A 1153433-nucleotide genomic window follows, 5' to 3' on the forward strand; every position below is an offset into this window, starting at 1 on the left:
ATTGATATTGAAGTGTGCTATGTGCATCTTTCCACATTCCGTGTGATAGATTTGGTACAAAACAATGGAGTAGCCAATAGGGACTCTGACTCAGGCCAAGTTTACTGCAAGAGGAATACAAGCAATGCGATATAAGCAAAACCCTGCCTCACTACAGTGGCACCATCTTAGAGGCATGGTAAAACAGAAGATTGGTTTTAGACATACATCATATATATATATATATTTATTTATTTGTTTCAACATTCTTGCAGCCTACTAGCGAATTAGCTATACTAAGCAATTACTTGGAGACAAAGACAACATATTTACCAAAATGCTGAAGATTCACGTTATACCATTACATGAAACAACATATATGATCAACTTATTTTTAATACAGACAAAACACAAAGATTCTTTGCATATCTGGTTAGGAACCATGTACGATAAGGCAGTGGTCCCACTATTTAAAGATACAACACAATACAGAATTTTAAGCATGCAATTTCTACTGTAAACACAAAGAAAGCATTCTGGATCTCATTACTGACTGACTGAACCAAAGTGACAGAACTTGGCTTGGAAGTTAATGCACCTCCCCATTAAAATTTCCAGAGACAGCCTCCTAAAGAAGTATCACAGCCTACAAAAGTCCATTACTAATCTACAATGTCATTTTTGGGATAAATCACCCGGTAGATCTGTCTATCCCTGGTGTCTGATTGGAGAAGAGCCGCTGTAGCTGAGGTAAATATTTCTCCTTCAAGTTGATAACTGGAATCTAAAAGATCCAATTCTAGAAGTGGGAACCTCCCCAATATTCACAAAATATTTACATTTATTTCAGAGACAGTTACTGTAATGTGTGTCCTAACAGGGGTTCCCTCACGTACCCTCCTTGGGGTGGTTGGGCTACGATACAGTGGCAGTGAGTCTGCTCAGCACATCAGTGGGGAAGTTTCTTTAAGAAAACCTTGCCTATTGTGGGAGTTTGTCAATAACTACTTTCTGGTTGTATTTTGACAGGTTTAAGTTGCACTTAAAGTGAGTGATAAGGCTTATGATGTCTCATCCATACAGTGTCAAAGGCAGTTACAATCATTGGGAAGATATGATTAACATAGCAGTATATTTCCATATTCCAATTCATACATTAGGGACATTTATAGAACCGAATACCATCACTTAATCTTCTGTAAACACCATCCGCACAAGGTCTGTCTTAAAGCATTCGTCTTCTACCAACTTCTGAGGCTAAAGAAAAGAAGAAAAGTTTCAGTATCCAAAAAATTACCAGCAAGCACATGGCTATTTTATTACAAAATAAGAAAGCAATGCCTGAACTGTAAAGGTAGCGTGTAAAAAAAAAAAAGTATAACATTTAGATAAGGCACAATCTATCCACTGACTTGACATGAGAAAATCACTTAACTTGTTTCCTGAAAGCAAGTGGTTCATAATGCTTAGATTCTGTCCTTATGCAAAAGTATTGGGTGATCAGTTAAGAGTTCTAGCAAAATCACAAAAGAAATATTGCTACCTAAATGGTTATATGTACTGCAATTATTGCCCCTTTGGATTCAGAAACGAGACCTTATCCAGATCAATAGAGCTTTTAAGGTCTATCTTTGGAAAGAGAAAAGAGCCAGAATACCTTTAACCACTCTAGTCCGTACTAAAACTCAAGGGGGGCTGGGCTGGACTGCCCAGATTTAGCCCTTTACAATCTGGCTTGTGGTCTTAGACATGTGAAAGACTGGTTGTTTGGTACCTCCATTTTTACTCCACATAACTGCCTCCTAGAATGGTATGGGGTTTCTTCGTTGAACCCTTTATTACAGCTGGATACATGCCAGGTTCCCCATTATCTCAGAGCACAGGAATTTCTCCGATCCAATAGGAAGGCATGGCATATGTTATGTCATCTTATGGGACTCCAGAATCAACTGACACCCCTGCTTACTAGCACGGGTCACAGCCTTTTCCCGCCGGGTCAGGGAATAGGGACGTTTCACAGGTGGAGCACTCAGGGTCTTAAATTTATATCAGATCTATCAGCCAGGGGTAACGAGAGGGCTTCTCCCCTTTCCACAGCTTCAACAAATGTTTAAACTCCCTGCCACTGATTATTATGCTTATATGCAACTTCACCACTTCATTTGCACAGAGCACCCTCGGTTGATGGTGGGGGTTGAACATCAGATGCTTAGTGATTTATTGCAGACGGGGAGAAATAAAAAACCCACTACATCTTACTATTATAAAGAGCTCATGGATATAGAAGATTCAAGGGTGCTGGGTCGCCTTTATAACAGATGGACAGCGTGGTCCTTTTCTCTTTAACTATTTCTGAATTTGGGGAATGTTTTAAGGATTTAGCACTAGTGTCTGAAAATGTTCTTTTACGAGAAACTGGCTACAGATTTCTTTGGCAAAGCTATACACCCCTTTACAAGCCAAGCAAATGCGGATTACGCACTCTAATCATTGTCCAAAATGTTTAATTGAGGGTAGTGATTTTTACCATTGTTTCTGGGAATGTAGTGCAATCTCACGTTTCTGGGGCCAGATTCGTAAGGCATGTCAAAAGTTTTTGAAAAAGTTCTTGCCTTTCGACCCAACTTTATGGTTCTTTGGCTTAGACCCCCTAGATCACCTACAACTAACGCCATTCGAACGATTGTTTCTCTTGAAGGCGAGTCTTATGGGGAAGAGAGTAATTTTGGCAAATTGGCTGAACAGGGGAACACCCAGTTATGAGCATTGGTTTCGTCAAATGCTTCGTCTCTGTTCCATGGAACATGCCATTCTAACTGACATTATGCCAAAGAGATCTAGGGCCACAACACTGATTTGGTCTGCTTTTACCCGTTATTTGACCCCTAGCACCAGCAACATACCAGACCCGTGGAACATGAAGGTGCCTCCCGCAACTGACGGAACTTCGCAGGACTTTTTGGAGGACCACTGACTTTTTCTTCAATATTAAGGATCATACTTTGAGGACTCTTAAGCAGCAGAAGGGGGGACGGGGGACGGGACGGGACAGAACTTTTTGTACCTTGTTGCTCATGTTGTTCAATTGTTTCCTGTAAACATTTAAAACGCAATAAAAATAGTTTCCAAAAAAAAAAAAAAAAATCACAAAAGAAAAAACCCCCCAAAAAAACCAAAACAGTAAGCTATATTTCATCTGCCTTTTTTTTAGCCCAGAGCTTGACCTTATAAGACCCCTGTGTTGCTGCTGCTGCTACTGCTCTTCCCCCCCCCCCCCCCCAGCTTGTCAAGCATTCTTTCAAATTTCTGCCACAGCTAGCAGAGCACCCAGTGACCCTAGCTCACATTTTCATGGGCTCAGAATCCCTTTTGCTTATTTCTTAGAATGAAAGCCCAAGGTTTTAGGGAGGTTACAGCACTGTGCTGGCACTGAGCTTTTTGAAAGCTGCCCTGCCATTGGTTGACAAAGTATTTTTAAAGCTGCTTTATCACTGGTTAGTGCCTGTGGTCACCAGCTGGCCCCATTTCTTCCAGGCATAAATCCTCTAACATTTAAGTCAATGATTATGTGAATTTCTGTGTAATAATTATGTGCAAATATTTGTGCCAAAGAAGGAAGCCAGGCATCATAAGATATTCATATATTGTTTTCCTCATTTTCTACAGGGCCATAACAGACTCTGCTGTAATAGAAACAGGATGGCAAAAATGACAATATGATGGATCTAGCCTGCCCTACAATTTCTACCACTCCCTCAAATTCCCTGTGCTTGGCCCATGCTTTCTGGAATTCAGATACTGTCCTTATCTCTACTATCACCGCTGGGAGGCTGTTCCATGCATCCACCACCCTTTCTGTAAAGGAATATTTCCTTGGATTATTCCTGAATCTACCCCCTTTCATCCTCATCCCATGCGTATTCAGTTAGGAAGAAAGAAATTGAAATTACAAATTTATTGGTTCAATTTGATATTGACTTTGTAACTGAGCCCTGGTTAAAAACATGATATAGTGCTTATGAACAGTCGTATGTCCTGTAGACTAAGCTTATGAAGGTGTAGAAAGAGCAAAAAAAGGTAGGTGGAGGTGTTTAAAAAACTATTTTTTTAAATTACTGAGAGTAGTGAAACTTGCTATCATTCCAATAATTATTTTGAAGCACTAGTTATACAAGTGGATTTATGAATAGTTTGTGTGCTTTATTTGCTACGGCATAAAAAGTTCTTGATGCTGTCGATTTTAACTGATTTAAGTGTACAGTATCAGAAAATGATAGTTTGATTTTAATATTTATTTTCAGGATATTGAAGCAAAGTAGAGAAATGAATTTTTTTTTAATATGAATATAATTGGGTTGGAACAATTAGTTCAGCACCCACAGTGCGTGCCATCTATTAGATATGTTATTGTTGAATGAGAAGTTAGCATGATTAAATAGTGTCACAGATAAGGAATTTGTTTATTTCTTAGTCTGATCACAGATTGCTGTCATTTCAGCTAAATTATGCTGAGATCTGATGTACTAAGTGGTGCAGAGGTTGAAATGGTCAACAGTTAATGTTAGTCTATTTCTCTTAAAATGCTTAGAATTTAAACATTTGATTGTTCTCTAGATGAAACAGGTGGTTGAACCACATTGTAAGTACATTTATGATGAAGCTGCTCTGGAGCAGATAGTTAACTATCAAACTTACTGTACATCATGGTATTCACAAGAGCTATGCTTGGTTCAGAGGAGAGACTAATGCAGAAAGAAAGGGGAGAAAATATAGGACAACCAATTTGAAAGATGCATATCAGCTTTTACTGGCATCATATAGGGTAAAGGTATTGAAAACAGAGTAGGGATACATTTTCCCAATGGAAAGAGATCAAGTACCCTAGGGATCTATTCTGGGACCGATGCTTTTTAATATATTTATAAATGACCTGGAAATGGGAACAAGTGAGGTGATCAAATTTGCCAATGACATAAAATTATTCAAAGTTATCAAATCACAAGAGGATTGTGAGGACCTTATAAAACTGGGAGACTGGACATGCAAATGGAAAATGAAAATTTAATGTAGACAAGTGCAAAGTGATGAACTTAGGGAAGAGAAAATGCAAGGTTCCACATTAGGAGTCACCACTCAGGAAAAGGATCTAGGTGTCATCATTGAAAATATGTTAATCTTCTACTCAGTGTGCAGCAGCAGCAGCCAAGAAATTAAATAGAATGTTAGAGATTATTAGGAAAGGAATAGAGAATAAAACAGAGAATATCATAATGCATCTGTATTGCTCCATGGTGCAGCCTCATCTTGAGTATTGTGTGCAGTTCTGGTCACCAAATCTCAAGAAGAGCAAGTTTGCTTACTGTAAACAGTGTCTTCCGTAGATAGCAGATGAATTAGCCATGCGGTCTGGGTACGTCTTCCGTGCCACTAGGTGGCGGAGCTCTCCAAGTCTCTCAAAGTCTTTCAGCTAGGTGCTCCCTCCTGTATCCTGACAGGATTACCTCAGTCAGTATCAAAGCAAGTTAGGTATGCTAGAACTGTCCGGGGAGGCTGGAGGGTCAGCATGGCTAATTCATCTGCTATCTACGGAAAAACACCGTTTATGGTAAGTAAACTTGCTCTTTTCACGTAGATAAGCAGCTGAATTAGCCATGTTGTCAAGGAGTCCCAGCTGATGTATTGAGCAGGTAATGTGTAATAATAGTTTGGGTTTTTTTTGCTCAATATGTGGAAACATAGCGGACAGTTCCTATGAAGGCTGTAATTATATGGAATCTGTGCTCTTCTGAAGGATAGTCCGCATTACTAGGGCATCATTCGCCATTTGTTTATCTAAACATTAGTGGGATGTGAAGTTGTGAAGCGAGGACCATGTCACCGCTTTACATATGTCTATGATAGGAACTTGATGTAGAGAGGCGATCGAAGCTGCCATGGCACGCACCTGATGCGCCTTAGGTGTTTCAGGTAAAGTTTGCGACCTTTGTTGATAACAGAACTGTATACAGTTCGATATCCATGTGGATAAAGTTCTTTATGTCACAGGATGCCCCGGAGCGTTCGGATTGAATGAAAGAAATAGTTGTGAAGGTCGATTGGGTGAAAGCATGTGTCTTTTGTAGTACGCTAGTGCACGTTTGCAATCTAAAGTGTGTAATTTCTTCTCATTAGCGTTAGCATGAGGTTTAGGATGGAATGTGGGCAAGGAAATGGTCTGTTTAATGTGGAAACTGGAGATCACCTTTGGTAGAAACTTAGGGTGAGTGCGTAGGGTCACCTTGTCATGGTGAAATTGAAGATAAGGAGGGTAGTGAACTAAGGCTTGCAATTCACTAACTCTCTTTGCAGAAGTTAAAGCAACCAAAAAAACACCTTTCAGGAAAGGTAGTGTAGGTGACAAGTTTCCAAAGGTTCAAAGGGCGAAAGCATTAGCTGTTCGAGAACTGTATTAATGTCCCACAGTACCGGTGGTTTGTGTACAGAGGTGTAATACGCCTTTCATAAACCTGGATACTAAGTTATGACATGATATAGGCTCTCCATATAGAGGGGTATGATAAGCGGCTATAGCGCTTAAATGAACTCGTAGCGAGGACGTAGCAAATCCTTTGCTGTACAGTAGATGTAGGTATGAAAGAAGACGTTCAGGTGGGCAAGTTAATGGGTCGATACCTAGTGATGTACATCAAGAAGTGTAGTGTGTCCACTTTCTCTGGTAATTCAGTCTGGTTGATAGCTTTCTAGAGGACAGCAGTATGTCCTGAAGAGTAGGAGAAATGTTTAGATGCTGGTAAGCGAACCTTTCAATCTCCATGCCGTGAGGTGTAGCGAGGAGTGTAGAGGATGTAGCAGTGTTCCCTTGTCCTGGGTGAGAAGGTGTGGACAGATAGTCGTAGTAGGTAACTGTACCATGGTTGACGAGGAGCCAATATGTCCAAAGTATGAACCTTTATTGAAGATAAAAACTAAGCAACACCGTTGCTTAGTTTTTATCTTCAATAAAGGTTCATACTTTGGACATATTGGCTTCTAATCCACATTTTGTTGCCTACTCGGCTTTGTTAGATAGCCTTCCTTGTTGCTTTCTCAACCCATGGTTGACGAGGCCATGCTGGTGCAATTAGGATTAGATCAGCTTGATCCTCGATGCATCTCTGGAGTGTTCGCGAGATGAGTGGTATCGGGGGGGGGGGGGGGGGGGAATGCATAGAGTAGGACTTGTGACCAATCGATGAGAAAGGCGTCTGGGGCGAGTCTGAGGGGGCTTGGGTAAACCGAGCAAAATCTCTCTAGTTTCCTGTTGTTCTCTGTTGCAAACTGTTGACTGTAGGGAGACCCCATGTTGCAAAAAGTTCCTGAATTACCTCTGGATTCGATTCCCATTCATGTGGGCGAAAGATTCTGCTGAGCTTGTCCGCTCTGGAATTGTGTATCCCTGGCAGATAAGTTGCCTGTAGTGAGATGGATCTTTGATGAGCCCATTCTAGCATTTGCACTGCTTCCTTGCAGAGGTTCCAAGAACCGGACCCTCCTTCTTTGTTTATATAAAACATGGTCGCTTTGTCGTCCATGTGCACTATGACTATTTTCCCCTGTAAGGAATCTTCGAAGGCTCGAAGGGCAGTTTTTTACTGCCCTGAGCTCAAGAAGGTTGATATGAAGTGTCCGCTCGAACGGGGTCCATAGACCTTGTGTGTGTAACGTTTGCAGATGAGCTCCCCATCCTGTGGGAGATGCATCCGTGGTGAGTATCACTTGATGTCGAAGGGGTCTCAGTGGTGAACCCAAGGAAAGTGTTTGTGGGAGTAACCACCATTGTAGGTCCCGTTTCATGCTGGTGGTCAAGGAAATGGGTATGGACAATGGATGTAGATATTGAGTCCATTGAAGTTTGAGACCCCATTGTAGGCGGCACATATGAAGGCGAGTGTGTGGAACCACATAAATGGCTGCTGCCATGTGCCCCAGATCAGCGAGCACTTGATGAGCTGGTACTGTCGCACTGTGAAGTAGCGTTGTGAGATTGTAGAGAGAGCTAGTGCTCTCGGGTGAGATAGGAAAGCCTTGTCTTGGATCATATCGATGTAGGCTCCTATGAATTGTAAAGTTTGAGTGGGCTCCAGTTTCGACTTCTCGTAGTTGATGAGGAGTCTGAGGATGTCCAGGCAAGAAATTGTTTTGAGAAGATTGTCCCATAGTAGGTGTGGATTGGTTGCTACTAGGAGCCAATCGTCCAGGTAGGGAAAGATTTGCACCTCTTGACGACGAAGGTGTGCCACTGCCACGCATTTGGTGAAAACTCTGGGGGCTGAAGCCAGGCCAAATGGAAGAACTTTGTACTGGAAACGTTGATTGTACATCTGGAAAGAAAGGTAACACCAGGAACTGGGGTGCATTGGTATGTGAGCATAAGCATCTTTCAAGTCCAGTGAGAACATCCAGTCCCCGGGTTGAAAAAATTGAAGAATGGATTTGAGAGAAGTCATTTTGAACTTCTCCTTGTGTAAGTGTTTGTTGAGGGAACGTAGGTCCAGAATCGGGCGTAAACCTCCTGTTTTCTTGGGAATTAGGAAATATTGGGAATAGAAGCCCTGATGAAATTCCTGGGGAGGTAGCTTCTGGATGCACTGATTTTGTAAAAGAAGTTTGATTTCTTGTAGGATATGTTCCTTCTGAGTTATGAACTTCTGAGGAGCCCAGTGTGGGAGAGTTGGGAGGGTTGAGAAATTGAGGGCATAGCCCTTCGTATTATTGATAAAACCCATTGATCCGAAGTAATATGATTCCAGGCTAGAAGATACCGTGTTTCCCCGATAGTAAGACACCCCTGATAGTAAGATGTAGTGGGAATTTTAGGGGGGGGTCGGCTAATGTAACACATCCCCCGAAAGTAAGACGTAGTAAAGTAAAAGGTAGCCACGGCATAGCGCGGAGGAGGACGGTGGCGCCGGCTTCATTGAATTGTGTAGCAGAGCAGGAGGTCACATGGGCACAGCCAATGAGAGCTGTCAGAGACATAGCGTCATGTGTCTCCGGCAGCTCTCATTGGATGTGCCCCGCGCGATCTCCCGCACTGATATCGCGCTGTCTGCGAAGACACAGGATAGAGAGGTACGGTAGCTGTTGCAGCGGTGAGATATCGCCATACAGTACTTGTTCTGTGTCCTGTGTGCATAGCAGGGGGTAATATTGCCCCCTGTTGTTCACATAACACCTATAGTATATTGCCTATGTCCCCTGTTCGCATAACACATATACTATCCCTGTTTGGGATACTGTATGAGGCTGTAACCCTATGGGAGACTGTGATATGGAACCATAAGCAGTGCTTTTACCGTACGCTATATTTTTGCCCCTAGACATGAGCGCTTCCGGTTCCAGTGGTAAAAGGAAGAGCTACACCGTTAAAACCAAATTCGACTTTTTTTCCAATATAAGACATACCCTGAAAGTAAGACATAGTGGGACTTTTGGGGGTAAAAAGAAAGTAAGACGCTGTCTTATTTTCGGGGAAACACGGTAGTTGGACAACCTTCCTCCAACTGGTGATGATGGTGGCATTGTCATTTTTAAAAACTCGACTGGGCTTTTGCCGGTTGAGGATCGGATTGTTGCCGTGGCTGCCTAGGATTTCTAGTACGCTGGCGTGCAGGCTGCTGTTGATAAGTCTGTTGCCTTGATGGCCGATTGTACTGAGCCTTATAATAAGTGTAAGGTCTAAAGGTCTTATAGGAAGACCTACGATAAGAAGTCGAGGCAGAATATTGACGTCGTGAAGTATGTGGACATTGCGGTGATGTTAAGGAAAGAACTGCCGTTTTTTTGCTCCTTGAGTTTTGTTACAGTATCAATGAACTGATCTCCGACCAAATTGTCTGGATGACATGGTAAATTAGCCAATTTGTCATGGACAACGTCCCTTATGGCACTAGATCGCAACCATGCGAGGCATCTAACTGCTAAGGCATTTGATGAAATTTTAGATGAAACATCAAAACCTTTGTCGATGGATCTCAGTAAACGACGTAAACTTTCCTCAAGGTTATAGTATTGAGGAGGTAAGGAAGTGTCTGCAGAGGATTGCTGAAGATGTGGTTGCAATGCTTGCAGACTTTCAAAAAGATATTGTGTTATGTAAAATTGGTGGTTTTGAATGTGGGCACTGAGCATCGCAGAGGAATATGCTTTCTTTGTGAAGTCATCCAATTTCTTATTATCTTTAGTCGGCAGTATGTTGGAGTGAATTCTGGATTTGCATGGTGTGGAAGTTGAACCGTGGTATAGAAAGGAGAATCCTTCATTCTGTATTTTAGGTCAACTTTATGAGATATTGGAAGAACTGTCAAGGGAGTAGCCCAAGATTTCTCCAGTAAAGCTGTCAATGCAGTGTGTTGTGGAAGGGTCACTGGCTCAGATGGTATGTCCAAGATCTTGAGGATACCCAGCATTTCTTGATGAGGATCTGGTATCTTCTTGGTCTTATGTTGAGTAATTGACCCACCTTGTCTATGAACTGAGAATAGGTAAGGTCCTCTGGTGGTAATGAAGGCTCTTGAGGTATCTCATCTGGGTCAGACGGGTAACCCATGGATGAATCTGAAGAGGGATCCTCCAAGGGAGATGTTGGGGAGATTGGGACATCCCGTGGCGTTAGAGGAATCTTGGTTGTACCAGGTCTACTTGTGGTATAGAAGAAAGCAGTTTTGGTGGTAAATTCGGTGAAATTTCTCTATTGACTGTAGAAATTGAGTCAGAAGAGTAGTAAACTGAGAAACAGTTTGGTTTGCTAAGCCCGACGTAGACTGATTTTGTAAGTGTCTTACGTGGGGTGGAAGAGGCTCCTTGGTTGGTGAAGGAGGATTATCTGAACCCTTGGAGTCAATGGAAATATGAGACAGTGCCCCAGGTGAAGATTGGGACTCGTCTGACATAAAAAGTGGAGATGTAGGTTGAGTGCTACTCATCTCCTGTGTTGGCGAAGCTTCTCTGTGTCTTTTGTGACCAGAGTGATGCTTCTTAGGGTGTTTCTGCGTCGATGCAGAGTCGAATGCGTCGAGCAAAGGCATCTGCACCAGTAACATTACATTTCCCTGCGTTGATGCTTCGTCTCGAGTCCGGCGTCGATGCATCGATCCTTCGATCTTGACGCATGTGTCGGTGAAGCATGCAGCCGCGATGCCACCGACGCATCTCCCGCGCTCTGAGCCGATTTTCGGCTGGCGCTTAGCGGACGGTGTCCTAACCTGAGTGGGTCGACTGAAGAGGCCCTCTTCTTCAAAGAGGACTTTTTTTCGATGTTGGAGCTGGAACTGATCTGACAGAGACTAAGAGGCATAAGAGCCCGAAGTCCTGATTCTCAGCTCATGAGGTTCTCTCTGCCTCCGGTCCTGAGGGGACATTTTCCTGCAGTCCTCACAAGTCGACTGGTCGTGGGTCCAGAGGCAGAAGTGGCAGGAGATGTGGCTATCTGTAGCCGACATTAACTTACCACAGGAACAGAATTTTAAGCCTAGACGAGGCTTTTCTGGTTTGGATGTTAAGATGTTTTCTTTTTTTAAAGACTTTTTTCCTCACAGAATATAACTTTCTCTGGAGAAAGAGCTTCGCGTGCCCTAATGGTCTCGTGGAAAAAAACTGACTGAGGTAATCCTGTCAGGATACAGGAGGGAGCACCTAGCTGAAAGCCTTTGAGAGATTTAGAGAGCTCCGCCACCTAGTGGCACGGAAGACATACCCAGACAGCATGGCTAATTCAGCTGCTTATCTACGTGAAAAAGATATATCAGAATTAGAAAAGGTTTAGAGAAGAGTGTGACCAAGGTGATAAAGAGGATGGAACAATTCCTCTATGAAGAAAGGATAAAGTGGTTAGGACTCTTCAGCTTGGAGAAGAGATAGCTGAGGGGAGATATGATAGAGGTCTATAAAATAATGAATGGAATAAGTAAATGTTAATCAGTTGTTTACTCTTTCGAAAAGTACAAAGACCAGGGGACACACAAAGTTACTGGGTAATTAACTAATAAGAGAAAATATTTCCTGTTCCCTGTACGTACCCGGATCAGTCCAGACTCCTGGGTTTTGCCTCCCCACCAGCAGATGGAGACAGAGAAAGTTTTGACAGACTCTGCCTTATATACCTAGGTGCCACCACAGCCTGCCTGTATTACTCTGTCTCCAGCAGATGGTAGGAGTGCTCAACCTACAGTCTGTATTGCTTAGTGTGATTGACTGTTGGTCAGTTAGCTTCAGGTGACTACATTTGTTTTTAGTTTAATTTCAATTTGAGGGGATTATCTCATTTAAAAAAAAAAAAAAAAAAGGGACAACGGCCGGAGATCTCTTCAGCCTCCCAGGGAGTTCGTGAGGCAGCTGTGGTCGAGGACCCGATAACCAATACATGGCAGCTTAGGGGTTGACACGGGGAGCCCGGCTCACTCACCCCAGGAGAACTAGCAGCAAGACTTTAGCTGTACCGGGCAAGTAAAAAAAAAAAAGAAGATTTTTGATTTTCCTCTCTTCAGCCTGACATGCCGCAGAGTTAAGCGTGCCGGGCGTACAGCTCAACGCGAGCTCGATTGTTGCGAGACAGTTTGTGCACAGCCTGTCTGCCTGGGGGGGGGGGGGGGGGGGGGGGGGAAGGGCACCTCAGCAGCCACTGCGGGGTCATGCTGCGGGTTACCTTGGTCTCCCACTCGTTCGGGGAGCTTCCTGCTGTTTCTTCTGCCCTGTTACCGTTGAGCGCGGGAACGGGCGCCATTTTGGAAAATTTCAGCGTGGCAGCGCCGGCTGCGTCAGGGGACAGCATTTTGCTGCTTTCACTATCGCCTCAGCGACCTCTTTCGGGGGGGGGGGGGGGGGGGGGGGGCAAATCGGCTTGCCCTGGTCCGTTTTCACTTGGGGATGACCCTACAGAGGAGGAGGATTCCTCCTCATCCTCTTTTAATTTGGATTTTATACTTTTTTTTACACAAGGCCTTTAAAGCCAGAAGAGCTTCTAAGAAGCACGGCTTGGATAAAATCTAATCCCCACTGCCCTCTAGGCCCCGGAAATGGTCCAAGCAAAGGGTGGATCAGGGGGCCCCTAAGGCTAAGCACCCCTTGGGTCCATGGCGCCACAGGACGATTCGAATTTGTCCTCAGATATCTCACCGGACCGCGATGATCAGGAGCTTCCTACCCATCCCCCGAGGGGGGTAGAGGGTGAGGGGGACCAGCAGCAGAGTGCTGCGCGAGAGTCCCATGGCGTGGAAGGAGATGACCCTAAGTTGCAGGCCGATACGGAGCGCACTGTTAACCGGCATCTAGACTAGCTTTATCCACTATTCAGTAAGGGGTAATAGCGCGTCGAAAACGCGTGTCCAACCCCCCCCCGAGACTAATAGCGCCCGCAACATGCAAATGCATGTTGATGGCGCTATTAGTCATTCCCGCGCGATACAGTAAGTAAAATGTGCAGCCAAGCCGCACATTTTACTTTAAGAAATTAGCGTCTACCCAAAGGTAGGCGTTCATTTCTGCCGGCGCAGTGCACAGAAAAGCAGTAAAAACTGCTTTTCTGTGCACCCTCAGACTTAATATCATGGCGATATTAAGTCTGAGGCCCCAAAAGTTAAAAAAACTGGGGCATGAGCATGTCCATGGATTTGCAGATGCGCTACCAGGGGCACTGTACTGCGCCTACCAGATGAGCCAGCAGCTTGATGGGTTCGCTAACTTCCCGGCCAATCGGCGGTGCACTAACATGGAACTCATTCCCGTCGACCAGGGGCCCTACCTTGCGGACGCGTTCCATGAGGCGACAGAGCGACCAGCTGCCAACGCTAATGCCTCGTGCGTGATGTCCCGGGATTCCTTCCCAGGAATCATGGCGTGAGGCATGGGCATAAAATGAAGCAAAGAAAGGTCCTTCTTCTTCGAGACACTTACTACACAGAGTTAAGTAGCTGACATTATTGCACCCAATTGGCACTGCAAATCAGCCATAGTGCTACATTCATAGGATAAATCCACATTGCATTTTTCTATAGCCGCCGGTCCCCTCTGCTGTGTTCCACGGATGGCTTCTCACACCCCGCTGTACTGCGGTGTGTCCTCTCTCTCTCCTTCGAAAAATCTGGGTTGTTGATTTCCGTAAAAAGGAAGACATCCTCAATGTGAGAACTCGTGGAACGAATTCAGACTATTCCCGACACCTGGGTTGTCGCAAAAAAAAAAAAAAAAGAGAGAACCAGTCGGGAACGTTCGCCTCCTGATGGCGGCCGACTCCCTATCAAAGAAACCTCATATTAAAAAAAAACAAAACAATATTGTAGATGTGCTTTCTGGTGACCTCTTTATTTTACTATACTTTCTTTTTGTACCCTTTGCTATTTGCATTTTCCCACATATCTCTTTTGCCTTGATTCCTATATTCCTTTTTTCGGTGTCACTGTGGTGTATTGCCTCCTCTAACATGCTCTCTATTGAATTGGTCAGGGGGGTGGGGGGTTGTATTGTTGGGGAATATCATGGAGCCAGTTGATGCTTTCTCTGTTCTGATGTCAATTAAGGTTTGACTCACATTATGTTATTCACTTTGCTCAACATGTATTATGCTTCATACCTTGTACTGCTTTCTTTATGGTTCCTAATAAAAACCGTTTAAATATATAAAAAAAAAAACAAACCAAACAACTTTCCCAAGCAGGGAAAGGGCATCTTCTAGGTCCCTTCCATCGAAGGACACTCCACCACACAATACTGCAACTGCTACATAGATAGTGTGCTGTGACCTTCCATGCATGTCTCCAGTCTCTGAGGTCTGTCCCCAGACACTTGTTTCAGTACTACTTCATGATATCTTCTCTATTATATGAAGATTTAGGTGGTTTTCTTTATAGGAATCCACCGCCAATGCCAGGACCGCGATCGCTGTCCTCTCTTATGCATGAAACCAGCTATTCTATTGCGAACCATCCGTTCTTGCCAACACTTATTGTAATAAGACGGACACTTATAATCAAATATTAGGTGCACTTTAAAAAAATAAATAAATAATATATATATATTTTAACATCTCACAGGGAACATGTCCTGCAGCAGCTCCAGCTTCTTCTGTAGAACCAATGCATTCAGGCCCGACATTCCATATAGGGTTTATTCCCAATATTTACTGATTCCAAAGAAATTGGGAGGTTTACACCCAAATTTGGACCTCCATTCCCTCAAACAACTCCAAAGAGAGATGTTCAAAATCACTTCTCTCAACTCCATTCTCCCTTTCAACACAGGGGTGGGATGTGCTTACTGGTCTTGACAAACGCATATGCTCACATACTGATGCACCCTAGTTCCTGGTGTTACCTCTCTTTCCAGGCAGACAACCATCACTTCTGATACAAAGTTCTTCAATTCGGCCTTGCCTCTGCCCCCAGGTCTTTTCACCACATGTGTGGCAGGGGCGGTGGCGCACCCTCGTTGTCAAGGGGTGTAAACATTCCCCTGTCTGGATGCCACTAGGAGCCAATCGTCCAATCCCACACTACTAAGAGGCAATCTTTGCAAACGTTTCTTGCCTAGATCAGAGCCTACATCGACATGATTTAAGACCAGGCTTTCCTATCTCACCCAAGAGCATTACCTCTCTACACTGTCTACAACTCTACTTCACAGGGCCTCAGTTACAGTTCGCCAAGTCCTGCCTCCCTGGGACATAGGGCGGCAGCTATCTATACTGTTCCACATGCACACCTACAGATGCACTGCCTACAATGGGGCCTCAAGCACCAATGGACTCTCTCTCTCCATCCACTGTCCAATCACATTTCCTTGGCCACCAACATGAAAAGGGGCTACTCCCGTTGACACTAACCATGGGCTCACCCCTGCGACATCAAATAATACTCGCCGCAGATGCATTCCCCAAAGGATGGGGCTCATCTGAACGAATTACAGACACAAAGTCTATGGACTTCGTACGAAGATACACTACACATACACTCTCTGAAAATCAAAGCGATTTAAAAAAAAAAAAAAAAAAAAAAAAAAAAAAAAAAAGCCCTTTGAGCCTTCCAGGTTACCCTACAAGGGAAGATAATCATCATTCACATGGACGACAGATAGTCATCATTCACACGGACGACCAAGTTACAATGTTCTATGTGCACAAGAAGGAGGATCCAGTTCGTGCACACACTGACAAGAGGCAGTTCAGCTACTGGAGTGAACTCATCAAGGATCTCTCTCAATTCAAACAACTTATCCGTCCGGGATTCACAATTCAAGACCGGACAAACTCGGCAGAACTTTCACCTCCACGAATGGAACCTGAATCCAAAAGTACCTCAAGTCGTATTCTCAGTTTGGAGTCTCCCTACAGTCCATCTCTTTGCAAAACAGAGACAAAGGTAAAGGGAGACCCTTTGCTCGATTTGCCCGAGCCCACTTGGACTCGCTCCAGATGCCTTCTCATCGATTGGTCAGGCGGATCTGATCCTAATCGCACCAACATGGCCCAGACGACCTTGGTTTCGCTTACCATCTGCGCTTATCAAAGCGCAGCCCAGTTCTCCTGGGTGCCAGCTCATGGCTTCTTCCCCAGGACAAGAGAGCACTGCTGCATCCTCTTCACTCCTCCCTTCACCTCACAGCATGGGGCTTGAAGGGCTCGCTTGCCAGCGCTTCAACATATCTCCTACCCTTCGTATTCTTCTCCTACAGTAAACTATCAACCAGACTCAGAGAAATTGGTCCCGCTACGCTTCCTAGCATTCATCAACGGGTATCGACCCATTAACTTGCCCGCCTGACCGGCTTCTCTCTGCCTCCATCTACTATGCAGCAAGGGCATTGCGACTCCTCGCTACGAGTTCCTGTAAGCACCATAACAGCTCATCACTTTCATCTAGATCAGCGGTTCTCAACCTGTGGGTCGCGACCCCAGCGGGGGTCGAACGACCAAAACACAGGGGTCGCCTGTGTTTTGGTCGTTTGACCAAAACAGGTCTGCGGACCGACCCCAACAGCCCGGTCCGCAGACCAGTACCGGGCCGTTGGGGTTTTTTGCCGGTCTGCGGCGCCGCGGCTGCTGCGGGGAGGCGGGGCGAAGCTGGAGACCTGCCTCCTCCAACCCCAAAAGGGAGCGCGTCGCGGTGCTCCTCCTACTGGGGGTCCAGGAGCGGTCGGGAACGATCTCCTGGGCGTGAGCTGTCGGCTGCCAGTAATCAAAATGGCGCCGACGGCCCTTTGCCCTCACTATGTCACTGGGACCGACCGCTGCTATTGGTCGGTCTCAGTGACATAGTGAGGGCAAAGGGCCGTCGGCGCCATTTTGATTACTGGCAGCCGACGGCCCACGCCCAGGAGATCGTTCCCGGACCGCTCCTGGACCCCCGCTGGACCACCAGGGACGTTTGGCAGGTCTTGGGGGGGTCAGGAGGGTGGGGGGTTGTGGTAAATTAAGTCGGCAGGTCTTGGGGGGGTCAGGAGGGTGGGGGGTTACAGTAAATTAAGTCGGCAGGTCTTGGGGGGGGGGGTGCGGTAAATTAAGTCGGCAGGTCTTGGGGGGGGGGGGAGGAGGGTGGGGGGTTGTGGTAAATTAAGTCGGCAGGTCTTGGGGGAGTCAGGAGGGTGGGGGTTGTTAAAGTGTGGGATGGGGTTTTTTTTTGGGGGGGGGGGGGGGGGGGGGGGGAGGGGTTCCCAGAGTTTTCTGATCTGGGGAGTGGACCGAAATGGCCCTCCCAGACCCGAAAACAAAATGGGGAGAAAAAAAAAAAGCTATGCACTCCCCTAATTTGCTCCATAAGACGCCCAGACGCAGAGCCAGTTTAGCACCATTTTTTTTTTTTTTTTTTAATTTTCCCCCTCTGAATCCTAGGTGCGTCTTATGGTCAGGTGCGTCTTATGGAGCGAAAAATACGGTACTTCCTGCCCGCCCTGCCCCGGAAGACAAATGTTGCCGGAGCCGCACGGGCAGGAAGGAGGAGGCGCGTCAGCCGCGTGCAAAAGAGGAGCAGCGGGGCGGGAAGACTAGGGCCGCTGCAGAGCCCATCCTGTGGCAACCCGTAAAGAAGAGGCCCAGAGGTGAGAGAGAGGTGTGTGCGAGTATGAGATGAGTTGAGAGATTGTGTGTGAGAGTGAATTGAGAGACTGTGTGTGTTTGCAGAGACAGCATGTGAGAGCCTCTGTGTGTGTGTGAAAGAGACAGCATGTGACAGTGAGAGCCTGTGCTTGAGCAAGGCAGCATGTGGGGGTGTGAGAGAGCCTGTGTGTGAGACTCAGACAGCCTGTGCCAGTGAGAGACTGTGTGTATGAATGATTGCATGACAGAAAGAGCATGTGACAGTGAGATCCTGTGTGTGTGTGAGTGTGTGTGAGAGAGAAATGCATGTGAGAATGAGAACCTGACTGTGTGTTTGAGGGAAGACGACAGGTGGAGAGAAAAGAAACAGAAAAAAAGGCAATATAAAAGGAAATGGCAAAAAAATAAAGGGAAGCAGATGTAAAAACAAATAAATTACTTTTTACTGATTGGTACATGTAATCTTTGGGAATGTGCAAGAGTAGCACTTTCTCTATGGCGGATCTCACAATGTACGAGATCAACATGGAGGAAGTGGAAACCCACGGGGCCTGCACAGAGGAGGCAGCAGAATGGGCTTCAGTGCCAATAGCAGCAATCAGTGCCTCCCCAATAGCCATGCGGCAGCAGTGGCAGTAATTAGATTAATTGTTTGACTCAGCTGGAGGTGACAAAGTATGAAGTGGGATGTGAAATCAGCTTGATCTGGTGGAGAATTAGGATTGCTGTTACACATGAACTGTATTTGGCAAACATAAAGGGAGCCAGGATAATCAATTGATGCCTGCAGCTGAGGACTGATTCATTATGACTCATGTAGAAATTAGTGCATTTTCCAGATTAGTCTGCATAACACAATTCTCAACATTCAGCATTATTTCTGCTGCATAGAGTTTTATCTGAGAGGCTCTGAGGTTGTGAGGGAGCCAGTAAGAGTGAGAGCATGAGTGTGTATGAGAAAATCCAGGGGAGTAAGAGTGTGTGTGTGTGAGTGGGGGGGGGGGGGGGGGGGAAGAGAGTGTCTTACACCCTGAGAGTGTATCAGTGTCTGTGAGAGGTTATGGTGGGTATAAGAGCATGAATGTGTAAGTATGTGACAGTGTATGTGTGAGAGAGAATGGACATGTGAGTGTATGTGTGAGAGAGAGAGGATAACCTCCTAATCCTCGACAATATCAGGGTGACTGGAAATCAAGAGCTCCCATGTATGGACAGCAGGGGCTTTTTTAAATCCTTATTAGTTTTAATTATTGTGTGTTATTTGATATATGTGCTGTTTTGAAATATTATTGGTGTTTGGGAAATTATAAAAATGTATATGATTTTAATTAATAGAAATTCTATTTATCAGTAATTTTAAAATATTCTTTTATTAGTATGGTTTTACTATTATAACTGATGCTTTATGTTTCTTAATTTTATTGTTTTATGAGGAATGGTGGTTCTGTTTATAAATGTCATAATAAATAAGTATGCACTAAAATCCAACCCCATCCATAACCCCACCCCCATATGACCAAAGCCCCACCCTCGCCCCGCCCTCGCGGGGCGAGGGGTCACCGCAACATGAGGAACTGTATTTCGGGGTCACGGCATTAGAAAGGTTGAGAACCACTGATCTAGATGGAGGACCTACTTCATGTTAGTCCTTGCATCTACATCCACCTTTACAAAAACCAACGGTGCCGTGGCACATTGACATGGTTCTTGAACAGCTAATGCTTTCATCCTTTGTACCTCTACACACTTGTCACCTTCGCTACCACTCATGGAAGGTGCTTTTCCTTGTCGCTTTCACTCCTGCAAGGCGACCAAGTGAGTTACAAGCAGTGGTTCACTACCCTTTTTATCTTCAATTTCACCACCGCAGGGTGACCTTGTGCACTTACTCAAAATTTCCACTAACGGTAATGTCCAGTTTCTGCATTAACCAAACTGTCACCTTACCCACGTTCCATCCAAACCTTCTTGCAAATGACAATGAGACAAAGTTACATACCTTTGATTGTAAGCGTGCGCTGGCATACTACAAAAAATGCACTCTGTCACCCAATCGACCCTCACAACTGTTTTTTCGTCAATCCAAACATACAAGGGCATCCAGTGACAAAAACAACTTTATCCACAGAGATATCCAATTATATCCATTTTCAGATATAATAGAAAGTCGCAATCGCTATCTGTGACCCTAAGGACACATTATGTGCATGAAATGGCAGCCTCGATTGCCTCTCTCTCCATCAAGTCCCTCTCATGGGCATCTGTGAAACGGACATAGTCATCGCTACACACACTTTTCACATCCCACCAGTGTTTAAACAAACAGACAGTGGATGATCCCTTTGCGTCGGACTATCCTACAGAAGTGCAAAAAATTCCAAACAAATACAGCCTTCATAGGAACTATCCGCCACTGTTGTCGTAGTGAGCAAAAAAAAAAAAAATTAAAATAAATCAATCAATTAATTGATACATACTAACTGCTCAATACGTCAGCAGGGGACTCCCATACAGCATGGCTAATTCAGCTGCTTATCTACGTGAAAAGAGCAAGTTTGCTTACCGTAAACGGTGTTTTCCGTAGATAGCAGATGAATTAGCCATGCTGACCCGCCCACCTCCCCGGACAGTTCTAGCATACCTATATTGCTTTGATACTGACTGAGGAGCTGAGGTGATCCTGTCAGGGTACAGGAGGGAGCACCTAGCTAAAAGACTTTGCTAGACTTTGAGAGCTTCGCCACCTAGTGGCATGAAGGACGTACCCATACAGCATGGCTAATTCATCTGCTATCTACGGAAAACACCATTTACGGTAAGCAAACTTGCTCTTCATGCGGGCTGATCCGGAATGATCTACAGAAGCATATGATTAGGGTATTAATATCATGCTGTTGTATGTAATACTGTTACCCACACTGAAATATGGAGATTTTGCAGGTTATAAAAATGACCCCCCCTTCTCGTTCCAGAGCCTCTTTTCCATGAAATAGGCCCTCCTTCCACGCATTGATTCCTTGAAAGTATTTAAATATCTTCATGTAGCCTTTCGACTCAGCCCTTAGTCACATGCTTCATGAGAGGTTTGCTCCACCTGAAACCTCCATTGCGCCCTCCGGCCCCCGCTTGGGACCTTAACGTGGTCTTAGGGCGGCTCATGAAACTCCATTTAAGCCTCTCCACTCCTGCGATCTCCGCTATTGCAGCTGGAAAAGGAAAATTAGTTCTTACTTGATAATTTTCGTTCCTGTAGTACCAACGATCAGTCCAGACAGTAGGTTATGTCTCCCTTCCAGCAGGTGGAGTCAGAGGTCAAAGTTCTAAGCACCTCCCATATCCCAGGGTGTCTCCTGCGATCCTCCAGTATTTTGAATAACAAAGCAGAAACTCATGAAGAAGGATAATCAATGACTAGATCAACTATATATATTAATATAACAAATACATAACATGAAAAAAATAATGTAACAATCTTCAGAACTTCTTAAATCATTGCATAGGAAAAATATAAAAAGGAAATCAAAATAAGAAATAAACAATATTCAATAGCGAACTCTCCGGAAAAAAACTGGGTGGGCGTCTGGACTGATCCTTGGTACTACAGGAACGAAAATTATCAAGTAAGAACTAATTTTCCTATCCCTGTACGTACCAGGATCAGTCCAGACAGTTGGGATGTACCCAAGCTGATCTAAATGGGGTGGGATCCGGAGAGTCCCGCCTTCAGCACACTACTGCCGAAAGAGTAGACATCTGGCGCGCAAACGTCCAAACGATAATGTTTGGCAAAAGTGTGCAAAGATTTCCAAGTCGCCGCTCTACAAATTTCTTGAGGTGAAACACAATGACTCTCGGCCCAAGAAGCCGCCTGAGAGCGTATCGAATGCGCCTTGAGACCATCAGGAACTGGGCGACCGTTACAAATGTATGCCGAAGCAATGGCTTCCTTCATCCACCGTGCAATGGTAGACTTAGAAGCCTGATAGCCCTTCTTAGGGCCGCTCCATAGAACAAAAAGGTGGTCCGAAAGACGAAAAACATTAGTGATCTCTAAATAACGTAAGAGCACTCGGCGGACATAAAGTCTTTTTAAGTCTCGTGATTGAGAAGAAGATTTATCCAAATCTGGGAAGGATGGAAAGTCAACAGATTGATTGAGATGAAAAGAGGAAACCACTTTGGGTAAAAAGGACGGTACTGTGTGCAATGATATACCTGAATCTGAAATTCTCAAGAAAGGCTCACGGCAAGACAATGCCTGAATCTCTGAAATGCGTCTAGCAGAACAAATTGATACAAGAAATACTGCCTTGAGCGAAGTCCTTCAAAGTTATTCGCTTAAGGGGTTCAAAAGGAGGAGCACAAAGACTACGAAGAACCAAATTCAGATTCCACGATGGACAGATAGCCCGGATTGGTGGTTTCAAATGTTTGGCTCCTTTGAGAAAACGAACAACATCCGGATGCATAGCAATAGACACACCATTCTCCTTACCTCGTAAACAGCCTATTGCCGCAACTTGGATGCGGAACGAATTATAAGCCAGACCCTTTTTTAAACCGTTTTGTAAGAAAGCCAAAATGTCTACAACTGTAGCTCTGCGCGGAGACAAGCCGGATATACTACACCAAGCATCAGATACTTTCCATACTCTAACATAGGTGAGAGAAGTAGAAGGTTTTCTCGAACTAAGCATGGTGGTGATGACCAAGTCTGGATAGCCTCTCTTTTTGAATTGCCACCTTTCATAATCCAGGCCGCTAGACAAAAGTGAAACGCCTGGTCGAAATATACTGGATCCTGTCGAAGGAGGTTGTTGAGGTGACCTAGGCGGATGGGACCGTCGACCGCTAAGTTGATGAAATCCGCATACCATGGTCTGCGAGGCCATTCTGGAGCGACGAGAATCACCGGACCTTCGTGAGATTCTAATTGTCTCACTACTTTTCCTATTAGTGGCCATGGTGGAAACACATAGACAAGGATGTCTTTAGGCCAAGGTAGAACCAGGGCATCCACCCCTTCCGCTCCATGTTTTCTCCTTCGACTGTAGAACTGAGCCGCTTTCGCATTGACACGGGTAGCCATCAGATCTAGCTTGGGTGTCCCCCACCTTTGCGTGAGAATGCTCATTGCCTCCCAGGAAAGTTCCCACTCTCCGGGATCTAGATACTGGCGACTGAGAGTCTGCTTGAACATTGTCTACGCCTGCTATGTGCGATGCCGCTAGATGGCGTAGATGAGATTCTGCCCAGGTCATTAGCATGTCTGCTTCTATGGCTACGGAGCGACTTTTCGTGCCACCTTGCCTGTTATGTACACTACTGTCGTGGCATTGTCGGAGAGAACCCTCACCGACTAATGTTGAATAAGTGGTAGAAATCTGCGCAGTGCTAGTCGTACCGCTCTGGTTTCCAAATGATTGATGGGCCACTTGGCTTGTGAAGCTGTCCACTGACCTTGTGTCGAATTGACTGGCATACAGCTCCCCAACCGAAAAGGCTGGCATCCGTTGTCACTAATATCCACTGAGGAGGCTCCAGGTCCATTCCTTCCTGCAAGTGACGCGGTACCAACCACCAATTTAAACTGGACCGAGCCGGCTCCAGAAGGGGTAGAGGAAGATGAAACTCCTCTGACTTGGGGGTCCCACCTGGAAAGCAATGCCCTTTGCAAAGGTCTTAGATGTGCAAAAGCCCAGGGGACCATATCCAGAGTAGATGCCATAGAACCAAGCACCTGTAAATAATCCCATACCGTGGGTAAATTTAGATCCAAAAGACGACGAACTTGCGACATCAATTTGAGCATCCGGTCCTGTGGAAGAAAAACCTTTCCCACAGCCGTATTGAATCGAGCACCCAGAAACTGCAAAACTTGCGTCAGGACTAGATGACTTTTCTTGAAGTTGACTACCCAACCAAGGATATGAAGAAGATGCAGAACCTTCTGGATCGCTAGTCTGCAAAGAGTCTGACTTCGCTCGAATGAGCCAATCGTCGAGATAGGGATGAACCAAAATCCCTTCCCTTCTGAGTGCTGCTGCAACTACCACTATTACCTTGGTAAATACTCGAGGCGCAGTTGCTAAACCGAACAGAAAGGCCCGAAACTTATAGTGTTCGCCCAACACCATGAAACGAAGATATCTCTGGTGTGACTCCTGAATTGGTATATGAAGATAAGCTTCTGACAGATCTAAAGAGGCCAAAAATTAGTTTTTGTGGACGGCCGCAATGACTGATCTCAAGGTCTCCATACGGAAACGAGGAACCCGAAGTGATTTGTTTACTTCCTTCAAGTCTAATATTGGACGAAATGTTCCTTCCTTTTTGGGAACAATGAAATAAATGGAGTAACGACCGGTCCAATATTGGACAGAGGGACCAGAACAATAGCTCCTAGATCCTGCAACTGATGTAAGGTTTGACGAACAAATTGCTGCTTTAGAAGAGAACTGCTTGGAGATACTAGAAAAAGATCCTTTAAAGGGCGGACAAAATCCAAAGCGTAGCCTTGTTTTATAATATTGAGGACCCAATTGTCTGAGGTAATTTTGACCCATTCCCTGTGAAAACGTGAGAGACGTCCTCCTATTTCTGGCACCAAGGAATTGGCCGGCGCACCTTCATTGTGGAGCTTTGGAGGATGGAAAGGTTTGGGAGCTGTTAGTACGGAGAGGCCGTCTCCCACGAAAGGAATGGACCCATACCTAGGCCCTTGAAAGCTATTGACGTGTAGAAAAAGATGGAATTCTACCAGTTCGGAACCTTCTCTGGCCCCGAAAACGGCCTCTAAAGGTATCGAACGAACGATAGGAACGAGGTTTATCCTCTGGTAATTTATAAACTTTATTATCTCCCAAATCTTTAATGAGCTGCTCTAACTCTTTCCCAAAAAGTAATGATCCTTTAAAAGGAAAAGAACCCAAGCGAGATTTGGAAGTTGCGTCAGCCGCCCAATGGCGAAGCCAAATAAGTCTCCTTGCCGAAACTGCAGAAGCCATTGAACGTGACGAAGTACATAATAGGTCATATATTGCATCAGCCGTGTATGCTACTGCCGATTCTAAACGATTGGCCTGCTCAAGTTCTACCGACGGCAAGTCCTGAGAGGTAAGTAACTGTTGAACCCACCGAAGAGTGGCCCTCTGCATTAGACTACTGCACACCGCTGCCCGTACACCTAAGGCGGATACCTCAAAGATACATTTAAGAAGAACCTCAAGTTTTCTATCCTGAAAATCCTTTAGAGCCGTGCCTCCAGTGACTGGAATTGTGGTGTGCTTAGCAATGGCAGAAACTGCAGAATCAACTTGAGGGACCTTCAGCAAGTCCAAAAATTCTTGTGGAAGTGGATAAAGTTTATCCATAGCTCTAGTAACCTTAAGACCAGCTTCTGGAAAATCCCATTCTCGCGTAAGCAACTGAAAAAGCTTAGGATGAAAAGGAAAAGATTTAGGCGGAGCCCTAATCCCTGCAAGAACAGGATCCCCAGGAGTGGAATCAGTCACTGGTTGTGGTGCTGGAATTGCCAGCTCCTCTAATACAAAAGGAATAAGAGGATCTAACTCCTCTTTGTGAAACAATCTCAGTACTTGGGGATCATCCCCTTCCACCAGAGCTGATTCCATAACCCCCTCATCAATAGTATCAGCTGATGATCCCAGGAGAGGGTCTTGTAAGTCAGGATCTTGACCCATATTAATTAAATGTGACAGATTCCTCTGCATGTTTAGGAATCTTAGCAGACGGTGGCTGATTACCTTCTGCATCTGCTGTAGCCTCCAAATATGCCTTATGCATAAGCAAAATAAATTGTGATGAAAATGGCTGTTTTAACCCCCCCTCCCCCCGGGGGTAAAGGAGGCTGAATATTGTCAATTTCATTCAAATTAGAGTGCTCTGGAATTAAAGTAGGAGGTGATAAACCTTCAATGAGTTCCCCTCCGTCAGACTGCGAGCCAACGCGATCGTCGGTTAAATTCAAAATGGCCGCCACTCCCCCGCGTTTCAGGGACGGGGCCGTTCGAGGCAAGGAAACAGGCTGTGATATATTTGAATCGTGCATACGCGGCAACGGCCGTTTTCTGCTGGCAAGAGGCAGTTCTGATGGCCCTTCGCCGCCAGAAACGCAGCGAAAACAAAGACTGTCTCTGGAGAGCCGTGCTGCCGGCTCTCCACAGGCAGAACACCGATAGCCGCGCGGCATGACAGAAAAACAACAACCAGCTCTGCAAAAGAGAAGCTTTGAAATAAAAACTCGCTTGTGCCGTAACAAATCCTAAAACTTGCCTTGAACTTCACAGTTTTGATTTATTTTTTTTTTTTTAAATTATCATACCATTAAAGGAAAATTAGTTCTTACCTGATAATTTTCGTTCCTGTAGTACCACGGATCAGTCCAGACACCTGGGTTGTGACTTCTCACCAGCAGGTGGAGACAGAGTAAAACTTGTCGGGCTCCCTACATATAGTAAGGTGCCACCCACAGCCCCTCAGTCGCACGTAATGTCAAAGCAAGATAAAAGCCAAAACTAGCTAACTAAGAAAAAACACCAGAAAATGAGGCCGATTCACAACAGCCCCTCGAGCTGGAACCGGAAAACCCTCAGAACCATCAACAGCAAGTGCAAAAAAAAAACTGCAAACTACAATGGATAATTAAGGAAATCAACCGAGCAGACTCTCTCTCTTTCTATCATGAACTACAAGACACAGACGGGCGGGAGCCTGGACTGATCCGTGGTACTACAGGAACGAAAATTATCAGGTAAGAACTAATTTTCCTTTCCCTGTACGTACCCGGATCAGTCCAGACACCTGGGATGTACCACAGCCAATTACCCAGGGAGGGAAGCAGAGAGTCCCGCTCGGAGAACACTCGCTCCAAAACCCTGAGACTCAGCCGCCTGGACATCAAGTCTGTAATGTCTCGTAAAAGTGTGCAACGATTTCCACGTTGCTGCTCTACAGATCTCTTGCGTGGACACACGAGAAACCTCGGCCCAAGACGTGGCCTGCGCCCGAGTCGAATGGGCACGAAGCTCCTTAGGCGCCAACATGCCCCGCAAAAGATACGCCGAACCAATCGCTTCCTTGAGCCAACGCGCAATCGTGGCCCGGGAAGCCGCAGACCCCCTGCGAGCCCCTGAACAGAGAACAAACAGGTGGTCGGAAACCCGGAAAGGATTCATAACTTCCAGATAATGAATTAGAATCCTACGCACATCGAGCTTCCTTAGTTCCTTCGACCCCTTGTCCAGGGGATCCACGGTCGAAAACCCTGGAAGATCTACCGACTGATTCAAGTGAAACGACGACACCACTTTGGGCAAAAAGGAAGGAACAGTCCGCAGAGAGACACCCGTCTCCGTAAACCGCAAAAATGGTTCTCTACAAGACAGAGCCTGTAGTTCCGAGACACGACGAGCGGACGTAATAGCGACCAGAAACACCGTTTTCAAGGTTAGATCCTTCAAAGTCGCCCGCTTGACCAGTTCAAACGGCGACCCACAAAGAGCTGAAAGCACGCAGTTTAAATTCCAGGAGGGACACGGATTCCGGACCGGCGGGCGTAGATGTTTAGCCCCCCGCAGAAAACGCGTCACATCTGGATGGCACGCCAAGGACACTCCTTGGACCTTCCCTCTAAGGCAACCAAGGGCAGCTACCTGGACCTTCAGGGTACTCCAGGACAGCCCCTTCGAGAGACCCTCTTGAAGAAAAGCGAGGTTCTCAGGCACAGCAGGCCGAATGGGGTTAACCTCGTGAGAACTACACCAGTCCTCAAAAACCGTCCAGACCCGCATATAGGTTAAGGACGTAGACTGTTTTCTAGCTCTCAACAACGTAGTAATCACTGCCTCGGAGTACCCCTTAGTCTTCAAGCGCGCCCTCTCAAAAGCCAAGCCGCGAGACAAAAGTGATCCGCGTCCTCCAAACAGACGGGTCCTTGACTAAGAATGATCGTGTCTCCCCGAAAACGAAGCGGATGTTCCACCGCTAGCCGCAGGAGATCAGCGAACCACGGACGCCTTGGCCACTCCGGCGCCACCAATATCACCTCCGCCGGATGCAACTCGATTCGCCGTAGAACCTTGCCTATCAGGGGCCACGGGGGAAACACATAAAGCAATATGTCCGTGGGCCAAGGAAGCACTAGTGCATCGACTCCTTCCGTGCCCCGCTCCCGATGGCTGAAGAACCGCGGAGCCTTTGCGTTTTGCGCGGTGGCCATCAGATCCAGACATGGCTGACCCCACCTGGCACAGATGAGACGATACGCTACCTCCGGTAGCTCCCACTCTCCTGGATCCAGCCGATGACGGCTGAGGAAGTCCGCCTGGACGTTGTCGACGCCGGCGATGTGGGACGCCGCAATGCTGCTGAGGTGTCGTTCCGCCCAGCACATCAACTGACTCGCTTCCTCCGCCACTTGCTGACTCCTTGTTCCGCCTTGACGGTTGATATAGGCCACCGTGGTCGCGTTATCCGACAGGACTCGTACCGACTGACCCCGTATCCACGGAAGAAAAGCTTGTAACACCAGCGCCACTGCCTTGGTTTCTAACCGATTGATGGACCACTGCGATTGCTGGCTCGACCACAGACCTTGCACCAAGCGCCCCCCACAGACCGCTCCCCAACCCGAGAGACTGGCATCCGTCGTGACCACCGTCCAGTTGGGCAGGATCAGAGAAACCCTGCACGTCAGATGGTTGGGGCAGAGCCACCACTGCAGGCTGGCCCTGGCGTGGTCTGTGAGAGGCAGCGGTCGCTGAAACTCCTCCGATACCGGCTTCCAGCGGGAAAGTAACGCTGATTGTAACAGTCGCAGATGAGCAAAAGCCCAGGGTACCAAGGCGAGTGTCGACGCCATGGAACCCAACACCATCAGGTAATCGCAGACCAAAGGGCATCGCAGGGCTAACAAGCGTCTCACCTGTCCCTGGAGCTTGAGGACCCTGTCCTGAGTCAGGGACACCGTGGCTTTCTCGGTGTCGAACAATGCCCCCAGGTATTCCAACCTCTGGGTGGGCTGAAGATGACTCTTGGCTAGATTGACCACCCAACCAAGCGACCGCAAGAGTTGCAGGACCCTGGAAATCGCTTGCCGACACTCGATCTCGGATTTGGCCCGAATGAGCCAATCGTCCAGGTAAGGGTGAACAAGAGCCCTTCCCGTCGGAGCTGAGCAGCCACCACCACCATAACCTTGGTGAAAGTGCGTGGCGCCGTGGCCAGACCGAAGGGAAGAGCCCTGAACTGAAAATGCTTGCCCAGGATGCAAAATCTCAAGTACTTGTGATAGGCCGGCTGAATCCCTATGTGGAGATACGCCTCTGTCAAATCCAGGGACGTCAGGAACTCGCCTGGACGAACTGCAGCCACTACCAAGCGAATCGTCTCCATCTTGAAACGGGGAACACGAAGGCACCGGTTGACCCCTTTTAGGTCGAGGATTGGACGGTACGCCCCGTCCTTCTTTGGAACCACGAAATAGAGTACCTTCCCATGCCCCGTTGCGTCAGTGGAACGGGAGTAATGGCGCCCAGGGCTTCCAGGCGTTGGAGGGTCGCCCGTTCGGCTGCCCTTTTGGATATAGCCTTGCAGGGAGAAACGAGAAACTTGTTCCACGGCAGACGTGCAAAATCTAACACGTAACCGTGTCTTATCACGTCTAAGACCCACTGGTCTGAAGTTATTTTGGTCCATTCCTCGTAGAAACGTCCGAGTCGCGCTCCCACAAGTGGAACGGCCTCTGGAATCAGCGACGAGGAACGAACCGGTCGCGTATCATTGGGCCGACTTGGACCCCGATCCCGCCGAGGGTCCACCTGTCATGTTGAATCTCTTCCCACGAAAGGACTGAGACCAGGTGGAGGATCTGACAGCGCCCGATCGGAAGGACTGTCCCGACCCAGCTGACCTCTGTGGCCTCTGGCGACGGTTAGTCCTAAAACGATTCCGTGAAGAGAAGTTGGGCCTAGACCTTGGCCTGTCCTCTGGCAGCTTAAAAGCCTTGTTCTCACTCAGGAACTGCATGAGATCATCCAGCTGTTTACCAAACAGCAACTTCCCCTTAAAAGGCAAGGAGCCTAAATGAGCCTTAGAAGTACCGTCCGCAGCCCAGTTACGGAGCCAAAGAAGACGGCGAGCTGATACCGCCGACACCATAGCCCTGGCCGAAGTCCGCAGCAAATCGTGCATGGCATCAGCGCTGTAAGCGATTACCGCCTCCAGATGATCCGCCTGAGAGGCTTCCCCATCTGAGAGACCCGCATTCGCCTGTAAGTTTTGGGCCCAGCGGAGATCAGCCCGCAACGCAAAATTGCTGCAAATGGCCGCCCTGACCCCCAGGGCTGACACTTCAAAAACCTTTTTGAGCTGCACCTCTAGCTTCCGATCTTGGACATCCCGTAGCACCTGTGACGGGGATGGTCGACCTCTTGGTGACTGCAGACACTGCAGCATCCACGCGAGGAAGACGCAGTAACTCCAAAACATCCTCCGGCAGAGGATATAGCTTATCCATGGCCTTGCTCACCTTAAGGCCCAGCTCCGGGGTGTCCCATTCTCGAAACAGAATGTCGGACACAGAAAAATGGAAAGGAAACGCCACTGTAGGACCCGCGAGCCCCAGAAGCACCGGATCCATATTAGGCCCTTGACGGGTTTCCACCGGTGGGGCCTCCACCCCGAGTTCCTCAAGGATCGCTGGAATGAGAGGGGAAAGCTCCTCCCTCTTAAAGAGGCGGACGACCTTGGGATCATCCCCATCCCCCGTCAGCGCGTCCTTGCCCGCGCCCGGCTGCGCTGGCCCCTGGTCATCGGGCCCCTCAGGCCCTCCAGTCGTCCCCGAGACCGACCGCTCCTCCTCCGAGGAGGTGGACTCCGATTCCGAGTCCCGGGGGACGCCACGCGCCGGTCTCTTGTCCTTCGGGGGTACCGACACGTCTCTAGGGCGGGCCTACCTCTTCTGGGAGCGAGAGCGTCCTCCTTCGTCCCCTGGCACCTTCCCGTGCCTGCGCCGAGTCCTTCGGTATTTCGCCAGTTTTTTTAATAAAAAAGTGAAATCTTCCGAAAAAGACTCTTCCGAGTCCGAGGGCCCCTCCTCTGAGCCCAGATCAGCCGCATCTGAGGCACCCCGAGGCGCCCCCCCCGAGGCTGGGGAGAGAGAGGAGGAGGCTGGGCGCCATGTTCCATGGCTCTCCTGGTTGCCTCGCGGACTGAGGTCAAAATGGCCACCGTTCCCGCGCTAAGCGGGAACGGATCCGGCCCCCCCCGCTTCGGCAGATACTACGCGCGGCGGCGAATGGGACGCCCGGGGCCGACCCCCCCCCCCCCCCCCCGATCGCCCCCCGATGGTCCCTCGCCTCTGGCGAGGCAATTTGTGCACATCCCTTCTCGAGAGACCCGCACGCGCGGCAGGCGGAACAGACTGGCATCTCGGCCGAGCTGAAAGAAACAGGTACGCCGCCTCGAAATTAAAAACCGCCCCCCCGAATGAAGCGAACCGTCGCGAGGGAAGACAGAGAGAGAGACGGCGCAGAAATAAAAGAAACCCCTTTTTTTTTTTTTTTTTTTACTTATCTCGCTGACCAAGGTGCTGAAGGTTTCCGGGCTCCACCGGGGGTGAGTGAACCGGGCTCCCCGGTGACACCCCCGACGCTGCTGCCAGAGAAGGCCGGGTCCTCGACCCCAGCAGCGGCCTCTACCAGGGGGGGGATGATCCCCTCAGGATCTGACAACCCCCCTGGGAGGCACCTCCAACGGGAGCTTCCCGAAAGAGAAAAATTCCTGAAAACCCAAAAAGTTCTTTTCCCTTTTCTTTTTTTTTTAAATAAATAAAAAAGGAATCCGTGCTATCCTCTTTTTTTTTTTTTATATCCCTGACTAGCTACAACTACAACCCCAGGGATCCCAGAGACTGTGGGTGGACCTGCCCCATCTGCTGGAGACAGAGAAAGATTGAGGGGCTGTGGGTGGCACCTTACTATATGTAGGGAGCCCGACAAGTTTTACTCTGTCTCCACCTGCTGGTGCGGAGTCACAACCCAGGTGTCTGGACTGATCCAGGTACGTACAGGGAATGGAGCTTACTCTTCAGGGGAATGAAAACCTCTCTGGAATTTAATAAAAAATCTTTAAGCTCCCTTCAGAGGCATAAAAACTTCTCTGGCACAGAAAGGGGGAGGGACCGGCCCACTGGTAAATCCCCTCTTTGCCCGGGAATAATAAAGATCTTCCGGGTGTCAAGGCTAATTGACACAGCATCAAATCAATTCTATTCTTATTAATTTTTTTTTTTTAAACTAAGAAGATCTAGTCAAAGATCAGCCATGAATAAAAAATCCCTTGACTACAAATAAAGGTAAATTTACTCAGCTGACTAAAGTAACAGGACCGCAGGGGATGTCTTCCTTCACCTGCTGGAGTCAGAGGAATACTGGAGGATTGCAGGAGGCACCCTGGGATATGGGAGGTGCTTAGAACTTTGACCTCTGACTCCACCTGCTGGACGGGAGACATAACCCTACTGTCTGGACTGATCCTGGTACGTACCGGGAAGAGATTTTTCTTCTCGCTATAACATCTGCTTGCAGAGTTAGTGAGTTACAGGCATTAGTCACCTATCCGCCTTACACTAAAATTCTACATGACAGAGTGGTCCTGCGTACACACCCTAAGTTTTTACCAAAGGTAGTGTCGGAATTTCATCTTAATCAATCCATTATCTTACCTACTTTCTTTCCAAGGCCCCATTCAAACCCTGGGGAAAAGGCTCTACAAACGTGGACTGCAAACGTGCCCTAGCCTTTTATCTGGAGCGTACGTCAGCCCACAGGAAGTCCACTCAATTATTTGTTTCTTTCGATAACATCAAATTGGGAACTCCAGTGGGAAAACAGACCCTTTCCTCCTGGACGGCGGACTGCATCACCTTTTGCTACCAGCAAGCAGGCATTCCGCTACAAGACCATGTGAAAGCACACTCTGTTAGGGTCGTAGAAACCTCAGTGGCACACCTTTGTTCGGTGCCACTTATTGATATTTGTAAGGCTGCAACCTGGAGCTCTCTCCATACCTTTGCAGCCCATTATTGCTTGGATAAGGTTGGCAGGCAAGATTCCATTTTTGGCCAGTCTATCCTATGAAATTTATTCTCAGCTTAACTACCCAATATCCTACCAGCGACTCGTTCAGGATGCCCTCCTACCCAAATCCACCCCTGTTATTGTGCCCGTTGCACGTCTTTGGGTGCATTTGGTGATTGCTTGGGCATCTTCAGCTTGCTACTCACCCATATGTGAGGACTACCATCCTGCTTGTCCTGTGAGAAAACAGAGTTGCTTACCTGTAACAGGTGTTCTCACAGGACAGCAGGATGTTAGTCCTCACGAAACCCACCCGCCACCCCACGGTGTTGGGTTCGTTACATTTTCTTATTTTATTTTTCGGCACTTCCTTTAGCTTTAAACAAGACTGAAGAGGGACCCCTGCTGGCTGCAGGTTTAGTGCCATGCTGGGCATGCCCAGTAGGTGCCAGTCAAAGTGCTAGAAACTTTGACAAAAGTGTTCCGTGAATGCGCTCCATCTTGATGATGTCACCCATATCTCACATATGCTGTCCTGTGAGAACACCTGGTACAGGTAAGCAACTCTGCTTTCTGCTTTGAAATAAATTGAAAAAGCTAAACCTCAAGCAGGCCACATCTGATGAAGTGAGTGGCATTCAAGTGATATCAGCCTTTTCCTTTTCAAATCATTTGTACCTTTTATTTATCTTCTAAAACATTTCCATAGGAAGCAAAAACAAGGTGAAATAAAAATACCATCCAAGCAAAAGCTGGAAACATAATTTCTACCCCTTGACAAGCAGGAGAGTCCATTAAAAGACTTACCGTCCCATATTTCAGAAGCGTTGGCAACGCAGTTAGCTTCAAGTTCTTTTTAAAATCATTGCTGGGGTCTTTCCAGCTATTAATGGGAAATTAAAAACACGTGGTAAAAATACTTATCCCAGACTTCTCCAAATACTGCAATTGCTCCAGTCGTAGTTTGTCAGATAAAGAGATATCTTTGTGAAGTATCTATTTGTCAGACAGATGACTTTATATACAATGGCTATTTAGAATTTACATCTCCTTTAACATTTTGTTTTCAGTGCTTCAAGTATGCATTTAAATATGGGGTTTATTTCCACTCAAACATACCATACTCCAGTTTGCGGGGGTCGAAAATGTTTTAACTGAGTGACGAAGCATATACAGATCCCTCAAACAAAACAAATCGAACTGGATAAGTCTCCACCCATCCCCTTTCCCCTCATATGCATATTTATTTTGAATATCCTGAAAACTCAACTGGCTGAGGATCCTCCAGGAAACATTTGGGAACCATTACTCTAGAACAAGAGGTCAAAGTATGAAGCGCTGTAGGGATACACTCAGGAGCAACATCAGAAAACAGGGTGATGAATAGGGATGTACATTTGTTGGTCGATTTATTTCGGTGGTATGCACGCATCTCACGAATGGAGCGTAGGCGCATGTAGCATTCATACATACCATCAGTTTTGCGCACCTACTCGCCATTCGTGAGATGCGTGTGTACCACCGAAACAAAATTGACCAATGAATGCATGACATGAGCTCTCGGTAGAAGTGGTGGAGTCAAAAACAGTATTGGAATTCAAGAAAGCCTGGGATAATAAGAACAGAGGATCCCTAGCTGTGAAGATGTGAGGGGAAAGCCAGAGATCAACTGGGCCCTATGGCATTGCACCAGAAAAGAAACTGGGCTGACTAAATATGGGTAATGGTCTTCCTCTGCTCCCATATTCTGTTCCTATGCTTTTCAAACTTGGGGGTACTGGGTGACAATATGGCACTCACTGGGTTGCAGGTCTCCTTTTTTTCCCTGGCTCTGCAGGGCTCACATTTATTGAAACAGTCATGTAGTGCCAATTCCTTCTTACTGTCGCTTATTTAATTGGGCTCTCTGTACTACTCTTGACATGTTTGAGTAATGCGGTGCCCATCCTGCTGCAGTATTCTTACAGTGTGAGCTAATGGTCCCAAGAACAGTGCCATGAAGCTCAAATTTATTAAGAGTCATGCAAAACCGATTTAAGAAAGCAGCCACGGTACCGGGGGCAGGGATGGAAAGAGGAGAATTGGAGACAGCTGTTAGAGAAGGAATGAAGTGGGTGGGGGAGGGCTCCCACAGGACAGTGAGGAAGGGGCTCTGGGCAGGTCAGGTGATCGGAGTGGGGGGAAGATTCATAAAGCTTAAGAATTTTTCTTATGGTGGGCATGTGAAAACAACCAAGTTTAAAAAAACCATTGCTTCACTCCTTTCTTTCTTACCCCCATGCATAGATTTTCAGCTTTTAAATGTTTATACATTAAAACTCCCAACACCTTCATTCAACAGTAACTACCGTAATCTGCTGTCAATTGCTCTAACCTTATTGTAATCCAGTTTGGAGTGGCTGTCCAGTCACAAAAGGCAGAAATTAATATTAAATTACAGTGTAAAGCCTGGGGCCCCTTTATTCATAAGATCATCACTGCAATAAACTATTTACAGCACTGGACTCTAATCGGTGTTGTCAGGCTAGGTCAGACATTGGTCTAGGGCGGAACCCTTCAGCAGCTAATAAGAGCAGAGATAAACCCTACGGTTTCACAATGAAATGCTGGCATTCCTTTGCACCACATGACTGGACTGAACTCCATGGAGCAGGGATTCTCATCTACAGTATGTGTGTCTGTATAACGCTGTTGCTATAGACATGATAAATAGCGTGGTAGCGTATGCCCAAGTTTTTCTCTTTTTTTGATCACGTACCAATCTTTTTCTCCAACATCGCAGTGAACAAAGACAGAATCCTCAGGAAGATACTGCAGGTTTTCTCGCACAATTGGTTCAGCTGGAGGAAAAAAAAAAAACACAAGTCGACTTTTTTTCCCCCCTCCTGCTATAAAAATCTTAGTACAGTGATAAGAGTACAAGTTACTAAATAACAATGGCTGAACATAGTTAATTAAACCATGAAGTAATGTCTAAAGCAGAAAATATGGGAAAATTGCAGTTTTAGTAGAAATGCAAGAAGAAAAAGAAATCTACAAATTAAATTGAAATTTTACACCCTAGAAAGTTTCCAGCACTCAGTCCCTGCATTTAGCAGGAGTCTCAAATATTTTCAGCCAAGGTAGATTTGGTGTTGTCAATTGAGAGTTTGGATTTTGGTCTTTTTCTTTTCTTTTGGATTTAGCTCACGCTTTCATTGCTAGCTCAAGGTGAGTTATATTCAGTACCGTAGGCACTTACGGCCCCGAGAGGGTTGAGGCAATGGAAGGTGAAGAGACTTGCCCAAGGTCACAAAGAAGGTCAACAGGATTTGACCCCTAGCTTGGCTGGTTCTCGGCCAGTTGCTCTAACTACTAGGTCTGGGCTACTTCTCCACTTATGCCCAATCTCCAAAGCTCCTGAAACCTTTCATTTGTCTTGTCTGTGTCCCTTCCTGCTAGACTATAAACTCCGCCGGAGCCAGGACTGTCTCTTCTATATCCCTGTACAGTAATAACGGTAGTATTAAATGTTTAAATGTATTAGACTAAGGAATTTCACTTCCTGCTTATTCAGGTTTATTGTAAACCGGTTTGATATGCATTTTATGCAGGAAAATCGGTATAGAAAAACTATAAATAAATAAATAAATAAATAAATAGTAATCCTGAGCTCCTGCTGCCTCCCCCCACCCCTCGGAGCTTCCGGAACCCCATCGAACACGTGGCAGTCCGCTCAAATAATGCCACCCAGCGCTTCCTACAAAACCTTTGGGGATTGGGGGGGGGGGGTTAATCAAACATGAAAAAAAAATTGAAAGAGCTTCGCCACCTTTCATGCAGTCCGGGCACCAGCTGATTCCCGCTTCATTTTTGGCTCCACTGAATAGCACAAAGACAGCCTGACCCTTGTGGCTGTCCACGATCCGGCTGAACTCCTCGAAGCCCCGGGCTTTCAGTTCTAAGTAGGTGCACTGATCCATGCTTTCCGGGGGCGAATCCTGTTCACTCAGCGGCGGCGGCGGCAGCTCACCGGCTTCGATCCTGTCCAGTTCACCGGCTTCTAATCTGGCTAATTCACTTCCTGTCTCAGCCCCTGAACACCCTGCTTCCTCCCGGCAGGCAGGAAGAGGCAGCATCTTTACAGCAAAGGGGGAGGGGAGGGACGCCTCAACTCCCAGCTCCAGCCGATCAGCCTGATCCGGTCCCGATTATTTTCTTTCAATGTCAGTTGGGGGGGGGAAATCCGAACGTTCCATTTAGAGCACGGGGTAAAACCAAGCTTGGATCAGCTGGTTAGGTTGCATGCCCGATCCACGTACTGTTCCAGAGCACATCCGTGCAGCGGCCGCCTCGGGGGGAAATTCTAGCAAAAGGGCATTTTTAGAAAGGTCACATTTGCTTTTTAATTAAAGAAGCAAAATAAATAATAAACTGGGCAGTCAAAAGTCAATAATCTGGCTTGGTGAGCACTTGAGTGTGCTTTATTAACGCTGGTAACTGAAACATACGAAGCAACTTTTCAAAACGATTGCGAGTACTAAACTCAGTACTAATGACATCTCCCTGGACACAGTGACGGGATTTGCTCAATATTGATAAATGTTCAAGCATCACGGAGGTGGCACCTATGAACTAAAACGGCGATTTCACTTTTTTTGCGTTGTGGGAGAGATGAACCCTGTTCTGTTTCTCAGCCTTGCCCCATCGCTGCACACATATTCACGTCCCGGGACTTGTAGAACATTGTCCCTCCGGGGGCACCGTCCGCTGTCCTGGGTCGGTTAGCAGCTGCTTCCGTCAGGCCTCGCGCCTGTTGTCATGGCGCCGGCGTGAGCGGCCGGATGGAGTGGGTAGAACGCTGGTTGATGGCGAGTGCATCTGATCGGTAATGTGAGAGGAACCGGTGCCCGGTCCCTGCCATTGGTAAGGAGTTTCGTCTTATATCCGAGACTTTTCTCGCATCTCCCTCCTTTTTTATTGGCCCACTTTCCTCATCTCTATGTCTTCCGTGTCATATCTCCTTCAGTCTCTCTGTATTGCCTTTTATACTCCATCTTACTCCTGTTTGCATTCTCTACCACTTTCTCTCTTCCCACTACCATGATGCCTAGCCCCCTTCTTTTAAATTTAGGAATATAAAAGAATAATGTAAGGTTTATAATTTTCTGGCTACTGGTTGTTACATATACCATGCTTCTGACTTCCTCAGTTTGAGTGTCAAGGTCATTCCCAAACTAATGCATCATTTGCTTAGTGGTGGTTTGTCATCCGCTAAGTAACTGGATGAATGATTTTTTTTCTATGAAAATTTGAAATAAAGTAAATTGCATGAAATTTACTTTATTTTGTAGGTGCATGTAAGGAATGTGGTAGGCGAGAACAAGGTAAAAGTAAAATAATATGTTTATTGATATACAATCTTAACGATTCTAAGTATCTAAGCACTAAAATATACAGTTCTAAGCATATACATCTGTATTCGTGCACAGTATTTCGGCCAATACTCACTACACCCTTTTCATCATCAGCCTGGCAAGGAGAGAGCGCATCACAGGCGAAAAAGGGGTCTTCACTTTGTACGTCTACAAAGGACAAACATCACTTTGCATGTCAGCAAAGGAAAAGCATCACTTTGCATTTCTGCAAAGGAACTCTCTCAGTTTGTCAGCCACAGCTACTTGTCTTTTATAGCCTAATGTAAACAAGTGTGCGTGCCAAACTAGACTGTGTTTGTGGGACAGGATTACTCACTGTCCTTGCCAACAGTCCCAGTCTAAACAATATCCAGACTCAAGGATGGATGGTCAGGTCATCTTTTCTCCAGGCCGAATGTCAGTGCTGCAGCTGATTCTGCAGTTTCCCTTACAGTGCCTTAATTTTTAATGCGTTTTCAGATATAATTTATTTGAATATAGCTACTTCAGACAACTTCTTGCTTTAATTTGTAGGCAGCATATCACATTTTTTATTTTGATAACTAACTACTTTGATTTTCATGTTTCCTTGTATTTCTAATCCTGAGTATCTATTCTGCCCTGTGTACTTAATTCTGCAGAGGAACATTAAAAAAATGGCTGTAGATTTTCAGTATCAAAGCACTCTGTCAAATGTGAAGGACGCCAGGATATTGAACACATCATATGGTCAGCTTGTGCCAGGTACAAAATTGGACAAGAATAGCCATCTGGGGAATCCTCCACGTCTACAGATGCAGGTAGCTCTGAATAAAAAGCTTTCTACTAATGTATCCATGTTACCACAGGATAAAAAGTAATATTCATGCACTTCTTTTCCCTTTTCTTTTTCTGCTAAAGTATCTTGTCATCAGCTGGCCTTTTTATATCATAATGTATTTTCCCCCTTGAAATCTACAATTATTATCCTAGATGGATGTGTATTCCCTTATACCCATGATGCTGGGAGTATCACCTTCTTTTTTACTGCCTGTGTAACTTTCTGCTCCCAATGACTATGCCTACAGTATATGCAGTGCTCACTTTTTCTTTCCTTCAACAGAAGAAGCAGTGTGTTGAATTAATATGTTTGCCTGACCCTCAGTTTCCCCTGTTTTATAGCCCAAACATCTTTGTTTCTCAGTATCTGTATCCTTCAGTCATTTCAATATTTGCTCTTTAGTTGTGTTTAATATAACTTGTTGAGCTTGTTATTAGATTGCACTGATTATCTTCTCATTATGTTATATTTTGAGTAAATACTTCAACTGTACAACATATCTTTTTTTCTAATATTTTTATTATTGTTACAGCTGCAATTCAATAGAAATGTTCCAGCCCATCCTGCCAATTTAGCAATCAGATATTCCAACCCTGGTCCAATTATAATTGAAAAACTAACACAGTCTCATTCTAATGGTCATATTCAGCACAAAGGTGATAATGATGTACAGAGCTCCAGGACTTCTCTTCCCTTTTCTGTTGTGTCTGAGGAGAGACTTAACTTGGCTGTTCAAATGGCAAAAAGAGATATGAAACGGAAACACCTGGAAGAAACACTGAAGCAAGAGGTTGCCAAAAAATCTCAGGGGAAATCCTCAAACCCTCAGATGTCTGCAGAGACTGTAAATAAAAGACTTGGAAATATTGCAGAAGGCAGCAGATCAAAAACTCAAGCTCATCTTAAAAATAGGCAACAGCTACACTCAGAAGTTACTAGCTCAGGAGCCAAAGTGTATGTTTACACCCCAAATGACAGTATATTACAGCCTGCTTTTTCACACTCTCCTCCCACCCATGACCCAGGGCCAGGCCCTAAGTTGAGTCCCCAGAGGGAGAGCGATAAAAGTGTGCAGGAAGTTCGACGATTACAAAAGGAATTAAGCAAGTACATCCAGAAGATAGAAGAACTGGCTAAAAAAGGTAAAATGAATGCAAAGTATGCCAGGCCGGCTCTAGAGTAACTGGTGCCCCCATGTGAAAACTGAAATTGGTAATCCCTTCCTCTTTGACAGCTCTGGCTCAGCACTCACACCTTAGGCAATTGTGATATATCCAATGTATCATCCTTTCTTCTCTTTCCCTGCTCAGCATCTCTCCTTCATGCCCATATAATGTGCAAGGGCAGGGGGGCACCCTGTGCGACTGCACGATTTGAACACACCAAAAGCTGGTCCTGAAAGTATATCTTGCCTGCTGTACTAGCAGACTCCCTCCCTTTTCTTTTTCCACGACTATAAGAGGTATTGTACAGTGCCAGTCATACTTTTGTAACCAAATAAGTCAAATTAGTAAAACTTTAAAAATACTACATTTAGCGTAAACTATTGCTTTTTGGATTATGTTTTAAGTGACTAAGTTTTAAGTGCTTCAGTCATATTCCACTGAGGCACTTACAACTTCCCACAGTAGTGAACAAAATTATTGGTGATTCCCGGTATACAAATTTGATTGGAGGATTAGGCTGAAAAGGAATTGATTTTAAAAATTATATGCCAATTATTACAGAGAGATCTGAAGAGGTTTTGGATCCAGATGAAGAACGCAGAGATCGCATTAGACGGCAAGGACAAAGCGTCCGGTCGGCTAGGATACTTTACATGCTTCAGCAACAGGTGGGAATCGTGTGCTGCATTAATGATTTTCAAGCTGAATATTGTGTAGTACCAAGAGAAATGTTAATTGTAAGGAATAAACACAGAGCTGCTTGGAAAGTATTTATTCTTTAAATTTACCAAATTTGAGATTTGTTTTACGGTGACTTACTCTTGCAAAATAATTTTGAGTTTAAATTGGTGATGTTCAGTGCTGCTGTTAGAGAATTGGACAGCTCTACATTATCATTCTCAAACATTCCTGTTCTTGTGTGTGGTTCAGAAAATCTTGAAAACCCAGTAGCTAGTATGTGTCTAATGCAGAGAGAATTGATACTGCTAGAAAAGAATAGGGGCAGATTTTCGAATCTGCGCGTGCGGGGTACATTTGTGCACGCTACCCGGCGCGCACAAATGTACACCCGATTTTATAACATGCGTGTGCTGCCGCGCACATGTTATAAAATCCAGGGTCAGCGCGTGCAAGGGGGTGCACCTTGCACGCGCTGAGCCCTAGGGGAGCCCCGATGGCTTTCCCCGTTCCCTCCCCATCCCCCCCCCACCTTGTTTTCTATAGTTACGCCTGCCAGCCAGCTGCCGGCACGCCATCCCCCGGCACAGCTGCTGTGCCAGAGGCCACAGTCCCGCCCACGACCCTGCCCCTTTTTCAAAGCCCCGGGACATATGCGCATCCCGGGGCTTGCGTGCGCCGCCGAGCATATGCAAAAGAGGCTCGGCGCACGCAGGAGGGTTTTTAAAGGGTTACGCGCATATCCCTTTGAAAATGTACCCCATTATGAGTTAGCTTTCATGGGAATTTACGAGAGTTTGCAGTCATGCTTTTCATCCAGTAGTTACTATATTTCTCAATCCTTTTGGAACATAGTGTGGAACTTGTAAAGGGATGGGGGATTCTTCAAAGAATATTTTTTCTTTTGTGAGAAAAATGAATTTTATTATTTATATTGGTATAAGTTCTGATTTTGTATATTTATTTTATGAGTGTTTATGTGTTACCTGCACCAAAATGACTAAATAAATAAAAGAAGCATATAATAGCAAAATAGGACACAAAGAAAAATGCTATATTGAGAGAACTCAAGCATTGTGATTTGCTAGCATCATGTGACCATATATCAACATTTCACATGGGAAGAGAATCTCAACAATCATACAGTGCAATATCTGAGTGGGGGGTTCAGGTTGCTTACTAAAAGTTAAATAAAAAAGGTCTCTGCCAGAAACATAGGCAGTGTTATAATTGGTAGAAACTTATATTTCTCTGCATTCAGACAGGTTAATCCACAAACAGTGGGTTATGCACCTCTACCAGCAGATGGAGATGGAGCAAAGCTGATGTCACGGTATATATACCCCTGCTCTGACAACATCCTGCCAGTATTCTCGGTCTCCAGCAGATGGTGGATGTGCATCTCCCTACTGGGAATTGTTTGTTTAAAAAAAAAAGGAAAAAGGATTAATCATGCACAGCTTCTCCTGAGGTGATACCTTATGGTCCCTCCCTCAGTTGAGTTCTCCTGAAGTGATATCTGGTGATCCCTCCTTAAGTTGAGTGCCTCTATCTTGTAGCCAGTTCCTGGCATGGACTTAGCTGCCAGGAGAGAACCGTCTGAGAGGCTGGCGGGTGCAGGAAGCCGAGTGGGGCGGTGAAGGCATTAGACCTCTCCCACCACTGACGGAGAGCAACTCTACTCAGCTGCGATGGACTGAGTTCAGGTAAAGAGTTAAAAAAAAAAAAAAAAAAAAAAGAGTAAGAAGCGAAAGATTAGGGATTCCTCCCCCTCTTCTGTTTCTGATCTCTGAGCCTCGGCACGCTGACCTGATGTGCGTTTCTGTCTCTGTGGGGGATTTGCAATAGTTTTGGTGGGTTGAGTGGCCTTTTGGGCTAGGCCCCGTTCCCTGTACATACCCAGATCAGTCCAGACTCCTGGGTTTTGCCTCCCCTCCAGCAGATGGAGACAGAGAAAGTTCTGACAGACTGCATATATACCTAGGTGCCACCCATAGTCTTCTAGTATTACTGTGTCTCCAGCAGATGGTGGAGGTGCAAAACTCAGTTGTTGCAGGTTACTTGGTAGACTAGGAAATTGTTTAACAGTCAGGTCTTATTTTGGAAAAAAAAAAAAAAGTAGATTTTAAATTAGACCTTCAGAAAAGACTGCTGGAGAGCGTTCTTCAGCCTCCCAGGGGGTTGGCAGGTCCTGAGGGGACTATCCCCCCTGGTGTGAGGTGGCTGGGGTTGAGGGCCCTCTTGCCTTGTGCAGCAGTTCCTGGGGTGATACCGGGGAGCCCGGATCACTCACCCCAGCGGGACCGACCCGGGACCACGACTCTGGATCCGGCAAGTTTGATTTAAAAAAAAAAAAAAAAAGTTTTTCCTGACCAGTTTTCTTTTCATCGGGGCTCTCCTTTTTATTTCTCTGCCACGGCTGTCGGGGAGCATTTGTTTTTAGTTTCTGCCAGTCTCTCCACTGTTTTAGGCAAGTTCTTGGTTTCATTTCGGATGCCACGCAGAGCAGCTTGCCGCGCGTGTGGCTCCGGGCGTGCCTGTCCCGAGACAGCCTGCCTCCCCGGCAGCGAGGGATCCTCCTTGGGCACCGGGGGGGATTGTGCTGAGGGGCCGGTCTGTTGCGCTGGCCTTCGGGGAGCTGCCAGCTCTCCCCCCCCCCCCCCCCCCCCAGTACTTTCCCGCTGAGCGTGGGAAGAGGCGCCATTTTAAGTGCCTTCTCTTCAGCGGCACATCTTGCGATGGGGGAGGGGGAATCTCCCACCTCCGTTTTCTCCACAGCAGCCAGCCCTGCGGCCGTTATTCCCTGCGCTGGCTGACTAAGGTTCAGGAAGATGACACTGGCTCAGATTCTGAGGATTCTTCATCTTTTTCCTCAGAGTTTGTCTTATTGCATAAGGTCTTTAAGGCCAGGAAAGCCGCAAAAAGCACTCTACTACTGGGACGGCTTCCTCTGCTCCACCTCCCAAGGCCCCCAAGCGGTCCGCGTCTCAGGGGTCAGCAGGGCCCCCTAAAGCGAAGCACCCTTTACGAACCATGGCGCCGCAGGATGACGCTGACACGTCTTCAGACACAGCAGATCCAGATGTGCAGGATTTGCCGGCCCAACCCCCAAGGGGGGTAGAGGGTGAGGGAGACCAGCAGCAGAGTGCTGCCCGCGAGTCTCATGTCATCAAGGGAGATGACCGTCTATTCAGAATGAGAGGACCCAGCTCCTCCTTTCCCGCCATTTTGGGGGAATTGGGAATTGATACTCCGCAGGAAGAATCTCGCTTGGGATCTATGGATCCTGTCTTATTGGGCCCGAGGGGTCCTCCTACATCTTTCCCTTTCCACTTCTTGGCCACGGACCTTCCATTCAGGGAATGGGACACCCCGGATTTGGGGTTGAAGGTCACAAAAGCAATGGACAAGCTTTATCCTCTGCCTGAGGAGGCTTTGTAGATTCTTCGAGTTCCCAAGGTGGATGCTGCAGTTTCGGCAGTTACAAAAAAGACCCCTATTCCAGTCAAGGGGTCGACAACCCTTAAGGATCTGCAGGATTGAAAGCTGGAGCTGCAGCTTAAGAAGATCTTTGAGGTCTCTGCACTTGTTGTCCGAGCTGCGATGTGTAGCAATTTTGCTTTGAGAGCGGGCCTTCGCTAGGTGCAACAGCTGCAGGCGAACAAATCTCTGTCGGAAGGAAAAGCTCTTCAAGTGGGACGCCTCGAGGCGGTGGTTGCTTATAGTGCGGATGCCCTTTATGACCTTCTATGGACGTCGGCTCGCTCTGTGGTCTTAGCTGTTTCGGCCCGTAGATTATTATGGTTACGGAACTGGTCTTCTAAATTCCAGTTGGGCTCCTTGCCTTTTAAAGGCAAACTGCTGTTTGGAAAGGAGCTGGAGGACATTTTATTTATTTGTTTTTATATACCGACATTCAAACATTTATTTATTATTTTTTTAACACTTTTCTATACCGACCTTCATGAAAAGAAATTCATATCAGATCGGTTTACATGTAACAAGGGGTATAACTTAATCGATTAACAAGAGGCGAAAATTACATATAACAAGGAGGTATTAACTTGGGGGCTAGGTTAGCCAGAGGTAAAGGACAGCATAACTGAATAAACTAGATAAGGCAATGAGATAAAGAAACAGAGGCATAAATATAACGCCTAAACTTGGCGGGGCGCTTAGTCAGGTAAGTGGAGTCCTGTCTGGTAGACAAATGATGGTTTTGAAAGTTAAGGGAAGGCCTGGAGGAAGAGCCAGGTCTTCCAAGCCCACCAAGAGTGAAAAAAAAAAAAAAGTATCTAAATCGCCGCAACCTTTCCAACACCTATTCGATAGAGAGGGGTAAATTTTATATAAGTGTTCAGGAGTAGGATACCAACGATAAAGAACCTTATTTCCATTCTCAATTAAGAATGCTGAGATCAAAGCTTTTAACGGTAAGCTGAAAAATCTCTGGCCAAAAATCCTCCGAAAACTCCTCACCCAGATCCGTTTCCCATGCCCAAACGAACAAAGGTTTCAATTTCAACTCCCGATTTAACAGCATAGAGACCTTTTCTGCGGTTTGTACACATATTTACACAGATTCAAACACTGTAACCCCTTTTGACAATTCTTCCCTGAGATCAGAAGTCAACATAAAATGAAGCAATTGAATATAGTGGAATAATTCGGAGTCAGGTTACTTATATTTTACTTGTAGATCCTTGAACTTCATAAGACAGTGAGAGCCCCAAATATGCTCCAATGCTGCAGAAAGAAAAATGTAGAACTCTTTTTTTTTTTTTTTTTTGGTAAAGAAATAGCAGCCACAGCAAAGGCAGAAATTCAAGCAAAAAAAAGGAATACTTCCCTGCAGCTGGCAACACCTCTGGGAAGGAGCCTTCAGGGGATAAGAGGGAACCAGGACTCCAGGCTGTCAGACCCTGGATCTGCAGGCTACAGCTAAAACATGTGTATCAGATCTGTTTACATGAGAACTTGAGTGATAATGTGACAGCAGTCATATTATCTTTACATTGTAACATTGTGAAACTTACATTTAAGTGAAAAGTTTAACAGTTATAACATTTTAACAAAACATTGACTGACAAACGTTATTTAGTTTCTTGGCATTATCGTTGTAATAGCTGATATTTTCAAGATTGAGAGAACCTTTGTTGGTGGTGTTAAGGGGTACTCTTGGTGGGTTAAGTGAGGGGGTTAGAGGGCTGGTTGCTAGGGGTAGGAGCTCAGTAGTATATGTTAATTGTTGTCAGGATACGCTTTGCGGAAAAGCCAGGTTTTTAAGGCTTTCTTGAAGTTCTGTGATGAGGGTTCTCTTCTGAGATTTGCTGGTAGTTTGTTCCACAGTGTGGGGCCTGCTATAGAAATTGCGCATTCTCACATAGAGGTGTGAGGTGTGCCTGTTTGATAGAAGGGACGGTTAGGAGTCCAGTGTTTTTAGAACGTAGGTTTCTTTGAGAGTTGTATGGAAGGAAGGGTGTTCTTTAACCAGTCAGTCTTTTCGTTGTTGAGGGATTTGTGCAAGAGAGTGAGGGTTTTATATTGAATTCTGTGGGTTATGGAGAGCCAGTGGAGGTCTTTCAATATGGGGGTGATGCGAGTGGAACGCTTGCTGTTTGTGAGGGATCTGGCTGTCGCATTTTGCAGTAGCTGGAGTGGCTTGAGGGTGGAGGCAGGGAATCCGAGGAGGATGGAGTTACAATAGTCAAGTTTAGATAGGATGAGGGCCTGGAGTATAGACTGGTAATCTTGTGTGTGTAGTAGGGGTTTGATTTTTTTTGAGGACTTGTAGTTTGAAATAGCCCTCTTTTATTATTGTGTTTATGAAGGTTTGCAGGTTGAGCTCGGAGTCTAGTGTGATGCCTAGGTCTCTTACAGTTGCAACAAATTTGCTTTGGCTTTGTGAGGAAGTGGGATCTTGAATATTCCATGTGGGGGGTTTGTTAGAGATATGTAGGATTTCAGTTTTGGAGTGGTTAAGGGTGAGTGATATTTGTGATAGGAGTATTTTTATTTGAGTCAGGATGGAGTTCCATTGAGTGAGGGTGTTCTGTATGTCTTCTTCTTCCCAAGGACATGATCCAGTCCTTGGGAGAGAATAAGATTCATCGATTGCTGGAAGACAGACCAAGGTCGAGGGGGTCCTTTGCTTCTTGGGCATGGTTTTGCGGAGGTCGAAGGTCTCAAGCGCCCCAAACGCCCACTGCTTCCTTTTGGCAGAATTCTAGCGACAGCAGTCGTGGTCTCGGTCCTTTCGTGAGCGACGCTTCGGTAGACCGGTAACACCCAGTCTACTCAAGCCAGTAAATCTTCACAATGATGGGCAGTCGGTCCATTCCTCAGTTCCAGTGGTAGGGGGCAGACTGGAAATGGTTATATCAAAAAGAACATCAATGGATCTTCAAGTTGATGTCAGAAGACCCAGATGGTTTAAATAGCAATATAGAGTGGAACAGTTTAAATCATTGACGAAAGAGAAGTGTTTAAAGAGACATTTCAATTTCATACGTTATTACGTGCTGACGTTAGTACGAGCATAATGATTGGTTACTACCTAAGTAAGTTTGTTGTTTAAATAGAGGCGGCCATGTTAATATGCCTTGCTTAAGCCCGACTATTGAGACGGAAAGTCCAACCATATAATAGTGAGTATTATACAATATGTGTATAATTTTATTTGTTATTTTGGTTTAAGGTTCTTTTTTAGTCCATCAGTAAAGGATAAAAGTACAATGATATAACGAATCTCGTATCCTAAGCTAATACGAGGAGAAATGGACATGATTCATTACACTTACCAATTATTATTGTTTACAAACTATGTCACCGATCCTGATGGCACCTGTGTAACTTGATATACTTTAGCATCATTATTATGTGCCTTTATGTAACCGTTGTGACGGTTCCCACTGAATGACGGTATAGAAAAATGTTAAAATAAATAAATAAATATTACCAACAAAAATTGGTGATAAAAATGGATGCAATAGCTAATGCTAGACTACACAACATAAAGCTGTTTGGTATAATAGGCACTGTGAATTCCAAATGCTTGTTCTCCATGTTATAGAGCCTGCCCTGATGCAGGTTAAGAAACGTTGACAATGTCGGCGGTTCAAAGAAAAAAAGCGGTTTTGGTGGCTGAAGACAAACACAGTGGCTCAACAGCACATACTTGTTTTGAAAGAATTTCGAACAAGTTGCAAGATAAGTGCATTATACATGTGGAGATAGAAACCTTCATTTTGGAAATGTATGAAGATATAAAAGTATCTCTGCTCGCTTAGCTTTTGCATAGTCGGGCAGCACAGCTCAAAACAGTTTATTTATTTATTTATTTAACCGTTTTATATACCGACCTTCATAGTAAATAACCATATCGGATCGGTTTACAATTAACAAGAATAAAAAACTGGGGTAACTATTCAAGTAAACGAAAGATAAACAGTAAGTAGGAATGAGTCAAAGTTACAATCTACAGGGAAGAGAACTTGGAAGCTTGCAACAAGCTGGAAAGAAGATAAGGCAGGAAATAAATATGAAGTGATGCCATAGGGCGTACGGGTTAAAGCTTAATGGTGCTTTAACCTGGGAGAGTCAGAGTCCTGGGACTCTGACTCTCCCAGGTTAACCTGGGAGAGTCAGAGTTTGTTGTTTCATACTCAAATCTATGGCTTTGAAGTTGTTTATAAATCAATATGTAATTCAACAAAAGTCCAAGTACTTTAATGAAGATTTAAGAAACAATTTTTATGTAAAATAAGTAAAAAGGAGGTTAATAGACCAGTGATTGTATTGACTGGCCAATCAGTTTCTGTCAAAAATCAGATTCTCTGCCAGTACTGAGGTCTTTTCCTCCTATAAAAAGCTTCTTATAAAAATATTATTATAAAAATATAAAGAAAAAAAGATGAGATAAATAATAGTTTTTAATTATACAAAAATAAAGGATAAAAATTTTAATTACATGCAACAACGTCAATTAATTCATTGAGACTTATTTTTTTGTCAACCCTTGGTTGCAATAACTAGTCATTGTTACTGTTTAATTAGAAACTAGTTATCCCTTGAATTTCTATACATTGCTATCTGTGATAAAACACGGCTATGCTTTAGATTTTGCATGCCGGCCTCGCCTCAGTTTCTGGTCTCACCATGTGGATATGCCACATAGCGTCGGGTGGTCAGGCAGACACTGCAGCGCTTGATCGACCTCGGCGCTATTGTTCCGGTTCCTCCTTGAGCTCAACGGAGGGGCCGCTACTCCATTTACTTCGTTGTGCCAAAAAAAGAAGGGTCCTTCAGGCCCATCCTCGACTTAAAACGGGTCAACAGATGTCTGCGGATACCCCGTTTCTGTATGGAGATGTTGAGGTCCGTCATTGCTTTAGTTCGACCGGGAGAGTTTCTAGCATCCCTGGATCTGACAGAGGCGTATTTGCACATTGGGATCTGGCTGGATCATCAGAAGTTCCTGAGATTTTCCATCCTGGGTCAGCACTATCAGTTTCAGGCACTACCTTTTGGTCTTGCTACAGCACCCAGGACGTTCACCAAGATAATGGTGGTGGTGGTGCTACGGCACCCAGGACGTTCACCAAGATAATGGTGGTGGCTGCACAGCTACGCAGAGAAGGATTGTTGGTTCACCCGCACTTGGACGATTGGCTGATTCGGATGAAGTCGGAAGCACTTTGCCAAGCAGCGATCCAGTGTGTACTGCATTTATTGAAGGAACTCGGCTGGGTGGTCAACATGGCCAAAAGTTATCTAATACCCTACCAGCCATTGGCATTTTTGGGTGCTTTGACACCAGGCAAGGGAGAGTTTTCCAAACATCAGACCGCATTGCCAAATTGCAAGGGCAAGTGAGGCTCTTGCTGTCGAAGCATTCCCTGAAGGTCTGGGATTACTTGCAGGTTCTGGGTTCCATGACCTCAACTCTGGAACTGGTTCCATGGGCCTTCGCTCATAATCGGCCCTTGCAGTCAGCCTTACTTTCCCTTTGGAATCCGGTTTCCGAACAATTCCATCAGCTGCTGCCACTGACGGAGTCCGCTCGATCCAGTCTGGATTGGTGGCTGATCTCGGACAATTTGAGTCGTGGAGTTCCCTTAATTATGCTGGATTGGATGGTGGTGACTACGGATGCCAGCCTCTCCGGCTGGGGAGCGGTTTGTCTGCAGAAATCAGTGCAGGGGCGCTGGTCTCAAGAGGAGTCTCGATGGTCAATCAATCACCTGGAGACCAGAGCGTTGTAGGCCTTCCTCCCGCTTATCAGGGGGAAGTCTGTCAGAGTGCTGGCAGACAATGCAATCATGGTGGCTTACATCAATCGCCAGAGAGGAACGAAGAGCCAGCCGGTGGCTGTGGAAGCTCGCCTGTTAATCGCCTGGGTGGGGCAGAACTGGTCAGCATAGCGGCGTCTCATATTGCTGGGGCGACAACGTTCACGCGGATTTCCTAAGTCGACATCTTCCTGATCCAGGAGAGTGGGAGCTGGCGGACAAAGCCTTTCAGCTCATCTGCGACAAATGGGGCACTCCTTACATGGATCTGATGGCAACGTTCAAAAATGCCAAGGCTCTGTGCTTCTTTGCTCGTCGCAGAGACACAGGAGCAGAGGGAGTAGATGCTCTGGTTCTGCCCTGGCCGATGACTGTTCTGCTTTACGTGTTTCCTCCTTGGCCTCTAAACGTCAAGGTGCTTAGGCAGATAGAGAAGCACCTGGCCGAAGTGATCTTGGTGGCTCCCGAGTGGCCGCATTGTCCGTGGTTTGTGGATCTAGTCAATTTAGCGGTGGAGGATCCCCTGCGATTTCCGTACCTTCCGAACCTTCTTCATCAGGGGCCTGTCTGCTTTGACCAGGCCGATCGCTTCTGTCCAGCGGCATGGCTTTTGAGAGGTGGCGTCTAAAGGGCAAAGGCTATTCCGATGCGGTGTTAACTACGCTGTTGAGATCGCATAAGACTTCAACCTCTCTGACTTATGTTCGCGTCTGGAAGGTTTTTGAGTTTTGGTGCGTAGACCAGGGGATTGTGCCCACTCGGGCGTCCATTTCAGATATCTTGTGTTTCCTTCAAGTGGGATTAGCTAAGGGCTTGTTGTTCTGGATCAGGTAAACATCCGTGTTTGCTATCCAGGCAGTTAAACCTTCTCTCCAATCAGTCCTCAAGACAAATATTCTGTAAGTTTGAAATTATTTATTGTACAGGTAAATTCTACTTACAATTGGTGCATTTCAAATATGAGCTCCTAGGCAAAGATCTTTGGTAACTGGAGACGAGGTAGGAGAAGCGGGAAGGGAGTCTCTTATATTGCAGGAGTTGTTTTAAGGTAGAAGTAGGAAGCATGAGGAATATGAGGCTGATTTAGTCCTTAGAAGAAGGCAGTAAGAGAGAAGGTAAAAAACCCAATCGTTTCACAGGGTATTACAGAGCTCTGCTGGCTCAGAAGCATGCATGGAGTAAACTGAACTCCCGTCGAGAGCTGCTAAAGGAAAACGCCCCTACAAGCAGGAAGCAGGGGACAGGGTCCAATGGCAGCGAGCCTGAGAACCATGTAACACAGGGGGAGCATGAAGGGGCAGTCCTTTGAACCTATAAGGCACCTAGGAAGACTCAAGTTAGATTGAGGGGGATTCAAGGTGAGAGAAAGTGGAGGGGGGAGGGAGCTTCTCTTAAGGGCAAGGCTCCTCTTAAAGGCAAAGGCTCACAGATTTTTATCATGGGTTACAAATAGTGTTACAGTATTAAAAATCCTTAAAAGGGAGGACTGCACTAAACACAGTTAAACTACAATATATACAGATACAAACATGTACCCACTATTGGGGACAGAACACTTGTTGTGTAGCTCCTTGAGGGTACAGGTGGCGGCTCTTGGTTGTTTGTGTGGTACCATACATGGGGCAGCGTTGGCTGCGCATCCTGATGTCTCTTGCTTCCTGCGGGGCGGGGGGGCGAGAAGCATTTGCGTCCTCCAGTGAGTTCGCCATGTCCGTCCTGGAATCTAAACTTAGTCCATTCGGCTTGGTGTTCAGCACCCTTTGAGCCTTTGCGAAGAGCAACGTTGAAAGACCTCACGTTGAAAGTGGTGTTCCTGGTGGCGATTTCCTCTGCTTGTAGGGTGTCCGAGCTTCAAGCATTCACATGCAGGGAGCCGTTCTTAAGGATTTCAGATTTTGGTGGGTCCTTGCGAACAGTTCCTTCCTTTCTTCCGAAGGTAGTTTCCTCCTTTCATTTGAATCAATCAGTGGAGCTCCCATCCTTTTCCGATCTGGATAGGTCGGATCCGTTCTCTAAGGATTTAAGGAAGCTGGATGTTTTCAGAGCTCTGCTGTGTTATCTGGAAGTTACTAATAATTTTCGGATCTCGGATCACCTCTTTGTACTCTGGAGTGGCCCAAAAAGAGGTAATATGGCATCTAAAACCACGATCGCCTGGTGGCTGAAGGAGGCGATAAATTTCACGTATTTACTATGTGGTAAGCCCTTACCAGTTGGGCTTCGGGCACATTCCACACGGTATCAGGCGGCTTCCTGGGTGGAATGTCAACAGATTTCACCGCAGGAGATTTGCAGAGCAGCTACATGGAAATCATTGCATACATTTGCAAGGCATTACAGGCTGGATGTTCAGGCCCCGGATGCAGGAAGTTTCGGAGCAGGTGTGCTGAGAGCGGGCCTCTCCGGATCCCATCCCAGGTTGGTAAGCTCTGGTACATCCCAGGAGTCTGGACTGATCCGGCTACGTACAGGGAAAAGAAAATTACATAAGAACATAAGAAATTGCCATGCTGGGTCAGACCAAGGGTCCATCAAGCCCAGCATCCTGTTTGCAACAGAGGCCAAACCAGGCCACAAGAACCTGGCAATTACCCAAACACTAAGAAGATCCCATGCTACTGATGCAATTAATAGCAGTGGCTATTCCCTACCTAAACTTGATTAATAATCGTTAATGGACTTCTCCTCCAAGAACTTATCCAAACCTTTTTGAACTCAGCTACACTAACTGCACTAATCACATCCTCTGGCAACAAATTCCAGAGCTTTATTGTGCGTTGAGTGATAAAGAATTTTCTCCGATTAGTCTTAAATGTGCTACTTGCTAACTTCATGGAGTGCCCCCTAGTCCTTCTATTAATTGAAAGTGTAAGTAACCGATTCACATCTACTCGTTCAAGACCTCTCATGATCTTAAAGACCTCTATCATATCCCCCCTCAGCCATCTCTTCTCCAAGCTGAACAGCCCTAACCTCTTCAGCCCTTGGCTCTTACCTGATAATTTTCGTTCCTGTAGTACCAGGGATCAGTCCAGAATCCCGCCCGTTTGATACTGAGACATTTTAAAGCATAGAAGTAATGGAGAGTCCGCTCGTTTTAGCATTTGTTTATTTCTGGTCTGTAGATCAGTTTTGGTTACCCTGTTTAATGGGGAAGGATCACAATTGGGGTTAGTGATCCAGTTCAAGTTTACGGTTCCTGTATTTAGTTAGTTTGGTATGGACCATGCTGCTTTGACACTAACACTGAGATTGTGGGTGGCACCTAGGTAAGAACATAAGAACATAAGAAATTGCCATGCTGGGTCAGACCAAGGGTCCATCAAGCCCAGCATCCTGTTTCCAACAGAGGCCAAAACCAGGCCACAAGAACCTGGCAATTACCCAAACACTAAGAAGATCCCATGCTACTGATGTAATTAATAGCAGTGGCTATTCCCTAAGTAAAATTGATTAATAGCCATTAATGGACTTCTTCTCCAAGAACTTATCCAAACCTTTTTTGAACCCAGCTACACTAACTGCACTAACCACATTCTCTGGCAACAAATTCCAGAGCTTTATTGTGCGTTGAGTGAAAAAGAATTTTCTCCGATTAGTCTTAAATGTGCTACTTGCTAACTTAATGGAATGCCCCCTAGTCCTTCTATTATTCGAAAGTGAAAATAACCGAGTCACATCTACTCGTTAAAGACCTCTCATGATCTTAAAGACCTCTATCATATCCCCTCTCAGCCGTCTCTTCTCCAAGCTGAACAGCCCTAATCTCTTCAGCCTATCCTCATAGGGAAGCTGTTCCATCCCCTTTATCATTTTGGTTGCCCTTCTCTGTACCTTCTCCATTGCAACTATATCTTTTTTGAGATGCGGCGACCAGAATTGTACACAGTATTCAAGGTGTGGTCTCACCATGGAGTGATATAGAGGCATTATGACATTTTTCGTTCTATTAACCATTCCCTTCCTAATAATTCCTAACATTCTATTTGCTTTTTTGACTGCTGCAGCGCACTGAGCTGACGATTTTAAAGTATTATCCACTATGATGCCTAGATCTTTTTCCTGGGTGGTAGCTCCTAATATGGAACCTAACATCGTGTAACTACAGCAACGGTTATTTTTCCCTATATGCAACACCTTGCACTTGTCCACATTAAATTTCATCTGCCATTTGGATGCCCAATCTTCAAGTCTTGCAAGGTCCTCCTGCAGTGTATCACAGTCTGCTTGTGATTTAACTACTCTAAATAATTTTGTATCATCTGCAAATTTGATAACCTCACTCATCGTATTCCTTTCCAGATCATTTATATATATATTGAAAAGCACCGGTCCAATTACAGATCCCTGAGGCACTCCACTGTTTACCCTTTTCCACTGAGAAAATTGACCATTTAATCCTACTCTCTGTTTCCTGTCTTTTAACCAGCTTGTAATCCACGAAAGGACATAGCCTCCTATCCCATGACACTTTAGTTTACGTAGAAGCCTCTCATGAGGGACTTTGTCAAACGCCTTCTGATTATCCAAATACACTACATCTACCGGTTCACCTTTATCCACATGTTTATTAACCCCTTCAAAAAAATGAAGCAGATTTGTTAGGCAAGACTTCCCTTGGGTAAATCCATGTTGACTATGTTCCATTAAATCATGTCTTTCCATATGCTTTACAATTTTGTTCTTGAGAATAGTTTCCACTATTTTTCCCGGCACTGAAGTCAGGCTCACTGGTCTATAGTTACCTGGATCGCCCCTGGAGCCTTTTTTAAATATTGGGGTTACATTGGCCACCCTCCAGTCTTCAGGTACAATGGATGATTTTAATGATAGGTTACAAATTTTAACTAATAGATCAGAAATTTCATTTTTGAGTTCCTTCAGAACCCTAGGATGTATACCATCTGGTCCAGGTGATTTGCTACTCTTTAGTTTGTCAATCTGGCCTACTACATCTTCCAGGTTCACAGTGATTTCGTTCGGTTCGTCTGACTCATCACCCCTGAAAACCATCTCCGGAATTGGTATCTCCCCAACATCCTCATTTGTAAACACGGAGGCAAAGAATTCATTTAGTCTTTCTGCAATGGCCTTATCTTCCCTAAGATCTTCCCTTTAACCCCTCGTTCATCTAATGGTCCAACCGACTCCCTCACAGGTTTCTTGCTTTGGATATATTTAAAAAAGTTTTTATTATGAGTTTTTGTCGCCTGTCTTATCAATGTTTTACACTTAGCTTGACAGTGCTTATGTTTTATCCTATTTTCTTCAGATGGATCCTTCTTCCAGTTTTTGAAGGATGTTTTTTTGGCTAAAATAGCCTCTTTCACCTCACCTTTTAACCATGACTGTAATCGTTTTTCCTTCCTTCCACCTTTCTTAATGCGCGGAATACATATGGACTGCGCCTCTAGGATTGTATTTTTAAACAATGTCCATGCCTGTTGAACACTTTTAACCTTTGCAGCTGCACCTTTCAGTTTTTTCTAACTATTTTTCTCATTTTATCAAAGTTTCCCTTTTTAAAATTTAGTGTTAGAGCTGCAGATTTACTTATTGTCTCCCTTCCAGTTATTAGTTTAAATTTGATCATGTTATGATCACTGTTGCCAAGTGGCCCCACCACCGTTACTTCTCTCACCAAATCTTGCGTTCCACTAAGAATTAAATCTAAAATAGCTCCCTCTCTTGTTGGTTCCTGTCTCCATCTGCTGGAGGGAAGGCAAAACTCAGGAGTCTGGACTGATCCGTGGTACTATAGGAACAAAAATTATCAGGTAAGAACCGATTTTCTTTTCTCAGGCTTCACTGGGATGCTGCATGGTAGACCATAATGGCGATCATGCGCATTTTGTGCAAGTTACCCACGAAAGCGGTGCCTGACATTGGTTTGCGCCTGCACGTCCAGACTGAGCGTCCATCTGGACGATGTGAACATCCAAGTTTTCGGCGTCCACAGTACGAGTGTTCAGCGGAGTCAACAAGTATCACAGAAAATAGAACAGCTCATGGTATGGGTGGAGTTACATCTCCAGGAGATCTCTGCCTCCTCATTTCTTCAGTTGCAGGTGAAATCCAAAGTCTCTGGGCATCGATGATCTAGTACAGAAGTTGCTGAAGGGTAGGCTTCGGTTTGCCTCCCCCCCACCCCGGCTCTTGTTGTGCAGGTTGGTTTGGAGGATCAAGAGGCACATGGAGATGGTGCTTCTGGTGGCTCCTGACTGGCCCAGAAGGCCGTGGTATGCAGATCTGCGAAGACTTTTGTCCGGATCTCCTCTCCAGTTTCCGCTGCAAAGAGATCTGTTGTAACCGGGGCCTATTCTTCATGAGGATCCAGCTCTATTTTGTCTTAGGGTATGGCCCTTGAAAGGGCTTGGTTGCTGAAGCGTGGATATCCCACTGCTGTGATTTCCACCTTGCTTCAAGCTCGGAAGTTCTCAACCTCCTTAGCCTATGTTTGGGTTTGGCAAGTGTTTGAGGTTTGGTGTGAGGAATGATGGGTTCATCCTCGTTCGGTTAAGATCCCACTCATTTTGGACTCTTTGCAGGATGGGTTGATTAAAGGCTTGGCACTTAAATCCTTGATGGTACAGATGGTGGCTATTGCCTGTTTCCAGGGCCAGGTGAATGGTGGACCCTTGTCAGCCCAATCAGATGTGGCCCGGTTCTTAAAGGGGGTGAAGCATCTTCGTCCTCCCTTGCAGTTGCTGGTGCTTTTGTGGAGCCTTAATCTGGTTCTGGATTTTCTGGTGGCTCCCACCTTTTGGCCACTGCATATCCTCTCCTTGAGGCTACTTACCTTGAAGACGGTTTTTCTGGTGGCAGTTTGTTCTGCGCGCAGAGTTTCCGAACCATAGGCTCTTTCTTGCCAGGAACCGTTCCTTTGAATGATTCCATGGATGGTCCAGCTGTGAACTGTTCCACCTTTTTTGCCAAAAGTGGTTTTGAACTTTCACTTGAATCAATCGATTTCCTTGTCAATGCTGGATAGGGAAAGAGATGTGGAGGAATATCATCTATTGCGGACCTTGGATGTCAAACGACATCTCTTGAGGTATTTGGAGTTTTCTAGACCCTTAGGAATACTGACTGGCTGTTCGTGTTCCATGGTGAGAGTAAACATGGTGAGTTGGTGTCATGGGCTACAATAGCCCGCTGGATTAAGGAAATTTGTCATGGCCATGTGTGTGGATATTGAGCAGCCATTGCCTAAGCAGGTTAGGACTCATTGCACTAGGGCTCAGGCAGTGTCATGGGCAGAGCTTTAATTGTTGTCTCCCATCGAAATTTTCTGAGCGGCGACATGGTCCTCCTTACACACTTTTTTCCAGGTAATTACCCTCTGGATGTGCAGGCCCGGGAGGACGCACCCTTTGTGCGTGCAGTGTTGGTCAGACTGCTGGCAGCCCCCTGCCCTTTTTGGGAATAGTTTGGGTACATCCACTGGTCATGGATTAACCTGTCTGAATGCTGAGAAATTACTACTTACCTGATCATTTATTTTTCTCTAATGAAGACAGATTAATCCACCTTCCCTCCCTTGGCTGCCAGTTTGTGGTTCTGTTGTCCTGAGTGGCTGCGTTTCAGGGATAAATGGTATGTGACTGTTTCAGTCCCTAGACCAGCGCTTCTCATCCGGTGTGTCGCCAAGCACCAACTGGTGTGTTGCAGCTCCCGGTGTCCCACAGCCCCAGTTATACTTCCCTTTACCTTTTTCCTGCCCCCATGGGCCAATGGGAAACCTCCTCCCTTCTTCCTGCCCCCACGAGCCAATTGGAAGCCTCCTCTGTTCTTCCTGCCCCCACGGGCCAATTGGAAGCCTCCTCCGTTCTTCCTGCTCCCACGAGCCAATCGGAAGTCTCCTCCCTACTTCCTGACAGTGGGAGGAGGAAGCCTCTGATTGGCTGGTGGGGCAGGAAGAAGGGGGGCATCTCATAGCCCGGGGGTGGGATGGTTTGAGGGGGGCTGGGAGGAGTGGCAGTGTCCAGGCCCGTGGCAGCGAAGAAGCCCGACCCTATGACTGCCAAGGGCTGGAAGTGCTGAAATTAAACACAGCGGCGAGCAACAAAGAAAAGAGGCCAACCGTACCAGGAACCGCGATAGAGTAGGGATTCCCCAAAGCGGCAGTGAATCGCAAGCACGAAGGGCCGGTTGCTCCAGGGATTCTTCCCCCCCCCCCCCCCCACCAATGCAACAGTGAGCACGGCAGAACCGCATTTAAAGTAAAAGTGGCACTCAGCCATGCTGATTACAGATGGGGCAATTGGAGCTCCCAGCGGCCGTAAAAGCAGGCAGATGGGGGGCCACGGGAGCCTAGGGATATCCCGACAGCCAGAAGAAAGCTTGAGTGCTGTGGCATATTTTTATGAAATAAATGTTTGCTGCTTCAGTGCGGCTGAGAAGGCAGCGGCAGCACTGGGAGATCTGCCACTGCGAAATTAAAGGGGAACACAACATTGGGGCTCTAAGCAAAGTGTGTGTGAGAGACAGAGACTGGGCAGGGAGGTGACTGGGGTGTGTGTGAGAGACTGAGACTGGGCAGGGAGGTGGCTGGGTGTGTGTGAGAGACAGATACTGGGCAGGGATTTGACACGAGTGTGTGTGAGAGACAGACTGGGCAGGGAGGTGACACGAGTGTGTGTGAGAGACAGAGACTGGGCAGGGAGGTGACTGGGGTGGGTGTGAGAGACAGAGACTGGGCAGGGTGGTGACTGGGGTGGGTGTGAGAGACAGAGACTGGGCAGGGAGGTGACTGGGGTGGGTGTGAGAGACAGAGACTGGGCAGAGAGGTGACTGGGGTGTGTGTGAGAGACAGAGACTGGGCAGGGAGGTGACGGGTGGGTGTGAGAGACAGAGACTGGGCAGGGAGGTGACTGGGGTGGGTGTGAGAGACAGAGACTGGGCAGGGAGGTGACTGGGGTGGGTGTGAGAGACAGAGACTGGGCAGGGAGGTGACACGAGTGTGTGTGAGAGACAGACTGGGCAGGGAGGTGACACGAGTGTGTGTGAGAGACAGACTGGGCAGGGAGGTGACACGAGTGTGTGTGAGAGACAGAGACTGGGCAGGGTGGTAACTGGGGTGGGTGTGAGAGACAGAGACTGGGCAGGGAGGTGACTGGGGTGGGTGTGAGAGACAGAGACTGGGCAGGGAGGTGACACGAGTGTGTGTGAGAGACAGAGACTGGGCAGAGAGGTGACTGGGGTGGGTGTGAGAGACAGAGGTGACTGGGGTGGGTGTGAGAGACAGACTGGGCAGGGAAGTGACTGGGTTGTGTGCGAGAGATAAGGCTAGGCAGGGAGGTGACTGGGGTGTGTGTGAGAGACAGAGACTGGTCGTAGGGTTTAATTGGGGTGTGTGTGTGTGAGTGACTTGTGGGCCCTAAAGAAGAGGTCAGTAAGGACAGAGCTTCAGCAGCCGCTGCTGCTCCTGGTATGTGCTTTCAAGGGAAAGGAGTAGGAGAGTTACTGGAGGGGGTAAGTAAAGGTGGCTTTTTAAGTTTATTTTTCTTGATTGACTGCCATTTTAATTATTGAGTATTATGTGATGTGTCTGCTGTTTGAAATATTTTATTGATATTTGGACAATTTTTAATTTTTATGAGTTTTAATTGTTTGACCTTATTCTGTCCATCAGCTGTTTTGAAACATTTATTAATATAGTTTTACAATTATATCTGTGTGGGGATCTATAGCAGCTTGGCTTGTTCTGTTTTCCTAATAGGAGGTAAATGTGAATTGGTTACGATTTCTGATAATACAAAGACTAGGGGGGCACTCCATGAAGTTAGTAAGTAGCACATTTAAAACAAATTGGAGAAAATTATTTTTCATTCAATGCACAATTAAGCTCTTGAATTCATTGCCTCTCCTGGGCGCGCGATTCTTTATTTAAATGAGGGGTCGCACTAATAAGGAGGTGCTAGGGACAATAGCGCGTCCCTAGCACCTCCTTATTACTGTAGAGGTGGCTGTCAGCAGGTTCTGACAACCGATGCTCAATTTTACCAGCGTCGGTTTCCAAACTCGCTGACAGCCACGGGTTAGGAAAACGGACGCCAGTAAAGTTGTGTCCATTTTTCTAACCTGCTGACCGTCTGATGGATTTTTTTAAAATTAAAAAAAAATTTTTGGTTCCTCCAATTTAATATCGCTAGAATATTAAGTCCAGAGGGTGTACAGAAAAGCAGTATTTTCTGCTTTTCTGTACACTTTTCCGGGTTGCTCAGAAATTAACACCTGCCCAAGGGCAAATGCTTGTGATGGCCGCGCGTTTTCGATGTACTAAACCCCTTACAGTATAAGGGGTAATAGACGCACGTCGAAAACGCGTGGCCAGTCGCGTGCTAAATCTCAGCCGAGTGCACCATATTGTATCGGCCTGTTTGCTTGTTCTCGCGACTGTTAGCTATTTTTTTTTATCTCAGTTCATTAGTTAGCTTTTATTATTAAAATACTTTAGCTCTAAATTATACAACTTTTTCTCAGGAATATTATGTAAAATGACAGTCACTATAAAGAAAGAAAAGTACCAAAACAAATAAGAACAGATCATCTGAAAACTCGAATATCTTCAGGGCCTATCTGTCAGAGGCTAAGAGACTTTTGTAAGAATGTCACTATGACCAGGCACAATTAAGAGCCAAGCAAAACTATTTATAATCACTGAAGATTTAGCCTTTAGCATTGTTTGTTCTGTTAATTCTCTGTCTTTTTCATAGTTTTAAATTTATCACGTTAACCCTGAAGAAGTGAAAGGGTTAGGTGCACAGGCTCCCACCCGTTGGACTTGTACCTTGTTGGCCTAAAAATTCAATCTTTCTGAGTTTTTCAGAAAAATAAATTTGTGTGAACATGAAATCCTGCTCAGGCATGTTAGTTTTGCCTTTACTTTTAATCAACAGGTTAAAGAAATCCAAGAAGACCTTGAGAAATTAAGTCCTCGTAAAATCAAGCACACTAAGAAGGTAGGAATTATTGCTGGAATGCCACTGTTTGCTGTAGTTCAGTAAGGAAAATTGACTGATTAACAATCTAGTAGATAGATTTACTTTGTTTTGTGCAGCACTTCCACAGAATTGACTCGTAGCCCACCGTATTTAATACTTTTGGCATACTCAGCCAAAATTAACATCACCATTTGGTGTAGTTTGAATCTCCTAAATCCCTGAACTGAGAGCATCTAAAAGTATTTTGTGTACCTGCTAAATACAAACCTGACTGTCATCCACACCCTAGCAGAGGCCGGATTAACCTGTACCAGGCAGTGTGCATTTAGTGGTTTCACATTTGAATTATGGAACTCCGGTTCCTCTTGAGTTGTGCTTAGACTCCTGCTACCCCACCTTTGGAGAGCAAGTTAGGTCATGATTCTTCTGCCATGCTTTTACTTAAGGGGTTAGGATAACATTTCTGTTATGTCTGTGGTTGGTTGTCCAACTATAGGCTCAGGGGCAGTCTTAGTGATTCTGGGGCCCCACATCTCCTTTATTCCCACCCAACCCACTCTTACCAAGAATAAAGCAATAACTTTTCACAATGTATGTTCCTTCAATAATGCACTGCAGTTTGCCTTATGAGGCCCCAGCACACCACCACCTGGTACTCGACACAAACACCACCATCATTCAGGGGTGTGTTTTTCTGGGGGTGGGAGGCCCCAGCACAATATTTCTTACCAAACAAAGATGTTTTCTACATTTGGCTGTCTCCCAGTCTCTTCTTCAGTTGGCAGAGGCTCTCATATATGGGGTGGGTGAGGGAGCAGCTTTAGCAGTGATGGAGGGGCTGCTCTCAGGTAGGCCTTAGCTTCAGCAGGCCTGGATTTGTCAATAGGTGTACTAGGTCTGTGACTAGGGATAGGGAGTGGGACAGCAGGCTGGCTCAAGATTTACTGCCTTCTAGCTGTGCTGAATCTCATTCAGCAGAGAACAGCCCTCTGCTTCCTGATCCAGTCCCTCCCCTCCAGTCAGCATGCAGGGATCAGGACGGGAGGGTATGGGCCTGGAGCAGACAGCACAAAGGGGATCATTTGATGAGGTTAGAGGGGACTGAATGGGGGATCACTGGGAGAGGAGAGGTGATCAGTTGAGAGTTGTGTTGCTGTTAGAGAGAGGGGAATGGGGGAAGGAGGCAGTATTTTTGTGTGTGTGTGAGAGAAGGGATTTTGTTGGGTGTGTGAATGTATGTCTATGCTAGATTTGGTGAAAGGTTAAGAGAGAGGATGCAAGGGAGAGCAGGATCGCAGCATGGTAACAACCCACACTTCCTCTTTCCTGTCTCTCTGCCCTGCCATATACACTACAATTCATGTTCTTTCTGCTTTGATCTTGCATTCTATCCCTAGGAACCTCCAATCCTTCTTACCTCTCCCTTTTCAGATCCTGGGAACCACCTCCAATCCCTCATACTTCCTTCTCCCCTTCCTCAGTCTCAGAACTTCCCCTCCTCGCCCTTCTTTTCTCCCATCCCAGATTCCTGATCTCCATCCCCCATTTTGGTCTTCTCTTTCTCCAAACCTTTCTCCTTATCCTCACCCCATTTCTGGTCCTCTTACGCTCTCCTCCTCCTTGCCCCATCCTTGAGATCTCTTCCATGTACTGATACCCGAAATTCCTTTTCCTCACCCAATAAAATGAAAATTAAATTATAGACACAAGCAAAGTTTATAATGTAAAATAAAAGATAGAAGTGTTTGTCAGTGTACTTCATTCACATTTTTCTCACAAAAGCTATCCCTGACCTGCTGCAGGAAACTGTGGGGCTGTGCCTTAAACCTTTTTCCTGTTGTCCAATCTTACCGGGGGCGGTGAGGGATGAGTGGTGGGATACAGCATCATTAATGCTGAGGGTCAACTAAATCCATCTCTGAGCCTCAGTGGGTGGGGGTGGGGACTACCAGTTGGACCAGGCCTGCTTTTATTGGCTATGATTGTAAGGAACTTCACAGATAAGCAGGCCGTAATGTCAGTGATCGCAGGGGTTGGGGGGAGAGGGCTGCCCTGGCAGGCCTTGATTTTAGGGAGGTTCCTGGGCAGGCTGGCCCAGCCTTCAGTGGCTGCAGAGGCAAAGATACTCCCAAGCAGGCAGGCAGGCTATGGTTGAGGGTAACCCTCCCCCCCCCCCCAACGATGGTGCTGCAGCAGGGGCTCTGAGGCAAAGTAGCAATGGCAGCTAGCCGTAGGAAGTGGCGGGAACTCTGAGGGAAGAGGTAATGGCGGTAGCAGCAGTTTGCAAGTACAAGGTGGCAGAGGTGTATGGAAAGGTGTCACCTCCTGCACATGCCTCTCCCATTTTGTGGCTGGCCCGTCGTCTGCTTCTATGCCGCATCTCCTGCTTCCAGAGATTGGCTGCATTGGAGGAGGGAGTGGCAGGCCACTGTCACTGTTTGCTGCAGCTGAGGAGAGTGCAGCAGAAAATGGAAGGGAATGCGGCTGCTGTACATTCCCTTCCCATGACTTATGTATCACAGGAATATGCATAACATGGGTTAAAAAACCTGGATATAATTGATGGATTCTTCAGTAGGTTATAATAGCTTATCACCCCCACCTGCCACAGGTGGTGCTTCTCCAGCATGGGACCCGGGGAAATTGCCCCACTGGTAAGACTACCCCTGCATGGACATTAGTGTCATTACTTGTATAAATTAGGCCTGTTCTGCTGCCTTTTGTACTTGATGTTTTGTTTTGTTGGTTGTAACTTTCTGGGTATATATTTACTAATTTTATGGAATCAGCTTTGTGCTCACTAGTTGGAAATGTGTATTAAATTTATTGTTGCTTTTTCTTATTTCTTTGTATGGTCTATAAATTGTTGATTTACTACAAAATAGAAAGGATCTTTTTTTTTTTTTTTTAATTTAAATGTTAACCTGATTTTTGTTTTTCACCAGTCTCTTGCCATGTCCAGACTGGCAGCTGCTCACCGAGCAGCAATTCGGGCTTTGCAAATGTTTGTCACCCAATTTAACGACCAGGCAGAGCAGCAGGTCCCCATACACTATAAGGAACTGGGCCAACTGATTCGTCAGCTGTCCCTCTGTTCTGCCAGATTGGATAAAGAAGCGGATTCTTATCTTTCGGACACGATCATCTCTCTACTGCAGCAGACTGAGGTATGGAAAGTATTCCATTTCATCTATAGAGCTGCCTTACCATGAGACTTGGGATTAAAATAAGCTTGTGTGAAATTAGAATACAGGAACTTGTGTTCACAGCCCCCTGGGGGAGAGGGTGTCTCCACCGTTGCACAGTGGCGACACCTAATGGCTAGTGTTTGTGCACATATACTGGTTTCTGGACGATGTGGTCAAGGACTGTTGCTGTAATGAATGGGCTGATTGGTAGGGAAGGTGGGGAAAAGTAGGAAACTTTTTTTTTAGTTGCAATTGAAGACTCATGGCTGGAAGCCTAAAAGAGCAAGATTTACATGTCTTAAAACAGGTACATTAACTGCAGTACACAATTACACTGTAATTGTGTTATATGCCTTCATATTTGCATACACTGCAGTTATACTAAAGTTGTGTACACTGTAGTTATATTATAATTACTGCAGATGCTTCCCAAGAAAACTGATGATTGGTAAGTAATTATCAAATGGAGAATACTGATCAATATGTCATTATCACTGTGTTTTGTGTTTCATCAATCTAAGCTAGAAACATTAAGTACAAATTCCAAACATGTTGTAAACTGGAAAATCTGATCTCTTGTAAGAATTTAGACACTCTCTTGGAAAAGAAGCAAACGCCAAAAAAAGTGAAGAAATCTCCCTCAAGAAATCAGAGCAGATCTTCTCCAGCCAGGGAGCTGTTCCCAGACAGACAGCAGAGTACATCTCCAAGGAGAGAGAAGAAAGCACCCGTCTTGAAGGAGCAAGAGCCACCTGAACAGACAGGTTGGGCTGTAACCAAGCAGCTTCTTCCTGGTATATGATTTAAGGACTTAAACAGGGTTCATCTTTTCCTCATATCCCTTTACCAAATCAATATTTTTTTTCTCCCTGATGAGCACATTTCAGTGCACATGAGCTAGCCTTGGCAAGATCCTGCACTATGCAAGGTCTTTCCTCAAGCCATGGACAGATCAAGAGGTATTGCCATAATCTATGGTCTCAGGTCTGGAAGTATTCCCTTCCTGTTCATACCCAGATCAGTCCAGACAAATGGGTTTTGCATCCCTACTTGCAGATGAAGGCACTGCTACATAACCAAGCGTGCCACCTGCAGTCCCTCAGTATTTCTGTGTCTCCAGCAGATGGTAGAGGTGCAAACCTGCAGTCTGACTAAAGAAAAAAGAAAAGTTAGAGAGACAAGAGAATTTGGAGTTGGAGGCTCCCTGAGTGTTAGGCTCCTTCGTGGACCATCCCTCAGGTGGAGCCGGTCAACCGGGGGGTTGGGAACATGTGACTGGTTTAGCCCGCTGCTGTCCGGAAGTCCTGATAGACAGGGAACTGGCTTTCTCAGGACCTCTGAAGTCTCCACCTGCGAGCTGCCAGTCCTGCAGGGGACGTACCCTTTATTGTTCATGTTTTCGATTAAGGTTTTGTTTAAAAAAAAAAAAAAAAGGTTTGACTTTTATTAGCAGGAACGTCAGCCGGGGCACGACGGCGGGGTGCCTTTGACTGCGGGAGTGGTTGCTGCCGGCAGGAACAGAAAGTGAGTGCCTTGGGGGTAGTCCTTTGGTGAATCCAAGGGGGATGGGGGGGCTGAAGGAATTTCCCGCTTATGTGGCTTACTCAGCCGTGGCACAGTGCAGTCTAGTTTTTTCCTTTTCCCACGCACCATTTAGTCAGTTGTAGCAGTGTGGCACTCTGGGCAGGAGGTTAACCGCATGTATGGCCTGCTTCTATATAGCTGCACGCAGAGTCTGGTGGTGGTTTTTTTCTCTGTTCGACCGCATGTGTGATGGCGCCCAAGCCTTTAATGGCTGCCTGTAGGGCGTGCGGTTTGTGGTCTGCAAACCTGAATACACGGTCCCTGTGCTTGGGCTGTGCCTCTAGGGAAGAGGGAACTTCAGCAGGAGCAACTTTGGGAAAACGGGCATTCCGGTCATTGGGGCCCGTGACAGCGGGCTCAGGAACCTCTCAGCACTTGGCCGGTCCCATGAAGGTTCATGGGCGGGGGCCAGTGGACCCAGGGGTATCCAAAGAGTCTCCACCCCTTTTTCACCAGTGAGGCAGAGTTTCCGGAGGGGGAAGGGGGTCTGATAACAATCTCCTGGATCAGGGGACTGCAGATACGGAAGGTTTTCCCCCGGAGTTTGTACTTCTTCATGAGTCCTTCCTGCAAGGAAGGAAGTATGTGTGTGTGCGGGGGGAGTGTCCCCAAAAGGAGCAGCCATGTCACTCTTCCAAACGGCCTAAGGTGGTGCCTTCAGGTGGTCGCACAGGTTCGAAAGCCGATCTAGACAAGTCGGGGGGATTCTGAGGGTTTCGAAGAGGATCTGCCAGATCCGCAAGGAGCGGAACCGAATGCGAATACAGGCTCGAATGTAGATCCAGATGCTCACAAGGATGATTTTGATTCTGATGCCCTCCAGGCTTCTGAGGGGGATAATGAGATGGTCCAGCTGTTTAAAAAGGAGGAATTGTCCCTTTATTCCCCAGGTGCTGGAGGAACTCAGGGTTAAGGTGGCTCAGGAAGAGTCCAATAACGAGGGTGTGAACCCGGTTCTGGAGGGACTGTGTGGTCCACCTAGTGCTTTTCCCTTGCCTAAGAAAATTTGGAAGTTGGTGAACCAGGAATGGGATTTTCTGGAGGTGGGCCTGAAAGTTGGTAGGGCAAAGGCTAAGCTTTACCCTCTGATGGAGGAGACCTTGGAGCACTTGCAGATGCCCAAGGTAGATGCTGTGATGTCAGCGGTTACCAAAAAGATGACCATCCTGGAAGGATGCGCAAGGCCGCAAGTCAAAGATTCATTTGAAGTGGATGTTCGAGGTTTCCGCATTGAGTCTTCAGGCCGCAATTTGTTGGCAGTACGATGCAGAGGGCATTTTTGTGCTGGGTTCAGAAAGTGCAGGAGCGGAATTCATCGGGGGATGTCAGGTCCAGTTTATCATGGTGGCTGTTGCGTCACAACCTGGAAAAGGGAATGGATCTGGAGACCCCGGATTGGGTAGTGGTGATCACGGACTCAGTCTCAAGGGTTGGGTAGCAGTGTGCCTGGGCTTTGGTCAGTGGAGGAGTAGTCCTGATCCATCAATCGCCTGGAAACAAGAGCAGTCCATTGGTCATTGGGGGTGTTCCTTCCTTGGGTCAGAGGTAGGATGGTTCAGGTTTTCTTGGACAATGCAACGACAGTGGCATACATCAACAGACAAGGAGGGATGAAGAGTCAGGTGGTGGCTCTGGAAGCCTGGCGGTTGTTTGGGCACAGCTCCAACTCGAGGGAATAGCGGCTTCTCATGTCGCAGGTGCGGATTATGTGCAGGCAGATTTCCTCAGCAGTTGGATCCGGGGGAATAGGAGTTGTTCCCGGAAGCTTGGGATCGCATCTGTGCCAGGTGGGGCATACCCCAGTTGGATCCTATGGCGACACAGACCAACACAAAGATGGCAAGGTTTTTCAATTGCAGAAGAGAGGTTGGCGCAGTGGGGCTGGATGCTTTGGTGTGCACTTGGCCGATGGGGATTCTTCTGTACATATTTCTGCTGTGGCCACTCATTGGGTGAGTTCTTTGGCACATAGAATTGCATCCCAGGTCGGTGTCGCTGGTGGCGCCAGAGTGGCTTCAACGCCCGTTGTTCGCAGATCTTGTGCATCTTGCAGTAGAGGGACCCCTCAGGCTAGCTCATCTGCCATGCTTGCTTCGGCAGGGCCCCATTGTAACCAGTCTCGTCGGACAGAGGGTCGGGACAGGTAGTAAACAATCGAGGTCCAGAATCCAACAAGGGGTCAAAGCAGTGAAAGGAAGCCCAAGGACAGAACTCACAAGGCAGGACCAAGGAACGAGGGGAACACTAGGAGCAGGATAATCAGCACAATCCAATAGAAGCAGCAAAGCACCTACTCACCAGACCTGTTGTCAAGGTGAAGAATTGCAGGAAAGTGCTGCTTAAATGCCGACTGCCCCTGATCTCTTCCATGGCGAGGAAGGAGGGTGGGAAGGAGGGTGGGAAGGAGGGGCAAAAACGGAGTGCGCCTCACATTGCGCTCCTCTCAGAGGGAGCCGCTGACAGCAGCCATCGCCACGGAAATGCTGTGGACAGGCAAGGCTTGGGTCATTTTGTAACAGTACCTCCCCTGCAATGTCCCTTCCCCTGCCTCCTAGGCCTGGGCTTAAATTGAAAGCATTGATGGAATTCATGAATAAGTTGAGGAATTTAAATATTAGTGACGGGCTCCTGAGAGTTTTCCTCCAGGCCATAACCTTTCCAAGAGATCAGATATTGTAGTTCTTTTCTTCCTTTCCTAACATCCAAGATCTCATCTACTTCATACTGTGTGTCATCATCAGATATTATAGGTGAAGATTGTTTCGGCTTCCTAGTTGGCCAAGACAGAATTGCAGGCTTAAGGAGAGATACAGGAAATACATTGTGAATTCGAATGCTAGCTTAATGGCAAGAAGCTCTGTCACCTATGGAATAATTTTTTTTCAGTGGGAGAACATTTTTTCAAGAAATAAGCACAGGTAATTAATTTTCCAGCTGCCTCTGGTTGTAAAAGAATCACTCCGACTCCTACAGAGGAAGCATCCACGTCGACAATCCTACAGTCTGGTAGGATTCAGATGTTGTATACAAGGATCCTTGATGAATTCTTTTTTTAGTTGTTGGAAGGCTTGAATAGCTTCTGGGGTCTAATTATGTACGTCGGCCCCTTTTCGGGTTAAGGCCGTGAGTAGAGCTGCCAATGAGTAATATCCATGGATGAATTGACGGTAATTAGAAAATCCCAAATAACGTTAAAACGCCTTGAAGCCCACTGGTTGAGGCCAATCCAAGACTCACTTGAGTTTGTCTGGATCCATCCGTAACCGGGTTTGGGAAATTGTATATCCCAAAAAGGGTAATTCTTCTTGATGAAAGGCAAATTTCTCTAACTTTGCATATAATTTATGTTCACGCAGATGCTGAAGAACTTGTTGTACATGGTCTTGATGTTGATTTAAAGTCTTGGAAATAAGAATATCATCTAAATATACAACAACGTGTGAATATAAAAAGTCTCAAAATATGTCATTTACCATCGCTTAGAAAACAGAGAGGAAGGCGATCAAGAAAAGCCGTGAGGAACAAAAAAGCAAGTGACCGGAGGTCCTTCAAGAGTTCTTTATTAGTTGCCCGACTCTAGGCCTGAGTTTCGCCTAAAAAGGCTGCTTCAGGGGCTACAATAATAAATAACAATAAATATTATTCAAACAATCAAATAACAAACATACATATTTGAGAAAATTAAAATTAAAAAGTAAAATTAATAAAATTAAAAACATGAATAAAACAGACGCATAAAAAGTACTAAACATACATGAAGCTGTGCTATGCACTCATAATTAATTAAAAATGCAGTGATAAGAAAAGGCAGAGGAGGGATCGAGAGCAAGAATATTAAACACAAATGGTCATAAAACAGGTGTTTAAAATGCTAATTGAACATAAAAGTCATACCTAAACAAACTTAAAATGACTTAAAAAGCGTGATCAATTGGGTGATATCACAGGCAAAATATAAAGAAACCAATAAATATGAACTGCTATTGAAATTATAGAAATTCTTATCTTAACGAATTACGATTACCTTCTTTAAATATCTCCAAAGGATTTAGAGATATATTCTCTAATGCAAGCAGGTGTTATTAATCCTTCCATCAATTGGGAATTCCTCGATTGTGGTCAAGAGCAGTTTAAAATTCAACTGAAAAAAGGTTTGTAAAAAATATATCTTTAATGCAAAAATCTCTTCATTTGTGCACCTAAAATCTAATATGTCTTCAAAATCATAACAGTGTGAAAAATGTGTGAGACAACAAACTATTAAAAGCATATGTAATTAAAAGAAAAGAGTGATGAAATTGCTACAAGCGTGTGTCAATTAAAAATCAAGTGAAACAAATGAATAGTGTACAAATGTGATTTATCTAATATATTCTTATTAATTATAATTGCTGCACATGTGAATTATTTGTGATGAATATTTGTGCATAAATAATAAGTATTTCTTATTAATTAAATTATAACGGAACACAAGGCAAAAAATCTATGCACACATCTCGATATCGGATAATAAATCTTAATATTAATCAATTACTTTTTGCTACAATAATAACAATAAAAATTTAAATTAAGTGACAGAATGAAAAGAAAATACTTTCGAATCAACTTAGTAATCATCATTATAATATGTAACCGCAGTTAATCGTAACAAGTCAAATGAAATATTACCTTTGAGGGACATCAAAAATGAAACGGACTAATGAATGTGTTTCTGAAACATTGTAATTATAAATATTTAGGTTCTGCCTTAGAGAGGCAAATGCACACTGTTTATTATGCCAAAAAACGGGGACATTTAAACACCAAAAATTAATAATTAATATGTTCAGTGCCAAAATATCAAACACAGAATGGACAATCAACAAACGTGAAACACATTTAATATAGTTAAAAATGAGTTGCGTCGAAAATAAATATAACAAAAATTTGTTAAGCTCATGTCGGCATAGTTTGCCTATAATACAAATCAACTCATTTGACCGTGATTTTTAGAATGTAAAAATTGCCTGTCATATTCTTTTCTTTTTTGTGCTCGCAAAATATCTTAGCGAGTTCACTCATACATAACTTTAGTTAGATATCAAGACTGTTACTGCATTACTCATGCATTGCTAATTGCCCAACAAATACTTTCCTTTATGTGCTATGTAGTCGCAGAGTCTCTTAGCAATTTAGCTCGTGCATTGCTTTGGTTAGTTATCGAGACTACTGCGGCAACATACACAAAAGAGCCATCGAAAAAAGCGGACTAATGAATGCATACTTAAAAAACAATGTGGATATACCCATTTAAATAATGTACACGAAGAAAACTTTCGTCGTACTTACTGCGCGTCTGGAGTCACACAAAATTAAACCAAACATCGGGAGCATTCAAACAAGAAAGCTTATATATTTGTATTTGGCGCCAAAAAAGCTGTCAATCAACTGAAAGGGGAGTGGGCAGTCGGCGAACATAAAAACAACGGTTTAATTAAGAATGTGGACAAAAATATGATTAAACAAAAATAAACTGAAATAAATATAACAAAATGTATTGAGTAAAACTAAAAAATTGTTAATCTTAGGAAAAGATAGGTGAATTCATGTGGGCGTGGTTAACCAAAACTGTCAATCACCTCATGTGGGCGTGGTTCACAAAATCTGTTAAGCGCCTGTCGTGTTCTTAACCAACTAGCAGGCTTGTCATCTTTGTGCTATACAAACACAGTGTGTCTTAATGATTTGACTTATGCATTATTTTGTTAGTGATCAAAATTGCTGCTGCATAAGTCAAATCATTAAGACACACTGTGTTTGTATAGCACAAAGATGACAAGCCAGCTAGTTGGTTAAGAACACGACAGGCGCTTAACAGATTTTGTGAACCACGCCCACATGAGGTAATTGACAGTTTTGGTTAACCACGCCCACATGAATTCACCTATCTTTTCCTAAGATTAACAATTTTTTAGTTTTACTCAATACATTTTGTTATATTTATTTCAGTTTATTTTTTGTTTAATCATATTTTTGTCCACATTCTTAATTAAACCGTTGTTTTTATGTTCGCAGACTGCCCACTCCCCTTTCAGTTGATTGACAGCTTTTTTGGAGCCAAATACAAATATATAAGCTTTCTTGTTTGAATGCTCCCGATGTTTGGTTTAATTTTGTGTGACTCCAGACGCGCAGTAAGTACGACGAAAGTTTTCTTCGTGTACATTATTTAAATGGGTATATCCACATTGTTTTTTAAGTATGCATTCATTAGTCCGCTTTTTTCGATGGCTCTTTTGTGTATGTTGCCGCAGTAGTCTCGATAACTAACCAAAGCAATGCACGAGCTAAATTGCTAAGAGACTCTGCGACTACATAGCACATAAAGGAAAGTATTTGTTGGGCAATTAGCAATGCATGAGTAATGCAGTAACAGTCTTGATAACTAACTAAAGTTATGTATGAGTGAACTCGCTAAGATATTTTGCGAGCACAAAAAAGAAAAGAATATGACAGGCAATTTTTACATTCTAAAAATCACGGTCAAATGAGTTGATTTGTATTATAGGCAAACTATGCCGACATGAGCTTAACAAATTTTTGTTATATTTATCTTCGACGCAACTCATTTTTAACTATATTAAATGTGTTTCACGTTTGTTGATTGTCCATTCTGTGTTTGATATTTTGGCGCTGAACATATTAATTATTAATTTTTGGTGTTTAAATGTCCCCGTTTTTTGGCATAATAAACAGTGTGCGTTTGCCTCTCTAAGGCAGAACCTAAATATTTATAATTACAATGTTTCAGAAACACATTCATTAGTCCGTTTCATTTTGATGTCCCTCAAAGGTAATATTTCATTTGACTTGTTACGATTAACTGCGGTTACATATTATAATGATGATTACTAAGTTGATTCGAAAGTATTTTCTTTTCATTCTGTCACTTAATTTAAATTTTTATTGTTATTATTGTAGCAAAAAGTAATTGATTAATATTTAAGATTTATTATCCGATATCGAGATGTGTGCATAGATTTTTTGCCTTGTGTTCCGTTATAATTTAATTAATAAGAAATACTTATTATTTATGCACAAATATTCATCACAAATAATTCACATGTGCAGCAATTATAATTAATAAGAATATATTAGATAAATCACATTTGTACACTATTCATTTGTTTCACTTGATTTTTAATTGACACACGCTTGTAGCAATTTCATCACTCTTTTCTTTTAATTACATATGCTTTTAATAGTTTGTTGTCTCACACATTTTTCACACTGTTATGATTTTGAAGACATATTAGATTTTAGGTGCACAAATGAAGAGATTTTTGCATTAAAGATATATTTTTTACAAACCTTTTTTCAGTTGAATTTTAAACTGCTCTTGACCACAATCGAGGAATTCCCGATTGATTGAAGGATTAATAACACCTGCTTGCATTAGAGAATATATCTCTAAATCCTTTGGAGATATTTAAAGAAGGTAATCGTAATTCGTTAAGATAAGAATTTCTATAATTTCAATAGCAGTTCATATTTATTGGTTTCTTTATATTTTGCCTGTGATATCACCCAATTGATCACGCTTTTTAAGTCATTTTAAGTTTGTTTAGGTATGACTTTTATGTTCAATTAGCATTTTAAACACCTGTTTTATGACCATTTGTGTTTAATATTCTTGCTCTCGGTCCTTCCTCTGCCTTTTCTTATCACTGCATTTTTAATTAATTATGAGTGCATAGCACAGCTTCATGTATGTTTAGTACTTTTTATGCGTCTGTTTTATTCATGTTTTTAATTTTATTAATTTTACTTTTTAATTTTAATTTTCTCAAATATGTATGTTTGTTATTTGATTGTTTGAATAATATTTATTGTTATTTATTATTGTAGCCCCTGAAGCAGCCTTTTTAGACGAAACTCAGGCCTAGAGTCGGGCAACTAATAAAGAACTCTTGAAGGACCTCCGGTCACTTGCTTTTTTGTTCCTCACGGATTTACCATCGCTTGAAATACTGCTGGGGCGTTGCATAAGCCGAATGGCATGACTAAATATTTGTAGTGACCATTGCATGGGTTGAAGCAGTTTTCCATTCGTCTCCTTCTCGAATGTGAATCAGATTATAACCTCCCCGTAGATCTAATTTAGTAAATATCTGTGCTCCCCTGAGTCGATCAAAGAGCTCTGTGATGAGTAGCAGGGGATATCGGTTTTTCTTAGTAATGGCGTGCAGACCTCGGTAGTCGATACAAGGTCATAGAGACCCGTTTTTTTTTCCAACAAAAAAGAACCTGGCTCCTGCCAGGGATGAAGAAGGTCTGATAAATCCTCTGGCCAAGTTATCTTGAATATATTGATTCATAGCCTCTGTTTCTGGACCTCATAGTGAATATACTTTTCCCCAAGGGGGCATTTTCCCCGGAAGTAATTCAATAGCACAATCATAATCGCGATGCAGGAGTAAGATCTCAGCTTGCTTTTTACTAAGGACATCGACAAATTCTGCATATAGGGCGGGTAACCTGGGAAGAGTTGGCATTGAACGCTGAATCTTGAGTGCTGGTGCCCTTATTTGGATCAAACAATCCTCATGGCTTTTTGAGCTCCATTTACCCAATTGCAGGGAACTCCAGTCAATGTGAGGTTGGTGTAACATTAACCATGGTAGTCCCAATATTATCTGATTGACGGTAGAAGGTAGCACATATAAGTGGATACTTTCTTGATGTAAAAGGCTGGTAGTCATAGTCAGATGTATCATGATTTGGGAGATCCTTTCTGCTAGAGGTTCCCCTGAAACCGAAGATACCGTGAGAGGTTCTGTGGGAATTTGGTATTGCTGTACAATACTTTCTTCAATGAAGTTTCTGGCCGCTCCTATGTCTAGGAAGGCTTGAAGATGTATCAGGTTCTTATTCATGGAAAGACTCACAGGAATTAGAATCTGTGGAGAGGAAGCCGAACCCATGGTGGCCTCTCCTACCAACCCTAGATCTGAGAGTTTCCTGGTTTCAAGGGATAGGAAGCCGCATAATGGTTGACTCTTGCGCAGTACAAGCAGAGATTATGTTGCCGACGTCGCTGTCATTCTTCATGCAAAATCTTGACTTGGTCTATTTGCATGGGTTCCTTGGCGGAGGACCGTGATTCTTGAGGTTTGGTGGGGAGAACCGGGCTTTGAAATGTAGGTGCTAATCGCACTGATCGGCGAAGGGAGGCTCTCTCTCGAGATCTTTCCTGGAAGCAAATATCCAGGCGAATTGCTAGCCAGATCAATTCTTCTAAAGAATCTGGCGGTTCTCATCCAGCCAACTCGTCCTTTATGGATTTTGATAGTCCTTGGCGAAAAATGGCTATAAGATTATCCTCGCCCCACCGAAGTTCAGCAGCCAGTGTCTGAAACAGAACCACATATTCTCCAATGGAGTGAGAGCCCTGATAAATTTGTAATAGGTCAGATGCTGCAGACGCTGATTGTCCTGGCTCATCAAAAACCAACCGAAAGTCTTGAAGAAACTTGTCCAAACTGTGCAATAAAGGATCATCTCCTTCCTAAAGTGGGGAGCTAGAGCTGAACCCTCCAGTAAAGAAAGGATGAAAGTAACCTTTGTTTTGTCAGTGGGAAATAGTGGTGCTTGAAGTGAAAAGTGAATTTTACACTGATTGATAAATCCTCTGCATTATCGGGGATCCCCATTGAAACGAGGAGGAGGGGACAATTGAAGAACTGTACTAATGGATGAACTAGGAGGAGCCAGTGCTGGGGTGGCTATAGCAAGCACATCCGTTCGGGCTGCAAGTCTTTCAAGAACCCCCGTCACTTAATCCAGAACTCCTTGCTGTTGCTGTACCCGGGTTGCCAGGCCAGGAATGTCTTGTAAGGCTGTTAGATCTACCGGATCCATGGCCTTGGCAAACTGTTATGATTTTTGTGGATCCAGTAGAAGAAACTAACAGTCTTACCTTGGAATGGAGACTGAAGCGAAGACAGTTGACGAGCAGTCAACGACCAGAGTCAAACAGACGACCAAGACAAGCAGTAACCAGTCTCATTGGACAGAATTTTGGGGCAGGTAGCAAACAATACAAGTCCAGAATCCAGCAAGGGGTTGAGGCAGGCAGCAAACAATCCAAGTCCATAATCTAGCAAGGGGTCAAAGCAGCGAAAGGAAGCCCAAGTACAGAACTTACACACGAGGAACTCACAAGGCAGGACCAGGGAGCGAGGGGAACACTAGGAGCAGGATAATCAGCACAATCCAAAAGAAGCAGCAAAGCACCTACTCACCAGACCTGTTGCCAAGGCAAAGAACTGCAGGAAGGTGCTGCTTAAATGCTGCTGACCCTGATCTCTTCCATGGTGACTTCTGGTGGGGACATTCAGCGTGGCGGGAAGGAGGGACCAAAACGGAGCGCGCCTCACATCACGCTCCTCTCAGAGGGAGCTTTGATGGTGGCCATTGCCGCGCTGCGGAAACACTACAGACAGGCAAGGCTCAGGTCGTTTTGTAACCCCCATATTTTTGGTTCGGGAGGATCACTTCTGTCTCGCAGCTTGGCTTCTGAGAGGAGACATTTGTGGCTGAAAGGCTATTTGGAATAGATTATTTCCACGCTTCTCCAGGCTCGGAAACCCTCTATGTCTCTGGCATATGTCAGGGTCTTTGAGTCGTAGTGTCTACATCTGCGAGTGGATCCCCTATTGGTAGAGGTTTCTCAGATCTTAGCCTTTTTGCAGGAGAGATTGTCTAAGGAGTTAGCCTATAACTCCCTCCGCATTCAGGTATCCACTTTGAGTTCCCTTAGGGGCAAGGCGGGGGAGGTCTTTGGCCTCTCATCCTGATGATGTTCGATTCCTAAAGGGGGTCAAGTATTTTCAGTCTCTGGTTTGGAAGTTGTGCCTGGATTGGAACCTTAATTTAGTTCTGCGAGTACTCTGTGGTGCGCTCTTTGAGCCTTTGAAAAGGACAATGTTGAAGGACCTGACATTGAAGACAGTGTTTCTGGTGACCAATTGTTTTGCCAGGCGGATTTCGGAATTGCAGGCTCTGTTGTGCAGAGATCCTTTTCTGCGTATTTCTAATGTCAGGTCACTTTGCAACTGGTCCCCTCTTTCTTACTGAAAGTGGTGTCCTCTTTTCATGTTAATCAGACGGTGGATCTGCTGGCCTTTCCGGAGTGGTCTAAGGATTCCCCACAGGAGAGAGAGTTGCATCTTTTGGATGTGAGATGCACTCTGTTGCAGTATTTAGAAGTCACTAATTCCTTTTGGCGTTCAGACCACCTTTTTGTGGTGTTCAGTAGCTCGAAGAAAGGGGACAATTTTTCGTTGGCTCTCTTATATTTGTAAGGGTCATCAGATTCCGGTAGGTCTGAAAGCGCATTCTACTAGGGCATAGGCGGCTTCTTGGGCAGTGTCAGTTGCTATCGCCTCAAGATTTGTAGAGCGGCGTTGTGGTCATTGTTTCATACTTTCACCAGACATTACCATTTGGTCGTAGGAATGCAGGAAGATATGGCGTTTGAGAGTATTTTTCGTGCGGGTCCTTTGGGTTCCCGCCCAGTTTAGGAGTACTGGTGCATCCCACTTGCCTGGACTGATCTGGGTATGAACAGGAAAGGAAAATTGGTTCTTACCTGCTAATTTTCGTTCCTGTAATACCACAGATCAGTACAGAGACCCTCCCTGTCGCTGCCAAAAAACTGAAGTTCCTGATAGTGGATTTAACTCTATTCAAAGAATTATTACAGTTTGTACATATGTTGAGTTCAGACTGTTTTTTGTTCTCTGGTTGTGTATGAGACTCCAGTGCAGAGAGTTCCAGTCCTTCTTTGCCTGTTCACCCTAGAGAGGATTTTTAGAGGCCATCTTTGGCTTGATACAAGTCAATGCCTAGGGACTGCAGGAGGCGCACTCAGTTATGTAGCAGTGTCTCAAAGTTTTGTTCTCTGCCTCCATCTGCTGGTAGGGATGCAAAACCCACTTGTCTGGACTGATCTGTGGTATTACAGGAATGAAAGTTAGCAGGTAGGAACTAATTTTCCTATTTTTGTCATTTTTGTTCTTGACCTGCTGCCTGGGATGCTTTTAAGGCCTTCCAAGAGGACCATTCTTCCTTTGCACTTGCTGGAAATTGCTCAGGGAAACTGCTCAGTTGCTGTAATATCCATGCTAATCCCAGCAGCAAAATCTCCAAACTGCCATTATATGACATGAATATCCTCATATGAAAGAAATGATTGTTGTGAATTTAGAGGCCAATATTCAACTGCTATCCGACTGAAATAGTTAGCCGTATAAACTTATCTAGCTAACTTGCCAAAGATTTTGAGCAGCCATGCCACTGAATATACATGTCTATTTTACAATTAGCTGGATAAATTTAGCAGGTTAATTATAGGATAGCCAAATAGCTAGACTTATTTTGCTAAGGCAGATAAGGCTGAATATCGACCAAGTTAGCTGGATAAGTAGCTCCACTCCGGAATACTCCTGTCCTGCCCCTCACTTATCTGGCTAACTGTTTAGCTGTATAAACAGCTGGCTAAGTGGCGACTTCTCAGCGTGGTCGAATATTCAGATAGCACCACTTAGCCAACTAAGTCGTAACTAACTAGCTAAGTGGTGCTGAATATCGACCTCTTAGTTCTTGTGATAGGTTGGTAGCACCAAAATTGTAGACCTCTGTTTAGTAATACAGAGTGGGTAAAGCACAGGGAGTGGTAGTACATGCTCCTTGGTGCTCCCCCACTCTTCCCTTTCTCTCCTGCCCCAATAAAAACAAAGCTCCTCCAAATGCTTTAACTCTACTCCACAATAAATGCTGCTAGGGATGATTACACAGTTCGGTTTCTTTAATCCTAGAATGCCAAGGTTGACCACCAGGTTGTAAGAAGCGGTGCTGAAGCCTGATTACAATTCTGTAAATTTATGTTTTGTACTGCAGTGTGGGTGACTGAGGCAGTCTGCTTTGTCAATATCCATGCCATTAATATTAGCAGAGCCCTGCTCTTTTAGTGGTCAATTTCAAATATTAAATAGAACATAATAACATTATGCATTAAATATTGCCTGCATTATTGTGCTGCTATGGGGAGTTGTAGCTTCACTGCAGGACATAATTCCAAGGTAATTATCTGCAGTAGCTGTATGGCATCATGCATGTATTTATGACAGTACCTGCTCTTTTTATGGAGACTTATAAAAGACCAAAACTTTTCTGCAAAAGGACTTTGTAATACAGCTGTTCCAGCAGGAGGCTGCTGCCTTTTAAATCATGTATCTGCCTTTTGTGCTCACTTTCTCTCTTTCAGAAAAAGGGAAGAGAAACCAGAAATTATTTTACAGAGCAGTCGCATTCTTTGCCTTTTGTCTTCAATGGAATAATTATAATTTTTCTGATCTCTCTGTACTACTGCCACTCAACTTGTTTACTGTCTGCATGTATTTAAAAAGTGCCCCTAAAGAAAACTCTATTTGTTGACCTTTACTTCTACATATGGACTCTTGACATTTTAAAAGATGAATATTTGGGTATGGGTTTCTTAATGAAAAGTAAAATTTTAGAATTTTTTTTCTAATGGAATATTATTGATGGAGTATTATTGTTTGGGAGGAATACTTTGTATACTGATACATGCTAAGTAATTCTTCTTTGCTTTAAATGTTTTCTTGTTACCATAGTATGCTTTCCATTCTTTCTCTAGAAGAAACCCAATATGTTCCTGTCACTCGGAACTTAGGAAGCCATTTGGACAAGGATCAGCAGAGTAAACATGGAGACAACATGTCTGCTCCCAGCACAAATGCCTCCCTAAAAGAAGGCGGAGAATCACCAATACAAACAAGAGTCTTAATAAAAGACGCACAACTTGAAAGTGAGCCATTGAAGAACAAAGGCGTGCTATTAGCCGAGCGACCTCAGGTCTGTGTTACTAGGCCAGTGGTTTGAAAGTCATGTGAGCCTCTTCAGGGCCTTTAGCATTCAGTTTTTACACTATATAATATTCAAAACTGAACAGAGCTGCAAGATTGTCCAGTATGTTAATGGCAGCAGATTATATCATACCTGAAAGAGAAATATTTAGGGACCAGCATTCAAAACTAAATGTTTATTTAAGTTAGACGGATAAGGCTTATCCAGCTAACTTAAATGGAATATTCAGCAGCATAGTTTTATTATAGCATATAGATAATAGTATATATCAGCCTAATAAATTTGATTAAAAAGAATACTTAGCCGAACTGTAAATCATTCAAAACCCGACATGGGCCATGTTTCGACTAAAAAGTCTTCTTCAGGGAAAATCTTTTTTCTAATAACAGCACAATATTCTCAGATCCTAGAATACAAAAATAAAAACAAGCACAATCATTCTACACACACATTTTACGAGAATACACCCTCACCTCCAATTTCCCACGGTGGACCATCTTTACTCTAACATTCAATCATTGTCTGCCCTACTCATCAACAGAATCATACATTCCAAAAACTTCATAGAGTAACAAAAATGAAAAATTACGAACTCACCCGGACAATTTTGTACATCTCTAAACGGATCACAACATGGCGTCTCAGTGTCTAAGTTACCTTCCTAGTCTTAGGGCTCTGATTTAAATCTCCCTCTCTGTACACATGACTGGAAGTAAGCAAACTTGTTACCTTGCCAAAAAAACTACATCACCCTTCATGCATTGCGACTTTCATTAAAGTCCCCATTCAAATAAATCAATTCTATTGCTGTATTTCTGCCATAATGTTGTTGCCGCCTTACTACACAATATCTTAACCCATCAGTGTAAACGTCATTAAACCTTTCACCACCTTCTATATTATTTAATAATATAAGCTCAACATAACCGCTATTACTCAAAACACTGACCAATCGATCTTTTTGTTCAACCCTTTAGGAGACACCGTGTCAAAAAAATATATCCACTTTTGTTCCCTCTGTAAGAAAGAGTTATCAAAATCCCCCCCCCCCCACGGTTGCAAGGGCTAGGTTTTTCAATTACTGCGAATGTCAAATCGGCAACGGTATGATTTTCATCTAGGCAATGCTGGACTAGGGGCGCCTCTTCTCGATTTCTGACCAAGGCACTCCGGTGCTCTATCATTCGGGTCTTCAAACTGCGTTTTGTTTTACCTATGTACAATAATGGACATGAACACCAAAGTCTATAAACCATACCTTTCGATTCACAGTTAGTCAAAGCTTCCAATTTAAATTCACCATTGGCAAAAAACGGCAATTTGTCGTTTTCAAACGATTGTGCACATACCGAGCATTTTTTGCAAGTGTAATGGCTTTTTTTAGTCGAATCATTGTCTAGACCAGTGGTCCCCAAACCTTTCCTGGAGGGCCACCAGCCAGTCCGGTTTTTGGGATATCCATGAGAGAAAGTTTGCATGTTATGGAGGCAGTGCATGCAAATTTTCTCTCATGCATATTCATTGAGGATATCCCAAAAGCCCGACTGGCTGGTGGCCCTCCAGGACAGGTTTGGGGACCACTGGTCTAGACATCTCGATGTGTCATCAAAATAATCCAAATGGACAATCATGTCTCTAATGTTCCTACCTCGTTTTAACGCAAACAGTGAAGCCTCTTGTAATACATCATGGAGTTTCAAAATGTGCCAGTATTTCTTTATAATGTTCTGTACTTTATGAACATTTGGTGAAAAAAGTAGAACACATATTATTCTTTCTTGATTTTGATCTTTGTGTAAAGGTTTAAATAACAAATCTCTATTCACCCACCGGACACGTTTGTAAGCTTTCTTCACAATGTGTAAAGGATACCCTCTCTGTTGAAAACATCTCATCATATCCTGTGCATTGAGTTTGTACTCAAAGACATCTGAACACAAACGTCTTAATCTCAGAAACTGCCCAAATGGTAAATTGGTCCGCAAGTATTGTGGATGGCAGCTGTCATTCCTTAAAATGGTGTTTTTATCCGTCGGCTTTCGATAAATTGAGAAATTAAATCCCAATTGATGAAGGGTGATTGAAATGTCTAAATATGACACATTCCTTCTGTCAAAAACTGAAATAAATTTCAAATTGACATCACATCCATCCAACCAGTCCATGAATTTCACAAATTCACTTTCTTCTCCCTCCCATACAACTAGAATATCATCAATATATCGCCTCCATAGTTTCACCTGCCGGGCAAAAGGATTTATTTGTAAGAATTTTTCTTCAAATTGCCCCATATATAAATTTGCAACATCGGGTGCCATCGTGGCGCCCATTGCCACTCCTTTTGGTTGGAGAAAAAATGAATTGTCGAACATAAAAAAATTGTTCTTCAAGGCAATCTCTGCCAGGGAAACTATGAAATCTGGAGGGATCCGAGCGATTTGGTTAGTCTCTCGGACCACAGTGCTAATGATCATTATTGTGGTCCGAGAGATATTCATGGAGTGGTTAGATGGATGTATTGGTATTACCATTAAAAAATCTTTTAAGATCTTTTAAGATCTTTCGTCTCCAAAACCCGGAATATTGGATTGTTTAATTCTGGTGAGAACTGAGGGTTCCCACAAATAGACATATATGGCGAGACTCTTCCTGTTCAGGAGCATATTTTACATAGTAACGTCCACGCTTTTCTGCATGAGTCTATTATTAACAAAGATTTCAAGTCTTTCGGAACATCCCCTGGGTCAATCTGAAGCAGAGAGTTTAGTGAGAGATGCCCAAACGTAGCCGCGCATATCTTTTAAAATTCGGGGTCGGCGCGAGCAAGGCTGAGCAAAATCGGCAGCCTGTGCACGCCGAGCCACGCAGCCTGCCTCAGAGGGAACTTTCTTTCCATTGCCCCCCACCCTCCCCAGCCCTATCTAACCCCCCCTACCTTTATTTTTTTAAAGTTATACTTAGGATTTAGTTTCCCTTTCAAAAAAAAGAGGAATCCTTTTAGCCTCCCAGAGGGTTGGCAGGTCCTTAGGGGACCATCCCCCCTGGTACTTGAGGCTGCTGGAGCTGCGGATTGAGGACCCTATTGCCAGCTGCGCACAGCACTAGGGATGATACCGGGGAGCCCGGTTCACTCACCTCAGGAGGACCATGACCCGCAGAGGCTTGCCGGCCAGGTTGTATAAAAAAAAAAAAAAAGACAGAATATAAGGCTTGTTTTTTCGTGCCGGACTCTCTGTTCCTCCCAACCTGTGTTTTGCGGTTTGCTACTTCTCCCTTTAATGTTTTTTTTGGTGTGGTTGCTGGTTCCTGCATTGCCGCTTGTGGAGCGTGTGGGGATGTGCGCGGGTCTCGTGCGAAGGTCTGTGTTCGTTCTGCCTCCCTGGAGGGGAGAGGGCATGTCCAAGGCGGCGTTTCGAGGGCCCGCAAGGAGTCTGCGAAGCAGCCGCAGCTCCCTTCAGCAGATCTGTTCCTGCTGAGTGTGGCAACGGACGCCATTTTGCATTCTTTTCGCGTGGCGGTGCAGGCTGCGATGAGGGAAGGGATTTCTCCTTCTCCTTTATCCCCACAGCAGGCAGCTCCTTGGGGTGCGGAGCGGGCTGATGGAATTTGTCAGGCATGGCAGAGGAAAGCTCCCGGGGGGGGGGGGGGGGCTTCTGATGAAGACTCCTCATTCTTTTCATCGGATTTTATTATGCTTCTGTATAAGGCCTTTAAGGCCAGAAAAGCAGGTAAATGGAATGCAGGAAACTCCTTATTGGGCCACAATTTGACCACTTTACCAGCTCCTAAGAGACCCAGACCTCCGATGGGGGTTGAGGGGTCAAGTGTGAAGCTCCCCCTTTGGACTGCATCATTCCACAGGGTGGTGAATTCACCCTCCGAGGCTTCTGAGCTAGAGTATCAAGAGCTGCGGTCCAAGTCTCCTCAGGGGGTAGACGAGGATGGCGACCAGGAGCATATTTCTGGCTGTGGGTCCCATGTTGTGGAGGGGGATGACCCCAAGGTAGTCTGTTTCTTTCGAAAGGACAAGCTAGGCCCCCTTATTCCCGTGGTTCTGGAGGAACTGGGCATTGAGGCTCCTCAGGAGTATTCCCAGATGGGACCCATTGATCCGGTTATGGTGGGCCTTCATGATCCGACCACATCCTTTCCCTTTCTTCTTTCAGTCACTGATTTGTTGTTTCGGGAATGGAACACCACTGACTTGGGGTTGAAAGCAATGGATAAGCTCTATCCTTTGCCCGAGGAGGCTCTGGATCTCCTCCGAGTTCCTAAAGTGAATGCAGCGATGTAAGCTGACACAAAAAAGACCACCTTCCCGGTGATGGGTGCGACGGCCCTCAAAGATCTTCAGGATCGTAAGCTAGAAGTTCAGCTCAAGAAAATATTTGAGGTGTCAGCGCTGGGCATGCATGCGGCTATGTGCAGCAGTTTTTCTTTGCGGGCTGGTCTGTGCTGAGTGCTGCAGTTGCAAGAGAGCACGTCTCTTTCGGAGGAGGAGGCGATTCAAGCAGGGAGGCTCAAGGCTGTGGTTGCTTACAGCGCAGATGTCCTGTATGATCTGCTGAGAACCTTGGCTAGAGCTATGGTTTCAGCTGTCTCGGCTCGTAGGCTACTCTGGTTGAGAAACTGGTCTGCGGATGTCTCTTCTAAAGCTCAATTGGGTTTGCTGCCTTTTAAAGGCAAGCTTTTGTTCGGAAAACACTTAGAAGATATGATTCAATCCTTGAGGGAGAACAAGGTTCATCGGCTGCTGGAGTATAGGCCCAAGCCAAGGGGGGTCCTTTCCTCCTCGGCCCCACTTCCAAGGAAATCTGAGGTTTTGAACTTCCTGGTCGTCTGGCTCCTCGTTTAGGCAAGGTTGCGGCAGGCAGCAGTCCTGGACCCAGTCTTTTCGGGGGCGTTGTTTTGGTAGAACCGGAACCCTCCAACCAGCAGGAGGAGTTAAGTCCTCACAATGAGGCGAGGCCAGTCCATTTCTTGGTTCCGTTTGGAAGCAGCAGACTCTCTCTGTTCTATGAAGAATGGACCAAGTTGACTTCAGACCAGTGGGTTCTCAATGTGATAAGACACGGTTATCCTTTAGATTTTGCTTTTTGCCTTTGACAACACTTTCTAGTCTCCCCATGCTCATACGAAGAAAAGCGTCAGGTGGTGCGGGACACTTTACAATGCCTATGCGACCTCGGAGCCGTCATACCTGACCTTCCGGCGGAACGAAGGAGGGGCCATTATTCCATCTACTTCGTGGTGCCCAATAAAAGAAGGAATGTTCCGGCCCATTCTAGACTTAAAAAGGGTCAACTGCTGTCTGCGGGTTCAGAGGTTTCGCATGGAGACCCTGAGGGCGGTCGTGGCTTCGGTGCACAAGGGAGAGTTCCTAGCGTCACTGGATCTGACCGAAACATATTTGCACATCAGAATCCAAGCCGACCATCAGAAGTTCCTGAGGTTTTCTGTTCTGGGAGAACATTTCCAGTTCTGTGCTCTGCCATTTGGACTTGCCACGGCACCCAGGACTTTTACCAAAGTAATGATTGTGGTGGCAGCACAACTCCGGAAGGAGAAATTCTTTGTTCATCCATACCTGGACAATTGGCTGATTCGGGCAAAGTCGGAGTCTCTCTGCCGCTCTATGGTGCACAGAGTTCTTCAGCTGTTGTGGTCACCAGGTTGGGTGGTCAACCTAGACAAGAGCCACCTAGTTCCCTCCCAGTCCTTGGAGTTCCTGGGGGCCCTGTTCGACACGCGACTGGGGAGAGTTTTCCTCACAGAGGAGTGAATCATCAAGCTGCAGGGACAAGTTCAAGCATTGTTGTGCAAGCGTCCTCCCAGAGTCTGGGATTATTTGTAAGTCCTTGGCTTGATGGCTTCCACCTTGGAGCTAGTCCCGAGGGCCTTTGCTCATATGAGACCTCTTCAGTCAGCATTGCTTTCCCGTTGGAACCTGGTGTTCGAACAATTTCACCTTCCACTTCCTCTTACAGACTCTGCACATTCCAGTCTCGATTGGTGGCTCCTCTCAGAAAATTTGTGCCGCGGGATGGCCCTAGAAATTCCCACCTGGATGGTGATCACCACAGATGCCAATCTCTCCGGCTGGGGAGTGGTTTGTCAGGAGAGATCTGTGCAGGGGCAATAGTCAGTGGAAGAATCCCGGTGGTTGATCAATCGTTTGGAAACCAGAGCGTTGAGATTAGCGTTACAGGCTCTTCTACCACTTCTGCAAGGGAAGTCAGTCAGGGTTCTGTCCGACAATGCGACCACGGTGGCTCACATCAATCGCTAAGGAGGAACCAAAAGCCAGCTGGTGGCGATCGAAGCACAGCGGTTGATATCCTGGGTGGAGCAACATCTTGTCAGCATTGCAGCCTCTCACATCGCCAGGATCCACAATGTTCAAGCAGATTTTCTCAGTCGCAACAGTCTCGATCCTGGGGAGTGGGAACTCTCCAAAGAGGCATTCCATCTCATGCGACAAGTGGTCCAGACCGAGCGTGGACCTGATGGCAATGTTTCAGAATGCCAAAGCCCCTTGCTTCTTCAGTCTACGCTGGGAGCCAGGATATCCTGCTGTACGTGTTTCCACCTTGGCCTCTGATCGGAAAGGTGCTGCGGTGCATAGAAGCTCACCCGACAGAAGTGACTCTGGTTTCTCTGGAATGGCCGAGACATCCATGGTTTGTGGATCTAGTCAACCTTTCATTAGACGGACCCCTGAGGTTTTGGGACCTCCCAAATCTTTTACATCAGGGGCCCGTTTGTTTGGAAGAGGCAGATCGCTTTTGTCTAGTGGCATGGCTTTTGAGAGGCAATTGCTAAAGAGCAAAGGCTATTCAGACGCAGTGGTGGCTACCCTTTTGCAGTCAAGGTAAACCTCTACGTTCCTGGCTTATGTCAGGGTGTGGGGAGTTTTTGAGTCTTGGTGTGTGGAACACAAGGTAGACTCTACTATAGCGTTGGTGTCTGATATCTTGTCATTCTTGCAGGCCGGCCTGGCTAAAGGCTTATCATGCAGCTCTCTAAGGTGCAGGTAGCGGCCCTTGGTTGTTTCCGTGGTAAGATACGCAGGGTAGCCTTAGCCGCGCATCCGGACATGGTACATTTTCTCCGAGGGGCAAAACATTTGCGTCCTCCGGTCAGGAATCCTTGCCCATCGTGGACCCTAAATTTGGTTCTCAAAGCTCTATGTACGGTGCCATTTGAGCCTCTGGAGAGGGCGACACTCAAAGATCTTACATTAAAGTTTGTTTTTCTCGTGGCTATTTCCTCAGCGTGTCAGGTGTCGGAGCTTCAGGCGTGATCCAGTGACGCTTCTTGAGGATTACGGATGCGGGAGATTCTTTGAGGATGGTTCCTTTCTCCCACAGGTTGTGTCCTCCTTCCATTTGAATCAGTCGGTGGAGCTCCCATCTTTTCAGGATTTGGACCGCTCTGATCCCCAATCTAGAGATCTGAGGAAGCTTGGTGTGCGCCGGGTGCTGGTGCGTTATTTGGAGGTTTCAAATAGCTTTGAGAACCAAATCGGAGAAAATTCTTTTTCACTCAATGCACAATTAAACTCTGGAATTTGTTGCCAGGGGATGTGGTTAGTACAGTTAGTGTAGCTGGGTTTAAAAAAGGTTTGGATAAGTTCTTGGAGGAGAAGTCCATTACGTGCTATTAATCAAGATTACTTAGAAAATAACCATTGCTATTACTAGCATCAGTAGCGTGGGATATACTTAATTTTTGGGTACTTGCCAGGTACTTGTAGTCTGGATTGGCCACTGTTGGAAACAGGATGCTGGACTTGATGGACCCTTGGTCTGATCCAGTATGGCAATTTCTTATGTTCTTATGTCGGACCATCTTTTCGTGCTGTGGAGTGGTCCCAGAAGAGGGCACAAGGCATCTAGGACTACGATCGCCCGCTGGTTGAAAGAGCTATTGGTTCGGCGTACCTGCTTCATGGGCAGTCTTCATGGCCAGTCTTCATTCACATTCTACCCATTCGCAGGCAACCTTGTGGGCGGAGTGTCAGCAAGTTTCACCACAAGAGATATGTAGGGCGGCTACTTGGAAGTCTTTACATGGCACTATTTATTTATTTATTTGTTTATTTAAAACTTTTCTATGCCGACATTCAAGTAAATATCACATCGGTTTACATAGAACTGGGGAAACCATTAACTAAAGAAATGCGCAGTTACATAAAACGTAAGGGAACTGAACTAGGAGAGAAGGCTAGAATAGCAGAGTTAAGTACCCGGAAACCAATGGTAACAAAAATTTACAATTGTATAAGAATTATAACAATATATGACTGAAATTACCAGTTGGATGTCCAGGCACCGGGCTCTGGTGGCTTTGGTGAAGGTGTGATCTGAGTGGGACTCTCAGGGTCCCACCCCATGTAAGACAGCTCTGGTACATCCCAGGAGTCTGGACTGATCCCGGTACGTACAGGGAAAGTAAAATTAGTTCTTACCTGATAATTTTCGCTCCTGTAGTACCACGGATCAGTCCAGAGTCCTGCCAATTTCAGCATTGAGATGACAGAGAGTTCGCTTGTGTTTGTAACCTATTTTTTGTTGAAAATCTTTAATAAAATGAAAAAAAAAAAATCTCCTTATCCAAAGATTAGGAGCTTATGGGGAGAACCATTTTAAAAGTCGTTTATGCCTGTAAATTAGTTATCTGAGATTTGCCCTCCCTCAATGCAACTAAACGTTCACACTGTGCTCCTTAACATTTGTAGGGAAAGCCTTTTTGGGTGGTGTGTTTTGGGCAGCATCAGGAAATAATGGGGTGAATTTTAAAAGCATTGCTTGTGTTAAAATACCCATACAAGCGAGCAGTGCATAAGTACCGCATAATTTAAAAGCCACAAATTACATGCATGTATGCGCATGCTTGAGTGTTTGTTTAAAAAAGGGCAGAGTTGGGGCATTCTGGGGTGGGGCCAAATTTTACGCGCGTAAATCTGTATTTTAAAGCCCGTAGCCGCAGAGTGCAGTAGGTTGTTAGCTGCCCATGCTTACTTCTGCTTTTGATGAGGTGTATGTCTACATAAATATCTGTTTAGGCCTAAATCAACTGGGGGGGGGGGGGGGGGGGTAGTTTGAGCTGAAGAACCAGCGGGGTCTGAATGACCTTGAGACGGATTGGGCAAACTTTTGGAATAATGGGTAAAACTGGGAATGGCCTTCTCGTGAGTATATTTTAAAATCCACTTACCTGCGTGTGTTAAAGCTAACCAAATCCTAAGGAAGATATGCGAATTAAGTTTGCTTGAGTAACTGCTTAAAATTAGGAGCACACATACACACAGTAGGCATATTTTAAATCATACACATGCAATTGCGTACATGATTTTAAATGACTGCTTATGTGTGCTCGCTCGCCCATGTGCAAAGTTACGGAACCTGTGCATGGATTGTACTGTATTTTAAAATGTATGTATGTTATTTTCCATAGAAAATCTTAACTTTAAAGGGACAGTACGCAGTTCTTTGGAACTTGGTGCAAAGTCCATGGCTAAAGCATACTCGTGTCCTTTGTCCCAAAATACACTACCTGAGTATTGCCTCCTAACTAAATTCTTTTAGTTCCTTGTTTTTTCTCACTGTAATGCACGATCTGAGATTGCTTCTTAAGTTATTCTGATTCTTTAAATTCCTCGTTTCCTTTCACTGTAATACATTTTTAAATTTAGTTATTGGACACTGGGCTAACCCTGTGATCAATTTCAGCATGGAACTTCAGCTCACAGGATTTCTCTGGATTTGTATTTTTTTGACCTGGCAATTTCCTTCTGGTCTTTCTGACTTGCAGCTTAATCAGAACTGGCCTCTATCGGACTATGATGCTGTGAGCCTTCATTCATAGTTTGGAGGGTTTCTTGCTCCCCCCTGCTTATTTTTATTCCTCCTCCATGGTGTCCAGTCTGGGGCCACAGACAATGGTATGCTTGCATCCTAAGTCTAGCCTGCAGTGTCAACATTGAGCTACTGAGCAAATCTGAGACTTCTACCTCTGCCAGGAAGTGTGAACACTGCCTCCACAACATTTGAAGCCCTTGCTGTCCCTGGAAGCAAAAATCTTGACCTGGGGGATATGCAATTCTAACACATTCCCTGCCACTGTCTTACATGATTCACCATTTTTTATTTATTTTTACTCTTTTTCTTTTTGAAGTAGATTATGCAGCCCAGGTGCCAGATCCGTTTGCCCAGTGGTTGGTTTAGATGTGTTTTTATGAGGTATTATGGCTGAAAAGCTGGTTAGGATTAACCCAGAGTATCCATGCATAGCTGTTTAAATGATTTGTGATTGTATTTCTTTAAAGGGATTCCGTCAGGCTCAAAAATTGAGACCCAACCAACCTACTGTAAAGCATGCCCGCTTTCAAGCTAAAACACTGGCTTTCAGACTGAAAGAGAACAGACCACCTGCTAAAGACAACAAGATCCCCTGGGTATCTCCAAACCCCACCTCTCCACCAGCTTCACCAAGAAGGTATGCAAGAATAGACTGGTTTTTCATGTGCCATGTGTAAGCCATCTATTGATTAGTATATGGTTTACAGGGTTTTTGTAATTGAAATACTTTCAAAGAGCCATATTTTAGATTGATACTAATTTTGCAGACTTCTTATTGTTCAGGGCTGTGTAAGTAGTGAAAGATTCTAAGTTCCCTGTACGTACCCGGATCAGTCCAAACTCCTGGTTTTTGCCTCTCCTCCAGCAGATGGAGACAGAGAAGTTTTGACCGTGCTGCCCTGTATCCTGAGGTGCCACCTGCAGTCCGACAGTATTTCTCTGTCTCCAGCAGATGGTAGAGGTGCAAAACTTGCAGTCTGAGATACAAAAAAAATTTAAAAAAAGCAGAAAGAAGACCAACAAGTTACTGGATTAGACTTCTAGCCTCCCAGGTGGTTGTCAGGTCCTGGTGGGACCATGCCCTCTGGTAATTCAGTCAGGCAAGCAGTGGGTCGATGATCCTGTAAGCTCTGCACCCAAGGTGATACCGGGGGTCCCGGCTTACTCTCCCTGGAGGGGGGTGCACCGGGGACCCTTCAGAGTCTGGTTTTTGTTTGGTAGTAGGCAACAAAGTTTCGTTTAAAAAAAAAAAAAAAAAAAAAAGAAGAGAGAAAAAAAACAAAAGTGCACAGGGAGCGGCACATCTCTCGGGTAGGTGAGGATTTCGGTCCTCCTTCGGCACTCTCTTCCTGCTCCCCTGCCACTGGCGGCTTTTCTCTTTATTCTCCCTGCGGTTTCTTGTGTTTTCCCCGGTCCCTCCGATGCCGCATGGTGTGGCCTGTGGCGCATGTGATGACACAAGCGCGCATCGTTTGCGAACCGGCCTCTGTTCCAGGTGCCTCCCCGATGGGGAGGGCACCTCAGGGAAATCCTCAGGGCGCCAGGTGCTCAATAAAAAAGAAAAAAAAAGAGAGAGGACTGAAAGTCTGCGACTTGTCATTTGCTAACAGCAGGTTCCCTCCTATTCCTCCTGGTCGAACAAGCAGGAGTTGTGGACCCTAATCTGTTCCTGGTGGCCTAGTGGAGGTGAAAACTGTTCTGTTTTCTTCTTATAAAGTTTAAAAAAAAAAACAAACAAAAAAGTACAGAGGAAGGCAGGCCTGATTGGCAGCCAGAGATCCGGTTTCCTGTTTTCTCCTTTCAGTCGGGCTGTGAGGCTTTTCGGGAGTTGGTTTTTATTTTTCACTGTTCCTTCTCCCGCTTGCTTCCTCTGCCCACATAGTCCCCGCTCCAGCCTGGCACGTCTAGTGAGCTCCGATGCTCCGTCTGCGGGTCGGCTTCTCCATGCTTGTCGTGTGCAGGCGCCTGTGTCCGATGCCTCACCGCTGGTGAGGGCACATCGGGGGGGGGGGGCCCCTGCAGCAGCATCTCCACGACACCGTGGGTCTGGAGGCTGTAAGGCTACTCTTTGTGCGGCTGCAGCTCCGTTCCCACTGAGTGCTGGAATGGCGGCCATTTTGGGGACATTCACGCCTAAGGCACTGATTGCAGCTGCGACAGGGAATCTCCTGCCCGCGCTTTCCCTGTCTGAATTAAGCTCAGTTGAGGCCCGGGAGGCCTGCAGGGAGCAATCTGAGGGGGACTTTGATGCTCTGGAGGAGGATACTGATTCTTTTCCCCCCCTTTTCGGTGAACATATGTCAAGGTTGTTTTGTGCCTATTGGATTAAGAGCTCATTCTACTCAGTCTCAGGCAGCATCCTGGGCTGAATGCCAGCAGGTGTCACTCAAGAAATTTGTAGGGCGACTACTTGGAAATGATTGCACTCGTTTGCTAGATATTATCGTTTGGATGTCCAGGCTTCGGATGCTATGGGCTTTGGTGAAAGTGTGTTTCGAGTGAGACTCTCGCAGTCCCACCCTGTTTAGGGAAGCTTTGGTGCATCCCAGGAGTCTGGACTGATCTGGGTATGTACAGGGGAAAGAAAATTGGTTCTTACCTGCTACTTTTCGTTCCTGTAGTACCACAGATCAGTCTAGAATCCCTTCTAGTTGAGGTAGGGAGATTTGGAGAGTCCGCTTGATCTGTTATGGTACTTAATCTGAATAATGGCACAGGTTTTGTTTGGTCCTTCATGTTTCTTAATGGAGACAAGTTTATGTGTTCTAGGTTTCCACTTCCCTCTGCTCATTCAGGGGGCAATTAATAGTGGTTGATATTAGTGTTTTCCTACTATTTTGGCTTTGGTACAAGTTAATACTGAGGGACTGCAGGTGACACACTAGGTTATATGCCAGTGTCAGAAAAAAACTTTCTCTGTCTCCATCTGCTGGAAGGGAGGCAAAACCCAGCAGTCTGGACTGATCTGTGGAACTACAGGAATGAAAACTAGCAGTTAAGAACCAATTTTCCTTTCTTACCTGCTAATTTTCGTTCTTGTAATACCACAGATTAGTCCAGAGACCCTCCCTTTCACTGCTGAAAGACTGTTTCCTGATGGTCGATGTAATATATTCCGAGAAGTGTTTTGTACATAATTTGTTTGAGTTTCTGGAGATGACAGAGGCTCCAGTGTCGAGGATCCCAGCCCTGCTTTACCTGTTCGTCCTGGAGAGGGTTTTAGGTTCTAATTTTTGGCTTGGGTACAGGTCAATACTGAGGGACTGCGGGTGTTGCTCTCTGTTATGTAGCAGTGCCTCAAAGGTTTTATTTTCTGCCTCCATCTGCTGGTAGGGATGCAAAACCCACTTGTCTGGACTGATCTATGGTATTATAGGAATGAAAATTAGCAGGTAAAACCAATTTTCCTATACAGCCCTCAGCTTGGGACTCCCCACACATTATGGATAATTCATGCCTGTTTGTTGATGGAGAAAGCAAATTTGCTTATCTGTAAACTGAGTTCTCCATAGACAGCAGGATGAGTTAGCTATACTTAATACCTGTCCACTTCCGGAAGGGTTGACTGTCTTGCCAAAGTTTAAGCTCTGGAAGAGACTGAGGGTCTCACAAGCCAGCATGACTGATGGGAACTCCTTTGCATACTTAACTTTTATTGAGTTCTGACAGTTGGGTCCATGTTGGTGCTGTCGGATGACATCGCCAGCGCATTATAGCTAAGTCATCCTGCTTTCTATGAAGGACCTTGCTTTACTCACATATGGGGGATGGGGGACAATAATTGAATCACATTTTTGTGCAGGTAAACACATGTTTACCTGCACAAAACTTATAAACTTTTGATTATTGCCCCCTAAATGGGAAATTACCAGATGTAATTTAAGATAAATTCCTGTTTGGCCAACTCTGTTAGTGTTGGTTTCGCTGTAAAGAAAAGTACTTGTGACTGATGATAAAATGAAATACATGTTCTTCGCCATAACTTTGAGACATTTGTTATGTTTGTAGTTTGATTTCCTGATTTATAGCAATAATAATTCCATTGCTTGAAGCGATTCCTCTTTTGATTGCCTGGCACTGGGTTCGTTCTTCATGGCAATATAAAATACTGGCTTCCTGCTAAAGAGATAATAAAGCTCAGAAGGACATTGCTTTGCAGTCATTCTCACACAAGTTGGCACTGCCAGCTGTGACTTAGCTAACTGGACTCAAACATATTAGAAGATTGATATTTTTCTGGAAAATACAAGTCATTTTGAAAGCTTTTTAGCCATGTTGTATTAGTAGATTTTTTTTTAAGTTACACAACATCCTCAGCAAAAAATATAGCTCATTAAAGTCAGCATTAAATGATGCTCAGGATTTTCTTTCATGCTTGTATTTAAAGTCTTTTTTTTTTTTTCCTAACAGAGTTATTTGGGGAAAAATGAAAGCTAGCCCCTCAAAATCTTTTGCAAAAGGAGATTCCAACAGAAATCTAGCAGCTTTACAGATGGACCATAAAGAAAAGAGACAATTGACAGCTGCTGAAAAAGAGGCCATTAGGTTGGCAGTTTTTTGATTTATTGGAGTCACTTCCTGTGATAGGACTTTCTAAGAGGGCTAACTCACTAAGTTCTGAGTTTTCCGGCAAGAAGGAGGTATGGGTTCATGGTTAAATCAGAGAACTATGAATCCAGGGTGCTCTCGGGATGTAATTTCTATTCTACTCACCCTGGGCAACAGAAAATAATGAGGTCCTTGAGCAAAGATCTAAAAATAGGAGCAGGATTTCTATTTATTCATTTGTTAGATCCCCTTTTCATAGTTAAATCAAAGTGAGTTACAATTAAAAAAATTCCTTTTTAAAATAGTTATCTAAATGCCCATTACTGCAAGTATAGGGTAAAGGTAAGGATGCTCGTGCATTTGAGGCTGTCGATATCATATAGTGGCACCCATTGACTGCTCTCTGAAAACTCAGCTACCCAGTATTTAATGCCACCAGGGTCAAAAAAAGGCGCAACAGTTGGGAAAATAAACCGTAGGGATGGTACAAAGTAAATCCTCATGTGTTTGATGTAGCCATGGAGCAGAACAACCTGGAAAAACCATAAATCCCATAGAATAATGGCTGCTAGAGGGCGGTTCTCTTTGTTTTGTGCCCCTCTTTTTTTTTTTTTCTTTCTCTCTTGCTATTGGTTTAAGGCTGTCTCTTGCTGTTTTGTGACCTTGAACAAGTTATTCTTCCTCTGTCTCAGTTTACCTAACTGGAGTTGGCTGTCATGATTATTAATGCTAACACTAGCATCGTTTCTATCCCATCTTGCCTGTGGCTGCCAGGCCATTTTTCTCATAGGTGACTGGATGCTTGTTCCTGAAGCACTATAATTGTACCTTTGCTAGTTTATTATGGCGTACAGTCAGCCATTATAACTCGAATTTCTATTCTATTTGGTCACCTTTCAGTGACTGTAATGGATGGCAGCACCAGAGCCCATCTATCTATTTTCTGCCTCTATACATTCTCTCTTATTGGCAATTCCCTAACACACAGTAATAGGTAAAACTGGGGTGGTGGGGGTTGGGGGCAAGACACTGATACAAAACTAGTATAAAGTTCACCACACATAAACTACCCATAAACCTTGGCACTCAGAAGATCTCCCGTAACATTGACATTTTCATCTTAGTGATCTTGGTTGTGGTTTGAGGCTCTGGATGATGAATTAGATAGAAAAGAAGATCAGCATGGTGGGAGACTTCCTCCTACATGGGTAGATGTACTGGTTAGGGTGTGCTGCCTTACAGCCCTATCCTTAACTTCGTGTGTGTGTGTGTGTGTGTGTTGTTTTTTATTTTTTGCAACATTCTCTGACTAATGATTTGAATATGCAGACCATATATTTATTTTATTTATTTAAAAAATAATGCCTTCGCCCTCCAATGGTCGGGGTGGGGTTACATAAAAACATACATAATGACAAAACAAAGAAGAATATAAAAATAAAAATAAACTAGGCAAACAGATTAACCTAAACACTGCCAGATAAAGAGTAAAGCTAGACTTATTCCTGGAAGGCCTGATTAAATAGAAAAAAATTTCAAGGCTTTCTTGAAATCTTTATCTTTGGTCATAGTTCTGCTGGCTAGAGGAAGCGAGTTCTAGGCCGCAGGGCCTGTAATTGTTCATGGATAATCTGGTATCTGACAGAGGGAGCTTCAAGGATTAATTGATCTGCTGATTTGAGGTTTCCTGAGGAAGCATAGAAGTATAAAGTAGAATGTATCCAAGGACTAGTAATATTATTAATGAGGTTATGTATGATATCTCTTGTATATTATAAGCCATTGCATACACAGCCAATGGAGGGAATGCAAACTGGAGAAATGTCATGAATTTTTGTGCCAGTGAGGAAACGAGCTGCAGAGTTTTGAACAAGCTGGAAGGATCTGAGAGTATTTTGTGGGAGGCCAGCATATAAGGAAGTGCAGTAATCTAAATCAGTAAGTAGTAAAGATTGTAGGACTGTAAGAAAATCAGTAGGTGTGAATAGTGGTTTCCTCTTCCTTCTGCTATCACCAGTCCCAAACCTATGGGTATGTCCTCTCATCCAGCGCAAATGGAGGCAGAGTTGTAAAACATTTTTTTTTTATGACATCACTAGAATATAAGTGATAATTAGAACACATTCAAACAGTGTTCTCTTCCTCCAGCTGTTGGATGGGAGTTTAGAGTTTTTGCTCTTGTAGCTGATTAAGAAGAGGATTTATTATTTTTTACTTTCAGCACCTTTATTAGTGTCAAAGTGCCTTAAATTGTGGCCCTGCTCCTGCGGACGGTTCTCCTGCAGTGAGGCGAGGTCTAGAGACTAATTTAATCTCTCCTTTGCCGTTTGCATTATAAGGAGGAGAAGTCTCTACTCTCTAAATCGGCCATTATTTGAGGATTTAGATTGAGTTACTTGCGCTTCAGCCAGGAATTCCTGTGTCCTGCCACAGGTGAGAGCTGAGAGTGAGTCCACCATGTCGGAGAAGGTCCGTCTATGCTGTGGTTGCAGGGCAAAGTGTAATTCCGCTGAAGATCCTTATGCTCTCTGTGCTGCAGTAAAGCCGAAACGCCTGAACTAAAAACGTTTTTTTAACTGAAGAGAATTTTTATGGCTATTTCATGGTTGTGATTTAGCCCTTAAACTAGTTTGAGTCAAATTGATCTTAATGGGCCAAGCTCCTGTGCATTGTTCTCTGCAGTGATGCAAACCAGGACAGCATCGCAGCTTCACTACCCATCTGATGGGGTTTGTTTTCTCTGGGAGAGCACTACCTGTGTAATTTGAGCAGGCTGTTTTCAAAAAAGGGATCGTCTGCTTACTCTCTCAGGTGAAATGCTTGTGGAGGCCAAGCTACTGCAATTGATAAGCCTTGCAGTGAAGCGTGCCATTGACAGTTTGAAAGCTCACTACCTCTTGTCAGGACTCAAAGTGAGCCCACTAACTCAAGGGTTTCCATCCTGGCTCCCATCCCTTGAATGTCGGGATAGGTTGAGCAATAAAAGACAGGTGACAAGAGAATGTAACACACTTTTATTATTCAAACTGCTTTTAACCTTTTTCAAGGCAGAAAAAGAACCAGAGCTTTCAGCTGGCTTAATTTAAGTCATACAGGCTATGATTTAAAAATAAAAAAATAGAAAAAGGAAAGGGAAAAGAGAGTTTAAGTTTGTATTGAGATTGGTTTTCTAAGGCTAGGAGACATTTTCTGAGGATTTCCATGTGCCAGTTCATATGTCTGGGTGCTGCGCTCTCTGTGATCAAATAAAGGCAGCAGAGTCTGATAGCGCATAGTGTTCAGCTTGCAAACTACAGAGTAAGTCATACAGAGCAAGCTTACAATCTGGGGTCCTCCTAGTCTGAACCTAGTGCACAAGTATATTTTAAACTCACAGACATTCCCAGAGAAAGCAGCTAAGGGCTTCTCCAGTTGTGTCTGGAATGCTGCCATCTTGAGAGCTCTTAGCAGTTATGGACTCTGCACAGTCACATAGAATTAACTCTTCCAGTGCTGAGACATTCCCAGAGAGAGAGAGAGAATAACTAACGGCAGTTTCTCTCATTGGGTAATTGCCAGGTTCTTGTGGCCTGGTTTGGCCTCTGTTGGAAACAGGATGCTGGGCTTGATGGACCCTTGGTCTGACCCAGCATGGCAATTTCTTATGTTCTTATGTTCTTCGAGATACAGCCGCCACCATTACATCAAGCGCCCCCTGGAAGAATAACATCTCACTTCCCAGCGTGGGAAGCGATAACATCCGATCGCTACGTTCTCGACATTGTACAACAGGGCTATCAGCTCCAATTCACAACCAAACCCTCCTTTCCTCACCTTGCTGTTTGATCAGCAAGGATGTCACATCCCCAACTAGGAGACAACATGGGCAATCCAAACTATTCCACCGAATGCCCGGGTCACAGGCTTCTATTCACCATATTTCCTCATTTCCAAGAAATCCAGTGGCCTTCGTCCAATTCTGGATCTTCGAGACTTGAACAAATCTCTCATCAAAGAGAAATTCAAAATGGTTTCCCTCAAATCCATTCTATCACTCCAGCACCCCAATGACTGGATGTGCTCAATAGACCTGAAGGATGCCTATTCCCACATTCCTATCCATCCATCCTCGTGGCGCTACCTGTGCTGCCGATACAAGAATCAACATTACCAATACAAAGTTCTTCCGCTTGGCCTATCGGCAGCTCCCAGAGTTTTCACCAAATGTATGGTGGTGGTGGCTGCACACTTCCGACAACGGGGTATGAGAATCTTTCCATACCTGGATGATTGACTTCTAGTAGCCTCGACTCCGGACACACTAATCAAACATCTTCGCCAAGTGATCGATTGCTTGGACGGGTTGGGGCTAGTAGTCAACTATTAAAAATCAACCTTGTACCCGACTCAAATTCTACAGTTCATTGGAGCTCGATTGGATACCACATGCAGCCGGAGGAGAGGAAAAAGGAGATGCGGTGACTCCTACGCTATCTCAAAATGACACAAAAGCCTTCAGCATGTCAAATCCTGACAATCTTGGATCACATGGTGGCAGCCATTTTCATGGTGCCCAACACCAGACTACATATTCTTCGACCACAATGGGGGTTGAAATGTCAATGGAGACAACATTTGCAACCATTGACAAAACGTCTAGTGCTCACTTTGGAAATGACAAGGGATATAGACTGGTGGCTCATCAAGTCAACACTAGCTAAAGGGGCGTTGTTCAGTCTTCCCCCCCCACAATGCAGTGCTTACCACCGATGCTTCTCGCAAAGGTTAGGGAGTGCATCTGGATCTCTTCGAAACACAAGGACTGTGGTCGCCACAGGAAAGAAACTTACAGATAAACTTGCTGGAACTCAGAGCAATTCAGAACGCCTTGCAAGCATTTCAACTTCACCTGCAGGGCTACAAAGTCATGGTCTACACGGACAAACAAGTAGCCATGTTCTACATAAACAAGCAAGAAGGGTCCGGTTCATGGTCCCTCTGCAGGGAAGCACTTCTAATTTTCGACAGGCACATTGGCATTCGATCCAATTACAAGCAACATACCTTCCGGGAGTTGTCAATACCAGAGCGGACAGATTAAGTCGAATATTCCATCCTCACGAATGGTCACTCAATCAACAAGTGGCTCAAGAAATATTCAACCAGTGGGGAGTTCCAATGATGGCCCTCTTTGCTACAGAGATGAACGCACAAGTTCCTCATTTCTGCTCAATATGGCCCAGTCAGGAAAGGACAACGCAGGATGCCTTTCTCATTCCTTGGACAGAGCGACTAATGTATGCCTTTACACCCATACCTTTCATTACAAGGACAATACAGCAATGCATAGCGGATGTGGCTCAACTAATTCTAATAGCCCCGGCTTGGCCCAGACAACCATGGTACAGCTACCTCTTACAACTCTTCATCGAGGAACCAATTTGATTACCAGATCTACCGGATCTTCTCGTACAAGAAGGGGGAACCCTTCTCCATCCACTTCACTCGTCTTTTCATCTAACAGCGTGAAGATTGAGCGGTTCCTCCTGACGGAACAGGGTATATCCACTGCAGCCCAAGATATCGTTTTGGAATCTAGGAAACAATCAACTAGACGGAATTACAGTTTCAAATGGAAGTGTTACTCCACCTGGTGCATATCCAAGGGAATTCAACCTTTACTGTTCACCGGAATCGCTTCTAGATTACCTCCATACCTTGTATATGTCTGGCTTGGCAACATCCTCAGTCAGGGTTCACCTTAGTGTCATAGCAGCATATCATAGACCACATAGCGGTCATCCAGTTTCCACTCACCCTTTGCTATCTCGTTTTCTCAGGGGTGTATTGCACCTTCGACCACCAACCTCAAAACCACCGGTTCCATGGAACCTGAACATCATCTTGGAGCAACTCATGCTATCCCTGTTCAAACCAATGGACTCAGCCCATATGAAATACCTCACGTGGAAAGGAGTCTTCCTTGTGGTAGTAACATCCGCTCGAAGAATTAGTGAATTACAGGCCTTGGTTCACTGTGCTCCATATCTGCAATTTTATCACCACAAGGCAGTTCTCAGAACTCATCCTGCCTTTCTCCCAAAAGCAGTGTCACAGTTCCACTTGAACCAAGCCATAGAACTACTAACATTCTTCCCTAAACCACATCTCAACGATAGAGAACGCTTGTTGCACACACTGGACTGCAAACGAGCATTGGTATACTACAAGGAACGGACACACTCCGACTCCCGAACCTCTCAATTATTTATCTCGTTCAACCCAAATGCACCTGGATTACTGGTAACCAAGCGAACAATCTCAAGATGGATTGTGCAGTGTATCCAATTCTGCTATAAGAAGCAAAAGTTGCCTCTAACTTCCTTTCCAAATGCTCATCAGGTCAGGGCAATAGCTGCATCGATAGCGCATCTGAGACAGGTACCACCCGTGGACATTTGCAAAGCGGCTACATGGTCATCTCTTTACACCTACACGTCCCCCTGCTGCTTGGACCAATAGACGGCTGATGATCCCAAACTAGGGCGAGCAGTTCTGCAGTCTCTATCAATGTAACCATGTCGACTACCACTGTGAATAGATCACGCGGGGACAATAAGCTTGCGTGATTGGGAGCTTGGGACTCCCATGACAGCATGGCTAATTCAGCCCTGCTATCAACGGGAAAAAGCAAGTTTGCTTATCGTAAATGGTGTTTCCGATGTTTTCGTAGGATGAATTAGCCATGCGGAACCTCCCTCCTCCCTGGTTAGTTGACCTCCTATTCTGCTACACATAAGCTTAATTACAGACTGAAGAGATTCTGTTTTCCTGCGCGGGAACACATTCGCAGCCGCAGAGAGCAAAGCTCTAACTTCTGCTTGGAAAGCTCCGCCTCCCGGGTCCTGAATGACAGTTCCCATGACAGCATGGCTAATTCATCCTACTATCTACGGAAACACCGTTTATGGTACGCAAACTTGCTTTTCCTGAACGTACCCAGATCAGTCCAGACCAGTGGGTTGGGCATTCCTACCAGCAGATGGAGTCAGAGAACAAAACTTTGGGCACTGCTACTTAACGAGCGCGCCACCTGCAGTCCCTCAATATTTCTCTGACTCCAGCAGATGGTAGAGATGCAAATCTGCAGTCTGTTAGTTAAAAAAAAAAAAAAAAGGTTATTAGAGAGAGGTTTTTTTCATAGGATAGGCTAGTTTGAAGTTAGTAGTGTAGCTTCCTGAGGTGTTAGGCACCTTTGTGGGCCATCCCTCAGTTGAAGCTGGGCGTCCGGGGGGTTGGATACCCCTGCCTGCGCCTCGCCCGCATCGGTGCCAGTGTCTCGATAGCCAGGGGTTCCTGGTTTCCTCAAGCACTGAGGAGGCTCCTCTCACTCCTTCCTCAGACTCCAACTCTGTGAGGTTAAAGTTTCTTCAAAAAAAAAAAAAAAAGAAAGCAAGGAAGAAGTCTTTCAAGGTAGGAGGAGTTCATTTGGGGGACGGGCCGTACCGTTTTGTTGGCAGGCCAGCTGGAGTGGTGAGCTTAACCCTGCGTGTCCTCCCGACAGCCCAGGGCGCCAGGTAGGTGGCCGGGGGGGGGGGGGGGGGGTAGGCCTTTGCACACGTGTGAGGCCTTCTTTTTTTTTTTTTCTCGCACCGGCAGCTCTCCTCACAGCAATTTCCCCTGCAGGGAGTTTTTCTACTTTAGCTCCTGCAATCGCTCAAAGGTTTTCTGACTGGAATTTTTTTCTTTTTTTTAGCCGACCACATTGCTGCTCGTTTTTTCTCAATGGCACCCTGGCATAAGTTGGGAACCTGCTGCGCTTGTGGGGCATCAGGGCATGCTAGTTCCCTGAGTTCTGCCTGTTCTTCAGGGCAGGAGAGAAATTCCTCGGGGGGAGCAGCAAGCAGGCAAGGGCTCCGGTCCTCCTCGGTGGGGGAGGGTAGCTCGTGGCGGCTGCCGAGGGAGGAAGAGGACCCTCCCATTCTTTCTCCGGTGGACCAAATTCCCGCATTTGGGGATATCTCTGGGCCACCGGACCCTCCTATGGGAGGGGGGTGGTATTGATTCAGGGTCGTTTTGCCCTGAGTTTGTGCTCCTGTTGCATCTGGCATTCCTGGCTAGGAAACAGGAGATCCTGAAGGGAGCAGCGCAGCCAGACCCTTTGGCGGAACCTCCACCAAAGCGAATACCCATGGGGTCCTCGGAACGCTATCACTCTGCAGGGGCTCACCAAGGGGCTCAAGGTGTGGATAGGTTGCCGGCCCCACTCAGGGATCCCTCAGACCCTGGGGCAGATCAGGATCCGGGACTCACCCAGGATATGGGTGATGTGATACTGGACTACCCGGATCAAGATGACCTCCCACCCTCGGAAGGTGATGATCCCAGTGTAGTGCGCTTGTTTAAGCGAGTGGCGCTTCGACCTCTCATTCCCTAGATCTTGGAGGTCCTGGGGATTAAAGTTTCACAGGAGGAATCAGACAGCGATGGTGTCAACCCAGTCCTGGATGGGATTCAGGGTCAGACGACTTCCTTCCCATTATCTAAGAAGGTCCGCAAGCTAGTGACCTGGGAGTGGGACTCTCCGGATGCGGGTTTAACAGTGGGAAGAGCCATGGCGAAACTTTACCTGCTATCGCAGGATGTTTTGGATCTTCTAAAGATGCCAAAGGTGGACACGGCGGTGTCTGCCATGACTAAGAAGACCACCATTCCTGTGGCCAGGGCTGCTGTGCTGAAGGACATTCAGGACCGCAAACTGGAGATTCATCTGAAGCGAGTCTTCGTGGTCTCAGGGCGGCAATTTGCACCAGCCTCATGCAGAGAGCGTATCTTTGCTAGGTTCAGGAGGTGGCTACAACCCCCAGTCCCGACGGCAGGGGGCCCTTGCAAGCCACGCGTTTGGAGGCAGGAGTTGCCTATGTCACGACACGTTGTATGAGTTGATTAGGATCTTGGCACGTAGTATGGTGTCTGCGATTATGGCTCGTAGACTGCTCTGGTTGCGTAATTGGTCAGCAGACTTGTCTTCCAAGTCTCAACTTTGTAACCTCCCCTTTAAAGGCAAGCTCCTCTTCTGGGAGGATCTCGACCAGTTGGTGAAATTGCTGGGGGAGTCCAAGGGCAACCGATTGCCAGAGGATAGGAAACCTTCAGGGAAGGTTTTTCCCCCACGGGCTCGTTTTCGGGATTCGGGGTCCAGGCCGGGCTCGGGACGTCAGCAGTCCTTTCGTGGAGGTCAGTGCCCAGGCAGAGGGTCCACGGGCCAGGATGCTGGTTGTGGAAAACCTACCCAATGAAGTCAGTGGCACCCATTCCATCGTAGAAGCTGTCGGAGGCAGATTGTAGAGCTTCTACGCGGAGTGAGAAATGATTACCTCGGACCGATGGGTCTTGGAAGTGGTCCGGGACGGTTATGCTCTCGAGTTTTTGCGCCCGGTGTGGGAGTCCTTTGTGGAGTCTCGCATTGCTTCGCTGGTCAAGCGCGAAGCAGTACAGGGGACTCTACAATGGCTGCTCAATTTCCAGGCCATTGTTCCAGTTCCTCTGGCAGAACAGGGCAAGGGACGGTATTCTGTCTACTTTGTGGTTCCCAAGAAAAGAGGGTACCTTTCAACCCATTCTGGATCTGCAGAAGGTGAACAGGTGCTTGCGAGTTCCCCGTTTTCGCATGGAGACTTTGAGAACTATGGTGGCCGCGGTACGCAGAGGAGAGTTTCTCGCGTCATTAGACCTCACCGAGGCATATCTCCACATCCCAATTCGCCGGGCTCACCAGCGGTTCCTCCGCTTCAAGGTCATGGGCCAACATTTCCAGTTTCAAGCTCTTCTTTTCGGCCTGGTGATGGCTCCACGTACTTTCTCCAAGCTGTCTGGCTGGCCCTCCGAGCATTTCTTCCTCTGGTCAAGGATACAATGTTTCGAGTGTTCTCAGACAACACAATGACAGTAGCTTACATCAACCGTCAAGTTGGGACACAGAGTTTCGCGGTGACATTGGAGGTGAAGCTATTGTTCGCTATTGTTCGCTAAGGCCAAGACCAAGGTGTACCTCAAGGTTCTTCCCTCTCTCCCACCCTGTTCAACGTCTACCTCCTCCCCCTCTGCCATCTGCTATCACAGCTTAAACTTACTCATTACCTCTATGCAGACGACATCCAGATCCTCATCCCTATCACAGAATCTATTCAAAAAACCTTCGCCTACTGGGAGAATTGTCTTCAACCAATTAAACAAGTACTCTCCAGCCTGAACCTGATTCTAAACTCCAGCAAAACAGAGTTGCTACTGATTTCACACAACCCGAACACCCACACACCTAACCTGACACAAACCACATCTTTAAACATTGAGCTCTCTGCTGACGTCAGGAATCTAGGAGCATGGCTGGACAATCAACTTAACCTAAAAAAATTCATAAACACAACCACCAGGGACTGCTTCTTTAAACTACAGGTCCTAAAGAAACTAAAGCCACTCCTTCACTTCAATGACTTTCGCCTCGTACTTCAATCCATTATTTTTTCGAAACTTGATTACTGCAACTCAATCTTACTTGGCCTCCCCTCCAACAGCATCAAACCCCTACAGATAGTACAAAATGCCGCAGCCAGAATCCTAACTAACACGAAGAGAAGAGACCATATTACCCCCATCTTGAGCAACCTCCACTGGCTACCCATCAAACAGAGAATCCTATATAAAACATTAACCATCATTCATAAAGCAATTCATAACGTCGCACCTATATCTCTACAAACCCAACTTCGTCCACACTTATCTTCCAGACCCATCAGAAGCGCCTACAAAGGCACATTAGCTGCAGCTCCTGCCAAATCAACACTAAGAAAAAGAGCACTCTCCACTGCGGGACCACACCAATGGAATGCGCTCCCACCAGACCTTCGACTCGAATCCAATCTACTAGAGTTCAAAAAAAGGTTAAAAACCTGGCTCTTCAGGCAAGCTTTCCAATAGGCACCTCCTCCTGACTTTCAGATCCAACCATTGCAGGGTATCACCAACACCTTGCCACTTAATTTTCATACCGTAATTGCTTATTCACAATTCTAACAGTCATTATTCACCTTTATATAACCGTCTACTGCAGACCATATTCGCTACTAAAGTTCCTTGTAAAAAAGGGTAAATCTGTTAAACGCTATTGTTACACTCTATGTTATTTGTAATAATGTTCAATGGTTTATTGTTATTGTTCCATGTTCTATGTAAAAAAAACCCAGGTCTAACTTCCCAGACCAGGGCAACCTCTTTCGTTACTTGTAAACCGGACTGATTTGTATTGCATACAGGAATTCCGGTATATAAAAATTTAAAATAAATAAATAAATAAGGCGGAGCGCCATCTCAAAGGAATCGCCGCATCTCATGTCGCGGGCGTGGAAAATGTACAGGCGGACTTCCTCAGCAGGCAACAGCTCAATCCGGGAGAGTGGGAGTTAGCTCCCGAAGCATGGAACCTCATTTGCATCAGGTGGGACATGCCTCAGTTGGATCTGATGGCAACTCGAGCCAATGCAAAGGCGGAGCACTTCTTCAGCCATCGTCGAGAATTAGGCTTGGTAGGACTGGATGCTCTGGTATGTCCGTGGCCCACAGGCATTCTTCTCTATGCCTTTCCTCCCTGGCCTCTCATCGGTCGGCTTCTACGACACATAGAGCAGCATCCAGGCATTGTAGCGTTGGTGGCTCCGGTGTGGCCGCGTCGCCCGTGGTTCGTGGACATGGTGCGATTAGCCTTGGAAGATCCTCTACAGCTGGCGCATCTTCCGCATCTACTCCATTAGGGGCCCATATTTTCGGATCGGGAGGATCACTTCTCTCTTGTGGCCTGGCTTTTGAGAGGCAGCGATTGCGATTGAGGGGATATTCCGAGCAGGTCATTTCCACTCTTCTTCAGGCGCGTCGGCCTTCTACTTCGATGGCCTATGTTAGGGTCTGGAAGTTATTTGAGGCATGGTGCCGCCAGTGCTCCTTAGATCCTTTGTCAACGGAGATTCCCCAGGTGTTGGACTTCCTGCAACAGGGGTTGGCCAGAGGTTTAGCTTTCAACTCTCTTAGGATTCAGGTGGCTGACTTAGGTGCCTTAAGGGGCAGAGTTCACGGTCGGTCGCTGGCAGTGCATCCAGACATTTCGCATTTCCTCAAAGGAGTAAAGCATTTACGTCCTCCCGTACGCCCGTTATGTCCGGACTGGAGTTTGAACCTGGTGCTTTGGGTGTTTTGCGGAGCCCCTTTTGAGCCTTTATGGAGGGCTCCCATTAACGATTTGACCTTGAAGACCTTTTTCCTCGTAGCCATTTGTCCTGCTCGATGCATTTCAGAGTTACAGGCTTTGTCGTGTCAAGATCCTTTTCTTAGGATTTACGATGATAGAGTTTTGCTGCGCATGGTTCCTCCTTCGTGCCCAGGGTGATCTCTGCTTTTCATGTCAATCAGGTGGTGGATCTGCCAGGATTTCCGAACTGGTCCAGGGATTCTCCTCAGGAGAGGGAACTTCATCTTTTGGATGTGCGTCGCGTTCTTTTGTGCTATTTGGAGGTTACTAATGACTTTCGGCGTTTGGACCATCTGTTTGTCTTGTTTGGGGGTCCTAAGAAGGGTGACAAGGCTTCAAAGCCGACTATTCTGAACTGGATTAAGGAGGCTAGCGCTGCGGCTTATGTTGCCCTTGGGCGTCAGGTGCCCGTGCGTCTGAGAACTCATTCCACTAGAGCCCAGTCTACCTCCTGGGCTGAGTGTCAGCTTCTGTCGCCTCAGGAGATCTGTAGAGTGGCAGTTTGGTCCTCCCTGCACACTTTCACCAAGCATTATCGTTTGGATGTGAGGGCACAAGATGAATCGTCCTTTGGGGAGGGTGTATTTCGAGCAGTTCTTTCGGGTTCCTGCCCAGTGTACAGTAGCTTGGGTATATCCCACTGGTCTGGACTGATCTGGATATATTCAGGAAAGGAAAATTGATTCTTACCTGCTAATTTTCGTTCCTGTAATACCACAGATCAGTCCAGAGACCCGTCCCCCTCTTCAGATTCCGGAAGACTACCTTGAGAGGTGATATTTCCTGAAGAAACAATTTGGTCTTTTTCCAAATGCTCCGGAAGGGGCAAGTTCCAAGGTGGTTTAGTGGTTTTTTGTTTTATCTGTTCCAGGCGAGAGGTTGGCGATTAAGTTTTTGGGTTCCAACCTCCTTCGCCTTTTAAGTAAAGTTTGGTTGTTTAGGCTTGGGTAGAGGTCAATACTGAGGGACTGCAGGTGCGCTCGTTAAGTAGCAGTTCTCTGACTCCATCTGCTGGTAGGAATGTACAACCTACTGGTCTGGACTGATCTGTGGTATTACAGGAACGAAAATTAGCAGATAAGATCCAATTTTCCTGTAATTTGATCACTTTCCATAGGGATATTTCCCGTTTTCTAAGTGGGGTAAAACATCTAAGTCCTCCGATTAGATCTGTGTTTCCTCATTGGAGTTTAAATTTAGTTTTGCAAGCACTAACTAAACCTCCTTTTGAGCCTTTAGGAAAATTTTCAATTAAGGTCTTAACTCTTAAAACAGTCTTTTTAGTGGCAATTATGTCTGCAAGAAGTATTTCATGTCAATCTCCTTTTTTGAAATTTACAAAGAATTTGGTAATTCTGAGGTCTGTTCCTTCCTTTTTTTTTTCCTAAGGCAGTATCTTCTTTTCATATGAATCAGCATTTGTTCTACCTGCTTTTAACAAGAGTGAGTGTAAGGAAGGTCTAAATTCATTAAGACTTTTAGATGTCAGGAAATGCTTAAGATTTTACCTTGAGAAAACTAAAGTTTTTCCGAAAATTTGAAAGGTTATTTGTTCTTTTTTGTGGTCCACGTAAGGGAGAATCTGCTTCATATTCTTCCGTAGTTAGATGGCTGAAGAATTCTATTTCTTCAGCTTACTTGTTACAAGGTAAAATGGTACCTAATCTGATTAAGGCACTTTCAACACGAGCACAAGCCTCGTCATGGGCTGAAATATGTTCAATAAGTCCGTTGGCAATATGAAAGGCGGCAACATGGACTTCTTTGGGAACATTTGCAAAACATTATAGATTGGATCTTCTCGCTAGACAAGATGCCAATTGTATTTATTTATTTATTTTGGTTTGTCTGTCTTAAAAGTGGGATTGTAATCCATCCACCCTTAGATGGGCTTTGGTATTTCCCTTAGGTTTGGGGCTGCCGAAGCAGAAGGAAGAGGAAGGAGAAATTATATCTTACCTGTTAATTTCCTTTCCTTTACTTCTGGTCCACCAGTCCAGAACCCCGCCCTTTATATTTGAAGTTAAGATTTCTAATCAAATTATTTTGAGAGTTTCATTTTTTCTGTTAGTTGCATTTGGGCTTGGTTTCCTTCAAGTAGGGATTGCGATTATTCATTTTATTTATTATGGCACTATTTTAATTTTTAGAACTTCTTACTTTTACAGTATGTTTGTTTTTATTAATTTTAGCTTTGACTATAGTAAACTGTTTGAATGTGTTCTAATTATCACTTTTATTCTAGTCATGTCATAAAAAAAAAAAGTTTTAGAACTCTGCCTCCAAGTGTGCTGGATGAGAGGACATACCCATAGGTTTGGGACTGGTAGAGCAGAAGTAAAGGAAAGGAAAGGAAATTAACAGAGAAGATTTAATTTCTCCTTAATAAGACATAAAAGTCTTCAGTTCTGTGATGAGGACTGTACGACAGATTTAATGTCTCTTAAAGTCTTGTCTAACATCTGGTTTCTTGTTAGACTAGCTTGGCTTGAATCAGAAACTGCAAGGAGGATGGATGAACTGAACAAACTCCGCAGAGAAGAAACGGATATAGCACGCAGAATTCGGTACTTGTTTTCTTTATTTCAAGTGGCATATGGGGGACTCTTATAACAGAGTAAATGATTTCTTTGCATAAGAACATGCCATACTGGGTCAGACCAAGGGTCCATCAAACCCAGCATCCTGTTTCCAACAGTGGCCAAAACCAGGCCATAAGAACCTGGCAAGTACCCAAAAACCAAGTCTATTCCATGTTACCATTGCTAATGGCAGTGGCTATTCTCTAAGTGAACTTAATAGCAGGTAATGGGCTTCTCCTCCAAGAACTTATCCAATCCTTTTTTAAACACAGCTACACTAACTGCACTAACCACATTCTCTGGCAACAAATTCCAGAGTTTAATTGTGCGTTAAGTAAAAAAGAACTTTCTCCGATTAGTTTTAAATGTGCCCCATGCTAACTTCATGGAGTGCCCCCTAGTCTTTCTATTATCCGAAAGAGTAAATAACCGATTCACATCTACCCGTTCTAGACCTCTCATGATTTTAAACACCTCTATCATATCCCCCCTCAGTCGTCTCTTCTCCAAGCTGAAAAGTCCTAACCTCTTTAGTCTATCCTCATAGGGGAGTTGTTCCATTCCCCTTATCATTTTGGTAGCCCTTCTCTGTACCTTCTCCATCGCAATTATATCTTTTTTGAGATGCGGCGACCAGAATTGTACACAGTATTCAAGGTGCGGTCTCACCATGGAGCGATACAGAGGCATTATGACATTTTCCGTTTTATTCACCATTCCTTTTCTAATAATTCCCAACATTCTGAACCGACGATTTCAATGTGTTATCCACTATGACACCTAGATCTCTTTCTTGGGTTGTAGCACCTAATATTGAACCCAACATTGTGTAATTATAGCATGGGTTATTTTTCCCTATATGCATCACCTTGCACTTATCCACATTAAATTTCATCTGCCATTTGGATGCCCAATTTTCCAGTCTCACAAGGTCTTCCTGCAATTTATCACAATCTGCTTGTGATTTAACTACTCTGAACAATTTTGTGTCATCTGCAAATTTGATTATCTCACTCGTCTTATTTCTTTCCAGATCATTTTAAATATATTGAACAGTAAGGGTCCCAATACAGATCCCTGAGGCACTCCACTGTCCACTCCCTTCCACTGAGAAAATTGCCCATTTAATCCTACTCTCTGTTTCCTGTCTTTTAGCCAGTTTGCAATCCACGAAAGGACATCGCCACCTATCCCATGACTTTTTACTTTTCCTAGAAGCCTCTCATGAGGAACTTTGTCAAACGCCTTCTGAAAATCCAAGTATACTATATCTACCGGTTCACCTTTATCCACATGTTTATTAACTCCTTCAAAAAAGTGAAGCAGATTTGTGAGGCAAGACTTGCATCAGTATGATCTCATACTCTCTGAAACTATATGAGTCATAATAGAAGAAAGTGTTGCTTGGCTAACAACATCAAAGTGTGGTTTTCTCCTTTTGGTTTTCATGTACTTGATGAAAGAGTGATGTGGTTAGAATGTGCCTTTTTTTTTTGGTAAGGTTTATCTGATATTATGGTGGTACTGAATGGTAAGCATTTAAAGGAAACGGTACCTCTTTCTCTAATGTAGGGTAACTTGGAAGCTTGCAGCTATTGGATTGAGATATGTGCATGTGCTGTAAGTAGCTTTGATGAAGCCTCCCACTGCCGCTCCTTGAGACTTACTTCACCCTCCATTGCCTCAGATACAAATTTAGATTGCCAGCCTTTTGGGGGCAGAGAAAATACCTCTCATACCTGAATGCAATATGCTTTGAAGTGTCTGAAAGGAGGAATATAAATCAAATAAATAAAATCTGAATGCACATACCTTGTTTTACAATTTAGATTCGAGGGCTAAGTTTGCCTTGTAAGGCATCAGTCTGTTGCATGTGTTTGACTCCTTTCATGCTTCAGAAGTGGGCAAAACGAGCAAAAATTGTAATTAGATTAGATAGGAATACAAAACATAGTGGATCCACAGGTCTTAGGATCAAACATTTCACATGTCAGAAGCAAGCCATAGACGCATGCTTTGATCAAAGGGCAATCTTGTTGTTTTGTGGTCAGTTTCAGCTCCATAATTTTCTGTTTCTGCCTCACTTGATTTGCTCTTTGATATGTCTCCCAGCTGTATTCATTCAACCTGGCACATGGAGTCTATTTGCAGGGGTCTGTAATATTACTCTTTGTCTCAGGGTTGTGGATCAAGTGACTGGTTGGAGTTTACTATTGTACTACTGTGTTTAATCTTTGGATGTACAGTATTTATGTGACTGTTCCAGATATTTGCCCCACAGTTTCCATTTGTGAATTCACTATCCTGAACATTTGACAAGCCTGTGATATTGTATGTATTTTTAAATTACCTGTTCCATGGTCAGAGTCTCCCCATTGGCCCTGCTGTGCATGCCAGCAGAGGACATTAGGGACCCCTGGTGTGTGTGTGTGTGTGTTCATTTGTTCGTGTTAGGTGCTCTTTCAACCTGTGTGGAAAGACTTCTCTACTTGGCAGTTTTGTTTTGTTTTTCTCTGTGGGAGTTCTGCACCAATTGCAGGTTGCAGTCTGTGCAAGATCTCCTTGTCTCCTTTGGAAACAGGTCTGCCCCCTTCTGTTGATGCAGAATTTTACTGTGGAGTTGTTTGGGGTTTGAATTCATACTTTAAATGTTCTCTGTAGCATGATGCCGGGATCTTCATAGCTGGGTTCAGATGTCTTGTCTTATAAGAAGGAGCTGTTCTGTAATGAGGCAGGGTGAGACAGCCGCTTCAGGCGGCAAGATTTTGAGGCAGCAAAATTGCCCCCTGAAACCTTCCTGCCACAGCTGCCTCGCCCTTTATTCAGGCAAATTCTGGCAGCAGGAAAACCTGCAGTGCTGGTGGCATGGAGCAGCGACATGCTGGCGGGGTTTCCACTTCTAAAAGGAAGGTCCTGTGGCGGCATGAAATTGTGACATGCTGGCGGGGTTCTCACTCCCTGCCAGCAAAAGGAAGGTCCCAGTGGCGTGGAACTGCGATGTGCTGACGAGATTCCTACTCCCCGCCAGCAAAAGGATGATCCAGCGGCCAAAGAAGAGTCACTGCAGTGCCGCCAGCGTTTCCCCCGCAGCCGGCAGCAGAAGAGGCCTTACCGTGCAGCCAGAGAAAAGGTCCAAAATGTGTATGTGAAAGAGACTTATCCTGTGAGAGTGAGTGCCTGTGTGTGAGAGAGACTTTGTGAGTGTGTATGAGAGGGTGTGTGTATGCTTGTGAGAGGGTGGGGGTGTGTATGAGAGGGAGGGTGGGAGTGTCTGTATTAGAGGGTGTGTGGCAGTGTGGGTGGTGTGTGTATGGGAGGATGGTGGGGGGCATGTGTGTATGGGGAGGGTGGTGGGGGCGTGTGGGAGGGTGGTGGGGGTGTGTGTGTATGAGAGGGTGTGTGGCAGTGTGGGTGGTGTGTGTATGAGAGGGTGGTGGGATGTGTGTGTATGTATATATGACAGTGGTGGGGTAGGGGTATATATATATATGTATGTATATATGTATATGTATGTGTGTGTGTATGAGAGGGTGGGTGTGTGTATATTTGAGTGTTTTTTTGTATGTGTATTTGAGTGTCTGTGAGAGAGAGTGCCTGCACACGTGTATGCATGTGTGAGAATACCTGTTTACAGAGGGGTAGATTTTAAAAGAAGCGCGATCAGCCTACTTTTGCTTGCGCATCAGACTCAAGCAAAAGTACGCTGGATTTTAGTAGATACGCGCGGAGCCGCGCGTATCCACTAAAATCCTGGATCGGCGCGCGCAAGGCTATCGATTTTGTATAGCCTGCGCGCGCCGAGCCGCGCTGCCTCCCCCCGTTCCCTCCAAGGCCGCTCCGAAATCGGAGCGGCCTCGGAGGGAACTTTCCTTTGCCCTCCCCTCACCTTACCCTCCCTTCCCCTACCTAACCCACCCGCCCGGCCCTGTCTAAACCCCCCCCTTACCTTTGTCGGGGGATTTACGCCTCCCGGAGGGAGGCGTAAATCCCCGCGCGCCAGCGGGCCTCCTGCGCGCCGGGCCGCGACCTGGGGGCGGGTACGGAGGGCGCGGCCACGCCCCCGGGCCGTAGCCACGCCCCCGTACCCGCCCCCAAAACGCTGCCGACACGCCCCCGAAACGCCGCGACGACCGGGCCCGCCCCCGACACGCCCCCCTCCGAGAACCCCGGGACTTACGCGAGTCCCGGGGCTCTGCGCGCGCCGGGAGGCCTATGTAAAATAGGCTTCCCGGCGCGCAGGGCCCTGCTCGCGTAAATCCGCCCGGTTTTGGGCGGATTTACGCGAGCAGGGCTCTGAAAATCCGCCCCAGAGTGTTTACAGAGTGTTTCAAAAAGATGGACCCATCATGAAATATATTGCTTTGGAATTGGGTCCATCATTTTGAAACACCCTGTATATGTGTGTGAGAGAAGTTAAAGTTTGTGCACCCTCCTCCAATCTACGATAATCTCAGGAGGACTGGAAATCTGAAGTTCCCAGGTATGGAGAGTAGGAGATTTTTTTTGTTTTATCCTTGTTAGTTTTAATTATTGGATGTGATGTATCTGCTGTTTTGAAATATTGTATTAATGTTTGGTAATATTTTAAACATTTTTATATGTGTTTTTAATTGGCTGAATTTATCAGCAGATTTGACATTCTTTTTATTGGTATGTTTCATGTTTTATATTTCTTGATTGTGTTTGCATTGTTTATAGTGTTTGGCTTCTTGTGATTTCCAGTTCAGTTTTTGTCCACATGCTTCAATTTATATGTTATGATCTCTTTATTCTGTATTTGGTGAGGGTCTGTCTGTGTTCTGCTTGTGTGACTGAGGCTTTAGGTATCTGCTAGCATGTAGTTTCTCTGTAGGGATTTTCAACAATCTGTCTTTAATCTGTTTTCCTAATAGGAGGTGTATTGGTGTTTAGGGCCTGATGTAATATTTGCAGTATGGCTTTTTCATAGGTTGAGTGCCAGCAATTGTGATATGGAAGGCTTACTATATTAGAATTGTACTTCAGTTTATTCCTAGCTTTCTGTGGGCCAAGTCCACACCCAGTGACTTTACCATACTCCTAATCAAACTGGTTTACTGGGATCCAGTAAACCAGTTTGATTACTATGAAAAAGTTAATTTATTAAGTCTATTAAGCTATTATTATTTAAAGTGTATTTTTTTGCAGTTATACCTATATAATATATATGTTGTAAGTGATAATTTTACTTCAGAAGATTGTACTTTGCATATGGAAAATTGACATTCAATCTGCCTTTTTAGATTGGGGAAATTGATACATTTTAAAATGGAAAAGAATGCATACGTTTAATTATGTGGGGAGGGGAGGGAAAGTTTGTCTAGGGCATCTAATACCCTTGTATCAGCGCTAAGAGAGAGTGTGTCACACACACAGGCTCCCATCATTCACCAACCTCTCACACCCCCAGGGGGCAGATCCTGGAGAAGGGTGGGAAGCAGGCAATAGGGAATGGAGGAGTCCTATTTCTAGACCCAGGGGATGGGGTGGCTAAAGGCTGCCCGACCCCATTAAACATTTCTCCGGCGTCCCCTGGTGATTCCAGTGGAGCTGCACCACTTCGTCTGAAGTGGTGCAGCTCCACTGGAATCACCAGCAGGGCTTAGGAGGAGCACTGCAACCCCTCTGGAATCGCTGGCAGGGCTGCCCTGAGAAGGAGGAGGAAGAGCACTACGGCCCTGCTGGAATCACCGGCAGGGCCTTAGGAGAAGTGCTGCAGCCTGCTGGCAATTCCAGTAGAGCCTTTAGAGGAGGAGGCATGCGGATGGCCTACTATGCAGGAAGAGCATTAGGCCAGAGCTGGGTCAACCCCAATAAGAAGTCATCCTGTTGACCTCAGGGGCTGAAGAAGGAGACTGTTGTTTCAAGAGGGGGAAGGTATGAAAGAGCATGAGCATGTGTGATTGAAAGAGAGTGCATGTATATGCATATATAAATGAGAGCATAAGCATGTGTGTGTACATGAGTGTGAGAGAAAGTGTATGTGTGTGTGACTGAAAACATATACATGTGTGAGTGAGAGACAGCATGAGTGAGACAGAGAATGTGTGCATGTGTGTGAGGAGAAAGTTTGCGCACAACAATCCCCCTTCCTCGCTGCCTGCTAATCCATGACAATCTCAGGGCATCTGGAAATGAAATTTTCCAAGGTACGGAAAGCAAAGTTTTGTTTTGTTTTGTTTTTTAAATCCTTATTAGCTGTAATTATTGGGTGTTATTTGATGTCTGTTTTGAAATATTTTATTGGTGTTTGTAAAATGTTTAGATGAGTTTTTAATTATTGGATGTTCTATTAGCTATTTTGAATTGTACTTTTTATTGGTGACATTTATATGTCTTGATTTTTATTATTTTGTGAGGAATGGTAATGTTTCTTTTTTTCCATTGTTACACTGCATAGAGAATGTGGCTTGTTTCTATTCCCAGTTCAGTTTTTGCCTGCATGCTTCTGTGTATATTTTATGGTCTCTCTTTTGTTTTTGAAAGTTTGTCTGTGTTCTGCATCTGTGACTGAGGTGTGGTATTCTGCTAGAGTGTAGTTTCTATGTAGAGATCTGTAGTAACTTAGCTTGTTCTGTTTTCCTAATAGGGAGTGTATTGGTGTTTTAGGGCCCAGTTTAATATTTGTAATGTTGCCTTTTCATAGGTAGGGTTGTTGCTGCTTGATTGCTGGCAGTTCATTCTGTTTTGATGAAGAAAGTTTACTGTATTGTAATTCTGTTTTCCTGTTCTCACCCAGATTAGTCCCGACAAGTTTGTTTTGCATCCCTACCAGCAAATGGAGGCAGAGAACTAAAAACCTTTTAAGGCACTGCTACATAACTGAGAGTGCCACCTGCAGTCCTTCAGGTGCAGAGAAGGGCGACCAAAATGATAAAGGGGATGGAACAGCTCCCTTATGAGAGGAAAGGCTAAAGAGGTTAGGGCTGTTCAGCCTGGAGAAGAGATGGCTGAGGGGGGATATGATAGAGGTCTCTAAAATCATGAGAGGTCTAGAACGGGTAAATGTGAATCAGTTATTCACTCTTTTAGATAATAGAAGGACTAGGGGGCACTCCATGAAGTTAGCAAGTAGCACATTTAAATCTAATCGGAGAAAATTCTTTTTCACTCAACACACAGTTAAGCTCTGGAATTCATTGCCAGAGGATGTGGTTAGTGCAGTTAGTGTAGCTGGGTTTAAAAAAGGTTTGGATAAGTTCTTGGAAGACAAGTCCATTAACTGCTATTAATCAAGTTGACTTAGGGTTTAGCCACTGCTATTAACTGGCATCAGTAGCACGGGATCTATGTAGTGTTTGGGTACTTGCCAGGTTCTTATGACCTGGATTGGCCACTGTTGGAAACAGGATGCTGGGCTTGATGGACCCTTGGTCTGACCCAGTATGGCAATTTATTATGTTCTTATGTTCTCTGTCTCCAGCAGATGGGAGAGGTACAAATCTACATGTCTAGTTAAAAAATAAAATAAAATAAATGAAAAGTTAATTGAGAGAATAGAGTAGGTCAGAAGACTTGAGGAGCGCCCTGAGGAGCTAGGTTTCTTTGTGGGCCATCCCTCAGGTCAAGCCGGGGGCGTGGGGAGTTGGTGATCCCTGAGCTGCTTTAGCTTGAACCATCCAGGGTCAGAAAAGCCAGGAGTCCTGGTTTCCTCCTTTCTCTGAAGGCTCCTTCCCCCAAGGATCTATTCTACAGCCACTATCAGGGAGTGGTAGGGGCGGGGAGTGGGCTGGGTTTGCCTGTCTGCAAAGAGCTATCGCACAGACTTAACGCCGATTTTTAACTACACCTTTTTGATTTGTGTTAGGCTGTGCGATAGCTGCCGTGACCAGGCGGTAAGGTTGTATCGCCTTTCGCGATGTCTCCCGCAAGGCCTATTTTAGGTGAATTGAAGCTCCCAGAGCATCAGGAAAGAGAGAGTGAGCGTGAGGGAGAGAGAGAGAGAGCCTATGCCCATGGTGCTTTACAGTAAGCCTAATGCGATATGGGTTCCAAGTGTCTCTCTTGCTTTTTTGCAGGAGTGATATTTTATCTCAGTACTGTACTTTGAATATTCTTTTTCATGTACAATCTGTTATTAGGAATGCATAACTTTGAATTGTGTGTAGGGAGTTCATGCAGGGTGGGAGGGGGTTGCAAGGCTGCAAGGTATGCATGGGGCACCTAATACCCTTGCACCAGCCTTTGGCATCGCTGTACAAACATTTAACAAAGTCTCACAACTCTGATATCATATGTTCACTTGGCCATAGGTGTCAAATTGCCTGGCTACGGCTCTACTAGGAAGGCATAGTTAACTCCCCTCCCCGCCCACCCAGGGGTGACATTTGCACTAACTCACACATTTGACCATACTTTATTCGACATGCACTGTTTATTTATTTATTTATTGGTTTTGTTTTTTTTATCGCTTTACAAATAAAAACTATCACCCAAAGTGATGTACAAAAGATAAAATTAACATAAATTTACAATAATAACATCATAAAATAATACCTATTAAAACTCAAAAGACAATACATAAATATACAGACAAATAAATGCAGCTCATCAATCGATTTTCTGTCTCCAACCTCCTTACCTAGACAAGTCAGTTCTGCCTAAGAAATCAAGTTGGCCAAAGGAGCAATACCACTAGCTATTGGCAGACACAAACCAAGTTTTTAATTTCTTCCGAAATTTCATTAAATTTACCTCTTCTCTGACTTCCAAAGGTAAACTATTCCACAAACTTGGAATAATATTGGAAAATGATCTGCTGCTGAAATGGTAAGATTTACATGTTTTCAGTGGCGGGAGACGCAAATACCTTCTTCCTGCAGAACGTACATTTCTTTTGGCCACATGCCATTCCAAAGAATCTTTCAGTGAAGAAGAGCCAGGACGTTCAAACTTTTAAATGCCAAAACCAAGTTCTTGATTTGCTAAGTTATGTAGAGCATTGTGGTTAATTTAGGGATTTTTTTTATGTATCTAGTTTATGTATTACCCTGCTTGTACATTGCCTTGGGCTGGTTACAAAATGATTTAATTAATGTTAATGGCTGCAAGAGAGGGATAAGGGGGAGGGTGTTCTGTTACTAGCTTTAGCTTATTGCGGCGGTTACTACCCCTACTACCCCTAACTAATCAAGCTAGATATTTCAATTGTGGGGGTGGAAGGTAAATAGAACCAAGAGCTAAGAGAAACAGATATGTATGAGAGAAAAAATGTGTGAAGCTTGCTGTGCAGACTGGATGGGCCGTTTGGTCTTCTTCTGCCGTCATTTCTATGTTTCTATGTTTCTATGTTTAGAGCACAATCCATTTTTCTGTTTGTATGATAAATTAATTTGACTTCATTTTATTATGGTGCTTCTGTTCTTTTTTTTTTGCAGCCTCCTAACTGGGACCTCAGATGCCCCCTATAGGCAGGGCATCACATTACTGCATGCTAAGGAGGGCAGTCTGATCCAGTCCTGGTTTTGCCGTGTTGCATATATAGAGTGTTAGTTCCGAGTTCCCTAAGAAAAATAGGACTATATTTCTTTGCATAGAATGGGGTACAATCAAGACTGGCTTTGCTTGTTCCCCTTGACATGGCCACCCTCCCTGTAGAGGCTCCTGTTTGTCCCTTCTTTATTTGCCTGAATCCAGCACCCTCTGAAGACACTACTCGGACTATCCATTGCCCTGGAACAGGCAAGAGGGCTTTGTGCTCTCTTTCCTCTCAGCATAGTGTTAGTTGAGATGATACTTCTTTGGTGACATGAGCCTCACTCCTCACCATTCCACTATGAAAGGGAGCGGGAGAGCAAAGTGTAAAGTAGACAGTTTATATGACAGAGTTAGGTCATTTAGGATGCAGACATGCCCACATAGATTACTATTGTGCTTTTTTGTATGCAAATTCTAAAAGAAAATTATTTTGAAGTTGACTTGTTTGTAGATTTTTCACAATTAAAAAATTGTACCTGTATGTACCATGTAATCTCTTGCTTCCTTGGTCATTTACTTGTCTTTTGCCTTGTTTGGCCAGGTCGGATCTAGTTTCCCCAATAAGACTATCGCCTCAGGATCATCTGGGAACTCACGTGGGCAAAGAAAAGGTAGAGCAACGGATCGTATTTAACATTTCTGCAAGCTATATGTTTAATGAGAAGGGAAGACACAGTCTTCAGACAGTACATGAAATAAGCAAGGCAGATTTCAGGGAGTAGAGCTCTAGAAGGTTTATCTAATGAGAATTAAAACTTCATAACCCAGGCACTCGTGCATCCTCTGTAAATATACCTGCATCGTGAGCAATTCAGGGAAAACCATGGCCACAACTTGATTACTGTTTAACATGGACAAAGTTAGCAATGCCTATACTCTTACCACCATCTTATATCTTGGTAAACCATTGTGCATGTCAGTGCCCTGGCCAAACCTCAGAATAGATCTTGAGTTGTCATAGAAATATAGAAGATCGCCTCCAGAGCTACGCAGCGGAGAAGGAAAGCTTTCCTTCAAATGAGGCAAGAAGCAGTAGATATAGGGGCAACGCACTGTTTGACATTTCCATGTACGTGTTTGAATTCCTCTCAGAGGAGTAAGTTTGTGGTTTTTGATTCTCTTCATTTGAGTCTATTTCTTAATGATAAGATTGATATAAGTGTGGGTCTCAGCTGGGTTTGGGTTCTGGTTTATATGTAATCATTATTTCGGCCATGTATAGTTTTTTTTTTTTTGGGGGGGGGGGTTGCCTTTAATAAAGTGCTTCTTTCTTTCTTTTGTTCTTACCTCTTTTTTCCTTTTATTGTGGACTTGACATTGGAGTATGGGTTTAGTAGTTGCCTGAATTGGCTGTCTGTTTTGTTTGTTTTCCTTTGTACAATTATGTATTCCTGCATTATTTAATTGCAAAATGATTTAAATGATGATAAAGAGTAAATTAAAAACTATAAAAAAAAAAAAAAGAAATATCAAACATGAAGACAGACAAACACCGTATGGCCCAGTCGGTCTGCCCATGTCTGCAGTACCAGCCCAAATGCCTGCAATGTCCTAACCTAGAAGAACACAAAAGGATAGATGCCTTGATCTTTTCCAAAAATGTATTAAAGTAGAGACGTATTCATGAAACCGCCCGACTCAGGCCAAGTTTCGCAGCTCAACAGCTGCTGCCTCAGGGGCTTAGACAATCCAAGGTCTTGAATGAAATACAATGGTGTAGTGTCATCAAGCAACAAGTAACTTGCGATTCTCCATTCGGGATACAGTCTCTACTGGTATCTGGAGATACCAGTCGGGCGGTTTCATGAATACGTCTCTACTTTAATAAATTTTTGGAAAAGATCAAGGCATCTATCCTTTTGTGTTTACCTGACGTCCATTATAGATCGCCTACCTCTTTGCTTTCTGGGACCTAACCTAGAAGAATACTCCCATTGTCATATTAGCACCCCACACAACTGATCACATGCTCCCTCATCCCCTAAATTCCATCCAGCTGCTGCACCGAACAACCCGGCCCCTCATTAATCCATGCCTTATGCACCTTAATTTGCAGCGGGGCCCAGACACTGTTTGTTATTTTTATTTTGTGGTGCTTCTGCCACAACAATTCTAACACCTATATTAACAATGAACCAAGCAACCTAAAGACAAGGAGGATGGGATCATTGACTTCTTGTTTAGCCTTTCCTACAACCTTATCCCTCAAGCTCCTCATTGAGAACTGCTGCAAGGATTTTTCTCTAGAACTTTCTACTTTTTATTTTTCTCTGCTTATAATTTGTGTACTCTTTTTTTTTTTCATGCTTTCTTCTAATTCTCCTTTTCCTGCTATGACTCTCTACCCCATTACATATAATTAATTAGTATGTTTGAAATCCTATCCGTCCCTGCCCCCAACTATGCCCTAAACTTGTAGTGGTGACCAGCTCAGATGATGTTGCCCCACATTAAAGGGCAGATGGTTGTACCTTTCCCTCCCTCTGCTTGCTTTGCGGTGCTTTCTTTTCTGTAATGATTTACCTTTCATGTTTTCTTGGACATATTGGGGGTAAATTTGTAACCTTCCGCATACATTTGCAGGTGTCATACACCTAAATTACTCCAGCCTTCAAAGTGAACTTGCACATGAAAACTACTGGCACAAGATGGCACCTGCAAATTTATGTGGGGACATTTTTTTGGGGGGGTGGGAGGTTGTGGAATTTATATGCATACTTTTCAGTATCTGAACATATGCGCATAAATACAAAGCACATCATTTTGTGTGTGTATTGGCTGGACAAGTGTCAAAAGAGCCATTTCTATGAGTAATCACTGCTTTATCTGGAGAATTCCCTTTGAATATTGCCCTCGTCGTTTTATGAATTGATGGCCATGATTTAATCATCTTGCCCCAAGTTCTGAAGAAGTCTTCAACATGCTTGGTCAGGTACTTGCATGTTAACAGAGAGAACATCCGGTGGGAAATCATTCAGTTTTATGGATAACCTTTCTTGTTTTCCCACACTTGATTGCTTCGCATTACACCGAGACTTGATTAGTTTGAGATAAGCCAGGATTCTTGGCTTAGGCCTAACTGGTGAATGAAGGCACCTTAAAACATCAAAGGACAAGAAGCATTAGCTGTGTGGGAGAGAGAACATATGATGGCCTTCCACTGTGCATAGAGAGGCGCTGGAGCCACCAGCCAGCCATAACTTATTGGTTCCATGTGTTTTATAGGAATCCTTTCAGTTGCTATCCTGGCTGCTCTGTGGATAGTGGAGCATGAAAACCTTGTCAGCACTTTTTTTTTTTTTTGATCCAGAAGCTACCCCCTGCTGTTTTTGTACATCCAGCTCAAACTGAAGAAGGGGCAGAGAGGAGAGAGGGGCTCAGGTTCAGTCTCCCATCCCCCTTCTCAAGAGCAGAACTCAAAAGAGCATGTTACAGGTACAGAGGTGGTGCCGAGTGAAGGAGAGCTTGCATGACCTTTTTCATAGGATTTGCATTTGTTTCTTCTACTGGATCCTGCTTCCCAGTGAAAGGGAGACCCCCTCTTCTCCTGGACCCCTGATCATCCTAGCACATGTCAGTGGGGCCACGTCCCACATAGTACATTTTCTGTTCTCAGATAAAGTATTCTATTGCAAATTCGGCATATCTGTCAACTACCAGTAACATTAAATTGACTTCAGAAGGATTTATTGTTGTCAGTAATTTTTTTTAATGTACTTCTAAGCAATAAAAAGATTTAAAAATAGTATTGGCTTAAAGATGAAACTGTGTTAAATAATTTTAGATAAAATACTAGCCTGAGATTAATTATGAGCTGCTTCCTTCTGCAGCTGGATATGCTTTTCTCTTTTGTTATTGCTGTCGTCAAGCTAAAAAAAATTGTAACAGAAATCACAGACCATGGTTATAGACTGTCCTTGACGCTGCAACTTGTTTATTACAACAGACCTATACTTGGGCTAATGGAGGAGAGAGCTCGTCTACGTTTGTATGTGCGTATTATGTAATGCATGCCTACTCTGGAATTGTTTCAAAACCTTTAGCATTTGTCATTGTTTGTCTGAAGCAAGGCTCATTTCATTTATGATGTCCTTGTTCTGCCTTTCACAAAAAAAAAAAGGGAAAAAATCAGTAAACCTATTTTTGGTAATAGGAAAAATTATTAGTTTTAAAAATATTCCTCTTCTTTTTGATCCATCAGTTTTTTCTCCAGCTCCTTTGGGTTTCTAGCTCCAGCAGAACAGGGCTGAGTTCTGGTGCTAGGGAACTTTTATTTGCAACTACCTCTGGGTTTTTCCCCCAATATTTAATGTTTATTAAATTTCATATACCGCCTTGTTAAGCTATCTCTAGGTAAGAACATACCATACTGGGTCAGACCAAGGGTCCATCAAGCCCAGCATCCTGTTTCCAACAGTGGCCAATCCAGGCCATAAGAACCTGGCAAGTACTCAAACACTAAGTCTATTCCATGCTACTAATGCTAGTAATAGCAGTGGTTATTTTCTAAGTCAACTTAATTAATAGCAGGTAATGGACTTCTCCTCCAAAAACTTAGCAAATCCTTTTTTAAACACAGCTACACTAACTTCACTAACCACATCCTCTGGCAATAAATTCCAGAATTTAATTGTGCGTTGAGTGAAAAAGAACTTTCTCTTATTAGTTTTAAATGTGCCACATGCTAACTTCATGGAGTGCCCCCTAGTCTTTCTGTTATCCGAAAGAGTAACATATATAGAAATATAGAAATGACGGCAGAAGAAAACCAAACGGCCCATCCAGTCTGCCCAGCAAGCTTTCACACTTATTTTTCTCATATTTATCTATTACTCTGACCGCTGAGGTCAGGGCCCTTATTGGTAACTTTTTGGTTCTAATTTCCTTTCCCTGTACGTACCCGGATCAGTCCAGACTCCTGTGTTTGCCCCCCCCCCCCCCCTCTAGCAGATGGAGAATGAAGTTTACCAAACAAAACTCCGCCTTATATAGGATGGTGCCACCTACAGTCTGGCAGTATTCTTCTGTCTCCAGCAGGTGGAGGAGGAGCAAAACCCTCAGTCTGTGATAGGGCCTAGTTTGAGGTTTGAGACAGGATAGTGAGGTATTTAAAAAAAAAAAGATCTACTATAGCTTTGAGCACAGGAGTGCAAGAGACCGCAGAGTTTGCCTGCAGGTCACAGTCTCCCGCCTCCCAGGAGGTTGTGAGGTTCTTAAGGGACCATCCCCCCTGGTTTCAGAGGCAGCTGAGGTACTGGGTGGACAGCCCAATTTTCCAGCTTTAGTAATTACCTGGGGGTGATACCGGGGAGCCTGGCTCACTCCCCCCAGTTGATCCAGGACCCGGAGGCTATAGTCAGGTATCAAAAAAAAAAAAAAGAAAAAGATTTTTGGTTTCTTTGTTCGGGCTCAACTCTCCCTTCTCTCCGATTGCATTGGGGTTCATTGCGCTCTGTTTCGCCGCGGTCTGAAGGGGTAGAGAGAGTTCTTTTTTTGGCTTGCAGTCATGCTGCGTCAGGCTGCATGAAGGGCCTGTGGTGCCGCTCGGTCGCGTCTGTCGCAGGATAGTTTATGCGCCACTTGTCTCTCCAGGGGAGAAGGAGCCTCCACGACCCCAGGAAAGGGTCTTTGTTCAGGTCCAAACTGTGACTGGCACTTTTGGGGAGCTGCAATCTTCGGCCTCCGATCTGTTCCCGCGCGGCGCCATTTTGGGTGCTCTGGGGTCAGCATTGGAGACAGCGGGCACCATCTTGGCTTCGATCCCTCTGGCGGCCTCCATGGCGCAGACAGCACTAGGGGAGGAGGATCCCCCACCGCACTTGTCCCCGCAGCGCAGGCTCCCTGAGGGGGACAGACCTGCGAGGCTTGGGTTGCCTAATGATGCAGATGCCCCTGAAGGGGGTTGGGGAGGATATTTCCTCTGATTCTTCCTTTTCCTCCGATTTCATTTTACTAATGCATAAGGCCTTTAAGGCCCGGAAGGCAGGCAAGAAAAGGCCTCACTTTCAGGACCCCTTGTCCGGCCCCCAGAAGCAAGCCAGGACCTTCTGGGCCTGCAGGGGGGGCCTGCAGGGGGGGACAGCGTCCTTCCAGCATCCGCGCTCCTCTGCCAGATCCGGATACGTCTTTGGACACGGATGACCAGGATTTACCCTCCCAGCCTCCAAGGGGGGTTTAGGGGGAGACCGACCACCTGCAGGGGAGTTTGCGAGAGTCTCATGGGACGGACAGTGACGATCCTAAGGTTGTCCGTCTTTTTAGGAGAGATGAGCTGGATCCTCTAATTCCGGCTATCCTAGGGGAATTAGGGATCCAGCTTCCCCAAGAGGAGTCTAGGTTGGGGGCTACGGACCCAGTGGTGTTAGGTTTCTGCTTTTCCCTTCCACTTTTCGGCAACGGACTTGCTCTTTAAGTAATGGGATACTCCGGATTTGGGGCTTAAGGTCGCGAAGGCGATGGATAAGCTCTACCCCCTGCCGGAGGAAGCCTTGGAGCTGTTAAGAGTGCTTAAGGTGGATGCTGCGGTGGCGACGGTCACGAAGAAGACTACCATCCCGGTTACCGGGGGAACGGCACTTAAGGACCTACAGGATCGCAAGCTGGAGATTCAGCTCAAGAAGATCTTCGAAGTTTCTGCGCTTGGAATCCAAGCGGCTATGTGTGGTAATTTTTCCTTCCAAGCTGTCTTCATTGGGTCTAACAGCTGCTAGCCAACGACTCTCCCAGGAGAAAGCGCTTCAGGCGGGACGGCCTGAGGCCGTGATTGCCTACAGTGCTTTTATGATTTCCTTTGCACATCGGCTAGATCCATGGTGTCGGTGGTGTCAGCTCGGCGCTTGTTGTGGCTCCGCAACTGGGCAGCGGATGTTTCATCGAAGTCCCAGCTGGGATCTTTGCCGTTTAAGGGCAAGCTCCTGTTTGGGAAAGAGCTGGAAGATCTCATTCAGTCCTTAGGAGAGAATAAGGTGCATCGGTTACCAGAAGATAGGCCAAAGTCGAGGGGGTCTTTTGCTTCCAGATCTCGGTTTAGAGGAAGTTGCAAGACTGTAAGATTGGGCATCCAAATGGCAGATGAAATTTAATGTGGACAAGTGCAAGGTGTTGCATATAGGGAAAAATAACCCTTGCTGTAGTTACACGATGTTAGGTTCCATATTAGGAGCTACTACCCAAGAAAGAGATCTAGGCGTCATAGTAGATAATACATTGAAATCGTCAGCTCAGTGTGCTGCAGCAGTCAAAAAAGCAAATAGAATGTTAGGAATTATTAGGAAGGGAATGGTTAATAATACGGAAAATGTCAAAATGCCTCTATATCGCTCCATGGTGAGACCACACCTTGAATACTGTGTACAATTCTGGTTGCCGTATCTCAAAAAAAGATATAGTTGCAATGGAGAAGGTACAGAGAAGGGCAACCAAAATGATAAAGGGGATGGAACAGCTCCCCTATGAGGAAAGGCTGAAGAGGTTAGGGCTTTTCAGCTTGGAGACGAGACGGCTGAAGGGGGATATAATAGAGGTCTTTAAGATCATGAGAGGTCTTGAACGAGTAGATGTGACTCGGTTATTTACACTTTCGAATAATAGAAGGACTAAGGGACATTCCATGAAGTTTGCAAGTAGCACATTTAAGACTAATCGGAGAAAATTCTTTTTCACTCAACGCACAATAAAGCTCTGGAATTTGTTGCCAGAGGATGTGGTTAGTGCAGTTAGTGTAGCTGGGTTCAAAAAAGGTTTGGATACGTTCTTGGAAGAGAAGTCCATTAACTGCTATTAATCAAGTTTACTTAGGGAATAGCCACTGCTATTAATTGCATCAGTAGCATGAGATCTTCTAGGTGTTTGGGTAATTGCCAGGTTCTTGTGGCCTGGTTTGGCCTCTGTTGGAAACAGGATGCTGGGCTTGATGGACCCTTGGTCTGACCCAGCATGGCAATTTCTTATGGTTTTATGTTCTTAGGTTGGAGGCCTCTGACCACTCGGGGATCTGTGCCTTCCTTTCGGCATAACACCATCAGGCAGCAGACTTCTCTCAGTCCTTTCGCGGGCGATGTTTCAGTAGACCTGGCGCCAATCAGAACACGCTGAGCGGAAAGCCCTCACAATGTTGTGCGGCCGGCCGATTCCTTGGTTCCAGTGGTGGGAGGCAGACCGTCTCTATTTTACGGGGAATGGGCCAAAATCACCTCAAATCAGTTGGTCCTAACGGTGATAAGACACGGTTACATGTTAGATTTTGCATGCCAACCCTATCAGCGATTTCTGGTCTCACCGTGCGGTCTCGCAGCAAAACACCAAGCAATAAAGGAGACTTTACAGTGTCTTCTCAACCTCAGCGGCAATGTTCCGGTTCCGTCAGCGGAGCTTCGGAGAGGCAGTTATTCTATTTACTGCATGGTGCCAAAAAAAGAGGGAACCTTCCAGCCCATACTAGACTTAAAACGAATCAACCGATGCCTGCAGAATCCTCAGTTCTGGATGGAGACGTTACAGTCCGTAATTGTGTCGGTTCGACAGGGGGAGTTTCTTGCCTCCCTAGATCTCACAGAAGCGTATTTACACTTCGGGATCTGGGCCACTCTCCAACGATTCCTGAGGTTCTCAGTGTTGGGTCAGCATTATCAGTTCCAGGCACTTCCATTCGGTCTTGCTACAGCTCTCAGAACGTTCACCAAGATTATGGTGGTAGTGGCAGCGCAGTTACGCAGGGAAGGATTTTTAGTACATCCGTACCTGGACGATTGGCTGATCCGTGCAAAATCGGAGTTGCTCTGCCAGGAGGCGATCCACCGAGTACTTCAGTTGTTGAGATCCCTGGGCTGGGTAGTCAAAGAGCCGGTTAGTCCCTTCCCAGTCACTGGAGTTTTTGGGAGCTTTGCTCGACACACGCCAAGGAACAGTGTCCCTCACGGAGGAACGTATGCTCAAACTCCAAGGTCAGGTGCGAGCCTTGTTATCCAAACGGGTTCTGAAAGTCTGGGATTACCTACAGGTGCTCGGCTCCATGACATCAACGCTGGAATTGGTTCCATGATTTTTCGCTCATATACGGCCTTTACAATCAGCGTTGCTTTCCCGCTGGAATCCAGTTTCGGAGCAATTCCATCTTACCTCTGACGGAGTCTGCTCGGTCCAGCCTGGGTTGGTGGTTGTCCCCGGTCAACTTGCGGAGGGGAGTTCCTCTGGTAGTTCCAACCTGGATGGTGCTCACTACGGACGCCAGCTTGTCCGGTTGGGGGGGGGCGGTTTGTCTGCGGAAATCGGTGCAGGGCCAGGAAATCGGTGTAGAAATCGGTGCAGGGCCAGGAGGAAATCCTGCAGGGCCAGGAGGAAGCTCGGTGGTCGATCAATCGTCTGGAGACCAGAGCTGTTCGGTTGGCACTGCAGGCCTTCCTACCGCTTCTCAGGGGCAAGTCGGTTAGAGTTCTCTTCGACAATGCGACCACGGTAGCCTACATCACCCGTCACCAAGAGACAACCAGTGGCATTGGAGGCTCGTCTATTGATTGCATGAGAGGAACAGAACTTAGCTTGCATAGCGGCCAGAGTGGAGAATGTGTAGGTGAACTTTCTCAGTCGCAATCATCTAGATCCAGTAGAATGGGAGCTCGCGGACGACGCTTTTCAGGTCATTTGTGCCCAGTGGGGCGTGCCCGGTATGGATCTAATGGCGACGTTCAAGAATGCCAAGGCTCCTCATTTCTTTGCTCGTTGCAGGGACATGGGAGTGGAGGGCGTGGATTCCCTGATACTTCCCTGGCCTACGGATATTCTGCTTTATGTGTTTTCACCTTGGCCTCTCATAAGCAGGATCCTTCAATGCATCGAGTTGCATCCGACGGAGGTGGTTCTGACTGCTCCCGAGTGGCCAAGACACCCATGGTTTGCGGATCCGGTGAATCTAGCTGTAGCAGATCCCTTATGGTTTCCGGACAGGCCAAATCTGCTTAATCAGGGCCCCGTTTGTTTCGACCGGGTTGAGCAATTTGTCTAGCGGCATGGCTTTTCAGAGGAAGCGGCTGAAGTCCAGGGGGTACTCTGATGCGGTGGTGTCTACGCTATTGCGATCCCGTAAAGTCTACGTCGCTATCTTATGAGAGAGTCTGGAAGATCTTTGAGGCCTGGTGCCTTGACAAAGGTATCGTTCCTACTCGGGTGGGCGTTCCGGAAATTTTGAATTTTCTTCTGGCTGGTTTGGCGAAGAGGTTATCGTGTAGTTCTTTGCGCATGCAGGTGGCAGCACTAAGTTCTTTACGCGGTAACATTCAAGGAGCGTCCTTGGCGAATCATCCTGACGTGTCTCGTTTCTTCGGGGGGCGAAATATTTGCGTCCGCCTGTGCGACAACCCTGTCCATCTTGGAATTTGAATTTGGTTCTTAAGGCTTTGTGTGGGGCACCTTTTGAACCTTTGCGCAGGGTGACCTTGAAGAACCTTAGCTTGAAGGTAGTTTTCTTGGTGGCTATTGTGTCGGCGCACAGGCTGTCTGAGCTTCAGGCGCTGCCTTGTAGGGAGCCCTTCTTGAGAATTTCGGATTTGGGGGTTTCTCTGCGTACAGTACCTTCTTTTCTTCCTATGGTGGTGTCTTCATTCCATTTAAATCAGTCCGTAGAGCTGCCGTCTTTATCGGACCTGGATAGGTCGGATCCCTTCTCTAAGGATTTATGGAAGCTCGATGTTCGTAGAGCATTACTGTATTACCTGGAGGTTACCAATGGTTTTCGAGTATCAGATCATCTTTTTGTGCTCTGGAGTGGACCAAGACAGGGTAACATGGCTTCCAAGACTACCATAGCTCGGTGGCTAAAGGAGGCCATCAATTCTGCATATTTGTTGGACGGTAGAGCCTTGCCAGTAGGTCTTCAGGCTCTTTCTACTCGTTCTCAGGCTGCATCCTGGGCGCAATGTCATCAGATTTCTTCCAAGGAAATTTGCAGAGTGGCTACGTGGAAGTCCTTGTATACTTTTGCCAGACATTATCAGTTGGATATTCGGGCTCCAGATTCGGGAGGACTTGGGGAAGGAGTGCTCAGAGTGGGCCTCTCCAGATCCCATCCCAATTCAGGTTAGCTCTGGTACATCCCAGGAGACTGGACTAATCTGGGTTCGTACAGGGAAAAGAAAATTGGTTCTTACCTGATAATTTTTGTTCCTGTAGTACCACGGATCAGTCCAGAGTCCGGCCCATTTTTGTCCTTGGAAGGGAATGGAGAGTCCGCACGGTTTATTGATCCTTTCTTGACAGATTACTTGCAATTATTTTTTGTTTTGTTGCATGACACGGGTTTTGTATCCATTTTGGGGTTGATGAGCATTTTGGCGATTTGTTAGGTTACTGTATATAGTTTGGGTGTTTGGTGATCCATTCTGCTTTGATATTGTGTAATACTGCCAGACTGTAGGTGGCACCATCCTATATAAGGCGGAGTTTTGTTTGGTAAACTTCTGTCTCCATCTGCTAGAGGGAGGGCAAAACCCAGGAGTCTGGACTGATCCATGGTACTACAGGAATGAAAATTATCAGGTAAGAACCAATTTTCTCCCCCCCCTTCCCCCCCCGGCCAATGATGTAGAGAGCAGTGCTGGAGCTGCAACAAAGTGAAGTATCAAGCCTAATTGGTTAGGGGTAGTAACTGCTGAAATAAGCAAGCTACTCCCACGCTTATTTGTTTACCTAGCCTGTGCAATTTAGTCCTTGTTGGTTGTTGCCTGAATATAAATCCTCGTTTCTTCATTCCCCCCTGCCGTTGAAGCAGTGAGCTACTTTGGATATGCATTGAAATTGAAGTATCAGGCTTAATTGGTTCGGTGTAGTGATCGCCGCAACAAGCAAGCTACTCCCCCGCTTATTTGTGAATGTAAATCATTTTTCCCCACATTTCCTCTTGCCGATGTGCAATTAATACAATCATGAAACTCAACCCCATAAAAACAAATCTGTTATCACTTTTCCTATCAGCCTTATACACAGTGCAGTTTGCCCAGTCTACAATTCTATTCCCCCCCCCACCCATTCCAGCATATCTGTACCAACTTACTTTACATCGGTTATTGCAGTGGCAGTTCTCAGCTGGGTCCACACACCAGGTCTCCTACTGAAACCCTGCAATGACCGTTAGGAGTCTCCGTTGTTCATTGACTGAATCCTATGCCTGATTCTCAGCATACCTAGCACTAGCTGATTTGGTATACGGAAGACCGGAGCTGGGAATCAAACTTGTGTCCCTTCACATGGTGGTGAAGACCAGAGCCACTGGACCAGCTCTGTAGATATACTAATTTCTAAAGTGCTTTATAGATATACTTACATAGAAACACAGAAATGATGGCAGAAAAGGACCAAATGGTCATCCAGTCTACCCAGCAATTTTATGGTAGTATCTGCTGCGCCATACAGGTCACTCCCATATTTATCAGTTTCCCAGACCGTAAAAGTCAGGGCCCTTGTTTATTGCTGTCTGAGTCCAATTCCCCGTTACCTCTTGCCATTGAAGCAGAGAACAATGTTGGAGTTGCATCAAAAGTATCAGGCTTATTGGTTAAGGGAAGTAGCAGCCACATCAGCAAGTTACCCCCATGCTTGTTTTCCCAGATCGTAAAAGTCAGGGTCCTTATTGGTTGCTGTCTGAATCTGATTCCCCTCTTCCTTTTCCCCCCCCTGCCGTTGGAAGCAGAGAGCAATGATGGATTTGCATCAACAATATGAAGGGTTATTGGTTAAGAGTAGTAACTGCCGCACCAGCAAGTTACCCCCATGCACTCTCATCCTCATCCTCTAGCTTTTAGGGATCCACAGTGTTTATCCCATGCCCCTTTGAAATCTTTCACTGTTTTTGTCTTCACCACCTCCTCCGGAAGGGCATTCCAGGCATCCACCACACCCTCTCCAAGAAGAAATATTTCCTGACGTTGGTTCTGAGTCATTCTCCCTGGAGTTTCATTTCATGACCCCTAGTTCTTGTGATTTCTTTCCAGTGGAAAAGGTTTGTTGATTATGCATCATTAAAACCTTTCAGGTATCTGAAGGTCTGTATCATACCTCCCCTGCACTTCCTTTCCTCCAGGGTATACATATTTAGGTCCTTCAGCCTCTCCTCATAAGTCTTTTGATAGAGACACCCCCCCACCATTTTGATCGCCCTTTTCTGAACTGCCTCCAACACAACTCTGTCCCTTTTGAGATACGGTCTCCAGAACTGAACACAGTACTCCAGGTAGGGCCTCACCAAGGACCTGTTCTAGGGGATTATAACCTCCTTTTTCTTACTGGTTATTCCTCTCTCTATTCTGCCCAGTATTCTTCTGGCTTTAGCTATCGCCTTGTCACATTGCTTCACCGACTTTAGATCGCGAGACACTATCACCCCAAGGTCCCTCTCTTGCTCCGTGCACAACAGCCTTTCACTCCCCATCACATACAGCTCTTTTGGATTGCCGCACCCCAGATGCAGGACTCTGCACTTCTTGTCATTGAATCCCAGCTGCCATAGCTTCCTTAAATCACTTCTCATTCTCTCTATTCCTTCCGGCATATCCACTGTTACTTCTAAAATGCTTTATTAGATATACTGACTTCTAAAGCACTTTATAGATATGTTAACTTCTAAAGTGCTTTATTCTAGATATTGACTGTTTTCCAAAGTGCTTTATCAGGAATACTGACTGACTTTCAAAGTGTTTTATAGATATACTGACTTCTAAAGTGCTTTATTAAATGTTTTGACTTCTAAAGTGCTTTATTCGATATACTGACTTCTAAAGTGCTTTGGCTATTAATGTAACAAGTTGGAGAAGTGCATGCTTCTAGCATAACACAAGAAAGGTACTTTTACTGGTCTTCTGATGGTTTATATTCTATGTACTCCTGCTCCAGGCACATCTTGCTTAACTGATTGGGCTGAAAGTTGGCAAGAGTGTTAGCATCTCAGTAAGAGACCACCTTCCAAATTTCAACCAAATCCATTAAGAAACAGGGCCTCAGCAATGGTGGAAAAAGCCGGTTGTTCCTCCCAAGAGTTTGGTGATCACTAAATTACTGGGCATCAGAACTATGGAAAAGATCTCTGCCTTTCGCAGAGATCAACTAATTGCTTTTGAGAAGATTTGGGAACCGGTGGACAAATGGATACAAGAACATGACTCCAAGTGCACTTCTACGGTCTAGAGTCTTAGATATTATTTCTAGAAGGTGCTGGAATGAAAAGGACAGTATACTTACCTTTGTTTAGTTATCTGGGAATAACCCTCTTGGATTTCTATTGCTTAGAAGGTTGTTCCTCTTGGGACTATTGATACTTGGAATGTTGATGTTTACTTACATACTGTTATCAGCTAGGTGCTTTGCAAGTAATGTAATAACTGCACTGCTACAGATCTGTTGTATATTTATTACAATATGCATATTTGATGTTAGTATTATAATGAAGAGGTTTACACTGCGGGGGGTGGGGGGAGGGAAGGGGTTATATAAATCGGGGATTATGAGGGTAAAATGTTGGATGATGGTGTGGTCTTTAATAGACGAAGCTGTATGATGCAATACATAGCTTGTAAGTTATACATTATCCAATAAAAATGTTTACAACAAAAAAAAAAAAAGAAACAGGGCCTCAGATATGAACATTAGTTTGTATGGAGGGTACCTATCAATCTATTTGTCCTCCTCCTCTGCCATTTGAAAACCATAGTGGTCTTTTTTTTTTTTCTTTTCCTAATGTATGGCTCCTTTTATCTAGCCCCCCTTTATTATTGCATTTTGTTCCTTTTAGGATGCTGTGCATGCAGCTATGCTGAGCGAGATGTTACTGAATGATGTGCTAGAAGACACAGCTCAAGACCTTTGGAGCTTGGAACGTTACAAGAAGTTGCACAGCGAGGCTATTGCCATGCAGGGCAGTCCAGACTTGGAGATAATGATGCAACGGGTGGAAGAAATAGAAGTGAGCACATTAAAATGTAATACCAGGGTCAGGGGACTTGAAAACTGCAAAGTAAACTGTCTCGTGGGCATGCAGAACAGACCACATTGCAACTTACATAACTCAAAATATATAACATGAGTCAATAGGAATAAGGGACATGAATTTTAAATAAGGAGGCCTTACCCTGGTTTGGCCAGAGAGCTTTCTGGTGCTTTCTGGAAGTGAGGCACTCGACCAACTTTGGGTGACCCCTTCTGACTGACAGTTGATACTGATAGGTTCACTCTCGAAGTGGGCTTCCTTTCCAGCCCTTAGCTTAGCTTAGTCCCCCAACCTGATCATCCATGCAAACAGGGAGTAGAAAATAAAAGTTCAAAATCATCGCTGAAACTGATATTGGTAAGCATTATAGAGCACATTCCATTGCATTCAAGAGTAGATTTATCCTATGTGGTTCAAAATTAGTTTTATTTTTGGGTCTTTTTGGCTTCCAGCTCAGGCAGACCTAGGACAGGATCCGACACTATGACCCTTCATTTGCAGCTACGTGCGTTATTTTCCCCATTTGCTCACTTAGGGGTAGATTTTAAAAAATAGCGCGATCGTGTACTTTTGTTCGCACACCAGGCGCAAACAAAAGTACGCTGGATTTTATAAAATTTTATAAAATCCGGGATCGGCGCGTGCAAGGCTGCCGATTTTGGGCAGCCTGCGCGCGCCGAGCCGCGCAGCCTGCCTCCGTTCCCTCCGAGGCCGCTTCGAAATCGGAGCGGCCTCAGAGGGAACTTTCTTTCGCCCTCCCCTCACCTTCCCCTCCCTTCCCCTACCTAACCCACGCCCCCGGGCCCGCCCCCCAAACGCCGCGTCACACCCCCGAAACGCTGTGTCATTTGGCGACGCCCCCGACACGCCCCTTTTTAAAAGCCCCGGGACTTGCGCGTGTCCCAGGGCTCTGCGCGCGCCAGCAGCCTATGCAAAATAGGCGTGACGGTGCGCGAGGGCCCTGCTCGCGTAAATCCAGCCGGATTTACGCGGGCAGGGCATTTAAAATCCGCCCGTTAGGTTGCTTCTTCTGGCGAATGGTCCTTGGCTAGGAGTCACACAAACAGAGCTTCCCTTTACATACCCAAATCAATCCAGAATCCTGAGTTTTACCTCCCTTCCAGAAGATGGAGAAAGAAAATTTTGCCGACACTGCCCCATAACCTGATGTGCCCACCTGCAGTCCCTCAGTATTTCTCTGTCTCCAGCAGATGGTAGAGATGCAAAGCCTGCAGTCTGGAAATTAGTTTAAAATAGTAAAGATAGAAAGGGAAAAAGAAGATGAGTTCCTCCCAGAAGGTTGGCAGGTCCTGGTGGGACCATCCGTTCTGGTCCTGAAATGGATGAGCAGGGGTTTGGACCCTTATTTGGCTCGGACCTTTTGCTGCCGGGGGTAGGTAACTGGTGGGGCCAGTTCCCTCACCACCAGAAGGACGTCCAGAGCCTGCTGCTCAGCTTCAAGGAATTAACTTTAAACTTTTGGAGTTTTAAAATTAAAAAAAAAAAAGGTCTCTTTTTTTTTTTCTTTCTTTCTTTTTGCTGTGTTGCTTGACCAAGGGGGAGCAGATTGTAGGCAGCTGGGCAGGTGCAAGGCTGTGTCAGCATTCTTTGACGTCCTCTGAGCGACTGTTGGGGCAGGAATTATGCCGCGTGGCAGCCAATGCTTCGTGTGTGGTCACTCGCCTGTCCTGATCCGGCATTTGTTCCCGTTGCCTCTCCAGGGGAGAGGGCAGCTCGGGGAGGCATCGTGAGACAGTGAGGATTGCGGGTGATGCCAGTGGGGTAATGGGCCCCTTCTCGAATCGGGAACAGTGGCCATTTTGACTTCCTTTGCAGCTTCCACTGTCCTCGGCCGATCGAAGTCCCGCGGAGGACTGGGGGGCCTGGGAGCCTCTGTCTGAGGAAGATGAGGACCACCTAGGGGAGGATCCTGCAGTTTTTTCTTCTGATTATATTGTTGTTCTGCATAAGGCGGGACGCCATTTTTCCAGACAAGAGGGTCTGCAGGATCCGTGGCCTAGCAAGATATCCAAAGTTTCATGGGCCAATGGTGCGACCAGGAATTCGGCAAGTCCTGGGTAAGGCTGCACATTCAGGTGCTCTGCACAAGGCCTCGGGGAAGTTGGAGGATGGGGAGCCACCAGTAGAGGACCCTCCTGAGGCGGATTCTTCTCCAGAGGGACAGGATCTGGATGAGGCGTGGGGTCAAGCCCCAACTGTTGAAGGGAATGATCCTTAAGTGGTTCATCTTTTTTCCACATGGAAGAATTGTGCTCCCTGATTTCCTGTGTCCTTAAGGAGCTGGGAATTAAGGTTCCGCAAGAAGAATCTGATCAAGAAGAAGTGGGTCCAGTCATGGATGGCCTAAGAAGTCCGTGGAAAGCCTTCCCTTTCCATAAATCGGTGAAGAAGTTAGTGATTAGGGAGTGGGATACTCCAGAGACCAGTTTGAAGGTTGGTAGAGCAATGGATAAATTATATCCGTTACCAGAATTGTTGAAGCTGCCAAGGGTGGATGCCTCAGTGTTGGCGGTTATGAAGAAAACAATCATTCCAGTGGTCAGTTCTGCAGTGCTTAAAGATATGCAGGACAAGAAGTTAGAAGTCCATCTCAAGAAGATCTTTAAGGTGTCTGCTCTGGGCATTCGTGCTGTGGTTTGCAACAATTTTATACTTCATGCTGGTCTGTGCTGGATATAGGAGCTGCAGGCTGACAAAGCAATGTCAGCATCAGAGGCTAAACAGGCTGAGAGGCTGGAAGTTGTGGTGGACTATGGAGCAGATATGTTATATGACCTCATTAGAACGTCCTCCAGGACTATAATGTCACTGGTCTCGGCCAGGCGGCTTCTTTGGTTGAGGAACTTGGTTGGTGGATGTTTGGTCTAAGTCTCAGTTAGGGGTGTTACCTTATAAAGGGAAACTGCTTTTCCTTTTCTACGTGGCCCTGCTTTAAGGTGAATCAGCGGCTTTGGCAGAATAGGGCTTTGGGAGGAGCCCAGAGACAAGGAACTGGAAGACAGCAGTTCTGGAACCAGTTCTTTCGAGGCCGAAAGCCAAACAGAGATGGTTCCGGCTAGAGGGCATCTGGATCCAAGTCTGCCCAATGAAACAAGGCCAGCCGACTCCACGGTGTCAGTCATAGGGGGTCGGTTAACTCTTTTTTCTGCGAGGAGTGGGCCAGGGTCACAATGGATCCTAAGTGTGATAAGACATGGTTACGCTTTAGAATTTGCTTGTCCGCTAAAGGACTTGTTCATGATCTCCCCTTGTGCTTCCGTAAACAAAAGGTGGGTGGTACCAGGATACCATCAACTGCTTTCAGATGCTGGGAGCCATTGTTCCCATCTCCGTAGAGGAGTGGGGGACATGGAGGTATTCTGTTTATTTTATGGTCCCAAAGAAGGAAGGGACCTTCCTGATTTTGGATTTGAAAAAGATTAATGTGACTCTCAAAGTTCCTCGTTTTCGGATGGAGACCCTGTGCTCGGTATCTGCAGCAATGTGCAAAGGAGAGTTTTTGGCCTCTCTTGATCTGACCAAAGCTTACTTACTCGTAGTGATCCGGCCACATCATCAGAGATTCCTGAGATTCATGATTTTCAAGACACATTTTCAATTTTGTGCCCTTCCATTTGGGTTGGCGACTGCTCCGAGGACCTTCACCAAGGTTGATGGTTGTGGTGGTAGCAGCTCTCAGAAAGGAGGGCATTCTAGTTTACCACTATGTGGACAATTGGCATATTCGAGCAAGTCAGATGTCCTTTGCAGACAAGCAGTTGTGTTGGTACTGCAGCAGTTAAGATCCCTGGGTTGGGTAGTGAATCTGTCAAAGTCAACTTACCCCTACTCAGATGCTGGAGTTCCTGGGAGCACATTTTGATACTAGGATCAGGAACGTGTTTGTCACTAGGGAACGTATTGGCAGACTGCAGAGGCAGGTTTGCAGACTGTTGGAAAGAGCGGTTCCCAAGGTGTGGGATTACCCGCAGATTCTTAGCTCCATGGCTTCTACTTTGGCATTGGTTCCTTGGGCGTTTGCTCATATGAGGCCTCTGCAGAGGGTTTTGATTTCCTAGTGGAATCTGTTGTCAGAGCAGTTTCATCTACTGCTGCCTCTTATGGAGATAGCCAGATTCAGTCTCTCATGGTGGCTTGGTCGGGATTATATTAGTTGGGGAATAGACTTAGAGATTCTGAATTGGATAGTAGTCACAACCGATACCAGTCTCTCTGGTTGGGGAGCGTATGCTGGACTCAGTTGGCGCAGGGCAAGTGGTGCGGAAGAGACACGAGCAGTGCGGTTCGTGTTGCTTGCTTTTCTGCCTCTCTTATGCAGGCAGCTGGTAAGGATTTTGTCAAACAGTGCGACAACGGTGGCTTACATCAACTGACAGGGTGGTACCAAGAGTTGGGCAGTGGCTCAGGAGGCCCAGGAGTTAATACGATGGGCAGAGCAACATCTAGAATTATTGGTGGCTTCTCACACAGCTGGGATAGACAATGTGCAAGCAGATTTTCTCAGTCATCGACAGCTGGATCCTGGGGAGTGGAACTTGTCGGTGGAAGCAGTTTGGTTAATCCATCACAAGTGGGGCACACCCTGCATGGACTTGATGGCAACTCAAAGGAATGCCAAGTCTCCCTGCTTCTTCAGTCGCATAAGAGAACGTGGAGTGGAAGGAGTTGATGCCTTAGTACTCCCATGGCCGCAAGGGAGTACTAAGGCATCATATTTTCGCAGTGGTCGCTGGTGGGCAAAGTGTTGTGGCGAATACAGATTCATCTGGGAGAGTTGATTCTAGTGGCACCGGAGTGGCCTCGGCGACCATGGTTTGCGGATTTGATCAATCTAGCAGTGGACAGGCCGCTGTGTCTCGCTCATCTTCCAAACCTTCTGCACTAAGATCCTATATTTTCAGATCGGGCAGCTCGCTTCTGTCTTGTGGCTTGGCTTTTGAGAGGAAGCGTCTAAGGTGGAAAGGTTATCCCGAGGCTGTCATTTCCCCTCTGCTGCAAGCTAGGAAGACTTCAACATCCTTAGCTTATGTGAGGCTGTGGAGAGGTTTTGAGACTTGATGCGGAGAGCAAGGAGGTTGAACCTACTCGAGCGTCTGTGGCGCACATTTTGACCTTCTTGCAGCAGTCCTTCAGAGTCCAGGTGGCAGCATTGGGCTGTCTTAGGGACAAAGTGCAGGGAGCAGCCTTCACTCACATCCAGATGTGGTGCATTTTCTCTGGGGTGGGCGGGGGCGAAGCATTTGCAGCATCTGGTGCGGAAGTTGTGGCTCCCCGGAGCCTGAACTTGATCATCAAGGAGATGTGTGTGGCCCCATTCGAGCCACTTAGAAGGGCAACTATGAAGAATCTTACCTTAAAGGTTGTTGTTTTGGTGGCAATTTGTTCCGCTAGGAGGATTTTGGAACTATGTGCTCTGTCATGTAGGGATCCTTTTCTGAGGATTATGGATTCTGGAGTCTCTTTGCATATGGTTCCTTCATTCTTCCAAAAATGGTATCGTCTTTTTACTTGAATCAATCGATAGAGCTTCCGGCCTTCGAACCCTGTCCACGGCAGCACCTCATGCAAGAGAGTTGCGGCTCTTGGATGTGAAATGAGCCTTGTTACGGTATCTCAAAGTCACTAATAACTTTCAATTATTGGTTCATCTTTTTGTGCTATGGAGTGGCGCAAAAAAGGGACATAAGGCTTCAAAGTCCACCATAGCGCAATGGTTGAAAGAAGCGATAGGTTTGGCATACATTTGTCAAGGTTGTCCTATTCCTGCGGGGTTAAGGGCTCACTCTACTTGATCGCAAGCGGCATACTGGGCCAAATTTCAACAAGTATCGCCACATGAGATTTGTAGGAGGGCTACTTTGAAGTTGTTGCACACTTTTGCCAGACATTATCATTTGGATGTCCAGGTTCCAGATGCCATGGGCTTTGGTGAAAGTGTGTTTCGAGTGCAGTCCCACCCTATTTAGGGAAGCTTGTGTACGTCCCAGAGTCTGGACTGATCTGGATACATACAGGGAAAGGAACATTTTCTTACCTGCTAATTTTCTTCCTGTAGTAGCATAGATCGGTCCAGAGTTCCACCCAGTTGATGTGGGGAGAATTGGAGAGCCTGCTCGATCTGTTATTGTAAATGGACTGAAGAATGGCACAGGTTTTGTTTGTTTTCTTCCATTGTTAAAGTTGGAAAGGATCCATTCCCATTCTAGGGTTCCACGTCCTACTGCTCGATCAGGAAGATGTGTTTATGTGGGGACGTGTTTGTTTATGTTCAGTAATATCTTGACTTGGGTACAGGTCAATATTGAGGGACTGCAAGTGGCACACCAGGTTATGTGGCAGCGTCAGCAAAACTTTGTCTCCATCTGCTGGAAGGGAGGCAAAGTCTGGGAGTCTGGACTGATCTATGGTGTACTACAGGAACGAAAATTAGCAAGTAAGAACCAATTTTCCTTTCCTTTGGAGTGTAATATCATTGTCCCCAAGTCTGGCTGAGTCAAGAAATCCCTCTCTCCCAAGGCCATGAATGCTACCTCTGCAGAATTTCTAGCCGGAGGATCAAAAGCTGGACCCAGGAATCCAATGCAGGTCATGAGCAAGACAACTTGGGCCAGCCCCAAGTTGTTAATTGTTGATGAAAACTTTGCAATAATGTGACAAGGAAAAGGCATCCTGAATTTAAGAAAAAAAAAAAGGCTAATGTTTTTGTACAGAAAGTAGATTGTAAAGGTTCTTCAAGTAGTAAGTTAAGCCTTCAAAACTTGAAAGATGTATGGTGTACATGTATATACAACCCAAAGTTCTTATTTTTACAAAATCATTTTTGGCACCAAACAAACATTTTCAAATCCTCAAGAACTGGGTGTCAAGATGTAAGACCCAAACCGGCATTAACTCAAGCAACACTACCTTTGCTCAAAAGCATATGTGAACATTTTAGACTGCTGGTATATATTATCATGAGCTGTTAAGGCAATTCACTGCTCTCAGGAAGTGTTAAGAAGAGGAATATGAGTGAAATAGTTCATCTAAATGTGGCAGACTAGCTAGCTAGGCAGTGGCAAGCTTAGAAGGGTTGAATCTTTTTATAGTCTGCCAGGAAAGATTTGTTTTGTACGGAATATAAAATTTTTTATTTTTTTTTAATTTCTTTTTAAGAGATACCAGGAGTCGGTTCGGAGCAGATTTAATCAAATTGTGTACGCTGGTCCTGAGTTCTGGGCAAATGAAGAAAAAGAAGGTTTGTGGCTTTTTGTATATTATATTTCTCACCAAAAGCCAGAGTGGTTACTTAAAAAAAAATGGATTGCAGCATTCTTTACATGAACCAGGCTGTATTGTGTATTATGTATTCAACGGGGGCTTCCAAACATAACTATAATTCTGAGGGGAAAGGTCTGCAGTTCAGACATAAGAAAATGTCCAGCCTTTGTGGCACATCATTAAAAATGGACAGAGTGCAGATCAATGTTTCCATGATCCTACACGGGGAGACCTCCGGCTCCCTTCTGCCCTCCTGGCACCACTCCAGCCATCTCATGGTTTGAACTGCGTAGGGCTCTGTAGTCTCACAGGCCCTGCTTGGCTCTGTGTGGCTCAAACCATAGCTGGAGTGGTGCCAGGTCGGTAAAGATAGTCAAGAGGTCAACAATACAGGTTAATAAACATATGGGTCCAAATTATCAGCACATTATACCTAATTTCTTGCAGAAATTTGTCCCATTGTTTTATTTCTTGGATTTTTGGCTTATGAACTTCCACCTAAATAGGCGATGGCTTCTAGTGGGGCTTGGCAACATGAACGCTCGGCAACTGTCTATGGTGTTTTCCCCCTCCCCGTTCCATCTAGGTCAGTCATTATGGTGACACCATAATGACACCAAATCTGGCCACTGGGATTCCAGGGCTTTGATTTTTAGAAGAGCAATGCATGAAATCAGACTCTGATCATGGGCTTTGTGGACAGTTATGGCAGTACAGTTTTTTACACATTATCTTCTCCCATATTTTTATAATGTTTTAATAAACAATCCAAGTAACATGGAAAGAACCAAAGCATTTTATTCATTTCTTTACTGATTTTATGTGGCACACGACATGGAGTGCCTTACAAATAGATGAACAACAACTGACACAGTACAGAACTAAAAGCAACCTGAAGGGATTACTATTCACTTTTAGTATAAGCCACTTTAAATAGCAGTTTGCTTTCTTTCTTTTCTTTTAAATTTTTTAGAGGTGCTAATCCCCTTATTGCATAAGGGGATTAATTAGCACCTATACAACCCGGAGTGAATCTAATAGCGCTAATCACATGCAAATGCATGTGATTGAGGCTATTAGGCATTCACTCCTGCCGCCGGCTCCCTCTGCCTGGATGAATGCACGGCCCCCGCCGGCAGTGAATGAATGCCCGTGCGATTTCGGCGCTCAAGGCAGTCACATGTCGTGACGTCACGCCTTGAGCGCCGAAATCGCATGGGCATTCATTCACTGCCGGCGGGGGCCGTGCATTCATCCAGGCAGAGGGAGCCGGAGGCCGCTTTCACCGCCGGCTCCCTCTGCCTGGATGAATGCACGCCCACCCGGCCACCTTGAGCGCCGAAATCGGGAGGAGAGGAGAAGGGAGAAGGGACTACCGTAGCAGGTCCGAGCCTTGCTACTTTTTGGGGTTTTTTTTTTTTTGCTTCGGGAGGAGGGGACAGGACTGGGGCTGCACCGGAGACCGGACGGGGCCAGGGCAGGTAAGCGGGGGCTGGGGGAAAGTTTGCTGAGCATCGGGGAACATAACTGTCCACTTCCTGGTACCTGTCATTTCAAATGTCATTTGAAATGACAGATACCAGCGCGGCCGTGAAGCGTTAGGCCCGCGAACCCAGGATACTGTATAGGCGCTCTATACAGTAAAATGGGTTGCGCGGGCCTAACGCTTGCCTAAGGCTTCGCAGCCGTGGCATGCATTTGCATGCAATTAGAAGAGAGTATCGAGCGGTAGGTGAAGAGAACTGTGCGTGCGGGGAACGAGGGTGCGCCTGACACTGCCGCACTGTTTCTACCGCGGCCTTAGAGTATCGATCTGTGAGTTTCTTCCTAGCACAGAGTTTGCACCTGAAAAATCTGTGAGGGCTGTCCTTATCAAGTAAGACTGTGTTTCAAAGGGAAACTGCAGGGGCTTTTCTTTTGAAAATGAAATTGCAGGCCTGTAGATGCAGAGTACCCGCAGGCCTGCAAGCTGCACAGAGGGACTGAAAATGTTCCCCTATCTAGGTACCGATACTCACGGGCACATGCGCGCACATATACATTCCATTGTTCAATTTGGAAAACTTCTGGGCCATTCCTGTACTTTCTTGACAAATTTATGGTGTTACTGGGAATGGGGCTGAGAGAGGCTAGGTAATGGAGATTAGAGAAAATAGCCAAGTGTGATATTAAAATTGAAATAATCATTACCGAAAGTCTGTTCCTCTGTAGGAGAACCAGAGCCTTAAGAGTAAAGGTATGGGTGAAGAGAGGATGTACCTCTGAATTGACCTTATTATTTAGGGGAATACTGTACTTGAGGAGGCTTTGTGGCTTTCTGGAGGGTAAAGGAGGTTTATGAGGTCCTTGAAAAAGTCCTGTTTTCCTTTTTTTGCTTTAAAGGAAGAGAAAATGCATCCATAGACAAAAGGCCTGTGTCACCTCACCCAATCAGAATTACAAAGACAGTGGGACATAAGGACCCAGAGGTGTCTATTGTTTTAGAAAGACCCTTGGAAGGAGAGTAAGTAACATACCTATATATCAAGTGTATACATCTGTCATCCCTAGCTTTATATTTATTTATTTATTTATTTTTGGTTTTTATATACCGATCTTCCTGCATTAAATACAAATCAAATATGTGTGTATATGTATCACATATACAACCCTTCTTTATGTTTTGTTTGAGAAGAAAGCTTATGAGATCACCCTGTCTCTGTGTGTGTCCCTATCCCCTAATAATGTTTGTGTTTGGTGTTCAATTCACACCATATTTTCGGGATATATCAAGAGGTGTAAGGAAGTAACTACCAGGATATTTCTTTCTAGTCAGTTGGATGCATGTGTGTCCAGAAAATAGGGTCGATTAGCTTTGCATGGAGCTTCTTGTTTTTTACTGCTTGCTTGCATTGCATTGGGCAGTTTCTGTTTGTCCCTCAGATTAGTCCAGATGCATTGGTTTTTCTCCCCTACCAGCAGATTTGAGACAGAAAAGATAAGCTTTACTGAAACTGTCACTTAAGCCAGTGTGCCACCTGCAGCTCCTCAGTATTTCTCTGTCTCCAGCAAACCTGCAGTATGGAGTTTAAAAAAAAAAAAAAAGAGAAAGAAGACATAAGAAAAATTCTCCTAGGGGTTTGGGGTCTGTGAAGGGTTATTCCCCTAGTAGAATAGGGCAAGCAAGGGGGTAGGTGACCCTTATTTTCGTCTCTGCCTGGCGTCTGTGGAGAGACTGAAATTCTGTGGTCTGACTCCCTTCTTTTCGCCGCACAGCTCTCTCCCACCGCTCCCTTGGCAAGAAGAAGGAAGATTACTAGGACAGTAACTACTCATTTTTTATTTTCCCTTTGATGGGGTTCAGTGCTGGGACATGGTATGGCTTTAAAATAAAGGGAAGTTGGAGCTGGGGAGGCAGGGCTGATCGGCTCATGGAGCTGTCCCTCTGGGGTGAGTTGGCTACTGCTCTGATATGGGGGAGGCCCAGAATTCTGCTGAAATCCTCCATGGGATTGGGTGGCTGACTTCGGGAGAGTCATCTTCGGCCCAACAGGGTGTGCACTCGCAGAGCTCCTCATGTTGCTGAAAATGGGAAACGCTGCTATTCATGTTCAGCAACCAAATTGCAGATGAACACGGCAGGGCTCTGCAGCCACTCACAGAACTCTTCATGTTGCTGAATGCAGGAAATGCTAGTATTCATGTTCAGCAACTAAATTGCAGGTGAACATGTCAGGGCTCTGCAGCCACTGTGCGACTGGCGGTGAAGGTAACTCTGGTCTGATGAGCCTTGGGAACAACTCTGCTATGAATTGGGTAGGTCTGCTCCCTCCTGTAGTGCAGGATCTGCAGCATTTTGGAGTCACCATGGGAAGAGCCTGTTCTAGACCTTGCGAGTACTGAAGAGGAGTCTGAGGGGACTAAGGAGTCTTCAGAGGATAAGTCTGACTCTGCAGAGACTTTTTCCTCAGAATTATTGCTTTTAATGCACAAAGCCTTCCTGGCAAAAAGGAGTTTCAGGGAAGTATCCCCGCTCCCAGAACCTCCTATAGCACAGCAAATCAAGAAAAGTTGCCTTCTGTGGGAGGGGGAGGGGGGCTAAGGGCCCTCTGCACACTCCTGCTTGGAAGCAGCTTGCTATGGATGCATCAGAAACCTCAAAGGGCTCTGAGGGGGACAGGGGTCCCTCACTGGAGCCTCCAGGAGATGAGGATGAGGATCCCCTGGTGCAGAGGGATATTCTTGTGGCGGAAGATTCTTCCAGGATGAGGAATTGTCAGGTTCTTCCAGGATGAGGAATTGTTTCCCCTAATTCCCCAAGTTTTAGAGGAGCTTTGGATTAAGGAGAGACTCAGGAGGAGTCCGATCATGAGGGAGTGGACCCCATCATAGAAGGGCTTTGGGGGTCCAATGAAGACTTTTCCTTTCCATCGGTCTGTGAAGAAGCTGGTCATCAGGGAGTGGGATGCTGCTGAAGCTGGTCTAAAAGGTGGCAGAGCGCTTGAAGCTACCTAAGGTGGATGCTTCGGTCTCAGCAGTGACCAAAACGACTACCATTCTGAAGGCAGGGTCCGTAGCTCTGAAGGATGTTTAGGACTGGAAGCTAGAAATACATCTCAAGATGATGTTTGAGGTCTCCGCATTGGGCAAGTGGTCTGCAATGTGCAGTAGCTTCATGGCATGCACCTGTTTGCACTAGGTACAGCAGCTTCAAGTGAAGGATGTGGGGGCTTCAGTCTCAGCGAAACAGACAGATCATTTGGAGGCTGAGGTAGCTTATATCGCGGATGCCTTGTTTGACTTGCTGTGTATGTCAACCTGGAATATGATGTTGGCAGTTTCAACTAGAAGACTCCTGTGTTTGTGTAATTGGTCTGTGGGTGTCTGGTCTAAGACGCAACTGGACAATCTTCCTTTTAAGGGCAAGGCATTCCTTATGGAAGAAAGATGTTGAAATTGCAGGCACAGGTTCAGAGGTTGTTGATGCTTCTGGAACCCAGAATCTGGGTTTATTTGCAGGTCCTGGATTCTATAGCGTCTACATTAGATTTAGTTCTCTGGGCATTCTCACATTTGCGGCCTCTTCTGAGAGCATTACTGTCCTGATGGTACCCTCAGTCAGAGGATTTTCAGCAGTCTATCACTACAGGAGGAATCCAGGTCCAGTCTCTCCTGGTGGCTTTCTTTAGCCAACTTGGAGTGAGGCATGGAATAGGACATCCTGGATTGGATGGTAGTGACCATGGACGCCAGTCTGAAAGGCTGATGTATCATCTGTCAGGGCCTGACAGTGCAGGGATGGTGGTCAGTGGAGGAGGCTTTGTGGTCTATCAATTGTTTAGAAATGATAGCAGTTTGCAATTTGCTGCTTTGTTTTCTTTCGCAAATACACGATCGAGTGATGAGTCCTCTTGGACAATGTGATTATGACATATCAATGTAACAAAGAACTGCGGCACTCGTCTTACCAATCAAAACCAAACGTCAGAAAGACGAGATAGAATAATCTCCACTACTGTGCAAACTTTTAATAGATCGCAAATTTTCATAAATTGAAATGTAACCGCATCAGCAAGCCTGACGGCGGCAGTGCAAATCACTTGCCGCCCGGACTACTCGTCACTTGCGGTGTGTAAGTATTGAAAGTTGTATATGAAGAACAATCCTGAAAGTTATATCTAGAAACTATCTTAGGATATCAGCTGGTCCCTCAAGGTATGCTTCAGAAAATCCCCGACAGCGGCCGGTGTTTTGCGATACTGCGATCGCTTCCTCAGGAGAACTCTTATGAAAGTTAAAGCGGGTGCTTCTATACGGACGAAAGCGTCTCAAGCATAATAGTAAACGGGACCGTCTTTTTGACGTTTGATTATGACATATCAACCATCAAGGAGGAACCAGGAGTACAACGGTGATCCAGGTGGTTCAGGAACTTTTTTGCTGGACGGAGCAGCATCTGATGACTCTGGTGGCTTCTCATGTTGCTGGAGTGGCAATCATGCAGGTGGATTTCCTCAGCAAGACAGGTGTTGGACCCCGGGGAATGGGAGCTTGCGGAGAAGGTGATGGATCTCAGTCGTGCCACGTGGAGCGTCTCCAGCTGGACTTGATGGCATCGAAGCAGAATGCCAAGGCATGATATTATTTCAGTTGCAGACTGGAGCAGAAGTTATCAATGCCCTAGTCCTCCCTTGGCCTTGCGGTTTCCTGTTGTATGTGTTTCCCCTCAGTCACTAATAGATAGGATTCTGAGTTGTATTGAGATACATCCAGGAAGGGGGTAATTCTCTTGGTTCCAGAGTGGCCTCATCAGCCATGGTTCTCAGATTTAATAAAACTAACAGTGGATTGTCCTCTTCGACTCTGACACCTTCCCAGGCTGCTTCATTAGGGCCAATTTTCTTGAAACAGGCAGCTCACTTTTGTCTGGTGACTTGGTTTTTTATAGGAATTGCTTGAGATTCAAAGGCTATTCAGAGGAAGTCATCAATACCTTGCTTCAGTCTAGGAGATCTTCCACTTTGGCATATGTCAGGGAGTGGAAAGTGTTTTGAGGATGGTGCGTAAAAGAGGGAGTTGCTCCCCTTCGTGTGTCAGTTTTTCATATTCTGATCTTTTTGCAGGTTGGACTACAGAAGAGGTTCACGTTCAATTCTCTATGAGTCCAAGTGGCGGCTTTAGGCTGTTTTAGAGGCAGAGTGCAGGTGCTTTCCCTGGCTTTTCATCTGGATATAGTACTGTTTCTTAAGGGGGTGAAGCATTTGCAGCTTCCGGTTTGGTGAGTGTTTCCCTCATGGAATCTTAATCTGGTTTTGCAGGTTCTCTGTGGTCCACCCTTTGAACCATTGAATAAAGTGTCACTGAAGGCCCTTGTGCTGAAGATAGTCTTCTTGGTGGCAATTTGTTTAGCCAGGCGCATTTTTGAGTTTCAGGCCTTGTCCTGTAGGGAGCCTTTTCTTCAAATTTCTGTGGATGGAGTAGCTCTACACATGGTGGCCTCTTTTCTACCCAAGGTGGTATCTACGTTTCACCTGAGCCAGACTGTAGAGCTTCCTGCTTTTCCAGATTTGGATCCTTCTTCTCCACATGTGAAAGAGCTTCCCTTGTTGGATGTGCATAGGGCACTGTTGAGGTACCTGAACATCACCAGCAGTTTTCAGAGGTCAGATAACCTATTTGTTCTTTTTGAGGGAGCGAGTAAAGGAAAAAAAAGCTGCTAAGGCAACCATTGCCAGGTGGCTAAAGGAGGCTATTGTGTCCACTTAACATTTCTAAAGGACGTCCAATTCCAGAAGGTCTACGGGCCCATTCTACCAGAGCACAGGTGGTATCCTGGGCTGAATATCAGTTGGTTTCCCCACAGGAGATTTGCAGAGTGGTGATTTGGTCGTCACTACACACTTTCACAAAGCATTACCGGCTGGATGTTTGGCTGCTGACAGAAGCTGTGTTTGGAGAGAATGTACTGCAAGGAGGTCTTTCAGGTTCCTGCCCGGTTTAGGAGAGCTTGGATACATCTCATGCATCTGGACCAATCTAGGGGACAAATAGGAAAGGAACATTGGTTCTTACCTGCTAACTTTCATTCCTGAAGAGGTAAAGATCAGTCCAGAGCCCCACCTTCTCTGAAAAGATCACTCTAGTCTATGTGTATATAGTAAGAAGTTCATTGTTATTAGGAGTTTTCAATCATCTTTATAGTCTTGAGTGCTCGGAGTTACAAGCTTACCTCCTCCCTACTTAATTGGACATGAGGGAGTTGTTTGTTGGGTTAACTGTATCTTGGCTTGGGTACAGAGCTATACTGAGGGACTGCAGGTTGCACATTGGCTTAAGTGACACAGTTTTAGTAAAGCTTTCCTGCTCTGACTCAAGCTGCTGGTAAGGGAGAAAAAAGCATGCATCTGGACTGATCTGTGGTACTTCAGGAACAAAAATTAACAGGTAAGAACCAGTTTTCCTTTCTGTAGCTACCTCCAAAATATCCTAGGAGAAAACTGTGCCAATAACAGAAATGTTATTGGTACAACCATCGTTAAGAAGACAATCTAACAATGTAATGTCTGTCACAGTTGTTACATGTTTTCCAGAAATGTGAACTCTGAAATGTGTTTAACTCACATAGGACTTTTATTCCAGTCTGCTGCTCTACCTGAGTTCTGATTGCTGAGATGATTAGTATGGTATCAAGCAATTGGAGTCTGCAAGGTTTTCCGTACCCATCTGTGACACAGAGCTCATTCACATGGGCGGTCGGAGTAATGTGGAGTGTTTAAAAGCAGCACTCTTCTCCACTCATGAAATAATGGTAGTGCATCGAGCAATGCTAGAGTGGTGCTGGTGATTAATAGCTCTGTCTAATATGAAGAAGAGGTTCAAAATAACAAGGAAAGATAGAAATTGCAGGGTTTCTTCTTGCCTACCGTAGAGCTGACATTTTGCTTTTAGAGAACAGGTCACTAAATAAAGGGATCAGAGCATGAAATTAGTAATTCTGCTACATACTGTAGGAATATTTGTATCTGCAATAGACTTTTTGTGAAAACAAATGAAAGAGAATATGCGGAGTTTATATTTTGCCAGATCTAGCTAGAGCCACGCAGAATAGAAAGAGGAAGTTGACTTCTTTAATTGAAGATGTTCAGCATTTAAAAAGGAAAACTGCTGTTTTACATCTGACAAAATTCTGCATCTATTCCAGTTCAGCTATATATATCTGTTATGGTTAGGAATCTGCCAGGTCCTTTTTGAATAGTAACTGGAGAAGGCTTGGGGATGTGAATGAGAGTCTGCTGGAAAGAAGCTTGAATTAACCTAAAATTTCTCACAGCATTATAGTGTGTGAGGCTTTCTCTGTATTTAGTTTATATTTTTTGGTTCCTTGAGGCAGTGTGTGCATTTCCAAGGGGGTTAGCATTTGGTTCTGACTGAGCAGTTTTTTGGCTGGAAAGGTAGGGTTCAAATTTAAAAAATCAAATTGAAAATCTCCAAGTTAGTTACAGGGAAGAAAATTTTTGAGCTGCCCAAACATTGCCCATCCAGTGCATGGGGTTCCATAATGAGTAGACATTTAACCACTCTGTTTTCCATTCAAAAAAATACCTATGGAAAAAGCAGATGCAAGTGTCCATAACCATGGCAGTTTTATTTCTTCTTCATCTGGGCAAGCTAGTCCACACCAGTAGGATGTGCACGCCAACCAGCAGGTGGAGATGGAGCACAATGACTTAATGATGTCCCTCTCATATAGCTCATCACAGACATCAGCCAGCCAGTATTTCTCCAGCAGGTGGTGGACATGCATCTTTGCTTGTGGACTTTGGCCTGCCAGAATTGAACAGGTTGTTCTGACCTCCTGTGGTGATGGCATTTGCTCCCTCCCTCAGTTGAGTGTCTGATATCTCAGGTCAAGAGTAAGGTGAAGACTGGCGCCCTAGCCCGCCTCCTGACAGAGGGCGAGTTCTGAAGGGAGAGAGCGGTAGGGTAATGGAGCCTTAGGCTCAGCCCTGTTAATTTGTCTCTCTGTTTTGTCTTCCTCTCCCCCGATTGCTCTTTGCCCCGGTTTTCTCTGGCGTTTGGCAGTTTCAGCGCGGTGAATAAAGTTTATTTATAAAAAAAAAAAGTGTTGGCAGGACACCAGCAGTGATCGCGCACCAAGGTGGGGCAGGAGTTAGAGGCCGAGTTGTGAACATGGGCAAAGCGCTAATTTTGGAGCCATCTGGAATGCGCAGGCACCATTTTGAGCTTGCAGCACTATTGCTGAGGTGCACACAGGCGAGAGATGGCATCAGGAGAGCATCATGGGAAAAAGTTGCGCGTTTGCTGTGCCTGTCATATGCGGGTAATTAGACCCAGGAGATCACTAAGCATTTGTCAGAAGTGCGTGAATGCTCAAGAAGATGTTTCTGCAGGGGAATTTGTCCCTGCAGGGACTTCAGCAGCTCCAAGTTCACAGGAGGGAAGTGTGGCAACAGCTCCTCCTGGGTGGGTGAGGAGTCTTCCCCACCATCTCTCCTGCCAATTCCCACAGTGGTGAGCTTGGAAGGGGCTTTACCTTCTCAGGGAATGGATTTTTCCACCACATCATGGGGGGAATTTTTTAAAGGCCTGCAGGCTTTTTGTAAGGAGCAGGAAGTGTCCTGGGTAGAGTCTCTAAATCGCCCGCATCAGCAGTCTCCCGCCTTAGGATCGCGGAAGCGGTCAAAGGAGGTCTCATTCCCTCCCAGACGGACAAAGCAGAGAAGGTGAGGACATGGATTCTTCAGGAGACTCCTGGGAAGAGTCAGGATCCTCGATGGAGGATCTTGATGAGGCATTTCTTTGGAGGAGTGGGAGATTCCCTCAGATGCAGAGCCACACAGGACAGTGCTTTGCCTCTTTCAGAGAGACAATATGTCTAGTTTGATTTTACAGACTCTGAAGGCCCTTGATTGTGAGGAGGCCTTGCCTGCAGCGGCTCAGAATCCGAAGAAGAATCCTATGATGGGAAGTTTGCAAGAGGTATCTTGTTTTTTCCCTCTGCACGAGGCTGTGCAAGAATTGATCGATTTGGAATGGAGTTCTCCTGAGGCTAATTTGAAAGGGGGTTGCTCATTAGCAAGTTTGTACCCTATGGATCCTAAACCAAGGGAATAGCTCCCATTTCCCAAGGTGGACACCCCGGTCTGCATGGTGACAAAACTTACCATCATTCTGGTGGAAGGAGGTGCAGCCTTAAAGGATCCCCAGGATCGGAAGATTGAGGTAATTTTGAAACAGGTCTTTGAGGTGATGACCATGAATCTCCAATTCTCACAGGACAAGCAGGATGGTAGTCCTCACAAATGGGTGACATCGAGGATGGAGCCCTGTACGGAAAACTTTTCTGTCAAAGTTTCAACAAGCTTTGACTGACACTAGCACACTGGGTGCACTGAGCATGCCCAGCCTGCAATTATCCCTGTGAGCCACAGGTGTCTCCCTCAGTCTTCTTTTTTCCGCTCTGCAGTCAGCATAGCGGTTGGAGCTCTGTGAGGATTTTTTTTAACTAATTACCTCATGGAAACACTTAACTTTTCACTTCAAAAAACACTTTTCCCTGCACAGGTCTCCCTCCGCGTACGTTTTTACGACGCTCGGTGAGTACTAATTCTTATTTTTCGGTCGGTTTCTGTCACTATCTTAAGGCTGTTAACTGACTGAAGCCTTCCCTTCCCCCATTTTTCAGTTAGCTTTAAACAGCTTGCGAGTATCTCTGTGACACTCTGCTTGCTTATGCTAGTGGGGTAGGGATTTTTTCCTTAACTTTAGGACCTCTGTAGCTTCAAGTCCTTCGTTCCCTGGTACCCTCACGCAGTCGATACCCTATCGCTACACCGGGACCCTCCTAAACCGCCCTGGGCTTTTATATGTCATCAGCGCCCCTCCCCCCACGGTGCCCTGATGCCTTTATCCATGTTTTTTGCTTTTCAGTGCTACCAGGCTTTTTCCTCCTACGCACTGTTTTTTTCCTTGGGCTTCCTCGGTGCCGTCCCTACCCGGATGCATGCCATTGACGCACACGCTGTTAGTCACTGCCATGCATACTCGGGTCGCCGCCACCGCTGCCCGAGACACTTTTTAACGATCCCAGGGTCACTTCATCGATGCCCCCCCCCCTTTTGGGGATGCCATCGATGCCCCATCCTCCCCACCGATGTCCAGCCCTTTTCCATCGGTGGGCATCGGTGCCACATCGATTCGTCGGTGGGCATCGATGCCGGATGGTCCCCATCGGTGGACATCGGTGCCGGATGGTCCCCATCGATGGACATCGGTGCCGGATGGCTTGTCCGTCGATGGCATTGGTGCCGGATGGCCGTCCGTCGATGGCATCGGTGCCAGGTCCTTTTGCATCGATGGACACCGATGCCCAGGTGTTTCATCCATGGGCATCTATGTTAGAATGCATCCATCGAGGGCAGTCGATGCCAGGCTGCTCCCATCGGTGAAATTCGATGCCCAGGTGGGTCCCATCGGTGGGTATCCATGCCGGCTCGATTCCGTGGATGGGCGTTGATGCCAATGCCAGCCTTATGGCTGGCATCGATGCCCATGCCGATTCCAGGACTGGCGTTGATGCCGGGATGGAATTCATCGACTGGGAGATCCATGCCATCGATTCCATACGTGTCCATATCGATGCCACCGACACACGTGTCTGGGGCACCGATGCCATGTACACTTGGAAATCTGAGTCTGTCCAAATCGATACCGTCAACGTCTGTGGCCCTATAGTTGATGCCCGTGGCCATGCCACAAACGGCATAAATGCCCGCCTCCATGCATCGATGCCCTCGACACCTCCGTTTTCCTTCGGTGTCCTTGACGCCCTATTGATTCGACTTCGACTCAGTCGATGCCGGTATCTTTTTCAATAACGGCAATGTTTTTCGATTATTCGATTCCACATCGTTTCAAAGATACCTATGCCACTGCTGTCAGTGCCCGTCACTGTCATCATTCTCCTGGCCAGTCATCGACGATTTTTCATACCCATTTTGATGATATCCTCGAAGCCCCTTAGGTTGCCTTCAATATCGTCAATACCGACATAGCACCGCCACATAATACCCTCGCCTCCTCACATTGCTCCACGCTTTGGGTTCTTTTTTAAGCCCCGTATTAGCTTAAGACACTCCATTGTGTCAGGAGCAGAGCAGGCGTGCTGACAGTTCGTCATCGATCGCCTTCCAGGACGACGAGGGCTTCCATCTCGGCGCTGGGGAAAGACCGGGCCGAGCACCGTGGCACCCATCATCGCTGACATCGTGATCGTCCGCCGCTGACGCCATCCAGTACATCGGTGCCATCCTTCTCCAGGCTGGACAACGCTCGGGCAGAGCGACATCACCACTGCCATCAGCACTGTTCCTACAGTTTTGGCAGTCCTTGGTGATCCAGAACTTCCGGATCCAGGTCCGACAGCTTCTGCATTGGCGTCACGACACATCGAGCCGCTGTGACGAGGGAAGGGAACATGAGTTCCGTTAGGGCTCCTCTGTTCCTGGCGTGCCCCACCGTCAAGTGGTGTGGGACTATGGCCATCTGTTACACTTAGCAGTCTAAACGCCACTCACGCCTGGCCTGTCTCCTCTGTACCTGTGCCACCATACTGGGTTTCAGAGCGAGATGGACGTTTACGTCCCCGGCCTTACCCTCGAGGACTCCGGAGACCGTCGGAGTCAACAATCTTCACCGGCTCGTCTTGCGGCGATCCACGTCGGATGGTAAGTACCCGCTTCGGCGGCATTCCCATAGAGTTGTGTTCTCCCATTCGGACCGTGGTTCGAAAAGTTCTGGGTCATGTGCCTTTTAGAACTGTATTAGTGTCACATATCGCTATGTTAGCTATGTTAGCCACAATATCAGGAGAACCCCTCTATCTTCTTGGGATTGCAGCAGGGCTTCTTCTCTTGTCAGTAACAAGTCCCTGTGCCGACCAATGCTCTGACTCTTGGTTCCCTCCCAACCAAGGTCCAGCTGCATTGGCTGATCTGCTAAACATGAGATTCAGCAACCATTGCCCCATGTACAAGTCCACCTTGAGGCCTGGCCACAGGTCTCAGTGTCTCCTTGTACAGCATACAGAAATGCGGGTACCACTTACCGCTCACACACCTGCAGGAGCCTACATGATATCCTCCATTGGGACACCTCCTGGTCTCCCATCTGGTCAGATATCAGAGCGGCCACCCCACCTTGTACCAAAGTCCCGGTACACTCCCCCAGGCGCTACGAAGTGCAGAGGGGAGAAGGGAGGGGGGTTGGGGAGTTTTAATTGCACTATTCTTTCTTTTAACAGAAAATAGTTACTCTCCGCACATCCTGGACCTAAGAAAATCCAACTTTCTTTAGACGTCACAGGTACAATGGTATCTTTGGTTACCATCACTCCATACTGCAGTAAGTACATTATTTTAATGTTTCTATGTGCTTTATGGTGAGTCAACATTACAACCCCAAGCTCTGCCGCTGCCACCAGCTTCGGTAAGTGAACTGTCTCTTGCATCACTGTTGGTGAATGCTGTTTTCTCTGCGGAGTGTAACATCATTCACTTTCCTTGCATAGACTACTGCTAACCACTTTCAGTACATGCAAGGAGCTCTCACTTTTTTCAGGACTCACTATACATTTACTAACTGGGATTACTGTCACTGCCATAAATCCCTTCTGTAACACTTCTGGACACCACAGTCTTAAGACCCTCTTGTCCAGCATGCGCACAGACATTCTGATACATTGTTATATGTCCCTGCGCATATTTTCCATAACCTCAGCCTTTCAACTTTTCATGGTTGGGCTATGGGGTTTCTTCCCACTATGCATTTTTCTCATAATTCAAAACTGCTATGGGTTATATTCAGTGACATTCTATACTCAATGGACCTAAGTGGTTTCATTGCTTTCGTCCCTGATTCTTATCCCAGTTCGAACTAGGACCTAGTCTCCGTCGACTCATGCTCGCAATTCCTTAGGGTTATAAAGTTTCTCCTGAAAGCTGTCAACCCATTATGCATCTATTGCACTCCAGCATAGTTTCTCATAAACTTCCTGGACGTTGCACCCATGAGTTATGCCCTTATGCCTTCCAATACTGCTTTTGCAACAATTCTTTGTGCATACAGACAGACAGCATAGGGACAATGTGCTTTCCAACTCATAAGCACGCATTACCTCTTAGCTGCTCTGCTAGACAGCTGCGCAGCTCTACCCTTGGCCCTTGTTCACTTCATGCATCCTTGGGCCACATATCTAAGAGATTTAATGAACGCTCTATCAGACCTTCTCCACGTAGGTTCTATCCTCTCGAATGGTCTCAATTACATGTGTACAGGGCAAATCTTTTAACGCTGAGTTTAACTAAACTTTCCTCGGCGTCTGCATCATTCCATACGATGCACAGGTTCTGCTCCCTGCACATGTTTCCTATGCGTTCCCTTAGATGCCTTTTCTTCCATCAAAGGCCTCTTCAATATATCTCTTCTGCTGCCTCTCGTAGCCAGCATTCTTCTAATGTTGAACTGGGATGGGGTTCAGTATTCTTTTCCCCACTCCCTGACTGAGATCAGTATGCTTTCCCATACTTCTCAATCCATCATATCAGTAACCTTTTATTCTCTCACCAGTCAGTCCCAAATCATAGACTTACTGATGTTCTTAGGTTCTGGTAGCGTCACAAAACCTTCTAAACATAAATCTTGCCGTTTAATATGGCAGGCTTTACCTCCTGACGCTAAAAAAAAAAAAAAAAAAAAAAAAGAGGTATTACCCCTTTTACTTTTCCACCATTTTTTCTTACTCCCTCGGATTCTGTTCTCCAGACATCCTCCACATAGATACACCTTTCTCTTAGGAGGTGTATCGTTTTGGGAGTTGGGTTCCCGTTTTCGGTAATCCTCTCTGAGTCGGCTTACCATGGATTATCCACTGATCAAGCCGCCTCTATTTCTCTAATCACGGAATGAACATATATATTCTCCTTATAAGTCTCATACATTCTACGTTTGAGCCTTTCCATTCCTCTCTTCCACAGTTTGGCAAGGGAACTTCTTTCCCTCTTAATGTCATTCCTGCCAGCAGGGTCCGTGAGTTATGCACTCTTTCCATACTCACCTGACTCCGTTCCTCTGCCACTGAGTAGTTCTACGCATTCAACTTTCTATCCTTTTCAGGTAGATGTTGTATCTCCTTTCCTCAGGAAATACTCTATTAATTTTTCCTAACCTCTCTCTCTCGCCCTAGGGAGAGAGTGGGTTTTCCACATTCCTGGACAGTAATGCTGCGCTTACATTCTATCTACATTGCACTGCATTCCATGTGAATTCCACTTGACTCTTTCCTTCATGCAAGGGTCAAGCTGCTACTTCCAGTGGCCACACAGACCTAATCCTTCTGATTAAGTGGTCTATATTTCCTTTCCTACCAACAAGCAGACATTTCACTACAACACTGTGGGTATCCACATACTGTTGTGTCCGTCTTAGCCTTAACAGCTTCCCTTTGGTTACTGCTGCTTGTACTTTTTTATCAGGTTGCAGCCTGGAGTCCTCTCCATACCTTCGCAGCCTATTATTGCTTACATTTGACTAGCCGGCATGCTCCATGTTTGGCCAGTCCGCCTACTCTTACTTTTTTCAATTCACTACCCAACATCCTTCCACGAACCCATTATGGTGTTGCGGATGCCCTCCGTTCCCATTTCCACCTCAGTCGTTACGCCTTTGCGCATCTGCGGTGTATCTGGTGCATTCCCGGGCATCCTCAGCTCGGTACTCACCCATTTGTGAGGACTACCATCCTGCTTGTCCTGTGAGAAAGCAAATGTTGCTTACCTGATGTAACAGGTGTTCTCACAGGACAGCAGGATGTTAGTCCTCACGAAACCCGCCCGCCACCCCGCGGAGTTGGGTCTGTATACTTTTATTTTAGTTTCGCTTGCGCTTTTTAGCTATAAGACGAGACTGAGGGAGACACCTGTGGCTCACAGGGATAATTGCAGGCTGGGCATGCTCAGTGCACCCAGTGTGCTAGTGTCAGTCAAAGCTTGTTGAAACTTTGACAGAAAAGTTTTCCGTACAGGGCTCCATCCTCGATGTCACCCATTTGTGAGGACTAACATCCTGCTGTCCTGTGAGAACACCTGTTACATCAGGTAAGCAACATTTGCTATCTCTGCTTTCTGTTGTATGGTGGCCAAGGCTGGATTACAATTAGCCCAGGAGGCTCAGGAGGTCTTGGGTGAGAATGACCTCTACCTGGAACCGGGAGCTGTGTTTTTGGCAGGTGCAGATTATGATTTGGTGCGTATGGCTGCTAGGAGAGTGGCTTCAGTGATTGCAGCCCAAAGACTACTTTGGCTGTGTAACTGGTCCACTGATACTATTTCAAAGTTCAATCTTACCAAGTTGCCCTTTAAGGGGCGCTTATTTTTTGGGGAGGAATTGGAGAAGATGGCAGATCGATGGGGAGAGTCCAAATTTCCTCGGTTACCAAGGACAGGAAATCTACTTCCTTGTTTTCATCAGCAAAGGGGCAATTTTGTAACACCCGGCATTTTTGTTCTTCCAGAAGTTTGAGTAATCAGGTCCTGCTTGTTTGAAGGACTCAGTACTTCTAAGCGAAGAAGCCAGGGTAAAGATGATGCCTCTAGCTCAGGAGCTCCTCGATCCTCCCAATGAAGTTTTGGAGGTCCATCCTCCAGTTGTGGAGTTAGACTGCCGCTTCCCTCAATTTTATTAGAGGTGGGCCGTATGTATGTATGTATGTATGTATGTATTTATTTATTTATTTATTTATTTATTTAGAGACTTTTATATACCGGTATTAGTAGGGACATCATACCGGTTCACATTTGAACAGCAGGTTTGAAAGTACATATTAACAGGGAGAAAGAACTGGGAGGGGGATAACACAAGAGCAGCGTAGAAATGTAGCTTAACAACAGGCGAACATAAAAGCTTAACAACAGGCGAACATAGAGCTCCTTAATATAAGGAATATAGGATAGTCTATATGGGAGATAGTATAGCATCGTAGGAGGGAGGGGGAGGACTAATCCGGATAGGCTTGTTTTAATAACCATGTTTTTAACTTCTTTTTAAATTTGATGGTGCATGGTTCAAGGTGTAAGTTTGGAGGGAGGGAGTTCCAGAGTGAAGGGCCAGCAATTGAGAGGGCACGGTCACATGTGGAGGAGAGGTGGGCTGTTTTAAGGGAGGGTACTAGTAGAGTGCTTTTGTTGGCAGTTCTGGTGGGCCAGGTAGACTGATGCGTCTTAAAAGGAATGTCTAGCCAGTTGGAATTGTGAGCGTGAATGGATTTATGTATAATGGTCAGGGTTTTGTAGTGAATTCGGGAGGGATAGGGAGCCAGTGTAAGCCTTTAAGGATAGGGGTGATGTGTTCAGATTTACGGGTATTTGAGATGATTCTAGCAGTCGCAGTTTGTAACATTTGTAGGGGTTTTATTGTGGAGTAGGGGAGCCCTAGGAAAAGTGAGTTACAGTAGTCCAATATTATTCACTTCTGACCAGTGGATCTTGGAGGTGGTGCATGGCAGGTACCTTGAAACTTATCCATCCTCTCTGACGCTTTTATGGTTTCCCCATGCCATTCCGCAGAAAAGCGGGCAGTGGTTCAGGCCACGTTGTAGCGGCAGTTCGCTCTGAAGGCCGTTGTTCCAGTTCCAAAGGATCAGGAAGGTACAGGCCATTATTTCATCTACTTCATGGTTCCCCAGAAGGAGGACTCCTTTCGACCTAGTATAGATCCAAAAGGGGGTCAAGGAAGCATGTTGGATTACCCATTTCCAAATGGAAACCTTAAGGTCAGTCATCATGGTGGTACAGAGGGGAGCGTTCCTTATTTCTCTAGATCCAATTTGCAAACAGCATCAGTGTTACTCGTGCCTTGGGGTTTTAGGGCTCCGTTACCATGTATTTCACGCATTAAGAAAGGTGGAAGGAAGGCAAAACGATTACTAGCATGTTTAAAAGGTGAGGTGAAAGAGGCTATTTTAGCCAAAAAAAATCCTTCAAAAATTGGAAGAAGGATCCATCTGAAGAAAATAGGAAAAAGCATAAGCATTGTCAAGTTAAGTGTAAAACATTGATAAGACAGGCGAAGAGAGAATTTGAAATGAAGTTGGCTGTAGAGACAAAAACTCATAATAAAAACTTTAAAAAATATATCCGAAGCAAGAAAACTGTGAGGGAGTCGGTTGGACCTTTAGATGACTGAGGGATTAAAGGGGCTCTTAGGGAAGATAAGGCCATTGCAGAAAGACTAAATTAATTCTTTGCTTCTATGTTTACTAATGAGGATTATGGGGCGATACCAGTTCCGGAGATGGTTTTCAGGGGTGATGAGTCAGATGAACTAAGCCAAATCATTCTGAACCTGGAAGTTGTAGTAGGCCAGATTGACAAACTAAAGAGTAGCAAATCACCTGGACCAGATGGTATGCATCCTAGGGTTCTGAAGGAACTAAAAAATTAAATTTCAGATCTGTTAGTTAAAATTTGTAACCTATCATTAAAATCATCCATTGTACCTGAAGACTGGAGGGTGGCCAATGTAAGCCCAATATTTAAAAGGGGCTCCAGGGGCGATCAAGTGAGTCTGACTTCAGTGTCGGGGAAAAATAGTGGAAACTATTCTAAAGATCAAAATCACAGAGCATATAGAAAGACATGGTTTAATGGAACACAGTCAACATGGATTTACCCAAGGGAAGCTTTACCATGGTCTTAAAATCATATATGAATTTCTGTTCTAGCCGTAACAGAAGTCTATCTAAGTCTCCTCTCCAATGTAGCGAAAGTTGTTGCAGGACACAAAATTTATAATCATCAAATTTATGATTTTCCTGAATAGAGTGGTCGACCAGCGGTTTAGATTCTATTTTTCTATTAATATTACTTCTGTGTTCGATAATTCTTTTATTAAATTGTCTAATCGTCTTTCCGATATACATTTTATTACAAGGGCATAAGGCGACATAAATAACCCTTTTGCTTTTGCAATTCGTAAATTATCTCAATTTAAATTTCTTCTCAGTGCCCGGTATAGTAGACTGTCAATTTTCATATTTACATTGCACACAGAACAATTGTTACATGGATGGTGACCTGGAAGTCTGATATCCTTTACTGGTTTTTGTGGTAAGGCAGATGGTGAAATATAATCTTTGATGTTTTTGGCACGTTTGTTAGCTATTAACAGATTTTTGTCTTTGAAGCCAGCTAGTAGCTGTATAACTGGCCAATGTCGTTTCAGAATTTTAATAATACTATGTGACATATGTGTAGCTGTGAGTGGACAGATAATTTTTTCATTTTGTTTTTTTTTACTTTGGTTTTGAGGAGATCTTGTCTATTTTGTTTGAATGCCCTCTTAAATCCATCTGTGACGTGTTTAACAGGGTATTCCCTGTCAAGTAACCTCTGTTTCATTTCCGTTGCCCTTGATTGAAATGTCTCATCATATGCACATAGTCTCTTTAGTCTCAAAAATTACAAATAGGGTAGATTTTTTTACTAGTGACCTGTTAGGACAACTCTGATAATGAAACAACTTGTTCAAATCAGTAGGTTTCCTATAATTATCTGTATGAAATTTCCCACTCTTCAGAGATATTTGAATGTCCAAAAAAGAAATTGATTCATTGTTAAAATGCATCATAAATTTCAGATTAAGATCTAATGTATTTAACCAATTAAAAAAATTGTATAAATCATCTCGGCTGCCATTCCATAATAAAAAGATATCGTCCATGTATCTTTTCCAAATCATAATATTCTTTGAATATGTGTGCCTGACAAGGAAATCTTTTTCGAATTGGGCCACATATAAATTTGCTATTGAGGGGGCCATTGCTGAGCCCATCGCTACTCCTTTAATTTGCAGAAAAATATTCCTATTGAATTTGAAAAAATTGTTTTTTAGTGCTATCTCCGCAAGATCAATTATAAATTGGTTTGGGATTCGTCTGAATGTGGGACTCAAATCCCTTTCCCTGAGCCATATCGAACCAAACACACAGATACTCCAGGACCTGAGAAGGCAGCAGGCTGCTCTTAACCAAATTCACTACCCATCCCAGGTGCTGCAGCAACTGAACCACCCTGTTCGATATCCACCCTGCTCTCTGCTAACAACCTGGCTCAGATTAGCCAGTCATTCAAGTATGGATGAACTAGAATTCCCTCCTTGTGGATAGCCACGGCCACCACCATCAGCTTGGAAAAGGTCCCCTGGGTGTTGTGGTCAAGCCGAAAGGCATAAGAATTTAAGAAATTGCCGTGCTGGGTCAGACCAAGGGTCCATCAAGCCCAGCATCTTGTTTCCAACCAAGAAGATCCCATGCTACTGATGCCAGTAATAGCAAAGGCCATTCCCTAAGTCAACTTGATTAATAGCAGTTCATGGATTTCTCCTCCAAGAACTTATCCAAACCTTTTTTAAATCCTGCTACACTAACTGCACTAAGCACATCCTGTGGCAACAAATTCCAGAGCTTAATTGTGCGTTGAGTGAAAAAGAATTTTCTCCGATTTAGTCTTAAATGTTTTCACGTAGATAAGCAGGATGAATTAGCCATGCTGTCTGGGACGTCCTCCGGTCCTGTAGGTGGCGGAGCTCTCAAAGTAAAGTTCTGAGTCTTGCTGTAGTGTGTGCCTGCTTGGCACCTCCCCCTCCCCTCTGTAGAGTCTCCTCAGTCCGTTTTTTTCGACGAGCCTGACAGCACGCAGAGCTCTCGGTCTCAAGCTTTTTCTGTGAAGAGAAAGATACTTAAGAGGTTTATTTTAACTTAAACACCTCTAATAGTAGTTAGGCTTAACTACTAGTTAAAAATACATTGAATTCTGACAGAAAATGCCTTGTCCAGGCTTCAAGTTCTGCAGCTGCAGGAAGATAATGTTAGTTACTGACAGACACATCTCTTGCTATATTTGTCAAGGCCCTCAACATGACTAGGCCAATTGTGCTGACTGTGGACAGATGTCTCCTAGGGCACAGAGACAAAGAACTGCAAAAATCCAAGAATTAAGGCAAGCTGCGTCGGGTTCGTATGCCCCCTCGGAGGAGTCGGCAAGATCCTCTCCTGGACCCTCCCGTGCGTCGAAAGAGTCAGTGAGTCCACGGGCGGCGTCTGTAGGTCATTCTGCGTCGACTGCATCAGCAAAAAAGTTCCCACCGACGCATGGAGCGGGCGACACATCCATTGCATCGAAGAAGGCAGCAGCGTCGATTTGTCGACTGGCATCTGCGCACCGATGCATCATCATCGACGCAACGACACATCCAGCGCAAGCAAGTCCAGCCATGCCTCGGGATCGAAGCATGCGCATACTGCTTCGACGCACTACAGGGTCATCCCATCATAAAAAGTCCCTGTTCTCGACTCCATCAACGCAAAAGGCTCAAAAGCAACCTAAAAAGCATGTTTCTGGCCATAAAAGGCAAAAGGAGCCATCTCCTCTTCTAATTGTGGATGAAGACCCTTTATCTTCTGCTCCTGATGCATCCTCACTGTCTTTTCCATCAGACCATGAGGAGCCCTTGCTCAAAAGGCCTAGGAAATCTTCATCAGGCACCGACAGACCTATTCGGCCACCTCAAGCTCCACCACGAGGTGTGCAATCGACTGCACCAGATCAAGAGGAATTAGCATCCCAAGCAATGTCTCAAAACTCCTTAATATTAGCTCAGTTGCTAACAACGGTCGCGGATCGAGGAGAATGCAGGCCAGAGCCTCCACAGGAGTCTCTTCTGTCATCTCCAAGAAGCCCCAGCCCCGGCAAAGCCTTCTCCTCCTCCGGCTGACCAATCACCTTTATCATCTTCTCCTGGCTCTACCACAGGGTACCCATTAGACCCTCCAGAAGATCAACCAGATCCAGTCCCTCCCGAAGACCTCACGTATTCTAAATTTCTTGAGAAGGTGGGTCTAACATTGAATATTGAAACAAGGAAGTTGCCAGACCCAAGAGCAGATGTTCTTGGTTTACTAAAGGTGTTTGAGACTCCAGCAGAACCAGTTGCCCTTCCATCCCATGAAATGCTGGATGCACTAATGAAAAGAACCTGGGAAACACCGCTTTCAGGCCCATCAAAATTAAAATATCGGATGCTTCAGTCTTCTTACTACTCCCGCTTCCGTGGTGGTAAAGTCAGTGATGCAGAAGGCCCGTAAATCCAGATTACATTCTAATGCCCCTCCTGGTCGTGACTATAAATACATGGATGATTTTGGTAAGCGAGCATACCAATCACATATGCTTGACGCAAAAAAACCAATAGCACCAGTTTGCAATCACACAGTATTTATTCGAGTGCTTGCAAGCCTTAAAGCCAAAACTTCAGGAGGGATCTCCTGATCAACACCTACCTGACGAATTCCATCACATGGTGGAAGGATTGAGACATTTAATCTGTACAGTATATGAAGCATTTGAAACATCCGCGAGGTCTACAGCAAATGCCATCGCAGCAAGGAGAATTGCATGGCTGAGAGCAAGTGCCATCAGGGAGGACGTTCAGGAAAAGTTAGCGAACCTCCCATGCTTACCTGACAACTTATTCGGCGACCAATTCCGGGAAACTGTAGCACAGTTAAAGGAGCAGAAGTTAGCAGTCCAGTCGCTAACTACTCCATCAGAGTTTTCCTCTTCTAGAAGGTATTATTCAAGCTATCGAAAGCCGCAGTATCAGCGTCGCCCTTTTAGGCCTTATCTTCCTTCACGGCCTACCTATTATTCCACTGCACACCCTCAAACTTCGCAATTTCAGCTGCCTAGACAACATCAGAGGACTCCAAAACAACCCAGGATTCCTCAGGACCAAATTCCACCTAAACCTTCACAAGGTTTTTAGGAAATCCCACACCACCGCTACCATTTCCAGTCAGAGGCAGGTTACTCCACTTCTTACCTGCATGGACTGCCATCACAACCGACCCCTGGGTTTTAAAGATAATAAAGGAAGGTTACTCCCTCAACTTCCTATCTTCTCCCCCTATGCCACACTTGGTACACACAAAGAAATAGGGCGTACATTCTCAGCAAATACACCTGGAAATCAACAACCTCCTACAACATCAGTGCATACCTGAACCATCACACAGGTTTTTATTCCCAATATTTCCTCATTCCAAAGAAATCAGGAGGACTCCGTCCTATCCTAAATCTCAGAGTCCTCAACAAACACCTGATGACAGAAATGTTCAAGATAACATCACTCAAATCCATCCTACCCTTTATTCAACCCAAAGATTGGATGTGTTCCATAGATCTCAAGGATGCTTATTCCCACATACCGATTCACAAGGCCTCCTGGCGGTACCTTTGCTTCACGGTGATGGATCGACATTTTCAATACAAGGTACTTCCATTTGACCTCTCCTCGGCTCCCAGAATTTTCACGAAATGCCTAGCGGTAGCGGTGGCTCACCTACAACGACAGAGCATCTAAATATTTCCTTATCTGGACGATTGGCTTCTAGTAGCACCCAGCCCTTCCCTTCTACAGACCAATCTCCTCATGACCATTCAATGCTTGGATGGTTTGGGACTCCTGATCAATTATGAAAAATCAAATCTGCATCCCACGCAAGCATTGCAGTTTATTGGAGCCCATATCGACACTTTAAAGGACAAAGCTTTCCTTCCCGAGACACAAGAAATGACACTGAGAACTCTCACTCATACCTTAAGACACTCGACCACTGCTCCTGCTCGACAAATATTAACACTTCTCGGACATATGGCAGCATCGATCTAAGTAGTTCCCCACACACGTCTCCACATGCGACGTCTTCAGTGGGGCCTAAAGACTCAATGGAATCAATTCTCCAATAGCCTCTCTGCTCCTGTCTCCATCACGCTCAGCATGAAACAGGACTTGGACTGGTGGCTGGCACCCACAATTCTAACATTGGGAGCCCCACTATGACCCCCAGTTCATCATATCATACTCACCACAGATGCCTCAACAAAGGGATGGGGTGCTCACCTCACCCGCCTTCAAACTCAAGGCCTCTGGTCCACATGGGAGAGTACTCAACAAATAAATCTGCTAGAACTGCTCTCTGAGCCTTCCAACTCATATTACAGGGAAAAACAGTTATGATCCACACAGACAATCAGGTGGCCATGTTCTATATAAACAAGGAAGGAGGGTCCGGTTCCTGGACCCTATGCAAGGAAGCAATAATGATTTTGGAATGGGCATCCAACAATTCCATTGCCCTGCAAGCCACCTACTTACCGGGCATAAAAAACACTAGAGCAGACAAGTTCAGCAGAATATTTCACCCCTGCGAATGGGAGCTGCAGGATGCATTTCTCCTAAACTGGTCAGAGGGCCTACTGTACGCCTTTCCACCAATACTGCTGATTTCTTGCACAGTCCAGAAATGCATCATGGACAAATGCGGACCTCATTCTAATAGCTCCAGCATGGCCCAGACAACCGTGGTATGCATACCTAATTTGTCTATCAATAAGACACTCCACTCCCGCTGGGAACCAGCCCTCGACATTTAACCCAAGAAGGGGGATCCCTTCTACATCCACTTCACTCCTCTCTGAACTTCAGAGTGTGGAGATTGAAAGGATATTATTTCAAAATCTAGACCTTCCATCTCACCTAGAGGATATTGTGATTTCTTCCTGGAAACCTTCCACCAGATTAAATTACAGAAGAAAATGGTTTAGTTATGCCTTTTGTTGTTCGGACAGGAACATGGACCCAAAACAAATTGCTTGGTTATCTTCACCTTCTGTATCAAAAAAGGTCTAGCCACAGCCTCCCTCAGAGTCCACCTAAATGCTATAACAGCTTATTGTTCTCTACACAATTTATTTATTTATTTATTTAACTCTTTATCTACTCACCCTCTCATCTCCAGATTTATGAAGGGGATCTTACGTCTGCGCCCACCGATACATAAACCCCCCGTACCGTGGGACTTAAACCTTGTTCTGGAACAACTTATGTTGCCGTCCTTTGAACCTCTGGCTACTTGCCACCCCAGATACCCAGCATGGAAGGTATTCTTTCTAGTGGCGCTTACTTCGGCAAGACGTGTTAGTGAACTTCAAGCACTAGTCCACTACTCTCCATATCTAGTATTCTACCATGATAAGGTCACCTTATGAACACATCCTAACTTCCTACCCAAGGTGGTTTCCTCTTTCCACCTTAATCAATCGATAACTCTTCCAACCTATTTCCCAAAGCCTCATACCAATGAAGCTGAGCGTAAACTACACACGCTAGACTGCAAACAAGCATTGGCTTACTATAAGCAGAGGACTGCTTCAGATGCTAGACCGTCGCAACTCTTCCTCTCCTTTAACCCAAATGCTCTAGGGTTACCAGTTTCAAAAAGAACTCTATCATCCTGGATCACAAACTGTATTCAGTTCTGCTACCAAAGACGCTCAGAATCCTTAACTTATTCTCCTAAAGCACACCAGGTGCGAGCTGTGGCGGCTTCCATAGCCCACCTATGTGACATTCCCATAGTGGACATTTGCAAAGCTGCAACCTGGTCCTCACTCCATACCTTCACTGCTCATTACTGTTTGGACAAACTCGCAGCAGCGGATGCTTCCATGGGCAAACAGATCCTAGAAGCGGGCACCTCCTGAATCATCTATATAACCAAGGACTGTCCACATTCTTCTTTCGCATCTTGAGCTCATGAAATATCACAAACTTAACGTAAACCTTTCGCTCAAGATGCTAGCTGGGGACTCCCAGACAGCATGGCTAATTCATCCTGCTTATCTATGTGAAAAGAGCAAGTTTGCTTTTTGGTTATTACGCCAGATAGAGTTCAGTTAAGGACAGTACCTGCCTTTATTCCAAAGGTAGTTTCAGATTTTCATTTGAATGAGGTTTGTTTTTTTTTTACTATCCTTTAAATAGGGATTTGGACAGACAGGAATTCAGGAAATTGTGGCCATTGGATGTGCGACAGCATTTAATGCGTTATTTGGAGCTTACCAATGTCTTTCGTAAAACAGATCTGCTCTTTCTCCTTTACCAAGGAGTGAAGAAGGGTGGCCTCTGGTGCCACTGTGCCCAGTGGATTAAGAAAGTGGTGACAGTGGCCTGTATGGATGCTGGGCAGCCTCTTCCGAAGCAGATGGGCGCAGGTGTTTCCTGGGCGGAATTGCATTTGCATTCTTCTGTGGAGATCTGTAGAGCAACAAAGTGATCTTCCTTGCATACGCCTGCCAGATACTATCAGTTAGATTTGGCTGCGTGGGAGCATTCGTTCTTTGCTAGGACAATTCTGCTTGGGCCTCAGGCAGCCTCCTGCCCTTCTGGGGAGTAGTTTTCATACATCACACTGGTGTGGACTGGCTTGCCCAGATGGAGAGGAAGGTGAAATTACTTCTTACCTGATAATTTCATTTCCTCGAAGTAGAGCAAGCCAGTCCACCATCCCGCCCTAGGCTGCCTTGAGGCAGTTGACTCTATTCTCTTTTGAGAAATCCTTATTAAGGAATATATTGTATTGTGAGGATCATGGATTTGCGTGATACCTGGTGAGTTTCGTTCTATGATATTCGTTTTACAGTTTTTTTTCCTATGAGACTATTGTTGGCGGAGTTGAGTCCAATGTTTAAAAAAAAAAAAAAAAAAGAAATAAGTAATAGAAGAATGTTCTATTTTGAATAGTGATTATTGGTAGGATGCAATAACGTTTAGGTGGTTTATTGTCCACAGTTGGCTTTTGAAGAAAAGTACTGGCTGGCTGATTTCTTGATATGAGAGGGATGTCAACGAGTCACTGTTCTCCATCTCCATCTGCTGGTTGGAGTGTTTAATTAAAAACTAAATACTTTCAAAGTGAAAGGATGCCTGTTTGGAAATTGGTGCAAAGATTGCACGTAGAAAGTACCTGTGGACTTTGAGGCAGTGTGGGAAAGTTTAAAATTCCTCCCTTCCATCTCATCCTGCAACACCAGTCCAATGGGTTGTTTCCCCCTTTCAGCAGATGGAGGCAGAGAACACTATTTTCCTTACATGACTTCATCGCCATTACGTAGGGGTGGTGCAGCCCAGAAGGAATCCTGTATTTTCTGCCTCCAGCATATGGTAGGAACTGGTGGTGCAGCAAGTTGAGTGGATCTCAAGTATTATCAGACCTCTGGCCAGCATTGCAAGCTCTTTTGGATGGCTCCCAGTTTGAGGGGACTAGGTAGAACCTTGGGAGGGGAAGAAGTTCTTAAAAAAAAAAAAAGAGAGAGAGCCAGTAGTTGATGTTTGCTGAGGAAGTTCCTCTGGCCTCCTCCTCTTCTCTGCTCCCCCTCCGTCGCCTGCCATTTGTCCCCAAAAATAGATAGAAAAGGACAAGAAGGGCTGAGTCACTCTCAGTAATGTTAGGAGGAGGAATGGCTCCTGGTAACGTTAGGAGGAGGACTGGCTCTCCAGGGACAGAAAGATGGCATGTAGTAAGTACCTCAGCTCCATGCTTAGGAGAGAGGACCATTGGGTCACACTGGTTAAGTTTTCAGTGCTGTCGCGTGAGCCTGGCTTTGTGCCATTTTGGGGCCTGGCCGCCTTATTATCCTCCGATTGGACTCTGTGGCTTGGCTGAGGCTCTCGGGGATGCGTGCATGGAGGACTGTTTGCAGTCAGTACTTCAGGGCTGGATAATGCCCACGACCGCTGGCATCTGCTGTTCAGCCTGCTTAGTGGGTACTGATGCTTTTGGGGATCAGTCTCACCCCGTGGCTCAAGGATGATGCAGCGGTGGGAGTCAGGGGATTTGGAAGGTGCTCTGCATTAGTGGCAGGTTTGGGGTATCATGCCGATTCTCGGCCACCGTGTCTCTGGGTTTTTTTTTTGTTGTTGTTGTTGTTTTCCTCTTGCACTCCCTTCCCACCTTGACCTGCCCCTCCAAGAGAGCCACCAATGTTTTCCCTCAGGGAGATTTTTATTTGTTTTTTCTTCTCTGGTGTATTCTCCCCCGAGGCCTAATGAAAGCAAGGATTTCTTTAAGAGGTGCATGGCTACCTTCTGGGGCAGGACTGTCATATGTGTACAGTGATGCATACATCTAGAAAGGATAAATGGGTGGAGGAGTATATAGAAAATCCTGGATCACTGTCCTGCCACCTCTTACCGAAAGAACACCCTGATCTCTGATAGATAAGGCTTTCAGAGAGGGTCCAAAAGAGCACCCCAGTCTCCAGTGTTGCTGGGCTGAATTCAGTATTAGCCTGAAGGCCAAGTTTTAGGGACATATTTCATTGACAGCAGCAGGTTGCTTGCCCTGATTCTTTGTTCAAAGAGAACAAGGAGAGCTCCCTTTCTTCAGGCTGTAATCCCTGTGTAACATAAAGTAACAGCAGGATAACTGTGCAATTAAATTATAATTACTTAACATTTCCTTTCAACCGCCATGAAGCTTTCCTTTTTGCTGACTAATGGTATCATAGGTGGCAAAGAACTATCTCTGACCTCTGTATAAAGTCACAGAAATATCAGTGGGTTACATGCTTTTTTAACTTCTTGCTCACGTGTGCGTATTTACAAATGAACAGAAGCACACCTGCTTCACTTTGTGCTTCTCGCTCTAAGATCCTTTTTTGGCCTGGCAATTTTGTTCCGCTCTTTTGGTCATCCAGCTCATTTGGGACCCGCTTTTGTTGCTCAGTGGTGCTACGAAGCATCATGCATATTTACCTGGATTTATTTCCTGTTTTATATCCTTCTCCCAGCTCACCTAGGCCAGTCATTGCAGTGACCGTTCTCAGCCTGTGGCCTTTGGAGCCTTGCGGTCATGGATCCAAAGTCCAGCCACTGGGACTCCCTCCCCTGGGGGCTTTATACATTACCTCTTCAGTATCCCCAGCCCTTCCACCGCAGGCACTGCCTTATGTGTATCTGTACAGCGCTGCTTATGTCTAGTAGCACTGTAGATGCATTAAGTAGTAGTACAGTGATAGAGTCAGGGATGAAGCAAGTTGGTGTTTTCACAGTGAGGTCTCATTGATGCGTAAATGCATTTCATAATAGTTTTCATTCTTTTTTAATAAGGTTATGATGTTCATATGTAAAGGATGAGTGTGTGTATACACACACACCCACATCCAGAAAGGAGTAAGTTCATTATTTGATTTGCCACGAGACTGAATATCACTCCAGCGTGAAAGGAGATAGAAGACCTCGCAAGCGTGATATCTGTAGCTTATGTCTTTCAGAGCTCTCGGTGAAGATGTAGCAGCGGAGGAGGAATCGGAGGTCAGAAGTGACGCTCTGCGGCCCTTGCCCCAGGAAGTGGCATGGATGAACAAGGGCCGCACGTTCCTCTCCATCCCCAGGCAGATGCTGCAGAGCGTGCATGATTACTGCGACAGGTACCAGCGGCACCTCCGACTTACTTCTCACGAGACCGTAGGGGGCTTCAATCCATGGCAAGTCACTGAGAGGTATGTGCAACTTCGCATTGTGTGGTTTGCAAATAAATTGCTTTGGCTCTTCATTGAAGGGAGCATGTGGGCAAAACTGCTGTGATGGTAATTAATAAGTAATAGTAGCTTGTGATCTATCTAATGTTTGGGTACTTGCCAGGTACTTTTGTGACTTGGATTGGCCACTGTTGGAAACAGAATACTGGGCTTGATAGACCCTTGGTCTGACCCAGTATGGCATATCTTGTGTTCTTATGTTCAAAACTTGGGACCACAATAAACTGATTCATCCCAGAGATTTAGTGAAGGTTTTGAGAAATGTTCGTTACTGAACCCTGCTAGTAGAGTTCTGTTTTGAACTTGCTAAGGAAAATGAACGGCAAACGCAGCCTACCAATTTGGATGTATTTATCAATATTTTAAGAGAAATTGTGATATCTTATTCAAATAACTAAAGCGCTTGTTCTCTGTACATACCCAGATCAGTCCAGACTCCTGGGTTTTGCATCCCTGCCAGCAGATGGAGACAGAGAAAGTTTTACTGGCACTGCAGTTCTGGCACACACTGCAGTTCCTCAGTATTTCTCTGTCTCTAGCAGATGGTAAATGGTGCAAAACCTGCAGTTCTGCAGTCAGAAGACTAAATTGGGTTTACGAGCCTTCCTCCCAAAGGGTTTTTGGGTCCTGAAAGGACCATCCCTTTTGGTTGAGGTGACTGAGCTGGGGGCTGGTGACCCTTTTGTGCGCTCACTCCTTGCTTCCGTGGGGTATTAAATCTGGTGGTCCAGATCCCTCCCCTTCACGAGGCAGCTGCAGGCTCAGGATAGCTGTTTTTATAGTTTGTACCTTTTGTTTTTTGCAGCTTCATGTTCCAGCCTAGTAGGTTTTGTAAAGTTTGTTTGAGTTAAAAAAAAAAAAAAAGGTGTGAGAAGGAAAGGAGGGGATGGCTTCCTGGAGTTTGTGGTGGTAGAGTCTGCGGGCTTGTTGGCTGTTGGAAGGAAAGCTTCTCGTCATGGGTGTCATGTTGCGCAGCTCAGCGAGGTTGGCCTAATTTTGGGCTGTTCATCGGACAGTGAGGGGCCATCTGATGGCCCAACGGCCATGAAAAAGAAGAGGCTGATTCCCGCCCCTGTCCCTCCTGTGTGTCTGGGTTCGTGCTGGGTTGAGGCTTCTTTCTCCATTGGTGCAGGAACGGCAGCCATTTTGAAGTCTAATGCAGTCTTTACTGCGGAGGGGGGGGGGGAGGATTTTCCTTTGAGGCTATCCCCGGTTTGTTCAGTCTCCAGGTGGGTGCAGATGAGGAAGATGTTTCCATTCTGCCTATTTCTGGGTCTTCGCAGCCATTGGCTGGCGCCTCTTGGCCCTTTTCCACAGATTTTGTGTTGCTTTTAAATGAGGCCTATTTGGCTCACCAGGACGCAGTTGCGTCCAGTCTGGGGACGGCCCAGCCTTCTGCGCTTCTGGCAGCAGGTTCCAGACCAGATCAGTCTCGAGAGAAAGCGACCTTCTCTCGTCTGCTGTTTGTTGGGCCCTGCTTTGTCTCTAGGAGTCGCTGTTAATGGGTCAGATTGATTCAGAGGATGCTCCCAAGGGCGCTTCTGGTACACGATCAGGTGGTTGATCCGGATACAGACAGCACGGCTCTGGGAATGATCTGGATGAGATTTATGGTTTCCGAAGGAGATTGACCCTAAGGTGGTCCATCTTGTTTCGCAAGGAGGAGCTAGAGCCTTTTGATTCCTCAAGTTCTTGACGAGCTGGGTGTCAAAGTCCTGCAGGAGGATTCAGATCTGGAAGAGTCTGAACCCAGTCCTGGATGGGCTGTGGGGTGCAGCAAAAGCCTTCCCATATCATGAGTCTGTAAAGAAGCTGGTAGATTGAGAGTGGGGTACTCCCGATGCTGGCTTGAGGGTAGGGAGGGTTATAGCGAAGCTTTAGCCTTTGCCTGAGCAGATGTTGGACCTTCTTTCCTATCCTAAGATGATGCTGCGGTATTGGCTTTACCAAGAAGACGAGTATTCCGGTTGTGGGGTCCGTGACTTTGAAGGATATTCAGGATTGTAAATTTGAGGTACATCTCAAGAGGATTTTTGAGGTGTTGGCTCTGAGTTTACGAGCAGCCATTTGTACCAGACAAGCAGGCTTGTCTGCGTTAGGTGAAGCAGCTGCAGAATGATCAGTCAAAATCTAGTGAGGTGATTAAGGCTGAGCGTTTAGAGGCAGCAGTGGCTTACGGGGTGGATGCTCTGTATGACCTAGTAAGAACCTCATCTAGAATTATGGTGTCTGCGGTATCAGCCAGGAGGTTGTTATGGTTGCGTAACTGGTTGGCGGATGTGTCGTCCAAGTCTCAGTTGGGGGTCTCTGCTTTTCAAAGGCCGACTCTTGTTGAGGACCTGGAGCAGTTAATGAAGAATCTGGGCGAAAATAAGGTGCACAGGTTGTTAGAGGATAAGCCTAAGGGCAAGAGTTTTTTTCAAGCTTGGTCTCGCTTTCAGGATAGTAGGAGGTCTCGCCCGGCAAGTGGAGCTCCAGGTCAACAAAAGCAATTCTCTCTCAGGGGTCAGTCCTTTCGAAGAGGCTGAAGACCACAGGTGGTAGATCAGCTGGGATTGTGAGGTGAGGCTGGTCCACTCCTTCATTCCTGTCTTAGGAGGTCACTTGGCGCAGTTTTACGGGGATTGGGCCAAAATTACTAAAGATCAGTGGGTTCTCAGTGTAGTGAGAGATGGCTATGCATTAGAATTTGCTCGGCCCATCCAAGATTTGTTTCTAGTTTCCCCTTGTGGCCCCTTAAACAAGCAACTTTGGTTCGAGAGTCTCTGGACTGACTGCGGAAGCTAGGAGTGGTAATTCTAGCTTCCCGCAAGGAGCGAGGCAAGGGAAGATATTCCATTTACTTCATCATTCCAAAAAAGGAAGGCACCTTTCGCCCAATACTGGACTTAATGAGGGTAAATGCAGCGCTCAGGGTACCGTGTTATTGAATGGAGACCCTGAGGTCGGTTATAGCGACAGTTCACAGAGGCGAGTTTCTGGCTTCTCTAGATTTGACAGAGGCGTATCTGCACAAACCCAACATAAGAACATGCCATACTGAATCAGACCAAGGGTCCATCAAGCCCAGCATCCTGTTTCCAACAGTGGCCAATCCAGGCCATAAGAACCTGGCAAATACCCAAATACTAAGTCTATTTCATGTTACCGTTGCTAGTAATAGCAGTGGCTATTTTCTAAGTCAACTTAATTAATAGCAGGTAATGGACTTCTCCTCCAAGAACTTATCCAATCCTTTTTTAAACACAGCTATACTAACTGCACTAACCATATCCTCTGACAACAAATTCCAGAGTTTAATTGTGCATTGAGTGAAAAAGAACTTTCTCCGATTAATTTTAAATGTGCCACATGCTAACTTCATGGAGTGCCCCCTAGTCTTTCTATTATCTGAAAGACTAAATAACCGATTCACATCTACCCGTTCTAGACCTCTCATTATTTTAAACACTTCTATCAAATACCCCCTCAGCCGTCTCTTCTCCAAGCTGAAAAGTCCTAACCTCTTTAGTCTTTCCTCATAGGGGAGCTGTTCCATTCCCATTATCATTTTGGTCGCCCTTCTCTGTACCTTCTCCATCGCAATTATATCTTTTTTGAGATGCGGCGACCAGAATTATACACAGTATTCAAGGTGGGGTCTAAAAATGGAGCGATACAGAGGCATTATGACATTTTCCGTTTTATTCACCATTCCCTTCCTAATAATTCCCAACATTCTGTTTGCTTTTTTGACTGCCGCAGCACACTGAACTGACTATTTCAATGTATTATCCACTATGACGCCTATATCTCTTTCTTGGGTGGTAGCACCTAATATGGAACCTAACATTTCCTAGCGTGTAGCCAGATGAACTCAGAACAAGTGGGTATAGTGTGCTCGTGCTAGCAGTTGGAGACGGATCTGACGTCAGCACGGGTACATATACCCCCACAGGAAGTGAAGCACTTCAGTAATTTCCGTCTGCAAAGCAGTTTGGAGAGCCTGCACGCTCGCTGAGCATGTTTTCCAGTACTACTTTTTTATTTTCTGGACTTCCCTCATCTCCCTCCAGACAGGTTTGTGGAATCTCCGTGTCCAATTCACAAGAAGGCAGCATTGGAAGCTACCCTGACGAGGCTCCTGTCCTTGAAAGCCATGATCCCAGTACCTGCATGGGAAATGGATTCTGGGCATTATTCCATTTATTTCATGGTACCCAAGAAAGAGGGCACTTTCCGGCCCGTATTGGACCTCAAGTCAGTCAACCGATACTTACGGGTCCCGAGGTTTCGCATGGAAACTCTACGCTCAGTCAAGACCGCAGTACAGCCAGGGGAATTCCTCACGGCCCTAGACTTGTCAGCAGCCTACCTGCATATCCCGATCCATCCGGATCATCAGCGCTACCTACGCTTCAAGGTTCTGGGACGACACTTCCAATTCTGGGCTTTGCCCTTCGGGTTAGCCACGGCGCCGCGGACCTTCACTAAGGTGATCGTAGTGGTAGCAGCGGCGCTCAGACGGGAAGGAATCCTTGTCCATCCCTACCTAGACGATTGGCTGATCAGGGCGAAATCACGAGGGGAGAGCCATCGGGCAACCAACAGAGTGATCGCCTTTCAGGAAAGTCTGGGATGGGTAGTCAACCTAAACAAGAGTTGCCTACAGCCTTCCCAATCACTGGAATACCTGGGAGTCCAGTTCGACACCCAGGCAGACAAAGTCAGTCTCACCACCAAGAGAAGGTTCAAACTTCAAACGCGTCTCCGGTCCTTGATGGGAGCCAGCCGGCCCATAGCTTGGGATTATCTGCAGGTTCTCGGCCTCATGGCATCCACCCTGGAAGTGGTACCCTGGGCAAGGGCCCATATGAGACCTCTACAATGCTCCCTGCTCTCTCGATGGAGCCCCCGCTTCCGGAATTACTCCGTGCATCTACCTCTACCAGCCAGAGTGCGGACCCAGTTGCAGTGGTGGTTGCAGTCCAACCACACGAGCAGGGGGTCGACGATGTCCTCCCCCACGTGGATTCTGCTCACCACAGATGCCAGCCTGAGCGGATGGGGATCACACTGCGCAGAACTCACCGCACAAGGGCGGTGGAACAGAGAAGAGTCGGGGTGGAACATCAACCGCCTAGAGGCACGGGCAGTCCGGTTAGCCTGCCTGCGATTTGCTCACAGACTGCGGAACCGGGCAGTCAGAGTGATGTCCGACAACGCCACCACGGTGGCATACATCAACCATCAGGGCGGCACTAGAAGCCGACAGGTGTCCCTAGAGATAGCTCCCCTAATGGCTTGGGCAGAAGCAAATCTACAAGACATCTCCGCCAGCCACATTGCCGGGAAGGACAACACCACGGCAGACTTCCTCAGCAGAGAAAGCCTAAATCCGGGGGAATGGCAGCTGTCGCCCACAGCCTTCCAGATGATTGTAGATCACTGGGGGATTCCGGATATGGACCTACTAGCGGACAGGTCCAATGCTCAAGTACCCAGATACTTCAGAGGCAAGCGAGATCCGTTCTCTCACGGGATCGATGCCCTGGTTCAGCCATGGCCTCCAGGGACCTTGCTATATGCTTTTCCTCCGTGGCCCCTGCTGGGCACCCTTATCCACAAGATTCAGAAGCACCGGGGCCTAGTTCTTCTAGTGGCACCAGACTGGCCAAGAAGACCCTGGTACGCGGACATGAGAAGACTGCTGGCAGGGGAGCCTCTTCCCCTGCCTCCTCTCCGGGACCTGCTACGTCAAGGTCCCATCCTCCACGAGGATCCGGCTCAATTCTCTCTTACGGTCTGGCCATTGAGAGGGCTAGGCTGAAGAAAAGAGGTTACTCAGAGCCGGTGATAGATACACTCCTCCGAGCTCGCAAGTTTTCCACATCCCTCACCTACGTAAGGATCTGGAGAGTATTTGAAGCCTGGTGCGACACTCATGGCACCAATCCACATGCGACCACAATCCCTATTGTTTTGGATTTCCTGCAGGATGGACTTCAGAAGGGTCTCTCCCTCAAGGTTCAGGTGGCTGCGCTGTCTTGCTACGGTCTCCAGAGGGACGGCAAGACCATTGCCACGCACCCAGATGTTTATCGCTTCCTGAAAGGAGTCAAGCATATTCGTCCGCCACTGAAGTGGCAGGTGCCTCTGTGGAACCTCAACATAGTTTTGGATTTCCTCGCGGGATCCACCTTCAGACCCCTTCGGGGCCTGTCTCTCCATTCGCTAACTTTGAAGATGGTGTTCCTGCTGGCAGTGTGTTCTGCACGCCGTATTTCAGAGCTACAAGCGCTGTCCTGCCGTGATCCCTTCCTTAGGATCACTCCAGAGGCTATCCATCTTCGCACGGTTCCATCCTTCTTGCCGAAGGTAGTCTCACAATTTCACCTCAATCAAACCATATCCTTGCCAACCACGGCGGGTTTGATGAAATCAGAAGAAGGGCGTTTACTACGCCATCTCGACATCGGCAGATTGCTGCCCAGATATCTGGAAATGACAGAAGAAGTACGAAAGACGGACCATCTGTTCGTCCTGCACAGCAGGAAGAAACAAGGAGAAGCGGCCTCTCAGCCCACCATCGCCCGCTGGATTAAAGAAGTTATCAGAGCGGCTTACGTAGAGGCCGGGAAGTCACCACCTCTACAATTCAAGGCTCATTCTACCAGAGCCCAAGCAGCATCTTGGGCGGAATCTAGGATGCTGTCGCCTGCAGAAATATGTAAGGCGGCGACATGGTCCTCCCTCCATACCTTCTCCAGGTTTTACCGTCTGGATGTCCAGGCCAGGGAGGACACAGCATTTGCGAGGGCGGACTTACGCGGTCCTCAGGCAGCCTCCCGCCCAGTCCGGGAGTAAGGCTTTTGTACATCCCACTTGTTCTGAGTCCATCTGGCTACACGCTAGGAAATGTTGAGATTACTTACCTGATAATCTCATTTTCCTTAGTGTAGACAGATGGACTCAGCATCCCGCCCGGCTGCCGGTATACATGGGTTTCACCGATTCAAGGTAGGCCATGTCATTTGCTTACATAAGAGCGTCCCCTTTGCCAGGTGTCGACGCCTTCGGTTGAGAAATGCTGGCGGTCTCCAGTTGATATCAATCGGTCAGGGGAATCCTGTTTCACTATTTCATTGATCGTCAGTACACATATATCCATGACAGCTTTTGCAAGGAAGATTACTGAAGTGCTTCACTTCCTGTGGGGGTATATGTACCCGTGCTGACGTCAGATCCGTCTCCAACTGCTAGCACGAGCACACTATACCCACTTGTTCTGAGTCCATCTGTCTACACTAAGGAAAACGAGATTATCAGGTAAGTAATCTCAACATTGTGTAACTATAGCATGGGTTATTTTTCCCTATATGCATCACCTTGCACTTATCCACATTAAATTTCATCTGGCATTTCGATTCCCAATTTTGCAGTCTCACAAGGTCTTCCTGCAATTTATCACAATCTGCTTGTGATTTAATACTCTGAACAATTTTGTATCATCTGCAAATTTGATTACCTCACTCGTCGTATTTCTTTCCAGATCGTTTATAAATATATTGAAAAGTAAGGGTCCCAATACAAATCCCTGAGGCACTCCACTGCCCACTCCCTTCCACTGAGAAAATTGTCCATTTAATCTTACTCTCTGTTTCCTGTCTTTTTAGTCAGTTTGTAATCCACAAAAGGACATCGCCACCTATACCATGACTTTTTACTTTTCCTAGAAGCCTCTCAAGAGAAACTTTATCAAACGCCTTCTGAAAATCCAAGTAGACTACATCTACCAGTTCACTTTTATCCACATATTTATTAACTCCTTCAAAAACGTGAAGCAGATTTGTGAGGGAGGACTTGCCTTGGGTAAAGCCATGCTGACTTTGTTCCATTAAACCATGTCTTTCTATATGTTCTGTGATTTTGATGCTTAGAACACATTCCACTATTTTTCCTGGCACTGAAGTCAGGCTAACTGGTCTGTAGTTTCCTGGATCGCCCCTGGAGCCCTTTTTAAATATTGGGGTTACATTAGCTATCCTCCAGTCTTCAGGTACAATGGATGATTTTAATGATAGGTTACACATTTTTACTAATAGGTCTGAAATTTCATTTTTTAGTTCCTTCAGAACCCTGGAGTGTATACATCCGGTGCAGGTGATTTATTACTCTTCAGTTTATCAATCAGGCCTACCACATCTTCTAGGTTCACCGTGATTTGGTTCAGTCCATCTGAATCATTACCCATGAAAACCTTCTCCGGAACGGGTATCTCCCCAACATACTCTTTAGTAAACACCGAAGCAAAGAAATCATTTCATCTTTCCGCGATGGCCTTATCTTCTCTAAGTACCCCTTTAACCCCTCGATCACCTAATCGTCCGACTGACTCCCTCACAGGCTTTCTGCTTCGGATATATTTTAAAAAGTTTTTACTGTGAGTTTTTGCCTCTACGACCAACTTCTTTTCAAATTCTCTCTTAGCCTGTCTTATCAATGTCTTACATTTAACTTGCCAATGCTTATGCATTATCCTATTTTCTTCTGTTGGATCCTTCTTCCAATTTTTGAATGAAGATATTTTGGATAAAATAGCTTCTTTCACCTTCCCTTTTAACCATGCCGGTAATCGTTTTGCCTTCTTTCCACCTTTTTTAATATGTGGAATACATCTGGACTGTGCTTCTAGGATGGTATTTTTTTTAACAATGACCACGCCTCTTGCACACTTTTTACTTTTGTAGCTGCTCCTTTCAGTTTTTTTCTAACAATTTTTTTCATTTTATCAAAGTTTCCCTTTTGAAAGTTTAGCACTAGAGCCATGGATTTGCTTACTGTTCCCCTTCCAGTCATTAATTCAAATTTGATCATATTATGATCACTATTGCCAAGCGGCCCCACCACTGTTACCTCTCTCACCAAATCCTGTGCACCACTGATAATTAGATCTAAAATTGCTCCCTCTCTTGTCGGTTCCTGAACTAATTGCTCCATAAAAATGTCATTTATTCCATCCAGGAACTTTCTATCTCTAGCATGTACTGATGATACATTTACCCAGTCAATATTGGGGTAATTGAAGTCTCCCATTATTACCGCACTACCAATTTGGTTAGCTTCCCTAATTTCTCTTAGCATTTCACTATCAGTCTCACCATCTTGACCAGGTGGACAGTAGTATACTCTTTTCACTATAGTCTTCCCCAACACACAAGGGATTTCTACCCAAAAGATTCATTTATGCATTTAGTCTCATGCTGTTGGACTCTATGACATCCCGGACATAAAGCACCACACCGCCTCCCGGGTGCTCCTCTCTGTCATTGCGATAGAATTTGTACCCTGGTATATCACTGTCCCATTGGTTGTCCTCCTTCCACCATGTCTCTGAGATGCCAATTAAGTCTATGTCATCATTCACTGCTATACATTCTAATTCGCCCATCTTACTTCTTAGACTTCTGGCATTAGCATACAAACATTTCAAAGTTTGTTTTTTGTTTGTATTTTCATTCTGATTTTTAATTGGTAGGGATAAGTTAGAATTTTTTAGCTCAGCTGAGTTTTTAGTTACAGGCACTTGGACTACTTTTCTTATAATTAGAACCTCCCTGTTGGGATGCCCTAATTCTAATGCATTATTAGTATCCTTTGAAGATACCTCTCTCCGAACCATGCGCTGCTGAGCGACTGTCAGCTTTCCCCTTTGTTCTAGTTTAAAAGCTGCTCTATCTCCTTTTTAGAAGTTAGCGCCAGCAGTCTGGTTCTACCCTGGTTAAGGTGGAGCCCATCCCTTCGGAAGAGACTCCCCGTTCCCCAAAAGGTTCCCCAGTTCCTAACAAAACTGAATCCCTCTTCTTTGCACCATCGTCTCATCCACGCATTGAGACTCGGAGCTCTGCCTGCCTCTGGTGATCTGCGCATGGAACAGGGAGCATTTCAGAGAATGCTATCCTGGATGTTCTGGATTTAAGCTTTCTACCTAAGAGCCTAAATTTGGCTTCCAGAACCTCCCTCCCATATTTTCCTATGTCGTTGGTGCCCACATGTACCACAACAGCCGGCTCCTCCCCAGCACTGTCTAAAATCCTATCTAGGTGACGTGTAAGGTCCGCCACCTTCGCACCAGGTAGGCATGTTATCAGGCGATCCTCACGCCCACCAGCCACCCAGCTATCTACATTCCTAATAATCGAATCACCAACTATGATGGCCGACCTAACCCTTCCCTCCTGGGCAGTAGGCCTTGGAGAGATATCCTCGGTGCGAAAGGACAATGCATCACCTGGAGAGCAGGTCCTTGCTACAGGATCCTTTCCTGCTGCATCAGGTTGATGCTCTCCAATCATGAGACCTTCTTCCTCCAAGGCAGCACCAGGGCTGCCAGTCTGAAGTTGGGAGTTGGCTACTATGTCCCTGAAGGTCTCATCTATATACCTCTGTCTGCCTCAGCTCCTCCAGGTCTGCCACTCTAGCCTCCAGAGATCGGACTCGATCTCTGAGAGCCAGGAGCTCTTTGCATCGCATGCACATGTACAATTTCTCACCGGTGGGTAAAAAATCATACATGTGACACTTGATGCAAAAGACTGGGAAGCCCCCCTCTTGCTGCTGGACTACTGCCTTCATCTCAAATTTGTTCAGTTCCTACTTATGTTTTAGGTTGCTATGGGAGTAGGAATGTGTCTAATTAATGTCTTTTAATGTATTAGTGAATTCACTATATGTGGCCTACACGGGAATGATCAAACTCTCAGTAAGGTGTTGGGTTTTTTTTTTAAGTGGCACCTGCCTATAAATTAAAGGATGAGCTAGTGGTGGGTGGGCGAGGGGTGGGAGGGTTGGGAAATACAAACAGTATAACTTCAGTGAGTCAGCCAGAGTGACTCACTGCTCTCTTGATTAACAAATGTTGGTACCTAATCAAACCAAATCACACTACCTCAACACCTTTCCAAGGTGAGTAACTGAACTGAACTGAACTTTTCAACCTTTTCACTTAGATATACACTGCTCCTAGCTTATTTCTAGCCTCTGGCTACTTTTTTTTTTTTTTTAAATATACAAACACTCTAACTTCTGCTTACTAGCTGCTTTACAGACTTTTAAAAATAAACACACTAACTACTGCTTACTAGCTGCCTTACTGACTGACTATTTAAAAATACAAACAGTCTAACTTCTGTTTATTTGCTGCCTTACTGACTATTAAAAACACCAACATACTAAATAATATTACCAAATAATTAACTTTGCCCCAATACTTTTAAAAAAGACAATGTCCCAATCAAAAACTTACTGATTCCTTTCAGCCACCAGCAAGGTGATACTCTCCTCTCAGTACTCCTACTGGATTGTGGTTCACTGAGCTCTTCCCTTGCAATATATAATGTGCTTCTAAGGTAAATTAGTGCAAAACAATCCCTTTGGAGATTTACACTACAGTTAGTTGTCCTGAGTGACTCGCTGCTGTTCTGATTAACAAAGAATGGTACCTAATCAAATAAAATACACAATCTTAACACTTACGGGTCGATACAGTAAGGCCGCGTTAGAAAGAGTGCGGCAGTGCTGGGCGCACCCTCGTTTGCCGCACGCACAGTTCTGATCACATACCGCTCGATACTCTATTTAAATTGCTTGCAAATGCAAGCCGCGTCTGCGAAGCGTTAGGCCCGCGCAACCCATTTTACTGTATAGGCGCTTAATACAGCGCCTATACAGTATCCTGGGCGCGCTGGTACCTGTCATTTCAAATGTAATTTGAAATGACAGACACCAGGAAGTGGATCCCAACTTTAACCCATGAAAACCTAAAAACCGAAAATCCCCTCCTTCCGAAGTGGCTCGACATGTGCCAACTTACCTTTTGTTGCTTTTCAGCCCCTTCCCTTCTCTGCTGCCCTCTGGAGGGGGCAGCCGGCGGCGAAAGTGGCTCGCAGCAGTCCCCCCCGCGCAGGTCCCGGTTCTCCTGGCTCGGCAACAGCAGTACAATGGCCACCAATTAAAGCAACTTGTCCAGTCTGGCACAAGTTTCCATATCCATTCCCCCTTGTATTCACATTCTCCACCTGCAGCCACAGCTAGGGCTTCATCCACCCCAATCCTTCCTTCCTTCCTTCCTGGCTCGGCCAAATTGTGATGTGGCTTGCAGCAACCGTCATATAGCGCCTTTTGCTGCTTACGGGTTTTAATGAAGCCCTTTAAAGCGCTAGGGCTTTCTAATCATGGGTCGTGTATACAAAAGTTCATATATTCGCCTTATAGGATTTGGTCAAGGGTTTGGCTTTGAACTCTTAGGGTCTGGTGGCTGCTCTTGGTTGTCTCTGAGGCAAAGTAGAGGGATCCTCTCTGTCTTCTCATCTGGATGTGGTTCGGTTTCTCCGCGGGACAAAGAATTTACGCCCACCAGTAAGGAAAGTTTGTCCTTCCTGGAATCTTAATCTCGTCCTTAGGGGTTTGTGTGAAGCTCCTTTCAAGCTACTCAGGAGAGCAACTCTTTAAGGAGTAGACCCTTAAGGTTGTTTTCCTGGTGGCCATATGTTTAGCTAGGAGGAGAATTTCTGAATTACAGGCTTTGTCTTTCCATGATCCATTCCTTCAGATTTTGGACTCGGGAGTGTTGTTGCGGATGGTAGTTTGGAGAATTAGTTTGTGGTTTACAGTTTTTAAGCTTGGATACAGGTCAGCACTGAGGAACTGCAGGTGGAACGCGTGGTTATGTAGTAATATTAGTAAAACTTTCTCTGTCTCCACCTGCTGGCAGGGATGCAAAACCCTGGCATCTGGACTGATCTGTCGTACTACAAAAATGAAAATTATCAGGTAAGAACAAGTTTTCCTTTGTAGCCATCTTTAATAGGGAAAGACATGCAAGAGTGAGAAGCAAATAGGAATCCTACCTGTATATTAGTGCCAGTACATATTTAATGCCCCAGGGAGGGTAATGTAGCATACAAAACCCAAGCCAATGATACATGTACTATACATCCGACAGTACAGTAAATAAGATACTTTATAGCTCTTTTTTGAAGTATTACAAAAAGTATGTTATACATTTTTATCACTAGGTGGCGTTATTAACTTTGCTATGTCAAAAAAAAATGTGTTCCATGTTACAGTATTTCCACTGCCAAATCTTCACTGTCATCTTGAAAACAAAATAAACTGATACAAAAGATTTAATAATCCCAGTAAGACCTAGAACTATCAGCTGAAAAGAGCCATGTTATGCTCCCTAAAAAGATGCCATGAGTGTGTAGTCTTTTCTGAAAGAAAACAGGATTTTTTAGTGTCAGAAATAAATGACTGAAAATTAACTTTGATATTTATAATCTTTCTTCCCAGTTCTTGCTGGCCCACAGTAGGGTGTAATTATAAAACTCGTGTTCCAGGAGCTGCTCTTTCATGGACCCTGTTTGTCTGTGGCACTGTAGGAGGCTTCCTATTGGTCAAAGCAAATGCCAGGAAAAGTAACTGTCCTAAGGATCAAGCAAATGCCGTGAAACGGGGTTGCCATGGTAGCTTTTTTTCAATGGCTGTGTACGTCTCCTGGGCAGCATGAAGCACCTCTCCTCCCCACCCTCATCCCCTCTAATGCCTCCCCCAGCAGGCTGTCGAAACCGGGGTCTGCCGCACTGTGAACCAGGATGCCATCTGCTTCCCTCATGCATCTGAACCAAGGCCACAGTAGTGGCAGAAGAAACCTGCTATTGTTGGCAGAAGAGGGCGGGACCCCAAATCAGGTCAGAGTGGCTGCACTGGTGACAGAGCATACCAACAGAAGGCATCTGAGTTTCAGGCCAAGGGATGCTGGCAATGGCTGTGTTGGGGGAAGGGCAGCTTTTAGGTCGTGGACTCAGGCTCTGCCATCTGTTTGCAGTGCCAGTGACAATGGGGGGGAAAGTGTGTGCAGCAGCAGTAGCAGGAGCCCTTATTTCTAAGGGGGAGAGGGCTAGAAGTGAGCAGTTGGAGGTGTGAGAGAGGGAGCGATGAGGGCTGAAGGGTAAAAGGGTGAGCAATGGAAATGGGTGAGAGTTAGCAACTGGAGGGGGAGGGGTAAGGCTTTAAGCACTTTAAGGCTGATGCAGTATGGGCATGTGGAAAACAGGTGCTTATGATTGATTACCCAATATAATATTTAAATGGGCTGCCATGGTAAAAAGGAGGTACTAGGGGGAAATTGTGCACCTCTAGCACCTCCTCAGCAAGGGCAGCCAGGAGAGGTGGCAGTCAGCATGTTAGGAAAATGGTCGCCTAATTTTACGAGCGTCCATTTTCCTAACCTGTGCACAGTCAAGGGTTAGGAAAATGGATGCTCATTAGTTGTGTCCCTTTTCCTAACCTAACTGCCAGCACTCCTTTTTTTTTTTTTTTTTTTTAAGGTTTTTTTCTTTTTTGGTTCTTCTGACTTAATAATGCCACAATATTAAGTTGGAGGAACTACAGAAAACCAGTATTTTCTGCTTTTCTGTAAACATTTTGGGCTCCTCGAGAATTAGCAGCTGCTCCGGGGCAGGCGTTATCATTTGAGGGGGTTATGGACGTGTATCCAATAGGCACATCCAATTGCGTGTTGAGCTGTGCACTGTGGCCAGCACACAGTATTGCATTGGCCTGTAAATTGGGATTGAGTTAACAATATTGCAAGGAAGTGTGAGGGAGGGAACAATTAGATTGGTGTGACAAAAGGAGCATTGAGGGCTGGGAATAAGGAACTGTATTCTTCTATTTTTGGAGGGGAGGTTCACATGCATGCAGCATCTCTCATTCACTCAGGCACACACACATTCTCTTGCATGCACATGTACACACAGAGGACCTCCCCTCGTCCTATATCCATCCATACAAACACAACACACATCCCCATGCAGAGAATGGGTAATTGCACTAAAGAATGAGGGAGGTGAGAAAGAGGAGCAGCAGGAGGGGGAGAGGTGATGGACCAAGTGATTTTTACATTCTAAAATATTTGGACTGCCAAATCTGTGATTTATTATGGGCATTCTGGTAGTTTAAATAATTTTTCAAGACTACCCAAGCATGTAAGATTTTTTAAATTAAAATAGAAATGTAGAAACATGACAGCAGAAAAAAAACGCATGGCCTATCTAGTCTGCCCAACTAATTTAGCATTACATTCCCATCACTCCTTTAGAAATCCCCTGTATTTATCGCATGCATTCTTTAATTCATATAGGGGCGGATTTTAAAAGGGTTACCAGTGTAATATACGCATGTAACCTTTTAAAAACCCATCTGTGTGCGCCAAGCCTATTTTGCATAGGCTCGATGACGCGTGCAAGCCCCGGGATGCGCGTATGTCCCGGGGCTTGAAAAAATGAGCGGGAAGTGGGTGGGGCGGGGGCGGGACAGAGGTCTCTGGCACAGCGGCTGTGCCGGGGGCTCATGCACCGGCACTTGGCCAGCGCGCGCAACCTACGCCTGCCCAGAGACAGGCGTAGATAAAGAAATAAAGGTAGGGGGGATTTAGGAGGATGGGGGGCGGGTTAGATAGGGGAAGGAAGGGGAAGATAAGGGGTGGGGGGTGGAAGGAAAGTTCCCTCTGAGGCCGCTCTGAAATCAGAGCGGCCTCGGAGGGAACGGGGAAAGCCATCGGGGCTCCCCTAGGGCTCGGCGCGTGCAAGGTGCACATGCGCTCGCCGACCCCGGATTTTATAACATGCGTGCATGTTATAAAATCGGGCGTAGATTCTAAAATCTGGCCCATACTGTTTTAATCTCCACACCTCCACTGGGAGGCTGTTCCATGCATCCATCTCCCTCTGTGTAAAAAAAATATTTCTTAAGATTACTCCTGAGCCTACCCTCATCTGTTGAAAGAGGCTTGCCTCCTATGCATGGAAACCTTAGAAGTATTTAAATGTCTCTATCATATCTCACTTTTCCTCTATAGATGCTTAAATCTTTGTCTATTTCCATATGCTTTACAATGACAACCATTGAACATTTTAATAGCCACCCTCTGGACCGACTCTGTCTTGTTTATATCCTTTTGAAGGTGCAGTCTCAAGAATTGTATACAGTATTCCAAATAAGGTCTCACCAGAGACCTATACAGAGGCAATATTGCCTCCCTTTTTTTGCCTCCCATTCTTCTCCATATGCAGCCAAGCATCTTTCTGGCTTTTGCCGATGCTTTATTTGTCTATTTGGCCACCTTAAGATCATCAGATACAATTGCCCCAGATCCTATTCTTATTTCGTGATTAGAAGAATTTCACCTCCAATACTGTATCTCTCCTTTGGGTTTTTGCGGTCTAAATGCATAACTGCAGTTTTTAGAATTAAATCTTAGTTGTCAGACTAGACCATTCCTCGAGCTTCACTAGATCCCTCCTCATATTTTTTTTTTTTTTTTACAGTTTCCTAGCTAATGCAGATTTTGGTATCGTTGGCCAAAAGTCAATCCTTCCATAATGTCGCTCACTAAAATGTTGAAAAGAAACAGTCCAAGAACTGATCCCTAAGCTACACCACTTGTAATGAATGCCATTTACCACTTCTTTTGTTGCGTCCCACTCAACTAGTTTCTAACCCACCTAGTCACTTCAGGGCCCATACCAAGAGTTCTCAATTGATTTATAAGTCGCCTATGTGGAACCATGTCAAAGGTCTTACTAAAATCCAAACACACTACATCTAGCACTCTGCCTTTTTTCTAATTCTCTGGTCACCCAATTAAAAACATTGATGAGATTCATCTAACAACATGATCTACCTCCAATAAACCCATGCAATGTCAGATCTTAAAACTGCATTATCCTCTGTTTTAGCAGCAGTTCCATTAATTTGCTCAGCACAGAAGTCAGACCAACCGGCCCATAGTTCCCAACTTTCTCACTTCTGCTTTTATGAATAGGAACCACATCCGTCCATTTCCAGTTCTCACTACTTCTGACTCGAAAAGAAACAATGAAAAGGTCAGCCAGCGGAGCTGCCAGAACTTCTCTAATGAGCAAACATTTTCAAACAAAATACAAAGGGACTTAATAAAGGCATTGGTTTCCTCACGCCTTACCAGACCCGGTGTTCAGTAGATGTAAATGTCTACTGTTGTATCTGCTTGTCTCCTTCAACTTTCTGAACCCTCTTTGATGGATCGCTCCACTCACCTCCATATCCGTATGTGTTTGAAAATAAACACTGATGGTACGATCCAAACTACACTTTACTTGCATCCATTTGAGTAACATCATCCATAGCTCATTCTGCACTGGCCAAATGCAAGGAGCTTAGCTATCAAAAGCTTGTAACAAATATAACAAATTAGTCTAATAAAAAGGTCTTGCCTGTAACTTACTATTGACTTTTTATTTAAATTTCATAGTGTAATCTTCACTCAGTCCACTATCGCTCACTCTTCCCTCCTCCAGCCATTCCTCTCTCACTTCCTTCACCTTCTAGTAGAATACCCATTCTCCACACTTATGTGTGTATGTGTTTTTGTTTGTGTATGTTGTGAGTGACTGTACAGGGAGTTTCTGTATGTGTGAGTGAGAGAGAATATGACTGCATGTGTGTGTGTATGAGCAAGAAAGGGAGTCTGTATGTTTGTGTGTGTGAACTCCCTTAGCTGCCTGCTATTAATACTCACTCGTGGTCACTACTGTGACCCATCTTCCCCTCCCCAGCCCTCCAAGCCGCACAAAACAGCTTTTTTTTACTCTCAGCTCCCATTGCACTCTTTCATATCCCCCTCTCTCACCACCCCAGGCCCCCTTGCTTATTCCTTCCCTTCCCCCCCCCCCCAACCATGCACTGCTGATAATGTTAAGGGTCCCTGCTGCCAGTGTTATACGACTTTGCCTCTCATGGCCCAAGCCTATTACCCCTAAGCGGCCCTGCCCCCTCCACCAACAATGGTGAGTTTCTTCTGCTGCTATTATGGCTTAAATCGGGCGTGATGGGAGGGTTTGAAGGAGTGTGCTGTGCTTTCAGAGGCAGCATTTTGTGCTGGGAGGGGGAGGGGAAACTCTTTAATCGGCATCTGCCTTTTCCTGCTGCCCAGGTGACACTTCTGGCCATTCAAAAAAGCTGTCATGGCAACCCCTGTTTCCTAACATGTGATCAATGGGGAGTCTGCTACACTTTTATCGTAGAGGATGAAGAATTATATTAAAAGAGCAGTTTATGAACGCAATACAGAATTGCTTATTGTACATCCAAAATCAAAACCGAATGCATGTTTATGTTCAGACCCGAATCTCCATCCTGGAGCAGCAAAGAGGCTAGTTATCACGCTCACGCGAGCCAGAAAATAGCAAGGGCCAAACCATCTGGGTGCATGGAAAACCCTCCAGTCAGTGGCAGGTGGAAATCAGCAGAATGCCAGTGAATCCCAGCCGGCGACCCAGAGATCCAACGTCTGCTTCTGGCTCTGATTCACGCTGAGTGCTGCTTTGACAGTTTCTGTTTTATTTTGTAGCTCAGCTAAGTGTGATAATGAGCCTCAGATATTTTACTCTGACTCCCAATGAAGAGTCGGACATGAATATAAATCTTCAGGTTTTGATGTCTAAAATGTAAGGAATTTTGTACAAACTGCTCTTTTGTTATTTTTTTTGTTTGTTTGAATAGCCTACTACTACTACTTAACATTTCTACAGCACTACATACTGTACTTCTGTGCAGGCAAAATGTTACCTTGATTTGAATCTCTTTTTTTACATTTTATTTTTACATTTTTTCTTTTCATTTTCATAACACAACCATGCATCTCAGAAATTTAAATTCAGCTGAAATATTTAGGGTGGGGTGGGGAACGTGCTGAGCATCTCCTTCCTTTTGAAATTTTTTACAGTTTTGCCAGGTCCTTGTGCGTTGCTTTCGGCCAGTGCCCACTGATGCTGGGCGATGCATTCCCGTTGACAGAGGGACCTTTTGGCTTTATCTGGCGCACTCCTGTGTGTTCCAGGAAGCAAAAGCTGCGTTTGTGGAGCGCTGCAAACCAGGCTAGGCCGGCCATTAAATCTTTTTGTCAGAAGACACAGAATGGGTTTACAGGGAAGAACAAAACTAGCACAGGACCGCGATGATACTAGAAAGGCAGCGAGTGCGTAAGAATTTGAGGTTGGGGTATATGGGAATGAAGGTTGCCATGGTAACAGCCACACAGACAGAGCCTGTTTTGCTTCACTCGGTAATGTCTGCCCGACCCCCCACCCCCCCAATCTCCGGGGATCCTTTCGAGCTTATTTTAGTCAGTATGCAAAATAAGCAGGGTAAATATCCTGAATGATAACTCTAGATACAATATTTCTGTATATTATTTAAAAATGACTACACGATTACTCGCTATGAAAGCAGACATCAGAGAGCCTGGCTAACAGGCCTAGCAATCAGCGCTCTTTATTATGAGGTGGGAAGCCTGGGTTCAAGTTGCAGTTGGGGTTGGGAGTGCTGTGGAAGATCCTGAGGAAGGATAACGTTAAGTATAGAAGAGAAAACTGCTCTCCTGTCCTGCATATGAGAGCAGATGTAGGTCCAAAGTGTGTAGCTGCTGCAGCATGTGTGTGATGGGTTCCTGCTGCTCGGATGGGAAGCAGATAAGCAATAAGGGGATAAGCTATGCAGGAGTATGATGCAGGTAAAAAAAAACGTGTGTGTATGTGTTCTGAACACATCCTCTTATAACAAACAGTTACATTAAGGCAATTAACATTTTAAAATGAGCTTTAACTCCTAGTTCTCCTCTTATTTATAAATGAATAATTGAATCCCAAAACAATAACAGAAATGCTATAAATAGTGCGTGCAATATGTTTTTCTCATATTTCAGGAGAGTTGCTGTCTTCCCCTAATATGTAGCAAGGTAGTTTAGCAGCCAGGATCTCCTGCCTAAGCACTCCTTACTGGGCCAGCAGGTTTCATTTTATGATTTGAAAGAATAAATCATTGAGTAGCACTATGCGCTCTCAAAGTTGGTATCGGCTGAGGAAAATTTCAGCCCGGCACATCCTGTTGCTTCACAAGCTAGAAACATCAAGGTAAGATTTGTATCTTTGCTTTGCCTCCCACTTATCTTCAGATGATGGCAATAATCAGGACATGGTCACTGTGACCCTGCCCTGTTATAGTGCCCACCCTTCTTTTCCAAAGCCAAATGAGATTTTCTCAGATCCTGGCAGCCTGGCAGATGCAAGTGCAGAACTGAGACCTGTGTATTTGAGTTAGCAGGAATAAAGGAGTCCCTTTTTTGCTTTGTGCCCTTTAGCCTTGCGGAAGACCTTCTGGAAGGAGCTCTGTGCGACGTGGCTGCAGAGCTGCAGGACGTGTGTGAGGACTATGCGGAGGCAGTCTTCACTTCAGAGTTCCTCCAGCCTGCGACGTAAACATGCCTCATTACCCCTGGTAATGGCAGCCTGCAGCAATGCAAGCAGATTTGGAGATTTATTTTTTCCCTCCTTTGACTTTTTTCTTACCAGAGTGATGGGGACAACGATAGATATATTGGGGAGGAAGCACTGAAGCCTTAGCTCTCATTTGTTTCCGATTATTAAAATGCACCATGTTTATCAGCACCCTTGCTGGCTTCATATAATGAAATGACTCCTTTAGGTAAAGTATGCTTGTAGTAGGAATGGGATAATATCGTTCCTGTCACTGTGGTTTTAGTTTTAGCAATCATGCATTGTACTATGTTTAGGGACCGCTAGCTAATATACTAGAGATCCGGAATGTTTATCATTGGCCATATGATTTGAGACCTACAGAGCTAAATGGTGTTAACATCAAAAGAAAGCATTTGAGACTAGTATTATAGTGATAGAGAAGCATTTTGATTATTGTTTCAGCCAACATGCTTTGATTTAGTCTGTAAATTGTGTGTGAAATCCTTGAACAGCAGACGGTTTTGCCCACACTGCACATAACTCATTCTTCTCAAGTCCCTGGCCCTTTTCAGACAAACAGGTCATGGCCGGATCATTTCATCTCCATAATATGCCCAGATCCTGCCGACTCCATCGGAGAGAACTGCTTTATATGGAGACCTCTAGATTTGCACCTCATGCTGATGCCCTTACCAGCATCTGTGTTTTCTTCGGAGAAGCAAGAAAGAGGTGATCTTTTGGCCAAGTAATGGGTTAAAGAGAAGTACCGACTCAGATTGCGCTATGCGTTTTTAGAATAAACCCTTAATCCCAGGGAGCGTCCAGAAACCTGGCCCATAATTGTAGAGGAGAAAGAGTTAGCACGCAGACATAAGAGGGGAAAGCCGCAGTGATACAAACAGCTTATAGTCCAGAGACGAGAACCAGGAAAAGTAAAATAGAGAGAAAAGCATTCATTAGATACATTTCATAAATGAGCAAGTCATTCAGCAGCCCCAGTCCCCACAGCAGTTATTTCATGGGGCTATTAATGAATGAAGCACCTACTAATTTCTATATTTTTGTAAGTGTGTACAGTCAGAATTTGAATAGAGCCTGTCTTTAGTTAAGATATTTTGTTTGTGACGATACGCTGTGCTGTGCTGTGGTTGCTATGTTAATCCACGTGCGCATGTTGCAGTAAGGTTCAACTCTCCAAAGCTGTATTGAGTTAGTCCTGTGAAGAAGTAGCGCCTACAGCTTGTTTGTTGATCCTTGTTTCTACAATTTTCATTAAAGAATATTTTAATAAACTATATTTTATCTCCATTCCAATTTACTGTGTGTGCTTGATGATATAATCTTCTTAAGTTGTGAAAATTCACTCTTGTATTACCTTCTAACTGTAATAAAGAGGAAAGCTGCACTGCATCTGCATCATCAGTATGCAACTTGAGTTCCAGCCACTCCCTCCCTGTACTCCTCAACTCTGCCCCTCACACTCTTTGTGGGAATTGAGCTCCGCCCCTCATGTTCTTCAGCTCTGCCCCACTCTCAGTTCCGCCCCTTTCTTTGCATTGTCCATTTTCTACCTACCACTTATGGAAATCGAGTTCAGCCCCTTTCTCTGGCTTGTACTCTCCAACTCTGTCCCCCTCTTTCTGAATAATCAGTCCACCCTTTGCTACCACACAGTACACCCAAGCTGAGTGTGCATTCTCTGCAACCACACATCTCAGTTATGCCCTTCCTACACATTAGAGTATTATCCCCTACCTTGAAATGGTTTTTACTACGACTTTATAATAAATTCTACAGCTGAAGAATGCACAGGTAATACTCTTAGTCTTAGGAGAAATTATTTGGTGCTGCAACCTTCCCCACCCCCTGGCTTGGCTGCTTTCTAGGGGGGGGGGGGAGAAGATATGAGAAAGCTGGGTAATGGACTGCAGAAGAGACTTGTGTCAGGCTGCGAGTCCAGGCTTGGCGGCCATGGCTTTGCAGGCTTCCACTCTATCAAGTAAGTTCCATGTAGGGGGATGTTTTAAATAGCAGCATTCTGCTTGAAACTCTGGGGGGGAGGTCTTTGCACTTCCCTAGAGGATCTGGAGCACCACTGTCAAAGCAATTTGTGAGCCTGCTCAGCTTCAGGGTCTCGTAAGGCCTGCGATGTGTGGGGGGGATCCCAGGGAGGGGAGTCCTTGTGGCTACATGCTGCAGAGAGAGCCATTTTATCGCAGACCACGTTAAAGCAGGCTTTGGTGGAGGCTGTGGGCTTTGTAGTTTTGGCAGAGGTATCGGGGCTCTGCAGGCATGCTGTGACATTGGGATGGATCAGCAAAGCTTTTGGGGATTCCCCAATGCTGCATCTCATAAATGCCCTTCAGGATTGGGTGGTTGTAAGTCACTACACAGTTTTTGTCAATTGGTCTCTAGATTTTTGTGTGTGTTTTTTTTTTTTTACATAAAGCCTTTTGTATATTCTAGAGCCCTGTGGGGCTGCGCAGAAATCCCTGTGGGCCTGTAGGTTTCTCCCAAGGATATTGGGGATCATGCAAGTACCCTGTGGAGTTGCAGAACTGCAGTTCCCTGATTGAGAGGATTTCCAGGATGGTGCTCATGGACCAGGAATTTCGCTAACTATAATTCCCTGGAGAGTAAGAAGAAAAAAGTGTGGGGGGGGGGGGGGAAGTCCTCTTATTTAGAGGGGGTGGCTCACTTATCTGCCTGTTTCTCAAAGTCAAGACCCCAGCCTTTGTCTACTGGACTCCCATCTCTGGACTGAGGATTCTGAGGACAAGAAGTTTCCTGTTGGGGGTCTCCTTATTCAGGTAGTCCGTATGTCCTCCCAAGTTTCTCAACACCTTGAGATAGAAGCAAGGGTGCTGCCAGAATGGGAAAACTCCTGAGACTCCTCTTCCATTTACTGTAGTACAAGGTATGTTTTCTAGTGTGTAGACAGATGGATTCAGGACCACTGGATTATGCTCCCCTGCCAGCAGATGCAGACTGAGCAAGCTGACATCACAGTATATATCCTGCAGTGATCTCAGCCTGCCAGTATTCTCCATCTCCAGCAGATGGTGGACATAATCTCCCTGCTTCAGATTTTAGAAGGAGAATTTTATAAAAAAAAAAAAAGAAAAAACCTCACTCTCCTACAATGATAGCAGATGGTCCCTCCCCAGTTAAGAATTCCTGAGGTGATTTCCAAGGTCCCTCAGATGTGTGCCTTGATCCGGTAACTGGTTTCCCTGGCATGGACTTAGCTGATTGTACAGCTTAAAAGGCAGTGGATACAGGAAGCCGAGCACAGCAGTGACGGCAGATGCCCTCTCTGCCCCGCAGCCGGAGACCATCTTTGTTCTCGGCTGGGAAGGGCTGAGCTCAGGTAAGTTTAAAAAATAAAAATAAAATTCAGAGACAGTGTACAGTAGTTTTGTAGGAGTTCCTCTGGTCTCCAAGCTTGACACGCTGTTCCAATATTCTTTCCCACTCCTGTGGCGGTTAAGGGAACTGGGCAGCCTGGTGGGTCGAGCAGTTCGGGTGGGCTAGGCCCCGCAGTTAGGCTTTTTCCTGTGTGCTGCATGGTAGGCCACGGCGGTGTTTTCGCGCGCTTCTGTGCATGTTCGGCTGCCCTCCACAGGAACGGTGGTGTGTGCAGTGTATCCTGCTCTGCATATGAATTGTGCACCCAGTTTTGGGCGCTCTTCCTGTGCGCACATTTTTTTTTTAAGTGTATCGGTGGTGCACCCAGATTTTGACGCTTCATTTGTTTTTGGCGGGGCATAAGCTTGGGGCACCTAACTTTTGTGCGCTTGAAAGTTTTCAGCGCAAGCCAGCTGGACGCACATTTTCAGTCGCCTGACAAACTTAATAGTGCCAGTGAACAAGAAACCTAAGAACCTTTATGTATTGCCTGTCATAGTCCAGCATCTCAGCCTGGAGTGCCCTCTAACGTGTGTAAGCACTACTTAGAGGCTCAAGGAGAATTATCTTCTTCTGATTTTGCTAAGTCTGGTTCTTCCCAGCCTGATGATGGTCTGGCTAAGGACTTGTCTGGAGGAATGCCGAACCTTGGAACTTCCTTGACTGGTTCCTCTAGATGGCAGCCCAGTGGGTCCTGCTCCAGTACCTGCTGGTTTTGGCCTGGATCCTTCTGCCTTTTCTTGGGTAGAGTTTTTTTCCAAGGATTGCAATCCTCAGCTTCGACCAATCCTGTCAGGTTGGATATTCAGCCGATGGCCCCTCTCTCTTCCAATCCTATGTTTAAGCATCAAAGCAAGCCTCGGTTAGCTGCATGTATTCCCAACAGTAACCCGGATGGCACTGATAATGAGGCAGATCCTGACTGCTTGGAAGATGGGGAAATTCCTCTGTGACTGGAACTGTATCGGACAATGTTGTGATTCTTTCATAGAGACGAACTGCTGGCCCTGATTTCCCAGACCTTGAAGATGCTGGGAGTACCTGGGGCAGATTCCATGTCAAGAAGAATCCCATTTTGGTTTCTATGTATAAAGCTTCTTGTTTTTTTCCCTGTTATGGAAGCCATTCAAGAATTGATTGATCTTGAATGGGATGCTCTGGAGGCAAATTTCAGAGGGGGTCAGACATTGGAAGGCCTGTACCCCCTGGATCCAGCGATGAGAGAGCATTTGTGTTTTCCAAAAGTGGATGCGTTGGTCTGTGCTGTCTCTAAGCGGACGACTATTCCCATAGAGAGAGGAGCAGCCTTGAAGGATGTGCATGATAGGAGGATTGAGGCCATCCTCAAACAATCATTTGAAGCAGTGGCAATGACATTGTAGATAGCTTCCTGATGTGCCCTGTTGGCTCGCTCTTGTCTGCTTCTCTCTCAGGAGGTTGATGATTCTGGGGTGAATTCCAGAGCAGTTATGGCATCAATTATGGCTGCGTAATTGGTTGGCCAATGTGACTTCCAAAGCTAACCTTTCGAAGTTGCCCTTTAAAGGTTCCATCTTGTTCGGGAGTGAGTTGAAAAAACTGGCCAGTAAGTGAGGCGAATCCTCGGTTGCCGGAGGATAAGGCAACATGCTGCCCCCCGACACCCAACAGGCATCCACTCACCAACAGTACGCAGTTGCAGCTCCCTCACACACACCCCACCCCTTCAGTCAGAATAGTCACATTTGTTTTTGCCTTCAAGCAGGGCAATGCAGGATGAATCTTGGTGGCAATGTTGAAGGGACTCTCACTCAAAGGACCAGCTCTAGGGCAAATGGTACCCTGGGCAAAAATAGTTGATAGTGCCCAGCATCCTCCCACCTCCCGATCCCTGCAATGTGGGGTCAAAGGGTAAAGAAGTCAGACGGGGTGGAGGGGGGAGAAAGAGAGAAGGATGAACACCCCACTTCAAACTGATTAGCGGTGGTGGGCACACGTTCTGTCTCCCCCTGACCTCAGCACTCTCCCCATTCCCCACCACCAACCACTCCAGTGCTGCCCTTAGAAATACACATTTTCTTGATATAGAAATGCTGCATTACAGAATAAAGACTTTTTCATTTTCTATCATTCATGTATTCCTGCATCACAAATCACCAGCAGAACTGAGCCAAAAAATCTCCAGCACAAATTTTAAATTTTGTCTAAATAACCAAGTAGAGCACACCCCTAGACTATACATAGTTTGATAGCTCTGCATCAACAATTTTAGAAAATGGATACAAGATCTTATTCAAATGATATTTACATAAAATATACAATAGATATGGAGACAAATATGGAATGGAGAGACCATAAAGCAGAACAATAGAAATGTGCAGACAAAAACTGAACTGGAAATCGCAACAAGCCGGACAGTGATGCAGCACAACCTTGCATTCTTCATAAACTTCAAATAATAAAATCAAGAAATATGTCATGAATCATAATGGTAAAACCATACTAATAAAAAGAATACATTTTCAAAACATCTGATAAGAATAACCAATCATTTAAAAATATTAATTTCCCAAAACACCAATAAAATATTTCTAAACAGCAGAAAAACCAAACTAACATCCGATAATTTAAACTACAAAGGGTTTATAAATTTCATTAAATAAATAAATGCAATTAAAAAATCTCTTTCCATACCTGGGTTGATTTCCAGTCATACTGAGATTGCCTTGGATTGGGGGAGAGGGATGCACAACCTTTATTCTCTCTCTCAGAAACACTTACACATGTTCATCCTCTCGCACACACAAGGGTAGATTTTAAAAGGTTGCACGTGGGCGTACATGTGCGTGCGCTACCTGGCGCGCCCACATATATGCCTGATTTTATAACTTGCGCGTGCAGGTGCGCACAAGTTATAAAATCAGGGGTCGGCGAGCCAAACCGCGCTGCCTTCCCCCGTTCCCTCCCAGGCCGCTCTGAAATTGGAACGGCCAGGAAAGGAGCTTCCCTTCCCACTAACCTGACCTTCTCACCCCTTCCCCTAACCTTTACCCCCCCCCCCCCCCACCCCCAAATTTTTATTTTACATTTTGCGCCTGCCGGCAGCCTGCTGGCACACAATCTTTCAACACAGCGGCAATGGCCGCTGTGTCGGAGGTCTCTGGCCCTGCCCGGGTCTGCCCCTTTAGTAAAGCCCTGGGACTTACATGCATCGCCGGACCTTTTAAAAATAAGCCCGGTGCACGTAACCTTCTGAAAATCCAGCCCTGAGTCTCTTACTCCCTCATACACATACAAATTATGTATGTGGGCATGCAAGCTTGTGGGTATGTGTGTGACACACAGGCTCTGACACACACATGCACAGGCTAGCACATGCATACACACACATGGACATTCTCATACATACAACAGCTCTCACTTGTACACACACACACATGTTCTTGCTGTCACACGCACCCATATATGCACACAGGCTCTTGCTCTCTCATGCACACAGACTCTCAGGGCCTCCCCATCTCTTTGGGCAGCATCGGGTTGGGGTCTGCTGAGGCCCGCTGGGGCTTTCTTCAGGGCATGACTGGACTGGAGATGCTGATGGCACCCAGGGTGACTGCCCAGTGCGTCCTACCAAAACTGCTCACTTACCAGAGACTATCACTTTTTACCCTCAGACAAGTCTCTCTCACTCACACACTCACGTCACTGTCACCTCCTCGCCCCAGACCAGGCTCTCTCTCACCAGCCACTATCACCACCCCCATACCAGTCTCTCTCTCACCAGTCTCTGAACCTCTCCCCCAGACCAGTCTCACTCTTACTCACCAATCACTGTCACCCCTCCCTAGACCACTCACTCTCTCTCTAACTCATTGTCACTATCACCCCTCCTCCATACCATTCTCTCTCTCTCCACCTGTCATTGTCACCCCCTCTCCCTCAGACCAGTCTCTCTCTCTCACCAGTCACTGTCACCCCTTCTCCCACTCTCTCTTTTCAGTCACTGTCACTGCCTCCCCAGACCAGTCTCTCTCCATCTCTTTAGTCTGTCACCCTCTCTACCTGGATCAATCTTTGTCTCTCTCTCTGGTCTGTCACCCTCTCTCCCCATACCATCTCTGTCTCTTCTATCACTGTCACCTCTCCCTCCAGACCAGTCTCTCTCTCTCTCTCTGTCTCTTCAGTCTCTGTTACCCTCTCCCCCTCTCTCTCTCTGTCTCTTCAATCAGTATCACCCCTCCCCCCAGACCAGATTCTCTCTGTCTTCAGTCACCATCTCCCGATCCAGCCCAATGTCTGTCTGTCTCCAGGAGGGATAGGAGCCATTGCATTTAACCAGTAGGAGTTTATCAACTCAGCCCTGCCTTCCCCCTTCCCCACACACACCTCTCTCCAAGTGTGGGGAAGAGACTCTGCAGGAGTATTACTGCAGGCAGTGCTGCTACTGAAGAGCAGGGCCTACAGAATGCCTTCCAGAGTCTCCTGCTCTGCTCCCCACCCCAGCTGCTAAGGGATTGGCCATAAATCCTTGAAGGCATAGGTTGTGGCTCTTGCCTGTTTCAGAGGCCAGGTCAATGGTGAATCCTTATCGTCTCATCCTGATGTGGCTCATTTCTTGAAGGGAGTGAATCATCTTCGTCCTTCCTTTTGGTTACTGATTCCCTTGTGGAGTCTTAACCTGGTGCTGGATTTCTTGGCGAGCTGTATGTTTTGAATGCTGTGAGGCCTTTCCTTGCAGCTCTTGACCTTGAAAACAGTGTTTCTGGTGGCAATATGTTCTGCATGCCGAATTTCCGAGCTGCCGGCCTTAACTTGGAGCCATTCCTTCAGATGACTCCAGGAGCGATACAGCTGTATACTGTTACCTCTTTCTTGCTTAAAGCGGTCACGGATTTTCACTTGAATGAATCCATTTCCTTGCCATCCTTGGATAAGAGAAAACTTATGGAAGAGTATCATCTGTTGCGTCCTTTGGATGTCAAGAGACATGTCCTGTGGTAAATAGAGGTTTCTAAAACTTTCCAAAAGACAAATTGCCCTGTTTGTCGTTCATGGTGGAAGAAAGCAGGGCGAACCAGCTTCATGGGCTACAATAGCTCGCTGGATTAAGGAGGTAGTCACGGCCACATATGTGGAGGCTGAAAAACCTTTGCCTACTCGGGTTAGGGCTCATTCCACTAGGGCTCAGGCAGTGTCATGGGCGGAGGTTAGATTGTTGTCTGAAATCGACATTTGCCGAGCTACGACGTGGTCCTCCTTACACACTTTTTCCAGGTATCATTGTCTTGATGTGCAGGCCTGGGAGGATGCAGCCTTTGCATGTGCAGTGTTGACTGGACCGCGGGCAGCCTCCCACCCCAGTCGCAAGTAGCTTGGGTTCATCCCACTGGTCCTGAGCCTATCTATCTACACGCTAGGAAAGGAGAAATTACTACTTTCCTGATAATTTTGTTTTCCTAGTGTAGACAGATGGACTCAGCTTCCTGCCCTGGCTGTCGAATGATTGGTTTAATGGTCCTCTTTTGGGGTTATATGTTCCAGGGGATTACTGATAAGTGTTCATCCAGACCCTAGATGCGGGTACATAAATTCATTACCTGAATTCAATGTTCCTGTTGGTTGAGTACAGTAATGGTTGACTGTTTATAATCAAGTTTTTTGCTAGTCTGTTCACAGTTGCTTTTGAAGAGAATACTGGCGGGCTGATGTTACTGCAGGAGTAAATATATTGTAACATCAGCTTGCTCTGTCTCCACCTGCTGGCAGAGGTGCATAAACCATTGGTCCTGAGTCTGTCTACACCAGTGGTTCCCAACCCTGCATGCACTGCCTTCATATCAATCAAATTTTCTCTCATGCATATTCATTGTCGATATCCTGAAAACCTGATTGGCTGGGGGGTTCCCAGGACAGGGTTGGGAACCACTGGTCTACACTAAGGAAAATGAAATTATCAGATAAGTAGTGATTTCTCCATTCAGATCCCACTGGTGGATGAGCTTGATATTGGAGTGACCCAGGGGAATGCCTATTCTGGTGGAAGGTAACCCTTTTCTTAAAACTCCCCTATATAAAACAATTGAGATACCTTGAAGCATCTGTTTAATTCTCCAGCCATAGGAGTGCAAACCTCAATGTGTGTGGCAAGATGCTATGCACGGTCTGCTCTGTGCTTCATGCCCAGGTGCTTTTGCTGGGCAGCCAGAAGGTCTCTCTAGTTTCAAACAGCCGGATTGCAGTTTCCTGGTCCAAGTCTCATTTGGGGAAGCTCCCCTTGTTAGGGGCAATTTTTGTTTTTTTGGATAGGATCTAGAACAGCTAATCGGGAGTCTGGGATACCTGAGACTACAGAGACTCCCTGGGGTCGGAGCTCATGCCTTTCTCAACCTATCATTGGGATCGATGTCTAGGCTCTAGACTTAATAGACCGGGTAAGTAGTCATATTCTGACTCCTTTTGTGAGCTCATGTGGCCAGGGAAAGGTGTTAGTCCTTTCAAGGCTTTAGCAAACCAGTGCTTGGCACTGTGGTTACTTGCGCCTCTTGGTGCGTGTTGACTTCTTTCACTGTTCCTTCAGCTGGAGATTGCTTTCAGCCTTTTCTTCAAGAATGGCTCCCCATACCCTTGGTTCATGGGATATTGGACATGATCCGTCATGATTATGCCTTGGAGCTCTTCACTCCATGGGCCGACGTCTTCATGATATCTCCCCATTCTTCGTTAGCCAAACATAGAGTGGTCTGAGTCTTGCTGTTGAGAATTCAGCAGTTGCAAAGTGGGTCCTATTCGCCATCCTGGAGGGGTCTCAGTCAGTATTCAGTTTACCTTTCTTTTCCAAGGATGACTGTGCTTTTCCTCCTCTTCTCATTCTGAAAGAGGTGAATTGCAGTCTTTGGATCTCTCGTTTCAGGTTGCATACCTTTTGCTCGGTATCCTGCCTGCTCTGGTTTCTGTTGGAAGCTTCTTGTTGTTTTTTCCTATTCCCCTCAAGCATTCAGAAATATTTCTGGTTTTTGCATCATGTGAGAGCTTCCTGTTTCATATATAGAAATTGAGTTCCATCCTTCAATTTGGCTGTTCTCTCCAATTCTGTCCCCTCTCTCTGAATAGTCTTGCCTATGGCACCTAATACCCTAGCACTGGCCCTGGACTTTTAGTTTATAATAAATCAGTTCTACAGCTGAAGAATGCACAGGTAATACTGATGTAGAACCTTTGATTTATTTACTCAAAGGCAACATCTGCTTTTCTTCAGAAGATTCCATTGGATTATACTTGAAGATGCTAAGCTGAGAGAGACCAGTCACTGCAACAGCCATTGTGTTTTTCTGCAGAACACAAATGACTTATCTGAGATTACCTGAGGAGTTGTTCCTGCACATAAAGATATTGCCAGAGAGCAAAAGACCCACTCCAATGTTCTTTGCCTGGGTTAAACAAAGGGAATCAGTGACCCTGTGTGTCCTCAGTTACACAGTCTGCACAAAAGCTCACCCCAAAGATCAAGATATTTCTATTTACTTGGACAGCTTCTTGTGTGCAGTGGGTGACAATTCTCATATCCTTTCCTCTGCACTAATCTAGTTCTGTCACCAGTGTTTTTTATCAAGCTGTCTGCTGTCTTTATAAATGGTCTTATGTAAAGAGATGCGAACCATATAGCAGAAATTGCAAGGGAGGTATACGAACCTAGTGTACAGGTCTTTTTTTTTTTTTGGAGAAAAGAGAACAGATCCCCCTGCAGTCGCAGAAGGCCAAATAGCATAGAGAGAAGCACAGAGGCTCTCAGAGACGGGAAGGGGTAGATGGGCCTTATGCTCCTTATCTGCCATCAGATTCTATGTTAGATCTAGTCAGGGGAATCCCAGGGCTCTAAGCAGGCAGTCTGCCAGCTGTATGAATACAGAACCAGTGCCCTAGCATGCGGGTAATAGGGCACCATGCTGTTGCTGCTGCTTGAATGAGAAATTAAATCAATGGTCTGTCTACGCCGTGGACTTTAAAAATTCAATGGCACTTTTAGTTAAAATTGTCTAAAATATAGCATGTAGTCAGAAAGTACAATGCAAGAAGAATCGCAGCCATGAAAGGTAAGTAAATATTCAAAGCCACCGCTACCAATAAGACAATTCTCTGCTTTCTACCTTCCCTTTAATTCAGTCACAGCCCTTCCATCCACAAAGGTGCAAAAGTGGCAGCTCAGATAGCAAAGCCCATCTTTTTTTTTTCTTCTAAGATTCAAGAGTCAACCTCTTCAAAGCTTTAATGTCCAGACAGATCACAATAGTATTATGCACAACAACCCAGCAAGGCTCGGCGCAAAAGGTAACGAGAGGATCGTATGAGCTATATAATGGCTCCATCCCTGCAAACCCCTACCCCGCAGATCTTTACTCCCAGCACGGTCACCAGTTGTATTCTGCTTTTTATATACATTATTCATGGCAGGACCATGGACAGACAGCCACCACATCTGTCCTCCACACTGGGAAATGAGCTATCTGATGCAGACCCTTTCTTACTGCCCTCTTCTGCTCTATAGATGGATACAGCATGTAGTAGGACATGAAGGCAAGCAGGACTTGCAGAAAAGATTTGACGCATCTGAGGGCAAAAGAGTAGCTTTTGTCATGCTCTTTTCCTGCCCCATTTGTAAAGGCAGTTCTCTATTATGGTATGTGGGGAATGCATGGACTTTTCAATAAAAAAAAAAATATGGCCCTTTTAAATGGCTTGACACTGTGTACTATGTAAATGTAGGGTTTGTATCTTGCCTCTGATTGCATGAGTGTTGGAAAAGGTGATGAAATCAAGGCCAGCCTTCCTGCATCTAAGCCTCCTGGACAGTTACAGGAATCCCAAGTACCAAGCCCTGGAGGGTCTTCTTCTCAACTCCATCCAGATCCAATCTGCTGTGATTTCAGGCTGCCTCATTTTCCCAACAGCATTCCAGTTGTTGTGCCTGTTGCACAGGTTCAGTGCTGTTGGTCCAACTAAATATGAGTCAGCTTGTAGCTTGCTAATCACCCATATATGAGAACTACCATCCTGCTTGTCCAGGGAGAAAGCAGAGTTGCTTACCTGTAACAGGTGTTCTCCCAGGACAGCAGGATGTAGTCCTCATGAAATCTACCCGCCACCCTGCGGAGTTGGGTCCAAAATGTTGTCTTATATTATTTTTTCGCTCGCACCTTTTGCTACAAACGAGACTGAAGGGAGACCCCTGTGGCTCGAGGGATCATGGCATGCTGGGCATGCTCAGGGTGCCAGTCAAAAGTTTCTAGAAACTTTGACAGAAAGTTTTCCGTGATAGGGCTCCGTCCAGTGACATCACCCATATGTGAGGACTACATCCTGCTGTCCTGGGAGAACACCTGTTACAGGTAAGCAACTCTGCTTTGCATATGTTAGGCTTTCCTCAAACAGTTTGATCCAAAGCAATTCAGTTCTCTACCCTGGTGGCTTCTCTGTGTGTGTGTGTTTATAAGTTTGTTTTCATGCGATGACTGTGTCTGTCTGTCATGCTGGTGTGGCAGGTACATATTTTTTTTTGTTGTTGTTGTGTTTTTGTGCCAAAGTCTAGCCTTGCTTTCACTGCATTCCTGGTGCTTGAGTTTTTATACTTTCTATCTATATCTGTGCTCTGATGTTCTTTTGAGTCTGTGTGGGGTGCAGTTCCCTGTAGGTGTGTGTACACAGTGAGTCTTTTCTGAAATTGCTGTAACCTGTTCTGGTCTTTTGTTACATTGTTGGTCTTTTCTGTTCTGGGACTTTTATCCTTTCTTGTTTTGGTGTATGTTTGAGGTTAACTCTGATTCCCCCCCCCCCCCCCCCCCCCCCGCAGTATTTTCTTTCCTCTTGTTTTGCTTTGACATTCGTGCAGGGTTGAGAGATCATACACATTATTCTTTGAAGACCGTGTCTCTTCCGGTCCGGGTTTTACATCTTGATGGAATGGAACGGATGGCCTGTTGGATGCGGAGCTGCATGTATTGCTTGCCTTTTTGCTTTTCATTTTTACTGATATTTCTTTGTGTTGTGATAGAACGTTGCTGAGGATGATGTTTTCCTGACCTTTATGGTCTTTCAGTAAAGAATTCATTTCTTTAGACATATGAAGAGTGCAATTTTCAAAGCCGCCATGTCACCTGAGCAAATTGTTTCTATGAAAACTGCCTCTGTCAGTCTGGTAAAAGTAAGCTCGGTCTTCCATACTGTGGACACTGTTTTTTAACGGACCACAAGGAGGTGTTCCCAGAGGCATGTTTAGTTTGGGGGGAGGAAGGGAAGGAAAATAAACAGGCGGAGATAGGATTTTCAAATTTACGTGCTGTTATCTGCCATCAAAATTTCACGTTGCGCAAGAAGCAGGCGCAAAGTCTGCAGCTGCTTTGTACCCGTAGATGGTTTTTCAAAGGGAAAGTACGTGCAGGCTTTCTCTCTGCAAATTAGCTTGAAGGTCAATGATCAAAAAACGTGCAGTGCTTCACTTGGGCACCTACATTTGTAGCTAAACATTTTTATTAAGTTTAAGGCTGTAGTTCATTTGCCCAGATGTAGATGCCTAATGTTCCCCCCCCCCCCCACCCTACTCCAATTCTGCCCCCACAGCTACCGACTTCTTAGGTATCTAAATTTAGGGGCTCACCTCAGTTCAGCTTTCAAACAAGCAATTTAGGAACCTGAATGAGTCTCAAAGTGAGAGGCCTAAACCCAAGAGACACCCCCCCCTCTATATTTTGGTATGCATAAGGTCTAGGATTCCTTGGTGGCATGAACGAGGGGGGCGCATGTGTGTACTGCATGTGTTGCTAGTGTGGGTATAAGAGGGAGAACATGAGACTGAGGTGAGATAAAAAGAGACGGGCACACACGGTAAGCAGTTCTGTTAGGCTGGTCGTGTAGGATGCAGGTTCATCCGAGCTCTTTTCTAGAAGCAAATTCTGAGATCTCCCGTGAATAAGGTGCTGCAGGCGCCTAGAAAGTGTTTTTTGCCATTAGAAAGTACAGCCAGTGATTTTAGATAGCGAATGTTTTTTTTTCACATTTCAGTTTTATAATATGTGATAAGAGTAAAACAGCCCAGCTTGTTTGAATATAGGTTTCCTATTGGTTTTTTTTTTTGCTGTGAGAGGAAAGGAAATTGTGTCAAGATTGCTCCCATAATGGGAGCTGTGAGGCTGCAGCAGGGGGGGATCTTCTGGAACTTTTCCAGCCCCTTAGCGGGAATAAACATAATTCATTCCACATGCTGTGGAAAGTGAATAAACATTGCAATCCAGTTTATGGGCATTAACGAAGCACCGATGGCAGGGTCTCCTGTGTGGCCCGAATTTCCTTTTTAATTTAAAGCTGTGCCGAATACGTTTCTGACCAACCTGACTATCCCCTAAGCCCAAATAGCCTGCCAGAGCCACTCTTCGAAGCCCAAGCACAGCGGGAGTGATTTGAGCCCCTAAGCGAGTGACAGATTTAGCACAAGGATGGATTCACTCTCAGGATCTTGCTACTGTTCACAGATAAGAAGAATTATGATGGTGCGGTTTGATGTCAGCAGAGCCCTTGGAATGAATTGCAGCCCTGTTGTTCCCTGCTGGGCATTCTGCTGTTTTGTGTCTCATTCTAAATTCTAATAAATAATATGAGGTTCTTACAGTGCCTAACAGCTGTATTTAAGCAAAAGACTTCTCTTGCTTGATTTCTGAAGGAACAAACCCATACGTTCATTATTTAGAGCTGTTCCATGTAAAGTGGGAAAGCTGCATTCTAAAAGCAGAGAGAGGCCTTTCTTGTTCCTGTGTAAGGTACTGGTATCCTAGATCTAAAAGACAGCGACGTATGTTTTATTCTTGCAGATCTGTTATATTGTGTGCGAGTCTAGGCTCACTGCTTTCTGTAAAAGGTTGTTTTATGGTCCGGTTGATTACCAGCCATTAATGGCACTGAAGCATTAAGATTTGCTATTTAATGTCATTTAAAAATGTATAAACTGCATTTCCTGACTGGACACCACAATTTCCTTCTCACTCCTCTCTTGTTTGTTTGCTGAGCTAACCCAGTGGTTCTTAACTCAGGGGCCGATGCAATACAGTGCGCTCACATGAGTTTACCGGCATCCGTTTTCATTACTGACAGACAGCCGGTTATGAAAACCGATGCCGAGTTTACCGGTGGTGGTCTTCATAACTCGGTGGTCTGCCGAGGTTTTTTTTTTGTTTTTTTTTTATTAAAGAAGTACCAAAAAGCAGTTTTTTCTGCTTTTCTGTACTTCTTCTATGTGCGCCTGAGACGCACATTTATTTTTTTGAATGCGGAGTGAATGATAAACTCGGCATCTGTTTCCATTACTGACAGACGGCCGGTTATGAAAACCGATGCTGAGTTTACCGGCGTCGGTCTTCATAACCGGTAGCTGCCGTGGGGTCGCGTTAGCAAGGAGGCGCTAAGGTCTCGCAGGCGACCCTAGCACCTCCTTGCTAGCGCGACTCCCTAATTTGCATATTGCATGGCGCCCCCCCTTGCGGGCGCCATGCATGCACTAAGAAAGCGGGTGCTGAAAAGTCAGCGCCCACTTTCCGCAAAATTTATTGCATCGCCCCCTCAGTTCTTAAGTGCCTCCTAACCCTGGGATGAGGGACCTCCAATCTTTGAGGCTGCACATCGATTTGATTATCAGGATATCCCTGAAGAATATGCGTGAAACAGATTTGTATACATTGGAGGCAGCACATCAAATCTCTCTCATGCATATTCATGAAGGATATCCTGAAAACCTGACCAGTATGTGGCCCTCAAGGGCTTGGAGGTTCCCAACACTTGCCTTAGCCAGTTGAGTGTTCAGGCTGTCTACAGTGAACAGGCAAAGTCTTTCCCGTGCATTGCTAATCCTGTTATATGCAGATATATCTCTAGTGCATTCACTGGGGCAGATTTTAAAAGCCCTACGCGTGCCAAGCCTATTTTACATAGGCCCGGGGACCACGCAAGCCCGGGACACGCGTATGTCCCGGGGCTTGAAAAAAGGGGCGGGATGGGTGGGGTGAGGGCATGGCCAGAGGCCTCAACTTACAAAACAAAGGTTAGGGGGGGGGGTTTAGGTAGGGCTGGGGGGCGGGGAAGGTGGGGGCGGAAGGAAAGTTCCCTCTGAGACCGCTCCGATTTCGGAGCAGCCTCTAAGGAAACAGGGAAAACCATCGGGGCTCCCCTAGGGCTCGGCGTGCACAAGTGTGCACCCCCTTGCGCGCGCCGACCCCCGATTTTATAACATGCCCGCGGCTGTGCACGCATGTTATAAAATCGGGCGTAGATTTGTGCGCGCCGAATTGCGCACACAAATCTACGCCCGTGCGTAGGTATTAAAATCCGGCCCACTGTGGCTATTCTGAAAACCCGCCTAGCTATGGGGTACTCAAGGACCCAGTTGAGAAAACAGAGCTCATCCTTCCTACTTGGACTGTTTTGGGTTTTCCGTCTCAAGATGTTGGAGAATACAGGCAAGTGGAACAAACAATTTTAATTTTTTATCAGCTAGCACTTGTCTGCAGTAGCCTAATTTAGGAATAAATTATTTTACGAGCTAGTGTGGCTTAAAATTTATGGTGGGAGCTTATTTCTGCAGTATATCTGTCTCAGATTTCCAGGTTGGCTATATTTTGTGAATGAGCACTCTATTCACTCTAGAAGCTGTTTACTATTCTGCAAAAGCTGAGCCGATCAATCCTTCACTCAGATCAGCGGTGCACACACATTACAGGAAAGCTTTTTGATTCTGTGTATTCTTGATTTCAAAATCGAAATGCATCCTCTTATGTTCACCAAATGTTTGGCTTTTTAAAGATACAATATAGTTGTCTCACATAGTTCTTGACAGTTTGGTTTTAAGAGGGGAACCTCAGGATGTAAAAAGCACACTTTCTCCAATGAGGATTTTGTATTTGTTGTACATAAGATGTTTCTTATCTGACTTAGGTACATTTGACTTTGTTTCAAAAGAAAGATTAAACATTAAAGATACAATTTACCATTGTTTTTTTAATATCACATTTAAGGGACTGCCAGAATAGAAAAAAAAACTTCTGCTTATCTTGAACTCTCAGTCCAACCTGATTCTAGAGGAGCTTCTAGCTAATCGCTTTTTCAGGACATCCACGCGGATATGCATGAGATAGCTTTGTGTACAGTGGAGGCAGTGACAGACTTTGACGTCCGCTGCCTCTTGGCACTATTGGGTGGTGCTGACCCACCCCTGACCTCCAGTTTTCTGAGGGAGCACCCATACCCACCCCAAAACTTCTGTTTCTCACAGCCCTACAATTCCTCCCAACCACAACTGATTCAATTACCACTCTCTCTTTACAGCTGGGCCTCGGATTAGTTTCCTCTGGCTGTCCCCCACCCTCATTGACCTCACAGTTGCAGATCCAATGCTGTTCTGACTAGCAACGTGAGGACTGAATGAGCCAATGGACCTGCGCGGACAGGCCCCACCCCCTGTATGGAAGTCCTGTGATCATGCAGCCTTGGGCTTACTCAATCCCCGTGCATGCTGTCTTGTCAGTGGCACATTTTTGGGCTTGGTTGGGGCAGCAAGAGGAAAAGAAGCAGAAAGCAGGCTACAGATGAGGGGATGGGGATTCATTCAGCTTGGATGTTAGCAGGGGAAGGAGGGGGAAGCGGGAGATAGGATTGGAGGACAGCACGGTGTTGGGGGCAGGAACTTTGGTGATCCCAGAATTTTGTCACATTAGTTGCAGGCCTAGTGTACTTGTGCATAAATCTAGGCCTGACTGGAGACAGTGCATGCAAATCCATCTCGTGCATATTCATTGTGGATTTATTGAAAACTGGACTAGGTTGGGGATCATTTCCTCTTCTGTATTTTCAATCTGTCAATCTTTTGAATAAAGAATTGAATTAGGCATGACTGTTTTATTGTCTCTCTCTATTTGTTTTGTAATTAATTGCTGCTTCATAATGTATTATTGCTGTCGTTAAATATTTTTGTGTATGTTACTTGCAATTCTCAGATTTGTGGATCAGCAAAATATAAATTGTTTAAATAAATAAATTAAATACATACTATATGTATTGGATCCAGAACACATAAATACTATTTATTTACTGGAGGAAATAGAAAAAGGTTTGCAAGTTCTCATTTTAGCCATATCAAAGTTTTCATGTTGCTTGTTGCTTTTTCTATGTGGTAATGCCAGGCAGCTCTTGTGAGTTTAATCCACTGGTTCTTAACTTGGTTCTAGTGCCTCCTGCCCTCTCCCAATAGATCTGGATTTTCTGGGTAACCAATTGATGCAGGATCGCTACGGAGCAGTCCCAATTCTGGAGAGGTTAGTGTGCCCTTGGACCACAGTGCGACTGCAGAGGAGCTCCAGGGAAGCGCCGAGGCAGGTAAGATGTGTCCAAGCACAGGCGAACAGGCTTAAGACCAGGAACTCTGACCTCTGCCGAACCTGAATGCATCAGAAGAGACCCTACAACGCAATGCTGTTCTCTGGGGTAGCCCTTCGTCCACTTGATAGCCCTTTCGGACCTGCCACCTGGGAGGATGGACAGAGGTCGAGGACAGGCAATGGTACTGGAACTAGATGAAGACTCTTGAAGACAAGGTCACACGAAGATACTTGAAGACATGGTCGGGCAAAGACACTAGGCGAGAAGGTAAGGCAAATGCAGTGCTGAGGCAAGACTGTGGCTAGACTGTGGCTAGGCAGAGGCAGGGCTGAGGCAAGACGAGGATTCTTGATGAGTGAAAAGACGACAGCAAGGTAAAACTCAGGATGGAGTGGAATCTGGATAGTATGCTAACTCACAGAGCCAGAGAGGAGGCTTCTGTGGCACGACGGCCCTTTGACAGGTTCACTGACAGCACAATCTGCCGGAGGCTAGGCAAAGCCAGAGCCCAAGCATCGGAGGACAAGGCCTTCAAAGAGAGGAGCCAGAAATAGTGGATGCCAAAAGGTAGAACATCTGAAGACTAGACATCGAGATCATCTGGAGACAGGGACATCGAAGACATCTAAAGACGAAGACATCTGAAGGCAGATTCAACTGGGACATCCACAACAAGGACATCAGGACTTCAAACCCCCAAGGCACTCAGTGAAGAGCATCAAGGAGGCGCTGAAAGACAGAACATCCGAACACCAGAACGTCCAGACTTGGGACCTGCAGGGCACTCAATCAGGAGCATCAAGAAGGCACCGAGGGACAGAACAACTGGATGTCTAGTGACGAGGACTTCTTCAGATGAAGACATCTGTCAACAGGGGCATCTGTAAACAAACAAAGTCAGGAGAGACAGGACATCTGGGAGCAAGGACATCTGTGAATGATAACATCTGTGGACGGAGACATCTGAGGATGGAGACACAGGATCCAATGAGAGACCAGGACATGGAACGAGGATGAAGATGAAGGATGAGGAACCACAAAGGAAGACAAGGGAATTCCCATGAAGAACAGAATGCCTTGAAGAAGCAAAGATGGACATCGGAGCCTCCTGGAAGAAGAGCTGGAACAGAAGAGACTCCAGGAGCAGGCATCTCCTTGCGAAGACAAAGACGGACTTGTGAAAGGCCCTTTTATAGGGCTGAAGTGGAGATGCCCTGATGACATCATCAATCAGGACCACAGGAACTTTCCCACTGCTGGCCCTTTAAATAGGCTGAAGAGGCACAGCCCCATGTCAAAGGAGGCAGGACCCTGGAGAGCAGTGTCCCTGCCGTGAAGAAGGAACAGGAGCGGCACTAGGCTGCAAGGCAAGCTGGAGACATTGGAGGTGGCTCCCAGGCTGCTGGAAGAACAATGGTGGCGGCCACTGGCTGCAAGAAGGAGGCTGGAGGCGGGGATTCCCTGCGCAGGGGAGATGATGATGTCGGTGGCCTCTGGGCCATGAAAGACAGGAATGAGACGGCCCTGCCCGTGCAGGGAAGACGGTGGCCTCCGGGCCGAATGGAAGCATGGCGGCACAACCTGCCATGCAAGAAGAAGGCATGGGCAGTCTCTGGTCTGCGAAGCTGGACGTGGCGACTCTGATACTGCGGAAAACAAACGGCGACCTCAGGCCGCGTGAGACGGCGTTGGGACAGCTGGCAGGCTGACAGCAAGGAGGTGAGAGGCTGCTTGCGGCTAGGCCCGTGAGCAGAATTGTAACACCAATTATGTAAATTAACTTATTAAGCAATTGTTTGGCACAGACTGTCTAACTAACTATTCTTGCATTTCTACATTTATTTTATTCAAATATGCATGAAGTAGCACATTCTTTTGTGGAAAATAATGCAGTTAGTTAAAGTGGATGTGAAGAACTTTGTGATGCAGCAGGTGGGAATAATAGTGGAAAAAAGCTAATCACCAATAATAAATGTGGATCAATATATTGCACAAGAGTTTAAGCATAAGAATCATTAAGACATGAAAATCTGGCATGCTCTTTCTTAGTCTGCTTAGTAGTGACAAGCTGAAATAGGAACAGGAGACATCTGCTGACTGCCTGATAAGGCCAGTGTCTAACTATCTGGGAGTCATGCAGTAACAGGATGTCTCAAAGCAAAATCGCAGCTTAAGGCATAAATCTGCTGAAATTGTGAATTCTAAATAGAATGACTGAGCTTGCACAACCTGGACTAGAGCCAGAAATTAGGGTATAAGTGAATTGTAATTAACAATATCCACTCAGATCATCACAGAAAGAGTGCCTTAGCCATTTCATGTGATCTCCAGACCTGTATGTCTTTTGGTTTTCCCAGTTACATTGACTTACAAAAGGAAGACTATGAGGGAAGTATCTTTGTACAAATCTTTTATGCATAGCTTTGTTGCTGCAATGCTGATTGCCTTTACTTAATTGTACAATGTTTGCTGTAATGTTGTTTGCCTTTGTTGATATTTACAATATTTAAATATTTACTAAACCAAGGATTTACTTTTACAAGTTGTGTTTGCGTGTTCTATGATGGAATACACTACCACTCATTCCACCGTTTACATCTTTTCTATTAAAATATTCTATGGCACCTACTAAAGATAACTCTTATTTTAAAATGTATATAGCCATTTGGTGCACGTGCTTGGCTACATGAGCAACAGTTGTTTTACTATGAAAGCTTAGTGTGAAATATACATTGGTGCATGAACCATTTATCCTTCCCAGTTGGTGCACAGTTGTACTAGTACCTAAACTGAATAAGTATGTATACATGGGGGGAGGGAAGGGGAAAGAGGGTCATTCCAGGAGAATGGAACTTTTTTCAATGATGCAACCAGTCTCCTGTTTAAAGCAAGTCATACCTATTTCACTGGTCTGATGCTGGCATTGCCATTGCATTCTCCCCACCCCAGTCTGGCACATTATTTAGGTACCCATTGTCCCACCCCTTGTGGCAGCCCTTTGTACACTAATTCAGCTTGAGCTCTCATCTCTTGAGTGCTATGGATATTTTCATCTTCCTCTGCTTGCAGTTGTTGGAAATAGTGCTTTTCTAGAACTGCATGCTATATCACCCGTATTTTGTGACATTATGAAGTCTTGAAGAGGGGTATTCAATTGCTGCTGAGCCCATCATATTATCTTGATTTATCAACATGAGCAGCAACATCAATGCATCCCTCCCTCTTTCTCTCTCCACAAGGAGGCGTTGTCTCTGCTGCTGATATAGAATGGATGCATACTCCATGGTAGCAGGAAGCCCATCTTCAACTTAAAATAGTTCGCAGGCTGAGGGGACAATGCTGCACATTACCAAATGGAGGGCCCAGGAAGTGATTCCTGGCTCAGGTTTTCTGCTTCCTGGGCCTGCTAGAGCTGGGCATGCTGCAGAGTTCCATAATCCTTATAGAATGGTGACAAGTAGTGCTGGGTTTATAGCCTATGATTGCAGCATTCCTGATGTAGTCCTGGTATATGGTTCTCCAGCTGGGGACTGTCACTGCAGTGACTGGACTAAAGTAAGTTGGAAGGGGGATATAAAATAAAAGGGGGAAGAGAAACATTCCTGGGTAGTTGCAAATGAAGGCTCCTAGTGTCAGCTTCCAACTCTGGTACCAACTGAGCTGAAAGGCCAAAAAAGCAGGAGGTAACTGTTGGGTCAAAAGAAAACATTTCCAAGCTTCTTTACTCTAAATCATGTTGAAGTATAAAAGGAAGCTTTCAAAGCGACCACTCACTTGTCTTCAGCCCTTCAGGGAACCAGCTAACCTATAATCTTGGAAATTACTCTAAACAACCAATACCTAGGTAATGGTGAAATTGAAATGAATTTTTATTTAAGTGGATGCATGATCCTGATGTGGGAAAGGCAAGATCTGCTTCAAAGACTACAAAGCCTGTGGTAGAAAACATAGATGAATTAAAATGCAAAAGAAGACAGACACCCAACATGTGTCATGTAGCAGTCTGCTTCTTCCGGCAATAGTGGTCTCAGGGTTGTTGGGTCCCTGGGCAAGAAGATCATTTGGAGCTCCCTAGTGGCTTGATTTTGATGACCTATAAGCAAGTCAGATATTTTTAATTTTACTTTCCTATCCATGAAACAGTAATGAAAGTACCTTAATGCAATATTGATAATGCCAGTATTCAGTGTATAGAATATTACAAAACACACGTCATGAACATTACAATCTGAACACAAATGGTAAGAAACCAATTTTATTCCTAGCCATATTGGGGATAATTGTGTAACTGACCTCATAAGTTTAAAGTATGCAGTTATTTTCCTTTTTGAAAATTATCTCATCAAAACTATCTGCACACATTTACACCTGCTAGTTTGTGGGAGTAGTGGTTTTTTTTTTTGGTTTTTTTTAATTTTTGGAGAAATATATATGCGTGCTTTTGAAAGTTAAAAAATATGCATATAAGTGCAAGCCCCGCCCCTTCCCTGCCCCCCCTTCCCTGGAATGTCTCCTCCCACTGCAGGTAAACTTGTGTGCATACAGGACCCTCCACATGTAAAGTTCGCCTGAACATGACACTCCAGTCTATTCACTCTGAAGATGAACCAGATCGGTGTCATAACTCAAGATTTTAAGAGGCAGGAAATTCTATAACGGTAGAACTGGCACAAGCCACTGCAAGACAGCCACATTACTGCAAGCATTCACACATGTCAGGGGCTAGATAACTCCCTCTCTTTCCTAGCTGATGCATCTAAAGGGAGACAAGATGCCTTGCCCTAGCCTGTGCGTGGCTCTTTAAACTCACACCCTGCTTAGCAGTAATACATTAATTTAATTTCACTTGAGCCTCTTATGCTAATCATTTGAACTTTCCTGTCTGAGGTGAAAGTGTTGAGTAAACTGAAGACATGTAACTTTCCGTGAAATGAATTAATCTTGCCTTTGGGTGCTTCGTTGCTTTTCACCAATGCTTGATAATTCGTTCAAAACATCATGCAGGAATACATGCACTGTAATTAGCATTGATTGGAACTGCAGGCAATTGTTGGTATGAAATGCAGATTAAACACGATTTAGTGAAAAAAAAATCCTGTGCACACAATATTCAAGCTCTAGTGAATCTGGTGCATGTTGTTAATAATAGTAACTTTCCACTAAATTCAAATGTACAAAGTTGGATCAAACTGTTGGCACAGGAGCAGTGCTGCTTGCTATCATGCAGAGGTTCAATTCCCAAATTAGGACTTCCTCTCACCAGATGGGGATGCTGTGACAGCAATGTTCACAATTCCTGGAGGGTGGGAGAGTCTTGGCCATCATGGAATGGCAAGCCCTAGCAACCAGACATAGGGTCAACAATTGCAATGTTCTACAGAAAGAACATAAGATTTTCCACACTGGGTCAGACCAAAGGTCCATCATGCCCAGTATCCTGTTTCCAACAGTGGCCAATCCAGGTCACAAGTGACAGGATCCCAAAAGGTAGAATCCATGATGCTTATCCCAGAGGTAAGCAGTGTATTTCCTCAAGTCCACCTTAATAATGGTTTATGGACTTTTCCTCCAGGAACTTATCCATAACTTTTTAAAACCCAGCTACACTAACAGCTTTCACCACATCCTCTAGCAATGACAGGGCTAAATGAATTGGGAGAAGGATATAAAATATAATATAATATAAAAAAAAATAATATAGCCCAATGGAGGCAAGTTTCAAATGATCTGACAACCCAAAGGAACAGGAGCAAACTGCCAGGTGGAAAAAATACATATAAAGACAACAGCCTGAAGCTATGGAGAGATGAATCATTTATTCTTGGAGTCTGATGACTAATAAAAATCCCATCAGAAAGTGGTAGAGAAACATCACATTGTGATTTGCCAGATGGATCATGTAACCATATGTCAAACTTTCAGTATACGACATGAGCCATCAACAAGGGTAGGCAGCTTTAACACTGCATAATTATAGCGGGGATATGATACCAACATTTAAATACCTGAAAGGAATTAATGCACAAGAAGCAAAGCTTTTTCAGTGGAATGGGAGTTGTAGAACCAGGGGCCATGATATGAAGCTCCAAGAAGGAAGACTCGGGAACAACATTAGGAAATATTTTTTCATGAAAGGGGCAGTGGATGCCCAGAATGTCCTCCCAGAGGAAGTGGTGGCAATAAAACTGGTAATGAAAGTATGGAATAAACACAGAGGGTCCCTAGTGGCAAGAGAATGGTAATGAAACACTGGGGTAACTGCACCTCCTAGAAGGTATGGGAAGTAATCTTCATGGAGCGGCATTGATAGCCCAAAACAGCAATGATATAAATGAGGGTAACATGCACAGAGCAGAAGTTACAGCCCCAAACAGCAGTGCGATGAATGCACTGTGCATCATAGAAGGCATGGGGTAATCTGTACAGCGTGACAGTTACTCCTCTTGTGTGTCTTTAGGATTGTGACTGCCAGGTTCCGCATGAGAATTTGTATGCACGTCTACGCAAAGTGGACCACTTACTACAGGGCAGACTGAATAGGCCATTTTGGTCTTTATCAGCCTTCATTTACTATTTGCTATGGGATCCTTTTTCAGGCGCTGTGTGGCTTGGCTAGTTAGCCCGATAAACATATCCGGCTAACTAGCAGGGTATATTCAGCGGCACAGTTATGTTAGTCTAACTGACTCACTTTAGGTCAGCCTTGCGCCCGACCAGATTTAGCCGCCTGGGTTAGACGGCTAACCGTGCTTCTCCCAGAAATGGCTCAAGCGTTCCCCAGGAATGCCCCTGACTCACGTGGCTAAATTTTAGCTGCGTACAGTGATGAATATCACCGGGTAGCCATTTAGATGGATAACTTTTCAGTTATCCGTCTAAATGGCTTTTGAATATCGACTTCTATGTTACTATAAGGAGATCACAACATACTGGGGCAGATTTTAAAAGTCCTACACGCACCGAGCCTATTTTGCATAGGCCCGGCAACACGCGCATGTCCCGGGGCTTGAAAAAATGGGTGGGGGCGGTCTGGGGCAGGGCGGGGGCGTGGCCAGAGGCCTCTTTAGGGCCTCTAGGCCGGGGGATTGTGTGCTGGCACTTGGCCAGCAGGCGCAACTTGAAAAATAAAGGGAGGGGGGGAAGGTGGGGGGGGGGGGGGGCAGAAGGAAAGTTCCCTCCGAGGCTGCTCCAATTTTGGAGCGGCCTTGGTGGGAACAGGGAAAGCCATCGGGGCTCCCCTAGGGCTCAGCGCACGCAAGGTGCACAAGTGTGCACCAACCCCGGATTTTATAACATGCGCACGGCTGCACATGCATGTTATAAAATTGGGCGTAGATTTGTGCGCACAGGGTTGCGAGCACAAATCTACGCTCACGCGCAGGTATTAAAATCCAGCCCACTGTATCCTTACTGAGATTTCAACTGAGAATTGAACAAATTATTCAAGAAAAGCTTACTAGTTGACTATTTACAAAGAAAAACTCTAGAAACAAAAATATATATGTGAAAGTATTTTCTAAGAGTAAGATCACAATTTATTATATGAGGGTAGAGGTTCAGTAAACCTTTTAGGTGCTGAAGGCCTTGTGGCTTATTATGCAACCAAGATATGTGTTGATCTTTTGATATGTTGTGTTAATGGTGTTCTTATTTAGTCATTCTCTTTGCATGCATGGAAATGTATAAAATAATTTGATTCAAACTTGAAGCATACAGATTTCAGCCTGATTTAAGCTTGAAAAAGCCCATGGATTTTTTCAAGATCCACAGGAACAAGCCATTGGATATTTTGCCATGAATCTTAAAGCAGATTTTGCCCCATTTCTTCAGAAAAGGTTTGCAAACTGACTTCACCATAGATTATCCTGGATATTTCCAGCAATGGAAGTTTCCATGGCCATAAAGTGTTTTGTAAGTGATTGTAATGGTTCTACCCAAAAAGGATGGATAAAATCTATACAGCTGACTCAATAAGTTGCTAGGGAGAGATGTTATCCAGAGAAGCCAGGGAAAGGCAGCATTCAATTGCTTTGCACTAACTTGTGGAACAATATCCTGCAGGACTTATGCAAAGAAACCTGCTACTCTTCCTTTAAAAAAAAATAAAAATCAAAATCAAAATTTGGCTTTTGAGCCAAACCTTCCTCTGAGCTCTGTAACTCTACCCATCTTATTGCTCTACATTCTTCCTTAATTATGAGAACGCTGTTTAACTTTATTATGTACACCAAACAGAGGGAAGTGCAGGTAATTCAATAAGTCCCCTCAACTTCAGATTTTTTTCATCAAAGGTTTCTTTTTATTTTACATTGGCAGCTCCATTTCTTAGACAAGCACAGACTTTAAGAAGGGTCCCCCGACACGGACCCGTGTTTTTGCAAATATCAGCACAGCGATTAAAAGTTGAAGAATCCCTGTCTCTAAATGCTTGTCCCTCCCGATGCAGCCGGGTTTGGTGAAACACGGGTCCGTGTCCGGGGACCCTTCTTAAATTCTGTGCTTGCTAAGCAATGGAGCTGCCGATGTAAAATAAAAAGAAACCTTTGATGAAAAGAATCTGAAGTTGAGGGGACTTATTGAATTACCTGCACTTCCCTCTGTTTGGTGTTGAATATTTGAAGTGCAGGCTTCTGCTCCTGCATTGTGTTGTGGATAACTTTATTATGTGCCATATTTGTTTATCTTATTGCTAGGATTCCTCCCTATACTGTGAAATGTGTGCACCGCATATTACTACCTATGCAGTTTTGCATTGTTCATGTCCCAATTCATATGTTCTTTATGTCCTCTCCTTCATAAAATGAGTACTGCAGTTCACATCTTTCTTTGTAATTCACATTTTGCCTTTTGTAGTGGCATATTAAATGCAAATAAATAATAGTGCCGCAGACAAGAGCCAGGAAACACCATTATGACTGAATGTTACAGTGGAGAAATTGACTGGGAAAGCTGTGAGTACCATGGGGAGAGGTGCTAGGCTAAGCCCTGTGGGAATTATCCAGTCAGACATCCCTAGAACTCCTAATAATGCTTGGTGTAGTATTTTGACTAAACCCCTGAAAAAGCACCTTAGAATACACAGGTCTGTTAATTACTAGACTTGAATTTCCTCTGACAGATAGGATTGAAGATCTTGGGAGATTTGCTAATGATTACCTATTCAGGATGAAACACTGAAAGATATCAGCACAAAAACTAAGGTGTTTCAGGAGGACCAGATGTTCTCTTGACAAAAGATAAACTCTCCCATTATTAAGAATAATTTGTTCTTTCAGATTAAGGCTGAGGTACTAGATAACTGAGGTTGATCATTTTTTCCCAAAATGTCTAATGTATTGCTTTCAAAAGCTTTCTAGAAACATTTGCAGGCCGATGCAGTATTGTGTCCTGGCCACAGCGCATGGCTCAACATATGATTGGACGTGCGTTTTGGATGTGCGTCCATAAGCCCCAATGCAAAACGGGGGATAGCGCATCAAAAACATGCGTCCAATAAAGCGCATATTTAATAGCGCTCATCACATGTAAATTCATATCGATGAGGCTATTAGCTATTTCCCCCCAAAGCAAAAACAAAATGTGCACCTGACATACACATTTTTACTCTAAAAAAAATTAACGCCTGTCCCGGAGTAGGTGTTAATTTTTGAGGAGCCCAAAAAGTGTACAGAAAAGCAGAAAATACTGCTTTTCTATACTTCCTCCAACTTAATATTGCTGCGATATTAAGTTGGAGGAACTGAAAAAGTAGTTTCAGCGGTCAGGTTAGGAAAAAGGATGCTCCATTAATGAGCGCCCGTTTTCCTAACCCGCAGACAGCCATATCTCCCTCTCCCGGGCACCCACTGCCGAAGAGGCGCTAGGGGCGCTCAATTTCCCTTAGCGCCTCCTTTTCACCACAGCAGCCCTTTGCATATTGCATCGGGCAGCCCGGAGCGGCGGATTGTTGCGTGTTAGAAAAGCTTGCGCTGAATCATGAGCGCTCGTTTCCCATGCACCGATAATGCATGGGCCGGTCGGTGGGGCTACTAGAAGTTCCCCAAGAAACATTTTCCCCCTCATCCCCGCATCTGGTGAAACGCTGGATGATGAACCAGTGGCGTAGCCACGGGTGGGCCTGGGTGGGCAGCTGCCCACCCAATTTAGACCTAGGCCCACACAACTGACACCGGAACTGCAAGGCTGTCGCGGGATCCCATCCCCGCGACAGTGAAGAGGAGAACCCATGCCTGGCGCACCACCACGGCACACGTGGGGGAAGCGATGCTGCAACCATATGGCCGACCGATCTTCCTGTTGGGGGGGGGGAGCGGAAGCGCCACGCACAGCTTCCACTTCCTCCCCCCAAAGCAGGAAGATCAGCTGGCCTCTCGTGCTATCTTCGGGCCGTATGGCCGACGATCTTCCTGTTTGGGGGGGGGGGGAGGAGAGCGGAAACGCCGCGCACAGCTTCCGCTCCCCCCCCCCCCCCCCGCAGCAGGAAGATTGGTCGGCCGTATGACCCGAAGATAGCAGGAGGCCAGTGGCAGCAGGAGAGGTCAGCTGATCTTCCTGCTCTGGGGGGAGGAAGCGGAAACTGTGCACAGGCTTGAATGTGTATGTGTGGATGAGAATGGGAGCCTTGGTGTGTGTGTGGGTGAAAATTGGAGCCTGGGTGTGTATGGGAGTGAGAATGGAGTCTTGAATGTGTGTGGGTGAGACTAGAAGCTTGAATGTGTGTATATATGGGTGAGAATGGGAGCCTGGGTTTGTGTGTGGGTGAGAATGGGAGTCTGGGTTTGTGTGTGTGGGTGAGAATGGAAGCTTGAATATGTGGGTAAGAATGGGTGCTTGAATGTGTGTATGTATGGGTGAGAATGGGACCTTAAATGTGTGTATGTGTGGGTGAGAATGGGAGTATGGGTTTGTGTGTGTGGCTGAGAATGGGTGTTTGGATATGCTTCTGTGTGTGCATAAGGATATAAGCCTGGGGAGGGGTGAGAAAGTGAGAGCTTGTATGTATGTCTGCAGAGAATGTGAGCTTGGGGCAGTGGGGGGGGGGGGGAGAGCATACGAGAGTGTGAGCTTGAGTGTGTGAGGGAGTCTGTGAGAGAAAGCATGTATGTATATATGTGTGTATGTGTGTGTGGAAGGGAAGAAGACAGTAGTAGAAAAGACACTGAAGAGGAATTAGGAAATGAGCGACAAGGGAAAAAATGGGAAAAAGAGACCAGGACCAACTGATTAGAAAAATACAAAGATCAGACAACAAAGGTAAATAAATAAATAAATAAATATAGAGAGAGAGAGAGAGAGAGAGAGAGAGAGAGAGATCTTAGCAATTTAAATATGTCATCTTTGGGAATGTGCAGAGTTTGTTACTTCACAGAATAGCAGTGGAGGGTTATTTTTTGCTGAGATGACACCAGAATTTGAATTTTTTTTTCATGTTACTTGTAATGTGAATTGCCCTAGCTCTGCGCTGCACCTGTTCTGATGATTAATTATATTTTATTGTATTTATGAAGATTTCTGGGTTTCTGCAAAGATGGTTCATGAAAGAATACATTAATTTTTGTTTTATTATATGATTGGATTTGATTGTTTTCTATACTTGAAATAATTGAAGTAAATTATTTTAAAGTTTCATACATGACACATAATGGCTGTTGCAAATTACTTAGAAAGCCATTCTAGGGTGCAGTATATGGCATTATTTATCAGTAAGAAAACAACTAGTAGACCTGCATGCCTTGTGCCCACCCATGTTAACCTTGTGCCCACCCAAAAATTCAATTCTGGCTACGCCACTGTGATGAACGTCAATGGAAGTGCTCACCGGCTGAGGACAGGGACATCCATCCCAAGATGAAATCTCCCCTCCCCTCCCCCCTGGGTTGACTGTACCGGTATCATTTATCTCAGAACTGGATATTAAGACCCTTTCTTTGCTGCTAGAGGTAGAGCTACTCCCACTAAAAGAAAGACATTTCTTGGAATATGGGGATGGTGCTCTAACAGTCGGGGCTGCTTTCATTTCACATTCCCCTGTAAATGTCTAATTACCTCCCGGGATGCATGCTTACCCTTTCTTTGACCCACAATAGTTGGAGGTTTAACCAAAGGATGAACGCTGAGAGGCATTTCTACCTAAGTGCTCAGATATTTGTGCTTCTTTTCGGTTTCTGCATGAGTACGTATTTGGCTTTTGCATTATTACTAAATATTTTGTCTCTTCTTTTTTTCTCTTTTGTGGGAAATTTGAAGATTGGGGTGCCCCGTTTTTTAGAACTGACAGAAATTGTACATTATGGTTTATTGATGTTAAGGTTTCTTTCTTTTTTTGGGGGGGGGGGGGGAGTTTATTACTGAGTGTTTTCCATGTGTAATCTTAGATATCGCCAATTCTTTATCAAAGGGGCTCGCACCAGATCTGTTTTGCTTGGTGAAACACTTTCTTTTCTATAACATAATTTAGGAAAGCACCCCCAAGAGCCCCTTGTAACATATCAGTGGGCCTGATTCCTCTTCTCTGTGAGGGTTATGTTTGGCTATCATAAATAGCAGAGCACTGAGATAAAAATTAAACAAGCCACTTTGAGACTGGCATGAAATTCAACATTTTAAACAGTAAGAGGCTAGGAAATGAAGCCTGCAGTTTGGGGGATTACATTTTTATCCTTTTGGCATTGCATCAGCCAAGAGATTTGGCAACCTTCTTCCACTTTGAGCAATGTTGAAGTATTGCATGGAACTGGTTGTGATGTTCATGGAGCAGGGACTGTCTCTTATGTGTGATGGTACAGCATTGCATAGGTCTGGTAGTAGGATTACTAGAAGTAGTACTAGCAGGCCTGGATTTGCCAGTAGGTACACTAGGCCTATAGCTATGGCGGCAAAATAATAGGCCAGCTGAAGATTTGCTGCCTCCTAGTTCTGTGCTCTCACTCAGCAGAGAACGGCCTTCTGATCCTGCTCCAACCCCTCCTCTCCCAGGGTAGAGAACAGGAAGGAAGGAGTGAGACTAGAAGAGACAGAGCAAAGAAAAAGTGCTGTACTCCTTATTTCAGCCCCTCCCATTTTGTCCTGTGCAGAAACCTGGAGGAGGGAGTTGAGGCCAGAGCATACAGCAGGGAGCAAAGAAAAAAAATCACTCTACACTTAGTCCAGCCTCTCTCCTTCTGTCATTCAGGGACATAAGGGGAAGTGGTGAACCTGGAGCAGATAGAGCAGAACAAAGAAGGCTGGGCCTTAGATGTTCTTCTCTGTTGTCTCTTGTCTGGGAAGGGAGGGGAGGAAGAGGGGGGAGAACAGCATCAGCATTGCCTAGGGATGGCAAAATCCTAAATCCGTCACTGAGTTGAGAACAGCATCAGCATTGCCTAGGGATGGCAAAATCCTAAATCCGTCACTGAGTTGTAGGAGTAGTTCAGCATGTGCAATGTTCAACCTGAGACTGTATTAATAAAATTGTCTACAAAAACAAAAAAAACTGACCCCCTTCAAAAACACCAAAACAATCATAGAACAAGGGGGATACCTTATAAATATATGTGAGTCTCATAAAAAACTTGGCATCAGAAAAATGGTGTTTACTTAATGTACATCCATTGCCTCTCGCCACACAATGGGCCACAAATGGTATCAGCAGCAGTCACCTTTGATTGCATTCATGTGCTGGTTCATTCAATATATCCCAAAAATTTCTATTTATTTCAAATTTCTATTTATTTCAAATATGCATATTTGAACTGATGTATAAATCTTGGAAAGGGCATTTAAATATCTGTTTAATTGGTTACAATTGAGGCAGGTGGTGCAGTCCACCGAAAAGTGAGCTCATGTCATGTTTCGTTTCTGGAGTCAATATTGAGGTTGTCAATGGGGCGACTTTTTAAGATGAAATAATCTCTTATTTTCATTTTTGTTTTTTGCTTAGAGTTTTTCTTGCTTAAGAAGTGTATTTTTTAAATAAATAGAAATTTTTGGGATATATTGAATGAACCAGCACATGAATGAAATCAAAGGTGACTGCTGCTGATACCATTTGTGGCCCATTGCGTGGCGAGAGCCGGTGGATGTAAATAAAGTAAACACCATTTTTCTGATGCCGAGTTTTTTATGAGATTCACATATATTTATAAAGTATCCCCCTTGTTCTATGATTTTTTTAATAAAATTGTCCGCATAGATTATAGGACATGAGAGGGTGCCCTGAAGCTCACTCTTCCTGTTCAGACTGTGTGGCCCAAATCTTTGAGATGGTGCCAAACATATCCAAATAATCATGTAGAACGTGATATTATTATCTATAAAGAAGTTCTGTCTTCTGGTAAGCCTAAAAAAGATTTTTTTTTATATTAAGGTCTTGATTTAGCAAGGGCTCTCTCTTATTCTATGATAAATCAGTTTTCATTTTCCCTTTTCTTTCATATTTAAAGTAGACAAGATAGATGATTGTCTCCAGTAAGTGTATGAAAGAAGAGATGTATATTTCCAGCCAACAGAAAAGGAAAAAAACAAATCTTGTAACTCACAAATTTCCACCACTTCTCACCAAAAAATAAAAATGGATCCAATTTTTGAACTGAAGCAGGCCTCGCAAATAGCAGAGGCCTTGTCACAGTGGGGTTCCTAAAATAGCATCCCAAATTAGGTGAAAGCAATTTGCTTCAAAGATCTTCCACACTAAAAATAGAGGGGGGGAGACCACCTCCATTAAACTGGCACTCATGAATTTGCTGCAAAAGCCAAGCATGCCAATGTGCATATGTTTTATTAGACTTCTTAAAAATAATTTTCTTGCTATTCTGCTAGCTTTACTGTCTGAATAAACCTAGGCTCCCTTTGATAACTTGACCTTCAGATTTCTGCTACCGATTTGCAAACCCGCCTCCTCCCCCCGAATCTGAAACAGCAGGTGAATTTTGCAACTACAAGTTGACATTGTTACTTTAAAAAGTCACTTCAAATTATTGCTATATTTATACATGCGTAGCGTTCAGTTTTCTGCAGAAAGGTGTGACCCCAACTGAGCATAAAGTAGCCCAATCAAGGGAGTTGGATAGGTTAAAATGCTACCCAAGGGTTTACAGTGCTAAAAAGTGGTGCTGTGCTCCCCGAGTAGGGAAAAATAACTTAAAAATAAAATGTCCTTTTAAAGTGCCATCTTAGTGTGCAGCATGAAACTATTTCTTTCCTTCATGGCTGCTGCTTTTAGCTCCTTGCAAAATCCAACAGGGAGCGCTGCACTCTTGCAGCAGAAGGTAGCCCAGTAATCGGAGAGAGAACAGCTTTGGATTTAAAATGTATTTTCTTTTTTTGGAGGGTGTATAGTGCTATGCTTTTGTGCAATGCAACTCCAGGCAGCATGTGGACCTCTTCAATAACTAGCCAGCAGCTTCCCATCTTCATTTGCTGATGAAGATAATTTTCGGTGGGAAAGATGATCATGTCGAAGTACTCAACTGAAATATCCCAGACTTAGAAAAATATGTATTTATTTAATATATTTATAGGGCTGTGACTTCCGATAATAATTTTACAAAAAAATGCATAATCACATAAAATACTACTTGGACCAGAAACAATCGGGCGCCTTTGAAAATTCTTGCTGTACAAAAAGGTTACAGCCTTGGTCTGCCAGTGGCATTTATTCGACAAAGAGGTAAGAGGGTTGGGGTGGGCCCAGGAATAGGGGAGAAGGCTGAGATTTTCATGGCAGTTACTGCCTTTAAAAACAATAAAAACGAATGACATTTCAATTCCTTTTCTTTCCTTTAAAAAAACAAAATGAAAAACTAGCGGGCCCTAATTTAAATACAGAATCACGTGCCCAGGAGAGGTGCCTGGGCACGCGTCAGGAGAGCCGGCGCTCTGTATGGAGCACCCGCTCTCCCGACACGTGTCCCTAGTGCCTCCTTATTAGCAGAAGTGGCGACTGTCAGAGGGTCTGACAACCGACACTTAATTTTACTGGCGTCAATTTTCGAACCCGCTGATAGCCTAAAATGTGCGGCCAAACAGGGGCTAAACGGTGCACTCGGCCGAGTGCACTGTTCTGTATTGGCCTGATTATTGGGAACAAATGGAAAGGTAGAGTGAGTTACCTTGTAGGGGGACAAATAGGACAAGCAGCTAAGATGGATTCTCAGATGTGAGCAAAGATGGACATTGGCCTATATTGCTCTGTGGACAATGCAGAAATAAGGAACTTTTCCAGACCTGCTATGTACATGTAGGCCTCTTTATTACTTTGGGGCCAAACCATGAAGGAAGAATTATCAGTTACTGTCGCTTGCAAACAGCTGGTAAGCTTCAAGATGCCCCTGAGTTTAACCAAGAGAAAGAGAACTCAAAAAGGGTGTGAACAGAGAGCTTATCACACCCTGAATTGTGTCTCCTCAGTACTACGCTTGAAGACACTGAATTATGCATAGGTAAGCCTTAAACGCAGCAAGGAGCTAAGCACTTTGGGATCATCATTTAGGCATCAGAAGAACCATCAGACTGATCAAAGAGTCACCATCAGAGTGGTCATTGTCGTTGTCATCAATTGGTAATCCATTGCAAAAGGAAGACATGACCCATCCAAATGCTGCCTAGCCTCCCTGCACCTGGCTGAAAAAAACTTGCAGAGACAAAGGGCACAGCAGAGCCAGCCCAAACGTTACAGGTATACGTGAGCAAAGAGCTGAACTACTCTTGTTGCTATTCAGTGACAATGATTGCCCTCTTTAGATCAGTGCTGCAGAGCCAAGAAGAGCTGATACCTCCAGAGCAAGAAGCCTGGGGCCACCTCCCCCAAGAGCCTCCGTCATCACAAGTCCTGTGTATTGATGAGAAACTGAGGGCTCCATTCCTAGCTATGCTTAGTGGGTTATTAAGTTAGGCTCTTTAGGACCCCTTATGCAAGTCAAGACTAAGACAATGTGATGTTAAAATTAATTCTGTAACCTGATAAGCACCGGATGCCAAGCATGCTTTTGTAACTGTTTGTTTGTTTTGCTTAATCTAATGAGAAGCATTGTCCCTGTACTAGGGTTATTATGGTAATTCCTAAATAAATGATTTTCTCAGACAAACAGTATATAGAGGTGTTTCTCTAGCTGGAAAAAAGGGAGCAGGGGGGAGAGGTAATGAAACCCTAATTCCCCCTATACCCCAATATACAGTATATAGAGAGTCGGTGGGAGAGGGGACTCAATCCCACACCACTAAATCAAACATTCTTTCCCTCATAAGATATTTCAAGTAGTTGTGGATCCACACAGGGTCTGGACTGAGTCAGTTAAAGTTCAGCAGGAGAATTATTTGCATCCCATGGCTGAATTTTTCCAGGCAGAACTTGTTTAGCCAGGAGCTGCTGTTAAGTTACGAAGTACTGAGCAGATCTTTGGCAACACGAATAACACGTAAAATCAAAGGTCCCATGGAAGACAACTTTATTAACATTCTTTAAACCTAGTAACGCATTCAGTGATTGGCATGGGGGAAAAGTCCTGAATCAACCATGCATGTTATGTTGAAATCTGAATGCAAACTTAGCAGTGAAAATGGTATATTGTTGAATGGATTTGGAGATGGGAAGCTGTGCTCATCAGTAACAAGTAAATGCATATAAAGTTATCCGAGAATATTGAAGTGAGATCTTTGAGGCACATGGAAGTAGAAAAGAAAGAATTCTGCAGATACAGTATCCTCAGTCATTTTTTTAAATGTATAACAGGGTTCCCCACACTCCAGCCTGTGCAGCTCATTCTTACGGCCCGCTGTGGGATTCGGCCCATGGAGGAAAGGTTGGTTTTCTCACACAGCATCAACAGCAGCGGAATCGCTGGGTTTCCCAGGCCTCGCCAGCAAAAGTGAATGATGACGCATGGCAATGGCAGCAACTGAAGAGCTGTTGGGGTTTCCCAGGAGTTGGCTGATTCACTGCTGAATTGAGTTGCTGATGGGGGAGAACGAGCCCAGGGAGGTGGAAAGGGAAGGTAGGAGAGAGGGGGGGGGGGGGGAGGGGGGGGAGGGAAGGGGTTGAAAGAGAGAAGGAAGGGGAAGAGAAATGAAGGGAGGAGGGTGAGAGAAGGGAGATGAGGGGATGAGAGAGGAAAAATAGTGAGAGAAAGAAGAAAGGGAGATGAAGGAGTGTGTCATACACACGCACACACACACACTCTCACTCTGCTCTCGCAGGGTTCCCATTTTTTGAGAAATCTAGAAATACTATTATTGGCACGCTTACTTTCTTCCTCTCCCTTGTCCCTTGTCCCTCCCTCCTGCTTCCCCCTTTCCCCAGCATTTCAAATCATCAGCACAGGCGGACATGCCCCCTCCCACTCAGAAAACTCAGGTAGGGGGTGATCCCGCCCCACTGCACCCAGCCCAGCCCTCTTGATGACATGACATGTCCTATGTGGCCCTTCCCTGGAATAATTCATGTTGCTATGATGCTGTTCTAGAGACAGCAGTGTAAAGCTTCACTGTAGCATCTTTCAGGAAGTACCATGGATGAATGAAATCATGTTCTATGAGAGAAGAAATAAAAGGAGATCCAAAAGTGTGGGCGCCTCCCGAGCAGCCTTATGTCATACACGAATAACCAAAGAACAGCAGAGGAAACCTCACTTTACTAAGAGGGTGAGGGATTCCTGGGATAACCAAGCAGAAGGGGTGGTGGAAACCAATACTGTGCCAGAATGAAAGCATGCCTGGGACAGAACTGGAGAGCAGTGGCAGGAAGAGGATTGGGAATTTGGATAAAAGAGATAAAGTGGGGCTGTGCCTGGGCGTCACTTGAAATAAGGGATCATGCATACTCGTCTACCCAGAATAACAGAGGACCAAAGAGGGAACAGAAGGCAACAAAACTGACTTAGATAAGGAGCGATATCCTTTGCAAGGAAAACCTGGACAGCTAGGATATATCCTTAATTAGAGCAGGCTAGATAAGGAGCAACCAGGCTTGACTGGAAGGGCCAATACATCCATATCTGCTATAATCTACAATGATGTTACACAGTTTTCTCCTGAGACCCATGGTTTATTAACCAGTGCCAGGCAGTCTGGAGCTTCACATTACATGCTGCTCTAACATACACTCGCTGCTGTGCATGTAGTGTCTTTTGGCTTGGATTCTGCATTTGTGGAACCATGTATTGTCACGTCTGTAAAGACTACTGCATCATCCTATCTACTTTAGGGCCACATGTGCTTGTGAGGGAGTCTACAGGAAGCTCCTGCAGACCACCTTAAGGGACCAGCCACAGTTATCTGGCCCGGTCCTCCTTAAGTCTCAACCCAGCAAGGGATTCTGCACCCAGGGAAGATCCCTTCAGCCTAGTATACGGGCCGATACAGTAAACCGAGCGGGAGAGCACCCGCTCTCCTGTGCGCGCAATTCAGTAAGTTAATTTATTTAAATTAGGGCCCGCAGTAAAAAGAGGTGCTAGGGACACTAGCGCGTCCCTAGCGCCTCTTTTTTGACGGAAGCGGCGGCTGTCAGCGAGTTTCACAGCCGACGCTCAATTTTGCCGGCGTCGGTTCTCAAACCTGCTGACCGCCACAGGTTCGGAAACCAGACGCCGGCAAAATTGAGCGTCCGGTTTTCAACCCGCGAGCCGTGGGTCCATTTACATTTTTTTTTATTTTTAACTTTTTTTTTTAACTTTTGGGGCCTCCGATTTAATATCGCCATGATATTAAGTCAGAGGGTGCACAGAAAAGCAGGTTTTACTGCTTTTCTGTGCACTTTCCCGGTGCCGGCAGAAATTAACGCCTACCTTTGGATAGGCGCTAATTTCTTAAAAATAGTTATAAATATAGGGGAATGATGAGCCGCAGCCATAAAAAGTGTGTGTGTGTGTGGGGGGGGTGATAGTGTGCAGCCGGTCGTGTTGCGGCAGTATGTTTTTGTCCACCGCGGTTGCGACCATGCCGCAGAATTTCACCCCTATAGCGCCAATGAAAAAAGCTGGTGTTATTTCTGGCGCTACTGCCTGTGATAATGTCTGTCTAAAACATTATTGCCCAGAGCGGTAAGGGAAAGAACATGTTTCTAACCCTGCCCTATCCCCTCCCCTTTTCCTCATATAAATGCTAATGTCACGAGGCGGTGGTTATCGCCCTAACGCATGCGATAAGGCCACATTGCATTTTAATGAATGACCCTGTAATTTGAATGTCTAAATATCGCTACTTATCTGGTTAAGATCTTTTCTACACTATTTCTGTTTCAGACTTTGCAAACGTGTGTCCCAGCATAGCCCATTTTATGTTTTTATATTAAAAAGCCAACAGAACACAGTATCCCCTTTATCCTTGCAAGACATTTTACCTACCTGCACGAAATAATCCTGATATAAAGACAATGCTGTATTTGTTGTTGCTAATATTGTAAAGCTGTTCTATTATAAAGATATTGCTGTAGAGCAACAAAGACCAGTTGCTGTGCTATCAGTGCCAGACTGGACTGCCTGCCTGTGCGCTTCACGTCAATGGGCATCCCTTACTATACTGGGTGCAAGTGGTTCTTTCATATATTGCACAAGACATAAAGTAACTACAAGAAAGGAGACATGCAGCTAGGGATGAGTGCTTAGATTCTTCACCACTGGAGGGTAGAATTGTAGTAGCTGTGTTTGTACCAGAAAAATTGTATTCTCTGCAGTGCTGGGAGGTACCCAGAGACGATGTTGTACAAAGAGCTTTCGAGACTACTTAGGTCTCTTCTTCTGCTATTGCAGGTGAGATGGTGGCCTAGTGTTTGGCCTAAGGGAATCGGGAGCCCCCCCCGCCCCCTCAAAAAAGAATCAAAACGGGGCCTCTCTGGGCGTTTCTGTGCCCCCCCCCCCCATCCCTCCCTGTAAATAAGATGGGACCTTCCTGGGTCCCTCCATTCCTTTTCATCTGCAAACAGGCCAAGCTTGGGCCTCTTCCATAGGAGTCTTTCATGAAGAAAGGAGCGGGAGTGATCCCCACTCGCTCCTGCCCCGCCGGCTCCCATTTCAAAATGTCACCGGTATAGGACCTGCTGGTGCCATAAAGCAGTATGGCCGGACAAACCACGGAGAACAATCCTACGAATGCACCAGGGATCCCAGATGGTGGCTCACAGTATCAATCGTAAATATTTGCTTTTTTTATTTTCACCTCGTGCAATAATTCTTAGCTGCTTTTTTTTTTTTCTCATTAATGCTCTTCATCTATGTAACATGAATCACAAATCACCCTTACCTCCCAAATTTCCAGCTGTGAAGAATTTGCCTTTCAGGCACTGTTAACTTACTCATTCTCCAAACAAGTTGCTTTGGCTCGGGGACTCACAATTCAGCCTGGTGTTTTAAATCACTAAATTGTAAAATCTGCTGGAGATGCAGGCTTCAGGCCCAGCTCCATCACTCACCGCACGACCTTGAACAAGCTATTGAAACTCCTTTTGCTTAGACTTAAGATTCATAAATTGTCAGGGGGCAGGGACCTTAAACCAATAATTTATCTTGCATGGTAACTGTGTGTATTGGCATGATTTATACAAATAAGAATTATTATTATTAGCAGAGTTGTAAATTTCTATGCAAGAAACTAACTCTGGAAACTCAGGGAGCCAGTGAAACACTCTGAAGTATCATCAGGCACAAGAACTACAGATTGCCTCCCTCATTCCACCCATTTAATACTGGATGTGCCACAACTGTGTTCATGTGCAAAGGAAATGATATTTAGAAACATGATGGCAGAAAATGACCATACAGCATATCTAGTCTGAATGCAAGTGAATAAAATCTCCTGTGATCACGTGTCTACACAAGAAAGCTGTACTCTCTGATTATGGATCAATATTTCAAAACACACACACACAGCAAATAGTAGCAGCTGACTTTGCAATGAATTAAGCAATTACCCCCTACAGGGCCTGATTCACTTAAGACTTTTATTCCCTGGGTGTATGGGAAAAGACCTTTGTTGTTTTTCCAAAGTTTGAGAGATTTATTTATTTATTTAATTTAAAGATTCTTCTATGCCGTCGTTAAGTTAGATAAGCATCACAACGGTTTACAGTAAGGCACGATAATAAAAGGAATGGTATAGATTACAACTTAATCATGTGCCATCATAGTACGGTAACATTTTAATACAATAAACTATGTGTGTAAGTTAAGCTTGTATATTGGGACCAAATTAGGCAGTTTATATTTAACCTTAATATGCATTTGTATGTTACAAGTAACAACTTCAATATTAGTGCGTCCTTGTTAATCAACTGTTTTTCTCCTTCTCTTTATTAGGTGAATATATATATATATATATATATATATATATATATATATATATATATATATATAGTAGCATATATACGAGTGCATGCCATTTTAAAAAAATGCAACATACATGCATAAATCAGGGGGTGTGCCGGAGCATTCCGGGGAGGGGCCAACATTTATATAAGTAAATTGCTATTTTACAGCCTGCCGAACGGGCCGATACAGTAAAGTGCGCTCAGTCCGCCTAAGTCCCAGCGGGCCGAGTCCCTACGGGCTCCTCCTGGGGGGACCGCGGACTTCCAGTGGCGAAGACACACTTCCGCTCCTCAACCTTTGGAGAAGATCCACAGGTTCTCCCGTCGGGAGGCGAGGCAGGAACGAAGATGTGACCAGCTGACCCTCAACACTGTAGACAGAGACGACTGTGGAGGCGATGAAGAGTTGTGACGTCGAGGAGCGGAAGTGTGTCTTCGCCACTGGAAGTCCACGGTCCCCCCAGGAGGAGCCCGTAGGGACCCGGACCGCTGGGACTTAGGCGGACCTTTGAGAGGTCAAGGGAACGGATGTTCGGTGCAAGGGCTGACTGGAGCTTCACCCCTGGAAGCCGCGGTCCCCCCGGGAGGAGCCCGTAGGGACCCGGGCCGCTGGGACTTAGGTGGGTCCTTGGAGACGATGGTCAGGAAAAAATCCAAGGTCAAGTGCCAGAGGGACACAACAAATTCCAACTTAATCCGAAAGTTTTATTTTCTTATGTTTCTAATCTTATCAAACCAACAAGTATCTCACCATCACTAGAAGATCTACAAGACAAAACCAATAAATTTGCGAACTATTTTGCTGAAAAAATTTCACTCATTTTAGACAAATTAGCTACGAAACTAAACAGGTTATTTCACTCCCATTGAATCCATCTAGTAGTTCGTCCAATTTTGAATTAGCATCTTCTATTGAAATAGTTAATCTTCTTAAGGGCATGAACCCAGCAGCGCATCCCCAAGATCTTTTAACCATTAAATCTCTACAATCAGTACCCGACATCGTAGCTCGGTCGTTAGCAGATATTATAAACATTTCCTTAGAAGAAGGATGTTTTCCCGATTCGCTCAAATGTTCTGTGGTTAAGCCCTTAATTAAAAAACCAAATCTTGACCCAGAAAATTTAGCTATCGCCCTATATCGACAATACCTTTTCTTGCGAAACTTTTAGAAAAAGTTGTAAATAAACAACTGGCAGAATATGCTGAAAATTACCATTTATTTTTTCCATCTCAATTTGGATTTCGGAAATCACATAGTACAGAAACCTTACTTACTTCCCTCTCAGATACCATTCTGAGAGGGTTAGATCATGGAAATTCATATCTCTTAATTTTATTATTCATATCTCTTAATTTTATTAAGAGATATTCGACACTATAAACTACGAGTCCATGAACTGTAGACTTAAAGAAATTGGTCTTAGAGACACCACTCTTGCCTAGTTCACGTCTTATTTAACAGAGAGATCATTCAAAGTTAAAATAAATACAGTAGAATCCAAAGTGATGAGATTGACAATGGGAGTGCCACAGGGTTCATCCCTTTCTCCCACGTTGTTTAATATTTATATGGCACCATTATGTAGACTGCTATCAGGGCTAGGACTGGTTCATTATATATTTGCGGATGATGTTCAGATATTTCTCCCAATCAAAGATTCATATAATACTACTCTGAAATTATGGGATATTTACTATAGTTCTATTAATCAACTTCTTACCCAGATGTCACTTTCCCTCAATAACACAAAAACGGAGATTTTATATATTTGTAACAAGTTTACCGATAAAATCACACTAGAAATTAATTGTAATCCGCTCTCTTTAAACATTAAACATGAAGTTAGGAGTCTTGGCACCATACTAGATAGCGAATTTCATCTAAAGGCATTTGTAAAGACTATAATAAAAGATGTTTTTTACAAACTTCGGATTTTAAGGAAATTAAAGCCTTTGTTGCATTACAATGATTTTCGAACTGTGCTTCAAGCATTACTACTAACAAAACTGGATTACTGTAATGCCCTCTTCTTGGGCCTTCCATTGGCAACTATTTGTCCACTACAACTCTTGCAAAATGCGTCCATGCGTCTGTTAACTAACTCCAAAAAATTTGACCACATTATTCCAGTTTGATGAACCTTTAGTGGCTTCCTATTAACTATCAAATTAAATATAAATGTCTTATGCTTAATGATAAAGCTATCTATGGCAATAACAATGAATGGTTGAATGCATCTATTCATATTCATACACCCTCACACAATTTAAGGTCTTTAGGCAAGGCACTTCTCTCAGTTCCTTCTATTAAATCAGCACATCTTAATGCAGTTAGAGAGAGGGCCCTTTCTATAGCTGGCCCAAAATTGTGGAATTCTCTTCCACTTGAGTTACGTTTAGAGGAGAATATCCAGTCTTTTAAGAAACAACTAAAAACATGGTTATGTACACAGGTTTTTAACACTACAGTATGATTTTGAACAACTCCCCCTGTGAAATTAGAATATATTAAGAAGATATTTATTTTTTTATTAACCCTATTTTGCTAGTTTGATTTTGAGAGAATTGTATGTATTTTATTATTTTAATTGATTATAGTATAATTTTATGTTATATTATTCATAGGGTTATTTTATTTTATTTTATGATATTTTATTTGATTTTAGGACATGTCATTAAAAACTGCCCATTGTCTTATTGTAAACCAAGCCAGCCAAGCTGCACATTTTACTCTCAGAAATTAACGCCTGCCAGCACCAGCAAAGTGTACAGAAAAGCAGAAAAAACTGCTTTTTTGTAAAACTGCTTTTCTGTACACCCTCCGACTTAATATCATAGCAATATTAAGTCGGAGGCCCCAAAGTTAAAAAAAAAAATCTTAAAAAAATAAATAGAAAATCTGCCTGCGGCCCGCAGGTTGGAAAATGGACACTCAATTTTGCCGGCGTCCGTTTTCCGAACCCGTGGCTGTCAGCGGGTTCGACAACCAATGCTGGTAAAATTAAGCGTCGGCTGTCAAACCCGTTGACAGCCACCGCTTTTGTCAATAAGGAGGCGCTAGGGACGCGCTAGTGTCCCTAGCGCCTCCTTTTACTGCGGGCCCTAATTTGCATGCCTTGGCTTGGTGAATTGCATCGCCAGGAGAGTGGCCTGGGCATGCGTCGGGAGAGCGGGCACTCGCCGGCTCTCCCGCGAGGTTTACTGTATCGGCCCTAAAGTGATGCGCGTAAGTCTCTTACTTGCGTATATTTACTCCTGCTCAGTATCTGGTGTAAGTGATTGTAAACATCTTAAAAGTGAAAAAATGACTGGCTGGGGTCTCTGGGTGAAATGGGGGGACTTCAGGCTGAAGAGCCAGCATGGTCTATACGAGCCGCAGATGGACTGGGCAAACTGGTAGACTAATTGGTAAAACTGGTTACTTCATTGCTGCGTGCATGTTATAATATCCCCTGAGTTATGCATGTAAAAACCAGATTACGGGGGTAAATGCATCTGATTAACACAATTAAAATCTACTCATAAATCCTTTTAAAATTTGAAGTACAAATACATAAGTATATCATTTGCATACACTTGTCCAGCTAAGTAGCACCTACATACATGAATGGACAAATTTGAACTTATCTGGATAAGTAGCAACACTTACCCGGCTATATTGCAATTTATCTGGCTAAGTAGCAGCAGGCACTACTTAGCCGGATAAGTCTGAAAAGTGCTACTTGTTCGTTTAACTGGGACTCACCCCACTTATTGCCATTTTTTTAACTCACTCCCAAACAAGAGTGATCCTTTAAAAGACAATTTCGGAAGAGTAGACTTGGAATTTGTATCTGCCGACCAATTCCTCAGCCATAACTGACTCCTGGCCGCTATCACCGAAGCCACTCCTCTGGCAGAAGTCGCAGCCCACAAAAAAGTGTCTGCTGGTTCCATCACTGCCCTGGAATTCAAACCAGACTTTTCAACTTCCTCAGAGAGAAGCAAGCAAGAGCAAGCCACCAGGCGGCAGCAGCAAGAGGCCATCTGCATATTCATGCCACCACCTCAAGGCCTGCTTAAGGATAGCCTGAATTCTCCTATCCTGTGCATCCTTCAATGTCGTTCCCCCTCCTATAGGGATAGTCATCCGCTTGGTGACGGCACACACTAGTGCATCCACTTTCAGAAAGCACAACTGCTCTCTCGCTGCCAGATCTAGGGGCTACAGCACTTCCAAGGTTCATCCCCCTTTAAAATTAGCTTCTGGGCACCCCATTCAATATCAATCAATTCTTGAAAAGCATCCATAATATTTTATGCAAAGAAACTAAAATGGGATTCTTCTTTGGCTCAGACATGGAATCAGCACCCGACACCCCCAGCATCTTCAGTGTCTGGGAGATCAGAGCTGGCAACATTGTTGTGTACGGTTCCAACCCCAGAGGAATTTCCCCATCCTCCAAGGAGTAAGGATCACCTTCATTTTTCGTGCCATCTGGGTCCCTATCTGGGTCCCTATCAGCATGACCCATAGCAGGTCTAGACGTACTATGATGCTTACCAGTGGCACCAGGTGTGCAAGGATCTGCGATCTGAACTCTTAGGTTTGGCTAGCTCCATCGACTGGGCCTGAAAAAGGACTGCAGCCCTTGAAAAAATTCCTCCAAAGAAGGGTAGAAGGATCCATACCAAAAACAGGGGCACCCACTGAGTTGCTTTCCCCTGCTCATGAACCAATTAGAGGAGCCCCAAAACCAGGCGAAACCTCTGGCAGTTCCCCCTCTGGTCCCATTCCCGCATCGTGTTGGGAAGGGCCGGGCTCAGCAAAATCAGCTGGAGACAATTCTCCCTGAGCCTCCAATCAGTGCTGACACAATTTAGAGGAGATGCCAGGCTGAGATATCCGAATATCGCAGGCAGCACAAAGTATAAGGCACTTAGGCTTCTTTGCTACTGGTGCCATGGATAAACACCCACCAGCAGCATGCTCCCATAGGTGTCTGACAATTGTGCGCCCAACTGCGCGTACGCACAAGCGAGCCTGGAGAAGGCGCCCAAAAACAAGCACTGCTGTTGTGTCCGTCGGTGCCCGACACCCTCTCTCCGACCTCCTTACCTCTCTGGCGCCTCCCTCTCCGTCCGCGGGAAGACTGGCTGCCACTTGTCCTCGGGCGTTCCCGGACTGGCTCGACGCTGCAATTGCCATGTTTCCTGGAGGCCTAGGGGCGTGTGCGCGGCGCGGCCCTGATTTAAGTACCGGCATTGGCGCGAACCTCGGGGGCATCCCCTGAAGATGACGTCACCCGTGACGGATATTTAAGGTCTTGGAATTTGCTAACACATCGAGTTAGCAAGGATTGACAATGGACTCGCTTTGTGAGTGCCTCCTCGGACTTACCAGAGGTACCCGCTCCTCGGGGGCCTCGCTCTCTCCTTGTTTTTTTCAGGTGACAGTCTGGAACCAGTACTCGCTCCTCGAGGGCCCTCATCCCAGACTTACTTCGTTTACTCTTCTGCCTGGAAGTCTTCACTACCAACTATCTCAGCTACATCAGTGAGTTACCATCGTTCTCTCTGAGCTTTCCCTGGAACCAGGTACCCACTCCTCGTGGCCCTATACTTTCCAGCTCCTAGGACATTGTGTGAGTGTTACCATTTGCATACCCTGCCTACTCACTATATCTCAGTCTCTCTTCAGCTCAGCCTCCAGGGATTGCTGTTCCAGTATCTGAGGGACTACAGCCCAGCCGGGCTTGCCAGCTCAGTACTGCCATCTCTGGTGGTTCAGTATACTGTCTAATAAAAGATCTAGTGTGTGTTTGTCTCCTAACTCTGAGCCTGACCGGTGGTCCCTCTCGGGATCATCCCCTGGGGGCGTGGTCATCTGCCACTGGTCCAAGGATCCACCCTCAACTCTCATATATAACTACAGATCCCTAACAACTGCCCAATAAGCACATACTATGGATGCCCAAAATGTAGGTACCGAATATGCAGTCCAGGTAGGCGCCCACCTGAGCGACCACCCGATGTGCAAGCACGAACCAACATTAGACACTGTTTCGTGGCAGACTTGCATATAGAAAAGTGCATGAATGCCACTGTGGCCTACCATGTGGCATCTGAGGAAAGCCTGAGAGTGTGGCCTAGCCAAAAGGCTGCTCAATCTGTCAAGCTGCCACAACTCCCCAAGCTCCCTTGGAGGCTGGAATGGACGTTGGATCGATGCGCCACGGCTCGGAGACCAGAAGGGGAAGGGAATTCCTTACTTTTTTTTTTTTAAGATTTACTCTTTACCTGAGCTCAGTCCGTCCCGGCTGAGTGTAGAATCGGTCTCCGGCTGCGGGGGGAGAGGGCAAAGGCCATCACCGCCGCACTCGGCTTCCTGCACCCGCTAGCCTCTCAGTTGTTTCTCTCTCTACAGCTAAGTCCACACTGGAAAACCAGCTACCGGACCAAGGCACTCTTCTAAGGGAGGGATCTGCAGATATCACTTCAGGAGAACTCGACTGAGGGAGGGATCATAAGGTATCACCACAGGAAAGCAGGGTGAATTAATTTCCTTCTAAAATGTTCTTTTTTTAAAAAAAAATTTTTAAGCAATCCCCAGTAGGGAGATGCACATCCACCATATGCTGGAGATGGAGAATACTGGCAGGCTGATGTGACTGCATGTGGTATATACTGTGATGTCAGCTTTGCTTTGTCTCCATCTACTGGTAGAGGTGCACTAATGTGGATTAACGTGTCTGAATGCTAAAAAAAAATGTTCATTCTCACACAAACTCTCTTATATTCTCTCTCACCCACATGCTCACTAGATCACACTATGTCTCTCGTACATGCTCAGTGGCTCACATGCTCTCTCACAGACATGTTCACTATGTCCTACACTCATGCTCTTGTTCACACATATGCTCACTGGCTTACTCATGTTCTCTCATATACATGCTCACACATATGTTCACCAACTCGTTCTTGCTTACACACATGCTCGCTGATTCAATCGCTCTCTTTTATACTCACACACAGGCCCTCTGGCTTAAATAGTCCTCTTGCTCAAACATATGCTCATTGGCTCACTTGTTCTCTCTCACTCACAAACATGCTCTGGTAACCACAATCAGCCGGACTGTATTATGCAGTGAAACAATTGAAAAAAAGAAACAAAATCACTCCTCACAAAACATTAAGCAATAAAATCAAGAGCTATAAGACATTTATAATATTAAAACCATGAAAAGTGTAGAATATGGAGGCAAAGAAGACACTTCAGGCAGCTTTCATCGCAGGCAGGAAGAGAAGGACTGAGCACACCTCAGAGCCCTCTTTTATTGTACATTCATACAAAGGCAGATGATGTGTCATCACATGATTGGTTCCTTTCCACATAGCAACAGACGTATCACCACACTATTGGCTTGGCTCAGGGGGGGTGTATGGATCATTTCATTGGCTGCTGAAATCTATACCTCCTGACTTTGTCCTGCCTCTGACTAGGGAACACCCAGCCCCTCCCCCAGGAATTCAGGGCCAAGCACAAGCCAGAGAAATACATGATAGTCAGGTATCCTTTCCTAGGCAGAGAGGCTTAAGCACAAGTGATGCTTTTATTCAGTGCAAAGGTCAGGGAGAAGGGAAGATAGTGTTTAAACCCTGATGAAATGGCTTGCTGGCAAGCGCATATTTCCCACAAAAAGAATAAATATGTCAAAACAGCAAACAAACATAGGGGGCCTGATATTCAAAACACATTCAGCATTACTTAGCCAGATAAGTAGGACTTTTGTGGTCAATGATGTCACATTGGTTTACAGATAACGGAAGTGAAATAAGTGGGGGGGGGGGGGGGGTACTTATTTCTTACAGTGAAACGTATTTGATACAAATCAAATACTGAATTTGATTTGAATTTAACTTCATGCAAATTTTTTACGATGCAGCTTACTGAGACTAAAGTCTTAGGAATTTTTTTTTTAGAATGCAGCTTGAAGAAAGAACTTAAACTCTTATAAGGAAACATATTATATAAGACATCATTTATAATATTAAAACCATGAAAAGAATAAATATGTCAAAACAGCAAACAAACATAGGGGGCCTGATATTCAAAACATGTTCAGCATTACTTAGCCAGATAAGTAGGACTTTTGTGGTTAAGTAGCGGCCGTTGAATATGCGTTTAGGTTTAGTGGCTGCTGCTTAGCCACATACGTCCCTTATATATCAAAACCAATAATGCAACCCCACTCATCTATAAATTTCATATATTTCTTTGTTCTGTTAGCAAATTACCATAAAACTTCCTTTTGTATTAAATCAACTTATTTATACTCACACACTACATTCATACCTCACATAGCCACACTCATCATAAAAACCCTTTAAATATTCTATACGTTGTTAATAATGCAAGTACAAGATTAAAAGGAGCGCTATAGCTCTCCCAATATGATGATTACGATCATCTTTTTTTCAAGTAAACCTCACAATGAACAAGTTGCAAACCATCTATTACAGTCATAAACAGACTCCAGGTCTAGAGCAATAAATTCCTTTCACCAATAAAATATTTAAAACAGTAAACACATGAAATAACACCCCATAATTTAAAATAATTAAAAATTAAATAATAAAAAAATCTCCAGCTCGCCATACCTTTAAATAAGTAAATACCTGGCATCTTTTGATTTCCCAGAGATTGTTGTGGATTTGGGTGAAGGGGGCCACACAATCTTTATCCACTCCCTCTCCTTCAGACACATAGGCACTCTCTCTCATACACATGCAGGCCCGCACACACACATTCAGGCTATCTCTGTTTCTCATACATACATGCATTTTCACACATGCAGGTTCTCTCTCATATACATCTGAAGGCGTTCCTGCATACATGCAGGCACACTCTCGCTGTCTCTCTCATCCACATGCAGCTCTCATACACAAGCAGACACTTTCATGCACATATGCAAGCTCTCTCTCATACATATGCAGGTGCTCTCTGTCATGCCAGCTCTCTTTCTCTCTCACATACACATACCCTCAGGCATCCTCCTTTTTAATGGGCCTTAGCCGCACCCGCAATGCTCCTTATATACTACTGGAGGGGAGGTGGGAGGAGGCGGCCCTGCTACCATCAGATATGTCCTTCTACCAACCCTGGGCTGTAGGCATTTCTTCTGGCCGTGGTGGGTTGGGCTCCGTCGCAGCCCTGCTGAGACCTCTCTCAGGCTGCGTTGGGTCAGAGTCCATTGCGGCCTCACCAAGATCTCCCTTGGGCCACGATGGGTTGGTTCCGTCGCGGCCCCACCAAAGGCCTTGTTCTGCGGCAAACCCTCTCAGCAGAATCTGAGATGAAGACCATGTGACTAGTGCAACCGGCCCATCGAGGGATGTCCGATTCCCCGATGGGCCAATCCGTCCCTGGGCAGGAATAAATAGATGGAAATAAACAATAGTGGGATAGCGAGATTAATATTTATGAGATTTTTATCTTCTCATTTCACCAGTGGTGAAGGTGCTTCTTGTCAATTGCAAACATTAATCACCTGTAAAATGTAACCAGTGTAGAAATCCTCTCTCTCTCTCTCTCAACATGCAAATCCAGCCCCTGATTTCCATCCCATTAAACATTTCTCCGGTGCCCCCTAGTGCGGATGCCAAAGACTGAGAACAAAAAAATCACAGGCCCAAAAACTGAGTGGTTAGAGCAGTGAGCTGCAAAGAAGGGAAGCCAGGGTTCAAATCCTATTGCCATTCCTTGTGACCTTGTGACCTCCACTGCCTTCCTCCTACCCTGGGGCTCTGTGATTTCACCTGCACCGGGCCATGGGGGAGGGGGGGAGCACCATTTCAACCTTCGCCTTAGGCAGCAGGTTACCTTGAGCCGCCCTTGGGCACGACTATGTCACTGAATATTTGTGCACAAATCGCTGCTTAGCCAAACATGTTATATTCGGCTAAGTTAGACCAGCTCTATGGCTTCTCTAACTTATTCGATTAACATAACTGGATAAGAGCGAATTTCGCTACTTATCCAGTTAAGTTAACTGCCTTGATCCACCCACCGCCCGCCCGTTTTTTATTCAGTAAATTTTTGGAAAAATTTCACTAAATTTTTGATGAATTGCACTCAGGAAGTTTCACATGCATCTGTCTTGGGTCAAGAGAGACCTTGCAGCCCCACTGGTTCTGCTACTAAGGTCAGATTTATGCTTTATGCAGGTAGCCTGTTAGACAGTTTACTTGCCCAATTTTGGCACAGCTGCATCTTTTGTTCTGCCTTTTGATTTCCTGCAACTTCTGGAAGGAAAGAAAAATGCCAGAAAAAAAAAAAATAGTTCAAGTGAAAATTTGTGCAAATATTGTTCCAGGCCTTTCTCCTGAAAGTGCCAAAATTAAAAATCTAGGAACAGTCTTGCCATTGCTTATTTTGCACCCATTTTTCCTTGCTCAATATCTCCATGGGATTTGTTTTTCTCTTCCAGAAGTTGCAGGACAAAAGATGCATGCAAATTTGGTTTGCGGGTTTTGTGTGCCTCGGATTTACTCTTGATGTTTGTCTTATTTCAATCACTTGGCTCATCAATGTGTTATACTCTTTGCTTTTATCTTCTAAGGGAATGAAGTTGGACATTTTGCACACCTAAGAGTTATTTTCACAGATACGATTTTTCTTCTGAACTCCTGGGCCCTTTGCTTTCCCCTTGTGAATAAACATCTGAACAGAGACAAATCCTCCATCAATTTTTCTCATCTAAATCCAGCATGTAATTGGAAGGTCAAAGGAGCGTTTTTGTTTTGCATGAATCGTGTTCCTTTGACTCTTCTGTTCTTGAAAAAAATTAAACTTTAAGTGAAAATAAATCACTTTCTTAAAAAGCCTCAGAGAAAAAAAAAAAGTCTAATGAATTCCTCTTCAAAGGAAAAAGTACTCCAAGGATGCTTAGCACCTGAGCCCCTTGGCATCTCGCAGGATCTTATTTTACTTGGGTGGTCTTGATTTGGTCAGGCCTGCAAAGACTCCAGCTTTCCTGATGGACGATGTGACTCTGAGAACTTTGATCCATCTTCAGAGGGAAAAACAATAAGACTGGTGGGTGAGGTGGGGAAAAGGCGTGCATGGTTTGCAGGCCTGCAGCACAGTGGGCCACAGTTTTGTGCTCTCCAAAAACAACTTCTACTCCCTCTTCCTGCAAACCCACGGGCTTTTTCTGGAGCACCTCTTTACCTACATATTGCTAGGCTGAGGCTGCTATTCCAGCTTGTGACAGACAAGAAGGCAGGGAACCCGCAGTACCAAAGATAATAACTGGAGAAAGAGTGATAAGTAACGAGAGATTTTAAGTATCTGAAGACAACACGCTGACCATTCTGTGAAAACCATTGAAATAGATCTGCTGTAGTCCAAACCTGCTGTCCTAGACCTTTAGCTAAAATGTAGTAGAAAATCCCGGTAGATTTATATTAACCCCTGAGGTGTTGATCTATAGTATGAATGTTTCTTTTGTAAACCGCTGTGATCTTCATTTGGAAGGACGGTCTATAAAATGTCTAAATAAATAAACAGTGGTGGTGGGGAGTGGGGAAGGGGGAACAGGAGGATTGACCATAGATAGTTTGTGGTGATAGGAATAGACAGCGGCTACTGGGTATGGTCCTCATGTCTACCAACAGTTACGGTTAGATTTGTTGAAATGTTGGGGTCAATTAAGGGAAAAAAGGATTTTGTGGCATTTGAAAGGTGATGGGAAAAACAGTTTCCACTTTTTTTTTTTAGGCATTCTTTATGGAAGGAAAACAAAATAACACTTTATGGGCAGGTCTGTGATTTAGTATCAGCGGAGAAACCAAGAGGGTGCATGCTGATGAAATCTGAGATGTGAGAGGTAGACCCTGAAACGTGTTGAAATTATATTTTTAGCAGGAGGACCTGATCAGGGGTGGGAGAGAAGATGGTCCCACTTTTCTAAATGTTCTTATTTTTCAGTCTGCTTTAGCTGTTTTCTGTCTTCCTTCTCAACAGTTGCAGCTCTACCTTTGCAGGCTGCTTCAATAATCATCACCCTCATGTCTAGTTCATGAAGAGGCAACAAACAAGCAGGTGCACTCCCCTACTGGTCTAACCCTCAGATTTTTGTAAGAGGGGCCTTTTCACCCAACTGCAGTTTACCTGCAGGCCGAAAGAGTTTTACACATTTCTGTCAGGTTCCCTCCCCCTTCCGAATATCTATGATGTATTAAAATAGCGATTAGTCAGACCTTAATTATAATTTGTAATAAGAATGCATAGAATAGTGTGCAGGCTCTTTTAAATTAATCTAAAGACCCATTATCGTTTAGCTCTGCAAACAAGTCTAGTTTTCTTTATAGTCACCATGAATATGCATGGGGTATATCTGCATACAATGGAGGCAGTGCATGCAAAACATCTCATGCATATTCATGACGGCTAGCCTAAAATCCCGATCTGCATGTGGACCTGGAAGAGGCGTAGCCTAGCGATTAGTAACAGGCTACAAACCACAGAACCCCAGAGTTCAAATCCCACTGCTACTCTTTTATGTCCTTGGGCAAGTCACATCATCCTCCATTGCCTCAGGTACGATCTAAGGGCCTGATTTTCTAAATGCTTTTCTCCCATTCTGTGTCTATGAGAATAAAGCTTAGTAAATGAGGCCCCCTTAGATTGTAAAGCTTCTGGGGAAAGGGAAAATATCTACAGAACCTGAATGTAATCTGCTTTGAACTAGTGCTAAAAATAAGCAGAATATAAAAAAAAAAAACCGTCAAGGACTGGAGTTGCTCCCTCTAGTTGTATGGGATCAGTTAATTCTGAATCTTGCTTTTTTTTTTTTTTTGCCTACATGGGGAATTGTCAGGGGTACCTGGTGAAGCACTGAATGACCCTTCTGAGCTATGCTGTGTCACCCTTTTGACTGTACTTCTTCCAATATATTCGTCCTGATGTTGCAGCAGCACATGAGGGGAGAGGAGAGAATCTCTGTGATTGCCCAAAGGTGACACTTAGTGGCCAGACTCAGCGTGCATGCATTTTGGGGAGCCATGGTCCATGGCCCGAAGGCAAGGATTGTCGCAGCACTGGCTGGGGCTAGACGGGAAGAAAGGAGTTATAAGAGGGAGATCAAAAATTAAATGAATGCATTTTTCTTATGTTGTTCCTTTGGTCATGCAGATCTTTTGCTAACTGCTGTGATCAGATATGGTTTATCCCATGGTCCTTGCGCCTGTTAATTAGTGAAGTAATAGCCCCCAGGAGACTCCAGAGCCATTTATTTAAATCTGAGCTTCATCAAACAGGCTAAGCTGAATTAGCTCGGAAAGCATTACTTAGTTACAAAGTTAGTATTGGCAAAGGGCAGCGGACAGCAATTTATCTTGCTGTCCAGTGCGTTTGTGATGTATTTGTGCTAATTGTGTCACAAGATGCATTCAGTTGTCTACTGCCCTCCCTGAGAATGAGATAATGAAGCAGCCCCAAAAATCAATCACAGGAGCAGAACACGCAACAGGAGGTTTTCAGGAGAAAAAGGCAATGAGAAATGATTTCGTACTTAGGCCAGGGTGCAGATATGGACAGGGCCCGCACGTCCTATTAGGCGAACTAGGTGGTTGCCTCAGGCAGTGACCCTTAGGGGGGGGGCCGCGAGCAGAGCCTATCCTGCTCGCAAGCAGAGGAGTAGAGATTCGACGGGCCGAGACTGGGAGGGAGGGGCAGCATGATGGTGGTGGTGGGCACAACCAGGGGGGGTTGAGCACAAGGCTTGCCTGGGGTGCCTAATACCCTTGCACCGGCCCTTACATCCACAAGATGGTTTGAGGATGCCTTGTGAGGGAACCAATAGGTATGTCATGTGCTGATGCTGATCAAAATACTTTTTTCTTTAGAAAAAATTCTGAGGTGTTTTTTTTTTTTCTGTATTTTTCCCAGGCAATTTTTTTTTAAAGGAATAAATGTCTCTCTTTCTCTATATCTATCTATCGACACACACATTGCACTGTATAGTACAATATATACTACTAGCAACTCAGAATAATAGGGACCGATTAAAAACTTTTGTTCAACTGACATGCAGTCACATTGGAATTAAAAAAAAAAAAAAAAAGGCAAACTTACAGATTTTTTATTTGGACATGAGTAAGTCTGCAGAAGATTATCAGTCATGCAAAAGGCAGGATCTGGCAACTAAACAGCCAGTGTCGCGGGTCGCAGAGTCGCGGGTCGCAGAATCCCTCCACCTGTGCTGGCAGACGCAGAATGAGGTTAATGGGGCTCGGCCACACGGCCAGTGTCCTGGGAGGGCTGGCTGCTGGCGAGAAGGAAGCTGTTTCAGGGACATTTTGTGGAAACTGCTAGTTGTAAGTAGGACCCCAAAGAGCCAAGAGTTCTGGAATGAGTGCTAGAACCTTCTAAAAGCAGATTATATAAAAAATGCAATTATGTGGAAATAGTTATACTAGTAAAAAAAAAAAGATTAAAAAATGAACGGAGAGAATGACCTTGCTTCTTTTGTCCCTTTTCCCCTCACTGGGGGTCACCTTGCCAGAACCCCTGCAACCCTTTCAGCTCCCTGGGCTGTCAAAATTGCTCCACTTTGCCACACCTGCTGACTCTCAATAAAAAAAACCCCACACTGGATTGTCTCCCCCCCACCCCCGATCCCTCTTACCCCCAGAAAAAGCGGCACTAAGACAGTTGATGCAATACCGTGCGCAGCGGCTAGCGCACAGTTTAGCACACGTTCAGACGTGCATTTTGGATGCGCGTCCATAGCCCCCTGTGCAATAGGGGGATCAGCGCATCCAAAACGCGCATCCAAATCCACGCAGAGCTAATAGAGCTCATCACATGTAAATTCCGTGTAGCTGAGGCTATTAGCTAATCCCCGCGATGCAAAAAGTTTCCTGCGCGTCCAATGTGCCCATTGCAATGCGGCAAATGGCATAAAAGTATGCCATGCTCAAAGGCGCATTGAAAAAGAAAGAAAAATCCTGCTTTTTGTGATTCCTCCTAATAGTACTGTAGCGCTACTAAGTAGGAGGAATCAAATAAAAAAGATTTAATTTAAAAAAAAAAAGTTTTGAAAAAAAAAAATCCTGGATGACCAATAGACTCATGCAACATATATGGTCCAGGCCGTGTATCTAGTGAGTGTCTATGCAGGTAGTGGAAGAAAACGGACGCTCGTATATATCGAGCGTCTGTTTTCCCAAACCTTTTGACAACCACCTCTCCTGTGCACCCAATTATCCCTAGCGTCTCCTTTCATTGTGACCCATAATTTAAATATTGGATCGCATGCCCAGGAGAGGTGGCTGGGCACCTATTAGGAAAACGGGCGCTGAACACTGAATGCCCGCTTCTGCGCACAAAATTGCGTCGGCCCCCTTGAGGGCAAGAGCGATGCTCAACTGCCCCTGCCTTGCCGTGCATCCAGATTCAAGATGGCGCTGGCTAAGAGAGGCTTCTCTGCATGCCAGCGGCCTGGCTGAAACACACAAACATTTCTGCATGGACACAATCTGCCTTTCTTAAATAGAAATATTATAGGGAGAGCGGTATTTCTACAGATCTTTCACTCTGTTTGAATAAAATAAACGGAGCTTCTATCAATGACTGTGAGCTCTTTTTTTTGGCTCCTATGGACTGCCAGCACAGTTACTCGATGGGGGATCAGTGTTTGCTGGGCTGCAGTGCTGTAAGCCTTTATTCACAACTAACTGAGGATGTTTCCCCTATTTTATATCTCCTAAGTCACTTAACTTAGTCACTGCACCAAGATTTCTAGACTGAGGGCAGTGCACCAGGGCCCTACGTCCAACCAGTAGCTGTCGCCATTGCATGATGACCAGTCTTGATTTATTTATTTTTTTTAAATCAACCACAAATCCCTATAATAATAATAAAAGGAAAATGAAACTACGTAACAGTTTGGAAGGAATTTTTTGTTATTCACTTCCAAATTGATTTCACATAGTTGATCAGGTTAAAGGAAGGCCATCGTGTCAATCCCTCCACTGACTGCTCAATTGTTTTATGGCTTTTTCTGCACCCCCATCACCAATAGGAACTCAAGCAAGCAAACAAAATCTTGTGCATTCCTAATTGATTCAACAGGAGCATGAAAAATGATTAATTCTCCATCCCAAATATGGCAATCAGTACAAATAAATAAAGTGTCTGGATCACATCTTTCCCTGGTATCAGCATAGCCATAGTCTGTTATTTTCTCCTTCCCAGAATGTTTTCTGAAAATGAAGACTCTTCCTTGTGCTAAATCCATAAAATTGGGCATAGGGTTGGTTCTACAATGAGGCAGGGTGAGGCAGCCGCCTCAGGAGGCAGAATTTTGAGGCAGCAAAAATGCCCCACTCAAAACGCCCCTGCTGTGCCTGCCTCACTGTCTCACACTGCAAACCACAAAACATAAAAAAAAAAAGGTGCAGCATCCTATGTCATCACTGTGCTGGCGCCGTGCCGGCTAACCATGTTCTGCTGCCTCTGTCCCTCATGTTTTGGATGAGCAAGGTCCCCGCCAGTTGCAGCACAGCTTGTGCAGAGCTGCTTATTGTTTTGTGGCCTGTTTGGTTCCCACTGAGACTCTGCTGCCTGCCTGGATCTGCAGGAAAATAAAAAGCAGTTGCTGGCAAGCAAAGTTGCTCCTTGTTTGGGTTCCTTGTCCATTGACCACCTCTGCTGCATTGTCACTCGGCATGCCCGCGAGAGAGGAGGCGGCCAAACAGGAACTCACTGTAATGTAATTAAAAAAAAAAAGCAGAGTCTTCCGAGGGTCCAGGATTGCAGGGAAGCTTCAGGCAGAGACCGCGGTGGAACAGGTCAGCTTCCTGCAGCCCAGCCCATTTCAAGGCAGCATGCACATACACACACTGCTGAGTCTGGGGCAGGGTAGCAGCTGGGGCAGGGAGCAGAGCAGGAGACTCTGGAAGGCAGGCCCTGCTCTTCAGTAGCAGCACTGCCTGCAGTAATACTCCTGCAGAGTCTCTTCCCCTCACCTGGAGAGTGGTCTGGGGGGGATAAGGCTCGCTCTTTAGTAGCAGGGCGAGTTGATAAACTCCTGCTGGTTAAATACACCGGCTCCTGTCCCTCCTGGAGACAGAGAGAGACACTGGAGTGGGAGAGGGTGACTGAAGAGAGAATCTGTTCTGGGGGGAGGAGTGACAGTGACTGAAAAGGGGGGGGGGGGGAGAGGGTAACCATGACTGAAGAGACAGAGAGAGAGAGACTGGTCTGGAGGGAGAGGTGACAGTGAAAGAAGAGTCAGAAGTGGTCCGGGGAGAGAGGGTGACAGACTAAGGAGATGGAGAGAGAGATTGGTCTGGGGGGGCAGTGACTGACTGAAAAGAGGGAGTGAGAGGAGGGGTGACAGTGACTGGTGAGAGTGGTGAGGAGGGGTGATAGTGACAGTGAGAGAGAGACTGGTCTGGAGGGAGAGGTGACAGTGAAAGAAGAGTCAGAAGTGGTCTGGGGAGAGAGGGTGACAGACTAAGGAGATGGAGAGAGAGACTGGTCTGGGGAGGCAGTGACAGTGACTAAAAAGAGGGAGTGAGAGGAGGGGTGACAGTGACTGGTGAGAGAGAGACTGGTCTGAGGGAGAGGGGGTGACAGTGTCAGGTGAGAGTGGTGAGGAGGGGTGATAGTGACAGTGAGAGAGAGACTGGTCTGGGGAAGAGGTGCAGGGACTGGTGAGAGAGAGACTGGTATGGGGGTGGTGACAGTGGCTGGTGAGAGACAGCCTTGTCTGGGGTGAGGAGGTGACAGTGACGTGAGTGTGTGTGTGAGTGAGAGAGACTTGTCTGAGGGTAAAAAGTGATAGTCTCTGGTAAGTGAGCAGTTTTGGTAGGATGCACTGGGCAGTCACCCTGGGTGCCATCAGCATCACCAATCCAGTCATGCCCTGAAGAAAGCCCCAGCGGGCCTCAGCAGACCCCAACCCGATGCTGCCCAAAGAGATGGGGAGGCCCTGAGAGTCTGTGTGCATGAGAGAGCAAGAGCCTGTGTGCATATATGGGTGCGTGTGAGAGCGAGAACTTGTGTGTGTTAGAATGAGCGTGTGTGTGTGTGTGTTGAGCCGCCCCGGATTGGGCAGGTCTAAACATAGAAATGACAGCAGAAAAAGGACCAAACGATCCATCCAGTCTTCCCAGCGAGCTTATGGAAGCATCTGCCGCGCTGTACAGGTCACCCCGTTAAAAAAAAAGGTTATTCACCGCATTTATTTGTTCCAGAGGGAGAGGTTATTTGCCTTTAGCGATGCCTAAGAGGGAACTGAACCCTGGCTTCCCCGGTTTGGGGCCCATTGCTCTAACCACTAGGATACTACTCCAGCCCTGAGATAAATTTGCGTACGCTACGTTTCCAGTACCTGCACATTTCTCTCGGGCATATTCATTATGGATATCCTGATAACCAAGACTGGCTTTGGGGTCACCAGGACAGGTTTGGGAAACTCTGGGTTAGAGACATGTAAGTGCTAGAGAGAGGCACTGATTAAATTAGCTCAATTTAAAGTGACTTGAACCGGGGGAGCAGGGCAGGATATTATTTGCAAAGGCCATTTGGGAGCTGGTGGAAAGAAGCTGGGAGGATTCCTTCAAAGCCTCCCTTTTTAATCCCACTGCTTTTCCCACCTCTCTCTGGCGAGTCTGGATTTCCTACTGATCCCGAATCTCTCGGTCCCCGGTTTTGATTTCTTCCTTAAACTTTCCACGCCTCCCAGTTTCCGTCCCTCAGCCGCTGGCTGCTTTCTTCCCCAGCCTACGCCACTCAGTGAGTGTTTCCATAAGGAGGGGCCCTCGGGAGCTGACTCTAGAACATCATCTCATGTCCCTCAGGCCCTGAAACTGCACCTCAGTACAGTTTAACTCATAAGTACTAGTATAAAGCCCAGGTTTTTGCCTCTCCTTCCTTCCTAGGGAACAGTTCCCAGCATGGCAAGGAAATAGCCAAGCAGCCACTTTAATAAAACGAACAGGCACTGCCAGAAAAGCGATGAACCCCCAGTGGGCACAGAGAGTCACCCTCTGATTCCTTCTCCTAAACCCCAGCCCCTGCCTTCCCCTCCTCCTCCCCCCTCTCTCGCCCTTTTCTGCCTGAACAGTATGAATGACTGTGCCGGCTAAAATTAGCTGCCGAGCCAATCAGTTCCTACTCACAAAATGACATGGCGGGCACAGCGGGAAGAGGAAAGCCGTGGAACGATTGCACTTGATCGGTTTTACAGCTCAGGAAAGTTAAAAGGACCCGTGGAGGAGGGGAGGCGGGGGGAGGGGCAGCCTCCCGCCAGAACAGCTGGAAACCTGCTCGCAGGGCCCCCCTCCCTGCCTGCACCGAGGCCTCTCACCCACACCCCCTCCTGCCAGAAGCAGAGGTTTAAACCCGGGCAGCCTGGCATTTAAAGCAGGGCTACCAGCAAAAAAAAAAAAAAAAAAAGCGTGGGGTTGTCAGGATTGTGTTTGACTCCCTAGCCCGCCTCGCTAGCCCCCGATGTTTCTCCGTCTGACGTGGAGGGTCTGTCTGCAAGGCCAGTTGCCCACATTTTAATGAAGCCGAGCTCCGGCCCTGCTCCGCCGCAGGGCACTGCCAGCCCATGGAATTCAGCGCTGCAGCAGCCACTGGTGCTCGCGCCCCCCCCCCCCCCCCCCCCGGGACGCAATCCGAGGATCGCAGGCAGGGCCCCGATGCACCAGGCGTTAACTCTGGCGTGGGTAAGAACTGAGACGAGAAGACAAATGCCAGCACAGTGTTTGAGGGAGAAGATTAATCTAGCTGAGTCATAGGGAAGGCGAGGAAGAAATGCTCCCTGGGGAGGTGTCGTGTTAAACACCCCCTCCCCCCCCCCCCCAGCACCCCCACAAAAACAAACAAACAAAAAAACAAAACAAAACCTTCTAAGATATTTTCAGGGATCTGATCTGTTAAAAAAAAAAAAAAAAGACCTACAGTGCAACCTTTCGATCCACCCTGACTGGAAACCAAAAGAAGGCTGAAGAAGGAATATAAATTCCAGTGCATCCCTAAATGTACCTTCAGGATTTCCAGTTTTATTCTCTTCAAATGATATCAGAGCTCAGCTGGACCCTGACAGGAATTTCGTACGGCTACTGGCTGCATCTGCGGGATCCGAGATTATATATTGATTCTCACGTGTTGATCAGAGCTGGAGACTCCTGCAGCAGAGCGGACGGCGAGGGCTGAAAGCCACATCAAGAAAGAGAAGTGTAACTTGGAGAGCTTGTGGAACCCACCAGGGTAACCATCACCCTACCAACCCCAAGCATATATATTATTCAATTCACTGCTGGCATCCAAACTGCTTCCACTTAGCACCAAGTTAGCTTGGAGGTCTGTAGCACTAGCTAGCCCTCAGGCCCCACACCTGTAGCCCTACTATTACTGCTTCTCATGTACCCAGCGCTCCCTGGAGCTTACAGGCAGACAAGTGAGAGGATTCGGAAAATGTATTACAGCAAAAAATGGTTAAAGTGGACAAGGCTATGAGCAAGGTAGGGCTCTTTAGCTTGGAGAAGAGGTAACTGATGAGGGTTCCCTAAAGGTTTATAAAACCGTGGGTGGTGTGGGACAAAGTGTGTATGTAGTATTTTTTTCAGCCAATTAAGCGGTGGAATTTGTTACCGGAGAATGTGGTCGAGGTTAAGGGTTTATGCACAGAGTAATATAATTTAATAATAGCAGATAAAGACCCAAAATGGTCCATCCAATAAGACCCAGTAACAGTTTAACAAGTTATTAGCCAAGCATGCATGGGGATAGCCACCTCATAGGTCTGGGAATGAGCAACAGAAAAGGAGTCTTCCCGTTAAGATCTGCCAACTATTTTCGTGTGACCCAGACTGGGCCATGTTGGAGACAGGATGCTGGGCTCGATGGATCATTGATCTGACCCAGCATGGCCACCTCTTATGCTGTCAATGGAAAGAACCAAGGCTTTAAGATTTAAAAGCAAGCCCTGCGAGATTAAAAAAAAAAAAATATATATATATGTAACGATACAAAACGACAGTATCCGGATAACAGGAACCCTCAGGGCATTGGGTCAGATTTTGTATTTTTTTTCATCCAGCCTTCTGCCTCCGCACCGGCCCCGTATAACGCTAAAGGTAGGCTGTGATGATTTCTTAGTGCCAAGCAAAGCGGCGGGAGCCGGATGGAAGCGGAGCCGGGGCAGGGCTTCGGGATCTGAAATCCGGGAGCCGCCGAGCACTTTGCCGGCCTTGAAGCTGCGGAGGGAGGAGGAAGCGATCAGGGACGGGGGCGCGGGATCCTAGCGCCACAAGCTGCAGAGACGGGGGGGGGGGGGGGGGACATCCGCAGAGGGCGGCTCGCCAAAGAAATCCAGTGATGCCAGTCTGGGCGTGATATCAATGCTTTCACTCTCGCTTGTTTTAATACTTAAAAAAAAAAAAAAAAGATTTCTCTTTTGCCAAAATGAATAACGTTACAGGTATGGAGAGCAAATGCCCTCTCCACCCCCCAGCCACGGACTGCAGTCCTGTAAATGGAGATCAAGGGGCTCTCTAGCAAGCAACCTTTTTCCTAAAGCTGGGACTCGGCTGCTTAGAGCCGCCCCTCGGGGGTTGCCTCTTGGCAACTGGGGGTAGAGGGGGGGGGGCCCGCAGGGCAGTACAGGGGCGCCCCTTCTACCCTCGGAAATCAAAGCAGGGGCAAAGGGGTGAGACAAGTGCAAGGCGGCTGGCTCTTGCAGGGGGGGAGGTTAATCACAGCCCGGAAAGCAGAGAAAGCCCTCCCGTGTCGACGGGCAGCCGGGGCGCAAAGCGAAGCCCCCCCCCCCCAGACCGGGGGGAGGGAGGGAGAGCGCGGCCCCTTTAAGAGCGGGTCCAGCTCGTGCTGCACGGGCAGAGAGTGCCCTGCGCGCGCTCTCTCGCTCTCTCTCTCCCCTCTCGCTTTTACTTCTTCACAGTTATGCAGGCAGCCAGATTGTCTAATTCCAACCCTCTGCGAGCCACTAGAGGCAGCCAAACGAAATAAATAGGCAAAAAAAGGGATAAAACAGAAAAGCCACCCCAGCGACTCCTCTTTGCTATGAAATCTCAAGCAGAGATCACCTTAAGAGAGGGAGCAACCTGCTACTTCTGAGCCTCTGCGAGACGGCGAAGGGACCGGGGCATGGCCAAGGCACCAGGTGAGTGCCCGAGACACCCGCAGATCCAGCCGATGAAAGGGGAGCCGGAGCGGGGGGGAGTAATGGACTGCAGTGAGTGGAGGGGGTGGCGGAGGGTGCTGAGCCTGGTGGATGGTTTGGCGGGGGTAATCCTAGGAGGTGGTGTCGGACCTGTGCATGCTTTGCCTTCGGACTGCAGGAACCAGTGTCTTGCCCCCCCCCCCCCCCCCCGTGGCGCTTGTGAAGGAATTGTCTTGCTTAGTTTCACCTCCTGATCCGTGCCAGGTTTCAGGCAGCTCAAAGGCTTTTTCTCCTTTTGGGTTTGTCAATGACTGGGATGCTTAGCAGGCAGCAACTTGCTGGCTGGATCTTTGTGGGAGGTATTTGGATCAGGCTTCTGGGTTTGAATCATCACACTTTTTTTTTTTTAAACAAACAAAACCAACCCGAATCTGTAAGGCTGAAACATTTCGTCTTCTGTCTTTGACTGCGGTTTCTGTTTCCTCCGATGTATCCGATTTGGAAAGCCCGAATAGGTCCTGATGCATCGCAGCTCCCAAAAAAAAAAAAAAAAAAAGTCGATCGCCTGCTTGCGTGAATGCAATTCCTCTGCTCGATCCTCGCCTTGTCCTAAGGAAGATAAAGTTAGAGAGCGCGCAGCAGAAAGGCTGCTACACTGCTAAAAAAAACCGCTGGGGGTGTAGCGCTATAGATGAGCGACTGAGTCATCGCCTTGGAAGGGGCCCGGACTGCCTTCTGCCAGGGCGCGTTTTAATGAGGCAGGATCCGCAGCAGGGTGGAGGGAAGCCACTGTAAAGCGATCCTGCCACCCTCTTCTGTTTCTCGCCCCAGGGACTCTCTCCTGCTCTTTATCTGTACAGTGTGCACGTTACCTGCATTCAGGTGATTTCTGCTAGCGCGAACTTCAACCTAAATCCTTACCCCTGGTAAGGAAACCTAATTATTAGGTTACGAGGGATGGCTAATGTTTGCCGTCTTCTAGTTGAAATGACTACTTTGCTTTCCTGTGACACTGCTTCTCCGGTATTACAGGCTGGTGCAAAAACTTAATCTAAAAGCAGCTCATGACCCTCTTGCGTCCTCTGTTGGTCTTATTCATGGATTTCTCTCTCCTCTCTCTCTTTTTATTGTTCTCTAATATCTTGCTTCATTCTGGTTGGAGGATTTTTCGGAAACTAACCTCTAATTTTTAACCTCTAACAGAACCAAAAGGGAGGATCGCAATGATATGAATGGCAGACTTATTTTAAAGGGCTTGTTAGATGTTTGCACTGTTGCTTTAACTGCGATGCTCCCAGTAACCAGAACATTTTTTTCTTCCTTCCATAGCCCTATTTTACAGAAAACAGTAGGCGGAATGGCGTTTTCGTCCAGATTTTGTTGTCTAAACTTTCTGACTGCAGGATAGAGTGGGGGTCTTCAATAAGATGCCAGTTCTTACTGGTGGTGACCATGCGGCTGTTAGATAATGCATTCATCTAATTGGGGCCTTGGAGACACTGGCATTTTGGGGGAAGGGGAGATTCCTGCTGTGTTAAACCCGATTTTTACAGCTGGGCTGGTTGACCTCCAGGCCAGGTTAAGTGCCAGAGGGTGCATGTAGTGGTGACCAGTGTCACATGTTGGGGTCTCGGTTATGGAGGTGGCATCTCTGCCAATAGGAACTCTGAACCTGGTAGTCCCCATTCCTATTTTAGGGTGTGTGCTGCTGAAGGGGACACCCAGGTAGCCCCCATTCCTAATTTTGCTGGTGGGTATTGATAGGCCATATAGGTCTGTTATTTATTTATTTATTTTTTGTTAAGTATTTTTATTAACATTTTTATAAAACTTACAATTAAAATGAAACAATAGTATAAACCTTATTGAGACCCCCCTCTCCTTTCCCTCCTTCCCTCCCTCCCGATTTCCATTCCAGTAAAGCAAAACCCTTGTCACACACCTCATATCATATCAGTTGGTACGCTGGTCTGTTCGTTTTAACTCTGCCCAGTGGCCACCAGTATGCATGGGGTTGGTGACTTGTCTTTGATATTATGATTAGTATCTGGTAATATGTGGCCAGTTCACAATGCTACTGTTGGATGCCTATTTTCCATCGAAAAAATGGTCTACCATGGAAACCTTGAGAGTTAGTGCTTACCCGGGATTTCTCTGCCCTGTTTTGCGTCTACCTTTTGTGATTTCATGATATATGTCCATGATTCCCCCCTGCTTTAAATGCTGATAAGCAGAAATACATCGATCTATATCGCACTGTTCTGCATTCACAATAAGCCACTCCCTCTGAATGAGCACAACCGAAACATTGTCATCCTTGCTTTCTTCAGTCTGAAACCTGGCAGTTAGAATGAACTTACAGCCAGGGTAGGGAGCTCCTAGGTCTGCTATCATATATATATATATATATATACATATATATATATATATACAGCCTTTGGCTAAGGACTGAGTACCCAAAGGTGCTGGGACCCGACTGTACCTATTTAATACCTCGTATCCTAAAATATTAGCATGCTTTACAAATGTGCTGTTCCTTTCCATTCATTGATTACAACTGGTGATGCTTTTCTCTTTTCCTTGGGGGGGGGGGGGGGGGAAGTCTGGCTTCTCTGAGTTCCTGTTTAGTTGATGATGGCTTTGGGCAACAATTGCCTGAAGACGTTTGGCGTGTTGGGAGCTCTAATCATTGGAATGAATAAATAAAATGTCTTGCTCTTTCTGAGCTGCATTCTGTAACTCCTGAGAGTTGGATTTCGGAGACTGGGGATTGGTCCAGAGGAGGAGAAACCTTTTTTTTTTTTTTTTTTGCATGGTGAACCTCCCCACATGGCTCCAAGCAAGCATTCACTTTGCTGAATCATGTAAAAGAGTAGAGCAACTTTCCCTCAGCTAATGAGATTTGTCCCTTTCATGGCCCTGTTTCAGCGAGCCACTCTTCCTTCAGAAGGGCAGGGAAGAGGGGCAGGCCAGGATGTAAGAAGGTAGCACCACAGCCGTTCTTGCCCTTCTGCACCAGCCTCTGTCCTCAACCAATAAAGTCTTGATGCTTTTGCCACAACTATAACATCACTGTCCGCCTTGATGGTATTTGGGGGTGAGTGGGTGGAAGAGAAATCCACCCACCCTGACTTTTATGGTCTGGGGTATTGATGTGCAGATGTAAGTGAAAAAGCACAAGCCTATAAGCAAAACACGTCAGCACTGTCTGAAATTTCAAGATGCCTCATTGACCAACTGCAGGGCGTGGCAGATACTGCCATAAGACACTTGCTAGGCAGACTGGTTGGACCATTTTGGTCCTTTTCTGCCATCATTACTATGTTACTATCTTAGTACCACCTAAGTACTTTCATGGGTAAGCTGGATACGTCTGGCATTCCTTGAGGAAAGAAAAAAAACCTGATCGCACCCAGAAAAAGTACTTGGGGGCTCCCTCTCTCCCCCCCCCTAATCGTTCTCCTGAACATCTGCGAGCAGCTGTCTTAGCAAGAGTCACAAAGGACCTTATACTTAAGGGATTCAGTTGGAGCGTAAGCTACACCGTGTGAACCAATCTGATTCCATTCCATCAGGCCGATACAGTACAGTGCGCTCCTTTTGCCCGTTTCTACCGCCGGACCTAATTTAAATACTGCATCGCACGGGAGAGCGGGCGTTCGCCCGTTCTCCCACGGACTTTACTGAATCGGCCTGCATGTGCGGTAACTTCTGACATTGCTCCAAACCTGGCTGTTTCCAGGGACTCTGTGGTTTTTTTGGGGTTTTTTTTTTTTTAAGCCTTTAAGTTATTTCCCTGATATTCCTCAAATAGTTGCTCTTTTGTGCTGCTAGAAGATATTGCTATTCGATGTGGCTTCTTTTTAAATTGTTGAATAGGATACAGCTTTCTTCACATGGCTCTGCTGTGGAAGACGTCCAGTATGCAAGATCGTTATATGGCCACAGCCCTAGGGAATTCAACAGGTGTGGACTGGGGTGTGCTCAGATTCTATAATACACAAATGTTTTGTTTCATTTTAAATAACATTAATGATAAGAGACAATGATGAAAAACAAACAAAGGAATGTCAGTCCCCTTTTGGAGGAAAAAAAAAAAAGTCCTCCCAGGTCTCACCTATGATCTTCCCTCTTCCCCACTCTCAGAATCCTCTTATTTTAAAATTTCTTCTATACTGCTAATAGTAGAGCCTCCATGCTAGACAGCGTACAATAAGCATACATAATATACAATCATGACAAAATATACAGGTTAAAACATAACACATAATATACCAATATCAAAACAGAATTAAACAAAAGTAAAATCAAAGAATAACCAGCTTTTTATGGAAAAGCTTGCACTCCATAAGTGCAGGAAGCTCCTGTAGCAGTTCGTTTCATAATGTTGGCCCTACCACCACCAATGCTCGCTGATGGGTGGACCGAAGGCCTATATCTTTAAAAGAAGGCACTGTAGGTAGGCAAACATTTTATCTACGGCCTGCAGAGAACAGGGAGGAGTTTTATTTAACAAGCCGTAACTTTTATTCTTCATGGGGCACCCCTGATCCCGCAGCTCCATACTCTTAAGAGCTACACTGCCAGCTGAGACTACCCCAAAATAATCCCCAGATCCTTCCAACGGGTGTGGCGCATAATCCTCAGGGGGGTGGGGTGGGGAGTGCCAGAAACTGACCTGCCCTCAGAGTGACATATGGGTGTGCACAAAGCACCTCCTTGCTGAAGCAGAGACTCTTCATGTTGAAGGAGTTTGCTATGGAAAAGCAGTCTGTGCTGCTGAGGGTCCTGTGGATTTCCCTCCCTTAGATTTGAGGCTGTGATGGCTCTTACTGAGCCCGCATAAGGATTACTCAGATGATGGAGTATAGGAGCCAGTGGTGCGTGTTTGCAGTTTCTTATCAAGAGCCTTTCGTTGGTGCTGCTCCCAAGACGCTCTTGGTTTATTGCAAAATAATTTTAGCAGGGGGGGGGGGGTGCTGTTGAGAACCCTCCAACAGATTACCTTCTACCTCTGCCTCTCTGTGGTGTATAACTGGAGTAACTTGTTTTTTTGTATCGCTAGCCTTATTCAGGGGGGGCCATATGTGCGCCCCTTCTTTTGTGACTGGTATGTTACCTGTAGCCATTAAACTCCTTTTTTTTTTCCTTGGGTTGCACTCCAGAATAGGAGTCTGCAGTATATGTGTGAAACCAGCACACAGGGCTGGGTTTCACTGCTGCATGGAAACAGCAGGGGAGCAGAGTCTGCTGTGGTAGGTGAAAAAAAAAAAAAAGCAGTCTCCAGCACAATACCTTTTGTTCTGTTTCCCTTTGACCCAGAAAAAAAAAAAAAGCTTCAAGCCAGCACTGTCAGCTTGTTAAGGGGATTAGTTTGGTTTTACTGTACCCTGTTTCCCTGGGATTAGAAAATATATCATTTCAGCCTGCAGATGTTTCCTGCTTAGCTTTTTTATTTTTTTCAGTTGCTCTGTGGTGGCACGATGCTGAAAAAGCCATAAGTGTACCCACTGTTTCTATGATCAAATTTAATACGATCTGGAGCATTTTTTCAGGAGAGAGTCTGGAAGCCCATGGACGATGGCCCCTTGGAGCTCTACTTCCCTTGCAAACGTGAGCGGAGGGGTGGCCCTAGTGCTTAGAGCGGTAGGGACTGAGAAGCAGGAAAGCCGGGTTTCCCATTCCAGTTCTCCCGGTGATGTTTCTTACGATCCTGGGCAAGTCACGTCATCCTCCATTACCTCTGATACAGACTTAGGGAGTAATTTTGGTACCGCAGCTTTGTAAATCCAGTGGAATCTTACCTCCAGCTGTAAAATACCGCCGGGAAAAATACTGTGGTGACGTGATCCTGCTGTGCAACATGCAACGGCTGCCCCACAGCCCAGGGCTGCCATCTTAAAGGACTCAACAGCCCAAACATTGCCCCTCACCCAAGAATAGCAAAACACCCAGAGGTCTCAAGAGAAACCCCTCCCCCGGTCCATCCTGCCCCCTAACCCTTATTTTGGTGACCCTGGCTCCAGGCCAGGGGTTCCTATTTTCAAAATGACACCAGGGCATATGGATTAAAGTGGCTGGCTGGCGCCATTTTGAGATTGGTAGCACTAGGCCCAAAGCCCTTGGAGGTGCTCCAAGTCCCATTGGATCATTGGGACTGCCTAGATAACGGTTGGGGGGGGGGGGGGGGGGAGAGGCTAGGGTGGGATTGGGGTTTGAGCTCCAGAGTTGTTTTTCCAAAAAAAAAAAAGGACAGGGGTTTCGGAGTAAGTAGGAGTAAGGCCTGCACCTGGGATCTGGCACCTGTGAAAAACTTTATTTTTAAACTTTGGCAGAAGTCTTTTGAGATCCCTGGGGGTTTTGTTATATTTGGGGGGGAGGGGGAAGGCGAGGCACTCTGGGGGCTGCTCAGGCTCTTAATGATGGCCTCAGAAGCATTGGAGTGCGCATTAGCATCCCGATGCTCCTAGCGAAATCCAGCTACAGCTCTCGAGTTACAGCTAATTTTGGATCAAATAGCACAGCTTACAAATTTCAAGGCAAGCCATTTATTTGATTTACATGTTTTTGCCCAGTAATGAGCTGATCTGTATGCCAACCAGCTCACCATTTCCATGTTGTGCCGTTGCTTTTTGGAGGATTGAAGGGGGAACATGCGGTAGCCGTACATGTGCGGAATATAAATGTAATTAAATAAGTAAAGGCTTTTACGGCACGTTAGGCTTTTAACGCAGCTTAGTAAATGACCCCCTTAGGTTGTAATCTCTCTTAAGGAAGGAAGTCCCTGAATCTAACTTGACTTGAGCTGTGCTTTGGAAAGGAGAGTTATTAAAGCAGTCGCTTTACGGATCCGAGGGTTGCTATTAATTCTTTTCAAGAGAGGCGTCGTTGTTGGAAAGAGGAAAGTTAATATGACCTCTCTGCGTGTCTGAACCTCCCCTCACCTCCCCCCCCCACCTTGAATACTGTGTGCAATTCTAGCGAGCACATTGACGATAGTGATAAGGTGGAGACAATCCAAAGGAGGGGCTGCCGAAATCCATGCATGATGGACCGCAACGTAAGACCTACATGGAGACGAGGGAGCTACAGATGTCTTCTCTAGAAGAAAGAAAGGAGAGAGGGCGATATGATACACACATGAAAAAATATCTAGCAGGCTTCAGTGAAGGGACCAGAAGGAAGCATTTTCCATAACAGGAAAAGCTGTGGACAAGGGGGGGGGGGGGGGGGGTCGTCATGAGAAGCTGAAGAGAGGGAGGAAGGCTTACAGGGAATGCAAGAACTGAAAAGGGAGGTGCTGGACACCTGAAACAGACTTTGGTGAAGGTTACAGAAGTCAAAACAATGTCAAAATTCAAGCATGCATGGGATAGACCAGGGGTGGGCAATTCCAGTCCTCCAGGGCCCCAAACCTGTCGAGGTTTTAGGATATCCTAATGAATATGCATGACATAGATTTGCATACAACTGAGGCAGAGTGCATGCAAATCTCTCTCATGCATATTCATTAGGGATATCCTGAAAACCAGACTGGTTTGTGGCCCTCGAGGACTGGAACTACCCACCCCTGGGATAGACCCGAAGGGATCTTAATGGAGGGAGAAGAACTGTGATGGTGCAGTTGGGCAGACCTTTTTTTTTCTTTCCTTTTTCTTCTGTTATCTGTTTGTGGACCCTGCTTTTAGTAACTGTATGTGCATGCAAGGCTCAGCGAGTTGGAAGATCGATAGCAGTTACAATGGAATAAACAGAGTGGATAAGAGGTCACAGTCTTGTAACGGAGCTCGGATATTCGGGCACTGGGGATTAAATCTCATTACCGCCACTTAACTCCGACATTCATCAAGCACTTTAACCTTTTTTTTTTTTTTTCCTTTTGCTCTGTGCTTTTTCTTAATCTTTTATTCTGGCCATTCCGTTATCTGTTTTGTGTCGTTTTTTTGTGAGTCTCCACTTTTGTGCTTGTTCTTTTGTACATTGCTTAGATTTACATTAAACAATTCACAAATTTTAATAAAGATTAAAGCTTGTTGGCCTTTCATGGGCATCCATGTATTCATGCCTTATTTTAATTCCGCTCTGGATGCAGTTTGCCTGTATCTGCCTAAGTGGGGCACTATAGTCCTCTGTTGCTGAAGGGTGGCATATTTTACTCCTTAAGATGAGTGCCTGAGAGGTGTGGTTTGGAGGGCAAAGGATAGAATGCACATGTAGAATTGCAGGGAACTTCAAAATAAGAGATTTCAATTGCAGTTTCTTGGCAGCTCCATGCTAAGGCAAAGGGACTTTCTGTCGGTGTCCTGGTGTCCGCAAATTTCAGTAGCCATCAATATAAAAACCATTTGCTATGCAAATGACTTCTAAACCACCAGGACCCATTGCATATCTGTCTTTATTTGCATTAGAGTTTCATACATTGCTGAAGAGAGATGGGTGGGATAGGAGATCCAAATACCTCCCAAAGGTATAAATGATGCAGAAAAACATGCTTTTTTATTCAGTGGAAAGTAAGGTTCTAAAAGAGGTCTTGATATGATGCTCCAAGGGCATGGAATTAGCAGTAACTTCAGGAAACATTTTGCCACTGAAAAGGCGATGGATGCACAGAACAGACTCCTAGAGGAGGTAATGGAGGCAGAATCCATAACCGAATTCAGGAAAGCCCAGGAGAAGCACAAAGGCTCTCTAACTGTGAAGAGTAAATTCAGATGATGCGAGCTCCATGGTACTGCAGCAGGAAAGGAAAACTGGGCAGGTTAGGTGAGCCCTACTGTCCTTATGTCGTCCTATTTTTCAGTTTCCATGTAACTGCGAATGCAGTTGTATGGTAGGACTTGCTTTGACTAAGCAGATCACGGGACTAATGCTGCTGTTGTTGGTTTTCAGAGTAAGACTGTGACCTCACAGGAGACTGGTAAAATAAAACCAGAATTAGCCCGGAATGGCCACATTGGGAATTGGCCTTAAGTCCACCTATAGTGTAGACGACAAAATGGCTGCTGTGGAAGGATTTAATTCTCACTTATTCACTCGCGAGTGGAGTCTTCACCACTCCTTCCTCATGATCAGTCTGTAATTTTTCACATGAATCCCAAGGTGGAATTATAGGGAGTCGCAGAATAAGCTCTGAAAGGGATAAAAAGTTAAACCCATTGTTGCTTAGTACTTAATTGATGTTCTGTTTTTTAAATTTGCACATAATTAGAGGAGGTAGAAGGAAGGATACTATGGGGAAAAATCAAGCATTACTCTGGATCAGTCTGAAAGATATTTTTTAGTTTATTTTGTTATACATTATTGTAGCTCTTGGCCTTTGCCTTGTTGTGACATTTCAGTGGGTCAATTCTTCAGTTTAATCGATAGGAATTTTTTATGCCTGTGCTGCTAGTTCATATGGCTTTAAAATCCATGACTTTTAGGAAATCAATAACCAACATTTTTATATCTTTATCAATACATTCTGTACATAATTGCACAAGCTGTTTTAGTGGAAAGATGACTTCAGTTTATCAAGACCAACCACTTTCCAACCTCCTATATCTGAGTGAAATTCTATGGTGACGTAAGAAGAAACCACCAAGTAAAATTCTGCAGGGTTTTTATTTGTTCTCAGGTTAAATCTCACAGTTTAGAATTTTCTTTTTTTTCTTGACCTCTACAAAGCTGAATGCAGCAACATCCCTCATGAGCCGGATTGAAATTGGCCACTGTCTTGAGACAGGATGCTGGGTCTGACTTGGCATGGTACCTATGTTTGTAGGGCGCTATTGGGATCTCTACTAAAAGGATTTTCACCTAATGGTTAGAAATAGTCAGTGTAGAGTAGAGGAATGTACACTGGAGGTTGCTGTAATAGTTGAATCCTATCTTCATATTAGCAGGAGAACCCCAGAATCAGTGTGGCGTTTTGTTTTGGTGTCTGCAGGAGAAAGTCTGAATTTCGTAGTTCCATTTATTCTTCATTAGTATTGGCTCAACACCTTTGCTGAGAAGAATAGAAAGAAAGAGATTACATTTGCTAGCCTGCATTCTGTGGTTGGTGAAGTGCATCTCTCTGTTTTGAGTACATGGGTTTTGGGGGGTTTTTTTTGTTGTTTTTTTAATGGGAGTTTTTGTCCATTCTTCCTGTTGGAAAGAGGCAGGGGAAAGAATATCGAATTTTTCCTTCATACTGAAAGAATCCCCATGCCATCTTGGAGAGCTGTAAAGAAAGGGAGTGGAAATCCAGAGCTGGGAGGAGAGGAGGAATCTGGGACCCTGCACCTCACCAGAGAAAGAAAGATCCAGCGCTGGCCCCCAGATATCATGCACGGGACCTCCGTGAGGGAGGGGATAACCCTTTCCAGTAGCAACCCAGGCAGCCAACTTTCCATTCAAGGGAACACAGGGGACCCTGGCAAAAGAGTAAGGGACCACAGACCCAGATCATTTTGGACCTGCTTTGCTGTAATTACGGATGTGATCAGAAGAAATGTAATTGGTGCCATCTTAATCTTCATTGAAGATGAACAGTAAACTTTTTTTTTTTTTTTTTGAACCTCACCTACAATACGTGTCCAGCCTGTTTGGCACACGGAAAACTTAACCTCAGGTGGTGGTGGTGTTATATTTGTTTGAAGATTCTATGTACCACTGCTTTAAAGACCCTTGTGGTCTTTTTATCTGTCCCTCCCGGTGCAGCCACTGCAAAAGATGACCGGAGTCGGGCCTGACAGTGCTATTACGATAAATTAATTGCATTTTCTCAGCCGTATACAGTTCAGACTGCCTTTTCTTGAACATTTATAGATACATTTATTATTATTAAGACAATTTTGGATGAACTGATTATTTGAACACATACTTTCCTGTGGAACTGAAAGCTTAGAGTTTATAATCACACGCACAAAGGCACACGTACTACACTTTGGACCCAAGGAGGGCTAGCCCGCTCCTTTGGAAAATCTGTGCCAGTGGGATTGTGGATGGACTGTGCTCTGGTGCTGACTGTCCCTGCCTTCACAGCTGCATCTAGAAGAGAGGCTACATGTTCTTAATACATCAGAGTAATTCTGACACTATTAACCTGTGGAAACATTTCCAGCCTGCACTTAACAAAATCAAAAATTCTGTGGTTTGTTTATGATCCCATGATATTTATTGTCCAGATGGTGCTGAGGTGGGAGAATGGCCCTAAGCTTTTGCCTTAGATCTTTCCCTCAGGAAATGCTCTTCATTACTGATTGCTGTGGATTAGTGTTTTCTGGTGGCCAAGGCCACAGGGTCAACTCTTCCTGTTTCTCTATGACTTTCAGGTTAAGTTGGCTGTTTATCCATTAAATTCCCTTTTACGTTCCATTACTGCACTGTTAGAACACATTCGGAGCTTTCTGTCTGTAGTCATCAGATTGTGTCTAATAAAGCCACCTAATTATTTGACATTGGCTATAGAAATAGTTATGTACTGAATTTTTTTTTCCCCTCTATTTGGATGAGGAAAGGGAGCAAGCAGGGAGGGAATGTAATTTAGAGAGTAGTCGTGCACAAGCAATCTTACAGTCTCCAAGAAATGCTAGAGTGCACAAGGAGAGGAAAAACCATTAGAAAAAGATGGAGATGAGACCTCATCTAGAGTACTCTGTCCAGTTCTGGAGGCCGTACCTCTGAACGGATAAAGACAGTGAAGGCAGCCTAGAGAGAGGCTACCAAAATGGTACAGGCTTTGCACCAAGAGTCTTATGTGGTAAGACTTAAGGACCTAGATATCTATACCCTGGGAGGAGGCGCTGATGGTAGACATTCAGAAACTCAAAGTTAGATTTAATGCAAAAGAAGCAGACCACTTTTTTTTGTGGAAAGGAAGTTCTAGAAAAAGAGGTCATGGCATGAGGATCCAAAGCAGTAGACTCGGAAATAACATTACAAAATTTCTTCACAGAAAGGGTGCTAGATGCATGGAAGGCTTCCAGTGAAGGCAAAAGCAGTAACAGAATTCAAGGAAGCTTGAAATAAGCACAGAGGATCCCCTTGTTGTGAAGGGAAACAGGTCAGCTGGGGTTTAAGGTACCGCAACAGCAGTTAAAATTGGGAGACTAAGGTGCTGATGTGCCATTTATATTCAGAGGGGCTGTTCTACTGAAAAAACTAATGCTACACTCACTGGCAATCTTCCCCACATGCACATTGTCATCTTTTAGACCTTCACAAAATGGGGCAATCTACCTGTGTGTGTAAATCTCTGTATAGTGCAGATCATAATGTAAACATTCACATTTCCCATTGTGTAGCAGCCTCGCACACTTTAATGATTTTAGGTATGCAAATTTAGTTGCAGGGATGGCCAGCTCTAGACTTCCATTCCCGTAAGTAAAATATAGAAATGTAACTGGTCCTTTAAGTATGCAGTTTTATAGCTCGATTTATAGTGGATATGCTGAAAACTGTGGTGGTCCCCATGGTTCAGGGTTTTTACCTGTTCAGGTATTGCTTAAATAAACACATCACACTGCTACACATAAAATATTCTCCTTCCCCTGGTGTGTGCTTTTTATAAGGACTTTAAAAAATTGCATCTGTCATTTTAAACAAATTCATCAGTGTTAAATTCAAAAGACAGTGTTTTCAATTGTAATATAAAAAGCAGTGGCGGAGCACTGACGGCAGCCCTTCTGCGCTAAACCTTTTCATCTTGTCTCCTCTTAACTCACAACTGACAAATGAAGACAGCGATGCATTGCACAAAAGGATTCTATTTTTTGAAAACATAAGGCATCTTTAAGGCCTGCAGTGTGAATAAATCCAGAGAGATGACAAGCAATGATATGCAGAAAAAGCCAGTACAGATAAGAAAGCCCTACAAAGAAGAAAAAAATAATAAAAAAAAAAGGAGATAGTTGGGTGTTTTATCTTTCTTGTCTGTGAAAGGCACTCGAACTATGGTACTAGACCAGGGGTGGGCAAACTTTTTTTTTTAAAGAGGGCCACGTTATTGACACTAATCGGAGCCGTGGGCCGGGTCCTGTGAGCGGGGGATGGGGGAGAGACCCCTTAGAACTCCGAAAGCGTGGGAAAGCAGGGGGGGGGGGTGACAGTGGCAAGTAGTGAGAGGACCAAAGCAGCAACCATACCAATAAAAATAATTAAACAGAATGAGCAAATAGAATAACATCAAATAATTACAAATTCGTAAAAATATTCCTAGCACCCATAAAATATTTCAAAACAGATACATCAAATAATACCCAATAATTAAAATTAGTAAGGATTTTAAAAAATTCTTCACTCTCCATATCTGGGAACTTTTGATTTCCAGATGCCCTAAGATTATCATCGATTAGCATTAGCGTGCAGAGAGGAAGAGGTGGTGTTGTACACATACTTGTGCTCTTTCACTCGCCCACGCACAAGACCCCCCCCCCCCTCACCTCCCCAGGCAGACACCCGTTCATTCTCTCTCTCACACACACAGACCCCCAGGCAGGCACCCATTCATTCTCTCTCTCACACACACAGACCCTCAGGCAGGCACTCATTCATTCTCTCACACACACACAGACCCCCAGGCAGGCACCCAATCATTCTCACGTACACCCAGAACCCAGAGGCAGGCACCCATTCATTCTCTCACGTACACCCAGACCCCCAGGCAGGCTCGCATTCATTCTCTCACATACACTCAGACCCCCAGGCAGGCACCCATTCATTCTCTCACGTACACCCAGACCCCCAGGCAGGCACCCATTCATTCTCTCACATACACCCAGACTCCCAGGCAGGCACGCATTCATTCTCTCACGTACACCCAGACCCCCAGGCAGGCACGCATTCATTCTCTCACGTAAACCCAGACCCCCCAGGCAGGCACGCATTCATTCTCTCACGTACATCCAGACCCCCAGACAGGCACCCATTCATTCTCTCACGTACACCCAGACCCCCAGGCAGGCACGCATTCATTCTCTCACATACACCCAGACCCCCAGGCAGGCATGCTTGCATTCTCTTTCTCTGTCACACATACACACACACACATGGCAGACTTGGAGCCTCTCTTACTTCTCCACTGCTGCGTGTTGATCTATCATCCCTCCAGAAGCCAGCTGCTCTGCTGCTGCTCCTCTCTGCAGGTCCCATGGTATAAAAAAAATCACATGTGTAGCAGTTTCTGCATGCTGATCTCATGTATCGCGAGATCAGCACAGAGCAAGTGCTGCCCTCGCAAGCTTTAACGACTGAGGCCTGCAGTGATGACAGATCGGCTCAGCTGGCTGAATGGTGCAGATGCACAGCTTCTGCACTGCCAGGTGAACTGAAGAAACAGGCCTCTCCTTGTCTTCACCGCCGGAGGGATGAGGTCCACCGGTGGCTTCTTGGGCCTCTCCTCGTCTTCACCGCCGGTGGGATGAGGTTCACCGGCAGCTTCTTGGGCCTCTCTTTCTCTTTGTTGCCAGTGAGATGACGTCCACCAACAGCTTTTTGGGCCTCTTCTCCTCGCCACCGCTAGTGGGATGAGGTCCACCGGTGCCCTCTCTGGCCTCTTCTCCATCAGTGCACAGCAGCCACATGGGGCTCTCTATTTTGACCGTCAGCATACAGCTGATTCTATCTGGGCGATGCTCCTCCTCTTCCTGCCCTGCTGCTCCTCCTTTAATTGGTAGATGCTGAGGTTGCTGTACTTTCCCTATGCTGCCAGTGTCACCTTCGGCCACTAATATCCAGGTCAAAGTCATCAACAAAGGCCTGCGATGTCAGGCCATTGTTGACATCCTTGCAAGGTGCGGTGAGGCCAGAGATAATGGGGAAAATTGAGGAAGGCTGGAAAAAAAAATCTATTATTGGGCAGGGTTTGGCCTGCGAGCCGTAGTTTGCTCACTCCTGTACTAGACTTTTTTTTTTTTTTTTTTAAATAGGGAATTAAAAACAACTATTGATTTATATTCATCTTAACAAAAAAAAAAAAAAATATATATATATATATAATCAGAAGGCACAAATTTTTAACTGGTGTCTAGCTTCAACCAAAGGTTTCACCACTCTATTGCACTTCATTCATTGTTATCAAGGAATAGTTGTAAGACTCCTGTTGCATTGAAGCATGACACATTCTAGGTTTTTTTTTTGCTTGGAACTTAATTAGGCTCACCTGAGCAAATAAAAAGCTCTAAGCCAGGAGTTCTCAACGCTGCTGCTTAAGAGCCTTAAGCAGGACTGGTTTTCATGGTAATCAAAAAAAAATTTATGCAAATCGACCTTTTATTTGATAGTCAATGTGTGCATTTATATCTGAATGAATGCTCTTTGGATATTCTGAAAAACTGGATCCATTTTCAACTCTCCTGGAACCAGAGTTGAAAAGCCCGGCAAAGCTATTCTCGGTAGGCAGCGACTTGGCTATGCTTTATTAAGCTCAAAGTAACATCTGGGGTGGCTGAAGCCGCTATGTACTGGGAGCCTTAAAATATTACCTGGCTGTTGCTGTGAGCCAAAAACAATGACTGATTTAGTTTCCCCCTTCTGTTCTTTAAGTGCATGTCACACATTTTGAAATGTGCTATTTCTTTTGATGTATCCACTGTCCAGCATCCAGGCTCAGAAGCAAGCACCAGCCGAGGAGAACCATGGTGAAAAGGGGCATCTTCCGCCCATCCCAGCGGCTCTTTCTTTTAAGTGCTACTCAGACTGAGCTGTAGCTTTCCTCTTAAAGGCACAGGAAGAGGCCACGGCATTTGAGAGAAAAGGTCAGGAGGCAGCCCTTTCGTTATGGCGCTCCCTGGGGGTGGGGAGGTGGGGGAGGAGAGACCCTCCCCTATCCTTAGAAGGAGATTGCGTCCCCCTTCCCAGCTAAGGGTGCCAAAGAGGTAAATCGGCCACGTGCCCATCTGGAGCTGTACAGACCATGGTGCTGAATAGCAGTGAAACATACTCTAATAAAACCTTTATTGGGTATTCTTGTTCTGGCTCCAGTAACTTTTGATGTTACAGAAACAGGGCCAGATTTAAGGATCAGAGGAGAGCAGCGGCACAAAACCTTCAAATCAATCTGCACAATTTTTGAAATGGCCCTTTTTTTTTTTTTTAACCCAAGGCAGAGCTTCTCCTGAGACACCGATAATCAGTCAGGTTTTCAGTCACTCTACAATGAATATGCACGAGATAAATATGCATATATTGGAGATCCAGCCTATGCAAATATCTCATTCATATTCATTTTGGTTGTGAGGCTTCCAGGGCAGATTTAGAAAGCCTTGACCTAGGCAGGGGTCGGGAACCCATGGCTCGCGAGCCAGATATGGCTCTTTTGAGGGCTGCATCTGGCTCGCAGACAAGTGTCGCCACACTTTCCCGCTGACCCAGCTGCTCCCCGGTCCTCCTCCGCCCGGGCTTAAAATGCTGTCAGCCCGGGCGGAACGCGGCAGGACAGCTGGAGTCAGCGGCACTGGCGTGCTCTCTTCTTCCGCCCCCCCCCCCCCCCCGCAGCCCGGAAGAGGAAGTGGAGAGTATCGGGTGCGTGCGCGGCAAGAAGAGGCCACGCTAGTGCGCTCGGCATCGGCCCGAAGAAAAGAAGACTGCAGCGCGACTCGGAGGAAAATGAAGAGCTTCAACCGCGGCCGATGGGACTCCGCCTCCGCGAGGGCTGAAAATGAAGAGGTTAGCGTTGGGAGAAGGCTGCTGCTGCTGCCGCGAGTTCCCGGGGTGGGGGAGAGAGAGAGTGAATGAGCGAGCAAACACACATGCTTGCTCGCTCATTCACTCTCTCTCTCCCCCACCCCCACCTCGGGAACTCGCGGCAGCAGCAGCAGCCTTCTCCCAACGCTAACCTCTTCATTTTCAGCCCTCGCTGAGGCGGAGTCCCATCGGCCGCGGTTGAAGCTCTTCATTTTCCTCCAAGTCGCGCTGCAGTCTTCTTTTCTTCGGGCCGATGCCGAGCGCACTAGCGTGGCCTCTTCTTGCCGCGCACGCACCCGATACTCTCCACTTCCTCTTCTGGGCCGCGGGGGGGGGGGGGGGGCGTGTGTGTGTGTGTGTGTGTGTGAGATTGCATGTATGTGAATGATTGAGAGCCTGTACATGTGAAAGAGAGTATGTCTGTGATTCAGAGCCTGCCTGTGAGAGAGAGAGAGAGCATGAATGTAAGTTTACCATTGGGAACCTGTATGTGTAAGTTTGAGATTGCAAACCTGTTTGGGTGAAAGAGTATGTGTGTATGATTGAGATCCTTTGTGTGTGAGAGAAATCATGTGTATGTATGATTAAGAGCCTGTGTGTATAAGTAAGAGAGAGATCATGTGTGTCTGTGTGTGATTGAGAGCTGATTTAGGTGAGGGAGCATGTGAGTATGTGATTGAGAGCCTGTGTGTAAATGAGAGAAAGAGAGGACATGTTTGTAAGCATGTGAATGAGAGTCTGTGTGTGAGAGAAAAAGACAGCATGTATTTATGTGATTGAAAGCCTGTGTGTGTGTGTAAGCGTGAAAAGATAGACAGCATGTGTGTAAATGTGTAATTAAGAGCCTATATAAGTGAGAGAGAAAAACATGTGTATATGTGAGTACTGAGAGCATGTGTGTATAGGTGTGTCATTGAGAGCCAGTGTGAGAGAGAGCGCTGGTATGTGACTGAGAGAGGAGAAAGTTCCAAGCAAACCACCCCGCCTCCTGCTAATTCAGAACAATCTCAGGACACCTGGATATCAAACGTTCCCAGGTATGCAGAGCAAAAAAAATTTTGTATCCTTATTATTTTTCATTACTGGGTCTTTGTGTCTATTTTGAAATATTTTGTTGGTATCTGGAAATGTTTTTTATGAGTTTTTAATTAGTGGATATTCCACTCATCAGCTGTTTCGAAATATGTTCTTTTTGTTAGTACAGTTTTACTGCTGATGATTTTATATTTCTTGATTTGTTTAATAAGGATGGGTGATGTTTCTTTTTTCCTTTGTTGCACTGCATACAGAGACTCTGGCTTGTTGCAGTTTCCAATTCAGTTTTTTCTGCATGCTTCTTGTTATGCGTTTTGGTCTCTTTATTCTATGTTAGGTGAGGGACAGCACGTGATTCAGGTGAGGTTTTCTGCTGGCGTGTAGTTTCTGTGTAGGACTCTATAGCAGCCTTTCTTGGTCCGTTTTCCTAATAGGAGATGTATTGGTGTCTTAAGGCCTGGTGTAATATTTTCAGAGACTTATTGTACTTTAAAAGTGTGATCTTACATAAAATGCACACATTTACTTGTATTTAGTTTTAAACATATTGTATGGCTCTCATGGAATTACATTTTAAAATATGTGGCGTTTATGGCTCTCTCAGCCAAAAAGGTTCCTGACCCCTGACCTAGGGGTTTCCTTTCCTGCAAGTTCTGGTTGAAAACACCCTGTTCAATCAAACTTTTTTTTTAACATTTTAAGGACTGGGCATAATGCTCACAGTTTTTCTTGCACAAGTCTTTGCTTGCCTACTTTATTCTGTGACTTTTTTTTTAAATGTCAGAAGTTTGGGGAATTTTTTTGAAAGCCTTAGGATGCACTATATAAAAAATCTGCCAGTAAACTGACATGCTGACTTTAGTCACCTTTCCATCGGCTGAAGGCCAAAGTCATTTTCAAAGTGAATTTACACAGGCAAGTTTGTGTTTCAAAGCATTTGGTAAAGTGTGTGTGTGTGTGTGTGTGTGTGAGATGTGCACAAACTGTACCGCAATGCAGAATGTTTGAAAATTACCCTCCTGATGCCTGGAAATGCCACCATTTACAAAAGTAATGAAAGCAAGCTATTTTGCTACCTGCTATACACTGACTTTAAAAAAAAAAAAAGTATTTGTGAAAAACCTCCAGTCCACCCCCCCCCCCCACCCCTCCAAAAAAACCCAAACCTAAATGTAGCTCTTGGATTTTGGTGCTTTTTCTTTCTGGCACTAACTCATGGATTATTAGCCAATAATAATCCCAACATTGTATGCTAGAAATATGATTGCTAAGCAGGCCTATTACAGTTAACAAAAAGCACGGCCTCCAACAGGAACTGGCTGGAGAAATGACTATTGATATACACACAGAGCCCGAACCTAAATAACAAAACACCTGCACTTTTCCATTTAGCATGCTGTCCTTTTTTCACTCACAGGGCAGTGGATTTCTACAGCTTGTATTATTAAAAGCACGCACTAAAATGTAACTCTGATTTTAGCACGGGTTTTATTGCATCCTGGTTCAAAATGAGTAGCAAATAAGAGTAACATAGTGGGAGGCCTGGATTTGGCCCCTTAGCTGCTGCTGCACGGGGCAGGCCTGGACTGTGCATGCTGCAGAAGCAGTGTTTAAAACCCTTGGGGTGAGGGGTAAGAGAGGAGAGTCCCAGCCATTGCACAATGTTGCCATCCAGTGGCCAGGCTTGGGTGTAGAGGTACCAGGGTCTGATGGGAAATGTACTCTGTGGCCCCTCCCTGAGGACTGTAGCCATGATGGCTGGGCTAAATGGGGAGAAGATTCAAATGGGGAAGGGAAAAATCCCAGGTAATTGCAAATTGAAGGCTCCTGGCTCCAGGCAGAGGTCAGCTCAAATTTTGAACTGGATGCCCAAAAGAGCAGGAGGCAAAAGATGCTCCAAACTTCCCAAAAGAGCTGAAAATTTGAGACTACGCTTGAGTTAAGTGGGAACAAATTGATCAGACTTGAGTGCTTCAAACATTCCTTATCTCACACTGGTGAAAATAGGAATGGATTTGTGACACTTAGAATCGTTGAGTAGCACATGTGTCGACGGCTTTTCGTTTGGTGTATGTTGCTGATCATTTCCATTCATGGCCTGCTTACAGTTTTGAACATTATGTGCAAATGTTTTCGTGTGTGTGTGTGTGTGTACGCATGACAGAGAGACTAAGAGTTGATCCTGCTCCTGACAGATTTGAATTCAACTGGATAGATGTAGAGTTGCACCTTTTTGGTGTGCCCATAAGACTTCCCAAGCAGACTGCCCTCCCTTCTCTATTGCTGTGCTTGCTGCCCACGGAGACCTGCTAGCAGCTCACTTAGCTCCTAACACGGCTGACAATCAGCCGCAGCAAAGGGAGCTATGGCTGACGCGGTCCAGCGTTTCTGCCGGCTGCTTTTTTGTGACTGTTTGCCATCGACACCTGCTCGTGTGGCGGGACACTGCCTCTGCCATCCATGCGGCCAGGAAGGCCGCAGACTCCAGTACACTCCACTTCTTCTCAACATCTTCCTCCTCACTGCGCGCGCACCTCTCCTTCTAATTTAAAGGGCCTGTAGCAGGAAAAGCTCTGCTGCCCTTCCTGATGATGTCTTCACCTTATCTTGCCTGCAGCCCTATAAAAAGGCTTCTCTGCCATTCCCTTGTTGCCTTAGCAATGGATCACTAGCACCATCAAAGTCTTCTGTTCTTTGTTTCATGTTCCTGGACTCTCTTCAGTTCCTGTTTCTTGACTTTAATGTCTTTAGACCTGAGTCCAAATCTTCACCATTTTTCCTGAGTTCAAGTCTTCGTTCCTGAGTCTTGGTCTTGTTCCTGAGTCGTTGTTATCTTCCTGAGACCTGGTCTTCCAAGTTTCCTAAGTCTCCGCCATGTTCCAGTGTCCAAGTACTCCAAGCCCTCTGAACCCTGCACCCAAGTCCTGCGAGCATGTGGACCATGACCAGCCCATGATGGGCTGTGTAGGTCGTGTTGCTGCCCAAGTCTTTGGAGTTCTTCTGTTCCTTGTTTCCCGAGTCCTAGTCTGCATCTCCAGAGTGTCAGTCTCAAGTCTTCATGCCAAGTTCCTGCAGGCATGCCAGCATCGTGGTCCATGACCAGCCCACGGCAGGCTGTGTAGGGTGCCTCATAGTACTAGGCCTGCTTCCAAGTTTCCAAGTCAGTCTTCACTGGGTCAAGCCCTCTGAGTCCATCCTTGATTTAAGGTTTCAAGTCAAGTTCTGAGTTCCAAGTTTCTAGTCTTGTTCCTAGTTCTGATCTCGTGAAGCTTGTCCAGCTAGCGGATCTCCTTGTTCCTTGTTCCAAGTTATGTTACAGCTTCCATCCATGTCCAAGCCTCAAATCCAGAGTCTGCTCTGCTTTCGGTGTGACCTGCAACCTGCCCACGGGCTGTACAGGGCACACTGTGGCTTAAGGCTCGTTCTCAGTCGGAACCTGAGTCTTCTCAAGTTCCAAGTCCTCAGAGCCTTTGTCTAAGTTTTTCAAGACTTCAGAACAATGTTCAAGCTTTCATACGTCTTATCTTGAGTCCTCTGCCTCCGTCTGTCCTGACACACAAGCCGTTCCCAAGCGGCAAGTCTGGAAGGGATGTCGAGTGGTCGGAGGGCTACCCCAGAGACCAGCTTTGCATTGCTGGGTCTCACTTCTGTGCGTGCAGGTTCAGTGGCATCGCCAAGTGTTCCAAGTCTCCAAGTGCTTCTAAGCTTCAGCCTGGCCCTTGCCCCTGTGCGCTTGCTTACCCACGGTGCATACCTTGGAGCCTTGCCCTGGGCTTGTGCCGTGGCCCAAGGGCTCATGCTCTCTCATTGATCGGGCCACGAACCTGATTGCAACATCCTTCATAGGGGAGGAGAACTGATTCCTGATGAGTATCTGCATGTTTTGCAGGTAACCAGAAGCTAGTTTGTTTATGACTGACTATAGAATTGAGCATTTTACAACCTGGCCTCTATCACCATAGCACAAGTACCACGCCATCGAAATGGAAGAAACGGATAGACAGAAATACCACATTGCCAGAAAACATCCATAAGAGGCTGTGAACCAAATTCTAGATACAATCATCAGGCTAGAAGGTTTGTGCTCTGATTGACCAGAACGCTGCTGGAGTAGACCAGTATTCCCAAAGGGCCGGATTTTAAAAAGGTTACGCGCTCCGGGCCTATTTTCAAAAGGCCCAGCGACGCGTGTAAAGCCCCGGGACGCGTGTAAATCCCAGGGCTTTACTAAAGAAGCGGGGCGGGGGCAGGCCTCCGACACAGCAGCCATTTGCCAACAGGTTGCCGGCGCACACAAAAGGTAAGACAATGGTAAGGAGGGTTAGAGTAGGGCTAGAACATAAGAACATGCCATACTGGGTCAGACCAAGGGTCCATCAAGCCCAGCATCCTGTTTCCAACAGAGGCCAAACCAGGCCACAAGAACCTGGGAAGTACCCAAAAACTAAGTCTATTCCATGTTATTGTTGCTAGTAATAGCAGTGGCTATTCTCTAAGTCAACTTAATTAATAGCAGGTAATGGACTTCTCCTCCAAGAACTTATCCAATCCTTTTTTAAACCCAGCTGCACTAACTGCACTAACCACATCCTCTGGCAACAAATTCCAGAGTTTAATTGTGCGTTGAGTGAAAAAAAGGGGGGGTGAAGGGGTGGGGAAGGGGTGGGAAGGTCAGGCAAGGGGGAATGGAACAGGAGAAGGCAGTGTGGCTCGGCGCACGTAAGGTGCAGAATTGTGCGCACCTTTTAAAATCTACCCCAAAATGTGCTTATGGCAACTCTTCTTCTCCCCCCACCTCCATCACCATTATTTGTTTTATAATGCTTATTGGAACAGGCATTTTCCTGTCTGCCTTCCAAGCTAAATGAAGTGTAGCTGGACAACGAGACTTGAGTTTCACTTGTAAGTGCTGTGGAGAAAAGGTGCTGCCTTGTGTCGTCAATCCAGGGCCCTCAACTTTTCCTGTTGGGGCATTCGGGTTCCTTAAAATACCCTAAAATTTAGGTCGCGTAAGTAATGACTTGTTCTTTATGGCATCTAAGTGGAGGTTTTTCTTTGTTAGTTTAGTTATTATGAGGAAAGCCTACCTGTGCACACAAATATTCATTTTCTTTGTAAATGAGAAATCATTAAAAATATAATTTAAAAAGACCCGTCCTTGACTTATAAAATGGAAAAACCCAGGCCTTTTTGTTTTTCAGAGGTCTGTGCTGGTGTTCAGTACCCGCATCTTTTCCCTCCACCGGCTTCAATTGCCCTGCGCTTACCCTCCCCCACCCACCGTGCATCCGATGCTGGGGCAGAGGAGGCGCACTGCTGCCTGGGCGGGAAGGTGGGCGAGAGACGAGGACTGGTACCCCTCGGTCCCTGGGGAAAGAGAGAGGGCTCAGTCTCCCTCCCGGGGAGGTCTTATGTTAGCCACCAAGCCCTCCATCATCATCCATTTGTGTGTATGCCTGTGGGGGAGGATAGTATTTTATGTTGGAACTGCTGACCCCTCCCCCTTGCCTTTGTTGTGGCCCGGGGGGGGGGGGGGGGGTTTGTGTTATATTGGGGGCCAAAATGTCCAGACAACAAAGGTAGGAAAAAAGCTTTCTCCTTTTTAGTTTTAGTGATTTAAAATATGCTAAGCTTTGGGCATGGGCAGATTTCTGATATCTTTATATATATTTTTTATATATGGTAGGGAAGGAAGGAAATGCATTTCTATTTCTCCAGTGCTGTACTGCCTGCAGGGTCTGGCTCCTTGGCTTCCAGTTTAGGTTTTGTCTGCACATTTCTATTTCTAATTCTCACTTATTCTGTATTTGGTGAGGAGCTGTCCAGGCTTTATCTGCCTAATCAAGGTGAGGCATTCTGCTAGTGCCAGGAGCTGTTGAAGTCCAGCTTGTTCTCTTGTTTTCCCAGTAGAAGATGTATTGGTGTTCTCTAGGGTAAGGTATAATATTTGCTGGGCTCTGCAGCCATTTGCAGGAGGCAGAGGCCCTGGGTGTTTGCTTCTTCCCATCCCACGGAGGGCCCTGTATTGTAACTACCTCTACCTTTCTTTCTCTGAAAAAAAACCCACTGAAAAAAAAACCCAAAAGGAGCACCTAATTTCTGTAATACACACACAGAGACTATGCAAATCTCTCCCTATATGTGCCCAATATATATATGCACGTCTCTGTGTATATAAATATAAAATGAGCTGCTCTCGTTATAAGGTAACATTTATCTTGAACTCCTCATGCCACCAGACACATTAAAAAAGGAGAAAATCAGTCATTAGGATGGAAACAAGAGACTGTAGAAATATAGGTAATGTTATACATGGAAACTTTTTATAGTTAGGATAATGCAAAATGATCTCAGTATTCCCTTTTTTTTTTTTTGGTAGAGGAAATAAACGAACTCTCCAACAGTCTAAATCACATTTGTTTTTGCACAGTCCGGAGCAGGCAGCGTGAAGGATATGCAGCCTGGTTGCCTGTGTGTACCGTTGGACCGGCACAGAGTACCATCGGCTTCCCGAGTACCAGGCACAGGAGTTGATGAATGAATGCAACCCAGACCCGTCTCGTGAAAACTCGAGGAGGAGAGAGGGGGTGGGTTTAACTGCTTACAACTTCTGTAAAAGCAGCGGTCACCATTAGTTTGCTTCTCCCTCATCCCCTTCTCCTGGGGAGCCTGCGCTGGGGGTGGACGCGCCAGCGGAGAGGCCAGAGCAGCTCTTTATTGTGCTCCGCTGCTCGCTGAAATGGCTTTCTAAGGCTGCGTTTTAGAACGGTAAGGGGATGGTTTTATCTTCAGCAGCAGCGAAGGGGTTTATGACTTGTCCAGTCTAAACAGAAACTGGGTTTAATATGAAGAGCAGGAAAGCGACCTTCGGATTCCTGTCTGCAAGCTTTTAGGAGGAGTCTCTTAGGAGTTTGTAATGCGTTTTGCGATTACCTTCGGATGACTCCGCTTCCTGCCAGGGCCTGCGAGTAGGCGCATGCCTGACCCTGCTGACCTCTGGTGCTGCTGGAGAGCTTTCATTTTCCCTGGGGTTGCCTTCCTCTTTTCTACGCTGGGGGGGATGTTTGGAGGGGGATTCCCCTCCCCCCCCTCCCCAACAAACCTTTGAGGCATCGCCATTTGTGAATCTGGCCCAGCTCGGTGCAGAATGAGCTAAGGAGGGTGTTGCCTACATGCTAAGTACATTGCAGGCTAAATTACCATGGGGGGATGGTGTGTGTGGCTTTTCAAAAGAGCTGTAAAAGGTAAAACTGGGGGGTGGGGGAGAGAATTGATGTGTTTTCAGGGAAGTGAGGGGGGATCAGACAGCGGAATTTATTTACAGCTCCAGGAGAACTTGTCTCTGGTCATGGGCGAGGGAGCCCAATGTCCCTGTACATACAAGTTCCCTGTGTCTGTTTAAAATTTGGCGAGGTCCGTTTGGTGGTCTGCACTCTGCAAGCTGATCTTCAAAGGGGAGCTCCCCGCGCGTTTCTCTTTTGAAAATGTGGACTGGCGCGGGAAGACGGGTCCTTCTCTCCTTGCCAGCTTTGAAGCAGGCTTACAGTATATGCGTTAAAGAGTTTGTGAGGATGTCAAAACGCGTGGCTTTTTTTTTTTCTGTGCTTCATTTTAAAATAATCTCCTATGTTAGCCTGAAGGGGGTTTCTTCTTTTCACTTTTAATATCATTTAATGACTTTTTTTTTTTTTTTATTTTCTTCTTTTGGAAAATTAGCTTTCCGTACCTAATGTTTGCTTATCTTGGCAGCTGCTGAAAACATCTGTGAGACAGAGAGGCTGAGCTCCGCTTGAAAAACATGACAGCTAGAAGGCACACCTCCAATTTCTTTTTTGTCCTTTTGAAAAATAAGGATGACATTTCTGCATCTGGAGAGGGATAACAAGGATGAGCTTCTTCCCTACCCCACTGCCTTCTGATATAAGTAATCCAAGGTTGGCATATGGGTTTATTTGGTTTCTGTCAAGGTTCAAGCTTTGCCCTAGAAAAATATCTGCGATGCTATCCGTGAATTCTGGATCCTCTTCAGGAAGGTGGCTTTATTGCACGCCCACAAAATGCTACATATGGCCATTGTCTTTTTTTACATGTTAATTTCAAGAATCAAAACACACCTTTCATCCACATCTGTGTGGAATGCCCCTCTCTCCCTTTTGAATTAAAACTCTTGCCATTTTGTCAACCGGATGGGCAAGTGGGAAATCCTGCGTGAGCCCTGGGGGTTAGGGGTGGGGGTGGGAGGTGGAATTTCGAGTGCTGAAAGTGTTTGGAGGAATCTTACAGCCAGTGAAGTGCTGGGCTTAAGCAAGGAGGTTCAATGACCTTTCCCCACCGTACTTGCCTGTAGACGGAGGAGTGCTGATGCCAGGGCCGGTGCTTCCATTAGGCAAACTAGGCAGTCGCCTAGAGCGCCAAAATGTTTGGGGCGGCAAAATCCCACCAGCAGGAGGCCCAGAGGGAGAGAGCCAACCCTGCCCCAGAAGGGAGAGCTGTGCTGGAGCTGCCTCCAGTAGGTAAGTTTCGGGGGGGGGGGGGGGGGGCGCATGACCGAAGTTTCGCCTGGGGCGCGAAATACTCTCGCACCGGCCCTGGCTGCTGCCTTCGTCGGCCTGTCCTCGGATAAACTTTACAACTTTGCGATCTTGAGGGAATGCAGTTAGATTAATAGATTGGATCTGCTGGCTTTTGAAAAGGAATCGGCTGCTCCAAAAATGTCTCTCTCTCTGTCTCTTCCCTCCCGTTCTCTTTCCTGTTCTTTTCGGGATCGGTGACAGGGCTTTGATTAACGCTAGTCACTCTTGCTTCTGGAGGATTAATGTTTGCCCCTCTGAAGGGCACGTAGCCGCCTGGCTGTGTCTGGAGAGGGGAGGCCTTGTGGATGTAGTGCTCTTGACTCATTCTGCCATTGAAGGCTTGGCTTTGTTCATGGCTGGCTCCAGATCTCTGACATTTCAGTTTATTTTGCCATTGTAGATGCATTGCCTTGGAAAAGCATCAAAAGAGAGAGGTGTAAGATGTATTTTATTTCCTCCGGTTTCATTGTGTTCCTCCCCCGTGTTCGAAAATACATGGTGGCATTCTCATGCTTATTATTTGCTGTCTGAGCAATTTTTGATATGGATTTCTCTCTCCTCATTTTCATACTATTCTCCAAAAGAGGAAACATATATGTATGGTTATTGTATGTATTTGTTTTGTAAACAGCTCTGATTATTTGGAAAATGAAGTGTGGTATATTAAACACAATAGGCTCATACGATCACTTTGTGTGCGCCTCCCCCTGCTGCCTGGCTTAATTACTTCTCTGTTGGGTGTACTATCCCTAGCAAATTTGCAAGACATATGGGGAGGTCCCAAGAAGATCCTGAGACATTTTATATAATATATATATTTTATATAATTTTTTTTTTGGGGGGGTGTATGTGGGATCCACTTAAAATGTGCCCAAGCTTTTTCCAGATTGTAGCCATCATTAGTTGCAAGGGGAACATCTTGTTAACAACTGTAAAGTCTAAACCTACCATTCAAGCCGATACAGTACAGTGTGCTCTGACGGAGCGCACTGTTAACCTGCCCTTGGACGTGTTTTTTCCCTTACCCCTTATTCAGTAAGGGGAGGAAAACGTGCGTCCAACCCACGGCACCTAATAGCACCCTCAACATGCAAATGCATGCTGATGGCCCTATTAGTTATTCCCACGCAATTCAGTAAGTAAAATGTGCAGCCAAGCCGCACATTTTACTTTAAGAAATTAGCGCCTACCCAAAGGTAGGCACTAGTTTCTGCCGGCACCGGGAAAGTGCACAGAAAAGCAGTAAAAACTGCTTTTCTGTGCACCCTCCGACTTAATATCATGGCGATATTAAGTCGGAGGTCCCGAAGAGTAAAAAAAGTTAAAAAAAAAGAAAAAAAATTTAAAATGGCTGTCGGGCCGAAAACCGGATGCTCAATTTTGCCAGCGTCCAGTTTCCAAGCCCATGGCTGTCAGCGGGCTCGAGAACCGACGCCGGCAAAATTGAGCGTTGGCTGTCAAACCCGCTGACAGCCGCCGCTCCGGGCTAAAAGGAGGCGCTAGGGACGCGCTAGTGTCCCTAGCGCCTCCTTTTGCCTGTTTCTACCGCACCACCTAATTTAAATACAGAATCGTGCGTGCCAGGAGAGCGGGCGTTCGTCCGCTCTCCTGCGGACTTTACTGAATCGGCCCGATTGTTTTTAAAACTTGTCCATCTACAGCATTTTTAAGATTTCCCCCTCCCCCTCCCCCCAACTTTGACAGAATTTACTCAGCCTTATCCCCATTATCCCCCTTTGGTTTGCTGTATAAATATGCAGTACATTTAAAAAGTGCAAGGACTAGTTGATGATCATTTAGGCGCTGATGGCACCCATCTGGATGATCCAGCATCTAGGCCGATTTCACTGGGCAACAATGAAAGTGTTACTGACCTAAAAAGGTCCTACTCTGTAGTATCTTGATGTGCTGAACACGAATATGACCATGAAAAGTTTTTATTGGCTCTCGTTTTGAAGATATTTAATATAGTTCACTTTCTGTGTTTAGTCATGTAAATTTATCCAGCAGGACTGTAAATAAGCCCAGAATGATGTAATATTGCATCATATTGCACAATACCATCATGCACACATCATCCAGAGTTTATTACATCATTTTCTGATGCAATGCAGTTCTACTGCCATGCTGCTGCTGAGTAAGCTGACGTCAGCAGTGTACTATATGAAGCCCAGTCGGAAAGGGTGAGCATTTGAAATATTCATGCTGGCTGACTACTGCTGGACACTCCGCAGAGATGCTCCCGAACAGGCGTACAAGTGACAAGCAAAGAAATCTAAGACGTAGCCTATGACTTCATTTTTCAAACGGTATTAACCGTAGGTCTCCTACTATTGGCATACAATTCAAGATGTAATTATATTATTGCATATTACAAAAAAACTAGAGCCAATTTTGCATTTTCACAGTCACATTCGTGTTTAGCACATGGAAATGTATAAGAATTGACTAATTTCATTTCAGTAACATGACTGTTGTGAAAATTTGTTGCCCAGTGTTTTTTATTTATTTTGAAAGCTTTGATCAGGGACTTAGAATGGACCCCCTTGGTACCCGAGCGTGCTACTGCATTGGGATGTCCTTCACATCTCTCTCTGCCCTAGGGATGGTCGGAAGCCAAAATAATTAATAAATAATAATTAAAAAAAAAAGAAAAAGTGGTTTGTATCAGCACTGCCATTCCATATATTAAAATGGGCACTCAAGATAAGGTAGGAGAGCCTCAACACTCCCTCTCCTCCTTTTATTCACCATTTTGTGCTTCTTTTTGTTTTTTTATTGTTTTAAATTATTTTAACATACATTGTGCACATTTCTTTGTATTAACTACAAACAACTGCTGAGTGAAAGACAATGCAGCAATATTAGAACACAGCAGAGGCCCTACCCGGTAATTCTATTCCATTCTCATCTGTAATGCATTTTCCCCTGGAGGTAAAACCAAACAGATGAAAGTGAAATTCAGCTTTTTCACAGAGCCTCCTGAGTAATCACGGCTAACGGTGATCCAAAAGTACTGAAAGATAAGCATTAGGGCATATTAAGATAAAGTAATAGAGATGCATAAGCAAGGTTTTAAATTGGACAACCATTCAAAAAATATGAGTACAATTACCCTGCAAAAACAAGTTTCAGACAGTGCCAGGATACGTAACTGACCTGGCGCTGCACCTACAGATTCTAGTTTAAATATCCATTGATTTTTGCACTGCATAATATAAAACCATATAATATGAAACATTTTATCTGGCTTTCCTTTTATAGGGTTTTAAACTTGGAATATTATGGATCTAACCCATTATTTTCTGGGTTTTGCTGTAAACATTTTACTATAAAACTGCTGAGGGCATTTAGTTTTAAGAGAACTTTTGGTTTACAGCCAACTTAAAAGTTGCATTTTTAAAGACAATAGAATTGCATTTGGAGTACTCAGTTCACTGCTTCTTTGGCAAAACTTTTCTATTTTGCTATGGAATGTAAAAATAAAAGTCCTAGGTACATACCATTGATGTTTGGAAGGGTAATTGTTGCAAGGCAAATGCAACTGGAAACACCTTACCCTAGAGGAGGTGGGGCCTAGCAATTGGAGCGGTGGATTGGGAAGCCAGGGTTCTGATCCTGCTTCTTCCAGCAATGACATTGGGGAAAGTTGCTTCATCCTCTGTTGGCTCGCGTACCAACCTTAGATAGTGAGCCTTCTGTACCTGAGCACAGGCTTGGAAAGGCCACTAATTAAAATATTTTGTGCCATGGAAACAGATGGCATTATTATTATTATTATTTTAACAAACAGTCTTGGCTATAACATCTCCTTTCTCCCCAAGGAAGCTTGTCATAGCAGTCAAGTTCTGCTGAACCCAGTTTAAGTTTCATTTGTCTCCAGTCTGGGATCCCCTGTATTCTTAGCTGTTTGTAAACATTCCTGATTCGATTCTAGAGCTGTTGGGGATCCTCTTTCTTCTATAGCGCCCGCTGGTTATTGCAGCCAGTTTTTCCCGCAGGGGCTCGCTCTCTCTGGCTTTTGTAGCAAGGACTTCAGTGCAGAATGAAAGCGCTCAAAGGATCCTCTGTGCTTGTTCCCTCCTATCTTACTACCACTATTTCATTTCTAAAGGTGCTACTAGACACATGCAGTACTGTACAGATGCACCTGAGAGACAGTCCTGTTTCCATGGCGCGTACAATCTGGTCAAGAGAAACATATACATGACTAATAAGTCTATGGGAAATGCTTTATTTATTTATTTATTTATTTATATTTATTTTTTTTATTAAGCGAATTGGTTAGGAGTTAAATAAATAGCAACTTAAAAAAGGTGAGGTTTTGAAACTAGATTTGAATACAACCACAGAGGGAGTGTCGCACAGGCATGCAGCACAGCACTGTGAAGAGCCGCAGAGTCGGGATTTGGCAGTGAAGGAGGAGGCCACAGATAAGAACGATGTGCCTGAGGAACGGAGTTCACGAGGAAGGATGTGGGGCGGGAAAAGAAGAGAGAGAGGTATTGAGGAGCTCGGAGCGAATGCAGGTGTAGGCGAGCGAGGGAGCGGGAGAGAAGCTTTAACTGTATGTGGAAGCGGACAGGAGTCCGATGCGGCGACTTTCCTCTCAGCATTCTTGGCCCCACCACCTCCTCTGGGATACTGTTCCGCATGTAACTCTGCCCTTCCCGTAAATGAATATTTCATTAGTACAAAGCTTCCAATTTTGAAAACTACCAGTTGGCAAATTTCACATGCAGAAAGGCCTGCATACTTTCACCTGCAGGTGGTCCGCTGGGGCCAGAATAGCACCCCCTACAGGTGACAGTCCCATGCACATGCAGCCTTTTACTTCCCTTTCCCCACCTGAATGTGTGCTATGGAAGCTGCACACTTTTAGCTGCATTTGAGGACGGTTTTGAACTCTGGCCTTTTTTTTTATCCAATTAAATACCTTTTTGGAAGCCACTTTCCTTGAGTGAACTTGGACTCCAGAATGTTAAATAACAAGTGATAAACTGTGGCGGTAGAATGAGGAAAAGAGCCGGGACTAGGCCAGGAATGGAGGTGAGGATTTGTATGAAAACCTTTATCTTTATTCTTTTTTTCAAAATATTATACAATAAGCACATAATGCACATCAGAAATGAGGGCTATTTTCACATAATATAATAAATATAATAATACAGCATAGAAATATATCATTATATGAAGCTCAAAACCAAAGACCTCAAAGAGAGGAGAGGGAATAAGAGGCTATATTAACCAAAAATAAGAATATAATATTAATAACACATTGTTTGTAAGAGTTATTTATTGCCTATACTCACGGAGGATGAAGGGTCAAAGAGAACCTGAGGAGATGTGTTCTCAAGAAAAAGTTTCAATTGAGAGGGCTCAAAGTAAACACATGTATTCCCAGACATGTTAATTACACATTTGATAGGTTACCTTAAGGAAAAAGTACCCTAAGCCCCATAGCAGCATCTCTAAATTTGAGAAAAGCCTTCCTCCGCACGTGTCTGCTTAGACATGTGGAAAGACCCAAACTTTGTGCCCCTCTAAAAAGGTAATTCCTAGTAGAGAAAAACAATCGCAAAATTAGATTTTTCTCTAATTCAGATGAGCTTGTGACCAGTAAGGTAGCATGATCATCAATAACTTCAGCTGACTTCCAAAAAGCTTGTCAAATTTAAATCATCAGAAACTTCTGGACCATCAGACTTCCCCACTCACACCCTTTTTTTCTTAAAGGGCAAATAATAAGCTTTAATGATGGAAGGAAGGGAATCTTCCGCAACAGAGCCCATAGGAGATATGAGTGGGGATCTGGGAAAATCAAGAAAACGAAGATTTAATATTCTAGATCTATTTTAAAAAATCTCAAGTCTTCTATGAATAATAGACAAACTGTCTTTGATAGAAGCAACCTTAAATTCTTGATATGCAAAATTTTGAGATGCCACAGTTTCAGTTTTCTGATCGTAATTGATTGAAGCAGACTGAACAACATCCAGTTGTCTTCTTGTAACTCCACGTGAATAGGACAAATCTGTAAGCCATTTTCTCGAGGCCTATGGCTTTCCAGAAGTCTTCCAGGATTAGAAGCAGGATTACTCAGGGTGGACTTCCAGGAATCACCTGAAGAAAAATCAGGAGCTGGTAATCCTAAGATACTAGCACCATCACTAGTAGCCTGAAGGCCATTATCACCCGATCAAAGAGCTAAAGGAGGTGAAAGGTGAGATTCAGGGCTCAACGATGTTTCTAGCTCTGGTAAATTAACTGCTCTCCCTAGCAGAATCTACAGCGAGCATTGGCCCTCACCAAGCTTGCCCCATGCCTCCAAAAACACTAGGAACAGTTGGCTGAGAAGAGGAAGATGGAACAGAAGGATGCAGCCTGCCTTTCCTCTTAACCATGGCATAGAAAGGGAGCCAGGAGTGTTCTTCAAATGAACAGTACCGAAAACCTGCTATGGAGAATCTCCTCACCTAGGGACGTACCCCTTTGGCATGCCGGCAGCGCCGCACCACAGAGCACCTCTTTTTACCGGCAGCGTCAGCCCCTCCCACTGATGTCGGGTGCAGCAGCCAGGGAAACCGCAAGCCAGGCAGATGGTCTGGGGCAACGGAGCAAGAACAGATGGTAACTTCCTTCTCCTCCCAAATCTTCCTTTAAAAACCTAGGCTTTTGAAATCTTGCACAGACCGAAAGTGGTACGTTAGGCCTCATGGGAGAGTAATGACAGACATCAAGGCACTTTTAGTACGTTCTCACTCTCGAAACCTTCGCTTTGAAAGACAGCAATGATAAACTGTGACTGCCTGCAAAGATCACTTTGAAAGACGTTTGGTGCGCGCCAGGGACTGCAGTGTTTTGACTGAAACAAATTGTCTTACAGTATTTCCTGCCTTCCCTGTGGCAGTATGGCTCTGCAGAAACGTCCAACGTTGGATCAAGTCATTCAGCGGCCATGCCTAAGGCCTCAGTTTAAATCCGGAATGCCTCAAATAATTAGGGATGGTGGAGATGCAGCATACACATTACAAATGGTCTAATGGGCCAGTTTCGTTCTGGCTTTTGATGGACAATAGCACCAACATTTGACATCTCATAAAGTGGCAGGAAGATGTATCCAGTGAAAGTCTAGTGCCTGAAAGGCAGAATATAAAATAAAGACCGGAATTATAGTGTTGGCAAAAGAGTGTTTAGATGATACCAGTGTGTTGAAGATGTCATATGAAGGAATCGATCTTGCACTATTACCAGTTGTGAATTAGCTATGAAAGATCACGTGCGTAAGCTGGTGAAAATCGGGTACTTCAAGTTGCGCATATTGCATCGATTTAAAGCTATATTTGGGGTTTGATTTTCGGTTAGTTATGCAAATGATGGTGCTAGATAATATTGACTATTGCAACTCACTTCTTCTAGGGTTACCAAGAATCATGATTAAATCAGTACAGTTATTACAAAATTCTGCAGCCAGAGTACTGTGGGGAGTGGGGAGGTATGAACATATCATGCCTGTACTTAAGGACCTTCATTGACTGCCAGTATCCTTTAGCATCCATTTTAAAGTGTTAGTAATAATACATACATATGGTACTCTATAAAGTGGAAAATGGATGGTTGAGATCCAGATTACAGTGGCATGTGCCACAAAGGGAATTATGGTCTGTGGATAAAGGTCTTTTAGTGACCGCCTCAGTGAAGGAAACTAGCTTGAACATGGTGCGTGAACGAGAGATTACAATGGCAGGAGTACTCTGGAATTTAATGCCGGTGGAGTTACGGCTAAAGTGAGAGCATAAGCTATTTAGGAAAATGCTAAAAACCTGGCTTTTAAAGGAGGCTTATAATATCTAAAGGTAAAGAGACAGGGCTGAATGGTTAAGCAGCATGAGGGTTTAGAGGGGAAGGTCAAGAGTCACTTATTCATGTTGTATGTTTTATGCCATTTTGTATTGGTATTTTAAAATTTTATGTATGTAAAATTTGTAAACTGCCTGGATTGATAGGCAGTATAGAAAAAAAGAATTAAAATAAATAAAATAAATCTGAAGTGTTTTAGATGTGGATGTGTGGGAAGGGGATCTAAATGGGGATCTTGCATGCTCCTCTACCCAAAATCCTGACTTTCGAATGAAGACCACAAAAAGACTGTCCTGGATAGGGAGGCAGGCAGACGCGCTCCGGGCAGTGTGTACAGGAATGACTGGACAGACTGGCGGGCCAGGGGGTTCTTGTGCTGTCATCCTAGTATAACTTATCTATAGCTCCACTGGTTCTGAGATTTGAAGTCCTGCCTTTTTATTTTTTTGTTAATCTCACCCCCAAAGACAAAATGCATATTTTTCTTAAAATTGTAAATAGTTGAGAGCAGTGGATGGTATGTTGGTCCTGAAAGGGCTGCATTATGTATATAACCACAGGCTACATCTTCTGCTACCACTTCCTGTACGCTTAGGTGCTGTGGTACCCTACCTCTGTCATGCCCTTCATCACCTTCTTTAACGGAAATAAAAGTCGTGGGGGGTTTTTTTCTTCAAAGAAACCCTCTGCCTTTTGGGGCTGCTGGAGGGGGAGGAAGGGGACCTGCCTGTCTCTGAAGCAGGTGCTTTGTTCAAAATTCATTACACCAAACAATGGCACGCAGCTGAGCAGGAAGGCAAAAATTAGATTGGAAATTCCTCTGTTAGTAGATTGAAAGTAATTGAATCCCTCGTGTTCCCATTTCATTTTAACTTGTTCATGTTTTTTTTTTTTCCCTCTCTGACATTACATCAAATTATACAATCTCCAGGTATTCAATAATCTCATTAGACTTCTTATCACAATGTGTTTGTAGTTTTAGGGAATTATCAGATCTATCTTTTGTCTAAATGTTTATGGGTTTGAAATAATTAGGGGTTGGTTATTGGATTGCAGAGACAAGGATGGTTGAAAAATATTTTCTGTGTACTGCATCATAAGACATCTGGACATGTTCTACCAGACACCGCTGGGACAGGAAACTTGCCTTCTGATTTGCTGCATTAGGGGGACAGATTTGTATCTCTGGACTGTTACTTTAAGAAAAGCGGGAGCTATAAGTCCATAAATGCTATGGGTCAGAAGCAGGGGTGGCTCGGACTTTTTCAGGTGGTAGCCCTGATGCTGAGCCGTGGTGAAGGAGTGTGTGTGTGTGTGTGTGTGCATGTACATGACCTTTTTCTGCCTCCCCTTTCTCACTTTGTCCCCTGCACTCCCCCCTACTCTCCAATTTACATTCCTCTCTTTCCCTCCTTACCTTCCCACTCTTGCACTCCTCTTAATAGGCCCTCCCTTTCCTCTCTTCCCACTCCACCTCTGGCTGCTTTCTGTCACTGGTGGGGTTTGGGAGAACCTTCACCAGCCTTTGCTGCTGCCCATCCCGGTTCTGATCTTGCCTCCCCTCGCAAATAGCCCCTAATATTTTTATAAAATGGATAAAAAAAAAAAATATATATATATATATATATATAGCATCCATTCCATAATATGTATATAAAATGGATAAACTATATATATAATATATTTTGGCTAAGCTAAACTGCCGATTCATGAAAAGAATCAGCAGTTCGGCTATGCTACTTTTCACAGCATACTATCATTTGAAAATATGTGATCTAATTGGTGCTCCTAGGGGATTTTCCTGGCAGTGTTTCTCATGGGAAGAATAGTCTGTCTTTTGTTTGCTAGGAATGCCTTTTGTTTTTTTTGGGGTTTTTTTTTCCTGAGAGGGGTCAAACTAAAATAATCCTCCTCATCCAGTTGTTGAATCAAAATGGAAAAATGATGGGACATCAGCATGCCGGGTATTTCCCGCTATCATAATGGCATTCATTTGTTTTCTTTTCGCAGGCTGCGCTATTTGCTGAGAAATTAAAAAAAAAAAAAAAAAGCCACCCCTCCCCCACCCTTATCTCTTCCATAGCTGGAGAAGGGGGGTCAAGAATAATCCCCATTCACTCTTGCCTTGTTGGGTCCTCTTTAATAATGGTGCTGGTTGGCAATGTATTGCTCCTGCCACTTTTGCCAGCTACGAAAGGGGTAAGGAGGTGGGGTGGGGGAAAGGGAGTCTTTAAATTTGCAGGCTTTAAAAAAAAAAAAAAAGTTTGTTTTTATTTTGATTTGGTTAGTTTGCTGAACCAAACTAAGAAAAAAAAAATCAAACACACAAATTCCTTCCCCTCGCTGCCATCTACTTGCTCTTCCCACAGCTGGTGAAAGGGGCAGGAGCAATTATGATGCCAACCGGCACCAATTTTAAAGGGGACCCAGCTGGGCAGGAGTGACTGGGGATTGCTCCTGTCCCCCTTCACCAGCTACAGAAGAGATAAGGAGAGGGTGGGGTGGGGGAGAGCAAGTTGTGTGGGTGCTTAAAAAACAAACAAACAAAAAAATCATTTTATTTAGTTCAGTTTATTAACCAAACAGAGATAAACATTAACAAACTGAATTCCGAACCCTTCCCCATCGAAACAAAAATAAACAAACTAAAATGGGAATATTGGCTCTGCATAGTCCTACTTTCTAGACCACCTACATCCCTTCTTTGCATTATCAACGTTACTGCTGCTCTAGGCGACGGACACAGCTTAATTGAAAAACACCATATAGACATGACATAAACTTAATAAATCTTAGAATATCCAAAATTCTCAAACCCACATCAACCCAAGTCTAGCCCTCGTTCATTCTACTGTCTAAAACAGCCTGCAATAAAAATTATAAATCACCAGGTCATATTATCTCAGATCCTCTATAAAAGCCCAGAATCTTAGTGTAACCGTATTTCATCTTTACAGCCTTCAATATTCTTCATGGGCACTCACATCGCTTTGTGCTCCTTTTGGTGTCCTCGGGACGATGCATGCTCTTCCTGGTAACTCGGTGCTGTCTTTATTTTATTTTTTTTTTCAGCCTTCTCAGCAGAAGACTTGCCCTGATCAACTTCAGTACCCACATCAGTTTTTGCATGGGGTTCCTTTCCCTCCCCCCCCCCCCCCCCCCCCCCCCTTATACCGTACTTTCATTCAGAAAGCAGGATCTTTTCTACCATCCTCTTGAGATTTCAGATCAGGATAGTGTTAAATCAGTCATTCTCCCAAAGTACATCTCTTTCAGACTTTATTAGCAGGGTCATGGATGAGTAATCCAAAACTGCTGGGAGTGAAAAAAAATATTTCAACAGTCTTTCATTATCACTCTGTGGGTAGCTTATCTATTCATCACTTGTAGGGTGGTTTGTTTTTTTTTTTATGTTTTTGCAAATGCTTAAGAGCACAGTTTCTGAAACAAAATAATTAATAGCAATTATAATAGTGCCATTCTAAAATGGCTAGTGGAAATGGAGGTTAAGGAGGATGCTTTGGTTAACAAAACGCTCAATGGTTTTATGAAGTCCCGTAGTACACGATATTTAGTGATAAGTGAAGGTGGTGATGGGCAGTTGGGTCTCTGTTCCCTATAGACAAACAAGTCAAGCAATGTACAGTGCTATTTTGGTTGGGGCCAAAAGCCTTTCTGGATCATGGCAGCAGTTGCCTTATGACCCTAGTCAAACTCAAGAAGGACTAGGGGGCCCTCCATGAAGTTAGCAAGTAGCACATTTAAGACTAATCAGAGAAAATTCTTTTTCACTCAACGCACAATAAAGCTCTGGAATTTGTTGCCAGAGGATGTGGTTAGTGCAGTTAGTGTGGCTAGGTTCAAAAAAGGTTTGGATAAGTTCTTAGAGGAGAAGTCCATTAACGGCTATTAATCAATTTTACTTAGGGAATAGCCACAGCTATTAATTGCATCAGTAGCATGGGATCTTCTTAGTGTTTGGGTAATTGCCAGGTTCTTGTGGCCTGGATTGGCCTCTGTTGGAAACAGGATGCTGGGCTTGATGGACCCTTGGTCTGACCCAGCATGGCAATTTCTTATGTTCTTATGTTCCTCTGTTCTCCCGATTTTGCATATTTTTGGAATTTAGGATGGCTACTTATCTTGGATTAGAATCAGATAAAACTGTTTTGTAATAAAGACAGTAGTTTGTAGATGCAGAAAGGTTTTTGCCACTAGTGTAGTAGATTTTTAAATGAAACTTTATGCTTTTTATATCCTTCCTCCCCCCAGCACCTCTGTGTCAGGCAAGTCAAGAAATATCCTGGAATGGGAACAGTTGGGCTCCCTATGGCAGGACAAGTAGGATTGCCAGTCTCAACCAAGTCAATACAAAAACGACAATCCAGTTCTGTTTCCCCTCCAACCTCCCAATGTATAGGTGGCGTTGTAATTCCTATTGCCCTAAGGAAAATAGGACTTCATCTCCATGCATGTAATGGGGCAAAATCAGTGGGGGATACAGCGATTGGGGATACAGCATGGATTTTCAGCGGTTTCAACATTTTCGCAATAGGTTGGTCTTAGTTTTTCAATTATTGGTTCCAGTTTTATTTGCAATGAAAATATCAAAATGAAAAGAAGAAAACTGATTTAAGGGACCTATGATTATATGTGGGCAATGCAATACAGTGCAATGCAAAAGTCATTTTTGCATTTACAGCCACAAGGCCATGCGTATAGCCCGTTGGTATGGAGGTGCTCTTAACATGATATCGGTTTTGCTTGTTACCACGGTGCTTTTCCATCAGTTAACATCCTTCTAAATATCTGAGTTTCAGAGGGAGTTTTGATTTTTTTTTTTTTTTTTGGCACATCACTGGAGGTTACTCCTATGGAACAAGAGGGTTACATCATGCACGGTTGCATGAAAGGGCAGGAAACAGAGGAGCTGGCAGTGAGTTTCAGAAGGTGTCTTTTGAAGAGCGAGGTGATCTTGAACAAACAGAGTTTGTCAGCTCCGTGTCTTTTACGGTTTCGTGAATTGTTTTCTTTTTTGTTTGTTTGTTTAATATTAAATGAAGGGTGTCTTGAAAACAAAATTACTGGCTAGCATCTTCTCTTAGGTTAGCAAGTGCCATCTGGTCTCCCAGACACCATTTCAGAATCTCTTGCCTTTTTTTTCCTCCCCGTGTTGCTAAGTGCAGTCGGTCTGCGTTATTTATTTATCTATTTATTTTTATTGTAAACAGAGGTGTGATCACAAACGGCATGGCTGATTGGTTAGTTCTGCCCAGCTGATCTTTGGAATCCTTTTTCTTTTTTTCTTTTTTTTATTAATTTGCTTGTGTAAGACCTGAGAAGGTGAACTGAACTTTCTTGGTATTTGACATGTATCGGTCCACCCCTGGGCATTAAAACAAAAAACTCTCCAATTTATTTAAAGCAACTAAAAAACAACAACCACTCTCACCCCTGAACATTGTTGTTCCATAGAATTGTATTATTTCTTTGGGACAAAGGTTACTTCCGAATATTACTGGCATGACATTGTAATGTTTATTTGTATCCTTTATTAAATGTTAATGTAATGCTTCAGATTGATCTGCCTTGAACAATGACTTGCATTTGGTGGAGTATAAAACAATTGAATAATGTCGATTTCTTCGTTACATAGAGAAGCTCTGCTGTTTGGTTCTTGTTCACAGAAAGGCTCTTGGAAGTTGGACATCTTAGTATATGTAATCCCTCAGCCTATTGGTTTGCTCACTGTCTTTCAACCAATTGCAGTCTTGCTTTCATTTTAACTGTGAGGAGCCTTCAAGAAAAAAGAAGAAACCTGAAGTCCCCTCCACCATGAGCTTCTGCTACAGTGGGGCCATGTGCACTGATTGCAAGGACACGGCTAAAGTTAAGGGGAACCAGTGCCTGCTGGATAGTGACTGTTAGGTAACTTGCAAAGCAGCCTCTTAACTAGGTTGTAAAACAGAGGGAGGGAAAAAAACCTCCCAAACCCTTCACTATGGCATTGTTGCATTTGGTGGCTCATGGGAAGGCCCTGGTGAGCTGCCTCATTCACCACCAATGTGGCCGGACCCGTCACACGGTCAGCGCACAGCTCTCTGTCCCGAATACGACCCAGTGCGGCCTGAGCTGCCACCAGTGGCTGCTCCTGCTCACTTCCTTTAGGCGCGCGCACGTTAGGGGTGGGGCTCGCACTGGGAAATGCTGAGAAGCACCCTCCGATGACATCCAGTTGAGAGGCCTATTTTAGCAAGGGCATCACCGCATTACCTCGCTTCAGCAATGGGTTTCCTGCCTTTAGCAGTGCACGTTGCCTTTGAGTTCTTGGTTCCTGTGACCTGCATTCCTGATTCTTCATCCTGCCTTGCCTCATCCACACCTCCCTTGTCCAGCCTTGCTTTGTATTCCCCATCTTGACCAGTGTCTTCCATGTGTTCTTGACAACCCGGTTCTGACCCCTTGCCTGGACCTGGCCACTCTTGTCTATCGCCTGCTCTGCCCTTGGCCTGTCTCCAACTCCATTAGCTTGCTGCCTGCACTGACCTCTGTGTGCCATTGGACTCTTACTCTAGCCACCGCCCTAGGGACCTGCTGGCCATCAGAACCCAAGGACTTAACCTATGGGGGAGGCAGCTGCTATAGGTGAAGCTCCAGTCTGTCCTGCTACAAGGCGTGTTTGCCAGCTGTCAGAGTAGGCCCCTCAGGTTTGCCTACGAGGCTGCGTCAGCCACACCGCAGCACAAAGGGCGCACACCTACATCACCCTTTACAGGCAGAGCTCAGGCCTGTCTCTCTAAGAAAGTATCCACGAGAACTGTACTACTTGGATTAGAAAGCATACAGGACGCGTGTAGAGTGGATGCTCTATAGGCAAGAAACTCTTGGGGGTCAGTCGGAGCCAGCTCCTTACATGGTTGAATTCCTCATAAGGCGCCGGGATTCAGAGGCAGATGCAGGGAAAGCAGCTGGTCAACAGAAATATCTAGAACTGAAGTGGGTGATTCATTTGCCCAGACCCTTGGCAGAATGTCATCTGAATACCACAGGTGGAAGAACACCTTCCTTGAGCTAAACTTCTGAAAGCTTACATTGTTGCTATTTTCAGCCGAAACTTTATTTATGATAGTACAAAAGACTGTCTCCAGGAAATGACTGCTGGATAGCAACTGTAAGCGCTGATGGACTAACTTGCAAAACAGCCCCTTTACATTGTGAAACAGAGGGAAGAAAGAGAAAAAAAACCCCAAACCTTATCAAACTATTGATACAGGAATCCAATTTCGGACCTTATCACTTAATTGGAAACACGGGCATGGCCTAGGACCATGCAATTGGAATCTCATGTTTGGCTTGTCGGAAATCCAGGTTTCCCTTTACTACAGTGAGCAGTGCTGACTATTTCCGTAGACGTATCAAAGTGGGCTCTTTTTTAAATGAAAGTGGGAAAACATCTATAAAATTTCAGGTAATATCCTGAAGAATGGAACATAACAGATTTTCTTAAACAGAAAAACCCCAAGGTCGCTCGTTCATCGTTGACACATCCTTCCTATGTACTTTTTCCCTTTTCCATTGTTTCAATCTTTCCATTTCCTTTCTTTCAAACCATCCATTCAGCTGGAGAATGGATGGGCACATTTTACAAAATTCAGTCGAGATTTCTACAAAACTCCTAATTGGACTGAGTAAATGAAAAAGCACAATGGACAGTGGAGGCTATTTACTACTAATTATCCACTAAATTAGGTAATCAACGTTTATTTAAATAAGCATATTCATGAGCCACTGAGACATTTTTCATATTCTATCCATGTGAACATCTGCCTGAACTATTAATTATAGTGCTACATGCAAATGCTTCTGAGGTGAAGGGGTTATGTAATGAACCCATTTCGGCACTTCTTCTTGCATTTGATAATTTTAAAATGTCCTTCTCATAATAAAATTTCACATTGCTTGCCTGTAGCTGTGTTGTGACTTTGCAGATAACTGAATGAGTCGAGTGATATTTAATCAGTAAACTTCCCAGAGAATATAGAACAAAAAGCCCGGTCTATGTTCTCATCCTTTTTGAATATAGTTTGTCAGAGCACATTGGACTGGTACGTTTAGCTCATGCAGTAGGGACTGTGTTGGGATTTGAGCCTGCAACATTCTCCATGCCAGGTTTGCTGGCAGGGATCAGGGCTTAGAACCATTTTAGGCCATAAATGCCAAAGCCTAGAGGAGAAATTTTGGCGCTTGACACCCTGGAAGGTACAGAAAACATGAGGGGGTCCAGTGAAGCTTGAGGAATGGCCTAGAGCAGTGGTTCCCAAATCTGTACTGGAGGAGCTCCAGCCAATTGGGTTTTCAGGATATCTGCAATGACCATGCATGAGATAAACTTTACATGCAGTGAAGGCAGTGCATGCAGACCTGTCAGGGAAAAATTGGTCTAGAGACTGGCAGCTAAGATTTAATGCTAAATAATGCAGGGTTATCCATTTGAGTTGCAGAAACCCTAGGGAGTGAAGTTCTGTGCACAAAACTATAGAAACATAGAAACATAGAAATGACGGCAGAAGAAGACCGAACGGCCCATCCAGTCTGCCCAGCAAGCTACGCACTTTATCCTTTTTTTTTTAATCTTTTTCTCTCACCCACCTGTTACTATTGGCTTCCAGTATTGGCTATAGTATCTAGAGGGGATCATATCTTGTCATAAGATGGACAAACCAGGTAGATAAAGAAACAGCAAAAGCGCAGAAGGATGGTTGGGTGCATAGGAATAGCTTGCAGGCAAAAGGAGGAGATTTCTCTGTACAGTTCTGAGAACTCATTTAGAGAACTGTTTGCAAATCTGGAGACTGCACCTTCAAAAAGAGATAAACTGGATGGAGTTGGTCTAAAATGCAGCTACTAAAATGGTCAACAGTCTTCATCATAAAGCATAGCGGGGCAGATCAAAGATCTAAACCTGTATACCATGGAGAAGAAGGGAGATATTATGTGCATTTTTCCTGGGAGGAATTTAAATGTCTATGAGATGGGCCTCTTTCACTAGAAAAGAGGCTCTGGAACGAGGGCTTAAGTGGCAAGGGGACAAGGAAGTGGACTCTCTCACTGGTTGAAAGTGCTGATCTTTGTCATTAGGAGGATATCTCCATGTCAAACTTTCAACTTGCAACAGTTGAGACTGTTCTACTTTTCATAAACATCTGTGGCAAACTTCGATAATAAGAATGAAATAGGGAGACACCACTTCTAAATGACAAAAACATCCCAAACTTCTTGACTGGATATTATAGTCATGCATGTCTGCCCCAGTACATTTTTTTTTTAAGTAAAGGGATTGCTCCTCTGGTTTCTGCTCTTTCCCCTCCATGGGATGTAACGAAATTCACTATATCGCGTGAATATATTGATTAGTTCTATTCTTTTTTTTTTCCTTTCTATTAAGTTATTATATGGCTTGGTGATTATATTTTTTTATGCAGCAAGGTTACTTGTGGTGGAGACTTAAAATAAATAGAGAACTTAAAAAAAAAATCAAAAACTTCCAATTTTGGAAATGTGGATTTCTCCAATGGAACCAACTCTATGGATGCATTGATGACGCATGAATCCGGATCAATACAATTCAGTGAATACCTGTTTCATTTCATCCAGATTTACATATTTAAAATGAGAAATAGTGTCCCACCCTCCCGTTTTGTACTGGGAGAAGGATGACTCAAGCTCCAGTAGGACTGAGGTTAATTTATTTTGTAATCTGGAGGTGCAAACTATGCAGACATGTTTAATATTCGAGAAGCAGCCTCTGTCTCTTCTGGTGAAGGCTTTTTGATAGCTTTATGACAATCTTGCAAGATATAGTGAAAGTAAGACCTGTTCTGGATAATTAAGTAGACAGCACTAACGGGCTAAGCCTTAGTGCATTATGCAAAGCATTTCCAGATGATGGGTTTCTCTAATACAGGAAGACTACCCAGATTCAGCTTACATTATTAATAGCTTTGCAACTTTAATAAAGGATGATGTAGAGGATATAGCATTCCCTCGCTTATATGAAAACTATTTATAATCAACCTTGATTATATCATACTTCAGTCTTGTGCAGGACTGATTCTAGCAGTCACATGCTGCTGTAATGGACCCTGTAATGGACCCTGTAATGGACCCTGTATTCACTGTACTGTATTGGCCTGTTTTGGCCTGTATTGGCCTGTTTGGCAGAAACAGTCAGACAAATGATGGTCAGTTTGTGCATGCCTATCCCTATTCCAGAGGGTTTTGTTTTCTGTGTCCTTCAGCTGCTATTGTCTCAGAAGCAGGAATGGGCCTTGATTTTCCATCAACAGAAACACTTACCATACATTCACTTACTAACATTTAAAGGGTAGTTCATACTATAAATGAATGAATTGGCTCTCAGCCTGTTCTGCTTAACAAGGGACCAATAATTACACTTTATGGATGTTATAATTTTCATGCTAGATATACCTACATTTCCAGGAAAAATAAATTCTGTACTAAAACAAGGTTATAGACTGGCCCACTGGCCACGATGCTCACCGCTAGTCGGTAGTAAATGCTGATTTGATTCCTGAACGTGGATCCTGCTCCTTTAGCTGGCAAGAGATGATGATGCTGGGGGCAGAGTTCACGGTCCCTTGGAGGTAAGGAGTCCCAGCCATCGCTCAACTGCAATACCCCACTGGTAGGCTTGCACACTTGTATCAGAGTTTAGGGGAAACGGAGAGAGGTGGTGGACACCTGGATCAGACTTCCAGAGGAGGTGGGTAGGAGCCGACACAGTGGCATAATTAAAGCATGAATGGGAGAGAAGACTACAGAGCAAATAAAACCTGTGATACCACAGTAAGCAGATACTAACATTCAGACTGGGTGGACCAAGCTGTGTTTGGGGGAGACACCCCTGACCCATTGGAACCTTCAACTTGGCTTATTTATACTGTGGAATTGCTACAAGGCCATTTGCATGCAGTTTATGAAAACATTGCAGGCAAACCGTTTTGTTCAGCATCTTTTTTTTTAATTTAAAGCTTGGTGTTTGTGCATGATCCCTTTTGAGATTTGGCTTGCTGGATAAGGAAAATTGGGTGCCACTTGCTTGCTCAGTGAGTAGAGTTGTAACTTGCTCTGAGTATACTCATAGAGGAATCGATGGTATCCACCGGCACATGTCAAGGGGCTGGAGTGATAAACCCGGGAAAAGTTACTGTATTTCAGATCCTCTTGATACCATGATATTGCGCAATCAAGCTGAGCTTCTGTCACAGTATCATTATTTACCATCAGGCCGATACAGTAAAAGTCGCGGGAGAGCGGGCGAGCGCCCTGGCCACTCTCCTGTGCGCGCGATTCAGTAAAAAAAAAAAATATTCAGATTAGGGACTGCGGTAAAAAGAGGTGCTAGGGACACTAGCGCGTCCCTAGCGCCTCTTTTTTGACAGGAGTGGTGGCTGTCAGCGGGTTTGACAGCCGACGCTCAATTTTGCCGACATCGGTTCTCAAACCCGCTGACAGCCACGGGTTTGGAAACCGGACGCCGGCAAAATTGAGCATCTGGTTTTCAACCCGCGAGCTGCGGGCTGATTTGAAATTTTTTTTTTATTTTCAATTATTTTTAACTTTTCGGACCTCTGACTTAATATTGCCATGATATTAAGTCAGAGGGTGTACAGAAAAGCAGTTTTTACTGCTTTTCTGTGCACTTTCCCGGTGCCGGCAGAAATTAGCGCCTACCTTTGGGTAGGCGCTAATTTCTGAAAGTAAAATGTGCGGCTTGGCTGCACATTTTACTTTCTGTATCGCGCGGGAATAACTAATAGGGCCATCAACATGCATTTGCATGTTGATGGCCCTATTAGTCTCGGGGGGGTTGGACGCGCGTTTTCGACGCGCTATTACCCCTTACTGAATAAGGGGTAAAGCTAGCGCGTCGAAAATGTGTGGCCAAACGCGGGTTAACAGTGCGCTCCGGTGGAGCGCACTGTACTGTATTGGCCTGTTTGGCAGAAACAGTCAGACAAATGATGGTCAGTTTGTGCATGCCTATCCCTATTCCAGAGGGTTTTGTTTTCTGTGTCCTTCAGCTGCTATTGTCTCAGAAGCAGGAATGGGCCTTGATTTTCCATCAACAGAAACACTTACCATACATTCACTTACTAACATTTAAAGGGTAGTTCATACTATAAACTCTCCTCTGAGAAAATACATCTATTAATGTGACTGCGGTTTGTGAGCAACAGACAGTAAACAGTCTTTGAATTGGCTTCGTAGTTCATTCTTAACGATGTTACAATGGCGTATGCTACAACTTTGGATCGGCTTAAGAGCTGTTTCTATAGCAACCGAAGGCCTAGTGTTAGTTTCAATGTTAATGCTTTATAGAAGTAGTTTTCCCATCCCTCTGCCGCCTCCTCACCGCCCCAAGATTGAGAACAAGTGTTGGGTTCATGGTACATCAGGTACAAAAATGGTCATCTGAATTAGTTACTGCTAGGGGTTGCCTTCTTAGCAGGGTGGGGGAGGAGAAAAAGGAATGCTACTACACATATGTTGTATCATCCTCCTTTTTTAGCCTCTGTCCTTCCTCCCCTGACCCCCCAATAGCAGTTGCCCTCTCACCAAGGTTTCAAAGTTCTTGCATCACTGCCCTCCCCTCCCCAAACATTCAGTCCTCCTCTTCCACCATCCCCTGACGACATTCACCTCTTCACTTGGCAGGTGGCCCTCTCCTCTATCTGCAGGGGGAGTCCAAGGAACAGAGATGAAACACACGGTACTGAGGGGAAGCTTTTACGAGTTCATTGCTAGAGACTGTCAGCGCCTTACCATGCAAAATGTCTTGTGCACTTTTGTCCCATCCTGCCCAAAGTGGAGCAATCTGTAATGCCAGAGATGGCATGGAGGACACCTGATGAAATGCTATGTAAATTAGGATACACTGATAAATGAGAGAGAAATCATTTTAGCCCCTTTCTTCCGGTTACATCGGAATCCCACGCCTGTCGTGAATGAGCTGAAAATCTGCTAGGCATGCCTCACAAGATAAGACACCATGGTTAAACAGTCAACTAGATTCCAGATATCCTGTAAAGATTTAGGAGCAGTTTACTAGAGCGTATTAAAACTGCATGGTTACTGCCTGGTTTTAAGGCATGCATATTATTTGATGAGGCATTCGCTAAATAAATCCTGCGTTGAAAGCTGGTGCTCCCACAACCAGTAACATGTGGACAATACCAGCTGCGGAACAACATCTGCTTTCCTGCTGCCAGTTATGCATCAACGTTGGCCATGCTAACACCGGCCCAACCTCTTTTCCTCCCCCACCTAAGTTTTAAAGGGTCATTTGTGGCCTGACCGCTCCCTCTTCCTTGCCTGAAGTAGCACGGACTAATGCGATTCACGGTTCTGCTATTTTAATGTTAATCAGCTACTTTGCATGCATTTGCATACGACACAGCTCATAACATCTTTTTTTGTGCAAATATTTTCTGTGGGCATTAATGTGTTTTTGATGTGCTAGATGTCAAAATAGGCATCCAACCTGCATTATTGCATTAATGCAGTTTAGTAAATAGGCCCCAGAAGAAAACACATCAGCCTTCTATATTTTATTAAATGAAAATTTCCTGTTTGCTGTCAAAAGAAATCAGTCCGCTTCCTTTCTTTCTCTCTCTTAGTACGTTAGGTTAGCTTGGAATGGTACCTTTCCCTTCTTCATGTTTCTCATTTGAAAAGCTTTAGGCAGCCACCAGACTTTTGTTTCTACTTTACATGCTATAATGTGTTTTTCCTCTGTGATTTTTGCACAGTTATTTCTCAACCATTTCAATGCATGTCGTCCAGGGTCTTGAATCTGCCCGGCAATTATCTTCATGGAAATGAAGGATTTGAGCACTTACATTTAATACGCTCCAAGCGCTGGCCCTGACGGTCTTCATGGAGGATATTGCCTACGTGCATAATAGGAGCACACATTCATTCTCTAATGAAGCGAAAAATCTTTTATTTTTTGGTTAGAAAATGCAAAAAAACCAAACCCCACTCATCGGAATTCGTCAGGCTTTTTGTTTTGGAAATCGGGCACCGAACCTACCCCCAGTGCTGAAATTTTCTAAAACAAATCCCCACCCTCCCGCCTCCCCCCCGTCTCAACATAGCTTATCCCGTCTGCAGCGTTCCAGTAGTCCATTTTTAGATCTGTACCAAAACTCATTTCTGCCCCATTTCAGCTGCCAGAATCCCATGGTTGGGGTAGGGACATGTGGACGCGGCCTGCAAGACCGGACCGTCCACAGGTGAGCCTGGATTGAGCACCTACCCTCTGACACAGGCTTTGCCCGAAACATGAATTCATGTCGGCTTTGTTTATATGAGTGGACGCACATTGAGATAAGTAGTCATATTGGTGTGACAGCTCAGCTTTTTCGCTCGTTTGAATTTGTGAATAATGACTTATGGACAATGAGGAAAAGGGTTTTTTGGGGGTTTTTTTTTACATGCATTCTATTAAAATCTACATATAAAATTTTACATAAAAGCGAGCCCTAAGTTATACAGTGTATGATATGTTCAATACACATTGTTCAGTATTGTTGGTCCTACAAAACATTTTTTTCAAACACTTTATTGAAGTTTAATACCAAGATCTTTTTATATCTTTGGACTCTTTGGGTTAGTGATGATTCCTTTTTTTTTTTCAAAAAAGGTTTTGGGAGGGGGTATATTTGGCAACATTGCTTTAACTTCTGCATTGGAGGGGGGAGGGGGTTTGAAAAGGCTAAGAACATAAGAACATGCCAGTCTGGGTCAGACTGAGGGTCCATCAAACCCAGCATCCGGTCTCCAATAGTGGTCAGTCCTGGTTTCAGGTACTTGGCAAGTGCTCAAACATTAAATTCCATGCTACTATGCCAATAATAAGCAGTGGCTATTTCCTAAGTCATCTTGGTTAATAGCAGTTTATCGACTTTACCTCCAGGAACTTGTCCAAACCTTTTTTTAATCCCAGCTACACTAACTGCTTTAACTACATCCTCTGGCAATGAATTCTAGAGCTTAATTGTGCATTCAGTGAAAAATAATTTTCTCTGATTAGTTTTAAATGTGCCCCATGCTAACTTCATGGAGTGCCCCCTAGTCCTTCTATTATCTAGACCTCTCATGATTTTAAACACCTCTATCATATCCCCCCTCAGCCATCTCTTCTCCAAGCTGAACAGCCCTTATCTCTTCAGCCTTTCCTCATAGGGGAGCTGTTTCCATCCCTTTATCATTTTGGTCGCCCTTCTCTGTAACTTCTCCAGTGCAACTACATCTTTTTTTGAGATGCGGCGACCAGAGTTGTACACAGTATTCAAGATGTGAACATAAGATAAGCCATACTGAGTCACACCAAGGGTCCATCAAGCCCAATATCCTGTGTCCAACAGTGGCCAAGTCACAAGTACCTGGCAAGTACCTAAACATTAAATAGATCCCAAGCTACTATTTCTATTGATTAATACCCATTTAAGAATTTTCCTCTAGGAACTTATCCAAACCTTTTTTAAACATAGTTATACTAACTGCTATAACCACATCCTCTGGCAATGAATTCCAGAGCTTAACTATGTGTTGAGTGAAAGAACTTTCTCCAATTTGTTTAAAATGAGCTACTTGCTAACTTCATGGACTGTCCGCCAGTCCTATTTATTTATTTATTTATTTACCTGAGAGAGTAAATAACCGATTTGTCCTTTCATGATTTTGTAGACCACTATCATATCCCCCCTTCCATGGGCGTAGTGTCCATGGTGCACAGCCACCACCAACTTTGAAACGAGGTGTTCCACGCACCACCAACTGCGTGCACATCTAGGAGAATGGCGGCTGAGAAGAGGAAGAAGCCCATTCTCTCGCTTCTCTCTGTGCCGGCCTTCAAACCAAGTGTGGCATCACTAGATCAGCATAGAGGAAGTGCTAGCCCCGTGAGTTTTGAATAGCGCAGGGCAGGCACGCGAGGAGCAGCGGGAGAATGGGTTCCTTCCTCTTCTTGGCCACTGGCAGCCTCCGGACCCAATGAGGAGCCTATCTGTGTTTGTGTGTGTATGAATGGTAATCTGCCTGGGTGTGGGAGTGTGCATAGTGTGAATGGGAGCCTGTCTGGGAGTGAATGTGTATGAACGGGGACCTGCTTGGGGGAGATGTGAATGAGAGCCTACATTTGTGTGTGTGAATGAGAATGAGAGAGAGCATGTGGGTTGAGAGCTTGTATATATATGTGTGAAAGAGCAAGTGGGAATGAGCCAGTGTGTAGGTGTGTGGGAGCCTGTGTGTGTACGTATGTATGGGATTGGGATCCTGCATGTGAGAGAGCACATGTGAGAACTTGTGTGTTTTTGTGGCAATATGAAGCATGTGAGAGCGAATGTGTGTCTATGGGGGGGAATTGGTCTCTGCATGTGAGAGACAGCATGTAGGAGTGAGAGCCTGTGTGTGTGTGTGTGTGTATGTGTAAGAGAGAGAGTGGCAGCCTGCATGTGAGAGTAAGAGTTTGTGTGTACATATGTATGGGTGTGGGAACCTGCATATGAGAGCCTGTGTGACTGAAGGGGAATGGGAGCCTTTTTGTGAGACAGCATGTGAGTGTGAGAGTCTGTGTGTGTTAGAGAGACCATGTGAGAGCAGGAGCTTTCATGTAAGAGAGAGAGCATATGAGAGTGGGAGCCTGTGTGAGAAAGCTTGTGTATGAGAGCACGTATGTGTGTGTGTATGGAGAAAGGAAGAAGCAGAATAAGAGACCCTGAAAAAGGAATAAGAAAGACAGATAAGATGAAGAGAGACAGGGACCAACTGATTAGCAAAATAAGATCAGACAATAAAGGTAAAAAAATATATTTTGCCTTTCAGCAATTGTAATATATCATCTTTGGAAATGTGCATTTCTTATATATTTATATATTGCTTTTTCTTCAATATTCCAGAGTTCAGAGTCTGGTTTTGCCTGCATAATTTCTGTTTCTAATTTGTAGTCTCTTATTCTGTATTGGGTAAGAATCTATATGTGATGTGCATGATGGACAGAGGTGCAGTATTTTGACTAGCGTGTAGTTTCCTTGAAGGGATTTGTAATACTCTGGCTTGTTCTATTTGCCCACTAGGTGGTGTATTAGTGTTCTAGAGCCAGGTGTGTCACACACAGGCTTTCACAGTAGGCACATGGGAGAGAGAGCCAGTGTGTGTGTGAGAGCATTGGCATGTATATGAGAGAGGGAATGTGTGAAAGAATGCTGTGTTAGTATGTGTGTGTGTGTGTGTGTGAATGAGAGAGAGAGGAAAGTTTGTATGGCCCTACCTCCCCAATCTATGATGATCTCAGGGTGAGTGGAAATCAAAGGTCCCAGGTATAGAGAGCAGAAATATTTTTAATCCTTGTTTTTAATTATTGGGTGTAATTTGATGTTTCTATTGTTTTGAAACATTTTATTGCTTTTTTTGGGGGAACTATTAAACATTTTAATTGTTGGATGTTTTGAAATATTTTATTGATATGTTGGAAATATTAGAACACATTTATGCAAGTTTTTTAATATTATTGGATTTTCGTCGGCTGTGTGACATCTGTTCTTTTTATTATCATGGTTTTAATATTATGAATGATGTTTTATATCTCTTCATTTTATTGCTTGATGTTTTGCGAGGGATAATACAATCGAGCTTCTGGTTTCCAATACAGTTTTGGTGGCTCATTTCTGTTTTGTATTTGGTGAGGGTTTGTTTGTATTTTAAAGTTTCAGTTCTAGTGTGACTTGAATTTTTGCTGTGAAAATTATGGTACTGTACGATTCAATGAATCTGTGAACCCTTGGGCTGCAACAATAAGATGTTTAAAGGGCTTACCACAGTTCCTTGTTGGCGGGAGATGGACCTCAGGGATGGTAACCAGGTGATGAGGTCGTGCCAGCGGAGCAGTGGCTAGGCAGATAGTATGGAAGAGTTCAAGACAGTCCAGGGTCAAAGGCAAGGCAAGGCAAGGCAAAGTCCAATATCTGAAGCAGGGTCAGAGGCAGGCAAGCAAGATAGAAGACACACCAAACCGGACCTATTGTAAGGCACCGTGAAACCCTCAAAGGCCTCATTAAATAGTCCTGGACAGGAAGTGGTTCCTGGGAGCTTAGAATGACTTCCTGCCGTGGCTCCTATAACTGGGGGGAGAAGTCAAGAGCCTGCATCCGACAGAGGCCATCCCTGCACGAGCAGTGCTGCCAGCCTCCTGCTGTTTCTGCTGTCGATGAAGGTGGCGCGGGGATCGCCGAGGAGCCCTGCATCTGCCGCTGCCGGTGGCAGCCTGAGGAGCCTTGAAGCAGCCGCGATGCAGGGGCCGGTTTGCTGGTTCCCTGCTGCGGCTGTCGCTGCCGGTAAGTGCGGCTGGTCTAGGGGATCGGCCACTGCCGATCACAACAAGTACTTATCACTGGCTTTTATGACATTATGGTCCTCTCTCATTTCTATTTTAAACAGAAGTTTGCTCTTTATTAATTTCATTTGCATGCATAAAAATGGTTTTGAATGGTTTTCAATGTTCTTGCAGAAAATTTTTTTCATTCACATATTTTATTATAACTGATGGATTAGGTGATTATTTTTAGGGATGGCTTTAGCTAACTTTCCCTCTAAGGATTGGGTTGCTGTGAGCATAAAATTGATAGGCTTTTTGCAACAAAGATAGTAGTGCTCACAAACGGGCCGAATCAGTAAAGTCCGCGGGAGAGCGGGCGAACGCCCACTCTCCCGGTGCACACACAGGCCACTCGCCTGTGCGCGCGATTCAGTATTTAAATGAGGCCCGGCAGTAGAAACAGGCAAAAGGAGGCGCCTAGCCTACTTTTGGCCCGGAGCGGCAGCTGTCAGCGGGTTTGACAGCCGACGCTCAATTTTGCCGGCGTCGATTCTCGAGCCCACTGACAGCCACGGGCTTGGAAACTGGACGCCGGCAAAATTGAGCATCTGGTTTTCAACCCGACAGCCGCCGGCCGACTTCAAATTTTTTTTTTATTTTTTTTTTTACTTGTTTTACCCTTCGGGACCTCTGACTTAATATCGCCATGATTTTAAGTCGGAGGGTGCACAGAAAAGCAGTTTTTACTGCTTTTCTGTGCACTTTCCCGGTGCCCGAAGAAATTAGCGCCTACCTTTGGGTAGACGCTAATTTCTGATAGTAAAATGTGCAGCTTGGCTGCACATTTTACTTACTGAATCACGAGGAAATACCTAATAGGGCCATCAACATGCATTTGCATGTTGAGGGCGCTATTAGGTTCGGCGGGTTGGACGCGCGTTTTCGGCCCCTTACTGAATAAGGGGTAAGGGAAAACGCGCGTCCAATGGCAGGTTAACAGTGCGCTCCATCGGAGCGCACTGTACTGTATTGGCCCGAAGGTAATGTAGGAGTGTTCTAGTGCACTTGACAGCAGCAAATTTTTTGTGCACCAACTTCAGCAGTCACCCTATGCCTCTTCCCCTCAGCCGTCTTCTCTCCAAGCTGAAAAGTCCTAACCTCTTTAGCCTTTCCTCATAGGGAAGCTGTTCCATCCCCTTTATCATTTTGGTTGCCCTTCTCTGCATTTTCTCCAGTGCATGTATATCGTTTTTGAGATGCAGAGACAGAATTGTACACAGCACTCAAGGTGCAGTCTCACCATGGAGTGATACAGAGGCATTATGATATCCATTGTTTTGTTTGCCATTCCCGTCCTAATAATTCCCAACATTCTATTTACCTACTTTTTTTGACCACCACAGCACATTGAGCCGACGATGTCAATGTAATATCTACTATGATGCCTAGATCTCTTTCCTGGGTGGTAACTCCTTAAGATAGAACATAACATTGTGTAACTACAGCAAGGGTTATTTTTCCCTATATGCATCATTTTGCACTTGTCCATGTTAAATTTCATCTGCCATTTGGATGCCCAATCTTCCAGTCTCACAAGGTCCTCCTGCAATTTATCACAATCCACTTGTGATTTAACTATGCTGAAGAATTGTGTCTCATCTGTAAACTTGATCTGACCCCTTATTCCTTTTTATTGCTTTGTTTTTATTTTTGGGGGTTTGTTTTCATTTTTTGTTTTGGTTCATGTTGTTTTCAACTAAAATAATCATCAAGCAATATTAAAAACTGATTTAAAACCCAAGAGAAATGAAAAACCAGAATAGATATATATTCCGTTTTTTCATTTCGCTTTTTTTTTTTTTTTTCCTGTGCACATCTCACATGCATTTCCTGGTATTACGTTTTTGTGGCAGTCTGACACAATGAGCAGGTTTCAGGGCTGGGACTGACGCTTATTCCATCCTGACTCTGTATAGTGCCTGTGATATTGTGAAGGAAGAATACTCGGTAACAAAATCACAGGTGCTTCATGGCAATACCCTGAGTGCTCTTTTCAAATCCTTCCTGTTGTCAGAGACAACAGAGATAATGTCAAGTTGAATTCTCCTGGTTGATAAGATTCATTATTCTGCTATCTTTGGCTAGCAGATATGGCTCTCAGGACAGTCTAATACAATTTTTAACTAAATAGTAGAGCCTGTTGCCTACCCTGTTGGCAGCACATTTCCAGCACCTGAAAGGAATATAAGCATTCATCCAAAAGGAAAAATAGAGACATGAAATCAATATATATTATATATATATATCTATATATATATATATATATGTAAGCCAAGCCACCTAGAGATAAAAATGACCCACTAATGGTCACAGAGTCAGTGACAGCTCTCAACCCAGTACAGGCAGACTTTTATTTCGCTGTTGCGTTTAGTATTTATTTATGTGACATTATTATCCTACCGGGGAGGCTTATTTTGTAACGGTATGCTATAGATTGTAATACTGAATCTAGCTTAGTAAACACAAAGAACAGCTTTTGTTGCCAAGTCTTGCAAGCAAACCCTTGACTATCCATGTTGGATTTCCAAAAGTCCGGGTTAGTGGTTTTGTGCAATGAAGCACTTAAGAGGGTGGGCCTTCGCCCAAACCAGGCCATGAATCTATGCTCCCTTGTACGTAGATTAAACTCTGTGGATTGTGCTACTGCTATCCGATTGCTTATGGTTCTGACACTGGACACCTGATTTATGGATACTTGCTGGAAGCTGAGATGTCTCTGAAAATGTGGAAAACTGGGCTGAAAGTTGCCACTGGCTCTGAGACCATTATTGGGTCATTTTCATCTCTAGGTGGCTCGGTTTCCATACTCCATTACAGATGAAGAATTCAAAGGGAGAGGTCGTGGTTTTAAAATGCAGGAAATGACTAAAGAAGATTTTTTTGAGTGGTGGTTCCCAAGTTGTATCGTAGAGAGATTTACGAGGGCTTGTTTAACGGAGGGAACTGTGGTGCTGTTAACTTCCTCCCGAGGAAGCCAGGGTCCTGGCGAAACAAGCAAGTTTGTTCTGCAAATCGGTTTAAACTGCTGCACGTGCTTAAGAAGTTGGAATTGGGGGGGGAGGGGGGAAGGTAAGGGAATGCAGCTAGGGCAAGGGGAGAAAACTATGAAACTTTAATTGTATTTGGGCATATATGGTCACGAGTGATCTCACATCTAACTTGTATGACGGGGTTATATGTACGATTACTGTATTTCGGTTTCTATATGTTTATGTTTCTATTCCATTTTTGAGCTGTATTGCTGATCTTATACTGTTACATGTTGGTTCTGTTTTCTGAACGGTTTTGGATTATATTTGTGTCTGAATACAATAAAATATATTTCAAAAAAAAAAAAAGAAGTTGGAATTGTGACAAAAAGTGAGGTAACTTCTCTAAGATTTCAAGAAATTGCCATTAACGGGCTAATTTCTACCATCATATGGTGTAAGAGAAAGATCTTCCTGTGGGACATGGACTTACTGATACTCAAGTATATATATGATAGTAGGACTAGGAAATAGCATTGTTCATACTGCTTAATAAAGTTTATTTGTGTTGGGGAACCATGTGGACATTTACAAGAAAAAGTGTTAAGGATTTGAATGATTTATGTATAGTTTTGTACCTACACACATTGTATTATTTTTATAATATAGAAATACTGTTTGATAAATAAATATAGATAAATCTTTTTGTAAGATGCAAGTGTTCATATTTGTTTTTCTGCTTTGTCAGTGTGTGTGTGTGTGTGTGTATATATATATATACTTTATTTATTATTTATTTTCAGGACAGACTGATCCAGTCCTGGTTTTACTTGGCTGCATTCATGGTTCTTTGCCTTGCTTTTCATATGGAAATCTGAACCTCAAATCCATGCATGCCATGGGATAAAACCAGAACGGATTGACCTGTCCTGGAAAAAAAAAAAAATAGAGCCTGTGGGCTGCTCTTTCGGCAGCACATTTCCGACACCTGAAAGGAATATAAACAATCATCCAAAAGGAAAAGTAGAGACACAAAATCAATATATATTTTTTAATGTGTTAGCCTGGCTTCATTTTCTTTAGGATGTCTGCATTACTCTTTTTATTCCTATATTTATTTTAGAATGGAAGAGATGCAGCCTGCTATTTAAAAGAGGGGTTTTTGCTCTATCTTTCCTACTGTCAGTCTCCACTTGTCCTGCGTATTTTGACCTAGGACGTAGTGTGCTGGGTCAGTAGAGAACAGGATTTTCCAACACAGTGGTATTTGTACGCCCTCCCATCCATAAGGCCCACACACTAAGGGGCGCTCCATAGAGTGCACCGTTTTACCCGCAGTCGTATGCACATTTTTTGTGCGTGTGCAAATGTTACTTCAGATGCAGCAAGGATTTTTGCGTACGAAAACTGCACATGAAAATCTGTGCGCCCTGCTTGGTGCCCTCGCATGGAAACACCATGCAAATGAAGGCATTAACCATTACCACCCCCCCCCCCCCCCCCCAATGCAGAGAAGTGCGCTGGCTGTGCTCAGGTTTTCTTAGCGCTGGAAATCGTACTCCTGGCCTGAGGTGGAGAAAGTTCTATGAGCAGAAAGTGAAGTTCCGACACCGGGACCCGCAATCAGGATTTATGCACAGAAAAATGTGCTTTGCACACAGATTTTCTGGGCATAAACATGATTCATGTGCACAAGAAAAAAAGTGCTTTCTGTTCTGAAAGTATTTTTTTGTGCGCACAAATCATGTTTTGTGTTTGTAAATCACGGCTAAAAGACTCCCCCCTTTCCCCGAGTTTAAAATGTGTGTTCATCTTGTGCTCAACACACATTTTCCACTCGGCGCATTTTTAAATTCCTGAATCATTAGCAGACCATTAGCTTCCTGAATCGGGAGTTAAAAAAAAACAAATCCACCATTATGAAATTGTGCACTGAATTTCAATGCACAGGTTTAACCTATACATTATTGCATCTGCTCCCATATTAGCTCAACAGATTTGGCTGATTTTGCTATATTTTTGCATTGCAAATACAATGAAAAAAAGCAGAAACACAAAATGGCATGCTGATTTTCGTTTAATTTCAGTGGAGTTATTCAGATTAATTAAAAAAAACAAAAAAAACCAAAACAAAAACCCAATCAATTTTGTTGAAATAATACATGGAAGAGCAGTTAAGAGAATAGAATACTATTTTTTTTTTTTTCTGTGTGAAAAAGCTAAGGGGGATAACTAGATGACATTTCAAACTTCATGTTGGATTTACCATTGTATGGACTTAATTGTATTTTAGTCAAATCTACTGCTCAAGAAAAGTGATTGGTTTTACTTGTGAGTTCTGACAGCCCAAGCTCTCCTTGTCCACAGAACTGATACTGCCCGGGCAGAGAAAGGGTCAGCGTCCTCTCTCTGCCCTGCAAACGTACCTCGGCTCTGCCCGGAAGGTGCCACCTCTAAAGGTTGCAGGGGAAAACTCGTAGGCCCGTTAAACCCTTCTACAATAAAAAATCTTCTAAGGCTTCAAACTAGGATAAAGCTTTACGCCAACCTGTTTTGTGCCAACGGGCTTTCTCAAGAAGATTTTCGTTGGTTTGCACTTAATTACTTGTTCTTTCCAAACCCAATCTGAAGGGAAGTTTTACCTTGCAGGCACAATAGGTGTTTCTTTCCCTAGAGGGCTTGCAATCTTAAGATCACCAACTCTGGTTTTCCATGGGCCGCTTATGACTTCCGGATGGTGACGAGCTCTGGCCACTTCCAACGTGAGCCAGTTTGAGCTGAGGGGGTTCTGTGTCCATCCCGTGCCATCCCGCTCCCTCTGCTTCAGTGTGAGTGGAGCTGGAAGTAATCCCTTCCACATTCATGCAAGCAAGGGGAGGTGCAACTCAAATGCTTTGAGTGGGTGCATATCGGTCACGCAACTTAGTGATAATTGCCAAAAAAGAAACCCCATTCAGCCGTTTGCGGTGAATATCACTGTAGGAAAAAAAGCAGGCCCCCATTGTCGGCCGAATTTTAAAAGGCCCGCACGCACAAGTAGCGGGAGAGACGCGCCTGGCCGGGCCATGCCCACGCCCAGCGCATTTTAGAAACAGTTCGGCCAGGCGTGTAACTATTGAGATGAAGTAAGTTCCGAAATTTAAAAAATAAATAAAAAAAAAAGGTAGGGAAAGGGGTTTTAGGGGTCGGAGGAGAGGGGGAAAAGGGAGGCAGAGTGGGAAGGGGTATAGGGCAGATCCCTCCCAGACAGCTTCTTGAGTGGAGAGGAGTGGAGTGGGAGGGAACTGGGCTGATTCCTTCGCTGCGTATATTTTCTAAAAATCCCCCCCCCCCCTCGAATGATTGGTCACCCGCCTGCAGATGCACACGGGAATTGTATTTTTATAACATGCGCATGTTGTAAAATAGCCGCGTCCATGTACACACGGGTTTTAAAATTGACCCCTGTGTCACGCAGACAGTATGAAATGGCTCTGTAAGGAAGAAAGTTACTCATTTTGTATGATGGCGGGGTTGGCATTAAGATCAGGGAAAGTTGTAAGCTCTGCGGATATTGGTTTCACTTTCCGTCGTAGATGAAGGGGAGTGGGGATATATTTTGGGTAATGATGCCAATTATCCCCATTAATTTCACCTAGGCAGGCTGGAAGTAAGACCCGCTTATATGTTACAAAGAGGCAAAATCTGGCAATTGATTTAGTAATCTGATGCGAAGAGCATTTTTAAAACTTAAGACGTTGGTGCCTTTAAAGCTCCGTTCAGTGTTGCAGTCGTTGGTTTTTGGACAATTAGACTGTTGCAATAGTCTTTATTTTGGTATGCCTAAGAAACATTTACGTGCACTACAGCTATTACAGCATGCAGCAGCACGGTATTGAGTGGAGTTAGTCGGATACAGCACATAAGTCCAATACTTATGGAGCTGCACTGGCTTCCATTAACACAAAGGGCCGGATTTTAATAGCTATGCGCGGGCGTAGATTTGTGCGCACAAATCTACGCCCGATTTTATAACATGAGTGCGCAGAACTTTCCTTCTGCCCTCCCCCCCTGACCTTTATTTAATAAGTTGCGCCTACCTTTGGGCAGGCGTAGGTTGCACACACCGGTCGAGTGCCGGCGTGGGATCCCCAGGCCTAGCGGCAGTGGAGAGGCCTCTGGCCACACCCCGCCCAATTTTCAAGGCCCAGGACTTACACGCGTCCCGGGGCTTTCGTGCATCGCCGGGCCTATGCAAAATAGGCTCGGCGCGCGTAACCCCCCCTACGTGTGTAAATCCACTTGGATTTATGCGTGTAGGCTTTGAAAATCTGCCCCAAAGAGTTCAATTTAAAGTAGCAGTGCTAGCACAGAAGTTAATATAGGGAGACAATCCCTATAGCTTAGTGAAGGCACTAAAAAAAAAAAAAATACCGGGTCAAGTTTTGAGATCATAAGATACTAATATGTTGGAAACACCCCCTTTGCAAAATTACAAATTACAGGCTACATAAACAAGTACGTTTTCGTATGCAGCGCCATCGTTTATGGAATAGTTTACTTAAAGACTTAAGGCTAGTTGGAGTCAAGCTTTAAAAATTGCTTTTAATATGTAATGTGTAAAGTGTTGACTGTATTGTTTTGTTTTTATACTTGTTTTATGCAATTGAGTGTCATGCTATACTCCTCCCTGATCATGAATTTGGAGGCTGTGGAATATTAAACATGCTAAATAAATAAATAAAAACGATCTGTGTAAAAATAAAAATGCCTCCAAGAAGTGCCTGATGCATTTCAAGCACCACAGCAGTGAAATGACTAAACGACACAGAAGATGCAGAAATACAACAAGGCCTAATTGAGTACAAGCATCAACAAGCTATGGAGGGAACTCCACATTCAGACCATGAGCAGTCGCTCGGCGTGAAGTGCCGCACGTCACCCTGTAATGGTTACAGGCACCCTAAGGCAAAGATTTTAACCTGAGCAGGATGACCCAGGGAAATTCCACTTCCCAGCCTTGCTCACAAGCATCATTTTATACGACGACGTGCTACTTACTGTGCACGTGGCTGTGGCGGTCCAAAGACACCGGCACCTTTCATGAAATGGCAAGTGAAGACCAACGTAGGAATGGAGAGGCTTAGGGAACAGTATTTCTCTCTCACCAGGCTGATGAGTGCCTAGATTGGATCCCTTTCCTTATGGTTTAGAATAGCAGCAGATGAGGTGGGGGAAATATTATGACATGGCACAGTCTGTCAAGTTGCATCGCTATAGTAGTGCCAGTGGGTAAACGGAGATTTATGAATAATTACATTTCAATGTGTTGGAAAAATTCTATCCTTCCAATTTCAGTGTAGCTTGCATCACTTAACCTTGTACTGTGTAACATAGATGAGAACCATGCAATATGTGAGGATGTTCCACATATCTACCACTCTGTGTAAAGAAATATTTCTTAAGATTACTCCTGAGTCTATCCATTTTTCAACCTCATCTCATGACTCCCTCATCTAGAGCCCCCTTTCCATTGAAATAGTCTCACCTCCTGTACATGGAAACCTTTGAGATATTTGAATGTCTCTATCATATCTCCCCCATCTTGCCTTTAGTCTAACTCGATAAAGGTCTCTATAGCTAAACTGTCACTGTTTTTGACCTGTGCTGTTTCCTTTAACAATGTTAAACTTGATAGGGTTGTGTTTATCAATCAGAAATTATTTTTCTTTTAGTACAGAAGATCACAGCATGATGAAAGGAAACTACAAGAGAATTTGGAGATTGTCCCCTGATGCAGATCCTTTTTTCAAAACATGGACCTGTGGCAGGCTACATGGATTTATTGCTGTGCAGGATTTAAAATCCCAACATTATGATGAGATAAATCTCTAATAATAAGTGCAAGAAAAAAAACTAGCTTTAAAAACTACACACAAAGCACAGTGTTTAGATCTTTAAGTCTATCCCCATATGTTTTAGAACGAAGAATACTGACCATTTTAGTAGCCATAAGAGCATAAGAATGGCAAGCCCAACATCCTGTTTCCAATAGTGGCCAATCCAGCCTACAAGTACCTGGCAATTACCCAAACACTAAGTAGATCCCATGATACTGATGCCAGTAATAACAGTGACTATTCCCTAAGGGCCGGATTTTAAAAAGGTTATTTTTTTAAAAAGGCCCGGTGACGTGCGTAAAGCCCCGGGACACGCTTAAGTCCTGGGGCTTGCAAAAAGGGCCGGGGTCAGCGGCCCTTGGCACAGTGGTCATTTGCCGCTGTGCCGGGGATCGCGTGCTGGCAGTTGGCTGGCGCTCGCAACTTGCGCCTGCCAAGAGGCAGGCGCAAAAGGTAAAATAAAGGTTGGGGGAGTTAGACTAGGGCTGGGGGGGGGGGAAGGTTAGGGGAAGGGGTGGGAAGGTCAGGCTAGGGGGAAGGGAACGGGGGAAGGCAGTGCGGCTTAGCATGCGAAAGGTGCACAATTGTGCACCCCCTTGCGTGCGCCGCCCCAGCATCCCCAGCACAGGCCGCAGTGCTGGGAGACTCGGGACCGCCCTCCCGGCCCGCCCCCGAACCCGCCCCGGACCGCCCCCTGCCCCCGGACACACCCCTGGACACACCCCCTCCCACCCCTTTTAGGAAGCCCCGGGACTTATGCGCGTCCTGGGGCTTTGCGCGCGCTGGCGTGCGAGTGCCCTGCGCGCGTAAATCCGGGAGGATTTACGCGCGCAGGGGTTTTAAAATCTACCCCATACTATACTAACCACATCCTTTAGCAACAAATTCCAGAGCTTAATTGTGCGTTGCGTGAAAAATAATTTTCTTAGATTGGTTTTAAATGTGCTACTAGCTAACTTCATGGAGTGCTCCCTAGTCCTTCTATTATCTGAAAGTGTAAATAACCGATTTATATTTACCCGTTCGTGACTTCTCATGATTTTAAAGACCTCTATCATATCCCCCCTCAGCTGTCTCTTCTCCAAGCTGAACAGCCCTAACCTCTTTAGCGTTTCCTCATAGGGGAGCTGTTCAATCCCCTTTATCATTTTGGTTGCTCTTTTCTGTACCTTCTCCATCGCAACTATATCTTTTTTGAGATGTGGTGACCAGAATTGTACACAGTATTCAAGGTGTGGTCTCACCATGGAGCGATACAGAGGCATTATGACATTTTCCGTTTTATTCACTATTCCCTTCCTAATAATTCCTAACATTGTTTGCTTTTTTGATTGCCGCAGCACACTGAGCCAATGATTTCAATGTATTATCCACTATGATACCCAGATCTTTTTGCTGGGTGGTAGCTCTTAATATAGAACCTAACATCATGTAACTACAGCAAGGGTTATTTTTCCCTATATGCAACACCTTGCACTTGGCCACATTAAACTGCATCATCCATTTGGATGCCCAATCTTCCAGTCTTGCAAGGTCCTCCTGTAATGTACCACAGTCTGCTTGTGATTTAACTACTCTGAATAATTTTGTATCATCTGCAAATTTCCAGATCATTTATACATATATTGAAAAGCATTGGTCCAAGTACAGATCCCTGAGACACTCCACTGTTTACCCTTTTCCGCTGAGAAAATTGTCCATTTAATCCCACTCTGTCTTTTAACCAATTTATAATCCACGAAAGGCACTGCCTCCTATCCCATGACTTTTTAATTTCCTTAGAAGTCTCTGATGAGGGACTTTGTCAAACGCCTTCTGAAAATCCAAATACACTACACCTTATGGCTCACCTTTATCCACATGTTTATTAACCCTTTCAGCAAAATGAAGCAGATTTGTGAGGCAAGACTTCCCTTGGGTAAATCCATGCTATGTACCATTAAACCATGTCTTTCTATATGCTCTGAGTTTTTGATCTTGAGAATAGTTTCCACTGTTTTTCCTGGCACTGAAGCCAGGCTCACTGGCCTGTAGTTTCCCAGAGCGCTCCTGGAGCCACCTTTGATTATTGGAGTTACATTGGCCACCCTCCAGTCTTCAGGTACAATGGATGATTTTAATGATTGGTTACAAATTTTAACTAATAGATCTGAAATTTCATGTTTTAGTTCCTTCAGTACCCTGGGGTGCATACCATCCGGTACAGGTGATTTGCTACTCTTTAGTTTGTCAATCTGGCCTACTACACCTTCCTGGTTCATAGTGATTTGTTTCAGTTCATCTGAATCATCACCTTTGAAAACTATTTCTGGAATCGGTATCTCTCCAACATCCTCGTTAGTAAACACAGAAACAAAGAATTAATTTAATCTTTCTGCAATGGCCTTATCTTCCCTAAGAGCCCCTTTAACCCCTCAGTCATCTAATGGTCCAACTGACTCCCTCACAGATTTCTTGCTTCGGATCTGTTTAAAAAAGTTTTTATTATGAGTTTTTGCCTGTAAAGCCAACTTCATTTCAAATTCTCTCTTAGCCTGCTTTATCAATGTTTTACACTTAATTTGACAGTGCTTTATGCTTTTTCCTATTTTCTTCAGATGGATCCTTCTTCCAGTTTTTGAAGGATGCTTTTTTGGCTAAAATAGCCTCTTTCACATACTCCTGGGGGAATTCTGCGCAAAAAAACTTGAAATTCTGCACACAAAAATTTAAAATTCTGCAAAATTCTGTAAACTTTATATTGGTCAAAATAACACAATTTACATGACAGTCTTTAAGTAATTATATTTTAAATTAAATCAGAAAAAAGTTATTACTTAAAGAATTTTAAATATTTTGAGCGAATTTCCCTAGAAATTCACTGTAAGAGTGTCCCTTCCACTCACTCTCCCTACTCCCCTGGCCACTTTGCTCTCTCAGGCCTCCAACTCCTCCACCTGCCAGTATCTCTCCCCTCCACCTCTAGGCTCAACCCCTTCCACTCTATTGCCAGTCCCAGAGTTTGACCCCATTCTCAGTACTGCCCCTCACACAGGCTCCCTCTGTCCCTCCCTCTCTCACACACATGCTCCCTCTCTAATGCACATACACACACCCTCATACAGGCTCCCTCACTCTCTCGCACACACACACATCCCCATTTTCATATACACAAGCTCCCAATCTCTCACACACATATACACTCCTTCACAATCTCCTCATATAGGCTCCCTCTCTCTGAAACCCACATTCAAGCATCCCCCCCTACCTCCCATGCTCTCTCTCATACCCTCCTGCTCTCTCTCACCCTCCCCTCCCCTACACCCCCTCCCCTCATATAGGCTCCCTCTCTCTGAACCCCACACTCAAGCATCCCCCGCTCTCTTACCTCCCATGCTCTCGCTCACACCCTCCTGCTCTTTCTCACCCTCCCATCCCCCCCCTCTCTCACACACACACGCACACAGGGGCCTTCCATCTTCGTTGCGAGCAGAGAACACTCCGTTCGAGGCGCGCCGGGGCCTTCATCTTCGCTGTGAACGGAGCGCGTCCCACGGCAGTCGTGGGATGTGCTCCGTTCACGGCATGTCGGGGTCTCTTGTGCTATTTTCTGCGCAGAATTTGGCAATTCTGTGCAAGGGGGGAATTCTGCAAAAATTCTGCATTCCGCAGTAGCATAGAATTCCCCCAGGACTACTTTCACCTTATCTTTTAACCATGCTGGTAATTGTTTTGCCTTCCTCCCACCTTTCTTAATGCTTGGAATACATCCGGACTGCGATTCTAAGATTGTATTGTTAAACAATGACAATGTCTGTTGTACACTTTTAACTTTTTGCAGCTGCACCTTTCAATTTTTTTTTCCAGCTATTTTTTCATTTTATCAAAGTTTCCCTTTTGAAAATTTAGTGTTAGAGCTGTAGATTTATATATTGTCCCCCTTCCAGTCATTAGTTCAAATTTGATCATGTTATGATCACTATTGCCAAGTGACCCCTCCACTGTTATCTCTCTCACCAAATCCATCATTCCACTAAGACTTAAATCTACAATAGCTCCCTCTCTCGTTTGGTTCCTGAACCAATTGCTCCATGAAACAGTCGTTTTATTCCCTCAAGGAATTTTATGTCTCTAGTATGTCCTGATGTTACATTTACCCAGTCAATACTGGGGATAATTGAAATCTCCCATTATTATTACTGCACTGTCAAATTGGTTAGCTTCCCTGATTTCTCTTAGCATTTCATCATCTGTCTGACCATTTTGTCCAGGTGGCCAGTAGTATACTCCTATCACTATACTCTTACCCAACACACATGGGATATCTACCCATATAGATTCTACTGAGCATTTATTCTCTTCTATGAACTTTATCCTGTTGGACTCTATAACCTCCCGGACATAAAGTGCTACACCCCCATCAAATTGATCCTCCCTATCATTGCGATATAATTTGTACCCCGGTATAGCACTGTCTCATTGGTTATCCTCCTTCCACCAGGTCTCTGAGATGCCAGTTATGTCAATCTCATCATTCACTGCTCTACACTCTAACTCTCCCATCTTACTTCTTAGACTTCTGGCATTGGCATACAGACAATTCAAATTGCATTTTTTGTTTGTATTAACAACCTGCTTTTCAGTTGCTATGGATAATTTGGAATTCTTTAGCTTAGGTGATTCTTTACTTATAGGCACATGAGCTACTCTTCTTATTGGAACCTCTCTGTTGGGATGCCATAACTTTCCTGTTTCATTAGTATCCTTCAAAGATTCATTCTTCCGAGCCATGCACTGCTGATTGACTATGTCCTTTTGAAGGTGCGGTCTCCAGAACTGTACACAGTACATCAAGTAAGGTCTCACTGGGGACCTATTCAGGTTATTGCTTTTGAAGGTCCCCTCTGCTTACTAGTATAAGGCGAAATGATATATAAATAATACTGAAATTGGAGTGATAGAATGTTTCCCAACCATCGTGATTCTTTCTTTCCTTATGTGGACTGGTTTTGTCTGTATTTAATTAATTTTCAAACCAGGGAGTCTGACTTTCAAACCTGTTCTTGGTACTGCATTTGTGCATGTTAAGTGGAGGTGTAGGAATCTATCCTAGCATTTTATAAATTGTGCAGCAGGAGCTTCACAATTTTATAAAATGCCACGTAGCTCTGCATGAATGTTTCCAATGCAAGAACACATCTACTTTCTCCACCTGTTTTATAAACATATGCGCATATAATTAAATGAAAAAAAAAACCATAAATGCGTGATAACCCTGATGTGTATGCTGAGGTGGGTATTTTTTTTAAAGTATGCATGTATGCTTTTCGAAAATACTTACTTGCATGAGGGTACATGAAATCACCAATTCGCTGATCCCTCTGACCCTTCACATTTCAGTGTAAAACGTTGCTTCCCCTGAAGAAGCATTCTCTTCCCTTTGTTTTAGGCATGTGCAGCCCCCAACATTTTTGGTTCTGTTTGATATTTTTTGTTTCAGAGTTCTTTGGTTTTCTCTTTTTAAATTTTGGTTTGTTTCATGTATTTTTGAGTTTGGTTTATTAGCTAAACAAACAAAGAAGGAAAAAAAAAAAGCCTCTGGCAGCTTTAGCTGACCTTCCCAGGCCAAAAGACTGCCCCAAGGTGGAGTCATCCTGGAGTGGACCTGGTCTCTCAGAAGTGCCAGGGCTGGGGCGATCTCACCCTGGCACCCTCTTTCCCCTTCACGGATCCAGCTGTGAGTAGGAGCTCCTGCCCAGGTGCTACCACTTTCAAAAATGGCCCACGTACATACAAAGTCCTGAGCTAAAAATATTTAGATTTAAATCTAGACCTTCATACTAGGCACTTCCAGTTTACATACCTTTGTTTTGTCGTATGTAAAATCATCAAGTCTTTGTCCATCACTCAATATACAGTGTGTGTGTTTTTGTAAAGCTACTTTTTTCTTGCACTTATTATTAGAGATTTATCTCATCATAATGTTGGGATTTTAAATCCTGCACAGCAATAAATCCATCAGCCTGCACAGGTCCATGTTTTGAAAAAAGGATCTGCATCAGGGGACAATCTCCAAATTCTCTTGTCGTTCCTTTCATCATGCTGTGATCTTCTGTATTAAAAGAAATGAATTTCTGATTGATAAACACAACCCTATCAAGTTTAACGTTGTTAAAGGAAACAGCACAGGTCAAAAACAGTGACAGTTTAGCTATGGAGACCTTTATCGAGTTAGCATCTCTGCTTTAAAATGCTGCCAAAAATGAAAGCGAGTATTATAGTAATTTATACATGTCTGATTTCGTCTGTCACAGATGTGAGCGCTTATGGTTGATGCAAGCTAGCAGGCAAACCTATTAGGACTGGTTCTAGGGCTTCACCTATGCCAGCCCCATTCCCTGCAGATTGAGCCTTTGGGTTCCAGGGAATGGCAGAGCTTATGCGAGAGTCCAATATGGAGTGGTCAGACGAAGTCGAATAGGGGCAGGTCCAGACCAAGGTCGGGACAGGCAGCAAGCCAAGTGGTGTTGAGGTCCAAGCTGGGGCTAGGGCAGGCGGCAGTCCAGAAGAGTACTCGATATCCGTAGCAGAGATCAAAATCGGGAAACAGGGAGGGATGGATGGGACAAGACAAAGACAAGGGACTGGGGACCAAGACATAAGCAAGGCAAGACAGGGCGGCACCAAGGCAGGACGAGGCAAGGTAACCAGGAAGCAAGACAAGGAGAAGGCAAGGCAGGCAGGGAAACAACAAGGCAAGATACTGAGACAGCGAAGCAGTACGCACTACAGGAGCAGGTGGACCGGTTGTTCAGGTGCTGGCTAGAAACGTGGCTGGGGTTTTAGTCCCCAGTCCACACTGACGTCATCTGCTGGCGTCACTATTGTTTCCCACTATGGGAACCTTACTGTTCAGCAGGCATGCGCTCGCCCTAGGAGGACCCAAGGAGGTGAGATGGAAGCATCGTGGGGGAATGCAGTCAAGTCCCAAGTCTTTCCCTCCGGCTGGCTTACATGATACGACTTCACCTCTACATAAGCAAACAGCTGATTGTGAGAGAGAGATGTAGGGAATGAATCTTTCAATAGAAAGTGAAATACATTACCAAGGCTCAATCCATTCTGTTTTTAAATGATAGAATCAGGGCTGGTGCAAGAGTATTTAGCACCCTAGGCGAACCTTCAGTCATGCACCCCCTCTCCAACTTACTATTGCTGTCCGCTCCAGCATAGCTCTCCCTCCTAGCAGTAGTGGCAGTGGCTCCAGCACAGTGCTCCCCCCTTTTTTTTTTTTTTTTTTTGCAGTATTAGATCTGGCACTGTGCCCTTCTATGCCTTGCGCTGGCATGATTTTGCTGTCCCTGAAATTTTGGTACCCTAGGCGACCGCCTAGTTTGCCTAGAATACCATTCAAAAAGTCTAGGTTAAGTCCCTGTGGTGAAGAAAAGTTGAAAGAGTAAATTCAAAACTGCTCTCTACGATTGAGATATGCTTGCTGTTCGTCCCCCCCCCCCCTAGAGAATTTTGGTATCTGCTCAATGATGCCCTATTTAAATTCTGGTGCTTGAATTTTCCCAGTTTTCAGGCAACTGCAGTCTTCCATGAGCCGGGTCTTAATCTTGCGTGTGGTTCTCCCAAACCTTTTGACATGGGTATTTAATAAAATAAATCACAGCTGTTGAGAAACAATTGGTGGAACCCCTTACTCTAAAAGTTCTACCTGAAGCAGGATCTTGCCAGCTCATAATGGCCAACATTGTCACCAAAAAGAACAAGATCAACATGGTTTATGCTCTCTTCCAGAACTATCTGAGGTAGATATTCTTGAAGAGAAATGATCTGACCACATACAGGTCGATACAGTAAACTGTGCTCCGTCGGAGCGCACTGTCAGCCTGCTCTGGACGCGTGTTTTCCCTTACCCCTTATTCAGTAAGGGGAGGAAAACACGCGGCCCACCCGCGGCACCTAATAGCGCCCTCAACATGCAAATGCATGTTGATGGCCCTATTAGGTATGCGCGCGGGATCCAGTAAGTAAAATGTGCAGCCAAGCCGCACATTTTACTCTAAGAAATTAGCGCCGACCCAAAGGTCGGCGCTAATTTCTTCCGGCGCCAGGAAAGTGCACAGAAAAGCAGTAAAAACTGCTTTTCTGTGCACCCTCCGACTTAATATCATGGCGATATTAAGTCGGAGGTCCCCAAAAGTAAAAAAGAGTAAAAAAAAAAAAATAAATAAATTTGAATTCGGCCCGCGGCTGTCGGGCCGAAAACCGGACGCACAATTTTGCCGGCGTCCGGTTTCCGAGCCCGTGGCTGTCAGCGGGCTCGAGAACCGACGCCGGCAAAATTGAGCGTCAGCTGTCAAACCTGCTGACAGCCGCCGCTCCAGGCCAAAAGGAGGTGCTAGGGACGCGCTAGTGTCCCTAGCGCCTCCTTTTCCCCGTTTTTCCCGCGTCACCTCATTTAAATACTGAATCGCCCGCACCGGCGAAGGGCTGGTGCGCGCACCGGGAGAGCCGGCGTTCGTCCGCTCTCCCGCGGTCTTACAGTATCGACCCGATAGTCTCTAATGTTACGACCTCATGCAAAAGCTATTCTTGGTGGAGCTGTTAATTGTAAAACATGTCAGTGCTTGTAGAAGGGTGCAATAGTTCCTGCTTTATGGGAATGGCGAAGAGCACACACTGTTTTAGAGTTTTCATTTCCCTTGTTATCCAGCAGTAGCCAATTTCGATTCGCACATAGGGCCTGTTTTGTAAGATCTTTTTATTATGGTAAAAGGATAACTCCTTGCCAGAAGGCGTGAGCTCGGTTCTCGCGCTTGCGTTATAAAATCATCTTTATCTGTACATTTGATATTGGAGGATTTTGTATATGCATGATTCACTTTTATCTTCCATTTTCCTGACATTTTTTGTACTTTAAAAATAGGTACCATCTGCCTGGGCCAGCAACGAGGTGATGCCACTTTGGCACCTTCCTGTGGTGCAGCTGGTGCCTTTTTGTTGTAGGCCCCAGTGCTAGGCTGCCAGAGGTGGATCCATTTATTTATTATACATTGAATAAATCAAAAAATACCAGAATATTTTCAGGTATTTTCATCAGAGACTATTTTTGATTCTGTTCTGAATAAACCAAAAGTCACCTTATTTGTTGCATTTTTTTTTACTAAGGATGGGCATTTAAAAGAAAGGAAATAGGAAATGAGACAATTTTTTTTACTAGATTTCAGGTCATTTTCAAAATGGAACGATTTAAATTCTGACATTCGTCAATCTTTTTTTATTTTTGAAATCAGGAAGCCCCGTTTCTTTTCTTTTTCTGTCTTTGTGGTTTTTTTAATTTTTTTTTTTTATTATTAAGCAAAATCATCATTAAACGAAATGAAATTCATAGGAGCCCCCGAAAAAATGAAAAAAAACCCAAATTAATGTTTTACTTCTTTCCACCCCTATATTTTGCATTTGTTAAAAACAAATGCACATCCCTACTGGTTTTTCTCTTTTTGCTGAGTGACGACAGCAATGTGAATACTGTATATAAGGCCATGTGAGTTTCCTTCATAAATTTTGCTTAATCATGTTCTTGAACACCTATAACTTCAGAGTGATTGTATATATGAGTTTTAAGTAATTTATCCTTTGCAGAATGCAAATGAATTCAGTTATTCCTATTGAGGTCCATAAAACAAGCAAAGCTGTGCCAACTGTTAGTTAGCCAAGGGATTGGCACTGAATTTTATTAAAAACCTTTTGTTGTTTGGACCGTTTTGAGAGAACATTGCACAAATCTCTTCTTTGGTTGAGTTTCCTCACTCCGAAGGACATCATATCTCACAAGAGAGCATTGTTCTGTTTGTATGTCTCACTCTGAATGTCAAAATGGCCCCTAACCCCTACACTAATATCTAACCCTCACCTCCTATAGAGGTATAAATACCTAACTACTATGAGGGCCTTATAGCTAGTCTCTCTCTCTCACACAAAAGATTAAAGACGCTATGAGGTAGATCTTAAAAACATACACGTGTGCGAACAAAAGTACACTGGATTTTATAAGATACGCACGTAGTCGCACGTATCTTATAAAATCCGGGGTCGGCGCGTGCAAGGCTGCGCAAAATCGGCAGCCTGCCTGCGCGCGCCGCCTCGCCATCCCCCAGCACAGGCCACAGTGCCGGGGGACTCGGGACCGCCCTCCTGGCCCGCCCCCGAACCCGTTGCCCCGCCCCCGACCTGCCCCGGACACGCCCCGGACACGCCCCCTCCCGCCCCTTTTACGAAGCCCCAGGACTTACACTCGTCCTGGGGCTTTGCACGCGCCGGCGGCGTATGCAAAATAGGTGCGCCGGCGCGCGAGTGCCCTGCGCGTGTAAATCTGGCAGGATTTACGCGCACAGGGTTTTAAAAATCTAGCCCTATGTGTGAAAACATTGCAAAGTGCGATAAAGCCATGTCGCACAGCTTAATGAAAAAGGTGCAGTCCACTTGGCCAAAACTTCTGCCCCAAACTCCACCTCTTTTCTAAATTAGCATCGCATCATGCATTATGGTTCTTTTCACATGCGTCAAGGTGTTTTTCACATGTGATATAATGCAAATTACCTGGAGGGAAGGAGTCGGGGTGGGGAGGGGGAGGAGTTGGCTGTGGCACCACTCCAGCGATAATGTGAGGAACATTTTCGCCGGCAGTAGCATAGCGCTATTTGTGTGAAGTGCTGCGGCTGGCGAAATCGCACCGCCATAGTGCGAATGGCTACAGCCTTTCGCAGGACTGCCCCCCCCTTTTTTCGTGAGATTTATCATTCTGCAATCCTAAGTTTGTACCTGAGGCAATGGAGGGTGAAGTGATTTGCCCAAGGTCACAAGGAGTGGCAGTGGGATTTGAAACCTGGCTTCACTGGTTTATAGCCCCTTGCTCTAACCACCAGGCTACACCTACCCTCCTGGGGAGAGGAACCAACATTTATGTGAGTACATTGCTATTTTCCAATGTATCAATGTGACTCATGGAAGTCTTTTACTTGTATACATTTACTCTTACTCAATATCTGGTGTAAATGATGGTAAACATTTTTTTTTAATTTAAATTTTTATTCTCATTGGCAATACAGGCATATAGATAACATAATATAGCGAAACATCGCTGTTCAGCAAACATTATCAATCTACAAGCAACAACCAACATGCCAACCAGAGAGATTTTTACACCCATATATCCCGTTCCGCCCACCCTACTTCCCTCCCCGTTTTTTTCTAGTCACACTATGGCGGTATATTATCACTCCTACAGTCCCATTTATCTTTAGTCGACTGAGTCATCATAACCTTAATTATGGTATACGAAGTGGTCCATAGCGATCCTAAGAGCTAAAGGTTCCACAGAGCTTTCATAGTATAACCCTAAGGGCCAGATTTTAAAACTTATGCACAGGCGTAGATTTGTGCGCGCAACCTGCGCGTGCAAATCTACGCCCAATTTTATAACATGCGTGCGCAAGGGGGTGCATTCTTGTGCACCTTGTGCGTGCCGAGCCCTAGGGGAGCCCCGATGGCTTTCCCCGTTCCCTCCGAAATCGGAGCGGCCTTGGAGGGAACTTTTTTTTCGGTCCCCCCCCCCCCCACCTTCCCCTCCCTTCCCCTATCTAACCCACCCCCCAGCCCTACCTTATTTTATTTCTTAAGCCTGCCCGAGGCAGGCGTATCTTGCGCGCGCCGGCCGACTGCCGGCGCGCGAACCTCTGGCACGGCCGCAACGAAGGAGGCCCCCTGGACCCGCCCCCAGACCGCCCCCTGACCCCCCCTGACCTGCCCCCAGATCCGCCCCGGACCCGCCCCCTTCCTGCCCCTTTTCCGAAGCCCAGGGACATACTCGCATCCTGGGGCTTTCGCGCGCCGCCAAGCCTATGCAAAATAGGCTCGGCACGCGCAGGGGCATATTTTCTCAGGTTACGCATTTATGTTACGCGCTTAGCCTTTGAAAATCTGCCCTTAAGTGTACATCTTTACATTGCTTAGGATCCTCATAATTTTTTTATTACCGCCATAAAAAAAGGTTCCCAAATTTGAGTGTGGGAAGTAACAGTGTCTTTCTGTATAGCTGTTAAATAGAACCAATAATGCACTAACCAGATCCTTTTCAGGAATGCAGCTTCGGCAGGAGGTGTTTCGTTCTGCCAGTGAGCAGCATCCTCCTGCCTGTCCGCACATAGTATATGGTTGATTGACACCCTCACAGTTGGTGGCCACAGTTGCGGATAAGCAGAAAGAAGATACATTTCTGGAATAAAGGGGATTTTCAAATTTGTCACCTGTGAGAGCGCTCCTTCAATCCACCTCCAAACGAGTACAATCCTGGGGCACGACCACCGCACATGGAAAAATGTGCCCTCCGGGTTACATTGTCTCCGGCATTTACTGTCATGAGATGGGTAAATCCTACTTAATTTAGCTGGCGAAAGGTACCAGCGGTACACCAGTTTCGATAATGTTAGCTGAAATAGAACTTTTAGCTATGTTCATATAACAGCAGGCCCATTGTTGCTCAGACTAAGTATGCCCCCAGTCTCTCTCGATTGTAAACATCTTAAATGAAAAAATGACTTCATGGGGGTGTTGATGAAATTGGGGGACTTCAGGCTGAAGAGCCAGGAAGGTCTTTATAAGGTGTGGATGGACTGGATGAACTGGTAGACTAATTGGTAAAATTGCCACATGCATTTTATAAAGTCCCCTGACATACATGTGTGAAAGCTGACTTATGGGGGGGTAACTGCATGTAAATAACATGAGTAAAATTTAGAAGTTCAAATACATAGGTATATCGTTTGCGCACACTTATCTGGCTAAATTTGGACTTATCTGGATAAGCAGCACCTTTGCCGCTACTTAGATAAGTTCAAATTTGTCTATCTGGATAAGTAGTGCTTTTTAGACTTAGCCGGCCAAGTATCTCTATTTAAATGCATAAATCGGAACTTATCTGGATAAGTGCTGCTAAAAGGTTTTACTTGCTCAAGCATAGGTGTGCACATATGTACTCTTAATTTATAAGCTGCATAGGTTGTACCCAAACAGGTTTTAAAATACAATAGCAACTTTTCATGCATCCATATACATGCGTAACTGGGCGCACACGAGCAGTTTTATTTTATTTTATTTATTTATTAAATTTTCTATACCGACATTAAAGTACACATCATATCGGTTTACATAGTAACAAAAGATGGAAATTACAAATAACAGGGGAGGGGAGAACAGGATAACTAATAGGGGTCCGGGAGAGGCGGGACCTGAACAATGTTCAGGCGGGACCTGAACAATTTGGGTATTTGGGAATGAAGGTTTAGGTGCCAGATCCCAACCCTGGATTGTGCTGGCAATGAAAAAGAGCAGGAGAAAACTGTCTGATCCAAAAAAATAAAGAAGAAATGGTGCATCTAATTGGTCACACCGGTCTGCTTAACTATTCCTGTTTGCTTCACCTCAGGCCAAAAAAAGGTCCCAACTCTCTCACCCACCCTTCATTTTGTGTAGCCAGTGATGGAACAATCTCATTAGCCAAAGCAGTTGTCCATCAAAATAATTAGAGTTCCAAGCCAACTTTTTTTTTTTTTCTGGCAGCCATCTTGTTAACCCACTTTTTTTTTTTTTTACATTTTTTCTTTAGCTGTTTTTTTTTTCCAGAGGAAGGGCTGTGGGAAGCTTCTGGGTTCTTTCTGATTTAAAGTTTAGAGATTTTCATACTGTACAAAGTTGTTCCAAAATCATGGAAACTAATAAACCGCCACTTTACCAAATATTATACTTACAGATATAAGGCTGTGTTTTTGCGTAATGTTTTTGTAGTTACCCATCATTTTGTTACTTGTGGCTCCTTCCCCCAAGGGAGAGTTACATTTCCCAGCCCTGCTGAGTACTGACCCACTCGCTGTAGTAGGTTGGTTCTGTGAATTGGGCACAAGAACATGTCTGTAGGCCACTGAGAGGTTCTCACAATCCACAAAATAACAGTCCACTCCAAAAACTGATCCAAAGAGAAAGAAAATGTACTTGGGGGAAGGGGAGTCAGAGTTCCAACAGATACAACAAAAATACGAAGACAAAAATCCCACAATGCAGCAATCAGAAAACAGTCTGCAATTCTTTCAAAATCACTTTTGAAGACGCAGTTCTAACTTATTTCTTAGTTGCTTTAATTTTACGCAAAATCTAGATTCCTATCCAATTCTTAAGCCTTCTTAAATCACCAAACTCTTTACAGTTTCTCTCCAAAGGCTTTTCCCCCTCTGCTTTATCACAGGAAAAAACAAGAGGCCACCATCTGGCAGTTTCTCAAATTACCCGCAGACTGGCTCGATGGCCCAAGACGCATCTTCCCACTGACTTCTGCTGGTCTGAAGTTCTCGTGTTGACCCTTGTCATTTCTTCTCTTCTATGGACCCAAAACAACAAACAAACCAGGAACCCCAGGACAGCCCACAGCTCCTCGCTGCCCCTTTTGGCTTTCAGCAAGGCAAACTCCACGCTCTTCAAAACCTTTCCGAGATCGCCACCCAGTGCCTTGTGCAAGCAACCTTTACACTCCCACCTATGCCCTTGAAGAAGGAACCCTCCTGTCACTCTCTGCTCACATGAACTCCTATTAGTAAAGGTTATAACCCTTACATATATTTCAAAAGTGGGTATGGAATGAGAAAGGTGTGATTGTCAAGAATTTAAAAATTGGTGACTTCTACAGTTAATTAATGCAGGATTCATTATTACTACTTGCTGCCTGAACTTTATTGCACAAACCAAAACTGTAGGTCCATATATCTAACGGGGTGAATCTAGGACTGGATTGGGCATGCATCTGGTAAACTGACAGCTGGTCACCCCGAGAGGAGGGAGGGGTGGCGGATCTCATTGCTGAGAGTCGATTCGAATCACTTAACCATAGTCAGAAAAATCATGCAGCTTCTCTGAGTGGACCCACTGACTGGATTCAGGCAAAACTGTAGGCGGTTGCCAGCCACTTCAGTTTTTTCATCATACGGCCCAGTAGGAGATGCCGGAGCTGAATGCATCGTACTTATACAATCGTTATGACCTTCATTGTCCCTGTCTGTAGTTCTCTTTTGACTTGAAGATCTGATAGTTTGGACAGGAAGAAGCCAAACACCCATGCAGAGCTGTTGGAAAGCACATTCTTGTGAACTTAAGTAAGCAACTACTCATAGGCTACGCTCCCATTACTTTATGCATTTTACTTAAACTGTCATGGAAAATGACAATTCCACTAAACTCTAAAGAAGGGGGTGGGCTTGGTCTTTTTTAAAATTTAGAGTTGGTGACTGAAAAACTTGAAGACAAGAGGTCCTCGCACGAAACGAAAGGAGGGAAGCGCAAAAGGGATGCGTTAATACTTTGACAAGGAGGGTGGTGGATAGCAACGTGCATTCATTTTACATGACTGAGTAAAATGCAATGAATGAGTTGCAGTCCGATTTTTTGTTACAAACAAAAAGCCGAAACTCGACTAATTCTGAAAATTCAGAACATTGCTGAAAACAAATAATTTGAACAATGTGTGCACGCCAACTGCAAATTGTGTGCACAAGTTGCCAAAAAATGAATCACGTGAAAAATCCTCCTAGAGGTAGACACCTGTAATAGACTTTCAGTGTAGATTATAGGAACCAAAACAGTGGCAGAGTTCAGGCACGCACCACATCGACACAAACGAACTTTAGTGATGGAAATGGGGAGAGGTTTACAGATTGAGACAGACTGGGGAGCAGAAGACGAGGGTGGGTAATCGAACCCGCATCCTCAGCACGGCAGAGCCGCATCATTATCACCAATTTTCTGGGCCTCTGATTGCTCTGCAAGCCATCAGCCATCGTGTAGTACTTTAACCTGTTATTACCAAAGGATGATATTGTGGTATCGGAGCTTCCTGAATCTTATCTAAGATAAGATGCAACCTTCGGAGTAACCGTGATAGGTGACTGTGCATTGATTTTACATGGTATGAAGGGATCGATCAAAGCCTAAGGGTTATTGAGCACAAGGGGGAAGGAAAGGATAGAGTTATCGGGAGAAACAAGTGGGGAAACATTAAAAGAGCCCCATGTAGATCTTGGCATTTACCAGTCAGGGAGGGGCTGACTGGGAGTTCGCTGCGAGTCTCTGCAGAGAACATTTCTTTCAAGCCTGTAGATTAAAAAATGTTCTCCTTTCAGCTTTATTGTTGTCGCTGCCAGGTTTGGGGTTTTTTTTTGCCCATAAAAGAATTCTCTAAAACCTAGAAAACAAAATAGGCTTGCAGTAAATTAAAAGCATTTTCTGTTTTTAATTACCTTCATTTTACTCATTTCATAGAGTTTCTTCTTTTGACACAATTTGGTTTATAAAGTTTAGAAGTATGGTCCATACAGTGGCTTGAGCGCTGCAAAGCACCTTTTTCAGGAAGGAAGAGCTTTTCATTAAAATGCTCTCTCCATGCCACCCCAGAAGTGCCTCAATATCTGGCCAAGTGACAGGTTTCCCTCTGCCCCCAGAGGTAAGGGGGTTGGACTAATGAACTCAGCACACTTGGTGCTTATAAAAAGGTGCTCGGTTGGCAGTACTGGTATTGAAGCCATGGAATGAGTGCAGCTGGGAGGCTTGTGGCCTGCTGCCCTGCCAGTGTACCTGGAGGCTCTTCTGTAGTCCCTCTACACATTCAGCCTTTCGTCGCTCTGTTAAGGCTGCCCAAAGGCAGTACCAGTGTTGGCAGATTTTGTGACGAGGAATATCCACCGGAAACTGGATCTGCAGCTATGCAGTCTCCTCGGCCATGTTTCAGAGAGGGCCATTTCAAAAAGTGAAAGCAGAACTTCATTTAGAAAACCAAATGAAAATGTAATTGAGCTTTTGCTGCCTTCACCTCTATCCAAAAAAAGAAGTAAAACAAATGTTTGCTAAGAGATCTGAGTTCTACCGTCATCCAATTCATCTGGCAGCAAACGTTTTGGATTTATCATCAGAGGACAACATTTTTCAGAAAATGAATTGTCTACTGATCTTGATACAATTAAGGAAGTAGCTGGGAATGTCCCTAAAAGTGATGATGAAATGACTTATTTATGATACTTTTTTATTTCAATATTTATGTGTATTTTTAATCTGTTCTACTCCTCTTTGAGCACATCGGTGGCAAAGCAGTTATAAATCTAAAAATAATTCAGTTACTCTGCTCGTTCACTTCATGGCTTCTCTGCTTAGCTTGCCAACAAGGGTGCCAATTAGTGATAGACATGCTGCTTTTAGTAATATACAGGCAAAGCTGACTCTTTTTTTTTGTAGGGAGAAGTCTTTTTAATGCACTTATCTTCCAAGCAACAGTTTGCAAATGCATCAGTGTCTACCCTTCCTTATTCTACCAGGAGCTCATGCAAGCTAGCTGAATCTGCTCCAAAAATATTGATAGCAAACCGATGAGGATCACAGGGGATAGACTCAGGAGTTACATCAGGCAAAATATTTCTTCACAGAAAAGATGGTAGATACAGGGCATCGCCTTCTAGGGGAGGTGATAGAGGCAAAAAAAAAAAGTCATGGAATTCAAGAAAGCACAGAAGATTCCTAGTTGTGAAGAACTAAGATGAAGATCAACTTTAGGAATATAACATTGTATCTGGGCAGGCTGGATGGGCCTAATGATATTTACTTGCTGTTATTCTTTTACTGTTTTGTATTAGGGGTATGTATTGGAAAGGTTTTTTATTTTTAGGGGATTATTTTGTTTTTTTTCATTTTGTGTCCATTTTTAGCACATGCTAATATTACTACTTAACAGTTCAATAGCGCTACTCAATGTACGCAGTGTTGTACAGAAAACATATAAGAAACTATTCCAGCTCAGTAGAGCTTACAACAGTGATGGCGAACTCCAGTCCTGGAGTGCCACAAACAGGCCGGGTTTTCAAGATATCCACAATGAATATGCATAAGATAGATCTGCATACATTGGAGGCAGTGCATGCAAATCTTTCTCATGCATATTCATTGTAGATATCTTGAAATCCTGGCCTGTTTGTGGCACTCCAGGACTGGAGTTCGCCATCACTGGCTTCACAGTCTAATCAAGACAAACAAGGCAAAACAGACTTGGAGAATTTCATTTATTAAGACAATGGTTTAAAATTAATGAGGCTGTAAGCGGGACAATTGGGGGGCTAAGATTTAATAACAGCCTTAAAAAAAGGTGGGTTTTTAGATGGGATTTAAATAAGGCAAGAGAGGGAGCCTGACGCACCAGCTCAGGAAGTCTATTCCAAGCGCATGGTACAGCCAAGTGGAAACTGCGGAGTCGGGAGTTGGCGGTAGGGGAGAAAGGCATAGAAAGGAGTGACAGCGTTGGGTGTCTCAAAGAGCTCAGGGACCAGCAGTAGAGGATCTAGGATTAGTAGCATCTCTGAGAGAGTGTAACAAACAGCAGTGCAGACAAAGGGGGCTCAGAGGGTTCGGACTCAGGGCTAGAGAGTACAGGGTCTGTGTAAGGGATAGGGGATGTGTGAGCTCTTAGTGCTGCGGTGTAGTTGATGCAGCCCCGGGGGCAAGCCCCCGACAACTATGCCGGCAACTGGCGAGCACGCCCTGTAGCGGGACAGCCTAGAGCTTCACTTTTAATGGCTGCCTCCTCTGCAGGTTGAGCCCTTGGATTCTGGCAGCCGGTAGGATTTAGGCGGGTCCCTAGGGAGGGGGGGGGGGGGGGTTTGTTAGTTAGAATCCAGAGACACACAAGAGACTGAGGAGACAGCAGGCTTACGGACCAAGATCGGGGCAGACAGCGAGCAAGAATAGATGGGTCCAGGCAGCAGGCAGTTGTGGTCAGGTCCAAGCAAGAGGTTCAAGATCCGGAGCGACAAGCCGAGGGCAGATGTGGACACACAAAAGAGACTGAAGAGGATAACAAGGAAGACAAGCTGGACGGGCTGGACTGGAAGGCAAGGCGAAGCTGGAGAGACAAAGCAGGAACACAGAAGAAGCAACACTGCACAGGAATGTAGGAGACCCATTGCTAAGGCGAGGAAGGGAAGTCTGGGAGGTCATTAAATAGGACTGAAGTGCTGACGTCATCAGTGAGCACCGTGGGCATTTTCCCGCTACGGGCCCTTTAACTAGAGCGCGGTCCAGCGCACACAAGCCTAGAGAGGATCGGGGGATCAGCTGCGATGGCGGCATCCTGTGCCTCGTGAGGAGAGCCTGGCGGATTCCTGCTGCGAGCTCCCAGCCAGCTGCATCGGCATCGGGGGGTGAGTTCAATGGCTCGTGGGGCGTTCCTGCACACCGCAAATCTTAACAGGCTGAAGTTGGTTACTTCAGTTACTTCACATCTTTTTCAAACACATGTGCTGGTGAGAGCACTAGCACCATTACAATCACCGATTGAGTCTTGGCTAATACAAACTTTTGGCTATTGCAGATAACAGAAATTCAAAACATGAGCAAGCATAGCTAAAATGCAAAAACAAAACTACAATTTATTTATTTTTTTGTGCCATTGCAGATGGGGAAATAGAAAACAAAAACACTGTGTTTTTCAGTGTTTTAAATGACAGCACAGGCCTTCTTTCTATGACCCAATCACTTGCCTTGCATTTCTAGCCAACCAGTATAGATCGTGTAGTGACACTGTATCTGTGAGCTGGAAAGTCAGGTAAAACCACCCATGGATGCTCTCATAGACCACTCTATGGCCATTGGATGGCAAAGACATCAGACATTGGACTCTTGAACCTGATTTGAGCCACTTTTCCTGGTTATTCAATAGTATTTACTGTATAGTTTTGATACTTTGCTATATAATATATAATTTTATAGCACTTTGACTTAAAGCGTGTATAGAAATGCAGTTCCACTCCCCACCCCTAAACAAAAAAAAAAAACAAACAAACTGAATTCAGATTTCTTATTTCAATTTAACTTGTGCCTTTTCATTGGTAGTGCAAGGCGAATTACATTCAGGTACGGGAGGGTATTTTCCTTGTGCCCAGAGGGCTTACAATCTACGGGTCCTATGCACTCGCAAGTCGATTTGAAAACGAACGAGTGTGCACCTGTACGCGCACATATCGGCACGCGAGTGAGGATTCGATAGAATTTATGCGCGAATGTTTAAAAAGTGCACCAAGCATGCGTAAGTAAGATCCTCACTGCGAGGTTACTCGAGCACAGCTAGCGCGCGTGTGTCTTCAATAGGACCGTGTTGGCTTTTACGCGCCTATGTCAGCGCATTTTAGAACATGCTCACGCGAGGCACATTCCTAGTTTTCCAATTAGGTCACCAATTTGTCCAGTTAATAGCGAGGTTTTTCAGACCCCTCTAGTTCTTCATCCTGCACGCCCCCCAGTTGACCTGGACCTCTCACCCTATTTATAAGCCATAAAACTTGGGATCTACAGACTTGCTCATCAGGAGCAGCAGAAAAGTTATGCAGATATCTAGCGTATGTGCGCTGCAGGTTGTATTTTTAAAATTCAGAGTTGCGCGCATGAGTCTTGGCCCCGCCCCTTTCCTCCCCCTTATTGCTCATGTGTGCACAGGGGCAGATTTTAAAAGCCCTACGTGCGCCGAGCCTATTTTACAAAGGCCTGACGATGCGTGCTAAGCCCGGGACGTGCGTATGTCCCGGGGCTTGAAAAAAGGGATGGGCTGTGGGAAGTCCGGGGTGGGGGCGTGGCCAGAGGCCTCCGTAGGGCTGCTAGGCCGGGGGATCGTGCGCCGGCACTCGTCCAGCGCGCGCAATCTATGCCTCCCCGGAGGCAGGCAGGCACAACTTGTAACATAAAGGTTGGGGGGGGGGAGGGGTTTAGGTAGGGCTGGGGGGCGGGTTAGGCGATTTCGGAGCGGCCTCGGAGGGAATGGGGAAAGCCATCGGGGCTCCCCTAGGGCTCGGCACGTGCAAGGTGCACCTCCTTGCGCGAGCCGACCCTGGATTTTATAACATACGCGCAGCTGCACGCGCATGTTATAAAATCGGGCGTACATTTGTGCAGACCGGGTTGCGCACACAAATGTACGCCCGCGTGTATGTCTTAAAATCCGGCCCACGGGGACATATGCGCGTATTTTGTGGCTTTTTAAAATCCGCGTTGCTCGCGTGCGGCCCACATATGCACGCATGTGGGTATTTTTACGCAAGCAGCGCTTTTAAAATCAGCCTGTATGCATTTTTCCTATAACTACAAAACGGAAAAAACCCTTTAGTAAATCAGGCCCCAAGCTTGTACCTGAAGCAGTGGAGGGTGAGGTAATTTGCCCAAGGTCACAAGGAACGTTGGCAGGATTTGAATCTTGCATTCCCCTTTTCATAGACTGCTGTTCTAATCACTAGGCTCTTCCACTATAACATTTCCACTATGTTCCATGAATGTTTATTTGATTTAGAGATGGCAACCATTATGATAAATATTTTTATCTTTCCTCCATTATTTTATGAAGTGGTTATGAATATATAGTGACAGAAGAATGCACAAATGTCCTTGGCTTCTTGCCTTTGCTAGCCCTGATATTACAGTGGAGTGCATGCTCTGTGTGGTTCATCCACCCGGTCCTGGATGTTGGCAAGATTGACAGAGCAGTGCTAAATATCTCCAAAGGATAACCATGGTATGGAGCAGGGCCCAGCCTGAAAACCTGTATAAGTTATTGATTTTACCCCTTGTGCTCCCGACTATCTTTGCTGCTCCTGATCCTCCACATTCTCTATCTTACCTGGGCAGTGGGATGGGTACGGGGGAGGAAGAGTGGGAGACCGCATCTGATGTGCACTTTCCGTCCTGCAGATTGGCTGACAGGAAGGCTACTGTAGCAAGATCTACCTTCATTTATCCTCCTCCCCTCACCTGCAGCCAGCGAGAGGGCGGCAGCACTTCATATCAAGTCTGCCTCCTCTGCCAACTAGCTTGAAGAGTCTTCAAAGACTTGGCAGCTGGGATTCAATGCCAAGAAGTGCAGTCGTACATCTGGGGTGCAGTAATCCGAAAGAGCTGTTTGTGTTGAGGAACAACAGACTAATGTGCACGGACTGGAAGATGGACCTTGGGGGTTGTGATCTGAAGGTGGCGAAGCAATGCGACAGGGCTATAGCTAAAGCAGGAAGAATGCTGGGCTGCACAGAGAGAGGAATAACCAGTAAGAGAAAGGAGGTGATGATCCCCTTGTACAGGTCCTTGGTGAGGCCTCATCTGGAGTTTTGTGTTCAGTTCTGGAGACCGTATCTCAAAAAAATAGAGACAACATGAAGGCGGTCCAGAGAAGGATGACTAAAATGGTGCGGGGTTTATACATATTTTATTATTTATTTATTTATTTATTTATTTACGTTTATTTATTTATTTATTTATTTTGGATTCTTATATACCGATATTCTTGTATGATATACAAATCATGTCGGTTTACAATACAACAGAACAATCGCAGCATAGGCATAACATTGAAACATAAAAACATAGCGTCTAATAACATATAATATAATACAACCGAACAATCGCTGCTAAGGCGTAACATGAACCTTAGTGTCAAAGAATATAAATATGCAAACATATGTACAAATGCTAATATAGCATAAGGGGGGGGGGGTCCTAAAGAATTTACATGAATTTAATGAAGACTTATGAGGAGATGCTTAAGGATCTGAATATGTATACCCTGGAAGAGGGGAAGTACAGGGGAGACATGATAAGGACTTTCAGGTACCTGAAAGGTTTTAACGATGCATGGCCCTCAGACCTTTTATGCTGGAAAGCAAATTGTAGAACCAAGGGTCACGGTATGAAACTCCAGGGGGGACGACTCAGAGCCAACATCCAGGAAATATTTATTAACGGAGAGTGGATACTTGGAAACCCCTGCTGGAAGAGATGGTAATGATGAAAACAGTGAACAAATTAAAAAAGGAATAAACAACACTGTGGATCCCTAAATGCTGGAGATGGAACGAAGACAAGGGGGAATGGAGTAACCTATAAGGAGAGGTAGCCAATACCCCTAACAGAAGGCATGGGGATTACTACACTTTAACCAATTAGCTTACATGATTTTGACACAAGGGCAACGTTGCTCTGCACTTTGGGGGGGGAGGGCAGAGGACTTGGATTCAGATGACAGTCAGAGCTGGGCCCTGACTTTTATGGTCCATGGTTACTGATACACAGACATTGGGGGGAAAAAAACGCAGGACTGCTTCTACGGCCAAGTCCAAAAACAAAAAGCCCGTTCAAGCAGCACTGTCTGAATTATCAGGAAGACTGCTCATCCTGTAAAAAATGATGCTAGCAGTAATTTTGTTATATGTTTGTCAGTGCTTGGTTATGATTGTTAAAATCACCACCCCTAACATAAGGCTTGGGGGGGGGGGGTAACCTGCCCGGCGTGGCAGTTACTCCCATAAAGAAACTTGCCGGGCGGGTTGGATGGACCAGATGGTCTTCTTCTGCCGTCATCATTATGTTATGTAAGACCCTTCATGTCACGGCACATCCTAATCCAGACCTGAGCACATTGCCTCTGTAGCATACCCAGGCTCAATCAGCGAGACAGGGGATTCAAACCCGACCCGAGTCGGAGGTGAGGTCTCCGGTTTAATTCTGTTCTGTCTTCTTTTTAAGCACAGGCTGTGATGATTTTTATTTGCGGATTATGAGGGAACCGAGCCGCAGTCTTTTTCCCATTGAGATGTAAACAAATCAGTGTAATAACTTCAGTTGTGTACCGGCGAGGCAGCAGTTACCCAGCAACAAGGACCTGGCGGGCAATGCTTTTATAAATATAGAACCTGCTTTCACAGACTTCCAGAATGCGGCCAGAGCATTGTCGGCCAAATTGGTTTTCTCCTCATGATTTTTTTTTAAAGAAGACTCTTACTTTAAAAAATATATATATATATTTAATTTTTGTTTTTGAGGATCAAATTTATAAATTGCTCTTTCCCAGTTCTTCTATGTTCTGGTAAATGAGGTCCGAATACAAAGTCAATAGACGGATGGGCTGCTCAGATAAGATCACTTAATGTTCTTTTCTGTTTTTTGCGGTAAATTTCACTTCCTGAATAGGTCATCCAGAACCTTTATATCTATTATCTAATCCTGTATAAATCAGATGTCCCAAAGAGTTTGCCACCAAAAATAATCCCTTTTTCTTTAACAAATACCATAAGCCTTTCCTGTTCTACTTCCCCTCCGGGAGCGGCTTATTGTATACCTCAGTTGTCAGTCCACAGTTTTTGTGTGTGTGTGTGTGTGTGAAAAGAAATACATATCTTTCTTTCTATATCTTTTTGTTATATACATGTGCATGCGCATATACACACCAGTTCGGATTTTACAGGAGTGTTTTGCTAACACTTAAAACCCTGCATGAGGACTGTTAATTTTTTTTTTTCCCAAACTGCAAACTTGCATGCAAAGCCATAAGAGACCAGAAGACGTGGGGTATATTTATAGATAATGCATTCAAAGTGGAATCAAAGTGAGAAATGGGAATAGACAGGCAGAATGAAATGCTAATGATGCAACTAGGAACTCAGGAGTGCGAGCAGGCTTGTCGTGGCACTTCTCTGTTGTGTACTGAATCAGAAAAGGCCCTTGAAACGTGGGTCCCCCCCATCCCCCCGCCACACACACACACTTCCCCAAGGCACAATAGCTATTCAGTCAGGTAATTTGGTAGAAAGCCTACTGGTCTGAATACATCTCTCTCACTGGTCAACTTTTGTATGCCACCACAAAAAAACACAAAAACAAATTTTCACTAATGCTGAATTGTGGCAGAATGGTTAATAAACCAGGGTTGGCTTGGACAACTATTGAGCCTACGCTTTCTTGAGTCTTGCAGCCTAACAGAACGCAGTCCATTTAAAGTGTTTTAAAAATGATTTTCCTAACTATTAATGTCGAATAAACTCAGTAATAATTGTTTTCCCTGTTAACATTCATAAAATGTTGCCAGCCACTGCAGACTTTGGCGTTCATACAGAAGGCATGGAGGAGTGGCCTAGTGATTACAGCAGCAGGGCTGAGAACCAGGTTCAAATCCTACTTCTCCCACTGACTCTTCTTGTGATCTGGAGAAAGTCACTTTGCTCTCCATTGCCTTAGTTACCACCTACTGACTTGAACTGTAATTTACCATGAGCTTGGATTGGAAAGGCGAGTAATTTAAATCCAAAGCCAGATGTGCTTTTTGTTGACTACAATCAGGGTTGCCAACTCATGAAAACATTTTTTTAAACTGAGTGTTCAGTTACTTTCTTTCTTTCTTTTTTTTTTTTTTTTTAAACTAACAACTTAACTTTTTTTATGGACATCCCTTTTTTTTTTTACATAATGCCAAAGCGTGTAAACTTTTAAACAGGGCCTATATCTAGATCCCTCGACCCCCAACACGCACAGAGAATTCTGATGTGGATAGAATAGCAAGCAAATTTATGGGGGACATACACACGCGTGTGCCCGCACAGAGATCTCCTAAGCCACCTTCCCTTCAGAATGCAGGCTAAAAAATTGCTGTCTGAGCCAGAGAGTACTACTGCAGGTGGAGCCACATTTGCTTCCTATTGTGCTGCAGAGGCAGGCGGTCAGATGCAGCATATGAGAAGTGCAGGCCCATGAAGGCCGAGCACCAAAAATTGCACATGCAGCATCTGAGATGTAACCCCTGACTTCTGTGCACTGGAGATGCAGGCCCTGCGGCTTGTGATGTGTATATGGACATTAAATTATTTTCATGGACTTCACGGACAGTTACGGCCAGGAATTAAAAAAAAATAAAATATATATATCCCCCAGCAAAAAAATGAAATTGGCAAATATGACAATGATCCACTCTTTTGATCTTAAGCTTGATTCTCTTTTCTTTAGCAGCATTTTAGCTGACCAGATGAAAATTAGCAGTATTAAAATGCCCTATGGCGGAAATATAGTACTATATGTAAAGCGGTTATTGACACAAGACACACGGACCTCTCTTTAAAAAAAAAAAAAAAGAGGATAACTTTCAAACAAATGAGTGTGGTGGCATATATGCACGTTTATGGTCAAAAGCAGATCTACGCAAGTATTTGATAACCCGCGCGAATGATATACGCATGTTTTATCTCTACCCCTCAACATATGCACGTATGCAAGCTTACACACGAATACATGTGTAGGGAGACCCCAAATATGGGGTATTTTTTTGGGGGGTGTTGTGATAGTACAAGAGATTCTGGGTGGGGAGAAATGTTTAAATGTTTGTGCATGTAGTAATAACAAATGTCCACTGGATGGCATTTTTAAAGAGTGATCAATAGCTGTTGGTATGATAATGGAATGTGGGGAAAACAATGCGTTGCCCGCCCGTAAAAGCAGGGGTTTCTCATATTGGGTGCCCAAGTTTAAGCTGGCGCTATGACAATGGGAAGGTTTTTGGCTTTCGTGCTCCTGCCCTTTCCTATGTGAGATAGCGGGCAGGGACCTCCAGGGATGTGACCGTCTGGAGTAGCCAGCCTGCGGGCTGGTAGGCCCAGGAACCCTTCCAAACTGGGAGTGGGGCCCTCAAGGTGAGAGTCTTAAGGCCTCGAAAAGGAAAATGTTGATTTTTTTTCCTCCTTCTGAGGAAATTTGCAGAGTGCTGAGCAGGAGAGGCTGTTCTCTCTCTTGGGGAATGACGCCAGTAGTGAAGAAGTCCAGGGTGCGTCCAAGGTAAGGGGTGCCTCAAGTGGTCCATGGCGTGGGGATACCAGGGAAAACCCACCTGCTATGGGACTGGAGAAGGATGAAAGTAAAATGGAAGGTCATGGGGCCATCCATAAATGATGTTGCGCTCCGACAAGGGGAGGGTAGGGGGTTTCCACCTTTGTGACAAGGGGAGGGGGTTCTAACTTGAAAGGGGGTTGGTTTCATGCCAAACCAGTGTGATGGCATTTCTGAACCATAGACCAAGGAGTCGTGAGTAGTGCTAGCCATGGAAGCTGTGCTGTCTCTGTTGGATGCGAGATTGGATATGGTATGCCTATGGTAAATCATCAAGGAGTGAGCCTCATTCCTTCATACCAATGTTGGGTCTGAGGAAACTGGGAGTGGTAGTAGTAATTGTAAATGAGAGGAATATAAACCTCACATTTACAATGGATGCTGTATGTATGGAGATGATATGTGATTCTGACTGAATATCTCAGGGTTTTTTTTTACCCTATATCAATCACTGTAAATACTTCCTGGCTGGGTCATCCAAAAATAAAGTTAATAGTTTGAAGTTTAAAAGTGATGTCTGCTACACTTTGTTTCAGCCAGCACTAAGGGGAAACATGGGGTCAGAGGGGGGCTACAGTGAGTCCTCCCTTTCCATTCAGAAAAAAACAAAGCTTAAGTTGGTACCTTACCCGCTGAAGGCATCTCTGTACATGTCCACTTCACCATGTGCATGACCTACTTGTTACATCTGTTGGTCACAGACGGCTGCGACCGCTGTTGCTCACCTCTTTCTTTACTGCACTGGCTCCATGGGGTAAGCTCATGACCTCCGTCCGCCATCACCGGCCTGCCTGCCACTCTTCCCGGGCCTCCCTGGATGGCCAGGATGCTGCCCATCGCCATCTTGCCCTCGGAGCTCCATAGGCGTGCGCGTGCACTCTCGGGCCAGTCTTATCCACATCATGGCGGGAACCTCGGGGGCATCCCCGTTGGATGATGTCATTCTCTGTGGACTCTTAAGCTGGCTGGCTACGACTTGGCAACGAGTTCCTTCATTGCTGAATCCGCTTCGCTCACCATGGACCTTTTGTTCCAGCTCCTGCTTCCTTGGCGTGAGACTTCCCGGGTACCCACTCCTCGGGGGCCCTTTCCTCATCTCTGGCTATCCGTTCCTTGGAGGGCCTTGCGCCTAGGACCACTGACTGCCCCGTTCCCCGGGGCTTCCTCTGGAACCATCGCTGCTGTGAGTACTCCGCTCTGTGGACCTTTATTGCTTCTTCTCTACTGAGGACCTTCATCGGTGTACTCAGCTCTGCGGACCACTACTGTATCATCTCTACTAAGGAATCCTCCTTGGGTATTCCCCACTTCACAGACCCGTGGAACCCCTGTGTCTGTGTAACTTTCCTACTGCACACTCGCTCCACGGGCAGTGTCTCTCTCTCTCCAGTACCTGCAGTCCTGCACACCCAGCAGCTGAGACCTTGCCTCCCAACAGCGAGGCTCACGGGGCTCCTCCCCGAGGGCGGTACCATCTCTCACCTCGGCTCAGGGCCCACATACCCACAAACCCTAACACTACTTTAAGAACCCACTATAAAAATTTGGAAGGGGTGACCCTCAATGAACAGGGAATACCCCTTCCATCTCTCTGTATACCCCAAGTGGAGGTTTCACATGCAGTGTATTAAAATTACGTATATCAATGCTTTGAACGCACATGATCTTTTCCTACCTATTTTAAAAATATACATGCGAAAACAAAGCGGGGACTTACTCGCGCAAGTCTGCATAAATGAAATTAACTGGTTTATTAACTAGTCCACCAGTTCTCCCAGTCTTTCTCCAGGTCATTGAGACCTTCATGCTTCTTCAGCCTGAACTTCCAGTTCACCCAGACCTCCCATCCAGTCGGTACCTCGTGTGTTTAATATCACTTATGCCAGATCATTAGCAGGTGTAAGAATCTGCAAGTAAGCTGGGAAATGTATGCTCGTGTCTTTTAAAACAACAATTTATGCACGGAAGTGCTGGCCCTGCCCCGGAATACCTCCTAGACTGACCCTTGTATATATGTGCATGCAAAAGTGAAACTAGGTGCATATGTTTTACTTCTATAAAATATGGAATACATGAGTAGAGGCTACATATGCGCTAATTTTTACACATGTAAAGTTTTGAAAATTCACCCATAAGTAGGGACGGCTTGAGGAACATTTTCCAATACAGATTTGTAGAAAGGGGTGATGGGGTTTATACTCCTCCGTTGAAGAGTACATGCTGTCCTTCAGTATGATTTTTTTCCCCCTCCCTTTGTTGCAACATATTTCACTTATCGTAATCATGGGATAATGAGAGGAAGGGGCATAAGGGCATCTTGGAAGGTGAACTTGTGTGCATATGGGAGGAGGAGGCTGTGGCATAATTGAAAAACCACTCCCTCCCTTGTCGGAACAACCCCCCTCCCCCCCCCTCAGGGGTAGATTTTATAATTTTGCGTGAGCGCGTACTTTTGTTCGCGCACCAGGCGCGAACAAAAGTACGCTGGATTTTATAAGATACACGTGTAGCCGCGCGTATCTTATAAAATCCGGGGTCGGCGCGCGCAAGGGGGTGCACATTTGTGCAACCTGCGCGCGCCGAGCCCAGCGCGCGCTGCCTGTTCCCTCCGAGGCTGCGTCGATTTCGGAGCGGCCTCGGAGGGAACTTTCTTTCGCCCTCCCCCCACCTTCCCCTCCCTTCCCCTACCTAACCCACCCCCCTGGCCCTATCTAAACACCCCCCTTACTTTGTTGGCAGATTTACGCCTGCTGAAAGTAGACATAAATCTGCGCGCACCAGCAGGCTGCTGGCGCGCCATCACCCGATCCGGGGGCTGGTCCGGAGGCCTCGACCACGCCCCTGGGCCTGCACCACGCCCCCGGGCCCGCCCCCGAAACGCCCCGTCACGCCCCCGAAACGCCGCGTCATTCCCGGAACGCCCCCGACACGCCCCTTTTACGAAGCCCCAGGACTTACGCGCGTCCCGGGGCTCTGCGCTTGCCGGTGCCCTATGCAAAATAGGCGCACCGGCGTGCGAGGGTCCTGCGCGCGTAAATCCGGCCAGATTTACACGCGCAGGGCATTTAAAATCCGGCTCCCAGTGTTTCTCCAGCAGCTTGGCTCAGAGTAAAACTGAGTAGTAGCCTAGTTTGCTCAGTTATCACAAATCCATGCTGGTGGTAATTCAAACTTTAGAAAGCAAACAAGGAAGTATGAACTAGAGGCACAGACACATGAACAGTAATAAATTTCAGATGTACGAGCGTGGGGGGGGAAGAGTTGTGTACGGGAGGATGTAGGGGATTATCTATGTATGTGTGTGTTTTGCGCAAGGGGGGGTGTTTTCAGAAGTGTGCTGATCATGGAGTGTGTTATGAGAGGGTTAGACCATCCTTCACTGGTTGCTTCAGTTCTAAACCTGTCTGCCTTTCTTGCTCTGGATTAAGCTACTTCAGGTTGTGTGTGTGTGTGTGTGTGTGTGTGTGTGTGGGATGGGGTTGGGGGTAGATACGTTTTTGAATGGAGAGGTCACCAATGTTCTGCAGCTTCCTCTAGAAGGCAATAGGAATTTTTTGGGAGTGTTTATTCTCTAAAAAGTTGGACTCGATGTTTCTGGTTTTGAAACTTGCTCGCAGTTGTCCCCTTTTTTCCTTCATATCTAATTTGGTGACTTTCTGCCCCCTCATTTTTGTGGAGTTACTTTGCCCACAAACCGACGTGGATCCCTTTTATATAATTCTTCCAACATTCCGCATGTTTAGCCATTGTGTTCTTGAATTCAGATACTGTTTTTGTCTCCACCACCTCTACTGAAAGGCTATTCCTTTTTTTTTTAAATTCTTTATTTATGCATTTTTCAGTACAAATTACCAAGAAAAACCTTCTTGAACAGCAAAAGAATAGAAGATAATAAGAAATAAAAAAACAAAGAGGAAATAACAACTTGTTTTAAATTCACATTAAATCTTCGTCTCCCTAGTCCACAATACTAAGGATCCAATAGAAAGGCCATTACTAAAGAAAATCTTTACAAAACTTTACAAACTTTTTTTTTTAAGGAAAAGTAACTACCAGAGGGGATATTTTCCTTTAAGGGCACTGATCACCCTAGAAGGTAGCAAAAACTATGATTCCAAGCTCCAATTACGTTAACTCAGTTCCTTTATCACACAGAAAGAGCATCAGTGTGGCGGCAGCTGAAAAACATATTTATGGCCTTTATATTTAATGATACATTTACAAGGGAACTTGAGGGTAAAGGATGCCCCCAACTGGGTCTCAACAATTAACCGGAGTGATATGTATTGTATACAGGAACTTCCGGTATATAAAAACCAATAAATAAATAAATAAATAAGAATGTTGCCTCCTCTTCTGGGTCTGTCTGGTGGCAGGGTCTATTCTAACTTTGAAATTTAGGAAACTTTCATTTCGCACTTTGAAAAACAGTCTCAAGACCCAGTCCCAATCTGATTCAAATGTAAAAGACACCAACAAAGTGGTGGCTTGTGCTATTTCAGTATCTGATTGTTGTAGTATTTGGGATATGTCCAAAGTTGGTATAAGTAGATATAAGTTGGTATAAGTTGATCCATTTCTTGGCCTCCAGTCTGCAAAGGCTGTTTTTCTTGTTTCTTAAATTGAGGCAAATAATATGCTAATATGGTATAGCCTCCTCTGGTATTTTAAGGATCTCAATTAAATATCTTTTGAACATATCCCTAGGCAATATATGTGAGGTAGCCTGGGGAAATTTACAAGACGTAAATTTCTACTTCTAATTACATTCTCGAGATTCTCAACTTTAATTTGCAACTGATGGTTTTCTTTTATAATTGCCTCCTGAATGGGCTTCCCTTTATTCATTTCTTGTTTCATTTCCACGCTTTCATCTTGTAGTGACTCTATCTTAAGCATTCTCTCTTCCATGTTATTAAACTTTTGCACTATGGGATTTAATTGCGTTGACATCGCATTCCCCAGGCTAGCTATTGCATCTCAAATCGAATCTAATGTGATTAAAGCAGGTTTTACCAGAATCGGGGCTTGAATTTTAAATAATGGGCTCGATATCAATAATTTTTGCACTCGTTGTTCCTGAAGCCCTCCTACAGTCGGAGAGCCAGCCGCACCCACAATGGGGCCTTCACCAGCGTTTCCTCCAGCTTCAGCCATGGAATCCGTCCCCGTACGGTGTTCAAAGACGCCTGCAGCTATGGCTTCCGTCTCTTCCGTCGGATTTCCCCAGTCTCTGGAGGCCACCGGGTTTGCCGGTGGAGCCCTTGGTATCGGGGATAATGATGTTGAGAAGTCCAGGGGGGAGCAGGGAATTTCCCCTCCTGCCTCCCCTTCCATCAACAACACCTCCGATCGAATCCTCTGTTCGTGGGCATCCATAGGCCCCGAAAGGGGGGTTCTGGAGTGACTATGAGGTCAGTCCTCTCCTTTGCCATGTGTGGCATTAGGAAAAATTCAAATAAATCCAGATCAGGAAAAGAAAAACGCCGTGGGGCCCACTAATTACTTACTGGCACCATCTTGGATCCAGAACTTGGAGGCTTCAAAGGATCAGGAGAGGCAATCAAATTTTAAATTATGTAATGGGTAAAGAAAAAAAAAAGATCAAGGTACTGTTCTAAATTGAAACAAAGCCGCATGCCCCTTTGGCGCACGCAGCTTTGGTGCCGCACCGCAAAAGGGCTGATTTTCAAGGTCCCTTGAGCATCCCCCTCCGATGACGTCAGACGTAAAGGGTGCCCGGCTGTAACCCCATCGGGGCCGGAAAGTCCACCGCACCCCCAGAAAGGCCACCAGGTCCGCTCCCAGCTCTCCTCCTGGAACCTCAAAAAGACACCGCAAAAGGGCCGATTTTCAAAGTCCCTTGAGCATCCACCTCTGACGTCAGACATAAAGGATGCCCGGTTGTAACCCCATCGGGGCTGGAAAGTGCACCTCACCCCCGGAAAGGCCGCCAGGTCCACTCCCAGCTCTCCTTCTCCTCGAACCTCACTGAAAGGCTATTCTGTGCAGTCACCACCTCTATGTAAAGAAATATTTCTTAAGATTAGTCTTGAATCTACCCACTTTCACCCTCATCTCATGACCCCTCATTCTAGAGCCTCCTTTCCATTGAAAAAGGCTTACTTCCAGTGCATGGAAACCTTTGAAATATTTGAATGTCTCTATCTCCCCCCATCTCACTGTTCCTCTAGGGCAGGGGTGGGCAAGTCCAGTCCTCGAGGGCTGCAAACCAGTCGGGTTTTCAAGATACCCCTAATGAATATGCATGAAATAGATTTGCATACAACTGAGGCAGTGTGTATGCAGGTCTCTCTCATGCATATTCATTAAGGATATCCTGAAAACCCGACTGGTTTGCAGCCCTCGAGGACCGGAATTGCCCGCCCCTGCTCTAGGGTATACATGTTTAGATTTACTTTTTCCATTTTATTAAATTTATGAATTGCCTAACACCCAAGTGGTCTAGGTGATTTACAGCAATAACAGGCATACAATTTACATAAAATATAGGACATCATACAATATACAATAAAATACCCTTCAATCTAAAATAAGATTAAAAATAAGCAAACCTAAATAGGAAAGTTTTTAGAAGAGTTCTGAAGTCTTATAAAGAATCAGAGTGCCATAATTCCATGGGTAAAGAGTTCCAAAATTATGGAGCTACAATAGAGAATGAACATTCATGGGTAAGGTGGAGGCGTGCCATTTTTGGTGAGCGGACTTCAAGAAAATTGCTCTGTGAGGAACGTAAAGAGCATGTTGGTTGATAAAACTTGCGTAATGAATTTGCCCAAGAGCAAGAATCATCATGGATTAAGAACATGAAAAATTGCCATGCTGGGTCAGACTAAGGGTCCATCAAGCCCAGCATCCTGTTTCCAACAGAGGCCAAACCAGGCCACAAGAACCTGGCAATTACCCAAACACTAAGAAGATCCCATGCTACTGATGCAATTAATCAACAACCAACCTCGTTCCCTTTGTTCAAGAGATCTACAACACCCAACATCAAGGGAACCCCTTGATATGTGGTCATGTGCGGTCACTATTTTAAGAACAGCCACTTTGTGACTGTCCTATTCAATAGCTCCCATGTTTTATTCTTTTTAATTCTTTATTTAAATACTTTTTCTTTTTTAATATCGCTTTTTTAAAAACCTTTATGTGCTTCGTTTTCCCCGGCGCTCTGTCTGACCCACTTATCAGTTACTTCTTTTTTCCAAGTAATTATCTGAGAATACTGATTGCTGCCGCTTTTATGGGTTCAGATCCGCCTGCCCAACATTGGCCATGTTTCGGCAAAACTCTGCCTGCTTCAGGGACCTCGGGAAAATTTCTGCTGTGTCCGTTAATCAGGTCCACCATTGAAAAAGCACATCATTTCTCTGCAACTTGGAAAAAAGAAGTAACTGATAAGTTGGTCAGACAGAGCGCCGGGAAAAACGAAGCACATAAAGGTTTTAAAAAAAGTGATATTAAAAAAGAAAAAGTATTTAAATAAAGAATTAAAAAGAATAAAACACGGGAGCTATTGAATAGGACAGTCACAAAGTGCCTGTTCTTAAAATAGCGACCGCACATGACCACAAATCAAGGGGTTCCCTTGATGTTGACTGATGCAATTAATAGCAGTGGTTATTCCCTAAGTAAACTTGATTAATAGCCGTTAATGGACTTCTCCAAGAACTTATCCAAACCTTTTTTGAACCCAGCTACACCAATTGCACTAACCACATCCTCTGGCAACAAATTCCAGAGCTTTATTGTACGTTGAGTGAGAAAGAATTTTCTCCGATTAGTCTTAAATGTGCTACTTGCTAACTTCATGGAATGCCCCCTAGTCCTTCTATTATTCGAAACTGTAAAAAACCGAGCCACATCTACTCGTTCAAGACCTCTCATGATCTTAAAGACCTCTATCATATCCCCCCTCAGCCGTCTCTTCTCCAAGCTGAACAGCCCTAACCTCTTCAGCCTTTCCTCATAGGGGAGCTGTTCCATCCCCTTTATCATTTTGGTTGTCCTTCTCTGTACCTTCTCCATCGCAACTATATCTTTTTTGAGATGCGGCGACCAGAATTGTACACAGTATTCAAGGTGCGGTCTCACCATGGAGCAATATGGAGGCATTATGACATTTTCCGTTCTATTAACCATTCCCTTCCTAATAATTCCTAACATTCTGTTTGCTTTTTTGACTGCTGCAGTACAATGAGCCGACAATTTTAAAGTATTATCCACTATGATGCCTAGATCTTTTTCCTGGGTGGTAGCTCCTAATATGGAACCTAACATCGTGTAACTACAGCAAGGGTTATTTTTCCCTATATGCAACATCTTGCACTTGTCCACATTAAATTTCACCTGCCATTTGGATGCCCAGTCTTCCAGTCTTGCAAGGTCCTCCTGTAATGTATCACAGTCTGCTTGTGATTTAACTACTCTGAATAATTTTGTATCATCCACAAATCTGATAACCTCACTCGTCGTATTCCTTTCCAGTTCATTTATATATATATTGAAAAGCACCAGTCCAAGTATAGATCCCTGAGGCACTCCACTATTTACCCTTTTCCACTGAGAAAATTGACTATTTAATCCTGCTCTCTGTTTCCTGTCTTTTAACCAGTTTGTAATCCACAAAAGGACATCACCTCCTATCCCATGACTTTTTAGTTTTCGTAGAAGCCTCTCATGAGGGACTTTGTCAAACGCCTTCTGAAAATCCAAATACACTACATCTACCGATTCACCTTTATCCACATGTTTATTAACCCCTTCAAAAAAATGAAGCAGATTTGTTAGGCAAGACTTCCCTTGGGTAAATCCATGTTGACTGTGTTCCATTAAACCATATCTTTCTATATGCTCTACGATTTTGATCTTGAGAATAGTTTCCACTATTTTTCCCAGCACTAAAGTCAGGCTTACTGCTCTATAGTTACCCGGATCACCCCTGGAGCCTTTTTTAAATATTGGGGTTACATTGACCCCCCCCCCCCCCTTCAGTCTTCAGGTACAATGGATGATTTTAATGATAGGTTACAAATTTTAACTAATAGATCAGAAATTTCATTTTTGAATTACTTCAGTATCCTAGGATGCATACCATCTGGTCCAGGCGATTTGCTACTCTTTAGTTTGTTAATCCGGCCTACTACATCTTCCAGGTTCACAGTGATTTCGTTCAGTTCATCTGACTCATCACCGCTGAAAACCATCTCTGGAACTGGTATCTCCCCAACATCCTCATTACACGGAAGCAAAGAATCTCCCCAACATCCCCATTACATGGAAGCAAAGAATTCATTTCGTTCAGTTCATCTGACTCATCACCGCTGAAAACCATCTCTGGAACTGGTATCTCCCCAACATCCTCATTACACGGAAGCAAAGAATCTCCCCAACATCCCCATTACATGGAAGCAAAGAATTCATTTAGTCTTTCTGCAATGGCCTTATCTTCCTAAGAGCCCCTTTAACCCCTCAGTCATCTAATGGTCCAACCAACTCCCTCACAGGTTTCTTGCTTTGGATATATTTAAAAAAAATTTTATTATGAGTTTTTGCCTCTTTGGCCAACTTCATTTCAAATTCTCTTTTCGCCTGTCTTATCAATGTTTTACACTTAACTTGAAAATGCTTATGTTTTATCCTATTTTCTTCAGATGGATCCTTCTTTCAATTTTTGAAGGATGATTTTTTGCCAAAAATAGCATCTTTCACCTCACCTTTTAACCATGACTGTAATCGTTTTGCCTTCCTTCCACCTTTCTTAATGCTGGAATACATATGGACTGCGCCTCTAGGATTGTATTTTTAAACAAGGTCCAAGCCTGTTGAACACTTTTAACCTTTGCAGCTGCACCTTTCAGTTTTTTTCTATTTTCCTCATTTTATCAAAGTTTCCCTTTTGAAAGTTTAGTGTTAGAGCTGCAGATTTACTTATTGTCCCCCTTCCAGTTATTAGTTTAAATTTGATCATGTTATGATCACTGTTGCCAAGTGGCCCCCCACCGTTACCTCTCTCACCAAATCCTGCGTTCCACTAAGAATTAAATCTAAAATAGCTCCCGCTCTTGTTGGTTCCTGAACCAATTGCTCCATGATGCAATCATTTATTACATCCAGGAACTTTATGTCTCTAGCAAGTCCTGATGTTACATTTACCCAGTCAATATTGGGGTAATTGAAATCTAACTTTGTCAAAAGGAGTCAGTGGTAAACCACACAATATATAATCAACACAAAAGAAGTGGATACCAAAAATGATTGTAGTATAGCCTAGAAGGTGTCAGCAAGCCTGACGTTGTGAAACTTAAAAAGTAACCAACCGGTCTTCTAATCATTCACCTTCAAAAAAATCTTTTAATGAAAAAATACTTTTTTTGTTTTTTCTTGTTTTTTTAATAAAATGTCCTCAATTTTTCAAAACAAATTATAGTGAAAGACTCTTCAATACTTTTGATCAACAAGCCCAACACGGCCCGTGTTTCGCTGTATAGCTTCCTCAGGGGCATACAGTAGTGTTTAGGAATGTAGAGTCATATCACCTAAAACAACATTGTCAGTATTAGTATCAGTGTTTTTTTATCATGAAATGAAAAGTACTTATCTGAGTGTAGACAGGCTACCATTTTGAAAAGGACATAGCGTCTCGATGTCTCTTCGTTGGGAAACGGAGGAAACGAAGCCAAGGCTGACACCTCTTTAAATATCGAGTCATCAGGTGACGTCATTCAGACACGGATCTTCAATGACAATCCTTTCACACAGCTGATGATCTGTCAACGGGTTCTGGTGAACATAGAAGCAAAAAAATGTATCAACTTTATTGAAATAACAGTCCATCATTAACCTAAGAAAACATACAGATCAAGTTCAGTATTTAGCCCGCCTGGGGCAACAGTATTAAGTCTGTAAATCCACTGTTCTTTTTGAAGCAGGAGTGACTCACGATCGCCAGCGCACCAATGCAAAGGAACTTGATCGATAGCGCAAAACAAAAGATTATCAAAATTATGTCTAGATTCAAGGCAATGTGTTACCAGCGGTTCATCTGCTCTGGAATTTTTTATATTGGATCTATGCTCGATCATTCGAGTTTTTAAAAGACGTTTGGTTTTTCCAATATACAATAGCCCACATGGGCAACAGATCAAATAAACAACCATAGTAGATAGACAGGTAGTATGATGTTTCAATTTAATATTATAGCCAGTACTAGTAGTTAGTGAATCCGATTGAGATGCCTATGTACTACTGTGGCTGATTTCGAAATACAGTCCAAATTGCTTCGCGAACGATTTTTGGCCCGTGACTATCCTAGATCAAGTATCCACAAAGCTTATCTAAGAGCCAAATTTTCTCACAGAGAGTGGCTGTTTCTTTCCCAAAAAGAAGATGATATATCCCGCCATACCTGTGTTCTACCGTACTCTTCAGATGCTTATAAGATTTGACAATCAATATTTCAAAATTTGCATGTTTTACAAATGCATGAGATTTTTCATCTTCCTCCAGGCATTACATTTTCACGGGCAACTAACCTAAAGGATTTACTAGTAAGATCTGATTGCTCCGTCTCCCCAGACGCCACTGATATTTTACAAGGATCACATGTTCCATGTAACAATTGCACAGTGTGTGCCTCTTCTATGACAGTCCAAGATTCACTAACTACCAGTACCGGCTATAATATTAAATTGAAACATCATACTACCTGTCTATCTACTATGGTTGTTTATTTGATCTGATGCCCATGTGGGCTATTGTATATTGGAAAAACCAAATGTCTTTTAAAAACTCGAATGATCGAGCATAGATCCAATATAAAAAATTCCAGAGCAGATGAACCGCTGGTAACACATTGCCTTGAATCTGGACATAATTTTGATAATCTTTTGTTTTGCGCTATCGATCAAGTTCCTTTGCATTGGTGCGGTGGTGATCGTGAGTCACTCCTGTTACAAAAAGAACAACGGTGGATTTACAGACTTAATACTGTTGCCCCAGGCAGGCTAAATAATGAACTTGATCTGTATGTTTTCTTAGGATAATGATGGACTGTTAGTTCAATAAGTTTGATACATTTTTTTGCTGCTATGTTCATCAGAACCCGTTGACAGATCATCAGCTGTGTGAAAGGATTGTCATTGAAGATCTGTGTCTGAATGATGTCATCTGATGACTCAATATTTAAAGAGGCGTCAGCCTCAGCTTCGTTTCCTCCGTTTCCCAATGAAGAGACATCGAGATGCTATGCCCTTTTCAAAATGGTAGCCTGTCTACACTCAGATAAGTACTTTTCATTTCATGATAAAAAAAAACACTGATACTAATACTGACAATGTTGTTTTAGGTAGAAGTGATATGACTCTACATTCCTAAACACTACTGTATGCCCCTGAGGAAGCTATAAGGCGAAACACGGGCCGTGTCGGGCTTGTTGATCAAAAGTATTGAAGAGTCTTTCACCATAATTCGTTTTGAAAAATTGAGGACATTTTATTAAACAAACAAGTAAAAACAAAAAAAGTATTTTTTCATTAAAAGATTTTTTTGAAGGTGAATGATTAGAAGACCGGTTGGTTACTTTTTAAGTTTCACAACGTCAGGCTTGCTGACACCTTCTAATCTAGGCTATACTACAATCATTTTTGGTATACACTTCTTTTGTGTTGGTAATTGAAATCTCTCATTATTATTGCACTGCCAAATTGGTTTGCTTTCCTGATTTCTCTTAGCATTTCATCATCTGTCTGACCATTTTCTCCAGGTGGATGGTAGTATACTCCTATCACTATACTCTTACCCAACACACATGGGATTTCTACCTATATAGATTCTACTGAGCATTTAGTCTCTTGTATGATCTTTATCTTGTTGGACTCTATACCCTCCTGGACATAAAGTGCCACACCCCCACCAAGTTGATCCTCCCTATCATTGCGATATAATTTGTACCCTGATATAGCACTGTCCCATTGGTTATCCTTCTTCCACCAATTCTCTGTGATGCCAATTATGTCAATCTTATCATTTGCTGCTATACACTCTAACTCTCCCATCTTACTTCTTAGACTTCTGGCATTGGCATACAGACATTTCAAAGTGTGTTTGTTGTATTTTTTAACAACCTGCTTTTCAGTTGTTTGGGATAATTCGGAAATCATTAGCTTTGGTGATTTTTTACATATAGGCATATGAACTGTTTGCTTTTAATAGTGAAAGGAAGCCAATGAAGATCAATAAGGATAGGTGTGATATGATCCAATCACTTAGCACCTGTCAAAAGTTGGGCAGCTGAATTCAAAAGTTACTGAATGAGTCGTATAGTGGAGAGTGGGAGACCAATGCAGAAAGTATTACAATAGTCAACGATGGGGATAATGCAAGCTTAAAGAACTGTGCGAAATTCAAACGGGAACAATAACCTTTTGAGGCCAGCAAGTAGACGAAGGCGAAAAAATACTTGTCTAATAACTTGTAGGATTTGTGGATTGAAGGAAAGGGTACTGTCTAAGATAATTCCTAGACTCTTAACTTGATTACTAATTGTAAAAACAGAAGAATTGATGGAAATAGTCAGTTGAGAAATAGGGGTGGATGAACTGGATAATGAGAGAAATTCAGTTTTTGACATGTTCAGTGTTAATTTGTTATGCTCCAGCCAGTATTTGATTGAGGAAAAACAAAGATTAATATGATTTTGTGTGTCAATCCAGGATGAATGAATGTGAATAAGGAATTGAATGTCATCTGCGTATAATTTATACGCGTCATTACCAATTTGCAAAATATTATCAAATTTCACAAAGTAAATGTTGAACAGTAATGAGGAGAGAGCGGAGACTTGAGGGACTCCAGGTTTGATGTAAGAGAATATTGAGCGACCCTTATGAATTTTTACCTGTTGTGATCAATTATACAAATATAACGAAACCAATTTAACACTGTACTAGATAAGCCTGCTCCCTGTAAATGGAAAAGTAGAATGTCGTGGTCCATGGTCCATGGTATTGAAGGCCGAGGAAATATCGAGGGAAACTAGAATGAACTGATGACCGTTATCAATGCCTCTTCTGATTGTCTGTCAAAGAGAGAAGTAAAAGTTCTGTGTTGAATGTATGGTGGAAACCAAACTGATGGGGATCAAGGAGCTCAAATTTTTCAATGTGGTCTGATAACTGGGTCAAAACTGAGGCATCAAAGACAAAAACTACTAACTATTTTAGTAGTCACCTTCTGGACCGACTCAATTCTGTTTATATCCTTTTGAAGGTGCGGTCTCTAGAATTGTACTCAGTATTGTAAGTGAGGTCTCAGCAGGGACATATACAGGGCAATATCACCTCCCTTTTTCTGCTGACCATTTCTCTCCCTATGCAGCCAAGCATCTTTCTGGCTTTTACTATTCTTTTATCCACCTGTTTGACAGCTTAAGATCATCAAATACAATTTCCCCCAGATCCCGCTCTTCCTTTGTGCTTAGAAGAATTTCACCTCCAATACTGTAACTTTCCCTTGGGTTGCATTACTCTGCATTTTGTAGCATTAAATCTTAGCTACCAGACCTTAGACCATTCCTTGAGCTTTACTAGATCCTTCCTGATGCTTTCCACTCCTTCCTGGCTATCCACCCTGTTACAGAATTTGGTATCATCGGCAAAAAGACAAACCTTTCCCGACAATCCTTCCATTATGTCGCTCACAAAATGTTGAAAAGAACCGGTCCAAGGATGATCCCTGATGCACACCGCTAGTAACAACCCCTCAGAGAAAACTGCATTTCCCACTACCTTTTGTCACCTCATACTCAGCCAGTTTTTAACTCTAGGATGTATACCAAGAATGCACAATTTATTTATGTCTTCTGTGTGGAGCCGTGTCAAAAGCCTTGCTGAAATCCAAGGACACTACATCTAGCGCTCTCCCTTGATCCCAGTCTCTGGTTACCCAATCGAAGAAATTGATCAGATTCGTCTGACAAGATTTACCTCTGATTAAACCAGGCCTCCTCGGATCTCACAATCCATTGGATTCCAAAAATTGCACTATTCTCCCTGTTTTACCAGCGATTCTATTAGTTTGCTCACCACAGAGGTCAGACTTAACTGATCTGTAGTTCCCAGCTTCCTCCTTAACTTCCACTTTTATGAATAGGAACCACATCCCTGACCTCAGCCTCTGCCGAACCTAGGAAGAGTCATCCTCTGATCTCCCTTCCTCCCATAGAACTTTACTGCACCGAGGCCCGGCTTAACTTGGAAAACATTTCCAGAGCCAAGCCTTTGCATGTTTTTCCGTTTTATTTTTATTAAAGTTTATTCTAGGTGCCTTTCCTCAAAAGAAACATTTGAATGCAGCCTGAAGATGGCATAAAAATTTGCACAATATAATTGATTATATAACTGTTCATTATTATCGTGCCTCCTAATTGTTTTAACAATTTTATCAATATGGAAAAATGACTCACTAGGGAATTGTGTGGAGAGGTGCTTGCGTGTAAGATGTGAATATGGAGAGTTGATGGGGATGTTGGGGTAGACTGTGTGTTCGGAAGGAGTAGTCATTGCCTATAGAGGGCTTTGGGTATATAGGAGCAGCTCTCTGTGGAGGGTGTCGGCATAGTTGTGGTTTGGGGGGAAGGGGGAAGGAGTGCATGTGTGGGTGGTGGGACTGTGAGGGTTGGGTGTGTGTGTGTGTGTGTGTGTCGGCATGGTGGCGCTGGGTGTGTGGTCTGTTGGAGGGGTGACTGACTGTGTGAAGATGCTTGCATGGAGGAGTGTGTGTATAACATTGGAAGTGTGTGGGAAGATGCCGTGTTATACCACCTAACTTCAGTTTATTCTTCCCTGCCTCTGTCTGCGTTGCTCTGGGCCAAAGTGTTGGAAGGGTGATTGGGAAGGGGGGTGAAAGAAGTCAACATTCTGAGCCTGCAACTGTTTCCCATAATGGAGATTTTTTTGGAGGCTCAATTTTCTGAGAATACTTACCTAATGTTTCTAGTTTTCGATCTTGTCCAAGAGATTCATATTTTCTTTTTTTTTTTCATGCCAAATGAATTTCTGTCCCTTTTTTGAAGTGTTATTGTACTAAAGATGGACTGACTGACATTGATCCTTTACATAATTCTTGGCGACATTCCATATGTTGGAAAGCATAAAAAAAAGCTGTTTCTCTGGTCTTCCTACTTTGTGTTCTAATGTCCAGATTGACCCTAACCTTCATGCAAGGCTCAGATTATCCTGGTATAGATGCACAGGAGAGCAGTTGGCTTTTGTTGATTTATTTGTAAATGTGTGCGATTGTTTTATGCTGTTTAGCTTTTGATGACCACATCCCTGGAGGTCAGTCTAGCTCAGGGCTTCTCCAAATGTGTCCTGGTGACCGCAGCCAGTTGGGTTTTCAGAATATCCACAATGAATATGCATGAAATAAATGGACATAGACTGGATCTTCGATGTATGCAGTTTTATCTCCTGTATCCTGAATATCTCTGTGGGGTCACTCAGGAAAGATTTTACAAAACCCTTCTGTATTCATACTTTGAATGCATGAGAGTACAGCTTCTGTAGCCTTCTCACAAACACCACATCAGTTCTTGGGTATATTTAGCTTCATAATGATCAGTGTGACTGAGTCAGAGGAGATTTCAAAAACTTCAGCTGCTGATTTTAATCTTGCAAATAAACCAAAGCATAAAACTGCCGAGGCTTCATTTTGCTTTGCCTGCTGGCCTTTATTTATTTATTTTTTAAGGTGATGATTAAAGGAGCTCTTGCTTTTGGTAGTTTTACAACAGCAATCAAATGTGTGTTATGAACTCGCCACGTGGGGGCTTTTCAGGAATGGTGCTGAGTCATTAGGGGGATCGAAGGACGTCAGTGACCATTCAGGAGGTCGGTTATCCAGCTGAGCGAATGCAGTATGGCATGGGCAAAACAAGTTTGCAGCTGGTGCAAGGTTTGCAACTGATGTGGGAGATTTTAGTGAGAATTTTTCACATAGTCATGGCATAAAACCCAAACCCCTAGTGCACAAAAAAAACCCATGTTCTGCTGAAAAGTGGCAGACAGTGTAGGCGAACTTAGTACAGTAAAGCTAGACTGTTCCGGGCTGGCCATGGTGGCTCCACTACCTTTGACCCGATAAGATGGTAAATCTTGCCCATACAGAAGTGGTTTTTTGACACTTTTTTTTATTGAACGCTGGAAAAAAAATCATTTAAAAGGAGTTCATGGGCAAAATAACTCTCCAAAAAAAGGGATGGAAAGTCACCAAATTTGGCATAAGAACATAAGAATTGCCAAACTGGTCAGACTGATGGTCTTTGAAGCCCAGAATCCTGTTTCCAACTATGGCCAATCCAAGTCACAAGTATCTGGCAAGTACCCAAACAGTAAATAAATAGATCCCATGCTGCTATTCCGCAGTAATAAGTAGTGTCTATTATCTAATGAAATAACTTTGAAACACATGCGCCCATATGCACGTATATATACTGTAATAACTGATAACATGTGTGTTTGATGCATACACATATTATAAAATCTGCATGCATATGTAGGCCTACACACATATACATGTGATGCATTGAAACTACATATTTCAACGCACTGAATGCTTGTACTTTATCAACCTATTTTAAACATATACATGCCTATAATTTATGCATGAAAGTAATTGAGGACTTACTCGCATAAGTCCTGATTTTACACTTGTAACTTGACCAAGTGTATAACGTACACGTGTCAAGGAAATTACCAGGTTTTGGGGTTGTTGATTTTTTTACCAATTAGTCCACCAGTTCATCCAGTCCTTCTGCAGGCCATTGAGACCCTCCTGGTTCTTCAACCTGAAATCTCTCCCAGTTTACTGAGACCTGCCCCCTAGTAAATACCACCCAATAAACACATTTATGATCACTTACACCAGGTAATTAGCAGGTGTGTAAATATGCAAGTACGTTGGAAAAGGTGCATGTGTACATGTCTTTTAAAATAGCAACATATGCATACACATATTGGCGCCAAAATGCTCCTAGACTGCCTCATTTTTCCACGTATATATTCGCACACATAAGCGAATATATGCACATATTTGCAACTTTTATGAAATACAGACTAAGGCCTGGATTCATCATTCATCGCTGAATGATGAATCCAGCGAAAACGGGGGGGGGGGCGCAAAGGGGGAGGGGACACCTGCGAAAGCCTTCGCAACACCGTGGTGTGCCGGCTGCTGGCATTTGCACTGAATAGCGCCACCGTGAAAGGTGGTGCTATTTGGTGCTCTACTGCTGACGATAACGTTGGTAACGTTATCGCCGGCAGTGAAGACACCACCGACTCCGCCCCTCCCCCTAATTCGCATGCTATCACACACGAAAATGGCCTTTTCGCATGCGATAGAGGTTTATCGCACGCGATACAGCCATATCGCGTGCGATAAGCCTTTGATAAATGACCCCATATGTGTGTAGTGGCTGCTTATGCATGTTTATACTAATTTTTATGCACATAACACTATAAAAATTATCCTTTAAGCCTACTTGGTTAATAATGGTTTATGGATTTCTCCTCCAGGAACTTGTCCAAACCTTTTTTAAACCCAGCTACGCTAAGTGCCTTAACCACATCCTCTGGCAATAAATTCCAGAGTTTAATTGTGCATTGAGGGGCGGATTTTCAGAGCCCTGCTCGCGTAAATCCGCCCAAAACCGGGCGGATTTACGCGAGCAGGGCCCTGCGCGCCGGGAAGCCTATTTTACATAGGCCTCCCGGCGCGCGCAGAGCCCCGGGACTCGCGTAAGTCCCGGGGTTCTCCGAGGGGGGCGTGTCGGGGGCGTGTCGGGGGCGGGCCTGGTCGTCGCGGCGTTTCGGGGGCATGTCGGCAGCGTTTTGGGGGCAGGTACGGGGGCGTGGCTACGGCCCGGGGCGGTCCGGGGGCGTGGCCACACCCTCCGTACCCGCCCCCAGGTCGCGGCCCGGCGCGCAGGAGGCCCGCTCGCGCGCGGGGATTTACTTCTCCCTCCGGGAGGCGTAAATCCCCGGAGAAAGGTAAGGGGGGGGTGTAGACAGGGCCGGGGGGGTGGGTTAGGTAGAGGAAGGGAGGGGAAGGTGAGGGGAGGGCGTTAGAGGATTCCCTCCAAGGCCGCTCCGATTTCGGAGCGGCCTTGGAGGGAACGGGGGTAGGCTGCGCGGCTCGGCGCGCGCCGGCTATACAAAATCGATAGCCTTGCGCGCGCCGATCCAGGTTTTTAGCAGATAGGCGCGGCTCCGCGCGTATCTACTAAAATCCAGCGTACTTTTGTTTGCGCCTGGAGCGCAAACAAAAGTAGGCTATTCGCGCGCCTTTTAAAATCCGCCCCTGAGTGAATAAGGGATTTTTTGTATTTTATGAAAGAGCAAATAACTGATTTAAATTTGCCCATTCTGTTCCACTCATGATTTTATAGACCTCTTATCATATCATCCCTCTGCTGTCTCTTCTCCAGGATGAATAGTCCTAACCTCTTTAGCTGTTCTTCATAAGGGAGCTGTTCTCTCCTTTATTATTTTGGTCACCTTTCTCTGTACCTTTTCCAATCCAACTATATCTTTTTTTTTAATGGGGCATGTAGGAATAAAATGGGGATATTTTAGACAGGTTGGAAACCAGAAACATTGGGCCAGTGTGTTTTATTTATTTATTTATTTTAGAGAAATGGATGCTTCCATAAAACCCTCATTGCTTTTTATTATGGGGGGTACCCATCCCCACACCCAGCCACTTGCCCCAACTACCCCCCTCTCCCCTCACACATAGAGTTTTAAAATGTATCACTGCCCTTGTCTCTGTGTGTTGCCATGCCCCTTCCATACATAATATCCTCATCCTTGACTTTACGAATAGACAATTTTGTTTAGCACTGTGGAACACACACTACATGGGAACTGAGCAAATTGGGATACAGCTTCAGTGTGCTTCAGTTTTGTGTTTTTCCCCCTGTCTTTTGCTCTGGGTCAAGTTACTGAATAATTAGCATTATTTTGCTGATTGGTTTATGTGTTCAGTCTGTTGTCTGCGATTATGCTTGATTTATGGCTGGGCATTGTTTGTGACTGTGTCCTTGTTTTTGAATTGTTTATGCTTTTTTGTTTTATATTGCTTTTAAATATAATCGGCCACGATGCATGAGTGACTGACAGATAATCAAATTCCAGAAATGAAATGAGGGGGGGTCAGGACTTTTAGAATGGAGTGCTCACCTCCATTCTGCTGCCTCTATTTCCCAAAAGCACCATAATCCTATCTAAGGCCTTAGACAAATACAAAATAATTTTAAATATGACTGCTTCAGAATAAATTATTTATCTCCTTTTTTTTCCAGCAGATTTTTCTTTCTTTTGCCATTATGACATGAAGGCATGAACATGTTGCAACAAATGAGACACAAATAGAAACATGCGGTTCAAATGCATTCTTTACTTCTAGCACTTACTCACCAGGGATGAACTGCACTTAATACTCCTAGGATCACTATGCCCTCCCACCTCCTTAATTTGTTTTCATGGGTGATGGTGTGGCAGGCAGAGCTTTCTAATGACTAAAGTTCTTCCCTGAGAAATGCAGTCCCCATTCCCTGATGCCCATGTAGCTCTCTCCCCTTTCCCCCATCTCTCCCTTCCACATCCTGTTCCATCCAGGAGCATTCTTTTCTCCTCCTGCTTCTCACTCAACCCTACTGCCTTGTTAGGATCTGTGAGCAGTGCTCTCCTCCCACCAGAAGAGGTCCTCAGTAGGCCATGCCACCTGCTGGCGGCCATGTTCCTTGCACTGCCACAGGATGTAAGCCTGTTCCTCAGTGCGTTCAGCGCCTCGGCTTGGGTCCTAGTTGTGGCTTTCTATTATTCTGCCTTGCTCTAGTCTGTTTGGTCTGTTCCTGCTTTGTTGTGTTTGTCTATTTGGCTTTCGTATTGTGGCCTTTTGGCCTTGTGCTTGTCTTGTATGTGGCCTTCTGGTATCTGTTCTGTGTCCATCTTATGTAGTGGGCACTCTTTAGTCCTGTCTCAGCTCCAGCTCAGCCCTGGCTGCCTTGTGGGTACCTTTTAGTACCTGAGTGTGTGCAACTTCTCTCCTAAGCCCTACCAGTCACTAGAGCTTGAGGACTCAACCTGAAGGGGGGTGGTGACCAATCCAGGCAGAAGATCCCGGGTGCCAGGTCCGTTGGGTCCAGCCCTGCTCCTACTCCTGGGGTTAGCATCCTCTGGCACTTGTGCCCCCACTCATGCACTCTCCCTCCTTATCCAGATGTCTCAATTTCTCCCCCATTGATTCACTTTCCTCTCCTTCAGGCCGGTCACTCTCCTGTTATACTCTCTCCCACCACCTGCTGCAGTGTGGTCTCTTTGGTTCCTGCGGCTGTATTAGGAGGTGAGCTGGTCCAGACAGTTGCAAGGCTTTGGGCAGAGACAGCATTATGCCTTTCACAAGTTAGGCCTAGACACACACTGCTCCAGCGCCGAGCTCCTCCCTTTAGTTTTTAGCCGGTAGGGCTTGGGGTAAACCATATCAGGCATTCTGCTCTGACAAGCAGCTTCTCCATTTTATTATTTGACTGCTGGGGCATGGGAACCTTTGTCTACCCCACTGCTTCAACTGTCGGTTTCTCCTCTTGTGTCTGTTTTAATCTGTCCTTGTGCGTAAACTTACCTGTATAACTTTCTGCTCATGAAAAATTACTTGGATGAATCATTAGTATTCAAATGTAAACAGCACCTAGCACCTTACAACCATACAGCGTCATAGCATATACTCCGTCTATAACCCAGCTGCTGAAGAGCATTCCTGAAGCCATGCTGCTGCATGCGTTCCCTTCTTGTTGGGTTAAGGAGCTCCATCATACAGTTTTGAAACTCTGTGAAACCCCCTTGGAGTTTATTTCTGGGGGTGTGAGGCGTGGTGCTTTGGAACTGCTGAGGGTGGGAGGGTTGTCTTTCAGAACTTCCACTGATGACCAACATCGGGATACCTCCATGCACTCCACCTCGCAACAAGTAAAAGACCTGGGAGTCATCATAGACAGCGGATTCAGCCTCAACAAATTCGTTAATAACACAACAAAAGAATGTTTCTTTAAACTTCAAACCTTAAAGAAACTAAAACCACTCCTCCTATACAGAGACTTCCGCATGGTACTACAAGCTATCATACTCCCAAAACTGGACTACTGTAACGCTCTCCTCATAGGCTTACCAGCATGCACCACCAAACCACTTCAGATGGTCCTGAATGCCTCGGCAAGAATTCTCTCAAATGCCAAAAAAAGCGATCATATCACCCCAATCCTTCATCATTTCCACTGGCTTCCGATTAAATACAGGATCCAATTCAAGTCCTTGATGATGATACATAAGGCCTTATATAACATCGCTCCTCTCAACTTAACATTTCAAATTCAGCTACACACATCCACGAAACCGACTAGAAGCGCGTATCAGAACAGACTAATCACCCAACCGGCGAAATCCTCTCTGAGGAAACGTGCACTATCTACAGCGGGTCCTTCACTCTGGAACTCGCTTCCTCCAGACCTTCACCTGGAACTCGCTTCCTCCAGACCTTCACCTGGAACTCGCTTCCTCCAGACCTTCGCCTGGAACCATGCCACGCTACATTTAAAAAGAAACTTAAGACTTGGTTGTTCAAACAAGCATTCCCTTAGAGTTAAGAGCAGGAAGAAAGGCATTCCCATTTTTATTCGCACTTTCCCCAGCCCCTAGCATATAACTTACTGAAGAGATATATTTTGAATTGTACCTATCATATAACCATTTTTGGATCCTTTATATAATCATATATACATATATTCATGTTGACAAACATATTACCATGCTATTTATTTATTAACTCGCATGTTTATGAGATGCTTAGTAAGATACTCTAATTTGTCACTTCGTCTAACCTGTTCAATGTAAACCTGTTCAATGTAAACCACTAAATGAAGCGATAGTTACCGTTCCTTGTAAACCGGGGTGATATGTATATTATACAAGAACCTCCAGTATAGAAATCCTTTAAATAAATAAATAAATAAATGACCTTTGAAAGAAAAATTAAACCAGTTACCCACCATATAAGAAAAAGGAAGCAGTGCAGTGGAAGGCTTGTGGCTTCTGTGAAATATGCAAGATTTCATACGTTTGGGAAGCCATTTCAATTTCTGTTCTGTGTCCAGTTGGTTGACTTAATTTTTTTTTCCCAATCAACCATACCAACCAGCTGCAATTATATTTCTGCCTTTTCATAAACGGGTGGCGTTCCTGCCTTAAAGGCCGGAATAATGGCAGTTATTCGGTGCAAACAAAAAGATGTACCCCTCTGTTTGTTTATTTATTTATTTATTTAGCATTTTTATATACCGACTTTCCAATAACAGAGTTACTGATCAACTCGGTTTACATTATAACAGAACAATCACATTTACAGGTAAATGTCTTACAATGAACAGGTCGATATAACTTGGATAGGTATATATGGGGTTAACCAGTAAAAGATACATTGCCTAATGTAGGCATGGGGAGGGCATAGTCAGGCCTTGCTTAATGTGCCACCCCCGTCCCGGGCCTCATTTTGTTCTGCCAGCACCCCCAGAACAGCTGGTGCCTTCCGGCCCTCGCTGAGTTAACCCACCAGACTCTAAATAGCACTGGGAGCTGAACAGCATCTGGCCGCACAATGCTGGAAGGCGACGGCTGTTTGGTGGGGGGAGGGAGTGGTGGTGCCTGGCAGCGTCAGAACAAGTTGAAAGGGTGGTGCTGGCAGTGCACAACAGAGCCCTTTAGCTGCAATCCTGGTGGGAAACACTGCCTTAGGCCCTTAGTGTGAGCAATAACAGTTTGGGGTCGTCCCCCCTCACGTCGGTGTAATTTGCACGAATCTCCCTGGGCCATCTGTGATTCTGTCAGCACCTTGAGGATGTGATGCGGGGGGGGGGCCTCTTGACGGCCAATTCCTAAATGTTATATGACGAAAGCAAAGAGGATCCTAGCCCGTGTTGGAGAGCCAGTCACTATGAAAGTGGCATCCCGTCGCTGCAGCAGTCACAAAACAGAAAAATAAATCGTAAAGCCCTGCTGAAAACTGGTAGGCTTACAGGCTACGCTTTAACACCCCAAAGAGCGCGCACGGCAATGAATGGAGCCTGCCCGTGGGCCTCGGGGTGCCCTCCGAAGCCGAGCGGTACAAGCAGGGCTTTGAATTCATGGCGATGCACTTTCTTCTCCACCGTTTTTTCTGCACACAGCCTCTTCCAGCCTTCACACTGGGATCTCTTAATAAATGCCCTTCCCTTGCATTCCCTCAGTGAGATGCAAACCTTTTTCTTTCTTTTTTTTTTTTTAATGTCGTGGGCTCTAAATGAGATGCTGACGTCACCGAAAACTTGGCCGGCCGAGGAATGCAGTCTGCTAAGTTGCGTCAATAGCAGGTTATTGGCATTCTCCGGCGCGCTTCTCCTCTTATCAGCATGCATCCCCCACCCCTCCCTGTCTTGGCACCCACTATTTTTATCCTTGAAGTTTCAGCAGAATAATTTGTCTTCATCGCAGCTTTTTTTTTTTTCTCATTTACTTTCTTGGTGTCTTTTTTTTTTTTTTTTTTTGGGTGGTTCTGTGTTGTGGTTTTTTTTTTTTTTTTTCCCCCCCGTTTGCATTTTGAATGTCACATTGGTGTTAATGATGCGTTTTACCGGAAAATGTCAAAGTAGCAAGGGTAGGGGGGAAAAAAAAGGTCAGAGCGATAAAATGCACACCAGCATCTGGTCAAAGGGACTTGGAGAGGGGCGGGGAATTTTAATTGGGTTGTAAGTTGCGGACTTCAACGAGAAAATGTGATTGGCAAATAAGGTTAGGCAGTCGGACCTCGTGGTGATGAGAGCCTTTCTTGGGATGGAAATAGATAAGGAGCCGTTTGACATTTTGCTGAATTAATTAGACTTATTGCAGGCCTTCTATTTGCCATTTTTTTCAGCTTCAAATTACTTTCCAGAACTTAATTAAAATCTCGTCTCTGCCTCTGTTATAGGGAAGGGCAAAAATATGATTTTAAAATGAGATATCGTATTCTCTTTAAAGAAAGAGCAAAGGGCTTTAGAAACGTAGATCTAAGCTGTGATGAGAGAGGAAGGGAAGGTTGAGTGCCCCCAGACCTTGGATACATTGTGTAATGTTGTTCTTTTTGTGAAAATGAATAAAGATATGTAAAAAAAAAAAAAAAAAGTGAAGACTGCACAAGTGCAACAAACAGCAAACACTTGGGCCAAAGAGGAGCCTGCTTCTGCTTGCTTTAGGGCTGATACTCTTCGATGCTGCTTCAAAGGGGCGCCGCCATGGAAATCTGAATATTTCCTCCTCCACGCCACTGTCTGATCCTGCCCGTGGACTCCCAAATCTTAAATCCGGCTCTGCTTAGGCATGCTGTGTAATTGGTAACCGGTGAAGACGGGCCAGAAGGTAAGGGATGAGCTGGGGAAGTTGAAGCGGAAATGCACTGCTGAGACTGAAGCCGCTGGAGCAGTTGAACTTCAGTGGGGAGCTTTGCTAGACAATAATTAATGGAACCCAATGTGTAGCATGGATGGGCCCTTGGAGGGGTGGGAGTTACTCCCTCTCTTTTGACTTAGGCCCACATACCTAGTTGCAGGATCAGGTCCCATCTGAATCATCTCCTTAAAGGTGCAGCAGTTAGAGGGTCTGGAAGCATTGGAAACACTGTCAATCCATGACCCTGTGTGCTTTTAAGGGGGCTAATTTGAAACACCACTGCTTTTGGGCTAGACATGTAAATTATGAGGCCATCAAATTTTGTTTACTTTTGGCAGGTAATTATTTATTCCTCCTCTCAGCCTCTTAAAAGTTCAGGAATGCCAATCCAGGTGGAAGGTTAGAGTACTAGTTACATAATTGTTGTTCAGTAGCCTGAAATATTAACCCTATTATAAAGCAGCTGCATTACCCACAGAAAGAGAGAAACAGCAGAGACAGGATACTGAGAGAGAAGAGACAGGAGGTACAGAGCGTTGCCTAGCAATTAAAAGGGTTTTGTAACCACAGCCTTGAAGACCAACATGGACTGGGGGCAGGGCAGGAGGCTGGCCATAGTGCATACATACCGTATGTTAACCTCTCCCCCCAACCCACCCAATTCAGTTCTGGCTATACCCCTGATCTAAGGGTCCTCGCTGCTTGTCTCATGGTGTCTTGACTTCTGCTACAATCTGAGAGGTTTGCAAGTCTCGGGGAATCCTGTGGGACCTTCTTGTGTCGTGCCACTCTTAGAATGGCTGCCTGCATCACAGGCTCCTTTTTACCACACGCTGAGGTAGATTTTAAAAACATTCGCGCACGCGTACTTTTGTTCGCGCACCAGGCGCGCGCAAGGGGATGCACATTTGTGCAACTTGCGCGTGCCGAGCCCTGCACGCGCTGCCCTTTCCCTCTGAGGCCGCTCCGAAATCGGAGCGGCCTCAGAGGGAACTTTTTTTCTACACCCCCCGCACCTTCCCTTCCCTTCCCCTACCTAACACACACCCCCGGCCCTATCTAGACCCCCCACTACCTTTATCGGAGAAGTTACTACTGCCTCCGGGTAGTAGTAACTTACTCGCGCCGGCACGGCAGGCCCCGACACAGGCCGCTGTGTCGGGGCACTCGGCCACGCCCCTGGACCGCCCACATGCCCCCGGACACGCCCCCCTGGCCACGCCCCCGACCACCCCTTTTTGCAAGCCCTGGGACTTATGCGCGTCCTGGGGCTTGCGCGCGCTGCCGAGCCTATCATACGCGCGTACCCCTTTGAAAATCTACCCCTAAGGATCCTTAGCACAGATGATAACAGTCATTCTCTATACACCAGTCAGAACGTTGTAGGAAAATTCATTTTGCCCAGGCTGGAGGTGTTCAGGCTGTGGCTGGAAGTGGCACATTTGTTTCCTGAAACTCATGTTTTGTTTTGTTTTTTTTTTGCAATAATAATCTGTTCCTTTCACAGCGCAGCCTCTTGGCATTTCACTTCCAGTCAAAACACTCCCTGTCCATTAGGAGGGAATTCCCAGAACAGTTTGACTTGTTTTTAGGTTTCATGTTGCGCTGGAGACTGAACTGTATTTCCTGCTTTGATTAAGTCTCTCTAAAATGATGGTATTAACTACTGCACCAAAAAGGTCACTGGGCGGCTTGCTGCCATGATGTGCCATCTTGTCGCTGACCCACTGAATAAGATGATGCACAGCAGCTCGCTGTTTTGTTTTCCAGGCCAGTTGATTGTCTTTGGTATAACTAGCTTGGATATGTCGCCAGTGCACGGACTTGTCGGCTCCCATTTTCATTTTATCTATAATTCTTTTCTTTTTCGGCTCCAGATGTAGTAGATGTATGCAAAATTCCCATGCATTAGACTCTGTGCATTCTGGGATTTATAACCCTGCCTTCTTCAATAAAGTTATTTCAGGACCGCATGACCCAAAATGCATTGTTCTTGCCTGACATGAAAAGGCAGGAATTTATTGCTGGAGAATATGCTCAAGCATATTGGGTTTAAAAAAACAAAAGCTTGGACAATAGGGAAGTGCCCAGAAAAGTTTTTATACAATTTAGGTTTCCAATATTAGAAATGAAATAAACATCATGTGTGTGTGTGTGTGTGTGGAGAAACAAGAAGAAAGGAAGAGCCCTCCCTTAGCTGAAAAAGCCCCAGCACCAACATTTAAAAATTTAAATCCACCATACCTGGTTACCATTTACCCAATCCTTGGGTAGGTTAAAATGGGGCAAGAGTGATCCCCAGTCACAACTACCTGGTTGGGTCCATTTTCAAAATGCTGCTGGTCAGTCCTGCTGCTAGCACCATTCTGTTGTGCGTCCATATGCTGTACGGCTATGCAACAAAACAGTGCATCCTCAGGGCCAGCTGATGCTGCTTTGAAAACCTGTCCAGGTGGGAAGTCAGAGGAGATTATTCAGGGGAAGGGGAAAGACTTTCTTGTTCAAATGAAATCTCTGTTTGCAAACCCTGCTTGAGAGCAAATAAGCAGAAAAACTACAGTATGTTGTAAGTACTTTGTTTACTGTCTGTCTCAAAGCAAAACCAGAAATCTGTGGGAGTATCGCAAAAAAAAAAAAAAAAAAGCCTCACAACATACTTGGTTGATTTCAACTGGAGTTAAAAACGAGTGTGTTGCCCACAGCAGAGGGCCTCTGAGATATTCTGCCCTGCCAAGGCCAAGAACCCCTGTACTCGTCTCATGTTAGAGAGAATCAGGGTTACAGTATCTGTCTGAGGGCTTAAACAGGCCGATGTAATACAGGGCGCTGGCTGCACAGCACAGCGTGCGACTGGACGTATGTCCGTAGCCCCCGATGCAAAACGGGGGTTAGCGCGTCCGATCGGGTGCATAGGTAATAGCACTCGTCACATGTAAAAACACATGTTGATGAGGCATTATCTATTCCCCCCCCCCCCCCCCGATGCCAAAAAAAAAAAAAAGTGTGCCCGACGCACACGTTTTTACTCGCCAAAATTAACGCCTGCCCTGAGCAGGCGTTAATTTTGGAGGAGCCCAAAAAGTGTACAGAAAAGCAGAAACTACTGCTTTTCTATACTTCCTCTGACTTGTTGTCATGGCGATATTAAGTCAGAGGAACTAAAATATTAGAAATGCCCCCCCCCCACCCAAAAAAAAGTGTGCCGTGGTCAGGTTAGGAAACGGGACACTCGATTAACCAGCGTCCATTTTCCTAAGCCGTGGCTCTGCACAGGTTAGGAAGGTGGACCTTCTAAAATCGAGCGCCCATTTTCCTGACGGTGCCGGCCACCTCCTGGGCGCCTGCTGCCAGGGAGGCGCTAGGGGCGCGCAATTTGCCCTAGCGCCTCCTTTTCACTGCGGCGCCCGATTTTTTTTTAGATATTACATCGGGTTCCCGGGAGAGGTGCATTGGCGCGTTTCAGGAGAGCGGGAGCTCAGTCGTGAGCGCCCCTGTAATGCACGCCCGGATTACATAGGCCTGAAAGTGAGGCCCCTCCTTTCCCAGCCAGTAAACCTCACACTGGGGAAAGGTAATGGGGGGTGGGGGGGGTGTGATGGGGACCCTACTATTCTAAATGGTTTTACTCTCTGACGAGTCTGGCATGGTGGGAGAGAACCAGTAAGTTAAGCTAGTGCTGTAACAGAGAGGCACAAAACCAAGGGAAACGTACTCTATTTTTTTTTTCTCTAAACTACACGCTTTCAAAGAAAAATTCTGCCAAATTGTTGCCCAAACTTATGAAGATCTAAGGTTGGAAATGCAATGTCCTGAAATGCGATTGCTGCTAAAGGCTCCCTTCCCAGTCGTTCTTCTGTGATTTGATTATATTATAAATTCTGCCAGTACAATGTGACATAACAGCTTTATCCCTCCCAGTATGGTAAAACTATTCCTAGCCACAGTTGCGCTGCCAGTGAGTTATGTGTTTTGTGCAGAGTAGACTGATAGGTTATTTTCCCAAGTGCGAAAGATCATATTTGAGAATTTATAACAATAAATGCTTTATATGCATTGCCTATTATGTGAGCTAAAACTGTTAGGTTTTTTTTTTAATTTTCTTCTTTCTACTGCTATTCTTTGTCTCTTTTGTTTCTTCATTTCTTCCTTTTTATTTTTTTATCACCTCTTATGCTCTTTATTTTCCTCCTGATTTCCGGATCATTCCTTTTCTCATTCCCGTTATCTCATTCTTCACATAGACCTTGACTGGCTAATTGGGATAAGAAGGGGGTTATTTTCTAAAGCTAGCGCACCGTGCGATAGCTAGCTCGGGGTGGAGTCTGCCCCGGAAGAGGAGGAGTCGGGGCGGTACCGGGACCGACTCTGCGAAGACTTCTCAGACAGCGAAAGGTACGCATCCTTTTCGCTGTCATTTTCGTGTAGTTATTTGGCGCAATGCCGGCAGCGATCGCCGGCTATCGCAGGACCGACCCCCGCTTCGCCCCCCCATTACTGCAGGATTCAGAGAGCCCGGTGATATTAGTGAATCCAGGCCAAAGTTTGTAGAAGAAAGGTAGTCACAGCTTTGAGATTTGAAGCTTGCAAAATGTGGTCAAGGATTTTTGCAGTTGTCCTGATGAAGGAAGCACAGCTCTCAAGCGAGTCACAAATGTATTGATTTTTTTTTTTTTTCCTGAGCTATTGCCTACTGCTTATTATTTGGCTTCAAGAGGACTATTATGGCAGTGGTGCTACTATATTTTCTGTGGAAGGCAAAAGACTAGCAGATGTAACACTTAGCTGACTGAAAAGAAATTAAAATGTGTGTGTGTGTGTGTGTGTGTATATACGGTATATATACATATACACCAGGGAGAAAGAAATATCATCAGTGTGTTTTTTAAATTGAAGGCATCGCTAATCATTCATTTGAAACGCCTCTCCATTTCTAATATAAAATTAAAAACTAATGCATATGGATGTCTCCAGTTAGTAGAACACAATTTTTGAACTTTTTTTCCTCAATAGCTCTGAATATTTACAATGTTGTATGTAATTAAGCTGGATGAATATCCTGGAAATGACTTTTTCATGCAGTGGAGTCATTTATCTATAGCACAAAGTCACTGTCTTCAGTCACTTCACCTGTGAAGCATAACTCGATGTACAAAAGGCAAATTAATTCAATTTTTTTTTTAATAACAAACCAGCTAAACAAGGATCTGCTAACACATTTTTGCTCTACTCTCTAATTTGGAAGCTCCTTTGGGAGGGTTAGATTCATTTCTTTTCTGAGTACTGGTTTGGTTAGGTTCCCGATCACTTGGCAGAGGATGGATGGGGAGGGATAGTCATTTTTCTATGTATATGCTAATGTACTTTGTTTGCTACTGTTTTAATGTTTTGTATTTATATGCTATTGTCTTTATTGTCTTTTGCTATTTTGTGAGCACTCTTAGTCCTATTTTGGAAAAGGGTGACCTGCAAATTGAAAATGTTAGCACAAGTGCCTGTGGGTGGTGCCGAAGGAATTTTCAAAGTACAAGTAGGGACAGCAACTTCTAAACTAGCGCTTGGGCGCACTTTGAGTGTGTGCGTCAGTGCGCACCCAGATACGCGGCCATTTTATAACTTGTGAGCACGCTATAAAATAGCCTGGCCCCTTGCATGTGTGCACCCAATTTTAAGGGGGTGCGAGCCTAGGTGCGCAAATCCCGATTCTTCCATGTAAGTTGGGGTATTTTATAACGGGTGCGTGTCCACGCCATTGGCCACTTTCACTAGATCGTCAACCAGTTTGGTCCAGTTGACAGCTAGGTCCTCCAAAGTGCCCTGGTTTGATAGCCTGCAGTCCCCCCTGTTACCCCAGACCCTGTAAACCTGGCAGAAATGGCAAATTTTATTTTATTTTTTTAAGTTACACCTCCTCCATAGCAGAAGTAAAGTTACGAGGTAGTGGGTGCTGGGGAGCATAAGGATTTATGTGCACATCTCTTGGCCACGCCCTGAAACGCCCACACCCTGCCCAGGTCATCAGGCCACACCCCCTTTTTAGACAAATTGAGATGTGTGCCCTGCGGGAGATAAGTGTGCATCTGGGCGGCTTTTAAAATTTGGTGGGCACACACGAGCTCAACTTGTGCACGCATCTCCGACTTTGGCTTGTGCTGGTCTTTAAAAATTTCAAGTGTGCGCCTTGTGGAATTTATGCACGAACATAGGCGCTTTTTTAAAAATACGGTTGGCGTGCGCGAGCCCAACTTCTTCACGTATCCCCTACTTTCGGCATGCACCGGGCTTTTAAAATTCACCTTTAAAATTCCCTGCAATCCATTCAAGGGGATCTAAGAATCTTGCCCCTCCTCCACCCAGATCTGGGCTAAAACCAACGCAGGTGAGTTTCAGATGGCTCGCGAGAATATTTTTCTTATGCATGTGGTAGCCGTGTTATGAGCGATGGCTGGCTGTCCCTATTGCTCCGCAAAACTGGAAAAATAAGGTACAATTTTCTGTCGTCTTCTTTGCGCTACGCATATCTTCCTCCTTTGCCAGGTTACAACAAGTCAGCTATGAACTTTTTCAATTATTTGTGAATAGAATGCATAGAATGCACACCTTGCCAGGAAATTCATTGGCTGCATGCCTTGTGGAGCTCTCTGATTCTGAGAAGAACATCCTTGCCTGAGGGATTAGGCAGAAAATTCATAAATCAAAACAAATAAGAAAACAGTTTTCTGATAAGAGTTTCCATTAGAATATATCTGATCCATTCCATTTTATTCGTCTTTTGATGTACTTTTGTTTTAGATCGCGTAGCACACAAACCCCACAAATCATGAAATATTATTCATACATCTTAGGCAATCGGCATCTCTAAAACTGTATTCAGGAGTAAGCCAGAAATCATGCACAAGAAGTTCATGGCATAGTCGCTCAGTGACAAGCCATTTAAATCATTTTACTTCAGTGACCTGACAGAACATGGAGTTGTGTTGCAGACATTATTGGCCTGATTTTCAAAAGCATTTACACACTTAAAAATGGGTTTCACACGAGAAAAATGCACTTTGCCCATGTAAGTGGGCTTTTGAAAATATTGCACTATATGCCATTGAATTTTCCATAGGATGTACCCAGGTAGGAGCACTTTGCATGAGTAAATGGCTTTTGGAAAACTGCTACAATAGTAGTTACATTTACTGGTGTAACTCCTTTTGAAAATTACCACTAGGGACTGTAACTTTCCAAGGGGCACATGGGCGCACATTGACATGTGTGCGTTGGTGCGTGCCCAGGGATGCGGCTGTTTTATAATATACATGCAGATGTTATGAAATAGCCTGGCTGGGTGTATGTGTGTGCCCTGTTTTGCAAGTGGATCCAGGTATGAGCCACACAAGTGGGGGCATTTTATAACCGGTGCGTGTCCGCACCAGGACCAGTTTCACCAGTTCATCCACCAGAGGTCCTCCAAACCCCTGTGGTTTAATAGCCTGCATGCCCCCAGTCACCCAGACCCTCAGGGATGGCTGTTTTCTTCTTCTTTTTTTTTTTTTTAACTTACACCTCCTCCATAGCAGAAGTAAAGTTATGCGGGCACTGCACCTGGCCTGAATTAGCCGTCCCATATATGCTGAACACGTGGATGAGAACAGAATACCTGGGCAACCTGTAGAGCGAGAACTGCAGGAAACCATGCCGATGTTCAAAAAAGGAGCTGATCTTAATCGTTGAACACCTCCTGATGGACATACTGAAAGTTATCAAAGTCTATCTGCAGTTTAGAAGTGCATTTTTATTTTTTCAAAGGATCAAAATTGCTGGCTTACTGCTTTGATCCTTTCAATAAAATATTTCTGACAGTGGGACAGCGACGATCAGAGGCAGATTGACGGAGAGGCCTCGAGGAGGGAATATTGCCGTGACTCTGCTTTCACCACCTCTGCTCTGTGGATAAACGGCAAACCTCTGTTTCGAATATTATTGATCTGGCACCTTTCCCCCATGCTCCAGCTTCATAAAAATAGAAATGAAGGAATGCAAATATTGATAATGGGATGGAGTGGTTGATGTGGGTTAGAGCTGAGGTGAGCAAACATCTTAAAGGAAAAAAAAATGTTTTGCTGAACAACTCAACAAATCTGTAAATATCTACAAACCCAACCAAATCTGTTTTGGAGTGTATGTTTGTTTGGGATGGTTTGTTTTTAACTGCTTGGACTTTATTTATTTTTTTTTAATTTGCTTTGAATTGGCCTGAGATCCTCTGCGGAGGAGTGGAGGGAACCTACAGTGTTTCCACATCCCCTGGCAGATCAGGGGAAAACCTGAAATGTCAGTGGAACACCCAGAGGGCTAAAATGCATGCGGATTGGAGTTTGACCCAGAATGCTTTGCACAGGTCTAGCCAAGAGGATACATCCTGATGTTGCTTTAGATTCAAGTCAGGAGCATGTACTGGCCCGTGTTAAGCTCTAATCAATCCAAGCAGTGCCTATTAAGAGAAATTTGTGCTTGGTTGGAGATTGTGTGAATTTTCCTGCTCTGTTACCTATTCATTAGCTCTGAATCTTGCAGTTGATCTTAGCAGAAACTGTTAATGTTGTGACAGTAAATAAACGGCAAGCGAGATCTGCAGTGGTTGCTTAAATAAATGTCGTTTAGTGATCTATTAATCATTTATAGGATGGTTTGGGAACAAAATGTTTGTGGAGAGGAAGGATGGGGAGAAATCCCAAGAGAAGAGAAGTCCTAATACTGTAAAAGGTATAAATCCACAAAGGGAAGGGGTTTTACAGTGGAAAGGAAGTTCTGGAGCACTTTCCCTATTTGCGAAGACTCTGACTCCTTGAAACATTTTCAGTCCAAAAGTATTTGTATAGATGCACGTTAATAAAAGATTCACCAGACGTGAACTTGATGGAAGCAGATGCTGATTATTTGAATGACTTTGAGTCCAGTGGTCTCAGATCCAGACCAGGAGTTTGAAATGGATTAGCCGACCAGCCTTTCCTGGTGAGTCTCTTAAAGGTCCCGATTGAGTGGTTTGGTGAGAATGTCCGAAATATTTTTATTCACTTGAACATCCGCGTGATGGAGATTCTCCCATTCTTAATATGAATATTTTTTTTTCTTTTGTTTTTCTCCCAGAGCACCTTATGATGATGAATAGCAGCGGCATTCACCAATACTTAGGGTGCTATTTAAATTGTGGGATACACTTCAAAATAGTTGGGGGCTGAGTTTTATAGCTGATTCATAAAACTCAGTTTTACATTTCCATACTTTTGTATCTGGTCCTCTGCTTGACCGCAACCCAGTAACCGACAAAAATGGGCATTTTTTTTCACCATCACTAATGGTCAGTTAGAGTGGCGAGGAGGTTGATTCCTCAGCATGCAGTACTACACTGGCCAAGGTTAAAAAAAAAAAAAAAAGCTAGTAGAAAGTGGCCAGTGGGGAAAAATATGCACGGTGTAAATGCACCATTGATTTGCATTGTACCATGACGGAAGACACATTTGCTATATTGTCCTCTCTGCAAGTGTATAAATAGATCAATAAACGTGGCATAATTACATTGCCTGGAGTGTTCTTTTTATTTTCTCCTCTTTGCCTGGCAACTGAGCTGGTGCTTGCGCCATAATTTATATCCTGGATAGAGGCTCAAGTGCATGGGTTGCATTTTTAACAGTTGGCCTTTTTGACTGGTCCAATTTACTTGCATTTTTTAAAAAAAATATACAGCACTTGACAGTGTTTATAGCGGGCCTAATAATAGAACTGCTTTCTGTGGAAGGGCAAATGGTGAGGCTACTTGCAATGCGAGTTTTATCACATTCATTGGTCAGTATATTTTGTTTTAGGGCAGTGAATTTGTATACATGTCCTCTATTAGGTTTATTCAAGATGGGATATAAAATTAAACACTTTCTTTTCATTCAGTAATTTACTGCCTCTTAAGCTGGGGGAAAAACACATGATCTGATACCCAGTACCCAATCATAATATTTAGGAGACCAAAATTACTTTAAAGTGATGCCTGAGTCATTGTACATCCTATTTATCATAGGATTCATTTTCACTGTGGTTGACACCGTAATGCTTCATTATGGTGGTCAATTATAGTATTGCACCATTTGTAAAAGTTTCCTGCAAAGATCCGACGGTCATTGAACAAAAACTATATAATTCCTAAGGTATGTTAAAGATGAAGCTCTTCTATTTGGGGACGGTAACCTTTAAACACCGCAAGGGTGCACATGCACGCGTGTATGCTGGCTTGCACCAGTGGACATGGCCATTTGATAACATATGTGCGTCTATGCACACACGTTATAAAATAGGCTGTACGCGCGTATATGTACGCACAATTTTATGTAGACGTGCGAGCAAGTGGGGGGATTTTAGTAGATGCGCGCTGACGCAATTACCTGTTTCCTAGTTCATTCCCAGTTTGCCCAGGTAGAGGAAAGGACTTCCTAATCCCCCTAATTTACTATTCCATCTTTAACCCTGTTAACCCAAATCCTTAAAACCCTGCTGACCTCTTTGGTTTTTCTGGTTTCAGGATTTACATGCCATCCATAGCAGAAATAAAGTTATGAGGTGGGGGACCTCATCGCACACCTTTGCACGTAAATACTTGCCCGCAGATTTCATAGAGAAATCTAGGAATGCCCATTTTTTACGCAGATCAGGAGATAACGTGCTCAAGCGACTTTTAAAATCCGCATGGTGCGTGCCGGCCCAACCTCTGCGAGCATCTTCTGACTTTGGTGTGCATATGGCTTTTAAAATTCGCCTTTATTCCAGCATGTTAAAACTGCTCAAGTTAAATTTAAATTTATATGAGTAATATTTGGGGGTTTTCTGATCAATAACTGAAAATTGGATCATCGCTGTAAAACTGAAAACACGCGGCAAGCCCCGAGTTTTTATGTTGGAAGTTCTTGGCAAATTTCTAGAATATTCTTATGTTATCATAAATATGTTTTGGGACCAGGGATTGCTGACGATAAGGAAAGGACTGATACTAACAAATCCCAGTATGTGTCGACTTCAGTGACCTGTATAAAGCTTCTAATGGGGGAAAAAGCATGACAATATTATTGTCTGTATCTATTCTACAGTGCTTAGTCTGGGGAGAGAAGGTAAGCTGATGGAGACAGACCTGTAAAAATTGAAGAGACTCACTGGAAGCGTGCACAATTAACAGAGAAGCAAAAAATAATTGAGGTTAGCGAGAAACTTTCATTTATTTATTAAAAAATGTCTTGTAGCTCGCCAGTCCAAATTCTTCAATACGGATAGGGGCGGATTTTAAAAGGGTTACGCGCGTACCCGCTCCTGCGCGTGTCACCGGGCCTATTTTGCATAGGCCCGGTGACACGCGCAAGCCCCGGGACGCACGTATGTCCCGGGGCTTGAAAAAAGGGGCGGGGAGTGGGCAGGTCGGGACCGGTGCCTCCAGGCACAGCGGCCATTTGCTGCTGTGTCTGGGATTGCGGGCCGGCCGTTGACCGGCACGTGCAACTTAAAAAATAAAGGTAGGGGGGGATTTAGGTAGGACGGGGGGGGCGGGATACATAGGGGCAGGGAGGGGAAGGTGGGGGTGGGGCGGGGCGAAGGAAAGTTCCCTCCGAGGCCGTTCCGATTTCGCAGAGGCCTCGGAGGGAACTGAGGAAGCCATCGGGGCTCCCCTAGGGCTCGGCGTGCACAAGTGTGCACCCCCTTGTGCTCGCCGACCCCCGGAGTTTTATAACATGCGCGCGGCTGCGTAGGTTTTAAAATCTGGCCCATAACGTTCCAATACATAAGTGCAAAAATTCTTGTTATTTTAGTTATCCAAATTATAAAGAACAAACATTAGTATATAAATGGTCGTCCTTTGAAAAAAACCACGAATGCTGCAATAAAACAGAGTATAAATAAACAAAAAATATCAAATTCACCATTGAACCCATGCGCTGGGTTAATATTCAAAAGTTTAGCAGAAAATTGTTCAGAACATATTTGTAATATGATAAATCAATCTTTGAAATCAGGGATGGCCCAGACTGCTTAAAACAAACATCAGTACTTCCAATACAAAAAAATAAAACCTTGTCTTTTGCTGAGTTCTCAAACCTCAGACCAATAGCCTCCCTGACCTTTTTATCTAAAATCCTAGAGTCAGTGGTCTTGCACCAACTAAATGATTTCCTTGGTGACCATGAAATATTGCACCCAAACCAACATGTGTTTCGAAAGGGACATTCAACAGAAACTCTTTTACTGTCCTCCTTTGACTCCTACTTTAGGGGGTTTGATTCTAATACAGATTTCATATTAATTTTTTTAGACATTTCTGCAGCATTTGATATGCTAGACCACTATAATCTATTGGCTAGTTTGCAATCTATAGGAATTCAAGCTACTGTTTTAGAATGGTTCCATAGTTTTCTATCTGACCATACTTGTCAGGTCAACATTGGACCTCATTCATCGTTCTCATATCTAATGCCAACAGGGGTTCCCCAAGGTTCATCACGTTCCCCTATTTTGTTCAATATTTACTTATTACCTTTATGCAATATACTTTCAGCATTAAACGTCCATTTCAAGATATATGCGGACGATATACAACTTTTTGTCCCCTACAAGTCTTCCTGGTCAGAAACACTTTCCTTGGTGCAAATTTACACCAAAACTATAGAAAAGTGGATGTCACACAGGGCCTTATTTTCTAAACGGATCGCACGTGATAAGGGATGTTTTGCACGCAAAATGTCCCTTATTGCATGCGATACCAAAATGGGGGCGGTGTCGGCCCCGGAAGAGGAGTCGTGATGTCACCGGGGCCGACTCCGCGAAGACGCCGCGGACAATGAAAAGGTAAGGCCCTTTTCGCGTCTGAGTTAGTGCCCAATAGCTACACTTTCTATGGTGGCGCTATTGGGTGCGAAACCGGCAGTGATCATACCACGACGGTGCGATTGCTGCTGGCTAGTGCAGGCCCGCCCCCCGTTTCGGCCCGGCGCCCCTCATTCCCTAAAGTATCGCAGGCCTGCAATACTTTGCGGAAACAACAAAGAAGTAGATGCCACAAAAAAGTCTTTTCCATATCTTTAATAGTGGAGACGTTTAGTATTTCATAAAAGATGCCCGACTCTGGCCGAGTTTCACCACATTAAGTGGCTGCCTCAGGGGTTTAATTATAATGTGGCGAAACCCGGCCAGAGTCGGGCATATTTTATGAAATACTACACGTCTCCACTATTAAAGATTTGGAAAAGACTTTTTTGTGGCATCTACTTCTTTGTTGTTTCCTCACGGCTTTATTGGATCGCCTACCTTGCAGTTTTTTGGCCCCTGCGATACTTTGGAAAATGAGGCCCACAGTCGGCTAAAACTTAACGCAAAAAAACCAGAAGTAGTACTTTTAAGCTTTGTTGAGAATCCAATTAATAATCCACCTTCATACATTGTGATAGATAGTGAACATATCCCAATCACTAAGCAGACACGTAGTTTGGGAGTTATGATGGATTCGAATCTCTCTTTGGCTTGTCGTATTTTTTAAACTGTTAAAAATGCTTTCTACAAGTTACATTTACTTAAACGTCTAAAACCACTGTTGTATGCTCAGGATTTTCGTCTGGTTCTTCAGTCATTAATATTGTCAGGTCTCGATTATTGTAACAGTCTGTACTTAGATTTACCGGATTCATCAATCAAACCGTTACAGTTAATACAAACAATGTAGCTCACATTCTTACAGGTACTCCTTTAAAGGAACATATTTCTCCATTTTTATCCAAACTGCATTGGTTGCCAATTAAATATCGGATTTTGTACAAAATATTGACCATAATTCATTCTCTATTAAATAACCCTAATTCATCCTGGCTATGTTCTGTTTTGAGAATATACAAACCTTCTAGAGAGCTTCGATCCTCGAATATGACCCTTTTGGACGTGCCTTCAGTCAGATTAGCAAGATTAAATGTTACCCATCATAGAGCTTTTTCTGTAGCTGGGCCTATACATTGGAATGCTCTACCAAATGCCCTATGCCAAATTTCAAATACTAAGGAATTTAAAAAATCATTAAACATACTTCTTTAGAGAAGCATTTAGAATTACTGAATAAAAGATTAAGTATATAAGAACATAAGAACATAAGAAATTGCCATGCTGGGTCAGACCAAGGGTCCATCAAGCCCCTTTTTGTGAAAAATCTTTTTTTTTTTTTTTTTTTGCGCAGCGGGAGATATGTGCGTACGGGGGGGAGGCATCTTTCAAAATCCGCTCGGCACGTGCCAGCCTGACGTATTTGCGCATCTCCTGGTTTTGGCGCATGTCGGGCTTTTAAAATTTATCTTTTAAGTTTCTTATGAAACTTTTTAAAAATCCTTTGCTGATCTCATTTCCATCGGCATACTGTTCCACTGAGCTGGCCCCACAATGGAAAAAGCGTTCAAAGCACGTATGCTGCAGTTTATATTCTTTACTCCACGGTACACTTAGTAATTTTTGAGATTGTGATTGCAGTGAGCAGGTAGAAACATATTCCATTGCTTTATCCTTGACTTGGACGGGGAATGAGATCCTTGTGCAGTTGACAGCTGGGTGGGGCCAGTTGGTTCTTTGCAGACACCTACCCCTCTATGCCAAGAAATTATAAAATAATGCAAAAGAGAGGAAAAAAAATGGCACACACCCAGAGGATCAGATATCCAGTGCATTAATTGCAGAAATAGTAAAACAAAAAGACCGTGTCTTCTGAAACAAATCCCTTTCTAACCATATCCTCAGCCCCTGTGCTTTTTCCATTAAGGGAAATGGAGGTTTCCAGAGGTGAAAGGAAGAGAGTTTATAAATAACTCTTTATTGCTACTGTAGGTACTTGCAAAGCTTTTGAAGGTAACTTTCAAAACAACTCCAGGCGGTTGCATATACTTATGTACATGGCCGTGCAGGAATCTACGACAGTGTTTCATAAAGCACGCGTATCAGATATGGTCTGGGGTACTGATAACGCAGACATAAGGGAAAAAGCACAGGATTGTTTCTATGGCCAAGTCCGTAAGCACAGTATATCAAACAGCACTGTCTGAATTTTCGAGAAGGCTCATTATCCAGTAAAAATGCTGCTAGCAGTACACTTTTTTTTTTTTTTTTTTGAGTTATCATAGACTTGGTGGATAACTGAATGGAGTGGCAGTTGCTACCATAAGAAGCTTGCTGGACAGACTGGCTTGACCATTTGGTCCTTTTCTGCCGTCATTGCTATGTTACTGTGTTACGTGTATTATAAAATACGCACAGGTCAACCCCTCAGCATGTGCGTGTATGCAATGCTTATTTACAAATATATGCAATGCATTGAAAGCACCCACTGTTCCCACCTAATTAAAAAAATATATAAACACAGTAATTTTATGTGCGAAAATAAAGTAGGGCTTGCATGTGTAAAAACCTGATTTATGTGTTTTACGTCAATTATATTTTAAAACATGCACAAGTAATTGAAATTAACAGTTTTCTGATTCCTTCTACAGTCATCAAGACGCTCCTGGTTCTTCATCCTGAACCCCCCTCCAGTTCACCCAAACCGTTCACCCAGCCAATAGCACACAATAAACAAGTCTGATTTCAATTATGCGGAACATCTAAAAAAAAGTCACTAAATAGCAGAGGTTTTGTTTTGTTTTTTTTTTAAATAGTCTTTGCTATCTGTGTTTTTTAGTTTAAATCTTTGTGTCTTGCATCTTAGATTATAATGTACTTTATATACTGTTGCTATGTTTTTATTTTACCTGTTTAAATGTTTCTATGTTGTGAACCGTTGTGATGTATATTCAAACAACGGTATACAAAAATCTTTTAAATAAATAAAATAATTAGCAGATTTAGAAAGACGTGAATAAGTTGTCAAATGTAAAAGCATAAGCCTCTTATAAAATAGCAGCTTGCTCATGTAACTGTTTGCCCTGCCCTGGAATGCCCCTAGAACATCCTTTTTTCATGCATATATGTGCGTGTGAAGCCTAAAGTATGCTCGTACGTTTGATGTTCATAAAATAGTCATTATGCATGTACAGCCTACTTATGCGCATATCTGCTAATTTTTAAGTGCAGCTCTTTGAAGATTCATTCCTTTGTATGCAGAGTTTCATAGCTCTCTTTTGTAGCAGAGGGATTGATGCCATGAAAAATGTTTTGTGGTGTACAATTGTCTTAATGCTATGCAAAATGGTTTTATCTGAGGTGCAGTTTATTAAAATGCAGTACATAATGGTATGTTTTCTTCTGTGCTGTGCATGACTTTATTCATTTCAAGGTGCAGTCTGTTTTAATAGAGAATAATATGGTATTTATCTCCTGCTAATAATATTAAGGGAATTTAAGGCCTTCAGACAACTAGGAGAGAAATGCTATACACTTTTTCCTTTTCTTTAGATTTAGCTGACTCATTTAATTGGTGGCTCAATAATAATTTTTTATTCCACATTTCGAGACACTTCAAAACAGATTACATTCAGGTACTATAGGAATTTCTCTATCCTTAGAGGATTTATAATCTAAAAGGTGAATTTTCTAAAGGTTGCACGTAGAAATAACTTATACTCATGTATATGCTATTTTCTAAACATCAAACTTACACATGTAAGGGTTTGTGAGTAAATTAATCATATAAAAAGGGGTGGACCAGGGGCATTTTGGAGCAGGGCCAACATTTACATAGAAATGACGGCAGAAAAGGACCAAATGGTCCATCCAGTCTGCCCAGCAAGCTTATGGTAGCATCTGCCGCACCATACAGGTCACCCCCATACTTAGTTTCCCAAACTGTGAAAGTCAGGGTCCTTGTTGGTTGCTGTCTGAGTTCAATTTCCCATCACCTCTTGCCGTTGAAGCAGAGAGCAATGTTGGAGTTGCATCAGAAGTTTCAGGCTTATTGGGTAAGGGTAGCAACAGCCACATCAGCAAGTTACCCCCATGCTTGTTTGTTTTCCAAGACCGTAAAATTCAGTGTCCTTGGTGGTTGCTGTCTGAGTCTAATTCCCCTTTTCCTCTTTTCCCCCTGCCGTTAAAGCAGAGAGCAGTAATGGAGTTGCATCAACAGTATGAAGGTTTATTGGTTAAGGGTAGTAAGCACTACACCAGCAAGTTACCCCCATGCACTCTTTTCTTCATTCCCATCCTCTAACCTTTAGGGATCCACAGTGTTTATCCCATGCCCCTTTGCAATCTTTCATTGTTTTTCTCTTCACCACCTGCTCAGGAAGGGCATTCCAGGCATCCACCACCCTCTCCATGAAGAAATTTTTCCTGACGCTTCTGAATTGTCTTCCCTGGAGTTTCATTATGTGACCCCCTAGTACTACTGATTTCTTTCCAACAGAGAAGGTTTGTGAATTGTGCATCATTAAAACCTTTCAGGTATCTGAAGGTCTGTATCGTATCTACCCTGCATCTCCTCTCCTCCAGGGTACACATATTTAGGTCTTTCAACCTCTTCTCATAAGTCACTTGATGGAAACCTCCAATCATTTTTGTTGCCCTTCTCTGAATTGCCTCCATCCTGTCTCTGTCCCTTTTGAGATACAGTCTCCAGAACTGAACCCAGTATTCCAGGTGAGGCCTCACCAAGGACCTGTTCAAGGGGATTATCACCTCCTTTTTCTTACTGGTTATTCCTCTATGCAGCCCAGCATTCTTCCTGCTTTAGCTATCGCCTTGTCACATTGCTAGACACTATCACCCCAAGGTCCCTCTCTTGCTCCATGCACAACAGCTCTTCACCCCCGATCTCATATGGATTTTTTGGGTTACCACACCCCAGATGCAGGACTCTGCATTGCTTGGCATTGAATCCCAGCTGCCATATCTTCAACCACTGTTCAAGCTTCCTTAAATCTCGTCTCATTCGCTACTCCTTCGGGCATGTTGCAGATCTTAGTATCATCTGCAAATAGACACACTTTACCTTCTATCCTTTCCGCAATGTTGCTCTCAAAGATATTGAACAGAACCGGTCCCAGCACCGATCCTTGTGGCACTTTGCTTAACACCGTTCTCTTTTCAGAGTAGGTTCCATTTACTATCACACGCTGCCTTCTATCCATCAACCAGTTTATAATCCAGGCCACAAACTTGGTGCTCACTCCCAAGTTCCTCATTTTATTCACAAGCCTCTTATGCAGGACCGTGTTGAAACCTTTGCTGAAATCCTAGTAGATCACATCGAGCGCTCTTTCTAGATCCAATTTTTTAGTCACCCAATCAAACAAATTAGTCAGATTTGTCTGATAGGACCTTCCCCTGGTGAATCCATGCTGCCTCATGTCCAGCAATTTTCCTGACTGTAGATAGTTAACTATTCTTTCTTTCAGCAGCATCTCCATTAATTTTCCCACCACTGAGGTGAGGCTAACCAGCCTGTAGTTTTCAGCCCCCTCTCTGCTCCTACTCTTGTGAAGTGGGACCACCACCGCTCTTTTCCAATCACTCAGCACCACTCCCGTTTCAAGGGATCTATTGAATTATGTCATGCAATGGACCCGCCAGCACATCTCTGAGCTCCCACAGATTCCTGGGATGAACCTCATCCAGCCCCATGGCCTTGTCCACTTTCTGTTTTCCTAGCTCTTCCCATACATTCTCTTCTGTAAATGGAGTTTCATCTACCCCATCTCCATCTACGGTCTTGTCAACCAGCAACGGTCCTTCTCCAGGGTCTTCTTTAGTGAACACCGAACTGAAGTATTTGTTTAATATTTCCGCCATTTCTTCATCTCTCTCCACACAGTGCTCCATGTCACCTTTCAATTTCACTATACCACTTCGGGCCTCCCTTCTTTCTCTGATATATCTGAAAAATGTTTTGTTTCCTCTCTTTACCTCTTTGGCAATTCTTTCTTCTACTTGACTTTTTGCTTTTCTGATTTCTTTCTTGGTCTCCCTCATATTTAACAGACAATCTTCCTTGTATTCCTTTTTTTTGAGATCCTTTATAGTTCTTGAATACTGTTCTTTTTGCCTTAATGTTTTCAGACAGCTCCTTAGAGAACCATCTCAGTTTCTTTTTCCTCTTACTCTTCTTTACTTTCCTAACATATAGATTTGTTGCCTTTGTAATAGCTCCTTTTAATTTGGCCTGCAGTTGTTCCACCTCTTCCAGTTTTTCTTCCAGCTACATCCCCATTTTGACAAAGTCTGTATTTGTGAAGTTCAAAACTTGGGTCTTAGTGTGTCTTCTCTGTATTCTATTTGCGATATCAAACCATACCGTCTGTTGATTGTTACTGCCTACGTGAGCCCCTACCCGAACATAAGAGACATTATCTGTATTAGTGAGCACTAGATTGAGGATCACACCCTTCTTCGTAGGTTCCATTCCCATTTGTTTGAGCACAGCATCTTGAGGGGCATTCACTATCTCTCTACTTTTTGTAGATTCTGCAGAAGGGATGCTTCAATCCACATCCAGAAGATTAAAATCTCCAAAGAGCATCATTTCTCCCTTCTTTCCCAACTTTTGGATGTCCTTGATCAGGTCTCTGTCCATTTCATCCGTTTTGTGTTGGAGGCCTGTAGATCACACCAGTAAAAATGGAAGCACCATCTTCTTTTATTAGGATGGTCCATAATGCTGCTTCTTTACCCCATGTCCCTTGCAATTCAGTTGCTTGGATATTGTTAAGAACAAAAGAACATAAGAAATTGCCATGCTGGGTCAGACCAAGGGTCCATCAAGCCCAGCATCCTGTTTCCAACAGAGGCCAAACCAGGCCACAAGAACCTGGCAAGTACCCATAAAGATCTACTCCTCTCCCTTTTCTGCCCTCTCTGTCCTTCCTTAACAAGTTATAGCTCGGGATGGCCGCATCCCAATCATGAGACTCAGTGAACCATGTCTCCTTAACAGCAACAATGTCCAATTCCACCTCTACCATTAGGGCCTGCAGGTCTGGGATGTTATTGCTCAAACTATAAGCATTTGTACATAAGAACATAAGATATGCCATAATGGGTCAGACCAAGGGTCTATTAAGCCCAGTATCTTGCTTCCAATAGTGGCCAGTCTGTGTCACCTGTTCCTGGCAAGTACCCAAACATTACCCATCACAAGCTACTATTGCTTTTTTATTACTGCCATAGCAGTTTATCCTCTAGGAACTTATAAACCTTTTTTAAACCCAGTTACACTAACTGCTGTAACCACATTCTCTGGCAATGAATTCCAGAGCTTAACTATGTGCTGAGTGAAAAAGAATTTTCTTTGATTTGTTTTAAATGATCTACTTGTTAACTTCATGGAGTGCCCCCTGGTCCTTCTATTATCTGGGAGAGTAAATAACTGATTTACATTAACTTGTTCAAGTCATTTCCTGATTTTTGTAGACTTCTATCATATCACCCCTCAATTGTCTCTTCTCCAAACTGAACAGCCCTAATTTCTTTAGCCTTTCCTCATAGGGCAACTGTTCCATCCCCTTTCTCTGCACTTTCTCCAGTGCAATTATATCTTTTTTGAGATGTGGCGACCAGAATTGCACACAGTATTCAAAATGTCTCACCATGGAGCGATACAGAGGCATTATGACATCCTTCGTTTTATTTTCCATTCCCTTCTTAATTCCTAACATTCTGTTTTCTTTTCTGATCGTCACAGCACACTGAGCCGACGATTTCAATGTGTTATCCACTATGACGCCTAGATCTCTTTCCTGGGTGGTAACTCCTAACATGGACCCTAATATTATGTAACTACAGGAAGGGTTATTTTTCCCTATATGCATCACTTTGCACTTGTCCATGTTACATTTCATTTGCCATTTGGAAGCCCTATCTTCCAGTCTCAAAAGGTCCTCCTGCAATTTATCTCAATCCGCTCGAGATTTAACAACTCTGCATAATTTTGTGCCATCCGCAAATTTGATCAGCTATCCAGCTGCTCTTCCTAGTTGCCTTTTCTGTTTTTTTGAACTGATTGATTTTGTTACTTTTGTCTTCCCATTTCCTGTATTGCTGGGGGTAACATGCCAATTTCACTGGCCACCTCCTGCTACCCCCACTTCTTAGTTTGAATGCCTGATAATGTATGATCTGAATGTTTTAGATAGCATTCTCTTTCCTGCCACAGACAAGTGTAGGCCATCCTTACCATATTATCTTTTATTGCTCCATACATGGCCCCAGCCTCCAATGTATCCACAACTATTTTCCGTACACCAGGGTTTGAGCCAGACATTAAAATGATCTATATGGCATAACCTTTCCTTTCCCTTTCCATGAGCTGGTGGAGCTTCTGAAAAGGCAATAGTCTTTGGCATGTGTCTAATCTTTTCCCCTAGATTTTGGAAATCTTCCTGTACCTTCTTGACACCATTTATAGTGGGGTCATTGGTTCCCAGATGGATAACATTGATATCGGCTTTCTTACTTTCTTCTTTAATTGCACTGACCATTTGGTTTGCATTTCTATTAGTTGAGCATCCTGGAATGCATTTAACCATTGTGTTCCCATGAAACTTAGTTCCCAAATTGGTTCCTCTGATGACAGAGCTTCCCAGAAGCAGCAGCTTTCTTTTATGACATTTGACTATGTTGGAGGGTTTCTGGGTGCATTGGGTGACTACTTCTCTCTCAGATATCACTTCATGCTCTATTGCTGGGGCTTCTTCATTTTCCAAAGCTGAAAAAGCATTATATAAGGGTAAGAGCTGAGAGAGTGGGTGTTTCTTCATCACAGGCCTTATTCTGCCAGAGCCGACTGTAATCCAGTTATTCCTGGGATTCTGAATCTTGAATTCTCTGTGGGAGGGAGGGTGGGTATTCAGGATGTTGTCCAGTTGGGGAGAATGGGTATCTTTTATAGTCACATGTCTTGTTCTACCAGATCCCATAGTAAACCATTTATTTTTGGAATTCGGAATTATCTGAAGAAGCTGAAGAAGGTATTCTGATTGCATCAAGATAGGACAGGTTTTACATATGTTAGTTGCTACTTTATAAGAAATTTACTTGTATAGATTTGGTAATTTACCTGCTCTTCATCTGGCATAAGTGATAGCAAACATCCCTAATGTGAAATACTGACTGGGTGGGAGGTCTGGGTGAAGTGAGGGAGAGTTCAGGCTGAAGAGCCAGGAGGGTCTCTATGACCTTCAGGTGGACTGGGCAAACTGGTGGACAAATTGATAAACTGGTAATTTCATTGTCTCATACATTTTGAAAAATCTGCCAATTTACGGGGATAAATGTCTGTAAATTTCACGTTAAATCTCCCCACATATATATTTAAAGTAAGAAGTACAAATACACGCGATGAGCAGTTGTATGCCACTTAGCTGGATAAAATACAATTTATCCAGCTAAGTAACAACAAAGTCAGATTGCCAGATAAATCTCAAATAGAGCTAGTTATCCAGATAAGTAGCTCTATTTGAGATTTATCTGGCTATCTTACTTATCCGAATTAGTAGCGCTTTCAGATTTATCTGGCTAAGTAGTGGCAAAATCTATTTGCCCCACTATATGGAACTCCTTACCGCCTGAACTCCGCATTGAGACCTCTACTCCTAAATTCAAAAAGAACCTCAAAACCTGGCTGTTTCTTCAAGCTTACCCACTTTCCCCCCATCCCACGCAGAAACATCACCAACAACAAGCGTGTAACAAGTCAAGTAACTGACCAGGAATGCCTTATCGATGTATGACTAAGAATGCCTGCTGATTTTGTACTTTGTACTCACCTATTTTTGTATATAGTTGATTGTATCCATTTAATGTTTGGAATACTGCATCGCCTTACCAGTATTTTACCCCCCCCTGTTTAATGTATTCTTATGGTTACATGTAAGGGCCCCCGCCCGAAAGTTATTTATATTCTGCTGTTATATGTAAGGGCTCTGCCCAAAAGCTTTTGTTCTTTGTGAACCGATGTGATGTGCATACGAACATCGGTATATAAGAGACTTTAAATAAATAAAAAAATAAATTTTTGCATACGTACAAATGGTGCAGGGTACATTTGCACGTATTTGGTAGCCCGTACTTCTCGTATACACACAGGTTATAAGATATTGGTATAGATGTGCGTGCGCCTATATACACACATATATATTTATTTATTTATGCGCTTTATATACCGTTGTTCCAGAGGTAGACCACAATGGATTACATTGTAAATAGGTAATAATTTCAAAAAGCATTAATATAAATGTGAGACCAATAGATATAAAAGTTATTAAAAAGTTAGTAATTCAACAAAGGATTAATAATTCCAATGAATTATTCAAATAGCAGATGTAAGAATTTATAAAAGTAATAGGAAGTTTAAGAGTATGATCAGTCTTTTGACTATGTAAATTTGAGGATATTTATCAAAGAATAATTCCAGGTTAGTTCATAGGATTTTTTGAAGAGCCATGTTTTGAGATCTTGTTTGAATTTCTTTTTTCAGTTGTTGTCTTAGTGGACTAGGTAAAGAGTTCCAAAGTTTGGGACCAGCAATAGAAAACATACGATCTCTGATTTGAGTTAGATGTGTAACATTGTTAGAGGGGATTGAGAAAATGCCTTTGTTTTGGGATCTTAGGTCTCTTATTGGATTATAGAGTTGTATTGAAATTCCAGGAGGAGATTGGTCAATATTGTTGATGATATTGAAAATAAGCGATAATACTTTGTATTGGATTCTGAAGGATACCAGAAGGTCTATTAGAGTGGGAGTTATAAGATCAAATTTTCTAGTTCCAGTGAGAAGTCTGGCAGAAGCATTTTGGAGGAGTTGCAGAGGCTTAATTATGTTTGCATTGAGGCCAAGCAATAGGGAGTTGCAGTAGTCTAGATTAGAAAAAATAAGATTTTGTAGCAATGTGCGGAAGTCTTGGAAGGTAAGCAAAGGTTTCAGACGGTGAAGCATTCTGAGTTTGGAGTAACCAGATTTGTTTATCTTCGATATGTTTTTTTCATGTTGATATTTTCATCAATTTGGATTCCTAGATCACGAACTTCATCTGCAGGTGATATTTTTTTGCTATGTCTATTTTTAGAATAGGTGGTTTTGGAGATGTGTTTTCTTTTCTTAGCCAAATTATTTCAGTTTTGTTAGTGTTGAGAATCAATTTCAGGAGAGAGAGTTCTTTTTGGATAGATTTAATGTATTTTGTTAAAGTTGCTGTGGTTCTTTCAAAGGTTTTTTGAAAAGGTATGTAGACCTGAATATCATCAGCTTATACAAAGAATTTGGTGTTTAAGGCGGTCATTTATCAAAGTGCTATATGGCGTTTTCGCATGCGTTAAGGTGTTTTCGCATGCTTGGTGCGGTGCAAATGAGAAAAAGGGGAGGATATTGGGGCGGGAATTTTGGCCCAGTGGGCTGGGCTCACAGTTTTATAAAGCCGTATCGCATGGCTTTAACATGAATTTTAACTACACCTTTGTCAGTTTTAAGCTCCTGGAGAGCCAGCCTAGCTATCAAGGCCCTCCTACCACCACGGGAGGGGGAGAGAGAGCGAGAGCCTAGCCATAATGCCCTCACTCTAGATAGGTATTTATATCTCTCTAGGAGGCCCACCTAATCACTTGAGGTGAGGTTTAGGTATTAGTTTAGGGGTTAGAGGCCACTTTGACATTCAAAGTGAGACGTGCGAACAGAACAGAGCTCTCTTGTGAAGATTTGATGACCTTTGGAGGGAGGAAACTCACCTAAAGATGAGATTTGTGCAATGTTCCCTCAACCTAACTTGATGGACTCTCTCTCTACCTGGGTAACATCAAGACATACGAACAGAACAGAGCACTGTTCTGTTCGTACGTCTCACTTTGAATGTCAAAGTGGCCCCTAACCCCTACACTAATACCTAAACCTGATTTAGTAGAGAGTTCAATTAATGATGAACAGTCTTTTTGTAGAGTTCCAGGTGGACTATATATCAGACCAATATTTAATTTCTGTGATTTAAGTATTGCTGCTTCATTAGGGGGGTTTATTTCTACTGTATAAGGTTTAAGTTTAAATTCGTTTTTGCAAATTATTAGAAGACCTCCTCCTCTTCTTTTGATTCTAGGAAAATGAAAAATTTCATTGTTTTGGATTTTCAATTTGGTTTAAGAAAACATTGTCATTCTTTCAGCCATGTTTCTATGATACATAATATAGCAGGGTTAAGTTCTTCTAAGAGATTATTGATGAGAGGGATTTTTTTTTGTTATGGATTGGACGTTAAGTAGAAGAAGTGTTAGTATGAGACTTGGGTAGAATTCACATAGGTTGTTTTTTTTGTTGTTGATTGAATTTGTATAGATTAGATTCTTGTTCTCATTTCTTTTGGAGAAATTTTGTTTTTTCTTTTGATGTCTGAAGTTTCTTTTGCTGGGGATTTTCTCAATTGTAGAAGACATGTTCATTGCGAGGATTTGAGTTTGAAGGATATGATCTGAAGAGAATTAGTTTTTGTAATGAAGTGGATAAAATAGCTAACCTGTATTTTTGAAGTAGATGAGAATTATTATTATTATTATTTTTTTTTTTTTTAGAAGTGTTTCTTATTTAAAATTAAGGGTTGGAAGAGTAATCAGACTTCACTTCAGGCACACAAAGGGGTATGCCCCTTTGTTGTGCCCCTTCATGCGCGCGCCAGGCGGCACTTCACAGCTGTTTAAATGGCCGGTTTTGGAGGTGGGTAGGTTGATTGGGGGGAGGGGGGAATCTTCTCTTGCCTTGTCCTGGGCTTCTTTCTGTGAGGGGGGGGGGAGCTTTCCCACCTCTCCTGATTTTTAAAGGACATTTACATGCTTAAAGTTGGATTTTACACGTGTAAATGTACTTTACCCATGTAAGAAGGCTTTTGAAAATTGCTAAAACATATGCCACTGAATTGTCCATAGGATATTTATTAGGGATGGGCATTTGGGAGGAGTGAAGTAGGAAATGTGATGAAATCCTAGACCCGATGCGAGGGCCCTGTACGGAGAGCGGGTCCCAAAGCCTAGGCTGAGGCCCTGTCCTGATGCCGGGGTCTCAGAGGCTCGGATCCCAGGCCTTGGAGGTCCACTTCTGACATCTTCTTTCTTCACTTTTGAACTGCCGTACATCAAAATGGCGCTCTCCGCTGGGAGGATGTGCTGGATATTACCCTGGTAGAAAGTCCATCAAGCTAGGGCAAGAGAACATTGTAGAAATCTCTTCTTTGTGTGACTTTCCTCACTCCAAATCACATCAAATCTTCACTGAGGTGTACTGTGCTGCTCATATGTCTCACTCTGCATGTAAAACTGTCCCCAAAACCCTAGACCACCTCAAATCCTCACCTCTAGTTACTAGCTGGCCCTCCGATAGCAGTAAAAATAGTTGACTACTGTGTGTGCCACCCCAGAGGCGCGCGCTCTCACTCTCTCACTCACTCCAAAAATATCGCAAATTGCATTTTGGGCATATCGCACAACTTAACGCCAGGAAAAAAAGGTGTAGTTATTTCCAGTGTTAAATGTGTGCATTACACTATCGCACAGTGCGCATTGCAATAGCTATCACGTGCATTATGCATTATGGCATTAATGCACGGGATAATGCCATAATGCATTTTGATGAATGACCCTACAAGTTAGCAACTTAGTAAAACCCAGGACTAACCCAAGCTGTTTATGGCTATGTTCATACTCTCTGCTGAAGAGATTTGCAAGTGGAGATTTATTGTAACCAGTATGGTTATATAGACTTGAGAGTGTGAAATCTTAGACGGTAACTTTTTAAACAGGCGCGCGGACGCGCATTCGATGGCCTGCTCCTGGAGACGCGGCCATTTTATAACGTGCGCGCATACTATAAAATAGCCTGATCACACGCACGTGCATGCAATTTTAAGTGGACGTGCGCCTATGTGCGCAAATGCTGCTTCTACCACATAAGTGGGGGGATTTTAAAAGCAGACATGCTGACGCCATTACCAGTTTTACCAGTTTGTTCCCAGTTTGCCCAGGTAAGGAATAGGCATTCAAACTCCTCTAGTTTAATAGCCTCCTTTCTCCCCTGTCAGCCTGACCCTTAAAACCTCACCGATCTATTTGTCTTTATTTTATAACTTGCACGTCAGCCATAGCAGAAGTAAAGTTACGCGACAGGGGATCCTGGCGCGCGCCTGTGCATGTAAGCATTTCTGCGCTGATTTCAAATTTAAATCCAGGAATGCCCATGTCCAGCCCCTTTCTTAATTTTTCATTTGTGTGCACCACTGCAAGTATGCATGGATCCAGGCGGCTTTTAGAATCCGCTCTGCGGGCGCCGGCCCGACCTGCGCGCATATCTCCCAGTTTTGGCACGCGCTGGGCTTTTAAAGTTCACCTTTTAGGGAATTAGAAGGTGAGAATTGAAACAAATTCCAAGTGGTCAGACGATTCTCCTCTCTCTCTCTCTCTCTCTCTATTACATATGGTTAGCAATTATGCAATTTCAGCTTGGAGAGTTTCCAGGGCTAGAAGTGCGGGTAATTAAAATGTTTTGGGAAGCACTCAGCAGCTTAAAGTTGATGTATATCGACTACACAGCTGGAATGTTTTGTATGCTGCTTTAATCGTTGTGCACTTAGCTTGTTACACATAACCAGGACTAGTTTGCCCCTTTTTTTTGCTAAGTTCTTAGCATAATCAGACCACAGGAACCAGAGTGTGATTTGAAGAGCAGTAACACTTCACACCCATCTCCCCACATTGGTTTCAATTTGGTATATAACAGTGCAGGGACATGCGGTATGTGCTGCCACCATAGGTTAACGATTATACGGTGGTTTTTAACAGTATTATAGTGACCAAGGTCATGCAGAATCAGCAGCAGAGTTTTTCAACAGAGAGCAAAATAAACCTGAAATTTCCCAGGTTCCAGTATTTTATCACTACTCTCTGTTTAGGAAATTTCCATTTCAGTGGTGATTTTTTTTTTTTTGGCACTGGACATAATTTGCCTTTTGCTCTGTGCGTGATGTGGCATTGCAGGGAAGGCAGGAGCTCATTACTTGCTGTTCCAGCTTCACAACATAATTCTTTCATATTCATTAGATTCAGTCCTAAGGGGTGGGAAGCATGGGCTGTGCAATCAAGCTGGGTAGATATTTAAATATCTAGGGTTTTTTTTTTATATATTTAGCAAATTTTCTATACCAGCTAAATCAAAAATATTATACTAGATGGTCAACAAATCAACATAGATCATCAAATCATCACTCAAACAAAATCCAGTAAATAAGACCAATAACTAAACATAAATACTGAATTAAAGTCTACTAATGTCAGCAAGGTAGCTACATAGCCATTATTATTTTTTTCTTTTTATATGGGTGCCACAGCTTCTGTCAAACATATAAAAAAAATAAAAGTTAGGTCAAACTGAAAATGAAGGTCCTTAAGAAAATAGTTGGTGAATTTAGCTCTGGAAATCTGTCTGGAGCAGTAGAGCAAGTAGCTTCCAAATACAAGAGGGCACTCCTTTGCATAGACTATACTGATCCTTGCCAGATTCTTATGGCCTGGATTGGCCACTGTTGGAAACAGGATGCTGGGCTTGATGGACCCTTGGTCTGACCCAGCATGGCATGTTCTTATGTTCTTAAATTTGCAAACAGGAAGTTGGCATGTTGACAAATTGTTTTATTTTGTTATGTTTATTTTATTGTTTTTATGTATGTTCTTACTGTGAACCACTGAGAATCTAATATTTAAAAATAGTTATATCCTGCGCAAATAAATAAATTATAAATTCTTAATATGGCGATGTTCAACTTTCTTGCCTCCATATAACGGCTATTAACATTTTAGCTTTTGAAGGTTGTAGAATATCACTGTAATCCTGGGGATGGTTCAGTCCAGAAATGCAAATGCAAGTTGGATACCCAGAGCTTTGTGGCAGCTCTGTGTGATCCTTTATTATCAACCATCTCTAGAAAATAAACATGTTTGTGAACTTGCTACTCGGCAATTGATATCCCCCTCACCCCATGCTAAATTGGTAGGCTTTTCCTTAAGGCTAAAGAAGTTAAGGCTGTTCAGCTTGGAGAAGAGATGGCTGACGGGAGATTTGATAGTCTATAAAATCATGAGAGGACTAGAATGGGTAAATGTGAATTGGTTATTTACTCTTTCAGATAACAGAAGGATTAAGGGACGGGGACACTCCATGAAGTTAGCAATTAGCACATTTAAAACAAATCAGAGAACTCTTTTTCACTCAATGCACAGTTAAGCTCTGGAATTCATTGCCGAGGATGTGGTTAGTACAGTATGGGGTAGATTTTAAATGCGCGTTCGCGTACTTTTGTTGGCGCACCAGTCGCAAACAAAAGTACGCTGGATTTTAGTAGATACGCGCGTAGCCGCTAAAATCCAGGATCGGCGCGCGCAAGGCTGCCAATTTTGGGCAGCCGGCGCGTGCCGAGCCACGCAGCCTGCCTCCGTTCCCTCCGAGGCCGCTCCGAAATCGGAGCGGCCTCGGAGGGAACTCTCTTTCGCCCTCCCCTCACCTTCCCCTCCCTTCCTCTACCTAACCCACCCCCTCGGCCCTATCTAAACCCCCCCCTACCTTTGTCCACGGATTTACGCCTCCTGGAAGGAGACGTAAATCCACGCGCGCCAGTGGGCCACTGGCGCGCTGAGACGCAACCCGGGGGCGGTTCCGGAGGGCGCGGCCACACCCCCGGGCCCGCCCCCGAAACGCCGCATCCCGCCCCCGAAACGCCGCATCCCGCCCCCAAAACGCTGCGTCGATCGGCCCCGCCCCCGACACGCCCCTGACAAAAAACCCCGGGACTTATGCGAGTCCCGGGGCTCTGCGTGCGCCGGCGCGCCTATGGAAAATAGGTGCGCCGGCGCGCAAGGCCCTGCTCGCGTAAATCCGGGCGGATTTACGCGAGCAGGGCTTTTAAAATCCGCCCCTTAGTGTATCTGGGTTTAAAAAAAGATTTGGAAAAGTTCCTGGAGGAGAAATCCATAAACTATTAAGTTGACTTATGGAATAGCCACTGCTTATTACTGGCATCAGTAACAGGGGATCTGTTTAATGTTTGGATACTTGCCAGGTACTTATAACCTGGAATGGCCACCGTTGGAAACAGGATGCTGGGCTTGATGGAGCCTTTGGCCTGGATTCTCTAAGGTCGCAGACCTTAGAGAATCCGGCGGTAACAGGGGGGCAGGGGGACGAAGTGGGGGGCGGTCCTGCGGTAGCCAAATAACTACACCATAAAAGGTGTAGTTATTCGGCGCGAAACTGGCGGCGATAAGGAATCTTACTTTTCGCCGCCAGCGATGTGTCCGCAGCGTCGGCCCTGGTGCCGCCCCGACTCCTCCTCTTCCGGGGCCGACTCCGCCCCGAGGTAGCTTTTGCGCGTGAAAAGGGACTTTTCGCGTGCGAAACGTCCCTTTTTGCATGCGATAGCGTTAGAGAATGACCCCTTCGGTCTGACCCAGTATGGCAACTTCTTATGTTCTTAACCTTTTTGCAGTCGGGGCCGGGATGACACCAGGTCTTGTCGGTGTCTTTTAAGGGACTGAAGTGCAGCCATCTCTATGTGTAAATTAGATTTGAGTGAGTTGGCCCTGCAGAGTTCTGCGTCGAGCCAGGAAGAAAAGCCTGCTCTTTGCCTCTCTACAGATGAGCTCCATAGTTCTCCCGGTTCTAATTACACACATCAACTATGTGGGCAGTGCGCTAATAATTAGTAGCTCCCTCCGTTCCTAGGGCAGAGATAATTCCAAGGGAGCTGATGAGAACCTGAATGAGTCACTCTTAAACCTGACGAATTATTCGATCTTTACTGGAACAACAAAAGCAGGTTTCTTAAAATATATCTATGAAAACAATCGGTTTCTTTATCTTTTTAGCATCTTTTGGCTTATACTTGCAATGTTTTCTTTCCTTTTCTGTGATTGCAAGCAACCGTTGTTCCTCCACTGCTGTCCCGTTTGTTTTCAGCCCTGGTTGGTCTCCTAATGGGACCAGCTTTTTATACAGTTCCTTTTTTTTTTCTTGTATTTCTTGCCCAAGTATTGGCAAAATGTTGTTCTCTGTTTATATTGGACCCAATTCTGTTTTTGTTGGGCATCTGTGAGAGTTTCTTGTCTTTATCCCTCCTCCCCCTGATGAGTTTCCCATTTTGCTTTGCCTTTTTTTCATTTTATTTGTAATCTCCATTGGTCTCCACTGTTAACAGTTCCAAAATGTTGGTTTATTCTTCGTTTTGTGAAACTGTGTTCTCTGCTTTCTGTCCAGATTATTCAGAATTGTCCAGGAATCTATCTTCTCTTCTCTTGTCCTCCCAAAACTTCACAGGGTTGCCATTCCCTGTATGTGAGCATCATGAAATCCTGAAAGATAGCCTAGGTGCTTTTAGACAGACTGGATGGGCCATACGGTCCTTTTCTGCCATCGTGTTTCTGTGGTCCTTGAGAGAGAATACAGTACAGTACCTGCTTTTCCAGCATTCACATCCGATGTGAGTTAAATTGGAAACTAATGTAGGGAAAAGTAATAACCAAAATGGATTGCATGTAATTATTTTTAAGTAAATTACCAAGCACAAACTTGCATTATGATGCCGGTTGAGAATTCGCATCTGATTTTTAAAAAAAATATATCTATATTATCATGTTGTTCATCAGTCACAAGATACCTTGATGTGGAATTGTCTGTCTTCTAGATGTACCTGATTGCCATAATGTTTGGGCCACAAATGAAGTTGGCTTCCTACATCATGCATAAAGATGTTTTTTTATAACATCACCCAACTCCAGGTACTTGAACCAAGAGTGGTGTGTGTGTGTGTGTGTGTGTGTGTGTGTGTGCTCACACTGAGATATTACTTCCCACTTCTAACACAAGGGGTTCTTTTCAATATGGGGGGGGGGGGGGGGACACCTTGTATTCCTTGGGATGCATTACTAAAAATGCTAGGGTGAATCACATGGGGTTCAATGGGGGTATTGAAACCAAACGTAAAATGTCTTCAGATTCCCTCCTGTTTCCCCACCACCACATGAACAGAATAAATCAGTTAGAACCATAGAATGATGGCAGAAAAGGACCAAACGGTCCATCCAGTCTGCCCAGCAAGCTTATGGTAGCAACTGCAGCGCCATACAGGTCACCCCTTAGGGGGTCATTTTCTAAAGGGATCGCACGTGAAAAGTCCCTTTTCGCATGCGATACCTAGATCGGGGTGGATTCTGGGCGGTGCCCACACCGGAAGGGGAGGAGTTGGGGCGGCACCAGGGCGGATGCCGCGAAGACATCGCTGTTGGCGAAAAGGTAAGAATCCTTATTGCCGTCAGTAACGCGCCCAATAGCACCACCTTGCACGGTGGCGCTATTGGTTTGTGAAAGCCAGCAGCGATCGCACCCTGCTTCGCCCCCCGGTACCGCGCGATTCACAGAGCCGAGCGACAATAGAAAATCTAGCCCTTAGTTTCCCAAACTGTCAAACTCAGGGCCCTTGTTGGTTTCTGACTGAGTCCAATTTCTCGTTATCTCTTGCCATTGAAGCAGAGAGCAATTATGGAGTTGCATCACAAGTATAAGGCTTCTTGGTTAAGGGTAGTAACAGTCACATCAGCCAGTTCTCCCCCATCCTTATTTGTTTCCCCAGACTGTAAAAGTCAGGTACTTGTTGGTTGCTGTCTGAATCTAATACCCCTTTTCCTCTCTTCCCCCTTCTGCTAAAGCAGAGAGCAATAATGAAGTTGCATCAACAGTATGAAGGCTTATTGGTTAAGGTTGGTATACACCCCAGGGTTCTGAAGGATCTAAAAAATGAAATTTCAGACCTATTAGCAAAAATTTGTAACCTATCATTAAAATCATCCATTGTACCTGAACACTGGAGGGTGGCTAATGTAACCCCAATATTTAAAAAGGGCTCCAGGGGCGATCCGGGAAACTACAGACCGGTTAGCCTGACTTCAGTGCCAGGAAAAATAGTGGAAAGTGTTCTAAATATCAAAATCACAGAACATATAGAAAGATATGGTTTAATGGAACAAAGTCAGCATGGCTTTACCCAGGGCAAGTCTTGCCTCACAAATCTGCTTCACTTTTTTGAAGGAGTTAATAAACATGTGGATAAAGGTGAACCGGTAGATGTAGTCTACTTGGATTTTCAGAAGGCGTTTGACAAAGTTCCTCATGAGAGGCTTCTAGGAAAAGTAAAAAGTCATGGGATAGGTGGCGATGTCCTTTCGTGGATTGCAAACTGGCTAAAAGACAGGAAACAGAGTAGGACTAAATGGACAGTTTTCTCAGTGGAAGGGAGTGGGCAGTGGAGTGCCTTAAGGATCTGTATTGGGACCCTTGCTTTTCAATATATTTATAAATGATCTGGAAAGAAATACGAAGAGTGAGATAATCAAATTTGCAGATGATACAAAATTATTCAAAGTAGTTAAATCACAAGCAGATTGTGATAAATTGCAGGAAGACCTTGTGAGACTGGAAAATTGGGCATCCAAATGGCAGATGAAATTTAATGTGGATAAGTGCAAGGTGATGCATATAGGGAAAAATAACCCATGCTATAGTTACACAATGTTAGGTTCCTTACTAGGAGCTACCACCTAAGAAAGAGATATAGGCATCATAGTGGATAACACATTGAAATCGTTGGTGCAGTGTGCTGCGGCAGTCAAAAAAGCAAACAGAATGTTGGGAATTATTAGAAAAGGAATGATGATTAAAACGGAAAATGTCATAATGCCTCTGTATCGCTCCATGGTAAGTCCGCACCTTGAATACTGTGTACAATTCTGGTCGCCGCATCTCAAAAAAGATATAATTGCGATGGAGAAGGTACAGAGAAGGGCCACCAAAATGATAAGGGGAATGGAACAGCTCCCCAATGAGGAAAGACTAAAGAGGTTAGGACTTTTCAGCTTGGAGAAGAGACGACTGAGGGGGGATATGATAGAAGTGTTTAAAATCATGAGAGGTCTAGAACGGGTAGATGTGAATCGGTTATTTACTCTTTCGGATAGTAGAAAGACTAGGGGGCACTCCATGAAGTTAGCATGGGGCACATTTAAAACTAATCGGAGAAAGTTCTTTTTTACTCAACGCACAATTAAACTCTGGAATTTGTTGCCAGAGAATGTGGTTCGTGCAGTTAGTATAGCTGTGTTTAAAAAAGGATTGGATAAGTTCTTGGAGGAGAAGTCCATTACCTGCTATTAAGTTCACTTAGAGAATAGCCACTGCCATTAGCAATGGTAACATGGAATAGACTTAGTTTTTGGGTACTTGCCAGGTTCTTGTGGCCTGGATTGGCCACTGTTGGAAACAGGATGCTGGGCTTGATGGACCCTTGGTCTGACCCAGTATGGCATTTTCTTATGTTCTTATGTTCTAAGTATATTCGGTGACAGACTTACCCAGGGAAATCCCCACTCCCCACTTTTGAGTTTGTTGTGCTCAAGTCTTTTCGGAAGCATTTAAAATGTATCCTGTTTGCAACAAGCCTTTAAAGGGGGGGGGGGGTGTGCGTGGGGAGGTAATGTGTTAGGAAGTTAGCGAGTTGTTCAGCAGGCACACTGGACGTTTGACGTTGGGGGAAGGGGTAACAGTTTGAAGTTACATCACGGGTAGTGAACGTACGTCGGTCGAGTTTGTACTGTTTAGTTTTGGGTTTTTTTTATGGATGTTTTTAATTGTGAACCACTAGGCACTAAGAATAATAAGTAAATCACTGGTGCAGCCCCTTTCCCAGAGGAATCACACCAATTAAATGAAATTCCAGGAGAAGTTTTTGGTAGATCTGCCCTATGCTTGATCTTAGAGGCGAGTCATCTTATCTGTCTGTGCCTCCAGTTACCTAACTGTAATGGGGTAAAAATATTGCGCTGTCTCTTTCTAATGTTGATACCTGATTTATTGGAAATGTTTAACCACATATTTGACCTACTATGGTGCCACCCCCATCCCCCAGCAGCACAGGCAGAGACCAGACACCATGCCTTTCTTCTTTGGAAGCTGCGATGCAGGGAAGGCATCAACAGCAGGAGGAAGATTTTCCAATCCCAAGATTGGAAAATCTTGGGATTGGAAACATAATTCTAAAGTATTACCTTGGATAATTATGTATCCAATCCTTGGGATTGGATACATAATTCTAAAGTATTACCTTGGATAAAAAATGGTATAAAATGATCACTTTAAAAAAAAAAATCTTTAGTGAAGGTTCACCAAATCTCCCTTTGCTGTCTACAATTGCAGTCTAAATGAGGAAAAATACTAGAAGAGCAATACCAGCAGTGAGCTCGTGCAGCCTTCATGTCATGTAAGGCTCCCAGATTTGTGCCTTCAAACTGCTGTTTTACTTTGCAGAAGATCTTGACATGCTAAGTCCAGGGGCTGCACTGCATTCTGGGTTGTCTAAATTTAGCTGAATTATTGTGACAAGTGCACAGTGCTGGCAGGATCTGAGATAATTGCTGGTGAAGTGAAGGTGAGTGGCTGAGTCCGTGGAGCTGGAAAACAGCATGTAACGGATGATTTGATTTTCTTGTGATTCCAGAGATGGATTAGTGCAGTAGTTGCGGAAAAGAAGTGAACTTGATTGACTTGGATGTGTCAAATGTCTCTTGTCTTTATGCGGCTATCCTCCTAGCATGCTTTTACATTGACTTCAAATGTAAGGAGAGAGAGAGAGAGAGAACTCAGTTGGAACTAACTTTATTGATAGGGAGGTGCATTTTTCTTAATCTTGTGGCTTATGACACCTGGCGGTCTTTGTGGGTTAATTTAAAAAACACATGTTGCTGCCAGGGTGTCTTACTCTTTAAGAATGCCACTTTGTGTGGGTTTCACTGCAAGGCTTCCTGTGGGTGAAGCCAAACCTCTGCACAGCCCCGTCTGAAGCAGGAAGACGGACCAGCACTGATCCCCCCTCCATTATTAAAACACCTACCTACAGGGTTCGATTTAGGGCTGTGCACTAAAAAATATTTTGTTTCATGGTTTGTTTTTTCCCCCCCGGTTATTTCGTGTCATTTTGGGGGTTTAGACAAGATTAAACCACTTAGCACACAGTAATACTATTTAACGCCTGTTAAATAAGTTTAGCGCGGGCTAAAATCCGAAAAATGGCAGGAAACAGATGTTTTGTTTGATTTGTTTGAAAACATCGCAAAAAGACACATCATTTATTGGCAATTTCATGTGGTTTCCAGTAACTGTACCCCCCCAGTCAGATTTCTCCTTAGACGCATTAAGTGCTTGCCAAGGGGGCACCTCATGCTTCAATCTTGTCCACAAGGTTTCCTCCTGCAGGTGGAGGGGAGGGGGGAGGAGAGAGAAGGTGCTGGAAATCCGGTATCTAGCACCATGGGACATGTAAGTCTGGCTTTGCTTACCAATGCATTGCTTGTTGTTGCTTTCAAGTCAGCACCCTTTCTTGGTCCAGGCCCAACACATCTCGCCACCTCCTCCTCCCTGTGGGGCTGATGCAATATAGTGCTCTCAGCCTAGCATGCACAGCACGACGCGCGGTTGGACGCGCATTTTGGACGCGCCAGAATAACCCCCCCCGATGCAGTAATGGGATTAGTGTGTCCACGGCGCCCATCCAAACAAGCAACGTAGCTACTGGAGCTCATCACGTGTAAATGCCATGTAGATGAGGCTATTAGCTATTACCCCGCCCCGATGCAAAAAAAAAAAAAAAAAAAAAAATCACCGTGTGCCCGATTGCACGCTTTGTAACAGGGAAAATTTTAAGCTTGCCCCGGAGCAGGTGCATAAGTCTTGCCGTGCGTCAAGGGCTCAAAAATTACTGCCTTTCACAGGTTCCTCCTACTTAGTATCATTGCCATACTAAGGAGAAGGAACCACCAAAAGCAGCACCATGCAAAATTTAAAAAAGTCTTGCCTGAAAAAAAAAATAAAAAAAATTGCAGGGCACACCATATACACCCACAATATACGCGCTCCAGGCCATGTATATCGTGCATGTGTATTGTGCTAGGCAGTCAGCTGCAGTGGGTTAAAACAGATGCTCCACACTAAGCATCCGTTTTCCTAACCCACACACAGCCACGTCTCCTAGGCACCCAATGCCAAGCACACGCCAGAGACGCGCAGTTTCCCCTAGCGCCTCCTCTTTAACGCGGCAGTTCGTTAGCGTAATTGCATCGCCCGCCCAGGAGAGGTGGATGGGCGCTCAGTACGAGGGCCCCGGTTTATAGGGCGTTTATATTGCCTCGGGCCCGCGGGTGCTTCCCAAGCACCTGAATCAGCCACTGACTCAGCCGAGGATCACCCTGGGAGCCAGTTTTCTTTCGGCAGCCTGTAGAGAGACCCACCCTACTCCGTGTGGGCAAGCCCTGGCCCTCTGCTTCTGTGCTTTCCTAATTAGGGGTAGGAAAAGCCTGCGTCCGTCTTCTGCTTTACCTGCATTGCAGGTAAGTGGGGCTGATTTTAAACCTTTCCTGTGTTTCTCAAATGAGTTGAGATTCATCACCTACATCACGTGGTCCAATAAGAATAAAATCTGTAGCCCTGGTTCGCTTACGAGAATGAGGTGGGCGCAGGGATGCTTGGTGGCAATGGAAGGAGATAATAATATCCAGGACCACTGGTGGGAGGAGCGCTTTTTTTATTTATTTTTTTTAATTCCAGTAGTATCATTCGTATACTACACGCTGGACTGATGTTCCCCAAAGATGACTTTTACTTTGAGGTATATACGGTAGGTAAGTATTCTATAGCAGCGCAAACAGTCTAATTATATTCCACATGGCATCAGCCTGTCAGAATCTAATGGCTAAGCCTTGCTTCATCCCTGCTTTTTGACACAGATTCAGTTTTGGGTGGGTACTTCTGACTCCAAAGCCACAGGCATAGCATTTCCCCAGGCGGCTTTGATTTGCCTCTCCCGCGTGCTGTATTTTTAGAAACTCCTCGAGACTGGTCCACTGCAAAGCTGGCAGAGTGTCCAAGGCTAATCTAGGCTGGCTCAGTCCCCTGGGGGCATTCTTCCCGCTCCCCCCCCCCCCCCCCAGGCAGCTTTCAGCTTTTCCCCTCTGTGATCCTGGGAAAGCACTTTTCTCTCCTGCTTCTTCCTCTTCTCAGTCCTAGAGAAGGACTGAAGACTGCCCACGCCCCAGTGTAGTGGCAGATTAGGAGTGTGTGTGTGTGTGTGTGAGAGTAGATTCTGAAATGTGAAAAGCACAATTAAACCGCCTGTTTTGTCCCATGTTTCAAAATGCAAACCCAAACCCCCAATGAAATTTATTGGGTTTTTCATTTCACTTAAAAAAAAAAAAAAAGAGAGAGAGAGGGACCCGTACCCGCCCCAGCCCAGCCTTCCGCCTCAGTGCCGCCAAACGTTTAAACATGAACCCACTCTAGGGCCTTCCCCTGTGTCTCCTTCCTGCCCCCTCCCCCCCACGGATGCCTGTTAACCCTCCGAAAGGTTCTCCAAAGCCCAAATGGGGCAGGGGCAATCCCCAGTCACTTCTGTTCCCCTGGGTCCAGTTTGAAAATGGTGCCAGCCAGCCCTGAGAAAGCCATTTAGTCGCATTTTCAAATCCTGGATCAGGCCGGACGGGAGTGACTAGGGATTTCAGATGCCCCACAGAAGGGATAAGAGGCATCCAGGGAGGGAGAGGGTTGTGAATACAGGGGAAGGCCCCTGAGATGGGAAGGTTTCAATTCTTTTAATTTTGCCAGGGAGACGGGACAGCCCAGTTACTTTTCTTTTTGTTTTTCTGTTGTGCTTTTTTTTCCCGGGTATCTTTTCCTGTTCTTTTTTTTATGTTAGTTTCATTTATTTTTGAAATGAAGCTAACAGAATTAAATATCAAACAAAATGAAAAACCCTGGCAAATAAAAAAAAAAAAAAAAAAAAAGAAGCATAAGAACATAAGAAAAATGTTAGTGCATATGCCTACTGGCAGAAATCATCTACTGCACATCCAAAGGGGTGCACAGGAATGTACCACTCTGTGTGTTTACTTTTTGCTAGGCCCTTTGCTTTACTCAAAAGGCATTTCAACCTGCAAAGAATGTAGCTAGTCAGGTGAAAATATGTAACGCTTCACTCTCTTAAGATTACACTATTGTAATAGATGAGAAGCATTGCCATAATCCCAGGGTTTTACACATTTTAGAGCAGGTTATAAAATGCAATAATTGTTTTTTTGTTATATGCCACTCTAGTCTTGGCTTAATCTTGACTTTTTTAAAAAAATATTTAGAGCTCTATTGGTGATTTTTCTGGCATGTCAGTAAGGCACCAGTTGAGTCATAGCTTGTGTGTCCGAGCTTTTCCGTGCATTATTTCGCACGGAGGACACATTGGGGCGCAAACTGACAAGACCTGCACAGCTTTCACAATGTGTTTTTCCATGCTAAATCATTACATGGTTGAGGTTCTGCCTGACAATGCTCTATAGGGAAGCATCTACACGAGGTCCAGCCTATCTGTGCAAGTATCTCGTCATCTTTGGCAATTACCGTATTTGAAAGTGCTCTGCAAGAGACCAGGTGGCCCAGTAGACCAGCACAGGAATATATTTCACTTCTGAGTCATCGTAGATAAATTTATCATAATCTGTGCTATGCAACCAGATGTATGTGGTACTGCACAGAGCTACATAATGGACAGTCCCTATTCCTTGGAGCTTACAAGGTAATCAAGATAGAAAGATAAGGCATACGACATAAAAAACCAAATAAGGGCCTTTGAGTAAAAATAGCAAGGTCACTGCTGAAAAGAATTCAAGTAGAAATCTGGCCAGCTTATAAACTAAACTAAAGAGAATGTGTATTTTGATTCTCTGCAATGTTCCCCCCCCCCCCCCCCCCCCCACTCATAGGGCATTCATCTGCTACAAACCCTCTGGTTCACTGGCTTCACTAGACAGAACCTGTATATGTAAAATACATTTCCAGGAAACATTTACAGTGTAAATGCAAGCAAAGTAAAACCTTCCCCCCTTCATCTGAAATGCACCATTTTAATGCAGAAACCGCGCTAATCTCTACAGGGCACTTTATTGTAGGCCAGTACTCAGTCTTGGTTAAATACAGGTCGGGTTTCAGGCACAGGCACCAGACATCCTGGGCAAAGAGCAGCCTGCTTCTGCTTACTTCTAGGGTCACGAGCAGGCACAGCTTCCACAGGGTGCCACCATGGCGCACCGCCTATGGGTGCCCAAGTCTGAAATCCTGCCCTCGTTAAATGCCTTGAGGAATGAACCAAAAGGTTCTGGAATTACTGGTTCAAAGAGCTGATGAATGTATGTAATAATGCATATATATATATATATATATATATATATATATATATATACATATATACAGTTTTTTTTCCTCTTTAAGTGAAATGGCTTTTTCTGTGTGTGGTGTGTGTGTGTGTGTGTGTGTGTATATATATATATATACAGTTTTTTTCCTCTTTAAGTGAAATGGCTTTTTCTGTGTGTGTTGTGTGTGTGTGTGTGTATGTGTGTGTATATATATATATATATATATATATATATATATATATATATATATATATATATATATATATATATATATATACAGTGTTTTTCCTTTTTAAGTGAAATGGCTTTTTGTGTGTGTGTGTGCTTTTCCCATTTTCTTCCATTTTTATTCAGACAAAGCTTAACTCCTCTGGAGTCCCAGGAAACATGGCTGAAAAATGATTTTTGATGAGCCCTTTGGAGAGATAACAATGCTTGCAAATGACTTGCATGTCAGTCTCTGACTGTGAACATAATGTCCTCTGGGTACTGCTTCTGAACGGGAACGTACCTCGCAAATTACCTTAAAAAAAAAAAAAAAAAAAAAAAAAAGATGTTTTCTGTTCTCGCTATCGGCTATTCATAGTTGCTGCTAAAATTAACTCTTCATTTCTTGTTTGGTTCTAATATTTCTAACTTTTGGAAGAAAGGAGGGAAGGAGGAAAATGTTTTGGGTTTGTTTTTTTTTGTTTTGAAACCAGAGTAACTGGACAACAGTGCCACGAGTCTTCACTTGCAACCAGCCAGGGTTTTGTATCTTCCCTCCTTGCCCGCCCGTTGCAATGAGGATGATCTGGCGGTGGCCTCGGACTGCCAGATCATCACGTTGACTCCCTCTGGAACCTGGTATGCACGTATACCAATGGCAGCGAGTAGGTGTCGCTGCTGAGTGATGACTGAGACCCCCCCCCCCCCATTGGGCCCAGTAACCAAACCCAAGTACTCCTCAGAGCAGTGCACAGCACTTCTGCTCAGCCACCAGGTCAGCCTGGGGGAAACAGTTTTCTGAGTGAGTCGGACCAGCTTTAAAGCTCCTCCTCTCTCTCATCTTGCCTTTAACAGGTTACGTGCTGATAAACTTCTGTTTTAATTAAACGGGCTGGCATTTTCTCGTGGACATGGACGTTTGTATTTTTAGCCTTCTGTTCTCTTCCCACTAGATAATCCACTGGGGACCTTGGTGTCAGACCTGATGGTAGTGTTTCACATGTTTCCTGCAGCTGTCACTTTAGCTAACCAAGGCTTCCCAAAATCTCTTTTTAAGATACTTGGCATGACTCTATTTAAGCTTCATGTCACCCAGACACCTTTTTTCAGCTTTCTCTTGCTTGCAGGATGCTAAGGGCAAACACAGAAACATAGACAGCACATAAGGTCTGCCCCGTTTTATTTCTGGTGCATACCCAGAGACCCCAGTTGATCTCTGGCATTCTCCTCACTTCTTTGCAGATAGGAATCCTCCGTGCTTCTCCCAGGCTTTCTTGAACTTGGTTACTCTTTCTGTCGCTGTCATCTCTCTCCTGGGAGGCCGCGCCATGCACTCACTATGGTCCCTGCGAATAAAATATTTTCTGATGTTGCTTCTCCGTCTGCCTCCTACAATGACTTTTTGTTCAAGAGCATTCTGTTCTCTAAAAAGGATTTGACTTTTATGCCTTATTTATACCTTTGATGTATTTGAATGTCTCTACCATATCCCTCCTGGCTCTTCTCTCCTCTAGGGTACATTAGGAGCATGCATGAGAAAAGTGTTTAAGTCTGGTTTCATTTTTCTTGGCTTTTTTTTTTTTTTTTTTGCAATTTTATAAATTTTCATTGTCTGTTACCTATGTGCATAAAATATTTTTTTATGTACATAAAAAATGTATGCATTTAAAGTAACAACAAAATGAATGCCCATGTCTAGTATACATATTTAGGTCCATCAATTTCATCTAAGTTTTTGTTTTATTTTTTGGATCAAAAAAGTGCAAAATGCCCTGAGTTGCACCCCTCCAAGTGTGAAAAAGACTCCCTGTCCATTCCCCCTCCCACCACTAGAGTTGTCAAAGGTCAAACCACTGGGTGCAAACCCTGCTCCCTCCCTTGACAAAAAAATAACCCCTCCTGGAGGCTGGCACCCCCTGAGCTTACTGAACTGGTGGAGGTGATGGTCTGGAGGGGGCCCAGAGTGCCTCCTAGGCACTGGATTTTGTGACAGACATTTTCTAAAATGGCCCAGTTGTCCCATCACATGACAGGTCAAAGACTTAGTTATTGGCCAGCCAGCACTCCAGGCCCCCACTACACCACTAGGGCCAGTTTAGTAAGTTCAGGGGGTGGTGTCAGGAGGGTGGGTTAGGGTGGGGAAGTCAGCCTCTGGGAAAGTGCTATTGTTTGTCAAAGAGGAGAGTTTGGGATTGAGGGCGGGGCCTGTGCACAGGTTTGTGACCTTTGAAAACTTTTTTTTTTTTTTTTTTGCAACTTCAGCCATCTCCAAGGGTGGCAAGGGAGGGTGGGATGGAGGTCTAGGGAGATCCCTGGGGGTCTTATTCACACTTGGGTGGGGTTGCACCTTTAAGGCATGGTGGCCTCAGATTCTAGGGGCTGACTGTATGAAGGTTTCAGGGACAGCTGGCCTGTGGTATTCTTTCTAGCAGTATTCTGCTGCCGGGGAAAATACCATTTACTTAGCAGCAGCAATGAGTAGAGCAGCTTGGTGTAAACCCCATGGTGTTGCCCTCAGGGAGAAATATCGTGGTATGGTAAATGACCCCCTAAACCTGTAGCTTTACTCACTGGGCCCTGCTGCTCCCAGGGCCAGCGGGCACATTAGGGGTTGTAGGCGGTCACCAGGAGGCAGGAAGTGGGCAGGGCACCGTAGCCCGACCCGAGGGCGGCAGCGTTGGCATTGAATGCGGCTGGAGAGGCGAGGTGGAGGAGGTCTTGTTTGCGAACGTAGGTGGAGGTAGCTTGTGTGCGATTTGGGGTGGGGGTAGAGAGAACGCGGTGATGACTTCACCGCCTCGGGAGGCTGGACACCCTTTCACCGACCCTGGCTGCTCCTTCCTAACATCAGCCTTGCTGCCATAACTGAAGAAAGGACCTACATGTTCTGGAAGGCTTGTAAACAGCAGCATCTTTGGTCAAAGATTTCAAAGGATGTGGCACGTCTCTTAGGCGAGAGATAAAAATGGGCTGGATGGTAGCTGGGAAGTGCATTAAAAATTCATAAAACTGAACAAAGAGACTTGGTCCATCCTGTCTGATGAGCCTTTTTTTATTTTTTTTCCCAGTTGGCGCTGTTCTGCAAAATGGCAGCACTGTATCTTGACTCTTTTTTTTTTTTTTTTTAAAAAGCTGAAATTGTAGTGCGCACAGCAAAATGCTGTTATAACAGTTTTCCCGCGATACAATGAACTTCATTTGAAGTAGATCGGGGGGGCCGTCAAACTCTGGTTCTCGGTCACAAGTCGGTCTGGTTTTCAACACGCAAATTTAACCATGAATTAGAGCTGCTGAATACAGATAACGCAAGCATTAATGAGCATTCTGCTGAAAAGCGGATCAGTTTGCAGTGCGCAAGTACCCGAGGCTGAGGCCTCTGTCCTGGAGCTTTTAGTTTCGCTATTGGCTGGAGCCTTGCCAGATGAAGCGTGTGAATGATTGCGGTAAAAGCCAGATTCTGTACAGAGAGATGTGAATAGTGAATTACCGGTAGTTAAGTAGTGCATCATGAAAAGCACATTTTAACACAATCCCTTCATTTTATTGTCTTAAAAATATTCAGAATGATTGTGCAAGAATGCTACGTGTGTAATCTTTTTTTTTTTTTTTTATTGTTGTAGCCCAGCAGTTTTTTTTTATTATTTACTATACATTTTTGTATACAATGTGATCGGCCCCAGAAGGCCATGAAAATTGGTGTACAATAAAACAAAATATTCTGTAGACCTGCTATAAAGCAAAATTGTTTCTAATGTAGTCAAAGGTTGGCTCCTTATTTTTTTCAGTGTTAAAATTCACAGCTGCTTGTCTTGTAATTTTTTTTTAATTGATAGTGTGCTGATGTTTTCTTCCTAGCAGTACAACCTTTTACTTCCATGAAATCTTTATTTCCAGCATCCAAAAAATTATGCAGTGTAAGATTCTCACACTTTCCTTATCTAGGGCTTCAAAATACATAAACTCGGTATAACGCGGGCTCACTTGTACTGTGGACCAAATTTTTGAACCCCCATCACCTGCGTTATATCGAGTCTACGGTGTTGGTAAACCCCCCCCCCCCCTCCTGCCAGCTCCCAGCTCCATCAGGGAGTGCCCTATGCAAGAGCTACAGCACCACGAGCCATTGTTCCCTCCTCTCCCCATTACCAGCCATCACAGTGACAGCAAGCTTAACGTCACTGCACGTATATATATCTATATCTTTATAAAAAAAAAAAATCATAGTAAGGTATAAAAGCCCAAGCTTTTCTCCGATCTAGCTGCTGCTGAGGGATTAATTGCACTGTAAGAAAAAGTTTGCAGTACATATCATGGGTAAAATAATTCAGCTTAACCCATCCAGAGCTAATCTCTTGCAACACAGATTGCTTTTGAGTAAGTTGTAGACCACCCTAGAGCAGGGTGTACCAAAAAGATTCTTAAACCTAAATTTAACAGGGTGCAAGGGATGGCGTCAGGTGACTTGGAGGCATTAATATCGCAAGGTGGAGGTACAGTCTGCATGCGTTGGTTTAAAGCGAGGGCAGTCATCCGATACTCCCTCCCCTGCAATGAATGGTCAAGTTGTGATGACCTACAATGATGATGCTCAACTGCGGTACAAGGTTTACAGACTTCCTTGAGCTTAATTTTCTTCAAACCGAGAAGAGTTGAGATCAAGTTTCCAGCCAAAGATTTAATCAATTAGCAATTTATTAGCAATAAATTCCAAAGGCCTGGATTCTCTAAGGTTGCAGACCTTAGTGGATCCGGCGGAAGTGGGGGGCGGTCCCGCGATAGCTGGCAGCGATTGCACCTCTGCGGTGTGATTGCTTCTGGCTTTCGCGCCGAATAACTGCACTATAAAAGGTGGTGGTGTTTGGCGCGAAACTGGCGGTGATAAGGAATCTTACCTTTCACCGCCAGCAATGTCTGCGCTGCGTTGGCCCCGGTGCCGCCCCGACTCCTCCTCTTCCGGGGCCGACTCCGCCCTGAGCTAGCTATCGTGAAACGTCCCTTTTCGCGTGCGATAGCGTTAGAGAATGACCCCCAAAGTGGCATACAGTAACCAAGGCATTTTGTTTTTTCTGCCTAAGAAATGGCAGCATCCCGACTAATGGCAGTACTGTAATACATGTTAAAAATAAAAATATTGTTTGGACCAACAAGAAAAAGTTTAGAAATCTGTCAGTACAATAAATTGTAAGCTCATGGTCAATATCTTGTCATGTGATATTTAGTGTTGGTATCCCTGGCTATATTAACTGTGCTTTACCGATCCGTTGTGTGTTTCTAAATATTTTTCTGACTGTATATATCACAACATCACTAAGCATGTTGCTCAGTGTTTGTGATGTAGAACATAACAAATTATTCTAACTATTCAAAGGCAGTCCATTCCCGGTTTGAATGCAGCATTTTTTTTGCCACCAATTGCAGTGTTTGGAAAATCCTGAGGCCAATATTGAAAGCACATTTAGCACTAGATAGCCGGATAAGTAGGGCTATGTAGCAGTCGCTGAATATCCAGTTATGTTTAGCGGCTGCTAGATAGCCAGATAAGTCTCTTATCCATCTATCAGAATAGCCAGATAAGTTGTGGGCGGGCAGTGGGTGGATTGGGGCAGTGCTACTTAGTCGGATAAGTTATCTGGCTAAGTAGCGATATTCAGCCTTAGGCGGATAACATATCCAGGTAAGTTACACCTGCTCAATAGCAGGTCTAAACTTAGACAAATCTTTTCCGCCTAAGTACCGCTTGCTATGGCGATATTTATTTAGCAGCGTAGCTGAGCTGCTGAAAATCCCATCTAAGCTAGCCAGATATATCTATCCGGCTAACTGAGATAACTGGCTAGGTTTTGAATAGCCGCACCTCATTTTTTGTTTTTACTTCTGTCTTCCACGCTGAGGGTTTCAGTCTTTCTGTTTCCTGAGTGTAAGGTGCTTGGAGAATAATATGGTAGACCTCCTTTCCATATTTCATTGTGCTGTTTCTTTTTTAAAATTTTTTGGCCGAAAGAGTCAACACAAAATTATGAAAAATACCTTGCACCTAAAATTTCGGCTTTATGCAGTTTGAGGCCGTGTTTCTAAGTGAGCCTCCTTTACAGTGTCGATAAGGCGCCAAATGCAGCATTACTAGAGTCTATCCTAAATATGTAAATTAGAAATTGCACATCGGTGTTCAGCAGCTTAATACTAGATAAATAAACTCAACTTGGATTGTGGTATATGTCTGTATCAGTTCACATTCAGTGGGAAAAGCCGGACCCAAGTTTCTTCTTCTTCCATCCTCTTCTGCCCACTGGAAGTCAAGAGTTAGTGCAGAAAATGGTTTTAAGCTCTTGATGCTGCTTCTGCAATGTCTATTTGATGCCCATTAATGCAGTGGGTGTTCAACTGAGTCTAGATTAGCCCATCCTGGGAAAAAAAAAAGAGAATCGGATGATAACCCTACAACAATGAATTCAGAAAGGTATAAAGAGAGCAATAAAAGTAATTTTGTTGGGTAAAACGGTGCTTTACCTGCAGAAAAAGGCTTTAAGAAAACCATCCACCCGGTATGCCAGTAAAAGTACAAGCATAGGTTCATCTGCAGTAGTGGGAGGCATTTCTGGGGGCGGGGTTTTCCGCTTCCACTTATTACGTACCTTGTGAATTTTAAAAAGTATGTGCATATTTTTTCTCAGCCCTCGGGGCAGGAGGGGGAGCATGCAGGGAACCTGTGCAAATTTTGCAGCTATAAATATGCGTGGGTAACTTTTTTTTTTTTTCCCCCCGGGATAATTTTCAAAGTGCAAATACGCGCACCCTTTCATGTTGAAAATTAATGCAAAGCCTGAGGGTTAAAATGTACTTGTAGACTCGTGCAGCCAATCTAAGAATATTTTGGGAGGTGATTTTTATGCCAGTGGCGTGCAAGAGATTATTCCCGTCCATAAACCCAAAAGTGAACTACAATGGAAATAGCATAATTTCATATCGTTATGTCAGCAATCTACAAACTCAGATCTCATGATACTACAAAATGGGAACGTGTAAAACCCTTCATCACTCTTTTGCTTAAAACAAAGCTGCCAGTTTTACCCTGTACATGAAATAGAATGGTGAGATGACCTAACACTGCAAATGTATTCATAAGAAAAATGTTCTTGTTTTTGCATGGAAACATTTCCAGGAGTTCTACCATTAAATGTCTAAGCTTAGTGTCCCCAGGAAGAGAAGAAGAAACCTTGCTTAAACCCTTTTATTCCCCGCTTGGTGTGTTTTACACAGTATATAATTTTGTACATTGTCAGATACTCTTGCAAACTCATATCCAGTTGGTATGATTGGAGTCTCCCAGGGGATACAAACAGAGAGAGAATACGTTCCATTTTTTTTCTCATTTTTCAGATTCATTCTTGTATTGAATAGCAAATTCGACAGTGCAATAAGATGTCGCTTCGTTCGTCACAGGCTGCGGCCCGGCATTCTGCCCCGCTGAGCATTTGGGATGGGATGAAAAAATGATGCTGTGATCCACATCTGCAAGCACTGCCCATAATCCACACCTTTGTGGCAGATTAGCTTTATCGGATGTGGTAGACTTCAGTGTTATTACTGCAAGAAATTGAGGAACAAATAAGTCTTCGATGCAACTAGGAGCTTTGTCGCCAATTAGTCCCCCAATTCCTGGGTTACCCAGAAACCATAAAATATGACAGCAGATGAGGACCATAAAACCCATATAGTCTGTCCAGTTCCATTCCTGGTGCAATGTCATGGGCTTAAATATTGGACCACAATTAGCAGACATGTCTCACAATCATAAACAGACTTACTAAAACACGCAGACCTGTTGAAGAACTCCTAACTGATATAAATATATTTAGAGACCTTCAGATATGAAATCGATGTACTTCATTGCTCAGGATTCCCTATTATAATCATTGGTTTGATTTATTTCTTTATTTTTTTTATTGCTTGCAAATAAATCACCAATGCAAAATGTGCTAGAATATGGAAGAAATGTGCTACTTATCTTGGTTTAGCACCCTTTGCTTACTTCATCCGTGCACCCCAGTGATTTTCTGGCTTTCCCCTCACTTCTTTGTAACTGGGGATGCTCTGTGCTTATCATGACTCTTTTTGTCTTCATGTACCCACCACTCTTTCTGTGAAGAAATGTTTTCCGAGTTTGATCTTGAATCTGTCCCCTTAGAGCCTCCTACAGAGATCTCTGGTTCTAGAGCATTCTTTCCTCTAAAAAGACTTTCGCCATCATGATCCACTAAACTCCATTTGGCGGGGAACAGCCAGATTACGGGCAGTGTTTGCAATTGTGGATTGAAATCTTTTGACCCATCTCTATTGAAAAACCTTGACCCGGACATAAGTGGGATGAGTTTCTGTGCTTTGGCAAACTAAACTTCTGGCTCAGTTTAGACCATATTTTTCAAATATTCTGCAGCAAATCTGTTTAAAGCAACACTTCTGTGTAGTTAGTTCAAAAATTGGCTATTTTGAAATGCTTTCCCAAATATGTATAATGCTAAACCATAGCATCCAATTTCCTTGTAAAGGAGAAAATATCATTTAGAGGTTGATATTCAAAGAGGTTTTTCTGAGTAACTTAAGACAAACACTTAAATTTGAAATATCTGCTCTGCTGACTGGATAATAAATTTTACGCAGCTAACTTTTTTACCTGGGTAAAATTTAACCTTAGCCGGCCATGTGACGGCCCTGCAACTGGCTGCCCTCACTGTAGGATGCCACTGGTCCTCCACGATGCCAGGCTCTTCTCTTCACGGATGCCGCCTCTCCTGCGCACTTAGCTCTTTTGAAGGCCCTGTGGCAGGAAATCCTGCTCGGCGCAGAGAGATGATATCACAGGAGGCTGGGGATTTAAACCTCAGCTATCCCGTTCACTGGTGCCTCAGCAACAGGTCCTCTTGCCTTGCAGTGCATGTTGCTACTTTATATGCGCCTTTGCCTTGTCCTGCCTAGCCCCATTGTGCTCAGTTGCCTCATTGTCTAATTGCCTTGCCTCTCTATATCTTGCCCTGCCTTGTCCTGCTGGTTCCTCCCTTGTCTTGATCCTCAGTGTCTTGTCTTGCCTTGTTTTGTCTGTCTTGGCCTGAGTCCTAGTTCTGACCTCTGCTACGGATACTGACCATTCTTCTGGGTTGCCGCCCACCCTGACCCCCAGCTTGGGCCCTGATACTGTTTGCTCACTGCCAACCCTGACCCCTGCCCATGACTCAACTTCGCCCAAACGCTTCTTGCAGGACTATAGTCTAAGCCCTGCCGGCCCCTGGAATCCAAAGGCTCAACCTGCGGGGAGCAAGGCTAGTATAGGTGAGGCCCCAACTCCATTCCTAGCAAGGGCAAATCCATCAGCTGTCGGCATGGGCCCAGCAGGAAGGCCTGCTAGGCTGCATCAGTCAAGCCCCAGCCCCAGGACTCACGTTCGTTACGGTGGGGGGAAAGGTGCTTGGAATCAGGAGTTAGTTTAGCTGTGTAGCCGACCTAAAGTCACCTGGGTACCTTTTAGGGGAATGTATTCAGGAGTAGACTTACCTGGGTAAATGTGCTGAATATTTTGCTTGGACGTTAACTTTTATCCAGGTAACTTACCGTTCACCACCTTGCTGAAACTTGATCTTTTAGATAGAATTAAACTTTTAATTAAGTAGTGTCATTGCCATGTTTAGCCACTTGGATACATGAAAATAAAAGTCAAGAAATGAGCAGCGATAACTAATTTAGGGCCAGACATGCTAAGCAATTTCCCATAGACATAAAATGGGAAAACTCTGTATAGTACAACTTCCTTAATGCATTAGTGATTAGCTGCTGAGAGCGGTGCTCCCTGCCTTTCAATTAAAATACGCTGTACTGTCCAGTGATTTGTTTAATGCAAATTACGTTTTGTTCAATGTAGCTATGTAGATAATGCTGGAAGAAAAGTTCAAATGAAGTTCACTATATCAGGAAAATTGACGGAACGGCGCTTTTGCTACAATTCAGCAAACAGGGACTGCATTTAAGGTTGAGAGCATCACAATCAGGGCAGTATCTACCTCCTGGGGAGGAGAACAAGTGAGAACAGTGCTACAAAAATTAATGTGGGTGGGGATGGAGACCAGAGGTCAGAGAAGGAATGGGTAACTCTGGCCCTTTTGGGCCGCAAACAGTTTCGGTTTCCAGGATTTCCATTGTGAACGAGTCGCAAACGTTTGCACAGTAGGGACGTGCAGAGGAGAAAAATGAGTTGATTCTTTTTTTTTGTTTGTTTTTGTTTTTATTTTGGAACAAGGTGGGCCACAAAGTGCCATGACCTGACCAGCTTTGAGCAGCACGGCAATTAAATGGCTGCAGAAAGGGCTTCCAAATCTGGCCCTTGTGGAATTGCCCTGTTCTTGTGGGATCTCCATGGGAGATTTGGGGCTGGGCAGGCAACAGCAGGCTGGTGACGTACTGCAGCTTCCTCCTGCCCTGACCAGCGGCAGGAGAAGAACAGCAGTGATGCGTTGGTTCTGTGTTCTTCTTACCCTCTGCATCCCTGGGTCCCACTGCCCACTGTGAACCACCTGTAACACTGTACAGTCGTGCAGTTCAAAACAGCAGCTGGGCCAGGAAGTAGAGGAGGACATTATAGCCCAAGGCACCACCACTCTCTTACCTCGAAACAGCACGAAAGGGGGGGAAGGGTGGGGAAAGAGAACCACCAGGCTGAATGGGTAGGTGATGAGGAGGTTGGGGGTTTTGGAACTCCTGTTGTAAAGACTCTGAGCCTAGGTTGGGGGTGACAGGAGAGAAAAAGGGGTTGGAAGGGGGATAGAAAGGAAGTGAGGAGAGAAAGGTGGGGAGGGAAAGATATAGAGTGTGAAGGTGTGTGTGTGTGGGGGGGGGGGGGGGAGATGGATAATATAATAACATACTAAATAACGGCAGTGTTGTCCATCCAGTTTGCCCAACAAGGTGTGCAAGGTTGTAATTGCTACTCTGTGTAGGTTCCCCCGCCGCCTATCTTCTTGCCTTGTTCAGGTGTAACAGGACCCTTGCTGCTGTGGTGAGGTTGATGTAGTCTATGGGGCGAGCCCCGAAGGACTTCACCAACAGCTGGCGGAGGTTCTCTGGTAGGAGACTGGTCTAGGGTTTGGGTGACTGCCGAGATGGCCAATAGAGGACTAGTGGTTTTAATTGAGACACATTTTATTTATTTATTTGTCGTGTTTTGTATACCGTCATTCGGTTTCGCCATCAGAACGGTTTACATCATTTGCTTAGTGTGTTAGTTACATAATAAAAACAGCGTATTTTTATTACATCGGTTTGCAGCTTCATGATTGGTGGGTTAGTTGCTATAAGATGTGCTGATACACGTAGGGTGGGGTTACAGAGTGAGGCAATTGTGTAGGAAAGTAACTGGGATAGGTCAAACAAGTAGTTTAGTGATACAGGCTTTCAAGTCTATATATAGATGAGCTGCTGATGGATAAGCGATGTTGTTTATCATGGGATGGACGGTTGTTTCTTGATGCTGGTTTGCGTAGGTGTCTGGCAGTGCAGTTGGTGGAGTGAGTTTGCGTAGGCTTTGGTGAACAGCCAGGTTTTCAGCTCTTTTTTGAAGGTTTTTATGTTGGGTTGAGTTCTTATTTTGGTTGGGAGTGAGTTCCATAGTGAGGGGCTGGCGATGGATATAGCTCTCTCATGGGTTGTATGCACAGAGTGGAGGTAGTTTAATCTGGTACGTTACTGACCTTATTCGTTGCAGGACTGGGAAAGGACCAATAAATCTGGATGCTAGCCTGACAGAAGGTTTTTTGAGGCGTAAGCTTCACATACTTAGCCGCACGAGATCCCCTGAATTGAATTGGAGGGCTGGTCTGCATCTTTTATCTGCTTGTTTTTTGGATTGCTCTGCTGCTTTGAAAAGAAGTTGATTGCTCCTTTGCCAGAGGGCTGCCAGATAGGACATGTTGCACAGGAGATGGACCCTTGGGCTGAGGTGGGGTTGATGCTACCTGCAGGGCAAGTCCTACGGGCCCCACCACAGGCAGGCAGAGCTGGCTGATTGACAGAGGCCGGCTGGAGCTTTGCCAATGCCAGCCCTCATTCCCCGCAGGTTGAGCCCTTGGGTACCGGGGCCGGCTGAACTTAGGTGGGCCACCATCCGAGGTCATCTTAGGGATGACAAGAGAGTCAGCCAGGGGCCAGCAGCGGTGGTAGAAATAGGTGATCCAGTCTGGATGAGGCAGAGTCCTGGAGACCCGGACGCCATTGAGAACAGAAGACAGACAAGAGGGTGCCCGAGTAAGAACAGGCTGAAGCCTGAGAGGCCAAGTCCAGAGTAGGTTCAATGGTATCGTCATAGAGCAGGCTGAAGACAGGGCAGGCGGCAGGCAAGGAATAGTGGCAAGACAAGCAAGGATCAAACCAGGAGTCAGATAGAGAATGGTCAGGCAAGGCAAAGGTCAAACCAGGAGACGGGCAGGAGCGTAGTCAGATGTAGCGGAGATCAAGCCAGGAATCAATCAGTAGCGTGGTCACATGAAGCAGAGGTCAAGCCAGGTATCAATCAGTAGCGTGGTCAGACGAAGCAGAGGTCAAGCCAGATATCAGTCAGAGGTAGATAAGTAGGGTAGACATGGAACACGGAGCAGGAACGGATACCAAGATCAGGAACAGGAACACAGACGAAACCGGAGCAAACTAGGAACATGGAGGAAACACAGGAACAAGCAACTAAGCTGGGCTTGGCCTTAAGTATAGGGCCCCATTGACGTCATCATCCGGGGCCGCGGGGCGGTTTCCTGCCGCGGCCCCTTTAAAAGCAGAGCCAATGTGCGTGTGCGCGCCTAGGGAGGGGCATGGTGGGAGACAGTGGCGTCTCCCCACAGACCACGCGGGGAGGCCCGCAACAGAGCTGGGACATCCGCGGAGGAGCTGGGAGCATGGGGAGCAGCCCAGACATGGAGGCGGCTGACCACGGCCGCAAGAGAGACAGAACCAGGCGCTGGAGCAGGCAAATGGGGTAAGTGGGCCCGGCCGCAGGCCTGCTGTGGCCGGCATGTGCATCAGGACATGGACAAAGGAGGAGGAAGAGGCACACGAGAGTGCTTGCCAAAGGCCACTTGGAACGGGGATGAACCGGTGCAAGTGCTTACCTGGTTGTTATGCGAGAATTCAGCCCCTGGCAGGAGGATGGCCCAATCATCTTGTCTGTCATTGATATATAGGCGGAGGAAAGTCTTGAGTACTTGATTGATTCTTTCAGTTTGGCCAATCTCTTGTGGGTGATAGGCCGTAGTGAGATCCAGCGTAATTTCAAATTTCTTACAAAGCCCTTTTTAGTAACAGGCCGTAAATTGGATGCCTCAGTCAGACAGAATGTGAAGGGGCAGCCCATGCAGGCAAAAGACATGTTGTACAAAGAGATGAGCTATTTTAGGAGCAGAGGGCAAGCCTGGGAGAGGAACAAAATGCACCATCTTGGAAAATCTATCTACTTTGATCCATATTGAGATGTAGCCGTGAGAGAGAGGGAGATCTTTGATAACCAGTGGACAGATGTGTCCCAGGTTCCTCGAGGGTTACAATGGCTGTAACAGCTCCCAAGGTCAGGAACAAGCAGTCTTATGCTGCGTACAGGTGGAGCAGGACTCCAATTACTTTTTTACATCAGTCTTTACCTGGGCCACCAGTAATGGCACAGGAGTAGTTCGAGTGTGGGTGACTCCTGGGTGTCCAACCAGGCGCAGGTCATGAGCCCATTTTAATACTTCTTCACTTGGATACCACAGTCTTCCCAGGGGGTACTGGTGTAGCAGCAGCAATGATGACCCTAGCCAGGTCTGTAATATTTCAAGACTGCTTTGGGATATCTTCCATCTGGAAGGAACGAGAGAGGGCATCAGTTCTTTGATTCTTGGCTGCTGGTCAATAGCGCAGCTCAGAGTCAAACTGATTGAAGAAGAGAGGCCATCTAGCCTGTCTTGGGTTGAGTTGTTGTGCCTATTGTAGGTACTCAAGATTTTTGTGATTGGTATAGATTGTGATTCTGTGTTTGGCTCCTTCAAGGAGATGCTGCCATACTTCCAGCGCTAATTTTACTACAAGGAGTTCTCAATCCCTGATCGTGTAATTCCTCTCCACTGGAGAGAACTTCTGAGAGAAAAAGGAACAGGGCAGGAGGGACCTTTGATTGTTGTGTGGGCTGAGGACAGCCCCTACCCCAAGGCTAGAGACATCTACCTCAGCATGAAGGGTTGATCAGGATCTGGTTGCCATAAGCAGGGTCCTTGGGAGAATGCCTGCTTGAGGGCCTGGAAGGCATCTCACTTCGGCAGACCAGCACTGGTTATTCATGTCTTTCTTGGTTAAGGCAGTAAGTGGCGTGGCGAGGGTTGAGTATCCTGATATGAATTGTCTATAGTAATTTGCAAATCCTAGAAAATGCTGTAGCGCCCACAGGCCTACCAGGGGAGGCCAGTCTAGGATGGCTTTTTGCTTGGCTGGATACATGTAGAAGCCAGTCCAAGAGATGATATATCCCAGGAAAGGGAGGAGTTCTTGCTTGAAGAGAAATTTCTCTATTTTGACATAGAGGTGATGTTCTCGTAGCCTCTGCAGTACCTGTTTAACATGTTTTCGGTGTTAGCTCAGAGACTGGGAGTAGATGAGAATATCATTGAGATATACCACCACATGGGAATAAAGGAGATCCCTGAATATGTTGTTTACCCAATTCTGGAATACGGTGGGGGCATTGCACAGGCCAAAGGACTTAACTAAATATTCAAAGTGCCCATCTCTGGTGTTAATACAGTTTTCCATTCGTCTTTCTTGCACATGCATATAAGGTTGTATGCTCCTCCCAGATCCAACTTGATGTAAATGTTGGCCCCTTACAGGCGATCAAAAAAGTTCAGAGATGGGAGATAAAGGATAACAGTTCTTTGCTGTGATGGCATTTAGGCCCCTGTGGTCAATACAGTGCCTGAGAGCTGTCCTTCTTGCCCATGAAGAAGAAAACTGCTCCTGTCAGGGAAGAAGAAAGCTGGATAAATCCGCTTTCCAAGTTCTCTTTGATGTATTGGCTCATGGCATCTGTCTCCAGAACAGATAGGGCATCTTCTTCTGCAGAAGGTCCATGGCACAGTTATAGGACTGAACCAGAGGCAGGATTTTGGCCCGTTGTTTAGAGAATATGTTGGCTAAAGTGGTGTACTGAGGTGGCAGCTCTGGCATGGTTGTGGCCACCATCAAGACAGGTAGTGGCTGGACAGGGGTGAGACAAGTGGTGGTGCAGGTAGGACCCCAATGTACCAGCTCCAGGGAACTCCAATCGATTACTGGCTGATGTTGTTGAAGCCAAGGTAAGCCCATAAGAGGATTCACAGCTCTAGGTATCACATGGAAAGAAATGGTCTCCTTGTGGAGAAGGCACAGTCATTTCTGTGAGGCAGCCTCAGAGGGGATCCCTGTGCACAGAAGAGATAGTGACCAGTTGTTCCAGAAGAGTTGTATGAATCCTGTGTTGACAAACAAGATGCTCATCGATGAAATTCCCACCTGCTCCAGAGTCAAAGAAGGCTTCAGTAGAGAGCTGGTAGTGCTTCATGGATAGGGAGATGGGAACCAAGAGTTGTGGAGTGGAGAGTGTGTTGATCAATCCTAGGCACAAAGGTTTCCTGACTTCTTGGGGCACTGGAATGCAAGCTGTCCTTGCCCAGCACACTATAGGCATAAGCCTAGCTGTCTTCTAAGACGTTTCTCCTCAGGGGGAAGCTTAGTGTGGCCCAACTACATGGACTCCTCTGAGAACCTCAGTTCTGGGGTGGACTCTGGCACTGGAGGATTCTTGAAGCTGGCAGCCAACAGGTTAGGGCACCAGGCAGCCTTAGTTTCATGGTTCCGCTCTTGGAACCATCAGTTAATGCAGTTAGCCAGCATGATTAATGCATCCAAAGAGGTGGGAACATTGCAACCAGCTAGTTCATCCTTTATCCTGTCAGAAAATGGCGGTGAGACTATCCTCTCCTTCTGATGCAAGGGTACAGAACTGGATAACATACTACCCAACAGTTCACGAGTTTTGCCAAACACAAAAGTTCTGCTGCCATGGAGGAAGTGCGGCTTGGTTTCTCAAAGACGAGCCAGAACTGTTGTAGAAAACCTGGGAAACTCTGGAGAAGAGGATCATCTCACTCCCATAGGAGGGTCGCCCAGGCTAGTTCTGTGCTGCCCAGCATTGAGAGAATATAAGTGAACTTGGTCTGGTTGCTGGGAAATAAAGCCAATGAGTTCGAAGTGCATGCATCACTGGTTTAAAAAGCTGTGGCACTCATTGGGATCCCTATGGAAGCATGGTGGTGGGAGCTATGGCACCGGTCTAGGAGGAGAAGCAGGCCTTGGCAGAGCTGGCATCAGGGCATCCATGTGGGTAGCAAGTTTCTTGAGAAGCCCAGTGACTTGACTGAAGAACCCCTGATGTTGTTGTACACATTGGGCCAGGTCTGGGTTGGCTTGCAGTGAGGTTAGGTCTGCTGGGTCCATGGCCTCAACAAACTGTATCAGGGTAGATCCTTGCTGCTGTTGTGAGATTGACACAGCCTATGGGGTGGAGCCCGTAGGCCCTCACAGACAGCTGGTGCAAGTTCTTTGGTGGGAGACTGGTCTAGGACTTCACCTTTACCCACCTCTTTCCTTGCAGGTTGAGCCCTTGGGTTCTGGGGGCCACCAGGTGAGAGTCTCTTAGAGAACGGCATGGACGGAGGTCCAGGGCCAGGCAAGGGTCAGAGGTTGGCAGCAAACAGGAACAGTCAAAGTTCAGTCAAGAGGTCAAATCCAGTGGTCGGTATAAGAGAAGACAGGAGAGACTGACAAAACAGAGCAGGCAGGATGGACAGGGCAGCATTGGATATGACGAAGCAAGACTAGATGAGGCAAGGCTGGATGAGATGAGGCAGAGCAGGCAAGACAAGCAGGAAAGCAATATGCACTACTGCCGGGAGGATGACCTATTGCTGAGGCAAGGTAGAAAAGTCCGGGCGAGCCATTATAAAGAGCAGCTCCTCTGACGTTATCTTCAGGCACTGTAGGCCTTTTAATTAAGAAGAAGTTGGGCGCACGCATGCCTAAGGAGAACAGGACAGAGAAGTGTCATTGTGGCGTTTCAGGTGGCATTCAGGCCAGGCTGGAGCACGAGGGTGAGTACGGCGGCTCATGGGGCTGTCCTGTGAGCCACCAAATGTAACATCAGGATTAAAACCACCACTTTGTTAGGGATGTGCTGGTAAATTTTTGTTTGTTCGTTTTTGTATTTTCATTTTTGGGGCTTTTCAAATTTGTTTTTCTAATTTCACAGCCATTTTTTTATTCATTTTTCCCTTTTATTTATTTATTTTTTTGGAAATAGTACACACTATTTGCAAAATGTGTGCACTTTTTCTCGAAAATGAACATGAAAATGCCTGCTTTGGTTCAGGTTACCATTTATTTTTAAATGAACGCAAGGTTACCCTATAAAGAAAAGTTACCACAGGTTACCCCAGTACTTTATTACCATCTTCTAGACCAGTAGTTCTCAACCTTTTTTTGGCCGGGACACGCCTGACAGATGGTTCTCACATGCGTGACACACTGAACATGTGACCATCATGGGGCTATATGTAAACATACACTCTGCATCCACAGGAATCCCCTCAACCCCCAGCAATGAGTGCAGAGCAGATTTAGGGCATTACCCAATACAACTCGCCATACAAAAAAGATATTCTGGTTCTGATGACATCTCAGAAAAAGCAAAACAAACTCCCTTTACTTCCAGGCACAATAGCCCTCCTTATGAAAAGACAGTAATTTACCACTAATGCATATCCTATTGAGAAAACACAACAAATAAGATTGATACAAATGCCTACATGCTAGTAAAATGCCTCACCTCAGACACACACCCTTCACCAAGTACAGAAAAACCACAAATTATAAATATGGAGACAGAAACTGGAATGGAAAACCAAAAAAGCCACTCTGCATGCAGTGTGAACCTCGAGAAATGGGAAGAGAAATATAGCACCTAACAGACTCTCAGGATTTGCAATAATGCACACAAACTAACCCACACAAAGATACACCTGTATTATGGAACACATTCAAACAGTAACAACTCTATCTAAGAAATACAACTATTAAACCAGGCCCTAAACACTAATACATTTCCTATTGGGAAAACAGAATAAGCCAAGCTGCTATAGAGCCCCACACAGAAATAATTGTAAAGCTATACAAAAAAAATGTTACAAAACAGCTGCTGAACAGAATAATATCCAATAATTACAAACTCATAAAAATTATTAAAACGTCCAAATATCAATAAAATATGTAAAAACAGCAGACATCGCATAATACCCAATAATTAAAATGGCAGTCAATCCAGAAAAATTAATTTAAAAAGCCTTTACTTATCCTCTCCATCAATTCTCCTACTCCTTTCCCTTCCAGGCCAATAGCACTCACCAGAAGCAGCAGTGGCTGCTGAAGCTCTGTCCTCACAGGCCTCTACCTTAGTGCCCACAACCAGTCACTCTCACACACACACTCTCTCTCACACACACACACACACACACACACACACACAAACACACAATTAGACCCTATGACCAGTGTCAGTCTCTCTCATCTTCCTGACCAGTCTCTCTCTCAATCACACTCATGCTCTCTTATATTCAAGCTCTCAATCACACAAAATGCTCTCACCCAGGCACCGATTCACACCCACAAGCTCTCACCCAGGCTTCCATTCACACCTACACACACAAGCTCTCACCCAAGCACCCATTCACACCAGCTCTCACCTAGGCTTCCATTCACACCTACACACACAAGCTCTCACCCAAGCACCCATTCACACCAGCTCTCACCCAGGCTTCCATTCACACCCACACATACAAGCTCTCACCCAAGCACCCATTCACACCAGCTTTCATCCAGGTACCCATTCACACCCACAGACACAAGCTCACTTAGGCACCCATTCACACCCACAGACACAAGCTCTCACCCAGGCACCCATTCACACCCACAGACACAAGCTCTCACCCAGGCACCCACTCACACCCACAATCAAAGGCCAATCAAAGGCTTCCTCCCTTCTTCTTATTCCCACTGGCAGGTAGAAAGGAGGAGACTTCCGATTGGCCTGCACGGGGGGGGGGGGGGCAGGCAGAATGAAGGAGACTTCTCATTGGGCAGTGGGGGTAGGACAAAAGGAGGCTTCCAATTGGCCTGCGGGAGCTGGAAAAAGGAAGAAGGAAAGTACAACGGGGCAGTGGGACACCGGGAGACGCGACACACCTGCTGGTGTTTGGCGACACACCGGTTGAGAAGCGCTGTTCCAGACACTAGGGATTCTTCTCAGGGAGAGAATTCCAGGGGGTCATCCACAACTCTTTTGTGTAAAAAATTATTTTTTGACATTGTTTCTGAGTCTACCTCCCAGGTATCATGACCTCAAACTCCACAGCTTCTTTTATGCTGAGGCAGAGCTTGGTTGCCTCGCCCCTCCCCCCCCATCCACCACTCCCCAAGCAAAAAGGTGTCCCATTACCCCTGTCTGATATTATCATCTGAACATTTAAATTCTAGATCCATTGAGCTCCCATTTATTTGTATTTAGATTCAGCTCATACCCTTTTGTTGGCAGCTCAAGGTGAGTTACATTCAAGTCCAGTAGCTATTTCCTTGTGTGTCCCGTCCCCACCCCCCAGGGCTTACAATGTGACGCCCTTTGTGACCTTAGGAAGCCACTTCACGTTTCATTGCCTCAGGTACAAACCTTTATTCAGTTGCATCGATTTACATTCCAAAAAGCAAAGGAGGGCGTGTATCATGAAAAGTCTCTAGCACTGTCCTTAGAAGAAACAAATCCACTCCAGTGATCTTCTTGAAGATTAGTCTGGGTCTAATTAAAGTCAAATGTACCTTAATAGAGATGAGTCCCCTGACCTACTCCATCTTTCACTGGGCGCGGTGTCGGCAGGGACAGCTCAGTCATTAGCGATGGTTATATTAATCGCACCTGCCTTTCATGACTGGTCGGCCACTTCAAAGCGGATTACATTCGGGTGCAGTAGGTATTTCTCTGTTCCCAGAGGGCTTATGATGTAAGGGTTTTTGGGGGGGTTTTTGTATCTGAAGCAATGGAGGGGGAAGTTATTTATTATTTATTTATTTATTTTTATATACCGACATTCTTACATCCGATGTAAATCATACCGGTTTACATTAAACAGAATAGCAGGAAATAAATTTCCATAGTCTAATACAATGAACATTTCTAATTAAAATTGTTAACAAGCGAAAAGAAAAGGTAAAGAATTGGAATAAAGGTTGAATTACAGAAAAATATAAAAGGTTTTTTTTTTTTTTTTTTTTTTAGAAGCACAAGGGTTGCACGAAGGGGTGCACAAAGGGGAGTGCCCCTTTGTTGCGCCCCTTCGGCGCGAGACGCACAGTGCCTGATGGTGAGGCGCTCTTCAACCGTCGCCAGGGCTCCCAGTGACGTCAGGGGGGGGCGTGGTCACACATCGCATCGCAGTCATTCATTTCCCTCACCTCCTGCTGTTGGGTTCCGTATCTTTTTTCCCCCTGCCATTCAGTTTGGTGTTCAGTTCTCGCGGGGGCCCAGGATGGAGGGTGGCCTCCCCGCTCGCCTGATGGTGAGGCGCTCTTCAACCGTCGCCGGGGCTCCCAGTGACGTCGGGGGGGGGCGTGGTCACACATCGCATCGCAGTCATTCATTTCCCTCACCTCCTGCTGTTGGTTCCGTCTAAGTTACTCGTCTAAGGTCGCAAGGAACATCAGCGGGATTTGAATACTGGCTTCTCTGGCTCTCAACCTGTTGCTCTAACCACTAAGTCACTCCTCATTTGAGAAATTCTAAAATTAACTGGAAGAGCCAAGCTGAGGGTCCTGATGAAGCAAGTGTGGTACCTAAGCACCCGCTGCCATGAAGGTCCAAGGATGTTGTCTGCAAGCGTTACTCTGCATTTTCACAGTGCGGTCCTTAGCCTGTCCAACAGTGCATTTGGAAATTGATTTCAATTTAGTTTTAAATGCATCCTATTAAGCTTAAAGGGAGATTAATTTGCAGCTTGAAATCTGTTTCCAAATGCCTTAGGTAGCATTGTTAAGTGAGAGCATGAGCCACTGAGGAATGGGGTTGACCCACTTCTGATCTCTTTATCCAAAATCTTTAGCAAGAGTTCTGCATTCTTAAGTAGCTGATGACACCCGGATGCTTTGCAACTGTTATCTTTGCTGGAGACCCTGACAGCACCAAGTTACTAATTCCCCTGAGAAGGAGAGCAGCACAAATAATTCAACAACAACTGATTGGAGCTCTTGCTGATGGTAGCTTTTACTTTAAAAAACAACAACAAACAAACAAACAAAAAATGACAGCCACAACTAGAAACTTGGTGATGCATTTTAATGTTATTGTTGCAGGCAGAAAGTTGATGAGGCTAAGAGCGGGAAACAGGTGTAGTCTTGCACTCCTGACATCTCCAGTCTAAAGCAGTTGAGGTGCTGTCTGACGTTTCATGTCTTCAGTAGCAGGAGAAATGTCTTTTTTTGTTTTTTTTTTGCAAAACGGTGTAGTCTGCTGAAACAAATTCGGCCAGATGTGAAGTGGAATGCCAGAAAACTGTTTGCCCCCCGCCCCCAGCCACAGCCCGCTGAATGAGCTTTAATCGCTCTTGAGTTGTTGCAGCATCCCGGGGGATTATGGTGCAATTGGTAGGAAGCTGTTGGTGTCTTTGTTAATTAAAAGCCACTCTTGAGTGAAACACATTCAGTTCTTTGTGGGCGTCTGTGCATTTGGAAGCTTCCGGGTACACGAACCGTATTTTTTTGCCATCTTTGTTTAACCTTACACTAGCAAATTGCATTAACTCTGGAGCTGAAGTACTGCCTTCTGGAGCAAGGATGTTAAAATATTTTAAGGTATAATATTAAATCTCTAGGTATCTATGTTCCATTGCATTCGGCAAGCCCCATGCAGTTTGACTTTATACTTCTTTCCTTCCTCAGTTTCTGTTGTATGCGGTTTTACGATTTTTTTTGGCTACGGGTTGTTGCGTTGTTTGCTTTTATTGATTTGTTTCTTTTAATGTTTTAATTATGTATGTTTATTCTTTGTAAACTGCTTAGACCTACACAGAGGGGTAGATTTTAAAATGTACGCACGCGCGTCCATGTGCGCGCGCTTCCCGGCGGGCACACATGAATGCGCCGATTTTATAACTTGTGCGCCAATTAAGGAGCAGACTGGGAGGGAACTTCCCTAGCCCACTACTAAACTCTCTCCCTCTTCCCCTCTCTTCTCCTCTCCTCCCCACCCCCTAAACCCTACCTCTCTCTTTTTTTTTGTTTGTTTTAGAACTTACTTCAGGTCCCCAGGCTGTCTCAGCCCGCCCCTTTGAAGAGACCTGGCAGTTGTGCGCGTACCAGGGGTTTACGCATGTGGCCGGGCGTCTTTGAAAATTCTCCAGGCACGCGCGTAAGGCCTTTGAAAACCTACCCGATATTGTGCAAGCGGTACAAAAAAAAAAAAAAAAAGATTTTAAATAAATAAATAGTAGAAACAAAAGGCATTTTATAAAAGCTGTGGATTAATGGAAATACTTCAGCGAGGATTAGTTTTCCGTATTTCGTTAGTGGGATAGTTCTTCAGAAAAGGTGGTAGACAAAATGAGGTTAATTTTCAAAGGTTTTAGGCACCCAACAGAAGTGAATTTTAAAAGCTCGGCGCATGCATTAATTAGGGGATGCGCGCATTAATTGGGCTTGCACGCGCTGAGCAGATTTTAAAAGCGGCCTGGATATGCGCTTATCTCCCGCAGCAGGTACATCTTTAAAGATTTCAAAAAGGGGCGGGGCATTGGCATGGTCTGGGTGGGGCATGGGTGTTTCGGGGTGTAAATGATTACGTGCCCGGGCACGCGCTGAGGACCCCTGCTGCATAACCTTATTTCTGCCACGGATGACATCAAAGTTAAAAATGAAAGAAAACTGGGCAGATCTGTGGGGTTTTAAGGGTCAGGGTTAACTGGGAGGAGTGAAGGCTATTAAACTGGGGGGGGGGGGGAGGGTTGGAGAATCTGTCTGTGAACTGGGGACAAACTGGTAAAACTGGGAATGGCATCCGATTTACACAGTAAGAGCGGGATTTACACGCATGTGCGCACGCCCACTTAAAATTCAGAGCATGCGTATGTTATAAAATAGCCTCGCCACTGAGTGCGGGCCAACGTATGCATGCAAATGTATGATCGCGCGCCGGTTTGAAAGATACCGTCCCCGGTAGTTAGGTGCCTAAGTTGACCTCTTTGATAATTTGGCTGGAGCTGAGCTCCTAATTAAAGCACTTCATTTCACTAGGCAGCCAAATTTTATCTCCCTAAATAGTGGGTGGCAGTAGGGACGGAGATAGGTGCGTGGCACTGACTTTCAGCGTTAGACACCTTACGTAGTTCCCTAAACCTAGGGTAATTAATTGCAGGTCTAAATTTTAGACCCCCTAAGTTTTAGGTACCTAAATTTGACTGAAAATCTTCTCACTTTTAGGTTCCTAAAATGTAGGGATCTAATTTAGGGACTGTGAGCCTCCTATTTGAAAACCTGCTGAGTGGGTCAGATATCCTGATAAGCTTATCTGGATGAGTTTTCTGCCGAATATCTGGATGACATTGTTCTGATAAAGATATCCGGCTAACCTTAGGCCAGCTATTTGTTTGGATGGACTTGTCAGCACAAATTTAACAAGCTAGTGCTGAATATGGGCTAAATATTAGTGTGCCCATAGCATGTTTCCAGCCCACCCCCTTTTTGTCCAGGTAACTTCCTCCATGTGGGGGGTTTTTTTTGTTCTTTTTTTGATTGAACAAAGTTACTCGGACAAAGGGGGGACACTTTTAATGCAGATAAAAGTAAAATTTACCCACAAATCTTTTGAATTATGGACCTCCAAGCGGTTTTTTTTAATATGCGTTGATAAAAACTCAGGCTGCATAAATTCCTGCCGGTGAAGAAGGTAGTGATGCATATTCACGAGGCCACACAGTCATTTTTCTTTGAATTTTCTTTTTCTTTCGTTTTTGTTCCATTTGTATCATTTCTTTTTGTTTTGTTAAAATGAAAAATCAAAACAACCGATATATATATATATTTTTTTTTTTTTAAAGAAAAGGAAGAAAGAAAATGAAATGAAAACCAAAAGAAAACAAAAATTTTGCTGTTGGAGAAGGATAAGGTGTTCAGATGGGTCGGCTTGGGAGGGTTTATTTCCCGCCGTTTTTTTTTTTGTTGGGGGCTAAATTTTGAAATGAAATGCAAGAAAATTTATTTTTTTTAAATATATATTCTGCCTTCTTTTGCCTGGTCAGCCACTTCAAAGCAAGACGGCATTAAGGTACCATAGGCATTCCCCTGTCCCCAGAGGGCTCTCAATCTAAGGGATTTACTAAATGTTTTTCCCATGGATGAGCCTTACTAAATCGGGTCCTGAAGGCTATGGAGGCTGAAGTGACTTGCTCGGGCTCACAAGGAGCATCAGCAGGATTTTGGACCCTGGTGTCCCTGGTTTGCAAGCAGCTGCTTAAATCACTATGTTACACCTCCACATTCATAACATTTCATTAGCATTTCTTTCATTTTGTTTCTAACAAATCAATGTACGTCCCTGTTCTAAGGCCCCCAACAGGTTGGCTGGAGGGCAGATTTTTAGCGGTTAATGAATGTTCCTCCTGATAAGCTTTGTTTTGATTGTTTCCTCCATATGATGAGGTAAGAGGGTGGATTTGATAGACTAAAAATCCATTATACTACTGTGTCTTAGAATGTGCCTGGGTGTAGGAGAGGTATTTTAGGTGAGACAGTATTTGTAGCCAGATCACCATAAATATCAGAAACCTTGCAACGTGATCACGACATAACTAAAATGGTCTTTTCCTTTTTTTACATATCACCAATTCGAGCTGTTGACCTAATGGTTGAGGTTTGAAGTCTTCTGCTCTCATATGTTCCTTGTCTACAAATTTCTCTTCTCAGGGCAAGTTGGAGAGCTATAGTGCCCTCTTACTGCAGATACCCATGGTTTAAATCCATGGATATACCACAGGAGATTGTATAAATCAGTGTAACCACTGCCTCAGGATTCCCCTGATTGCCTGAGGATCTTGCAGATAGTACTCCTGGAGGAATTCTGTGCAACTACGCAGTGTAGAATTTGTTCAGAATCCCCACCTTGCACAGATTTTACCTCTGACCACACAGAGTGGCCTGTGGGTAAATGTGAATCGGTTATTTACTCTTTTGGATAATAGAAGGACTAGGGGGCATTCCATGAAGTTAGCATGTAGCACATTCAAAACTAATCAGAGAAAATTCTTTTTCATTCAACGCACCATTAAGCTCTGGAATGTGTTGCCAGAGGATGTGGTTAGTGCAGTTAGTGTAGCTGGATTTTTAAAAAGTTCTTGGATAAGTTCTTTGGAGGAGAAGTCCATTAACTGCTATTAATCAAGTTGACTTAGGGGTCGATTTTAAAATGTCCGCATGTACGTGGATGCGCCAATTTTATAACGTGTGTGTTGCTGCGCGCATGTTATAAAATACGATATCCATGTGCACATGCGCCTGATTTTATAATCGGCACGGGCATATGCAGGCGGGTGCCCCAATCGCGTGCGGGGGGGGGGGGGGGGGAGCGGGATTTTTCAATTATGTGTGGTGATGCGATCGGCCTTTTTCCTAGTTCCCTCCCAATCCGCTCCAGTTAAGGCGACCCCCAAATGTTTTTGTTTTAATACTTACTGCTCCTTGGGAGCAGAAGTAACTTCCGCGCGTACTGGCTGGCTGCTGGCATGAGCTTCCCCAGGACAGCATCTAATGATGCTGTCCATGCCCCCTGGCCTGCCCCTTTTTAGATGGTCCAGCACTTCCGCACATATCGGGGTTACGTGCATGGCTGGGCCCTTTCAAAAATGCATGTAGCACATGCAGGGTCCGGTCACATGTGTAACCCCCAAATTTTACGCGTGTAGGGCTTTAAAAATTTGGGTGTTAGAGAATAATCACTGCTATTAATTGAATCAGTAGCATGGGATATACTTAGTGTTTGGGTACTTGCCAGGTACTTGTGACTTGGATTGGCCACTGTTGGAAGCAGGATGCTGGCCTTGATGGACCCTTGGTCTGATCCAGTATGGCAATTTCTTATGCTCTTATGACAGTCTACAGGAAGAGAGGGCTCTACAAGCCCGCAGAAAGGACTGGTGGAGCTGATATCTGACTCCTGCAGATCCAGGCTGAGCATATGAGAGGAGCAGGAGCCAAAGAAGTAAAGATTGTGCCAGGAGGCTACATTGCCCAACAAGTGAGTCCTCAGTCTGCATTTGTACTGCACAGCAGCCGGCTTTCTGCCACTTGTCTCCCTACTCTGCTGGCACCTTGCCCTTGGAGGATCAGACTTTGACATTTGGATCATTTATCTGGACTTGTAAGATTTTTTTTTTTTGATCCTTGCATTACCTCTTTCTTTGCCTTTATTTTCCCAACCATCTTGTTTCCTCCACCTAACCCTCTCCAATCCTGAATCCTTTCCTTCCTGCTATCAACTGCTGCCCCATGGATCGCACATCTTCTACCCTCTCCCAGGGGCGGATTAAGGAGCAGGCCTGCTGGCTGTGGGGGCACTAGGGGCTGGTGGCTGCAGGACCGGTGCTTGCTGTCTGGGCTGTGTGCTGCAGGTGCAGTGGAGCTCCAGATCCCTCTGCCCACAGGGGGCCTGTGGCTCAGGCAGGGATGTTTGGTGGCCTGGGCTGGCGGTGAGAAAAGCTCAAAGGCTCTTTGTTTTTTTGTGCTATAATTTAAATTAAAATACTAGATTATACTAAAATGCAGGATGATGATCTGCAAAAATATTCTGTTATTTTATCAACTGTGCAGTGTTTTGCAGAATTTACAGATCTTTGGGCAAATAATTTTTACATTTTTTTAGGCAGAATTCCCCCAGGAGTCAGATACCACTCTATACATTGTTAAATCCAGTTTACCACTGTAACTCACATAAATATTTGCTGACAAAGGTATTTTAATAAGTACGTTTAGGACAACAAACTATTTCAAATCCATTTATAACAACATAAGAACATTTCATACTGGGTCAGACCAAGGGTCCATCAAGCCCAGCATCCTGTTTCCAACAGAGGCCAAACCAGGCCATAAGTACCTGGCAAGTACCCAAAAACTAAGTCTATTCCATGCTACTAATGCTAGTAATAGCAGTGGCAATTTTCTTAGTCAACTTAATTAATAGCAGGTAATGGACTTCTCCAAGAACTTATCCAATCCTTTTTTAAACACAGCTACACTAACTGCATTAACCATATCCTCTGGCAACAAATTCCAGAGTTTAATTGTGCGTTGAGTGAAAAAGAACTTTCTCCGATTAGTTTTAAATGTGCCCCATGCTAACTTCATGGAGTGCCCCCTAGTCTTTCTATTATCTGAAAGTGTAAATAACCGATTCACATCTACCCGTTCTTGACATCTCATGATTTTAAACACCTCTATCGTATCCCCCCTCAGCCGTCTCTTCTCCAAGCTGAAAAGTCCTAACCTCTTTAGTCTTTCCTCATAGGGGAGCTGTTCCATTCCCTTTATCATTTTGGTTGCCCTTCTCTGTACCTTCTCCATCGCAATTATATCTTTTTTGAGATGCGGTGACCAGAATTGTACACAGTATTCAAGGTGCGATCTCACCATGGAGCGATACAGAAAAAAAAGATAGTGGCTCGAGAGAGAACTTTTCATAAATTAATATTTGATATAGTGTCTTCCATCCCAATTGGATACTCAGGCATTTTATGCTCATAGTGAGTTAGAAATGTGTGAAGTACTTCTGTGTTGAAAGAGCTGCATAATTTCTCCCAAAGGAAACATGGCGGAGCAATGTAACGAATATTATTACCAGTACTGTAAGTCTGGGGAGGCTATGGAGACAGCCTAGTGGTCAGACCGAGGGTGCACATCTACCAGGTTCCAGGGGGCGCAATGGTCTGCGGACCTGGCTGAGGCTAGTGAGGCTGGGCTGAGTTAGATAGGAAGGGGGATAGGATGAGGTTAAAAAAACTACAGGTGCTTGCAAATGAAGGCTCATGTCACTGTAGCCCCAGTGTCAAAATTAATTACAAGAGCAACACTAGCTCAGCTTAATGACATTCTTGTTAGGACTAATTGCCTTGACCCATGCTGGTCTTCTTTCCGTAAGTGTTGTTCACGCCTGGCTTCTATGGTAAATGACCTAACAAGAAAGATGGATTTGGGAATGTGGCTGCTAGTGGATTTTATTAGATTTTATGGCTGCCTTTATGATCCTCATAAAGAGGCTCCAAGACTTTGGTGTTGGAGGCTGTATGATCCATTCGTTTGGGTGCTTTCTGAATGGCAGCACACATTCTGTATGTTGGAAAGGGAGATTGCTTTCCAATGGCAATTAAGATTGCGGTGTCCTAGAGGAGTGCAGTTTTTGTCACTAACATTACTTAGTACAGTGTTTCCTAACCCTTTCCTGGAGGCACACCTAACCAGTCCAGTTTTCGGGATTGAATGTGGTTGATCCCCAAGTTGGATCTTCTGTTCTCCAAGTTGGCTGTGGAGGCAGTGTTCACAGCGCCCTGGGAGGGAGGAAGTCATGATAATTGCCTAGGGGGTAACACCTGGTAGCCAGATGCAGGGCCCATGATGGCAAGATTCCATAAGTAGCCATGGTGCCTGGTCTCCAGCCCAGGACTGACACTACAATGGCCAGCCCAGGTACATAGGGGGGACTGGGGAGGTATAAAACGAGGGGAAAATACCTGAACAGTTGTAAATGTGGGCTCATGAGAACAGATTCCAACCCTGATTCTGATTGAATTTTGGAAGTACCAAAGGGTCAGGAGGTAAACCGTTCGGTTCAAACAAAGCAGGTTTGCAACTTTTTTTTTTTAGCATCATTATTTCTCTGCAAAAGATTGAGGCCTTTATTTTATCTTACCTTTCAGGGCATATCAGATAATTCAGTATCTGGGAGGGAATGGGAAGACGTCTCCGCTGACAGCATCGTTTTGGAAGCTTATTGAGTAGGGCTGTTTGGGATCTTGCCTGGCTTTTGCCTGAGGTTTGCACGTCATGTCATCCTTAAAAGATAAAACTCTGTGCGACAGAAAAGAGCAGCCCACTGGCTCTGCTGTGATGTCTTTTTCTGTACAGAATGCAGCGGTACTTGTGCATGTCTGGAGTAGAGGACAGGTTTAATGAGAGTGAGGAAGCTTTAGGACCACACTGAAAAGGCACAGAAAATGTATGCATTGGCATGACTTTAATTTTCTTGTTTGTTTTTGTTGGCTGGATAACTACCGACCAGTTTGGAGTTTTCAGGCTATTTTGGATTTTTTTTTTTTTAGCCTGCTTTTCCAAATGATGTTCAAGATAAATTCTAACAATGTTGCAATCCCGGATCAAGTTATTAGTATCATGGTTTAAAGGAGAATTTACAGTTTGCTAGAGGGTGAATATTACTGCAGTTGGTGACATTTTGCAAGGTTGTCCAGAACACCGTGCTTTCGCTTTTAAATAACTTAAGTAAAATCTCTCCTAATTGGTACTAGCAAACTGTTGTATTTTGCTACAGTTGGGTTGTCTTGGGGTTTTTGTTAATGAATTTTTAATTTTGTGTGTCAAGCTCTTAGCTGAACAGCAGCATAGCAAAAAACGCTCCGAATGGAATGAATGTTAAATTACTATGCCGGCAGGTACTAAGTCAAATCTAAGGCTGTTACCTTACAGACTCAAATCCATGATTAAAAGGTAAAATTCAAATCTATACTAAATCATGGAAAACTTCTGATTTTAATTTTGCATCATAGAAGGCTGGATAACTGAAATGAACAAATACGCAGAATGGGAACGTGCTGCTGTTTTTAAAATGGCAGACAAATTGCACTTACTTTGGTTTTATTTCCCATCCAAAATGACCCCAAAATAACAGAATTTCCTTTCTTCGTTCTAGAACATGCTAAAGCCAAAGAAATGAAAAAAAAAAATGAAGATGATAGTAAACTAAACAAACGATTTTCCTGTGCACACTCCTAATGCAGAACGGGGAGGAATAAACAATTCTGTCAGCCTCGAGCCGAGCGGATTCCTGCCTGGTTTGAGTATGGAAGTTTGGGGATTTTTCCCCAGAACAGCTTGGGAAATTGAGTGGAAATGGGGAAAAAACCAGAAGCATATCGGTTAGACAAGTCAGGATTTGACAGCAGACAAGGTCATACAAATGAGCCTGTTTGCAAATTTGCTTTGTATTTTTTAAATTTGTTTTGAAAAATCCAAAGTGGATCATCAATCCAGTGAAATGAAGTTAATTTTTTGAAATTCTGAAAATGTGCTTTTTTTTTTTTTTTTTTTAACACAGTTTGACTTATTGATTTGACAAAACTTCGGCATTTTTTTTTTTGTGCATCAGTTTGCACAACTCTAATGCAGAACCTTTCATCTCCCAAGGTTCTAGTTGAAATCCTGCTCAGATCAACAATGAGTTACTAGTAATCAAACTTATCTGAAAGCCAGTAGTATACCACACTTGGGTGTTACATTTGAGGATAGTCTTGTTCCATTTCACAGTGACAGGTATTTATATCTTTACTTCCATTTTATAGCCTGCCAACCTCATAAGGTAATCCTCTAAGCAGATTATACCACCATTGCAATAGGCATCCCATGTGGAAATCTCAATAGAGAGGCTTAAAACAGAAATGAATGCCCTCCACCACAACCCTTTTACCACTAAAGATCTAGTTTAGAATAGGGGTGAAACATGGGAAAGTATACAAACGTTTGCATTACTATTTTGCCCTTTGCATCTGTGGATTTCTTCCCATTTCTCTACAGGTCTACGAATACAAAGAGATAAAATCAGGACTGGCTTAGCCTGCTCTTCATGACATGGAACTCCCAGGTGTCCACATTTTTATAAGCAAGGGTAGCTGGTAAGAAAATATCAGCCCAGATCCTTCAGCCTCTCCTCATAGGTCTTCTGGTATAGACCCCATTGCATTTTGGTTGCCCTTCTGTGGGCTGCCTCCGTCCCTGTCTGTATACGTTTTCAGATATGGTCTCCAGAACTGAACACAGTACTCCAGATGAGGCCTCACCAAGGACCTGTATAAGGGCATCACCAACTCCTTTTTCTTACTGGTTATTCCTCTCTCTATGCAGCCCAGCATTCTTCCTTCTTTAGCTATAGCCTTGTCACATTGCTTTGTTGCCTTCAGATCATCGGACACTATCACACCGAGGTCTCTCTCCCAGTCTGTGCATATTAGTTTTTCACCGTCTATCACGTACAGCTCTTTTGGATTACCGCATCCCAGATGCATGAATCTGCACTTCTTGGCATTGAATCTTAGCTGCCAAGTCTTCAATCAAGCTTTCTTAAATCATTTTTCATACTCTCTATTCCTTCAAGTATGTCCACTCTGTTACAGCTTAGTATTATCTTCACATAGACAAACTTTACCTTCTATCCATTCCGTAATGTCTCTCACAAAGATGTTGAACAGAATCAGTTTTCTCTGCAGAGTATGTTCCTTGTACCATTACACGTTGTCTCCCATCAGTCAACCAGTTTGTAGTTCATGCCACCACCTTGGCGCTGAGTCCTGAGCTAATTTTATTCATATGCGGGACCATATCAAAAGGTTTGCTGAAATCCAAGTAAATCGCATCTAGATATCTTCCTCAATCCAATTCTCTAGTCATTCGATCAAAAAAAATGTCAGATGTGTCTTACAGAACCATCCCCTGGTGAAATCCATGCTGCCTCTGGTCAAGCAACCCCATTGGATTGTAGATAGTTCACTATCTTTTCCTTCAGCAGCGTCTCCATTAATTTTCCCGCCACCGAGGTGAGGCTAACCGGCCTGTAGTTTCCAGCCTCCTCTCTGCTGTAACTCATGTGAAGCGGGACCACCACCGCTTTCCTCCAGTCTCCCGTTTCCAGGGATATATTGAACAGGTCTTTCAGCAGACCCACCAGCACATCTCTGAGCTCCCTCAGTTTCCTGGGATGTACTTCATTCGGCCCCTTGGCCTTGTCCATGTTCAGTTCGCCTAGCTCTTCCCTTACATTCTCTTCTGTAAACAGAGTTTCGTCTACTCCACCCCCATCTTCAGTCTTCTTCAGCAGCAGCGATCCTTCTCTTTTGTGAATACCGAACTGAAGTATTTTAGTATTTCTACCATTTCTTTGTTTCTCTCCACCACACACTTTCAATTTCACTGCTTTTGTTTGATTTGAAGGTTGCCTTATTTGAAAATGTAATGTCCTTTTTACAGACTAGCGAAAGGCACACAGGCATGACAAATCAACAGTGCAATATAGAACAGGTTTTTGTGCTCTGATGGGTCAGTCCATGTGCAGTCAGTGATAAGAGGAACCATTTTACGACTAGTTGGTGGAAAAGACCTAATATGCATAAGGAAGAACGTCTTGGGGAAAGAGCTTATAGTACTTCAGCATGCTAAGCACAGCCTGCAGTTTAATCATGTGTGAGGGAGGCACTTGTTCTTCTGGAATTAACTTCCATGCTGCAATTCTTGGTACCACTTAAAGAAACATACCCCCATTATTTTGTAACCCTGCTAGGATTTACAGGCACCTCCCAATTCCGTAAGGAATAGTAAGGTAAGAAATACAATAATCTATTAAAATTAGCAATTGTAATTAAAATATAAATCCAAAGTAATTATGAATATTAGGAGGGTGATTTGTAGTCGTGCGTAAGTCTGTGTGTCTACATTTACAGCAGTATTTCATAAACTGTGTGGTGGGAGCAGCACAGTTTATAAATTGCCATATATTCCTGTCCTGGAAGTACTTGCATATATTTGTAATGCAAGAAAATACTTACTGTTTCTACCCATTTTTTAAAAGTAAGTGCATATGTTTTACACCTGCAACATTTGTAATATAAGCGTGTAATAACCCTGAATTATACTCTGAGGAATGTATTTTATAAAGAATACATGTTGTCCACTTGTGAAAAACTTACATATGTGCATATTTATAATTGCCAGTATGCTGACACCGCCACCCATTTCAACCAGACCCCCCAGCCAAAAACCGCACAAAAAGACAAGCAAAACGTCACTTCTGCAGCTTAATTAGCGAGTGTAAGTGTACAGACAAGTTCAGTAATGGATGCATGCAAAATGCTTTCAAAATACTAACTTGTATGTCAACTTCCGGACCCCATCCCAGAATGTCCCTACACCTCATCCCTCTTTTCCATTCACATTTCCACGTGACACTGCTAGTACGTGCATACTTTGAGCTTCTGCAAAATATGATTAAGTGCTACTTACATACAGAACTTCCAATTTTCCTTGCGCAAATGTTTTGACAACTCACCCCTAAAAGTTCATTTGCCTGAAAATAAATTTTTTTTTTAATTGTTAACACCAATATTATGTATCTCATGAAGACATTTAAAAAAAATGTTTTCTTGAAATATCTGTAAGCTTAGCCTAGTGCCTGAATGTGCACTGAAGACCATGAAACCTTTCCTTTCAATGTGGACTACTTGGACGAGTCCAGTGCAAATACTGTGAACCTGGTTCTGATTAACCTTGGTTTCACCCAAGTCAAAATGTAAGTTTGTTTGAAGACGTTCTCTAAATTCTAGCCAGTCTGCATCATTGTGCGTCTAATCTTCTGTTTTGTTCTTCATTTTGCTTAAATGATCTTTCTGGTGCTGTCCAGTCCTGTGGAAACAGAAGTAGACTTATGCCTGTAGTAGTAGGCACACCACATGCTGTATGCGTGCAGTAAGCATGCAGTTAATTAGCTTTCTCAATATGAAAACAAACTCTTGGTGAGCGTTAGTTAGAGCCTGCATTCAGGGGTAGATTTTATAAATTTGCGCGAGGGCGTACTTTTGTTCGTGCACCAGGCGCGAACAAAAGTACACTGGATTTTATAAGATACGCGCGTATCTTATAAAATCCGGGGTCGGCGCGCACAAGGGGGTGCACATTTGTGCAATCTGCGCGCGCCGAGCCCAGCGCACGCTGCCTGTTCCCTCCGAGGCCGCTCCGAAATCGGAGCGGACTCGGAGGGAACTTTCCTTCCACCTCCCCTCACCTACCCCCCCCTACCTTTGTTGGCAGAAGCAGGCGTAAATCTGAACGTGCCAGCAGGCTGCTGGCGCGCCATCACCCGACCCGGGGGCTGGTCCAGAGGCCCTCGACCACGCCCCCGGGCCGGAGCCACGCTCTCGGGCCCGCCCCTGAAACGCCGCGTCACTCGCGGCACGCCCCTCGACACACCCCTCCATGCAAGCCCTGGGACTTACGCGCGTCCCGGGGCTTGTGCGTGCCACCGAGCCTATGCAAAATAGGCTCGGCGCGCGCAGGGGGGGGTTCGGGGTAGATTTTCGGGGGGTGCGCGCGTATCGTACGCGCGTACCCCTTTGAAAATCTACCCCTCTGTGAATATTTGCGTGGAATTAAAGGTGAATTTTAAAAGCTGGATGCACACCAAAATTGGGAGATGGGCATGCAACTGGCACTTGCGCGTGTCCACCCGATTTTTATAAAGCCGCCATATGTATGCACAAGTGCTGATGCGCAAATATCTCACATTGGAGATAAAGGGGGTCTGGTTGGGGGGGGGGGGGCAGAGCTATTTCGGGACGAGGTCAAAAGATGCGTGTGCCTGGGTGCCCAGGTCCAGTGCCGCCTAAATGTATTTCTGCTGTAGAGGAAGGGGGAAGAACTGGCATCTGTGAGGTATTGGAGGGGTCCAGGGTAACTGGGAGGAGTGCAGACTTAAAGACCCAGGGGAACACTGGGCAAACTGGTGGCTGAACTGGTGAAACTGGTCCTCATCTGGACACGCGTGTTTATAAAATACAGGCAGTTGCCCGTCCATAAGCTGACTTAACACTGCTGGGTGCGCACACAAGCTTAAAATTAGGCGCACAGATATGCTCGCCTAGGCCATTTTACAACCTGTGCGCCCGCCTGCCCGTTTGAAAGTTACCATCCCTGGCGATAGGAGTATGCTTGGTAAAAATTTTCATTTTTTGTTTTCTATTTTTTGTGCGGGTTTTTTCCCCCCCCCTTTTTTCTGTTTCCATGTCATTTTAAAACACCCCCACATCCCCTGTTAGGCAAACATGCCGACATTTCTCATGCTTTCACGTGGGGTGCGTATGTTTGCAAATTCAACTTGCAAACGCTACAGGATGTAGGGAAGATGCTCAAAGCAATCTGCTGTTTGCTTCTGTAGTCCCTTATGTTTTGATTTAACAGACATTTTTGGGCTTTCCCCGAACGCCAAGTTGAGGCAAGCGAGGCAGCCTTCCCGTTATTTGCTCTTTTAAGCATGACCTCTCTGTTTGAAATACTGAGACCAGGCGGGGGCACTGGGTGAAAGGATCTAACAAAGCACTTTATTAAGCTAAGAGCTACTATTTCCCCAGATAATTGTACACGTGGGCTGGCAGATGCCTGCTGTTTTATTATGGTCAGTTTTATTGGGCGATGCAATGGAGCACAGGCTAAAGAAGTGTGGCGGTGGGGTAGACGGGTCTTTCTGGTGCATCCATACTTCACGCTTTTTACCCTCAGTTGTTTCCACATACCTGCTTATAGAGGAGAGACTAGACAGCCACTGCCCATGCTTTACCTCTCCCAAAGGATATATGGAGGATGTTCGATGGATCGCACTGAGCAAACAGCGGGATCTAACTCTCCATTTCTTAGGTTCTCTTTCTTTGTGTTTTCTCAAAAGAAAAGGATCAGTTTTAATTTTAGTGTTCCTGTAGTTTGAGATGTTTTATCTGGAGAAAGAAGGACTGGGTATTATCTCTGCTGCCTTTCAGCTTTGCCTGAAGGACAGTGGCAGTGGGACGCTGCGTTCCGTAGCTTTCGGGCCGATGCAGTACAGTGCGCTCCGACGGAGCGCATTGTTAACCCTCTATTGGATGCGCGTTTTCGATGCGCTAGCGTTACGCCTTATTCAGTAAGGGTCCAATCCTCCGAACCTAATAGCGCTCACAACATGCAAATGCATGTTGATGGCCCTAGTAGGTATTCCTGCGCGATTCAGAAAGGAAAATATGCAGCCAAGCCACACATTTTGCTTTCAGAAATTAGCGCCTACCCAAAGGTAGGCGCTAATTTCTTCGGGCACCAGGAAAGTGCACAGAAAAGCAGTAAAAACTACTTTTCTGTGCACCCTCCTTAATATCATGGCGATATTAAGTCGGAAGTCCCGAAACTTTCCAAAAGTAAAAAAATAAAAAAATTTGAAGTCAGCTGGCAGCTGTCGAGTCGAAAACCAGACGTTCAATTTTGCCGGCGTCCGGTTTCCGAGCCCGTGGCTGTCAGCGGGCTCGAGAACCAATGCCGGCAAAATTGAGTGTCGGCTGTCAAACCCGCTGACAGCCGCCGCTCCGGTCCAAAAGGAGGCGCTAGGGATGCGCTAGTGCCCCTAGCGCCTCCTTTTACCTGGTTTTACCACCGGGCCTAATTAGCATACTGAATCGTGCGCCGGGAGAGCGGGCATTAGCCCGCTCTCCCGCAGACTTTACTGAATCAGCCCGCTTGTGAGTGCGGTGGAGCTCCTTTATGTAATGTAATAAATGATGCCAGATGAAGACACATCTAGTCTACCCAATTGAAATTCTTCTTTTTTTTTTTTTTTGGGTTTTCTACCACATTGGCTACACAACACCCACCTTCCTCCCTCCCCTGCCCAATCTCTTTTATCCAGCCTTTTAACTTTGCTCTTCCATTATCTATCCTCAGCATGTTTAAATTCTGTTTCTGTGCTGGCCTCCGCCATCTCTGCTGGTAAGCTCGTGCCCCCATGTCTTGTCTTCCTCTTTAATTCTTACAAGACCAATATTTGAATTTGATGCTTAGCTCCCCCCCCCCTTCCATGTCTTATTACCAAGTTTTGTCACAACCCACACAGCCACCAAAATTAGCCAGTTTGCTGTCCAAGACATCCAGCCTCCGCATGGTCATTGATTAGGTTTTCACCATGCAGGCTACCCAAGCCTTCTTGAAAGATTGTTGCATCTGTATCATTGCTGCCAGCGTTGTAACCTCCGCTGTGTGCAAGTTTTTCGGGTCTGGTTCCGATTGAGCTGGAGGTCCAAAGGAGCAGAAGCAAACTGTTGGGTTAAAAACAAAGAAATATTGATGCTATTTAATTAAAACAGAACAGAGATAAATGAGCTATTCTAATACCAAATAAAATTACTGTGAAGCTGTCATTTACAACCCTGCAATTCCATCAAGTGGTTTCCCTGATGTCATCAACTGGCAGAAGCCTCTTAATTGGGATACTTTTGATGAGTGAATTCCCACTATTTGATTGTCGCTAATAAAATGAGGTTCATTAAATCTCTGTCTTTTAAACACAGCCTTGCTAATTTCCCTGTATAATGTAGCTACTTCTGAACAGGATCTGCGAAGCAAGAGCATTATACTTTTTATTTAAAAAAGATGATTTTGTACATGGTTTTGTTTTGTTGGCTTTGATCACATGATGTTGCTAGCTACAGACCACCAACGTGAGCACAAGCTTCTCTTTGTATCTTGGAACTACATTTTTATGGAATTGTTAATGGTCCGTAAGGGGGGGGGGGGGGGAGGTCAATTTTAGATATTTTATATAAAAATAGAATGGATGTTTACCTAAGATTTGAAGCACAACATGCAGTTTTTTTTTCTATATTATCTATAGCAGTGTTTCCCAATCCTCTCCTGGAGGCACACCTATCCGGTCGAGTGTTCAGAATATCCTTGATAAATATGCATGAGATTTGCATGCACTGGACACCCAGTGCATGCAAATTATCTCATGCATATTCAATGTGGCAATCCTGGAAAACTGAAGGGTTGGGAAACCCTGCTTGCTCCAGAGCAGCACAGCTGTCTCCTGTCTGTGAAACCATAAGAGGCAGCAAGAAAACCAGAAAATTACCAGGAGGGTGGGGGGAGAGCACATGCTCTGGATGTCACTGCCGAAAGGAGCAGGACGCGAGTTTCACAGAAGGGAGGCGCTGACAAAAGCACCCGAGAACGGACAGAGCTCAGCACATTACAGGAAAAGGTCTGACGGAAAGTGCCTTTTACCTTTTTCTGAACAGGTTGTGACGACCACATAAGATCTGACATGGAACTGAGCCAGTGAGAACTTGGCAATATACTACGATGAGCCAGGTATTCCCCCGGAGTCAGGCGGATCAATCGGACAGCTGGAGGGCCTGGCCCTAACATGCCCAAGCTAGCTAGCAACCAAAAGGCAGCGACTCACGAACCAGATACCTATGATGACGAGCCACGCTCCACCCACGATGACCACGTATAAAGCCACCAGCATAGAAGCTCAAACCAGTGTAACCCTTACTTGGGGTGTCTTAAATCCCAAGGGCACACAATCTAATTTATTTCTTCGGTGCTGCTCCAGCTAACTTCTCACTCCCACGCTGACTCTCAAACCCTGGGGGGGATCTCTTGCTTATGGCCCAGACAATGAAAGAAGATTGCCAGTGTGTGCACTGTACTTTAGGTGCTTTTCATGAGGTTGAGAGGCTGAAAGACTTAGACGGGACCAGGGCTGAGTGTTAAAATAAAGTTTACTGATGCTTGAGGCTAAATAAAGTCCATTTATGTAAAATGACGAGTGCACATCTGACTGTAGTAGTTACAGGGTTTCTTTCTGTTGTAGGTAGGTGTCCTTGTTACACACCTCGGGGTAGAGCCCATGGGGACTTTTAACTGTGTGTACTCTCCCAGCAGCTGTGCTGTGGGAATCCTGTGGGAGAGCTCCCCTTTGCTTTGCAAAAATCCTACCTTTTAGACATCTTCTTTCCCCGTGGGCACCCAGCCTGTCCTGATTCCTGGGGTGGAAGTCCGGATGGGATCTTTCTTCCTTTGAATCGGATGTTCATTCTCCTTAGCTGATACTTAAGGTGATTTCTCTTTTGGGAAAAATCATAGGGCCCAGCCTATTAATACTGCACTGAAATCCCAGTGGGGAAGGGGGATCCAAACACCTCTCCACTACTCTTAAGTTCAAAAAAAAAAAAAAAATGCTTTAAATCCTAATCTGGATAACTTTTTTACCCTCACTATCACTCGCAGCAGGATCCATCACTGGTGCTTGCCTACAAAGGGAGTAAAGCAGGCTCACAGGGCTTTGGTCCGCTGTAGAGAGAGCCCTTTTGCCCCCTAAAGGGTATTAGGCTTAAATCTACCTCACTGTAAATGATAAGAAGGACCCTCTGCTAGGGAGTGCACAGTGAGGTGTTTCTTCTAAAAGAAAACTCCTTTGGGTGAGGCTGGGAGGCCCTAACATAGTGTGGAAAAAATACGTTACCTCTGCGACTGCTCTCTCTAACTGAACCCCACTAATGTTAAAATGGCCGGGCTAAATAGCACTGAGTCACCCAATCAGAACCTCCAGGTGGGAGGGCCTGAAGGGATGGATGGCTCCCTCTAAGTATGTTCTAAGGACAGGGATAGCGGCATCTAGAGGCCAGACTGGGAGGGTCTGCCACACCAGGAAGATCCAACAGGAAGTGCTGAGGAGCAAAGACATTGCAGAGGGTACCAGCAGCACAGAGACCTGCCTTGCTCAATAGACTTCTTAATTTGGCCAAAGACATCTGGGGGTCCCTCAGAGTGTCTGAAACAAAGTCTTGCGGAAAGTTTGCCCCTTCAGCTGTTGCAATAGGATTGTTCTTAGGTAAAGTCCAGATAGCAGGCAACACAGCAGCTCTGTCAGGTGGGAAGGGTGGTCACAAACTTCCACCTGGGAATGCAAGAAAAATTCTGCACAAAAACATAGAAACTCTGGAATCCACTGGGTCACCTCGGATCCAGCCCCCTTTGTGTGGACTGGGGAGCAGTGGAATCTTCAGCCAGCCAGGAGTATCAGGGCTCTCACAGGAAAGAGACCTAAAAAAATGTTGAAATACTAAAAAAAAAAACCCCCAAACCCCCCCTTCCCCCAAACCCAACACCTCCTAGAACCAGCGCCAAAAGGGGTTGTCCCCTTCCTACTAGGTCTATTGGCCTGAGCTGTGAAACCCAGTACCCAAGTAGGGGAACACAACTCTAACTCAAGAATAAATGCTCCTACTCTCTTGATGCCTAACGCAAAGTGCCTCACTGTGAAATACTGCAGCCTGCTTTTATAAACAGCAGGGGGCTGGCCATTCCAGCAACCTCCCTGGAGGAGCTGTTCCGAATGGTGTAGCCCTCCCTCCACTATCTTTCCTATCCTAGCTCAAAAAGGATTAGAACCAGGGCCAAATGGTTACAAATCCCCAAGGGTCATCACACATACTCCTTGCAACAAGGTATCAGAATTGTAGTCTCTGCACCCCAAAAGATTACAATTCCAACAAAAATTTAAAAGGAGATTATATCTGTTAGCCTGATGCTCTAGTTGAGAAAACACTAACACCCCCCCCCCCCAACTGGAGGAATAGCAGGTTGTTAAAGAAAAGGTTCCCGTTCCTCTCCAGAACAACCTCCAGCGCTGCCCTGCTCACTGAGTGATTTCAGCTAGCATGGCTCCTCCCCGCCACTGTCCCCTGCCACAACCGAAACATGCCAGGGTCATTACCTTCTTTCCACCTCCAAATCGCTGCAGGATCGCGTATTTGCCCACGTGAAACTTTATCACTGATCCTGAGTTGGGATGATTCACGTTTGCCCAAATTTTAAAAGCCCGGCGCATGTAAAAATGGGGGGATACACGTGTGGCCGGGCCTTGTGTGTGCCGAGTGCATTTTAAAAACAGCCCAGCCACACGCGTATCCCCTGATACGCGCAGAAGTGCCAAGCTCGATCAAAGGGGACGGGGTCTGGGCAGGATGGAGGCCAGCCGGGACAGCAGCGATTATGCCCTGTCCTGGGGCAGCGTGCGCCATGCGGGAACGTACTTCATCTATTCAGATGAAGTATGTTCCGAAGTTACAGAGAAAAAGGTAGGGAAAGGGGTTTTAGGGGTCAGGGAGGAGAGGGAAAAAAGGGAGGCAGAGTAAGAAGTGGTATAGGGAGCAGATTGGGAGGGAACTGGGGAAGCCCTAGTCGCATCCCCACGCATTGTCTTTTATAATTTCTCCCCCCTCCCCCTCCCGTGGATGGACGCTACCCGCCTGCACATGTGCATGTGGATATCATATTTTATGGCTCACACGCCGACACACGCATGTTATAAAATAGCCACGTCCATGTGTGCACGCCGAGCAGCACATGCACCTGGACTCATGCGCGTTTTTTTTTTTTAAATCTACCCCGTAGTGAATTAGTTCTGTCCACAGGATGGATTAAGGAGTCTGACCTGCTAGGCCTGGTACCAGTCCTTCCAGAATCTTTAGCTTGACTCTGCCAGGAAGTTTGATGCAGGTTGATGGCTTTGGGGAAAGCAGAGAGAGAGAGAAATCCCCTATGGCAACTAGTAACATAGTAATGACAGCAGAAAAGGACCAGATGGCCCATCCAATCTGCCCAGCAAACTTCTTATGGCAATATCTGCTGCACCATGCAGGTCACCCCCAAGTTTCTCTCAAGGTTAGTAACTGCTGCTCCATGAAGTTATCCCCCAAGCCTTACAATAAGGGTACTACAATTTACAATCAAAAGCAAGTAACTGTCAAACCCATAACAAATTACCGCTAGCAACATTTTTACTGGGTGAGGAGCCTTCTTGATAATTCGGACAATGCTGCTTGACGTCCTTTGCTTTGGGACTTTGGACGTAGAAGCCGTCCTGTGCTTTTTCCATTATGTCTGCATGACAGTACCCCAGACTGTAAAAGTCAGGGCCCATCTTAGTTGTTGTCTGTATCCAGTTCCCCTTATGCCCCCCAGCACACCCCCTCCCCACCATTAAAGTGGGGAGCGATGTTGCATTTGCATCAAAAGCATCAAGGCTATTGATTGAGGGTAGTGATCCCCAAGCCTTCTGTTAAGGGTAATTAATAACTGCCGCTCCATGCAGGTTACCCCCATGCACCCTCTTCTTCATTTCCATCCTCTAACCTTTAGGGATCCACAGTGTTTATCCCACGCCCCTTTGAATTCGTTGACTGTTTTCTCCTTCACCTCCTCCTCTTGAAGGGCTTTACAAGCATCCACCACCCTCTCCGTGAAGAAGTATTTCCTGATGGTTCTGAGTTGTCCTCCCTGGAGTTTCATTTCGTGACCCCCTAGTTCTACTAATTCCTTTCAGCCAGGAAAGGTTCGAAGTTTGTGCATCATTAAAACCTTTCAGGTATCTGAAGGTCTGTATCCTATCTCCCCCGCACCTCCTCTCCTCCAGGGTACACATATTCAGATCCTTCAGCCCCTCGTCATAGGTCTTCTGGTACAAACCCCACATCATTTTGGTTGTTCTTCTCTGGACCGCCTCTCTCCTGTCTCTATACTTTTTGAGATACGGTCTCTTTAGCTATCGCCCTGTCACATGGCTTTGCCGTATCGCCAGACACCATCACCTCAAGATCTCGCTCTGGGTCAGTGCCCATCTTCTTCAGCTCTTTCGGATTACCGCACCCCAAATGCATGGCTCTGCCCTTCTTGGTTCCAATCGCACTCTGGACCCACTGGCAATACCGGGTTCCTGCGGTAGATGCCCTTCCACTATGAACTATCAGCAGCATCTCACTCCATGCCCAGCAGGACTCTCCCAGGCCTTGAGGGCGCCACACAGCTCGACACAGCAGCTGCAGAGCCCCCTCTGTCTGACTGCAGCAGTGCTCTTCCAGAACTTGCTGACTGGACTTCGAATTTTGGAAGGAACTGTAAACAGCCTACCCACTAAATGTTCCAGGCTCCTCCCATGGGTGGTATTTCACATCAAAAGCCTCTAGGGCTAAATACTTTTTCTTGCATTTGGAATATGGGCCCAATTTATGAGCTGTGCCACTCAAGCTGAAATTAATTTTCTTTGTAATTATGCAATTACTCATTCTCTAACTGATTAGTAATCAGGGTGCTATTGGGAGTGGAAATACAGGAAAATGTACCCTAAATTGCACTCCACTGTTTGCCACTGATGCTTGCTAGTACACAAAGTTTGTAAAATGGGAATAAAAAGGAATTGTTCTAAGACAGATTTTTAGTTAAAGTTTCACACCTCTTCCTCCCCCCGCCCCCCCCCCCAAAAAAAGAAGAGCCTTTATTGTAAGTAATGAGTCTGTTGGCAAGGCAAAGATAATGATTTTTGTATAAACCCAGGACTATGTGGGAAATGCACCATTTTTAGATTTCAGCAGCAGAAAGCAAAACAATTGTTGCTTGAATCTGGCAATTTCAACCAGCAGTGAATACTTCATTATCCTCTAATTACTCGTGCGCTGGCCTGCAGACACAGAACAGGATAGTTGTTTTAAAAAAGCAAAGGGGTCGATTTTAAAACGTGCGCGCTCACGTCCATCTGCACGTGGTTCCCGGTGTGCACGTGGACGTCCCGATTTCATAACCTGCCCGTGCTGGCACGGGCAGGTTATGAAATCCGATGGCTGCGCGCCAGATTTTAAAATCCGCGTGCACATGGGCGGGCGGGCGGGCAGCCCACGATTCACACACGCGGGGGGGGGAATTTTACAAAACAACATGCGGCGATGCAATCGGGCCTGCCCCCGGTTCCCTCCCAGTCCGCTCCAAATAAGGAGCGGACTGGGAGGGAACTTTCCTACACCTACCTCTATCCTTCCTCTCTCTTCCCCACCCTCTAAACCTAACCCTAACTATCCCTAATTTTTTTTATTTTAATACTTACTGCTACTCCGGAGCAGAAGTAATCTGCACGCGCCTGCTGCCTGCTGGGGCGTGCTTCCCTGGGACAGTGGCCAATGGCGCTGTCCCGGCCTACCCCGCCCCCCTGGGCCGCCCTTTTCCCTCGGTCACCACTTCTGCACGTATCGGGGTTTACGCGCGTGGCTGGGCCCGTGGTAAAATGCGCGCAAGGCCCAGCCACACACACAGATCCCGAAAATTTACGCACGTAGCCCTTTTAAAATCCGGGCTTAAATTTGTTAGCGGGAAAATGTGTTTTTCCTCTTTCTGGTAATCCTGTTGAGGGAACAAAACAAATGAATTCCATTTGTCTTTTTGGAATCATTTGTAGATATATATATTTTTTCTATGCAAGAGATGCATTTGTATTTCTCCTTGGAAGCTTGTTCTTAACTGATTTGGATCCAAGGAGAAAGGTTGGCCCTGCAGTGTCCCGCATACAAAGGCTGACCCAGTATCACTAAGGCTAAATTTGGTATGTGGTGCAGATGGAGAGCAACCATATGGATTTTAAGACTGGAAAATACAATGAAGCTTTAACTTCATTTTAGTGAAAATTAAAATACAGTCTATAAGTAACTAAATAGGCAGGTGGGTTGGCCAAGCGGCTCGGCACAGCATTGGAATATATTTCTGTTTAGTCCTGGGACGTGAGTTCAGAGTTTCTTTTCTGCCATTGACTTTGACTTGGTAAAAGTCCTTCATTTTTCTTCCTGTGCCTCACAAGCCCAGTCGTAAACGGTGTTTGTCTTAACTTGACTTTTTCCACTCATCAGAGTAAATTGTTACTACGTGTATAAAATTATTACATAAAATATCATTTGGTGATGCAATATTACCTGGCAAGAGGACGAGGGGAACTTGCGGTAAATTTGAAGGGAAATGGTGAGTATTTAGGACTAATTTTGGTGGGAAATAGAGAAAAAAACAGGCAGAAATGTATCAGCGGCAGTTGAGATCTCTTTCAGTTGTCGGAGGCAGTGATCTATAGTAATCTGCTTAAGGTACATTGACATTTCTAAAAAGCTGAGGGAAATAAACTTGTCAAAGGCATGCTACTATGACTTTAATGTATTTTGACTTTTAAAAAGTGATTATTCATAATTCATCCCGGTAAGAGAACTGCTCTTCCCTCATGCCTCTATTACTAATTATGGGGTCGATTTTAAGACCCACGCAGGCGCGTCCATGTGTGTGCGAGGTTCCTGGCGCGCGCACACGGACTCAGCTATTTTATAATAGGCACGCGTCGACTCGCGTGTGTTATAAAATAGGATATCCGCACGTATGGCCACATACGTTCCCTTCCAGTCTGCTCCAATTAAGGAGCGGACTGGGAGGGAACTTCCCTCTACCCCTACCTAACCTTCCTACCCTTTCCCCTCTCCTCCCCGACTCCTAACCCCTTCCTACATACTTACGTTTTTTTTTTTGTTAGATTACTTCTGCTCCAGAGGAGCTATTAAGTAATCTCTGCGCGCCGGCCGGCTGCCAGTGCGCACTTCCCTGGTACTGCGTCGAATGGCGTGATTCTGGTTTTCATAACATAGTAGATGATGGCAGATTAAAGACCAAACTGTCCAATCTGGCTTCCCAATTGATATGTTTCCATTTTGGGTAGTTAAGCACATAAATTCCTCATGCACAACCCAACTCCAGCTCTCCCCCCCCCCCCCCCCCTTCCTCCTTCATTTTGTCTGTTATCTGACCTTTTCAACCCATTGCTCACCATTTGCCTGCATATCGGTCCTAAACTTGCCCAAAATCTGTTCAGTGTGCCTGCTTTCATCACCTCTGTTGGTAGGTCATGTGGAAACTTTAAATTTGTATTTTGCAGGGAAATGATTAGTTGTGACGGTAAATACTGGGCATTCTCAAGCTAGTTCTGAATTCAATTCAAGCCTCTTTCTGTCATGCCAAAAAGAGCAGTTGAGGGGTTTAAAGCTGTTGAGATCATCTGAGCCTCATCTGCTTTCCTCCGTGAAGTAAATCCAGGCTCTCTCCCCCCAAAAACAAATCAGACATATTGGATCCCACTCTTACTTGACAATGATTCACATTTTTGACCCCTAGTAACTATCCAGGGGAAGGTATGCTCATGAGCAAGGTAACTTTATAATAACTGCTGAAAAATTGCTGACATGATTTGAAGGAAAAAAAAATCAAGTTCATGATTTATTGCTGAATATTTCACCCCAAAATAACCCAGGAAGTATATGCCAAGCTTTTGCAAGACCTTCCTTATCTTCATTCCCCCTTCTTAACTGGAAAGCCGAACTAGGGTAAGCTCTAAGGAGGATTTCACCGGAAATTAGTTTAAGAGCTAGCTGCAGAAATCCGGACACAAATAGAAAGATGTCAACGTACTAATTTGCAAATATTTTTGCAAATGAATGGAAAAATTGCCAAAATTTCATGGATTTTACGTGTCTTTGTGCAAAGCCCCATTTGTGAAAAAAATAAGAAATGGTGAACTAGATTCTGAATTTTGCTCATATTTCTCTGCGGATCCAGGCCAACGAGCCTCATTTCTTGCAGTATTGGAGCTTATGAACACAAGTCACTGAAGATGGGTTGATCCATCTCTATTGCAATCGCATCATAACATAGTGGTCCATATTCATCCAGTATTAGGGTAAGCAAGTTAGCCATGTAAGATTATCCGGCTAACTTGTCCGGGATATTCAGCATGCTGCACTGCTGAATATGCTCGGCTATCTAATACTTAGCCAGATAAGTTAATATGGCTAATTTTTAGAGCAGGTCTATCTTATCCGGCTAACTTGGCTGGATAAGGCTGAATATCTGCACGTATCCTACTAAGACAGCCAGATAAGTAGCTGTGCCCCAGAATGTCCCAGTCCTACTCCCAGCTTTGCTGGGTAACTATTTATTTATTTTATTTATTTATTTATTATTTTTATTATACCGAGTTTCATGATATGAATCACATCAACCCGGTTTACAATTAACAATGTGAATAACTGCAGAGAGTAACATGGTAGAACATTTCCCAATTCAACATCAAAAATAATAAGAAACTTAACAAATAAAAACATTGTAACAATATTTAGGATGTGAGGAAGTTACAAAAAACAAGGAAAAATAACTAGGATCTGAAAGGGGAGGAAATTAAAGAAAGAATATTAACATTTTAGCCAACTGTATGAATTAATAAATATGTATAAATTATAAAATATAGATGGACAAGCCGTAAAGCCCGTTAAAACGGGCTACATCCCTCTGTCTCTCACCTCCCCCTCATTCTCTCTCCCCTCACTCTTCACCACCCCCCTCCCCCACCCACTCCTCTCCACCCTCCCTCTCCTCTCACTCAGTCCCCCCTCTCCCTCACTCCCTCCCACTCAGTCCCCCCTCTCCCTCCCTCCCACTCACTCAGTCCCCCTCTCCCTCCCTCCCTCCCACTCACTCAGTCCCCCTCTCCCTCCCTCCCTCCACCCACCTCCATTTCCTCCCGGCGCCGTAAGCGCGACTTCCCGCAACCCTCACCCGGCTCCATTAACTCCTCCCGCTCCTGCCGGCAGATCTCGGTGGGGGGGGCGCGGGAGTGACACCCCCCCCCGAGATCTGCCGGCAGATCTCGGTGGGGGGGGCGCGGGAGTGACACCCCCCCCCCCCCCGAGATCTGCCGGCAGATCTGGGGAGGAGAAGCAGCGGCGCCGCTGCTTCTCCTCCCGCTCCTGCGGCCCCACCGCCATTTTTTTTTCTGATCGACATCCTTGCCCGCACATGCGCAGTAGAGCTGCGCTCTACTGCGCATTTGCGGGCCGTCGGTCACAGGCCATTTATAAGGTAGATAGGAAAGATTGACCAAATATGAATTGTAGTGAAGTATAATAATATGTTGTTGTCACTGCGTGTGAAGTTAGTGGGTTTTTGTTACAGTTCACTAACTTTTGTGTTTATGCTGATGGGTGGAGAATTTAATCCAGTTCTGGGAATGCTTTTTTAAAAAGCCAAGTTTTTAGTCTTTTCCTAAAAGTTAGAGCGCATGGTTCTTGTCTTAAGTCCGGGGGGATGGAGTTATTTGGCTGAGCAGCAGGCCCTGAATGTGTCTGAATATTGAAACAGTGCCACTTAGCTGGATGTCCAAACTTATCCTGCTAAGTGTCACTGAATATCGACCTCATAGTATTTATAATCGAACCTTAATGTAGCTAACATGCCCCGACACACAGTCTCTTGTAACAAGAAAGCTTGGAAAATTGAGACATTAGTGAAGGAAAAATACCTAACTATACAGGTTCTCTCTTTTTATATATATACACACACACACACACGTTCCATGATTCTAGGTACTTTTCAAGCTAATTACAGGCTGTATAGATTAGCAAGGAGGTTAATATGGACTACTTAAATAAACTCTTTGACAAGATGTAAGACATTGATGTATAAATTGCTCTTAGGAAAAAAAAAAAAGTTACCCAACAAAATGATGCTCTCTATTCACGCTTTCCTTTTACAATAGAGAGTTATCAAAACTGATTATTGTCACTGTCACATCTCCGTGAATCGGGAGCAATTCACTTGGCTCAAAGCCACAATTTGTAGCGGAAATGGAGGTGAGGTTTATCGATATCCATTCTCAAGGAATCCTTTATTGCTTTTCGGTAGAATGTGGTACCTGAGAAAACCACGTCGCGTTCCTTGGTTTAAATTTTGCGTGGCGTTGAGTAAAAAAAATAATAAGCAGGGAAAGTGACAGAACTCTTTTTTTTTCTCTTTCCTATTAAGTCTAACAGATATAGGGCTAGAAAACTAAAGAGATCAAGCATGATCTGCCTGTGAGAAGCTTATTGGAGAAAATCTTTTGCCAGAGCGAAGTAGATTTGCCTTTGGGGCTATCTTGTCTATGAAGATTGCGATTCTTTTCAGAAAGGGCCATATTATTTCACTGACGGATGAATAATACTAATAGCCATAATTGTTCCTGGACAGAATGGGATTATTTATAGGAGACTTGTGTGTGGCCAGATAGCGTGGCACTTAACCAGAAATCTTTAAAAGGTATCCGGCTAAGTAGTGCTGTCCTCACCCGAGAAGATAGGGTATCAGTGGGGCAATCCCCTCCCTCCTCAGCCCAAAGGCTGCGATCTTTAAACAGGCATGCGGGCTCGCGCCCACGGACGCAGCTGTTTTATAACGTGCGCACGAATATGCGCATGTTATAAAACAGACTGGGCACACACACGCAAACCCCGCCTACACCGCATAAGTGGGGGGATTTTAAAAGGGTGCCCCAGTTTAACCAGTTTGTTCCCAGTTCGCCCAGGCAAGGGATAGGACTTTCACATCCCCACCGACTAGCCTAGAATTTCTTATTTTATTACTTACACGCCATCCATAGCAGCAGTAAAGTTACGCGGCAGGGACCCCCAGCACGCGCCTGTGCGAGCAAGGGTTCTTTTTTTTTTTTTTTCATTTTTATTAAAATATATTCATCGCCTTTCACGAAAGCTCTAGGCGATTCACAATGGAAACATACACAAAATAATATTGAAACTTACAACACAGAGAAAAAAACATGCGATAAATGTCATGGAAACAATGGTTAAAGACATTTGTCAATATCTGCAAATATTACTCATTCACCACGTCCCTTGGTCCGCACCTCGCTCAGACCACGCCCGCTCCCCGCCCCTCTTTCAAAACATTTGTCTTGTGAGCACAGCAGGATAGACGGGCGTACACAGGCGGCTTTTAAAATCCGCTCGGCACGTGCCGGCCCAACCTGTGTGCGTATCTCTCGGTTTTGGCGCGCGTAGGGCTTTTAAAATTCACCTTAAAACGTAATAGCTCTGTTAGGCTGTGCTTTTCAAACCCCCTCCCCCCCCCAAAAAAAACCCCTTTTTAACAAGTTAGGAAGGGGCCGGCATTGTACGCAGACCCCCAATTCTTACTAAGCAATATCCATGGGGCGGCCTCCTCCCCCCCCCCAGCCCCCACCCATCCGCGAGCAGGACTGGTGGCGCCTGGCCCCCATCCCCCGACCCTCCCCGTCGCCCTCCGATACCGTTCTTATGTGCGCCGGCAGCGAGGGACCCTCTGCCCTGCACTGACAGAGAGGAGGCAGTGCTGGGAAGTGTAAGCTTCAATGTGAGTTCACACTGCATGGATCAGTGCAGCGCTGGAGGCTCCGGGAGCAGGGCGCTCCCGGCTCACAAAAAAAACCCGTATCTGTAGGAGATGGGAAGGGTCGGGGGATTGGGGTGGGGGGCAGGTGCCACTAGTCTTTCTCGCGGATGGGGGTGGGGGCAGGAGGCCGCCCAATGATATTTCAAAGTGAGATTCGCGACGGGGATCTGCGTGCAATGCTGTCCCCTACCTAAGTTGTTAAAACGTTTTGGGGGGGTCAAAAAACACAGCCTAACGGCTGTTCCTCTGCCATTCCTCTGCTTTGGGGTGGGGAGGGAGGGGATTTGCCCCACTGATACCCTATCTTCTTGGGTGAGGCCGGCGCTACTTAGCCGGCTGTCTTTTAAAGATTTCTGGTTAAGTAGCCCGTTTTTCGGCCACACGAGTCCGGATATCTAAAAAACTCTATCCCGCTATATTCAAACATAGCTGGGTAGGTTTTTAGTTATCCGGCTATAGGCAGCCGGGTAACTTTAGGCTGGTATGTTCAGCGGCATGTTTAGGCCGCAGAATATATGGGACAAGTTATCCAGCACACTTTGGCTGGATAACTTGTCCACTCACTGGCCCACTGAATATGGTCCTCCTAGTTTCTATATCTGGAGGAAAAGTCAGGGTGCATTGCGGGGAGAGGTATGGAGATTCTTAGAGAGACTCACGTACAAAAAAAAAAAAAAAAAAAGCATAGTCAAGGTCTAAAAAATAATTCCCTTTTTGTTGCAAGAAGTATAAACGAAAAGCTGGCTTCTGGGTCCCTGTACCCTTTCGCATTGCTGGAGCTGAGAGAACATGGATTATTTGTGTGCACCACCTGGGACGTCAGGTTTTGCTTTGTTTCAGTTCAGGCATGCAGTAGCTTTCACAACCTTAGCCACTGGAAGGATTGTTAATATTTTTGTTTCTCCCTGTGGTCCACCAAGCCTATTATAAAACTGCGAGGCATTTTTGACATGCCCCCCAAAAATCCAGTTAGCTTATTATTAATACCAGAACAGGTGCAACATGATTTCTGGGCCAAACCTTCAAAATCTAGCAGTTGCGAACCGTATGCCTTGCAGGGTATTATGCTGGAAAACCCCCCCCAATATTTGAACATTTGTCTTTTCTGCTGTTAAGTGAAGCAAACAGGACAGGGAGTGTTATAGAAGACCCTAAGCCTCAAGATAAAGAGATTTTAAGAACCTGGCTACCATATGTTCATATATAGAAGGGAGTCAAACCATTACATTTACTGTTTGTTTCCAGTCCGGGGTCAGCTGAGACTCAAGTTGTCCTGGTTTGCTCCAGGTTCAGACCTAGAAAGGTTCGGGAACCAGTTCAGGTACAATTCATATGAGAACATTTATTTACATTTAATGTACATTATCTTCATTTGAAAACTGGGGCGAAGCAAGCTAACAGGGCTAGGACATGTTGCAAGTAGTATCAGCCATGAGTACTAGAAAACAAGCAAGAAGCGAAATATAAATTCTGAGTACATGTAAAACCTTCCACACACATAACTCCACTTCTCAGCTGTGTGATTTTCAATGTGCACAGTCACACAACTAGAGGTTCTCCCAGGGCTGGGGGGGAGAGACTAAAACAGGAGGTGACAGTAACGCAAAATAAAATAAACACACAATATTACCATTGCAAGTAATATAAGCAGAGTCAGTGCATGCACATTTACATAACACGTTTAGAGTCTTACACTCTATACGAAACATAAGCACATGCCATTATTTTAAAAGAAGAATTTATTAGCATTGGAAAATTAAGCAAATTAGTTCTCTGTAAGTTGTAACAGAAAATCACTACCCTGCCCTATGTCTCAGTCCAGTTCGGTCTCATCGTGTCCCTTTCCTCCGCCCAACTTGTATTTTTGGTTTTTTTTAAGAATCTTGAGAATATGCAAATAAAAACACATTTCCTATCTTGCTGCTGTCTACAATCTCTTGAAATTGTCCTTCTTTTGTGACTGTAGACACACAATATTCATAACCTGCAATATCAAGATAGAGTAGCGTCAGAACCCATTCCCCTCACCACTAGTGACGTCAGACGCCGACAGCCCCGTGAGGAAATGGGAAGCGATTAATATACCAGCGCATTGGATATGTTAACAGTGGCTCTCCAAACTTTAAACCCCTGATGAAGGAGGAGCTTTGAAACAGGGCCAGTGTCGGGTTATGATGTGCTTTGTCTCAATAGCACTGTTATTGAAGGTATTTATATTGGGAGTTTTTTTGTCTGGTTCCTTAGATGCGTGTTGATACTAAGTGATCTGTTCTCGGTTCGTTACTATTTTTCACTTAAGTGGTGGCGGCAGGGATTATTTTTTGTGTGTTGATACCTTTTTTGTCAATAGGACCACATAACTGCTTAACCTGTTTTGATGACATCTGTCTTCTGCACTTAATTACTTCAAAAGGAAATACAGATCCCAGGTACCCGATATAAATAAGATAGATTAACATTTTTATTTCCAAACATCTGCTGGCTTTAACCCTTAAAGGTGAATTTTAAAAGCCAGACGCGTGCGTTAATTAGGGGAACGCACAAACATGATGGGCTTGCACACGCCGAGCGGATTTAAAAAAAACTGCCGAGATGCGCGCATATCTCCTGAAGCACGCACATCTCGGAGGTTTCAAAAAGGGGCGTGGCATGGGTGTGGTCTGGGAGGGGAATGGGTGTTTTGGGGTGAGAACCTGAGATGTGGGCATAAATACTTGTGCGAAGTGGCATGCAAGTGTTTATGCCCACATCTCAGGTTCTTGCCAAGCAACTTTACTTTTGCTATGGATGCCGTATAAGTTATAAAATAAAGAAAAATAGGCAGATCTGCGGGTTGTTAAGGGTTGGGGCTACCTGGGGGTAGTGAAAGCTGTTAAACTAGGGGGTTTGGATGTTTGAACTATCTCTTAACTGGGAACACTGAGGATGAACTGGTAAAACTGGGAATAGTGTGGGTGCGCGCCTCTCTTAAAATCCCCCAGTTTACGCGGTAGAAGTGGGATTTGCGCGCCCCCGAGCAGGCAAACTTAAAATTTGGTGCACATGTGCGCTTGGCCAGACTATTTCAAAACATGTGCGCATATCGGGGTAGATTATAAAAAGGTGCGCGAGCGTGGCCATGTACGCGCGCTACCCGGCGCACGCAAGCGCGCGCGTGCTATAAAATCGGGGGTGACGCGCGCAAGGGGGTGCACAATTGTGCACCTTGCGCGCGCTGAGCCGCCCTGCCTTCCCCCGTTCCCTTCTACCTAAACTGACTTTCCCACCCCTTCCCCTAACCTCCCCCCCAGCCCTACTCTAACCCCCCCAATTTATTATCTTACCTTTTGTGCCTGCCGGCAGCTTGCCAGCACACAATCCTGTGACAGAGCAGCAAATGGCCGCTGTGTCAGAGGCCTCTGGCCCCGCCCCTGGACCACCCCTTTAGTAATGCCCCAGGACTTACACGTGTCCTGGGGCTTTATGAGCGTCGTGGGGCCTTTTGAAAATAGGCCCGGCGTGCGTAACCCTTTGATAATCCCGCCCATATTTGCATATATTGTGCGTTTATTGGGCCAGATTTGAAAAGCCCTGCGCGCGTAAATCCTGCCGGATTTATGCGCGCAAGTCCCGGGGCTTTGCTTGGGGGCGTCAGGGGCGGCGCAGTGTTTGGGGGCATGTCTGGGGTGTGACGGCGGTCCAGGGGTGGGGCTGGAGGCGTGGCAGCGATCTGGTGGCAGGGCTGAGTGCCCCGGCACAGCGGCCTGTGCCGGGGCAGGGAGCCAGCGACACACGCAAGTTACGCCTGCCAGAGCAGGCGTAACTCAACAAAATAAGGTAGGGGAGGGAGATTTCGTTAGGGCTGGGGGTGGGTTAGATAGGGGAAGGGAGGGAAAGGTGGGGGGGGGGGGGGGGGACGACAAAAAACGTTCCCTCCGAGGCCACTCCAATTTCGGAGCGGCCTCGGAGGGAACGGAGGCAGGCTGCGCGGCTCGGCGCGTGCAAGCTGCCGATTTTGCGCAGCCCTGCGTGCGCCGACCCCGGATTTTAAAAGATACGCGCAGCTACGAGCGTATCTTTTAAAATCCGGCGTACTTTAGTTCGCGCGTGCATACTTTTTAAAAATCTGCCCCATAATGGGTTCCTACACGCCAGTTTGAAAGTTACCATCCCAGACATTGTTTTTGTTCTGACAAAAGGACTGCAAAGAATTGTTTACATGTCACCATTTGTCTTTTGGACTTAGGAATTGCTGACAGAAGGGGAAATATTTAGCTTAGTAAATGCTTCTGCAAGCCACTGATTTACATACTTAATACATGTGAAATGCTTTTTTTATTTGCACTGTCAAAGATATACTGGAAATCCTCCCAGTCATTATTTTGTGCTCATTTTGATGCATTTTGGTTCTGAAGCCAGTAAGTGTACTACATCATTTTTTAAATGTATTTATTTTTTTTAGTTGAGCCCATATTCTGAACTAGTAACCTGAATTTTTTTTTTGAGTCTGTTCTGGCTAAGATTCATCTGAAACTTTCAAATAATGGCTCAAGTTCTGTTCCAGTTTAGGAAAAAAAAAATAAAGGTTTGGTTCCAGATAAAAGCAGGCTCATTTTGAAAGGATCACGCATGTACCCATCCATGTGCGTATTGGTGTGCGAGCTGAGATATGCTTGTATTTTAAGTCATGCGTACACTTGCCCGCATAGGATTGAAAATACACCAATCGTTCGTAAGCGTGCTCCTAATTTTAAGAGCTTAGTCGAGCAAACCTGGCCGACTCTCTACCCTTAGCATTCCCCCTCCCCGCCACTCCTCCTTTGTACCCTTGAAAAATTTATTTCCCAGTGATTCCCCAGTGTTTACCGCCTTTCATCCTTTCCGTAATTCTACGTAGTTAAGAGCTCCTTGTATATAAACCACCTATACATAGCTTCCTCTTCTCAATTTTAATTTCTTCTTTTACTTCCCTTGAACTATGCCTCTCTCCCTTCTACACCTCACCCCCCCTTTTTTCCCCATCCCCCTCCTACCCCTACCCCTACCTCCCTCTCCCCTCGCCCTGCCACCCGCCTTCCTTCCCCTCCCCTCCTCTCCCTCCCCTACTCTCCCTTGACTCTCTGCTCCCATGGTTCATTGCTTTATAGTTTTCTTTTTATAGATTTTATAGTCTTGTTCCTTTTATACCTTGTTGTGTTAGTATTATTATATTGTGTTAATGTTATTTGGTTTCACTGTATCTCCCACCTGAGTTCATTGTAAACCGGCATGATGTGCTTCACGAATGTCAGTAAATAAAAGTTAATAAATAAATAAATAAATAATAAATAAACCTACTTCGCATATCTTCCATAGGACTTTGCCGGCTTTAACGCGCATAGGTAAGCCGATTTTAAAACATGCTCGCAAGAGGGACATTCCCAGTTTTTTCAATTACTCCATCAGTTTGCCCAGTCAGTCTCGAGATCATCCAGACCCCTCTGCTTCTTCTTCCTGCATGCCCCCCGTTGACCCGGACACATCCCCCTATCATGTAAGCCCAAAAGTGCAAGATCTGCAGACTTGCTCCTTATCAAGAGCAGCATTAAAGTTATGTGGCCAACAAGCTGCCACGTGCTGCGGCCTCGGGTGTGAAAATACGGACTTATGCACGTAACAGTTGGGTTCACCCCAGAAAGCCCATCCCCCGCTCCAGCTCCGCTCCTTTTTAGTTACCCGTGCATGTGAATAGATGCGTGTAACTTCTGGCTTTTAAGATAGGCGTCGCTTGCGCGTGGCCCCCATATTTGCGCATATGGGGGTAGATTTCATAAACTTGCGCACACGCGTACTTTTGTTCGCGTACCAGGCGCGAACAAGAGTACGCGGGATTTCAATAGATACGCGAGTAGCTGCACGTATCCATTAAAATCCGGGGTCGGCGCGCGCAAAGCTGCCCAAAATTGGCAGCCTGCGCGCGCCGAGCCGCGCAGCCTGCCTCCGTTCCCTCTGAGGCTGCTCCAAAATCGAGGGAGGGAACTTTCCTTCTGCCTCCCCCTACCTTCCCCTACCTAACCCACCCCCAGGCCCTATCTAAACCCCCCCCACCTCTGTCGCGAAAGTTACGCCTGCTCGAGGCAGGCGTAACTTTGCGCGCGCCAGGCCGGCTGCCGCGCGCCATGTTCCGGTCTGGGAGCTGGTCCAGAGGCCGCTGCCACACCCCTGGAAAGCCCCGGGCCGAAACCACGCCCGTGGCGCTGCACCCGGATGACGCACCGGCCACGTTGTGCCCCGGAACTTACGCGCCGGAACCCATGCAACATAGGCTCGGCGCGCGCAGGGGGTGGTTGGGCCAGGTTTTTGGGGGGTACGCGTGTATCTAGAAAATCTGGCCCACTGGCTTTTTAGTGCGAGCAACGCTTTTAAAATTCGGTCCATAGCACATTTATGTTTTCTGCTTAGACATTTGAGAACTCGAGGACAAGCGAGAAGACGTCACCTTTATTAGTAAGCCTACTAGATTCTGAACAGTTTCTAATGCTTTTTATTGGGCCAACATAATTATCTAAAGATGATGCATGTAGGATTGTGTAGGCCAAAAAATGTTATTTCTTCTCATTTGGGGGAGAGAGGAAAGGTTTTCATCCAAATTCTGTTCCATTGAGAGCTTTTTTCTTTTTTTTTGTTTCAGCAAATAGTGTGCACTAAAAACAGAAGAAGGAAAACTGAAATGTAAATTTTTTTTTTTTAGCTTTGTCTAATTCGTTTAAATGAAAGCACATCCCTAGATGCATTGTAACCCTTGCAAGGCCAGATGCATTCTCTTTGCTGAAGGGCGTGTCCTTGACCTTTCATGCTCGCTGGTAACCTGGGATTGGTTTTCCTTGCAGGGGGCCTGCGCAGGTTGAGCGGCACGCAGTGGCACATGCAGAACGTTGTTAACGACTCCGTGGAGAGCTCCGACGATGAATTCTTTGATGCACGAGGTTGGTTTCGCATATGCTTATTTCTGTGGGGCGCTGGTCAGAATTTCGGTGTCAGGAATACCGTAGAACATCTTTGCTGTTTTCCATGATGACCCCACAGTCGTCCCTCCATGGAAACTTTGTTTACAGCAGCCATGTTAATTCAAGGGGCGCTCTAATGAATGCAGAAGGGGAGTTAGACGGGGAAGTCTGATTTACTGCTTCTCTTCTCATGCAGCCGCTGCATTGTAAATTTTGTTTTTAGGGATTACCCTCTTGTTGCTGGGGTGATTTCTGGCCTATTCAGTTTGGTTTTTTCCCTGTTTTAGATTTGGATTTGCCTGGCAAGGTAAACAGTGCTATAACTTAACCAGCAACATATGAACAGTCCTCGTTGACATATATTTAGAGCTGGCTTGAGGGGGTCTTCTCAATGGGCCCAGCAGCAGGGCTGCTCCCTGATTCCCGAACCTTGCTTCTGCTGCTCCTTGGGCCGGTAAGGTGCTGGCAGCTGTAACGGGAGGGAATCATGTTAGCCAGGCGCTGCTATTTGCCCCCATGCCACTTTCTTCTTCTTCTCTGGCTGGGCTCACCACTGACACTGGCTGGCGTAAAAGATCCACTTTGGGCTGGGTTCTGGAAAGAGCCCCGGACCTTGCTTCTCAGCTGCAAGGTTTACAGTACAGTGATTGGAGCAAAGTCATTATAAAGAGTAGAAAAAGTTGGTTTGAAGCTTGGGAGTACATGGAAGTTAAATAATTGCTGTAAGGTAGAACAGCTAAGGTGGAGTAGAGCAGATGCCAATGTAATTCCCTTATCAAGAGCCTGATTTACCTCCTAAGTGCCCCCATCAGGCTATATTATTGCTATTTTTATTTATTGCTTTTTCTTTTATGTTTCTATAGCTGTGAGGTTTGAATGTGCTAATTTTATACAGGTAAATATTCAAAGAGGTAGTGATCGTGCTAACTATAAGGTCCAAATATACTTGGCAAAAATTATCCAGGAAACTATTGTGAATCACCAACATATTATTCATGTGTGTAAAAAAAACAAACAAAACTAAATCCTAAGGGCCGGATTTTCAAAAGGTTACGCACGCCGGGCTTATTTTCAAAAGGCCCGGCGACATGCGTAAAGCCCCGGGACGCGTGTACGTCCCAGGGCTGGCTAAAAGGGGCGGTCTGGGGGCGGGGCCAGAGGCTCCCGGCACAGCAGCCATTTGCCCCTGTGCCGGGGATCGCGTGCCGGCAGTTGGCTGGCGCGCGCAACTTACTTCAGCCCCAGGGCTGAAGTAACTTTGGAAATAAAAGAAAAAAGCAGAAGAAGGTAGGGGGGAAGGGCGGGGGAGGTAGGGGAAGGGAAGGTGGGGTGGGGGGGGAAGGAACGGGGAAGGCAGCGCGGCTCAGCGCACGCAAGATGCACAATTGTGCACCCCCCTTGTGTGCGCTGACCCCTTATTTTATAACATGCGTGCACCTGTGCGCGCATGTTATAAAATCGCTTGTCCATGTGTGCGCGTAGGGTAGCGTGCGCACATGGAGGTGTGCACGCATGTCTTAAAATCTACCCCTAAAACTTTACTGAATGCAGAGAGGAAGTAAGAGGAGCTGTTACCTGATTCTTCTCTGCTTGAATGCTCTGATAGCTACTGGTTTTTAATATTAAGATATTCACTGCACTTGGGCAATGATTGGTCTCCTTGCCTGTAGCTGTCAGTGAAGAGTTCAATCCTCCTTCAGAATTGAATTCAAAACTTTTTAAAGGCACAGGTTGGGAGGGGTAATCAGCATCACAATTTAAAAAACTGGGGGCGGTGGGATTGGCCGTTGCTCGCTTGTTGTTTTTTTGGGGGTGTTTTGTTATCTGGCCTGCGACTTTTTTTATGACCAGGGTTAGCCGAATGACTTTATCAGGCTAGTGCTGATAGTCGGCACTGAAGCTACAGGTTACCCTTTTCTTATCCAGCTACATTTTAACTGGGCAATTGAATTGCTTAATGGGATGGGAAATTCAAACCCTGGTGTTTGTCTGGTTAACTTCAAAGGTTTGCTGGACAAACTCTTGACCATTGATCTCAATTGTTCAGTCATCTTACTGTGATTGTTTTGATGTATTATGTTTAATTTGATTTTGTGATTATCTTGTCTGATATTGTATTTTTACTTTAGTTGTGACTTGCTTACAGCCTAAAACTCAGCATGTAACAGACTATACCTGGTGGCACTGGAAGTATGCAATGGTAGAAAGTTGGCCACACTCCATACTGAATAATGACAAATAGCTGGGTCAAACACCCAGCTGGGAGAATTGCTATTGATTAAAGGTTGGGACACACCCATCAACTTAAATATTCCATTGTTGCTGTTTGAATTATTTTCTTTGTTACACCCAAATCCATTGGCAGCACATACAACCTGGAGCACCTCAGGCGTCTACTTTAACCTACAGCTGGAGATTCAGATTGGTTGTTCTCGTTAGTCAGGTAATACCAGATCCATTTGTTCTCAAATCAAGTTTTGGTGGTTGTTCCTTTCTTTATTTCCAACTTGAGATGGCTATTACATATATAGCTTAGCACGCATTGTTAGGGCTGCCACCTAGTGCTCAGATGAATGTTTATTCAAATCGAGCACACGTCCCTCTGGTGTCCGCATGCTAGAGAAGGTGTGACCTTTCACAGTCTATCTCTGTAATGAACGTGTAGCTCCCTTGAGCTCCCCAGCGATCATTTGCATATCTTACCACTGCCTTTTCTGATTCTCTGTAGGTGACAATGCAGCAATAGGCGTCATTGACCCCTCTCCCCTCCACCAACATCGATTTTCATCATTTTCACAGTTTGCACTAGCTTATAGAGCGGGTAAAATTTTATAGGTTGCCCCATTTTCATTATGAAATTTTGCAACAGTAATAATACTGAAAATCAATGCTAAGTGCCTAACATCCATCAAGCTGACCCAGCCCACTTTTGTTTTGATGTAGGGGGTTTCATTTAGGAGCCCCACTTAAATTAGATGCCTACATCTTTCGAGGATTGGCTCTTTAGTATCCAAGGAACGTGGTACCAAAGACCATTCCTGCAATTAAGAATGTATTTCATTCAGGAAGAGATTTGTTGTAAAATGCATTTGAAAGCTGTAAATTCTACAGCTTGAAATCTTTTTGACGTCTGTCCTTTAACCGCTGACCTAGTAACACCATACCATGTCAGTTTGCAGTTCTGCTTTTATTTAGCTGAGATGGCGAACCAGGGTGCCAGTCACGGCCAACTGTGAAGCTTCTTTTATTGGGCCAGAATTATTATAGGATTTTCTTCATTTGGTATCTAAAGGAAAAATACTTAGTACAATGTTCTCATGGTGATGTGGACCCTTGCCTATAGTAGAAACCGGATCAAGGTCCGTAGCTTGCATAGGCTGCCAAATGGCTTTCGGACACTTCTGACCTAACATTGAAAGGCTTGATTTCATTTTTGTTGTAATTGGCTCTGGATCATGAATGTGGCCACCATTCTGTTAAGCCTGGGCTTGTGCTAATCTTATTTTCAAAGTCACAAAGGGAAATGAAAGCACCATACAGCCGAGCTCAAAACTGCTATAACTTAACCAAGTCCCTTGAAAAACAAAATTTGTGTCTCCATCGTTTGTTTTTTTTTTTTTTTTTTTTTTTTAATCTGATTTACTAGGAATAATTTACACTTTGGAATAATCTCCCAGGGGGCATTCAGCAGCTACGAGATTATAAAATCTTCCAAAAGCAGATAAAAGCATATTTGTTCCAGGAAGCTTTTAATTAATTTTTTGTATCCATGTAATTGTTTTATTTTTATTTTATGTTGTTTATTCTTAAATTGTGTATGTTATTTTGTGAACTGCCCAGAACTGGTTTCTGGTAATTAGGCGGGGTAGAAATGACTATAAATAGGCTGGCGTGTATGCTGTCATAAAAGTTATCCAGCAGAATTCCTTGAACATGGACTTAGTATGCCACTGATAATTTTACAGTTTATGGTTGCAACTCTGCATTGGTCCTTATTTCCTGTTGAAGATCACCGCACTAACTCTGCAAACAATCTGTTAGCCAACGCATGCTAAGGCTGGGGACACCGTGCAGTGCAAATGTGCTGAGTTAATCTCATGTCCTATTGCTTTCACTGTCATCAACTTGATTGCATGTGGTCTTGAGATTTTTGGACTAATCCTTCCTTTCTTACTGCAGTCACTGTTCTGATCCATGTAGCCATGTTTATGGGTTTATTAGAAACAGGAAACTTTTCACTGTAGCTCTATCTCTTGATGACTCTGTTATTACAGATTTGGCAACCCTGGGCCCATTTGCATGAGGTTTCTCATGCTCTATGTCTGCGGTAGAGCACTTGGCAATAGGGGGACCTATAGTGTTTTTGGAGCTCGGCTTTATCTACAGGGTAGCATTCATATTGAGGCCAGTGCTGCACAGAGTGCAGCTAGAACAGCTCTGGGAAGTTTTTGAAGCTTTTCTAAACTTTTGGATCTCTGATTTGTCAGGGTGGTATTGGACTTACTATCTTGGAGAACAGAATCTGCGCTTAGTGTTAGTGAATTGATTCTGACAGGATGGAGATTTTTTTGTTATTGTAGCCAATACAGACGAAAAGGGGAGACAGAGGAAGTGTCTGAACTCATTAGGGATGTGCATACTCAACTTTTCAAATTTTTGTTTCATCCATTGCTTTTTGGTTTTTTTTTTTTTTTTTTTTTTTTTTAGGGCTTTTTTTTTTTTTTTGCAAATACCTCCCACTATTTGCCAAACATTTTTTTAAAAAATGTTCTTGTTTTTTCTCTCATTTTTGGTTCATTTGAAACAAAATGAAAGCACTCATTTGTCTCGTTTTACCCACTTGTTTCAAACAAATGCACATCCCTAGCACTCATCACAAACAATTCAGGAAAAGAAACAAAAAAAACCCAGGTAGTCCATATGCTGCTAATATCTTCACCCCCTGCCTCTATCTAATCCATACTTAATTCCTGTAGAGCAATACTTTCAGTTGTTTCAGAGGTGCCTGTGTGAAATGGGAATGATGCCTTTAAGCTGCAGTGATGTCAGTGGTAGAAAAGCTGAGCGTGCGGTGAGCGAGTGCCCCTTTCTCCCAGCCCATTTTGCCCATCTCTTTTCAGATCCTAGTTGAGTTGCTGTGCGTTTTTTTTTTTTGCTCCCAGGTATAGAAACCAGTGGAGGCCACACATTTTTGAACGGAGGGAGGAAATCAAACACTCTCTACTCCTAGGCCTAAGGCCTAGCTTCTTTTGAAAGAGCACATGCAAGGAATTGAGGAGACACCAGCAAGTAGAACAGCCTACCTTGAGGAAGTTTCGTCTTTTATCCTCACTTCTATTTAGGGGGTAAATGATGTATTTCTTACTGATGGAATCTGCTGGATGTCTGCCGGGACAGAATTCTTTGTGCTGAGGACTCTGTTGTACTAAAATGTTTGTTTTTGCTACTGCCTACCTAGTTTTACTGTGGAAGCTTGTGGGAGTTGGCGTTTGTTATGGATAACCTGTTTTTGAATCTGAATAAATTTGGAATTATTATTGCTTAAGATGTGGACTGAACTAATTTCCAGGGTTTGCTTGCTAGTGAACTGTTAATAGTCAGAAGAATCCTATTACTGGGGGTGATTTGCCCGTCGGAGAGGGGAGAAGCTGCCCTGTCCAGTAAATAAGCCCTTCTCTATCTGATCCACTACACCATCTGCTCATCCACTTATCGGACCTTTCTGGCTAATTCAAGGATTGGAACCCCTCAGCACTTAATTTTAATTTTTGTACCTTAGTTGGGGTTACAGGTGCATCCAGGCAAAAAATGCCAATGATATCAAAGGCACAGACTCGGAAAACTGAATGAAGGCAGGAGCAGGGTCCTTTTTGAGTTGTCTTGTTCTAACTTTGTTCAGTTTGCTTCTTTATCGTGTACCACATTGCACTCACTAACAGGGATACCAAATAGAAACCAGTGGTTTGAGCTTTCTTTGTGTGCACATAAAGCTTCGTTGTGCCCTTTCTGAGAGATTTGGGCTGATGCCAGCTCTAATAATTGCCCGGTTTCTGCAAGCATCCAGCATAGACCCACCCAGGGGTTTGGACAGAGATCTTGACCTTTTTAGCAGTCTGCATGGAATGAGCAGTTCAAAGTTGCTGGATGAGCTTGGGCACATCATGAAGTGATATTGACTATTAAGAGCAGCGACATGAAGAACTGGATGATAAATCCTTCTGATATTCTGTGCCACTTTTTTGAATTGCTATGCATTGGCTAGAAGTCCTTCGTGGGGCCGATAGTGTCAGCTTGCAGTAGAACAAGTTTAACCAGAGTAGAATTGTTCTCAAAATCTTGGTAGAACTTCATTTAAGAACACCCATTCTGCGGATCTCCTTTGGGAGTGGTAGTGGTGAGGGAAATGATGGTTTCAGCTGATAAAAGATATTGGAGCTGCTTCTGTCTGACAAGTTGGGCCTCCTGCTGGCTGGATTGGAGGAGGTGCTGCCTCTGGACCCTGGCGGAAGCATCTTTTCTGTATTTTAAGTGCATGGCAGAGGTCTTTGTTTACTCACTCTTTATTCTCATTTTCCTTTTAACTGAGAAGGAAAAAAAAACCTCTTCCGACGCACAGTGTTGCTGCTGTACAAGACATCTCTTAGGATCAGGCCTTTGAGGGTCTGTGTCAGAAAAAAAAACCACTCCAACTGGAATCATGAATTCTCTTGACATGGCAGATGGAGAAAGATTTAAGATAAAAGACTGAATGTACATTTCCCTACCAGCATTCACAATTTTTTTAAAATTCCTCCTAAGTACTGTATCCATTTTTATAAACTACTTCTAAAAACTTAGAGTTCTTTCTTTCTTCATACAGCAGCCCTTCAAGGATTGGCATGTCGAGAGGAAGGGCTTTCCATCCCACCATATGGCACATGTGCCTGGGTGTGCCAGGCCCTGGCTTAGATACCTATATTGGCCATGAGTTACTAATGCTCCAGGTATAGAACATAAGAACATAAGAAATTGCTGTACTGGGTCAGACCAAGGGTCCATCAAGCCCAGCATCCTGTTTCCAACAGTGGCCAATCCAGGCTACAAGTACCTGGCAAGTACCCAAAAACTAAGTAGAACCCATGCTACTGATGCCAGTAATAGCAGTGGCTATTCCCTAAGGGGTAGATTTTTAAACATACACACACGTGTTATAAAATACAGGGCGGCGAACACAAGGGGGGATGAAATAATGCAACTTTTGTGCGGCGAAGCATCGCAGCCTTCCCCAATTCCCTCCCATTCCGCTCCAATTAAGGGAACTTCCCTACCCCGCTGCCCATACTCCCTCCCTCCCTCTTCCCCTGTCCTCCCCAGCCCCTTAAAACGACCTACCTTTTTTTTTCTTTATTTCGGAACTTACGCCAGCTCCTGAGCTGGCGTAAGTTGTATGCGCCAGCAAAGCGGCAAATGGCCGCTGTACCAATCACTAAAGTTCCACCACTCCCCACCCCTTTTACTAGGCCCGGCTCTTTGCACCTAACGGGGGTTACGTGCGTGGCTGGGCCATGTGTGCGGACCGCGTATGGTCGGGCCGCACGCATAACCCCTGTATTTTACATGTGCGGGGGAATAAAAATTCAGCCATCAGTCAACTTGATTAATAGTAGTTATTGGACTTCTCCTCCAAGAACTTATTCAAACCTTTTTAAAATCTAGCTACACTAACTGCACTAACCACATCCTCTGGCAACAAATTCCAGAGCTTAATTTTACGTTGTGTGGAAAAGAATTTTCTCCGATTGGTTTTAAATGTGTTACTTGCTAACTTCATGGAGTGCCCCCTAGTCCTTCTATTATCCAAAAGTGTAAATAACCAATTCACATTTACCCATTCTAGACCTCTCATTATTTTATAGACCTCTATCATATCCCCCCTCAGCCATCTCTTCTCCAAGCTGAACAGCCCTAACCTCTTCAGTCTTTCCTCATAGGGAAGCTGTTCCACCCCCTTTATCATTTTGATCACCTTCTCTGATCCTTCTCCAGTGCAACTATATTTTTTGTGAGATATGGGGACCATTATTGCAGTCTCACCCTGGGGCGATACAGAGGCATTATGACATTTTCCATTTTATTAACCATTCCCTTCCTAATAATTCCTAACATTCTGTTTGCTTTTTTCACTGCCGCAGCACACTGAGCCGATGATTTCAATGTATTATCTATTATGCCGCCTAGATCTTTTTCCTGTGTGGTAGTTCCTAATATGGAACTTAACATCGTGTAACTACAGCAACGGTTATTTTCCCCTATATGCAACACCTTGCACTTGTCCACATTAAATTTCATCTGCCATTTGGATGCCCAATTTTCCAGTTTTACAAGGGCCTCCTGCAATTTATTACACTCTGCCTGTAATTTAACTACTCTGAATAATTTTGTATCATCTGCAAATTTGATTACCTCACTCGTATTCCTTTCTAGTTCATGTATAAATATATTGAAAAGCAATCGTCCAAGTATAGATCCCTGAGGCACTCCACTCTTTACCCTTTTCCACTGAGAAAATTGACCATTTAGTCCTACTTTCTGTTTCCTGTCTTTTAACCAGTTTGTAATCCACGAAAGGACATCACCTCCTATCCCATGACTTTTTAGTTTTCTTAGAAGCCTCTCATGAGTGACTTTGTCAAACGCCTTCTGAAAACCAAATACACTATAGCTACTGGATCACCTATTATTGGTTCACCTTTATCCACATGTTACTATAGCTACTGGTTCACCTTTATCCACATGTTTATTATTCCCTTCAAAAAAATGAAGCAGATTTGTGAAACAAGACTTCCCTTGAGTAAATCCATGTTGACTGTGTTCCATTAAACCATGTCTTTCTATATGCTCTGTGATTTTGATCTTGAGAATAGTTTCCACTATTTTTCTTGGCACTGAAGTCAGGCTCATTGGTCTATGGTTTTCCAGATCACCCTTGGAGCCCTTTTTAAATATTTGGGTTACATTGGCCACCTTCTAGTCTTCAGGTAAAATGGATGATTTTAATGATAGGTTACACATTTTAACTAATAGATCTGAAATTTCATTTTTTAGTCCCTTCAGAACTACTACTCTTTAGTTTGTCAATCTGGCCTACTACATCTTCCAGGTTCACAGTGATTTGATTGTTCATCCAACTCATCACCCTTGAAAACCATCTCCAGAACTGGTATCTCCCTGGCATCTTCATTAGTAAACACAGAAGGACAGAATTAATTTAGTCTTTCTGCAATGGCCTTATATTCCCAAAGAGCCCCTTTAACCCCTTGGTCATCTAATGGTCCAACCGACTCCCTCACAGGTTTCTTGCTTCAGATATATTTTAAAAAAATGTTGTTATGAGTTTTTTCTTCTACGGCCAACTTCATTTCAATTTCTCTCTTAGCCTGCCTTATTAATGTTTTACACTTAAAGTGACAATACTTATGCTTTTTCATATTTTCTTCAGATGGATCCTTCTTCCAATTTTTGAAGGATGGTTTTTGGCTTAAATAGCCTCTTTCACCTCACCTTTTAACCGTGCCGGTAATCATTTTCCTTCTTTCCACCTTTTGTTAATACATGGAACACATCTGGCCTGCACTTCTAAGATTGTATTTTTAAACAATGTCCACGCCTGTTTTACACTTTTAACCTTTGCAGCTGCACTTTTCAATTTTTTTTCTAAATATTTTCCTCATTTATTTATTTGTCAAATTTTCTATACCGTTATTCAGACATGCCATCACAATGGTTTACATTTTTTAAAAAAGGATACAGAATAAAACATACATAAAATATAAACAGTTTGAGGTAGAGTAAAATATACAGTTCTGGCAATAGAGTGGGTTACTATAACTTATAGTAGATAAAAGAACAAAGGAGTTATTAAAATGGCTGAAAGTGACATATTAAAAGCAAACCTCATTTTCTGACCATGTAGGCCAACTCAAACAACCTGGTCTTTAGATCTTTTTGATCTTCTTGAAGTCAGATTGCAGTCTCAATTGTGTCAGTAAAGCGTTCCAAAGTTTAGGTCCATCCAGCGACATAGATTTTTCCCTGAATTGGCTAAGGTGGGCAGAGTTTACAGTGGGGATGGATAGCAGGCATTTATTTGCAGATCTTAAATTTCTTTGAGGTGTGTGGAGCCGAATTACCACATTAAACCAATTCACTTGCTCGCCATAGATCAAATTATGTAGAGTACAGAGTATTTTAAATTGAATGCGATATTCAATCGGCAGCCAGTGCAAGGAGGCCAAAATAGGTGTAATATGATCTCTTTTTCTACTACCTGTGAAAATCAAGGATTGTAAGACTCTTCTAAAGTAATTTTGTGATAGTAGTGGCTTTAGTCGCTTAAGCATCATGAGCTTTCCATAATCTTCTCTTACTTTGTTTATGTGTTTTTTGAAGCAAAGTTCAGGGTCAATGAAAACTCCTAGGTCTCATACATTGTCTGTTAATTTAATTGGGAAGTTATCCTGAAGTGTTATTAATGTTTGATCCGTGTTTGAGATTTTTCTTTCTAAGAGGATGATTTCTGTTTTGTCGATGTTTAAAACCAATTTCATTTGTGCGAGTATTTGCTTAATACTTTTTAGATACATAGCTGCAAGTTCACAGGTTTTTTAAATTGTATCCTGAATTGGTATAATTATATCAAACTTTCCCTTGTGAAAATTTAGTGTTAGAGCTGTAGATTTACATATTGTCCCCCTTCCAGTCATTAGTTCAAATTTGATCATGTTATGATCACTATTGCCAAGTGGCCCCACCACCGTTACCTCTCTCACCAAATCCTGCATTCCACCAGGAATTAAATCTAAAATAGCCCCCTCTCTCATTGGTTCCTGAACTGATTGCTCCATGAAGCAGTCTTTTATTCCATCCAGGAACTTTATGTCTCTAGCATGTCCTGATGTTACATTTACCCAGTCAATATTGGGGTAATTGAAATCTCCCACTATTACTGCACTGCCAAATTGGTTAGCTTCCCTGATTTCTCTTAGCATTTCATCATCTGTCTGATCATTTTGGCCACGTGGACAGTAGTATACTCCTATCACTATACTCTTACCCAACATACATGGGATTTCTAATCATATAGATTCAACTGAATATTTAGTCTCTTGTATGATCTTTATCCTGTTGGACTCTATACCCTCCTGGACATAAAGTGCCACACCCCCAACTTGATCCTCCCTATCATTGCGATATAATTTGTACCCTGATATACCACTGTCCCATGGTTATCCTCCTTCCACCAGGTCTCAGAGATGCCTGTTATGCCTATCTCATCATTCACTGCTTTACACTCTAACTCTCTCATCTTACTTCTTAGACTTCTGGCATTGGAGTATAGACAATTCAAATGCGTTTTTTGTTTGTATTAATAATCTGTTTTTCAGCCGACAGGGATAATTTGGAATTGTTTAACTCAGGTGATTCTTTACTTAGAGACCCATGGACTACTTTTGCTTTTATTGGAACCTCTGTGTTAGGATGCCTTAACTTTCCTGTTTCATTAGTATCCTTCAACGATATATTCCTCTGAACCTTGCACTGCTGAGTGAATGTCTGTTTTCCCCCTTGTTCTAGTTTAAAAGCTGTTCTATCTCCTTTTTAAAAGTTAGCACCAGCATCCTGGTTCCACTCTGGTTAAGGTGGAGCCTGTCCATTTGGAAAAAGTCTCCCCTTTCCCCAAAAGGTTGTTCAGTTTCTTACAAAACTGAATCCCTCTTCCTTGCACCATCATCTCATCCACGCATTGAGATTCTGCAGCTCTGCCTGCCTCTGAGGACCTGCATGTGGAACAGGGAGCATTTCAGAAAATGCTACCCTGGAGGTTCTGTATTTCAGCTTTCTACCTAAAATCCTAAATTTGGCTTACAGAACCTTCCTCCCACATTTTCCTATGTTGTTGGTGCCCACATGTACCATGACAGACAGCTCCTACCAAGCACTGTATATAATCCTATCTAGATAACACATGAGGTCCAACACCTTCGCAACAGGCAGGAAAGTTACCAGACAGTCCTCGCTTCCACCAGCCACCCAGCTATCTACATTTCTAATAATCAAATCATCAACTATGATGGCCAGTCTAACCCTTCCCTCTTGGGCAGTAGCCCTGGGATCTGTCCTTAGTGCGAGAGGAAAATGCATCACCTGGAAAGCAGGTCCTTGCTACAGGATCACTTCCTGCTACACCAGGGTGATGTTTTCCAACTGGGAGACCTTTCTGATCCAAGGCAGCACTGGGGCTGCCAGACTGGATTTGGGACATGGCTACTATGTCCCTGAAGGTCTCATCAATGTACCTCTCTGTCTGCCTCAGCTCCTCCAGGTCTGCCACTCTAGCCTCCAGAGATTGGACTCATTCTCTGAGAGCCAGGAACTGTTTGCAAAGGGTGTGAGCACATGATTTCTCACTGGTGAGTAAAAAATCATACATGTGACACGATGCAAAAGACTGAAAGCCCCCTTTCTTGTTGCTGGACTGCTGCCTTTATCTTAATTTTGTTGAGTTCCTAGTTAAGTTTAGGTTGCTAAGGGAGCTGGAATTAGAGTACTTTAAATTTATTTTCCTTTTGTTGTTTTTTTTTCCAAGAACTGCATATCTAAAAAAAAAAACAAAACCCACCCCAATCCTTAAATTTAACTAAATATAAAGACCCTCCGGATTTCCCCCCCCCCAAAAAAAAAAAAACTCACTCAATATCACTCAATATCCCTGGTTGTCCAGTGGGGGGCCCGGGAGCTCAGAGCGATCTCCAGCTCCCTGGGGCCATCAGCTGCCAGTATTCAAAATGTCACCAGCAGCCAGTGAGTCTTGGGGGGATCGGGAGAGTGGGGGGTCTTTACATTTAGTTAAATTTGAAGGATTGGGGTGTTTTGTTTTTCTTTTAAACAAAATAAAAATTTCTGATTCGGGGGTGACTGAAATGGCCCACCCCCGAACCAAAAAACAAACCGGCATGACATTTTTTTAATGCACATTACTAATCCAATGAATATATCCTACTATTTCACTTCTCTCCAAATTTTGGGTAGATTTTAAAAGAAACGCGTGTGGCCTACATGTGTGCATGCTACCCGGCGCGCACACATGTACGCCTGATTTTATAACATGCGCGCACAGGCACGCACATGTTATAAAATTGGGAGTCGGCGCGCGCAAGGGGGTGCACAATTATGCACCTTTTGTGCACCGAGCCGCACTGCCTTCCCCCGTTCCCTTCCCCCTAACCTGACCTTCCCACCCCTTCCCCTAACCTTTCTCCCCCCAGCTGTACTCTAACCCCCTTCCTGTCCTTTGTCTTACCTTTTGCACCTTTCAGCAGGCTGCCAGCATACAATCCTCCAACAGAGCTACAATGACCGCTCTGTCGGAGGCCTCTGGCCCCGCCCCTGGATCACCCCACCCCAGACCACCCCGGACCGTCCCTTTTGTAAAGTCCCGGGACTTATACGTGTCTCAGGGCTTTATGCATGCTGCCGGGCCTTTTTAAAATAGGCCTGGCACGCATAAGGCAGGTTACGCACGTAAATCCTTCTAAAATCCGGCCTTTTATGTCTGATATTTCCCAAAGCTATACATGCATCTAACTAGGTACCAATTTAGACATTCAGTCTTATACTCCCTCTGAAATCTTGGATGTCCAGTACTGATTTAGGGGCGGATTTTAAGAGCCCTGCTCGCGTAAATCCGCCCGGACTTACGCGAGTCCCGGGAAAACCCCGGGACTCGCGTAAGTCCCGGGGTTTTCCGAGGGGGGCGTGTCGGGGGCGGGGCCGAGCGGCGCGCCATTTTCGGGGCGGGACGTGGCGTTTCGGGGGCGGGCCTGGGGGCGTGGCTGCGCCCTCCGGAACCGCCCCCAGGTTGTGTCTAGGCGCGCCAGCGGGCTGCTGGCGCACGGGGATTTACTTCTCCCTCTGGGAGGCGTAAATCCCCCAACAAAGGTAGGGGGGGTTTAGACAGGGCCGGGAGGGTGGGTTAGGTAGAGGAAGGGAGGGGAAGGTGAGGGGAGGGCGTTAGCGAATTCCCTCCGAGGCCGCTCCGATTTCGGAGCGGCCTTGGAGGGAATGGAGGTAGGCTACGCGGCTCGGCGCGCACCGGCTACACGAAATCGGTAGCCTTGTGCGCGCCGATCCAGGATTTTAGCGGATACGTGCGGCTACGCGCGTATCTACTAAAATCCCGCGTACTTTTGTTGGCGCCTGGAGCGCCAACAAAAGTACGCCAACGCGCCGTTTTTGAAAATCTACCCCTTAGAGTCTTTTTTTTTCTATGCACATACAATAAGACACCTAAAATGCCACTGAGGCACCCAACTGCTTATCTCTGAAAAGTGTTCCTAGTTTGCTGTTTAATAGAGAAGTAGGTAGTTGAATATTTCTGGGAAGGAAGCACTTCCTGTCTTTTAGAATGCTGTTGGGAGTCTGGACTTTGTTTTATAGCTCTTGAAGTTTTATTGTATTGCTGTCTTTATTAATTTGCGGTTTATTTATACTGTATTTTAAAATTGTATATTTTATTATTACTCACTATGGTGTTTTTTAAAAAATAAACAAATTAAATTATATCTTGATAGCTTCTTCATTTTTTTTTTTTAATTTTTTTAACCATTTTTATATTCTATTATTCATGACTGTACAGCCACTTTAGAGCTGGTTACAGTATTCAGGTATTGGAGGTATTTCCCTATGCCCAGGGGTTTTACAATCAAAGGGCCTGATTTACTAGGGCTTTTCTCCCAATCTGTGTCTGTGGGAAGAAGGCTCAGTAAAGGAGCCCCTAAGTTTGTACCTGAAGCAGTGCAGGGTGAAGTAACTTGCCCATGGTCACAAGGAATGACAGTGGGATTTGAACCCTGGCTTCCCTGGTTTGCAGCTTTCTCACATTTTCACTTTACTGCATTCCTGTTTTCATGGTATTCCAAAAATAAAGTTGGCTTCTAGCTCCTAGTACTTGCTAGAATAACGTGGGCCTCTTTGATGGACTCTTTCAGAGGAAGCTGACAAAGGAATAAATTGGAGTGTGATTGAACTGTCGGGAGGCAAGATGAGTTACATGAAGAATTGAAATTTCATATATCTGTATAAACACATACACACACACTCTGAAGCACGATAAGCTGTGCTTCACTACAAAAATATCAGGCCCGTTGACTTAGGATACTGAAATGGAACTTGGATGCAGACAAAAGTTTGTTTAAAAGCATCTAAATTTTTACCCCTAAAAAGAGTAAAATTTGGAGTTGCCAGAATATATTTCAGGATGAGGGTTTTTTAAAATCTCCTCTTATAACGTAAAAAGGTGAAGCATTATTTTCTTATGTTCTTAACCCAGTCCTCACTTATCCCCCCATCCAGTCTGGTTTTTCAGGATCTTCATAATGTGTGTATATATATGAGAGAGATTTGCTCCACTACCTCTACTGAGGTGAATTTTAAGACCCGTGTGCGTGTGTATTTGCACGTTTGCCGGCCTGCGCAGATGGATGCGGTGATTTTATAACATATGCGCATATACATGCGCCTGTTATGAAATCGGCTATACGCATGCACATGTGCATACAACTTTATATTGACACATGCATGTGTGCGCAAATGTCCCCTCAATTGTGTAAGTGGGGTGGGGGGGGGGGATTTTAGTAGATATGCGCGCTGATGCAATTACCTGTTTTCCCAATTCATTTCCAGTTCACCCAGTAAAGGAGAGGACTTCCTAAACCCCCCCTAGCTAACTTGCTTCCCTTTTAACCTATTAGGCCCGACTCTTAAAACCTCGCTGACCAGCCTAGTTTTTGTTATTTTATTACTTACATGCCGTCAATAGCAGAAGTAAAGTTACATGGTAAGGGACTCTGGCACGCGCATGTGCACTTAAATACTTACACGCAGACTTCATTATAGACTCGGCCTGCTCACGCCCTTCCCCTTTTTTAACTTTTTGATTTGTGTGCGTACCCGCGTTGTTTTTAAAATCTGCACAATGCATACCGGGCCAAGTCACGTGCGTATCTCCCGGCTTTGGTGAGCGTAGCGCTTTTAAAAATCCTCTGTTCCATGCTGATTGTGAATATCCTGAAAACTAGTCCGCCTATGGAATACTGAAGGACCGAGTTGAGAGCCACTGGTGTAGCAAAATTGGATTATTGGTTTCATGAGAACACTGCGGAATTGAAAGTGCAGCAAATAATTTTGGTCCTTCCTGCTTTAATGGGCAAAAAGAGGAGTTTTATGCACTGTGCCTCTGGAGCCCCTGACCAGGCAGCCGTCTCTCATCGTGTGACTTCCAAGAAGAGGTTTTCTGTAGAAGAGTGAGGTCACCCATTGTGTTATACAGGTTACTCTTCTCTGCTCATCACTGCCACTGCATCTGTGCCCTTGAGCAGTTTTTGATGAATCTATGACCACCAGGCATGCTCCCATCCTGATAGATGGGCATGAGTGAAAATAGATCAGGAAAGGGACCACCTGCATTATTTGGGTCAAATTTCTGTATGTTATGAGCAGGCATTTGAGACTTCTGCATCTATTATTTTAGAGGACTGTGTCTTCTTGGAAAAATTAGAGTCATGCTAGATTAATTAAAAAAAAAAAAAACCCAAAACATTTTATGAGTCCCCAAAAAGCTTTTTCACCTCTTGTTGAAAATTAGGTACAATTATTTACTAGGTGGAGAACAAGAATTAATTATGTCTTCTCTTAGGAGGTCACCTTGTAACAGACCAGAGCAAGTTTCAACGGATCAACAAGTTAGATGAATGAATTGCTAAGGTGCAGAATCCCTACAGGATGCTTTGCTGTTATTTTAAATACATTAGAACATTAGAAACTAGTTATGTGAATTAGGACGCAAGTCCTGGATATATAATTGTCTTTTTAAATATTTCTAACCCATTTAAACCTGGCAAATCTTGCTACTGCCAGGGCCAATAGCTTTCAAACTGGCGTGTGTGTGCACATATGTTGGCCTGCGCACAGGCGTGGCCAGACTATGTTATAACATGCGTGCATGTTATAAAATAGTCTGGCCTCGCATGCGTGCCATATTTAATTTTGTACATGCATGTGCACACAAATCCCGCTTCTACCACGTAACTCGGAAGATTTTAAAAGGGGTGCACACTGATGTCATTTTCAGTTTTACCACTTTGTCCTCAGTTTGCCAAGTTAAAAGAGAGGTCCTCCGAACCCCCCTAGTTTAATAGCCTTCGCTCCCCCAGTTACCCTCAACCCTTAAAACTCTGCATTTCTTCCTAGGATTTTTTAAATGTTTAACTTACACATCATCTACAGCAGAAGTAAAGTTATGTGGCAGGGAACACGGTGTGCACTGGGGCGCGTAAGAATTTACGTGCACATCTTAGGTTCACACCCCACCCCTTTTTGAAACCTTTCGAGATGTGCGCGCTGCAGGAGATACGCATGTATCTTGGTGGCTTTTAAAATCCTCTTGATGCGCACGAGCCCGGCTTATTCACTCATCTCCCAACTAATGCGTGCGCCAGGCTTTTAAAATTCACCTATTAATAAGTGTTATGATTGTTCTTTGCTTGTAAAGACTTTAATCCTCCTTGAATCATTAATATTAGAAATATGTATTATAATTATAAATGTTAAAATTTTGCATAATAAGGTCAAGATTGAAAGTGGCTTGCCTGGGACTTAGTGGACAAACTGCAGGATTTAAAATCTCGCTGGTCTGGGAGACTTAGCCAGCTAATTTTTTTTTTTAATTCTGTTTATTGAATTTTAAAACCATTCAACCAGGGTATAATTCTCAAAACCACTGTCCAAAAAAACAGCATGTAATGGGGTACATTTAAAAAAAAAGCAAGCGCGCGTACTATTGTTCGTGCACCAGGCGCAAACAAAAGTACGCTGGATTTCAATAGGCTCGGCGGTGCGCACAAGCCCCGGGACGCACGTCGGGGACGGCGTGACGTTCGGGGGCGTGTCGGGGGCATGGTGCTGGCCTGGGGGCATTCCGGGGGCGTGGCCGAGGCCTCTGGACCAGCCCCCGGGTCGGGTGATGGCGCGCGAGTTACGCCTGCCTTGAGCAGGCGTAACTTTTCAAACAAAGGTAGGGGGGTTTAGATAGGGCTGGGGGGATGGGTTAGGTAGGGGAAGGGAGGGGAAGGTGCGGGGGGGGGGGGGGGGGGTGGAAGGAAAGTTCCCTCCAAGGCCGCTCTGATTTTGGAGTGGCCTCGGAGGGAATGGAGGCAGGCTGCGCGGCTCGGTGCGCGCAGGCTGCCGATTTTGCGCAGCCTTGAGTGCGCCAACCCCAGATTTTAAAAGATACGCATGGCTACACGCGTATCTATTAAAATCCGACGTACTGTTGTTTGCACCGGGTGCGCGAACAAAAGTATGCGCTCGCGTACTTTTAAAAAATCTGCCCCGAGTGATCATTAATTAAACATCCAACAAATTGTCTGCCAGCTAATTTTTTATCTGGCTAAAAGATTTGCTGGATAAGTCCGGGGTAGAGTGGGGGCATTCCAAGGTGAGGACTGGCTATTCGGCTAAGGCTTTTTCCCCATTCATGGGAAAATAGCTTAGTGAATCAGGCCCTAAGTTAGCCAGATAAATATCAGACAGCAGTCCTAAAGTTAGCCAGATAAACTTATCCGGCTAAGTGATATAGACAGGTATAAAATAGTGTGCTTGCACCACTAAATATCCCAGCAAAGTTAGCCGGATAAGTTTAGCTGGCTGGTGTCTGAGTGGGGATCTCTTTATAAATACAGGTCCGATTTTACAAAGGATTTTCTCTTATTTGGTATTAATTGGAGGAAAAAAACTGGGTCCACATTCTTTAAGCCAGTATTGATATTGAGGTGTGTGAGAGTGATTTAGACAGGGGTTTCATTGCCCAAAGGACAATAAAATTATTTTCTTTGGAAGGCACTGCTCCCTTTTGAATGACTGGCATGCCCATCTATGTCTCAAGATGGCTTTTATTTATTTTTTAATCTTCGAAGCAGAGAAATGAGACTGATGAACATTTGGCAGTCACTCATAGATTTCACAATTAGTTGAATGGTCTGAAGAGTGGCGTTCTTTGAAAGGTGAGTCAAGACCATTGGCATTGATCTGCTTCACCTTGTGGCTCTGATCTAGGTAAGCCGAGATTAATGATTCTCCCATATACTGTTGCCACTGCCAAGTAATTTTACAGTAGCTACTGTTCCAGGTACATTTTATAGCTCACAAAAAAGCAGATGTGACCCAGCAGATCAGACACAGTAAATGATAGCAGTACATCCAGCAGAGGAGACAAATTTACACTTCAAAGGGAGCAACAGTAAAAAGCAAAACTTTACAATTTCAGGGGCTTAATTATACGGAGTTAATATACAATGACCAATATGACATCATAGCTAAACAGAATAGCTCTGATCTTAATTGTATCAAAATATTACATAAAGGGCCAGATGTATTAAAGTGCTTTTTCCATTTTATGTCCACGAGAAAAATTCTTTGTACGTCTGACCCTTTGTCTCTGTGAAAGCGTATCTGGCCCAGCATCTTGAAAACCCAAGATAATGTTGGGTGGCTTGCGTAGTTAGGCCATTCTTGCCTTCCCCAGCCTACATTATTGTAGGCTGAATTGACGTCAGTGCTTTAACTTTTTGTTCCAAAATCTGTGAACTACAGAAGTCCTTGTTCTACAGACCTGTTGCTTAATGGATTTTTCCATAGCAGATAATGTGCAGTATGATTACTGTGGCCTGGTATCTGAGTAAAATATAAGTGCAGTGTCCGAGTGCTTCCTGTGTAGAGATCTCTTCACCTTCTTCGTCAAAATAAATAGTGCCTATTTTCAGAATTACATTTCACTGGAAATGTTTAAACCAGGGCGACCTCTCCTGTCAGATGTGGCTTCGCTGGCTGGGCTCTGAAGGTTCTCCACTGTGTGGAAATTATCGCATTATCCAGTTGCGACGAGAAGAGATTGTGGGAATCTAAAATGAGACCATAGAATGGTGTAAATGTGATGACTTGGGCTTCATGACAAGTCCGCATGGTTCCTGCAGTGCCAGTATAACTGAGAAGCAATACTGTAAGTGCCCAGGCCATGATGGTACTGTGTACCGTTTTCAGTTTTTATTTTTCTCTAGAATTTATCAGTGTTTGTTACAGCAATATTAGGAATGTGGACCCTTGAATCGGCTGAGATGGATGGTGATGCACTGTGGGAACCCCCAGTGGACGTCGCAGCCGAAATGCGGCGCTGAGGAGAGGGCCCTGGAAGGCTTCACCCTTGGAAGCCTGCGGTCCCCCCGGGAGGAGCCTGTGAGGACCCGAGCTGCTGGGACTTAGGTAAGGACCCCCTGGTGGGCGAAAAACCGGATACCTGTGGATGAAGAGAGGCCAGAAGCCAGAGTCCAGCCGGGGGCGGAAACTGAAGCCAGAAGTCAGTAGACGAGCCAAGGTCGGGAGCCAGGAGTCAGAAGCCGAAGACAAAGCCAAGGACTGAATCTAAAGCCAGAAGTCAGTGGACGAGCCAAGGTCGGAAGCCAGGAGTCAGAAGCCGAAGACAAAGCCAAGGTCAGAAGCAGAATCGGAAGTCCAGGGACGGAGCCGGAGTCAAAAGCCAGAAGTCAGAAGCCGAAGAGACAATCAGGGATCCTGATGCAGCAACTAGTAACTCTTAACCAGAGTGAACCTTGTTGCAAGGCAAAGTAAGTGCCTAGCTGCAGGGTTTAAATACCCCTGCAGCGTCTGACGTCATCCGGAGGCTGTCCTGCATCTTCCCACGCTGGCCCCCTTAAATCTCAAGCCCCTGCGCGCACGCCTAAGGGGCGGGGCCAGACGCATCGGCTGGCCGGAGACTCCCTCAACGAGGGAGCGTTGCAGTAGAGGCCAGAACGGGCCTAGCAGGAGGGAGATGAGTTCCTGCGGCCCAGGCCGGCCCCGAGGTAGGTGGAGGGACTGGGGCACGGCCCGGGACCGTAACAAGCAAGAATGAATGTGATATTTACCTGGTAAAATGATAGGTCTTTTTTTTTTCTCCATTGATTTCTCCTGTTTTTTGTTCTTGTAATAAAAACTGAAAAATTCCTTGATAAAATAAAATAAAAAACTGAAACTAAGGTACCTCACTACATAAGGGACCAAGCCAATGAGTAAAAAGTCAAATATCGCCTTTTTCTGCAGTGAGTAATTCTATGTATTTACTTAGCGTGTTTTCCCAATGTAATATGTGGTTAAATTGGCCAAGGATACGTACACCAGAATGGGTCAGATGAGCCTAAGTAGGCTCTTCTTATAGGATGAGTTTTAGCACATTCTGCAACCTCTGTTGGAATTTAATCCAAAACTAGGATGTATCCCTACTTTTTGTAAAATACCCCAAGGGATCTTTGATATTTACAGAGTAGACAGATTGTCTGTGCAATTGCTTATTCAACAGTGTTTGCTTATGCCTTGCCTGGTGTTACTGGATCAGTACTGCTAGAGAGGGGAATTTAGCACCTTTGTGCATTCAAGTCTGCATGCATATGATGGAAATTCCTAATGAGTGAGATTCAGATGGAAAATATATTCTGGTCACTATCATTGTGTCATGTCTTTACAGTCTAAACCTGTTTGACCAAAGAATGCTCCCCTCTTTGGGTTTCTCCCATAATTGGTTTACTGGTTCCATCTGATCAGGACCATAGTCTATTATGGAACACATTTTTTTTTTCCAGATAAAACTCTTGTAGTTGTGAATCATTCCAGTTTGTGCTGCAGGTACTCCTATCTCATGCAAGGAATGGGGTGGTCAGTCCAAACCAATAATCAAATGGTAGTCTATGAAAGCAAGTAAGGAGGCACAGGATCCATCACCCATCTGCTGAGAATCTCAGCAGATTAAGTATGAGCTCTTGTTCTCAAGGCCTCCCTTCACATAACAGACCTTCTCAGAGTAATGGATCACCTTCATAGAGTCTTACAATCTAACAGATGGGCCATCCTTTCAGGCACTCATTCTTGGTCCTTTTTGCATTGAAAAGTGGCAAAAAGGCCGAATAGTTCCATTCTACAGAGTGAATACAGATTTGCTCTGTCCCTTTTTGGCTAACATGAGAGGCTTACATATTGTCTGCGTTTCCACAACTGTGGATAGTGACAAGAACAATTCAGAAAGTTCTTTAGGTTGGGCTAGCTTTTCTTCATTGTCATAGCAAGACTCATTCAGGGTGTGTACTTTTCATATCTCATCCAGACCAGTAGTCGATTTGATTTCCCTTAAGAGTCGACCACTCGTGCCTACCATAGGGGAAAGGTCATCTATACCTTATGAACCTTCCCTCACTCAACTTGATAGCACGGGAGTTTAATGTTCAATAATTTCCTCTCTTAAAGATGTCCAGGGCATCTTCTATTTGACAAGGAAGCCATATCCCAAAGAGGAGGATGAGTTTACACTGCAGATATTCTCATCCAGGTACCAAGGGACTCAGTGTTTTAACTTTACCTGTTCTACCGAGAATCTGCATCACTTCTTATTTCCCCTTTCACCAGCAAGGCTCATTAGGAATATTAGTTTTTCCTATACTTGGTCTTTATGCCATACAGTGGCACTCAGTGTTAACTACATTTAACCATGTTATCTCTGTCTAATTCTTAATTTCTGTCATCCTCTTTGAGACCAAACCTGGCAAAAAGCAGAATATCAGATACTTGCAAATAAATAAATAAATAAATAAATATGAGTATCCCCTAAGAAGCAACGTAGGTAAAAGTAAAGGGATCTTCATCACTCAGCATCCATGCTATTTACTGCAGGAGCTTGCAGAAAGTTGTGCAGCATGGGACGTATTCAATACTTAAAACACATTTTTTTTTTTAAAGAGTAAGATTAACATTTATTGACTCACAAGCATAAAAATGTTTGGAAAAATGAAAGGCTGGATCCATGATTGCACTTGACCAGTAAATGGGTAAAGGTTTTGTATTTCCCCTGGTATATAAGGTTCGTATGAAAATATAAAGGTAAGCGGAATGCTGGGAAGGATTTGTTTGTGGCTTCTTCAGCTCCATGCATCTTTGGCAAGCACCTCGGCTTGGCAAGCATTTTAAGCTGAGTAGTTATTAATGACTCTTTAAATATGAAAATTGTAATGCATACGTAACGGGTTTCAATGCGATTTTAAAGTGCCAGCATGAAATTTGCCTTGGAGGGGGGAGGGGACTTTCAAAGCTTGCTGCAGGGTTTTCAGGCCCATGGGTAATGTTTGTTTCCATGGGCATGCGAGCAGATTTTCAAAGGCAAACTCCCCAGGGACTTGAAAATTTGAGGGACCACAGACAGCTTGTAGACTTGCTTACTTTGTAAGCAAAAACTTCCTTGGGTTAAAGTGACTTGCGGGGATTTAAAAAAATGAACTCCCTTGTGCATACTTTACGCCTCTCTTCAAGTCCATCAGGTCTTGCCTGTCCCTAGGAAATGCTGTGTAGCAATTAATGCGGTCAGAGATTGCTGTGATGACCTGGTCCAGACAGTGGAGAAAAAGTCCTTTGGGATATTCCCCCCACGACCCCTATTGTCATTTGGAAGGATCTGGTTACCATGAAATGCAGGGTGGCCAACAGTTTGGTGAGGCCAGAGCACAGCGTGGGACCTTTCGGTGACCGGATCCAAATCCCCTCGGATTTCTTCCTATAATTCCAGGATAGCCCGAGAGCTGAGGCGATACCTGCAAACCACATAGTCCTCTGGCATGCCCAGCAAGGATGTTTGTGGAGGAAAGATGTGCTCCCTGTATCTCCTCTGCTGTGGCCGCCTGCGTGCCAGGCGCTGCTCTGGGCCCCGACCCTGCAGAGCCCGTGGTTCTTAGGAGGGCTTGGAACTGGCCTTGCCTGTTCTTGAGGTTGTTGTTGTTCTGCTTGTTGTCATCTGTGGCGAGCCTCCCGAAGCATCCAGTATCCCCTAACTATTAAACTTGCCACAAACCTTATGGCTTTAGGAAGGTAGACCAGGTAAGAGCAAGAGATTTTATTGGGGCAGGAAGGCCTGGTAGGTGTGTCTGTTATAATTCCTCTTTGTATCACGCACGATAATAGCTGCAATACCCATGATCCGTGATATCAGCTGCAGGAGTGCGATAGTTTTTTCACCATACCCCCCCCAAAAAAAAGGTGGTGTTATTTCCAGGGTTAAATCCCATGATAGTGCGTGTTACTCTATCGCACTTCGCGCCAGCAGACCCTCATTTCATTAACTCCGCCCAAACTCCTCCCACTTGAATACTCAATTTTAAATTTGCATACACATTTTGCATTGCATTATTTATCACGTGCAATAAAGCCCTAGCACGAAATGATAGATGACCCAGCCAGTCTGTTGTGCTTTTCATTAGGATGATTTATTAACATTGGCACGATGAGCTGCAGTCAGAGCAAGCTATTTTTATAAGTCTGGAATCAATAGCATGCAATTCCACATAGTAAGGTTTTTGGCTCTTTCCCATAGTTGAATGCATAATTGTGGTTAAACACCCTGAAAAGTAATTCAGAGGAGCTTAGTAAAGTGAACTAATTTTCATTAGCAAGTGACATCTTTTGAAAAAGCAAAGGAAAGAAATGATATGAATCCATAGGCCAAAATTGGTTTTAACCCCTGGGAAGGGATGCATATTTATTCAGTGAGTTTTGGAGGTTTGTGCGTGTAAGTTATTTGCTTCCATACAGCTCGACTTTTAGAGCACCATTTGCACATGTAAGTGGGCCCGTGGAGATTTAGGGTAGCATAGTGTTCTATAAACTGTGTGGCAGCAGCTTCCCAGTTTATAAAATGCCACATATTTCTGCCCCAAAGATACATGCATATATTTCAGTACACGCATATATTTGTAAGAAGAGCATTAGAATACTGAGCCTGATATTAAAAAAAAAAAATGTATCCGGTTAACTCTGATTAGGCCACAGGGCTATCCTAAAGTTAGCTGGATACCCTTATCTGACTAACTTTAAGATAGCTGGGTATATTCAGCGGTGCTGTTGTGTTGTCGAATATCCCGGCTAAGTTAGCCAGATTAGCGCATTTGGCTGACTTGCCAAACCGAACAATGGCTCAATATAGACCCCACTAGATTTGTCATACTGGGTCAGACCAAAGGTCCATGAAGCCCAGAATCCTGTTTCCATCAATGGCCACTTCAGGTCACAAGTACCTGGTAGGATCCGAAAAGGTCGATAGATTCCATACTGTTTATTCCAGGGATAGCAGTGGATTTCCCAGAGTCCACCTTAATAATGGTTTATGGAGTTTTCTTCCAGGAACTTGCCCAAACCTTTATAAATCCAGCTATGCTAACAGCTTTCATCACATCCTCTGGCAACAAATTCCAGGAACTCATTTTCTCTATTTTATATAATTATGGACAAGTCCTTTCTGTTACATTGTAAACCGACATGATGTTCCCACGAATGTCAGTATATTAAAAGCCAATAAATAAATAAATGGACATATATTTTATAAGTGTAATAATTATAACAATGCATACATAATAACCCAGAATTAAACATAGAGGCGGGTATTTTATAAAGTATATGCATTCTCCACTTCTTAAAATATTTGTGTGCGTTCTTGGAATCACCAGTTTGCTAATATATCCACCAGTTGACCTTGATCCTCTCGCACTTCACCTGTGCCCCCACCAGATCACCCAGACTTCCCACCTAAAAAAAAAAGTCAGAAAAAATACCAGGGTGCTTTCAATTCTTTGATTCATTTAGCAGGTATAAAAGTGTACAGACAAGTTCAGTAATGTATGCATATATACCAATTTTATAAAACAGCAACTTGTGCACATACTGCTGAACTGCACCCCAGAACACCCCTAAACTTCTCTGTTCGCATTTATGTGCCACACTGCAAGTATGAGTGTACTCTTGAGGTTTATAAAATAGCATTTGAACAGGCACAACTAATTTTAGTCATCCAACCCAGGGGTAACTCTTTCAAAATTGTCTATAAAGTCCAGTTTTATGTGAATTACTTCTGAAAACAAATTGAACCAAATGAGATTTTCAGAGGGATATTCTCAAATTGGCCAAACCAAAACATTTTTGGCTGCGAATCCCTACCATTTGGTTCATTTAAAAAAGTTATTAGCCTAATGGGAGAAGATTAGAATGAGAGGATAGGAATCCCACTTTCTGAATGGTGATCAATCAATCTTCTCTTATATTTAAGAGGTCTGTTATGTTGAAAAGGACCTCCAGTGCAAGAGAGATGTTAATCCTGATAGTTTTAAACTTGCTTTTTATTTCATAATCTGATGACTGTTTAAAAAAAATAAATTTAAAAACAGATGCAAATCTTTTTAAAGTAGAAATAAAGGTCAACAAACAAGTTGTAGGCAAGACCTCTTACTTGAACTAAATCAGTACCTCTGTAACTATTTTTTCAGGCTATGCTTTCCATCAGATCAGTGAAGATACAGCACAGTTACACAGGATTTAAATAGTACAAAGTCACAAAAACAAAACAAAGTTAGCACCTGTTTTGCTGAACCTGTAGAAAGGTTTGGTGTTGCACTGTTTAAACATGGAAAATGAGATGAGCTTTAGAGTGGCACTTACTCATTATGGTTGAAGGAGAGATTTCTGAAAAGGAATGTGAGAATAGTTTCACTGAGAAGGTGGCTCAAATTTCCAATTGAAAAAAATGAAAACTGAAATGTAGATCTACGATTAGTAATCTGTAAGCTATCATTACAATCCTTTTCAATACCTGAAGATTGGAGGGTGGCCAATGTAATGCTAGTTTTAAAAAGGGTTCCGGGGTGATCCAAGAAACTACAGACCAGCAAGTCTGATGTCAGTGCCTGGAAAAATTACCGAATGTATCAATAGTTATAGTTTAATGGGACAATGCCAACTTGGATTTAACCAAGGGAAGTCTTGCCTCACCAATCTGCTATATTTTTTTGAAGATGTGAATAAATGTTTTTGTTTTATTTTTTTTTAATATTTATTCTGCTTTTCAGGCATTTCAAAGCAGATTTCATTGAGATACTGTATGTGGATAAAGGCGAGGCAGTTCATCTGGATTTTCAGAAAAGTGTTTGACAAAGTCCCTCATAAAAGACTCTTGAGGAAATTAAAAAGTCATGGTAATGTACTTGTGGCTTGAGAACTGGTTATAAGATAGGAAACGAAGAATAGAACTAAATGGTTAGTTTTCTCAATGGAGAAAGATAAATAGTAGAATGCCCCAGGGATCTGTATTAGGATCACTGCTTTTTAACGTATTTATAAATGACCAAGAGATGGGAATGAGTGATGCGATCAAATCTGCCAATGATACAAAATTATAGAGATGTGAATCGTGTCTTCGATCGTCTTAATGATCGATTTCGGCTGGGAGGGGGAGGGAATCGTATCGTCGCCGTTTGGGTGTTTAGAGTATCGTGAAAATCGTTAAAATCGTGAACCGGCACACTAAAACCCCCTAAAACCCACCCCTGACCCTTTAAATTAAATCCCCCACCCTCCCGAACCCCCCCCAAATGCCTTAAATTACCTGGGGGTCCAGCAGCGGTCCATAGCTAAAACGGGGGAAGGGGGAGGGCAGGAAAACCGGCACACTAAAACACCCTAAAACCCACCCCGACCCTTTAAATTAAATCCCCCACTCTCCCGAACCCCCCCCCCCCAAATGCCTTAAATTACCTGGGGGTCCAGCGGCGGTCCGGAACGGCCTCCTGCAATTGAATCGTGTTGTCTTCAGCCGGCGCAATTCTGCGCCGCCATTTTGCAAAATGGCGGCGCAAAATGGCGGCGGCCATAGACCAACACGATTCGACTGCAGGAGGTCGTTCCGGACCCCTGCTGGACTTTTGGCAAGTCTTGTGGGGTCAGGAGGCCCCCCAAGCTGGCCAAAAGTCCCTGGGGGTCCAGCGGGGGTCCGGGAGCGATCTCCTGCCGGCGCCATTTTCCGTACGGAAAACGATTCGCGGCAGGAGATCGCTCCCGGACCCCCGCTGGACCCCCAGGGACTTTTGGCCAGCTTGGGGGGGGCCTCCTGACCCCCACAAGACTTGCCAAAAGTCCAGCGGGGGTCCGGAACGACCTCCTGCAGTCGAATCGTGTTGGTCTATGGCCGCTGCCATTTTGCAAAATGGCAGCGCAGAATGGCGCCGGCTGAAGACAACACGATTCAATTGCAGGAGGCCGTTCCGGACCGCCGCTGGACCCCCAGGTAATTTAAGGCATTTGGGGGGGGGGGTTCGGGAGGGTGGGGGGATTTAATTTAAAGGGTCGGGGGTGGGTTTTAGGGTGTTTTAGTGTGCCGGTTTTCCTGCCCTCCCCCCTTCCCCCGATTTACGATTTTTTGACGATAAATCGGGGGAATTGGTATTGTATCGTGGCCCTAACGATTTTTGACGATTTAAAATATATCGGACGATATTTTAAATCGTCAAAAAACGATTCACATCCCTACAAAATTATTCAAAGTTGTTAAATCACAAGAAGATTGTGAGAAATTGCAGGAGGACCTTGCAAGACTGGGAGATTGGGCATGCAAATGGCAGATGAACAAATGCAAAGTGATGTACATAGGGAAGAGTAACCCAAATTATACCTACACAATGTAAGGTTCCACATTGGGAATCACCAGCAGGATATGGATCTAGTCTTTGTCGATAATGTTGAAATTATCTGCTCAGTGTGTGGCAGTGGCCATGAAAGCAAATTTAATTCTAGGAGTTATTAGGAAAGGAATGGTGAATAAAACAGAGAATATCATAATGCCTCTGTATTGCTCCATGGTGCGATCACACCTTGAGTATTACGTGCAATTCTGGTCACTACATCTCTAAAAAGATATAGTAGAATTAGAAAAGGTACAGAGAAGGGCAACCAAAATGATAAAGAGGAGGGAATGATTCCCCTATGAAAAAAGGCTAAAGAGGTTATGGCTCTTCAGCTTGGCTAAGAGAAGATATGCTAGAGGTCTATAACACAATGAGTGGAATGTAATGGGTAAACACAAATTGGTTGTTTACGCTTTCAAAAAGTGCAAAGACTAGGGGACACACAATGAAGTTACTAGATAATACATTTAAGACAAATAGGAGAAAATATTTTTTTTATTCAATGCATAAACTCTGGAATTCATTGCCAGAAGATGTGGTGAAAGCTGTTAGTGTAGCTTGGTTTAAAAATGATTTGGTCAAGACCCTGAAAGAAAAGTCCTTAAACCATTATTAAGGTGGACTTGGGGAAACCCACTGTTTATCCCTGAGATAAGCAGCTTGGAGTTTATTAATCTTTTGGGATCTTGCCAGTGATCTGGATTGGCCACTGTTAGAAACAGGATAATGGGCTTGATGGAACTTTGGTGTGACCCAGTATGGCAAATCTTATGTTATTTTCCAACGGAGGTGATAGGAACCAAACTGTGGCTGAATTAAACTATACATGTGACAGACACACAGGGACGTTAGTGGTAGAGGAGGAATGCAGAAAATCACAGATCAAGTGAGAGCACAGTAGACAGGTATAAATGGGCAGACTGGGTGGGCCATCTGATCCATTTCTGCCAACATCTTTTGTGTTTCTGTGCCTATGTAATCCCTCTCTGCCTCATGCTACCTTCCATTAAAACTTGCGGTTTGATTTATAAGGCAGTCAAAACATATCAGTCAAACAACTTTCTCTTTTTTTAATGTTATATGTCTCCTTTTATTCTGAAATAAAAAGTAGTTGCCACATATTTTTGATATATGGTAATTAGGGATGTGTAGCCTTGAAAAGTTTGTTCTGGTTCGTTGATACATTTCATGAGTACCCCAATTCATTTCATTAGTTTTGAAACAAAAGAAAGTGTTCATTTGTTGTATTTGTTTTTTGTTTTACATTGAAATCAATGGGGGTAGGCCCCATTGACTTCATTATAAAGCATAACATGGTCCAGAGCCCAAATACGAGGCCTGGTACTGGGGCCTGGCCAAGGCCCGGAATGGGTCTAGGCCTGAGGCAGAATCCCGGTTGCTACAACCAAGGCCTAGGCCCAGATCCAATGCAGAGGGCCTGGCTAGACGACAACATTTAAAGTCACCAATCAAGAAAAGAAGACATCGGAAGGCTTACTCCCAGGGCCTAGCTCAGATCAAGCAATGGGACCCAGTCTTGGCTGGGCCTCGCATCGTGCCTAGGCCTTGGCAACCAGAACTTAGCCTCAATAACCAGGACCTGGCCTCGGCTGGGCCCAGGCATCAGGCGCATTCCTAGGCCTCAGGCCTAGCTTGAGCCTTGGTGACTGAGACTCAGCCTTGGGCCTAGACCTAGCCCTAGGTCCCAGAGTCAAGGAGTCAGCATCATCACCCAGGTCCTAGCGTCAGGCCTATATCTAGGCCCAACCTGGGCCCCGAGGATGGAACTAGGCCGAGGCCTGTTCCTGCAGGAGGCCTCCTTTAAAAAAAAAAATAAATAAATTAAGGAATGACTATGAATATACAGCAGATTTTTCATGTATATTTGTCCAAGGCCTATTTTCATTTTGTATTTGTACAAATAAATGATCTCATTTGTTATGTTTTTTTGCATTTGTTCAAAACGTATGCAATCCTTAATGGTAATGGATCATTCTAATAAAAAAAAAAATGAACATGTACACATGGTTATGATGTACGATACATCATTAGCCACTAAAATACTAAATCTTCACAAATTACTTTTTATCCTCTTTGTTTCTACTTTTCTTTTGTGTCCTTTTTTTGGGGGTGGGAGGAAGTGCCTTTGTTCAGATTTGGTGTGGATTTATTGTGGAAGTTGACTTTGATTATTTATTTAATCATTGACAAACCTTGTATTATCAGAGAGGACTCTGAAACAGACTGGATCATTTGTACTCCACCTACTTAACGGGCTGACGTAAGAAAAAATATATGCTAAAAATGAGTTGTACGATCAGTAAACCAAGTTAGTCATATGCATAGCACATAGTAGTAAAACATTAAAATACAGTGCACTAAAATAACCTTGCTACCATTTTTAACTCAGGGATTAGAGGTAAAAGGTAAATTTAACAAACATCTAAAACCACTGAGTTAAAAAAAAAATCAAAAAATCTGAGGCTCTCTGGTCTAGGATTATGGATCCAGGACCCTCTGGCCAGAAAAACTCTGACTGGGACTCTTGGGCCAAAATTAATTTATTGATATTATAATTTACTTGTTTGTTGGAATGCTCAAAAAAAAAAAAAAAGTTCAACCATTTTAAAGCATAAATATAGACAATACTGCAGGGTCAGTAGGGCTAGTTTGATACTGTGATACCAGGTCCTCAACCCTGTCTAGGAGGCGTATCTAACCGGTCTGGTTTTCAGGATATCCACAATGAATATGCATGAGACAGATTTGCATGTACCAAGCTTCCAGTGTATGCAAATCTGTTTCATGAACATTTACTGCGGATATCTTGAAAACCAGACTAGTTAGGTGGGCCGCTAAGACGGGGTTGAGAACCACTTGGAGGACTGAAAGACAGCACTTGTTTCGGTGCACCATTTGATACAGACAACTTAAAATATGCAATTAGATGACAATAGCAGAGGAAGAAAGCAATCTGAAACTAAAATATATAGTGTGATGCTATACAAAATAGCTCTTGGAGTATTAGAGCCATGCAGTGTAAGGTCATCATCAGATGTTGAGGTCGTGTTTTTTTTTTTTGGATGCTCACTCTAATGCACAGCTGCTTTTTCTCATACAGATTTCCCTTGGGGCTGTCAGAAAACCAGACTTGGCTCATGCAATTTTCATGATGACAGGGAGAGAGATTGACAGCCCTGCCCCCCCCCCTCCCCCTCCAGCAGTGTGGCTATGGTAAAGCGAGTCAATTACTAAACATGCCCTGGAGTGCGAGTGGAGCTGTACCTGAAATAGAGTGAAGCATAATTTTTGGAAAGAATGAAAAAAAAGATGAATGGAGAGCAGGAAAAATGGATAAATTCCAGGATAAATGAAGCAGAGGTCCAATTTAAATGATGCACAAAACACGTACTTTCTCTTGAAGATTTGGGGATAGGTTGCTCTATCTTAGGGCTTCCCAAACCTGTCCATAGAAACTCAGTGTATGCAAATGTATCTCATGCATATTCATTGTGGGTATCCTGAAAACCCGACTGGCTGGGGGGTCCCCAGTCTATCTGATTCTCCCCCCCTTGCCTTTATAGTTTTTCCTGTAGAGGTTTGAACAGGAGCTGCAGGAGACTGACGCCATAGAGCAGGGATGGCCAACTCCTGTCCTCAAGAGCCTCAAACAGGCCTGATGTAGATCGGCGTACAATGGAGACAGTGCTTGCAAATCTGTCTCAAGCATAGTCATTGTGGATGTCCTGAAAATCAGGCCTGCCTGTGGCTCTCGAGGACCAGAGTTGGCCACCCCTGCCATAGAGCTTCTGCCTTTCAGTTCAAAACATGGATGTACTTTATAACTCCCAATACTTTAGTATATTATTAGCTTGTTACATCAGGAGTTAAAAAAAAATTTTTTTTTGATCTGTTACAACTGTGTAAGAACATAAGAATATGCCATACTGGGTTAGACCAAGTATCCATCAAGCCCAGCATCCTGTTTCCAACAGTGGCCAATCCAGGCCATAAGAACCTGGCAAGTACCCAAAAACTAAGTCTATTCCATGTTACCGTTGCTAGTAATAGCAGTGGCTATTTTCTAAGTCAACTTAAATTAATAGCACACAATTTCTTAATGCACAGATTATTGTATCAGCCTGTGAGTGAGATATTAAGAGTATTGGCAGACAAGAAGAGACTCTGACAAAGGGACACAGAAAACCAAGAACGCAGAGACACTGACACCTTTAGCACTAATGAATAACACACCAGACCAGAGCGCAGTGAAAAAATGTCGCCTTTTTATTGGTAGCAGTTTTTTTTTTTTTTTAATCATATCAAATACTTTTTATTTAATCTTTGCAAGAACACAATAGAGATAAAGAATAAGTGACAAAAGCAAGATTTTCTGTAAGCATTGAAGATTTTATGCCATAGATAACAAGCAACAGCAATAAGCACACAGAAGAGCTATATTCACGCATCCGCATATCCGGGAACATTTGAGTTCTGCTCACCCTGAGATTTCTCAAGGTTAGTGTCGAGGGGAGAGTGGGGGGGGGGGGGAGAACACTTCCTCTCTTCCCTCCCCCAAGACATAGGCATTCTTTACCACTGGCCCCTGCAATCCTTGTGCACAGGGCCGGTGCAAGGGTCCGTAACGCCCTAGGCAGACCAATGTAACACCACCCGCCCAACCCCCACCCTAAGTTGACAGTGCCCCTCTTATAGTGGTAGATATATAGAGAATTATGTTCTCCCTGTTACAGTACTCTCGCTCTCGCGCTCCCTCCCTCCCTGAGTTGTGCTCTGTGACCTCTCTCACATACCTCCAAAGGAGGTCCTTGCATACACTGGTGCCTGCCTAATCCATCTTGCTCTATGCTGAAATTATCACACATAGTCCGACATGGTAATTTGTCTAAATTTCTGGAGTCTCTGGGCTAAATCTGGAGAGTTCCCAGGTATGCACATCTGATGAAGTGGACTCTGTCTTTGGTTAGCCTATGAGGTGCCATTCGACTCGTGTTGTTTACTGCAAACATATCTCCTTATTAGTAAGCAAAGAGCAGAGTGAGTGGATGTGGCAAAACCCCATTTAATGAAACACAAACACCATGCCCAGGTGATGGTGCTAGTCCGTAAGCCAGGATATCGAACCCCAATGTAGTCATCAAGTTACGTTCTTGACCACTGGAATGCGCTGTTAATAGGCCTACCATAGTCCCACTTGAAGGCATTGCAGCTGATACAAAATTCTGCTGCTCGCTTAATCTCTGGCTCCGCTTTAAGGGGACATATTACGCCCACTCTGATTAATCTACACTGTCTGGAGGGTAAGAGTTAAGATCCTCACTTTCATATTTAAAGCCTTTCATGATCTGGCTCCTCCTTGTATTCAATCTGCTGTCCAACGATATTCCCCGAAACAGTCCCTCTGCTTTTCTTCAAAACCTCTGTTAGAGGTTCTATCCCTCAAGCATGCGCACTGAGTCGAGTCTAGAGAACGGATTTTCAGTATAGTAGGTTCAACTCTCTGCAATGCCTTACCAGAGGAAATCAGATCAGGCAATGACTTATCACATTTCAGAGAGCTCCTTAACCCATTATGTCCCAGTGTCTTATTTAGAACACAGCTTCTTAAAAAATTTGGGACATAATGAGTTAAGGCCTACCTTTGTACATTATCCTTCCTGGCCTGATACTTACTGATTTTACTTATGACACATTTGCACTTTTACTAGTAGTTATTTCATGTAGATTACTGTATTATTTTATTTTAATGTTTTATCTAATATTGCAGTCTGACCTGTCTCTGGTACACATCCTTTGTGCATTTGTTCTCTCTTTACTGTGTTACCTCCTGAGATTGCTGGATCAGCAAGCTATAAACGGAATAAATAAATAGTGTGGCTGCTGTGTAGGTCCATTTGTGTGTGATTGTGCCTTGGGTGGTAACAAGTTTGTGCCAAGGGCTGTGGGTTTGAATCTGACTTGGAGAAATAGAGAGGGATGTAGAAAGTGGGTACTAGTTGAGCTTTTTATGGATGCTTGTGACTTGCATTGACCACTGTTGGAAACAGGATACTGAGCTTGGGGTAACCCTTGGTCTGACCCAGTATGGCAAGTCTTATGCTGTTATGAATGCAAGGCAGGAATCAATTCAGACAAACATCTGTGACCACAGCGAAGACTGTGGGAAGATCTGGTGTGGATAACCTTACAGTAGATTATCGTATTTAACCAATAACCATATGTTACAAATTTATTAGTTTTAGTGAGCAGATACAGACACTTTTTGTGAGGTAGTCAATTTATTAGCAGCATATGTGAAAACGAGCAGTGCAGTACAATTATTTATTTTCTTTCTTTGGTTTTGGTTTGTTACGTTTTTAGTTTTACAGTGCAAGCACTGTCATGAAAGATAAGTAGAAAATAAATGTTATCTTTAAGCTCAACTTTGCACCGAAGAATTACCAATTACCAAACTAAGGGGCCGATACAATAAATATGAGCAGAAAGCGGGCGCTGAACAGTCAGCTTTCTTAAGGCACCCCCAGGTGCCCCTGTGGGGGCGCGATGCAATATTTAAGTTAGGGGGTTACGTTAGCAAGGAGGTGCTAGGGGCGCGCAAGCGAGAACCCGATCGGCGTTGTTAGGAAAACCGATGCCGATAAACTCGGCACAGCCAGCCAGGGGGTTCAGGAAACGGACGCTTGTCAGTTGAGCGTCGGTTTCCTGCACCAGACTGCTGTTTTTTTGTTTTTTTTACTTTTTTTAATTTTGTTTTTCCTCCTACTTAATATCACAACGATATTAAGTAGGAGGCAGTACAGAAAAGCAGTTTTTTCTTCTTTTCTGTACTGGTTTAAGGAGCGCTCAGCTATTAACGCCTGCTCCAGGCAGGCGTCAATCTCTGATCGCTAAATGTGCGTCCTAGACATACATTTTTTTTTGCATCCGGAGTGAATTCCTAATAGCCTCATTCACATGCATTTGCATGTGAATGAGGCTATTACATTCACTCCGCATTGGACACGCGTTGTAGAGGTGCTAATCCCTTTATTACATAAGGGGATTAATTAGCGCCTATACAACCCGTGTCCAACTGCGGGTTAAACGGTGCGCTCGGCTGAGCACACCGTATTGCATCGGCCCCTAAATTAGCCCAACTGAAAGATAATTAAGCCAATGTTCTCACCCTCTGTAGTACTGCACAAGTCCAGGGGTCTGCCTCAACACCAAGGGTTAATCCAGCAAAGCCCCTTGTGGTATATGACAGATAAACCCCCAAAAATCTCAGACATCTCTTACCCTACAAGACCAAGGCTAAAACCTCTGTGGAGGAGCACTTTATTTAAAGAACTTATAGCACGCAGTACCGCCCCGTTCTACGCAGTAACAATTATTGAAACCAGACCACTGCACCCATGACCGAATGATCAGAAGAATTAAAGGAAAATTTAAAACAATCCAGGAGCAAAGGACTTTTTAAGTTAAAATGATTAAACACTTGGGAACTGACAAGAAAGCAAGGACCTAGGTTTCTTTACTCATTATGAGCCATAAAATGATGCTGTCTGTCACCTTATGATCAACCATCAACCACCCCTCCGACCCCCTCAAGTTCCCTTGCATCTTCACCCTATCATTGGAGTGCCTTTTATGAGTCACTTATTTTCTGGTAATGATGACATCTTTAGCTCATTCTATCCTGACGTGAAGAAGAGAGCAAGTATTAGCTCTCAAAAAAATAGTCAAGGAATGTATTAAGTTAGTCCAACAGAAAGGTATTGCCTTATTTGTTTTGTTTCTATTTGTTAACATGTATTTCAGCAGAAAGCATAAAAGCCAAGCCAACCTCACTGTGTGTGTGTGTGCATGTTCAGAAGATAGTGAGCGGAATGCTGTTCGCTCCCTGCTGCCAGTGTTCCCATGACGTGAATGCCCTTTCTCTCTTTACAGACTTCATCGGAAATTGTTTGTTTAAACAAAGGAAGAGAATAGTTTTTCAAGAGATTAAAGTGCTACAAGGAACACAAATCTTGGTATCAAGAATTTATAGAAGCTTTTGACCACATTGTAAAAGAGTATGCCTGTTGTCTCTGCCACTTCTAAGTGCAGGGCTGTGCTTTAATGCTAGTGTGTTTATATAACTTAATTTGAAGTTTACAGCCCGGCTTTGACAGAGTCCCAAACAGCTTGATTCACTGTTAATATTTCCTTTGCTCAAAGCTGTGTTTCGCCAAGAGCAGCCAACAGTCAGCCAGCCTGAAATAGGCCCCCATTGATGTACTGTGCTGTAGCATGCCACGTACACCTTTTGAGGAGAAAATAATTATATTAACTAAACATTTTTTCAATCATTTTTGGTGCAACTTCCTGGGTTAGCACATCCAGCTGCCTTGTTTGACTTGTTGGTATCCACAAGGAGGTTGCCTGATTATAGTGGGGTCTTTGCAAGATGTGGGGGCAACTTTGGGAAGGTGCATCTTAGTCTGAAAAAAAACCCCCTATATAAAGCAAATAACTTGCTCTGTAACCGTTATTTGCCCTTTGGATCTGTAGTTAGTTTTATACACCTACATAGGAGCATGCAAATAGAGCCGACTTGCTACTCAAACATGAGCTTGAGGCTTATAACCTTGATATCTTTATGGGGCCTGATCTTCAAACCTATTTCTGGGCATAAATGGCTGTGATAAAATAGTCTGGTGCTTGGTACACGTAAAGGTATACACACAACCCAGCTGTGTGCTTACTTATATGTAACCTGGAAAGAGGCAATCTAGGGTCTGTGGCTGAGGCAGAGTTGGGCGTTTTCACACATAATTTTTAATTTTTAGAAAGTATGCGCATCTGTTCACCTGTACAAGTTATGCCTTTGATAAAGCATTGTGCAGGTGCATTATTAGCACACGTAGTCGGGTACTTATGCATGAATTTTCAAAGCAACTAACATTTTTGCTTACAAAAGTCAGGTTAAAGGCCACATGTGAAAGATTCGCTCAGATTTTACCGTACCACATGGAGTTATACAATGACCCCCTCTTAATATATAATTACACAGTAATTAGAACAGTATCTTAAGAAGAGGACATGGTTTAATATCAGTTGGCATGGCTCCCACAAGAGAGATGCATTATTTATTCCAAATAAATGGAAGACTATTTTTTCTTCCTTTTTCACTGGAGAGTCATAAAAGGATATTGGGCACGGCTTTACCTGCATTAGGAATGGAGAATCTAAATCAGTTAACAAGTGGAGATATTGCTTCACAGTGTGACATTGCTCTGGAAGCTTTATGCAGCCAGCTACCCATTGTGGGGAAAAATACTATGCTATCCTCAGTCGCAAAATGCAGAGACAGAGTGAAAGCACAGAACCTTGCAGCATGTGTTTTAAGTGCCTTAAACAATTCAACAGCTAGTTTTGCGGTTGCCAGAATGAATGGCACAATGGGCAGTATGAAACATTAGAAGTCCTGGCGGACAGACAGGCACTCATGTAGCTTGGTTTGGCTAACAGGCTGCTTGGGAGAGCTAAGAGGTCAGATGTTCAGGCAAACATGCATACTATTTTTGGTAGCTATTTAGATGAGTCTGCAATGAAATGCTCAGCAGGTTGCAAGTATGGTAATAATGAGAAGACCTAGAAGAAATGCAGGAACTTACATAACGGGGTCAGTCTGGCAGAATTCTTAGGGGTCGTAGGAGGCTGTGGATACTCATCGGCAATGGCCATGCTGGTATTGGTAGTTATTTAGATTGTTACAAAGCTTTGTGGATAGACCTGGGAAGAGAAGTGCTTTGTGTCATCTAAATGTGGAATCTTCTATGCTCATCTGTCTAAGATGATAGGGTACAATTGAAGGCAGCACAAAAACTATCCTGGATGAAGACAGATATCTTACAAGGGGTCTTGCTCTAGGGCTGGCAGCTGTGATAAATCCTTGCAGTGTGGGCAGGAATAACTGGACAGACTGGATGGGCCAATTGGTCTCTTTCTGCCGTTAACTACTATGATGATGCTACTATGTTTATAGCACAGGATCTACATGGAAAATATTTTTGTGCTTTTTAGTAGCTGCCAGTCAATGGTGCCATCCATTGCCATTCTCTGGGGCATGTCTTGTTGCTTATTGTGTCTGCTAATGAAGATCCCTTTTCTGTGGAAGAAACTTAAATGGGAAAGCATACCAATGAAGACCCACAAATCTCTTAACCAGGAGATCTCAGCTTGGCATGAAAATGAAGTGTGACTGAACACATCTTAGAAAAATTGTTTTATAACGTTGATTTCTTCCTGTAGCTTTTCATTAAATCTTTGGAAAGAGTTCCAAAACTCCCTTAAAGCTGAGATGTCTGCCCTTCATATCTCAAGCTACCTGGTTATTTAAGTACTCAGATTTGATGGTTTGATAGGCACTTCTGTGATTTAGGCATCAATCTTGGGAATCTGACCATTAGCTGTGCTCAGTTGGGACTTAGCTTTTGATCTGTCCTAGTTGACTCTGTCAGAATGTTTAAAAGGTCAGGCTGGCACTTATGTCTCTGAGCTTTACTGTTGTCAGGACGCGCTGATTATCGAGTAAGAAAAAGTGTTCGTGTGGAGATGAACGTGAACTCTGTGTGCCAGACTAAAATGCTGCCACATAAACATAATATTTTTTGACAGGAATAGAATATGGGTTTGACAGTTTATATTTTAGCATTTTTCAAGTCCTAAATTTTCAGTTGTTGAGTTGGAAAGTTATTGGTTGGTATAAGCTCTTACCGGTATTTTGGACTCTTTTTATTTTGGCTGGTGTTTTACTGCCCAGTCAGAAGGCGGCAGGAACCAAATTTCTGATTATCGGCGTGGTCTGGCATATCATGCCAGTGTTCTTCCATTTAATGGTATTGGGGTAGGCAACAATATAATGAAAATGAAGGTTGCAAAATGTTTTAAAATGTTTTAAAAAATGTCTTTAACTTTTTCATAAAAGGAAATTAGTCTTCTTTGTACTTGTTAACTGGTGCAAGAAGGATTAATAGTGTCAGTATTTACTGAGCTATACGTTTCTTTTGGGAAATTTAGAAAGTAACATAGTGGATGCTGTAAAATAAGGATCATGACATTATTTAATTGTCAATCTAAGAGGAGACAAAATTGAGTTTCTGGTGCTTTTTCTCATATTTTCCAGAAATAATTTTTTACATGTATTGGTCTGGGGATGGGCAAGAGAGACTAACAGAAGAAAAGAAAGGAGAAAAACTTATATGAGCTGGATTGCCAGAAAGGAGGGGGCATATCAACATATTTTTATTTTTCTTTATAAAGACGGCAGCAGTGGATGTTCTGAAAGTTGCAAGCCAAGAACATCTCAGAGAGCAGAAACGGGGTAATGTCCTTATGTGTGACGATGCTGTAGGAGAGAGGGAATGGGTTAAACTATAGAACCAGAAGGAGAAGTCCCTCCTTGAATTGCTCTCAGAGTTTATATATATATATAAACTATATATATATATATAAAGCAGCAACTCATTCAAACGGAGCTATCTAATAGTGTTGTACAAAAAGCAAATGCAACCAAGTCCAACCCATGGCCTGGTGGCACTGAGGCCTGCGTTTGCTTAAGTCTGCTATTCGGCGAGGCTAGCTTTCAGCACGTTGCAGACCGGGGGTCTAGAGGTTTTCCCCATAGCAGTGGTTTCAGGAACAGAACTGAAGAATTTAGCCAGGAAACATGCTTCCCTTCCGTCTTGTAACCCATGATGGGAAGGAAAGGGAGGGTGAAAGCAGATGTGGCAAACTGGGCCTGATCATGATCATTTACGAATTTAGGTAGAGTCTATCTAAAAGCTTCCATTTTTTTTTATGTATTTCACTGAGTTTTGCAAAGAGTTTCTGAAAAACAAAGGATGCCAGCAGGGAAAATGCTTTACAATAGACTAAAATGAGGGAAAACCTTTGCAAAATTGTGCTGGCTAGAATGTGCTCGATATTGTTTTAGGAACATGCTGTGGTGTGGCGTTCTGCTAATCCTGTTAATCATGGAGAAAATGGAATTCTTTGAAGGCCGAGATTCCTTTTTATTAGGCCAGTGCAATACACGAGCTTTTGAGACCACCTAGCTCCCTTATTTAGCTGCGAATTTTTATGTTTCACGTTAGTCCAGTGAAGGGCATTGCAACAGGAAACTCAAGAGGGCATGCTCCAAACTCTGAAAGCAGTGCGGCAAAACTGCAGAGACCAGGGCTTTGCATTTTTCTCCTGGAATATTTCCATCTCCATAAACGTAATTAAAACAAACGTCATTTTGCTAATTTTCAGTTCACCTGCAACATTTGAATAACTTATTTTCCCCAGTCCCAGTGGGAGGAACACTGCAGCGTAGCCTTTTTGATTTAATTCAGAATGGAAGCCAGCTGACGAGGATTGCAGAAGTGCATGCAGGGAGTGGAGGTTTTGGAAAATCAGACCACTTCTTTCAGTTCACATCTCCGTGTTGCCTATTCTTCTGCAGATGGAGGAACTAATGATAACAAAGGAGCGGCACTGACTGAGCCAGGTCTGAAGGTCTTGCCTTTTTTTTTTTTTTCTAGCTGTGCATTTGTTCTGAAATGACTTGAAAAATCCAACAAAGCTCTCCATTTCATTTCAAAATGAAAAGAAAATTCCAACAAAATCTGTTTGTGTTTTTTTGCTGATTTCAGAATGCACCCTGCCACAGCTACTGCCACCCATCCCCCTGCCCCCAGTGCTGCTGAAAGACAAAATAATAACCCTCCCTGGCCCCTCCCCTATCCTCCCACCCTCTTACCCCATCCGTGGGGTCAAATAAGTCAAAATGAGGCAGGAGCGATTCCCAGTCACTCCTGCCCTGCCAGATCCTAATGTCAAAATGGTATCAGCCGACCCCGAGCCTGCTGCCATTTTGACAACGGGACCCAGCAGGTCCGATGTGAACTGGGAATCGCTCCTGCCCATTTTGAATTATTTGACCCCCTTTGATAGGGTAAGGTCATGCATCATAGAGGGTGGGAGGATAGGGAAAGGTCTGGGGAATGCAGGGCCAGCAGGAACATTAGGCAGCCGCCTAGGGTGCCAGAAATAGGCAGGGTGACATCGCTGTATGCAAGGACGCCATTTTTTTAAAACTGGGAAAGAGGTTGCTGGCAACGGAGAAGTGAAGGCCCAGCATTTAGTGCGATTTGCAGGGTGTGGGGATTCAGAAGAGAGAGAGAGAACTCCACCCAGGTTGACTGCAGACAGTGGCACTGGCACGGGAGGAATGGGAGGATTTTAACTCTTGTATGGTGTTTTGTTTTGTTTTTTTTTGGAGGGGGGGGGGGTTTGGTGGGAGGAGGGGGGAACCTAGTGCCTTCACTTTTTTTTTCATTTTATTTCAATTACACCGAAAGAAATAAACATGAAATGAAACAAGAAAAATGAAATAAAACTTTTTCTAAATTTTTAAATTTAGAGTTGAAGGAAAGCACCAGATTGACAGCACTTGAGATTTAACTTCTCTTATCGACAGAGAAAGTATCATCTTACGTGTGTGTGTGTGTGTGTGTGTGTTTAGTGATGTGAGCACCTCTGTCATTGGGAACTGTACTCACATTGCCAACTCATTTAACGGAGAGCACCAAATGGCTTTCAGTTTCAGATGGTAATGACTTTGAGCAGAATCTGAACAGGTGACCTAGAGGGTTAAAGACTCTGTAAACCTATGCTGATCTGCTGAACCCTCCTGTCCATGCTACTACATTCTGTTCTCCATATGGAACTAACTAGTTTGTTATCCTAATCGTGATTCCATCAGAATCTCCCATATAAATGCTCTGTTTTTGCTTCTCAGATTTCTTCTTGTGACTATTCTGCTTGTAACATTTGCCATTTTAATATATGCTTTAGTTATTCTATTCATTGTAGTTTAATGTAAGGGCAAAAAGAGCCGAAGCTGGGTTTGTGCTCTGCCCCTGCGTCACAGGACATGTCTCTGAGGTTGCAGCCAAGCAAGCTGAAAAGACTTGCCTGCTTGCTCTTAGCCCAGCCCTGCAGCCCCACTCCTGAGGACTCTGATTGGCTTCAGGAGTTCATAAGGGATCTTTGGGAGTATCCCAGTATTCCCGGAAACTTGAGGGCTTGAGGAACATACCCAGCGCTGTATCCTTGCCTTGCCAAATTCCTGTAAGTGACCTCTCCTTGAAGTAACCCTGCCTTGAAGCAACCTTATCTAAAGTATCCTTGGTTAAACCTAGTACCTGTGGCTCTGTTATTACATATGGCAGATGAAATATAATGTGGACAAGTGCAAGACGATGCATATAGGGAAAAATAGTTCATGCTGTAGTTACACGGTTAGGTTCCACATTAGGAGTTACCACTCAGGAAAAAGATTTGGGCCTCTTAGTTGAAATTACATTGAAATTGTCGGCTCAGTGTGCTGCAGCGGTCCAAAAAAGCAAACAGAATGTTAGGAATTATTAGGAAAGGAATGGTGAATAAAAGGGAAAATGTCTTAATGTCTCTGTATCGCTCCATGGTGAGACCGCACCTTGAATACTGTGTACAATTCTGGCCACCACATCTAAAAAAATATATAGTTGCACTGGAAAATGTTACAGAGAAAGGAGACCAAAATGATAAAGGTCATGGAAGTCTCCTCTATAAGGAAAGGATAAAGAGGTTAAGGCTGTTCAGTTTGGAGAAGAGATGGTTAAGGGGGGGGAGGGGGATATGATAGAGCTCATGAAAAAATTTGAATGGGTAAATATGAATCGGTTATTTACTCTTTCGGATAATACAAGGACTAGGGAGCACTCAATGAAGTTAACAAGTAGAACATTTTAAACCAAATCAGATAATTTTTTTTCACTCAACACACAGTTAAGCTCTGGAATTAAGCTCTATTCCAGAGAAAGTTTTCACGAGTAATGATTCAGATGGACTGAGCCAAATCACTGTAAACCTAGAAGATGTGGTAGGCCTGATTGACAAACTGAAGGGTAGTAAATCACCTGGACCAGATGGTATACACCCCAGGGTTCTGAAGGAACTCCAAAATGAAATGCCAGATTTATTAGTAAAAATTTATAACCTATCATTAAAATCATCCATTGTACCTGAAGACTGGAGGGTGGCTAATGTAACCCCATTATTTAAAAAGGGCTCCAGGGGCGATCCGGGAAACTATAGATCAGTTAGCCTAATTTCAGTGCCAGGAAAAATAGTGGAAAGTGTTCTAAAGATCAAAATCACAGAATATATAGAAAGCCATGGTTTAATGGAAAAAAGTCAGCATGGCTTTACCCAAGGCAAGTCTTGCTTCACAAATCTGCTTCACTTTTTTGAAGGAGTTAATAAACATGTGGATAAAGGTGAACCGGTAGATGTAGTGTATTTGGATTTTCAGAAGGCATTTGACAAAGTCCCTCATGAGAGGTTTCTAGGAAAAGTAAAAAGTCATGGGATAGGTGGAGATGTCCTTTCATGGTTTACAAACTGGTTAAAAGACAGGAAACAGAGAGTAGGATTAAATGGACAATTTTCTCAGTGGAGGAGGGTGGGAAGTGGAGTGCCTTAAGGATCTGTACTGGAACCCGTGCTTTTCAATATATTTATAAATGATCTGGAAAGAAATACAACGAGTGAGGTAATCAGATTTGTAGATGATACAAAGTTATTCAGAGTAGCTAAATCACAAGCAGATTGTGATAAATTGCAGGAGGACCTTGTGAGACTAGAAAATTGGGCATCCAAATGGCAGATGAAATATAATGTGGATAAGTGCAAGGTGTTGCATATGGGGAAAAATAACCCATGCTATGGTTACACGAATTCTACACTGACCAAATTCTACATTGACCTACATACTTCTGAACATCCTAACTCCCAATTGAGCTTTCATCCAAAAACCTCAAAATAACTTCTCTCCAACCAGAACAAACAAGCCTCCTCCCAATTAATGATACTTTCTGGACTTGAAATGTTTAACCTCTGTTTAATATGCACATTGTTATACTTTTGCACAATTGTTAAAAGAGTTACAATTTAAATTTTGTAAACCGTTATGATGGCTTTACTGAATGACGGTATATAAAACTCAACAAATAAATAAAATAAATATTAGGAACTACTACGCAGGAAAGAGATCTAGGCATCAAAGTGGATAATACATTGATATTGTCGGCTCAGTGTGCTGAGGCAGTCAAAAAAGCAAACACAATGTTAGGAATTATTAGGAAGGGAATGGTTAATAAAATGGAAAATGTCATAATGCCTCTGTATCGCTCCATGGTGAGACCGCACCTTGAATACTGTGCATAATTCTGGTCATCCCATCTCAAAAAAGATATAGTTGTGATGAAGAAGGTACAGAGAAGGGCAACCAAAATGATAAAGGGGATGGAACAGCTCCCCTATGAGGAAGACTAAAGAGTTTAGGGCTGTTCAGCTTGGAGAAGAGACGGCTGAGGGGGGATATGATAGAGGTGTTTAAAATCAAGAGAAGTCTAGAAAGGGTAAATGTGAATCGGTTATTTACTCTTTCAGATAATAGAAGGACTAGGGCGTACTCCATGAAGTTAGCATGTAGCACATTTAAAACTAATCGGAGAAAGTTCTTTTTCACTCAACGCACAATTAAACTCTGGAATTTGTTGCCAGGTGATGTGGTTAGTGCAGTTAGTGTAGCTGGGTTCAAAAAAGGTTTGGATAAGTTCTTGGAGGAGAAGTCCATTACCTGTTATTAATCAAGTTTACGTAGGGGCGGTTTTTAAAAGGCCCGCGCGCGCTGGCGCACCTATTTTGCATAGGCCGCCGGCGCACGTAAGTCCCGGGGCTTTCGAAAAGGGGAGGGAGGGGGCGTGTCTGGGGGCGTTCCCGAAACAACGCGGTGTTTCGGGGGCGTGCCGCGGCGTTTCGGGGGCGTTTCGGGGGCGTGGCGCCGGCCCGGGGGCATGGTCGAGGCCTCCGGACCAGCCCCCGGGACCAGAGGACGGATCGGGGCTGCCGGCCGACACGCGCAAAGTTACGCCTGCTTTGAGCAGGCGTAACTTTGCCGACAAAGGTAGGGGGAGGGGTTTAGATAGGGCCGGGGGGGGGGGGGGGGTGGGTTAGGTAGGGGAAGGGAGGGGAAGGTGGGGGGAGGGCGAAGAAAAGTTCCCTCCGAGGCCGCTCCGAAATCAGAGCGGCCTCGGAGGGAACAGGCAGGCTGCGCTGGGCTCGGCTCGCACAAATGTGCACCCCCTTGCGCGCGCCGACCCCGGATTTTATAAGTTATGCGTGTATCTTATAAAATCCAGCGTACTTTTGTTCGCGCCTGGTGCGCGAACAAAAGTACGCGATCGCATAGTTTTTAAAGATCTACCCCTTAGGGAATAGCCACTGCTATTACTGGCATCAGTAGCATGGGATCTTCTTAGTGTTCGGGTAATTGCCAGGTACTTGTGGCCTGGTTTGGCCTCTGTTGGAAACAGGATGCTGGGCTTGATGGACCTTTGGTCTGACCCAGTATGGCATATCTTATGTACATGCTGTATTGAAATGTTCCTCTCACCAGAACAATTCCAGCTAATTTGGTGGTGGTGGTGGAGATTCTTTTATACATGCGTCATAACCTGATTGAAATCAACAAATAAATATATTCATGTATTGGGGTGAAAGGGAAAATTAATAATGGGGTAGGGAGGGTGCAAAAGATGACAAATAGCCAAAGCCATTCTTGAAAGCAGAGGGTGTTGTACATTTTTTTTTAATTACATTTCATGACATTCTCCCAAGAATCATCATTGGCTAACCACTCCGCAGGTCCCAGCCACCACGTCTGAGCAAGATCTCTTCTCTCCCTGAACTTCCACTTTGAAGAAACAGGGCCCAGATGCTACCATTCTGTGAAGGGAAGGCCCCAACACCCAAAAGGACTCCAGATCTTGAAGGCCCTCTCCTTAGTACCCCCAGCTTCTCCCCTTGCAGCAGGGTGTGCCCTACTAGTAACCCCTTCTAATGGGGAATGGTATTCCCGCTTAACACACACCACTTGAAGGCAAGGTCTAGCGAGACCTCTGTCACTCTGAGGGCACTCGAACCAGCTGAAGGCTCTGTTGAATTTTTGTAAAGGACAGGGCTACCTTTTTAAGGGCAAACATGGACCCCCCCCCCCCCCGCCACTACATGTATAAGTGGGGAGAAAGGGACTGGACCCATTCTTGAACTGGGGCCTACCCTGCTGGAGGGCTGGTGCTCTGTCACCAAGCTGCAGGATGGGTTATCACTTCTGCAGCCAAGCAAGCTAAAAAGACTCATATTCTTGAACCCGGCCCACCTCTCAGGGCTTGGATTGCTCCTCAGGGGTTCATAAGGCATCTTGAAGGCTGAGAGCAGAGCTGAGCAGACCAGACCAGACTGTAAGTTGCCATTGGAATCTGTGCTACTTGTTATGTAGATCTGTAAATGAGCGCCCAGCTGGATTTGTGCCGGATGGGTGGGTGTTCTAGAACAAAGCCCAGTTGTTGGATCCAGAACTTGAGCGGCTTCCTGGCAGGAGGCTGTAACCTGACATTGTACACGGTTCTTTGATTTTTCTTCTTTTGCTGGACATGTTTTGTGTTTTATTTTGTTTGCTTTAATGCAGTGATTTTGTCTATGGGGATTTTGTGGTTTATTTGATGATATTTTGGAATTACTGGATATTTGCTATATTTTTGCTAGAGACCCAGGCACAATCGTTCAGAAACTTGTTGAAACAGCCAGGTTTTAAGGGCTTTCTTAAGACCAATTTCCTTTGGAAGTTGGTTCCACCACGAAGGGGCAGTGAAAGAAAATGTCGAGCTCCTAGTATTGGTTAATCTTATTTCTGACAGAGCAAGAATTTTCAAAAGCAAATCTTTAGCTGAACCAAGATGCAGACAGGTCTATTCCGGGTCAGTTGAGTTTTTACATAGATAAGGCCTGCTCTCTTTAAAAATTTAAAGCCCTAAAGGTTAAAAATCTTAAACATAAAGCAGAACTTTAAAGGAAGCCAAAGCAGGGGCTTTAACACTATTTTGCCCAGACTGTCAGCAGTCAGGCCACTGTGTTGTGGACCAATTGTAGCTTCCATACGGTCTATTTTGGAAGGTCAGGTAACGAAATTGCCATAATCCAAATGGGACTGCACAAAGCCCTAAACTACTGCCAATCCATGTCTAACGAGAAATGGATGTAGCTAGATAATCCTGGACAGATAAAAAAAAAAAAAAATGCTGACTTTGTAATCAGAAGTCCAGACTTTTTCAAAGTTTCAAGGTTCCAGACCTGCTGTTTTAAAGATAAATAGAAACAAAGAGCATTCACTTATGCTTTTTTTTTTTTTTTGCTTTTTTTGTTGTTTTATTTCATTTATTTGAAACTAAATAATATGAATAAAAAGAAAAAACCAAAATAAAAAAAATGAGAAGATGCCTTAAGGCTGGCGGCAAAACATCTCTTTGGTGCTGTCCTCAGGTCCGTAGTGCCTTTTTTTTTTTTTTTTTTAAATTAGCAGCATGAAGGTAATTCCCTTCCCTTGTCTTCATTTTTACCTGGACTCACAGGAAAGGAGTAATCGGGGACTGGGGAATGAAGCCCCTGCCTTTGGCACATGGTTCTGAGGGGGTGGGGAGGCAGCAGGAGGGTCTGGCTTAGCCCAGCCAGGCAGGCCCAAGTCCTGGAGATGCCTTGGGGAATTGGAGGCCTGTTTTAATTTTCTTTTGTGTGTGCAAATAAAACAAACCGAAAGATGAATTACTCCTGAAATTAAAAAATACAAACCAAACCAAAAAGGTTTGGGCTGCACACAGGGGCGGATTGCAGGAAAATATCAGCCTGGGGGATTTTTTTCATAACCACAGGATATCTATTGGATTCCCTTTGCATTTTCCTTGTAGCATGAGTTTCAACAGCTCCCTAAACTATTTAGGGAAAATGTGAAATTTATGTTGGAGACTTTTTGACTCAATTCCACCAGGCTCCAGTCACATGATGTACCCTATGACGGGTCAGCACCAAACTGACCCTTCATAGGGTACACATGTGACTGGAGCCTGGTGGAATTGAGTCAAAAAATCTCCAACATAAATTTCACATTTTCCCTAAATAGTTTAGTAGTAGAGCACACCCTAGACCAGGGGTGAGCAAACAGAGCTGTGTACCCTCTTCTATCCATGCAACTGGTTGCCATCCGTCCCCAAGTCTACTTATATCTCTCATAATTATATCTTGGATTCCTGGTTTGGTATTAGTCTCTTGTCAACCAATCAGCTCTTGAAGCAGTTGCCAAGTAATGTGACAACCACACTGCCAACCAGTGTCAGACACACACAGTCTCTCAGACACAAATACCCATACACACTCTTTCATATACCCACTTTGTGTCTGAGAGAGGGTGTGTATCAGTGTCTCTCTCTCTCTGACACAAAGATACTCACACACACACTCTCAATCTATGTATGGGTGTGTCATAGAGAATGTGTGTATGGGAGTCTTTCTGTGTCACAGAGTGTGAGACACTCTCTCTCTCTCTGATACACACATTCCATCATTGTGCAGCTGCTCATATGCTCACATAGTGAGTGCCCCCACTCCAGTACTACATCATCATTATCTATAAGGTTTCTGCTTGCTGCCAGCCCTTCCCCAGCAGCTCTCTCCCTTTCCCTTTCCTGCCCCTTTTTGGCTCCCCCATTTCAGGAGACCCACAGCTAGCTGACCCATTCAGGAGGAACATCCAGACTACAGAAGCCTCTCCATCACTGCACAGGCACTTCCTCTTGCTCACCCCATCCCTTTTTCTGACTGTAGCTTGCCTCCACTTCTCCATAACCCCCCCCCCCCCCCCCACTCACACACACACATTCCAGTGTATTCCCATTGGCAGAGTGCTACAGTCTGCTGCTCTTATGGCTCCCCAGACTTTGCACTACCTACCTACTCTAAAGGAGGGGTGGGGAGGGGAGGCCAGACTAATCTGTAGTTCCTCTATGGATTAAAAAAGGAAAATGAAGCCCTGGCCAAGTCTGTGAAGACCCAAAGTAGCACAACTCCAATACCCTGCTTTCCCATGTGGATCCAGTGCAGCCAGGACTGGTGCAAGGGTATTAGGCATCTTAGGTAAAGCTCCATGTATGCCCCCCCCCCCCCCGCCAGCTCCTCCCTCCTCACCACACTCCCTTGCTCCCACTGACACCCACACACACATGTTCCCTTGCCCACACTGATACCTATACACTCTCCATTTCCACTGACACATACATACAAACACACACTCCCTTAGATCTGCTGCAACACACACACACACGCTCCCTTTCACCAGCTGACACCTATGCACATTGGCCGGCTCTCTTGCACACTCCCACTCTCTCTCTCTCTTCTCCCCTGCCACCTTTGAATGTGTAAAAAAAATTATTATTACATTGATGGTCAGGCAGGATGCAGGCAGGGTTATAAACTGATGGCCCTAGTGTGGCAAGAGTAGGCATGCCCGATACAGGGGCTGGGGTTATTTTTGCCACAGCCTCAGTATAAGGGGGCCATCAGCAGAAATCAGTGAGAGGTGTTCAGCCATGGTGAAGCAGCAAAGGAAGGGGGACCAGTCCCACAGCAATCAATCACATTGCGGGGGCAAAGACCAAAAAAAAACCAACCCATAAAGGCCCATAGAGCAGCGGAGGCAGCTACGGAGACAAAGTAAAAGAAATATAGGCCCCTGGAACTATGACTGCAGCAGCGGGAAAAGCAAAGAAAACACCCCCCCCCCCTCCCAGAAATGAGCAGAGAGCCTCAGTGGTGGCTACTTTTCCACCAGAACAACCGCTGCGGGCCGGGTGTTAATCTTAGTGGCTCCGCAGGCATGGGGGCCACTGCGATCAACACCAGTGTCACGTGACTGCCCTGACCGGCTCACCGAAGCATGCCTGAAGCCCCGCTAGGCCAATCCACCTCTGCTGCACATCCCTAAACACCGCCACCTAAAGAACTGGTGGCCACTATATAACCTGAATGATCCAGTAAATTATCTTATATGGTATCAAATGACCATGAATCTAAAATACAACAGAGAGAACATATTGAAGGAAGATTAACTCTGCTTCGTTAGGGAAGTGAAATAAGGTGAAAAACACCTTTGACTCCATTTTCCGACTGGGATTGAGAGCACTGTACAATATGCATTCATGATTAAAAGTTACTAATTTTATGTTGCTGTTTATTGCACTTAACGGTATTTTTTCCTATTTGGCAATGCATGTTCTTTGTTACAAATGTTAAGGACATGAAAATGAAGGGACAGATTTGGAGAAAACATTGGAACCATCAGCAGGATGGCAGCTGCGATTATTGGAAGACTTTGCAGCAAAGCCCACTGTTTTCATAATTTAAAACCAGAAGCCACCAGGTCTCGAGCTTTATCTCTGTCTTCCCGTTTCAACCTTAACTTTTCATATGCAGAAAGCTTGCCAAATCCTGTCCCATCTCTGTGCGGGCAGGCTTGCTTATTGGATGCACAGGCACCCCAGGCTGTCACTCCCTGCTGTCAGCAAGAGGTGAAAGTTTGTCGGGGGGTGGTGCAAACTTCATTGCGTGGTATTCAGCGGAGCAATTTTTTATTCTATTATTCAGTCAACAGCTGTGAACTTTGGTAATGTCCTCACAGAAAGTAAAATGTTAGCACAGACATCAATTAACTAGATTATACGTTGTAACCAATGTCCCTGCAAGACTTGGCCCAGTAATCCTGAACAGGATCTGTCTGGGCTGCCTATTAGTTCAGTTCATGTTTGTTGATAGTCAGTCTAAGATTTTGGGGCTAGCACCCCCAAGCTGCTAGGGGCCAGAGGTTCAAGGATAACATACACAGGTAGGCTAAGGAGGCATGAGAACAGCTATTCTGACTGAATTATGCATGCAGTGATAAAAGTGCTTAATTCAGTTTCGAGCCTTGGCCGTGATTTCTCAGACACTGTGGAACACTATAGTAACAGGGTGCTATGCTGAGAATTAGTCTCACTTCACCAACAGACTATGGTCACTGGTGGGCAGCACCGTTGATCTTGATGCAGACACCTGTTTTGTGGGGCTGATTGTATCTGTGCAGTGAAATCCAGATGTTCTGTTTCATAATAGCAGGTGACGATAGTTCCTAACCAAACACATCTTTAAATGTCTCTCCATAGTAGGAGGTAGGGATGTGCATTCGTTTCATCTGTTTATGAAACGAATGAAACAAGTGCACATCCCTAGTAGGAGTAATACAATGGGGAAGGGACTATATTTCTTAGACAAATTTGGTTAAAGCTTTCAGGGCTCTTCTCCATGAAGGATTTCCTCCCCACTTGCATCCCTGTGGTAAATTCTTTGAGGATAAAGTTCCAACATCTCTATGTGGCCCCATATACATGCATATATGACCTAGCACAGAGATCTACTAGGGTATTTTATAACCTGCGGGTATCAGGTATGCACAGATTATAAAATACACGTATGGGTACATGCAAATATTTGCAATGCATTGTAAGCACATACTTTCTCTACTTACTGTATAAAATTAAGTGTGTTTGTTTCACACGTAAAACAAATAGAAATTGCTTGCGTAAAACGCTGATTTATACCCAGAAGTCAATATAGTTTAAAACATGCATGTGTAATTGAAATGACCAGTTTGCCGATACCACTACCAGTTCACCCATTCTTTCTCCAGTTTGAGACCCTCCTTGTTCTTTACCCTGAATTCCCTCCAATTCATCTCCCACCCAACAATGACAGACCACAGACAAGTCTGATATAATTTTCGCTAGATAATTAGCAGGTGTAAAATTGCGGGAATGTTGCGTAAATCTCTTATAAAATAGCAACTTATGTGTTTTCCTCTTGGCCATGCACCAGACCGCCTCTTTTTTGCATAAGTAAATGTGCGTGCAAAACTTGAACATACATGTAAAAAACGATTTACGTGCACATATGCAAATTTTATGCACGGAACGCCTTTGAAAATTCACCCCTTTGTAAACAAGGGTGCAACATGTCAAAGCTTACAATGAGCATGTGTTATGGAGATTTGATTCATGAGGCTCATTTGAAAGTGGAAAGTGTTTGTGATGAGCAGATTAAGGTTTCTTCATTAATCCTGATTTTGATATCTGGCAGTGTGCCAAAATAAGACATAACACATTAAACAAGAATGCAGTAATTGTGTTTTGACTGGAGCCAGCTGACAAACAGGTGTAGATGGGTAGGCACATACGAAAGAAGTTGAAATGAAAAGGAAAGAGAGATACTTGTGTGCATATTGTATACATTAATTTGGGAGACCACATAGCTTTCTTGTCTGAAGAAGAATACTGATATTATGCCAATGCTTATCAAGCTTATATTTTGTTTCTATAATATATAGATTTCATGTTGTCAGTCTTCTATCTGAAGAAGAGATCTATGTGGTCTCCAGAATTCATACATATAAAGAGCTTAAATTAGCACAAGTTGTGTTACTTCAGCCCCTTTTTGTGTCTTTTTTTTTTAATTTTTTTATTTATGCATATACAATATAAACAAGACACAAATCTTGATAGAAAACATGATATTGATGTATGAAAGAAAATAAATCACCACCATTGATAACACAACTATCTCATACTCCATATCCTTTTAAGTCCTCAAATATGGAGGAGATCCAATTCATAACCCAAAGAAAAATATTAATGAAAAAGTGATGATCGATTAGTTAAACAGCCATTTTACACTTATAGGGAACTGTTTACGAGTTATTGCGGCTGGGGATTATCAGGAGGGTTGACAGAAGGTATTTTACCAATCAAAAATTGAGTCAGCTGAGGGGAGGGGGTCAAAAAATATAAATTAATTATTCTGACATTTGTTAGGATCCTGCCCGCAGCAGCCCTGCAGGCAGTCCCCTATCTTCTCTGAACGAGGCCGTCGCCGATGCCGTCCCTCGTGGAAGGCTAAGCCGTGGCGTTCCTGGCTCCCCCGCGGTCCTAGTTCCACCAGCAGGAGTCTCTTCATCGCGGCATGGAGCCGCTGCTGCTGCCTGCTCTCTCTCTTCATGGCAGGGCAGCTGCCGCTGCCACCACTGTCTGTCAGGCCTTCCATGCGGCTGGGACGCCGCTGATGTCTTCAGCCTTCCGGCTTCTCCATAGGCGCAGGAGCGCGCCTCAGCTGCACTTTTAAAGGGCCAGCGGCGGGAAAAGTCCCGCGGTCCTCTGCAGTGACATCATCAGCCTTCACCTGCTTCAGCCCTATAAAATGGTCCTGCTTCAGTTCTTCAGGGCCTTCGGATCCGGTTTTCACAGTGTCTGTGGTTTTCTTTGGATCCAGGTCCTACGTGGTCTTCCTGTGTCTTGATGGATCTTCGTTCCATGTTCTTTGTGTTCCTGAACTTCTTCCTGATGTTCTTGGTCTCATCCCTCGTTGGAGCTCCTTCGTCATTTGTTCCATGTTCCAGATGTCCAGTTCTCCTGATGTCCAGATGTCCCGTGTCCTGAGGTGCCATGTTCCATGTTTCTGATGTCCCTGTCCTGACTCCATCCATCTCATCTTCAGCTCTTTGTCCAGTTGCCAGGTCCCTTGTCTGTTCACCTTTCCTGACGTGCCGCCGTTGTGGTCCGTGACCAGCCCATGGGGGGCTGTGTAGGGTGCCTCGTGGTACAAGGCCTTCTTCTCGTCTGCAGTGCAAGCCTCCGGGAGACTCCTGTTTTTAATTCCTTGCTTCTGAGAATCCTGAGTCTTGAATCCTGTCCTGGTCTTCGGAGTTCCTTGTGCCTGCTTCCGTCCATGCCTAAGACTCTGCCAGAACCTGCTCTGCGACCAGCGGCTGTGTAGGGCGCACCCCGGTGCAGGCCTCTCCTGAATCTTCATGTCCTGGCTTCAAGTTCCACCACTTCATCACTTTCGGCGATGCAGTTCTCACCCAGTACTTTCGCCTGACTCCTGAATTCTTGCCTGAAACTTCCAAGCAAGCTGAATCCTTGTCTGCGTCCTCCGAGAATCCTGAGTCCTTGTCTGAGTCCTCCGAGTCTCCTGAGTATCCAAGTCTTTGTCTGAGTATCCAAGTCTACGTCTGAATCCTCCTAGTATCCTAAGTCTTCGTTTGAGTCTTCTTGTTCCTGCCCTCAGCCTCCGTCTGGCCTCACGCACTCGTCGTTCCCAAGCGGCGGATCCGGAAGGGCTATCGAGTGGCTGGAGGGCTACTCTCAAGACCAGCATTGCGTTGCTGGGTCTCATTGGTGCATGTTGGTCCAGTGGAGGGCTGAGCCTGCCTTGTTCCTGTTCCAGATATTCCTCGCCTTGTCTTCAGTCCAGTCTTGTTCCTGCTTCACCCGTGCTCGAACCTGCTTACCTCTCGCAGTGTGTCTTGGGGCCCCTCCCTGAGCCGCGCCATGATCCAAATGCTCACATCCTCCCTTGAGGACCGTGCCTCCGCACTCCTAACAGGGCCAGAAGGCCGCACTCCTAACAATATTTGACCATGCACTTGCAAGGAAATTTAAGGAAAAAGATAGCCCTATCTGCTTAACTTGAGATCACATTGACAAAATTTTTTTTGCTTTTTTTGGGTCTGTCTGGAGACATCTGGAAAGACTTTTACTTTAAGCTGCATGAAAAGTTCTAATCTATGTTGAAAAAAAGGTCTCATCAGCCAATCTTTATTCAGTTCAAGGACCAATAATACAATAAGTGTTGCTGGAACTGCCAGTTCAGTATCCGAAGTTTTGAACAAAGTGGAGACATCCATTGGAGGCCCCAAAGTTTTCCATTCCTTCTCCCTGTGCTGCATCCATACCCCTTTTGAATGGGGATAGGTAGTAGATCTTAGAGATAGGGGGTTTTGTGTTTTCTGGAACCTGTAAGATTTCAATTAGATAGATCTTTTAAACATCTCTCTAGGAGATATTAGAGGCACTTTGGGAAAGTTAATAAATCTGAGATTTTTATTCCACATGGTGTTCTCTAGATTTTCAATTTTTAACGCCAAATTAGCATTTTCCTTCACCAGTACAAGCTGGGTTTGTTGAACTGAGTTTGCTTGAACACGAACAGCAGTAAGTTGCTGTCCCAGTTCAGTAGTAGTACTACTCAAAACGGAAACTTTTTGATCTAAATCCTTATATTTCTGCACAATAGGTGAGAATTGTTGGAAAATAGAGCTTCGAAGCTCTACTATGGCGTCCCAAATTTCCTCCAAGGAAAACTCAGCTGGTCTCTGATCAGGAGACAACACTGAAGGGAGTAGCAATTCACCAAAAACTTCCCCGTCATCTCTCTCAGTTCTGCCCCGTACTCCGTCTCATAAATCACCCTTACCCGGCTGTCCAAGAGTGTCCAATGGACTGGCAGCTGCTGAAATTACCCTGCCACTCCCTGCTGAGCAAGCTGTGGTCACAGCAAGATCCAACGGCATCCCAGTTGGCTCCTGGAGAATTCTTGCAGTTGCAGGATTACCAGGTGGTGTTCACTTGGCCGGGCTCAACGGAGAAAGAGGGCCAGGGAGAGAGGGGAGCTCAAATTCCCCTCCCCCTCTCTCCAGCAGCTGGATCCCCTGCATTGGGCTGCTGCACACAATGTGGGTGTCCATCGGGCCTGCCAAAGAGAACGTTGGAAGGGCTGCGGGGGAGGACACAGTCCTTGGTTTTCTCTGACATAGAAACATAGAAATGACGGCAGAAGAAGACCAAACCGCCCATCCAGTCTGCCCAGCAAGCTTTCACACTTTTTTTTTTCCTCATACTTATCTGTTACTCTTGGCTCTTAGTAACCTTTTGGTTCTATTTCCCTTCCACCCCTGCCATTAATGTAGAGAGCAGTGTTGGAACTGCATCAAAGTGAAATATCTAGCTCAATTAGTTAGGGGTAGTAACCGCCGCAAGAAGCAAGCTACACCCATGCTTATTTGTTTACGCAGACTATGTAATTCAGTCCTTGTTGGTTGTTGTCTGTATATAGATCCACTTTTCTTCATTCCCCCGCCATTGAAGCAGAGAGCTATGCTGGATATGCATTGAAAGTGAAGTATCAGTCTTTCTCCCCTGCCATTGAAGCAGAGAGCTATGCTGGATATGCGTGAAGTATCAGTCTTTCTCCCCTGCCGTTGAAGCAGAGATCTACGCTGGATATGCATCGAAAGTGAAGTATCAGGCTTATTTGGTTTGGGGTAGTAACCACCATAACAAGTGAAGTATAAGAAAATTATTCCTTACCTGCTAATTTTCGTTCCTGTAGTACATAGGATCAGTCCAGACCGTGGGTTATGTCCCCCGTCCAGCAGATGGAGTCAGAGCAAACTTCCGAGGGTGCTGACATATAAGCAGGTGCACCCTCCAGGGATCCTCAGTATCGAGAATATCAAAGCCTAGCGAAAACAACACTAGACAGAAAGTAGGATGGATCAAGCGCCAATCAAATTGTAACCACAGAACATATAACCAATGCAACTTGCAAGGAGAACTGTGAAGAACTAGGCAACCACAACAAAACATCAGAATGCAGGAGTTGGAGGGACAGGAGATAGAACGTACACGAGCAGGCGTCTGACCATTACTGAAGAAAAAACCCGGGTGGGCGTCTGGACTGATCCTATGTACTACAGGAACGAAAATTAGCAGGTAAGGAATAATTTTCTTTTCCCTGTACGTACTAGGATCAGTCCAGACCGTGGGATGTACCAAAGCTTCCCTAAACCGGGTGGGTCCCTGAAGACCCTGCTCGGAGGACCCTGTCCCCAAAGGAACCCGCCTCATCTACCGGCACTTGCAACCGGTAATGCTTCGAGAAGGTGTGTAGCGACTTCCATGTAGCCGCGCGACAGATTTCCTGAATTGGAACATGTTGAGACTCCGCCCGGGACGTGGCCAGGGCACGCAACGAATGAGCCCGGACCCCCTCCGGGGGAGCCTTCCCGGCGCCTATGTAGGCCGAGGACACCGCTTCCTTGAGCCACCTTGCGATGGTAGTCCTAGACGCTTGCTGTCCCCTCTTGTTACCGGACCAAAGCACAAAGAGATGGTCGGACGTCCGGAACTCATTGGTCACTTCCAGGTAGCGCAGCAGAGAGCGCTTCACGTCGAGGCGCCGGAGGGCCTGGGGCGCATCTGCCGGGAAGGCCGGCAGTTCCACCCACTGGTTCAAGTGGAAGGAGGACACCACCTTAGGTAGGAACGAAGGAACCGTTCGAATGGAAACTCCCGAGTCCGTGAAGCGTAGAAACGGTTCCCGGCACGAGAGCGCCTGAAGCTCGGAGATGCGCCTTGCCGAGGCTATGGCAACCAGGAACACCGTCTTAAGGGTGACGTCCTTAAGGGAGGCCTGTCGCAGCGGTTCGTAGGGAGCCTTACCAAGGATCCGGAGCACCAGGTTGAGATTCCAGGAGGGATAGGGATGTCGCACCGGCGGCCGCAGGTGCTTGACTCCTTTGAGGAAGCGCGAGACGTCCGGGTGAGACGAAGGATTTGGATTTCCCGTGGTACGAGCCAGGGAGGCTAGAGCAGAGACTTGCACACGCAGGGAGTTGTAGGAGAGACCCTTCTCCAAGCCCTCCTGGAGGAAGGCCAGGACCTGACGGAGCGAAGGCGCCGTCGCGGAGGCTCCATGTCCAGCACACCAGACCTCAAACACCTTCCAGACCCGTACATAGGCGACTGAAGTGGAGGTCTTACGTGCCTTGAGAAGAGTGTCTACCACGGTTACTGCGTATCCCTTGCGCAGGAGACTCTGCCTTTCAAAAGCCAGGCCGCGAGACAAAAGTGTTCCGCCTGGTCCGAAAATACCGGACCCTGATGGAGTAGCCGCGGAAGGTGTGACAATCGCAGAGGTCCGTCCACTACCAGGTTGAGCAGGTCCGCAAACCACGGGCGCCGCGGCCATTCTGGCGCTACCAGAATGACCTGCCCTGGATGATCTTCTATCCTTCGCACCACCTTGCCCACCAGAGGCCACGGCGGGAAGACGTACAGCCGAACATGAGGGGGCCAGGGTAGCACCAGGGCGTCCACTCCTTCCGCCCCGTGGTCTCTTCTCCGACTGTAGAACCGCGGGGCCTTTGCGTTGCCCGACGTTGCCATGAGGTCCATGGAGGGAGCTCCCCAGCGCCGAGTGATGAGCGACATTGCCTCGTCGGAGAGGACCCATTCCCCCGGGTCCAACGTCTGCCGACTCAGGTAGTCCGCCTGAATATTGTCCACGCCTGCGATGTGGGAGGCCGCCAGGCGGTCGAGGAACCGCTCGGCCCAGGCCATGAGACGGACCGCTTCGAGGGCCACCCCCGGGCTCCTGGTGCCTCCCTGTCGGTTGATGTAGGCTACCGTGGTCGCATTGTCCGAGAGAACCCGGACCGCACGTTGCCGGATGAGAGGCAGGAATTGGATGAGCGCCAAACGGACTGCTCTGGTCTCCAGGCGGTTGATCGACCAGGACGCCTGTTCCTGTGTCCACTGCCCCTGAGTTGAGCTTCTGAGACACACGGCCCCCCAGCCGGTCAAACTGGCATCGGTAGTGACTACAATCCATTCCGGCGACTCCAGGGGACAGCCCTGCGCCAGGTTCCTGGGGTCTAGCCACCAACGAAGGCTGAGTCTGGCCGCCGGCGGAAGAGGCAGTATCGCCTGATAGTCCTGCGAGACCGGTTTCCACCGCGAGAGTAGCGCCATCTGTAGGGGCCTCAGGTGTGCAAAGGCCCAAGGCACCAGGTTGATTGCGAAGGCCATCGAACCCAGGATCTGCAGGTAATCCCTCGCTATTGGGACCTGGAGAGCGGCAAAATGGAGAATTTGTTCCCTCAGCGACTGGGCCTTGTCCGGCCGCAAGAAGACCTTGCCTTGAGCTGTGTCGAAGCGTGCTCCGAGAAAGTCCAGCTGCCGAGACGGAAGGAGACTGCTCTTGCCGAAGTTGACTACCCAGCCGAGAGACTGCAGAAATTCGACCACCCGGTCGACCGCCTGCTGCCCCTGAGGGAGGGACTTCGCTCGGATGAGCCAATCGTCCAGGTAAGGATGTACTAGAACGCCCTCTCGCCGGAGCGCGGCCGCCACAACCACCATGATCTTGGTGAACGTCCTGGGTGCCGTTGCCAACCCGAAGGGGAGGGCCTGAAACTGGAAGTGCTGTCCCAGAATCTTGAAGCGGAGGAGGCTGTGATGGTCCGGACGTATCGGAATGTGTAAGTAGGCCTCCGTCAGATCCAGGGAAGCTAGGTACTCCCCCGGATGAACTGCCGCTATTACCGAGCGGAGGGTTTCCATGCGAAACCGTGGTATCCAGAGGACCTTGTTGACTTCCTTGAGATCTAAAATGGGACGAAAGGATCCATCCTTCTTGGGCACCACGAAGTAGATGGAATAATGACCCGAGCCCACCTCTCCGGAGGGGACGGGTGAGATGGCTCCCAGGGCTAGGAGCCGGTCCAGGGTGCTTTGTACTCCCAGGCGCTTGTGACTTGACCCGCAGGGCGAGAAGACGAATCTGTCTTTGGGGCGATGCCGCAAATCCAAAGCGTAACCGTGCCTTAGAATATCCAGGACCCATTGATCCGTGGTGATGTTGGCCCACTCCTCGTAAAACCAGGCTAGTCGTCCTCCGATCCTCGGGAGGGGGGAGTGGGCCGGCATGACTTCATTGGTTGGACTTGCCGGAAGCTCCCTGCGCCGAAGAGTCCCTTGGTGGTCTACGGCCACGAAAGGACCGGGTCCAAGACTGAGACCTGTTCAAGGGGTTTCTCGGACCCTGGGGCTTGGAGCTCCGAAATCGCCGTTGAGAGCGGGACCGATTCCTGGAGAAGGAATTGGAAGGACGATACGACCTCTGGCGGTCCTCGGGCAACCTATGTACGGAGTTTTCCCCCAGGGATTTAATGATCTGGTCAAGATCCTCGCCGAAGAGGAACCTACCCTTAAAGGGTAGAGAGCCTAGGCTGGACTTGGACGAGGCGTCCGCCGCCCAATTTCGAAGCCACAGCAGTCGCCTAGCGGAAACAGCCGAAACCATGGTCCTCGCCAGGACCCGCAGCAAGTCGTGGAGAGCATCAGCCCCGTAGGCAATGACGGCCTCCAGCCTGTCCGCTTGCGCCGCTTCCTCCGGTGGCAATTGCTGTGAAGTAAGGAGCTGCTGCACCCATCGTAGCCCCGCACGCTGGGTGAGAGAGCCACAAATAGCTGCGCGGACCCCCAGCGCCGAGACCTCGAAGATCTTCTTGAGGCAGACTTCTAACTTCCTGTCCTGGACATCGCGGAGGGCCGTTCCCCCTGTAACGGGAATCGTGGTCCTCTTGGTGACGGCAGAGACTGCCGAGTCGACCTTGGGTACTTTAAGCAGGTCCAAGAAGTCTCCGGGGAGAGGGTAGAGCTTGTCCATGGCTCTGCCCACTCTGAGCGACGCCTCCGGCGTGTCCCACTCCCGTACCAAAAGGTGTAGGAAAGACTCATGAATCGGGAACGTTCGCGCCAGGGGACGCAGGCCCGCCAGGACGGGGTCCCCTTTGGAGCTTGCTGAGGCTACGGAGGGAGCCGGAGGCCCAGGCGGCTCTACGGGCGGGTCGAGATCCAAGTCTTGAAGGACGTGTGGGATGAGGTCAGACAGTTCCTCCTTCCGGAAGATCCGGAGCACCCGTGGGTCGTCACACTCCAGGTGCGCTGCCAGGAGCGAATCCTCATCCGCCGAAGCCGGGTCACCCCCAGGGTCCTGCATTGGGGCCGCTCCGCTGGGTGGAAGAGCCAGGAGCGTCTTCTGGCCGCCCCCCGAGGGCGCTGGATTGGCCCCCCCCACCCCCACCAGCCGGGGCATCTTCGCGGGCGTGGGGTTCGCTGGACCACCGCCTGGCGACCCCCCCGCCGGCTGCAGGCTCTGGCGGTACGCCTGGTGCATTAGGAGAACAAAATCCGCCGTAAACCCCCCTGCTGGTGGGGGGACGGCGAGAGCGAGGTCCGTGGAGGGGCCCGAAGCGATGGGGGGGGAGGATGGCGCTCGAATCAGCCCCAAGCGCGGCGAAAAATCCTGCTGTGACTCCTCAGCCTCCGAGTCAGCAGCGCTTTCCAGTTCTAAGATGGCCGCCGCTCCCGCCAAAGAAGGGGGCGGGGCCCTTCCCCTCGAGCCGCGGCGTTCCGAGCCTGACGGCGAAAAACGCGGGGAAGCCGGACCGGACTCCCCCCCGGGGAGAGCGACTCCGGAGGAGACATCCCGCGATCCGCCCTGCCCCGGGTCGGCGCCGGGAGCCCCCTGAAATCGCTGCATGGCGTCCGGTAGGTCGAGAGAACTCCCTCAGCGACCGCCCCTGGGGCCGGGTCCGGGGAAACCGCGCCGCGGGAGGAGCGGGCTCGTCCGCCCAGGCTCAAACTCCGCGAACCCTCCCCTCAGGGGCAGCAGGGGAATGAGACTTCCCTGCTGCCGCGGCCCCGGGGAATGAAACGTCGCAGGGCCGAGGGGGAGGGGTTCGAATTGCGGCGCTCCGAACAGGGGAGAGGCTGGCCCCACCAGCGTGCCCCTGAGCCGTCCGACGGCGAAGCTGAGAAAGAAAATAACAGCAGAAAAGAAAAACTTACCGCCGGAGAGAGGAGGAAAAGAGAGAAGAACAAAGGGCAGACAACAGAGAGAATAGTCCCGCTGGCAAGCTAGCCAGGGCTGTGAGACCCGGGCAGGGGCTCAGAGAGACTCCCTGAGGAGAAAAAGTTTGTTATTATTATTATTATTTTTTTTTTTTAAACTCAATTTAGTAATTTAGAACCCCGGCCAGCTTGATTCTGTCCTGAGAAGAAAAAGATAGCAATAATGGGGCAGAAGCCACCAACTGGGGAAGCAAAGGTTCCCCCACTCGCATCTGCTGGAGTCAGAGAGATACTGAGGATCCCTGGAGGGTGCACCTGCTTATATGTCAGCACCCTCGGAAGTTTGCTCCGACTCCATCTGCTGGACGGGGGACATAACCCACGGTCTGGACTGATCCTAGTACGTACAGGGAACAGGCTTTCTCCCCTGCCATTGAAGCAGAGAGCTATGCTGGATACGCATTGAAAGTAAAGTATCAGGTTTATTTGGTTTGGGGAAGTAACTTCCGTAAAAAGCAAGCTACTCCCTGTTTTTTTGTGAATGAAAATCCTTTTTTCCTTCCTGCCCATCGAAGGAAAAAGTAAGTCCAAAGGAAAAAAAATACAAGGTAACCGCACAAAAGGAGTCCCCACGCTGCAACTATTGGTCAGCCATCTTGGATCTCCCTTTTTATGTCTTTTACCATATGTCCAATATACATACCTGTAATTTTGCAAAATTCATGTACTAGAATATCCTTGGATTATTTCTGAGTTGTATCAATAAAAAGTATAATAGCCTAGAAAGAATCTTAAGTGTCTCTAGAGCCATAGCAAAATAGAACATGATGGCAGATAAGAACATAAGAAGTTGCCATACTGGGTCAGACCAAGGATCTATCAAGCCCAACATACAGTTTCCCACAGTGGCCAATTCAGGCTACAAGTATCTGGCAAATACCCAAACACTAAGTATATCCCATGCTTCTGATGCCAATAAAAGCAGTGGCCATTCCCTAAGTCAATTTGATTTATAGCAGTTAATGGACTTCTCCTCCAAGAACTTATCCAAACCTTTTTTTAAACCCAGCTACACTAACTGCACTAACCAAATCCCCATACAATTATTTACCAGCCCCCCTGAAACATCATCATCAGTACAATTATCTGTTGCATCTGTCGGTCTCAGACAGCTTCGACCTTTGTGCCTCACCTTTCTCTCTGCTCTCCCCGCTAGCCTTGGGAAGATGGCTACCACCGCGTCTGCATGCCTTTCTCTCCGGCGTCCCCGGAACGGCAATGGCAAAGCCTCATGTCATGTTTCTTCTAAGGGCCTCCTAGGGTGCGCGCGCGCATGCCACCCACGTCCCCCTCGAGTGACGTCCTCGGGGGCATCCCCCTCGAGTGACGTCGCGCCATCCGGGTATTTAGCCTGTCCTTGTTTGCTAGCTAATCGAGTTATCAAGGATCGTGAATGGATGGAAAGCCTCCGGTCTGAGCTACTCTGCTGTTTCCTTGCTGCCCCTGGAAGCTCTCTCTGCCCTTTGGGGTATTTTTCTAACTTGGGTACCTGTTCCTCGAGGGTGATATAATTCAGAACTCTGGTTCAGAACTTTGGTTCATTCAGCCATTCCCAGAATCCTCAGTTGGCTGAATTACACTGACACTGTTGAAATATAGTGACTTTCTGACCCTCTCAGACTCAAGAATGTGGAAGATCTGGGAAACTTGTATGCTCTGCAAAGCCTATAATTAAAGGCCAGGTGGACATCAATGGCTATATTTACAGCATAATACAAGAAAGCTTGGTTCTCATGAAACCAAAATACAAGCTTGTGGTTCACAGATTTCTATCTCAACTGCAGGAGCCAGGTGAATGAAAATTTCCTGAGATTACAGCTTTAATTAAAGTCCTGGCACCAGCAACAGAATTCAGGCCTACTGTCTATTCAGAACACAGACCTATTACCTGTTTACACAACACAGAAGATCAAAGGAAGATCAGAAGAAACCAACAGCGAGAGCTTCAGGCACTATTCTGTTGAACCTTCACTGGACAAGATCATCTACAGGACAGAAGGAGTATCTAGAAAATGATGGCAAATGAGCTACACCTGAAAAACCTGTCAGGGCAGTTCAGGGATAGGTTGTCATGTGAACAGCATGATGTGTCTCTGTAAATGGGTCTTTGGGCAGTCACGTAATTCTAGAAGGTTCGGCAATACTGTATGTTTAACTATAAAAGAAGGTTCACTTCCTGTATTAGAGGAGATGCTGGTGATTTTGAAAGACAAAGGGCACCTAGTATACAGCATCTCCCAAGAACACTTTTGCCAAATAAAATGTACTTTATACCATTTACTGAGTCTAAGTGTTCTTGTTGCCCTGGCCCTGAGTACAGAAATTATGTACAAGGGCCCTTTGCTTTCTTTCAGGTGCCTATCTGGGATCAGGTACTCGCTCCTCGAGGGCCTGCTCTCCCTGGCTCGGTGCCTGTATACAACTACTTCTGCCTGCTGGGATCTCCACCTATACAGCTACCAACTTAGTGAGTAATCTAACATTGTCAGTCTGTCTCATCTACAGCTCTGCTGCACTGGGAACCTGTAACTGGATCTCCCTATACTATCTCTGTGAGACGGGTTTCCTCTGCCGAGGGTCCCTGGACTACTACCTCTGGATCACCTCACTACTGCCACCTCTGGTGGTATATCTCAGCTGTATAATAAAAGTCAAATCTCTGTGTTGGCGTGTCTCAAGTCTAGCCTAGTACTGTGGTCCCTCACGGGGCTCCTCCCCGTGAGCGTGGTCATCTCCACAGTACCCAAGAATCCACTCAAACACCTCAAAACCATAACATTATCTAAGGCCATGCTTTCACATTCTTTGTCTACTGTGTCACTGTGCGCTGGCCCGCTGTCTCTGAGGTTCTCACTGTCTTTTCTTTCAGAAATAGACCCTTTTGTAGCATTTTCACGGTCTAAAAATTAAAAATAATAATAAAAAATTAACATGGGGGGGTCATACTTTCTATTGATTTTACAATATTTTAAGAAGAATTTTGTAAAACTATAACAGTGTAAATTCTTACTATTTTGTTTACCTCTTGGTTTTTGGTATGGTCTTTTGTCAGATTTCTTTGGCATATGCTCCTCTTGGTCTGTTAAGTAAAAAGCACATGGTAATATCTTTTCATTTACACAGCCGAGAACTAATTGGAGGTCTGCTTGTATAGATATAAAAATTGCTTCCTTACCTTCAACCGGTTCCCTCTCTATTAAGATGTCGCTGTCTTTTCTTTTTCTTTTGGAAATAGGTTCTTTTGAATCATTTTCACATTATAAAAATTAAAAATATAAAAAACATGGGGTCACACATGCTTTTGATGCCTTTGCAACATAGCTCTCTGCTTCGATGGAGGTTGTAGAGGAAAAGAGGCATTTGGGCATAGACATTAAGGAAAAAAAAGTTTCTTACCTTCATTTGTATTATTGTCAGAAATGTCATGGGCTTTTGTTTTTGCTCTGAGGCCTTACTGCAACCAGAAAACAGACACACTTTTTTTTTTTTTTTGCCACAGTTTTAAAATCATATCCAAATACAAAAGATACAATAAAACTATTAACCCACCTTTCAGTTTTCTTTGTTGCCTCCGTTTAATGAGTGACAATTTATTAATAAGTCCAGACTTCTGCCTTTTTTTGTTTGAAGAATCTATTTCTGTTTTAAACTCTTCAGGTCTTACAAACTACAGACCGGTGAACTTTCTGGTCACTGCCTATACTTTTTATTTCCACATAACCACCAACAACCCTCAAAACTCGCATATTGTAACACAAAAGCTACTTGGCCCGTCTCTGTTATGTGATGGACATCTGCTGCAACTATCCCAGACACCCCCTTATAGTATAAGATAGCTCTCTTGATTGGATTATCATTTACAGGACTTTTGTGTGTATTTATCAATATCTCTTTAGATCTGAAGCCATTTCACAAAACTACAGTCTGTTGAACCTTCTGTGATTTAGGGATAGATTTTCAAAGGGTTAAGCACGTAACCTCGAAAACCTGCCCCTGAGCGCGCCAAGCCTATTTTGCATAGGCTCGGCGGCGCACGCAAGCCCCAGGATGCGCGTATGTCCCGGGGCTTTGTAAAAGGAGCGGGAAGGGGCGGGGTCGTGGGTGTGGTGCCGATTCGGGGGCGGGACAGAGGCCTCTGGCACAGCGGCCATGCTGGAGGTTCATGTGTTGGCAGCTTGCCGGCAGGCGTAACTATGGAAAACAAGGTGGGGGGGGGGGATTTAGGTAGGGCTGGGGGGCAGGTTAGATAGGGGAAGGGAGGGGAAGGTGGGGGGGGGAGCAGAGGGAATGGGGAAAGCCATCGGGGCTCCCCTGGGGCTCGGCACGCGCAAGGTGCACAAGTGTGCACCCCCTTGTGCGTGCCGACCCCGGATTTTATAACATGCGCGCGAAAGCGTGCATGTTATAAAATCGGGTGTACATTTGTGTGCAATGTGTTATCACTGTCTCTTTATGTCTTGGGGGCACTTTTCAAACTGTAGACTGATGAGCTTTTTCAGTGCTTTAATGGTCACCCCTCTGTGTATTCCTTCATCCCCCCACACAGCAATCCTAAAAAATATTGTGTATTGTAACACAAAACTGACTGCCCAAACTGTCACATGTTGAACAACTGTATTGTCTACAGCAGCCCCACCACCCCTTATGGCGAAGGCCTTTCTCTCTTGAATGGCTTGTCATCTAGGCCTCTTGTTTTTGCCTCCAAAGATTACACATTATACATTGTCTCACCCTGATTAGATTAACCTTTTATAGATCTTGAGTCCAGACAACTTCCCCCACATTTAGGTCATTGCAATTTTCATTCCTTAGTTAATGAAATGGTTGCTGTATCAACCATTTTACAGTCTGTGCATTGTTATCAATGAGACTTAATAAAACCATAAGGTACCCCCCTTTGTAGCCCCCAAAAACCTTCCATAGATCCTTAAATCATGATGGTCACATTTTGTTAATTCAGATATATATTTGTTCATTAGTTGTTTTTATATGTTTTTTAATAACTAATTTATACACCTGGCAACATTTATTAAATATCACAAAGTATTTCATGTTCAATACACACTTCTGAAAATATAGACAAGAAAAACATTACTAGCAAACATCGGTTGTTTTATTATGCACTTTTAAAAAAGGACTAGTGCTTTCTCCCAGTGATGATGGCATTTATATATTTCATCATTAAAATCTCATTTGTAGGTCTAAGCATACTGTTTAGTTTTTCTACAGGATTTAGAGCACTTTTCACACTGGGGCAGATTTTCAAAGGGTTATGCACGTAAGATACACGTGTAACCCCCGAAAAGCTGCCCCTTCCAATCCCTGCGCGCACCGAGCCTATCTTGCATAGGCTCGGCGGCGCGCGCAAGCCCCGGGACGCGCATAAGTCCCGGGGCTTTCCTGGGGGGCATGTCGGGGGGGCATGTCACAGCTGGTGCGTCATCTGGGGCGTTCCGGGGGTGGGGCCGCGGCCATGGTTCCGGCCCAGGGGCGTTCCGGGGGCGTGGCCACAGCCTCGGGACCAGCCCCTGGACCGGAACATGGCGTGCCGGCAGCCAGCCCGGCGCGCGCATGTTACACCTGCCTCGGGCAGGCGTTACTTTTGAAATAAAGGTGGTGGAGGGAAATAGGGCCGGGGGGCGGGTTAGTTAGGGGAAGGAAAGGGAAGGTGGGGGGCACCGGAAAGAAAGTTCCCTCCCAGGCCGCTCCGATTTCGGAGCGGACTCGGGGGGGAACGGAGGCAGGCTGAGTGGCTCGGCGTGCGCAGGCTGCTGATTTTGCACAGCCTTGTGCGTGCCGACCCCGGATTTTAAAATATATGCGTGGCTACGCGTGTATCTTTTAAAATCCGGCGTACTTTTGTTTGCGCCGGTTGCTTGAACAAAACTACGTGTGCACGTACTTTTTAAAAATCTGCCCCACTATAGGGATGTGAATCGGGCTTCGGACGATTGAAAATATCGGACGATATTTTCAAAATTGTCAGAAATCGGGGGCTCCCCCAAAATGATAGGAAAACCCCACGATATTGATCGTGGGGGTTCTCTTATTGTTTTGGGGGAGGGCGGGAAAAACAGCACACAAAAATAACCCCTAAACCCACCCTGACCCTTTAAAACTAATCCCTTAGCTTCCCTCCCCTCCCGACCCCCCCCCCCAAAACTTTTTACAGGTACCTGGTGGTCCAGTGGGGGTCCCTGGAGCGATCTCCTGCTCCCGGGCCGTCGGCTGCCACTAATCAAAATGGCGCCGATGGCCCTTTGCCCTTACCATGTGACAGGGTATCCGTGCCATTGGCCGGACCCTGTCGCATGGTAGGAGCACTGGATGGCCGGAGCCATCTTGTGCTCCTACCATGTGACAGGGGCTGACCAATGGCACTGGTAGCCCCTGTGACATAGTAAGGGCAAAGGCTATCGGCGCCATTTTGAATACTGGCAGCCAACGGTCCGAGTGCAGTAGGTCGCTCCCGGACCCCCGCTGGACTTTTGGCAAGTCTTGTGGGGGTCAGGAGGGTCCCCCAAGACTTGCCAAAAGCCCCTGATGGTCCAGTGGGGGTCCGGGAGCGCCTGGTTCATAATAAATTTTATTTAAGATCTGCTGGTGCAAGGCTCTTTTGTATGGCTGTAAACACAGAGGCCTGTTTTTTTTTTTTTTTAAAAGAAAACTAAATCCTTGTTTTATTCACTTTTGAAGTCTCACAACTTCCAACACCCAACACCCTGCTGTTAGTTATCATACCTGGGAACTCTCCGGATTTGGCCCGGAGACTCCGGAATTCTAAAAGAATTACCAGGTCTCCAGGCCAATACTGGAAATCTCCGGGTGCTGCAGCAAAACCAGTCTGCTTGGACCTGGAAAGAAAAAAGGAACGTCATTGGTATTGTGCGGCTGAAACAAGTGGAACTCGACAGTGATTTCTACCAACTCCGGACCTTTTTAACTCTTAACTTCACTTCCTCGTGACACCACCTGCTCCTGCACCGCCTGTTTCCTGTATCCAGCCACTTGCCCACCCCATCTTGTTTGCCTTGGCCAATCGATATTGCGATTTCCTGCCTGTGCATCAAACAATGAGTAAGAAACAGGCAGCATCCACTTCTGCAGCACAGGAGGAGAAGGAAGAGGCTGTTGCTGCTCCTGGAGCCCAAGTTAGAGTTGTTGCTAGTGTGTTTTGAAAGGGGGGGGGGGGAGAGAGAATGAATGAGCATGTCTGTGGGAGTGAGTGAGTGTTTATTTGTGCAGGAAGAAGAGATCTGAGAGTGTATGTAGGTGAGTAGGAGAGAGCTGAGTGCAAGTGAGCATGGGTGTGAAAGTGAGTGGGCATGTGTGTATGGAAGAGGGAGAGACGTACGTGAGTGAGACTGTGTGTGTTGGTGGGAGCATGGCAGAAGTAAAGGTGTAAATAGACATGTGAGAATGTGAGAGAATGTGCAGTGAAAGTAAGTGTAAACATGGAAGAGTGTTTATGAGAGCAAATTTATGAGCATCCGGTCACACTGTGCAGTTGCCCTCCCCCTGCCGCCCCCTGCTAATCCATGGTAATCTCAGGGTGAATAGAAGTCAAAAGTTCCCAGGTATGTTAATTATCTGCTGCTCAGATTTCACTCTGCCAGGATAGGGACGGTTGGGGCATGCGTATCTACAGTGAGGGTAGGAGGGAAGGGGGGAGATTCTCCCTGTCTCTGTGTACAGAATGAGAGACAGCTTCCTACCACCTCACAGCTAGTAACTTTTAAAACAGAGGGGCTAGAAAAAAAAAACATGCTTCCGGCTCTGTCATCAATAAAAAGCAATAGGGACATTTCTGCTGATGTTCTAGGGGATGCATTTTTGGGAAGGTGGGTTCGGTTTTGTAATGTACTTCCGGTGAGATCATAAAAAAACAGCCAGAGTCCATTAATTCTGTCATCATTAAAAAGCGACAGGGCCCTTTCTGATGACGTTCTAGGGGGCGTGTTTGTGTGTGGGGGGGTGTGGGTGAGGGGTTGGACTTCTGGTGATGTCATACATGTGACATAGGGGGTTTGGCTTGGGGTGGGGTATGGGAGAGGCCATCAGTGACATCATGGGGAGATTGGTTTGAGGGTGGGGTATGGGTGGGGCCAGGGGCGGAGCTAGGTGCATGGCCAGGGGTACGGATGGGGATGCTGCCAGGGTGGGAGGGGGCAGGGTTTGTGGTGGGGCTACACCCCATTCATTTCTAGGGGTGGCCAGGGCACGGGCAGGGTATGGGTGGGGCTTAGACTGGAAGTGAACGCTGATTGGCTGACATCCTTATTTCACCTGTCAATCAGCTTGATTGGCAGTGTACCCATAGCTTACTAATGTGTTTGTAGCAATTTTGATAGCAGCTCCAGACATGTTAAGCCCTTTTTCTTATTAGTTTTCTTCATGATTTCTCCTCATTTTTATGCCTCCGCTTTGTTATACTTTTAACCATGTTTTGAGCCAATGATTTGATTTTCTTTTTATTCTCCTTTTGTTTCTTGTTTAGTAATTATTTCTTTGGCTCTTACTCTATTTCCTTTTTTCTAGATGAATATTGCGATGTCTGTATGCATTGGAAAATTCAATAAAAATAGTTGGAAAAAAAATGTACACGTGATCGTTCACATGCTCAGTGCTACCCACTCCCAGGGATAAATAGTAGCTTTCCCCAAGTCTATCTGACTAATAATTGTTTATGGACTTTTCTTCCAGGAACTTGTCGAAACCCTTTTTAAAATGTGGCTGTGCAAGCTTATCCATATCTTCTGGCAGCAAATTCCGTAGCTTAATTGTCCATTGAGTGAAAAACTACTTTCTCTAATTTTGTTTAATATCTGCTATCCATTACTTTCATAGAGTGTCTCCTTGTACTTTCTGAAAGAGTAAATAAATACCTGTTACCGATTTATTTGTGCCACCCCATTCATGATTTTATAAACCTCTCTCATATCCCTCATAAAGGTAAATTAATTAGGGGATGCATGAATATGTCAGGCTTGCGTGCACCGAGTGGAGTTTAAGAGCAACCGAGATGCACGCTTATCTCCTAGAACGCGCACATCTCGGAAGTTTTCTAAAAAAGGGCATGGGCATTTCAGGCGTGAACCTGAGATGTGTTCGTAAATACTTACATGATCCAGTGCACACAGATGCCCCCTAACATGTAACTTTACTTCTGCTATGGATGATGTTAGGTTAGGTAGGGCTCTTCAGCTTGGAGAAGACAGGGGCGGTAACTTTCAAACTGGCGCATGTGTGCAAATTTGCGCGCATATGTCAGCCCGCGCCCAGGGACATGGCCATTTTATAATGTAAGCACGCATATGCGAGCATGTTATAAAATAGCCTGGCTGCGTGTACGTGTGCCAAATTTTAAGTGGGCACGTGCATGCAAATGCTGCTTCTATCGCGTACATTGGGAGATTTTAAAAGGAGTGTGTGCTGATGCTAGTCCCAGTTTTACCAGTTCGTCCCCAGTTCACCCATTTATGAGATAGGTCTCCAAGCCCCCGCTAGTTTAATAGCCTTCACTACCCCCAGTTAGCCCTGACCCTTACATATTACAATCTACAAGTGTTTGTTTTTCAACCCCTGCCATAAAAGTGCCCGAAGGAATGCCTCCTTTCCATGCAGTTAAAAGTGTAAACACTATGAAAGCTTGTGCATTCTTTTAACCGCACTGAGTTGGGAAGTTTTCAAAAAGGGGAAGCTACCTATATAAATATCGATTTTTACTCGGCCAGATATCTTATTGAAAATTGCTTTGTCTCCAACTTCCATGTCTGTATATTGTCTTATTCCCCCAAAAGAGACCCAAAGCAGTTTTCCTTATACATTATTACATCATAAAACAGTACAATAAATCAAAACAATAAAATAAACAAATAAAACAATGATTAAAGGTCCCTAATGCTGGTCTACGCCATCCCCTACTCGGGGCCGGTGCAAGAGTATTTGGCATCCTAGGTGAACCTTTATTCACGCACCCCCTCCTCCCCCAGCTTGCCTACTAGTGGCAGCTCCAGCACAGTACTCCGTCCTACCGGTAGTATTGGCTTTGGTACATAACCCCTCTGGACCTTATGTTGGTAGAATTTTGCAACCTTCCCCCCCCCCCCCCCCCCCCCCCCCCCCCCCCCAATGCCCTCTCCCAATGTTGATGCTCTAGGCAATGGCCTAGTTTGTTTAATGGAAGCACCGTCCTCTCACCAGGGAAAGTGACAGGCCATATTGCAAAACTCCTGCCTAATTAATTTCCCACTTGGGCCCACCATCATATTGCCATACCACAGATCAGATGTAGGCTCTAGTACCTGCCATCTCTTTAGTTGTAATTAGTTATTGAGTTTTTCTTTCCCCCTCTGCTTATCACCTCCCAGTTACATCCCCCTGTTTTATTGTAACTTTCCGCTCCTTCTGGTTATGGTTAACGTTATAATGCTTCTGTTCCCTGTAAACCGATTTGATTTGATCTGTATCATGAAAGTCGGTATAGAAAAGCTTTAAAAATAAATAAATATTATGTTCAATATAAAACATAAAAAAAATATAATATAATCCCTTACAGCATCCTACAAGGACAGGGAAGAAAATCCATGCTTTCCAACCCAATAACATCTGCTTTCGCCAAGCAAGCAGGGAGAAAATATAACTGCAGGCATTTTTATTTGTAGATGAAGCAATAATTCTTAATTGAGCAGAAACTAAACTGGGATTTCATGTGACTGGAACACTGTTTTTCATTTTTATCTGTACCTTATTGCAGTTGGTGAGTTTCCAATAATAAAAAAAAAAAATCCCAAACCCTTGTAACGATATTTGGGCAAGATGGCTTAAGCAACTGACTGAATGGCCTCCTTTAGCGTCTGGAAATTTGCCTTGCATGGCCTGATATTTGCCTTACTGACTGGCTATTTAGAAAGAGACAAGAGAAATACTTCAGGTACCTAACTAGCATTGAATCTGAGAAACACACCGTAAAGGGATCACAAATTGGGATTTGTTTAGAACAGAGAAATTTGCTCGGAAAAATCTTTGGGCGATTTGGGCCTGAGCGCGCCCGTGGGAGATCAACTTGTTTAAAGTCGCAGCTTCTCTTGGGAGGCCATAACGTACCTGTGGTAACTTATGCGCAGAAGTTTTTTTTAACATCAGTAAGTCTGCATGTGAGTCCAAATTCCGCACCCCTCCCCTAAAAACGCTTCTCTGCCGTTTGCAGAAAAGTATGGGCCTAACAGGGTTACTCGCCTTCCTTACCCCAACTGAGCCCTGGTCTATTTTAGTGTAACTGGGGAAGGGTGGCAGGAAAGAGGAGGGGGGGGGGTGAGGCACTTCCCCACCTTATTTTCAGCTCCGGTGCACACAGGGCCTCTTAATTTTCTGTATTATAGGCAGGTTTTCGGTGCTCCAATAATACAAGGATTTTCCTTCCCTAATTGTTTGACGCTAATAAAATAAGTACAGTTGTCATATTCTCTCTTCCTTTTATCGTGCCTTATACTTGATGATATTATGACACGCTTTCATGTCAAGTATTTCAAACAGTGACATTGGAATTACAAATTATAATGTGTTTCAAGATATGACTTTGCTTATGGCACACGTGCCCAGATCGGTGCCAGGACTGATAAACCATTAAATGGGGTCCCTTCTCATATCCATCTACATACATTGGTACATATATTTTTAAAACTGCTTTAAAATGTTGTAGTTTCTTTTATCTTTCCTTTTTTGAACCAGTTCAGTGCGTACCAAGCAAATACTTTGATTATTCACATTTAAATCTGCATTTAAATGTTAATTTTTTTTGCAATTATTTGGTTTGCATGATTCTGAAATAACGTCGGAAGATACAGATTGGTTATTCAAAGCGAATTTAATGAGGAGCAAGAATTTCTATTCCGTGTTTAGCAACTGCTAATGATTGTGCATTGAAAACCTGCATTCAAGGTAAACATCGCAATAGGATGTAATTGGAGTAGAGAAGAACATTGCAGGCATCAATAAGTAATTGTTAAAAAAAAAAAAAAAAAAAGAAAATCAATTCAAAAAGTCCACACATTCTACATTCACTAAGAACATGAGTGAAGGTTATGAAGAATAAAACGGAAGATAAAATAATAGGGGAATTCAACAGAGTAACAAAACTGCCCCTTGTGATCTTGGGCAAGTCCCTTACCCCTTCCATTGCCTCAGATTGCGAGCCCTCTGGGGTTATGGAAATACCTACAGGACCCGAATGTAATCTGCTTTGAAGTGCCTGAAAAGCAGAATATAAATCAATAAAAGTCGTCCCTTCCAGCTGCTACCCACCCACCACCCGCTGCAGATAGTCCTGCAGGACCGCACCATCCTTTGCCTGTTAAGTGTGGGAGGTTCCTTACTGACCTGATACTCGGTTACTGACCTCTTTGACCTCAGCTTGCTCCACGACCTCATAACCGCTAAACATTGCTTTTCCCCTTTCACGCCCCTACTGGGGGCAGGTGAGTTTTCTCTGGCTAGTTGTGTTTGTAGAAAGGCAACATGTGCCTTGCTGCTCCTCCATTCTGCTATCATAGCTCCTCTTATGTTTCATTAACCACATTCCTCCCATCTTTCCACTCTTTTATTCTCGTCCTTCCTTTAACCCCTCTCTCTTTTTTTTTTTTTTCATCCTCTACCTTTTGAGCCCCTTCTGTAGATGGTGATGGAGATCCACTCTCTCCCTTGTTTATATTTTGTTATCCTGTAAGCTCACACCACTGCCGTTTTGTGCCAGTTAATTGCCTCTGTGGTGAGCACACAGCCGGGGCTTCGTTTTGTGTATTGCTTGAAGTTCTGCTTCCTGCAGTGTCCACATTCAGACATTGTTACTACTTAAACAGCCTCTTCTTTGTGAGTAAAGAATAATTGCCCCAAGCTATTCATCCAGCTATCTGTAACAATGACAATGGATTGGAAAATAGCACACCTGGCTTTCCAGAAGCCCAGAACGCAGGTCTTCTTTTCCAAGGCAAGATTTGTAACACAATGGCCATGGTCTTCCTGAGGTGCTCAGCCTAAGGGACTCCCTCAAGCTACTGCTCCATTCCTGACTCTTGGGAAATGTTTGACATAGCAGGAGGTAGGTATTCAAAGAGCCTGGAGCGCTGTGGGATGCAGTGACAAAAGACAACGGATGAGCTTTTTATTTATTTTTTTTCCCTTCCAGAGGGATCAGGTGTGCCTCAGAACATTTGTCAATCCCTGTTGTATATTGACTTGCATTTTTTGTTCTGTTTTAAGGCTGTGTGGGTTCACTTGTCTATTAAATTTGTCACCATAGAAGGATGAGACTCCTGCATTGTGAAATGAAATCAAGCCTTGTAAATTACATTTTCGTTTGCACAGCTCAAGGATTCAGCATTGATAGGGAAACAAACAAGAGCCCCAAACTGGTGAGGCACCAGCCAGTCACTCAGATGTCGTGGCACCTTTAATAATTACATGCATACACCGTGGATCCAGCACTTTTACATTGACCTTCATTCATAGTTGGGCTTTTTCTCACCGGTGTCGTATATCAGGCATGCACCAATCATTTATAGAAGTTAACATTTGCTATACAAAATAATGGAATGCATGGATATAAATAGCTCTGCTCATGGTGGATTTTGAATCTAGCTTCATAAACTATTAAACTAGATTTGAACCAGAAATCTAGAGATTAGAAGGTTTTGCATCTTTGCTATCCAGAAATCCAGGTCTCCCTGAGGATTATTTTTCTTACATTCCTCCACCCTTCTCCCAAGCCTCCTCTTATGATGGGTAAGGTTTTCATCTCGTAATTATTAACGGAATACTCCCATCTAAATAAAATTATTCACTTAAAAAGTCATTCAAAACTTCCTTTATTCCTACACCAGCCATGTTGATGAGCATAAGAAATGACACTGCATGCTGCTATTTGATTGGATGGTAACAGCATGTGATATCATTTGTGACACTACTGCCAGCAAGGAACAATAAGGTCCCGTGTTATATCATGCAGTTTGTGAAATTCTTGCAAATGGAGAAGGCTCTAGAGTACCAGGATTAGCTGCTTAAAAGTTAAATTGCAGAGATGCCTGCTGAGCCGTAAAGCCATTGGTACTTCTGAAATACGTATTGTAGAGTTATGTTTTAAAGAAACGTCTTTGTAACAGACCTGAAGATAAAGTGATGGTTTGTAGTATTTTCTTTAATTTGGAAGGAATGGAAGTTTGAACCATATTATGGGTGATTTTATAACCTTTGAACAAACAGTTAAGGTCCCTGGGAGGTATGGCTGAGCGTATATTCTCATGTACTATAAATGGTGAATTTGAAGGACTCTGCAGACCCAGGGATCATGCTGCTGTTTTAATAGAACAGGGAAATGACATTTACAGAATGGAGGAGTAGCCTAGTGGTTTTAGCATTGGGCTATGAACCAGGGCAACCTGGGTTCAGTTCCTGTTGTTGCACCGTGGGCAAGTCACTTTACCCTGCATTGCCTCAGGTACAAAATTAGATTGTAAACCCTGTGGGGACAGGGAATGTAATCCACTTTGATGTACACTTTGAAGTGCCAAAAAGCAGAATATGATAATAAATAAGTTGTTGCATTTTGTCATTTCCCATCCAGAACTACACAAAAAAGCAATGACGTTTTGTTTTTAGTGCATTATAGTCCCATTTAGCATGTACCACAATGACAGCAATGAAACGCACTCCCCTGTCCACCCCCACCTCCCAAAAATGAAAACCTTTAGACGGGTGGCTTTGTGAATGGAGTTTGGACACTGAGTCCCTGCTTTCTTGTTGCAGAGGAAGTGGTGGAGGGGAAAAGCGCCATTCTCCTAGGGATGAGCCAGTGGAACTCCAACGACCTGGTGGAGCAGATTGAAACCATCGGGAAGCTGGAAGGAAATCCAGGTAACGTCACATTTCTGACCCCTTTTTTCCCCCCCATTTGGTAACTGATAACAGCACGGCCTGACAAACAAGTTCTGTAGCTGGAGCCATTCTCTGGAAATACCTGTACACTGAAAAATAATCCATGATATATTACTTATGTTGCTATTAATTGCTTTCCTACCCTTGTGAGTTTACCTGTAGCTAACAGACTGTTCCAGGAGTAAAATGAAGTTACAATTAAGGGCTCTGTTCTCATCTTTTCTTCTCTTTTTTCCTGAAAGCAGCTCTCTCACTCAAAGTCCATTCTGAGAGCTGCTACAGCAGTCTGGAAGATTGAGAAGCCCTCTGAATAAAACTTGCCTCCTGCCATAGAATAATTTGGAGCGAAGGAAAGAAAAGAGCTCTCAAATTATTTTTCTCTAGGTGTTTTAGCTGTGGCATTTTTTTATATGTACATGACCATAGCACCTAAGTCAATTTAATGCCGAGTGGCGGTAAGACATCAATCTTCTGTGCGCACACTAAAATTCTTATCTTTGAGTACTTTGAATTGTTTTAATGTTTGGTTGCATACATTTGCACCATTTGCAGCAAATCAAAATTTAAAAAAATATGTTGAAACGATTGAAATTAGCAAAGGAAATTTTGTTCTGGCCTTTTGCAGATCTGAACCTGGATTGGAATCTGGTATGAAGAGGCTCCCCTTCATTCCTAATCTGACTGGGTTTGATACCACTAATGAAATAATACTTACTCAATAAAAGGGAGTCAGTGTGGGCGAGGTAATTTGTGATGCTGTTCTGGCCCTGGCTGCGCACAGAGATGCGTAAACTTCTTCAAAACAGGCCTGTCAATCAAAAACCTGGAAAATTGTCAGTTCCCTAGAATTGTCTGCTGAATTTTTTTCCTTTATGAAGAAACTCGAGTTGAATTTCTCAACAGTTCACTTTGGAGTTGGTGAATTTGCTTTGGAATCTTGAAAATTCCAAATCAAAGTTCTGATTATTATTTATTTTTTTTTAAATATTCCTCAAATCTGCTGGGCAAAAATGTGATTTCCTCAGTAGCTTGAAGGAAAATCTAAAAATGTTATTGACTTCTAAATGGGCTGAGTTTGACTTAGAAGTTGTTCATATATCTGTACTTACTCTCAATGATGCAGGTGAGTTGCAGGAAGCTGCAATTTACACAATGGTTACCTTTTGAGTTTTTTTTAAACTAATTGCTTTTTTAAATTAATTTTTAGTTATAAAAAGCAGACTGACTTGACTCATGGATTGGAGCGATTATATAGCCTTGCTGAATTTAAGTGTAAAAACCATTAACTAGCAAGTAAATAACATTGCAGCTAGAGAGCAAATATTGAATTGAGATATGGAATATATATCTAATATTTTCTGCTAAGTCCTTTGTACTTATCAACTTCATTTGAGCATGATGATTACAGCTTACTTACATTTACTTTTTAAGTATTGCTGGTTTAGTAATGTGCCATTGTTCATACTCACCCAACAGTGCATTTGAAACAGTGACAATTTGTAATTAGAAAAGACCGCATTAAGGGACTGAATAAGGAAAGAAAGAATGCACTTTGTGGCAACCCTCGACAATAACGGCATAAAGAGCTCCCTTATGGTGTCCTGTTAATTTGTTTTAACGGAACTTGGGGGCCCAACAGGAAGTGCTCAGGGACTCCTGCTGCCTTTTAAGGACTCCACGCTCCTTCTGTCGTGGACAAGAGAAATGAATCAATTCTTCTCTGACTATTCTGTTCTATTAATTAAACCGAAGCCAGATTGAAGAATAGCTCTGCTTGATTGCAGGCCAATAGCAAGTTTCCTCTGCGAGCGTGGAATGGGAGAATGGTTATTCCCTATGTTAAACAAGATGATTAAGTGCAAGGCTGATTGACGCGGTGGTTGGTAAGACTGGGGCACCACAGTGCCGGACTCTAGAGCTTAATGCTTCACTGATGTTTCTGTTGTATGGCTGGCCAGGACTGGCAATGCTGCTGAAGCCACAAGGCAAGCCCCTAAGCTAGAGTTAGTACATTTAATTTAAGAGAAATAATTTTGCTCTTTGCTCTAGTCTAGTGTTTGTTTATTTTCTACTGGTTAATTTTGATATAGAGCAGAGAAAGGGAATTTAGCAATCTGGCTTTCTTTCAGATAATTTTATTGTGACTGATCTAATGCAGACCTCCTTGGTTGTTGCCTCTAAAATGACTTCTAGTGAAAAGTGGACTTTTTCTTTATTAGCCAGTTTGACTGCCTCCCCATGCCCTGCTCCCAGAAAAGAAATCATCAAAGTAGTTCCAAGAATTAAGGCTAATTGGCACCAGTAGGTATTTGGATGATAATTACTTGGAGAAAAATATTATGGTTTATTCCAATTTGGGATGAGACAAGTAATTAACAAACCTAACCCAACGAAAATATTGCATTTAGTTATTTAATTCTTACAGGGGACTTCAGATAAACTACTTTGCATATGTCACACATTATTTGGTTGTACTAGACTTCTAATGCCATTTGTTACTCTAGATATAATTCACAGTTTTAATTATTTGTTTATAGTCCACTTCCCCAGTTAAAATAGCCATCCAAAGCTATATACAAAGCTTTCACAAAAACAGTACATACAGGAGAGACCTCCTTCTATATCCTTACTACATGTCTGTTTTTGACAATCCAGCTGGGATCTCTTTTCTCCTCGACTTTAATTATGTTACCTGTTCTTATGATTCTAATTGAACTCAAACCTTTTAATTTATTTTCTTGTATTAGACACCTTGTTGTATTTAGTATTTTATTTAGTTTTTAATATGTATGCTCACCTTGTAAGCCATTTTGACTACCTCCCGGTAAAAAAAAATGGTATATAAAAATTGTTTAAATAAATATATAACTAGTAACTGCTGCTCTGTGTAGGTTACTCCCATCCCTTATGTTAAGAATAGTATACTTAAAAGCAAGACCAAGCAAACCCTTAACAAAATTACTGCAACATTTTTACACGGTGAACGGCCTTCCTGATAATTCAGACGGTGCTGCTTTAATGTACTTTACTTTTAGACTTGGTCGTAGAAGTGTTATCCCCAATGCCAGTGTATTAGTACCCCAGACTTTTTTGCTGCCCCACTGTCAGAGCAGAGAGCGATGTTGCAGTTGTGTCTAACTCATCAAGGCTAATTGGTTAAGGGTAGTAATCCTCCTATGCCTTCTGATTAAGGGTACTGACTGCCATTCCGTGCAAGTTACCACCGTACACTATTTTCTTCATAGCTGAAAGTGACAGGTCTCATTGGTAATGGCCGAGACATGGCATGCCGTAGCTGTAAGTGACAGGCCTCATTGGTAATGGCCGAGACATGGCATGCCGTAGCTGTAAGTGACAGGCCTCATTGGTAATGGCCGAGACATGGCATGCCGTAGCTGTAAGTGACAGGCCTCATTGGTAATGGCCGAGACATGGCATGCCGTAGCTGTAAGTGACAGGCCTCATTGGTAATGGCCGAGACATGGCATGCCGTAGCTGTAAGTGACAGGTCTCATTGGTAATGGCCGAGACATGGCATGCCGTAGCTGTAAGTGACAGGCCTCATTGGTAATGGCCGAGACATGGCATGCCGTAGCTGTAAGTGACAGGCCTCATTGGTAATGGCCGAGACATGGCATGCCGTAGCTGTAAGTGACAGGCCTCATTGGTAATGGCCGTGGCATGCCATAGCTGTAAGTGACAGGCCTCATTGATATGGTTGGAACATGGCATGCTGTAGCTGTTAGTGACAGGGCTCTGTGGTTAGGGTTTGAAAATGGCATACATAGGAGCAAAATAAACAATAAAAAAAAGTATGACTATAAACACTATAAAGCGAACAATCAAATACTATCATTTTTGCATTTTTTGGACTAAAAGTTTGGGTACCTTTTTATTATGGCCACACCCTCTGTTTTTAAGAATCTCCTTCCTTGGTCCACTCTTCAATTCCTCACGTTGCATTGATGATGTTTTTTTGGGGTTTTTTTTTTTTACATGGATCAGTGTGATATAGGAGTGGGGTTCAATGGGAGCCAGATAATCACTCTGATTTACTTTGATACCTGGAATAGATTTCTGGCAGAGGTGGTAGAAGCCAAAAAGGTGGCAGGAGAAACTATAGTGGCAGGGGAAGGGATGGAGAAGATACTGTATGGGTAGGAGCTCTGGCAGCACCATAAGCAAGTGCAAATGGATAGATTGGATGGACCAAGCAGTTCTTATCTGCTGACATCTTCTGTGTTTCTGTATGATTGGAATAATTAAGTAAGACATGCTTTTAATTAAAAAAAAAATAGCCATGTATCATGAATGTCAGAATCAGAAAAGGAGATACATAACTTTGTTTTTCGCTGTCAAATGAATTCTCTAAACTCTATTATCTTTCCAAGCACTGTTGCTTTAGGCTGCAGTTTATAAAAGTATTCAGACGGTTGCAAAGTCTTTTGCAGATCCTTTTACTCATGGATTTTGCATCATTCCCTCCAGGGAAAGTACAAGCATTATTTCTCTTTGAAAATTTCCTAGGGGAAGGAAGTACCCAAAGAGATTCACATCTGCTTTGTCTGTGCGTATTTTTTTCCCCTTCAAAGTAATGCATGCAATATTGAAAATGCAAAACTACACAAGTTGTGGCCGTTCCCTGACCTAACCTCACCTCCGAACCTGCCTGCTTGGGTCTGTGGGTCAAAGTGTGAGTGTGATTGATTCCCCATGCTTACGTTTACCATTGGGAAGAGTGGGCAATTTCCAGACATCCTTTTCACCAGTTCAAATAAGCCCTTTACTTGGCTAAATGGCTTTTGAAAACAAATTGCTCTCTGAACATACATAGGTCAATATTGAGCTGGGTGGTGAGCAGCAAGTTACCCTGTTAAAGTTTCCTTAACTGAGATATTCCTTTCTCTATGTAGCCCAGCATTCTTCTGGCTGTAGCTATCGCCTTGTCGCATTGCTTCGCCATCTACAGATTGCCAGACACTATTACTCACCTAATGTAACCTGTTATCTAAGCTAGTTTACTTGCCTAACATTTAGACCTGCTCACTACCATGATCAGATTTGCCCAACTAAACTCTTGCCAGAAAATGCTGAATATTGGCACTATCCAGCTAAGTTTAAGGACTGCTATAGTACACCCTGGCATTGTTTTGTTTTGGTTTTTTTTTTTTTTTAATGTGGATAAGTTTTACCTGGCTAAAACTTACCCAGTCAGGGCAAGAAATTCAAAGCTCACAGTTTGTCCAGCAAAGATCGAACTTACATTGAATGTTGAAAAATGGGGATTTTGTTTATTGAAGTCAATTTAATTTCTTCTCTGCTGGTCTTCAAGATAGATGAGTTGAATGCGTGATCAGTGTTGAAATTAAGGGACCTGGGGCTCCAGTTTGACATATTTGAGCTTGATTCTTAAAAGTAGCACAGGAAGTGGTAAAGGAAGTTGTTTGAAGCTCAGACAAGGGCGGAAGTTGCATCCCCTGCTGAGTGAACAGGTCTTTAAGACAGTCATTCAGTCAATTATGCCATTGTTGGATTATTCTAACTGTCTTTGATACTTCTGACACAACTGCAACATTGCTCTCCACTTCAACAGGGAGTAAAAAGGGGAATTGGATTCAGAAAACAACCAACGAGGGTCCTGACTTTTACAGTCTGAGTTACTGATAAGCATGGGGTAAACTACACGGAGCGGCAGTTACTGCCCTTAACCGAAGGCATTGGGGATTACTATCCTTAACCAATAAGCCTTGATGTTTTTGACGCAACTGCAACATCACTCTCTGCTTTGAGGAGGGGGGGGGGGAATTGGATTCAGATGACAACCAACATGGTCCCTGACCTATACAGTCTGGGCTACTGATACTCAGACATAAGGGAAAAAGCACAGGCCAAGTCCAAAAGCAAAGCACGTCAAGCAGCATTATCTGAATTTTCAAGAAGGCTCCTCACCCAGTAAAAACGTTGCTAGCAGTAGTTTTTTGTGGGTTTGACAGTTGCTTGGTTTTGATTTTAAATATTACTACCCTTATCATAAGGTGTGGGGGTAACTGCATGGACTATCCTTAAGAGAAACCTGGGGGTAACCAGCACGGAGCGGCAGTTGCTACCTTCAGAAGCTTGCTGGGCAGACTGGATGGACCATTTGGTTCTTTTTTGCCCTCATTGCTATCTTATATTACTGGGGAGGAGCTTCCAGGAAGTTGTATACAGCGATTATAAGTGGTCCACAGTATTTAAAGACCTTCATTTTAAGGGATCTGGCAGCTGGGGGAGGGGGGGTTTGCTATTTTTTAAACTAAAGGAGTTGGGGAGTTGGGGCAGAACATTTGAACCACAACTGTCATATTTCCGGGGGAACTTTGGCTACCTCCAAGTGAGGGGGGGGGGGGGGGTTAGAGACAAGGGGGTCTCAGGGTCCCCCCGGGGACTTACACGGCTTTATTCCTTTGTTTTTTTCTTTTACATGCTTAAAATTGGATTTTACACCTGGAAATGCATTTTAGCCATGCAAGTGGGCTTCTGAAAATTGCTACAGTTATCCATAGGATGTTCACGTGTAAGTGCACATTCTGACGGTAACTTTTAAACAAGCGAGCGTTCGCCGGGACGAAGCCATTCTATAACATGCGCGCGTGTAAGCACACATGTTATAAAATAAGGCTCAGCACACGCACATGTGCGTGCAATTTTAAGCAGATGCCCGCCTGTGTGCAGATGCCACTTCTACCGCATAAGTGGGGGACGTTTTAAAAGCCACGCGTGCTGACGCCATTAGTCGTTTTCCCAGTCGGTTCCCAGGTGGCCTAGGTAAGGGACAGGACTTCCAAATCCCCCTAGTTTAATAGCCTCACTTCTCCCCTGTTAGCCCTGACCCTTAAAACCTTGCTAGATATTTTTTTTTACAGCTTACATGTTCTCCATTGCAGAAGTAAAGTTGCAGGGCAGGGGGACCCCAGCGCACGCGTGTGCGTGTAAGTACTTGCGTGCTAATTTCAAGTTGAAATTCAGGAATGCCCATGTCCTGCCCCTTTTTTTGGAACTTTTCATTTGTGCACGCAGCGGGAGCATCACACATACACGGGTGGCTTTTCAAAGCCACTCAGCGCACGCCAGGCCGACTTGTGTGCGTATTTCCTGATTTGGGCGCATGTCTGGCTTTTAAAATTCACCTTTCTGCACATAAATGGCTTTTTGAAATTGCTACAATAATACCCTTACTGTTTGCAAATAGCACGCACTATTTTCCGAAAACAAAATAGAAAAAAAAAAAAAAGAGGAAATGATGCTAACCCCCCCCCCCCCCTCCCAAAAAAATGTGTCCAAATGAAACAGACAAAGCTAAATGAAAATTGTGGCTCTGCCCATGCCAAGTGTATTCCATGTCCTTTACCTCTGATTGGACATGCACATGTGGTAACTCTGTTTTCATACTTTCTTGCTCCTCCAGTGGCTCAGCTCCAGTACTTTGTTCTGTGGCTGCCTCTCCTCCTACTTCCGCCCATGGCCAACGCTCCTCTAACTTCAGTGGATCATTAATTTCATTAAAGGCACCTGGTGGCTGCACCTCCCCACGTCCTCTGTGTATATCCCGTGTCAGGTGATCAGCCTCTACCTCCCTAGTCCTCCTGGGAAATGTAGTCTCTAACTAGCGGCCATACTGAATTAGGGTCTGTTTTTAAAGGCTCCCTTCCTTCATTGGGAGTTTTTTTGTGTTTAACTCTGGGGAAAAAACTGTGATGGGGACACTGTTTCCTCATTACAAGACTCTCATATAAATGGCTAAATATTCATAATGCCTTAACTGATTAGAGCACTTAACATACTGCAAGGATTAAAGCTCATTTGGTTTCTTCTGATTTCCTATGCCCATACAAACAGCAGCAGAAACACAGAAACATCTGGATAGTGGAGACAGTTCCTCGGTCCAAGAGGAGATAATGAGCACTTTTCACTGCATTAGGAGATTTGCGTTCCCGCTGTGTTGATGCAGCTGTGTGGAACAGCCCCTTGTTAACAGCTTTTTCTGTTTTCTGGAGACCCAGTGCACAGCTGTAATCGCAGGTTACCAAGAAATAAGAAAATAAAACACAGTATCTGCTTGAAATTTCCTCTGGGATTAGAGGCAACCACTTTACTTATTGCCAGTTATTCCTGTGGCAGTGAATGGGGCAAGCTGCTCCTGTCCGTGCCTTTCTCAACTGCTAATTCAAGAGCGCACATTTTGTCTTGTGGCGGCGTGTGTCTGGAGCTGCCTTCCTGAGAAGGTGTGCCTTGCTTCCTACCTGGCCCGATTCAGGATTCGCTTTAAGAACACAAGTCGTCTCGATCTCGGCCTTCTCATTTTAACCATGCTTTTTTTTTTTAAACCATTATAACCTCTGTTCCACACTTTAACCATACGAGGGGAGCACATCTGGAAACCAGGGCGCCACATCATGCATCCCATGGGATTCCCAGAGTTTTCTCCTAACGGGAAGAAGTCTTACTTCAGTAGCCTTAGGGCTTGGAATCCCCTCTGGGGTTTCAGAAGTAAAAAATAGTCAATCCAGTTTAGCTGGTTCCAAAACAAGAGTTTATTAAAGTACTTTTAGGCCGTTGCAATATAGCGTGCCCAGCATTGTGCACAGCTTAACCCTCAGTTGGACGCACATTTTGGACGCGCTAGACTAACCCCTGATGCAATAATGGGATTAACACGTTCAAAATGCTCGTCCAAACAGGCGCGTAGCTAAAAGTGCTCATCACATGTAAATGCCATGTAGATGAGGTTATTAGCTATTACCCCCCAATGTAGAAAATTGCTGCTTGGCTAATGCACCCTTTCTAACATGGCAAACTTCATGCCTGTCCAGAGCTGGTGTTAAATCTTGCCGCAAGTCAAGGGTGTACTAGTGATTGTTTAAAATCAAGCAACCCTCACCAGGGAGAAAGAGAGGCTTCAGCTTAGCGCAAAGAAGAGGAGATTGGCCCCTATATTTCAAGATTGAGAGAGAGGGTAATGCCGGCAGCTGGGGCAGAAAGTTGTACCGCAGTCACTGAGCTAAAAGCTGCCCGACACTTAATATTAATTTATTCGCTCCTTCACTGACTGCCGATTGGTCCTTTCACTGTCACATGTCAGTGAAAGTACCAATCCCCTATTAGAAGGCTGTCCTGAAAGGGGATTGGTCCTTCTCACTAACAAGTGTCAGTGAAAAGGACCAATCAGGTACAGCCCTGCTGGGGATGGAGAGGGAGCTCTGGCCAGACTGTTGTGCGCGCCCAGCCCCCTTTCTCCTTGGCACCCAATGTAGAGCATTAGGGACGCACGACTTATCCATTGCATGTCCCTTTTAGCACGGCAGCTCATTTGGGTATTGCATTGGGCATCCAGGAGAGGAGGATGTGCACTCGCACAAATGTACACCCGATTTTATAACATGCGCGCGCTGCCACACGCATGTTATAAAATCCGGGGTCGGCACGCGCAAGGGGGTGCACACTTGTGCCCCTTGCACGCGCCAAGCCCTAGGGGAGCCCCGATAGCTTTCTCCATTCCCTCCAAGGCCGCTCTGAAATTGGAGCGGCCTCGGAGGAAACTTTTCTTCTGCTGCCCCCCACCTTCCCCTCCCTTCCCCTAACTAAACCACCCCCCAGCCCTACCTAAATCCCCCCTGTCTTATTTCAATTATTTAAGCCTGCCTCTGGCAGGCGTATCTTGCTCACGCCAGCCCGCTGCCGGCTCGCCATCCCCCGGCAGAGTCGTTGTGCCGGAGGCCTCGGTCCCGCCCCCGGGACTGGCGTCAAAGCCCCGGGACATACACGTGTCCCAGGGCATGTGTGCCCCATCGAGCCTATGCAAAATAGGCTCGGCGCACTCAGGAGCAGGTTTTTGGGGTTACGCGCGTAAGATACGCATGTAACCCTTTGAAAATCTGCCCCTGTGATTGGTTCCAACACTAAGGCCATGACACCACGTTTAACTAGAAATGACAGAATTTATCTTTCATGAGATGCTGGCATTTCACAGAGAGATTTTTCACATGAGACAGAGATGGGCTGGGCACTTAAAAAGAAGAGAGACAGAAGCAAGGGATTACAGAGCTGCTGGCATTTCTGGTTACCGTCCATTCAGATGTTAAAACGGGGGAAGAGGCTTGCTGGAAAGTTGGTGGTGACTCTGCTTGCACTTGCTCCACAAAATTACTGTTTTGAAATAGCCCAAGCTAGAAGAGCTGACGCCAGCATGATGCTTTCTGCATGATGAGTGTCGGTGAGAGCATTTGAACGCGCTGATGTCTTCCCCGCAGCTTCTGCATGCTGAGTATCAGGGGTCGGCATTGGAGGGTGACATTGGCGAAGGGCACGCTGTTGGGTGTCAGAAGTCGAATTGTGCGTCGCATGGCCAGGGCAGGCTGGTAATTTCTTGATGATTAAGTCCAGATGGTAATAAATCAAGCAACATAAAATTGAGGACTTGCTATACTGGTAAATTAAGATAGTAATTTGAATTTCTTCTTTATGTTTTCCTCTTTACATTTATAAAGTCTCCATATTCATATGGACCTTTTTTTTTAAATTTTCTATTTATCACTTTTACAATTATTTTCCAAGTAAATTCACTTGAAAAGGAAATACATGTGGTAGAACACAAATTAACGAAGAAATAAAATTCCAATTTCAAAATACACAGTTATGCCACATACCTTTCAAGCTCACTATATGACCCAAGATTTACACAATCCAAAAATAAATTAGTGTTTCAATTTGAGATAAGGTATTATTTATAATTATAATTACAATTTTAATTACATTTTGAAGAAAAAACATCCACAAATAGCAAGATATGGAATCATTCTATTCTTCAGAGGTCTCAACCTGTTAAATGAGCTCTTAACCAGAGGCCGGGGATGAACTAAGCTGAGGCCCTGCTTTATTTACCAAAAAAGCAATCAACTGTGATGGCTGATAAAACAAATAAGACACCCCTTATTGTTTTATTAGACACTTAAATGGAAATTTTAAAGCAAATAAACTAAACAAGAAATTAAAATGCACAAAAGAGATGTCACACTATGGTCTAGGTTTGACGAGATAGACATTGAAATGGAATCCATGCTAAAAAAGTTAAATTCCGCTCCATATATAATTGACACCCTGCCTATTACAGACATTAACAAATTAGCGACCATAGCTTCCCCTATGTTAACAAAGATCATAAACCTGTCCTTAGAGGAAGGGTCAATGCCGACATACTGAAAGGGGCAATTATTAAACCAATCATAAAGAAAAAAAACAGTGACCCCCCTGATCCTAAGCAACTACAGACCAGTTTCAAATCTACCATTAGTTGCAAAATTAATAGAAAAAACTGTATAAAAACAACTGGCTGAGCATCTGGACAACAATAATATACTGTACCCTTCATAACATGGATTCCGTAAACATTATAGCACAGAGACATTGCTGCTCTCTCTGACCGATAACATTCTGAGAGGTTTTGATAGTGGAAAACACTACATCCTGGTGATGCTTGACCTATCATCAGCCTTTGATACAGTAAATCATGACATACTTCTAAAAAGACTAGAAGAAATAGGACTACATCAAAAACTATCGACTGGTTCAGATCATATCTAAGTAACAGATTTTTTCAAGTCCAAAATAAAAATGTATTGTCAGAGAAAATAAATCTTCAAACAGGAGTACCACAGGGATCAGCACTCTCCGCAACACTCTTTAACATTTACCTGCTTCCCGTGTGCCATCTACTAGCAGGCCTGGGAATCATACACTACATATATGCTGATGACATTCAATTATTACTACCCATTGAAGACACAATCGAAAAAACACTAAACCTGGGTAACATGTACCTAGACATCATCAAATAGTTACTAAACCAAATGGAGCTAGTTATTAATATTGAAAAAACAGAATTCCTACATCTAGAATGAAAAAATATGACTGTTATTCAAACTCCAATACAACTTAAAAATAAACAGAAAATAGAATTAGCCAAAAAAGTATGGAACCTTGGTGTAATAATTGACATGGAACTCAGCCTCAAACAACATTTATCACTAAACGTCAAAGAAAGATACACAAAGCTTATGGTTCTCAGGAAACTATAACCTTTACTAACACCTAAAAACTTTTGAACAATCCTTCAAGCTTTAATATTTGCGAGCACCAACTACTGTAACACCCTTCTCTTAGGATTACCATACACCACATTAAGACCACTCCAAATGCTGCAAAACTCTGCCGCAAGAATACTTACCGGTAAATTAAAAAGGGCTCACATCACTGAAACTCTAGCAGAATTACACTGGCTGCCCATTGAACACAGAGTACAATACAAAACACTATGCACTGTACATAAATTAATTCATGACAAAAAAGCAGAATGGCTGAACACAGCACTACGTGTACATGTCCCACATAGAAACCTTAGATCAGCTAACAAAGCCCTCCTAACCATCCCTTCTGTTAAAACAGCAAGACTGACCTAAGTCAGAGAACGGGTGCTATCCTTGGCTGGACCCATATTATGGAACACCATGCCTCTGGAGATTAGACTACAGAGAGATTTTAAACTTTTTAAAAAGAGTTTAAAAACCTGGCTTTTTAAACAAGCATTTGTTAGAGAAAATGGAGTTTAGGAGAGTAATGAATACAGGCAGCAGAACACCAGTACACAGCACTTAACATGTGTGATTTTATTATTTTATTGCACCATTAACATAAGTAAAATATACAGTTCAATAAAATTATGCATTGGCATGTAAAAAAGGACAATATTTATAACTTTCATCAACTAGTCTTTTTATGAAACTGTTACCGGACTTTAATGACACTTCTGTACAGATAGTATTAATATATACAATCCCCATAATTCTATATGTGCCTTTCTGTAAACCGTTGTGATGTTATATAAGTTAATGATGGTATAGAAAAGATTTTAAATAAATAAATAATAATAGACCTAATTCAAGAACTTTAGGCTTCAACAATAAAAATTGTCGTCTCTTTCTTTGTGTCTGTCTAGATATATCTGGAAATATTTGGATTTTTTGGTTTAAAAAAAACCTCAAATCTATGTAAGAAATATTTTTTAAAAATCCATTCTTTATCAGACTCAAGTAGGAAAGTTACTATTAGCGTAGCTGGTGATGCCATATTTTCTTCTGTTTGTTCCAATACTGCAGAGACATCCAATTTTGGGGACTCTTTTGGTGTCAAAACTTGTATATTATCCATTTTCCTCTTCTTTAATGGAGGCATATTACATACTTTCACTATAATAGGTAAGGTAACTTCTGGAATCTTCAAAATCTCTATTAAGTATCTTCTCCATAAATCTTTTGGTGAAATAAATGCACTTTTGGAAAGTTTATATACCTCAGATTTCTCCCTCTCATCTGTTTTTTCATGTTCTCCAGCTTCATTTGCAACTGTTGATTTTCTTTTATAAGCGTTTGTTGAATGTTGGTAGTACTCTCCAAATTTAGTTTGAGTCCACTTTCTCTTTCGATTTCAGAACTTCATGCTCCACATTATTCATCCGTTGTTCTAATTTTTTAACGTTATTTGTTATAGTATGAAGCTGAGTTATCATATTCTTATTCACAGTATTGACTGCTTCCCATAACGTCTCTAATGAATAAGACTGAGGCCTTACCAGGTCTGAAACTTGAAGCACCAGGGTCTCCGTTGTTAACTCCTCAGTCTCCAGCATGCAGCTCCCGCAGGATTTTTACCGTTACCCCAAGAATCTTATATTTGGCAGAGTCTTCCTGCCCCAATTGCGTGGACTCCGGTAGAGACTCACTGGGGATAAACCATTCAGGCATCCCTTAGTCTCCTCGCTTCTGGAGCATTCTTCTCTCGGCGGGGTTTATGGGCAGTGACCTCTTTGCCAGGAATCACCACCATCCGACCTCTACAAATCCTACAAAATACAGTCGCCAGAATTCTCACAGGAACAAGAAAATTCGACCCTATTACTCCAACCCTCATCTCATTACACTGGCTGCCAATAAAATACAGGATTGACTACAAAATCCTATCCATAATTCACAAAATAATATATGAAAAACAAACAAACTGGCTCAGTGCATTCATAAAACTACAGTCACCAAATAGAAATCTACGATCTGCGAACAAAGGCCTACTAAAAATCCCACCAATCCGTCACAATCTTACCACAACTCGGAAGAGAGCTATATCCCTAGGAAGCCCTAAGCTTTGGAACTCCCTCCCAACGGAACTAAGAACACAACAGAATCTAAAAACATTCAAAAAAGAGCTGAAAACCCGGATGTTTACAAAAGCCTACCAAATCTCCCATTGACACGAGACCAGCCTAATACCTGAATGACGCATTGAAAGAATATATATTCGAATGTTTAAAAAGCCATGTTAACAAATGTACGACTGTTGTAATGTAGAAATGTACGACTGCAGAAATCGATCCTTTGTAAACCGTTGTGATGACGAAACCGAATGACGGTATATAAAACTCGATAAATAAATAAATAAATGTCAGTAGCTCTATACCGGTTTTGGGCTCTTATTCCCCCTGTCCACCAGTCTGCGAGCTTCCCTCTTTGGCTATTGATCCACGCCGGACATGAGCGTCCATAGGTCCCACCACAGGAAGCTGGGAGGGCTTCTGAAGCTAAGCACTCTCTAGCTCTGTGCTTCTGTGCTGAATGCGGCATGAGTTCTCGAGGTAAACACCCTAGAGCAGGAGAGACGCAACAGTCTGTCTTGCTACGGTGCCATCTTGGGTCCCATATGGACCATTTTATAAGGTATATGGAAATAAATTGACCTTTCAACCCAACATCTTAGAAACAGATCAGAATCGGGTCAGGCTAAGAGTCCAGGAACACAACAGTTCAATTCACCAAAGAAAACAGCAAATGGTTTCCAGATAAATTAAAGATTTCACAGTCCACTTCTTCCAACCTCTTTTTTTCTGCTCCTTCTCAAATCATCAGCCCATCCATGCCCACAAACACAGTCTGTGCCCTTTAGTTTCCTGTTCCAGTTTCCAGTACTTACAAAGTCCCCTGAATGGCTCTAGGAAGACTCCCTTCCTGTTCTTTAGGTTATTAGGTCTTCTCAACCATGCACTGAGCTCCAGGCCAGGCACAGTTTCTCCTCCTGGTCCTGCTGGCTCCCAGTATACCTTTCTTTCATCTGGTTGTCCTCTTCTTAGCTTGTAACTCATTCAGTTCTTTACTCAGGTCTTCTGAAGCCTTGGGAGATCACCCCCACCTGAAATCTCTCTTCCCCTGTGGCATACCCTGGGAAGGGGTAATAGTTGCATCTTCACTCTACTTGGAAACCCTGAGGAAGACCTAGACTCATGCCAAACAAAGGGTTATATATTCCTTTTTAAGCACCAAAAGGTGCTGTACCACATGTCACTTACAAGTCTGCTCTACGCCCCTTGTCCCTTGGTTGAACTTCTTTCTCTGGAATCATTCCATTGAAAAGCATAGCACTACCGCCAGCAGGAACTTTTCCCTGAACGAAAATCAGATATTTAACATAGAATTCCTCCATGTCTTTACAACTGTATACCTTCTAGTGGCCTACGGGGGGTTGGGGCATATTGGTTTTTCATTGATTTATATAAGATGTGATAGGCTACTGGGTGTTGGATAACCTTTGCCTCTCTCATTGTAGCAGCAACCAGAAGTCTGATAGAAACATGCAATATACCATTTTAATCAGCATTCAAAACAGAATTAAACATATAAGGGAGGATTTTAAAAGAAGCATGCCGGGCGTACATGGACTCCAATTTCGAAGTGGCCTGTGAGGGAACTTCCCTTCCCCCTACTCTATCCTTCCCACCCCTTCCCCTAATCTTCCCACCCCCTAGCCCTATTCTAAACCCCCCCCCCCCGACCTCTATTGTACCTTTTGTGCCTGCCTCTGGGCAGGCATAAGTTGCGCGCGCCGGCAGCCTGCCAACACATGATCCTCCAGCACAGCAGCAAATGGCCGCTATGCCAGAGGCCTCTGGCCCCGCCCCACCCCTTTTTTGAAGCCCCAGGACTTAGATGTGTCCTGGGGCTTTACACGTGTCGCCGGGCCTTTATAAAATAGGCCTGGAGCGTGTAGGGCTTTGAAAATCCAGTCCATAATTAATAGTTGGTGTGCCCACCTTTAGCTTGCAAAATGGCTTTAAAACAAATGGGGTGTGAACACAAAGTTTGAAATAAATTGATATCATTTTCCAAATTTAATACGGGAAGACCAATTCCAAATTTCAGTGCAAAGTTTCAGTGGAGTAACACCTCTAACCACTTTCTTCGTTATTAATCTCTCCACCTTATCCTTAATAATAACACCTGTGTTTTCAGCAGCATTCAAATTTGGAGAGCTCCTTGACGAAACGTTGTTACCCCGAAAATCAATGTCATTTTCTTTAAGCAGCTCTTGTGTGCCATTGGCTCGATTACATGGCACCTTATCATGGACAAAAGTAGCTTTGCCTACTTCCAAAATGTTTTTTGTTATCATTCAAAAATGGGATAACATTTTTGGCTAAAATCATATTCTGAAAATAGGCGCCATCCCTAGATTCCCCATGTTTTTTGATTACCCACAACATTTTCTTCACTGTGAACATGACAAAAATGCCAATGCAAGCAGGGTTTCTGACAATTTATCAATAATGTTCCTCAGCACTAATTTCATTCAAAGTTTTTGAACAAACTTGGTCATTTTGAAAATTTGGTTTTCAAATTGACCAAATGAAAAATTCAATGAAGGAAATTCTCTTCATACAAATTCGTAACCAATTCGACAGTCAGAGCCTGTCTTCAATATGGGTTTTGGTTTTCAGTGGTTTCAAAATAACATGAAATGCCTGGAAACCAGTCTTGACCCAATAATAATTAACTGCTCCTCTATCAACTTTTTTCCTCCTCTCAGCTAAAATTGTTTGTGCCACCTGGTAACAGCTTTTTTTCTGCTTGTTGCTGGAATTGTCAATAATTATTTGGGTTTCTGAAACAATTTTAGCGGTTGACTGTCACCAAATTCTATAAAATACTCCTCAGCAGTCTTGCCCCCTATATCTTCTGAACCCAGCTTTCGCTTTGACCTAATTTTTCAGCAATCCACTTTTACGTAATAAAGGTTGCTCCAGCATCACACGCATCATGAAATGCAATACACTTAATACAGTTATTCTGATGCTGTTTTTCGCTATCATACGCTCCAGCCATAAATAATAAATTTAAATAATATGCAAGGCACTGTTAAATTCCAAATTAAATGGCCTATAAAATGCTATAGAGTTATATTAAAATATATGTACCACCAAGTCTAAAAAATTCATGAAAAAATGGAGATACACTAAATTGAGATGACCATCATACTAGGCATTATCGTGATTGAACCCACTTTCTGACTCAGCCTTATAAATAATCTTAGGTCAGTGACAAGTATGGTATCAGAATTAAAGGTGTGTACAAAAAACAATATTTTTAGGAATTTTTGTTGCAAATAAAATGGTAATTACCAATATTGAAAAAGAATAAAAAAGTAACCACTTATCTGAAGGTGCTGTGATGTGGCATTAGTCACTTTAGGAAGAGTATAATATTGTGATGTCTTCAGAGTACAATGCTGCAAAATCTTCAGAAGATGTCTGATCAACGAAAATATTTATGTGCCATGCCGAATGAGTGTTCACTGCGGATCAACTCCGCTACTATCTGATGTCCAATGCCCGACATGGAACCGTGTTTCGGATACACAGTCTTTCTTCAAAGGGCAAAAGTGCATCTAAAGTCAGAAAAAATATTGATAAGATTCTTTGCAATAATATATAATAATACAAATAACAGAGGGCAACATACTTACTGAATTTGGAAGAGCATGCCACACCTATAGATGGCGTTCATTTCTAGCATTGTAACCGAAAACTGAATGACCTGACTTTTAAATAGCTGTGTGTATATTTTTGTTTTGGCTTAATTGTTCCACCTTTCTCCATCTATAATTGGATAGTTCGTGAAGTTTATTCACAAAAATTATATTAGCAGAATAATCCTTTAGGGCGCTGGGGGGGGGGGGGGGGGGGGGGGGGGGGAGGCAAAGGTTAGCAACACCTGGTACATATTTTTTTCTAAATCCCTCTTTAGGTGTCTTGTGAAATGAGCATAATTGCACAACTAAGTTCCCTTATGTTGATTTTTATTTTGAAAACATGTACAAGATAAATCTAAAAAAAAAAAGCCAAAGACCAAATGTAAATACATTGTTTTAGCCATGGACAATAAGATAAAAACACAAAAATGCAAATGTTTTTACCATAGCTAAGCCCACAAATCAGACCTAGGAGGGAGGGGCCAAAATCAAGCCATACTTAGGCCACAACAGCCTGCAAATGGCAAAGCAAGCTAATGACAATTGGAATAAAATAAAGAAAATCTCTACCTTGCTTAGAACAAAGAAAAAAATTAATTTCTAATAAACTAGAGGAGCTGGGAGTACTTATTAACGGTTCCACCTCCAAGTTTTTTTAAAGCAGTAAGAGGGTAACATGGGGATGAGTAATATAGTAACATAGAAAATGACAGCAAGCATTGGTGAGGAAGTTTTGCAATGGGTGGTTTGGGGAAAACTTAATTTTGTTGATATATTTTGTGATAGTATATTGTATTATGATATATTTTAATATATTGTATTTTTGTTTGGTGGGGGACTTATTGCATTAATTGGGTGGGAAGAGGGGGTATTAGGCTGCATCAAACAACTACATCATTTCCCTAATGAGAATAGAGATATGGTAGGTTTGTATGTGGGGGTTATTACTATTATTATTGTATTTATTAATTGTTGTAGTTATATATATATTGTACTGTTTGGATGTAAACCACTTTGGGTTCCCATGTAAGTACAAATGAAAATAGAAAAATGATCCAGTTAAAAAAAAAAAAAAGAAAGAAAAGCACAGATGGATGTTTTCTAAATTTGACATGACACAAAGGTACTTCAGTAAAAACCGAGTCCCAGTTTGTAATATCTCCTGCTGCCTGCTTTAAAAATCTTTTGACGTCTAATCAGCAGGTTAGGAATGACATCAGGAACTGCCCGGTATTGCATCGGCCCCTTGCAGTTCTGCTAAATTCCCTTTTTTTTTTTTTAGGGTCTCTCCATCTATGCAACAGTAAGGCCAGCATGGGGTTGATAATCGTCATTGATCCCAGTACTGTATACTGAGCGGTGCTGGAATTTTTCCCTACAGGGACCCATGCCTGAGAGAGAACAATGGCGCTTTTCCAGACTGACAGGTTGCCTCTTCCTCTGGGCTCATCTCTCATCTCCAAAAGCAAATGGTCTTTCACAATTTGTCATTTTTGTCTGTTCTAATAAACACGGGCAAGTGAAATTCGGTTCTGATGTGAACCCTTGGGGAAGAGCTTCCGAGCTCTACTATCTGTTATCACATGCCATCACCCCATGCCACAGGGGATTCTTTAATTGCTAAGGATTTTCCTTTTACTATCCCTGCAATACTCTGCAAATGTGTGGGCAGTGTATTCTATACAGAGTGACACAAAGAGCCTAGCTTAAACCTTTTTCAAAGAGTCGGCAGGCTATGTAAATTCAAAGAATGTTAACAAGACAGCTGGTATTATAGGACTGGACAATTTAAAATTGAATCATTTGCTAAAAAAGATTTGCGTTTTAGCCTCTGTTGGCAGCCCTCTGTTTTACAGACAAATTATTTCAGTGCTAAAGGGCAGAGTAACTCTACAGGCGACGATAAAAATCATAAAAGGGTAATGGAAGCAAGCAAAGGTCATATTAACATCCAGCTTGGTCCGATAAAATGGAATTGGATTCTATTTGGAAAGGAAGCCCCAACCATAGAAGTCCAGAGAGAATTGCAGGGTCCACAACTTGGCTGATGAACCAGATTTCCCCAGACACAGAGACCTGAGCATTATGGGCTCCAGAATGAGCTTTTGTTCTTTCCTGTGTTGATTAGGATAAGTCAAAACCTTTTGTTGATAACTTGATCACAAGAGGTAAAGGGGTGGGTTTTCAAAAGGATCCAATTAGCTAACTCAGAATAGCTGGCTAGGTCATCAAAGTTTTAGAATATCAGGCCACAGAATGGCTACATTTTGACTGGCCCAATTTGCAAGAAATGGGCAGACCCAGAGGTGTGGTTGGGATGGGCCTCCGACTTACCCACCCAAATGGCAGGTCTAAATCCAGCTGGTTAATTGCTCTAGCCAACTAGATTTAGGATGATTTTCAGTCAGAAACCTAGGAGGATAGGTTTGCTTGGATGGAAATGGGCTTAACGTAGCCATCCAAATGTTCGCCAGCTAAATCAGGTACCTACTGGCACTCTGAAATTCTAAAACAACTTGCTCAGGGACATACAGAGTCACTGGTAGGAAATGTTTTTTGCTTCCTCCATTAGTGCACTGCAGGGAAAACTGCACAGTAGTAAGGAAGGCTAAAATCAGTTTATCAACATGAGTCATAATCTGATATCATAATATTATGACAGTCAGAGTTCTAAATCTCCAGTGTTCACTAACCCCTGACTCTACTATATGCAGTAAAAGCAATATTTGTTTCTCTTACAAATTGACACACGGCCTCTGAATTACTCATCCCTAACCACATCTAAGTGGCTAATTTTTTTTTTTTTTTTTTTAAATTTTACATTTCTTTCAACTATCTTCCATTTCATCTTCAGGAGGATTGCATATGTGGTTCTGGTCCCATAGTTATCAGAGGGCTAGAAGAGAATCCTTCAGAACTCTTGTGCCCTCGCAGGGTTTTCCCTTCCGATCTTGTCCAGTGGACATTTGTGTTCTACATTTGTGTTCAGTAAAGCTGCAGTCCCGGAAATGTAAACATTTTCACACTCTCAAGAGTTTATAATCCAAATAAACATTTAACTGAAAACCATCAGGGCCATGTTGGTGGTAGGAAGTGCAGGAAGAAAGGAAGAAGATGCCAGCGACAGAGCCGAATGCTACCACCAAACAAATTCTGAAAGGGCTGGTCAGTAACCAGAGGCAACCACGGAGAAGTAAGAGGCAAACACCAGCAAGGATTCCCTCCCCAAGAAGCCAGGAGGCATACAGGAGGAACAGCCAGAGCCCCCCCCCTCCCCCGAGCCCCCTGGTCACCACCATTGCCATTATGGCATTCATAAAGCCCCTTTAATTAGTGATGAAGGAAATTAGGGTGCCAGCTGACCAGCTAGCACAATCTGCCAGTCCTCCCATGACAGCTGATGGTGAGGCGTTCATCAAAGGGGTGCTCCCTGAAGAGAGGCAGTAGCTGTGTTCCCTTTGATGCCACAGATAGTGGAGGAGAATCTGGCAACTCTGCAGACCCCAGATCATGGAGCAGCCCACGTTTCTCTTCCAGAACTCTGTCCATTTAGCCCCCTACTTTTTGAGGCGTCTAAATTTAGTTTCCTAATGAAATTAGGGGCCTATATTTAGGTGCTCATTTTCTAAGGAGCCAATTTAGGCTCCTATCCCCTAAATTAACCACCTAAACCTTTTGAAAATTGACCTCTCTGTTACTTTTCTACTCTGCTAATCCAAAATATGTAAATTATTTGTATTATCCACCTTGCAGCATGTTAAGCTTGCCGGTTGCAGCAATCTTCCTCGACCGACCCCAGGACTCAGGATCTCTTCTATCACAGTGGAATGCCACCGACATAGCTTCCCAGGGGGCCTCCCTTAGGTGTTTGTGTGCTAGCACGCCATCCTTTAAGGAACCCGCAGCAGGAAGACCTCTGGCTGGTGCCTCCTGATGACCTCACGTGGCTGGATATTTAAGGCCCAGCCATGCTATCCAGCCCTGCCTCAGTATTGGCTCCCTTGCCTGCTGTGAGAGCCTTCCAGCCTTGCCTCATGCAGCCTGCCTTAAGCCTTGCTTCGTCCAGCTTGCCTACAGCCTTGCCTTGTTCATTGTTGCTGCATCTAGTCGTGTATTGACTGCCTTTCCCTTCCTTGTATCTAGCCTAGTACCCCTATTTTGTCTTGGCCTTGGCCTTTCCCTCAGAGTCTTGTCTTGCAGTGTCTATCTAGACCTGTCCTGTGTATCTTGTCTGTCTTTTCCTTCCTGTCCGATTTTGACCTTAGCCTTGGACTCAGCCTTATTCCTGCTTGCCGTCTGGAGCTGATCCTAGCCATGAACCTTGATTATGTTTTTTTCCTGCTGCCCGCTTTGTTGGCCTGTTCCTAGATTCTGTTCATTGAACTATCTAAGTCCTAGTCTGGCCTGATTCAAAGCACGTTCTCCAGCTGCCGGTGTAGACCTCCTGGGGGCCCCCATGAGGTGGTGTCAACTATGCCGCAGCACGAAGGGCTCACACTGCATGCCGTTCCTTATACAATGAAAGATTATGTAACTGGCTTCTTTCTTTCTTGAACTACTGTGCATCTGATTCTTTCATGATGAACGTTAAGTTGCTTGAATTTTTAGTTGAACTCATTTAATGTTACACCCTTTTCATAATTTGCCAGTTAATACATTTATTGACCTTTATTTAATTGCAGTATATCTGATGCTGTGTTAATGATGGGTATCGTGAAATTTCTGTATATATTTTTAATCAATAAAGCTTATTTAAATAAAAAAAAGACAGTGCTAGAGTCCATAGGAGTCCCTCTCCAGTGTATAAACAGAACAATACGTTATGGGCCATTGTGTGTAATACACACACAGACTTTATTGATAGGCTTGTGATGCATGATAGCAAACAAGAATATGCAGAGGAAAAAAACTGAAGGGAAAAGAAAGAACTTACTGAATTATATGCAGAGTGAGACTGGATAGTGAGGCCAGGGCTGATGCAAGGGTATTAGGTGCCTAGGCGAGCTCCCCCCTATATTCCCTACCCAATCATTTCCCCTGTTTTCATCTGATGCCAGCAGATGGACTTTGCCAGTGGCCCTGCCAGGCCTCTCTCCTCTTTTCTTCAGCCACCACCAGCAACCAGGGGCTCACCCTGGTGAGTTTGCTGTCTCCCCACCCGCTGAGGGCTGGCGCTCTGCGTGACCGCCTAGTTCGCTTAACGGATGCGCACCAGTCCTGAGAGAGTCATAAAAGCGATTTAAGAAGCACGGATTGCAGAAGAAAGGGAAACATGCATGGGAAAGGAACAGAAAAAATAATGAAGTATTGTGAGGTTCATTCTTTATCGAAGAGGCTGGTGGGTGGTATTGAAGGATGGGATGGACCAAAAATTTGCATGGCAGTGGTTGGACGATAGATAACTGAAAATAAAATAAAATATCCGAGGTTATTAAAGCTCTGAAGCCAGGATGCAACTAAGAGAAATCCATCAGACATTTAAAAATTACAACAAAATACAGCTTTTTATCTCTCTTAACACTTAATTGAATTAAATAGTGATGAAAATTAGGGTGGCTGACTCATGTAATAATAGTTTGCTTTCTGAGCTCCTTATTCTCACTTGGCTGCAGGAGCTAATCATCCACCTTTCTGTTGTAGTGCACCTCAGATTCATCCTTCCTGTCAGACAATTTCTGTACAAGACAGGAGCGTGTACTCATACGCTTCCCTTCCAAAGGCTTCCAACTGGAATTGTTTTAACTGGTACTGGGGCATCTTTTATTAGACAGAAAAAGAGTTGCTGTAACGCATGAGCTTTCTGGGGTCACCTAAGTCCTTTTTTTATTTTTCCCCTCCACGCAAAGTCCTTTTACAAGCGCAGCAGACCATCGCAGCAAGGACCGTGATGAGCCTTGGGAACAGGGCACCAGTCTGAATGAGGTCCCAGTGAGCTGACCCTCCTCTGCAAGGATTCCTACCTTCAGGGACCTGTGATGAAGTTCTCAGGGCCGGCGCGTCCATTAGGGGAACTTCGGCGGTCGCCTAGGGCGCTGAGCCGTAGGGGGGCGCCGAAGAGCAGCCACGTGGTGCCGCAAGCGGGGCCTATCCCGCTCACGGCAAAGAGAAATAGAGACTGTGTGCTTCTCAGGGCCGCGCTGCCCGCGGCCCTGAGAAGCACACAGTCTGCACCGAAATAGGTAGAGGGGGGACATGACCCGGGGGGGAGGGGGGGGAGTGGGGGTCAGCACAAGGGTCGCTTAAGGCGCCCAATACCCTTGCACCGGCCTTGGAAGTACTCATGATACCCATGGGGCGGTTGACCCAGAGCAGAAGAACCTTTCTTCTATTTTGGGTTCCATAAATTTTATTGCTTCTGATTATTTAGAAGGGCGCTGACTGCATGTTGGATGGCCTACTGAGTACTTGTCTCTTATTTATTTATTTATTTAAAAGACTTTATATACCGTCATTCGTAATTACATCATAACAGTGTACAAAAAATCTTATGGCATTAAAAATACATCAACAGGAAAACAACAACCTGATTTTTAGTCAGTTGACTGCTTTTCATACAGTACTGAGATAATCTTGATTTAGGAAAGGTTATAGCCTCCACTAGAGTTGATATTGAAAACAGAGTGTGGAATATTTTACCATATATATAATAGCTATGAAGAATGCAGGGAGAATTTAGGGTTGACTTGGATACAATCTTTTTTTTTTTTTTAACTCAGTAGCTGCTGTCTTTAAGTTTCCAGATCCTACTGGAGCTACAACGTAATTCACTTTCATTTTCAGCAAACTGGGTTTCTGCCGGTCTTTTCAATCTCCTACCATCTAGCCCAGCCATCACAGGAACAGTATTCTAGCCGAGCCATATGGATAATGGCTAAGAACATAAGGCGGGCCATGCTGGGTCAGACCAATAGTCCAATGAGCCCAGTATTCTTTCTTTGTCAGCAGTCATTCCAAGTCATTTGGATATACTCACCAGAACCTAATGGGGAAATCCGTTAGAGGGAGAGTGAGATTTGTGTGCTTTATTAACAAGAAAAACAAGATAGATAATACTAAGTGTGTTTGCCTGGTTGAAGAGAAAGGAAAGGCAGGTAATTCGAACTATGCTTTATTTTCCTCCCACCCATCCCTAAGCAGATTCTATGATTTGTAGACCCTTATCCCATTTAAGAGGACAGGAGACATTTTCACAGCAAAAATCAATCTGGGATTTATTTAAAACAAAGGAGTGATCTAGCCTTTATTAATAGATTAATTATTGTCCCCTTCCAGGCTTTTGCCAAATTAACATTAAATATACCATGTAAATTTAAAGGACTTTAGTTTACAAATCCCTACTCCCTTAGCAACCTAAATTGACTAAGACCCAATAATACTAAGATGCAGAGCCCCATCAGCAGTGAGATGGGGGTCTTTTGCTCTGAGCACCACATGTGTGATTATCTACCAGTTGATGAGAGGCTGTATCTGTGTACCTGGTGCAAAGAATCCTGGCTCTCAAAGAACGTATCCAATCTCTGGAGCCTAGAGTGGCAGACCTGGAGGAGCAGAGGCAGACAGAGAGGTATATAGAGGAGACCTTCAGGGACATAGAAGCCAAGTCCCAACTCCAATCTGGCAGACCCTGTGCTGCCTTGGTGGAGCAAGGTAATCTGGAGAGAGAGCATTGATTTGGTGTAGCAGGAAGTGATTCTGTAGCTAGGAACTGCTTTATAGGTGATGCATTATCCTCTCACACTGAGGATAGGTACCCAGGAGGGGAAGGGTTAGGTTGGCAGTCATTTATGAGGATCCGTTCATTAGGAATGTAGATAGCTGGGTGGCTGGTGGACTCAAGATCGCTCGGTAATTTGCCTGCCTGGTGGGACTGTAGCAGACCTTATGGATCACCTAGAGAGGATTTTGGACAGTTCTGGGGAGGAGCCAGCTGTCATGGTACATGTGGGCATCAACAATATAGGAAGGTGTTGGAGGGAGGTTCTAGAAGTCAAGTTTAGGATTTTAGGTAGAAAGCTTAAATCCAGAACCTCCAGGGTAGCATTCTCTGAAATACTTCCTGCTCCACGCGCAGTCCCCAGAGGCAGGCAGAGCTCCGGAGTCTCAATGCGTGGATGAGACGATGGTGCAGAGAAGAGGGATTCAGTTTTGTAAGGAACTGGGCAACCTTTTGGGGAAGGAGGAGCCTATTCCGAAAGGAGTGGAACTTGGCTGCTGGCAATAGCCTTTAAAAAGTAGATAGAGCAGCTTTTAAACTAGAACATGGAGGAAAGCTGACAGTTGCTCAGCAGCACATGGTTCAGAGGGAGATATCTTCAAAGGATACTGAATTAATGGGGAATTAGGGTATCCCGATAGAGAAGTTTCAATAAAAGTAAATGTAGCCCATGAGCCTATAAGTAAAGAACAGATTGAGTAGAAAGATCCCAAATTGTCCCTGTGAACTGCTAAGAAAGTTGTGTATACAAATAAAAAATGTACCTTGAAATGTCTGTATGCCATTGCCAGAATACTAAAAAGTAAGATGGGAGAGTTAGACTGTATAGCACTGAATGAAGAAATAGACTTAACTGGCATTTCACAGGCCTGGTGAAAGGAGGATAACCATTAGGACAGTGTTATACCAGGGTACAAATAATATTGCACTGATAGGATGGATCAACTTGGTAGGAGAGGGACCACTTTATGTTAGGAATGGCATAGAATTCAAAAGGATTAAGATCTTGCAGGAGACCAAATCCAGGTCTTTATGGGTGGAAATTCCATGTGTGATGGGGAAGAGTACAGTGGTGGGCCTGGCCAAAATGAATAAATGGACAATGAAATGCTAACAGAAATTAGGAAACTAACAGATTTGGCAGATGGGAGATTTCAATTACACCAATATTGATTGGGTAAATGTCACATCAGGACATGCTAAGAAAGGTAAAGATTATAGATGAAATAAATGGCTGCTTCATGAAGCATCTCGTGCAGGAATCAATGAGAGGGGGAGCCATTTTAGACCTAATTCTTAGGGGAGCGCAGGATTTGGTGCGAGAGTAACAGTAATGGGGCCACTTAATAGTGATCAAATTTGAGTTAGTGACTGGAAGAAGGAAATTAAGTAAATCTACTGCTCTAGCATTTAATTTTCAAAAGACAGACTTTGATAGAATGAGAAAAATAGAAAAAAAAAATTCAAAGGTGCAGCTACAAAGATAAAGGGGCGGATTTTAAAAGGCGCGCGAATAGCCTACTTTTGTTTGCGCTCCAGGCGCAAACAAAAGTACGCTGGATTTTAGTAGATACGCGCGGAGCCGCGCGTATCTGCTAAAATCCTGGATCGGCGCGCGCAAGGCTATGGATTTTGTATAGCTGGCGCGCGCCGAGCCGCGCAGCCTACCCCCATTCCCTCCAAGGCCGCTCCGAAATCGGAGCGGCCTCGGAGGGAACTTTCCTTTGCCCTCCCCTCACCTTCCCCTCCCTTCCCCTACCTAACCCACCCGCCCGGCCCTGTCTAAACCCCCCCCCTACCTTTGTCGGGGGACTTACGCCTCCCAGAGGGAGGCGTAAATCCCCGCGCGCCAGCGGGCCTCCTGCGCGCCGGGCCGCGACCTGGGGGCGGGTACGGAGGGCGCGGCCACGCCCCTGGACCGCCCCGGGCCGTAGCCACGCCCCCGTACCCGCCCCCAAAACGCTGCCGACACGCCCCCGAAACGCCGTGACGACCGGGCCCGCCCCCAACACGCCCCCCTCGGAGAACCCCGGGACTTACGCGAGTCCCGGGGCTCTGCGCACGCCGGGAGGCCTATGTAACATAGGCTTTCCGGCGCGCAGGGCCCTGCTCGCGTAAATCCGCCCGGTTTTGGGCGGATTTACGCGAGCAGGGCTCTGAAAATCCGCCCCAAAGAGTTTATATCAGGCGAGGACACTGTTTAAAAATGCCATCTTGGAAATCCAGGCCAGATGTATGTATTGGAAAAGGCAGAAGAAAGGCCAAATGACTGCCGGCATGGTTTAAAAATGAGGTGAAAGAGGCTATTTTAGCCAAAAGAACTTCTTTAAAAAATTGGAGGAAGGATCCAGCTAAAGAAAATAGGAAAAAATATAAGCATTGGCAAGTTAGATATAAAACATTGATAAGGCAGGCAAAACATATATTTGAAAAAAAAGCTGGCCATACAGGTAAAAACTCTTTAATAAAATCTTTTTAAAATATATCCAAAGCAGAAAGCCTGTGAGGAGTCAGTTGGATTGTTAAATGGTCAAGGGGTTAAAGGGGCACTTAGGAAAGACAAGGCCATAGCAGAAAGACCTGGGTAGATTTTAACACATGTGCGCGCGGTTCCTACTACCCCGCTACCCACATCCACAGCAAGCAGAAAAATCAAAATGCACAGTCAATAGGACTGATGTCTGACTCTGGTGCATCGATCCCAAAAAGAAAACACATGAATTTCCTTCATCTACCCCCCCCCCAACCCCCCCATAACCTCATCTATTCGGAAACAGGCAAACCATAACGCAAGAAAAATGATCATCTATAAAGCATTTAAAATCAGACTTCTCGCCCTAGGGGAAATGCTGAAAAGAATTTAGATTTAGAATGTATGGCCAAATGGGCTGCAAGGGATTCCATGCACATCATATTATGAACCTCATTCCTCCATTGCCAAAAAGATGGAGGAGTGATTCCCCTCCAAGCCAATAAAATGGACTGTTTTCCTCGGACCTATAATTTTTTGATCAACAACCGATCGCTTTCCTTCTGAATATATAAAGGCAAGTCCACAGCAAATAAAAAGATTTCAGGAAGTAAGGGAATATTACTGCCCTATAGGGTGTTAATAAAGCTCCTAATCCCCCAAAATGCAAAATAACAGGAGAATACCAAAAAGCATGTGCAAGAGAGCCTCTGGCTGAAGAACATTTTATACAATCAGCGGTAAGGGTAAGCTTGGCTCTAAAAGCCAATGCTTGGGAAACAAAAGCTCTGTGAAAAAACTTATTGTTTTAGAGCAGGTGAGTAAATGCTGATTGGTCAATTTACATCCACCATCCAGGCGCCAGCGATCCAAAATAGGCATGACCCATCCCCCTATTTCCATATTCTGCGAGGCCTTATGAATCTGAGACAGAGAGGGTTTCCTTCTTTCATTATAGAAAAAATAATCTATTTTATGTACTACGGTTAAGGCTGAATCTGCAACAGGTAAAAAATGTATATAGTGTCGCAGTTGGAAACAGGAAAAAAGGTCTTGTGCTGTCAACTCAAATTGTGTCTATAAAGTCTGGAAAGGCAAAACAGATCCCTCAATGGACAACACCTGCTGGAGCTGGGTAATGCCCTGAGTCTTCCAAAATACAAAACCCCCTAGATTAAATCCCCGAGGGAAAATCTAAATTTCTTCGTATCGGCAAAAAAGGTGTACATGAAGCAGATAATTGCAGTTTCTTCATCAGGAGTCTCCATGCCCGACATAAGGGGAACAACAACTGGTGTTTAGCTAGACCAGAAGAAAGACTCTGTGATAAAGCCTGTAGTAAATAGCGAAGATCCGAATTATGTAGAATCACTCTGTCGCATTCAGACAGAGTGAAAACAGAGCCATCATACAGCCAGTCACGAACTGTACGTAAAAGACAGGCCAGATTATAATTCATTAAGTCTGGAAGACCCAAACCACCCTTAGAACACCCCTAGACCATGACTGCCTGAATCGGAACAAGGCGACCCTAGGCTTCCTATAAGCCCAGACAAAACGCAAAAGCAACGTATCCAATGCATGGGTATCTGTACATGTTAACAATAACGGCATTGTCTGTAGTACATATAGTCACTTAGGGAACAAAATCATCTTGAAAAGGTTAATCCTTCCACCCAAGGACAAAGGTAAATTCTGCCTTATCATCAGTTTGTCTTTAGTTACAGCCAGCAGGGGAGAAATATTAAGGCCCGGATTTTAAAAGCCCTATGCGCATAAATCCAGTGGATGTACGAGTGTAGGTGGCCTTATGCATGCCGAGCCTATTTTAAAAAGGCCCGGCCACGTGCGTAAGTCCTGGGGCTGAAGAAAAAGGGCAGGGGCGGGGCTTGAGGCCCCTGACACAGTGGCCATTTGCCTCTGTGCCGGAGGATTGCGTGCTGGCAGGATGCCGGTGCGAGCAACCTGCGCCTGCCCCAAGGCACGCGCAAGAGGTAAGATAGAAATTTTTTTGGGGGGGGGCTCGGTTAGAGCTAGGGGATGGGTAGGTTAGGGGAAGGGGTAGGAAGGTTAGATTAGGAGGTAGTGAAGTTCCCTCCCAGGCTGATCCTAAATTGGAGCAAGTTGCACTAATGTGCATGTTATAAAATCAGGCATCCATGTGTGCACGCCAGGTAGCGCGCGCGCATGTTTTAAAATCTACCCTAAGAGTATAAAGACAGTCAAGATTCAACATGATAATTATCCCCAAATAATGAAAGGACCTTCTTGCCCAGCATAAAGGGAGGTCTTCCACCCACTGTATCTTTATCGTATCTGGAAAGACCAGGGCCTCAGACTTGTCCTGATTTAATTTAGATCCCAATAATTCCCCATATAATTGAAAAGTCCTCAATAAACTGGTGAGAGAGGATAACAGGTCTCGTAAAAGAAACAGAAGGTCATCAGCAAAAAGCAGCATATTTAAAGCGAAAGGATCCCATTTGAAAGCCCTGAATCCCATTCAACTGTTGAATGGCATCCCATAAAGGTTCCAAAGCTAAGAGGAACAACAAAGGGGAAAGAGGGCATCCCTGTCTCGTACCTCTCTGAACCGCAAAGGTTTAGGAGATATCTCCATTAATAGAGATGGTAGCTACGGGATTAGTAAATGAACACTGTCCAGAAAAAAGCCATTCAATTGCATATGTTGCAACACTTCAAATAAGTACTGCCACTCCACTCTGTCAAATCCTTTCTCTGCATCAAAGCTAACTACCATAACCAGCAGAGCTCTACTAGAACAGAGTGAAATGGCAATTTACGAACGGCAATTTACGAACATTTACCGAAGCATATCTCCCCCAGACAAAACCAATTTGGCCTGGCCCAATATAATCTGGCAGAATCAAAACCAATCTATCGGCCAAAATTTTGGCTAACTGCTTCTGATTGAAATTTAATAAAGAAATAGGGTGATAGGACACAACGGATTCAGGGTCCTTACCCAGCTTAAGTATAACCATGGTAATCACTCCATTCTCGTCTGTAGGATACCGCCCGGCCTTGATCAGTTCAGCAAAAGTATTAACCAGTAAGGGAGGAATCTCATCAAGAAAGATTTTATAAAATTCAGCGGAGAATCCATCCGGACCCGGAGTCTTCAAAGACTTCCCAAACTAATAGTCCGATTTAAATGGTGTAAATGAGATTTCTCAAAGTGCTTCAGGTAAAGTTGGAATAAAAAGGTCTGACATTTGTTCAATTCACAGCCACCTGAACTATATAGCTGCGCATAATACTCAGAAGACATCTGTAAAATAACTGAGATAGAATGAACCAGATTGCCACCCAGATCTCTCAGGTGAATGACCCCTCATGGACCACAGTCTCCTTTGATAAGACAGGCTAACAATTTTCCCGATTTGTTGGCATGCTGGTACAATTTAAATTTATAATATAAAATACTTTTTTTTAACTCGATGATGTAAAATGGTATTTAGAGCAGCTTGTGTAGATAGGAAGGCCTCCATAACAGCCACTATATTGGTGGACAGCAATGCTGCCTTACATTTCCTTAATTTCAGCTCTAAAGCCACCAATTGTTTGTCCAAAGACTTCCATCTCCAAGCTAAATATGAAATTATGTCCCCCCCACTCAAAACTGCCTTAGCAGTATACCAGGAAAGAGTCAGAGAGGCTTCAAAATGTGCCCCATTAGTGGCCACATAATTAACCCAACATTGTCTCAGGAAATCTTGAAATGCAGTATCTGTGGCTAAGTAATAAGGGAATTTCCAAGACAGATGAGAGGAACTACTCACAAAGCCAGACAACGTCAACCAAATGGGTGCATGATCTGAAATTTTAATATTGCCTATACCAGTATCATCAATTTGAGAAAGGTAATCTCCTGAGCACAGAAAGTAGTCTATGTGAGGCAAAGTGGAGTGAGCTGTAGACAAATGGGTAAAATCTTTCTCCATAGGATGAAAGATGCGCCAGGAGACCACAGAGTGTAATTCAAATAGCAAAAAGGGAATTCCTTTTCTAGTTCCCAAAGGAGGATCTCTCAAGGAATGGGACTTATCCAATTGAGGGTCCGCAACAATATTGAAGTCTCCCCCTACAATCATAAATTCATCTCGAAAATCTAGTAACTTCTGGATGATGTGAAGAAAAAATGAATGATTATAAACGTTTGGGGCATAAAGATTACAAAGGATAATCTGTTTCCCCGCTAACTCCATCACTAATATCAGATAATGGCCCTGCAGATCTTTAATTTCTTGAATAACCCGCAAAGTCACAGTTTTGTGTATCAAAATCATAACACCAGTGGATCTAGAGGAAGCAGAAACATAAAAAAACCTGCCCCATCTAATCACATTTAAGCTTCTGATGTTCAAGATCTGTAAGACGGGTTTCCTGCAGAAACCCTATATTCGCTGCCTGTTTCTTTAAAGTCATTAAGATCTTATGGAGCTTAATGGGAATGCTGATATCACAAACATTCCAAGACACTAATTTAAGGGTATTTTTACCCATGGGGGAGGTTGGAAAAGAAAGAAAAGCAACCCAAGAGAGAATAATAACCACCAAAAGTAGGCACCTCCCCAGCTAAGGTGTCCACTGAAAAGTAAACCAGTATTGCCCGCTATCACCTTGGTCAGGTCTGCCTGTGAGAGATACCCTGAATAGAAATTATTAAAAAACCCCTTCCCTCCTTGCCCCAGAACCTCCCCAAATCTCGAAATTAATGTAAAAAAACAAACAAACAAAAAACGAGGTCATCTAAAGAGCCTTACACCTCCTCAACCACCACAATCCCCCTCCCAAGGAACCACAAGATTAAATATGAGAAAGTTGCAATCTGCATATTGCAATGAAAAAGAAAGGCAAGAGATAAAGGAATTCCCAACCCCCCATCTCTCAAAAAAAAGAAAAGAAAAAGGAAAAAATAAAATAAAAGTGCAACCTAGTCTCTGCAGAGTACAAAAACTGGGCCAGATTTTATAACATGCGCGTGGGCGTAGATTTGTTCACGTAACCCGGCGCGAAGAAATCTACACCCGATTTTATAACATGCGCGCGCTGCCACGCACATGTTATAAAATCCAGGGTCGGCGCGCGCAGGGGGGTGCACAATTGTGCAACCTGCATGCGCCGAGCAGCCTGCCTCTGTTCCCTCCAAGGCCACCCCGAAATCAGAGCGGCTTCAGAGGGAACTTTCCTTCCGCCCCCCCCCGCACCTTCCCCTATCTAACCCGCCCCCTAGCCCTAACTAACCCCCCCTGACCTTTATTGAAGAAGTTACGCCTGCCGGCTCTCCATCCCCCGGCCCGGTGGCTGTTCCGGAGGCCTTGGTCCCGCCCCCAGAATGCCCCTGGGCTGGCGCCCCTCCCACGGCCCCGCCTCTGGAACGCCCATTTTTTTCAAGCCCCGGGACTTATGCGTGTCCCGGGGCTTGTGCGCGCCACTGAGCCTATGCAAGATAGGCTTGGTGCGCGCAGGGGGAGGCAGATGTAGGTTTTCGGGGGTTGCGTGCGTATCTTACGCGCACAACCCTTTGAAAATCTACCCTACTCTGTGTTCCCGGTACAGAGTTTAGCCAAGAACAGGCATCCATCCAATAAAGGCGGGATACTTAGGGGCAGATTTTCAAAGGGTTACGCGTGTAACCCCGAAAACCTGTTCCTGCGCGCGCCGAGCCTATTTTGCATAGGCTCGGCGACGCGCACAAGCCCCTGGTTGCGAGTATGTCCAGGGGCTTTGAAAAATGTTCGAGAAGGGAGGGGGCCGACGGCAGGGCAGCGGTCAGGGGGTGGTCCCAAGTCCTCCGGCACGCCGGCAGCTGGCCGGCGCGTGCAAGTTACGCCTCCCAGAGGCAAGCGTAACTCCTGAAATAAAGGTAGGGGGGGATTTAGGTAGGGCTGGGGGGGGGGGGGGGTTAGATAGGGGAAGGTGGGGGGGAGTGGAAGGAAAGGTGTTGCTCTTGCCTAGGCTGGAACTCACTGCCTAGCGGGGGCTGTGTACCCTACCTCTACAACATCCCAGGAGCAAAAAAACAGCCTTGGAAATTGAACCCAGCTCTCTCCACAGCAGCATTTGTCACTGGCAACGAGCCATCCAGCAGCCCATGGGACACAGATTTGACTCTGCCTTGGATTGTTACAGATGGGATTCGGATTGTAAATCAGTTTTCAGGGTCACTGGCACCTTTCATTAAAAAAACAAAACAAAACGGTGAACAATATAAGCTCATCGGAAGCAATCAATCTTTGTTAGGAAGACCAGTTATATTTCTCAAACAGTAAATCAAAGTCAACAGCCCATCTAGTGAGGGTCATCATATTCTGTCAGCTGTTAAGTATACTTGTTCCTCACAATCTCTCAAGAGCTATGCAATTATATACATATATATATATATATATGTGTATATATATGTATATTTATATATATATATATATATATTATTTTTTTTTTAAATATTATTATTATTATTATTGCACTTCCATTTTAGTCAAGTGCGCACTATGGGGCTGAGGATTTATGCGCGTGGGGGGGGGGGGGGGTTTCGCTCGCTGGCCCTATTTTGTAAAGACTCGGTGACTCGCGTAAAACCCCAGGACGCGTCAAAGTCCCGGGGCTTTACAAAAGGGACGGTGCGGGGGTGGGGCAAGAGGCCTCCGGCACAGTGGCCCATTTGCCGCTGTGTCGGAGGATCGAGTGCCGGCACACGGAACTTGCACCTGCCTCCAGGCAGGCGCAAAAGGTGAGATATAAATTTGGGGGGTTTAGGATAGGGCTGGGGGGGGGGGATAGGTTAGGGGAAGGGGGTGGGAAGGGAACGGGGGAAGGCCGCGGGCGTCGGCAAGCTCGCGCGCGAGTAGGTATGAAAATCTATCCCTATTTGAGTTCTGTAACTAAGCTGCCTACTAAATCATCTTTTATCTACTTGGGTTTTGATTTTGAGGAGGGTGGTATAAGGCAACCATGCTGGTAAACATTCAAAATCATAATCTGGGAGGAGGGAGGCAAGACAAGAAGCATTATCTGTCTTGGAGCAGATAAGGATATTAGGATATTGCCTGTGTATTTAGGCTCAGGAAAAGTGGCAGGCTCATCTGCTCTGTCAGGCTCTACTGTTTTTCTCAGCTACAGATTAGAGCTCTTGAAGCCAGTGATGGTTGCAAGTCTTGTGGAGTTAAGTTTATGTCCTGCCGACATAAAATTATTCTGTGCAATACAGCTGTGAACGTATTTATCCCAGTGGTTTGCCCAGTGTGCCTTGTAGGACTGGAGAGGGATTATATTTACCCAACTTATTCTTCCGTCTCTGACTTTGGTTTTTCACTCTAGTGCTGCTTTCAGAATACCACAGATTTTCAATAAATACTAGAAGACAGCATTTTTCCTAGAAAAAAATCTAATCTAATATTCCTAGAAAGAAGAGGTAGAAAATGAGGATTGGTGAAATGAAACAGATTGGATCAGAGGATACTGAGGTCCAAGACCAATACAACTACTAGAGCTCTCTTCTATAGAATTAGATACCTCAGTTTTTCATGTGGGTTGGCAGCTCAGCCAACTGCAATTAAAAGGATGCCCAAGAATTGATGATAATCCAATCTCTTTTTAATATCTTCCGATGTTCTCTACTATAGGAATTCTCATTTCTCAACATTCTCTAGATATAAGAGGCTTCCTTTTTTCAGTTTTGCAGTTCACATCTGAAGAGCAGACCTGCGTGTTCTCAAAAGTGCATGCACTATAACCTCCTTTTTGCAATGGTCCAATAAAAGCCATGACAACCTCTAAAGATTCCAGGATATGTGAGAAAATATTATTTTATGGATAAGGTAGTTGGACCTCAAAGGTATGCTGAGCTCTAGAGCCTCAAAGTGTGGATGAGACAATGGTGCAGGAAGGTGGGCTTTAGATTTGTAAGGAACTAGGGAACGTTTTGTCTTGCTACGCTGATCTGGTGCTTTCTGCATTTGCCGCACCTCTCCTGGTCAAAGGTCGGTAAGTACCATAAGGGAATTTGAAAAGAAATTTGAAGACAGCAGAAGCAGAGGGGAAAACACCCAAAGGCTGCAAGAGTGCTGCAAAGCCAGCAGGAGCAATGGCACTAAATCATAGGTACAGCGCCTCATAGTAAGAAGGCTGGCATGAATACCCAAAGAAGGGCAAATGCCACCAACAAAATTGTCACTTCCTCTTCCAGCTTACACTTTTTCATGCCTGACCCTGCCTCTGGATTCCCCTGCTAAAAAAATAAAATCTTTATCCTGAGCCTTGTCTTCTCACTAGTGCTATCATCAGTAGCGCTGCTTGTGCTGGCCTTAGGTCTCTGCAAGGAAAGATGAAAAACCTTACCTCTTTCTTTCCCATTGTTCCCACTAGTACCCTGTCTACCTTTTCCTCCTGTGGTATGATAGAATTTGAAATAGTCACTAGTGGTGGCTAGAGAGTTTTAACATTACAAGGTAGTGTACTGTTTTGTGCACAGTGGTACTAGTGCAGACAAACACCGGCATGAGAACAGTCACTTTTGTTAAAAGCATGCCACACACTGTCTTCTGACTATCACTATGTAAACTTAGATGAGTAACGGACACGGTTTGTAGAAAGAGCCTCACACAGAGGGGACAGTAAATTTTAAACCGATGCGTGGGCGTACACTTGTGCATGTTTGTCGGCCCATGGCCAGGGATGCGGACATTATATAGAATCCGCATGTATATGCACACATGTTATAAAATAACCTTGCCACGCATACATGTGTACTCAATTTTAAGTGGACGCGCGCATGTGTGTGCAAATCCTGCTTCCACTGCGTCAGTGGGGAAATTTTAAAAGGCACATGCGCTGACGCCATTGATAGTTTTACGAATTCATGCCCAGTTTGCCCAGTTAAGAGAGAGGATTTCCAAACCCCTCCTAGTTTAGCCACAATCCTTAAAACCCCACTGATCTGTCTAGTTTTTTTTTTGTTTTATTACTTATATGTCATCCGTAGCAGCAGTAAAGTTACGTGGCAAGGGACCCCGGCGCGTGCCAGTGGGTGAAGGTATGTAGTGCAAATTTCATGGTAAAACCCCGGAACGCCCAGGGCCTGCCCAGACCATGCCCATGCCCTGCCCCTTTTTAGAAACCATTTCTTTGTGCACGCAGCGGCATGTATGTGCGTATTCCGATGGCTTACAAAATCCGTTTGGTGTGCACGAGCCTGATTTGTGCATGTATCTCCCGGTTTTGGCATGCACTGGGCTTTTAAAATTCACCTTATGGTGTTTACTGACTCTCTTCCACACACAATGTCAGAGAGAGCATAGAAAAAGAGAGGCTGTTGATCTCTCTCTGCACTGCAGAGACAGACTCTTACTCCTGTCTGCTTACTTTTACAGACCTATTGCATCATTGAACAGACGGATTAAACTGCAGTGTCTCCTCTCACACAGTGACAACAGGCAACATCCCAGCCCACCTTGCTCAGTCTTTCCTTCCTTTACAAATCTCGTTTTACATTTTTTTTCTTTGGCTCTGAGAAAGAGCTTCAGAATCACTACTCTTTCTTTCTTTTCTTTCTTTCTCTCCCTGAAATCCAAGAAAGAAATGTTTCAAAATGGTGATTGGCTCAAGTTGCTTTCAATTTTTTTTAATTTGTCCTTGTCAATCCAAGCAGCTACCAGCTGGGATTGACTGGTTGGAAAAGCCCTACATTTTGATTGGTCCTCCTCCTTTCTTGCCCCTTTTCACCCTGGTTCTGATCTGTCTGACTTGCCTTGCAGTAAAAATACAGTTTTCCTTGACCCATAGAATTACACGAGATCGAAAATAGATGTAAATGAACATTTGTTATTTTCAGAGGCACCAGCTATTTGTTTTGTTTGGAATGAAATGAACCAAAAATAGCCTTTTTTGGTTCAGATGAACCCATTTGTTCCAAATGAATGCACATTCCTGCTCTCCACACATTGCACAGAATAGTCTCTTAGTGCTGATGCTTCTGTTAGGGATGTGCAGAAATAAAAAAATATAATTGTTTCGGTTTGTTTTTTGTTTCAGGAGATTTGGGGTTTTTTTCGGTTCATGTAATATTTGTTTGTTTGGTTCATTTTCCAAACTGAAATTTTTTTTTAAAATATACCCCCCACCCCTTTACAAACACACAAAACAAAAAAGAAACCAAAACGGGCCTCTAGAAGGCCCTGAAAGTCCCAGGGTCTGGGCCTATCTAGCTGGACTGGGAAGAACCAGGGCCTTCTCATGGCCCTTCCCCCTCCCCCATGGATGCATGTGCTGGGGCCGGGGGCCTCTTCCCAGCCTCCACTTAACCCCTTCCATGTGATTCCTATGATGAAAAGGGTAGAAGCAATGCCATTCACCTCTGCTTGCAGGTTAGCAGGTTTAAAAATAGTGCCAGTTGCTTGAGGAGAGGTTCCAAAGAGATGTCACTTTGGCACCTTTCGCCATGTGGCCGACACCATAATGTTGTTTATCTGTATTTGTTTTTGTATTTTTTTTTTTTACACCGAAAATACCCCAAAATTTTCATATGTTTTCAAGAAAAGCCATTTTCACTTCATTCCATTCTAAACAAACCAAAACTGGATTCGTTCATCCAGTTTAACCCAGTGGGAAAACCAAATGCACATCTCTGCTTCCACTAGTAAAGCTGTTTTTTGTGTTTTTCTCTTTTATCTCTGGGTTGTTTTTTTTTTTTTAGCATCAAGTTTCTTTTCTTTGCATGTGTTGCGATGGAGAGTGTCCCGGTGATCACAGCTTCTTCACTCTGCAGTTCTGTTAGGATCATGATCCCAGTGTTTCTCTCCTCTGTGTATGAAAGCCAAGCCATAATTTCAAAAAATTACTTTTGGACTGCAACCTCTCAGTTGCTTGCCATTTGCTGTGCCTAAAAAGAACCCTTGACATTTACTTTTTCTTTTTACCATGCAAAGCGAACAACCAAACTAATTTTGATTGGATTTCTTGTGTTCTGCATTTTGCTATAGAGCTGTCTATTGAATCAATATAACCTGATTACATTTTTAGGAGCCATCCGTCAATTTTCGCCAGTAATTCGTTAACATTTTTTTCAAATATGCCAGCTAATTCAATTAAGGGCTGCAGATGATGAATTTTCAAACAGACAATTGACAAAATGTAATTATAAGTCATTAAAAATATAACAGATGGCAAATGTCTGTGAATTTCACTTTTTAAAATGTATTGATTGATTGCAAGGCTAACTAAGGCATGTGCAAAGTGGTTTTAACACCTTCCTGTCATGATGCAGCCTGTCCTTAGATTCCTCTGCAGTGATTTGTAGGTCAAGATTCTTGACTAGCGGCAGATACTATTTGTCCAAAGCGCTTTTAAGTGAGCTGATACAGTTCTGCGGCATTGACAAATTCTGTGGCAGCTTAGCTAAAAATAGAAGAAAAAATAAGGCACGTTCAATAGTCTGCTACACTTTATTGACAAATGGCTGAACTGTTTACTACCAGAGATACCGTGTATTTAGTTCCCAGATGAATCCTAGCCATGTTGAAAATAACTATCCTTTAGTAAGAAGAAAATAAAAATCATTTGCAAGGCCATTCAGACACGAAGGGATACAGTGCTGGATGCAGAACAAAAAAAAATATTTGTAGACAGATTGGCTACTGGCTTTGAACCTGTGACACTGGGCGTTTCTGACGTGAATGTAGGTGAGGCATTTGGTTTTTATGTACTGCCTTTCAATCAAATCAAATCTGTATGTGCTTTTCAAGCCACCAGGAGCCATAGAAACCACGACATGTATATCATAGGATAGATTCGCTGAGAGAATCTTGAAGCCTGTTCTTTTCAATCCTGGCCTTATTGATTGTAATTTAAATAATCCTGGTCTTGCCTGTCTAGCAGATTGCAAGCTCCACTAAGCAGGGACTCTCTCTCAAATCTATCTGCACAATGTTGCACACATCTTGTAACGCTATAAAAAAAAGTTTAATAGCAGCAGTAGCATTAGGCTAGCACATGATGGCACCTATTAGAGAGCTGCCAAGTGACCCAGTTTAATGAAGGAGATATTTGGCTCGACCTGGTTTTTGAATTTGCATCCCAGTGCATTGCGATCCCAACTTCAGGTCCCTGCTTCTACCATTTTGAACTCGGAACTGCAGATAGCATAATGCGCCTTGTTGGGAGGTTGTTTGAATTTCACGAGTGCTGTAAAATCTTTCCTTTGGAAGTGGGTCACTTGGTAGCTCAAATCACTTCACAGTTTGTTTATATTGCGTATATAATCTTTCTATTCCTGCCCAAGCCGGTTCACAGTAATTAGGAACTTTGCATATGTACAGTGCTATATTTCTGGAAAAATAGGTGCCAGTAATCCCATGCAGGATGCATGTTTTTTTGTTTGTTTTTTGTTGTTGTTTTTTTTTCTTTTTTGAGAGATCATAGGGCAAATCAAGCAGGTGGAATGAAAAGGTGCCAGTACTCAGTATTGATATGTACCCTCTGAAAAAAAGCCCTGTGCTATATATAAAATATTTAATAAGGCAAGAATAAATGTACACAAAATCTATAAAAACATTTCCGTAGCTGAAATTCAAAAGCAATAAACATACTTAAAATAAACATGTATAGACCCATAAAATCTCCTAATAAAATCTAAAAAAAATTCAGAAGAATCTTCCCCAAATCCTCCAAATCCCTGTCGTGGCTCCGTGACTACAGAAGTGTTTCCTAGCCCAGCCCTGGAGGTACTTCTTACTGGTTGTTAATACAAGTTGAAAAGGCTGTCATAAAATAGATGAGGGTATAAGTTAACCACTCCATGAGGGTGTGTACATGTGTGTTTATAAATGAATGGGAGGAGTATGTGTATGTCAGTAGGTAGGTGGGTGTGGGTGGGCGGGGTGCAAGTGAAGTGTCTGAATGAGTGGGAGTGAAGTGCAGTGTATATGCATGGATGAGTCGGGATATGTGTGTCTGTGTAAATGGGACACTGAAAGATGTCTCATTCTCTGCTTCTTGGCGCTCTCCAGTCTCTTGATGAGAAAAAGAGATGGTGGCATGTAAGTTGTGTCCCATTCACCGTATGTGTGTAAATACGAGGGGATGTATGAGTAGGAGTGTGTGTAAATGGGTGAGGGAGGAGGGGGGGGTGAGTGAGTAGAGGAGGGCATTTGGGTAGCCTCACTCTTTGCCCCATTCCCTATGTTCTCTCTTTCCCCTCTCCAATCTCCACTGAAGTCTTTCTTTCTTCCTTTGCCCTTTTTCCTCCTCACCTCAGTTCTGGGAACTGCACCACTCTCTTGGCCTGGGGTACCAGGGTTTCCTTCCTGCCATGCTGCTCACTCTCTCTGGTGTTGCTTCTGTTCCAGCAGAGAGGACCTTGGCTCCCCGCCTCCTGCACCACTCACAGCCTCGGGTGCTCTTCCTGTTAGTCAACTGCCCAGTACTTGCAGTCTGTGAATGCCCACAGCATCCCAACAAACGCCAAGAGCACACACAAGTGGTTTTAATTATAGAGGACATGTTTAATTATAGAGGACATGCCTATCACTTATTTAGACTTTCTAGAAAAGTGTTTCAAACAATATAGCTGCCCTTTACTGTGATTTTTTTTTTCTGTCTCATATCTTTCCTCAAGCTATGCAGGCTAGCAGGCTCGTAAAACAGTGCATATCGCACAAGGGCAAAAATAGAATAGATGTGTTTATCATGTATCAGACTAATGCATATTCCCAAAGGACATCTTGCTCTGTCATGATGATTTATAATATATACAAAGCTATCTGGTTAAAAACATACAGTAGGAAATGCCTGGGCAGAGTCATTCATTCCAGTGACTTCTCTGACTGTCCCAACCATTCTCCTTAGCCCACTCCAAATATCTGCTTGATTTTTGATGGATGTTGCTATGTTCACTAGGGATGTGCAGGCCCTAAATATTCAGTTCAGTTCATTGTTTAATTTCTTTTTTCTTTTTCATTTTAATTTGGGCCTTTCTTAATGTTATCCTTTTCAATTTGGTTCATTTGCTAAACAAAAAAAAAAAAACATTAAAAAGAAAACCCCTCTAAAACAAAACAAAAAACTAAACTAACTTAAAAATAAATGGCCTCTTGCGGCCATGGCTAGGCCTTCCTAGGCCTATTGCTTGGACCTAGGTCAGAGTTTTCCCCCCCTGTAAATTTGCAAGGGGCCAGGGAGCTCCCACCCTGGCCTTAACTTACCCTCATCCTGGATCTGCTGAAAATGGGCAGGAGCAACTGGTCTTCACTTCTGCCTGTTTTCATTGGATCCGGAAAGGGGGTAAGTGGGGGCCAGGGTGGGAGGTCCCCAAATCTGGCATCTTTACAGAGGGGGTGGACCCTTGCCCAGTGCTAGGCCTAAGCCTCAGTGCTGGGCTTAGGGCAAGGCCTTGGTGCTGGGAAAGTCCAGCCAGGGCCACCAGAGGCCTGTGTTTTGTTTTTATTTTTTTGAATGCCACAAATATGAAAATATCTGAAAATGTTTGGGTATTTTTGTAGGAGGCTATTTTCAGTTTATTTCATTTGGAATAAATGAAAAATGGCCTCATTCATTGCACATGTAGCATTTATTAAAAACAAATATACATCCCTACTATCCAATGGTAAATTATGTCTTCATGGAGGAATATCTGACAAATGATTGGACTAACATTAAGAAAAGTACCCAACCTTCTAACCAACAGGGTCATTCATCAAAGTGCGTTATGGAGTTAACACCATAATGCAAGCGATAGTTATCATATCACACAGCCCGAATGCAAATTTGACATATTTATTCAAAGAGACATGCTGTAACGCAATTTGCGATATGTTTGGACATGGGGGAGAGGGAGAGAGAAATAGAACACCTCTGGGGTGGCATACATAGTAGTCAACTATTTATACTGCTATAGTAACTCGAGGTGAAGTTTTGGTGGGGTGTAGGATTTGGGAGCCAGTTTTACATGCAGAGTGAGACGTACGACAGCACAGTACACCTCAGTGAAGATTTGACGTCATTTGGAGTGAGGAAAGTCACACAAAGATGAGATTTCTACAGTGTCCTCTCAACCTAGCTTGATGGACTCTCTATCAGGATTCTATCAAGCTAGGGTGAAAGAACACTGAAGTAATCTCATCTTAGTCTGACTTTCCTCACTCCAAATGACGTCAAATCTTCACGGAGGTGTACTGTGCTGTTCGTACCTCTCACTCTGCTTGTAAAACTGGCCCCAAAACCCTAGACCACCACCAAAACCTCACCTCGAGTTACTAGCCGGCCCTCCTGTAGCAGTATAAATAGTTGACTACTAAGAAGGCCTTAGAAAGAGTCTCTCTCTCTCTCTCTCTCTCTCCCCCCCCCCCCCCCCACCTCCAGGAAAGACAGAAGCAGATCAAATAGGAAGCAAGAATGGGTCTTAGTGTTTAGTTTATTTGCCTTAATTGTAAATTCTTACCAATTAATGTGATGTACATAATAGGAAGAGAATTTAGGCTGGTTATACAGCCTTTGTGTTCAATTTGTACTATGTTCTGTTTCTGCATGGGAGTTTTATTAATTAATAGGTTCTCAAAGTTTGCCATGGCAAAAAAATAAAATAACTAGCTCCCTCCCCAATTTTTGATCCCTCTATTTTCTCTGACTCCACTGTTGCTCTGACCTCCAACCTCTTTAGAGTTCAGTAAACCCCTCACACCTCATAATATTTTGAAGTCATAAAAGATTCCAGATATTCAGATTCCAGATATTCCAGATTCCATATTCCAGATATTCCAGATTCCAGATATTCAGATTTAGCTGATTATGCCCATGTTTTAAAAAAATGAAATACTATTTTATTTAATATTGATTTTATTTTTATTTTTTTGGAGAGGATAAGAAACCTCCAAAGTCAATGTTAGCTGAAGCACTTCTAAAGCGGAAGGGCCTCTAGCAGTCAGGGTTCACACTTTCAGCTGTTTATTATCTACCTTACATCCACAGGCGTGGCTCCTTGAGAAAGAGTGCTCTGCAAAAAGACTGAGAATTTGTACTTCTCATCTTTCCTTCGTATAAGAGCCATCTTTAGACTGGAGTGAGGCCAGTGTATTAACAAAATGGAAAGCCTTTGAGGCAGATTTTAAAGGCCCTATTTTGCATAGGCCCGGCGACGCGCGCAAGCCCCGGATGCGCATATGTCCCGGGGCTTGAAAAAAGGGGAGGGGGCGTGGCCAGATGCCTTCATAGGGCCGCTAGGCCAGGGGATCGCGTGCCGGCACGCGCAACCTACGCCTGCCCAGAGGCAGGCGCAACTTCTAAAATAAAGGTCGGGAGGGGGGCGTTTAGGTAGGTCTGGGGGGCAGGTTAGGAAGGGAGGGGAAGGTAGGGGGCGGATTTCGGAGCGGCCTCAGAGGGAACAGGGAAAGCCATCGGGGCTCCCCTAGGACTCGGTGCGCGCAAGGTGCACAAGTGTGCACACCCTTGCCCATGCCGACCCCGGATTTTATAACATGCGCGCGGCTGCACGCACATGTTATAAAATCGGGCGTAGATTTGTGCGCGCTGGGTTGCACACACCAATCTACGCCTGCGTGTAGGTTTTAAAATCTGCCCCTTCATTTATACCGCACCATGACCGCTCACTTCGTTATCACACCAGGTATGTCCCCCTCCCGTCACTCCCCTCATCCCTCTATTTCATACTCTCACACAGCTCCGCTCTCCTCCTCCCCTCTCACACCTTCCTCCACTCGTATGCTCTCCTTCTCTGTGCCCTTTACACTCACGTCCTCTCTTCTCACCCTCTTATACATCTTTTTCACTTTTCCCCGGCCTCGCTCTCTGCCCTTGTTCTCACTCTCTTCCCTTTCTCTCTGCCACAGGACTGTGGGATGAAGCACATCTGTACTGGTGTTGCTTCCCCGCCATCTACAGCTGACTGGCTTGTTCTGCTCATCAGAGCCGATCAGCTGAGAGAGACCAAGAAGCAGCAGCAGTATCTCAGAAATGTTTTCTCCCAACTCTCTCAGCTTGCTGGCCTGAGAAGAGAGACAGGCAGCCATTCTGGGAGGGGGGATGGGGAGGGGGGGTCATGTTCCTGGATCGTCTTCCTGCCCGCATTTCTAGCAGCGGGGAAATGATGGGGTGGGTAGAAGGTGCACTGCTAAGAGCCTACATGCCATCCGGTCTCAGGAAGGCAAACAGGGTGAGACTGCTAGCAGACCCCCACCCAGTCTGAAAGTGAGAGACAGGTGATGAGATAGGGAGGGATGTGATAGAGGGCAAGATCTGTAGGAGAGACACACAGGTGGTGAAAGCAAGAGCTATGAATGCTGTGAGAAACAGACTCTTCCCCCCTCCTCAGTCCTTTAAGTTTTGTTGGTCCAGTGCTCTACATTGAACAAGTGGTTATTGTGGAGGTTTGGGGCACTGTCCATAAATGTTGTCGTTGCCTGGCATAAAGAATAATTTTTTAACCCAGCTATTTTCCTACTGCTCCTTTTGAGCTTCCAGCTCAGTCAAAACCGGGGCTGGGATCTGACACAATGAGCTTTCATGAGCATCTACCCTGGTATTTCCCACCCCCCATTTAATATCCTCTCCTAAGTTTTAGTCCAGACATTGTAATGACATTCCTCGGCCAGGGTCCGCTTTATCGGGGGCTTCCTTCCAGAACTCTTTAATCCTGGGCCCTAGGTGTCGCCATTATGCACGGACTTTGAGTCCTGCCCCCCCCCCCCCCCTCCTTGAGAGGCTGAAAATACCACCCTTTGCAGCATCCCTAACCCTGGCTCACCCATGGAATAGTAAGATGCCAGGAAAAGAAATGACGCAAAGAACCCTCCCCATCCCAACTGGCAATATACAAATCCCCCTTGCACATATATCGCACAACCATCCTTAAAACAAAAAAAGACTTCTATGCCATTAGAATCCATGACTTACAATACAACGCTAAAGCCCTCTTTATATTCGTCGCTGAGCTCACCAAAAATGCCACCCCCCCCCCATGCCCGATGAAGACACCCAAACAAAATGTGATAACGTCACCCTCTTCTTCTGCAACAAAATCTCCAAACTCATGCAACGCTTTCCTCCCACCTCCCAGCTCACCACACCCCTCACAATAACCCCTCTCGCCACACTAAACTTCTTTGAACCTACCTCCTCCTCTGAATCAGAAGCTATACTAAAGAAAATTAAACCAGCACTGCACCCTTCTGATAACATCCCCACCAAAGCTTTCTTATCCATCCCCAGTATAATAGCCAAACCCATCGCTGATATCATTAACTGCTCCCTCACCCTCGGAAATGTGCCGTCGCCCCTAAAATATGCCACTGATAAACCTTTATTTAAAACAACAAATCTTGACCCTACTGATCCCGCTAACTTCCGAAACATCTCAAACCTACTCTAACTGGCAAAAGTACTAGAAAAAGTAGTAAACCGCCAGCTCTTAGACCACCTTGAAAAACATAATATTCTTTTCCCATCACAATTCGGATTCCACAGATTCTTCAGTACTGAGACCCTCCTAATTTCCCTCACTGACGCCATTCTAAAAGGTTTTGACAAAGGCCAATCATACTTATTTGCCCTACTTGACATATCCTCCGCCTTTGAACTGTAAACCACAACATCCTATTAACCCATCTCAGATAAATTGGCATATCTGGAACCCCCGTCCAGTGGTTTGAATCGTATCTAGACAACAGACTCTTCAAGGTTAGAATAGACGAAAGGGAATCTAAATCTATCCGCCTAACCAGAGGCATTCCTCAAGGCTCCGCCCTATCCTCTATCCTCTTCAATATCTACTTGCTGCCACTCTGCCAACTTCTCTCTGACTTAGGCCTCACTCACTTTATTTACGCAGACGACGTCCAAATACTTATCCCCATCACAGACTCCTTACCCAAAACCCTCAAAACCTAGGAAAACGCCCTATCAACGATCAACAGCCTCCTCACCAGCCTGAACCTTGCCCTCAATACCTCCAAAATGGAACTTATTATCATCTCGCCACCCCTCAAGCGCCCTGCCCCAAGCAATTACATTCTCGCAGCATGTACAAGACCTTGGTGTCACTATAAGATTCATCGGCTCGACTTTGAAAGGATATTATTTTAAACTAAACACCCTAAAGAAACTCAGATCTCTCCTCCACCTCAACGATTTCCGCACTGTACTGCAAGCCATAATATTTTTTCAAAATAGATTACTGCAACTCTCTACTCCTCAGTCTCCCCAAAGTCTCTATTAAACCACTACAAATGCTTCAAAACTCCGCTGCTAGAATACTCACAAATACCTGCAAAAATGATCATATCACCCCCATCCTCAGAGATCTTCACTGGCTCCCCATCTCCTTCCGTATCATCTACAAAGCTCTCACTATCATCCATAAAACCCTACACAACCAGAGCATGCACTGGCTAAATGACTCCATACAATTCCACACTCCTAACAGACCAACCAGATCCTCCTATAAAGGAGGATCTGGTTGGTCTGTTAGGCTTTCCCACCTTTCTGGTTGGTCTGTTAAGCTTTCCCACCTTACTACCACAAAAGAACGTGCACTATCCATTGCAGGTCCATCTTCCTGGAATTCCATGCCACCCGATCTCTGACAAGAACAGTGCACTCAGAAATTCAAGAAAAAACTCAAAACCTGGCTCTTCAAACAAGCTTATGCTTAGCCCATCATACTTGATGCCTAATCCATTGTTTTTTAACCTCACAGTTGTTACTTCTCCCTCATTGTTCTCATATTGTTATCTTATTGTTACTTTCTTTTCTCTTAAAATTCCTTAACCCTGTTTTTGTTATCAAAGTTACAGTTTCATGTACCTTTCTTTTCCTGTTAATACAGTTCTATGTAAACCGACATGATGTACCTACGAATGCCGGTATAAAAAAGCCGTAAATAAAACAAATAAACCCGAGCCGGGAATTGAACCTAGGCCAGCCCACACATCATCATTCAGATTGGTACGTTTGTCACTGGCTTAATGCCGCTTGATGACATTAGCCCAGTGATGCTCATACCACTGCCCTAATTTATGCGTATGTGATGAGTACTCTTATCATGATGGCTAGAAGCACTTACGGTAGCATTGGTTGGACTGACAGATGCTTCTAGTTCACAATTGAACACTACTATTCTTATTCCAATTTGTTCCTGAGAGGAATGGTCACGTGTTTCAGTAGAGAGGTAGCTATGCTTAGTCTATCTCACGCTCTGTGGCACATTTTTTTCAGCTGTCGTTTCAAAGATATCACTAACAGAAGAAGTACTCTGTAGGCTCTTATTCAGGCAGGAAGGCTCAAAGGGGCAGCGAGGAGTGAAAAATTCCCTTATTGTGGGAAAGCTAACTAAGAGTGACATCCATGCCATCTCTTTTGCTGTAAGAGGAATCCCTTATGGTACCTATTCTCTTACTGTACTGAAGAATTGTACGTATTTTCTTTTTTTCACTGATGCTTTTTTCTGCATGCTTGAATGGAAAATAAAAATAAAAGGTGAATCCGACACTGTCATGATCTAACTGGCTAAAAGATCTCCAGTGTCACGATGGTCATAAGAAACATCTTATCGCACAGCAGCTCAGAGACCAGGGCAGGCGTTTTCACTTGGCAAACTAAGTGGTTGCCTAGAGCACCAACCATGAGGGGGCGGCAAAGAACAGCCATGTATGCCACGAGTGGAGCCACATCCCGTTCACAGCCAAAATTAGTGAAGAGGCCTATTGAGGCCACGAGCAGAGCCCTTCCTGCTCGTGGCCAAAATTAGGAAAGAGGCCTGTCGTGGCTGTGAGTGGAGCCCATCCCGCTCATGGCTGAAGACAGAGGAGAGAAAGGCCAGGGAGAGCTGGAAGTGGACCCATACTAGCTGCAAAAGGAAGAAGGAGAGGTCAGAATGAGGGACCAAGAGAGTCTCTGTGAGTGAGAGAGAAAGAACGAGGAAAGGTGTGTATGTGAGGGTGCCTCTGTGTGGGTGTGTGTGTGTGTGTGTGTTTTGGAGGGCATGAGGGTGCCTATGTGTGTAAGAGAGGGAGGGAACTTGTGTGAGGGAGTGTGAATGAGTGACAGATTAGGCACCTGTGTGAGGGAGTGAGAGTGCATGTGCATTTGTGTGAGAGAGAGCTTAGTGAGGGTGTGTGTGCCAGAGAGAGAGGGAGCCTGTATGAGAGGGTGAGAGTGTGTGTGTGCATGTATGAAAGAGACAGCTAGTGCCTCTGTGAGAGGGTGCTTGAGAGAGAGACAGAGGAAGTGTGTGTGCGTGTGTGCAACACGTAAATGGTGGTCCAGGGCCAGTGAAGGGTCAGAGGCAGGCGGCAAGCAAGGAAGGTCAATATCTAGGCAAGGGATCAGTGGCAGGAGACAAACAGGTGTAGTCAGTATCCAGGCGAAGGTCAGATCCAGGAGTCAGTCTGCAGAGAAGAGAAGGATGAGCAGGGGGAACAGACACAGCAGAACAGGCTGGGTGGCAGGTGGAGCTGGATATGATGAGGCTGGGCAGACTGGAGAGACAAGGCAAGGCTGGGCAGGATGAGATAGGCAGGAATGTCTAAGCAAAGCTGGACGAGACAAGCAGGCAAGCAATATGTACTACCGAGGAAGGAAGATCTGTTACTGAGGTGTCGGGGCAGCATTCAGAGGAGCCTTTAATGCAATGAGGTAGTGATGTCATTAAAGGGAGCAGTGGGGACTTTTCCCGCCGTGGCCCCTTTAAAATTCCAAGTGCACCGCCTGTGCATGCATAGGAAGGCCCCATGCAAGAGATGGCGGCATCTGTGTACTGATGGTGTCCCTGCCACAGGAGTGCCCAGTTGGCATCAGGGATGAGTAAGGCGGCTTGCAGGCATTTTATGTGAGCCACTGATTGTATCAGTGTGAGAGAGAGGGGGGCATCCTCTGTGAAGGAGTGTGTATGTGAGTGAGAGAGAGGGAGCTTGTATGAGGGGGTATGTGTGTATAAGAGAGACTGAGAGAGAGCTTGTGTGAAGGTGTGTATGAGTGACAGATTGGGAGCCTGTATGAGGCAGTGAGAGTGCATGTGTGTATGTGAGAGAGGAAGCTGTGTGAGAATCTATGTGCCAGAGAGAGAGAGGGATCTGGCGTGAAAAGTGCGTGTGTGTGCATAAGAGACGAATAGTGTCAGTGCGAGGGGGTGTATGAGTGAGACAGAGGGAGCTTTTATGAAGGAATGTGTATGTGAGTAAGAGAGAGAGAAAGGGAGCTTGTATGAGGGTGTGTGTGTGTGAGTGAGAGGGATTCTGTATATAAAAAAGGAGCAAGGGTGCAAGTGTGTGTGTATATATGTATGAGTGAGAGAGAGAGGGAGGGAGACAAGGAGCTTGTGTGTGTGAGAGAGAGGGGCCTGTTTGAGTGATTGAAGGTATGTGTTTGTGAGGGAGAGAGGGTGTGAGAGCTTGAGACCATATGTGTGTGTGTGTGTGTGTGTTAGAGTATTCATGTGTGTGTTGTTTGTGTGTGTGAGAGAGAACAAATGTGTGTGTGTGTGTGTGTGTGTGTACATATATATGAGGGAGAAAAGAGAAAGTTTGTGCACAACAACTCCCATTCCCTACCCCTCAGCTAATCCATAACAACCTCAGGTCATCTGAAAATCAAACGTTTCCAGGTATGGAGAGTGGTTGATTTTATATCCTTGTTAATTTTAATGATTATGTGTTATTTGTTGCATCTGCTGTTTTTCAATATGTTTTTTGGAGATGGAATCTTTTTTTAATTTTTATAAGTATTAATTATTGGGTGTCATTCTATTTGTCAGCTATTTTGAAATATTCTTTTTAATAGTATAGTTTTACCATTATTGAAGCTCACCAGTCTAGGCTGACAATAAATGTTATACGGCATATGATTTCCCTCCCTCCATAAGTCACATATTTATAGGAAGTCTGAGTACTGGATAGTTTATTTGAGGTCACACAGAGGCCAATATTCAGTGGGTTTGTCAAGCTAAGTTCAGGACTTAGCCAAATAAACCCTAAGGTTTAAATTTCCCGTCCTGTCAACTACTCAGATTTTAAATGGGTATGTCATTATTTAACTGGGCAAGTGAGAGTCCAAGCAGGGACATTCCAGGCACACGGCTGATATTCACATTTCTATCTGGTTAAACATAATTGACTAAGTCTGGTGACGCCAGATAATCGATCTAAAATTTCCTTGTTAAAGTTGACCGAGAAACTTTAAACGGGTATATTCAGTGGACTTAACTGATTAAGCTTCCCACTGAATATCCTGGCCAAAGTTATCCGGTTAACAGAGTAACTTCCTGCCTGCTGAATACTGGCCTTACACTGAGTGAAGCAGATTAATTTTAACCCAGGCTTCTAAACATCAAAGTTCAACAGAAATGTAAGACTCCCAACTAGTTTGTTGACCTTTGTTTCTACATAACAATAGGGACAAACATGGCAACCTTATCATTTTAATCCACATTCATTTGTACGAATCTGTTTCTGGTAAGGTGCACGATTGCCAACGCCTTTTCCCTCTCTCCAGGTGCAAGCGCCTTCCAACTTTTGAAATTGTGCAGGGTCCCATAGTCGTCTGGAGCTATGCGGTTTAAATTGCAGGATGGCTGGAACTTGCCTGTTGGGGGAAGAAGATGTTGGCCGTCTCCCCTGCACCTTAGAAGAAATGTCGATAGCAATTATAAGAACATAAGAACATAAGAAATTGCCATACTAGGTCAGACCAAGGGTCCAGCAAGCCCAGCATCCTGTTTCCAACAGTGGCCAATCCAGACTTACACGTACCTGGCAAGTACCCAAACACTAAGAAGATCCCATGCTACTGATGCAATTAACAGCAGTGGCTATTCCCTAAGTAAACGTGATTAATAGCAGTTAATGAACTTCTCCTCCAAGAACTTATCCAAACCACTTTTGAACCCAGCTACACTAACTGCACTAACCACATCCTCTGGTAACAAATTCCAGAGCTTAATTGTGCGTTGAGTGAAAAATAATTTTCTCTGATTAGTCTTAAATGTCCTACTTGCTAACTTCATGGAGTGCCCCCTAGTCCTTCTATTATCCGAAAGTGTAAATAACTGATTCACATCTACTCGTTCAAGACCTCTCATGATTTTAAAGACCTCTATCATATCCCCCCTCAGCTGTCTCTTCTCCACTTCTAACCACTTGTTGGAAAAACAACTATGGGGCATGTACATACTTTTGAAAGTATTACACTATCCTTCGCTTAATCCTTCGCTTGCTTTTAACACCAACACTCATTTTGTTGCTGTTACTTGTTACGAATTATAATTTTTCTTGGTTGATTTTATTTTATTGCTTTTAGTGGCATTCCATGGTGCTAGTAGGTGCTCTGGAAAGTCTTCCCTCTACCCCAGAAAGAATAATTTCAGTAATCTCAAAGTATGCAATTTCCTGGTATCGAAGAGGCACGTTCTTTTCATTTACCTCCAGCCTTCAACTCTCACAACAGGATGTTAACTGCTAGTAAATATCATGCTCATTGGGAATTCCTGCTTAATTAACAGTTCTAGAAAATGCTCTGCAGATTCTCATGGAAATGTCTCTTTAATATGTTTGACAAAGCCTCTTGGTATAGAAAATCACCCAGAATTTACATTTGGGATTTTTTTTTTTTTTTTGCAAATAGTAAACATAGATCTCTGACATACAGAAGCTATTTGAAGATGATTTAAGCCTTCTGCTTTAGCAGTGGTCACCATGTGATCCCGTCCCAATCGGGTTGAGTGACAGAACGTTAAAACATCCCCTTCCATACTGTTGAGGATCTCACTCTCAGCCAAAGGGCCAAGAGGGGTTCATTTTCAACTCAATGCTCTGACCTCAAGCCTTGGACCTTACCCAAAATGTGTATAATCTTTTTGTTTCAAGCTGCATTTAGGCTCATTTCTCCATGCATCTGCTTTAAGCTAAAATTGAAAAAAGCAGATATATTGAATACATAAATCCCCTTAAGAGAATCTTTCACCCTATTTTTTGCGCGATGTAATCAAATCTTGTTTCCTTGTCCTATTATTAACTCCTGATTTCTATCTTATTTATGCTGTTAAACCCACTTCGTTGTATCCAAGTTCGATAAACCTGTTTATTGTAAGACATTCTCATGTCATAGTTACTGTTGTAATGTAAACCGACTTGATTGGTAGCTCTGTTACCGGAATATCGGTATAAAAAAGTGCTAGCTAAATAAAATAAATAAATAAATCAATAAATGGCCAAGAAGCTTCCAGATGTCGGGTATTCAGGGCCGGTGCAAGGGGATTAGGCACCCTAGGCAACTTCTGCCTTGCGCCGTCCTTCCCCCCCCTGTCGCGGCCCGACTCCATCCTCTCGGTTTATTGGGCTATGAGTGGTGGCGGCAAAGAGGAGTGGAGATTCATGGCCCCACATGGCTTGCGCCCCCTAGTGGCGCCCTAGCCTAGGCCTAGCTAACCTGCAGGCCGATACAGTACAGTGCACTCCGACGGAGCGCACTGTTAACCTGCCCTTGGACGCGCGTTTTCCCTTACCCCTTATTCAGTAATGGGTGGAAAACGCGCGTCCAACCCGCGGCACCTAATAGCGCCCTCAACATGCAAATGCATGTTGAGGGCACTATTAGGTGTGCCCACGCGATACAGAAAGTAAAATGTGCAGCCAAGCTACACATTTTACTTTAAGAAATTAGCACCTACCCAAAGGTAGGCGCTAGTTTCTGCCGGCACCGGGAAAGTACACCCTGTACACCCTCCGACTTAATATTATGGCGATATGAAGTCAGAGGTCCCGAAGAGTAAAAAAAGTTAAAAAGACAAAAAAATTTTTAAATGGGCCGGCGGCTGTCGGGCCGAAAATCGGACGCTCAATTTTGCCGGCATCCGGTTTTGGAGCCCGTGGCTAACAGCGGGCTCGAGAACTGATGCCGGCAAAATTGAGCATCGGCTGTCAAACCAGCTGACAGCTGCCGCTCCGGGTCAAAAGGAGGTGCTAGGGATGTGCTAGTGTCCCTAGCGCCTCCTTTTGCCCGTTTCTACCGCACCACCTAATTTAAATACAGAACTGTGCGCACAGGCGAGTGGCCTGTGCGCACGCCGGGAGCATGGGCGTTCGTCCGCTCTCCCTCAGACTTTACTGAATCGGCCCGCTAGTGCTTCCACTGGCCCTGTGGGTACTGAATGTGTATTTCATGTGCTAACCATTGCAATCCATATCACTGGGCATGCACAAGCAAAAGATTGCGGGTGTATCAGTTTTGAGAAGGGTGCAGGGTTTTAATAACTGCATTGGTCCTGCAGGAAATTTGAATCTTTGTGGTACCTTTTATAGAATCAGCAAAAAAAAAAAAAAAAAAGTAGTGCATGAACTTTCCAAACTAAATTTGGCCCCTTCTTCAAAGGTTGACAGCCAGGCTGAAGTAAGGAAACATTTATAGCTAGAGAGGAGAAGGGCAGGAATTCCACAGAGGGAGGTCTTCAGATTTCCAGAGCAGGTTGCATTGCCATCTATTAGTGACAATTAGCAGAAGGCAGTTGTCAGCTCCAGCCACTAAGCCCTATTTTCTGTATCTGTCACTAGCTTCCAGATGCCATTTCCTGGGGGATTTACCAAGGAATACTGAGCCCTAAACTTTACAGCATTTTTCTTGTGTGCCATGCCCCTTTGTGCGTAGTTGATGGCATACCCCATGTTAGAACCGACAGTGCTTTCGGGAAACCGATAAGCTGAAACAGATTCAGCTGAACTTTCATTAGGGATTAACTTGGAAAAGTCTGGAAATCAAAGCAGGCCTGTGATGTAGCTGAGTCTTGGCCTTTTCTTCCTGGGAAGGGGGCTGCATGTCATGTTGCTTGCTGCTTCTGTGGTAGGATCCATTGTTGTCTTGGTACACTGTGCCAAAAAAAACCCCCCCACGAAGTGGCTTTATCTGCAGCTTGCTTCCAAGATGCATCTGTCTCAGCAAACCTTCACAGATGATTACTGCTGCACCTGGTACCTTGTTGTCTGCTGTACTGAAAAGACATTGTTTTGATTAATCAGCTATGCTATGCAATTGGATTCACCAGCAATGTAACATTTGCTCTCAGGAAATGCTCACAATGTGAATGGGCAAGGTGAAGAGAAACAGTACCACTATTGTACAAGAATGAAGGAAAGAAACTCACTCACTGAGACCAGAACACCCTGATTCTGCCTGATGAAGGATGTCTATTCTTACTTTGCCACTGCAGGGTATTGACAAGGCCATAGCAAGTATTGCAAAATTCTAGTCTTGCTGCAGAATTGCTGGGCTCCTAGAGAACTGCAGAAACCAGGAGCTAGGTTGATAACTGGCCAGGCACATGAGCCCCATCCAGTGTTCCCTCCAATTTTTGAAAGATTGCGTGCACAAATATTCTCTTTTTGTGCAACTACGAGCCAGATTAATGCAAATATCATCAGGATTTCTTGTGCGCACTGATTTGCTGTGTGTGTTTTCACGACCTCTCTGCTCATGCACATGTGCACAGCTTAGAAATAGCAAGGGACCCCCTCCTATCCGCCACTGATCCAGCTTCATACCTCTGGAGGATTGGAGCTGAGGGCATAAGCAAAATGGTCTGGGAGGGAAGAGATGAGAGCAAATGGAGGTGAAGAGAGAGCAGGACGGGTATCTCAGGAGATGAGAAGCAAGAAAGGATAGATAGGGCCAGAGCCACAGGAGGAGGAGGGGAAGAGAGAGAGGGAGGGGAGCTGAGCCTTGGGGGCCAGAGAGAGAGAGAAGGTCAGAACCATGGGGGAGGGGGGAGAGAGAGAGCAGTACCCAAGTCACAGAAGAATATCGCCCTATCCCCAATCCAACTCCTCCCTGTCCTGATCTCAAATTCTTTCCCCCATTTCCTATCTCCACCACCCCATCTTGAAATCTTTCCACCCCTTCTCTCTGATTCTCCCCTCTCCTGATCCCACACAGGGCCAGTGCAAGCGTATTCAGCACCCTAGGCGAACCTTTGGTCATGCACCTCCCTATTGGCGGTAGCTCCAGCACAGTGCTCTCCTTCTACTGGCGACAGTGGCTCCAGCACAGTGCTCCCCTTCTACCGGCGACAGTGGCTCCAGCACAGTGCTCCCCTTCTACCGGCGACAGTGGCTCCAGCACAGTGCTCCCCTTCTACCGGCGACAGTGGCTCCAGCACAGTGCTCTCCTTCTACCGGCGACAGTGGCTCCAGCACAGTGCTCTGCTTCTACCGGCGACAGTGGCTCCAGCACAGTGCTCCCCTTCTACCGGCGACAGTGGCTCCAGCACAGTGCTCCCCTTCTACCGGCGACAGTGGCTCCAGCACACAGTGCTCCCCTTCTACCGGCGACAGTGGCTCCAGCACAGTGCTCCCCTTCTGCTGGCGACAGTGGCTCCAGCACACAGTGCTCCTTTCTTTGTCGGCATTAGCTCTGGCACAGCATTGCTCTGGGCCTTGGGTTGGTGGAAGTTTGATGGCCCCAAACCTTTGGCACGCCAGGTGACCATCAGTTTGCCTAATGGAAGCACTAGCCCTGCTCCCACAACTTCGTTCCCTGTCTTCCCCTGTTTTCCTGCCCCATTCCCTCTCTCTACCACTCCCCATCTTCTAGATCCCTTTTCCCCCTATCCCCCCAAGATCCTTCTTCCTCTTTTCTTCCATCCTTGGGATCCTCTTCCCTCTACCAATATCTGAGATTCTTTTTCCCCCACCCAAAAACTGCAAAATAAATTATATAGGCACACAAGCAAGTTTGAAAAAAATGACTATTTTTACAATGTGAAAAAAAAAACATCTTTCAGTGTGGAAATTATGCAAATTTATATACATCTGCCACAGACAATTAGAACCCTTACCACAGAATTCGGTGGCCATGGATACTGGAACACCACATTAAAAAATTAGAGATTTCCATGGGACATTGTAGATAGCTTCCTATTCTGTAAAGTGACGGAGCTGTTCACAGGCATTAGAAAATTGTTTAAACAAATTTGTGGCTGATCACGCATTGGACTGCTGTACAGCACAGACTAGTAACTGCCACTTTGGGTGGCTCCAGATAAAGCACAAAGAGAGATGTAACACTTTTTTTTTTTAAATATTCTTTTTGAATATCTTATTGTTTATTGATTAAACCTGATGGTCCACCCTTCTACTGGAGGTGCACAGAACAGGTTACATCATTAAAATGCATAAAATATACATAACTAATTCAGTAAAAAAAAAAAAAAAATCATACTCAATACAGCAATAAAACAAACACAATTATCAATAATAAACTACATCAGTCAGATCACAATTTTAGAGCTGTGTGCCTCCTATTGGTTTTATGCTAGTCTTCAGAAGGGATTATTGGTACTGATTTTCTGTACTGGGCAATAAGCAAAGATACAGGGCTACAAGATTATTTCAAGACTGTTTGTAGTACGCAACTGACCGAATTTATATGGCCAGCACTTTTAATGCAGGGACATCTGTCATTGCTTAATGATGCGAAGCATAGAAATGTAGAATTCTCATAGGGTTTGTGCAGTAAACAGGGAGCATAAGGACGTATTTCATGTGCAGAGCATTCCAGAATGTCTCAGATGGCCGAACCGACCAATATAAGCAGCCAACTCCCCTTTATCAATTGGCTTATCTCTTTCTCTCTCTCTCTCTCTCTCTCTCTCACATATATGCTTAATGATGCTTTGAATTTAGTAAAATTAATAGAAATTTTTTTGAAAAATGACCATGTTTTCATCATCAAAGCCTTTTTATCTCTCTACCGTGATCCATTTCTTGTTGCCTGATTGAATAATGATATGAAATGGCATTTTTATACGACTGTATCCACGAGGCATCACCTGTTATACTGCAAAAACCAGCTCTCTTCTTTAGAGAGGAGATGAGATTTGGCCTCTTTCAATTGCACCAAATTAGTTAAAGTGATGTAGGAAGCAAGTGCTTTGTGCTGTTTCAGTAGCATTATTGGTCCTGGAGAAAACCAGAATCTTTGTAAGTATGATAACCTTTTAAAGGCCCAGCAAAAACAAATAAAAAAGTTTTCTAAAGAGGCCTGTGATATTTTGAAAATGTGCATAATACAAAAATAAATTTTTCTATTGCTCCTTTGGGAGTAAGTTTTCAAAAGGATTTTTGTGTGTAAAGCCCAGTTTAAGGTGTGTGCAAATCATCTTTTGAAAATTTTCTGGGACCCTCCTGACCCCCACAAGACTTGCCAAAAGTCCCTGGTGGTCCAGCGGGGGTCCAGGAGCAACCTCCTGCACTCAGGCCGTCGGCTGCCAGTATTCAAAATGGCGCCAATAGCCTTTGCCCTCACTATGTCACAGGGGCTGACCAATGGCACCGGTAGCCCCTGTGACATAGTGAGGGCAAAGTCTTGTGGGGGTCAGGAGGGTCCCCCAAGACTTGCCAAAAGTCCCTGGTGGTCCGGGGGGGGACCCTCCTGACCCCCACAAGACTTGATAAAAGTCCCTGGTGCTCCAGCGGGGGTCCGGGAGCGATCTCCTGTACACAGGCCGTCGGCTGCCAGTATTCAAAATGGTGCCCGCCATCCATTGCTCCTACCATGTGACAGGGGCCGACCAATGGCACCGGTCGCCCCTGTGACATAGTAAGGTCAAAGGTATCTGCGCCATTTTGAATACCGGCAGCCGAGGGCGTGAGTGCAGGAGATGGCTCCCAGACCCCCTGCTGGACCACCAGGGAGTTTTATTAAGTCTTGGGAGGTTCAGGAGGGTGGGGGGTTGTAGTTAATTCAATTTTAGCTGGGAAACGAATAAGAATGAACCATTAACGTATCGGGGGCCCCCCTTGCCAAATGCAACGTATCTGCCCCCCCCCCCCCCGACGAATACGAATTCCAAATGCAACGTATGGCGTCCCTCTGCACATCCCTATGAATCTGTGTTTATCTGGGACTAGATAACACCGTTGATACTACTGTTTAGATCAGTAATACTTCTACTGTACTTTAGAAGCTTTTTAATAAATTTGCTTAAAAGTTATACACCATTTGGGAAGATGTCATGTGTTTTGGGGTGCTCTAGTGCATACTCTTTAAAGACCTGCCCGGAAACGGATTCCCAGGAAAAACTCAGTTAATAAGCACTCCATGAAATTTCGTAGTGCAGGTTGTATTGTTTTGGTGATAAATGTGCCTGGGTTGTGTATACTATCATCTAGGACAGATCATGTGTATTTCATGGGACCTGCCAGGTACTTGCAACTTGGATTGGCCACTGTCAGAGATAGGATAGGGCTTGATGGACCTTGGTCTGACCCAACATGGCAATTCTTATGTTCTGTTGCTAGTGGTTAGTTTTTCTTTTGTAAGGAAATGGCTGTGTGATGAAGAACCATTTCACAGTGCTCTGTCTTTGCTTACCAAGATAGATTATTTCACAAATGGAGCACTGAGATGAATACTATGCTTTTTTTTCTCCCTCGATTCATAATATTTTCTTTACTTGTTATGCTGATGACAAGATGCTAGCCTATTACCTCCTGTCTATGTATTTTTTCAGCAGATACTAAATCTGGTTTTCTAATTACACCATGGTAATTTATACAGTAGGGCCTTCCAAGCTATTTGGTCAAGTGGGGAGCGACTTTCTGTGCACAAGAGATGTGCATTTTCTTATCACATTTCATTTGCAGAAAACAGATGTTTGAAACCTCTGATAGCCCTACTTTGCTCTCCAGGGCTGCTAGCCATGCATTCACAAAGATGAAAGATGCCTTTCTAGAAATACAATATGCAAAATCAGGCATTCTGATGTTGCAGAATTTTGGTAGCCTGAGTGCACTGAATGCATTAGAAAGATTTGTGTATAATCTCTCTGCTTTGCTTTGCACACTTTCAGATATGCCCAAGTTTAGGGGTAGCAGCTACAAACATTTCCCCCAGTTCTTCTTTCAAGGGCAGGAGCCTACTTTTTCTTCTGTTATTATAATTCTTAAGGGGGGAGGGCAATGTTCAAACTGGTGGCACTGGGACAAAGTCTGTGATTCCTTTTGACCCCTGGACTTTGTTCCTCCTTTCAAAGCAAAAATATACACATGCTTCAGGAATGTGCATTTGGTTTTTTGTTTTTTTTTAACAAATGTGAAAAACAGAACGAATGAGGCATTTTCAGTTCATTCCAAACGTAAATGAAGCAAAAATGGACTGTCACAAAAATTCCCCCAAATGTTCTGGTATTTTCATTTTAGTGCACAAAAAAAAAAAAAAGGAAAACGGCCTCTCCGAGGCCTTCCACGCCCCTCCTCAGCAAAGGCTCAGGACCCCGGGCCCTTCTGACGTTTCTCTCCTGCCCTGCAAATCCAGGCTTGGGGCCCAGGGTCTACCCAGGTGGACTGAGCTAGAATATTTGCTATAGACTACTGGGAGCACTTCTGCGCAGAAGGAAGATTGCAAATGCAGCAAAAAGGGGAAGCATTGTAAGGCTGAAAATCCTAGCATTTGCCTTTTTTTTTTTTTTTTTTTGTTGTAAATATGTTTTTTTTTTGCCTATTTGTACCATGCTCCATTCCCATCCTGGGAGCTTGTAATCAGGATTTCTTTTTAACTGAGTTTTTTATTTTCCCTTTCCTGTGCATCTGTTCTATTAGTCCAATAGGTCGGACGCTTGTTGAAGATGGGCCCGTGCACGGGAGAATCCTCCCATCCTCTTGAAAGTATGTTCTTGGCTGGAGGAAGACCAATTCCTCCTCAGAAAATTCCATTCGACACCTAAACATTTCTGGCTGTGAAAGAAAACCCTAAAGCTATAATCAGCTGAGCATTTGTCAAGCACTTGACTATTCTTTCTCATTGGTTAATGGAAAACATATGCTACCCATGCTAGGAGAACATATTTATCTTGACAGATTCAGTTTTGTTTTTTTCTGGGGTTTTTTGTAAATAGTTGCCATCAGTAAATGCAACAGATGGCAAAGGATGAAGGATTTCTTGTTGGGAACCTGACAGTAGAAACAGGATTATACACAGAGGACCAAGCTGCCGGGGTGTGGGTGTGTGTGTGTGTGGGGGGGGAGGGGAGAGAGGAGCCCATCATGTCCTCTGTTTTCAAAATTTGCTTTCTGATTTTCTAACGCCTCAACAGAAAACTGAAGTTAAAAAAAGATTTGGATACCTACGTATATTTTACAGCATTTAAAACACATTTCTTCCCACCCTCATTTACTTCTTTGAGATCCCGTCCCCAGAATTTCTCTCTGCCTTTCTGTGTTTCTTAGGACAGTCAGCGTCTCTTGCTATGAACTATGGTGGGCTCTTTCCAGAATTGCAACTTCAGGGAACGCTGTCAGGATTAGATGCGTGTCATGGAGAACGAGGAAGAGAATCGGGAAGCAGGAAACTGCAACAAATGTTTCATTCAGAAAAATCATTATTTATTATTTATCTAGCACCTGCCATTCAGACAGTATCCAAAGCATTTTTAATTACATTGGGCTCCATATTCAAACCTAAACAATTAGGTGAGTTAACTTGATAAGATTTATCTGGCCAGTTTAAATGGGATATTCAGCAGCATGGCTATACTGCTGAGTATCCCTGTACAAAGTGCCACTTAGCCAGATAAGTCTTATCCAGCTAAGATGAGAGCTGTTTGACCAGCCATTAGACCTCCCAATCCCCAAATGGTACCAAACTTCTTGTATTCCTCCATAATCTTTGGCCGCATGTAGAGTTTACACCCGACTGTACTCCTCAACCTTCCCAGTCTAGAGAAGCTGGAAAAAGCTAACTCCCTGTTTCCTTTTCCTTTTAAACATCAACTCTCCACCGCAGAAAATGGGATTTGCCTCCCTTAATTAGGGGGCTGTCACCACCATACCCCCCCTCCCCCACCTCATATCACATTACTAACGCCTCAGTAGACCACTCGCATCCCTGTGAGTCTCCTCAATTTCACTCTTCCAGCAATGTGTAGGATGCTCTGGTTTCCTCCAGACTCTGGTTCAAGGGGTTCCTCCTCATCTTGGACCAACCTTATCCTTCTGTCCCTCTCTGGTCTGCTCCTCAGATGGAGGAAACATCTGGGTCTCTCCTCGGCTCCTGGACTCTTTCCACAGTGGAAGGAATTTTCCTTTCTATGCCATGGCCTCTGGCCTTTTCCCTTGAGGGTAAAGGCACCTGCAGGGACCCCTCCATATTAGAGGGGCCCCTGAGCTTCCTACATCCTGGAGGCCCCTGGGCTTCCTACATCCTGGAGGTCCCTTTCTCCACCAGCTTAAACCTAGAAAGGGGAAACTCCTGCCAAATCCTCCCAGATTTATACCTTCCGGGGAAAACTTCCCATCCAATTGGACCATGCCATAGATTTAAGGGGACCAACACACTATCCTATACCCATGACATTAAGACATCGTATAGACCCTCCCCACAACAAATGCCATCCCGTGATCATTCAGGGGTATTAAAAACTCAAACAATTAAAACATTTTAGATTAACTTTAACCAACGAGAATCCCCGAGTCTCCTCCACCCAAAATTTCTTGTCTGACTGGAACTGTAAGCAGCACAAATTTGGGAGTCTCCCCACATGAGGTGACAACAGAATTTGAAAGCGTTATTTTTTGTATGGTGAATTTTAAGGGTCAGCGCCCTAGGTCTGTTGTTGGGGGAATTTCTGTGCATGTAGGTTATTACAGAGCTGGAGGTGCAGGATTTATATTGAGATTCTGTCTCTTCTTGTAGAGGTTTTAGACTTCACTCTCATATCCATGTAGAAAAATTGGTTGAATGAGGCTATGAAATAATTTTAATGGTGGTTTTACTGGGAGGTTGAAACTGGCTGGCTTTTTTTTTTTTTTTTTAAATAGCACAGAAAGACCTTGGGACTTTTTCTTATTGATTCTTTTTATTGCTAATTTAATGGCGGGGGGCATGATGTGTATAAATGTCACTCTGGCTTGCCCCACAGTTGCCACCCCGAATATTTCTGTCTAGAGATGACACCGGGTAGACTTGGACTAGGGTCTTTACTGAGACTCCTGCTTGGTGAGGAACTCTGCTGAATTAACAGCTACAGCCCATGGTAGCAGGAAAAGCAAATTACTCTGACATGGGGCGCGCGCGGGGTCTGATTCATCAATGTCTCTTCCCTTACACTCAGAAGGGGGGAAAGAAAAAGGCTTTAGTGAATCAGGCACTCAAAGGAACAGAGTTGCAAGTAGTTTTCTGGGGAACTGGAGACTGGGGTTTCGGCCACAGAAAGTAACTACAGTGCATTCCAAAGAGAAGGGGAAAAACGGGTGAAAATTGGAAGAGGCCGCGCTGTTTGTGACTAGTTCCCAGTGAGAGTCGTATGTGGATAAGGTGAGAAGCTTTTACAGGCGAAGGGTAACGGAAGAAAACATTGTGGTGCTGCTTAGAACCGGGCCATTTGGTTACCAGAGGGGTTGATCGGTCTCCACCGTGGTTCAGGAGAAGCAAAACGACAGTAGATGCTCCCAGGAGAAAGTTAATAACAATGCCAACAAAAAAAAAAAAAAAGTTCCATTTAGGCGTCGCCTAACAACTGAGGAATGCCGGGTTTGATGGGCATCTTTAGCTTGGAAAAACATTTTAATTTCTTCATTTAGGAGGCCAATTACTGGCACAGTAATTTGGTTCTCCTGTGTCAAACTAAGTGTGCTCTAATTGTTTGTGGTTATGAATATAGCAGGCGGGTGCTGAACTGTTTATAGTGTACTTTTAATGACTTTCTCGATCTCGCACTCCATTGAATGTGCTCTGCATCTGCTGTCTTTCCATGCCCATGCCTACTGGCTCCTGCTGGTTTTCTAATTAAGCTTTAAGTCTTCTAAACAAGAAACATTCTTGATGATCTTCGGGAAGATTGAACTGAGTTTCATTCATGGCTTTGCAAGGCTTTTATTCCCCCCTCTTAATTAAAGTTTTTTAATAAATTGTGGTTCTCTATTACTGTAGTGTCATATCAATCCTATCTGATGGAGAGTCTGAATGATCTCTCTCTCTGCGGGAGGCTCTTGCTAACCTAAAGCCGTCTCCTGGCCCTCTCTTTATTTGGTTGTCAGTCACTTTTCAGCGCGGCTGTGTGACAGCTTCCCAGGCGTGAAGTTCTGGGGTTAAATTCCCTTCTGCTTTGGGGAAAGTAACACTTTCCCATTTCCCTATTCTTATCGGGAGGAATATTTCTATTCGGCATAAGACTCTTGGGTCTCTTTCTCACTGGGCAAAGCCCAGTGAGAAAGAGACCCAAGAGTGACCCCTACTCACCTTTTTCTCAGCAATCTAGCCACATTAATTAGGTTCCCCTTCTTGTTTATTCGCCAGTTGGGAATTTGCATATATAAACAATGTAGCAAATTGGACATAAGCACACAGTCTGTCATTGGGTGCTTCTCAACCATCGCTTCGTCCCTCTCCGCAGGTCACTCGGGATCTCTGTCCCACCTTTCAAGGTGTATAATAGTTCTATAGGCACCTGAGGGGCAATTTTCAGTAGCACAGTCAGCACCAACGTAAGACATCTTTGGACAAATTTTCAGCCATAACAAAACTGGAGACGAGGCCAGGGCAAGAGTATGTGGCGCTCTAGGTGAACTGTCGTTCATGCACCCCCTTCCCCTAAATTTACCTATTGACTCCAGCACAGCTCTCCCTCCTACTGGTGGCAGTGGCTCCAGCACAGCTCTCCCTCCTACTGGTGGCAGTGGCTCCAGCACGGCTCTCCCTTCTTTGACAGTATTGGCTCTGGCGCTGGAGGGATTTTTGCCGCCCCCAATATTTTGGCACTCTAGGCAAGCTCCTAGTTTTCCTAATTGGAAGCTCCGGCCTTCTATTCTTAAAAAAAAAAAAAAGAAAAAAGAAAAAGAAATTAAACTTTGCTCAAGTAATCGCTAATTGAAGTTATCTCAAATTAATTGTATGGCATGTATATATTTGGGTGACTTTTTGTGGGCTGGTCTGTGGCTGAAGTGAAGGAAATAAAGGGCGGGGGGGTTGGCAATTTTGTAACATCATGCATAAGTCAGCCGTTAAACATGTACATATAATGACTTCCATTTCAAAGTGGACTTGTGCATGGAAATCTCCTTTCAAAATTATGCCTGCAAACCTACCCCTGCACACTACTGCACCTGCTAATACATCATTGCAAATTTACCCAGCACATTATGCGCACATGCTTCTGAAAATCTGAAAGCGTGCACATCAGTGCCAACCCTTCCTCAGCTCCACTCCCAGAAACGCCTTTGCTTGATCTGGGTAAACTCGCACAGAAACAGGACATACCTGCATAAGTTTGCCTGCATAATCACGTGGACAGTTTAATTAAAAAAAAAAAAAAAAAAGTATTGCAGAAGGTAAAATGCTTTTTCCAAAAGCATTTCTGCAGATAAAATTACCCTCCTTTGGACCATGTGTGGCGGCTTGCCCTCTCGCACATTCCTATGATCTTTCGGACCTTGCTAAGTATATCGCAGTGGCGATTCTCCAGCAATTACTGTGTTAAGTTCTGCTTTTATAAATTGCTGTTCAACTTTTTTTCTCAGTATTTGCTGCCCTAAAGCCAAGTTTATTTTGGGTGGATGGAGCCCAGGGGTGCTCATAGTGTTTATAGCAGAATGAGATTTTGGGCAACTGATGCTGTAGGTTTTATTGTCTAATAAAGTTCTCTGTTCTTCCGCATTGCATTTGGCTGCAGATGGAGCTGAGGTGCTTTTATTGCAGGGACTTGTCAGGCATTATATTAAATCACAGTCAAGCCTGATCAAGAGAGCGTGTTTATTTTTAGTTCCCAATGAATGAGGCAGGAGAGATTGTATCTAATGCAATGGACCTTGCGCTTGTTGGCCTGATAGATTGCAGTAAGGAGCTTCTTGTCACTTGTTTACTCTGACAAGCTGACTTAGAATATTGCTTATTGAGAAATGAATCTTCATGAGCAAAATATTGTGGTTTTATTTGGTTTCTCATTCTGGTTTCTCCACTAGATTGAGTTCAATTTACGAGGCCCCCCACCCCCACAGACCTTTCCACACAGTTTCCATATCCTGCATAATGCAGTCTTCCTCTGCAGCATCCCCATGCACACACAGCGTCTGTCCTGTCTCTTACACACAGTGTGCCTTACGATTACAGCACTGCCGCTAGCATTAAATCCTGCTCTGCTTGCTGTGCCCCAGACCTACTGCGCACAGCGCCCCCCTCGCTTCCTTCCCTCACCCTGTGCCAGTGCCCCCCTCTCGTCCTGTGCTCAGTAGCCCCCAAACCCTCCACAGATTGCATCTTCAGTTCTTGAGCCGGTGCGCTCTTCGCTGGCAAGTTTACGAACCACCATGTCCATGTTTTTTTGGAAATGCGTTGACAACAAGATGTGCAATAAAATTCACAAACCAGATTGAAAGTAATCAGGCTATATTGACGCTTCAGTGTGTTTAGAGATGTAGCTTTTTAAATATTAGGATATTTTTAAAGTCCTAATGAGAATCTACCTAGTATTTCTCTCCCTTTCTCACTCGCTGATTTGACCGATGATCTGGACACTGCAGTCCATGGCAGTCGGGGGTTGATATAATTAGTGCATTTCTTCCCGTCTAAGCCCCACCAACTATACATCTACCACAGTATTGTACCTTTAAAATATGCCATTTTCCAAATGTTGCATTACTTGCATATATATTTTAAAAATTTCCAATGCTTTATTGAAAATAAACCTTAAATATATAAACCTTAAATAACCTAAAATAAAATGTATTCATTTATTTAAAACATTTATAGACCGCTTTATCACAGGCTATAACAACATTACATTCAGAAAATCACACTAAAAGAGCCTGCCTGTTAGAAACGTGGACCCTTGAGTTGGCTGAGACGGATGGTGATGCACTGTGGGAACCCACAGTGGACGTTGTAGCTGGGAGGCGGCGCTGAGGAGATGGCCCTGGAAGGCTTCACCCTTGGAAGCCCGCAGTCCCCCCGGGAGGAGCCCGTGAGGACCCGAGCCGCTGGGACTTAGGCGAGGCCCCCTGGTGGGCGAAGAACCGGATACCTGAGGATGAAGAGAAGCCAGAAGCCGGAGTCCAGCCAGGGATGGAAGCTGAAGCCAGAAGTCAGTGGACAAGCCAAGGTCGGAAGCCAGGAGTCAGAAGCCAAAGTCAAAGCCAAGGACGGAAGCTGAAGCCAGAAGTCAGTGGACGAGCCAAGGTCGGAAGCCAGGAGTCAGAAGCCGAAGTCAAAGCCAAGGACGGAAGCAGAATCGGAAGTCCAAGAACGGAAGCCGGAGTGAAGAACCAGAAGTCAGAAGCCGAAGACAAGATCAGGGATCCGAAGCAGTATCTAGCAACTCTAACCAGAGTGAACCTCGTTGCAAGACAAAATAAGAGCCTAGCTGCAGGGTTTAAGTAACCCTGCAGTGTCTGATGTCATCTGGAGGCAGTGTTGTGGCTTCCCGCGCTGGCCCCTTTAAATTCAGAGCCCCTGCGCGTGCGCGCCTAGGGGGCACGGCCAGATGCGGTGGATCGCCGGCATCTCCCTCGAGGAGGGAGCGCCGAGGCCAGGTCGGGCCTTGTCAGCGTTCCAGCGGCCCGGGCCGGCCTTAAAGTAAGTGGAGGTCCCGGGACACGGCCCGGGACCGTAACAGTACCCCCCCCTCCTACGCCCCCTCCCCAGGGCTTGGGCTTAGCTGGATGATCCACATAGAACTGGTGGAGGAGGTCTTTGTCCAGGATGTTGGAGGCTGGCTCCCAGGAATTTTCCTCAGGGCCATAACCCTCCTAAGAGAGGAGGTACTCCCAACGTCTGAGGTGGAATCGCACATCTAGTACGTCTTTGACTTGCTAGACTGTATTCTCGTGTGCCTCAGGTATGGCCGGTGCTGGGATCTTCCTATGGAAGATGGACAGAACCAGTGGCTTCAGCAGGGAGATGTGGAAGACGTTCTGTACCCTGAGCGTAGGCAGGAGGCGGAGGCGGTAGGAAACTGCCCCCACCCGTTCCATGATAGAGAATGGACCAATGTACCTTGGGACCAGGCGCATTGAGGAAGCTGCAAGCGAAGGTGTTTGGTGCTTAACCATACCTTGTCCCCGGGGAGAAATGACAGGGCTGGACATCGTAGGCGGTCTGCATACTTCTTAGCGATAACCACAGTGCGTCGAAGCTTCTCCTGGGTGGATCTCCAGAGACGATGTAATTCTTGGGCCGTGAGTTGTACGGCTGGAGATGGCACTACCAACGGCAAGGGCAAGGGAGGTCGAAGCTGTTTCCCATATACCATATAGAAGGGAGAACTGCCGGTGGCAGAGTGTTTGTGGTGGTTGTATGAGAACTCTGCCCATGGGAGCAGGGCCACCCAATCATTCTGTAAATCCCCCACGAAGGACCGGAGGAAGGTTTTCAATGTCCAGTTCATGCGCTCCACTTGGCCGTTAGCTTGAGTGTGGAAGGCAGTCGTGAAATCTAGCTGGATCCCAAACTTTTTACAAAGCGCCCTCCAATATTTCGCCATGAATTGTGAGCCCCGATCCGAGGCGATCTGTCGGGGGAGTCCGTGTCGAGGGAGAACCTGTCAATCATAACCCAGATCACCATCTTTCCTTCTGAAAAGGGTAGATCCACAATGAAGTCCATGGACAAGTGGGTCCACTGCTTGGTGGGGATAGGCAGTGGCTGAAGAAGACCCCAGGGGCGGCTGGTAGGAGTCTTCTGTTGAGCATAGGTCGGGCAGGAGCTGACATAGAGCCGGACGTCCTTCTTAAACTGGGGCCACCAGTAGTACTCGGAGAGTAATTCCTGGGTTCGTGCTACCCCTGGGTGTCCTGCGGTCAGGGAGTCATGGGCCCAAGACAGTACCTTCTTCCGAAGGCGAACCGGTATAACCGTCTTCCCCATAGGGACCACGTCGGATGCCGCGAGAAGCACCTTGGCCGGGTTGAGTATGTATTGAGGCGGATTAGGGGTATCCTCCATCTCTGCCGTATGGGAGAGGGCATCCGCCTGGATGCTGGCCTGTAGCGGAGGAAAAAGTTGAAGCGGCTAAAAAAGAGGGACCACCGAGCTTGTTGAGGGTTGAGGCGCTGGGCGTGACATAAGCATTCCAGATTCTTGTGATCCGTATAAACGATCACTGGGTGTTGGGCTCCCTCCAACCACTGGCGCCATTCCTCGAAGGCCATTTTGATGACCAGAAGTTCTTTGTCTCCTATACCATAATTTTTTTCTGAGGTGAGAATTTCTGGGAAAAGTAAGAACACGGCAGGGATCTACCGTTGCCGGATATTTGACTCAGGACGTCTCTGACCACCATGTCGGAGACATCAACTTCCACAATGAACTGACATTGGGGGTCCGGGTGATGGAGACATGTGTCCTGAAGGAAGGCTGTCTTCAATTCTTGGAATGCTCGTAGCGCAACTGCCGGCCAGCTTCTAGCATCGGCCCCCTTCCTGGTTAGGGCTGTAAGCGGAGCCACCATCCTGGAGTAGTGGGGTATAAATTGTCGGTAGAAGTTGGCAAAGCCAAGGAAGTGTTGAAGCACCTTGACCCCCACAGGTTGAGGCCAGTCCTTGATGGCCGTTACTTTCTCAGGGTCCATATGGAAACCCATGGAGGATACAATATACCCGAGAGGGTAGGGACTCTTGCTCAAATTGACACTTCTCCATTTTGGCAAAGAGCCGGTTATCCCGAAGCTTCTGTAGCACCCTGCGGACATCTCTGCGGTGCGTGTCCAGGTCCTTCAAGTTCATGAGATTCTGAAAAACCGCGGGAGGATTGCAGAGGCCGAAGGGCATGACCAGGTATTCGTAGTGGCCGTCTCTTGTATTGAACGTGGTCTTCCACGCATCGCCTGGTCGTATCCTCACCAGGTTGTATGCCCCATAGAGATCCAACTTCGTGAACACCTTTGCTCCTTGTAGTCGATCCAATAGCTCCGGAATCAATGGTAGTGGGTATCGGTCACGTCGTGTAATATTATTCAGACCACGATAATCTATATAGGGCCAGAGGGACCTGTCCTTCTTTGCTACAAAGAAGAACCCGGCTCCGGCTGGGGAGTTAGATGGCCGAATGAACCCTCTGTCCAGGTTCTCCTGGATATACGCGGACATGGCCCGAGTCTCTGGGAGCGATAAAGGATATACCCGTCCTCGTGGCAGCGTGATACCCGGGATCAGATTGATAGCACAGTCAAAGGGTCGGTGCTCCGGAAAGAGCTCGACCTTTACTTTTGAGAAGACACCCATGTAATCTTGATATTGTAGTGGCAGCACCAGGGAGTGGTCAGGAGAGGTACCAAAGGTCGAGGGACAGCGGTCAGACAGGTGTCAAAGCAAGACGGACCCCAGGATGCAACCTGGAGAGTATCCCAACGGATAACTGGGGAGTGCTTCCAAAGCCAGGGTAGCCCCAAGATAACCGGGTGCATGGACTTTTCCAAAATGAGGAACAAGATGCAGAAGACCCGTGCATAGGGTGAGGGGCTTGGTACAGGTAGAAATGGTTCCTGGAAGGGGGGTCCCATGAATGGATGACACTCGGATGGGAGGCTTTTGAGATTGGACCCCGATCTGAAGTTGCTGGACTAAATCCCAGAGGATAAAGTTCCCCCCGGCTCCGGAGTCAATCAGGGCTAGCATATTGAAGTTCCCTCCGGGGAGGAGTATAGTTACTGGAACAGTACACAGGGAGGCAGAAGTGGTGTTACCTAGGGTTAGCTCCCCGACTATCCCTAGGTCCGGGCGTTTCCCAGCCGCTCACCACCCCGAGCAAGGAAGTGGCCCTTGCCACCACAATATAGACACAGACCCTGGACACGACGTCTTCTTCTCTCCTCCTGAGAAATTGGGCCCCGGCCCAACTGCATGGGTTCTGCATCTTGATTTCCCGGAGAGGCAGGGCATTGGTCGGGAAAATGTGGTTCCAGAGCTCCCGAGACTCTGAGTGGACCTCCCCTCCCGGAACCGGCATTGGATACGGCGGTCCAAGCGACCCGCCAAATCAATGAGACTGTTCAGGTCGTCCGGGAGATCCCTGGCCGCCAGCTCATCTTGGAGTCTTGGGGAGAGACCCTCCAGGAATAAGCCGTGCAGGGTGTCATTCCCCCAGTTAAACTCCACTGCTAGTTCTGGAATTCCACTGCATATGTGGACAGGGGCCAGTTGCCCTGGTGTAGCTGAAGTAATTCTGAGGCGGCCGTAGGAATGCGAGAGGGCTTGTCGAAAATCTGTTGGAAGGCTGCGACAAATTGCTCCAGGTTAGCCAAGCGAGAGTCCTGACGCTCCTATAGTGAGGAAGCCCATGCCAGAGGTTTCCCATCCAACAATGAAATAATGTAGCTAGTCTTAATCCGATCCATGGGAAACTGGGCTGGCAGTAGGTTGAACTGGATGAAACATTGATTAAGAAATCCTTGGCATAGCTTCACGTCCTCAGAGTACCGTGAGGGTGCTGGCAGTTGTATGGGTGTGGCCGGTCCGATATCGGCCATGGCTACGGGTACCAGGGGGCTGAATGTGGCGGCTCCATCTATCTGATCAGCTAATCTCTGCACGGTCGTCATCAGGGAGTCAATGCAGATTTGCTGTTGTTGCAACCGCTGTGCAATACCGGGAACGTGGACACTTGAGTCGGCTGAGAAGGATGGTGATGCACTGTGGGAACCCACAGTGGACGTCGCAGTTGGGAGGCGGTGCTGAGGAGATGGCCTTGGAAGGCTTCACCCTTGGAAGCCCGCGGACCCCCCGGGAGGAGCCTGTGAGGACCCGAGCCACTGGGACTTAGGCAAGGCCCCCTGGTGGGCGAAGAACCGGATACCTGTGGTTGAAGAGAAGCCAGAAGCCGGAGTCCAGCCAGGGATGGAAGCTGAAGCCAGAAGTCAGTGGACGAGCCAAGGTCGGAAGCCAGGAGTCAGAAACCAAAGTCAAAGCCAAGTACAGAAGCAGAATCGGAAGTCCAGGAATGTAAGCTGGAGTCAAGAACCAGAAGTCAGAAGCTGAAGACAAGATCAGGGATCCGAAGCAGCAACTAGCAACTCTAACCAGAGCGAACCTCGTTGCAAGGCAAGGTAAGAGCCTAGCTGCAGGGCTTAAGTAACCCTACAGCATCTGACGTCATCTGGAGGCAGTGCTGTGGCTTCCCGTGCTGGCCCCTTTAAATTCAGAGCCCTGCGAGCACGTGCGCCTAGGGGGCGGGGCCAGACGCGGTGGATCGCCGGCGTCTCCCTCGAGGAGGGAGCGCCGTGGCCGACACCAGCACTGGCCTTGTTGGCGTTCCAGCGGCCCAGGCCAGCCTTAAAGTAAGTGGAGGTCCCGGGGCACGGCCCGGGACCGTAACACTAACAATACATATAGAATTATCAGCAAGTTATCCTGGAAATAAGGTACAGAAGAAGCATATTTCGATTGGCTTAATGTCTACAAGGAGTATGGAATTGAAGTTAGTTACTCATAGGGGTAGATTTTTAAAAACTGCGTGATCGCGTACTTTTGTTTGCGCAGCAGTCGCAAACAAAAGTACGCTGGATTTTATAAGATACGTGCGTAGCCGCGCGTATCTTCTAAAATCCTAGATCGGCGCGCGCAAGGCTGCCGATTTTGGGCAGCTGGCGCGCGCCGAGCCGCGCAGCCTGCCTCTGTTCCCTCCGAGGCTGCTCCGATTTCGGAGCGGCCTCGGAGGGAACTCTCTTTCGCCCTCCCCTCACCTTCCCCTCCCTTCCTCTACCTAACCCACCCCCCCGGCCCTATCTAACCCCCCCCCCACCTTTATCCATGGATTTACGCCTCCCGGAGGGAGATGTAAATCCACGCGCGCCAGCGGGCTGCTGGTGCGCCGAGACCCGACCCGGGGGCGGTTCCGGAGGGCGCGGCCACGCCTCGGAACGCCCCGACCTGAAACCACGCCCGCCCCCAAAACGCTGCGCCCCGCTCCCAAAACGCCGCTTCGTTCGGCCCCGCCCCCGACACGCCCCCTTCCGAAAACTCCGGGACCTACTCGCGTCCTGGGGTTCTGTGCGCGCCGGCGGCCTATGGAAAATAGGCGCGCCGGCGCGCAAGGCCCTGCTCGCGTAAATCTGGGCGGATTTACGCGAGCAGGGCTTTGAAAATCCGCCCGATAATGCGGATGACACTAAGACCTGCAACAGAGTGGACACGCTGGAAGGAGTGGAAAGAATGAGACGGGATTTAAGGAAACTGGAAGAGTGGTCGAAGATATGGCAGCTGAAATTCAACGCCAAGAAGTGCAGAGTCATGCATATGGGGTGTGGAAATCCAAAAGAACTGTATTCGATGGGGAGAGAAGGGCTGATGTGCACGGAGCAGGAGAGAGACCTGGGGGTGATAGTGTCTAATGATCTGAAGTCAGCGAAACAATGTGACAAGGTGATAGCTAAAGCCAGAAGAATGCTGGGCTGCATAGAGAGAGGAATATTGAGTAAGAAAAGGCATGTGATCATCTCCTTGTACAGGTCCTTGGTGAGGCCTCACCTGGAGTACTGTGTTCAGTTCTGGAGACCGTATCTCCGAAGGGACAGAGACAGGATGAAGGCGGTACAGAGAAGGGCGACCAAAAAGGTGGAGGATCTTCATCAAATGACTTATGAGGAGAGAATGAAGAATCTAGATATGTACACCCTGGAGGAAAGGAGGAGCAGAGGTGATATGATACAGACTTTCAGATACTTGAAAGGTTTTAATGATCCAAAGACAACGATAAACCTTTTCCGTTGCAAAGAAATCAGCAGAACCAAGGGTCACGATTTAAATCTCCAGGGAGGAAGACTCAGAACCAATGTCAGGAAGTATTTCTTCATGGAGAGGTGGTGGATGCCTGGAACGCCCTTCCGGAGGAAGTGGTGAAGACCAAAACTGTGAAGGAGTTCAAAGAGGCGTGGGATAAACACTGTGGATCCATAAAGTCTAGAGGATGTGAATGAAGTGAAGAGGCATGGGGGGCGGCTTGCAGGAATGATGGCTACTACCTGGAGATTAATATCCTAATTCAGTAAACATACACACGGTTAATGCCACTCCAACATTGCTCTATGCTTCAACTGCAAGAGGAAATGTGAAAAAAAAAGGATTTGCATCCACAAAAAAGCAGGGGAGTAGCTTGCTTGATACAGTGGTTACTACCCCAAACCAAATAAGCCTGATACTTCACTTTCAATGATATCCAGCATAGCTCTCTGCTTCAACGGCAGGGGGAATGATGAAAAGATGATTTATATTCAGACAACAACCAACAAGGACTGAGTTGCACAGGCTGGATAAACATGCATGGGAGTTGCTTGCTATGATGACGGTTAATACCCCTAAACAATTAACTAGATACTTCACTTTGATGCAGCTCCAGCACTGCTAACTACATCGATGGCGGGGGTGGAAGGGAAATAGAACAAAAAAGTCACTTACAAGGGACAAGAGTAACAGATAAATATTGTGGGAAAAAAAAGTGAAATCTTACTGGGCAGACTGGATGGACCATTTGGTCTTCTTCTGCCGTCATTTCTATATAATGTAGCGGCTTCTAAACAACCACCATGATGATTGTGACATGTATGCAGTAATATTGATGGAGTATATTTACATTCAGTTCTTTAGAATAAGGATTCCCCTATTGTATGGGTATTTTCTTTTTGTAACTCTTAATAATACTATTATAAAAACAATGTGAAGGGTCATGCTTTTGCCTAGAGATGTGAATCGGAACCGGAATCGGTTCGGATTCCGGTTTCGATTCACATCGTGGGTTTTTTTTCATCCGGCCCGATCGTGGTTTTGTTTATCGGTTGTGCCAGAGCCGATAAACAAAAAACCCACCCCGACCCTTTAAAACTAATCCCTTAGCTTCCCCCCCCCCAAAAAGTTTTTACAGATACCTGGTGGTCCAGTGGGGGTCCCGGGAGCGATCTCCCGCTCCCGGGCCGTCGGCTGCCACTAATCAAAATGGCACCGATGGCCTTTGCCATTGGCATGGATACCCTGTCACATGGTAAGGGCAAAGGGCCATCGGCGCCATTTTGATTAGTGGCAGCCGACGGCCCGGGAGCGGGAGATCGCTCCCGGGACCCCCACTGGGGTTATTTTTGTGTGTCGTTTTTCCCGCCCTCCCCCAAAACAATAAGAGAACCCCCATGAACAATATCGTGGGGTTTTCCTATTGTTTTGGGGGAGCCCCCGATTTCTGACGATTTTGAAAATATCGACGATATTTTCAATCGTCCGAAGCCCGATTCACATCCCTACTTTTGCCCCCTTCTCCAAGTAGGGGGTTTTCAACTTCAGTCCTCAATTGCCATGAACAGGTCTGATTTTTAAGGTGACCCACTTATGTAAATTAGTCTTGTTCTTAAACCAGTGGTTCTCAGACTCATCCTCAGCTACTTGGGTTTTCTGAGTATCCATAATGACACTGCATGAGAGAAGTTTGCACGTCCTCCATTATATCAAAAATATATTTCATGAGTATTAATTGTGGATATCCTAAAAAAAAAAATTAAAAACATTGTCTGGGGGTAGGTGGGGTATTGAAGGAAAAGTTTTTCTATCACTGTAGATGCAAATAGATTCAGATTCACCTGATGAGTATTCATTGTGGATAGCATGACGACCTGTATATGCCTTCATTTCCTAAAGTTTTCAAAAGGATTTGTGCACATAAATCATTTTTGAAAATTGCTACTTTTACATACATAACTCCTTTGAAAATTCACTCCATAGGGCTGAATTTTCAAAAGGTTTTATGCATGTACAAAATGGGATTTTGAAAATTCATATGATATATGCTACTTTTACGCATGTAATTCCTTTGAAAATTCACTTCTTTGCTTGTAAGCCCCCTGGATCGTGATCTATGAGTTTCTTTTGTCATTATGACAGAACAGGGGTTCCATACAGAGAAGAATGGTATAGAGAGCTGGGGGAGAACACCTACTGGGGAGGTAGAAAGTGTGGTGGAGAGAACTCTATAGGGAAAATGAAATATAATAGGGAAGTGAGGTCACTGTAGAGAAGAGCAGGCTGGGGACCACACAGTCCAGAAAGTTCTGGCCTCAGGTCTATCAGGAAAAGTCAACGGCTAACAGAGGGCAGCAACATTGGTTGCTGGGACCAGGTGAGCACTCAGTTACGATCTTAGGACCCATAGAGGCATTCAGGGAAGCTCCTGCTTGGAATTGTCAAGCAGATAGAAGCCCTGAAGCTGCCAGGAAGGCAGGAGCTCAGAGGCTGCATGAGGGGCAGAGGCCTCTGAAACTGCCCAGAGGGCAGGGGCCTGAAATGGAGGCCCCAGGATTGAACAAAAGAGAAGATGCCAAAGAGGATGCTGTGAAGGCATAGACCTCAGAGGCTGCCAGTGGAACAGTGACCCAAGAACTGAAATGCTGTTAAGGAACATCCCTGAAGGGGCCTGGGCCATCATTTGGCCATCATTTGTCCCAAGGCCATCATTTGGCCTTGGGACATCAGGAAAACAAGATACGCAAGAAAGTATTTGGGGATTGTTGGATAAAGCTGGTGCCTAGTCTGTATTATGAATGCCCACAATGCTTATGTGCAAGACCCTGGTGCCACAAGGGAAGTGAACTGGACTTTTGCCTGTGGAGGAACAGCAGTAGAAGTCAATAAAGAAACGTTGCTTGCAAGCAGATTCTTGTGTGAGTGCTTTCCCTGGACTAGAAGATTAGCTGGTGCGGCCCAAAGGCAGTGGGGTCTGTGAAAGTCGTTTAGTTTTTTCAGACCATTAATATACAATGGGCCAGATGTACAAAGTCTTTTCTTCCATAATAACAAAATGAGAGAGACCACTGGCCTAATGCATTTTTTTTCAATTAGCAGAACCTATCACTAAAGCATACACAGTGTACTTGTCAAGGTCTCAGAAAGCATCTGGTAAGCTGCCATCTCTAATGTCTTTTAGAAAAGTTTTATATGCATTCTGTAAATAGAAAGGAGATTTTTCAATCTGCCTCCTAGAAATGCTTTTCACTATTTATCCCCACCATATACGAACCCAATTTAATTTTGAAAATAATATTGAGCTAGTAGACCAGTTCCTCAAAAGGAACAGACTGTTGCATTATAATGACATTCTTTGAACCTATGAATACTAATGCAAAGAAACTGACATTAGCTTTGTAACATTGTTCCAGCTCAATATTAAAGCTCAAGTTAGAAATTGCAATATGTGCACATATATAGATAGATAGATAGATAGATAGAAAAAGAGCAGGTAATATGTAGTTATAGAAGGTGCTCAATAAACAGATCAAAGAATACGCCGAAGGAATGGAGAAAGAGCACTTATGTGGTGATATGGTAATAATTAAAAGCAAATCTTTATTAATTTTATCTGAAGCAAAATAAAAGAACACCTTGATAATGTTAAATATAGCACATCAAACAACCAAACATATGTCCCTAAATGCATGCATAGGTTTGAAGATCTGATATAAATGTCTCTCTGCCTATATCCAGTTTTTGCACAGATACTAAATCACTGTTATAGCATATGATGATAGTTCACATACCAAGAACATATGGCGTTACACTGAATCATAATATGGATGAGCTCAGAACATACAGATTAACATTACAAATGTTTACATATCAAAAGAATACAACAATTTGTTTGTAAATACCAACTCACAAAAAGTATTGCTCAAAATGTATACAGAACAAGCACCTGATACAGTGGTAAATGAAAACAATTTACGTTTATTAAAAAAACAGCTTGAAGATTGCACTTGAAAATGGTGTTCCTCCTGGGTATGATGTCAATTGCCCCGACATGGCCCTTGTTTCGCCGATTGCGGCTTCCTCAGGGGGAAATCCTGACGAGTCGAACACCCAAAAATCTCATGGGGCTCCAGACATTCCAAAGCAGGGGGAGCCAATGGTACATCTGGGTTTAAAACGCCGATAGGCTTATTATGCTGGCTTAAGTTGCTAGGCTCAAGGTCATCTAGAAAGAGAAGAATCAGGGGAGGTGCTGATTACGTTGTTAGTATCCATAGGCCTTTTCCTTCACTTACAGGGGAGATGTGAAAAGGCAACCTTTAACATCTGAGAATTAGCACAAATGGGTATTTCCAAATTTGTAAAAAGCAACTGAAATTATAAGCGTGGGGTCACCCTCTGTCAGGCAGGTGCGCGATGAAAATCACAATAAAATAAAGGTTTAAATGTTTCCCATATCAGTGCCTTTCTCCCGTGCCCTGCATACCAATGGGAACCGAAAACGAGGCACATTTCTATGTTTTGAGCTCATCTGTATTATGATTCAGTGTAATGCCATGTGTTCTTGGTATGTGAACTATCATCATATGCTATAACAGTGATTTAGTATCTGTGCAAAAACTGGATATAGGCAGAGAGACATTTATATCAGATTGTCAAGCCTATGCATGCACATAGGGACATTTGTTTGGTTGTTTGATGTGCTATAATTAACATTAAGAACATAAGAAATTGCCATGCTGGGTCAGACCAAGGGTCCATCAAGCCCAGCATCCTTTTTCCAACAGAGGCCAAAACCAGGCCACAAGAACCTGGCAATTACCCAAACACTAAGAAGATCCCATGCTACTGATGCAATTAATAGCAGTGGCTATTCCCTAAGTAAAATTGATTAATAGCCATTAATGGACTTCTCCTCCAAGAACTTATCCAAACCTTTTTTGAACCCAGCTACACTGGGTTCTTTTATTTTACTTCAAATAATATTAATAAAGATTTGCTTTTAATTGCTACCTTATCATCCACATAAGTGCTCTTTCTCTGTTCCTTTGGCGTGTTCTTTTGTCTATGTGTGTGTGTGAGTGTATATGTGTGTGTGTGTGTATATATATATATATATATATATATATACATACACATACATATATGTATACATATATACACACACACATATATAGACAAAAGAACATAATAAGCAAATCTTTATACATATATACATAATGTAGATAGATATATTTTGTTAGCATAAAATATGTCAATTTAACATGCAGTAGGTATTAGTTTACAAACAAAATTTTAAAAAACATAATAGAAATACTATATATTAAATAGCCAACTTCATTGGATTCCATTGTTGACCGATGGCTAAGGTTTGAATTTTTCCTATTGAAAAGTTAGACTACCACACTGCCTGCTGGCCCTCTTATAGTGGTTTAACATGGGACTATCTTGATTTGGTTTTGAAAATGAAGCTTTTGGGGTCATGAGGTAAAGCTGAAGGGCAGGGTAAGAGCAAGTAGATCTGGAAGTGTGTAGCTCTATACTCGTTCTCCAGTCTCAAGATTCAATGACTGACTCAAGAAGAGCTTGACAGTTTGATTCCGTGTTACAAATATATCCAATACATGTTTTGCAGTATTTTGGTTGGGGTGTGCTGTGTGATTGTCCTCCGTGATTCTGTCCTACCTGAATTTTTATCTATGCTTGTATAAAGACCTGTTTTATCTTCCATAATTGTTTCCCAGTGCTGGTTGTTGAATTGTGCCTAGTTTGGATGAGCTAACCTAATGTCAACTAATTTTAAATAAAGATTAAGCTGTTAAAATATAATTTTAATTTTCATATGTCCTCTCTCCAAAATGTTAACACAAACTTAAGTGTTAATCTGGAAACAGAAAAACGGTCATTCACTTGTTGACACATGCCATTTTGGTCAGATGAGCCAAATTAGATTGGTTTTGAGTCCGTCTGATGGCCGAGTGATGGCCGAGTGAGTGAGAAATGGAAATCTGATTCAAGGTGAGGTTGGGCTAGTGAGATGGCTCACATTACAGCACAGCTGCTTGAGAATAGAGGCTTTCTCTAATATTAGAATTCTTAGAGATTAAAAAAACTTGTTAAAGCTTTTTTTTTTTTTAATGTTTGGTTCAGGATGTTTATATGCAACTTGAAAATGTGTTTGAAATTTTAAGTATCACTTCAGTGCATGATAAGGCAAATTGTAAATTTGATAAATGAAGGTTGCGCAAATGCCTCCAACTTGAATTAAATATGCATTGACTTGCCTCAGAGTGTATGCACTGGCACAGCCAACAAATTGTTTTGTGATCCAGTGAAAACGATTGGAAGTTCTGAGTCAATAACATACTAGACAGTAAGTATACAGAACAGAAAATGGATATTGGTGTTAATTGGTCATGGGCTGTGCAAGACTTTTAATAAAACTGATTCAGATTTCATGGTGTGTTTGAAACTGAATGTCTTGACAAGATATCAGTGTCTAATTTAATTACTGTTAGACAGAGAAGTGAAGGTAGGGGAAAAAAGATTGATGTACATTTTAAAAATTCTATTAATGCACAAGTTTACAATATAATTCCAAGAAACACACTCATTATGAAGTAGCATTAATTACACAAAACTTCCAAGAGGAAAAACAAACAATTAAAAATATATATTACCCATAATTTATCCAGTTCATGTTGAGAAGGAGGATTCCACTGTGCATACTAAGAAAATTAATTAGCACCTTCTATATCTCAAAAAGAGAAAAAGAGATGGAGAAAACAAGACAACAGGTAACAGCATATAAGTCAGATAGGCATATTCTGTTACTACGGTCATTGTATGGCAACCTTTCTTTCTTTTCTTTTAAAGAAAGGGCTGGCTTTATTTCAAGGGTGGCCACCTGCCTCCATTGTTTGCAAATCTATCTTATGCATATTCATTGTGGATATCCTGAAAACCAGGCCTGTTTGTGGCACTCCAGGACTGGAGTTAGCCACCCCTGTTTTATTTATTTATAGTTGATCTGGAGGCTTGTAGTGCTTTTATATAGCTTTTAGGGTTGTGCATTCGTTTTCGCAGTATTGGCAATCCACAACGTATATGTCCCTATTCGTTATATTCATGGGGAGGCGAAACGTATCGCGACTCCCCACGAATATAACTTATCATCCGTTTCATCCGTTGCACGGTGCAGGGCGCGCGCGCTTTTCTTCGCCGCCATTTGTAATCGGAGGATGCCATTTCGGTATATCCACGATCCAGAGCCAAAAACCAGCCCTTTCCCGTGAGTCATCAGTGACTCACGGGAAAGGGTCGGACAGGTTGGCACGGATACCGGAATGCAGCGTAGCAGCGATAACATTTTGTGAAATGCACTGAATGCAGCCAATCACGCTGTCATTCAGTGCTCGGTGACTATTTTCCTGATGACCCAGCACTATATATACTTACGCGGCGTGCCATGCACTTTCTTTGCAGGGGTGGTGTGGGGAGGTGGTCTCTGTGGAAACAGGCTGCACTCAGAGCTAGTCTGAGTTCAGAAATCTCTATTGAATTGCTAGCTAGGCTAGATAGTAAGGGAAAAAAGCTATTTATTCTTTATTTGGCTGCTGTGCCTGTGCCAGCTAGCCCTGTTTGTTTTTTAAGCAGTTTATTTAGGTGATCTGAGACGGTCTCTCTGTGTCAGAGAGAGAAGCTGCTAGCAGTGCCATTTTGTTTCATTCACCCTCTGGGCTAGGCTGCAAGCAAGCCCAGAGGTGTTGTGGCTGGGAGAGATATATTCAATTTTGCTAGAATCTCCATTGGAAAATATATTTCATCGATTTTCCTGCTGTGCCAATTCCAGATTTTTTAAACTGAGTTTGTTTAATTCAACTCAGTCTCTCTGTGCACTGGGCTTCAGAGTGCTGGCAGTTTAGCAGACTGAACTTTATTATTGGGACAGTCTGTGCAGCGAAATCCCCAGTCTGCCTCTTTTGTGCTTACACGCAAGCTGCGTGTGTGTGCACACCACACACGTTACATTAGTGCATAGCAAGGCACTGTGACAGAGGGCAGTGGGTAGTTTAACAGACTGAACTTTATTATTGGGACAGTCTGTGCAGTGAAATCCCCAGTCTGTCTCTTTTGTGCTTACAAGCAAGCTGCGTGTGTGTGCACATGCCACACACGTTACATTAGTGCATAGCAAGGCACTGTGACAGTGGGCAGCCAGTAGGCACTAGGCAGTGACATTAAATCCATAATGTCAGGGAAAACTAAATGTAGTCGAGTGATTGGGACTGGCAGAGGAGGCACTTCAAAAGGCACTAGTGCCACTCCCCCATTAAAGTTAAAAAGGGACCTGTCGCAATCTAAACTCTTTGGAGGTGCAGGCAGTTCCATCCAGAAAAAAAATGAAATCTGACCATGATGCATCGCCATCGCCACCACCTGTTTCTGACCTTGTAGTTTTGGAGGTGAGGGAAGGGGAGGACGAGTCATGCCAGACAAAATGTCGACACCCAAAAGCAGCAGGGGGACAGAAGTCTCGACTAACTTTTAGCGTTGACAATGTAGCGCAGTCACTGTTTGCTTCTGATTCAGATGAAGAATCATCTTGTGTGGGATTCTCATCAGAAACGGAAGAAGTAATTGCTGTACTTCAGTGCAGCAGGGGAGAGATGAAACTGATGAGTAGTAGGAGGAAGAGCAGTCAGCACAGGCATGGAGGGTGACTGAGGCCCCTGGCATTGCTTCTCAGGGTGCACCCACTACTTCAGCTCCAGTGCCAGCATCCACCCCCAAGACTTTAGAGAAGGGAGGATCACAAAAGACATCTGCAATCTGGAGCCACTTTAAAGTGACGGATGACCCGCGTTTTGCTCGGTGTAATTACTGTGGCAGGGATATTAGCAGAGGCAAGTAAATGGGACAACTATCCAATTTTGGCATGATGCATCATATGAAGAAGCAACACACAACAAGAGTACTGCCATATGGGGATGGTGGCAGTACCAGTCAGGGGACCCCTGAGTCAGCCCACACCCTCATCCCCTTCTAGCAGTCAGGTGGCAGGCCAGCAACCCCCTGACATGTGGCAGAAGCGACAACCTACCATGGAGGAAATGGGGTGGAGTGCGGTAACTCTATCCTGGGGTAGGAGGCAGGCAGATACAAATTCAGGTAAGGAGGCATTTCCCTGCCCCAGTGGCTCCGGAACTGGTCTTTACCTGGCACATGTTAGGGTTCTTAGTCCCTGGGAATTTTAAGACCATTAAAACCAACCAAAAGTGCAAGAACAAGTGTGTGTGCACATTGGGCGGATTTTAAAAAGGTTATGCGCGCCGGGCCTATTTTAAAAAGGTCCATCGATGCGTGTAAAGCCCTGGGACGCATGTAAGTCCCGGGGCTTTACAAAAGGGATGGTCCGTGGCGGGGGAAGGGCCAGAGGCCTCCAACAGAGCGGCCATTGCCACTGTGTTGGAGGATCATGTGCTGGCAGGCTGCCGGCATGCGCAACTTGCACTTGCCCAGAGGCAAGTGCAAAAGGTAAAATAAAAATTTTTTGGGGGGGTTAGAGTAGGGCTAGGGGGAGGAAAGGTTAGGGGAAGGGGTGGGAAGGTCAGGTTAGGGGGAAGGCAAGTTCCCTTCCAGGCCGCTCTGATTTCAGAGCGGCCTGGGAGGGAACAGGGGAAGGCAGCTTGGCTCGGCATGTGCAAGGTGCACAATTGTGCACCCCCTTGGGCGCGCTGATCCCTGTTTTTATAACTTGTGTGCGCAACTTATAAAATTGGGTGTACATGTACGCACGCTGTGCAGCACGCGCACCTTTTTAAAATCTACCCCATTTTGTTTTGTATAATCATGATCACTAAAATAAAAACAGCTTCCAGAAACCAAAATGGAAAAGTTTAACCGTGTATCTTGTGTGTGTATTGGACATCCAGAATATTTTTTTTAAACTAAATACTGTTTTAGTTGGTTTCTCCTACTATTAGGAGGAATCACAGAAAGCAGGATTTTTCTTTTTTTTTTCAATGTACCACTGAGCGTGGCATAGATTTATACCAGCCCTGGGCTGGCGTAAAATTTTCTGCTTTGCAAGGACACATTAGCTGTGCGGAAAGTTTAATGGATTGGGAGGGTTAGCTAACAGCCTCGTCTACATAAATTTACATGTGATGAGCGCTATTAGCTATGTGGTGATTTGGACGAGCATTTTGGACCCGCTAATCCCCGTATTGGATCAGGGATTACGGACACACATTTAAACGTGCGTCCAATCATATGTTAAGCCGTGCACAGCGGCTAGCGCACGGTATTGCATCGGCCCCTTAAATATACAAATAGCCATGCTTTTAATTAAAGTCTTATCTCCATTTTGTACTGGGTAACCCTGAAGCTTACAGATTTCAAGCTAGAGGAAGGGAGGGTTGTGGGAGTGTGTGCAATAAAATGTGCTAGCCTTCTTTTAACAAAAGGGAATGAGAGAGCTACCTAACATCCCCAATTTCTTTTCTTTTCTTTCAAAAAATATATACAGACTGACCTTGTGCACAATAATTCTGTAATACTAGGAGGGAAAAGGTGGGGGCCGGAGGAGGCTGTAAAGCAATGAAGCAAAAACTGTTTTCTCAGTGACACAAAACTTCATGCAGCCCTTATAATCAAATCATAACATTATGGAAGTATTTTACTCTCATAAAGGACAAAATTACACACTAATACAGTCCTGAATACCATAGCAGTGAAGAGAACGGGAATTGATGGTAAAAGAAAATTCCCACTCTATTAAACTTTCCGTTGACTGTGACCTGTGGGATGTATGATAACGGTAGTATCTTTGACGAAATATCTGGTTCCAGTTGATAATACAGCTGTGGTCTTACAAAAAGGGCAGGTGTGAAAACACAAAACTGATCCTGCACGCTAAGGGGTAGATTTTATAAATCTACGCACGCGCGTACTTTTGTTTGTGCACCAGGCGCGAACAAAAGTATGCCGGATTTTATAAGATAGGTGCGTAGCCGCACCTATCTTATAAAATCCAGGGTCGGTGCGCGCAAGGGGGTGCACATTTGTGCAACGTGCGCGCGTCGAGCCCTGCGCACGCTGCCTGTTCCCTCCGAGGCCGCTCCGAAATTGGAGCAGCCTTAGAGGGAACTTTCCTTCTACCCCCCCCCCCCCCCGCACCTTCCCCTCCCTCCCCCTACCTAACCCACCCCCCGGCCCTATCTAAACCTTCCCCCTTCCTTTGTTGTTAAAGTTATGCCTGCCTCTGGCAGGCGTAACTCTGCACACGCCAGCGGGCTGCTGGCGCGCCATCACCCGACCCAGGGGCTGGTCCGGAGGCTTCAACCACGCCCCTGGGCCGGCGCCACGCCCCCGGAACGCCCCGAAATTCACGCCGCCCACCAACAAGCCCCCCTTGAGAAGCCCCGGGACTTATGCGTGTCCTGGGGCTTGAGCGTGCTGCCGAGCCTATGTAAAATAGGCTCGGCGCGCACAGGGGGGTTTTAAAAGGGTTACGCGCGTACCTTATGTGCGTAACCCTTTTAAAATCCGGCCCTAAGTCTGCCTTCCTTTCCTGGAGAATTTTCAAAATTCCTGAAATAATTCCTGGACTGGCCTGAGAATTACAAATGACGCCCAGCACCTCAGCATCTGCAATAGATTCCCCCCACGCTGGGACAAACATCTCTGGGACTCATTTATTTATTTCATTAATTTTCTTCTGTTTATCGATTGCCCCGTTCAAAAGACTCCAGGCTTCCTTTCTGAAAGTCCAAATCTGCTGTTGTTCAGGCTGAAAACCTGATTAAGGAGGTGCTTTTGACTTCATGTCTCTCTCTCTCCTCTAGTGCTATGGCCCTCTCCTCTGAGTCACTTGATGGGGCCTTTTGAAGCTGCAAATCTATTGGTCCTTAGCTTGGAAATCAGGTTAAGGAAGTGAAGCAGTGCCCCACCTGGCACTATGGCAGCCAGCTGAGCTGCTTAACATGTGCTGAGGTAATGTTACCAGGTTAAAGATTTAAACATATCTGTTTAGGAACCCTGCCAACCCGTCACAACAAGCACGCCAATGCCCGCTAACGTACTCGTGCTGTTATCCACAACAAAAATTTGCCAGGCAGAACACCAATTAGGTCCTCCATTCGGGAAGGAAATGCAGGTGCGAGTAGGTGGCTATTAATGAAGTTAGTGGCACAGAATATGGAGGTAGCAGCTCCCGCAGGGTGATGTGCCTTTGCAGCAGACTTTTTAATGACACAGCACTGAAGATCCTGGGCGCACTGTAATTATTTTGTGCTGTACCTTTTTTTTTTTTTCCTTTCCATGTGATGAGCAGAAAAGCATCCTTGTAGAGAATATGTGGCCTAGCCAATGATCCAAGATTATTTTTCCCAGCCTGACACCGTCTGCATGGTTGTTTTCTAGAAATCAGAATGCTGAAAAACAAAACAAAAAGAAAACATTTGATAATATTTTGCAGTTTCTACTGTATTTACTTGTGTCTCTTAGTCTTTGGAATATACTAGGTCTGAGTTTTAGCAAGGACTTTTTGTGTAGGCACCTGATGAGAGAAAACCTTCCACAGATCAGGTATAGTGTCCCTGTAAATGTCCCACCTCAATCCCCCAAGGCTGTTTTACAGTGTCCGTTTGATATCTGCTCAGTCTGCCGGCTCAGATTCCTTATTCAGTTTTTAATGGCCGGTTAACAGCCCACAAAAATTGAAATATTGTGTTTTGGCTGCATTCATTGTGTGTCTAATTTCATTAGAAAATAAAGCCTTCATTATCTCCTGAATTCATTTCATTGTAACATGTAATAAAAAGGGAGCATGGGAAAGTAGCTAGAAAGTTACTGAGCTGAACCAGTCTTAGTGGCCACAGCTATAAATGCAACCCCAACTCAGGTGAACTTCAAAGGCTAAAGTCTCTCTACCCGCCTGGTAGATTCTCTGTAGGAGGCGAAGAATAAACTTCTAAGGCCTTGGGCATTAAATATATGCTCTTCTGTTCCAAAAAAAAGGTAGACACTGTGGAAGAGGTCCAAGATAAACTTCATGTTTGAACCATTTACTCAGGTGTCTTTCAGTAAATCTGAGGTCTCTTAAGCTCTCCCTCTGGTTCTCTTCTTTCTGCGTAGATGGATTGGGAAGCTGCCTTGGGTAAACTTTAACAAGAGGAGGTCTCCTTTCCAAATTTGGTTTCCCCTTCATAATATCTAGGATCCAGTGCTTGATCTTGATATCTCCAATTTTCTCTTTTTGTGTACCATGTGTACATTTTCTAAGCTTTTTTGCGAGCACCCAGTGTGGAGGCTCAGTTCATCCTTTCTCCTTCCAGCTGGGTTAGCCGCTCCTTCAGTTTCCAGATTCGATTAGCTAAGCTAATACCACTGATTCGATTAGCTAAGCTAATCGAATCAGTGGTATTACACCAACTTTCGGAGTTTTTATCCGATAACGATTTTTTACATCAGGGACAACATAGCTTTAGGAAAGGACATTCCACGGAAACACTATTACTTTCTTGTTTTGATACAGTTTTCCGTGGTTTTGATGCCTACACTAATTTCATTCTCATTTCATTAGACATAACTGCTGCATTTGATACCCTGGATCACCATATTCTTCTTATGGGCTTAAAATCCTTGGGCATTAAGGCTTCAGTTCTTTCCTGGTTTCAGTCTTTTTTTATCCAACCGCTCTCAACAAATTCATGTCTACAACCAGTTTTCAGATTCATATTTATCCTCTTCAGGAGTTCCTCAGGGCTCTTCATTATCTCCAATTCTTTTCAACATTTACCTTCTCCCTCTCTGTCATATTCTTGCTGCCCTCTACGTCTATTTCAGAATTTATGTTGCCGATATTCAGTGGTTAGTCCCCGACAGAACTCCTTGGTCCGATACTTTTTCTACAATAGTATTATATCTATCCACAATCAACACATGGCTCGCTCACAATCGATTAAAATTAAATCCAGCTAAAACAGAACTTACATATTTGTCCTTTATCTCCGAGTCTTCCATTGGCCCCCCTTCTCATTTAGACTTTAAAGGCATATCCATTCCTATCCACACTCATGCTACTAGTTTAGGGGTCACAATAATCTCAGATCTATCTATGTCACACCACATCTCGGTTATTACAAAAAAATCCTTCTATAAATTACATCTTTTAAAAAGACTAAAACCTTTGCTCTTCTTTAAAGATTTCCGTACAGTTCTGCAATCCCTGCTATTTTCGGGATTGGACTACTGTAACGCATTATATCTTGGCTTATCTGACTCCGCATTACATCCTTTACAATTAATACAAAATGCTACTGCTCGGATTCTTTCCGGCACCTCACTCAGAAATCATATTACCCCCAACTTTGTTCTCTCTCCATTGGCTCCCTGTTAAATATAGAGTACATTACAAAATCTTGACAATCATTCATACACTCATCTACAATACTTCCGCCACATGGCTCTGTACTAATATCCGTATATACAAGCCCACCAGACAATTAAGATCCTTATCAAAAACTTTTTTAGATGTACCCTCAGTTAAACTTGCGAGACTAGAAATCACCCGTAAAAGATCTTTTTCAGTAGCTGGGCCCATCTTATGGAACTCTTTGCCTGATTCCTTACATCTCCTGTCTTCATCTCAACAATTTAAGAAAGCTTTAAAAACTCATCTCTTCCAGAAAGCATTCAGCTCGTTGATCAACATTCAAACATAACTTAAGCTTCTGTATACCCTACCAGCCAATGTAACACCCATCCTCCACAACTACACATTCTTCGTATTTTCATTGCAGATGGCACTATGTCTGGTGTTTTTGGGTTTTTTTTGTTTACTCATTGTATGCTTATGAATTATGTTTTCTATTACTGTATCTTATTTTTACTGTTAAAATCTTTTAAAGTTTTTATCTTTAAATTATGTATGTTTTATTTTTGTTAACCGTTTTGATTAATCCCCCGATTGTAAAAGCAGTATACAAATATTTTTAAATAAATAAATAAGGGACACCAAGATGACCAAGAAAATGTTCTCTCCCCTTTCTCTGGGGGTAGGAAAAGTGGATGCAAATTTCCTCCCCCCAACAAAACTTCCACAATGAATAAACAATTCAAACCTCAGAGAGATGATTTATTAACCACTAGATATGAGTTGGAAATTAATCGCTTTACTTTCTAAGACTCCTGTGCCAGGAATTTCAGCCTTTACTTTCCAAATTGAAGGGAACTGAAAGAAACAAACTAAAAAAAAAAAAAAAAATCCACAGAGATACTAGGAGTCACTTGCCTATATGAAAGCAGGAACAAACCATTGCAGCAGCCTCCAGTTGGGGGGAGGGGGATACTGTGGCTAACGTGGTACTTTCCTCGGTTCTATGTATATACTGTTCTATATATTCTATATACTGTTCTATATATATACTATACACAGTCCCTTTTTGAGTGTATAATTTGCAATGTTACATATTATGTTCTTTGGTTGTTTTTCCATCAGGTACTGTTCCTATTCTCCTCGTCCTATTTTTCCCCCTCTTCTCTCGCCCCCTTCTCTCTTCCTTGCTGCTCCCCTCCCCCCACCCTGTTTTTTTGTATTTTTCTCCTTCAGTTATATTGTGAACCGGCATGATGTACCCACAAATGTCGGTATATAAAAGCTAATAAATAAATAAATACTGACAGGGGCATCAGTCCCATCACTATTAAGACCTGGGTGAATTCTGAGTTTAGCTAAAGAAAATAGGTTAGAGTAGTGGGAAGTACCAGTCAAATATACTCCTCCTCTTGTGGAGTCTGGAAGGGCCGTCCCCCAAAAGGTCTATTTAGGAGCTCTCCATTGTGAACTCGGTAGGCAGTCCCTTTAGGTTTTCAAAGATTGCAGAAGTGCAGAGAAGTTTATCTTTTGTTGTTTTTCCAGGCCCAATCAGTAAAAGCAGGCTAGCCCAGCCTGTGGGACCTGACCAGGGTTGGGAGGGATTTCGTTTTCCAGTCCACAACCTGGCTGGTTTAGATTCCCTCTGGCTCTATTTTCAGGGATTTCTGAGACTTTTATTAGGAACCTCCCTGGACACCTGGGCCTTTCTTGCCCACAACCTTGTTAGAAAGAACATCCAAGTGGTACAAAGAGATTTCTAGTCTCTGGCGAAGCAGATTAGTCACATGGTGAAGACTATAGCCTTTTCAGAAGTGTTACCTGTTCATGGAAAGGGGAAAGAGAGGCTAAGCCATACAGATAACTTCAATGCATGGCTCAAAACTTGGTGTAAGGAAGAAAGTTTACGATATATTGGGGGCTGGGGCCATGTATGGAGCAGTAAAAGGCTCTATGTCAAAGATGGCTTACATCTGTCTGTGGCAGAAAAAAGGATCCTAAGAGATAAATTCAAATCCTATGCCATAAATCATTTAAACTAGACAATGGGGGTGGCAAAAAGAAATTAGAATGTCACCCTCCAAATACAAAGGAAATGGGTGAAGGGGATAACAAAAGTCATCTGAATAATTCACAAAACAAGTCCAAGAAAAGCAGTAACCTGAACGAGAAAAGCTGCAAAGGTATAAGCACAAATGCTCATAGTCTGGGCAATAAAATCCCAGACCTGCAAGTCCTAATCGTGGTGGCAGACTTGGACATGGTTGCTGTCAGGGAGACATGGTTCACGGAATCTCCTGATTGGGATACGGCCATACCGGGCTATAACTTGTTAAGGAAGGACAGAGAGGAAAGAAGGGGGAGGAGTAGCTCTTTATGTCAAAAACAATATCCAAGCAACTGAGCTGCAAGGAAGATGGGGTAAAGGAAGAAGCATTATAGGCCATCCTAAAAAAGATGATGGTGCATCCATTTTTACTGGAGGGGTTTACATGCTTCTGAATCAAACGGAAGAACTAGACAAAGATCTGGTTGAATACATCCAAAAGGTGGGAAAGACGGGAGAAGTGGTGAATGTTGGAGATTTTAATCTGCTAGACGTAGACTGGAGAATCCCTTCTGCAGAATCTAACAGAAGTAGAGAGATAGTGGATGCCCAGCAAGGGGCTTTGTTCAAACAAATGGTAATGAAACCCATGAGGGAGGATGTGATACTCATCTTAGTGCTCACTAATGGGGATAAGGTCTCTAATGTCCAGGTGAGTACCCACCTCAGCACCAGTGATCATCCAACGGTATGGTTTGATATTGCAAATATGATATGGAGAAGTCACATAAAGACCAGAGTTTTGCATTTCAAAAATACAGACTTTATTGAAATGGAGAAGTACCTGGAGGGAGAACTAGAAGACTGGGAGAAAATAAGAGAGGTGGAACAACAGTGGCCCAAACAAAAAGGAGCAATTACAAAGGCAACTATTCTATATGTTAGAAAAGTAAAAAAAAGCAAGAGAAATAAGAAACCTATTTGGTTCTCAAAGGAGGTAGCTGATAAAATAAAAGCAAAAAGAACAGCGTTCAAGAAATATAAAGGATCCCAAAGGGAGGACCTCAAGAAAGAATATCTGGTGGAACTGAGGGAGACGAAGAATGTAATGATTAAGCAAAAAATCAAGCAGAAGAAAGGATTGCCAAAGAGGTAAAGCGAGGTGACAAAACATTTTTCAGATACATCAGAGAAAGGAGAACGGTCCAAAGTAGTATAGTGAAACTGAAAAGTGAAAAGGATCAATATGTGGAGAAAGATGAAGAAATGGCAGAAATATTAAACAAATACTTCAGTTCAGTGTTCACTAAAGAAGACCCTGGAGAAGGACTGTTGCTAGTTAACAAGAAAATGGGAGGGGGGGGGGGGGAGTAGACAAAACTCTGTTTACAGAAGAGAATTTATGAGAAGAGCTAGGAAAACTGAAAGTGGAGAAAGCCATGGGGCCTGATGAGGTTCATCCCAGGATACTGAGGGAGCTCAGAGATGTGCTGGCGTGGCCGCTGCATGACCTGTTCAATAGATCCCTGGAAATGGGAATGGTACCAAGGGATTGGAGAAGAGCGGTGGTGCTCCCACTTCACAAGAGTGGGAGCAGAGAGGAGACTGGAAACTACAGGCCGGTTAGCCTCACCTCGGTGGTAGGAAAAGTAATGGAGACGCTGCTGAAGGAAAGAATAGTGAACTATCTACAGTCAGAAGAATTGCTGGACCAGAGGCAGCATGGATTCATCAGAGGAAGGTCCTGCTAGACAAATCTGATTACTTTTTGATTGGATGACTAAGGAATTGGATCGAGGAAGAGCGCTCGATGTAATCTAATTTGATTTCAGCAAAGCTTTTGATTCGGTCCCGCATAGGAGACTTGTGAATAAAATGAGAAGCTTGGAAGTGAGCGCCAAGGTGATAGTCTAGATTACAAACTGGTTGACGGATAGAAGACAGCGTGTGATGGTAAATGGAATCTACTCTGAAGAGAGAATGGTGTTAAGTGGAGTGCCGCAGGGATCGGTGTTGGGATTGGTCCTGTTCAATATCTTTGTGAGCGACTTTGCGGAAGGGATAGAAGGTAAAGTTTGTCTATTTGCGGATGATACTAAGATCTGCAACAGAGTAGCGTGCCGGAAGGAGCAGAGAGAATGAGACGTGATTTAAGGAAGCTTGAACAGTGGTCAAAGATATGGAAGTTGGGATTCAATGCCAAGAAGTACAAATTCATGCATCTGGGATGTGGTAATCCAAAAGAGCTGTACATCTTCGATGGTGAAGGGCTGTTGTGCACAGAACAAGAGAGGGACCTTGGGGTGATATTATCTAGTGATCTGAAGACAGCGAAGCAATGTGACAAAGCGATAGCTAAAGCCAGAAGAATGCTGGGCTGCATAGGGAAAGGAATAACCAGTTAGCAAAAGGAAGTGATAGTCTCCTTGTTCAGGTCCTTGGTGAGTCCTCACCTGGAGTATTGTGTTCAGTTCTGGAGACCGTATCTCAAAAGGGACAGAGACAGGATGGAGGTGGTCCAGAGAAGCAAGACAACAAAAATGGAGGGGGGTCTCCATCAAATGACTTATGAGGAGAGGTTGAAGGACCACCATCAATGGAAATCTATATAAATAAAAATTTTAAATAGTTTGGACAAAATCGCTAATCTCTGAAACCACTGAACCGATTGCTTTCAAATTTGGACACAACCTTCATTTCGCATACAGGAAGGTTCTTCTGTACTTACATTACACATATGTCACACCTGTGACAGGTAAAATAGGTTTAAAAATTTTTTCGAGAAAACAGCGACATCTGCTGGACGTAAGCGCCATCTGTTACACCTTACACTAACACACGCTACACTAATCATTTCGCCAGTCCAGGTCCACGTTTCACTTCCATTTTAACACATTTGCGCACTTTTTTCGCCGGAAGATAACTATTTCATTTACAGATAAAATACACCCACCACCCTCCTCACGCCCCCCACACACATGCCAAATTGATTTACTTCCCACAGCCTCCCAACACACACAAAACCACCCTCCTCACACCCCCCTCACACATGCCAAATTTATTTACGTCCCAGGCCCTCACAACACACGCAAAACCTGACAGAAGTCCGGGAAGCTCCAGCGGAGGGCCAGGACCGGTCCGGGACTCATCTCCTGCACTACGGCTGTTGGCTGCCAGCATTCAACATGGCGTCGACGGCCCTTTCCCTTACTATGCCACTCGGGGACACCAATGGCGGCAGTAGCCCATGTGACATAGTAAGGGCGAGGGCCCCTCGTCGCCATTTTCAGGACTGGCAACTGGCGGACCTTTGCCCTTACTATGTCAGAGGACCTACTGCTGCCATTGCTCCACCCCACTGACATAGTAAGGGCAAAGAACCGTCGGAACCCGTTTCAGTGCTCGCAGCCGACGGGTCAATGCCAATACATCGCTCCCGGACTGCTCCTGAACGCCCGCTCCACCGACTGACATTTTTATCAGGTCTCGGGGGGGGGTCTGGAGGGTGGGGGGTGGTGATGATTAATTTATTGCGAACATCTTGGGGAGGGGTCACGAGGGGGGGCAGGTTTTATTCATTCAGCAACTCTGGTGGGGGGGCGCAGAGGGGTGAGCTACTGTTTTTTGCAGGAGAGTGTGGGGTGGTTAGTTTAAGAGAACTTTTCTCATAGGGTTGTTTTTTGGGGGAAGGGGGAGGTTCACACACAAATACGTACACTAAACTTGCACGATCTCGGGAACGCACCAAAATATCCCTCCCCAGACCACAAAACAAATTTGGAAGTGCAAATTTGGTCAGGCAATCCCCTATTTGGCTACATAATGCGCACAGACGCCCAGGGACAGACCACATGTAGCACCAACAATTTTAATTTCCCAGGTCTTGGGAGGGGGCAGGAGGGTGGGGGGTTATTATTTGATTTAAAGGGTTGGGATTGGGGTTTTTTTTGGGGGGAGGGGGGTTCCCACAGAAATAGAAAGACAAAGGTTTTCTGAATTGAAGGGTAGGCAGTAGGCGGGGGGATGTGACAGTGAGGGGAGGGAGAATGAGGGGGGAGGTGAGTGTGAGGGGAGAGAGTTGGAGTGGGGACAGGGGAGGGAAGGGGGGGTGAGTGACCAAGAGGGAGGAGGATGAGTGACTGAGGTACATTGGGAAGGGGGACGGAGGGTAAAGAATCTGACTCTGCCACTGCAATGCGTGGCCGGGTACCGCTAGTATGTAATAAATTTGCCAAATTTTTTAATACTAAAATACAAAACTTGACCAATAATCTCAATGTTAATTCATCACAAGGCATATCATTAAAAGCTAATGACAAAAATACTTGGTCAGAATTTGAACCCACATCAATGTTAGAAATAACAACAATATTAAATAAACTAAATCCAGCAATCCATCCTAATGACCCACTATTAATTAAGAATCTAAAATTGATTTCTGAGATAATTGTCCCGAAAATCACGCTAATAGTAAACCTCTCTCTTAATGTTGTGTTTGTGGCATTGTGTGGACCCTTAGTCGCAGTGGAGATGACTCCTCCCACGGGTAGGGGCCCCGTGGGGAATCACAGCGACAGGCTAACCTCAGAGAGCAGACACTTGTAGGTGGAAAGCTTTATTGTACTGCTGTAGATAGATGGTATGAGGCAGGAAGGAAAGGCACTGAAGTCCACAAGGTGCCAATACGTTTAGACAGTCTCAGATGTTGAAGTCTTACCCAGATGTTCAAGATAGCTAGGAACCCACAGTGCGGGCAAGGCTGAGCCTGGTGGGTGGAGTTGGAGCACCATATTGTAGAGGTACTCACAGGACGACTTCCTGGAAATGATGATGGTGAGACCGAAGGTCCGTGATGCAGGATACACAGACTGGTAGGCCCTCAAGGAGCGAGTACCCGATAGTCTAGAAGATCCTGAAATAAATATAGAGAGAGAGACCCCCGAGGAGCGTTTGTCTAGTTAGTAGAAACCCCGAAGGGTGGTTGGAAGCGAGAGGCCCCCGAGGAGCAGGTGCCTAGAGCTTCGTAAGGAGCGAGATCCCCAGAGGGTAGCGAGGCGACTAAACGAGCAGCTTAGAGCGGTCAGAGTAGCTTAAACCGAAGTCCTTGCTAACTCAATGATGGTAGCGTAGTGGAGGCTTTAAATACCCAGAGGTATCGACGTCATGCGGTGGGGACGCCCCCGAAGTTCCCACCATGATGTGTATTTAAGCGTAGGCAACGTGTGTGCGCGCGCCCTAGGAGGCCATGGGAAGGAGCATGGCGGACTGGGACGCCCATGCTGAGTTGGAAATGCCGAGGGTTTCGGCACTCGGCACCAGAGGCAGCCATCTTGCCCAAGGAGGAGGAAAAGGGAAGAAAAGAGGTAAGGCAGAGCGGTTGCAACCATCTGTGACCGACGGACGCAACACTTAAAGAAGGTCATTTACCTAAAAGTTTAAAATGCACAGCAGTTAGACCAATTCTAAAACCCAATAAAAAAGACGTTCAGGATCTGAATAATTATAGACCAATATCTAACTGTGCTGCAAGGCCGTGATCCTTCGATTGTTCAGGAGCAGGGAGGGTAAATGAGGGGATCGTGACAGCACTGCGCGAGTGAGAAAATTAAGAAAATCATGCATCGTTCCACTGCCACCAATGTGGCTTCTCTCATTATCGGAGGCCCTCCCCTGTTCCAACGCCTATGAGTGGAAAAAGCAGTTCGGCCCCGCTGAACTGTTCAGGAGCAGGGAGGGTGAGTGAGGGGATCATGGCAACACTGTGGGTGTGAGCAGCTTGCACTGAAATCATTGACCGGCCACCTGCGTTGAGTGAGGGTATTGTGGGTGAGAAGGTGTGGGAGGGGACACAAGACTGCTGGGGAGAGGAAACTGTGGAACAAGATTTCTAGGGATCAGGAGGGCTGGGAGGGGAAATGGGGGTCGGGGAGCAAGACTGTTTGGAAATGGAGGTCTGGCAGAGGAGAGGGACTGTTGAGCAACACTGCTCAACAGCTGGGTGGGGACTGAGAAGTAAGGCTTGTGGGATGGGGTTTCTGGGATGGGAGAGGGATCTGGAGAGCAAAACTGCTGGGGAGTGTGGGATCTGGAAGGGTAGAGGGGTTGGGGAGTAGGACTTCTGGGGAGTGGGGTATCTAGGAGAGGAGTGGAGCAAGACTGGGGAATTGGGGATCTGAGAGGGGAAAAGGGGTTGAGACCAAGAGTGCTGGGGGGAAGGGGAGCAAGACTGTTGGGGAGAGGTTGCTTGGGAGCAAGAGTGCTGTGGAGTTGGGGGTTTGAGAGGGGAGGGGGGGGAGAGGAGGCTTGGGAGCAAGAGTGCTGAGGAGTGGAGATATGAAAGGGGAGAAGAGGCATGGGAGCAAGAGTGCTGGGGAGTGGGAATCTAGCATGGGAGCAGGGGCTAGGGAACAAGTCTGCTGGGAGGGTGATAAACAAGACTGAAGAGGATTGGTGTATGAGAGCCAGAGAGCCTGTATCTGTGTGTGCACGTATGTGAGAGCCAGAGAGCCTGCGCGTGTGTGCATGCGTATAAGAGGCAGAGAGCCTGTATATGTGTGTGTGTGTGTGTGTGTGTGTGTGTGTGAGAGAGAGCCAGACGCCTGTGAGTGAGAAAGAGAGAGGTTATATATGTGAAACGGAGCCTGTATGTGTGAGAGAGAGGGGGTATGAATGAGAGTCCGTGTGTCAGAAAGGGACTGTGGAATTTCCATTTACTAAGGCCCTACTGACCACACTGTAGATTTTGGCGGGGCCATGCTGTTTCGGAGGAGATGGGGGTACGAACCCTGCCCTGTCCTGCTGGAAGGAGCCCAAAGTCAGAGCTAGCTCGGCTCCCATGGCTAGAAGTTGCTCCCTTGGTCGTGGGAACTGAAGAAGGAGACTGCTGCTACCTGCTGCTTCAGTAGAGCCTGAGAGAGAGAGCATGTGTGTGGGAAGAGTGAGAGAGAGAGCATGTGTGTATGTGTGTGGAAGAGAGCGCATGTATGTGGGAGAGACAGCATGTGTATGTGTGTGTGAGAGTGAAAGAGAGCATGTGTGTATGCGTATGTGAGAGAAAACATATATGAGACAGAGCATGTGTGGGATACTGAGAGCACGTATGTTTGTGGGTGACTGACCCCACTTCCTCTCTGCCTGCTAATCCATGGCAATTTTAGGGCATCTGGAAATCAAAAGTTCCTAGGTATGGATACAGGGAATTTTAAAAAATCCTTATTAGTTTTAATTATTGGGAATTATTTGATGTCTTATTTGAAATATTTTATTGGTATTTGGAAAATTTGTGAGTTTTAAATTATTGAATGTTATTCTATTTGTTAGTTTTGAATTATTCTTTTTATTTATATGGTTTTACTAATTTTATGGTTTTATGAGGAATGGCAATGCTTCTGTTTTTCGATTGTTGCAGTGCATATAGAATTTGGCTTGTGGCAGTTTCCAGTTCAGTTTCTGTCTGAACATTTCTTTTTAAACTTTATGGTCTCTTTATTCTGTATTTGAGGGACTATCTGTGTTTTGCATGTGTGCCTGAGTCAGGTATTCCAATAGTGTGTAGTTTTTATATAGGGATCTATAGCAGCTTGGCTTGTTCTGTTTTCCTAATTAGGGGGGTGTATTGGTGTTTTAGACCTGGTGTAATATTTGCAGTGTTTAACTTTCATAAGGAGAGTTGTTGCTGTTTGAGTGCTGGCAGTTAGTGTTGTTTTGATTATAGAAAGTTTATTGCATTGTAATTCTGTTTTCTTGTGGCTCTCTGAGGGTCTTGCCCATACCCAAGATGCATTACAGTAGGTCTAACCCCATATGAGTTCCAAGTGCCTCTTGCTTTTTTTGCAGGGTTTTCTGGTTGGCATCACAGCAGTGCATGTAAATATAATATACATATTGTAAGTGATATTTTTACCTCAAAGGGCTGTGCTTTGAATGCCATTTTTCAAGTAAAATCCATTGTTATAAATGCATTTTTAATTGTGTGTGAGGAGGGTGTGGTGGTGGTGGTGGGGGGGGGGGTGCACGGCTGTAAGGTTTCCCTAGGGCACCTAATACCCTTGCACCGGCTGTGGACCCTGCTGTACAAAACATTGAACAAAGTTTGCCAGCTCGTGGTGTCATGTGTTATGTAATGGGCGAGGGCGCAGTTTCTCACTTGGCCATAGGCGCCTCATTGCCCGGCTACGGCTCTGTCCTTCCCCCTGTCTGAAGCAAGAAAACATCTTGTTTCCAAGTGGATCCTTGTCACCAAGGATCCTGCAAGAGAATACTAAAGAGATTGTGTAAAATAAAAGAAGATCCAGAAGATGTCCTAACCCTGAGTACAGGAAATGACATCACTGGAAGCGCCCATCTGGTGTTTACCTCCCTGGGGAGAGAGAGGGAGAATTTACTCTCTCTGCCATACACCGGTTTTGCAAGTTATCAGTTCTGGAAGGGATTTTGCCTTGCTTAAAAGACCCTGCCTATCTGGGAGCTCCACTTACGGGTACATTTTAAAAAGGACGCGCGGGCGTCCATGTGTGCGCGGTTCCCAGCGTGCGCATATGGGTACGCCGATTTGAAAACATGTGTACACCGATGCACGCATGTTATAAAATCCGTTACCCGCATGTGAACGGGTGCCTACTTGCACGCGCGGGGGGGTGGGGTGGGGGGGATATCGAAGTACACGTGCGGTGACGCAGTTGGGCCTTTGCCCAGTCACCTAACCCCCTACCTATCCTTCCTCCCTTTTCCCCTCTCCTCTCTGACCCCTGCACCCTGAAGCCAGCTAATTGTTTTAGTTTTTAAACTTGCTTCATCTGAAGAGCTGAAGCAAGTTCTGTGCGCCAGCTGGCTGCTGGTGCATGCTTCAGCCGGCTGTCCCTTGCCCCGCCCCTTTTAAGAAACCCGGGACTTCCGCGTGTGCGGGGGATATGTGCGTGACCGGGCCGCTCTGGGAATGCACTCAGCCCAACCACGTGCATATCTCCTAGGATTTGCACGCACCGGGCTTTTAAAATCGGCCCCTTAATTAATCCAAGAGAGTGAGCGATTTCCCTGGTTCCTAAAACAAGTGAGTCCTGCACACATAGAAAAGGAAGGGATTGTAAAGAAATTGAGAAGATAATTCTATGGTGTTGCAGTTTGAACTTTGTGCCATTTATCAGCAGTGTTAACAGTAAAGACTTTTATTTTCGTCACTATCAAAGTGACTCCAGAGTATTTATTTTGCACTTACTGCACCCACATAAAGGACAGACATCCTCCCCAGTGGATTAACTGCAAATAAAAGTACATTTGTAAAGAAACCACCCCTGTCACATCGGACCCCGAAAGGACTCCTTTCTTCCCCCACTCCAACTGATCCACACCCGGGGAAATGAGGGAGACAGAACAGCTAGAAAGGTTCCAGCCCCAAAGAGCAACAAATAAGTTTGTGTACCCACCTGTGCGGGAGAGGCACACGGGGATGGGGTTACACACTTAAATAAATAAATAAAATAATAGAGATCCCAGATGGGTCTTCTATAATGCTATAGCAAGGCCAAACTCCAATTTCCCAGTCTAAATACATTTCATGAAGTCTTTGATTGTTAATTTTGGGCAGTCATTTGCACTGGTGATGCTTAATAGTCACACTTAAGGCCCATGATTGTGGGGTTAAGGAAGAAGTCTGTCTAGCCGGATGTCTCAGACTGAAAAGATCCTGTGGCTAGAAAAGGTCAGATCTTCTTCTTCTTTCCCCAACCACTGGGCGGGAAGGGCAGCAGCAGCAACTTCCTCCCAACTCAAAAGGTAAAAATCTTCTCAAACTCTAGCAACTGAGACTCTCTTGTGGTGAGTCACCACCGTCCCTCCAAGGTTTGTAAGCAGTTTCTCCCCCAAGGCTGGAGTTTTTGTCCCTGATACAGGACCAGGGATTCACAATAGATTAAAAAAAAAACAAAACAACAACCCTTCCTAAATGAACTTACAAGAAAAATAATTCACTCACTCCAAATCCTGAGACAAACCCTTAAAGACAGATTGTGTACTGGACAGAGATATGCCTCTCCCCTCCTACAAGGTCCTTGTAGGGCCTAAACCTGGAGACAGAGGACACCCAAAAGAAACTGCTTGCACTCCAGTAAAAAGCAAACCTTGAACGTCATGCCTCGCTCTAGACTGGCCTCCCTTTATGCAATCAGGAGCTCAGCGTTCCAGCAAGCGTCAGAGGATGGTCTACCCCTCTCCTCTCATCTTAACCCAGGGCTTAGGCTAGGGCCATCTGGTGGAGAACCAGGGGAGGTCTGTGCAAAAATGTATCTTCCTAGGATCTATGAAACAGTACTTAAGATAAAACAAAGCAAACCTACCAGGTGCAACTTTCTGTGATCCCTGTTTTACAGTAGTTTCACCTCTTCTCTGGGTCCAGAGGCCCTGCTCAGAGCAATCAGACACATTTACTAGGTAATTGTGAACAACCCTCATGATTTGCAGTGTACAATGTGCCTGGGCACATTGTAATAGATTTTCAAAGAAACATGCATGGTTGTTTTTTTTTTGCTCATGGAAAATGAGCAGTTGTAACATAGGCATGTTAAGAGAACATAAGAACATGCCATACTGGGTCAGACCAAGGGTCCATCAAGCCCAGCATCCTGTTTCCAACAGTGGCCAATCCAGGCCATAAGAACCTGGCATGTTAAAAGCATCTGTGTGTTTTTCATCTGCTGTTGATGTGAGTGGTTTCGGGGTGGGGGGTGGAAGGTAGGCCAAAATAGCTTGTATACATTTTGAACATCAAAGCCCAATCTACAATAAATAGGCCTAAAGGAACGCCTCTTCCTCCTGTCCTCCCCCACCAGGGCTAAACATACACATGCCGTGCAAACCTGTGCATACACTGAAGCCTAGCACAGCACAGCACAGTAATTTTCAGCCGGACAGGCTTTGAAAATGGACTTCTTCGTACACAGCCTCTTTTCTTCTAGGGTACACGTAGCAGATGCAGAATACCAACAGATGCAGCCGTGCACACAAGATCTTTGCTAGTGGAGCCTGGCCTCTGTTTCCTTATTCCTTCCATGAGGAGTCTGAGTCATGTTGGCAGGGCCCTATGGAAGATCTGCCTGTGCCATCACTTTCTGTGGATTAATGGGAGGCTATTTCTTTTATGCTGCCGGTGGGAGAGCAGTAAATTCACAAATGTGCTCTGAAATATGCAGCACTCCTTTTTATCAGCGTTTTAATGCTTCGACCAAAGAGCTTAGTTTAAAAGGAAATTGAATTAAGTGTAGCAAGGTGCAGGCTTTATGTGAAAATTTTCTCTGATTCTGCCCAAAGGCTCCTACTGTGGGAAATAGGAGTATCCCCATAGGCAACCAGCAGTCACGTTGGCTATCGATTATTACACAATACCTGAGCCACCCTCCTCCTCCTGCGGGATTGCTTTTTGCATTATTTTCAGAGACTTGGATGTTATGAATTACCTGTCAAAGCACACTTGCAACAGCAGGTCTCCTAACCAAGAAGAATATATATTGACTATGGGGACATCACTTGATATTCTAGATACTCTAAGGCAGGCACTAAAAATGATCAGACATGGAAATTGGTCCTTTGCATGCTTGAAAAGAGGTGCTGCTGTGTAAGAGTTCTTAAAAATGTGACAGAAGATTTTGGATTCCATAGCAGAGGCAGGCAGGAACAATTTGCCATGCTTTCAAGAACTCAATTTGGTTTAACTAAGTGGCCACCGTTAAAACCTAAATCATTGCTGACATCTAGAAGGTCAACATTCTCCTCTGAGATATATGAACAGCTGTGCTGTTGGTGAGAGCAAGGTGGTGGTGGTGATAGGGTGGGGTTGGTGGAGAAGAGCCATTAGATCAAAATAATGTTAAACTTTATATTGTTCCTACAGGTCTTTTTTTCTTCTTCTTCATCGGTAGATACATAGGGCATTAGTGATGTGCAGATAAACAGAGAGTTGCACTATCACTGCCTTCTCTATGCTCTTGCTCAGGAAAGGGAGATTAGAGAATGCACGATAGTTGATTGGATCATTTGGGTCTAGGGTAGGTTTCTGAATATTGGGTCTGATTATTGCTCTTTGTAGGCAGTTTGGAAGGTGGGCCTCTGTAAGTGATGCGCTTGGGATGGACTGGATGCGGTAAAGGAGTCCTGATTTTTACTTGTTTAATAAGCTAGGACGGGCAGGGGCCATCAAGAGATGTGGTTGATTTTGAGGGTGGTAAGCAAGGTGTTCACATCTTCTTCCTGCAGGAGGCTAGAACTTGTTGGGGAATGAAGTGAGCTGCAGTTAGTTTGGGGGGGGGGGGGGGGGGAGGAAGTTGGGGATGGTTGACCCAAATGATCCTTCCCTGGACACAGTGAAGGAGTTTGCTTAATATTGGAGGTGCCTAAGCATCTACTACATTGTAGTGAGATACAAGTAAAACATATATAATAAAAAGAAACATACAATAGAAGGACGAAAGCAACAATGCATCAAAAATAAAGGCTAACTTGTACAACCAATAAAGTGTTCATCAGATTTCAAGACAGAATAACAGCACAAGCGGTTTTAGACCATGCATAACCAATTGGAGAAAACTTGTTTGCAGAGCCACGTATTTAGATTCTTTTCAAATTCTTTGGTGTAACATGGGAGAGTAAGGGTGATGTGATCGTCTCTGGAACAACCAGCTAGGACTTGGGCTGCCAAGTTTTGTAGTAACTGAAGAGATCTTACTGAAAATTGCCCTCCAAATTTTTTTTTGTGTTGTGGAGGCAATGGCCTTAAGTGTTCTGATACTACCTTAAGCCAAATAAATCATATATAAAGTTAATTTAAAAAGAGAGTCATGGATGAGTAAGGAATGTGGTCTGATGTGTGTGCGATGAAACCAATGGCATGCCTTTCCTTCTCTGCTGGGTCATTTTTGTTTTATTCACTATTTATATACTGCATGAAAAATGCTTCGTTGTCCATGAGCCGTAAGCTAGGAGCCTTTTCTGTTGACTAAAGAGCATTCATACTGATTAAATATCCACTTCTCTTCTTGAGGGATCCTGAACAGTTTCTCGGGATGTTCGTGCCCTTTCATACTGACATCTTATTGTGTTGTAGTTCGAGTTTGTAACCATCAAAAGCTGAAGGCCACCCAACTATAAATTATTACTCACTGTATCAATTTTTCTTTGGCGAACAATGCAGCTGACCTTTCCCTGGAAATGAAATGTTTTTCGAAAGTTTTGGATTTCTGCTTCAAAGGCGAGCTGTTACTTGGGAACAGCGCTGCATGATCTGTTAGACTCCAGCTAGGAAGGCCCCTTGTTTGGTAGCAGTTTAAAAGAAAGACTAAAATTATACATTTATAGGACTAACTAGGATAATGCCAGAGGTTAGTAGCACACAATGTGAAGATCCTCTTACATGTCACGTCTCTATGGCCTCTAGCTCATAACTGCTCGCATTATTGATTAAACTTATTTTGTTACTTAGATAATACACAGTGAGAAGCTTGAGATACCTTCATCCTACAGTAGCTGCTATGATATGTGGTCTGATGTGTGTGTGATGAAACCAATGACATGTTATTCTGTTCATTGTATTTTCCTCCTTTCAGTTCATTGTAAGCCGGTATGATGTGCCTCACGAATGTCGGCAAAGAAAAGTCTGTCAACAAATAAATAAATAAATAAATAAATATGTGGCAGACCCTCCCAGTCTGGCCACTAGATGCCGCTATCCCTGTCTTCAGAACACTCGTGGAAAGGGATCCATCCATCCCTTCAGGCCCTCCCACCCAGAGGTTCTGATTGGGTGACTCAGTGCTATTTAGCCCGGCTATTTTAACATTAGTGGGGTTCAGTTAGAGAGAGCAGTCGCAGAGGTAACGTATTTTTTCCACACTCTGTTAGGGCCTCCCAGCCTCACCCAAAGGAGTTTTCTTTTAGAAGAAACACCTCACTGTGCACTCCCTAGCAGAGGATCCTTCTTATCATTTACAGTGAGGTAGATTTAAGCCTGATACCCTTTAGGGGGCAAAAGGGCTCTCTACAGGGGACCAAAGCCCTGTGAGCCTGCTTTACTCCCTTTGTAGGCAAGCACCAGTGATGGATCCTGCTGCGAGTGATTGTGAGACAGGGAAGCTCTCCAGATTAAGATTTTAAATAAGTTTTGGAACTAAAGAGTAGTGGGGAGGTTTTTTGATCCCCCCTTCCCCACTGGGACTACAATGCTATGGAATAGCCTGATCCCCAAATATTTCCACCAGAGAAATCACCTGAGGTAACAGCTAAGGATACAGGAACAGCATAACCAAAGGAAGAAATGACAAAAAAAAGGAGATCCTGTCCGGATTTCCACCCACAGAATCAGGGCAGACTAAGTGACCACGGGAAAAGATCTCTAAAAGTAGGATTTTTGCAGTTAAAAGGGACCCCTCTCACTAGGATTCCCACAGCACAGCTGCTGGGAGAGTAAGTGCCTTTAAAATCCCCATGGGCTCTATCCCGAGGTCTGTAACAAGGACACCTACCTACACAGAAAGAAACCCTGTAACTACAGTCAGATGTGCACGCGTCATTTTGGACAAAATGGACTTTATTTAACTTTAAGAATTGGTACACTTTATTTTAACAACCAGAACTGGTCCTCTCACCCCATGAGAAGCACTTAAGGTGCAGTGCACACACTGGGGACCTCTCTTCAGCATCTGGGCCGTAAGCAAGAGCTTCCCCCCCATAAAAAGAGTCGGCATGGGAGGGAATGGTTAGCCGGAGCAGCCCCAGAAGATTTAAATAAGACTGTGTGCCCTTGGGACTTAACACACCCCACTAAGGGTTACGCATATACAGGGATGGATTTAGGTTTTTGTCACCCCCAGGCACTGTTGGTGGTGTCGCCCCCCTCCCCCCTCCCAGGTAGGACATTACCAGTGAGATTAACACTGACCAACTCAAAAGAGAAATAAAGTAATGGGACATCTCAATCCTTTTTTATTTCATGGCATGCTTTCAAATTTGCTCAAAGCTTGTGGTACAGCAAATCAAATTTTGCACGATTCTGACCCTCCGTCCCCTTCCACCAACAGGAGGAGAGCAGCTCTTTTCACCTGTGTGAGCCTCGTTCTGCCAGCTTCGGTCTGACCACTGACTGCAGGGCCTGACACATTCCAGCATCAGACTGAGTCTGGCAGAGGCTGCGCACACACGGAGAAAGCGAGGCAGACAGGCTCAGAGAGCTTATGGGAGCAGACTGTTTTAGTTACGTAAATTGCCCTGGATGTGGCTTAGCCAGCTGGATTGACCCCATCATCAGTGGTGAACCCCCCCCCCCCCCTTGCCCAGGGTGCCAACCACTTTGTCCACTGGCAGTTCTGGCTCTCACAGTAAAGGCTTTTTGCAAAAATGTTCCCCACTTGAAAAGTAGTGAAGAACCCTCAGAAAGCCGTGAGTAAACTGAATTCCGATATAGCCAATCTCCCACACCAAAACAGCAGCAACTGCCAGCACAAACTGGAACAGCCCTACCCATGAAACACAGCATTGCAAATATTACACCTGGCCTAAAAACACCAACACACCTCCTATTAGGAAAACAGAACAAGCCAGGCTGCTATAGATCCCTACACAGAAACTACGTGCCAGCAGAATACCTCACCTCAGTCACAAATGCAGAACACAGACGGACCCTCACCAAATACAGAATAGAGAGACCATAGAGTATAAATAGAAACATGCCGAGCACATGCTGAACTGGAAACACAAACCGCACCCTGTATGCAGTGTAACAATGGGAAAACAGAATCACCACCGCTCCTCAAACAAAATCAAGAAATATAAATCATAATAGTGAACCAAACTAGTAAAGAGAATATTTCAGAACAGCTGACAAACTGATTAACAAAACTAATGGATAAACAAAATAAACTTAAAAAATTTCTCAAAAACCAAAATCATTTTCAGAAAAGCAGACATATCAAATAACACCCAGCAATTAAAATTAATAGAGAGAGAGAGAAATTCCTCACCCTCCCTACCTGGGAACTTTTGATTTCCAGTCACCCTGAGATTGATGTGGATTAGTGAGGCGGGAGGGAGAGGAGAAGTCACACAATCTTTCTCCCCTCTCTCATTTATAAACACATATCTAGGAATGGGGTAAGTGGGAAGAGGGGTGTGAGAGGGAGAGAAGGGGGTGAGTGACAGAGGGATGAGGAAGGGGAAGGAAAAGGGGTGTGAGTGAGAGGGAGTGGAGGGGAGATAGAAGGGGTATGAGTGAGAGGAAGGAAAGGGAGTGGAGGGGAGATGGAAGGGGTGTGAATGAGAGGGAGTGGAGGGGAGATGGAAGGGGTGTGAATGAGAGGAAGGAAAGGGAGTGGAGGGGAGATGGAAGGGGTGTGAATGAGAGGGAGTGGAGGGGAGATGGAAGGGGTGTGAATGAGAGGAAGGAAAGGGAGTTGAGGGGAGATGGAAGGGGTGTGAGTGAGAGGGAGTTGAGGGGAGATGGAAGGGGGTGTGAGTGAGAGGGCGTGGAGGGGAGATGGAAGGGGTGTGAATGAGAGGAAGGAAAGGGAGTTGAGGGGAGATGGAAGGGGTGTGAGTGAGAGGGAGTTGAGGGGAGATGGAAGGGGTGTGAGTGAGAGGGCGTGGAGGGGAGATGGAAGAGGTGTGAATGAGAGGAAGTGGAGGGGAGATGGAAGGGGTGTGAATGAGAGGGGAGTGGAGGGGAGATGGAAGGGGTGTGAGTGAGAGGGCGTGGAGGGGAGATGGAAGGGGTGTGAATGAGAGGGAGTGGAGGGGAGATGGAAGGGGTGTGAGTGAGAGGAAGGACAGGGAGTGGAGGGGAGATGGAAGGGGTGAGAGTGAGTGGAGGGGTTCATAAATGTAAAGAACGGAGATAATTACCTGTATGTTGTAAACATACTCTCACTGCTGCAAGGGTCAATATATCAATCTGAGTATTGATTGTTGCAATAGAACTAAACAAAAAACACAATTTAACACTGTTTGTACAAAAAAGTAGTTGGAGGTCACATATTATAAATTCTTCAAATGCATAAAAGTTATTCTATATTGACTCTTGCAGCAGTGAGAGTATGTTTACAACATAAAGGTAATTATCTCCGTTCTTTACATTTATATATGATTTGCTATTTTGTAATATGGTTGCATAGGTTTGAGAAATTAATAAGTATATCTCTAAGATTTTGGCACACAGTATAAGAATGTTTAAACATACATGTTATAAATAGATGTTTTTACATCTTTATGATGGTTCATATTAGTATGAGGTATGAAATGTTTTTAATATAGAAATAAGTATTTCTCTATGTTTTTTGGCATACTGTATAAAAATGTTTAGACATGGATGTTGTAAGAAAATGTTTTTATGATAGATATTTTGGGACTCCATACAATAATGGTTACCAGAAGTTTCTTGTGATATCTTTTAAAAATATTTATTGTTTTTTAATCTTTTAGCCCCTGATGCAGCCTTGTTGGCGAAACTCAGTTCGAGTCGGGCACCCTTAATAAAATCTTCCACGGTGTAAGGTAGTCCCCTTGTTGTTTACTAAGATGGTCAGGCCTCTCTTCTCAGGTCATGTGGGATGAGCTCCGCGATGGCCCTGTCAAGATCAGGGTCCGGTCTCAGGCTGTGCGGGACGAGCTTCGTGATGGCCCTATTATGGCCATGCCTTTCTTCTCGGGCCACACAGGATGAGTTCCATGATGGCCCTATATCAGACCTCTCTTCTCAGGTGCCGGTTAACTCTGAGTGGCAGGGCTTGAGCACGGCCCACCCAGGCAAACCTGTGGCTGTGCCACTGACAGCCATGCTGAAGCTGCTCACCACTACAATGAAGGGGACACAGAGCAGCAGCTCAAAGATGGAGTGGGGGAGGGGGTGGGGAGACCATGTGACGGGCTGAATCGGCCCACCAGGGCATGCCCTATCCCCCGATAGACCAATCCGCTCCTGATGGGCCAATGTGAGAGAGGATGCTGCCGCTGCAAGGGACTTTACATATCAGAGGAGCGGCAGAGGCTTTCTCACTATTGGAGGCAGAATTGTTTTTTCTTTGCCTGCCGTCCCCTAGATACCTGCTGCCCTAGGCACAGGGCCTAATGTGCCTAGGGATAAATCTAGGCCTGCACATATATAAAACTACATCACAAAATCAAAGCCCATAAGGTCACTTTTCATGCAACGCAGAGTGACGTAACTTGGTTTCCCTAAATTTAGGATTGGTACAGTTGACATACATTTTTCAAATATCGGTATGGCAGGTAAGATTTAGCATCGTTATTTCATCCTTAGTGTATTACTTATGTTATAAACCGCATTGGGATGAACTTTGTTCAAGAAGGTGATTTACAGATGTGGCATGCCATCACATAAAGACTCTTTATTTTGTCTGGCTGCTTCCTCCTGGTCATTTTGGCTTACAGCTCAACTGGAAACTGCCTCAGCTGGGACTGTCATAGAGAGGAACCTTCATTCCCAGCTACCAGGGGACTATTTCCAGTTTTATTCCTTCTCCTCCTTCCCTTCCACTGCAGTGACAGTCCTCCGGCTGAGAAGTATGACCCACGTTTTCTCTGGAACGCAGTGCAGACGCATCCTTGACCTAGCCAGTAGTCATCTTGAGTAGTGTCTGGGGGCATCCCTTCTGGGACCTGTGAACCCTGCCTCTGCGGCATGATTCACCTGCTTAAGAACTAAGAAACAGGATCTGGGAATTGACTTAGGCTCCCAAAATGTTCATGCTACTGTTACTTCAGAAATAGATAAAGAAATATAGATACTTCAGAAAACAAGACCGATGCCCCCTCTCGTATTTTGAAGCTCTGCACTTTTATTTCTTAGTATTGATTTTGCAACGCCGAGGTCAGTGGGAGAATACCTGATACAGTTTTGAAATTGAATCGAGCAATATATCGGAGGCCACAGAGTTCCAGTTTTGCCCCAACTGCAAGGGCCACATGGACTTGTGTCTACATAAATTACAGTGGAGAAATGAATAACCCACATGCTTACACATTTTTCCCCTGGGCCATTCAACAGAAGAGAAATGAATAACCTCTTCAGTCACTCTAGAGAAAATGTGGTTGCTTGCAAACCGTTGTCTTCGCCAGTGATTATCGAGGCTTACAGCAAAGTCAGATACATACAACTTGGAAGAAAAAGTGCCTGAGGCAGAAGCCCTGTTGCAAACAAGAGATCAACATATACAAAGCAGCCAATAGCATAAAGTAGGATATGCATCAAAGGAATTTAACACGCATCGCAATTTTCCTGTTAGGAATGAAGTCAAAGGACAAATGCCTTCTGCATCTAGGAAGTGCATCCTTTTGCACATGTTCTGTTGCTGCACTTTTGTATCCAATAACAATATCGCAGGATAACCCCTTTTCTGCATGTGACCCCCCCCCCACCCCCACCCTGGTAGGCGTGTCATGTATGGGCTGGGCCATTAAAGTATTTGTACATTCTTTGGGGCAGGAACCCTGACTGGCTCTTCTCTGTGGCCCCTACCCCAGGGGATGGATCCTTTTGCCTGGGGGGAAAGGTGTCCTTTCAGGGCCCAGTGCAGGGGTGGCTGACATCAGTCTAAGTATCCCTGGGAGAGGGCTCACTTCTCTTCTCTGTGAGTGCTGCATGCCAAATGAATACACTGGACGCACCAAATTAATGTCCAGACTTAAGTTCACTGAGTGGAATAGTTTCAGATGGCACAATAAATATGTTTCCAGCACCACAGCCTTTTCTCTTCTCTTGATTACAGTAATTCACCTCTACCTGTGCAGGATCTTTAGTAATGAGAGGCTCCCTTGTCTCTAGCTTCAGCCACATCTGAAGATGCACTACCAGAGCCTTCCCATCACTCCGAATGACGACCCCGTGCTTTTAAATTAAATGTAGTCCTTAATGAATTTCAGACTTATGCTCCTGGCATTCGTCCCATTTGAGTGCCCTCAAACAATTCCTCAGCTTAGTCCTTTACATGAACACCTGCCAGACCGTCTCCCACATTCGCTGCCTGTTTCCCAAGCAGCATTTATAGGGTCAGACTCCAAAATAACTTTTTCCCTATTCTGTGCCTATGGAAGAAAAAGTCTTTATCGAGTAAAGGTCTGTGCTTTCGATAAAGAAAATATTCCAGACTTTTAGGAGGGCTTAGTAACCCTTCTTTAAGCCCTCTCCATGCCTTCGTTTCGTCCTTAATACCAGCGCTTGATGTGATCTGGTTATCTGATTGAGGTCTTGGATAAGTCCTATACTGAGTTGCGAAAACAGCAGTCTGACATAAACCCTAAAAAATGAAGCTTTCCAGAGAGGCACATGACACGGGTTTAAAGATTAGGAAACACCACCACATGTATTTTCCAGTGTTGCTCAGTAACGCACGCACCAGCCCAGAAAGCGGAGCAACTCTGTAGCAGGGATGAGCCTGCCTTTCATGTGCAATCAGTCACCCCAGGATGTCCTCAGATATATTTATCTGCTCAAAACATGGTGTTAACCTTCCTATTTTAGGATAGCAGTTCCTTCCAATTTCAGTTTCAACCCTGTAAACAATGTTTTTCCAACAAAGCGTACCAACAATTTTTTTTTTTTTTTTAAATAGAATGGAGGACTTGCTTTTCCGAGAACAATGATGTTATCCAGTTGTAAAAGGGCACATACTGGTGTTCATGTTCACTACAGATTTTATGAAAACGTCTTTCAATAATATAAAGAAGACATGAGGGGGATAGAGGAGATGTGACAATAACATTCAAACAGGTGACAGACTTTCAATAAGGTAGTATTTTGCATAGAGAAGGGAGCCGGCAGGACAGGAGCAACTGGACCTTTCCAAGGCCAACGACCCCCATGGAAAGGGGTAAGTGGGGGCCAGGGAGGCCCCGGTTCATTTGTGGGGAGTGGAGGGTCTGGCGAGGCCCTGGCTTATGTGTAGGGAGGGCTCGGGTACAAGTCACATTAGGCTGTGGTTGTTGGGGGGTGTTGGGCCCAGGGAGGCCTTGTTTTGATTCAGTTTTTTATTTGGGGGGGGGGGGGGGGTAAACTTTACCTTTATTTAGGTATTTAGATCTGATGAACAAACCAAACCAAAATACAAATTGTTAAAAATCTTCCAAAACAAAAAAAAATCCAAACCAAAATAAAAATTAGGGCCCCCGCCCCCAGAAGGCATTTCACATTTGGCAGATTGGGTAGGCCAAGAGGCCCTTACTATGTCTTCTTTTGGAGGATATGAGGTACAGGTTAAGTTTTATCATTAAGCTTTCAAAAGGACAGGGGAAGAGAGTTTTTTTTTTCCCAGCACTAGATCATGCTCCAAAGAGACAGCCCAGCCCAGCCCAGCCCCTAAGTAATTTCAAAATTACTTAGGGGCTGACCGGCCCCGGAACTTTCCCGCCCCACCCCCGCAGGGAACCCCAAGCGCAAGCGGCACAAAGCCCCACCGGGACTCAAAGATCCTCCGAATCCCCAGCTGCAGCAGCAGCAGCAGCAAGCTGACCTGGGCCAGTTCAACTGCCATCTGTGCGAGGAGGGGGGCGTGCCATCCCCCTCTCCCCAGCGCTGAAGATCAGGGAGGGCCCGGGGGCTCCGCACGAGCCCCCTCCCCCGGTGGCATCAAGAGCAGCAAGCTGCTTGGGCTAGTTAGCATGGCAACTGAGCCAAGGGAGGGGCCCGTCGCTCAGCCTCACCCCCACCCCGGCGCAGAACTAGTACTCACGGGCGGTGCAACAAGACCCTCCGCTGCTGGCCTTTGCAGAGCGAGTTAAGGAGGACAGTCTGTGTGCTCCCAATATGTGAGCCTCACACATGGGCCTATCCCTGCCGACCGGGGAAGCATACCTGCTTTATTTATTTACATATATATTGAAATCGAAATTGCCTCTCCGGCAGCGGGGCAGCTGCCCGTAAGGGCCGTGAGGAGGAAGTCAGGGAGGCTGGCGCCTCTCTCGCATGCGGAAGGTGGCGGGGAAGTCGATGGTGGGAGAAACAGCTCCGGGCGGAACGACAGGTGCGACTGCGGAGGACGCTCGCCTGCGTTTACCCTCCCGAGCTGCAGACAGTCGCCACCGCATGGCCTGCGCCGAATCCAGGTGGCCTTGGTGCCTGCCTCTTTCTCTTCCCCTTTTAAAGCCCTTCATGCTGCACGATGCGACTCGGGAGCAGAGCCCGAGTCAAGAAGGCTTCCAGGCCGCACACCACTCCCATGTGCCCATCCTAATTCGAACTGGAGCACCCAATCATGTACCCCTTGAAATACCAGGCCTCCTACCACAAGAGGACATTGCCCCCGCTACCTCACATGCCGAGCCAACGCTGCTCTAATGGGGGGGGGGGGGGATTAGGATGTACCGGGCACACACATCGGGGATACCAAAAGAAGGGTGGCACAAAACCCACCCCGATCCACCGTGCGAAGCAGCCACCCGCTCCGCAACTCTCGGGCCCGCTCCGCAGGCCACAGCTCACTGATGCCTTCGACCGTGGTACTAGAAGGGGGATCCAGTGGGAGGGAGGGAAGAAAACAGGTGGAGAGAGAAGAAACAGAAAGGAAAAAAGAGACTCTATAAAAGGAATTGGGAAAATACCGAGAAAGGGAATGTGGGGAAAAAAAAGCCTGGGACCAACCAATGAGAAAAATAATTTGTTTGTATTTATTTATATATATATATATATATATATATATATATATATATATATATATATATATCGTCACTCTGTATTCAATCGCAGCAGTTCACAACAAAATTAAAAGACTAACAAAAATAGGCATACTAATTAACAACATATATAATACAAGTCATGTTTGTTCATGTTTTAGATCCTTCTGTTCCTCGGCCCATCAAAACAGAAGGAAAAATCTACTATCTCGCAAAAATGACTGCAATCATATGCCTGTTTGAAAAGCCAGATCTTCATCTCTTTTTTAAACAACTTCAGATCTTTCAACAACCTCAGTTCACATGGCAGCAAACAAAATGTTAGGAATTATTAGGAAGGGAATGGCAAATAATACAGAGGATGCCATAATGCCTCTATATCGCTCCATGGTGAGACCGCACCTTGAATATTGCGTGCAGTTCTGGTCACACAATCTTAAAAAAGATATAGCAGCACTGGAGAAAGTGCAGAGAAGGGCAACCAAAATGATAAGGGACATGGAACGGCTCCCCTATGAGGAAAGGCTAAGGAAGTTAGGGCTGTTCAGCTTGGAGAAGAGACGACTGAGGGGGGGATATGATAGAAGTCTACAAAATCATGAAAGGACTTGAACAAGTTAATGTAAATCATCTATTTACTCTCTCAGATAATAGAAGGACCAGGGGGCACTCCATGAAGTTAGCAAGTAGGTCATTTAAAACAAATTGAAGAAAATTATTTTTCATTCAGCGCACAGTTAAGCTCTGGAATTCATTGCCAGAGGATGTGGTTACAGCAGTTAATGTCACTGGGTTTAAGAAAGATTTGGAAAAGTTCCTAGAGCAAAAATCCATAAACTGCTATTAAGATAATTAATAAGCAATAGTAGCTTGTGATCTGTCTAATGTTTGGGTACTTGCCAGGTTCTTGTGGCCTGGCTTGGCCTCTGCTGGAAACAGGATAATGGGCTTGATGGACCCTTGGTCTGACCCAGCATGGCATATCTTATGTTCTTATGGCCCTGCCACAGATATTGCTCTTTCTCGTACCTCTCTCAAATGCGCAGAGCGCAGTGTTGGAACATTTAACAGATCTTTATTTGCAGAATGCAGATCTCTTTCAGGTATATATATATAGATGTAATGTTGCACTTAATCACTCTGAAGTATTTGAATTAATTATTTTGTGTAATATACATAATAATTTATATTGAATTCTGAATTTAATAGCTAGCCAGTGCAATGAAATCAGGATTGGAGTAATATGATCATATTTCTTGTTGCCTGTTAAGACTTGTGCAGTGGCGTTCTGAAGTAATTGTAAGGATTTAAGTGCACTGGCTGGTAAACCTAATAAAAGTGTGTTACAGTGATCTATGTTAGCAAATAGTGAGGTCTGAAGAACTGTCTGAAAATCATCTCGGTGTAACAATGGTTTTAAACGTCGTAAGATATGCAATTTGTTATAACCGCCCTTTATTATATTGCTAATATGTTTCTCCATGGTCATATTGCTTTTGATTATCATTCCTAGATCTCGGGCTTGTTCAGTTATATGTATGTGAACAGAACAGACAACAAAGGTTAAAAAAAAATTATTCTGAATTTTTAGTGATTGGCATGTTATTTTTTGGGAATGGGCAGTTCATATTGGTTATTTTGTTCTTTCTTCAGACTTGCACAATTCAGAGTCTGTTTCTAATTCCTAGCCCCTTATTCTGTATTAGGTGAGGGTCTGTCTGTATACTGCAATATTTCTGCTGGCATGTAGTTTTTCTGTAGGGCTTATTCTGTTAACCCCAGTAGGTGGTGTATTAGTGTTCTATGGCATGGTATAATATTTGTATAATATTTGTATTGCTACCGTGTCATAGATAAGGGCTGCTGCTGTTTGAGTCCTGAGATTGTGCAGGTATGGTCGGGCAAGGTTCGAGGTGTCTTTTTTTTGCAGGGGGTTTGTATTACTTCTCAAAGTATTTGGCAGTGAAGGGTTTGCAGTTACTGAGATGAGTGTGTATGTGGAAGTGGAGGAGAACTGAGCGAGTGTGCATGTGTATGAGAGTCTGGAGAGTGTATGAGAGAAATGAGAGTATGTGTGTGTGTATGTGTGAGAATGAGCACGTATGTGTGTGAGCATATGAGAGTGAATATGTAACTGTGTTAATGTGTGTGTATATGTGAGAAAGTTTGTATGCTTGCTGCTACCAGTGTTCCCTCTAAAGAGTTGAGTTTCTGTCAGCATAAAATTGATAGGCTTTTTGCATCAACGAAAGTAGTGCTCGCAGATAATGAAATAAAAAATGTTTGCAAACAGTATCCCAATCGTTAGAGAGAACATTGCTCACATCGGGGTAGATTTTAAAAGGAGCGCACACGGTTCCCGGCACACACACATGGACGCACCGATTTTATAACATGTGTGCATCAGCATGGGCATGTTATAAAATCTGTTGGCCAGGCGCACATGCATGCTGGATTTTAAAATACGCGCGTGCATGTGCGGGCGGTTGCGTGCAAGGAGGGGTGAATTTTACTAAATTATCCACGGCAACGCAATCAGGCCTTCCCCAGTTCCCTCCCAGGAATTTTCCTACCCCCTGCCTAATCTTCCTTCCCTTTCCCCTCTCTACCCCGACCACTACCCCTACCTTACCTACCCCAAACTTTTGTATATTATGACTTACTGCTCCCCTGGAGCTGGCGCGCGCTTCCCCGATCCTGGTCGGCCGGCGACCCACCCAGATCTCTGTCATGCTCTTCCTTTTGATTTGGAGGCCTGTAAACCACTCCAATATATTTAAATAAATATAAATAAATAAATATAAATAAATAAATAAGCACACACATATATATAAATAAATAAACACACACACATATATAAATAAATAAATAAGCACACACATATATATAAATAAATAAACACACACACATATATATAAATAAATAAACACACACACATATATAAATAAATAAATAAACACACACACATATATAAATAAATAAATAAGCACACACATATATATAAATAAATAAACACACACACACATATATATATATATGTGTGTGTGTGTTTATTTATTTATTTATATAGTCAAACATACACATATATATATTTATATATATTGGAGTGGTTTACAGGCCTCCAAATCAAAAGGAAGAGCATGACAGAGATCTGGTTGAAGACATCCAAAAGATGGGAAAGAAGGGAGAAGTGGTGATCGTTGGAGACTTTAATCTGCCAGATGTAGACTGGAGAATCCCTTCTGCTGAATCTAACAGTAGTAGAGAAATAGTGGATGCTCTGCAAGTGGCTTTGTTCAAACAAATGGTAATGGAACACACGAGAGAGGGAGCTATACTCGACTTAGTGCTCACTAATGTAGATAATGTCTCTGATGTCCAAGTGGGCACCCACCTCAGCACAAGTGATCATCAAACGGTATGGTTTCATATCGCACAAAGGATACGTAGAAGAAGCACGAAGACCTGAGTTTTGCAGTTCAAAAACACGGACTTTGAGGAAATATATATATATATGTGTGTGTGTTTATTTATTGACTTATAAAGGCAAACATACACACAGAAAATAATCAAGTTCCAGCAAAATACATAAATGTAAAACAAAATGCAAAAAGGAACAAAAATACTGGAAAAAAACAAAAATATTAATATTCTCATATACAAAAATGTTTATTGATGTTTATAGCAAATGCTAAACATATTCAAATAAAATAGCCACACAACTTAGTGTGTTCCCTCCGAGGCCGCTCCGAAATCGGAGCGGCCTCGGAGGGAACTTTCCTTCAGCCTTTCCCCACCTTCCCCTACCTAATCCACCCCCCTACCTTTATCGCGAAAGTTACGCCTGCCCTGGTCGGCCACTGCCGCGTGATTCCCCAGCCTGGGAGCGATTTCGGAGGCCTCGGCCATGCCCCCGAAATGCCCTTGGGCCGGAACCACACCCCCCGTTACACCCCAAATGTCGCGCCGCCCCCAACACGCCCCCGACAAGCCCTCCTAGCAAAGCCCCGGGACTTACACGCGTCCCGGGGTTTGTGCACCGCCGAGCCTATGCAAATAGGCTTGGCACGCACACGGGGGGGTTTAAAGGGTTACGTGCATAACTTATGCACGTAACCCTTTTAAAAACTACCCCATGATGTATGATGTCAAAAGTTATATTTCTCAGCCACCAGCAATCTTCCAATCTTAATCAGGAAATCATGAGATAAATTATATGCAAGAATTGGAAAGTATTGGAAGCTCTTAAGCCTTAGCCATTTTCTTCTATCCCCGACAAGAAGGCCTTGATGTTTCACTGCACAACGGCTTCATCAGGGGTGGAAATGATAGTGGGTTATACACTGTGTAAAAAAAAAAAATATATATATGCATATTAGAATAACGTTAGTGTGTTGTACTTCCATTTTAGGACAAAATAAATAATTCAAAAATCAATATTTACATCCAAAGTACAGCAGTCGTCACTTATATTAGACAGACCAACATTAAGGGGTAGATTTTAAAAAGGAGCGCGTGGGCGTACATGCGCGCGCGCTACCCGGTGCGCACACATGTACACCCGATTTTATAACATGCGCGCGCATGTTATAAAATCCAGGGTCAGCACGCGCAAGGGGGTGCACAATTGGCACCTTGTGTGTGCCGAGCTGCGCTGCCTTCCCCCGTTCCCTCCCCCCCTAGCCTGACCTTCCCACCCCTTCCCCTAACTTTTCCCCCCCCAGCCCTACTCTAACACCCTCCCCCCCCCCCCCGCCCTTTATCTTATCTTTTGCACGCGCCGGCAGCCTGCCTGCACGCGATCCTCCGACACAGCGGCAATGGCCACTGTGTTGGAGGCCTCTGTCCCTGCCCATGCCCCGCCTCTGGACCGCCCCGCCCCCACCCCTCCCCGCCCCTTTAGTAAAGCCCCGGGACTTAGACGCATCCCAGGGCTTTCTGCGCGTTGCCGGGCCTTTCTAAAATAGGCCTGTAGGGCTTTTAAAATCCAGCCCTAATTGTATGGCTCTTGTTTAGACAAATGTATCAAACAGACTTATATATTCTTGTTTTGGATATATCAGAAACCATGTTTAGAACAAGTAAATTCCCAATCCAACACCTTATAACCAATGCTAGACTAGAGTAGTATTGAATGAAGAGATCAATATCCATAGCGAGCTTACCTGAGTCTTTCCCGTTCCTAAGAATGTAGGAAAAACAAAAATTGAGGCAAAACACCGCCAATGCGCAGTAGAGTTTAAATACCCAGACTAACATACGGGTGTAGACTTGCACTTGCAAGCTGGACCTCAAGAAAAATTCAACTGTATTCCCTTTTTAATGAAGGTATCTTCAATGTGATTCATTTGCAATTCACAAAGGATCTTTCTGGAAGTCCAGCTCTATTGCAAATGTGCCATTGTTTCATTGCAAGCACTTGGTATGTATTTTGACAATGTTTTATGTCGCTATCTGTGCATTTCAGAAATGCATAACACCACAGAGAGTTTAGGAGCGGTGTGAATGAGGAATGGTTGACCAGGGCAACTGATAAATATATGTGTCTGCTATTGTGCCAATTTTATTTTTTTAATTACTTTTTGAATAGTTTTGATATTCTTTGCCATGGTGTAATAAAGCTTGCAACATTAATCATCTTTCAAATCATTTAAAACATTAGTGATGATACTTACCCTGTTTTAGGGTTCTCTGACAGATATACCATTTTAGGTACCCACATACCATTTTTATTTCATAGATTTATATATATATGGGAGGGGGTTTAACTAACAAAATGCCCTCCAAGGAACTCTACACACACACTCAATCAAATCAATCAAATTGACCTCTACCTTAAGCAGAGCATTTTCCCTTGCTGGCCACCCTATGGAATGCGCTACCTCCCGATCTACGCACAGAAACCTCCACCCCTAAATTTAAAAAAAAGTGGTTGTTCCTTCAGGCCTACCCCCATTCGCTTCCCTCTGCACGTAGAATACCTAACTAAAGGTATTCGTTTAGATAATCTGTCTCTCCCCCCGCTCTTCTGACCTTGGTATCTCTCCTAAGTACTCCCTACCTCCTCCGAGGCGCCCTTGCCTCTCTCCACCTCCCCACAAGATCCCTTATGCCTGCGTAGCTTTCCCTTGCCCTTATGTGTCCTTTCTCCCCCTTCGTGTTCCCCGGAACCCCCCTCTTTTTAATCTATTAGGTATTCAGCTTACCATTTCCGGCTGTTTACCTTATCTCAATGCATCTGTTTAATAACGCTGTTTCATAATGTCCATGACTCCCTGTACCATGTATTATAGTCTCTTTATATTGTTTTTGCTATTTTTTAGCATGATACCCTGCATTATAACTCCTCACATTAATATATAGTTAGTCATCTTGTAGCTGTTTATGATACTCCTTTATATAGTCCCTGTTATTTATACATACTTATCCCCTGTATCTATGTTTCATTTTTTGCTATTGTTCTATGTAAGGGCCACGCCCAACAGTTCTTAGTTGTATGTAAACCGATACGATGTGCAAACGGCTCTCGGTATAGAAGAAACTCCAAATAAAATCAATAAATAAAAATCACCCACATCCTGCTGAAATCTAATATGTACTTAACACATAGCCTATTTCAAGGGGCTAAAGTGTTGGAAGAAGGAACGGCTGCAACAGTGTTAAATGCGGAAGTGCATGTGACACCCCCCCAGGGATTTTGGGGCTAACATTAAAGAAAAGAGATGTCGATGCCTGCCCTGCATGCCAAATTCAGAGCCATGCCAACCTGCAGGCCCTTTTCTAATATTCTTTGACGTACTACTTTGAGTTAACATTAATGATAATCATTGTTCTTATGTCAGACACGTTTAGCATATTATTCTGAGAATGATAAAATGTATGCAACTTTGTGCTACCTCTCCTAGGAAATCAATGGTGATGTGTACAAATTGACTTTTGGGAGAATTTACCAGGTTTAATATTACATTATAAACAGCATGAATATATTGCACTGTATGCTCTATCACTCTCTCACAAAACAAGGCCTCCAGCCACCCTGGAGCATTAAGTGACTCTTGTTACTGTGCAGAGAAAAAACAGACGTTTAAAACTGCTCAAACCATTATAGATGGAAAACTGCATTTCCAGCACAGTCATATCCTGAAGTGCTTTTCTTTAGCAAGCCCTCTTAACGTCTGCTACCAGAAACCATCATCTGCAACAGGAAGATTTGTTGAGGATATAGCTACGTTTTGTATATCTCTGTTAAAAGGAAGGGGCAGGTGGGGTGTAATCTTCTGGGGATGTTCTCCCACCCATTTCCTGTTTTATTTATATAGATTTCTCCCAGGGCAAAGTCCCAATTCCCTGCAGATTTGCTCAATTACATAACGTAGCTATTTACCCATGTCACGTAAAGCTCCCCTAACTTCTTATTTGTATTGTCTGTGCGTCTTGAGTAGAGAGTTCCTGCTCAGTGACACTTACAGTGTCGTAGGTGTGTCTGTACAGTGCTGGGTACACTTTGTAGTGCTATATAAATAAATTATAATTACCACCCTTACTATATATAAAATTCTGGTGATAAAGGATGGCGATGAAGAAAGGAGAGCATGGGGGGGAACTTGATTGTTACTACCCTTAACCAATAAGCCTTGATTCTTTTGATGCAACTCCATCATTGCTCTCTGCTTCAGTGGTAGGGGGAAAAGGGGAATTGAATTCAGCAACTAACAAGGGCCCTGACTTTTACGGTCAGGGGAAACAAGTATGGGGGTAAATTGCTGATACGGCAGTTTCTACCCTTAACCAATAAGACTGATACTTTAATGCAACCCGAGCATTGCGCTCTACTTCAATGGCAAGGCATAACGGAGAATTGGATTCAACAGCAATCAACAAGGGTCCTGACATTTATGGTTTGGGAAACTGATAAGCATGGGGTAACCTACACAGCACAGTAGATACTACCATAAGCTTACTGGGCAGGCTGGATGGACCATTTGGGCCTTTTCTGCTGTCATTTCTATGCTTCTATAAATACATAGAAGACCTGTGTCAGTAGAATTCACTAAGGGGTATGTAACCCAGACCACCTTTTGGGTTACTAATAGGTCTTGCAACAGTCTAGTACAGTTAGGGAAATAATTAGGGGAGTACCCATTCATAGACAGCCCTCCCACTGGCAGAGCTGTAATGGATACCCCTGTGGAAAGGCTTTCATAGCAGAGCTCTGCAATAGGCTCTGGGGGCAGTCTGAGAGGGAGAGGGAGAGGTTGTATTTTCCTAAGTTGGATTTTGGGCCTTCTTGGAACCTTAGAAACCCTCCGAGACCCTTCCAGGATAGGTCAAAGGGGCTCCGCTGCTGTACTTTCCTCACGAGGTGCAGAGAGTGGCTCCTCTGGGACTGATTTTTTGAACTTTCATTTAGAGGAGCTCTGCTGAAGGCCAGGGTATGGGGAACCTTTGGCTGAAGGCACCCTCTGTTTAGAGAAGATCTGCCCAACAAAGGTGGTGACCCGTTGGCAGCAGATTCCCGCAGCTATTTAAGTTGGGGGAAGAAGATTTGTTTTCCAACATCTGGAAGGAAGTGTTTTCTGCCCCTCAAGGGAACTGGCAAGAACTGCAGTCTGCAAGGCTTCCCACCACCAGGGATCCCACCAGAAGATCCGTCTACAAACTGTGAGTAAGAGATCCACATTCAGGGGAGGACACTCATCTGGCGTCCACAAAGAGCCCTGAGGGATGGAGACAGTAGCTCTGTGCCAAGATAGATTTGTGTGCCATCGGGAGGGGTTTCCTGATCATCCAAGGGGGGGCCATGCCCAGAGGGACCACTGCAAAGTGTAATCCAGAAGTGTGGATGGATTTCTGGCCTAATAATGACTAATGCACAGATAGAGGAGAAAGGAGCTGTAATTAAGAGAGAAACTGCAGAGACTGTGGTGTGTGATTTACCATATTTAATTGTATTATTCACTGAAACTGTATCAGTAAAGCATTATTTTGGATACTGCCTACGCGGTCCAAGTGTGGTTTGTTTGGCACCCAACAGACAGCACACAGCAGAAAGAGGAAACTCCATCACAGCTCACTAGTCACCCCGTACTGGGACCGGAGAGGACTCCTTTCCGTCCCTAGTTTGAAGGACCTGCACCTTGGTATGGGAGGAGAAATGAAAACTAGCCAGGGTCCCTGCCCCAAAGAACTTACAAATAACTTTCTGTCCCTCTCCGTACTCGACTTGTACTGTAAGGAGGGGTTACAGGTACACGCTATAAAACCGTGGTGCTCAAATCACTCCTTAGGCCCAATGTTCCTTCTCAGTTGCGAAGGAGTCTGCCCCCTGGTTTCTAACCACAGAGCATGCTGCTGCAATTTCATGGTTTGAACATGGTAGGTTGGGGGGGGGGGGGGGGGGGGGGGAGGTAGGTCCCATGGGAGTCCAGTGGGACCTGTTTATCTCGTGTGTTTAACTTGCGAGATTGCTGCCGAATGCCCTATAGTGGACTCCTGTACATTTAAAGGGACTATTGCTTGGATCTCTTCCCCCCTCCACCCCAGCCAGCCAGTTTTTCCAGAATATCCCTCATGAATATGCATGGGATATATTTGCATACATTGGCGGCAGCGTATGCAAATATATCTCATGCATATTCATGAGGGATATCTTGAAAACCTGACTGGCAAGAGGGGGGGCCTGAGGAACATTTTGAGCTCCGCCGCGGTAAAGCAGCAGGTAGTGCAAAAATTGATATTCTTGGACAATTAAATCATGCTTTTCTTCCTGAAGATGACTGTGCCCTAATAAAGCTTCTTTACCGCCGATATCCATGGGGGGACAGGCTTTTTCGATGTAACAACTCCTTCCTTTCTTTTTGTGATTGTCGACGGGTTGGGGCTCTCTTTGCTCCTTTTTCTGCTGCTCACCTTTTTTCTGTACCACTTCTGTTCTAACACAAATGTTGAATGGAATATTCACAGCGCGTAACTTACTTCTGCTCCTGAGGAGAAAATAAAAATAAATTGTGAAAGATAGGTTAGGTTTAGGGGGTGGGGAGGAGAGGGAAAGGGGAAGGAAGGTTAGGCAGGGGGTTAGGGGAGTTCCCTCCCAGTCTGCTCCTTAACCGGAGGGGACTGGGGAAGGCCCCATTGCGTCGCCACGCAAAATTTGCAAAAGTTCACCCCCTCGCACGCCACCCGCAAATGCGCACGCGCGGCGGCCATTGTATTTTATAAAATGCGCGCGCTGGCACACACATGTTGTAAAATCGGTGCATATGTTTTAAAATCTACCCCTAATTATACTAAAATTGAGGGTGATCTAAGTAGTACGTTATATGCTGTTTCTTCAGAGAGCCAGAGCATTAACAAAACCCTCAAAATGATACTGTTATTTCTATTAATCTTGCTCTGTAAGTGGACGGTCTATACATCAAATAAAAATCATTTCCGAGATGGGCGTGAGTAAGGCTTAAGGAAGGGAACTACAGTTTTATTCCAAAAGCTTGAAATGCATAATTTTATCTCAATATAGCCTGATTAGTTATTAAAAAAAAAAAAAGACCTCTTGTATGCCAGAAGTGAGACTCATTCATTGCAGAAATTTTCCCCAGAAGCATTAAAAATGCTTCAATATGTTTCAAGGTCAGCAGCACACTTTTCATATTCCACAAAATCCATCATCAGTAATGTCCTTGGCAGCTTTTATCATGTATGCTAGGTTTTTTTTCTAAAATGATCAAACAAAATCCATAATTATGCAGCAGCCTGTCCTTAACTAGAAAAGTTTGCATAAAAGCAGATATCTGGACATACGAAGACAAGCCTTAGGTATTAATGATATGTATTCTAGCCACCAAATTGGTCTTAAAACTTGTATAATTTTATATATATATATATATATATATTCCCTATATTCCACTCGTTATGCTTGTTCAACTACAGTTCTACTCTAGTACAATTTTGTTAATTATGTTCTTATTGTTGGCTGTACAAGGTTTAGTTAAATTATGTTCTTATTGTTTGATGTAATTTCCAACTGTTGGTTCACTGTAAACCGAACCGATATGTACTTGTACATGATCTTCGGTATAGAAAAGTATTTAAATAAAATAAATAAATATATGTATATGTATTTATTTGTTTATTTGGATACATAGAAAATACGTTTTCTTGACCTTTATTTCTACAACTTTTTGGTTGACCTTATATTACTGTGTAAGTCCCTCTTGGTTTGAAGTCCCTAATACAGGGACCACACAATCCAAGGGCCACATTTACTATCCAGGACCTTTCACTCTTCTCTCAGTACTTGGCACCTGGGAAGCCAGGGTCCCTTGAGTGAGGAGGAGGGCTAGCTCCAGGGCCCTAGGCTCTTGGGGGCGGGTACCTGGTACACTATCTCTTTCAGCTACTCTTCCTCAGAGCACACATTTGTAAATCTCAACAGTTTTCAGTAGGCTATTTCTCAAGTTGTAGAAAACAAGCAGAGAATTAGAGTGGAGTTCAACAAAAGATGTACTTAAGAACAGGCTATACTGGGTCAGACCAAGGGTCCATCAAGCCCAGCATCCTGTTTCCAACAGTGGCCAATCCAGGCCATAAGAACCTGGCAGGTACGCAAACACTAAGTCTATTCCATGTTATTGTTGCTAGTAATAGCAGTGGCTATTTTCTAAGTCAACTTAATTAATAGCAGGAATTGGCTTCTCCTCCAAGAACTTATCCAATCCTTTTTTAAACCCAGCTACACTAACTGCACTAACCACATCCTCTGGCAACAAATTCCAGAGTTTAATTGTGCGTTGAGTGAAAAAGAACTTTCTCCGATTAGTTTTAAATGTGCCACTCGCTAACTTCATGGCAAGAATGGCAAAAATCATAATCATAAAAGGAATAACTCAAAGTGCTACATTCTCTCTATTAGATTCTGAATCAGTATCCCAAGTCTCTTCCCAGTGATAGGAAAGAAAAATCTCTCCAAAAAATAGGCAGATAGTGGTAGAAAAAATATCTCCTCCTCTCAACGAAACAAAATTTCTCACAACAGTTCTTATGCCTGGGACACCACACACCCTACTTTTACTGGGCAGAGGGCAAAGCAGTACCCAGGTCCTGATGACTCTGCTTTAACTGGATACAGAGCACAGGAACTAAAAATCCAGTCCCCTCAGGCAGTGGGGTTTCCCTTCTGAGATGGGAGCTGGTCTGAAAAAATAGCCAACTCTCTTAAAGTCAAAATCCCCTGTTGTTTTCTCTTCTTCCTGCTAGAAAGAACCCTCTAGGTCTGTGAAGGCTCTGGCAGGGCTTCTGTGGTTAAATAATCCCACTGGTGCAGGCTGTGGGGCCTACAGGGATCCACCACAAAAAAAAAACCCTCCTCCTCTCTAAAAAGTAAACTAACTGTAACCAAAACCAGCATCCAACCACACTTTGAGCATGCTCAACCCAGTTTATAAAGGGGTGCACTGTGTTCAATCCCAAAATAGGGGAATGGTCAACACCTGGGGAAAATCTGAAAATGCAAAATACTTCCAACAGTTGGAAACAGGGAAAAATGTGAGGTAAGGGTACCAGCAAACTCACCCCTGACCAGGGGTTCTCAGCAAGGACCACAGAAAATTCTGGTTTTCAGGATATCTCGAATAAATATTCATCCGCTGTTTGGGCATACATTTAGGAGCTACATGTATAAAAATAGCACATATTGTAGCAATTTTCAAAAGCCTTTTTATGCGCGTAAAGTCCATTTATGCTCAGAAAGCCTTTTGAAAATTCTGTGAAATTTCAAAGGAGTTACGCACATAAACGTAGCAATTTTCAAAAGTCCATTTACGCTCGTAAAACCCAGTTTTATATGCAAAAATCCTTTTTAAATTACCTTCATAGTCTAAAAGTAAAACTTGCTTGCACCAGCTTAGATACCCTGAACACCAGACCTGTCTGCAGCCCTCATGAACCCCTCTCCTGGATTACAGTGACTATGGAAGAACTGTGTGTGTTATCCTAAATCCACGTGACTGGAGAACCTAGTCAGTTATTTGGTCGGACTAACAGTCTGAGACCCCCATGGGCAGTACAAGGGGGCGTTTCAGCCTTATGGGAAGACGCTCATGCTAGGAACATAAGACAGCTTATTATTCAGTCAGGTGAAAAAGGAGCACGAGGCCGATATGTCCTGAGCTAGCTTATCCTGCAAGCACTTCCTCCTGCTGCTTGGCGTATCCGTTTTGCACCAGCATCAGACCAGCCTTTCATGCCTGCATATCTCCCACAATAGGCCAGGACATGTTTATGTCACGTGTGCCAAACAGCAATAAGGAGCTCTACCGAAGATAAAGCTAGGTTAGGACCTATTATTGCCCAGTCAAGTGGGCACTTCCAAATGAGCTCCGTAAGTGGGGCCACCATGAATTTTGAGGGTAAGACTTGCCACAGACCCATGTGCCCTTCTTCCTTCATGGATTGCTAATGTCCCATGTCGTGGAAAACAGGTTTTGTGTTTTGAGTTCGTAAAATGTCTGTTCCTTTTTCTTCTAGACAGACCTCGCGATTGCCTAGCAAATACTCATTTTGTAAGCCCTGTCTCCAGCGCACATTTGTCCTTGAGTTCTGAAATAATATTGGTGAAAGATGTCTTCTGTTCTTTTCTGAGGATGCTGGGTTAATGAAGTCATGTTTTTGAGACAGTTTTGCTGCAGCATCAGTCACCTGGTTTGAAAAGCCTTTAAATCAGCAAGCAACAAGGCATTCATTTAGAGCTGGGTAGGGTTCAGGACGTTCCACGCGGTTCAGTTACTCTTCAGATCAGCTTAAAGTAAAAATTAAAAAGAAAGAAGTTTAATATTTAATGGAATGGCATGAAAAGCTTTAAAAGCTGGTTTTTGAATAATTTTGCATTGATTTGCTAAGAAGTATTTGGAGCTGGGAAAACTAGTTCATCCTTGGATACCCCAGGGATGCCATAGAGGCGAGTTTTATTTATTTATTTAAAACATTTTATATACCGACTTTCACAGACAAAGTCTGACCAAGACGGTTCACAACATCAAGTATAAAAGATTAAAAGAAAACTAAACAAAAAAACAAAACAAAACTACATAAAACAAAACATGCAGTGTTAAGCTAATGCCCCCGAATCCCGTTCATGATGAGAAGGCACTTAAGCATCCTAGCCCCTTCAATACCTGCCTTCCATCTCATTCAGGTCAAAAACAGGTGCCAGTTGTCATAGTAGTTTTAGTTGTGAGGACATTCTGTGCTTTGAGAAACTGTGCACCAAAACCTTCAATCAATTTTATATAGACTAGAATATGTTACAGTTTTCGGATAAGAATGAGTTTTTGCCCACACCACTGATTGTTTTATTTGGATCACCAGTAGTGGGAGTACCCTAGCCTGATTTTCAGGCTAACAAAACTGCATTTGTATGAGAGATTTGTATAAATTGGATCTGAGAATGAGGTGGATGTGTGCAAATATCTCACGTGCATATCATTACGTGTTGCCTGAACACCAGGCGAGCTAGAGTGCCGCTGAGAATTGGTCTATAGTCTTGCTGAGGCCTCCCCTCTCAGTATTACTGCAGTGATTTCCTCCCTAAATCCAATCATTGAGTCATTCAGAAAGATTCTGGTATCCAAAACATGCAAATTAAGCTGAGTCTTAGATTAAAATGAACAAAACTATATCATGAATGCTCGTTGAAGATATCCAGAAAATAAGGTCTTGAAGATTGGGTTTGGAGGCCCACCAAGTTAATCGCACCTGAAAAATGAACTCTTCTTTAATTTACTTTCCTATAAATCCACCACATTGCTCAAACTAACCTAATAACATGTTTTCTCTTTATTTCTTTTTATAGGTGAGTTATACAGAGCTCCTCTGAGGAAGCAAAGATGTCCTAGACAAAGCAGCATTGAGATCCATGAAGACAGTGAGGTAAGAACCTATGGAGTGAATTCTCAGACGTTATACGTGTAAAAGTAGAATATATTGAAGCAATTTTCAAAAGCCCATTTATGTGCAGAAAACCTTTTGAAAATTCAGCCTTCTGGAGTGAATTTTCAAAGAAAATTGCATGTGTTATTTTATCTACTTATTTTATTCATTTATTCTACTTGGCTCTTAGTTTATTTATTTATCTTACTTTTTAGCACTAATTAATGCATGTGATTATTATTTAATTTGATATCTTTTACTTTAACTTTTAACACTTTTACTAGTTTTATGAAGAAATATACTGTATTTATTTTATTTACTGTATTTTTTTTTCAATTGTTGTATTCACTATTTGAATATTATGTAAACCATTGTGATGGATTGTATCTTAATGACAGTATAGAAAACCTGGAAAACAAACAAACAAATAAATAAATGTAAAAAGAGCAATTTTCAAAAGCCGTTTTGCACATGTGAAGTCTTGAAAATTACTTCCTTTGTGGGGGAGAGGGTAAGGCTGACAGAATCCTTAGGACCTGTGCTGAGAGACCCTTTACAAATTAATAAATTATTTTTTCTAGACGAAAAAGAGTAAAAAGAAGGGAACAGTAACTTTCAAACCAGCATGCAAGCGCACGTTTTATTGCATGCATTCCAGTGTGCACCCAGATACTTGGCCATTTTATAACTTGTGTGCGCATTATAAAACAGACGGGCCGCGTGCACATGCATGCACAATTTTAGGTGCGTGCACACCCAGGCACGTAAATCAGGTTTCTACCACATAAGTGGTAAGTGTTTGGGTACTTGCCAGATACTTGTAGCCTGGATTGGCCACTGTTGGAAACAGGCTGCTGGGCTTGATGGACCCTTGGTCTGACCCAGCATGGCAATTTCTTATGTTCTAAGTCAGGATATTTTAAAATCAGTGTGTGTCCACACCATGACCAGTTTCACTAGTTTGTCCACCAGTTTGCCCAGTGTTGAGCTCCAAATCCCTCTGGTATAATATCCTGCACTTCCCCATTACCCCAGACCCTTTAAAGCCCTCCGAAATGGTGGGGCTGTTTTTTTTGTTTTTTACAGTTACACCTCCTCCATAGCAGAAGTAAAATTATGCGGCAGAGGTCCCGGGCATGCAAGTATTTGCGCACACATCTCTTGGCCATGCCTTGAAATGCCTGTGCCCTGCCCAAACCATGCCCCTTTTGGATTCTGAGTGAGAGATGTGTGGCAGGGGAGATATGCACACACGGAGGCAGCTTTTAAAATATGGTGGGCGGGGCGGTTCTGTAATGAGGCAGGGTGAGGCAGCCGCATCAGGCGGCAGAATTTTGAGGCGGCAAAAAAAACCCGCCCCTCTCAGAACACCATTGTGGCATCCGCCTCGCCCTGCCACGGCTGCTGACCCAGGACAGCGGTGGCAGAAAAGAGGAGGGTCGACGTTGCGGGCCACCGCTGCCAGAGGCCAGGCTGGTGGGGTAGAAGAGGGAGGAGGGACGATGTCGATGATGCCGGAGGCCAGGCCGGCAGCGTTGGAGGAGGAGGGATGCCGCCGCCGGAGGCTAGGTTAGCAGTGGCTGAAGGGAGGGAGGGACAGGGCGGAGTGAGAAGGGGCTGGGCGAGGGGGGCACCATCTCGTCCCTCGCCTCAGGTGGCAGATTGCCTTGAGCTGCCCCTGATGGCGGGCGCATGAAAGCCATACATGCGTGCTCGTTTCCCATGAGGAAGACCAAGGAATATAGGTGTAATGAAGATTTACCAGATATGTAATAATGAATATTGGTTTAAAATTAAATTGCCAGTAGGGCATCATTTCCTAGAGAGAAATCTGAAATTAATGAGGGGTTTCAATATTATTTCTGCCAGAACCAGTGGCATATAAATTACATAAAATTTCACTTTGATATTTGCATCCTTTATAACCATGAAAGAGGAAGAAATACTAACCCTACACACCCTTTCTGCAACAGGAGAGGGAAAGGGAACTTCCACTTCTACTCTATCCTGCCTGTCTGGACCCTGGGAACACAAAAATTAGCCCTACCCCAATAGTGGGCCCTGTTCTCTGTCAAAGTAACCTTGAGGTGACCATCCCTCCATCCACGGCAAGGGTTCAGTCCCCGGTATTGCACGAACTAGGGGACAAAACCAATTGTTTGGTTATAGAACCTACTGCTCGAACCAGGAGACCCGTTGGAGTCCAAAGGATTTCTGTGGTTGGTCCCCCTGCGAACTCAAGGACTCTAAAGGGGGGCTTAAGGGGGATACTGTTGAGTTCAGTGATCCACAGGCCATGGCCACAGACCGCCACTCTCACCCTTGAGCCGGGCCGGTCAGGAGCACCGTTCCCTGGCAGGGGGACAGCATCCTGCATGCCACACAGCCACCCGTGGCAGAAGCGCGTCCTGGTGGTGGGGGAGGGCTCCTGCTCTAGGGTGCCTGCTGTGCCGGGTGTCGCCGGCATCAGCTGTTCCTGCTGAAGCAGTCAGCTGTCTTTCCCTCTGCTCCCTAGGCTTTCCCTACATTCACGCATGCGCACCGACTGAGCCCTCTTAAAGGGCCAGTAGCAGGAATCTTGCAGAGACACCCTCTGATGATGTCATGGGGCCTCTGGTATATAAGCCTGCCTGGACCTGCCTCAGATGCCTCAGCAACAGGTCGAACTCCTGTGAGTAGCTGGTTGCTTGTTCCAGTCCTGATTCCTGGTTCCCGGCTCTTCGCTCCTTCTCGTCTCGTCAGATCTTCTCTTCCTAGGATTGACTCTTGGCTTACCTCGGATTGCTCTTGATTTCATTTCCTCCCTGAACTGATTCTTGGCTGATCTCAGACCTTCTCTTGCCTTTGCTTGATTGCCACCTGCTCTGACCTCTGGTTCGCCTTCGACTCTGCCACTGGCCGACTTTGGCGTAAACTCCCTAACCCTTCTTGCTGGCCTTCGCCTTATGACGGATCCTTCACCATTCAAGCACCCGCACCTAAGTCCAGCCAGCCCTGGCACCCAAGGGCTCAACCTGCGGGGAATGTGGGCTGGTATTGGTGAAGGTCCCGTTTGGGCCTCTACTCCAGCCTGCTCCACCTACCAACAGTGAGGACCTGCAGAGCTCTTCCCTGCAGGTACTGCCAACCACGCCTCGGCCCAAGGGTCTACGTGAGCAACAATTATTTATTAAAAGCTTTTATATACTGCTTATAATTTAAAAAAAATACTTTACAACACTTTTATCTTTGAAAACAAACACTACCACATTGCAATTGTAAGGTAACATAATTTATTGTATATTGATTTGATGAAGGGGACTATAGTTCTGAAAAGGTATGTACAAATTAGTCTAATAAAAAGGCATTGTCTACAACTTGGTTGACTGTTAATACTGTGATAAAAATCCAGAAAATGCACTTTAGATTTTCAGAAAGAAATTGTAATGTGATACGATTGAAATCTGCTACTGAGTTTTCTGAAAGCCAAAGTGAATTTTTGGATACTCCTTCAAAGAAACAGTCTCAAACAATTCAACAAAACTTCCAAATTTTTTCATGTCTCTCTTCTGAGCATGGGATCTTCTGGTACAATTTTATGGCAGAAAGGCAGAGCCGTAGCCAGGCAATGTGGCGCCTACGGCCAAGTGAAAAACCGCCCTCACCCATCACACATTACACCATGAGTTGGGAGACCCTGTTAAATGTTTGTACAGCAATGCCCATGGCCAGTGTAAGGGTATTAGGTGCCCTTTACCCCATCACACACAATTAAAATGTATGCATTTATAACATTTTACATGAAAAAGAATGTTCAAAGCACAATCTTCTGAGGTAAAAATATCACTTACAATATGTATATTATATTTACATGCACTGCTGAGGTGCCAACCAGAAAACCCTGCAAAAAAAGCAAGAGGCACATAGAATTCGTATGGTGTTAGGCCTACTGTTATGCATCTTGGGCCTGGGCAAGACCCTCAGAGAGCCACAAGAAAACAGAATTACAATGCAATAAACTTTCTATAATCAAAACAACACTAACTGCCAGCACTCAAACAGCAATAACTTTCCTTATGAAAGTTAACACTGCAAATATTACACCAGGTCTAAAACACCAATACACCCCCCTATTAGGAAAACAGAACAAGCCAAGCTGCTATAGATCCCTACGTAGAAACTGCACACTATTGGAATACCTGACTCAGTCACACATGCAAAACACAGATAGTCCCTCAAATACAGAATAAAGAGACCATAAAATATAAATAGAAATGTACAGACAAAAACTGAACAGGAAACCACAACAAGCCAATTTCTATATGAACTGCAACAGTGGAAAAACAGAAGCATTACCATTCCTTATAAAACAATAAAATTAGTAAAACCATACCAATAAAAAGAATAATTTGAAACTAATGAATAGAATAGCATTCAAAAATTAAAAACTCACATACAAATTTTCCAAACATCAATAAAAATATTTTAAGTAACACATCAAATAACACCCATTAAAATTAATAAGGATTTAAAAAATACCCTGTTATCCATATCTACAACTTTTGATTTTTAGAAGCTCTAAAATTGTCATGGATTAGCAGGCAGAGAGGAAGTGGAGTCAGTCTCCTACACACATGCTTTCTCTCTCTCTCTCTCTCCCACACAAGCATAGACACATGCATACTCTCGCACTCTCATACATAAACTCTCTCTCTCTCTCCCACACACATACATGTATGCTCTCTTTCTCTCCCACACAGTCTTGCTCCCCTTCCCCCCCACTCCCTAGCACTCTTGGTCCCAACCTCCTCTCCCCTTTCAGACTCCCACTGCTCCAGCAGTTTTGCTCCCTCTCCCCTTCCAGATCCCCCACTCCCCAGCAGTCTTGCTCTCCAGACCCCTCTCCTATTCCATAAATCCCACTCCCCAGAAGTCTTTTTCCACAGCCTCCTCTCCTCACCCTAACCCCTCACTCCCCAGCAGTCTTGCTCAACAGGCCCACCTCTCCCAGACCCCCCACTTCCCAACAGTCTTGCTCCCCAGCCTTTTTCCCCTCCCAGCCCCCCTACTGTCCAGACATCTTGTTACCCCCTCCCTCACCTTCTCACCCACAATCCCCTCACTCACCGCAGGTGGCCAGTGCATGATTTCTTTAACGTTGTTCACCCTCACGGTGCTACCGCAATCCCCTCATTCACCCTCCCTGCTGCTGAAGAATCGAAGGATCGGGCCTTGCCGCGCGGGCTGCTTCCTCCCTCCCAGCTGCTGGTGCCCGAATGACGTCATCAGGTGCCAACAGCCGAGAAGGAAGAAGCAGCCCGCGCGGCAAGGCCCGATCTTTCCATTCTTCAGGAGCAGGGAGGGCGAGTGAGGGGATCGCAACAGCGTTCATGAAATCATGCGCCGTCCCACTGCCACCAATGAGGCTTCTCCCGTTGTTGGTGGCCTCCCGTTCTGACGCCTACGAGCGGGAAAGCAGCATGGCTCCACCAGAATCATCAGTGTGGCCGGCGGGCCGCACTGCTTTTCCACTTACTGAGGCCCCACATGACAGCGGCGCTATGGCGCCTATAGCCATGGCCATATTGGCCATTGGCACGCTACAGCTCTGCAGAAAGGTGTATAATGGAGTGAGTATTAAAGAAGATAAGGTAGTGTAAGGATTATTTGTAACAACAATGTACCTAATCACACCTGAATGTGGATAGTTGCATAACATAGTAACATAGTAATGATGGCAGAAATAGACCAAATGTCCCTTCAGTCTGCCCAGCAAGTTTCTTATGGTAGTAACTGCTGCTCTGGGCAGATTACTCCCAAGCCTTATGTTAAGGGCAGTAATATTTACAATCAAAACTAAGCAGCTGTCAAACCCATAACAAAATAACTACTAGCAACATTTGTACGTGGTGAGCATTCTTCCTGATAATTCAGACAGAGCTGCTTGAATGTCCTTTGCTTTTGGACTTGGTCAAACCCTGGACTGTAAAAGTCGAGGCCCAGCATTAGCTATTCTTTGAATCCAATTCCCCTTTTTCTCCCGCCATCTAAGCGGAAAGTGATGTTGCAGTTGTGACAAAAGCATCAAAAGCATCAAGGCTAATTAGTTAAGGGTAGTAATCCCCATGCCTTCTGCGAAGAGTAGTAACTGCTGCTTCGTGTACCCTTTTTAAAAAATTTCCAACCTCTAGCCTTTAGGGATCCACAGGGGCAGATTTTCAAAGGGGTACGCGCATAAGATACTCCCCGAAAACCTGCCCCAAGCTCCCCCTGCGCGCGCCAAGCCTATGTTGCATAGGCTGCCGGTGCGTGCCAAGCCCCGGGACGTGCGTAAGTCCCAGGGTTTTCCTGGGGGGCATGTCGCGGCCGGCGCATCATCGGGGGCATTCCGGGGGCGTAACTTTCGTGATAAAGGTAGGGGGGAATTAGTTAGGACCGGGGGGCGGGTTAGTTAGGGGAAGGGAGGGGAAAGTGCGGGGGGGGGGGGGGGTTGGAAGGAAAGTTCCCTCCTCGGAGGGAACGGAGGCAGGTTGCGCGGCTCGGCGAGCACAGGCTGCCGATTTTGCGCAGCCTTGCGAGTGCCGACCCTGGATTTTAAAAGATATGCGCGGCTACGCACATATCTATTAAAATCCAGCGTACTTTTGTTTGCGCCTGGTGCGTGAACAAATGTATGCGCGGGTGTACTTTTATAAAATCTACCCCACAGTGTTTATCCCATGCCTTTTTTAATTCATTTACTGTTTTCATCCTCACCATCTTTTCTGGAAGGGCATTCCAGACATCCAACTTTTACGTGAAGAAATATTTCCTGACATTGGTTCTGAGTTCTCCCTGAAGTTTCATTTTGTGACCCCTAACTCTACTGATTTCTTTCCAACGGAAAAGTTTTGTTTTTGATTGTGCATCATTAAAACCTTTCAGATATCTGAAGGTCTGTATTAAATCTCCCCTGCACCTCTGTTCTTTAGGGTATACATATTCCTATCCTTCGGCCTGCCTCATATGTCTTCCGATACAGACCTCACACCATTTTGGTGTCCCTTCTCTGGACCGCCACCATCCTGTTTCTATCCTTTTTGAGATACAGGCTCCAGAACTGAACACAGTATCCAGGTGAGGCCTCACCAAGGACCTGTACAAAAGCATCACCACCTCCTTTGTCTTACTGGTTATTCTTCTCTCTATGCAGCCCAGCATTCTTCTGGCAAATGAACAATGAGCATACAGCCAGCTGAACCAGCTGAATGTACAGAAAATAAAACATTTAGAACATTAACAAAAGCTTTTGGTATTGACATCACTAACAATGGCTATAGTAAAAAAAAGAAGAAACAAAAGATGCTAAAAATGGCTGCCTAGGGTATACATGGAAAATATACTCTACTTTTAATTTACTAGTAAGATGTTTAGTTTTAAACTGGGTGAGCATTACTATTCTGGTACACTTAACAATGTAAGTCAAATTAAGTTTTCTTCTGTTATAAAATAAGGGGCCTGATTTTCAAAAGCATTTATGTGTGTAAACTGGATTTTACATGTGAAAATACACTTAACCCATGTAAGTGGGCTTTTGAAAATTGCTACAATATATGCCATTGAATTGTCCATAGGATATTTACGCATGTGTACTTTATGTGTGTAAATGGCTTTTGAAAATTGCTACAATAGGCCTAGATTCATCAAACTGCTATAAATATAGCAGAAATAGCATCCATGATAAAAAAAAAAAAAAAGAGGGGAGGGGGGTCGTGGTTAGGATAATTTTCCTGGCACCATATAGCTATTTTTTCATCACAACTAGGTAGACAGTGCATCAAGCTAGGTAGAGAGAACATGGTACAAATCTTCTCTTCTTTCACCTTTCATCCCTCCAAATCACATTAAATCTTCACTGATGGTAACTGTGCTGTTTGTACGTATGACTGTGCATGTTAAACTGCCCCCCAAAACCCAATTCACCCCACAAACCTCACTCCGAGTTCCTAGTGCTCCCTCTTACAGTGGTATAAATAGTTCAAATTTCAGTGGGCCACACGGAGGCTCTCTCTCTCCCCTCCCCTCTCCCTCTCCCCTCCAGAACCGTGATTTGCGATAAATCCGGTTTCAGCTGTAACACAGAGTTGTCGCAGGCATAACACCCAGAAAAAAGGTGTAGTTATTTCCGGTGATAAATCCTGCACTAGTGTGTGCTACATTATCGTACGCCATGCTAGCAAACCCTCATTTCCATTTACTCTGCCAAACTCCTCCCATTTGAATAATATTTTCAAATTTGCATATGCTTTTTGCGATGCAGTATTTATCGCATGAGTTACGGCGTTATCGCGGGCATTAGGGCCCTAACGAGATTTGATAAATGACTCCCATAGTATGGTACATTTATGCATGTAACTCTCTTGAGAATTCACCTAAAGGTCTTTTATCTTCTCTGCATGCAGTACAGCAGGCCTTCCTGCTGCTATAATAAGACAGTTTGGTTTCTTTTAAAAACTTCATCACTGCCTTTTCAGCTGAGCCAATTATCACGTTGCTAAAACTGCACTGTAGCAGTTTTTAGTGACTGCAGAGACACCTAGAGAACAGAACTGAACAGAAAAGAGATTCAGCGTTGAGCTTAATGGGCTTGGCCATCAAACCATTGTAGATCCCCCTGGAGATGACTTCAGAGCTGTTGCATGCATAATTCAGATCTCTAACTTAGGAGGGAAAAGAATATACCCGTTGAGCATTAACAGGAGTGCTGTGTAAATAAACGAGATTTTATTTTGCTGCAAATATATACAAAGTCTACATCCAGTCAATGCAAGCTGTTGGGAAGGTATCTCAACCCGGCCTATGGAGTGCCTTTTTGCAGTGATTCTGGGTCCCCTGATGTCATGGGTATGATACCAAAAATCACACCACAAATGCCCAATTTTCCGGATTCCAGCAGACACTATAAGAGTCATATAATAAACTTAGTCTGCTGGTTATATTATCACAAACCGTTTTTTAAATAATTTTTTATGTAGGACCAACCTATACAAAGCCCTTTACCCCACAGAATAAGGGCAAATCAATGCAGATTCAATTTAATCTATTTTTATTTTCAATGCAGAAATCAGAAATCCTTAGACATATGTCAATATTATAATCAGTGAGTACAAAAGGTTGAAAATGAATGTCAGGTAGAAAAGGGCTATACTTATTTTTTGAAAACTCTACGAACCCGTTTGATATGATACCAGCATGTTCGTGAACCCTTAAACAGGATTCACACTCCTTTTACCCTTGAAGAGTGATAAAGGGGAGGTGGCTACAGCTGTAGGGCACAACTTTCTTACTCAAAGTATTATTACCCATAATACCTTTCTTTCTCCTCCTCTCCCTCCCCCACCCCAAAAAAAATGCCCATCTGAAAAAGCTGTGCTGTGATTTATATACCGGTGATGTTCCCGTTGAAGGCGGGGTGTAAAGGGACAGTAACTGGCAACGCTTTGCAAGAGAAAGTTGTTTCCTACCAACCCAGTTTGTTGTTTTCTCTGGTTTTAGAAAATACAACTTGTCAGAATATTTTTATGAAGTCACTGTTTGCACAGGGAAAAATTGTGGGTTGTACCAAGGCTCCCTAAAGGCAAACTCTGTCCCAACCCCATTTTTCCCACTGGAAACCACATCTGAACAATAAAATGCATTGCCACAAGCTGTTCTTTTTTTTCAGTTAGACATTCTATCTGCTGAAACACACAACTTTTTAATATAAAATTGTGTTACCTGGATCCTCCTGAAGTGGCTTGCTTCAGATTCTGAGCTCCTCAAAGGTCCTTAAGATGTTTAAAAATAACTTTGATTTATAATAGCTCCTCAGAAACATAATTACAGTCAGTACACAAGCTGATGGTTGGAAACCTATTATTAGCATCTTAGCTAAGTGGAATTTATTTATTTATTTTTTAAATAGGAAATGAAGGAGCCAAGATTTTATTAGAACTGCTCAGAGAGGTGTGGAAGGTTGCACAGAGAGTCTGTAGCAGAGCAGAGATGGGAGCTTGAGCCTCAGGAGAATTTCTATTCGCTGCCCGCTAGATTATATACCCTTTTGGCTGATGGCCCATTGTACTGACACTTATTTCATGAGAAATCTTAGGCTTAGTGTGTGCCCTGTAGGACTGCAAAGCTGCCACTGATGAACAGAAACGCACTACCTGCATCGCTTAAAAAAGGCAATCCCTAAGCCATTATTCTTTTTAAGTGCGAGAAGTTTCCCTTCCGCCATTCTTATGAACCCCACTGGGAGAAACCATGCTTGAAAAAGTGTCAAAAATCTCAGATAGATTCTAGCAGTATGTGATGTCACTCTAGCATCTTATCCAGCATGGACCACTTACAGCCAGTGAGTGTGAAAGAAATTGTGACATCTTTGCTAACACAGAAGCTCCCAGGGTGCTGTTTAATTAGCTTTGCAAATGTATTTTTCATATAATTAATATTCTTTATACGTTACTGAAAAGAATAATTAAATGAGAGGGATGCGTGTGTATGGGTAGTGATGTGTTTTATTGGCCCAACACAAATTATATGTAGTTGATAGGTTACCGCTTGCCTATACTTATACAACATTTGACAGTACATAAAGTGTAGCTTTTAAATTTCAGCATTATATTTTAATGCAATTGAATTGTAATTTAAAATAAAGCTATACTCTATGCATTAGTAGTAACACCTTAATCAGGGCTGGATGTACTTGTTAGGCATCTCAAGATGCAGAAGCAGGTATGTGGAGGGAGGGTACGGGAACTGGAGGGAAAAGGGAAATCTTTCTCTGAAGATGTACCATAATGAAAGGTGTCCCTCCTCCTCTGACCTGGCAGCACCGTCTTGGCAACTGCCCCTTTGAAGTCACAGAGGTGGGCCAGTGGCTTTTCTGTTTTACAGTCCTAATGCTGCCTGCCCATGAATCCCTGCACCTTTAAAGGGGGGGGGGGGGGGGGTCAGATCTAACCAGACACCGTCTCCGAGGCAGAGGTCCCAGCTATCCGCTGCTTACTCTGCTTAGTAGGAAAGCCAACCCTGATCCTAACATCTATGTATAGTTTGTCTTTGCAATAATAAAAGATATCATCTCCTGCACACACACACACACACACACACATACACACACATACACACACATACACACACACACACACCTCTTCCTATCAGTTGATCCTGTCTTTGGTAACTTACATATTAATATTTAAGTGAATTAATTAATTTATACCTCCATTGGAGAGAGGCTCTCTCTGTACAATACAATTACATTAGGTTGCATTTTCAACTTTTGGTTTTTGGTTTTTTTTTTTTTTCTATTGACGTTCTCTAGGATGGAGGTCAGCAAGGAAGCTGCAAAACTCACGTCCTGATTCTGGTCCTTCATGGCGGGAACATCCTGGATACAGGAGGCGGTGACCAGAACTGCAAGGCTGCAGACATCAACACCTTCAGCTCCGTGTTCGAGAAGGTGACGCAAGCCCACTTCCCAGCCTCTCTGGGACACGTACTCATCAGGCTGGTGCCCTGTCCGGCCGTCTGTTCTGAAGCGTTCTCATTGGTCTCCAAGTAAGCCAGACCCTTATTTGAATGTAAAATCATTCACTTTCAACCGATTTATAACTCATTAGTCAATGGCCCTGGCTCCCAGCCTGCGGCAGTGTGATACTGTAGCTGTCTGGTGATCGGAACATTTCATGGGATATTTATTACATCCGCATCACTAGAACTTTGCAGACTATAAAACAAAAGGACAATAGGAGCCTGGCATTTCTTGCATTCAGTTTTCTCCAGAGCATGGCATCTGTTGTGAATGATAAGCAGGCAGAGACAGCAGGTTATCCTCCTGTGTACGTAACAGCAGCTGCGGATCTCATCATTTATCTTCTTGCCTGACATGGGTTCAGTTAACTTTTTAAGTTCTTCAACTTAAAACATTCCGTGGGTCAAAAGTTTTCTGTGTGCCCATTTGTTCTCATAAATCAAAATCGATCATGATTAGGAAGACTTTTTTTCTTTGTTATGTGTCTTGATTGGCACAACCAGGGATAAAGAACCTTTCATTTCTAGATCAGTTCTAGATCAGCAATCCAGTCCTTACCTAGGAACATTGGTGAGTAAAAGCTGTGACTGTCCAGTGACCTTCCTATGACCTATGAAAAATAAGCTGGTGGTCTTCCCTCCAGTTTCCAGTGGCTAGAGATATCCGTCTCATTAAAGCCACCGTACACAGCACTCATTGCCACCGCAAGAGGTGACAAGGTGACTGGGCAAGGATGTCAAACAACACCCTCGCTCTTCTTTCACCACGCTGGGTCTCTGTAGAGATTTCTGGGTGTGTTGTGACATCAGCCTTTGCTATATTACATTGTTCTTTCCCTCAGCCAGCACTAGCACAGGCATTTCTTACAGACAGACAAACGCTTGCCATGCAGATCAACGTTTTCTTAAAGGAGCAAAGCAGTTCACCATTTATTTATAATTGTCAGTCAAAGAGGATTTTTCTGGGTCCCTTTGGGAGCAGTTTATAGTCTCCCCATGCAGCTTTCAGGTCTGTGTGTGCAAGCTTATTTTCAAAAGGAAACTACCTGTGGTGCTTCCTTTTGAAAATCCGCCAGCGAACCCCTATGGACTTTGCGCTTCCATTGTAGCAGGTGCAGTACCTGCCGAAAAGTATGCAATGGTGATTTCAAAATGAAAGAAGACAGAGAGAGAGAGAGAGAGAGAGGGGAAAGGGTAGGTGGAAAGGAACATGGGAGGAGAAGGAGGGAGGAGGGGAAATGGGAGGGGAAATAGTGGTAGGAAGAGGATGCTCCCCACCATCTACACCTCTTTTTCAAATCCTAGATCTACTCATATGTGTCATATATTGAACTGAATTGAATTTCTGTTTATATCTACAGCCTGATTGAAAAGCAAGGCACTTGTGAGTGAGTCTTGGTCTTACATAAACAGGACATAGGGCAACTGCTTATAAAACAGACTGTCCTGGTCTCCCACATAGTGCAGGAGGCAGGGGAATGGACGATGTCTTCAGAACCATTCCTGTCCTATTTTCTCTGATTGTGCTTGGTGCATTTCCATTTTATGAGCAGTGTGAATGAGGGAAACCACCGTGGAGACATCTGTAATTCATGCTTGCATTTTTTTTTCCTTGTTGTGATTTTTCTAGATTCGGAAGTATTTCCCAAGCAATAAAACCCAATGCACAAGGGCTGGTGAACAGTATGTGGATGTAGAGAGTTGCAAATCCTTGATTTATAGATTGTGGGCAATGTCTTGCTGACGTTCATAATTGCCAGCACCTGGGAGCTGTTTATAGGTCTGTACACAGAACCTGAAATTAAACAGTCCGGTGTCCAACTGAGTCCTGTTGGCCATGGTGTGCTTTAGTATTTTGGCTTATCAAGTCTGTGTTATACATTTTGGAAGTCAATGTTTCAATATTTGTACTGATTGAATAGAGGAAGAAACTACAGCCTATGGGGTTGATTAAATCTCGGAAGTGGTAGGCACCAACAGGCTGGAAGCAGTTCTCTTGGGTTTTCAGGATATCCCTCATGCATATGAGAGATTTCCATGCTCATTACTTATGCTTAATCATGAGGGATATCCTGAAAACCCAAGTGGATTGGTATCCGTAAGGACTGGGGGGTGCCTACCCCCTGGGGAAGGCTGAAGCAGGCCTTGCTTTTGTCCCAGTGCATCCATGGGTTTACCGTTTTGATTTCTACAAGGATTTAAATGCAAAGAGGCCAAATTCAGGACTGGCCCAGTCCTATTCCTGATGAACTTTCCCTCTCCCGCAGCTCTAGCTGACTAGTGAGGGAGAGGGGATGTTGCAAACCTAGTCGGTCAACAACAGAGATTTTCCAATGCAAGTCCAAAATCGTGAAAAACTGCAGACTTGCTCAAGAATTTTCTGAGCTTTGAACATCAGCAGTGCTAAGGTGTTTTATTTTGAACAGAGACTTTGAAATACAGCGGGGGAGGGCACTGAGAGCAAGCAGCACTAGGGGGGGGGGGGGGGGAAAAACTCCCACATTTACAAATTTTGATGGAGAGGTGGCTGTTTTCGTCTGGGAAAAAAAAACACATTTTGCTGGGGTTTTCTGCAGTAGTTGCACACAGCTCACGTTGTGCCGCCTGGGTGCTCCTTAAGGAAGTAGGCCTTGACCATCCCCGAAGGAAGGGATGAACTTTCTGCTCTGCTGGTGTGACGTGCACGCTGTGCTAATGCAGCAGGTGGGAAAAGAAAGGTGAAGAAAGAAGTTGTGGGTCACAGCAATCACCGATTGTAGGGCTTGCCCCCATCACAAGGTTTTTAAGGCACCGGATTAAACATGTTTCGTTACGTAGGTCGCTCGTGCAGGAGGGAAGGTCTAGGAGCAGCGCCATGCAATATAGGTCGCATCCAATAAGTAACGGTTTTCTTAGAGTTTAAAAAAAAAAACAATAAAACAACACATTGACAGCCATAACAAATTCTGAAACTGTGTTTTTCATATTATCAGATACAGGTTTGTTTTTTTGTCTTAATGACAAAGGTAAATGCCTCCCAGAAGATGCAAATGTACTAATGGAAAGCACGCAAGGAGTTTTGAAGATGAAAGCCGCCTGCTCTCGATCCCTTTTCTCGGGGTGGGTAACTGAGCAATAAGCACACACTTTTACCTACAGAGTAAACGGGGCTGCAGTTTTCAATGGGGCTTTTTATGCAGGTAAACCGTTAAAATGTCTGAAAATTGCCCAAAGTATAATTGTCAACTCTCTTGGTGAGGGAGACGTCATTGTCTGGCCAAAAAAAAAAAAAAAAATCTCCTTTTTTCCTAGGGCAGAGATGTGCACCTCCTCAATATTTTTCATCTTCCAGTGCATTTCAGACAGCAGCAGATTAAGACACTTTCTCTCTCTCCCCTCAAAGGCTTTTAAAACGTTGCTATGTGGTAAAACATGTTAGTGACCGGGCACAGCTGCATCCCATAGGCCGATGTTCTAACCCCCTCCCCCACCCCTCCCAAACCCCTCTCCACCTGCAGTTCTTAGCCCAATATTGTGTCTGTCCGTGTCCGGCTTCGCAAGCTGTGCAGCGGTAAACAATCTGAACATTTCCTTTCTGGAGCCAGCTCTTCAGTGGTGCTCTACTTAAGGATGAAAGTGTCAATTTTACAGCTGCCACTCAGAGCAAGGAAGGCACTTTTCACTTGCAAGTGTTCTTAGCCGAAATGTGAAGTGATTCAAACATAAGAGAGTTTGTAATTGGGTCACAGAAAACAATACTTTCCTTTATTTTTCCTCTCGCGTGGTGGAAGAGCGTTTCATCAGTATTTCCATTGTGCCTCTCTCCCAGCCATGGCGCTAAATGTTACCGACTGCCGACTTGGCTGATCCAGCTGTGATATTTACTCCATTGTATGCGCTGGCTTATAGATCTGGTTTCCCTAAGCAAAAAAAAAAGAGATGACAAGCAATGATCCAGCTAAGCTGAATGGGGGGAAGGGGTGAGAACCGCCAACTGTGGTTTAACTGACGAGTGTCATGCAGCGAGTAGGACCTGCCAGGCCTTTGCAGTTCAAACCATGAAAAGGATGCAGTACAGCCAGGGCCGGTGCAAGGGTATTGGGCGCCCTAGGCGACCCTTGCGCTGTCTGCCCCCCCTGGTCGCGCCCCCTCCCCCGGTCACGCGCACCCCCCCCCCCCACCTGTTTCGGCGCCGACTGTGAGCTTCTCAGAAGCACACAGTCTCTATTTCTCTTTGCCGCGAGCGGGATAGGCCCCCTACAGCTCAGTGCCCTAGGCGACCGCCAAAATTCGCCTAATGGACGCACCGGCCCTGAGTACAGCTAGTAGTTAGAACTTGGTCGGCGGTCCCTCGTGCAACTTAGAAGAGGAACATTGACTATAAGATCATGCATGCAGTGGGAGGTAAAACCGTGACCATATCTGCCTTTCCTGAAAAAGTGGAGCCACTAATTACCCTATAGAATGCTCTCTCCTTCAACCCATAGCCTTTACCACCCCACACTAAGGTTGAGTGAATAGTTAAACCTCCACGTGGAAGAGAATTTTACATGAAATAAACAGTTATTGAATTTGCGGAATTTGCAATTTGCAGCATTTATTTAGACAAATTTGCAGCATTTCTTTAGACAAATAAATGCTGTGTGATTTAAAATAAAAACAATTGAATCCATTTTGTGGAAATTTAATGTCATGAAATTCAGACTTCATCATGAAATCTGCAGTGTATTTCCTAAAATACTCAATTTTTCAAACTGCAAGAACATTTTGCTTGGCAAATGTTTGTGGCACAGTTCAGCAAAGTATGAGCAGTGCAAGTAGTGTACAGGTCTAAGTGCCATATTGATCCTAGAGAAAAATGCATTCCTTGTTGAGCTACGATGCCTTTTATGGACCAATGGAAGAATAATCCAAAAATATAGTATATGACCTGTCTGACTAAAGTTGTAAGCGTACACATTTAAAATCATACAACTGACTCTTGATTTCCCTGAAGATTTTATTTTACAATACACAGATACACCGCTCTGATTTTGTATTGGTAGTGTACCGTAAGGAGCTGTATCTAAGCTTGTGTGATCAAGGAAATAATCTGCAGCCTGCCTTTCCTATCATTTCTTACCCTATGTGCAACACGTGCACTTCTATCCACAGGAAGGTTGGCAATTTTCAAAAAACCATTTTGCTGTGCAACTGATTTCTGCAAATTGCCATCCTTGGGGATAAAAGGAAATGCTTAATTGCCAGTACTGTAACCAGGCAGAATAAGGGATTAAACAAGTTATAAGTGATACCTTTTTTTATTGGACTTTCTTAATGCATTTGTGACTAATAAGCAAAAGGATCAAGGATGTCACCCCAAACTCGGGGCATCCTTGAACTAGTACTGCTGGAAATGGGTTTGATGTGACAGGGGAAGGACCACTATATGTCTGGTTATTTATTATACTCTGTATTATAGGACATTAATGGTAGCTAATCTTGCCATACAGCAGAGGCAGCTCCTGTTTAGGGATACTAGATATGGCCAAGTGCGTGTTTGGCATCCTTAGCCCAGGAGGTATACTCTGAAGGAAGGACATTTTGGTCTGGGTTTGTCATGGTCGAGATGTGGATGGGCAGACTGGATGGACCTTATGGCCTTTATCTGCCATCCTATTAGTTTCTCTGTGGTGCCTGTGGCATCCTATATACCCATAACTTGATGAAGGTATTGAATGTTAATATGATGCACATTTCTAGTTGAAGAAAGATTAACACTAGTTGCAAGCTTCAGTGATCCAGCCACAGACCATCTGGTGACTAATGCATGTCAAAAAATTGTATTTATTGTAATTCAATGGCTCTGAGAAATAAGAGGGCACAGTTAATTACAAATGCAGTCAGTGATGTGTTGTTAATACATCTGAAGAACAGATTGAGCCTCAGTTGTGTACTGAAATGCTGCCATGTCACCTTAGAACCATGATATCATCATATATTTCAGTAACCATCACATTGTTTTAAATAGGAACAACCACCTAGGTCCCTCACCTCATTTCTGAAGTAAACTCTGGTGCCACTAGAATAAAGGGCAGATCACATATAATCAAGCTGTGCTGGAGGAGTTTGGGTAGGGAAAATGTAATATAAATTTACTCAATATGCTCATCACGGTTCTGTGCCTCTGATGTTCAAAGCCAGTAATAAATCTCAGCCCCTCAGTAATTGCTGAAATAAAAACTTGGGACATAGTACGATATGGAAACTCTGCGACTGCTTACACTTAAGATCAATTTATTGTTATATGCACACTAGTAATTGGATGTCACATGAAACAGAGATAAAAATAGCCACCAATTAGACGGACAGAGCGGATGGAAGCTGGAATGGTGGTTTGTCCAAGACTTTTATTCATTAGGGGGAAAAATGATGACAAGAGTTGCATGAAGACAGGTACTGCCATCTTGGTTTAAACGGCTCCCCTTGCAATTTACCATTCAGCAAACTAGTTCCGCTACACTATCGCTCACGCTGGTGGGAGACCATGAACAAAAAGAATAACGTTTGTTTATACTGAAAAACTGAAGGCCTCATATAGCAGGATGGAGGAGCAATTCCCACCCAAGCTAATGACTTCCATTTACTTTTCCTAAAAGCCTCTCTTTTGATATCCCTTCTGTCACCTATGAGAAGTGAGTCGGGGCTTTCGGTTCAGTGCCCGTATGATGATGAATACCAAGCCAAATTTCAGTGAAATTTCAATGAAAATGGCATCCCCAGAGAATGGAGTATCTGAAACTTGTGCTATGTCCTGACTGGTAAAGCATCTGTGGGAGTTTGAGATGTACGTCCAGAGAGCATGTATGCAACTTCCAGACTGATTCCTGTTGGACAAGTTTCATAAACATAGAGACAAACTGTTTGGGCAGTCTGTCAAAATGGGATGTCCAGGGGGGGGGGGTTACCCCCACTTTAAATAGTAACTTTTCAGCATCTTTCACTGCGATTGAATTTTTTTTTTTTCAAACAGCAGATATTAAGAACTCCTAGGATAAGGATACGCAAAGTTTTCAGGGATGAAAGCAAATGCAGGGAGATTTTTGCTTATCTGCGTTCGTGAGCAATTTTACAGAAAACGTCTTCCATCATGAGTGTAATCACTGCCGTGGTTCATTGGTGAGCCCTCTGCAAGCTGCTGCAGATGTGGTGAAGTTTTGCTCTTGCATTTGTCTCGGAAAGTATCTATTAACATCTACAGCAAATGCAGTATATTCACAGATTTCTAGATGTGCACCAACAACAAATTGCAGGTTTTATTTTGTTCGCAGCTTTTAAACTAGAACAAGGGGGAAAGCCGACAGTCACTCAGCAGTGCATGGTTCGGAGAAATGTATCCTTGAAGGATACTGATGAAACAGGAGAGTTAGGGCATCCCAAGACAGAGCGGTTCCAATAAAAGCAAATGTAGTCCATGTGCCTATATGTAAAAAATCACCAAAGCTAATGATTTCCAAATTATCCCTAACAACTGAAAAGCAGGTTGTTAATACAAACAAAAACCACACTTTGAAATGTCTGTATGCCAATGCCAGAAGTCTAAGAAGTAAGATGGGAGAATTAGAGTATATAGCAGTAAATGATAAGATTGATATAATTGGCATCACAAAGACTTGATGGAAGGAGGATAACCAATGGGACAGTGCTATATCAGGGTACAAATTATATTGTAATGATAGGGAGGATCAACTCGGTGGGGGGTGGCACTTTATGTCCGGGAGGGTATAGAGTTCAACAGGATAAAGATCATACAAGAGACTAAATGCTCAGTAGAATCTATGGGTAGAAATCCCATGTGTGTTGGGTAAGAGTATAATGATAGGAGTATACTACTGTCCACCTGGACAAAATGGTCAGACAGCGATGAAATGCTAAGAGAAATCAGGGAAGCTAACCAATTTGGCAGTGCAATAATAATGGGAGATTTCAATTACCAAATACAAAGATTCTCTTAATGGAAAATCCCACGATTGAAATGAACTTATATATAAAGACGTGGTATTTGATAATTTTGAACAATCACAACGCTATGTAAATCTTTTTATCAATTTTTACAATGTATATTTAAGGACCATCATACCACCCCCAGTGCTCACAAGTCATACTTGCACTTTCTGCACTTTCACAGGGTCATGTTTAATCAATTGGTCCAAATGACATCAATGTTCAATTTTTTTCATTTTTTACTGTATAATAAAAAGGCAACTTTCCTTATTTCCAGGTTATCGGGGTTTCAATTACCCCAATATTGACAGGGTAAAAGTTACATCAGGACTTGCTAGAGACATAAAGTTCCTGGATGTAATAAATGACTGCTTCATGGAGCAATTGGTTCAGGAACCAACAAGAGAGGGAGCTATTTTAGATTTAATTCTTAGTGGAGCATAGGATTTGGTGAGAGAAGTAATGGTGGTGGGGCCACTTGGCAATAGTAATCATAACATAATCAAATTTAAACTAATAACTGGAAGGGGGACAATAAGTAAATCTACAGCTCTAACACTAAACTATCAAAAGGGAAACTTTGATAAAATGAGGAAGATAGAAAAAAGCTGAAAGGTGCAGCTGCAAAGGTTAAAAGTGTTCAACAGGCATGGATATTGTTTAAAAATACAATCCTAGAAGCGCAGTCCAGATGTATTCCACACATTAAGAAAGGCAAAACGATTACCATCATGGTTAAAAGGTGAGGTGAAAGAGTCTATTTTAGCCAAAACAATCCTTCAAAAATTGGAAGAAGATCCATCTGAAGAAAGTAGGATAAAAAATAAGCATTGTCAAGTTGTGTAAAACATTGATAAGACAGGCGAAGAGAGAATTTGAAATGAAGTTGGCCATAGAGGCAAAAACTCATAATAAAAACTTTAAAAAATATATCTGAAGCAAGAACCTGTGAGGGAGTCGGTTGGACCGTTAGATGACCGAGGGATTAAAGGGCCTCTTAGGGAAGATAAGGCCATTGCAGAAAGACTAAATTAATTCTTTGCTTCTATGTTTACTAATGAGGATGTTGGGGAGATACCAGTTCCAGAGATGGTTTCCAAGGGTGATCAGTCAGACGAACTGAACCAAATCACTGTGAACCGGGAAGATGTAGTAGGCCAGATTGACAAACTAAAGAGTATCAAATCACCTGGACGGGATTCTATGCATCCTAGGGTACTGAAGGAACTAAAAAATGAAATTTCTGATCTATTAGTTAAAATTTGTAACCTATCATAAAAATCATCCATTGTGCCCGAAGACTGGAGGGTGGCCAATGTAACCCCAATATTTAAAAAGGGCCCCAGAGGCGATCTGGGTAACTATAGACCAGTGAGCCTGACTTCAGTGCCAGGAAAAATAGTGGAAACAAACTATTCTAAAGATCAAAATATAGAAAGCATGGTTTAATGGAACACAGTCAACATGGATTTACGCAATGGAAATCTTGCCTAACAAATCTGCTTTTTTTTTTTTTGAAGGGGTTAATAAACATGTGGATAAAGGTGAACCGGTAGATGTAGTGTATTTGAATTTTCAGAAGGCGTTTGTCAGAGTCCCTCATGAGACGCTTCTAAGAAAACTAAAAAGTCATTGGATAGGAGGCGATGTCCTTTCGTGGATTACAAACTGGTTAAAAGACAGGAAACAGAGAGTAGGATTAAATGGTCAATTTTCTCAATGGAAAAGGGTAAACAGTGGAGTGCCTCAGGGATCTGTACTTGGACCGGTGCTTTTCAATATATATATAAATGATCTGGAAAAGATTACGACAAGTGAGGTTATCAAATTTGCAGACGATACAAAATTATTCAGAGTAGCTAAATCATAAGCGGATTGTGATATATTACAAGAGGACCTTGCAAGACTGGAAGATTGGGCATCCAAATGGCAGATGAGATTTAATGTGGACAAGTGCAAGTTGTTGCATATAGGGAAAAATAACCCTTGCTGTGGTTACATGATGTTAGGTTCCTTATTAGGAACTACCACCCAGGAAAAAGATCTAGGTATCATATTGGATAATACTTTAAAATCGTCGGCTCAGTGTGCTGCAGCAGTCAAAAAAGCAAACAGAATGTTGGGAATTATTAGAAAGGGAATGGTGAATAAAACGGAAATGTCATAATGCCTCTGTATTGCTCCATGGTGAGACCGCACCTTGATTACTGTGTACAATTCCGGTCGCCGCATCTCAAAAAAGATATAGTTGCGATGGAGAAGGTACAGATAAGGGCAACCAAAATGATAAAGGGGATGGAACAGCTCCCATATGAGGAAAGGCTGAAGAGATTAGGGCTGTTCAGCTTGGAGAAGAGATGGCTGAGGGGTGATATGATAGAGGTCTTTAAGATCATGAGAGGTCTTGAACGAGTAGATGTGAATTGGTTATTTACACTTTTGGATAATAGAAGGACTAGGAGGCATTCCATGAAGTTAAGAAGTAGCACATTTTAAGACCAATCGAAGAAAATTCTTTTTCACTCAACGTACAATTAAGCTCTGGAATTTGTTGCCAGAGGATGTGGTTAGTGCAGTTAGTGTAGCTGGGTTCCAAAAAGGTTTGGATAAGGTCTTGGAGGAGAAGTCCATTAACTGCTATTAATCAAGTTTTCTTAGGGCATAGCCAGTGCTATTAATTGCATCAGTAGCATGGGTTCTTCTTGGTGTTTGGGTAATTGCCAGGTTCTTGTGGCCTGGTTTGACCTCTGTTGGAAACAGGATGCTGGGCTTGATGGACCCTTGGTCTGACCCAGCATGGCAATTTCTTATGTTCTTATTTGGTAGCACTCTCTGCAGGAAGCTTATTAATTGATTTAGCATCACCAAAAAACAAACTCCACCATCATCATTGTTGATATATCAATTACTGTTGAAGCTTCAGCTGGATCCCTAAATGCTCAGTTGCAAGAGAGGCATTTTGCACGTTAATTTTTCCTGCTTGATTGCCAGTTAAATATCAAGCTATTGCATTAGTGACCAGTGAAACTCCTATTGCTTACTGGTGCCAAATGAAATTACTTCTGAGTTTTTGCTGGGGCTTAAAAAAGGCAGCCCCTGAACACTTCCAGGCAGTGACCCACACCATTGGGCTATTGGGCCCAGAAGGGTATCCACTCGCCACATTAAAATTTCAGTCTCTGCAATGTGAAAGCATGATGTGATATAAATGAGGATGAGGAACGAGCAGAACAATAGATTAGGAAAGATTTTGAGTCAGGTCATGGATTCTGTCTATAAGGAAAAAAAATGTTTCCTAATGCAATAGTTTCTCCAGCTATAATAAAGCTTGTTAGGGCTTGCAGTTTTGAAGCAGTTCAGGCAGTATCTAGGTTCCAGAAGTGCTTTCTAGATGACAAAAGTGCCCGGTATAGGACACCCACAGACCTTTGTCAGAGATGACCGCCATTTTCTGTAGATGTGCTTTCAGAAATTAAGTACTGACTTGCAGCATCTATTAACCTTTATTATAATTCCCGAACCAGATGATTCTCTTGGTCATTGTAATGCTGATTGTAATCTCACTGCAGTTACCTTTTTCCCTGGTGTGTCTCTCATGAAGTGGTTTCTCAGCCCCATTTCCCCAGCTGCCTTCTCTCCATATAGGACCATCCAACAGCTGGACTCTGAAATTGTAATCTTAAAATGTGCTCTTTAGTAAGAAACACGAGCCTGCTGAAGTGCAGTGCTGAGAAACCTATGATCTGATATACTGAGAGCTTTTTCCTCACAATCACAGCTTGTATGTTATACTATACTACAATCATCGCTTTTTACGGAGTATGAATAATTTTCAGATTACTTGACCACTATATTGTCTTGCTTTATTTTAGCAAATTTAAAGGCCTTAATTACATTGGAGAACTTTTTCGTTTTTAATTTGGCACTCAGCTGATGGATTGGGAAGCTGCCTAAAGAGTGTTATCGCAGGACAGTAGAATACACTTAGAATTAAAATTAGTGCAAAGCGTTCCTTTGTTGGTGAATGCTGGTGTGACCAGCTTTAGTTTGCTGTGTTTTCCCTGGAACAAATTCCCCTCTGCCATCTGCTAAAAAGGTTTCAATAACTGGACTTTTTCCTTTCTGCTCTCAGTTCTCTTAAACTAGACCGGCACATACTCTGCAGTTCACAAAGGTTTTATTCACCGGCATCTGAAAATGATGAAGCGCAGGGAGTAATAACTTCTGTGTTGGTTTGATCAGCTCCTTTCCTCCCCAACAGCATGTCGCTAGCCCACAAGATGGAGGACGGGTTAGGGGGCAGCAGAAACTATGCAGTTTTCCTGAATGCCAATCACTAAAGCTAAATTACCAATTCTGGTGAAATTAGTACAGCATTCAAGGGTTTTTATCTCTGTTATACCAGACATCCTCTGTCATACCAACAGCTTCACAGAGAAAAGTGACATCACCATAAAGTCTACGCTAACACAAGTAACAACATCTCATAACTGATGCATTAGAGCCCTACGACTGCTGCACAGCTCTTGCATAACACCTACCAGAAGAAGAGGAATCGCCTAATCTAATTGGGCTGTTTTCTAAGGTTTCCCCCTTCTGCGATGGACACATATGCCAGGCGTGAGAGCTTTAAGTGGACCCAGAGTTTTTGGAGTCCATTAAGTTTTTCTATTTAAAGTAAGCTTTTTTTTCCTGTTTCCGACTGCTATTGGCAGGCAACCTTCATTGGCATGTCATACCTTGTGAAGAGTCTCCCACTGCGGTATGGCGCTTGTTACAGCTGGTAGCTTATCGATTCACTAAATGTCCAGTTTTAAAAATATTAAACTAGAATTTCTTGATTAGGTGCATTCCTTGCCAAGGGAGAACCTGGACGGTTTTTCCAATTTAGCTTCCTGTTTGGAATGCATTCTGGGCATTTCTGTGCTGATCTGTACTTTTATGACATACCTTACTGTCTATTCTAAGGTAAAAAAACAAAAAACATCCTATATTTAGCAACTACTAGGATTGCTTAGGTAATGTGCCCCCTGATATTTCAAGAAGAAGGGCAAAGTTGCCCCTGGTTATGATGTAATAATGAAACTATGGAACTGATGAAATCCAGAGATTGAGGTCACGACCTTCATCTGAATTCCGTTGTCAGATTACTGTAGCATTATGTTTTGTTTGGCAGGCAGATGGGGTCTAATGGTAGGAAATCACAGAACTGAGTATGAAGTAATCCTAGGGGAAAATGGAACATAATTACCAAATACGAGATAAGGGCAAGTCTCCTTATCTCTAACTATAACTGAATAATAACAATACTAGGTTGCTTTGTTTAGTTATTTTGAGAGAATGAAATAGTGCTGCACGAGAAGTGACATTTTGTGTGATTAGAGTGGTTGTACAATATTGCTTGGTATTAACCTGGTTTACATTTATTATGTTTGACTTGTTAATGTTATGCTTATATTGTTTGTTTTGTGAATTATATGTGTTGCTGTGTCAACAGTTATGTTGTGTAAATTGTTTTGTTGTAAATTGATTTTTCTCATGATTGTATTTATATTGCTTGTTTGATGTTTTTATTGTAAACCACTTTGATTGATCTATGATTGGAAAAGTGGTATATAAATCTGGAAAAAAACATTAAATAAGTTCTTGGTGAGGCCTAACCTGGGGTACTGTCCTCAGTTCTGGAGACCGTATCTCCGAAGGGACAGAGACAGGATGGAGGCGGTCCAGAGAAGGGTGCCCTAAAAGGTGGATGGTCTTCATCAAATGACTTATGAGGAGAGATTGAAGAATATAAATATGTAAAACTTGGAGGAAAGGAGGACCAGGGGTGATTTGATACAGACGTTCAGATACTTGAAAGGTTTTAATGATCCAAAGTCAACGACAAACCTTTTCCATTGGAAAAAAATCAGCAGAACCAGGGGTCATGATTTAAAACTCCAGGGTGAACCAATGTCAGGAAGTATTTCTTCACAGAGAGGGTGGTGGATGCCTGGAACGCCCTTCCGGAGGAAGTGGTGAAGACCAAAACTGTGAAGGATTTCAAAGGGGCGTGGGATAAACACTGTGGATCCATAAAGCCTAGAGGATGGGAATGAAGAGAAGAGGCATGGGGGTGGCTTGCCGGGAATGATGGCTACAACCTGGTGATTAATACCCTTATTCAATAAACGCTCACACGGTTAATGCAACTCCAACATTGCTCTATGCTTCAATGGCAAGAGGAAATGTGGAAAAGAGGACTTGTATTCAGGCAACAACCAACAAGGCTGAACAGTCAGGGTAAACAAATAAGCGTGGGAGTAGCTTGCTTGTTGCAGCGGTTACTACCCAAACCAATGAAGCGGTTACTACCCAAACCAATGAAGTCTGATACTGCATATCCAGCGTGGCTCTCTACTTCAGCGGCAGAAGGGGAATAAGGAAAAGAGAATTTACATCCAGACAACATCTAACAAGGCATTGATCTGAGCGGTGTACAAACATCGGAGTTAATAGGGTTAAAAGGGAGGCTAATATACTAGGGGGATTTGGAAGTCCTGTCCCTTGCCCGGGTGACCTGGGAACAAACTGGGAAAACTGGTAATTGCGTTGGCACATGTCTACTAAAATCCCCCCCCCCCCCCTTCTGTGGTAGAAGCGGCATTTGTGTGCATAGGCATGAGCCTACTTAAAATTGCATGCACATGTGCGCGCGTTCAGCCTGTTTTATACCACGGGTGAGCTGGAAAATGCGCGCACATGTGTGCCCACCCAGCTATTTAAAAGTCATCGTCTTAGTGTTTTCAATAAATAATTGTTAATTTGTTTCATGTATGTAGTGCACATAAATGTTTGAAAAGATGTATAGAACTATATATTTTTTTTTTAAATCTGCAGGTCATGGGAGAAAATACATAGGGGTAGATTTTTAAAGTTAGGCGCGGGCATAGATTTGTTCGCGCAAACAAATCTACGCCCGATTTTATAAAATGCACACGCTGCTGCGCGCATGTTATAAAATCCAGGGTCGGCACGCGCAGGGGGTTGCACAATTGTGCAACCTGCGTGTACCGAGCCAAGCAGCCTGCCTCCATGCCATCCGAGGCCGCTCCGAAATCGGAGCAGCCTCAGAGAGAACTTTTTTCCAGCCCACCCCACCTTCCCCCACCTTCCCCTCCCTTCCCCTACTTAACCCCCCACCTCCCAGCCCTAACTAAATCCCCCCCTACCTTTGTTAAGAAAGTTATGCCTGCCTGAGGCAGGTGTAACTTGCGCGCGCCGGTGGGCTGCCGGCGCGCCGTTCCCCAGCCCGGGGGCTGGTTCGGAGGCCTCGGCCACGCCCCGGGCCGACACCATGCCCACGGCCCCTCCCCCAGAATGCCACCCGAATGCCGGGCCGCCCCAACACGCCCCCGACACGCCCCCCCCCAAGCAAAGCCTTGGGACTTACGCGCATCCCGGGGCTTTGCGCGCACCGGCGGTCTGTGCAACATAGGCGCGCAAGTCCCCTGTGCGCGTAAATCCAGCTGGATTTACGCGCGCAGGGCTTTTAAAATCTGCCCTATAGTTATACTGAACTAAAAAAAAATCCAGGAGAAATTGTGAACTATGAGTTTGTCTAACTTTTGTTTTGTATTTTAAGCGCTGCATTTTTAGCCTGAGGGAGAAGGGGGTGATGGAGGCCCAGGTTTTTCCATCACATCGAAGAGCATTCATGGTCAAGACTGAGCTCTGGAATGGATTTTACTGCGTAAAATTTGAAGTGTGCTGGAGTTCAGATGGAGGCTGAATCCTTAGCGGCCGAAAGATGAAGGATCTTGTGGGGTTTTTTAACCCCTTCAGGGATCTGTGCTAAACAGCAGAGGGGCCTCAGACGGTCCAGTGTGTTGGCATTTCATCACCTGGGTTGTGCTGTGCTTTAAAATGTATGGAAGTGGTTTGACAGAATTAACCAAGCTTGATGATATTGATAATACAGAGACTAAACAGATTAGCACATCGAGATTGATTTGGTTGTCGCACAAGAGCAAACTACAAGAAACTGCTGGTTAATAGTAAAGGAGGTGGCTCAATATAAGAGAGAAACAAAAGCATAGTATAGATCTGTTCTTTGTAAAAAAAAAATAAAAAAAAAATCAATTATTTTCCCAGTGCAGCACAAAGAAAAGGTCATTTCATAGTACAATTAAAAGTAGAGAGAAGCTGACAATCTAGAATATAGGATTCTGCTGCGATCTAGAAATGTACCTGCAGGTGAAAGTGTATTGGATTATTGTGAATCACAGATCACAATAATAAAAAGTATCTGTAAATTAGGAAAAAAAAATGATCAAGTCTGGGAATTTGGCCCTACCTCCCCTTCCCCCCACCCTTTTCAAAAGATTTTATCACAATTGCTGGTCATGAGCCAGAACAGCCCAATTGTGAGGGCATCTCCTGATTTTTAGGCAGGATCATCATTTGTGATGGTAGGTCATGATTTTTTTCAGCGGGGTGGGGGGGGGGGGGGGAGTCAGGTTGGCAGTTTTCAAATGGCCCACATAGTTGCAAACTACACGGGTGCTTTTAATACACATAATTTAAGTAGGTTCTCAATGGAGAAACCTGCTTTGCTTCCCTTTGGGAATTAGAAGCCACAAAAGTATACATGCTAAATGCATCTGCGGACCTGGTGCCTGCTATTTGCATGGGCGTTGGAAAGATGGGTGGGGGGGGTGAAATCAAAATAGCATGCAACCATTTGAAAAGGAAATGTACATGCACGTCCCCAACGTAAATGCATCTCTGGGAATGCTTCTTTTACCCCCGGCTAAAGGTATGAGCGCTGATTAATTTGTGTCTATGGCTGAATGCAGGTTACATTGTTTTGGTATTGATTTTATGTAAGGATGGATGTTCTTGTAATAACCTTTATCAGCTGCTTTGAGCATTAACCGTGAGCCAGTGGAGTAGAAATCCACATCAACACAAATGGACCCACACGCACTTTTTTTTGCTGCATTTGAGGAGAGCAATGCTTGTTTGCTCAGACCTGCTTACTTAGGTAAACCAGGAAAGTTGTCCTTGTAAAAAGCACAGTTGGAGTTTGAGCCAATCAAACTGCTCACCTGACTGAGCTGGGCAGACTTCATCATGACAGCTGACTGGCAATTTTAGCACAGTAGAAGAGCTCTGACGTGCAGCAGGAAGGAGCTCGGGGATTACCAGACTCGTGCATGCCGTAGACCAATAAAGGCTGGGGTTGTCAAAAAGGCCATCACCTTGCCTCCTGGCTGTGGGCTTGCTCTGTCCCAGAGTGTTTATCATGATGCATTTAGGCAGGTTAGGTGGGAATACCACTTAACGTTTCATTATAGATTCTTTTCCAAGTAGGGAGCAAAATAAAAACTATTTTACTGCTCTCCTGGAGAGCCCAGGTCAACAGCCTTTTCCTTCACGTCATTTGAATGGGAGAAAACTCAAAGGCCATGGAATTAATTGCATTCATCTTTAACCACTGAACTCCAAAATGCGTCTTTTTTTCCAGTTGCGAGTGCGTCTTTTTCCAGTTGTAAGTACATTTTAGAAGACCAGAAGTTTCTTGTCTCCATATTTGGAGGTATTTTCCTAGACAATACCTGGAAGCTAGTAATCTCCAATTTTTAAGGAAAAACACCCGAAAGCCACCTACTTTCACTGTCTTATTCTTGTAGCGCTGAATGCATAATCATTTTTTTTAGTTTTGCTCCAAGGAAATGCTGACTTGCCAAGGACACACATGGTAGCAGTGATGTTGCAGAAGGGCTGTGAATCCTTTGAGAAGGTTTGACCATAAGCCATTTACCTTGGTAAATACCCTGACCCCAGGGCAGTTTTCAAACTGAAAGTATGTGCATTCTTGAGCTATGAATATTTGTGCAAAGTCCATGGGTAAAACGTTCCCACAGACTGTAAAAACTCGGGCAATGTTTAAATTGCCCCCAAGAGTCCTGTTTAGGTCTCTGTCAGTTGCATATGAAGCTTGTCCAGAGGGAAGCCTTAGATCCTTCCAGCCTCCAGTTGGTCTTACAGAGTAATTTCGTCTACATAGGTTTTATCATTGAAACAAACTTGGTGAAGGATGACCCCTTTCTAATAGCTTCATTTTGCGCTTTGTCTCTGTGGAATTTGACCTCATGTAAGGACTGTTGGTGAAGACTCTCTGTCTTCCTGATTCTACAGTGGGAATAGTCTAGTGTTTGCATAAGGCGCTATCATCCATCATATGGGCATGAATTTATATGGTCTTTTTTTTCCCATATGTTCAGTTTATATAGAATAAATTGCTGGAAAAGTAAAATCTCAGCTCTTGAATTACAGGTGAATGATGCTGTTGGATTTTAATAGGCCACATCAAAGGCAAACGTTTGACTCTTTTTCCGAGTTGGATGGACCATTCTTGTGAAACTGACTTGGCCTGACACAGATCCAGTCCTGATGTTTACTGGTTGGGAGGTGAACTTCTCAGCCTCTAGCATTCCTAGAAATGTTCTCCAGTCTAGGAGTGTTGTCTCAGTGGTGTGTAAACTTTACAGTTTCAAAAGTAGATTAGTTTGAACTCTGTCTGAAAACGCCAATGGAGTGAATTTTCAAAGAGTTAACTTGCATGAAAATAGCAGATATCATATCAATTTTCAAAAACATTTATGTACGTAAAGATTTTTTTTTTAAGTTCAGTCCTATGGAGTGAATTTTCAAAGGATTTATGCACGTAAAAGTTGCAGTTTTCAAAAGCCCATTTTCAAAAGCCCATTTATGCGCCTAAAGGGGCATAGGCGCGCCTATGTTGCATAGGCCGCTGGCACGCGCAAAGCCCCGGGACGCGCGTAAGTCCCAGGGCTTTGCTTGGGGTGTGTGTTGGGGGCGGAGCGGCATTCGGGGGCATTCCGGGGGCAGGGCCGTGGGCGTGGTGCCAGCCCGGGGGCATTCCGGGGGCGTGGCCGAGGCCTCCGAACCAGCCCCTGGGCCGGGGAACGGCGCGCGCATGTTATAAAATCGGGCGTGGATTTGTTCGCGCCGGGTTCCTCGAACAAATCTACGCCCGTGTATAACTTTAAAAATCTACCCCAAAATCTTTTGAAAATGATCTCCGATATGTTTCAGGAAACTCTTCACAGCCTTGAATGGGTCAACTTGCAGGACACTTGATCCAGGAAGACTTGATTCTTAACGTTGGAGTTTTCTTAGAATGTTTGTCTAAACAAACACAGATAGACCGATTGTTATTAAATTTATGACTTAATTACAGTGCAGATGGACTTCATATTGTCTGCTGCAGAATATTAGAAGGCTGAATCAGCCATGCTGAGATTTAAGCTTGCGACTCTTGTCTGGGCAGATTTATTTATTTATTTATTTATGTTGCAGGCAGATGCTTTGAACAACAGAGCTGAGCAGAAGGCTTTTATTTTTTTCTGAGATCAAACCACACCCCAATAATCCAGGGAATATTTCATTAGAAGTGCTTTATACATTTCCTAATAGCAACAGTATTCTGCAGAGATTTGCAACAATTTACAGGTCCAATCTATGGAAATTATCCTGGCTCTCAGACCAAAGGTTTGCAATCCTGTCCGGCGAAAGTTCATGGGGGATATCCTGAAAGCCAGACTTATTTGAGACCTGGAGTGCTGATCATTGTGCTGAGCATTCTCATTACAACCCAGTTGTATTCCTGGTGATTTTCTTTTCATGTGAGCTGCTTATAATTCTTCATCATGGCGATTTGCTCTTTCCATTTCTTTCCCACTCTTCTTGTAAGACTCAGAGTGGCTCACATAAATGCAGTTTTTTGAAAAATGTAAATCACAGTTAAATACAAGTTACTGTTGTGATCATCTCTGCCCTAGACTCGTAGATTTCTGCGCTATGCTGACCTCCTCTTTTTTTTTTTTTAACCAAAACTGAAACATGATGTCCGTACTGTAGAGCTCTCCCATTCAGATTGTAAGTGAATCTTCAATAGATTGTAACCAATCTGGGTTTTGATGAATTTTCAATTTGGGGAGGGAAATGTTCATTGGTAGGCTCAGTCAAATATTTGAATGTTTATGAACAGGCCCAAGTGCCCCTGCCATATCAAATGCCTCTGTATCGCTCCATGCTGAGACCGCACCTTGAATACTGTGTACAGTTCTGGTCGCCGCATCTCAGGAAAGTTATAGTTGTGATGGAGAAGGTTCAGAGAAGGGCAACCAAAATGATAAAGGGGATGGAACAGCTCCCCTATGAGGAAAGGCTGAAGAGGTTAGGGCTGTTCAGCTTGGAGAAGAGACGGCTGAGGGGGGATATGAATGAGGTCTTTAAGATCATGAGAGGTCTTGAACGAGTATATGTGACTCGGTTATTTACTCTTTCAAATAATAGAAGGACTAGGGAGCATTCCATAAAGTTAGCAAGTAACACATTTAAGACTAATTGGAGAAAGTTCTTTTTCACTCAACGCACAATTAAGCTCTGGAATTTGTTGCCAGAGGATGTGGTTAGTGCAGTTAGTGTAGCTGGGTTCAAAAAAGGTTTGAATAAGTTCTTGGAGGAGAAGTCCATTAACTGCTATTAATCAAGTTACTTAGGGAATAGCCACTGCTATTAATTGCATCAATAGCATGGGATCTTCTTCGTGTTTGGGTAATTGCCAGGTTCTTGTGGCCTGGTTTGGCCACTGTTGGAAACAGGATGCTGGGCTTGATGGACCCTTAGTCTGACCCAGCATTGCAATTTCTTATGTTCTTATGTTCTTAGATGTAAAAAAATGACAAGTGCAACACTTAATTTAAGACAACGAATACCCCCTCCCTACCAAAAACAAACAATCCTTCCCCCCACAAACTGTAATACTGCTTGGAAATACCTCCTTTCTGTACCTTTATCCAACATAGCACTTTGGAAATTGTGTTTGCCTTATCAGTGTGTTCACCTTGCATTTGTAGCCAACAAAAATGATAAAGTGTGTGTTTTACTCTCACCGTATCTCCCTGGAATTTCTAGTACCCCAGACTCATTAAGGGCTATTAGAGAGGCTTATGTTTTAGCAGAACAATGTCAATTTGGAACCACATCATCCATCAAGTTATGGTGACGTTTTGTACGTATTTGTGAAAAATGACCTTAATCTCCATTGGTTATTCAGCACAGTTTGTTAATTATCACACTTTGCAGAAATGGGAAATTATTTCCAGCAATCAGGGCTCTATTTAACACAAGTGGACATGAAACAGTTCACAACAGTTTTATTTTTTTTTAATAGGTTTTAGCAACTTCCTGTGGGTTCATTGAACCAGCTTATGTAATTAAAAGAGAGACTGCACCTCTCCGGGGTGGGAGGAGATAATGTCGCTCTACCCCATCTTAGACCATGGAGATGAACTTTCAGGAGCTGCTCAGGAGACAGAAGCCCTTGCACTTCAATATAAAGAACCTTTCGGGAGCCGGCATTGTGTAACTGGTCACGGTCCAGAAATACTGATTAAGGGCTTAACCCATCTTACTGTGCATTAATTACAATATATTGCTGGTTTAAATTCCTGGCAAACTGTGGCACCTCATGGATGTAAGTAATGCAGACTTCTTTCTGGCATCTGTTTCATTCCTAGACAAAAGCCCTTTCCACGGTTATGTACCCAAGGTACTGTAAGTATGAATGCATAGCAGACAGCTGTAAAGTGGAAATAGGACAGCTGATTACAATCAATGGCAAGACAGTCACCTCGACTGTCATCTGCATGCTGCAAAAACAATAAAGCATTACAATTATAGGCGACTGTAAAGCAGAGCGTGATCTTTATTGAAATGGCACTGCATTAATAGCATTAAACTGCAGACTCATTAAATGTTACATGCTAAACTATTTGGTGGTGAGCTAACAAAGCATTGAGCTGGAGTGGAATTATTTTCAGGGAGAAGAAATATGGAATTGTTGTTATAACATGAGCCATAGGTGTTCAGAGTTATCCCCTGACATAACCTCCTAGGAAGACACTGGCACCTCCTTATGAACTCGACAGTACATGATTCATTGCCTGCCCTCCCTTCCCTCTCTGAGGATGGTCAGTGGAATAAGGTGATTAAGGTGATGCATGCCTCTTGGCTGATGAGTATACATGACTGAAATAAAATACATCTGCCTCAAAAGAAATCAGCAGGACTTTTTAATAAATGACTAAATATGTAAACACAATGGAGGCTGTTAATATTGTATGTTCAGTAGCATACAATTATAGGTAAATCTGCTCAATTAAAAGGTTTCAGGAGGAATCCACAATGACGTTGGAGGCGTGAGACACTCTCTATAGGCTCTGCAAGCTGGCTTGCCTCTTTTCTTGACTTTTCTATAGGTATCTCTTTCCTATGATGAAGAGAAGGGGAGAATATGAGCGAGGTTTCCCCTCAATGGTCAATTCAGTTCTCAGATGTCCATTGTTCAGTTTGCGACCCCGATGAGACAGCACACCCTCATTGCCAGTGTCAACAAGGGAACTTCGTCCTGGCTAGAGGCTGAGGTTTCCCTAAGACTGGAGAGCCGTATTCCTCCACCAGCTCTGGGTCCCAGGGTAGCCTAACATCAGCTAGAGCTTTGGAAACACCACAGCCATGATGGAGCCAGGGAACACTATTGGAGGGTAGGACCCGCGGTTTGACTCAGCAGTGCATCTGCAAATGGTTTGCAGCTGTCTCAAACCTTGGCAGGATCGGCGTTGATTGCAAGAGGAGGCTCTGTGAGAGGAATGGAGGAAGGGTAGAGAAGTCCCTGGCCTCTGAGGTTTCTCCTGTTACCCTAGGGACTTCGGTCCTGGAGGGACCAGATGCTACCAAGCTGGAAGACATGTGCCAGGTGAGAGCTGTTCTGGAGGAAAGAGTGAGTGACAAGATGGTGAATTTGGCTACTACTGTGGGAGCTGTTAAAGACAGAGTGGTCGGCTTGGAAAATACTGCGGGAAGGCATATGGGGAAAATGGAGGCTCCGGCATTGCAAACTGCTAATTCTTCAAATTTTAAGGCTGTTGCATCACAGAATGGTTTGGTAATTCGCCAAAAGTTTAAGATGTTTGAAAATGTTTTGAGGAGTCTTCATATTAGTGCACTTCCCTGGCTCCTTGCTGGTAGGCCAAGAGAATTATTTCAGAAATATTTCTCTGAAGTGCTTCGTATTTCTGAAGAGGTGACTCCACTGGTGAATAAGGTTATCTCCATTTCAAAAATTGTGTAGAGGGGACATCAGCGGGTGTGGATTCCTCCCCTGTCTTGATCGCATTTCTTGAGTCATCCGTTGAGCAGGTGGCGCAGAGTACTACTTTGCTGATCTCCAAGCTGATGCACTAAGGTGCGCTCAGCTGAATGCACAGTTTTATCCGCACTTGAACGCACATTTTCTGCACGCAAGTCTTACTGCCGATGCAGCGCGGGGTTTTGTGCGCAGAAAACATGCATTGGAAAACGTGTGGCCTACTTAGCATCCTCGCATGGAAATTCCATACTACTGGGGGCATTAAGTATTGCTTCCCAATGCAGAAAGGTTTGCTGGCTCAACTCACTTTTTCTTAATGCTAGAAACTTTACTACTGGTCAGAGGTGGAGTAAAGTTTCCAGCACGCATGTTGGAAGCTGTTTGATTAATCACAAAAATACTCTTTTCTTTCTTGCATGTCTTATGACTGTTATTATATATTATAGGCAATTTTATTACCCACACTGAAGGAAGGAGGGGGGAAAAAAAGGATAAACAAGTAGAGGTTTGATCTTGGGGTTGGAGGCTTGGAAAGTGCCAGTTTCAGGGAAGAGGCGATTGGAAAGTAGCAAAAAAGGGAAAAGGACACGAGAGCTGAAAAACAAAAGGTTATCTCATTGAACAATTGTATTACAAGGGTCACTAACAAGGTCCCCCCACTTGCTCTGAAACTAAGTGCAGTGTTTGAGGCAAAGGAAATATTTCAAAACTCTGCTTTCTTTTATTGCTGCATGGAAAAAATTCCCTCTGCTCTTACAGTGCCCAGGTTTAAAACATGCGTTCAGCCTGTGCTGAATGCATATTTTGCTGTCTGTATCCTTTCTTTTTTTTTTTTTTAACTCTCAATGCATCAGCGCTGAATTAGTTTATTGCATCGAGAGTTTTAAAAAAATGGTCATCTGTGCGATAAGAAACTGTGCACAGGATTTCAGCGCACGGATTACTGCATGGGCCCGCTCTTTTCTTTTTGAATGCAGAAAAGACTCTGTAATGAGGCTCTTAATTCAGCATAAAGAGACTTGGTTCATGGGGCTGATAATTTGGCTGTTATCCGCAGGACAGGAGGAGATTTTCTTCAGATGTGCCAAGAAATGAGAGCCACGGGTGGTGAATTCTTACTGGGATATCCCTTAAAGTGCTTAATAAAAAAAAATTTCAAATCTTTCTTCGAACCTTTGTAAGATCTTTTCTGGACAGTAAAATTGCTTTAACACCTATAGATGTTCATTAATATTGCTACTGGATTTTGGTCTCACTTTCAACCCTTTTACCTTTTATATTGCTTTTTTCTTTTTAAGATTAGGTTCCCTTTTTCAGTAGATTCCTCTCCCCCGCATTCCTATTGAGGGCTTCTTAGAGAGATAACAGTATGGATTATTGACATTAATCGCTTTTTTCTTGTTTTCTTTTTCTCATTACCTGTTGTATGAGTTGGATTTTGGCTTGTATGAATATTTGCAAAATATCAATTAAAAAAGGTTTCAGGTACTCCAGAGAACAGCTTTTCTTTAAACCGTTCACAATATGATTTTCATCTCCAACTTTTTTCGGTCAAAAGATATCAACATGAAAAACTTCAAAATTGATCCTTTTCCATGACAGCACCTCAATTATGGAACGATCTCCCTCTGTCCATTAGAGAGGAAACTGATTTGGTGTGATTTTGGTGTAAAGTGAAAACATGGATGATAACTGAACTTCCAAACTTAGACCTAGATTTATCATTTTGCTATATTTATAGCAAACCTAAAACCCGTGTTAGAAAAAGGGAGTGTGGCTAGGCAGATTTCCCATTTACTTCAGCACATAGCTATTTCACCGCAAATTGTGATCGCAATCCGCACTATTATCGCAATTTGTGGTATTGGTCAAAAACGTTTTTATCGATTTTGCAATATATGAGAGGGAGAGAGAGAGAGTCTCAACACTCAAAAGTGGGGGTCACTTTGCTATTTATAGCACTATAATAGGGTAGATTTAAAACTCGGGGTGAGGGGTCGGGGTGGGGAAGGCTTGGGGGGCAGTTTTAGCTACACCGTCACAGGTACAAACAGCACAGTAGACACCTGTGAAGATTGGATATCATTCAGAGCCCTGGGAGTTGAAAGAAAAGTATTCAACTCTCAGTGCTCCGAATACCCAATCTTCAGATGTGTCTACTGTGCTGTTTGTACCTGTGTCAATCTGTTGACTTGATGATGATGGGGGTGGGGAGAAGGTAGATCAGCTGGGCTTCTTCCTTTCTGTCCAGGAGGACACAGTCTGTGCCCTTTGGAGAGACTTAATCTGCTTCTAGAAAGCTGCAGTGTGCCACCGGGGTCTTCTCACTGCTTTTTAACATTTTCTGGGGAGCCCAGTATGTTCTTTTGGATTCATTAGCTAGATTAACGCTGATTAAATTCAGTTTCTGGTTCCTTTGGATAATGACTAGATGCCACAGTTATCATGCTGAATATTTGTTTAGGTGAAATTGCATCTTGGCTTCTTGAAAGTAAATCGGTACTGAATAGTAAAAAAGACCAAAGTTATGCACATAGGTATCAATAATATCTCTGGTTTCTATTTCCGGTCTGCTCCCAGTTGTTGACGGCTTAGTAATTAACCTACATCTGAGGCCAAAGTGTTGGAGCAAGACTTGATTCATCTTTAAATCTTGAATCACAAGTTGCCATAGTGGCACGTGATGCTTATTTGAAACTGAAGATGGTGAGACAGCTGCATCCCTTTTTAGATTTAAAAGCTCTTAAAATAGCAGTATATTGTGCTAGGCGTGTTTTGGTCATTTCAAGGGTCACTTTTATAACAACCCATAATCAAAGTAAGACTAATTTTCAAAGTGAATTTATGTGCATTAGTTAAGCTTTGAAACTTAACCTTAAGAATGTGCACAAACTAACCTACACAAAGTTAAACCTGGGGTAGGTTAATCTGCATGCATACTACTTAAAATCAAAAGTATGTGCATAAATCCCAACTCTGCTCTTCCCCCAAACTCTTTTTGTGAGCATAAAAACATGTGAAATAACCAGGTTACATGCATACTTATGCTCACAACCCCCATACAATTTATAATAACCCATGTTTTAAATGTGTAAATAGCTTTGAAAATTGCTCTCTTTATGACCATATCCCAGTTGTCTGTTTGCTTTGCATTTATAGTTGATAATTTTCTTTATTTTATTGTACATGGATCTGTATATTTCATCTGTTGCACAATGGCATAGACACAGGTGGGCCTGGTGGCCAGGAGCCCACCCAACCGGAAGAGGTCTATTGGAGTGATGCTGTCATGGGATCCCATCCCCATGACAATGAATAGGAAGGCCGGAGCTGCAAGGCCACAGCAGGATCCCATTCATGTGGCAGCGAAGAGGATGGCTGGAGCTGCAAGACTGCCATTGGATCCCATCCCCCGGTGGCAGATGTAGGACTTTGGTTGTGTAGCTTGTGCCTAATGAAAAGGCCCTTCGTGTGTGAGGGTTAGAATGAGAGCGTGAATGTGTGTATGCGGTTAGAATGAGAGCTTCAATGTGTGTATGTATGGGTGAAAATGGAAGCCTGGGTGTGTGTGTGGGATAGAATGGGAACTTGAATATGTGTATGTGGGTGAGAATGGTAGCTTGAATGTGTATATGTGGGTAAGAATGGGAGCTTGGGTGTGCAGTCTGGGTGTATAAGAATGGGAGCCTGGGTGTGCATCTGTGTATATAAGAATGGGAGCCTGAGTGAGGGTCTGCGTGTACATAAGAATGAGAGCATTGGGGGGGGGGGGGGGAGAGAGTGAAAGCTTGTGTGTGTGAGGGAGTCTGTGAGAGAAAATGTGTGTGTGTGTGAGGGAGGAAGGAAAGAAGACAATAGGAGAAGAGAGACACTGAAAAGGAATTAGGAAATGAGCAACAAGGAAAAAATGTAAAAAGAGACCAGGAACAACTGATTAGAAAAATATTGATTAGAAAAATGTGGGGCAGATTTTCAAAGGGGTACACGCGTAAGATACGCGTGTACCCCACGAAAATCTGCCCAAGCTCCCCCTGTGCGCGCCGAGCCTATGTTGAATAGGCTCGGTGGCGCGCACCAGTACCGGGATGCGCATAAGTCCCGGAGCTTTCCTGGGGGGGGCGTGTTGCAGTGGCACGTCATCCGGGGCGGGTCTGCGGGCGTGGTTCCGGCCCAGTGGCATTTCGGGGGCGTGGCCGAGGCCTCTGAAACTGCTCCCGGGCCGGGGAATCGCATGCCTGCGGCCGGCCGGCGACTTTTCAAACAAAGGTAGGAGGGGATTTAGATGGGGCTGGCGGGGTGGGTTAGGGAGGGGAAGGTGCGGGGGGGTTGGGGGTGGAAGGAAAGTTCCCTCCAAGGCCGCTCCCGCGGCCTCGGAGGGAACGGAGGCAGGCTGTGCAGCTCGGCGCGTGCAGGCTGCCAATTTTGCGCAGCCTTGTGCACGCCGACCCTGGGTTTTAAAAGATACGCGCAGCTACGTGCGTATCTATTAAAATCCGGCATACTCTTGTTTGCACTGGTCGCGTGAACAAAAGTACGCGCAGGTGTACTTTTTAAAAATCTGCCCCTGTGTGTGTGACTGAATTCAGCTCGCATGTAGTTTCTTTGTAGTAGTCCAGCTTGTTTTGTTATTCCTGTAGGTGATGTATTAATGTTCTAGGGCCTGGTGTACTTTTTGCATTGCTGCTCTTTCATAAGGTTGCTATTGTTTGAATCCTGAGATTCAGTGCTGTGATTATATGGCAAGGTTCTAAATGTCTCTCTCTTTGCAGGAGTTTGTGTTACTTCACAAAATAGCAGTGGAGGGATATTTTTTGCTGAGGTGACACCAGAATTTTTTTTTTTTTTCATGTTGTAATGTGAATTGTCATAACTCTGGTCTGCACCTATTCTGATGATTAATGATATTTTATTGTAGTTATGAATATTTCTGGCTTTCTGCAAAGAGGATTCATGAAAGAATACATTAATTTTTGTTTTATTACATGATTGGATCTGATTGTTTGCTTTCTTTGTTTTTTACATGATATAATTATGCATTTATAAACTGCAAAAAATATAAAATAAATTAATACAGATTAATATGGAATTTTTAATGCTGGTAAGTGCTTGAAATAATTGAGATAAAATATTTTAGTTTCATGCATGATGCATAATGGATGTTGCAAGCCATTGTAGGGTGCAGTATATGGCATTATTTATCAATAAGAATACAACTAGTAAGTCTCAGACCTGCATGCCTGTAGCCCACCCATGTTAATCTTATGCCCACCCAAAAAATCAATTCTGGCTGCACCACTGCTGTTGCATGTTGCATGTTGCCAGAGGTGATCACTGACTGGGAAGACTGTATAAAAATACTTGTAAGTAAAGTCTAGCCAGGACATAAAAACATAAGATATGCCATACTGGGTCAGACCAGGGGTCCATCAAGCCCAGTATCCTGTTTCCAACAGTGGCCAATCCAAATTACAAGTACCTGGCAAGTAACCAAACATTAGATAGATCACAAGCTACTTTTGCTTATTAATTACCATAATAGCAATTTATGGATTTAACCTCTAGGAACTTATCCAAACCTTTTTTAAACCCAGCAACACTAACTGCTGTATTCCCCTGGCAATGAATTCCAGAGCTTAACTATATTCTGAGTGAAAAAGAATGTTCTTCGATTTGAAAAACTATTAACAAAAATCTATCTTCTGACAACCAAGCCAAGGTACAGAAAGAGCTACAATGAAACCTCAAGCATCCAATATAGCATAGAACTGACTGAGAATGCTTTTTCCCCCCGAATATTTATTTATTGTAGAAGATAAAAAAAACCAGCAGGACTGTCTAGTCTGCCTATTTTACTTTCTTATGGCAATACAACACAGCCTGCTTGAACTTTAGCTTTATCTTCACTTTGCATTTTTTTCATGCTTTCTTGAATTTAATACTACTTGAGAATGGTTGAAACCGAGATTAACTCTAGGGTCCAACAGTGGCTCATTATACTACCATGCAAAAGATGGGCATTTGGCTATAGTCCCAGCTTCTTCTCCAAGGACCAAAGGGATGGAAAATGTTATGATGGCAACTTTTCTAGCCCATAAGAAGGAGAGATCCTAAGATATTACTCAACAGAGGGACATATCAGCAGGACTGAAGGTACACTTCTCCTAGGATTCAAAGGAAATAATACATAGATGGAGGATTTCCACACAGCACCTAAACTACTGCCAAGGAGAATTAAAGAGGTAAATGGCTAGAGCTGCAAACCAAGCTAATTGAACCTCGGTTGTAGCCCTGTTTCATCAATGTTTTTAAACAAGGAATGGGGCTAGGATTCGAAAAGTGCTGAAAGTGAAAAGGTCTCTACTACTACTACTACTACTACTACTACTACTACTACTACTCACTTTTTTTTTCACTTTAATCTTTATTGATATTTTCAATTTTTAAACAAAGTATCAACTTTGCACAGTAATATGGTATTTCACATTAGAAATTTCATAAAACAAAAGGATAACAGCATGTATAAACAATATTTTTTTCCACATTAACTACCCATTAGACCTCAATTTAAAAGGGGGGGGGAGGGTAGCATTAAGCAAATGAGGAGAAATACAGGAAATGAATAACTACTTATCACTTCTGTAGCGTTACTTGATGTACGTAGTTCTGTACAAAAACATGAGGCAGCCCCTTCTCAGCAGAGCTTCAATCTAATCAAGACAAACACAAGGGTCTGATTTTAAAAAGCATTTACTTGAGTAAAATTGGATTACTTGAGTAAATGCACTTTACTTGAGTAAGTGGGCTTTAGAAAATTGCTACGATAGTAGTTTCATTTACGCATGTAACTCCTTTGGAAAATTACCCCCAGTGTAAAAGTGTGATGGGAGAAGTAAGAAGAGAACCAGTACAGGACAGAGTCCTAAAATCCAAGTGAGAAAATAGTATCAAGGAATAGGTAATGATCAACAGTGTCAGAAGCAGCAGATAGATCAAGGAGAATAAGGATTGAGTAGAGATGTGATTTGGCCGAACCTTTTGGTTCGGCCTTTGTTATCAGCCCACCGTGGGAAATTTTGTTTCCCGTGGTTCAGGCCGATTTTATTTTGTCTACCCACCCGAAACAATAAGAAACCCGCCCCAATTTACAACAGGGGTTGTTAAAAAAAAACAAACCCAAACCCACCCCAACCCTTCAAATTTAATTAATTGCAACCCCCCCACCCTCCCGATCCCCAAGACTTGACCGACCCCCCAAGACTTACCGAAAGTCCATGGTGGTCCAGCGGGGGTCCGTGGAGCGATCTCCCACTCTCGGACCATCGGCTGCCAGTAATCAAAATGGAGTCGATGGCCCTTTGCCCTTACCGTGTGACAGGGGCTATCAGTGCCATTGCTCCTACCATGTGACAGGGGCCGACCAATGGCATCGATGGCCTGTCACACGGTAAGGGCAAAGGGCCATTGGTGCCATTTTGATTAGTGGCAGCCGACGGCCGAGAGGGGGAGATCACTCCCGGGACCCCACTGGACCACCAGGGACTTTCTGTAAGTCTTGGGGGGTGGGGGGTTGGGCAAGTCTTGGGGGGTCGGGAGGGTGGGGGGGTTGCAATTAATTAAATATGAAGAGTTGGGGTGGGTTTAGGTTTTTGTTTTGTTTTTTTTAATGTACCCTTTCTCCCCCCCCAAATACGATAAGAAAACCATACGAAATTTCATGGGTTTTCTTATCGTTTCATCGCCCTCCCAAACCACGACGAAATAGGAAATATTGTCTCTGTTTCCTATTTCGTCGCAAACAAATGCACATCCCTAGGATTGAGTAAGACTCCTTCCTCTCCATACAACCAATGAGCATTGCACATGTAAATGTAACTACTATTGTAGCAATTTTAAAAAGCCATTTACTCGAGTAAAGTGCACTTATAAGAGTAAATCCTATGGACAATTCAATGACATAAATTGTAGCAATTTTCAAATGCCCATTTACTCAAGTAAAACCCAATTTTAAGTGAATAAATGCTTTTTAAAATTAGTTCCTTTAACATTATATTTATTTATTTATTTATTTAAAATTTTTATATACCGGCATTCATGTTGCAAACACATCATGCCGGTTTACATATAACAGGGGTGTACTGTGAACAATTCAATAACCTATTTGTGTAGAAGGAAGCAGTTACAAATAACAAGGTAATAGAACTGGGAGGAGAGAAGAAAAGGGAGAGAATAACATTAGGTATAGGTATTTACATTAGTAATAACATTTTTACATGTGGAAGTGGTAGAATCTGGCTGAATAGAATTAATCGGTGTCCGGGAAAGCTTTTTTAAACAGCCAGGTCTTTAAACTGGCCCTATCTTTAAAGTTCCTTCATCATACAATGATTAAATCACTCCAGGTTGTGAAAAGGGAATCCATGCAGCAGCCAGGTCTTTAAACTGGCCCTATCTTTAAAGTTCCTTCATCATACAATGATTAAATCACTCCAGGTTGTGAAAAGGGAATCCATGCAGCAGCCCTCCAATCAGAAAAATGGTATACAAAGAGTTTTAAATAAATTGTCTGTGTCTTGTGAATAAAGTCTAATTGACTTTTGCAGGCATACCGGAAGAGCTCAAAAATGTCTGTGGTGCCTCACCTTCCCATGTCATCTTTAGCATTTTAAGAGCACAATGTAGCATACAGTTTTGGGCTTGTTTCACCCACAAATAGCTTGGTCCTGAAGTCTGGAGATATTAAGGAAGGATGAATCATTGAATCTATACATTTTGTTTTCGTTCAGAGGCCGTGCTTTTGAACATGGGGGGCAATGGTTCGTAAAGAGTTGCGAGGTCAGGTTTTAAAGCCAAGATGGGGGTGGGGAGGAATTGGTATGTTGTGTGTGGGAATTAATACGCTCTTTTACCCAAAGTGGAACTGGGCAGACTGGATGGGCCAATTTGGTCTTTACCTGCCATCATCTACTGCATTACTATGAAGAGACTGCAAATGTTGGAGTCATCGTGTTTCGGATTGCAAACACCATTTGCATTTGTTTTGGTTTTTTTTTACATCTAACCTTCTGCTTAGATCCTCTGGTTGCTGCACATCGCTACATACTGTGATGATGATTTATGCAAAATGTTTGTTTGCCCAAGTTGATCTATCCGTTCACAAATTGTTATTGTCGATGCGAGCTGAGATCACAGGAGACACTGTGATAACTTTTGCCTCTGATAAATGAGCCTCAGATAAAGGGAGAAACCGTTTGTATTTATGATTTGTGTGGAAGAATGAAGACAAATGATTCAGAAAACAGACCTAATGCATTTGCTCTTGTCTTGAGGTTTTGGAGAATGAATGGATCTTCAGAGATTGGTCCTTTTGAAATCCATATTGTTTTCATTTTTTCAATATAAAATGTTTTGTGTTTAGTGCTGGAATAATCTTTGGCGTTCCAGTTTCCAGGCTTGGCCAAAGACTCTGAATCCTCTGCTTTTCCTCACGTTGTTATTTCTGATCCCCATAATCCTTTTTTTTCAGCCTGAACCCGTACAGCTATGACGAGAACTGCCTCAGCAGCAGTGAAGACCACATCCCATTGGCTGCTTTGCCGTTGCTGGCCATTTCCTCCCCGCAGTATCAGGATGCTGTTGCCATGGTGATTAGCAGAGCCAATCAAGTTTACAATGACTTCCTCAAGTCTGCAGATGGGGCTGGCTTTAATGGACAGGTACATTCATATCAAGAGACATACCTTTATGGTTTTATGATTTAAATAAATAAATATGCAGATCTGTTTTCTAGAATGTGAAATCCAGTGTTGGCTACTGGCAATGTCCAATCTTATACTGTCGATGAAAGCAAAGGTGGGACTGGAATACTCTTACAAATGTATCAGAGCCAAAATGGACTCAAAGCTATTTTTAATAGGAGGCAATGGAATCGTCATCCAAAAGAGTTCAGGTTGAACTTAAAGAGTAATTTGTGCAATAACCATAATGAAGTACATTTTCAAAGGCTTAGAAATTAGGTGAGTAAAATTGTTAGCACGTAGAATGGCTCAGTTTTCTAAGTCGGGGCTCCCCAAAACTATCCTGACAACCCTACAACCTGTTGGGTTTTCAGGATGTCTGCAATGAATATGCATGAGTTAATATTTGCAAGCCAGTGTATGCACAATTTCTCTCATTCATTTTCGGATATCCTGAAAACCTGACTGACTGTGGGACTGACAGGACAAGTTTGGGAAGCTCCTGGCCTAAGTGGATTTTCAGCCGGCTAAAAACAACTATGCAGTTTCATGGTATATGCACTTTTTAAGCACAGTAAAAAGACACATTCCTAGGATGGAAACTTTGCATGTATGTCAAAACGTATATGACTAGCCGACCTGTTCCCATTGATTGGAAACAACATAAGGTACGTGTATACTTTTTATCCGCGTAACCATCCGATTTTCAAACACAAGCTATTGGGGGTGGGGGGTGGGTGGGTGGAATGGAGGACTGGTTTGTGTACGCAAAAGCGTGCTTGCCTGCTTGGCCAGTTTTGTGAAATTATAACTCCATTGGACTATGCTTTACTGTAACATAATCTAATCCAGATGAATAAGCACAGCAAAATGTCCATGCCAAGTACAGAAAGCTACAATTGCAGCATAACAAGAGAGATGAGATTAGGTGAAGAAAAACTACATGGATTTTAATAATTACAAAAAGTGGATCTCTTGCCCATGTAACAAAAAATGCATTTTCTTTACACCAGGTGTTTATTTTTGGAAATCATACATTATTATGTTATCAGCAGAGCATAAAAGACTCTAATGTTACCAAGCTTAGCAGTATAATGGGTGCCCTGGGTAGGGTTTTGGAATGAATCAGAAGCAATAATAGAGGAAAATATATGGGTTCATAGAGGAAAACCAGCTTAACTAGCCAAAGTAGGCCCTATCAGTGCACACAGCCTCGCAAAGAAAGAGAGGTAACTCTGCCCTATGCCATTTGTCCTGCAACCTAGAAATGGGCAAGAAAATAAGTTTTCAAACTTAGGGGAAAAATATTTAGAAGAAAGGTGTCTAGTGCTCTTTAAAGATGTGGCACTTCCTCCCTCCCCCGCCTTTGTGATTTTCTGCTTCATATAATTAAGAAACTTCTCCACCAGGGCATTCAACGTTTAAGCGGCGCTGTGATCTTCTGAATTATTTCCTCAGGTGTGCCTCATTGGCGACTGCGTGGGTGGACTCTTGGGGTTTGATGCTCTCTGCTACAGTGCCAGCACGGCTGCGGGAAGCCAGAACAGCAGCCGGAGAGGAAGCATCAGCAGCATACAGGTACGCAGGGCGGCTCTTGCGCAAAGCGGTAAAATGGGAACAAACGGGCCAATTCAGTAACGTGCGCTGGGCCCCGCGCGCGCGCTGTTCAACGCCCGTTTTGGCCGCGTGTTTTCGAGGGGCGTCTATTACCCCTTATACGATAAGGGGTTTAGCAACCTCGAAAACGAGCGGCCAAGCCCCCTGAAAATCTAGCGGCGCTCATCACGTGCAAATGCATGTTGACGAGCCCATTAGTCATTCAGCCGGGATTCAGAAAGTGAAATGTGCGGCCAATCTGCACAGGCAGGCGTCAATTTATGAGCAGCCCGGAAAAGTGTACAGAAAGGCAGAAAATACTGCTTTTTTCTGTACACCCTCCAACTTAATATCCTAGCGATATTAAGTCAGAGGAACCAAAAATGTAAAAAAAAAAAATTAAAAAAAAAAAAAAAAAATGTGCCGGCGGGTCCGGGTAGGAGAACGGATGCTAAATTTTACCAGCGTCCGTTTACCTAAACGATTGCTGTCAGTGGGTTTGGAAAACCGAAGCTCGTAAAATTGAGCATCGGTTTCCTGAACCCGCTGACAGAGCCACCTCTCCTGGGCCAAGGAGGCGCTAGAGACGCATAATCGTCCCTAGCGCCTCCTTTTAGCGCGATCCTCTCGTTTAAATATAGGATCGCGCGCCCAGGAGAGGTGGCTGGGCGCGCGTTGGGAGAGCGGGCGCTCAGCATGGACGCGTGTTCTCCCGCCATCGTTTCTGTATCGGCCTGGATGTCAGCAAAGTCGCTGAAGCCCTCGCGCTTGAAAGCAAAAAAAAAAAAAAAAGACTACAGTGCTAACATTTATAATGATCAGAGGCTATTGAAGGCATTTTACAGAGGCAATCTAAAGGCAGAAAACTGTTGGAACCCTATTGTGCATTTTTAGCGATCTGAGGGCGTATTTATTTGTTAGATCTCTAGCAGGTGTCCTTAGAGAGGTACTGTATTTTTTAATATATTTTTGTCTCTGTTTATTGCTCGGTTGCCTGCTTTTCTTGTGCCAGCCTTTTATTGTATCTATTTCTTCCCGGGAACTGGTGCTGCTTCTGCTGTGCACATCAGAACCTGATTTGGAAACCTGCTTGCCAAGAGCAATGCAGCTTTTGTTATGAAAAGGTCACAAGATGTAAATACACACTTTTCGAGAAAATTTCCGAGGACTTGGGCATCTTTTACAAGAGTGAAAATAGAGTTAACCCACTTAAGTCAATCATATGCGAGTAAGTGGATTTTTAGCTGCCCGAGTACTTCTGGCTGCGGAGAAAAGAGACATTCTGAGGGTTTGGGGGCCATTTGGGAACTACGTGCTTAAGCTTTATATTAAAAAATACATGCATAGCAGGGATGCTGCTAAAATGCATTATTTTGAAGAGTCTAAGGGTATACGAGTACTATTAGCTGCATAATTAGGTACCCAATATTCATACGCAACGTACATAGGTACCTCATGCCTGAAAACTGACTTTTTTTTGTGGGCTTAAATGTATGCAGGCACTTAGGATCATTCTTGGGGTAGGTAGGCCTACCCTCCCCCCCTGAACACCCGGCTGCTTGGATCCTTTCCCTCCTCTCATCAGGAGAGCAGCACGTCTTACCCAGGTCTGTTTCTTCCTCTGTTGACGTCAATCTGAAGTCTGAATTTGGCAGCAATGGATGCTGTGAGGTTACAGCATCCATTGCTGCCAAATTCAGTTCAGGACTTCAGACTGAGGCAGGCAGAGGAGGAGAAGGCAGATGAGAAGCGCTGCTCTCTGTCTTCTCTTGCCAGAGGGAGGAGGAGGATCCTGCCGGTAAGGGGAGAGGTGGGCAGGGGAAGACCATGCCAGGATGGGGGGGGGGGAGGAGGACAGGAGGGCCTTCGTGATTTGCTCCCCCCCAGCTCCTTCTGGCCTCGGGTCAGCCCCTGAGTGTTCCTTTGCAGTTATGGTGTCATTATTGAAAATTTAACCATATATTAAGTATAAAATGGATGTGGTTACAAAGAGGAAGGACAAAGATATATAAACATTTTTTAAAAAGGTTTCTTGCTAGACATTCACAAGAAAATGTCACAGAGGTATATATCATTTTTATTTTATATCTTGTACGGCACTTGATATTCATCCCTTTGTATTCCAGATGTTCTATTTTGCTCCCCATTTTTGCTTTGTAAATTATGCTTATCCTCATTTTAGGCAGAGCTCCTGTTAGGCCCTAGGGCCTTGGCTTGCATTATTCTACACTAGGGCATGGAGGCAACTGGAAAATGGTATTGCTCTAGGGCCAGCTGTTGTTGCAGACCAGAGGCTGGGGGTAATAACACAAGAAATCAAAAAACCTGGGGAATATTCTCTTAGCTAACACGCAGCTGCCCATTTCAAGATGTCAACCTTTCCTGTATCTTCTGAATTAGTATGTCGGGTGCTCCCATTTTGTTTGACGTTCCTGTATGCTTTCTGCAGCATGGACAGAATGCGTCTGCTGTAGAAAGATCATTTAGGCAATCCAAAGAATATATATCAACTCTAAAACTGAGTTTCTCATTTTAAAACCCCTCCCCCCCCAAAGTGGTGCATCACATAACATCTGAAAATAGATGCATACATACTTTTAGTCTACTAGCAACCTACAATAAGTTCCATTGGGCTTTTGCTATCAGGGTTGCTGGGATAAGAAGCCTATTCCTGTCTTGTGTTTGTTATTATGCAAAAAAATTGTTTTGTTTTGTATTTTCTAGGTTCAGTGCTATTTCTGTGTTGTGTTCTAGACATTTGTACAACATCTTTGCTTTTGTTTTCTGCTTATATAGATACCTGGGCTACCATATGCCACAGTACTAAATTTCCATGGAAAATCTGTGGTTTCAGTATGGCCTCAAAGCAATTAAAGCTGCTTGTGGACTTAGCAGATGATAAGACCCAGCTTTATGTACAAATATTTCTGACTTTTCTGCCCTCTTAAATCTGTTTCTGCGAATTCATATGCAAGCTGAAATAAAGGAACATTTTGAGGTTTCTGGCTCCCTAAAAAAAAACAACAATAGTTTACAAGATAGAAAGTAGATGTTAGGAAATGCAAAGGACCTGCTGGGGGTTTTGTTACTTCCCCACTGCAATGTTTTCTATAGATTAATAATCGAGAAGGTTTAAGTTTCAGGATCCTATTTTCCCTGCCCAAGGATTTTCAGCCCTTGCTGCTCCGGTGCATTCCATACCTGAGAGTCCATCTCACCGGCATCGCCATGCCTGACATGGCCCAGCCGCAGAGGTGGGGCATGCTTGCGACAGATCTGCCCATGCCCCGCCCAGACCATACCTTTGCTCTGCCTCTTTTTATAAACACTTCACTCGTGGGTACAGCAGGAGATACGCGCGCCCACGGGAGGCTTATAAAAATCCGCTCGGCCCGCGCCGGCCCAACTCGTGCATGGATCTCCTGCCTTTGGCAGCGCGTAAGGCTTTTAAAATCCAGCTGTATCAGTATAAATTCACCTGCATAACTTTTAGCCGAGCATTCAGTGAAACTTATTTGGATAAGTGCTCTGCTGAATATCTTCAGTTAAAGTTAGCCAGGTAACTTTGCCGCTTAACAATAAAAAAAAAATAAAATAAAATTTAGCAACCTATTTTCAATGCCGAGCCATTCTCCAATATCTTAAAAAAATTGTAGGAGCCAAACAGCACTGATCCCTCCCTCTATCCCCTGCTCTAAAAAAAAAAAAAATTGGAGGCAAAAATCCCCACCCCTACATTCTCAGAAGTGTCCCCAAATTAGAGGGGGTGGAGGAGAGGCTCATGAATACTAAGTGCTGGAATTGCTGACAGGTACCGGCACTTAAATATTATTATTTATTTACTTCACACCAGAGTGTAGACTGATCCCCATTCAGAACGCAGTGCTGAACTGTGATTGGCTTTTTCCCCCTATGAGCGAGTGCTGGACAGGGATTGGTCTCTTTGCTGACAGGTGAGAGACCAATCTCCGCTCAGTACTGAGTCCTAAACCAGGATTGCTTTTTGTACCCCGGCAAGGTGGGGGACGCTCAGCCCGTGCCACAGCGATGTTTAAGATAGGTTTTGCAAATCAGCTTCTGCTCGGCCACTAGCGTTTTTGGTTTTAATTAATTATCCAGCTAACTTTGAGACAACAATTTTAGCCATATCCCTGAAACACCCCCTGTACCTCCTCTTTTAATCTGGATGAATTTTGTGCGGGTAATGATTTACCCAGGCAAAATTTAAACAATGAGAGGCGGGAAATATTTAAAAGTCAGGTTTTGTCCAAGCCTTTGAAAATCCACCTCTAAGTAAATATTCCTTCTCTCCCTGTGAACATCTACTTTACAAAAAAAAATAAAAATTGGAAGCTTTGAAGTGCACAGTAATAATAGTTGCATTGATCCCATAGAAAATCTTCAGGTGGTGAAACATCTTTAATCACCAACACAAAAAAAATAAATTCTTATAGAACATTAACTGTTCCATCCGAAGACGTCTCCAAAACTCGTGCCTACCTACCATCAAGTAGAGCGATTCTGCCAGCTTGCCCCAGGTAGCTAGAATTACTAAATTTCTGATTGCTACTTTGGGGTTGTGTGCTTTCATTCTTGTCTAATGTTTGGTTGAAATTCTATCTCAAGTGCATTAACATTGACTTTACATAAAGCCCTGAAATGCCTGGACTTGAAGGAAGCAGCAGCACTTTGTTTTAGTAGGGGGAAAGGCAGGGGCTAATTATTTGTATATTTATTTGTCTTTGCATTATTGACGACTTGTAAAACCTGCCTACCTATTGTCAGGGAAAGTTGGCTGGAATTACTGATTTCTGATTGCCGCTATGGTGTTTGCTGCTGTTATAAGTGAAATGGCAGAAACGTAGTGGTATAACTAGGCTTATGTCCTCACTGTGGAAAGAGAAGGGCTGAGGATATGTTTCTGGTTGAAGCCCTCCCACCCACCTCAGTTCCTTATACAGGTTGTTAGTGGAGCAGAGGCTGAATTCCAGCAGCTTTACCCAGTTAGATGAGTGATCTATTTACCTACCATTCAATCTTAATCCTGGCTCTCCCCAAACACTTCTGTTTGTTTTGGGTGATGGTTTTGACTAGATATTAATCTCCATGGAGCAGGGACTGTCTGCTCTATGCGTTTGTACAGTGCTGTGAATATAAATGAATAATAATTGTCTTCTTTTGATGTTTATTTCAAGTATCACACCCACCAGAGACCCCAAATACTTTCTACAAATTTATAGATGTTCTGGTAGTGCGAACCAGGGCCTGTGTGGATCATTGATGATTCACTGTGGTTTCTGTAGATCTTTATTTTTGGTTTTTTTTCCTTGCATATGGCTTGGTAAATTAAGAATTTTGGGAGTGCTTTTTCTAGCTAGTGATGATTATACTTTGAATGATTGACAGATTTTAAAACGGACACACACACATAAATATCTGCACTTTTGCATGTGGCCGAGCCCTGCGCGCACATTTTCAAAATGGCCCAACCATGCGCGTAAGTGCCAATACGCGCTCATTTGCTAGGCCCTGAAAAAGGGGCAGGCCTGGGGTCATAGTCTGGGAGGGCAGAGCAGAATGGAGGCCATTGGCTGCTGAGTTTAGGCTCAATTTCAGTTGCAATCTAGCTGTCCAGCTTGTGGCCAAAATGAGGGCCAAACTTAGCCAGCTATAACATATCTGGATAAGTTTTCACCAGCTGCTTCTCCCCGCCTCCTTTTCATCTCTAGATCTTCTGTCCACTCGCTCAGGATACCTGAGGTATGCTTATCTCCACCTTGCTCCAGTGCCGATTTCTGAATGCTGCTAGTAGGTGGCATATGTACCTGTGCCTTCTAGTGGCAGGATTCAGAACTTGCTGCTAGAGCAGGGAAGAAAGAAACATTCTCCCTACCTACTGCCTCTGGGTATGTGTATGTGTTTGTGTGTGGGAGGAATGTCTGGCTCACAGTTGTGTGTGTGTGTGGGAGGAATGTCTGGCTCACAGTTGTGTGTGTGGGGGGGGGGTGGGGAGGAGTGTCTGGCTCACAGCTGTGTATGTGTGTGTGTGTGTGTGTGGGATAAGTGTCTGGCTCACAGCTGTATGTGTGTGTGTGGGAGGAGTGTATGGCTCACAGCTGTATGTGTGTGTGGGAGGAGTGTCTGGCTCACAGCTGTATGTGTGTGTGTGTGAGGAATGTCTGGCTCACAGCTGTGTGTGTGGGAGGAGTGTCTGGCTCACAGTTGTATGTGTGTGTGTGGGAGGAGTGTCTGGCTCACAGCTGTATATGTGTGTGTGGGAGGAATGTATGGCTCACAGCTGTATGTGTGTGTGGGAGGAGTGTCTGGCTCATAGTTGTGTGTGTGTGTGTGGGAGGAGTGTCTGGCTCACAGCTCTGTGTGTGTGTGTGTGTGTGTGTGTGTGTGTGTGTGTGTTTTCTCATGTGGATTGGGGTTTAGGATAATGGAACTTTCTCACATGGTTGGGGAGGGAGGAGAAGAGAGGTAGGCAAAAAGTGCAGACATAAATTTGCACCACTTCGTGGGATGATGCAAATCAATACTTGTAAATGATGTATAAGGGGGAAGTTTTCCCCCTTTGTCCTGAGAATTCCCAGTTTGACACTAGGAGTTTGATATTCAAAGGGCCGGTGAGCAGCAAAGCTGACCGGGTAACTTAGCCTGAACATTCAGCAGAGCATGGCTGGGTAAATGTTCTGCTGAATATACCCGTTTAAAATTAGAAACTTGATGGCAGAAAAATTCCATATGGCCCATTCAGTCTGTCCACCCTTCCAATCAATTTAGCATTATAATTCCCATCACTTCCTTAGAGATCCCCTATATTTATCCCATAGTTTCTTGAATTCAGATACTGTTCTTGTCTCCACACATCCACCACCCTCTCTGTAAGGAAATATTTTCTAAGATTACCCCTGAGTCTACTCCCTTTCATCCCGGGTAACTTTGGACAGCTGCTTTTCCAACCAGCCAGATATAGCTGAATATTGGCGCTCACCGGCTAAAGTTTCTACCCCTGCCTCTTTCCTGGAAAAACTTAATTGGGGCGCCAGAAGGAAATTGGAAATCTGTTTTTGTCTGGGGAGCTTCAAAAGTTACTCAGACAATGCCTTTGGACGTCGACCACTTGGCTAGCTCCCTTTAGAAACTGTGCTTCCTAGTCCATTTAATGTGAGGTTTCACTAACGTTGCATGCTCTCTCGCTGCATATCCTCAGCCTGCTGACTTTAACTGATGCCCTGTACTCAGTTTGCTTGCTTTATCAAACAAACCTGTGAAAAATCAAGGCTTCAGTTTGGAGGAAAATACCTCTCCATGGTGACTGTTTTCAGTTGACTTATGCCTTTGTCCATTTTATAATGCCCATTACCATGATAGTGAGGGATATATTTTTTTTTTTTTTTTGGTTGGGAGGGGATGGATGGGTCATGACTTGCTACCTTTGATATTATATAAGCCACTATGAGGTTTGCAAAAGGTGGGATATTAAATAAATAAATAATTTTTTTGCTTGCTGTATCATACTGTGAAAGAAATACAGAGAACCACCATTTAAGTGGCTCTCAAGATGGAAAAAACTAAAAGTTCTGTATATTGGATTTGCTGATGTTTCTAACGGTATAAAAACTTTGATTTTTTTTTTTTAAAGTGTTTTAAAACAGTCCTTGGGCACATGGCCAATATATTGTCTTTATAGGCTATTTCTCCTCTTTTATAATTATTCATTTAGGCAGGATCCAGTTAATTAACCTAAACACTCCATGTGATTCACCAGGGCTATCTTTCCTTTATTCTGGCAATAAAATACAATGGCGCTGACCAGCTGTGAATAATCATACAAGAAATGTGTAAATAAAGCTTAATTATGTCGGCTAAACCCTATGCTTGGCTTGCTTTATCATCATTCTGTTTTGCTCTTTATTAAAAGGATAATCCTGTTTTATCAGAAGACTCCAGTTCCAATCTCGCCGGTAGCAAACGCCGGAGCAAAAGTAATATTGACATCTCTGGAATATCGGAGGATGAGGCGCCAAGGCAACCGTTGCCACGGAAACAGAGCGACTCATCTACTTACGACTGTGATACCATAACGCAGCATCACGCGTTCCTGTCTAGGTAACCGGCTTTCCATTGATTTAGTAAAAAGAAAAAAAAGAATAGCAAGCAATACTGCTGAAATGAAGTTCAGCTTAGTGGAAAGGGCTGTGCAAAAGAATGCAGGAGGACAGACACAATCTGTTTATCCCACGTGCCAAGAGCATGTGGACACACAGCTGCATTCAGTTTTTTTCTAGATTGTGCCGAGGGGGGAAAAGGAGGAGGAGGAGGAGGCGTTTTAATTAAGCAGCATATCCCATTAGTGAAATAATTGCCGCTCTTAGCCGGTAGGGGTCCCAAAGAAGCGTGACAGCAGGTTATGGACCCCAGAGCTCATTATGGGAGGGGGAGAGCCTCGTGTTCGTTCTTTCCATTTTGGAGGGAGGCAAATCAGAATAACGCCCCACAGCTGAGTCTGCCGCTCCTCCAGGGATGCTGTGGGTTGTTTCTGTTCTACAGGAACATTTAGACGCGCTCGGAGAGCAAGGCAGCACATTTGAAACACGCTAGAAACAAAAAGTGAAAATTTTTTGCATATAACACACAAAAGCACAGACAACTGGTAGCGTACTGTAGGGATACAGACATCATCTCTTGAATGCAGACGCATGCTGTTTGGACTGCCTATACGTTTTCCTCCCAGTGAAAGAATTAAAGTACTTTTTTCTGTGGTTTCTCCTTTGTTTTTGTTTTTTTTTTCTTCCAGCTCATTCAGAACCCAGTACTGGGATTCTGGCAGCATGAGCCTTCATGCACAGCTATGCAGGGATTCTTCCCCTATTTCAACAGGGCTGGTCATTGCAGCTACGATCCCGCAGCCAGGAGCCATGCCCCAAAGCTCCTTCCGGAGCCCTGTATCATGGGCTCTAAATCCAGCCACCAGGGGGGAGGGGTCACCCTTAACAATGATCATGATTCCCTTTCCCACCCCAAGGGGGCTGTGGATGCTGCCTCCGCAGCACCCCCTAGCTGACCTGGGGATCGACCCTGGGACTTTCTGCAGTGGCAGTGCATAGCAGTGCCACTAATCTGCCCCAAATACACATTTTTTTTACTAATGCTGCGCTAATGTCCAATAATTAGGTTATTTAAATATTGCAAGGCAGAGTTTAACTCAATCATTAGGGGGAATTAATAATAATTATATTATTCTACACACTTTTTTTAATACAATTTATCCTAGTGCCTTCAACTTAAGGGACTCATCAAGAAGAATGTGAATCTGGTATTGGCTTTCCTGCATGCTTTGCAAAGGAATGATAGACTTTAAAAGTCAAAGGGCTTTTTTTCCCCCTACCAAAAAGAGAGCTAGCAGTGTCAGAATACTTTTATAATGCAAACTGAAAAGTCAGTCTCAAATGCAAATGTATCTGGGGTCAGTGGTAAGTGGATAAGCTGAGCTTGGTCATAAGGATTTGCCAGCAGCTGTTGATTCCATTCCATGAACCTGGGCCCCCCTTCACCCTGCCAAGCTCTGGATTTCAGGAAACGCACTGCGTGTTCAGGAGAGATATTTGCATGCATTTGCTATGACCGTCTAGTTAATTTGCATACTTTGGTTATTCTGAAATCCGAACCTGTTTGGGAGGGGGGGGGGGGAGTTGCATGTATGGGTTTTGTTTTTTTTTAGGTGGGGGAGAGGAGGGGGCTAAGAACCTAAAAGGAGAAACTCCTATTGAAAGAAAGAGATGAATGTTAAGGCAAACCATGCAGGGAACGTGTTTGAATTGACAATAAGGAATTATAATGAAGATGGTCTATTTTTATTAACCGAAGCAGCCATAATTTGTTTCCTGTAAAATATATGCTCAAGAAACCCCTCCAACTTTGGTTTGTAATGCTTTTAAAAATCATGATTTGTATTCCCCAAATCTTTGGGGGGGGAAAAAAAAAAAGATATTTTTTTCAAAATAAAAAATGAATAGCATGGGAGATTCAGGCTTCTCCTTGTCCGTCTGTCCTTTTGTCTTTTATCTGCCTGCCTATGTATCTGTATCCTTTGTGCTTTATGGGTTTTCTTTTCTGTTTGTCCTTGCTTCCTTTGTTTCGTTGGGGGTGATGCTGATAAGAGGGAAAAGCCCCAAGGTTCAGTTCTGAGAGAGCTCGGGTACAGGGCATGCTCGAGCAGTGCTGTACCCCCATCCTGACTGTTTTGTCAGGATAGCTTTAAAGGTAAATAATGCATTCTCTCGCTTCCTTTTGTTGGGGGAGGTTACAGAAGGGGGGGGGTGGGTGATATAATTCTTTGATTATTCTGTTTGCCTGGCTTCACACACCATCCTATAACCTGTTGCATTTTAAGATGAGCTCGTTAGTGGGGTGACTAGACTGAGAATGGCCAAAATCGACTTAGATTTGCTCTTCCAAATGAGGCTCGGGAGATATAATTCAATCCATAAGCTGTGCGACTCAGCACTTTGATTATGCAGTGGTTACAGCTACCTCACTGATAAACAGTAACAAAAAGAATCTCTTCTTAAAAATACAGTACTGCAATTCTGAATTGATTTTGGTCATCGCTAAATCCAATGGCTCCATGTTAACTAGGTCAGTTTTTCTGTTCTCTATACCTGCAGTTATAATGACAGCACAGGTTGCAGTTTGTGAACATAATATTAAGTATAAAATCTCTGCTCCCTTAACAGTATGAAATTGGTGAGCCAATATTAGTATATAGGGGTGTTTTGTTTTCCTTTGAAACGCAACAGATGTGTCTAATTTTCCAGCAAACTGGCAATTCCAAAAACCTGTTTTGTATAGAGGAAATAACAAAGCATCCTTACTGTAAAATAAATGGCAATTTTTGTTAGACTATCCCTTACACGTTTCTACTGTCCTTAAACAGGGGGAGGGCTATTTTCAGTCCCCTCCCCTTCATAGCTTGCAGGTCCACAGCTATTTGGTACTTTACATTTGCGGGCCTGCAAGTTGATTTTCAAAATCCTGCAGTGGTCAGAGGTGTGCAATTGGTGTAGTAGCACAGAGCACAGAAGTTTCAGGTGTGCTGTTACCTGGGAGTGCTCCAGAGGGTACTCTTCCTCCTCCGCCCACCAGCTACAGAGGGTGCTGTTCTCCATGTTTGCACAGGGTGCTGCTGGCGTTAAAGCCATCCCCAATTTAAAAAATAAAATAAAACATGTTTTTCACCTTATTATAATAATGTGTATGGCTGGGCTGGATGCTGCTGCTACTGCTGGCAGGATGGGAGGAGAAGAGGGGATTTGAATGTGAATCATGTGACAGCTTTGGAAAGGATAAACTTCCCCTTCACAGCTCCTACCCCCCCCAAAAAAAAACTGTATCAGTAGACATGGATCCACCTAATCACCCTAATTATTAGCTTGAGCAGTCTCAGGTCAGAATTATTCTGTGTGTTTTGCCTCTCATGTGTGCTGAAGAATTGTAGAGCAGCGAAGCTCCCAGGCTATGTCCAGTAATTGGAAATCTTTGATAACAGAACTAGGAATATGCAGATATCCTTGTGGGTTTCTGATTTCTCTGTCTACTGTATTCAGTTACAGTTTTGTTCACGGAAATTACTAACAAAAATACATGAAATTTTGATAGCTTCTTGTATTTATACACGCAATAAAAGACATTTCAAGTTTATATTCTTGTTATTTTGAATTTGAACTTTAGGGATTTTGGGAGAAATTACTACTTACCTGATAATTTCCTTTTCTTTAATAAGGACAGGTGGATCCAAAACCAGTGGTTATGCTCCTCTCCGAGCAGATGGAGAATGAGCAAAGCTGATGATATGGTATATATACCACTGCAGTGACATCAGCCCACCAGTATTCCATGCAAAAGCCAACTGTGGACAAACTAACAAAACTTGATTAATAACAGATAACCATTCCAGCACTGAGCTCAAACAAAGAGGGCCAGATTTTCTAACCTATGCGCAGGTGTAGATTTGTGCGCGCAAATCTACACCCGATTTTATAACATGCGCGTGCAGCCACGCACATGTTATAAAATCCGGGGTTGGCGAGGGGGTGCACCTTGCGCGCGCCGAGCCCTAGGGGAGCCACGATGGCTTTCCCCGTTCCCTCCGAGGCCGCTCCGAAATCGAAGCGGCCTCAGAGGGACCTTTCCTTTCGCCCCCCCCCCCCCCCACACCTTCCCCTCCCTTCCCCATCTAACCCGCCCCCCAGCCCTACCTAAATCCCCCCTACCTTTATTTTGCGTGCGCCGGCCAAGTGCCGGCGCGCAATTCCCCAGCCTAGCAGGCCTTCAGAGGCCTCTGGCCACGCCCCTGCCCTGGATCCGCCCCTTTTTTCAAGCCCCGGGACATATGTGTGTCCTGGGGCTTGCGCGTATCGCCGAGCCTATGCAAAATAGGCTCGGTGCGCGCAGGAATGGGTTTTCAGGTTTACGCGTGTAATATATGCGCGTAACCCTTTGAAAATCCGTCCCAGAGTGTAATAACACTAGTCTAGGGACTAAAGTAACACTTACCCGTGAAGCAGGCACGCCCTGTTTACTCCCACCATAAAGAGGTTTAGAAACCTCCAAATACCTCAAGATATGCCTCTTGACATCCAAGGGCTGTACCAGGCAATTTTCCTCTGCATCTCTTCCCCTGTCCAGAAATGGCAGGGAAATTGACTAATTTAAGTGAAAATCCAAGACAACTTTTGGAAAAACAAAGGAACAGTACACAGCAGTATTGCCCCAGGAGCCACCCATAAAAAGGGCTCCCAACATGAAAAAGCCTGCAGTTTGGAAACCCTACACACCGAACAAATTGCCATAAGAAACACCATTTTCATGGTTAGTAACTTCAAGGAAAGGCTACACATCAGTTGAACAGTGCGGCCCTGCCAAAAAATCCAAAACTAGATTAAGACTCCACAAAGGTACCGGTATCTGCAAGGGAGGTCGAAGATGCTTCACTCCTTTTAAGAAATGGGCCACATCTGGATGAGCCAACAAGGGTCCACCATTCAACTGACCTTGAAAACAGGCAAGAGCCACCACTTGTACCTTTAATGAATTAAGGACCAACCCTTTACTCAATCCATCCTGCAAAAATTCCAAAATGAGCGGGATCTTAACCAAATGAGGAGGAACCTCTTGATCTTCACCCCAAGCTTCAAACCTTTGGCAAACACACATTTGCTAAGGAAATGGAGAACTTCTCACTCTTGGCAATCACCGCAGCAGAATATCCATGCTTCAACAACTGAGCCCTCTCAAGGGCCATACCATAAGACAAAATAGAGTTAGATCTTCGTAAAGAACATGCCCCTGCCAAAGCATATTCCTATGAGCCAGAAGCCGGAGGGGAGAGCTCACCAGGAGCCTTCTCAAATCTGCATACCATGGTCTTCTGGGCCAACCTGGTGTCACCAAAAGTACCATCCCTGTGTGACTCTTAATCCAAATCATTCTGCCTAACATAGGCCATGGGGGATAGGTATATAGTAGCTTGCCTTCCGGCCACTCCTGCACGAAGGCATCGATGCCCAAGGACTTTTAATCTCTCCTGCAACTAAAGAAGTGAGGAACCTTCGCATTGTGAGAAGTCGCTAGCAGGTCCAGAAATGGAAGGCCCCAGTGTTTCACTATGAGCTGGAATGCCTCGTTTGACAATTCCCATTCTCCTGGATCCAGACTCTGCTGAGAAAGCGGCTCTTACATTGTCTTTTCCCACAATGTGCAAGGCTGAGATCTCCTGAAGATGCACTTCCACCCATTCCATAAATTGGGCTATTTCCTGTGACACTTGCTGGCTCTTGGGTACTCTCTGGCGATTGATGTAAGGCAATATCGTCGCATTGACCTGCATTATCCGACCATGCAATCAGTCATTGAATCGCAAGCATGCCAGCTGGATGGCATGGGCTTCCAGCCAATTGATGCTCCAGAGATACTCTTCTGTATTCCAATGCCCTTGTGCTGTCAGTTTCTGACATTGAACTTCCCAACTCTGAAGGCTTGCATCTGTCGTGAGTACTAGCAAGACTGGTGACCTTAGGAAAATCCCCTTTCTTAGATGATCCGCTTGCAACCACCATTGCAGGTGTAATCAGATCTCCATCGGTAGGTGGAGTTGAATCAAATAGTCCTGAGACTGTGGGCTCCAACGAGACAGCAGAGTGAGCTGAAGAGGACACATATGTGCCCTCGCTCAAGGCACCACTTCTAAGGTCACTGCTTTCAATCCAAGTACTATAGATAAGACCACGTTGTTGGACATATCGTGTTCATCAATAGATGCACTTGCGCCATCAGCTTCTGACTACAGCCCTCCGGCAGGAACACCCTGTCCTGCTTCATGTCAAACCAAAAACCGAGATACTCCAGTGACTGTGATGGCTAAAGATTGCTCTTAGCCAGGTTCACCACCCAACCTAGCTCCTGCAACAAGGAGATCAACTTGTGTGAGACCCAAAGGCTCTCTTCCAGACTCTTTGCCCGAATCAGCCTGTCATCTAAGTACGGAAGTACCAGAATCCCATCCTTTCTCAGTTTTGCCGCCACCACCACCATAACCTTGGAAAAAATTCTGGCTGTGGTGGCAAACCAAAAGGATTCAGCCCCCGGTACTCCCAGCTTCTTCAATGTCTGGGAAATCAGAACCTGTAATTTATCTCTATGAAAGAAACACAACATAGTTCTATACGGTTCCAATAACGGAGGAATTTTCCCATCCTCCAGAGAGTAATAATCGGCTTCATCATCTGTGCCATCTGGGTCCCTATCGGGGAGATCCACAGCAGATCTGGGCATACCCTGAAGCTTACCTGCAGCACCAGGCATGCGGGAAGCCACAACCTGTGATCCTGACCTGTTAAGATTGGCCAGGGCCGAGGACGGTATGCCTGATGAAAAGATGTAGTCCTTGAGAAAATTCTACTGAAGAAAAGGTAGAGGCATCCATGCCAAAACCAGGGGGCATTGGACCTGCGCCTACTGAACTACCTTTCCCCGTTGATGAACCAGTTAGGAAGCCCCCAAATCAGGCAACATCTCTGGCAGCTCTTTTTCCATTCCCACACCAGGCTGGGAAGAACTGGGCTTAGTAAAATCAGATGATGGGAATTCTCCCTGAGCCTCCAAACAGCCCTGCACAAGTTAGAGGAAACGCCAGGCTTGGATGCCTGAATATGACAAGCAACATAAAGGGCAAGGCGCTTAGGTTTCTTTGCTATAGGCGCCATCAGTCTGTCAATAAGACCTAACAGGCATCTGAGAATAGTGTGTCTAGCTGTGTTTGTGCTGTAAAAAACTAGGCGCCCAAAATTTCGGAGCTCAGTACTGTGCCTTGATAAGCGCATAAAATGAGTTCCCACCAGGGCACTTCAGATAGTGCGCGAAAATAAGTGCGTGTGTTTGTGAGCGTGCTCAACTGAGCGCCTTGGTAGGTGCCCCTATGCGCCTAACTAGGCACACAACCAGGCGCTCAACTGGACACACAGCCGGGTGCACAAGCACGAACCGGCACAACTAAAGAGGGCAGTCTATGCGCAGGAAAACGCACAAAAACGCTGCTGCGGCCTACCACACAGAGAACAAGGCAAGCCTGACAGCAGGGCCTAGCCAAAAGGCTGCTCAACCCGCCAACGTTCCCTAAGCTCCCCTGGAGGTGGGAACGAATGTCGGATCTGCACACCGAGCACGGTAACCAGGGGGAAGAGGAATTCCTACCGAACTCCTCTTCTTCTCTCTCTCTCTCTCTTTTTTTTTTTTAAGTTACTCTTTACCTGAGCTCAGCCCAACCCGACTGAATACAAGGTCAGTCTCCAGCTGTGGGGAGAGAGGGCAAGGACCTTCACTGCTGCACTTGGCTTCCTGTACCCACTTGCCTTTCAGCTTTTTTTTTTTTTTTTTACAGCTAAGTCCACACCAGCTGAAAAACCAGCTACTGGAGCAAGACACTCATCTGAAGGAGGGATTCAAAGATATCACCTCAGGAATTATCAACTGAGGGAGGGACTATAAGGTATCACCATGGGAGAACGGGTTGAATAAATCTCCATCTTCTCTTCTCCTTTGAAAAGTTTTTTAAGCAATCCCCAGTAGGAAGATGCACATCCACCATCTGTTGGAGACGGAGAATACTAGCAGGCTGATGTCACTGCAGGGGTATATTTATATTGTGATTTCAGCTTTGCTCCATCTCCATCTGCTGGTAGAGGTGCATAACCACTTTTTTTGGATCCATCTGTCCGGATGCTAAGAAAGCAAGTATTTTCATTTCATTCACACATAAGTAATTTCCTCCTGATAAACATTTATTTCATCAGCATTTGTCTAAACTGAACTGCACCATGGGAAAATATTTTGAGTATAATCACTTTGAGAAAAGAAAAAAACATGTGGTATCTATTAAACAAGATCATCAAATATTAGTAACTTAATTGTTTATTGCGTATAAAGACCAACTGAGCCATCCAGTTTGCCCAACTATAAAAGTTCACACGGCTAAGGATATATATCCCAGCTGCCAGCCATTGACTACTTGTGCGATATCGCTCTGTAACAAAGTTGGATTTTGCTAATCTGTCTTATTACTTTTCTTCCATTTTGGGTAGGTGAGCATACACGTTTTTATGCTTAATCCAGCACCCTAACACTGTCTTTCCCTGCCCCATGTCTTAGTTACCAAACTTTGTAATAGCATAAACAGCCACCAAAAGTAGTGGGGTTGCTGCCTGAACTTCTGGCCGCCTTGGTCCCTCTTGCCCATGCTGGTCAATACCTTGCCTCCTCCAACCTCCTGGCTTCAACCCAGTTGCTTTTTTTTTTTTTTGGGGGGGGGGGGGGTGCTGTCTCGCCTGTAGCGTCACTGGGTCATGCTTTCTTTATCTACCCCCTTTTCTCCTTGTTGAATGGTGTCCATCACAACAAAAGAGTTGTAGTTTTCTGGTTCCCCTGTGGCACGCCAGGTCGGTATTCCAATGGAGTGCACTAACCTTTGATAGCTCTGTGCTTTCACTATCGGTGCTCGCCAAGATATTGTTTAAGAACAATCATTTACATTTTATTTTCACGGACGAAAGAAGTCTGTTCAATAGCTCTGCGGCGGCTGGTTAGGTTCTGTTCTGTTGGACTGATTTCCGGACCCGAGTGACGGCATGCTGATCTAGTTATAATGAATGAACTTTGACCGCTGTGAATGACTTATGAAGCTGCCACTTTAGGGCTTAAGCCCGATGAGGCGGCACCACTCACCGACTCTGCGTTTCTTAAGGCGATGCATTTTTCTCGTTCAGTATCCACTCGAGTGTGCTGAAGGACGGTGTGGATTTCCCTCAGACAAGCAGTTCTAATCTGTGTGAAGTAAACCTGGGACGTTTTGACTTTGAAGTTTCAGATTTCTTTCTCTTTGGTTCGCCACTTGGGCTTGTGATGGCAATGAGGAGGACCGTATTGCCTGGACTGGATGGTAAGTGATCCCCAAAGTATAAAAACCTAAAGAGCACTTGAAAGACACCTTTCACCGTGTGAAGGCTTTGATGTACCATTTTACTACCTATTCTCTGGTTATTTCCAAAGTATTTGAGGCATTGTATTGAAAATGTTAGCCAATAATCTGCTGTTATAATTTGAGGATTTTGCCTGAGGGAAGGGCATGGGTTGTCCCAAATGTTTGCACCTTGAAACATTGATTATCCATAAGAAAAGTCACGCTCTTAACAAGCCACTTTGAAGGATTTTTTTTTTAAAGCGTCATTGTGATTGCTTATATTCCATGTTTACTTTAATAATGTTAAAGCACATATAGAGGGGAATTTTTAATAGTGTGTATAACTCAGTCGTACATACATAAGAAGGTGCACCTAGAGTTATGCCCGTATGTTATAAACTGTGCAGAGGGAGCTGCAGTAGGTAACACTGCCCCAAAAGTGTGTGTGTATATTTCAAATCATGTACAATTTTTAAATGCAAGGATCCACATAGTGCATACCCTTCTATAAAACTACACATATATATTTTATGTATTAAATAATTATTACGTCTGCATAATAACCCTGTTTATGCACAGAGCCCGGTATCTTATAAAATTGGCTGATATATGGACTTATTTTACTTGTGCACATACTTTCAAGCATCAGTTTCTTGAGACCTCCACCAGTTGACCCAGACCTTCAGCAGTTCACCTAAACCTCCATCACTTGCTCCAGATTCCACACTCAAAAACCGCAGACAAAAGGGATTTGATATTCACGACTTGATCAGCAGGTGTAAAAGCATGCACACGTGTTTTGACGATGTACGTGCACACTCAGTCTATAAAATACGTATATGCGTGAGTACTTCCAAACCCCGCCCTGGAACGCCCTCTAAATGACCGCTTTTTGTATGCGCACACTTTGGGCCGGATTTTAAAAGGGTTACGTGCATAAGTTATGCGTGTAACCCTCTTAAAAGGCCCCTGCGTGCACCGAGCCTATTTTGCATAGGCTCGGCGGCACGCGCAAGCCCTGGGATGCGTGTAAGTCCCGGGGCTTTGCAAAGGGGGCGTGTTGGGTGGGCGTCGTGAATTTTGGGGCGGGACGGGAGGCGTGTTGGGGCGTGGTCGAGGCCTCTGGACCAGCCCCCAGGTCGGGTGATGGCGCGCCAGCAGCCTGCTGGCGTGCGCAAATTTACACCTGCTTTCGGCAGGCGTAAATCTGCCAACAAAGGTAGGGGGGGGTTTAGATAGGGCCAGGGGGGTGGGTTAGGTAGGGGAAGGGAGGGGAAGGTGAGGGGAGGCGGAAGGAAAGTTCCCTCCAAGGCCGCTCCGATTTCGGAGCAGCCTCGGAGGGAACAGGCAGCGTGCGCCGGGTTCGGCGCGCGCAGGTTGCACAAATGTGCACCCCCTTGTGCGCGCCGACCCTGGATTTTATTAGATACGCCCGGCTACGCGCGTATCTTATAAAATCCAGCGTACGTTTGTTCGTGTGTGGTGAGCGAACAAAAGTACGCGTGCGTGCTGCTTTTGAAAATGTACCCCTACCTGTGCAGCATCAACAGTGCGCACATACTCCAGCCCTCATGAAAATTCACTGAGGCTGCTTACGCGACCAAAGGACATTTTTATATGCACAGCCCCTGTGTCAGTCTTTGAAAATTACTCCCATTTTCTATTGTGCTGAATTGAGTGCACCAGCAGACTGGAATAGGGACTATAAAATAGACCTTTTATTAAATAAACTTAAGGCAAGGAAGATTTTGCATCTGGCATCTTCCAGTAGCCGTTTATTTCCCTCTTCTCATATGTAATTTAACCAGATACAACAGACTGGCTTCAGTGAATAGGATTCAAAGCCTAAAAATTGTTAGCAAACTGCACATGAGTGCCGGCACACCATTCGTACGAACGCCGCAGCTCTTCATTATATGATCTTTCGCGAATGAAAGCAAATGTAAGCACAACTCGTTTCAGTTTTAACATTTACCCGTGATGTTCCCATAAGTTTTTCACAGTTCTGCAAAGATTCCACCTGTACGCCGTCGTTATACCAGAGTGAGGAAAACCCTAGTCACATGTGCTATCTGCACAGACACACTTTATGTATAAACATCTTTTATTAGGTGAGCCAAAACAAGTAGTACAGAAACAAGCAGCAAGGAAACACATAAAATGCGAAGTTAACAGTACAATAGGAATATAATACTGCTGGACTGGAAACTAATACACCATTTTAATAATATGCATGAGCAGCCTACCCCCCCCCCCCCCCCCCCCGTTAACCTTCCCCTTATCCCCCCCAACCCTTAGGAGACCAATTAAACCAAAAAGAGGAAAGTCCTTATACTCTCCACTAAATCGTTTCAATCATTAAGAGCCAAACTTCTTGCCCTATGGGGTAATGCTTGAATGTAGGAGTCCCAAGTGTTCAAAAACCATTTCCGGCGTTTAGGCGAACTACGGGCGAAAAGCTGCTCCATCTGCATCAGTTTGTGAAAATGAATTCTCCATGTCCAAAAGGTGGGCGGCTCCGCATCACACCAATGAAGAAGCAAAACTTTCTTTCCCACCAAACCAGCTTTTTTAAGCAGGCTACGTGAACCCGGCAGCGCCACCAAGTGGAGTGTAACACAGTGAAACAACCACAGGTAAGGGGAAAGCGGCAGGCGAGCCCCCACCAATGGTTCTAAATAACTCACAATTTGCTGCCAATACTTTTGAATTGCCGAGCATTCCCAAAATACATGAGACAGGGTCCCCGTCCCCTTCCAGCAGCGTACACACTGATCACCCTCCGTGATACCAGCTTTAAAAGCTACATGCGGTGAGAGATACGCCCTAATCAAAAATTTAATGTGCATCTCCCGGAAGTACATATTGCCCGTTACAGGAAGGATACTCCTCACACTCGAGGAAAAAATAGGGAGGGTTAACACAAATGCTCCCTCTCGATTCCATCGGTTAACGGAAACTTGGTAAGAATCCGGAGTGCTACGCCGGGCCAACCGCCTATAATAAATAGAGAGAGACGGGCCGCAGACGTGGTCAAATTGAAAAAAAACTTGCAGTAGTTTGAACGCTGCTAAATGTTGATCCGGGGAACCCAAGGACTGATAATAATGCCTAAGTTGCAAATATCCAAACAGATGGGACCCAGGAAGATTGTACATTTCCCGTAATCTGTCAAAGGACAAGAAAGTACCGCCATCATCTATGACATGCCCTAAGTACGTTATGTCCTTATGACGCCACAGCTTAAAATATGCAGTCGTAGACCCAGGGGTAAAGTCCAAGTTGCCACTAAGGGAAGTGAGATATGTGCATTGACGGGAAATCCCCAAGTGACCAGTAAGCTTTATCCACGTTTTCCTCAGTGGCGCAATCAGAGGGTGAGCGGCTAGCAAAGGCGGCAGCTTAGTACTGGGGCTCATAAGCACATAACTCAGAGCTAATGGTCTAGTAAAAGCATTTTCAGCTAAAACATTAATAAACTGAGATTTTCCCAAGAACCACCCACGAATCAAACGAAGATTAGCTGCCAACCCATAGCGAGAAAGATTGGGTAGCCCCATTCCACCACGCCGCCAGGAACACTTAAGCCATTGCAATTTTATCCGAGCCTTCCCCCCCTTCCAGAGAAACCGACGAATTAGCCGGTCTACTTGATAAATATCGCGTGCCAATAAAACTAAAGGAAAATTTTGGAAAACATATAACCATTTGGGTAAAATTACCATTTTAAAAAGATTAATTCTACCCCCCAAAGACACCGGAAGGTTATGCCAGGCCTGAAATTTGTCTTTGGTGATTTGAAGCAGTGGCATGATGTTGCGACGGTATATTTGGGATAAATCCGTAGTGAGGTATATCCCCAAGTATTTAAGCGAGCCCGCCGCCCATTGAAGGGGAAAGGAGTCCCCCCATTGTCCCTTAATAGTGTCCGGAAATGCTAAAACTTCAGATTTCTCCCAATTGATCTTCATGCCCGAGAGAGCGGCAAATCGGGAAAATAACTCAAGTACCATCTGTAGGGACCGATGCGGGGAGGTGAGAAAAAGCAGCACATAATCTGCAAAGGCTGCATATTTAAAAATTTCTGACTGCCCCTCGCTATAAAATTGGATGCCCCGAATGGCTGGGGTAGACTGGATGGCCAACAAAAAGGGTTCCAATGTGAGTATAAAGAGCAGAGGGGACAAGGGACAGCCCTGCCGAGTTCCCCTGCCTACAGAAAAGGAATCAGACAGCCCCCCATTAACCAGTATCCGGGCTTCAGGAGCCTCATATAATAGTTTAATAGCCTGAGAAAAAAAGCCCCCAAAGCCCATCAAATGGAGGATATGGAACATGTAACCCCACTCCACTCTATCAAAGGCCTTTTCGGCGTCTAGACTAACCACTAGGTAGGACTCGTCCACCCTTTGACATAATGCCATAGCTGTGACTATCTGACGTATGTTGCGGACCGCATACCGTCCTTTAATAAACCCCACCTGTCCCGGCTGAATCAATGATGGCAAAACATTCCCCAGCCGGTTTGCAAGGACTTTTGCCAAGACCTTGTGGTCTACATTCAGCAGAGATATAGGACAATAGGACATCGGTAAAAGAGGGTCCTTACCCGGCTTTGGGATGAGAGTAATAAATGCTTGATTTCCCCCTGAAGGAAAGGTCCCTTGGGCAATTAAGGACTGAAAAACTGTAGGGAGCAGTTTGGACAATGGGTCTAGTAAGCACTTATAAAACTCCGCACTATAGCCATCCGGGCCCGGGGCCTTCAATTTATGCATTTGTGAGATAACACGTCCAACCTCCTCCTCCGAAATAGGCTCGTTTAAATAGCCACTGTATTCACGCGTTAAAGATGGAAGCTGGATCGAGTCACCAAATGCCTCCCACCCCTCGGCATCCCAGCCCCCAGTACAATACAACCGCGAGTAATAGGTATGAAAGGCCTTGCGAATATTTTCAGGGTCATGGACCACCTGTTGTCGGGCGTTCTTAATCGCAGGGATACGTCTACTCCCTCTAGATGATTTGATAAGGCTCGCCAGCAGTTTACCTGACTTGTGCCCAAATTGGAACAGTTTGAATTGGTAGTAAAGGAGGCCTTTCTTAGTGCGTTGGTGGATTAGAGAATTGATAGCTGTTTGGAGAGAAAAGTAGTTCTCCCTATTTTCCAGTGAATGACACTGCGCTAGCCGTCTCCGGGCCTTGGATAACTGAGCACTAAGATGGAGAAGCCTTTTATCTATAGATTTTTTCCGATAGGCGACATAGGAGATTATGTCTCCCCGGAGCACCACTTTGGCCGTATTCCAAAAGAGAATAGGGTCGTCCTTATGCTGGGCATTCGTACTCTCAAACACAGCCCAACGTTCCTTTAAATACGCTTGGAACGCGACATCCTCTGCCAAAAAGTAGGGGTATCGCCAGATGTAAGTGGACTGAGAAAGGAGGGGATTGGACAATTCAAGCCAAATCGGGGCATGGTCTGATATGATAATATCTTCAATCCCTGCTCCCACCACCCTTGAAAAGTGGTTAGTACTTAACAACAAATAATCCAGCCTGGAATGTGTACTATGAGCCCTAGAAATATGTGTAAACTCCCTTTCCTGGGGGTGCAGTAACCGCCATACATCCGCCAGATGAAGAGATTTTTCCAAGAGCGCAAGACCCTTGCTAGAGGCCCCATGTTTTTTAGCTGTGGTCGATTTATCTAGTGAGGGATCTCTTGCCGCATTGAAGTCCCCACCCAGGACAATCAAATCATCAATATGTGGAAGAAGAAGGGCACACAGCTCAGTAAAAAAGGACGCTCTATACACATTAGGGGCATATATATTGCATAGGAGAATCGGCGTCTGGTTACATTCTCCCAACAAGATAATATATCTGCCATTGGGGTCTTTAATTTCCTTACTTATCGTAAGAGGGAAGGACCGCTTAACCAAAATCGCTACTCCGGCCGAGTGTGAACTGGCCGAGGCGTAATGGACCGCCCCCACCCAGCGCTGCTTCAATTTCTCATGTTCCACATCTGATAAGTGGGTTTCCTGCAAGAAAGCCACATCTGCCTGTTTTTTGTTTAGTAACTGCAAAATCTTGGTACGCTTAATGGGAGAATTAATGCCCCCTACATTCCACGAAAAATAATGAAAAGTCCCAGAAGTTACAGAGATTCAGGAAATTTGTGCAGAAAAAACAGAGTACAAATCTGATATGATGAGGGAAGGCGCCTCCCAGCTGAGCGTCTCCCTCGAGCCGTAAAATGAGAGTAACGAAAAAACACTGTAGGCTCCCCCGTGGAACCTAGAAATGGTCTCCATTCCCCTCTCCCCTCCCCCCCCCGTCCCTTCCCCCCCGAAGTCTAACATCCCTCGACTCACTATCCTAGTGACAGTGAGATTGGATCACACTGACCCAGCGCTCGGCCCCCCCCCACCCTCACCCAGCATCACCAAACTGCACCAAAAGTTAAACATTCATAACTGAAGAAACTTTCCAACCGATAAACAATAACTTCCAAGGCATGAGGAGGACGATGAAAAGTCTGCAATTTGTTCTCGCCAGCCTAGGTTGACATCCCAATTTTCCCCCAATACGGGGAACCGGAAGCAAAGGCTGACAGTCACCGGCGTGCCTCCTCCGTCAACCAGGCTTGCTGTCAATGTGGCCCCGAGCAGGTCTGGGCCTCCAGTAAGGAGACTGCTGTATGACATCAAATAGAAGCTCACCATCTGGATATCCGGATAAACGCTGTGTAGGTCCACCATCCAATAACAAGAAGCCGGAGATAGTAGCAAGAAAAAAAACCAGTCCAAATGAAAATAGCACGCTCTCCGGTGCAGAAGAAAAACATTGCCATCCGTACACGACCCCTCTCCAGGTCCCCTGCAAGTAACCGAAGGGCTCCCACTCACTGAGACCTGGCATAGAATGCTTCGCCACAAGAAATGTAACACGCCTCAGCCCTGGGTAGCCCCTGCAGAGACGATTTGAGCCCTGCCACCACTCCATCCCCCCCCGGAGAGTGGGCGGCAGGAGAGCGGTCGTGATCTCCACACTTGAACATCCGGATAAACTCCGTAAAGTTCCATCCCCAAGTAACAGAAAGCCGGGGAGAGCAACAAGAAAAAACTGTCCAACAATCCCATTAGGGTGTTCCATGCCCCCAGCGCAGCCGAAAACTCTGCCTGCGGGTCACAGCCCCTCTCCCGGCCCCCCTTCAAGTACCAGGAGTGTCCGGCGCAGGTAGCCCCTGAATGTAGTGCTTCACCGACTCCGCATCCGTGAACCAGCGTACCCCTTGCGCAGTTTGTACCCGCATTTTGGCTGGGTACACTAGTACAGCCCGGACACCCCTTTGATATAATTGAGAGCAATAGGGAGCCAGAGCCCTGCGCTGCTGCGAGACCCCTTGAGAAAAGTCTTGAAAAATCAATACTGGCTGGTTTTCATACGTGGGTTTAGCGCCCTGCTGAAATGCCTTAACAATGGCCACCTTGTGCGAGTAATTTAAAATTTTTGCAATAATCACTCGGGGCTTAGCCTGGCCATCCCGCTTAGGCCCCAACCGGTGTGCCCTCTCCACTCGTAACGGATCGGACATCCCAGTCAGCTTCAGTGCCTGCGGGAGCCAGCCCTCCAGAAAGCTGGGCAGCTGATATTCCAAAAGATGTTCTGGCAATCCAACTAACCTTATATTTGCCCTCCGGGAGCGATTCTCAAGGTCTTCAATCTTGAGGGCCTGTTTCCCCAGCTCAATTTTCAGGGACGCAATATCTGTAGTGGCCACGTGGAGGCCATCTTGATTTTCAGATACCCGAGCCTCCAGGGTCACGAACCGGCGATCAATCGTCGCCATCTCATCTTTTAAGTCCCTCAGCTGTTCGGAAATCTTTTGAAGCTCCGGGGTAAGGGCGGCTAAGACTGCCGCAGTTAATTCTGCCGTCATACTCTGTGCAGGCACGCTCTGCTCCGACATCGCTGCCACTTCCGGATTGCTCTCGCGGTCTTTTTCCTTCACTTTGTCTTTCTTCCCCGATCGTGTCGCCATCAGATCGCCGCGGTAGGATCGCGTGTTGGAGTCGCGTTGCTGAGGTATGGGGAGTCAAAAAATTCACTGATGATGCCGGATGAGGTATTAGGCCCGGGCCCGAGCTCCGCGACGGGGGATCACATCCTCTCCCGTCAAGGTGTCACGTGATCTCCTGCACAGACACACTTTAAAGTACATTCTATTGCTTACATATGACCTAAGTGATCTCATTTGGAAATAATGAAAGAGAGAATATTCAATGCCACAGAGCGAAACTCGGCCAGAGTCGGGCTTGAATACTGTGAGAATAAAGGCCTTTCACTATATACCGATCTCTTTCTTCTTGGTTGCTACATAGCTACATTGGATCGGCTTCCAGTTTGTTTTTTGGGTCCTTCAGTGAATAGGGTTTAAAGTCTAAAAATTGTTAGCAAACTGCACTAATGAAGCATCCCTGTTGCTTATGTATTGAAATTGTAATAAAAATAAAAACGTAAAAACTCTTTCGGCTGTGCAACTTTACACAAAATAGTTTCTTTGAACTTTTCTTTGCCTCTGAAGTTCATCACTGTTTTTAACTGTATTTCTCAGCTTGTTACGTGACTTGTTGGCCTTGCTAATGGATGATTTAACACAGACAAGAGCAGTAGGAAATGAAGAATTCTTCGGCAAATCATGTTTTGATGGAGATGTATTGGGGTTTTTTGTTTGTTTTTTTTAACATTTAACAAAAAAAAAAAGAAATAAAGACAAGCAAATACAGAAAAATGCACGAGACAGACATTGTGCCCATACAGTTTGGGGCCGATGCAATATTACGTGCGCAAAAAAACCGTGCATCCCCTTTCTTGGGTGCTCGATCTAATATTCTAATGAGCCGGCGCGCCAAAAGGGACGCGCAGTGGATAATTTGCACGTCCCTAGTACGTCTATGCCATCGATCGCCCAGGAGAAGTGGCTGAGCGCAAGTAAGGGAAAACGGCTACTCAATTTTCTGAGCGCCTGTTTTCCTAACCTGACCACTGTCAAGTTGTTTTTTTGTTTGTTTGTTTGTTTTTTTTGTAGCTTTCTGTGGTTCCTCCTGCTCAGTAATGCAACAATATTAAGTAGGAGGAACCACAAAAAAACCTGCATTTTTTTGCTCTTCTGAGCATGGCTTGGGGTGCCTCGAAACTTAACACCAGCTCTGGGCGTTAAAATGTGCGTACCGGACGCACATTTTTTTTTTTTTACATCGGATGTACTAGCTAACAGCCTCTTCAACATGGCATTTGCATGTGATGAGCGCTATTAGCTATGTGCCAGTATGGATGCGCGTTTTGGTCGCGCTAATCCCGATATTGCATTGGGCGTACGTCTAGCGCATTTAGCAGCACGCTGAGCTCAGTGCCCGATATTGCATCGGCCCCCTTTAATTTTTAAAGCATTCCCTGAAGATCCAGCAGCTCTTTAAATGTCAGACACATTGTATTATCATTAATGGAACCTATTATACAATCTAATCAATCCCACGTGGTTCTCGGGAGAAAAAGCTGACATTCTCTCCTTTTTAATGAACATTTTTATTTCAGTGCTTTGTGACAGAGGAGGGACCCTTTGCATAAAATGCTTAATGCCTATAATGAGCAGTCTAGCATTTATTAAATACCACTCTTCGGTGACAAATATGTTTTAACATTTGATTTTCAAATTTTAAAATATAAAGCAGAGCAGAGCATCAGCCTTGGTAGAAGGAAGCAAAATACAGTAAAAGCACAAGCATACATCAAAGAAAGGAAGGAATACAGTCATAAGGAAACAACTATTACCTATGGAAAGAGTTACTCCACTAATAAAGCAATTCAGGGTTCAAGATAGTATATTAAGGAAATCTCAATACATACATAGATGAAGCTACTGAGCCGAAAGAGAAAAATGAAACAATTCACATGTTCATTTCAATTACAGCAACAAAGGAAAAAAGATCTTGAATAATAACAAAAGGAGTCATTGTATGAAAATGCATTATCATGCTTGAACATGCTTGGTTTAATGCATGTTAATGCTGTGTTAGTCAGAGCTGGTGCAGGCTTGCACACATGTAAAACACCTCATTGACATTAAAATAGAGTTAGTGCAAATCACATGTGGCAACATGGTTTGTGTTAACCTGCCAGTAATGCAAAAATAAATGTCACCGCACCTCCCCAAGATGGTACATTTTGTTAGCCTCCCAGACTACACTGGAATCAGAGAAGAAGCTCCTCCCTCTCCTCCCCCCTCCCCCCCCAAGACAAGAAGCTCTGCCCCTTCAAAACTCCTCCTCTCTTCCCAGCCAAGAAAGCCCCTGTGGATCAGGGGAGGTGTACCCCTCCCCACCTGGGTGACTCCTGCACATTTTGCAGAGCTACTTCTCCTTCCTGCCCCAACCCTCACAATGGAACCACCTGAGGTTAGCTAGCTAGGGAGGAGGAACAGTGGCCTAGTGGTTAGAACAATGGGCTGAAAGCCAGAGAAACCATGCTTCAAATCTTTACTTTTTCCGCTGATACTCCTTGTGGCTATGGCAAAAGTCAGTTTATCTCCTATAGCTTCAGGCAACCTTTTATTTGATTTATATTCTGCTTTCAGGTACCTCAAAGCAGATTACATTCAGGTACTGTAGCTATTTCCCCATCCCTTGAGGGGTCACAATCTGTTAGTACCGGAGGGAATGAAGTGTGAAGTGACTTGCCTAAGGACGCAATGAGTGTCAGTAGGATTTGAACCCTGGCTTCCCTGGTTTGCAGCCTACTGCTCTAACCACTAGGCTACTCCGCTTAAGCTTCCTGAGGCAGGAATTTATTGTACCTGTATATTAATAATGATTTTAGCTCCTTTGAGCATCAATTGGAAAGGTAGGATGAACTTAATGAGCCCAATAATCAAAGCTGTACACGGTCCAATGCCAGAAAACGCTTATCTTCTCTACCTATTTTATAAATGCACATGCGTCTATCTTAAGTGTGTAAAAGATATAACATGCCTGCCTGATAATGCCGAATTCCACTTTCATGCAACAAAACACTGCACGGAGCGGCAGTAGCCACAGAGGCATTCACGGAGCGGGATGCCAGTGGCCAGTGGTTGGTGTTCCACCTTCACGGAGCGGAAGGATGGAGGGCTGCCATCTCAAAAAATAAAATAAAACCAAACAAGCAAACAAAACAGGGGTGGGTAAGGGGCAGGGGTGTGGCCTGCTGGTTGCGGCGGTTGCTACCCCTGATTGGGCTGGATGTTCACTAGGATGGCGCTGCTCTCTGCATTGGTGGAGGGGTGGAAGGGAATTGGGGCCGGAGGGTGCTGGAAGCCAATAGAGACGGGTGGGAGGGAGAAAAAAGGGGGGAAAAAAATGGATAAACTGCGTAGATTGCTGGGCAGACTGGATGGGCCGTTGGTCTTCTTCTGCCGTCACTTCTATGTTTCTATGTAATTAAATGTGAAAGCAAGAATTATGGAAAATATGCACGTATACCATTCTAAAAATACTTGGACACATACGTGCCGATATCTCCACCAGTTCACCCAGTCCTTCTCCAGTTCACCTCTACCAATTTACTTTGAATCCTCAGCAGTTCAACCCAGTTCAAAAACTGCAGACCAAAGACAAGTCCAGTTTCAATGGCACGAGTCCATTAGCAGGTGAGAGTGTATTTATTTATTTATTTATTTATTTATTTATTTCGGATTTTTTTTATACCGACATTCTCAATACAAGTATCGAATCAGGTCGGTTTACATATAACAAAACTTTCGCACAAAAGGCGTTACATGGAACAGCGTTTCTTAACATATAACGTATAACATATAACCTATAGTATATAACCTATAACACATAGATATTAATAATAAATTAAATATTACATAGATAATAATAATAGTAACTCGTCAACAGGACGTGGGTAAATGTTCGGCATGTTTATAGCGAGAATAAATATCTAGAAAAAATTAAAGGGTAGACTAAATTGTGATATGAGGGTACATAGTATAAGAGTTCTATAAGAGTGTATACCTCTTATAGAACTGCAACTTGCATGCGTGCTTCTGAATTCCAGAATGGAACATTCCAAGACCACCCCTTTTCTTCCCGGTAAAAGGTACGCGTCATACTGCGTGCACATGCGTGCTCTGTAAGCTTAGAAAATAGCATATACGCTTGTAAATGCTACTTACGCCCGTATACATGCTACTTATACGTGTATATGCTATTTTTACATGAGAAACCCTTTTGGAAATTCACTCCTTTAAAAAAAATAGTATGTAATTCTATTAAGCTGCTGGCTACTAAAAGAATTGGTATTTGAAATAAAAATAGTAATTCATATGTGAGGGCCGCATTGCTTAAATGAAGAAGCTCAGAGTGATTACTTCATTGTTTTCCTGTAATTATATTAAAATCTCATTTCCCATCAGTGCCACTTAAATGTCAGAAAATCTGGTGGGTCTTAATATCAGTTTTGAAATTGCCTCCTTATTTGCTTGGTCTTTTGTGATAAGAGGATAATAAAGAGGTGTAAATGCAAATGTAATAAAACAGCTTGCCGAATCTAATTTTTGGGGCACTTGTAAAAGAAGAAAGTGTCAGACTTCATTACATACAAACAAATCCGCATTCCTATTTTTTTTTTAACTTGTCTTTATTAGGATGCTTCCGTGGGGAACTATGATTAATCTAAATGAGTGCGAATTTGTTGCAATGTGACATCTGACACTTAGGGTTGCCAACTACCCGGTTTTTAGCTGTGCGTACATTGTCCAGTCAGTACTGACCAGACACTGAAAATCCAGTTTTTGCAAGAGGCTTCTCTTTCCCACAGCTTCCTAGTTACAGGGACAGAGCTGAGCTGTGTGCCCAACTTCTTGCCTCCTTTCCTGTATTGTGATTAGATGGGAAGGAGAAAGGAGGCGGGGCATAGCACAGCTCTCAGTTCCCAGCGCTACTCAGATCTCTGCAGCAATGCCCTCTGGGTCCCTCCCCCTCACTGAGTGCTAGGCCAAGACCTGAAAGAGAGTCTGCAGCTTAGCCAGTCAGCCGAGAGATACAGGAAGAGAGGAGGGGAAGGTGGAAACAGAGTCAAAGGGTGGGGAAAGGGAAGACAGAGGGGACACAGAGAAAAGGAAAGGGAAAAGAAGATAGATACGTGGGGAGCAAGGGAGGAAAGAGACGGGGTATGGAAGGAAAGAAGGTTTCAGGGAAGGGGAGAGGCACAACAGGAGCATGAGGGAAGGCAGGAGATAGATGGGGAAGAGAAAGAAGAGATGAGGCACAAAGAAGATGGGGACACAAGAGGAAATAAGATAAAGAGGAAAGCACTGGGGAGGAGAGGGAGACAGGAGGGAAGGAGGGAAAGAGCATGGGGAGGGAGAGGACTAGGAACAGGAAGGCAGCACAAGATGAGAGGGAGGGCATATCGAGAGGTGGCACAAGGGAAACAGATGAAAGACTGGGAAGGTTTTAAGGATAGGGAGAGTTGGGTCTGAGAGAGGAGGCTGTGTGTTTGGGAGTGTGCATGTGTGTATGAGATAGAATGTGTGAGAGAGTATGAGAGGAAGTTGTGTGTTTGGGAGTATGTGTGTATGAGAGAGGAGGCTGTGTGTTTGGGAGTGTGCATGTGTGTATGAGATAGGAAGATGTGTGTTTGGGAGTGTGTATGAGAGAAAGTTGTGTTTTGGGAGTGTATGTATATAAGATAGGCAGTGTGTTTATGGGGAAGTATGGAGGTGAGTGTGTATTAGAAAGGCTTTAATTATGATAGAGAGTAAAGCTGTATGAGAGAGAATAGTCTTTATGAGGATAGTTGAAATAACATTTTAGAAAACAAAGTATATTGAGGGGATGCTTGAAAGCCAAGTAATTGAGTGGATCGACAACTGACAGTAGTCTGTAACCTCCCCTTCTTCACCTCCCCTCCAAAAGCATGAATTTTAATGGGACATCCAGTTATGGTCCATGGAAAAGTTGGCCACCCTACTGACACTTCCCTAAATTACTTTTGGCAAATTATTTTGTTAAATCCACATTTGGGAGGGGAGTGACATCATCAAATTGAGATGGCTGCTTGAGAGAGAGTCTCCCAACCTAAGTCTGCACTCATCCTCCAGATTGAAAAATCTCTGGTGTTTGCAATTAGTTGTCAGCGTGATCTTTTAGCCTGTACACCTGATATGGCGTCGGTGAAGAAAAGAATAGATTTGAAACACTTCTCCTTCACCAATGTAGCAGCAGCTGAAATGCTGGGGCCTGAAGAGGAAATGAGCAAGAGCTATCGGAGCTGCATCGCGAGCAGAGCACAGTGGTGACTGAAGGCACACTGACCCAGGCTAAATTCCAAGCCTGATTTCAAGAATTGAGAGGTGACATGGCTGGTCTCCAAAAAGAGATCGGAGAAATACTGACCAACATCCAAGGTGAGATAATGGACTTAGGCCGACAGGTGGAGGAATCTGAAACCCAACTAGATGAACAGGCCTCTGACTAAATGGTGAGATGAGCAGAAACGATCAGTGGAAGCTAATGAAGTACTGTCTGCCTATATAGAGGACATGGCAAATAGGTCCCACAGGGTGAGCTTACCCTTCAGAGGAGGCTGAATTTGGGGATTGCTTTCAGGTAGTCTCTAGTATTTGCTCAGCTGTAGTGGCACAAGATGGAGGGGTGGAGGATACTCCAATTATTAAGCTGGAAAGAGCACATAGGTCGCTGGGGGCAATACAGAATAACCAGGCTGGAGATATTATTGTCTGTTTCCATAATTTCCCCTTTAAAGAGAAAGCTGTGAATTTAGCAAAGCAGTTTGGATCTTTAATTTGGTGGGCACTTAACATTGAAATATTCCAAGATCTTGCCTTTTCTACTATCCGGAAATGATGAGAATTCCGGGACATAGTTGTATTTGTTGTGTGTTAGGAATATCAGGTACTATTGGCTATTTCGTTTTGGGATGAGTTTTACAATAAGTAGGATAACATCTCGTGTGAAAACCACCCAGGAAGCTGAGGAGATTCTGCGGGTGGCAGGCATGTTGGTTCCACATGTGGCAGTGGCAATGAAAGTATCAGAAAGTGACAAGCAGCGAGAGGACCCACCGAGATGGCAAAGAGTGGGTAAAAGAGGAAGAAGGCTACGACGCCAACAGGTGGATCGTCGTCAACCAAGGAAGCTCTGAGCTGAGGAATATAGGATGTTAAAGCTTCTTGGGATCTTTATCTCGATGGAAAGCTATTATCTAGTTGGATAAGCATTAGGGATCTGGTAGATTATTCATATCTAAGGAGCAGACATTATTTCTGAATGAGAAATGGATGGGTTTGGGTAGGGAGAGCAAGAAGTAATGGTCTGGCAAGGTGATTTTTATCCCTCAGGTTGCAGGGGGTTCAAGCTGGTGGTAGGTGGACCAAACCTGGGAATGGGCGGGAGGGTGTTAAGGGAAGTGGTAGGGGGGCTATCATTAGAGCTCAGATTGGTGCATGAAATTCCAAAGGAAAAGGGGAATGAGACAGTTTGGTATGGTTGTATAGTTGGATGGAAGTTGTTCCTGAGGAGAGAGACTTTATGGATGGAAGTTTGGCAGGAAGAATGTGGAATAATAAAGCAGTGGAGGGTGGATGATATTTTTCAATGGGGGTTTAAAAATAGTTTCTATTAATACTAAGGGCTTGCATTCTCCAGTTAAGAGAAGACTATTTTTTCAAGAAATGTTGAGGTTTAGGCATCTATTGTTTTTTGTCGAGACCCATCTTTCCAAACAGAAAGAATGTTACTTAGTGTTACGGCATTCCTGCAACAATGTCACACTGCAGCCCCAGTGGGGAAGAAGTATTGTGGGGTGGGTTTACTTTTTTCTAAATCCGTGGTAGCAGGCATACAAGCAGTCCTAAGAAATGTAGAGAGTAGGTATGACATAGTCAAGGTAAAGGCGAATGATGTAATGTACACCCTGCTCAATTTAATGTTCCTAATACTGATCAAGGCCAGTTCTTGGATAAAATTTCTGGTATATTGGGGGAGTGGATGGACGGCCATCTTATTGTAGGAGGTAATTTTAATATAACTAGATATCCCTGGACACGCCCTCTCTCCCGCCCCTTTTACGAAGCCCTGGGACTTACGCGCGTCCCGGGGCTGTGCGCGCACCAGCGACCTATGCAAAATAGGTACGCCGGCGCCAGAGTGCCCTGCGCACGTAAATCTGGCCGGATTTACGCGCGCAGGGCTTTTAAAATCCAGCCCTATATGCTGAGTCTGGATAGAGACTTGTTGATCTGGTATATTTGTATAATGGACTGTACTAAGCTGCTGCTGTTATACTGTTACCCTTTTTCATGGTCTGCTAATAAAATTTGAATTGCAAAAAAAAAAAAAATAATTCACATTTGGAACCACATTTTTTGTCCTTTAAGTTTGAAGCAAGGTGTTTCATGGCCTCATATTCTGTGAGTTTTTATTACGAGAAACATTTTCAGGTGGCATTGATCGCGCACTATGACTTCAACAGCATGGCTGATTGTGGTTTCTAACATGGAGATCTAAACTGTGTCTGGTGTAATTCAGTCCCGCATGGACTGTGCTTGTAGTCTTACAAATTTGTGATTGTCAAATGGAAGCAAAGCCAACTGGCTATGGGAGTGTTTAATGTGCCATAAGACACACTACCTGCTCCCAGTATACAGTTAAAAACCGTTGATTCCAGTGGACTAAAACTGTTGAATCAGACTGTAAAATATACATGATGCAAGCATATATTTATGTTGAAAAACAATTTTATGAAAAGATCTTCAGAGGGATAGCCATGTTACTCTGGTGTAGCAAAAATGAAAAGAGGCAGGTGGCACCTTATAGACTTAAGTAATATAACACAAACCTGTGTGTGTACCATTAATAAAGGTTTATTTTAACATTTTATCAAAAATCATTTAAAATTATTTAAATAACAATATCATACAAAACAATGTACATTAACAATATAGAACTCATTCACTCACTACATTAACATAGAAACATAGAAATGACGGCAGAAGAAAACCAAACGGCCCATCCAGTCTGCCCAGCATACTTATCTGTTACTCTTGGCCCTTATTAGTAACTTTTTGGTTCTAATTACATTCCACCCCCGCCATTGATGTAGAGAGCAGTGCTGGAGCTACATCTAAGTGAAGTATCAAGCTTTAATTGGTATGGGGTAATAACCGCCGCAGTAAGCAAGCTACTCCCACACTTATTTGTTTACCCAGCCTGTGCAATTCAGTCCTTCTTGGTTGTTGTCTGAATATATATCCTCTTTTCTTCATTCCCTCCTGCCGTTAAAGCAGTGAGCTGCGCTGGATATGTATTCCAAGTGAAGTATCAGGCTTAATTGATTCGGGATAGCAACCGCCGTAACAAGCAAGCTACACCCACGCTTATTTGTTTACCCAGACTATGCAGTTCAGTCCTTGTTGGTTGTTGTCTGAATGTAAATCATCTTATCTTCATTCCCCCCTGCCATTGAAGCAGAGAGCTATGCTGGATATGCACTGAAAGTGAAGTATCAGGCTTATTTGGTTTGGGGTAGTAACCTCCGCAACAAGCAAGCTACTTCCCCGCTTTTTTGTGAATGAAATCCTTTTTTCCATATTTCCTCTTGCCGTTAAAGCATAGAGCAATGTTGGAGTCGCATTAACCATGTATATGTTTATTGAATAAGGGTATTTAATCACCAGGTAATACACTCACTACATTCATACCCAATACAGTGCATTACATATGTATTACATATAAATTTCAAATGTATAACAAACAATATATCAAAATATCAAGACAATTAATTAGACACTCCCTCAAATCTCCAATCACCTAAACGGATGATAGAAAATAAAAATAAAAATAATTGGAGATTTGGGGGTGTGTCTAATTAATTATCTTGATATTTTGATATATTGTTTGTTATACATTTGAAATTTATATGTAATACATATGTAATGCACTGTAATGGGTATGAATGTAGTGAGTGTATTACCTGGTGATTAAATACCCTTATTCAATAAACATAAACATGGTTAATGCGACTCCAAAATTGCTCTATGCTTTAACGGCAAGAGGAAATATGGAAAAAAGGATTTGCATTCACAAAAAAGCGGGGGAGTAGCTTGCTTGTTGCGGAGGTTACTACCCCAAACCAAATAAGCCTGATACTTCACTTTCAGTGCATATCCAGCATAGCTCTCTGCTTCAATGGCAGGGGGGAATGAAGATAAGATGATTTACATTCAGACAACAACCAACAAGGACTGAACTGCATAGTCTGGGTAAACAAATAAGCGTGGGTGTAGCTTGCTTTTTACAGCGGTTGCTATCCCGAATCAATTAAGCCTGATACTTCACTTGGAATACATATCTAGCGCAGCTCACTGCTTTAACGGCAGGAGGGAATGAAGAAAAGATGATATATATTCAGTAAACAACCAAGAAGGACTGAATTGCACAGACTGTCTATGAATTTCACTGTTCTATCATTCTGTCTATTCATACTTACCTCAGTTGTCAGTAGGCTGGACTATAATGCTATTACCATTCTGTTTCCACACTCTACATGCCTTCTCTGTTCTGTATCCCTCCCCCAGTCCCCATGTATTTTATTCACCTCCTATACTATACTTCATGCATCTGACTAAGTGGACTCTGTCATCAAAAGCTCAGACCTCGATAAGTTGGTTATTCTATAAGATGCCAAAATACAAAGTACATTTAGCCACTTTGGGGGGTCAATTGCTGGTTTATTTTATACAGTTATCTTTAGGAAAATTTGAAGTTGAACCTAACCAGCTCAGTTTAGGAGATCAAAATTTTACGGTTACATTTGTCATAATTTCAATTGCCTAGTTTTAACTGCAGAAAATAGGTGCAAATTGGCAAAGCCAAAAACCTGACCCAGAAACACCGCTGGAGCCATCCTAGATTTAACAAGCTAAATTTATGTGTCTTGCTTATTTAGCTGGTTAAATTTAGGCAGAGGGGGCCTTGACAAACTAAATATTACAGCAATAGGGTAATAAACATTTTGAAGAATATGCTATAAGCAAGTATGTGATTGGATCATGTCAGGGTAATTAGTTGATAAACATAAGGATGTTACAGCATAATTCAGAGTGTTTTAATTAGACATGTCTTCTGTGAAGCTTCTCATCTAATTATTTTGTTTGGAAACAAACAAGGACTATCTGATAGGCAATACAACTTTTTTGAATCCACATTTCAATTAATTATCTATGATGTTTGTAAGGAGTATCTCAGTAGCTAGATCAGCATGCAGAAGAGAGCAGTGGCATACTTTTTCCCCCCTTCTCTCATAGCTCAGGCTCAGTAAATGCAAGGATAAACAAAAAAATAAAAATTGTGTAAGAGCAATGGCTTTCTCAGTCATTCCTCTTTATACACTAAAATATACTATTTGTTTTACCAGCTGCTTTGTCACGCTGACTGGCTACCTTAAGACTACCAGGTCTCTTCTTGATTATTACTGTTCTGGGTTTAGACCGTGCACACAGGTATTCTGCCGAGGGGCTCTGACCTGGGGGGCTAATCTCATTGAGGTCTACACTGGGGGCTTCCTGAGGGGCTTATCGCCTGCATGCACACAGGACTACCTCGGGGGCTTACCCAATATAAACACACACAATTAGTGGGATTATACCTGGGGGCTTGAACCCAAGAGCTTATTCCCTACACAAATAGTCACACGTACACTCTGACTCAGGACATCAAGGTTCCAGGTACTTAGCAATAGGAGGTTAGAACAAATAAAACAGATATTAACAACTGCTACATATATATGTATAATATATAAAAGCTTTCATGTTTCCAAAGGATCAGCCTGTGCTGTCATGTCCAGGAGCCACTCTTCTCTCTCTGTCTCTCTCTCGCTGTCTCTCCTTATACACTAAAAATGCTTGTGAAAGCAGTGATGTTCCCTCCCTCTGAATTCTTATCAAATCTCAGGTGCAGCTGTGTGCCCTTCACTTTCTCTCAGACTTTAGTATAAGTTAATTACTTGCTTTCTCATCATAGATCTAGCGGAATAACTAAACAAACAGACTCTTGCCTGTTTGTAAACATTTCACAGTGCAAGACAGTAAATAGGAGTTCACTCAGAGGTTGGCCTGAGGCCTTCAAACTAGTTTGTGTCTGGGTGAAAACTTTGATTCCATATGGCCTATCTGGTATATACATCCTCAGCAAAAGTAACCAAAAAATGAGTCCAACAGGTACCTGTTAGTTTATCACTTCCAGCTAGGTATTTGGCCCTTGTACGTCTACATCCCAAATACATGTTTTGCATTTTTGGAATTAAAGCGTAGTTGTAATATCTTTGACTATTTTCCAACTTTTTAAAAGTCATCTTTTATCATATCTACCCCTTCTGGCATGTTTCACTCTGTTACAAATTTTCATATCTCCAAGCTGGCACACTTTCCCTTCCCCTATGTCACTTATAAAAACATTGAAGAGGATGGGCCTAACAATGATCTTGTGGCACCTTGCTGGAATATCTCCCTTAACCAGCATGGATCCCATTGACTGCCACTCTCTGAGTCCTGTGGTTCAATCAGCTTCTCTTCCCTTTAATTCTTACTCATTCCCATTTGGTTGTCCTCTTTTTGGGGACAATTTTCAAAAATACTACTTAAGAGAGTCAGCAAACTCACACATAAATTACACCATTAATTAAAGCAGACTCCAATAATCAGGCCAACGGCCATACAATATAATGATGTCAGCCACACCTGAGACAGGCACCAAAGTGAAATCACTTCAGTGTCATTCTTCAGGCCATTTTTAAAAAGAATTGGTGGATTAGGAGCAATGGGTATTCCTCCCATGGCAGGAGTATTGGGGGACAGGGAGGACCCTGGTCCCAGCAAGCTAGATGGGGTGTGAGGGGGGGAACTGGAGGGGCTCAAGGAAACCCCAGCTGGGTAAACCCGAGCCCTGTGGCTAGTTTTGTGGGATGGGAGGGAAGAGCCTGAGGGGACCAGGAGGCTATGTTGACCCCCAAGGCTTTGTTGAGGGGCAGGAAGCAGTTGTAAGGTCTCTGGGAGCCCTTTTTGTTTCTAAAAATATATAATACTCTAAATTTTCAGGAAGTTTCTTGAGAGGGCATTTTTGGATCATTCCATTTGGAACAAACTGAAAATGTCCTCTTTCATTTCATTTAGCACAATCATTTTAAATGAATGCACATCCCTAGTGATCACTGGACTCGAGGTTGTCCCCTACCAGAACCTCAATGATACTATCTCCATTTATCAGTATTGGTTCCAGTGTCATCATGACACGAGTGGGTCCCTCAACCAGATACTTGAAAAAGATTTCTTGTAAGGATTCCAGTATCTCCCTACTACCTAATATAGCAGCAGCATTCTACACATCTACATCTGGTAGATATATGTCCCTTTTCTTTGCATCCTGTGCTTTGGGTGACTTCTCTCAAGTCAATTTACCTTTTCATCTTAGGATGGAGACCCATAGATATTAGGCCTCCTCAAGACAACCCACAGCAGCTCAGTTGAATATGACTCGCTTTTGTCCCTAGCATATTAAACTTCACCCTTTTTTAACCTATTCTTTCCGCTCTGAAAAGGAACACAAAACCCCTAAGTGAATCGAACATGCAGCCTGTTAAGCTGGAACCAGACGATTTACTGTTCAAAATGTTCTAGAGATGCTATGAAACCCAAAATGTCTCCAAGTTCAGTCACCCCTGTCCAACCTCATTCTTTGCTTTTGAGGGATATGATACAATATCTAGAAAGCATTTCATAAGACAGGAATTAAGAAATTAACATACAACTAACCAAATAGCAATTTTCAAGTTTTCACCATTTCAGTATTCAATGTAGCTACTGGAAAGGCCCTTAGTCAACAGTTGGTGCAGCATTTATTTGACTTAATATATAAACTATGAACAAAGGTCTGTGTAAAATGAAATGCTGCTAGCAGTGGAGACACATAAGACAAACCAGATGTAGAGAATGTAGTATATGTCATTAGGGTGGGAACATATAGGCCCTACTGTTTTTTGTTTAGGTTGAAGAAAAAGCTACTACAAGGCAATAATATCTGCAAATATCCTTAGCAGTTTCTTCAGCATCAGCGAAGATGAATTCTATTCTGCTATTCTGCTTTTATAACATGTTAAAATCTGGGATGGTATCTTTCACATGGGCGCACATGTACACGTGCGGTCAGCGTGTGCCCAGAGTCGCAGTGGTTTTATAACACATGCGCACCTACGTGCGTACGTTATAAAATAGCCTAGGTGTGCATGAGCGTGCTCCTAATTTTGCAAAGTCAGGTTTATCCAGCAGTTTGCCCAGTCTAGAGCTGGGTCTTTTAATTGGGTGGACACATGCATGGTCCTGGATGCATGCACTTCTCTTGATTTTGGTGGCTTTTAAAATTACCGTTTATTTTACAGGGATAAGGTTCAGACATATGTAGGGGTTGTACATGTAAAAGCGACAGGTAACTGGTATGCGTGGAAAGCCAGTTTTCAGAAAGGCAGGAGATGCGCATACTTTCTCTGCCATGCATAAAAGTATACGTGTATAAAGAATGCATTTCAAGGGCATTCCAGGATAGGGTTTAGAAGCACGCACATGTTTGCACATTTTAAAAACAGAGTACGTGTATATGACACCCAACAAGCACGCATGCTTTTGCGCCTGCTAATCAAATCGTGGAAATTAAATCTAACTTCTCTTGTCAGGAGTAAATGATGGAGGGTGTGGGTGAACTGGTGAAAGCCATGACAAACTGGTGCTTGGAAGTACTCACACAAGTATTTTCATAAGCGAAATGCACACATGCATCAGCCAACTTCATAAAATACCTGCCCCCGTGCACAAAATGAGGGTTATTATGAGCACACGTTATTATTTAATGCATAAAATATGTTTGTGTACTTTTATAAAATGGCAGCTGCAGGAAAAAAAAAGTGGGTGCACTGAAACATACACAGTCTACTTTCAGGCCGCACTGTGCGACTTTATAACATCCAGGCGTAACTGTAGGTCCACCTACTTATGTATGTGCCATTATTGAAAATTACCCTCTTTATGCATTGGTTTCTGTAAATTAACTTGGGCGGGGGAGGGATGAGAGGGTTACTTGTGCTGTTTTATTTCCCTTCTGTATTTTGTCTTTGGCATGGCTCGGAGGGGAAGCTCTGCAATTTTAATTTAGAAGCCCCAACAAACACACAGGTGCTTCACAAGGTATGCAGAGCGTTGCCATGCAGTAAGAGTGACTGACAGAGCCACCGTAATCCTTGCTTGTGTTCAGTGGCGTTCTTAATACGAGGTTGTCCTGCATATCCGTTCATGAAGTAATTCTGAAAAGCTGAGGAGATTGTTACTAATTGCTCTTCCAGATCGTGGCCATTTTTTTTTTATGTCAGAGTCACAGACTGTTCTCTGGTTTCCTTTCTCACTTGCTCTCTGTCATGCTCGCCAATGCTAGATTAGCTAATTTGCTAACAGGGCCTCTGCATACATGACCAGCAATTCTCTATTTCCTTATATCGTATATGCACATCTATTCAAGCACTAATCATATTTGACACAGCACAAGACACTGTACACAGAGTGAACAGAGAGCATCTAGAGTACTTTCAATACTGAGTATCTACAGTAACTATGTATTTAGTAAGTACAGTAGAGTGCACTGTTATGAAGTATTTCGAAGGATTCTTACCGTATGTGTTTTGTCTCCGTTATCAAAATAAAACCCTGTCCCTTTTTTTCTTTCTCACTGCAGCGTGTCAAGCCCGCCCTGCCTGCAGCCAAGTCTATAGCTTCTTTCACTCTGCTGATCCCTCTGCCTCCAGACTGGAGCCTCTGCTGGAGAAAACGTTTCATTTGGTGCCCCCGTTTAATGTTCCACGGTATCAGAGGTTCCCACTAGGAGACGGGAAGTCGTACCTATTGGGTGGGTACAGCCAATATTTTCACCTGCCCGTAAATGCCATTTACTCAAATGCGTTAGAAACTCAAATAGAATGAGACATTAGCTGACGCAATCTCCACCTAAATAGTGGGAGACCCTGGTTGGACACCCCTATCTATCACTCATCGTGCGAGCTTGAGAGAGCCGCATAATCTTCCATCCTTCTGTCTCCCCTCTCCTCAACAGTGACCAAAAAAACGTATTCGGTGCTCTTTGGGGTAAGACCATTCTGTGTTGTATGAGTTACCTTACTATGCGGTGTTTACTTGTACATTCAGGAGTCAATTTTCATTAAGGTGCTCAACAGATAGCCGGCTATCTTTAGCCCGCTACTAGGTTGTGACTGAAAATCCACCCAAATCTAGCTCGCTATAATACAGTTGGCTAGATTTAAGTCTGCTATTACTTCACACAGGAATAGCCGCCTCACTCAAAGGTGAATTTTAAAAGCCCAGCATGCACGTCGGTCGGGGGATGTGTGAATAAGCCAGGCTCAATCGCGTCGAGCAAATTTTAAAAGCCGCCCAGATACTCACATCTCGGAAGTTTTCCAAAAAGGGCAGGGCATGAACCTGAAATGTGCGCATAGATACTTACGCGATCCGGTGTGCGCCAATGCCTCCGCTGTGTAACTTTGCTTCTGCTATGGATGATGTGTAAGTTAAAAAAAAAATAAAGAAAACTAGGCAGATCTGCAGGGTTTCAAGGGTCGGGGATAACTGGGGCGAACTGGGCGCAAACTGGTAAACTGGGAATAGCGTTGGCGCGCAGCCCTTTTAACATCCCCCAATTTACGCAGTAGAAGCGGGATATGTGTGCACATCTGCGCGCCCACTTAAAATTTAGTGCACATATGAGCGTGGGCAGGCTATTTTATAACATGCGCGCATATACATGTGCAAGTTATAAAATAGCCACATCCCTTGGCTCGGGCCAACATGTCGGATTGAAAGTTACCGTCTTAAGCGTCTATTTACTAAACTGCATTAACATGTATTAAACGCCGCATTCAGACCTCAATGCACGTTGAAAATCTATTGTGTGTACGACATAGGCAATGCCCGCTCAAGTGTTTATGGACTGTGCTATCTTTCTGGGGAAAAAAAGGTACTGGTACTCAAATAAAGGATGCAAGGGGATTTTTGGGGGGGTTTTTTTGGAGGGACTAGAAGGCACATCAATCAGGTGGAAGAAAAATGTGCTGGTACTCAGTACCAGCAAGTACCCCCCTGAAAAGAATGCCCTGCTGATGGATATCGCAAAACATTTGCCCCAAATATTTGTGGGAAATATTTGAGGTGTGCTGCACACAAGGCAGCTCATTAATATTAAAATGGCTTAACATGGATTGTGGCAAGGTTCGCGATTCATGTGAGATCTTGTAAAGTTAACTACACCTCAGATTGTCTTAACTTTGTGTAAGCATGGGCAGACTAACCTGTCTGTCCATGCTCTCGGACGCCGCTTCTCCCCTATTGGTGATCCTAAAAGGGGGAGACAATTAGCCCCGACTGTTCTGACCCATAACATATTCCCATCCCCCTGTCAAATAAACCTGCCTCCTGCTGAGTAACTCAAAAGGTCCCTTTCCCAGACTCCGGGGCGCCTCAAGTCAGCCAGCACAATTTTGAATTTTAGTATCGCCCCTACTTTTGGTAACCCTCAGCTTTCCAATTTGGGATAAAGAGGGTGCTGTGGGAAAAGGGAGGGGCTAAAACCACAGAGATGGGCCTTTAAAATTATTAAGCGGTTGGGGTTTATTATTTGACAGGGAGGGGAGTTTTATGCTGGTCATGGGAGGGGCTCCATTTGGGGAGGGAGGGAGAGAGAAAGGGGCATGTAATGGAGCAACATGCTCGGGACTCTGTGCCCCTTTTAGTATCGTGGGCAGGGGTGTGCACGCACAGTAACCCTGCAGGTAATGCATGCACATGTCAAGCCTCAGGAACGCGTGTCACCGGCACGCATGTGGGATTTAGCAAGCATTTTAAAGGGCTTTAGGAAATAGGCTCCTTGGCTATCGCTGAAAATTCAGGCTAGTCATCCAAGCCCGCCTCCAGGAATGGCTGCCAAGTGAATGTAGGAGGCTGTAACTTAGCAGTTCAGCAGTGGGAGGTTTTCAAAAGCTTCAATCTCCTGAAGTTAGCTGGCTCTCCCTTTTGCAATTCTACCCTATAGTAACAAATACATGATTTCTCTCACTTAAGGCGTTTGTGACTGGCATTAATCATTCATTGTATTCTTGTAATGACTTCACTGTTTACTTGTACAATATTGCCAGAACTGAATAAATTATAAACTGCTTTTTTTCAGTAGGATAAAAAAAAATCCTCCAAGAAAGTAGTTTACTCATATTGGCCTATGTTTCTCCATATTTAGATATCTGGTTGAAAATAAAAACTATTTAAAGGACATACAAAAAATTCTATATAGATATATATATATAAACCTCTCTAGATATATCTATCTTTAAATCTATATATAGAAAATTTTAAAACAAGTTCTGATATTAATTGAGGTCTCTGCAGTATATTCAAAACCCATTTAGGACAAAAGCCTAGAAGTCAGAGGGTAATGCTGTAAATGGCTTTCGTAATTATATAGTAATCAATCTAAAATCAGTCCTAGATGGTGTGCGACCTGCCAAGGGCAATATTTTAGAATGGATTTTAAATAGCATTATTGCATTGCTCTGAATCCAAGACTGAAGTGAGAGCAGTCAAATTACTCATAATCTAAATGGAATGCTGATGACGTAAACCCAGATCAGATTAATTCGTATAATGACCCCCAAACCCTTCGTTCCATATTCAGTGCATTACACTAGGTACTACTGAAAAATTAATTTTTAAATATGACTAGTTAGTGCCAACAGCTTTAGGATAATGGCAATCTGCGGTGGTGCTGTTGGGGAACAGCAAGAGGACTTTGAAGGTCCAGAAAAAGTTGGGCTGTTTTTAGGGAACTGAGGGGGGGGGGGGGGGGGGGGTCAATTTCAGCAGCTGTCCTGCCAGAAAAGTTAGACAGATAAACTTACCCGGCTAACTCTGCTGGGATATTCAGTGGTAAAGCCACATCTTTAAGTTAGCCAGATACGTTTATTCGGCTACAGCATGACCACAGTTAGTTGGATAAGTTATCTGGATAACTGTGAACATCAGCTAACTTAACTGGAGAAGCAGCCTAGTGGTTAGAGCAGCAGGCTATGAGCTAGGGGAAACGGTTCAAATCCTACTGTCACTCCTTGTGACCTTGGGCAAGTCACTTTACCCTCCATTGCCTCAGGTACAAAATTAGATTGTAAGCCCTCTGGGGAGAGGGAAGTACCTACAGTACCTGAATATAATCTGCTTTGAAGTGCCGAAAAGTGAAATAGAAAATAAATAAATCCACCCAGAAATGTCTCTGGAACACTTCCAAGTCAACCAGCCAAGATGTATCTGGCTAACTGCTTAGCCAGATAACTTGGAAGCCGTCAGCCAGTGTGAATTTTCAAATCCTGCCATTTGTCTGGCTAAGTCCAACCTTACCAATAATCTACTCGTCCACAAAACAGTGATGTATGCTTGTAATAAATAAAAAAAAAAGGACAACAATGTCCAATCACTGTGATTATCTTATGCGAATACATTTCTCTTGCTCATATAGGGGCGGATTTTCAAAGGGTTACGCGCGTAACCCCGAGAATCCGCTCCTGCACGCACCGAGCCTATTTTGCATAGGCCCGGCGACGTGCGCAAGCCCCGGGACACACGTATGTCTTGGGGCGTGAAAAAGGGGGTGGGGCATCAACAGGGCAGGGAGGTCTGGGGGCGGGGATGGAGCCTCCAGGCACAGCGACAAATGGCTGCTGTGCCCAGGATCGCGGGCCGGCCATTGGCCGGCGCGCGCAACCTACGCCTGCCCAGAGGCAGGCGCAACTTCTAAGTTAAATGTAAGGGGGGTGTTTTAGGAAGGGCTGTGGGGGGGGGCGGGGAAGGAAGGGAGGGGAAGGTGGGGGGCGGAGGGAACGGAGGAAGGCTGTGCGGCTAGGCGCACGCGCGTTGCACAATTGTGCACCCCCTTGCGTGTGCCGACCCTGGATTTTATAACATGTGCGCGGCTGCGCGCGCATGTTACAAAATCGGGTGTAGATTTGTGTGCGACGGGTTACGCTCACAAATCTACACCAGCGCGTAACTCTTAATATCCGGCCCATAATGTGTTTAAGAAATACTTGATACCACACACTCTGTGTCTGGGGGGCGGGTTAGATAGGGGAAGGGAGGGGAAGGTGGGGGGGGGGGGGCGAAAGGAAAGGTCCCTCCGAGGCCGCTTCGATTTTGGAGCAGCCTCGGAGGGAATGGGGGAAAGCCATCGGGGCTCCCCTAGGGCTCAGCGCGTGCAAGGTGCACAAGTGTACACCCCCTTGCGCGCGTCTATCCCGGATTTTATAACATGCGCGCGCAGCATGTGCGGGCCGGGTTGCGTGCACAAATCTATGCCCGCGCCTAGGTTCGAAAATCTGGCCCTCTGTGGTTATAATTTGTGTTCCAAAATCGGAGCGGCCTCGGAGGGAACTTTCTTTTTGCCCCCCCCCCACCTTCCCCTCCCTTCCCCTATCTAACCCGCTCCCCAGCCCTACCTAAATCCCCCCCACACCTTTATTATTTAAGTTGCGCCTGCCACTGGGCAGGCGTAGGTTGCGCGCGCCGGCAGAGTGCCAGTGAGCGATCCCCTGGCCTAGCAGGCCTTCGAAGGCCTCTGGCCCGCCCCCGCCCTGCCCCAGACTGCCCCCGCCCCACCCCTTTTTTCGAGCCCCGGGACATACATGTGTTCCGGGGCTTACGCATGTCGCCGAGCCTATGCAAAATAGGCTCGGCGCGTGCAGGAGTGGTTTAAAAGGGTTACACGCGTAAACCTTTTAAAATCCGCCCCAGAGTGTGTGGTATCAAATAAGTATTTCATAAACACATTATGGGGCAGATTTTAAAACCTACGCGTGCGGTCTACATTTGTGTGTGCATGTTATAAAATCAGGGGTCGGCGCGCGCAAGGGCGTGCACACTAGTGCAACTTTCGTGCGCCGAGCCCTTGGGGAGACCAACTGGCTTTCCCTGTTCCCTCCAGGCCGCTCCGAAATCCTCGGAGGGAACTTTCCCCCTCCCCCTCCCCCACCTTACCCTACCTGTCCTGCCCCCCAACCCTAAAGAACCCCCCCCCGTACCTTTGTTGTAGAAGTTACGCCTGCCAGAGGTAGGCGTAACTTGCACGCGCTGGCCGACTGCCGGTGCGCAATCCCCCGACCCAGCGGCCCTGCAAAGGCCTCTGGCCATGCTCCCACCACGCCCCGCCCCACCCATTTTTTCAAGCCCCAGGACTTACACGCGTCCGGGGCTTTACGTGCGCCGCTGGGCCTTTTGAAAATAGGCCCAGCACGCGTAACCCCCCTACACGCTTAAATCTTTTAAAATCTGCCCCTAGATGAGCAAGAGAAATCTATTCGCATAAGATAATTACAGTGATTGGATATTGTTGTCCTTTTTTTGATTTATTATAAGTCCAAACCTAGCCAGGCAAATGACACGGAATATTGGGTCCTGAATATTTTATTTACTCCAGCTTTTAGGATGCTCTTGCTGGAGAATGCAGCCTTAACTCCACTGTTGCTGATCACAAACCACACAAGTTGCCAGTAACTTTAAGCAGCAAGCATTGTATTTACATACAGTCAAGAGAGTTTCCCCTCCCCCCCACCTCCGAGAAAAATACATAGAGGAAAGCAGCATTAATGTGCAACTTTGCAACATTTCTAAAACTTCCCCAAATAGTAATATGTTGCCTGTATAAATTAAACTTTGTTGATAGGTTATTGCTTTCAATAGCTTCCTTGCTCTGCTACCTGCATTAGAACTAAAATTAGACAGGGTTACTGTAACTTGATAAAGTGTTTCTCAAGCCGGTACTGGAGTAACCCGTAGCTCGTTTGGATTTCAGGATAGCCGCCATGAATATGCATGAGAGCTATCTGCATGCAATGGAGGGCAGTGCATGCAATTTTCTCTCCTGCACATTCATTTGTGGATATCCTGAAAGCCAGACTAGTTAGGGAGTACCCTCTAGGACTGGCTTGACGTACACTGCTTGATAATACACTGCTAGGGTTGCCAACTGTCCTGAAAAAACGAGGAGGGCTAAAATGTTCAGAAATGTCCTGCATTTTAGCCCTCATGTTGCAAATTAGCATTTGATCCTCCCCTTCAATTATACAATATAGTTAGGGACCTTCATTTTCAGTTTTTATTTTAATTTTTATTGTGAGTGTATTTATTGCAACAAACAAAGATCAAGAAAATCAGTGTAAAAGCAGACTAATTTTTTCTGCTGATTTCCCCCTTTTTGTGTGTTTGTTGTGATAAACACTGATAAATTCCCAAGAAAAATACAATAAAAAGTGAAAATGAAGATCAATAAATATTCGGCCGAATTTTAATTCCCCATGCGTGCGTAAAAAACTGGGGGGTTACATGCCAAAGTGCCGGGCCCAGATAAAGGGGCGGGGCTGGTACAGCGGCCATTTGCAGCGATCTTGCAGCTCTTCTCGCGAGACTGGCCCTGCGGCAGTACCTGGTCTCATTCAAATGCTGCTTCCGCTGCCTGCTAGTGCGGGAGATCCAGCTGATGCATTGGGTTGGACAGAGGTTTATATTGCCTCTGCCCAATCCGATAACTAGATCTGAGCTGGCAAGCCTCCTTTAACGGCTCCTATGCTGCTGACGGTTTGCCAGCCTTTTCTTTACTTCGGCTGCTGGCGGGGGTGGAGTGCGCCAGGTGGCCCTGCAGCCTCCAGTCCATTTTTGCTGCGGGTGGCCCAGTCCGCTGTGCCCTCAGAGCCGCCACCCTGTGCAAGTGCACAGTTTGCACAGTGGCTTGTGCCGGCCCTGGTTTGGGAACTAGTGGTCATGATATGAGGCTCTGAAGGGGCAGACTCAGGAATAACATAGGAAAATATTTTTTCACAGAACGGATGGCGGATGCATAGAACAACCTCCCACTGGAGGTGATAGAGGCAAAAACAATAGCAATTAAAGAAAGCACAGGCCAAGTACAGAGGATCATTAATTGCAAAACAAGTGAGGGAAAAGCCAGAGATCAACTGGGTTCTAAGACACTGTTGCAGGAAGTAACTAGTAGATTGGTTCTTACCTGCTATCAAATTATATGTTTCTCTGTTATTGTGATGGTGAAGAGTGGCAATTAAAGTAGCATGTGCGTAAATCCCCATCAATGAAGATCAGAGCCGGATTTAGGGTGAATGGCACCCTGGGTGAAAAGCACCCTCCCCCACAACTGATGTTGACTCCGCAATCCTCTCTTCAGCCACGGCGGGATGGGAGCTGCCGCAGCTATGCAATTTCAGTCTTCGTTCACGGTCAGGCTGGGCCTGTCTTCGGCCGCAGTGTGGTAGAATCTACCCCGGCCAGGCTGGGTGTGTCTTCGGCTGCGGCGGGATGGGACCACACAATTCCTCTTTTTGACTGCGGTGGGATGGGATCTGCCGTGAACACACTGGACCTCTCCTCCTCTGTCCCTATGGTTCTCAGGGCACCCCTCAGCTGACGGCACACCAGGCAACCGCCCGGCTCATCCAACCTAAAAACCAACCCTAGTGACGATATTAAACAGCATCTCCAAATGTTTGGAAATTTGACGGTTAAAAGTTGTCAACCCTATACACCGCACATGCCCACTTTTCCAAGGCAGTCATTCATTGTACAAACATGAAAATCTGTAACAAGTGCCATGCTGGGTCAGAGCAGTGACCTATCATGCCCAGCATCCGATCTCCAATACTGGCCAAGTTAGGTCACTTGGAAGTACCTGGAAGGTCACTTTCTTGTTGCTCGTTCCCAGATGTTAGGAGCTGGTGATCCTCGTGCCTGCCTGCCTCTTAGGTGTTAATGGATCTATCCTTCAGAAACTCATCCATACCTTTCGTTTGATCCAGCTACTGTATTAACTTGGACCACATCTGCTACAACCACAGATGATCTGCTCATTCCATGCTCACTGGCACCTTGTTAGGGTGTCATCTAATCAGTCAGATAAATATAATATTATAAAAACTTAGCTATGGATGTTAAGTTTTACTGCCAATGCACTGACAATATAATATTTAACAGCAGTTTTTTTTTGTTTTTTTTTTTAATTTCTTTTACTATACCGATGCTCAAGACTAGGTCTTATCGTACCGGTTTACAATGTAACTGAGGGGAAACCAATTAACATCAAGGTAGAAAGTAAAGTTACATTAAACAGGGAGCGTAAAACCTGGGCAATGGAAGACAGTACAGAATTTAAACTAAGAAACAATTAGAGAGAGATAAATATATATATATAATCAACAAAAACTATAAGATACGTAAACATAGATTTATCCTAGGCAGTTATTAGCATGGTATGTCCAGTGGGAGAAGGAAAGGGTGAGGTTGGGTGGGGGGGAAGGGGAGAGGGAAAAGAGGGGGGGGGGTAGGGATTAAGGAGGGGTGGGAGAATGAGAGACAGTGATGGTTGAGGAGATCCTTCAGCGGTAGGCTTCTGCGAACAGCCAGGTTTTCAATTTCTTTCTGAATGTTGAATGGCATTGTTCTTGGCGTAAGTCTTGGGGAAGTGAATTCCAATGTAGTGGACCTGCTGTTGAAAGAGCACGCTTGTGAATAGAGTTGTGGACAGATGATTTGTTGGGGGGGGCCTTGAGCGAACCTTTGTAGGCAGTTCTGATCGGTCTTGCTGAAGTATGTAATTCGAGTGGGAAGGTGAGTTGGAGAGTGGATTGCTGGTAGACGGATTTGTGGATGATGGTGAGAGCCTTGAAAAGTATTCTATATTGGATGGGCAGCCAGTGTAGGATTTTTAGGATTGGTGTGATATGGTCCTTGCGACGAGTGTTTGTAAGGATCCTAGCCGCTGCGTTTTGCAGCATCTGAAGAGGTTTGGTGGACGAAGCGGGGAGACCAAGTAAGTAGAGTGTTACAATAGTCGATCTTTGAAAACAGTATGGCTTGAAGCACCGAACGGAAATCCTTGAAGTGTAAGAGCGGTCTAAGTTGCTTCAGGACCTGTAGCTTGAAGAAGCATTCTTTGGTTGTGGCGTTAATGAATTTTTTGAAATTCATTCTAGAGTCAAGGGTGGCCCCAAGATCTCTGACCTGGTTTGCTAATGGGGTGCTAGCATTATTTGCGAGGGGGTTGTTGTCACTAGGGGAGATAACCAGTAGTTCCGTTTTGGAAGTATTTAGGACCAGGTTGAGACTAGAGAGCAGAAGGTTGATGGCTTGTAAGCAGTTGTTCCAGAAATTTAGAGTAGAGATGGGGTCCGAGATGGGGATTATGATTTGAACATCGTCCGCGTATATAAAGTGGGTGAGATTGAGACTATTGAGTAGCTGGCATAAAGGGAGTAGATATATATTGAACAGGGTAGGGGAAAGTGACGAACCCTGAGGTACGCCTTGGTTTGATGGAATGGAGTGAGATTCTTTGTCATTTATTTTGACTTTGTAGTGTCTGTTGTTCAGAAAGGATGTGAACCAGAGCAGTGCAGAGCCGGATATGCCTATTTCCATTAAACGGTTTAAGAGGATAGTGTGGTTTACCGTGTCGAACGCGGCAGAGATGTCGAGAAGGGCTAGCAGGTAAGATTGTCCCTTGTCAAGGCCCATCAGGATGTTGTCCGTTAGAGAAAGAAGGAGGGATTCTGTGTTTAGGCGTTTCCTGAATCCGAATTGAGAGGGGTAGAGAATATTGTGGGAGTCAAGGTAGTCTGTGAGTCGGATGTTGACAAGCTTTTCCATTAGCTTGGCTATAAAAGGTTGGTTTGCAATGGGGCGGAAGTTTGCAGGGTTGGCTGGGTCCAGGTTGGGTTTTTTAAGTAAGGGTTTAAGTGAAGCAATTTTTAAGGAGTCCGGGACCGATCCTTGATTGAGGGAGCAATTTATGATGTCTGCCAGCGGTTTAGCAATGGTGTTAGGGATGGTGAGAAGTAGTTTGGTTGGTATTTGGTCCAATGGATGAGTGGAAGGTTTCATTTTCTTGATTATTGATTCAATTTCCAGGGAGGATGTCTGTTCAAGAATTTCTAGTGACGGTCTGTAGATAGTTGGTGGAGGGTTATTGGTTGCGAGGCTTAATGGTTGCGAAGGGTTTGGGGAAGTGTTAGTTGATGCCAGGGGGGCAAGTAGGTTTTTGATTTTGTTATCAAAAAAGATAGCCAACTCTGTGGATTTGTTCTGGGCTTCTTCTTCTGGGATGGTGAGGGGCATAGGTGTGGTAAGGGCAGCTACATATGAGAACAGAGTTTTTGGGTCATATAAGAAGCCGTGTATTTTTTTGGCGTAGAAATCTCGTTTGGTGCGGGTAATGGATGTCCTATAGTAGCTCATTGCAGTTTTGTATGAAGCAAGTGAGGAAGGGGAGGAATCTTTCCGCCAGCGTTGTTCTTTGTGTTGTAGATCCTGTTTGAGTTTCCTTAGTTCGGTTGAGAACCAGGGTTTCTTGTTCGTGCGGGCTGGGTTGATAACTTTTGTTGTTACAGGGCAAATTCTGTTAGCTACTGAGTGTGTAATAGTTTGCCAGGAGTTCATAGCGGTATCCGCATCTGAGAAGTCCAGTTTAATTAGTTCTTCGGCCAGGCTGTTGTTGAGAGTGTCCATGGGACAGGGTTTCCTGAACTGGATCGAGGATTTAGTAACAATAGGGGTCAATTTTTGTTTTATAGATAATTTTGTAGTTATCATCGAGTGATCTGACCAGGGGATGGGGGTGCAGGAAGGAGGGGTGATGGGCGAGATGGTTTCGTTAGTGAATATTAGGTCAAGCGTGTGGCCTGCCTTGTGTGTGGGATTGTTTATAATTTGTTTGAATCCCATAGCCTGGAGAGAAGAGAGAAGGGCTTCGCAGTTAGAAGATAGGGTAGGGGAGTCAACATGGATGTTGAAATCTCCTAAAATAATTGCTGGTGAGTTAGTGTTGATGTGTTTGGCTATGGTTTCGATGAGTGGAGAAGGGTCGGATTCTAGGAGCCCCGGGGGGGCGTAAATAAGGCAGACTTGAAGCTGGGAGGATTTGAAAAGTCCGATTTCTAATTTGGTCGTCGATTTGAAGGCTTGCTGGGACAGTCTCAGTTCTTTTTTTGCTATTAACATTATTCCACCCCCTCTTTTTTTAGGTCTGGGGATAGAGAAGATGTCATATTGTTGTGTTGGCAATTGGTTAATTATGGCGGTGTCTGTGTTTTTTAGCCATGTTTCGGTAATGGCACAGATGTCCGGTTGGGTGTCCAGGAGGTGGTCGTTGAGCAAATGAGATTTTTTTGAGAGCGACTGCGAGTTGAAAAGGGTTAAGGTGATTAGAGATAATCCTAGGAATTGTGTTAGAGGGGAGATCATGATTGGAATCAGGGATCTCTTTGATCGTAGATTGAGCACGGGGGTATTCGCTCTGTGGGAGAGTAGGTGAGGGATGATCTGAATGGGGAAAGTTTGTAGCATGCTGTCTTTTAAGAAGAAATTGCTGGTGGAGAAGATTGTTGGATGACTACTGGGTGTTGGAGTGGCTTGATGAGTGCTAGATGCTGGAGTGCCTGGACGAATGCTGGATGCTGGAGTGCCTGGACGAATGCTGGTTGCTGGAGTGACTGGACGAATGCTGGATGCTGGAGTGCCTGGACGAATGCTGGATGCTGGAGTGACTGGACGAATGCTGGTTGCTGGAGTGCCTGGACGAATGCTGGATGCTGGAGTGCCTGGACGAATGCTGGTTGCTGGAGTGACTGGACGAATGCTGGATGTTGGAGTGACTGGACGAATGCTGGATGTTGGAGTGAGTGGACGAATGCTGGTTGCTGGAGTGACTGGACGAATGCTGGATGTTGGAGTGACTAGAAGATTGCTAGAAGAATGCTGGATGTTGGAGTGAGTGGATGCATACTGGATGCTGGAGTGGATGCTTGATTGACTGTACGAATGCTGGAGTATTGTTGAGTGTGGGAGTGGGTGGACGACTGCTAGGGGAGAGCTAAGGTGGATCGCTTGGGAGTAAGAACGGTTGGAGTAATAGAGGGAGGGTAGCGAGTGTATCGTCTGGTATAGTCTGGAACCGTGTGCTGAAGCACACGAAGGAGCGCACAAAGGGGCAGGCCCCTTTGTTGCGCTCCTTAGGCGCGCGACGCCTCGAGCCGTTTCAGCCCTTTAAAGGGCTCTGGGGAGGCGTCAGGGCTTCCGGGGAGGGCTTACCGGTGGCTGCTTCCTTCTGCCGTCGATTTTGACGCCGCTGGGTTTTTTAAATTTTTTTAAATTTTGTGTTGCCTCGAGGCCTCGCGAGAGGCTTGTCTCCGGTCCACCTCCCCTGGCCCCGATAGGCCGACGCCGACCGCGTGGGGAGGGCCGACCGAGCCGAGGGGAAGAGCGGCGAAGCAGCAGGTAAAAGGGTGCGCCTCGAGCCGTTTCAGCCCTTTAAAGGGCTCTGGGGAGGCATCAGGGCTTCCGGGGAGGGCTTACCGGTGGCTGCTTCCTTCTGCCGTCGATTTTGACGCCGCTGGGTTTTTTAAATTTTTTTAAATTTTGTGTTGCCTCGAGGCCTCGCGAGAGGCTTGTCTCCGGTCCACCTCCCCTGGCCCCGATAGGCCTGACGCCGACCGCGTGGGGAGGGCCGACCGAGCCGAGGGGAAGAGCGGCGAAGCAGCAGGTAAAAGGGTGCGCCTCGAGCCGTTTCAGCCCTTTAAAGGGCTCTGGGGAGGCGTCAGGGCTTCCGGGGAGGGCTTACCGGTGGCTGCTTCCTTCTGCCGTCGATTTTGACGCCGCTGGGTTTTTTTAATTTTTTTAAATTTTGTGTTGCCTCGAGGCCTCGCGAGAGGCTTGTCTCCGGTCCACCTCCCCTGGCCCCGATAGGCCGACGCCGACCGCGTGGGGAGGGCCGACCGAGCCGAGGGGAAGAGCGGCGAAGCAGCAGGTAAAAGGGTGCGCCTCGAGCCGTTTCAGCCCTTTAAAGGGCTCTGGGGAGGCGTCAGGGCTTCCGGGGAGGGCTTACCGGTGGCTGCTTCCTTCTGCCGTCGATTTTGACGCCGCTGGGTTTTTTAAATTTTTTTTAATTTTGTGTTGCCTCGAGGCCTCGCGAGAGGCTTGTCTCCGGTCCACCTCCCCTGGCCCCGATAGGCCGACGCTGACCGCGTGGGGAGGGCCGACCGAGCTGAGGGGAAGAGCGGCGAAGCAGCAGGTAAAAGGGTGCGCCTCGAGCCGTTTCAGCCCTTTAAAGGGCTCTGGGGAGGCGTCAGGGCTTCCGGGGAGGGCTTACCGGTGGCTGCTTCCTTCTGCCGTCGATTTTGACGCCGCTGGGTTTTTTTAATTTTTTTAAATTTTGTGTTGCCTCGAGGCCTCGCGAGAGGCTTGTCTCCGGTCCACCTCCCCTGGCCCCGATAGGCCGACGCCGACCGCGTGGGGAGGGCCGACCGAGCCGAGGGGAAGAGCGGCGAAGCAGCAGTTTAAATCAGTAGAAGAGCGGCGAAGCAGCAGTTTAAATCAGTAGACCTTATTCAATAAGGATTCTTTGTCCATGGACACAGAATAAGACAAAGTTTATTTCTTGAATAAGGCCCAAACAGATGGTTTTTACTAGATGTCATTACTAAGTTAAATGAAAGTGTAATGATACTTCATGAGAAACTTACAGCTGTTTCGTTTATTTTGTTTGAAAGACTACTGCATTAACACTAAAATTTGTGCATTAGAGCCAAATTTCAACCTTTTGTCATAAGAATCACTAATTCCTCCTCAATATTGGACGCATTAGAATTACAACATTTTTCTTTGACTGGAAAACTATTACGGTATATTCTTTCTCAGCATTACAATTATATTAATGAGAGGGAAGGAGTGGTGTCCAGAGAAAAAGCTGAAATGTTGTATTCATGTATCTTCCATATAATTAGATTTTGACAAACCTGTTAACAAGGTCTTACTTTATTTAAAAATCCATCCTATTAAACACAGAGCTCTTATTCAACTCACTGGCAACCAGCTGGCCAACGTTTGAGCTGCTTCTGCTATTAGCTGTACATTAGCAAATGCGCTGAAAATGAGATAATACCTCGATTATGGTGAAGGTCAGTGAGGTTCAGCGGAGGGACCCACCACATCTGTAACAGGTGTCACAGATTCTCAGCAGTAATGCATTCCCGATAGAATAAGCTTCTCCTCCTCCCCTGGGTCCTGGAGACTTCACGCAATCACAGCACTCCCCATTCATTTCTGCATCTCCTGCATAATACTTGCTGTGCTTTTTTTTTGTTCAGAAAAAAAAACCAAAAACCCTTTAGTTGCACCATCTCCACTGCTCAAAAAAGAACAGGAGACAAAACAGTCAGAGGCCTAGAGATAAAAGGAGAGAGAATGGACATTTCCAAAGAGATGCAAAGGAATGGGAGCGGTGCTAAGAAGAATTATGATTCACCAGCAGTCGGCTCTCATTTAGTCCCAGAAGTTAGTCAGTGGTGCACATAGTGCACTGAAGAGCCTTTCCACAACTAAGATGCATATTTCTGCTTTTTAAAATGCCCTTTTTTTTTTTTTTTATCCCGGTAGTATGTTGAATTTTAATATGCTCTGGATTATTTTTCAGCGTATCAACAATCTATGCTTACCATATCAGCTTTTCATCTCTACCCGCTTTCCCCCATTTAATTCTGCTCTCCGGTTTTATGCGGTTTGGACATTCTGGGCAACATCAGTCACAACGATGGACTCTTTTCTTCAGAACTGTAAACTAGAGTACACATTAGCTAAATAAATGAGAAAGTGATTTTGCTCATAGTCCGCACACATTTTCCATCCAATACATACACAAGGCACAAAAGCTAAGGAGGCACCTCCTTTCTCTTTGGAAATGAACCCCACCAAAACGTATCCGCACACATTTATTCCTGCTAAATTTGTGCACAGAGCTTTCGAGGAAATTTACACACACAGGGCCAGATGTTAAAATGTATGCACGGGCGTAGATTTGTGCGCGCCGGGTTGCGCGCACAAATCTACGCCCGATTTTATAACATGCACGCGCAGCCGCGCGCATGTTATAAAATCCGGGGTTGGCGCGCACAAGGGGCTGCACACTTGTGCACGCCGAGCCCTAGGGGAGCCCCGATGGCTTTCCCCGTTCCCTCCGAAGCCGCTCCAAAATCGGAGCGGCCTTGGAGGGAACTTTTTTTTCGGTCCCCCCACCTTCCCCTCCCTTCCCTTATCTAACCCACCCCCCAGCCCTACCTAAATCCCCCCCCCCCCACCTTATTTTATTTCTTACGCCTGCCCAAGGCAGGCGTATCTTGCGCGCGCCGGCCGCAATGAAGGAGGCCTCGGGACCGCCCCGGACCCGCCGCCACGCCCTGACCCACCCCTTTTTCGAAGCCCCGGGACACACGCGCGTCCTGGGGCTTGCGTGCGCCGCCGACCCTATGCAAAACAGGCTCGGCGCGCACAGGGGCAGATTTTCTCGGGTTATACGCGTGTAGCCTTTGAAAATCTGCCCCACACTTTTGAAAGTGCAAAAAAAAAATGTGTGCGGAAATGCAAACCTTTCCCCATCTCTGCCCCCAGCAACACCTTTGCTCAGTCCAGGTAAGCTTATGTACTGTCAGAGTAGTTTTCAAAGGAAAAGGTAAATGTAACATGCTATTGTAGCAATTTTCAAAAGCCCATTTATCTGCATTAAGTGCACCGAATGTGGGTAAAAACCTATTGACAATTCAATAGCAATTGTATTAATAGCAATATTCGATAGCATTGTCAATAGGCACTTAACTTGGGTAAATGGGTTTTTGAAAATTGCTATGTTAGAATGTAATATTTCCATTTCCATTTGAAAATTACCCTGAAACAGGACATTCCCATGAGTTTACCTGCATGTCGGGCAGGTTGGTAGCAGACCGTTTGTGCAGTGAAGCCCTGTTTTACTCATGGAAACACTTTTGCAGACTTGCCCTCTAAATCTTCGGGGGAGGGGGGGTCTGTTTATCAAATAAGCAGGCACCAATACAGGCGTTAGGGGTCTGCAGTAGCTAATGCAGTCATTTAACATATCAGCAAGCTTTTGTCAACATTAAGATGGTAACTTTCAGACTGATGCACAGGTGCACATTGGAACCCGTGCGCCGGTACACACCCAGGGGCGCGGTGATTTTATAGCTTGCATGCACGTTATAGCCTGGCTGCGTGCACAGGTGCACGCAAATCCCACTTCTACTGTATAAGTTGGGGAATTTTAAAAGGGTTACGAGGCCTCGCCATTGCCAGTTTCACCCGTTAATCCACCAACTTGCCCAGAAGATCTAGGTCCTTCAAACCCTCCTAAGTTTACTAGCCTACACTTCCCCCTTGTTAGCCCAGACCCTATAAACCCCTCCAAAATGGCTGGTTTATTTGGGGTTTTTTTAAACAATTGCATTCTCCGTAGCAGATGTAAACTTTTGCAGCAGTAGACCTGGGCATACGCTGGGGTCATGTAAGAAGATACACGCACATTTCTTGGCCATGCCCTCTTATGCCCATGCCCCATCCAGACCCCATCCCTTTTTGAAAACTTTCGAGATGTGCATGCAACGGGAGGTACCACGTGGATCTGGGCAGCTTTTAAAATTCATCGGGTGCCCACGAGCCCAATTTGTGAACACATCTCCCGATTTTGGTGTGCACTGGGCTTCTAAAATTCACCTTTAAGGGATCAGTGCATAAAACATTTGAAATGAGCTGATAGCACGATAAAATTTGCAAAATCGGCACATTTAAATGTAGCGCGCATTGTGTCAGCACATCTGCATTAAAGAGGCCGTTAATGCAAAGTGCTGCTTTTAAAATAGTATTCGCTAAAGGGTTTACCCTCTTTATTAATTTGTACATTAGAGGTACTACTAACGCACGAAATGAATGTGCTTTGATAAACTGACCCGCCACCTCGGCTTCAGCAGTGTTTAGAACAATTCTTTCTACAGATGCTGCAGAGGGCAGATGGGTAACAGCAGTACCATGCAGAAATACCAAGGTGTAACCCGGTTAATCAACTTTACCGGAAAAGCCCACATGCTTGAAAGTAACTGTGTTACCAGTCGCTTATAAAATATCCTTATATCAAAGGCCATTTCTAATCATTTCATGCTGAGAATAAACATACGATATCAATCACAACCTATTCCCCCCAAAAACCACTGTATTCTAATGTACCGTAATGTGTGTCCACAAATACAAATGACTGGTACAACCAGTAAATTTAGAACTAATATCAAAATCTTTCACCAAATATATATGTGGGCCCCTTACTCCAAGGGTCTGTATAATGTCACAGACTCTGTTTCGGTCCAGGGTCACCTTGCTTTAATTATAACATCATTTTTTTGTTGTATAGTTTCTATAATAAAATCTCTAAAGTCTCAATGTACTCTTATTAATTCTCACTTCTTCTCGCTTTTCTCAAAACATTCACACTGTCCACAAATACAAAGAGGAGCTCTGATACTCATCTATTCATATGTTAGTTGGTCACCCAACATGATCATGTTTCGGACAAAAAAGTCCTGCTTCAGGGGTTACCCTTCGATATTCTCGTTATGCGAGAATCATCCCGTATTCACTGGTATAACTCGAGCCTTCTTGTCTTCTGTATTAATTAATGCGAGAATTGACTGGTGCAAAACGAGCCTTTTTGTCTTCCATTTTGACTGCTGCAAATTGAGCCTTCTTATCTTCCTGGCTTTCGTATCTGTCCTTAATTCACGTCAGCCCCATTGAGCTGCATGTGCTCCTGAAATGGCATCCCACTAGAGGTGATCCTCTTATACCCCTAAAACCGGAAGTGACCCCTGAAGCAGGACTTTTTTGTCCGAAACATGATCATGTCGGGTGACCAACTAACATATGAATAGATGAGTATCAGAGCTCCTCTTTGTATTTGTGGACAGTGTGAATGTTTTGAGAAAAGCGAGAAGAAGTGAGAATTAATAAGAGTACATTGAGACTTTAGAGATTTTATTATAGAAACTATACAACAAAAAAATGATGTTATAATTAAAGCAAGGTGACCCTGGACCGAAACAGAGCCTGTGACATTATACAGACCCTTGGAGTAAGGGGCCCACATATATACTTGGCGAAAGATTTTGATATTAGTTCTAAATTTACTGGTTGTACCAGTCATTTGTATTTGAGAATAAACATACAACATTTTGAACAGTTCAATAATTAAACTGTTCCAATCGTTAACATTGGTAGCCATTAGAAAAGGTTTACACAGTCATTTAAACAATTAAAATTGGGGAGGATTGTACATTTGTTTAATTAAATTGTAGTTTATATAATCAGGGATACATTTCCAATAGGACACCTAATTGCAAAGCTATGCGAATATGTTACGTCTGCATAAAATAAGTGGATTTTCAAACCGAAGGCACTTGTGTACATTGTGTTTGACTTTAGGGTTATGATGTAGCTAAAAATCAGCGTGTAGCCTTATGCATTTCAAAACCATGATGTAAGTTAGCTGCAATAGCGGCATGCCAGCAACACATGCACGTTTTTTGGGAAATTCAACTTACATACAGTTTCCAAACATGACTCTGAAATGCTCCTTGCGACATCTCATTTGTGTGCAGACAAAAGTGCATAGGTGAGTACAATCCACTCGCCTGAATATGGCTGAGTTAGGTGGGCTAATTGTTTTTACCTCTATAAAATGAATCTAAGCCTGTGAAAATTTGGCTGTAAGTCAACATTTGTAACTCACAAATTTTGGACACTGTTTGCAAGAAGTTTAAATGTGCAAAATAATGCACATTTTAAAATGGTACTAACAAAAAAAGCTTGGATAATGCACTTGGCCATGCACCAAAGAGTTTTCAAAAGCTTCTCTGACTTAAGTTATTCCCACCAGCATGAATTTAAGTAAAAGGGTGCTGATGTGCTGCTTTTCCTCCAAACCCCATGCAGGCATTAAACAGATGCATGTTAAGCCTGAACCCAACACTGTAAGGATGAAAACTGGAGTCAGGATCGTAATGGCCATTCTAAAATGCATATACATTTTATTCACAGAAGAAGTTTCAAAAGAAGAAAAAAATTAGGACAAACTAGGAAGGGCAGCCATGCACAAGACTAACAGGCCGATTACAGTACAGTTTTCGACGCGCAAGCTTTACCTCTTATTCAGTAAGGGGTAATAGCGCGTCAAAAACGTGAGTCCAACACCCCCCTCCCCCCCGAAACGAATAGCGCCCGCACATGCAAATGCATGTTGATGGCCCTATTAGTTATTCCCGCGCGATATTGTAAGTAAAATGTGCGGCCAAGCCGCACATTTTACTTTCAGAAATTAGCGCCTACCCAAAGGTAGGCGTTAATTTCTGCCGCCACTGGGAAAGTGCACAGAAAAGCAGTAAAAACTGTTTTTCTGTACACCCTCTGACTTAATATCATGGCGATATTAAATCTAAAAGTTAAAAATAATTTTTTAATCTAAAATCTAAAAGTTAAAAATAATTTAAAAAAAGAAATGTAAAATCGGCTCGCGGGTTGAAAACCGGATGCTCAATTTTGCCGGCGTCCGGTTTCCAAACCCGTGGCTGTCAGCGGGTTTGAGAACCGACGCCGGCAAAATTGAGCGTCGGCTGTCAAACCTGCTGAGAGCCGCCGCTCCTGTCCAAAAAGAGGTGCTAGGGACGCGCGACTTTTACTGTATTGGCCTGTAAGATAGAAAGCAACTGCATCATGGTGGAGGCCAAGCTAATATTTGGAAAACTCTAAGTGGCAGCTGCTGCTTGTAAAAAAAAAAGAAAAAATTAGATGAGCATATATCAATATTTCCCTCTAGTAAAGTAACTTATCATGGTTCCATGTTAGTCTACTTAAATACATAGGAACAAGGATCAAATAAACAAACCTTTTTATTGGACTAACTCCATACCTCTGTGACTAATTTGCGAGAACCGTGCTCCTTAATCTGATGCAGTGAGGATAACTTGTCAAAAGCTAATCAAAGAGATATTGAGTTAGTCCAATAAAAAAGGTATCACTCACACACAGTTTTGTTTCTAAGTGAGTAAAAGGAGAAAAAGCTATATTTTCACCTTTTTTCCCCCTCTTGGGGTTTCATCTATACCCACTTGTCTCCTCCAACTCCATACGTTCTGATCTGCAGCTTAGAAAACTGAATCCATTTCATTCTTCATCCCTATCAAACTAGGTCCTCCTCATTTTAGATGAATGGGAACAGAAAGAAGAAAAAGCTAAAGCTAGGAAGCTAAGGCCTGATAAAAGATGATTTACAAGGGACCACTTAATAAGAGATAGAAAGGCAACTAATGATTTCTAACAAACGTCCAACATCCAACTCGCTGATCAGTATAATTCAAGCAGAAGTAAAACAGTCATTGCCTTGCTAAGACTCCTACGTTCCCTGGCTCACAGAAAAGCACATGATTCAGAGGGAACAGCTGAAAGTTAGCAAGCAGCACACTTAAAACAAATCACAGAAAATTCTTTTACACTCAATGTACAGTTAAGCTCTGAAATTCATTGCCAGCAGATGTGGTTAAGGCAGTTTGTGTAGCTGGGTTTAAAAAAGGTTTGGACAAGTTCCTGGAGGAGAAGTCCATAAACTGTTATTAATCAAGTTGACTTAAAGGTGAATCTTAAAACTGGCAGGCGGGCGCACGTTGGCCCATGCCCAGGGATGTGGCCGTTTTATAACATATGCGCGCATGTTATAAAATAGGCTGGCCGTGTACACGTGTACCCAATTTTAAGTGGGTGTGTGCCTGTGTGCATCAACGCCACTTCTACCGTGTAAGTGGAGAGATTTTAAAAGGGGTGTGTGCCGACCCCATTGCCACTAAAACCAGTTCCCAGTTCACCCAGTTAAGAGGTCTTCCAAACCTCCTTAGTTTAACAGCCTTCCTTCCCCCAGTTAGCCCAGAACCCTTATTACCCCGATGATCAGCCTAGTTTTCTTCATTTTATCTCTCACACGTCGGCCATAGCAGAAGTAAAGTTACGCGGCAGGAGACCAGGGTGCGTAAGAATTCACGCGTACATCTCAGTTACACGCCCCAAAATGCCCTTGCCCCACCCAGACCACACCGCATCCCTTCTTGAAAACCTCCGAGATATGTGCGCTCCGGGAGATAAGCACGTATCTCGGCAACTTTCAAAATGTGCTCGGCACACGTGAGCCTGACATATTTATCAACCCCCGAATTAATGTGCTCATCGGGCTTTGAAAATTCACCTTTTAGGGAACAGCCACTGCTTATTACTGGCCTTAGTAGCAAGGGATCCATTTGGATACTTGTACCCTGGCTTGGCCACTGTTGGAAACAGGATGCTGGGCTTGACGGACCCTCGGTCTGACCAAGTATGGTAATTTTTTTATGTTCATAAAGACCCCATGAAGGAATTTTGCAATGGAAGCATAAAATTGCTCCCAAACCGAGGACGTTATTTTTTTTTTTCTTGTATGTTGTTTTGAGACCACATTGGTGCCTTTTCTCTCTCTGGAGAGCACCTTGGCATTCTTCAGGTAATTGCTGTTTTAGATGAGAATTTAACAGGGCTATGTTATTAGGCAGCGGACTAACTGCAGCATGGAAAGTAATACTGTCGATGAAACACCAGCCTTGCAGTATCCTTAATCTATGGTTTGTACCGTAAAAGCCTTCATGAACTCAGTGGGTAAGGAGATGAGTAGTAGGAACTGCAAGAGAATGAAATGCTTCACAATAGCTAAAGATTCAATTATGGATCTTTCATTCGGTGGCCGGTAGCCTTTCACTGCGTAATTCTTGAAAATGTCTAGCTATTTCTCTTATCCCCATTAGGTCCCAAAAGAAAGCACTCCAAGACTACTCCTTGAAATCATATATAGTGGAACAATCAGAAAAAGACATTTGTATAGAAAAGCAATGGCATAATATATCATTGGGAGTGCTCTCTCTTTGTACTAAACACAAGGACAATATGCGGATAAAATACAGTGCATAAATCATATCATTCACTAGAACTGGCAAGCAATGCAGTCAAATGTCGCCCTCATTCAAATACATGTTTTAAATGTATATATGTACATATTTACAAGGAGTCCAAGGAAAAGCTTAGAAAATAAATATCATGCAGTAATAGTAAAGCAGAACATAAGTTAATAATCGGTGTCCCATCAAATCCTCAGATTACCAAAGGACACCCAACCCAACAATATGTAAAGAACATTTTTAACATGATTTTGAATCTAAAGACATTCATGGAGAGCCACTAATGTTTCCCTACACAGTTATCCTGCAGGCGGCTACGTGGCTGTAGGAGAATCTGGGGACAATGTGAAATAGGTTTACCTTTCAGGAAAGACTCTGTAACAAGCTTCTGCGAGGGCATGGCTTTAACTGTTATGAGGCCATGGGTCTTAGGCTTTCCTTCCTACAGCCTCTATTTCAATCCATCTCATGTATGATGCTTTAGTAACATACAAAACACCAGTGGGCTTGTCTAAATTCATTCCAATGAGCTAAATAATCTCTCTTCCCTTGGTTGCTCTTAGAATACTACCTGTAGATATGGCTACTAAGAATCTGGTTGGCCCAGTGGAATGGCACAAGAATACAGACCTGCCTTCTTAGGTTTCATGTCATAATGCCTTTATATCTGTTGCGACCGTCGCTGTCCGACGTCTCCACTCAGTCCACCTTACCTCTTTTGTGACTCCCTCTTTGGTTGATGGAAGTTTGGCTGCCGCGGCATCATCTTGTCGACCTCCTCCGGCATCCCCGGACCGGCTAGATGCTGCCTTCTGCCATGTTCTCCTGAAACCTAAGGGCGTGCGTGCGGCGCAGCCCCGACTCAAGTACCAGCTGTGGCGCGAACCTCAGGGGCGTCCCCCTGAGATGACGTCATCCTCACCGGATACTTAAGGTCTTTGTTTTTGCTAGCTATTCGAGTTAGCAAGGGGGATTTTTCCAGGTATCGCTGCGGATGGGATTCGCTCTCTGCATACCTTGCTACTCTGCCTCCTCGGACTTTACTAGGGGTACCAGCTCCTTGGGGGCCTCGCTCTCTCTCTTGCTTTTCAGGTCGCAGTCTGGAACTGGTACTCGCTCCTCGAGGGCCCACGTTCCTGGACCTGCTACCGAATACAACTTCTGCCAGGAAGTCACCGCTGCCTACAACACCAGTGAGTTACCATCTCTCTCTCAGAGCTTTCCCTGGAACCAGGTACTCTCTCCTCAAGGGCCTACCTCATTCCAGCCTCAGGGCTGCTTCAAGAGACTATTGTGTGAGTGTTACCATCAAGGTTCTGTTCCTGAACTCTGCATTCTCTGCCTACTCACTATATTCAGTTTCTCTGCAGCTCAGCCATCCTGGGATCGCTGTTCCAGTGCCTGAGGGACTACAGCCCAGCCGGGCTCTTCCAGCTCACTACTGCCACCTCTGGTGGTTCAATATACAGTTTAATAAAAGATCTAGTGTGTGTCTGTCTCCCAATTCTGAGCCTGACCGGTGGCCCCTCTCGGGATCTTCCCCCGGGGGCATGGTCATCTGCCACCGGCCCAAGGATCCACCCACAATTATCACAAATAATAACAGATTGCTAACTCCATGGATCCAGCACAGCTCAATGCCTTGCAGGCCATATCAGGCCTGGCCCGGCGCATTTCGGAGCAGCAAAACGCCTTGGAGAAACTTACTTCAGCGTTTCATCAGCTACGCACACTGAAGGTTCAAGGCACAGCTTCCAGCCATGAAGGTCAGTTACAGGAGGTAACTTTAAAGACTGCTGTACCACTGGCGGCTCCAATTCGTTTTTCTGGAGAAATCCAGAAGACCCAGGGTTTTTTAAACCAGTGCTGCATGCCTTAAGCCATCTTTATTTCCCTACGGCTTTCTCCAAGACTATCTACATCCTTTCATACCTGGATGATAGGGCTTTGTCTTGGGCATCTACCTTGTGGGAATGCGAGGACCCCATTTTGCAGGACATAGAAGGATTTATGAACTTATTTAAATCCATTTTCGATGACCCTGCTCGAACGTCTGTCGCCGGTTCTACTTTGGTTGAATTGAAGCAAGGCAACAGATCATTGGCTGAATTTGCCATAGAGTTTAAAACTCTTGCGGCGGAACTCTGCTGGGACCCCAAATGTCTCAAGACTCTCTTTTTCAGAGGCCTGGATAACCATTTAAAAGACGAGCTGGCTGCTCGTGAAACACCTGACTCGCTGGACGAATTAGTAGTCCTAGCCACTCGGAATGATCACCGGCTTCGGGACAAGGTGAAGGAACTCCAGCCTAAGGTGTTACCTGGGTTGAAACAGGCTAGTGCTATACCTGTACCTGGGATGGTTCCAGTAATCCCTGCTGCTGATAAAGATGAACCGATGCAACTTGGTCATGGACATTTGACTTCCAAAGAGAGAAGACTTCGGAAGAGGCGCGGCCTTTGCATGAACTGTGGTCAGCACGACCACAATGTCTCTACATGCTCCATTCGTCCGGAAAACAGACGGGCCTAAGTCCTGCAGGAGGACTGTTCTTAGGCCTCACTACTCCCTCTCCTCCGCGCTCTCTCCCAGTCTCTTTGACCTACGGAGACTGGGAGAGAGACTGGGAGTCACAGTTCAGACTCCTGCCCTGGTGGATTCAGGGGCAGGAGGCAACTTCATTCTCAGATGTCTAGTGGAATACTTGAGGATTCCCCTCATCAAGTTGAAAGATCCACTACTGTTATCCTCCATTCATGGAGAGCCCTTACCGGGCGACGTGACTTGCCAAACCGTACCAGTTACTCTTCGCACCGGAGCTCTCCATATGGAATTGCTCTCCTTCTTTGTACTGGAAAGGGCCATGCACCCTATCGTCCTGGGGTTACCCTGGTTGCAAGGGCACCAACCCCAATTTGACTGGGCATCCTTGGATCTCTCCCGCTGAGGCCCAGAATGTCACGGGAGGTGCCTTAAGGAAATCTCTCCTATCATTTGCATGCCTACGACTCCAGTGATGGCAGGACTGCTGCCCCAATATGCATCCTTCGGGGATGTATTTTCCAAAGAAGCGGCTGATATTCTTCCTCCCCATAGGCCCTAATGCTGTGCCATAAGACTGAAGCCCAATGCTGAGCCACCGAAAGGACGGGTGTACCCTCTCTCAGCCATTGAGAATAAAGCAATGTCGGAATACATTGAAGAAAATCTCCAGACGGGCTTTATCAGACCATCAAAGTCACCAGCTGGCGCAGGCTTTTTCTTTGTGGGGAAGAAGGACTGTACCCTATGTCCATGTATCGATTACTGAGGTCTAAATGAAATCACGATCAAAGACCGTTACACCTTGCCGTTAATCTCGAAGCTGTTTGACCGGCTGCAAGGGGCCAAGATATTTTCAAAGCTCGACCTGAAGGGGGCCTACAACCTCATTCGCATTCAGAGTGGCGATGAATGGAAAACGGCCTTCAACACGCGAGACGGCCACTTCGAGTATCTAGTAATGCCGTTCAGGTTGTGCAATGCACCCACCATTTTCCAAAATATGATGAAAGACATCTTGCGGGATCTGCTGTACAAGAATGTTGTATTCTACCTGGATGACATATTAATCTTCTCCTAGGATTTGGACACCCACATTGCAGATGTCAAGCAAGTATTCCACCGTCTTCGCGAACACGGCTGTATGCCAAACTCTCTAAGTGTGGATTTCACAAAGAATCAGTGCCTTTTCTAGGCTACATAGTGTCGAAAGAAGGCTTCCAAATGGACCCTCATAAACTTGAAAGTATCAAGAATTGGTCCCAACCTTCCAGCCTGAAGGCTTTAAGGAGATTCCTGGGGTTCACCAACTATTATTGAAGCTTTGTAAAGAACTATTCTTCTTTAACCGTACCCTTGACTGCGATGACCCGCAAGGGTGCCAACGCTTCAAAATGGTCAGCGGAGGCCATTTCTGTGTTCGAGAAATTGAAGACTGCCTTCTCCACAGAACCGTGCTCCAGCATCCAGACCCCAACAAGCCCTATATCATCGAAGTTGATGCTTCAGATGTGGGTGTAGGGGCTGAGTTGAGTCAAACAGGAGACTCGAAAGCCTTATGTCCCTGTTCTTTCTTCTCACGAAGATTTTCTCCAGCCGAGAAAAACTATGGGATCGGCGATAAAGAGCTCTTGGCAATAAAGCTGGCATTCGAGGAATGGCGGCCTTGGCTCGAAGGCGCTCAACATCAAATAACCGTATTCACGGATCATAAAAATCTAGAGTATCTCCACCACGCACAACGTCTGAATTACAGACAGGCCAGATGGTCCTTATTTTTTAATCATTTTGATTTTGTGTTGAAGTTCCGCCCTGGAGATAGAAACACCAGAGCAGACACTCTGTCACGCTCTTTTCATTCGGAGGATGTGCCTGATGAGCCACAACACATAATTGACCCGAAGAAGATCCTCTTGGCATCCACCCAGTCTGTATCTGCTGGTAAAACAATCGTTCCAAAAAGACTCAGGAAGAAAGTGCTCTTTTGGGCACACGATTTCCAAGCTGGCTGGCCATCCTGGCCAACACCGTACCCTGCTCAAGATACAGAAGCTGTATTGGTGGCCTACCATCAAAAAGGATACCTATTCCTATGTGGCATCTGCACCAATTGTGCCAAGAACAAACCCGCTTCTGGACAACCATGGGGTCAGATGCAACCACTGCCAGTTCCGGAACGGCCCTGGTCGCACATCGCTACTGACTTTGTAGTTGATCTACCCAGTCCGGAGGAATGAACACCATCTGGGTGACAGTGGATCGAATTAGCAAGATGGCACACTTTGCGGTGCTCCCTGGCATACCTTCAGCCTTGGAGCTTGCAAAGCTCTTCATAACGCACATATTCCACCTCCACAGATTACCTTCTCACATCGAATCCAATCGTGGGTCCCAATTCATGGCATGATTCTGGAGGGCCTTGTGTAAATTGTTTGACATTGCTCTAGACTACACCTCAGCCTATCATCTGCAGTCAAATGGCCAGACGAAACGGATGAATCGAACAATGAAGCAGTTTATTCGAGCTTATGTCATGTCCCGACAGAATAACTGGGCCGAATTGCTTCCATGGGCTGAATTCGCCATCGACTCTCATCTAGCAACATCTACTGGATTGTCACCTTATGAAGTGGTTTTTGGATGTTCCCCAACACCACCACTTCCACTGAAGCTCTCAATGACGTCCCCAGCAGCTCAATCCACTGCTGATGATATCCATAATCTGTGGGTTCAGACAAAGGACATGCTATTCAAAGTGAGTGACCGTGCTAGAAGTACTACAATGCGCACCATTCGCAAGCTCCAGTCTTCAAGCCAGGAGACAAAATCTGGTTGTCAACCAAGCACCTCAGACTTAAACTACCCTCCTCTCAATTTGCTCCTCGCTACGTGGGACCATTCCCAGTCCTTCAATGTATTGGCAAAGTCACCTACCGTCTGAAGCTTCCACCTGGTCTCAACATCCATAATGCTTTCCACATTTCACTTCTGGAACCGCTCATACTCAGCAAATTTTCTTCCAAATCTCAGGATCCACCTGTCATCAATGCAGAAGATGACTTAGAGTTCAAAGTCGAAGAGATATTCTGGATGTTCGAAAAAGAGGCAATATCCTGGGAAGGTTTTGGCCCCGAAGAAAACTCTTGGGAGCCTCAGACCAATATACTTGACAAAGAGATGCTTCGTCAGTTCCACATCGCTCATCCTTCCAAACCCAAGCCTGGTACCCGAAGAGGAGATCGCCCTTTGAAGGGGGGTACTGTTGTGACCGTCACTGTCCGATGTCTCCACTCTGTCCACCTTACCTCTTTTGCGATCTTGCCGACCTCCTCCAGCGTCCCCAGACCGGCTAGACGCTGCCTTCCGCCATGTTCTCCTGAAGGCTAAGGGCACGCGAGCGGCACAGTCTCGACTCAAGTACCAGCTGTGATGCAAACCTCAGGGGCATCCCCCTGAGATGATGTCATCCTCACCGGATATTTAAGGTCTTCATTTTTGCTAGCTATTCGAGTTAGCAAGGGGGATTCTTCCAGGTATCGCTGCGGATGGGATTCGCTCTCTGCATACCTTGCTACTCTGCCTCCTCGGACTTTACCAGGGGTACCCGCTCTTCGGGGGCCTCGCTCTCTCTCTTGCTTTTCAGGTCGCAGCCTGGAACTGGTACTCGCTCCTCGAGGGCCCACGTTCCCGGACCTGCTATCGAATACAACTTCTGCCAGGAAGTCACCGCTGCCTACAACACCAGTGAGTTACCATCTCTCTCCCTCAGAGCTTTCCCTGGAACCAGGTACTCGCTCCTCGAGAGCTTAGTTCATTCCAGCCTCTAGGCTGCTTCAAGAGACTATTGTGTGAGTGTTACCATCAAGATTCTGTTCCTGAACTCTGCATACTCTGCCTACTCACTATAGTCAGTTTCTCTACAGCTCAGCCATCCTGGGATCGCTGTTCCAGTGCCTGAGGGACTACAGCCCAGCCGGGCTCTTCCACCTCACTACTGCCATCTCTGGTGGTTCACTATACAGTTTAATAAAAGATCTAGTGTGTGTGTGTCTGTCTCCCAACTCTGAGCCTGACCGGTGGCCCCTCTCGGGATCTTTCCCCGGGGCATGGTCATCTGTCACCGGCCCATGGATCCACCCACAATTATCACAAATAATAAAAGTATCGCTCCATGGTGAGACCGCACCTTGAATACTGTGTACAATTCTGGTCGCTGCATCTCAAAAAACGATATAATTGCGATGGAGAAGGTACAAAGAAAGGCGACCAAAATGATAAAGGGGATGGAACATCTCCCTATAAGGAAAGGCTAAAGAGGTTAGGACTTTTCAGCTTGGAGAAGAGGCGGCTGAGGGGGGATATGATAGAAGTGTTTAAAATCATGAGAGGTCTAGAACAGGTAGATGTGAATCAGTTATTTACTCTTTCATATAAGAGAAGGACTAGGGGGCACTCCATGAAGTTAGCATGTGGCACATTTAAAACTAATCTGAGAAAATTCTTTTTCAATCAACGCACAATTAAACTCTGGAATTTTTTGCCAGAGGATGTGGTTAGAGCAGTTAGTGTAGCTGTGTTTAAAAAAGGATTGGATAAGTTCTTGGAGAAGAAGTCCATTACCTGCTATTAATTAAGTTGACTTAGAAAATAGCCATTGCTATTACTAGCATCAGTAACATGGAACAGACTTGGTTTTTGGGTACTTGCCAGGTTCTTATGGCCTGGATTAGCCACTGTTGGAAACAGGATGCTGGGCTTGATGGACCCTTGTTCTGACCCAGTATGGCATGTTCTTGTGTTCTAGTCTGATTCGTCTCCAAGCTGGTATTAACTTAGTGTAAGAAAGAATGTGGTTTGAATGAAATGGGTTGATAGTTGTGGTTCTTTTCTTAGTGGACAGTTGTTCCAGATAATAGGTTCTGTTATCGGATCTGCTATAATTAGACTAGTCAGGGTGGTTCTGACACCTCAAAACATATTACGTTCAGATACTATAGGTATTTATCTATCCCCACATGGCTTACAATCTAATTTTGTACCTGAGGCAATGGAGGCTAAAGGGATTTTCCCAAGGTCACAAAGAGTGACAGTGGGATTTGAACACTGGTTTCCATGGGTTATAGGCCCGTAGTGCTCTAACCACTAGGCTACTCCAGATACAGTTGGCAATGGAGATATCTGCATTGCCGGTACCCTGTGCTGCATCTATTCAGTTAATCTGGCAACTTTCACAGCTGCTGAGCTCACCACACAAAATGCTAAAGATTAGTTTTTCTTTTCAAAATAGAAAATAAACCTTGATGGTTTCTCTGGTTCTTACAAAACAAATCCTTTTCATGCTGCACAAACACAATTACCCTTGATGGATTTGTGGATTGTAGTCTTGCTGTGGATGTAGAATGATGTACCCAAGTGCTTACAACTTTCAGAAAAATATCACCATAGAGCAAAATGCGGCCCTTTGTTTTCCCAATCTCATAAATCATTTAGCTGCAAGATATCTTTCCTTAGCACCGATATATCTACCTGATAAAAGAAAAAAAAGCAACATAGCAAAGGAATGCAAAACTCAGACCAGTGTTTTTCAGAGGATAACATTAGCAAAACACGGTCTTTATTTTTTAATGATATTCTAATCATGTATTTCAGAAGTGCCATTAACAGGGCACTGTGTGCAATTTATGCAGGACTTATCAAATTAAAAAAAAAAAGATCACAAGGGTACAATTGAGTAATGAGATGCATGAATAAAGAACACACAGCATTTCATGGAAGCCCTGAGGAAATATCAGATAAAAATAAGAGGAAATAGTAGGAAAAACCAGAATGAATACATTAAGGGGTATATTGGTAGAGCCAATCTAGCATCAGCATTGCTGTCAAGTGATCCAGAATCTAAAGGGATACTATAGTCCAGTGCTGACTTTTTTGACACTTCCCTCTTTGTGGGATTCGGTACCCATGATGCCACATTTCAAATGAAAGCAGCAGAACTACAACTACCACAATGCAGTGGGATATGTGCCTTTAAAAGACCAAGACAAATAAAAGGTCTTCTGTCACTTTGTAGCTTTCTGTCAGATGAAAAGTGTTTGCCAAAAAAAAAAAAGCAGCATTATGGAAGAGAGAAGATAAGGTTTCTGAAGCAGGAAACATAACAGAGAGGAACCGAATGAGAATAAAAAAATATATGAACAGGGTAGCAGATGTTGAGTTTGAAAGTGAAGGATGTGAATAGTAGGCTTGGAGCTCCCTTAGTGCCCTTTACTGTGCAATAATTCTCTCCTTTTTAAGATTCCTTGATGATCACAGATGTGGAACATTCTAGAACTGGAATCTTCAGTATAGGCGATTGTCAATGAGGATGGAGGAGTTGAGCATTATTGCTTCTTTTTGTTTTTGCATCAGTAAAGTCCATTTGCAGCATGCATAAAATGGGTGATCAGTACTGGTGGGAGCCAGGCAGACTTCAGCAGCACCGGAAATTTGATATCCTTAAAATATGTGGGACAAAACAACGGTTCCTGTTCATTTGCCTGCAGCTATGACTTCTAATAACTTGTAACTTAACATGGATGTGAGGATCTTGTCAAGATTGATTCACCACGCAACGAAACTAGAGAGATGAAGAACAGTAACATTTCCTAGCTATTTAATATGGTAGCAGAGCGAGGACACGCAAGAAAAGATTCAACAAATCTGCTTTGGGATCTGTAGACATTGTACATGGAGGCCTTTGAACCACCCCTGCGGATGGCCTGTGACTTCTTCCTCAAATCTGCTCAGTTTATAGGATACATTTCCTCTTTGTATTCTTAGTTATAGTGAAAAAATAAATAAGTGCTCAGAATCTCTTCAATACCATTGTCTACAGACAGAAGAATGAACAAGAAGCATTCAGATGAAATTCCAGAACAAGTGCTCATGACATGCAACTCAGGAGTAACATAAGGAAATATTTCTTTCCGGAAAGGGTGGAGGATGCTTGGAATGGCCTCCCAGTTGGAGATGGAGGCTGACACAGTAACAGAATTCAAGAATGCCTGGGATAAGCACAGAGGATCCATAGATATGAGGTTGCGAGAGGTAAAGCCTACAACGGGATGGCTCTGTAGCGTTTCATCAGGAATGGGTAGCCTAGCGGGGCACTGCAGACCTTATCTGCCATCTGTGTTTCGGTGAGCTTCCAGTACCACCGTTATACAACTGCTTAAAAATAATTTGAATAGGGAAGCTGAGCAGAGATGTGCGGGAACTCGGCGTAGCAATACTCGGATAACCCTAAGGTTGCAGCATCATTTTTATTTTCCTTAAGGAAAACTGTTTTCCTAAAAGCATGAGCTCTGTAATTTAACCGTCGGTCCTCTTCACAGACCAGCAGAAAGACGGAATATATCAAACCCATGGTATATACATCTGGGGGTGGGGGGAGCCCCCTGGGGTCAGCCCAGCTGCGCACTTCCATGTGGAAGGTCTCTCGTTCTGTCCCCAAGTCAGGTGGGCTGGGGATTCTGCAGGACTAAATCTTCAGAGCCCCTGGAGTGGGGCGAAGGAGTCAGGGGTCATTATTAAAGGGTGACAGATTTACCAGTCATGGAAGGTTCCCTAGTTTGACTTTTCAGCCTCAGGACTGTAGCTGAGTTGACCAGACTAGGAACAGTGAGAGGATGGGTCTATTAAAAAAAAAAAGTTCTGCCTTTGATTACTACTATCTAATCAACATGATTAACATAGCGGGAGCATGTTTCAGCTCTAGCTGGTACATATTCACAATGGAAAACTTAACACTATAATTACAAAGATAACTACCCAGATTGTCCCATAGGGTGGGCTTTCTTACAAGTTACCGAAAGTATCTCGGGAAGGGCGTGCAAATCAAATTGAATTAATTTATTTCGATTTGATATTCCGCCTTTTCCTAGTCTTTCCCTGTAGGTTAGCTCCCCCACAAATTTAGCAGCCTGAGATCACTTAGAGATATTCGCCTGTTTGGTTAGCGTGTAATAGTTTTTTAATTACATTTTGCTTGTACACCAGTAAAATATCAGGAGATGTAATTTAAGAAGGCGGTGCAGTTACTAGGGGGAGGGGAGGGGGGGGGGGAATGCCTTTGCGTACTTTGTTAATGATATTCATGCTTAGAAACCTTTTAGTTAATAAGGCGGAACTTTCCGCTCCTTTACTGCAGTCTGCACATCGTTCTTCTCATATCCCCTACTTACGATGCAGTGAGGGCTTTCTTTTGCTCTGGGGTGTTAAACCAGAGGCAGGTGCTGCAGAATAGAAAAGCACTTAAGATTTGCTAAAGAGTACCATCTGTCTTTGCAAGCAAAGCAAAACAGCCCAAACCATACTTCTGTGACAGGTGTGGCTGCACTTAGCTCTTAGAAGATGGTAAGGGAAGAATTGTACAGTGGTTGTATCCCTCCTACAGAAAACTGGGTTTTTGCAGGATGCAAAAACTTTTTATTGCATTAATAAAGTATCCCAAGAGGCTGTTACAGGAGCTTTCAACAGATCTGAAATAAAAGTGCCATGTTTGGCTATTTAATCTGTTGCTGTCGGAGTTAAAAATGGATCTGGTTTTTTTTTGTTTGTTTGTTTGTTTTTGCCTAGAGCCTTTTGCACAGGCCGCTTCCCAATTAAAGCATGGCTTTTGTGCCCCCTTTCTCCCAGCTAACATTTCTTTTTGAGAGAAAAGGCGAAAAGGATGTAAATAATGAGAAAAGCGTATCTTTAACCGTGGTGCAATGAATATAAGCCACGCACATGTTACATCATGCCTTTCCTTTTATGAGCCAGAACTGAAATAGGCTTGGTCAACAATGTTTTATGCATTTGCATCTCACTTTTATTCAGAATGCAATTTTAATGAGTAGCCAGATTAGCAATGCTAAGGATGCCCAGTACCAGGTGACTATGCAGATGAAGGCTGTAGGTACGTCCCTCAGGTGCCTTCTGGCAGTTCACACCCGCCGTTATCAGGAAAGATAGGGAATGAAGGACTGAAAGAGCGGGCGTGCTCCGTGCAGGCATGCTCGGAGGTAATGTGGTGCCAGGCCCTCTCTGGAGCAAGCGCCGTGACGTGATGGGGGCAGGAGGGCGTGGGGGGGGGGGGGGGGAGATGGGGAGGACCATGAACGGAGCGCTGTGTCGCGCGCGTTCATGGCCCAGGTTCCCATGGGAACCGCGCGCGTCTTTCGAACGTGCCACGGTGGCAGCCCTCGTGGGGCTGCGGGAAGGGTTACGTTGGCAGACGTGGGAGGAGTCAGGTTTGAGCAGTTGGCTCCTCCCCCTCCTCCTCTCTCTGCCTTTTTTGCTGCTCTTCGTTCCCTCCCGCCCGCCCTATTTATTACTGTCGTTTGTTCATGGGGGAAGTTTTGTCGCAGCTTGGGGGGGGGGGGGGGGGCGGATGGCCCGACCTACTTGGGAGGGGAGGGGGGGGGGCAGCTTGTGCTGATTGATCATTGGGCTTGGCAGGTGCCAAGTTCCATCTGGATAGGGGCACAGCTGGGTGCAGCTCTCCTTGAGGGACTCCTTGCTGGGCGGTGGCTGGGGCCGAAGGTTCGGCTCCTTGCTGGGAGCCAGTGGATTGGCTGGGCAGGTGACCTGGCAATAGATCATCTTGCTGGGGGCGAGGCGGATGGTCACTATCAAAGCATTGGGGTGGGGGTGGGGGGGAATGATGTACATTTTGGCTCGGGCATGACTGATTGTTAATAAAGCTGTGGCCTTGTTGATTCCAAATGTTGTCCTGTAATGTTTGAGTGGTTAAATTTTGTAAAGGGCAGTTGGCGGAGGGAAGAGGTTGTCCTGGCTGCCTACATTATATCCTGGGCTTCTCTGAACCGGCCCTTCCCGAGCACAGTCCACTAGGATAAGCAGGCTCTGTACCAATTATACCTGGGACATGGGCAGAGAAGTAGCAGAGAGGGCCTGAGGCAGACCCACATTCACTTTCCCTACCCACCATACACCGTATAACCTCAAGCAAGCTGTTTGGGACAGGGATATCATAACCATAAGAACATAAGAAAATGCCATACTGGGTCAGACCAAGGGTCCATCAAGCCCAGCATCCTGTTTCCAACAGTGGCCAATCCAGGCCATAAGAACCTGGCAAGTACCCAAAAACTAAGTCTATTCCATGTAACCATTGCTAATGGCAGTGGCTATTCTCTAAGTGAACTTAATAGCAGGTAATGGACTTCTCCTCCAAGAACTTATCCAATCCTTTTTTAAACACAGCTATACTAACTGCACTAACCACATTCTCTGGCAACAAATTCCAGAGTTTAATTGTGCATTGAGTAAAAAAGAACTTTCTCCGATTAGTTTTAAATGTGCCCCATGCTAACCATGTTAAAAAGAAAAAAAAAAGAGGGAGCTGGTCAGGTAGGATGGAAAGATGCTAACCACGTGAAGAACGATGCTATCGCGTCTGTGAGAAAACGTAAAATAAAGCTTGCCACATCGAGCCCTGTGGAGAAAGCGTTTCCATTGTCCGTCTTATTTGTGGCGTACACGGGCGCTTCCGTTTTTTAAAGGGAAACCACCCCCATTCTTTCCCTTTGAAAACTAACGGCCGCAAACGTGCGCCAAACATGTCCATGCACGTGGCACTCGTTATGGTTGCAATGTAAACCGGAGTGATAATTAACTCTGTTATATGAACTTCGGTATAGAAAAGTTATTTATAAATAAATAAATAAATAAATAAATAATGCGGGTGATTGGGGGGGTGGTGCAGGAAGGAAGGGAAGCAAACTAGTGCAGGTACTTTGGAAACGCTGAGTACGTGTGCTGCTTTACTTCCCTCCCCTCCCCCCACCTAAATGCGCACGGGAACGCCTCTCTCTGACACTGCGAAAGCCTGCATGTATTTTAAGCTGGGGAGAGAGCATTTTCAGCCAAGCTATTTTATCCAGGCAAGTCGCTTTGAAAAAAAAAAAATAGTCTTCTGTAATTAAATGTGAGCCTCATGATGCCTAAGGAGCGCCGAGGGCTTACCGCAGAGTTTGAATGGTAGGAGATAAAGACATTAACTTCGGTGTAAAAGTAAATCAAATATAATTTTCTTGCAGTTTGTTAACAAAAAAAACCCCACCGAATTAAAAAAAACCAAACCCAAAACCTGTACCTGAGTGCCAAATCTTGTTTCCATGGAAACTATTACATTCTCTCAAACTCTCTCATCCGATTTTTGTTGTTGTTGTTGCTAATTGCATCCTAAGCTCCATCAAAACTCATGAGTACTCATGCACAGGGTTTAGGATTTACACTGGGTAATGAGCAGTTGAGCACTAAAAACAATAAAATGGGCACTTTAAAAAAATACATATTAACAAAAAAAAAAAAAAAATCAAAATGCTTCTTGTTCTGACAAAATGCACTTTACAGCAATACTTTGCCTGACCAGTCAACATAACCTAGCTATCTCTGGCCTTAGAAATCCTAAAATTGTACCGTTCTAAGTCCTGCGCCAGAAATCAGGAAAAGCAATACCCGGGTATCCTCGCAGAATCAAGAGTGATGGCAGAACACACAGAGAATCTCACGTGTAACCATGAAACGGGAGGAGTGCTTTTTCTCATAGGGAGGCCAAAATCGTGCCGCAGCACACGAGCCTGAGCACGGGGGACAGGGGTTGGGTGGGTTTCTCTGCAAAGGAATCATAAATGAATGTTTTGTCTATGCTAGGATTACCATATGTACATGAAAGGATCATTAGATTCCCCTTGCTGCCTGTCCAGTGCTTGTCAATAATGATTGTGAACGTACGACATCATGACGGGATGTATTTGGGCAGGCCATCCTCTGGGCATACTACTCTTTATTTCTTGCCATGAATGAGTGCGCATACGTGTACGCGTGAGGGCTCTGAAACTGTCTGCTATTTCTGGTTTCAGTCAATACGCCTATTTAAAAACGTCAGTAGTTCAGGAATGCCTGGGTCTATTAAGAGTGAACAAAACACTGCCATAATATATCCACATTCTAATCAACAAGCTTAGCATGCGGCAACTCGTTAATTTTGGGTCTGATTTTTGCTTTGAAATTTGCAATCACTGTCAGTGGGGCGGATTGGCCTATCGGGGGATCGGGCTTCTCCCGGTGGGCCGGTCGCTCCCACCACGTGATTTTTTTTTTTTTTTTAAACTTCCCGGCCAAAGACAAGAAAGAGGGTCTTGCTGGCGCTGCGGCCCGAAGAGAAACCTGCGGGCAGGGCCGGTGGAAGCACTAGGCCTGGGCCTGGGGCGTCGCGAGCAGCGGTATCCCGAGGGGAGCCAATGCCTCCCCCCGGGTGCAGGGAGGCTCATGCGGTGCTGCGACAGGCAGATGGGCAGGGCCGTGGTGAGGCATGTGAGAATGAGAACCTGACTGTGTGTTTGAGGGAAGAAGATGGAGAGAAAAGAAACAGAAAAAAAAGACAATATTTATTTATTTATTTATTTAAAGTTTTTTTATACCGATTTTCCTGCATAAAATGCATATCAAACCGGAATATAAAATATAAAAGGAATTGGCAAAAAAATAAGAAAGGGAAGGTGGAAAAAAAAAAAGCTTGTGACCAACTGATTAGAAAACTAAGATCAGACAGCAAAAGTAAAAAATAAAATTACTTTTTTAGTGATTGGCACATGTAATCTTTGGATATGTGCAAGAGTAGCACTTTCTCTTATGCGGATCTCACAATGTACGAGATCAGCATGGAGGAAGTGGAAACCCACGGGGCCTGCACAGAGGAGGCAGCAGAATGGGCTTCAGTGCCAGTAGCAGCAATCAGCGCCTCCCCAATAGCCATGCGGCAGCAGTGACAGTGGCAGCAGAGGAATGAGAGAGGTTCCGAGGTTACTGGCAAAAGAAAGAGAGGGGGGTCTGCCTTTAGTGTGTGCATGTGTATGAATGGGACTCTGCCTGGGGGTGTATGTGTGTGAATGCATGGGTGCCTGCCTGGGGGTCTGTGTGTGTGAGAATGAATTGGTGCCTGCCTGGGGGTCTGTGTGTGTGAGAATGAATGTGTGCATGCCTGGGGGATGGGGAGGGAATGGTGTGAAAATGAATGGGAGCCTGCCTGGGGGTCAGTGTGTGTGAGAATGAATGTGTGCATGCCTGGGGGATGGGGAGGAAGTGGTGTGAAAATGAATGGGAGCCTGCCTGAGGATCAGTGTGTGTGTGTGAGAATGACTGGGAGCTTGCCTGGGTGTGTGTGTGTGTTTGTGTGAGAATGATTGGAAGCTTGCCTGGGTGTGTGTGTTTGTGTGTATGTGAGGGAGCCAGTGAGTGTGAGAGCATGAGTGTGTATGAGAAAATCCAAGGGAGTAAGAGTTTGTGTGTGGAGGCGGAGAGAGCTTCTTAGAGCCTGAGAGTGTGTCAGTGTCAGTGAGAGCGAGAGGTTTTGGTGGATATAAGAGCATGAATGTGTATGTATGTGACAGTGTATGTGTGAGAGAGAATGGACATGTGAGTATGTGTGAGAGAGAGAGGATAACTTCCTAATCCTTGACAATATCAGGGTGACTGGAAATCAAGAGCTCCCACAGAAGGGGACAGCAGGGGCTTTTTAAAATCCTTATTAGTTTTAATTATTGAATATTATTTGATGTCTGCTCTTTTTGAAATATTTTATTGGTGTTATATACAAATTTTTGAAAATTTCCCTGAGTTAAATTACTGGAGGTTCTATTCATCAGCAGTTTTGAAATATATATTTTTAGTATGATTTTTCTATTGTGATGTTTTATAGCTCTTGATTTTAGTGTTTGATGTTTTATGAGGAATGATGGTATTTTCTTTTTTCCATTGCTGCATTACATACAGTCTAACTTGTTGTGATTTCCAGTTCAGTTTGTCTGTGCATTTCTGTGTATATTTTATGGTCCCTTTATTCTGTATTTGGTGACTCACCAAATTGTATGTGTAATTCCATGGGCCAGTATGGAGAAAAATCCCCCGAGCCATTATTTTCCCACAATCCGCTCCTGAGTATCGGGCTCATGGAATTAAAGAACGAATAACTAAAGCCATAGCAATCGCTTTGTCTTTTCAGTACCAGATTTGGCTGGATCACTGTCATTGGTCAAAAGATCGTTATATAGAGGTTGTGGTGCCATAGTACATATGTAATGGGACTGATGGGTAGATAAACATAGAACTAAAAAAAACACAATAGTAAGCTGTGTGTACTTCTAGCCACATCTGAGGAGAGCTATTTTACTTGGTAAATACCTTGCTCCACTACAGAACTTCAACTATTCAGTTGCTTTATGTATCTCATTAGATGGAATATAAATAGATTGCATTATGTTTCATGACACTTTATTTTAAAAGCTTATATACCGCATAACCTCTTCATACAATAAAATCAGTTTAAAACAATTCACATACATTATTAAATACAACCAGCCAATAAAATCAATAGCAGCAATAACACAATTAAAATCTAACAAATATAAATAAAAACATTAATAAAACAAACGAAAACATAAAAAATACCAAAAACATAAATAACCAAAAAGAATAACAATAAACATTAAACAAAGCCTGCTAAACTAATCCCCACCACTCACCCTGACCCTTAAAAAGGTACAATTAAATATTACAAAATACAATCTGCCTCTTCAGCTGCATCTTTATCCCATAAACAGCACATTACTCATTAGAAGGAAACAAATGAGACTTGACCATTTTCTGAAATTTCAAATAGTTACACTCATTCCTTATCATCAGAGGCAGACTATTCCAAATCTGTAGACAAATGGCTCATTCAGAGCCTCAGCTAAATCGAAATCTAAACCTATGTGATTCTTGTTACTGCACATAACAATTTAACTGATAAATAGTGCAGGCCATCTGGACGTAGACAACAAAAAATTAGCACTATCAATTTAAATTCCACCATCTCAACTAGAAGCCAGTGCAATGAGGCTTGCAGTGGCAAAACCCTATCTCTCCTCATTTTCCCACATACTAGCCTCGCCGCACTGTTCTGAATCGATTGCAGTTTCCTCACCAAATACCCTGGCAGGTTCACTAGTAAACTGTTACAATTATTACTCCTCGGGGAATTCTGCGCACAAAAACTTAAAATTATGCAAAATTCTGCAAACTTTTATATTGGTCAAAATCTCACAATTTATATGACAGTCTGCAAGTAATTACATTTTAAATTAATACAGAAAAAATGTATTACTTAAAGATGCAGAATTTTAAATATTTTGAGCAGAATTTCCCTAGAAATTCACTGTAAGACTGTCCCACTCACTCTCCCTACTCTTACATGCTAATCCCCTTAATGTTAAAGAAATTAAGGAATATCATTAAGGAATATCATCGTAAATGGATGAAGCCATCTAAAGTATATTCTGATTTTGTGTGGCCACAAACTGGCTCATTACAATCTTCTGTGCTGTTAAATTTGCTTAAATATATTAGAGATTCAAAGAAAGGGAAATCTTTAGATAAGCATTTGCAAGTATTTGATTTATGGTATAGGCAGAGAGACTCTGTTAGCAAAGAAACTGAATGGGATAAGAAACCTCCACCATATGCCCCGGAGAATTCCCTGTTCCCTGACACTAGTTATTCAGGATTGTACCCAGTTTTATCAGAGGTTACTAATAATTTAGGGCATTTTCCATTATATACTATACCTAAAGAATTTTGCCCTCTCAGGCCCTAACTCCTCCACCTGCCAGTATCTCTCCCCTCCACCTCTAGGCTCAAACCCCTTCCCCTCTATTGCCAGTCCCAGAGTTTGACCCCAATCTCAGTACAGCCCCTCACACAGGCTCCCTCTGTCCCTCCCTCCTCACACACATGCTCCCTCTCTCTAGTACACATACACACACCCTCATACAGGCTCCTTCACCCTCTCTGGCACACACACATCCCCTCATACAGGGTCTTGCATACACACCCACTCAAGCTCCCTTTCTCTCTCACACATACATCCTCACACAGGCTACCTATGTCTCTCTCTCATGCACCCCTTCACACAGGCTCTGTCTCACACATACACAATCCCTTCACACAGGCTAGCACACTCACATACACACGATCCCTTTTTCATACACACCAGCTCCCAATCTCTCACACACATACACGCTCCTTCACAACCTCCTCATACTGGCTCCCTCTCTCTGGCACCCACACTCAAGCAACAGCCCTACTCTCTCTCATACCCTCCTGCTCTCTCACCCCCCTGCTCTCTCTCACCCTCCCCTCTCTCACACCCCTCTCCCTGTTCTCACCCTCCCCTCCCCCATACCCCCTCCCCTCACACCCCTCTCCCTCTCCTCTCACACACACACACACACACACACACACACATTCTCTCTCACCGGGGCCTTTATCTTCGCCACGAGCAGAGCACACTCCATTTGCGGCACACGGAGGCCTTCCATTTTCACCGCGAATGGTGCGCCCGGGCCTTCGTCTTTGCGCGCTCCGTTCGCAGCATGCCGGGTTCTCCTCTGCTGTTTTCTGCGCAGAATTTGGTAATTCTGAGCAGGGTAGGAATTTTGCGCTCCGCAGTAGTGCAGAATTTCCCCAGGTCTAAATAATCCAAGGACCCTAAAACCAGGGTCAGTACCAATCTTATTCTTCATTGCTCCATCATCTAAATAAGGCCCCAACTGACGAATCCTCTTCATTTGCAAGTAAACTTCCCTACACGTTTGGTTTACAAACATTTCCATAGGGAGAGCTACATCTAATACCATTCCAAGACCTTTTTGCCTGAACCACAGTATTCCCCAGGAAACGTATCCAATTTAAGCTGTATAACAGGGGAAGGATTAACAAAAAACATGATCCACACCTAATATCTCTGCTTCTAAATTATTCAAAACCAGCTTGACTCCCCAAGAACCAGCTAGACATATTATCCAAACACTTCTGCAACCGGCCAGAAGAGTGGTTTCTCTACTTTATCCCAGTAGAGAGTCTATTTCTTTGGGAACCGCAAATCTAGAGTACCGGAAGGTCTTGGAGAATAAGCTCCTCTCCTCCCCCCTCAACAGGCAAGGACTCACAAACTACTTTTATTTAATAGAACAGCTGGTGTTACATTATCATTATTTTTTTTTTTTTTGTAGGTTAGTAAAATTCTATGCATTCAAGTTTGGGAGCGTGGTCAAATTTGAATACTAAGATCCCAGGAATTAATTTTCAAAATAATATATGCATATAAAATGTCGTTTTACACACACACACATATATATATATAGGTCTTTTGAAAATTGTCCTCAGGGGTTGTATTGCATAAAAGTATTATGCTTGGAAGGAAAAATCATTTACGCACATGGAGTAATTTTCAAAAGGAACTCAAACATGATGTTGCAGACCTGTTTCTGTTGATTTGCAACACATATCATTTTAAACACCCATAGTACCAGAAGATTAGAAAGTGGCCAATTGACGCCAGTTTTTTAAAAGGGCTCCAGGGGTGATCTAGGAAACTACACACCAGTGAGCCTGATGGATTGCTGTGCAAAATGGTTTAAGCTATTCTTAAAAACAAAATTATTGCCCATAGGAAATAGATATGGTTTAATGGAAGAGAGTCAACATAAATTTTGCAAAAGGATGTCTTGCCTTACCAATTCACTAGATTTATTTTCTTCCGAATGGAAAAAGGTGCCCCAGACCATCTGTTTTGGGACCTCTGCTTTTTAGCATATTCATAAATGATTTGGAGAAAGGAGCAATGAGTGAGGTGACCAGATTTGCAGCTGACACAACATTGTTTTGAGTCATTAAAACAGCAGCAGATTGTGAAAAACCGTAGAAGGACCTTGTGAGACTAGAAGATGGGCTTCTAAGTGGCAGATGCAATTTAATGTGGACAAGCACAAAGTAATATGCACATAGGGAAAAATAATCCCAACTATAGGTGCACGATGCTGGGTTTTATGTTAGGAGTCACCACCCAGGAAAAGAACCTCTGAGTTCTTGTGGACATTGGACAATAGTTTGAAATCTTCGGCTCACTGTGGGGTAGATTTTCAAAGGGGTACACGCGTAAGATACGCGCGTACCCCCCGAAAACCTACCCCAAACCCCCCCTGCGCGCGCCGAGCCTATTTTGCATAGGCTCGGCGGCGCGCACAAGCCCCAGTACGCGTGTAAGTCCCGGGGCTTTGCAAAGGGGGCATGTCGGGTGGGCGGCACGAATTCTGGGGCGGGGCAGGAGGCGTGTCTGGGCGTGGCACCGGCCCGGGGGCGTAGTCGGGGCCTCCGGACCAGCCCCCGGGTCGGGTGATGGCGCGCCAGCAGCCCGCTGGCACACGCAGATTTACGCCTGCTTTCGGCAGGCGTAAATCTGCCAACAAAGGTAGGGGGGGTTAGATAGGGCCGGGGGGGTCGGTTAGGTAGGGGAAGGTGGGGGGACACGGAAGGAAAGTTCCCTCCGAGGCCGCTCCAATTTTGGAGTGGCTTCGGAGGGAACGGAGGCAGGCTGCGCGGCTCGGCGCACGCAGGCTGCCGATTTTGCGCAGCCTTGCGCGCGCCGACCCCGGATTTTATAAGATACGCGCGTATCTTATAAAATGTGGTGTACTTTTGTTCTCACCAGTGGCACGAACAAAAGTACGCGCGCGCGTATGTTTTGAAGATCTACCTCATTGTGTCGGTACTCATAAAGACAAATAGAATGTTAGGAATTATGTGGAAAGGTATGGAGAATAAAATAGAGAACAGCAAAATGCCTTTGTGTAGATCCATGGTTCGACTGCATCTTAAGTATTGCATGCAGTTCTCGTCTGACAAAAATGATAAAAGGGATGGAAAAGCTCCCTTGTGGAAAGAGGCTAAATAGATTAGAGTTCTTTAGGTAGAAAAGAAATGACCTGAGAGAGGATATGATTGAGATTTATAAAATGATGAGTGGGGTAGAACAGGTAAATAGGGAACGGTTATTTAGACTAGGACTAGGGGGACATTCCATTAAAACATTTTAATGGCGTCTGTTTGAAGATCAGAGGCACGGCCAGAAAAGGCGCTCTGAATAATCAAGCAGTATGGAGAGAACCCGTTATACAGCGATGCAGATTAACACCCCCTGAGGAAGGACGGTTTGTTTGAAACATGTACATGTAGGGATTATTAACAACTATCCAGGATTTGTAGTAGGGTTCATACGTTACACTTAAAGGTGTGGAAAAAGTAAAAAAAAAATATATATATATTATTGAAGAGCGGATTCATCGGTTTTGAAAAAATTCGGGACTTTAGCATATTAAGAAAATCCAAAAAAATATATACGGAGGTGGTTGGAAGTCAATGATTATGCATACATTACAGTGCTGGGGCACTATTCTAATATATGAAACCTCCAACCTACCCCTCCCCCCACAACATTTTTTTTCTCAACAAATTTGCTAAAGAGTTTTTTTCAAATGTAAAAGTATACTAGAGCCAGAGTTTGCTGATTAGATTAAAATATAAATATTTCATGAAATTGTGTCTAAAGCAAATTTTGATTTAATATCACAGTGACAGGACATTAAAGTTCTATTAGATTGATTGTACATATAGATCACTGTTAGTGGTGGAGTTAACTTCTGAGTTAGCCAGCTAAATGCTTTTGAATATGGACCTCAGAATAATTATAAATTTATGGTATCTTGGGGCAGGGATGCTGGAGTAAAGCTCAAGTTAGAACAGTGTCTTCTGTCTCTGAGTACCATGAAATGGCACAATGATTCATCTGTCTTACTCCTAGATATCCTTTGTTTTCTTTCTATATTTAATCTTTTAAAAGTATTTTCACTTATTTGGAATAAAAGATGCACATTTTGGTTTTCTTATGGCTCTGTCCCTGATTTTTAAACTCTCCCGAGCCTGTGCTTCGGCTGTCTGAGCTGTGCTCCTGCTTTCCATGTATCAGTGTGGGGTTAGGATATCTCTCAGCAAAATACCATCCCGTTGTAGGGGTGTACTCATATTCATTTTTGCTTTGCCTTTAGTTTTATTTATCTGAAACGAAAAATACAACATGAATATTTTTGGGCCTCCTGCCAAAAAAAATATATCCTAGCACCTCAGAAGTTACAAAATGTGAGGTCCCTGGGCCTGCCTCCCCGCCCCTCCCCTCCCCCCAGGTGCCTCTCAGCCCATTCATTGATCCCCAGGGGCTCCTTCCTCACCGGGTTAGTGTTTCAAAATGGTGCCATCCCCGTCATTTTCAAACACCAACTTAGTGGGGCAGGACTGAAGACCAATGAAAGAGGTGACAGGGCGTCCAGGAGAGGGTGGGAGACAGGTTTGCAATTCTTATGTTTTTGCCGAGAGGGAAGGTACAGTGGTAGGCCGAGGCCCATGGCTGGCTTAGCAAGGAAAATAAGATGAAACGCAAACAGAATTTTGTTTATTTTTTTCTTTTGAAACTTCCCATTTTGTTTGGAAAACAGTTTCCTGTTTAGTTTTGTTGTGATACGTCGTATCAAGGAGCATCGGACATTGAAACATAAAGGGAAACCTCCAAGCTAAGTATTGACAATTTGGCGGCGAGTGAGATGTTAGATGTCATTTGTTAGACACAATATAAGTTCACATAGAAATGAATAAATTAGACACAGTATAAACAAACATTTTATTGTCGGAGATACCATTACAACAACAAAAAAAAAAATAGGGTGGAGGTGGTGAGTGTATGATTATAACAACGAGTACTGCGAGGTAACACGGAAGGTTCCCGTTTAAATATTATGGGGCAGATTTTCAAAGCCTTTCCACATCCGCTGGGCCTGGGGATTGCGCGCTTGCACTTGGCTGACAGGTGTAACTTCCACAACAAAGGTATGGGGTTTTTTTTTCGGGCTGGGGGGCGGGACAGGTAGGGGAAGGAAAGTTCCCTCCGAGGTCGCTCCGATATCGGAACGTCCTCGGAGGGAACGGGGAAAGCCAGCTGGTCTCCCTGAGGGCTCGGCGCACGCAAGGTGCACTAGTGTGCACCCTCTTGCGCACGCTGACCCCTGATTTTATAACATGCGTGCGGCTGCGCGCGCATGTTATAACATCGGGCATACATTTGTGCACGCCAGGTAGCGCGCACCTTTTAAAATCTGCCCCATATGAAACCACCACAATCCATCAAAAAAATGTTTTTTGTAATATAAATGTCTTTTGAAAAATCAGGGGTGATCACAGCAATATTATTTGAGACACAATTAAGATATACTGGGTGTGTATGATTTTGAGTCGGATGTTGAACCCAGGATAGTGATCTTTAGTATATAAGTTTTGTTTCAAATGGAAGCACATTTCAACTCCATTTGCTAAAAAAACTGGAAGTAGTTAGGCGAAGTTTACAAAAACTGTAAGCATTTAATTATTTCTAAAATGAGAAAATAATAATTTTGACTGATGTTTTAACTGCTGTGATAACCTCCAAAAAAAAAAACAACAACAAAATGCAATTCATGTTTGCATAAACCTGTCACAAAACTCACTATATCATTAATGTCAATTAACCCATGTTGCTGATAACTCTAGATTAGGATTTAAGATTCTCAGATGAGAGGCAGATGAAATACAACATGTTAAAAAAACAAAACAAAACAGAATACAGGTGGAAAGTTGAAAAATGAACTGATTTGTATTCTTTCTTAAATGCACAGCTGATGCTGTCCACAGTCACAGCTCCGTGCTGCTGGACGGCGCCTTCGCTAGCTCCCCCACGTCTCCGGACGCTTCAGCATCTCCCAAGGCGCCGCCGGTGCAATCGCACAGGAAGGTGAGGAGATCGAGCCTCATAAGCATAAACAGTGAGATCTCGGGGTCGCTGGAAAGCTTGTCATCGGCAAACATCGCCAACAGTAAGACTTGCTTTCTTCTAAACTGTCTTGGTTCTTGTGATGCCTACAGTGCCAAGGGCTTGTGTAAGCCAACATGCGTTAAGCGTGCGTCTTTCTTAAGGGCTTGGCTACTGGTTTCAGCTATAGCTTTTTGGCTTGTTGGTTCTCAAAAAAATTTAAAAAAGAAGAGTTGGATATTATGGATGAAATATTTGATTCTGTTATTGTCCTCAGTATATGAAAAGCACAATACTCTTGTATATGACAGATTGGGGAGGATGAAACTTATTACAGTAGAGAGCTGTTGTGTTTTGTAACCACAAGATTCACCCAGGCCTCAGTACAAAAGTGCATGCTAGAAGTGTTACGTTTCCCTTCTCTCGCTTCTTCCCGCCCCCCCCCCCCCCCCCCCAACAACTTCCACAGGCTGGCAGGAGCTCCAGGAGCAGCAATGCAGACTCCCACCAGTCCTGCCGTTCCCCCTCTAAAAGCGCCATAAGATAGGGAGCAGGGGCGGCAGTGACGCAGGCGCCGTACGAGCGGTGTGCACGGCCGCACACGTGCGCCTCGACCTTCACGCCGGTGCGCGCGGACAAATGGATACCCCCCTCCCCCGACAGGCGCACTCGCCCTGGTGAGGCCTGCTGCTGAAGGGAGGGTGCACTCCTTCTTTCCCCGTCTTCATCCATCGCTTTCCCATTTCTTCCTCTTTCTCACGCCCCTCACAGCTGATTCACTGTCTCCCCCCGGTTAGTCTCTTTTCCCTGCTCACTACTCATTCCCTATCTGGTCTGTCTCCCCCCACTCACCTCTTAGTTTTTCCCCCTCTCTTTTCTGCCCAGCCACTTCCTTTTTTTTCCCCTTGCTCCTCGTTTCTTTCTCTTGTCTTGTCCTGTATCTCACTTTTTCCCCCCTTCCCTTTACCATAGCCCGACTCCCTGCCGTCTCCTGCGATACTCGGTTTTACTAAATTTGAGCAGCACGTGTCTTCCTTTCCCATCGTGCCAGGAGGTTGCCCGCCTTTCGGAAACCTATCGCTGCCCTTGCTGTATGGCTGAAGCCAAGCAGAATTCAGCTGTGTGGGCGCAGGATGGGCAGAGGATAGTTGGTGAAGTTAAGCAAGGCTGCCTTCCTGCTAACTCAGGGGAAGCAGTGGGGGGGTGGACTGGGCCAGTGACAAATGCATACTTCAGAACCTACACCCGGGGGCCCATTACATTTATTTAACAATGTCCTCCCTGCTTTTTAGTCTCCAGAAATGGTTCACAAATTCAGGCCGAGCGAAACATTTTACCTAGTTGGGCACCTCAGTTGATAGCTAGTGCGACCATTCAGCGTAGGCAGCTGGGAGTGCGAGACCATAGGGCGCTATGTTTCAATAAGGGGAGGTGTCCAGGGAGGTGGTAGTGAAGATGGGGAGAGAAGGGTGGATCCTTTCCGCCAAAGGGGGTGGAATGGGTTTGGAGACGGTTTACAGGACGACTCCATGAACTATGGGGAGGAGTTTAGTCTTGGAGTTTTGAACCCGGCCCTCAGGCAGTCAGAGCTGGTTCTGGAGATAATTCTTTGTTTTCTTTTCTTTGATCGGCTGGGGTGAGCAAAGGGAGCTCACTCTGGTAAGCGCTAAGGGAGCAGCTGGGAAGATTAGGACCCCTGTTCCAATGGGGAGGCCATGAGCCTGGGGAAGCCTGCTGCCAGAGTTTTGTGTGAAGAGACCTGAAGAGAAACAGATGTTTGAATGGGAACCTGAGAAGGAACATTTTCCTTTGAAGGGCAAAATAAGGGATGAGTAACTGCTTTTGAAACATTTGAACTGAAAAGATGAGATTTTATTTTTGAAAATGTGGACTGTTTGCTGATTTATTTTTTTTCTTGCTCTGCTGATGGGCTTTAAAAATCGTATTCTTTAATAAATTCTTTTTCTTGTTTGGAATATCAAAGTTTTGTGTGAACTAAGTTTTTGGTTTTTTGGTTTTTTTGGATCCTTTGGACCCCAAATGTAACCCTGGCTCCCCAAGCACAAATCCGTGCATTTTTCCAGAGGCTGAACGAGTTGGCTAGTGCTCAGCAGCTCCTGAAGGTGACCCTCACTGAAAAGGCATGGGGGTTACAGTAGTTACCACAAGGACAATCATTATGGTCTTCTTTTTCCATTGTGATTTTTACCCAGTTCCAGAGGAGAGATTAGTGTTTAAATCTTCTGAAAGTGCCATCTACTTAACCAAATTATATAAAATAAAATAGGATTAAAAAAGAAGGGGGAGGCAAGAGAGCTCAATAGAGAAGGAAAGAGTTTAAGAATCTCGCTTGTAGAGTATCAGATTCGGGTCTACATGGGCAACAAACACATCTGGCTTTAGAGAATAACCAAAATATGTAAACTAGAGCCATTTTATAGGCAGATACATCTCATGAATATTTATTGTGAATAGTCTAGGAACCAGACCTCTTTTCGACCCTGGGGGACCAGGCTCTGACACCCCCGCCACGACTCACCCAGCAACATTTGTTAACATACTCAATAGCTGCTTTTCCCTTCCCCAAGAAAAGGCATTCCTTGTATCTAAAGGGTAGGGGGGGGAAAAAGCATGGCAGCTTACATCATGATACCCACTCCAAACTAATTCAGAGCAAGGTGTAAAATTCTCTTTTACAGGCCTCAAATTCCTAAGAAGCCTGGAGCTAGAAACATGAAGTCAATGAGAACTTTCCGTTTCTCCTTTTAGTGATGGAGGCCCATAGCCCCTTATGACCAGGGCTGGGATTTATAGCTTTTAAGTGCTCGTAGGTATAGCTGGGTAGGGGGCGAGGGGAGGTCCTCCTCCAAGAACGTGGGAGCAGAGGGCCCTCCACGGATACAGAAGTGGTGACTGGGGGGTGGAAGGGTTTTCTTCCTAATATGTGCCACACTGAAAGGCGCGTCTGCCTCTGTCCCAGGGGCACTGCTCAGCCTGAATGGCAGCGCCCCTGTCAAACCCACGGAGGTGGAGTGGGCCGGCAGCAGTTGGAGTTTGTGGTGCTCTGAATGTTGCCGCCTGGCCCAGCCTCTTCACCCTTAAAGGGGGGGCAGGTCTGATGGGGCAGGCCGAGCGGTGCTTATGAGAAGGGGCTGCCTACTTTGCCTAGTGGGAAATTTGGGCCTACTTATATTACAAGGAACTACCTGATGGCCTTAACCTGTGTTATGGCAATTGGTTTGGTATACCAGCTGTTTGCTAAGATTTGGCAATAAGAGGTTACCGTGTAATTAAAATATTCAAAGTGAGTTTTTCCCAAGAAAGCGGGGTCACTGCAAATCATGTTCAAAACACTTTAACCTGGCTTGTCTGCTCTTTCTGATGATTTGCAAAGAAAAAGCACTGATCTCGAAGGGGGCATGATGCTGGGAAAACATGCATGCGTTCTTCATTTAAAAAGAAAAAAAAATGCCTGGAGACTGATTTACAAAGTGTCATTCTGGAAAAAGCTGCAGACAGCCTACCACAGAAAAGCTGGCAGGTTTCTAGATAAGGGATAAGATGAAATGTAAGAGAACAAGGAAACATCCACTAATGCCATGGAGCGCGGGATGGGAGATACATTGCAGCTCTTTTGTCCTGCAGTCAGGGAAGTCTGTGAGGTGTGCTTGCTTACACCTATGCAGTTTAAATAAGCTGAAAAAAGGGATTATAGGGGGGGGGGAGGGGAGGGAACTGTATGGCTTAGTTGACTTGCACAACGATCCAGAACTAGGAGCCATGTTTTTCCAATGATTTCCCCTGCCCCCTCTCAATCTCTCTCTCAGAAGAAAATGTTTACCCTCCTCCCCCTCCCCCCCCCGGTGCCTCCTGCCACATCCTGCTCCCCTGCTGCCGAGAGCCCGGAGTGTGGCGCCCTTGAACTGCGCGGTGCTGCGGGGGTGTGATAGCGCTTCAAAGCACAACTCCCTGGCTCCCTGGGGCAGAAGGACATCGTTACCCCCTACCCCCTTCTCCCGATTCTGATGGGCAGTGGCAGGTGAGAGGGGAGACTGGAGGGGGGAAGGATCGGGGGAAAACCCTCACCACTGGGGATGCCAAAGCACCCCACCCCCCTCCTTCCCCGCAGAACCGACACCTATGAACATCCAGACTTTCACTGCTTTGTGAGTTTGAATTCAGCCTGAGATAAAACAAACAGGTAATCCATTAAAACAGGTAATCCATTAAAAAATTAAATGCACTTGCCTGCATATATATATCTGTGAGCCAATTCTCACAATTGGCTCACATATATATATGTGAGCCAATTCTCACAATTGGCTCACAGATATATATGTGAGCCAATTGTGAGAAATGAGTGATCTCAGGTCAAATTCCACCAGCGCATGAGCAGACAAATTTAGGGTTGAACAGACATGGAGACTGAACTACCGCACCCTCAGGCTTCAGAATGGGACTGTCAGGCTCCACAGATAATAAGGCAATACCGTACTGTACATACTTGTCAGCATAGTTTTATTGCTTAACTACTGCTGCAACACCTATAGCAAATCAGCACACGCTTGTTCTTTAACAGACAAACATTTAGATAAGGCAGAAGTAACTTGACGAAAATTACACCTTTCCATTTCAAGTCAAATTGCATTTTGAAGCGGTACCATGCCCACTAAATGCAGCATTTATATATAGAGAGAGAGAGTCTGTTGCAGGCAAGTTACCCGACAGCAAATATGGCTTTTCTACGTTAACTGTATTTCGCCCACTTTACATTCTCCTTTCAAAAGGCACCATAGTAGTCCCAGACTCGGCAGAAATCTTAACGTAAATGGAGCAACCATGCACTAGAGGGTTTCCGATATAACCTGAATCAATACCGGCAATGCTGTGGGACAAGGGATAACTAATTCATTTGGTCTTTAACTATTATCGCTCAACTCTTTACTGCCAACTGCCAGAGCACGAAGAGAGGAGCATTCCTCCTTGAACAAGATAGAGACGACCTTAGCTGTAAAAAAAAACAAAACAAAAAAAAACTCAAACAAACAAAACACCGCAGAAACGCTGTATCCCTGAAAACCTTTCGGCATTGTTTTCCAAAGTAAATGAGAACCTCGCTGTAAAGCTGACAGCATGTTGAAGTGTACTACCTGAACTGATATTGCACTCTACTCCTTCTGTGTCGTTTTGCACAGTTACTGCCAAGTGGTGGGGGACAAAGCGGATAGACTATGCCTTGTACTGCCCAGATGTTCTGACGGCGTTTCCAACAGTGGCTCTGCCCCACCTTTTTCACGCCAGCTACTGGGAGTCTACAGATGTGGTGGCATTCATTCTGAGACAGGTATTTACACAGCCATTGGGTCAACACGGCCGCCGCCTGTCCTTTGCTATTTTCTTCGGCGATAATGTCGACCTTTGCTTCCTAATTTGTTTTCTATTTCTCTCATAACGTACACTAAAGTGCATTTGGTATGCTGTGATTGGCGGTGGGGCGGGCGGGGCTCCTGGAAGCCCTGTGCGTCTAACGTAGGTCCCGACAGCTCTCCACTGAAAGGCCTGTGCTTCCAGAGTGGCTTCCTAGCCATGGCAAAAAGCCCTGGGCCCAGGTTGAAACAGGCAGCTACTGCGATCTGGGTTAAAGAAAAACTATTTTGAAAGGTACCAAGAGGGTTAGGGTATGGGGAGAGGTGGAGAGGAATTCTAAAAGATCAGAAAGGACCCAGGAGCAGAGGGCAGCTGGGAGTAGAGACCAGCCCTGGTCCTTTTATTTGTATAATTATGAGATGGAGAGTTTTGGGGGGGGGGAGGTTGTAGACTTGGCCTGACAGGGCCAATCTTTTGGAGCTCGAATGAGAAGGAGGGAGGTTTGCAGGCCCACAATCTATTTTTATAAATCCCCTGCAGCTCAGCATTAGCTGGCTATATTCTTTTGAATACAACCGGGTAGCGATAAAGTTATCCAGCTAACCACAGCCAAATAACTTTATATCAAACCAGTGATATCCAAAAAATATCTGGTTAGCCTTAAAGTTATCTGACTATGGTTAGCCAGATAACTTTAAATTGGGGATAGTCAGTGAGATGTTTCTCCCACTGAATATCCCAGATAACTTAATCCTGCTAACTGTAGCCGGATAGGTTATCCATAATGGCCCTCAGCATGGAAGATTAGATTAATTAAACCATAGTCTCTTCAGAACCCAATTTTCACAGCTTTGCAGATAAGTCTCTGGATCAGTTTTCACAGCTTTGCCACTTTCCAAATCCCCGTATATCGCTCCTTTTCAACCCAGAGGCAACTCAGTTATTCCTCTAGAGGTCCTCCTACCCCCAGCTGGTACCTACCAAAAATTCACTCTGAAGGCAGAAGTAGGGGCAGTACCACCCCTGAAGTAAGCCTGGATTGAAATAAAGCATTTAGTAGGAAACCATACACCTAATCCACCAAGACAAATAATTTGTAAGCCAATGCTTAAAGCGGTTTAACTAAAAGCATTACTAGAAATTATTTTTATAAAGATATACTCTAACATTACAATTCCAAATAAAGCAGCGCATACAAAGATTATGAGAAGCTTGTGCTGAGAAGATTTTGCTAGGGTACAATAGGTAAGCTGTGATGAGGTATTGATTGCACTGGTGGGGGAGGTAGCTGATGACTCCATGAACACTATGAAATGTTGGGCCATTCCTTTCTTATTTTGGGGCTTGCAGTCTTGAGTTTTTCCAGCGATGTGATTCAGATTATGGACTCCAGAGTACTCTGGGGTGGAAGTTTATGAAGAGGACTTGTAGGGATGGGGAGAAGCGGGGGGAGTGCTGCAGGTCTAGATAAGCTATCTGGTCAGCGCACCTAAGTGAGGTTAGAGAAAGGGCAATTTCGGTTGCAGGACCGAAACTCTGGAACAGTTTACCGCCAGATTTGAGAATGCAGGATGATTTAAAACGGATTTAAGAAAGACTTGAAAACATGGTGCTTTCAACAAGCCTATGGATCTGAGACTTAAAATACCACTGAAAGCTGGAATCCACATGCTATTTCTTATCTAATTATTTCTTAACTATTTTATTCTTATCTCAGCTTTTAGTTTTTAGTTTACCATGATTAATTTTAATGAATTATTCTAATTGTTTTATCCATTTTATTGTATTTTCTGTTTCCTACTTGTATTTTAGTTATATTGTAAACCGTAAAGATAGAATCATGTGTTCTGACCCACGGTATATAAAAATTGCATAAAAAAATAAATAAATAAAATAAAATAAATATATATATTACCTTTCACTACAGAGAATGAAGTGTTACTGGGCTTTAAGAGATGATTTTGTAATCTGCACTGGACAAATGTTTCTTGGAAGCAGCAGAGTATAAGAACTTGTAAATAAAATAAATAAAATTTGCGGTTTTATAGACAATATAAAATTGGTTGATTCCAATGGATTGTCAATTACGGTATCCATGCTAGAATGTTTTTCCAGTTAGATGTACCAATAGCATGCAAGTGCCACCATCTTCATCAGAAAATCATATGATACGATTAGGTAATGAAATTGGCTCTCACATTCAACTTTCAATGTACGTTTCCCAAGTTTAAAACAAATTTATTTTAACAGATGGTGAATATTGGAAGCCATGTATCTCCCTGACACAAACTGCAGGGCTCATTTTTCCTATGTTACTTTTTGTTACTGAAATGTCATTATAAAAAGACCTGAACAATATATGACCTGTTATATGGATGTCTAATTTGAAATTTAAATTCTGAGTGTACCTTCATACGATGCTGCTTGGCAGTTCAGCTATCGTGTCTGTGAGCCTGGAGTAAGGCTTCTAAATCATTAGGTACCTCAGTGGTGATACTCTTTGAAATGTCCACTTCCAGATTATTATAATGATGGCAACACAAACAATGCCATTGATGTCACTTATCTTGTGTTCTGTAGTCAGTCTATCACAGCCGACATCTAGATGTTTCGGAGGCTGGCTCCTTCTTCAAGGGCTGGTTTATTCAAGAGAGACTCGTGGAGTGCTGATTGTGATATAATGGCAGCTGTCATTCATCAAAATGTGGACTGCGCCGCTGTGATCGCGGTTCGTAGAGCTCCGTATTTGGTGACCGGCTGCTCTTGCGGCTCCTTTATTGGCAATAAAGTATTCATTTTTTTGCTTGAATTTCTTTCTTTGCTGTGGCTGCTGTTTCTTTAAGGAAAAAAAAAGTGTTATTTTTCTTTCAGCAGCAAAAACTCCTGCTGTTTCTGGTTTGATCATCTAGGCAGGCCCGGGCTGGAGGAAGGGAGCAGTGTAGCTCCTCTGTTCGCGGCTTCGGGCTGCTCAGGGAGCTGGGCCATGTTCCCCTCCTATCCTGCGCACTGCGATCACGCGGCTTCTGTGCCTCTGCAGCAGGCCCGGCCACATGGAGACAAGATGGCTCCAACAGCACTTTCCCAGTGAGGGACAGCTTCGGGCTGCTCGGGGAGTCAGAGGTTGTGCTGGCAGTGTTCCCTCCTCTCCCGCGATCATGCGGCTTCTGTTCCTCTGCAGTAGGCCCAGCCGCCTGGAGACAAGATGGTGCTAACAGCGGTTTCCCAGTGCAGGAAAGCTTGTCAGGCTGGCAGCCTGGCATGGGGACAACTGAATGCAGAGGTGCTATGCCGCGATTCGTTTCTGGAGGGGAGAGGCCCTCCGGGGGGGAGGGGGGGAAACGAGGCTGGTAGGAGAGCTACAGGTTCCCAAGGCCCTGTCAGGCTCAATACTGGGAGCCTAAACAGCCTGTCAGGCAGGAGAAGGGCTACAGCTCGGAAGGTGACAGACTACCAGGAGCCCAGGGATTCCCCTCCCCCATTGTCTCCGGTGATCCTGTCGGGGGTGGGGGTGGGGGAGTGGAAGATGCAAGCTCTGGGCTGGACAGGGGAGAGAATGATGTGGAGTTTTCCTCAGAATTTCTCTTGCTTATGCATAAGGCCTTTTTAACCAGGAAAAGCATTGGCTATAAAAGGGCATTTCTGTCAGCCGTCTCATCCTGCTGCAAAGAGGCCAAGAGGCTCCTTGGCCAGGGGTCAGGGAACCTCCTTCACCGGCCGGGCCTGGACCATCCTGAGGGGCCTGGTGGTTCAGATGATTCGGACCTGGAGGACCCAGAAGATGGTCATGGGTTTGGTCTGGGGGTGGATCAGGATGACCCAGCAGGTCCCAATAATGGAGGGAGATGACCTGCAGGTGGTTCATCTGTTCCATAAGGAGGAGTCGAGGCTCCTTATTTCCCATGTTTGGAAGGAACTGGGTATTAAGGTGGCCCAGGAGGAGTCTGACAATGAAGGGTGTTGTTTGGACTCCGGGACCCACTGAAAGCCTTTCCTCTCCCTATAAGGATCAAGAAGCTGGTGAATCAGGAATGGGACTTCCCAGAGGCGATCCCCAAGGTGGCTAGAGACATAGTAAAGTTGTATCCCCTCACAGAGGATATCTTGCATCTGCTGGTATTGCTTGAAGGTGGATGCTTCGATCTCGGCGGTCACTAACAAGACGACCATTTTGCTTGCAGGTTTGGCTGCGTTAAAGGACATGCAGGACCGTAAGCTCGAGATTCATCGGGAGAGGATGCTTGAAGTCTCTGTACCGAGCCTGCGAGCAGCAATCTGATGCAGAGGGCCTGTTTATGCTGGGTCCAGAAGTCTCAGGTAGAGATGTGAATCGGAACCAGAATCGGTTCGGATTTCAGTTCCGATTCACATCTCTAGTCTCAGGAGAAGTCTTCAGCCAGACGCTGGTGTTAATAGCCAGGCAGCTCAGGTGGAGGACAGGGCTGCATATGATGCTGACACACTTTGACTTGAGCTGGACTTCAGCCAGGAATATGGTCGTGGCGGTCTCAGTTCGATGTCTGCTGTGGTTGCGGAATTGTTCAGCTGATATTGGGTCCAAGTCTCAGCCCTGTAATCTTCCCTTTTAAAGGAAGGAAAAATGTTGTTCGGGGAAGACCTGAAACAATTGATGAAGGTTTTGGGGGAGTCTAAAGGGAATAAACTGCTGGGAGGGTAAGATGACAGTCAGGAAGTCTTTTCCACCTCGCTCTGAGTTTTGGGAGTTGTGGCGGCTTTTGTCCCAATAAGGGGTCTGCAGTGTCTTCAGGGCAGAACCAGGGGTCTGGTAGACAGCAGTCTTTTCAAGGCACCCATAGACTTCCTTGAGAGGGCTCCGACTAGGGGGCCAGCAGTGGTAAGGTTTCACAATGAAGCCAGGCTGGTCCACTCTCTCAAGATGGTGGTGGAAGGCCGTCTATCACAGTTTTACAAAGCGTGGAGCAGGATTACCTCAGACCAATGGGTCCTAGAGGTAATAAGGGATAGCTATGCTTTAGAATTTTTTCGCAGAAGTTTTCATGGTGTCTCATTGTAGTGACTGAGGCAAGCAAGTGGCGATTCAGGTCACCTTGAGTCATCTTCAGTTGCTGGCATGATAATACCAGTACCAGCCAGGGAGTGCGGTCACAGGAAGTACTCAATTTACTTTGTTGTGCCAAAAAAGGAAGGAGCCTTTCATCCAATCCTTGATCTGCAAAAGGTGAAATATGATACTACAAGTTCCCCATTTTTCCGTATGGAAACATTGTGGACGGTGATAGTGCTAGTTTGTCTCTTGGGGTTTTTTGGGCCTTGCTGCACTTGATGGAAGCCTGTCTGCACATACCCATTCGGGAAGAATATCAAAGTTTCTTTGTGTTATGGTTCTGATGTAACTTTTCCAGTTTTGGGCCCTCCTGTTTGGTTTGGTAACTGCACCTCACACGTTCACAAAGGTGATGGTGGTGGTGGCAGCAGCTCTCCGCAGGGAGAGAATCCTAGTTCATACGTATCCAAATGACTGGCTTACCCGAGAGAAATCGTAGGAGGTATGCCGCAGTCTGTGTGGACGTTGATGGATATATTGCTGTCCTTGAGCTGAGTGGTGAATTTGGTGGAGTCACCTGAGACCTACCCAAATGCTGGAATACTTGGGGGCAAAGTTTGATACTCAGCGCGGCAGTGTGTTTCTCACCTTGGAGAGGATTCGGAAGTTACAATCCCAGTTGATGCGGATTTTGTGGATGCCAATGCCCAGGGCTTGGGATTATCTTCAGGTCCTGGGTTCAGTGGCATCAACATTGAATTTGGTGCCATGGGTTTTTGCCCACATGCGCCCTCTGCAGAAGGCATTGCTGTTGCACTGGAATCTGTTGTCAGAGGAGTTTCATCAGGCTCTACTGCTGCAGGATACTTCCAGGTCCAGCCCCTTGTGGAGGCTGTGTTGGCCCAGTTTGGAAAAAGAGATGGGCCTGGAGGTTCTGGACTGGGTTATAGGGATCACGGATGCCAACCTCAAGAGCTGGGAGGCAATCTGTCAAGAACGGCTGGCACAAGGACTGTGGTCGCCAGTGGAAACATCCTGATCTAGCAATCACCTGGAAACGAGAGCAGTGTGCAGGGTGTTGGTAGAATTCTTTCCACAAGTCCAAGGTCAAATGGTCAGAGTGTTTTTGGACAATGTGACATCTGTGGCTTTTATCAATCAGCAAGAGGGAATGAAGAGTTGCGTGGTGGCCCAAGGAGCCCAGAACCTTTTTGCCTGGGCGGAGCAACATTTGCAGGGGATAGCAACTTCACATATTGTGGGGGTGGACAATCTCAGCAGGTAACACTTGGACCCGGGAGGATGGGTCCTTATCCAGTCTCATTGTGGCAGTCCCCTTCTGGATCTGATGGCGACAAGGAGTAACACCAAGGCAGGAAGTTTCTTCAGCTGCAGATGGTATGTTGCAGCCGATGGCATAGATGCTCAGATTCTTCCATGGCCGACAAGGATCCTGCTATACGTATTCCCTCTGTGACCGAGTGTTTAGTCACATCGAGAGGCATCTGGGCCAGGTGGTACTGGGGGTACCGGAGAGGCTGTGTCATCCATGGTTCACGAATCTGGTTCAGCACACAATTGACAGGTCCCTGAGATTGGCTCATTTGCAGGGGCTGTTAAGGCAAGGTCCTATTTTCTGGAATCGGGCAGATCACTTTTGACTCGCAACTTGACTTCTGAGAGCAGGCACTTGCAACAAAAAGGATACACTGAGACCATGATTTTCAACATCTTAGTTTAAAATTCCTTGCGGGTTCAGGTAGCAGCCTTGGGATGTCTCAGAGGTATACGCCAGGGAAAAGGTTGTTAGCCTCACATCCAAATGTTGTGACGTTTTTGAAGGGGGCTGAGCATCTGTGGCCACCAGTGCATAGATTGGGTCTAGCATGGAGTTTAAATTTGGTCTTGCGGGTGCTTTGTGGGCCTTTGTTTTGAGCCGTTGAGGAAGACATTGTTAAAGGACTTCACGCTGAAGGTGGTATTTTTGGTGGCAATTTTTTCGTTCAGAAGGACCTCGGAGCTGCAGGCTTTGTCCTGTGGGGAACCATTTTGAAGATTTCAGACGAGGGGCTGTCTTTGCACATGATACCTTTGTTCCTATCAAAGGTGGTATCTTCGTTTCACCTGAATCAGACTGTGGAGCTCCTGCCTTCCCAAATTGATCTGCTGAGTTGCCGGAGGCAAAGGTCACAAACAGTTTTCGACGGTCGGATTATTTGTTTGTATTGTTTGGAGGTGCTAGAAATGGATGCAAGGCCTCCAAAGGTACGATAGTGAGTTGGTTGAAAGAAGCTATTGTTTCAGCCCACCTTTGTAAGGGAATAAGAATTCCAGAGAGGGTTGCATGTGCACTCTGCTAGAGTGCAGGCAGCATCTAGGCCTTCTTAGTGTTAGGCGATTTATAAATGCAATAAATGTAAATGTCGTGGGCCGAGTGTCAATTAATATCACCGCAGGAGATTTGTAGAGCAGTGATGTGATCTTCTCTTCACACTTTATCTTGCTGTTACTGTTTAGATGTTCAGGTTCCAGAAGAGCTGACCTCTGGCGAAGGTGTGTTTAGAGGGGTCTTTCTCAGACCCGCCCAGTGTAGGGGTGCTTTGGTACATCCCACTTGTCTGGACTGATCTGGCAGATGAACAGGAAAGGAAAATTGGTTCTTACCTGCTAATTTTTGTTCCTGAAGGACCCCAGATCAGTCCAGAGACCTAGCCCCTTAATGGTCTCAAGACAGTTACAGCAAGTCCGTGATCTGGCATGCTTACTGGAAAGAACTGTTAGAATGTATATGTTCAGAACCTAAAGAAGCTTGCCAGGTTGTGGTTAGCCCCTTGGGTTGATTTGTGGTTTTTCTATTTGAGGGGCTCCAACAATTGGGTTTGGTGTTCACCCTCATTTAGGGGGCTGTTGAGTTGTTGTTACTCTATAGTTGGCTTGTGTACAGGTCAATACACACTCCGTTATGTGACAGTGCCTCAAAGTTTTTAGTTCTCTGCCTCCATCTGCTGGTGGGGATGCAAAACCCACTTGTCTGGACTGATCTGATCTTCAGGAATGAAAATTCGCAGGTAAGAACCCATTTTCCTTTCAAGATCACACACTGAATCATGGTGGCAAGATTTGAACCCGGGTCTACAGTTTACACTGTTCTTTGCTTTAATCAGTTACACTGCCAACTGAATTTATTTTTAAAGAAAATTTCTCATCAGTGCAAAGCAGGATTATGCCCATATGTGCTTAACAGGTTTTCCCTTTATCTGTTAAACTGTGGTAGATAGGAAGCTTATTCTTGAGCTTGGGCTTTCTTAAATCTCTGCACAGCGGCAAAGCTCCATCTGCCCTTTTCTCTTTCTCCCGGAGGATTTCCCCGAGCTAGATATCGAAGTAATGGAGTTCAGCCCATCTCCTCATGTGCCTTATAATATCTCTCAGCGCTGATAAAAGCTGACATTTTCATTCACGGAGCTCTTCTCTGGAGTCTAATTTAGTCTCTGTGCCTGAAATGTTATAAGACAGTCTTGCTAAGAGCGTGTGGCAAGCAGGGGACACTTGAGTACTGCCCTCAAAGTCTCACCCGTTAATGGAGGTTGCTCCTTGACTCTTGAAAGGAATGCGCATGTTTGATAAGCCACTCAAAAGACAGTTGGTAACATGCAATTCTGTACAATTTCTTTAATTTTGATAGTGATCTTTAGAGAAAAAAATAAATAATCATCGTTTCTTCTATTTTTGGGTATGAGCATGATGCCAATGTAGTCCTCCCCCCCCCCCCCCCTTAGTGCCTATTACATCTCTTAGTTCAGGGATAACAATGGTTCTGTCCATATCTGATGCACCCCTGCCAGCATGTGCAACAATGGAATGAGCCACAGAGAGTAGAGAAAACAAAGAGCTTTAGAAGGTAGGCTAGAAATGCTGTAGACTGGGAAGGAGTGAGGATCCCTACCAAGGGGAGGGAGGAAGAAGGAAACACTGATAGTAGAGGTTCCTATGTATTGTTTCCATCATTTTGTTGTGAATAGGAAGAGAAAGGATCAACTTTTGACTAGCCACAGGTTATTGCATCAGCCTGCTGGAGTGTTCATTATCTGCAACCCATCTACTGTCCATTCAGACCCTTTAATGTGGCACATATTTCACTTTTGACTTTGTTGACCCTAGCAGTAGAAAAATGGTATTATCTCTTCACTGCATGCAGTTATAGAAGCACAGGGATTTGTTCTGGGATTACCCCCACTTAATCTATGGACTTTTGGTAACCATTTTATCAAAAAGTAAGTTATTGATTATCCCTCTCTTGAGGCCTGAATGCATCATGTCAACGATATGTCGATACCTCATAAAACAGGTGTCTCAAGTTTAAGTTGTCTTTCCCAGAGCACATGGTGATGCCACCACGTCACAGCCATCATCCTACATCACAATCATTTTTCTTTCTAATTTGACCTTGTAAGGTCTGTCCCCTTACATCTTCCAGTCAGTATCTCCTTCTCACATGTCCTACAATATATTCTTTTATTCCCACGTCCCTTCTCATAAACGCATAAGGGCTATAATCACGTGCATGGAGCAACTTCTATCAAAGCTGCTCCTTATGTGGCCAAACTGTGCCACCAGAAGAAGAGCTTGATCCAGGGTTTTTAACCCAAGAAGGAAAAGCTTGAACCATGTATCTGTCCCCGTGTCTTGTGTTAAGCAGAGCCTTAATCATCGGATTTCAGGCTGGCGCTCCTACACTGTTTTTTTCCCAATGAGCTTAGAGAGGCAAAGGAACTTGATAATGCATGGAAAAGTTCCTTGCTGATTAAAAGAAACCCCTATTTACCGTTTTCTCCATATTTTTCTTTCTTCAGTGTATTTCAGTAGGAAATTGCCAATTACCGGCTGTTTGACCATTTGTACAAAGATGTTCAAAAGAATGCTAAAAAGTTATTTATTCCGGCAGGCTTTTTCTTAGTTGACTGTTCTATTATGTTGCTTGTTCTGAAAATTAGTTTTAACTGTTTTATTTGTTTTTGATGTTTTTATTTTACTCTTATAAGTTTTAATTTAGTGGTATGATGTTTTATTTTGTTATTTTATATGTCTATTTTATTTCTAAAAGTTTTAGTATTTTAAATGCTGTTTTATTTCACCTTTCTGAATTATGCATGTAACTGTGTAAGTCACCTAGAGCCTGGCATCAGGTGACAAATATATAAATTACCTCTCTTTTCAATCTAAATCTCGATCTGGTATGCATGGTAAAATATCATTCATCTAGGGCAATGTTTCCCAACCTTCTTCTTGAGGCGCACCAGGCCAGTCGGGTTTTCAGGATTACCACAATGAATGTGCATGAGATTGGAATCCCAGGGTATGCAAATCTCTCTCATGCATATTCATTATGGGTATACTGAAAACCCAACTAGTTAGGTGTGTCTCCTGGAGAGGGTGGAGAAACACTGCCCTAGAACTGAATGACATTTTTACTTGCATATCAGATGGAGATTCAAATTGAAAATAGATTTTATTTTTTATTTCGGTAAAACCATTTTTGCTGTAACACCCCCCACAGTGGATTAATCAGCATATGAAGTGAAAAATAGTGCAGGTGCAATAAATGTTATTGCACCTTGCAGAAATTACCTATGTGATGTGGGAGCAGGGAAATTAGCCTAACCATGCCCCTTTTTTTTTTGTCATGGGCACTATTTCTGCTATAAATATAGCATTTTGATGAATCTAGGGGTAAGCTAGTTACAAATCCTCAAGCTTCTATAACTGCATGTAGTGAAACAATAGTATACTTTTTTTCTACTTTTTGAGTCAACAGAGTCAAAAGTGAAATGATGTGTGCCACATTGAGTCTGAATGTAGATGGACTGCAAACAATGAATACTTCAGGAGTATTACCAGAGAGTACACAATTTGCTCTGAAATGAGATATTGTTTATCCATAGCAAAAAGGCCAAGATTAAATGAAGCAATTCAGGGAACTATCAACGTAGTATTATTTTATTGATAGGATTTCATTCCCTTAGACGAGATTTGATCAAGTAGATAAAGGAGACATGTCAACTTAACTGAAAAAGGTAGGCAAGTTGAAATGCTCCTTTTGCATCTATAGTGCTAAAATAAAAGTTATATTCAAATCAAGGTTTAGTGCAGGCAAAGATAACTATTTCCTTCTCTAGCAGTGGTTCTCAATCTAATCCTTGGGACATGCCCAGCCAGTTGGGTTTCCAGGATATCCACAATGAATATGCATGAGATTGTATGCAAATCTCTCTCATGCATATTCACTGTGCCCTGACATTTGTTGAATCTGTGATGCATTGCTGCAGACTGTGTACAAAGGTTTTGATCCTGTATTTACAAATAAGTTGTTTTTAGATCTACAGCAAGGATTGATAATAGATGATCTTTGTGCCAATAGAGGAAAGTCTGCCCTATGATTGAGCAATATGAACAAAATGCTCAGCTGAAGAATTATATGGAGAAAGAGCTATGAAGTGAATTGTATCCACAATTCTTGTATTCCCAGATTTTCTGGAACCATTCCTTATCTCTACCAGGTGTGAGCCTGCTTTCACCATCATGCTTTGTTCTTTCTTATTAGATGTAGCAGTTATCTGGATTCCCTTAAAAAAATTAATTAAATGTATAATGTGGTGACTGTTGAACCCTAATGCAGGCATCATTGCCGAAACATGGCCATGTTTTAATATATGGGCCTTATACACATTTGATACACATTTATTTAAAGGGGCATGGGATAAACACTATGGATCCCTAAAGGCTAGAGGACGGACATGAGATAAGCGTGCAGGGGAGGGGGGTAACTTGCTGGTACGGTGGTTACTACCTGTAGCAGAAGCCAAGGAGATTGTTACCCTTAACCAACATGCTTTGATGCTTTTAATGCAACTGCAACATTGTTCCTCGCTTAGACGGTAGGGAGATAAGAGGAATTGGATTCAGACAACCAAGGGCCCCGACTTCCATGGCCTGGGATACTGATACGCAGACATAAGGGAAAGAAGCACAGAACTGCTTCTATGGTCATGTCCTAAAGGAAATGATGAAAGTGTTCATGGGGGTAACTTGCTGGTGCAGCAGTTACTACCCTTAACCAATAAGCCTTGATAATTTTGATGCAACCCAAACCTTGCTTTCTGCTTCAACAGCAGGGGAAAAGGGGAATTGTATTTAGACAGCAAACAATGAAGGCCCAGTCTGCAGAACTGGTAAGCATGGGGGTAACCAGTACAGAGCAGCAGTTACTACTCTTAACAGAATTCTTGGGATTACTACCCTTAACCAATAAGCCTGGATGCTTTTGATGCAACTGTAACATTGCTCTCTGTTTTGAAGGAGGGGGGTAGGGGGTGAAAAGAAAGAGAAAATTGGATTCAGAGACAACCAACACGAGCCATGACTTATTTAGTCTGGGGTACTGATTGCGCAGACATTAAGGAAAAAACACAGGAATGCTTCTATGGCCATGTCCATAAGCAGAGCCGTCAAGCAAAACTGACTGATACATGGGGGGTAGCATGTATAGCGTGGCAGATACTACCATGGGAAGCTTGCTGGGCAGACTGGATGGACTATTGGTCCTTTTCTGCTGTCATTTCTGTGTTTCTATATTAATTACTTAATAAAGTACCATAGTATATACTTACCCCTCTCTTGTATTTATATATATATATATAATTATTTTAGTTTTTATTTCTTGCACAGCATACTTGTCTATTATTTTTATTATTGTTAGCATGATCTACCTGGTTTTTCAGGATATCCACAATGAATATGCATGAGATTGTATGCAAATCTCTCATGCATATTCACTGAGCCCTGAAAACCCAACTGGTTGGGTGTATTCCAAGGACTTGGTTAAGAACCATTGTTCTATACTACTCACATGCCTATTGACCCGGTTGGGGCAAAGGGCTACATACTCCCCCAGCATCTTCCTGAAAAAGGTCAGCAAAGTTGGGGAGAAGCAGTACTCAGCACAGAGTCCCAAAATACATGGGAACGTTGAAAAACATTGTAGCATGATTGATGACACTTTCTACATGGGGTTTTATGAAAGGTTCTATTTAAAACTATATTTTCTTCTACCAAAAGCACAGAGCATTATATTTTAGTAGTCACACAGCCTTGTAGGAATTTTAAAGTCTGTGAAAGTGAGAAAATGATGAATGTTTTTGGTATTATTTGTTTTCTCCAGAAATGACATTACTTATATACTAGGGGGATCCATTTCTGCAAATTTTACAAAGTATTTGCTTAACACACGTACAGCACAATCCATTACCTCTGTAGGAGTAAAATGTCACAGTAGAACTGCATTCTTTAAGTGTCTGAATTTGAGAGCAGTTTCTCTTTTTAATGCCTTCAGGAAGTTCTTAGCTTCCTCAGCTGACTATCAGGCCGACTCAATACGGTGCGCTCGGCCGAGCACACCCTTTAGCACTCGTTTGGCCGTGCGTTTTTGACGCGCGTCTATTACCCCTTATACCGTATGGGGTAATAGCGCCTTGAAAACGCGCAACCAAACTTGCGAAAACTAATAGCGCTCATCACATGCAAATATTGGTCAGTCACCCGGGATACTGAAAGTAAAAGGTGCGGCAAAGCTGCACATTTTACTCTGAGAAATTTAACGCCTGTCCAAAGGCAGGCGTTAAGCATAGACAGCACCGGGAAAGTGTACAGAAAAGCAGAAAAAACTACTTTTCTGTACACCCTCTGACTTAATATCATGGCGATATCATAGCGATATTAATTCGGAGGCCCCAAAAATAAAAAAAAACCAAAAACTTCAAGAAAAAAAAAAAATCTGCCCTCCGGTTGGCGGGTTCGAAAACGGATGCTCAATTTTGCCGGCGTCCATTTTCCAAACCCATGGCTGTCAGCGGGTTTTAAAACCGACGCCAGTAAAATTAAGCGCCGGTTGTCTGATCCCACTGACAGCCGCCGCTTCCGCTAGTTTGTCCCTAGCGCCTCCTTATTAGCGCAGGCCCTAATTTAAATACAAAATCACACGCCCAGGAGAGGTGCCTGGGTGCGCGTCGGGAGAGCGGGCGCTCTCGCACTTTATAATGAATTGGCCTGTATGTATGCTTATTTCTCTTTTTGTTCTCCATCCAAATTCAGACTTCAAACATCCAAGCTTTCAAAAGTCACTTGACAAGCTCTGAGGAATGGACCTGCGTGGTCTCAACAGCTTATGTACATCATCATCTTTGGATTATTCTTATGTTGATCCAATTAAAAGGTATCAGAATCTCAAAAAATTAATTTGGCAAGCTCCAAACCTAAGGTAGGGAGGTTCATGTCAACTGTGACCCATTTAAAGTTTTGACTCAGGCTAAATTTGTCCTGACTCTGTTTTTTATCTAGATTTTTGAAGTTGCAGTAGCTTAGCTCAACTTGAAATGCACACTTTATTTAAGCCAGTTTGGAGTTGGGGAAACTTGCTTTGGTTCAAAATTTTCAATAAGATGGTTTACTTTTGCTCAGCTTGCCAAGTAGGGGAGGCAGGAAGATTTCTCATTACCTAATCATCTCATCTCGCCAGTCTGCAGCTTTTGGCAGTAATGTCACAACAGTTTTGCTTCTTAGTAAACCAGAACTCCTCCTGTTCCTTTATCACCAGCTGAGCTGAGTCATGATTATCTTGAATTTTGGCAGTCTGGGTTGCAAAGATCCAGATTCAGTTGAGAACAACAAGTCATGGTGGACTGTTGTCTTAGAGAACCAGGCTCAGAGTCCACCCTCTCCCCCAGCCCTCTGGTTTTGGATAGGACCTGAAGCTAATCTAAAATTTGCTTGCCTCTCTCTACTCATTAATGTTCGGACCTGTGCAAAATTGCCCTCATACATCCTTAAACAACTTCACTGCTCTATATGCATTCAGTGAGTACTGCAGATATTGGAAAAATGTTTGCTTTGCGAAACAACCATTGAAACAATTACATCTATATTCACGTTTTTTTTTGCAATAGGGAGGGTAATTTTATATCTGCACATGGAGGCCAAAAGTAAGTGAATAAAAGGTAATTGCTTACTTTAACCCAAATTTTCAAAGCAGACTTGTGTGCATAAACCTGATTTGAAAATTAGGGAAGGCTTACTTGCATAATACTGATTTTTAGAAATAGCTATGTAAATGATTTCCCCACTCCAAATCCATCCCCTAGAACGTCTCTTTTTTGTATACATAAAAATATGCATGAATTACGCGCATAGACCTTCCTGAGCTATTTTCAAAAGCTCATTTGTGCACATTAAACCTTTTGGAAATTCAGCCAATAGTGTATGGCAAATTGTTACCACATGGTAGGAAAATGTTCCTAAGTTTGATGACTTGGGAAACGTGGAATATTCAGCGTGCACTACTCATGAAGGCGATATTTCAGAGAGAGAAATAAAATCAAATAGTTATAGTGAACGTATTCTGATAATGAAGGTGGTGCCATGGAAGCTAACAGAGAATCTGGAAGGAGTGAAAGGTCACATAGGTATTCCCAGTCCTCGAGCCCTTACTGTACATGTCCTAAGCAGTGTTAAGACTCCTGATTTTACCCCATCTCTCTCCTGTTCTCTAAAATCTACAGGTATATGACTGAAGTAATCTTACTGGTGCTGAGTCATCCAGAAATACTGGTGCTGTTCTCTAAAATCTACAGGTATATGACTGAAGTAATCTTACTGGTGCTGAGTCATCCAGAAATACCATAATCATCTGCTAACTGGGTTTGCATGCTGTAGGGTTGCCATTTTCTTGGCAACCATCAAATGATGGTGGTGGTGCTGGTGGACAGTGAGCTTTCTTTCCTTTATTTGTTCCTCTTTGAAGCCTTTTCAAGCCAGTACCATTGTCTTAGTTCAGTTTATTCGCTGGTTGCTGAGCTCAGACTCCGTTTGGTTGACGTGGGAAAGGGATTAAAAATGTCAGTTCTCTCGCCGTGGGATTTGGGTTCACACAGGAGCTTCTCTTGAGCACTGCCCCTTCTTTATCACCTGCAACAATACAGTTCTTGGATATGCTGTCTGGAGCTGTTCATCTTGCTCCTTCAGTGGCCTTAAGTTGGAATATGTATATTTCCTAGCCAGAGACTGAAGAATTCTTTAATGTGCTCTAGTCATTTTGTTAGAACATAAGAAAATGCCATACTGGGTCAGACCAAGGGTCCATCAAGCCCAGCATCCTGTTTCCAACAGTGGCCAATCCAGGCCATAAGAACCTGGCAAGTACCCAAAAACTAAGTCTATTCCATGTTACCATTACTAATGGCAGTGGCTATTCTCTAAGTGAACTTAATAGCAGGTAATGGACTTCTCCTCCAAGAACTTATCCAATCCTTTTTTAAACACAGCTATACTAACTGCACTAACCACATTCTCTGGCAACAAATTCCAGAGTTTAATTGTGCGTTGAGTAAAAAAGAACTTTCTTCGATTAGTTTTAAATGTGCCCCAAGCTAACTTCATGGAGTGCCCCCTAGTCTTTCTACTATCCGAAAGAGTAAATAACCGATTCACATCTACCCGTTCTAGACCTCTCATGATTTTAAACACCTCTATCATATCCCCCCTCAGTCGTCTCTTCTCCAAGCTGAAAAGTCCTAACCTCTTTAGTCTTTCCTCATAGGGGAGTTGTTCCATTCCCCTTATCATTTTGGTAGCCCTTCTCTGTACCTTCTCCATCGCAATTATATCTTTTTTGAGATGCGGCGACCAGAATTGTACACAGTATTCAAGGTGCTGTCTCAACATGGAGCGATACAGAGGCATTATGACATTTTCAGTTTTATTCACCATTCCCTTTCTAATAATTCCCAACATTCTGTTTGCTTTTTTGACTGCCGCAGCACACTGAACCGACGATTTCAATGTGTTATCCAATATGACACCTAGATCTCTTTCTTGGATTGTAGCACCTAATATGGAACCCAACATTGTGTAATTATAGCATGGGTTATTTTTCCCTATATGCATCACCTTGCACTTATCCACATTAAATTTCATCTGCCATTTGGATGCCCAATTTTCCAGTCTCACAAGGTCTTCCTGCAATTTATCACAATCTGCTTGTGATTTAACTACTCTGAACAATTTTGTGTCATCTGCAAATTTGATTATCTCACTCGTCGTATTTCTTTCCAGATCATTTATAAATATATATATGTTTAATGAGTCTCTCGCTCCTTCACAAGCTGGCAAATACTCAAACTGTTTATATTTGTGTAAACTGTACAAATTAATCTTGTGCAGCTATTTAGCAGCCCCACCACTGTTCTACTAGTGAGGCAAAGTTGAGTGAAAAAGTGTTTTCTCCAATTTGTTTTGAATGTGCTACATAGTAAGGTCATGGAGTGTCTCCCACTTTTTGTATTTTTTGAGGGCGTGAACGGCCAGTTTGCATTTGAATGTTCTACTCCACTCATGGTTTTGTAGACCTGTCATGTGTTCCTATGGCCTTCTCTTCTCCAGGCTGGGGAGCCCTGACCTCTTTGGCCTTTCTTCCTGGGTGCGCCGTTCCATCCTCTGTCATTTTGGTTGCCCATCTCTGGGCCTTTTCTGGTTTTGCTATATCTTTATTTACCAGCATTGTACACAATGCTTTGGGTCACTTGCGCCATGGAGCGATGCAGAGGTAGTGTGGTGTTCTCTGTTTTGTTCTTCACTCCCTTCCTAATGAGTAGAGAGGTTAGAACAATGGGCTACAACCCAAGGAGACCAGGGTTCAAATGCCACTGCCACTCCTTTTGACCTCAGGTACAAATCTACAGGCTAATACAGTAAAGTGCACTGAGCTGAGGGCACTTTTTACCTATGGATGGATGCACGTTCACTACCCATTATACAATAACGGGCGGATTTTAAAAGCCTTGCTCGCGTAAATCCGCCCGGATTTACGCGAGCAGGGCATTGCGCACCGGCGCGCCTATTTTCCATAGGTCGCTGGCGCGCGCAGAGCCCCGGGACGCACATAGGTCCCGGGGTTTTTGGAAGGGGGCGTGTCGGGGGCGGGAACCGATGACGCTGCGTTTCGGGGGTGGGGCGCGGCGCCGGCCCGGGGGCATGGTCCAGGCCTCCGGACCAGCCCCCGGGTCGGAGGACGGCGTGCCAGCAGTCCGCTGGCACGCGTAGATTTACGTCTGCTTCTCGCAGGCGTAAATCTATGGACAAAGGTAAGGGGGGGGTTTAGATAGGGCCGGTGGGGTGGGTTAGGTAGAGGAAGGGAGGGGAAGGTGAGGGGAGGGCGAAAGAGAGTTCCCTCCGAGGCCGCTCCGATTTCGGAGCGGCCTCGGAGGGAACGGAGGCACGCTGCGCGGCTCGGCGCGCGCCGGCTGCCCAAAATTGGCAGCCTTGCGCGCGCCGAACCAGGATTTTAGAGGATACGCGCGGCTATGCGCGTATCTTATAAAATCCAGCGTACTTCTGTTTGCGCCTGCTGCACAAACAAAAGTACGCAATCGCGCTGTTTTTAAAAATCTACCCCTAAAGGATTTAGCGTGTCCAAAACACACATCCAAACACCCCCCCCCCCCAGAAATGAATAGCACTCATCACATGCAAATGCATATTGATGAGGCTATTAGTTATTTGCCCGAGATACAGAAAAAAAATGTGCGCCTGATTTACACATTTTGGGGCAGATTTTTAAAAAGTACGCGCATGCGTACTTTTGTTCGTGCAACCGGCGCAAATGAAAGTACACCGGATTTTAAAAGATACGTGCGTAGCCGAGCCGCGCAGCCTGCCTCCGTTCCCTCCGAGGCCACTCCGAAATCAGAGCGGCCTTGGAGGGAACTTTCTTTCCAGCGCCCCCACCTTCCCCTAACTAATTCTCCCCCCCCCCAACCTTTATTTCAAAAGTTACGCCTTCCCGAGGCAGGTGTAACTTGCGCATGCCGGCATGCCATGTTCCGGTCCAAGGGCTGGTCCGGAAGCCGCGTCCACACCCCCGGAACGCCCCTGGGCCGGAACCACTCCCACAGCCCTGCCCCCAGAATGCCCCCGATGACACGCCGGCCGCGACACACACCCCGACACGCCCCCCCCCAGGAAAGCCCCGGGACTTGCGCGCACTGCCGAGCCTATGCAACATAGGCTCGGCGTGCGCAGGGGTGGAAGGGGCAGCTTTTCGGGGGTTACGCGCGTATCTTACGTGCGCACCCCTTTGAAAATCTGCCCCTTTATGCTCAGAAAAAGCATACAGAAAAGCAGAAAATACTGCTTTTCTGTACATCCTCTGACTTAATATCGTGGCAATAAGTCAGAGGAACCAAAAGGTTAAAAATAAAATGTGCTGGCGGGTCAGGTTAGGAAAACAGACTATTTTATAAGCGTCCGTTTTCCTAACCCGTGGCTGTGCACAGGTTAGGAACATGGACACTCGTAAAATTGAGCGTCCATTTTCCAAACCCGCTGACAGCCACCTCTCCTGGGCTTCCACTGCTAAGGAGGCATTAGGGGCGCGCTATTGCCCCTAGCATCTCTTTTTCAGTGCAACCCCGCATTTAAATATGGTATTGCGTGCCCAGGAGAGGTGGTGGGGCGCACGTTTGGAAAGCAGGTGCTCAACACTGAGGTCCCGTTTTCCCGTGCACTGTAAAACCTCTGGGAATAGGGCAACACCTACACTACCTGAAGAAATGTGCTTTGAAGGGCCAAGAAGCAGAATATAAACAAATAGTTTCAATCTTGAGATGGCTTTAGCTGCATCCAGCAAGTGTGCTTTGGCGTCCTCTCCATTTACTAATTTCCTGGATAAACTTGCCATTAATTGCTGATATAATTATTCTAATCCAAATCAAGACAAATTAAAAACCACTCGCTGCATAAATAAATACATTCAAAACAGGATGCTAGAGTATGTGTAATGGTCTAAACAACCTCTCAGCACCCGCACTGGATAATAGGAAATGTATGCTTCATTTTTATAGATTGGTTCCATAGCACATGCACACACGTTTTCTCTTCCCCTCTGCATTTCATCCTACCTCAGATACTGCAGTGCTGATGCAATCTGGCAGAAATAGTCTTCAAAAGCAATTACACCTAGGCTCTCTCTCCACCTGCTTAAGTGACCGAGGCTTCATGCTACAGCTAAAATACAGCCGATTATAAAACCAGTTAGATGAGACCTGAAAGATCCCAATTTGGAGCCTATGTGATGGCCCAGCGGCAGTTCCTAGTTTCTCCCTCTATAAGGCAGTAGTTTGTACCCAAGTGCTTGGGAGGAATGGGGGATTCTCCAAGCCAGATGATAGCCCGTTTACCCTTCAGGGTGATAGGAGGAGGTGCAGAGACCCCTAAACTTTCTTCCAAGAGAGGGGAAAAAACCTGTGGGGAAATCCCCAACTTTGCAATTGCCATACTTTTATTTATTTATTTATGTATGTATGTATGTATGTATGTATGTATGTATTTATTTTCTTACAGTGAGGGTAGTTTGGAAGCCAATCCAGGATCTATTAGCCAAACAGATAAGAACGTGATCAGTGGATTATAAAACCATTAACCTATCTCTCATTTCCCATCCTGCTTGCTTCCTTGGATTTATTATATAAAATACCACACTTACATCTAGCTGTGAGGCTCTTCTCACCACGCTTTCAGCTATGGGCTTCAAGCAGATCATCAATAAGCCCACCCACAAAGTGGGCCACACCCTGGACCTTATGTTCATAAACTCTGGCATTACACACTCACCGCCCCCCCCCCCCCCGTGTGCACCCAGGTCCCCTGGTCGGATCACTCATTAATTTCAGCCACCTTCAAATTGACAGAAACCCGTAACACCCATCCCACTCAATCTTCATTTCTCTACAGAAGATCCTGCTCCTCCGAGGTCCTCTGCAGCCACTTGGCTAAAGAACTGCCGCACATTGACCTTTCAGATCCCAATGCTGCCCTACTTTCCTGGAGCAACATCACAGAGACAGTAGCAAATAAATTATGTCCACTTTCATCAAAAAAACTTAACCCCAACTCCCCAAAAAGACAACCGTGGTTCACCAATGAACTCCGAAAACTTAAACAATCCCTTAGAAAGAAAGAAAGCGAATGGCACAAAGCACCTGGCCCAATCACGCTATCCGTATACAAATTTGCCCTCCACCACTACAGGAATTCTACCTTAGGATCAAAAAGGGATTTCTACGCTCACAAGATCCACGACATTATCTTTGACACTAAAGCATTATTCTCATACGTATCCGAACTAACACAAACCAACGCCCCAACGATCCCCTACGATTAGGCACAATCCAAAGCCAACGAGCTGGCGCTTTTCTTCCGAAACAAAACAAAATATCCAACCTTTTAACTCTGCTGCCCCCTAGCTCCTCTTCTACTACCAGCTCCTATCTTCTAACAAACAAAAAAAATCTCTTGATTCATTTGAACCCACCACTGCTTCAGAGATCCAATCTCTATTAAAGAAATTGAAACCATCCTCCCATCCATTCGACCAAATCCCTACAAAACATCTCCTGCTAATATCGGACATCATCTCCAAAACCCTGGCTGATATCATGAACTGTTCTTTAGTTCGGGGAATCTTCCCAGACGCCCTAAAACTGGCATCTCTTAAACTTCTTCTAAAGAAACCAAATTTGGATCCAAACGACCCCAACAACTTCCGCCCTATTTCCAATCTTCCTTTTATAACCAAGATAATGGAAAAATTAGTCAACTTGCAACTTTCCGATTACCTTGAAGATCATAAAATACTGCACCCCACCCAATACGGGTTCCGCAAGGCATTAAGCACCGAATCCCTCCTCATTTCGCTGACAGACCATATCATCATGGGCCTGGACAAATGACAATCCTACTAATTCTCCTGGACCTGTCCGCGGCTTTCGACACCGTCAACCACTCCATCCTCCTTAACCGACTGACGGACATCGGAATAACAGGAACAGCATTTACTTGGTTCAAAACCTTCCTTAGTAACAGAGGGTACAAGGTCAAAATAAACAATAAAGAATCCCCTCACTGCAATTTCTCACTTGGAGTTCCGCAAGGTTCCTCTTTCCCCCACCCTTTTCAACATCTACCTACTTCCTCTTTGCCAGCTGTTAACCAACCTGCAACTAAAACACTTCCTTTATGCCGACGACATGCAAATATTGATCCCCATCAAAGAATCAATTACAAAAACACTCGAGTACTGGGAATCCTGCCGACAAGAGATCAACCTTCTCCTCTCCAGTTTAAACCTGATTTTAAATTCAGCGAAGACTGAACTCCTCCTCATTTCACCGGAAAACAGTAATTCTACACAAAGTACACCATCCAACATCTTTGTCTCTCAAGCAAGAGACCTAGGAGTCTTAATCGACAACCACTTAAGTTTAAAAACATTCATCAACCATACTACCAAGGACGGCTTCTACAAACTACAGGTACTGAAAAGAATTAAACCACTCCTTCACTTTCAAGACTTCAGAACTGTCCTACAAGCTATAATATTCTCCAAGATAGACTACTGCAACTCTATCTTGCTAGGTCTCCCTTCTTCTTCCATTAAATCTCTTCAGATGCTACAAAACGCGGCCGCCAGAATTCTGACAAACACCAGAAGAAGAGATCACATCTCCCCCATTCCCAAAAATTTACACTGGCTCCCAATACACTTTAGACTCCTCCACAAGTCCATCACCATCATCCATAAAACCATCTATTCTCAAGCCCCCCTTAGCCTTCAAATCCTGCTCAGACTTCACTCCTCATCCAGACCAATCAGAGAAGCATACAGAGGATCCCTACACGTCCCCCAAACAAAAGTTACACACCATCAATCATTCAGAGAACGGGCCTTCTCCACAGCGGGACCATCTATATGGAATGCCATTCCCCCTGACCTCAGACAGGAACCATGCTTATGCTTACTAACATTCAGAAAAAGGCTAAAGACATGGTTATTTAGACAAGCCTTTCCTGATCCCAACTGACTCTCCTAACTTTCTCACTAGGCAGACTACAACCACCTATAAGATACCTGTCAGCACTATGTAAATAATTTATTCCTCTCATTGTTATTGGTTATATTATTCCTTCTTCTCTTCTTCTTCCCCTAGTTCCAACTTCCCCTGTTTTATTGTAACTTTTACTTCTTTGCTTCTCATCACCTGTTTATTGTTCAAAGTTATCACTCCCCCTGTTTCCTGTAAACCAGCATGATGTGATTGTATCATGAATGCTGGTATAAAAAAGCTCTAAATAAAATAAATATTATTATTAGCTTTATGGTACAGGTTGTCTTATCCTTATGAAATTCTGATTTTTAAAGTGACAGCGCCACATCCCAAGAACACACTTGAGATAAAAACTTACCATGCAAGTGCCTTACAGGGAACTGTTAATAAAGAGCCAGTTAATGATCACCACCAGCTGAATCCATCTAACAAATCCCAGACTATGTCATCATTTCAGACAGACATTCTTACAAAAATAGCTGCACGTAGGAACATAGGAAGCATCTCACCTATCTAAAAAAATAACTCAAATGTTTAACATTTTAATCTATCCAGGAAGAATACAAGTATGCAGTGTTAGCTTTAAACGTGCTTCCCAGAGGTTAGTAAATGAAATTTCACCCAAGTGATTATATGTTGGCAGCTTTTCCTGAGGTGCTAACAGCTTTTTGACACCCTATAAAACAAACTATAGACAACTGTTAAGAGTAAATCTAACTGGAAGCCCATCTGGACACACATAGAAAAGATATTCAGCAGAGATTTTATTTTCTAAGTAAAAATCCATCCTTAAGGGGATGTTCCATTCATGCCCATCTCTCCAAGATTGTAAAAAGTACACATTCACGGTTCCCTCTTCCTTTTGTACAGCATGATACATTTTATAAAGGTCGTGCCTGAATGGCACTTAATGACACAACTCCCGTACATCCCTTCTCCCTCCCCCCACATCAAAACAGCCCCACCAGAAACACAGACCGGAGTCACAGTATCTATATTTATCTTGGCTTCTAAATACTCATCTGTTCAGAGTGAGAGAAGTAAATACAGAGCTAAATTAATTGTTTAATCAATTACACAGGCTGCTGTAGACACTGCTCCTGAGTTCTTGCAGAGATCACGGATTTGCAGAGATATCCAGCAGGAGCCAATTCATTGGGGGGGGGGGGGGGGCTGGATACAGGAGTCATAACCAGGACTCCTTTGTTCTTATCCCAAGCGGCCTTCACCTCAGTCACTCTTTCTGTTTCCTTTCCACGCATCCGCCATCCTTTCTTTTATGTTCCTGTTTCACACCAGCTCCAAGATCCATCATCCTTGATACCTGCTGTGGGTTACGATTTACTGATGTTACTAAACTGGCTATTATTATCCAGTTTAGGAAGTATTTGCTTTGGGTGTATTTCCTGTTTCCTTGATTTTAAACTTGAAGTACTATTATTCAAATGCAAATTAAGAAAAAAAAAAGAAATATTTCCAAATGTTTATACCATGATCTCATTCTAGTGTGTTTTATCTTCTGGGAAAAAAAAAAAAAAAGGATTTGCTTCTTGTGCATTATTAATCCCTTTCAGATATTTGAACATCACTATTATATGCCCCCAGCTTTTCTAGGGTATAAGTAGCTAAGTCCTTAAGTCTAAGTTCGTAGGACATTTGGTGTGGAGGACTGCCTTCATCCCTGTAATCAACAACTTGTACCTCCCTTCTACCGGTTTTGCCTTTCCCTACCCACCCTTGCATCCCTCTGGCAACTGTAGAATAAAGCACAGGCTTCCGAAAACTGAGGGGTAGATTTTTAAAGGTGCGCGCATGCGTCCATGTGCGTGCACTTCGCAGCACGCGCACATGGACGCGCCGATTTTATAACGTGCGCGCGAGTTATAAAATCGGCAGGCTGCGCACACATGCGCACCAGGTTTTGTAATCTGCGCACGTATGTGCGGGTGGAGCGCGCAAGGGAGGGGGGGAGACTTCCGCAATTTTCGCGCGGCGACACATCCCGGCCTTCCCCACTTAAGGACCAGACTGGGAGGGAACTTCCCTACCCCCCTCCCCCATCTACCCTCCCTTCCCCTCTCCTCCCCACCCCCTAAATCCTACCTTTTTTCTTTTTGTTCTGCAACTTACTTCAGCTCCAGAGGTGAAGTAAGTTGCGTGTGCTGGGACAGCGAACAATGGCGCTATTGTGGCCCGCCCTGCCCCTTGCAGGAAGGCCAGCACTTGTGTGCGTATTGGCCTTTTTACGAGCATGGCCGGGCCTTGTGGAAAATTCCGGCGCACGCAAGGCTCGGCCACACGCGAAAAGGCCGGATTTTACGTGTGCAGCCAACTTAAAATCTACCCCTAAGGTTTTAGAGAAGCAAATGAAGGAGTAAGCTCTTAAACACCCAGCCAGGTATAAAAATAAAGGCGTATTCCAATTCAAAACAGTAGGGTGAACTATATACAGAGAATACTGGAACAACATTATCATCACAAGGTAACCGACATCCGAATAGGTTGCGCTACCTTTTTTGAAAGGATCAAAAAACAAAACAACAACAAAAAAGATGTAGGACACGAACTTTCTCTACAAGAAAACATTCCAGACGGAGTATGGTGTATTTAATAATAAAAACTTCAAAACACTATAAATATATCAAGTCAGGGAGTTAGATTTTACCGTCCCATGTGTTGTGAGTGGCTGTCATTGGTGAATGGCAAAGCCTTGAGCCTGTGATTTATTCAGTCATTATAAATGAAATGAAAACACGAATATAACTCCTAGGAGCAATGTTTCCTCTCTGTGTCACATCTGTAGTGCGTGGACTGGTATGCTAGTGATGCTATAAAAATGAGAAGCATGCAAGGTGTGATGCATGTCAGAATGTTTCAGAATGGATAGATCTGCGGGTCCTAGAAGCACCATACTGCTTTGGTGGGGAAGGAAATGTGCCCTAACAGCACAGAGAAGTACACGTGATGGCATGAGAACAGTTTGGAAAAGCTCGTGGAGTAAGCTGGCAGCCAGTGAACTGCACTCCTTCCGTATGGCTAAAAATATCCTTCTTGCTCCACAATGTGCGTATTTACAGCTGCAGTTAGGGCAGACATTGCCAGGAGCGAGATCAGAAAATAGCAAGCACAGCTTGCATTTTCAACTCTACGAACGCTATTTTGCATGAATAAAAATAAAAAAATGCCGCCTCCACAGGTGCAAATGTCCATACATAGGTTGTACCTGTGGTAAGTTTGAAAAGGAAAGTAGGCATGGGGTTTCTCTTTGAAAACTGGTATGCAGTTCACAGGTAAAACAGAGCCACAAACTCTGTCCCAGTGCAGAGATGGGAATTCTCCCCCCCCCCCAGGGAGAGGTTTGCATATCTCAGTAGCAGACATATATACACACATACAAGAGGATGGAAGGATTGCCATAAATACACCCTCATGATGGAAGGGATTGGCAGAGGGGCTTTGGTGAACGGCTGCTATGCTGTATTTTTTATAGTGTGATCTTATTGCAGATAATGAGATACGAGAATGCAAATGTTCTGGAAAAAGAAGGCCTAGACTCCGCCAACCTGAGTCCATCCAACCCACGGGAAAAGTGGCTGCGTAAGAGGACGCATGTCAAGCTGAGAGTAAGTAGCAGCAGTGGAGTTATGTAAGCACACATGGCATAAGTGACCAGCTGATATGTGTGTGTGTGGGGGGTTCCTCTCCTCCCCCCCCCTCAATTAAAAGACAGAAATGACACAGAGGTTTCTTGCCTCTTGCCAGATTTCGTAGGCCTGGGAAGCCAGGAAGGTTGTGCTGTTGGGGAATTTGTTCTCCCTCTAAAATGAAAAGTTTTTTTTTAGAATGGATTTGGACCCGCTGTTCTGAACCAGTCTGAGGACTACCCAGGCCAGTCTGCTGTTGAGGGCAGTGGTCCCCAACCCTGTCCTGGGGCCCCACCAGCCAGTCGGGTTTTCAGGAGATCCACAATGAATATGCATGAGAGAAAATGTGCATGTTATGGAGGCAGTGAATGCAAATTTTCTCTCATGCATATTCATTGTGGATCTCCTGAAAACCCGACTGGCTGGTGGGGCCCCAGGACAGGGTTGGGGACCACTGGTTTAGGGGATCCACAATGAATGCACATGACACAATGTGCATGCAAATCTCTCTCTTTCATATATGTATTTATCATGAACTGGAGACTGACCAAGGTAGCCCTCGATGATTGAATGGAGAACCACCGGTTTAGAATGGCACCAGAAGTGATGGTTTGTTACATTTATAATTAAGGTTCTGAGCAGTTACCAAATTCCTGAAGGAAAAGTTCCTAAACAGTTATTAGCCAGGTAGACTTCGGAAAGCCAGCGCTTATCCCTGGGAGTGAGTGGCAAGAAACAGCAGATCCCCAATAGTTGATCTGAGTATTTATGTCCTGGACTGGCCACTGTCAGAGATAGAATGGTGGGCTGGGTGGACCTTGCTCTGACTCAGCATGGCAATGGTTATGTTCTTACTACTATTACTACTTCTACTCTGGGCTAGATTTTAAAAGCCCTGCCTGCGTAAATCCTCCTGGATTTACTCGCGCGCCGGCGCACCTATTTTGCATAGGCCACCGGCGCGCGCAAAGCCCAGGGATGCGCGTAAGTCCTGGAGCTTCGTAAAAGGGGCAGGAGGGGGGCGTGTCCAGGAGCGGTCAGGGGCGGGTCCAGGGGCGTGGTGACGGTTCGGGGGCAGGCCGGGAGGGCGGTCCTGAGTCCCCCGGCACCGCAGCCTGTGCCAGGGGATGCGAGGTGGCGCGTGCAAGTTACGCCTGCTTCAAGCAGGCGTAACTTGCCCAACAAAGGTAGGGGGGGGGATTTAGGTAGGGCCGGGGGGTGGGTTAGGTAGGGGAAGGTGGGGGAATGCAGAGGGAAAAGAGGGAAAAGAGGCAGGCTGCGCGGCTCGGCGCACGCAGGCTGCCGATTTTGTGCAGCCTTGCGCGCGCCGACCCAGGATTTTATAAGATATGCGTGGCTACGCGCGTATCTTATAAAATCCGGCTTACTTTTTAAAGATCTACCTCTCTGGCTGGTAAACACAAGGGAATAGTACTGGCAGTGGCCACAAGGTGTCAGTATCTTCTTTAACAGTAAAAGACAGTTTTTGCCTGTCCTGAACATTTATTTATTTATTTTACAGATTTGTATACCACCAGTATAAGAACAATAAAAGCAACAACCACTCATGTTCATCAAAAGTAAAATATAATACAACAAAAATTAAAGGACAGAACTAAAACAAACTGCACATGCACAGTTGGGCCATGGAGTTACACATCTAGTACTGTGGCTTTGGGTCATAGGGTTATGGCACTGAAATGGGCTACACTGCAGGCAGACACAACAGTAATAGATGGTGGGGAGAAGGATGCTGAGACTGGCCCTGTTGCTGGAGATGTAGGCTGTAGCAGTGGCAGCAGCGTTGGTATCTGCAGAGGTAGGACACATCGGGTATGCTGGCAGAGGGTGGGCACTTTGTTGTGGTGGTGGTGGCAAAGGCTGCGGTTTTGATCACACTGTGTTTCAAGGGCGGTGTAGAGCTGCCGCTGGAGTGTCAGAGGGGTGGTGGCCGATGGTCTGGGAGATGCATACAGGAGCTGGGCAGCAGGAGGATGAATCAGCAATAGTTGGAGGATCTGAAAGAAAGGGGATCAATGTGTGTCTCTATGTGAGTGAGAGGGGGGAACTGGCACCCATGGTGGATATGATTTTGAGAGGGAGCCAAGGATGGCGGTTGGAAGGAAGAGAACTAGGGAGGGGGAAGCAGAAATGCAGCCAAGGGAGACTTCACCTGTCCCCTAATCCTGACCCTCTTTGCCCCTCCCAACTGAATACATGTTGAAGTTTTTTTTCTATTGATAGAGTAGAAATGCTGAATTTATAGAAATACTGTATTAATTTGACTGCAGATATTTTGCAGGTCTTTGCTAGGCTTAATCAGGATTCTCCGATTGGTATAGTACAGAATAAGTTTACCATTATGCATACTAATTACTAGAGAAATACTGCACTTTAAAATTACACTTCAGGGCTTTTCACAGACAGAGCATAGTGCTATAGAAACTTTAGAGCAGCCGCCAGCCTCTTTTGCTAATCCTAGTTCCTGCAGAGCAGAGTTTACTGCCAGAGATATAAACTGACCAGAACCAGGCCATGGCTGCTTAACACTTTCATTTCATTTATTAAAAGTTACTGTTCGCCTAGCAAGTGCTATCCTTAATATGCAGGGACTTGTCTAGACATATTTCACTGTAAAATATCAGGTGGTTTAAGAAATTTGTGACAATTATAAAAGCACTTCCCAGACTTTGAACTGATAAAATGTAAATAAAGCAATTAGCTTTTAATTTGAAGAAAAAAAAAAAAAAAACCAAAACCTGCAAAGGTGTTGCTGGGAATCCCATGTGCTATGCTACCCCTTAAGTCATTCCTAACCCTCTCACAGCCCATTTGGAAACCAGCTTTAAAAAAAAAAAAAAAAAAAAAAAGAATAAAACAAATTCCTCATTTGCTGTTTTGATTACCATTTAATAATCCTGTGTGACTGAAGCTCCAGGTTTTTCCTTCTTAATTACAGTGGCTTTGCCAACGCCTGTAGCAATCTAGGATCTTCTCAGCGTAAAGTTAAAACATCTCTCGCTATAAACAAGAAATCCAGAGAATCACTGAAACGTAAAAACATACTAGTCAGAGTTGCAAGGAAATACCATACAGAGGAGCCAGCAGCTGAAGGGAGAGGAGACCAGCAACCTACAGGATGGGCACACGCTTGGGGCCATTTCCTGCCAAAAGGGAAAATCTGCAGCAACTGCCATGGCAAAGCAGGGCGTCTGCTTACGTTGTATCTGCCCTACATACCGTGCAATTATGAATTATTTGGTCATGGATAAACGGTGCAATAGCTCTTTGTTTTTAATACCATCCAATGCTTTGGCCCAGGCAAAGGACCTTCCCCAGGAAATTAGGATATCTTTAAAATGGCCCTGAGCTTCCAAAAACTTTCACTGTTGTATATGCCATAGCAGAATCTGACACTAGAAAATATCTAGAGAAATGGATCTCAAAGAAACCTGGTCAACTTCCAGAATTAGAAAGAATTCTACTCCTTTTTAAGTGGACGTTTGCTTTTCCCCGCAGAACGTAACAGCCAATCACAGAGTCAATGACATCATTGCAGCAGAAGATGGCCTGCAGATCCTGGTTGGCCGGTTTATGTATGGCCCTCTGGACATGGTGGCATTAACAGGTGAAAAGGTACAGCATGTTTTGCATTTTTAGAATGCTGTGAATATTCATAGAATGTGGGTCACATGATATATTTAAAAGAAAACTATAGTCCTTATGCAGAATTTCTAAAGAATGACTGAAGATTTAAGGCGCAACAATTAATTTTAATATGGTCTGAAATGGTTTAAATGTAATCTGTGCCCCTATATTTTTTACTTTTTTTTTGGACTCTGGCCCACCCTAAAAAAGGCACAGACTGATTGCTTTATGTAGTATAAATGATGTCACATCAAGTGGGAGGGAGGCACCTAGGGATGCCTAAAGAGCATTTTTTTTAAAAGTAATTAAATTGGCTTATGATGAAGATTTTGTATCATGCAGGATTACTGAAAGACAGGAGACAGCGTGTTTTGCTGTGGTACCGACTGGAAAGTCAGGGCTAAACTGAATGCAATTGCAACGCGCAAATGGAATAATTATGTTCTTTACGCAGTCTGATAAGTGCACTCTAGTCTTGGGTGCTTGGCTTAGTAACACTTTCCATTAAGTACTGTAATAGTACTTATCAACTGATTTACGTAATATAGACCCACTTCAAACCCTTCTCCCCCCTTTGTTGTCCCACAACGTTGAAGGTAATACCTCATAAACAGGAAATCAATGTTCTGCTTTTTTATATGCTATGGCACCTAGGGATGCTTAGCTAATTGGCATGCTCAATTATCATCTGATCTTTTCAACACCTCTCTCACTGGAAGACCCCAGATCCTGAACACATCATTAATTTCTAATGTATTTTGCTAGTCTGATGTTCCTGACTTCATAAATTCATGTCCTGTGAGATCCACTGTTTACATTCATTATATGAAGAAAAAGCTTGGGTGCTGGGATAATGATGCATCTGGATAATTCTAATGTTGGCCTAATATAAAGTATCTCAACCCACAAAGACTTCACAGCATAAAAGAGGTACATTACAGGTTGGCTGAAGGACAAGCTCTGGTTTTTCTGAGAGACATGGGTTTCTTAGCTTTTTGGCTAGAATCATATATAAATTGTGAGCCATGATTGAGAACCTGCGCAATACGGAGGTTGACGCTCTGTCCCCTGACTCCCCTGGGAACATGATAATGTTATGACTATTGCCCACAGTTGATTAAATCAACCACTTAAAAGAAAAAAGGCATCTCATATCATTGCAAATATTTTTCATTGTCTATCATTAGAAACATCTTTCAGAAGACTTTTGATCAGTCACAAAAATGAATGTTAGAAACTATTTACCTGGCTTTCCAAGTTGGAGGAGAGAAAGGGATGCTAGGCTGGAAGATTTTGTTATTTAAGCAATTCTAAAATGACCCTGTCTTAACAATTTTACAATTAGAAATCAAGTGAGTACACAACATAGAGCGATTCTTGTCCCAGTTCAACAAGTCATACAAAAAAAGGACTTGGAACATGGAATAAACACAGAGGATCCTTAGTTGCAAAGAGAAAGCCAGATATCAACTAGTGTCCACAGCATGCCCCAGGAAATAATGGATACAACTATTCTGGCATTTGATCATATATCACAAAACTACAAATATCCAAAAACAAATAGTGACATATATAGTATTCCAAAATTTTATTAGTATTCAAAAATGGAAAAAATTCCAAAGAAACAACCTTTTAAAATCTCACACAAGGAATATCAACCTCAAACCCAAGCATACCACTTAATCACATATTCATACCACACTCACCACACACATTTTCCAATACCTTTAAAAAATCTTCATTTTCAAATTGAATTTTTACATATGACCCAAATTTTCCATTTACATTACAAATTTTTCAAATTGAATTACAAGCAGAGAAAAATTCAATTTCCTAAATCTTGCACATTCTCATGGCAAAATTATTTCAATTCTTCTTCTTCCTCTCTTGATCTTCTCAACATGTTTCGCCTTCCACAGGCTTCTTCAGGAGAATTTTTTAAAGAATTTCCTACTGCTTATATATTTTCATCATATTCATTGGTTCAATATTCCTGTATAAATGACATCTATATGTCCCATAGAAGTATAAGAACAGACACGTCCCCCGACTCTAAATCTTCAGCACATCATAAAAAGAAGTTCTCACAGAAACGCCATTTTTACCAAATGGCGTTGTCATTCCTTATGAGTTACCTTATTGAACTCTAGAAGCAACTACTTCTACCACCTCTGAACGCCGACATCAAACCGAATCCAAGGGATGTCTGCATTCAGAGGTGGTAGAAGTAGTTGGTTCTAGAGTTCAATAAGGTAACTCATAAGGAATGACAACGCCATTTGGTGAAAATGGCGTTTCTGTGAGATGGTGTCTGGGATAGTCAGGAGTACTTTGGTGGGGATCATGTCAGAGGGGTGGGTGGCGGGTCACATTTTCTTCAGTATAGAAGAAATTTCAGAGGCGGATGTGAGTTGGAAGGTATCCATTTTCACGTCTGCTTGTAATTCAATTTGAAAAATTTGTAATGTAAATGGAAATTTTGGGTTATATGTAAAAATTCAATTTGAAAATGAAGATGTTTTTAAAGGTATTGGAAAATGTGTGTGGTAGGGTAGATTTTAAAAAATTGTGCGATCGCGTACTTTTGTTCGCGCACCAGGCACAAACAAAAGTACGCTGGATTTTATAAGATCCGCACGTAGCCGCGCGTATCTTATAAAATCTAGGGTCGGCGCGCGCGCAAGGGGGTGCACATTTGTGCAGCCTGCGCACGCCGAGCCCAGTGCGCGCTGCCTGTTCCCTCCGAGGCCGCTCCGATTTCGGAGCTTCGGAGGGAACTTTCCTTCGCCCTCCCCCCACTTTCCCCTCCCTTCCCCAGCCCTATCTAAACCCCCCTTACCTTTGTTTCAGGATTTACGCCTGCTAAAAGCAGACGTAAATCTGCGCGTGCGCGCCGGCCAGCTGCCCCGCTCCAGGTTCCGGTCCCGGGGGCTGGTCCGGAGGCCGCGGCCACGCCCCCAGAACGCCCCCGGGCCGAAACCACGCCTGCGTTGCCACCCCCAAAATGCCGCATCACGCCCCCGAAACACCGCATCATTCTGCCATGCCCCCCCCCGACACGCCTCCTCCCGCCGCTTTTGAAAAACCCCGGGACTTACGCGCGTCCCGGGTGCTCTGCTCGCGCCGGCAGACTATGCAAAATAGGCGCGCCGGCGCGCGAGGGCCCTGCACGCGTAAATCCGGCCAGATTTACGCACACAGGGCATTTAAAATCCGCCCCGGTATGAATATGTGATTAAGTGGTATGCTTGGGTTTGAGGTTGATATTCCTTGTGTGAGATTTTAAAAGGTTGTTTCTTTGGAATTTTTTCCATTTTTGAATACTAATAAAATTTTGGAATACTATATATGTCACTATTTGTTTTTGGATACCAGGAAATAATGGGGCAGACTAGATGGGCCTTAGAGTCCTTACCTGCTGTCATAAACTATAGAGATGTGAATCGTGTGATCGATCGTCTTAACGATCGATTTTGGCTGGGAGGGGGAGGGAATCGGATCGTCGCAGTTTGGGTTTTTTAAATATCGTGTAAATCGAAAACCGGCACACTAAAACATCCCTAAACCCCACCCCGACCCTTTAAAATAAATCCCCCACCCTCCCGAACCCCCCCAAAATGCCTTAAATTACCTGGGGTCCAGTGGGGGGGGAGGGGAAGGGGGAGGGCGGGGAAACCGGTACACTAAAACAACCCTAAAACCCACCCCGACCCTTTAAAATAAATCCCCCACCCTCCCGAACCCCCCCAAAATGCCTTAAATTACCTGGGGTCCAGAGGAAGGGTCCCGGTGTGATCTTTTACTCTCGGACCTCCGTGCGTTGTAGAAATGGCGCCGGCGCCATTTTGTTTTTTTGTCCCCCAACGTCAGGAGCATAGGAGATCGCTCCCGGACCCCCGCTGGACCCCCAGGGACTTTTGGCCAGCTTGGGGGAGCCTCCTGACCCCCACAAGACTTGCCAAAAGTCCAGCGGGGGTCCGGAACGATCTCCTACCGCGAATCGTTTTTCCGTACGGAAAAACGATTCGACTGCAGGAGGTCATTCCGGACCCCCGCTGGACCCCCAGGGACTTTTGGCCAGCTTGGGGGGGCCTCCTGACCCCCACAAGACTTGTCAAAAGTCCAGCGGGGGTCCGGAACGACCTCCTGCAGTCGAATCGTGTTGCCGTATGGCCAGCACCATTTTGCGCAAAATGGCGCCGGCCGTACGGCCAAAGGTCAAAGGTCAAGCCGGCGCCATTTCTACAACGCACGGAGGTCCGAGAGTAAAAGATCACACCGGGACCCTTCCTCTGGACCCCAGGTAATTTAAGGCATTTTGGGGGGGTTCAGGAGGGTGGGGGATTTATTTTAAAGGGTCGGGGTGGGTTTTAGGGTTGTTTTAGTGTGCCGGTTTTCCCGCCCTCCCCCTTCCCCTCCCCCTTCCCCCGATTTATGATTTTTTGACGATAAATCGGGGGAATTGTTATTGTATCGCGGCTCTAACGATTTTTGACAATTTAAAATATATCGGACGATATTTTAAATCGTCAAAAAACGATTCACATCCCTAATAAACGATGTCTCTATAAGCCTATTTCTAACACCATAGAGAATTAAAGCAGAAGCAGCTGGGAGGAAGTGTCAGTTAGGGAGGCGAACACAAAATATTTTCAGTTTGTTCATTTGTTCCATTAGTTAATCACATAAATGCTGTTTTGTATGCACAAAATTGCATTCATGCACATACGTTTATATGCATAAACTACCGAATGAAAACAAAAGCAAATGCCAAAGGGAAATGTTTGAGTTCTGAATTTATGAACCCTCCTGTGATCCACCTTTGCTGAAATCTGATGCATAGCTACGACTATTTTGCTAACCAGATAGATTCAACACTGGCCACAGCCTTTACACGTTCACTAGGAAAAGCCATAATAAACAATTCTGTGATGAGCTTCAGAATACATCTGCTGCATACTGTGGTCATTTAATCATGAATTTAAAAAAAACTATATTAGCTGGAGCCAGAAATATTTCATTGCTTAGGAAGCAGGCAAGTTTGAATGTTTGTATTTCTCGTTGGTTTACTGTCAGCATGATGAAGATTCATCATAAGCAGATGAACAATTTAGCATATAAATACATTTGTGAGAATCTATATTAAAATATATTTGGTCTCATTTCTCTTTCAGCTTTAAAAGTCTTGCACTATTCCCACTGGTGCAACTTCAGGCACAATGAGGGATTAACATAGCAAGGCAGTACTTGTCAAATTCAAGTTACTTGGACATACTGCAGACAAGTTTGTGTTTTTTTTTTTCCATTGGCCATTAAATATACAGTTATTACAGAGATATTGAGGTCAGGGACACCTACACCTAAAATTAAACATTTTTATTCTCCTCTGCATTGCACAGAGTTAAAAAATGGAAGTGATTCTGTCGGGGAAACTAGCAAATCCATTTTGTACGATGGAATCAAAAGCTTGCAAGTCTCATCTTCAATACCCATTTTTCCTAACTGCTGGTATACCGCACCCCCTATATGATCCTTAGCTTTATCTTCACTTTCCCTACCACTAAGATGCTTCTGTGATTGGCTCAGGCTTTCTTTCTTAAATTCCACTGTCTCCCTGGAGAGATTGCTCCATGCATCCATCGCCATTCCTGTAAAGAAATAGTGTACTTATAATATAGATGGTCTTATACCATGAGTTATGAATCACAATATATAAAGGTTGTAGAACATATGCAATCTATTTAAAGCTAGCTTTGCTGTTTTATTTCACATAAATTGTGAATAGGGTAGAAAATGGAGATGACATCCTAGTCCTGCTCCTTTGGGTGCTAGCCTGTATCTTGTTTTAGCCTGTGTGATTACATCAGATGGTGCCATTATTATTACTTTAATATGAATGTGGTATAGTGCTCAAATAAGGGAAAGATCAGGAAGAAAGTGTCAAATACTTCTTATGCTCCCTGCCTTGAAAGTAAAGCTGCCCAATTTGAGTGTTCAGTACCTTCCTCGTTTTTCCTTTTGGGTGTAAAAAAACAAACAAACCATGATTATAATAGCAATTTTGTGCTTCGTGTTAATACGTTCCCTCCACCTTGCCACCCCTGTATTCCTTGCACCAAATCACTGTTTATAAAATCCAAAGATTCAGCTATTAACATATCTGCCATATTAAATATGCATTAAAAGGAATCCAGTGCACTAACTTATTTCCCCCCCTCCTGTCTGTCCAGGTTGATATTCTTGTTATGACGGAGCCCTCTGCTGGGAGATGGGTGTATTTCGACACAGAAATATCCAACAGCAGTGGTAGAATCTCTTACAGCATCCCGAAAGAGAAGAGGCTTGGAGTCGGCGTCTATCCCATTAAAATGGTTGTTAGGTAGTTTAAGTTTTATTACCTTTTTCATTTAACATTTTTAATAGGAAAATAAACTGAAAACTTTAAGAGAAGCTCGAAGTAGAAATAGTAAACGGCAAGGTTAGACCCTTCAAGTACTTGCAAATAAGTGTTCAGGCTCCACATAGGGGTTGATTTGAAAAAGGAGCGCATTTGCGTCCATATGCACACAGTTCCCAGCGCGCGCATGGACGCGCTGATTTTATAAGATGTGTGCACTAGCACGCGCGTGTTATAAAATCTCATGGCGGCACATGCAGGGGGCTGAATTTTCGAATATTACGCGCAGCAACGCAATCGGGCCTCCCCCCCCAGTCCGTTCCAATTAAGGAGCGCACTGGGAGGGGAACTTCCTTACCCCCCCTGTCTAACCTTCCTTCCCTTTCCCCTCTCCACCCCAACCCCTAACCCCTACCTACCCACCCAAAATTTTTTTTATTTTTTTTTTACTTACTTCTGCTCGGGAGGAGCAGTAGTTTTCGCGCGCCAGCCGGCTGCCAGCATGCGCTTCCCCGGGACAGCGACGAACGGCCACTGGTCCTGGCCCGCCTCCGTCCCGCCCCAATTTTAAAATGCACGTAAACCCTGCTTCTTACACTTGCGGGCCTTTGAAAATCCACCCTATAATGAATATTCATGAGACATTTGCATGCTGTTTTCTACTTACCAGGTTAGTTTGCATGTTGTGATTACCTTAAAAAAAAAAAAAAAAGAGTGATCCTGATGTGGTGGCGACCATACCTGCCACAGGACAGAGGAAGGCTGGAGGTGACAGAGCTAAGGGCTACAACGATAGTACCAGGGTCTGCACCAAAATCATACAGGACTAGTCTTAAGGACATAAATATGTCTACTCTAGGAGGGGGGTGGGGCATTCAGCTAGTGGACAGGTACACACCAAGCACAAGAGGCAAATCTTTTTCAGAGGAAATAAAGCTCTGGCCCGAAGATCAAGGTATGAAGTTCCTGGGGTGACAGCTTCAGAAGTAACATCAGAACCTATTCCTTTAGGGAAAGGGTGGAGGAAGCATGGAACCAACTCCCAGTGGAGGTGGTAAAGACACCAACAGAATTCAAGAAGGCACTGGAAACGCAGGGGGCCCCCTAGTGGCAAGGAAATGGAGGAGGCGCGGATCTGTGGTATTCCAGAGTTAAAAGCCCTGATATCATTCTGTGACAATTTTTATTTTATTTATTATTTTTTATATACCGACATTTAATCTCAGTCGAGATATCACACCGGTTTACATTCAGGTACTGTAGGTATTTTGGTAGGAACAGGGTTGGGAGGTTGCAATATTGCAGTTAACTCACCCATCACGTCCTCTAGGACGGGGCAGAGGGAGAAGTAATAAAGACAAAAGCAAGTGCAGATAAAAAGTAAAACTTATCAGTGCTGCAGGCCATGGAGTAGCTCAGTAGGTCCCAGCAGGCTGTAACGTCCCAGAATCTAACTGGATTGGTACTGGCAAATTAACGGTGGCACGAGGACCTAGGAAGCTGAATGAATGAACTACTACTTTTGGATCAGTGGTCCTTAACCTAGTCCTCTCGGCACACCCAGCTTGGTTTTCAGGATATCCATCATGAACAGCAATGAAATACATTTGCAAGTAATGGAGGCAGAGCAGGCATCTCCCTTTCGCTGTGGATATCCTGATAACCAAAGTGGCTGGGTGTATCCCAAGGACTATGTTGAAAAGCGCTAGATTATTAGAAAGCTTAAAGGTGGAGAGAGGAAGGGGATGTTGGATTAAGTATGTGATCTTGATGCCTATCTATCCAGTTCAGAAGAGAACCAATGATAAACTAACTTAGAGAAGGAGTGATGTCCAAAAAGCAGCTAAGCGTCTGTGGCAGCAGCTGGAATATATCTTTGCAGACTGGATGGCCCAGTTAGTCTATTTATTCATTTATTTATGTTATTTATATTCTGCCTTTAGTAGCTGGTCAGCTACTTCAAAGTGGATGACATTCAGGTACAGTATGAGTGTCCTCAGAGGGCTTACACGCTAACAGGGGTCATTCCTTAAACCGTGAGGTGCCGTTATCACGTGCGGTACAATTTAAATCAAGGGAAGGGGAGGAGTGTGGGTGGGGCTTGAGTGGGGTTATGGCCCGGCGCAACTGCAGGCGATAATGTTCTCCACATTATCGCCAGCAGTACCGCAGGAATTAACACCTTTTCTTGTGGCACTATGGGGGCAAACGTGTGCAGCCCGGCCCCATCTTTGGCGGGCGAAAAGGCACTGCTGCGATGTGGCCAGCTGCAAATGTTCGCTCCCCCCCCCCCCCCCCTCCCAGCCATCATGATGAAGCCTGGGGTTAGATGGTAAATTTTCAAAATGTTACATGCATAAAAATGTGCATAGCCTGTACTTGCATTATCAATATTTTATAAGCATCAAAAATACGTGGGTAATTTGGGGTTCGCCTGTACATGAAAAAGGGGCAATCTGGGGGCATTCTGGGGCAGGGCCAACATTTACACACACATAGATTTGGAAACTTATTCCCGTAATTGTTCCCCTGCTAATTTTCTTGTGTAAGCGTGGGGGAAAGTTCAGACGGAAGAACCAGGAAGGTTTCTCTGATCTGGAAAAGAACTGGGTGAACGGGTGGAGTAATTGGTAAACTGATCATTTCAATTATGTACCTATGTTTTAAAAATATGCCGACTTACTCATATAAAACCTGATTTACTCATGCAAGTCTTACATGCATGAAAGTATTTTGAATAGGAAAAGTATGCATGTTAAATGCATTAAAATACTCGCTTTTGCTCTACTGAATGTATTCATGCATAAGCATACACGCACACCTATGTTGTGGGGTAGAGATACGCATATTTTACAATACGCACAGCTTATAAAATACTAATTAGAAATATGCACGTGCCCATATGTGTGTATATATGCCACTGCGTGCAGTGCTTTGAAAGTTATCCTCTAAGTTTGCACCTGAAGCAAACTTTCTGCTGTCATAGGGGCCAATGCAATACAGTGGGCTCAGCCGAGGGCACTGTTTAACCCGCTGTCGGACACAGGTTAAATAGGCGCTAATCCACCCCTAATGCAATAGGGGAATTAGCGCCTATTGAAGGTGTGTCCGACGCAGAGTGAATGAGTTAGCGCTCATCACATGCAAATGCGAGGCTATTACTCATTCACTCCAAATGCAAAAAAATAAATGTGCGTCTCATTTATCGCTCAGCTATTAACGCCTGCCTGGAGCAGGCGTTAATAGCTGAGCGCACTGAAAAAAAGTACAGAAAAGCAGCAAAAACTGCTTTTCTGTACTTTTTTAAAAGTAAAAAAAAATCTCTGCCGGCTGCTTTGAAGACCAACACCGATATGCTCGGCGTCTGTGTTCATAACCGGCAGACTGCTGGTAACCATGGGGTCGCGTTAGCAAGGAGGTCCTAAGGTCGCGCTAGCAACACTAGCGCCTCCTTGCTAGTGCGACCCCCTAATTTGCATATTACATGGCGCCCTATATACTGTTAATGCATGAGGGGCTGTGATTTTTAGATCAGTAATTTATATTGCATAAGAGATTCAGACTGGTGTTTGTCCTGTACAAATGTAAGTCCCTGCAGCACCATAAAAATCCAACTGTCCAGCAAGGCACAGGGGATCTAGGAGGCTGGATGTTCCAGCAATCATCTCGCTAGTTTTGGTAGCTATTTATTATTTGTATAGCACTAGCTCTGTATGCAGCAAGTTACAGACACATATAATACAATCTCTGCTCCTTAGAGCTTTATAATCTAATTAAAACTGACTAAGAAGACATACACACACCAAAAAAAAAACAAAAACATAAGGGATAGTTAAAACAGGAAAACCAACTGGGAAGAACTAAACCAGGTGGGTTATAGGTGGGATAGAGGCAGAGGCACAGATTGTTACAAAACATGGGGGTTAGAGGGACATGCTAGTTGTTTGGATTAAATATGAGATCTTATATGTTCATTTACCCAGGATGGGACCCAAAGAGAAAGAAAAAAACGATTTGGATTAGGAGCAATATCCTACATAACAGTCAAACCTCTACAGCTGATAGTTGGGATATATTCTGGGCAGACTAGATGGGCCAGTTGTCTTTTTGTGCCATGTTTCTCTGTATCTGCAGCCCCCAAAGCCTGCAGCTGAAGAGGTTTGCTCTACCAAACCGTGAAGATGACATGGCACACTCATTTAGCTCAGAATTAAATGCTTTATAGATGAAGGTAGTTGAAGGGGTTTTGGGTTTAGTCTGGCTCAGAAATTTCTGGCTTCTAATTTAAACTGGATGTTTGTTACATCTGGAAGGTTGAATTTTAACTTGTGCTTTCTGCCTGCCAAAGTCGGTCAGCAGAGATCCACAAACTAAAGACAGTCATCAACACCTTTCCTGAGTTTATTAAAAGGGCAAAGCTTGACTTTTCTTACCACGGAAAAGCAGTCTTGTTTTCAAAACCATGACATGAGCCAAGCCATGGCATTTCTGGAAAGCAATAGGGTGTGTTATGTGCGAGGCAATAAATACAGCCGCTTGACTGATGGCTTTAGCAGGGTGAAGAGAGAGAGAGAACATTTTCATGCTGGGAATTCTTTGAAGCAGAAGCTTGAGCATGAACATGAAACGTTTGGTACAACAGGAAAAACTGTGAAACCACTCGTAACCAGAGCAGGAGCCCTTTGATTTAGCCTCCACACTTCTGCCTTATTGGCTGTATTATGCTCCCTGCTCAGATGCAGGCACATACCATTCTTTACCATCTAAACTTCAGCAGAAAACGTTTTATCAGAGCTGGGCACAATTCTCTGGCATTACTCTTTTTTTTTTTTCTCTCAGCATGTCTTGTGGTATACGTTTGAGATGGACATTATTCAAAAGGTGGAAATATCACTGGTATTAAAGCAGTAGTGCTACGTGCACATCAAGCTTTTAATTTGGCAAGAAAAGGCGACATGAAACATGTTGAAGGAGGATAGCTTTTGGGAAGGGTTCACCTGTTTTAGGGATTAGTTGACAAGGCTTCAAGTTGTTGCCAATCACCAGCTTGCTGTATTCTGCCGTGGCTGCTGGAAATGTAAGGAAGGCAATACATAGCACTAGAAGCTGTGAGAGCCCCCATATTAGGTTCCAAACCTGAGAAAATAAGTTCTCCAAAAATTATAAATCCTACGTACAGCTCTTGCAAAAGGGCAGTCCTAATGTCCAGTCAGCTCTGAGTGACTCGTCTTGGATGCTGTTTTGAAAATAAAACAAAATAATCAAACAAAAAAAATAAATTGGAACCTAGGGAATCTACTTTAGAAACCACTTCAGCAGGCAGCAAACCACTTTGTGCAACAGCAGGACTGCTCATGTTGTCTTGCTTGGGGAGCCATCAGTAAGATAGGAGAGACTGACTGATGTCAAGATCCTCATGCCTAGCAGGGCACAAAAGTAGCGCTAAACCCACCCATAGAGGAGTAGGAATTTTTTAAGTCATCTTTCTAGCTGATAATCTTACCTAATTTTGCTGGAGTTTTGGGGGCTACCCTTTTTATAAGGTATAAATGTTTTCCTTTAAAAATGAACATGCTCTGTAAAACTAAAAACTTCTTGATGATTTAATTCAAACTGGTGATTGGCTGCTGCCTTCTAGCTGTCGAATGGCCCCATTTTAAAAGGCCCACGCGTGTAAAAACCAGGGGTTAGGCGTAGCCCAGCCATGCGTAACTCCCGTTTCCCGTCGATAGCAGGGCTGAATTAGCCATGCTGTCATGGGATCTGTCAATCAGGCCCGGGAGGCGGAGCTTGTCAAAGCAGAGAACAGAGCTTTGCTCTCTGCGGCTGCGCGTATGTTCCCGCGCAGGAAAGTAACGGACTCTCCTCAGTCTGTTTTTTCCGCGAGCGGGAACGCACGCGGAGCTGTTATTCTCCTCAGTTTTTAAAAAACAGAAATAAAATGTCTAAACCCGGGTTTAAACCCTGTGGCTGTGGAAAACGGATGTCGGTAACGGATGGACATGATCGCTGTTATCAATGTCTCGGGCCGCATCACCATATAGAAAAATGTGAGTTTTGTTCAAAAATGTCACCACGAGCATTAAAACAGAGGGCCTATAGGCTTCAGGAACTTTTTGCCTCCCGCGATCCGTCAGAGGCTCATTCTTCGCCTGGCCCGTTCACTTCATCGGCTCCGTCAAAGAAGAAATCTTTGCCGTTTAAACCTAAGTCCTCCACTATAGGAGGTAAGAGGAAAGCAAAAAATCAAAGGCCAGTGGGTCCTACTAAATCCCCAGTGCCTGTAGAGCCGCAACGTACCTCATAGGAGGAGGATTCCTCCGCGCCGAAGACTTCTGCGCCTATGGCGCCAAATGCGCATATACTGGCGCCAAAGTCAGAGTCTGCGCACAACTTAGCGATTCCGGTGCGCACGGCGCAGAGAAAACTACCGCGCCGACTAAATATGCGCACGGCGCCAGAAACACCTGTACGCACGGCGCCGAAGACATTTGAGCGCATGGCGCCGGAAACACTTACGCGCATGACGCCGGAAAATCCTGTACGCACGGCGCCGAAAACATTTGAGCGCATGGCGCCGACTATGAAGAAACTTATGCGCACGGCGCCGAAAAACCCTGTGCGCTTGGAATCAAAGAAACATGCGCATAAAACTACAACCGCGCACAATTCTACTTCCGCGCACAGACATGCAAGTGCGCATGAGTCTACAGTCGCGCATACGCGCATACCTGCGCATACCTCTACATCTGCGCGTAAACACATATCCGCGCATAAATCTAATTCAGCGCATACATCAAGATCTGGGCGTAGAGACCACAATTACTCGCCTCAAAAATTAAAGAGGAAGTTGAAGCGAAAACGATACCCTTCACACACCTCTTCTTCCGAGACGGAAGTCACAGATACGGAGTCTGCATCTGAGGACTATCATAAGTACTCACATCACTCCCATTCTAAAAGATTAAAAAAGAGGAGTGCGACATGGGACATGAGTCCTTCGACTTCTAAATCATCTCATAAAGTTCCGTCTACTACCGGCTCATTAAGAAAACCGGTACAAATTCTCTCCTCTAACACTTCTTCAGATTCAGAAGTTCTCAAAAATGCTCCAGACGAAAAGACACGGAGAGATAGAGAGGTTCCTACAACGTCACCTCCAACAATTATTCCAAAACAACAAGACAATCGTATGATAATGCCCTCTCATACAAGAGAAGCATTTTTTCAATTGTCGCAGTCTCTAGAAGGATTCTACGAGACGCTTCAATCATCTTTTAAAATATATAATACTTCTGAGGACAATGCTATAAAACATAAAGCACAGTCTAATGAAGAGCAGTCGGCGGAACCACCAACATCTCCCAGGACAAACCAACCAACTTCACCTACTCATCTACAGGATACATATTTTGATTCTCCTTCAATACAAACATCCCCATCATCATCGGTGGGATGTCTGTCAGACACACAGGACAAATACAGGAGCCACATTCGCCTCTGAAGACCTTACATACCCAAAATTCATAGAAAAAATGGGTACAATTCTACACCTAGAGGTACAAAAAGAAGCAGACCCTAGAGCGGAAACTCTCGGACTTCTAAAGATATTTGATACTCAGGTGGAACCAACATCTCTTCCACCTCAAGAAATTCTACATTCTGTATTACAAAAGTCCTGGGAAACGCCTTATACAACTGCAGCTGTTTCTAAGAAAACAGACATGAAATTTCGTATGAAGAAAGCATCACTATACACTCTACCACAATTGCCTCACGCATCAGTCGTAGTAGAGTCGGCGTTGCAAAGGTTCAAGAAAACAAAACTACACACTACTTTCCCCCCAGGGAAAGACAACAAATATTTGGATGAATTTGGTAGGAAAATATACCATAATTCAATGTTAACGGCAAGAATTATGCAACATCAGTTCTATATGGTGCAATATCTGTATGAGTGTATGCAAGCTATGAAAGGTATACATTCCTCAGTAGCGGAACAAATACCTCAACCTCTTCATGATATGGAAGAATGTTCTCAACATCTATTGAGATCAATCTATGAAGCACATGAAACGTCATCCAGAGCGTCTGCAGCAGCTATTGCAGCCCGCAGACTAGCATGGTTACGTTCAAGTTCCATAAGAGATGACTTGCATGTGAAACTAACGAACCTCCCATGCACGGGAGATAACTTGTTCGGAGAAAAGTTCCAGGACGCAGTAAGTAAATTAAAAGAGGAAGCTCTAGCAGTACAATCTCTAACATCAAATCCCATTTACTCGACTACCCGTCGTTATGTGGGGTCTACCCGTAGACAATCATATGGCAGAAGGCCCTATAGATCTTATCAATCTTTTCGTACGCAGCCATACCCTGCCTACCAACGTCCTGCTCCACAAAATAATACCTCAAATCAACGAAGAGGTAAACCACGTAACCAAAGGCAACAGGCACAACAGCCGACTACTGCTGTAAAGCCAACCTCATCTTTTTAGTGATTCAGCCGCCACCACAACATCAAGCTCCTCCAGGCAGAATTTGTGCTTGCCTGAAAGCCTGGGAAATAATAACATCAGATCAATGGGTTCTGGAAATAGTATGTCAAGGCTACCAACTCCAATTTGTAACAAAACCCATCTTGCCTCATCTTTCCACACTCAAGATTTACAATTCCCATCCACAACTGGGGGAGGAAATTGCTTTACTTCGCAAACAACAAGCAATTCGACAAATCCACCCACACCCCAAACTAGCAGCATTTTATTCCCCGTACTTCCTCATACCCAAGAAGTCTGGAGGCCTTCGCCCCATACTAGACCTAAGGGAGTTGAACAAATTTCTCACCAAGGAGAAATTCAAAATGGTATCGTTGAAGTCAATTCTTCCTCTCATTCAAACCAACAATTGGATGTGCTCCATCGATCTGAAGGATGCTTACACGCACATTCTAATCCATCCATCCTCGTGGCGTTACCTGTGCTTTCGCTACAGACATCAACACTACCAGTACAAAGTTCTTCCCTTTGGACTATCGGCTGCACCCAGAGTTTTCACCAAATGCATGATAGTGGTGGTGGCTCATCTCAGGAAACAAGGTATAACCATCTTTCCATACCTGGACGATTGGCTAATAATAGCCTCAACTCCGAATATCTTACAAGATCACCTCAATCGTGTGATACTTTGCTTACAACAACTAGGGTTGGTGATAAATTTTCAGAAATCACATCTACAACCAACACAGCAGTTACAGTTCATAGGCGCATGCCTGGACACTATGTGCAACAGGGCATACCTCCCAGACGACAGAATATCACATTTCCGTCAACTTCTGCACAACTTGAAACATACTCAGAGGCCGTCAGCAAGACAAGTCCTGGTAATTTTGGGCCACATGGCAGCGGCGAATTTCATGGTGCCCAACACCAGGCTACACATGAGACGCCTACAATGGGGTCTGAAACGACAGTGGAAACAGCATTCACAACCATTGACGCAAAAAGTATTGCTGACTGCAGAAATGAAAAAAGATATAGCATGGTGGCTCCTAGACTCCACCATGTCCAAGGGAGCACTGTTCAGCCCCCCTCCTCACAATGCAGTCCTAACCACAGATGCATCTCGCAAGGGATGGGGTGCACACCTCGAGACTTACGAAACCCAAGGGTTATGGACACTCTCAGAACAGAATCTACAAATAAATCTACTGGAACTCAGAGCGATTCGCAATGCATTGCGAGTCTTCCAAGACCACCTGAAGGGACGCAGGGTCATGATCTACACAGACAACCAAGTAGCGATGTTTTACATCAACAAACAAGGAGGGTCCGGTTCATGGCCCCTCTGCAAAGAGACCCTGACAATCTTCGAACATGCTCACAAAAATTGCATACACCTACAAGCAACTTACCTACCAGGAGTTGCAAACACAAGAGCGGACAGGCTAAGCCGCATCTTTCATCCCCACGAATGGACACTCAACTCAGAAGTAGTCCAGGACATATTTCTACAGTGGGGGACACCTTCCATAGATCTCTTTGCAACAGAGATCAATTCTCAAGTTTCCCAATTCTGCTCGATAAGGCCAAGCCAATTCAGGATTGCTCAAGATGCCTTCCTCATTCCGTGGACGACAGGCCTTCTGTATGCCTTTCCTCCCATACCTCTCATAACAAGAACAGTTCAGAAGTGCATAGCGGACAAAGCTCAACTGATACTCATAGCCCCAGCATGGCCGAGGCAACCATGGTACAGTTTCCTACTTCGACTATCCATCAAGGATCCAATTCTATTACCGAATCGTCAAGATCTTCTCAGCCAAGATCAAGGAACACTTCTACACCCGCTACACTCATCTCTACACTTAACAGCTTGGAGATTGAGAGGCTCCTCCTGACAGAACAAGGAGTTTCCACTTCAGCACAATTCATCTTGTTACAATCAAGAAAATTCTCAACCAGGAAAAATTATAGCTATAAATGGAAACGCTACTCTACCTGGTGCACTTCCAAAGGTGTACCGCCATTGGACTGCTCCCCGGAATTGCTCATTGATTATCTTCATTCTCTATATGTAATTGGACTAGCAACATCATCCATCAGAGTTCATCTCAGCGCCATAGGCGCCTATCATAGACCAATCAATGACATTCCTATATCCAATCACCCATTATTGACTCGTTTCATAAAGGGGTTAACACACATTCGTCCTCCGGTATCCAAACCTCCAGTCCCTTGGAACCTCAACATAGTTCTGGAACAGCTCATGCTTTCTCCATTTGAACCTATGGACTCAGTACACATGAAATACCTCACTTGGAAGGTGGTATTCCTGGTTGCAGTAACATCAGCACGAAGAGTTAGTGAGTTACAAGCTTTGGTCCACTATCCTCCATACTTACAATTTCATCAACAAAAGGTAGTTCTACGAACTCACCCATCCTTCCTACCAAAGGTAGTTACCCCATTCCATCTCAATCAGTCAATGGAATTACCAATATTTTTCCCTAAACCTCATGCAAACGATAGGGAAAAGCTACTGCACACATTGGATTGTAAAAGAGCTTTAACACACTACAAAGAAAGGACGAACTCGGACTCCCGTGTTTCTCAACTCTTTGTTTCCTACGACCCGAAGGCTCCTGGACAGCCAGTAGCCAAGCGCACCATCTCCAGTTGGATAGCGCAATGCATCAAATTCTGCTATGACAAGCAGAATTTACATTTACAATCTACTCCTAAAGCTCACCAAGTCAGAGCAGTAGCAACATCCTTAGCACACCTGAAGAATGTGCAACCCATTGACATTTGTAAGGCAGCTACATGATCATCACTGCATACCTTCACATCTCATTACTGCCTTGACCAGCAAGCAACCACGGATGCGAAGATAGGGCAAGCAATACTGCACTCTCTATCCTCCTGTCCACAGTGACTGCCACACTGTCAATGATCACGTCCAACCACATATGTCATATATGACGTGATCGGGAGCTTTGGACTCCCATGACAGCATGGCTAATTCAGCCCTGCTATCGACGGGAAAAAGCAAGTTTGCTTACCGTAAACGATGTTTCCATAGATAGCAGGATGAATTAGCCATGCTGACCCACCCTCCTCCCTGGCAGTCACCTAGTCTTCGACTACACTACAGCTTAATTACAGACTGAGGAGAGTCCGTTACTTTCCTGCGCGGGAACATACGCGCAGCCGCAGAGAGCAAAGCTCTGTTCTCTGCTTTGACAAGCTCCGCCTCCCGGGCCTGATTGACAGATCCCATGACAGCATGGCTAATTCATCCTGCTATCTACGGAAACATCGTTTACGGTAAGCAAACTTGCTTTTACACGCCAAAGTGCTGGACCAAAAGAAAGGGGCGGCACGAAGCGGGCCAGGACAGTACCAGTAGCTGCTGTCCCAGGGAAGTACTGGCCGGTGCGCGGAGTCTACTGTTGCTCCAAAGGAACAGTAAAGTACAAAATAAAAATTCTAGTAGGTAGAGGGGAGAGATCGGGGAGGAGAGGGGAAAAGGTAGGAAGGTTAGATAGGAATACAGGGAAGTTCCTGCCCAGTCCACTCCTTAATTGGAGCAGACTGGGACAGAACTGGGGAAGCCCGACTCTCGTCGCCGAGCATTGCTTTTTAAAATCCCCCCATGCAAGTTGCGGGCCGCCCGCACATGCGTGAATGTTAAAAACCGGCTTGCATTGCGCACAGCTATACTATTTCATAACGCGCGCATGTTCCCACCTGCTTATTATAAAACCAGTGCATCCATGTGCGCGCACTGGGAACCACCCGCAGGTCTTAAAATTGACCCCTGTCTTTCTAAATTAACCTGATCCGTCCCTAAGATAACAAACAAGTGCTTGAGGCTATTTCAGATTGGTGGCAGGAGACATAATGAGAGTAAGAGAGGCATAGGGGCAATATTTTAATAAATTGTTTCAGGTCAGTTGCAAAAAAATAAATAAATAAAAAAATTTTCCTTAAAAGACATATACGATAGAGTATCAAGAGCTCAGTGAAAGTTTCTAAGTCCCCAATTAATTGTACACATTACATAATTTTTATTTTGAAGCAAGAGCCTGAAACTACTCATTTAAGTTCATCAGCTGCTTCTAGGCTCATTAAAAGGTGAGTTTTTTAGACCTGTGCACATGGCGCGTGCAAGGGGGGGGGGGCGGGGGAGATGGACTGGGCCTTTTCCCAGTTCCCTCCCAGTCGGCTCCAATAAAGGAACGGACTGGGAGGAAACTTTCTAAAACCCCTATCTACTCTGGCTGCCTTTTCCCCTATCCTCCCCGATTCCTAAAACCCCTCTAGCTATTTTTTTATTTTTTTTAATACTTACCTGCTCTTCGGAGCAGTAGTAAGGTTGAGCGTGCCAGCCAGCTGCTGGCGTGTGCTTCACCAGGACAGTGCCTAGTTGCGCTGGCCCCCGCCCCAATCCCGGGCTGCCCCTTTTTTTTTGCCAGCTCTTCGGCCTGTACCAGGAGATATGCGCGTGGCCGCAGCCCTTTTAAAAATCCCCGTGGCACAAGCGTGGCCTGGCTAAGCGTGTATCTCCGTTTTTTCTCACCCGCTGGTGTTTTTAGAAATTTACCCTTAAGAGCAGATCGTGGGCTTTTTTTTTTTTTTAACTCCAGGCATGTCACATTTCTGCATATCTGATGATAAATGCTAGAAATGTGACGGATAACAGAAAGTAGATAATGGCATCGGGCCAAAGATGATTTAAAATAAAATAAAACTGATCATAATCAAAATGGTACACTTCTTCCGTGCTTAAAAAGGTATAGAAATATGAAGACAAAATATATTGCAGAAAATTGGAGATCAAGGAACAGAACCAAAGGGGAAAGCAAGCAGTACAAAGGAAAGACAAGCTGGCATTACAAATGTATCTGTTTTACTAGGTAAGAAGTAAAAGTGCATTCCTTCGCTACATAAAATACACATTGCCGGCAATGTCACGTTTGCCCATAGAAAGTGTGAATCATCTGCTTACAGAGCTTCCAGTCAAGAAAAAGGGCCTCTTGACGTTGGCCTGACTCAAGAAGCTCATACTCCATGCTGAAAAAACAAAAAAAAGCAGCTGAAAAACACACAGGGTGCACTAAAATGAAATCACGGGACATTCTGAGACCCCAGGCATTCCATGAAAACCCAAAAATTAAAAAAAAAAGAAAAACATTTTGAAAATACTCCCAACTTACATTTGCAAGATTCTTCATGCTTTTATGGAAGAGAAACTAATTCTCCTTATGGAATGAAGAGGATTTCAAATGTTAGGCACCGTCTCCAGAGGATGGGCCGCTTGAAGGATTTTAGATTAACTTGCACAGGTAGAGATTGCTAAAACTCTTCAGGGGATGAAATCATCCTTTTTGTTCCTTGCATCATCTGCCTTTGAAGTTTGTGAAGGAGCTAAAACGTGAGCTGCCCCCTGGTTAATTGCCTGCTCTCTCAGGGTTGTGTTCAGACATCTCTCGAGGAGGCTGTGGGGAAGCCAATTTAAAAAAAAAAAAAAAAAAAAAAAAAGCAAAGCAGGCGCCAGCTCCAAAAGTGTTGAAGCATTATCGTCCAGTTTCTAAGATGCCCTTTCTGGCTCAGTTGATTGAAAAACTTATCATGGCTATTGCTATTTTTGCCTAATGCCCAGATTTTTCACCCCTTTCAGTTGGAATTCAGAAGGGCACATGGTACCAAATCAATGCTGGTGTCTCTGACTGACAGCGGACAAAGGCATGCAGAACCAGCTGGGGAGGGCGGATTCCCTCCTTGGTTTATTAGACCTTTCTGCTGTCTTCAATGCTGTCAACCGCAGTCTTCTTCACCGTCACACCACTATTGTAATACAGCATGTAATTTTCTTATAATCCTTGGCTTATTTTGCATTGACCCAATAAAGGGCAAATGGCTCTGGAAAGCTAGCTAGCTTTTTACTTGTCTACCTGCATCTACCCCACCTCATTTCCCATGCCTTCTGCAGGGGACCCTGGTGACTCAGGACATGAGGGCAAAGTGCACCACAGTGCCACGGTACTCAATTTTAAGCTAGTGCTAGAAGGAATCGGGCCAATACAGTATGGTGCGCTCTGCCAAGCGCACCTTTAGCCCCGGTTTGGCCGCTCGTTTTCGACGCGCTATTTTTACCCCTCATACAGTAAGGGGTAATAGTGCGTCGAAAACGCGCTGCCAACCCCCCGAAACTAATAGCGCCCGCAACATGCAAATGCACGTTGATGGCCCTATTAGTTGTTCCCGCGCGAATCAGAAAGTAAAATGTGCATCGAAGCCGCACATTTTACTTTCAGAAATTAGCGCCTGCCCAAAGGCAGAAGTTAATTTTGGCCAGCACAGGGAAAGTGTAAGAAAAGCAGAAACAAACTGCTTTTCTGTGCACCCTCCGACCTAATATCATAGTGATATTAAGTCGGAGGCCTCAAAATTAAAAAAAAAATTTAAAATCTGCCCGTGGGTTGGAAGACGGACACTCAATTTAGCCGTTTTCCGAACCCGTGGCTGTCAGTGGGTTCGAGAACTGACGCCGGTAAAATTGAGCGTTGGCTGTCAAACCCGCTGACAGCCCACCGCGTCTGTCAAAAAGGAGGTGCTAGGGACGCGCTAGTGTCCCTAGCGCCTCCTTTTACCGCAGGCCCTCATTTAAATACTCAATCGCGTGCCCAGGAGAGTGGCCTGGGCGCGCATCGGGAGAGCGGGCTCTCCCGCGGTTTTTACTGTATCGGCCCGAATGTAATCACTTAAAGGGTTTTTTTTTTTTTCTTAAAGTCATGTAGTACGCATAAGCTGCAGCCTTCCCTAACTTCATTACATTTCTCATTTTTCTGCCCGGTAGGTTAAATATTGAATCCCTTATTCTGGTGGGAGGCTAGATCGCATTAGTAAATGAGGAACGTTTTGCTCGAATTGAAGTATTGATTAGAACTAGAAGAATTTTCTTCCCCCTACAGTTGGAAGCCCTAGACATTCTTTTAACAATCCTGTGTTTTTTTTTTCCTTCAGAGGAGACCAGAGTAGTGCAGTGAGTTATCTCACCGTGCTACCCCGTGGGATGGAGTGCGTGGTATTCAGTATTGATGGGTCATTTGCAGCAAGTGTCTCCATTATGGGGAGCGATCCCAAGGTACGGGCTGGAGCAGTTGATGTGGTCAGGTAAGGAGAAGATGGGGGGGGGGGGGGTAGAGGGATTTCCATGTTTGCAACTGTAGTCTGACTCCTTCATAATGCAATAATGATGAACAGTACATTACAAGATAAATTATAGGTCTAAACCTGTTTTATTTCTCTCGCTTTTTAAAGAGGGCGTTCGGAAAGCTCTTAAGGTCACAGTCGGCGATGAAAAGAAGATTACAGCCTTGTGCTTTTAAAGGCACTAGCAACTTATATCCATAGCTCACTTAGAGGTGAATTTTAAAAGGCAGGCGCATGCCACCATTGGGAAACAGGCACGCACGTAGCACATGCGCAGGTCCACCTAACTTTATAAGCTGCCCACAAATGCGTGCACAAGTCCCGCTGCGCGAATCTCTAGCATCAGGGAAAAAAAGGGGCAGGATGTGGTGTGGACATTCTGTGGTGGGGCCAAGAGATGTGCAAGCAAGAACCTAGGCCTGGCCACACGCCCAGGTATATTTGAGCATAAAGTTACTTTTGCTACGGAGGAGGTGTATGTCTCAATACATTATTTCCAGACATCTTTGACGGGGGTCTGGGTTAACTAGGGGGAGTATAGGCTAAAGAATCAGGGGGGTTTGGAGGATCTAGCTCTAGACGGGCAAACTGGTGGACAAACTATAGGCCATAGGTTAATTTATTTATATGCCACCTATGCAAATGCCCTAGATGGCTTACAAAACACAATTTATAACAATGATGATAACAAAAACATTAAGATAAAAACAAAAAAAATACTCAATACAAAATGACCCCTAAATAAATAAAAATGCTGTTAAATGTATTGCCAATAAAACAATAAATCAGAAAAATGATTAAAAATAGTTAAACATGATAATATTTAATAGCTGAATTAAAAATAGGTATCAATAAAAAGAAGCATCAACCTTTTTTTTTTTTTTTAAGTTTTAGTTCAAGCTAAAGATCTCAACTAGTAATTGTGTGGACACGCGCTTGCTATAAAATTCCCTCACTTGCGCGGCTCCAAACTGACATAGGGCTGTGCGCCCCAGCTTATAAAATAGCCCTGGTGCGCATATGTGTACGCTTCTAATTTTACAACACGCACACAGGACATAAGATTGCTGCATTATCTGGCCTTATGCCCATTTGAAAGCTACTGTCTTACAGTCCAACTTAGACAAAGAATGTGATTTATTGAAGTTCACAGACTATTTACTACTCTATATCTTGATTAATGTATAGTAGAGACAATTTACCAGGTTTTATAATCTAAGAAATGTTGGATCACATACTGGCACAATCTTTGCACATTATATTTTGCATTATTACAGTTATGATTTCATATTGTTACACTACTATATGGGAATAGTTTGTCAAATCACATGGGAATGAAGAAACTATTTTTTGTTTGTTGAAGTTAGCTTTTGCCCTAATTCTTCCAGTTTAATTTCTAATCTTCCATTTTAGAATTGCCCAAAGTTGCTCAGAGCAGCAGTCTTAAAATCAGGGAGAGTAATTTTCAATTACTCGAGAGAGCTAAAGTTTGCATTGTACACTGAAGACTTTGAAAACTAGCAGGTATACGCCAAATGCAGCCCAGCATACAAGCACATATTTACAGCTCCTGGCTAGGAGGTTGATTTCTACATGTGTTTTTGAAAATCAAAAAAGTATGAGCATCAATGCTAGCCTTACCCCAGGATGCCGCTTTCCCATGGGTAACTGTATGCATACTGTATGGCTTCTACATGTATTTACTTGTACAATTCCCCCCCCAGGATAATTTTCTAAAGCCCATTTCTGAGCATAAAACCAAGTTTTAGGAGTGTAAATTCTTTTGAAAATGTAGTGCATAATAAATTCATAAGGTACAATAATTATTCCTATCAATAAAATGCAATAACTTAAAAGTATACCTATGCTATGTAATCAGACCACCTCAAAACAAAATGTCTATCACAATCATCCACTGATAACTTAAAACCCACAGACATAACCCCAGACCAATATAAAATCCTTTTCTAAAAAATGGACCAAGTAATATAAACCAAACCCCCTCCCTAATGAAATAGGGGCCTTATCAGAACAGGCAGGTCCTAACTAAAAACAGACTACAAACTTTCTCCAAATTTTGAACTTCACCTACCATTACTCTGTTACCTAATATGTTTAGAACAAAACCATCAGCATGCAATAATTAGTGCTTGCATGAAAGAAGTAAATTGTGCATCTGACAATGTGCCTACCTGTAGGTGTCCCAACTTCTTACAACAGGGGTCGGCACCTCCAGTCTTGGAGTGCCACACTGTAGGATATCCACAATAAATATTCATGAAACTCAGAAATATGACAGTAGAAAAAGACCAGATGGTCCATCTAGTCCATTCATCCATCCAATTTATGTAGCCCTTTCAATTCCCATCACTCTCTCAGAGACCCCCTCTGTTTATCCTGTGCTTTCTTGAATTCAGATACCATTTTTGTCTCCACCATCTGCAGTGGGAGGCTGTTCCATGCAACGACTGCTTTCTCTGTAAAGAAAGATTTCCTAAGATTACTCCTGAGTCCTACCCTGTTTCACCCTCATCCCCATGACCCCTTGTTCTAGAGCCACCTTTCTGTTGAAAGAGTAGCCTCCTGTGCATGGAAACCTTTAAGATATTTAAATGTCTCTATTATATCTCTCCTCTCTTGCCTTTCTTTTAGGGTACACATATTTAGATTTTTAAGTCTATCCCCATATGCTTTAAAATGAAGACAACTGATTATTTTTGTAGCCACCCTCTGGACTGACTCCATCATATTTATATCCTTTTGAAGGTGTGGTCTCCAGAATTATACACAGTATTCCAAGTGAGGTCTCACCAGGGACAATATCACCTCCCTTTTCTGCTTCTGTGCACTTCCTTCATTGTATGCAAATATATTTCATGCATAGGCATTAGGGATTTGCTTTCATTGATATTTGTGTGTCCATTTGTTTCTCAGCTAATCGGGTATAACACGAATGGATGCACAAAGAATGGTGTGCGCCTATGCGGGCACACAATAGATGTTTAAACACACCATTCGTTTTGTGAACAGATTCATCCATTCGTTATATATGCGCTTAGCCGTGAAACGAATGGACGTAAAAATATCAATGAGGACACATCGCTAATAATCACTGTAGATGTCCTGAAAACCAGACCTAGTTGTAGCACTTCAGAACTGGAGTTGCTTACCCGTGGCCTACAAGATACGGGTAGATGACACTCCAATAGGTTTTTTTTTCCTTTCCTATATTTAAGCTCAAATAAATATCCTCCTTCAGTATACCTGCTGGAACAAGATAGGCACTGAAGAGAATGAACAAGTAGTCTACAGCCCCGAGGCAATATTACTTGACATTACAAAAAGGTGTTTAACTTAAGAAAAAATATTAAATTTTAGATAACTATTTTTAATGTTTCCACTGTATTCATCATATCAACTGTAATAGAGGCCTAGTCTATAAAAGGTGTTGCTGTGTATCAATAGTTACCTTAAAAATCTTGAAATGAAACCAGCAAAGCAGTACAGTATGTTGCCCTAAGGCACATTTTGAGTTTTTGGGTAGTGGCAACTTGTAGAAAACACACACAAATGGATGTTTAAACTATTGTATCATCTCTTGCACTTATCAGCAGCACTCAAATGCTATAGTTATATTTAAAAGATAAAAATAAGCTACCAAGAATATAATGTACCATATATTCTATAGTTACTGCAAAATTATTAGAAGTTGGTTCCAGGGAAGACAAGTACTCTCCTTTGATGGATTCTTGCTGTCAAACTGATTAAAGCTATGTTCATGATCAACTTGGACATGGCAAGTGCAATTTAAAATGAAATGAAGAACTATTTTTCTAGTTAGAGCCAAGGAAGTCAATTCTCCAGGTTTAGCATTGTTATTAGTGATGTTAAGAGAGCTAGAGATGTGCATGGCATTTACCAGCTGATGTTCTCTAAGGGCTTGATTTTAATATCTATGCCCAATTTTATAACATGTGCGCGCAGCCGCACGCTTGTTATAAAATCCGGGATTGGAGCGTGCAAGAGGTGCCCCGATGGCTTTCCCCGTTCCCTCAGAGGCCACTCCGAAATCGAAGCTGCCTCAGAGGGAACTTTCCTTCCACTCCCCCCCTCCCTTCCCCTATCTAACCCGCCCCCCAGCCCTACCTAAATCCCCCCCTACCTTTATTTTGTTATTTATCCTGCCAGACTTGCGCAATCCCCCGGCACGGCTGCTGTGCCGGATGCCTCGATCCGACCCCCAGACCGGGACCCCGCCCCTTTTTCAAAGCCCCGGGACATGCGCGTGTCGCCGGTGTACGTAACCCCCCTGCACGCGTAAATCCAGCCGGATTTACTCGCGCAGGGCTTTTAAAATCTGCCCCAAAGCCTATGAAATTGTGTGCCGGATGCTGCCCGACGAAATAAAAATCCTAGTAAGTGCACCTTGCGAGGCTCATAAATGAGGTGGCTTCTCTCCACTGGCATATTTTAACTTCCTATCTTCCTGCTCTCATTCACCAGTCCTGCGCTCCTCACTTTACACTAGAAAATAAGTGCCATGCGCTGAGACAGACCAATGGACTAGCAAGCCCAGCGTCCTGTCTCGAACAGTGGCCAGCCTGGCGTTTGGAAGAACCAAACAGATCTCAATAGGAAAGGCCATTTCCCTATTGCTCGCTTTCAGAACGATGGAGATACCCAAGTTTGTCTGACATATTTTATGAACCTGTCCAAACCTTTCTTTTTTTTTTTTTTTTTTTAAACTTTTCCAAGCTGATGGTATTTCTGCCACTAAATGCCACAGCTTGATCGATTTAAATCTGCAGGTGGATTGTGACATTCCAGCACACAAACTGCATTCCAGTCAAAGGGCCTTACTTCAAGTTTCCTCCTTTGAGGAGGTGCAGAGTATCTAGGTATGATCAAGAACCTTTTCTGTAATGACTTCTTCACTGTGGAAGAGGTTCTCCCTCAAGGATCTGGCAGGAATTGAACTGTCATTTCATAAGAGGGTCAAGGCCAGGCTCATCCCTGAGGTCAGAAGGTAGTTTGAAGAATTTGGGAAATTTAGATGGGATTTCCTTAAGTACTGTTTCTGGTAGGCTTATGTTGCTCATGTGAGGCAGGTTTTTTTTAATTTATTAAGGTGAGGCTAAGACCACTCTTTAAGGGGCAGATTTTAAAAGCCTATGGGGTAGATTTTTAAAGTTATGCGGGGGCGTAGATTTGTTCGCGCAACCCGGCGCGAACAAATCTACGCCCGATTTTATAACTTGCGCGCGCATGGTATAAAATCCAAGGTCGGCGCGCTCAGGGGAGGGTTGCACAGTTGTGCAACCTGCGCGCGCCGAGCCAAGCAGCCTGCTTCGGAGGGAACTTTCCTTCCGCCCCCCCCCCCCGCACCTTCCCCTCCCTTCTCCTATCTAACCCACCCCCCAGCCCTAACTAAACCGCCCCCATGACCTTTATTGAAGAAGTTGCACGCGCCGGCTCTCCATCCCCTGGCCAGTGGCTGTTCCAGAGGCCTCGGTCCCGCCCCCGGGCCATCGCCCCACCACGCCCATTTTTTCAAGCCCCGGGCCTTATGCGCGTCCCGGGGCTTGCGTGCACCACCAAACCTATGCAAGATAGGGTTGGCACGCGCAGGGGGAGGCAGGGGTAGGTTTTCGGGGGGTTGCATGCATATCGTAGGCGAGCAACCCTTTGAAAATCTACCCTTGTGCGTAAATCCAGCTGGATTTATGCGCACCAGGTTATTTTCAAAAGGCCCGATGGCGCGCGTAAAGCCCCGGGACGCGTCTAAGTCCCCGGGCTTGAAAAAATGGGTGGTCTGGGGCGGGGCACGGGCGTGCTGGGGGTTGGCAGGTATAAATTCTGAAATAAAGGAACCAGGGGTTTTTTTTTTTCCCTTTTTCGTGTGGCTTTGGAGGGAACTGGGAAAGCCAGCTGGTCTCCCCCCAAGGGCTCGGCGTGCACAAGGTGCACTAGTATGCACCCTCTTGCGCGCGCCGACCCCTGATTTTATAACATGCGTGCAGCTGCGCGCGCATGTTATAAAATCGGGCATACATTTGTGCGCGCCGGGTAGCGCGCACAAATGTACCCCATGCGCATAGGTTTAAAAATCCGGCCCCTTATTGTTTGGTTCATATTTTTATGTTTTACACCATTTTTGGTGGTTTTTTGAGATCAGGAAGGCAGTTTAAAAGCACTTTTAAACTAACTAGAATTATTTTTTATGGCATGTCCTCTAATCCTAGTATTGCTTCATCTGTCATCCACCCTCCTCAGCATCCTTATTAAGCAAGCTACCTTCCACTTTCTTGCACTCTCTCTTCTATCATCTTTTCTTTGGAGGACTCTTTCTTCAGATCTCCAAGATGCCCTATTCTTAAGTTTTCTTCCAGTCCAGACTAAAATCTAACCCTTCAGATTTACTTACATTTCCTTTCTATTGCATTGTAACTTTTCCCCATATCTTATTTCTATTAAAAAATAACAAACCCTGTATCGTTTTAACTGTCTTATTAAAAAAAAAGTGCTCTCAGTAGGGTGTCTTAAAAATGGAAAACAAATGCCCTTTAAGGCAGTGTTGCAACAATTAAGTAAAATATTGATTCAGCTAATGCAAGGTCAGTCGTTACTTGTGCTGTGTGTAAGACAGGCACTCTGTTCATGCTTCTGCAGGCACTGGCAAGATCTGGGATATCTGATCATCTACATCACGGGACGCCCAGACATGCAGAAGCAACGGGTTGTTTCCTGGCTGTCTCAGCACAACTTCCCCCAAGGAATGATTTTTTTCTCAGACGGGCTGGTTCATGACCCCCTCCGCCAGAAAATGATTTTCCTTCGGAATCTTATGCAGGAGGTGAGAAGAGGCACACAGTCAAGAGTTGCATTCATGTCCTAACCCTTTCTGTTGACAAAGACACAAAATACCCTCCTAGCTAAAAGATGCTGCAATTTCTATCTGAATCTCTCTCCAACCCCCATCCCCACTCCTCCCCTCCTTTTATGGAGACAATTCCATCTACAAGGTGGACAGGAAAAGAGTTGCAAGCATCCTTTCTCTATTCCACCCAGAAGAACACCTCTACTCAATGTAGCTTGAAGTACACGTATTGCGAAAGCCCGTGTGATGGTTAGCCGCATTGAAGAAGGTCATTTCTGGCTCCCCATCTCTGTCTATAGAAGCATACTGGTCAGATTTTACCCATGTATGTTTTACCATTTTGCATTTTATTAATTTGTTTTTTTATATTTTATTCTGCCACTCTAAATAGCTTGTTCTTCACAGATCTTAAAGTGTTTCAGTTATTTTCATTAGAACGGTTACAAAGTCAATTAGGTTTAAAGAAAGAAAAAGGTCTTTTCCAGTAAGGATGTGCAAAAAGTAACATTTATTTTCTTAACATATTCACAAACACAATCACCACCCAAAATTTGCATATTCACTTAACTATTTTCAGTAGCCACTTTGTACAAAAGAAAAAAATGGCAAAATTCAGCAGTTCCACGGCATTATGTCAGCTGAAAAAAAAGTGAGATGTAGCAGAACAGGTGAATTTTACCATTTTTTTTTTGTGTCTCATACTTTCTATTAAATTATAGAATACAAAAAATAAAAATTGCAAAGTAGACATTCACAATTTTTTTATTTTTTTTTGCAGAACAGCACAATCTTTTTTTCTGCTTTGATCGCAGGTATTTTCACACATTTCCACTATCAAGTCCAACTTTTTTCTAACTGCCTCTCAAACCATCCTTGGATAGTAATTCATTGAAAAGCAAAAAAATAAAATAAAATAAAAAACTGTACCTCTATAGCAAAATCAGTCACCTGATAAGACAAAATTAATTTCCCAAATCCCCATCTCAGCACTTTTCTCTAGAGTAATTATATTATACCCACCCTGGGTGTTTTGTTTTATTTAGGATTTTTTTTGTTTGTGGGATTTTTTTTAATTGTTTCTTTTCTTATGTGCATAAAATATTTTAATGCATAAAACAGATTGTGTGGGTAAAGATTGGTTTACCCACACAAAATCTATGCTCATAAAAGTAATGAAACCAGACAAATGCACATTCCTAATACCCACTTAGTACCTAGTACCCTGACATCTACCCCCACCCCCCGCCAAAAAAGTGCCTAGTTTTATTTGAAATTTGATATTGTAATCCTTACCATATTTTAAAATGGTCACTGCATTAAATTTAAAGCGTGTGTGGTTATGCCTGTAAAATACGTCCAAACTAGTTAGGCCTTGGGTTTATCAGAAAGTGAAAGAAAGACTGCCCAAAGGCTATCTACCAAGAAGCCAGTAACCCCATGTATTTATTTCAGTGTCACATAAAAATCTGCGCAGCTTATGGCTCAATGAAGGATATTTCTGTGTACAATGTCTTGGGACTAACATCTTCTCAGATCTACATCGTTGGGCGTCCAGCCAAAAAGTATCAGAATCAGTGTCAGGTAAGGTTGATGCACGTTGCCAACCCCCCCCCCCCCCCCCCCCCCCCCCCCCCCCCCCCCATGGGAATTGAAAAAGCTTTTTATCCAAAGTGCTGTGTTTTTATTGCTTTAAGGAGGTTTGTTTTGTTTTGTTTTTATTAGTGACATCTTATGGGATTGCCTTTGCTGTTTCCATCTGTATACTCCTTAATATTAGGGTCTTGTTTGGTGTTAGAAACATATAGCTTGAAGGTTCAAACCACATCAGTGCCACTGAGCAAAAAGCAGCACACACACTAAGCAGATTAAAAAAAAAAATCATCCATATATGCTGGTTGTCATGGGCCTCAGTCAATTCTAAGACCACAGCATATACTCTAATCAATAAATTATCTGCTTTATTATACAGCATGTCAAAAGTTAAGACAAATTCAGTGCAACAAGACGACAGCATGGGGAATGGGCAAACAGTGGGGAATGGGCAAACAGTATAATTTAAGAGCAAGGACAGATGTTTCAGTTATAAATTAAGTGCTGTAACTGGTGGAGATCAGAGTAATTGATGACATTACCTCATTCACAATCACATTTTTTAAACTGTTTGGCCCAGCAGTTCACTCTTGCTCCACTGCGACTTCTAGCTCATTTGGAAGCAGCCTAAGTTGGGCTACAGCGCAATCAACCTTCACTTATCTAACCACGTTTTGTTTTTGTCTGCATTTTATATACCCTGCCAATTATTTTAGCTCAGCCATCACAGCTCTGGGCCTTTGGTAAAGGGCCATACACTGGCTCCTTTCAAAGCACATAATCATGGTCTGGGCTGACTCGCATGAGCATGTGTCACTGAAGAGCAATGGATGAAAAATCCCTTTCCATCTGCAAATCAGACTCATGTCTTCCACATGGCAGTGCTACCACTAAGCCACCAGGGTTGGCCAATCTAATTGCCTTTTCAAGTAACTGATTACAGAGATGACTAACCATCAATTATTTCCATACCCATACCTCTAACTTGGTAATGAAGACTCATTTGCTGTTGCGTGCATTCACTGGAGATCAGAAAATATGCATCACATTAAAACTGGCATAACTAATCCTATGGCAGGAGGTGGTTTCACTTTTGGATCAGAATTGCTAATGTATTTATTTTTACAGATATTCTTGTATTCCACAGATTCCAATAATTTCATCAACTCAGCTACAATAAAAACATTCACATAAAATAAAAATTATATATAAACACAAGATTACAAACATTTAAAAAAAAATTATAAAATTATCAGCCTGCCTAAAAAGTATTGCTTTCACTAAAAGCAAATCAACCTATTAGATAATGTATTCCACAATGTAGGTCCAGCAATTGAAAATGCTCTACCGTATGTTTCCTACAATCCATACTCATTAAAAGATGGTATCGAGTAAATTCTGACCCATGGAAAACAAGGGAGGAGAAGGAACATAATAGAACAAAAGATCAGAAAGACAAATGAGAGCTCCCACTATAAATAATTTTATGAATATTAAGATGATGAAATTATTTCTTACCTGATAATTTCCTTTCCTTGAAGTACGACAAGCCAGTTCACAACAGTTGGTTGTGCACTCTAACCAGCAGGTGGAGACAGAACAATGACTCACTGACGTCCCTCTCATATAGCTCACCACAGCCATCAGCCAGCCAGAATTTTTTCTTCAAAAGCCAATTGTGGATAATAAACCACCTAAGCTATTGCATCATCCAATAATCATTATTCAAACCACAATGTTCTTCCATTATATAAAAATTCAATTTCTTTTTCTTTTTTAAAACATAAGGGAACACTGAATCTGCTCCGCCAACAATAGTCACATAGGAAAACTGTATAATGAATATCACAGAACAAAACTCATTCCCCCAGCACCATTCCCCAAAAGGCTGCCCGAGGCCCAAGCAACACTGCCTTAGCAAAGGACGAATCCTCCCGCATAGCCAGATCCAACCAATAATATCTGGCAAACATATACAAAAGACTACTTTGCTGCTATATAGATTTCTGCCGGAGAAAACAAAATTCCGTCCAGGAAACCACCTGCACTCTTATCTGCTTCAGAAGAGGTTGCCCAGCATCCACATATGCCACTGTTACCACCTCCTTAAACCACTAGGCCACCATGGCATGAGAGGCCACTTCCCCCTTCTTCACTTTTGGGTGAAGGAGAATGAGCCAATCCGTCTAACAAAAGACATTGGTAACCTCTAGATAATACAATAAACGTTGCCGCACATCCAAAGGCCGCAATTTCCTGAATTCTTGTCCACCCAAATCCCTATTCAAGGATGGTAGAAAAACCAACCGATTCAAATAGAAATCTGAAACTACCTTTAGAAGAAAGTCAGGTATGTTCCTTAACTGGAGCCTATCCAGCGTGATAACCAAAAAGGGTTCACTGCACGACAAGGCTTGCAATTCCGAAATCCGCCTCACCGAACAAATAGCAATCAGAAATACCATCTGCAGTGTCAACAACCACAAGGAAATACTTCATAGAGGATGAAAAGGTCGGACCCGCAAAAAAGGAGAGATCCAGATTCAGATCCCACAAAGGCACTGGCAAATGCAAGGGGAGTCTAATGTGCTTCACACCCCTCAGAAATCTAGACATGTCTGGATGTGAAGAAAGGGGCCTCCCCTGAATGCGTCCCTGATAACAAGCTATGGCAGTCTCTTGAGCCTCCACGCATTTCTGGCAACTGCTCAGCGATCTCCTGGGGCTAATCCTGTCCTTACATATCAAGATACTCAACTGACTGAGGGAGCAAATGCTATCACCACAGCAAGTCAGGACAGCCTGTTCAATCCTGGCAGGTGAAAGTCCACAAGCAAGGATGCATGTCCACCACCTGCTGGAGTCAGAGAAATACTGGCTGGCTGATGTCTGTGGTGAGCTATATGAGAGGGATATCAGCGAATTGTTCTCCGTCTCTATTTGCTGGTTGGAGTGTATAACACACTGGTGTGTACTAGCTTGCTCGGATGAAGAGGAATTTAATTTGAACTCTCCAGTGAATTGGTAGCCAATGTAGCTCTTTGAATCTTGGTGTAATCCCTTCTGTAAGACTTGTCTCCATAATCAGCCTAGCTGCTGCGTTTTGGACAAGTTGTAAAACTTGCAATTTAGGTAAACTTATGCAAAGAGAATTCTAGAATGGAGAAATTACTTACCTGATAATTTTATTTTCCTTAGTGTAGGCAGGTGGACTCAGGACCAGTGGATTTATGCTCCCCTGCCAGCAGATGGAGACTGAGCAAGCTGACATCACAGTATACATAATATTCTTTTCAAAAGCAACTGTGGACAGACTAGCAAAAAACCTTGATTAAAAATATGATTAAAAACAGGTAACCAGAACTGTACTCAGCTAACTATAAACACTGAACTCACATAAGATAGGGACTGGATGAATACTTACCAGTAATCCCTTGGAACCCAGAGCCCTACAGGAGGACTATTGACACACTTATGCAGCAGCTGAGGGCAGGAAGCTGAGTCCATCTGTCTATACTAAGGAAAACTAAATTATCAGGTAAGTAATTTCTCCATTTCCTAGCCTGTAAACAGATGGACTCAGGACCAGTGGGATGTACCAAAGCTACTCCCCATCAGAGTAGGAGGTTGCCCGCAGTCCAGTCAACACTGCACATGCAAAGGCTGCATCCTCCCAGGCCTGCACATCCAGATGATAAAACCTGGAAAAAGTGTGCAAGGACCACTTTGCAGCTCGGCAGATACCAACGGGAGACAACAGACTAACCTATGCCCATGACACTGCCTGAGCCCTAGTTGAATGAGCCCTAACTTGAGTAGGCAACGGCTTTCCAGCATCCACATATGCAGCCATGACCACCTCCTTAATCTAACAAGCTATGGTAGCCCACGAAGCCAGAGCGCCCTGCCTACTCCCACCATGGAGAACAAACAGGCGATCTGCCTTCAAAAAGACTCAGAGACCTCCAGATACCGCACGACCAGATGCTTAACATCCAAAGAGCGCAAAAGGTGAAAAAGTCTTCCACATCCCTGATCTTATCCAGGGATGGCAAGGAGATGGACTGATTCAAATGAAAGTTCGAGACTACCTTGGGCAAGAAGGATGGAAAGGTATGCAGCTGTAATACCCCCAGAATCACCCAAAGACAATGCCTGCAGCTCAAAAATCCGATGCGCAGAACATATAGCCAGCAGGAACACAGTCTTCAGTCAACAACCCTAAGCACCAAATTAAGACTCCACAATGGAACTGGTAACCTCAAGGGAAGCTTCACTCCCTTGAAAAAAACGGGTCACATCAGAATGAGACAACAAGGAATCATCATTCACCAGGCCTCTGAAACAGTCAAGAGCCACAACCTGCACCTTCAAGGATTTAAGGGCCAAGCCTTTACTCAATCCATTCTGCAAAAATGGATCTTAACTGAACTAGGAAGAGCACCCCGCTCCTCCCAGCACGCCTCAAAAATTCTCCAATCCCGCACATAAGCCAAGGAAGCAGAGAACTTGCGAGCACGGAGTAAAGTGGTAGTCACTACAGACAAATAACCACGCTTTTACAGGAGTCATCTTAAGGGCCAAACCATAAGACAGAATCAAGTCGGATCCTTGTGAAGAACTGGTCCCTGCTGAAGCAGATCCATGTGCGGCAGAAGAAGAAGGGGGACCTCCACCAGGAGTCGTCGCAAACCTGCAAGCCATGGACGTCTGGGCCAGTCCAGCGCCACCAGGAGTACATGCCCCCTGTGGCCTTTGATCTTGTGAAATATCCTGCCCAGCAAGGGCCACAGGGGAAAGGAATAAAGCAATCTGTCTACCAACCAGCCCGGTACAAAAGCATCTATTCCTAGGGACCACAGATCTCTCCTGAGACTGTAGAAGCAAGGAACCTTCAATTTTGAGAAATGGCCAGCAGGTCTAGGAACAGAATGCCCCAGCGATCCACAATCAGCTGAAATGCCTCGGCTGACAGCATCCACTCTCCTGGGTCCAGACTCTCCCTGCTGAGAAAGTCCGCTCTTATGTTATCTTTTCCTGCAATATGAGAGGCCGAGATCATTTGCAGATGACCTTCCGCCCATTCCATCAGCTGGTCTATTTCCTGCGACACTTGTTGGCACTTGTTTCCTCCCTGGCGATTGATATAGGCCACAGTCGTATTGTCTGACATCATGCAAACTGTATGATTCCTTAGCCTGTGGCTGAACTGCAAGCATGCCAGCCATACTGCCTGGGCCTCCAGGCGATTGAGGTTCCAGTGAGACTCTTCGGCATTCCAGTACCCCTGGGCCGTTAACTCCAGATAGTGAGCCCCCCCAACTGTGGAGACTTGCATCTGTCGTGAATACCAACCAGGCCGGAGAGGACAAGGGAACTCCCTTTCTCAGATGATCCTCCTGCAGCCACCACTGGAGGTGGGAGCAGATTTGCATTTGCAAGTGGAGCCGAACCACATAATCCTGAGACTGCAGGTTCCAATGAGATAGCAGAGAGCACTGTAGAGAACGCATATGCGCCCTTACCCATGGCACCACTTCCAGGGTAGCTGCCATCAGAGTACCTGTAGGTAGGACCACACCGTTGGGTGTATGGTGTTCATCAACTGACGAACTTTAGACATCAATCTCTGGATCCGAACTTCCGGTAGGAAAACTCTGTCCTGTGTCGAACCAGACCCCAAGATCAATGACTGGGATGGTTGAAGATTGCTCTTGGTCAGGTTTACCACCACCCAATCGAACTCCTGCAATAGGGAGATCACTTTATGTGTCACCAGGTGGCTCTCTTCCTGAAACTTGGCTCAAATCAGCCAGTCGTCCAAATATGGCTGCACCAGGATTCCTTTTTGCAAGGCCTTTGCTACCACCACCATAATCTTGGAAAATGTTCTGGAAGGAGGGGGGAGCGGTAGAGAGCCCAAAAGGCAGAACCCGAAACTGATAATGGCGCCCCAACACTGCAAAGCATAGAACGCATTTGTGTTCCAATTGGATGGGAATTTGAAGATAAGCCTCTGACAGATCCAAGGAGGTCAGAAATTCCAACTGCATCACCATTATTACAGAGTATAAGGTTTCCATTCAAAAATAAGTCACCTTCAAGTGACTGTTGACCCTCTTGAGATCCAATATGGGACGAAAGGAGGAGTCCTTCTTGGGCACAACAAAATAAATGGAATATTGCTCCATACTATCTGAGACATGGACATCAGAACCACAGCCCTCAGTCTGAGGAGCCTTTGAAGCGAGGACTCCAGTGCCTGCTTCTTCTGTGGGAAGTGGCAAGGGGACACCATGAACATGTCCCGAAGAATACTGCAAAATTCCAGTGCATACCTTTTGTATATCACCTCCAAGACCCACTGGTCCGACGTGATCTCAACCCACCTCCGATTAAAGAGAGAGAGATTTCTCCCTATTTCCTGTTCCGGAAGGTGGGTTGGCAAACCTTCATTGGGAAACTCAGGAAAGTCCACCACCCAAGCCTGCTCCTCTCTTGGGCTGCCAGGGACAAAAGGACTGAGACCTACCAAAAAGTGGAGTCCGCTGAAAGGTTGTCCATCTGTAGGCACGAAAACGCGTGGAACCCCAGAAATGGCCCCTCGTACCAAAGGGGCACTGTAACTGTTTCTTATCCTCTGGCAACCAAGGCACCAGAGAGACTCGCCCCATTTACTGGCCAGTTTCTCCAACTTGCTCCCAAACAAAAGCAAGCTTTTAAAGGGCATCCTAGTAAGATTGGCTTTAGAAGCTGTGTCAGCTGACCAATTTCACACCCAGAGTAGACACCTGGCCACTATCACCGAAGCCATTCCTCTGGCCGAGGTCTGGACCAAATCACAGCCTGCATCTGCTAAAAAGGCGGCAGAAGGCTCATAACTGCTCTGGAATTCCCTCCAGACTCATCAACCTCCTGAGAGAGAAGCAGACAAGATCTTGCCACTAGGACGCAACATGAGGCAATCTGTAAATTCATCGCCACTGCCTCAAAGACTTGCTTAAGAATAGTCTCAGTCCTTCTATCATGTACTTCTTTCAAGGCCGCTCCTCCCTCTATGGGAATAGTCGTCCGCTTAGACACAGCACATACCAGAGCATCCACTTTGGGAAAATGCAAATGCTCTCTCACAGCCGGATCCGGTGGGTGCAGGCCTTCCAATGTCCGATCCCCTTTAAAATTTGCATCTGGGGCATCCCATTCCAGATTAATCAATTCCTGGATGGCATCAATCACTAGGAAAAAACAAGGGGCTTTATGTAAGGAAACCAAAATAGGATTCTTCTTTGGCTCTGATATAGCATCTGAACCACAACACCCAGCTGTCTTAAAGTCTGGGAAATCAGGGCTGGCAGTTCATCTCTATGAAAGAACTGCAAAATGGTTCGATATGGTTCCAGCCCTGGAGAATTTCCCCATCTTCCAGGGAATCCAGATCAACCTCATCAATGCCATCCGTATTCCTGTTGGGAACACCCACAGGGAACCGGGGCAAGCCCCGGTGCTTAAGCATAGGACTGGAAGAGGGAGGAGCCACCAGCTGAGGGTCCGACCGGACAGAAATGGGGGAAGCGGAGCACTGAACCTGAAGAAAGGCTTGTAACCTTGAAAATGTTTCACCCAAGAAAAAGCAGTCTGGTCCAGACCAAGTCCAGAAGAAACTGGAGCTTGTCCCACAGAACTGCCCTGGCCAGCAGAGGAGCCAGTCAAGGGAGAACCAAGATCTGGCGTTTCCCCAGTCAAGGCCATGACCAACCCATCATCAAAATGGGAAGACTAGGTTTAGCAAAATCCTAGAAAGGCAATTCTCCCTGAGCATCTGAGCAGCACTGACACAGGTTAGAAAGCCAGGTCAGGCTGAGAAAGCACTAATATGACAGGCAACACAAATAGAAAGACGCTTAGGCTTCTTGCTTTCCGGCGCCATCGCTGCGATAAACATGCATCGGAACAGCTCATGCTCATAAATGAAATGCGCCCAAAAAATAAGCACCTAGAAGAAAGCATGGCAAGGCGCAGGCACAACTTGTGTACCAAGTTAAGCAGAGAAAAAAAGGTTTGTGTGTTTAACAAGTGAGCCCAAAAACAGAGTTCACAATGCATGCACAGAGTCAACACGCTGACGGCCTACAGAGGACAACAGAATGCACACAAGAGCACGCAAAAATGTCCACCGTGGCCTACCATGCAGCATACAAGCAGGGCCTAGCCAACCGGGCACTGCTTAACCTGCCCAGATCCCCAAACCCAATGGAAGCGGGAATGAACGTCGGCACAGCGTGCCAAGAACAGAGACTGGAGGAAGTCCTGAAACCGCTCTGTCTCTGCAACTTGTAAAACCTTTATTTATTTATTTTTTAAACCTTACCCGAGCTCAGCGCTTACTGGCAGAGTACAGAGAACTGTGGGGGGGGGGGGGGGGGGGGGGGAAAGAGGGCATCTACTGACACCACCGCACTTGGCCTCCTGCACCCACTGCCTTTCAGCTGAAATAGCAGCTAATTCCATGCTGGGAAACCCAGCTACCGGACCAAGGCACACCTCTGATGACCACGGAAATCGCCTCAGGAATTCTCAACTGGGGGAGGGAACTTTAGGTCTCACCATAGGAAAGCAAGGCTCTCTTTTCTTTAATTTAAATTTCAAACTTCTCCTTTCAAAAAGCTGAAACCAATCCTCATAGGGAGATGCACATCCACTATCTGCCAGAGACGGAGAATACTGGCAGGCTGGGGTCACTGCAGGGTTATGTATACTGTGAGGTCAGCTTGCTCCGTCTCCATCTGCTGGCAGGGGAGCATAAACCCAGTGGTCTTGCATCCATTTGTCTACGTTAGGAAAGTCCAATTTTCCCAGGCTTGTACAACTGTTCTAAAATCCTCATGTGCTATAAAGCTTTAGTTGTCTTAGTATTCTAAATGTAAAGAACGATCACTTGGCTACCATTGTAATCTTTGATTTTAATGCAAGTCTATCTTAAATGCACTCCTAAATCTTAAACTTCTTGTAAAATGGGGAGTTTCACATCTCCCCCTGAAGCTTTCTTATTTGATTATGGGTGAAGATCTTACCAACCACAGATTTCTGCAATGTTGGACTATACAAAATTGACCAAAGTTCCCGCCTCCACTCCAAGCTTAGCCAAATTGAAAGTATTCCACATTTAAATCCTGGAGTAGTTTCACAGTATGCCTAGAAGAGGGAGCAAAGCTAGAGGAACTAATCCAGAACTGCATGTAGTAGATGGGTTTATACATTCAAGCAGTGTTAATTACTTTTGCCCTTAAGGAAGCATTCTATCCTTCCTCATTCACATTTATACTTTCATTGGATATGATCCTTGTCTTGAGTAGTTTGTGCTCCTTTAACGTGACAGCATATCGATAAGGAAAGAAGTAATCCAGAATAGATTTTTGTTACAAAAATAGTGAATATTATGTCTATCTAATGTGCTTCTCTTTCAGTTTATCAGCGAGGGCTATGCAGCACACTTGGCAACGCTAGAATTTGGTCACCATTCACGCCCCAAAAAGAACAACTCCCGGATGATTCTACGAAAAGGAAGCTTTGGCCTCCACACTCAGCCAGAGTTCCTCAGGAAGAGGAACCACTTACGCAGGACTATGTCTGTCCAGCAACCTGACCCACCCTCTTCTAACCCAAAACCTGAACGTGCCCAAAGCCAGCCAGAATCGGACAAGGACCATGAAAGACACTTAACTCCCATGTCCTGGGTTAGAAGTGGAGGCTACAAATTTGAGCCTTGCCCATAAAAATAAAAAGCAAAGAGCAAACTCATTTTTGGCTACCTGTTAAGCTTGCAAGTTTATCTTGGGAGATCATATATAGGTAGGTTCACAAAAAAAGAGGTGCCATAGCCTTCCTATAAACTGGAACTTGCATTTCCTGAATACAAAAGGAATTGTTTGTGTGTTCCTGCGTGAAAAGAAAAACCCCAGTTATAAAAGCTTGCAAGGTCCTGTACAATATTGAATTTAAAATCAGTTTGCTTAATTTTTTTAAGCTACAGTAACTTTGCAATAAGCGGTAAAGTGGTAAGTTCTCAAAATTTTAACCAAAACATATTTTGTTCACACAACAGTGAACAAGTCTTAAGAGTATGAAATTAATTATTTTTCTAAAATAAAATATATATGGAAAAAGTTTTAAATAAGCATGAATAAACCTAATATGTGAAGGAATGAGTAATTATAACATCTTATTGGTGGTATAGAGGGCAAAGATGAGAGGTTGTATCAGCAGTTGGCTGGAACCTATGGGACCCATGAAATACCATCATAGGAGTAGTGTGTTTCCAATGCAGCCAGAACTCCTTCTGGGCACCCAAAGTTAAAATAATAATAATAATTTCCTTTGACTGACAGCATTATCTTTGATAAAAGAAGTGTTTTCTTGTTTCACTACAGTAGATTTAGGCTGCACATGAAACCTTTGTGATTAATGTTCTATGTTTGATGTGAATTAATCTCTGCTTCAGTTGAAAGATGAATTAAATGTGGGTATACACTACAAGATCAAGCTAGTGTACAGAAACCGGAAGAAAATGAACCAAGTTTAAGGGGTACCTGGTAATAATAATCTTAAGAACACTGTAGTAGAAGTCTATTAGGATGGCCATCTTCATGGGTAAGCATGGATTCTTATTACCAGACTTGTAAAATGATGGATGTGGCGGACAGGATAAAAGCTTTGGTCCGGATAAATGGGTCATGATAAATCTCCATTGTACTACATGCAAGCATTATACTTTATTGCCCCTTACTGAATCGTCCTAAACTATAAATAAGATGCTTGGATTAATATAAGAAAAATTATCAAAAGCATAAAAAGGGGGAAGGGGATGCAGCATTCTTACCAATCCAGATATTCTTCCATTAATTACTGGGAGAGTTAAAGCAGATTCAGTTAGGAACGATAAAGAAATAATTGAATCCAAGTATACCTGCCAAATAACGGCAAGCAAGCGGCTTGTCAAAAACAAAAAAAAAAGTTCTGCTGCAGTCTGGCACCAGGCCGTGCCGATCACTGTTAAATAGATAACATACGCTTTAAACTTGTGGGTGCTGTTAATGCAACCAGTGCATTGGTAAATACTACTAAAGCAGCAGTTTAGCTGGTGGGGGATGAGTTTGAGCTCTTTAATGTCCATGACCTACTTGATGGAACTGTATTCAAGCAAATAACTGCAGCCAGCTATACTCTGCTGTATTCAAGGTAATGCTGCCTCTTTATTTTTTTTGTGTGCGAGCATTACAGAAAACTTAGCAAAGCTAGCTTAAACTCATTAGGGCATGTGGCTTAACTTAAAGCAAGACGTATTACTTTCAATTGTGTGCTCCTCAGTTGTGCGATACACGTGATGCCTTGATTAAATGTGGTACTTTAATGGAAATTGAGAGTGCGAGTGAAGCACTAGATTGAAAAAGTGCCAGCTGTAAAGTCTATTTCTAAGTAAACCATTCAGAACAACTTTTTTCCTAAACAAAATGTTTGGAAGCCACAGCATTGTGCTCTAAGCAGGTAATCGCATATACAGCGATAATGAACATTCAGCCACCCTGGCGTGTTACAAGGTGACTGGCTTTAACCATGCAGTAGATGCAGTGGGGCATAAAAGGAACAGCAGCAGATAAAGAGCGGGAGATTCCATCATATCTAGTCTTGTTTTGCACACATGAAATAGTTTGTAATTTAGTTTTATAATAATTCACAACTATTAGGATGTCCATCCATTTATCCAAATCCTCTTAGAACAGCGATATGAACGAAAAAATGCTTTTTTCCTTGTCCAGTTCATCCACTATTTGGAGAGAAGGGCATCTTCCATTCAGACATTGTGTAGTACAAATCTGGATGTTTTTTTTTTGTTTTGTTTTTTAGTTAAGGCTCGAAAGAATTTCATAAGATGCTAACAAATGTACAAATTTTGATTCATGAACTAAAATGGATTAACCTGTCCTCAGAGTATTGTATTGTGCTTCAGTAAGAATTACTAATCACCAGCTACTGTAAAAGGTCAAACTAGAATGTTTTAGCTTACTTAAGAGGGGATTTCCCGCCTTGATAACTGACACTGTCAGCTTTTCACCCCAACAGTTCAGACAAAACTTGGAAACACATTTGATAGGCCATATGATCTTTTTTCTGCTATCTAGACTACCCACCCACACCAAATACTCAGCTCCACAATCCTTACCACTCTCTCAGATTCCCCTGTGTTTATACCATGCTTTCTTAAATTCAGAAACTGCCCTTCTCTCTACCACCTCCACTGGCAGGATGTTATATGCATCCACCACCCTCTCTGGAAAGAAATATTTCCTTAGATTACTCTGAGTCTAGCCCCTTTCACCTTCATCCCATGACTTCTCATTCCAACGCCTCCTTTCTGTTGAAAGAAGTCGACCACCTGTACATTGATATATTTAAAAACCTCCAAAGTCTATTATAGGGGTGGCCAAATATGGTCCTCAAGAGTCACAAATAGACCTGGTTTTCAGGATATTTGCAATGAATATACATGAGATAGATGTGCATGGAATGGCAGCAGAGCATCTTCACAGATATCTGGGTAAGTGAGAAATTACTACTTACCTGATAATTTTCTTTTCTCTAATGAAGTGGATTATGCACCTCTACCAGCAGATGGAGACTGAGCAAAATTAACATCATAGTATTTATACCCTTGCTCTGACATCAACGCGCCAGTACTCTACAAAAGCCAACTGTGGACAAACTAACAATACTTGATTATAACCAATCGACAACCACTCCGTCCCAACTAGACCATGCCCCCAGCACTTCTGCGTGTGGCTGGGCCCTTTTAAAATGCATGTGGCATGCACAGGGCCCGGTTGCACATGTAAGTGCCGGTATTTGCGTGTGCGGCAGTTTTAAAATTCGGCCATAAGGTTCTAACTCCGGAATAATTTCCCTATCCTCCAAGGTGTAAGAATCTCCTTCCTCACTCGTGCCATCTGGGTCCCCACGAGCATGACCCACAACAGGCCGCGATGCCTTCTGATGTTTACCTGTGGCACCAGCTCTGCGGAATTCCGCAATATGTGATCCTAAACTTTCAGGTTTGGCCAGCTGACGAACATGCCTGTAGAAAGGACTGCAGTCCCTGAAAAAATTCCACCCAAGAGAAGGCAGAAGGGTCCATTCCAAAACCAGGGGTTGTTGGTCTGGCACCAACTGAGTTGCCCTTCCCTACTGATGAACTGGTTAAGACAGTCTCAAAACCAGACAAAACTTCTGACAGGTCCCCCTCCAGTTCTCTTTCTGCAACCTGCTGGGAAAGGCCAAGCTCAGCAAAATCAGTAGGAGACATCTCGCCCCGAGCCTCCAAGTAGTGCTGAGAAAGGTTAGAGGGAACCCCCTGGCTGTGATACCCAAATATGGCAAGTCATGCAAATCGCAAGGCGCTTAAGTTTCTTTGCTACTGGGGCCATGGAAAAAAGGGCATCCAGAGGCAGCATGCTCAACATCACAAGTAACAAACAATTGTGCGTCCAACAGTGCATCGGTACCCAGCACGCCCAGTTATAGGGCATATATTGGATGCACAATTATATAGGCATCCTATATATTCCATTGAACGCTCATACCACAATTACCCAAAACTTGGACATCTGACCATGTGGTCCAGACGGACGCTCTGTCTGAATGCACGGGCATGAACCAATCTCAGGCACTGCTTTTGCGGGCGACTTGCACAAAAAAAGTACACTAATGCTGTTGCAGCCTACCAAGGGGCATCCCAGTGAAGCCTAAGAGCGGGGCCTAGCTCAAGAGTCGCTCAATCCGCCAAACTACTGCAACTCCCCAAGTCCCCCACGGAGATGGGAATGCATGTCGAATAGGCAACCAGAAACAGAAGAGGGGTCTCTAAATCGCCTACCTTTTTTTTATTTTGTTTTTTTAAACTCTTTACCTGAGCTCAGCCCATCCTGGCCAAATACAGAGTTGGTCTCCAAAAGCAGGGGGAGAGGGCTAAGACCTTTACCACTGTGCTCAGCCTCCTGCACCCACTAGCCTCTTAGCTGCCAGGAGAAATTCAGCTAAGTCCATGCTGGAAACCAGCTACCGGACCAAGGCACTCACATGAGGGAGGGATCACCAGATATCACCTCAGGAGAACTCAGTTGAGGGAGAGATCATAAGCTAGTACCTCAGGAGAAGCAGGGTGTGTTAATCCTCCCTCTCTTTTTTTTTTTGACACAAGCAATCCCCAGTAAGGAGATGCAAATCCATCATCTGCTGGAGACAGAAAATACTGGCAAGATGATGTCAGAGCAGGGGTATATATACCATGACTTCAGTTTTGCTCTGTCTCCATCTGCTGGTAGATGTGCATAAACCACTGGTTGTGGGTTAACCTGGCTGAATTCTGAGAAACAGCACATCTTAAAAAAACAAAAATAAAAAAAAAACATCCAGCACTGAATCTAACAGATTTAGTGCTGGAGCGGGTAAGAAAATAACTTGCTCTAGGCATGGATGTGGAGGATGGAGGGAGGGAGGTCCAGGGGGTGTGTACTGGCCAGATCTTAAACAATGGATGGATAGAGAGGGTGTCAAGGAAGATTTACAAATTTATTTACAGTGGTAACGAGGTTGGTGGGCCTACAAAATGGAAGCAAATTAGATGGTTTGAGGTGCGGCACATGCAAGGTCGATAGGGCCTCATATCTTTATTTAGGAGAAGGGATCAAGAGAAACAGGCCACTTTACAATTATTATTTTTAAGATAACAATACTGTATTGGATATCTCTGAAGATATCTGGGTAAGTAGCAAGTTATCCAGCCAAACGAGGCTGAGTAAAAATCTAACCAGTTCTATTCAAACTTTAGGCTGGTGTATTCAGCAGGACGTTTATCCCACTGTATATATAGAAGAAGTTATTCAGCTAATGTTAGCTGGCTAACTTGTCCAGTCCTGGCCTACTGAGTATGGACCTCAACTAGAATTAAAAAAAAAGTGGCAACTAGCTTAAGAAATGAATTAGCAATATTAAACTCTTACTGGCCCCCATTTTCCAAACACCAAAATTGGTTTTGATGAAATTTTTTAGTTAATGCCAGACCTGACTGTCCATTCCTATTGTTAGGTTCTCTCTTGTATATTTATGGATATGCAAAGTCTGCTGGGAAAGTAAAGGGAGAAGAGAGCTCCACAGCCTAAGGGATAGTGGAGCAAGTCCTTGTTCTATAATGTAGCATCTACAGGCTTGTAGCCCTGCTTAGAAAAAATGGGAAAAAAACGGGGGACTGGTTCCTTCGCTGTGGTCAGTGTATCCACCTGGCTACTTTTATGCTATTGTCTGTAGGCCTTTTTACCTGAAAGTCACGTACTCTGGAGGCAGACAATTTTAAGAGCTAGTAATCACTCACAAGGAATTAAGATTGGAGCACTATGTGCATATCTGCCAATCATCCAATCGGATCCTGCAGTGTGTGAGGCTAACATGGAATGCTCAGGCAGCTGCTAGGAGCTATTCAAAAGTGCCCTTCTGAAACATTACTTGCTGGATAAACATAGGATTTACTTGTCTTTTCAGTGTTTAATGGCAGATTAGACAGAAGGGGTAGGGAAAGCAGGCAACATACGTATAGCAGAGTTATTAAAACACTTTTTGCCGCCTCTGCTCCATGAATCTGGAATCAAACTTTTTTTTTTTTTTTAATAATTCTGAAAGTAAGGCTGTTATGCTTAATGGTGGAGGACTGTGAATGAGATTTTGTCAGGAAAAAACAAACAAATCAAAAAATGAGAGTTGTTGTATGGAGTATGTATATGTATTGTATATAAGTATTTACCAGTTTCATAACCACAGATGTGAACTTTTAGTATGGCTTTCACAGCAATTTGTAGCCAATTTATTTGTTTTTTTATAGTAGTAATTTGTTCTATTTTGTGGTCCTGTTAGATATGTTGACTAAAGATGTAGAACTGTGAACTATTCAACAAATGAGTAGTTTATAGTGTTTAATCCAAATTAGATAATGAACCTCTTCAATACAACGTGTTGACAATACGTGTTTTCCTGCACTAGTGGCACTGGAACAAATTATATCCAATTGCTTTACCAAAGTTTTATTCTTGCTCCGTGTGTGGCATGTTTCAGCTATCCAGCATACTCCTAAGTCATGAGACCTGCACAACTGTTCTTTATTCAACCAAGAGTCATGATGCACCTCGCTTTCAAAGGACCCCAGAAAAATCATCACTTAAACACTAGCATGAAGATGCACATAAGAAGTTTGTAAGGCAGTAAAACACGGAGGTCTTCATTGCCAATATTTCTTTGTAATTTAGGTAACACTGTAAATCAAAAAAGTTAGATAATTTAAATACTACATGAAGGGGGCAAATGCTTAGAATTCTAGTTGGTTGAAAACCATGACTGGCCATGATCATGAGGGGGACATTTCATGTCAATGTTTACTTACAGAGGGAATGTGAAAATTAGTGTTCATCTGCAACACCAATGATTTGCATACTGTCTTATGGAAAATTACAGCCCCGCTTCCCCCACACACAACTAAGAAAAAGGAAATGGAATATAAAAACATGGGTTGTGTTCTTTCTATAGCCAACATCCACTACAGTGAAACTGTAGCTTAGTAATTAGTGCAGCAAGCTGGGAACCAGTGTTCAAATCCTGTTTGTGATCTTGGTTAAGTCACTCCATCCTTCATTAGCGGTGGTACAATTTAGATTTTCAACTTTTTGAGGCAAAGAACTGCATACTGTACGTGATTTTAACTCATCTTGAGCTTGGATTTGGAAAGGTGAGTAAAATCCAATCCAAAATGTTAACATAGCTCAGGTATTGGTTATAGGAAAAAAACCCTTTTGTTTCTGCTTTTCATTGTGCGCTGGCTCACTGTGTTAAAGGAAAAATGAGTTAGCAAATATGCAACTGCTCTTGACTTTCACATCATATGATATTAATACTTTCACAAATGGAACTACAGCATGCTGCTTCTAAACGTTATAAGAAATACATTTGAAATAGTCCATTTTGGACAGGAGATTATTAGGAACTGCCCAATTCTTGGCCTTCAGCCAGTCCAGATTGGGGCATTAACTACCACTAAATTGCCTGTCCAGATTCATAGGCTAATCATGACTTTTAAATATAAGGGTTTTTTTTTGAAATACAGCAAAAAGTCAGAAAAATGAACCCACTGGTGGTAATGACTCCACTTTTAGTCTGCACAGCATACCACATAACATTTTAGCTTTTTCTATGATGCATGTAATTAAATTTTACAAATAATTCACAATGACAAAATCAAAGAGTAATACAACCATGTTTATTTTCTGCTATCCAGCTTGCATTGGATATGTTTTCCTTATGCTCTGAGCCACCGCAACGCATATTTTTCTTCTATGATGGCTTTTTTTTTTTTTTTAGAAACAAAATCTCTCAAAAGAGGGTTTCATTATAATCTTAGCAAAGGGTAGTTAATTTGTTTGCCTATATTAAAACAAAAAACAGGCTACATTTTTAAATCACTGCATCACTATCATTCCCATAAACCTTAACCCTACTGAACTGGCTTTTCTGTGGGAGATGACATACTTTCAGAAGAAAACTTAGATATTTAATTTATCCTTATGTCTGTTGGCCAAGCTGAAGATCTTAAGGGAAAAATAATTAAGCCAATCCTTTTGATTGAATAAAGCAAGATTTCTGGTTAATTAAGAACAGCCTCAAGCTCTATTCAATAAGGTCCAAGTTGAACGCTCCTGCTGTGTATATCACTGCTTGGAAGGTGCTCTTACAAAACTAGAAACACAATCAGCCAGTACAGATTTTTCTGAAATGTATATTCCTGCGAAGCAGGGACCCATGCTTCAGGAATGAAGATTTAAAGCAAGCCATTAGAGAGTAAGGAAGTCTAGTGGCTAGACCAGCAGGTTGTGAACCAGGGAAGCCAGGGTTCCAAGCCCAGTGACGTGCCTTGTGATCTTGGGCAAGTCACTTCACCCTCCATTGCCTCAGGTACAAACTTGGGAGACTCATTCCCTGAGCTTTTTGCCCCATTAGATACAGAATCCTGAGAAATACTTACTGTACCTGAATGTAATCTGCTACTGAAGTAGCTGACCAATCACAAAAAGTGGAATATAAATAAATTAAAAGAAGGGTTAGGACAAGATATCACCAGATGCCATTATGTTTTAGATAGAATTTAATAGCTCAAATATAATATAGTATACTGTACTGCAGGTTCCTAGTTTCCTACTATATAAATGCTCTGTGATCCAGGTGTTCAAGAAGTGACAAAAAGCAGAATTAAAATTATTCCAAGTCTGCAGCCTGATCCCTGAAAAATGATTATTCTGGAGTACCTGAAAAGCTTATTCTCCATGGACAATTACAAACTGCACACAAGATGGGTGGCATCATCTGATGGTGGTTTTCTCTCAAAGCTCAACTTTGCTTTCTGAGCTTGTGCAGGCCTTTCCGCACCCAAGTCTCCTCCGTCTATTTTCGACTGCTACAACAAACCCGCGGAAACAGTCTGTCAGCATCATCGCTATTTCTCAAGATGTCTATGGAAAAGAAAGGAAAAAGCCCATTCAAAAACTGTCAGTTTGGACACAAAATATCCATACTGGATTTATATAAAACTTTTGTCTGAAATGTCTGACAGGATCATGACTTCTAACTGTGGCCCCTGCAGATGTTATGTGCCCGGGATGATAACTTCCAGAGAGCCGTCTCAAATATGAGCACCCAAGCTCCCTGAAAGTAAGCTAATCAAAATCCAGTTGAAAAGTAACTCCCGGCCAGGGTAAGCAAAGATTCATCTATGGTGCCAAAATAGGTTTATCTATGCCTGAGGCCCAGACACCAAAAAGAACCTAGCAGAGAAGTATCGGCACAGAGAAATCAGCGTGGGAAAAACATTCCAACTCTGAGCCAACACCATAGCGCTGATGTACACACACACTCTTCATTATTGAATTTTTCTTCAGAGCCTATTAAGATAGGAGGAAAGAATATAAGATAGAAACTGCTTCAGGTTTCTGCATGTTTTATGTCTTCACCTCCTTCACTGGAGCCCCAAACGGAGTTAAAGATTATTCGTCCAGAAATGTTATCATAGCAACCTTTATAGAAATGTCACGCATTCGCCTCGTGTTAAAGGAACATCACATTGGTCTATAATTATCAGGAATGTCAGGATAAAGCTCCAACCTGCCTGCCCTTTCTAAAATAAAATCAAGAAAGTAGTTCTAAGTCAACTTCCTGTTTTCTTGGACAACGCACAGGTCTTTCATCCCACCTGGAGTGGATTTCTTGCAAACATTTTAAACACTGAGAAGAGTAAAACTGTGAGCTCAGCTTTTGATACCATTGACTACGACTTGCTGATCAAAGGCTTGATTGATATTAGTATCCGTTAAGTTGGCTTAAATCCTTCCTCAGGAATAGAAACTACCAAAGGATGCTTGAACTCTGACTGATCACACTTACGACATCTTACCTGTGGTGTTACGCAGGGTTTCGTGTTGTCACCTATATTTTTCAGTTTATCTTTCATCTTTAGCCACTCTGATTCAAAGCCTTGGCTTCGGCTTTTTCTTTTATGCCAATGATATTCATATCCATCTCATTGCTAGCTTGGATACAAAGTCTTCATCTCCTTGGAAAAATTTAATGGATTGTCTGAGATCGCCAACTGTTTCATGCATCTAAGCTAAGTGAACCTGGAAAAAATCAGAAACTAGGTGGTTTGGCAGAAACATTGACCTTCAGAGCTTTCCATCCCCTCTGAAAGCTAGTACATCAATAAAGCTGAAGGATGTTGTTACCAGTCTTAGAGTGAGACTTGATTCTGCTCTTAACACTGGGGTAGATTTTCAAAAAGCGCGCCTTCGCATACTTTTGTTGGCGCATCAGGCACCAACAAAAGTACGCTGGATTTTTAGTAGATACGCGCGTAGCTGCTAAAATCCTGGATCGGCATGCACAAGGCTGCCGATTTCGTGTAGCCGGTGCGCGCCGAGCCGCGCAGCCTGCCGCCGTTCCCTCCGAGGCCGCTCCGAAATCGGAGCAGCCTCGGAGGGAACTCGCTTTCGCCCTCCCCTCACCTTCCCCCTCCCAGGCCGCTCCGAAATCGGAGCGGCCTCGGAGGGAACTCGCTTTCGCCCTCCCCTCACCTTCCCCCTCCCTTCCTCTATCTAACCCACCCCCCAGCCCTATCTAGACCCCCCTACCTTTATCGGGGGATTTACGCCTCCCGGAGGGAAAAGTAAATCCCCGCGCGGCAGCGGGCCGCTAGTGCGCAGAGACACGACCTGGGGGCGGATTCCGGAGGGCGCGGGCCCACCCCCGAAACGCCCCCTGACACGCCCCCCTCGAAAAACCCTGGGACTTGCGCGAGTCCCGGGGCTCTGCGCGCGCCGGTAGGCCTATGAAACATAGGCGCACCGGCGCGCAAGGCCCTGCTCGCGTAAATCCGCCCGGATTTACGCGAGCAGGGCTTTTAAAATCCACCCCACTATTTTCAAGAAGAGAAGCTATTATTCACTACGATTTATTCATCAGCTTAGGCCTTTTTTAGACCAACATGACCTCAAGACGTTAACTTATTCATTAGTTTTATGCCATCCAAATTGATACAATGTTTTGTATTATGGTCTGGCTTCCAACTTGTTTCAAGCAGAATACAGCTGCTAAATTGTTTTTGGCAAAAAGAAATTTGATCATGTAAGCCCTTTGTTGAAAGATCTTCATTGGTTACCCATTTCAAGACATATATAATTTAAGAATGGTTGCCTTACCTTTAAGGCTTTTCGCTGGGGTACACCATATCTTTCTAATCTCCGCATAGCATAGCATAGCAACCAAGACAAGTTTTACATTTTACCCAACAAGAACTTATGGCTTTTCTCCAGGGCTCTCATTGACTATACCCTGTATAAATTACTCTATACACAGTATTTGCTTGTCTTCTCTGTATTATTGTAATTCTCTTCCTTAGTCCCTTAAAACTTTCCTATTGTATTCTCTCATTTGCTCTGTTTCATTGTCCTTGAGCAAAAGTTTATTTTGCTTAAATTCATTTGTGTCTGATTATTTGAATTTAATACTGTTATTTATTTATTTATTTATTTATTAAATTTTTTTTTTATCAATTTAAACAAAAAATTTACAAAGGATTATCACTTTGTACAGAAACATAAAGAAACAAAGCTATCTCCATTTTACAACTTTACAGTTACATTAAAAAGAAGAATAACATTTTCAATATCTTGACCTCAAATATAGAGAGGATGAACAGCCAGAAAAAAGAAGGAGATATTTTTAGGAAAATGTTACTTAAGAAAAAGCTTAACTGTCAATAACAACTATTCTTCCTTATCTATGACTCCACATTTGCAGCATCCTGAACTGGGGGATTATAAGGTAATCTTTTCCTATTCTCTAATAATTCTTTCATTTGTTCAGGTACAAAGAAAACATAAGTAACATTGTCTAACTTCAATATACATCGACAAGGATACCTGAGTACAAAACTTGCCCCCAGCGAACGGGCTTCTTGTTGCATTGACAAGAACCCCCGCCTTCTCTCCTGGGTAGCCTGTGCCAAATCAGGGAAGACCTGCACCGGTTTACCCATGAATTCTGCTCTCATATTAGAAAAATAATTCCTCATAATCAGACTGAGGTCTTGAGAATAAATAAAAGAAACTAAGAGAGTAGATCTCTCTATAACTTCTGGAGTAGAAGTCTCTAGAAAAGTTGTTAAATTAGCAAGATCAAGCTCTGGAGCAGCTTCTTCTCCTCTAGGCCTTACATGAGGCATGAAATACACCTTATTCAAAGCTGGAATATTTTCAGGTGCTATCTTCAGAATTTCCACCATGTATTTCCTCAAAGTTACTCTCGGTTGTTCGCCCATAATCTTCGGGAAATTTATAAACCTAAGGTTTAAATTCCTTGATTTATTTTCAAGCTGTTCCATTTTCCTGTTAATGGCGATATGATCTTTCAGCATAGCTGCTTGCATTTCCTGAGACTTCTTTACTTGCTCTTCCAGCCTCATAATCTTTTGTTGATGTTCTAAATATTTTGCATTATATTCTTGGGCAAAACCTCCAATTTTCTGGGTAACATTCGATTGTTGTTGAGCCACTTTATATAAAGCCATCCCCATTTTAGTTATCAGCTCCCAGAGGGCTTCCATGGATACCACCTCAGGTTTAGGGAACAAGGCATTTCCTGCTTCTGGCTCAAATTTAAAGAAATCTTCGCCGTTAAAGGCATTCATTGTGGAAACAAAGTCCAAATTCAAGCTTGCCGCCTGCATCCCTGCCGTCCCTTCTCCTGTTTCTTCCAGGCCTGCATTTTCTCTCCCAATCCCCGCGGTGGTTCCTGCCGCTATACCTATCTCCCCAGTAGGGATCGGTAAGGCACTCACCGGGCTCGAGGAATCTCTGGGGACCGGCACTGGAGGTGTCCTGGGGTCTGGAGGGCTCAGTGTGGTTTCTCCAGGGTCAGCCACGGCTCCTCCCGTGGCTACCTCCGCGGAGCATGGCACCTCCAATTTTGAATAGTTTGCAGTCAGCTCCGTTATCAAACGCTGTCCGGACGGCAGGGGTAGTGCTGCAGGATACACACGAACCTGACCTTTTCGTTTCGGGGGCATTTTTGGATTTTCTCCGATGAAGAAACAAACAAATTGTAGAAATCCAGGGAGCGTCTGAGCAGAGCTGCTACACCGCCGCCATCTTGGCCACACCCCTCGTTATTTATTTTTTTAATAGTTATCCTACTAATTTTCTCCTTGGTTGTTGCTGTTTTTACTCTGACTATCCAGACACTTCATTTGTATTGTGTTTTAGTTTATTGTAGTTCCTATTTTTTATTAAGTTAGTTTTAATGTCTATGTATATTTTTAGTCTTGGTCGTTACGTTTGGCAGCTTGCGGGACTTCCACACAAGCCGCCACACACACCCTTCTAGGCCTCTGTGGCAGAATGCTGCCAGACTGCTCACACGGAGCAGTTTGCTTCCTCTGGCTCTTCACCTTAGGCAAGCACTCACCCATCATCATATTTAAAGGGCTCATGGCAAGAAAAGGCTATGATGCCCATTGATGACATCACCAACATTAGCCCTATATAAAGTCTCTCCAGACGTCTCTACTTCGCCTTAGCAACAGGGCTCCTGCATTCCTGGTGCAATGCATGTTGCTTCTCCTGCCTTGCCTCATCTCTCCACTTGCTTGCTTTGTCTCTCCAGCCCAGCCTAGTTTTGGCCAGCTTCATCTAGCCTCATTTTGCCCAGCTCCCCTTGCTTTCCTGTCCAATCAACTTTTCAGTCCTTCTCGTCCTCATCTCCCCAATGGACTGACTCTTGGAACTGACCCATCTGGACATTTAACATTCTTATTTGCCGCCTGCCTCTGACCCTTGCCTGTCCCTGGATCATTGCCTACGCCTCTCCCACACAGTGAGGGCCTATGGGGAGGTCACCCGTAGGCTGTGCCACTCGCACTAAAGCTACAAGGATCCATACAGATTACACTGGTATGTTATGTTTTACATTTTTTGTCAATTTTGAAGTTTATTTTTGTTTTAGTTTTTATTCTGGAATTATATTTTATTGTACATTGCTTTGATTTTATTTGCTAAAGAGAGGTGATTAATCAAATTCAATAAACTAAAATAATTATAGGCAGACTTCCTAAACACAATCATGAAACAGATGCCTACTCAACAACCCATATTAAAAACATTGCAGGAGCACCTAAAATCAAAACTTCAATCTTATTTTGGATGAGAGAGAAGAGGATGCCTATAGAACAAAGACATATTGTATACTTTACCACCAACTCTGCTACTAGCAAAAACCTTCTGAAAGTTTAGACAGAACAGAAAAATGATTCTGATTGCCCCCAATTGGCTGCAGTTTCCATGGTTAATCAAGCTAGCAGCAAATACCCCTATAACAGGGGTGGCGAACTCCAGTCCTGGTTTTCAATATATCCACAATGAATTGAATGAGATAGGTTTGCACACAATTGAGGCAGTGCATGCAAATCTCTCTAATGCACATTTATTGTGGATATCCTGAAAACCTGTCTTGTTTATGGCTCTTGAGGACCAGAGTTGGCCACCCCTGCTCTAAAAGGTTACTAATAATTCCGAACCTGGTAACTCAATATGACGAACAGTCCTGCATCCCAATCTCCAGTCTCTAGCATTAACAGCAACATAAACAGTTTCATTTGCCACAAAGAATAAAATGAAGTGCTCACATCTACAAAATCTTCTACAAGGAAATCTTATAATTTCAAATGGAAAAGATTTGCTAACTTGTAGCCACATCAAAGAACAACTTTACACATTTCTCCAATGTTTGCTTCACCTTAGACTTTGAACTAAAAACAAAATTCCATCAGAGTACATCTGAGCACAGTAGCAGCTTATCACAACACTGGTGATAGAAAACCAATTTTGCAACCAACACTAACAAGGTCTGTTCAATCTTAAACCTCCACTAAAGGAACCAGTACCTCAATGGGACTTAAATACTGTCTTGATACAGCTTATGAAGCCACTATATGAACCAATGGCTAAATCAGTGATAAAGTTCCTGACATGGAAAACTTTATTCTAATAGCCATGAATAGTAAGTGAGTTACAGGCTTAGTAACCTATACACAGATATTCAAAAACAAAAGTTCTCCTCAAAACACATCCAAAGTATCTTCCTAAAGTAGTATCACAATTCTACCTGAATCAAACAACAACTTTCTTTCCAAAGCTACTTACCACATCTGTAGAGCAGGCATTGCATACCCTAGGCTGCAGAAGATACCCTTTATTCTACTTAGACAGAACTCAAACATTCAGGAAGTCAACCCAGCTTTTCATATCTTATGACAGATAAAAGGATCAGCTGTCAAAAAACAAACGTTTTCCAGATGGATAATGCAGTATCTCTCTGTTATAAAAACATGGGTTTCACACAAAGTGAAAGCACATCAGGTCAGTGCGATGGCCGCATCACTATCATAATTTGGCATCCAGGATATTCTGCAAAGCTGCCACATGGCCATTTATACATAATTTTTCACAACATTGTTGTCTGGATAAGGATTCACTTAAAGTATTTGGACAAGCAGTGCTAAAAAAAAAAAAAATTTTTTTAAATAAATAATTAAACCAAAACTTCTTGCAGAACACATAACAGGTTGCAGAGAAACCAATCAAAAGCAAAACTACTTCAGAGCAACCCTCAACTGAGGAGCCCCATCTTGTGTGGCAGTTTGTTAAGCTTGTCCACGGAGAAAGCAAAAATGCTTACCTGTAACAGGTGTTATACATAAACAGCCACACAATCCCTCCCTCTTCCCTGGGAAGTTTGCATAGCTTGGAAAAAAACACAGAGGAGACTTGTGTGCAAGGACGCTAACAGTGAATTTTGTGCGCTTTGAGAGAAAATCAATCCGACTCAGCGCTGTTGGATGACATCACCCATCTGGTGTGGCTATTTGTTTTGTTGTCCATGGAGAACACCTGTTACAGGTGGCAACTCCAATTAATTGTTGGTACCACAAAATGCCAGTGCCAATACTTCATTTTCTGCTAGTTCTATGAATTATGCTTTATAACTCAATTATGATAGATCATGTCACAGTTGTATAAACACCACAGTTAATCTTTAATAAGCACACAGTACAGGCCCAGTCTTCAACTAATCAAGATACTCCCTTTCCCCCTGCTTCTCTCAGACCTCATGTGGGAAACCAAGCTGCAGTATCCAAGACCACAATACTAACATATTACTTACAGCAGGCTCATGCTATGGTTCCAAGCTGATGCATATTTATTTTTCTATTTCTGCAGGAAAAGCTGTTTTACTTATAACTGTGAATTTCTGTGAGAAATGAAGTTGTACAAGGTCTTTTGAGTCTACAGTTTTACTATGTGTATAGTTTAAACAAAAAGTTTACTTGTCAGTGGAAGGCTGTTATGGTGACAAGATGTTTATATTTCCTACAGATGCTTTGTAAATATATTTAAAAAGGTACAATTTATGCATTTCTTAAGAACTGAAGGAGCAAGATTTTTACAACTGGTATACATTTTGATGTGAGTTGGTTTTTAATCTGCAAAAAATTAGTCAAATTAAAAACCCTTTGCCTTTAAATGTGTTTAATTACTTAAACTAGAACAGTACACTGGGTTTTTGATACATCTTTCCAACTCTCGCTGCACTTTTCCTGTATGCATCATTAATTTTACCAGTGAACATTATAAAATTAATGATGCATACAGTAACTTTGTATCATGGCAAGTGTCATGCTTTGGAGAGAGGGTGGCTGCTGAACTGTAGCTTATGAAAAGTAAATGGATCCTGTTTATCTCCAGTCACCAGAATGTCAATAACTAATTCATATAGGCACTCTTTTCACAGCTGTATAATTCCCATGGCATACATTCATTTAAGGAGTATGCAAGTCTTATCACATACCCCTCTGGGTATGTGATACCTGTTCTTATCATAAGATCAGATAACATTTCCTACATCCAGCACAAGTGGTTTAGAAGCTCATGCACGCAGCTCTGGTTAATGGATGTTCTATACATTTTAAAGCATGAGCACAAAGTTCATATTGCACCTTATCTCCTCATTCATTGGTAGAGAAAAACCTGGACACCAATGAAAAAGCTCAAAAGCAATTTTAAGAAAGCCACACCTTACAGACGTTTACTTACAGAAAGTGTTCAGTTCAATCCAGCCTTTCCAGTTATTTCCCCCATCCCTACCCAATCTACAAACAATGAACCAGAGAATTTTCAGAATAAAAAAGGAATCTTTAATTATCACAATTATTAAACATACATACATAGCTTTTTCATAAGTGACAAAATAATGGTTAGATGCAAAAAAAAGTATTTTTTTTTCTCCTTTACATCTATTTTAGACATAAGTACTTTACAGCTTATGATCTGGAAAACTACTGCGTACAAAACCTGCGCACCTTTCAAACCAATTTGCCTGTTTATACTCAAAGGTGGTACATAAACACAGGAGATTTAAAGAATGAACTTGCAGCATCTTCTCATAATGGAAAGTTCCCAGCGACTTAGAACTGGTGCAACACAAAATAAACACAAATATCAAAGGAGTGTCTCGAACAGAAAGCAGAGTTGCTTACCTGTAACAGTGTTCTCCTAGGACAGCAGGATGTTACCTCCATCCAATGATGTCACCTCACACATGGGTGACATCATTGGATGGAGCCCAGCATGGAAAACTTATGTCAAAGTCTCTTTGAACTTTGACTAGGTACACTGAGCATGCCCAGCATGCCCACTACCACGCAGGGTCCCTCTTCAGTCTTGTAACAATAGAATTATGATAAAAAATAAAATAGGAGAAACCCAACTCCGTGGGATGGCAGGCGGGTTTCATGAGGACTAACATCCTGCTGTCCTAGGAGAACACCTGTTACAGGTAAGCAACTATGCTTTCTCCTAGGACAAGCGAGATGGTAGTCTTCACACGAGTGATTCCCTAGCTACAGGCTGCTCCCCAACACAAAAAGGGACCAAATGACACTAACCAGATGCCAACAGTCACAACAACCACAGTGCTGTTGGTAACAGAGGGGGAAACAGCCTGAACCCAAACAATGGGTTCTAGGCAGGGAGAGTTGGGTTCTACACCTCAAAAAGTTTCCTGAGGACAGACTGGCTGAACCTACTGTCACGTTGGCCATCCCTATCCAGACACAAGTGTTATGCGAACATGTGGGGAGAACTCCATGTTTCAGCCTTGCAGATCTCCTCCATGGGAACAGCTCGCAAGCAGGCCACTGACATAGTCATGGCTCTGACAAAATGAGCCTTGATATGACCTCCAAGATGAAGTCCCGCCTGGGCATAACAGAAGGAGATGCAATCTGTTAGCCAATTGGATAGTGTCTGTTTGGCAACGGTAACTCTCAATATATTCCTTGCAAAAGAAATGAAAAGTTGGGTGGACTGTCTATGGGCTTCTGTCTGCTCCAGGTAGAAGGCTTAGGCTCTCTTGCAATCCAAACTGGGTAGTGCTCGTTCGCCTTGGAGCGAATGGGGCCTGGGAAAGAATGTTGGCAGGACGATTGACTGGTTAAGAAGGAAGTCTGTCACCACCTTAGGCAGGAACTTAGGGTGCATGCGCAAGACCACCCTGTCATGATAAAAGTTAGTATAAAGTGATTAAGTCATTTCAGTGCCTCGCTGACCCTGGGCACTGAAATGACCACCACCAAAAATATGACCTTCCAGGTCAGGTACTTTAGGTCACAGGTGCACAGCGGCTCAAAAGGAGCTTTCATCAGCTGAGCTAGCACCACTTTGAGGTCCCAAGACACAGCGGAAAGCCTTAGGGGAGGCTTCAATTGAAGCAGGCACTCAACTATAGGCTGTACAGAGATGGGCATACCATCTACACCTTGGTGGTATGCTCCAATTACACTTAGATGAACTCTAACGGAGTTAAGTTTTTAGACCAGCCTCTGATAGGTGCAGAAGGTAGTCAAGCAGTTTTTGTGGGGGGCAGGAGAAAGGATCTAGGGCCTTTTGCTCACACCACAGAAAACCACCTCCACTTCAGTCCGTAGGACTTTCTAGCGGAAGGCTTCCTAGAAGCTACGAGGATCAAGGCATCTTCAGAATCAGCCTCCTAACATCCAGGCTGAGAGTGACAGGGCCTGGAGGTTGGGATGTTGCAGCTTGCCCTGATCCTGTGTGATGAGATCTGAGGAAGTCCCCAGACTGATCGGTTTCCGGAAGGACAACTCCCGAAAGAGTGTAAACCAAACCTGTCTCGGCCAATGAGGGGCTATGAGGAAGCTTCAGGAGAGTCTTCATTACTAGAGGAAGCGGAGTATGTGTGTACAGAAGACCCTTGCCCCAATGGCGAGCAGAGGTGTCCGAGGCTGGTTCACCATCTGACCTTACAGGGAGCAGAAATGAGTCACCTTTCTGTTGCAGGGGTATGCAAACAAGATCTGATTCGCCACCCCTTGGTCCAGCAACCATTCAAGGGGCCTGAAGGCTCGACTCAGTCTGTCTATCACGTTCTCCATTCCAGCCAGATACATGGCCCGGAGCACCATGGGACAGAGCCCGGGTCCTGATCTGGACCTCTTCCTGACACAGGAGGTACAACCCCGTGCCTCCCTGCTTGTTGACATACCACATTGCTACTTGGTTGTCTGTCTGGATCAAGACAATTTTGTTCGACAGCCGATCTCTGAAAGCCCATAGAGCATACCCAATCGCCCAGAGCTCCAGGAAATTGATTTGACATTGTGCTTCCTCTGTTGAGCACAGACCCTGGGTGCGGAGCCCATCTACATGAGCACCCCACCCCAGGTGGACACATCCATGGTAAGGACAATTAGGGTTGGGGGAGTTTGGAAAGATATTCCCTTCTCCAAATTTGAGAGAACCCGCCACCAGGACAAGGACCCCAGAGAGATGAAGTGATGCAGATGCAAGCCTAGAGGTCCTGGTGGCCTGGCGCCACTGCGACCTCAAGGTCTTCTGGGCTTTGCACATGTATAAATGTGCCAAGGGCGTAACATGGATGGTTGCAGCCATATGGTCCAACAGCTTCAACATGTGCTGAGCTGATACCGGCTGGCTCTGTTAAATCACCCTGGAGCACCCTGGAGCATGGCAGAAAGGCTTTTGCCTGAGCCGTGTCTAGCAGGGCTCCTGTGAAGTCCAATTGAGGTGAATGACTGAGATAGGACTTCGGATAGTCGATAAGGAACCCTAGTGACTCCCAACATCCGGATGGTCAAGTGCAAGGACCGATCTGCCCCTGCCTGAGAGTTGCTCTTGACCAGTCAATTGTCCAGATAGAGGAAAACATGTACTCAGAGTCTGTGGAGATTCACCCCCACCATGGCCAGGTGCTTTCTAAAGACATATGGGGCCGACGCTAACCTGAATAGCAACACACACTGTACTCGAAGTGCTGTTTTCCCACCACAAATCTGAGATACTTCCTGTGACCTGGAAAGATCTTGATGCGAGTGTATGCATCCTTTAAATCGAGTGAGCATAGCCAGTCCCCTTTTTTCAGAAGGGGAATCAGGGTGCCCAGGGAAACCATCTTAAACTTTTCTCTTTTTAGAAACTTGCTCATGGCTCTCAGGTCTAGGATGGGACGAACCCCCTGTTCTCTTTGGAATCAGAAGTTCCAGAAGTAGAATCCCTGCCCCCTTTGCCTTGGTGTGACAGGCTCAACCACTCTGGCCATTAAGAGAGCTCTCTTAACAGTACCTCCTGATGCACCAGCAGCCCCCAAAACATGTACGGAGGAGAATTTGGTGGGACACCCAATAGATTTAAACAGTACCCTTGACAGATGATGGACATAACCCATTGGTCTGAAGTTATATCAGGCCACCGATTTGTGAAGAACTGTAGCCTGTGACTTGGGCATGGGCGGCTGGCTTATGCTCCCTACGATCCAGTCAAACCCCATCCCGGGATTTGGCTGGGGCACCGGTTGAGGCTTGGGAGCTTGCTGCTGCCTGGGATGGCCGTGGGAGCTCACCCTTTGCAAATGGGTGAGAGGAGCCGGAGGATAGTACTTACTCTGGCGGTAGAAAGACCACCTCTGACCCTGTCTCGCAGACCTCCTGGATGAGGAGGGTGGGTCCGAACTGCTGATGGAGTGATGCTGGGTCTCATGGTGATGCCACACTGGGCCACTATTTCCCTCACCTGGTCTCCGAAGAGATTCTCTCCGGTGCACAGCAGATCAGCGAGAATTTCCTATACCTCCGGTCGGAGATCCAAAGCCCACAGACATGCCATTCTGTGGGCGCTGAGTCCCACTGCAAAGACTCTCGCTACCATTTCAAACACATTGTAGGTGGAATGCACCTTGTGTTTTCTGCACTCCAGTTCCTGGTGCAACAGCAACAGAAAGGTGTTTTGCTGCTGTTGAGGCAGCTGCTCGGCCACTTCCTGCCCCTGCTTCCAGAGGTTGTGAAAGTATTGGCTCATGTAGAGCTGGTAGGAGGCAATGCAGCAATGAGCATAGTCCCCTGAAATACTTTCCTCCCAAGAGCATCAATTGCTATGTGATCCGTCCCCGGGGGCGCAAAGGGTCTGAGAGAGCTTGGCCCTCTTGAGAGCGGATTTGACCACTACAGAGTGGTGTGCCAGCTGACTCTTTTTGAATCTGGTAGCCTGCTGAAAGAGGTAAACCCCATCCACCTTCCTATTCACAGGAGGAATCCTGAGTGGGTGGCTCCCAAATTCTCAACAGCAACTCCTTAAAGATGTTGTGTACCAGGACCGCCACAAACTGGAGTATTTCCAGCATCTTGTGCCTTGAATCTTCCTCCATCATCAACTGAAACGGGATGGCCTCTGCCATCGCCCTTACAAAACCTGCAAAGGTCAGATCCTCAGGCGGCAACCTCCTTCATTCCTCTGGAAGAGACAGTACTGAGGGAAGATCCTCCGAGTCCTCTGCAGAGAATTCTGCAGTGTCATCCTCCCAGGGTCATAATGGACCTCATCCTTGCTGTAATTCACAGGGGATGGGTTCCTGGGTGCTCAGCCTTCATCTAGAGGCCTAGGCAGAGGTGGCACCGGTGCCAGCCCCGGCAAAGCTGAACGGATGAGCTGCAGGCCTTTGTGTCCCCACTGGCCTCTGAGCTTCATCCTTGGAGGAACTGGCAACGAGCACTGCATCAGTCGGGGAAGCATCGGTGCCCCACCAGGCACAGATGGCCTCCTGGGAACCAGCACCAGCTGGGTAGGTAACATACAAATGAGTACGTTGAGGCTTTCCAGCAGCAGTTCCACCAAGGAGAGCGTGGGCATTGATACAGTCTGTACCCCAGGCTCGATGCCTCACAAAGCCCAATTGACCACCAGCTGGACTCTGCGTTCCAACTCCTCCTCAAAAGTTGCCAATGCCAAAACGGACTGGGAGGCAAGAGGGATGGCCATATCTTCCTCAGATCCCTGAGGTGGATCGGTGACCGACACCAGGACCAGTGGAGTCCGTTGCGGACCCCCAGCATCGATGGAGGATAGGCACTCCTCGCCGCGGGTCATTTCGGGGGCATCACGGCAAGCGCCGGTACCGTGCAAAGATGACCGGTGCCAATGTTTCCTTGGTTTCCCTTGGTGCTCGGCTTGGTCTTTTCTTGGTGCAGAGGTCGATGATGACAAACCCGATGTCCTCGACCTGGAAGAGACAGATAGAGGTCGGTCCCTGGCGCCCCCATCTGCCGGCAGCATCAACAGAGCAGACAGCGCTGCCGATGTCTTGGTGTCCCATCATTGCGGCTCCATAGTCTTTCGGCGTCAATGCCATCGATGGCGAAAGCTTGGACTTCTTCGCCCCAAAGAGCTTTTCCATCTTGTCAAGGGGTCATTTGGTCACACGAGCAGCACCCCTTGGACGTCATGCAATGCTCTCAGGCAGAGGATACATATATTGCGTGCATCCGTAATGGATATAGTCCTCTGGCACTGAAAGCATCGATGGAAACCCGACGAGGTCATGACGATATGAGCTGAACGGGGTGAAAACAAATGTGGAGATGGCAGGCGGGGGTGACGCACTGAGGCACAGCTGCCACGGGGAGATGGAAGCAGAAGAAAACTTACTGAACCACCGAAAAACCTCACGGATACTAGAAAAAAAATGAAAACTATCTGTGAAAAAGTTTTTCAAACAACTTTTTTTCAGAAAAAAGCCACGAATTCAAGTAACTGCAAGGCAAATGCTCCGTGGGGAAAAAAAAAAAAAAAAGACTGAAGAGGGACCCCATGCTTGCTGGGCATGCTCAGTGTACCTAGTCTAAGTTCTAGAAACTTGACAAATTTTCTGTGGCAGGTTCCATCCAATGATGTCACCCATGCTTGAGGACTACCATCTTGCTTGACCTAGGAGAAAATGCATTATTTGGGGGTAATAAGTGGACCACCTGGACTGTAGCCTGAAGACTCACTTGATGCTTTAATAGATTTTACTGGGAAGCATTGCAGGAAATAAGAGCCTCCTCCACCTACCCCTCAACCCACATACATTCATACTGTTTCAGCCCATATGCATATCTTTTATAGAGAGGATTTTCTGTTGGAAAAAGTCAAAATGATCTAATCTTGCTTAGTCCTCTCCACCTAGATTATAGCCATACATCGAAATCACCCATTAAGAATGGCTTTGGCTAACACACAGCTTGCCTACTCTTCTAGGAATACTGCAATACTAGCTCATTTAATACTGCATTTTGTACTTTGATGAATGAGCGAACACACTGAAGGCTCCCTTCCTAATCCCCCCTGCTTCTAAGTCAGACAGACATAAGAAATTGCCATGCTGAGTCAGACCAAGCGTCCATCAAGCCCAGCATCCTGTTTCCAACAGTGGCCAATCCAGGCCATAAGAACCTGGCAATTATCCAAACACTAAGAAGATCCCATGCTACTGATGCAATTAATAGCAGTGGCTATTCCCTAGGTAAACTTGATTAATAGCAGTTAATGGACTTCTCCAAGAACTTATCCAAACCTTTTTTAAACCCAGCTACACTAACTGCACTAACCACATCCTCTGGCAACAAATTCCAGAGCTTAATTGTGCGTTGAGTGAAAAAGAATTTTCTCCAATTAGTCTTAAATGTGCTACTTGCTAACTTCATGGAATGCCCCCTAGTCCTTCTATTATTTGGAAGAACTAGAGTATATCAAGAGAGTATAAATATCAAATATTAAATTATTTTGCTCTGGCCAAAAATCACAAATGCTGCATTATTACCCAGTTTTACTGTACAATTGGTGAAAGCTATGATCATTGTCTAATTTAGTTACTTTAAAACATTACTTCCTTTTGAAGCAATAAGGCAACTAATTTTGTCAACACACATAGCTTGCTTGACAGTCATTCAATTCAAGACAGGCTGCAGAGTCTAGGGGACGTGGGGGGCGGGCACACAAACCTTTTTAAGCAGTTAGCTTCACTGGGTTTAAAAAAAAAAAAAAAAAGGTTTGGACAAGTTGGAGAAGTTCATAAACTGCTATTAATCAAGTTGACTTGGGGGAATAGCCACTGCTTATTACTGGCATCAGTAGCATGGGATCTGTTTAATGTTTGGGTACTTTTCCAGATACTTGTAACCTGGATTGGCCACTATTGGAAACTGGATGCTAGGCTTGATGGACCTTCACTCTGACCCAGTATGGCAGCTTATGTTGCAACCACTAATTTTGGACAACAAATACAAAACAAAACCACCTTAGTATCTTCATTAGCTGTGTGTTATTAAATTATCCTGCAGGTCACATGGAAATGTACTGGAACAAAATCACTTTCATTTAATTAGCTGAGACAAATCTTGAAACCAGGGCTTGCAACCACAGACATTGGGGAGGGGCAGGCTTCACTTATGGCAAGGATTTTTTTGGTGGATGCCTTCAAATTGCCCACAGAATTTGGCAGACTGCATAGGCAGCCTCATATATCTGTGCAATTAATGGGACACTCAATCCATTAAAAAAATTAGATTACCTTTTGCTTGGTTTTACAAAGTTGAACCTCATGTTATATCCAATACCTATAATATGTAGGTTGCAGTATTATGGTATCTGATACAGGCTGTAGTATTAATACAGCTAAATTATAAGAACTGCAACTGTTAGAATAACTTATTAAACAGAGGTATACAACATTACCTAGATTACTATGAAACAGAAAATAAGTGCAGATTAAAAGTAGTAATTGATGCAAGGCTGGAGAAGTTTAAAGCTTTCCAGAGTACCTCAAAATCTTTCAAAACTTTACTAAAACATTTTTTTTGTAAGAAGGGAAACTATGTTGGCAGGTATTTAATTCTAAAATTTTAGTATTCTAGTTTTCCATTAGCAATCGACAAAGGTTTTACGTAAAGGAAACCTAAGGTCCTGGTCCCTTTCAAAATTACTACACCTAAGACAATAAACCCCACCCCCAGTAAAAGAATTTAAAAATGAGACACTAAGGGACCTCTCAGGTTAAGCTTTGTACATGAATGTACACCAGGACCAAAATGTGCCACAAATAGGAAAATTGCCCAATCAGATATGGATTTTTTTCTACTTAAGAAAAATCCAGATATGTGGATCCATACAAAATGTCAATCAGGGCCCAATATATTAACTAAATTTCAGTTTGGAGTTCCTGTTCATTTTCACTGTGTGCACTACATTCTACCCAGGGCCGTATATCTTTTCAATCTGCCACCTCTGTAGATCAAAGATATGCATGTGCGACACCTTTTCACAATCTGCTACCTCCCCCTGCTCAGCTCCTCTACCGATAAGGCTGCTTGTAATATGACTGGCTTGTGGATACTATTTATAATTATTCCTCAGTCTTTCCCAGTAGTCTTACTTGCATAAACTTCCTAACATAAATTGAGCAAGTCTGAAAGCATGAACACACTTTTCCAAAAAGTCAAAAGATAAATTTGTTATGGAATGGAAAGCATTTACAGTCGGATAAAGAGTGAACCTATGTGAAGTAGTTTCTGTATTATAAAACAGTTGAAAGGGATTTTGGTCAAAACATATCTTTTAAAATTTGCCCAAAAGAGGAATGGGTGAATCTGTTCTCATGGAAACCTGCTCTCTTTTTTAAAAATAAAAGCTCAAGCCTAGTTTAAAAACACTTATCTGACAAAAACAAAACAAAAAAAACATGCTGGAAGACCAAGAGATGGTTGTTTAAATAAAAAAATAAAAAGCACAGTACCTGCAACAATTAACCAAAGTCCCTATACATCTGGAAATGATTCCATTTGATAAAGGCCTTTGTTAGAACATAATAAGCACCCTTCCTCACCAGCAGAATCATCATGACCAGTTCGTAAACATTTTGGATCTTAACTACAGATCAAAAGTTCAGATGCACAGAAGCAGAAACCCTCACATCCACCCCCCCCCCCCCCCCGGTACACTAAGATCATACTTTGCTTGCAACCACATTAACACTGTTTAAAGCTATTTTGGTCCAGTTGCTGACCGCATCCCGGAGATGTCTTGCACCCTTTTGTACAGAAGGCCTGGAGAATCTTCGAGTGCGCTGCATGATATGCAAATTGTTTGCCATCAGACGATGGTAATTTAATATAGTTTCCTCCCTGAAACAAGTAAATAAAGACAAAAGTCAGAAAGTGGCCGAGAATGCAATGCACTACAGGTAAAGTGTACAATGAAGACAAAAGCTGCAGGCATATGCAGAGAGAGGACCTAGTGTGGAACTTGTACAAAAACACATCCAGGCTTTAGCAAACTTCTGCACATGCATGTCAAACATATCTTTATTAAGGATATAATTGTTTGTTCCAGTAATATATATTCTGTTTGCATTGATCTAGTCCCCTTACAAAGGTCACTATTGCAAGTTAAGCACCAGAGATCTGTTGCAGTTTCTGGCTTCAAAGCACAAAAACAACAAGAATCGATTCTGCCGCTACAGCAGAATATTCTACTTCAAGAAACATTTCTGTCTTATCGCAAAGCGGTTTTAATTAGTGACATATTAACCTGGTCACAGATGATATCAGACCCACTGTATGAACAAATCCATTAAAAGTGTGTTTGTGATGCCTTCAGTCATGGTTCTTCCTGCAGTAACAAAGTAGTTGGTGACAGATAAGGACTTCTTAGCCTGCCACGTTTGCCCAGTTATCCTTTCCTACTAGGTCACCTCAGACACTTAAGAGGTCAATATTCAAAAGGTATTTATCCAGAATGTTTTTGAGTTACATGTATCTGGATAACTCTGAACCCTAACTGGTGATATTCAAACAGCTATTAGGTTTCACAGTTATTTGGGTAGATTTATGTAGATAATGCGAGGATAGGAAAATTGGTTCTTACCTGCTAATTTTCATTCCTGTACCACCACAGATTAGTCCAGACAGCTGGGTTTTACCTCCCCTCCAGCAGATGGAGACAGAAGATTTTGACTGACACTGCCAGTTGAGGTGCCTCCTGCAGTCTGCCAGTATTGAACTGTACCCAAGCCAGATTAACATAAAAAAAACAACCACACTAACTATATACAATTGCTCCCCAAACGAGCAGAGGGAAGAAGAAACCTTGTATATTGAAGAACTCCTGCCCACATTACACACCTGCATGGGACCAGAACCTGAAACCAAACACTGATTGAGCTGGACTCTCGACTACATGTTGGGCGGGCGTCTGGACTGATCCGTGGTACTACAGGAACAAAACTTAGCAGGTAAGAACCAATTTTCCTTTCCCTGTACATACTCGGATCAGTCCAGACAGCCGGGATGTACCAGAGCACTCTCACGCTGGGTGGGACCCTGAGAGTCCCGCTCGAAGCACACGGTCACCAAAACCTGAGGCCTGGACAGTAATGTCTGGCAAAGGTATGCAAAGATTTCCAAGTGGCTGCCCTACAAATTTCCTGCGGCGAAACATGCTGACACTCAGCCCAAGAGGCCGCTTACGACCGGGTAGAATGAGCGTGAAGCCCACTAGGCGCCGGTCGCCCTTTGGCGATGTATGCCGAACTGATAGCCTCCTTCAACCACCGAGCAATAGTGGCCCTTAGAAGCCTTCTGTCCCCGCCTGGGGCCACTCCACAGTACAAACAGGTGATCAGACAGGAGAAAACAGTTAGTAACCTCCAAGTAATGCAACAGAGCCCGTCGCACGTCCAGCCGACGTAAATCTCTGGATTGAGGGGTGGAAGGGCCCGACACTGGGTAGGAAGGGAGCTCAACAGACTGATTCAAATGCAAAGATGACACAACCTTAGGTAAAAAGGAGGGAACAGTCCTCAAAGACACCCCAGAATCAGAAATCCTCAAGAAGGGCTCTTTGCAGGATAAGGTCTGAAGTTCCGACACCCGACCAGCTGATGATATAGCCACCAGGAAAATCACTTTTAGAGTAAGATCCTTCAGCGTTGTACATTTCAAAGGCTCAAATGGTGGCGCACACATAGCCTGCAACACCAGATTGAGGCTCCAGGAAAGCATAGTTGCTTATCTGTAACAGGTGTACTCACAGGACAGCAGGATGTTAGTCCTCACATATGGGTGACCATCATCAGGATGGAGCCCGATCACGGAATACTTTTGTCAAAGTTTCTAGAACATTGACTGGCACCTACTGGGCATGCCATGCATGGCACTAACCCTGCATCCAGCAGGGGTCCCCCTTCAGTCTCGTGTATAGCAAGAAGTAAGTGCGAAAAATAAAATAACAAATCGTAAGCAAACCTAACTTCATGGGGTGGCGGGCGGGTTTCGTGAGGACTAATATCCTGCTGTCCTGTGAGAACACCTGCTACAGGTAAGCAACTCTGCCTTCTCACGGGACAAGCAGGATGGTAGTCCTCACATATGGGTGAGTAGCGAGCTGAGGATGCCCGAGCAATGCACCAAATGCACCCAAAGACGTGCAACCGGCACAACAACAGGAGTGGATTTGGGTAGGAGGGCATCCTGAAAACACTGAACGGGTCACTGGTAGGATGTTGGGTAGTTAAGCTGAGAATAAGTTTTGTAGGAAAACTGGCCAAAAATAGAATCTTGCCAGCCAGCCTTATCCAAGTAATAATGGGCTGTGAAGGTATGGAGAGAGCTCCAATTTGCAGCCTTACAAATATCAATAAGTGGCACTGAACAAAGGTGTGCCACTGAGGTAGCCACGGCCCTAACAGAGTGTGCTTTCACACGGTCTTGTAGAGGAATGCCTGCTTGCTGGTAGCAAAAGGAGATGCAGTCCGTCAACCAGGAGGAAAGGGCCTGTTTCTCCTCTGGATTTCCCAATTTGATGGTATTGAAAGAAACAAATAATTGAGTGGACTTCCTGTGGGCTGACGTGCGCTCCAGGTAAAAGGCTAGGACACGTTTGCAGTCCAGGGAATGTAGAGCGTTTTCTCCTGGGTTTGAATGTGGCCTTGGAAAAAAAAGTAGGTAAGATGATGGATTGATTAAGATGAAATTCCAACACTACCTTTGGTAAAAACTTGGGGTGTGTACGGAGGACCACTCTAACATGCAGAAATGTAGTGTAAGGTGGATAGGTGATTAATGGCTGTAACTCACTAACTCTGCGAGCGGATGTTATAGCGAGAAGAAAAATTACTTTCCAGGTGAGATAACGGAGATCGCAGGAGTAGAGAGGCTCAAACGGAGGTTTCATGAGCCGCCCTAAGACCACGTTAAGGTCCCAAGCTGGGGCCGGAGGGCTCAATGGAGGTTTCAGGTGGAGCAAACCTCTCATGAAGCGTGTGACTAAGGGCAGTGTTGAAATAGAGACATCTCCTACTCCGTTGTGGAAAGCGGCTGCCACACTGACATGCACTCTTATAGAGGAAGCTTTTAGGCCTGACACTGACAAATGCCAGAGATAGTCCAGAAACTTCACAGTGGAACAAGTGAAGGGGTCCACGGACATGGACATGCACCAGACCGTAAACCTTTTCCCCTTAGAATGATAAGAGCATCTGGTGGAAGGCTTTCGTGAAGCTACCAAGACTTGAGATACCGACTCCAGAAGGTTGAGGGGTTGGAGTATTAACCTTTCAACATCCAGCCCGTCAGGGACAGGGCCTAGAGGTCGGGGTGGTGAAGGCACCAGTCGTTCTGAGTTATCAGAAGCGGATCCTCTCCTAGAGGGATGCGCCAGCAAACTGATAGGTTCCGGAGGATTGGGAACCAGACTTGGCGTTGCCAGTGAGGGTCTATCAGAATCATTAAGCCCTTGTCCCTTTGTAACTTCACGAGAGTCTTCGATATGAGTGGAAGTGGAGGGTACGTGTAGAGGAGACCGCTGGACCACGAGAGGGCAAAAGCGTCCCTCGGCTGTGAGTGGCGGTTGCGAATGAGGGAGCAGACGTTCTCTATTTTGCGGTTGTGGATGGATGCAAAGAGGTCTATCTGAGGATACCCCCAACGTTGGAAGATGGTGCCCGCTACTGTGGGGTTGAGAGACCATTCGTGCAGATAAAAGGTTTGACTCAACTTGTCTGCTAGAACACTGTCCACGCTCGCCAAGTAGGTCGCTCTGAGGTACATCAAGTAGGAAAGAGCCCATTCCCATATCTATGCAGCTTCCTGACACAGAAGGTAGGAGCCCGTTCCCCCTTGCTTGTTGATGTACCACATCGCCACCTGGTTGTCTGTCTGAATCAGGATGGCCTTGTTTGGGAGACAATCCTGAAAGACTCTGAGGGCAAATCTGATCGCCCGAAGCTCCAGGAAATTTATCTGATGTTTGGCTTCCTCTGGAGACCAGGTTCCCTGAGTCTGGAGGCCGTCGACATGAGCATCCTAACCTAGGTTGGAGGCATCCGTTGTCAGGATAATTTGAGGTTCTGGAATTTGAAAGGAAAGGCCTTGAAGAAGATTGGAGAGCCACATCCACCAGGCCAGCAACATGCGGAGCTGCTTGATAACTTAGACAATGCAGGACATTGACTGATAAGCCTGAACCCACTGGGACTTCAGAGTCCATTGCATGACTCTCATGGCGAGATGTGCCATCGGAATGACATGTACAGAGGATGCCATGTGACCAGCAAAAGGAGAAAATGACGGGCTGTCATGCAACCTTGTCCCTGTTGACACTGCGCTAGGGAAATGAGAGTACGAGCTTGATCCTGAGGGAGGAATGCTTTCGCCTGCACGGTGTCCAGGTCGGCTCCTATGAAGGATAGGGTTTGAGATGGAACTAAGACGGACTTGGGATAGTTGATCAGAAACCCGAGGGACAGCAATGTATGGAGAGTTAAACGTAAGGAGGCTAGTGTGTCATTTTGAGTTGGAGCCCTTATCAAACAATTGTCGAGATAAGAGTAGACATGGACGCCCTGATACTTCAGGTAGGCCGCGACCACTCAAGGCACTTGGTAAAGACTCGAGGTGCGGATGCTAGGCCAAAGGGCAGTACCTGGTACTGGAAGTGCCGGGGGCCAACTAGGAATTGAAGGAATTTCCGGTGAGATGGAGTGATCGAGATGTGTGTGTATGCCTTTGCTCTCTGGATCTTCAGGATGCGATCTCCTCTTTGCAGAAGAGGGGAAGTAGTGTGCCCAAGGTTACCATCCTAACTTTTCCCTCTGTAGATACTTGTTTAAGGCACGGAGGTCCAGGATTGGACGAATTCCTCCTGACTTTTTTGGAATGAGGAAATACCTGGAATAGAACCCCTGCCCCTGTTGGGAGAGGGGCACTGGTTCTATTGCTCGGGATTTCAGGAGGGTTGAAACCTCCTCCTCCAGAAGAGAGGAGTGGTTGGATGATCCCCATGTCGGCCGAGGTGAGGAGTCTGTTGGTACAGACAGGAAGTTGAGGTGGTAACCTTGAGTCAGTACAGCAAGTACCCACTGATCTGAAGTGATTGTGTGCCATAGGTTGGTGAAGTGGCACAACCGACCGTCGACAGGTACGGACGGTAGAGGAGATTGGCTTATGCTCTCCAGCGAGGAGTCAAAGTCCAGCAGCTGGGCCCAGAGGAGGGGCTGGCTGAGTTTTCTGATGCTTGGATTGTCTGATCTGACCCTTCTGGTAAGGTCTGGAGGGGCGACCTCGAGTAGCAGGAGGATAATATCTCCGTGGCTTGAAGGACGGCCGCTTAGATTCTATTCAGAATGTCCTTTTAGAGGTGTACGAAAAGTCAGAAGCCACTGAGAAAAGCTGGCACAGCGTCTCGTGGTGGTCTCTGAGCTGTGCTACAGTCTCCTGGATTTTGTCCCCAAAGAGATTATCTTCAGCGCAGGGCAGGTCAGCAACCGGTCCTGTACCTCTGGTCTTAAGTCAGAGGACTTCAGCCAGGCCCATCTTCGTGTACTAATCCCCACTGCAGACACACTAGAAGCAGTGTCAAAAATGTCATAGGTAGCGCGGACCTTGTGCTTGCCAGCATCTAGACCCTTCTGAGCCAGAGTGTTGAGTTGATCCTGAAGCTGGTCAGGTAAAGACTCAGAAAATTCCTGGATCTTCTTAAATAGGTCTCTGTTATACTGGGTCATGTATAACTAGTAGGAGGCAATGCGAGAAATGAACATTGAGCTATGGAAAAAACACGACGGCCAAATGCATCCAGGGACTTTTGTTCTTTCCCTGGAGGTATGGAAGAATGAGGCATAGAATGTCATGCATTTTTCTGGGCTGATTCTACAACCACAGAGTGGTGTTCCAGCTGTGGTGTTTGGAAACTAGGGGTGGTCTGTACCAGGTAGGTGGCATCTGTTTTTCGATTCACCGGTGGTACGGATTCCAATTCCTCTTCAACAAGACCAGGACGACTTCATGAATGGGTATGGACATGATTTCCTTTGGGTGCATCTATGAATTGGAGCACTTCCAGCATCTTGTGTCTGGAGTCCTCTTCCGTCTGAAGTTGGAATGGTATAGCTTCATACATTTCCATTATTTATTTATTTAAAGAGTCTTCTATACCGATGTTAGTTGAAACATCACCTCGGTTTACATGGAACAAAAGCAACGGAAATTACAAGTAACAGGGGAAGGGTAGGGGGTACAAAAAACCAATAGGAGAGCAGAGAAGCATAGGAACAATTAACAAGTGAACTATAATGTCATAATAAAGGATAGGTCCTCTGGAGGAGAACGTCTTCTCTCCTCAGAGGGAGATGGTTCTGAAGGTAGATCATCAGAATCCTGGGAAGAATCATCAGTCCAAGGATCGTAAGGCTGATCACCTGCTCCCATAGGATCTCCAGAGGGAAGTAATGGTGCTATTCCTCAAGGATCAGGTCTAGGCACTGACGGCACCAATGGAGGCACCGATTGAGGACGATGCAGTATCGATGGTATCGGTGACATCGATGGGCGAGTCGGTGGTAAGATCCCAGATGGTCCGGACATAGGTTCCAGCCTCGGTGGTTCGTCATTGTCTGATGACAAAGGAATCGGGGTGGAAGGAGTTAGACATACCGGTATCCTCGGTTCCACCAGTGGAAGGGCACCGATCAACGCATCCAGCCTGCCGAGAAGCGAAGCGAGTGCCGTGGGAATCGGGTTGGCGACCGGAGCTGGCATCTGTGCAGTCATCGATGGAGGCTGGAAACCCTGCAGTGCCTTTCCGACGGCCTCTTGGATCATCAGAACCAAATCCTCGCGGAAGCCTGGGGCGTGCAACCCCAGCTCTGAAATAGGAGGCAGCACTGGTGTAGCCGGAGGGTCCACCGGTGAAAGTGGAGTCGTGGCTCCCTGCAACAATGAAGGTGGAGAACGCCTCAGTGACCCAGTCGCAGAGGAGGATGGGGCCTTCTCTGGACGGGATTTCTTTGTCGGTGGCTCTCAACACCGAGGGCTTGCCTGAATCAGCGGACTGAGCCTTCCGATGGCGGTGTTGACGCTTTTCACGATGTTCTCCTTGGTCCTTCTCCGGAGCCGATGAGGGAGAAGTCGACACCTTTGGAGTAGTCGATGCCAGTCGGGCAGCACCGGTGTCCCGCTGCTGGTGAGCGGTCAATGGCACCAGCTCAGACAATGTCGAAGCGGTCGATGGAGTCGGAGGCTTTGCCTGAAAAAGAAACTCCATCTTCTCTGAGCGGGCCTTATGGCCCTTCAGCGTCATTTGGGCACATTTGGTGCAAGTTAGGATGTCATGGTCGGACCTCAAACATAACACACAAACCCTATGCAGGTCTGTGATGGACATTGTCCGAGGACAGTCAGGGCACCGACAAAAACCCCACGCCATGGCTTCGACAAAAATTTAGCCGTGGTACGGTCGATGGCCAGTAGACCCCAAGGAAAAAACTCGACGGGAATCAATCGCAAAGGAGGGTAAAGCCTTACCGTTCGACAGCGGAGTACGGAATCGATAGGGGGACCCCTATGGGGTAGGATTTTTTGAAAATTGTAAAAGAAGTTCTGTGAGGAAAATTCCTGTCAGGAATCTCTAGAGAGCTCCTTAACCCACGTGGCTACTGCTGCGTGGAAAAAAAAAGAGACTGAAGGGGGACCCCTGCTGGATGCAGGGTTAGTGCCATGCTGGGCATGCCCAGTAGGTGCCAGTCAAAGTTCTAGAAACTTTGACAAAGGTTTCCGTGACTGGGCTCCATCCTGATGTCACCCATATGTGAGGACTATCATCCTGCTTGTCCTGTGAGGAGGACACGGATTCCGGACAGGTAGACGCAGATGTTTAACTCCCCGTAGGTAGCGCATGACGTCTGGGTGCGCTGCCAAGCGAACTCCACATACCTTACCCTGAAAACCAGCCAGGGCCGCTACCTGAACCCTCAGGGAATTAAAGGATTTGCACCTCCACCATCTGCTGGAGACAGAGAAATACTGGCAGACTGCAGGTGGCACCTCAACTTAACTGGCAGTGTCAGTGAAAAACTTCTCTATCTCCATCTGCTGGAGGGGAGGCAAAACCCAGCTGTCTGGACTGATCCGGGTACGAACAGGGAAGTTCTGTTTAATATTCCGGACAACGTCAGCTGGGTAAGTTATCCTTTTTTCAGTTTAACTATTGCCCACTGTTCCTCTACAGCCCGTCCTTTTAAGTTGCTCTGGAGTTTTCTCCTGTAGACACAGAGATCTGGCCTGGTCCACCTTAATCCCTATAGCAGCAGTGAATCCTGTTCTGGGGCACTTCCCTAGGGAGAGGAATTAACTAGGGAGGGGAGAGGAAGCCCCAGGGAGGAGCAGGAAGCCTATAGAAGGCCAATACAGCTGAACTATGAATTACATTGCTGTTTGTGTTTGAGAACTGCTAAAGTAAGCAGAGCTGCTTCTGTTTTGTTTTAGTGTCAATAATAAATGTATGAAAGAACAGCCAGAGTCTGGGTCTCTAGCCAGCCCAAGACCACTCACAGAGTCATACCCTCCCATGCCCTTACTAACACCCTCCACATTTTTTCCAAGCAGGTTTGACCTGTCACCATCCCTGTTGGCAGGCAATTTCAGACAGCCACTACTCTCAAAGTAATAGTTCCTCATCTATCCTCTGAGCCTCTCTCCAAATTCACATCATGGCCCCTTATCCTTCAGCTTATTTTTAACAGAAAAAGCTACCCCTCCTGTAACTTGTGAAAGCCTGCTTGATATTTGAATGTTTCTATTATGGCTCCCTTTCCCATTTTAGGGAGCACATTTTGAATTCCTTAAATTTTAACTAGATTTTTTTTTTTTGCAAAACTTGTACCATACTTGTAGCTTTCCACTGAAATGAAGGAAAGCCATTTCAAAGAATAAAAAGCTCCTAAAGTGTTTCATTTCTGGTGGATGTGAGGTAAATTTCATTGCTGCTAGCTATATATGGAAATCAGGTTTTCATTTAAACATTTCAATACTCTGAGCACAATGCTATGCAGTTATTCAGGCATAGTTACCAGTGTGAATTAAGCAAACACAAGCAAATTAATAAATATTAGTAGCAAGAGAGTTGATCTGGAGAAAGAAAAACAGCTACTCAGTCGCAGGGAGATTTTGGTTTCCTAAAATACTGAAAAATGATCATTTATATGCAAGTGCAACATAAAAATGCTGAAGTCTGCACAGAGTTTTAAAAATTATATACCATAAGCAATATTACAAGTATGGCAAAAATATATGCACAAGGCAGCTACAAATAATTCTCCCCTGATACCTAGATTGCCAAAAGACAAGGCAATAAAGGTTCATATAAAACTTATAACAAAAGATTTTTTCTGTCTTGGGACAGATTGCAAGCCCAGTATCTTGGACACAGTTTAGTTTGTTTTAATTCCCTCCCCTCCATTTATATTTTGCAGTTGATAACTAGTGTCTCTTACCTAAGCAGAGTGCTGGCAACAATGCTAATTAAAAAAACAAAAAACCTCCTATTTCTGAAAGAAAATCATTTCTTGAATTAAGGGTCACAAACCCAGGTCTGATTTTCAGTATGTCAGTAATACTCATGTGAATTATTCAACTAGAATACCCTAAAGTTTAGAATATCAGGCTGAGTACCAGGGAACAGGGTTCAATTCCTGTATCCCCCACTGATGACCTTAGGCAAATCACTTCATCCTCCCTTGCTTCAAACTTAAGCCTAGATTAATCTTTCCTGCGGAATGATGAGCTGCCGCGGTAAAGGGCGGGGGGGGGGGGGAGATAAAAGGGTAGGGGGTGCTAGTGTGCAGCCGGCCGCATCACGGCGGTGCGGTTTCACCTGCTGCAGTGCGGCCATGCCACATTCTATCGCCTCCATAGCGCCACGCTAAAAGGTGGTGCTATTTCCCGTGCTACTGCCGGTGATAATGTCCAAAACATTATCACTGGCAGCGATGCCGCCACCCTATTTCCCTAAACTCCTTCCAAACTCCTCCCTAACTCCACCCCTTCCCCTAATTTTAATTTTACTGCCACGATTAGGGCGTTATCGCGTGCGATAATGCCCTAACGCACACAATAATGGGCTTATCGCACCTTGGCAAATGACCCTATTATATTGTAAGCCCATTTGGGCAGACATCTACCAACTATACCTGAATTTGCAACTGGCCTTGAGCTCGGATTTGGAAAGCCAATTATCATAGTCTAAAATCCAAAACCAAGCATTTCTATTTTATGATCAGTTCACATACTTTGATTATCCTAAAATGTGGACTAATGTATTGGCCCTCAAATCGGGAGTGCACTCAGATGAGGTTCCCATAGGCACCTATAAAACATGTTAAATGAACTTACTGCTCTTGGATACCTGCTTCACAGTCTACTACAAGACCAAAGTTATAGGTCAAAAGATAATCTTTAAATGGTGCAGGACCAGCAAAACAAAAATTTAAAAAAAAGCCTTATTCCCTTTCTTCCCCAAAATCTCAAATACAAAGCAGTTTTTCTCCTCCTAGGACACACAAGAAAAAAAAAAAAAAAAAAGATTATGGTGAACATCAACCTGTTACCTGGAATGTATTATCTTCAGTTAGAAATGAGAGAAACGGTCATGTCGCTAATAAGATGGAAAAATATTAAGAAATCAGGCTTAAGAATGGTCACAACAGATTTATAGTGATTTGTAAACAGCAATCTTTTGATGCATTATGACCATCTATTAAGACAACTGTATTCCATTCACAGTAGGTAAACTTTTCTTTTTTTTTTATATTAAATGTTTCAACCCAGCACAGCTGCAGTTCTGATGGCAAATAATGAGATGGTTGTCATATACCAGAGGGACTGGAATGCAAGCACTTTAACTCCCTCAGTGTTGGTGGCAGCAGAGTACCATACCACCAATGGGACATGCTGCTGTTGCTAGAGGAAATCAGTCTTGTAGCGTTAATATGCCTTAACTTTGTGGACCCAGGAATTAATATTAGTCAATCAGTCATCAAAGACCCTCTTACCACCTTGGTACCATACGGACTGTGTGATATAGATGCTACTGTATGAGACATCGATGTGTGTAGCTCTATCCATTACCTGAGGTCATCTTTAATGATAAAAATAGGAAATATTGTCTGGTAAAACATATTACAGTAAAAGCCCCATTATCTGGCACCCAGTCAACCAAAAAGGTCAACTAACCAACTTTTGGCAGTAGGGCTTGCCAAGGTTTAAACAGAATGCTAATTAATATTAGGTAGCACAGTAGCATTTTCTACTGTGCTCTATGCTGTCTACAACAGCTTGAACTCCCTCCCCTCCCGTTCCCAGCCTGGAGCAGGGGGGGGCTCTCAGATAACCGGCATTATTTGATTACCAAGCACAGATTATTTTGCATGCATGCTGGATAACAGGGGCGGGGTTTGCTAAATTGCATTTTACATGGTAATTGCACATTGCAATTGCAGTCTGGAAATAGAAAATATATGCCTACAGTTTCTTGCATTTTATCTTTGGCTCATTACAATACATTTCACTAGTACTGGCTCTCCAGTTGCACCCCAGCACAAGTGAATGTAGTCAGCTCAGTACAAAAGATGTGTTGGATTTTTCACATGGAGGGCAACAACTAATTCCCTTCCCGTTAGAAACGCTGCTCTCCATCTGTCACCAGTATGAATCACCGCCTATGCTTGAAATACCAAAATGACAAAACATCAGCAAGCCCACTTTTTCTACTGTTCCCCAGTTTTCCAAATTAGAACAGAAGTTAAAAAAAAGGTTCTTCAACGGTACAGTTTTCACTGGCAATTAATCCAGTAATCTCCAAAACACATTAGTCCTGGGGGAATTCTGCGCTTCTGCGGAGCACAGAATTTGTGCAGAACTCCCCCCTGCGCAGAAAATGGCAGAGGAGACCCCAGCATGCTGCGAACGGAACGCGTGAAGATAAAAGCCCCCGTGTGCCGCGCTCTGCTTGCGGCGACGATGAAGGCCCCCGTGAGAGTGAATGTGTGTGTGTGTGTGAGAGGAGAGGGAGAGGGGGTGAAAGAAAGCATGGGAGGTGAGAGAGCAGGGGGGGGGTTTCTTGAGTGTGGGTGCCAGAGAGATTGGGAGCACGTGTGTGTGTGTGAGGGTGTTAGCCTGTGTGAAGGGATTGTGTATGTGTGAGACAGAGCCGGTGTGAAGGGATGCCTGAGAGAGAGACATAGGTAGCCTGTGTGAGGATGTATGTGTGAGAGAGAAAGGGAGCTTGTATGGGTGTGTATGCAAGAGAGAGGGAGCCTGTATGAGGGGATGTGTGTGTATACTAGAGAGAGGGAGCATGTGTGTGTGAGAGGGAGGGATAGAGGGAGCCTGTGTGAGGGGCAGTACTGAGAACAGGGTCAAACTCTGGGACTGGCAATAGAGTGGAAGGGGTTGAGCCTAGAGGGGGAGGGGAGAGATACTGGCAGGTGGAGGAGTTGGGGCCTGAGAGGACAAAGTTGCCAGGGGAGTAGGGAGACAAGTGGAAGAGACACTTTACAGTGAATTTCTAGGGAAATTCTGCTCAAAATATTTAAAATTCTGCATCTTTAAGTAATACATTTTTCTGTATTAATTTAAAATGTAATTACTTAAAGACTGATAAATAATCAAAACACCAGAAGTAAGCCACCTCTCAGAATAATCGACAATCAAAACACAGAGAGGGAAAAGGATCACAATCCAATCACATAAGCATAAAAATTATTCTAAAAAGCAAATGACAATATCATAAAAAACAGCTCTCGTGTTTTAATCTGCAGCCTCTCGCCGCACTATGGGCCGCAAGCTGTATTCAGCCTTCAGAGCAGTGTGATGTTTCAATCATTTATTGTCATTTGCCAAAAAACATTTCTTTAAATTTTTATTCCCAAAAATCTTTTATAACAAACGTTTAATTTTTATCAAAAGATTCCCATGAAAATGTCAAAATTCCCACATTTAAACTACCAAAAAGTTTTTCTCAAAAATTCCCACGAAAAAATGTTGAAAAAAAGAATACTTAGCCAATCATTGAAACCTTTAAGCCAAGCAGAAATAGCTTATTCATCACGATTCATAAATTTCCCGACATATTATGTGAATTCTTTTGGAAGTTCTGCTTTAAACAAACAGCAGCACATAAGCGGCAGTGTCAACCACGGTTCATTAATAGGTTACCCTGTGATTGAATTACGAATGGGCAGCCAGAGATTTCTAGGCATAAAAGTTATAAACGCTAAATCAGCGGAAGTGTACATTAGCCCATCTATGAGGGTAAACCAATGAACTGTGTCACATATGTGACTTCTTTTCTGGAATTGTATTTGTATTAAGTCACAATTGTTCCAGTTTTTCAGATAAAATTAATTACCCCCAACATGTCCCTCCTCTGATAGATCTTCATAGCAGACTACTGCCCTCACCTCCGGCCCCTATCTCAAAAATGTACTCCCTAGGTGCTTGTTTCTCCTCCTTCCTGAAGAATTATGTGGTTCCCCTTTTTAGTAAGAATGATGCATAGTCTTGTTCTCGCCTTCATTTGACTGTGTATGTTCATATTGTACCCTGCTTTGAACTTAGGAAGAGCGGGTAATAAATATTTTTAAATAAGAGCCACTACCTGTACCTTTAAGGAATTAAGGGGCAACCCTTTGTTCAATCCATCCTGCAAAAATTCTAAAATGAGCGGGATCTTAACAGAATAAGGAAGAACCCCTTGATGTTCACACCAAGCCTCAAACATTCGCCAAACCCATACATAGGCTAAGGAAGTGGAGAACTTTCTCACTCGTAACAAGGTGACAATCACTGCAGAAGAATATTCATCTTAGCAAGCAAGTCCTCTCAAGGGCCATGCTGTGAGACAAAATAGAGTCAGATCTTCATGAAGAACAGGCTCCTGTTGCAGCCGATCCTTGTGCACTGGAAGCCGGAGAGGAAAGACTGCCAGGAGCCTTTGCAGATCTGTGTACCATGATCTCCTGAGCCAAACTGGTGCCAACAGAAGCACCATCCTCCTGTGACTCTCAATCTTCCAAATCACCCTGCCCAACATGGGCCATGGGGGAAGTCATACAGCAGCTCTCCCTCTGGCAACTCCTGCAGGAGGGCATCGATGCCCAAGAGCTTCGGATCTCTCCTACAATTAAATAAATGAAGAACTTTTGCAGTGCGAAGAGTCACTTGTAGATCCATTACCAGCTGAAATGCCTTGTTTGACAATTCTCATTCAACTGGTTTCAGACAGTCTGCTGAGAAAGTCTGCTTTTACATTGTCTTTCCCTGCAATACGTGAGGCTGAGTTCTCCTGAAGGACTTCCGCCCACTCCATAAGTTGGGCTATTTCCTGCAACACTTGCTGGCTCTTGGTTCCACACTACCAATTGACACAAGGCCCTGTTGTCGCATTGTCAGACATAATTTGAACCACTCGACCCTGCAAATGATCGTCCAGCTGCAAGAATGACAACCAGACTGCACGGGCTTCCTGAAGATTGATACTCCAGAGAGACTTCTGCACTCCAGTGTCCTTGCGCTGTCAGCTCCAGACAGTGAACTCCCTAACCCTGGAGGCTTGCATCTGTTGTGAGCACCAGTGAGCCTAGGGAAACCCACATTTTCCCCTCAGATATGCTTTATACCACCACCGCAAGTGTGTTTAGACCTCCATCGATAAATGACGCTAAAATCGAATAGTCCTGAGATTATGGGCTCCAACGAGACAGCAGACTGCGCTGAAGAGGACACAAATACACCCTTGCCACCATTTCCAGAGTCACCGCCGATCAATTCAAGCACCTGTAGACAGGAATACCCCGTCGGGTGTATTGGGTTCATCAATGAACACACCTGCGTCATCAATATCTGAATACGACCCTCCGGCAGAACACCCTGCCCTGACCAAAAGACCCTAGCAATTGGGAAGGCTGAAGACTGCTCTTGGCCAGGTTCACCAAGTCCAGGATGTCTTCCAGAATCTTGTAGGAAAAAAAAGAGATACTAGCCATTTCGATCCAAGATGGTGATCTAGCTCTACCCAGCGTCACATTTCTCTTTTAGTCTTGGTTTCCTATTTATTTATTTTTAGTTTTTATATACCGGTGTTCCTGTATAAAATACATATCACACCGGTTTACAAGGAAATAAAACAGACGCCTCGATGGGCGGTTTACATTGAAACAAATAACAGATAACATAATGAGGCATAAAGGAACTTAGAAGTAGGTTACAGAGAACAAAACATGTTTGGTAAATTGCGATAACGAACTATTCAGATAAACCTTTGTACAGGGTAGGATGGAGGTTCAAAGTCTATACAGGTATTGTATTCTTCTGGCTCTTAGATCTCTAGGAATGCTTGTGGAAAAAGCCAGGTCTTTAGCTTCTTTTTGAATGTAATATGGCATGGTTCAAGTCGAAGGTCCGGGGGGAGCGAATTCCAGAGTGTGGGACCCACTGTGGATAGTGCGCGTTTCCTCAGGGAGGTTTTCGCCGGCTGGGTGAGTAGCATGTTTCTGTAAGCACTTCTAGTCGGTCTGTTGGAGATATGTAGCTGAAGTTGAAAAGTTAGATTGAGAGGAGAGATGTTATGTAGGGCCAATATGCCTCATTCTAGCCACAACTGAAGGGCCAAGGAGCGGGAGGTCTCAGTGCCCCCTCCTGAGGGTCCAACTGTTGGCCCGATGGATGTGCACATGCAGCGAGGAGTCCGCTTGCCGGGAAGTGAATCGCTGGAAGTCGAGAAGAAGTACTCTACTCCTTCCCAGGTTCGATTACATCGTTGTCCCCGGTGGAAAGGACAGCTCCTGTTAATCCTGCTGCAACAAAGATCTTCTCACTGCAACGGAGCTCAGCGCGTGCCAATGATGCCGCGTCCCCTGAGCCTTGATCTGAGACCACAGTGCCTGCAAATGCTGTTGCAGAGCCCGGCATGGTCACCGCCAGCGGATCCTTTCCGGAGGTCGTCAACAGCATTTTGAAGAGGAATCCCCCATCATGGAACAACTTTTTCTTTGGAATCACCTTCTGTTAGTCCCTTTGTCATGGTAAGAACTCCTGCATTCTCCTTAGAAACTATATTGGAAGCTATTGTGACTTTAAATTCTAATTTAACAACTCAGTTAAATCCTTTGATTAAACAAGTTACCCAGATTGAAAATCAAGTTCAGATTTTGAAAGAGGAGAATGTGGGGTTTAGCCATTCCTGTAAAACCTTTAAATTGGAAATTGATAATACTACTGAATTACAGCAAACATTGATGAAAGAAAACCAGGTTTGGACTAACAGGATTGAAAATCAAATCCATGGAAAGAACCTGGGTTTTATTAAATTTTCCTAACATTCCTTATACTTCTGCAAAGGATATGTGGAGGAAATATTTGATGGAAGTATTAAAGATTCCAGAAAATGCTATTCCACCAACTGCAAGGATTTATTATTTACCACCTTTTAAGAAAAATCCCGATGAAGGGCAAAATATGCAGTCTCTTTCTCCTGTTGTTGCTGTTAACTTAAACATCTCAGAGGTCCTTGAGATGACTGATAGTGAAATAGCTCAACCAGCGACTTTGTTTCCCTTCTTTTGGAATCAGATAGGGATTGGATTCTTAAGATGTTCTTCAGACACCGTTTAGAGCTTTTCCTTAAACTTAAAGTTCGAGACTTAGCTAGACATACACAGAAAAAGAGGTAACAATTCCTCCTCATGAGGCCTAGAGTTCTGCAATTAGGTACCTTCTTTATTTTGAAATATCCATATATGTCTCATAAAATATAACAATGTTTCTTGTACTTTTTTTCCATCTATCTCAGTTGTCCAATTTTCTTATTGATAAAGGGTTAAATGTTGAGGGAATTTCATCTTCAAATGCTATTTGACCTCATAAGAAAATGACCTTGGAAATGTGAGTCCTCTTTATTAGGGATGTGCAGAAGGAAAACATTTGTTTCATTTCGCTGGGACTCAAATGTGTTTCATTAGTTTCTTAAGGGAAAAAACCAATTTGTTTATTAGTTTCATTTGTTTTTCTTATCAATTCTGATGAAACTTCTGGGGAGCAATCATCAGAGCGAGAAAAAAGCTCCAAGGTACTTAGACTGTGGCAAAGTGGCACCAAAGTGGCATGAATAGCCTAAGGCACTGTAAACAGGCAAAAGGGTACCAGGAGTGGCAAGAGTGCTTTAACAGAGGTGCAAAGCAGCAGCAAGAGTGTCAAAAACACACCACAGCTTCAAAAGAGAGCACCGATAACAGTTGCATGAACCCTTGAAGGCAGCACGACAGGCAAAGTGGCAAGACAAGTGGCATCAACATCCTACAGCACAAAGAAGGGGGGACATAGCAAGCAGAGTGTCAGAAAAAACCACAAGGCGCCGATAAAGGGACAAAGCAGCAGAAAGACTAGCATCAACACACCGAGGAACCATGATAGTGGCAAGAACACCACAAGGAAAAGAGTGCGTCGTCTGGTGTATGGCAGCAAGGCAGAGTGGCAGAAAGTTGATAGGGGCAAGACTGGCTGGCAGAGCGGAGGTAGTCAGCTTGCTGTGGTTTTGATAAGGGCAAGACAGGTTGGCCCCGGGGAGAGTTCCCTTTCCTTTGTGCAGGAAAGGGCTCCCTAAAATGGGTTCGCCCCCTAGAGTGGGGTGGTTCCGCTGGCATCTAGTGAGCTCTCGCTGGTCTTTTAAAATCTAGTGGATGTAGCAGATATACAAACAAGAATTTTGAAGGCAGAGATGGAGGAAGTTTCCATGTGAACAGCGGTTCAACATGGGTCAGTGGGTGTTAAGAGATAGGTGATACCCGGGGAGAGTTCCTTTTCCTTGCGCAGGAAAGGGCTCCCTAGAATGGGTCGGCCCCTAGAATGGATCACGAGCCTTCAAAGTGCGGCAAGTCGATGTGGAGGAGGTTTCCATGAGAACAGCGGTTTTGGTTCAACATGGGTCGGTGGGTACTAAGAGATAGGCTAGCTACACCCGGGGAGAGTCCCCTTTCCTTTGCGCAGAAAAGGGTTCCCTGGAATGGGTTTGCCCCGAAAGTGTGGTGGTTCTGTTGGCGTCTAGTGAATACCCAGAAACTATTAGCTGAAAATGCACTTCAGCTGATGACAAAGGAACTTGAAGAGCTCTCAAAAATAAGAAAACTGCTACTCAAGTCCAAATCTACAATATCAACCTATGTTGACTTTGTACCCTACAGTATCTCTGTAAACTATGGGAACACAGAGGATGAACTAGAGTACAACTACCACCAGTTTTCTAAAGTACTAGAAACATTAATGTTGGCACCTAAGAAAGATTTAGGGAAAATGGCCCATATTATGAAGGTCATGAAAACTATTGAGCATATGAAATATGCAGGCTCCAAACATCTTAAGTCAGCTTTTTATGTTCTTACATCCCAAATGTTGCAAAACAGGAAAAAGAATATTCTGGAAAGAAGTGATGCACAAATACATGAAACTGAAATTAGAGATACTAGAACTAAACTCAGACAGGCACAGTGTCTGAGGTCAGGTACATGTGCTGATATTATCTGGAGCATATGAGGCAATTGGAGCTGCTGCAAGGATTTAAAGTTGCTTTTATTCATCTTGCCATTCACAGGGAAAATCTGGAAACCCAAGCAAAGGCATGTTTATTTTCAAAAACACTAGCATTTCCATCAACTCTGGTGCCAGCCTTGAGCGATGAGGGCTCATGATATCCCCTGTCATTGAAAATACACGTTCACTGGGCACACTGGTTGGTGGACATGACAGATATCGCTGAGCTACTTTGGCTAGGTGTGGCCAGACAGTGGACTTGTGTGCCCAATATGCCAGCGGATCTGTTTGAATGTCCTCTATGGGCTCTGTGAGATACTGTGTCACTAACATTTGTGCTGGTATCTCCTTTGCTTGGGTGGGCTGAGAGTTCTTCATGCCAGCTGCTTTCGCTCTAGCCCATTCCAGAACAGATGCTTTTTTTAGGGGCAACATGGCTTTGGTGTACTGAAGTGGAGGAGGAAGTACTAGCTGTCGCTGACAGAGTGCTGCTCCTACTTGGGCTTACACTACTCTCTGAAGTGCCCGCTGTTTCCTCCTCTGCTTCATGCCTAATCTGTCTCTGCCTATGGCGCTCCTGTTCATGGACTTTTCCTAAACAGCAGGTCCTTCACAAATGAGAGACAATCGGACTGTAGGGTGAGTTTCCCTTTCACAAGGGGATCATAGACTGTGGCGAGCATGTATGTGTGGTCTTTTGTTAAAGGTCTTAATCTCTCTTGCACCTGCTTCGCAAAAAGTCCAGACAATGCAGCACCTCAACTGTCATTCCCTCTTCCTGTTTAAAGGCCTCCAAATTTTCCTCCAGAAAATTAACTATAGGGATGATGTCAGCCAAGGTAGCACTTCTGGAACTCAGCTCCTCCATGGCATCCTTGAAGGGCTGCAGGATTTTTACCAGCTGACTCATGACTAACCAATCATGATGCCCTAGGGAACTTAGCACACCTATATTCATTTCCGCAGAAAGTTCATGAAGGGGTGTCTGCTGCTCCACTAAACTCTGCAGCATCATATAGGTGGAATTCCACCGGGTGCCAATGTCTTGAATGAGACGCTTGTGAAGCATCGCCAAAATCAGTCTGCTTTTGTCAGAGAACATGCCCCGCCTTCACACTTCTGTGGAAGAACCCTGCTATGTTCCTGCACTTGTGTATTAACGTATGCAGATATTCATTCTCTTGGTGATTGGACTCCAACCCCAAAGCTGACTTCACTACCAGGTGCAGAGTGTGTGCAAAACAGCGGATGTTCTGAAAGCGCCTGTCGCATATTGCCTTTACTGTTTACACCATTGTCTGTGACAAAGAACCCTCCCTGAAGATTCCTGTCTCGCTGGTGTAGCTGCCAGCCCACCAGCATCTGTCTGATGCATACTAGAATATTGGCTGAGGTATGGGCCTCATCCGTCAGGTGGGTGTGCAGTAAAGCCCACCTCCACCCTGATACTTATTCACTAATAGAGTTGCTGCCTGCCCCTGCCTCAGCCAGGTCCCACCAGTGTGCTGTCAGGGAGAAATAAGAGTGTGCAGCATTCATGGCGGTCCAGATATCGCAGGTGAAATGCACACTCCCCTCTGCCTTAGCTAGCAGCGCTTGGATGCGACTGCGACACTGGTTGTACAGGCTGGGGATGACCTTTCTGCTAAATGTGGTTCTGGAGGGGACTTTGTAATTTGGAACAAAGACCTTCAGCAAATGCTTGAAACCCACATTCTCCACTCTCTGCAAGGGCTGGTCATCAAGGGCAATCATTTTCCTGATGCTCCTGGTTACAACTTTTGAGGTTGCCTGCCTCCTTCCCCGGGATAGCGTTACCGAACACCACCACATTTCCTCCATGGTGGGTTGTCGCTTCTGACACATGGCAGGGGGCTGCTGGCCTGCCACCTGACTACTAGAAGGGGCTGAGGGCGTGGGATGACTCTGCTCCTTTTCAACCACTTTACGCTGCCTGGAAAAAGGGGTCCCCTAACCGAACTGCCACCATCCCCAGATGGCAGTACTGATGGGTGTTGCTTCTGCATATGATGCATCATGCCAAAATTAGTTAGATGTCCTCTTTGCTTGCCTTTGCTAATAGCCCTGGCACAGTAATTACACTGAGCAAAACATGGATCCTCCGTCACTTTAAAGTGGCTCAAGATCACAGATTTCTTTCGTGATCCCTTCTTTATAGCCTTCGGGGTGGATGCTGGCACTAGAGTTGAACTAGTGGGTGCACCCTGAGAAACAATGCCAGGGGCATCAGTCACACTCTGTGCCTGCGCTGACTGCTCTTCCTCCTCATCAACATCAGTTTCATCTCTCCCCTGTAGCACTGAAGTGGAGGCTAAGTCAGAACTAACTAATCCTCCTAAACCTTCTTCAGCTATTACTACTTCCATTTCTGATCCCACACAAGATGATTCTTCATCGGAATCAGAAGCAAACAGTGTCTGCGCTACATTGTCAGCGCTAACTAGAGTCTGCTGTCGCACTGCTACTTTTGGGTCTCGCCCTTTTGTCTTGCATGACTCAGCCTTCCCCTTCCCTCACCTCCAAAACAACAGGGTCAGAAACAGGTGGTGGCAGTGCATCATCTTTAAATTTCAGTTTTTTCCCGGATGGAACTGCCTGCCCCTCCAGAGATTTTAGATTGGAACAGCTCCCTTTTTAACTTTAATGGTGGACTGGCACTGCCTTTTGAAGAGACTCCTCTGCCAGTCCCAATCACTCGTCTACCTTTCCCTGACATCATGGATTTAATGTCACTGCCTACTAGGGATTTCAATTAAAAGAATTATTTCTTTACTGGTGAATGAACACCTCTGTACCAATATATGTGAGAGTCTGGAAAACTACACATAGACACACAGTGCAGTGCCTTGCTGTACATGCACACAAAAAAATGTAAACTCCAGAGGCCTACTGGGGATTTGGATTAAAAGAACACCGCTGTACCAATATATGTAAGGCTGGAAAACTACCCACAGATGCACAGTGCAACTGAGACTGCTGTATGTGCACACAACAACATTTTAACTCCAGAAGATGCCTACTGGGGATTTGGATTAAAAGAACACTGCTGTACCAGTATGTGTGAGTCTGGAAAACTATACACAGATGCAGTGCCTTGATGTATACTACAACTGAGACTGCTCTGTGTGCACAAAAAAATGAAACTGCAGAGAAAAGACTGGAAGCCTGAGCAAGCACAATAGTGATGCTGCTTCTTGTCTGAAAATACCAACTCACACTATCTCCCACCCAAACCCTGCCTGCAACCTATGCCAGGGGGTAAGATCTGCAGCAAAATGCCACTGCTGGCAGCTTGTCTCAGTGGGAGAGACAGAGAGACAGTTTGAGTTCAATAAAAGAGAGTGCAGTCAAAAAAAAAAGCCTGGTTGGCACAGCAGCAAAAACGAACAAATCTTTTTCAATGGAAAATTCTAATAAAGTAGCAAACAATTGAATACAGATTAGAGTCACTCAGACTAGCTCTGAGTAAAGCCATCCCCCCCGGACAACACCCGAGAAGAAAGTGCATGGCACGCCGCATGCTTAAGGTAGAACTAGTACAGAGTCAGCAGGAACAGCATCACAGAGCACTGAGTGAGGGCGGCGATTGGCTGCATTAGAAAAATACTTAGCTCTGATACGTTGGGATTCTGGTCTCCTCCCCAACCTGTCTGAACTACTCTGACAGGGCTGTGAAGTCACTTATGACTCACAGGAAAGGGCTGGTTGCTGCTATGGATACTCCCACATGGCATTCTCCTATTTCAAACAGCCACTAAGAAATCACTGCGAACCAAAAGAATGAAACTAATATATGTTTTATTCGTGGGGGATCGCCATGAGTTTCGCGAACCCACGAATCAAATGAACAGGGACTTATGCGTTGCGGATTGCACATTCGTTGAAAACGAATGCACATCCCTACTCTTTATAGATTTGATACCCCTCTGTAAGCTAGTATTTTCTTTATAATTTTTAGTATTTCTTCTAGAATACTGTTTGGATCCTGACATTTGAGAACTTGGATCATAATTTGGCATTAATAAGTTTTCCTATATTCATTTTTTTGATAGCCTGTATATAGGTTATTTTTGCCTATAATTATATGTCAACTGTTTTCTTCTCAAGTTTTGCTTGAATACTTGAATGTATTCTAAAATGTAATAAATAATTTTAAAGAGATACTGGCCACGGAGGCCAAACCAAAAGGCAGTGCTCAAAACCATGAAGCACAGAATCGTTAACACTCTAGCCAGTATGCCTAGGACAATACCAAGGACGTCAAACTCCCCTGACTGCTCAGCCATTATCACTGAATGCAAGGTGTCTATGCAAAAAAACGAGCCACCCACAAATGTTTGTTGTCCCCCTTGAAATCCAGGATGGGCAAAAAACAAGCCCTTCTTCCTGGGCATAAATAAAGAAATGGAATAATCGGCCGGTATTTTCCTGAGATGTAGGTACTGGAACCACAGTCCTGAGACAGAGGGCGACAGAGAGATAGACAGAGAACCTGGATGCTCAAAAAATCCTGGACGTCCAAGTACGTGGCCTAGGCGGACACCCCACCTGGATGCATAGGCGCAAACTAATCCCAGGCCCAGATGTGCGGATATACGTAAAACAAAATGCGCGAACCTTGCTGCAGCCTACCATGCAGCGCCACAGAAAAGCCGCCTAGCCTAAAAAGGCCACTCAACCTGCAAGATGTCCGGGATCCCCAAGCCCTCCATGGAGTTGGGAAATAAGTCGGATTGGCATGCTGAGGCTTCAGAGACCAAAAAAAGGGGGGGGGGGGAGGCCTTAAATTCTCTACCACTTACTTTCTTTACCTGAGCTCAGCCCGTGACAGCTGAGAACAGCTACAGTCTCCGGTTGCAGAGGCAGAAGACTACTGCCTTCACCACTGTACACAGCTTCCTGCAACCGTAAGCCTTTCAGTTGGATCTCTCATCAGCTAAGGCCACACTGGGAACTGGCTGCTGGACCAAGGCACTTGACTGGGGGAGGGATCGAATGGATATCACCCTAGGAGAAACTTGACTGAAGGAGGGAACCTTTGGTAGCACCTCAGGAGAGGTGTGTGTATAGTCTCCTTAATCTTTTTTTTTTTAAAGCAATCCCCCCAGAAGATTAAATACCTCCTGGGTGAGTCATATACTCATCTGACAAAAGCCAAAAAAACCCCAAAACTTACTATCCCGGAGCATTAATAGCTATGGAATAGATCAGTTGCTTCACTGTCCTATGTTTCAGACCATATTTAGAGAAAAGAATTTGAGTGTACCCAGGATCCAATTAATTCACCGAGTAGAAAGGTCCACAGTCTGGGTTCCCGCTCTTTTCATTAATATTCAAACTTAAATGGTGTCTTACCTTTCTTTTTTACTAATGACATCATCAAACACTCGAGAGAGACGTTTCAGTTGGCAGATGCCCATGGAGACACTTTCTAAGTCCCTGTCAAACTTCCTGCAAAAAGAGGACAAAGTTAGCACAAGCCAAATACATACAAAAAACAAAATCACCTCCTCAATAAACAAGAAATACATTGGATTATTCAACCTTCGATCTTGATCTATATAAGGGGGCAGGAAGAACTCAAAAAGACCCTTCTGATCTGGCAACAGATATTGGGGCAGATTTTCAAGGATTTATACGCGTAAGGGGGTTACGCGCGCCGGGCCTATTTTCAAAAGGCCCGGTGGTGTGTGTAAAGCCCCGGGACGCATGTAAGTCCTGGGACTTGAAAAAAAAGGGGTGGGGCGGCCCGGAGCCTCCAGGCACAGCGGCCATTTGGTGCTGTGCCCGGGATCGCGGGCCAGACGTTGGCTGGTGCATGCAACCTACGCCTGCCCGGAGGCAGGCGCAACTTATAAAATAAAGGTTAGGGAGGGGTTTTAGGTAGGGCTAGGGGGGCGCGCGCAAGGAAAGTTCCCTCCGAGGCTGCTCCAATTTCGGAGCGGCCTTGGAGGGAACGGGGAAAGCCAGCAGGGCTCCCCAAGGGCTCGGCGCGCGCGCAAAGCGCACTATTGTGCACCCCTTTGTGCACGCAGAGCCCAGATTTTATAACATGCGCCCGGCTGCGTGCGCATATTATAAAATCGGGCGTACATTTGTGCATGCTGGGTTGCGCGCATAAATGTACGCCCACATGTAGGTATTAAAATCTGGCCCTTAATGTGAACCACACTTGGGGGCCAATGCAATAAAAGCGCACAGAAAATGGGCACTCATCTACCATTGCTGGGCACCCGGCGCGATATGATAACGAAGCCATGCTAAAAAGGTTGTGCTAAGACATGTCTAGTGGCTTTGCGGGATAGGAAAATTGACGCTCGTAAATTGAATGTCCATTTTCCTAACGTGACCGCCATCAAGACTTTTTCTCTCACAATGCTGCTCTCTGTCGTTCCTCCTACTTAGTATCACGATAATATGGAGTCAGAGGAACAGAAAAGCAGCTTTTTTAGCTGTTTTGTTAAGGCTTCGGGAGCTTCATAACTTAATGCCAGCTCTTGGGCAGGCATTAGGTTTTGCGGGTTAAAACGTGCATATTGGGCGCTTTGATTTTTTGCATCTTGGATACTAGCTGATAGCCTAATCTACACGGCATTTACATGCGATGAGTGCTATTAGCTACGTGCTGGTTTGAATGAGCTAATCCCATTATTGCTTCTGGAGTTGTTCTAGAGCCTCCAAAACACGCGTCCAATCACACATCAGCTGTGCGCTAGGCTGAGCACACTATACTGCATCGGCCTCTTGGTGTTTGATCCATTTTGAATTATAATAGAATTTCTCAAATCTTAATGACATTTACAGTAGTGATACAACAATTTTAAAATAAATTATAGGGTCATTCATCAAAATGCGTTATGGCATTAACGCACACGATAACGCATGCGATAAGAATTGTAACGCATGGTACGAACACAAATTTTTGGGAGGAATGGGATCAGGAAGGAGTTTGGGCGGGATTTAGTTAAATGAGGGGCAATATCGCACTGTGCAGTAGCATAAGGCATGCTATCGCATGGTTTTAACACCTGAAGTAACTACACCTTTTTCCCTGGGGTTAGGCTGTGAGATATGCCCGAAATGGCCATAATGCAATTCGCAATAAATTTTTGGAATTGCATTTTGGCCATTTCTAGGCTTGGAGAGAGGGGGAGAGTGAGAGCGTGCGAGAGAGAGAGAAAAGGGGGCAGAGAGAGAAAGAAAGAGCCTCTAGGGAGGGCCTCACTGTGTGCACCTATTTATATTTCTATAGGAGGGCCATCTAATAGGTCGAGGTGAAGTGTTGGTGGTAGTTTAGGGGCCAGTTTCACATGTACAGTAAGATTTACGAACAGCACTGTACACCTTGGTGAAGATTTGACATCATTTGGAGTGAAGAAAGTCTCACAAAGATGAAATTTCTACTATGTTCTCTCACCCTAGCTTGATGGACTCTATAACAGGGTACCATCAAACTAGGGAGAGATAACAGTACAAAATGTCATCTTTGTGAGACTTTCCTTACTCCAAATGATGTCAAATCTTCAACAAGGTGTACAGTGCTGTTCGTCTCACTGTACATGCAAAACTGGCCCCTAAACCACCACCAACACCTCACTTCAACCTATTAGATGGCCCTCCTATAGAGATATAAATACTTCACTACTATGAGGCCTTGTAGATAGGAGCTCTCTCTCTCTCTCGTTCCTTAGTGCAAGATGTGAAAATAGGGATTACTGCAGGGTGCAGTAATTCTAAAATTTCCCTAAACACACCCCTTTTTCTTAACGTGGATTGTCCCAACTTCAAAGTTTTAACCATTCCCACCAAAAACAAAATCGGAGTACTGCAGTGTGTCCACAGAAACTTGTGTTATCATAGTGATGCATCTAAAAACGAAACCACATCAGAGGTAGCTAAAGAGTGACTGCAGGGGGATCAGACTTCTAAATCCAGTAGATAGGATTAAAACTAGTAATGTTTGTACAATTTTTTTTCCCCTTACAGAAGCTGAAGGAAATTAAAATCCTGGCAAATGATGCACAATTTCAGGGGTAACCACTGTCACTTGTTTTGTCTTGAAACTGAAGGAACACAAAAACCTCATCAAAAGTATAGATATATATATTTTTTTTAACTATTATGTACGGTTTCTTTTATTATTTGTAAACCGCTTAGATCCAATATAAAAATTGTATAGGCGGTATACAAGAATCTTAAAATAAATAAATAAATAAATATTGGGGGCGTGTCAAGATGGCACCCTGAGTAGATGCACGAACTCTGTGCTCCAGCATTTCTTCTCTATTTTTTCCTCTTTACTTATTTTTCTTTATTCCCCTCGGTGTAATGGAGAAGGGGAAAGGAGTAGTTAGATCTTACTCCCCCGCTGGAATTATGCGGCAAGCCACTCCGCCTGAGTTCATTTCTTCATTACCCTCGCAGACAACCGCAACCACTGACTTGGCTGCCAGCCCGTCGTTTGCTGAGTCTTCGCTCAGCCCCATTCACTCGATCATGGCCTCCACCTCCCAAGTTCACCGCTTGTGACAGAGTAAAGATCCAGACTATTTGCAGTCAGCCCGGCATTTCTCCCGTTTCATCTGGAGATATTGGTGTCTCTGCCACGGCTGAGAGACCATGGCTGGAAATGGCAGACTTGTTTCATTCTCCTCCAGAGGCGGATGGTTTATGTGAGTGAGCAGTTTCCAGTGCCCTGGTATCAGGCGAAGTTCCTCCGCCTGGCAAGGTCCTTGACCCACAAAAGATTCGAGACGCTGATGAGTGGGCCTGAACAGAAAACCAACATGGAGAAGGAGCTCCCCAGAATTCTCTGCTTTTCTGTAGCCTGCCTGGGCTGAATGAAATCTAAGTGACGTTCTGAGCATGACTTGCAGATATCTATAAAGGCAGTCAAGCTGGCACCAGAAAGATGAGGCCTATTCATTGGGTCACAAAGAAGAAACCAACGGCGGGAGCTTCAGGCACTATTTCTCAGGAGTTTTTATCAACCCAGCCACAGATGTGTTAATTATCTTGACCAGTAAGATTTTAACAGAACAAAGGACTATCTCAAGAATGATGGCAAATGGGACACACCTGGGAAAACTAATCAGGGCAGTTCAGAGATAGTCATCATGTGGTTGACATGACAACCTATATAAATGATTCTTTGGACAGTCAATCAAGTCTAGAAGCTTCCACAATATTGTATGTTATCTATAAAAGAAGGATCACTTCCTGTATACGATGAGATGCTGGTGGACAAGTTGTCAGAGGCATGGCATCAGCATCTCCCGAGAATACTTATATTGTTCAATAAAAATTTTGTTTTTCACTGAAAATCTAAGTGTTCTTGTCTCCCTGGCCATAAGCGTCATAAAAAATGGCATGGCGCTTAACATTATGGCGCCTGAACAGGGACTGGAGGGCTGCAGCCATCGCTTGTGCAGTCTTACGTCTGACTCTGCTGGACTGGGGCAGATCTAATGCTGCTACTCGGACTTTAATTGGCTGTCCGAAGTTTTGTTTATTACATAGTAATTCCTAGGAACAGAGGTTTCTGATTTCTGGATGACTGGTTGTTGAAAAAGTAGTACCCGGAAGATAATAGTACCCGGAAGAAGTGAGTGCCCCATGGGAAGACAGATCTGTAATTAGTTAATCATGCCTATATAATTAATTTGCAAATTTAATTTTCTAGGTAAGTAAGTAAAAGATTTCTTTTTTGGCCAATTGCAAATAACAGTGCACTATTTTTTTTTATCTACTTTGGGGATGCCCATTGTAGACCATTCTACTTAAGGAGAACTTATTAAGAGTGATTGTGAATTATTTGTCTGTATATTTGTTAATAAAATGTGTACTGGAAAAACTATAGAAGGAAATTTAACAATAGTACCAGTTAGCCTATGGTTGTAAGTCCTTGCGCAGCTTGCGAGGCTGAGGAATTATTAGAGGGACATAAGGGAAAGTGTTGGGACAGTATAGTTTGCAATCTGTTTTTTTTTATTTATGTCCGATTGTTATGGCAGGTTCAGCACTTGAAAGAGCACTGGGAGCTGGAGAGTTAACTGGGTTGGCAGGTAAACAGAAGGTGGAAGGGTAAAGCTCCAGGCGATTCATATGGTAGTAGGACACAGTGGGGGAGAACTGGTTTACCTGACTGGCTTTTGTTTAAAAGGTATAAACAGACTATTGAGGAATTAAAGTTGTGGACAGTAAATGAATTTAATTTAGTAGATTCTTTCAGAAAGTTTGGTTTCGTCAGCTTTCTCTGGCTGGCTAACATTGAATTTGGGTAGAAGCTCATAAGATATTGGGTTTGCAAACACTAAACTTAAAAGATTTTAGAGCAGACATAGGAGATATATTGCTTTTTTCATTCAGTTTTTTGTGGTGACAGGGAATCATCTAGTAGATAATAGGAAAGCTCATGGAAACCAACCCTCTCATTAAATTGGTTTAACTATGTAAAAGGCAGTCGTTAAATAAACATTTGCAAGTCTTTTTTATGGTATAGGCAGAGATTCTGTTTCTGATGATACTGAATGGAGTAAAATGCCCCCACCCTATGCTCCTGCTATGGCTGCTCTGAATTCCTATCTTTTCAGGTGACTGTAGTGCTATATATAGGCGGAGTTTTTGTTAATAAACTTCTGTCTCCATCTGCTAGAGGGGGGTACATACAGGGAATTGACATTAACTGCAGAAGACTTAGAAAGATGGAGAAATTAAATAAGCAGAAAGAGGGAAAAGTGTTTCTAGATAGAATATATGCTGAGAAAGTATCTGGGTTAAATGGGTTTTCGATGATGTGGAATATGGAACCAGTGGAAGTGATGCTTGGTATTCCTAGAATTAATTAATAGGTGCAGTAATCTAGAAGGATGGGAAGTATTAGAAGAAGAATAAATGGCAGAGGTGTTTAGCCCTTCATAAGGAGCTAATTTTGATCCTGACAGAAGCACAGGTATTGAATGTTGATATTCATTTTGCACATAAATGTAGAGCAAATCCTGAAAGAAATCCCCCATATAATAGAATTAGTGGGAAAGGCAGACCAGGACGATTTCCCGAGATTTAGAGATATACAGCAGGGAATAGTTATACATGTCGTCTGCTAGGAATAGTACAAATGAGGGCAGGAGCAGGAGAACCCATGCTAAGACTAGTTTACAGTTACAATGAAAAGAAGTAACAAGTCAGTTTTTATATGCACCAGATTGTCCAGTAAATTTGTTAGGCAGGGATTTGTTACAAGCCCTAGAAATAGAGCTCTCTTTTGCACCAATCTCCAAAGTAGCGCATTCAGCCAGACAGCTTGTTAATTTCACATACAGACGGGAACAGTTTCTATAGATGCCTGTTTCAGTATGGGCAACTGAACAAGACCCGTATGGCAAAGTGCAGAGTATAGATTCAGTGGAAATTCAGTTGAAGCCCTTCTATTTTTAAACCTTGTCCCAAGACCTTCAGACTTCCAGCTGGTGCATCTGTGATTATCTAAACGATCCATTAAGTACAGTATTTACAGGATCTGTGTGCAATGCACGCTACAGAACTACTTCTATAAACAGCATAGAAAGAAACTAAAATAAATTCTAACAAAGAACAAAATTGTCTGTCCCAGGTTTCATTTTTAGGAATTAAGCTAGGAGTTAAGGGTACAAGTATTGACCGTGCATTGTATGACCCATTAACAAAGGTGACAGATTTTCAATCTTTGAATTACAAAGCATTAACATTATCACCTTAGGAAAAGGAGACAAAAAAAAAAGAGTTTAAATCCCAGATGGAGAACAGCTCACTCACCACACCTTGTGGTAGTGCTTCCCAGTTGCATAACAAAAGAAACAAGAAATTTGCTTGCCTGCTATTTGCTGAATTAAGGTATATCAGAATGTTAATTCCAATGATGCTGTAATTTCACTTTAACTATTACCTTACTTTATTATATGCCAGATTTTATATCTTTCCAGACTGAAAAAGAAAACACACTTTCTTTGCCATTTGAGCTGTAAAGCTTGAAGATTATATTTTTCCTCAGTTTAATTTTTTCATTTTTAAATAGATCATTTTAATTTTGATTTTTGTTTTATTCTGGATCGATCCAAATACTTTTTGGTCTACTTTTTGAGCTCAAATATGTTAATTGTTATCTGTCTTTTTTGTGTTATATGTGTGTCATGACATCTGAAGAATGCAATGAATGAATTTGTGTGTCAGTTTAGTGAAATGCATGTTTCTGTGTGATGTCTGAGCATTTAAGTTGTTTGTGGTCCTGAGACTATTGCATGTTACTAATAATAAAGAAGGATTATTATGCAGATGTAGGGATTACCAGATGTAGGGAGCTGAGGCCATGATGGAATTTGTCTCATTGATTAATTTGAATTTGTTTTGCTCTTATATTAGGCTTTAATAACATATACATCTAATACTGATTTAAGTCTATGCTCTGATGTCAGAAATCCACCCAACTGAGAGAACTGCATATGTCAAATGTCATTGATTTCAGAAATCATCCTATCCTTTGCACATAAGTCATCGTGCACCTTTCATTTTATATGGACCTTTATTTCATATGTGATAACTGATTGTCATAACAAAAAATATGAAATGATACACCTAGTCAATATTTTAGTTATGTGCACCTTTCAAAATGCCACTATTTAGATTTTAAGTTAATGATACAGTCTGAATTGAGGCAGTATTTAGTAGCCTTACAGTTCCAGCATTTTGTAACATTATCCAGTCCTATACCTTAAAATGAGTATATGCATTTACTTGCTGAGTCAGTGAGATGATTAGTTGATATGTTCTCTTTCACTTTTATCTATGAAAGCTAATCTGATCACACTAACCAATCACCCTGTCCCACTGCTGACCACTTTACATTGTGATATGTCTTGGTATAAATCACATATTCCCTTGAGGTAAATTCTGCCCTATTGCTGCTTCTGCACAAGTATTTTTCTGTACCCAATATACTGAATTTGGTGAGCCCCTTCTATTTTCCCTATATACATTTTTAGGCATTTCTTCCTGTAACACTACTTATCAGTTACTTAAGCGTTTATTCACAACCTCTCACAGATGTGCTCTGGTAGTGTGACACTTCTGTTCACCTAGGCCCACTTCTGCCTATGACCAGAACATGTCTTATGCTTTGCAACACTTTTATAACTTGTCCCACATTATATAAGCAAAACACAGTATGAGTCCTTCTGTTGATTCTTGGTTGCCCTCTATTTTCTGGGCTTCCTTCACTTTTATGGTTATGTGCATTGATTATACCCTTCTTGCTATTTTAATAAATATTATCCTGGGTAGTTGTTTACAATAACAGTACTCCTTGCAGAGACTTGCCCAGTATACCTATTATATGAGAAACATAATACTTGCATACTAGTCTCTCTTTGTTCTTCTTATCTTTACACATTACACAACTATTATGTAATTACTTGACTCTGAAAGATAACATATGTGGTCTTGCTATTTTAAAGTAGGTCCTTTTTATAATGCAGGTATCCTTATAGCTCAATTTTAAAGCTAATGGATACCTAGTGACACTCAGTCATACCGCTACTATTTGTTACTTAGCGAGTGCGTGGCTATCTATGAGTCTAATTTACACAACACACACACACACAAGGTTAGTTGCTAGCCTACATACTTCAGCCCATTTTCCATAATCACTTCTCATGGTTCTGTCTTCACCTCTGGTACTTGGGTGTGCCACTTTTGCCATTTGTAAGTGGCACAAGAGGGAAATGATGAGTGGGCCTGAACAGAAAACCAACATGGAGAAGGAACTCCCAGAATCCTCTGCTTTTCTATAGCCTGCCAGGGCTGAATGAACTCTAAGTGACTTTCTGAGCATGACTTGCAGATATATATATAAAGGCAGTCAAGCTGGCACCAGAAAGATGAGGCCTATTCATTTGATCACAAAGAAGAAACCAACGGCGGGAGCTTCAGGCACTATTCTCATGAGTTTTTAATCAACACAGCCACAGATGTGTTAATTATCTTGACCAATAAGATTTTAACAGAACAAAGGACTATCTCGAGAGTGATGGCACATGGGACACATCTGGGAAAACTAATCAGGGCAGTTCAGAGATAGTCATCATGTGGTTGACATGACAACCTATGAAAATGATTCTTTGGGCAGTCACGCAAGTCTAGAAGCTTCCACAATATTGTATGTTATTTATAAAAGAAGGATCACTTCCTGTATACGATGAGATGCTGGTGGACAAGTTTTCAGAGGCATGGCATCAGCATCTCCCAAGAATACTTATATTGTTCAATAAAAAATTATGTTTTTCACTGAAAATCTAAGTGTTCTTGTCTCCCTGGCCATAAGTGTCATAAAAAATGGCATGGCGCTTAACAACGCCTTCAATAATCTTCAAATTAGACCTGCTGTGACTAAACTTCCTCAGTTACCCTGGAAAGTTTGTGGGGTGATTTGGCTGCAGTACAGAAGTCAGTTTCATCTCTGGTTGCTATTACTTTAGATCAGAGCTTTCCAAACTGTGTGTCGCGACATGTTAATGTGTTGCCTGCAGTGTGCAGGTGTCGAGCAAGCCCGGTCAACTCCGACGCAAGTTTGGGCTTTTTTTTTCTAGCGATTCACTTTTTTTTTTTTTTCAGTTCGTGGGTTGCTTATTATTGGGCGATTTTTGCTGTCAATCGCAGTTTTTTTTGGGCTTGGTGGGTGGGAGTTGAGCCCAGCTGTCCCTGTCATTGGCTGTTGCTGCCGATGAGGCCTGGCCACGAGGAGTTCTGACTGCAAGCAACAGTGTCTGGTGATCCTGGAAGGTGTTATGCACGGCAGGCTTGAACCCTGAAAGGAATGAAGCACTTAACTGGCAACAATCAAAAAGAAGAGGTACATGAGTGTGGGGACCAGACGTGCTTGGGGGGGGGGGGGGGAAAGAGATGAGTGTGTGGGGGCCAGATATGAGCGTGTGGGGAACTGAGCCATGGAAGACACGGCTGCCAAATGCATACAGGGATTTTTGTTCCTTTCCTGGAGGTATGGAGGAATGAGGTTTTGAATGTCGTGCCTTCTTCTGGGCTGATTCAACAACAGAGTGATGATCCAACTGTGAGTTTTGGAACCCAGGAGCAGACTGCACAAGATAGGTGGCATCTGTCTTGCGGTTGACAGGTGAAACCGAACATGGGTGTTCCCAGTTTCTCTTCAGGAGATCAAGCAGGATTTCATGAATAGGTATAGACATGATTTCCTTAGGAGCATCTAGAAATTGGGAGTACTTCCAGCATCTTGTGCCTAGAGTCCTCTTCTGTCTGAAGTTGAAAAGGAGTGGTTTCAGACAGTTCCTTGATGAAATTAATAAGACAGATCTTCTGGTGGAGAACATCATCTTTCATCTGGGGGAGAGGGCTCTGATGGTAGTTCATCTGTATCTTGGGATGAATCATCAGTCCAAGGATCATAGGGCTGATCTCCAGCACCCTAGTGGGTCTTCAGTGGGGAGAAATGGTGCTAATCCTGAAGGACCAGGCCTAGGCATCGGTGGCATCGGAGGTGGCACCAAAGGGTCGGGTGACATCGATGGACGAGTCTGTGGTAAAATCCCAGACGGTGGAATGGGTATCTGTGTTTCCTCATCATCCGATGATAATGGAATCTGTGTGGAAGGCACCGGAGCTACCGGTGCTCTCGGTTCCATCGGTGGAAGGGAACCGATCAATGCATCTAGTCTACCCAGTAGCGGTGCGAGCGCTATGGGAATCTGATTGGTGACCGGCTCGGGGGCCGGTACCGGCGTCGATGGAGGTTGGAAGCCCTGAAGTGCTTTACCGATGACCTCTTGGATCATTCGATCCAATTCCTCGTGGAAGCCTGGGGCATGGAACCCCGCACCGGAGTAGGAGGCAGCACTGGTGTAGCCGGAGGGTCCATCGGTGAAGGTAGAATCACGGATCCTGGCACCACTGAAGGTGGAGAACGCCTCGGTGACCTGGTCACAGAAGAGGATGGGGCCTTTTCTGGACGGGCTTCTTTGCCGGTGGCTCTGTCGACATTTTTCACGATGATCTCCTCGGTCCTTATCTTGAGGAGGCAAGGAGGGAATAGACACCTTTAGAATTGTCGATGCCGGTTGGGCAACAGCAGTGTCCCGGTGCTGGCAAGAGGTAGATGGCACCGGCTCGGACAAAGTCGAAACTATCAATGGAGTCGGGGGTTTTGACTGAAAGAGAAACTCCATTTTCTCTAAACGAGCTTTACGGCCCTTCGGTGTCATTTGGGCACATTTGGTGTAAGTCAGGACATCGTGGTCAGACCGCAAACACATAACACAGACCCCGTGCGGGTCAGTGATTGACATTGTTCGAGTACAGTCGGGGCACCGAAAACTCGACACCATGACTCTGACAAAAATTTAGCCGCGGTGCGGTCAATGGCCGGTAGGCCCCGAAGGGATAACTCGATGGGAATCAACCGCAACAAGGGTAAAACCTTATCTTTCGACTGTGGAGTATGGATATCGATAGGGGGACCCCCTATGGGGTAGAATTATTTTGAAATTTTGAAAGAAGTTCCTTGCGGAAAATTCCTGTCAGGAATCTCAAGAGAGCTCCTTAACCTGCGTGGCTACTGCTGTGCGGAAAAAAGAAGACAGAAGGGGGACCCCTGCTGGATGCGGGGTTGGTGCATTGCTGGGCATGTCCAGTAGGTGCCAGTCAAAGTTCTAGAAACTCTGACAAAAGTGTTCCGTGATTGGGCTCCATCCTGATTATGTTACCCATATGTGAGGACTACCAATCCAGCTTGTCCAATGAGAAAAACAAATATTAATGGATCTGCAGAACATTTCACTAAGCAATGTGAGCAACACCTGGGCAAAATTAAGCACTTTTAACATCTTTAGTATAGAAGTAAGAATACATATTGAGTTTCTTAGTATTAAAATAAAATTAAATATATTTTGCTCAATTTTGTTAGTGATAAAGGACCTGTAGATCAATCTTTCAGCCTATACCTACAACATACAATAGGAGCTCACCGTGGTCTGGGATTTAGGAGAGACATATACATGAACTATCATCATCATGCAAACTTGCCTCATGCTGCTGATGGTAGCAGGTGATGAATAGGGGCTCTTCAGTGCTGCAGTTCTCACAGATCTCCTGAGACTGAGACCATCTTTACCTCCCCAGCGAGAGACAGACTTCCAATCTTTATCTTCAGAATGCTTCAGATCTTTGCCAGATCCTAACTTAGGGGAATATCGTTTACTAGATCTGGGTGTGACCTTGGTACTTGAGAATGGGATGGTGGTAGATGTCATCTTGCTGGTCTTATGGCTGGGGGTCCAAGGCGAAGCATTTTTCTTTGCTTTGTTATCAAAGCTGCTGTTTTGCTTCCCATGGCCTTTAGTCTTAGCAGGAGAAGCCAATAAATAATTACTCTGGCTTTGGCATGTCTTCTGTATTTTCTGTAAAAATGTGAACACACAATAAGTACAAGGACTTTTTGCAAGGGTATATGGTTACAGATTATGTTATGCTTTAAAATATAGCACTTTAGAATATAAAAGGGGAGATGATATTGCACCTGTATAGGTCTTTGGTGAGGTCTCACCACAGACCTATACAGACACCAGTTGGGAGTCTTTCCAGAGAATGGCTACTAAAATGATTAGTGGTCTTCAATCTAAAGCTTCTGGGTACATCTAAACATGTATACCCAAGAGCAGTGGTTCTCAAAAGGTGTGATGGGACACACTGGTGTGTCATGAGGTCCTGGGAGGTGTATTGTAGGGCCAACAGATGGCTGCCTCCTTATCAGCCCAGGTGGGAGCTGGTCGACTTATTTAAATGTTTTATATACTGTCATTCCAAGTGAGAATTACTAGATCATAACGGTTTACAGGTAAAACATTCATAATTATATAATGAGTATTACAAGGTGGACAAACATTCATAATAAACAGAAGTATTATAATGATAGATATATAACATGAAAAGATAACTAGGTTATAGGGGGGTTTAATGTTTAAAACTTAATTTGGTTATTTGAGTCATGAGGAACTGGGTGTTTCTGTTGAGTAGAAGGCATTATTGAATAGCCAAGATTTTAAGTCACTCTTGAATTTCTTTTTGTCCGATATAATGCGAAGTTCCTCTGTCATGGCATTCCATAGTTTAGGGCCAGCAATTGATATCACCATCTCTAGTTTGTGCTAGCTGAGAATTTTTTAAGTTCAGGATTTCTAGGAGGCCTTTGTTCTGTGATCTGAGTGTTTGTGGAGGGTTGTGAGGTTTAAATGTTATTCCCAACAAGTCATCGTTGCTTGGGTTAATGTTTTTGAATATTATTGCAAGACACAAGCAAACATCAACAACACGACCAAAACAAATGAACCATTCTCCTTCAAATACCGACCACCCTTCCAAACCAACATCCTTCAACAAGAACTCGGAAAACAACTAATAAATCTGGATCTCTCCAACATAAGCAATGCCATTCAGTCATGGTTCTATCTTACAGCAGATACTGCCAACAACATAAACCCGGAAAGAACAAAACTGATAAAGAACAAAAGAGAAAAAAACATCCCATGGTTCAACACCCAACTAAGAGTCACAAAATCCAACCTAAGGAAAAAAGAAAAGGAATGGCAAAAAAACAAATGTCCCTTAACACTGGAAAGGTACCGCACGCAACTCACTTCATATAAAAAAATGATCAACGATACCAAACGTGACTACTATAGTCAAAAAATCAAAAACTCCACTAACAACTCCAAATCCCTATACAACATAGTAAACAACCTCATATCAGAAAACAACAATCCCACATCACAAACCAAAAACTTAAGCCAAGACCTCGCCATGTTCTTCAAAAACAAAATCAGCAAAATAACCGGAATCATTAATAAATCATTAATAAATCCACGATCACTGATGAACTATCCTTCAAAAATATAATACTATGGTCTAAATTCGATCCAATCTCAACCACCGAAACAGAGAAACTTCTAAGAAAAATCAGCCCAGACCGCCATGATCGAGACACAATCCCAACATGTGATCTAAAGGAAATAGCGCATACCATCGCGGCAATCATAAATAAATCTCTCGAAGAAGGTGAGCTACCTGATAAATTAAAAACTGCAACGATCAAACCAATAATAAAAAAAAAGAACCTCAACCCAGATGATCTGAACAACTACCGTCCAATCTCAAACTTACCCCTACTCGCTAAAATGACAAGAAAGCAGCCCTGAAGCAACTAAATGAATATCTCAATACCAACATCCTACACAATATGGGGCGGATTTTCAGAGCCCTGCTCGCCTAAATCCGCCCAAAACCGGGCGAATTTAGGCGAGCAGGGCCCTGCGCGCCGGTGAGCCTATTTTACATAGGCTCACCGGCGCGCGCAGAGCCCCGGGGCTCGCGTAAGTCCCGGGGTTCTCCGAGGGGGGCGTGTTGGGGGCGGGCCCGAACCGCGCGGCATTTAGGGGGCGTGCCGGGAGCGTTTCGGGGGCGGACCCGGAGGCGTGGTTACGGCCCGGGGCGGCCCGGGGCGTGGCCGCACCCTCCGGACCCGCCCCCAGGTCGCATCCCGGCGCGCAGGAGGCCCGCTGACGCGCGGGGATTTACGCCTCCCTCCGGGAGGCGTAAATCCCCCGATAAAGGTAAGGGGGGGGCTTAGACAGGGCCGGGTGGGTGGGTTAGGTAGGGGAAGGGAGGGGAAGGTGAGGGGAGGGCAAAAGGAAGTTCCCTCCGAGGCCACTCCGATTTCGGAGCGGCCTCGGAGGAAACGGGGGTAGGCTGCGCGGCTCGGCGCGCGCCGGCTATACAAAATAGATAGCCTTGCGCGTGCCGATCCAGGTTTTTAGCAGATACGCGCGGCTCCGCGCGTATCTACTAAAATCCAGCGTACTTTTGTTTGCGCCTGGAGCGCAAACAAAAGTAGGCCTATTCGCGGAGTATGAAAATCCGCCCCTATGGTTTCAGGAAAAATCACAGCACTGAAACCCTGCTACTTAACCTATCAAACAATATATTAAGAGGTTTTGACAATAACCTAAGTCATATACTCATACTACTAGACCTCTCCGCCGCATTTGACACGGTGGACCACAAAAGTCTAATATCCAGACTAGCCAACATCGGTCTCACTGACAAAACTCTCGACTGGTTTACATCCTTCCTCAAAAACAGATACTTCAAAATAAACCTCAACAACCACTCCTCAGAAGCATATCCCCTTGAAACTGGAGTACCTCAAGGGTCCGCACTCTCAGCCACACTCTTTAATATTTACCTACTTCCACTCTGTCAACTCATCTCAGGCCTCGGCGTCACATTCTACATGTAAGCCGACGACATCCAACTACTCGTACCAATAACTACCACCATTGAAGATACTACTACCATTGAAGACTCGCAGCCTCCTACCTCGAATCAATAAGAAACATGCTAAACCACTTGAAGCTATGTCTAAACATGAGCAAAACAGAGTGCATTCTGATAGAGAGAAAAAACTCAGGAATAAACAATAACCACTCCATTCAAATCGACAACATATGCATCCAACTAAAGGACAACGTGAAAGACCTCGGAATATGGATAGACACTGAACTCAACTACAAAAAGCACATCTCAACGAAAATCAAAGAAGGCTTCCACAAACTTCAAATCCTCAAAAAACTAAAGCCACTACTGCACCACCACAATTTCAGAGCCATCCTACAATCACTTATATTCACTAGCTTCGACTACTGTAATTCACTTCTGACAGGGCTACCTAAAAAGTCATTAAGACCACTACAATTACTGCAGAACACCGCTGCCAGAATCCTCACTGGCAAACGAAAATCTGACCACATCACCCCTGTACTAAACAGTCTACACTGGCTACCTGTAAAAAAAAAAGAATTGAATTAAAAACCCTAACCATCTTATACAACACAATATACAACGTGGAAAGCACCTCCCTAAATAACATCATACTGAAACACAGATCACAACGAACAACAAGAACCACTAACAAACTACAACTAGACATTCCATCAATATCCTATGCCAAACTATCCAATGAAAGAAACAGAGCCATCTCCATAGCAGGACCTAAACTCTGGAATTCACTACCAGAGCACCTAAGCTCTCTAATCAACTCCAAAACATTTAAAGAAGAACTCAAAACATGGTTCTTCAGGCAATCCTTCAAAGACGGAATTGGCTAATCACACAAACTAACAACATAATAAACAACATAACCAGCCACTGACTACTAATTAACCAACCAATGACTGTTAAAATTAACACCGGCGAGTCTATTACAGATGACAGTTAACTTGCTACTATTATTTAAATGTTTATATACATTATTTAATCGATATTTGAAATTGGCCATAAACAACTCGCTATCAGCGTCATAATACAACCATAGCTCGTACTTTCCCAGTTAAACTGTTCTACCAGCTGTTTCCTAATTTGGAATATTACATATCCTGTTTCACAATGTTATATAAGTCGATCCATATCTTGTTATTCCTTAACTTGTAACTTATTGTTTATATTGTTTTATATCAGTTGCTTCCCAAATTGTAATATGTTGTTTTACCTGTAAACCGGAGTGAAGGCATCTAGCTAAACTTCGGTATATAAAAACTTATAATTAAATAAACTTTATAATGTATTCTTGACTGTTCAGGAAGCCAATGCAGAGCCATCAGTGTTGGGGTGATGTAGTCAAGTTTCCTTGCTCCAGACAAAAGTCTAGCTGCAGTATTTTTTAAGTGACTTGTAGGAAAACCTTGCGAAAAAAAAAACCTGTAGTTAAAAACCTGTCACAATCATATATTTGAATACTCCTATGCAAAGTAGAATGGACTCATGAGAGGTATGTTATTGTTATATCTTTTGCTATATGTACCGATATAGTCTATTTATCCTTACTTTTGATGTATGTTTGTTTATTTTTTTTAGTAAGTGAACTCTGCTTTCTTTTCCCTCCCTATGCAGCCTGTGGGGCAAAGCACAGTATCCGTGTCAGGGGACTATCAAGTGCATGGTATCAATTTACCATTTTAAACAGCGGAACCTTTTTTGAATACAGATTTAAAAAACTGAAAGGACTTGATCAATTTCACTACACTCAGTTCCTTCTGCAACTATATACAGAGTGTGAATTTTGTCTCCGTTTCTCCTTCTTGGTTTGTTGGACTGAACCAGAATGAAAGATTAGGGAAGCACCAACAGAAAGTGAAACTTGCTTTACTATTAATTGGCATGGATACTCCTTGAGCAATTCACTTCACCATCTCAGTTCTGAACATGAAGATGAATTTTAAAAGCCCAATGTGCGCCAAAATTAGGGGATGCGAGAGTATTTTATTTATTTATTTATTTTTAATTTTTATAGACCGAAGTTCTTGTAGGGACTACAAATCAATCCGGTTTACATACAACTTTTAAATGCCCAAAGAGTAGGGGGCTTTACATAGAACAATTGAACAATAAAACAGGTACAATGAAACAATAGAACAGGTAACAATAGAACAATAACAATAATGATGGAACCAATAGAATAGATAACCAATTAAACATAGTAATATAGTAATTAAATATTATATAGAAAATAAATAAAAGAGGGATAGAGTAAATGAAATGTGTATGTTGTGCTGGTATGCGCCAAATGGATTTTAAAAGCTGCCCACATACACACATACTTGCCACTGTGTGTACAAATGAGAAGTTTCAAAAAAAGGGGCGGGACGTGGGCATGGTCTGGCCGTTCCTGGATTTTAACTTGAAATTAACACATAAATACTTACGCTCACTGGAGCACACCAATGTCCCCTGCCGCATAACTTTACTTCTGCTATGAATAACGGGTAAGTCTTAAAACAAAAAAGTCTAGACAGATCAGCGGAGTTAAGGGTTGGAGCTAACTGGAGGGAAGGGAGGTTATTAAACTAGGGGGTTTGGAAGTCCTATCTCTTAACTGGGTGAACTGGGAAAACAGGCAACAGAATCGGCACATGTGCCTTTTAAAATCCCCCTGCTCATGCGGTCAAAGCAGCATTTGCACACACCCACTTAAAATTACGTGCACATATGCACACGATCAAGCTTTTTTATAACATGCGTGCATATGTTATAAAATGGGCGCGGGCCAAAACACATGCACTTTTCAAAGTTACCATCTTAGAGTGTAAGCCCTCTGGGGATAAGGAAATGCCTCCAGTACTTGAATGTAATCCGCTTTGAAGTGTCACAAAAGAATATAAATACACATATACTGTGTGCTGCACTCAAGGTAGCTATGTAGGCGGAATGAGCATGAAATGTAAATAATGTTGATGGTACTCCTACTACAAATATATTGAGCATATTCCTAGCAGCCACGAAACACCCTTCCTCCAAAAGACAACATGAATGCGTTCAGCCCTAAAGTGATTTCATCAAGAAAGTGCATAGCGCATAGTTGATGCATTAGTGAAAATTATCTTTGCATTCCAAACATTTTGAATTCTCCCATTGCTATTTGCTAGGAATAGCTTAATGCTGCTAGCTTAACCTTTCCAATGCAGCATAAAGAACACCCAGCTTACTTTTGCACTTAAGTGCATTTTTTGCCTTTGCATAAAAAAACCCATTTTTTTTTTTAATTAAGGCAACAACACTCCTAGAAGCACATAAGAAAATAGGTTCTTACCTGCTAATTTTCGTTCCTGAAGCACCACAGATCAGTCCAGACAAGTGGAGGCAGAGAATTAAAAACTTTGAGGCACTGCTACATAACCGAGAGTGCCACCTGCAGTCCCTCAGTATTGACCTGTACCCAAGCCAACTATAGAGTAACAACTCACAAACCCCACGAAATGACGGTGAACGCCAAACCCAAAGGTTGGAGCCCCCCCAAACGGACAAACCACAAATCAAACCAAGGGGCTAACCACAACCTGGCAAACTTCTTTAGGTTCTGTATATATTCTACATTCTGACAGTTCTTCCCAGTAAAATATGTCAAATGATCAGACCACCAAAAACTGTTTGTGACCTTTGCCTCCAGAGACTCAGCAGACCAATTCGGGAAGGCAGGAACTCCACAGTCTGATTCCAGTAAATGAAGATACCACCTTAGATAGGAACAAGGGTGCAGCTCGCAAAGACACCCCCTCATCCGAAATCTTCAGAAATGGTTCCCTATGGGTCAAAGCCTGCAGCTCCAAGATCCTTCTGAACGAACAAATCACCACCAAAAATACCACCTTCAGCGTGAGGTCCTTTAATGACGCCTTCCTCAACAGCTCAAAGCAGAGGCCCACAAAGCACCTACAAGATCAAGTTTAAACGCCTCGCTGGACCCAATCGATGCACCGGCAGCCACAATTACTCAACCCCCTTCAAAAACCTCATGACATCTGGATGAGAGGCCAACAACCTTTTCCCTGGAGTATACCTCTGAGACTCCCCAAGGCTGCCACCTGAACCCGCAAGGAACTGCAAAATAAGCCCTTGAAAATCACGGACTCAAGAACATCCTTGTTGTAAGTACCTACTCTCAAAAATCAAGTCGTGAGACAAAAGCGAGCTGCCCAATCTGAGAAAAAAAAATAGGACCGTGCCTTAACAGCCCCTGCAAATGAACCAATCTCAAGAACCTGTCAATTGCATGCTGAATCAGATCTGTGAACCATGGATGACGCAGCCTCTCCGGCATCACCAGTACCACTGGCCTGGATGCTTCTCGATGCGCCTAAACATGTACAGCAGATCCTTGTTGGCCCTGGAAGAAACCAAGCGTCTATGCCTTCGGCTGCGACCTATCGTCTGCGGCTGAAGAAACTTGCTGCCTTGGCATTGTACCTTGACGTCCTCAGATCCAGATGGGGACTGCCCAAATGAGACTGGATAAGGTCAAAAGCTTCCTTTGACTGCTCCCATTCTCTAGTCCAGTTGCACATTTTCCACTCCGGTAACATGTAAAGCGGCTATCCCCTGCAGGTGTTGCTCCACCCAAGCAAAATGCTCCTTGGGTAACTGCATGACTCTTCGTTCCCCCTTGCTGACTGATATAAGCCACTGTTGTCATATTGTCCAAAAACACTGACCTGCACACTGCTCTCGTTTCAAAGCGATTGATAGACCAGGATGCTTCCACTGGCGACCACAGTCTTTGTGCCATCCATTCTTGACAGATCAGTCCCCAACCCTTGGAAGTTGGCATCGGTGAACTCTATAACCCAGACCAGAACCTCCAGGACCACCCCTTTCTTCAAACTGGGCCGACACAACCACCACGAGAGACTGGACATGGAAGTATCCTGCAGCGGTAAAGGCAGATAAAACTCCTCCAACAATGGATTCCAGTGCAAAGGCAATGCCCCCTGTAGAGAGCGCATGTGGGCAAAATTCCATGGCCAAATTCAACGTAGATGCCATTGAACCCAGGACACCAGTATTCACAAAATCCGCACCACCTGGGATTATAACTTCTGAATCCTTTCCGAGGTGAGAAACACTCGGCCGAGCTGAGTATCAAACTTTGCCCCAACTATTCCAGCATCTGGTAGAGCTTGAGTGACTTTGTCAAATTCACCACCCAGCTCAAGGACTGCAACATATCCATTACCCCGCACTTAGATTGCCGGCATACCTCATCCGATTTCCCTCAGATAAGCCAGTAGTCCAGATAAGTATGAACTAGGATCCCCTCCCCAAGGACAGCTCCTGCCACCACCACCCTCACCTTTGTGAACATGCGAGGTGCAGTCACCAAACCGAATGGGAGGGCCCAAAACTGGAAAAGTTACCCCAGAACCATAACATGAAGAAACTTTGATGTTCTTCCCAAATGGGTATGTGCATAGAAGCTTCATTCAAGTCAAGCGAGTGCTGAAAAACTCCAAGAGACAAACAGCCACTATCACCGTCCGCAATGTTTCCATACGGAAAAATGGAGAATTCGCAGTGTAAACACTTCACCTTTTGCAGATCGAGGATGGGACAAAGAGGCTCCTTCCTTTTTTTGGCACGACAGTAAATAGGTTACCTCCTGCGACTACTGCCTGGCCGCCATCAGTACCATTATGCCATCAACTGAAGGCGACACAACATGTCCCAAATCGCCACTTGCTTGCCACGGACATGGCAATGAGACACCCTGAAAGCTTGTGTGATGGGGCAAAAAAATTCTAACACATAGCCATCCCTTATTACCTCTAGGTCCCAGTGGTCCAAGGTACTCGTAGTCCACTCTTCGTAAAATTGTGATAGACTGCCTTCCACCGCCATCTTGAGTGTGGACCAGCCTGGCTTCATTGTGAAGCCTTACCGCCGGCAGCCCCATGGTTGGCGCCCTCTCAGGGAAGTCTATGGGTGCCTCAAAAGAGCTGCTGCCTACCAGACCTCTGGTGCATCCCTGAAGAGACAGTGCAGAACCCTTATTATGACGAAAACTGCCATGCTTCCTGAAACCTAGAGGAAGACGGAAAAGACTTCTTCACTATCATCTATCCCTTTAGACTCACCCCAAATCTTCAGTTGTTTCAGGTCCTCACCAAGCAATTTTCCTTCCTTTAAAATGGGAAGATTACAGAGCTGAGACTTGGACCACATATCAGCTGACCAATTCCGCAATGACAGCAGAAGTTGCACAGAGACTGTTGCAATTATATTTCTGGCAGAGGTCCAGCTCAAGTCCTAAAGTACATCAGCAACATATGCAAGTCTGGCCTCCACCTGAGTTGCCTGGCTATTAACACCAGTGCCTGCTGAAGACTTCTGGACCCAGCATAAACAGGCCCTCTGCCTCAGACTTCTATAGATCGCTGCTCGCAGGCTCAGCACAGAGACTTCATACATCCTCTCCCGATGAATCTTGAGCTTACGGTCCTGCTCATCCTTTACCGCTGCCAAACCCATGATCAGAATGGTCTAGTTAGTGACCGCTGAGATCGAAGGATCCACCTCAATGAGGGGATACAACTTTGCTACTTCTCTAGCCAACTTGGGACTCACCTCTGGGAATTACCATTCCTGGTTCACCAGCTTCTTGATCCTTTTAGGGAGAGGAAATGCTTTCGGTGGGCCCCGGAGTCCAACCAACACCGGAACCAACCCTTCATTGTCAGACTCCTCCTGGACCACCCTAATACCCAATTCCTTCCAAATATGGGAAATAAGGGGCTTCAACTCCTGCTTACAGAACAACCACCCACGGGTCATCTCCCTCCGTTATCAGGACCTCTTCTGGATCAGCCATGTCCTTATCCTCGTCCTGATCGACATTTGCCATAAGATCTGCTGGATCATCATAATCCACCCCCCGGACCAAATCCAAGACCATCTTCCGGGTCATCCAGATCCAAATTCTCTGAGCCACCAGGACCCTCAGGATGGTCCAGGCCCAGCCGGTGAAGGTGATCTCCTGACCCCCTGACCATGGAGACCCCCCCCCATCCTCTTTGCAGCAGGACGAGACGACTGACAGAAATGCCCTTTTATAGCCAGTGCTTTGCCTGGTTAAAAAGGCCTTATGCATAAGCAAGACAAATTCTGAGGAAAACTCCATGTCATCCTATCCCTTGTCCGGCCCAGAGCTTGCATCTCCTTCCCCCCCCCCCCCCCCCCCCCCCCCCCCCCCGACGGGATCATCAGAGACAACGGGGTGGGGAGTCCCTGGGCTCCCAAGAGTCCATCCCCTTCTGAGCGGTACTTCTCCTGCCTGACAGGCTGTTTAGGCTTCCAGTATTGATCCTGACAGGGCCTTGGGAACCTGTGGCTCTCTTAACAGCCTCGTTCCCCCACCTCCCAGAAACTAATCGCGACATAGCACTGCTGCATTCAACAAGCCTCGAGTCAGGCCACCGGCCAGACAAGCTTTTTCACGCTAGAAAACCACTGTCGGCACCATCTTGTTTCCACGTGGCCAGGCCTGCTGCATAGGAACAGAAGCTGCGTAATCGCAGTGCGCAGGAGGAGGAGAACACTGCCCAACACAGCCTCCAGCTCCCCCAGCAGCCCGAAGCTTTCCCATGTTGGGAAATCGCTGTGGGAGCCATCTTGTCTCCATGCAGCCGGGCTTGCTGCAGAGAAACAGAAGCCGTGTGATCGCGGGAGAGGAGGGGAACATGGCCCAACACAGCTCCCCAAGCAGCCCGAACAGAGGAGATACACTGCCTCCTGCCCCAATGACCAAACCAGGAACAGCCCAAGCGGTTGATGCTGAAAGAAAAAGTAACACTTTTTTTTTTCCTTTAAAGAAACAGCAGCCACAGCAAAGAAAGAAATTCAAGCCAAAAAAAGGAATACTTCACTGTTGCTGGCAACACCTCTGGGAAGGAGCCTTCAGGGGATATGAGGGAACCTGGCTGTCAGTGTTGGGTTTGTGGCATAAGTGGACTCTTGGTCGAAGTGGCGATGACTCCTCCTACGGTGAGCGATAGGCTAGACTCTAGTAAGCAGACACTGAGGGAAGAAAGCTTTATTGTACTGCTGATGTAAGTTGAATCTTGCTTCAAGGAAGGGATAGTACTGTAGGCCAGTGATATCACAGTAAGCTCAGACAGTCTCTATAGATGATGGTCTCATCCTTATGTATCAAGGTTGGGTAGTGTTCCGCAGCACGGGATAAGCTGAACCTGAAGGGTGGAATAAGGAGAGCTGGAGCGTAGTGATATTCACAGAGTGGCAGTGCTAGTAACTTCCTTGGTAGAGGAATGGAGAGAGGGACCCGCGGTCAGAGGTGCAGGATACCCTGAGCAGGCTAGGCCCTCGAGAAGCGAGTACCTAAGAGCGCCGAAGGATCCTGGAAGAAAGTAGATAGGACCCTCAAGGAGCGTGTGTCCTAGGTTAGGTAGTTGAACCCCAAAGGGCAGATAGAAGTGAGAGGCCCCCGAGGAGCGGGTACCCAGAGCTTCTGTTGGAGCGAGTTACCCCGGAGGGTAGAGAGGAATCCAAGCGAGCAGCTTAGAAGCGGTCAGAGTAGCAAAACCGAAGTCCTTGCTAACTCGTTGGGTTATAGCGGAGCGGAGGTTTAAATACCCGGAGGTACTGACATCATGTGGTGGGGACGCCCCCGAGGTTCCCACCATGACGTATTCAAAAGCGTAGGTGGCGTGTGCGCGCGCGCCTAGGAGGCCTCAGGAAGAAGCATGGCGGATGGGGATGACCATGCTGTGTGGGAGACGCCGAGGGTTTCGGCAATCAGCACCGGAGGCAGCCATCCTTCCCAGGGAGGAGGAAAAGGGTAGAAGAGAGGTGAGGCAGAGCGGTCGCAGCCGTCTGTGACCAATGGATGCAACACTCAGAACCCTGGATCTGCTGCAGGCTAAAGCTGATTAGAGATTACCAACCCCCCGCTTGCCCGGCTCAACCTGAGGGATGGCCCACGAAGGAACCTAACACTTCAGGGAGTGTCTTAACTTCTCTTATTGTCCCTTCTTTCTTAACTGCAGAATTGCACCTCTACCATCTGCTGGAGGCAGAAAAATACTAAGGAACTGCAGGTGGCACTCAGTTATGTAGCAGTGCCTCAAAGTTTTTAGTTCTCTGCCTCCATCTGCTGGTAGGGATACAAAACCCACTTGTCTGGACTGATCTGGGGTATGAACAGGAAAAAACAAACTATTTTACATAGTTTTGTCCAGAATTCACAACCAACTTTGCATTATTTTGTAAATGCTCTTTTCAACGAGCGTCGACAAGAGAATGTTATGATCTTTTTGATAAAAATTATTTGTCTAATGTGAAGGAGAACCCCTGCGTTGAGCTGCTTCTTAGTCCTGTAGGGGAACTTCATCCTAGACAGGGTCTTAATTAACTTAGAAGGCTGTTTGAGCGCTACTGGTTCTCCAAGTTTACCTTGAACCACTATAGGTCAGGCACTAGTTCCTGATTCCTCAATTGCCTAATTTGTAGCCAAAACATTTGGAATTTTAGCCAGCTTGCCTTGATCCTCTGCCTGGACCCAGCCCCTTTGGTCCTCAACCAGGATTCCTATCCAGCTTCTGCTGGTTCTCACCTCACTCTTCTCTCAACCTGCACAGTTTATGCAACATACCAACTTCCTGAGTGACAGTCAAGTTCTGTTTCCTAGAGCGAGAGTATGAGGACTTCCCCTACAAAAGTCTGGGAATAAAGTGGCCACCGCATCCCCTCAACTGTCACACTCTGTGGTTCTAATGGCTCACTGGAGCCTGTGATGGGGATAATTTTGAGGCGGCTCCTGACTCACTCACTTGTTTTTTGACACCTTGAACAAATTATTGCGAGTAGCAGGCAAACACTGCCATCAGAGAGGGTGGCACATTTTCTCCCACAGGAGCAGCACCAGCTAGCTTTCAGCTCACAACACCGGGAACTGCCCGCAGATGATAGCAAATGCAAGGCTCAAGCCCTTTGGCAGATTGGTACTTTTTTATTACCTGCCGAGAAACCCTAAGCTCTACCAAACCCTCTAGCAAAGAGGAAGGCAGAATAGCCCAACTTCACTGCAGGAGAAATCAGATCCACAGGAACTGGGACCAAAGCTAAGAAGTCAGCTTGTGTCCAACTGGTGCACAGTAGTACAAAGGATATTCTCCTTAAAATTGTCCCTTAGGACAGGCTGTCTTTTGTAATAGGATGTGCCTAATATATGAACATTTATCCAGTAGCTGGAGGCAGAGAACAATGGCCATGCCTGTTCTATGCATAACATAAGTGTGATGTCATTAACAAAAAAAAAAAACAAAACTCAGCCTCTAACTGCTGGATGAGGGACATAACCAATAGGTTCAGAACTGGTGGAACAGAAGGAAGAGGAAGTTCACATTACTGCCAGAAACGTATTCCATGAAATCCTAGGACTAAACCTCTCACAGAAGCTGAAAAGGGCCAAATTAGAGTATGTAGAAAATGTTTGTGATAAACTATAAGCATCACAGAAACATGCAAGTCCACATTCTTTACCCCACCCCTGTCAAACTCACAGTCAGCATTTCAGTTTATTACATGGGTGCTGGATACCTGAGAAACAGACCCAAAGGCATTTTTGGTGGTTCTGGTCATTTTCTTTAACGGGCACTGTTTTTCCTTTGATTCTAAACTCTCCCAGGTTGGGTTCTCATCAATGTTGATCTCCATCTGTTTTAAAGGCAGCCGCTTCCTTACAGACATTCGGATGGCATTCAAGGAACTTGAAGGAATCTCTTTAAATTTGTCAGGCTTTGGGCTGTCATTCTCATCAAAGTCTTCCAGAACCTGATGGTTTCTCCAACCAACAGTGACCCCAACACTTGGCAACAGGGTCGCCATCTTGTTGCGTCTCGTTGCAATTTCTTTTTCTAGAGTAAGAAATTATTAGGTTACCAATGTTAAATACAGTCAAAGAATCCTGAAAATTCCCCCCTCCCCAAAAATCCAAAATGAATCAGTCTGAAAACAGAAATATTTGTTTGGGTAACATTGTGCTTTTATAAAGTTACACAAAGACTTAAAATTAACAAAAAGTCCAAAAATTATGTAGCCTTGGGCCATTATAAATTGCCCAGTAGCACATTTTAATTAATAAAATATGTCCCAAAGGTCCAAGAAAACTTGCTGTCTAGTTACAGTAAGTGTGCCTTATGCAAATTGAGACCAAGAAGAAAGGAAAGAGGAGGCATGGAGAAAGTAGAGTTGCTTACCTGTAAGGTGTTCTCCTAGGACAGCAGGATGTTAGGCCTCCCACATGGGTGACATCATCAGATGAGCCCGGCTCAGTAAACCTTTGTCAAAGTTTCTAGAACTTTGACTGGCACACCGAGCATGCCACTATCCATGTGGAGTCCCTCTTCAATCTCGTAATATAGAATTTATGTAAAAAATTTTGTATATACATCCCAACGGTTTACAGAGAGTAACAAAAACACAGGGTATACATAAATGTTTTTTAAAATATACATTTATTAAACTATACGAAGGAGGATACAATGGATTAATAGGAAATACATTACAAACAAAATGACAACCTTTCAGGATTCTTGATGTTAATGACCTTTTTCTAGATTGTCTGAATAGGCTCGCTCAAAGAGCCAGGTCTTTAGGTCTTTTTTAAATCTCGGTTTCTAGTCTTAATTCTGCAGGCATGGTGTTCCAAAGACTGGGTCCTGCAATAGAGATGATTCTCTCACGCACCAAAGTCAAATGAGCTGTATTTACTGAAGGGATCTTAAGTAACCCTTTATTTGCCGATCTCAGTGATGAGTGGGGTGTGTAATCGGATTGAGAAATTCAGTCAATCGGTTTTTGGTCCGTAAATTGCTTTATGGAGGATACAGCAGGTTCTGTACCATATTCTCTGTGTAATCGGCAACCAGTGTAAATTTATCAGAATTGGTGTAATATGTTCACTTTTTTTGCAATTTGTTAAAACTCTGGCTGCAGAATTCTGGAGCACTTGCAAAGGGCGTAGGGTGGTTTGTGGGAGACCTAATAATAGGGAATTACAATAGTCTAGTGAATAGAATATTAGAGCTTGTAACACTGAGCGGAAATCATTAGCTTCTAGTAGAGGTTTTAGCACTAGCAGTTTATAATAGCCTTCTCTTAATTTTGTAGAGACATGTTTTTTAAAATTTAGTTGATAGTCAATGGTTATTAGGGATGTGCAGAGCAAAAGTTTATGTTCATAAGTCCATAAGTCGAAAGGGGGGGTCATTTGCGGTCAATATGGACATATGGAGAATTTCATAAGTTGAGTCTATGTCCATATGTGCAAATAAAAATTTAAACCCCTCACCCTCCTTAATCCCCCCCCTTGGGGGGGTCAGGAGGCCCCCCCAAGCTGGCCAAAAGTTCCTTTTGGGCCGAACGAGGGTCCCGGAGCGAACCCGCAGGGAATCACGTGACGCCGCGTCACTCCGACGTGGCGCCGACGTCACGTGCTCCTCGCAAAGGAGTTCAGAAATGGCGTCCTGACTCCTCGCTGGATCACCAGGGAGTTGTGGTAAGTCTTTGGGGGGGGATTAAGGAAGGTGAGGGGTTTAAATTTTTATTTTGGATCAACAATCGCGATTTCCAATGTATTCAACATAGCTATGTTGAATAAGTTGGAAATCCGATCGTTTTCGCCTCATCACTTTTTTAAATTAAAAAAAAAAAAATAAGTAGCGTTTTACATTTAAGTTCAAAACGAATGCACACCCCTAATGGTTATTCCTAGATCACTAATTGATTCTGCAAGAGTTAGTTTGATGTTGTTTGGCATATTTAGTGTATTTTTTGTAATGTTTTTTATCCAGTAGTATAATCTCAGTTTTTTTCCATATTTAGAGCAAGTTTCACGTGGCTAAGAAGTTGAGGTCAGGTAGATGGTGATTAGTTTGAAAGTCTATTCTAAAGTGTCTGAAATGGGGACGAGTATCTGTATGTCATCAGCATAGATGTAAAAATTCAGACTGAGGCCAGCCAGGTGGTGACAAACTGGGAGTAAGTAAATGTTAAACAAGGTTGCCGACAATGCAGAACCTTGGGGTACACCAGTTTTGAGCTCAATCTTATCAGAGAGCGTATTGCCTATCTTGACTTGGAAGGACCTCTGTTGGAGAAAAGAAGTAAACCAACTGATTGAGTTATTTGTTAGCCCAATTTCTTTCAGTCTTGTTAATAGGATGTCATGATTCACTGAATCAAAAGCGGCCGATAATTCAAGTAGTATGAGTACGTATTTTTGACCCGTATCAAACCTTTCAGGACGGTGTCAGTAAGTGAAATCAGCAGAGTTTCTGTACTGAGGTGTTGCCGAAAACTGAATTGATTTGGGTAAAGTATATTATTTAATTCGAGATGTTCAACCAGTTGTTTATGAACAACTTTTTCGATTATTTTTGATAGAAATGAAAGGTTTGATATCGGTCTATAATTGCTCAATATGTCAAGATTTAAGTTGGGTTTCTTCAGAATGGGTTTAATAATTGCAGTTTTTAGTATCTCCAGAACATGACCTTCAATTAGTGAGAGGTTGATAATCTGTGTTATTGTTGGGGCAATTAAATGTGCAGTTAGTTTTAGCGCAGAAGTAGTGATAGAATCTAAGGGATGGTTGGCAGGATTACGAAAAAAAACAACACACTAGGAGAAAACCCAACTCCATGGTGTGGCGAGTGGGTTTCCTGAGGACTAACATCCTGCTGTCCTAGGAGAACATCTGTTACAGGTAAACAACTCTGCTTTCTCCTAGGACAAGCAGGATGTTAGTCCTCACAAGTGGGTGAATACCTAGCTACAGGCTGTTCCCAAAGAAGGGGACCAACAGTCACCTAATCAGGTGCTAACGGGCACAACAACAGAGTGCTGTTGGTAACACAGAGAATCAGCCTGAACCCAAACAATGGGCCTGAAGCAGGAAGAGTTGGGTTTTTACATCTGAAAGACTCCAGAGGACAGACTGGCCGAAATTGCTATCACGTTTGCCGTCCCTGCCCAGACAGTAGTGCAAGGCGTGGATAGAGCTCCATGTCACAGCCTTACAGATCTAGTCCATGGGGACTGCTTGTAAGTGGGCCACCGAAGCTGCCACGGCTCAAACAGAGTGAGCCTTGACCTGGCCCCCCAGCTGCAGTCCCGCCTACATATAGAAGAAATGCAGTTCGCTAGCCAATTGGACAAGGTCTGCTTGGTTACAGCAACTCCCAATCGGTTCTTGTCAAAAGAAATAAAGAGTTATGTAGATTGCATGTGGCCTGCTGTTCATTCCAGGTAGAAGGCTAAGGCCCTCTTGCAATCTAGGCTGTGCAGAGCCCATTCGCCCTAGTGTGAATGAGGCTTAGGAAAGAAGGTGGGCAGAACTATTGACTGATTCAGGTGGAAATCAGTCACCTTCGGCAGGAGCTTTGGGTGTGTGCGTAGAAACACCCAGTGTGGAAGAACTTAGTTTAGGGTGGATATGACACCAGAGCCTGAAGTTCACTGACTCTGCACGCCGAAGAGACCACTTCCAAGAAAATGACCTTCCAATGTCAGGTTCTTCAGGTCACAAGAACACAAAGGCTCAAAGGGAGCCATCATCAGATGGGCCAAGACCATGTTGAGGTCCCAGAAAACAGCAGGGGGTTTGAGGGGAGGTTTCAGCTGAAGCAGACCCCGCAAAAAGCACCCCACGATAGGCTGTGTCGAAATAGACAAACTATCCACCCCATGGTGGGAGGCCCCAATAGCACTAAGATGTACTCTGACAGAGTTGGTCATCAGGCTAGCCTCCAACAGGTGCAGTAGGTAATCCAACAGTTTAGATGTGGGGCAAGAGAACGGGTCCAAACCATGGCTCTCACACCAAATGGAGAATCTCTTCCACTTTAGGCTGTAAAACTTCCTGATGGAAGGCTTCCTGGACTCCACCAGGACCCGAGACACACCCTCCGAGAGGTCCAGGGGCTATAAGGTCAGCCTCTCAACATCCAAGCTGTGAAAGATAAGGCCTGGAGGTTGGGATGGCGCAACCTGCCCCGATCCTGCATGATGAGGTCTGGGGTGGTTCTCAGACTAATCGGCTTGCTCAGGGAGAGATCCTGTAGGAGCGGGAACCAGATCTACCTCGGCCAAGAAGGCACGATGAAAATCATAGCCCCCCGGTCCTGTTGGAGCTTCAGGAGAGTCTGACACCAGTGGAAGCGGAGGATAGGCATACAGGAGGCCCGTGCCCCAATAGCAGGCAAAGGCATCCATTGCCGGCTTACTGTTCCCCATGGACATAGAGCAAAACTGAATTGCCTTCCTGTTGTAGGAGGAAGCAAAGAGATCCACGTCCAGAATTCCTCAGAGACAGAAGATCCAATCCACAACCTCCTGCTTCAGGGACCACTTGTGCGGGCGAAACGACTCAGGTCGGCCACTATCACATTCTCCTGCCCCGGCAAGTATATGGCACAGAGAAGGATGCCCCGAGACAGATCCCATGACCAGATCTGGACTGCTTCCTGACAAAGAAGGAAAGATCTCGTGCCTTCCTGCTTGTTGTGGCACCACATCACCATCTGATTGTCAGTCTGAATGAGGACTACCTTTGTTGACCAAGCGATCTCAAAACGCCCAAAGCACGTATCAAATCACCCAGAACTCCAGGAAGTTGATCAGACACTGTGCTTCCTGTGCTGACCATTGACCCTGGGTGCAGAGACCTCCCAACATGAGCCCCCCAGCCAAGTGGGAAGCATCCTTGGTAATCACAACCTGAGCTCGGGAAGCCTGAGAAGGTTTGCCTACCTCAAGTTTGATAGGGTCTCCCACCACAAGGAGTCCCAAAGCGACAGAGTGACTCTGATGCACACCCGAAGGTCCTGTGTGGCCTGGCGCCACAGAGTCCACTGCGCCCTGTGCATATGCAGACAAGCAAAGGGAGTGACATGACTGTGGCAGCCATGTGCCCCAACAGGCGCAATATGCGGTGCGAGGAGACGTGGCAACTCAGAGATCGCTCCTACAAGGGACACTAAGGTGAGTGCTCGATCATGGGGTAAGAACGCCCTAGCCAGAACCGGGTTGAACTTGGCACCAATGAAGTACAGATGTGGTGAAGGGAGCAGCTGCAACTTCGGGTACTAGACCAGAAAGCCCAAGGTCTCCAAGACCCGAATGGTGGAGTGTAGGGTCTGCAGTGGTCCCTGCCTGGAGGCGCTCTTGATAAGCCAGTCATCCAGGTAGGGAAAAACTTGCACTTGCAGCCTTCTCAGATAAGTCTCCTCTAACGCCAGGTGCTTCGTGAAGACACTGGGTACAGATGCCAGTCCGAAGGGCAACACTCAGATGTCTTTTAGATTGAGGGAGCAAAGCCAGTCTCCCCTCCACAGGAGAGGAGTCAGGGCACCCAGTGACACCATCTTGAACTTTTTCCGTTGAAGGAATTTGTTCAAGACCCTCAGGTCCAGAATCTGACAAAGGCCCCCTGTTCTCTTTGGAATGCGGAAATATCTGAAGTAGAAGCAGCTTCCCTGCTGTTCAGGCAGAATGGGTTTGACTGCTCTGGCCATTGGGAGGGCGGAGAGCTCCTTCAACAGTATTTCCTGATTCGCCGAGAACCCCCAAGAGAGGCACGGGGGATAGTCTGGCGGGACCTCTTAGAAATTCAACCTGTACCCCTGATGAATGATGGACAGGACCCACCGGTCCGAAGTGAAGGCCAGCCAATGGTTCGCAAAGAATCGCAGCCGGCCTCCAACAAAGGTATGGGTGGCTGGCCTAGGCTCCTTCGCAGCCAGTCAAAGTCCCGTGGCAGGATTCTGCTGATGTGCTGGCTAAGTCTTAGGGATACGCAGCTGTCTAGGGTGAGCCCTGGGCCCAGCCCGCTGAGACCATGCCCTACCTGCCAAAGGGTAGTACTTTCTCGGCCAGAAAAAAGGGGCATCTGGGCCCCTGACGCAAGGATTTCTTACCAGAGGACTGTTGGTCCAAGGTGCTGGCTGAAAGATGCTGGGTCTCATGATGATCTTTCAGCTGTGCCACTGCCGCCTTAATTTTATCTTCAAATAGATTCTCCCCAGTACAGAGCAAGTCCACTATACAGTCCTGCACCTCCGGGCAGAGGCACGCAGCCAAGCCATGCAGCAAGCACCAATGCCCGCTGCAGCTACTCTTGCTGCCAACTCGAAGAAATCATATATGGACCAAACTTCATGTTTGTTGCACCCCAAACCTTGCTGAACAACCCTCAGGAAGTCCTCCTAGAGCTGTTGAGAGAGATGGTTTACCAGATCTTAAACCTGCTTCCTGAGGTTCCTGGAATACTGGCTCATATACAGTTGGTAACAGGCTATGTGAGCTGCCAACATAGAGCCCTGGAAGATTTTTCTCCCCAGGCGTCCAGGGCCTTGTGCTCACGGCCCAGGGGAGCTGAAGCATGGGTGCGAGACCTCTTTGCCTTTTTGAGGGTAGACTCCACCACCTCGGACTGGCGAAGAAGCTGGTGCTGCTTAAAACCTGTGGTTGGCTGCACCAGATTCACTGCATCTGTTTTCCAGTTTACCGGAAGGACCGAGATGGGGTGCTCCCAGAGCCAGACATGGACCGGAACTGCAACCACTTCCTTGGGCGCATCCACAAACTGGAGGATCTCCAGCAATTTTTTTGCCTGGAGTCTTCTTCAGTTAGGAGCTGGAAGGGAAACTATTCTACATGGCCCGGACAAAGCCAGTGAGTGTCAGATCCTCTGGAGGGTATTGACGTCTCTCCTCCGGAGAAGATACCTCAGAAGACAGGTCCTTGGAATCATCTGAGGATATGGAAGCCTTGTCCCCCTCATGGGTCATAAGCGGAGTCATCTCTCAGATCGCCCGGAAACACTGGTGAGGGAACCCTAACTGCGGTCTTGGGCTAGGGTGCCGGGGGCACCAAGGGCGATGGACCCAGCAGCTCAGGCAATGCCGGCCATGGGATTGGCCATGGAAGAGGAACCACTAGCACTGAAAGCCCTCCCTCATGCAAGGAAATCAGCGATGGGAATGGTCTCCGATTGAGGCTGCACTGGTGTCCCCTGTGGCAGCATGGGCCCTCGGGGCACCGAAAAAGGTTGTGTCAGCTGAGCAGCAAGTCCAACCCTCCAGCAACTCTGCCAGCATCGATGGCTCTGGCGGTGGCCTCTAGGGGGCTGACAGCTTGATACCTTGTAGAGCTCAGCTGACCGCTTCAACTCCAACTCAAATTCTGCCGATGACAGGACAGCTTGAGGAGGCGGCGGCGTAACCGGGTCCCCCTCAGAGTCCTGAGGGAGACCGGTGCCCGGCACTGAAATCAGTGGGGACCGCCTTGGGCCTTCGGCCTCGATGGAGGGAGATGCCTCCTCGGCATGGGGCCACTTCGGGGGCAACTTGGCCGATGCCAGTGCCTTTCTGAGCTTGGAGTCATGAGAAGATAGTGACAGATGCCGATGCTTCCTCGACTTCCCACAATGCTCGGCCTGGTCTTTCTCCGGCACCAAAGGAGATGGTGACAACCCGGATCTAGAATGCAAAGAAATGAAAAGAGGCTGGTCCCCAGCACCTAACTCGACCTGGGGAACCAGCAGTGGAGAAGAAAGAACGGGACCGGTGTCTATTGGGTCCTCCTTGCACAGAGGCATCGACGCCCTCGATACAGAGGTCAAGGGCTCAGACTTCCTGGGGCCGAACAACTTCTCCATTTTGTCAGAGTGCACGCAGTGACTCTTGGGGGTCATCTAGGCACAGAACAAACACCCCTGGACATTGTGCGACGCCCCCAGGCACAGAACACAGACCTCATGGGGGGGTCTGTAAAGGACATAGTCCAGAGGCACTGGGAGCATAGGCGGAAGCCAGACACTGCCATAGAAAATTCCAACCAATTAGCGATTGATGGCCAGCAGCAACCAGGAGACAGCACAGTTAACAATCGACCGCAAAGAATGGGGAACTTACCACAACGCCCTCTAACTAAGGCCGGGAACGACAGAGGGACCCGGCGTGGAAAAAGAATGAGAAAAACTCAAACATGGCAGTTTTCCAGAGAAAAAACCAGCGTGAGCTCCACGGAAAATAAGACAGACTGAAGACTGACTCCGCATGGACAGTGGCATACTGGGCATGCTCAGTGCGCCAGTTTGACAAAAGTTTTCCGTGCTGTAATCCATCCGATGTCACCCCACTTATGAGGACTAACATCCTGCTGTCCTAGGAGAAAAGGTTTGCTGCTTTTGCCACTCTCAGTATCCCCTATAATGAAGGCAGGAGTGGCAGAAAGGTAAAGTGGAAACAGACTAGGGAAATGCTATCCCACAACAAATTACAACAGCATTTATTCAATTCCATGCTCAAAATTTACATTTTTCTGAACTAGTTTTACACCACTGCTGTTTTACTCCAAATGGCAGCCAGGGAGGTGTCTCACGTCTGCTACTGGGGCGAGATACAGATAGGCAGAATATCAAATTATATATTTTAGTGTTTTGTCACAAATACTGTTTTCCCTGCTGCAAACCTTACAATTAAAAAGCTGCTATAATGTTCATTTTAATAAGGTGAATTAAAGCCAAATGTGTAAAAACATGACTTCAAACTGATGGCATTATTCTCAGTTAACATTCCAGATTTCTTTTCTGCCAATAGCTAGAATGCCACATTTTCTGTACCGGCAGCATACAAGCATTTGTTCCTGATCCTCACCAGATCATGAATCATAATAGAAGCAACTCTGTCACTCATATCCAGTACTAGTTTAACACAGTTTGCAAAGACAAAAGCAGATGGTACAGACCCAAAAAAGTAAGACAGGTATACAAATTCTCCCAGGAACTCCAATCCTAGTTAAAGGGGTCATTTATCAAAGTGCCATATGGCGTTTTCGCATGCAAAAAACACCTTTAACGCATGTGAAAGCACCATAACGTTTGGTGCGATGCAAATGACAAAAAGGGGAGGATATTGGGGTGGGAATTTTGGCCAAGTGGGCTGGGCTCACAGTTTTGTGTGTGTGTGAGAGAGAGAGAGAGAGACCAGCCATAATGCCCTCATGCTAGATAGGTATTTATATCTGTATGGGAGGCCCACCAAGTAACTCAAGGTGAGGTTTAGGTATTAGTGTAGGGGTTAGAGGCCACTTTGACATTAAAAGTGAGATGTACGAACAGAATGGTGCTCTCTTGTGAAGATTTGATGACCTTCGGAGTGAGGAAACTCGCCCAAAGGTGAGATTTGTGCAATGTTCTCTCAACCTAGCTTGATGTAACCCAGGTAGAGAGAGTCCATCAAGCTAGGTTGAGAGAACATTGCACAAATCTCATCTTTGCTGGGTGTGTGGGAGAGGGAGGGGGTTGGCCTACTTACCATTTTGCTGGCCCACACAAACCCATTCTTCCATAAATGGTGTAGTATATACTCCATTACCATACCTATCCCTGCCAACAATGTTATCTGTTTACCATTTCTGCTTATTTTCTGCTCTATCATAAAATACTACCTCTGCACTTTTTAGGGTGATACCCATCTTAATTTTTTTTTTTTTTTACACATTTATATACCACTTTAAAGGCCTAATCTCAAATGAACCCGGTGTGTACAGAATTTCGCTGTTGTATTATAATAAAAACTTGAACAGCAGTAACAAAATCTTGGAGAGGCTAGATATAACTTATTTTATTCTGCATCAGTAAATGCATACCCATTGTTGAAACCTCATCTCACACCCTGCAAAAGGCACTTAGGTTATCCACATTATGAAGCACCAATATTAACTTTCAATATTAGCGTTCAATTGTGCTTATCGCTTAATACAGAAAAAGCCACTCCATACAGAGTGGGATACAAGCACAAACAATTATTTTTTACACTTTTTATATTACAATGTTTTTATTATTCTTTTGGTAATATACAAATATAAATTTAGAACAAACACCACCATGTATCAACTTAGCGTATTAATCTTACATCCTCATCACTAAGAACATGCCTTGAGCATATCATTTAAAAAGACATTTTCTCACTCGTTCCCTCCATACATACTCATTCATACTCACAAAACAATCATAAAAATACCCAGGCTTCAACCTTTAATGGAACAAACACTTGCATAAAAATGATCATACAATATATCCTGTACAGTGTAATCCTAGTATATTACTATATAATTATTACATTAAATCCCTAATAAATGTCCTTAATTACAACATGTTCCTTACAATAAGTTCCCTGATAGCAATATATCCCTATATCACCCTTTTTTTTTTAATAATATATTCCGTACAATGTGTTCCCTGGTTACAAAATTCTTAACAAGATATCCCTAAATCCCAACAAGGCCCTTGTTTCGCCTAAACAGCTTCTTCAGGGGAATTCAATTGTTGAAATAGATTGTTGACACGAGTCTCACTTATCAACAGGAACCGCTCTTCACTATTCCTTCGATCATATACTAATCCGCTACTCCCAGTCTTTAAAGATCTCAATTAGCTGCTCCACTATCCTATCTCTCCAAGGCTTCACCGTACGAATAACTAATTTGTCACCTTCCACTTCGTCACTTCAAAGTTTCTCCCTGCTTGTGACCACAGTAACGTAACCTTCAATCACGGACCTCAGTTCGCTTACAGACCCGTCATCCAATAATTTTGCCGCAATACTTTAGCTCGCTACTACTTCGGATGTCTATCATTCTCTTTTTTTTCTTCTCTTCTCTCTTTCTTTCTCCACCTATCAATCTACATCGCCCTTCCCTCCTCCTCCTGAGGACGGCGCTATATACGAAAGTCACTGCTACTCTCCACGCAAATTTAGTTCTCATTCTTCTTTTATGGCAACCACGATTTCTACTTTTACACTTGTCTCTCTGAATGTTATTGGTTTTTCACACCCCATTAAACGGAAGAAAGTGCTGACCTATTTGCAATCTCTGCATACGGACATAGCTCTTATTCAAGAGACTCCTCTAACTGCTTCAGAATCACTTAAACTTCAAAAGCAATGGGTTGGACATGTTTTTTATAGACCAGCTGTGAATAAATGAGAGGAACGGTCATATTAGTGCATAAGAGTTTAGGAGCACAAGCTACTCACCACTCGGCAGATCCCAACGGCCGATGCAACCTACTACAGTTTCTGATTCCTAAAGAATTGTTTACCCTCCTTAACATATATGCACTGAATCAGGATGAACCTGCTTTTTTTCATTCTGCTTTTGTGCAATTGCTAACCCTTGATTCCTCTCAATGCATTCTTGGAGGTGATTTCAATCAACCGCTAGACCCAATACTAGATAAAAAAAATCAACCACCAGGCCGACTATATCCAAATCCACCACAGCATTACGGATTCCAACCACGTCTTTTGGTCTCTCTGATCCTTGGCGTTTATTACAACCTATGGGATTGGATTATACCTTTTACTCATTTCCTCACTCATCATATTCTCGGATAGACTATTTCCTCACTTCACATCAACTGGTTGTCAGGATACAATCTGCTATATCTTAATCTCTGATCATGCAGCAGTGGTCATCACTTGCACTCTCCAATCAGTGACTCAAATGGATTATCAATGGCGCTTTAATGCTGCAATTTTATCCGACTGTTTTTCAGGACCTGCTGAAACAAAAAAATCTTAGAATATTTTCGCATCAGTTCTACCTCGGATGTCATTACTTCGACTCTGGGCAGCCTTTAAAGCCACGATTCGGGGTGAGATAATTAGTTACTCTATCCAGCAGAAGAAAGCTCAATGAGAAGCCCTGCAATCTCTTCAGCAGGAAGTACTTTCCTTGGAGCGAGCTCATATATGCTCTCCTACCTCCTTATCTTTGAACGCCCTTATTAAGGCTCGTTATAAATACAACCAGCTCTTGCGTTCTCATGTTAAACTGAGTCTCTTCCGGACCAAAGCCCTTTACTACGCTGAGAACAATAAATACGGTCATTTGCTCTCCTCCTCTCTCAAGAAGAAGAATGAAAGGAAACGCATTACTAAAGTTCATTCTTTAACCAATCATGGGTTGACATCAGACTCTGAGATATTACAAGCCTTCTGAGATTTCTACACTTCTATCAATCTGAAGCTTCGGCTCCCCTAGCAGAGATTCAACATTATCTTTCCACCTTGCCCCACCCTACATTATCACAGACTAAATCATCTCTTTTGGATGCCTCCATTACCATAGATGAGATCGACCAGCTATAACTTCCCTTTCCTCCGGGAAAGCACCCGGTCCTGACGGATATACAACAGACTTATCAGGCATTTAAAATGACCTTAAGCCTAATCTTCAAGCATATTATTCCTCACTTTTCACAGCCTGTTGCACCCTCAGCCTTCACTGATGCCTGTATTGTGGTGATTCCAAAGCCAGGTAGAGATGACATTAACATTGCTAATTATTGCCCAATATCTCTTTTAAATACAGACTATAAGATCTTTGCAAAATGTTTGGCTACTAGATTGCCTTGACTCATGCCCTTTCTTATTCACCCTGACCAGTCTTGATTCATTAAGAACAGACTGATAGCTAACAATTCTCATCTTTTCTTCCACATCCACAAAGCAATGTTCTCTGCTTCCCAACCTGCGGTAGCAATATCGTTAGATGCAGAAAAGGCCTTTGACCGCGTTGAATGGCCCTTTCTTTTTGCCACGCTCGGCTGGTTTGGTATAGGTCCTACTTTTTTTTTCATGGGTACAATATCTATATCATTCCCCTTCAGCTTTACTCTATGTTAATAATCAGGCCTCTACTTCTTTTACTTTATTTCGAGGTACTCGCCAAGGCTGCCCCCTCTCTCCCTTCCTCTTCAACCAGGCTTTGGAACCATTACTTTCTGCAATCCGGAATGATTCTTCTATAACAGGTATCACTATTGGTGCTGAAATGTATAAGTTATCTGCATATGCTGATGATGTTCTTCATTTTCTTTCTAATCCTACTGTTTTCCTTCAGCGTCTGTTTACTCAAATCTCCTCCTATTGTTCACTCTCTGGCTACAAAATCAACTGGCATAAAATTGAACTCCTCCCTTTGAATTATCTGGAATCTAATGTAGACATCCCATTTTTCAATACAAAAAGTTTCAAAAGGCCTAAAATACCTTGGTATTTATTTTCACGTAGAATGATACGATAATGAATAGTGAGCTAATTATATTGAAACAGCTTCGGGAGGCAGCTTTAAAATGGTCCCTTTTACATCTTACATGGTGGGGAAGATTGTAAACTATTAAGATGGTGCTAGCACCTAAGATTACTTATATTCTCTCCATGATCCCCATTTTTTTTTCTAAATATTTTTATGTCCATGTTGATAGGATATTAGTGAGATTTCTCTGGCTTAACAAGGCACCCAAAATAACTCTTGATAAATTAAAGGCCAGCAAACAAAACGGGGGAGTTAACTTTCCAGATTTCTCTGCTTACCATCAGGCTTTTCTCTTACAGCAAGGTTACCACTACTTTACTACAAGTGACCCAACACTTGAACACCCTTGTTGGTTGTCCATAGAACAGTACCTTCTTTCTCCCTACCTGCTAGAGAGTTATCCAGGCATGTCCTTACCCCCTAAACAGGCCTCCAATCCCATATTACGCTCGCTACATCGTGCATTTTCAGAATTAGAGGTATGACACCCACCGACAACCTGCTTATGGCGAGCTTCTAAACTGGCTTCACTCTGGCACAATCCCTTAATTAAAATTGGGAATCGGCTCCTTAATTGGCTCATCTGGAAGACAAGAGCTATTTGGTTTTTATCCTCAATTTCTCAAGACATAGAAACATAGAAACATAGAAATGACGGCAGAAGAAGACCAAATGGCCCATCTAGTCTGCCCAGCAAGCTTCACACATATTTTCTCTCATACTTATCTGTTTCTCTTAGCTCTTGGTTCTATTTCCCTTCCATCCCCACCTTTAATGTAGAGAGCAGTGATGGAGCTGCATCCAAGTGAAATATCTAGCTTGATTAGTTTGGGGTAGTAGCCGCCGCAATAAGCAAGCTGCACCCATGCTTATTTGTTTTACCCAGACTATGTTATTAGCCCTTATTGGTTGTTTTTCTTCGCCCCTGCCGTTGAAGCAGGGAGCTATGCTGGATATGCGTGACGTATAAGTCTTCTCCCATGCCGTTGAAGCAGAGAGCCATGCTGGATGTGCATCAAAAGTGAAGTATCAGGCCCATTTGGTTTGGGGTAGTAACCGCCGTAACAAGCCAGCTACTCCCCGCTTTGTGAGTGCGAACCCTCTTTTCTTCTCCCCTGCCGTTGAATCAGAGAACTATGCTGTATATGCATTGAAAGTGAAGTATCAGGCTTATTTGATTTGGGGTAGTAACCGCCGTAACAAGCCAGCTACTCCCCTCTTTGTGAGTGTGAATCCTTTTTTCCACATTTCCTCTTGCTGTTGAAGCTTAGAGCGATGTTGGAGTCAAGCCTGTGTATGTTTATTTAATAAGGGTATTGACTCCAGGCAGTAGCCATCATTCTGGCGAGTCACCCACTCTTCATTGGCAGCCTCTTGACTTTATGGATCCACAGTGTTTATCCCACGCCCCTTTGAAGTCCTTCACAGTTCTGGTCTTCACCACATCCTCCGGAAGGGCATTCCAGGCATCCACCACCCTCTCCGTGAAGAAATACTTCCTGACATTGGTTCTGAATCTTCCTCCCTGGAGCTTCAAATCGCCTTGATGCCCTTTCCTGTGTTACAGAAGAAATTTGATTTGCCTCACTCTCAATTTTTTGCATGGCTGCAACTACATGATGCCCTCCAGCTTTCTGTGGATAGTGACATTTTCCCCACCAGACTTCCTTCCCTTTTAACAATTTATCAAGAATATGGGCTGAAGGGACATTTAGCATCAAGCTTTTTAGGAGCTTATAAAAGCAGATCTACTGGTCGTGCTTTAAAACCTGGAGGTTTTAAAACCAGAGGACCATCAACTCTGGTCCTCTGACATAGCAGAAACACCATCCACAGAAGCTTGGGTTTATGTATGGAACGCTCCTGCGCGCATTTCACTCTCTTCCAGTTTAACACAGACATCCTTTTTTATTCTCCATAGAGCGCTATGGACTCCATGGAAACTTCACAGAGCAGGCTTAACTGAATCTCATGCTCTTCCGCCAAAGCTATACTCCAACATGTTATTTTCCTGCTCATAAATATCTGCATTTTTGGCAGCAAGTTTGATCTGTAATATCTGACATTTTATTTTTTTTATTTTTATTTATTTAATTTTATATACCGGCAACCGTTTGCACATCGTGCCGGTTTACAGATAACTTAAAACAAGGATATATATAGGCAAAGCCTTTACAAGGAACATTGTGTAACCTAGAACATAGTAACAGATCAATAACTAAATAAATAGGGGAGGGAGGGGAGGGGGTGGTCGAGACAAAGGGGGGGGCAGGGGGGGGTGAAGACGGAAACGTGAGGAGAAAATATGTACATTTTGGCGATTAAACAACCCATTACTTATTCCATTGTTATTCTCAAGGGAGCATGTACATTTTTTAATCTCCCTAAGCCCCATCGGAAATTATTAGACTTTTTACTAACTGTTGCCCAACATAACATTATGTCTAACTGGAAACGCAGTGATATACTCTCAGAGCACTTATGGTGGAACTCTGTCTACATTGTAAATTTGAAAAGGCTATGGCAATCAAATCTAACAGATTCACTACTTGGTCACAAGTGTGGAAACTGCTCGACGCCTATCTTGCTTCCTTATAATACTTAATGCTTAATATATGAGACATGACCTTGGTAATCATTCAGGTGACTTTTCCCCCTCCCTCCCTTTTTTTCTCTTATCGTCTTACTTCCTGCATCTTTTTTCTCTCTATCTTTCTTCTTTCCCTTTTCTCTCTATTCTTTTCTGGGACGTTATTTCACTGATTCAGATCTATTGACGTGGACATCCTGAAGCTTCCACTATAGTCTCTATTGTACAATTATGATGTCGCAGATCTGTTTGTATTTCTACTTTGCTGATTTTCCTTAATAAAAAAAGATTTACACAAATTAGGGCTTGTGCTGTTGAAGAGGCTGTCCGCCGGTTAAGAAAATGGATGCTGAATTTATCAGCGTCCCGTTTTCCTAACCAGCGCACATGCAGGGGTTAGGAAAATGGATGCTGATAAATTCAGCGTCCATTCTCCCAACCTGATTACCGGTACCAGGAGTGTATAAAATCAATATTAAAGTGTCGGGCACAATATTAATTTATTCACTCCTTCACTTATTACGGATTAGTCCCTTTACTGTCACATGTCAGTGAAAGGGACCAATGGGCAATAAGGCTCTGGCTCAGCTATCCCAAGGATATTAAGTAGGAGGCAGTACAGACAAGCAGTTTTTTCTGCTTTTCTGTACTAGTTTTAGTAGCACTCAGCAATTAACGCCTGCTCCAGGCAGTCGCTAAAATCTGCATCCTAGACCCACTTTTTTTTTTTTTTTGCATAGGGAGTGAATAGATAATAGTCTCATTCACATGCATTTGCATGTGAATGAGCACTATTAGTTTCACTCCGCATTGGACGCGTGTTGTAGAGGTGCTAATCCCCTTATTGCATATTGCTATCAGCCCCAAAGTGGCCGTCAGAGTTAGGAAAATGTTTGATTTTATTAGCATCCGTTTTCCTAACCTGTGTACAACTACAGGTTAGGAAAACGGATGCTGGTTAATTGAATATCCATTTTCTTAACTGGCAACAATTTTTTTTCCATTTTCCTTTTATAGGTTCCTCCAACTTACAGGCCGATACAGTAAAAGTCGTGGGAGAGCACAGGCCACTCTCCTGTGCGCACGATTCAGTAAAAAAAAATATTCAAATTAGGGCTCACAGTAAAAAGAGGCACTAGGGACACTAGTGCGTCCCTAGCGCCTCTTTTTTGACAGGAGCGGCGGCTGTCAGCGAGTTTGACAGCCAACGCTCAATTTTGCCGGCATCAGTTCTCAAACCCGCTGACAGCCACGAGTTCGAAAACTGGACACTGGCAAAATTGAGTGTCCGGTTTTTAACCCACAGGCTGATTTTAAATTTCTTTTTTATTTTTAATTATTTTTTACTTTTGGGACCTCCGACTTAATATCGGAGGTCCCAAAAGTGGCTTGGCTGCACATTTTACATACTGAATCAAGCAGGAATAACTAATAGGGCCATCAACATGCATTTGCATGTTGCCGGCGCTATTACTTTCGGGGGGGGGGGGGGGGGGGAGTTTGGCAGCGCGTATAAGGGGTAAAGCTAGCGCATGGAACGGGTTAACAGTGCGCTCCGACTGAATCGTCCTGTTAGTATAGCCACAATATTAAGTCAGAGGAACTATAGAAAAGCAGTATTTTCTGCTTTTCTGTAAAGTTTTGCAAATCCGCGCACTTTTTTTTTTTTGCAACGGGTGTAACAGCGCTGCAGGCTTGTTTGGACGCGCTAATCCCCTTATTGCATGAGGGGTTTTGGACACCCGTCCAAAACGCGAGTCCAAGAGCCAGTAAAATGCGCTCAGGCCGAGAACACTGCATTGCATCGGCCTGAGCGGGTGTACACCCACACACACACAGGAGAGCAAGTCAATAAAGAAGATTGATTTATTAGCAGACAAAACGTGTGCTTATTTATCGGGTCCCCCTCGTACATCTTCCTCTCCACCGCAAAAGCAGTTCCGCTATCCTCACACACTCATTCAGACTGCGCAAGGCCCCGCCGGGAAGATTTTCCCTGCCAAAATCAGAACACCGCAGGAGTATCCTGCGGCCTGACAGCAAGGTCCATCTCAAGGGGCTAAGATACGTTATGGGAAAACTCCCGCCCCAAATCAGGTACCGGTGCCGGGAGAATGTGTGAGGGGGTCAGACCGCCGCGCGCCCGCCCAAGCCGTTACTATACTTACCAACAACAGCCCGCGCGCGAACACACAACTCCCACCCTATCTTCCAAACCCGTTTGCCTTCTAGCGATTCAAATTCGGCGCTTTTTCTTCCTTCCCGGCCTTTCCTCCTCTCCGATTGGTCCACCCATGCCGTTTCTTCCTGGGTCCGCCCCGCATTCTTCGGGATCTGTGTCCTCCCGTGCCTGTGGGAGCCTGGCGCTGACGTCACTCATACTGGCACGGCTGGAGAGAGAGTAAAGGCGGGGCAGCGGCGAGCGCGTTCACGTGTGCGGGAGAGGCTCTGGCTCAGCTAGAGGGGGCGTGAATTAATTTAATAATACATAATTATTGAAAATGACTCAAATGTATGCAAGAACTGGCACTGTCCACTGAAACGAACCATGCTATTTGGCTTGGGGGGCAGGTGATGTATCCTTTTATGGTGGGATACAGCCCTACCACTAGCTATAATATAGCTATAGCTATATTATAATATGTCTTGCTCTGTGTAGGTTCTGGAACAACAATTTATAAATCAAATGAATCAATAATGATAAATAATAATTTACCCTGAAGAGAAGGCTGAATGCGGCCACCACTGGACTGGCTGACATAATAAGATCCGGGTTGAAATCGGGACAAATTTTCTGCGCATATTTTTTTTTAGCATAGATGAGAAGCTGGTGCAGGGAAGAGGGTTTTAGATTTGATTGGAACTGGGCTTCATTTTGGGGAAGGGGGGGGGGGGGGCTGTTCCAAAAGGATGGGCTTCACCTTAACCAGAATGGAACCAGGCTTCTGGCACTATCCTTTAAAAAGGAGATAGTGCAGTTTTTAAACTAGATGATGGGGGAAGGCCAACAGTCGCTCAGAAACGCATGGTTTGGAATAATGTATCTTTGAAGGATACTAAGAGAACAGGGAAAATAGGGCATTCCGATAGAGAGGTTGCAATAAATGCCAAAGGGGACCAGGTGCCTTTAAGTAAAGTGCAGAAAGATTTCAAATTGCCCCTGTCAGCATATGAGCAGCTTCTTCATACAAACAAGAAATATACTTTGAAATGTCTGTATACAAATGCTAGAAGTCTAAAAAAATAAGATGGGAGAGTTAGAATATATAGCACTGGATGAAGAGGTAGATATAAATGGCGTCTCAGAGATACCAGGGTACAAATTATATCGAAATGATGGATGGATCAAATTGGTGGAGGGGTGGCACTAATATATTAAAGAGAGCATTGAGTCAAACAGGATCAAAGTTCTACAGGAAACAAAATGCAATGTTGAATCTTTATGGATAAAAATTCAAAGTGAAAAAGGGAATAAAATAGTAATGGGGAAGTATTACCATTCACCGGGCCAGAATGAACTAACAGACAATGAAATGCTAAAATAAATTAGGGAAGCTAACAAACAGGTCGATCCAGTAAAGTGTGCTCCGTCGGAGCGCACTGTCACCCTGCTCTGGACGCGTGTTTTCCCTTACCTTTTATTCAGTAAGGGGAGGAAAACACGCGGCCCACCCGCGGCACCTAATAGCGCCCTCAACATGCAAATGCATGTTGAGGGCCCTATTAGGTATTCCCGAGCAATCCAGTAAGTAAAATGTGCAGCCAAGCCGCACATTTTACTCTAAGAAATTAGCGCCGCCCAAAGGTCGGCGCTAATTTCTTCCGGCGCCAGGGAAGTGCACAGAAAAGCAGTAAAAACTGCTTTTCTGTGCACCCTCCGACTTAATATCATAGCGATATTAAGTCGGAGGTCCCCAAAAGTAAAAAAAAGTAAAAAAAAATAAAATAAAATTTTGAATTCGGCCCGCGGCTGTCGGGCCGAAAACCGGACGCTCAATTTTGCCGGCGTCCGGTTTCCGAGCCCGTGGCTGTCAGCGGGCTCGAGAACCGACGCCGGCAAAATTGAGCGTCGGCTGTCAAACCCGCTGACAGCCGCCGCTCCAGGCCAAAAGGAGGCGCTAGGGACGCGCTAGTGTCCCTAGCGCCTCCTTTTCCTCGTTTGCACCGCGTCGCCTAATTTAAATACTGGATCGCTCGCACCGGCGAGGGGCCGGTGCGCGCGCCGGGAGAGCGGGCGTTAGTCCGCTCTCCCACGGACTTTACTGGATCGGGCTGAAAATCAGCAGCACAGTAGTAATGGGTGATTTCAATTACCACAGGACTGGCTGGGAGAATGTTACATCAGGACATGCCAGAGAAGTAAAGTTCCTAGATGAAATAAATGACTACTTCTTGGAGCAGCTGGTACAAAACCAGTTAGTGTAGCTGTGTTCAAAAAAGGTTTGGATAAGTTCTTGGAGGAGAAGTCCATTAACGGCTATTAATCAAGTTTACTTAGGGAATAGACACTGCTATTAATTGCATCAGTAGCATGGGATCTTCTTAGTGTTTGGGTAATTGCCAGGTTCTTGTGGCCTGGTTTGGCTTCTGTTGGAAACAGGATGCTGGGCTTGATGGACCCTTGGTCTGACCCAGCATGGCAATTTCTTATGTTCTTATGTTCTTAAATGACCTGGAAACGGGAACAACAAGTGAGGTGATCAAATTTGCAGATTGTTCCGTGCCCCGACCACGGTCATCCTGCTCACGGGCCTGCTCACCTTCATGGTTCCACAGCAGAAGTGGGGTTCTTCTTTGAGAAGAAAAAGGACAGTGGACTACGTCCCTGTATTGATTACAGGGGTCTCAATGTGATAACTCGTAAGGATCGATACCCACTACCCCTCATTAGCGAACTGTTCGATCACCTCGAAGGGGCACAAATCTTTTCCAAGCTGGACCTGAGAGGTGCGTACAATTTGGTACGTATCCAACCTGATGACATTTGGAAGACGGCATTTAATACCAGAGACAGCCACTACAAATACATGGTAATGCCTTTTGGGCTATGTAAAGCTCCAGCCGTCTTTCAACACCTCATGAATGAAATCTTCCGAGAACTCCTGTACAATTTCATAGTCATATACCTCGACGACATTCTGATCTTCTCTAAGGACATAGAATCCCACTGAGAACACGTCCACATCGTCCTCCAACGTCTGAGAGAGAATCATTTGTATACAAAACTGGAAAAATGTCTGTTTGAGCGTAATCGCTTACCCTTTCTGGGATACATCATCTCTGATCGTGGATTCTCAATGGACCCGGAAAAAATTCAGGGAATCTGCGACTGGCCCCAGCCAGTAGGCCTTCAGGCATTGCAACGCTTTCTAGGCTTCACCAATTATTACCGAAGCTTCATTGCGAATTATTCCTCCATAGTTGCCCCACTCACTGCTATGATGCGGAAAGGGGTCCACACCCGAGTTTGGATGCCTAAAGCAATTGCTGCCTTCCAGAGGATTAAAGAAGCCTTCAGCTCCGGTCCCTGTCTCTTTCATCCGGATTCCAAACGTCCATTTGTTGTGGAGGTCGACACCTCAGCAATCGGCGCCAGAGCCGTTCTGAGTCAACACTCTCCCAAGGGCAAGCTAATCCCCTGTTCATTTTACTCTCATAAGTTTTCCCCCACGGTGAGGACCACCATTGGTGGTCGGATCTTCTTCCCTGGGCTGAACTTTCGCACAACACTCATGTCGCAGCAGCCACCGACATATCCCCATTTGCAGTAGTCTTCAGACGGCAGCCCCTACTGCCTCTTCCTGTTCCTCTGATGGTTCCATCTCCAGCAGAACCGTCAAACTATTGCTTCAAGAATGGCGTCCCTGGTTGGAAGGGTCGCAACACAAGTTTACCATCTCCACTGACCACAAGAACCTTGAACATCTCAAAGAGGCTCAACCTTTGAACCCCTGTCAGGCCCGGTGGGCCTTATTCTTCGAGAGGTTTGACTTTAACCTTTGCTTTCGTCCTGGTTCAAAGAACCTGCGCGCTGATGCGCTGTCCAGATCATTCGAGCCTGATGACATCCCGGAAGTTCCTAGCTTCATTATTGACCCTGCTTTATTTCCCTTGCTGCAACTACCACATTCCCTGTTGGGAAGACCGTCGTTCCTCACCAGCTACGTGAGCACGTCTTAAAGTGGGCCCACGACGCCAAACTGGCAGGCCACCCTGGTTGTGCCAGAAACCTGGTGCAAGATTTGCGAAACTACGTGGAATCATGTCCCACTTGCGCCCAGCAAAAACTCCCAACAGGGAAGCCTTGGGGCTTGCTTCAGCCTCTCCCAGCATCTACCGAGCCATGGTCCAGTATTTCGACAGACTTTATTACTGATCTACTTACTTCCCAGAATAACATGGTGATTTGGGTCGCCATCAACTGTTTATCGAAAATGGGTCACTTTATCCCTTTGCCGGGCATTCCTTCAGCCCCAGAACTGGCAAAGCTCTTCCTGAAGTATATCTTTTGCCTCCACGGACTCCACAAGGAGACTGTGTCCGATCGGGGACCACAGTTTGCCGCCAAGTATTGGCGTTCCTTGTGTCAAAAGTTCGATATTTCCCTGAGTTATACGTCGGACTACCATCGCCAGGCCAGTGGGCAGGCCGAAAGGACCAATAGGATCTTGAAGACATTCCTATGCTCCTATGTAAAGGATCAGCAAAATAATTGGTCGGATCTTCTTCCCTGGGCTGAGCTGTCGCACAACACTCATGTCGCAGCAGCCACCAACATATCCCCATTTGCAGTAGTCTTCGGATGACAGTCCCGACTGCCTCTTCCTGTTCCTCTGACGGTTCTATCTCCAGCAGCTTAATCCATGGCTCAAACCATTCACCAAGTTTGGACCTGGGTAAAGAAGCAATTTTCACAAGCTGCTGAATGCACCAAGTGCACTTCTGATCTTCATAGACGACCCACTCCACTCTTTCGACCTGGCCAGAAAGTGTGGCTGAGTGCTTGACACTTTTGACTGAGACTTCCCTCTCACCGTCTGGCTCCGAAATACATAGGACAATTTCCTGTGGTCCGAAGAGTGGGAGCTGTCTCATATCAACTCCAGCTACCTTGTTCATTGGGTATCCACAACACGTTTCACGTGTCCCTGTTGAAGCCATTGGTCCTCTCCTGGCCCTCACGCAAAGACCCTCTTGCTCCGCGTATCTCTGCAGAACCTGACACTACTCTCCAGGTAAGAGAGGTCCTCAACGTCCAGCGACGCCGAGGCAAGTGGGAATACCTCTTAGCCTGGGAGGGCTATGGGGCCAAGGAGAATTCATGGGAACCCTCCCAAAACATCCTTTATAAGGATCTCCTGAGGACCTTCAATAGAATGTACCCTGAGAAACCACAGCCGCATAGGGGGAGGCCTAGAAGGGGGTATATGTTACGCACCCTGCCCGTGGCCGTCCCGCGCAGAGGCCTGCTCACCTTCATGGTTCCACAGTGGGTCCCGGGATGACCTCCCTCGCGGTAGTTGCCAGTCCCTGGCATCCCGCGGCAGCGGTTGCCGGGCCTTCCACTACACACCAGGCCTCACGCCAAGGCTCAGCATCCTCTGCCATGTTAGCCACGCCCCTATGCGCGCATACGCGGACTGCCCGGACTCATGTAGGGCCAAGGGCAGGTCTTAGCTCCGCAGCAAGACCTGATTGATCCCTCAATATAAGGAAGTTCCTGTCTATGCTTCCTTGCCTTGGCAATCGGGTCAGTTTGTTCTAAGATTTCCTCTGCATTTGTTCCTACTCTTGCCTGTTCCTAGTCTCGTTCCAGGATCCTTCTGTTCCAGTTCTGTTCCTGACTTGTTCCTGCATCCTGCTTGTTCCTGTGTTCAACTGTCTGTCTACCCAAGTAGTACCCTCGGACTGTCTTTCTGGTACTGACCTCAGCTTGTTCCTGACCTGCCTGCCGCCTGCCTCAAAGACCTCAGCTTACTCCTGACCTGCCTGCCACCTGCCTCAAGACCTCAGCTTGTTTCTGACCTGCCTGTCTGCCTGCCACCTGCCTCAAAGACCTCAGCTTGTGCCTGACCTGCCTGCAGCCTGCCTCAAGACCTCCGCATGTTCCTGACCTGCCTGTCTGCCTGCTGCCTGCCTCAAGACCTCAGCCTGCCTTTTGACATCATCTGACCTCTGGTACCTGACCCCTGCTTTACTGACCACTCATCGGACTGACCTCTGGATCTTGAACTTTGCCTGCCTGATCTTGTCTCCAGATTCTGGCTCTGTTCCTCGCCTTGTCATCATCAACTCAGTTCTGGTTCTCCTTGTTCCAACCAGCCTCCAACTTCGAACCCGATCGTGCTCTCCCTGTGTCCGTGGGCACGCCGGACTTCCATTCTCTCAGGAGACCCTGCGAGGCCCACCTGAGTCCAAGGAGCCCGGGGCCTGGGTCCCTAGGGCTCCTCCCGGGGGACCTTGGGCTTTCAGTGATGAAGGTCTTCACAGCCTCTCTCTCCTCCAGTGCTCCGCCTCCTGGGGGCAGTTACCTCCTATTCCGTTTCAGGAGGTGTTCCTTCACTGTCCCAGGACAAGGGTCCATCCCCGAGCGCAACACAGATGACACAAAATTATTCAAAGTTGTTAAATCACAAGAGGATTGTGAGAAATTGCAAGAGGACATTGCAAATGGCAAATGAAATTTAATGTGGACAAGTGCAAAGTGATGCACTAAGGGAAGAGTAACCCAAATTATAGCTACATAATGCAAGGTTCCACATTAGGAGTCACCACTTAGGAAAAAGATCTATTTGTTATCATTGAAAATACATTGAAATATTCTACTCAGTGTGCAGCAGCAATCAAGAAAGCAAATAGAATGCTAGGGATTATCAGGAAAGGAATGGAGAATAAAACAGAGACTATCATAATGCCTCTGTGTCACTCCATGGTGTGATCTCATCTTGAGATCTGTGTTCAGCTCTGGTCATCATATCGTAAGAAAGAGATAGCAGAATTAGAAAAGGTACAGAGAAGGGTGACCAAGATGATAAAGGGGATGGAACAATTCCCCTATGAAGAAAAGCTAAAGAGGTTAGGACTCTTCAGCTTGGAGAAGAGACAACTGAGGCTTCCCTCAGTTGATATGATAGAGGTCTATAAAATAATGAGTGGAATGGAACAGATAAATGTTAATCAATTCAATTGTTTACTGTTTAAAAAGTACAAAGACCAGGAGACACACAATGAAGTTACTGGGTAATACATTTAAAACTAATATGAGAACATATTTTTTACTCAACGCATAATTAAGCTCTGGAATTCGTTGCCAGCAGATGTGGTGAAAGCTATTAGTGTAGCTGGATTTAAAAAAGGTTTGGACAAGTTCCTGAAGGAAAAGTCCATAAACCATTTTTGAGGTAGAGTTGCAGAAATCCCCTGCTTACTCTTGGGATAAATAGCTTGGAATCTCTCTACCCCTTGGAATCCTGCCAGGTACTTGTGATTTGGCTTGGCCACTCCTGGAAACAGGATGCTGGGCTTGATGGACCCTTGGTCTGACCCAGCATGGCAAGTCTTATGTTCTTATGTTCTTATATACTTAAATACCTGCATAAAAGCTCCAATGCAGAAAGCCATGGGAAAACCACGCAATGGAAAAAGACATTGCAGATTTGGGAGGGGTATTTCTAACTTACTGTTGATTATATCGGCCCCACATTATTAAAAAATACATTGTTTCAGCTCCTACTGCCCCTTTCACTCCACTGCTGGCAATAGTGTGGTTGTGTGTCCGGGCACTTTTACTTAACTCCTGCCCTGGCCCAAGTACTAAAACACCCACTTAAAAAAAAACCAACAAAAAACCCCTCACTAACCAATCTCCCTGCTAGTGCTGCTCCCTATAGAGCCCGTGAATAGATAATTACTTCCTTTACATACCATTTGCATGCACTCTCGCAAAACCTGCCGCGGGTTATCACGCGGGTATGTGCATTCGTCTTTTGCTAAATACGCGCGTAATCCCCTGTGCAAGACCCCGCTGCAGGTTTTGCGCAGCTTATTACATAGGGCCCCCACCATGCATGCTCCCCTATTTTCAGTAATGACTGGAGCACTTCACTGTCATCTTCATTACATTCGCTTTTCTCTATGTACTGTAGCTCTCCTTTCTCCCAGTCCATCCATCTCTCCCCTCGTTCTTCCTCCTCCTTCCCTCTTAACCTCCCCAACCTTTTTCCTCAGTCCTTCAGTTTTTTACTCCCCCTTTTCCTCACTTCTCTTCTCTTACTGTTTTTTACCTTTGCCTCTTCCCTCCTCCCCTCATCATCTTACCATCCTTTAGCCCTTTTGGACCTCGGCTTGCTCTTTCTAACACTCTCATTCTCCCATCAGAATCTGCTGTGCACCGGAAGATTTGTTTATTTTCTTCTAAGAGCCTCCTTCTGCCCCCCTAATCACAACCTACGACCGGATTTAGGCCCAGGCAACTGTCTCCGGGCCGAGGCCAAATTTTCCTGCTGCTATGCAGACTTGTCCCTTCTCGCAGTGCCACTTTTTCAGCCGACCGGCCCAGGTCCTGGCCCTCAGCAGCAACAGCCACTCCTTTCTGTAAAGTCAACACGGGGACAGGAAACCCGTACGAGAGTAGGGGGCCCGTCTGCATGTCTGTCCCAGGACCTGAATTTGCTGGAAAGAGTTGCTGCTGCTGCTGCGGGGCCGGGGCCAGCTGAGATGAGGGGCAGATCTTGGCTGGAAGACTTGGGTCCCTCGAACCTTCAGTGATCTCACTGGGAGGTTACCTATGGGTGCCCCCTTTTCAAATCCATCTCTGCGCCCCCCCCCCCCCCCAGCCAGCTGGAAACCAGGAGCAGGGGGAGGGGCGGAAGAGGCTCCTCCTATTTGCAATCCTTGCTTGCAACAGGGAGCCACGGGACCATGCAAAACGATTACAAGTTTGTAGAGCAGACCTCCAAATGATTGGTGAGGAGGAAGGCATGGGCACCCCAAGAAGGGTCTATCGCTCATCTCTTCTTAAAGATATATACTCAGACTGAAAACGTTCCATGTCCTATCAAAGCCATGGTGTGCACATGTGCAGGTGTCATGGGGGGACCCAGCCAGGCAGACTGCTTGCAAGCAGAGGGCCACTAAAATAGCAAATGTGTTATGTTTTCACAGTTCCTACAGTTTTTAAAAAGTGCAAGCTTGCTTTAATTTTAAAGAGTTGTGGATACCCTAAGCAAATGGGTTTTGATGTACAGGGACAAGGAGAGAGAGGGTAAAAAGTCCGATACTGTTATTTGTTTAAAGGAATATTATGGGGGACTATAAATACTCCATGTGTGTAGGGCAAGATGGCTCCAGCTACAGACAGTGGGCTTGATTTTATTGTGCACTCTAGCACACACCTGTTAGCCCGAGAGCCATGTCCTTGCAGAAAATGGTTTATATCCAGCTAAAGATATGCAGCTGTTTGTTGTGTCCTCTATTCAGTGCTGGGGCAAGGATGTCCAGTTGCCCTAGGCAGTGATCTCTCTCTCTCTCTCTCCCCAATCCCCTGAATGGCACTATCAGCGATCTCACCTACCTCCACGTCACACAGCACGGCTCCTTCCCTTTTCAAATATGGCGCCATCGACCTACGGCACCCTGCTGCATTTTGGTGTCCTAGTCTGCCTAATATGTCCTGCCGGCCCTGCCTCTATTCCTTACCCTCTTATACTGCTTTTGCCTAATCACAGAAACCCATCCTGACATCTTTTCTCCTAAAAGGTCCTCTCTTCTCTGGAGCACCCATTGTGTATCTGTTTACTAATTTCTGTCTTTAGCCATTATGGCAGCAGGGACTGGACGTTTGCTGGCTGTGGTCTGTCATTGCTGCCTGCCTGGCATGCTGGCTGGCCAGGGCTGGCAGGACTAGGTAGCTGGTTGATTGGGCTGGCTGGCTTGCAGTAGGGATACAAAATATTGAACACTTAAATGGTACACAAAGGCTTACTGTTTGCCATTTCACTGTTTAATAGTTGCCAGGACAAGAAGGCACGAGCCCAGCCACAGCTGTCTTTGCTATTTACTCTCGCAAACTGTGAGGCTCCCATAGCTTTCCTCCACATTGGGGCAGGCTGGGCCGCCTTGGTCAGCTCAGAGCGCATGCGTGGGCACATCGGCACGTCTGTGCAGGGGTGGGTGGCAGGGATTTACTTAGAATAAAATATGATTTAAATCCTAGCCTGGCTGTTCCAGGCCGGCTCTTTCTCTCCGACCACAGGATGATAGCGCAGCCCCTTTCTCAAATTGAAAAGCGCAGGCCACAGCTTGACCACACATCGCTTCTGGCTCCCACGCACTGATGGCAGCCCAAGGGAGCCAGAACAGACACGTGGCCCCAGCCGTGGCCTTGTGGTCTTTCCAAATGTAAAATGCGCCACGTTTCCAGAGCTGAAAAAAAAAAATCCAGCATTCAGCAGAATTGAAAAAAATTACAGACTTTTCGGGCAGGTTCAGTTTTATCCATTTTTACTGGCAGTCAGCAACCCTGGTCTGTCTCCTCCTCCAGCCTTTGCAAATTGTGCTAAAAGTACCCAGCAGACAACGCGGGCTATTAGAGATTGTTCATAATCAGGTAAATTTTAAATGGGCTACACGCGTACATTTCGGGGTTTACACGCATAGCCGGGCCTTGCACGCGCCGCGCGCCTTTTACAAAAGACCCAGCCACGTGCGTAAACCCCAGTACGTGCGCGCGCCAGTGCGCGCATGTTATAAAAGCAATGCACACATGGCTGCGCGCCCCGCGCTGCTTTTAAAATCAACCCCAATATATGCACAGCCTTCTCAGGGCAGCAGTTAGTTACATAAAGCTTTCTGCCATTTCATGGCATCTGCCTACACCTCTCTAGCTGTTCAGAACTGCACAGTCTTGATCCTCAGTGAGTCAGCTGGGAGAGTGCTGTGCCTTCATCCTTCTTTACCTCTCCTACTCACCATTCCTTCTCCTTGCTCCTCCCTCACCCATGCTGCTTCCTCCTACCCTCCCACCTATTCTTCTCTTCCATCTGCTGCCTTTGCCACCCCCGAACCTTCCCCATTCTCCATCCCATCCACTCAACCCTCCCCCCTCCCTTCCTTTGCCTGTACTGGAGACTATATTGTTAATGGCTCATTTGAATACCAGCAAAGGGGTCCCCTGCCACCTCTGCCGCTGGACGGGATTTTACAGGAAATCCTATGCATTCCCAGCTCCTTGTTTAACGAATAGCATTAAACATTCTGCGTGTCACGGTAGATGGTTCTCAAATGCCACACGGCACTTTCTAAATATTCTACGGAAAGAGTGGATGCAGGTGCGTAAGACAGTCTTTTAAAATTACAAAAACACTTTGCGGTATGCCGTTGTTATTAACTTTCTTCATTAAAATGATCCAAGGCTGACATCTAGTGGTGCTGTGTGGGCAAACAAGGGCCATGTGCCTTTTTATAGTGACCAGATTATCCGGTGGCTCAGTATTGCTAAGATTCTGGGCTGTCGTTCAGTTTAAGATGCCAGTGCTTGTAAAAAAAAAAACAACCAAACAAACAAAAAAAAATGCAGAACAACTTGGCCCAGTGTGGGATGTGAGTTACAAAATGATTTTCTGGTTACAAAACTTGGTGGTAGTTCCTGGAGGGGGTGGAAGGCTGGGCTGTTGGATTACGTAAGGGATCTTGTATGCTTATCTACCCAGGATGGGAACAACCCAGAGGAAGACGACAAAAACTGACTTATAAGGAGCAATATTCTATAAGCAGTCGGGCTTTCTACTGCTGCGTAGATCAGAAAAGGTGGGCAAACTGGATGGGCCAATTGGTCTTTATCTGCTGTCATTTACTATATTACAGTATTTCCCAACCTTTTGGGGCCCAAGACAAACCTAAATTAACAAACATTTTGAGCGGCACACCAACCTCCATGGAGCAGGCAACGCAGACATGGAGAGGATTCATATGGCCAGAAGAGGGGCTAGGGAAGCACTGACAGACCTGCCAGGCTCTCTTTGAAATTTTAAAATAAAGAGGAAAGAGGGGAGCTGCCAGGACACACATGATCTCATCACCAAGGACCAGTTCTCTCTACATACAAGTGCAAGAGAAAGGAGAAGTCCGTGTGGCACAGGCAGTCAGCTCAGTTAGTTTCCTTGGTTGCCACCCGTGGCTGCCAGAGCTCCTCCACACTTCTGCTCCCAACACTCAGAATAAGTCACATCTAGTGCTCAGTGCATGTTCTGACTGTCTCATTAACCCAGGGGTAAGACCGAGGCTGGAAGGACTCAAAGGAGGAAGCTCAGAAGGGGGACGATATGTATGCCCAACAAAGAGGGTCTCTGTTATCCATACTCTGCATGGTGCTTATTCATTTCCATGCTCCAGGGCTCATGCTGTAGCTAGGACGGGGAGGCATAGGAGACTATACATGTTCCAAGAAAGGAGCTTCTACATGCTAAGAACCATTGCTGGTGTCTGGAGGTGTTGAGAGCAGAGCCCAAGTGCTGGTCTGGATCTGAGAATCAGGCAGGGGTGACTTTTCCGTTGCACACCTGATTAGGTCTGAAGGCGCACCAGTGCGTGCCACGGCACACTGTTTGGGAAACACTGCCTTATTATTACGTTACTGTGTACTTGCTGTTTCAGATAGCTGTAAGCAGGGACGGTAACTTTTAAACAGGCGCGCAGGGACACACACGCGGCCCGCCCCCAGGGATATGGCCATTTTATAACATGCACACGTATAAGTGCGCATGTTATAAAATAGCCTGACCGCGTGTACATGTGCACGCAATTTTAAGTGGATGTGCGCCCATGCGTGAAAATCTCGCTTCTGCCTCCAGGTCAGGTCGTGGCATCGGGTCTGGGTCTGGGCAGAGGCCACAACGTCTGGATCCTGAGGACAACAGTTATCGGTTTCAACAGTTTGGAGTCAAATAAAGAAAGTGGATTTTTTGAAAGACAAGCACTAGTTTACATTGCAACAGTTGTTAGTGTTTGTGTAACTGTTTGCAATATAAGAGAGTGAAATTAGATGATTTGAATTCCTTGGTGGATACATAGTATCAAAAACATCATTGCAGATAGGTTGACCTGGTTTGCTTATGGTCTTTTCAATTGGAACCCTTTTTACAATGAGGCATTTAGAGGATTATTTTTGTAATAAGTGGTATTATGATAATATGTATTTCTAAGGTCTGCTTTTTGTTTTCTTTTTCTAACTTTCTTTTTCTGTAGTTGTTATTACAATGCAATAGGTTGATATGATGTTAAAATTAGTATAATTAAAGTAATATTTGATATTGTGGTCCAGCAATTACCATGTAATAGCTGAATAAGCAAAGATTTAGATATTTGTTTGAAGTACTGACTGTTCTATTTCATGGTTAAAGGTACTGTTAAACCAGGGTCTGGAAGTGTTAGGTATTCCCACTTACACTCATAACGCTGACAATGGCCAGTTGTAGTTCATTAAGCTATGGCCTGTAAGGGATACTGGTACTGCCAGGCTAAGTAAGCACTGGCCTTCACCAGTCTTATCTCAGCTCATTTAATACCAAGACCAGACTAGAAAGAAAAACAAAGATAGAATTCTACATTTTCAGGCCTTGGTGATTGTTTTGATCCACTATTAACCTCACTTTCACATACAATTCTCTTCTGGTCTGCTAATTAGCTAATTGCCTGTATCCTTCCAACATACCAAGTGAGCTTAGTTTTGTTTTTTTCCTATTTATTTAGATCAACTGTTCTTACTTGTTCCAAGATTTGTTCCATGTAAACTGCCCCCCGGCAGTAGTTCTTCTGTTAATTGTGAACCGGAGTGATATGTATTGTATACAGGAACTCCCGGTATATAAAAACTATAAATAAATAAATAAATAAATACCAGCAATTCATTTTTTAAATGACCAGCAGAAGCGTCTTGGTTGAATTCCTTTGCATTGGTGCTTTTTATTTTCAAAGCAGTAATAAAGCTGAAGAGCGGCCACTGAGTATTCTAACTACATTTATTTCCCAGCAAGAGCTCAGTCCCACCACTGCCCTTTGAAGCACAACTATTTGCTGCAAAAGTGGAAGGGGCATGGAATTAAGTTACAGTAATGAACTATGAAAGGAATATAATGCAATAAAACAGTGGAGACTGTTTATTACATCTGACATCTTCCAGAGTTACCGCAAACAGTACCTTTTTCTTTTGGCAAGATGATGGCCTTCCACCTTACTAAGGTGCTCAATCATAAGGGCCTCGCATCTTCTATTCCATTTGTGTTCTTGTTCTTCCTGAATCCTCCAATGTTGTTTTGCAGACCCCAGAACTAGATGTAGAAATGAGCTTCTCTCATTTTGTGTCGATGGGAAAAACACTTTAGCATAGCTAGTGAGCGCTTTCTATAGAGTGGCAGTTCCCATTTCATTCTTCCTTCTACCTGAGGACTGAGTCCGCTTCCCAGATGTAACCAAACTGAGATTCTCTAGTGCTGTCCCTCATTCACCAGGCTGGTCCTACACTGACATCTTTCATTTTTCATTCCCACTTTAAGCACTGAGAACTGCATTAGCAGTCATAATATTTCACAGCAGTTTCTGACACGTTCTGACTTCTCATGACCTGGCAGGGTGGCAGATGGTGTCTGAATATAGCACTGTTTTGTTTTGCTGATATGCAGCATCACAGCTCAATCTGAGCAAGTAAATATCATCATTGGAATCCACAAGCCATTGCTATGAATTTGTGCAATGATTCCCCTCGGGGAACAGTAATTTGGTGTTGGTCTACATTCTGAAAAGAGAATACCTCCAGCAGCTGCCTAAGCTCCTAAACACAGATGCTTCATACAAATGAAACTTTCAGCATTATCGTGGGCATCTTTCTGACAAAGAATTAGTGCCATACAATTGTTTTTATTCATTTAAACATTTTCTAGCCCACAACTATCTGCCATTCTAGGTGGGCAACAATAATACATGCATAATAAACAATAAAGTAAAACAACACAATACAATGCATATATGTTACATCCTTGAGATTAGGTGTCAGATCCTGTCATTATCATAAATTTAAATGCTCATGCCTAACCCATTTGAGCAACAAAATTCCATGAGATCTGGCCACCATCTACTTACATATCAGAAAATGCTCATACAAAGATTGGAGCCTAGATGAATGAGGGGTTAACAGGATGCTCAGAGACGTTAAGACCATAGCAGAAAAACTAAATTAATTCTTCACTTCAATCCTTACTCCAGAGCATGTTGGGGAGATCCTACACCAGAAACAGTCTTTGAAGGTGATGATTCAGAAGAACAAAAATCATGGTGAACCAGGAAGATGTACTAGAGCAAATTAAATTAAAGAGTAACAAATCACTGGGACTGGATGGTATATACTCCAGAGTTCTGAAAGAACTAAAACATGAAACTGCAGACTTATTACTGGTAATCTCTGATTTCTTTAATTCTAATTGAAGGGTGGCCAATGTAACAACCATTTTTTAAAAGGTTCCAAGGGTGATCTGAGAAACTCAGACTGATGAGCCTGTTGTTGGTGCTGGGCAAAATAATAGAAAGAATTCTGAAAAATCAAATTGCTGGCCATTTGGATAGTATAGACTAATGGGGCAGAGCCAACATGGATTAGAAAAAGAAAATGTTGCCTTACAAATCTGTTAGATTTTTTTGAAGGAGCTAATAAACATGTGGCTAAGGATGAGTTGGTTAATATAATGTATCTGGGTTTTCAGAAGGTGCTTAATGAAATCCCTCATGAAAGACTCTTCAGGAAATTGAAAAATCATGGGATAGGATGCAGTGTGTCCAAAAATCAACCGAAGCAAACCTTGCACATAAGCAAGTACTCACGTAAACATGGTGCAGGAAAGAATATACAGTTCCATCGAAATTTCAAATATACTTTTATTATATCTTCAGGCATTCAAAGTTCAGTTAAGTGCGGCAACTCCATTTCAAGTAAACAAACAGAAAGATAAAAAGACATTGGGTAGCTCTCTCCCTGAATGACCTTATGCATGCACCACTCCGGTTCACGTTTAAAAGAGGGACCAACCTACGGGACCGGCTGGTGCACACGGCGAGTCATCTCAGTGAAGTGCGACCATATGTGAGAGGTGAACATTCGCCCTGTGGCCATTGCACTATGTGCCAGCACACGGCATTGTCCACAGAATTTATACATCCAAAAACTGGACGAGTGTTCAAATTGTTTTCTAAAACTGATTGCACCTCTAGAGGAGTAGTATATGTGGTTAAGTGCCCCTGCCCCCTGCTGTATGTGGGCAAAACTTCACGTATGATCAAGACAAGGATCATTGAGCACTGCTGCAACATTAGATCTTCCAGAATCGATGAGCCTCTGGTATCACACTGGCTCCAGGCTGGTCACTCCGTCGCTTCTCTCTCCTTCCTTGTCCTGGAGGCAGTCTCACTCCCTTGCCGGGGTGGAGACTTTGCCGGGATACTGGGTAGGAGAGAACAGCGCTGGATTTTTACCTTGGACACAGTTTCACCCAATGGCCTAAACAAGGAAATAGAATGGTACTTATTTTATTAATATGTTATTATTCTATATGTGTGGTACTGTGTTCCTATCACTTTCAGCATCTCGCGAGAGAGACTCCTTCTCTTTCGCGCCTTTTTGCCCTTTAAATGGCTGTCACTGATACAGGGCGTTGCACTCCTGATGTCAACCATAAAGGTATGAACTCTCTATTGTATATTTCTTTACCCGCAGCCTTAATTGTTCCATTCTTGATGTATATTATTTTATTGTAGATTATAAACCTGCTGTGGTCCCTCCTGATGCAGCTCACCCGAAACACGGACCGTGTCGGGGGACTTTAAAATTTCTGTTTGTTTACTTGAAATGGAGTTGCCGCACTTAACTGAACTTTGAAAGCCTGAAGATATAATAAAAGTATATTTGAAATTTCGATGGAACTGTATATTCTTACGTGAATAGGATGCAGTGTCCCATTGTGTATTAATAACTAGCTAAAAGGATAGGAAACAGAGAGTAGAACTGGTCATTTTGCTCAGTGGAGAAAGATAAATAATGAAGTGCCACAGGGATTTGTACTGAGACTGGTGCTTTTAATCGATTTATAAATGATTTAGAGAAGGGAGTAAGTAATGGGTGAGGTGCTGAAATCTGCAGTTAACCCAAAATTATTCAAGATTGTTAGATCATGAGTTGATTGTGAGGAACTGCAAGAGGACCTTGCAAGACGAGGAACTGGGTGTTTAAATGGCAGATAAAATTTAATATGAACAGGTGTAAAATGATGCTGTTAGGAGCGCGGAGGTGCGTTCCTATCTCAAGGGGGGTTGTGAGCCCTTGGATCACGGCGTGGCTCAGGGAGGAGCCCCAAGACACACCGTGAGAGGTGAGCGAGTACAAGCACGGGCACAGCAGGAACAAATCTGGACTGAAGACAAGGCAAGGAACATCTGGAACAAGAACAAGGCAAGCTCAGCCCTCCACTGGACCTACACGCACCAATAAGACCCAGCAATGCAGTGCTGGTCTCGAGAGTAGCCCTCCGGCCACTCGATAGCCCTTCCAGACTCGCCGCTTGGGAACGACGAGTATGTGAGGCCAGACGGAGGCTGAGGGCAGGAACAAGAAGACTCATATGAAGACTCAGGATACTCAGAAGACTCAGACGTAGACTCAGGATTCAGAAGACTCAGATGTAGACTCAGGATACTCGGAAGACTTAGACAAGGATTCAGGTTGCTCAGAAGACAGACAAGGATTCAGGTTGCTCAGAAGACTCAGACAGGATTCAGGTTACTTGGAGGTTTCAGGCAAGGGTTCAGGATTCAGGAAAAAGTATTGGGTGAGTGCTGCATCGCAGCGTGCCCTACACAGCTGTCCATGGCTGGTCATGGACCATGCCGAAAGTGAAGCAGACTCCAGATGAAGCGGTGGAATTTGAAGCCAGGACATGATGAAGATTCAGGAGAGGCCTGCACTGGGGTGCGCCCTACCCAGCCGCTGGTGGCTGGTCACGGACCACGCTGAAGTGGAGCAGGTTCTGGCAGAGTCTTAGGCATGGACAGAAGCAGGCACAAGGAACTCTGAAGACCAGGACAGGATTCTAGACTCAGGATACAGAAGCTTGGCATTAAAAACAGGAGCCTTCCAGAGGCTTGCGCTGCTGACGAGAAGAAGGCCTTGTACCACAAGGCACCCTACACAGCCCCCCATGGGCTGGTCACGGACCATGACGGTGGCATACCAGGAAAGGTGAACGGATGAGTGACCTGGAAACTGAGCGAAGAACTGAAGATGAGACAGATGGAGTCAGGAGAGGAACATCAGACATCAGGAATGCGGAACATGGTACCTCTGGACATGGAACATCAGACATCTGGACATGAAACATCTGGACATCAGGAGAAATGGACATCTGGAACATCAGAAACATGAAACAAGCAATGAAGGAGCTCTGACAAGGGATGAGACCAGGAACATCAAAGTGAAGAAGTTCAGAAACACGAAGAACATGAAACAAAGATCCATCAAGACACAGGAAGACCACGGAGGACCTGGATCAGAAGGAAGACCACAGACCACTGTGCAGACCAGATCCGAAGGCCCCAAGAGACTGAAGCAGGGCCCTTTTATAGGCTGATCCAGGCAAGGGTGGATGACATTATTGCTGAGGGCCGCGGGGCTTTTCCCACCACTGGCCCTTTAAGAGAGACGAAGAGGTGCGCCCTGTGCCTAAGAGAGCCAGGAGGCAGAAGACTGCAGCGGCGTCCCTGCCATGTGGGGGCAAGGCAGGCAGTGGCAACCCTAGCCGCGAAGAGGAAACAGGCAGCGGCAGAGGCGGCTTCCTGCCACTTGAGCCAAGGACTCCGGCGGTGGCTCCACGCCGCGAAGGAGCAGGAGCAGCAGTCCGGGCGGAGGCACTAGCCCGTGGAAGAAGGAGAGATGGCATTGGCTTCAGAACTGCAGAAGCACCGACCGAAGCAGGGCCTCTGGCATTAGCGGAAGGTGAGGGACTGCCTGCGGCAGGATCCTAACAGATGCATAAAGGGAAGAATAAGCCAAACTATAGATACATAATTTGGATACCATATTAGGTGACACCAATCCGGAAAAAGATCTTAGAGTCATTGTGAACAATACTTTGCAATCCTTGGCCCAGTGCATAACAGTGGTCAAGAAAGCAAATAGAATGAAAGGTATTATTAGGAAAGAAATGGAAAGTAAAACAGAGACTATCATAATGCCTCTGAATCAAGCTAAGGTACGGCTGCACCTTGAGTACTGCATGCAAATCTGGTCTCTGCATCTCAAAAAAAGATATAGTGTAATTGGAAAAGGTATAGAGAAGGGCGACCGAAATGATAAAGGGAATGGAATGGCTCCCCTATGAGGAAAGGCTAAACTGCTTAGGGCTCTTCAACGTGGAAAAGAGATGGATGAGAGGAGATATGATGATAGAGGCCTACAAAATCATGAGTGAGGTGGAATGAATAAATAGAGGAATGGTTATTTACCCTTTTAAATTGTAATGGGACTAGGGGACACTCCATGAAGCTAATAGGTAGCACATTTAAAACAAATCATAGAACATAGTTTTTCACTCTGCACACAATTAAACTGTTGCAGGAGGATGTGGTAAAAGCAGCATGGCTGGGTTTAATAAGGGATAAGACAAGTTCCTGGAGGTAAAGATGGTAAACCATTATTAGCCTGTAGACATAGAAAAGCCATTGTATATCCCTGGTTGTGAGTAAGAAGGATTTTATTTATTATTTGGGAGCCTGCTGGATATTTGTGACCTGGATTGGCCTCTGTCTGGGACAGGATGCTGGGCTTGATGGATCTTTAGTCTGACCCAATATGGTCTTTCTTATGTGCTTGCTTTTTTATTTATTTATTAGAATTTAATTACACACTACTCAGCTAGCAAAGATATCCAAGTGTGGTACAATAATAAATAACATAGAAACATAGAAACATAGAAATGACGGCAGAAGAAGACCAAACGGCCCATCCAGTCTGCCCAGCAAGCTTCACATTTTTTTCTCACACTTATCTGTTTCTCTTAGCTCTTTGGTTCTATTTCCCTTCCACCCCCACCATTAATGTAGAGAGCAGTGATGGAGCTGCAACCAAGTGAAATATCAAGCTTGATTAGTTATGGGTAGTAGGGGAAGTAACCGCCGCAATAAGCAAGCTACACCCATGCTTATTTGTTTTACCCAGACTGTGTTATTCAGCCCTTATTGGTTGTTTTTCTTCTCCCCTGCTGTTGAAGCAGGGAGCTATGCTGGATATGCTTGTAGTATCAGTTTTTCTTCTCCCCTGCCGTTGAAGCAGGATATGCATTGAAAGTGAAGTATCAGGCTTATTTGGTTTGGGGTAGTAACCGCCGTAACAAGCCAGCTACTCCCCGCTTTGTGAGTGTGAATCCTTTTTTCTTCTCCCCTGCTGTTGAAGCAGAGAGCTATGCTGGATATGCGTGAAGTATCAGTTTTTCTTCTCCCCTGCCGTTGAAGCAGAGAGCTATGCTGGGTATGCGTGAAGTATCAGTTTTTCTTCTCCCCTGCCGTTGAAGCAGAGAGCTATGCTGGATATGCGTGAAGTATCAGTTTTTCTTCTCCCCTGCTGTTGAAGCAGGGAGCTATGCTGGATATGCGTGAAGTATCAGGTTTTCTTCTCCCCTGCCGTTGAAGCAGAGAGCTATGCTGGATATGCATTGAAAGTGAAGTATCAGGCTTATTTGGTTTGGGGTAGTAACCGCCGTAACAAGCCAGCTACTCCCCACTTTGTGAGTGCAAATCCTTTTTTCCACATTTCCTCTTGCTGTTGTAGCTTAGAGCGATGTTGGAGTCACAGTAACCATGTGTATGTTTATTGAATAAGGGTATTGTCTCCAGGCAGTAGCCGTCATTCTGGCTAGCCACCCACTCTTTATTGACGGCCTCTTGATTTTATGGATCCACAGTGTTTATCCCACGCCCCTTTGAAGTCCTTCACAGTTCTGGTCTTCACAACTTCCTCTGGAAGGGCATTCCAGGCATCCACCACCCTCTCCGTGAAGAAATACTTCCTGACATTGGTTCTGAATCTTCCTCCCTGGAGCTTCAAATCGTGACCCCTGGTTCTGCTGATTTTTTTCCTATGGAAAAGGTTTGTCGTTGTCTTTGGATCATTAAAACCTTTCAAGTATCTGAAAGTCTGTATCATATCACCTCTGCTCCTCCTTTCCTCCAGGGTGTACATATTTAGATTCTTCAATCTCTCCTCATAAGTCATTTGATGAAGACCTTCCACCTTTTTGGTCACCCTTCTCTGGACCGCCTCCATCTTGTCTCTGTCTCTTCGGAGATACGGTCTCCAGAACTGAACACAATACTCCAGGTGAGGTCTCACCAAGGACCTGTACAAGGGGATAATCACTTCCCTTTTCTTACTCGATATTCCTCTCTCTATGCAGCCCAGCATTCTTCTGGCTTTAGCTATCGCCCTTGTCACATTGTTTCGCCGACTTCAGATCATTAGACACCATCACCCCAAGGTCTCTCTCCTGCTCCGTGCACATCAGCCTTTCTCCCCCCCATCGAATACAGTTCATTCGGATTTCCATTCCCCATATGCATGACTTTGCACTTCTTGGCATTGAATGTCAGCTGCCATGTCTTCGACCACTCTTCCATCTTCCTTAAATCCCGTCTCATTCTCTCCACTCCTTCCGGCGAGTCCACTCTGTTGCAGATCTTAGTGTCATCCGCAAAAAGACATACCTTACCTTCTATCCCTTCTGCAATGTCGCTCACAAAGATATTGAAAAGGACCGGTCCCAACACCGATCCCTGCGGTACACCGCTTAAAACCGCTCTCTCTTCAGAGAGAGTTCCATTTACCATCACACATTGTCTTCTGTCCGTCAACCAGTTTGCAATCCAGGCCACCACCTCGGCACTCACTCCTAAGCTTTTCATTTTATTCACCAGTCTCCTGTGCGGGACAGTGTCAAAAGCTTTGCTGAAATCCAAGTAGATGACATCGAGTGCTCTTCCTCGATCCAATTCCTTGGTTACCCAGTCAAAAAAGTCAATCAGATTTGTCTGACAGGATCTTCCAATGGTGAATCCATGCTGCCTCTGGTCCAGCAATTCTCCCGACTGTAGATAGTTCACTATTCTCTCTTTCAACAGTGACTCCATTACTTTTCCCACCACTGAAGTGAGGCTAACCGGTCTGTAGTTACCAGCCTCTTCTCTGTTCCCACTCTTGTGAAGCGGGGACCACCACCGCTCTCCTCCAATCATTCGGCACCACTCCCGTTTCTAGGGATCTATTGAATAGGTCACACAGCGGACCCGCCAGCACATCTCTGAGCTCCCTCAGTATTCTGGGATGAACTTCATCAGGCCCCATGGCTTTGTCCACTTTCAGTTTCACCAGCTCTTCCCATACATTTTCTACTGTGAATGGAGTTACATCTACTCCATTCCCCTCCAGTTTCTTGTTAACTAGTGTCGGTCCTTCTCCAGGGTCCTCTTTAGTGAACACAGAACTGAAGTATTCATTTAATATTTCTGCCATTTCTTCGTCTCTCTCCACACATTGATCCTTTCCACCTTTCAATTTCACTATACCACTTTGAATTTTTCTCTTTTCACTGATGTATCTGAAAAATGTTTTGTTACCACTCTTTACCAATCCTCTCTTCCGCTTGACTTTTTGCCATCTTGATTAATTTCTTCGTCTCCCTCAGTTCTACCAGATATTCTTCTTTGTGTTCCTCCTTTTGGGATCTTTTATATTTCTTGAACGCTGTTCTTTTAGCCTTTATTTTGTCAGCCACCTCCTTTGAGAACCAGATAGGTTTCTTTTTTCTTTTGCTTTTCTTTACTTTTCTAACATATAGATTAGTTGCCTTGGTGATTGCTCCTTTTAGATTGGTCCACTGTTGATCCACATCTCTCTCGTTTTCCCAGCCTTTTAGTTCTTCCTCCAGGTACTTCCCCATTTCATCAAAGTCTGTGTTTTTGAACATCAAAACTTGGGTTTTTGTGCTTCTTTTCCATGTCCTTTTTGTGATATTAAACCATACCGTTTGATGATCACTGGTGCTGAGGTGGGCACCCACCTGGACGTCTGAGACATTATCTCCATTAGTGAGCACTAAGTCGAGTATAGCTCCTTCTCTCGTGGGTTCCATTACCATTTGTTTGAACAAAGCTAATTGCAGGGCATCTACTATTTCTCTACTATTATTAGATTCTGCAGATGGGATTCTCCAGTCTACATCTGGCATATTAAAGTCTCCAACGATCACCACTTCTCCTTTCTTTGCTATCCTGTGGATGTCTTCAATCATATCTCTGTCCAGCTCTTCCTTTTGGTTTGGAGGCCTGTAAACCACTCCAATAAAAATGGATGCCCCATCTTTTTTTAAGTCGGCCCATAGTGCTTCTTCTTTGCCCCATCTTCCTTGCAGCTCAGATGCTTGGATATTGTTTCTGACATATAGAGCCACTCCTCCCCCTTTCCTATCCTCTCTGTCCTTCCTTAACAAGTTATAGCCTGGTATTGCCGTATCCCAGTCATGATATTCTGTAAACCATGTTTCCGTGACAGCAACAACGTCCAAGTCTGCCTCCACCATTAGGGCTTGCAGCTCTGGGATTTTATTACCCAAACTACGAGCATTTGTGCTCATAGCTTTCCAGCTTTCTTTGCTCAGGTTACTGCTGTTCCTGGACTCCTTTTGTGACCTATTTAGTTGAGTTTTGTTATCCACTTTTCTCTTTGCATTTGTGCAAGGGAAGATATTAATGCCTCTGATGACAGAGTCATCCATCACTGTGAGCTTTTTCCTTTGGTTTCTGATTTGGAATTTCTGTATGGATTGGGTTTTTTCTCTCTTTTCCGATAACATTTCAATCTTTTTCTCAAGGACTTCTTCAGAATTTAATACAGAGAAGGCATTTTGTACTTGTTGCACTTGATACAGTGTGTGTCTACGGAACACAGGTCTTATTCTTCCAGAGCCCACTGTAATACTTTTTAAGTTCATTAATGGCCTGTATGAGTGGTGGGATAGAGTTGTGGGTTGCACAGCTTTCAATAATGGGTGTCTGTGGGTTACAGGTCTTATCCTACCTGAGCCCACGGTAAATCTCTTTTTTCTTGAGTTTTGGTTATTCAGTGGTAAGTGGAAATTATTTCCTGAATAATGTACCGTGGCTGAGACTCTCTTTATTGAAGCTAATTCAGCTTTAAAGTCTTCCAGCTCCTTTTCCAAGGTAGAGAGTTTTGAACAAAAGGGGCAAGCCTTAAGTTTCCATATGATTACCCTCAATATAAAGGCTCCACAGCAGTTGCATTGAATAGTACTCATTTAGGTAAGTTATTTGATTGGTGCACCTAAGGAATAATCAATTTACTAATTTATCTGGTTGCCTATTATGAAGTTAGGATGACTACATTAGAAATACAAACCTAGTAGGGATGTGAATCGTTTTCCATATCGTCTTAACGATAGAAATCGTGTGGCAGGGCAAGAAAATCGTCTTAGGCACGATTTTTTAGTTAAAAAATCGTTAAAAATCGTTTTTTCCGATTAGTGCGCACTAACTCGAGTTAGTGCGCACTAACGGGAGTTAGTGCGCACTAACTGGGAGTTAGTGCGCACTAACTGAAAATGATACAATTTGACACTTTTCAGGTCAGTTAAGGTCAGTTTAGGAATGAATATGTATTCCTATTGGCTGCCCTCTTATTTATTCATGTTACCAAGTTTCCTACTGACAGTATATGGGGGATGGGAAATGGAAACAGTTGGTAGCTTGACAAAACAAGTAATGTGATCAGTCAATGTGACTAGAACTTGTGCCCTAACCCTGATACCAGGGGTATTGTGATCTTCCTGCACACAGTGCCCTATCCCTATTAATACCAGGAGTGTTGTGATCTTCCTGCACACAGTGCCCTATCCCTAATACCAGGGGTGTTGTGATCTTCCTGCACACAGTGCCCTATTCCTGATACTGGGGGTGTTGTGATCTTCCTGCACACAGTGCCCTATTCCTGATACCGGGGGTGTTGTGATCTTCTTGCACACATCCCGCTATCAGGGATAGGGCACTGCATGCAGGAAGATCACAACACTCCTGGTATTAATAGGGATAGGGCACTGCATGCAGGAAGATCACAACACTCCTGGTATTAATAGGGATAGGGCACTGCATGCAGGAAGATCACAACACCCCTGGTATCAGGGATAGGGCACTGTGTGCAGGAAGATCACAATACCCCGGAGGAGTGAGGGTCAGGCAGCTCCCCCCTGTCTGTGAAGCCAGCCTCTCACTAGTAATGCAGGGAGGGAGCTGTCTCAGACTTCACCATCCTCCCCCCCCCCCTTACCCACACACCCATTCACTAGCTGGGACATGGGGGACGTCAGGAGTGAGGGTCAGGCAGCTCCCCCCTGTCTGTGAAGCCAGCCTCTCACTAGTAATGCAGGGAGGGAGCTGTCTCAGACTTCACCATCCACCCCCCCCCCTCACCCACACACCATTCACTAGCTGGGACATGGGGGAAGTCAGGAGTGAGGGACAGGCAGCTCCCCCCTGTCTGTGAAGCCAGCCTCTCACTAGTAATGCAGGGAGGGAGCTGTCTCAGACTTCACCATCCTCCCCCCCCCCCCTCACCCACACACCATTCACTAGCTGGGACATGGGGGAAGTCAGGAGTGAGGGTCAGGCAGCTCCCCCCTGTCTGTGAAGCCAGCCTCTCACTAGTAATGCAGGGAGGGAGCTGTCTCAGACTTCACCATCCTCCCCCCCCCCCCCTCACCCACACACCATTCACTAGCTGGGACATGGGGGAAGTCAGGAGTGAGGGTCAGGCAGCTCCCCCCTGTCTGCGAAGCCAGCCTCTCACTAGTAATGCAGGGAGGGAGCTGTCTCAGACTTCACCATCCTCCCCCCCCCCCCCTCACCCACACACCATTCACTAGCTGGGACATGGGGGAAGTCAGGAGTGAGGGTCTGGCAGCTCCCCCCTGTCTGTGAAGCCAGCCTCTCACTAGTAATGCAGGGAGGGAGCTGTCTCAGACTTCACCATCCACCCCCCCCCCCTCACCCACACACCATTCACTAGCTGGGACATGGGGGAAGTCAGGAGTGAGGGTCAGGCAGCTCCCCCCTGTCTGTGAAGCCAGCCTCTCACTAGTAATGCAGGGAGGGAGCTGTCTCAGACTTCACCATCCTCCCCCCCCCCCCCTCACCCACACACCATTCACTAGCTGGGACATGGGGGAAGTCAGGAGTGAGGGTCAGGCAGCTCCCCCCTGTCTGTGAAGCCAGCCTCTCACTAGTAATGCAGGGAGGGAGCTGTCTCAGACTGGTATCAGGGTTAGGGCACTGTGTGCAGGAAGATCACAACACTCCTGGTATTAATAGGGATAGGGCACTGTAAGAGATGACTGTAGTAGATTGAATAAAGATCTGATGTTTCTGCTCTCCTCACACCAAACAAAAACAACACACAAGCAGAGAAGCCCTTCTTACAAAGCTGAGCTAGTGAGTTAAGTAGGAGGAAAAGTAAGCATACTGGTGCCAGTGTGGCTACTTAAAAAATACACTTACCAACAATCAATTACATATATTTGAACTGTGTACAGTTCCAGCCAGGACCACCTTTCTAAAATGCACAGTGATTGGCAAATTCAACATGCACTAGCATTTCAGGTGCCTGCTAACAAAAATAATAAACAAACAAGTTCTAGTCACGTGAGTGCTGATCATTACATTACTTTTTTTGTCAAGCTTCCAACTGTTTCCATTTCACATCCCCCCAACCATATTGGTAACATCAATAGATAAGAGCACAGCCAGCCAATAGGAATACATACATACATATTCATTCCTAAGTGACCTTTACTGACCTGGGAAGTGTGAACACTTTGTTTCATTTTCTGTTGGTGTTCGTTAGTTTCCAGTTCCATTTCCCATCCCCCCAACCATCACCTCAGTGGTAACCTTGGTAACATCAATAGATAAGAGGGCAGCCAGCCAATAGGAACACATATTCATTCCTAACTGACCTTCAGTGACCTGGAAAGTGTTTATTTGTATCATTTTCAGTTAGTGCGCACTAAATCGAGTTAGTGCGCACTAACGGGGAGTTAGTGCGCACTAACTCGAGTTAGTGCGCACTAACACGATTTAACGATTTTTAACGATAAATCGTTAGAATTTCTATTGTATCGTGTTCTATAACGATTTAAGACGATATAAACATTATCGGACGATAATTTTAATCGTTGAAAAACGATTCACATCCCTAAAACCTAGGGTGGGTGGGCAGAGGGGTAGGGTGGGAGGGAGTTAAACAGTTTATACCTAGGTCAAGCATGGCATATAAAAACATGGCATATAAAATCTCACAGACCCACCCTAAAATAAAATCCCGCCATACAACAGTATGTATGCTCATCTCCAGTCTAGCTACTTGAAGTTACTGTATATCTTACAATTTAAACAGCATGAAAATTAAGCAAAAACCTTGATGGCATTTCAACTAAAATACTTTCCAGATTCTACTCTTGCAATTGGGTAAGAACTCAGCTTTTTATTGCTTTTTGAAACTTTAAATAATCAGTTTCTAATCTTACTTCCCTATTGTTTGGGCCAAAATATCTAAACACTGTACATCTACTAGTCGAAAGACCCATTTCACTAAGGCTTGGAAGCACTAGAAGGGCTCTCTGAGATGAGGGTAAAGCTCTCACCAGCTGATAAGTTTTCACTAAAGCAGCCAGATATGTTAGCAACTCATGACAAATGTATTTATTTATTTATTTATTTAAGGTTTTTTATATACCAACATTCAAGACAGAAGTCCCATCATGCTGGTTCACAAAGAACAGGGGTGTAAATATAATAAACAAAGAACAGGGGTGTAAATATAATAAACATTACAATTTGAACTGTAGTGTAGAGAAGCAGTTAATGTAGTGTAGAGAAGCAGTTAATGTAGTGTAGAGAAGCAGTTAATGTTAAATATTAATATTTAACATTAATGAAAACATTTTAAACTGTAGGTAAGTCTCAATGGGTAACCTGTGTAAATCGCAAAGAATTAGAGAGAGGTGATCATGTTTCTTAGTTCAGATGACTAATCATGCTGCAGTATTTTGGATCATTTTTAACCACTGGAAATTCACTCCTGTTATACCTTGGTAAATGGTGTTACCTAACCCAGTTTGCTAATTAACTGATATGCTAGCATCTTCAAATTGTCCGTCAAAAGAAAAGGACCCAACTGATGTATCTGTCTAACGGGCTGATACAGAAAAACCCTCGGGAGAGCCGGTGAACGCCCGCTCTCCCAGTGCGTGCCCAGGCCACTCTCATGGGCGCGCGATTCAGAAAAAAAAATTGTAAATGAGGGTCCGCAGTAAAAAGAGGCGCTAGGGACACTAGTGCGTCCCTAGCGCCTCCTTTTTGACAGAAGCGGTGGCTGTCAGCGGGTTTGACAGCCGACGCTCAATTTTACCGGCGTCGGTTCTCGAACCCGCTGACAGCCATGGGTTCGGAAAATGGACGTCGGCAAAATTGAGCATCCGTCTTCCAACCCGCAGGCTGCGGGCAGATTTTTAATTTTTTTTTTGGGGGGGCCTCCAACTTAATATCGCTATGATATTAAGTCGGAGGGTGTACAGAAAAGCAGTTTTTTCTGTATACTTTCTCGGTGCCGGCCAAAATTAACTCCTGCATCTGCAGGTGTTAATTTCTGAAAGTAAAATGTGCAACTTCGCTGCACATTTTACTTTCTGTATCGCGCGGGAATGACTAATAGGCCCATCAACATGCATTTGCATGTTGTGGATGCTATTCGTTTTGGGGGGTTGGCAGCGCGTTTTCCACGCGCTATTACCCCTTACTGTATAAGGTGTAAAAATAGCGCGTCGGAAACGCACAGCCAAACGGAGACTAACAGTGCGCTCAGCCTGAGTGCACTTTACTGCTTCGGCCCGTAAGATAGTAGAATCCTAATCATACCAAAGATGAAATTTCACTTTCATATTCAAATTACTGTCTAACCACACAACTAGACTTCTAACCATCTCCTTTGGGGCAAGTACTACATTTTCTACTTTAGGCAAGAACAGGAGCAGTCTTTCTTGGTGATCAATCCCCAGAATTTCTGATTTTGCTAGATTTTTGTTTTTTTTAAGTTCCTTACTTAATTCAACAAGTAATATTTTGCAAAATTAGAAAAGGTAGCATGCAGTTTTAAAGCTCAGAGTAGCCAATGTTTAGGATTAAGTCATCACTGAAAGGAAAACTGAATTTAATTAGATGGAAGAGTGCAATAACATCTAATGGAGTCAAAATGAGCCTTTCTTTTACCTATCACTCATATTCCATTTTGGAGGGCTGAGCATTTGTGCTTTTGAGTACAAATCTTGGGAAGGCAGGGGGAAAGTGGTGCTATCCCCGATTCCCCCCCCCCCCCCCCCCACACACACACTCCCCAAGAATGGCCCTGCTTTTGATACTGAAACAAAAGACGAAGATTACTTGAAGATAGATAGAAATCAGGCATGTGGAAGTTTCTAACATGGGCTTCTTAGCAACGTATCAGTAAAATGACTGTCAATCCAAAGCTCAGTAACCACAGGGAGCAACTCAACCTCCATGCTAAAATTTTTCTTTCAGTTAGATTTTATTGAACTATTCTAAAAAATATAGGGGCAAATACTTGTTTATATTATTGGCTGGAAATTTGTAAACCTTGAATGTTCAAACCTTGGATTTTCACTTACCAACCAAAGCTAGTCCTAGAGAAAACCAGATTGTGTGCAGACTGTGGTAAGCTTTTTATTGGACCAGCATACGAATTATCCAAAGATGATAAAGTCTACAAGCTTTTGAGATTATATAGGCCCCCTTTTTTTTCTGATGTGGCTAAACAGAATTGTTCTTTTCTCTTCACCCTTACATTATAAAAGAAATATCAGTATCACCCAAAAATACCTCTCTTTAGCATCATAGGTTTCCTTATCCGGTTGAACAAAAGCAATACTCGTTGGTCTGAATGATTTTCAGGAAGTCTGGTTCCTGAGTTGCATACTTCATGTAGAGTTACTTCCAGGTGTCAGCATATTTACAGATATCAGGAATGTTAGGTGAAATAAGCTGTCGCTTTGGAACTTAAATGGACATTTGAGATGTAAGATCAAAGTTGGAGATTTCTACCAGCCTCTCTACATCCCAGAGCTCCCATCTTTGCTAATGTTCTTATTGTATAAGCTTTGCAAAAGCCAGCATGAAATCCTAGGATATGGCAGCCTAAATAAGCATCCAGAATCTCAACTAAGAGCTGCCGGTTGTATTAATCAACACTTTTGATTCATCTTCAGTTCTACTTTGATAGGTAATACATTTTTCAGGTTGATCATGCTATGCCTGGGGCCCATGAAACTTTTAACATAGACGCATAGAACATGGTGATGGATGAAGATCATATGGCCCATCCGGTCGACCCTGCTCCTCCATATCCCCCGTTCAGCTGTATAGTCCCTTCCTCTACCTCAGCGATCCCCTGTGCTTGTCCCATTTTTTTCTTGACTTCTGATATGGTCCTGGTCTCCTCCATGACCACGAGGAGGCTGCTTTTTGCATCCACGACGCTTTCTGTAAAGAAATACATCCTTCGATCATTCCACTGTTTATCCCCTTTCTCTCTTATTCCATGAACCCTCATTCCAGAACCTCCTTTCCACTGAAAGAGGCCCATCTCCTATGCATTAATTCCTCAGAGGTATTTAGATATCTCTATCATGTCTTCCGTTTCACTCCTTTCCTCCAGGGTATACATGTTTAGATTTTTAAGTCTATCCCAGTATGCCTTATGCAAGTTGCCCATTTTAGCAGCTGCTCTTTGAACCATTTATCCACTTTTGTCCAGATGCACAAAGATGGCCCAAACCTCCCTATGAGAACCTGCCAATGCACCTCAAATATATTGTAAAACAGGGGTGCACAGCCCTAATTCTCGAGGGCCAACAGTCCGGGGTTTTTCTCAGCATAAGCACAATGAATATTTATCAGGTGTATTTACATATATTCGATATGAAAACAAGGTTAATTTGCATAACTTGGTTATCCAGGAAAAATAAGCCTGTAGGTAGAATTTCAGGGGTCAAAAATTGTGCATCTCTATTCTAAAGCACTGTCCAGATTTCTTGCTAATTAAAATCCTTGAACACTCTGTTTAGAAAAATATCACCAATACCACTTAGCGGCACTCATATTGCTGGCTTTTGTCTTTGTAAAATGATATGGATGGAGACCCGATCAGCTTGAAGATATTTTTATTCGTCACTAAATCACTTCTAGATGACGGTGGTTTTTGGTCACCAAGGGGCATCAGCTGTATTTTGACTGGTGACCCAAAGGTGGAAGCCTCCATCTATCTTTCAGTGCATTATACCACTCCTGCTTGAATATCTGGATCAGATGATTTCTTGACTCATTCGGCAGCTGTGCAAATGAGATCCAGTGCATTGGAGGCTTGATGACAATTACCCCAAGCAATTCTGTAGAGATTGGCTACAGGACAAAACTCATTTCATGATTCATTTGCAGTCAGAATTCGCTAAGATTTGGAAAGAGAAAAATAATTTTACAGGAAGTTTGTCTTGCATTCACAGAATAATATAGGGCAAGGTCAAAATTTTCTTTGTCAAGAAGGCAAGCTCCTTCGCTCTTGCATGGAATCTGTTGGACTGTCATTCAGTACGATCTGTGGGGCTTCAGTCAACATGTCTTAAAAACTAAGCCCAAAAAACAAGGTATCTATGTAAAAGAAATCTGATAGACCCATGTGAGAGTGTTAGAATATTGTATTTTCTGCCCAAATGCTAATTCTGCTTTGCCTTCCCAAATTCAGTGGCATATCTGCATACATTTGCATAGAAATAATGTAAATTATAATGTACATTATAAAATTATCTTACATTTCTTGTGCATCCAGTTCATTTATTTCATTCTCTTTTGGGGGAAATGCATCTTAGTGTTTGGAGCTGGGAAAGAAGGAAGAGGATTAAGAATAGGGGTAGAGGAGGGGCTATTTAATTAATTAACTAATTAATTTAATTTGTAGATTTTTATATACCACTCAGGCCTATCCAGTACCGAGCGGTAGGAAGAGCTGCGTTAGTGCCTACGGCACCCGCGGTTACCGCCCGCACAGTGCAGCTCACCTACCGCTCGATCCTGAAGCCTAATTATATGCAAATGTAAGCCGCATCCGAAAAGCCTTAGGCCCGCGCAACCCAGGACACTGGATAGAGCGCCTATACAGGATCCTGGGTGCGCGGGCCTAAGGCTTCACGCCACGCTGGTATCTGTCATTTCAAATGGAAATGACAGATACCAGAAGTCGGGACTGCCAGTCCCCCCTCCCTTCCTCCCGAAGCAGGGCGCGAAAAGCAGCCTTGCTCCGGGAGGAGGGGAGAAGAGACAGCGGCGAAGCTTTCCCCCAGCCCGAACCCGACCCGGGACCCCCAACCGGACCGCTGTCAGTCTGTTCTCCCTCCTCCCGGAGCAAGGCTGCTTTTCGCGCCCTGCTCCGGGAGAGGGGGAGAAGAGATGACAGCGGCGAAACTGAGCGGCAAAGCCCGAACCCGACCCGGGCGAAGCCCGAACCCGACCCGACCCGGACCCCCAACCCCAAACCCGGACCCGACAAGCGACGAAACTGAGCGGCGAAACTAAAAAAAAAAGAAAAGCAATTTTTTTTTTTTCAAAATTGACAATTTTGGGTTTTTTTCCAAAAGCGACTTACTTTTGGGATCTGTCAAGATCCCAAAAGTAAGTCGCTTTTGGACGCAAGCAAAACTTACTTTTTACAGCCATCTGCAGGAACACGACCTGGCTCCGTAGCTCCTCCCGAAGACAAAGATGGCCGCCTGCACGGGAAAGCGTACAATTGGCCGCTGAAGACGTGACGTCACGATGTCACGTCTTGAGCGGCCAATTGCACGCTTTCCCCGTGCAGGCGGCCATCTTTGTCTTCGGGAGGAGCTACGGGAGCCAGATCGTGTTCCTGCAGATGGCTGTAAAAAGTAAGTTTTAAAATTTTTTGCAGGTGTCCGGGCTGGGGGAAAGCTTCGCCGCTGTCAGTGTCCTCCCTCCTCCCGGAGCAGGGCGGCTTTTCGCGCCCTGCTCCGAGAGGAGGGGGGACACTGAGAAGTCATTTCGCCGCTGTCTTCGCCGTTGCTTCTGCGCTGTCAGTGTCCCCCCTCCTCCCGGAGCAGGGCGGCTTTTCCGCCCTGCTCCGAGAGGAGGGGGGACACTGAAAAGTCGCTTTGCCGTTGCAGTCTCCGTGGCAGCCCCAGTCCGGACATCGGAGGGGGGCTGCAACGTTTTTTTCACTTTTTTTTTTGGCTTCGGGAGCAGGGGAGAGGACTGGGGCTGCCACGGAGACCGGCACCCATGATCGCGGCGGGGGCAGGTGAGCGGGGTCTGGGGGAAAGCTTGCCACCTACCCTTACCCATGCCTCTACCGCCTGGGTCAGGGTAGGCGGTAAGTTTGCAGGTTAAACGCGCGACAAAACGGCAGGGAAAGGTAGCGTTAGTCACAGCGCGGGTTACGGGATGCTAGGGGAATAGCTAATTGGCTCGTTTGCATGCAATATCGAGCTAATTCGCTCGTTTGCATGCAATATACATGCCGCGGGCGGAAGGGGTTACCCGGGGAATTTAGGACGCGGTAGAAGTAGGTTAAAGGGGATTCGGGATCGCAGGAAGGGCTAACGCGGCCGGAACGTGAGTTAGAAGCGGCTTAGGAGCAGGGTAAACACGGCCGCACTTTACAGGATAGGCCTGACTGTTTGGAGCAAGCCTTGTGAAACAATAAGAAAAACATATTGAAATATCAATTAATTTATATATCTAACAATGATTATGATTCCCTACATGCTCCAAACTAGTCACCCTCCACATCCGCTAATTCATTCTACAACCCTTATAATCCCATAACTCACTGCTCTGATCCCTCACTCACATTCTGCCCTCTCTCTCTGATCCCTCACTCACACCTTGCCCTCTCCATCTTCTAATCCCAGCTTGGCGGTAGGATGATAGCAGCAGTGCATTATCTCAGGCCACATCCTTCTCTACTGCCTGGAACTGGAGTGTCACACCTTGAACAGTGTAGCACTACAGTATTCCCTCACAGTTCAAAGTGCAACCCTCTGGCCTGAGTAGCAGAGGATGACGATGCAGTCTGAGAAGCCACACTGCCGCTGTCCTTTCTACCTCCAAGCCGGTACAGAGGAGAGGACAGATGCACCATCTGCTGCCACCTGGTCCCTAGTCTCCCGCAGTGATTCTGCAAGAAACAGAGAATTTTGCAGTAAAGGCCGGACGTTGCTGCCCTTTCCACGCCTGTGGAATCACAGGATACTGTGGGCCCTGCACTTTCTAAATTATATTAACTGTGTTTTGTACCTTATCTCCTTTACCACAGATGCAAGGACATGCAGTAGGAGGCTGAGGCCACAAAGGCAGAAGAAAGTGTAGGCCTGTGCAGTAGAAGGAGGCAGTGGCTGCCCTGGTGTGCAGGCCTGCATGGCAGAATGGTAGGAAGGCAGTAACGGTGTGGGCCAGAAGAATTTAAGAAAGCCCTATGGTGGTTGAATTGAACTTGCAGTCTCAAGGGGAGGGGGAGAGTACTGGAGTCATGGAGGGGAGGGTGAAGAATTCAGGGATCCAGAAGGGAGGCAGTGTGTGTTTGTGTCAGAATGCACATCCCACCACCCCTGTTCTGATCTGCTTGGTGCCCATCCATGTTAATCTCAGGCCCAGCCAAAACAAAAAAGAAAATCAGTCCTTGCCTTCCCATACATTTGAAAATCCAAATGCACTATACCTACTATAAGACATTTCTATAGTGTTACACGATATGTTCGACACTGTACAGAAATACATAAGAGACAATTTTACAGTCTGGTCAAGACAGACAGACAAGGCAAAGAATATCCTTTGGGTTAAAATCAATAAGGCCATGAAATGTACATGCATTGTTTATTCAGCCAAGCTAAACACACCCCTGGGAATTCCCTTTTTAAATCCTGATAAAAGTATGCATGTTGTGCACGCTGGCTCTGAGGGGGATAATTTTCTCCCAGGGGAAGCTGGCTGGGCAACAACTTATTTTCCTGGCTAGCTCTCTTTGAAACTTGTCCTTCCCATGTAGACTATAACCTTCTTCTGCTCATTAGGAGAGTGCACAGAAAACAAATGTTGTTTTGTGTTATGTCATTTTGCTTCGGTTGTATTTTATCATTTTGTTTTCTCATTTAAATCGTATCTTTTGTTTCTTTCGTTTTAGTGTGCATTCTGTTTTTACATTTATCTTTTTTTTTTTTTTTTTTTTACAACATGCATCTTTCATGAATTTTGCTAAGGCAACGAAAATGAAATACACAATATTTTGTTAGTTTTATGTGCTGTTTTGGGAAGCGACACAAAACCAAAAATATCATTGCTTTTTTCAGGGGTTTGTTTTTTTTTATGACATCTCTGCTCACTAGATGGCACTAAATGCCCATCAATTTTCAAGAAACTAAAATCTAACTGTCTACAGTAACCGGGGCATCGTGACCGCCTTCCCCTACCTCCCAACCCCGGTCCCAGCTCCCATTCAGCCCCAGGAGACAAGAAAACCCAAAGAAGGGTGGACACAGGATTTGCTTTGGAAATGTATGGCCGCAACTTTATTAAAGTAACAACTGAAGGAAAACTATAAACCAGGTGCTGAACCTCAACAAATGCCCCTTTCTATAACCCCGCCCGTGCTGACTATCCCCCCCCCCCCCCCCCCCAAGGACTGTGCTGGACCAGGCAGAGTCTTTTGCCCCATCTCTCAGAGCCATTACCAGGGCGATAAACCCTGAGCCACCTTTTGCACTACCCTCGACCCCACACCCAGCGATGCAGCTGAAGCTGCCCCTAGGCAGGACTTCCAAGGCCTTTCATGTCTTGCAAGGACTTGCCAATGGATTGCCAAGCCCTAGCTTGCCTTCGTGCTCCTAGAAAGTTGGTCAGAATAGACCCAACTCCGGTCTGACCAAATTTTGAGGCTCAAGACACCCACCAAATTTGGGCCTTTGACACCAGGCCACTTCATAAGTCTGTGGAGACCCAAACCCCAACATGAGCAACTGAATGCCAGTGGAGTAGAACATTCCGAACCAAACCTTGTTCAAAAAACTAAAACATGTCAGATTAAGTTATGTAACTTAACTTATTACATAACTTAGTTATGTAACTAATTATTTAACTCTCTCTTATTAAGTAAACTTCTACCATGTTAGACATTTATTCTATATTGCTTTGTCATTCTCTTAAATTGGAATATTATTTGTAAAGCACTGCTGCTAATCGCTATGTTTATTTAGCGCTGCTGCAAAACATTGTTGAATGTAAACCGATGTGATATTACTAAATGAATGTCAGTATATACAAAACTTCAAATAAATAAATAAATAAAATAAGTTAGGGTAGTTAACAACGCCTTTGCTAGGCAGTTTAAATATAGCAACATGCCCAAGTCAGACAGATTGTACACCATCCTTCTCATAGAAATCTGCACATGAGACAACCATCCAGTTGTGTCGGATGTGATGCCACCCCCCACCTCCCCAAAGGGACACAACCTTGCCCTCCTGGCTGTTGACTCTGGCCACCGCTCTTGTCCACAGCCACTGATGTGCAAATTTGAAGCGAGGGATGATCTCGGACCACATTAAGGTGACGCAGGGTAGCCAAGATGTAATGAGGTCAAGGTCATAGACTATCACCTTTAGCAACATCCGACCTGTGGGATATTGACCGATGTCATTTCTCCCTAGATGGGTGATGATCACATTTGGATATTCGCGAGGGACTTGGACATCTGCCAGCTGCCAAAGGAATGGCACCAGCTCTGTCCATCACATCTTCAGCTTGCTGCACCACTGAGCTTTCAATAGGAGTGGGTTTTTTGTTTCTGCACACTTCCTCCAGCCCTGGCAACAAACACATGGTCCATCATCCATATAACTTTTGTCCTCCCGGAGGTTCCTGTAGAAACAATAACACAATAAGAGTTAGATGGTAGCACTACCTGGGCTGCTGTCCTCTAGCTGAATATAGGAGGTATACGCTGCCATCTGCCCAAGCGCTGGATAACATGCACTGGGAGACCAGAAGCTGCTGCACTAGTGGCTGCTCCAATTCTAAACGAATGCGTGTCATAAAATTTGTCCTTCAGACCTGCTGCCTGAAGAGTCTTGCGGAGGACTGCAGCAAATTGAAAACGACTGAGTGGGCGAATATCAACATACACCGGGAAGTGGTACCCACCCAGCGGCCGAATAAAGACAGGTAGGCAGCAGCGTTTATGACTGGGCAAGTGGCTACACCTTGTACCGCAGCCAAGACTATCCGCTGGCTTTTGCCAAGTTGGTCAATCTTGGATCTCTGAATACAGAGGACAGTGCTGACGTCCAACACTACCACCGGCGCAAAAGGCAAGCCAAAGAGATCAGAAGCATATTGTGCAGATGACTCTAGCTCCCCCACCCTCAGTGCTGCAACAAAGGCCAGGCTAAAGGCTACTTGAAAAAGGAGGGTTTTGTAAAAGGGAGCAGTCACACATGGAATAGCCTGCTACAGTTATAGCAGTTGGCTGTGCGTGAAAGGGCACCGGCCATCAGGTCAGGAGGTCTCACTGTGAGCCCATTCCCCCAACACGTGCCTAACAGCGAAATAGCAGGTGGGGTTGGGCCATCCCCGCAGTTTGGCAAAGAAGGCCAACCCCACCAGGTGCGACTTGACAGAACCTCTTGACATGCCAGTGCTCTTAGCTTCGAGGATGTACTCCACCATCAGGTTCTCAGGAATGACCCCTCCTGCCCAACCTCTACCATGCAGAAAGGCGGTTACTGCCTCAAAGCTTCTTGAGTATGCGCTCCATATTCCAGGGGCCAGGGACCTCTGCAGCAGTTCAAATGCAGCACTGTTCCACAGGACCACAGGCTCCTTGGCACTGGTTGTCCCTCCGCTTCTGCATCTGGGGCCAGCTTGTGGAAGTGGGACCATTTGAAACAAGTAAGTGAATCGGTGATGTCATTATTGATCCCTGGTACATGGTGAGCCCTAGCTGCAATATTCAACTTCAAACATGTTAGCACAAACTTGCGCAAGATCTCAGAAGCAAGCAGGCACTTGGCTGACTGTGAATTTATGGCCTCGACCACAGCAGAATTGTCACACCAGAACACCACTCTCCTAGTGCTCAGCTCGGATTAAGGTGACAATTATAGGAAAAAGCTCTAGGAAAGTGATACTTCTCATATCACCATGCTGCACCCAATCTGGTGGCCATGCAGTGGTGCACCAGGAGCCTTGGAAGTATACACCAAATCCTGTGGAGCCAGCTGCATCTGAAAATAACCTGAGGTCATTGCTAGAAATTGGGGATGGCAACCAGGCAGTAATCCCATTGAAGCTCTTCAGGAATGAAGACCATACTCTAAGGTCTTCTCATCTCACCTTTGAAATACAGATGCGGTGAATGTCCTTCTGAATGCCACTGGTAGAAAGAATGAGGAGCTGGAGACAGACCCTGCCCATTGGGATAACCTTAGTAGCAAATGCCTGGCTGCCAATCAAGGACTGGATTTGCTTCAACAAGAGCTTGGGAGAGTGGATTGCATTTGTCAGGAGACCTTGGAAGGCTACCAATTTGTCCTGAGGGAGCCTGCATATCATAGCCTGAGAATCCAGCTCTATTCCCAGGAATGTGAGTGTGGTAGAAGTGTTCTGTGATTTATCTGCCGCCAGAGACAGCTGAATTCCTCGCCACTGCCTGGAATATTTGGAACAGTCTGTCACAGACTAATGATTCATTTTGGCCGACAAACAAAAAATTGTCAAGGTAATAGACAATTGAGACGCTTTCTCCCAAAGGGCTACTACCCAGTTTAGGAATGAGCTGAACATCTCAAAGCAGGCTTATGAGATAGAACAGCTTTTTGGCATATACTTGTCATAGTAGTATAAGCCCATGAATTTGAAACCCAGCAAAGGGAAAGCATCCAGATGTACTGGTAAAAGGCAGAAAGCGAACTCATTGTCCGCCTTAGCCATCAACGACTCTCTGCTGCACTTCCTAAGGATGAGCAGGGCGCTGTCAAAGGAACCATAGGTTAGCAAGCACTCATCCCATGGGATAAAGTCATTAACTAAAGAACCAACCGGGTATCAAAAATTATGTATCAACCGGTATTTGCTTGCCTCCTTCTTAGCACAGTTGAGATTGGGGGAGATGATCATCTGCTGGAAAGGGGGATTGATTATGGACCACCTACTCAGCCCAGCTGCAACTCCTTATCCAGCTTATCCCAGATAATCTTGGCAAGGCGGCTGGAGAATGATCGGCAGGTCTGGCCCTGTAGGAGGACCGCCATAGGGAATTCTGAGGCCTTCTTTGAAGCCTGCCAGAAGGATGGATGCCGCTTGCTTGTTAGAATACTTAGCTATCCAGGGAGCCAAAGCCTCCCACCGTATGGAACTGGGAGTCCTATCAACCCTCCCAACCTCATTTGCCTTGAGTGGGGCCTTGCTTTTTAGGGCATCGACTGATTGGGTGAGGGCTAAAACACTTTAAGTAGTTTTTCTTGAACCTGCAATCAGGCATGGAACAGTTGTTCCTATTGAATCGCCAGCAGATGCAGGGTGAGGCAGAGTTCCACCTGCCCTGCCCGGAGCCGTCAGTAGTAATCTGAAAAGGGCGCGGGCCCAACCTGGAGTCAGGTGCCTGTGCATCTGGTGCATGTTTGGTCAAATGGGTCAACCATAAGTTGGTATCTTGCGTCCCCTATGAAACTGTCATGTTAGCCACCATTTTTTCCCTAAAGGCTTCATCATAATTAAGCCATGTGAATCTTGTAATGAGTTCTCCTGATTCTTCTGCACAGAGACCTAGGGATGGTGTCCTATAGGTGCAGGTAATTGGATGCAGTGGGTCCGTTAAGGTATGCTGCACCTTCCACAGATGATACCCTAGATTCACCCGAGGTAGAAGATGAAATGCTTCATGAGCCTTCACTACTAGAACTATGGGATCGTCTCATGGAGTGCCACTTGCCCTTCCTTAGAGCCAATAGTGGCATGTTACCTAGTGTCGCTGCAGCAGAGGATCCAGGCATTTGCTTGCTGACTTCCAGGACAGCTGACGACACTGGCTCAAGGAGATGGTGAGTGCTCCCATCTGACACCGCTGCAGGTGAGTTCCTGGGCAACTACGGATGCACTGCCTCCAAGCTGGCATGAACCTAATGAGCCCCATGAGGAGAGGCTGCTGAAGACCACCTGTGTAGACTGCAACCCGATGCCAATGAATCCCATCTCTTGCAGTGACTAGAGATGTGAATCGGAACCGGAATCGGTTCGGATTCCGGTTCCGATTCACATGTGGATTTATTTTCATCAGGCCCGATCGCGGTTTTGTTTATCGGCTGCACCCGAGCCGATAAACAAAAAACCCACCCCGACCCTTTAAAACTAATCCCTTTGCTTCCCCCACCCTCCCGACCCCACAAAAAACATTTTACAGGTACCTGGTGGTCCAGCGGGGTTCCCGGGAGCGATCTCCCACTCTCGGGCCGTCGGCTGCCACTAATAAAAATGGCGCCGATGGCCTTTGTCCTTACCATGTGACAGGGTATCCGTGCCATTGGCCGGCCCCTGTCACATGGAGGGAGCACTGGATGGCCGGCGCCATCTTTAAAATTAGCGCGGGCCATCCAGTGCTCCTACCATGTGACAGGGGCCTGCCAATGGCACGGATACCCTGTCACATGGTAGGGGCAAAGGGCCATCGGTGCCATTTTGATTAGTGGCAGCCGACGGCCCGGGAGCGGGAGATCACTCCCGGGACCCCCACTGGACCACCAGGTACCTGTAAAATGTTTTTGGGGGGGTCGGGAGGTGGGGGAAACAAAGGGATTAGTTTTAAAGGGTTGGGGTGGGTTTAGGGGTTATTTTTGTGTGCCGTTTTTCCCGCCCTCCCCCAAAACTATAAGAGAACCCCCATGATCAATATCGTGGGGTTTTCCTATCATTTCGGGGGAGCCCCCGATTTCTGACGATTTTGAAAATATCGACGATATTTTCAATCGTCCGAAGCCCGATTCACATCCCTAGCAGTGACCTGGAATAAAAGAAGGAGGGGAACACAGACAAGAGGAACCTCTCCTTGTACCGAGGTGTAGTGCCACCTGCTGGCAATCAGGGGGCTGTGGAAACCACTATGGCAGTGAGGCAAGCAGACCCAGTGGGGGGTATCAAAAAACTCCCAATAAGGGCCAATTTGCCTTGGGACTCCTAGTCTTAAAAACCCCATTGGGGTGACTGGAGGCGGGACCCTTCAAAATTGTAACACCTATGTGGGTATTCCCACAGTAATTGCAAACGCCCAGCTGGGTGCATCTGATAACCTGGAGAATGTCTGCCAGGACTAGAACCACTAACCCATTGTGCTCAGGTCTGGTATTGTGCAGGGTAGCATGTTGGCTAAGGCCTATCAGAAAATCTCCTGGTAGACCTATGAATGGTGTCATTCCCGTCCTGAGAACTGCAGGTCCAGGTCTGATGGGTCCTTGTAGGCTCTAGGGGGCCACCTTATTGCAATCATTAAACCCCTTTTCTTTCTTTTTTTTGTTTTAATTATATTAAATAGTTGAGGGTGGTTTTGAATCTGTGACTACCTACATGCAAGGCAGCTTTCCAGCAGCTAAGCCACCAAAGAGCTGCTACCATGGGGGCCTTCTTTCCCTACTAGTGTCTTATGCTCAACTGGGGATGCAAGCAAATGGCTGGTGGTGGCATTCGCAAAAGGGACGATTCCCTTCACCCTCAAGGTTTAAATCCCCGCTGAAGTCCTGCCCTCGTAGCCAAAGACGCTCCCCCCTCTCGGTAAGTGGAGGGAGAGGAGAGAGTCGCAAGCACCTTGTAGGCTGTCCGCCCACTACCCCCACCCACCACCACCATCTTGAACAGCACGGCAGTGACGCCGAAGGTGCTTGCACCATGGGGCGTGTAACAAAGGAGCTTGCCCCTTTATGCAGACCCAAAGTGCTTTCTTACAGTGCACCCTGGACGAAACTAATACAACCAAGGATCAGATGTGCATCATTGAAACTATCCTAGGATGGGGTCTATATGGAGATCTAAGGAGTTCCCTAAGAAAGAAGCAAAGAAGGATCACAAACTTGGTTTTCCCAACAATAAGTGCTAACTCTTCCCAGTGGCGTAGCCAGAAATGAATTTTTGGCTGGGCCCAAGGTTAACATGGGTGGGCACTAAACAAAGTCTGAGCCATGGAATTCATATTCTTATTGATAAATACTTTCACACACACACCTGACAATAGATTTCTAAATAATCTGCTCCAGCTGTTATACTTTTAATATTTTAAACTCAATTACTTCAAGCAGCTACCAATGCTAAACCTAATATATAGTTATGGAAGCATTTCAATTATACTTAGAGATCTCAAGTGGCAGTATCCCATAACTTACAAAGAACCATATACTAGTCTACTATAAAGACAGATATCTCATCATGCATCACAGTATTCTGTTTTAAAACCCTCTGGAATGTTGTGCCAAAATATTTATAGCACACTATCACCGAATATACTTATGTAAGACCCTCTATTCACGCGCAGGCAATTATATTATCAACTCGTTTGTCATAGGGGTCTATATTACTTCAATTATCAATCCTCCGTCTATTTTGTTTTCTTAATTTTTTAGTTTTTTTTAAAAAGTTACCACAAAAATTATAGGGAAAATCCCAACTGAACAAGTCACATGGGTAATATTAGAACGGATAACTTATCCACGCTGAAAAGGTCCCAGATAACCGGACATGGCCATGTTTCGGACAGCAGTCCTGCTTCAGGGGAAAAGCGGGCTGGATTTCAGCCCGCTTTTGAGAAAAGGATCTGCACGGACAAAATCGCCGCAAGAAGATGGATTGTTGAATCGGTTTCCGCTTTTCCCCTGAAGCAGGACTGCTGTCTGAAACATGGCCATGTCGGGTTATCTGGGACCTTTTCAGCGTGGATAAGTTATCCGTTCTAATATTACCCATGTGACTTGTTCAGTTGGGATTTTCCCTATAATTTTTGTGGTAACTTTTTAAAAAAAACTAAAAAATTAAGAAAACAAAATAGATGGAGGATTGATAATTAAAGTAATATAGACCCCTATGACAAAGGAGTTGATAATATAATTGCCTGCTCGTGAATAGAGGGTCTTACATAAGTATATTTGGTGATAGTGTGCTATATTAATAAGAGAAGTTTGTTTACATTGGGGTGTACTGGAATACAGAAGTTGGTGTGTGTGGGTTATTTGTGTGGTACCAAAATATTTACCATAATTGAGCAAATGCCTTATTAATCTGTATCAATAAAACAGATAAATATTTTTGAAGACTTCTTTTCCTTTCCTATGGCTCAACTATTTAGTTTTAGTCTTCCTCTGACAGTGACATTTGCTGAATCGAGTCCAGGGGCTCCTGACATTCATCCCCATTTCTTTACAAAAGGAAGAACAGAAAAAAAGACTGTTCTGGATAAAGAGATGTCTTGAAGGTGGTCACACCCTTTGGCTGACAGCTGGGATGTATCCTTAGCAGTGTGGAGAGGATAACTGGGTAGACGGGAGAAAAAGGCTCTCCAGCCCTGTCATTTACTAAGCTATCATCATGTAAACATGCACTCTGCATCCACAAATAAGATTGATACAAATGCCTACATCAATGTAAAATACCTCACCTCGGGCACACACCCAGAACCGACCTTCACAAAAGTACAGAAACACCACACATTATAAATATGGAGATAGAAACTGGAATGGAAAACAAAAAAAAAAAGCCACTCTGCATGCAGTACAAAACTGGAGAAATGGAAAGAGAAATATAGCACCTAACACAGTCCCAGGATCTGCAATAATACACAGAAACTAATCTGCAGAAAGTTACACCTGCATTATGGAACATATAACAACCCTATCTATGAAAAGGCAACACTGCAAATATTAAATCAGGTCCCAAACACTAATACACCTCCTATTAGGAAAACAGAACTAGCCAAGCTGCTATAGAGCCCCACACAGAAATAACTGTAAAACTATATTAATAAATGTTTCAAAACAGCTGATGAACAGAATAACATCCAACAAAACTCATAAAAATTATTAAACATTGTCCAAATATCAATAAAATATTTTAAAACAGCAGACACATCACATAATACTCAATAATTAAAATGGCAGTCAATCAAGAAAAATAAACTTAAAATGCCACTTTTACTTACCCTCTCCAGCAACTCTCCTACTCCTTTCCCTTGAAAGCACAGACCAGGAGCAGCAGCGGCTGCTGAAGCTCTGTCCTCACGGTCCTCTTCTTTAGGGCCCACAAGTCACACACACAGGGCTGGCACCCTAGGCGAACCTTCAGTAATGCAACCCTCCCCTTGCTTACGTATTGGCAGCAGCTCCAGCACAGCACTCCCTCCTTTGGTATTGGATTTGTCACAGGACGTCTTGTGCTGGTGGGAGTTTGCAACCCCCCCAAAAAAAATTGTGGCGCCCTAGGCCACTGCCTAGTTTGCCTAATGGAAGCACCGGCCCTGCGCGCACACACACACCAATTAAACCCTACGACCAGTCTCTGTCTTCCACACACCCCAGTCACTTCCCTGCCCAGACTCTGTCTCTCACACACACCCCAGTCACCTCCCTGCCCAGACTCTCTCTCACACACAGCCCAGTCACTTCCCTGCCCAGAGTCTCTCTCTCACACACACCCCAGTCACCTCCCTGCCCAGACTGTCTCTCACACTCACCCCAGTCACTTCCCTGCCCAGAGTCTCTCTCTCACACACACCCCAGTCACCTCCCTGCCCAGACTGTCTCTCACACTCACCCCAGTCACTTCCCTGCCCAGAGTCTCTCTCTCACACACACCAGTCACTTCCCTGCCCAGACTCTGTCTGTCTCTCACACACACCCCAGTCACCTCCCTGCCCAGAGTCTGTCTCTCACACACACTCCAGTCACTTCCCTGCCCAGACTGTCTGTCTCTCACACACACCCCAGACACTTCCCTGCCCTGCACTTCCAGCCCGTAGCTTGAACACTGCCACTCTTCCCAGCCCGATGCCCCCCTTCTTCCTGCCCCACCGGCCAATCAGAGGTTTCCTCCTCCCACTGGCAGGGAGAAGGCTTCCGATTGGCCCGCGGGGGCAGAAAGAAGGGAGGAGGTTTCCCATTGGCCCACGGGGGCAGGAAGAAGGGAGGAGGTTTACCATTGGCCCGCGGGGGCAGGAAGAAGGTAAAGGGAAGTATTACGGGGGCTGTGGGACACCGGGAGCCGCAACACATCAGCTGGTTTTATTAATTTTTTTTTCTCCCTTGGGTGTCTGCTGATGCTGCCTGCTTTTTATTGGCTGCAGAGTCTTGCAAAGAAATTTGGGTGGGCCTGAATGGAAAGTGGATGGGCCACTGCCCACCCAGGCCCACCCGTAGCTACGCCACTGACTCTTCCACTATCTCATCCTGCTTAATGTTTATGCTGCTCCTATTAAATGTTCAGTCTCTGTCAAAAAAAAAAATCCCTTAGATTAATGACCTACTGGAGGATTTACACCCCATTATATTTTGCATCACTGAAACCTGGTTGACTGACAAAGATAATGTACTCTTAAACCAAATTTCCCACCCTAACTATGAGGCATTTCATTTTCCTAGACCCAAACGAAAAGATGGGGGGGTTATTAATAATTTGTAAAAAAAGAACTTAAGCTAGTACCTTACAAAGTAGAGATTAATTCTCCTTACAAAGTAGCAATCCTAAAATCTCTGCAACTAAACATAGGATTGGTCTATTGTGCTCCAGGTTTCCTACCATAAGACTACTCACCACTGATTGAACTATTTGCTAAGGTGTTTCCATCACCAGATTCCACCCTAATTGTAGGAGACTTTAACCTCCATGTAGATAAAGCACAGAGAACTGCAGCTTGTGAAATGTTTCTAGAAACAATGGAAGCTTTGAGATGGTCCCAATTTGTTCCCAAAGCAACTCATAAAGCAGGACATAATCTAGACCTAATATTTGCCAATACCAGTAACTATCTAATCCAGAGCTTTCCAAAGTGTGTGTCGGGACACTTTGGTGTGTCGCCTGAGGTGTGCCGGTGTGTCGCGCAAGCCCGGTGCATGTGACACACCGGCAAGTGGGAGCCAATGCGGCCGCCGGTGGAGCTCATCCCACTGGTGGCTGAGCAGCGAAGAATCATTGTGCTGTGTGCCGCAGACACACAGCCGGAAGATCGGTAAGACCGTGGTGAGTTCACGTCACCACGGCCCGAAGAAAAAGGGCACGTCTAAACGTGCAGGTGCTCCGCCTCCTTCCTGCCCACGCGGCCCCGGAAGAAAAATGTTGCCGGAGCCGCACGGGCAGGAAGGAGATGAAGCAGCCGCGTGCAGAAGAGGAGCCGCGTTGTTGCAGCGGGCGAGAAGAGGCCCGGTAGCAGGCCCCCACCGTGGATCGGATCGGCCCGAGAAGATCAGGGCTGCTGCAGAGCCGATCCTGCAGCGACCCGTGAAGAGGAGGCCCAGAGGTAAGAGAGAGGCAGAGGGCCCGTAGAGTGCGTGTATTAGCTGAGTTGAGAGATTGGGTGCCTGTATGAGCTGAGCTGAGTTGAGAGATTGGGTGCCTGTATGAGCTGAATTGAGAGATTGTGTGCGTGTATGAGATGAGTTGAGAGATTGGGTGCCTGTGTGAATTGAGAGATTGGGTGTGGGAGTGAGGATCTCAATGTTTGCAGAGACAGCATGTGAGAGCCTGTGTGTGTGTGAGAGAGAGACAGCATGTGACAGTGAGAGCCTGTGCATGAGCAAGACAGCATGTGGGAGTGAGAGAGAGCCTGGGTGTGTGAGAGTCAGACAGCATGTGCAAGAGAGAGACTGTGTATGAATGATTGTATGAGAGAGAGAGCATGTGAGAGTGAGAGCCTGTGTGTGTGTGAGAGAGAGAGAAAGCATGTGAGAATGAGAACCTGACTGTATATTTGAGGGAAGAAGTTAGATGGAGAGAAAAGAAATAGAAAAAAAGACAATATGAAATGAATTGGCAAAAAAATAAGAAAGGGGAGGTGGAACAAAAAAGCCTGGGACCAACCAATTAGAAAACTAAGATCAGACAGCAAAGGTAAAAAAAAAAAAGAAAGAAATTACTTTTTACTGATTGGCACATGTAATCTTTGTTAATGTCAAGAGTAGCACTTTCTCTATGCGGATCTCACAATGTACGAGATCAACATGGAAGAACTGGAAACCCACAGGGCCTGCACAGAGGAGGCAGCAGAATGGGCTTCAGTGCCAATAGCAGCAATCAGCGCCTCCCCAATAGCCATGCGGCATCAGTGGCAGCAGAGGAATGAGAGAGGCTCCGAGGTTGCTGGCAAAAGAAAGAGAGGGGGTCTGCCTTTAGTGTGTGCATGTGTATGAATGGGTGCCTGCCTGGGGGTGTATGTGTGTGAATGGATGGGTGCCTGCCTGGGGAATGGTGAGGGAGTGGTGTGAAAATGAATGGGAGCCTGCTTGGGGGTCAGTTTTAGTGTGTGAGAATGACTGGGAGCTTGCCTGGGTGTGTGTGTTTGTGTGAGAATGATTGGGAACTTGCCTGGGTGTGTGTGTTTGTGTTTATGTGAGGGAGCCAGAGAGAGTGTGTATGAGAAAATCCAGGGGAGTAAGAGTTTGTGTGTGGGGTGTGGGTGGAGGGGGAGAGAGTGTCTTAGAGCCTGAGAGTGTGTCAGTGTCTGTGAGAGCGAGAGGTTATGGTGGGTATAAGAGCATGAATGTGTATGTGTGTGACAGTGTATGTGTGAGAGAGAATGGACATGTGAGTCTGTGTGAGAGAGGATAACCTCTGGGAAATTGTAAAAAATGTATATGATTTTAATTAATAGAAATTCTATTTATCAGTAGTTTTAAAATATTCTTTTATTAGTATGGTTTTACTATTATAACTGATGCTTTATGTTTCTTGATTTTGTTTGTTTTATGAGGAATGGTGGTTCTGTTTTTCCATTGTTAATACACAGAGTCTGGCTTCTTGGAGTTTCCATTTCAGTTTTTGTCTAATTTGTGCTCCTTTATTTTGTATTCTGTATTTGGTGAGGGTCTGTCTCTGCTCTGTGTGTGTGACCATGATGAGAGATTCTGCTAGCATAGGGATCTATAGCAATCGGGTTTGTTTTGTTTCCTCAATAGGTGGTGTATTGGTATTCTAGGACCCAGTGTAATATTTACCCATGCTTTTTCACAGGTAGGGTTATTGTTGTTTGAGTTCTTGGTGTTATTACTGTTATATTACAATGGGATTGCAGTATAGATTTTGAGTGTCTTTTTTGCGAGGTTTTATTTTAGTTCACAATGTGCCTGGCAGTGGAAGGTGTTTGTGCTGCTGTTACTGTGAGGTGACACCAGCATTTGAAAATATCTTTTAGTATGATGAGCTGTAAGGGAAACATCCAAGCTCCATTGTTTGGGGGGAATTTCAGTGGATGCACAGAGTTACAGAACTGGAGGTGCAGGATTTATATTGACATTCTGTCCCTTCCTATAAATTCCAGACTTCACTCTCATAGCCATATAGAATTAGTTGAATGAGGCTATCAAATAATTATATAGTGTGAAACTGGCCAGCTTTTTAAAATTATGCAGAAGACCCTTTGGACTTTTTTAATTAACACCAAATATTCAAAAGCTGTGTTCATCCCATCAAGCTCATATATCTCATTAAAGAGGTAAATTGAATAACACAATAACTTTGTTTTATTATTGTTACTCATAAATTATAACAATAACATTAATCTTGGAATATTATATATTTTTAATATAAACGAAAGGTTTTCACAAAATATGTTGTGTCGTGAAACATTTTATTATGTATATATTTAAGGAAACATACATAAATTGTCGAAATACATTTCATTCATTTAACCTTTAACCTCCGGTTTGCTTGTAGACTAATTACTGTGTCCTGAAATTATGTTTATCTAAAAAGTGTGTCACCAACATGAAAAGTTTGGAAAGCTCTGATCTAATCAATACTTCTCACAACAGAGTGCTCTGGTCTGATCACCAATTAATAAAGGCAGAAATAACCTTCCTCAGCTCAACCCATCAAAGCATAGATTTTTTAATCATACTTACCTCTAAACAAAAGAAACCCTGGTACAATGAAGATTCAAGATGCACTAAACAGAGCCTTAGAAAATTAGAGAAACGATGGCAGACCATCTTCTGAATCACTAGGAAAATATAAATGTCTCCTAAAAAACATATCGCACATTAACCAATAAAACAAAAAAAGATTACTATGCTAAACAGATTCATGGGGTAATATTTAATTCTAAATTGTTCTTTGATGTTGTTAAACATCTAATTAAGGACACTATTGGGGCAAGATGGCGTCCTGAGCTGAGCCATGAACGAGAGCTGCTCTAAGTTTCCTCTTAACATTGCTTCATTTAAACTTTATGCCGCCCAAACGCAAAGGCAAAGTGAGGGTTTTTCCCTCTATTTCAACTCAACTCACTGAGCAGGCTCTTATTACCAACTTCATGATTCCCGGAGCTACAAACTTGGGGGGGGGGGGGGTGATTCCCCTGCTGCAATCCCGTCTGGAGGAGAGCCGATATCGCCTGGGGTGGAGGTTTCCCTCAGCCCCCCCCCCCACCCCTGACATGCGACCGCCGGTAGCTAGGGGTGTGTCGACTCCAGACGCCCTGCAGACGTCGCTGAGAGATGAGGTCAGCGACCTGGGACTGCAGGAAGGAGAGCTGTCGGCGTCTGCACAGCCAGGGACAGGGAGAGATTCGACGGGGGAGGTTTCTTCAACTCCTGTTGGTCTGTCTACTTGGTCATCCTCTGACTATGTCCCCCCTACTTCGGGTGAGCATTTTGCACCCCCTAATAAGCCTGCAGTCAAAACTTTGGAGACCCTATAGGAATTAACTGCTGGGCTCTCAGTTGCAGTGAAAATGTGCAATAGTAAAATTGATCAACTAACTGCCTCCTTGAATTCTAAAATTCAAGCCTAGGAGAATTCACTTCATAGTGTGAAGACTTCTGTAGCCAAAGTTGAAACTGAGATTCAACAAATTCAAAATTTTAACATGGCTACAGTCAAGATAGAGCAGCCTTATCTGAGGCTGGAAATGCTGGAAAATTGGAATCATCGCTTGAATCTTAGACTGATTAATTTCCCCAGGGTTATGGGAGAACTACCAGTAATTAATTACCGTTAAGAGGTATCTTTGGGAGATACTTTTTATATCAGAGTCTGAGATTCCACCGATTAATAAAACATATTTTATACCTACTGCTTCTGCTGAGAGACATACATCAATTGATCCTGGAGGACTTCTTTTAGATATGCAAAACCTAACTACTTTTTTGAAGTATTCGGGTATCGAGATTATTGATCGTCCTACTTTACTTTTTTTTTTTTTTTGGGAACTTGCCAGGTTCTTATGGCCTGGATTGACCACTGTTGGAAACAGGATGCTGGGCTTGATGGACCCTTGGTCTGACCCAGTATGGCATGTTCTTATGTTATGTTCTTATGTACTTGTTTTACTTATAGCTGAACAGGACATTAGTAAATTAATGTCATGTTATTTTCGACATTTAAATTCCCTCTTTCATGGCTCAAATGTGCGACTGTTTCCTGATATTTCTAAAATTACTTAAGAGAGGCAAAGGGCTTTCTTATAATGAGACAAGAAACCATTTCCTTAGGAACTACTTTCCTATTAAGATACCCTTTTAAATGCATTGTTAAAAAAGATAGCGATTGCTATATTATTTTTGCCTCAGAGCAGCTGAGAGCCTTTCTTGATTCATTTTCCACTAAATCTTTAAATTCTACAGGGTTCCAATAATTTGTTATATTAGGTAGCTCTGTATTTTAGGACTATACCCTTTCCTTGTTAAATTACCTTTTACTCCTCATTTATATTGCCCCCTTGGGTTAGGTTGTATTATGATTTAGTAGTAAGCCATTGATAATTGTATTTCTTCTATTTTCTTTTCTTCTTTTTTTGAATAGTGATGTTTCACATTGGCTTATAAGTGTTTCTTGATGATAAAAATACTTTGTATGTATTGGTAAAGTCATAAATAAAAAATTTTAAAAAACCATCTAATTAAGGACTCTTCATCTTCCTTCTTGAGAAACTATAACTTCTCAAAGGCCGCTTGCAATGAATATGCCACATTCTTTTTAGATAAAATCAATAGGTTAAAAACTCAATTTGCTACCTGTTCTCCACCTGAAGATTCACATGGCCTGGGTAAGTGGTCCATGTTCGACATAGTAATGAACCTTGAAACCAGTCAAATCATTGCTAAAATTAAGCCTACTAATCACCAACGTGACCCAATACCAGTCAGTCCCTTGAAACAAGTACACCATGTTATTACTCCGACAATAACAACCTTAATTAATCATTCTCTATCAGAAAGAATTGTACCACATGGATTAAAACAAGCTGTGATAAAGTCGATCCCCAAAAATAAAAATGGTAGAATTGACGATCAGGACAACTATTGTCCAATATCCAGCCTGTCTTTTCTATCAAAAGCACTTGAAAAAGCAGTATTAACCCAACTGGTAAGTCACTTGGAAGACCAAGATATTATCTTCCCATATCAATTCAGATTTAGGAAACAACATTCAACTGAGACACTTCTCCTCTCATTAACACTCTCAGACTCAGTTCTACAAGGATCTGATGTGGATGAATCTTAGTTTCTCATGCTAATCGAATTAACAGTCGCCTTTGACATTGTGGACCATACCCTATTGTGCCATCAGCTGTGCAACATTGGGATCAAAGTGATGTTCTCAAATAGTTCTCTTCCTTCCTATCTAATAGAACATTCCAAGTCAAACTAGGCAATAACATATCTGGTACTTTCAAAATTGATACGGGGTCCCTCAAGGCTCTGTACTCTTGGCAACTCTATTCAATATCTATATGCTCTCACTGTGCAAACTACTTGTGGATTTAGGAACTACATTCTTCCTGTATGCTGATGACATACAGTTTTACGTTCCATTTTCCAAAACATTTGAAAACACAGCATTATGTTCTGTGAGTCTAAAGTTAGACAATAGGCCCCTGGGTCATGGTAAGGGTAGCCTCCACCCACAGGGAGGAGCCCTGTGGTGACTCACCATGACAGGCGGAGTCTCAGTGAAGATGGACAACAGAGAAATCACTTTATTATACTGCAATGGTACCCGAGGAGCGGGTAATGAACTTAGTCCAAGGTGTAGGGCCTGCAAGCAGGTCTTTTCTGATGTTAGCCCGCAGCGCAGGATGGTCCTGGAAATACTTCCTCTCTGTGATACTTGTGTAGGATATTTCTGGTAGAGGCCCATAGTGCAGAATAGGCTAGAGATAGTAGATGGATGTACACAAGGTAATAGAGAGCCGGTGGTAACCCACAGCATGGGGTGCCCTGAAGAATACCTTCTCTTGCTGGTGTCTGTGCAGGTGGTGTCTGTGCAGGCAATATCCAGTAGTGGTCCACAACGCGGGGTAGGCCATACACCGGTGGCAAGTTGCACAAGATGGTATGGATCCAGTAGTGGTCCGCAGAGCGGGGTAACCCGAGAATCCACACAGTGAAGGTAGAGGCAGGTGAAGCGCAGGCACTGTACTCATTCGGCACTGAAGAAGTAGATTGAAGCATAGGCATCGAGAAGACCTGGAATGGAGCAGAGCCAGGTCATCCAAGGAACGATGCAGGACTCACTGAAAGAGAGCAGAGGCAGTGAGAGAGGCCCTCCGAGGAGCAGATAGCCCTGAGTGTAAGCGAGGCCCCCGAGGAGCGGGTACCGAGAACACTCAGACAGGAACAGCAACCAGAGTCGTAGTAAGGCGGAATAAGCAAGACGGGAATCCTTGCTAACTCGTCGTACTGAAGGTCAGCTGGTGATGTCAAACAGTGGGGACGCCCCCGAGGTTCCCGTCATGATGGGCTTATGGCGGGAACGTGTCCTAGGTTACCCCTGGAGTAAGATGGCTGCCAGGAGCGCCCACACTGTCCCGGGAATGCCATGAGGGTCGGCGTGGGGAAGCAGAGACGGCTTTCTTCCCCAGCAGTAGAGGTCGCAGCCGCTTGCAATCGATGGGCACAACAAATACTTTCAACTTATATGAAAGCAATACAGCAGGAACTATCGAAACTTAAAGTAACATTAAACCCTAAAAAGACTGAAATAATCTGGTTAAGGAGAAACTCTTTGACAGCTAAACCACTGACTCTAGATCTAGGTAATTTTCAAATTACTCCCTCAAACCAAGTAAGGGATTTAGGTATCCAGCTAGATGAGAACCTTACTATGAAAAAGCAGATCAATAAATTAAACAAGACAGGTTAAGCCAAGCTGCATATATTACATTGGTTAAAACCTTTATTAACTCTCGAACACTTCTGAATTGTATTGCAAACTTAATTTTCTCAAACCTAGACTACTGTAATTCCTTATTGCTCAGTCTTCCCACATATCTCTTAAAACCATTGCAAGTACTACAAAATGCCACTGCAAAACTTTTGTTAGGAACTAGGAAATAGGGATGTGAATCGTTTTAGGACGATTAAAATTATCGTCCGATAATTTTAATATCGTCTTAAACCGTTATGGAACACAATACAATAGAGATTCTAACGATTTATCGTTATAAATCGTTAGAATCGTGAGCCGGCACACTAAAACCCCCTAAAACCCACCCCCGACACTTAAATTAAATCCCCCACCCTCCCGAACTCCCCCCCCAATGACTTAAATAACCTGCGGGTCCAGCGGCGGTCCGGGAACGGCAGCGGTCCGGAACGGGCTCCTGCTATTGAATCTTGTTGTCTTCAGCCGGCGCCATTTTCCAAAATGGCGCCGAAAAATGGCGGCGGCCATAGACGAACACGATTGGATGGCAGGAGGTCCTTCCGGACCCCCGCTGGACTTTTGGCAAGTCTTGTGGGGGTCAGGAGGCCTCCCCCAAGCTGGCCAAAAGTTCCTGGAGGTCAGCGGGGGTCAGGGAGCGATTTCCCGCCGCGAATCGTTTTCGTACGGAAAATGGCGCCGGCAGGAGATCGACTGCAGGAGGTCGTTCAGCGAGGGTTCCGGCGCCTCGCTGAACGACCTCCTGCAGTCGATCTCCTGCCGGCGCCATTTTCTGTACGGAAACGATTCGCGGCGGGAAATCGCTCCCTGACCCCCGCTGGACCTCCAGAAACTTTTGGCCAGCTTGGGGGGGGCCTCCTGACCCCCACAAGACTTGCCAAAAGTCCAGCGGGGGTCCGGAAGGACCTCCTGCCGTCCAATCGTGTTCGTCTATGGCCGCCGCCATTTTTCGGTGCCATTTTGGAAATGGCGCCGGTTGAAGACAACAAGATTCAGTAGCAGGAGCCGTTCCGGACCGCTGCCGTTCCGGACCACCGCTGGACCCGCAGGTTATTTAAGTCATTGGGGGGGGGGGGTTCGGGAGGGTGGGGGATTTAATTTAAAGGGTCGGGGGTGGGTTTTAGGGGGTTTTAATGTGCCGGTTTTGCGATTTTACGTTTTTTCGATTTTTCACGATTTTTCACGATTTTTCACGATTTTTCACGATATTTTACCCCCCCAAACGGCAACAATACGATTCCCTCCCCCTCCCAGCCGAAATCGATCATTAAGACGATCGAGGACACGATTCACATCCCTACTAGGAAATTCTATCACATCACACCCTTGATGATCTCAATGTAATAAATCTGCTGTTAGTTAGGCTGCAAAGTAGCAATCTGTTATGAATGGCTCCTAAAGATGGAGGAGTCAGCAATCTTGTAGTGTCTCAGATATCGTCTTGCTAAGGAGTAGCAATCTGTAATGAATCTGATATAGTTGTGGGTGGATCCCTGGGCTGGTGGCCGATGACCACACCCCTGGGAGGATATCCCGAGAGGGACCACTGGCTAGACTTGAGCATGGAGACAGACACAGATTAGTTGTTTTATTAAACAGGTTTTTGAAACAACCAGAGGTGGCAGTAGTGAGCTGATATGCCTGGCAGGGCTGTAGTCCCTCAGGTACTGGAACAGCGATCCAGGATGGCTGAGCTGTTGAGAAACTGTAGAAAGTGAGTAGGCAGAGTAGGCAGAGTTCATGAACAGAACTAGATGACAAAACTCACGTAAGGTCTCAAGGAAGCTCAGGAGTTGGAAAGGTTTAGGCCCTCGAGGAGCGAGTACCTGGTTCCAGGGAAAGCTCTGAGAGAGCGATGGTAACTCACAATTGTTTGTAGCAATTATAGCTTCCAGGCAGTAGAGAATCTTCAGAGTGTCCAGGAACATGGGCCCTTGAGGAGCGAGTACTGGTTCCTATCTGTAATCTGAAAGTAAAGAGCGAGGCCCTCGAGGAGCGAGGGCCTCGCTCCTCGAGGGAAAGCTCAGGGAAAGCTCTGAGAGAGCGACGGTAACTCACAATTGTTTGTAGCAGCGATAGCTTCCAAGCAGTAGAGAATCTTCAGAGTGTCCAGGAACATGGGCCCTCGAGGAGCGAGTACCAGTTCCTATCTGTAATCTGAAAGAAAAGAAAAAGAGCGAGGCCCCCGAGGAGCGGGTACCTCTGGTAAGTCCAAGGAGGCAGAGTAGCTTGGGGGAAGTAGTCCGTAGGTAGCGAGACACATTCCCATACCCAACCCCTTGCTAACTCAGTTAGTGAAATAGAGACCTTTAAATATTGGAAGCGGATGATGTCATCTCAGGGGGACTCCCCTGAGGTTCGCGCCCTTGCTGGTACTTCAATCAGAGCGCGCGCGTGCCCTAGGTCTTCAGGCAACATGGTGGATCTGCAACGTCGAGCCGGTCCGGGGACGCCGGAGGGAGACGGCATGGAGGCGCCGGAGCAGCCATCCCGTCCATCAGACCTGGAGGGAGTCGCCACAGAGGTAAAGAGGGCGGAGTGAGGACGTCGAGCAGCGACGGTTGCAACACTCACTTCACTGGCTACCAGTACAATCCCAAATCTATTTTAAAGTATTAACATTAATATTAGAAATCCTTCACTTGAGTAACACTAGTATGATAGGCGTGGCATTACAACTATACATACCTCAGAGAACACAGTAAAATCTCAAAATAAAGGACTACTGACTGTCCCCACAATATGGAGCACACACCTCACACATGTAAGACATTGTGTGTTTTCATAGCGGTTCCAGAACTTTGGAATTCACTACCTGAGATGCTAAAAACATGGCTATTCATAAATGCATACAACCTAACTTAGAAACCTCAGAATGTAGAGAGCTACAATAACAAGAAGGACAAGAGATACTATTGGATACATGAGGAACAAATTTAACTAGAGTTTGATAAAAGCTCAATGAACTGACTTATATGTAAAATTTGTTATTGTTAACTTATTTCTGTACTTCACATCTTATGTCATAGATCTATAGTTATTACGTAGTTATTTTGTAAACTGTTGTGATCGATATATGGAACAACGGTATATAAAATGCCTAAATAAATAACCCTCAATAAACCCATGTCGGGGATAAGGGATTGAACCATCAGACAAGTTCTTCAGGATTTTTCAGGACACCTTCATCTGATGTGCAGCTAAGTACAAAATCCATTTAAACAGAAGGATACATTTAAAATAAATTTTGTATAAATTGGTTCATAAAGAATATATTGCACCGCGAGATAGAAGGAAGCAGCTCAAGGATACAAATTTTAATTGAGTTTTTTCACAGTTTCATTTTTTTCAAAAAAATTTCGTTTTGAGTTTCACACAGGGGTGGATTGCCCTATCGGGGGATCAGGCATCCCCCGGTGAGCGGTTGCTCTAGTCACATGGTCTGCTGAGCGCGGCCGTGACAGAGCCACGCTCAGCAGACCATATGGTATCTCCTGGACCAGCCTGGGTGGCGAATCCCCGGGCCGGTCATCAGCGGGAATTTGTTCCTAGTTTCACATAAAAAAAATAAAATCGGGTGGATGGTGGTCAGTTAATGATTAAATCATGACAGGGTAACCGGGATTGTACCTTTAAATATAATATGAACAAGCCGTTAAGCCCGTTAAAACGGGCTACATTACATTTTGTTTTCAGTCCATTTTCGAACACAGCACCCTTCTACACTTTTTCTCCCTCTCTCCCCCTTCCCCTCGTTCACTCCTCCCCTTTCCTCCACTCAGTCTTACTCACCCTCTGTCTCCCACTGCCTTCTTCCCCTCACTCTCACCTCCCTCCCCTTCCCTCAGTCACTCCCACCTCTCTCCCCTTCCCTCAGTCACTCCCCACCCTCTCTCAATCCCATCCCTTCCCCCTCAGCCCTCCTCCACTCCCTTTTTCTCTGCTCCACAACTTCTTACCCTTCCACTTACTCACATCCCTGTCTCTCACCTCTCCCTCATTCTCCCTCTCCACCTTCCACTTACTCACATCCCTGTCTCTCACCTCTCCCTCATTCTCCCTCTCCCCTCACTCTTCCCCACCCCCTACCTACCTCCCTCCCACACACTCACCCACTCCTCCCTCCCGCTCACTCCCTCCCTCCCTCCCAGTCCCTCCCCCTCTCAGTCCCTCCCTCCCTCTCCCTCCCTCAGTCCCTCCCTCCCAGTCCCTCCCCCTCACTCAATCCCTCCCTCCCTCCCTCAGTCCCTCCCTCTCACTAAGTCACTCCCCTCCCACTCCCTCCCTCCCTCTCCCTCAGTCCGTCCCTCCCTCGCTACGGCCGCTGCCGCGCCCGCCGCTACCGCCCGCTGCCGCTACCGCCGCCCGCTGCCGTTACCGCCGCCGCCCGCCGCCGCCGCCGCCACCGCCGCCCGCTGCCGCCGCCCGCTACCACCGCCGCCCGCTACCACCGCCGCCGCTACCGCCGCTCGCTGCCACCGCCTGCTGCCGCCGCCGCTACCCGCCGCCATGTTTTTTTTTTCCTTACCCTGCCTAAGACCGACGTGCTCGCCCGCACATGCGCAGTAGAGCTGCTCTCTACTGCGCATTTGCGGCACGTCGGTCAGGCATCATTTATCTAGTTAGATGTTGCGCTTGGAGGTGGACGCTTGTCCTGGAGCAGTGGAGAATGGCTGCCTGGTAGGGACCAGGGAGCACCTGTCCCCAGGGGGCGGAGCACAGGAGGAGACAGAGGCTAAGATGAGCTTTACCACTGGAAGCCTGAGATCCCCCCGGGTGGAGTCCTTAGGGACCTGGGCCACTTGGATTTAAGTGGGCCTCACAGGGTCTCCCGGAGAGGTAGTAGAGAGGCGTGTCCACGATCAGCAAGGAAGCGCGGTCGGATTTCACGCTGTTGGCCTGGAGAGGTAAGGAAGGCCCAAACAGCGTAGGCAATGACAAGGCAAGGGACAGAGCCAGAATCAGGAGACGTAGTCAATGGTAGCCGAGGTCAGAATCCAAGGATCAATCTGAGGAGTAGTCAACGAGGCAAAGGTCAGGTTCTGGAGGTCAGACGAGGTAACAAGGCAGGCAGAGGTCAGGATGCAGGCAGCAGACAGGAAGGTCAAGGAACAGGCCAAGATCAGTACCAGAGAGACAGGCCGAGGGTACTACCTGGGAAGACGGACAGACAGACACAGGAACAGGATGATGCTGGAACAGTAGGACACTGGAACAAGGCTGGAACAAGACTGTGAATGCGGAGGCAACCTGGCACACAAAACAATGCCAACCTGATTGCCAAGGCAAGGAAGTGCAGGCAGGGACTTCCTTATATTGTGAGGGCAACAAAGTAGATTAGAAGCCAAAAAATGTCTCGCCTAAAAAGAAATACGTCTCCATAAATAAAATTTTCTAATCGTACATTTTTTGGCTTCTAATCTACTTTGTTGCCCTCACGGCTTTCTTATACAGCCTTCCTTCTTGCTTTGTTGGTCCTTCCTTATATTGTTCCATCAATCAGGGCGCGCCGCGAAGCTAGGACCCTCCCCTGGCCCTACAAGAGGCCGGGCGGTCTGCGCATGCGCGCGTAGGGGCATGGCCGACGCCACTGGAGATGCCGTACTCCAGCGTGAGGCCTGGTGCGCAGTGGAAGGCCCGGCGACTGCCGCCACAGGACGCTGAGGCATAGCGGAGCTCGCGGCTGCCACTGGGGAGGCCAACCTGTGACCTGCAAAGGAGCTAGCAAGGTGAGCAGGCCCATGAGCGGGCCGGATGCAGACCGGGCACGCAAAAATGAAACTACCACTTTCCCCATTAAAATAAAATTTTGAAGATATTTTTGTCTAGTTTAATGGATATTAATTGAACAAAACTTTTTTTCAAGAATATTTTATGTGGGTTTATTGATGTTTATTACATTTATTCTACTCACATATGGGCATATACTTGAATTGATTAAATAAATAACCCAGCATGGCACTTCTTATGTTCTTAAAGTAGTTCTTTGGACAAATATTTGCAAATATGTGTCATGAGTATACACGGTGGATATTCTGAAGACAGGATCTGTTTGCAGCCTTAGAGGATCTGCATTTGAGACTCCTCTATCATGTGCTTTGTTGTAATAAAGAGGACTAGAATTGGATGGTTTGGACATTTGCTGTGTGATTGCAGACCAGACCAAACCTATATAAAAATGTTTGTGGAATCCTGTACTGTTCTGAAAGAGAAACACTTAAACACATTTCAGCTGACAGAAAACAAATCTTCACCCTTGGTCTCCTCCTCCAACCATGGAGGGAAAATCTATTTTAAGAATTGCTGTTCTGTGTTTAACCATATGCAAAATTTGACAAAGAACTTGCAAAAAGTACTTTCTGGTAAATTCGGAGGCTGATGGACTAAATGTGCACATTTTTTGCTGAAATTAACCAGTACCATGCAAAGTTTTTTTTATGATAATAGCTCATTAAATAATAATATAATTGCTTCATGATGTTACATTTTGCAAAAAAAAGTCCACAGATAATCATGAACTTTTTCACAATATAGAAAACTGGACTATATCTCTCTGAGAGTAGTTAAGTTTTTCAAAAACTATGATTTTGTAACATTTTTCATTTAGAATTCTAATGTGAATCACTAATAAACTGATTTGCATGATTTTTCAACTCATTACTGATTTTGCATAATTTTTGCAAATGGCTTTACAAATGCAAAATTATGTATGGAAAACTGGCACTGCTTGCATAAAAACTAGCAAATACAATTATACGCTCTATTTACTGTTATTTTATGTGTAATCACACTTGCAGCACTATTCACACATTAGTACATTGGCTTCAAAGTTTGATCCGGTCAGACGAGCCGAATCAAAGTGTCACATATGCCCACAAGCCAATGGGATATGGCAAGACCAGACACAGGCCATTTTAAACAGGACATTTTCCTCTGCTGCAAACCTCCAACCAGACAGTATTTTAAACCAATCACTTTGAATGATGGCAAATAAGTGGAATTTATTTTCTTATTTTTTTTTCTTTTCTTCTAGGCTGCATCATGAAATTTGAAAATACGCCTAAAGGCGCTTTCATGATGCAGCCTTCCCCAGATCTCATATTGCATGAGGAAAAACACTGCAGAGGCTCCCTCTCATCCCTGCATTCTGAAGGTTAATCCGCCTGCCTGGAATCGGATTAGCTTCGTAATGTACTGCAAGCACACAGCCAGATTCAGACCTAGTGTCCGGAGGAGCGGCAGTCTGGTAAGATACAGCCAGCCATGGAGGAGGCTAAGCTCTTCATGGCCGAAGGGATACAACGAACCATTCTTCATGGGGGGACAGGTGATGTTCCCAAGTTTATCACCGGCTCAAAAGTAAGTTGGATTTCAATGTGGTTACGCATGAGAGAAGAAGGCAGGATAAAGGGAGTTTAAGGAAAAAAAACAAAAAAACAACAACTGCTGACTTAAGAACTGAGAGAAAATGATTGAATCCCTTCCCTCCATTTAATAAAACAATTCAGCCCAGCAGAAAAAAAAAAACTTCACCTATGCAACAGTTCTACAGGATAAAAGTGCAAATATATCAGTAAAGCAGGGTTCAATAGTTGCATTGGCCCTGGAGCCCAAAAACTGGACTCTTTGAAAGATGTGATAACTTTAATTGGATCAACTTAAGAATTGATCCATAGGGGTGTGCTGTCATTTTAAAATGATTGGAAAACAAACAACGATATTTGTAGTGTCCGTCTGGTTCATTTCTCATTCAATACAAACAAATGAAATGTTGCTTTTGTCATTTCTGCTATTTTAGCACATGCTAAAGCATTTTAATGGGCACTATTTACAAAAATATATGTGTTGTGATCTTAAGCTCTCGGAGCCATGTAGATCCCTCCTTGGGAGTTTTGTGGTCTTAAACGCTCTTGAGTGTAGTCATCTTCAGGTTGGGGTATGCACAGAAAACAATTGTGTTTCTTTATTTTGCTTTATTTTTTGTAAAAAAAATTGTTTTCCATTTTGTTTACTTTACTATAAACAAACACCATGGCGAACATTTAAAAAAGGATAAAATAAAACCAAAAGAAAGAGAGAAAAAAATGAAACGACCCCTCCTCCCCAGGCCTTCCCCTGTCCCTCCACTCTCCCTGGATGACAGTTACCCTGCCTATGGAGTTCAAAATGGGACAGAAGCAATTCCCAGTCACTCCTGCCCTGTCAGGTCCATTTTCAAAATGGCGCCAGCCACTCTGAGGCTGGCGCCATTTTGTTGTACGCTCTGTTTTTATTAATTTATAATTATTGTCGAAGGCTTCTGTGTATAATATATTGCTCTCTGTGCTTTCATTTCATTATAATCTTTCTCTTTCTAGATATTATATATTAATTTGCTGTTGGGGTTTCTTTGCTGTTGGGTTTCTTTAAGATTCAAGAACCCCCCCCCCCCAAAAAAAAAAAAAAGCCAATCTAGCTTTTAATTAGAATCTCTCTCTTATTTGGATTTAGCTATCACTAATAATCTCTGTTTAGATATTAATATTGGGGCATAAATTGCTGAGGGATCATTTAAAGCCAAGGACAAAATAAACTTCCAGAAAGTGTCCTGCTCTACCTAGCTTGGGTGTGGCCGACTCAGAGAACCAGCAGAGGTCAAGCAGAACCATTGTGGGCTGTGCTCGGCAAGGAGCTAGGAAGCACTAAAGCTTCTTGTGTCCAGCTAAGTAAAAGTTTAACTTAGTAAACCAATCAGGGGGAGGGTCTTATCAAACTCAATTGCACATACAGAGTCCTGAGAACATCCTTGACCAAGGGTTAACCGTTTAACTCCCTCCCACCCTACCCCTCTGCCCACCCACCCCTAGGTTTGTTTTCTGATTTAGTCTGCCTAAATAACCATCAAATAAATTACCAAAATGAGGATTATCCAATGTAACTATTGTGGAGCCATTATTCTGAGGGAAATTGTCTGGAAACTTAGGGCTTACCCTATTTGTTCAGAACTCTCTTCCTTGAAAAATGAGCTGGCTGATGTAATTATTTATTTATTTATTTAATTTATTTATTTGTTCAGTTTCATATACCGTCATTCGGTGCAGCCATCATAACGGTTTACAAAAATCAAATATGTGTGTTTGTGGATCCTTGGGTGCTGTGGAGGTGACCACGCCCACGGGTAGGAGCCCCGTGAGGAGCCACAGCACTGGGCTAGATTCGTACTACACAAACACAAGAGTTCTTTTATTGGACAGCTTGAAATGAACCACCAGAGGTGGCAGTAGTGAGGCAGTCTCATAGTTGCAGTCTCAGGGACCTCAGCAGAGGGAGCCCTTCTCTCCTTGATGATGTCAGGAGGTTCAACAGCAGGTCTCCCAGCGAGGAGATACTGTGGATGAGATAGACTGAGAGTTAGAGTACTCACTAGGTGTTTGCTGTAGATATGCGATTCCACCAGGTCTGTTGTAGAAAGTACAGGCACCAAGGCAGTGAGTACCTGTTCCCTGTAAGGCACCTGAAATAAAGCAGAGGGCCCCCGATGAGCGGGTACCAAGGTTAGCATATACCCCGAAGGGCAGAGAGAGAGAGCTTCCTGCAGCAGCATGGAAGCAGCAGAGTAGCGTAGACAAGAACGGATTCGAGTCCTTGCTAACTCGGGGAGCTAGCAATGAGTGAAGGTAATATAACTGAATGGCGTGAAGTCAGCATGAGGGAATGCCCTCGAGGTTCATGCCAAGGGTGGTACAAAGTCGTGGGTTGTGTGCACACGTGCACCCTAGTAGGTACCTGGGAGGAGCAATGGCAGGAGGCTGCACCATAGCCATTCCGGGGAGGCTCGTAGATGCGGCAGTAGCCATCTTGTCCAGGTAAGCGGGAGGAGCCGTGAATAAGGACCATTGAGGACCGATGAATGCAACAGCTGAAGTTAAAGCTGAATTAGCTTCAATAAAGAAAGTCTCACCCACTTTACATTATTCAGGAATTAATTCCCCATTACCGCAGAAAAACCAAAAGTCAAGGAAAAAGAGATTTATAGGGGGCTCAGATAGGATAACACCTGTGACCCACAGACACCCATTCTTGACAGTTACGCAGCCCACAAGTCTACCCCCCAACCGCCCACTCACACAGGGCATTAAGGAACTCAAAAAACAACAGGATTACAGAGGGCTCTGGTAGAATTAGACCTGTGATGCAGAGACACACACTGTATCAAGTGCAACAAGTACAAAAAGCCTTCTCTGTATTAAATACTGAAGAAGTGTTATTAATCTGAAGCTATAAGTTGCTGGAGTTTGCAATCTGTTGTAGATCTGATGCCTGATGGGTGGAGCAATCAGATAGGAGTAGAAATCTGTTAGGAATCTGATGTTAGTTAGACTGCAGAGATAGCAGTCTGTTAAGGACCTGTGTTGCAGGCTCCTGCAGAGGGAGGAGTTAGCAATCTTGTTAGGAAAGCTCTGGGTAGAGCTGAGAGTAGCAATCTGTAATTCTGATATAGTAGTGGTCATCTGCCACCCTGGGCCGGTGGCAGATGACCACGCCCCCGGGAGGATATCCCGAGAGGGACCACCAGCTAGGCTTGAGTAAGGAGACAGACACACACTAGTTCTTTTATTAAACAGGTTTTTGAAACCACCAGAAGTGGCAGTAGTGAGCTGATATGCCCGGCAGGGCTGTAGTCCCTCAGGTACTGGAACAGCGATCCAGGATGGCTGAGCTGTTGAGAAACTGTAGAAAGTGAGTAGGCAGAGTTCATGAACATAACTAGATGACAAAACTCACATAAAGTCTCAAGGAAGCTCAGGAGCTGGAAAGGTTCAGGCCCTCGAGGAGCGAGTACCTGGTTCCAGGGAAAGCTCTGAGAGAGCGATGGTAACTCACAATTGTTTGTAGCAGCGATAGCTTCCAGGCAATAGAGAATCTTCAGAGTGTCCAGGAACATGGGCCCTCGAGGAGCGAGTACCGGTTCCTATCTGTAATCTGAAAAAAAAGAAAAGAGCGAGGCCCCCGAGGAGTAGGTACCTCTGGTAAGTCCGAGGAGGCAGAGTACCTTGGATAGCCAAACCGAGTCCTTAGCGAACCCTTGCTAACTCCATTAGTTAGCGATAACAGAGACCTTTAAATATTGGAAGCGGATGACATCATCTCAGGGGGACACCCCTGAGGTTCGCGCCCTTGCCGGTACTTCAATCAGAGCGCGCGCACGTGCCCTAGGTCTTCAGGCAACATGGAGGATCTGGACCGTCGAGCCGGTCCGGGGACGCCAGAGGGAGACGGTATGGAGATGCAGTGGCAGACTTGGACATTGTTGCTGTCACAGAGACATATTTCATAGAATCTCATGATTGGGATATGGCAATACCAGGCTATAACTTGTTAAGGAAGGACAGAGAGGATAGGAAAGGGGGAGGAGTGCTGTTTATGTCAGAAACAATATCCAAGCATTGAGCTGCAAGGAAGATGAGGCAATGAAGAAACACTATGGGCTGACCTAAAAAAAGATGATGGGGCATCCATTTTTATTGGAGTGGTTTACAGGCCTCCAAATCAAAAGGAAGAGCTTGACAGAGATCTGGTTGAAGACATCCAAAAGATGGGAAAGAAGGGAGAAGCGGTGATCGTTGGAGACTTTAATCTGCCGGATGTAGACTGGAGAATCCCTTCTGCAGAATCTAACAGTAGTAGAGAGATAGTGGATGCCCTGCAAGGGGCTGTGTTCAAACAAATGGTAATGGAACCCAAGAGGGAGGGAGCTATATTTAATTTAGTGCTCACTAATGGAGATAATGTCTCTGATTTATTTTATTTATTTATCTATTTTAAATTCTTATATACCGACATTCTTGTAAGGTATACAGATCACACCGGTTTACATTACAACCGAACCACTGCGTGGGAGTGATACAAGGAACATTTGAAAAACTGAAAAACAAGGAACAAATGCAACCCCAAAGAGAACAAAAACTACAAACACTTCAATACAGAGTAAATAGCAAATGAGTAAAATAATATAACATGATAGTGCCTGGGAGGGACTGGGTCGAGCATGCGGTGAGCCCCATGTCCGCGAGCCCTAGTCCTATTCCGTGGAGCGGGATCAGTGTGTGCTTAAGTCTCCTGGAAAAGCTTGACTAAAAAGCCAAGTTTTAAGTTTTTTCTTGAAAGTGTGCGGGCATAGTTCTTGACGAAGATCCGAAGGAAGCGTATTCCATAGAGTGGGCCCTGCTGCAGATAACGCTCACTTTCCTAGGGAGGTTTTTGCAGGGGGGGCATACAGTGAGCCTTTGTATGCTCTTCTGACCGGTCTGTCTGAAGTGTGCGGACGAAATTGGCTGCTTAGAGATGTTATGGATGTCCTTGTGGATCATCATTAGAACTTTGAAAGAAATCCTAAATTTGATGGGTAACCAGTGAAGTGACTGAAGGATGGGAGTAATGTGATCTCTTTTGTTTGAGTTAGTGAATATCCTGGCGGCGGCATTCTGGACCATCTGCAGTGGTTTGATGGTGATCGCAGGGAGACCGAGAAGGAGGGAGTTGCAATAGTCTATTTTAGAGAGGATAATGGATTGCAGCACTAGGCGGAAATCTCGGAAGTGAAGGAGAGGTTTCAGTTTTTTAAGAACTTGCAATCTGAAGAAGCATTCTTTAGTGGTATTATGGACAAATGTTTTAAGATTAAATTGGTTGTCCATTAGAACCCCTAAATCTCTGACGGAAGGTGAGTGATTGATGGCTGTTTTTGCGAATTGTGAGGAGCTTGGGGAGTTGAGGAGGATGTTGTTTTCGTTTGGCGATATGATGAGGATCTCCTTTTTATTGGTATTGAGGATCAAGTTTAGGCTGGTGAGAAGGCTGTTGATCGATTGCAGACAACTATTCCAGTGGGACCAGGTTTTTTGAAGAGAGTCTGTGATTGGGAGAAGAATCTGGACATCGTCCGTGTAAAGGTAGTACGTTAATTTTAAGTTAGTGAGTAACTGGCAGAGTGGGAGCAGGTAAATGTTGAAGAGGGTGGGTGAGAGGGATGATCCCTGGGGGACTCCCAGGTTGGATCTGATAGGGTGTGATTCCTTGTTGTTGATCCTGACCTTGAAGAATCTGTTGTCAAGGAAAGATTTGAACCAGCTGAAAGCCACTCCCTTGATGCCAATGTCTGACAGACGCTCTAAAAGTATGGAATGATTCACAGTGTCAAATGCCGCAGATAAGTCTAGTAGCGCTAGGAGGTAAGGCTGTTTTTTTTTCCAGATTTAGGAGGATGGTGTCTGAAAGAGAAGTTAGGAGGGATTCAGTGTTTAGCATTTTGCGGAATCCAAACTGGAATGGGGAAAGAATGTTGTTCTCCTCCAGGTATTCGGAGAGTTGTTTGTTTACTATTTTTTCCATGATTTTGGAGATCAGAGGCAAGTTTGCTATGGGTCGGAAGTTTGCCGGGTCAGTAGGCGGAAGGTTGGTTTTTTTTAAAAGGGGTTTGAGTGTAGCGAGTTTTAGTTGGTCTGGAACCCGCCCTTGTGCCAAGGAGCAGTTAATGATATCTGCTATAGGCTTTGAAATGATGTTTGGAATGGATAGTAGAAGATTGGAGGGAATTGGGTCCGACGGATGTGAGGAGGGTTTGAGCTTCTTAAGAATGTTTTCAATTTCCAGAGATGAGGAAGACTCGAAGGATTCTAGAATAGAGTTTCATTTTGGGGATGTTGTGAGAGGATGGGGGGCTCCCAGGTGGGAGGCGGTGATTGGCTTGATGAGGTTGTCTATTTTTTTCTCGAAGTAGATGGCCAGCTTTGTGGCTTTGCTGAGTGCTAAGTCATCTGCTCTGGTGGGAGGGGATGGTTTTGTGAGTGATGAGACATAAGAAAACAAGGCTTTGGAGTCGAAGATGAAATGATGGATTTTTTTAGAAAAGAAATCTTTCTTAGTTCTGAGAATGGCATTCCTATAGGCACTTAGTAGTGATTTGTAAGCCGATAGCGTCGAGGTGGATGGGTTTTTGCGCCATCTGTGTTCTTTGCTTCATAAATCTTGCTTGAGGGCCTTTAGTTCAGGGGTAAACCAAGGTTTTCTATTGTCCTGAGATGGGTGTAGTGTTTTTGTGATTGTTGGGCAGGATTGTTCTGAAACTTTGTTTGTAATATTGAACCAGGAAGTAGTTGCAGTGTTTTCATCCGTGAGCTCGAGTTGGGCTAGATCCTTGGAGAGCAGCGAACTGAGGTGATCTATGGAACAGGGTTTCCTGAACTGGATTGTGGTTTTGGGGAAGTAATGAGGGGGGTGCTCTTTGATTTGCAGCACTGTAGAAATGATCTGATGGTCTGACCAGGGGACTGGATCGCAGGTTGGGCTGGTAAATGAGGAGATGCCCTCATTAATGAAAATGAGGTCCAATGTGTGGCCTGCTTTATGTGTGGGGCTGTTGACAATTTGTCTAAGGCCCATGTGGCTGAGTGCAGTGAGTAGAATTTCACAGTTGGGGGATTGTGGTGAGGCGTCCACATGTAGATTGAAATCTCCCATCAGGATGGCTGGTTTGTCCGTGTTGAAATGTTTGGCGATGAATTCAATCACTGGAGAAGGGTCCGAGTCGAGTTTTCCTGGAGGTGCGTAGATCAGGCCGAGTTGAAAATTATCAGATTTGAAAAGTGCTAATTCGAGATTGTTTGTAAAGGTTGATAGCTGCAATGAAAGGCCTAGTCCCTTTTTTGTTGCTAGGAGAAGCCCTCCTCCTTTTTTTTGAGTCTGGGGATTGAGTGGATGTCGTATAGTTGAATGGGGAGCTGATTCATTAATGCTATGTATGTAGGTTTCAACCAGGTTTCTGTGACTGCACAGATGTCAGGTTTAGCGTCAGCAGATAGTCGTTGAGAATATGAGTTTTTTTTTGTGATGGATTGGGCATTGAATAGGGTTAGTGTGAAAAGAGAGAATCTGAATATTTGTGTGACTGGTGAGATCAGAATTGGGATTAGCCTTTGTTGTCGGAGGATGGGAAGAGCATCCAATTTAGGCCTATTGACCCTGCGATTGAAGGTTATGGGTATAGCAAAAGTGCACATCTTAGGAAGAAAAGGCATGGGGCATGAGCGGTTAGTTGCTGAATTAAATGGAGGAGCAGGGGTTGGACCAGCAGGGCCTGGCGTCTGTGTGATGCGCTAGGGTAGTCCCTCTCAGTCGAGCTGGTTGAGGTCGTGAGTAGGACTTAGCTGTGAATGTCTGACGACGCATGTTTGTTGGAATAGGTCGAGTTAGGGTTCAGGCGGAGGTGAGGAGCCTAAAGGCTTGAGGGAAGTGTTAGATTTTGTTGGTAGGGTTGTCGGGAGGAGAGTAGAAGACTTATAGGTGAGCTGTTGGTCTGAGGGGATCTAGTGTCCAAATATTTTTGGTGGAAGTTTGAGATCAGCAGAGAAAGGAGTGGCTCTAGGCAGCACTTTGGTGCTGCATGAAGGGGCACACAAAGGGGCAGGCCCCATTGTTGCGCACCTTCGGCGCGCGACACTCGTCACACAGCACCTAGCTGGCATTTAAAATTTAAAGCCCAGCAGGGCCTCTGCTGATTGGCTGCCCTGCAGCCGTCGCGTGGTTGGCCCGATCGCTGGAGGGGGCGGGCTTCTGATGTTGAGAAGATTTTGGGCCTGGTTCGCTGGTTTGCCTAGCCTCGCGGTCGGCGGCGGCTCTGCCTGGGTGAGTGGTGAGAAGAAAGGCCTTACCCCGGTGGGACGCCGGCGCCAATTGCGCAGGCCTGTTCCTCCGTCGAGCCGCTTCACAAACCGAGCAGGGAGGAGAAGAGCGCTTCACGGGCTAGCTTTAAAATTTAAAGCCCAGCAGGTCCTCTGCTGATTGGCTGCCCTGCAGCCGTCGCGTGGTTGGCCCGATCACTGGAGGGGGCTGGCTTCTGATGTTGAGAAGATTTCGGACCCGGTTCGCTGGCTTGCCTAGCCTCGCGGTCGGTGGCGGCTCTGCCGGAAAGTAAGATGAAAGTTTAGAAAGGGCTTCACAGTCCTCAAACTTGAATATCACTAAAAATCTTTTAGAAGATTATTCAAAATCTGGTGGTCCAGTGGGGGTCCCGGGAGCGGGAGATCGCTGAGGTGGGTGCCATTCTGATGTCCAGGTGGGCACCCACCTCAGCACCAGTGATCATCAAACGGTATGGTTTCATATCACAAAAAGGATATGGAGAAGAAATGGGGAAGTACCTGGAGGAAGAACTAGAAGGCTGGGAGAACAAGAGAGATGTGGAACAACAGTGGACCAAACTAAAAGGAGCAATTACCAAGGCAACTAATCTATATGTTAGAAAAGTAAAGAAAAGAAAAATAAAAATGAAACATATCTGGTTCTCAAAGGAGGTGGATGACAAAATAAAGGCTAAAAGAACAGCGTTCAAGAAATATAAAGGATCCCAAAGGGAGGAGCACAAGAATATCTGATAGAACTGAGGAAGACAAAGAAAGTAATCAAGATGGCAAAAAGTCAAGCAGAAGAAAGGATTGCCAAAGAGGTAAAGAATAGGGATGTGAATCGTGTGATCGATCGTCTTAACGATCGATTTTGGCTGGGGGGGGGGGGGGGAAATCTGATCGTCTTAGTTTTTTTGGTTAAAAAATCGTTTTTATCAGGGGAGGGGGGAGGGCGGGAAAACCGGCACACCAAAACAACCCTAAAACCCACCCCGACCCATTAAAATGAATCCCCTACCCTCCTGAACCCCCCCAAAATGTTTTAAATTACCTGGGGTCCAGTGGGGGGGGGGGGGGGGTCCTGGCGCGATCTCCCGCTCTCTGGCTACGGCTGCGTTAATAGAAATGGCGCGGTGGCCCTTTGCCCTTATCATATGACAGGGCAAAGGTAGCGCTGGCGTCATTTTGGTTCCTGGCTCCCGACGTCATGAGTGCAGATCGCTCCAGGACCCCCGCTGGACCACCAGGGACTTTTGGCAAGTCTTGGGGGGGTCAGGAGGGTGGGGGGTTGTAGTTAATTAAATTTAAAGGGTTGGGATGGGGTTTTTTTTGTTTTTTCAACTTTAATGGAAAACGAATATCGAATGCAAATAATGGATGAATCGGGTTTCCCCCTATGAAAACGGATGCAACGGATTTGGGTCCTGGCGCAACAAATACCGAATAGCAACACATTTTTTCCTTCTGCACATCCCTAACATATTGTAAGGTATCTAGAGGTTACTGAGCCTTTGCGGAAGTCAGATCTCCTGTTTGTATTTCACAGTGGTACTAGACAGGGAGAGCCAGCCTCGCTGGATTAAGGAGGTAATCACAGCTGCATACGTGGATGCTGGGAAGCCGTTACCTAATCAGGTTAGGGCTCATTCCACTAGGGCTCAGGCAGTGCCATGGGCAGAAGTCAGATTGTTGTCTCCCATCGACATTTGCCAAGCTGTGACGTGGTCCTCCTTATACACCTTTTCCAGGTATTATCGTCTGGATGTTCAGGCCTGGGAGAACGCAACTTTTGCGTGTGTGCTTTTAACTGGACTGTGGGCAGCCTCCTGCCCTATTCGGGAGTAGCTTGGGTACATCCCATTTGTTCTGGATTCATTTGACTGGACACTAAGAAATGAGAAATTACTTCTTACCTGATAATTTCCTTTTCTTTAGGACAGACAGATGAATTCAGCTTCCCTCCCTTGGCTGCTGAATGATTGCATATTGATCCTCCTGTGTGCCTACGTGTTACAGGGATTACTAGTAAGTAATCCCTGTAACACTGGTTACTCCAGTCCCTAGACTAGTGTTATTACATTCTTGTCTGAGCTCACTCAGTGCTTCCTGTTGGCGGAGTATTGAAATGGTTATCTGTTTTTAATCAGGTTTTTTGCTAGTCTGTCCACAGTTGCTTTTGAAGAGAATACTGGCAGGCTGATGTTGCTGCAGGGGCATATATACTGTGATGTCAGTTTGCTCTGTCTCCATCTGCTGGTAGAGGTGGATAACCCATTTGTTCTGCATTCATCTGACTCCCCTAAAGAAAAGGAAATTATCAGGTAAGTAGTAATTTCTCATTTTGTAATCTAGTAAATGATTAATTTATTGAATGAGCTGCTATTTTTTTCTGGTCTGGTTACTGGCTTAAACATTTCCAGAGCACCTATAACTTACTACACTATGGAATCCAGAGCTAACTAGCCATTTGGTATTCGCCATATGCCTAATAGAATACTTAGTAAAACTGTCTAGCTTCATCTGCTTGTCCATTATAGTTCATGTTGCTCCTTCTCCCTCCTCTAATCTGCAACCTCCCCCCCCCCCCATCCTCCTGTTATAATATCTCCAGCCAAAGCCAAATCCTGCATATGCTTGGAAAGTTCCTTGCCTAATTGCTTGGCACATCCTAAATGACAATTTGTGGAACCTTTTAATCTAACAGATGCATCTTACTGCCTGGCTGTTCATGATGGTCACGCTTTTTGGATGTTTGCTATACCAGAGTAAATTTAATAAAGGTCTTAAGTCATTTAATGAAACTTGGGCATCCCTTATCCAATATCATTATGGCGGAATGTTAGATATCAGAAAATTATGCTTATCTGTTATACGGTGAAATTAAGAAGGAATAATTATTGGTTTATAATATAATATATATTTTTTTACATACACAGCAATGATAACTTTAAAATGAGTGCATGTGCATCCACATATGTTATGTTATGTTGGAGCCATTGTTTCACAAGTCCTGTACCTAATAGTGCCTTCTTAGCTAGTGGCGTCCATAAACTGTAGATGATTACTTTTGCCAATGCATTTCAAAATATTTGCATTTGTTCCTGGTTTTTAACTATCTCAAAAGCATTGTGGAATTTGCATTCTGATTAACTCAGACTTCTCAAACTTGTCTCTGACAGCCAGTTGGGTTTTCAGAAAGTCCACAATTATTATGCATGAGATTAAATTGTTTAGACTGGGTCTCCCATATGTGCAAATATAGCTCAGACATATTCATTATCCTCACTGTAAAGGGAATGTAGATATGTTTTTTAGGCCCTTGGCATTTGTAAACTTGGACTCTGATAGCACAGTCTCCGCATACTGGATGGTGTTCAAATGTTAAACTTTACTAAAATAAAACTTCTTGGATTGTGATGATCTTGCAGACATTATATTTAGATGGAGATGAACCTGTTTCTTCCATTTACACAGTCACAAACCACATAGACAGGATCCCTTTGCTTCTTTAGTGCAGTGTCTCCTAATGGGCAGGCATTATAAGAATACAAGAATTGCCTTACTGGGCCAGATCAAGGGTCCATCAAGCCCAGTATCCTGTTTCCAATAGTGGCCAATCCAGTTCTCAAGTACCTGGCATAATCCCAAGTAGTAGATTCCATTCTGCTAATGCCCAAGGATAAGTAGTGGCTTTCTCCAAGTCTATCTGCTTAATAACAATTTATGGACTTCTCCAGGAACTTGTCTAAACCTTTTTTAAACCAGCTATGCTAACTGCCTTTACCACATACTCTAGCAATGAATTCCAGAGCTTAATTGTGTATTGAATGAAACAGATTTTTCTCTGATTTGTTTTAAATGTGCTATTTATTAACATCATGGAGTGTCTCCTAATCTTTGTATTTTTTGAAAGAGTAAATAATAGATTCACATGTAGACCCATCCACGGGTATAGTAATGGATTCCACCTCTGTGAATAGATTTCAGAGGGAAACTATCCGTATGCACCAGCAAACACACTGAAATAAATGAGATGCATTTTTATTATTGCAAGAACAGACTGCATTAAAGCTGTGCATAAATAATAAAAAGGTTAAACTAAAATATATATATACCAGCAACTACAATCAATACAAACAGTTTCAGAGCAATATTCTGCACCTGAAATAATTAACCATGGATTTTGGATATCTTTATGTTCTCTGCCCTGCAATAGTTTAGAATTACCAGCGAGCTTCCTATAAATCCCAGGGGTATATTACTCACCAATCATCCCTGTGCCCAGTATTACTCAGACACTGGCAAATTGTCCTTCCTACCCCTCCACAGAGGTACACCGCAATGTGTAATGTTCCTTGACCCACAGAAGTCCGCAGCCATGCGGCGTGCCCATGACTTTCTGAGGGCAACAGTGTTGCGAACTGTTGTGAAGTGGACCCTTGAGCCGGCTTGGAGATGAATGGAAACCACTGAAGGGAGGCCTGCAGCGGAACCCGAAGCCGGGATGCGGATCAGGGGCAGGAGACCAACAGAATCTTCAGGTGAAGAATAGTCAGAACACAGTCCAAGTCGAGGCAGGCAGAGGTGAAGTCAAGGAAACCCGGAGGTTGAGGCAGGCGGTAGCGATGCAAGTCGCGGTAGCGGACCAGGAGTCAGGACAGGCAGCAGACTGACGGAGTCCGAAGACAAACTAAGGATCAGGACAGGCAGCAAACAGGAATACCAGGAGCGAAGCCGAAGTCAGGAACCTGGAAGACAATCCAAAGAGGAATCAAGAACTGGAGCAGGAGAACAGGAGTGGAACAGGAACATGGAGACTGGGCTAACAGGAACAGGAACATGAAGGCTGGAACAGGCAGGAACTGGATCAGGAGCAGGAACGCAGGATCAGGAACAGGAATGCAGGATCATCAACTAGTAACTCAGAGTGAACCTTGTTGCAAGTCAAAGCATTGGAGCAGCTGCTGGGTTTAAATATCCAGTGGCGTCTGGCGTCATCCTAGGGCCGGGCCAAGGTTTCCCGCTGTGGCCCCTTTAAATCCTGAGCCCCTGTGCGTGCGCGCGTGCCTAAGGGGCAGGGTTTGTTGGAGGAGCTCGGCGGCGGCTCCCTCATGGAGAAGCCGCCGCGGAGAGGCCCAGCCATGGCCTGTGGAAGGCCAGAGAACGCAGCGACTCGGCTGGAGCCGGCAGCAAGGAAGGTGAGAGCCTGGCTGTGGAGTCCTGTGGCGGGGATTCATAACAACAGGCAACGCAGTAATGCAAAGGTGTAACTAGGATGAATAATAGAGATGTCCCTTCATTCCTCCTGGGGCACGACAATGTGGCTGAGAATTCCAAGGTCATTGTACAAACAATATAGAGCAGGATCTGCTTTCAATCCGAAGGTTCACAGGTGATACAGATAACAACTTGTCTTTTAAATAATGAGGAAATGTCACAACTTAGGAATTATCGTACAAAAACAAATAACCAGTTCAAAGTACTACACCTTCCATCTTTGGTTACAATAAAAAAAAGTGAAAACATTAATAAAACACAGCATCAGATCATTTACTAGCGCAGAAGTTCAATCTACCGTCTCTTGCCATGCAATGGGCTGCATCAGGCGCTCAATAATTTCATTCATCTGCTGGTCTTACTCAAAGGAACAGGCTGTGCAACCCTAATTTATTCACTGAGGGCCGGATTTTCAAAGCTTACGTGCATAAAAGCCCGGGATTTTCGCGGGTGGCCGAGCCTTATGCGCTCCAGGCCCATTTTCAAAGGGCCCAGCCACACGCGTAGATCCCCGGGATGTGCGTAATCCCGGTGCTAGACAAAGGGGCGGTCTGCAGGGCGGGACGGTCCAGGGCAGGGCTAGAGGCACCCGGCACAGTGGCCATTTGCCATGGTGCCGGTGCGCGCAACCTGCGCCTGCTCGGAAGCAGGAACAAAAGGTAGAAAAATAAAATCGGGGGTATTTAGGATAGGGATATGGGGAGGGCAGGATAGAGGAAGGGGAAGAGAGGTTAGGCTAGGGGGTTGGGAAGTTCCCTCCCAGTCCGCTCCTTAATTGGAGCGGACTGGAAGGGAACTGGGGAAGGCCCCAATGTGTTGCCGCGCGTACTTGCTTTAGTCTACCCCCAGTGGGCCAGAGCTTAAATGTTATGTGCGGGCGTAGATTTGTTCGCGCAACCCGGCGCGAACAAATCTACGCCCGATTTTATAACATGTGCGCGCTGCCGTGCGCATGTTATAAAATCCGGGGTCGGCGTGCGCAAGGGGGTGCACACATGTGCAGCTTGCGCGCACTGAGCCCGAGAGGAGCCCCGATGGCTTTTCCCATTTCCTCCAAGGCCGCTCCAAAATTGGAGCGGCCTTGGAGGGAACTTTTTTCTGCCCCCCCCCCCACCTTCCCCTCCCTTCGCCTATCTAACCCACCCCCCATCCCTAACTAAATCCCCCCCCTACCTTTGCAGCAAAAGTTACGCCTGCCAGCCGGTTGCCGGCGCGCCATGCCCCGGCACAGGCCCCGGTTCCGGAGCACGCGACCCCGCCCCGGACCGCCGCCACGCCCCCGAGCCGACACCACGCCCCCCGGCCACACCCCCGGACCCCCCCTTTTTGCAAGCCCCAGGACATACACGCGTCCCGGGGCTTGCGCGCGCCGCCCAGCCTATGCAAAATAGGCTCGGCGTGCACAGGGGCAGATTTCCTCAGGTTACGCACGTATGTTATGCGCGTAGCCTTTGAAAATCTGCCCCAGTGTGCACACATTATAAAATTGGTCATCCATGTGCGCGCGCTGGGTAGCGAGCGCACGTGACGTTTGAAAATCTACCCCTAATAGTTCAGGAAACATACAGGAAAAGAACAGAAAATGCTTTAAATGACCGCTGAACAGTAACTATACTCAAAAATGTTTTCACTTTTTTATTGTAACCAAAGATGGAAGGTACAGTACTTTGAACCTGTTATTGGTTTTTGTACATTTATTATTGAGGTTCTTGCTCTTTTTTGGTGATTGGATTTACAACGTAGGAATTAACCAGAGCCCTGTGGCAGAGTCTATTACATTATATCTGGCTCAGAAAGGTCTCGCTTCCCAATAGTAGATGGTGATCGGACCAGATCCTGAGGTGTTTACTTGGCTGTTCTGCAAGCAATGCAGCACAACACTTCTTGCACAGTTTTCAGAGACTTAGCGATTCCTTGCTTCAGTTCTGTTTATACTTCCTATCTGCTCTTACATTTAGCTGCCCAACTCGGCAGAGCATTCACTATCCAAATCGCTGCAGTGATTAACTCATCTCTCTCAGCTCAGAGGCAGCCTGTTTCACACTGTCAATCTTCAGTTGCTGCAGGAGATCTTCAGGAAAACAAATCTCTGCAGAGAGACCCCAGGCAGAGTCTGCTGTTTTTCAGTCTCTCTCTCCAACTGACTTCCTCCCAGCAAGCCCGGCTGTTTCAAAATCATTCCTTTCCTCCACTGACGCCTAGAGTCAGCTATCCTGAAACACAGGGCAGAGATACAGCTTAGCAGTTATGTAAGGAGGCCTGTTTTTGGTTTCAGCATAGGGGTCATCTGTGCTCTGCCTGCTCCTTTGTGACACACACATGGAGCAAAGGTAAGAGGGCACTATACACGTTTACCCATTCTATTCCACTCGTGATTTCATGGATCTCTTTCATATCCCCCTCCTCTCAGTCGTCTCTTCTCCAAGCTGAAGAGCCCTAGCCTCTTTAACCTTTCCTTTTAGGGGAGCTGTTATCATTTTGGTCGCCCTTCTCTGCACTTTCTTCAGTGCAGCTGTGGGAAATAAAAGCACAAGTTTCCTTCTCAGGAATGATTAGTCTATGAACACAAAGATTCGGTGAAAGGAGTATTTATTGATACAGCTTGCAAACTGGGTGCTTACAGAAAATTCAGCAGCACGAATTACACAATGCAGATTGCTTGATTATATACCTCCCAAGTTCCTAAATATTAAGCTCTACTCCCCTTTTCTACTTCTCCTTACCACCTTGTGGTAAGTCTCCCTCATTGGCTGTTTTTGCGGAAAGCGGGGGCACAAACATGGGGGGTGTGTGTGGGTAGGGGGTTCTGGTGCTCCTTACTTCCCCATTTGTTTCTAGACTATGGGCATATTCCACAACTCTTCGACTTGACTTTTACTTGCACCTCTTGTTTACGTGAAACTAAGGACGGGAGAGGTTGTACTGAGGGGTTTGCTCTCAAAGCTCTGCCCTTCATTTCTTAATACCTAGCAAGGAACAGGGAAGGAGTTCCTAATTTGGCAGTGTGGCAGTTAACAGTCCCCTCAGAAAGAGGTAGGGATACTAGGGCTCTGCAGACATTAGTGGGGTTTTAACTTTGGTTCTGGTTTCTTGCTTTCTGCCTTGCAGAGGCTTGTTTATTTCACAGGCTGATCCTATAATGTTGATTTCATGGTGTTTCTTATACAAGTGTAGGGTATATAAGGGGTTTTTGCGGGGGGGGGGGGGTGCTTTCATACTCCTTTTTCATTACCTTTATGTTTGGCTGAGGCCTATGGCCTGGTGTTGTTAGCCTGTTTTCCAGCCAAGCTTCTTAGTTTGCTTGTGTTTTTTTTTTGTACTTGCACAGCTCCCTTGTCACTTCCCCTTTCTGCAACTGTCTTGTGTTAGAGGCCTAAATGATCTCTAAAGATGATTTTTATTTTCTCCCTTAACTTCTTAAGATAATTTCACTTTAAAAATGATCCTGCTCTTTCTAACTAGCTTAGCAAAGCATGATAATTTTCATCTGTCAGTTTTGCCTTACTCTTATTTCTAGCAGCCTTTCTGTTTAATAGCAGCATAAAAGTAGTTTAGTATAAGATGTGTATATTTGTTATTCTTTATGAACATATAATAGCAACATTTTAAGCTCCACTTCTCACACAGCTATATCTTTTTTTGAGATGCGGCGACCAGAATTGTACACAGTATTCAAGGTGCGGTCTCACCATGGAGCAATACAGAGGCATTATGACATTTTCCGTTTTATTAACCATTCCCTTCCTAATAATTCCTAGCATTCTGATTTTTTGACCGCCACATCACACTAAGCTGAGGATTTCAAAGTATTGTCCATAATGATGCCCAGATCCTTTTCCTGAGGGGGTAGCTCTTAATATGGAGCCTAACATTGCGTAACTTCAAAATGGATTACTTTTCCCCATGTGCATCACTTTGCACTTGTCCACATTAAATTTCATCTGCCATTCGGATGCCCAATCTTCCAGTCTCGCAAAGTCCTTCTGCAATTTCTCACTTGTAATGTAACATCTCTTTAAGCTTCAGTACTGTGTGGGTACCGACTCCTCTTCTCCCAACGATGCAGTGCTTTTTTGGCACCGAGTCACATTGACTGGAAGAATCAGGAGGAAACTCTTTCTCTCGTCAAGAAAATTATAGCCGAGGACTGTGTGGTTTCCGAGAAGTGCATTTGTTTCAAATGAAATGGGAAATGGTAACTTCATTTTCCCGTTCTGTTTCAATTCGTTTTAAAAGAAAAGATCTTCCTTTGTTTAGTGTAAAAAAAAAAAAAAAAAAAAGATCATCCCTGCCACCAAAAACAACTTTCACCCACTTTTGACTCCACCTTGCATCATACCTCCTCGTGTCTTGAAACCTTCTTCACGGGGCTTGAATGATCCCCGGCCACTTTTGCTCCATCAACGCGGCTAATACAAATGGCGTCGTCAGTCCGAGGCTCTTGCCATTGTTAATTTTTGCCAGGCCAGTGCCATTTAGTACAGCAAATATTGACAGCGGCGCCGTTCTCAATCTGCAAGGGGCTACTACTAACAAAAGCTGCATCGGTGGGCGGGAGCAACTGGAGGATCGCGCCTGCCCTGGGAAGAAAATCCGAAGAAAGAAGAGAATAAGAAGGTCCGGAGGAGGGCACCAAAAAAGGGGTCCCTACGTGAACATCCTGAAAGCCGACTGGCAGTGGGGGTAGTGAAGACAACTATCTGGGAAGCCCTGCAACAGAAAATGGAAGAGAATCCTTTGAGATGGAGCCTAAAATTCCTGACTAATCAAACACATCCTTATGTTCATGGGTCCCTAATTGTCATCCTGCCCCAGGCATTCGAGTGGCTACTTGGGTGCGGATCACAAGCGATAGGAAAGTCAGTTCTGGTCTTTCAAGCCCTGTTTAAAAGATTTTCACATCCACACGCTCGTGGTAATAGGAGCTGTAAAACCAGGCCCAATTCCCTCGTTCCTTCTTAAGTCAGGTGATTACCCTGCCTTAGCTTAGTTTATTTTCTTAACAAGTGCTTCAGTGCTGAATTCTTTAATAGATGCATCAGCTGCTTACATCCACACTGCCAATGCGGGTCCTTATTCTTTTGCATCAACTTTTGCAGTAGGCACGTTCGTTATAGGTCCCAGAAGAAAGCAGGGACGTGTTGTCATTTTAAAGTGCCCTGAAAACATCTATGATATATTTTTTATATTGTTGTGTGTTTATTTCCCATTTGAAACAACACAATATTGTTTTTGTTGTCTGTCATTTCAGCATGCACAAAACTGTTTTAGTGCATGATGGCCGCAACATTTTCTGAAGTACAAATGTAAAAAATATTGCATGTTAAAAAAAAAAAAAAAAAAAAAAAAAAAACTGAAAAAACTCCCCCAAACCCTAAATGGTATGGATAGGAAAAGGAAACAACAATCATGACAAACTAAAACAACAACAACAACAACAACAAAAACCAAACAGAAAAAAAATGGTTTTTTCCATGCACACCCCAACATAAAGATGTTAACAGGGCTGTTCAGGTAAATCTAAGGAAACGCTGTGCTTCCGGAGACAAGGTGGAGGCTACAAGGGAACTCTCGGTTAAAGAGATCAACCTGCATTAATTTGCCTTTTCTCCTGGCTGTACTTAGGTTAATCTGTTCATTAACTTTCCTTCATGACAAGGAGCATATGCTCTAGCTTTATGAAATTCATTTTTCAGCACACTGGCATGAAAATCAGTAGGTTTTTCTCTGAGGAACATTGACCCTCCAAACTCTTCTAATAGCTCAGGTAATAATCTAGCAGGGAAGGGTGAAAGCATACCATCGCTTAAAATTAGGCCGCAACTGGGTGCACATTAGTGCCAGAAGTGCCTCTTAGACTTTGATTAAAAATCACCAATTTTTACGGAGGGGCACTGAAGTCTTACTGAAGCATGCTCAGAAGCCTCTGCTCTGGGTAATTGAGGAGAACAAAAAAATTATGTAAATCAGTAGATCTTCCTGCGTGAGCCTGAATATATAGATATATATTTTTTTTCTGCAGCATAAGAAAACATGAAAACCTGTTATGGGCCAAATATCTCCAGATCCTTGCCCTTCCACAGGGGTTCAGGAATTTTGTAGAAGTGAGATCACAATGAGGGCGATCATAACAGAGGTAAAAGTAGCTGACAGCCACTGTGCAGAAGCCTTGCCCATACTGAGGGCAATTGTCAAAAGCCATTTATGACAGCGAAGAGCTATTTACCTGAGAAAAAGGCTTTGTTGAAAATCGGCCACCCTCTCTGCTGGTGAAAGAGCGGGTGTTGTTGCACAGCATATCTGCTTTTATGCAGCTTGTGTGGAGGCAGTCCTGGAGGAGCGGTTAGGGCAGGGGATGACAACACATGTAATTTGCAGTTTCAAAACTACATGCGTTGCTGCAACCACCAGGCCCCGCCTTTCTCCTTAACGTAATTACAATCTAGAGGCACTGAAGTGCACAAACTTTATAGACAGGTAGATTCCGCCATCTGCTGGTGCCAATTGGACCTTGTAGCAGAGGTGATGCACTTAGGCCCAGGGATGGACCGCATTACTAGGGCAGTTCCTGCCAACCAGTGACTCTTTCGCCCTGCAGCTAATGAGGGTTCTTCAAAACTGTCAGACCATGTCGTCTGGAGACAGAAAAAGAGATAAAAAGCCAGAAAAAAAAGTGATTACTATCCCATCTCTGGATAATTCTTCTGTTGCTTCAATTAAAGGTCTCACAACCTACTAAGGCAGTGGTTCTCAACCCTGTCCTGTAGGCAGGCACACCTAACTGATCAGAATATCCATAATGAATATGCATGAGATAGATTTGCATAGGCCATTTAGGTGATGGGCTTACTAAATGGCTGCCTCTGACTCGGGAGAGAGTTCTGCATTTACTTTTGCAAACCATAGTGCAGGGTTGGCCAACTCTGGTCCTGGTTTTCAGGATATCCACAATGAAAATGCATGAGATAGATCTGCATACAATTGAGGCAGTGCATGTAACACTATCTTATGCATGTTTATTGTGGCTATCTTGAAAACCAGACCTGTTTGTGGCTCTTGAGGCCTGGAGTTGGTAATCCTGGCCATACTGCTACAGACCAGATTTCCCATTTGGCAAGCTCAGCACTTCCACACTCCTCGGCACAATTTGAGAGATTCCCCTAACTAAGGGGGTTATTTTCCAAGTCGCGCTATGGCGTTTTTGCATGCGAAAAGCACCATAACGCATGGTGCGATGCTAATTTTTAAAAGGGGAGGAGTTGGGGGTGGGATTTTTGGAAAAGTGGGTTGGCTTCGTGAAGCCACATTGCACAGTTTTAACGCAGAAAATAGCTACACCTTTTTCATAGGCATTAAGCTGTACAATACACCCATAATGCAAATTGCGATTGTGTTGGGAAGGGCCCTGAGATGTGAGATGTGTGAGAGAGATTCTGGGGGGTGGCAGCATAGTAAGCAGCTATTTATGCTACTATAGGAGGCCCACCTAGTAATTCGAGATGAGGTTTAGGTATTAGTGTAGGGGTTAGGGGCCACTTTGACATGCAGAGTGAGATGTACGAACAGAACAGTACTCTCTTGTGAAGATTTGATGTCCTTCGGAGTGAGGAAACTCACACAACGATGAGATTTGTACAATGTTCTCTCAACCTAACTTGATGTTACCGAGGTAGAGAGTCCATCAAGTTAGGCTGAGAGAACATTGCACAAATCTCATCTTTGTGTGAGTTTCCTCACTCCGAAGGACATCAAACCTTCACAAGAGTGCACTGTTCTGTTCGTACGTCTCACTCTGATGTCAACGTGGCCCCTAACCCCTACACTACTACCTAAACTTCACCTTGAGTTACTAGATGGTTCCTAATTTTCCCTCCTTCCTTACCAGTTTAGTGGTGGTTGTCCTCGTGATACAGGGGATTCCAGTTTGAATTTCCTGTCCCTATGGGGCTGGTAGGTCAGTGTTCTTGAGCCGGGGGAAAGGAAGAAAGATGGCTGTTGCTATTGCCATGGCCCCTGCTAGCCAAGGGAGATTGCCCTCCAGTCCTCATGGCTAGTAAGGGCACATGTTGCATAGATACACAGTCTGAGGTTGGGGGAGAGGAATTCTACCCAAGATGAAGAAATATGAGGGATGAATTAAAAAATCCCTTATATATAAAGCAGGTCAGTTTGTGCTTGCAGTGTTTGTGTTTGCACTGGCAGCCCGCTCTTCACTTGTGCTGGAGCTAATTAGTGCTCTGCCAGTGCCATTTTTAATTTCTCCACCAGCGAGGAGGGATTGATTGGACATTGCCCCTTAAGACCTAGGCTGATTTTGCTCGCATACATTTTTTTTGATATGGACCTCTAAGTCAGTCCCATAAAGTTACAGTATTATAGGGGAAAAATGCAGCAGCTGAGTCTGCTAGAGTCTGGGTAGAGATGAAGGTCATCTAATAACTGTGGTTTGTTGTATGGACAGGTGACATTCCATTTTCGCACGGTGAAGTGCGACGGCGACCGCACCGTGATCGATGACAGCAAGCTGATGGGCAGTCCTATGGAGATCATCATCGGGAACATGTTCAAACTGGAAGTCTGGGAGATTCTGCTCACATCCATGAGAATTGGAGAGGTGTCTGAATTCTGGTGTGATGTCACTGTGAGTACTAAAATGTCTGATTTTTTTTATTTTTTACTTGCAGAACATTTAATACGTGCGTGCATTATTGGTCCTATCACAGAATTTTGCATCAGTAATGGGGAAGGCAGTTTGCAAAGTGATTTGTCTGTGCTGGGCAAGGGGCTGTTTGCAGGTAAATAGCTGTGTGGGCACTGACAACACACATATTTTTACAAGTGGGAAAAGTAAGTGGGATCAGAGGCAGGGCTTAGATCGGGTCAGGTGACAACGGTTGTATTTTTGGATTTTCAGAGCTATGCGTTGAGTTTTTTTCACGGAGATAGTGGGGACAGATCTCTGCGAGTATGTTTTCCTCTCCTTTTTCAAAGGGAAAGTACATGCTTACTTGCAGGGTTCAAGGGTGTTTCCTGTCACTTCTTTCTCTCTATCATTCTCCCCTCTCCTCCATGTCTTCCCTGTCCATTTTCAGCTAGACCATTTTACCGGGGTCAGTGGCTTTGAACATTGTCTTCAGTTCGACCAGATCATATGGGAATCTATATATCTATCTCTCTATCTATCTATCTGTATATATCTATATAAATAAAAATGTAAATGTTCGTTTGTTCAAAATCTTAAATCTCTGAAAGTTCTTCACCGATTGCTTTGAAATTTTGACACAACGTTGCATTCGAATACGCGCGTATTTTTATATACCTATATTATATAGATGTCACACCTGTGACAGATAAAAACATGCTTTTTTGGAAAAACAGCGTCATCTGTTGGACGTACAAGCAACACACACTATCTACAATATAAATGGGCTCTGACCCACGGCCCGCAAATGCGCAGTAGAGAGCAGCTCTACCGCGCATGTGCGGACCATTGAGCTCTGCGCCATGTGCTGGGTGTCACAGAGGGGAGGAGGAAAGGGCAGACGAGTCACCGCTCTGAGAAACGGCTCAGCCCATTCCTCCCCCGCTGGGGAAGGGGAGAGGGAGTAGGGACTGCCGGACAGTTACACACAGGAGGAGGAAAGGGTAGAAGAGTCGCCGAGCCAGTCCGTCCACCACCGGGCAAAGAGGGGAGGGAGTTGGGATGGCCGGAGCAGAGCAAATGCAGTAGAAAATGGCTGTGAAGAGATCATAAGCAGCTGCAGCTTGCAGCAGCCAAAGCGCAAAGAGCTGAACAGAGAACAGCTTGCCCTCCTCCCCCACCCCCTGAGTCCCGCAGATAAGGAGAAGCCAAGTAAATCAAGTAAATATCCCGCAAATGCGGGGGGGGGGGGGGGAGGGGGAAGGCAGTGCTGTCAGCCCGTCCGTAGGTCTCAGCCGCCACGGGAAGAGTTTACATGGGCATCGCTCCACCCCCACTCTCAGCAAAGCACTGTGACCAAAGTGAAAGCCAGAGCCCTGCTCCCTCCTCCCTCTCAAGCCCCGATCGGATTTCTTAAAGGCACAGGTCTGCTAGAAAGAGCAAAGTAAGCTAGGCAACGTATCCCAAATCTGTTGCAGTGCCTGCCGCCTGCCCTTTGCGAGGGGGGGTGGGGTGGAGTGTTTTCCTCTCTCTCCCAGACACAACTGGCGTGGGAACTTTGCAAGATCTTGCGAGTGCAGAGCAAAGACTTAGGTGGGGAGGGGACAAAAATCCCGCCCATTTTAACTGTGTGAGAGAAGTGTGGTAATATGCGCTGAAGGCGAGTGTGAGTGCCAGAGAGAGAGGGAGACTACGTGAGGGATTGTGTATGTGTGTGAGAGGGATTGGGCGTGCGTGTGTGGGGGACAGAGGGAGAGTGTATGTGCAAGAGAGAGAGAGAGAGGAAGCCTATGTAGGGAGCTGTATGAGAGAGAGATTCTCTACCCCCCCCCCCAGCTCTCCACTTATAGGTTACAGTGGAAGGGGTTCAGTGTAGATGGGAATGGGAGAGCAAAGGAGTTGGGGCCTGTAAGGATAGAGTGAAAGGGGTCTGAGCCTGTCCCTCCGCCACCGGGGAAGGGGAGAGGGAGTTGGGATGGCAGGACCATTACGCCTTGCGAGATCCCCCTTGGCCACCGCTGCAGCTTCTACCTCTGCTGCCGCCTCTGGCCCTTCATGGTACTGGGTGGGGGGAGGGAGCGGAGCAGAGCAAAGACGTAGGAGAAGAGGGGACAAAAATCTCGCCTGTTTTAACGGGCTTAACGGCTTGTACTAAATATTTTACGATTCCATTTCAATGTTTCTGATTGCATTGTTAAATTGAATTTTCATGGATTTCAATTTATTTTCATTTTGATTTAATTATTTCGTGTGACATTGCGTTGGAATTGAGCTGTGTCATTTACCATACCGTTCATTTAGTGAGTATAGTTTATGGTTTTTCTTTTTTCATTCTTTTTCATTTCTAGAATTATGCGGTTTACATCTAGACACGGATTGCTTCTCACATGGGCAATTATATGTTGCGTGTTCTAGAGTCGGCAAACCAGACAATCTCTCTATATCTGCACAGACAATGGAACAACAAAAAATATTGTATACCCACAAGCATTGTCTTTCTCTTTTCTTTCTTTTCCATTTAACCAGACTGAGCCACAGCAACGCGTGGCCGGGCACAGCTAGTACAGAATAAATGTATAAAGTATGCTTAGGCTCCCGACATTGGTGTCTGTCTGTCCAGGGCCCCATCGCGGGCACATGGCGGCAGGCACATGGGCTACAAGGAGGTCCTGTGCAGTGGACTGACAATGGGCTACATGCACTGGGAAAGATTCACCAGGTGACAGCTAGTATTTTATAATATGCATTCTGTTTGCTTTCTGACTGGACAAGAGGATACCGTTTTCCTGAAATTATAACCTACTTATGTTGAATGAAACAATGTGATTATCTAAAAGTCTGCTGAACCAGGCTCACCAGGGAATAAATTCTACATCAATTAGGTCTAGCATTTTATTTGTTTTATGTACTGTACATATAGGGCCTGATTTTCAAAAACATTTACACACTTAAATTGGGTTTTACATCTGTAAATTCAAGTTACTTGTATAAGTGGGCTTTTGAAAATTGCTACAATATATGCCATTGAATTGTCACTAGGTTTTACCAACGGTAAGTGTAATTAACGCAGATAAAAGATTTTTGAAAATTGTCGCAATAGTATGTTACATTTACATGAGTCACGTTTTTGAAAATTCATCTGTTAAAGTGACCTTGCATGCAAAAAACCTATTGAGAATTTTTTTTTTAAATGTTTTATTTATCAAGTTTTCAAATACATAAAAGTATTATATCATCATGCAACACGTATAAGCCTAACATCTCCAGTTTACAGAAAGAAAAACATAAAATAAGGAAAATAATACATAGTTCAGGCTTATTGCTTAATCACAATACAACGCTGTATAGGGGGCAGTATAACTGAGGAGTATTAAGTAATACATTTCAGGAAAAGGTATAATCCTGATTAAGGTGCATATTTACCATATTTATTGGAGTTTATGGGATTGTTCTTTTTTACAAATTATGAGAATCAAGAAAAGCTCTCAATTGCTCTGGAGCAAAAATATATATATGAATCCCCATCTTTTTTTTACTAACCTCTGCAAATGCTATCTTAATAAAAAAGAAGCCCCCATTGAAATTGTTTAATTTCTCATTGAAAGAAATCCTTTACGCCTCTCTTGAGTAACTTTAGATATATCAGGAAACATTCTTACAGATGCATCATGAAATTGGGAATTTAAATGGCGAAAATAACAGGACATCAGTTTACTGTTGTCCTGCTCCACTATTAAAGAAACCAAAAGAGTAGGATGATTTATAATTTCAATACCTGACGATTTAAGAAAAGAAGTTAAGTTTTGCATATCTAAATGTGGGTTCCATTATAGTACATCTCTCATCTGTAGGTCTAGAAATAAAGTAAACTTTATTTATCATTGGAAACTCAACATCAGGTATTAAAAGAATTTCACGAAGGTTTCTTTTAAAAGTTATTTCCGGTAATTCTACCATAATTCTAGGAAAGTGAATCAATCTCAAATTTAACCCTCTGTTCCAGTTTTCAAGGATTTCTAACCATCGTGATAGTGCTGTTCTATCTTTAACTGTAGCTATATTAAAGTTCTTAATTTGTTGTATGTCTTTTTCCGCTTTAGCTACAGACACCTTCACTGTTTCCAAAGCGTTCTCGTGGGCTTGCATTTTATTGTTGACTGAAACAGTTAAATTATCCATTTTCATATTACAAACTCTTACTGCAATTGAGAGACCTGCCACCAGTTCCCACAGGCTCTCCAATGTTACAACCGCAGGCTTTGTCGGGAGTAAAAGTTGCTCACCCAGTATTGCGGATTCTGCTTCCAAAGATCTTGTAGCTGGCTGCCCACTCGGGGTCGCAGCACTCTCCCCCGTTGATCCTCTCCGCTTTCCTCGATGTTCCAACTCCATTGAATCTCCTTCCTGCTCCGCCTGCTCAGTGACCTCATTGGTACGCGACGGCTGCAATGTATTTATTTATTTATTTATAAGTTTTTTATATACCGCTGCTCATGAAATATCATATCACGTCGGTTTACATATAACTAAAGTTGGAAGTACAAATAACAGGGAGATTTTAACCAGGAAAAAACAACTGTAGAGTGAGTCAAATAAGGGGTAGAGGAAGAGAATGAATAGCAACAAAATAAAGTAACAGCAAAACCAATAACGTGTTAAATTATGTTGTGAGGTGTAAAGAGTCTGGTGGGGTACGTTCAGTTCTTGGCTGAATAGCCATGTCTTAAGCTTTTTCTTGAACGTCCTTTGGCAAGTTTCTTGGCGCAGATCAGGTGGTAGAGCATTCCATTGTATGGGCCCTGCTTTGGAGAGGGCACATTTTCTAAGAGAGGACTTGGCTGGGGGTGCATAGAATGAACCTTTGTATGCTGATCTTATAGGTCTGGCGGATGTGTGATGTCTAAGAGGGAAGGTTAAATCAAGTGAGGTTTGCATGTGGATGGACTTGTGGATCAGCATTAGAGTTTTGTGAATGATTCTGAATTTGATGGGTAGCCAGTGTAAATTTTTTAGAACAGGAGATATATGTTCTCTTCTTTTGGTATTCGTCAGGATCCTTGCGGTAGCGTTCTGTAGCATCTGTAAGGGTTTTGTGGTGGAAGCAGGAAGACCGAGTAGGAGGGAATTGCAGTAATCAATTTTAGAGAATATGATGGCTTGAAGAACTGAGCAGAAGTCATGTAGGTGCAGGAGGGGTTTAAGCTTTTTTAGGATTTGCAGTTTGTAAAAACCTTCTTTTGTAATATTGTTGATAAATGTTTTTAGATTCAACCTGTTGTCGAGAATGACTCAGAGGTCCCTCACCTGGGTGATGGAGGTCGAAAGTGGGGCGGGTAGGTTGCTGAAGGCCAGATTATTGTCGTTGTGCGAGATGACCAAGAGTTCCGTTTTAGATGTGTTGAGAACTAAGTTGAGGCTGGATAAAAGTTGGTTGATAGACTATAGGCAGCTGTTTCAGACGTCAAGGGTTTTTGAAAGAGATTCGGTAACTGGAATAAGAATCTGGACATCGTCTGCGTAAATAAAGTGAGTTACCTTTAGATTTGAGAGGAGTTGGCAGAGGGGGAGGAGATAGATGTTGAAAAGTGTAGGGGAGAGCGATGACCCCTGTGGGACTCCGAGTGTTGAACTAATTGGATGGAATTCCTTGTTGCTTATTCTGACCTTGAATTTCCTGTTGCTGAGGAAGGACTTAAACCAATTGAGTACAATTCCTGAGATGCCGATGTCAGAAAGAGTTTTAATTAGGATGGAGTGATTCACGGTGTCGAACGCCGCTGATATATCGAGTAGAACCAAAAGGAATGTTGTTTTTTTATCGAGACCCAAGAGGATGTTATCAGTGAGAGTGATAAGAAGGGATTCAGTGTTCCGTGATTTTCAGAAACCAAACTGGGCTGGGGTGAGGATTTTTTGATCCTCCAGGTATTCAGAAAGCTGTTTGTTGACAATTTTCTCCAATACTTTGGCGATGAAGGGGAGGTTGGCGATGGGTTGAAAGTTTGCCGGGTCCGTTGGATTCAGGTTGGGTTTCTTTAGCAGTGGTTTAATGGAGGCAATTTTGATAGAATCTGGAACTGAGCCTTGTGATAGAGAGCAATTGATAATTTCTGCGAGTGGCTTAGCAATTGTATTAGGGATGTTGAGCAGTAGTTTTGAAGAGATGGAATCTGTTGGATGATAGGCGGGTTTCATCTTTTTTAGTATATTTTCTATTTCGAGGGGAGAAGCTAGTGCGTCCCTAGCGCCTCTTTTTTGACGGAAGCGGCGGCAGACAGCCACTGACAGCCATGGGTTCGGAAACCGGACACCGGCAAAATTGAGTGTCCTGTTTTCGACCCGCCAGCCGCAGGCCCATTTTAAATTTTTATTTTTTTATTTGTTACTTTTTTAAACTTTCGGGACCTTTGACTTAATATCACCATGATATTAAGTCGGAGGGTGCACAGAAAAGCAGTTTTTACTGCTTTTCTGTGCACTTTCCCAGTGCCAGCAGAAACTAGCGCCTACCTTTGGGTAGGCGCTAATTTCTGAAAGCAAAATGTGGGCTTGGCTGCACATTTTGCTTTCTGAATCACGCAGGAATACCTAATAGGGCCATCAACATGCATTTGCATGTTGCGGGCGCTATTAGGTTCGGGGGGGGGGGGGGGGTTGGACGCGCGTTTTGGACGTGCTATTACCCCTTACTAAATAAGGGGTAAAGCTAGCGCGTCCAAAACGCGCGTCCAAATGCCGGCTAACAGGACCTCTGACTTAATATCACTATGATATTAAGTTGGAGGGTGCACAGAAAAGCAGTTTTTACTGTATCGGCCTGTTAGATTGTAAGCCCTCTGGGGATAGGGAAATACCTACAGTACCTGAATGTAAACCGATGTGATATCTCAGATCAAATGTCGGTATATAATAAATAAAGAGCGAAATAGCACAGGCCAAGGAAGAGATTTTATTTACATTTGGGAAATTCTTCCTTCTCATAACTTCTCATATCTTAATAGAGGCATCTCTTTCAGACTCATTTACGGTAACTTATAAATGAAACTGGCTAGGTCTTTTTTTTTTTGTTGTTGTTGGTTTGTTTCCAGGTTTTTTTTAAATTGAATTTTCACTTTCATACATAAGAGAGGGAAAAACAAATAAATAAAGATGCCGAATATCCATTAGGGTTTACAAACAAGAAACGTGTCTGGGAAATACACATTTACACGGTCCAAGTTACATAAGGATCTAATAGCCTCCAAGTTTCACAAAATTGTATTAATCTGCTTTATTATTCCACTGCTGCCTTTGCTTCAAATGTATGCGTTAAGCATACCATGGCCACCCCCTGGGTCATTATTTTTACAATTACTAAGAACCAATTTCGAAGCTAAAGAAAGCAAAATATCCAGGGCAGCACATCTTGCTTTACAATGATAGATTTCCATGTAGCTATTCTGAGTGAATTATTCTGATCTTTGACCAGACATTTTTCCAATAACTTTTAATTTGGCTACAATAAAATAACATGGGAAAAATGTTCCCACTACCGCCTTGTAAAACCAAAATGTACTCTTCACCTGTTTATTAATTTTTGATAACTGGCAACTATATTGCCTTGTGTGCTATAAAATGAAGTGTGCAGGAGATGCAGGTAATGACACTAACGGGAGCGTTAAAATCAGCCATTGATGCATGATAATGTGCCAATTTTAATGCACGTGTTGACAATGCAGCTATCACATGATCTAAGTCAAAAGAATTAGGCTCATAAAAGTGGGTTTTTGCATTAACTAAAGCGTCTGTATTAATATCACCGTTAACACAAAAACGTACTTATGCCCAGAAAAGCAGTTCATTTTTCGCATTAACAGCAGCATTAATGCAGGTTTGTTAGCACAAACTGTGCTAACATGCAGTGATTTTAAATGAACTGATTACTGTTACTTTTGCTCCCAATTCATATTTTTTGTGATGGGTCACATTATCTTTCTAACACACTAAAGTGTGTTAACTATTACAAGCATTAATGTGCATTGTAGCATATTTAGCACAAGTTAATGCTTACATTAATGATAATACACTTTAGGAAATAAACCCCTTAAAAGATTTATTCCAGAATCGCATCCGTTTCTGAACCTCCAAAATAAGCCCCCCCATCTCCATTTCCCCCACTTTTTCAACTACTCTAGAACCAACAATATTCATTGCATTTAAATACTGTTGCGACCGTCGCTTCCTGACGGCTTCACTCCGCCTACCTTTCCTTTTTTAGCGACTCCTCCTGCTCTTCATGGACACCTGGCTGCCGCGCCGTCCGTCTGCCGTCCTCTCCGGCGTCCCCGGACCAGCTTGGGCGCTGCCTCCCGCCATGCTCTTCAGGTACCTTAGGGTGCGCGCGCCGTGCGGCCCTCATTCTTATTTCCTCATTGGCGCGTTCCTCAGGGGCGACCCCCTGTGATGACGTCACGCTGCCCGGATATTTAAGCCTACAGTTTATTCCTAGCCGTTGAGTTAGCAAGGGTGATCTTACGGATGGGATTCGCTCTCCGTACCCAGCTACTCTGCCTTCCAACTTCATTGGACTCTTTCTGCTAACGGGGTACCCGCTCCTCGGGGGCCTCTTTTATATCTTTCAGGTCGCTATCAGGTAACCTGTACTCGCTCCTCGAGGGCCCATGTTCCCTGACCCGCTGCCTGCATCTATCTCCTCTTCTACTTAGAAGAATTTGCTACCGACACCATCAGTGAGTACTACTACCATCTACTCCTCAGAGCTGTCTCCCTGGAACCAGGTACTTGCTCCTCGAGGGCCTGCCTCCGTTCCAGCGCCAGTGCCATCTCCTACATGGAACCGCTGCGTGAGTACTTTGCCTACGGGTCTCTCTACCTCCAGGGATCTGGTAGTCGCTCCTCGAGGGCCAGCTCTCCCTATCTTGGGGCTTCTCCATACTGGGGACTCTGTGAATGTTCTATTGTACTCACTTTCTCAGTTCTCTCCACTACAGCACTTCTACCGGAGGAACTGCTGTTCCAGCGCCCTGGGGAATACTAGCCCAGCCAGGCTACATCTTCTACTCACTACTGCCACCTCTGGTGGCTTCTCAAACTGTCTAAATAAAGAACTATCTGTGTTTGTGTGTCCAGAGCTGAGCCTGACCTGTGGTTCCTCACGGGACTTCCCCTCATTGGTTGGGGTGAGCTGCCACAGTGTCCAAGGGTCCACCCAAACCTCACTAACTATAACAAATACCGATTAACATATTATTCCACTTTAGATGACACCGCTATCTTACTGCATATATGGTTTGCACATTTAGTACTTTTATAGCAACCCACAAAGGGCTAAAGTCTACATGGAGAAAATACTTTATCCCAAATTTTCAAAGTAAGTTCCCTTTAAAAATTTGCTGGTACGCATATTCCCCTGTGCGGCATGTGCACACATGTTTATACCTGCTAGGGAGCAGGTACATGCGAACATGTGCATGTTAAATGTTGTTCCCTGCCCCCAACTCTGCTCCTCCTGGAACACCTCTTTGCAGTGCACACAAAAATATATTGCCGTATCCTTTCTGTGCATTTGTCTATGCGCTGAATCCCTGGCCAGTTTTCAAAGCCAAATTATGCACATAAAGCTTTTTTTTTTTGGCATATAAATTCTTTGGAAAATTCAACCCTAAATTTCTTTGCACAAATCAGAGATAACTATATTGGTTTCTAGAATACAATTTCTAAGTTGTTACCATTGAAAATTGTGCATCAGTGATCATTTCTACCGTCTTTTTATGTCTGCCCTGTTTCTGCCACCCTAAACAAAATTTATTGTTTTGGTTTAGTTCCCTATTAAGCTATCAGTCACTTGTATTCACTTCCACTTGCTACTTCTGTCTCCCGTTGAGATAAAGGTATTACTTATCATTTCCAGATGCATTTAGCTTTCCGACATGGAAAGTAATGGCGTAGAACTGCCTGAACCGTTACTGAAACTTGATCTGCAGTAATTGGCTTAATGCATTTATTGCAAAGTCCTATCCACAACAGAGCAGCTCAATGGTGCCATATGCTTCGTTAATTTAAAAAAAAGAAAAAGGAAACATGTAGCTACAATTTTGTTTTGGTCACTATTTAAAAGAATTATTTTGCACCAGTACTCATAGGAAGGCGTCTTTTGGCTGGACCTCAACTGATATTTTCCTTTTCAGTAAAATATTATTTTGCCAATGCTTCTGATTAGGAAGCCCAAGCGAGACATCAAGCCCTCTCTGCTTTGCGTCTTCGTTTCCTTCTGAGCATGGATGCCGTCTGAAGGTAGCTTCTTTTCCTCAGCACACAGGTTTATACCCGGTTGTTTCCAAAAGCCTGCGTCGGATTGCTGAGGGGAAAGACCCAACTGACTGGCACTTGCATACCTGCGGGCTGGCCAACATGTTTGCCTACCACACTCTGGGATATGGCGACCTGGACGAGCTGCAAAAGGAGCCACAGCCACTTATCTTTACTATTGAACTTTTAAAGGTAGGACTGGACAAAGGTCTTGAGGAAAAGCTGAGCCTTACAAAAAGCTGCCTAAGGAGACGGCCTAATCTCTGCCAGTGAAGGTTGGTAAGAGCAGATTAGACCGGCATCTGTGATGGTTTAATTACAGTGAATGTCGCCTGGAGGCAAGGGGAATGGGGTCGATGACTTCTTGAGACAGACTTCAGCCCTTTTAATGATGATTATTATTATTTACATAGTCAAACTTGGTTATCCAGCTTTTGTTGCCCTCCAGGTAGATTACAGTTTAAAAAAACACAGAATATACACAGACACTGATTATAGTTCCAGTTTAATAAAATGCAAGATTACAGTTCCAGTTGAATAAATTTGTATTTAGAGCAAAATATTACTGACATTTTAAGGATAAGCGAAGTATAAAATCAATGGAAGCATTCTTCAGAAAAGGCTATCTCTGTAAAACACTATGAAGTAAGAGGTTATGTAGCAAGTTATCCAGCTCCACAAGGCCAGATAGTTTTTTTTTTCTGACTAGATTTTAGCTGAAAAATGACTTATCTGGCTAAAATCTAGGAATGGGAAGAAGTAAAAATGTTGTTTTATTTTTCATTTTGTTTTGGGGGGTTCCCCATGAATTTCATTTCGTTTAATGTTTATATTGTTGAGTTAGTTAAAAAAGAAACCCGAAATAAACATTAAAAAAAACAAACAAAAAAAAAACCCAAAACAGGGCTTCCCGAGGTCTCCGGTCCCCACCACTAATCCCTCCCATCCGAATAAAATGCTGGGACCATGGTCCTCCCCAACCCCCAGTTACTCGGTTCGAGGGGGATCTGATAGTGAGGCCTAGGTCCAGGCCAAACCCTCTGCCTTGTGTAGGCCTAGGCCACGGTAGGTTGCTGTGACCTTGGCCTAGGCCCTATACAAGGCCCAGGCTTTGAGGTCTTGTCCCAACGATGAGGCCCGACCCAGTGGCTGGGTCCCGACAAGGGGGCCTGGCCCAGAGGCTGGATCCCAACTCTGGGGCCTCGACCTAGGGTCAGGCTCAGGCCCAGAACCCAGGGCTCAGAGGTCCACTTCAGTGATCTTCTTTCTTCTTTTTGAAATGACGCCGGGGATGCACCAGAGTAAATTAACTCCAGCAAACATTCCCCAGTGGAGGGTGCCATTTTGATGTACATAAGGTAATTGAACTGTTGTACATCAAAATGGTGCCCTTCGCTGGGGAGGCTGCGCCGGAGATAATTTACTCCTGCACATCTGCTGCGGATGGTGTCATTTCATGAAGAAAAAAGAAGACATCTGAAGAGGATCTCCAAGGCCTGGGCTCTGGGCCTGGGTCTGATCCTGGGCCGAGGCTCTGGCTTCGGGCCTGGGTCGGGTGTCTGGACCCAGCCTCCAGACTGGGCAGAGTCATCGGATCAGGTAAGTAAAAACATTTTTGTGGCTTGGGCCTTGGCTAAGGGTCTTAGCCAAGGCCCTGGCTTTGGGCCAGGGCCTAGGCTGAGACCCCGGCTTTGTGCTCAGATATAGGCCGCAGCCCCTTTGTTGGGCCACAGCCTATGCCAAAGTCGCACTTGGGCGTAAGACAGGGCCTCTGTTTTCAGCCTATTCCCTAGGCAATGCCCCGGCTTCGGGCCTAGGTGTAGACCCAACCGGTGACTTTTTTTTTTTTTTAATCAATTTTCAAAATGAAATTTAAATCATTCCATTTTGAAAATGACCTGAAATGAAATAGGAAATATTGTCTCATTTCCTATTTCATTTCTCCTGAATGCCCATCCCTACTAAAAGATAAGTTGGTCAGTATTCAAAACCCTGCCATGTAGACAGATAACTTGTGAGATATCCATCTAAATGGCTTTGAATATTGACCTTTAAATTCCCTAGAATGTAAAAACCTGATGGTAACTAAACCCCTGTGACACAGCACATTTCTTCTATTTTAGAAATGTAGATGTTACTAATCTGTCTTATTGCTATAAAATAATACAAAAATGTGTAGCATGAAAAAACACTATGTGATTTCTATCCCATGTGTCCTAGTCAATATTTTGGGTGTCAGGTAATACATTGCTTTGTCTGAGACCTCAGCGCCTTGTTTTGTTTGGTTTAGGTGGAATCCCCAAATACCTATAAAAGAGAATCCTGGGCCATGAATAACGAAGAAAAGCTGAGAGCTGTACCCATCTTACACGGGGAAGGGAACCGACTTTTCAAGTTAGGTCGCTATGAGGAGGCAATCAATAAATATCGAGAAGCCGTCATCTGCCTGAAAAACATCCAAACCAAGGTACATGCTGTGGCCAGATAATGAAGTAAGAAGAAACAAAAACCCAGGCAGACGGCTAATGCTTAGATCATTACTGCTGTTTGGTGATTCTGTTTATTATCATATATCAGGAACTGCCTAGCACCAAGTTTCAGATTTCTATACCAGGAATGATCAGTGCAAGCTTGTTTTATTCTTCTTTTGAATTCTAGGCTTGCTGTACCCATGCTACACTCACTGCACCCCCACCGCCCCTTTCTCTGGAAAAGAATATGGAGGTGTAGGCGATTAGGAGGAAGTGACATCACACTGAGAAGGAAAAAGAGAAGAAAAAGCCATAGCTCCCAATCCCCCCCCCCCCCCCGCCATCACAGGAAACAATTAGACACAGGTTGGAGGTAGGGAGGTTGATGCATCGCAGACCATAAAATTGTAGGGATGTGCAGTAATTTAGAATGATGTTGAATACTCTGATATTTCATGTTTCGTTTCCATGCCATACTGGGTCAGACCAAGGGTCCATCAAGCCCAGCATCCTGTTTCCAACAGTGGACAATCCAGGCCATAAGAACCTGGCAAGTACCCAAAAACTAAGTCTATTCCACACTACTGTTGCTAGTAATAGCAGTGGCTATTTTCTAAGACAACTTAATTAATAGCAGGTAGTGGACTTCTCCTCCAAGAACTTATCCAATCCTTTTTTAAACACAGCTACACTAACTGCACTAACCACATCCTCTGGCAACAAATTCCAGAGTTTAATTGTGCGTTGAGTGAAAAAAAGCTTTCTCCGATTAGTTTTAAATGTGCCCCATGCTAACTTCATGGAGTGCCCCCTAGTCCTTGTATTATCCAAAAGAGTAAATAGCCAATTCACATTTACCCATTCTAGACCTCTCATGATTTTAAACACCTCTATCATATCCCCCCTCAGCCGTCTCTTCTCCAAGCTGAACAGCCCTAACCTCTTTAGTCTTTCCTCATAGGGGAGCTGTTCCATTCCCCTTATCATTTTGGTCACCCTTCTCTGTATCTTCTCCATTGCAATTATATCTTTTTTGAGATGCGGCGACCAGAATTGTACACAGTATTCAAGGTGCGGTCTCACCATGGAGCGATACAGAGGCATTATGACAAATTCCGTTTTATTCGCCTTCCCTTCCTAATAATTCCTAACATTCGGGCTGATACAGTAAAAATTAATTTATTTAAATTAGGGTCCATGGCAAAAAGAGGTGCTAGGGACACTAGCACGTCTCTAGCGCCTCTTTTTGGACAGGAGCGGTGGCTGTTGGCGAGTTTGACAGCCGACGCTCAATTTTGCCGGCATCGGTTCTCAAACCCGCTGACAGCCACGGGTTCGGAAACCGGACGCCGGCAAAATTGAGCGTCCAGTTTTCAACCCGCGAGCCTTGGGCCCATTTTAAATTTTTTTACTTTTTTTAACTTTTGGGGCCTCCAACTTAATATCGCCATGATATTAAGTCAGAGGGTGCACAGAAAAGCAGCACACTGAACCGATGATTTCAATGTGTTATCCATTATGACGCCTAGATCTTTCTTGGGTGGTAGCTCCTAATATTGTGTAACTATAGCATTGGTATTTTTCCCTATATGCATCACCTTGCACTTATCCACATTAAATTTCATCTGCCATTTGGATGCCCAATTTTCCAGCCTCACAAGGTCTTCCTGCAATTTATCACAATCTGCTTGTGATTTAACTACTCTGAACAATTTTGTATCATCTGCAAATTTGATTACCTCACTTGTCAAATTTTTTCCAGATCATTTATAAACTGATTGAAAAGTATGCATGCTAAAACAAAACCAACACAAAACAAGCAGAAACAAAATGGAAAAAAAAGTCGAAGGAAACCAAAATGAATGTTTTTGCCATGCAGACTCCTGTAAAACTGCATATATCCTGGAGGATTAGGGACCTTCATTTTCGTTTCTTTTCCTGAGAATTTATCAGGGTTTATTCTGACAAGAACAATAATGGAAGAAAATCAGAGGAAAAAAATTATTCATCATTTTTGTGGGAGAATATTGAAATTTATTTTGGTGGATAGAGGCCTCCCACAGTCCAATTCCTTCCCAATCCACCTATATAACCTGTACATATATTACCTAACTTTGTACAGAGGCGCTTATCTGCAGATATACAAGGATACCACAAGGAATTTAATTGAGGCAAATATAAATTTAATATTGCATATCCTTGGAAGACACAGATGCAAGACATTCAAAATAGGCAGGGCATTACTGTGTCTTACAGTCTCTTGTGGAAGCTGCATTATATAGTTTCAAACCATACCTAGAAAATGCTTGTGAGAGGCTCATTTATGCAATATGACAGTGTAATAAACTGACCTTCCCTAGCCTGAGAAACCTCCTCCCTTAAAAGTTCCTTTGTCTTAGCATTGCTTTGATGTATTCTTGTTTCTTCTGATCTTCTGTGTTTTGTCAATAGATCAATTATTATAGTAGGTCTGTGTTCTGTTGCTGGTTCCAGGCCTTTAATTAGTCTTGTCCTCCGGGAATCTCCAGTTCACCTGCTTCTTTCAGTGAGATAGGAATCTGTGAGAACAAAGCTTGTGATATGGCTCAGATATCTGCCATCGATAACCTCATGGCCTTTAATTATAGGCTTTGCAGTGCCTACAGGTCTCCCAGATATCTTCCAAATTCTTGAGTTTGAGGTCAGTGAAAGGTTCACTGTATCCCAGCAGATTCAGTTAGATCAGACGAGCAAAGGCTTCTGGGACAAGCTGAATGAACCAAAGACCTGAACCAAGATCTTCATTATATCAAACCTCACTTCAAATGATTCTTCAGGTGACCCTGATCCCTTTATCCCTCTCCCCAGCATTTCCCCGTTTTCTCCCACTCTCCTTCCATTCTTTCATTGTCTCCCTTCTTTCCAAACATCTCCTCTCTCCCCCCCCCCCCCCCATATCTCACAGAATCTCTCTCTCTCTCTCTCTCTCTCTCTCTCACAAAATCTTCTTTCCCCAAACATTATTCATCCCTTACTGGCTGTGGTGTCTCCATTCACCTCAGCATGCTCTGCAGTAGCACCCTGCAGGGCACTTCTGGGTCTGCGTGGAGTCGGAGAGCCCGCCGGGAAGTTCTTCTGCCTGGGGGCAGCGGCTTGTCTGAGTTTGGGTGGGTGACTGAGGAATCGTGCTCTGACCGATGCTCGGGCTCCAGCCTTCTTCCAGCTAAACCAGCAACCCGACCCTTCTCCCGATGGCAGCCACGCTGTCTTGCAGGAGGACGAGAGGAGCTGTACAGACTCATTTCTGTGTGGCCTCATCTCCGTGCATCAGGGAAGCTAGAGCGAGCGGCTCCTCTCGGCTCCTGTAGGAGAGCACGGCTGCTGTCAGAAGTCAGTCTAAGACATATTTTGGCTGCTTGGGGAGGGGCAGAACAGGGAACTTGAATGCAACAGGATCTTCTGCCTGCACTGGCTTCCCGAAGTTATTGAAACGCTGCATCTGCAGCTCTTTGAGTCACATAAAATTAGGGTGAAAATCAGTTTAAACTGAAAATGAAGGACCCTGAGGATGTCAAATTTTTCAAAAACAAATTGGACATAATCAATAATCTAACAAAGTGGACTCTTGTCCTCGAAAGCTTATGTAATCCTTACTGGGGGATTTTAAGTGGCAAGAGCACAGAAACTTATTTTTACATTTCTGAGCATGCATCCGGCTAGCACTCCTCCCATACATGACTCCTCTGTCCCACGGGTGGATCCTTTTTGTGGGAGGGAAGCTCTTGCTTATGGCCCAGGTGATGTTGTGCTTCTTCCTGTGTTTTGTTAGCTGTTGCACCCCAGGGTGGGAGATGTTGGGACAAACCAGGCAGGACAAGGCACTGAGTGTTAAATTAAATGTTTACTGAGTCTGTAATAATTAAATCAAAGTCCATTCCTACAAAGATGAAATTACAGCTGACTGATGTACAAAGGTGGCTATGCTCTTCTGGGTCGGTGTCCTTTAGCTCTCAGGTGTCTCGGCAGAGCTTCCCATGGTGATTTTAAAGTGCACAAAAGCTTTCCCAGTGGGCCAAACAGGAATCCTAATGGAGAGGTCCTCTCAAACACATAAAAATCCTACCTGAGTCTAGTTGGTGTGTGATTACCCAGCCTGTCCTGGTCCCATGCGGTGAAGATCCGAGTGGGAACTCCCAGAATCTGATCCTCCTTTTCAATGCTGGTATTGGTGACTTCTCTGGCAGGAAAAGTCTTAAAAGCAGGCTATCCCAAGCCCTGGAACCCTGTGGAAGAGAGCGAGTCAAAAACCTCCCCATAAAACAAAATCTGAATACTTGCTTTCTGAAAAATCTCTCAGTGACTGCTGCTTGCCCCATCTAGGGAGTAGATTAAAGCTCACAGGAGCCTTTGTGACAGGGGGGAGCCTTCTCCAAAGGGTGCAAGGTATGTCTTGATATCAAAAATCTCACTCAGAAGGATCTGTCACTGGTACTTGCCTCACATGGGGTACAGAGCGGGCTCACAGGTTTTCAGTCCTCTGGATTAAGGGAATCTGGAAAAAATCTATCTCACTCAGGGCCGGTGCAAGGGGATTGGGTGCCCTAGGCACCTTCAGCCTTGCGCTGCCCCCGGTCGCAGCCCCGACTCCAGGGGCAGGGACCACATGCTGCCACTCCCCCACCCTCACAACCTCACCCTCCACCCCTCCAAAAAACCTCACAAAACACCTGGTCCTATGGGGAGCCCGGGAGCGATCTGCCGCTGCCGGGTCATTGGCTGCCACTAATCAAAATGGCGCTGGTGGCCTTCAGCCCCTACCATGTGACAGGGGCTACCGGTGCTATTGGTTGGCCCCTGTCACATGGTGGGCTAAAGGCCACCGGCACCATTTTGGTTAGTGGCAGCCGAGGCCCTGGGAGCGACAGATTGCTCCTGGGCCCTTCGCAGGATTACCAGTGGGGGTGTCGGGAGGGTGGCACGATTGGGGGTGGGGGGGGGGGGGGAAAGCAGGGTGAGGCGGGGGCTGGGCAGAATGTTGAAGGGGCACTTTTTGTCCTTTCAAAATTCTGCTGCCTGAAGTGGCCACGAGCGGCGGCGGCACCCCCTAAATCTCGGCGCCCTAGGCACAGGGCTAGCTCGCCTAGTGATTCCTCCAGCCCTGATCTCACTGCAGCTAAATACAGGACAATCCTCTGGCAGGGTGTGCATAGAGAGGAATCTTTTAAAAAATAAAGTTCATGATGAGGCTGGGAGGCTTCATCAGGGAATGAAAAAACTGCATCCCCACTGCTGTGATGCTGACTCAAAATGGCTCCACAGATTACTAAAATAGCTGCACTAAATAGGAGCAGGCAACCAACCACAGCCTTCCAGGCTGGGAGGGGCTGAAAGGGGTGGAAAGCTAATCTAGACAGAGGGTTCTAAAGAGGGACGTAGTGACTTCTAGTGGCTGACCAGGAGGGGTGCCACACTTATTTCTCAATTCATCTGTGAGTCCCTAGGGTGCCACCAGCCTCTGAGTCACTGATACTACTACAGATGAACACAGCTACCCCTCCGGATGTTTTATGGCCATAACCAATTTGTTGGCTCCCAGCCTACTTCTTTTAAAGGATAATAGAAAACCTATCAAAATCTCTAAAACCCATTTTCTGCTTTGATGCCACATGAAAGAGAATTATTTACCTAGAATCGTTGTTCTCCAGAAAAAAGGGTACTTTCAACATCCCTTCTCTCTCGCTCTCTCTCTCTCTGCCTCCTTTGCTTCTATAATTTGTTAAAACAAAGCACCCGTTGCATCTCCTGGTCCTCCCTGCCCTGCTGCTATCAGGAAGGACAAAGCCCTGCCGGGGATCCCATCCCTTCCTCCTTGTGGTCCAACAAAAGCATAAAAGTACAGACTGGGAATACCCCTCCCCCTCATTCCCTTGCATTCCTTTCTTAGACAGGAGAGAAGAGGGAGGGGGAGATTCCCAGCAAGTAGAGAGGGAAACGTCTCCTTGTAAAATGCCTGTTTAAAAAGCCATGTTTTTAAACTTTTCTTAAATGCCTTGAGATCACGTTGTAATCTGATCTCTGGCGGCATTGTGTTCCATATTGTGGGGCCTGCTAAAGATAAGGCCCTTTCCCTCACTTGGGTTAGTCTCGCTGTTTTTACTGAGGGAATGGTTAAGAGTGCTTTATTTGCTGATCGAAGGTTTCTGTGTGGGACGTGCACTCGCAATGCTGTGTTTAGCTAGTCCGATTTTTCATCATGTATTAGTTTATGTATGGTACATAGGGTTTTGTATTTAATTCTGTGTTCAATTGGTAACCAATGTAGTTCCGCTAGGGTTTCGGTTATATGGTCCCTCCTCCTTTTTCCGGTTAGTATTCTAGCTGCTGTGTTCTGAAGTAATTGCAGTGGTCTTAATGTTGTATTAGGTAGTCCTAGCAGCAGGGCATTACAGTAATCCGTGCTGGAGAAAATTAGTGCCTGTAGAATTGTTCGGAAGTCATTTTGAGTTAGTAGTGGTTTTAGTTTTCTGAGTACCATGAGTTTTGCATATCCTTCCTTTACTTTTAGTGATATGTGCTGATGGTGTGGGTAATTTAAAAAAAATAAAATAAAATCACAGTTGTGAAGGAGGCAGAGGAGGAGGGGGGATGCTATGGTCACTCATTTGTATAAATTAGAGCGAGGGCGTGGGGCTCCAAACACTTATTTTTATAGTGCAGTTGGGAGGAAGGCTGGCCTGACAAATCTAGGCTTCTATTAGCAGCACCTATTTTTTGACCATCCAGGTTAGGAAGATAGCACTGAGAAAATTAGTGCCAGCTGCCTTAATTTCTCCCTCCTCCCCAATCTAATCTCTGAGCAAGCCCAGAATTTGGACAACTAAAGTTAGCCACCTAATTTAGCCACTTAACCCAGTCAGTTTTCAAAGGCCTTGATCTAGCCAGTGAAATCCTTAGGTAGCTGGCTAGATCTCTTTGAATTGACCCTCCACCCACCCAAAGGAAGCAGCTTAGCACCTGCTATAAGGGCCTGAGTTTCAAAAGCATTTCCACGCTTAAAACTTAATTTTATATGTGAAAATGCCCTTTACCTGTGATAACTGGGCTTTTGAAAATTTCTGCAACATATGCCATTAAATTGTCAATAGGTTTTACCCATGTTAAGTGCATTTAATGCGGGTAAATGGCTTTTGAAAATTGCTAGGATACTATCTTACATGTGTAGCTCCTTTGAAAATTCACCTGCTAGGGTTTATACTGTAGGGCTCGAAAAGTCTTATTTAGCATGTGTATATGTACTACATTCAGTATTAATCAAGTGGATATTTAGTCAACTAAACATATGCAGGTGAAAAAGTAAAGCACATGGTGCAACTTAACAAACTGAGCATTTAGTTTGCTTACTTTTGAAAAGAGAAGCCTATTCAAAGAAAGATGAGTGCCTGACCTAGCTCCATCAGGTTCAGGCAAGTAGAAGTTGGGGAATTTTCATTCACTCTTAGGGGGTCTACATTTACACCTGCTATTTTTCCACTTATATTTTTGGTACCTCACCTAATTTCCCCTGCTTACATTATAGGATTCTCAATTAGAGGTGAATTTTAAGAGATGTACGCCCCAAAATCAGGAGATGGGCGCACATCTAGTACATGCGCCTGTCCACCCAAATTTTCAAAGGGGAGGGAAGCGCACATGTGAGAATGTGCGGCACATCTTGCATCTGAGAAAAAAGGGACCCGGTGGGGGTGTGATGGGGGGGGGGGGGGGGGTCCATGGGCATTCCTGGGTGTGGCCAAGAGATGTGTGCACAAGTACTTACGCGCCTGGGCACGCACCCAGGTCCAGTGCTGCGTAAAGTTTACTTCTTCTATGGAGAAGGTGTAAGTTAAAAAAACAAACAAACAAAATCCAGGCATTCTGAGGAGCTTGAGGGATCTGTGGTAACTGGGGGAGTGCAGGCCAAAGAACCAGTTGGGTCTGGTGGACCTAGCTCTGGACTGGGCCAGCTGCTGGATGAACTGGAGAAACTGGTCGTGGCATGGATGCGCACCTGTTATAACATTCCCCCACTTGCGTGGCTCAAACTTTGCATGGCTGTGCGCACCCATTTGCAAAATTAGGTGCACATATCCATGCGGCCAGGCTATTGTATAACACATGCGCACATGTTTGCGTATGTTATAAAATTGCCACATCTCGGGGTGTGTGCCCATTTGAAAGTTACCCTCTTAAGGTGCCTAGTGAAAACCAGCCTTGAATTATGTTCTCAGTTGGAAGATGGGAGGATGGGAAAAGAACCATATTTCATTTGGGTGTTGCGCCCGTCGGTCGCAGACTGCTGCAACCTCTGTTGCTCACCTCCTTTTTTCCTGCATCAGTAATTCTCGGACAATTGGCGACCTCTGCCTCTGCATGCCGCTCTCCTCAGCGTTCCTGGGACAGGGTGGACAATCCTGTCCACCATCTTGAATCGGGGATTACCTAAGGCACGCGCGTGCGCGCCATGCCCCATCTTATACACGTTATGGCGGGAACCTTGGGGGCGTCCCCTCCGCTTGACGTCATCTGCCTGCGTGGATTTGAGCCAGCGGTCTGAGCTACCTATGAGTTAGCTGAATTCCACTCCTTCGGAGACGCTTTACTTCGCTATACTGAACTCGTTCCTGACCCAGAGACTCGAACGTTTTAGGTACCCGCTCCTCGGGGGCCTTGTCTTTTCTGGCTATCCGCTCCTCAGAGGGCCTTCCTGCCTGGAGTCTCTCTTCCTCCACTCTGGGCTTTGTCTGGTTCAGCCTTGTGACTTCGCTACCTTCTGCTGATGGAACCTCCGGTGTACCCAGTGCCTCGGGCCACTACCGTGTTTGCCTCAGCAGCCTTCCTTGCGCACTTCAGAGTGAGTACCATCTGCTATTCAGCTCTGCTGACCTCCTGCTCTACTCTCAACATTCTCCTGTGATTCTCAGCGTATCCCGTGCTGCGGGCCACTACCGGATCAATACAGAGAAGTTCCATCGAAGGAGGGATTCCCCGGTGTACCCCGCTCCGCGGACCACTATCGGGGATATCGTCATTGAGCTACCCATTCCTCTGGACTGTGCCTCTCTCTTCCCACTTGGTGGGGTTTTCTACATTCCAGTACAATAAAGTCTCTTTGTTGTTGTGTCTGTCTCAGCTGAGGCCACGCCTATCATGGTGAGTCCCCACAGGGCTCCTCCCTGTGGGTGGAATCCGCTCTCACCCCGATCCAGGGTCTACAAACATAGCAGATTATAACATTAGGAAGATCTAGGTGCTAAATACCTAGATCTTTTTTTAATATTGGCCCATTTAATTTTAACTAAACTGGAAGTGAGAGTAAGAGAGAGATTTGCTTTCATTTCTGAATGCAAAATCTTACCACTGTAAATAGATTTATGCATGAAAAGAACACATAAAATTGTCTTCATAATTGTCAAAAACTTTAAGGCATGTATTTCATGCTAAGCAGTGCAAGGCAACAAACCAAGATTTGTATTGTAATGGGAGCAAATGCTACAAATTTTATTGCAATACAAGAGCTGATGTAGTCTGTTGGTATCACATGGAGATATGAATCCTACACCTTAATATTTCATTGCAGAGAGTAACAAGTGGCTCAAAAAACTGATGCTCGGTAAATATATTTTTATTTAAGTATTTTGCGTCCACAAAATATATTAGGACATAGGCAAATAAATTCAGAGAGGCATCAGAAGAAAACTGAAAGCTACCATGTCGCTGACTGCATGTGGTGATTTTTATGCTTTAATACGCCGTAGAGAAGCACCATTAATAAACGGCGATTATGACCAGCAACGGAACGATGTGCGTTTGCAAGCAGATTTAATTTCTTCAGAGGCTCTGGGTTTCATTACAGTTTCTCAATGAAATGGAGAGAGAGAGCTTCCATGTGTCAAACTAAATCTATTTGAGGGTGCTTTCCTCGGAGACGGCTCTCACGCCTGATCTATTCCTTACGTGTTATATCAGAGAAGTCATAATTGGGCAGTCGCCTGTACCCTTGCATTCCTTGGCATCTCCATAAAAAGAGACAGATTATGCAAATCACACAGCAGACAAGAGACAAACCTTGGTGTTGTAACTCATACAAAAGATGCCAATATCCTTCTGTATTGTTTCTAATAATCCTCAGTGCATTCATCACTGCTTGTTAATCAAATAGCTGTAGATTGCAGGTAAAGTGCTTACTAACATTGATCCATGTAATATCATTTTATTGGCTTGTAATAACCAAAATCAAGTAGCTGCTTAACACTTGATTGGCATTCGAGAGGAGGGTTGTTGTTTATCTGTACAGCGCTGGGTACATCTAGTGCTGCATAGGCGCGGGCAAACTTTTTTTTTTTTTTTTTAAAGTGGGTCATATTAGTGGCTCTTGCCAGATGCTGGGACCCCCCCCCCTCTGAGCTCAGATTGAAGGGGGGATGTGGAGGGGGTTCCAGTAGAGGAACAGAGGGAGTCTCCCTCAGAGCACCAAAAGCTGCGCCCTACATCCCTCACTCCTGACAGCACCCTGTTATTTTATAAACTGTTAAATATACATGTTTGGAAGCTTAAAAAAAAAAAATCCCATGTATTCAGTTTTCTATAAGTAATTACCACTCTGGGATAGGGCACTTAAAGATGTGTTTTTTGCAATCCTAATTATCTTTAAATGACAAAAAAAACAAAACAAAAACCAAGACAGTTTCCTATCTGTAGGTATACTAGCAAGACAGTAACCTTATTACATAGGGGTGTTTTTTTTGTTTGTTTTTCACCACATCCATTTGGCTTCACACTCCAGCTGCCGCCGCTCACCAGCAAGGACACAGGAGCATCGCCCATATATATGCAAGGCCGTCTGAGGTGCCTCCTTCCTGCCAGCACTGCTTTTTTTTTTTAATTGCTGCAGCCCTGACTTCTAGGTTCAAGGCCATAAAAAAAAGTAAGATCGGCTGTTTGCAGGAAGAGCTGATGGTGGGACCAGCAGGAAGGAGGCACAGGGAGACGGTAGATATGGGAGGAGGCACCATGAGCCAAAACATATGGTGGGGGGTCATTAGTGGGGGGACGAGAGGTGTCCTAGGTCCGGCTTTGGCTTGTGGACCATAGTTTGCCTACCTCTGGTTAGGGGTAGAAGGTAGGAATGTGCTGTTTTTGGGTTTGTTTGTTTTTTTTAACAAAGACATTTTAATGACATATGTTGCTTGTTTTGTGTCATTTCCCATATAAAAAACTACAACAAAATAATGCCATCTTGTTTCTGACGTACTGGCGCAAGCTAAAACAAATAGAAACTAAAACGAAATCAATAGAAAATGAAACACCCCCCCCCCCCCACCCCGAAACAAAAGGGTTTTCCATGCATATCCCCTAGCAGGAGCAGACTATTAATGCAGAGCTAAAAAAAATATACAGTGGGCAGCTTTCAGACTGAGCGCACATTTTACCCACAGACTTTCCACCAGTTTTCAAAGAGAAAACTTTCCCTTGGAAAATTGCCTGATTAAACGTAAATGCACAAATTTGCAGCTGCTGTTTGCGCAGGTTCATTTTCTGGGTAAATTTGTGTGCGTGTGTTCAGAAAATGCAAAACATATAATCGTGCTGCATGCAAACTCCTCTCCAACTCTGCCCCCAGGAATGCTGCGCCTCGTCATGAGTAAAGTTATGTGCATAGGGGCACTACATTTCTAACTTTGCACACAGATAGGGTGGGACATTTCAAAGCCCCCTCCCTCCTGTTTTGATGCAGAAATGGATTTTGAAAAAAACTGCCCTCACACTGTGTATGATCTTATTCAAAGTCGATGATTAACGTGCTGGGATGCACTTGTCTAGGAGAAGCCCTGGGAAACGCCTTGGCTGAAACTGGAAAAGATGATCAATACTCTCGTTCTGAACTACTGTCAGTGCCTGCTGAAAACGGAGCAGTATTACGAAGTCCTGGAACACACCACAGACATCATCCGGCACCATCCCGGTATGGAGTGGGGGTTTTTTCCCTTTGCATTTTCAGTTTTCTTGTTTTTATGTTAACAGATACATCAGGTAGAACTTGACAAAGAAATGAAACGCGTTTCCAGCAAAATCGTTCATTGCATCAACAAGCAAATAATTATAATAAGAGTAAAAATAATAATAAAAAACGTACTTCCACTATATAGGAGGGGCCAAGTAAGAAAAATCTCAGAGCTAGATTAACAAATAATGGAAATGTAGAAAGAAAACCGAGAATAAGGGGTGAATTTTCAAAACATTTAGCATCTACGCACATAAGCAGCTTATACTCGCGTGCACACTATTTTATAAACATCAAAAGAGCGTGCATATTTTCAGTCTCGCGCACAGATTTATGAGTGAAAAAAAGGGGTGGTCTGGGGAGTTCTGGGGAGGGGCCAAGATGACTGCGCAAAAGTAGCTATTTTATAAGAGACTTGTGCACACACATTTGGCCAGTTATTTGCATAATTTTACCCTGCTAATTATCTGATGCCACAGATATCAGACTTGTCTGTTGTTTACTGTTGATGGTAAATCTGGCTGAATTGGGGGGGAGGGGCGCGGAATTCAGGGTAAAGAACTAGGAGGGTCTCGATGGCCGGGAAAAGAACTGGGTGAACTGGAAGAGGTTTTGGCAAACTGGTGATTTCAGTAATGTGTGCATGTTTTAAAATATACCGACTTCTACATGTAAATCAGGGTTTTACATGAGCAAGTCACCATTTTTTCCCGTACAATACATACATAGAAACATAGAAATGACAGCAGAAGAAGACCAAACGGCCCATCCAGTCTGCCCAGCAAGCTTTCACACTTATTTTTTCTCATACTTATCTGTTAATCTTGGCCCTTATTAGTAACTATTTGGTTCTAGTTATCTTCCACCCCCACCATTGATGTAGAGAGCAGTGCTGGATCTGCATCTAAGTGAAGTATCAAGCTTAATTGGTTAGGGGTAGTAACCGCCGCAATAAGCAAGCTACTCCCACGCTTATTTGTTTACCCAGCCTGTGCAATTCGGTCCTTGTTGGTTGTTGTCTGAAGATAAATCCTATTTTCTTCATTCCCCCCTGCTGTTGAAGCAGTGAGCTGCGCTGGATATGTATTCCAAGTGAAGTATCAGGCTTAATTGATTCAGGGCAGTAATTGCCATAACAAGCAAGCTACACCCACACTTATTTGTTTACCCAGACTATGCAAATCAGTCCTTGTTGGTTGTTGTCTGAATATAAATCCTCTTATCTTCATTCCCCCCTGCCGTTGAAGCAGAGAGCTATGCTGGATATGCATTGAAAGTGAAGTATCAGGCTTATTTGGTTTGGGGTAGTAACCTCCGCAACAAGCAAGCTATTCCCCTGCTTTTTTGTGAATGCAAATCCTTTTTTCCACATTTTCTCTTGCTGTTGAAGCACAGAGCAATGTTGGAGTCGCATTAACCGTGTGTATGTTTATTGAATAAGGGTATTAATCACCAGGTAGTAGCTGTCATTCCCGCAAGCCACCCCCATGCCTCTTCTCTTCATTCACATCCTCTAGACTTTATGGATCCACAGTGTTTATCCCACGCCCCTTTGAAATCCTTCACAGTTTTGGTCTTCACCACTTCCTCCGGAAGGGCGTTCCAGTCATCCACCACCCTCTCCGTGAAGAAATACTTCCTGACATTGGTTCTGAGTCTTCCTCCCTGGAGTTTTAAATCGTGACCCCTGGTTCTGCTGATTTTTTTTCCAACCGAATAGGTTTGTCGTTGACTTTGGATCATTAAAACCTTTCAAGTATCTGAAAGTCTGTATCATATCACCCCTGCTCCCTCTTTCCTCCAGGGTGTACATATTTAGATTCTTCAATCTCTCTTCATAAGTCATTCGATGAAGACCATCTACCTTTTTGGTCGCCCTTCTCTGGCCCGCCTCCATCCTGTCTCTGGCCCTTCGGAGATACAGTCTCCAGAACTGAGCACAGTACTCCAGATGAGGCCTCACCAAGGACCTGTACAAGGGGATAATCACTTCCCTTTTCTTATTCGATATTCCTCTCTCTATGCAGCCCAACATTCTTCTGGCTTTAGTTATTGCTTTGTCACATTGTTTCGCCAACTTCAGATCATTAGACACTATCACCCCAAGGTCTCTCTCCTGCTCTGTGCACATCAGCCCTTCACCCCCCATCGAATACAATACTTTCAGATTTCCACACCCCATATGCATGACTCTGCACTTCTTGGCATTGAATCTCAGCTGCCTTCCGCAAAAAGACAAACCTTACCTTCTATCCCATCCTCAATGTCGCTCACAAAGATTATTGAACAGTAGGGATGTGAATCGTGTCCTCGATCGTCTTAACGATCGATTTCGGCTGGGAGGGGGAGGGAATCGTATTGTTGCCGTTTGGGGGGGTAAAATATCGTGAAAAATCGTGAAAAATCAAAAAAACGTAAAATCGCAAAACCGGCACATTAAAACCCCCTAAAACCCACCCCCGACCCTTTAAATTAAATCCCCCACCCTCCCGAACCCCCCCCAAATGACTTAAATAACCTGCGGGTCCAGCGGCGGTCTGGAACGGCAGCAGTCCGGAACAGGCTCCTGCTACTGAATCTTGTTGTCTTCAGCCGGCGCCATTTTCCAAAATGGCGCCGAAAAATGGCGGCGGCCATAGACGAACACGATTGGACGGCAGGAGGTCCTTCCGGACCCCCGCTGGACTTTTGGCAAGTCTTGTGGGGGTCAGGAGGCCCCCCCCAAGCTGGCCAAAAGTTCCTGGAGGTCCAGCGGGGGTCAGGGAGCGATTTCCCGCCGCGAATCGTTTTCGTACGGAAAATGGCGCCGGCAGGAGATCGACTGCAGGAGGTCGTTCAGCGAGGCGCCGGAACCCTCACTGAACGACCTCCTGCAGTCGATCTCCTGCCGGCGCCATTTTCCGTACGAAAACGATTCGCGGCGGGAAATCGCTCCCTGACCCCCGCTGGACCTCCAGGAACTTTTGGCCAGCTTGGGGGGGGCCTCCTGACCCCCACAAGACTTGCCAAAAGTCCAGCGGGGGTCCGGAAGGACCTCCTGCCGTCCAATCGTGTTCGTCTATGGCCGCCGCCATTTTTCGGCGCCATTTTGGAAAATGGCGCCGGCTGAAGACAACAAGATTCAGTAGCAGGAGCCCGTTCCGGACCGCTGCCGTTCCGGACCGCCGCTGGACCCGCAGGTTATTTAAGTCATTGGGGGGGGGGTTCGGGAGGGTGGGGGATTTAATTTAAAGGGTCGGGGGTGGGTTTTAGGGGGTTTTAGTGTGCCGGCTCACGATTCTAACGATTTATAACGATAAATCGTTAGAATCTCTATTGTATTGTGTTCCATAACGGTTCAAGACGATATTAAAATTATCAGACGATAATTTTAATCGTCCTAAAACGATTCACATCCCTATTGAACAGGACTGGTCCCAACACCGATCCTTGCGGCACTCTGCTTAACACCGCTCTCTCTTCAAAGTAAGTTCCATTTATCATCACACATTGTCTTCTGTCCATCAACCAGTTTGCAATCCAGGCCACCACCTCGGCACTAACTCCTAAGAACATAAGAACATAAGAAATTGCCATGCTGGGTCAGACCAAGGGTACATCAAGCCCAGCATCCTGTTTCCAACAGAGGCCAAAACCATGCCACAAGAACCTGGCAATTACCCAAACACTAAGAAGATCCCATGCTACTAATGCAATTAATAGCACTGGCTATTCCCTAAGCTTCTTATTTTATTCACAAGCCTCCTGTGCAGTACCGTATCAAAAGCTTTGCTGAAATCCAAGTAGATGACATCGAGCGCTCTTCCATGATCCAATTCCCTAGTCACCCAGTCAAAAAAGTCAATCAGATTTGCCTGACAGGACCTTCCCCTGGTGATTCCATGCTGCCTCTCGTCCCTCAATTCTTCCGACTGTAGATAGTTCACTATTCTTTCTTTCAGCAGCGACTCCATTACTTTTCCCACCACCGAGGTTAGGCTAACCGGTTTGTAGTTTCCAGCCTCCTCTCTGCTCTCACTCTTGTGAAGCGGGACCACCACTGCTCTTCTCCAATCACTCAGCACCACTCCCGTTTCTAGGGATCTATTGAACAGGTCACACATCGGACCCGCCAGCACAACTCTGAGCTCCCTCATTATCCTGGGATGAACCTCATCAGGCCCCATGGCTTTCTCCACTTTCAGTTTCCCCAGCTGTTCCCAATTCTCTACAGTAAATTGAGTTACATCTACTCCACTGCCCTCCAGTTTCTTGTTAACTAGCGACGGTCCTTCTCCAGGGTCCTCTTTAGTGAACACCGAACTGAAATATTTGTTTAATATTTCTGCCATTTCTTCGTCTCTTTCCACACATTGATCCTTTTCACCTTTCAATTTCACTATCCCACTTTGAACTGTTTCTCAAATAGGTAGAAAGGTACGTGCTTTCAATGCATTAAAGATATTTGTGCATAAGGAAACATATGCACGTGCGTATTTTATAATCTGCGTGTACCTGATACACACAGGTTATAAAACACTGTCGTAGATCTCTGCATAGCCATCTACGCATGTATATGGGTCTGCGCAGAGTTGTTTGAAAGCTACCCTCCCTGACTTAGTGTATCTGCTTTAATTCTTGTTTCCGGCAATCGAGCGCCAGTAAATAATTTTATTTTTGAACTACAGCTACAGGATGGACCGTGGGCAGAGAAGCTCCATGTAGAAAAATCTTTACGGACCTTGAAAGACTGACTCTTTTCTTCTCTGTGCAGGAAGAACCTGGCAGTATGGGTGCAGCCCTGGCCCAGCACCTCCCACATGAGCCCCTGCAGACCAGAAGAAGTTAGGGCAAGGGCCTCATATATATATATATTTTTTTTTAAGCAATGTGAATATCAAAAGATACGGAGGCAATTTTCAAAGGAAAACGTAAATGCAATATACTATCATAGCAATTTTCAAAAGCCCATTCACCCGCCTTAAGTGCACATAATGCGGGTAAAACCTCTTGACAATTCAATAGCATATGCGGGAGAATGGGCTTTTGAAAATTGCTGTGATAGTACGTTACATTTACTTTTTCCTATGAAAATTAACCTGTAAATGTGTAACTGAAGCATTTGTTTTGCCCACTTTGGAAACAGAAATAAATGGTCCCAAGATGCTGTTGGCCAATATCTTCTTGTCAGTCTTTAATTGGCACATGCAACAGTTGCTCAATTTTATTCTATTAATAAAAATCCCTCTTCCGTTATTAAAGAAAAAGGCCTGTGCCTCGTGTGAAAAATGCACTTGGTTTGTTAAATTTATGAACCAATTTCTATACCAATTAGTCATCTGAGGGACATTCACCTTGTACAATATGTGGATAAACAGAAATTCTGGAGCTCTCTGACTCATTTCAAGGTCGCTTAATGCCTGAATCAAGAATTTAGCAATTTCTTTTTTTTTTTTAAAGCCGCATCTGTCGCTGGCATCACGTTTGTGACAAGGATCTGAAATGACCTTCGCCTGTCCTGATTCTCTCTGTTTCCCCCTCCTCTAGGTCTTGTGAAAGCCTACTACATCCGGGCCAAAGCCAACGCCCAGGTCTGGAACGAAACCGCGGCCAAGGCCGACTTTGGCAAGGTCACAGAGCTGGACCCCGACCTGAGCAGGTCGGTGAAGAAAGAGCTGAGGCTGCTTGAGCACAGGATGCAAGAAAAGAACCGGGAGGACAAGCTGCGCTACAAAAACCTGTTCACTTAGGAGACGCTTAACCGCATTTACAGTAAGATCCCCCGCGTGAGCTGAGGGTTTACAGAAACAGAAGCCACTCACTCTCTCGGCTTTGGCTCACAGTGAACCCGGGGATCTTCTAGTCCTCTGACTCAGTGGCCCCACTAATCCTTTTGCCCTGACAGCTTTCATAATTATTAGAACATAATTCTCTAAAGAATTTCTGTGGAGGGCCAAAGTTTTGATGCGATCACTAGCGCACTTCTCAGATTGTCCATAATTTGTGGCTATGTCTCTCTCTTTAGCGGAATGTAAACTCTTGATTCATTCAAATTTATTTTGGTGGCATGGAATGCAAATGTTGTTAAGGGAAATGCCAATTGCCCCTCCCCCTCCTCCTCCCCTCTCTTAAAAGATAAGTGACAGGGAAGCCACCTGGAGCACCTACTAGGTTCTTTTTCCATTAAAAAAAAAAAAAAGTTTATTTTATCTGGAATGCTTTCTCGGGGGCTTACGCTGGTTCTTACTGGCAGGCATTGGAGGTCTGATGCATGTGATAAAGTTCCTCCCACTGCACTGCGGGGAACAGTTTCCTGCCATAGCCCCGAGATGCAATGGGATCACTGTGTGACGTCTGGCAAACAAGTGCTCCGGGTTTCGTCAGTTCTAGCAAGCAGGCGCTCACAACTGGGGTCCAGGTAGCCACAAGCCGTCCAGCCATCCGATATGTCACCTCACAATTTGCATCATTCATGGACCTCGCTCTCCGGGTCCAGCAGCGCTGCTTAGTAGGACTTGAGTTTTTCTGGGAACATCTTAGATCCCAGCAACCTCTTTTCTCTTCTCCGGGGATGGGATGGGATCGCTGGTTCATCCAGCAGAGTCTGCTTTTGTGTAAGGTTAACTTTCCTCAGTGCCTTCCAGGGGCACAGAGGGCAAGCACTGGCCGGCCAGGCCAGCCAGCCAGGCCAGGCACCTTCCCCCCCCCCCCCCCCCGATCAATTCAAGACTCACCAGTGGGCAGCCCCGACACTTCCAAACAGTTAAGCCCATGCAACAGGGAATTTTTAGAGGTTAATGCCTTGTATGTCAAACTAAACATTCCATTTTGCTTACAGCTTGACATTTTCATGAAGGCATTAGAATTCTAGTCTTCTTTTGCAGAAATAAAGGTCAATAAACAAGTTGTAGGTGATACCTTTTTATTGGTCTAACTTAATGCGGTTGTGACAAGCTTTGGAGAGTTGTATTCCACTTATCAGGCCAAAGCAAGATGAGCCAAGGGTGAGGCAGTCTTCTTGTGGTAACCCACAAAGTTAATCAAGGCTTCACGTCATCCATAGTTAAGAGGCTTTTCGCTTCTAAAGAGAATGGGGAAGCTGTGGCGGTATCCGAGGAAAAACAGGCCGGTGATTAATTTGCTTCAGTCTTTCACTGTCATCAAGGGCCTGACTGATTGCATTTCTTCTGGGCACAAAGCAAAAGAGAACCCTTCAAGAAATCAAACCATAAATCCCTCCTCCACACCTTTCTAGGTGGCCATGCTTAAAACTTTCAAAACATTTCAAAATCAGCTCGGTTGCAGAGATGGAAAAAAAAAAAAAAAAGGCTAGGACTGGGGGAAGAGATTGTGTATTTGTTCATTTTTAAAGATGATTAGTGCTATTCATTCAAATCCTGCAGAAATCCTTGGCTGGATTCAGCGAAGCCGTGGCATGGTTCCCCATGGCTGACCTTGGAAGACTCCAGCTTTCATCTACAGATTGCCGTCCCTTGTTAGCACATGGCCCTGGCATGTAGCTCATTCTGGACACAGCTTTAGAGATCATTAGTGGAATTTTCAAAAAAATGTGAACTGTAGAAGCGAAGGGAAATGATTGCCACGGCGTTATACGCTCATTGGCACCAAAACAAAACAAAAAAAAAAATTGAAAATGAATGCAGCTGGATTTAACTTTTCATAGAATCTGAAAAAGCGAAATAAAAAAGAAACAACGGTGTTTGTCAGGGCGATGACTGGAGGAGTGCTCTCCTCGAGATGGTCCTCAGTCTATCAAAGAAATGGCTTTTAGCAGCAGCAGCAGCAGCGCAGTGACATCTGCGGAGCAATGGCAGGCAGCCACGGGAAGCCGTGGGTGGGAGAGGCAGCTCAACCGGCTTCCATGGGCCGCTTGCCACTTTTTAGCAGATGGCGATGTAATTGCCCAGGAACTGAGGTGTCCAGAGTTGAAATTGTGATCAAGGCCAATCTTCTAGCAAGAACACCCACTCTTGACATTGCCACTTTTAGAAAATGAAATTTACAGAGCCGTGCTCTTTTATTTAAACTTTCATCCCTTCGGAATTCATTTGCTGTTTTCCCCCCTTCCCCGGGAAGTTATCCATCTCAGACATAACTTATTTGTTGGTTGCGGCTTATTGACTGGCAGTGAGATATTTGTTGTTGTTTAAAGCTGTAGTGACTGAAAGCTTGGCCCGGGAACTTTGGAGATCGCAGTCCTTAGTGGACCTTGTTTGTCTTAGGATGCATTAGTGGTCTGGAAATATTGACTATAGCAATGTTTGTTGATACACTAGCCATGTTGTTACTGGATATTTGCTATGTAGTAACACTAATGGTTGGCACATTACCAAGGTCTGCTTAATCTGATGAATATTCCTGCTTTTTTTTTATACCAATTGAACAGCCCTTTTGCATCTTTTTGAGCATTTACATCCAACCAGGACTTCATAACATGGTACCATTCTTAATATTCATTGCTAAAATAAGGCTAAGTGTAACCCCTGGATTAGCATCTCAAGACAGGACCCGCCCTGATTGGGGGTGGGGTGGGGGGGGGGGGGGGAGCATGAGAAAGATCACTTCTTAGTTCCTGAGCATTATATAGGTCTCAAGTAAGCATTGCAGTCCTTTGTAAACAGCACTAATAATCACACTGGAAGCTGTTGTGGTTTTCAACTTAAACTTTTATTGATTAAAGATGGAAATTAATGAATAGATTCCTCGCAGCCCTCGTTATTTACAAATCCAGCTTTACAGCTTCAGATCTTGAATAAATTTGTGATCTTACTCTTCCAATACATTTATTCAGTGATTAAATCCAATTCTAATTAATTATGTTTGCTCCTTCTCCTTTCCAGTCATTGGGGTATTTTTATTTTTATTTTTTAGCTTTCTCTCAATAGCTGGTAGATAGGATCTTAACCCAATTTAGTTGTTGATGAAAAGTCCCATTTTTCATACCTTATCGCAGTTATTCAGTATTCTCCTCCCTCCATTGTTTGGTACCTTCATATTCCTCTCATCCCTTGTTGACCTCAGTGAGATTGCTCTGGATACACCTGGAGGGTGCCACTGGTCTCTTACTCCTCCTTCCTCAGGAATGAGCGATAATTCATTCCTCCTTGAGGACACCGATGGTCCATGGGTTCTCTCTCAGCGAGAGACACCACTTCCTCAAGATGCCGAAGAATCTGAGCCCCTGGGTTCCTGAGGTGCTCAGGGACGTAACAAAAGAAAACCCTAGGAAAAAGGGGAAACCAGAGGCAGAAAGGATGGGAAAAAAACATCTTCCTTCTAACAAAATGGTCTCCAACTATCAGGGCAAAACTAGCAAAAAGGTGAAGTGTCTTCTTCGCTTTACCCGGGTCTCAAACCCGGAGAGACCCCAGGGGTCCTTCCCTAGAAAAATAAACCATACTGGAGCAGCAAAAGCGACGTGCTGCCCCTGAGAGGGTCAACTACAAATACCACAGCCTGAGATGGTAAGAGGGGCTTACATAGGTTGGGAGGTCACCATTTCAGACTCCCACATGGGGGAGCTAATACCCATAATAAGCCACTTCTGTCCTCCCCCCCCCCCCGTAACAATGAGATAATCCTCTTAATAGGAACCCACAGAGTTCTCTACATAAGTAATTTTTTTTAAAGCATTATATAGAAAATACAGGGAGAATAGCTTTCAAACAACTGTGCACGGTGGCATATTCACGCGCATAAGGCCGTGCACAGATTTACGATAGCATCTTGTAACCCGCGCGTATCAGATACGCATGTCTTGTATAATATGTGTATCTTTACCTCGCAAAATATGTGCGTATGTATGCCTTCGTGCAAATACGTTCAATTTATGTAATGAAGTCCTACTTTCTTTTTGTGTGCAAAATATACGTGTCTGTTTTTAAAATAGGTAAGAAAAGTATGCGCTTACAATGCATTGAATGTATTTGCACGTAAGCATACACATACGCACGTGGCCTACCCTTTGCGGCTCCTCACTCCCTCCATGGCTTACGGACGCTAATCGTGGCTCCTTCTGCATTGTGGACTAACTTCGCCGCCTTCCCTGCCTGCTTAGGCAAGCCTCCTTCTTCCCGCTCCGATCACCACTCGCCCCACTGAGGCCCTTCACTGGCACGGCCTTACCCTCTGCGCTGCCTGAGCTTGGCACCAGCCCTCATCTCTGGAGCTGGGCCTTCCCTGAATCGCCCCTCATCCTTGCTGCAGCCTCCAGCATCCTCGGTCAGGTTCTTTGTTGGAGAGTCTTCCCTCCAACCACTATCACAGGTAATTTTTATTTTACTTATTTATTCTTTGGGTACCCCCTTTTACTTTTGCATGACCTCGGAGGAGCCCATCCTGCCACAGCCCGAAGAGAGGCCTGCGTGGCCGCAGGTGAGGCCCTCCCACTTCTATCTTGCAAGAGCAGTGGCTGCCTTCCACCTCCCTTCCGGCATTGAGAAGCAGCGCTACCATCCCGCACCGGCCAAAGTCAAAGCTAGAAGAAAGTAGGAGGCCTGAAAGCTGTATGTGTGTAAGCTTGTGTGCATGAGAGCGAGCGAGCCTGGGTGTGTATATGAGAGAGAGAGCCTGTGTGTATGTATGAGACAGCCTGCACGTGTGTATGAGAACCTGTGTATGTATGAGAGACTGCGTATGTATGACACAGCGAGAGAGGCTGCATGTGTCTGTGAGAGCCTGAGCCTGCGTTCATGTGACAATGAGAGAGACTGTGTGTGCGTGTGTAAGAGTGAGAGAACCTGTGTATGTGGGTGAGAGAGAGCCTGTGTGTGTGACAGCATGTGTGTAAGTAAGGGAGGGGGGTGGAGAGAGAGGATAGAAATTGTGAGGCCTTCCTCCTCTAATCCACAACAACATGAGGGTGACTGGAAATAAAAAGATCCCAGGTATGGAGAGCTGGAGATTTTGAATCCTATTATTTTAAATTTTGGGATGTTATTTCATATATCTGTGGTCTGAAATATTTTTTGTTTGGGAAATAGTAGAAAAAAATTTGTGAGTTATTTTAATTACTGGATGTTTGTTGGCTCTTGCCTGCTTGACATATTTATTTTTTTTTATTAATATTATGAATGCTTTATATCTCTTGACTTTATTGCTTATTATTTAATGAGGAATAATTTTGTTCTGTTTTTCATTGTTGCACTGCATACAGAGTCTGTCTTGTTATGGTTTCCAATTCAGTTTCTGCCTGCAAATTTCTAGATATACTTTATTGCCTCTTTATTCTGTGTTTTGTGAGGGTCTGTGTGTTCTGAATGTGTGAATGAGATGAGGTATTCTGCTAGCATGTACTTCTGTGCAGGGATCTATAACAGCTTGGCTTGTTCTGTTATCCTATTATCAGTGTATTGGTGTTTCAGGGCCTGGTATAATGATGCCTTTTCATAGATAGGGTTGTTACTGTTTAAATGCTGGCAGTTAGTTCTGTTTTCATATGGAAGTTTACTATATTGTAATTCAGTTTACTCAAAGCTTTCTGAAGGCTGACATGCTTTGCAATAGTCCTAATACCATATGGCTGCAGGTGTTTTTATTTGCAAAGGTTTCTGGTTGGTACCATATCATTGCATGTAAATAATATACATGTTGTAAGTTATATTTTTACCTTAGAACAATGAATGTTCTTTTTCATGTAAAATCTGTGATTATAAATGCATAGTTTTTAATTGTTTGTGGGAAGATGGGAAGATGGAGCCAGGAGTTTGTGCAAGGCTGTAAGGTTCACTCATGATGCCTAATATCCTTGCACCAGTACTGGCTCCACAAGAGAAAGCAGGATTCCATCTGCAGCGGAGCTATTTTAGGTTAGTGGCTTGGCCAGGGCTTAATTTTCTCTTGTTATAAGCTCAGGGAACAGAATGGGTCACTTCTGGTCCCCCCCTCCCCTGGAGTAGGTAGGTAGAGCAGAGCCTGGTGAACCATAAAAGCAGCAGTATATGTAGCCTGCAGTCAATGGGAATGCACCAGAATGGTGGGAGGGCTGCGGAGAAGTGGAGGCAAACTACAAGCACAGGAAGGAAGGGAGTAAGCCAGATGGAAATGCCTATGCAGTGTTGGGGAGGCTTCTGTCTGAGGTGACTGCACTGAGCTCTGAGAGAAGCAGCTGGCTGTGGAACCAGTGAGTCTCCTAGAGAATGGGATTGGGGAAGGGAGGGGGCTGCTGCAGAATGGGGAAGGGCTGGCAGCAAGCAAGAACCTTACACCCTGACGCAGCAGTGCTGGACTGGGGGCACTCACTGTGTGAGCACATAAGCAGCAGCACAACAGTAGCATGTCAGAGAGAGTGTTTGTGTGTCTGCGTCAGAGAGACTGAGAGAGAGATCCACACCCGTATGCACTTTATCTGTGAGGGAGAGTGAAAAAAATCCCTCAGGCTGATATTTTCCTGCAACCCACCCCTGAACGAAGCCAATCTCCAGATGACTCCAACACCAAAAATATTTTTCTTGAGTTGCCAAAATTCAAACTAGCAAAGTTCTAATGCAGGGGTTTCAACCCTGTCCTTAAGAACCTTGTTAGGGTTGCTAGTAAACACTGAATACCAACAGCTAGTAAGAGAAAAATCTTTAGTCTTTTATTATAAGATATCTCATAACAGGAATAGTGCCACTTATCACACAATGCACAGCTTAGCTTTCCTGAGCCAATTATGAGCTGGATTTTCTAAGGTCGCAGACCTTAGAAAATCCAGCGATAACGGGGGGGCGGGGTGGCGAAGCAGAGGGACGGGCCTGCAAAAGCCAGCAGTGATCGTACCTCTACGGTGCGATCGCTGCCGGCTTTCGTGCCGAATAACTACCCCTTAAAAGGTATAGTTATTCGGTGCGAAACTGGCGGCGATAAGGAATCTTACCTTTCGCCTTCAGTGAAGTCGTTGCGGAGGCCGCCCCGACTCCTCCCCTTCCGGTGTGGACTCCGCCCCGATTTAGCTATCGCGTGTGAAAGCTTTCGAAAATGACCCCCATAGTCAGTTAACTATGTCAACCACTCCAAAACTTACACACCAATGGGTTAGTTTTCTTTATTTGCATAACATTTTCCAATCAGTTGGAATTATAATTTTATCTTATATATGTCAATAAAATTCAATTTTGTAAGTCATATAATTTTTTGTAAATTGAGCCCAGAAGGCATAAGAACATAAGAAATTGCCATGCTGGGTCAGACCAAGGGTCCATCAAGCCCAGCATCCGGTTTCCAACAGAGGCCAAACCAGGCCACAAGAACCTGGCAATTGCCCAAACACTAAGAAGATCCCATGCTACTGATGCAATTAATAACAGTGGCTATTCCCTAAGTAAATTTGATTAATAGCAGTTAATGGACTTCTCCTCCAAGAACTTATCCAAACCTTTTTTGAACCCAGCTACACTAATTGCACTAACCACATCCTCTGGCAACAAATTCCAGAGCTTAATTGTACGTTGAGTGAAAAAGAATTTTCTCTGATTAGTCTTAAATGTGCTACTTGCTAACTTCATGGAAAGACCCCTAGTCCTTCTATTATTTGAAAGTGTAAATAACCGATTCACATCTACTCGTTCAAGACTCTCATGATCTTAAAGACCTCTATCATATCCCCCCTCAGCCGTCTCTTCTCCAAGCTGAACAGCCCTAACCTCTTCAGTCTTTCCTCATAGGGGAGCTGTTCCATCCCCTTTATCTTTTTGGTTGCCCTTCTCTAAGTCAGGCTTACTGGTCTATAGTTACTCGGATCACCCCTAGAGCCCTTTTTAAATATCGGGGTTACGTTGGCCACCCTCCAGTCTTCAGTTACAATGAATGATTTTAATGATAGGTTACAAATTTTAATTAATAGATCTGAAATTTCATTTTTTAGTTCCTTCAGTACCCTAGAATGCATACCATCCGGTCCAGGTGATTTTCTACTCTTTAGTTTGTCAATCTGGCCTACTATATCTTCCAGGTTCACAGTGATTTGGTTCAGTTCGTCTGACTCATCACCCCTGAAAACCATCTCCGGAACTGGTATCTCTCCAACATCCTCATTAGTAAACAAGGAAGCAAAGAATTCATTTAGTCTTTCTGCAATGGCCTTATCTTCCCTAAGAGCCCCTTTAACCCCATCGGTCATCTAATGGTCCAACCGATTCCCCCACAGGTTTTTTTTTGGCTAAAATAGCCTCTTTTACCTCACCTTTTAGCCATAACAGTAATCATTTTGCCTTCCTTCCACCTTTCTTAATGCATGGAATACATATGGACTGCGCCTCTAGGATTGTATTTTTAAACAATGTCCATGCCTGTTGAACACTTTTAACCTTTGCAGCTGCACCTTTTAGTTTTTTTCTAACTATTTTCCTCATTTTATCAAAGTTTCCCTTTTGAAAGTTTAGTGTTAGAGCTGTAGATTTACTTATTGTCCCCCTTCCAGTTATTAGTTTAAATTTGATCATGTTATGATCACTGTTGCCAAGTGGCCCCACCACCGTTACCGCTCTCACCAAATCCTGCATTCCACTAAAAATTAGATCTAAAATTGCGCCCTCTCTTGTTGGTTCCTGAACCAATTGCTCCATGAAGCAGTCATTTATTACATCCAGGAACTTTATGTCTCTAGCAAGTCCTGATGTTACATTTACCCAGTCAACATTGAGGTAATTGAAATCTAATAACAAAAATGTGTAACCCAAAATAATATTTAAATAATAGCCTAAGAAGGTGTCAGCAAGCCTTGATGTTATATGTCTCTTAAAGTAGACACTAACCGGTCTTTTCAATCATCCACCTTCATCATATTTTAATACATCAAATTATTTTTTGAAAATTTTTTTCTTTCTTCTACATTAAAATAGTCCTCCATCCATGTTAGCAAAAATGACTCTTAACAGCCGAATGTTAACATCGCCCTACACAGGCCAGTGTTTCGCTGGATCAGCTTCCTCAGGGGCATGTAAGAATTGATTTAACAAGAGTATTTACCTAAAGAAGTTAATAGAAATATGCATTTAAATAGCGAATAACAAAATAGAAATGAAACCAATACTTATCTGAGAATAGCATGGCTACCCATTCAGATGAGACCAGACGTCTCAACCATCTTGTCAGGAGAACAGGAGGAAGAACCAAAACCGAGGCTAGCGGCTCTTTAAATTCGCCCTTGTAGTATGACGTCAGACGTCTCAACCATCTTGTCTGGAGAACAGGAGGAGGAACCGAAACCGAGGCTAGCGTCTCTTTAAATTCGCCCTTGTAGTATGACGTCAGCGACCAATGATGTATTCATAGTATATCAGTATAGTAATCTGCCAATCATGATAAATAGAAATGAGCATCCCAGAAATACATATAAATCCAACTCGCTGTTTAGACCTGATGGATGAACAGTATTCAGTTTGTAAATCCAGCGTTGTTCAGGCTTGCTGACACCTTCTTAGGCTATTATTTAAATATTATTTTAGGTTCCACATTTTTATTATTTGATTTGTTGTTGTGGTTGACCACTGACTCCTTTGTGTGAGTAAGGTAATTGAAATCTCCCATTATTATTGCACTGCCAAATTAGTTAGCTTCCCTGATTTCTCTTGGCATTTCATCGTTTGTCTGACCATTTTGTCCAGGTGGACGGTAGTATACTCCTATCACTATACTCTTACCCAACACACATGGGATTTCTACCCATATAGATTCTACTGAGCATTTAGTCTCTTGTATGATCTTTATCCTGTTGGACTCTATACTCTCCCGGACATAAAGTGCCACACCCCCACCAAGTTGATCCTCCCTATCATTGCGATATAATTTGTACCCTGATATAGCACTGTCCCATTGGTTATCCATCTTCCACCAAGTCTCTGTGATGCCAATTATGTCAATCTCATTATTTTCTGCCATACATTCTACCTCTCCCATCTTACTTCTTAGACTTCTGGCATTGGCATACAGACATTTCAAAGTGTGTTTTTTGTTTGTATTAACAACCTGCTTTTCAGTTGTTAGGGATAATTTGGAAATCATTAGCTTTGGTGATTTTTTACATATAGGCACATGGACTATGTTTGCTTTTATTGGAACCTCTCTGTTGGGATGCCCTAACTCTCCTGTTTCATTAGTATCCTTCAAGGATACATTTCTCCGAACCATGCACTGCTGAGTAACTGTTGGCTTTCCCCCTTGTTCTAGTTTAAAAGCTGCTTTATCTCCTTTTTGAAAGTTAGTGCCAGTAGCTTGGTTCCACTCTGGTTAAGGTGGAGCCCATCCTTTCGGAAAAGTCTCCCCCTTCCTCAAATGTTTCCCCAGTTCCTTACAAAACTGAAACCCTCTTCCCTGCACCATTATCTCATCCACACATTGAAACTCTGGAGCTCTGACTGCCTCTGGGGACCTGCACGTGGAACAGGAAGCATACTGGTTAATCTTTAGCTTATGTTATAGCATTTAAACAGTCTTAGCTATTTATATATGTCTGTTTAGTGAAATCTCATTGTGCTTTAATTATATTTCTATTTCTTCACTGCCAAACTAGTTTGGCTTCATAGAAAAACCTCTCAAAGCACCATTACACTCCCAGCTGGTCTGGTTTTCAGGATATGCACAATGAGTAGGCTTGAGGTACATTTGTATGCAATGGAGACAATTCCTGCAAATCTATCTCATGCACATTCATTCTAGATATCCTGACAACCAGACAGGCTAGGGGGTATTTGAGGGCAGGGTTGAAAACGCCAATTCTAGCAAGTTCTAAATGTGGCAAAATAAGTTTTTCCCATCCCGCTAGGAATAAGACAATCTACAAGATAATTTGCAAGTAAAATTATATAGCAACAAAGGGTATTGTAGAAATCAGGAAGAGCTTTTTATGCAAAAATATGAGACTAATCATAGAACAAGCACAGTCTTTCTAATCAGCACTTGAATCAAAAACATTGTGGTAAGTATGCTTTTAGAACAGCTGATGAACAGCAAACACTGGCCTAATGGGGCAATTTCAAAAATACCCATATTGATGCAAAGCCCACGGGTACTTTTACTCTCAGGCATTGCACCAGTTCTCAGAGGGAAGGTACAAGCATACTTTTCCTTTGAAAATTGCCCAGGGGGAAATGTATCATCTGCACAGACTTACATCTGTGTTTTGTGTGTCTACTTTTTCCATGGACAACAATGCACCCAGTTGCAAAAATGCTTAAATACATGTTTTTTTTGCCTCTCCTGACCTAACCCGGCACGTTAGCCCGCCTATTTTTTTGTCTGGGTAAAAGTACAAGTCTTGTTCACCCCCATGCATACTTTAAAGTAGAGAAAGGATGGTAATATTATTCAGATTGCCAGTTTACCTGGGTAAATAACCATTTACCATTGTAAGTGGCTTCTGAAAATTGCTCTGCAAAGGAGCATTGTTTCCCGTACAATTTTTATGTACTTTTTTTTTATAGACCCTGTAGTATCGTACAATGTGTGTGATTTCCCATCTTCTGATTGCGCTCTTCAGCTGTCACTTAGAGGGAATCCAGAATCAGGGAAAATAACTCGATTACTTATAAAAAGTAGAGGTAAAAAAACCCTCCACTTTTTAAAATATATGCAACAAAGCAACCATGAGTAGTTCAACAGGAAGTCTTTTAAATGTAATGATCAGCATTTACCAATAAAAGTTCTTTTGTCTAATGGCAATTATGAAGTTGGCATGTTAAGACTAAACATTATTTAATGCCAAATTTTTTTAATGATTTATAAATTGTTGACTGTGGGCTCCTGAAGGGAGTACTGATATTAACAGCAGCTAAAGAGACCTTTAGAGAACGCATTGCTATTTTATGTAGATGTGGGTGTCAGCCCTCTGATCAAAAATTTACAGCCAACAATGATAATCCAGATTAAGCTTCTATAGCTGACAGCTGGAAGATCACTTACAGCACAGATGGCAGTGATAAAGGGCAAATGAAAGGTAATGACCAGATCTAAACCAAGGTAGGGAGAGGCAACCAGCAGCTCAAATGATTCTTTTTTTCTGATTACATTGACTATGTAACGCATTAGGGGGTGTTAAGAGAGAGAGAGAGAGAGAGAGAGAGAGAGAGAGAGAGAGAGAGAGAGAGAGAGAGAGAGAGAGAGAGAGAGAGAGAGAGACTGACTTACTATAGTGCCTATGCCCTACATAGGTATTTGAATCCCTATGGGAGGGCCACCTACTAACTCGGGGTGGGGATTAGGTATGAGCGTCGGGGGTTGGGGGCCACTTTCGCATTCCACATGAGACCTACGGACAGAACAGTGGTCTCTAGTGCAGATTTGCTGGCCGTCGGAGTGAGGACGCTCACTCCAAGAAGTGGTTTGGGCAACGTTCTCTCTACCTAGCTTGATGGACACTCTACCTGGGCAACAACATGCTAGGTGGAGAGAATGTTGCCCAAATCTCCTCTTGGAGTGAGCGTCCTCACTCCGACGGCCAGCAAATCTGCACTAGTGACCACTGTTCTGTCCGTAGGTCTCATGTGGAATGCGAAAGTGGCCCCCAACCCCCGACGCTCATACCTAATCCCCACCCCGAGTTAGTAGGTAGCCCTCCCATAGGGATTCAAATACCTATGTAGGGCATAGGCACTATAGTAAGTCTCTCTCTCTCTCTCTCTCTCTCTCTCTCTCTCTCTCTCTCTCTCTCTCTCTCTCTCTCTCTCTCTCTCTCTCTCTCTCTCTCTCTCTCTCTCTCTCTCTCAAAAGTGCTTGGAAAATGAGGCCCTAAGGGTCTGTTTCACTGAGAGGTCAATATTCAAAGACTTTGTGCATGTAGCTTTTAATATTGTCTGAGCTTTGCTGAATGCATACATTTTGTATGCACAAAAAGGGGCATCAGTGGAGGCATTTCGGGGGGGGGGGCAGGGCTTAATGTTATCCCCATGTTCATCGCTGTCCAGATAAACTTACACGCAAAAGTCTGGGCAGAAAAATCAGATAACGTCACCCAGATAAACTTACTCACAGAACTTTGTCCGAGTATTTTCAGCAGTTGATTATTACGTGTAGGGCCCAATGAATATGCACTTAAGGTAGGTAAATGGCTTTTGAAAATTGCTACGATAGTATGTTATATTTACATGTGTAACTCCTTTGATAGTTCACATGTATGCACATAAAATGAGCATATACGCATGTAAGTAGCCTCTACTCGTGTGTTCCATATTTTATAAAAGTCAAAGGTACATGCACATTTTCACTTTTGCATGCACAAATATGTAAAAACAGTGGTCTAGGGGCATTTTGGGGCGGAGTGAACACTTATCTGTTTAAGTTGTTATTTTAAAAGATACGTGCATACATTTGCCAACCTATTTGTGTATTTTAATGCCTGATGATTATCTGGCGCGTAAGTGATATTAAATCTGTTTATTGTGTGGTACCAACTGGGTGGGAGGTCTGGATGGACTGGAGTGAGCTCAGGCTGAAATGCCAAGAAGGTCTCAATAACTTGGAGAAGGACTGGGGGAAGTGGTGGACTAATTGGTAAACTAGTTGATTTAATTTATGTGTGCATGTATTAAAACCGGCCGATTTATGCAACTCCTACTTTACTTCTGCGCATAAAATAGACATGCGTATATTTTTTAAATAGGTAGGAAAAGTATGCGTGTTAAATGCATTGATATACCTGGTTTCAATAACACTGCATGTATTCATGCTTAAGTCTACGCACGCGTATATGTTGCTGGGTACAGATATGCGTATTTTATATACAGTAATAAGTTATAAAATAAGTAATAAAATACTTGCATATATCTGCTCGCAGTCATCACACATATTTGTTTTTAAGTTATCCTCATACTCCTTAAAATTCAAAGTGTGCGTACAAGTGCAACCCATTCCCAAATCTGCCCCCAGGAACGCCTCCCCTTAGCATGGGTAAACCTAAGGAAGAACATGACTTATGTGCATAAGTTTACCCACATACGGGGTGGATGATTTTAGAAAAGCCCACTGTTTTACCTGTGGTTATGCTTTGGAAATTACCATCTCTGTGAATCTGGTCCTAAATAGATTAACATTGATGCTTCCTTCATAATTGGCCGCCAACTAGAAAAAAAATTATTTTCTATCATAGGATAATATCTACCTTTATTAATAAAAAGTAATCTCTTCCTCACGCCAACATTATACCGTGCTCATCTCTTTTTAGATAATTTTGAGAATGTCACCATTAAAGAAATCCTTTTGCTTCTATCACTGAAAACGTCTTTCATCGTTTTGTCCAGCAGAGGGCAGCAGTGGCCAAGCGTAGTACTGAAGGGTTGCTTTGGAAACTTGGCGCTCTGTTTTTCAAGAAATCTATTTGCATCAATGCTGCTAGCAGGACAGCTCAGAGATGCCACATACCATGGTCATAAAAAAAAAAAAAAAAAAGGTTGTGTCACTAATTCAGGTACCTGTGCAATCTGTTTTTTAATTTAACCCATGACATTTACAATCAAACAAGAAGTTCCACCCAGAACTAAAGGAGCCTATCTATCTATCTATCTATCTATCTATCTATCTATCTATCTATCTATTTATTTACAAGCATTATGATATTCTGCCTTTTCTTAAAGGTGGACCCAAAGCAGATGAGTTCGTAAGTAATGGATACATAATTATGAGATATACTGATATTTTCTGGGATATGTGCATGCACATCTGTGGATATGTATGAAAAGCAAAAAAAACAACAAACAAAACCAACCCCCCCCCCCCCCACACACACTTTTCTACATGCAGACTGTGCCCCTTTCAAAAGGAAATCTATACGTATTTTGCATTTGAAAAATATCCCACAAAACCACCCTGCCACATTCACACCTGCAGGTGGTTTTTCTGAGTCAAAAACATGCTCACACTTTTGAAAATTCACAAATATCATGCAAATGCAACCCCTTTCCCCATTGTTGCTCCTGGAAATGTTGCTCCCTGCTATGGGTAGAGTTATGTGTCTGGTGTGACCGTGGCTTACGTTTACTCATATGTAGGCTATTTCTGCAGATAAAGCAATATTTTACCCAGGTAAATGGCTTTGAAAATGATTCTCTTTATTATCAGCCAAACAATGGCAAGGAAACGGGTGAAATTATGTGAATCTTTGTAGAGATGTGAAAAGTGTGGTGATTATCTATAGCAAGGGTCAGCAACATTTTTACACCAAGTATCCAACAATCTGCACCGTATCCTTATTTATTTATTTACTTATTTATTTTGATTTCTTCTATACCGACGTTCCTGTATGGAATACAGATCACACCGGTTAACACTGAAAACAGAACAGTTGCTTGGGGGCGATACAAGGAACATTTACATTTAAAACACGGAACAATTAAATCAAGTAAATAAATAACTTCAGTACAATTAAATCAACAATTAAATCAAGTAGATAAATAACTTCCGTACAGAAATAAGTAACTTCAGAGCAGATAAAAATTATTATTATGTTACAATCAAGTAATGAACCAGGAAGACTAGGAAGCTGTTGAGTGTTAGGTGGAGGGCTCACAACTTGAGGAGCTAGTTAAGGGAGAGCCTTGGGCTGTGAAGTGATATCTGCTGAGTTACAGGATAAATACAGGTTAACTTGAGCAGGTAGGATAATGGAATTAAAATCAAACAGGACTGGGATGCCATAAGGGGAAGAACTATAAGGGGTGGCAGGAACATGAAGGGGGCAGATGTGCAGGATAGGTTTGAAATGGGGGGCCCTTGAAAAGGGCTGGGAGGACTAATTTGAGCGTGCGGCATGACCTAGTCTGGGAGGTGGCTTCAGAGAGAGTTTAATTCTCCGGTAAAGGCTTGACTGAAGAGCCAAGTTTTAAGGTTTTTTTTGAATGTCTGATGGCAGAGTTCTTGTCGGAGATCCGGCGGAAGAGTATTCCAGAGGGTGGGACCTGCTGTGGATAAGGCTCGCTTCCTTAAGGAGGTTTTAGCAGGGGGGGCATAAAGAGTGCCTTTGTAGGCTCTTCTGATAGGTCTGTCTGATGTGTGTGGACATAGCTAGATGCTTAGCTTGAGGGGGGAGATGTTGTAAATGTCCTTGTGAATCATCATGAGGACTTTGAAAAGAATCCTAAATTTGATGGGTAACCAGTGGAGTTTCTGAAGGATGGGAGTGATGTGCTCTCTTTTGTTTGAGCGGGTGAGAATCCTGGCGGCGGTGTTCTGAACCATCTGCAGGGGTTTAATGGAGATTGCAGGGAGACCGAGGAGGAGGGAGTTGCAGTAATCAACTTTCGATAGGATGATGGATTGAAGCACCAGCTGGAAGTCTCGGAAGTGAAGGAGAGGTTTCAGTTTTTTAAGAACTTGGAAGATGTTGACATGCCGATGAAGAGGCCGAAGTATTAATCCATGGTATTTTCCATAGATTAGGGGCCGTTTTCCATGCAATATTGCTACTCATGCTAATGAACTTAGTGCAAATCCAAGTGAAATGTTTTTGTGCGTTGCCACGGCCAGGATCTTTGTGTGTTCTTGGCCATGGCAACAAGCATGAACTGGAAACGCGTGCTTTTAAGTTCTCATTTTTTGATTAACTCACCACAAGGATCCGTGATTTTCTAGCGCTATACCAGTTCTACTCATGGTTAGTCACCACTAGCGTATACCGCTCATCATCTCCACTTCCTATTGGCTGCAACAAGCATGAACTGCCATGTGGGTTTAAAGCTGCCTTGTAGCCCATGTGAGCACCCTTCCTTATCCCACCCCCCCTGAGTATAGAGGAAATTCCATAGTGGCCTACCGATCCTGAGCCCCTCATGGGCCATAAATCTTAAATTTAAACCCCCCTTAGGGAAGCCATGCATACTTGTCTCCCAAAATACATGAAAATCCCCATTATGGGTCAACCACCATCCTCTCTGTGCCCCCTAAAACATATCCCATCAAAGGGATGGTCTTCTGGGGCAGGGGTGATCCCCCACTTGCTCCTGCCCTGCCAGCACTCTGTTTCAAAATGGTGCCGGGTGACCATTGAGATGCTACCTGGACAGGAGGGATGGTCCCCATACTAAAACCCTGCTGCCTGAAGAAATACAGCCTCCTCACATCTTCCTGGCATGCTGCTCTCGCTCAAATGCCGGAACCATGTTTTGCGAGCTTAGCAAAGCTGGACCCACATATTTTGAAATTGATCCTAGTGCTGGCATTCAAGAAAGAGCGGCATATGTGCCGGGGATTGCCAGTGCTTGATTTACAATAATGTGTTTTCATGACATTTTATAGCTTATTCTATTCAGAATCCATTTACTGAATGTTCTTCTGAGAAATGTACAGTAAAGGTACAGTTATACATTGGTCCTGGATCATTTTATGACTTTTATGATTTGGTGTGGTTCTTTACAGAGCTTCTGACTCTTGTGATGTGGAATCTTCGATCCTGGTGATTTAGAAAATAATTTTCATTTATTTATCTCGACATCTGATTGAAATTTACATCAATGATGTTGTGGACGTGGACCCTTGGACCAAGGGTGAGTTGGCACGACCCGCAGGCCCCTACCATCGGCAGGTGGAGCTGGTGGGAGTAGAGGCCCAACTGGAGCTTTGCCATTACCAACCCACATTACCCTTAGGTTGAGCTCTTGGGTGCCGGGGCCGGTTGATCTTAGATGTGGGCCTCTGAGGTGGTAGAGATCCATGGAGACAAAAGCGTTGCAGGCCAGCATGTGGGAAGCAGCGAGGAGACAGGCAGCAGAGAACAGGGTCAAGTTCAGGCTGTGGTCAGGGCAAGCGGAGTTCTATCAGAGTTGGTGTCCCAGCAGAGGTCGGAGGTTGGCAGAAAACAATCAGGGTTGGTGTTCAGGCAGTGGTTGAGGCAGGCGGCATACGAACAGAATCAAATCTAAGCCAATGTCAATACAGAGATCTGTTTGAGGGAAATGAGGAGCAGAGAGGAGGCAGGAAGATGAGGAGCAGCACAGGCAGTAACAGAGGACACCAAAGGCTTGAAGAAGAGATACTGAAGACTGACCACGAAGAAAATAAAGACAAGAACTCAGGAGCACGAACAGGAACATCGCTGTGGCAACTCACTCTACCGGAAGGTAGTGGATCTATTGCCGAGAAACTGGAGGGGCATCCAGGAAGTTCTTTTATAGTGCCAAGTCGATGATGTCATAAAGGGGCACCTTACCAGAATTCCCGCAACTGGCCCTTTAAATCAAGTGCTGTCAGTGCACGTGCACCCTAAGGAGAGGGAAGCCCAGTGGACAGTGGTATCGGAGGGAGACTGCGCTCAGCGGCCTGCCATGCGGCCAGAAGAGGAGCCAGTGTCAGTGAAAACATCGACGAACAGCTGCCTGGCAGGGGGGTGTCAATCCCAGCATCGGGGAGCGTCAGGACCTAGTCTGGGCAGGAAGTGAGTGCAGTGGCTCGCAGGAGGCTGCGAGTCACCAAACACAACAAATGATCATGGATTATGAATAAGACTGGAGAGAAATAAGATTTTAAAACTGTATAGTAAAAGTTGACTCCCTTTCGATGGGCAAAGACAAGTCTGTTGGATTTAGAAGAAAAATCTTTTCTTTTTTTAAATTGCAATGCCTCTACTTTTTCAATGAAACAACCAGAACTTGAGGAGAAAAACAATTCACTCTCTGCAGATTATATAAAATGCAGCAGCTCGGATGGTATCAGGGGTAAGTCTATGTGATCATATTACGACATTGGTTTCCTATATATCATGGCGTCTACAATATAAGGTGGCTGTGTTGATTTATAACCTTTTGAGGTCTATTGGTAACCCATGGATAAGGTCAACACTTAAAATATATAGCCTCTCATGACCTTGTAGGTCTTCAAATCAGGACCTACTGAACATCTTGGCACTTAAGTTAGCATGCCTGGTTGAGATGTGTGAAAGGTCAATTTTATTTGCTAGTCTGGTACTTTGGAACTTTCTCCCTGCTGCTATTAGAAATTGTCAGGATGGTAAATCCTTCAAGAAGGCCTTGAAAACCTTCTTGTTTAAAGAGGTGTCTGGATCAATTAGACTAATTCAGCTCGTGTTGCCGCTCGGTTAACAGGCAATAAATTTGACTCTTGTTTATCTGTTTCTGTATTTAGTCTCTACAATTTGAAGTTATCGTTTGTCTTATTTATTTATTTATTTTAATTTTTTTTTAAAGCTTTTTTATACCGGCATTCATGATAAAATCACATCATGCTGGTTTACAGAAAACAAGGGGAGTGATAACTATGAACGATAAACAGATGTTGAGAGGCAGAGAAGTAAGTTACAATAAAACAAGGGAAGTTGGAACTGGGAGAAGAAGAAGAGTAGAAGGAATAATTTAGGAAGTAACAATGAGAGGAATTATTTAGTTTTTATGTATATTTTCTGGATGTAAAGGTGTAGTCCACCCTAAACTTTGAAGAGTGTGGGCTAGAAATACTTTTCTATAAATAAATAAATAAATAGGCTGGTTGAAGAACTGGCATGGGTGTTTCTCCGGGACTGGGACCCTCCCAATTGACTTCCTTCACAAAGCAGGCCCAGTTCATCCAGGCTTTTATTGTATTCTGTGTCTGTCACAAAGGATATGATAAAGAAAGACCACCTTCCCATCTCCCTCCCCAAAAAAGAATATCCAAGCCGGAGGTCATTTTCAGCAATGCATGCAAACAGATTATGAGCCTCGTTCAGCAAAGAACACAGAATGGCAAAAGTCCTTTTTGAATAAGGCCCTAGATATACTTAGGAATCAATTTTGAAAAGCCATTGGGAGGCAAAGATAACCAGTTACCTTTAGGTGAATTTTTAGACAAACCCAACTGGTTAGGTGGCCAGTTAGGTGGCAATTCAGTAGCCTAGTTTCAGCTGTCTAACCAGTTAATATGTAAGCCAATCCCCAGGAATGCTCATGGAGCCACCCTTTGTAAGCAGCTTACATATATGCGTTTATAGGGCAATATATGTTTCATTATGTGTGAACTGCTTCGGTTCCTGTATGTCAAATCTCTCAACTAATTTTCAAAAAAGGCTTGCAGAGGCACAAAATCCGCGGGGTAACTTTACTCTTGGACTTTACACTGTTTCAGAAACTAGGAGCACGCTTTCCCTTCAAAAATCTCCACAGGAAAATATACCTGCAGGGATTTGCACCTGTTTCCTTGTCTAGGCTTTTTCTATGTGGAAAATAATGGGGTAGATTTTCAAAAAAATACGCAAGCGCTACCCGGCGCGCACACATGGACACCTTGTACAAATAACAGAGAAAAAATATTAAATAAACCAAAAAAAAATAAAAAATAGACAACACTGTCCACTCCTGAAACATATACGGTCAGGAATCAGAGAACATTTGAAAAGTCCCCTTGCTAGTAAAGGCGTCCCTCCTAAAAAATAAAAAGAAAGTCATGTCGACAGGCCAAGCTGGTTGTGCCACGAAGCTCTCTCCAAAGAAAAAAAACCCCAAAAGAAGTTATCGCTCCGCGGTCTGGCCACCATATCCTGGGGACCTTCCAGTCTGAAGAAAAAAAACACCAAACTACTGTAAGGGAAGAACCTCCGGCGAATTCAAGAATAACCAAGCTCTCCAACAAAGCTGCACGGAGAAAACAAAAACGAACCTGAAGCCAGGCATAGGCTAACTGTCCACTCGCCCTTACTGTCAATCAGGGGCTCCTGTCCCCAATTTCAAAAATAAACCAAGCTCTCCAACTGGGTTGCATGAGAGAAAAAAAAACTGCAGCCATCCGAGCTGAAGTCGAAACGCAGGCTGAGGGCCTAGTCGCCGATCCTCTCAACCGGGGGTCCCGGTCCCCGCTGCCTCCTGTGCTTGATCAAACTTGGTCGCCTCCTTGGCTGAGGTAAACCAGCACACTCCAGTCGCAGACGAGCTGGATAGAGTACTATAGCCCGCAAGCCCATATTTATGAGCTTACAGCAATGTGGGGCCAGAGCGCGCTGTTGAGACGCCACGCCGGCTGAAAAATCTTGAAACACCAAGATTTTTTTGTTGTCGTAAGACAGGGCGCGCCCCGCACGGAGAGCCTTCAGGATTTCATTTTTGTGTGCGAAATTAAAAATTTTCGCCAGAGTGACACGGCAGGTTGCATTCACCTGTTTGGGGCCAAGGCAGTGTGCTCTCTCCACTCGTAGAATGCTATGCACCCTGGTGAGGCTCCGTTCCGTCATTAGCCACGTCTCCAGAAACCCAGGTAAATCCTTTTCCTCTGGCGATTCAGGGAGACCAATAAATCGCAGGTTGGACCTGCGAGAGCGATTCTCCAGATCTTCGATAAGGGTCGCTTGTTTGCTCAGCGAGGCCTATAGGGCCGCGATATCAGTTTGCGCCATAAGGAGGCCATCTTGCAAATCTGAGAGCCTCTGCTCCACCTCCGTGAAGCGGGTCTCATAGCCGGCCAAGGTAGCAGAAAGTTCCGAGAGCCGATTAGAAATTGTTTTCAGCTCCGGCCCTAGTGCATCCATCATGGCTGCCTTAATTATAGCCAGTGATGCGGCTGTTGGGGCTGCCTCAGAGGTGTCAGCGTCTGGCGGCGGCGGCGAGGGTTCTGGGCCTCGCGGTTTCTCTTTATCTTTGTCCTTCCTGACCACCCGAGAAGCCATTCTTCCTTCCAATCAAGCAGGGAGGGTAGTGTAAGTCCATGGCAGTGTTTTACCTACAAAAAAACCACTTTTTCTGGTGTAGATGGGGTTGGATGTAGAGGTCAGGCGCCAAGAGGGATTTTTACATCTGCTTCCCTCACTGCATCACGTGATCCCTCTTCGAAACCACCACTTTTATCAATTAGTCCACCAGTTCACCCAGTCCTTCCCCAGGTCATTGAGACCCTCCTGGTTAATTAGCCTGAACTCCCCCTGTTCCACTCAGACCTCCCTCCAGCCACTACAACACAATAAAAACATTTGATATCACTTACGCCAGATCACTATCAAGTGTTAATATTAGGCAAGTAAGTTGCCAAATGTACACACGTGTCTTTTAAAATAGTAACTTACATGCAGCATGCTCCTAGATTGCCCGTTTTTTATGCACATATATGTGCATGTGAAAATGAAAAGACGCGCATATTTCCAACTTTTTAAAATACAGAATATGGGGGAGATTTTAGGAAGTCGCGCACGGGCGTCCATGTCCTTTCGCTACCTGGCGCGTGCACATGGACACACAATTTTATAACATGCGCGCTAGGGCAAGAGAACATAGTAGAAATGTCATCTTTGTGAGACTTTCCTCACTCCAAATGATGTCAAATCTTCACCGAGGTGTACTATGCTGTTTGTATGTCTCACTCTGCATGGAAAACTGGCCCCTAAACCCTAAACTACCACAAAAACCTCACCTCGAGCTATTAGATACCCCTTCTATAGAAATATAAATACTTGACTACTATGAGGGCTTTATAGATATAAACTGTCTCTCTACTGAAGTTAGCTGGCTAAACCTTCTAAAAATAAATCCATGTGCACATTGCCATATCGGTGCATGTATGTGCAAGTGAGTGCTGTCTCACATATGTAAGTGGGGGGAAATTTAGAAGATGCGCTTGGTGACGGAATAGGCCTTTTCCCCAGTTCTGGGAGGGAAGTTCCTAAACCCCTCACCTCTCTCCCTTTTCCCCTACTAACTACGATCCCTAAGACCCCGCTAACTACCCTAGATTCTTTTGTTTTTATACTTACCCGCAATCTGGAGCAGCAGCAACTTGCACGGTCCGGTCAGCTCCTGGCAGGCGCTTCAGCGAGACAATGCCTAATGGCGCTGTCCCAGCCCGCCCATGCCCCATCCGGACCCTGCCTCCGGCCTGTCCCTTTTTCAAAAACCCTTTCTTCGTGTACCGACAGATATGCACTTGGCCATGGGCATTTGAAAATCCGTGGCGCACGTCCCGGCCACCCACCTATCTCCCTATTATAGGTGCGCGTAGGCCTTTGAAAATTAGGCTTAAGTGAACAGGAAAAGTCGCACAGGTAGGACTTTGGAGGAGAGCAGATTCTTGTTGGTAAGAATGTCTGAAACATCAGTAACACTCATCATCACCACTGCACTGCTATTCTCATTTTAATGGGCAACTAGAAATTCATTGCTATCTGACTCGGAGTAAGCTCTCCAAACAGCACTACACTATGCAGAGAAGATGGAGTAATCTACGTGTTTTGCTTTTTTTTTTCCTGATATTTTTGGGGTAGCAGGTGCCTGCCAACAGTCACAAATGTTCTTGGAATAGTCAGCCCTATGGGCCTGATTTTACGCTAGTAAATGCATTACTCTCGAATAAGTGGGCTTTTGGAAATTACTACAATATATGCCATTGAATTGTCCATAGGATTTGCTTGTGTAAGTGCACTTTGCACGCATAAATGGCTTTTGAAAATTTCTATGATAGTAGTTACATTTACACGTGTAAATCCTTTTGAAAATTCACCTGTATGCGCATACGTATGGCCAGCCTATATTATGCTGCTCTTCTTTCATTGCACCAAGTTATGAGTTAGCCAAAGGTGATGTTACTTGTGAGCTTTGTAGTCCACATAGGTCCATCCCTAAATCTGTACTCCTAGCATGCCAATAGGGCCTAAATCAAATATCAATGCACGTGTTGATATGTCTGCTATCAACCCACTCTCCTGTAAAGCAGAGGCAGGAATCATGTCCTGAATACTCTGTTATCCTACACCACTCTAACATTCCAGGTCGTCATTTTTTTGAGCGAGAAAAAGTCTAAAATTCTGACTTTGAGAGACAATGAATCATTTTACATGAAAGGTTTCTTGCTAAAGGCAATAAATTTTAGATGGATGAAGCACATAAGAGGATTAACAGCTGCCCTGGGGAAATGCGTCTTGTCTCCAGGAATCATCAGAACAAAAAGACATTTCCATTCTCTGTATACAAAGCCTTGCTGTTGCTATTACTTTTTTTTTAAAAAGTATTTTAATAAAAAAATCTACCAGTAATTTATAAGTACTTATTTTCAAACTTAAAAATCAATATAAATTTACATTTTGATGATTTCATGGGCATAAATGCCAACATTATTTGTTTTAGTATAATATATTTTTGATCAACTGCTTGCCAGTGCCCCCCAAAAAATGAAAGTCATGTCAAGTTCAAACAGATGCAGAGGAAAATGTGAAAAAACACCACAATTTTAGCCTACTATAGTGTTTTCTAAAACTTTCCCCAAGTACCCGCCAGACACTTGGGTTTTCAAGATTTTCACAATGCGAATGATATCAGCATGTTGACTCCCTCAGAAAACAGGTGCAGAACTGAAAGAGGAGGTGGCAAGGATGAGAAGCATCCAGAACAAAGAGGACTGCATCAATAAAGTGCTTATTGAAGAGTAAAGATGGAAAACTCAAGCAGAGGGGAAGGTGAAACTCTACCATAAGATGACAGCTGGACAAAGATTACCACAGCCACTAGACCCTACATCCAGACTCCAACTTCCCTCTAGCTAAAGAATTGGTATGAAGCTCTGGAAATGGAGGACGAAAAAGCAACCCAGTAAATGGAGGGATTGGAGGAGAAGTAACCATCTTAGGAAGAGAAGGAACTCATAAACCCCAAAACTGCAGGCCCAGCAACCAATGCACCAAGGAAGCGAAGGGTTATGGTAGTTTGTGACTTGCTTCTGAGCTGCATGGAAGCATCCATCTGCCATAGGGATGTGAATCGGGCTTCGGACGATTGAAAATATCATCGATATTTTCAAAATCGTCAGAAATCGGGGGCTCCCCCGAAACGATAGGAAAACCCCACGATATTGATCGTGGGGGTTCTCTTATCGTTTTGGGGGAGGGCGGGAAAAACGGCACACAAAAATAACCCCTAAACCCACCCTGACCCTTTAAAACTAATCCCTTTGCTTCCCCCACCCTCCCGACCTCCCCAAAAACATTTTACAGGTACCTGGTGGTCCAGTGGGGGTCCCGGGAGCAATCTCCCGCTCCCGGGCCGTCGGCTGCCACTAATCAAAATGGTGCCGATGGCCCTTTGCCCTTACCATGTGACAGGGTATCCGTGCCATTGGCCGGCCCTTGTCACATGGTAGGAGCACTGGATGGCCCACGCCATTTTTAAAGATGGCGCGGGCCATCCAGTGCTCCCTCCATGTGACAGGGGCCGGCCAATGGCACGGATACCCTGTCACATGGTAAGGGCAAAGGGCCATCGGCACCATTTTGATTAGTGGCAGCCGACGGCCCGGAGCGGGAGATCGCTCCCGGGACCCCCACTGGACCACCAGGTACCTGTAAAATGTTTTTGGGGAGGTCGGGAGGGTGGGGGAAGCTAAGGGATTAGTTTTAAAGGGTCGGGGTGGGGTTTTTGTTTATCGGCTAGGGCGCAGCCGATAAACAAAACCACGATCGGGCCCGATGGAAAAAAACCCACATGTGAATCGGAACCGTTTGGCCTCACCTCCTGATGGTGGGGACCCGTGGGGGAACCCACGGGTGGTGCCAACACCACCTTGGGTCAGGGGTCCACCTCCGCAACAAAAATCAGTGCAAAGGGGCTTTATAGTACTGGGTAACTGGATGGAAATCTCACTGCAAATCACGTCAGATTTTCACTGATGTGTACTGTGCTGTTGTACATCTCACTGTGATTGTAAAACTGGCCCCCAAACCCTAGAACATCACCAAAACCTCACCTCGAGTTACTAGTTGGCCCTCCTATAGTGGTATAAATAGTAGACTACTATGAGAGCCTTATAAATAGTGTCTCTCTCTCTCTCTCTCTCTCTCTCTCTCTCTCTCTCTCTCTCTCTCTCTCTCTCTCTCTCTCTCCCTCTCCCTCCCCAGTACAAATATCCCAGGGTTCCATGCAATAAAGCACACATGCAGTAACTCTTAAATTATCATAGCCATGTTCCTTATCATGGGCGTTATTCATGTGAAAATTATAGCATTTTGATGAGTCTAGGCCCAAATGAGATGTAGAGAGAATGTAATTGTGTGTGTATAGTTTCCTCTCCTTCCATTTTGCCTCCCAGGCTCTTGTTAACCCCTACTAAAACTTGCGATCACCACAAAATCCCTAGCTGCCAAAAAACATTTTGGACTTGCAAGCTCTGCTTACTGGAACAAGGTGGGAGGAAGGTTAATAACACAAGATAATTACAATCTTAGACCTTGCGCTTTCAGTCCTTAGAGGGGCGATTATCTTGTGATAATCACCATCCTTAAAAAAATATATAAAATAATCATACTGTAGTGCTATGATAAAAGCATTAGTTTTCTTTTCCATGAACGGATGATTGGATTGACAGCTTAGATGGCTGAACTGCTGACTTGGTTCAGATGCGTAATTTGTCAACGAGACAGAAATGCTGGCTTTATCCACAAGGCAGGTTAATGATAACCTCAGGGTTAGTTTAAACCCATGGTACATAAGGCTGTAATTGTGCTGATGGGTTCTGGTGACATCATAAACTACAAAACTGAAGGCTAAGTGGTTTTTATAAAGCTACCAACACTATTTCAAAATATATCACAGTGTTCAATGCATGCTTTATAGGAAAATAAATCATTGGATATAATACTTGTGGGGGTGGGGGATGGGGCTCTGTAGAAGCCGTGGGAGGGCTTGTGTGATACTTAATCGGGGGGGGTTTGTGATCGTGCTGGGATATATGTGATGCTATTTTGGGACAGAGGGACAAATGCTGCTCGGGGGAGGATTTCGTATGCAGACAGTAAAATTTATTGCAAGGCCTGTTAAGTGCCATTTTAGGAAGTAGTTTTCAAAGACTTATACCCGAGTTGCGCACATAAAGGGATGACTTTCAAAAGTCCGGTGCGCACCAGAGCTGGAAGATATACATAGAAGTTGAGCCCTTGCATGGCGCACAGATTTTAAAAGGTGCCGGTGTACGGGCTTATCTACCGGTACATCCACAAGTCAAAAGTTCAGAAAAAGGGACGGGGCACAGACGTGGTCTGGGAGGGGCATGGGCATGTCGGCGGAAGGCCAAGAGACGTGCGCATGAATACTTACGCACACAGGTGCGCGCCGCAGTCCCCTGACGCGTAACTTTACTACTGCTATGGATGGCATGTAAGTAAAAAAACAAAAAATCTTAGCTACTCAGCGGGGTTTTAAGGGCTGGGGCTAACAGGGGGAAAGGGAGGCTAATAAATTAGGGGGGTTTGGAAGTGCTACCCCTAAACTGTAAATGTAACTATCATTGTAGCAATTTTCAAAAGCCATTTACACATGTAAAGTGCACTTACGCAGGTAAATCCTATGGACAATTCAATGGAATAGATTGTAGCAATTTTCAAAAGCCATTTACACACGTAAAGTGCACTTACACAGGTAAATCCTATGGACAATTCAATGGAATAGATTGTAGCAATTTTCAAAAGCCACTTACACATTTAAAGTGCATTTACACATGTAAATCCCATTTCTAAGCATGTAAATACTTTTGAAAATCAGGCCTTATGCGCACATCGCTCTTGTACGTGACAAGCAAATTTTCAGAAGGTCAGCAGTATTTCTATGCAAGTAAAATAAAAATAGGGCATTTTGAGGGATTCTAGGGCAGGAGGTATGCAAACAAATATTTTGTGAGTGGAATATATGCAACTTACACTTTTACCCCTGCTATTCGAGTCACAGAAATGAAATCACAATTTTCTTTTGCCTGCTGTTTTTGGATGGCTCTAGGTTAAGTGGCAAAGGGTCTAGGTGGAATATTGGAGGTCTGGGTGAACTGGTGGAAGTGTCAGCCAACTGGTGATTCAAAGTATGCACACAATTAAGTATTTTCATTAGCTAAGGTCATGCATACATTATTAAATACCAGCCTCTGCTGGTAAACAGAGGGTTATTACATTCACAGCTTACAATTATTTCCTGCATATATCTATCTATATCTATAGATATAGATATATAATAAAGATAGATATATATCTGGGTATACATTTTATAAAATAGGTGCACAAACTGCAGATCGCAGCATTAAAAAAATGTATATGCACTTATACATACGCATATGCTGTTACAGAACAGATACATGGTATTTTATAAACTGTGTGTATTGTCCTTCCACATACACAGTTTATAAAATACAACCATAACCAATTTATTATGTGTGTATGTGCTGACTTCTGCAATCACTTCTACCCCACTGGGTCTGGCCGGCACCAACTTGTTTAACAGATGGTCAAAAAAATGCCCATAACACAAAATGGTGCTGGCCTGCACCATTTAGAAATACCAACCTGGCGGAGAAGAAGTAACTGGCAATCACTCCTTCTCCATTTGGACTTCAAAGACTAATGATGGGATGAGAGAATCTGGGGGTGGGGGATGCCTTGGGAGCCTTGAATTATTATTTTTAATTTTTGAGGTGTTGGTATTTTTTTGGCAAGGGAAAGGAAGGGATCCAATTTTGTTTTGTTCTTCTCATTTGTATTATTTAATTTCAAATCAATGAAATGAAACAAAATATATCACAAACAAAACAAAACAAACAAACAAAAAAACAAAACAAAAGAAAACAAAATAAATGGAAATGCATACCCCTATTGCCAACATATTTGTACCACAATTATCTTTTTTGCTAATGCAAAAAAACCCCAGAAACTAAAAAACCCAAAATATAAGAACCAATTCTTGGTTAAAGTAATCAAATACTTTCCTATTAAATGTATTCTTTATAATCCATGGAGCTCCTTGCTTTCTTTATGGGAAAAGGAATATGCTGCTTTACTTTCGCTTTCTGTACACTAATTAAAATCTGCCTTGTTCCAAAGGGAAAAGCCACAGGAATGCAAGTCCTTCTAAGTGCTTATTCCTTTTTGTGTTTTGAAAAATTAATTTCCAAAGATTAGCACTTATATGTGGAAATGCTTTCTATACAATTACCAACTACCACCACCAACCAAGGTAAATAAATGGGGCTACAGCTAATTATAAAGAATTTATTGAACTGAGGAATAAATAAAGAAGTCTGTTACCTGACTGCGGTGCACCCATTATCAGCTTATCTGCAGAAAGCCACAGGCACAAATGTGCAGAGCTGTCATTTATAGTCCATTTCAAAATGGAACTCATGTGAACTGTGTTACAATAAAGACAAATGTTGAATCGGCCTGTCAACTAGAGATAAATGAACTTTACAAAAATAAACATTTTCTAACTAATCTGATCAACTCAAAAGGCTTTCACGGGTTTATCAAACTCGCTGAATTTTCAAAAACAAATGTGATGTAGATTCTAAGAATGCACATCTGTTTAAAAAAATAAGTGGTAATCCATACTGAAAATGGTCATTTTTGTTTCATTTCGCTAAGTTGAAAGCAAATCGAAAAAATGGCCCTGAAAATCCTGAAATCTTTTGTTTTGATTTGTTGTTGAAAACAGTGCACTCTAGCACTTTTTTCCAAAATGAATAAAAATAAAACCCTTAAAATAAAATTTAGGCCAAAACAGTCCCCAAATCAAAAGAAAGAAATAATGACAATTTTGACTGCACATATCCCTACTAGATTCTTTGATTTGGTGAATCTATATTGGCATTTAGGCCACATGTGCTCAATTCGCAGGGGTATGCACTGGGCAGATTACCATAAATTGATTGATTGATTGGTCTGCACTGAAAATTATCTAATTTTTCAACAGATCAGCTGGGGAAAGTTTGACAAATTTTCCCACTAAATCTAGAAAAAAAATAGAATATTCATTCCAATTCACGCCAGGCTGAAATTCACCTGGCTTTTAAACTCAACTTCTGTCTCAAAATTTTACACACATCTCTGATCTCAACCTAAACAAACAGGGTCTTCTTTGCAAAGTATGGTTTTTCCCCCATGACATAAGCAATAAATAAACTACTTTGGATTAAATTTGAATGCTATCTGAATAGGGGACTAGCAGGTTTGTCAACCCTCCAGGCTTCAAAAAGCCAACTCAGTCCAGGCTACTGCTGTAAGCAATTCCAGAGAAACCTCACATGGAATTCTCAGAGGAATACTGAATGGTGAAATCAGATTATCATGCTATCAACTTCTCATAAGTTTCATTTCTTCCTGGAAACTACTGGATTCCTGCAATGTCAAGGATTAAGAGCGGGAGCGGGGAGCTCCCGTCCTCAAGGGCCACCAACTGGTCTGGTTTTCAGGATATTCCTAATGAATTTGAGTGAGAGCAATTTGCATGTGCATGGTCTCAACTGCATGCAAATTGCTCTCAGTCATATTCATTAGGGGGTATTCTGAAAACCCAACAGGTTGGTGGCCCATCCTCGTAGAAGAAAGGCAGTGCAAGCAAAGACATGCAGTTTTAGAAAGTTCAACTCTCCTAAGGTAAATGAAATACTCAATAAAGGGAAGCAATCCACTAGATGGCAAAGTATGCAAGTACCCAGATAGTCTAAAAAACGCAGCCCTTAAACCCCTCCTGAAGAAACACAACCTGGACCCTAGCGAATTAGCTAATTTCCGCCCCATCTCCAATCTTCCTTTTTTAGCCAAACTTACAGAGAAACTGGTAAACACCCAGCTCTCAGACTACCTAGAAGATCACAACTTTCTGTACCCTTCCCAATATGGTTTCCGCAAATCACGCAACACGGAAACCCTTCTCATTTCTCTAACAGACCATATTATTATGGGGCTGGACAAAGGCCACTCATTTCTTCTAATTCTCCTTGACATCTCGGCGGCATTTGACACCGTCAACCACTCCATCCTCCTGAATCGCCTGTCAGACATAGGCATTTCCGGAACAGCCCACAGCTGGTTCAAGTCTTTCCTTAGCAATAGAAGCTTTAAAGTCAAGATTAACAATAAAGAATCGCCTTCGACAAATTCTTCCCGTGGTGTACCTCAAGGATCATCACTATCTCCCACTCTATTCAACGTCTACCTCCTCCCCCTCTGCCATCTTTTAACTAGTCTCAACTTAATTCACTACATTTACGCCGATGACGTGCAGATTCTGATTCCCATAACAGAATCCATTACCAAATCACTCTCGATCTGGAACAACTGCCTACAATCTATCACCAGTCTCCTCAGCAGTCTTAATTTAGTTCTCAATGCCTCAAAGACTGAACTACTCCTCATCTCCTCCAACCAAGACAACCTCACTCCACAGACCCAACGCAACTCACACCACAACTCCCATCTCACCCATACTCATGTAAGAGATCTCGGGGTCATATTAGACAACCGCCTCAATCTAAAGAAAATGATCAACACCATAACCAAAGACTGCTTCCACAGACTACAGGTACTAAAAAGACTCAAACCTCTCCTATTTTTCCATGATTTCAGGACAGTTCTCCAATCCTTAATATTTGCCAAAACAGACTACTGCAGTGCTCTCCTCACAGGCCTTCCCAGCTCAACCACCAAGCCGCTACAGATGATACAGAACGCCGCGGCCAGAATTTTGACCAACACCAACCGGAGAGAACATATTACTCCCATCCTCCGAAACCTACACTGGCTACCAGTCAACTTCAGAGTCCTACACAAATCACTCACTTTAATACATAAATCCATCCATAATCACCTTCACCTCGACCTCGAAATCCCTTTCAAACTCCATACCTCCAGCAGACCGATTAGAGAGAACTACAAAGGAGCACTTCAACCCCCCACAACCAAAGCCACGCGCCTCATCTCGACCAAAGACCGAGCGTTCTCAATAGCAGGCCCAGCTATCTGGAACAACCTCCCAGCAGATCTCAGGCTGGAACCCTGCCTAGTAACATTTAAGAAAAAACTCAAGACCTGGTTGTTCCGCCAAGCCTTCCCGGACCCCTCAGACACACATTAGACGACGAACCGGCTCATGAGCAATGGAACCCAGATCCTCTCTAAATACGACACAAGCACCAGTATTATCATAATAGCTCAACTAGCACTAGCATGGACTTTTAGATCTTAGTTTCTTAACTTACTACCCTCTTACGCCTTCTTTCCAGCTGTTTAAGCTTCCAAGTTTTGCAGTCCTTGTTAAATGTAACTTTGTTTCTCCTGATTATAATAAGTTGTTTATGTTTTACTGTTTACGTCCCTGTTCGATGTAAACCGACCTGATAAGGTATTTAACTTTGAAGGTCGGTATAGAAAAATGCTAAATAAATAAATAAATAAATAAATATATTTGTATTCCAGTTTCCCTTTGAAAATTTGCTACAAGTTACGTGGGTACAAATGTACCCTCATACTTTGCTCCTTCTTTAATGTGCAGGTGGGGTTAGGCAGGGGGAAGATACCTGAATATATTTATATACCTTACTCCCCTGCTTTCTAAAATGACCATTTCTTTTTAATGGGGTAAACAGAGCCACCTGGTTTCTTGCGGATATATTTAGCTTCTCTGCGCAGGACAATTTTTAAACCCTTTCCTCTGGCCAGCTAACTCCTTCATTATCCAGCTAGATCATTCTGAAAACTGCCCTCTTCATTTTTATTCTTTTTTTTTTTAGCTTAGTTTAATTAATGCAATCTTGGAAATATCGATCGTTTAAAATAGTATTCTGTTTTCTTTTAGGTTTTATTAAAGAACTGGATGGAATTACCTTTCCCCTACACATTAACCATTTAAAAAGTCATCAATGTTGCGTCGGCTGGCCACGGAGCTCACAACCGGCCTTCCTTACCCGGCCCGCAAATCTGCCGGGAGCGGGCTCCAGCTTTCCCCTGATAAGGAGGGAGCGCCTCCAGCATTGTCCCCCTCTTCGCGGTCCTGCTTGCTGCTGACAGGCCCCAAAACGCGGCAAAGATGCCACCGCCATCTGCTCCTCCCATTTGGCCTCTCCAGGCATGCGCGTGCGCCTCTCTGGTTATTTAAAGGGCCCATGGCATGCTAAGGCTGCCGGCCCTTCCCTGTGACATCATCTGCTTGGGCCTATATTAGGTGGGCCCTGATAGTCAGAGCTCGCCTTGGCAACAGGGCTCGTATACGATAGCAAAAGAGGGGTTGTATTTCAGAGAGAGAGAGAGAGAGAGAGAGAGAGAGAGAAACTAGCTATAAGATCCTCATACTAGGTAGGTATTTATACCTCTATATGAGGCCCACCTAGCTACTTGAGGTGAGGTTTAGGTATTAGTGTAGGGGTTAGGGGCCACTTTGTCATTCAGAGTGCAACGTACGAACAGAACAGTACACTCTTGTGAAGATTTGATGACTTTTGGCGTGAGGAAACTCACCCAAAGATGAGATTTGTGCAATGTTCTCTCAATCTAGCTTGATGTTTCCCAGGTAGAGAGTCCATCAAGTTAGGCTGAGAGAACATTGCACAAATCTCATCTTTGGGTGAGTTTCCTCACGCCGAAGGTCATCAAATCTTCACAAGAATGCACTGTTCTGTTCGTACATCGCACTCTGAATGTCAAAGTGGCCCCTAACCCCTACACTAATACCTAAACCTCACCACAAGTAGCTAAGTGGGCCTCATATAGAGGTATAAATACCTACCTAGTAAGAAAGCCTTATAGCTAGTTTCTCTCTCTCTGTCTCTCCTTAAAATACTGAAAATACTATTTGTGAAAACATTGCACAGCTTAATGAAAAAGGTGTATTAAAAATCCATGCAATATGGCTTTGCAAATTGCAAAGCTGGCCCACTTGTCCAGAAATCCTGTCCCAAACTCCTCCCCTTTTCCTAATTTGCATCGCACCATGCATTATTGTGTTTTTGCTTGCAAAAACGCCATATAGCACTTTGATAAATGATCCTCTTAGATTGTAAGCCTCTGGGGATAGGGAAATACCTACAGTACCTGAATGTAATCCACTTTGAAGTGCTGAAAAAAGTGGAAAAAACAGAATATAAATCTAAATAAATAAAAAATCAATTGGCTCAGTATCCTCAGTTTGTTGTAGCCAGATTTGATCAAAGTACTTATATGATTTTTCATACTTAAGTTTTCATCCAGATGTACTCCTAGGTTTCTTACTTGTTTTCATGGATTAATTTGGTTGTTTTCCATTTCAAAAGAGGGCGATATTAGTATTTGAGGGTTGCTGTTTAGCCAGATGATTTCATTTTTTTTTTTTTTGGTATTTAATACAAGTTTTAGTTGTGAATATTTTTTTTAAAAGAATTTTACTCCAAAATCAGATAGTAGTTTGCATATAGGTAGCATATGAATATTAAATAGTGTTGCAGATAGAGCTGATCCTTGTGCTACACCAGTATTACATTGGAAGGTAGCTGATAAATGGTTGTTGAATTTTACTTTGAATGTTCTATTATCTAGAAAAGATGTAAACCGTTTTAGCACTCTTCCATCTATCCCTATATTTTTCAACTGCTGGCAAAGGACTGCATGATCAACTGTATCAAAAGCAGCTTTTAAATCAATTAGAACCAGGCAGTATGTTTTGTTAGTAGCAAACCCTTTTAGTACTGAATATTGTTAGTGAAAGTAATAGAGTTTCCATAGAGTGGTTTTTTCTAAATCCAAACTGATTTGGATAAAGAATATTTTGTCATCTAAGTATTCAGTAAGTTGCGTGAGGACTGCTTTTTCAATTATTTTTGCTAAGAATGACAGATTTGATATTGGTCTATAGTTGTCCCAATCATTGAATTTACCAGATTTGTTTTTCCTGGTTGGTTTTATTACCGCTTGCTTCAGTCCATGTGTTATGAATCCTTCAGATAAAAAAAGGATAACCAGAGTTGAGATCGTAGGTGTTATTTCATGGTGTATTAGCTTTAGAGACTTAGCTGGTATTAGGTCATGTGGATGTAAAGCAGGCTTTAGATTAGTTATGATTTTATTTCCATTTTGGATACTCTGTTGAATGTTGTCCACATACATTTGTTATTTGTGTTTTCGTCAATAATTGGTATGTTGCTGATAGGGAATTGGTTTTTTTTTATCAAATTAATTTTCTCAATTAGTACTGCTGCATATTCATTGCAAGATTTTTTTGTGAAGCAATGGTTCCTTGCTGTATTTGAAGTTGGGTCCTTTATGAGATTTTTGACAGTTTCGAATAAAAGTTTTCAATTGAACATCACCCCGTGTATTAGATTTGCATAGTACTCTTTTTTTGGTTCTGTTGGTTAGTTTGCAGTATATTGCAAGTGAGGTTTTATATCTTCTTAGCTCTACATCTGTGTGATATTTCCACCATAATTTTTCTAGTTTTCTTAATTTTTTATTTTTATTTTTTTGTGTTTCTATGTTCTTCATTATACCAAGGGTTAGACTTCTTATGGTTGTGTTTTTCTTTATTGATTGTTTTTGTCTGTATCGGGCAAAATTCTTCTGCTATTTTGATCATTATTTTTTCCCAGGAGTCGAATGCTGCTTGGCAGTTATTTTGGTTTAAGTTGTGGATTTTATTTTCAATTGCTTTCACTAAATCTTCACAAACAATTTTCTTTCTGTAGTCAAAGGTTAATTTATTTTTCATTTGTTTATTGTTTTGTTTTTGGATAATTATGTCTGCTCTTATTAATTGCACATGAAAAATCTAACCCACACCCATGCACTTATTTTCTACTGGGGAAAACTGCATGCAGTGGGGTAAAGCCCAGACTGGATCAACCTGTCCTGAAAATCTGGAGCCAGTTGGCAACCTTACAGAGGGCCCCAGAGAGCAGAACATTTGTTGGATATTATGATTTGGATTGGAAAAGGCCTCAAATCAGCTTGGATAAATCAGAGGTGTTTGCGGCTCTAGCTCTGCTCAGATATATGCAGACCTTTTGCAACAGCTCGGATTCACATCCTGACAGCTCAGATCTAGGCCAACATGAGACAAAAATATTCACAATTAGGTGCATACCTTCATGAGCACACCTGGTTTCTAGACAAGCACACTGTACTTGCAAAACAACATTTCTGTGTTCTTCTTATATTTCTTTCCTTCCCTCCATTCTATACTCTGTTCTGGTCTTTGTTTGCCATGTCCTTTGATTGCCTTGCTTCTGCATCTGGGGTTTGGTAATCCTAAGGAGTTGTACATGATAGGGGTTGAAAGAAAAATGTGCATGGACCGGAAGGGAGATCTTAGAGTGACAGGGTCCAATGATTTGAAGGTGGCAAAGTGATGTGACAAGGCAGCAACTAAGTCCAGTGGGATGCTAGGCTGCACCAGAGACAGGCATAACTAGCAGGAAAAAGGAGGTGATAATACTCCTGTACAGGCTCTCAGTGAGGCCTCACCTGTGTTCATTTCTGGAGACTGTATCTCAAAGAGGATAAAGACAGCATGGAAGTGGTTCAGAGAAAAATAACCAAAATGGTGCAGGATATGTATTGGAAAACTTATGAGAAGAGACTAGAGAACTGAAAAATATATATACCCTGGAAGAGAGGAAGGACAGGGGAGAAATGATACAGACTTTCAAATTTCTGAAAGGAATTAATGATGTACAAAACCCCAAACCTTTTCTGATGCTGCAGAACTGGGGGTCATGATAGGAAACTTCAAATGGGTAGACTTAGGAGTAATATCAGGAAGTATTTCTTCATTGAAAGGGTAGTGGCTGCATGGAAAGCCCTCCGAGAGAAGGTGGTGAAGACAGGAACAGTAATGGAGTTCAAAAGGGCATGGGATAAACACAGAGGATCCCTAGTGACTGGAGGATGGACATGAAGAAATGGGGTAACCTCCATTAACTTTGGGCCGGATTTTAAGAGGTACGCACGGGTGTACATTTGTGTGTGCAACCCGGTGCGCACAAATGTATGCCCGATTTTATAACATGCGTGCGCAGCCAAGCGCATGTTATAAAATCCGGGGTCGGCGTGCACAAGGGGGTGCACACTAGTGCATCTTGCGCGCACTGAGCCCTAGGGGAGCCCCAATGGCTTTCCCTGTTCCCTCTGAAGCTGCTCCGAAATGGGTAGTCTACCAGAAATCGGAGCAGCCTCGGAGGGAACTTTCCTTCCACCACCCACCCCCCCCCCACCTTCCTCTCCCTTCCCCTACCTAATTTGCCCCCCAGCCCTACCTTATCCTCCCCCCTCCACCTTTGTTTTACAAGTTGCACGTGCCGGCCGAGTGCCGGTGCGCGATCCCCCAGCCTAGCGGCCCTATGAAGGCCTCTGGCCATGCCCCACCCCCTTTTTCAAACCCCGGGGCATACGCGTGTTCTGGGGCTTGCGCGCGCCGCCGGGCCTATGCAAAATAGGCTCAGTGCGCGTAACCTCCCTGCGCGCGTAAATCCAACTGGATTTACGCGCGTAGGGCTTTTAAAATCTGCTCCTTTATGTATAACATTTCTGCATGGGAGTAACCTGCTTAATAGAAGGCATGGGGGAATTTGCCAGAGTGGCAATTTGCTTACTATTCTAAGCACATTGCTGGGCAGACTGAATGGACTATATGGGTCGTTATCTGACCTCATTTACTCTGTAACTATGTTATTTTCTGATCTTTTCCTGTACTGATGCATGTTCTTCACCATCTCTATTGATTTACTGAGTCTCCTTTACAAACTGTCTCGTTCACGTGCCTTTTGCTTATTCACACCTTCTCTATTGAATCCTGGTACCGTCCGTGTATTGTATGCACTGTCCTTTTTCTGCTTAAAATTCTCATCTCTCACTGCTTTTCCTGATGTCACCCATGGTACTTTAGCTTTTATGCTCCTATTGGATTATTACCTATCCTCTTCCTTCTGTGCTCGTAAGTACATAGTACATAAATACACAGTACATAAGAGTTGCTGTATTGAGTCAGACCATAGGTCCATCAAGCCAAGTATCCTGTTTCTAACAATGGTCATTCTAGGTCACAAATACCTGTCAAGATCCCAAGGGTAGATAAATTCCATACTGCTTATCCACAGGGATAAGAAGTGGATTTCTTTCAACTCCACCTTAATAATGGTTTATGGACCTCCAGGAGTTTGTCCAAACCTTTTTTAAATGTACTTACACTAATAGCTTTCACCATATCCTCTGGCAACAAATTCCAGAGTTGAATTAAGCATTAAGTAAAAGCATTTTATCTTATTAGTTTAAATGTAACACCTATTAACTTACAGGCCGAAACAGTAAAGCGCGGCTGTGATTACCCCGTTTCTAACCTGCTTTGTTCCCGCAATTTGGCCGCGTAAGTCTAACCCGCGATTCACTATCCCTTTTAACCCATCCTTACTGTTTCTTTAAATCAACGGGTAACCCTTTCCGCCCGCGGCATGTATATGATATGTAAATGCTCCGATTAGCTATTCCCTCCCATACAGTAACGTGCGCCCCGACTATCACCTTTTTAACCTGCAGTTTAGCCGCGTCTTTAACCTGCTAAATTACCACCTACCCTTACCCCTGCGTTAGAGGGTAGGCGGTAAAGTTTGCCCGTGAAATTTCACGGGCAAACTTTCCCCCAGCCCCCACTCACCTGCCCTGGCTGCGTCTATGGGTGCCGGGCTCCCGTACGGGCCCGCGCTGACAGGGACAGGGACATTGACTCACAAATGTCCCTTCACTTTCTCTTTCAGCATGCCTTCTCCCGCTTTGGCTCACAACCCTTCACTCTCTCCTCCAGCATTCCTTCTTCCGCCCAAATGCCGGCGAAGGTGCATGAACACACATCCAATTTGGGCACTCAAGCAGGGAAGGCGCATGAGCGAACGCCGTGACCTCGGAGGTCCATCCGGGCGCTTAGGTCACGGCGTTCGCTTATGTGCCTTCGCTGCTTGAGCGCCCAAATTGGACGTGCGTTCATGCATCTTTGCCGGCGTTTGGGCGCTCAAGGGTCAGGGGTGACGTCACAAGCTGCAAGATGGCGCTGGGGAGGCAGTGAGCAGTGGAACGGAGGGAGGCAGGCAGGAAGGCGAGCCAGAGCTTCCCCGCATGCAGGAAAGGTAGGGGAGCCGCTGCCCCGCCCCCTCCCGCGCACACCCCCCCCCCCCCCCGGCCCTGGCTCCGCCGCTCTGGCAATCTTCCAGTTGCCTGCCGGTGCAATATTTTTGGCATGATGAGCTCGCACCGCCTGTACGTCCCATTTGGGCGCTCAAGCCAGCGAAGGTGCCTTGAGCGCCCAAATTGGACCTGCGCTCAAGGCACCTTCGCCGGCGGGTCTGCTGGAAGCCGCTTTCGCCGCCAGCTGCCCCCGGGAGGCAGGGGAGCCACGGTGGGCACCTCGGGAGGAGGGGGAGAGAGGACTGGGGCTGCTGGAAGCATGCAGTAAGTTTACTTTAGTTACAATTTCTATTTTCTTAATAACATGTCGAGTCGATTTTCGCCCTGCGCCTTGCTTCGGGAGGGGGGGGAGAGGACTGGCAATCCCCAATGTCCGAGCGTAGGAGAACCATCCACTTCCTGGTACCTGTCATTTCAAATGTCATTTGAAATGACAGGTACCAGCGCACCCAGGATACTGTATAGGCGCTGTATAGCGCCTATACAGTAAAATGGATTGTGCTTCATGGATGCTTCTTGGACGCGCTTTGGACACGGCTTGCATTTGCATGCCATTTAAATACTGTATCAAGCGGTATGTGATCCGAACTGTGCGCGTGGCAAACGAGGGTGCACCCGGCACTACCGCACTCTTTCTACCGCGTTCTTACTGTATCGGCCTGTTAATTGTGTTTCCCCTAGTCTTTGTACTCTTTGAAACTGTATACAATCGATTTACATTTACTTGTTCCACTCCACTCATTATTTTAAAGACCTCTATCATATCTCCCCTCAGCCGTCTCTTCTCCAAGCTGAAGTCCTAACCTCTTTAACCTTTCTTCATAGGGGAATTGTTCCATCCCCTTTATGATTTTGGTTGCCCTTCTCTGTACCTTTTCTAATTCTGCTACATCATTTTTGAGATGTGATGAACAGAACTGAACATGATACTCAAGATGAGTTTGCACCATGGAGCGATACAGAGGTATTATGATATTCTCCATTCCTTTCCTAATAATCCCTAGCATTCTGTTTTCTTGACTGCTGGTACACACTGAGCAGAAGATTTCAACATATTATCAATGTTGACACCTAGATCCTTTTCCTGAATGGTGATTCCAAATGTGGAACCTTGAATTATGTAGCTATAATTTGGGTTACTCTTCCCTGAGAACATCAATTTGCCCCTGTCCATATTAAATTTCATTTGCCATTTGCATGCCCAGTATCCTAATTTTGCAAGGTCCTCTTGTAATTTCTCACAATCCTCTTGATTTAACAACTTTGAATAATTTTGTGTCATTGGCAAATATGATTACATGTTCATTTTTATTCTTATTTGATTACAAATGTAAAACAAAGTGATGTACAAATAAAATTAGCAAAACTAAAAATTTAAACCTAGCAAAAACATAGCATAGAACATGTAAAAAAAAATAAAAATTAAAAAAGCAAACATAATATAACAAAATGATAAAATAAAACCAAAAGTAAGGTCAATATACATAAATAAGATAAAAATAAAATGAGTAAAACAATACAAAAGAATAAAATATAACCAGAAAAGCAGGAAATCAGGCCAGGTGAAAACAAAAAAATGTGGGAAGGCATGTACAAGCAAGTTCAGATATTACTCACATGTGGAAAAACTTGTACAAATAAGTAAGATGTAAGTGCTTTCCTGAATTTTAAGAACTCTTTCTCCATACAAATGTTGAGAGGTAAGGAGTTCCAAAGACAAGGGAATAAATAAGAAAAGCAAATAGCTCTAGAACTTTCAAAATTAATGTTTTGAATGGAAGGCAGCACTAGGCATTCTTGTTGCGAAGACCATAGCAGTCAAGAAGGAAGCTAGGGAGAAATAACACAGGCAAGATAAGATGGAGTGCCCCTATACAGGGTCTTAAAAGTAAGGCATTCAGTTGTATATACGAAGGGACACTGGATGTCAGTGTAAATCAACCAAAAAGGGAATAACATGATCATATTTAATTTTCGATATCATCAACAATATTAACCCATGTTTATTAGGAGTGACACTTCAACTCTACACTCCACAGAGAGCCCTAAGATCAAAAAACAAAGGACTCCTAATGGTTCCCTCTTCTCGGAACACACACCTAATGTAATAAGAGACTGTATGTTTTCCATAGCGGGCCCCATGTTGTGGAACTGTCTACCAGAATCTCTACATCAGATAACAGAAAGAAAGAGTTTCAAAAAAGAACTGAAAATGTGGCTCTTTAGAAAAGCATACAACTTAACATAATATACCAATATGCTGATAATATCATTGTCAATACCGAAGATAATGTTAGAGAGTAATAAGTAATGCACAATGTAAAGTATTTTGTGAGTAGAATTAGAATCTATGTTTAGTTGTGTAGACCTAAAAATGTACAAATATGAACTAGATTATATCCTCACTATTATGATGTCCTAGAATGTTTATGAATATGAACCATAACATAAATTCATTGTGATTTTTGCCTAGAATGTGAATGTGAACACACAATATGTGATTGTTGACCAAGAATAGGAAAGCTGATATTGTAAACTGTTGTGATCTTCATTTAGAATGACGGTATATAAAATGCCTAAATAAATAAATTTAGATTCATAAAAAAATGACCTTTGCAGCAGTGTTCTGTGCCAGTTGAAGTCATTTAAGTTGGGTTGTTGATAGACCATGTAATAAAGCATTACAATAATCCAGTCTAGACAGAACAAAGGAATGAGTTAAAACTTTAAGATCTGAACTGTCCAAAAAAGGCCGAAGATGACATATCGACCTGAGGAAAAAATAAATAGACTTGAGAATGTTGGAAATATGTTCAAAGAAATTGAGCTGGCTATCAAAAGTAATACCTAATGTGGTGACTATATTCTCGACTGGAATGGCACAGCCTTCCATGATAGGCGTGCAGGAGTAGCCTAGTGGTTAGAGCAGTGGGCTTCGAATCACTAGGCTACTCCTTGGGCAAGTTACTTTACCCTCCATTGCCTCGGGTACAAAATTAGAAATAGATCTTAAAAAAGTACACGCACGCATACTTTTGTTCGCGCAACCGGCGCAAACAAAAGTACGCTGGATTTTATAAGATACGCACGTAGCCGCGCTTATCTTATAAAATCCGGGGTCGGCGAGCACAAGGCTGTGCAAAATCGGCAGCCTGCGAGCGCCGAGCCGCGCAGCCTGCCTCCGTTCCCTCCGAGGCCGCTCCGAAATCAGAGTGGCCTCGGAGGGAACTTTCCTTCCGCGTCCCTCCACCTTCCCCTCCCTTCCCCTATCTAACCCACCCCCCAGCCCTAACTAAATCCCCCCAACCTTTGTTGTGCAAGTTACGCCTGCTCGAAGCAGGCGTAACTTGCGCTCGCCGCTGCGCCATCCCCGGCACAGACCGCAGTGCCGGGGGACTTGGGACCGCCCTCCCGGCCCACCCCCGAACCAGCACCATGCCCCCGGACCCGCCTCGGACCGCCCCTGACCCTGGACATGCCCCCGGACACGCCCCCTCCCACCCCTTTTACAAAGCCCTGGGACTTATGCGCGCCCCGGGGCTTTGCGCGCGCCGGTGGCCTACGCAAAATAGGTGTACCAGCGCACGAGTGCCCTGCGCGCGTAAATCCGGCAGATTTACGCGTGCAGGGCTTTTAAAATCTACCCCTTAGATTGTAAGCCCCCTGCAGATAGGGAAATACCTATAGAACCTGAATGCAATTTGCTTTGAAGTGCCGAAAAGCAGAATATAAAATAGAAACTGGGAAAGTAGTAGAAACAGAAGTACAAGTAAACCAAATGGCTTCAGATTTTAAAGGATTGACCTTGAGCTTAGAAGAATGTAACCAGTCAGAAACTTTTGAAAGACAGTTATTAAAATCAGACAGAGTGTTAGTGGATGTTGGTTTAAAACTAGCAAGAATCTGAATATCATCAGCATAGAAATACCCTGAGAAGCCTAAACTCTGAATTAAAGTGGCAAGAGGGGAAAGATATAGACGGAAAAGTACAGGAGAAAGAATGGAACCTTGGGGCACTCCACCAAGAAGTGGGAGAGAGGCGGAAAGCTCTGAATTCCAACTATCGCTATAATTTTGTTGTTCTAAGAAAGATTTGAACCACTGTAGAAAGTTATCTTTAATACCAAAATCGAATAGTCGATTGAGTAGAAACCGATGATCAACTGCATCAAAGGCAGTGTTGAGATCAAGACAAGCTAGAAGAGCTGCATCCTCTCTATCCCCCAACAGACACCAATCTCATTAAGTAATGAGTTAAGAGCTGTTTAGGTGCTATGTTGCTTCCTATAGCCAGACTGTTTGGGATGAAGGGCCATAGTTTTTAAAGGAAATGCTGATAATTGAGATTCAACTACTTTTTCAATGACTTTAGCAAGAGTAGGAAGGTTAGAAACAGGATGATAGTTCCCAGGGACCTCTGAGTCAAGCTGATTTTTCTTTAAAACAGGTCAGATGAGTGCAGATTTGAGAGAAGCTATAAGATTGCAAGTGTTAAAACTGAGGTTGACAATGTCAGCCATAAAAAGCATGCCTTATATCAGGATCTTTGACTATGTGAAATGGCATCAGATCTGAAGGAGATGAGACAGGATGAAGATATTTAAGTAGGAACCAGAAGTGCACCACTTGAAATTTGGTTGAAAGTAACAAGTCTACTAGTAGGTACAACATCTACTTCCTGAGAGCTAGGAAGAATCAGAATAGACTGGTCTGCTTCCTGAAGGTTTGCGGGATCCCGAAAGGACTGGTCTGGGCATGCCCCCAATGGGGAGAAAGTGGCTCTGATGTCATGAACTTTGCAATGAAATGAATTAAATAAATCACCGGCAGTAAGGGTGGTTAAAGAGGAGTGGGAAACAGACTTGAAACAAGAGACTTTGGAGGCAAACTTAAAAATGTTCCCATTTCCAGGTTGTGTATCAATATATTAAAAAGCAGTGGTTCCAGAACAGATCCCTGGGGCACGCCACTAGTCACCTTTTTCCATTAGGAAAATTTACCATTTAGCCCTACTCTGTTTTCTATCTTTTAACCAGTTCACAATCCACAATAGGACATTGCCTCCTATCTTAAGACTTTTTAATTTCCCAAACAGTTTCTCCTGAGGGACTTTGTCAAATACTTTCTGAAAATCCAGATACACTATATCAACTGGCTCACCTTTATCCACATTTATTTACACCCTCAAAAAAATGTAGCAGACTGATGAGGCAAGACTTTCCTTGGTTACATCTATGATTGCTTTGTCCCATTAAACTATGCCTATCTATATGTTCAGCAAGTTTGTTCTTTTTGATAGTTTCTACCATTTTGCCTAGTACAGATGTCAGATTCACTGGTCTGTAGTTTCCTGGATCACCGCTTGATCCCTAGTTAAAAATTGGTATCCTCCAGTCTTCGGGTATCATAGATGATTTTAATGATAGTTTACAAATTACTAATAGCAGATCTGCAATTTCATTTTTCAGTTCTTTCAGTACTCTGGTATGTATACCATCTGGTCCAAGTGGTTTGCTACTCTTGAATTTGTCAATTTACCCTATTACATCTTTCAGGTACACTAAGATTTGTTTTAGTTTTGCTGAATCATCACCTTTGAATATCATTTCTGGCATGGATATCTCTCAGTGAGGACCAAAGCAAATAATTCATCTAACTGTCCAACTGAATCCCTTGCATGCTTTTTACTTTGAATGCACCTGAATTTTTGCTTCCATGGCAAGCTTCTTTTCAAGTTCTCTCTTTGCTTTCCTTATTAATGCTTTACATCTAATTCGCCAGTGCTTATGCTGTTTCCTGTTTTCTCCCTTTAATCATGCCATTAGTCATTTAGCCTTCCCTTCACCTTTATTAATGCATGGAATACATCTGGTCTGGGTTTCCAAGATGCTATTTTTAAATAATGTCCATGCCTGATAGAAACTAAGGGGTAGATTTTAAAAAGCATTTACTCGAGCAAAACTGGTTTTTGCTCGAGTAAATACACTTTACTCAAGTAAGTGGGCTTTTCAAAATTGCTACAATATATGCCATTGAATTGTCCATAGGATTTACTCAAGTAAGTGCACTTTACTCGAGTAAATAGCTTTTGAAAATTGCTACGATAGTATGTCACATTTACATGCGTAACTCCTTTGAAAATGACCCCCTTAACTTTTGCAGCTGCTCCTTTAAGTTTTTCCCTAACCATTTTCCTCATTTTATCATAGTTATCCTTTTGAAAGTTAAATGATGTCATAGTAGATTTCTTTTTTGTGCTCCCTCCAGTTATTAAGTCAAATTTGATCATGTTGTGATCATTGTTGCCAAGTGGCTCCCACACTATTACCTCTTGCACCACATCCTGTGTTCCACTAAAGACTAGATCTAAAATAGCTTCCCTTCTTGTTCATTCTTATACCAGTCATTTATTTCATCTAGGAACTTTACCTCTCTAGCATGTCCTGATGTAACATTCACCCAGTCAATACTGGGGTAATTGAAGTCACCCATTATTACTGTGCTGCTGATTTTGTGAGTGCAGCATCTTACCCGATTCCTGTGTGTTCTATTAGTTTTCCAATATGAATAAATGTGATTAAAAACAAGGTTAAGGCATTATTTAGTTGGAATCCCATGAGTGCCATGCACGTTAGATATTTATAGAAGGCAGGACCTGATCGGCACAGACAATCTTCATTTGGAGAATTCAGACATTTACACAACTTGCACCGGGGTTGTTTTGCTGGGAGGCATCAGAGCACCCTCCTGTGGCAAAAGAAGGCCTGGATTTCTCTGTGGTTTATCCAGTGGCGTTCTTTTTGGTCCCGGATAACTCAAACCTCGGGAATCCTGAGACATGAACTCGGGTCTTAAATAAGCCAGTGCTGTCTGTAAATCAGTCAAAGAAATGTACATTTTTTGATAGATGGATGCTATCAAGTGCTTTTAAAATGGTTTCCCCAAACATAAAGCCACCTTTATTATATCAGTTAGAGTTGAAACTTAACATTTTATATGATGAAGACCTTGACAAAATCAAATTATTTTTCCAGTTGCAATAGCCAGGAAAGTCTTCTGGTCTGTAAGTCCTAATGACAGGAGAGGCACAGAGAGCTGCTATTCAGTTCAGCTACATAATATAAAATGTTACAACTGGACTGACATAACGTGAAAGGAAGCTTCAGAGCACCCAACTTCAATGCTTCTCCTCTCATTAGCTCTTTGTTGCACTGACAAAAGGAAGAAACGCTGCCTGCAGCTATTTTGGTCATGACTGACAGCAGATTCAGCAATGTGCATAATTACAATACTCATAAATAATTTTCCATGATAATTAACAAAGACAACTGTCTGCTTTTTGCTCTGATTACCTAAAGATATGTTTAAAGCGGGAGTTGCATAATTAATTGGAAAATGCAAGGTTCTCCACCAAGTCAAAGAGGCTGCTTTCACCGTGCTTGTTCACTGGATTCTCCTCGAGGATAAACGTTACCTTTCTGCTGGGGGGAGACAGAAAAATGTGAAGAAATATTAACTACCATGAAGAATGGAGCCCTCCAAGAAGACGAATTTGACTTTAGCAAGTTGGCCTTGGTTTGCTTTTCACACGTTCTTTGAAGGTTGGGCTAAATTTTATTGGGCCAATGCCAGTCAGCTGTGGCATGAAACACCTGGTTTATGCTAGACCATGCCGATCTTCTCTAGCAGAAGACTTTTTTTTCCAAGCTATGATCATATTCTCCCTGTTCTCTGGACTGTGCTACATATGCAGATCAGATTGTACAATTCCTCTGTTTTCAGGATGAAGAAGAACTGCTCCAATCTCTGAATGCACACATTTTTAGATACCTCCCGCCCCCCGTACCACACGCTAAATATTAGAGATGTGAATCGGAACCGGAATCAGTTCGGTTCCGGTTCCGATTCATATCTTATAATTTTTATCATCCGGCCCGATTGGTTTTTTGTTTATCGGCTGCGCCCGATCCAATAAACAAAAAACCCACCCGACCCTTTAAAACTGACTCCTTAGCCTCCCCCACCCAAAATGTTTTAAAATTACCTGGTGGTCCAGTGGGGGCACCGGGAGCGATCTCCCGCTCTCGGGCCGTCGGCTGCGCTAATAAAAATGGCACCAATGGCCCTTTGCCCTTACCATGTGACAGGGTATCCGTGCCATTGGCCGGCGCTGGCCATCCAGTGCTCCTACCATGTGACAGGGGCCGGCCAATGGCACAGATACCCTGTCACATGGTAAGGGCAAAGGGCCATCGGCGCCATTTTTATTAGTGGCAGCTGACGGCCCGAGAGCGGGAGATCGCTCCCGGTGCCCCCACTGGACCACCAGGTAATTTTAAAACATTTTTTGGGGGGTCGGGAGGGTGGGGGAGGCTAAGGGGTCAGTTTTAAAGGGTCGGGGTGGGTTTTTTTTATCGGGCTATTGGCGCCATTTTTATTAGTGGCAGCCAACGGCCCGAAAGCGGGCGATCGGTCCCGGGGCTTCCACTGGACCACCAGGTGATTTTAAAATGTTTTGGGGGGGGGAGGGTTGGGAGGGTGGGGGACGGTAAGGGATTAGTTTTAAAGGGTCAGGGTGGGTTTAGGGGTTGTTTTGGTGTGCCGGTTTTCCCGCCCCTCCCCCCCCAAATAACTCCCGTTAGTGGACACAAACCCGATTAACGATTTTTCACGATAAATTGGGGGAATTTCTATTGTATTACACTCTTTAACGATTTTTGACGATTTAAAAAATATCGGATGATATTTTAAATCATCAAAAAACGATTCACATCCCTACTAAATATCTTCACATATATGTTTTCACTGATATACAAATTTTGCAGAAGCAAGCCTCTCGTGAGTTAAGGTCTGTTGACTCAAAGTCTCGGGGTCGTTGCTGCAATGACCAGTCTATGAAAACAGCATTAGGGTGGGTCTACTGAAAAAAGGAGAATAATTCCTGGGTAGTTGCAAATCAACGTTTATGGCATCAGGATCCCAGCACTGGTTCCAACTGAGCTGGAAAATAAAGGCGGTACTAAAGAAAGAGGCAACTTATGTTGCTGGCCGGTTTTTGATTTTTCCTTTTTTTTTTTTTTGCATTGGCATGGTAACAAACATTGTTTTCAACTACTGTCAATTGTATTCAAGCAGTAGATGAGCACAGGGAGCCAGCGTCTCACGAGCACCGTTTTCAGCGGCAAAAATTTCAGGCAGCCCTCAAATGTCTTCTGCCCAAACACTCATGGAGGTTTTGTTTCAAATGCTGGACTTGCTTCTCGTCGCGGAGCTGGGAAGTTGTTAGTTTTCCCTCCTCCATGTTCATGGTTGTAGGTAACAGACAGCCACAGTTCCTGTAAAGCATGTTTCAATCAATGGCTCTGACCCTGAAACTAGTGACTCTCTTTTAACCACGGTGGTACACAGGGGCGGATTGTGGTAAAATAGTGGCTTGGGGGATTTTTCTCTATACTGGCCCATAAGTACCCAATTACACATACAATTTGGTGAGTCACCAAATACAGAATAAAGGGACCATAAAATATACATAGAAATGCACAGACAAACTGAACTGGAAATCACAAGTTAGACTGTATGTAATGCAGCAATGGAAAAACAGAAAATACCATCCTTCCTCATAAAACATCAAACAATAAAATCAAGAACTATAAAACATCACAATAGGAAAATCATACTAAAAATATATATTTCAAAACTGCTGATGAATAGAACCTCCAGTAATTTAACTCAGGGAAATTTTCAAAAATTTGTATATAACACCAATAAAATATTTCAAAAAGAGCAGACATCAAATAATATTCAATAATTAAAACTAATAAGGATTTTAAAAAGCCCCTGCTGTCCTCTTCTGTGGGAGCTCTTGATTTCCAGGCACCTTGATATTGTCGAGGATTAGGAGGTTATCCTCTCTCTCTCACACATACACTGTCACATACATACACATTCATGCTCTTATACCCACCATAACTTCTCGCTCTCACTGACACTGACACACTCTCAGGCTCTAAGACACTCTCTCCCCCTCCACACACAAACTCTTACTCCCTTGGATTTTCTCATACACACTCATGCTCTCACACTCACTGGCTCCCTCACATACACACAAACACACACACCCAGGCAGGCTCCCAGTCATTTTTACACCATTCCCTCCCCATCCCCCAGGCATGCACACATTCATTCTCACACACACAGACCCCCAGGCAGGCACCCATGCATTCACACACATACACCCCCAGGCAGAGTCCCATTCATACACATGCACACACTAAAGGCAGACCCCCCTCTCTTTCTTTTGCCAGTAACCTCGGAACCTCTCTCATTCCTCTGCTGCCACTGTCACTGCTGCCGCGTGGCTATTGGGGAGGCGCCGATTGCTGCTACTGGCATTTAAACTCATTCTGCTGCCTCCTTTGTGCAGTCCCCGTGGGCTTCCACTTTCTCCATGCTGATCTCGTACATTGTGAGATCTGCATGGAGAAAGTGCTATTCTTGCACATTCCCAAAGATTACATGTGCCAATCACTAAAAAGTAATTTAATTTTTTTTACCTTTGCTGGCTGATCTTAGTTTTCTAATCGGTTGGTCACAGGCTTTTTTTTCCCATCTTCTCTTTCTTATTTTTTTGCCAATTCCTTTTATATTGTCTTTTTTTCTATTTCTTTTCTTTCCATCTTCTTCCCTCAAACACACAGTCAGGTTCTCATTCTCACATGCATTTCTCTCTCACACACTCACACACACACACACACAGGCTCTCACTGTCACATGCTCTCTCTCATACAATCATTCATACACACAGTCTCTTGCTGGCACATGCTGTCTGAGTCTCACACACACAGGCTCTCACTCCCACATGCTGTCTTACTCAAGCACAGGCTCTCACTGTCACATGCTCTCTCTCTCATACAATCATTCATACACACAGTCTCTCACTGGCACATGCTGTCTGAGTCTCACACACACAGGCTCTCTCTCACTCCCACATGCTGTCTTGCTCAAGCACAGGCTCTCATTGTCACATGCTGTCTCTCACACACACACAGGCTCTCACATGCTGTCTCTGCAAACATTCAGGTCCTCACTCCCACACACAATCTCTCAACTCATCTGATACACGCACAGACACACAATCTCTCAACTCATCTCATCTCATTATACACACACACACATTCTACAGACCCTCAGCCTCTCTCTCACCTCTGGGCCTCCTCTTCTCGGGCTGCAGCGGCCCTGCTACCGGGCCTCTTCCTCTTCTCGGGCCGCGCTGCTCCTCTTCTGCACGCGCTGATGCTCCTCCTCCTTCCTGCCCACGCGGCTCCGGCAACGTTTACTTCCGGGGCCGCACAGGCAGGAAGGAGGAGGAGCATCAGCGCGTTTAAACATGATCTTTTTCTTCGGGCCGTGGTGACGTGAGCCTCACCACGGCCCTGCCCATCTGCCTGTCTCTGCGTCGCATGAGCCTCCCTGCGCCCGGGGGCATTGGCTCCCCTCGGGATACCACTGCTCGCGGCGCCCCAGGCACAGGCTTAGTGCTTCCACCGGCCCTGCCCGCAGGTTTCTCTTCAGGCTGCAACGCCAGCAGACCCTCTTCTTGTCTTTGGCCGGGAAGTTTAAAAAAAAAAAATCACGTGATGGGAGCGACCGGCCCACCTGGGGATGCCTGATCCCCCGATAGGCCAATCCACCCCTGGTGGTACATCATTACACATAGACACAATAGTCCAGATTGCTAAATATCTGCACCATTCTTAGGAAACGCATGAGCGACTTTGGGAAATTTGCGAGGAATGTAAACATCTCCATGTAAAAGCTAAGGTATTGCCCTCAGGAATCTGCAACTTTTCAGCAGACTGTGTTGTACAGTGTGTGTGGTATAGGCCAAAACAGGAATTCACTATAAGAACCTTTTACTGGGCTATGGTGTAATGAGGCATTTTGCTGTTTAAATGATGCAGCACACACAATTGGGTCTATAGGAGGAAACAGTCCTCCTAGTGACTAAACATCATTATAAAAGCAATTTTCCAATCAATTACAATGCAATTTAGCTGCTGTTTAATTGTCCAAAAGGAACCGATTTGTCCTTTGTGTTCTTATATTTATGGCCATGCTAAAAACCTAAGCTCTGTAGTTGTCATGTGAAATGATAGAAATGGCTGGTTGGTCCGCACACAAAAGACTTCAATGAGCTGCGCCAGTTTAAGGAAATGCTGTTCTGCATGGAGGTTTGTGGAGCTGTAAACCTGCATCGATTTGTGCAATATCCTGGATGGTGATCTGCACGTCCCGTGCATTGTACTAACTTAGTCCGGATTTTATTGGCAAAAGCCAGCTAATTATAGTACTTCATAGGTATTAGTCATCTGGAGCCTAGGATAAGATCAGAGAGCAGATTATAAATAGATCTGTCATTCACAATGGACAGCGCCTGAATTGCGAAGGCCTAAGCTATAGGAATTGGGTCATTTTTCACTGTGCCTTTTTGGCTGGAGCATTAGGATGTGAAATTAAAGTGATGGACTCCTCAATGCATCATGTTCATCTACATGACAGGTAGTGGAATGATAATTATCAGCACTGAATTGATATGATAATTTGGAATTACAAAGGGATGTACATGCTCTTATGAGAGTAAAATATTGCCTATTAAGCTTGTCACGAAACAGAATTGCAAAAAAAACCAAACCAAACCAAAACAAAACCCTTTGGACAAACTCAAAGTATGTACAACCAGTATCTTGTGTTTTGCTCCTCTTTACAGTGAAAGGATTCAGTCTTTGCTTTCTCCCCATAAACATTTTTCTTTTGCTGAAGTAATCTCTGTCTCCAGTACACACTATTTGAAAGCTGCAGATTTCCAAGGCAATGGGGTTGGCAACCTACTGGTGCCCATAGACAGTTTCTGTTTCTTTACCTGGAGCCAACCATGTTGGATGCCAACAGCTTACTACAGATGTTTGTTAATTTGCATTGTGCATCACAAACAATTCCATTCTGCTTCTGCAAAATAGTACTCCTCTCATCACATGTGCCAGCATAAAAACAACTGCCATGCAAAGGGGAATATCAACAAAATACCTTTAAGATGGCTATCAACATCTATTTGATTGCATTTTCCATAGGTGTTTGGCCATCGACTGTTTTATATGGTAGGAGAAAGCAATTCTTTAAGAAAGAAAGTAGACATAAACAATAGGGAAATACCTCATTTATTCCCAGACTCTGTGAACAAAGGGGTAGATATTCAAAAGTCATTTAGTCGGCTAACTCTCAAGTTATCCGTCTAAATGGGTTATATGGCATATTTGAGCCTCCTATTCAGCTAAATTATATTTAAATCTGTTTATTGAATCAGCAATAAAAAATTACATGAACCAGTTGTCTGGCATTTATCAATGTCACAATCCAGGCATGATACAACAGTAAAACCTAACATCAAGAAGTATTATTAACTAGAAGCAACCTGATGGAAGAGATTTCTTCAAACCACCAGGTGATAGCACAAAGTAGAAAATACATTAGAAGGAAACCATCAGTGCCCCAATCCCCCCTCCCTCCCCCTCACCTTCCCGGATCCTGAACCATCATCACCTAATGAGAAAAGCCACTCTGATGACTGCCATCTGTAATAGATTGATAGAAATTGTAGATAGTCAAGTAAACAAATCATTGACAATCAAACCTTTCGCAAAAGGAGACAAAGAACTCAAATTCATTTCCCACCGATTCACAAAATCCCATTTCTGCTTAAACCATTCCATTTTTTCAATGTATTTATCCAAAATACATGTTTGAAGCATAAGATTTCTTATTTGAGTCAAGTAGGTGGGTCAGAAGACAACCATTTCTGCAAAATTCATTTTTTTGCTAACAATATCACCAGTCTGCACCACCATTTAACATACTTATTAGGAAAAATTACTCCTCTCATGTCATACCATAGAAAAGTGTTAACCACTAAGGAAAAGGAAACTCCAGTCTTCCTGCATAGATAGGCAGGAACGGCCTCCCAAAACCTCTTAATTATGGAGCAAGTCCAAAATTGATGTCCCAAAGTACTGTCTACCTCCCCACATTTGGGACACTGTCCAGAGTCTGGTACACCCAATCGATAAGCTGTTTTAGTGGGAATATAAAATCTGTGCAGGAATTTAAATTGGCGTTCCAGGAGGTTAATGTTGACAGACAAAGATTGCATTCTCATGAAATACCCCACATAAGATGCAGAGGTCAACTTAGTTCCCAATTCCCTATTCCAACCCACCACTAAGGTGGTCCAAGTTAAATTAGATTTCCTTTTACATAACAATTTGTACCAAAAAGATACCTTGTGTCTGCTTGGATCCTTCAAATCTAAATATCCGATAGGAGCTCCCAAGCTTGATTATGGAGGTCAGGCAAGGTCAGAGAGGTGACTTAATGTCATATCTGCAAGTATGCAAAAAAAATGCTTTGAATCTAAAGCATATTCATCTTGAAGTAGTTTAAAAGAATGAACATGATTCATTCCATTGACTACATGGACTACAGTTTGAATACCTTTATCATACCAACATGTAAAGATTTTGTTTTGCATTACAGAACTAAAATCTTTGTTACCAGAATAGGCAAATAATGTGTAACCTGATGACAGAGTCCCATCTTTTTGCAAAACCAGCGCCAAGCGCATAAAGCTGGCTAGAGAAGCACACTATTATGGAGATGAATTGGAAGGACATGTTTGGTTTAAAGTAAGACATAAAGCAACTTCAAAGGCTTTACTCTATGTTTTTCTATAAAGAATGGCATGTAATAATTAGTATCCATTATCCAGTCTCCAAATTGATGTAAATGACATGCAATATTATACATCTTAATATCAGCTAGCCCCAACCCACCTTGCATCTTAAGACGCCTCAACTGTGCTAAAGCTATACAAGGTTTTAAACCTTTCCAAAGGAGCAGCCTCATTTGCTTATCTCTGCCAGCAAGTTCCTTCAGCGTCCAATAAACAGGGAGTAGCTGCATTGCATACAGCCATTGGGGGATGATCATCATCTGATACAAGGCAACTCTCCTGGCCAAGGATAACGGAAGATCCAGTCTTTTCCACAATTGATCACAAGCATGTTTCCAGGTGACAGTATAGTTTAAGGTTTGCACCCTCTCTGGAATCCGATGCATTAGCACACCTAAGTATATCGACGACTCCTCAACCCTAGGGATAGGGAAATCTATTGTCTATTACCATTGGAGTTCTGGATTAGTCAGCATAACCTGAGACTTACTTAAATTTAGCCTGAATCCTGTGATCTCACCATAAGCGGTAAATTCCGCCAACAGGGATGGGCAAGATTCCTGGGGTTCATGGAGATGCACTAAAATATCATCCGCAAAGGCGACCAAATTTAAATGGTGCTTTTCCCCCCAGTTTCATAGAAATCCCTTTAATATTATCATTACTTCTAATTTTACTTAGCAGAGACTCCAAACTAATAAGGAATAATAGTGGGGACAGGGGACAGCCCTGTTGTACACCTCGCCAGGGCTCAATAGGATCCGAGGGAATTCCATTAATCAAGATAGACGCTAATGGGGAATGATATAGCACCTCCCCTACTTTACGAAAATATCCTTCAATACCCATTTTTCCCAGTGTTGCAAACATAAAAAACCAGCTTATTTGGTCAAATGTTTTTTCAGCATCAAAACTAATCAACATTAAAGGGATTCCCTGCCATTGACAAGCCTCCATTTAATGAGGAATTTCTTCCCTTAACAAATTCCACTTGATCTTCCCCTTTTAGATATGGTAAGACTTTAGCCAGGTGATCAGCCATGATTTTAGCTAACAGCTTACTATCAAAGTTTAATATAGAGATCGGACGATATGAGGCCAGGGAGGCAGGGTCCTTATTAGCCTTAGGAATTACAGTGCTATATGCCAAATTAGATGAATAAGGTGTGTGCCCTCACTAATTATGTAGCTAATATCTTAAAAGTTCTGCCAAATACCCATTGGGGCCAGGCGCTTTGAGTAACACAGACCGCTGGATGCCAGTCAACACTTCTTGGGCTTGTATTGGCATATTAAGTGTAGCCAATCGGGCATCTGTCAAACGCAGCAGATCAGAATCCTGTAAATATTCTGAAGTTTGGGCCTAACTACCAGAATATAATGCAATATGATAAGCCCGAAATATATCACTAACATCTTTATTAGAGGTAACTAATTTGTTTTGCGAGGTTCTCATTACTGAGCTATATCACCTTCTGCCTCAAGATTTCATCATACTGGCAAGTATTCTCCCCGACCTGTTCCCATAGTGATAGTATTTAGCCTTATAATACCAGAGGGTTTTCTGCGCTCTCTGATACAACACTGAGCTTAGGGCATATTGCATATTAACCAATTTCTCCCTATTTTGCCAACTCAGTTTCTTCTCATATGTCCCTTTGGCCTCCCTTAACTGACCTTCAAGTTGCCGAATTTGATTAATCATTGCTTTATTATGCGCTACAACAAAAGCAATAATCTCTCCCCTGAGTACTACTTTTGCAGTTTCTCAAAACAAAAGGGGTTGGCACTTATGCTCCGAATTATTGCAAGCATATTATTCACATTTATTGTGTGGAAAAGTCCTAAGGCCAGCATCACCATACAAATATTTAGGAAACTTCCATATTTTACGATCTACATCTGAGTAAATTCTTGTAAATCAGGGTCGCTGGCACATGTTCAGTGATTTCTAAGGGCCCAATATTTTCCTGAATCACCTTTGCGAGATCGTGATCTCTAATTAACAAATAATCGAGTCTAGAGCCAGTTCCATGTACTTTCGAAATATTGGTTTATTCTATGTCCAGCAGATGAAATAGAGTTAATCTTCAAGCATCTACTAATCCTAATGTGTTACATAGGTAAGAAACACCTCTTTTCTCTAAGTCCCCTCTTCCTGGGTATCCAGAGGTCCTATCCAGGGCTGGATTTAGTACACAATTAAAATTGCCCCCAACTAATAAGAGGCCTCTGGTATGTTCAGCCAGTAGTTTCACCAATTTAGTAAAGAAAGTATGCTGATAGACATTCAGAGCATAGATGTTACAAATTGTAAACAACTGCCCATTTACCTTCCCTATCAGGATAAGATACCTCCCATCATCATCAATAATCTCTTGTTCATGATGAAAGGAAACGTGTTTACCAATAAGTACTGCCACTCCAGCTGCTCTAGTGGAAGATTGTGCAGAAAATACTTGCTCTATCCATATACAACACGATTTCTGGTGTTCCACTCGATTCAATTTCGTTTCTTGCAAGGGAGCAATATGTACTTTATGTCTTTGCAAAGATTGTAAGAGTTTGTATCTTTTAAGCACAGGACTGATTCCGGAGACATTCCAGGACCAAAATCACAAGGGCGCAGATATCATGTTGGCCAAGATGGTAAGATAATCAATGTAGTAAAATGAAAAACATCACAAAAGGACCGGTCCCAACACCGCAGGGATTGGTGTTGGGACCGGTCCTTTTCAATATCTTTGTGAGCGACATTGCGGAAGGGATAGAAGGTAAGGTATGTCTTTTTGCGGATGACACTAAGATCTGCAACAGAGTGGACACGCCGGAAGGAGTGGAGAGAATGAGACGGGATTTAAGGAAGATGGAAGAGTGGTCGAAGATATGGCAGCTGACATTCAATGCCAAGAAGTGCAGAGTCATGCATATGGGGAGTGGAAATCCGAATGAACTGTATTCAATGGGGGGAGAAAGGCTGATGTGCACGGAGCAGGAGAGAGACCTGGGGGTGATGGTGTCTAATGATCTGAAGTCGGCGAAACAATGTGACAAGGCGATAGCTAAAGCCAGAAGAATGCTGGGCTGCACAGAGAGAGGAATATCGAGTAAGAAAAGGGAAGTGATTATCCCCTTGTACAGGTCCTTGGTGAGACCTCACCTGGAGTATTGTGTTCAGTTCTGGAGACCGTATCTCCGAAGAGACAGAGACAAGATAGAGGCGGTCCAGAGAAGGGCGACCAAAAAGGTGGAAGGTCTTCATCAAATGACTTATGAGGAGAGATTGAAGAATCTAAATATGTACACCCTGGAGGAAAGGAGGAGCAGAGGTGATATGATACAGACTTTCAGATACTTGAAAGGTTTTAATGATCCAAAGACAACGACAAACCTTTTCCGTAGGAAAAAAATCAGCAGAACCAGGGGTCACGATTTGAAGCTCCAGGGAGGAAGATTCAGAACCAATGTCAGGAAGTATTTCTTCACGGAGAGGGTGGTGGATGCCTGGAATGCCCTTCCGGAGGAAGTGGTGAAGACCAGAACTGTGAAGGACTTCAAAGGGGCGTGGGATAAACACTGTGGATCCATAAAATCAAGAGGCCGTCAATAAAGAGTGGGTGGCTCGCCAGAATGACGGCTACTGCCTGGAGATAATACCCTTATTCAATAAACATACACATGGTTACTGTGACTCCAACATCGCTCTAAGCTACAACAGCAAGAGGAAATGTGGAAAAAAGGATTCGCACTCACAAAGCGGGGAGTAGCTGGCTTGTTACGGCGGTTACTACCCCAAACCAAATAAGCCTGATACTTCACGTTCAACCCATATCCAGCATAGCTCTCTGCTTCAACGGCAGGGGAGAAGAAAAAATGATACTTCACGCATATCCAGCATAGCTCCCTGCTTCAACGGCAGGGGAGAAGAAAAACTGATACTCCACGCATATCCAGCATAGCTCTCTGCTTCAGCGGCAGGGGAGAAGAAAAACTGATACTTCATGCATATCCAGCATAGCTCCCTGCTTCAACGGCAGGGGAGAAGAAAAACTGATACTTCACGCATATCCAGCATAGCTCACTGCTTCAACGGCAGGGGAGAAGAAAAAAAGGATTCGCACTCACAAAGCGGGGAGTAGCTGGCTTGTTATGGCGGTTACTACCCCAAACCAAATAAGCCTGATACTTCACTTTCAATGCATTTCCAGCATAGCTCTCTGCTTTAACGGCAGGGGAGAAGAAAAACTGATACTTCACGCATATCCAGCATAGCTCTCTGCTTCAACGGCAGGGGAGAAGAAAAACTGATACTTCACGCATATCCAGCATAGCTCTCTGCTTCAACGGCAGGGGAGAAGAAAAACTGATACTACACGCATATCCAGCATAGCTCCCTGCTTCAACGGCAGGGGAGAAGAAAAACTGATACTACACGCATATCCAGCATAGCTCCCTGCTTCAACAGCAGGGCAGAAGAAAAACAACCAATAAGGGCTGAATAACATAGTCTGGGTAAAACAAATAAGCATGGGTGTAGCTTGCTTATTGCGGCGGTTACTTCCCCTACTACCCCTAACTAATCAAGCTTGATATTTCACTTGTATGCAGCTCCATCACTGTTCTCTACATTAATGGTGGGGGTGGAAGGGAAATAGAACCAAAGAGCTAAGAGAAACAGATAAGTATGAGAAAAAATGTGTGAAGCTTGCTGGGCAGACTGGATGGGCCGTTTGGTCTTCTTCTGCCGTCATTTCTATGTTTCTATGTATCTATATAAGAGCCTGGGTTTCCCAGCCACGACCTGAACTCTAGCCTATAAATGTGTGAAAGTAGCCTTACATACTGCCCAATCAGCCCCGATGGTTCAGGATCAATCAACCCAAAACCCCTGATAGTTTCAACCATAATCAAAAACCCTCCCCATCCCTCCCCCCTCCTTCTGTTCCCATCCTTCAATAGAAACATTATCCCCTACACAAGGGGCATAGAGTCCATTTCATACATGTAATGCCCCTTCCCCCCAGAGAGCCAAAAAAAAAAAAAAGGAAAATAAGATAAATATAGAGAGCCGCTTGGTGAAATCTAAAGTAGGCCATCATCACAATGTGAAAAAGAGAGCCTATCACCAAATGAGTAGCATTATGGCCTTTACAAACAGAGGCAAAATAATTACGAAAAGAAGAAGGATCTTTTAAGTCAAAGTTCTACAACTGCAATTTCCAGTCAAAAAAGGTGAAAAATCGTTCAATGGACTGCAAAAATAAGGTGAGGAACTGTTCAAACGACCATGATCCAAATATGTATAAGCCACTTAAATGAGCCATGTCTCAATCAAATAAAACTTTTCAGGCAAATCAGGGAGTAGATAGTACTAGTTCCAAGCTTCCCTAATGTTATATCTGAAGAACTGAAGCAAAATAGTAAGTCTTCAATGTGCTCCCCAGTCACATAAAAAAAAAAAAGGGGAAAAATAGGACTGCAAAGTAGCAGATAAAAGAAACTGTCATAGTCGCCGCATAATTCAGTCCAAAAACAACTCTGGCGTCACTGCGAGCTCCATAGGCAGATCGTACATCACTTTGTACATCCAAAAACTAGCAATGAAAAGCATCTGGCCAACAGCCTCTGATCACTCCAAGGGCTGCATTTCCATCAATTGTATGAATTTAAGTGCTTCTTCAGCAGAGTCATAAAACAAAGATTAATTTTGCCACATAATCTTTAGTTTAGCGGGAAACTTTAAGATGAAAGGGACTTTCTTCTGCCCAAGTTTTGCACAGACTGGGGCAAAAGCCTTCCTTTGTACCGTCACCAACACAGAATAATCCAGAAAAATGAGGATCGGAGTATGGTTCTTCCTATAGGCTTGGAGAATAGCCATCTTGTGAGCCGAGTTTAGAAATTTAGCGATGACAGGACGTGGTTTACTGCTGTCAATCATTTTTTGACCTAAGTGATGGGCTTGCTTTATCCGGAGGGCACCATATTTTGCAGGTAAATCAAAGATGTTTGGCCAGCCCTCTAGAAGCTCAACCAAATCAACCTCACGTACGGTTTCAGCAAAGCCTATAAACCTCAGGTTTCCATGGCGCGACCTCCTCTATGAGGAGAGATTGAAGAACCTGAATATGTATACCCTGGAGGAGAGGAGGAGCAGGGGTGATATGAAACAGACCTTCAGATACTTGAAAGGTTTTAATGATCCATGGTCATCAACAAACCTTTTCCATTGGAAACAATTTAGTAGAACTAGGGTTCACGATTTGAAACTCCAGGGAGGAAGACTTAGAACCAATGTCAGGAAATATTTCTACACTGAGAGGGTGGTGGATGCCTGGAATGCCCTTCCGGAGAAAGTGGTGAAGACTAAAACTATGAAGGATTTCAAAGGGGCATGGGATAAACACTGTGGAGCTGATTTTAAATTTTATGTGCGCGGGGTATATTTGTGCACGCTACCCAGCATGCACAAATGTACACCCGATTTTCTAACATGCGTGCACTGCCACGCACATGTTATAAAATCCAGGGTCGACGCGTGCAAGGGGGTGCACACTTATGCACCTTGTGCGCGCCGAGCCCAAGAGGAGCCCCAATGGCTTTCCCCGTTCCCTCCAAGGCCGCTCTGAAATCGGAGCGGCCTTGGAGGGAACTTTTTTTTTGGATCCCCCACCTTTCCCTCCCTTCCCCTATCTAACCCACCCCCCGGCCCTACCTAAATCTCCCCCCCCTACCTTATTTGATGGACTTACACCTGCCTCTGGAGGGTGTAACTTGCGCGTGCTGGCCAGCTGCCAGTGCGCGAACCTCTGGCGCGGCTGCTGTGCTGGAGGACTTGGGAACGCCCCTGGACTGCCCCCAGACCGCCCATTTTTGAAAGCCCCGGCACATACGCGCATCCCGGGGCTTGTGCGCGCCGCCGAGCCTATGCAAAATAGGCTCGGCGCGCGCAGGGGTAGGTTTTCGGGGGTTACACTCGTAACCCTTTGAAAACTTACCCCTGAGTATCCCTAAAAGGCTAAAGGATGGGAATAAATAAAAAAGCTTAACCGGCACGGAGCAGCAGTTACTACCCTTAAGTGAAACATGGGGGTAACCTGTACGGAGCGGCAGTTACTTCCTTGGGAAGCTTGCTGGGCAAACTAGATGGACCATTTTGGTCTTTTTCTGCCGTCATTACTATGTTAATATGTTATTATGTTCTCGAGTCATCAATTTTTCTGGCTTGTTTTTCCAAAACTGCTTTCATAGCAAGGAGCTGGTATCATAAATATCTGTTCAATCTTCCACTGTGCTTATACGCATTTCTATTTTCTGGAATCGCTTTACAGAATCAGCTAACAGCTGATTAATATCCTCAAATTTTTCATAAAGTTTGTCCAATTTAATATACAGCGCAGCTACAACCGCCTCCACAACCTCAGTTACTTTTATATCTTGGCCTGTGGGAGACAGGGGTGCATCGATATCGCTGCCATTTTAGCTCCGGCTGCTTCACTTTCTCCGTGCCACGGTGTACTGTTTTTGTCGCCATACAGTCCAAAAACACAACATGTAGGATAAAAGAGAAAATGCACCAAGTCCTCAAACCAAATAGCCCCAGAAAAATCACAGGAAATAAAAAATTAAAAAGGCTCTGGGGGGAGAGAGCATGGAGCTCAGCAAGAGCATGTCTTACCCCTCCAGCGTATCACGTGGCTCCCTATTTGGCTAAATTCTAGCCAGATATGTTGTTATCCGGCTATAATTTAGCAGGATATAAAAGGGGCGTTTTGCGGGCATTCTAGGGAGAGGGCCCGTTACCCAGCTAACTTAGCTGAGTATCGGGTATATCCTATTAAGTTAGCTGCAGGAAGCAGGTCTAAAGTTATCAGGCCTTGTAAGGCTATATAACTTTAGACTTAACTGGATATATTCACAAGAGAATAAATCCTGTTAAGTTATTTATTTATTTAGATTCTTTTTTATACCGAAGTATAGCTGGAAGCCTTCACTCCGGTAAGTTAGGTTCCCCGAAGAAAAAAAAACAACATTGCGGCCTGTCCCCTGCCTTTCTCCCACCTGAGTTGCAAAGGCCCTACAGGCCCAAACTTGCCAGCCCCCAAAACAGCTCATTTATTGTTAAAAAAAAAAATGTATTGAGGCTGGGAGTCCCCGCCTCCACCACCCCCTGCTCCTACTTTCTCTTAGAATTAAAAAATTACATATCATGGGCTCCAGATTCCCCCCGAAAGCCTATCCCAACCCTTTCCCTTCTACCCCCCCCCCCCCCCCTCACCCTGTACCTTTATCTGAAGTTTGTCTACAGGATCACAGTAGCAGTCAGAAGCTGCAGTCCCGGATTGCAGTAGGAGGCTACCGCCACCCGGGATCTCTCTCTCTCTCAACCGGATATATTCTTTTTTGAATATATCTGGTTAAGTCTAAAGTTATACTGCTAACCATAGCCAAATAACTTTATACATTACCGGCAATATTCAAAAGAATAGCTATTTATGTTTAAAGTTATACGGCTACGGTTAGTCAGATAACTAAGCAAGTATATTCAGCAAGACGTTTCTCCCGCTCAATATACGGGAAAAGTTATCCAGCTATTCTTAGCCAAATAAATTGTCCACTAAATGGCCTATTAATTATTGGCCTCAATATTTTTATGGTTCTTTTCCCTTTAGCCCTAGATTTCAGGCACTCTGGAAATTTTATAAGAATGGTTTTTGTATGATTTTCTTTTTTTTCTTTTCTATTTATTTCTCAATATGTCATATACAAGACCATTAGATCACATAAAGAAAAATATTCCATCACAAAACAAGAAATAAGAGAATAATTTAATAGTCCATATAAATCCACTGTAAGCGGAATGCCACAAGGATCGGTGTTGGGACCAGTTCTGTTCAATATCTTTGTGAGCAACATTGCGGAAGGGATTGAAGGTAAAGTTTGTCTATTTGCGGATGATACTAAGATCTGCAACAGAGTTGACACACCGGAAGGAGTAGAGAGAATGAGACATGATTTAAGGAAGCCTGAATGGTGGTTGAAGATATGGCAGCTGGGATTCAATGCCAAGAAGTGCAGTCATGCATCTGGGGTGTGGTACTCCAAAAGAGCTGTATGTGATGGGGGTGAAGGGCTGTTGTGCACAGAACAAGAGCGGGACCTTGGGGTGGTAGTCTCTAGCGAACTTAAGATGGAGAAACAATGTGACAAGGTGATAGCTACAGCCAGAAGAATGCTGGGCTGCATAGAGAGAGGAATAACTAGTAGAAAAAGGAGGTGTTAATCCCCTTGTACAGGTCCTTGGTGAGGCCTCATCTGGAGTACGGTGTTCAGTTCTGGAGGGACAGAGACAGGATGGAGGTGGACTAGAGAAGGGTGACAAAAATGGTGGGGGTCTCCATCAAAGCACTTATGAGGAGAGGTTGAAGGACCTAAATATATATACCCTGGAAGAGAGGAGGTGCAGGGGAGATATGATTACAGACCTTCATATACCTGAAAGGTTTTAATGATGCACAAGCAACAACAAACCTTTTCCGTTGGAAAGAAATCAATAGAACTAGGGGTCCCGATATGAAACTCCAGGGAGGATGACTCAGAAGCATCGTCAGGAAATATTTTTTAATGGAGAGGGTAATGGATGCCTGGAATCCCTTTCCTGAGAAAGTGGTGAAGGCAAAAACAGTGAAAGATTTCAAAGGGGTATGGGATAAACACTGTGGATCCCTAAAGGCTAGAAGATAGTAATGAAGAAATGAGTGCATGGGGGTACCTAGCTGGTATGGCAGTACTACCCTTACCCAATAAGCCTTCATACTGTTGATGCAACTCCATCATTGCTCTCTGCTTCAATGGTAGGGGGAAAAGAGGAAAAAGGGAATTAGATTCAGACAGCAACTAACAAAGACAGTGAATTTTGCAGTCCGGGAAAGCAAATAAGCATAGGGGTAACTTGCTGATGTGACAGTTACTACTCTTAACCAATAAGCCTGTAACTCTTGATGCAACTCCAACAATGCTTTTTGCTTCATGGCAAGAGGTAACAGGGATTTTGGACTCAAACAACAACCAACAAGGGCCCTGGCTTTGACGGTCCTGGAAACTGATAAGTGTGGGGGTGACTTATATGACTTGGCAGAAACTACCATGAGCTTGCTGGTCAGACTGAATGGACCTTTGGTCCTTTTCTGCCATCATTTCTATGTTTCTAACATGCTGCTGCCCATAACTTGCACAGGACGTCTGCTGAGATGTCTGAAACAACTGCACAGCCAGGTAAATCTTGCACAAAAGGTGTTTTTATTCCTTCTACTGGTGTGTTAACTTGGGTGGTACAGCACAATTCGCTCCCTGTGACTCAAGGGCGAACCATCTGTGTACAACAGGCACTTACCTAGAGAACAATCCCACACTCTAAGCCACCAGCAAACTGCCTTCAAAGTTGCACACTGATGTTCCTTTAAGCCTATCATCATTTATTTATTTGTTTATTTATTTATTTAACTCTTTTATATACCGACATTCATGACACAAATCATATCATATTGGTTCACAAGGAACAAGAGAGTTATAACATTAACATAGAAGAAGGAGCAAAGTTACAATAAAACAAGGTCGTGAGAACTTGGGAGCTGAAATAGCCAGAGGCAGAGGTTTAACGAAAA

The 1153433-nt window shown here is 44.5% G+C and overlaps 5 protein-coding genes and 1 long non-coding RNA gene across 20 annotated transcripts; 3 read left to right on the top strand and 3 right to left on the bottom strand.

Annotated features, from left to right (window-relative positions):
- Positions 1-208: 208 nt before the first annotated feature.
- TXNDC17 (thioredoxin domain containing 17) lies at positions 209-37440 on the bottom strand. The gene is made up of 4 exons (XM_029612397.1): positions 36953-37440; positions 35900-35981; positions 33949-34024; positions 209-1236 (listed from the first exon to the last, which is right to left on the bottom strand). Exons 1-4 carry the CDS (start codon positions 37257-37259, stop codon positions 1168-1170), a joined length of 534 nt encoding a protein of 177 aa, XP_029468257.1. The 5' UTR covers positions 37260-37440; the 3' UTR covers positions 209-1167.
- Positions 37441-37578: 138 nt separating this feature from the next.
- KIAA0753 (KIAA0753 ortholog) lies at positions 37579-192795 on the top strand. Of its 7 annotated transcripts, XM_029612390.1 has the most exons (18): positions 37579-38046; positions 38475-38507; positions 39179-39337; positions 39890-40499; positions 41085-41191; positions 61393-61455; positions 64383-64604; positions 65209-65419; positions 79912-80129; positions 90472-90641; positions 94415-94549; positions 109307-109396; positions 119448-119517; positions 133680-133850; positions 141051-141132; positions 143538-143658; positions 170882-171109; positions 191370-192795. In XM_029612390.1, exons 3-18 carry the CDS (start codon positions 39194-39196, stop codon positions 191485-191487), a joined length of 2760 nt encoding a protein of 919 aa, XP_029468250.1. In that variant the 5' UTR covers positions 37579-38046; positions 38475-38507; positions 39179-39193; the 3' UTR covers positions 191488-192795. The 7 variants fall into 7 exon arrangements, with proteins under 7 accessions (XP_029468250.1, XP_029468249.1, XP_029468251.1 ...); XM_029612389.1 differs by lacking the exon at positions 38475-38507; XM_029612391.1 differs by lacking the exon at positions 38475-38507 and having other exon boundaries at positions 79915-80129.
- A 48529-nt stretch (positions 192796-241324) lies between these two features.
- Positions 241325-255290, bottom strand: LOC115097009. Its single transcript, XR_003858185.1, has 3 exons — positions 255168-255290; positions 252606-252772; positions 241325-241963 (listed from the first exon to the last, which is right to left on the bottom strand). It is a non-coding gene; the product is annotated as an uncharacterized LOC115097009 (long non-coding RNA).
- PITPNM3 (PITPNM family member 3) lies at positions 254040-882312 on the top strand. 4 transcript variants are annotated; one of them, XM_029612398.1, is made up of 19 exons: positions 254044-254742; positions 465831-465926; positions 542959-543066; positions 670787-670863; positions 682187-682422; positions 715107-715296; positions 716776-716895; positions 724841-725028; positions 734238-734410; positions 758275-758445; positions 804664-804861; positions 809993-810141; positions 836684-836800; positions 840341-840457; positions 846700-846848; positions 862397-862546; positions 869255-869438; positions 870915-871043; positions 880517-882312. In XM_029612398.1, exons 1-19 carry the CDS (start codon positions 254727-254729, stop codon positions 880823-880825), a joined length of 2877 nt encoding a protein of 958 aa, XP_029468258.1. In that variant the 5' UTR covers positions 254044-254726; the 3' UTR covers positions 880826-882312. The 4 variants fall into 4 exon arrangements, with proteins under 4 accessions (XP_029468261.1, XP_029468260.1, XP_029468258.1 ...); XM_029612399.1 differs by lacking the exon at positions 254044-254742 and adding an exon at positions 367947-368415; XM_029612401.1 differs by lacking the exon at positions 804664-804861 and having other exon boundaries at positions 254040-254742.
- Positions 882313-905328: 23016 nt separating this feature from the next.
- Positions 905329-975479, bottom strand: PIMREG (PICALM interacting mitotic regulator). The gene is made up of 5 exons (XM_029612824.1): positions 975346-975479; positions 957016-957332; positions 943101-943478; positions 931375-931466; positions 905329-907266 (listed from the first exon to the last, which is right to left on the bottom strand). The coding sequence occupies exons 2-5, from the start codon at positions 957301-957303 to the stop codon at positions 907089-907091; spliced, it is 936 nt and encodes a 311-aa protein (XP_029468684.1). The 5' UTR covers positions 957304-957332; positions 975346-975479; the 3' UTR covers positions 905329-907088.
- A 60584-nt stretch (positions 975480-1036063) lies between these two features.
- AIPL1 (aryl hydrocarbon receptor interacting protein like 1) lies at positions 1036064-1089836 on the top strand. 6 transcript variants are annotated; one of them, XM_029613279.1, is made up of 6 exons: positions 1036064-1036159; positions 1058201-1058380; positions 1068692-1068880; positions 1070979-1071155; positions 1082998-1083139; positions 1088705-1089836. In XM_029613279.1, the coding sequence occupies exons 1-6, from the start codon at positions 1036064-1036066 to the stop codon at positions 1088905-1088907; spliced, it is 987 nt and encodes a 328-aa protein (XP_029469139.1). In that variant the 3' UTR covers positions 1088908-1089836. The 6 variants fall into 6 exon arrangements, with proteins under 6 accessions (XP_029469139.1, XP_029469143.1, XP_029469141.1 ...); XM_029613283.1 differs by having other exon boundaries at positions 1083070-1083139; XM_029613281.1 differs by having other exon boundaries at positions 1058228-1058380.
- The last annotated feature ends 63597 nt before the right edge of the window (positions 1089837-1153433 follow it).

Source organism: Rhinatrema bivittatum, chromosome 8 (genome assembly GCF_901001135.1).
Source record: "Rhinatrema bivittatum chromosome 8, aRhiBiv1.1, whole genome shotgun sequence".
NCBI classification, from domain to species: domain Eukaryota; kingdom Metazoa; phylum Chordata; class Amphibia; order Gymnophiona; family Rhinatrematidae; genus Rhinatrema; species Rhinatrema bivittatum.

What these genes read in the sequence shown, in the direction of transcription:
- TXNDC17 (XM_029612397.1), bottom strand. Translation starts at nt 37,259, where the DNA reads ATGCTGCCTCTTCCTGCCTGCCGGGAGGAAGCAGGGTGTTCAGGGGCT. An exon ending in GTGCCCGGACTGCATGAAAG is followed by an intron (nt 35,982 to 36,952) that starts GTGGCGAAGCTC and finishes TTTTTCCTCCAG; the next exon opens with CTGAACCAATTGTGCGAGAA. An exon ending in GATGTTGGAGAAAAAGATTG is followed by an intron (nt 34,025 to 35,899) that starts GTACGTGATCAA and finishes TCCCATTAATAG; the next exon opens with CTGGAAAGACCCCAGCAATG.
- KIAA0753 (XM_029612390.1), top strand. Translation starts at nt 39,194, where the DNA reads ATGGCTGTAGATTTTCAGTATCAAAGCACTCTGTCAAATGTGAAGGAC. An exon ending in CTCCACGTCTACAGATGCAG is followed by an intron (nt 39,338 to 39,889) that starts GTAGCTCTGAAT and finishes TTATTGTTACAG; the next exon opens with CTGCAATTCAATAGAAATGT. An exon ending in AACCAAGCAGCTTCTTCCTG is followed by an intron (nt 65,420 to 79,911) that starts GTATATGATTTA and finishes TTCTTTCTCTAG; the next exon opens with AAGAAACCCAATATGTTCCT.
- PITPNM3 (XM_029612398.1), top strand. An exon ending in CGTATTGCCTGGACTGGATG is followed by an intron (nt 734,411 to 758,274) that starts GTAAGTGATCCC and finishes TTCTCACTGCAG; the next exon opens with CGTGTCAAGCCCGCCCTGCC. An exon ending in AGTATCAGAATCAGTGTCAG is followed by an intron (nt 871,044 to 880,516) that starts GTAAGGTTGATG and finishes CTTCTCTTTCAG; the next exon opens with TTTATCAGCGAGGGCTATGC.
- PIMREG (XM_029612824.1), bottom strand. Translation starts at nt 957,303, where the DNA reads ATGGCGACCCTGTTGCCAAGTGTTGGGGTCACTGTTGGTTGGAGAAAC. An exon ending in CCATCAGCAGCATGAGGCAA is followed by an intron (nt 931,467 to 943,100) that starts GTTTGCATGATG and finishes TTTTGCAGGAAG; the next exon opens with TTTGACAGGGACTTAGAAAG. An exon ending in GTCATTAGTAAAAAAGAAAG is followed by an intron (nt 907,267 to 931,374) that starts GTAAGACACCAT and finishes TACTTGTTTCAG; the next exon opens with GGAGGAAACTATATTAAATT.
- AIPL1 (XM_029613279.1), top strand. Translation starts at nt 1,036,064, where the DNA reads ATGGAGGAGGCTAAGCTCTTCATGGCCGAAGGGATACAACGAACCATT. An exon ending in AATTCTGGTGTGATGTCACT is followed by an intron (nt 1,058,381 to 1,068,691) that starts GTGAGTACTAAA and finishes TCTTTTCCTCAG; the next exon opens with CACACAGGTTTATACCCGGT. An exon ending in TGAAAAACATCCAAACCAAG is followed by an intron (nt 1,071,156 to 1,082,997) that starts GTACATGCTGTG and finishes GCACTTGTCTAG; the next exon opens with GAGAAGCCCTGGGAAACGCC.